Genomic DNA, 1153433 nt, shown 5'->3' on the forward strand with positions numbered 1-1153433 from the left:
TACATTTTTTCCCCCTCTTCCATTGAGATGGACCCTGTCAAGGTTCAGGCTATTTGTGATTGGACGCAACCCTCTTCTCTTAAGAGCCTTCAGAAGTTTTTGGGCTTTGCTAATTTTTATCGTCGATTTATAACTGGTTTTTCTGATGTTGCTAAGCCGTTGACTGATTTGACTAAGAAGGGTGCTGATGTTGCTGATTGGTCCCCTGCTGCTGTGGAGGCCTTTCGGGAGCTTAAGCACCGCTTTTCTTCCGCCCCTGTATTGCGTCAGCCTGATGTTACTCTTCCTTTTCAGGTTGAGGTCGACGCTTCAGAAATCGGAGCTGGGGCGGTTTTGTCGCAGAAAAGTTCCGACTGCTCCGTGATGAGACCTGGCGCGTTCTTTTCTCGTAAATTTTCGCCCGCTGAGCGAAATTATGATATTGGTAATCGGGAGCTCTTGGCTATGAAGTGGGCTTTTGAGGAGTGGCGTCATTGGCTTGAGGGGGCTAGACATCAGGTGGTGGTATTGACCGACCACAAGAATTTGATTTATCTTGAGTCTGCCAGGCGCCTGAATCCTAGACAGGCGCGCTGGTCGTTATTTTTCTCTCGGTTTAATTTTGTGGTTTCTTACCTACCGGGTTCTAAAAATGTGAAGGCGGATGCCCTTTCTAGGAGTTTTGAGCCTGATTCCCCTGGTAATTCTGAACCTACAGGTATCCTTAAGGATGGAGTGATATTATCTGCTGTTTCCCCAGACTTGCGACGGGTCTTGCAGGAGTTTCAGGCGGATAGACCTGATCGTTGCCCGCCTGGTAGACTGTTTGTTCCGGATGATTGGACCAGTAGAGTCATCTCGGAGGTCCATTCTTCTGCGTTAGCTGGTCATCCTGGAATCTTTGGTACCAGGGATTTGGTGGCTAGGTCCTTCTGGTGGCCTTCCCTGTCGCGAGATGTGCGAGGTTTTGTGCAGTCTTGTGATGTTTGTGCTCGGGCCAAGCCTTGTTGTTCTCGGGCTAGTGGATTGTTGTTATCTTTGCCTATTCCGAAGAGGCCTTGGACTCACATCTCCATGGATTTTATTTCTGATCTCCCTGTTTCTCAGAAGATGTCTGTCATCTGGGTGGTGTGTGACCGTTTCTCTAAGATGGTCCATTTGGTCCCCTTGCCTAAATTGCCTTCCTCATCCGAGCTGGTTCCTCTGTTTTTTCAAAATGTGGTTCGCTTGCATGGTATTCCGGAGAATATCGTTTCTGACAGGGGAACCCAATTCGTGTCTAGATTTTGGCGAGCGTTCTGTGCTAGGATGGGCATTGATTTGTCTTTTTCGTCTGCTTTCCATCCTCAGACTAATGGCCAGACCGAGCGAACTAATCAGACCTTGGAGACTTATTTGAGGTGTTTTGTGTCTGCGGATCAGGATGATTGGGTTGCCTTTTTGCCCTTGGCGGAGTTTGCCCTCAATAACCGGGCTAGTTCTGCCACCTTGGTTTCTCCTTTCTTCTGTAATTCGGGGTTTCATCCTCGTTTCTCTTCCGGTCAGGTGGAGTCTTCGGATTGTCCTGGAGTGGATGCTGTGGTGGAGAGGTTGCATCAGATTTGGGGGCATGTGGTGGACAATTTGAAGTTGTCCCAGGAGAAGACTCAGCAGTTTGCCAACCGCCGTCGTCGTGCTGGTCCTCGTCTTTGTGTTGGGGACTTGGTGTGGTTGTCTTCTCGTTTTGTCCCTATGAAGGTTTCTTCTCCTAAGTTTAAGCCTCGGTTCATCGGCCCGTACAAGATATTGGAGATTCTTAACCCTGTGTCCTTTCGTTTGGACCTCCCTGCATCTTTTTCTATTCATAATGTCTTCCATCGGTCATTGTTGCGCAGGTATGAGGTACCGGTTGTGCCTTCCGTTGAGCCTCCTGCTCCGGTGTTGGTTGAGGGTGAGTTGGAGTACGTTGTCGAGAAGATCTTGGACTCCCGTGTTTCCAGACGGAGACTTCAGTATTTGGTCAAGTGGAAGGGCTACGGTCAGGAGGATAATTCTTGGGTGACAGCCTCTGATGTTCATGCCTCCGATTTGGTCCGTGCCTTTCATAGGGCTCATCCTGATCACCCTGGTGGTTCTGGTGAAGGTTCGGTGCCCCCTCCTTGAGGGGGGGGGTACTGTTGTGAATTTGGTTTCTGGGCTCCCCCGGTGGTTACTGGTGGTACTGAACTTGTGTGCTTCATCTCCTCTGTTCACCTGTTTCCATCAGGATGTGGGAGTTTCTATTTAGCCTTGCTCCTCAGTCATTTCTATGCCGGCCAACAATGTTACCAGAAGCCTTTCTGTTGCATGTTCCTGCTCCTAGACTACTATCAGCTAAGTTGGACTTGTTGTCCTAAGATTGTTTTGCATTTTTGTTCCAGTTCTCTGTTTTTGAATATTTCTGAGGCTGGAAGCTCTTGTGAGCTGAAATTGCCACTCTGGTGTCATGAGTTGATATTAGAGTCTTAAAGTAATTTCAGGATGGTGTTTTGAAAGGGTTTTCAGCTGACTGTGAAGTTCCCTTTTCTGTCTTCCTACTATCTAGTAAGCGGACCTCAATTTGCTAAACCTATCTTCATACTTCGTATGTCATTTTCCTCTAAAATCACCGACAATATATGTGGGGGCTACTGTCTGCCTTTTGGGGAAAATTTCTCTAGAGGTAAGCCAGGTCTGTATTTTCCTCTGCTAGGGTCAGTCAGTCCTCCGGCTGGCGCTGGGCGTCTAGGGATAAAACGTAGGCACGCTACCCGGCCACTGTTAGTTGTGCGGTAGGTTTAGCTCACAGTCAGCTCGAGTTCCCATCTTCCAAGAGCTAGTCCTTTTGTATGCTTTACTACGGTCTCTTGCCATTGAGAACCATGACAGAGAACCATCTGTCTATTAAGCCGGAGAAATGCGAGTTCCATCGTTCTGAGATACAGTTCTTAGGTTATATCATCTCTCCCCAGGGGCTGAACATGAAATCTGGTAAGAATCAGGCTATCCTTGACTGGCCGGTACCCAAGAACGTTAAGGAGGTCCAACGTTTTATTGGTTTTGCAAATTTCTACAGACGCTTCATTCGAAATTTTTCTGATATTGTCCGTCCCATTACTTCCTTGACAAAGAAGGAAAAGCCCTTAAAGTGGTCATCACAGGCTCAAGAAGCTTTTGATTGGCTTAAGATCTGTTTTACTTCAGCACCACTGTTGATACACCCAGATCCAACACTTTCTTTCATTGTGGAGGTGGACGCTTCTGATAATGCTTTGGGGGCTATTCTCTCCCATAGAACTGGAGAGAAGGGTCTGCTACATCCTTGTGCTTTCTTTTCCTGTAGACTAACCTCAGCAGAGAAGAATTACAATGTGGGAGACAAGGAATTGCTGGCTATTATTGCGGCTTTCAAAGAATGGAGGCATCATCTGCAAGGAGCTGCACAACAGATCATAGTGCTAACTGACCATCGCAATTTAGAGTTCCTTAGATCCGCTAGATATCTTTCTCCTCATCAGGCTCATTGGAACTTATTTTTAAATCAATTTAACTTTGTTATCTCGCACCGTCCAGGTTCTCGTAATGGGAAGGCTGATGCTTTATTCCGAATCCATGCTGCGGATTCTGTACCTGGAGCCCCGTCCAAGACCATTCTATCTGATGCCAATTTCATCGGAGTTATCCATGATCAGGACTTGTGGAAGGAGTGCAGGGAGGCTTATGATGGTGATGTATTTCTGGCCAACCCACCTGTGGATATTAATCTTGTCTTTAAGGGTGGCATGTGGTTCAGAGATCGACGTATCTACGTCCCTGAGGTCGTCCATCTGCAGATCCTCAAGTTGGTTCATGATTCCAAGTTGGCTGGCCACAGGGGGGTACAGAAGACATAAGAGTTCCTGAGCCGATTCTTCTGGTGGCCAACTTGCCTGAAGGATACCAAGGATTATATTGTCTCTGGCGAGGTATGTGCTCGTTACAAGACTCCTCATGTGGCAGCTGCGGGTCTTCTACAACCATTACCTGTTCCATCCCGCCCTTGGGGGTCTATATCAATGGACTTTTGTTGTGGAGCTGCTTACATCGGGGGGCATGAATACAATCATGGTGGTAGTTGATCGCCTGACTAAAGCTGCTCATTTTGTTCCATGCACCGGCCTCCCCTCATCTAAAGATACAGCGAACTTGGTTACACAGAATGTCTTTTGGTTGCATGGGGTCCCGGATGAGATCATCTCTGACCGTGAAGTACAGTTCACTTCAAGATTCTGGAAGGGGTTTTGCTCTGCACTCAATATTAATGTCTGTCTCTCTTCCGTTTACCATCCCCAGACAAATGGTCAGACTGAGCGGACCAACCAGACGCTGGAACAATATCTAAGATGCTATGTCAGCCATCTCCAGGATGATTGGTTGGAGTTGCTGCCGTTAGCCAAATTTTCATATAACAATTCTCAGAGCGCCACCACTAAATTTACACCTTTCTTTGCCAATCTGGGTTATCATCCGTGTATCTTACCTAGGTCTCCAATTAATTCTCCGGTTCCGGCAGTGGAGGAAAGGCTGACTGCAATGAGGCAAAATCTGGAGGTTCTGAAGGAATCCCTGACCACAGCTCATGAATGTTATAAGAGATCGGCTGATAGATTCCGTAAACCTGCACCCATGTTCAAGGTAGGAGATTCCGTGTGGTTATCAACTAAGAATCTGAAGTTAAACGTTCCTTCACAAAAACTTGGATAGAAATTCATTGGCCCTTTCAAGATCAACGGTATTGTGAGCTCTGTGGCCTGCCGGCTGAAGCTGCCTAGGACTATGAAGGTACACCCAGTTTTTCATGTATCTTTACTAAAGCCTGTATCTCCTAATACCTTCCAGGGATGTGTTGTGCCACCTCCGCAGCCTGTGGTGATTGATGGGCAAGAACAATTTGTGGTGTAGGAAATTATTGATTCCAGGATTCGCAGGAATCGGCTCCAATATCTGATAAGATGGCAGGGATATCCCCCTGAGGAAGACTCTTGGGAACCTGTGGAAAACATCAATGCCCAACAGAAGATTTCTCGTTTTCATCAGAGATTCCCTGAGAAACCAGGTCCAGGATCGTCCTGAGGCCGCTTCTAAGGAGAGAGTAATGTCAGGACTCTGAACAATTTTTACCTTTTGTGCATTACTGCCCTTTTCCAAGATGGCGTCTTTGGACTCATGTGCACTTGTCTTCCTGCTATAGAACTCCATCCCAGCCTTCAGTCTGTGCTAAAGTATTCTGCCTTGCATCCAGCTCCTGACTCTGGTGACTCCCTGGCTATATACCTGCTCCTGTGAACCTGTGTGGTTATCCTGCTACTCTGCTCTGAGTTCCTGCTGCATGCACCAGTTTCCAGTAATCCTCCTTCATCTGCTGCTCGTGTTTACTTCCATCTGCATTTGCTGGACAGGTAAGCTGTTGCTGCTCTGCTTAAACCTGAGATTATCACCCAGGCCTTCTTGGTTGAGATAAGACATTGCTTGAATATGCTATAAGCATATCTATCTGTGTTTGGACTAAAACAAGGACTTATTCGTGTCAAGTATCCTCAAGAATAACTGCTTCATAGACTTTCTGCTTGCTTGCTTTTTCCTCTGAAGTTCCCTAAAGACTTCTAAGCTGCGTTTAATATTTAAACCAAGTGTTGTGGACTTGAGTTTCTCTCTGCACCTGTTTGAATCACCGTGTGATAATATAGACTTTACCACTTATAAAACTGTGTCCTTTAGTTGTCTTGTTCCACTCAAAGAGTCTCCTGAGTTATCCCCTATAATTATTACACTAAGTGCCAGAATTGGCACTTCTTAGAGGTGCGCCTTTTCTGGGGCTGCTGAGAGAGGATGTTTTCAGCCTGAGGGGCCAGTATCCATGGCCCCTTCTTAGGCTATTAATATTAGCCCTCAGTTGTCTGCATGGTCTTTGCTGATTATTAATTTTAGGGAGGCCCTATGTCATTTTTTTTAGGGTCCCCCATTTTAATAGCCAGTAATGGCTTTGTACACAGCTGTGAACTGATATTGACAGCCTGTGAAGCCCTATGGGTATCACCCCCTTCCCAGGCTATAAACATTGGCTCACCAGTCATATGCTTTCCCTCTGATAGTTACGAAAATTATGTGAGAGCCCACTCTATTTTTTTCAGAAAAATATTTTTTTATTAATTAAATACATGTACAGTAAGCTGCACACACACTGTACTAATTGTATTTGTTACTGACATCTATATATCTATGTATTCTTTGTGCATTTACTTTATGTAATCCATCTCTTCTATTCTGTTGTCTCCTGCTGTGATTTTATACTACGCGGCTGCTGAATTGCACGCTTTTCTTCAATTTATCTATCTATCTTTTTATGTAATATATATACATACTGTATATATGTGTGTCACTGACATCTACACTCACCGGCCACTTTATTAGGTACACCTGTCCAACTTCTTGTTAACACTTAATTTCTAATCAGCCAATCACATGGCGGCAACTCAGTGCATTTAGGCATGTAGACATGGTCAAGACAATCTCCTGCAGTTCAAACCGAGCATCAGTATGGGGAAGAAAGGTGATTTGAGTGCCTTTGAACGTGGCATGGTTGTTGGTGCCAGAAGGGCTGGTCTGAGTATTTCAGAAACTGCTGATCTACTGGGATTTTCACGCACAACCATCTCTAGGGTTTACAGAGAATGGTCCGAAAAAGAAAAAAAATCCAGTGAGCGGCAGTTCTGTGGGCGGAAATGCCTTGTTGATGCCAGAGGTCAGAGGAGAATGGGCAGACTGGTTCGAGCTGATAGAAAGGCAACAGTGACTCAAATCGCCACCCGTTACAACCAAGGTAGGCCTAAGAGCATCTCTGAACGCACAGTGCATCGAACTTTGAGGCAGATGGGCTACAGCAGCAGAAGACCACACCGGGTACCACTCCTTTCAGCTAAGAACAGGAAACTGAGGCTACAATTTGTACAAGCTCATCGAAATTGGACAGTAGAAGATTGGAAAAACGTTGCTTGGTCTGATGAGTCTCGATTTCTGCTGCGACATTCGGATGGTAGGGTCAGAATTTGGCGTAAACAACATGAAAGCATGGATCCATCCTGCCTTGTATGGAGCATCTTTGGGATGTGCAGCCGACAAATCTGCGGCAACTGTGTGATGCCATCATGTCAATATGGACCAAAATCTCTGAGGAATGCTTCCAGCACCTTGTTGAATCTATGCCACGAAGAATTGAGGCAGTTCTGAAGGCAAAAGGGGGTCCAACCCATTACTAGCATGGTGTACCTAATAAAGTGGCCGGTGAGTGTATATATCTATGTATTTTCTGTGTACTTACTGTATGTAATCCATCTCCTCTATCCTGTTGGCTCCTGCAGTGATTTTTCAGTACATGGCTTCTGAATTGCCGGCTTTTCTTCTATCTATGTAGTATATATACAATACAGCTCTGGCAAAAATTAAGAGACTACCACATCAAAACCGTGTCATGGGCAGCCCAATCTCCAGACCTAAACCCCAATGAAAACCTCTGTAATGTAATCAAGAGGAAGATGGATAGTCACAAGCCATCAAACAAAGAAGAACTGCTTAACTTTTTGCGCCAGAAGAAAGACTGGTGGAAAGCAGGCCAAGCCACATGAAAGCTGTGATTAAAAATCATGGTTATTCCACAAAATATTGATTTCTGAACGCTTCTTGAGTTAAAACATTAGTATTGTTGTTGAAGAAGAAATGTGGCACTCACCCTTTTGCATTGATTTCGTAGTCTTTATTACACCATTAAAGGTTTAAACGAATTCAGTCCATGGGAGCGGCAGGTATACCAAGGGGTGCGGGGAGAGGTAAGTGGACGGCGGCCGTTTCATGCACTCAGCGCTTCAACGGGTCCACTGAGTGCTCGAAACGGCCGTCATCCACTTTCCTCTTCCCGCACCCCTTGGTATACCTGCCGCTCCCATGGACTGAATTCGTTTAAATCTTTAATGGTGTAATAAAGACTACGAAATCAATGCAAAAGGGTGAGTGCCACATTTCTTCTTCAACTTCCATTTATTTCATTCATTGTTTTATGCTGAGCACCTATTACCCGACATTTTGCAAAACTGCACGTTGGTCTAACTTACGGATCCACCATATAAAATAGCGCATATGACCCTGGTGCCGTTCTTTCATTTCTCTATGTTGGATATTTATTAGTATTGTTGTTTCTAAATTATTATGAACTTGTTTTCTTTGCATTATTTGAGGTCTGAAATCACTGTTTTTTTATTTTGATCAAAATGTATTGCTTGGAAATTCAGAGGCATGTTGTCAGAAGTTTATAGAATAAATGAACAATTTACATTTTGCTCAAAAATATACCTATAAAGAGAAAAATCAGACAGAGCTGTATATGTGTGTGTCTCTGACATCTACTGTATATATTGTCGTAGCTGTTTTCATTCTGACCCAATTTCAGTATGCCAGATCACCAGTGAGGCCCAATCAGGTAGTTACGCCCGTCATTTTACAAGCACGCTTGGAGACAAAAAGACACCTCATACATATCCTGTGAGCAAGTCACTTTTATCTGAAGTAATGCAGCAAGAAGCAATATTTTATACCATTTACAACAAATGTAGCACACAATGTAATTCATGTAGCCCCCACCATCACCCAGGGTCATACTGACCTTTATTCCTCACCACGTACCAAAAACATGTTGTGACTGACTATTGAGAACATACATGATAAGAAGTGTAGTCTCCTTGAAGGGGAGACCATCAGACTACTGCGTCAACAGATTCTAGTAATTAAAGGCAAGAGGCACTTAAAGGCAACCTATTAACCCTTCTATATCAATTTCCCCCTTTTGTAAATGGTATAACCTCTGCTACGGGGTCAGCTGATGTCCACAAAGGAGCTACTGTCTCATGGGTCTAGTACCCACAAGGGGGCTTTCTACCTGCTTCGCCCATCCACCCTCAGTGTGGACACTCACCTCCCCCGTCAGCAGTGGCTATACAGGGCCTATGATACACTACAGAAGGTTCAGCCTTAGGTAATACATATATTAGTGCTTTTACGGCTACATAAAACAATAAGCAAAGCAACAAAATTTGCATACAAGTCTGTCAAGTCAAGTAAAAAATAATCCATCCCTCTAGGCCGCTAAGCCAATTGGCTGGATTTAAAAAGGAGTCTCTATATTGTATTAGTCTCATTAAGAGCCTTAAGGAACCTAGAAAATCTGAGTTCAAGTCTCATTGGGTATACTGTGTGGTGTTAATACCTTCCTTGGCTCCTGGGGTATAGCTAAGTATAGCATAGTCCTTGCAGATACTGGGCTGTGTGTACAGATCCAACAGTCCAGCAGTTTTTGTCCTTGTCGACATTTAAAAGTGTATTCAGTGTCTCTGTAAGGTGCAAACATCCTACCGCTGCCAGCAAGGTGATTAGAACAACAGTCTTTCTGCTGGTGAAAAGATCTTTTTACAGTGACTGGCATGGATCCAGGTGGGCTTTCCCTCAAGTTTCACTGAGGTGAATGTGGTCAGCTGGACATTAAACAGGGCCGTCAAACCGTGGGTCTTTGCTCCTTCTCACGTGTCTGTGTATGACCACCCAATCACCTGGATTCAGCTGATGTACGTCTGCACTGGCATTAGGATCTGGAATGGATGAAAACACATGTTTATGCACCACATTAAGTCTTTTCTGCAAGGCCTAGACATGGGCTGTCATAGCACCGCGTTGCATTTGTAGCACCTGTGGGAAGTACAAACCAGCCTTTGGCAACTGTCAAACAGGACTTCAAAAGGAGACAAGCCTGTCTTTCTATTTGGAATGTGTCTGACTGAAAAGAGTGCAAGAGACAAGCACTCTACCCCGCTCTTTCCTGTGTCTGCCATGGCCTTTGATTTTTCAGTTTAAGTGTCCCGTTTAGTCTCTCCACTTTCCCACTACTTTGTGGTTTATATGGTGCATGATATGCTTGCTGTACTCCCAGGGCCTGCATGACTTCCCTCATTATTTCTCCCGTGAAGTGTGTACCTCTATTGCTTTCTATGGTTTCTGGGACACCATACTTGCAGATCAGTTCTTTCATCAGTTTGTCTGCAGTTGTTTTAGCATTTGCACATTTTACCAGATAGGCTTCCAGCCAACCAGAGAAGAGATCTACACATACTAGGACATCTTTCACACACTCCTACCTTGGGTAGCTGTATGTAGCCAGTCTGCAGTCTCTGAAATGGGTAGAGAGGCCTGGGTGTCGCTTTCTTTGGGATTTTTACTGTTTTACCTGGGTTGTGCTGTGCACAGATGAGGCATGACTGTACGAGCTTTGCTGCTGTGTAACTGAAACCAGGAGCGATCCAGAAGGCATCTACCATGGACACATGTGACATTTTGAGGTGTGAGTGGGGCCAGGTGTTGCTTGCGCCATAATTAGGAGCAGGGACTTTGGTATATACAATTTATCCTTATTCTCCCAAAACTCCTTTTGAGTTCAGCTCAGCTCCCATTCTACCCCGTGTTCCTTCTCTGTTTGGGCAGCTGGAGGGATTTCAGGACATCTAGGCTCAGTGTGGCTGGAATATGCTGACTCCCCACCACCGTCCACTGCTCCCTAGGCCGCCTTGCTGCTACTTTAGCAGCCTCGTCTGCCCTTCTGTTGCCCTCTACCTCCACAGAGTCACTGTTCGTGTGTGCTTTTACCTTGACAATGCCAACCTGGACTGGTAACATCAATGCCTCCATTAATTGTTTCACCAGCTCTGCATTTTTAATGGGCTTACCGGCTGCTGTAAGAAACGTTCTGCTTCTCCAGATAGGGCAATAATCATGGGATATTCCCCATGAACAATTCGAATCTGTGTAAATATTAGCGACTTTACCTGCAGCAGCTCTACACGCCCCAGTGAGTGCCTTCAACTCTGCCTCCTGCACCGACATGTGAGGAGCGAGTGGTTCAACTCGGATTACCTCATGTGAGGATACTACTGCATGTCCAGTGTAGAACCGCCCATTCTGGTGGGATCTGGAGCCATCTACAAAAATAAAAACCTCAGAATATGCATTAGGAACAGGTTTTTTTTTTCCCATGAACATATGTAAAACCCACTGTCTCCTGAGTCATCAGTTCCTATGCAGTCATGTTCGTGCGTCATGCCAACATACCAGAGTACTCTGTTTTTTTTTTTTATTCTTCAACGCTGTCACCAATTCCCCCTTTTCTGAATCCACAGGCAGATGAGTGACTGGATTCAGAAGATTATATCTTTTGAGGGTGACATATTCAGGAATTAGAATTTGAGCACCTTCAAGTCTGATCTGTCTAGCCATAGACAGGTGTTTTGGTTGAACTTGTACGAGTATGGCATTAATGTCATGTGGGGAAAAAATTGTCAAAAGAAAAAGTCAGTGTGATCTCACATGCCTAGCAGTAATACAGCAGCTCTTACAACACGGACACATGTAGGAGACCCTCTAATCACTGGGTCTAATTGTGCTGAGTAGTAAGCTATTGGTCTCTGTTTCTCTCCATGTTGTTGTGTCAGTACTGTGGTAGCATGTCCTCCCTGCTCTGTGCAAAATAAGAAAAATGGCTGATCATAGTTTGGAATGCCTAAGGCCGGGGCTGACACAATGAGCAGCTTCAGAGAATAGAAGGAATCAATTGCTTCTTGAGTGAGATTGTAGGGGTCTGATGACAACCTGTCATAGAGTGGTTGCATCATTTGTGAAGCAGACCTTATCCAAGGCCTACAGTAGGTCACCAAACCTAGGAAAATGCGTAGATGCTGTTGTGACCTGGGTAAAGGGAGATTTTGTATTGCCTGTTTTCTGTCTCCAGTAAGGTGTCTTGTACCTTCAGCAATACAATGTCCTAAAAATGTCACCTTTTGTTTGCAATACTGTAATTTGTCACGTGAGACCTTGCAACCCTTCTCTGCCCAAAAACACAGCAAGGAAACTGTAGCTTCCTTGCAGGATGTCTGGTCCGGGCAGCAGAGCAAGAGGTCATCCACGTACTGCAATAGTACAGTCTGTGGATGAGGTGGTTGCCACTGCTCAAGAATCCCTGCCATCGCTGTTGAATAGATGGTTGGGGAGTTCTTTCCCCCTTGTGGGAGGACCGTCCAACAGTATTGTTTACCTTCGTGAGTAAAAGAGAAAAGATACTGACAGTCAGAGTGCAGGGGTACAGAGAAGAACGCATTTGCCAAATTAATGACTGTGAAACATTTCGACGTTGCTGGAATCTGTGTAAGGTGTGTGGGTTAAGGACAATTGAATTCATACTCTCTGTAACCTCATTAATAGCCCTTAAGTCATGAACCATTCTGTAAGTGTCAGAGGGACCCTTGGGTCCTTTTTTTTTCTTAATGGAATACAAAGGGGTGTTACAGGGGGAAGATCTCTGCACTAGAACCCCTGCCTTAATATACTCTTTAATATCCCTGCTCAGGGCCATTGATTTGACTAGGTTCAAAGGGGTATTGTCTTAACCAAAAGGGAGTGGTTCCTTCTTTTAGTTTAATCATGACAAGGGGAATGGGCAGCCGACCCACATCAGATTTTCCCCTTGCCCAAATGGTGTCTGGTACCTGACTCTTTTCCCTGTCCTCAGACATTCTGGTATCAGGTGTTACTTTCACTACTCTTGCCATATACACCATTTCTGCAATATTACACAAGTGTTTATATAAGTCACGCATTAATGTCCAAATATTATTTATACCCATATTTGATTGGGTAGAGTACCCCTTAAAGAACTAAATTTGGTTCACAAAATATGTTACCAACAGAAAATTACATATATGAAAATATATAATTACGAAAGATACTGAGTCATAAAATGGGGGAGAACAATGCCATAGGGCACAGCAAAGTACAAGCTTATTCTAAGAAAGTAGCAGCCCTATATAAATTCATAACTAACAGTTACAAATACAAAAAGAAGAGATTTGAAAAATACCAAATATCAATGCCAGTTTCTTGCGATAAGGTATAAGAAGTGGAAAAGACAAATAAACAGTGACTATGGTTTGAGCCAATATAATGAATGGCTAAAAAACTATATATCATATGAAGACAACCTAGAAATACACAGTAACTATACCATCTTGTGTAAGGAAACTACTAAACTGGCAAATGAATGGAATTAAGTGTAACTATAATTGGGCACGATTTACCTGTGGTATAATGTGCACGTGGAAGACCCTGGCGTCCCTCTGCCCCAAGTGTTTATATGAAAGGGGACTTGTGACTGTAATACCCTCAGGAGAGTATTGTATGGTGACCTAGCCAGCACTCAACCCTGCTCCCAGCAAATTCATAGGGGTATTGTCACTAACAATAAGTTTGTATGCACCTCTTGGCTGTCTTGTGATTCTAGTCTTATTTGATTTAGTCATAGGGGCTTCAGTCGCTTGTCCCTCTACACTCACGTATTCCACAGTCTCGTCAGTAATCATGTCTGGCATTATCAAGTCTTTGTGTACCACAGTCCTGGCTGCCCCAGTGTCAATCAAGAATTCTGTCTCTTTCCCTCCCGGCATTGGTATGGTGGTCATCAAGGCAGCACCAGGTCCGGAGGGGACAAGAACAGGGCACACATTCGTCACTGGGTTGTCAGTTTCCTACTCTGAAGGTGAAGGAGCTGGAAGATTGGTCTGAGTGTCCATTTTCTCCACAATTCCAGCACTTCACTGTTTCTAAGTCCTTAGGTCCCTTACTACGTCTCTACTGTTTTCCTTGTCACATCTGTATGTGTCCTAATTATGTGTCCTAGTATGTCACCTGCTTTTATGCTCACCAACTCTCTAGGTCTACCCAGGTGCACTTATACGTCCATCATATTGTCTTTATTTGTCTGTAAAATGGGAAAGGTTAGTTCTTAGGGTCAGCCAATTGTTTTAGCGTAGCTAGCTAGTCAGAGGGCCTCCAGGGATAATACTCCTGTATGTGTCTTACCCTACCTGATGTGGTTGGTTCTCTGGTGGTGGGGGTGACTAGATGACCGGTTGGGGGTGACATGACATGCTGGTCTACAGCTCCTTCCCAAAAGGATTACTGTCAGCTTACTCCCAAAAGTTAATGTCCCCACTATCCACCAACCACAATCCTGTGTCAGCTTCTTATGTCACTACATGTGATCTTGTCTGGACAGGATTCAGTGCAATTCTCTTAGGTCGGGTTGCAGCACAGGTCATACAAGTATTTCTCCAGTCTGGGTTTGTCTGACCGCAATGTTTAGAAATCCATCTCTCTTGTCTGGGTCTCTGGTTATACAAAGGTATAACCGTAGCAGTAATGTGTCATAGTCGGATATTTGAGCATCAAAACATTCATAATACACCTTACTTCCGTCCTGCTGCACTCTTTCAGACGCCATTTATTCACTTGCTATTTTCCTCCTTTGTCTGTGCCTTTTTGAACATCCAAACATCCACACACTGGCATTTTTGCCTTTTTCAAGCTTGGTTCTCACATCTTTCACTGCTTCCTTTTTCAATCTGTATAGCGGATCCCATTGGGGCACTGACTGCACACAGAATAAGTTGCCCATGGCTTCAACTTATCCTCTCAAACGACTCACCTTTATTCTGCAAATGCCCTTTTTAGTGTGCCTTACCATCTACGGGCGGCCACACGTAGCAAGTCAGAGTGAGTGTCAAGGTTTAGCGGGAATGGTTACATCCACCTATTACCCGGTAGACCTAAAGGATTTAGCGGGGATGGTTACATCCACCTATCACCCGGTAGATCAGCTGGCTAGCACAGCTCCATGTAATGGCAAGGATCCATCCACCTAGCCGTGCAGTTGGCTACCTCCTCTGATGATCCTCAATTTGCTATATATGAATCACTCAACTTGAAGCAGGTGAATCTTTTACCAATCTTTTCAATCACTTACAGGTTTCCTTCTAAGACTAGGCACAGTTCTTTTACTTTCAATTTCCAACTTTGACTTACAATTTTTTTCCTTTCTACTTCAATACATACAGTATTATTGCCTTAAACACAACTCTCTCAGCATGTACTAAACCAAGGACAGAATATTTGAGCGCAGCTCTATGCCGCCCCCCCCCCCTCGGGCACTAAGGACTGATAAGGACAGAGAGGAGAAATCACAAGCAAGTCGCGCAGGGGTTCGCTTCCCTCCTCCCATCTGGTATTCAGCACAGATAAGAGCTCAGTGTCTTCTACACAGAAACGGAATGCAGCAGTTTTCAGACTTAATCTCTACAAAACATTCATCCTCTCGGAATTAAAAACAGTTTCTCTATACAGGCAGATCACTGCACAACTTGAATAAGCTGATTTTGACCGCGTCCGGCCAAAACACATATAGACACATATAGAAACCTATCCAATGTCAAACCATATATAACACGGGTTTCACTGAATCTCAGATGTAAATTAAATGTACATTAAAAATATCCACAACTCATTCATCCTCGACCCTCAACAACAGTTAGATAAGTAATGATACTTATGTGATCACTCATACGTGCTCATTCAGGAATTGTTTTTTTTTTTCCTTTCACTTTTCAGTTGATTTTACAAGAGGAAAATCCCTTATCTCAATCACTCCACCTAATTCAGCTCAAATTGAGTTGAATAATGTCTTCTGTCACATACAGAGGACCACACCTAACGGAACCCCTCATCAATCAGGGATTTTTCTATTTATCCCTTATACTCATTTACTCACCTCTTATCTTATTCAGAGGTTCTCATAGACATACATACAAGGTTCACACAGCCTGCCTATTTTGCACTTTGGAATTAACACAACTCTATATAAATAAAACTGCAGCAGTGTCCACTGACACTCTGAAAGTGTTGAGGGAAGATCTAAATTGATCCTTCACGGTTAACTCAGTGATTTCCAAATTAATCTACAGGGCGTTGCCGGCAACTGAAAATGACCAGACGGAGACATGTGTCTCTGTATGGGGGATCGAGCTGATCTCTGGCCCCCGTTTTTACTGTGTATGAGTTTTGATAGTCATAGAAATTATGCTTCAACCAATCAGCATAAGAACACGCTCACAGTTCTTTAACCTATAAGAATGCAGGAAAAACTTAACCCATAAGAATACAGTAAAAATGGAAACTACAGATATGGTCATGTCTTTTTGGCATAGTATGTGTTTTTCTAACAGATGCCTCAGTCTTGTATAGTGATACACCCCCGAATCTATTATCTGGCTTGAGTCAGAAGACTCAAGGTCTTTATACCAATTATGAACCATAGCCTAGTTGCATACCAGGCTTGTGAACAACAAGATAAAATTACTTCATGGCAGCTGTAACCTTTTACCTAATTAAATAACAGAATTTATCTTTAAGCAACAAGAAAATGGAGTCAAAAACACAAAATGGAGAATCTAGCACAAAATGGAGAACCTTTCATAATTTGTTCCTTCACAAAAGCACTTTAAGGCCAAACAACAAAAACCACGGCCTTATACAAAATACAGCTTCATATAATGTACTGCCAATCCAAAATGACCAAAATAACAACACTGCACAGAGTCTATCCCAGCTCTGTATTACACACTTACACACTAAACAAATACACAACCAATTAGGATATTGACAAATAATACAGATAACAATTATCATCTTATTACTCTATTATTCAACTCTCATATGGACATAAACAGACAAAACACAAAACTCACTGGTGATGTGGATTCTTTGAACCGTGTTCGCAGCCTTTTACCCAGAGGTATGGAGAGATCCAGAAGAGAGATTGCAAGCGCAAAACTGAGTGTAAGAATAACATTTCTCACCTTGCAGCAGCTGGTGTTTTGCATGTCCAATCTCTCAGGAAGCTCCCACATACGGATTCCGAATAGGCTGGTTACCACGGCCCCCATTCGGGCGCCAAAACTGTTGTAGCTGTTTTCATTCTGACCCAATGTCAGTACGCCAGATCACCAGTGAGGCCCAATCAGGTAGTTACGCCCGTCATTTTACAAGCACGCTTGGAGATAAAAAGACACCTCACACATATCCTGTGAGCAAGTCACTTTTATCTGAAGTAATGCAGCAAGAAGCAATATTTTATACCATTTACAACAAATGTAACACACAATGTAATTTATGTAGTCCCCACCATCACCCAGGGTCATACTACCCTTTATTCCTCACCACGTACCAAAAACATGTTGTGACTGACTATTGAGAACATACATGATAAGAAGTGTAGTCTCCTTGAAGGGGAGACCTTCAGACTACTGCGTCAACAGATCCTAGTAATTAAAGGCAAGAGGCACTTAAAGGCAACCTATTAACCCTTCTATATCAATATCTATGTATTCTATGTGTATATATCTATTTTATTTATTTTATTCTAACCTATCATACTCTGATTATGCTGTATGCGGCACATGAATTGCCGGCTTTTATTCTATCTATCTATCTATCTTCTACTTTATCCCCTTCCCGACCTGTGACACAGCGTATGCGTCATGAAAGTCGGTGCCAATCCGACCTGTGACGCATATGCTGTGTCACAGAATGATCGCGTCCTTGCAGGCTGGGTGAAAGGGTTAACTCCAATTTCACCAGATCTGCAGGGACAGGGGGAGTGGTACTTCAGCCCAGGGGGGTGGCTTCACCCCCCCGTGGCTACGATCGCTCTGATTGGCTGTTGAAAGTGAAACAGCCAATCAGAGCGATTTGTAATATTTCACCTATAAAAATGGTGAAATATTACAATTAGGGTTGAGCGACTTTTATTTTTATAGGATCGGGTCGGGTTTCACGAAACCCAACTTTCTCAAAAGTTGGGTCGAGTGAAATCGGCCGATCCTATAAAAAAGTCGGGGTTGGGGTCGGCAGAAACACGAAACCCAATGCAGTGCAATGGGATACTATGGTTCCCAGGGTCTGAAGGAGAGGAAACTCTCCTTCAGGCCCTGGGATCCATATTAATGTGTAAAATAAAGAATCAAAATAAAAAATATTGATATACTCACCCTCGGACGCGCCCTGGTACTAACCGGCAGGCTTCCTTCCTAAGAATGAGCGCGTGAATGACCTGCGGTGACGTCGCGGCTTGTGATTGGTCACGAGCGGTCACATGGACAAGCCGCAACGTCATCTAAGGTCCTTCACGCGCTCATTCTTAGGAAGGAAGGCTGCCGGAAAGAAGCAGGGCGCGTCCGAGGGTGATTATATTTCTATTAGGTATATACTCACCCTCGGACACGCCCTGCTTCTTTCCGGCAGCCTTCCTTCCTAAGAATGAGCGCGTGAAGGACCTTAGATGACGTTGCGGCTTGTCCATGTGACCGCTCGCGACCAATCACAAGCCGCGACTTTACCGCAGGTCATTCACGCGCTCATTCTTAGGAAGGAAGCCTGCCGGTTAGTACCAGGGCACGTCCGAGGGTGAGTATATCAATATTTTTTACTTTGATTCTTTATTTAACACTTAAATATGGATTCTGATACCGATTCCCGATATCGCAAACATATCGGAACTCAGTATCAGAATTCCGATACCAGATTCAGAAGATCGCCGACCTTATGGCCGACCCCACACAGGGGTCGGGTGGAGTTTCATGAAACCCGACTTTGCCAAAAGTCGGCGACTTCTGAAAATGGCCGACCCGTTTCGCTCAACCCTAGTTACAATCCAGCCATGGCCGATGCTGCAATAGCATCTGCCATGGCTGGAGACCCCGATCTGCCCCCCCCCCCACTGCCACCGATCGCCTCCCCAGTCGTCCTTTCTGCCCCGTCCTCCTGTCCACTCCCCTCCGTCCTCCTGTCCGCTCCCCCGTCCTCCTGTCTGCTCCCCCCGTGCTCCGATCCCCCCCCGTGTTCCGATCCCACCCCCCCATACTTACCGAGCTCCGATGTCCCTCCCGGTGTCTCTCCGTCTTCTACATGGGCGCTGCCATCTTGGAAAATGGCGGGCGCATGCGTAGTGCGCCCGCCAAATCTGCTGGCCGGCAGATTCGTTCCCTGTACATTTTGGTCACTGTGATAGGTTCTATCACAGCGATCAAAATTAAAAAAATAGTAAATAAACCCCCCCTTTATCACCCCCATAGGTAGGGACAATAATAAAATACAGAAAATATAATTATTTTTGTTTTTCCATTAGGGTTAGGGGTAGGGTTAGGGGTAGGGTTAGGGTTAGGGGTAGGGTTAGGGTTAGGGTTGCACTTTGGGTTAGGGTTGCACTTTGGGTTAGGGTTGCACTTAGGGTTAGGGTTGCACTTGGGGTTGCACTTAGGGTTAGGGTTGCACTTAGGGATAGGGTTGCACTTAGGGTTGCACTTGGTGTTGCACTTAGGGTTAGGGTTGCACTTAGGGCTAGGGTTGCACTTAGGGTTGCACTTAGGGTTAGGGTTGCACTTAGGGTTAGGGTTGCACTTAGTGTTAGGGTTGCACTTAGGGTTGCACTTAGGGTTAAGGATGCAATTAGGGATAGGGTTGCACTTAGGGTTGCACTTGGTGTTGCACTTAGGGTTGCACTTAGGGTTAGGGTTGCACTTAGGGCTAGGGTTGCACTTAGGGTTGCACTTAGGGTTAGGGTTGCACTTAGGGTTACGATTGCACTTAGGGTTGCACTTAGGGATAGGGTTGCACTTAGGGTTAGGGTTCCACTTAGGGCTAGGGTTAGAATTAGGGTTAGGTTTAGAATTAAGGTTAGAATTAGGGTTAGGGTTGCAATTAGGTTTAGGGTTACAATTAGGGTTAGAATTAGGGCTAGGGTTGGAATTAGGGTTAGAATTAGGCTATGTGCACACGGTGCGGATTTGGCTGCGGATCCGCAGCGGATTGGTCACTGCGGATTTGTAGCAGTTTTCCATCACGTTTGCAGTACCACGTAAACCTATGCAAAAACCAAATCCACTGTGCCCAAGGTGCGGAAAATACAGCACGGAGACGCTGCGTTGTATTTTCCGCAGCATGTCAATTCTTTGTGCGGATTCCACAGTGTTTTCCACCAGCTCCATAATAGGAATCCGCAGGTGAAATCCACACAAAAAACACTGGAAATCCGCGGTAAATCCACAGGTAAAGCGCAGTGCGTTTTACCTGAAGATTTTTCAAAAACGGTGCCGAAAAATCCACACACAAATCCGCAACGTGAGCACATAGCCTTAGGGTTAGGGTTGGAATTAGAGTTAGGGTTGGAATTAGGGTTAAGACTAGGGTTAGGGGTGTGTTGGGGTTAGTGTTGGAGTTAGAATTGAGGGGTTTCCACTGTTTAGGCACATCAGGGGGTCTCCAAACGCAACATGGCACCACCATTGATTCCAGCCAATCTTGCGTTGAAAAAGTCAAATGGTGCTCTCTCCCTTCCGAGCCCCGGCATGTGCCCAAACAGTGGTTTACCCCCACATATGGGGTACCAGCGTACTCAGGAGAAACTGTACAACAAATTTTGGGGTCAAATTTCTCCTGTTACCCTTGGGAAAATACAAAATTCAGGGCTAAAAAATTATTTTTGAGGAAAGAAAACATATTTATTATTTTCACGGCTCTGCATTATAAACTTCTGTGAAGCACTTGGGGGCTCAAAGTGCTCACCACACATCTAGATAAGTTCCTTTGGGGGGTCTAGTTTCCAAAATGGGGTCACTTGTGGGGTTTTCTACTGTTTAGGCACATCAGGAGCTCTGCAAACGCAACGTGACGCCCGCAGAGTATTCCATCAAAGTCTGCTTTTTCAAACGTCACTACTTCCCTTCCGAACCCCGTCGTGTGCCCAAACAGTGGTTTACCCCCACATATGGGGTATCAGCGTACTCAGGAAAAACTGCACAACAAATTTTGGGGTCAAATTTCTCCTGTTACCCTTGGGAAAATAAAAAATTGCGGGCTAAAAAATCATTTTTGAGAAAAGAAAAAATATTTTTTTATTTTCATGGCTCTGCGTTATAAACTTCTGTGAAGCATTTGGGGGTTCAAAGTGCACATCTAGATTAGTTCCTTGGGAGGTCTAGTTTCCAAAATGGGGTCACTTATGGGGAAGCTCCAATGTTTAGGCACACAGGGGCTCTCCAAACGCGACATGGTGTCCGCTAATGATTGGAGCTAATTTTCCATTCGAAAAGCCAAATGGCATGACTTCCCTTCCGAGCACTGCTGTGCGCCCAAACAGTGGTTTACCGCCACATATAGGGTATCAGCGTACTCGGGACAAACTGGACAACAACACTTGGGGTCCAATTTATCCTGTTACCCTTGGGAAAATAAAAAATTCTGGGCTAAACATCATTTTTGAGGAAAGAAAAATTATTTTTTATTTTCACGGCTCTGCGTTATAAACTTCTGTGCAGCACTTGTTGGTTTAAAGTGCTCACTATGCATCTAGATAAGTTCCTTGGGGGGTCTCATTTCCAAAATGGGGTCACTTTTGGGGAAGCTCCAATGTTTAGGCACACGGGGGCTCTCCAAACGCGACATGGTGTCCGCTAAAGATGGAGATAATTTTTCATTCAAAAAGTCAAATGGCGCTCCTTCCCTTGTGAGCCTTACCATGTGCCAAAACAGTGGTTTACCCCCACATGTGAGGTATCAGTGTACTCAGGAGAAATTGCCCAACAAATTTTAGGATCCATTTTATCCTGATGCCCATGTGAAAATTAAAAAATTGAGGCTAAAAGAATTTTTTTGCGAAAAAAAGTACTTTTTCATTTTTACGGATCAATTTGTGAAGCACCTGGGGGTTTAAAGTGCTCACTATGCATCTAGATAAGTTCCTTGGGGCGTCTAGTTTCCAAAATGTGGTCACTTGTGGGGGTGCTCCAATGTTTAGGCACACGGGGGCTCTCCAAACGCGACAATCTAAAGATTGGAGCCAATTTTTCATTCAAAAAGTCAAATGGCGCTCCTTCCCTTCCGAGTTCTGCTGTGCGCCCAAACAATGGTTTACCCCTACATATGAGGTATCAGCGTACTCAGAACAAATTTGACAACAACTGTCATGGTCCAGTTTCTCCTTTTACCCTTGGGAAAATAAGAAAATTGTTGCTAAAAGATAATTTTTGTGACTAAAAAGTTAAATGTTCATTTTTTCCTTCCATGTTGCTTCTGCTGCTGTGAAACACCTGAAGGGTTAATAAACTTCTTGAATGTGGTTTTGAGCACCTTGAGGGGTCAGTTTTTAGAATGGTGTCACTTTTGGGTATTTTCAGCCATATAGAACCCTCAAATTGACTTCAAATGTGAGGTGGTCCCTAAAAAAATGGTTTTGTAAATTTTGTTGTAAAAATTAGAAATCACTGGTCAAATTTTAACCCTTATAACTTCCTAGCAAAAAAAAAATGTTGTTTCCAAAATTGTGCTGATGTAAAGTAGACATGTGGGAAATGTTATTTATTAACTATTTTGTGTCACATAGCTCTCTGGTTTAACAGAATAAAAATTCAAAATGTGAAAATTGCAAAATTTTCAAAATTTTCGCCAAATTTCCGTATTTTTCACAAATAAATGCAGAAATTATCTTCTTTAAATTTACCACTAACATGAAGCCCAATATGTCACAAAAAAACAATCTTAGAATCGCTAGGATCCGTTGAAGCATTCCTGAGTTATTACCTCATAAAGGGACACTGGTCAGAATTGCAAAAAATGGCGAGGTCATTAAGGTCAAAATAGGCTGGGTCATGAAGGGGTTAAAATACTTTTGTGGCAACACAATTATTTTCCTGCACTTTTACCCAATGTTACTGACTTTTTCCGATTTTAAGAAAAATGCTTGTGTTACCGATCAGGAATACGAATGTACCCTATTTGCACCGAATTTATGTTGGGCGACCATTTTCCGAACATACTTGCTCATCTCTAATAGTAAGTACACAGTGTAATATAATATGATAATTGCAATATCTTTAGAGGTTAAAAACTTTTTGAAAATTGCAAACTTATTTTTGTGGGTATATGAATTTATTAACTGTTTCACTGTTTGATATAATTTGAAGACACTATTGACAAACACAAACCAAATCTTAATGATCAACTGAGTGATGAAAGCTACTCTCATGAACATCTTTAACTTTTCACAAAACATACAGCCCACTTAAAAATTAAAAATTCTAAATGTGTAAAGTTTATACATACAACATATGCTTTTGTTTGTGTGCATGGCTTTTTATGTTTAATGAGGATTTTTTACTAAACTTTTGATGTTCAAATGGGCACAGGATGTAGTAGTGACTGTAGAGCAGAATACCACTTTTTCAAAGATTTTGCCTTTCCAATCCTAAGATATTAGCAATCAAACTATTTGACATCAAATAAGGTAGCTTTTTATAAGTCCAAAATTGTCTTATTATATAGTTTTCACTGGGAGTATTCACTTATTCTTCCTTTCTGAAGGTCTTCTGTGGCCAACAACAAGAAGTCATAGATTTCAGGCCACTGTGCAGGGTACAACTGGCACAACAAGGGCCTTCAGGTATCCAACTCTGATTTTGCTCCAGCTAAGGTGGGCGGCAGTTGCTCCTGTGCCAGCTCAGGGCATCTGTCAGCCCCAGGGCTTCCAATAGATTGAAGCAGGGTTTTAAAAATATTTTTTTATCTCCTTGGAGACCTTTGCCAAGGAAAATTCATGAACTATGTGTGGGGAAACTTCTCCAACCCATCCTGGGGAAAGAACACCATAAGTCCTTTTTCCATTTATTCACACAAGAAGTGCATTTGGGCTTTATTCCATTCTTCTAAATGTAAATGTTTTCTGATGCCATACTTTATATGTGTTCTAGGAGGTATTTGAATAACTCCTTCTAATATTTTGAAGCCCTTGCACATAGTGCATATGCTTTACCAGTCTAGGAGTTCCACTCCTTCCAAAAGGAAAAAAAAAATGTTTTCTGAGGCCATCCTGTACGTGCATTCCAGGGTGTACTGCAATATTGTTCAATTTTTAATATGCCTTGCTCTTAGTCTGGGGAAAATGCAAAAACTCAGCACAAATGCTACATGTGAACATAGCCTAAGGGATGGAGGAGGTGGCTTTTCTCTTTTTAATTTTGCTGTATATAAAAGTCATTATACAGGAAAGAATGTTTCCTAACATTTTTTCCTGTAAAATCCTAACATCCGTTTTATCTTCAGTTTGATATGTTTTATGGTCAGTTTGTAAAAGTGGAGTAATACTTTGACACCATTGTGCTCAACAGCAACCTGGGAGTCAGAGATGTGTCCAGGAATCTTCCCGATGTTCCCATTCCATTTGAGCATTTTTTCCATCCATCCCAGCAATTTTTTGGTGGCCCCAGACCTCAAGGGAGAGTGCCATGGAAAAATGATCGAGTTTCCCATTGATTCCATTATGTTTTTACTCGATTAGAGCACCTGAACAGTCTGATGTGTTTGATTCAAGTAACAAGCACCCAAGCATTTTTTTGCTTGCTCATCAATAGTCAGCACCATACAAAGAGAAATCCTCTTTAACATGACAGGATATACAGAATACATTAATTGGGGGATGAGTACTAGGATGTTTAATTTAAAGGATACAAACTGTATACTGTGTGTATGCTTTTATAAGTATTGTTAATGGAAAAATGAAATATACCCTTTTGAATTCTATGGTGTTATGTATCAAAGCATAAAAATATCTGGCCCTTAGAAGTTTTTAGAATTAGGCAAATGCAACCTCAAATAAACAATGTATTACAAGCCACACAATGTCATTATTTATTGAACAAAAACTGGGCAAAAATGCAGTAAAAATGTTTAAAAAATGAACTACACTTCACGAATCAATACCATGAAGATCCACCTTTTAGCAGCAACAATGTGAAGCAATCATTTTCTGAATGATGTTATCAGTCTCTCACATGATTCTGGAGGATTTTTAGCCTACTATTCTGTACAATGTTGTGTTGACTAAATTCATTGAGGTTCTGGGGCATTTCTTTATACACAGCTCTTTCATGTCCCACACCATTTCAGTTGGGTTGAAGTCTGGACTTTCACTGAGCCATTGTAATCCATTATTTTTTTTAAAGCCAGTTTGATGTAAGTGTTCTTTGGATCATTTTCCCGTTGGATGACTCAGTTTTGAACAAGCTTTGCTTTTGAAAAGATAGCTTCAGACTTGTTGCTAGAATACAGCATTTTGTTATACAGAGGAGTTAAAAATTTTTTATCAATGACTGCAAGGTATCCAGTTCATGTGACTGTAAAACAAGCCAAAATCATCAATACTCCATCACACTACTTGACAGTTGATGAGAGGTTTTTGTGCTAATATGCTGTGTTTGATTTTTGCCAAACGTGGCACAGGACTAATAATGTGAATGATCTCAACTTTGGTCTTTGTTACACTGAAAGGTGCCTGGGGCTATCACACAGATGTGCCTTGCATGACTTACATCCTCAGCCGGTTGGTACAGCAATTTCTCCGCCACTATCATGGTCTAGATGCACTGCTACAGAAAGCATGGTCGCTGTGTGCTCATTTCTGACGATTGCACCCCGCAGATAATCAATTACCATTGATATAGAGGTCTTTCAGCCTACAGGTTAACCGTTTGATTTGCGATGTTCCAACAGGATGGAATTCCACTCTTCACATGTTGCAGCGACTGTGGCAGTAGCGATGAGCCCTGTTGCTGTATTTCCTTTTGCATAGCCTGGACTAATGCAGTACAGACGTGAGGCAAATCATGCTTATGGAGTGGCCGCAGATGAAGGACCTTGCTCCCTTCTCCACAGTTTCCAAATGGCTTCTAAGATGTTTAGTGTGGAGACACAGCATTGTATCTTAATTCACCAGACTAGTGATATGCCAATTATGCATTGGGTAGCCCAGATAGTTTGTTGACTTTTAAAACAGAGGAGGGAAATCTATGCAAATAGATTACATAATTAAGCAAGGCAACTTGGTTGTCACTATTCTTCCCCTTATCTGTGATGCTGGACTGAAGGACACTTGTTAAATATAAAAAGGTGATATGTAACTGTATAGTCTGACAGAGACAGAGAGAGAAAGAGAGAGAAAGAGAGCAAGAGATTCTGCCAAGACTTCCAGAGGATCTTACAGGACTGCTGCCAATATATCATGGCCCCATCACGAGGGATCTATCATTCTACAGTAAACAACCTAGGAGATCTCTGCACCGGTTGGAAGAATACAGGCCTGCTCCATTGACCATCGCTGAACCATGGATACATTTGGAGAAAGCCATGATTGGGACACACCAGTCTCCTGGCTCCATTGAGATGTTTGGAGAAGCCTGGTTGTGACCCTTGGGTCAACTGGCCTTGTACCTCAGTGGACTGTCATCTACCTAAGTTTGTTGTAACATCCTTTCTGTGTGCATGCTGCAGGTGGGATAGCCGACTCTTGAAGATGAAGCCAGCTTGTGACCCTCCAGTCAACTGGCCTTGTACCTGAATGGACTTTCATCTCCCTATGCTTGTTGTTACCTCCTCTCTGTGTGTGTGCCTCAGGTAGGATAGCTGACCCTGGGAGCTCTGAATTAACAGCTGCCATTATCCCAGTAAGTCAGTGGAAATCACCCTGTAATGTGCTGACTTTGTAATGTGCACCATCTTGGAGTATTTTGCTGGGACTGTTCTACATATTATCTGCCTGTTTTGTGGTTCAATAAAGCATTGCCACGCTGTTTTAGCCTCACCCTGTGTTATCTGAATAGTGTTATGCTTACATTAAAAGGAAAGTGGGCATTCAGTGGGATGATCCCTGGTCCATGTGGTTCTGGCTAGCGGACCTGTATGCCAGAGGCCGCCAGTGTCTCCACAGTTAGCGCTGATGATGCCATCATCAGCATCACTATACCGCTCAACTACATGCGGGAACATATTTTGAATTGTTTGCGGGAGGATGTGGTTGTCCCAGAGGAAGAGGAGGAAGCAGAGGAGGATAATAATATCTCTAAACTCCAGACTAGTGTTGCAAAGGCGGGTGTCATGGGCAAGTGGATTACAGCGACTGAATGGGGCTCATGATACCAGACAAACTGTTAGGCTGGTTTCACATTTGCATTTAAAAACGCAGCATTTAAATAAAAACGCATGTGGTGAAAAAACGCATGTAAACGCGTGCAAACGCTGCGTTTTTTAGACGCATGTGTTTTTGCATGCAGAAAAAAAAGCGGCGTTTTGCCGCGCTTACATGCATTTTTTCCTGCGTTTGCTTTTTTGAAACGCATGCTGAGAAGTGTGTGACAGCTGCCAATCATCAAAATCAACAAGAAAACCCACTATAAATAGAAATAGATAGGGTTAGGGTTAGGGGTAGGGTTAGGATACCTGGGGTTAGGGTTAGGGGTAGGGTTAGGGTTAGGGGTAGGGTTAGGGTTAGGATCCCTAGAGTTAGGGGTAGGGTTAGGGTTAGGGTTAGGGGTAGGGTTAGGATACCTAGGGTTAGGGGTAGGGTTAGGGTTAGGGTTAGGGTTAGGATCCCTAGGGTTAGGGGTAGGGTTAGGGTTAGGGGTAGGGTTAGGGGTAGGGTTAGGGTTAGGGGTAGGGTTAGGATACCTAGGGTTAGGGGTAGGGTTAGGATTAGGGTTAGTGTTAGGGTTAGAGTTTGGATCCCTTTATCACCTTGATGGTGGGGGGTGGCTTATAAGTGTGTATTCTTGTTTTTTTCTATAAAAATGCATGCGTTTTTAAAGCAAACAAATGCATGTGCTTAAAAACGCATGCATTTACATAGACAGCAATACGTTTTTTTGCCGCGAAAAAACGCCGCTATAAATTACTACAGGTTGCATTTCTACAACAAAACGCAAGCATAAAAAAAGCATGCGTTGTCAAAATGCGGCAAAACGCATGCAAAAAAAAGCATGCGTTTTTAATGTTAAGTATAGAAAAAAAACGCATGCGTTTTTTAGCGCTAAAACGCAGCTGCAAAAAACGCGTGTGAAACCAGCCTTAGTGAAGGTGCAGTAACCAAGGAACAAATGGAGGAGGATGAGTAGGAAGAGGTGATGGATGCAAGACAGTCAGGAGATGAAGAGGACAATGATCCCCTCTTTGTTGTCCGTAGTTGGCGGGAGGGGATGGAGGAAGCAACCTTGAGTGTTACTCGCCACCAACACACCATGGACTTTGACCTAATTGCTACACTATCTGCAACATGATTGTTGACTGTATTGTTATGATTAGCAATAGTGCTGTGTACTGGGTTGCTACTCTGTTAGATCAACAATACAAGAGTACACTTTGCCAGATGCTTCAGCCCCTCGAAAGGGACGCTCTCATGCTGAAGGTATCGAAACATGCTTGTAGACTACAGATGAGCAAACTTGTATGGAAGACGTTCACCAATCTCAAATTTGGCATCAAAGTAACACATTTGGATTTGTGTTCACTTTCGCAAGCATTTTTACTCAAAGTTGGCAAAATTCGGTCACAGTTCAGTAAATCATTGCGTTTCCACTAATGCTTTTCTTATGACTTTGGATAGGATAGTGGTGCTGTATGATGAGCGGGGAAGAATGGAGTGACATCTTTGATGAGGGGAGAAGGTGTGGCATGGTTGGAGAAGCGGTGCGCTCTTTTTTTCCTCTTAACTTTATGTGTTGATTCTGGCAGCCAATCATGGTGCAGAAACCATCCACAATGTCATGACACAAGGTCTTCTGTGATTTGCTGCTGAAGTCACATGTCCCTGGCCATATAAAAAGCAGACATCGTGTTTTGCTGGTGCCATATTCCTCAGCATCACAGTGCAGAGAAGTTGCTCCTGATAGTGCTGCAAGTGAACTTGTCAGCTAGATAGGATCATGTCCTGTCTGAAATTGATCTTTCAGCATCAAACTAGATTGTGTGAAAACTGTGTGGCAGTCTTAGGAGGCCCCATTTGCTACTACAAATCATTTGTGATAAAACTGTGTTACGGGCAAATCAGAAGACCAAATCTCCACTTAAAAATCATTAGGCTTAATATTGAGATGCAACCTGGAGGGCCAATTAGCTAATCAAAATCTTTTGTGAAAAAACTGTGCTTCAGTGTGAAAACAGAAGGCTAGATTTCCACTATAACAATGTTGTTCAGGCACACTAACTAAGAAAATAAATAGTGATTATTCATTTTGTGACAGGTGACTCATAGCTGTGGGCTTAAGCTTGTGAAACAGCAGTGTACAAGAGGGGAAGGCTACTTACAACATGAGTGGGAAAAAAGTGAGGTTGTGGTGCAAGGGGTTAGGTGTTAATGTTAATGAAAGCTCAACTGAACAAACACTGTCACATTCTATCCAAAGACCACTGACAACATCTCTTACTGGACTGGTTATTTGACTCCCTTTCTTTGGCAGGTGCATAGCGGTACGCCTTGCTGATGAGGCTCAGAAAGAGCATGTGCTACATTGGATGGCAAGCACTGCATCAAGTGGCCTCTCCTCCTCTTCCTCCACCTCAATATCACACAGTACATTTCTGAGAGGAGGCACCCCAATCACTCTTGTTTACCTCATTGTTAAAAATTTCTAAACACCCAACTGACTGTGGGTAACCACAGATGGGCCATTCTGCAGAGCTGTTCACACATTTTATTCCATGGGGTTCAGAGGACTGCTCTGAAGAATCACAGAATCCAGAGGAGGAAAGTATCTACACCGATGCCCAATTTTTTTTCATATTCTATCCAGGGCAGGACGAAGTAGGATCTGAGCAGAATCCAGACCCTCATCACCAGAAACTAACCTCCAAGGGTAGAGGTGAACCTGATGAAACTCAGATAAAAGAGGCACATATGGACTGTACTGTGGTGTCAGGGCAGGAAGAGGAGGAGGGTGATAAATGTGATAACACAGAGGATGATGATGAGGTGATAGATCCCACTTGTTATGAACCCAGCGGTACACAGCTGAGGAAGAGGAAGATGAGAAGGTTATGTTGCGTCATCCCAAACAGACACAAAGTGATGCAACCATGACAAGCTCTGCATCCTCAGTCCCAAAAGTTGCTGAGCCTGTGTCTTTTTTGAAACTGCAAAGGATGACCCATCATGTTAGCTGTCAAATTTGTGAAAAAACTGAGGAGCAAAAATTGCAATAATTTGACAACTACAGGCATGAACCGGCACATGTGCTAAGTAGTGTTGAGCGATACCGTCCGATACTTGAAAGTATCGGTATCGGAAAGTATCGGCCGATACCGGCAAAGTATCGGATCCAATCCGATACTGATACCCGATACCAATACAAGTCAATGGGACTCATGTATCGGACGGTATTCCTGATGGTTCCCAGGGTCTGAAGGAGAGGAAACTCTCCTTCAGGCCCTGGGAACCATATTAATGTGTAAAAGAAAGAATTAAAATAAAAAATATTGCTATACTCACCTCTCCGACGCAGCCTGCACCTTACCGAGGGAAGCGGCAGCGTTCTTTGTTTAAAATTTGCGCTTTTCTTTCCTTTACTGAAGTCCCGGCTTGTGATTGGTCGCATGCCGCCCATGTGGCCGGGACGCAACCAATCACAGCAAGCCGTGACGTAATTTCAGGTCCTTCAGGATTTTAAAATTACGTTCCGAAGTTGTGATTGGTTGCGTCGCAGTCACATGGGCAACGCAACCAATCACAGCAAGCCGTGACGTAATTTCAGGTCCTTAAGGATTTTAAAATTACGTCCCGGCTTTGTGATTGGTTGCGTCGCAGTCACATGGGAGACGCAACCAATCACAAGCCGTGACGTCACGGGAGGCTGGACACGCGCGCATTTTAAAATGGGCGCGTGTCCAGCCTCCCGTGACGTCCCGGCTTGTGATTGGTTGCGTCGCGATCAACCAATCACAAGCCGGGAGGCTGGACACGCGCGCATTTTAAAATGAGCGCTTGTCCAACCTCCCGTGACGTCCCGGCTTGTGATTGGTTGCATCGCGGTCAACCAATCACAAGCCGGGAGGCTGGACACGCGCGCATTTTAAAATGAGCGCTTGTCCAACCTCCCGTGACGTCCCGGCTTGTGATTGGTTGCATCGCGGTCAACCAATCACAAGCCGGGAGGCTGGACACGCGCGCATTTTAAAATGAGCGCTTGTCCAACCTCCCGTGACGTCCCGGCTTGTGATTGGTTGCATCGCGGTCAACCAATCACAAGCCGGGAGGCTGGACACGCGTGCATTTTAAAATGGCTTCCCGGCTTGTGATTGGTTGACCGCGCCGCAACCAATCACAAGCCGGGACGTCACGGGAGGCTGGACACGCGCCCATTTTAAAATGCGCGCGTGTCCAGCCTCCCGGCTTGTGATTGGTTGACCGCGCCGCAACCAATCACAAGCCGGGACGTAATTTTAAAATCCTTAAGGACCTGAAATTACGTCACGGCTTGCTGTGATTGGTTGCGTTGCCCATGTGACTGCGACGCAACCAATCACAACGCCGGAACGTAATTTTAAAATCCTGAAGGACCTGAAATTACGTCACGGCTTGCTGTGATTGGTTGCGTCCCGGCCACATGGTCGGCACGCGACCAATCACAAGCCGGGACTTCAGTAAAGGAAAGAAAAGCGCGAATTTTAAACAAAGAACACTGCTGCTTCCCTCGGTAAGGTGCAGGCTGCGTCGGAGAGGTGAGTATAGCAATATTTTTTATTTTAATTCTTTCTTTTACACATTTTTACATTAATGTTGTTTCGATACCGATACCCGATACCACAAAAATATCGGATCTCGGTATCGGAATTCCGATACAGCAAGTATCGGCCGATACCCGATACTTGCAGTATCGGAATGCTCAACACTAGTGCTAAGATGTTTTAGTGTGGGAATCTCTCTGTGCTAAAATGCGAACTAGCTGGCCTCGCCAACCACCAGGCATCACATCAACCCCATCTGCTGCTTCTTCCTTTTCCGTCACCATGCCAAGTCTTCTCACACAAGTCTTCTGCCGCAGAAACTCCACTTGTTTAACCCCTACAGTGGGGGTGGGTGAGAGCTTGTCAGCTGTCATGGAAGTAGACATGACTACTGCTTTTGTGTCACCTAGCAAAACACATCTTTCTCATTCCACCATAACATTTCCACCTGCACCTCACTCACAGTCCAGCAATGTATCCTGTTCTCCTTACTCCACAGGCTCTCAGCACAGCAGCCAGCCATCGGTCTCGCAGTTGTGGTCACGTAAAAGAATGTTTCCCCCTTCACATGCCAAAACTAAGAGCTTGAATTCCACCATCTCCAATCTGTTGACCACAGAAATGTTGCCTTTCTGAATGGTGGATCCAGACGGTTTCAGAAAGTTTATGGCCTTTGCAGTCCCCAGTGTCAGTTGCTCAGTAGCTATTGCTTCTCAAAGAAAGCTGTGCTGGGCTACACTAGCATGTCGCCAACAACATCACCCATTCCCTGAAAAAATCTATGTCTGCCAGGGTGCATTTCACCATGGACACCTGGACGAGCAAATATGGGCAGGGGGTGATACATCTCGCTGACTGGGCACTGGGTGACTCTGTGTATGGGAGCAGGTGGTCAAGGGGCTGCTCCACAAATCTTTAAACCTCCAAGACTTGTGGGACAAATCTGACAAATATCTGTATCTATCACTTCCTCCACTGCTTCTGGCTCTTCCATCTCCTCTAGGGCCTCCACCTGTGCCATCAAGCTTCCCCTTAATCTGACACACATCCCAACATTGCAGATAGAATCTCCCCCACCTCCGTACTGTGCAGCCATAACTTTCCGTAATCTGACAGTGCTCAAGAGTTGTGGACAGCTATTCAGGCTGAGATAGAGCAATGACTCTCACCACTGAATCTGTGAGCCAGAGAAGGGCATGTGTGATAACAGTGTAAACCTAGTGGTGGTCTTATGCCAGGGCAACCTCACACACATGTCTTGCATGGCTCACATCCTCAACCTGGTGGTACACCAATTTCTTCTCCACTATCCCAGTCTGGATGTACTGCTACAGAACACAGTCACTGTGTGCTCACTTCCCCTGAACGCACCCCTCAGGTCATCGACTTGCATCCCTACAGAGGTCTTTTGACTTACTGGTAACTGTTTGATTTGAAATGTTCCGACATGGTGGAGTTCCACTCGTCACATTATGCAGTGACTGTGGCAGCTACAACGAGCTCTGGTGCAGAATTTTCTTTTGCATAGCCTGGGCCATGCAGTCGAGACATGGTGGAAATCATGCTTGCAGAATAGGCACAGATGAAGGACTTCTGCACTCTTCTGCACAGTTTTGAAATGGCTACTAAAATGGTTAGCACTGACGATGCCATCATCAGCATCACTAAGTGCTTGAGCACACTTTGAATAGTCTGCTTGAGGAAATGGTAGTCCCAGTGGAAGAGGTGGAAGAAGAAGAGGATATGGAAGTTATAACAATATCTCAAATTTCCAGACTGTTGTCACACAGACAGGTGCCATGGAAGGGTGGCTTACAGCGATTGAGGGGGGCTCATAGTACCTGCAAACTGTTATTGAAAGTGCAGGAGCTGAGGAACTAATGGAGGAGGATGAGGTGATGGACAAGCAACAGTTAGGAGATGAAGAGGATAATGATCCCCTCTCTGTTGTTTGCGGGTTTGTGGCTGGTGGGAGGGGATGGAGGCAGCAACCTTGAGAGTGTTACCCTGTCAAACACACCATGGACTTGGACCTCATGAAAGCACCTGACACATGAGCGCCTATTTACTGCACTATCTGCAACATGATTGTTGGACAGTATTGTTATGATTAGAATTCTTAGTGTTAGAAATAGTGCTGACTACTTGGTTGCCACTCTGTTAGATCCATGGTACAAGAGTAAGTTTAACCAGATGCTTTCCCCTGGAAAAGAAAGCGAGGATGCTGGAGTATAGAAACATGCTTGAAGCCAATCTTTACAGTTGTTTTTCCATAGACAGCAGTGAGACACACAGTCTGCATCCCAGTTCTAGACGTCCAACCCTGGTAACATCAAGGCATCATAGCAAAAACATTAGCAGCTTCAGTGTAAATGGTATAACCAATTTCTGTAAGTTGTTTTACACATTTTTTAGACCAGCCCATGCACCAGCAGAACAGAGTACAAGTCTGACACGCTGTGAACGGCTGGAGAGGATGGTGCAGAAGTATCTGGAGCTCAATATCAAAGCCATAAGGGGTTAGGGATTGGACCATTTTACTCTTCAAAAATTGAAGCATGGCCTGGGCTTGCCTGTCATACCTTGGAGGTTTTGCCATGCCTAGCAGCCAGGGTTCTCTCAGAACATGCCTTCAGCACTGCTGGTGGTGTCCTGACCGATATGCGCATACAGCTGTCCCTTGAAATTGTAGACCAACTAACTTTTATCAACATGAACAAGTCATGGATCTCTAGTGACTTTTTACCCCAGTTGCAGACTAGGCAGACTAGGCTATGGTATCTTTTTTAGTGTCATGTATTGATCTTGCGTTATTGTAGTCTGTGCCATCTTTGTGATGTCTTTTGTGCCTGCTGTTGCTACTGCTGCTGATGTTACAAACATTTTTTTGAAATTTTTGACTCCAAGTTGGGTCTCCATTAAGTGAGTTGCTGTGATTGAAGGTGTGCCAGAGGCCTATTATACGTTTTCTACTCTGTTGAAATTGATGCCACTTTAGTAGCGTCTGACAATTATTATTGAAATGTAGAAACTCCAGTTGGGTCTCCATCTGTTGGCTTGCCTGTAGTAGAAGGTGTATCAAAGGCCTATTATAACATTTCTACTCTGTAGAAATTGATGTCGCTTTAGTTGTGTCTGACAATTATTTTTTTAAATGTGGAGACTCCAATTTGTATGTTCATCTTGTGGCTTGCCTGTGTAAGTAGGGCTCCCTGACAGGCAGGCCTGCACTTACTTTCAGTCAACTACCTGTTAACTTGCTGGGCCAGACCATGATAACTCATGCATGGGCTATGGCTGACTGATCAATTCACCCACAGTAAAACCTTTTTTAAAGGCACAGAAGCAGTCAACTACCTGTGTTACTTTCTTGACATTTGTCTACCAATAGTACTGTATGATACTGATGTTTGTGCCATCTGAATGTGGCTGGAACAAAAACAAATTGAAGGTGTTGCATGATGTATCTGGTCTCCCAGATAAGAAAGCTTACACTGCTCCTTTAACCACCAGGACCTCATTGAAACTTCAATTCCAAGCTGTAAATGCTGAGCCATACCCTGATATCTCATGCATGGCCCATGACTGACTGCTGTTGTGAGATTTGCAAATTTGTGGGTTAATTGATGCCACTTTTCATGGCGTCTGCCCCTAATTTTAGCTGTTTAGCAGCCTTTATGTCATCCCTCATGGTGTTGTGTACACATTTGATTGGGCCTCCCATTGAATTTAATGGAGGTTGAGTACTTTGTCGAACCATTCGGCGAATATCTAAACATTTGTCCCATTCTCCAAACTCCAAAGAAATACTGATTTGAAATTAAGATTGAAGCGCGGTGTAATTATCTGTGCTATATAAGTGAAGAAAAATACTAAGGTTTAAAAAAAGCAATTTCTGTAAGTCGTGTCACAGACCAGCCCATGCTCCAGCAGATCAGAGTACAAGTCTAACACTTAATGAATGACTGGAGAAGGTAGTGCAGAAGTATCTCGAACTCAAGAGCAATGCCATCATGGGGGGTTTGGACAATTTGCATTTTGGTCTTCAAAAATGGAATAGTAGCCTGAAATTGCCTGTCACGCCTTGGAGATTTTGTCATGCCTGTCAGACAACATTCATTCAGAAATTGTGTCTTCAGCGCTGTATGTGGTTTCCTGACAGATAAGCGCATCCACCTGTCCTCTGAAAGTGTGGACCGCCTAACTTTCACCAAGATGAATAAGTCATGGATCTCTAATGACTTTTGCACCCAAATCGCAGACTAGGCGATGGTGTCGTTTTTAGTGTGCTGCATTGATCTCACATTATTGCAGTCTGTGACACCTTTGTCATCGCTTCTGCTCCTGTGGTTCCTATCGCTGCTGATGTTTCAAACAATTTTATGAAATGTGGAGACTCCAAGTTGGATCACTATCTGGTGGGCTGCCTGTTGTGGAAGGGATGTCAGAGCCCTGACATACTATTTCTACTCCGGGAAAATTGATAATGTTTGTAAAGAATGTGGACTCTTGCTTAGGCCAAAATATTACCAGCACAACATATAATTCTGCCAAAATGTGGCATTGTTTCAGGACAATATTAGCACAAATAATTTATATTTTCAAATGTGGACTTCAGCCTAGGCCATAATGTTAACAGCGCCAAATATTTTTCTCCAAATGTGTGGCCTCGTTTCAGGTACATGCTATTTATATTTTTAAATGTGGACTCATGCATTACCAGCACAAAATATTTTTCGTTAGAAATGTGGCTTGAAAAGCTGACGCGAAAAGCGCTTTGGGGTTGCCGCATCTCATTGCCAGGTAAATGCATTAGTCAGTTTGCCGTTATTAGTCTTTGGGCTTATTTAAATGGTACCTTTTCCAGCCTGAGAGACTGTTTGGATAATATATGATGGATCCTATCCTCACCGACATAGGGGTTTATTAATAATGTACTGTACAGAATGAACTGTTGGATTATTGGGCTACAGTGCAGTCACCTTATCTAGGATTTTCTCCCATGGTATTTGAGCATCTGGATTGTAGCACCTTATTATTAATTTTGTATTTATGTCTTACCAGTTCCTTTGCTTTATGGTATATTTTGAACTACTGGATATTCTTCCTTGTCCCCTATGCTTTGCACATATGCCATGTAGCCTATAGAACTTTTGTGTTCCTGGCCTAGAGATGAGCCACCTCCCTAGTGTTCGGGTTCGGTTCGAACACCTCCCTGTTCGACGAACACCGTCAAACCCCTTTGAAACCAATGGCAGGCAAACAGAAACACATACAAACACATGGAAAACACATAGAAAACACGTTAAAAGGTGACCAAAAGCTGACAAACTGCTCAGAAGACACAACAAACACATGGAAAAGTCACAACTACATATAGTCAAGCGAAAAGAAAAGAGGTGGAGGAGTAAAAGGAGGAGGAGACACATATATAGGCATATGCATGTAGAAAAGCCGCGGAGACACCATCACGTGTTTCTCAAAGCAAGCAATGAATAGCCAGGTCTTTCACCAGGAAGGAACAACCACGGGAAGGGGAGCATCCAATAAAGGAAAACCACCTATGCCAAAACATGGTATCCATCCACAGACAGCTGTTTCGGTGTATTTGCCCCTCATCAGTGTGGAGTAGGAAACTGGCTATTAGGAGCAGTGCCTAGTGAAAAGATTATAAACATAGGGATGAATGACCTCGGGAAGATCAAAACATTCAGCACTGCGGAGACACCATCACATGTTCTCAACGCAGAGATCCAGAACACTGCCCCCATCCCTAAAGGGAAATATGCAAATGAATGTAGAAAAGCCGTGGAGACACCATCACGTGTTTCTCAATGCAAGCAATGAATAGCCAGGTCTTTCACCAGGAAGGAACAACCACGGGAAGGGCAGCATCCAATAAAAGAAAACCACCTATGCCAAAACATGGTATCCATCCACAGACAGCTGTTTCGGGGTATTTATTGGATGGTGTCTCTGCGGCTTTTCTACATGCATTTGCATATTTCCCTTTAGGGATGGGGGCAGTGTTCTGGATCACTGTGTTGAGAAACACGTGATGTGTCTCCGCAGTGTTGGATGTTTTGATCTCCCCGAGGTCATTCATCCTTATGTTTATAGTCTTTTCACTAGGCACTGCTCCTAATAGCCAGTTTCCTACTCCACACTGATGAGGGGCAAATACCTCGAAACAGCTGTCTGTGGATGGATACCATGTTTTGGCATAGGTTGTTTTCCTTTATTGGAAGCTGCCCTTCCTGTGGTTGTTCCTTCCCGGTGAAAGACCTGGCTATTCATTGCTTGCGTTGAGAAACATGTGATGGTGTCTCCGCAGCTTTTCTACATGCATTTGCATATTTCCCTTTAGGGATGGGGGCAGTGTTCTGGATCACTGCGTTGAGAAACACGTGATGGTGTCTCCGCAGTGTTGGATGTTTTAATCTCCACGAGGTCATTCATCCTTATGTTTACAGATATAGGCATGTCATGCCCTTCTAAAATCAAGAAAGGCTGGAGTAAAAATCTAAACTCACTCTACCAACACCCAGACGTCTTGACAAAAAAAATAAAAAATAAATATCTTTAGGTAGAATGGCGGCGGGTCCATTCAGAACACTTTCTTTAGAAGACGTAGTGGTACCTCCGTTGGGAGTTGTGCCAAAAAATGAACCCAATACATTCAGACTAATCCACCATTTGTCATATCCAAGGGGCAGGTCACTAAACGACAACATCGACGCGGAACCAAGTACAGTACTATGTACTGTACCTCCTTTGACAAGGCAATCAGGCGGGTCAAGAAGTTGGGAAGGGGCACCCTAATGGCCAAAACAGACATTGAGGGGGCTTTCTGGTTACTACCTGTGCCTCCAAATAGTGTCCTCCCATTGGGCTGCTTCTGTGAAGGAGCATACTACATAGATCGCTGTTTGCCCATGGGGTGCTCCATATCCTGCTCACTATTTGAGGTGTTTAGTTGCTTCCTCAAATGTGTCGTCGTGGATGTTTGTAAGGCAGCACATTATCCATTACCTCGACGACTTCTTATGCCTGGGCCCAAAAGATTCGCCACAGTGTGAAAACACGCGGTAGTCCACCTGTGAGACGGAGAGAGCTGGAGGGAGAGTGGACACCCCAGGGCCGAGGGGTAAGATTTAGAAAGAAAGAAGGTGGTGTAGCTTGCTTCATGGGTGGGGTACGCCACTGAGTAGCACCAAATTCTACTAGGCCCAAAAGGATTTCCTGGGCCAGATGCCGTTAAAAAATAGTACTTAGGTAAACATTCGGTATAGCTAGCTTCATGGGTGGGGTACACTGCTGAGTAGCCCCAAATTCTACTAGGCCCAAAAGGATTTCCTGGGCTAGATGCCATTACAAAATAGTAGTTAGGTAAATAGGTGGTGTAGCTAGCTTCATGGGTGGGGTACGCTTCTGAGTAGCACCAAATTCTACTAGGCCCAAAAGGATTTCCTGGGCCAGATGCCGTTAAAAAAAGTACTTAGGTAAACAGGTGGTGTAGCTTGCTTCATGGGTGGGGTACGCTGCTGAGTAGCACTAAATTCTACAATGCCCAAAAGGATTTCCCGGGCTAGATGCCGTTACAAAATAGTAGTTAGGTAAACAGGCGGTGTAGCTTGCTTCATGGATGGGGTATGCTGCTGAGTAGCACTGAATTCTACTAGGCCCAAAAGGATTTCCTGGGCCAGATGCCATTAAAAATAGTACTTAGGTAAACAGACGGTGGTTGACCCGGCCCACTAGGCCACATTGTAGCACAGTGTGCTTCCCACTGCAACTTATGCCTCATATCCATGTGACGGTTCATGCATGAAGTAGTCAAGCTAGTGATTTTTTGGCCTCTACTGAGATTTTGTTGACAAATCTTACAGACAACAGGAGTTGGGTCATCCTTTGCGATATCAAAAAATGCCCAGGCTATGCAAGGCTTAGAGCCCATGCGACCTGAAGAGCCACCACGACTTCTGGTCTGAGGCACAGTTGGGGTTGAGGATGCAGTTTTTGACGTGCTTCCAGTACTCCGTCTCTGTCCAGGAAGGCGCACCATTACCTCGTCGTCAGACTCGTCACTAGCATCCTCCTCTACCTCCTTTTGCTGACCTCATGAACTGGCGGACTGGGGGTTGACAGTAAGTGGGGTCTACAACCTCGTCATCATCATCCTGTGTGTTCTCACACCCGTCGTCCTCAGAGCCAACCTCTTCCTGCCCCGACCGAAAAGTCAAGTTTTCATTCCAATCAGGTATCTCAGTCTCATAATCATCTTCCTCATTGTCTCCACCAACAGGAGTTACAGTTTGGGAATGAGGGTCTACATTATGCTCAGAACCTACTTCATCTGGACCTGGATCCGACTCACCGAAGATTCTGGGCATCAGTGCAGATAATTTCCTCATCTGGATTAACAGAAGCTCTAGAGCAGACCTCTGATTCCCAGGCTATAGTATGCATAAACAGCTCTACAGACTCAACCTTGTGTGTTACCCCATGCTCAGACGGGCAGCTGGAGACTTGGGAGCTGTGAGGAACAAGTGCGATTGGGATGACAATTCTGAGGACTGGAGTAGTTGTGATGTTGAAGTTGACATGGAGGAGAGCCAACTTGAACGAGCACTTGATATCCGTTCAAGCACCTGCTGTTTTTGTGCCTCATCTGGAATTTTTGGCGATGCTTGTAGTGATGGTCGTAAGAAAGGGATCATATCAGATTGTCCACGAAAAGAAGTAGACATCTTACTTTGGCTGGAAGATGTTCTTTCTTCTGCAGATGTTACTGTTGCTTTACCACCTACCCCACAGACACAACCTTTTTTTTCCCTTTCCGACACGCCTATTCCCCTTTCCACCAGCAGCAGGCCTTTGGCCACTCATTTTAGTGCTTATCTAATTGGCAACTCTGTATCTGTAGTTGTTGGCACAACAACCGATGGATGAAAACCAAGCAGAACTGAGTGGTCAAACTGTGGTACTAGACCCAAAACTATTAACTGGATTAGATGCAGTAAAAATTGAGATACACAGGCGGTATAGTTTGTTTCACAGGCGGGCTATTCTGCTGACGTGCAGACACTGCTCCTAGGCTCAAAACTATTGACTGGATTAGATGCAGTGAAAATAGAGATACACAGGCGGTGTAGTTAGCTTCACAGGCGGGCTACTCTGCTGACGTGCAGACACTGCTACTAAGCCCAAAACCCCAAAACGATTTACTAAGTTAGATGCAGTAAGAAAATTGAGATACAGAGGCGGTGTAGCTAGCTTCACAGGCGGGCTACTCAGATGACTATCAGACAATGCTACTAGCCCAAAAGGATTGGCTGAGCTAGATTACACCAAATGCTGTGACTAACACTTGCACAGCACTAGCTCAGACCTGCCTGGCAAACAGTGCTATGAACTGCTGTAACCTACCCTGAAAAGGGCTGATATTATAACTAGTCCCGACTCGTCCCGACTCCCTAAACCTATCTCTCTGACAATTCGCTCCAAAAAAACACTCTTAGTCTGTAAAGCGCCCACAGCAGCAGCGGTGCAGTCTAACACTAAGCTGTAGCAGTGAGAAAATGGTGGCGACAGGGCAAATGGCTGGTTCTCATAGGGCAAGGACATGTGACATACACAGCCAATGACACATGCCCTTGCTTGTGTGCATCACATGCACATTACTGTGTGTGTGTGCACTGCTGATAGGCTGAGAGAATGCACCGCCCCTCTGTAAATGCGGGAAAGAAAAAAAATGGAGATCGGCGTTATTTCAGCACAGATCTATCCCCCGCCCCCCTGCCCACTATACACTGAAACAGTCCGTTATCAATGATAAACAGTTTTAATGTGCAAATCAAGCTAGGCTTTTGATGAACGAACAGTTATCGAACAGAAACTCGAACAGACGAATTTTAAGCAAATTGTTCGGGTTCGTCGAACGACTCAAACACCGCCCAAAACAGCTCGAATTTGAAATTGGCGAACAGTTCGACTCGAACACCGCTCATCTCTATTCCTGGCCATGTGACCCTCTATGACTCTTCTCATTTTATTGTATATTAATTATCTAAAAATGTGATGTTTTTTACCGTGTATATTAGTTTGCTTTTGACTTCCTGTTTTCTTTTTGGGATTACAACAAACAAACTAGATTCTCTAATGTGGACACCTGGCTCACACACAATATTAGCAGCACTAAAGCTTTGTATGCTGAAAAGTACCCTGGTGTCTCACACAATGAGCAAAAACAATTGATCTGTTGCAAGGTCAGTTTCACAGCCACACAGGATCCTATGTATCTGAACTAGCTGACTATCAACCACACAGATAACTATCTGACTATACTGTAGCAGCAGCAGGAGCAGCTTCTCTGCTCTGTTACACAGACAAAATGGCACTAAAAGAACATGTCCACTCTTTATATGGAGAGAAACATGTGATTTCGGCAGCCAATGACACAATCCTTTGTGTCTGGACAGTGTGGATGGTTTCTGTACCCTGATTGGCTGCCGGAATCAACACACAACATTAAGTGGAAAAAAAGAAAAAAAACAAATTAGTGTGCCGCTCTTCTAACCTCTCCACACCCACTCCCCTCCTCAAACACATCCCTCTCAGCATTAGTGGAAACGTGATGATTTACCGAAGTAGGAAAGATATATATCTTTGTACTGTGTTAGCCAGTAGATAGAAAAATATTTAGAATTGAGAGTCCTCAGTGGTTGATATCTTTTAATGGCTAACTGAAAATATGTTAACATATTACAAGCTTTCGAGACTATTGATTAAGAGACCTGAGTAGTCTCAAAACCTTGCAATTTGTTACCATCCTTTCAGTTAGCCATTAAAAGGTATCAACCACTGAGGGCTCTCAATTCTAAATATTTTTCGATTTTCCAAAGAGTAACCAAATTTTACCAACTTTGAGTAACAATTCTCATGAAACTGAACACGAATCCCAATGTGCAACGTTTGTGCTGACCTTGACATTGGCAAACATTTTCCAAACAATTTCTCTCATGTCTAGTAATAATGAAAGGATTAGATATGAGCGAATAAGTTCAGAAAACAACTGCCAAACGTAACATTCGGCATGAATATGGTGCATTCGGATTCGTGATCAGTAACACAAGCATTTTTCTTAAAATCGGAAAAAGTCGGTAACATTCAGTAAAAAATTGAATAAAAGCCAGTAATTCATGCGCGTCATTCAGTGAAATCACAGCGTGACAGGTTAGAATAAAAAAGATAAAATAGGTATATACTAGTGATGAGCGAGCATGCTCGTTAGTACTCGGTGCTAGCCTGAGCATCTCACTGCTTGAGATACTCCGCGAGTGCCTAGCTTTTCCGGGGTTGCTCGTGGGAGTTCAGGTCTCTGCACTGCATGTTTGGCGCTCTTTACCGAGCCAATCAACATGCTGGGATTGTCTGCCACACATTGTAATGCCAAAGCCATGTTGGTTGTGGCATTACAGTGATTGGCTGGCCGCACAGCATCATCAGGTCTAAATAACATCTGGCACCGCCCTGCTCGTCACAGTCAGCTCTAGACTTAGGCAGTGCAGGGAAATTTGCTGCAGAGATAGGGACAGATTTGGTGTTGTTTTAGTTAGTATTTTTACTACACAAATCCATCTAAATCAACAGTCCTTCTGAGAACTAATCAAAGTGCATAGAGCCATAGATATCAGTGCTAGGAAAACAGGCAGTGTATGTGGCAGACTTCATTGTATATATCAAGAGGGTCCATTCCAGTACTGTCTGCTGCTGCTGCCTCTTACAGATATTTACTGTATATACAAAGTCCCAGATATAATGGGCCAGGAATATTTTTTTGCATCTTAATCCTGATTATTTTCTTCAAAAGCAATCCGGAGCACACAGTTTTTTTGCTCCATTTGCTTGTTGGCACTGCAGAATACAGCCAGCCCAGATCCTTTCCATATTATAGAGTGAAAATCCAGCTATTTTAAACAGGGGTTTGGCCATCACAAGGATCACATCTGAGTGCGCAGAAAATTCTGCCATTTCTGGGCTACTGTAAAATTTTGTTGGAGTGTCTTATACAAGTTTTTGACACCAGTTTGCTGAAAAATAAAATAGTTACCTACAGGCCAGCTATTTTAAACTCAGCCATTTGTAGTGACCATTCAAAATATTGTCCTCCATTTAAAATGGGCAAGGCACGTGGCAAGGGACGGGGAACTGGACGTGATGGTTATGGTGCATGCAGAGGCTGAGGCCGTGTGCAAGCTGAAATTGTGCCACCACAAACACCCACATCTTCTCGCCCGACCTTCCTGTCCCAATTACTAAGGGACCACAGCAGCACACCACTATTGAACCCAGAGCAGTGTCAAAAGGTTGTTGGTTGGATAGCAGATAGCGGATAATGCTTCCAGTCACTTTGCCGCTACCACCACCACCCTGTCTTCCTCACGGTCTAGTCTGAATAGCCGTGAGTCTGCACTGCATATTCCTCACCCTGATCCTCCTTCCTCCCACCATGCCGAGTGTATGAGACAACTGATCCCACACTTGGTCACTCTGAAGAGCTGTTCACTTTACCATTTATAGATTCGGTCCTCTCGCCCAGTCCACTTGAAGCAGGGCAAGAGGAGATGGCATGTAGCTATGCCCAAATATTTGAGCAGCCATTTTCACACAAAGATGACTTTGGGAATGTGTCACAATAAGTGGATGATGATGAGACATAATTGCCAGAAAGTCAGGAGGAGGACCAGGGTGTGAAAGTGTAGGACGAGTTAGAGGATGATATAGTAACTGACCCAACCTGGCAGGAGGACATGCAGAGTGAGGACAGCAGCACACAGGGGGAGGGAGGTGTAGCACCACGACAGGCAGGAATAAGCAGTGTGGTGGCTGCAGATAGAAGGCGGGCCACTGTTTCACGTAACACCAACACAACGGACGTTGCCAGTACAACTATTAGGTCTTCCTGAGTCTGGTTGTTTTTTAAAGACTCTGTCGATAACCCTAAAAAGGCTATTTGCACCACCTGCCATGCCAGCATTAGCAGGGGTAGCAAAACTACCAGCCTGACCACTACCAGCATGATTAGGTACATGGCAGCACAGCACCCGACTTCGTAGGGCGAACCCCAGGGTCTAGGAGCAATGTCTGTGGGTGACACCACTGCTTCTTTCGCTGTTGTGCATGCAAGCCTGTCCCCCGTCCATGGTGCATGTGAAGATGCCTCCTGTCCTGCACTTATTGATGCACACACTCAACTAGTACCATCATCAAGATCATCCATGTCCTTGTCGCAGTGCATCTTTCAGTTGTCCATACCCCAGTCCTTGGAACACAAGTGGAAATATGCAGCCAATGCCCCACAGGCCATGCTACTAAATTCACACATTTCTCGACTGCTTGAGCTTGAAATGTTGCCTTTTAGGCTCGTGGAGATGGAAGCTTTCTGCAACCTGATGGCAGCGGCTGTCCCTTGGTGCTCAGTCTCCAGCCACCACTATTTCTCCCGGTGTGCTGTCCCTGCATTACACAAGCACATGTCCCAGAACATTAGCCTTGCCCTCAACAATGCAGTTACAGGGAAAGTTCACCTAACCACGGACATGTGGAAAAGTGCTTGTGGGCAGCGACAGTACATCGCACTGATGGTACACTAGGTTAACATAGTGGAAGCCGGGACTCAGTCAGACCTTGGGATGGAACACATCCTGCCGACTCCAATGATTGCTGGACCTAGGTCAATCAGGTTTGCCCCCACAGTCTACAGCTCCTACACCTCATCCTCCTCCTTCTCCTCTTCAGCCTCCATCTCTGAAATGACAACATCAGTCACAAGCTGGAAGCACTGCAGCACTACCTCAGCCAGGCGGCAACAGGCTGTGCTGAAGCTAATATGCTTAGGTGACAAAGCGCACAATGCTGAAGAGTTGTGGACAGCTCTAAAAGAGCAGACAGCTCTGTGGCTGACACCGCTAAACCTAAAGCAAGCCATGGTCATGTGTGACAATGACCAGGAAAAAAAAAACACCATAAGAGGAAAAACCTCCACTATTCTAGAAAAAAAAAAACCACCAGTACACAGGCAGAGATGCTTACCTGTCCAAGGCCTCCAAACAATTGCACTAACCAAGGTGCAGTGGACCCAAGTTAAGATGGCAAACACACAGGTGCAATAATACCGATTAGGCAGCCACCCTACAATCAGGAATTGGCCGCTTGGTGCACCTGTGCAAACAAATAGTCTGTATGTGGCGTGTTCACACAGGAATGCAAAGTATATAACTCAAAGCCTATTAATGACGCCATGTAGCGGGCTCACCATAATGCATCCCGTGTGAACAGAGGCCACAGTGTACAGAGCCATCTAGGGCCCAGCCGCACCCTGGAAAAAATATACAGTGCACCAAAAACATAACAATGTATGCAAGGTATTGGTCGATATTATGGCCACAATATTTAAGCTGCCAACCCACGTCAAGGGTCCTTACATATTGGCAGTCCTAATCTAAAAAAAAACACCATAAGAGGAAAGACCTCCACTATTCTAGACAAAAAAAACACCAGTACACAGGCAGAGATGCTTACCTGTCCAAGGCCTCCAAACAATTGCACTAACCAAGGTGCAGTGGACCAAAGTTAAGATGGCAAATGCACAGGTGCAATAATACCAATAAGGCAGCCACCCTACAATCAGCAATTGGCCACTTGGTGCACCTGTGCAAACAAATAGTCTGTATGTGGCGTGTTCACACAGGAATGCAAAGTATATGGCTCAAAGCCTATTAATGATGCCATGTAGCGGGCTCACCATAATGCATCCCGTGTGAACAGAGGCCACAGTGTACAGAGCCATTTAGGGCCCAGCCACATCCTGGAAAAAATATACAGTGCACCAAAAACATAACAATGTATGCAAGGTATTGGTCGATATTATGGCTGGGCCCTAGATGGCTCTGTACACTGTGGCCTCTGTTCACACGGGATGCATTATGGTGATTATTGTTTGGAGGCCTTAGACAGGTAAGCATCTCTGCCTGTGTACTGGTGTTTTTTTTTGTCTAGAATAGTGGAGGTCTTTCCTCTTATGGTGTTTTTTTTTTTTTTAGATTAGGACTGCCAATATGTAAGGACCCTTGACGTGGGTTGGCAGCTTAAATATTGTGGCCATAATATCGACCAATACCTTGCATACATTGTTATGTTTTTGGTGCACTGTATATTTTTTCCAGGGTGTGGCTGGGCCCTAGATGGCTCTGTACACTGTGGCCTCTGTTCACATGGGATGCATTATGGAGAGCCCGCTACATGGTGTCGTTAATAGGCTTTGAGCCATATACTTTGCATTCCTGTGTGAACACGCCACATACAGACTATTTGTTTGCACAGGTGCACCAAGCGGCCAATTCCTGATTGTAGGGTGGCTGCCTTATCAGTATTATTGCACCTGTGCATTTGCCATCTTAACTTGGGTCCGCTGCACCTTGGTTAGTGCAATTGTTTGGAGGCCTTGGACAGGTAAGCATCTCTGCCTGTGTACTGGTGTTTTTTTTGACAATGACCAGAACCTGGTGGTGGCTCTGAAGCAAGGCGAGCTCACACACGTACCATGCCTGGCCAATGTACTTAACCTCGTGGTTCAGCAGTTTCTCAAATCCTACCCAAGCTGCCAGATCTGCTTGTGAAAGCACGCCGCCTGTGTACCCATTTTAGAAAGTCAGCTACAGCTTCAGCCGCCCTTGCCGTGCTTCAGCAATGTTGGCAGCTTCCAGCTCACCGACTGGTTTGTGATGTTCCCACGCATTGGAACTCTACACTGCAGATGTTGGGAAGTATTTGTGAGCAGAAGAGGGCAGTTGTTGACTACCAGCATCAACAAGGACATTGGTATTCAGTTCAGACTCCACACATATGACCTCAGGAGTGAACATAGATGTCAGACATAAGTACCATCCTCCAAAACCTTGAGGACTCCACCAAGATGGTGAGGAGGAGGATGCATTGCAAGCGAAGCACGATGAGATGGAGCAAGGAACCATACTGGGTAGTGATCAGTGAATATACTCGTTACTCGAGATTTCCCGAGCACTCTCAAGCATCCAGGCCACCCCCACATGTACTTATGCTGGCTAACAGATGTAAATCATTCAGCTGCGGTGCTAAAAACTAAAACTCCAACCACTAAAAATTACTCGGAGGACACCCGAGCGTGCTCAGGAAATCTCGAGTAACGAGTATATTCGCTCATCACTAACACAGGGTGATTACACACAGCCCAGCCTCATCTCATCCCCATGTGGATTGGATGACAATGAGGATGTGGAGGAGGAGGAGTAAGAACAGGAGCTAGTTTCATGTGCTATAGATGGTACTTCTGGCACATCTGTCATATCGTCTGTTCAGCGTGGATCGCCTGAGGACAGGGACGATGAGGGGGAGGAGAAGAGCATTGTCAATCGTCCTCATGGTGAGGACATGGAAGTGTTGCCTGTTAGCAGCCTGGCAAGTTTGACTGAGTTTATGTTATGCTGCCTTGACTGTGACCCTCGCGTTCTCAAAATTTTTGGTGACAGCCATTACTGGTTGGTGACACTTCTGAACCGACAGTACAAGGAGAACTTTCTATGACTTTTCTCAGACCCTCCCATCGCACAAGCTCTGAGGTGCGGGGTACTCTCACAAGGAGTGCAAAGTTTGGGAAGGTGCTGAGGGAGTACCTTGCTGACCATACCAATGTCCTCCATGATTCCTCTGTGCCTTTTAGTTATTGGGTCTCATAGTTGGATATGTGGCATGAACTGTCTCTCTACGCCTTGGAGATCCTGGCCTGCCCTGCTGCTAGATTTTTGTCAGAGCGCGTTTTTAGTGCCACTGGTGGAATTATAACTGATAAGCGCATCCACCTTTCAACTGAAAATGCTGACAGGCTGACTCTTACAAAAATGAACAAGAGCTGGATTGGGCCAGACTTTTCTACAACACCAAATGATAACAGCGTAACAAACTTAAATCCAGTGTATTTTTTTGGGAGGTCTATTCCCATACACCTCTTCATACTGAGTATACGCTTCCTAATTTTGGCTATTTGCTGTTGTACTCCTCCTTCTCCTCATCATCATCATCCACCACCACTAGATCAATAGGGTGATTGTGGTCCGTGAAGCAACACCCACATAATTTTTGAAAGGGGGTTTATGATGCCTATAACAAATTTTTTTATACAGTATGTTGATGTTTTTTCATGAAGCCTTCCTCTACACCTCTTCAAAGGGGCATTGGAGTGGCTCCACTTTTTTGGCAGCCCTTGCATTCACTGCATAGGCACCAATGCATGTAACATGGATGACATCCATGTGTGTTATGTGTATGCATGTATGCACATGTGTGGGACGTTTTATGGCCTGTGCTGACATAAAAAATGGACATGTCAGCATGTTTTGCCCAAGGACACACGGTCTGTGGAAACATGTGTACAGACCCATTCACTTGAATAGGCAAATAGCGTTCCGTTCCTCCAGAGTCTTTCCGCATGGCTATGTAGCACTGTACAGCCAGATATGGGTTATTGCCATGTTCAGTAGAAATTGTGGGGCAAATTTTGTTGCCATTTTTACCCACTTCTTGTGTGAAAATGTAAAATCTTTGGCTTAAAAAAATTTTGGTGGTAAAAAATGTAGTTATTTTGTACTCACTGACCAATGGTATAAAATTCTGTCCAACACCCATGGTGTCAATATGATCACTGCAACCCTAGATGAATTCATTGAGAGGTGTAGTCCATAAAATGGGGTCACTTATGGGGTGTTCTAGTGTTTTGGCACCTGATGGGCTCTCCCAGTGGGTCTTGGCACCTGCAAACCATAACAGTAAAATCTGGCGCTCCTTCCATTCTAAGCTCTGCCATGTGCCCAAACAGTGGTTTACCCCCACATATGGGGTATCAGCACACTCAGGAAAAATTACACAACAACTTTTAGGGTCCAATTTCTCCTGTTTCCAAAATGATGTCACTTGTGGGGGTTTCCACTCTTTAGGCATACCAGGGGCTCTCGAAACTCGACATGGAAAATAAAATATTGGGGGTAGAAATATCATTTTTGTGAAAAAAATATGATTTTTTATTTTTATGTCTCTACATTATAAACTTATATGAAGCACTTGGGGGTTCAATGTGCTCACCACACATCTAGATAAGTTCCTTAGGGGGTCTAGTTTTCAAAATAGTGTCACTTGTGGGGGATTTCTACTGTTTAGGCAAATCAGAGGCTCTCCAAATGTGACATGGCATCCCATCTTAATTCCAGCCAATTTTGCATTGAAAAAGTAAAACGGCGCTCCTTCACTTCCGAGCTCTGCCATGTGCCCAAACAGTGGTTTACTCCTACATATCGAATATCAGCGTACTCAGGACAAATTGCAAAATCACTTTTAGGGTCCAATTTCTCCTGTTACCCTTGGGAAAATAAATAATTGGGGCAAAATATCACTTTTGTGGAAAAACTATGATTTTTTTACTTTTACGGCTCTACGTTATAAAGTTCTGTGAAGCACTTAGGGGTTCAAAGTGCTAACCACACATCTATATAAGTTTCTTTGGGGGTCTAGTTCCCAAAATGGTGTCAATTGTGGGGATTTTCTACTGATTAGGCACATCAGGAGTTCTCCAAATGCGACATAGCGTCCGATATCAATTCCAGCCAATTTTGCATTGAAAAGTCAAACTGCACTCCTTCCCTTCCAAGCTCTGCCATGCGCCCAAACAGTGGTTTACCCCTACATATGGGGTATCAGTTTACTCAGGACAAATGGCACAATAACTCTTGTTGTCTAATTTCTCCTGTTACCCTTGGGAAAATAAAAAATTGGGGGCAAAAATTCACTTTTGTGGAAAAACTATGATTTTTTTATTTTTATGGCTCCACGTTATAAAGTTCTGTGAAGCACTTTAGGGTTCAAAGTGTTCACCACACATCTAGATAAGTTCATTGGGGGGGGGGTCTAGTTTCCAAAATGTCCTCACTTGTGTGGGATTCCCACTGGTTAGGCACATCCGGGGCTCTCCAGATGCGACATGGTGTCCTATCCCAATTCCAGCCAATTTTGCTTTGAAAAGTCAAACGGCGCTCCTTTCCTTTCGAGCTCTGCCATGCGCCCAAACAGTAGTTTACCTGAACATATTGAGTATTATTGTACTCAGGACAAATTGCACTTTTGGAGTCCAATTTCATCTATTACCATTGGTAAAATAAAAAAAAAATTGTCTGAATTAATTTTTTTTAAACATTCAAAAAATTCCTGTGAAGCACCTGAAGGGTTAATGAACATCTTGAATGTGGTTTTGAGCACCTTGAGGGGTGTAGTTTTTAGAATGCTGTCACTTTTGAGTATTTGCTATCATATAGACCCATCAAAGTGACTTCACATGTGAGGTGGTCCCTAAAAAAAAGGTGTTGTAAAAATGAGAAATCACTGTTAACGTTTAACCCTTATAACATCCTAACAAAAAAAATTGGTTCCAAAATTGTGCTGATGTTTAGTAGATATGTGGGAAATGTTATTTATTAACTATTTTGTGTGCCATATTTCTCTGTTTGAAGGGTATAAAAATTAAAAGTTTGAAAATTTTCACACAAATTGTTTACACAAATGAACGCAAGTTATAGTGAAGAAATTTTCCTACTAACGTGAAGTACAATATGTCACAAAAAAACAGCCTTAGAATCATCAAGATCCATTGAAGTATTCCAGAGTTATTACCTCATAAAGGGACAGTGGTCAGAATTGTAAAAATTGGCTTGGTCATTAACATGCAAAGCACCCTCGGGGGTAAAGGGGTTAAAAAAGGAAATCACACTTGTTTTGTTTAAGAAGGTAATCACTAAAATACCCTGTCTTTTACACTGATAGAAACTTGACCAAGAATATTAATGGAACAGGTGCCTGTGAGCATGTGTAATCAGATTTCCCGCTGTTGTGACCTGGAGATAACACACATTACACAATGTCCAACTGTCTCCAGGTCAAAAAAGCAAAGCCTTGTACTGAACATGCTCACAGGTACCTCTCCTTTTACCATTTTTGGATCGGTTTCTGTCATTGCTGAATAATTGGAGAAAAAAAGGATGTTTAGCTGATTAACGTTAATTAGGAATTTATGACATTTTCCTTATGCATTGCTTTTTATTTCCAGAGAAACAATTTAAGCTAAAACTGAAACAATAGGTAATATCAATGTTAAAATAGTTAGTACAGGGCAGGGAACAGTCATATATAACAAATGTATAGTACTCACTATATTGGATATTTTAAGTAGATGTCACTAATGGACATGTAGGTCAGAATATGTCATAAAGTAATATGTAGTTCTGAATTAGATACCATTAAATGTGGCATTAATTTATATGTAATTTCAAATATAGGTCACTAAGCTACAGTTATCATTGCATAAGTGTCATATAGTAATAAAATAGGACTGTAAATGATGGCTCTGTATTCTTTAACTGTTTCATTAGCAAATATAATTATGAAAAATTAGACTATGACTGAGTCTGTGGGTGCTTGTGTATGAATGTGTGCCTTCTATTGGATATCCTTATAATTTGTGGGCAGAATTTCTTGTAGTTTTGTTAAATATTATCTAACCATAGCACATAATGCAGGATGTGATCAGCAATTTAATATAAATGAAAGATAAAAGGGTTGTAGGGCCATTATGATTGTAGAGCATGTGAGAAACATAGAAAATTTAAAATTTTCTTGCTTTTAAGATTCTTGCTTGTTTTTTAGCTCATTCAAGACCTCTCAGAATAGTGAGCTTTTATTGATGATGTCACAAAAAATAGAAAAATAGCTGAAGAGACCAGAGCATGAAGAATCTCATCATCTCATACTGCCACTCTGCAATGGAAGACTACCTGTGCGCAGCTGCCATCATCCTCTACAAGTTCCCACTCTAACTGCCACTCTCCAAATCCATTTTCTTCAGTGCTGCTACCAGCTTCAAATCTCATGTTCACACCACAAATGCACAAACCACTGTGGAGCAAATGTAGAAAGTCTGGAGAAGGTGGGCAGCTGGGAGCATCACTGAGGGATTAAGTGATGGAGGGAGTTTGCAGAAAAAGAGGATTGAGACTCAGAGGTGAAGCAGGGAGGTGGTTAAAGGATGCTGTGAAGGAGAAAGAGGATGACTTGGAAAAGCACTTATAAAGGGAAAAGATGGAGAGAGAGTTTGGCTGAGAAAAGTACAGAATGGCTGCTGTAATGGAGGGTGGAAGAGAGCAGTGCTGAGGGGGAGGGCATAGAGGTAAGCTGCAAAAATATCAGCAGGGTGTATGAGAACACCACTAAGATGAGGCTGCAATGGATAAGGAGTAGGGCAACTGGGAGTAGGCATGTCAGAGTGGTCTACGCTCTCTTTTTTTTTCAATTTTGAAAATGTATGCTGATCTTAAAAGGAGTGTTTGGGAGAGTAGTGGGTGGGCCACAGATCAGTAGCTATTTAGATGCAGTGGGCATGCACTAAGGGTGGGAATTAGGGCTGTGTGCAATGAATCATGGTTAATGTAGCCTTGATGCGAGTGCTGGCAAGAAGCCCTGAACATGAACCATAGCTGCAGGGGTGTGAAGGATAGCTCAAAACATAAAACATAGATATAGGGGAAGAGGATTCTGGCATTATTACAGGGACATCAAAATCATATTCTTGTTCCCAGAACTACTTTTAAGTAGTACTGCATTTTATTAAACTTTAACAATAGCAAAAGCCAAAGTCATGTTAAATATGATTCATGAGGTTATTCTCTGGCAATAAGTTAACGAGGATCTATGGTACGTTATTTTTTTGTTTTATATTTAAAAAGTTTTATTATCTATATGAAAACCACTTTTTTATTTTTTTTACTGTTTTTACATGAACCCCAAAGCATTGGACAAAAGGCTGATATTTACTCTTTTTATAAAGATAGCTTTTCAGCTAATGCTGTAAATAATGGGTCATCACAATGAAATATAACTCTCCTATTACAAAATTAAATAATACAATAATACAGGGTAACACTATTAACAGTGGATCATGGAGACATATCAACTCCTCTTGACTACAGCAAAAAAAAACCTTTGCTTTTCAATGCATTTTTTTACTATTGACTCATTAGTAGTGTTGAGCATTCTGATACCGCAAGTATCGGGTATCGGCCGATACTTGCGGTATCGGAATTCCGATACCGAGATCCGATACTTTTGTGGTATCGGGAATCGGAATCGGAAGTTTCCAGTGTATGGTTCCCAGGGTCTGAAGGAGAGGAAACTCTCCTTCAGGCCCTGGGATCCATATGAATGTGTAAAATAAAGAATTAAAATAAAAAATATTGATATACTCACCTGTCCGGAGGCCCCTGGACATCACCGCTGGTAACTGGCAGCCTTCTTTGTTTAAAATGAGCGCGTTCAGCACCTTCCATGATGTCACGGCTTCTGATTGGTCGCGTGCTGCTCATATGACCGCCACGCGACCAATCACAAGCCGCGACTTCATCCCTCAGGTCCTAAATTCCCTTCTAGGAATTTAGGACCTGAGGGATGACGTCACGGCTTGTGATTGGTCGCGTGAGCGGTCACATGGGCGGCCGCGACCAATCACAAGCCGTGATGTCATCTAAGGCCCTGAACACATTCATTCTTAAGAAGGAAGGCTGCCGGAAAGAAGCAGGGCGCGTCCGAGGGTGAGTATATACCTAATAGGAATATACTCACCCTCGGCTTCTTTACGGCAGCCTTCCTTCCTAAGAATGAGCGCGTTCAGGGCCTTTGATGATGTCACGGCTTGTGATTGGTTGCGGCCACCCATGTGACCGCCACGCGACCAATCACAAGCCGTGACGTAATTCTCAGGTCCTAAATTCCTAGAATTAGGAATTTAGGACCTGAGAATTACGTCACGGCTTGTGATTGGTCGCGTGGCGGTCACATGGGCGGCCGCGACCAATCAGAAGCCGTGACGTCATGGAAGGTGCTGAACCCGCTCATTTTAAGCAAAGAAGGCTGCCGGTTACCAGCGGTAAAGTCCAGGCTGCGTCGGAGAGGTGAGTATATCAATATTTTTTATTTTAATTCTTTATTTTACACATTAATATGGATCCCAGGGCCTGAAGGAGAGTTTCCTCTCCTTCAGACCCTGGGAACCATCAGGGATACCTTCCGATACTTGAGTCCCATTGACTTGTATTGGTATCGGGTATCGGTATCGGATCAGATCCGATACTTTGCCGGTATCGGCCGATACTTTCCGATACCGATACTTTCAAGTATCGGACGGTATCGCTCAACACTACTCATTAGCTAGAATATGGTGATGTCTACAGCTTACTATCAGTTTTAGATGTAAATGTACCTTAAAGAAGGTGCAAAACAAATACAGTGCCTTGCGAAGGTATTCGGCTCCCTGGAACTTTTCAACCTTTTACCACATATTATGCTTCAAACATAAAGATACCAAATGTAAATTTTTGGTGAAGAATCAACAACAAGTGGAATACAATTGTGGAGTAGAATGAAATGTATTGCTTATTTTAAATTTTTGTGAAAATTCAAAAACTAAAAAGTGGGCAGTGCAATATTATTCGGCCCCTTTAACTTAATACTTTGTTGTGCCTCCTATTGCTGCGATTACAGCTGCAAGTCGCTTGAGGTATGTCTCTATCAGTTTTGTACATTGAAAGACTGAAATTCTTGCCCATTCTTCCTTGGCAAACAGCTCAAGCTCAGTGAGGTTTGATGGAGATTGTTTGTGATCAGCAGTTTTCAGCTCTTTCCACAGATTCTCGATTGGATTGAGGTCTGGACTTTGACTTGGCCATTCTAACACCTGGATATGTTTATTTGTGAACCATTCCATTGTAGATTTTGCTTTATGTTTGGGATCATTGTCTTGTTGGAAGACAAATCTCTGTCCCAGTCTCAGGTCTTTTGCAGACTCCAACAGGTTTTCTTCAAGAATGGTCCTGTATTTAGCTCCACCCATCTTCCCATCAATTTTAACCATCTTCCCTGTTCCTGCTGTAAAAAAGCAGGCCCAAACCATGATGCTGCCACCACCATGTTTGACAGTGGGGATGGTGTGTTCAGGGTGATGAGCTATGTTGCCTTTATGCCAAACATCGTTTGGCATTGTTGCCAAAAAGTTTGATTTTGGTTTCATCTGACCAGAGCACCTTCTTCCACATGTTTGGTGTGTCTCCCAGGTGGCTTGTTGCAAACTTTAAACAACACTTTTTATGGATATCTTTGAGAAATGGCTTTCTTCTTGCCACTCTTCCATAAAGGCCAGATTTGTGCAGTGTACGACTGATTGTTGTCCTATGGACAGACTGTCCCATCTCAGCTGTAGATCTCTGCAGTTCATCCAGAGTGATCATTGGCCTCTTGGCTGCATCTCTGATCAGTCCTCTCCTTGTTTGAGATGAAAGTTTAGAGGGACGGCCGTGTTGTGGTAGATTTTCAGTGGTATGATACTCCTTCCTTTTCAATATGATCACTTGCACAGTGCTCCTTGGGATGTTTAAAGTTTTGGAAATCATTTTGTATCTAAATCCGGCTTTAAACTTCTCCACAACAGTGTAACGGACCTAATTGTTGTGTTCCTTGGTTTTCATTATGCTCTCTGTACTTCAAACAGAACCCTGAGACGTTGATGATGACGTTGATGAAAGTTAGTAATTCTACACTTTCAGGGGATAGCCAGTTGTGCTTATCCATCAGGACCCCACGCTGGCTCACAGGCATGACAAAACCTTCAAGGATTAACAGGCCACTCTTCCATTTTTTAAGTCAAAGATGCAAATGAGTCTATACCATCACCAGATGGCATTGATATTGAGTGCCAGATACTCCTGCACAATCCTCTCCAGTCCTTCACAACGTATACGATTGGTACTCTGTTTTGCTGGTGCACAGGCTGGTCTAAAAATTGTGTGAAACAACTCACAGAAATTGCTTTTGCCACTGCCGCTGCTGTTAATCTTTTTGAGACACTTTGGCGTTCCTTGGGTTGATTTATAGATGCTACTACCTGCACAACTCATGCCGTCTGTTCAGTGTGGATGACCTGAGGACATGGAGGAGGAGAAGGAGGAGGAGAGCATGGTCAGTCATCCTTTTGGTGAGGACATGGAAGTCTTGCCTGTTAGAAGTCTGGCACGCATGGATGAGTTTATATTACGCTGCCTTTCCCGTGACCCTCGCATTTTCAAAATTTTGGGTGACAATCATTACTGGTTGGTGACACTTCTAGACCCACACTACAAGGAGAACTTTCTATCTAGTATTCCCGAGATGGAAAGATCTAATAAAATGGGGCAGTATCAGAAGGCCTTGTTGCGGAATTATTTAAAAAATTCCCTTCTGAAAATGCTGGCAGCAGAGGTCACAGTTCGTTGGACAACCAAGGAGTACAGGCGAGAGAGACACAACTCCAATCCAGCAGAGACAGGGGAACACTGTCAAAGTTCTCAGAGAGTCTTCTCAGATTCTTACATCGCACAGGCCCTGAGGTGCGGGGCACTCTCACAAGGATTGCAAAGTTTGAGAAGATGCAGAGGGAGTACCTTGCTGACCATACCAACATCCTCCGTGATTCCTCTGTGCCTTATAATTATTGGGTATCCAAGCTGGACATTTGGCATGAACCGGCTCTCTACGACTTAAAGGTCCTGGCCTGCCCTGCAATTTTTAGTGCTACTGGTGGAATTATAACTCATAAGCGCATCTGCCTGTCAACTGAAAATGCTGACAGACTGACTCTTATAAAAATGAACAAGGGCTAGATTGAGCCAGACTTCTCAACACCACCGAATCATAGCAGTGTAACATAAACTCAAATCCAGTGTCTTTTTTGGGAGTCCTATTCCCATGCACCTCTTCACACCCACACAGGTAGGAAATGCAAATGAAGTAACCATGAGTCATGTAAATATGTCACAGAACAAAGGTGGGAAAATGCAGGAAGTATATGGGATTACATGTTTACCAATAAAGTACTGAGGCGTCAGGGGTCCCTACGTACATTTCGGCTTATTAGCTTTCTTCCGGGGGAAAAAAAAGTTTTAGGGCTCGTGCAGATGACCATATAACTTGGACAAGTGCGAGCCATCGTTTTGATGGATAGCATTTGTCCTCATCTTATTCTATAGTGCTGAGCACTTCTGAAACAAACTGCAGGATGCATGATATGTCTCTGATAATTGGATGGCACTCGCCCATTCAACTCCTTGGGTATGTGAACAAAAAAATCAGACCGCATTTGGATGAAGGTGAAGAAACTTTTTTTTGCTATCCACTACAATCATACACTGATAAAGCTCTGATCAAACACTGTTGAAAGTGTAATTAGCATAATCGTACCGCTTCTCGGATGTTGAGAAAGTGGTTGTGTGACCCTAGTCTAAAGGTACCTTCACACTGAACAACTTAACAACTTAACAACTTAACAACGATAATGATAGTGATCTGTGACGTTGCAGCATCCTGGATAGCGATATCATTGTGTTTGACATGCAGCAGCGATCAGGATCCTGCTGTGACATTGTTGGTTGGAGCTAGAAGGCCAGCACCTTATTTCGTCTTTGGATCACCCGCTGACATCGCTGAGTTGGCGTGTGTGACGCTGATTCAGCGATATCTTCACTGGTAACCAGGGTAAACATCGGGTTACTAAGCGCAGGGCCGCGCTTAGTAACCCGATATTTACCCTGGTTACCATTGTAAATGTAAAAAAACCCAAACACTACATACTTACATTCCGGTGTCTGTCGCGTCCCCCAGCGTCCGCTTCCCTGCACTGTGTCAGCGCCGGCCGGCCGTAAAGCAGAGCACAGCGGTGACGTCACCACTCTGCTTTAGGGCCGGCGCTGACACAGTGCAGGGAAGCGGACGCCGGGGAACGCGACAGACACCGGGGAACGTGACAGACACCGGAATGTAAGTATGTAGTGTTTGGGTTTTTTTACATTTACACTGGTAACCAGGGTAAACATTGGGTTACTAAGCGCGGCCCTGCGCTTAGTAACCTGATGTTTACCCTGGTTACCCGGGGACTTCGGCATCGTTGGTCGCTGGAGAGCTGTCTGTGTGACAGCTCTCCAGCGACCACACAACGACGAAACAGCGACGCTGCAGCGATCGGCATCGTTGTCTATATCGCTGCAGCGTCGCTTAATGTGACGGTACCTTTACTAGTGTGACCCTACTGTAACTCACGGATTTCTACACTCATTATTAGGGTTGAGCGAAACGGATCAAACATTTTCAAAAGTCGCTGACTTTTGGCAAAGTCGGGTTTCGTGAAACCCGACCCGATCCCAGCGTGGGTTCGGCCACGCGGTCGGCGATCTTCTCGCCAAAGTCGCGTTTCGTATGACGCTTTCAGCGCCTTTTCTCAGCCAATGAAGGTGGACGCAGAGTGTGGGCAGCGTGATGACATAGCTCTCGGTCCCCACCATCTTAGAGAAGAGCATGGCAGTGATTGGCTTGCTCTCTGCGGCATCACAGGGGCTATAAAGGGGCTTTCACGCAGACCGCCATCTTACTGCTGCCGAGCTGAGCATAGGGAGAGGTTGCTGCCGCTTCGTCAGAAGCAGGGATAGCGTTAGGCAGGGTACATTAACCCCCAAACCGCTTGTGCTGTAGCAATTTCCATTGTCCAACACCACCTTTTCTTTGCAGGGACAGTGGAGGCTAGATTTCTCTTCATCAGCTCTGTAGCTTATTGGGCTGCCCTAGTAGGCTCCCTGATAGCTGCATTGCTGTTTGTACGCCGCTGTGCAAACCAACTGCTTTTTTAAAAGCACAAATCCTGTTGCTCCTTCCTTTCTGCACAGCTATCTTGTTTGTTTGTCCACACTTTTTGTGTGCAGCAGTCCTTTTTATTGCTGCCTGCCATACTTTTCAGAGATTATTGTAGGGAGATAGTAATTGTAGTACAGTCCCTTTTATTTTTTTTTATATATCTTCCAGCCACTTTCTGCCCCTGAATCTGTGTAGCGTAAAACAGTGGGCCTGTATTTTCCTGCAATGTCCCACACCTGAAAAGGGAGATTAATATTGCCAATCAGTGCATCTGCATCAGTCCTGTCTGTGGTATCTCTGTCAGTCATTTTGTGCCACAGAAACTATACTGTAATATAGTGGGCCTGATTTATTCACTAGTCTCCCATATAAAAAAAAAATAAAGGGAGAATAATATTGCCAAATCTGTGCATCTGTGCCAGTCGTGTCTGTGGTATCTCTGTCAGTCATTTTGTGCCACAGAAACTATTCTGTCATACATTGGGCCTGATTTATTCACTAGTCTCCCATATAAAAAAATAAAAATAAAGGGAGAATAATATTGCCAAATCTGTGCATCTGTGCCAGTCGTGTCTGTGGTATCTCTGTCAGTCATTTTGTGCCACAGAAACTATTCTGTCATACATTGGGCCTGATTTATTCACTAGTCTCCCATATAAAAAAATAAAAATAAAGGGAGAATAATATTGCCAAATCTGTGCATCTGTGCCAGTCGTGTCTGTGGTATCTCTGTCAGTCATTTTGTGCCACAGAAACTATACTGTAATATAGTGGGCCTGATTTATTCACTAGTCTCCCCCCAAAAAATAAAATAAAGGGAGAATAATATTGCCAAATCTGTGCATCTGTGCCAGTCATGTATGTGGTATCTCTGTCAGTCATTTTGTGCCACAGAAACTATACTGTAATATAGTGGGCCTGATTTATTCACTAGTCTCCCCCAAAAAATAAAAATAAAGGGAGAATAATATTGCCAAATCTGTGCATCTGTGCCAGTCCTGTCTGTGGTATCTCTGTCAGTCATTTTGTGCCACAGAAACTATACTGTAATATAGTGGGCCTGATTTATTCACTAGTCTCCCCCCAAAAAATAAAAATAAAGGGAGAATAATATTGCCAAATCTGTGCATCTGTGCCAGTCATGTATGTGGTATCTCTGTCAGTCATTTTGTGCCACAGAAACTATACTGTAATTGTCACGGAGAGACTAGGTGGGCGAGAGCTTATAACCCGGGCCCCTGCAATTTCCCTTAGACTAGGGAAATACTGACTGGCCCTCTACCTGAAGTTTACACTGATGGTGTGCATGTTCAGGCCTCGAACCTCATCCTGCCTCCTGATACAACCCTGAGCTGGAAACCTCCGCCCTCCACCCAGTGAATGCAATACACCAGTACCCACAGTTAGCACAGACAAGGATAAAGGAAAATATACATCACGCTGCAGTCACTCAGGAATACACTATAAATGTGCAGGGCAAAATAAACACAAATATAGGAAGGAGTAAATAAGACAAGGGAAAATACACCACCAGCAACGATACTCCAACGACCTGCTCTCCACTCCAGACCGAGATAACAAATGCGCAAGACAGAAGCTATAATCAGCGACACCCAATGATCAGGAGAACTATAAAACGGCAATGGGCATGGCCCAGCCTCCAATCCGAGGATCAGGTAAATTAACCCCGGAACAGCTAGACAAAATCTAGCCAACGCCAATGAGCAAATAGTGGTCAAAAGCAGAACTACTGCTGTCTGTCGGATGACCTGGTTTGAACAGCGTCCGACATGACAGTACCTCGCCTTCTACGAGGGACGCCAGGGCCCTCACGGCTTATAGGACCCTGCTTGTCCGGATGACGACGATGAAAAAACCTGATCAGCCGATCCGCATGAATGTCTGAGGCTGGTACCCAGGACCTCTCCTCAGACCCATAACCACACCAGTGTACCAAGTACTGTAAAGTGCGGTGCACTACACGAGAGTCAACCACCTTGGAGACTTCAAATTCCAGGTTACCATCCACCAAAACTGGAGATGGCATAGGCGCCGCGTCCACAGAACCCACCACCCTCTTCAGAAGAGACCTGTGGAACACGTTGTGTATCTTATACACTGTAGGGAGCTCCAGTCAGTACGCTACTGGGTTAATGACGGCGGTGACCCTAAATGGACCAATAAACCATGGACCCAATTTAAGGGACGGAATTTTGAGTCTTATATTTTTTGTGGATAACCACACCCAGTCATCCACACTCAGGTCCGGACCTGGCACACGCCTACTGTCAGCCACACGTTTGTACCTAGCACCCACACTCAACAGGTGCTGTTTAACTCTCCTCCAGACTGACGACAATTGTGCTCCTAAGCGGTCCTCCTCCGGAACGCCGGAAGAACCCCTTTGACTCAAAGTAGAAAATTGAGGATGTAGCCCGTAAACACAAAAAAACGGAGACTCCCCAGATGACTCCTGGCGGTGATTATTGATGGCAAACTCAGCCAAAGGAAGAAAGGTAGACCACTCCTCCTGATTATCAGAGACAAAGCAGCGTAAGTACTGTTCCAAATTTTGGTTCATACGCTCAGTCTGACCATTTGACTGAGGATGAAATGCCGAAGAATGAGACAACTTGATCCCCAGCCGTGAGCAAAATGCTTTCCAAAATTTTGCCACAAACTGAGACCCCCTATCAGACACGATGTCAGATGGAATCTCATGAAGTCTGACCACCTCCTGCACAAATACCTGCGCCAGAATCTTAGCATTAGGCAACGAAGGCAAAGACACAAAGTGCAACATTTTTGAGAACCGATCAACAATCACCAAGATGACCGTGTTCCCAGCTGATGAGGGCAAATCAGGGATGAAATCCATGGAGATTTCCATCCATGGCTTACTAGGTACCTAAAGAGGAAGTAGTGTGCCCACAGGATGGGAGCGAGGCGTCTTAGCCCTAGCGCACGTGGTACAAGCTGACACGTATGAGACCACGTCCTGTCGGATCTTGGGCCACCAAAACCGACGTGACACCAACTCCAAGGTACCTCTAACCCCTGGGTGGCCAGCCAGGACAGCATCATGATGCTCCGCCAAAACCTTTAAGCGGAGATGAAGCGGTACAAAAGATTTGTTGATAGGAAGCTCAGATGGTACCTCCTCCTGAGACTCGGCAATCTCAGCCTCCACCTCGGTAGTGAGAGCTGAAACCACAACACCCTTTTGGAGGATGGGTACTGGATCCTCCCGAGGTTCTCCCCCCGGAAAACACCTGGACAGAGCATCTGCCTTAGTGTTTTTAGACCCCGGTCTGTAGGTGACAACAAAATTGAACCGCGTGAAAAACAATGCCCAGCGAGCCTGCCTGGGAGACAAACGCTTGGCAGACTCCAAATAAAGCAAATTCTTATGGTCGGTAACAACAGTGACCTGATGAATCGACCCCTCCAAGAAGTGTCGCCATTCCTCAAAGGCCAATTTGATTGCCAACAACTCTCTGTTGCCGATATCGTAGTTACGTTCGGCGGGCGACAATTTCTTAGAAAAATAGGCGCACGGACGCAAACCGCTCAAGGATGAGCCTTGTGACAGCACAGCCCCCACACCAACCTCAGATGCATCGACTTCCACCACAAAAGATTTCGATACATCTGGCTGCACCAGAATGGGGGCCGAAACAAACCTGTTTTTAAGAGATTCGAATGCGCACACAGCAGCCTCAGGCCAAACGGAGAAATTGGTACCCTTTTTAGTCATGTCAGTTAGCGGTTTAGCAATGGTGGAAAAATCTTTGATAAATTTCCTATAGTAGTAAGAAAACCCAAGGAACCACTGAAGTGCTTTCAGGTTATCAGGCCGTTCCCAATGCAACACCGCTTGCACCTTAGCGGTGTCCATTTTAAAACCAGAGGCAGAAACGATATAGCCCAAGAAAGGCAACTCCTGTACCAAAAACACACATTTCTCCAGTTTTGCATACAGCTTATTCTCTCTGAGAAGCTGTAACACCTGCCTGACATGATCTAAATGAGTGTCACGGTCGCAAGAATATATGAGGATGTCATCAAGGTACACAATAACGAATTTTCCCAAAACATGCGAGAACACATCATTTATGAAATGCTGAAACACTGCAGGTGCGTTTGTCAACCCAAATGGCATCACCAAATTTTCAAAATGACCCTCAGGGGTATTAAAAGCCGTCTTCCACTCATCACCTTGATGGACTCTTATGAGGTTGTACGCCCCCCTGAGGTCAAGCTTGGTAAACCACTTAGCACCTGCCACCTGTTTGAACAAATCCGGTATCAATGGCATAGGGTATGGATCACGAACCGTAATCTGGTTTATCTCCCGGAAATCCAGACACGGCCGTAGTCCACCATCTTTCTTTTTAATGAAGAAGAACCCTGCTGCCACCAGAGAGGATGAAGGCCTGATGTGCCCTTTGCTCAAACTTTCAGCAATGTAATTCTTTAGCGCTTGTCTCTCCGGACCGGAGATGTTAAACATCCTTGCTTTGGGCAATTTAGCCCCTGGTTTAAACCTGATAGTACAGTCATAGGGACGATGTGGTGGCAACTCTGAACAACCATTCTCAGAGAACACATCCACAAAATCCAGAAGTGACTCAGGGACACTTGAAATCACAGCAGCAACACATGTGGCCAAGCAATTCTCCTGGCAGAAATCACTCCACTGAATTATGTCCTGAGTTTTCCAGTCTATCACCGGGTTGTGTGTAGACAACCATGGAAAACCCAGAACCAATGGTGCCGGAAGACTCTTGAGCACCTTACACGTAACCTGCTCAGAATGAAGAACCGCAATGTGGAGTTTAATCTCAGACACAAACTCAGTAATCTCCCCCTGTGGGAGAGGAGCAGAATTGATAGCGACCACGTGGATAGGATGAGGCAGTTTTTCGATCCTAAAACCAGCAGTGCGTGCAAACTCCTCATCAATGAGATTTGTGGCAGAACCACTATCCACAAAAACAGTGATTGGCAGCTCTCTGCCAGTAACAACAACCTTGGCAGGGAGGATACACTGAGATACCATCATGGAGGACATACACAAGCTCAGATTGGACTCCTCCACACCCTCTGAGTTTAGAAGTCTTTCCGCCATTGCATTTTTCTTTGACAGCAGAGGACAGATATTAATAAAATGACCAGTTTTACCGCAGAAAAAGCAGGCTCCCTGCCTCTCATGTACAGAAGCCTGATGCTTAACATGTGATACCCCTGCAATTTGCATAGGTTCCGTGGGCTCACCTGCAGCAACCTCACGTAAACCCAAACCTCCTCCCACAGATGACGTCACATGCTCTCCCAGACGCAAACGGCAATCAATACGGATAACAAGACTCATAGCGGAATCTAGTGAAGTAGGAGTCTCGTACATCAGGAGGGCTTTTTTAACCCTGTCAGAAACTCCATGAATAAAATGACTCCCCAGCGGGGAATCATTCCACTGAGTGTCGACCGCCCAGCGGCGGAATTCAGAACAGTAATCCTCTGCTACTCGCTCCCCCAGGCAAAAAGTGCGTATCTTAGATTCTGCTAGAGCCATTCAGTCAGGCTCGTCGTAGATGTTTCCAAGTGCAGAAAAAAAACTCTCCACAGTCAAATGCAACAGAATCAGATGGCAAAGAAAACGCCCATGCTTGGGGATCCCCGCTTAATAATGACAACACCAGGCCCACACACTGAGCCTCATTACCGGAGGAAGTCGGATGCATCCGAAAATATAGTTTGCAAGCCTCACGAAAAGTAACAAATTTACTGCGTTCCCCAGCAAATTTTTCAGGCAACGGATACTTAGGTTCAGCAACTTTATCTGTAACAACGGCTTGCACATTAGATACTGCTTTTCCCTGTTGCTGCACTGCCCCCCTCAACTCAGTGACCTGTAGGAACAGCACCCTCAACTGGCGGTTTATGGAAATCATGGGATCCATGGAAATAATGTTGGCCGATTATAATGTCACGGAGAGACTAGGTTGGCGAGAGCTTATAACACGGGCCCCTGCAATTTCCCTAAGACTAGGGAAATACTGACTGGCCCTCTACCTGAAGTTTACACTGATGGTGTGCATGTTCAGGCCTGGAAACTCACCCTGCTTCCTGATACAACCCTGAGCTGGAAACCTCCACCCTCCACCCAGTGAATTCAATACACCAGTACCCACAGTTAGCACAGACAAGGATAAAGGAAAATATACATCATGCTGCAATCACTCAGGAATACACTATAAATGTGCAGGGCAAAATAAACACAAATATAGGAAGGAGTAAATAAGACAAGGGAAAATACACCACCAGCAACGATACTCCAACGACCAGCTCTACACTCCAGACCGAGATAACAAATGCGCAAGACAGAAGCTATAATCGGTGACACCCAATGATCAGGAGAACTATAAAAAGGCAATGGGCATGGCCCAGCCTCCAATCCGAGGATCAGGTAAATTAACCCCGGAACAGCTAGACAAAATCTAGCCGACGCCAATGAGCAAATAGTGGTCAAAAGCGGAACTACTGCTGTCTGTCGGATGACCTGGTCTGAACAGCGTCCGACATGACAGTAATATAGTGGGCCTGATTTATTCACTAGTCTCGCCCGAAAAAATAAAAATAAAGGGAGAATAATATTGCCAAATCTGTGCCAGTCGTGTCTGTGGTATCTCTGTCAGTCATTTTGTGCCACAGAAACTATACTGTCATACATTGGGCCGGATTTATTCACTAGTCTCCCATATAAAAAAATAAATAAAGGGAGAATAATATTGCCAAATCTGTGCATCTGTGCCAGTCTTGTCTGTGGTATGTCTGTCAGTCATTTTGTGCCACAGAAACTATACTGTCATACATTGGGCCTGATTTATTCACTAGTCTCCCTGTTGTTAATTCTGTTGTGGGTTCTGCTCTTGGGCTCCTGTTGTGAATTAGACTTTTTTGGCTCCCTCTTGTGGTCACTAGTGATATGACTCTGGGATTGTCTTTCCTCAGTTTGGAACCCACCTGGGTCGTTAGTCCAGGGGTGTTGCTATATGAACTTCCTGAATTCTCAGTCTGGTGCCTGGCATCGTTGTAATCAGTCCTTTCTGTTTGCTCCTGTCTGCTGGTCCGGGTTCTTGCAAAATTAAGCTAAGTCTTGCTTCCTTGTCTTTTGGTTATTTGTATTGCTCTTATTTTTTGTCCAGCTTGTACTAAATGTGATTCCTGATTTTGCTGGAAGCTCTAGGGGGCTGGTATTCTCCCCCCGGGCCGTTAGACGGTTCGGGGGTTCTTGAATATCCAGCGTGGAAATTTTGATAGGGTTTTTGCTGACCGTATAAGTCATCTTACTATATTCTGCTATTAGTCAGTGGGCCTCTCTTTGCTAAATACCTAGTTCATTCTTACATTTGTCTTTTCTTCTTACCTCACCGTTATTATTTGTTGGGGGCTTGTATCCAACTTTTGGGGTCTTTTCTCTGGAGGCAAGAAAGGTCTATCTTTTCCCTTCTAGGGTTAGTTAGTTCTCCGGCTGGCGCGAGATATCTAGAACCAACATAGGCACGTTCCCCGGCTGCTGCTATTTGTGGTGCTAGGATTAGATATACGGTCAGCCCAGTTACCACTGCCATATGAGATGGTTTTTTGTGTTTGCAGACTTGGTATTTATTTCTGAGACCCTCTGCCATTGGGGTCATAACAGGCTCCCTCCGGTGGTTATAAGTGGTAGTGCTGCTGTTTGTCCTTCACAGCAGTCATCAGGTGCTTCCACTTTGGACGGGGCTATTTAGTCTGGCTTCACCCTTTAGTGAGTGCCAGTTGTCCATTGTTTTTCTGGAGGATTCACATCTCTGCTTGGTTTCTCCTGCTGGATTGTCCAAATCATCAAAGATAAGTCCTGGCTTTGTTTTTGCAGTCCACATGCGGTGGACCTTATAGTTCAGTGAATTGCTATGTTTTTTCTTGTCCAGCTTTGTCTGTGTAAGGATTTATTCAGCCAAGCTGGAAGCTCTTGAGTCGCAGGGTTACCCTCCATGCCTTTAGTTAGGTGTGGAGATTTTGGTATTCTCTGTGGTGGATTTTTGTAGTATTTTAATACTGACCGCACAGTACTCTGTCCTGTCTTTTCTTTCTAGGTAGCGTGGCCTCCTTTGCTAAATTCTGTTTTCAGTCTGTGTTTGTAATTTCCCTCTCCTCTCACAGTCAATATTTGTGGGGGGCTGTCTTTCCTTTGGGGATTTTCTCTGAGGCAAGATAGTTTTCCTGTTTCTTCCTTTAGGGGTAATTAGTCCTCCGGCTGTGACGAGGTGTCGAGGGAGTGACAGGAACATCCCACGGCTACTTATAGTTGCGGTGTTAAGTTCAGGGTCTGCGGTCAGTATAGAGGCCACCTACTCCAGAGCTCGTCCATGCTGCTCCTAGGCCACCAGACCATAACAGTACAACTGGCCAACAATGAGTTAACCGCATCTCAAAAGAAGGGAAAGAAAGTGCTGAGCCATTTTTTTTTCTGTACTCTGTTGTGTTTTTTTTTTCCCTCTTCACCGCTGGGTGGCTCAAGAGTTAGGCGCTGACATGGATGTTCAGGGACTTGCTTCTCGGGTGGATCAACTTGCTGCTAGAGTACAGGGTATTTCTGATTATATTGTGCAGACTCCTGTTTTAGAGCCTAGAATTCCTACCCCCGATCTGTTTTTGGGGACAGGTCCAAATTTTTGAGCTTTAAAAATAACTGTAAACTGTTCTTTGCTCTGAAGCCCTGTTCCTCTGGTGATCCCATCCAGCAGGTAAAAATTGTCATTTCTCTTTTGCGCAGCGACCCGGAGGATTGGGCGTTTTCCCTGGAATCTGGGAATCCGGCCTTGCTTAATGTAGACACCTTTTTTCAGGCGCTTGGGTTATTGTATGATGAACCTAATTCTGTGGATCATGCTGAGAAAACCTTGTTGGCCTGTGTCAGGGTCAAGAAGCGGCAGAATCATATTGCCAGAAATTTAGAAAATGGTCTGTGCTTACTAAGTGGAATGAGGATGCTTTGGCGGCAATTTTCAGAAAGGGTCTTTCTGAATCTGTTAAAGATGTTATGGTGGGCTTCCCCACGCCTGCAGGTTTGAGTGATTCTATGTCTCTGGCCATTCAAATTGATCGGCGCTTGCGTGAGCGCAGAGTTGTGCACACTATGGCATTGTCTTCCGAGTGGAGTCCTGAGTAGTGTTGAGCATTCCGATACCGCAAGTATCGGGTATCGGCCGATATTTGCTGTATCAGAATTCCGATACCGAGATCCGATACTTTTGTGGTATCGGGTATCGGTATCGAAACAACATTAATGTGTAAAATAAAGAATTAAAATAAAAAATATTGCTATACTCACCTCTCCGACGCAGCCTGCACCTTACCGAGGGAACCGGCAGCGTTGTTTGCTTAAAATTCGCGCTTTAACTTCCTTACTTGAAGTCCCGGCTTGTGATTGGTCGCGCGCCGCCCATGTGACCGCGACGCGACCAATCACAGCAAGCCGTGACGTAATTTTAGGTCCTTCAGGATTTTAAAATTACGTTCCGGCGTTGTGATTGGTCGCGTCGCGGTCACATGGGCGATGCGACCAATCACAAGCCGTGACGTCACGGGAGGCAGGAGACGCGCGCATTTTAAAATGCGCGCGTGTCCTGCCTCCCATGACGTCACGGCTTGTGATTGGTCGCGTCGCCCATGTGACCGCGACGCGACCAATCACAGCAAGCCGTGACGTAATTTTAGGTCCTTCAGGATTTTAAAATTACGTTCCGGCGTTGTGACTTCAAGCCGGGACTTCAAGTAAGGAAGTTAAAGCGCGAATTTTAAGCAAACAACGCTGCCGGTTCCCTCGCTGAAGTCCAGGCTGCGTCGGAGAGGTGAGTATAGCAATATTTTTTATTTTAATTCTTTATTTTACACATTAATATGGTTCCCAGGGCCTGAAGGAGAGTTTCCTCTCCTTCAGACCCTGGGAACCATCAGGAATACCATCCGATACATGAGTCCCATTGACTTGTATTGGTATCGGGTATCGGTATCGGATTAGATCCGATACTTTGCCGGTATCGGCCGATACATTCCGATACCGATACTTTCAAGTATCGGACAGTATCGCTCAACACTAGTCCTGAGCCTATGCAGTGTGATAGGATTGTGTCTAGAGATGAATGCCAAGGATTCAGACGTCAGAATAGGTTGTGTTTTTACTGCGGCGATTCTGCTCATGTTATTTCTGATTGCCCTAAGCGTGCCAAGAGAATCGCTAATTCCGTTACCATCAGTACTGTGCAACCTAAATTTCTGTTATCTGTGACCCTGATCTGCTCATTATCGTCATTCTCTGTCATGGCATTTGTGGATTCAGGCGCCGCTTTAAATTTGATGGACTTAGAATTTGCCAGACGTTGTGGTTTTCCCTTACAGCCTTTGCGGAGTCCTATCCCTTTGAGGGGTATTGATGCTACACCATTGGCTAAAAATAAACCTCAGTTGTGGACACAGTTAACCATGTGCATGGCGCCAGCCCATCAGGAAGATTGTCGTTTCCTGGTGTTGCATAATTTGCATGATGCTATTGTGCTGGGGTTTCCATGGTTACAGGTACATAATCCGGTGTTGGATTGGAAATCTAAGTCTGTGACTAGTTGGGGTTGTCATGGGGTTCATGATGACGTTCCTCTGATGTCAATTTCCTCCTCCCCCTCTTCTGAAATTCCTGAGTTTCTGTCAGATTTCCACGATGTTTTCGATGAGCCCAAGTCCAGTTCCCTTCCACCGCATAGGGACTGTGATTGTGCTATTGACTTGATTCCAGGCTCTAAGTTTCCTAAGGGCCTGTCTGTGCCTGAACATGCCGCTATGCGGAGCTATGTAAAAGAGTCTTTGGAGAAGGGGCATATTCGGCCATCTTCTTCTCCATTGGAAGCAGGGGGTTTTTTTGTTGCCAAGAAGGATGGCTCCTTGAGACCCTGTATTGATTATCGCCTCTTGAATAAGATCACAGTCAAATTCCAATACCCTTTGCCTTTGCTTTCTGATTTGTTTGCCAGGATTAATGGGGCTAGTTGGTTTACTAAGATTGACCTTCGAGGGGCATATAATCTTGTTCGTATTAAGCAGGGTGACGAATGGAAAACTGCGTTTAATACGCCCGAGGGCCATTTTGAATATCTTGTGATGCCATTCGGACTCTCTAATGCCCCATCTGTGTTTCAGTCCTTCATGCATGATATTTTTCGGAATTATCTTGATAAATTCATGATTGTATATTTGGATGATATTTTGATTTTTTCAGATGATTGGGAGTCTCATGTGAAACAAGTCAGGATGGTAATTCAGGTCCTTCGTGATAATGCCTTTTTTGTGAAGGGGTCTAAGTGCATCTTTCGAGTACAGAAGGTTTCTTTTTTGGGCTTAATTTTTTCTCCATCATCTATAGAAATGGATCCGGTTAAGGTTCAGGCCATTCATGATTGGATCCAGCCCACATCCGTGAAGAGCCTTCAGAAATTTTTGGGCTTTGCTAATTTTTATCGCCGTTTCATTGCCAACTTCTCCAGTGTGGTTAAACCCCTGACCGATTTGACGAGGAAGGGCGCTGATGTAGCTAATTGGTCCTCTGAGGCTGTTTCTGCCTTTCAGGAGCTTAAGCGCCAATTTACTTCTGCCCCTGTGTTGCGTCAGCCGGATGTTTCTCTTCCTTTTCAGGTTGAGGTTGACGCTTCTGAGATTGGGGCAGGGGCCGTTTTGTCTCAGAGGAATTCTGATGGTTCCTTGATGAAACCGTGTGCCTTCTTTTCTCGAAAGTTTTCGCCTGCGGAACGCAATTTGTTGTGGATTCTGTTTTTGGGCTCCCTCTGGTGGTTACAACTGGTACTGGGTGACTTTGGTGGGTTGCGGTCTCTGGTTTCCACCTGTCCATCTGAGGCTGGGTGTTTCCTATTTAACCTGGCTTTCCTGTCATTCCCTTGCCGGCTATCAATGTACTCAGATGTGCTCAGTTTGGTTCTGACTACCTGCTTCCAGATCTCTCAGGATAAGCTAAGTTATGCTTTTCAGTTGTTTTGTTTTTTGTCCAGCTTGCTAAATATTACTCTATGCTAGTTGGAAGCTCTAGTGGGCTGAGGTGCTCCCCATGTGCCATGAGTTGGCACATGGGTGCTTGTAATCTCAGGATGGTTTTTGATTAGGGTTTTTTGCTGACCGCTCAGACCCCTTTTGTATCCTTCTGCTTTCTAGTTACAGCGGGCCTCATTTTGCTAACTCTATTTTCATATCTATGTGCGTGCCTTCCTCTCATTTTCACCGTCAATACATGTGGGGGGCAACTATACCTTTGGGGTTTATTTCTCTGGAGGCAAGTTAGGTCTTTATTTTCTCTGCAGTGCTAGTTAGCTCTTAGGCTGGCGCGAGGCGTCTAGAATCAACGTAGGCACGCTCCCTGGCTATTTCTAGTTGTGTTTGTCAGGAGTAGGGCAGCGGTCAGCCCAGGTTCCATCACCCTAGAGCTCGTCCGTTATTTGAGTTATTTTTTGCTTGTCCAGTGCGATCCCCTAGCCATTGGGATCCATAACAGTATAGCCGGCCCACAAAGTGTTAATTGTTTGGGCTGAAGCAGGAGAAAAAGAAGTGTTGAAGGGAATTTTTTTTTTTTTCCCTCAGAGTTTTGCTGCCTAGCCTTTAATTGCTGTCTAGCTGCTTCTTACCTCCTCTTAACCCTTGAATGGCTCTGACCTTAGCTGTTTAATATGGATGTCCAGAGTTTGGCTTCCAGCCTGAATAATCTCGCTGCAAAAGTTCAAAACATACAGGATTTTGTTGTTCACACTCCTATGTCTAAACCTAGAATTCCTATTCCAGAGTTTTTTTTTGGAGATAGATCTACCTTCCTGAATTTCAGGAACAATTGCAAATTGTTTCTTTCTTTGAAATCTCGCTCCTCTGGAGACCCTGCTCAGCAGGTCAAGATTGTAATATCTTTCCTGCGGGGCGACCCTCAGAATGGGGCATTTGCATTGGCACCAGGGGATCCTGCATTGCTCAGTGTGGATGCGTTTTTACTGGCACTGGGATTGCTCTATGAGGAACCTAACCTGGAGATTCAGGCTGAAAAGGCTTTATTAGCCCTCTCTCAGGGGCATGATGAAGCGGAAGTATATTGTCAAAAATTTCGGAAATGGTCGGTACTTACTCAGTGGAGTGAGTGCGCCCTGGCTGCAAACTTCAGAGATGGTCTTTCTGAGGCCATTAAGGATATTATGGTGGGGTTCCCTGCGCCTACAGGTCTGAATGAGTCTATGACTATGGCCATTCAGATTGATCGGCGTTTGCGGGAGCGCAAACCTGTGCACCAGTTGGCGGTGTCTTCTGAACAGGCACCTGAGACTATGCAATGTGATAGAATTCAGTCCAGAAGTGAACGGCAAAATTATAGGCGGAAAAACGGATTGTGTTTTTATTGTGATGATTCAGCTCATGTTATATCAGCATGCTCTAAACGCACAAAAAAGGTTGATAAATCTTTTGCCATTAGTACTCTGCAGTCTAAGTTCATTTTGTCTGTAACTCTGATTTGTTCACTGTCATCCATTTCCGTCGATGCTTATGTGGATTCGGGCGCTGCCCTGAGTCTTATGGATTGGTCATTTGCCAAACGCTGCGGTTTTAGTCTGGAGCCTCTGGAAGTTCCTATTCCTTTGAAGGGAATTGACTCTACACCACTGGCTATGAATAAACCGCAGTACTGGACACAAGTGACCATGCGCATGACTCCCGTTCATCAGGAGGTGATTCGCTTCCTTGTACTGTATAATTTACATGATGTACTAGTGCTTGGTCTGCCATGGTTACAAACTCATAATCCAGTCCTGGATTGGAAAACAATGTCTGTGTTAAGCTGGGGATGTCAGGGGGTTCATGATTATGCACCTCTGATTTCAATCGCTTCATCTACTCCTTCTGAGGTCCCTGCGTTTTTGTCTGACTATCGGGATGTTTTTGAGGAGCCTAAGCTCAATTCGCTCCCTCCTCATAGGGATTGTGACTGTGCTATAGAATTAATTTCTGGCAGTAAGTTCCCTAAGGGTCGTTTATTTAATCTGTCAGTGCCAGAGCATACTGCTATGCGGAATTATATTAAGGAGTCCTTGGAAAAGGGACATATTCGTCCATCTTTGTCCCCTCTGGGAGCAGGTTTTTTTTTCGTGGCTAAAAAAGATGGTTCCCTGAGGCCTTGTATAGATTATCGCCTTCTGAATAAGATTACAGTCAAATATCAGTATCCATTGCCATTATTGACTGATTTGTTTGCTCGCATTAAGGGGGCTAGGTGGTTCACTAAGATAGATCTTCGCGGTGCGTATAATCTTGTGTGGATAAAGCAGGGTGATGAGTGGAAAACCGCATTTAATACGCCTGAGGGCCATTTTGAGTATTTGGTAATGCCTTTTGGACTTTCTAATGCTCCTTCAGTCTTTCAGTCCTTTATGCACAATATGTTCCGTGAATATCTGGATAAGTTTATGATTGTGTATTTGGATGATATTTTGGTGTTTTCTGATGACTGGGAGTCTCATGTTCTACAGGTCAGGAAGGTGTTTCAAGTCCTGTGGGCCAATTCTCTGTTTGTGAAGGGCTCAAAATGTCTCTTCGGAGTCTAGAAGATTTTTTTTTTGGGGTACATTTTTTCTCCTTCTACTATTGAGATGGATCCCGTCAAGGTTCAGGCGATTTGTGACTGGACACAACCTACATCTGTTAAGAGTCTTCAGAGGTTCTTGGGTTTTGCTAATTTTTATCGTCGGTTCATTGCTAATTTTTCCAGTGTTGTTAAACCTTTGACTGATTTGACTAAAAAGGGTGCTGATGTTGCTGATTGGTCTCCTATGGCTGTGGAGGCCTTTCAGGAACTTAAGCGCCGGTTTTCTTCTGCTCCTGTGTTATGTCAACCAGATGTTTCACTTCCTTTTCAGGTTGCGGTTGATGCTTCCGAGATTGGAGCGGGGGCGGTTTTGTCACAGAGAAGTTCCGATGGCTCGGTGATGAAGCCATGTGCGTTCTTTTCTAGAAAATTCTCACCCGCCGAGCGCAATTATGATGTGGGTAATCGGGAGCTTTTGGCCATGAAGTGGGCATTTGAGGAGTGGCGTCATTGGCTTGAGGGTGCTAGACATCGTGTGGTGGTCTTGACTGATCACAAAAATCTGATTTACCTTGAGTCTGCCAGGCGTCTGAATCCTAGACAGGCTCGTTGGTCGTTGTTTTTTTCTCGTTTCAATTTTGTGGTTTCATACCTGCCAGGTTCAAAGAATGTGAAGGCAGATGCTCTTTCCAGGAGTTTTGTGCCTGACTCTCCTGGAGACTCTGGGCCTACTGGTATCCTTAGGGATGGGGTAATATTGTCCGCCGTCTCCCCAGACTTGCGTCGTGCATTGCAGGAGTTTCAGGCGGATAAACCTGATCGTTGTCCACCAGAAAGACTGTTTGCTCCGGATGATTGGACCAGTAGAGTCATCTCCGAGGTCCATTCTTCTGTGTTGGCTGGTCATCCGGGAATATTTGGTACTAGAGACTTGGTGGCCAGGTCTTTTTGGTGGCCTTCCTTGTCAAGGGATGTGCGCACCTTTGTGCAGTCTTGTGGAGTGTGTGCTCGGGCTAAGCCTTGCTGTTCTCGGGCCAGTGGGTTGTTGTTATCCTTGCCTATCCCGAAGAGGCCTTGGACGCACATTTCCATGGATTTTATTTCAGATCTCCCTGTCTCACAGAAAATGTCCGTTATCTGGGTTGTGTGTGACCGCTTTTCTAAGATGGTTCATTTGGTACCCTTGCCTAAGTTGCCTTCCTCCTCTGAGTTGGTCCCTTTATTTTTTCAGAACGTGGTTCGTTTGCATGGGATTCCGGAGAATATCGTTTCTGACAGGGGATCCCAGTTTGTGTCTAGATTTTGGCGGACGTTTTGTGCTAAGATGGGCATTAATTTGTCTTTCTCGTCTGCATTCCATCCTCAGACGAATGGCCAGACGGAGCGAACTAATCAGACCTTGGAAACTTATTTAAGGTGTTTTGTTTCTGCTGATCAAGATGACTGGGTTGCCTTTTTGCCACTGGCCGAATTTGCCCTTAATAATCGGGCTAGTTCTGCTACTTTGGTTTCTCCTTTCTTTTGTAATTCGGGGTTTCATCCTCGTTTTTCCTCTGGTCAGGTGGAGCCTTCAGATTGTCCTGGAGTGGACGTGGTGGTGGACAGGCTACATCAGATTTGGAATCAGGTGGTGGACAATTTGAAGTTCTCTCAGAAGAAGGCTCAGCAGTTTGCTAATCGCCGTCGCCGCATGGGTCCCCGACTTCGTGTTGGGGACTTGGTGTGGTTGTCTTCTCTTTTTGTCCCTATGAAGGTCTCTTCTCCCAAGTTCAAGCCTCGGTTCATCGGTCCTTATAAGATCTTGGAGATTTTTAACCCTGTATCTTTTCGTTTGGATCTCCCAGCATCGTTTGCTATTCATAACGTGTTCCATCGGTCGTTATTGCGGAGGTATGAGGTGCCCGTTGTTCCTTCGGTTGAGCCTCCTGCTCCGGTGCTGGTGGAGGGAGAATTGGAGTATGTTGTTGAGAAGATCTTGGATTCTCGTGTTTCCAGACGTAAACTCCAGTATTTGGTTAAGTGGAAGGGTTATGGTCAGGAGGATAATTCCTGGGTGGTCGCCTCTGATGTTCATGCGACTGATTTGGTCCGCGCCTTCCATAGAGCTCATCCTGATCGCCCTGGGGGTTCTCGTGAGGGTTCGGTGACCCCTCCTCAAGGGGGGGGTACTGTTGTGGATTCTGTTTTTGGGCTCCCTCTGGTGGTTACAACTGGTACTGGGTGACTTTGGTGGGTTGCGGTCTCTGGTTTCCACCTGTCCATCTGAGGCTGGGTGTTTCCTATTTAACCTGGCTTTCCTGTCATTCCCTTGCCGGCTATCAATGTACTCAGATGTGCTCAGTTTGGTTCTGACTACCTGCTTCCAGATCTCTCAGGATAAGCTAAGTTATGCTTTTCAGTTGTTTTGTTTTTTGTCCAGCTTGCTAAATATTACTCTATGCTAGTTGGAAGCTCTAGTGGGCTGAGGTGCTCCCCATGTGCCATGAGTTGGCACATGGGTGCTTGTAATCTCAGGATGGTTTTTGATTAGGGTTTTTTGCTGACCGCTCAGACCCCTTTTGTATCCTTCTGCTTTCTAGTTATAGCGGGCCTCGTTTTGCTAACTCTATTTTCATATCTATGTGCGTGCCTTCCTCTCATTTTCACCGTCAATACATGTGGGGGGCAACTATACCTTTGGGGTTTATTTCTCTGGAGGCAAGTTAGGTCTTTATTTTCTCTGCAGTGCTAGTTAGCTCTTAGGCTGGCGCGAGGCATCTAGAATCAATGTAGGCACGCTCCCTGGCTATTTCTAGTTGTGTTTGTCAGGAGTAGGGCAGCGGTCAGCCCAGGTTCCATCACCCTAGAGCTCGTCCGTTATTTGAGTTATTTTTTGCTTGTCCAGTGCGATCCCCTAGCCATTGGGATCCATAACAGCAATTATGATGTCGGCAATCGTGAGTTGTTGGCTATGAAGTGGGCATTTGAGGAGTGGCGACATTGGCTTGAGGGGGCCAAATCTGAGGGGTTAAATCTGATTTACCTCGAGTCTGCCAAACGGCTGAATCCTAGACAGGCCCGATGGTCCCTGTTTTTCTCCCGTTTTGATTTTGTTGTCTCGTATCTTCCGGGTTCTAAGAATGCTAAGGCTGATGCCCTCTCTAGGAGTTTTTTGCCTGATTCCTCTGGGATTCTTGAGCCGGTTGGTATTCTGAAGGAGGGGGTGATTCTTTCTGCCATCTCCCCTGATTTGCGACGGGTTCTTCAGGAGTTTCAGGCTGATAAACCTGATCGCTGTCCAGCGGGGAAACTGTTTGTTCCTGACTAGTGTTGAGCGATACCGTCCGATACTTGAAAGTATCGGTATCAGAAAGTATCGGCCGATACCGGCAAAGTATCGGATCTAATCCGATACCGATACCCAATACCAATGCAAGTCAATGGGACACCAAGTATCGGACGGTATCCTGTATGGTTCCCAGGGTCTGAAGGAGAGGAAACTCTCCTTCAGGCCCTGGGATCCATATCAATGTGTAAAAGAAAGAATTAAAATAAAAAATAGGGATATACTCACCCTCCGACGCAGCCTGGACTTTACCGCCGTAACTGGGAGCCGTTGTACCTAAGAATGGGCGCTTGAAGGGCCTTAGATGAGGTCACGGCGCTCTGATTGGTCCGTAGCGGTCCCGTGACCACTACGCGACCAATCACAAAGCCGTGATGTCACCTAAGGTCTTTCAAGCGCTTGAAATACCTTAGAAGACGTCCGCAGCTTCTGATTGGTCGCGTAGCAGTCGCGTGACCGCTACGCGACCAATCACAAAGCAGTGACGTCACCTAAGGTCTTTCAAGCGCTTGAAAGACCTTAGGTGACGTCACTGCTTTGTGATTGGTCTGTAGCGGTCAGGCGGCCGCTACGGACCAATCAGAGCGCCGTGACCTCATCTAAGGCCCTTCAAGCGCTCATTTTTAGGTACAACGGCTCCCGCGGTAAAGTCCAGGCTGCGTCGGAGAGGTGAGTATATCCCTATTTTTTATTTTAATTCTTTCTTTTACACATTGATATTAATCCCGATACCGATTCCCGATACCACAAAAGTATCGGATCTCGGTATCGGAATTCCGATACCCGCAAGTATCGGCCGATACCCGATACTTGCGGTATCGGAATGCTCAACACTATTCCTGACAGATGGACTAGGAAAGTGATTTCTGAGGTTCACTGTTCTGTGTTGGCTGGCCATCCTGGGATTTTTGGTACCAGAGATTTGGTTAGTAGGTCCTTTTGGTGGCCTTCTTTGTCACGGGATGTGCGTTCTTTTGTGCAGTCCTGTGGGACTTGTGCGCGGGCCAAACCTTGCTGCTCCCGCGCCAGTGGGTTGCTTTTGCCTTTGCCGGTCCCTGAGAGGCCTTGGACGCATATTTCTATGGATTTTATTTCGGATCTTCCTGTTTCCCAGAGGATGTCTGTTATCTGGGTGGTCTGTGCCCGGTTTTCTAAGATGGTTCATTTGGTACCTTTGCCTAAATTGCCTTCCTCTTCTGAGTTGGTTCTGTTGTTTTTTCAGCATGTGGTTCGTTTGCATGGCATTCCGGAGAATATTGTGTCCGATAGAGGTTCCCAGTTTGTTTCTAGGTTTTGGCGGTCCTTTTGTGCTAAGCTGGGCATAGATTTGTCTTTTTCTTCCGCATTTCATCCTCAGACAAACGGCCAAACCGAGCGAACTAACCAGACTTTGGAAACTTATTTGAGATGCTTTGTGTCTGCCGATCAGGATGATTGGGTGGCTTTCTTGCCATTGGCTGAGTTTGCCCTTAATAATCGGGCTAGTTCGGCTACCTTGGTTTCACCATTCTTTTGTAATTCTGGGTTTCATCCTCGTTTTTCTTCAGGGCAGGTTGAGTCTTCTGATTGTCCTGGGGTGGACTCTGTGGTTGACAGGTTGCAGCAGATTTGGGCTCATGTTGTGTACAATTTGGTGTTGTCTCAGGAGGAGGCTCAGCGTTTTGCCAACCGTCGTCGGCGTGTGGGTTCCCGGCTTTGGGTTGGGGATTTGGTCTGGTTGTCTTCTCGTCATGTTCCTATGAAGGTTTCTTCCCCGAAGTTCAAGCCTCGGTTTATTGGTCCTTATAGGATTTCTGAGAATATCAATCCAGTGTCTTTTCGTTTGGACCTTCCAGACTCTTTTTCCATCCATAATGTTTTTCATAGATCTTTGTTGCGGAAATATGTGGTGCCCGTGGTTCCCTCTGTTGATCCTCCTGCCCCGGTGTTGATTGATGGGGAGTTGGAGTATGTTGTGGAGAAGATCTTGGATTCTCGTTTTTTAAGACGGAGGCTTCAGTATCTTGTCAAGTGGAAGGGTTATGGCAAGGAGGATAATTCTTGGGTTGTTGCCTCCGATGTTCATGCTGACGATTTGGTTCGTGCCTTCCATTTGGCTCGTCCGGATCGGCCTGGGGGCTCTGGTGAGGGTTCGGTGACCCCTCCTCTAGGGGGGGTACTGTTGTGAATTCTGTTGTGGGTTCTGCTCTTGGGCTCCCTCCGGTGGTTATAAGTGGTAGTGCTGCTGTTTGTCCTTCACAGCAGTCATCAGGTGCTTCCACTTTGGACGGGGCTATTTAGTCTGGCTTCACCCTTTAGTGAGTGCCAGTTGTCCATTGTTTTTCTGGAGGATTCACATCTCTGCTTGGTTTCTCCTGCTGGATTGTCCAAATCATCAAAGATAAGTCCTGGCTTTGTTTTTGCAGTCCACATGCGGTGGACTTTATAGTTCAGTGAATTGCTATGTTTTTTCTTGTCCAGCTTTGTCTGTGTAAGGATTTATTCAGCCAAGCTGGAAGCTCTTGAGTCGCAGGGTTACCCTCCATGCCTTTAGTTAGGTGTGGAGATTTTGGTATTCTCTGTGGTGGATTTTTGTAGTATTTTAATACTGACCGCACAGTACTCTGTCCTGTCTTTTCTTTCTAGGTAGCGTGGCCTCCTTTGCTAAATTCTGTTTTCAGTCTGCGTTTGTAATTTCCCTCTCCTCTCACAGTCAATATTTGTGGGGGGCTGTCTTTCCTTTGGGGATTTTCTCTGAGGCAAGATAGTTTTCCTGTTTCTTCCTTTAGGGGTAATTAGTCCTCCGGCTGTGACGAGGTGTTGAGGGAGTGACAGGAACATCCCACGGCTACTTATAGTTGCGGTGTTAAGTTCAGGGTCTGCGGTCAGTATAGAGGCCACCTACTCCAGAGCTCATCTATGCTGCTCCTAGGCCACCAGTGTTATGGATCCCAATGGCTAGGGGATCGCACTGGACAAGCAAAAATAACGAAAATAACGGACGAGCTCTAGGGTGATGGAACCTGGGCTGACCGCTGCCCTACTCCTGACAAACACAACTAGAAATAGCCAGGGAGCGTGCCTACGTTGATTCTAGATGCCTCACGCCAGCCTAAGAGCTAACTAGCACTGCAGAGAAAATAAAGACCTAACTTGCCTCCAGAGAAATAAACCCCAAAGGTATAGTTGCCCCCCACATGTATTGACGGTGAAAATGAGAGGAAGGCACGCACATAGATATGAAAATAGAGTTAGCAAAATGAGGCCCGCTGTAACTAGAAAGCAGAAGGATACAAAAGGGGTCTGAGCGGTCAGCAAAAAACCCTAATCAAAAACCATCCTGAGATTACAAGCACCCATGTGCCAACTCATGGCACATGGGGAGCACCTCAGCCCACTAGAGCTTCCAACTAGCATAGAGTTATATTTAGCAAGCTGGACAAAAAACAAAACAACTGAAAAGCATAACTTAGCTTATCCTGAGAGATCTGGAAGCAGGTAGTCAGAACCAAACTGAGAACATCTGAGAACATTGATAGCCGGCAAGGGAATGACAGGGAAGCCAGGTTAAATAGGAAACACCCAGCCTCTGATGGACAGGTGGAAACCAGAAACCGCAACCCACCAAAGTCACCCAGTACCAGTTGTAACCACCAGAGGGAGCCCAAAAACAGAATCCACAACAGTACCCCCCCCCTTGAGGAGGGGTCACCGAACCCTCACGAGAACCCCCAGGGCGATCAGGATGAGCTCTATGGAAGGCGCGGACCAAATCAGTCGCATGAACATCAGAGGCGACCACCCAGGAATTATCCTCCTGACCATAACCCTTCCACTTAACCAAATACTGGAGTTTACGTCTGGAAACACGAGAATCCAAGATCTTCTCAACAACATACTCCAATTCTCCCTCCACCAGCACCGGAGCAGGAGGCTCAACCGAAGGAACAACGGGCACCTCATACCTCCGCAATAACGACCGATGGAACACGTTATGAATAGTGTTGAGCGATACTTTCCGATATCGGAAAGTATCGGTATCGGAAAGTATCGGCCGATACCGTCAAAATATCGGATCCAATCCGATACCGATACCCGATCCCAATGCAAGTCAATGGGACGAAAATATCGGAATTAAAATAAACCCTTTATAAACTTGTAGGTTCATTCTACATGAAGGAAAACAACTAAGAATAATGTAGGATGTATTGGGGGACGTGGCGGAGATATTAAAGGGACAGAGGTTTAGCCCAATGTAATAGAATAGCATGATTTTTAATTTTTTTTTATGAAGTTCGGCGTTAGAAAGAATTTGACTATGTAATTTTTTTTTTTTTTTATGTCAGATATTGATGTTTCACTACTTCCACGCCCTTCACCTTCTTTTTTACTTCTCCCACGCTTTCTTCTTAATTATCCTCATCATCAGCTTCTTTGACATCAACTTCTTCACCTTATTCATCTTCTTCTTCATCTTCTACCTATTATTTTTTGGGTTACATTGTTCATATTCTTTTTATTTTACTATTATCTTCATCATATTCAACTTCTTCATCATATTCTTATTTGTGACAGGCATTCCCGTAGTTGTTATCTATAAAAGTTTGAAGATTACACCTTCCGTTCTGCCTGTCACAAACCAGTTACATTTGTCCGCGTTCAGTTTGGCCTGCAGCATCAGGCTTTATCCAGGGGCACCACGAGGAGGAACGGACTCACCCCCATACACTGCTTAGTCTTCTTCTGCTTATAATTTACATAATATTTTTTTGCTCTGATATTTTGTGTTATGCTTAATGTCCTTCTGCTCTTTGTTCTGCAGCCTCTTGTTCTTCTGCTTCTCGGTCTTCCAGGTCGTCGTCGTCTCCAGGGTCGTCGTCTCCGGGGTCGTCGTCATCGGGGTGGTCTCCGGGGTCGTCGTCATCGGGGTGGTCTTCAGGGTCATCGTCTCCAGGGTCGTCGTCATCACGGTGGTTGTCGTCTCTGGTGTCGTCGTCATCTTAGGGGTGTTCTTCCGGGTCATCGTGTTTAGTCTCTTGAACTTGGAAATGTAGCAGAAGGTACAAGAAGGCTGAGAAAATGCCGAGAACCAGCTGATGGAACTGGAACTCGGATGGCTACCCGAAGGTCCAAGAGCCAATGGAACTACCGAGGACCAGCTGACGTTACTGGAACCCGGTTACTAAGCAGGAGGTACCCGTGCCTGAAAGCACTACCAAGGACCACCTGACGTTGGTGGAACTCGGATACCCAGAGGGAGGCACCTAAGCCAAAGGCTCTGCCCGGAACCAGCTGACGGTACTGGAACCAGGATGGGGAGCAGAAGGTACAAGAGCAAAAGACACTGCCGAGAACCAGCTGACGGTGCTGGAACCCGGATGGGTAGCCGAAGGTCCAAGAGCCAATGGAACTACCGAGGACCAGCTGACGTTACTGGAACCCGGTTACTAAGCAGGAGGTACCCGTGCCTGAAAGCACTACCAAGGACCACCTGACGTTGGTGGAACTCGGATACCCAGAGGGAGGCACCTAAGCCAAAGGCTCTGCCCGGAACCAGCTGACGGTACTGGAACCAGGATGTGGAGCAGAAGGTACAAGAGCAAGTGTCTGCGTGGCTTTTGCAGGACACGTTGCCGGCTGCACAGCAGGGGAACAGCTGGCGGTGCTGGACCCCACTGACACATTGGCGAGGTGTTTGGCTCTGTGCAGCCAGCACTTCCGGACAGCAACGAGCGGTGTTGTAGCCCGGGCTCTGCAGGGGGAGCAGAGTGTAGGCCGAAGCCTACTTGAACCAATTTCAAAGGTAACCTTTAACCCCCCCTCAGGGGTTAGAAAGTAGAAGAGCCACAGCTTATGCAGCAGTAGTGCTGCACAAGTCAAAGGTTGCTCTTTTAATTTCGCTCCTTGCACACGCTGAATGAAACACGTATAACATTTAGCCCTTTATACAGTCAAACTGTGTTGGAGGCGCGAGTTCCCTTTGTAATGAGACGCAGCACAGATGTCAAGAATCCCACCTTGGTGCTGGGTGCAGCCTCCTGAGCGTTGTTATTTGCTGTACAGGAGTCTGCGCTGTCGTGTTATCCCCTGGCCTAGCGCTGTTAGCGCTGCCCATCTTCTGACCTCATTTAATGTTGGCCGGTGCGGTTCGCGATGCCCATGAATCCCAGCCCCGCAGTGTATTGACATAGTTTAAACACTGCGGGGCTGGGATTCATGGCCTGGCGCAGTACATATGTTCGCCTCTCGCTTGGGTTCTTACACCTGCTTCAGACTATGTGGCATCAGCTGATCCCTTATCGCATGCCACGGCCATGAAGCCGCACAGTCCGAAGAAGGCGGAAGGAGATGAGGGACAGGCGAAGTGATGCACTGCTCCTGCCCATCAAACACACCCTCGCAGTCCCAATAAATAAGACACCGAGGGGCGTTGTGTGGGTCAGGGCGGCCGCAGAGGCGCAGGCAGCCAAACAATGATGCCAGAAGACGGGCAGCGCTACCAAGGGGGTTGCAGCGTGTCATTACAAAGGAAAGTCACACCACCGGGACGGTTAAATGGTCACACAGAGGACACATTGCAGACGTGTTTTCAGTTCCACATGTGCGAGGAGAATACGTTTCTGAGCCACCTTGCACACATGCAGCATTACCGCTGTACAAGGTGGCTGGATAACGTAAAAACGCCTGGGGGAGGGGGGACAGGTTCCCTTCAATTTCAGTTCTTGTGTCTGCGTGGCTTTTGCAGGACACGTTGCCGGCTGCACAGCAGGGGAACAGCTGGCGGTGCTGGACCCCACTGACACATTGGCTGGTGTTTTTCTCTGTGCAGCTAGCTCATCTGGGCAAAAACTGGCGGTGTGTTAGAGCCCAGGGACAGCAGGAGGAGGAGCAGGAGGAGGAGGAGCAGGGGGAGGGGAGTGTAGGCCGAAGCCTGCACAGGCGGCAGCTTTGGGTGTGTTGTGTCTGCGTGGCTTTTGCAGGACACGTTGCCGGCTACACAGCAGGGGAACAGCTGGCGGTGCTGGACCCCACTGACACATTGGCGAGGTGTTTGGCTCTGTGCAGCCAGCACTTCCGGACAGCAACTAGCGTTGTTGGAGCCCGGGCTCTGCAGGTGGAGCAGAGTGTAGGCCGAAGCCTAATTGAACCGATTTCAAAAGTCACCTTTAACCCCCCCTCAGGGGTTACAAAGTAGAAGAGCCACAGCTTATGCAGCAGCAGTGCTGCGCAAGTCAAAGGTTGCTCTTGTAATTTTTCTCCTTGCACACGCTGAATGGAACACGTATAACATTTAGCCCTTTATACAGTCAAACTGTGTAATGGAGGCGAGAGTTCCCTTTGTAATGAGACGCAGCACAGGTGTCAAGAATCCCACCTTGGTGCTGGGTGCAGCCTCCCGAGCGTTGTTATTTGCTGTACAGGAGTCTGCGCTGTCGTGTTATCCCCTGGCCTAGCGCCGTTAGCGCTGCCCATCTTCTGGCATCATGTAATGTCGGCCGGTGCGGTTCGCGATGCCCATGAATCCCAGCCCCGCAGTGTCTTAACATTGTTAAAACACTGCGGGGCTGGGATTCAGGGCCTGGCGCAGCACATATGTTCGCCTCTCACACTCGGGTCCTTACACCCGCTTCAGACTGTGCGGCGTCATCTGATCCCTTATCGCATGCCACGGCCATGAAGCCGCACAGTCCGAAGAAGGCGGAAGGAGAGGAGGGACAGGCGAACTGATGCACTGATCCTGCCCATCAATCACACCCTCGCAGTCCCAATAAATAAGACACCGAGGGGCGTTGTGTGGGTCAGGGCGGCCGCAGAGGCGCAGGCAGCCAAACAATGATGCCAGAAGACGGGCAGCGCTACCAAGGGGGTTGCAGCGTGTCATTACAAAGGAAAGTCACACCACCGGGACGGTTAAATGGTCACACAGAGGACACATTGCAGACGTGTTTTCAGTTCCACATGTGCGAGGAGAATACGTTTCTGAGCCACCTTGCACACATGCAGCATTACCGCTGTACAAGGTGGCTGGATAACGTAAAAACGCCTGGGGGAGGGGGGACAGGTTCCCTTCAATTTCAGTTCTTGTGTCTGCGTGGCTTTTGCAGGACACGTTGCCGGCTGCACAGCAGGGGAACAGCTGGCGGTGCTGGACCCCACTGACACATTGGCTGGTGTTTTTCTCTGTGCAGCTAGCACATCTGGGCAAAAACTGGCGGTGTGTTAGAGCCCAGGGACAGCAGGAGGAGGAGCAGGAGGAGGAGGAGCAGGGGGAGGGGAGTGTAGGCCGAAGCCTGCACAGGCGGCAGCTTTGGGTGTGTTGTGTCTGCGTGGCTTTTGCAGGACACGTTGCCGGCTACACAGCAGGGGAACAGCTGGCGGTGCTGGACCCCACTGACACATTGGCGAGGTGTTTGGCTCTGTGCAGCCAGCACTTCCGGACAGCAACTAGCATTGTTGGAGCCCGGGCTCTGCAGGTGGAGCAGAGTGTAGGCCGAAGCCTAATTGAACCGATTTCAAAAGTCACCTTTAACCCCCCCTCAGGGGTTACAAAGTAGAAGAGCCACAGCTTATGCAGCAGCAGTGCTGCGCAAGTCAAAGGTTGCTCTTGTAATTTTTCTCCTTGCACACGCTGAATGGAACACGTATAACATTTAGCCCTTTATACAGTCAAACTGTGTAATGGAGGCGAGAGTTCCCTTTGTAATGAGACGCAGCACAGGTGTCAAGAATCCCACCTTGGTGCTGGGTGCAGCCTCCCGAGCGTTGTTATTTGCTGTACAGGAGTCTGCGCTGTCGTGTTATCCCCTGGCCTAGCGCCGTTAGCGCTGCCCATCTTCTGGCATCATGTAATGTCGGCCGGTGCGGTTCGCGATGCCCATGAATCCCAGCCCCGCAGTGTCTTAACATTGTTAAAACACTGCGGGGCTGGGATTCAGGGCCTGGCGCAGCACATATGTTCGCCTCTCACACTCGGGTCCTTACACCCGCTTCAGACTGTGCGGCGTCATCTGATCCCTTATCGCATGCCACGGCCATGAAGCCGCACAGTCCGAAGAAGGCGGAAGGAGAGGAGGGACAGGCGAACTGATGCACTGATCCTGCCCATCAATCACACCCTCGCAGTCCCAATAAATAAGACACCGAGGGGCGTTGTGTGGGTCAGGGCGGCCGCAGAGGCGCAGGCAGCCAAACAATGATGCCAGAAGACGGGCAGCGCTACCAAGGGGGTTGCAGCGTGTCATTACAAAGGAAAGTCACACCACCGGGACGGTTAAATGGTCACACAGAGGACACATTGCAGACGTGTTTTCAGTTCCACATGTGCGAGGAGAATACGTTTCTGAGCCACCTTGCACACATGCAGCATTACCGCTGTACAAGGTGGCTGGATAACGTAAAAACGCCTGGGGGAGGGGGGACAGGTTCCCTTCAATTTCAGTTCTTGTGTCTGCGTGGCTTTTGCAGGACACGTTGCCGGCTGCACAGCAGGGGAACAGCTGGCGGTGCTGGACCCCACTGACACATTGGCTGGTGTTTTTCTCTGTGCAGCTAGCACATCTGGGCAAAAACTGGCGGTGTGTTAGAGCCCAGGGACAGCAGGAGGAGGAGCAGGAGGAGGAGGAGCAGGGGGAGGGGAGTGTAGGCCGAAGCCTGCACAGGCGGCAGCTTTGAGTGTGTTGTGTCTGCGTGGCTTTTGCAGGACACGTTGCCGGCTACACAGCAGGGGAACAGCTGGCGGTGCTGGACCCCACTGACACATTGGCGAGGTGTTTGGCTCTGTGCAGCCAGCACTTCCGGACAGCAACTAGCGTTGTTGGAGCCCGGGCTCTGCAGGTGGAGCAGAGTGTAGGCCGAAGCCTAATTGAACCGATTTCAAAAGTCACCTTTAACCCCCCCTCAGGGGTTACAAAGTAGAAGAGCCACAGCTTATGCAGCAGCAGTGCTGCGCAAGTCAAAGGTTGCTCTTGTAATTTTTCTCCTTGCACACGCTGAATGGAACACGTATAACATTTAGCCCTTTATACAGTCAAACTGTGTAATGGAGGCGAGAGTTCCCTTTGTAATGAGACGCAGCACAGGTGTCAAGAATCCCACCTTGGTGCTGGGTGCAGCCTCCCGAGCGTTGTTATTTGCTGTACAGGAGTCTGCGCTGTCGTGTTATCCCCTGGCCTAGCGCCGTTAGCGCTGCCCATCTTCTGGCATCATGTAATGTCGGCCGGTGCGGTTCGCGATGCCCATGAATCCCAGCCCCGCAGTGTCTTAACATTGTTAAAACACTGCGGGGCTGGGATTCAGGGCCTGGCGCAGCACATATGTTCGCCTCTCACACTCGGGTCCTTACACCCGCTTCAGACTGTGCGGCGTCATCTGATCCCTTATCGCATGCCACGGCCATGAAGCCGCACAGTCCGAAGAAGGCGGAAGGAGAGGAGGGACAGGCGAACTGATGCACTGATCCTGCCCATCAATCACACCCTCGCAGTCCCAATAAATAAGACACCGAGGGGCGTTGTGTGGGTCAGGGCGGCCGCAGAGGCGCAGGCAGCCAAACAATGATGCCAGAAGACGGGCAGCGCTACCAAGGGGGTTGCAGCGTGTCATTACAAAGGAAAGTCACACCACCGGGACGGTTAAATGGTCACACAGAGGACACATTGCAGACGTGTTTTCAGTTCCACATGTGCGAGGAGAATACGTTTCTGAGCCACCTTGCACACATGCAGCATTACCGCTGTACAAGGTGGCTGGATAACGTAAAAACGCCTGGGGGAGGGGGGACAGGTTCCCTTCAATTTCAGTTCTTGTGTCTGCGTGGCTTTTGCAGGACACGTTGCCGGCTGCACAGCAGGGGAACAGCTGGCGGTGCTGGACCCCACTGACACATTGGCTGGTGTTTTTCTCTGTGCAGCTAGCACATCTGGGCAAAAACTGGCGGTGTGTTAGAGCCCAGGGACAGCAGGAGGAGGAGCAGGAGGAGGAGGAGCAGGGGGAGGGGAGTGTAGGCCGAAGCCTGCACAGGCGGCAGCTTTGGGTGTGTTGTGTCTGCGTGGCTTTTGCAGGACACGTTGCCGGCTACACAGCAGGGGAACAGCTGGCGGTGCTGGACCCCACTGACACATTGGCGAGGTGTTTGGCTCTGTGCAGCCAGCACTTCCGGACAGCAACTAGCGTTGTTGGAGCCCGGGCTCTGCAGGTGGAGCAGAGTGTAGGCCGAAGCCTAATTGAACCGATTTCAAAAGTCACCTTTAACCCCCCCTCAGGGGTTACAAAGTAGAAGAGCCACAGCTTATGCAGCAGCAGTGCTGCGCAAGTCAAAGGTTGCTCTTGTAATTTTTCTCCTTGCACACGCTGAATGGAACACGTATAACATTTAGCCCTTTATACAGTCAAACTGTGTAATGGAGGCGAGAGTTCCCTTTGTAATGAGACGCAGCACAGGTGTCAAGAATCCCACCTTGGTGCTGGGTGCAGCCTCCCGAGCGTTGTTATTTGCTGTACAGGAGTCTGCGCTGTCGTGTTATCCCCTGGCCTAGCGCCGTTAGCGCTGCCCATCTTCTGGCATCATGTAATGTCGGCCGGTGCGGTTCGCGATGCCCATGAATCCCAGCCCCGCAGTGTCTTAACATTGTTAAAACACTGCGGGGCTGGGATTCAGGGCCTGGCGCAGCACATATGTTCGCCTCTCACACTCGGGTCCTTACACCCGCTTCAGACTGTGCGGCGTCATCTGATCCCTTATCGCATGCCACGGCCATGAAGCCGCACAGTCCGAAGAAGGCGGAAGGAGAGGAGGGACAGGCGAACTGATGCACTGATCCTGCCCATCAATCACACCCTCGCAGTCCCAATAAATAAGACACCGAGGGGCGTTGTGTGGGTCAGGGCGGCCGCAGAGGCGCAGGCAGCCAAACAATGATGCCAGAAGACGGGCAGCGCTACCAAGGGGGTTGCAGCGTGTCATTACAAAGGAAAGTCACACCACCGGGACGGTTAAATGGTCACACAGAGGACACATTGCAGACGTGTTTTCAGTTCCACATGTGCGAGGAGAATACGTTTCTGAGCCACCTTGCACACATGCAGCATTACCGCTGTACAAGGTGGCTGGATAACGTAAAAACGCCTGGGGGAGGGGGGACAGGTTCCCTTCAATTTCAGTTCTTGTGTCTGCGTGGCTTTTGCAGGACACGTTGCCGGCTGCACAGCAGGGGAACAGCTGGCGGTGCTGGACCCCACTGACACATTGGCTGGTGTTTTTCTCTGTGCAGCTAGCACATCTGGGCAAAAACTGGCGGTGTGTTAGAGCCCAGGGACAGCAGGAGGAGGAGCAGGAGGAGGAGGAGCAGGGGGAGGGGAGTGTAGGCCGAAGCCTGCACAGGCGGCAGCTTTGGGTGTGTTGTGTCTGCGTGGCTTTTGCAGGACACGTTGCCGGCTACACAGCAGGGGAACAGCTGGCGGTGCTGGACCCCACTGACACATTGGCGAGGTGTTTGGCTCTGTGCAGCCAGCACTTCCGGACAGCAACTAGCGTTGTTGGAGCCCGGGCTCTGCAGGTGGAGCAGAGTGTAGGCCGAAGCCTAATTGAACCGATTTCAAAAGTCACCTTTAACCCCCCCTCAGGGGTTACAAAGTAGAAGAGCCACAGCTTATGCAGCAGCAGTGCTGCGCAAGTCAAAGGTTGCTCTTGTAATTTTTCTCCTTGCACACGCTGAATGGAACACGTATAACATTTAGCCCTTTATACAGTCAAACTGTGTAATGGAGGCGAGAGTTCCCTTTGTAATGAGACGCAGCACAGGTGTCAAGAATCCCACCTTGGTGCTGGGTGCAGCCTCCCGAGCGTTGTTATTTGCTGTACAGGAGTCTGCGCTGTCGTGTTATCCCCTGGCCTAGCGCCGTTAGCGCTGCCCATCTTCTGGCATCATGTAATGTCGGCCGGTGCGGTTCGCGATGCCCATGAATCCCAGCCCCGCAGTGTCTTAACATTGTTAAAACACTGCGGGGCTGGGATTCAGGGCCTGGCGCAGCACATATGTTCGCCTCTCACACTCGGGTCCTTACACCCGCTTCAGACTGTGCGGCGTCATCTGATCCCTTATCGCATGCCACGGCCATGAAGCCGCACAGTCCGAAGAAGGCGGAAGGAGAGGAGGGACAGGCGAACTGATGCACTGATCCTGCCCATCAATCACACCCTCGCAGTCCCATTAAATAAGACAACGAGGGCTGTTGTGTGGGTCAGGGCGGCCGCAGAAGCGCAGGCAGCCAAACAATGATGCCAGAAGACGGGCAGCGTTACCAAGGAGCTTGTTGCGTGTGTCAATACAAAGTCAAATCACACCTGAGGGACGTTTTAATGGTCACAGAGGACACATTTTAGACGTGTTCACTTCAACATGGGCAAGGAGAATAAGTTTCTGAGCCACCTTGAACACATGCAGCATTACTGCTGTTCAAGGTAGCTGTAAAACATAGAAACACCTGGGGGAGGGGGGACAGGTTCCCTTCAATTTCAGTTCTTGTGTCTGCGTGGCGGTCGCAGGACACGTTGCCGGCTACACAGCAGGGGAACAGCTGGCGGTGCTGGACCCCACTGACACATTGGCTGGTGTTTTTCTCTGTGCAGCTAGCACATCTGGGCAAAAACTGGCGGTGTTAGAGCCCAGGGTCAGCAGGAGGAGCAGGGGGAGCGGAGTGTAGGCCGAAGCCTGCACTCGAGCAAGTTGAAAGGAAACCTTTAACCCCCCCCCCCCCAGGCGTTTGTAGCTGAAAGAGCCATTGTGTACAGCACTAATGCTGGAAAAGGTAAACTTAGCTCTTTTAATTATGGTCCTTGTACATGCGGAACCTAACATTTATGAAATGTGTCCCCACACAGCGTTAAACCGTCCGGTAGGTGGAACTTTCCTTTGTCGTGTGACGCAGCACAGCCATCATTTTTACCCCCTTGTCGCCGTTCGCCCCCTCCTCAGCGTTGTTTGAATCTGTCCCGGAGCCTGCGCTGTTAGGTTAGCCCATGGCCATGCACACATGTTGCGCTGCCCGTCTTCTGACCTCATTTGGTGTCAGGCTGGCTGCGCCTGTGCGGGTGCGCTGGCCGAGATCCCGCCTCGCAGTGTCGTCTAATGTAATCCCACCGCGGGCCTGTGATCCGTGCCCGTGCGCAGTGCATATCCTCTCCTCTCACTCCCCTCCCTACGGCTTTTTCAGACTGTGCGGTGTCACGGCCGTGGCATGCTATTAGGGACCAGCTGACATCGCACAGTCTGAAGAAGCCGTAGGGAGGGGAGTGAGAGGAGAGGATATGCACTGCGCACGGGCACGGATCACAGGCCCGCGGTGGGATTACATTAGACGACACTGCGAGGCGGGATCTCGGCCAGCGCACCCGCACAGGCGCAGCCAGCCTGACACCAAATGAGGTCAGAAGACGGGCAGCGCAACATGTGTGCATGGCCAAGGGCTAACCTAACAGCGCAGGCACCGGGACAGATTCAAACAACGCTGAGGAGGGGGCGCACGGCGCCAAGGGGGTAAAAATGATGGCTGTGCTGCGTCACACGACAAAGGAAAGTTCCACCTACCGGACGGTTTAACGCTGTGTGGGGACACATTTCATAAGTGTTTGGTTCAGCATGTGCAAGGAGCATCACGAAAAGAGGCACTTTTTCCCTTTGCATCATTACTGCTGCACAAGGTGGCTCCTTCAGTAACAAACGCCTGGGGGGGGGGGGGGTCAGGTTCCCTTACATTTAACTTGTTGTGCCTGCGTGGCGGTCGCAGTACACGTTGCCGTATACACAGCAGGGGAACAGCTGACGTTACTGAACCCCAATAACAGAGGAGGGACTGTTGACTGTGCGTACAGCACTTCTGGACGGCAACTGGCGGTGTTGGAGCCCAGGGACAGGTGGAGGAGGAGGAGGTTGGAGGAGGTAGGAGGGATTGCCACACACACAGCAGGGGAACAGCTGACGTTACTGAACCCCAATAACAGAGGAGGGACTGTTGACTGTGCGTACAGCACTTCTGGACGGCAACTGGCGGTGTTGGAGCCCAGGGACGGGTGGAGGAGGAGGAGGTTGGAGGAGGTTGGAGGAGGTAGGAGGGATTGCCACACACACAGCAGGGGAACAGCTGACGTTACTGAACCCCAATAACAGAGGAGGGACTGTTGACTGTGCGTACAGCACTTCTGGACGGCAACTGGCGGTGTTGGAGCCCAGGGACGGGTGGAGGAGGAGGAGGTTGGAGGAGGTAGGAGGGATTGCCACACACACAGCAGGGGAACAGCTGACGGTACTGAACCCCAATAACAGAGGAGGGACTGTTGACTGTGCGTACAGCACTTCTGGACGGCAACTGGCGGTGTTGGAGCCCAGGGACGGGTGGAGGAGGAGGAGGTTGGAGGAGGTTGGAGGAGGTAGGAGGGATTGCCACACACACAGCAGGGGAACAGCTGACGTTACTGAACCCCAATAACAGAGGAGGGACTGTTGACTGTGCGTACAGCACTTCTGGACGGCAACTGGCGGTGTTGGAGCCCAGGGACGGGTGGAGGAGGAGGAGGTTGGAGGAGGTAGGAGGGATTGCCACACACACAGCAGGGGAACAGCTGACGTTACTGAACCCCAATAACAGAGGAGGGACTGTTGACTGTGCGTACAGCACTTCTGGACGGCAACTGGCGGTGTTGGAGCCCAGGGACGGGTGGAGGAGGAGGAGGTTGGAGGAGGTTGGAGGAGGTAGGAGGGATTGCCACACACACAGCAGGGGAACAGCTGACGTTACTGAACCCCAATAACAGAGGAGGGACTGTTGACTGTGCGTACAGCACTTCTGGACGGCAACTGGCGGTGTTGGAGCCCAGGGACGGGTGGAGGAGGAGGAGGTTGGAGGAGGTTGGAGGAGGTAGGAGGGATTGCCACACACACAGCAGGGGAACAGCTGACGTTACTGAACCCCAATAACAGAGGAGGGACTGTTGACTGTGCGTACAGCACTTCTGGACGGCAACTGGCGGTGTTGGAGCCCAGGGACGGGTGGAGGAGGAGGAGGTTGGAGGAGGTAGGAGGAGGTAGGAGGGATTGCCACACACACAGCAGGGGAACAGCTGACGTTACTGAACCCCAATAACAGAGGAGGGACTGTTGACTGTGCGTACAGCACTTCTGGACGGCAACTGGCGGTGTTGGAGCCCAGGGACAGGTGGAGGAGGAGGAGGTTGGAGGAGGTAGGAGGAGGTAGGAGGGATTGCCACACACACAGCTGGGGAACAGCTGACGTTACTGAACCCCAATAACAGAGGAGGGACTGTTGACTGTGCGTACAGCACTTCTGGACGGCAACTGGCGGTGTTGGAGCCCAGGGACGGGTGGAGGAGGAGGAGGTTGGAGGAGGTTGGAGGAGGTAGGAGGGATTGCCACACACACAGCAGGGGAACAGCTGACGTTACTGAACCCCAATAACAGAGGAGGGACTGTTGACTGTGCGTACAGCACTTCTGGACGGCAACTGGCGGTGTTGGAGCCCAGGGACGGGTGGAGGAGGAGGAGGTTGGAGGAGGTTGGAGGAGGTAGGAGGGATTGCCACACACACAGCAGGGGAACAGCTGACGTTACTGAACCCCAATAACAGAGGAGGGACTGTTGACTGTGCGTACAGCACTTCTGGACGGCAACTGGCGGTGTTGGAGCCCAGGGACGGGTGGAGGAGGAGGAGGTTGGAGGAGGTTGGAGGAGGTAGGAGGGATTGCCACACACACAGCAGGGGAACAGCTGACGTTACTGAACCCCAATAACAGAGGAGGGACTGTTGACTGTGCGTACAGCACTTCTGGACGGCAACTGGCGGTGTTGGAGCCCAGGGACGGGTGGAGGAGGAGGAGGTTGGAGGAGGTTGGAGGAGGTAGGAGGGATTGCCACACACACAGCAGGGGAACAGCTGACGTTACTGAACCCCAATAACAGAGGAGGGACTGTTGACTGTGCGTACAGCACTTCTGGACGGCAACTGGCGGTGTTGGAGCCCAGGGACGGGTGGAGGAGGAGGAGGTTGGAGGAGGTTGGAGGAGGTAGGAGGGATTGCCACACACACAGCAGGGGAACAGCTGACGTTACTGAACCCCAATAACAGAGGAGGGACTGTTGACTGTGCGTACAGCACTTCTGGACGGCAACTGGCGGTGTTGGAGCCCAGGGACGGGTGGAGGAGGAGGAGGTTGGAGGAGGTAGGAGGAGGTAGGAGGGATTGCCACACACACAGCAGGGGAACAGCTGACGTTACTGAACCCCAATAACAGAGGAGGGACTGTTGACTGTGCGTACAGCACTTCTGGACGGCAACTGGCGGTGTTGGAGCCCAGGGACAGGTGGAGGAGGAGGAGGTTGGAGGAGGTAGGAGGAGGTAGGAGGGATTGCCACACACACAGCTGGGGAACAGCTGACGTTACTGAACCCCAATAACAGAGGAGGGACTGTTGACTGTGCGTACAGCACTTCTGGACGGCAACTGGCGGTGTTGGAGCCCAGGGACAGGTGGAAAAGCAGAGGAACACAATGTAGGCCGAAGCCTGAGAAAGTCGAAAGGGAACCTTTAACCCCCCCCCCAAGGCGTTTGTAGCTGAAAGAGCCAGCTTGTGCAGCACAAAAGATGCAAAAGGAAAAGGTGGCTCTTTTCATCATGCTCCTTGCAAACACAGAACTAAACACTTATAAAATGTGTCCCCTGCAACCGTAAAACCGTCCCGGAGGTGGGACTTTCCTTCGTAATGTGACGCAGCCCAGCCGTCATTCCTACCCCCCCGGCGCCGCGCACCGGCTCCTCAGCATTGTTTTATTCCGTCAAGGAGCCTGCGCTGTTATGTTATCCCGTGGCCAGGCACACTTAGCGCTGCCCGTCTTCTGGCATCATTTGGTGTCTGGATGGCTGCGCCTGTGCGGCCGCGCTGGCAGAGAGCCCGCCTCGCAGTGTCTTCTGATTTAATCCCACTGGGGGCCTGGGATCCATGGACATGCGCAGTGCATATCTGAACCTCCACCTCTCACTCATCTCCCTATGGCTTCTTCAGACTGTGCGGTGTCACGGCCGTGGCATGCTGTTAGGGACCAGCTGACACCGAACAGTCTGAAGAAGCCATAGGGAAATGAGTGAGAGGTGGAGGTTCAGATATGCACTGCGCATGTCCATGGATCCCAGGCCCCCAGTGGGATTAAATCAGAAGACACTGCGAGGCGGGCTCTCTGCCAGCGCGGCCGCACAGGCGCAGCCATCCAGACACCAAATGATGCCAGAAGACGGGCAGCGCTAAGTGTGCCTGGCCACGGGATAACATAACAGCGCAGGCTCCTGGACGGAATAAAACAACGCTGAGGAGCCGGTGCGCGGCGCCGGGGGGGTAGGAATGACGGCTGGGCTGCGTCACATTACGAAGGAAAGTCCCACCTCCGGGACCGTTTTACGGTATCAGTGGACACATTTTATAAGTGTTAAGTTCTGCGTGTGCAAGGAGCTAAACAAAAATAGCTACCTTTTCCTTGGGCAGCATTACTGCTGCACAAGGTGGCTCTTTCAGTAACAAACGCCTTGGGGGGGGGGACAGATTCCCTTACATTTCAGTTGTTGTGTCAGCGTGGCGGTCGCATGACACATTGCCGGCTACACAGCTGGGGATCAGCTGACGTTACTGAAACCCAATAACACTGGGTCGTATGTTTTGACTGTGCAGACGGCACGTCTGAGCCTCAACTGGCGGTGTTGGAGCCCAGGAATTTAAGTTCAGGTGGTAGAAAGATGAACACAACAGGAGACCTGGATAACGTATACAGTGACCTAATTATTCAATCAGGAGGAGGAGTGGCAAATTCCGGCGAGATCCAGGCCTTGTTCATTTTCAGGAAAGTAAGCCGGTCAACGTTATCGGAGGATAGTCGCATGCGACGGTCAGTTAGTACACCACCTGCAGCACTAAAGACACGTTCCGATAATACACTGGCCGCAGGGCAAGACAGCACCTCCAATGCATACTGGCTTAGCTCTGGCCATGTATCCAGCTTTGAGACCCAAAACTTGAAAGGGGAAGAGCCGTCTGGGAGTACAGCAAGAGGGCAAGACATGTAGTCTGTCACCATCTGACGGAACCGTTGCCTCCTGCTGACTGGAGCCGTCTGTGATGGTGTAGACTTTTGTGGCGGGCACAGAAAACTGTGCCACAGTTCGGCCATACTGGTCTTGCCTTGGGCAGAGGCACTGCTTCTGCTCCCTCTTTGTGCAGAGCCTCCACCACGGCCTGGACGCACTGAGCTGCTTTGGAATGCACTAGCAGCACTTCTCTCAGTTGGAATGGAGAAGATGATGGAATTGACCAGTGTGTCTTGGTACTCCCGCATTTTTCGCTCCCGGTTCAACGGTGTGATGAGGCTTTCTACGTTGTCCCGGTAGCGAGGATCGAGGAGGGTGAACACCCAATAATCAGACATGTTGAGAATGTGGGCGATGCGGCGGTCGTTTCTCAGGCACTGCAGCATGTAATCCACCATGTGCTGCAGACTGCCAACTGCCCAAGAAACGCTGTCCCCTGCTGGAGGCGTGATCTCTGCCCGCTCGTCATCACCCCACCCTCGCTGTACACACTGAGTACTGGACAATTGTGTAACTCCCTCCTCTGGACGGATGTCTTCCTCCTCCATTGACTCCTCCTCATCCTCCTCACAAACGGTCCCCTGCCTACGCGTTTGTGAGGAACCACGTGGCGCTGACTGTCCAGAAGATGATGGAAATGGTGAATCCTCATCCTCCACCTCTTCCACAACATCATCCCTTAGCGCTTGCAGTGATTTTTCAAGCAGGCAGATAAGGGGGACAGTCATGCTGACTAGTGCATCATCTGCACTCGCCATCCGCGTGGAATAATCAAAGGGACGCAAAACCTGGCAGACGTCATTCATAGTGGCCCACTCTGTGGTTGTGAAGTCTGTACGGCGCTGACTGCGACTTTTTTGCGCCTGAAGCAGCTGGTACTCCATTACAGCTTGCTGCTGCTCACACAACCGCTCCAACATATGTAACGTGGAATTCCACCTGGTAGGTAGGTCACATATGATGCGATGTTCCGGCAGGCGGTGTCGGCGCTGCAGAGCCGCAATGCGCGCTTTTGCCGTGCTGGAACGCCGCAAGTGAGCACACTCTAGGCGGACCTTGTGCAGCAGTGCATCAAGATCCGGATAGTCCCTCAAAAAGCTCTGCACGACCAAATTGAGCACATGTGCCAGACATGGGATGTGAGTGAGGTTGCCGAGGCCCAGAGCTGCCACCAGATTTCGGCCATTATCACACACTACCATGCCTGGCTGGAGATTCGCTGGCACAAACCACACATCGCTCTCCTGCTTGATGGCATTCCAGAGCTCCTGCGCTGTGTGGCTACGATTCCCCAAGAAAATTAATTTCAAGACGGCCTGTTGACGTTTGGCCACGGCTGTGCTCATGTCGGTCGTAACAGGTACACGTTCATCACGGGTCCATGTGGAGGTGGACTGTGACGGCTCCTGCAGCGATGATTCTGAGGAACTGGTGTAAGAGGAGGAGTCAATGCGTACAGAATGGATTCCTGCAATCCTTGGAGTGGGCAGGACACGTCCTGCGCCACTCGCACGGTCTGTACCCGGCTCAACGACATTAACCCAATGGGCAGTGAGGGAAAGGTATCGCCCCTGTCCATGTTGACTGGTCCACGCATCGGTGGTGAGGTGGACCTTGCTACTGACGGCGTTCAGTAGCGCGTGTTTTATGTGTCCCTCCACATGCTTCTGCAGGGCAGGGACGGCTTGCCTGCTGAAGTAAAAGCGGCTGGGCACATTGTACTGTGGGACTGCCAATGACATCAAGTCACGGAAGCTGTCAGTCTCCACCAGCCTGAATGACAGCATTTCCAGTGACAGAAGTTTGGCAATGCCTGCAGTCAGAGCCTGTGCTCGTGGGTGGTTTGACGAGAAAGGCCGCCTTTTCTCCCATGCCTGTACTACCGATGGCTGTAGACTGGGCTGGGAGTGTGTGGATGACTGGGAAAGTGGCGCTGCGGGTGGAATTACAGCGGGTCTCTGGACAACAGGGGCAGAGGTTCTTCCACGGCGATCCTGGGAGGACGCCGAACCAGCTGCGTGTGAGGTAGAGGAAGAGGCAACACGAGCTGAAGAGGTGGTAGCTGCCGCTGTTGGTTGGCCTACCTCTTCAGTGTGTTTTTCTAACTCCGCCGGGTGCCTGTTGCGCACATGTTTCCACATGTTGGAGGTATTGAGGTTGCTGACATTTTTCCCTCTTTTGACTTTTTGATGACACACGTTGCATCTGACATAGCAAATGTCATCTGCAACTGTGTCAAAAAAGGACCAGGCACTGCAAGTCTTGGGAGCGCCCTTTTTGGCTTTTGGAAGAGACATGCTCCTAACGGGTGCCAAAGCGGAGGCTGCAGGATCCGCAGTCTTCCCCCTCCCTCTCCCTCTTTGGGCCGTACGGGGAATCTCTTCCTCAGAGCTGCTCCCACCACCTTCCTGTCCCTCACGCCAAGATGGGTCGAGGACCTCATCATCTACACTACCCTCTGCCCCCAACTGCTCCTCCTGGGTAGTCTCAGCAGCAGAGCACGCACCAGTAAGTGGCACCTGAGTGTCATCATCAGCTGATGCGGCCTGCGATGTGGTGACCGGAGCCACTGGCCCACCCGCCTCTTCAGAGGAAGACAGAAAAAGCTGTTGGGCATCACTGCACCCTGCCTCTTCTTCCATTTCTCCAATGCTGCTTGGCTGGCCCCCTGTTTCCAAGCCAAGAGATTCAGAGAACAGAAGTAGAGACGGCTCCTGTCCTGGGCTCTCTGTCTGCCTGGGCAATTTGGCAGGTGGTGAAGAGACAGATGGCTGCTCTCCAGTGCTCTGTGTCTGAGAGGATGTGGCACTAATGGAAGTTGATGCATTAGCTGCCATCCATCCGACAACAGCTTCAATTTGTTCTTCACGCAGCAGCGGTGTACGGCGCTCGGACACAAAGCTTCGCATGAACGACTGTTGCCTGGTGAAAGTGGGTGCTGATGAGTCACCGGTGCCCGCAGCAGGCACAGAATGCCCACGTCCCCTCCCTGCTCCGCGACGGCTCCCACGCCCCCGTGCCTTACTCACTGCCTTCTTCATCTTGGTTGACTGATAAAGATAAGCAGAAAAGTACTAACGGATTTGTGTGCTTATTCCTGAGCAACTCCTCCTAACAGGTATAAGAAGCACTAATTATCTAAAGTGTGGACTAGACTTTAATATGAGCTAATGTGGCCTACAGAAATGTAAAGTGGTGTAACTGGTGTGTTTGGTGAACTTTATTATTTATTTATTTTTTGGGGGCTGAGCTGACAACAGATAGAGCTGCAGTCACACGGAGACCGTGCAGACAGACGTAAACGGCGCTACAAGGCCCAAAAACCCTCCTCTACTTTATCCTATGTAGTGTTTTTCCACAAATTAGCTGGAGACGGGTGGAAAGACACTAATAGGATTTTTTTGAATAAATTAGCAGCAGACTACACTATTTGGAAAAAAAAGAAAATTGATTTGGCGGTATGACGCAGTGAAAAACCCTGAGCTGGAGACAACCAGGCTATAGCTGCTCACAGATTACAGGGCGAGCTGCAGTCACACGGAGACCGTGCAGACAGCCGTAAACGGCGCTGCAAGGCCCAAAAACCCTCCTCTACTTTATCCTATGTAGTGTTTTTCCACAAATTAGCTGGAAACGGGTGGAAAGACACTAATAGGATTTTTTTAAATTAATTAGCAGCAGACTACACTACTTTGAAAAAAAAGAAAATTGATTTGGCGGTATGACGCAGTGAAAAACCCTGAGCTGGAGACAACCAGGCTACAGCTGCTCACAGATTACAGGGCGAGCTGCAGTCACACGGAGACCGTGCAGACAGCCGTAAACGGCGCTGCAAGGCCCAAAAACCCTCCTCTACTTTATCCTATGTAGTGTTTTTCCACAAATTAGCTGGAGACGGGTGGAAAGACACTAATAGGATTTTTTAAAATAAATTAGCAGCAGACTACACTACTTTGAAAAAAAAGAAAATTGATTTGGCGGTATGACGCAGTGAAAAACCCTGAGCTGGAGACAACCAGGCTATAGCTGCTCACAGATTACAGGGCGAGCTGCAGTCACACGGAGACCGTGCAGACAGCCGTAAACGGCGCTGCAAGGCCCAAAAACCCTCCTCTACTTTATCCTATGTAGTGTTTTTCCACAAATTAGCTGGAGACGGGTGGAAAGACACTAATAGGATTTTTTTGAATAAATTAGCAGCAGACTACACTACTTGGGAAAAAAAAAAAAAAAAGGAACAGTATGAGGCAATGAACCACCCTCCCTGAACTGAATACAACCAACTATGGATGGCCTATGTGGCTGCACTCAGACTGGAGACTGGGCTGCACTCACACACACACACACACAGACCCTGCAGATCGCTGTGAAAACAGCGCTACAAGGCAAAAGCAAGGTGAATAGTAGGTGAACACAGCGGTTGCTAAATTAGCCTTTGGAAAGCACAAAGAAGCAAATCGCTATCTCTAAACTGTCCCTCAGTCAGCAAACAGCGTCCTGTCACTAACTGAATTCACAGCAGAGTGATCGCAAAATGGCGCCAGCGACTTTTAAACTGCATCATGACATCATTACACCAGCCAATCACAGCCTTGCCAGTAGTTTCATGCCCTCCATGCTAAACAGGATGTGCCCACACTTGGAATCAATCTCATTGGCTGAATTTCTGCTTTTTGAATCTTAGAACTTCCGATTCCGGTATCCGATACGCGGCAAGTATCGGAATCCCGGTATCGGAATTCCGATACCGCAAGTATCGGCCGATACCCGATACTTGCGGTATCGGAATGCTCAACACTAGTTATGAATAGCAAACGATGCTGGGAGATCCAAACGAAAAGATACAGGGTTAAGAATCTCCAAGATCTTATAAGGACCGATGAACCGAGGCTTGAACTTGGGAGAAGAGACCTTCATAGGGACAAAACGAGAAGACAACCATACCAAGTCCCCAACACGAAGTCGGGGACCCACGCGGCGACGGCGATTAGCAAACTGCTGAGCCTTCTCCTGAGACAACTTCAAATTGTCCACCACCTGATTCCAAATCTGATGTAGCCTGTCCACCACCACGTCCACTCCAGGACAATCCGAAGGCTCCACCTGACCAGAGGAAAAACGAGGATGAAACCCCGAATTACAAAAGAAAGGAGAAACCAAAGTAGCAGAACTAGCCCGATTATTAAGGGCAAATTCGGCCAGTGGCAAAAAGGCAACCCAGTCATCTTGATCAGCAGAAACAAAACACCTTAAATAAGTTTCCAAGGTCTGATTAGTTCGCTCCGTCTGGCCATTCGTCTGAGGATGGAATGCAGACGAGAAAGACAAATTAATGCCCATCTTAGCACAAAACGTCCGCCAAAATCTGGACACAAACTGGGATCCCCTGTCAGAAACGATATTCTCCGGAATCCCATGCAAACGAACCACGTTCTGAAAAAATAAAGGGACCAACTCAGAGGAGGAAGGCAACTTAGGCAAGGGTACCAAATGAACCATCTTAGAAAAGCGGTCACACACAACCCAGATAACGGACATTTTCTGTGAGACAGGGAGATCTGAAATAAAATCCATGGAAATGTGCGTCCAAGGCCTCTTCGGGATAGGCAAGGATAACAACAACCCACTGGCCCGAGAACAGCAAGGCTTAGCCCGAGCACACACTTCACAAGACTGCACAAAGGTACGCACATCCCTTGACAAGGAAGGCCACCAAAAAGACCTGGCCACCAAGTCTCTAGTACCAAATATTCCCGGATGACCAGCCAACACAGAAGAATGGACCTCGGAGATGACTCTACTGGTCCAATCATCCGGAACAAACAGTCTTTCTGGTGGACAACGATCAGGTTTATCCGCCTGAAACTCCTGCAATGCACGTCGCAAGTCTGGGGAGACGGCGGACAATATTACCCCATCCCTGAGGATACCAGTAGGCCCAGAGTCTCCAGGAGAGTCAGGCACAAAACTCCTGGAAAGAGCATCTGCCTTCACATTCTTTGAACCTGGCAGGTATGAAACCACAAAATTGAAACGAGAAAAAAACAACGACCAACGAGCCTGTCTAGGATTCAGACGCCTGGCAGACTCAAGGTAAATCAGATTTTTGTGATCAGTCAAGACCACCACACGATGTCCAGCACCCTCAAGCCAATGACGCCACTCCTCAAATGCCCACTTCATGGCCAAAAGCTCCCGATTACCCACATCATAATTGCGCTCGGCGGGCGAGAATTTTCTAGAAAAGAACGCACATGGCTTCATCACCGAGCCATCGGAACTTCTCTGTGACAAAACCGCCCCCGCTCCAATCTCGGAAGCATCAACCTCAACCTGAAAAGGAAGTGAAACATCTGGTTGACATAACACAGGAGCAGAAGAAAACCGGCGCTTAAGTTCCTGAAAGGCCTCCACAGCCGTAGGAGACCAATTAGCAACATCAGCTGTTGTGAATTTGGATTCTGGGCTCCCCCGGTGGCCGCTTGTGGAATTGGACTTGTCATCCTCTTTCCTGTTTCACCTGGTTCCATCAGTAGTGGGTGTCGCTATTTAAGCTCATTTCTCTGGTGGTTTCTTGCCGGTCAACAATGTTATCTGATGCCTCTCAGTGCTTGTTCCTGCTTCTGACAACTACTAGATAAGTTGGACTTTTGTCCATGTTTCGTTTTGCCTATTTGTTCCAGTTCACAGCTGAAGTTTTGTTACTGTGTCTGGAAAGCTCTCGTTGATCAGGGATTGCTACTCTGGCGTTATGAGTTAATGCCAGAGTTTAAGGTAATCTCTGGATGGTGTTTTGTTAGTGTTTTTCTGCTGACCATGAAAGTATACTATCTGTCTTCTGCTATCTAGTAAGCGGACCTCAAATTTGCTAAGACTATTTTCCTGCTGCGTTTGTTGTTTCATCTGAACTCACCGTCATTATATGTGGGGGGCTACTGTCTTCTTTGGAATATTTCTCTAGAGGTGAGCCAGGTCTTAAATTTCCCTCTGCTAGCTATTTAGGTCTTAGGCCAGAGCTGGGCATCTAGCAATAAATAGGAAATGCTACCTGGCTATTTCTAGTTGCGCGGCAGGCTTAGTTCATGGTCAGTATAGTTCCATCTTCCGAGAGCTTGTCCCTCTATAGGCTTGCTATGATCTCTGCCTGCAGAGATCATGACAGTTTGACCGGCCTATAAAGTGTTAAAGACCCAGGTTGAGAAAGGAGAGTTATAAGAAGTCTGCTGGAATTTTTTTTTTTTTTTTTCCTCCAGTTTGCCTTGCTGCAGTTTTTTTTTTTCTCTCTCTCCTCCTAATCTCTGTATGGCTCTGTGTGCACCTGACAATAATGGATCTTCAGAGTGTAACTGCGGGTTTGAATAATCTCATCACGAAAGTACAAAATTTACAAGATTTTGTGGTACATGCTCCAGTATCTGAGCCGAGAATTCCTTTGCCGGAGTTCTTCACAGGGAATAGAGCTAGCTTCCAGAATTTCCGAAATAATTGTAAGCTTTATTTGTCCCTGAAGTCTCGTTCAGCTGGAGACCCTGCTCAGCAGGTTAGGATTGTGATTTCCTTGCTCAGGGGTGACCCTCAAGATTGGGCCTTCTCATTGCCAGCAGGGGATCCTGCGTTGCGCGATGTGGATGCGTTTTTTCTGGCCTTGGGCTTGCTTTATGAGGAACCTCATTTGGAACTTCAGGCAGAAAAAACTTTGATGGCACTATCTCAGGGGCAAGACGAAGCTGAGGTTTACTGCCAAAAATTCCGTAAATGGTCTGTGCTTACTCAGTGGAATGAGTGCGCCTTGGCGGCAACTTTCAGAGAAGGTCTCTCTGATGCCGTTAAGGATGTTATGGTGGGGTTCCCTGTGCCTGCAGGTCTGAATGAGTCCATGACAATGGCTATTCAGATTGATAGGCGTCTGCGGGAGCGCAAACCTGTGCACCATCTGGCGGTGTCTATGGAAAGGACGCCAGAAAGTATGCAGTGTGATAGAATGCTGTCCAGGAGCGAGCGACAGAATTTTAGACGGAAGAATGGATTGTGCTTCTATTGTGGGGATTCTACTCATGTTATATCAGCATGCTCTAGGCGTACAAAGAAGCTTGATAAGTCTGTTTCCATTGGCACCATTCAGTCTAAGTTTATTTTGTCTGTAACCCTGATTTGCTCTTTGTCATCCATTGCTACGGACGCCTATGTTGACTCTGACGCCGCTCTGAGTCTTATGGATTGGTCCTTTGCCAATCGTTGTGGTTTTGATTTAGAGCCTTTGGAGACTCTTATTCCTCTGAAGGGGATTGACTCCACCCCATTGGCTAATAATAAACCACAATACTGGACACAAGTAACCATGCGTATCAATCCGGATCACCAGGAGATTATTCGTTTCCTGGTGCTGTATAATTTACATGACGATTTGGTACTGGGATTGCCATGGTTGCAGTCTCACAATCCAGTCTTGGACTGGAGAGCAATGTCTGTGTTGAGCTGGGGATGTAAGGGTATTCATGGGGACTTACCTTTGGTTTCTATTTCGTCGTCCATTCCCTCTGAAGTCCCTGAGTTCCTCTCTGATTATCAAGACGTCTTTGACGAACCCAAGCTTGGGTCGTTACCTCCGCACCGTGAGTGCGATTGTGCCATAGATTTGATACCGGGTTGCAAATATCCAAAGGGTCGTTTGTTTAATCTGTCTGTGCCGGAACATGCTGCTATGCGGGAATATATAAAGGAGTCTTTGGAAAAGGGACATATTCGTCCATCTTCTTCTCCCTTGGGAGCTGGGTTTTTCTTTGTCTCAAAAAAGGACGGCTCTTTGAGACCATGTATTGATTATCGGCTTCTGAATAAGATCACTGTTAAGTACCAATACCCATTGCCATTGCTTACTGATTTGTTTGCTCGTATAGAGGGTGCTAAGTGGTTCTCTAAAATTGATCTTCGTGGGGCGTATAATTTGGTGCGGATCAGGCAGGGGGATGAGTGGAAGACCGCATTTAATACGCCCGAGGGCCACTTTGAGTATTTGGTCATGCCTTTTGGTCTTTCTAATGCCCCTTCAGTTTTCCAGTCTTTTATGCATGATATTTTCCGCGATTTTCTGGATAAATTTATGATAATATATCTGGATGATATTCTGATTTTTTCTGATGACTGGGACTCTCATGTCCAGCAGGTCAGGAGAGTTTTTCAGGTTCTGCGGTCTAATTCTTTATGTGTGAAGGGGTCTAAGTGCGTTTTTGGGGTCCAGAAAATTTCCTTTTTGGGGTATATTTTTTCTCCCTCTTCCATTGAGATGGATCCCGTCAAGGTGCAAGCTATTTGTGACTGGACTCAGCCCTCCTCTCTTAAGGGTCTTCAGAGATTTTTGGGCTTTGCCAACTTTTACCGCCGATTTATTGCTGGTTTTTCGGATGTCGTTAAACCACTGACTGATTTGACCAGACATGGCGCTGATGTTGCTAATTGGTCCCCTCATGCTGTAGGGGCCTTTCAGGAGCTTAAGCACCGTTTTGCCTCTGCCCCTGTGTTACGTCAGCCTGATGTGAATCTGCCTTTTCAGGTTGAGGTTGACGCTTCGGAGATCGGAGCTGGGGCAGTGTTGTCGCAGAAAGGTTCCGACTGCTCCGTCATTAGGCCTTGTGCCTTCTTTTCTCGCAAATTTTCGCCCGCAGAGCGGAATTATGATGTTGGGAATAGGGAGCTTTTGGCCATGAAGTGGGCGTTTGAGGAGTGGCGCCATTGGCTAGAGGGGGCTAAGCATCAGGTGGTGGTATTGACTGACCACAAAAATTTGATTTATCTTGAGACTGCCAGGCGCCTGAATCCTAGACAGGCGCGCTGGTCTTTATTTTTTTCTCGCTTTAATTTTGTGGTGTCATACCTACCGGGTTCTAAGAATGTTAAGGCAGATGCCCTTTCTAGGAGTTTTGACCCGGACTCTCCTGGTAATGCTGAACCCACAGGTATCCTTAGGGAGGGAGTAATTTTGTCGGCCGTTTCTCCTGATCTGCGGCGGTCCTTGCAAGAGTTTCAGGCGGATAGACCGGATCGTTGTCCGCCTGATAGACTGTTTGTTCCGGATGATTGGACCAGTAGAGTCATCTCTGAGGTACATTCTTCTGCATTGGCAGGTCATCCCGGAATTTTTGGTACCAGGGATTTGGTGGCAAGATCCTTCTGGTGGCCTTCCCTGTCACGAGATGTGCGAGTCTTTGTGCAGTCATGTGACATTTGTGCTCGGGCCAAGTCTTGTAGTTCTCGGGCTAGCGGACTGCTGTTGCCCTTGCCTATTCCTAAGAGGCCTTGGACACACATCTCGATGGATTTTATTTCAGATCTGCCTGTTTCCCAGAAGATGTCTGTCATCTGGGTGGTCTGTGACCGTTTCTCTAAAATGGTCCATTTGGTTCCTCTGCCCAAGTTGCCTTCTTCTTCTGAGTTGGTTCCTCTGTTTTTTCAGAATGTTGTCCGATTGCACGGTATTCCTGAGAATATTGTTTCTGACAGAGGTACCCAATTTGTGTCTAGATTTTGGCGGGCATTCTGTGCTAGGATGGGCATAGATTTGTCTTTTTAATCTGCTTTTCACCCTCAGACTAATGGCCAGACCGAGCGGACTAATCAGACCCTGGAGACATATCTGAGGTGTTTTGTCTCTGCTGACCAGGATGATTGGGTTGCTTTTTTGCCATTGGCAGAGTTCGCCCTCAATAATCGGGCCAGCTCTTCCACCTTGGTGTCCCCGTTTTTCTGTAATTCGGGGTTTCACCCTCGATTTTCCTCCGGTCAGGTGGAATCCTCGGATTGTCCTGGAGTGGATGCGGTGGTGGAGAGATTGCATCACATCTGGGGGCAGGTTATGGACAATTTGAAGTTGTCCCAGGAGAAGACTCAGCGTTTTGCCAACCGTCATCGTCGTGTTGGTTCTCGGCTTTGTGTTGGAGATTTGGTGTGGTTGTCTTCTCGTTTTGTCCCTATGAGGGTCTCTTCTCCTAAGTTTAAACCTCGGTTCATCGGCCCTTATAGAATATTGGAGATTCTTAATCCTGTTTCTTTCCGTTTGGACCTCCCTGCGTCCTTTTCCATTCATAACGTTTTTCATCGGTCGTTATTGCGCAGGTATGAGGTACCTGTTGTACCTTCAGTTGAGCCTCCTGCTCCGGTGTTGGTTGAGGGTGAGTTGGAGTACGTTGTGGAGAAAATTTTGGACTCTCGTGTTTCCAGACGGAGACTCCAGTATCTGGTCAACTGGAAGGGTTACGGCCAGGAGGATAATTCTTGGGTCAATGCATCTGATGTTCATGCTTCTGATCTTGTTCGTGCCTTCCATAGGGCTCATCCTGGTCGCCCTGGTGGATCTGGTGAGGGTTCGGTGCCCCCTCCTTGAGGGGGGGGTACTGTTGTGAATTTGGATTCTGGGCTCCCCCGGTGGCCGCTTGTGGAATTGGACTTGTCATCCTCTTTCCTGTTTCACCTGGTTCCATCAGTAGTGGGTGTCGCTATTTAAGCTCATTTCTCTGGTGGTTTCTTGCCGGTCAACAATGTTATCTGATGCCTCTCAGTGCTTGTTCCTGCTTCTGACAACTACTAGATAAGTTGGACTTTTGTCCATGTTTCGTTTTGCCTATTTGTTCCAGTTCACAGCTGAAGTTTTGTTACTGTGTCTGGAAAGCTCTCGTTGATCAGGGATTGCTACTCTGGCGTTATGAGTTAATGCCAGAGTTTAAGGTAATCTCTGGATGGTGTTTTGTTAGTGTTTTTCTGCTGACCATGAAAGTATACTATCTGTCTTCTGCTATCTAGTAAGCGGACCTCAAATTTGCTAAGACTATTTTCCTGCTGCGTTTGTTGTTTCATCTGAACTCACCGTCATTATATGTGGGGGGCTACTGTCTTCTTTGGAATATTTCTCTAGAGGTGAGCCAGGTCTTAAATTTCCCTCTGCTAGCTATTTAGGTCTTAGGCCAGAGCTGGGCATCTAGCAATAAATAGGAAATGCTACCTGGCTATTTCTAGTTGCGCGGCAGGCTTAGTTCATGGTCAGTATAGTTCCATCTTCCGAGAGCTTGTCCCTCTATAGGCTTGCTATGATCTCTGCCTGCAGAGATCATGACAATCAGCACCCTTTTTAGTCAAATCAGTCAAAGGTTTAACAACACTGGAAAAATTAGCAATGAACCAACGATAAAAATTAGCAAAACCCAAGAACCTCTGAAGACTCTTAACAGATGTAGGTTGTGTCTAGTCACAAATCGCCTGAACCTTGACGGGATCCATCTCAATAGTAGAAGGAGAAAAAATGTACCCCAAAAAAGAAATCTTCTGGACTCCGAAGAGACTTTTCGAGCCCTTCACAAACAGAGAATTGGCCCGCAGGACTTGAAACACCTTCCTGACCTGTAGAACATGAGACTCCCAGTCATCAGAAAACACCAAAATATCATCCAAATACACAATCATAAACTTATCCAGATATTCACGGAAAATATTATGCATTAAGGACTGAAAGACTGAAGGAGCATTAGAAAGTCCAAAAGGCATTACCAAATACTCAAAATGGCCCTCAGGCGTATTAAATGCGGTTTTCCACTCATCACCCTGCTTTATCCGCACAAGATTATACGCACCGCGAAGATCTATCTTAGTGAACCACCTAGCCCCCTTAATGCGAGCAAACAAATCAGTCAATAATGGCAATGGATACTGATATTTGACTGTAATCTTGTTCAGAAGGCGATAATCTATACAAGGCCTCAGGGAACCATCTTTTTTAGCCACGAAAAAAAAACCTGCTCCCAGAGGGGACAAAGATGGACGAATATGTCCCTTTTCCAAGGACTCCTTAATATAATTCCGCATAGCAGTATGCTCTGGCACTGACAGATTAAATAAACAACCCTTAGGGAACTTACTGCCAGGAATTAATTCTATAGCACAGTCACAATCCCTATGAGGAGGGAGCGAATTGAGCTTAGGCTCCTCAAAAACATCCCGATAGTCAGACAAAAACGCAGGGACCTCAGAAGGAGTAGATGAAGCGATTGAAATCAGAGGTGCATCATCATGAACCCCCTGACATCCCCAGCTTAACACAGACATTGTTTTCCAATCCAGGACTGTATTATGAGTTTGTAACCATGGCAGACCAAGCACTAGTACATCATGTAAATTATACAGTACAAGGAAGCGAATCACCTCCTGATGAACGGGAGTCATGCGCATGGTCACTTGTGTCCAGAACTGCGGTTTATTCATAGCCAATGGTGTAGAGTCAATTCCCTTCAAAGGAATAGGAACTTCCAGAGGCTCCAGACTAAAACCGCAGCGTTTGGCAAATGACCAATCCATAAGACTCAGGGCAGCGCCCGAATCCACATAGGCATCGACGGAAATGGATGACAGTGAACAAAACAGAGTTACAGACAAAATGAACTTAGACTGCAGAGTACTAATGGCAAAAGATTTATCAACCTTTTTTGTGCGTTTAGAGCATGCTGATATAACATGAGCTGAATCACCACAATAAAAACACAATCCATTTTTCCGCCTATAATTTTGCCGTTCACTTCTGGACTGAATTCTATCACATTGCATAGTCTCAGGTGCCTGTTCAGAAGACACCGCCAACTGGTGCACAGGTTTGCGCTCCCGCAAACGCCGATCAATCTGAATGGCCATAGTCATAGACTCATTCAGACCTGTAGGCGCAGGGAACCCCACCATAATATCCTTAATGGCCTCAGAAAGACCATCTCTGAAGTTTGCAGCCAGTGCGCACTCATTCCACTGAGTAAGTACCGACTATTTCCGAAATTTTTGACAATATACTTCCGCTTCATCATGCCCCTGAGAGAGGGCTAATAAAGCCTTTTCAGCCTGAATCTCCAGGTTAGGTTCCTCATAGAGCAATCCCAGTGCCAGAAAAAACGCATCCACACTGAGCAATGCAGGATCCCCTGGTGCCAATGCAAATGCCCAATTCTGAGGGTCGCCCCGCAGGAAAGATATTACAATCTTGACCTGCTGAGCAGGGTCTCCAGAGGAGCGAAATTTCAAAGAAAGAAACAATTTGCAATTGTTCCTGAAATTCAGGAAGGTAGATGTATCTCCAGAAAAAAACTCTGGAATAGGAATTCTAGGTTCAGACATAGGAGTGTGAACAACAAAATCCTGTATGTTTTGAACTTTTGCAGCGAGATTATTCAGGCTGGAAGCCAAACTCTGGACATCCATGTTAAACAGCTAAGGTCAGAGCCATTCAAGGGTTAAGAGGAGGTAAGAAGCAACTAGACAGCAATTAAAGGCTAGGCAGCAAAACTCTGAGGGAAAAAAAAAAACATTTCCCTTCAACACTTCTTTTTCTCCTGCTTCAGCCCAAACAATTAACACTTTGTAGGCCGGCTATACTGTTATGGATCCCAATGGCTAGGGGATCGCACTGGACAAGCAAAAATAACTCAAATAACGGACGAGCTCTAGGGTGATGGAACCTGGGCTGACCGCTGCCCTACTCCTGACAAACACAACTAGAAATAGCCAGGGAGTGTGCCTACGTTGATTCTAGACGCCTCGCGCCAGCCTAAGAGCTAACTAGCACTGCAGAGAAAATAAAGACCTAACTTGCCTCCAGAGAAATAAACCCCAAAGGTATAGTTGCCCCCCACATGTATTGACGGTGAAAATGAGAGGAAGGCACGCACATAGATATGAAAATAGAGTTAGCAAAACGAGGCCCACTATAACTAGAAAGCAGAAGGATACAAAAGGGGTCTGAGCGGTCAGCAAAAAACCCTAATCAAAAACCATCCTGAGATTACAAGCACCCATGTGCCAACTCATGGCACATGGGGAGCACCTCAGCCCACTAGAGCTTCCAACTAGCATAGAGTTATATTTAGCAAGCTGGACAAAAAACAAAACAACTTAAAAGCATAACTTAGCTTATCCTGAGAGATCTGGAAGCAGGTAGTCAGAACCAAACTGAGAACATCTGAGAACATTGATAGCCGGCAAGGGAATGACAGGGAAGCCAGGTTAAATAGGAAACACCCAGCCTCTGATGGACAGGTGGAAACCAGAAACCGCAACCCACCAAAGTCACCCAGTACCAGTTGTAACCACCAGAGGGAGCCCAAAAACAGAATCCACAACACACCAGACCATTACATCTCCCATATAAAAAAAAATAAATAAAGGGAGATTAATATTGCCAAATCTGTGCAAGTCCTGTCTGTGGTATCTCTGTCAGTCATTTTCTGCCACAGAAACTATATTGTCATACAGTGGGCCTGATTTATTCAGCACTCACCAACACATAAAAAGGGAGATTTATATTCATAACAAGTTAACATACACCTTCTCCCTTGTTTTTCAGTATCATATAATGGTTGTTAGTTTGGTTACATTTTCCCAAGAATGAGGAAGGCTGGTGGAAGAGGTCGTGGCCGTGGGCTGATGGTGGTGGTGGTGGTGCTGGTGGAGCATTGGGTGGTAGAGGGAAAATCAAAATAGCACCTAAGTCTCGAGTTGTTGAGCCAGCGTCATCGTCCGGCTACACAAGGCCTCAAACGCTACCTTTTCTGGGAGTAGGAAAACCGCTGTTAAAGCCGGAGCAGAAGGAAAAAGTTTTGGCTTTCCTTGCTGACTCTGCCTCTAGCTCTTTCGCCTCCTCTTCGGATAGTTCAAAATTGAAAAGTAGCCAGTCGTCGGTGGATACTCCCGGTCAGGAACAAGTTGAATCCTTGTGTCCTTCCCCCAAAACAACAGTGAAGGATGCGTCAGGCGACACAAAAGTTTACTCCATGGAGCTCTTTACACATACCATGCCTGGGTTAGAAAGGGAAATAGATAACAGCCCACTAGAAGATGATTCGGACATGGAGTGCACTGATGCACAGTCACAGCTAGATTGTCATGCTGTTCCATTGACTCACATCACTACATTGCCCTCGCAGTGTACTGAGCCAGAAACTGACCCTGATGAGACGATGGTGCCCATTCCCGAACGTTATAGCACCTTACATGGTGACACAGAGATAGCTGAACATGAGATTGAAGAGGAGGTGATAGATGACCCAGTTGTTGACCCATATTGGCAGCCATTGGGGGAAGAGGGAGCCGCTGGCAGTAGCTCAGAAGCAGAGGAGGAGGATCGGCAGCAGCCATCTACATCACATTTGCATTCATCTGGCAGGCCCATCTCTGGCCAAAAAAGTTTGGCAAAACCAAAACGATTTTTTGGACAGCGTGGCCATCCGGTTAAAGTAGCACAGTGTGCAATGTCTGAAAAGGTATTCAATAGTAGGAATAGTGCAGTCTGGCAATTTTTTAACCAAGATCCGAATGATCAGTGCAAAGTGATCTGTAAGAAATGCTCAAGGACATTTAGCAGAGGTCAGAATGTCAAAAGTTTAAATACAACTTGCATGCGTCGACATTTAACCACCATGCACTTGCAAGCCTGGACTAGCTACCAAACGTCCCGTAAAGTTGTTGCACCCGCTCACAATGAACCTAGTCAGCAACGCTACATTCCTTCCCTCACTGTAAGCACACTGGTTAGAACAAGAACAGCAGCAAATGTGGAGGTGTCGACGCTAGGGCAAAGCAGTCAGGGAATCACAAGTTTATTGGTAGGAAACACAGCATGTAGGCCTACATCGAGAATACCATCACTAACCCTCTCTCAATCCGCCATGTCCGCCACCACCACCACCGCAAGTCCCACCATATGCACCTCGCCAGTCCAGCTCACCCTCCAAGAGACTCTCATTAGGAAAAGAAAGTACTCACCCTCTCATTCGCGTACACAGGGTTTGAACGCCCACATTGCTAGACTTATATCGTTAGAGATTATGCCCTACAGCTTGGTTGAAAGCGAAGCTTTCAAAGCCTTGATGGCCTACGCAGTACCACGCTATGAGCTACCCAGTCGACACTTCTTTTCGAGAAAAGCCATCCCAGCCCTCCACCAGCATGTCAAAGACCACATTCTCCATGCACTGAGGCAATCAGTCAATAGAAAGGTGCACCTCACAACTGATGCATGGACCAGTAGGCATGGTCAGGGACGTTACGTGTCCATCACAGCACACTGGGTTAATGTGGTGGATGCAGGGTCCACAGGGGACAGCCACAGTGGGACAGTTCTGCCTAGCACACAGTCTAGGAAACAGTTAGCTGTAGGCGTTTGCCACCCCTCCTCCTCCTGCTCCTCTTCCAGCCGAAGCAAAAGCTCATCCACAGAGCGCAGTTGCACAACCACTCCATCCGCAGCTGTCAGTGTTGCACACGAGGTGTCCCATTATGGAACAGCTAGTGGTGGTAAGCGTCAGCAGGCTGTGTTGGAAATGAAGTGCTTGGGCGACAACAGACACACCGCGGAAGTTCTGGCCGAGTTCTTGCAGCAAGAAACTCAGTCATGGCTGGGTAGTGTACATCTTGAGGCAGGCAAGGTAGTCAGTGATAACGGGAGGAATTTTATGGCTGCCATAGCCCTTTCAGAACTGAAACACATACCTTGCCTGGCTCACACCTTGAACCTGGTGGTGCAGTGCTTCCTGAAAAGTAATCCGGGGTTGCCAGCCCTGCTCCTCAAGGTGCGATAACTTTGCTCTCACATCTGCCGTTCGCCCGCACACTCCAGCCGTATGCAGAACCATCAGCGATCGTTGAAGCTTCCCCAGCACCGCCTAATAATCGACATTGCAACAAGGTGGAAATCTACACTGCACATGCTTCAGAGGCTGTGCGAACAGAGGCGTGCTGTCATGTATTTGTGGGAGGATACACATACACGGGCAGGCAGTTGGATGGCAGACATGGAGTTGTCTGCTGTGCAGTGGTTGAAGCTCCAAGACCTCTGTCAAGTCCTTCAGTGTTTTGAGGAATGCACACGGCTGGTCAGTGCAGACGACGCCATCATAAGCATGAGCATTCCACTAATGCGTCTGCTGATGCAAAGTTTGACGCACATTAAGGAGCAGGCGTCTGCAGCCGAGGAGGAGGGAAGCCTTAATGACAGTCAGCCATTGTGCGCTCAGGGAAGTCTTGGGGGCGAGGTTGCGGACGAAGAGCAGGAGGAGGAGGAAGATGGGGATGATTATTTATGGGAGGAGGAAGCATCTCAGGGGGAATAGAAAGTGTTGGTGGTGCAAGGTCAGGTACAGGTTTTTTGCGGGAGACAAGTGATGTGGATTTGCCAGAAAGTGCTCCTCAACCCAGCACAAGCATTGATTTGACACCTGGAACATTGGCCCACATGGCTGATTATGCCTTGCGTATCCTAAAAAGGGACCCCCGCATTCTCAAAATGATGACCGATGACGATTAGTGGTTGGCCTGCCTCCTGGATCCACGCTACAAAGGGAAATTGCAAAATATCATGCCACATGAGAACCTTGAGCAAATATTGGCTACCAGACAAGCAACTCTTGCATTCCCAGCACACAGCGCCGGTGACAGTTCTCACACGAGCTGCAGGGGGCAACATGCAAGAGGTGTTAGAGGGGCACAAATCAGAAGTGGCATTGGACAGAGGGGTTTTATGACCAGGTTGTGGAGTGATTTCGCAATGACCGCAGACACGACAGGTACTGCTGCATCGATTCAAAGTGACAGGAGACAACATTTGTCCAGTATGGTTACTAACTATTTTTCCTCCCTTATCGATGTTCTCCCTCACACGTCATTCCCCTTTGATTACTGGGCATCTAAAATAGACACCTGGCCTGAATTGGCAGAATATGCATTACAGGAGCTCGCTTGCCCAGCTGCTAGTGTGCTATCTGAAAGAGTATTCAGTGCTGCTGGTTCAATACTGACCGAAAAAAGGACTCGTCTGGCTACCCAAAATGTTGATGATCTAACGTTCATTAAAATGAACCAATCATGGATTTCTAATTATTGTGCCCCACCTTTCCCTGCTGACACCTAGCTTTCCTGTAAAAAGGTGTTGCTTTTGGACTCGTCTTACTGACTGCTCCAATCTCTCCATTTGCAGCTGCTGTATGTCCACCATAGGCCTTTTTTACACCTCCCTAAATGGGCTGACTCCCCCCACGGGGCCGTGGTCACCACTTGGCGCAAGCACCCGTGCGAGTGCCGTTTGGCTAAACAGGTGGGTGTGCCCACTTTTGGGCGACGGCACTGGCACAGGGTCCCTCATAGTACAATGAAGTGTCTCTGGCGGTGGTGGTGCACACCCAACGTCAGACACACCGTCGTAAAATGAGGGGCCCTGGGCCAGTACCGCCGCCCACAAGAGAGTGTTCACCCCAGCTCAAACAGTGCTCTACCACTTGCAAAATTACCTCTCACTGCTCCACCACTGTTTAGTCTGTGCTGTTAAATCCTTCAATGGCACTGCCAATACCAATTTGTTGACATGATTGTTGATAGTAAAAATATTCAGGGGCTCTGCCCTACATTTACACCAGTTAATACTTTGCGCCAACTACCACTGTCTGCAAGTCAGCAGAGGAGCCCACCCCTGTACCTAGGTATGCCACCTGTTTATTTGTGAATTTTTTTTGGGCCAGACTTTAACCTCACTTTATTATTTTGGCCTACTAACTGTGTCAGACACTCCTTACAGTTGTCCTCCACTGAACAAAGCTAGACCGCCTGCATACTCCTGTAACCTATTTTTAACTGCATTTTGCCTATTACTTTTTTGGCCCTACTAACTGTGTCTGCCCCTCGGTGCAATCGTCCCACGCTGACCACACCAATGCTGCCTGTGTACCCCTGTAGCCTAATTTAAACTGCATAGAGCCTGCTTTTTTTTTTTAGGCCTAGGAAGTCTATCTGTGGTCCGTCCTTGCAATCGTCCTCCACTGACCACACTAATGCTGCCTGTGTACCCCTGTAACCTTAATTTAAACTGCATAGAGCCTGCTTTTTTATTTTAGGCCTAGTAAGTCTGTCTGCAGTCCCCCCTTGCAATCGTCCTCAGCTCACCACACCAATGCTGCCTGTGTAACCCTGTAACCTATTTAAACCTGCATAGAGCCTACTTTTTTATTTTAGGCCTAGTAAGTCTGTCTGCGGTCCCTCCTTGCAATCATCCTCCGCTGACCACACCAATGCTGCCTGTGTAACCCTGTAACCTATTTAAACCTGCATAGAGCCTACTTTTTTATTTTAGGCCTAGTAAGTCTGCGCCACTCCTTCCAATTGTCCTCCGCTGACCACACCAATGATGCCTTTGTATGCCTGTAACCTTTTTTAAACTGCATTGAGCCAACTTTTTTGTTTAAGGCCTACTACGTGTGTCTGTCTGCGCCACTCAATACAGCTGTCCTCCTCTGAAAAAAGCTGAGCTTCAATTGTCAGGTTTTCAGCCTATAGGAATTTGAAAACTGCATTGGGCCTACTAGTTTGGTTGGGGCCTACTAACGGTGTCTGCTGCTCCTTGGTGTTCTCCTGTTTTTTTTTCCTGAGCTTCAACCTTCAGGCTTTCGGCCTATATTTGAAATATGAAACTGCATTTTGGATACTAGTTGGGTTGGGTCTACTAACGGTGTCTGCCGCTCCCTGGTGTTGTCCTCCACTGAACAAAGTTGAGCTTCAATCTTCAGGCTCTCATTAAGTAGGTGGTAATATAACACTGCAGTTGGCCTACTAGTTTGATTGGGGCCTACTAACGGTGTCTGCCGCTCCAAGGTGTTCTCTAGGTTTACTTGCCTGAGCTTCAATCTTCAGGCTCTCATTAAGTTGTTGTAAATATAACACGGCATTAGGCCTACTAGTTTGGTTGGGGCCTACTAACGGTGTCTGCCACTCCAAGGTGTTCTCCAGGTTTACTTGCCTGAGCTTCAATCTTCAGGCTCTCATTAAGTAGTTGTTAATATAACACTGCAGTTGGCCTACTAGTTTGGTTGGGGTCTACTAACGGTGTCTGCCGCTCCAAGGTGTTCTCTGGGTTTACTTGCCTGAGCTTCAATCTTCAGGCTCTCATTAAGTAGTTGTTAATATAATACTAAAAAGATGCCGCGCTATAAGATTGTAACATGCAGATAGTGTAGCATAAAGCCACAATAGGAATAATCTACACAAGGATTCCCAGGGGTTAATGTGTAACAGCAGAGGAATCCTTGTGTAGATTAACTCTAACAACACCAGAGGGGTGGTATCTGTGCCAACTAGGTAATACACTATATTCCTATTGTGGCTTTATGCTACACTATCTGCATGTTACAATCCTATAGCGCGGCATCTTTTTAGTATTATATGTTGAACCTTTATATGGACAGATTTTAGCACTGGCTCTGTCTTGATTCCAGCAGCTTAGGATTTGTTGTTTCTTTCTGTGTGAGCGCCAGTGTTATTGGTTTTAAGTTGTTAATATAACACTGCAGTTGGCCTACTAGTTTGGTTGGGGCCTACTAATGGTGTTTGCCGCTCCAAGGTGTTCTCCAGGTTTACTTGCCTGAGCTTCAATCTTCAGGCTCTCATTAAGTAGTTGTTAATATAACACGGCATTAGGCCTACTAGTTTGGTTGGGGCCTACTAACAGTGTCTGTCGCTCCAAGGTGTTCTCCAGGTTTACTTGCCTGAGCTTCAATCTTCAGGCTCTCATTAAGTAGTTGTTAATATAACACTGCAATTGGCCTACTAGTTTGGTTGGGGCCTACTAACGGTATCTGCCGCTCCAAGGTGTTCTCCTCCACTGAACAAAGCAGTGCCGCCTGTTTACTCCTGTTACCAATTTTGAACTTTATTTTGCCCACTTTATTATTTGGGCCTACTAACTGTGTCTGCCTCTCATCACAGTTGTCCTCCACTGAACTAACACCTGGACGAAGCAACTTGTGCGAAACGCGCGTCGGGTGTGGTGGACGCCTGGCTATTCATTTTATCTGGTAAATATGAACTGATGTTGTACTTTATATGTAGGGTCAGTATAAGTCTCTGTACATTTTTCTATTATGTAGCACATAAGGTGCACTAGCCTCTCCTCATATTGGGAGTATATATGGTCTTGGTATGCAACGTTGCAGTGTGACTAATTTCGCAGAGATAATAATATACACAATAATATACGTCATAATATACTACCTCTGTTTACATACAAAACATTCTAAGTTAGTACTTTACATCAGTAATCTATAGGTTATCCCTTTATGATTTTTGTCGCCAGGTGTCTACCCTTCTTGTTCTGTATCTGTTGTCTCTCATTTGCTGCCCACTGTGGGCTATTTTCACCATGTTTGGTGTTTTCTCATGTTTAATAAAGAGTTTTTTATATCATCAATGAGTGGTGCCTGTTTATAGGTATTCATATTATGTGCGGCTAACCACCGTGGGTTTCATAATTGGTGTTGTCTCCACTGAACTAAGCAATGCCGCCTGGTTAGTCCTGTTACCAATTTTGAACTGCATTTAGCCCACTTTATTATTTGGGCCTATATCTGTGTTTCCTCCTCATCCTGCCCATTGCCCAGCCAGTGCTAGATGACTCTTGTAGTACATTGACCCAGACCACTACATTCCCCTTGCACGCTACACAGCCACAATCTGACCCTGTTGAAAGTCAGGTTCCCCTTCCCGCATACTATACCACCTTACACAGGGACAAAGAGGAAGGTGCAGATGAAAGTGCAGGTTCCTTCATCAGGTGGGGGGGCATACTCGTTGGCGACGTCACTGGCACAGGGCCCCTCATAGTACGCCAAATTGTCGCTGCCGGTGGGAGGCGCCCCCACCGTGCAAACACAATGCCGTACTTTGAGGTGCCCTGTGCCAGTGCCAATGCGAACGAGTGCCCCCCCTGCTTGCTCAGGATCACAGCACTTGCAAAGTTGAAATACTTACCTCTCACTGCTCCACCGCCGTGACGTAGTCCACGTTTCCTGGGCCCACTAAAAACTTGAACCAGCCCTACCCCCCACAACTTTAGCCAAATGACGCCCAATTTCCAATGCCTAACTATTATTATAAAGTAAATTAAGATTGACAAGCTTCAGTAACAAGAATGGATGTTTTTGCCATTAAAATGGGCACTGTAGGTGTTTTCCTGGCCTCCACTCACTGCCGACTATGCTTCCCCATTGACTTGCATTGGGTTTCGTGTTTCGGTCGATCCCCGACTTTTGGCGATAATCGAACTGTTTCACTCGACTCGACTTTTGACAAAGTCGGGTTTCGCGAAACCCGACTCGATCCTAAAAAAGTGAAAGTCGCTCAACCCTACTCATTATCTTTGGTGCTGCAGTTATTTAGCACATTAGTGTCTATAGTATTTGTCCAAAGTTTTAGAGCTTTCTCGTCATATACTGAATCTATTGCTGAGCTGTGAACTCTAATTTCCTCTCACTATCCTAAATCACTCTAAAATAGTTGCTGCATTCCCTGTCTTGGCTTTTGAATAAGCTATGATTGTTCCAAGCATTATGGAGAAGTTTGCCTAGTCATGTGAACTTTCTGTGGCTGATGCAATAATCTCTAATATGTAAAATGAAAGCAAGCTTTTGGGGGGCAATTCGTGCAAATCGAAATGCTCATCCTTATACATTATTACTAAACACTCTTTTTCGATGATTACTTTTTATCTCAATTCATACTGCACCCACACACACAAATGATACACCATTTGAAAGGTAAACTTGCCCTCTTCAGCAAGAAAATAGCCAAACCACATGCATTTTTCCAAGACAAAACACAGCAAATTCAAAGAGTCTGGGCAGCTAAGTCTTTTTCACTGGGCAGTAAGGAAAAATGACCTGCAGGTGGCACCACACTACCCAAAAGCACACTACCACAAAGCTGCTTACAGACATCACAAACAAATCCTAGCATTTGCCTTTGGGGCTTTCCAACTTGCTGAACTCCTTGCCCAGCCGATTTCAGGCACATTGGAGGATTGCATACTTCACTGCAGGTGAGTCACATATGCAAACACATTTGTAAACATGCACTGCCTATTCAACTGCACACTTGCTCTGTTTATACTCCACTGACACACAAATGATACACCATTTCAACGGTCAAATTACCCACAGGTGGCATTTGCCTTGGGGTCTTTCCAGTTTGCCGAAGTGCTTGCCCAGCCTATTTCAGGCAAATGCAAGGATTGCACACTTCACTGCAGGTGAGTCACATATGCAAACACGTTTGTAAACATGCACTGCTTTTTCGGAGATTACTTCGCCCCACACACACAAATAATACACCATTTGAAAGGTAAACTTGCCTCCTTCAGCAAGAAAAGACACAAACAGACCACACATTCACGATTTGATCAATAAATACAGTTTAAACATTAATTTTCACAAACCTGCAGAAAAAACAATAACCTGCAGGTGGCACCGCAACCTCAAGACTTTTTTTGCCTCTACTTATCAAACCAATTTATTGCATTACTAATCTACATATATAAATACCTTTCTGTGTTCATCATCTCATTACATACATTAACATTTGACCAGCTTGATTTTCCTGAAATTGCCTACGCTCCTGACAACCACTGGCCAACTAGTTGTTTTAATTCTTACATTTTGACACAAATTTGATTTGTTGATCTCTAGCACTTACCTATTAGACAATTAGGACCAATGGCCTTATTTTCCCTTTAATAAAAACTTTTTGACCATCTACAGTATCTTCCACATACCATCTCTAGAGAAAACATGTAAATATACATAGTATCATAGTAGCATAGTTATTAAGCTTGAAGGAAGTCCATCTAGTTCAACCCATAGCCTAACCTAACATGCCCTAACATGTTGATCCAGATAAAGGCAAAAAAAAACATGTGGCAAAGAGTAAGCTCCACATTGGGGAAAAAAAATTCCTTCCCGACTGCACATACGGCAATCAGGCTAGTTCCCTTAATCAACGTCCTATCAAGGAATCTAGTATATACAGTATAACCTGTAACATTATACTTTTCAAGAAAGGTATCCAGTCCCCTCTTAAATGTTAGTAATGAATCACTCTTTACAACATCATACGGCAGAGAGTTCCATAGTCTCACTGCTCTTTTAGTAAAGAATCCGCGTCTGTTATTATGCTTACACTTTCTACCAGACGTAGAGGATGCCCCCTTGTCTCTGTCTCAGGTCTATGATTAAAATGATCATCAGAAAGGTCTTTGTACTGTCCCCTCATATATTTATACATTAAAATAAGATCACCCCTTAGCCTTCATTTTTCCAAACTAAATAACCCCAAGTGTAATAACCTATCTTGGTATTGCAGACCTCCCAGTCCTCTAATAACCTTGGTCGCTCTTCTCTGCACCTACTCTAGTTCAGCTATGTCTTTCTTATACACCGGAGACCAGAACTGTACACAGTATTCTAAGTGTGGTCGAACTAGTAACTTGTATAGAGGTAAAATTATGTTCTCCTCATGAGCATCTATGCCTCTTTTAATGCATCCCATTATTTTATTTGCCTTTGTAGCAGCTGCCTGACACTGGCCACTAAATGTGAGTTTGTCATCCACCCATACACCCAGGTCTTTTTCATTGATGGTTTTGCCCAGAGTTTTAGAATTAAGCACATAGTTATACATCTTATTACTTCTACCCAAGTGCATGACCTTACATTTATCCCCATTAAAGCTCATTTGCCATTTATTAGCCTGTTGTGAATTTGGATTCTGGGCTCCCCCGGTGGCCGCTTGTGGAATTGGACTTGTCATCCTCTTTCCTGTTTCACCTGGTTCCATCAGTAGTGGGTGTCGCTATTTAAGCTCATTTCTCTGGTGGTTTCTTGCCGGTCAACAATGTTATCTGATGCCTCTCAGTGCTTGTTCCTGCTTCTAGACAACTACTAGATAAGTTGGACTTTTGTCCATGTTTTGTTTTGCCTATTTGTTCCAGTTCACAGCTGAAGTTTTGTTACTGTGTCTGGAAAGCTCTCGTTGATCAGGGATTGCTACTCTGGCGTTATGAGTTAATGCCAGAGTTTAAGGTAATCTCTGGATGGTGTTTTGTTAGTGTTTTTCTGCTGACCATGAAAGTATACTATCTGTCTTCTGCTATCTAGTAAGCGGACCTCAAATTTGCTAAGACTATTTTCCTGCTGCGTTTGTTGTTTCATCTGAACTCACCGTCATTATATGTGGGGGGCTACTGTCTTCTTTGGAATATTTCTCTAGAGGTGAGCCAGGTCTTATATTTCCCTCTGCTAGCTATTTAGGTCTTAGGCCAGAGCTGGGCATCTAGCGATAAATAGGAAATGCTACCTGGCTATTTCTAGTTGCGCGGCAGGCTTAGTTCATGGTCAGTATAGTTCCATCTTCCGAGAGCTTGTCCCTCTATAGGCTTGCTATGATCTCTGCCTGCAGAGATCATGACAGTTTGACCGGCCAATAAAGTGTTAAAGACCCAGGTTGAGAAAGGAGAGTTATAAGAAGTCTGCTGGAATTTTTTTTTTTTTTCCTTCAGTCTGCCTTGCTGCAGTCTTTTTTCTCTCTCTCCTCCTAATCTCTGTATGCTCTGTGTGCACCTGACAATAATGGATCTCCAGAGTGTAACTGTGGGTTTGAATAATCTCATCACGAAAGTACAAAATTTACAAGATTTTGTGGTACATGCTCCGGTATCTGAGCCGAGAATTCCTTTGCCGGAGTTCTTTACAGGGAATAGAGCTAGCTTCCAGAATTTCCGAAATAATTGTAAGCTTTATTTGTCCCTGAAGTCTCGTTCAGCTGGAGACCCTGCTCAGCAGGTTAGGATTGTGATTTCCTTGCTCAGGGGTGACCCTCAAGATTGGGCCTTCTCATTGCCAGCAGGGGATCCTGCGTTACGCGATGTGGATGCGTTTTTTCTGGCCTTGGGCTTGCTTTATGAGGAACCTCATTTGGAACTTCAGGCAGAAAAAACTTTGATGGCACTATCTCAGGGGCAAGACGAAGCTGAAGTTTTCTGCCAAAAATTCCGTAAATGGTCTGTGCTTACTCAGTGGAATGAGTGCGCCCTGGCGGCAACTTTCAGAGAAGGTCTCTCTGATGCCGTTAAGGATGTTATGGTGGGGTTCCCTTTGCCTGCAGGTCTGAATGAGTCCATGACAATGGCTATTCAGATTGATAGGCGTCTGCGGGAGCGCAAACCGGTGCACCATCTGGCGGTGTCTATGGAAAAGACGCCAGAAAGTATGCAGTGTGATAGAATTCTGTCCAGGAGCGAGCGACAGAATTTTAGACGGAAGAATGGATTGTGTTTCTATTGTGGGGATTCTACTCATGTTATATCAGCATGCTCTAGGCGTACAAAGAAGCTTGATAAGTCTGTTTCCATTGGCACCATTCAGTCTAAGTTTATTTTGTCTGTAACCCTGATTTGCTCTTTGTCATCCATTGCCACGGACGCCTATGTTGACTCTGGCGCCGCTCTGAGTCTTATGGATTGGTCCTTTGCCAATCGTTGTGGTTTTGATTTAGAGCCTTTGGAGACTCTTATTCCTCTGAAGGGGATTGACTCCACCCCATTGGCTAATAATAAACCACAATACTGGACACAAGTAACCATGCGTATCAATCCGGATCACCAGGAGATTATTCGTTTCCTGGTGCTGTATAATTTACATGACGATTTGGTACTGGGATTGCCATGGTTGCAGTCTCACAACCCAGTCTTGGACTGGAGAGCAATGTCTGTGTTGAGCTGGGGATGTAAGGGTATTCATGGGGACGTACCTTTGGTTTCTATTTCGTCGTCCATTCCCTCTGAAGTCCCTGAGTTCCTCTCTGATTATCAAGACGTCTTTGACGAACCCAAGCTTGGGTCGTTACCTCCGCACCGTGAGTGCGATTGTGCCATAGATTTGATACCGGGTTGTAAATATCCAAAGGGTCGTTTGTTTAATTTGTCTGTGCCGGAACATGCTGCTATGCGGGAATATATAAAGGAGTCTTTGGAAAAGGGACATATTCGTCCATCTTCTTCTCCCTTGGGAGCTGGGTTTTTCTTTGTCTCAAAAAAAGACGGCTCTTTGAGACCATGTATTGATTATCGGCTTCTGAATAAGATCACTGTTAAGTATCAATACCCATTGCCATTGCTTACTGATTTGTTTGCTCGTATAGAGGGTGCTAAGTGGTTCTCTAAAATTGATCTTCGTGGGGCGTATAATTTGGTGCGGATCAGGCAGGGGGATGAGTGGAAGACCGCATTTAATACGCCCGAGGGCCACTTTGAGTATTTGGTCATGCCTTTTAGTCTTTCTAATGCCCCTTCAGTTTTCCAGTCTTTTATGCATGATATTTTCCGCGATTTTCTGGATAAATTTATGATAATATATCTGGATGATATTCTGATTTTTTCTGATGACTGGGACTCTCATGTCCAGCAGGTCAGGAGAGTTTTTCAGGTTCTTCGGTCTAATTCTTTATGTGTGAAGGGGTCTAAGTGCGTTTTTGGGGTCCAGAAAATTTCCTTTTTGGGGTATATTTTTTCTCCCTCTTCCATTGAGATGGATCCCGTCAAGGTGCAAGCTATTTGTGACTGGACTCAGCCCTCCTCTCTTAAGGGTCTTCAGAGATTTTTGGGCTTTGCCAACTTTTACCGCCGATTTATTGCTGGTTTTTCGGATGTCGTTAAGCCACTGACTGATTTGACCAGACAAGGCGCTGATGTTGCTAATTGGTCCCCTCATGCTGTAGAGGCCTTTCAGGAGCTTAAGCGCCGTTTTGCCTCTGCCCCTGTGTTGCGTCAGCCTGATGTGAATCTGCCTTTTCAGGTTGAGGTTGACGCTTCGGAGATCGGAGCTGGGGCAGTGTTGTCGCAGAAAGGTTCCGACTGCTCCGTCATTAGGCCTTGTGCCTTCTTTTCTCGCAAATTTTCGCCCGCAGAGCGGAATTATGATGTTGGGAATCGGGAGCTTTTGGCCATGAAGTGGGCGTTTGAGGAGTGGCGCCATTGGCTCGAGGGGGCTAGGCATCAGGTGGTGGTATTGACTGACCACAAAAATTTGATTTATCTTGAGACTGCCAGACGCCTGAATCCTAGACAGGCGCGCTGGTCTTTATTTTTTTCTCGCTTTAATTTTGTGGTGTCATACCTACCGGGTTCTAAGAATGTTAAGGCAGATGCCCTTTCTAGGAGTTTTGACCCGGACTCTCCTGGTAATTCTGAACCCACAGGTATCCTTAGGGAGGGAGTAATTTTGTCGGCCGTTTCTCCTGATCTGCGGCGGTCCTTGCAAGAGTTTCAGGCGGATAGACCGGATCGTTGTCCGCCTGATAGACTGTTTGTTCCGGATGATTGGACCAGCAGAGTCATCTCTGAGGTACATTCTTCTGCATTGGCAGGTCATCCCGGAATTTTTGGTACCAGGGATTTGGTGGCAAGATCCTTCTGGTGGCCTTCCCTGTCACGAGATGTGCGAGTCTTTGTGCAGTCATGTGACGTTTGTGCTCGGGCCAAGTCTTGTAGTTCTCGGGCTAGCGGACTGCTGTTGCCCTTGCCTATTCCTAAGAGGCCTTGGACACACATCTCGATGGATTTTATTTCAGATCTGCCTGTTTCCCAGAAGATGTCTGTCATCTGGGTGGTCTGTGACCGTTTCTCTAAAATGGTCCATTTGGTTCCTCTGCCCAAGTTGCCTTCTTCTTCTGAGTTGGTTCCTCTGTTTTTTCAGAATGTTGTCCGATTGCACGGTATTCCTGAGAATATTGTTTCTGACAGAGGTACCCAATTTGTGTCTAGATTTTGGCGGGCATTCTGTGCTAGGATGGGCATAGATTTGTCTTTTTCATCTGCTTTTCACCCTCAGACTAATGGCCAGACCGAGCGGACTAATCAGACCCTTGAGACATATCTGAGGTGTTTTGTCTCTGCTGACCAGGATGATTGGGTTGCTTTTTTGCCATTGGCAGAGTTCGCCCTCAATAATCGGGCCAGTTCTTCCACCTTGGTGTCCCCGTTTTTCTGTAATTCGGGGTTTCACCCTCGATTTTCCTCCGGTCAGGTGGAATCCTCGGATTGTCCTGGAGTGGATGCGGTGGTGGAGAGATTGCATCACATCTGGGGGCAGGTTATGGACAATTTGAAGTTGTCCCAGGAGAAGACTCAGCGTTTTGCCAACCGTCATCGTCGTGTTGGTTCTCGGCTTTGTGTTGGAGATTTAGTGTGGTTGTCTTCTCGTTTTGTCCCTATGAGGGTCTCTTCTCCTAAGTTTAAACCTCGGTTCATCGGCCCTTATAGAATATTGGAGATTCTTAATCCTGTTTCTTTCCGTTTGGACCTCCCTGCGTCCTTTTCCATTCATAACGTTTTTCATCGGTCGTTATTGCGCAGGTATGAGGTACCTGTTGTACCTTCAGTTGAGCCTCCTGCTCCGGTGTTGGTTGAGGGTGAGTTGGAGTACGTTGTGGAGAAAATTTTGGACTCTCGTGTTTCCAGACGGAAACTCCAGTATCTGGTCAACTGGAAGGGTTACGGCCAGGAGGATAATTCTTGGGTCAATGCATCTGATGTTCATGCTTCTGATCTTGTTCGTGCCTTCCATAGGGCTCATCCTGGTCGCCCTGGTGGATCTGGTGAGGGTTCGGTGCCCCCTCCTTGAGGGGGGGGTACTGTTGTGAATTTGGATTCTGGGCTCCCCCGGTGGCCGCTTGTGGAATTGGACTTGTCATCCTCTTTCCTGTTTCACCTGGTTCCATCAGTAGTGGGTGTCGCTATTTAAGCTCATTTCTCTGGTGGTTTCTTGCCGGTCAACAATGTTATCTGATGCCTCTCAGTGCTTGTTCCTGCTTCTAGACAACTACTAGATAAGTTGGACTTTTGTCCATGTTTTGTTTTGCCTATTTGTTCCAGTTCACAGCTGAAGTTTTGTTACTGTGTCTGGAAAGCTCTCGTTGATCAGGGATTGCTACTCTGGCGTTATGAGTTAATGCCAGAGTTTAAGGTAATCTCTGGATGGTGTTTTGTTAGTGTTTTTCTGCTGACCATGAAAGTATACTATCTGTCTTCTGCTATCTAGTAAGCGGACCTCAAATTTGCTAAGACTATTTTCCTGCTGCGTTTGTTGTTTCATCTGAACTCACCGTCATTATATGTGGGGGGCTACTGTCTTCTTTGGAATATTTCTCTAGAGGTGAGCCAGGTCTTATATTTCCCTCTGCTAGCTATTTAGGTCTTAGGCCAGAGCTGGGCATCTAGCGATAAATAGGAAATGCTACCTGGCTATTTCTAGTTGCGCGGCAGGCTTAGTTCATGGTCAGTATAGTTCCATCTTCCGAGAGCTTGTCCCTCTATAGGCTTGCTATGATCTCTGCCTGCAGAGATCATGACATTAGCCCAAGCTTCTACTTTACATAAATCATCCTGTAATATAAAATTGTCTTCCTCTGTAATGATTTGCCTGCAGAGTTTAGTGTCATCTGCAAATATTGAAATTCTGATCTGTATGCCCCCTACAAGGTCATTAATAAATATGTTAAAAAGAAGAGGGCCCAATACTGACCCCTGTGGTACCCCACTGCTAACCGCGACCCAGTCTGAGTGTGCTCAATTAATAACCACCCTTTGTTTTCTATCCCTGAGCCAGCTCTTAGCCCACTTACATATATATTCCCCTATCCCCATTATTCGCATTTTATGTATCAACCTTTTGTGTGGCACTGTATCAAAAGCTTTTGAAAAGTCCATATACACTACGTCCACTGTGTTCCCTTGGTCCAGTCCGGAACTTATCTCTTCATAGAAACTGATCAGATTAGTCTGACAGGAACGGTCCCTAGTAAACCCATGCTGATATTGGGTCATGAGGTTATTCCTCTTCAGATTCTCATCTATAGCATCCCTTAGAAAGCCCTCCAGGATTTTACCCACAGTAGAGGTTAAGCTTACTGGCCCATAATTTCCGAGTTCAGTTTTTGTCCCCTTTTTGAATATTGGCACTGCATTTGCTATACGCCAGTCCTGTGGTACAGACCCTGTTACTATGGAGTCTTTAAAAAATAAAATTAATGGTCTATTAATGACTGTACTTAATTCCTGCAGTACTCAGGGGTGTATCCTGTCCGGGCCTGGAGATTTGTCAATTTTAGTGATTTTTAGATGCTGCCGTACTTCCTGCTGGGTTAAGCAGGTGACATTTAATGGGGAATTTTTGTTATCACTGATCATATTGGCTGCCATGGGATCTTCTTGTGTAAATACTGATGAAAGAAAGTCATTTAGCATATTGGCTTTTTCCTCATCCTCATCCACCATTTCACCCAGACTATTTTTAAGGGGCCAACACTATCATTTTTTAGTTTCTTACTATTTATGCAGTTAAAGAATATTTTGGGATTATTTTTACTCTCTCTGGCAATGAGTCTCTCTGTCTCAATCTTTGCTGCCTTGATTTGCTCTTTACAGAATTTATTTAATTTTCTATATGTATTTAATGTCTCATCACTACCTACTTCCTTTAATTCTCTAAATGCTTTCTTTTTGTCACTTATAGCGCCCCTTACAGCTCTATTTAGCCATATTGGTTTCCTCCTAATTCTAGCCTGTTTATTCCCATACGGTATATACTGTGTACAGGTCCTATCCAGGATGCTAATAAACGTCTCCCATTTTCTTTATGTGTTTTTATGTCTCAGGATATCGTCCCAGTTAACTGCACCAAGATCATCTCATATCTCATCCATTGGAAATTTGCCTTCCTGAAGATTAGTGCCCTTGTAACTCCTCTACTGCACATCTTATTAAAGATACATGAAAACTTATTATTTTGTGATCACTTTTACCCAAGTGACCCCCAACCCTTATAATTGATATGCGATCTGGCCTGTTGGTTAATATTAGGTCTAGCAGTGCCCCCTTCTTGTTGGGTCCAGAGCCAGCTGTGAAAGGTATAGTTGTCAAAAACCGCTTACCTTTGCTGGAACTGCAGGTTTTTGTTCCCCAATGTATTTCAGGGTAGTTGAAGTCCCCCATAATAATGACTTCTCCTTGAGTCGCAGCTTCATCTATTTGCCTTACGAGGATATTCTCCGTTGCTTCCATTATTTTTGGAGACTTATAACTAACCCCTATAAGTAATTTATTATTTTTTCTACAATGTTCTACAGTTCAATAAATTCCCTTAGCTGACTGATGCTTAGAAATGTTTTTAAACTCTAATTCAAGCACACAAAACTTAGTCTAGGTATACCAGAAACAGCATTCTGCTCACTGCATAGTCCATTGAGAGTTTGCTATGTTTGTGTTTTACATTTCTTTTTGCATTGCTGTACAAGATGGCAGTGTCCTTGTATTATCCACCAAACCAAAACCTTTATATCACTTGTGTATGTAGTTCAAGCTGTTTATAAAGAAAGATTAGAACACATGGGGCACAGAGCAATGTGAGAGGTATGTTCTAAGCTATGGCCCCCTGTTGTCCTAATGATAATCAATAATGTTATTGTTTTACAAGAAAGAAAGGTACAATGCTTTAGTGCAATAAAATACATATCAGCTATTACACTTAGTCAAAGAAAATTAAAAGCGAAGAAATAAAATAGTACTCATTCTCCTGTACTTATTAGGCAATAGAATGAATATTCTACGGTTTACTACTGTATGCTGTACTGGAGGACAACAGAACAATGAAGAAAGTTGATAAATAACATTTTATTACATCTTGTATTACATCATATGCAGGTTGTTTGCCCAGATTCACACTCATGCAATGTATCTGGCATTACTTTAATATTACAATGAACATTATGAATCCATTTAAATCTGGATGCAATAGTACAAGGTGATGTTCTTAAGTTCTAATAGTAGAATAGCTATAAGGGGCCTAGTTGTCGCAGTTTTGGACCAAAACTCCATTTCTGTCAACATAGTAGAAACATAGAAACGGTAGTTATTATGTAGTGCTTGAAGGTTTCTTGAAGGCATCTTTCCCCAAGTTAATATAGGAACTTCCTCTCTGCTTCAAGTTTTGGCACCCTTTAGCGTGAATGACAATGTGGGTCAAGAGATTTTGTGCAAAACTGTGTCTACACATGGATATTTAATAACCTCACTTGGGACAATAGTGCAACAGTGGTATTGTTCTGGGGTCTGAATTGATTTTATGACCTGCTCGTTAAAGTAAATTCATTTTGGAGTCTGCTCTGAGGAATTTTTAAGGGTGCTGGGCTTTGGAATGTAGTCTGAGGTAATGATTAATTTAGTGGTCCAGAATGGAGTATGAAATAATTTTACAGCTTAGAATTTAATAAATGGAACAGAAAAAAGGCACAATAGAGTAACAGAGGGGCAGAATTTCTAGTACATACCATATTCTATTAAGGAGATATTTTCACCTAGAATATCTGTGTAACATAGACTGCACAAAGGCAGCTACACTGGCATGTAAAACTTTGGACATCAACTTTGGACATCAAAAATTACTGTTATTGTGAACAGTTCAGCAACTTAAAGATGAAAAGATTAGCGATGGGCAAACGTGAACATTCAAGTTTGGCATCCTTACCGAACACCTACTATTCGGGCACAGACACCGAACACAACCTTCATTAGGAAGTCTGTGTTACTGTTTGGATTTGGCCCCCCAAACACGGGGTGTTTGTCATGCTGTCACATGCATGACAGAGCAACAAACACTGCTTTTGATCGGCAGGTAAAAACGTCACCGTTAGTCACATAGCTGCTGTTCCCACACTATCAAATGACAGCCTAAGTCCGCAGCTGTGATCGGAGGTATAAAGTTTATCTTTGGTCATTGGTGTCAGCTGATAGAACTACTTCTCGTCACTGAGTAACCTCAACATCAGCTAGGTAATTGCGGCTCACTGAGGCTGCGTTCCCAGCCGGGTTGAACTGTGGTTAACTTGGTGAGATCCCCGCTAGCACCGTAAGAAAGTCACTGGGAGAATTTCACTGCGGTGAGCTTGGAAAATGGAAAAGTGTGTTTTGTTTTATTTCAAATAAAAGACTTTCTTTTGGCTGTGTCTTTATTTACAACTAGATTGTGGCCCGATTCTAACGCATCGGGTATTCTAGAATATGCATGTCCCCGTAGTATATGGACAATGATGATTCCAGAATTCGCGGCAGACTGTGCCCGTCGCTGATTGATCAAGGCCCAGGCGGCCTCGACCAATCAGAGACGCGGGATTTCCAGGACAGACAGAAAAACCCTTAGATAATTATATATATAGATTCTAATGCATCGGGTATTCTAGAATATGCATGTCCCTGTAGTATATGGACAATGATGATTCCAGAATTCGTGGCAGACTGTGCCCGTCGCTGATTGGTCGAGGCAACCTTTATGACATCATCGTCACCATGGCAACCATTATGACATCTACATTGATACTGTGCCCGTCGCTGATTGGTCGAGGCGAATTCGCGGCAGACTGTGCCCGTCGCTGATTGGTCGAGGCAACCTTTATGACATCATCGTCGCCATGCTGTGCCCGTCTCTGATTGGTCGAGACCTAGCGGCCTCGACCAATCAGAGACACGGGATTTCCAGGACAGACAGACAGACAGACAGACAGACAGAAAGACAGACAGACAGACAGACAGACAGACGGAAAAACCCTTAGACAATTATATATATAGATACGACTATAGGATTAGTAATGGATAGATGTCTTGTAGACGCCTCTCCATTATTAAGCCGTGGGCTTGTCATCATCAGATGGGTTGAACTGTGGTGAACTTGGTGAGATCCCCGCTAGCACCGTGAGAAAGTCACTGGGAGAATTTCACTGCGGTGAGCTTGGAAAATGGAAAAGTGTGTTTGGTTTTATTTTAAATAAAATACTTTCTTTTGGCTGTGTCTGTATTTACAATACAACTATAGGATTAGTAATGGATAGATATCTTATAGACGCCTCTCCATTATTAAGCCGTGGGCTTGTCGTCACCAGACAATACAAAGGTCACATCAACCCCACAAATGTGAACCCCACTTGCCATCGCTGCAGGACAAGTGGAAAGAGCCAGTCAAATCACCAAAATTAGGGCATCTAATAGATATGCCTTTTCTAGGTGGTTGCGGGCTGCTATTTTTAGGCTTGGGGGCAATATTCATGATCCTTTAAAGCCTGAGAATACCAGCTCCAGCTGTCTGCTTTAGCTTGGATGTTTGTAAAAAATGGGGGGACCTCATGCCGTGTTTTTTTCTTATTTATTTAAATAATTAAAAAATACAGCGTGGGAAGCACTCTATTCTCAATACTCAGCCTTGCTCAAGCTGACAGTTGAGGGTTGCAGGCCCCAACTGTGAGTTTTGCCTGGTTGGTTATCAAAAATACTGGGGAATCCATGCTGGTTTTTTTTTTACTATTATTTATTTACAGCGCAGGAACCTTCTGATGAATACCCCCCATCAGCCGCTCCTGCTCATGCTGTTATTAGCAGAAGCAGGTGTCGGCTGATGGAAGCAGTAGTCCCATCAGCCAACACCAATGACCAGAGGTAAACTTTATACCTTGATCATAGCTGAGGGCTCACGCTGTCATTTGACAGCATCGGAATCACATCCGTCTGATCGGCGATGATTATTTTACCACCGATCAGAAATGGTGTTTGTCGTGCTGTTATTCCCCCATTCAAGTGAATGGGGTCCCGGTTAGGGTCCAGGTACTTTTCTGGTACCCGAACCCAAACTTTTGTAACTGTGCAGCTGAACCCGTCAGACCAGAACGTCCAGGTGTCTGCCAATCTCTAGAAATGATCTCTAAAAGGCCTAAAGTTAAACATGACACATTTCCTTTGTATTTTAGTATTTTAGGATATATATATATATATATATATATATATATATGCATTCATGTAGGTGCTTCTCACAAAATTAGAATATCATCAAAAGTTAATAAGTTAGTTTATTTAAATTCTTCAATACAAAATGTGACACTTATACATTATGTACAGTCATTATAAACAGAGTGATCTATTTCAGGTGTTTATTTCTGTTTATGTTGACTATTATGGCTTGCAGCCAATGAAAACTCAAAAGTCACTATCTCAGTAAATTAGAATAAATTAGAATAAATTAGAATAGAATTAAATTAGAATAGAATTAAATTCTAAATAAATTAGAATAAATAACAAAAAACACCTGCAAAGGTTTCCTAAGCATTTAAAAAGGTCCCTTAGTCTGTTTCAGTAGGCTCCACAATCATGGGGAATACTACTTACTTGACAGATGTCCAGAAGGCAGTCATTGACACATTCCACAAAGGAGGGTAAGTCATAAAAGGTCATTGCTAAAGAAGCTGGCTGTTCACAGAATGCTGCTCCCAAGCATATTAATGGACAGTTGAGTGTAAGGAAAAAGTGTGGTAGAAAAAGGTACACAAGCAACCAGACACAGGACATGGTCTACAAGTGGCATATTCTTTGTGTCAAGCCAGAAGCATTTACCTGTGCCAAGGAGAAAAAGAACAGGGCTGTTGCTAAGTTGGCCAAGGTGCTGTATCAAGATGAAAGCAATTTTTGCATTTAATTTGGGAATCAAGGTCTCAAAGTCTGGAGAAAGAGTGCAGAGGCAATCCAAGCTGCTTGATGTCTAGTATGAAGTTTCCACAATCAGTGATGGTTTGTGGAGCCATGTCATCTGCTAGTGTAAATCCACTGTGTTTTATCAAGACCAAAGTCAGTGCAGCCATCTACTAGAAAATTTTAGAGCGCTTCATGTTTCCCTCTGCCAACAAGTTTTTTGGAGAAGGAAATTTCATTCTCCAACAGGACTTGGCACCTGTCCACACAGCTAAAAGTACCAATACCTTGTTTAAAAACAACAGCATCATTGTTTTTGCTTGGCCAGCAAACTCACCTGACCTTAACCCCATAGAGAATCTATGGGGTATTGTCAAGAGGAAGATGAGAGATACCAGATCCAACAATGCAGATGAGCTGAAGGCTGCTACCAAAGCAACCTGGGCTTTCAGAACACCTCAGCAGTGTGACAGGCTGATCGCCTCTATGCCACACCACATTGATGCAGTAATTGATGCAAAAGGAGCCCCAACCAAGTATTGAGTGCATTTACTCAACATACATTTCAGTAGGCCAACATTATGGATTTTAAAATCATTTTTCAAGCTGGTGTTATAAAGTATTCTAATTTACTGAGATAATGACTTTTGAGTTTTCATTGGCTGTAAGCCATAATAATCAACATTAACAGAAATAAACACTTGAATTAGATCACCGTGTTTGCAATTACTCTATATAATATACTAGACTGTGGCCCGATTCTAACGCATCGGGTATTCTAGAATATGCATGTCCCCGTAGTATGTGATTCGCGGCAGACTGTGCCCGTCGCTGATTGGTCGAGGCAACCTTTATGACATCATCGTCGCCATGGCAACCATTATGACATCATCGTCGCCATGCTGTGCCCATCTCTGATTGGTCGAGGCCGCCCGACAAACCGTCGACCACTCCATATAAGGTATGGTCTACAAACCGCCGACCACTCCATATAAGGTATGGTCTACAAACCGCCGACCACTCCATATAAGGTATGGTCTACAAACCGCCGACCACTCCATATAAGGTATGGTCTACAAACCGCCGACCACTCCATATAAGGTATCCTGTTTGTAGACCATACCTTATATGGAGTGATTTCCAGGACAGACAGACAGACAGACAGACAGACAGACAGACAGACAGACAGACAGACAGACGGAAAAACCCTTAGACAATTATATATATAGATGAGTTTCATTTTTTGGATTGAAGAACTGAAATAAAATAACTTTTTGATGATATTCTAATTTTGTGAGAAGCACCTGTATTTATTTATTTTTTCCTGTTTTACATTTTAAAAATTACATACAGGAAAATGGAATGGTGCAAAAGTTTGGGCACCCTGTGTTAGGGGTCGAGATCCCGCCTTTGCACAGGGGGAATCTCGGGCCATCTCTGCTGCGGTCTCCCCTTCTTCCCCTGCTGCAGTGGAGCCTGCTCAGCGGAGACGTCGGTCCCAGCGTCTCACTCAGTCTGACTCTGTACAGAGAGTTACTGCTGCTTTTCCTGCTTCTGCCATTGAAGTCAGTGCTGGGCAGCGGCGAGCAGACGCTTCTGGGACTAAGTCCTGCTTTTCTCGTTCTAAGCATGCCCAGAGTAAGATCTTTCAGTGGATATCGAGGGTCACATGATCAGACACTGCAGCTAAGGTCCTGTAGGTGCTCACGCTCTGTGGCAGCCTCTCATTGGTCCTTCTAGGAAGGTCCTGTACGTGCTGCAACTATTTAAGCGCACGGCCATGCGCTAGTATTGAATCAGTTTTGTGCATGCGCCTGTGTGGTCACATTTATGTGTGTGTTCAGGGACTCGGCTGCAATAAGCCCCTAGAATGCCAGCACCTCCGGCGAGGAGATTGTGTGTGTGGATCTAGGGCCCCAGCTGAAATAAGCCCTAGAATACCGGCTTCTCCGGTGAGGAGATTGTATGTGTGTGTGACCACAGACTGCCTTCAGCTCAGCAGTTAGCTGTGTACTCCTGTGGGGTTAACAGGGCACAGCGTCTTGTTTCCGTGCGACTCTGTGAAGTAACAGAGTTCGCTTAAACCGCCATATAGTGCCGTCATTTGCTAGCAGCATGTTCCTCCTGCACGGTGGACCCCGGGCTGCGAATGCACCAATAATAACATCTATATTTACTCGGTGCGTTCCGCTAGCCCTAACATAATACTAGCGCCAGGGTCTGGCTAGCAATGGCGGACAAACAGCAATCTTCGTTGTACATCCAGCAGCTGGAGGGTAGGTTGGCGGCTCTCGAGCGCACAACCTCAGCTGTGGATGTTACCGCAGTAGCTGTTCAGGCTGCTAGCATGGCTGCAGCAACTTTGTCCACTGCCACTCCTGTTCCGACCCTATCTCGCCTCCCGCTGCCCGAAAAATTCTCTGGTGATAGCAAATCTTGTAGGGGTTTCGTGAGTCAGTGCTCAATACACCTCGAGCTTCTGGCTGCACGTTTCTCTACAGAGCAGGCAAAGGTGGGATTCATTATGTCCCTTCTGTCGGACAGGGCGTTGGAGTGGGCTACACTGCTGTGGCAGCGTGGCGATCATGTGGTGCAGAGTGCTCCGCTGTTTCTGAGCACTCTGAAACAGGTCTTTTTAGGACCTTGAGTCACCCATGATACGGCACTCCAACTGTTGGCATTGACTCAGGGCTCGTCCTTGGTCAGCCATTCTGCCGTCCACTTCCGCACCTTGGCATCTGAGCTGGAATGGTCGGATAAAGCCCTCATCCCTATATTTTGGAGGGGGCTGGCTGACCATGTTAAGGACGCTCTGGCCACTAGGGAGATTCCCGCCACACTGGAGGAGTTAATAACTGTATCTACTCGTATTGACCTCCACTTTCACGAGCGGAGGTTAGAGCGAGCCCAGTGTAAGCAGAGGTTTTGGCTGGCTCCCACCTTGGCCAAACCTTTGGAATCTCCGGTTCAGGCAACCGAGTCATATGAGGCCATGGAGTTGCCATGAGCGGGACCTAAGTCCAGGACCGCTCGTGCACTTAGGGTCTGTCATGTTTGCCGGCAGTCAGGACATTTTGCCACCAGATGTCCTCAGCGGTCGGGGAAACATCAGCGTCTAGTGGTAGTGGATGGAGGTTCACTAGACACGGCGACGTTTGCCTCCAAAGTGTCCATTAAGGGGACAATTACCATTGGCCCATCCACTCATTCGGTAGAGTTTTGCGTGGACTCCGGGGCGGAGGGCAATTTTATGTCTTCTGCCTTCGCCCAACGACACGCAATACCTCTGGTGATGCTCGCCCAACCAGTGACCGTACGAGTGGTGAATGGGCCGACACTGCCCTCACAGATTACACACCAGACCATCCCATTTACTCTATCCATGTCGCCATCTCATCAGGAGATAATATCTCTGCTCTTCATTCCTGAGGGAATTGATGAGGTCCTCTTAGGGATACCTTGGCTACGGTACCACTCTCCTCATATTGAGTGGTCCACTGGCAGGATTTTGGGATGGAGTAAATCTTGTGGGGGCAGATGTCAGAGGGAATGCGTTCAGGTTGCTACAACTGAGGTACCCGCAGATCTCTCCTCTCTCCCCAAGCAATATTGGCCCTATGCGGACGTGTTCTCCAAAAGGGCTGTGGAGACTCTTCCGCCTCACCACCCCTATGACTGTCCTATTGACCTCTTGCCTGGTGCTGAGCCTCCCCAGGTTCGAGTCTACCCATTGTCTCTCCCAGAGACGGAGGCTATGTCTCAGTACATCCAGGAGAATTTGGCAAGGGGATTCATTAGGAAGTCTGTGTCACCTGCAGGGGCTGGGTTCTTTTTTGTGCAGAAGAAGAACAGAGAATTACGTCCATGCATTGATTACAGGGTTCTTAACGCCATCACCGTTAAGAACAAGAACCCTCTGCCCCTGATATCTGAGCTTTTTGACAGGCTTTGGGGAGCAAGAGTGTTTACTAAACTAGATCTGCGGGGTGCTTACAACCTGATTCGCATACGTGAGGGGGACGAATGGAAGATGGCTTTTAGGCTTTTAACACCAGGGATGGGCACTATGAGTATCTGGTGATGCCCTTTGGGCTCTGTAATGCCCCAGCTGTTTTCCAAGACTTTGTAAGTGATATCTTCCGGGATATGCTCTCCACCTCAGTGGTAGTCTACCTGGATGATATTCTCATCTACTCTCCAGACATAGACTCCCACCGGAGAGATGTGTGCAAAGTCTTCAATCTCCTACGGGCAAAATCCCTCTATGCCAAGTTGGAGAAGTGTGTGTTTGAGCAGGAGTCTTTGCCTTTCCTGGGCTATATCATCTCGGCCCAAGGATTGGCTATGGATCCTGCCAAGCTACAGGCTGTGATGGACTGGTAGAATTCCCATTCCCTCAAAGCGGTGCAGCGCTTTATGGGGTTCATTAATTACTATCGCCAGTTCATTCCCCACTTCTTAACTTTGGTAGCTCCTTTGGTTGCTCTCACCAAAAAGGGAGCAAATCCCAAATTGTGGTCAGAAGAGGTCTCCAAGGCCTTCCTCTCTATTAAGTCCCACTTTGCTAGCGCTCCCATTCTACATCGCCCCAATATAGATAAACCTTTCATAATGGAGGTGGATGCCTCATCTGTCGGTGCAGGTGCAGTCCTATTCCAAAAGGATGCTCAAGGTCAGAAGCATCCCTGCTTCTTTTTCTCTAAGACCTTCACACCGGCAGAGAGGAATTATTCCATCAGGGACAGGGAGTTGCTAGCTATGAAGTTGGCCTTCTCGGAGTGGAGACATCTCTTGGAGGGGGCTCGTTTTCCCTTCCAAGTTTTCACCGACCACAAGAATTTGGTCTACATTCAGACTGCCCAGCGGCTAAATTCTCGCCAGGCCAGATGGTCCCTGTTCTTCTCCCGCTTCCATTTCACTCTCCATTTTCTTTCTGGGGAGAAGAACATTCGTGCCGATGCTCTCTCCCACTCCGTAGTGTCATCAGCGGAGGAGGAGGAACCTCGGCTTATTGTCCCTTTTGAGAGTCTGAGGACTGTGGCTCCGGTTTTGCTTGAGTCTGTGCCCCCGGGTAGGACTTTTGTGTCAGCAAATTTGCGACTGGAGGTTCTCTCTTGGGCTCATTCGTCCAGAGTGGGTGGGCACTTTGGGACTAAAAGGACATCTGAGCTGCTGGTGAGAACGTACTGGTGGCCACATATGGTCCGTGACGTCGGAGACTATATATGAGCATGTGTCTCCTGCGCCAAAAATAAGTTTTCTCGACAACGGCCAGCTGGGTTGGTAGAGAGGGCCAACCAGACCTTGGTCACATATCTGCGACATTTTGTCTCAGCCAGGCAGGATGACTGGGCATCTTTGCTATCGTGGGCAGAGTTTGACTGAACAATGCTGTAGCTGACTCCACTGGACAGACTCCATTCCTCCTTAACTATGGTCAGCATCCGCGGGTACCTGTGCCCATGCCCGTGTCTTCTGCCGACTCCAGGGTGGCAGACTGGGCTGTGGAGGCACGGAACATTTGGGACCACACTCAGGATGCCATTCGGGCCTCCAAGGAGAGAATGAGGTCCTCCGCCGATACACATCGGCACCCCGCTCCAACCTTTGCTCCTGGCGATTTAGTGTGGCTCTCCGCCCGTAACATCAGGCTGCGAGTTGAGTCCACTAAGTTTGCACCTCACTACTTGGGTCCTTTCTAGGTCCTCGAACAGGTTAACCCTGTGGTCTACCGTTTAGCCCTTCCACCACGCCTGGGTATCACCGACACCTTTCATGTGTCCCTCTTGAAGCCTGTATTGAAGAGTTTTCCGAGTCATCTGGCGGGACATCAGGTTAATCTTCGGATGATTACGAAGTGAACGCTATCTTGGGGTGCAAGGTGGTATGTGGCAAAAAAAATTATTTGGTTGTTTGGAGGGGTTATGGCCCAGAGGACAGGTCCTGGGAGCCTGCTGAGCATATTCGAGCTCCGCAGCTCATTGCTGCCTTCGAACGTAGTGAGGTCCAAGGAGGGGGGCCCTAGGAGGGGGGGTAATGTTAGGGGTCAAGATCCCGCCTTTGCACAGGGGGAATCTCAGGCCATCTCCACTGCGGTCTCTCATTCTTCCCCTGCCGCAGTGGAGCCTGCTCAGCGGAGACGTCGGTCCCAGCATCTCGCTCAGTCTGACTCTGCACAGAGAGTTACTGCTGCTTTTCCTGCTTCTGCCATAGAAGTCAGTGCTGGGCAGCGGCGAGCAGACACTTCTGGGACTAAGTCCTGCTTTTCTCGTTCTGAGCATGCCGAGAGTAAGATCTCTCAGTGGAGATCGAGGGTCACATGATCAAACACTGCAGCTAAGGTTCTGTAGGTGCTCACGCTCTGTGGCAGCCTCTCATTGGTCCTTCTAGGAAGGTCCTGTACATGCTGCAACTATTTAAGGCTCGCATGGCCGCACAGCCATGCGTTAGTATTGAATCGGTTTTGTGCACGCGCCTGTGTGGTCACATTTATGTGTGTGTTCAGGGACTCGGCTGAAATAAGCCCCTAGAATACCGGCTTCTCCAGTGTGGAGATTTTATGTGTGTGTGATCACAGACTGCCTTCAGCTCGGCAGTTAGCTGTGTACTCCTGTGGGGTTAACAGGGCACAGCATCTTGTTTCCGTGCGACTCTGTGAAGTAACAGAGTTCGCTTAAACCGCCATATAGTGCCGTCATTTGCTAGCAGCAGGTTCCTCCTGCACGGTGCACCCCGGGCTGCGAACGTACCAATAATAACATCTATATTTACTCGGTGCATTCCGCTAGCCCTAACACCCTGCATCGTTAGTACCTAGTAGCACCCCCTTTTGAAAGTATCTCCGCTTGTAAGTTCTTTTGGCAGCCAACCAAGAGTCTTTCAATTTTTGTTTGCGGGATTTTCATCCATTTTTTTATGGAAAATTCTTCCAGTTCTGTGAGATTCCTGGGTCATCTTGCATGCATTGCTATTTTGATGTCTATCCATAGATTTTCAATGATAAGATAAGATGGACTGTGAGGGCCATTGTAAAACCTTCAGCTTGCACCTTCAGCTTGCAAAATAGTCAACTGTGGATTTTGACGTGTGTTTAGGATCATTATCTATTTGTAAATCCATCCTCTTTTCAACTTCAAGTTTTTACAGATGGTGTTAGTTTTGCATCAAACATTTGCTGAAATTTAATTAAATCTATTCTTCCCTCTACCCTTGAAATGTTCCCCATGCCATTGGCTGCAACACAACCCAAAACATAATTGATCCACCACCATGCTAAATATTTGGTGACATGTTATTTTCCTGAATATCTGTGCCATTTTCTTCACACATACCTTTGATTTTTGTGTCCAAATAGTTTAAATTTAACCTCATCAGTCCATAGGACTTGTTTCCAAAATGCTTCAGGCTTGTTTAGATGTTCTTTTGCACATTTCTGATGCTGAATTTTATGGTGAGGACACAAGAGAGGTTTTCTTCTGATGACTTTTCCAAAAATAATTTGTTCTGGTGTCTCTGAACAGCAGAAAAATGTACCACAGCTCCAGAGTCTGTTAAATCATTCTGAAGGTCTTTTGCAGTCAAGCGGGGGTTCCGATTTGCCTCTCTAGCAATCCTACAGGCAGTTCTTACTGAACTTTTTGTTGGTTGTCCAGAACTTATTTTGACCTCCAGTGTTCCTGTTAACTGCCATTTCTTAATTACATTTCGAACTGAGGAAAGGGTAACTTGAAAACGTTTTGCAATCTTCTTATAGGCTTCTCCTGCTTGGTGGGCCTCCACCATTTTCATTTTCAGAGTGCTAATCAGCTGCTTAAAAGAACCCATGGCTACTGTTTTATGGCACATGGTTGGAGGAGGCTGGGTTTTTATTAAGCTGGGAAATTTGTATCACCTGGCCTTTCCTAACAATGATAGTGAACAAGCCATAATCCTAACAGCCTTATTCAGGTCTGAAACCTTGGTCAAAGTAAAATGTGTCATATTTAACTTTAGGCCTTTTACAGATTATTTCATCTTTACTTTGCTTAATTGTTCACAATAAGAGTAATTTTGACCAGGAGTGCCCAAACTTTTACATGCTACTGTATATTTAACAGCAATAAAATTTCAAATTCCTGGACCACATACATTTGTAACAGTGGACAACTCGTACCTACAAATTAGATATCACATGTGGTTGAGTGGCTTTTGGTAATCCTGATACTTTAGAGTCTGGGTGTGACTGCTGAATAAATCCACTGAATAAACACTTCTCTCCTTATATAGTAATCAAAAAGGAAGACAGCCACATTTTACCTCTGCCTTCTATGTATGGTGGAAAGCTTGTTTTTCCCACCTTCTATCTTAAAACAGGCCAACTTGACATTTATAAATATTAGTTTTACATAGATAGTTGCAGACAATTCATATTGAATACTAATGTTTTCTGACTCATTTAAGCGAATTCAGGAAAGTAGCATTTAGCAGATTTGCAAGGAGCCAAAAAGAGGTGAAAAAAATTCTCAATTTGCCACTCACTCTTTCATACTGCAGACCCCTTTCTGGTGTTTCAAGTAGCTCTCTCTAAGTTCTTCTTTACTGGTTTTCTGAATGCCAGGTTCTCTTCCTCCATCTTTACTTTGCAGGCTTCTGGGGCTGAGCAGGCCTTAGGCAACACACGTCATAACATCAGAGACATACTCAGTGCCGGAAACCCTGACACAGTAAAGAAAGAGGAAATATAGGTTGTGTGCAGTGGAACATTAACCCCTACGCCACCTTGAGTTTTTCCAGTTTTGAGTTTCCGTACTTTGCTCCCTTTCTTCCCAGAGCTATAACTTTTTTCTCCGTCAATATGGCCATGTGAGGGATTGTCTTTTGCTGGATGAGTTGTACTTCTGAACGACACAATTGATTTTGTTGTCATGAGAGCCCCATATGGTGCTCCAGTATATTATGAAGAAAAAAACTTCCTGCTCTCTGCACTGCTCTGTGACATGGGCACTGATGGGTGGGATTAGTGACTCGATTCCGGCGCAAGCATGTTAAATGCCGCTGTCAGAGATTGACCGCAGCATTTAATATGTTAACAGCCATGGGTGGATTGCGATTCCACCCGCGGCTGTTAGGGGTACAAGTCAGCTGTTCAAATCAGCTGACATGCCAGAAAAATTGAGGGCTCACTGCCGGAGCCACTGTGGATGACTGGACAGGGGGTTGCAGCAATGGAAAAGGTGAACAGAGTGGTGTGTATTTTTTCCCTTAGATTTATTGTATTCTGGGGTCTGGACTAATTCTAGAGAAAAATAATGTCATGGTTCGCTGGGTTTGCTGCTTAGGTGGTTTAAGTATTAATGTGGATGGCGTCTCTTTGGGATCTTGAGAAGGTTTTTATAGCCTCTTTATGGGGTCATTCTCTGTCGTTTATACTCTAAGCTGAGTGTGTCTGACCCTGCTCTGCCTGTGCTTTGTGCCTATCCTTGTATGTCTCCTTGGTTTTTGATCTGGTCTCGTCCCTGTTTAAGTCTACTTCTGCTGATTCTGAACCTCGCCGCCCTCTTTGTGTATGACCTTCGGCTACGTCCTGACCTCCCTCCACTTATTCCTGCTGTATCACACCGCCCTCTCAGTGTATGATATTATTGCTTTACTGACCTGATTACTGTTTTCTCCTCTTCACTTTTTCTTTCCCGTTCTGCTGTCGGCTCCCAGTGGGGCTTTGCAGTAGCTCCGCCCCATCTCTGAAGTGCGGTCACGTGACCGCAGGTCTTGTTGGTGCAAAGTACTCCAGAGTACCTCCACTCCGCTCAGGTCCCGGCTCCTGGCTGCTGATACCTAGACACCAGACCCTCAACCCCTTGTACCTGCAGGTAAGAGTCCTCTGCATTTCCCTTTCTGCGTCCTCTGTAGCTGGGGTAGTGGTTACTAAAGGTCTTTACCTGACAAAGAAGACACTTTTGATTAGCATTAATACATTTGATGGAAATCACATTTTATGACCAAATTCAATCAAATTGTTAAATTAGAAATTTTGCGAGATTTGCATATCACTACAGATTACATATGAGACACAGTGCTATATAGCCATGTGTGAAGATGAAGGCATGTATACTTTGCAACGGTGAAGCATACTACATCTTCCATACTATGCTAACTTTCCCACAAAACCACAGTATATTTTAACTTATCCTTTCGGCACCTATTAGCTTTTCAAAACTGTCCCCTAGATGACCTTGTAGAGCCAGAAGGAAAAATATCTAGAAGGGTTGAATAACAGGTCAGTTTACAGACAATTCTGTGTGAAAGAAAGGCTAATGTTCTAGTAGAGTGACAGTTTCTGAAAACATTTTTGATGTTAAATGAGATATAAAACTGTAAATCATTAGAGTCAAACAATGAAGATATGGTCTTCACCTCCTAGCAAATTAAATGGACCAATTTTACCATTTCAGTCAATTTACGTAAGTATATATTTCACACAACACATATGTAACTCTGTGGCAAGGAGATGGGGAACTATAGGCTTCTACCCTAGATATTAATCATCTAGGGACAAATTAGTCACTGGAGTTCATTATTAGAAGATAAATGGTTTGGGCCAATATCCAGGAATATTTGTTTCACCTTATGTTTCTTTCCTTGGTATTGTTTTGTGCATAAGAGCAATCCAAATCCCATGAGAATTGCATACATTTTTATGGATTATACTTACAGTATGTTGCCCTAGTTGCTGACCCAATTGTCACTTGCTGTTGAAGCTGCAGTCATACATTTAAAACCAGACCTTTTGTGCTCTAAAAAGTCAATGCCTTAGGTTATGTGCACACTGACCCTTTTTACCTAGAATCTCACTTCATCACTGCGTCAGGATAGAATAGAGCGGCACGGTTGTGTATGATATCTGCTGCTCCATTTATGTCTGTAGGACTTGTAAGAAATGACAACTGCACACTTAGTGAAGTAGAAGTGGTGAAGATTTATTGATGAGGTGCATTAGGTGTATTCATATAGAAAAACTTGTTCCTTGGATATGACAATACGTAATGATGTTACATGGCGCTGTATTGCACTTAGTAAGGACAGTCTGAACATTTCTTTTTGGATATACTGGGATGCCACTCCTGCCTCACTAGCCCCTTCAAGAAAAATGTGTGTGTGTGTGTGTGCATTCTGGATATATCTATATCTATAAGACTGACAGACATAGCCAAGCCCTATCTCTGTCAGTCTCATAGACATCAAATAGAGCAACCGAACTCATGTGTGACTACACCATAATATTCAATCCTAATACAGTGAGAACAATGAAGCAGCACCCTTATTTTAGTGATTGCTGGAACCTGAGCAAATTTAACATCAATCCTGTGGATAAAATATCCATTAGTATAAACAAATGTCTTAAGTAACGCATAATATTCTGGTAATTTCCAACATATGCAGCATAAAACCACCTACTATGGTTATAGTCTTAATTCTTCTGCATAATGTGCACGTGTATTTCGCATACCAATCAGAAAAAAATGTTGAAAATTTACAACGACCCATAGATTCCTCATTGAGTATTTGATTGGAATTGATGCTTTCTGTGTCATTATTTGTCCCTAAGAAACACAGCACCTCACAAAGGCACCATAATGAGGAACAACCTAGAGTACGTATTGCTAAACGAAATGGCATTGATGTCCATTTGTGTGTAGTTTATAGATTTTCATATGAACTATAGAAAACTTTCTAAGACTATTATTTTAGATGAATGTGGTCAAAATGTTGCAAAAAATTCAAATATTTTATGGAGCAAATAACATTTGTTCTATATCTGAATATCTTCTTCAATATGGTCATAGGTAAAGTCACCCAGTATAACATTATGCCTAGTAGGTCTTCCTAGTGCATTTTTAGCTAAAGCTAAAAAAAAGTCACATTTTCACAGTTTTCAGCTTTGTTGAGCAAAATAAAAACACTTAAAGCTGAGGAAATGTAGTAAAATTTGCTTGCTGAGCAATACTCTGGTCAGGAAGACACAGCTAATAAAATGGAGTATAAGTTATATGAAGATGGAAACAGAGTGTGTTCTAAATAGGGAAAAAAAATAAACAGAAAAAAACAGAGTAGATTAAAGGGTATTCCCATATGTAGTAGGTGTAATAATAATATTAGCAAATACCTTCAATTAGAAACATAATATAGTTCTTCTGAATCACTATGTTGCTTACCCCATGTGCAGTGCATTGCAATAGCTTAGATATCTATGATTAAGACCACTAACAACTAACTGTCACCATGTGATTGGTAAACCACTGCAATTCCCTGCTCATGGGGTAAACGGCAAAGTGAATCAGAAGAACTTTACTACATTTCTATTTGGAGGTACTTGCTAATATTATTATTATACCTACTACTTATTGGAATAGGATCTTGGAAATGGGAATACCCCTTTAATGCAATAAGCACATATACTGTATATCTTTGTTGCAGTGTATCATATAAGGCTCTGTACACACTAGAATCATGAATTCTTCTGTTTTAGAATAAATCCTGTATACTTGAGTAGCAATGATATTCATATTCAATCTCTATCTCTATTTGTCAAAGTTTCCTGATTTGAGCTCTCCAAGCTACTATGATGTCCCACACTCAAACGCTGCACTCGACCTTACAGTTCTGTGGTGACTTCAAATGAATCAGTAGAGGTTTTTGATCAGTGAACTGGGTGAGCTCAATCATCTAGTTTTCTATGGGTCATGAGTAGGGTTGAGCGACTTTCATTTTTTTAAGATCGAGTCGGGTTTTGCGAAACCCAACTTTGTCCAGAGCCGAGTCGAGTGCAGTTGGCCGATTATCGCTAAAAGTCGGGGGTCGACCGAAACACGAAACCCAATGCAAGTCAATGGGGAAGCATAGTCGGCAGTGAGTGGAGGCCAGGAAAATACCTACAGTGCCCATTTTAATGCCAAAAACATCCATTCTTGTTTCTGAAGCTTGCCAATCTTAATTAACTTTATAATAATAGTTGGGCATTGGAAATTGGGGGTCATTTGGCAAAAGTTGTGGGGGGTAGGGCTGGTTCAAGGTTTTAGTGGGCCCAGGAAACGTGGACTACATCATGGCGGTGGAGCAGTGAGAGGTAAGTATGTCAAGTTTGCAAGTGCTGTGATCCTAAGCAAGCAGGGGGGGCCCACTCGTTGGCATTGGCACTGGCACAGGGCCCCTCAAACTACAGCGGTGTGTTTGCACGGCGGGGGCGCCTCCCACCGGCAGCGACACTTTTGCGTACTCTGAGGGGCCCTGTGCCAGGGACGTCGCCAACGAGTATGCCCCCCACCTGATGAAGGAACCTGCACTTTCATCTGCACCGTCCTCTTTGTCCCTGTGTAAGGTGGTATAACATGCGGGAAGGGGAACCTTACTTTCAGCAGGGTCAGATTCTGGCTGTGTAGAGTGCAAGGGGAATGTAGTGGTCTAGGTCAATGTACCAGCAGACTCATCTAGCAGTGGCTGGGCAATGGGCAGGATGAGGAGGAAACACAGATATAGGGCCAAAGAATAAAGTAGGCTAAATGCAGTTCAAAATTGGTAACAGGACTAAACAGGCGGCATTGCTTTGTTCAGTGGAGTAGCAAACCCAGGAGCAGCAGACACTGTTTTAAGGGCCCAACCACACTAGTAGGCCAAATGCAGTTTAATATCTGCTACTATAGGCCAAAAGCCTAAAGACTGAAGCTCAGCTTTATACAGTTGAGGAGAACACCAGGGAGCGACAGACAGAGTTATTAGGCCCCAACCACCAATTTTTTTTAAAAAAGCACTTAAGGAGAGCCAGAAGGTTGAAGCTCAGCTTTATACAGTTGAGGACAAACACCTGGGAGCGGCAGACACCATTAGTAGGCCGTAACCAAAGTTGAAGGCCAAATGCAGTTTAATATCTGATACTATAGGCCGAAAGCCAGAAGGTTGAAGCTCAGCTTTATACAGTTGAGGACAAACACCTGGGAGCGGCAGACACCGTTAGTAGGCCCTAACCACCATTTTTTTAAAAAACAGCACTTAATGAGAGCCAGAAGGTTGAAGCTCAGCTTTATACAGTTGAGGACAAACACCAGGGAGGGGCAGACACCGTTAGTAGGCCCTAACCACCAATTTTATAAAAAAAAAAATGAGAGCCAGAAGGTTGAAGCTCAGATTTATTCAGTTGAGGAGAACACCAGGGAGCGGCAGACAGAGGTATTAGGCCTCAACCACCAATTTTTTTTTAAAAAAGCACTTAAGGAGAGCCAGAAGGTTGAAGCTCAGCTTTATACAGTTGAGGACAAACACCAGGGAGCGGCAGACAGAGTTATTAGGCCCCAACCACCAATTTTTTTTAAAAAAGCACTTAAGGAGAGCCAGAAGGTTGAAGCTCAGATTTAGACAGTGGAGGACAATTTGAATTAGGGACTGCAGACAGACTTAGTAGGCTGTCCCCTGTGGACCATGCATCCACCACATTAACCCTTTGCGCCGTAATGGACACGTAAACTTCCGTGGCCATGCCTACAGGTCCATGCGTCTGTTGTCAGGTGCACCTTTGTACTCACAGATTGCCAGAGTGCATGGACAATGCGGTCTTTTACATGCTGGTGGAGGGTTTGGGATGGCTTTTCTCGCAAAAGAAGTGTCGACTGGTTAGCTTGTAGCGTGGTACAGCGTAGTCCATCATGGCTTTATTAATATTAAATAAAATATATAAATAGGCTCTATGAACTTTTACATAGGTTCCAGGGGTACACGGGCAGCATTGGTGTGGTCAGCGGAGGACGATTGCAAGGAGGGACCGCAGACAGGCTAATGAAGGCCCGCAGACAGGCTAACGAAGGCCTAAAATAACAAAAGATAGGCTCATGGCAGTTTTAAATCGGTTACATGGATACACAGGCAGCATTGTGGTCAGTGGAGGAGGATTGCAAGGAGTGTCTGACACAGTTAGTACTCACAAAAAATAAATAGATGTTAATGTCTCGCAAAACAACAAAAAAAAAAAGTGTGGCATACTTAGGTACAGGGGTGGGCTCATCTGCTGAGTTTCTGACAAAGTAATTTGGCAGTAAGTATTTACTGGTGTCAATATAGGACACTGACCCAGACTACTTTAACTAGCATCATAGATGTCAACAAATTGGTATTGTCAGTGCCAGGCATTGAATGATGTCAGCGCATAGACTAAACATTGGTGGAGCTGAGTGAGATAATTTTGCACGTGGTAGAGCACAGTTTGAGCTGGGGGGGGGACTCTTTTGTGGCCGGCGGTACCGTCCCAGGGCCCCTCATGTTACAACGGTGTGTCTGACGTTGGGTGCGCACCACCACCGCCAGAGACACTTCATTGTACTATGAGGGACCCAGTGGCAGTGCCGTCGACCAAAAGCGGGCACACCCACCTCTTCAGACAAACAGCACTGTAACGGGTGCTTGTGCCAAGTGGCGAGACCAAGGCCCCGTGGGGGGAATTTTCCCATTGAGGGAGGTGTAAACATGTCGTATGCTGGACAAACAGCTGCTGCAAATTAAGAGATTGGAACACTCAGTAAGACCAGTCCACAAGCAAGACCTTTTTATAGGAAAGCTAGGTGTCAGCCGGGAAAGGTGGGGCAAAATAATTTGAAATCCAGGAGTGGTTCATTTTAATGAAGGTGAGTTCATCCACATTTTCGGTAGCCAGACGAGTCCTTTTTTCGGTTAATATTGAACCAGCAGCACTGAATACTCTTTCTGATAGCAGACTAGCTGCTGGGCAAGCAAGCTCCTGCAATGCATATTCTGCCAATTCAGGCCAGGTGACGGTTGAGGGAGAACATCGATAAGGGATGAAAAATAGTTAGTAACCATACTGGACAAATGTTGTCTCCTGTCACTTTGAATAGATGCTGCAGTACCTGTCCTGTCTGTGGTCATTGCGAAATCACTCCACAACCTGGTCAGAAAACCCCTCTGTCCAACGCCACTTCTGATTTGTGCACCTCTAACACCTCTGCCCTGTAGCCCCCTGCAGCTCGTGTGAGAACCATCACCGGCGCTGTGTGCTGGGAATGCCTGAATCAAACGGTCTACAAGAGTTGCTTGTTTGGTTGCTAATATTTGTTCTAGGTTCTCATGTGGCATTATATTTTGCAATTTGCCTTTATAGCGAGGGTCAAGGATGCAGGCCAACCAGTAATCGTCATCGCTCATCATTTTAATAATGCGTGGGTCCCTTTTGAGGATACGTAAGGCATAATCCGCCATGTGGGCCAAAGTTCCAGTTGTCAAATCTGCGGTTGTGCTGGTTTGAGGGGCAGTTACAGGCAAATCTACGTCACTTGTCTCCCTTAAAAAAACAGAACCCGGCCTTGCAAAGCCAGTAATTTCTGTTGGCCCAGGAGAAGCTTCCTCATTAAAAAAGTACTCATCCCCATCATCCTCCTCGTCCTCCTCCTCCTCTTCGCCCGCTACCGCGTCCTCTACACGGCCCTGACCAGACAATGGCTGACTGTCATCAAGGCTTTCCTCTTCCTCGGCTGGAGACGCCTGCTCCTTTATGTGCGTCAAACTTTGCATCAGCAGACGCATTAGGGGGTTGCTCATGCTTATTATGGCGTTGTCTGCACTAACCAGCCATGTGCATTCCTCAAAACACTGAAGGACTTGACATAGGTCTTGTAGCTTCGAGCTTCGACCACTGCACACCTGACAACTCCATGTCTGCCATCCAACTGCCTGCCCGTGTATCCTCCCACAAATACATAACAGCACGCCTCTGTTCGCACACTCTCTGAAGCATGTGCAGTGTGGAGTTCCACCTTGTTGCAACGTCGATGATTAGGCGATGCTGAGGAAGGTTCAAAGAACGCTGATAGTTCTGCATACGGCTGGAGTGTACGGGCGAACGGCGGATATGCGAGCAAAGTCTGCGCACTTTGAGGAGCAGGTCGGGTAACCCCGGATAACTTTTCAGGAAGCACTGCACCACCAGGTTTAAGGTGTGAGCCAGGCAAGGAATGTGTTTCAGTTGGGAAAGGGCTATGGCAGCCATGAAATTCCTTTTGTTATCACTCACTACCTTGCCTGCCTCAAGATGTACAGTGCCCAGCCATGACTGAGTTTCTTTCTGCAAGAACTCGGACAGAACTTCCGCGGTGTGTCTGTTGTCGCCCAAACACTTCATTGCCAATACAGCCTGCTGACACTTGCCACTAGCTGTCCCATAATGGCACACCTGGTGTGCAACAGTGGCAGCTGCGGATGGAGTGGATGTGCGACTGTGGTCTGTGGACGAGCTCTCGCTTCTGCAGGAGGAGGAGGAAGAGGAGGGGGGGCGAATGCCTACAGCCAACTCTTTCCTTGACTGTGGGCTAGGCAGAACTGTCCCAATATTGCTGTCCCCTGTGGACCCTGCATCCACCACATTCACCCAGTGTGCCGTGATGGACACGTAACGTCCCTGGCCATGCCTACTGGTCCATGCATCTGTTGTCAGGTGCACCTTTGTAGTCACAGACTGCCTGAGTGCATGGACGATGCGGTCTTTAACATGCTGTTGGAGGGCTGGGATGGCTTTTCTAGAAAAGAAGTGTCGACTGGGTAGCTCGTAGCGTGGTACAGCGTAGTCCATCAGCACTTTAAAAGCTTCGCTTTCAACTAACCGGTAGGGCATCATCTCTAATGAGATAAGTCTAGCAATGTGGGCGTTCAAACCCTGTGTACGTGGATGCGAATATGAGTACTTCCTTTTCCTAACAAGAGTCTCATGTAGGGTGAGCTGGACTGGAGAGCTGGAGATCGTGGAACTAGCGGTGGTGCCGGTGGACATGGGTGACTGAGAGAGGGTTGGAGATGGTATTCTTGCCGGTGCCCTACATGCAGTGTTTCCTACTGCAAACCTGGTGATTCCCTGACTGCTTTGGCCTGGCGACGAAAGCTGCACAGATTCTGCAGGTGGTGCGGGAAATGGTGGGTTTACAGTGAGGGAAGGGATGTAGCGTTGCTGACTAGCTTCATTGGCCGAGGGTGCTGCAACCTTTAGGGACGTTTGGTAGTTAGTCCAGGCTAGCAAATGCATGGTGGATAAGTGTCTATGCATGCAACTTGTATTTAGACTTTTAAGATTCTGACCTCTGCTTAAGGTAGTTGAACATTTTTGACAGATGACTTTGCGCTGATCATTTGGATGTTGTTTAAAAAAATGCCAGACTGCACTCTTTCTACTATCGGATACCTTTTCAGGCATTGCAGACTGAGCTTCTTTAACCGGATGGCCACAGTGTCCTCCAACTGGTTTTGGTTTTGCCACGCGTTTTTGGCCAGATACGGGCCCGGCAGATGGAACCTGTTGTGATGTTGATGCCTGCTGCGGCTCCTCCTCCTCCGCTTCAGAACTACTGCCGCCTGCACCCTGTTCCCCCAATGGCTACCAATCGGGGTCAACAACTGGGTCATCTATGACCTCCTCTTCTATGTTGTGTGCAACTTCGTCTGTGTCACCGTGTAAGCCGGTGGTATTGCGTTCGTGACGGGGCACCATAGTCTCCGCTGGGTTTGATTCTGCCTCAGTACACTGCGAGGGCAATGTTCTGGTCTGAGTCAAAGGAACAGAATAGTAATCTGGCTGTGGCTGTGCATCTGTGCACTCCATGTCCGATTCAACATCGAGTGGGCATGGCCTGTTAACTGTTTCACTGTCTAACCCAGGAACGGTATGTGTAAAGAGCTCCATGGAGTAACATGTTCTGTCGACTGACGCATCCTTCACTGTTGTTCTGGGTGAAGGACACAAGGAAGCGACTTGTTCCTGTCCGGGAGCATCCACTGATGATGCACTGCTCTGACATTTTGCACTTTCCGAGGAGGAGGCGAAAGAGCTAGAGGCAGAGTCAGCAATGAAAGCCAATACTTGTTCCTCCTGCTCCGGCTTCAAAAGTGGTTTTCCTACTCCCAGAAAAGAGAGCGTTCGAGGCCTTGTGTAGCCAGACAACGAACCTGGCTCAACAACTCGAGACTTAGGTGCTGTACTGCTTTTACCATGACCACCTGATGCTCCACCACCACTACCATCATTACCAGCTGACAATGACCGCCCACGGCCACGACCTCTTCCACTAGACTTCCTTATTGTTTATATAAGGAGAATTTACCCCCCCCCCAAAAAAAATGGCCCGGTATTACACAGTGGTTTTCGGTGGCACACAATGAGAGACAGATGACACACACAGCAATGGCACAGAGGCAGACTTGCCAATCTTTATCTCCCACTAATTATTTTTTTTTACAGGGAGAATTTACCCCCCCCAAAAAAAAATGGCCCAGTATTACACAGTGGTTTTCGGTGGCACACAATGAGAGACAGATGCCACACACAGCAATGGCACAGAGGCAGACTTGCCAATCTTTATCTCCCACTAATTATTTTTTTTTTACAGGGAGAATTTACCCCCCCAAAAAAAATGGCCCAGTATTACACAGTGGTTTTCGGTGGCACACAATGAGAGACAGATGCCACACACAGCAATGGCACAGAGGCAGACTTGCCAATCTTTATCTCCCACTAATTATTTTTTTTTTACAGGGAGAATTTACCCCCCCCAAAAAAAAAATGGCCCAGTATTACACAGTGGTTTTCGGTGGCACACAATGAGAGACAGATGCCACACACAGCAATGGCACAGAGGCAGACTTGCCAATCTTTATCTCCCACTAATTATTTTTTTTTTACAGGGAGAATTTACCCAAAAAAATAAATGGCCAAGCATTACTCAGTGGTTTTCGTTGGCACACAATGAGAGACAGATGCCACACACAGCAATGGCACAGAGGCAGACTTGCCAATCTTTGTCTCCCACTATTTTTTTTTTTTTTACAGGGAGAATTTACCCCCAAAAAATAAATGGCCAAGTATTACACAGTGGTTTTCGGTGGCACACAATGAGAGACAGATGCCACACACAGGACTGGCACAGAGGCAGACTTGCCAATCTTTATCTCTCACTAATAATTTTTTTTTTACAGGGAGAATTTATCCAAAAAAATAAATGGCCAAGTATTACACAGTGGTTTTCGGTGGCACACAATGAGAGACAGATGCCACACACAGCAATGGCACAGAGGCAGACTTGCCAATCCTTTTCTCCAACTAATTATTTTTTTTTTTACAGGTAGAATTTACCCCCCCCCCAAAAAAATGGCCCAGTATTACACAATGGTTTTCGGTGGCACACAATGAGAGACAGATGCCACACACAGCAATGGCACAGAGGCAGACTTGCCAATCTTTATCTCCCACTAACTATTCTTTTTTTACAGGGAGAATTTACCCCAAAAAAATAAATGGCCAAGTATTACACAGTGGTTTTCGGTGGCACACAATGAGAGACAGATGCCACACACAGGACTGGCACAGAGGCAGACTTGCCAATCTTTATCTCCCACTAATTATTTTTTTTTTTACAGGGAGAATTTACCCCCCCTAAAAAATGGCCCAGTATTACACAGTGGTTTTCGGTGGCACACAATGAGAGACAGATGCCACACACAGGACTGGCACAGAGGCAGACTTGCCAATCTTTATCTCCCACTAATTATTTTTTTTTACAGGGAGAATTTACCCCCCCCCAAAAAAATGGCCCAGTATTACACTGTTATTTTCGGTGGCACACAATGAGAGACAGATGCCACACACAGCAATGGCACAGAGGCAGACTTGCCAATCTTTATCTCCCACTAATTATTTTTTTTTTTACAGGGAGAATTTACCCCCCCAAAAAAATGGCTCTGTATTACACAGTGGTTTTCGGTGGCACACAATGAGAGACAGATGCCACACACAGCAATGGCACAGAGGCAGACTTGCCAATCTTTATCTCCCACTAATTATTTTTTTTTTACAGGGAGAATTTACCCCCCCCAAAAAAATGGCCCAGTATTACACAGTGGTTTTCGGTGGCACACAATGAGAGACAGATGCCACACACAGCAATGGCACAGAGGCAGACTTGCCAATCTTTATCTCCCACTATTTATTTTTTGTTTTACAGGGAGAATTTACCCAAAAAAATAAATGACCAAGCATTACACAGTGGTTTTCGTTGGCACACAATGAGAGACAGATGCAACACACAGCAATGGCTCAGAGGCAGACTTGCCAATCTTTGTCTCCCACTATTTTTTTTTTTACAGGGAGAATTTACCACCAAAAAATAAATGGCCAAGTATTACACAGTGGTTTTCGGTGGCACACAATGAGAGACAGATGCCACAAACAGGACTGGCACAGAGGCAGACTTGCCAATCTTTATCTCTCACTAATAATTTTTTTTTTACAGGGAGAATTTACCCCCCCCAAAAAATGGCCCAGTATTACACAGTGGTTTTCGGTGGCACACAATGAGAGACAGATGCCACACACAGCAATGGCATAGAGGCAGACTTGCCAATCTTTATCTCCCACTAATTATTATTTTTTTTACAGGGAGAATTTACCCCCCCAAAAAAATGGCTCTGTATTACACAGTGGTTTTCGGTGGCACACAATGAGAGACAGATGCCACACACAGCAATGGCACAGAGGCAGACTTGCCAATCTTTATCTCCCACTAATTATTTTTTTTTTACAGGGAGAATTTACCCCCCCAAAAAAAATGGCCCAGTATTACACAGTGGTTTTCGGTGGCACACAATGAGAGACAGATGCCACACACAGCAATGGCACAGAGGCAGACTTGCCAATAATTATCTCCCACTCATTATTTTTTTTTACAGCGAGAATTTACCCAAAAAAATAAATGGCCAAGTATTACACAGTGGTTTTTGGTGGCACACAATGAGAGACAGATGCCACACACAGGACTGGCACAGAGGCAGACTTGCCAATCTTTATCTCCCACTAATAATTTTTTTTTTTACAGGGAGAATTTACCCCCCCAAAAAAATGGCCCAGTATTACACAGTGGTTTTCGGTGGCACACAATGAGAGACAGATGCCACACACAGGACTGGCACAGAGGCAGACTTGCCAATCTTTATCTCCCACTAATTATTTTTTTTTACAGGGAGAATTTACCCCCCCCAAAAAAAATGGCCCAGTATTACACAGCGGTTTTCGGTGGCACACAATGAGAGACAGATGCCACACACAGCAATGGCACAGAGGCAGACTTGCCAATCTTTATCTCCCACTAATTATTTTTTTTTTTACAGGGAGAATTTACCCCCCAAAAAAATGGCTCTGTATTACACAGTGGTTTTCGGTGGCACACAATGAGAGACAGATGCCACACACAGCAATGGCACAGAGGCAGACTTGCCAATCTTTATCTCCCACTAATTATTTTTTTTTTACAGGGAGAATTTACCCCCCCCCCAAAAAAATGGCCCAGTATTACACAGTGGTTTTCGGTGGCACACAATGAGAGACAGATGCCACACACAGCAATGGCACAGAGGCAGACTTGCCAATCTTTATCTCCCACTCATTTTTTTTTTTTTACAGCGAGAATTTACCCAAAAAAATAAATGGCCAAGTATTACACAGTGGTTTTCGGTGGCACACAATGAGAGACAGATGCCACACACAGGACTGGCACAGAGGCAGACTTGCCAACCTTTATCTCCCACTAATTTTTTTTTTTTACAGGGAGAATTTACCCCCAAAAAATAAATGGCCAAGTATTACACAGTGGTTTTCGGTGGCACACAATGAGAGACAGATGCCACACACAGGACTGGCACAGAGGCAGACTTGCCAAACTTTATCTCCCACTAATAATTTTTTTTTTTTTACAGGGAGAATTTACCCCCCCCAAAAAAATGGCCCAGTATTACACAGTGGTTTTCGGTGGCACACAATGAGAGACAGATGCCACATACAGCAATGGCACAGAGGCAGACTTGCCAATCTTTATCTCCCACTAATTATTTTTTTTTCCAGGGAGAATTTACCCAAAAAATTAAATGGCCAAGTATTACACAGTGGTTTTCGGTGGCACACAATGAGAGACAGATGCCACACACAGGACTGGCACAGAGGCAGACTTGCCAATCTTCATCTCCCACTAATAATTTTTTTTTACAGGGAGAATTTACCCCCCCAAAAAAATGGCCCAGTATTACACAGTGGTTTTCGGTGGCACACAATGAGAGACAGATGCCACACACAGCAATGGCACAGAGGCAGACTTGCCAATCTTTATCTCCCACTAATTATTTTTTTTTTACAGGGAGAATTTACCCCCCCCAAAAAAAATGGCCCAGTATTACACAGTGGTTTTCGGTGGCACACAATGAGAGACAGATGCCACACACAGCAATGGCACAGAGGCAGACTTGCCAATCTTTATCTCCCACTCATTTTTTTTTTTTTACAGCGAGAATTTACCCAAAAAAATAAATGGCCAAGTATTACACAGTGGTTTTCGGTGGCACACAATGAGAGACAGATGCCACACACAGGACTGGCACAGAGGCAGACTTGCCAATCTTTATCTCCCACTAATTTTTTTTTTTTACAGGGAGAATTTACCCCCAAAAAATAAATGGCCAAGTATTACACAGTGGTTTTCGGTGGCACACAATGAGAGACAGATGCCACACACAGGACTGGCACAGAGGCAGACTTGCCAAACTTTATCTCCCACTAATAATTTTTTTTTTTTTACAGGGAGAATTTACCCCCCCCAAAAAAATGGCCCAGTATTACACAGTGGTTTTCGGTGGCACACAATGAGAGACAGATGCCACACACAGCAATGGCACAGAGGCAGACTTGCCAATCTTTTTCTCCAACTAATTATTTTTTTTTTTACAGGTAGAATTTACCCCCTTCAAAAAAATGGCCCAGTATTACACAGTGGTTTTCGGTGGCACACAATGAGAGACAGATGCCACATACAGCAATGGCACAGAGGCAGACTTGCCAATCTTTATCTCCCACTAATTATTTTTTTTTCCAGGGAGAATTTACCCAAAAAATTAAATGGCCAAGTATTACACAGTGGTTTTCGGTGGCACACAATGAGAGACAGATGCCACACACAGGACTGGCACAGAGGCAGACTTGCCAATCTTCATCTCCCACTAATAATTTTTTTTTACAGGGAGAATTTACCCCCCCAAAAAAATGGCCCAGTATTACACAGTGGTTTTCGGTGGCACACAATGAGAGACAGATGCCACACACAGGACTGGCACAGAGGCAGACTTGCCAATCTTTATCTCCCACTAATTATTTTTTTTTACAGGGAGAATTTACCCCCCCAAAAAAAATGGCCCAGTATTGCACAGTGGTTTTCGGTGGCACACAATGAGAGACAGATGCCACACACAGCAATGGCACAGAGGCAGACTTGCCAATCTTTATCTCCCAATAATTATTTTTTTTTTACAGGGAGAATTTACCCCCCCAAAAAAATGGCTATGTATTACACAGTGGTTTTCGGTGGCACACAATGAGAGGCAGATGCCACACACAGCAATGGCACAGAGGCAGACTTGCCAATCTTTATCTCCCACTATTTTTTGTTTTTAACAGGGAGAATTTACTCCCAAAAAATAAATGGCCAAGTATTACACAGTGGTTTTCGGTGGCACACAATGAGAGACAGATGCCACACACAGGACTGGCACAGAGGCAGACTTGCCAATCTTCATCTCCCACTAATAATTTTTTTTTACAGGGAGAATTTACCCCCCCAAAAAAATGGCCCAGTATTACACAGTGGTTTTCGGTGGCACACAATGAGAGACAGATGCCACACACAGCAATGGCACAGAGGCAGACTTGCCAATCTTTATCTCCCACTAATTATTTTTTTTTTACAGGGAGAATTTACCCCCCCCCAAAAAAATGGCCCAGTATTACACAGTGGTTTTCGGTGGCACACAATGAGAGACAGATGCCACACACAGCAATGGCACAGAGGCAGACTTGCCAATCTTTATCTCCCACTCATTTTTTTTTTTTTACAGCGAGAATTTACCCAAAAAAATAAATGGCCAAGTATTACACAGTGGTTTTCGGTGGCACACAATGAGAGACAGATGCCACACACAGGACTGGCACAGAGGCAGACTTGCCAATCTTTATCTCCCACTAATTTTTTTTTTTTACAGGGAGAATTTACCCCCAAAAAATAAATGGCCAAGTATTACACAGTGGTTTTCGGTGGCACACAATGAGAGACAGATGCCACACACAGGACTGGCACAGAGGCAGACTTGCCAAACTTTATCTCCCACTAATAATTTTTTTTTTTTTACAGGGAGAATTTACCCCCCCCAAAAAAATGGCCCAGTATTACACAGTGGTTTTCGGTGGCACACAATGAGAGACAGATGCCACACACAGCAATGGCACAGAGGCAGACTTGCCAATCTTTTTCTCCAACTAATTATTTTTTTTTTTACAGGTAGAATTTACCCCCCCCAAAAAAATGGCCCAGTATTACACAGTGGTTTTCGGTGGCACACAATGAGAGACAGATGCCACATACAGCAATGGCACAGAGGCAGACTTGCCAATCTTTATCTCCCACTAATTATTTTTTTTTCCAGGGAGAATTTACCCAAAAAATTAAATGGCCAAGTATTACACAGTGGTTTTCGGTGGCACACAATGAGAGACAGATGCCACACACAGGACTGGCACAGAGGCAGACTTGCCAATCTTCATCTCCCACTAATAATTTTTTTTTACAGGGAGAATTTACCCCCCCAAAAAAATGGCCCAGTATTACACAGTGGTTTTCGGTGGCACACAATGAGAGACAGATGCCACACACAGGACTGGCACAGAGGCAGACTTGCCAATCTTTATCTCCCACTAATTATTTTTTTTTACAGGGAGAATTTACCCCCCCCAAAAAAATGGCCCAGTATTGCACAGTGGTTTTCGGTGGCACACAATGAGAGACAGATGCCACACACAGCAATGGCACAGAGGCAGACTTGCCAATCTTTATCTCCCAATAATTATTTTTTTTTTTACAGGGAGAATTTACCCCCCCAAAAAAATGGCTATGTATTACACAGTGGTTTTCGGTGGCACACAATGAGAGGCAGATGCCACACACAGCAATGGCACAGAGGCAGACTTGCCAATCTTTATCTCCCACTAATTATTTTTCTTTTACAGGGAGAATTTACCCCCCCAAAAAAATGGCCAAGCATTACACAGTGGTTTTCGTTGGCACACAATGAGAGACAGATGCCACACACAGCAATGGCACAGAGGCAGACTTGCCAATCTTTGTCTCCCACTATTTTTTGTTTTTAACAGGGAGAATTTACTCCCAAAAAATAAATGGCCAAGTATTACACAGTGGTTTTCGGTGGCACACAATGAGAGACAGATGCCACACACAAGACTGGCACAGAGGCAGACTTGCCAATCTTTATCTCTCACTAATAATTTTTTTTTTACAGGGAGAATTTACCCCCCCCAAAAAATGGCCCAGTATTACACAGTGGTTTTCGGTGGCACACAATGAGAGACAGATGCCACACACAGGACTGGCACAGAGGCAGACTTGCCAATCTTTATCTCCCACTAATTATTTTTTTTTTTTACAGTGAGAATTTACCCAAAAAAATAAATGGCCAAGTATTACAGAGTGGTTTTCGGTGGCACACAATGAGAGACAGATGCCACACACAGCAATGGCACAGAGGCAGACTTGCCAATCTTTATCTCCCACTAATTTTTTTTTTTTTTACAGGGAGAATTTACCCCCAAAAAATAAATGGCCAAGTATTACACAGTGGTTTTCGGTGGCACACAATGAGAGACAGATGCCACACACAGGACTGGCACAGAGGCAGACTTGCCAAACTTTGTCTCCCACTAATATTTTTTTTTTTTACAGGGAGAATTTACCCCCCCCAAAATAAATGGCCCAGTATTACACAGTGGTTTTCGGTGGCACACAATGAGAGACAGATGCCACACACAGCAATGGCACAGAGGCAGTCTTGCCAATCTTTTTCTCCAACTAATTATTTTTTTTTTACAGGTAGAATTTACCCCCCCAAAAAAATGGACCAGTATTACACAGTGGTTTTCGGTGGCACACAATGAGAGACAGATGCCACACACAGCAATGGCACAGAGGCAGACTTGCCAATCTTTATCTCCCACTAATTATTTTTTTTTTACAGGGAGAATTTACCCAAAAAAATAAATGGCCAAGTATTACACAGTGGTTTTCGGTGGCACACAATGAGAGACAGATGCCACACACAGCAATGGCACAGAGGCAGACTTGACAATCTTTATCTCCCACTAATTTTTTTTTTTTACAGGGAGAATTTACCCCCAAAAAATAAATGGCCAAGTATTACACAGTGGTTTTCGGTGGCACACAATGAGAGACAGATGCCACACACAAGACTGGCACAGAGGCAGACTTGCCAATCTTTATCTCCCACTAATTATTTTTTTTTTACAGGGAGAATTTACCCCCAAAAAATAAATGGCCAAGTATTACACAGTGGTTTTCGGTGGCACACAATGAGAGACAGATGCCACACACAGGACTGGCACAGAGGCAGACTTGCCAATCTTTATCTCCCACTAATAATTTTTTTTTACAGGGAGAATTTACCCCCCCAAAAAATGGCCCAGTATTACACAGTGGTTTTCGGTGGCACACAATGAGAGACAGATGCCACACACAGCAATGGCACAGAGGCAGACTTGCCAATCTTTATCTCCCACTAATTATTTTTTTTTTTTACAGGGAGAATTTACCCAAAAAAATAAAAGGCCAAGTATTACACAGTGGTTTTCGGTGGCACACAATGAGAGACAGATGCCACACACAGCAATGGCACCGAGGCAGACTTGCCAATCTTTATCTCCCACTAATTTTTTTTTTTTTTACAGGGAGAATTTACCCCCAAAAAATAAATGGCCAAGTATTACACAGTGGTTTTCGGTGGCACACAATGAGAGACAGATGCCACACACAGGACTGGCACAGAGGCAGACTTGCCAATCTTTATCTCCCACTAATTATTTTTTTTTTACAGGGAGAATTTACCCAAAAAAATAAATGGCCAAGTATTACACAGTGGTTTTCGGTGGCACACAATGAGAGACAGATGCCACACACAGTAATGGCACAGAGGCAGACTTGACAATCTTTATCTCCCACTAATTTTTTTTTTTACAGGGAGAATTTACCCCCAAAAAATAAATGGCCAAGTATTACACAGTGGTTTTCGGTGGCACACAATGAGAGACAGATGCCACACACAAGACTGGCACAGAGGCAGACTTGCCAATCTTTATCTCCCACTAATTATTTTTTTTTTACAGGGAGAATTTACCCCCAAAAAATAAATGGCCAAGTATTACACAGTGGTTTTTGGTGGCACACAATGAGAGACAGATGCCACACACAGGACTGGCACAGAGGCAGACTTGCCAATCTTTATCTCCCACTAATAATTTTTTTTTACAGGGAGAATTTACCCCCCAAAAAAATGGCCCAGTATTACACAGTGGTTTTCGGTGGCACACAATGAGAGACAGATGCCACACACAGCAATGGCACAGAGGCAGACTTGCCAATCTTTATCTCCCACTAATTATTTTTTTTTTTTACAGGGAGAATTTACCCAAAAAAATAAAAGGCCAAGTATTACACAGTGGTTTTCGGTGGCACACAATGAGAGAAAGATGCCACACACAGCAATGGCACAGAGGCAGACTTGCCAATCTTTATCTCCCACTAATTTTTTTTTTTTTTACAGGGAGAATTTACCCCCAAAAAATAAATGGCCAAGTATTACACAGTGGTTTTCGGTGGCACACAATGAGAGACAGATGCCACACACAGGACTGGCACAGAGGCAGACTTGCCAATCTTTATCTCCCACTAATATTTTTTTTTTTTACAGGGAGAATTTACCCCCCCCAAAAAATGGCCCAGTATTACACAGTGGTTTTCGGTGGCACACAATGAGAGACAGATGCCACACACAGGACTGGCACAGAGGCAGACTTGCCAATCTTTATCTCCCACTAATTATTTTTTTTTACAGGGAGAATTTACCCCCCCCCAAAAAAAAATGGCCCAGTATTACACAGTGGTTTTCGGTGGCACACAATGAGAGACAGATGCCACACACAGCAATGGCACAGAGGCAGACTTGCCAATCTTTATCTCCCACTAATTATTTTTTTTTTTACAGGGAGAATTTACCCCCCCCAAAAAATGGCTCTGTATTACACAGTGGTTTTCGGTGGCACACAATGAGAGACAGATGCCACACACAGCAATGGCACAGAGGCAGACTTGCCAATCTTTATCTCCCACTAATTATTTTTTTTTACAGGGAGAATTTACCCCCCCCAAAAAAATGGCCCAGTATTACACAGTGGTTTTCGGTGGCACACACTGAGAGACAGATGCCACACGCAGCAATGGCACAGAGGCAGACTTGCCAATCTTTATCTCCCACTCATTATTTTTTTTTTACAGCGAGAATTTACCCAAAAAAATAAATGGCCAAGTATTACACAGTGGTTTTCGGTGGCACACAATGAGAGACAGATGCCACACACAGGACTGGCACAGAGGCAGACTTGCCAATCTTTATCTCCCACTAATTTTTTTTTTTTTACAGGGAGAATTTACCCCCAAAAAATAAATGGCCAAGTATTACACAGTGGTTTTCGGTGGCACACAATGAGAGACAGATGCCACACACAGGACTGGCACAGAGGCAGACTTGCCAAACTTTATCTCCCACTAATAATTTTTTTTTTTTTTACAGGGAGAATTTACCCCCCCCAAAAAAATGGCCCAGTATTACACAGTGGTTTTCGGTGGCACACAATGAGAGACAGATGCCACACACAGCAATGGCACAGAGGCAGACTTGCCAATCTTTTTCTCCAACTAATTATTTTTTTTTTTACAGGTAGAATTTACCCCCCCAAAAAAAATGGCCCAGTATTACACAGTGGTTTTCGGTGGCACACAATGAGAGACAGATGCCACATACAGCAATGGCACAGAGGCAGACTTGCCAATCTTTATCTCCCACTAATTATTTTTTTTTCCAGGGAGAATTTACCCAAAAAATTAAATGGCCAAGTATTACACAGTGGTTTTCGGTGGCACACAATGAGAGACAGATGCCACACACAGGACTGGCACAGAGGCAGACTTGCCAATCTTTATCTCCCACTAATAATTTTTTTTTTCAGGGAGAATTTACCCCCCCAAAAAAATGGCCCAGTATTACACAGTGGTTTTCGGTGGCACACAATGAGAAACAGATGCCACACACAGGACTGGCACAGAGGCAGACTTGCCAATCTTTATCTCCCACTAATTATTTTTTTTACAAGGAGAATTTACCCCCCCCAAAAAAATGGCCCAGTATTGCACAGTGGTTTTCGGTGGCACACAATGAGAGACAGATGCCACACACAGCAATGGCACAGAGGCAGACTTGCCAATCTTTATCTCCCACTAATTATTTTTTTTTTACAGGGAGAATTTACCCCCCCCCCAAAAAAATGGCCCAGTATTACACAGTGGTTTTCGGTGGCACACAATGAGAGACAGATGCCACACACAGCAATGGCACAGAGGCAGACTTGCCAATCTTTATCTCCCACTAATTATTTTTTTTTTTACAGGGAGAATTTACCCCCAAAAAAAAATGGCTATGTATTACACAGTGGTTTTCGGTGGCACACAATGAGAGGCAGATGCCACACACAGCAATGGCACAGAGGCAGACTTGCCAATCTTTATCTCCCACTAATTATTTTTTTTTTACAGGGAGAATTTACCCCCCCCAAAAAAAAATGGCCCAGTATTACACAGTGGTTTTCGGTGGCACACAATGAGCGACAGATGCCACACACAGCAATGGCACAGAGGCAGACTTGCAATCTTTATCTCCCACTAATTATTTTTTTTTTACAGGGAGAATTTACCCAAAAAAAAAATGGCCAAGCATTACACAGTGGTTTTCGTTGGCACACAATGAGAGACAGATGCCACACACAGCAATGGCACAGAGGCAGACTTGCCAATCTTTGTCTCCCACTATTTTTTGTTTTTAACAGGGAGAATTTACTCCCAAAAAATAAATGGCCAAGTATTACACAGTGGTTTTCGGTGGCACACAATGAGAGACAGATGCCACACACAAGACTGGCACAGAGGCAGACTTGCCAATCTTTATCTCTCACTAATAATTTTTTTTTACAGGGAGAATTTACCCCCCCAAAAAAATGGCCCAGTATTACACAGTGGTTTTCGGTGGCACACAATGAGAGACAGATGCCACACACAGCAATGGCACAGAGGCAGACTTGCCAATCTTTATCTCCCACTAATTATTTTTTTTTTTACAGGGAGAATTTACCCAAAAAAATAAATGGCCAAGTATTACAGAGTGGTTTTCGGTGGCACACAATGAGAGACAGATGCCACACACAGCAATGGCACAGAGGCAGACTTGCCAATCTTTATCTCCCACTAATTTTTTTTTTTTTTACAGGGAGAATTTACCCCCAAAAAATAAATGGCCAAGTATTACACAGTGGTTTTCGGTGGCACACAATGAGAGACAGATGCCACACACAGGACTGGCACAGAGGCAGACTTGCCAAACTTTGTCTCCCACTAATAATTTTTTTTTTTACAGGGAGAATTTACCCCCCCCCAAAAAAATGGCCCAGTATTACACAGTGGTTTTCGGTGGCACACAATGAGAGACAGATGCCACACACAGCAATGGCACAGAGGCAGTCTTGCCAATCTTTTTCTCCAACTAATTATTTTTTTTTTACAGGTAGAATTTACCCCCCCAAAAAAATGGACCAGTATTACACAGTGGTTTTCGGTGGCACACAATGAGAGACAGATGCCACACACAGCAATGGCACAGTGGCAGACTTGCCAATCTTTATCTCCCACTAATTATTTTTTTTTTACAGGGAGAATTTACCCAAAAAAATAAATGGCCAAGTATTACACAGTGGTTTTCGGTGGCACACAATGAGAGACAGATGCCACACACAGCAATGGCACAGAGGCAGACTTGACAATCTTTATCTCCCACTAAATTTTTTTTTTACAGGGAGAATTTACCCCCAAAAAATAAATGGCCAAGTATTACACAGTGGTTTTCGGTGGCACACAATGAGAGACAGATGCCACACACAAGACTGGCACAGAGGCAGACTTGCCAATCTTTATCTCCCACTAATTATTTTTTTTTTACAGGGAGAATTTACCCCCAAAAAATAAATGGCCAAGTATTACACAGTGGTTTTCGGTGGCACACAATGAGAGACAGATGCCACACACAGGACTGGCACAGAGGCAGACTTGCCAATCTTTATCTCCCACTAATAATTTTTTTTTTACAGGGAGAATTTACCCCCCAAAAAAATGGCCCAGTATTACACAGTGGTTTTCGGTGGCACACAATGAGAGACAGATGCCACACACAGCAATGGCACAGAGGCAGACTTGCCAATCTTTATCTCCCACTAATTATTTTTTTTTTTACAGGGAGAATTTACCCAAAAAAATAAAAGGCCAAGTATTACACAGTGGTTTTCGGTGGCACACAATGAGAGACAGATGCCACACACAGCAATGGCACAGAGGCAGACTTGCCAATCTTTATCTCCCACTAATTTTTTTTTTTTTTACAGGGAGAATTTACCCCCAAAAAATAAATGGCCAAGTATTACACAGTGGTTTTCGGTGGCACACAATGAGAGACAGATGCCACACACAGGACTGGCACAGAGGCAGACTTGCCAATCTTTATCTCCCACTAATATTTTTTTTTTTTACAGGGAGAATTTACCCCCCCAAAAAAATGGCCCAGTATTACACAGTGGTTTTCGGTGGCACACAATGAGAGACAGATGCCACACACAGGACTGGCACAGAGGCAGACTTGCCAATCTTTATCTCCCACTAATTATTTTTTTTTACAGGGAGAATTTACCCCCCCCCAAAAAAATGGCCCAGTATTACACAGTGGTTTTCGGTGGCACACAATGAGAGACAGATGCCACACACAGCAATGGCACAGAGGCAGACTTGCCAATCTTTATCTCCCACTAATTATTTTTTTTTTTACAGGGAGAATTTACCCCCCCAAAAAAATGGCTCTGTATTACACAGTGGTTTTCGGTGGCACACAATGAGAGACAGATGCCACACACAGCAATGGCACAGAGGCAGACTTGCCAATCTTTATCTCCCACTCATTATTTTTTTTTTTACAGGGAGAATTTACCCCCCCAAAAAAATGGCTCTGTATTACACAGTGGTTTTCGGTGGCACACAATGAGAGACAGATGCCACACACAGCAATGGCACAGAGGCAGACTTGCCAATCTTTATCTCCCACTCATTATTTTTTTTTTACAGCGAGAATTTACCCCAAAAAATAAATGGCCAAGTATTACACAGTGGTTTTCGGTGGCACACAATGAGAGACAGATGCCACACACAGGACTGGCACAGAGGCAGACTTGCCAATCTTTATCTCCCACTAATTTTTTTTTTTTTACAGGGAGAATTTACCCCCAAAAAATAAATGGCCAAGTATTACACAGTGGTTTTCGGTGGCACACAATGAGAGACAGATGCCACACGCAGGACTGGCACAGAGGCAGACTTGCCAAACTTTATCTCCCACTAATAATTTTTTTTTTTTTACAGGGAGAATTTACCCCCCCCCAAAAAATGGCCCAGTATTACACAGTGGTTTTCGGTGGCACACAATGAGAGACAGATGCCACACACAGCAATGGCACAGAGGCAGACTTGCCAATCTTTTTCTCCAACTAATTATTTTTTTTTTTACAGGTAGAATTTCCCCCCCCCAAAAAAATGGCCCAGTATTACACAGTGGTTTTCGGTGGCACACAATGAGAGACAGATGCCACATACAGCAATGGCACAGAGGCAGACTTGCCAATCTTTATCTCCCACTAATTATTTTTTTTTCCAGGGAGAATTTACCCAAAAAATTAAATGGCCAAGTATTACACAGTGGTTTTCGGTGGCACACAATGAGAGACAGATGCCACACACAGGACTGGCACAGAGGCAGACTTGCCAATCTTTATCTCCCACTAATAATTTTTTTTTTACAGGGAGAATTTACCCCCCCCAAAAAATGGCCCAGTATTACACAGTGGTTTTCGGTGGCACACAATGAGAAACAGATGCCACACACAGGACTGGCACAGAGGCAGACTTGCCAATCTTTATCTCCCACTAATTATTTTTTTTTACAAGGAGAATTTACCCCCCCCAAAAAAATGGCCCAGTATTGCACAGTGGTTTTCGGTGGCACACAATGAGAGACAGATGCCACACACAGCAATGGCACAGAGGCACACTTGCCAATCTTTATCTCCCACTAATTATTTTTTTTTTACAGGGAGAATTTACCCCCCCCAAAAAAAATGGCCCAGTATTACACAGTGGTTTTCGGTGGCACACAATGAGAGACAGATGCCGCACACAGCAATGGCACAGAGGCAGACTTGCCAATCTTTATCTCCCACTAATTATTTTTTTTTTACAGGGAGAATTTACCCCCAAAAAATAAATGGCCAAGTATTACACAGTGGTTTTCGGTGGCACACAATGAGAGACAGATGCCACACACAGGACTGGCACAGAGGCAGACTTGCCAATCTTTATCTCCCACTAATAATTTTTTTTTTACAGGGAGAATTTACCCCCCCAAAAAATGGCCCAGTATTACACAGTGGTTTTCGGTGGCACACAATGAGAGACAGATGCCACACACAGCAATGGCACAGAGGCAGACTTGCCAATCTTTATCTCCCACTAATTTTTTTTTTTTTTACAGGGAGAATTTACCCCCAAAAAATAAATGGCCAAGTATTACACAGTGGTTTTCGGTGGCACACAATGAGAGACAGATGCCACACACAGGACTGGCACAGAGGCAGACTTGCCAATCTTTATCTCCCACTAATAATTTTTTTTTTTACAGGGAGAATTTACCCAAAAAAATAAAAGGCCAAGTATTACACAGTGGTTTTCGGTGGCACACAATGAGAGACAGATGCCACACACAGGACTGGCACAGAGGCAGACTTGCCAATCTTTATCTCCCACTAATAATTTTTTTTTTTACAGGGAGAATTTACCCCCCCCAAAAAATGGCCCAGTATTACACAGTGGTTTTCGGTGGCACACAATGAGAGACAGATGCCACACACAGGACTGGCACAGAGGCAGACTTGCCAATATTTATCTCCCACTAATTATTTTTTTTTACAGGGAGAATTTACCCCCCCCCAAAAAAATGGCCCAGTATTACACAGTGGTTTTCGGTGGCACACAATGAGAGACAGATGCCACACACAGCAATGGCACAGAGGCAGACTTGCCAATCTTTATCTCCCACTAATTATTTTTTTTTTTACAGGGAGAATTTACCCCCCCAAAAAAATGGCTCTGTATTACACAGTGGTTTTCGGTGGCACACAATGAGAGACAGATGCCACACACAGCAATGGCACAGAGGCAGACTTGCCAATCTTTATCTCCCACTAATTATTTTTTTTTTACAGGGAGAATTTACCCCCCCCAAAAAAATGGCCCAGTATTACACAGTGATTTTCGGTGGCACACAATGAGAGACAGATGCCACACACAGCAATGGCACAGAGGCAGACTTGCCAATCTTTATCTCCCACTCATTATTTTTTTTTACAGCGAGAATTTACCCCAAAAAATAAATGGCCAAGTATTACACAGTGGTTTTCGGTGGCACACAATGAGAGACAGATGCCACACACAGGAATGGCACAGAGGCAGACTTGCCAATCTTTATCTCCCACTAATTTTTTTTTTTTTTACAGGGAGAATTTACCCCCAAAAAATAAATGGCCAAGTATTACACAGTGGTTTTCGGTGGCAAACAATGAGAGACAGATGCCACACACAGGACTGGCACAGAGGCAGACTTGCCAAACTTTATCTCCCACTAATAATTTTTTTTTTTTTTACAGGGAGAATTTACCCCCCCCAAAAAAATGGCCCAGTATTACACAGTGGTTTTCGGTGGCACACAATGAGAGACAGATGCCACACACAGCAATGGCACAGAGGCAGACTTGCCAATCTTTTTCTCCAACTAATTATTTTTTTTTTACAGGTAGAATTTACCCCCCCCCAAAAAAAATGGCCCAGTATTACACAGTGGTTTTCGGTGCCACACAATGAGAGACAGATGCCACATACAGCAATGGCACAGAGGCAGACTTGCCAATCTTTATCTCCCACTAATTATTTTTTTTTCCAGGGAGAATTTACCCAAAAAATTAAATGGCCAAGTATTACACAGTGGTTTTCGGTGGCACACAATGAGAGACAGATGCCACACACAGGACTGGCACAGAGGCAGACTTGCCAATCTTTATCTCCCACTAATTTTTTTTTTTTTTACAGGGAGAATTTACCCCCCCCAAAAAAATGGCCCAGTATTGCACAGTGGTTTTCGGTGGCACACAATGAGAGACAGATGCCACACACAGCAATGGCACAGAGGCAGACTTGCCAATCTTTATCTCCCACTAATTATTTTTTTTTACAGGGAGAATTTACCCCCCCAAAAAAAATGGCCCAGTATTACACAGTGGTTTTCGGTGGCACACAATGAGAGACAGATGCCACACACAGCAATGGCACAGAGGCAGACTTGCCAATCTTTATCTCCCACTAATTATTATTTTTTTTACAGGGAGAATTTACCCCCCCAAAAAAATGGCTCTGTATTACACAGTGGTTTTCGGTGGCACACAATGAGAGACAGATGCCACACACAGCAATGGCACAGAGGCAGACTTGCCAATCTTTATCTCCCACTAATTATTTTTTTTTTACAGGGAGAATTTACCCCCCCCAAAAAAATGGCCCAGTATTACACAGTGATTTTCGGTGGCACACAATGAGAGACAGATGCCACACACAGCAATGGCACAGAGGCAGACTTGCCAATCTTTATCTCCCACTCATTATTTTTTTTTTACAGCGAGAATTTACCCCAAAAAATAAATGGCCAAGTATTACACAGTGGTTTTCGGTGGCACACAATGAGAGACAGATGCCACACACAGGACTGGCACAGAGGCAGACTTGCCAATCTTTATCTCCCACTAATTTTTTTTTTTTTACAGGGAGAATTTACCCCCAAAAAATAAATGGCCAAGTATTACACAGTGGTTTTCGGTGGCAAACAATGAGAGACAGATGCCACACACAGGACTGGCACAGAGGCAGACTTGCCAAACTTTATCTCCCACTAATTTTTTTTTTTTTACAGGGAGAATTTACCCCCAAAAAATAAATGGCCAAGTATTACACAGTGGTTTTCGGTGGCACACAATGAGAGACAGATGCCACACGCAGGACTGGCACAGAGGCAGACTTGCCAAACTTTATCTCCCACTAATAATTTTTTTTTTTTTTACAGGGAGAATTTACCCCCCCCAAAAAAATGGCCCAGTATTACACAGTGGTTTTCGGTGGCACACAATGAGAGACAGATGCCACACACAGCAATGGCACAGAGGCAGACTTGCCAATCTTTTTCTCCAACTAATTATTTTTTTTTTTACAGGTAGAATTTCCCCCCCCAAAAAAAATGGCCCAGTATTACACAGTGGTTTTCGGTGGCACACAATGAGAGACAGATGCCACATACAGCAATGGCACAGAGGCAGACTTGCCAATCTTTATCTCCCACTAATTTTTTTTTTTTCCAGGGAGAATTTACCCAAAAAATTAAATGGCCAAGTATTACACAGTGGTTTTCGGTGGCACACAATGAGAGACAGATGCCACACACAGGACTGGCACAGAGGCAGACTTGCCAATCTTTATCTCCCACTAATAATTTTTTTTTTACAGGGAGAATTTACCCCCCCCAAAAAATGGCCCAGTATTACACAGTGGTTTTCGGTGGCACACAATGAGAAACAGATGCCACACACAGGACTGGCACAGAGGCAGACTTGCCAATCTTTATCTCCCACTAATTATTTTTTTTTACAAGGAGAATTTACCCCCCCCAAAAAAATGGCCCAGTATTGCACAGTGGTTTTCGGTGGCACACAATGAGAGACAGATGCCACACACAGCAATGGCACAGAGGCACACTTGCCAATCTTTATCTCCCACTCATTATTTTTTTTTTACAGGGAGAATTTACCCCCCCCCAAAAAAATGGCCCAGTATTACACAGTGGTTTTCGGTGGCACACAATGAGAGACAGATGCCACACACAGCAATGGCACAGAGGCAGACTTGCCAATCTTTATCTCCCACTAATTATTTTTTTTTTACAGGGAGAATTTACCCCCAAAAAATAAATGGCCAAGTATTACACAGTGGTTTTCGGTGGCACACAATGAGAGACAGATGCCACACACAGGACTGGCACAGAGGCAGACTTGCCAATCTTTATCTCCCACTAATAATTTTTTTTTTACAGGGAGAATTTACCCCCCCAAAAAATGGCCCAGTATTACACAGTGGTTTTCGGTGGCACACAATGAGAGACAGATGCCACACACAGCAATGGCACAGAGGCAGACTTGCCAATCTTTATCTCCCACTAATTTTTTTTTTTTTTACAGGGAGAATTTACCCCCAAAAAATAAATGGCCAAGTATTACACAGTGGTTTTCGGTGGCACACAATGAGAGACAGATGCCACACACAGGACTGGCACAGAGGCAGACTTGCCAATCTTTATCTCCCACTAATAATTTTTTTTTTTTACAGTGAGAATTTACCCAAAAAACTAAAAGGCCAAGTATTACACAGTGGTTTTCGGTGGCACACAATGAGAGACAGATGCCACACACAGGACTGGCACAGAGGCAGACTTGCCAATCTTTATCTCCCACTAATAATTTTTTTTTTTACAGGGAGAATTTACCCCCCCAAAAAAATGGCCCAGTATTACACAGTGGTTTTCGGTGGCACACAATGAGAGACAGATGCCACACACAGGACTGGCACAGAGGCAGACTTGCCAATCTTTATCTCCCACTAATTATTTTTTTTTACAGGGAGAATTTACCCCCCCCCAAAAAAATGGCCCAGTATTACACAGTGGTTTTCGGTGGCACACAATGAGAGACAGATGCCACACACAGCAATGGCACAGAGGCAGACTTGCCAATCTTTATCTCCCACTAATTATTTTTTTTTTTACAGGGAGAATTTACCCCCCCAAAAAAATGGCTCTGTATTACACAGTGGTTTTCGGTGGCACACAATGAGAGACAGATGCCACACACAGCAATGGCACAGAGGCAGACTTGCCAATCTTTATCTCCCACTAATTATTTTTTTTTTACAGGGAGAATTTACCCCCCCCAAAAAAATGGCTCTGTATTACACAGTGGTTTTCGGTGGCACACAATGAGAGACAGATGCCACACACAGCAATGGCACAGAGGCAGACTTGCCAATCTTTATCTCCCACTCATTATTTTTTTTTTACAGCGAGAATTTACCCCAAAAAATAAATGGCCAAGTATTACACAGTGGTTTTCGGTGGCACACAATGAGAGACAGATGCCACACACAGGACTGGCACAGAGGCAGACTTGCCAATCTTTATCTCCCACTAATTTTTTTTTTTTTTACAGGGAGAATTTACCCCCAAAAAATAAATGGCCAAGTATTACACAGTGGTTTTCGGTGGCAAACAATGAGAGACAGATGCCACACACAGGACTGGCACAGAGGCAGACTTGCCAAACTTTATCTCCCACTAATAATTTATTTTTTTTTTACAGGGAGAATTTACCCCCCCCAAAAAAATGGCCCAGTATTACACAGTGGTTTTCGGTGGCACACAATGAGAGACAGATGCCACACACAGCAATGGCACAGAGGCAGACTTGCCAATCTTTTTCTCCAACTAATTATTTTTTTTTTACAGGTAGAATTTACCCCCCCCCAAAAAAATGGCCCAGTATTACACAGTGGTTTTCGGTGCCACACAATGAGAGACAGATGCCACATACAGCAATGGCACAGAGGCAGACTTGCCAATCTTTATCTCCCACTAATTATTTTTTTTTCCAGGGAGAATTTACCCAAAAAATTAAATGGCCAAGTATTACACAGTGGTTTTCGGTGGCACACAATGAGAGACAGATGCCACACACAGGACTGGCACAGAGGCAGACTTGCCAATCTTTATCTCCCACTAATTTTTTTTTTTTTTACAGGGAGAATTTACCCCCCCCCAAAAAAATGGCCCAGTATTGCACAGTGGTTTTCGGTGGCACACAATGAGAGACAGATGCCACACACAGCAATGGCACAGAGGCAGACTTGCCAATCTTTATCTCCCACTAATTATTTTTTTTTACAGGGAGAATTTACCCCCCCCAAAAAAATGGCCCAGTATTACACAGTGGTTTTCGGTGGCACACAATGAGAGACAGATGCCACACACAGCAATGGCACAGAGGCAGACTTGCCAATCTTTATCTCCCACTAATTATTATTTTTTTTACAGGGAGAATTTACCCCCCCAAAAAAATGGCTCTGTATTACACAGTGGTTTTCGGTGGCACACAATGAGAGACAGATGCCACACACAGCAATGGCACAGAGGCAGACTTGCCAATCTTTATCTCCCACTAATTATTTTTTTTTTACAGGGAGAATTTACCCCCCCCAAAAAAATGGCCCAGTATTACACAGTGATTTTCGGTGGCACACAATGAGAGACAGATGCCACACACAGCAATGGCACAGAGGCAGACTTGCCAATCTTTATCCTACACTCATTATTTTTTTTTTACAGCGAGAATTTACCCCAAAAAATAAATGGCCAAGTATTACACAGTGGTTTTCGGTGGCACACAATGAGAGACAGATGCCACACACAGGACTGGCACAGAGGCAGACTTGCCAATCTTTATCTCCCACTAATTTTTTTTTTTTACAGGGAGAATTTACCCCCCAAAAATAAATGGCCAAGTATTACACAGTGGTTTTCGGTGGCAAACAATGAGAGACAGATGCCACACACAGGACTGGCACAGAGGCAGACTTGCCAAACTTTATCTCCCACTAATAATTTTTTTTTTTTTTACAGGGAGAATTTACCCCCCCCAAAAAAATGGCCCAGTATTACACAGTGGTTTTCGGTGGCACACAATGAGAGACAGATGCCACACACAGCAATGGCACAGAGGCAGACTTGCCAATCTTTTTCTCCAACTAATTATTTTTTTTTTTACAGGTAGAATTTACCCCCCCCAAAAAAAATGGCCCAGTATTACACAGTGGTTTTCGGTGGCACACAATGAGAGACAGATGCCACATACAGCAATGGCACGGAGGCAGACTTGCCAATCTTTATCTCCCACTAATTATTTTTTTTTCCAGGGAGAATTTACCCAAAAAATTAAATGGCCAACTATTACACAGTGGTTTTCGGTGGCACACAATGAGAGACAGATGCCACACACAGGACTGGCACAGAGGCAGACTTTCCAATCTTTATCTCCCACTAATAATTTTTTTTTTACAGGGAGAATTTACCCCCCCAAAAAAATGGCCCAGTATTGCACAGTGGTTTTCGGTGGCACACAATGAGAGACAGATGCCACACACAGCAATGGCACAGAGGCAGACTTGCCAATCTTTATCTCCCACTAATTATTTTTTTTTTACAGGGAGAATTTACCCCCCCCCAAAAAAAAAGGCCCAGTATTACACAGTGGTTTTCGGTGGCACACAATGAGAGACAGATGCCACACACAGCAATGGCACAGAGGCAGACTTGCCAATCTTTTTCTCCCACTAATTATTTTTTTTTTTACAGGGAGAATTTACCCCCCCAAAAAAATGGCTATGTATTACACAGTGGTTTTCGGTGGCACACAATGAGAGGCAGATGCCACACACAGCAATGGCACAGAGGCAGACTTGCCAATCTTTATCTCCCACTAATTATTTTTTTTTTACAGGGAGAATTTACCCCCCCCAAAAAAAAATGGCCCAGTATTACACAGTGGTTTTCGGTGGCACACAATGAGAGACAGATGCCACACACAGCAATGGCACAGAGGCAGACTTGCCAATCTTTATCTCCCACTAATTATTTTGTTTTTACAGGGAGAATTTTCCCCCCCCAAAAAAATGGCCAAGCATTACACAGTGGTTTTCGTTGGCACACAATGAGAGACAGATGCCACACACAGCAATGGCACAGAGGCAGACTTGCCAATCTTTGTCTCCCACTATTTTTTGTTTTTAACAGGGAGAATTTACTCCCAAAAAATAAATGGCCAAGTATTACACAGTGGTTTTCGGTGGCACACAATGAGAGACAGATGCCACACACAAGACTGGCACAGAGGCAGACTTGCCAATCTTTATCTCTCACTAATAATTTTTTTTTTACAGGGAGAATTTACCCCCCCCAAAAAATGGCCCAGTATTACACAGTGGTTTTCGGTGGCACACAATGAGAGACAGATGCCACACACAGGACTGGCACAGAGGCAGACTTGCCAATCTTTATCTCCCACTAATTATTTTTTTTTTTACAGTGAGAATTTACCCAAAAAAATAAATGGCCAAGTATTACAGAGTGGTTTTCGGTGGCACACAATGAGAGACAGATGCCACACACAGCAATGGCACAGAGGCAGACTTGCCAATCTTTATCTCCCACTAATTTTTTTTTTTTTTACAGGGAGAATTTACCCCCAAAAAATAAATGGCCAAGTATTACACAGTGGTTTTCGGTGGCACACAATGAGAGACAGATGCCACACACAGGACTGGCACAGAGGCAGACTTGCCAAACTTTACCTCCCACTAATAATTTTTTTTTTACAGGGAGAATTTACCCCCCCCCAAAAAAATGGCCCAGTATTACACAGTGGTTTTCGGTGGCACACAATGAGAGACAGATGCCACACACAGCAATGGCACAGAGGCAGTCTTGCCAATCTTTTTCTCCAACCAATTATTTTTTTTTTTACAGGTAGAATTTACCCCCCCCAAAAAATGGCCCAGTATTACACAGTGGTTTTCGGTGGCACACAATGAGAGACAGATGCCACACACAGCAATGGCACAGAGGCAGACTTGCCAATCTTTATCTCCCACTAATTATTTTTTTTTTACAGGGAGAATTTTCCCCCCCCAAAAAAATGGCCAAGCATTACACAGTGGTTTTCGTTGGCACACAATGAGAGACAGATGCCACACACAGCAATGGCACAGAGGCAGACTTGCCAATCTTTGTCTCCCACTATTTTTTGTTTTTAACAGGGAGAATTTACTCCCAAAAAATAAATGGCCAAGTATTACACAGTGGTTTTCAGTGGCACACAATGAGAGACAGATGCCACACACAGGACTGGCACAGAGGCAGACTTGCCAATCTTTATCTCCCACTAATTATTTTTTTTTTTACAGTGAGAATTTACCCAAAAAAATAAATGGCCAAGTATTACAGAGTGGTTTTCGGTGGCACACAATGAGAGACAGATGCCACACACAGCAATGGCACAGAGGCAGACTTGCCAATCTTTATCTCCCACTAATTTTTTTTTTTTTTACAGGGAGAATTTACCCCCAAAAAATAAATGGCCAAGTATTACACAGTGGTTTTCGGTGGCACACAATGAGAGACAGATGCCACACACAGGACTGGCACAGAGGCAGACTTGCCAATCTTTATCTCCCACTAATTATTTTTTTTTACAGGGAGAATTTACCCCCAAAAAATAAATGGCCAAGTATTACACAGTGGTTTTCTGTGGCACACAATGAGAGACAGATGCCACACACAGGACTGGCACAGAGGCAGACTTGCCAATCTTTATCTCCCACTAATAATTTTTTTTTTACAGGGAGAATTTACCCCCCAAAAAAATGGCCCAGTATTACACAGTGGTTTTTGGTGGCACACAATGAGAGACAGATGCCACACACAGCAATGGCACAGAGGCAGACTTGCCAATCTTTATCTCCCACTAATTATTTTTTTTTTTTACAGGGAGAATTTACCCAAAAAAATAAAAGGCCAAGTATTACACAGTGGTTTTCGGTGGCACACAATGAGAGACAGATGCCACACACAGCAATGGCACAGAGGCAGACTTGCCAATCTTTATCTCCCACTAATTTTTTTTTTTTTACAGGGAGAATTTACCCCAAAAAAATAAATGGCCAAGTATTACACAGTGGTTTTTGGTGGCACACAATGAGAGACAGATACCACACACAGGACTGGCACAGAGGCAGACTTGCCAAACTTTATCTCCCACTAATAATTTTTTTTTTACAGGGAGAATTTACCCCCCCCCAAAAAAATGGCTCAGTATTACACAGTGGTTTTCGGTGGCACACAATGAGAGACAGATGCCACACACAGCAATGGCACAGAGGCAGACTTGCCAATCTTTATCTCCCACTAATTATTTTTTTTTTTACAGGGAGAATTTACCCCCCCAAAAAAATGGCTATGTATTACACAGTGGTTTTCGGTGGCACACAATGAGAGGCAGATGCCACACACAGCAATGGCACAGAGGCAGACTTGCCAATCTTTATCTCCCACTAATTATTTTTTTTTTACAGGGAGAATTTACCCCCCCCCAAAAAATGGCCAAGCATTACACAGTGGTTTTCGTTGGCACACAATGAGAGACAGATGCCACACACAGCAATGGCACAGAGGCAGACTTGACAATCTTTATCTCTCACTAATTTTTTTTTTTTACAGGGAGAATTTACCCCCAAAAAATAAATGGCCAAGTATTACACAGTGGTTTTCGGTGGCACACAATGAGAGACAGATGCCACACACAAGACTGGCACAGAGGCAGACTTGCCAATCTTTATCTCCCACTAATTATTTTTTTTTACAGGGAGAATTTACCCCCAAAAAATAAATGGCCAAGTATTACACAGTGGTTTTCGGTGGCACACAATGAGAGACAGATGCCACACACAGGACTGGCACAGAGGCAGACTTGCCAATCTTTATCTCCCACTAATAATTTTTTTTTTACAGGGAGAATTTACCCCCCAAAAAAATGGCCCAGTATTACACAGTGGTTTTCGGTGGCACACAATGAGAGACAGATGCCACACACAGCAATGGCACAGAGGCAGACTTGCCAATCTTTATCTCCCACTAATTTTTTTTTTTTTACAGGGAGAATTTACCCTCAAAAAATAAATGGCCAAGTATTACACAGTGGTTTTTGGTGGCACACAATGAGAGACAGATACCACACACAGGACTGGCACAGAGGCAGACTTGCCAAACTTTATCTCCCACTAATAATTTTTTTTTTACAGGGAGAATTTACCCCCCCCAAAAAAAAATGGCCCAGTATTACACAGTGGTTTTCGGTGGCACACAATGAGAGACAGATGCCACACACAGCAATGGCACAGAGGCAGACTTGCCAATCTTTATCTCCCACTAATTTTTTTTTTTTTACAGGGAGAATTTACCCTAAAAAAATAAATGGCCCAGTATTACACAGTGGTTTTTGGTGGCACACAATGAGAGACAGATGCCACACACAGGACTGGCACAGAGGCAGACTTGCCAAACTTTATCTCCCACTAATAATTTTTTTTTTACAGGGAGAATTTACCCCCCCAAAAAAAATGGCCCAGTATTACACAGTGGTTTTCGGTGGCACACAATGAGAGACAGATGCCACACACAGCAATGGCACAGAGGCAGATTTGCCAATCTTTATCTCACACTAATTTTTTTTTTTTTAAAGGGAGAATTTAGAAAAAAAAAAAAAAAGGCCCAGTATTACACAGTGGTTTTCGGTGGCACACAATGAGAGACAGATGCCACACACAGGACTGGCACAGAGGCAGACTTGCCAATCTTTATCTCCCTGCAGTAATCTCAGGAATGTGTGGCAGGCAGCTATAAAAAGGACTGCTGCACACAAAAGTGGGGACAAACACACAAGATAGCTGTGCAGAAAGGAAGGAACAACAGGATTTGTGCTTTGAAAAAAGCAGTTGGTTTGCAAAGCGGCGTACACACAAAGCAACGAAGCTATCAGGGAGCCTTCTAGGGCAGCCCAATGAGCTACAGCGCTGAGGGAAAAAAAATGTAGCTTCCACTGTCCCTGCAAACAAAAGGTGGTGTTGGACAGTGGAAATCGCTACAGCACAAGCGGTTTGTGGCTTTATGTACCCTGCCTATCACTATCCCTGCTTCTGAAGAAGCAGCAGCAACCTCTACCTATGCTCAGATCAGCAGCAGTAAGATGGCGGTCGGCGGGAACGCCCCTTTATAGCCCCTGTGACACGGCAGAAAGCAAGCCAATCACTGCAATGCCCTTCTCTAAGATGGTGGGGACTGAGATCTATGTCATCACGCTGCCCACACTCTGCGTCCACCTTCATTGGCTGAGAAATGGCGCTTTTAGCGTCATTGAAACGTGACTTTGGCGCGAAAGTCACGTACCGCATGGCAGACCCCACACAGGGATCGGGTCGGTTTCATGAGACGCCGACTTTGCCAAAAGTCGGTGACTTATGAAAATGAACGATCCGTTTCGCTCAACCCTAGTCATGAGAAATGTCAGAGAGTCTACCGGTCACAAACATGTAGACCATAGTTACTGCAGCAACAGTGTGTTTATCCCTTTATAACTAACATTGTACACAAAAGACTGAGATTTTTTTAATTTCATTCAAATGCAGATGTAAGATAATATAACAGTTACTAAACAATGATAAATTCAACATACGCTCTTCACAAAAGAGACTGGTACAAGTGTGTGATTCTTCTTTCTTCAAATAATATGGACTCTCTGTTGCTTTGGCTTATGCAGCGGGATCTAAATTGGAAAACGCTTGCCAACGTCATTGCCTCATTAAAGGGAATCTGTCACCTACTTTTTCATATATAAGCTTTGGCCACCACCATCAGGGGCTTATCTACAGCAGTTAGTAGAAATAAGAAGAATGGAAACGTGTGTTGGGGTCTGAGGTGGTGGCCAACATGGTGACACATTTTATTTTTTCTTTGGAGTATGTCTGACTTTAATGCATCTTTATCTTCTTACTATTGATTTAACTTCAGGTATTACATTGCACTATTTATGTGCATTAAATTGTATCAAATTTCTATACATCTTTCAAAATTTCAAGGTAATTATCCTTGTGAATATACAGTGGCATGTAAACTTTTGGGCACCTTTTTCAAAATTACTCTTATTATAAACAGTTAAGCAAGTTGAAGATCAAATTATCTCTAAACGGCCTAAAGTTAACACAATTACTTTGTATTTTAGTATAATTTTGTCATTTAAAAAATGTAAATGTGCAAATATCACAGCTTACAAAGAGTCTTTCATTTTTTATGTAAAGGATTTTCATCCATTCCTACTTGGAAAATTCCTCCAGTTCTGTGAGATTCATGGGTCATCTTGCATGTACTGCTATTTTGAGATCTAGCAACAGATTTTCAATGATGTTCAGCTCAGGGGACTGTGATGGCCATTGTAAAACCTTAAGGTTTTGCCTTTTGAGGTAGTCTGTTGTGGATTTTGATGTGTGTGTTAGAATCATTATTCATTTGTAGAAGCCATCCTCTTTTCAACTTCAACTTTTTTACAGATGGTGTTATATTTGCTCCAAGAATTTGTTGAAATTGCAATTGAAACCATTGTTCTCTCTACCTGTGATACAGCACGCTATATCCCCCATTGTAATTTTGTGGCAGTGAAATTAAGCTGTCTGCAGACCTCACACACATAAAATATATATATATATATATATATATATATATATATATATATATATATATATATATATATATATATATATTTTCTGTTGCTAAACATGATGCAGGCAGCCATATCCCCCATTGAAATTTTTTGAAGTTGAAATTTTGTTGTCTGTAGACCTCACACACATAAGAAAAAACATAATACAGCTCGCCATATTCCACGTTGTAAATTTGTGGTGGTGAAATTGTGTGTGCACTGTTATTGCACATAAAAAAAAGAAAAAAATGGTTTTATAAACATTATACAACAGGCTAAATCCAATTTTGAAATTGTTTGGAGCATATCTTCTAGGTAATACAGGTCTCTTCCACAAGTCAAAAAAATATTTATTCTGTTACTAACATCATACAGTAGGGTAGATCTCACTTTTAAATTGTTTGGAGCATCTAGTCTATGCTACACAGGCTTCATCCTCAGGCAAAAAATATCTCTTCTGTTGCTATTGTCATACAGTTGGGTAGATCTCTCTTTAAAATTGTTTGGAACATCTAGTCTATTTTATACAGTCCTTATCCAGCCTTACAAAAAATTCTTCTGTTACAAACATCATATACAGGGGCAGACATATCATTGGTGCAACCTGTGCGGCCGCTCAGGGGCCCAAGAGGTAAGGGGCCCATTTATACCTCCCAAGCAGGTAAAATTAACATTTTTAGCAGAAATTGGGCTGCAAAGGGCCAATATATTATTCTTGCACAGGGGCCCTTTTCTGTCTCTGTCTGTCAGTGGTCATACAGTAGGGGACATCTCAATTTAAAATAGTTTGTAGCATCTAGTCTATGCTATACAGGCCTCATCCACAGGCCCAAAAAATCTCTTCTGTTACTAATGTCATACAGTAGGGGAGATCACACTTTGAAATTGTAAAAAAACTGAAAATAATAATCAACACAAATAGTCACCTTATGCCTAATTCACCAATGCCAATGTTCCCTATAAAAAAGTGAAAATAATAAACAACCATATCCTTCAGCTTTCCAATGAGAAGATAATCCATACTGTCCCAAGATGATCAGGATAATTTAGATAGCGGTCACATCCTGCCAGTCAGCACACACTGACAGGAGCAGAATCGCTCCTGTGAATGCGTAGGTCTGAGCTCCCATGAGAACGTTCATTAGAGTTCATAGCTGAACCCCAGTGAACTCACTTGCGGTAGTGTTGCATGAGATCTTTGTCACACAGCAAGCGGTGCCATAAGTGAGGCAACCGGGGTTCATCAGGTTTGAACTTTCTCACAGGAGCTCAGTGCTATACACTGACAGGAACAATTCTGCTCTTGTCAATGCGTTCTGGCAGGTAGGAATATCTGTGGCATCACTGATATGACTCAAAAGATTAGGAATATCTGTGGCGTCACTCAAAAGATCAAAAGATTGTCATGGGACAGTATGGATTATCTTCACATGGGGCAGGTGAGGGATATGGATGTTTATTATTTTTCTTTTTTACAGGTGACAGGGACTTCAATGGAATAGGTATAAGGTGAGTATAACTGTGTATCTTTATTTCAAATAAATGAGCATGTGTCTTTCTTTCAAATAAAGGATTTTATTCCGGCTGTGTTATTTTTACAAACTAACTATTGGGTTAGTAATGGGGGCATCTAATAGAAGTCTGTCCATTACTAACCTATAGTCTTGATGTCAGCGACCATAAAACAGCTGACGTCAACTTCTCAACCATCACCCCACTTGCTACAACACAAGGACAACTAGAAAGAACAGGGCAAAGCGCCAGCCTTTTCTTTTCTGTTTTTAGGCTGGGGGGGATTTATCCTTGGCCCCTTACCAGCCTGAGAATACCAGCCCCTAGCTGTCTGCTTTAGTTTGACTGGTTGTCAAAAATGGGGAGGGACCCCATGCCATTTTTTAATTATCTATTTAAATAATTAAAAAAACAGTTTTGGGACCCATCTATTCTTGATAGCCAGCCATGATAAAGTTGACAGCTGAGGTCATTTTTGCCTGCGCGGCTTATCAAGAACAGAAGAGACCCTGTATCATTTTTTTATTTATTTATTGATTTATTGCACAGGCGCAGGCTGATGAATACTTCCATCAGTGGTGCCTACTCTTGCTGTTTTCAGCAACAGCATATGTAGGCTGATGGGAGAAGAACTTTATCATCAGCTGACGAATGTGAAAAGAGGTAAACCTTTTATGGCCAGTTACAGATGCTGGCTCACACTGTCATCTGACAGTGTGGGAACCACAGATCTCTCGCACACTGTCAGGCAGATGACAGCATGGGAAACTCCCAGTGTTTGAGGTACAGAACCTGAACAGTAACACAGACTTTCTGGAGGTGTTCGGTACAGACCCTGAACTGTACTGTTTGGGTACGTGCCTCACTACACTGTGTTCCAAATTATTATGCAAATAATATTTCCTCATATTTTCTCTAAATTACCTATGTGAATTGCAGTCATTGTTATTTTACAGTCATCTACTGTTCTAGTATAATTGTAATGTTTTGGAACAAACTGCCTATGAAAACAGTATCTTTTAAAAAAAAATAAACACTCAAAATGCATGTTCCAAATTATTATGCACAGCAGAGTTTTCAACCTTCTTTTTTTAATTTTGAACAAAAAAATGGTCAATTGTGAAGTTATAAGCATTATCAGCTTATTACAAAATGAAATAAAACAGTTTTCAAGTAAAAACTTTATTCTAGGTGATGCTACATTTGCACATAGGACCCCTGGTTCGAAAGAAGCTTCTGAACTCTCTCATCCATTGAATTTGTCAGTTTTTGGATGGTTTCTGCTTCAATTGTTTTGCATGTGGACAGAATACCCTCCCAGAGCTGTTGCTTAGATGTGAACTGCCTCCCGCCATCATAGACACTCCTTTTGATGATGCTCCAGAGGTTCTCAATGGGGTTGAGGTCAGGGGAAGATGGTGGCCACACCATAAGTTTGTTCTCTTTTATGCCCATAGCAGCCAGAGATGCAGATGTGTTTTTTGCAGCATGAGACGGTGCATTATCATGCATGAAAATGATCTTGCTGCGGAAAGCACGGTTCTTCCTCTTGAACCATGGCAGGAAGTGTTGTTTTAGAAACTCCACATAGATTATGGAGTTCATCTTTACCCCTTCAGGGATCATAAAGGGGTCAACAATCTTTCTCCCCATGATTCCAGCCCAAAACATTATTCCACCTCCTCCTTGTTGGCGCCTTAGCCATGTTTTCATTGGGTGTCCATCAACCAGCCATCCTCCACTCCATCCATCTGGACCATCGAGCGTTGCACGGCACTCATCGGTGAACAATACAGTTTGGAAGTCAGTCTTCATGTATCGTTTGGCCCACTGGAGCCGTTTCTGCTTGTGTGCAGTGGATAGAGGTGGTCGACAGGATGGCTTACGCACAGCTGCAAACCTCTGAAGGACCCTGCATCTTGTTGTTCTAGGGACGTTGGAGGCACCAGCAGCTTCAAAAACTTGTCTGCTGCTATGACAAGGCATTTTTGCAGCTGCTCTTTTAACCTTATGCAATTGCCTGTTGGAAAGAGTCCTCAATTTTTCCTTATCAGCATGCACACGTGTGTGCTGGCAATCAGCTACATACTTCTTGATTGTGCAATGAGATCACAATGAAGTGTCTTGGCAATAGTTATTGTAGTCATGCCTTGACCTAAATACTCCACAATTTGTTGCTTCTCAGCAGCCGACACATCCTTTTTCTTTCCCATTTTGGCAAAAAATGTAGGCTTCTTAAGTAGTCTTGCCTTTATTTGGACACACCTGCCAAACTAATTTGCACAGGTATCTGCAATTGCTTTCAGTGATATCAAGAGCCCTGACAAACATCACCATCAATGAGTTTAAATGACAAACAAAAAAATTCTAACCTTATCACTCCTAAACTCTTTGTGCATAATAATTTGGAACACAGTGTAGTGAACATTGCTAAATTGACTAAATGCCATCTTCCAATCTTGAAATGCATCTCTCCTGGTTATTATCCTTCTGTGTATATGGCATTTACATGTATACTACCGTTCAAAAGTTTAGGGTCACATAGAAATGTCTTGTTTTTGAAAGGAAAGCACAGTTTTTTCCAATGAGGCTAACATTAAATGATTCAGAAATATATTCTATACATTGTTAATGTGGTAAATGACTATTCTAGCTGCAATTGTCTGGTTTGTAATGCAATATCTTCATACGTGTATAGAGGCCTATTTCCAACAACCATCACTCCAGTGTTCTTATCCACTTTGTGTTTGCTAACTGTGTAAGAAGGTTAATGGATGGTTAGAATACCTTTGGATACCCTTGTGCAAGTATTTTAGCACAGCTGAAAACAGTTTGGCTGATTAGAGAACCTATTAACCTGACCTTCCTTTGAGCTAGTTGAGAATCTGGAGCATTACATTTGTTGGTTCCATTAAACTCTCAAAATGGCCAGAAAAAAAGAACTTTCATGTGAAACTCAACACTCTATTCTTGTTTTTAGAAATGAAGGCTATTCCATGTGAGAAATTGCCAAGAAACTGAAGTTTTCCTACAGCGGTGTGCACTGCTCCCTTCAGAGGAGAGCACAAACAGGCTCTAACCAGAGTAGAAAGAGAAGTGGGAGGCCCCACTGCACAACTGATCAACAAGACAAGTACATTAGAGTCTGTAGTTTGAGAAATCGATGTCTCACAGATCCTCAACTGGCAGCTTCATTAAATAGTAGACACAAAATACCAGTGTCAACATTTACAGTGAAGAGGTGACTCTGGGATGATGGCCTTCAGGGCAGAGTGGTAAAGAAAAACCCATATCTGAGACTGGCTAATAAAAGGAAAAGATTAATATGGGCAAAAGAACACAGACATTGGACAGAGGAAGATTGGAAAAAAGTGTTATGGACAGACAAATCCAAGTTTGAGGAGTTTGTATCACACAGAAGAACCTTTGTGAGATGCAGAACAGCTGAAAAGATGCTGGAAGAGTGCCTGACGCCATCTGTCAAGCATGGTGGAGGTAAGATGATGGTCTGTGTTGGCTTTGGTGCTGGTAAAGTGGGAGATTTGTACAAGGTAAAAGGAATTTTGAATAAGGATGGCTATCACTCCATTTTGCAACGCTATGCCATACCCTGTGGACAGCGCTTGGTTGAATCCAATTTCATCCTACAACAGGACAATGACCCAAAGCACACCTCCAAATTATACAGAACTATTTAGGGAAGAAGCAAGCAGCTGGTATTCAATCTGTAATGGAGTGGCCAGCGCAGTCACCAGATCTCAATCCCATTGAGCTGTTGTGGGAGCAGCTTGACCGTATGGTATGCAAAAAGTGCCAATCGAGCCAAACCAACTTGTGGGAGGGGCTTCTGGAAGCATGGGGTGAAATGTCTCCAGATTACCTCAGCAAATTAACTGCTAGAATGCCAAAGGTATGCCATGCTTTAATTGCTGCAAAGGGAGCATTCTTTGAAGAAAGCAAAGTTTGAAGGAGAAAATTATTATTTCAAATAAAAATCTGTTTTTCGAATCTTGTCAATGTCTGGACTAGATTTCCAATTCATTTGGCAACTCATTTGATTAAGAAAAGTATGAGTTTTCATGGAAAACACAAAATTGTCTGGGTGATCCCAAACTTTTGAACGATAGTGTACATTTTAGGCTAACATAATCTCTCTCTCTCTCTCTCTCTCTCTCTCTATCTCTAGCTCCCACTTTCTCCTTGTAGAGTTTTTATATACAGTCCTGGTCACCATTATTGGCACCCCATCACTTTTTTGTAGATCGTACAACATCTTCAGTAACAAAATGTAAAAGTACTCAAGTTATATCCTCAAAATGTTTTAATTAGTGGTCCAAAGTAATACCACAATAAGGCCACGTTCACACGTTGCGGCTTGCTCTGCGGGTTAATCCCGCAGCGGAATTGATAAATCTGCAGGGCAAAACCGCTGCGGTTATCCCTGCAGATTTATCGCGGTTTGTTCCGCGGTTTCCGCTGCGGGATTACTCCTGTACTATTGATGCTGCATATGCAGCAATATGCAGCATCAATAGTAATGTAAAAAATAATAAAAATTGGCTATACTCACCCTCTGACGTCGCGATCTCCCCGACGCTGCACGCGGCTGTGCTGACAAGGACCTTCGTGACGTCACGGTCATGTGACCGCGGCGTCATCACGGTCATGTGACCGCGACGTCACCACAGGTCCTGCAAGCACAGCAACTGAGACCGGACGCCGCGGGCAGCGCTGAGAGGTGAGTATAGCATCATTTTTTATTTTAATTCTTTTTTTTACACCAAAATATGGTTCCCAGGGCCTGGAGGAGAGTCTCCTCTCCTCCACCCCGGGTACCATCTGCACATTATCCGCTTAACTTCCCGCAACGTGGGCACAGCCCCATGCGGGAAGTGAGCGGATCAATGCATTTCTATGGGTGCAGAACCGCTGCGATTCTGCACCAAGAAATGACATGCTCCTTCTTTTTTTCCACAGAAAAGCCGCGCGGCTTTTCCCGCGGAAATCCACAGCGTGGGCACAGCGGGTTTTGTTTTCCATAGGGTAACATTGTACTGTACCCTGCATGGAAAACTGCTGCGGATCCGCAGTGTCAAATGCGCTGCGGATCCGCGGCAAAACCCGCAAAGTGTGAACATAGCCTAAAACATTGCTTTTCGACTTACATGTTGGAATTTCAAAGAAGAAACAGAATGAACAGCATTTGCAGCAATAAAGGAACCCCTAATTAATACTTGGTTGCACACCCTTTTGCATTGATGGCAGCCTACAAACATTTCTTATAACCATCTATAAGCTCCCACTCTTCCTTTGTTCAAGCTCTTGAATGTTTGCAGGGTTCATTTTCCCAATGGCAGATTTCAGCTCACCCAAAAGATTTTAAATGGGATTGAGGTCAGTACTCATTGATGGTCATTTTAAAACAGTACATTTTTTATTTTTCAACAATTCCTGTGTACTTTTAGATGTGTGCTTTTTGTCATTGTCTTGCTTCAGGATACACGACCTTCAACTCAAACCAAGTTTTCTTACACTGGGTAGGACATTTTGCTCTAAAATATTTTAATAATTATCTGATTTCATGTGATACGGTCAAGGCCTCCAGTACCAGACGTAGCAAAGCAACCCCACAGCATTATGTATCATCCACCATGTTTAATAGTTGGAAGGGTGTTCTTTTCCTTATAAGCTTCATTGTGCCTTCTGTAAAACTTTTACTTTGCATTACCAAAAAGCTCTATTTTTGTTTCATTCCTTTTCTTCAGCATTGCTTTCTTCCTTGGCGTTCACCCATAAAACTGTGCTTCATTTAGTGTGCAACATATAGCACTTGTTGAAACCATAACCTCAGACTGTTCGAGGTTGGCTTTCAGGTCTTTGGATGTTTGATGTGGTTTTTTTCACAATACGCACCAATCTTTGAAGACAATTTTTCTCTTTCCACCATGTCCAGGGAAAATCTTGATGGTTCTATGCTTGACAAACTTCTTAATAACATTGCACACTGTTGAAACTGGGATACTAAGGTCTTAGGGGATGCCCTTATACCCTTTGGAAGTCTTATGTTTGCTAGTAATAGCAGTTCTGATGTCCTCAGACATCTTATTTGTCTTCACCATTGTGACAAAGGAACATGGCCTACCATATGTCTTTTTAAAACACTGAAGTCATCATTCATTGGCTAATTCATGTCACATGGGCACCGATAATAAATCACAGGTGATTCTCACTTATAATTTACCACAGGCAAGTCAAAATATGTTTCCATACTAATTTAATGTAAAAGAGGCCAATACCAGTATCACAGCAAGCTTTAGGTTTTTCTATTTTGCTGCCCATTGTTTTTTGTTTTAAATTATTGTTTATCATTTAGTCTTTTTTATTTAACACGAGTGCGCTATAGAAAAAACTGTTTCACTTGATTCATTTTTTTTTCAGGACATATTCCACGTTATGTGCAGTACTTAAACTTCATGGGTGCCAATAATGATGAGCAGGACTGTAGGTACAACATAGTTCCTTTTCTGTGTTTGTGCTGTAGACTATACTTTTCTTGCCATTATAAGGCTTTAGAAATACAAAAACTGAATGGAGACTAGCAGTAAAGTGAACAGAGCCTTTCATTAGCAATCACATAATGGCTGAATAAAAGCAAAACAGCAATAACCATAGTGTCAAACATAATCTATATTTTCTTTTTACTGAACAATAACTAAAACAAACCTAACAGGAAAAAAGATCACTTTTTGTTTGCTACATTACTTTCTCTTATGAAGGAATAAAGCAATCTCCAGTAATGTTTTGTAACATTTACAATAGAAAGATATCCACAATGTAGACACTGTATACTATATGGAGCTAAATAACTGCATTCTAAAAGACATATATTTTTGAAAATGTGAAAGAGATAGTGACACAAGTCAGAGTTCTAGTTTAAACCTGAACACACCAAAATGAACAGCCTGCCATCCTGTGGTTTCTGCCAAAACAAAGTAAAATTGTGTCATGATTAAGGTGTGCGGGAAACTTCAATTTTAGCCTCCTTGTTATATTCTTTTAACAGCCAATATGATAGGAAAGGTCACAGAAGAGCAAGGTGGATATAGAGAAAAATGTACCAAATCTATAGCCTTAGTAATAGCTAAATGCTGACTACAGGTTGGAAAGATTCTGATATTCTGTTCCTAAAGTTGTAAAGGTGTTTATTTACTGCAATATTAACCCCAATTTTGACCTTAATGACCAAGCCAATTTTTACAATTCTGACCAGTATCACTTTATGAGGTTATAGCTCTGGAAAGCTTCAACATATCCCACTGATTCTGAGATTTTTTTATGACATATTGTACTTTATGTTAGTGGTAAAATTTATTCGTTAACATTTGCATTTATTTATGAAAAAAGGGAAATTTGAAACCAATATGGAAAATTTAGCAATTTTCACAATTTTAATTTGTGTGCCCTTAAATCATAGAGTTATGTCACACAAAATAGTTATTAAATTAAATTTCCCACATGTTTATTTTACATCAGCACAATTTTGGAAACATAATTTTTTAAGGGTTAAGTTATAAGTGTTAAAAGTTGACCTGCGATTTCTCATTTTTCAACAAAATTTGCAAAACCATTTTTTTAGGGACTACATCACATTTAAAGTCACTTTGAGGGGTCAATATGATGGTAAATACCCACAAGTAACAACATTCTAAAAACAGCATCCCTGAAGGTGCTTAATACCGCATTCAAGAAGTTTATAAACCCTTCAGGTGCTTCATGAGAACTAAAGCAATGTAGAAGGAAAAAATTGACATTTAACTTTCTTCACAAAAAATTTACTTTAAACCCAATCTTTTTTATTTTCACAAGGGTAAGAGAAGAAAATAGACCACACAATTTGTTGTGCAATTTCTCCTGAGTACACCGATAACGTATGTCAGGGAAATCCACTGTTTCGGCACATGGCAGAACTCAGAAGGGAGGGAGCACCGTTTGACTTTTTGAACTCAAAATTGACTGAGATCGATGGTGGGCACCATGTCGCCTTTGGAGACCCCCTGATGTGACTAAACAATGGAAATCCCCCAATTCTAACTCCAACCCTAAAACAGCCCTAATCCCAACCCTAGCTCTAACCACAACCCTAACGTCAACACAACCCTAACCCCAGCTCTAACACAATCCCCAACACTAACCCCAACCCTAACCCTAGCCCTAGAGCTAGCTGCAAAGAATGGGAAAAAACAATTTTTTAATTTTATTATTTTTACCTAACTAAAGAGGTGACAAAGGGGGGTTTGATTTACTTTTTTATTTTGATCACTGTGATAGGGTCTATCATAGTAATCAAAATGAACCAATAAAAAAATCTATTGTTGACAAGTACCGGCAGGCAGATACTGGTAGGCGCACTGCGCATGCGCCTGCCATTTTCTTCTGGGAAGATGACGTGGATGTCCAGGAGATGGAGCAGGAGGATCCAAGGAAGGCTGAGGTACCTGGGGGGCTTGGGTGACCCCATTTTTCTCTACTCTGGTATGCTAGATCATATCAAAGGAGAGAGAAATGAATGGAAAATCATACTTGTTGTGTAATTGCCGTTATTCAGTGAATAATGGCAATCACGTGACAGTGGATGGTAAAAATCGACCCCAATCATGTTCTCTGGTAGCCGAGTCCCTGTATATTTTATGACGCTGGAGGGCGCTTTACACTTATTTCTCAGCTCCCTTAGAAATCGGTGCTGAGGAATAAGTACCCTTAACTGCTGCCCTTAAAAGGCGAATTGATGATTGTTAATGGGTTAAACACAATTGCCAAGATTGCCAAGATTTATCATCAGTGCTCATCTTACATGGAACAAATTAGGTTTTTTCTTTTTATCAAATCTGTAAAAAATAAAATGTGATTCATTTACTGACACAAACATACTATGCAATGTTGGTTACTTTCATTTAATTTTAAAAAAGTTATCCTTCCTCTTTTCTCTCAAAAGACCAAACCACTTTTCTAGACCATATTCACCAACAAGTTTACAATATGAAAGGCAGAAAACCATAAAAGTATTTTTTGTCTAACCAATGTGTACATTATCCGTGCCAAATAATGTCATAGTACTGAAATAGTGTACACAGTAAATTCAAAATGCAGAGATAAAAGACATAGTGATAACACATTACAGGGATAGTATAAACATAATATCACATTAAACTACAAAAAAAGAACACAAATATGTCACAATATTGTAAAAGGGGTCTAAGGGATAAAGTTTCTACTTTATTCCACAAAATGAAAAGGGGCTGACAGCACTCTATTAAGGCGCCCGTTCCATGTCCAGGAACCTTCCTGGATACTCCAAGACCATCCAACATCAAAGCGCTGTTTATTTGATGTTGGAAAGTTTCTACTTTATTGTCGTTGGCAAGGATTAATTAAGAATAGCCAGGACCTTGGGCAGTTTAGAGGGTGTGAGACCCCCAGCACCTGATGTATCATGTAAAATGTCAACTTGATGTTCTTGACAGGTCATGTGATAGGTCACGTGATGAACACACAGGCATTCTCAGGGGCACATTTACTGATGCAAAAAGGCAGAGCGGCACATGAAGCACCATTTTTTCCCATATGTACAGCTATTAGGGCTGGCGGAATGCACAGAGTAAATATATATGTTAAATAGGTGTGTTCGCAACCCGGGGTCCACCGTGCAGGAAAGAAACCTGCTGCTAGCAAATGGCGGTGCTATATGGCGGTATAAGCGAACTCTGTTACTTCACAGAATCGCAAAGATATGAAAACGCTGTGCCCTGTTAAGCTCACAGAGGATCACAGCTACCTAACTGAGCAAAAGCAAAGAGTGGTCATGCAGTCAGCATAGCACACGAACAACTCCTCTCCGGTGGAGCCAGAATTCTAGTGCCTATATGCCAGCCCTGAATCCATACACACAAAACTCCTCACCAGAGGTGCTGGTATTCTAGGGGCTTATTTCAGCCAACCCTGACCACATGCATACATGACCACAAGATAGCAAAGCTCATAACAAAGGTTGATACTAGCGCATGGCCGTGCAGCCATGCGAACTTTTTATAGCTGCAGCAGACAAGGACCCTCCTAGTGGTCAAATAGGAGCTGCTACAGGACCTGAGCGTGTGACCCCCAACCTCCAATGAGAGGTCCTCCAGGTGGGCATGCTCAGTGTGTACAAAGCAGGACTTAGTCCCAGAAAAGCCTGCTCACCGCTGACCAGTGCTGGCTACAAAAGCAGAGCCTGGAAAGGCAGCAGTAACCCTTTGCACAGTATCAGGCTGAGAGAGATGCTGGGACCGACGTCTCTGCTGAGCAGGCTCCACTGTGGCTAATGTAGAATGGGAGATGGCAGCAGACATGGTTGGAGATTCCCCATGTGCAGCAGTGGGAACTTGACACCTAACATTACCCCCTCCTAGGGCCCCCTCCTTGGGCCTCGCTATGCTCAAAGGCTGCAGTGAGCAGCGGAGCCCGAATGTGCTCCACAGGTTCCCAGGTTCCGTCCTCTGAGTCGTGGCCCTTCCAGTCCACCAGATTATTTTTTGCCACGTACCACCTTGCACCTCAAGATAGAATTCACCTCGAACTCATCCGTGGATGAACCCGATGTCCCGGCAGATGACTCGGAAAACCGGGACATATAGACGGGCTTTAAGAGGGATACATGGAAAGTGTCGGTGATACCAAGGCATGGAGGAATAGCCGAATGATGGATGACAGGGTTGACCTGTTCCAGAACCTTGAAAGGACCTATGTAGTGAGGCGCAAAATTAGTGGACTCAACTTGCAGCCTGATGTTACGGGCGGAGAGCCACACTAAGTCGCCAGGAGCAAAGGTTGGAGAGGTGCGCCAGTGTGCATCAGCAGAAACCCTCATTCTATCCTTGGAGGCCCGGATGGCATCCTGTGTGTGGTCCCAAATGTCACGTGCCTCCACCGCCAAGTCTGCCACCCTAGAATCGGTGGATGACATGGCATGGGCTCAGGAACATGCAGATGCTGGCCGTAATTAAGGAGAAATGGAGTCTGCCCGGTAGAGTCAGCTATGGCGTTGTTCAAGGCAAATTCCACCCAAGGTAGCAAAGATGCCCAGTCATCCTTCCTGGCAGAAACAAAATGTTGCAAGTACGTGACCAGAGTCTGGTTGGCCCTCTCTACCAAACTATTTGTCTCGTGATGGTATGCAGAAGAGAGATTCAGTTCAATGCTGAGTAATGAACAGAGCTCCCTCCTGAACCGAGATGCAAACTGAGGACCCCGGTCACTGACAATTTTGTCAGGCATGCCATGCAGACAGAAAACATGTTTGACGAACAATGCCGCTAAAACCCGTGCAGAAGGTAACCGTGGAAGCGGAACCAAGTGCACCATCTTAGAAAAATGGTCAGTGACTACCCAGATAACTGTACAGCTACGAGTAGTGTTGAGCGATACCTTCCAATATTCAAAAGTATCGGTATCAGATTGGATCGGCCGATATCCAAAAAATATCGGATATCGCCAATACCGATACCCGATACCAATACAAGTCAATGGGACACAAATATCGGAAGCTATCCTGGATGGTTCCCATGGTCTGAAGGAGAGGAAACTCTCCTTCAGGCCCTGGGATCCATATTCATGTAAAAAAATGTCATCGCAGGTCCTACACTCACTGCATTCTTAGGAACGGAGGCTGCCGGTTGCACCGCTGAGGTCCAGGGTCCGTCGGAGGGGTGAGTATATCCATATTTTTTATTTTTATTCTTTATTTTTTACATGAATATGGATCTCAGGGTCCGAAGGAGAGTCTCCTCTCCTCCAGACCCTGGGAACCATACGCACCGCACAAGCCTGGGAACTTATAGGAACTTCCGATTCCGATTTCCGATATCACAAAAATATCGGAACTCGTTATCGGAATTCCGATACAGCGAATATCAGCCGATACCCGATATTTGCAGTATCGGAATGCTCAACACTAGCTACGAGACTTGGGTAAGCCTACCGCGAAGTCCATCCCGACCATCTCCCAGGGCCTGTCTGCCACCGGCAGGGGGTAAAGTAGCCCAGTAGGCCGCTGCAGAGGAGACCAATTCTTGGCGCAGGAGACACATGCCCGAATATAGTCCCCGACGTCACGGGCCATATGCGGCCACCAGTATGTCCTCGCCAAAAGCTCAAATGTCCTCTTGGTCTCAAAATGTCCACCCACCCTAGACAAATGAGCCCAAGAGAGAACCTCCATTCGCAAATTAGATGGAACGAAAGTCTTGCCTGGGGGCACAGACTCTACCGAAACCGGAGCCACAGTTCTCAGGCTCTCTGAAGGGACAATAAGCCGAGGCTCCTCCTCCTCTGATGAAACTACAGAGCAAAAGAGAGCGTTGGCACGAATGTTCTTCTTCCCGAAAAGAAAATGGAGAGTGAAATGGAAGTGGGAGAAGAACAGGGACCATCTAGCCTGGCGAGAATTTAGCCACTGGGCTGTCTGAAAATACACCAAGTTCTTGTGGTCTGTGAACACTTGTAAGGGAAAGTGAGCTCCCTCCAGAAGGTGTCTCCACTCTGAGAAAGCCAACTTCATGGCTAGCAACTCCCTGTCCCCGATGGAATAATTCCTCTCCGCTGGTGAAAAGGTCTTGGAGAAGAAGAAGCAAGGATGCATCCGACCTTGAGCATCCTTTTGGAAGAGGACTGCTCCAGCACCAACAGATGAAGCATCCACCTCCATAATAAATAACTTATCTACATCGGGGCGATGTAGGATGGGAGCGCTAGTGAAGTGTGACTTATTCAAGAGAAAGGCCTTGGAGAACTCCTCCGACCACGACTTTGGATTTGCTCCCTTCTTGGTGAGGACAACCAAGGGAGCTACCAAAGTTGAGAAGTGGAGAATGAACTGGCAATAGTAATTAATGAACCCTATAAAGCGCTGCACCGCTTTGAGAGAATGGAGTTCCTGCCAGTCCATCACAGCCTGTAGCTTGGCAGGATCCATAGCCAATCCCTGGGCAGAGATGATATAGCCAAGGAAAGGTAAGGACTCCTGCTCAAACACACGCTTCTCCAACTTAGCATAGAGGGAGTTAGCTCATAGGAGGTCGAAGACCTTGCAAACATCTCTCCGGTGGGAGTCAATATCTGGAGAGTAGATGAGAATATCATCCAGATAAACTTCGACCGAGGTGGAGAGCATATCCCGGAAGATGTAGTTTACAAAGTCTTGGAAAATGGCTGGGGCATTACAGAGCTCGAAGGGCATCACCAGTAATTCATAGTGCCCATCCCTGGTGTTAAAAGCCGTCTTCCATTTGTCCCCCTCACGGATGCGAATCAGGTTGTAAGCACCCCGCATATCTAATTTAGTAAATAACCTTGCTCTCCGTAGCCTATCAAAAAGCTCAGATATCAGGGGTAGTGGGTACTTATTCTTAACGGTGATGGCGTTAAGACCCCTGTAATCTATGCATGGACGCAGTTCTCCACTCTTCTTCTGTACAAAGAAGAACCCAGCCCCTGCGGGTGACACTGACTTGCTAATGAATCCTCTTGCCAGATTCGCTCGGATATACTGGGACATTGCCTCCATCTCTGGAAGAGATAACGGATAGACTCGACCCCGGGGAGGCTCTGCACCATGCAAGAGGTCAATAGGATAGTCATAGGGATGGTGAGGCGGAAGGGTCTCTGCAGCCCTTTTGGAGAACACGTCTGCATAAGACCAATAGTGCTTGGGAAGAGAGGAAAGATTTGCGGGTACCTGAGTTGTAGCAACCTGAATGCACTGCCTCTGACATCTACCCTCACAGGATTTACTCCATCCCAGAATTCTCCCTGAGGACCACTTTATTTGAGGAGAGTGATACTGTAGCCAAGGTATCCCTGACAGGACCTCATCAATTCCCTCAGGAATGACGAGCAAAGATATACGAAAGATATATATCTTGGTACTGTGTTAGCCAGTAGATAGAAAAATATTTAGAATTGAGAGTCCTCAGTGGTTGATACCTTTTAATGGCTAACTGAAAAGATGGTAACAAATTGCAAGCTTTTGAGGCTACACAGGTCTCTTCATCAGGCATAGACTAATATAAATTCTGAAGAATCACATATTTATGCACAACATAGCACAGAAAACAAAAAAAAAAAACAACAAACCATGGATAAGACAGGTGGCATGAAGCAGAATTACCATGAGTGATAAAGTTATGTCCATAAATATTGGGCCAGTTCTTACATAAGGAAAGCAAAGATATAATCTCCTGATGAGATGGTGACATGGACAGAGTAAAAGGGATGGTCTGGTGTGTAATCTGTGAAGGCAGTGTCTACCCATTCACCACTCGTACGGTCACTGGTTGGGCAAGCATCAAAAGAGGTATTGCATGTCATTGGGCGAAGGCAGATGACATAAAATTGCCCTCCACCCCAGAATCCACACAAAGCTCTACCGAAAGAGTGGATGAGCCTATTGTAATTGTCCCCTTAAAGGCAATTTGGAGGCAAACGTTGCCGTGTCTAGTGTACCTCCACCTACTATCACTAGATGCTGACATTTCCCCCACCGCTGGGGACATCTGGTGGCAAGATGTCCTGACTGCCGGCAGACATGAGAGACCTTGGGTGCACGAGTGGTCCGGGACTTAGATCCCACTCGTGACACCTCCATGGCCTCATGTGACTTGGGCACCTGGACAGGAGATTCCAAATGTTTGGCAAAGGTGGGAGCCAGCCAAAACCTCTGCCTTCACTGGGCTTGCTTTAACCTCCGCTCGTTAAAATGGAGGTCAATACGAGTGGATACAGCTATTAGCTCTTCCAGTGTGGTGGGAATCTCCGTAGTGGCCAAAGCGTCCTTCACATGGTCAGCCAGTCCCCTCAAAAATACCGGAATGAGAGCTTTATCTGGCCACTCCAGCTCAGAGGCTAGAGTCCGGAAACAGATGGCAAAATGGCTCATCATGGATGACCTCTGAGTCAATGCCAGCAGTTGGAGCGCCATATCATGGGTGACCCGAGGTCCTAAAAAGACCTGCTTCAGAGTGCTCAAGATCCGAGAAGCACTCTGCACCACATGATCGTCACGCTCCCACAGCGGCGTAGCCCACTCCAATGCCCTGTCTGACAGCAGAGAGATTATAAATCCCACCCTTGCCCGCTCTGTGGGGAAATGTACAGCCAGAAGCTTGAGGTGTATACCGCACTGGCTCACGAAACCCCTACAGATTTTACTGTCACCAGAAAATTTCTCTGGCAGCGGGAGATGGGATAAGGTCGGAACAGGGGTGGCAGTGGTTATAGCTGCTGCAGCCATGCTAGCAGCCTGAACAGCTATTGCGGTTACATCCATAGCTGAGGTTGTATGCTCGAGAGTCACCAACCTGCCCTCCAGCTGCAGGATGTATGCCTGCAATCGCTGTTTGTCCACCATTACTAGCCAGACCCTGGCGCTAGTATACTGTTAGGGCTGGCGGAATGCACGGAGTAAATATATATGTTAAATAGGTGCGTTCGCAACCCGGGGTCCACCGTGCAGGAAAGAAACCTGCTGCTAGCAAATGGCGGTGCTATATGGCGGTATAAGCGAACTCTGTTACTTCACAGAATCGCAAAGATATGAAAACGCTGTGCCCTGTTAAGCTCACAGATGATCACAGCTACTTAACTGAGCAAAAGCAAAGAGTGGTCATGCAGTCAGCCTAGCACACGAACAACTCCTCTCCGGTGGAGCCGGAATTCTAGTGGCTATACACCAGCCCTGAATCCATACACACAAAACTCCTCACCGGAGGTGCCGGTATTCTAGGGGCTTATTTCAGCCAACCCTGACCACATATAAACCTATAAGAACACACTAGGTTGCAAGATAAAGTGAGAGGTATAAATATGTCCGAAAATCCACAACCAAGCGGTAGAGGTATCAAAAACTATTTTATTAAAGTGTCAAATACACAGAATTGTAATAAGTACACTTGGACAAAAAAAGGTGATTGGAAAAAGACAGGCAACAACACCAGCATAGAAGATGTAGACTAAATGCTGGGAAAAGACACAAAAAAATCCAGGCATCCTAACTACACCAACACGCCGGAATATGCCCATAGGGCCTTTCCTGCTCCCACCACGCCGGCGTTCTGTCACCAGCATGTCCCAAGGTAATGTTATAATATCATTAGCAGCATGCATGTATCTTTCCTAGGACTTGGGTGTGCCGGTGACATGTACATCTTCATGCCCTGTATCTTTTTGAATATAGTTATACATCTCTTACAAGATATTTTATTCTGATGGGCTACCTCTATGGGTTTATTATATATTATTTCATGTTGTGATGTCCTCCTGGAGGGCTGCCCATCTGTGTATCTTTTTTCATCCTCTGACTCATGGGCATATTCCAGCGTGTTGGTGTAGTTAGGATGCCTGGATTTTTTTGTGTCTTTTCCCAGCATTTTAATAATAATATTAATTTTTTTTTTTCCTTTTTGTCTTTTATTTAAAGACATATTACAAAAAGCATATTACATTTAAATTCTAGTATTCCTAAAGGAATGCAATGCTGTTACAGCAATAATAATTCTGTTTTGCTGCAGTGGTCTTTTGAAAATCGTAAAACTGAAAGAATAGTTCTTAAAAAAGGTTCACCAAAATTAAGACAACCCAATTGTAACTTAAATTACAAAGTACATTATGTATCTAATCCAGAACAATAGACTGTCAGATTTCAATTCTTCTTCAGTATTTTCCTGTGGAATGTTGATTTTACATTAGTCACGTTTTGTGTGGTAATGTTAGTACTGATTGCCTGTGATTCACTTTCTGAAAGAATACAGATTTGTGACAGATCAGAATAAAGATGGGAACATTTCTAAAGTCTTTATTAAATATAAAGTATAAGCCCCAAGATTACCTTATTTATCAAAATAATTTTATAGCAAATTATTTGTAATTTTTACTCAAAGTATAATGTTAAGGTTTTTTTCATTAAGGAGGTTAGTTTTTGATTATTTTATTCCTGCAGATGCCTTGAGTAATCCAATTTTTTTCTTTTATAAATTCAGCCTTTTGGTAAATGGGCCTTTTGTATCTAGTGCTAATTTTTATAGTCTTTAAAAGGAATATAATAGCAAGGCAGAGATCATTTGCACCACCCTGACATTGAATTAACTCACCAATTATTCTCATGCTAAAAAGAGCCCCAATTCCTATGAAGTCTCAAACTGGACAAGAGAAAAGATAAATATAAATAGACACACAGAAAATTCTGTACTTGTCTTTATCCATCCTTTATGATGTGAGGGAATGGAAGAAATGAAGAAGGGTTAAAATTCCATTCTCCACTCAATAAATATGGTATATATAGCAGACATCTCACCGTAGTATAAATATCAGGTACATAAGATTATGAAGAGGTAAGGCTACGTTCACATTTGCGTTGTTGTGTGCTGCGTCGGCGACGCAACGCACAACGCATGCAAAACGCATGCAAAATGCATGCAAAACGCAGCAAAACGCAGCATTTTGTGACGCATGTGTTCATTTTTTTAGCGCAAAAAAATGCAACATGCTGCGTCCTCTGTGCCCTGATGCTTGCGCCAAAAAAACGCTTGCGTCACAAAACGCAACACAACGCATGTCCATGTGCCCCCCATGTTAAATATAGGGGCGCATGATGCATGCGTCGCCGCGGCTGCGCCCGACGCAATGCAAATGTGAACGTAGCCTAACTGGTGTCTAAGCCTTGTAATATTAGTTTCTTGAATTTTAGCCAAAAAGGGGAAATTGATGTCCCATTTTTTTACATTTTTTATAAAAAAAATTTCTCCCTACGTGACTTCAACTTACTTTCATTTGTTTAATTGTTTGTACCATACAATACTCAGCATTATATTAGTATTGATTTGAAACCCAGACTGTGGCCACAGTCATGAACAAACCCTTTAAATAGACTCCATGACACCAACGAAAAGTACTCTTGGCTGGATTTAGAATTGTACAGTGCCCATAGAGGTCTTTGAAGACAGATGGGGCTCACATTTGAAAGTCTTGCTCTCATCCCCATAATCTATCGAAGACTGACAGGGAAGACTGAAGCAAGTGCAAAACAGTAGTGCTCATATTGTTCTATTTTATTTGGCAAAACGAGAAACATTTAAAGCCTTAAACAATTAAGATGCTGTCTGTTATATTAGCAGAGTCCAAGAAATCTTTGACTACAGGCTCCTCAGATGTAAATATTTTACACTATGTAAACATAACTGCTTACAGAACAACTTTATTGTATATTTATATAAAGCGTCATAATGTAATCCTAGATTTGAATTATAGAAAATTCCATTGCAATCTGATGTTCCTTTCCTGTATTTTTCTGACACTCTGACACTCCTTAGGAAAAAATTACCATATATCTTGAAAGAAACTTTCCTTTGTTGTTCTTTTGCAATGGTGACTGATGATAGGTGCATATATAAGCAATTTAAGATAACTATGCTACCAACACTTAAAATATGCCAAAACATTCTGCAATCTTATTCAATAAACTGTCAAAAGAAGAATAAAAGAAAAGACACTGATATGCAACTTTAATGAAGGCAGTGCTGGAAATAACTGGCTGTGCTTAAAGATGTTAGATCTTTAAACTAAATGCAGAATTCGAAAATAAATGGGGGAGGGGGTAGAAATGTCATTCCTCCACTTTGTGTGCCACATTTTAATGATGCCATTATTTGATATGACATTTTTAATAATAATAAAGGAGGGTTTGACAATGAATCATGCGAGTCAAAAATACAATGTTTAAAAAGAAGTTATGGGAGAAGCAGAAAAATATTATAAGACTTTTAAGTAGTTTCTTTAACCCATGAATTCCCTACACCCATTACTGGCAGGCATTGTTTTGAATGCAGCTATGGAAGATACTTTTTAGAACCATTTGTAACTGACACGATTTTAAGCTCACCTTTGATTTATTGTGTTGCAGGCACATCTATCCATAGTGGCATTGTGACAATGTACATACTACTATACATGTACCCTGTAGTTTTCTATTGTATAATGCAAAGTGTAGTTAACAGAGTGTAAAAGTTTAATCTGTTGGTAGCAGATTATTCTCAACTTTTCTTTTAATCAGCAGAAAACGTTCCAGTCACTGTTTGTGGCTGGGGGTGACCATTCCTCCTTGGTTGAAATTTCTGGGTCAGTGCTACTGATACTTGTTCTACAGCTGCAATGTCAACACCTAGCACAGGGAAAGAGGCAATGGAGTCACCCGCAGGTGTTCGGCCCACCGAGTCAGGTGCTTAGATCCCATGTGCCTTATCATGCTGGTGCTGTTTAGGCTCTTAGTAGTCAGGCCCCTGCTAATTTTAGCATGGTACAGGTTGCAAATGACCATTTTTTGTCTCAAAACTGTCTTTAAAAAGACTGGGGAACATTTAACTCTTTGAAAGAGAAATTCATAAATGTCGGTGCCCTGTTGAACAGTTGCCCCCTTCTCCCATTGAACATCCCACTGTCTTTTCCTGCCTGCTACAGTGCTGACAATCCCAGCCCCTCAGTGCTGCTAGCCTTGCTCTGCATGCTAGCTACAAAGTTTGGGTCAGTGACTCCACCACATCATCTTCCACCTTTGCACCCTGGTCCTCCTGATTTGGTAACTTAACAACCTGACTTGTCGGCAACTGTGTTTCATCATTATTTACTCCCTTAGACAAAATTTGCCATTTCCCACCATCATCTTCTTTTGACCATGGCTGCTCTAAGTTTTATACATCACTAAACAACATGTCCTCCTGTTTCTCTTAGGACATGCAGGGTGAGAAGCCAAAATCAAGAAATGATGATGTAAAGAGCTCATCCGAGTGTCCTGGCATGGGATCACTGGTGTCCTGGGACTCAATATGGTGGGAGGAAGGAAGTTCAGGGTGAGAATTAAGTGATCAAAACTCTTGAGTGGGGGAATGGACCATAAGGAAGATTGGGTGGTGCTGGAAATCATGCTGGATGCATTATCTGTTATCCAACTGACCACCTGTTCGTACTGGTGTGACTTTAGCAGTGGTGTCATATGCCTTCCTGCAAATTGGGACAGGAAGCTTTGTGTCATGGATGGATGTGTTGCTTGTGCTCAAGCAACATGTGCAGTTGCACCTGCCCCACACCCTCACAATCTCAATGCACCATCATCAGCATATCCACTTCTCCATTCCTTATCGCATGCCTTATGCATTTTCAAATTGCCAGGTCTCTGGAAACCAAGTTTCCTTGATTAATTGAAACTAAATTTTTTTAATAAAAAAAATGTGGTCATCTTTAGCAGGCCAAGCAATTTTTAAATACTTGAAACCATCATAATTTCACACAAAGCACGTTAAATTTTATTGATGGAAATAGTCAATTTTTGGAGCAAAAAATTTTGGTCACCTGTAGCAAGCCAAGCAGTTTTAAAAAAAAATTAAACCACAGTAATTTTACACAAAGCACGCTAAACTGCATGGATGACAATACAGTCTATTTTTGCCCCCCAAAAATGTGGTCACCTGCAGCAGCTATATATTTAGCAATGGACTGCAAAGCCCATAGCCCTGACTAGAGGCTTTATTCAGCCACTCTCCCTGCTCCAGATGACTCTAGGCTAAAAGTAGAATGTATCACAAAGAAACAGCAAAGCTTCAACATTGATTTTTCAAATAACCATGTGCTTAGTAATTCAAATCTTCACAGCTGATTTTACTAATGTGTTTTTGAATGCATCCACATCTAAGGGTCTGTTAACCTCTTTTTATCATCTCACATAAGTGGCTCCATTGGGGCTTACGTCTGAATGCCTGGAAAACAGGATTCTTGTGTATGCATTAATAGGGCTATTGACTGTAATGATGCTGATGGAGACACTGTGTGATCTGTCAGACATCATTTTCACAAGTATCTGCCCATTTGAGGCAAACTCTAACATATGGTCAACTGCATCATGGAACCCGCCTCAAATAGGTAAATGTGACCAAAAATTATGTCCAGCAAAGCACATAGTGACCCTTTCTGTATCATTACAGTCAATGGCCATGTAAGTGTATACTCTTAAACGTAACCGAAGTAAGCAATTACAAGCCATAGCTTCTGGACTCTTGGTTCATATTGTCTAATTTCGCAATCTTAGTTTTAAATATTACCTTTCGCTCTATACTTGGACATTACACCTATATAACAGCTTAGTCCAAATACCTGATTCATCTTTTTAGTCCCAAAAGCAGTGAGCTGATGCTCCTTTTTCTAGTGCAATCCAAAAGTAGAGAATCCTCACATAAAAGGATGCCAGTAGAGTTGTTGTTTGTAATCAGAATTCTTTGATTCTACCCATGACATCCAAGCTGTCTTTTTTATTACATGACAAGCACTCTTAGTATCTTGACTGGGTTGCACACTTTATGTAAACTAGAAAATGCTTAAATTTTTGCATTTCATTGCAGCATATATTGTTTCTCTATATTATTGATAAGTCTACTGGTGTGGACTTTTTCAGAATTCCACTTAGAACCCTCATGAATCAAAACCGATTTGAGGTATTCTACTGCCTGAGGTTAAAATTTAAATGGTGCAGTGCAATATTAAAAATTAGTGATGCTCCATTACAAAATTAAATTTTTAAAATAGGTTTTGTTAGTTTTTTTAAAGCAGAAAAACAGAAAGTATACTCTGTAAGAATGAAATTGCCATAATGTTACTGACCCACTGAATAAAGCTAAAGCAATTTTTACTACACAATGAGCGCTGTTAAGAAGAAGCAAGTGCAACAAATGGGGAATTACATTTTTTTTCTCTATTCTACTCCACACATCATTTTTTCCTTTTTTCAATATGGTTTATTGAAAATTATTTGGCAGCAATCAAAACTACAACTCCATGCAAAAAGAAAATGAAATGAAATTAAAAAGTTGTGGTACTACTACTGAACACTGCAGGAAAGGGCTGTTAAATGCAAATGAATATATATATATATATATATATATATATATATATATATATATATATATATATATATATATATGTATATTTATAGAGTGTCCTACAAAGAATAACTAATATTTTGTTTGTGGCAGCCATTTTTAAATACAATTATGGACTTTCATTTAGACCCTAAAATAATTTAAAATTTCTCATGTGAGTTAAAGATCTTATTCATTTTGTTAAAAACCCAGAGTGGCACAAGAACTATAAAATCAACCATGAAAAACAGGAAAATCCAGCAACTGCGAATTTCATTAAAATATCACATTTAATTGTAGATTAAAACATGAAAAAGTAAATTTTAAAAAAACTTAGCGCAGCGGTCAATCTACATAAATGTGATGTTTTAATGAATTTTGCAGTTACTGGATATTCCACATTTTTTCTCTTTCATGGTTCACTTGCTCAGGAAGCTAGCTTGAAGCCTCCGTGGACCACACACTCAATTCCAGGCATTTCTTAACTCAGTGAGCTGATGATTGTTTCATTGTGTTTTTCTACCTTGTACTATAAAATTAATGTAAAGTGTAAAATGTAAAGTTTTGCTACAATATACAGAAATCCTTACATTTTTTTTTATTTGTCTGTTGATTGAGCCATTTGAGGAATTGTTTCTGTGATGCAAACAGTAGTTTTAATGTATATAACTTTGGATTACTTTTGACTTTCCAATAGAAGTTGCTATGACTGAAAAAATGGACATTACTTTTGCAGCACTCATTTTGGGGAATAAATCATATGATGTTTCAAAATGTTGTAACTTTCCAGATGCTGTAAAACCAAATATATTCTTTTGCATTAATTTAAGATTTTTTACATTTAGATTGTGAAAAAGAGGATCATTAGTATTATTTTTTTTGTTTCTACCATAGGACTTGAACCTGAAATCAGTTTATTGATTTTACAATGTAGTACAATGCATAGGATCACAAACATTTGTAGCATTTCACCCGCTACGGGTCTTAGGGACACTCGCTTGGCAGAAGAATCATCATAGACTGGCACGGTTCCTCCCACAAATCAGTCCATATGGTTTATTCAAACTCTGCATAAACCAGACAGGGTACAGTCCATTTCATTACAGCCATGAAACATTATAAGACATCAGACAGTTCATGTAGCAGATGGGCTTCTCTGCCATACATTATATTCCCCTTGTCCGGGGTTACCTCTCCAGGTCCTTAACACAGACCGCCCAGGTCTACGGTCTCCAGGTGCTTCCAGGACGACTCCACTCCCAGGAGTCTCCAACACTGACCGTCCAGGACCTTGCACAGGAACAAACAGCTCCATACACAGGAACCTCACAAGACCATGTGACCCACCCCCTGGTCACATTATCTACCCTTAACCACTCCCCTGGGTGGGAGTGTGGGTGTGTGTGGCTAGTTTGACCCTCCCATCTCTCATAACTAGCCCTGCCAATCTCCCATTAGAAATACACAATTACTTGTGGGACTACAGGTCCCAGAACACAACATAACTTTAGACTGACAGCGCAGAGTGTCCTCCTCTGCAACACACATACCGGCCATTCACAACACTGCCGGACTTTGTCTCATCACAATTATGCCTCCAAGAGCATCTTACAGTGCACACACAGCACCCCCTGGCTGTATCATTGGTCACTACACCACATAATCCCCCCCTCTGTTCAAACCCATGGGGTTGAACACTTGTCACACACCCAGGATCTCGAGACCGGGTACGCAAGTCACCTTGCCCTACCAGTCGAGAGGACCGTCTCAGTCTGATTTGGGCAACATGGTCAATCTGGCATCACAATCCCCTTGCACCCATATGACCTGTCTGGACTGACTCTTTGTCAACACTAGTGTTGAGCGATACCGTCCAATACTTGAAAGTATCGGTATCAGAAGGTATCGGCCGATACCGGCAAAGTATCGGATCTAATCCGATACCGATACCCGATACCAATACAAGTCAATGGGACTCAAGTATCGGACGGTATCCCTGATGGTTCCCAGGGTCTGAAGGAGAGGAAACTCTCCTTCAGGCCCTGGGATCCATATTAATGTGTAAAATAAAGAATTAAAATAAAAAATATTGATATACTCACCTCTCCGACGCAGCCTGCACCTTACCAAGGGAACCGGCAGCCTTCTTTGCTTAAAATGCGCGCGTTTACTGCCTTCCATGACGTCACGGCTTGTGATTGGTCGCGTGCCGCCCATGTGACCGCGACGCAACCAATCACAAGCCGTGACATAATTTTCAGGTCCTGAATGCCTAGAATTAGGCATTCAGGACCTGAAAATTACATCACGGCTTGTGATTGGTCACATCGCGGTCACATGGGCGGCACACGACCAATCAGAAGCCGTGACGTCACGGAAGGCAGTAAACGCGTGCATTTTAAGCAAAGAAGGCTGCCGGTTCCCTCGGTAAGGTGCAGGCTGCGTCGGAGAGGTGAGTATATCAATATTTTTTTATTTTAATTCTTTATTTTACACATTATATCGATCCCGATACCGATTCCCGATACAACAAAAGTATCGGATCTCGGTATCGGAATTCCGATACCGCAAATATCGGCCGATACCCGATACTTGCGGTATCGGAATGCTCAACACTAGTCAACACGTTTGCTACCGGGTCTCCCACGTAAGTCACTCAGCGCTGAGCTAACTGAGGAGTCACTGCCTCTAACTCTTCCTTCAGGCTGGGTACTTCCACCCGTTTGTTTGTCCACATTTTGGGTCGAAAGTGGCTGCCATCTTCCATCAAATGGGTGCAGCAGTCCTGTAAGGTGCCGTCCTTCAACCCTTAACTGCTCCATTTCCTTCAGATATACCATGCGGTACTCCAGCAGAGTCCGTATTTTGCTAAGACTCTCCACTGTTTCTACAACGAAGAAGGGAGCCATACCCTTTTCTCGGGGTATTTGGTCTTCATGGACACTAGGTATTCTCAACCTTACCACTCCAGACTGATCCACCATCTCTTGCATGGCTTGACCATTCCTTCCAATGACTTTCTTCACCCTAGAGATGGGTACCTGTATTACATCTTCTCGAAGACCCTGAGCTTTCCTCACATGCTCCAGTCACCTAGCAGCTTCTTCATTCCGCAATTGGGCCATCCATTTTGTATGCACATATCTCAGGTGCATGTCACTCAGGGTAGCTACCCTCTTAGCTGTGACATCAGTTGTGGACAGTGTCACTAACTGATTAATTTCTGGGGTCCAGTTCACCTTACACGCCCCCACAGCCTTCTTGAACTCTTCATGCATAGACTCCCTGGCACAGGCTTCTCTCAGGTCTTTAGGTACATCTATCATGCATTTGAACAAGGAACTCTCCTTCTCTTCAGCTGTCATTAGACATCCATCTTGTTCAGCTTTCAAAGCCAACTTCCTCTGAACATCACCAGCTTCCAGACGTTTGGCCAGGATAGACACCTGCCACTCCACCTTCTCCCAGGCTGCTTTATACATTGACTGGCTTTCTTTCAGGTGACCTCTGAGCTCCGCCACCTCTTTCTCTAAGGCACTCACACGACACTCAGCGGCCTGTCTCTGAAGCTCCTCTTGCTTCAAACGGGTATCCACAGCCTCTTGGACCATGCTTAGCTCGCTCCCTCCATCCTCTGGATTGGCTGAGCTTTCATTACGCGAGGTGGTATCTACTTCAGGCCCCACTCCTTTGGTGGCCTCCTCCAGCTCTTCACAAGGTGCAACTGGTACCAGTTCTTTGCATCCTTTACGTGTCTGGCGACGGGAGGACTTTTCCTTCTGGTGGGGCTCTGAGTGTGGACCTGAATGGTTTTGTGCTGGAAGGTCCTGGAGAGAGCCCCATGTGTTGGGAGTGGCGGCTCCCTGAAGAGCACATGGCAGGGGCTCTGGACCTCGCACAGACCAGACTGTGGAATGGATGGAGATCCGTGTTTGTACTGACCAGGGTCAGAGTGAGAATGTCGGAAGGATGCTTCTAGTGGAGAGAGGTATCCGAGAACCTGTGCAGCAATGGCAGGTAACGAATGGAGATTCGTGTTGTACTGACCGGGGTCAGAGAAAAGGAAAGATAGAGTGTGAACATCTGAAGGATGCCTCTGGTGGAGAGAGGTATCCGAGAACCTGTGCGGCACCAACAGGTAACGGATGGAGATCCGTGGGATATGCTAACCGGGGTTAGAAGAGAGAGAGAGACATTGTGTATGGGCACCTCAGAGGCCAAGAGGTGTCCAGGAACCCGTGAAGGTTGCCAACGGGTAACGGTCTGAAAACCGTGTGTAATACCGACCGGGGTCAGAGATGAACTGTGGTAAAGTTGAATATGTCCAGATACTGTTCAAGCTGTTACTAAGTTCCTGTGGATGTGGTTTATGTTGTGCGAAATAAACCTAAGAGACTGTGTTTTTGATAGAAAACCGTGCCCGAGTGCATAAATCCCGTGCCAAGCGAGTGTCCCCCAAGACACGTAGTAGGCGCTATGCTACACATTGCAGACATTATGATGGCACTTCTGCATCCCTTAATTACATTAAGGTACTTTGAAAAAAGGAAAAAAGCATGTTGTTATGTGTGCAGTGACTAACTCGTAGTAATCGGAGCTAGATTCAACCTTTGCAGTGGGGTGGAATGGGTGTTAGCTGTTTTACACCTATCCACTTTGTTTGGAGTTGGACCCAATATATACTATGCACATATGGAAATTGTCAGATAGGGGTAAAAAATGCCATTTATTCATCTCAGTAGATGTGCCATGGTGGACACACACGCTAAGTCGTACTTATCTTTTTGCGCCACTGGGTATGTAGATAATTCTGATGTTGTGACAGGGTTCCTTTTGATGTTGTAGCTTGAGAGAAAATATATTGAGAAAATGGCATAGGCTTACTGCTATTATATTACTTTGGAATCTCCTTTACAAGCATTCTGCCATTTCTTTAGAGGCCTTTTATGTCTATGGTTGCACCATTATTGGAAGAGTGACAGCATGGTTTACTTGTCCTTGGCTGATAAGAAGTGTCAATAACTGTCAGGTACAATTACATGGCAAAGTCAAAAATGGATGTGATTGTGGGAGATAACATGTCTTAATAGCAGATTTGCTTTGAGGAATTTCAGCGTAGCTTAAAATATGATGCATTAATTTTCATGTTTACAATGTTTACACTTTCTGAAAATATCACATGTAGATATGCTAGAACGTTAGATTTTCATTTTCAGTATGGTTACACTTTAATAATAGTAAAAACATTTGTTCTTTGATGTTTTGCAGTAAGGAATGAGGAAAGCTGTTTCCTATAATTACATTTAGTGCAATAAACAAAGTCTTAGAGTTTGCATAATAAAATTATTGTTGACAAGTAGTGATGTATAATATCCATAAAATTAGTCATATTTTAATGGGCAAGAGCATTTTTTGCCATAAGCAGACTCTTTAGTACATTTGATCAAGCATATTAAGAATGAAAATAAAAGAAAAAAACATTTAACATATTTGAAAAGTAATTAAAATTATATTTCACCATATGCTCTTTCCCTGTTATTTTTCAACAACAAGTGCCTAAAGCCTTTATTTTGTTTCATCATTTTTAAGGAGGACTAATGCTTTCATTTGGCAGAGTGACACAGAATGAATTGGCATGAAAGAAAATGCGAAAATAATTTCTTGGACTTAAACTATTTGTAACCCTAATTTTCAGAATTCTGAATAAACATAGTTACAGCTCATCATAGTAAAGTGTTATTAAAATATGTTATATGGGGTGTGGCAACATATATTTTGAATAAGTAAACAATTCAATTTTGGTACAGAATAAAAAGTGTCAAGAATCTGTAGTTTACCAGATATACTTGTTTTCGTATACACACATGTAAAGAGTGACATATATTATTTATACAGCATGTCATTCATATGGACATGTGCAACATAATTAACATAGATTTGATTTGGCACGATAAGTCATAAATTACCTATAATGTACCTAAAATGTACAATTTTATCATAGGCCACTAAGGGCTGTATGAAACAGGCTCAGGAGTTGAGCTTGCGAAAATTGCTATATTTTAACTGTTTAAATTCTGCTGTCAATCACTGCCAGGATCATTCAAATTACATAACGGGGAGATAATATTTATCAACACAGTAGTTAAAAAAAATTCATAAGAAATTCATAAGAAAGGATTGCATTTATCAATATCTGGAAAATTAGGTGTTATGCCACTTAAAGTCGACTATTATGTTATGTGCTGAACTGTTGAGGAACAATATTCATTAATGGTTGCTAATGCTATCGCTTTACGGTTGGGTGGAACATTTGAAATTGGAGTTCACCAGCTTCATCGAATTTTCCCCCCAAGTTCTATTTGTGGTTCGTAAATTTACAGTGAATCACAATACTGAAAAGCCATTGATTGCACAGAAAGGAGGGAGAGATATTCTATATGGAATTAAGTACAATGAACGTAATAAACATACTGAAATGACTTTGCCATCTTGATGAATTTGGAGATGGAAACCAACTTTGCCATAAAAACTGCCACTCCTGCACCCAACAGTGATCCTCTGAGACCAGAGAAGGAAAGGAAGTAAAGGAAGCTAAGACATTTGGAGTTCCTAACAATTCTGTGCAGAGATGGGATATGGAAAGTGAAACAAATGTGACAACACAGTGATGGTTATATCATTCTTCCAATAGCAAAACTCTCATAAAACAATCTGGAGACAGAGGGTTTGTGGGTGCCCATACAATTCATATGATCAAATCCCAATCCACAAATGCAATATCAAACCTTTCTATACTGACCTATAGATATCTAATCAGTATAGAATTGTTTGAAATTGCATTTGTGGATTGAGATTTGATCATATGAATTGTATTGGCACCCACAAACCCTCTGTCTCTAGATATTGTATATGATATATATTTTGCAATCCCTGGGGTATTGGTCTATTAGGGCTTCCTAGGAATAGCCGTCGTGGAGTGGGGGTGCCATATCTGCTGACCAGTAGGGTGCCAACCTCCGCTGTGTAGGCAGGGCACAGTGTAGGTATAGTACAGAGGGGTTTATGTAATTTGCATCAATTAATCTTTTTCATCACTGTGCATGACAAGCCACTATCTCTGACCTTGTATACACCTTACTGTTTTTTTCGCTGTCCCTTCAGCAATTAGTGTGACTGTGGGGTCCCCTTTGGACATCTCAGTTGTGTATTGGTCATTTATGTGGAGGGACACACAGGATACTAGAGTCAGCCATCGTTGAGCAGGGGCGCCATTCTCATATTTTCTTATAGGGTGCCAACCTCCATTGGTAGGTAGGTTATAGGTTCAGGGACCATTGTTAGAGTGGACCTACGGTAGCATGCACTTTTTTTATAGTGTGTGTTATTAAATGTTGTCTGTCCACTTTTTATGATTTAATAATAAAGGTTGAACTTTTTATCTGTCTTTAATGAGGTTTTTTATGATGATTATGATTTATGCCACGTCAAATATAGCCTCATGTATAATAATATTTTTACAGTAAAATAGAGAAACACACAAGTACTGTCCCCAGCTGTGCAAGGTGCTATAATCCATTTAATAGGCTGGGATAGACCATGTGATGTTATAGCTTTAAGACAATATGGAGAAGATATTGCAACCACATAAGACATCATTAGCTTGCTATCTGACGCTTGAGTGGTGTCTAAAATTGCTGGGCAAGCATTTGCATTTTTTGCCATCCTCAAGAATCGAATCACAAAATATTCAAATTTGCGTGAAACATCAAATTTCAAGAAATGTGACTCAAAGTCAATGTTCCTTCAAATCAATCTGCTTGTCACATTTAAACATTTAATACTTACAGGGCCCAATTCATTAAGACTAGCATTTCATATACCAGTCTTAATGATGGGCATGCATCTTGTTACTGATGTCACCCATGTGTGCCTCCACAGCAATGTTACTCCAATAGGAAGTGGAGCACATTTCTGGGGTAAATTATGTTACTATTGTGATGCAACATGTTTTAGAATCATGGAACTATTGGCACAACATAACAAAGGCACAAAAGACACCTTAGATAGAGAGATTGAAATAGTCCAAAATACGTTAAAACAGGAACTCTCTGAGGTTGACTTACAGGCATTAAATTCGGATATTGACAATGAATTCCAGAAATGGGAAAAAGACATTTGCACAATTAAGACTACAAAATTCCAGAGGGATATTGGTGATAAACAATCTAATACTATGTACAAGTGGAACCGTAAATCAAGAAGGTACATTAAGAGATCCAGGGGAAGGTCTGCATCTGTATCTATGTCTATGACATCACACGCATCAAGTGAAGAATCCTCAAAATCACTAACAAAAACTATGGATCCCCATAAAATGATCCCGAACAGAGATACTCAGGTGGTTAAACACAAAATTACACAATTCTATAAACAAGAAAAGTCATCTTGAGGTAATTAACCTATCTGCACATGTTCTTTCTCAGGCCCTTGAGGATCTTTTGAGCGAGCAGGACCCGTCATCTGCAGGTATGTTCCCACGGTCCATTTATCCATGGTCCACACGCTTTCCCCCTTTGTCAAGTCTGCCCGGCTGTGGAAATATTTACAAAATTAGTCATGGAAGATTTCAAACATATGCCCACAGCACGTAAAAATGACAACCTCACGAGCTCTGAGGGAGCTTCAAAGCTATAACGATGTTGTTATAAAGCTGGCTGATAGTGTTGAGCGATACCGTCCGATACTTGAAAGTATCGGTATCGGAAAGTATCGGCCGATACCGGCAAAGTATCGGATCCAATCCGATACCGATACCCGATACCAATACAAGTCAATGGGACTCAGGTATCGGACGGTATTCCTGATGGTTCCCAGGGTCTGAAGGAGAGGAAACTCTCCTTCAGGCCCTGGGAACCATATTAATGTGTAAAAGAAAGAATTAAAATAAAAAATATTGCTATACTCACCTGTCCGACGCAGCCGGGACCTCAGCGAGGGAACCGGCAGCGTTGTTTGTTTAAAATTCGCGCTTTTACTTGGTTACGTGAGGTCCCGGCTTGTGATTGGTCAGGGCGGCCATGTTGCCGGGACGCGGACCAATCACAGCAAGCCGTGACAAAATTACGTCACGGCTTGCTGTGATTGGTCCGCGTCCCGGCAACATGGCCGCCATTAACCAATCACAAGCCGTGACGTCACGGGAGGCTGGACATGCGCGTATTTTGAAAAGCGCGCGTGTCCAGCCTCCAGTGACGTCCCGGCTTATGATTGGTCACGGCGCCATGTTGCCGGGACGCGGACCAATCACAGCAAGCCGTGACGAAATTACGTCACGGCTTGCTGTGATTGGTCCGCGTCCCGGCAACATGGCCGCCATTAACCAATCACAAGCCGTGACGTCACGGGAGGCTGGACACGCGCGCTTTTCAAAATACGCGCATGTCCAGCCTCCCGTGACGTCCCGGCTTGTGATTGGTTAATGGCGGCCATGTTGCCGGGACGTCACTGGAGGCTGGACACGCGCGCTTTTCAAAATACGCGCATGTCCAGCCTCCCGTGACGTCACGGCTTGTGATTGGTTAATGGCGGCCATGTTGCCAGGACGCGGACCAATCACAGCAAGCCGTGACGTAATTTCGTCACGGCTTGCTGTGATTGGTCCGCGTCCCGGCAACATGGCCGCCCTGACCAATCACAAGCCGGGACTTCACGTAACCAAGTAAAAGCGCGAAATTTAAACAAACAACGCTGCCGGTTCCCTCGCTGAGGTCCCGGCTGCGTCGGACAGGTGAGTATAGCGATATTTTTTATTTTAATTCTCTTTTTTACACATTATTACATTAATGTTGTTGCGATACCCGATACCCGATATCACAAAAATATCGGATCTCGGTATCGGAAATTCCGATACAGCAAGTATCGGCCGATACCCGATACTTGCAGTATCGGAATGCTCAACACTACTGGCTGACAAAAGGGGAAATATAGTCATTTAGCCACATAATCTGTATGAGAGGGAAGCCCTTAGACAGTTAAGAGACCAAAAAACATACCTTTGTCTCTACCACAGTCCCCTAACAGACTTTTCGGCTGAGCTGGAATTGATTTTACATCAGGCTTTTGATAAGGGAATTATCCCTAAAAAAGTATTGGAAGGTTTGTTAAAGAACTGAAATAAATTAACTTTTTGATGATATTCTAATTTTGTGACATGCACCTGTATGTAGGAAAAATTATTTTTTTCATTTTTACGGCTCGAGGTAATCAAAATCTGTGAAACACCTGTTGATTCAAGATGCTCACCACGTCTCTAAATAATTTCCTTTAGGGGTTTAGTTTCCAAAATGGGGTCAATGTGCTTCTTTCCTTCCGAGCCCTGCTAAACAGAAGTTTATCCCTACTTATGGAGTATTGGTGTACTCAGGAGAAATTGCACAAACAATTGCATGCTGCTTCTGTTACCCCTGTGAAAAAAATGGAGCTAAATAAACATTTTTTGCGGGAAAAAATACAATTTTATTTTTTTCTTTCCATATTTCATTAATTCCTGTGAAACACCTAAAGGGTTAATACTTCTCATGATTGTTGTTTTTAGCACTTTTAGGGGTTCAGTTTTTAAAACAGTGTTAATTTTGGGTATTTTCTGTCACATAGGCTCTTGAAAGTCACTTGAAATATAAAGTGATCGTTGAAAAAAATTGATTTTGTAAATTTTGTTGGAAAAATGAAAATTTACTGGTTAACGTTCAACGCTTCTAGCATCCTTTCAAAGAAAATAATGGTTAAAAAATTATGCGAGTGTAAAGTAGACATGTGGGAAACATTATTTATTAACTTTTTTTCCTTGATTAACCCCTTTAAGACGAAGCCTGTTTTCACCTTAATGACCAGGGCAATTTTTACAACTCTGACCACTGTCATTTTATGAGGTCATAACATTGCAATGTTTCAACTGATCCCAGTAATTCTGAGACTATTTTCTCAAAACATATTGCACTTTATGATAGTCACAAAATTTATTCAATATCACTTGCGTTTATTTGTTAAAAAAATGGAAATTTGGCAAAAATTTTGAAAATGTTTTAATTTTCAAACTTTTAATTTTTATTCCCTTAAATCAGAGAGTCATATCACATAAAATAGTTAATAAATAACATTTCCCACATGTCTACTTTACATCAAAACTATTTTTGAAACATAATTTTCTTTTGTTAGGAAGTTATTAGGGTTAAAATTTGACCAGCAATTTCTCATTTTTACAACAAAATTTGCAAAACCTTTTTTTAGGACCACCTCAAACTTGAAGTGACTTTAAGGGGCCTATATGACAGAAAATAGCCAAAAATGACACCATCCTAAAATCTGCACCCCTCAAGGTACTCAAATCCACCTTCAAGAAGTTTATTAACCTTTCAGATGCTTCACAGGAATTTTTGGAATGTGGAAGGAAAAAATAAACATTTTCTTTTCTTTCACAAAACTTTTCCTTTAGACCTAATTTTTTTACTTTCGCAAGGGTACAAGGAGAAAATGGACTACATATTTTGTTGTGCAATTTCTACTGAGCATGCCAATACCCCACGTGTGTGGGAAATCTACTGTTTGGACACACGGCAGGGCTAGGCAGGGAAGGAACGCCATTTTACTTTTTGAATTTAAAATATGCTGGAATAATTAGCAAGAACACAATTGTGGAAAAATAAAGGGTCACCACCATAATAATTATTTACCCAAATAGGGTATATTCATATAAATTAAAACTGGGACCAAAGAAATAGGACCATAGTGGACCAACTGCCATATACTAGAACAAAACAGCAGAGAACAAAAGCAGCAAACAGTCCAATTTATATCAATATACAAAAATCTTTATTGAACATAAAACCAGGGAGAAACATGACAGAGGGAAACAATCCCGTGCAACCATCAGCAAGTACCTATAGGGACAAGGGGCAGTTGACTATAGCATGTAAATAGCCATTTACTAACCAGCATAAATATAACAAAACAAATAAAGAGATGCCTCAGACTACCTGGTGTATATATACAACTTGGACCTAATCCCATAAAGATCACAAAGGAGCCTGGCACATAGAAAGTATATAGTATACATACCGGTTAGTATGGAAATATAGCAAATTGGACTGGTACCTCACCCCCGTCCACCCCGACGCGCATTTCGGCGGGTGCCTTTCTCAAGGAGTATAGCGGTAAAGTGCTGGGTTTGATATATATATAAGGAGAGGGGCACACAATAATCAGTGAACTAACCAATACCATCGGACTGCCTCCTAAGTCCACTCACAGTGCACCTGACGCCGCACAACAGAGAACACATGGGGCCCTATGTGCTTCCGAAATGACGGCGCCATGGCGCCGAGGGCAGAGAAAGCAGTTCCGGAGTCTAATGCGGGTGAATGGTGTATGCGCTTGCGCACATCGCGACAGTCTGCCATCTTGGTGAAGGCCATAGAAAAGTACATACGCTGTGCAGCCATATTATTGTAGTCTGACATGCGCAGATCAAACCTGTGCCGTCATACAGAGGAAAGCTGCAGCTACAAGAAAAAATAGCGGCAGCCATTTTTATGTAGTCCGACATGCGCAGTAGATACTGCGCGGACATATTTATAAAGGCTACAGCGCAACTACTGGGGACAAACCGATGGTCAGCAGAATTTACAAACTTACAAGGTAAACAGGGAACACAGCAATAGCCCATTAATTAGCCATATATCAGCGCATCCTATTAATTAGTCAAGATATAACTGACTAATACTATACCAATAACGATCACCCTAACATACTCAGAATGGAATAGCCCACATAAACAATAAGCTAATAAATAGATAAAAAGAAGAAAGAAAAAAAGGACAGAAAATACATTAGAAAAAAAGAATGAAAACATAAAAGAATGAAAAATGTGAAAACAATATACCCATTAATATATGGCTAAGCTCATCCCAGCATTTAAGGAAATTGTCTCTAGATGAAAAAGATGGGAAAAAAACATAGTTTAACCATAGCGGATATAAGAGTGGCCAAAGTCCATAGTAATCTAATTTTGTAGATATACAGATGTAATAAGGAGTGAGTACAAATATAATCCAAGTGGATTTCTTCGACCACCCTGGTCATAGTCCGCCTATTGGTTCCACATTTCAAATGAGTATATAGGATCCATCTGAGTGATTGACATCTTTCCAGGGAGATAGCCAAATAGTCGTCCTTTATGTGCCACAGCATCAGTACTGAAAATAAAATTCCACCCATTAAAATCAAGTTAAAAACAAGTACATGCGGAAGTAAACACAGAAAAATGTAGCACAAGCAACCAGTGGACTACAAAAATGGGGCGAATGAAATATTTTCATTTAAACCCTCTGGGTGGATAGTCCGGAGACCCAGATCCATTGCGTCTCCAGTCTACCCAACCTTTTGGAGAGTTGACCCCCCCTGATGTTTATTCTTAGGGTATCAATACCTCTGACCCTTAATAATGATGCATTACAGCCGTGAAACTCCTTAAAATGTCTAGGTAGTGTATCAAGCTTAGATGCATCCGCGTGGCCACAGGCCGCCTGTATCCCCAGGACATGCTCCCTAATGCAGACTTTCATTTGGCGAGTAGTTAATCCTACGTAGATCAGTCCGCATGGACAGGTAGCATGATAGATCACATATCGTGTAGCAAACGTGACATGTGATCTAAGAGAGTATGTCCTGGTACCCCTTGAATCAGTAAATGTGTCACAAGTATCCACATTGGGACAGGCGACACAGCGGCCACACGGATAGCATCCAGCCCTAGGAGTGGATCTCTCCAGGAAAGTTGGAGGATGTTGACTCACATAGTGACTTCGTACCAGACAGTCCCGGAGATTCCTAGCATGTCTGAATGTCATCAGGGGTCGAGTGGGGAGGAATTTCCCGATAATCGGATCCACCTTTAAGATAGGCCATGCTTTCTCCAAGGACCGACGTATCTGATCGGATTGGCTGCTGAAGGTGGTAATAAATCTAGTCTTCCCATTCGCACCTGAGGAAGGTCGTACAGGGGGGATATACACCAAATTGTCTCTAGAGGTATGTTTAGCTCTCAAGTATGCTCTTTTTATAGACCTCCCACTAAACTTAGGGACAGCTCCTCCGCACGTTTTTCAAAATCAACCATACTGGAACAGATTCGTCTTAAACGGAGGAACTGCCCCACTGGAATAGATTTTACCATATGTTTTGGATGTCCCGAGGTAGCGTGTAGTAGGGTATTGGTTGATGTTTTTTACGAAATATGTCCGTATTCAAAACACCCCCACTATTCCTCTTTATTGTAACATCCAAAAAGTCTATAGAGTCGACGTTGGATATAAACGTAAGAAGGATATTCAGGTTGTTGCTGTTCAGGAGAGACATAAACTGAGTAAGGTCGACGGATGTGCCCTGCCAGATGAAGAAGACATCATCGATGTAGCGTGTCCACAAGGGGACATGCTCAATCGACCCCTGTTCATCTGACAGGGGAAGGTCCCTCTCCCACAGCCCCAGGAAAAGACCAGCATATGCGGGCGCAAAGGCTGCCCCCATAGCAGTCCCCTGGAGCTGCAGGTAGAAGGACCCTTTGAAAACAAAGAAATTATGGGTGAGGGTGAACTCTAGAAGCTCCAGCAGAAGTGATCGCATACCAAATGAGAGTGAAGAAGTTTCCAAAAAATATTTAACGGCACAGATATCATCTCTGTGCCTAATATTGGTATAAAGCGATTCAACATCCGCTGAAACCAATCGAGTATCACCCTCCAAACACAACCCGTCGACCCTACGCAGAAGATCCCCAGTGTCCCTAAGGAAAGAGGGAAGATTGGTAACTAGAGGTTGTGGGTGGAAATCGATCCATCTATTCACATGCTCCAGCAGATTCCCCCTGCCCGAGATAATAGGTCTACCGGGTGGGGATTGGAGGCCCTTATGTATTTTTGGTAACAAATAAAATGTTGGTATAGTCGGCTCCTTGACCATTAAGGCCTTTGCCAGGTCCTTGGTGATAACGTCGTCCTGTAAGGCCCGCTGGACAATAGATTCCAATTGAGCGGAGAAGGCAGAGAGGGGTTATATGTAAGTTTTTTATAACATATTTTATTATCCAATTGCTTGAATGCCTCCCTCTCATACATATCCACGGGCCACAGGACGACGTTACCACCTTTATCTGCCGGTTTTATAACCACATTGGGTAGATTTTGGAGGTATTGTAATCTATTCCTCTCGGCTCTGGATAGATTATCATCTGTAAAAGACCTCTGAATCTTACCCAGGTCATCCGTGACCACCCGGACAAATGTGTCGATAGAAGAACATGTAGATAATGGGGGGAACCTGCTGGAGCAAGGACGAATAGACGGAGGGATCCTATTGCCCTCATGTTCATGTTCCACCGCCAACTCCTCCAGGATTCTTAAGGTGTTTTGCTCCTCCTCTGTGGGGAATAAAAGATGTAACTCATTATTATAATGATATCTCCTAAACAGCAACGACTGAGCAAAAAGGTGAAGATCCTTGACAGTAGAAAATAGGTCAAAATTAGATGTTGGAGAGAAGGAAAGACCCCTCTCCAACAATTGCACATCAGTATCAGAAAGAATATGACTGCTGAGGTTAATCACCTTGTTATCCCGTTTTGAAGATTTCAAGGTCTTATTATTCCTCCTATAGGGGTGGTAAGTATGGTCTCGTAGTCTGTTTCCATCACCACCAGTGATATAGGAAGAAGTTGAGGACATATCCGAACGTCCACTCTGGGATGACAGGGAGGTATTGGACAAAACTCTCTCAGATTGTTGAATTGTTTTCGTCCTCCATAGGTAGACTCTCTTAGATAAATAGTCTCTATTGTCCCTATTAAATTTTGATGTCTGTGTATCCTGGATTTTCTTCACCAGGGCATCCATGGACTTATCTAAGTCACTTTCAAATTGTTGTAATTTAATGGGAGGACACCCAATCTTTACTTCAGCCTGCATTGAATCAATTGATTTATCCAATTCGGAGATATTACCAACATTAAGGTCAATAAGCAGCTGCATAAGAGTGGTGGAATAATTAGCAGTAGCCATGTTGTGTTTGACGAGCACCTGATGTGCCAAAACACTGGAAACCCCCAACAAGTGACACCATTTTGGAAACTATACCCCTTTGGGAACTTATGTAGCTGTGTATTGAGCACCTTAAAGTTGCTTCACAGAAGCTTATAATGTTAAGGCGTCAAAATAAAAATAAATCAAATTTTTCCCACAAAACCTTTTTTAGCCAGAAATTTTGCATTTTCACAAGGGCAAAAGGAGAAAATGGACCCCAATGTTTCTTGTCTAATTTCTCCTGAGTTCACCGATTCCCCATATGTGGTCGAAAACTACTTTTGAGGCACAGTGCAAATTCAGAAGGGAGATAGCACCATATTACAGTGCAGATTTTGCTGCACTTGTTTGAGGGTGCCATGTTACATTAGCAGAGCCCCTAAGGTGCCAGAACAGCAGAACCCCCCATAAGTGACCCCATTTTGCCAATTTAACCTCTCAATGAATTCATCTAGGAGTGCAGTGATTATTTTGACACCACAGGTGTGTCACAAACTTTTATACCATTGGGCAGTGAAGAAATTAATAATTTGCATTTTTGCCACCAAGATTGCGTGATAGTTCCTGGTTTTACATTTTCACACTGGGAAATGGGTAAAAATGGCACCAGATTTTGTCCCACAGTTTCTGCTGAATGTAGAAATACCCCTTATGTGGCTGTACAGTACTACTTTGCCATACGGAGAGACTCAGAAGAAACGGAGCGCTATTTGCCTCCTGGAAAGCAGATTTCCTAGACTAGTGTGTGGATTCCATACAAAGAGCCTCTAAGTGCTAGAAAAGCAGAATCCCCCCTCAAGTGACCCTATTTTGGAAATTATAACCCTTTGGTAATTTATCTACAGATGTAGTGACGATTTTGACTCCATGGGTGTTTTCCTAAAACAAGTAGCAGTTGATGTTGCTGACTGAACATTGCAAACTGTCATTGTAGTGACCATTACATTATGCCCAGCTCATGCTTCTGGAGACATGCACCTGTAAATTAGGCAGGCTCTCATCACTACAGAAATGCCAAACATGAGCGTGCTAAATGTTTAGGCACACTGGGGCTCAGAAGGGTGGGGGCATTTGGATTTGGGAGTGGATAATTTTCTGAATTTCTTTTGGCGGGTGAGGAGCCATTTAGCTTTTCCAGAGCCTTTGTGCTACCAGTAATGTGGAAGCCCCATATATTTTCATTAACAGTTGACAGATCTGAGTGAAGACTTCCTTTTTTGTGGATTGAGTGCAAGCTTTTATTAAGGAACATTTTACATAACGTTTGGGATCACAGTTATCAGGCGCTCTACGCTGATCACTTATTTTGGGGTTTCCATCTAAATCTCTGAGTGAGGTGATTCAGAAGAAACCCCCAATGGATGCATTCACTATAGTGAGGCAGCAGAGTTACTGTGGACTCTGTCTGGCCCCTGTTATGTGGTGTCCGTCTTTTCAGCAGTGCACAAAACGTTTACGCATTCGTAAAAAGACAAACACTGCCGGATAACAGGTCAGACGGTGTCCATAGTCCATCTTATAGGGAACTTTCCACTGGGGGTTCTGTCTGAATCATGTGTTTCAGAGATTTAAACTCCGGTGTAAGCTCTCAACACAGAGCGCAGGATAAATGTGCACCAAGCCTTACTGCGATCTTTGGGAGGCAGAATGAAAAAATCAACAGCATGTGAATAATTGGTTTTATTTATTTTTTATGATGTTCCTCGTGTGGTATAAGTGATTAGGCGACTTTATTATTCAGGTCTGTGCGATTACAGCGATACCAGATTTATATCAGGTTTTTATGTTTGGCTGCTGTCACACACTAAAAGACGCTTTTTATTGCGAAAACAAGTTTTTGCATCACCATATTTTGAGAGCTATAATTTTTTCGTATTTCGGCCGACAAATCATATTGATCAAAATTTACCACGAACATGAAGTACAATATATTAGTTTGGCAGAGCTTCCCACCAGGTCTAAAAACAATGAAAAAATGTAAGGAAGATGAGGCACCAAGGCAAAAGTTCTTGGTAAATACTTGATCTTTATTCCATGTTAGTTAAAACATTACAATAATTCAAAGCAGGCAACATTTTTTCCGTAATTAGCCTTTTTTGAAGCCTACAAAAAAAAAAACAGCTTTAGAAAGGTCAATTATGACCGAAACGTCAAAGGTCTTGCAGCGCTAAGCAAAAGTTTGGTCAATGATTTTAAAGTACAATTTTCCAATATACTTCATATTAAAAATACACTCTATTTTCAAGAATGGAGTGATTTTTTTAATTCTTTTGTTTTCTGATCATTGCATAGCATAGCATACCATCCACCTCAGAATGGCCAGTCTTTTTGGCAGGAACTGGTCTGAAGTTGTAGCAATGCTACTCCCTGATGTTAGCAGTATCGGATAGGGTATAGTCCAGACAAAAGGTGCCAACAGTCTAGACTGAAAATTAGCACAGTTTATTAACTGCACAGCAAAAATGTTCATTCGAGACTTAATTCAAAATAAAAAGGAGATAATGCTATGGTTTGAGCAATAGCAGTCTATTAAATTACTACGCTCTGTATTGACATTCATGCTAATTGTTTGTGAAGCCAAGTTCATCACCTGAGTTAGAAAAAAACATAAAGTAGAACAGATTTTTTTATATCCCTTATTAAGATCCTTTATACCTTGGAGAAGATAAAGTAAATATTTTGACATTTATTTTTCTTTTTGGAAAATACATTTGCTTCATGAGGAAAATGTTTTCATTGCCAATGTAGATACTGTTGGCACAGTGCAGGTGCCTTCTAATCAGAGCAAAGCACCTGCAGTTTATTTGGATACAGTAAAAGTCAGTTTTGCGTGAGTAATTTTAGTGTTTTATTTTATCATTTATATGTTTCTTTAAAGGGAATCAAATTTGTATTTTCCTGGAATATAAAAAGTCTATATTTATTGCAAAGTAGTATATAAGTTGCTTTCTGGATGTAAATGAGGTTGTCACATTGGTTCAATAAATCACATCTGGATGGCTCGCTAGCATTTATCTCAATTGTGTTTATACTGTTGGGACAGTTGCAAAACTGGATCTTGCCTTGTTGTTTCTAAATTTACATATTGGTATATTATTAATCAAGATTGATGGTCCATAATTTTTAGTTACTGTATATCATGGCTTGGAGATGTGAAGCAATCAATAACCAAAGTAAAGTGGTATCCTGCATCAAAGTAAGCCTTCATTTTAGATATAAAAATATTTTGTTGCATACTTTGAGTTAGAAACACTCCACAGAGTGAGATTGCTTCTCTGATGTTCTGTGATACAACTGCATATGTGGTAACACTAGTATACTATACATTTTTAGGTATGATAATGCTATCTAATAATGCATATGCTAAAATTGAATAGAGTCTAAAAATGATTTAATGTTTTGAAATTCAAATTAATCAGGTTCAACAAATATTAAAAAAATTGCTCATTTGCAGTGAAATGCAAAGCCTCCAGTTGCCCTGTGTGTAACACTCTAAGGTGTCCTAAAGCTGTATCCAACAACTTGAGCTCTTTAACGCAAATTCAAACTTAGCAATTTCAAAATTACCCCATCATAAAAACAAATTGTAACCGGTATTATCAATCAGTTCATTTCATAGTTACTTTTATTGATTTATGGAGCACCATTGATTTTGTGGTGCTGTACATGTGAGAATGGGTTTAACCCCTTCCCGACATGCACCTTACATATACTGTTCTGAGGGACGTGCGTTCCCGCAAAGAGCAGTATATCTACGGCTGCATGATCGTGCGTCCTCATGCTGAGCGCCATGGCAATCGCGTGCGGTTGTCAGCTGTATGTGACAGCTGACACCCCGCTGTAATGCTCGTGATTGGTACTAGCACCGATCACGGGCATTTAACCCCTATGATGCCGTTGTCAGTAGTGACAGTGGCATAGAGAAGCATCGCGCAGGGAGGGGGCTCCCTGTGAGCTTCCATCAGGCCAAAGAGATGTGTTCTATCCGCGGGGTCCTTCCGAGTCCTGGAGGGAAGGTGGCTTGCGAGCGCCTGCAGAGAACAGGTGCTGGCATGCCTCCTTCCCTGCCTGTCAGATCGCTGATCTGATACTCAACTGTGCAGTGTCAGATCAGCGATATGAATTTATATAGTGATGTCCCATACTGAGACAATGTAAAAAAGCTAAAAAAAAAATAAATTACAAGGTGTAAAAATATTTTTCCAATAAATACATTTATTTGGTATCCCCGCATCCGTAATGACCCGCTCTATAAAACTGTCCCACTAGTTAATCCCTTCAGTGCATTCTATAAAAAATAAATGAAAAACGAGGCAAAAAACAATGCTTTATCATCATACCACTGAACAAAAAGTGTAATAAAATGCGATCAAAAAGATGAATGTAAATAAAAATGGTACCGCTGAAAATGTCATCTTGTCCCACAAAAATCAAGCTGTCATAGAGTTATAGCTCTCAGAATAATGTGATACAAAAATATATTTTTTTCTATAAAATTGTTTTTATTGTGTAAAACATAAAAATATATAAATGAGGTATCACTGTAATTGCACTGACCTGAAGAATAAAGATGTCTTACCAATTTTACTACATGTGGAACGGAATAAAAAACAAAATACTAAAAGCAATTCTCAAGTTGCTGGTTTTTGTTCATTCTGTCTCCCAAAAATTTATTTGACCCTGTGTAACTTTGAATATACTGTATATTGCCCCCTTTATCTGGACCTCTCTATAGCTGCCCCCTTTTGGATTTCCTATTGAAACCTTCCTAATAATGCTGTTTATCTTTTTGCTGGACTATTCCACCAATGAGGGCTCTGGGTAATATCATTCCCTCTCTCTCCAATTTTTTACTGAGGCACTAAGCACTTTACCTCCTGTTTCCTCCTCTACCTACTTTACCTTCCATCATCTAGTGAGGGAAAGCTGATGATTAGTGGGGTCGCCATTCTCGCTATACCTAAGGGGCCAACACCCGCTGATAGTCAATTTTAGGCATAATTGGGGCAATATATGTGACATTTTCACATTTATTCTCCTCCTGGTGATATCTTAAACCAGGTTATATGTTATGATCCTTAGTGGTTGAGGATCACAAATTACTCCAGCTAAGTAACAAACATAGGACAAGCTCTAAAGAGGTGGCAAACTGGACTGACCGCAAATCTGAACCTATCCAAACACACTAGAAGTAGCCGGTGAACGTGCCTAAAAATCCTAGACGTCTCGAGCCAGCCTGAGGAACTAACTACCCCTAGAGAGAAAGAAAGACCTCTCTTGCCTCCAGAGAAATAATCCCCAAAGATATAGAAGCCCCCAACAAATAATAACGGTGAAGTAAGAGGAAGGCACATACACAGGGGTGAAAGCAGATTCAGCAAATGAGGCCCACTAATACTAGATAGCAGAAAATAGAAAAGGGAATCTATGCGGTCAGTAAAAAACCCTTACAAAATATCCACTCTGAGATTTCAAGAACCCCCACACCAACTAACGGTGAGGGGGGAGAAACTCAGTCCCCTAGAGCAACCAGCAAGCGAGGAAATCACATTTTAGCGAGCTGGACTAAAAACATAATGAACGCTGATAATCAAAAAATGATCAAACAAAAACTTAGCTTGTCTTGGAGAGACTGGGAGCAAGGTAGACACAAGGAATCTGAAGAGCACTGAATACATTGATAGCAGGCAAGGAACTGAGTATCCAGGTGAGCTAAATAGGAAACCAACCAGGATAACAAACCAGCTGATGCTGCAACCTGCAGAAAGACAACACTACACAGTACCGCTTGTGACCACTAGAGGGAGCCCAAAAATAGAGTTCACAACAGTACCCCCCCTTGAGGAGGGGTCACCGAACCCTCATCAAGACCCCCAGGGCCATCAGGATGAGTCGCGTGGAAGGCACGAACCAAATCGGCTGCATGAACATCAGAGGTGACAACCCAGGAATTATCCTCCTGACCATAGCCCTTCCACTTAACCAAATACTGAAGCCTCCGTCTAGAGATACGAGAATCCAAAATCTTCTCCACCACGTACTCCAATCCGCCCTCGACCAGCACCGGAGCAGGAGGCTCAACAGAAGGAACCACAGGTACCACATACCTCCGCAACAAAGACCTATGGAACACATTATGAATGGCAAACGATGCTGGGAGATCCAAACGAAAAGACACCGGGTTAAGGATTTCCAAGATCTTATAAGGACCGATGAAGCGAGGCTTGAATTTAGGAGAGGAGACCTTCATAGGAACATACCAAGAAGACAGCCACACCAAATCCCCAACACGAAGTCGGGGACCCACACCGCGGCGGCGGTTGGAAAAGCGCTGAGCCTTCTCCTGTGACAACCTCAAATTGTCCACCACATGGTTCCAAATCTGCTGCAACCTATCCACCACAGAATCCACCCCAGGACAGTCAGACGGCTCAACCTGACCCGAGGAAAAATGAGGATGGAAACCAGAATTGCAGAAAAAAGGCGAAACCAAAGTAACAGAACTAGCCCGATTATTAAGGGCAAACTCGGCCAAAGGCAAAAAAGTCACCCAATCATCCTGATCAGCAGAAACAAAACATCTCAAATAAGTTTCCAACGTCTGATTAGTTCGCTCGGTTTGGCCATTAGTCTGAGGATGGAAGGCCGACGAAAAAGACAAATCAATGCCCATCTTAGCACAAAAAGTCCGCCAAAACCTGGACACAAACTGGGATCCTCTATCAGACACAATATTTTCAGGAATGCCGTGCAAGCGAACCACATTCTGAAAAAATAGAGGAACCAAATCGGAGGAAGAAGGCAACTTAGGCAAGGGCACCAAATGGACCATCTTGGAAAAACGATCACACACCACCCAGATGACAGACATTTTCTGAGATACTGGAAGATCCGAAATAAAATCCATGGAAATGTGCGTCCAAGGCCTTTTCGGAACAGGCAAAGGCAAAAGCAAACCGCTGGCACGAGAACAGCAAGGCTTAGCCCGAGCACAAATCTCACAAGACTGCACAAAGGAACGCACATCCCGCAACAAGGAAGGCCACCTGAAGGACCTAGCCACCAAATCTCTGGTACCAAAAATCCCAGGATGACCCGCCAACACCGAAGAATGAACCTCGGAAATAACCCTGCTGGTCCATCTATCCGGGACAAACAGTCTCTCTGGTGGACAACGGTCAGGTCTATCCGCCTGAAATTTCTGCAGCACCCGTCGCAAATCTGGGAAAATGGCAGACAAAATCACTCCCTCTCCGAGAATACCAGCCGGCTCAGAAACTCCTGGAGAGTCAGGCACAAAACTCCTAGAAAGTGCATCAGCTTTCACGTTCTTCGAACCAGGAAGGTATGAGACCACGAAGTTGAAACGGGAGAAAAACAACGACCAACGAGCCTGTCTAGGATTCAGGCGCTTGGCAGATTCAAGGTAAATCAGATTTTTGTGATCAGTCAAGACCACCACACGATGTTTAGCTCCTTCGAGCCAATGTCGCCACTCCTCAAATGCCCACTTCATAGCCAACAACTCCCGATTACCAACATCATAATTCCGCTCGGCAGGCGAAAACTTTCTTGAAAAGAAAGCACATGGCTTCATCACAGAGCCCTCAGAGCTTCTCTGCGACAAAACAGCCCCTGCTCCAATGTCAGAAGCATCAACCTCGACCTGGAAGGGGAGAGAGACATCTGGCTGACATAAGACTGGAGCTGAAGAAAACCGGTGCTTCAGCTCCCGAAAGGCCTCCACGGCCGCAGGAGACCAATTAGTCACATCAGAATCCTTTTTGGTCAAATCCGTCAAAGGTTTAACCACGCTAGAAAAATTAGCGATGAAACGACGGTAAAAATTAGCATAACCCAAGAACTTTTGAAGACTCTTAACAGACGTGGGCTGAGTCCAGTCATGAATAGCCTGGACCTTGACTGGGTCCATCTCCACAGTAGAAGGAGAAAAAATAAAACCCAAAAAGGAGACCTTCTGTACTCCGAAGAGGCATTTTGAGCCCTTCACAAATAAAGCATTAGCACGCAGGACCTGAAACACCATCCTGACCTGCTTCACATGGGACTCCCAATCATCAGAAAAGACCAAAATGTCATCCAGATAAACAATCATAAATTTATCCAGATATTCTCGGAAGATGTCATGCATGAAGGACTGAAACACAGAAGGAGCATTAGAGAGTCCAAAAGGCATCACTAAGTACTCAAAATGGCCTTCGGGCGTATTAAATGCTGTTTTCCATTAATCTCCCTGCTTAATGCGCACAAGGTTATACACACCACGGAGATCTATCTTGGTGAACCAACTGGCACCCTTAATCCGAGCAAACAAATCAGACAATAGTGGCAAAGGATACTGAAGTTTGACTGTAATTTTATTCAGAAGACGATAATCTATACAAGGTCTCAAAGAACCATCCTTCTTGGCCACAAAAAAAAATCCTGCACCAAGAGGGGAAGAGGATGGGCGAATATGTCCCTTCTCCAAAGACTCCTTTATATAACTCCGCATCGCGGCATGCTCTGGTATAGACAAATTAAAAAGTCGTCCCTTAGGGAATTTACTACCAGGAATTAAATTTATAGCACAGTCACAATCCCTATGAGGGGGCAGGGCACTGGACCTGGGCTCATCAAATACATCCTGGTAGTCAGACAAAAACTCAGGGACCTCAGAAGGAGTGGAAGAAGCAATAGACACCAACGGAGTATCGCCATGAATTCCCTGACAACCCCAACTTGACACAGACATAGCTTTCCAATCTAAAACTGGATTATGAGCTTGCAGCCATGGCAGACCCAAAACGACAACATCATGCAAATTATGCAGAACAAGAAAGCGCATCACCTCCTGATGTACAGGAGTCATGCACATGGTTATTGGCGTCCAATACTGAGGCTTATTCTCAGCAAATGGCGTAGCTTCAATTCCCCTCAGAGGAATAGGAAATTCCAAAGGCTCCAGGACAAAACCACAGCGCCTGGCAAACGACAAATCCATCAGATTCAGGGCAGCACCCGAATCCACAAAAGCCATAACCGGGTAGGATGACAGAACAAATCAAAGTAACAGACAAAATAAATTTAGGCTGTAAAGTACCAATGGTGACAGGTTTAGCGATTTTTTTTAAGCATTTAGAGCATGCTGAGATAACATGAGTAGAATCACCACAGTAAAAACACAACCCATTTTGACGTCTATGACTTTGTCGCTCAATTCTGGTCAGAGTTCGGTCACATTGCATAGACTCAGGTCTCTGTCCAGAAAATACCGCCAAAGGATGAGCAGATTTGCGCTCCCGCAAACGCTGATCAACCTGAATGGCTAAAGCCATAGAATCACTCAGACTTGTAGGGGTGGGAAACCCCACCATAACATTCTTAACGGCCTCAGAAAGACCTTCTCTGAAATTTGCAGCCAGGGCACACTCATTCCATTGAGTAAGCACCGACCATTTCCGAAATTTTTGACAATACACCTCTGCTTCATCCTGACCTTGAGAGATAGCCAGCAACGCTTTTTCTGCCTGATTCCCAAGATTAGGCTCCTCATAAAGCAGTCCAAGAGCCAGAAAAAATGCATCTACATTAAGCAATGCAGGATCTCCTGGCGCCAGAGAGAAAGCCCAATCTTGAGGGTCGCCACGCAACAAGGAGATAATAATTTTAACTTGCTGAGCGGAATCACCAGAGGAACGAGGTCTCAGAGATAGAAATAACTTACAATTATTCTTAAAATTTAGAAACCTAGATCTATCTCCAGAAAACAACTCAGGAATGGGTATCTTTGGTTCTGACATAGGGCTATGAATAACAAAATCCTGAATACTTTGCACCCGTGCAGTAAGATGATCCACACTAGAAGTCAGAGTCTGAACATTCATGTCTGCAGCTGAGCTCAAAACCACCCAGAGTTCAAGGGGATGAAAGAAGCTAAACAGACTGCAGCAAAGGAAAAGCGGGAGGAAAAAAAAAAAATGTACTCAGGTCTTCTTTTTATCCCACTTCTGCGATGCATTAAACACTTTTTGGCCTGCTATACTGTTATGATCCTTAGTGGTTGAGGATCACAAATTACTCCAGCTAAGTAACAAACATAGGACAAGCTCTAGGGAGGTGGCAAACTGGACTGACCGCAAATCTGAACCTATCCAAACACACTAGAAGTAGCCGGTGAACGTGCCTAAAAATCCTAGACGTCTCGAGCCAGCCTAAGGAACTAACTACCCCTAGAGAGAAAGAAAGACCTCTCTTGCCTCCAGAGAAATAATCCCCAAAGATATAGAAGCCCCCAACAAATAATAACGGTGAAGTAAGAGGAAGGCACATACACAGGGGTGAAAGCAGATTCAGCAAATGAGGCCCACTAATACTAGATAGCAGAAAATAGAAAAGGGAATCTATGCGGTCAGTAAAAAACCCTTACAAAATATCCACTCTGAGATTTCAAGAACCCCCACACCAACTAACGGTGTGGGGGGAGAAACTCAGTCCCCTAGAGCAACCAGCAAGCGAGGAAATCACATTTTAGCGAGCTGGACTAAAAACATAATGAACGCTGATAATCAAAACATGATCAAACAAAAACTTAGCTTGTCTTGGAGAGACTGGGAGCAAGGTAGACACAAGGAATCTGAAGAGCACTGAATACATTGATAGCAGGCAAGGAACTGAGTATCCAGGTGAGCTAAATAGGAAACCAACCAGGATAACGAACCAGCTGATGCTGCAACCTGCAGAAAGACAACACTACACAGTACCGCTTGTGACCACTAGAGGGAGCCCAAAAATAGAGTTCACAACAGTTATACATGTCACAAATTAGCTTCTTTTAAACAAATTGACTTTGCATTTATAGTGCCACAAATGTGTCATCACAATATCACTCTCTGATTTATGTTCTCTTGTATCTTTTTATTCCTCTTTTCCAAATAGGGCCTGTAGGGCTAACAGGGTGAGCCATCGATGAGTGGGGGCTCTATTGCACAGGTAATAGGGCACCAACCTTCGCTGGTAGGTAGGGTGGTTCAGTTTTTCAGCAGAGATAGGCACTTCCCTATGGATTCTTTACAAATGTTTGTTTGATACTTTGGTGGTGTTTGGGTTTTATTATTTTGCACTTTATAATTAATTTTTAAAATAAGTAAATTGAAAGTTACATTTTCATCTATTTTTGTCAAGTATGGAATTCTACAGTGACTATATGCCAATACAGTAAAATACTCCTACATTGAACCCTTTCTATCTGTGAGTATATATGCTCGAATCCCAGCCTCTCCTATGTAATTTATATGCTCTAGTCTTAGTGTCTCCTGTGTAATCTATTTTCTGCAGTCCCAGCATCTCCTATGCGATGTATATACTGTAGTCTTTTATGTGATGTAGATAGAGCAGTCTCAGGGTCTTCTATGTGATTTATGTATTGCAGACTCTCCACTGTTTGAGTTCTAGAATTATTACATGAGCAGTGATAAATTTCCCTCTGTGAGGAGACCTGCAGTGTAAAATGCATTTGTGTTTAGAACTTACTGCTGCAAATTCTTTTCACACGTTGTTAGGATTGGCGGAATGCACCAAATAAAATATAATAGTAAGGTGTGTTCGCAACTCGGGGTCCACCGTGCAGAGATGGAACCCGCTGCTAGGCAATGGCGGACACAAGATGGCAGTAGAGCACCGAAGACACACGGGTTGAATGTCACCCGGTGTGAACAACAGCGAACTCTGGTGCACCACAGAGCAGCAGCAAACACTGCAATAGAACGCAGTTTCCTGTTAAGCATCACAGGGCACAGCAGAAATGGCACTAGTGAGGTCCCTAAGTTCAGCCCCTGGAACGCTGGGGTAAGAGTCTTACGGGATCCAAAAAGCACAATCTCCCCTGAACACATGCGCAAACAAAGGTAGGGGATATATTAGGAGCTTTCGCCAGAGAGAATCATTCATGCATACAAATCACATTTCATGGTCTATACTAGCACACAGCCGTGTGGCTATGAGATCCTTACATAGATCCCAGTCTGCCAGAACCTTCCTAGCGTTCCAATCCGGACTTGCTTGAGGACCTGAGCAGCTGACCACCGACCACCAATGAGAGGTTGCCACCTCACGAGCATGCTCAGTAGGATGAAACCCGGTCTTAGTCTCAGGAATATCTGCTCACTCCTGTTTACTGTTGACCGCTATAGCTGAACCTGGAGAGGCAGCAGCAATCGCACAGCAATACGCTGAGACCGACGTCTGTGCTGAGCAGGATCTGCTGTGGGCAAGACTGAATGGGAGACCGCAGGAGAAGACATGGCTTGGGATTCCTCCTGTGCAGAAGGAGAATCCCGTAGCCTAACACATGTATCCATACTGTCAGGTCTCTAGATATTTATCGACCTTGGACATATGGGTTTGTAATGGAGATTTTGGGTGCACAGAGGAGTGCAGGGGCCCGCACCACTTCCGGCACTCTAACTTCCTAAATACTGTGATAGCTAGTGATCTGCACTCCGATCGGCGTCCCAGTGATGTCATTGCGGGGGGCCCGATCATTGCCATGGTGACTCGATGTCGTCATGATGACATCCTGATCACCAGTCTAGCAAACTTGTTAGATCTTGCTTAGTGCACGATCTAACAAGTTTATGTGAGAGCAGACTGTAACTGCTAATGCATTGCAATGCATTATAACAGCGATCAGACTGCAGAAAGTGAAATTCCATTTGAGAGAGAGTAAAAAATATTTTTTTTTAAATCACAAAATAATAATAAAAAATACAAAATATATTGTACCCATAAATAAATATTTTTATGAAAAAAAAGCAAAACAAAAAAGGACACATATTTGGTAATGCTGCATATGAAACGGCAAACCGATAAAAATGTCACACCAGTTAACCCCTTTAGTGAACACATAAGAAAAAAAAAGATGCTTTTTCATCTTACCACCAAACAAAAAGTGGAGTAAAATAAGATCAAAGAGAGGAATGTAAAAAAAAACAGTATCGCTCAAAACGTCATCTTGTCCCGCAAAAAAAGCTGCCATATAGCTCAATCAGCAGAAAAATAAAAAAAGTTATAGCTCTCAGAATAAAGCTATGCAAAATTTTTTTTTCAATAAAATAGGTTTTATTGCATGAAAGCACCAAAACACAAAAGAGATATATGGGGTATTGCTGTAATCTTACTGACAAGAAGATTTAAACTGCCTTATCAATTGTACCACATGCAGAGCTGCATAAAAAAACAAACAAACAAGAATTCCTGAATTGCTGATGTTTTTTCATTCTGCCTCCCAAAAATTTAAATAGAAAGTGATCAAAAATTGTCATGTGCCCAAAAATAGTACCAATAAAAACAAGCCATCACATGACTCTGTCAGCAGAAATATGGAAAAATTATAGGTCTAATAATATGGCTATGCAAAAACACTTGTTTTTTGCAATAAAATGTGTCTTTTAGGCTGTGTGCACACGTAGCAGATTTTTTGCGGTTTTTTTGCGTTTTTTCGCTATAAAAACGCTATAAAACCGCGAAAAAAACGCTAACATTAAGCATCCTATGTAACAGAATGCATTCCGCATTTTTTGTGCACATGCTGCATTTTTTTCCTGAGCGGATTCCCAATCCAGAAAAAAACGCAGCATGTTCATTAAAATTGCGGAATCGCGGCGATTCTGCACACATAGGAATGCATTGATCTGCTTACTTCCCGCACGGGGCTGTGCACACCATGCGGGAAGTAAGCAGATCAAGTGCGGTTGGTACCCAGGGTGGAGGAGAGGAGACTCTCCTCCACGGACTGGGCACCATATAAGTGGTAAAAAAAAAAGAATTAAAATAAAAAATAGCGATATACTCACCTTCGGGCAGCCCGACCTCCTCAACGGCTTCTGTGGTGTGTGTGAAGGACCTGCGATGACGTCACGGTCACATGACCGCGGGTCACGTGACCGCTACGTCAATGGAAGGTCCTGAACACACACCATTAGGAACGGAAGCCGCTGAGGTGAGTATAACCTTTTTTTTATTTTTTTTATTATTTTTAACATTCTACCTTTTACTATAGATGCTGCATAGGCTGCATCTATAGTAAAAAGTTGGTCACACTTGTCAAACACTATGTTTGACAAGTGTGACCAACCTGTCAAACAGTTTTCCAAGCGATGCTACAGATGGAAAACGCTAGCATTCTGCAAGCTAATTATGCTTGCAAAATGCTAGTTTTCTGCGGGTATATGCATGCAAATTCTGCATGCGATATACCCGCGGCAGGAGGCTCAGAATTGCCGCGGAAATTTCCGCGGCAATTCTGCTACGTGTGCACATAGCCTTAGTGTGTGACAGCAGGCAAACATAAAAAACGGATATAAATCTGGTATCACTGTAAGCACACTGACCCAAAAAATAAAGTCAGCTTATCATCTTATCATTTAGTCATCTTACCACACAAGGAATGGTGTAAAAAATAAATAAAACCAATTGTTCACCTACTGTTGTTTTTTTCATTCTATCTACCAAAGTTCACAGTAAGGCTTGGCTTGGATGAGTTGTTATTTGCCATCTGATATTCTCCCCACAGTTCTGTATTGTTATCTCTCCACAGGGTCAGTGAATAATGTTGTTTGCTAATATGCTGTTGACATGTTGACCTAGCTTGTTGAAACAATGAGCCCCTGAGACCTTCCCCCTCCTGACCTGTGAATGAGGAGTGGGACTTGTAAATATCAGGGAGGTGAGACACAGATCAGTCTGGTGTGGAATGATGTGAAGAGGATATCAGAGAGAAAGAAGAATATATGGACTATGCTATCCTCTCTGCTGGATTGTTCGACTTTTATCCTGTTACTGAACTGCATTCGTGTTCTGGACTATTGTATCCTCAGTGTGGTGGATTATATGGACCTTTCGTGTTTTTGCCTAAATAAAGGTTCTGGAATTGTTCACTATTCTCTTGCTCTGTTGATTGTGTGTACCGAAGTAGGACCCTGTGACAGGATCCCTCTGGGTTTCACCTGAATAACATCACTCAGAGATTTTCAATGTAAAGCATGATGTAACTGTTGTGATCCAAAACATTATGTAAAATGTTCCTAACAACAGTTTCAAATCAATCCACAAAAAATGGCGCTCCTTCCCTTCTGAGTCCTGCCATGTGGAACAGTGGTTTTCTCCCACATATGGAGTATCAGCATGCTCAGGAGAAATTGCACAACTATTTTTTTCCTATTACCCTTGTGAAAATTAAAAAAATGTTAATTTTCTATGTTACACATTCCAAAAATACCAGTGAAGCCCCTGGAGGGTTAATAGATTTCTTGAATGTGGTTTTGAGCACCTTGAGAGATGCAGTTTTTAGAAAGGTGTCACTTTTGGGGTACTTTCTGTCATATAGACCCTTCAAAGCCACTTCAAATGTGATGTGGTCCCAAAAAAATTGTTTTTGTTAATTTTGTTGGAAAGCTGAGACATTGCTGGTCAACTTTTAACACTTATAACTTCCTAACAAAAAAAAATGATGCTTCAAAAATTGTGCTGATGTAAAGCTGACATGTTGGAAATGTTGTTTATTAACTATTTTGTGTGACATAACCCTCTGCTTTAAGGTCATAGGAATGAAAAGTTTGAAAATGTCAACATTCTCAAAATTTTTACCAAATTTCGTTTTTTTCACAAATAAACTCATGTTATATCGAAGAAATTTTACCATTATCATGAAGTACAATACGTCATAAAAAAACAGTCTCAGAAACAGTGGGATCCGTTGCACTGTTCCAGAGTTCTTACCTCATAAAGTGACACCGGACAGAATTATAAAATCTGGCCTGGTCATAATGGTTAAAACAGGAGTTGTTTCTTTTATGAAGTTTTTTCCAATTATTTTCCTGCAGATTCTATCTACAGACAACATTCTCTACATGGACACAATGGGAAGTATAGTAAGTAGCATCAGCAGAGAGGAGCTAGGGAGAAGAAAGCTCCCATCCACTGTGCGCATGTGCAGTTGGGCGCTGGCAGTGTCAGTGAGCACACGCATTTAAGATTGATGACTTTAGGCAGCACTTACTCTGGTAAGTGAGTGCTGTCAATTACAAGCAGAGAAAACAACCAGCATACAAAATGAGGGGGTATAAGGGTGCATGGAATTTTTGTTCATGCCAAGGGTGCATTAAAGCACCCACATTTATGTACGGATTAAAAGTTATTTTCTCAGGTGCTGTACCAAAAATAAAGTAGCATGCTAGTATGATTTTTATATGGTCTATGTCCTATATATCATGAAATAGTTATGTTTCAGTTCAATTTTAAATATATTGTAGTAAAGAAATGAAAACATTAGCAATTTTAATTGTCTGGAAGTATGTCATGAATCCCAATGGCTAGGGATAGCACAGGACAAGCAAGGTACAAATATATAACGGACGAGCTCTAGGGTGATGGAACCTGGGCTGACCGCTGCCCTACGCCTGACAAACGCAACTAGAGATAGCCAGGGAGCGTGCCTACGTTGGTTCTAGACGCCACGCACCAGCCTAAGAGCTAACTAGTACTGCAGAGAAAATAAAGACCTCACTTGCCTCCAGAGGAACGAACCCCAAAAGGTATAGTTGCCCCCCACATGTATTGACGGTGAAATGAGAGGAAGGCACACACATAGAGATTATATATATAGGTTTAGCAAATTGAGGCCCGCTGTAAACTAGAAAGCAGAACGATACAAAAGGGGTCTGAGCGGTCAGCAAAAAACCCTAATCAAAAAACCATCCTGAGATTACAAGAACCCATGTGCCAACTCATGGCACATGGGGAGAACCTCAGTCCACTAGAGCTACCAGCTAGCATAGAGACATAATAAGCAAGCTGGACAAAAAACCAAACAACTGAAAATCAGCACTTAGCTTATCCTGAAAGATCTGGGAGCAGGTAGGCAGGAACAAAACAGAGCACATCTGAATACATTGATAGCCGGCAAGGAAATGACAGAAAGGCCAGGTAAAATAGGAAACACCCAGCCTCTGATGGACAGGTGGAAACCAAAGGCCGCAACCCACCAAAGTCACCCAGTACCAGCAGTAACCACCAGAGGGAGCCCACAAACAGAATCCACAACAGTACCCCCCCCTTGAGGAGGGGTCACCGAACCCTCACGAGAACCCCCAGGGCGATCAGGGTGAGCTCTATGGAAGGCGCGGACCAAATCAGTCGCATGAACATCGGAGGCGACCACCCAGGAATTATCCTCCTGACCATAACCCTTCCACTTAACCACATACTGGAGTTTGCGTCTGGAAACATGAGAATCCAAGATCTTCTCAACAACATACTCCAATTCTCCCTCCACCAGCACCGGAGCAGGAGGCTCAACCGAAGGAACAACGGGCACCTCATACCTCCGCAACAACGACCGATGGAACACATTATGAATAGCAAACGATGCTGGGAGATCCAAACGAAAAGATACAGGGTTAAGAATCTCCGAGATCCTATAAGGACCGATGAACCGAGGCTTGAACTTAGGAGAAGAGACCTTCATATGGACAAAACGAGAAGACAACCACACCAAATCCCCAACAAGAAGTCGGGGACCCACGCGGCGACGGCGATTAGCAAACTGCTGAGTCTTCTCCTGAGATAACTTCAAATTGTCCACCACCTGATTCCAAATTTGATGTAGCCTGTCCACCACCACGTCCACTCCAGGACAATCCGAAGACTCCACCTGACCAGAGGAAAAACGAGGATGAAACCCCGAATTACAAAAAAAAGGAGAGACCAACGTGGCAGAACTAGCCCGATTATTAAGAGCAAATTCGGCCAGTGGCAAAAAAGCAACCCAGTCATCTTGGTCAGCAGAAACAAAACACCTCAAATAAGTTTCCAAGGTCTGATTAGTTCGCTCCGTCTGGCCATTCGTCTGAGGATGGAATGCAGACAAGAAAGACAAATCAATGCCCATCTTGGCACAAAATGTCCGCCAAAATCTAGACACAAACTGGGATCCCCTGTCAGAAACGATATTCTCCGGAATCCCATGCAAACGAACCACGTTCTGAAAAAATAAAGGGACCAACTCAGAGGAGGAAGGCAACTTAGGCAAGGGCACCAAATGAACCATCTTAGAAAAGCGGTCACACACAACCCAGATAACGGACATTTTCTGTGAAACCGGGAGATCAGAAATAAAATCCATGGAAATGTGCGTCCAAGGCCTCTTCGGGATGGGCAAGGATAACAACAACCCACTGGCCCGAGAACAGCAAGGCTTAGCTCAAGCACACACTTCACAAGACTGCACAAAGGTACGCACATCCCTAGACAAGGAAGGCCACCAAAAAGACCTGGCCACCAAGTCTCTAGTACCAAATATTCCAGGATGACCAGCCAACACAGAAGAATGGACCTCGGAGATGACTCTACTGGTCCAATCATCCAGAACAAACAGTCTTTCTGGTGGACAACGATCCGGTTTATCCACCTGAAACTCCTGCAATGCACGTCGCAAGTCTGGGGATACGGCGGACAATATTACCCCATCCCTAAGGATACCAGTAGGCCCAGAGTCTCCAGGAGAGTCAGGCACAAAACTCCTGGAAAGAGCATCTGCTTTCACATTCTTTGAACCTGGCAGGTATGAAACCACGAAATCGAAACGAGAAAAAAAACAACGACCAACGAGCCTGTCTAGGATTCAAACGCCTGGCAGACTCAAGGTTAATGAGATTCTTGTGATCAGTCAAGACCACCACACGATGTTTAGCACCCTCAAGCCAATGACGCCACTCCTCAAATGCCCACTTCATGGCCAAAAGCTCCCGATTACCCACATCATAATTGCGCTCGGCGGGCGAGAATTTTCTAGAGAAGAATGCACATGGCTTCATCACCGAGCCATCAGAACTTCTCTGTGACAAAACCGCCCCCGCTCCAATCTCGGAAGCATCAACCTCAACCTGAAAAGGAAGTGAAACATCTGGTTGACACAACACAGGAGCAGAAGAAAACCGGCGCTTAAGTTCCTGAAAGGCCCCCATGGCCGCAGGAGACCAATCAGCAACATCAGCACCCTTTTTAGTCAAATCAGTCAAAGGTTTAACAATACTGGAAAAATTTGCAATGAACCGACGATAAAAATTAGCAAACCCCAAGAACTTCTGTAGGCTCTTAACAGATGTAGGTTGTGTCCAGTCACAAATTGCCTGAACCTTGACGGGATCCATCTCAATAGTAGAAGGAGAAAAAATGTACCCCAAAAAAGAAATCTTCTGGACTCCGAAGAGACACTTTGAGCCCTTCACAAACAGAGAATTGGCCCGCAGAACCTGAAACACCTTCCTGACCTGTAGAACATGAGACTCCCAGTCATCAGAAAACACCAAAATATCATCCAAATACACAATCATAAACTTATCCAGATATTCACGGAAAATATTGTGCATAAAGGACTGAAAGACTGACGGAGCATTGGAGAGTCCAAAAGGCATTACCAAATACTCAAAATGGCCCTCAGGCGTATTAAATGCGGTTTTCCACTCATCACCTTGTTTTATCCGCACCAGATTATACGCACCGCGAAGATCTATCTTAGTGAACCACCTAGCCCCCTTAATGCGAGCAAACAAGTCAGTCAATAATGGCAATGGATACGGATATTTGACTGTAATCTTATTCAGAAGGCGATAATCTATACAAGGCCTCAGGGAACCATCTTTTTTTGCCACGAAAAAAAAAACCTGCTCCCAGAGGGGACGAAGATGGACGAATATGTCCCTTTTCCAAGGACTCCTTAATATAATTCCGCATAGCAGTATGCTCTGGCAGTGACAGATTAAATAAACGACCCTTAGGGAACTTACTGCCAGGAATCAATTCTATAGCACAGTCACAATCTCTATGAGGAGGGAGCGAATTGAGCTTAGGCTCCTCAAAAACATCCCTATAGTCAGACAAAAACTCAGGGATCTCAGAAGGAGTAGATGAAGCGATTGAAATCGGAGGTGCATGATCATGAACCCCCTGACATCCCCAGCTTAACACAGACATTGTTTTCCAGTCCAGGACAGGATTATGAGTTTGTAACCATGGCAGCCCCAGCACTAGTACATCATGTAAATTATACAGTACAAGGAAGCGAATCACCTCCTGATGAACGGGAGTCATGCGCATGGTCACTTGTGTCCAATACTGCGGTTTATTCATAGCCAATGGTGTAGAGTCAATTCCCTTCAGAGGAATAGGAACTTCCAGAGGCTCCAGACTAAAACCGCAGCGTTTAGCAAATGACCAATCCATAAGACTCAGGGCAGCGCCCGAATCCACATAGGCATCAACGGAAATGGAAGACAGTGAAAAAATCAGAGTCACAGACAAAATGAACTTAGGCTGCAGAGTACCAATGGCAAAAGATTTATCAAGCTTTTTTGTGCGTTTAGAGCATGCTGATATAACATGAGCTGAATCACCACAATAAAAACACAATCCATTTTTCCGCCTATAATTTTGCCGTTCACTTCTGGACTGAATTCTATCACATTGCATAGTCTCAGGTGCCTGTTCAGAAGACACCGCCAACTGGTGCACGGGTTTGCGCTCCCGCAAACGCCGATCAATCTGTATGGCCATAGCCATAGACTCATTCAGACCTGTAGGCGTAGGGAACCCCACCATAATATCCTTAATGGCCTCAGAAAGACCATTTCTGAAGTTTGCAGCCAGGGCGCACTCATTCCACTGAGTAAGCACCGACCATTTCCGAAATTTTTGACAATATATTTCCGCTTCATCATGCCCCTGAGAGAGGGCTAACAAAGCCTTTTCAGCCTGAATCTCCAGGTTGGGTTCCTCATAGAGCAATCCCAATGCCAGAAAAAACGCATCCACACTGAGCAATGCAGGATCCCCTGGTGCCAATGCAAATGCCCAATTCTGAGGGTCGCCCCGCAGGAAAGATATTACAATCCTGACCTGTTGAGCAGGGTCTCCAGAGGAGCGAGATTTTAAAGAAAGAAACAATTTACAATTGTTCCTGAAATTCAGGAAGGTAGATCTATCTCCAGAGAAGAACTCTGGAATAGGAATTCTAGGTTCAGACATGGGAGTGTGAACAACAAAATCCTGTATGTTTTGAACTTTTGCCGCGAGATTACTCAGGCTGGAAGCCAAACTCTGGACATCCATGTTAAACAGCTAAGATCAGAGCCATTCAAGGGTTAAGAGGAGGTAAGAAGCAGCTAGACAGCAATTAAGGGCTAGGCAGCAAAACTCTGAAGGGAAAAAAAAAAAAAAAAAAATTCCCTTAAACACTTCTTTTTCTCCTGCTTCAGCCCAAACAATTAACACTTTGTGGGCCGGCTATACTGTCATGAATCCCAATGGCTAGGGATAGCACAGGACAAGCAAGGTACAAATATATAACGGACGAGCTCTAGGGTGATGGAACCTGGGCTGACCGCTGCCCTACGCCTGACAAACGCAACTAGAGATAGCCAGGGAGCGTGCCTACGTTGGTTCTAGACGCCACGCACCAGCCTAAGAGCTAACTAGTACTGCAGAGAAAATAAAGACCTCACTTGCCTCCAGAGGAACGAACCCCAAAAGGTATAGTTGCCCCCCACATGTATTGACGGTGAAATTAGAGGAAGGCACACACATAGAGATGATATATATAGGTTTAGCAAATTGAGGCCCGCTGTAAACTAGAAAGCAGAACGATACAAAAGGGGTCTGAGCGGTCAGCAAAAAACCCTAATCAAAAAACCATCCTGAGATTACAAGAACCCATGTGCCAACTCATGGCACATGGGGAGAACCTCAGTCCACTAGAGCTACCAGCTAGCATAGAGACATAATAAGCAAGCTGGACAAAAAACCAAACAACTGAAAATCAGCACTTAGCTTATCCTGAAAGATCTGGGAGCAGGTAGGCAGGAACAAAACAGAGCACATCTGAATACATTGATAGCCGGCAAGGAAATGACAGAAAGGCCAGGTAAAATAGGAAACACCCAGCCTCTGATGGACAGGTGGAAACCAAAGGCCGCAACCCACCAAAGTCACCCAGTACCAGCAGTAACCACCAGAGGGAGCCCACAAACAGAATCCACAACAGAAGTACAAGGTAGCATAGCAGTAGAGAGTTGTCCTGCTATGCTATCATGAGTCTCTCCTGATGAACCCACCTGGAGGAAACATGTCGAGAGTCCACTTTCTTCATCCAAGGGGGTTTATTGTCCTCAGGCACCCACTTGCAGCACCACTATTCTACAGATGAGTATAAATTGATTATTTGTCGGACTTTTTGTGTCCGCATTATGTACCTAATAACTTGGTGTAATATCTGCATGTGGTGCTGTGGTGTGCAAATATATATGTTTAAATATCTATATATCATTGGTAACATTGCATATAATATATATGTTTGAGGGAGTATGTTATGCTAGCACCATTCAATCCCCTTGTTCATAGGGTTTGGGGATTGTTAGTGGTGTGCTGTGCCAAGCACGTTGTTACCCTTTTATACGTGCAATATTATGTTAAATGTACTGGCTATGAGTGATTAAGCCTTCTTTAGACTGTCCTCTTTACTGACATACTACCTAACCCCCCATTTTTTCTGTATAGACATTGTTCCAGTATTCAAATATTCAGTTCACACAGGCCGTCTGGCCCTCTGTTTCTGACTTTGTCTTATAGGGTGGGTTAGGAGATCAGGGACAGCCGTCGCATGAGTGGGGGCGCCATTCTCGTATTTCTTAGGGTGCCAACCTCCACATCTAGGTAGGAGCCTAGCAAGAGTGGCATTTAGGGACAGGTCACTCATTTCTACACATCGTCTGAGTGAGACTGTTGTGACATATGAGCATGGCTACTTTTTTATCACTTCTAGGTATTATCATGTATGGCACTATCTAAGTGTTTTTTGTTTGTGAGGTATAATTTTGGGCTTACCTCTGTAATTCTATATTTGTGACAACAGAGGTTGATATTAATCACTTTCTATCATGGATAGAGAATCAGGAAACTAAACATCATAGGAGATACAGCGATAATCTTTTTTCTCCCTAGGATTTTTTAGCCCTAGATATTAAGGAGTTTACAGTTAGGGGGTACCCAGACTTTGGGACAATTTTACTCATGTATGCATTAAAAGTTATATTTTATTAGGGTTAGTTTTTTGTAAGCTGGAAGTACAAGGTCCTAAGTCTTTGTAGTACACAAAATTGCCAAAACCAAATACACCTCTTAATATATAAAATACTGTATAATTATAGATTTGAAACAAGTACTGTATACGCACGGGATTATAAGACGCACCCCAAATTTTGAGGAGAAAAATAGGAAAAAAAACTTTTTTTTAATGAAATGATGGTGCTTCTTATAATCCATGCATCTTGTTTTTGGTTTGTGTTGGAGTTTTAAGGCTTAATGTAGTTTTGGTAATACTTTGTAGCATAGTGCAGTATGGAGGCCTGAGGAGTTTGTCCAAAAGCTATATTTGGAATTCAGTCCGGTATATTGGTTATAAATAATACAATAGAATTCATATTTTCTGCACATATGCGCTAATGCTTATTGCACTAGAGGAAATTAAAAAAGTCTATTTCTGTCATAATGTTTGTTCTTTTTTAATCTATTAGTATAATAAGCTTTGTTTGGCCTCATTATACATAGTGCAAAATTTATGCTGATAATTTACGTAAGTTAAATCCTTAAAGATAAAATAAATCACATTTCTAATTTAAACACATAGTTTCCACACTTCTTAAACACTTCCAGCTATAATAAAAATGCTTTCTCTAAATGTATGCTTACCAGAAAGTGTGCAGGTTACAAGATATATCTGACCTTAACCACAATAACATTTCAAATTCCTAACCTTTACCATCAATATTTCTAGAGAGTTCCACACTGTTTTCTATATCTCTCTAAAAAGTAATATCTTTTTCCATAATGTAGTAATAAAAATGGATGGTTCGAAAGGGAAAACATAAATTACTTATATGACTACCATGCTGCTAAAATCCATTTAAACATATCCGCTGTGGACTTTCAATGTTTTAGTCTTGGTGAATTATATATAAACAGTGTTCGGGTTTTTTATTTTTCTTTTGCTAAGTCTCTTATTGTTTTTCTTTTAAGACTGTTGAAGATTTCAGATAAACCATAAGAATTTTTAATCAGATCAATGAAAAAATGAAATTATGTATAGCCTCTAATAGGTTAATTAATCAGCTACAGGACTCAGTGCTTATCACTGCAGCCTTTCAGCACTGGGGTTCTGGCTTCACATCCCACCAAGGACAACATCTACAAGGAGTTTTTATGTTATCCCCATGTTTGCGTGGGTTTCCTGCCATACTCCAAAGAGAATCCTGATTGTGAGCCCCAACGAGAACAGTGCCGATAATGTTTGTAAAGCGCTGTGGAATTAAGGGCGCTATTTAAGTGAGTAAAATAAATACTTGTAGAAATAAATGATAATTTGGAATATCTTATTTTTTATTTGTATTTGCTATCCACAAAGAGCACAGCTACAATATTAACCCCTAGGATTGAATTGGTGTAAAGTTACATAATAGACTCCAGTGCTGAATGGCTCCATGACATACACCTATTTGGTAAGATTACATGTCACTGAAAGATGGACTGCTACTATAACGGCACTATAAACTGCAATTCTCAAGTAATGATTAAATTGACAATCAATGAAATATTAGCTAATAGATATGAGCAGATGAGGCAAATTTGATATTCGCCCATTTTCGTATAATTTCAGCATTTTCCCAGCAAATTTTATTTACAGAGACAATAATATATCCCTTATTAAACTCAAGGATATGCATAATAAATGTAAGATTTGAAAAATGAAAAAGTTCAAGCTCACGCTAAAATTCCAGTGCCTCTCGAGCTTGGCTGGGACTTCCATCTTTGATGAGGCCCAGGTGTGTTCTGCGCATATACAGGTAATGTCCATTATGATGTCATGACATATGCACTCACTTTATGAAAAAATTAGCAGAATTTAACATTTCAGCGGTCGTGATTAGAAGATACGACGAAGGCTAGACAAGTGATGGTGAGGAGCAGAGGGTCAAGAGAGAATGAGCGGTAAGGTGGGCATAAGTTTTTTTAATATGAAAAATGATGTTTATTGTGCTCTGAGGGTCTAAAGATTTGCAGAGAATAACTTCTCTGCAAATCGAATTTTCTGTGAAAATCCACATTAACAGGCAAATTTGAATTTTGCCTGATCTACTTACTTCTATTCTCAAGTTTAATGACATTAAGTGTATTATTGTTTTTGTTTACCTGTAGTAAATGAGATGGCTATTTTTGTTTATATACTATAGTCAGATTAGCATAGTAGCAAAAAAAAGCTCCACCTTTGGGAAATATACCTTTTTTAATTCTTTTTATATCAATTAATAGAATAATTGAACTAAGCAATGCTATAAGGTTTTTATAAATATCGTTCTGGACACTGTAAAACATACACCATAATAGTCCTGAAACCAGAATATTTAGTAAAGTATATGTGAGGTTTTGTCTTTCTTAGTAGAATATTTATGTGTACAGAATAACTGAGCAACTATTGGTGTGCAGAATTATTATACAGTACAGACCAAAAGTTTGGACACACCTCATTTAAAGATTTTTCTGTATTTTCATGACTATGAAAATTGTACATTCACACTGAAGGCATCAAAACTATGAATTAACACATGTGGAATTATATACTTAACAAAAAAGTGTGAAACAACTGAAATTATTTCTATTCTAGGTTCTTCAAAGTAGCCACCTTTTGCTTTGATGACTGCTTTGCACACTCTTGGCATTCTCTTGATGAGCTTAAAGAGGTAGTCACCGGGAATGGTTTTCAATTCACAGGTGTGCCCTGTCAGATATAATAAGTGGGATTTCTTGCCTTATAAATGGGGTTGGGACCATCAGTTGTGTTGTGCAGAAGTCTGGTGGATACACAGCTGATAGTCCTACTGAATAGACTGTTAGAATTTGTATTATGGCAAGAAAAAAGCAGCTACGTAAAGAAAAATGAGTTGCCATTATTACTTTAAGAAATGAAGGTCAGTCAGTCCGAAAAATTGGGAAAACTTTGAAAGTGTCACCAAGTGCAGTGGCAAAAACCATCAAGCGCTACAAAGAAACTGGCTCACATGAGGACCGCCTCAGGAAAGGAAGACCAAGAGTCACCTCTGCTTCTGAGGATAAGTTTATCCGAGTCACCAGCCTCAGAAATCGCAGGTTAACAGCAACTCAGATTAGAGACCAAGTCAATGCCACACAGAGTTCTAGAAGCAGGCACATCTCTACAACAACTGTTAAGAGGAGACTTTGCGAAGCATGCCTTCATGGTAAAATAGCTGCTAGGAAATCACTGCTAAGGACAGGCAACAAGCAGAAGAGACTTGTCTTGGTTAAAGAACACAAGGATTGGACATTAGACCAGTGGAAATCTGTGCTTTGGTCTGATGAGTCCAAATCTGAGATCTTTGGTTCCAACCAACGTGTCTTTATGCGACGCAGAAAAAGTGAATGGATGGACTCTCCATGCCTGGTTCCCACCGTCAAGCATGGAGGAGGAGGTGTGATGGTGTGGGGGTGCTTTGCTGGTGATACTGTTGGGGATTTATGCAAAAGTGAAGGCATAGTGAACCAGCATGGCTACCACAGCATCTTGCAGTGGCATGCTAATCCATCCGGTTTGCATTTAGTTGGACCATCATTTATTTTTCAACAGGATGATGACCCCAAACACACCTCCAGGCTGTGTAAGGGCTATTTGACCAAGAAGGAGAGTGATGGGTTGCTACGCCAGATGAACTGGCCTCCACAGTCACCAGACATGAACCCAATCGAGATGGTTTGGGGTGAGCTGGAACGCAGAGTGAAGGCAAAAGGGCAAACAAGTGCTAAACATCTCTGGGAACTTGGATTGTTGGAAGACTATTCCCAGTTACTACCTCTTGAAGCTCATCAAGAGAATGCCAAGAGTGTGCAAAGCAGTCATCAAAGCAAAAGGTGGCTACTTAGAAAAACCTAGAAGATAAGACATAATTTCAATTGTTTCACACTTTTTGTTAAGTATATAATTCCACATGTGTTAGTTCATAGTTTTGATGCCTTCAGTGTGAATGTACAATTTTCATAGTCATGAAAATACAGAAAAATCTTTAAATGAGAAGGTGTGTCCAAACTTTTGGTCTGTACTGTATATCGAAATGAACATATAAACTTTTCCATCTCAATTGTTTACTATTGGTGTGCAGAATTATTATATATCTAAATGAACAACTTAAACTTTCCCATCTAAATTGCTTTTTTCACTGCTAAAGTGAGACTAGCAACCAAACATCTAAACCTGTACAAAAATACATTTCAGACATTGCAAAAAAAATATTATCATTTACCAATATAGCCACCTTTTGGTTCGATGACAGTCATAAACCTTTCAACAATGTATTCTGTCAGTTACTTAATGTGTTAATCAATTTTTTGGGGCTCACCAATCACAGTCTCCCAGACACTGTTCAGAGAAGTGGACTGTTTTTCCTTCACTATAAATCTCCCATTTAAGAAGAGCCTACAAGTTCTTAATAGGGTTTAGGTCAGGTGAGGAAGGTGCCGTGTAATAATTTTTTCATATTTCAGCTCTTTTTTGGCAGCCAAACAGTGGAGTACTTTCATGCATGTGATGATGCATTCACTGCATAAAAGTCATGGTATGGTTTTCTTGAAAGACATGGACTTTTCCTGCCCCATCGTTTGAGCATAGTATCTTCAAAAAACCAATAGTGAGTATAGGAGTTGATTTTGAGTCTGTCTTCAATCAAAAATGGTACAACTATCTCATCTTTAATAATTCCAACCCATAGCAGTACCCCACCTTCACTTTTTTGGAGTCTGAGTAGAAGTGGATATCTGTGACCAAAACTGATTCAGCCACAGGTCAATCTATCTGGTCTGTCAAGTGCCACTCTCATCTTATCATTATATAAAACCTTTGAAACATTTCTTTTCAAATTTCAACTTTTGTATCTTTGTCTTGACATTTCACCTTATGCAGCTTGTTCAGTGGTGATCTAGTTACAGTCTTCCTTACTTTGGCAATGTCTCTGAGCACTTAATTTCTAGTACTTCTGGGCACAACAGAGGAGGTTGCAGCAATATTGAATGATAATAGGTTCTTGATCCTTCTCAAATCTTTGTCAGTTAATGTGCCCATTTTTCTATCTTGACAACAATTAACAACTTATTTTCAACAAAACTTTTAATGGTTCTGTAATCATGCCCTAATATCTTAGCAATGTCAATAGTGCTGCATCCCTCTGTAAAAGTTTTAATCATTTTTGATTTTTCGAAGTCAGTTACATCTTTTATGGTCCATTTTGTCTAATGAAAACAAGCTGCCTAATAATTATGCCCAGCTTGATACAGGGGGAAGATATGTTTAGGCCACAATCTCAGACATTACACAAGTACAGATCATAAAAAATGCTTCATATAATAAAAATTCAAGTTGATACAGCTTGAAGTTAGAAAATATGCATAAAAATGATATTGTCAAAATACTCAAGGTGTAGGTTGCATCTCTTGTAAATTGAAAGTTGTAATTATGAACAAAAAGGCTTTGCTACCTTATCCAACACTATTTCACAGAACATTGTTACGAGCTAAGTCTGGTTCCTACCTTTTCACTATTTCATTTGAAGTCTGGCTGAGAACATGTAGACATGAGTTATTAGCGTTAGGGACCATCCAAATTGAGGTCACCATGACATGGTTAAATGGCTTTTATGCTTTTTGATTAAACAAAATGATAAATAAATCCTTCATGCTTTTTATGTACATCACAAAGTGAGAGTTCATATTTTCATTAGTCACAATGTGCTGATGAACAGTGTCTGCATGTATGTCATCACATTAGAAGACAACTTGTTAAGACTAATGCGCTTATGACACCGAAATAACACATATATGAGAAGTCAAATAGAGGCTATTGTAACACCATCAATAAAAGATACTACCTAGTAATAAAGACCCAAATTATTGTGACATTATAACATTCGACAAGAGGTAATTAAACCATTCATGACTTTTTACGTGCATGTACAGTATGTCAAAGATCACGTTCCCCTTTTTTTGTGGGCTCACACACCATGCCTGCATCTTTTCCTGAACATGATGGCTGATTTAATCTGCTGTCATGTGCCTTTAACAGCCATGTGTGAAGCGGAGCTCCATCCATGGATGTTAACCAGTTAAATCGAACTGTCAATCGATGACAGCGGCATTTAACACATGCTGTGGGTTGCCATGACAGCCGAGGGTGTGTTAATGACCCACGTGACTGTCATTTTGATCCTCCTGTGGCTGACTTTCATAGGAGATCGTGATTTTATACTGATGCACTTCTAAGTATAGCACATGCGATTAGGTGATCACAACTTTAAGTCCCCTAAGGAGACTATTAAATACAATAAAATGTGAAAAAAACGTTTTTTTACATATGAAAAAAGCAAAGTTCAAATCATACCTATTTTGCCCCATTAAAAGTAAAACAATAAAAGAAAGTAAAAGTCCAATCTATCAAAATGTAAAGTAAATTAATCCGGTAAATGACGTAACAAAAAAAAGATAAAAATTCCAGAATTGTGGTATTTTGGCCTCCCCAACATTGTAATAAGAGGTGATCAAAAGATCTATTTGTCTACCTAACAATGATATCAGTAAAAACGTCAGCTAAGTGTGCAAAAAAAAAAGTATTCATGCATATCGTGAAAAATGAAAACATTATGAGTCTCAGAAAATGGTGGCAAAAGCAAAAAAAATTGTTATAAATTTGCAAACATTTTTTCACCATTTAAATAAAAAAAACTTTACATGTTTAGTATCTGCATTCTCCTGTTGACCTGGAGAATCATACTGCCATGTTATTTATATTATACAGTGAACATGGTGATTAAAAAAACGAAAAACAAATTGTGGAATTGAACTTTTTTTGCAAGATTAATGGACTTGGAATTTTTACCTGCTTTCCAGAGCATTATATGATAAAAGTAAAGATGTCATTGAAAAGTACAGCTCATCCCACGGAAAACAAGCCATCATATGGATATGTGGATGGAAAAATAAAACATTATGGCTTTTGGAAAAAGAGGAGGAAAAAACTAAGGATTCACTCACATTCGGAAGAGTGCAATGAGGGAAAATATTGCATTGCGCTCTGGCCAATGTTATTAAATGAGTCAGTGCTGATCTGTGAGTTTTTCTCCAGCTTTAATCTGACTGAGAAAGAAAAAAATTGCAGCATGACACACAGCATGCGTATGCCACCCAATCTTTACACTCAGATCTCAAAGTAAACCTGAAATTTCATCAGCTAAGTACAGTAAACTCGCAGCCAGAATCCTCAGAATATAGATAGATGATAGAAGTATATAAGATACTGTATATACTGTGTCTATTTCTATAATCTATCTATATCTTTATATATGATTGCTTTATTAGCTTTGAAAGCTAGCTTTAAATTACGTAGATAATTACAGTATGAAAATATGATGTTAAAATCCGCATTGCATTTGGATGTATTGCAGATGCTATTTGAGAAAAATCACATTGTACTCACATGACACTGACATGACACTCATCCTACTTTTCTGGATCAACATCGGTGGGATTTTTTTATACAATCGTGTGTATCTCCTACCTAATACGAAAATCGCAAAGTTGCCTGTGGATGAAGGGGTTAATAGAGATGTGCAAATTTCATAAAATTTGTTTTGGAAGATTTGATTCAGTCTGAAATGGGGATGGGAAGGTGTAGAAAAGCAACAAACAATTATTAAAAGATATTTCAAGGTCTATCAGTTCAATTTTGAAACGCATAGCTGTCGCAATTAATGTTCATTATTTTTCTACACCATCTCATCCTTGTCTTCTTCATGACATCTCCCACTACAACTTTTTTTTTCTAATTGTTTGCATCGCATTTGTTTTAATGAGTCGCTCTGCTGTCTCTAAAGGATGGAGTAGCAGAATGCAAAAAATTCTACTACACTTCTACTCTCATCAGCGTTGTGCCTGATTTTCACAACTCCACCAGGAAAGCAGATTCCATCTACTCTTCCCTGTTTCTAATCACTAGGACTCCACCATGGAGGGCTCCAATTTTGTCTAATAATTAAGTCAGCGTAATTATATCGAAGGCCATCAAGTTATCCAGTCTATATTGTGAATCCTATCATATAAGTGCACATATAAAGTCTGTAATGGTGTTTAGCAGCTAAAAAGACCGTTGAAGTTTATTTTCACTTTAATTTCTTAAATTAAACATTCAGAGCAATATATGATTCTTGTAGTAGTATTTTTGTTGGAATGTTGCTTTGTTACTAGATACCATTTATTAGTTTTCATATTAAATAAAAAGTGACATAATTAATGTCTGATTCTCTCAACTATTAGATGTCTGTTGCAATAATATAATGCTTGTGGTTGAAAAACCACATGTTCTATTGGCAAACACACTTCTACATTATGACTGTCACCTACAAGTCCCTTGGATCAATTTTATTTATTGGGATGTCTTTTCAGATGACGCTTAGTTTTACATCAATCATCTTAAGTGGTATTTCATCTTATTCTTATTAATTTTGTTATCTACGTTCTGTTGAAGTAATGCAGTGAGTTTGAAAAAGACATTCGATATTTCAATTACATAACGTCATTTTAATTCAGGACCACTACTTCCCTTGTATACCACTTCTCATGTATATCACTATCTGCTTGATTATGCAGTTCTGTTAAAAATATTATCAGTAGATAAATTGCTTTTACTATATAGAATTTTCATTGACATAAGTCCAGATAACTTGAATTGTTTTAATTAAAATCTAATTATTTTAAAACATCAAAAAGATTAACCACAGAAAAAAATTTAGCAGTATAATTAATTTATTTTTCATAAGTTTCAGAATAATAATTAGAAGTTTAATTTGCATAGTATGGGTTGCCAAAGCATCGTAAAGAAATGTTACCTACATTTCTAGGTTGATTTATATGTTTTGCGCATTTATCATCATGTATCATATGGTATGAATGCTAGAAGTTTTCTGCACTTTTTAACCCTGTAGTAGGTTGAATCACTCAGGTGCTCACAGAGGTAGACACAGGATCATTTCTTCAACTGATTTATTTAAATCATGGCATAAACCAGTGCAGGGTCCAACAAAATAAACATGGCCTTTCTGGCAAAACCATGAAACAAAAAGATAATGTATAGCACAGTTATTATGCCCAGGGAATCCGCCTGCTCAAGGTACAATCAACAGAGTCCAACACTGTTGCACGTAGGCATTTCTCTGGAGCTCTCCTTACTCCAGACTCACCCACAGACAGAGAAAGAAATCTCAGTAGCAGTACATTTAACTTGCCAAATTATACCCTTACGGTGGAGATTGTTGTGGATTCTGTTTTTGGGCTCCCTCTGGTGGTTACAACTGGTACTGGGTGACTTTGGTGGGTTGCGGTCTCTGGTTTCCACCTGTCCATCAGAGGCTGGGTGTTTCCTATTTAACCTGGCCTTCCTGTCATTCCCTTGCCGGCTATCAATGTATCAGTGTGTCTCTGTTACCTTTGCTACCTGCTCCTAGGCCTTCAAGACAAGCTAAGTCTGGATTTCCCTGTTTCATGTTTGCTTTCATGTTTTTTGTCCAGCTTGCAGATATGTAATTCTCTGCTGCTGGTTGCTCTAGTGGGCTGAAATTACCACTCATGTACCATGAGTTGGCACATGAGTTCAAGTAATTTCAGGATGGTATTTTGAAGGGTTTTAAGCTGACCGCGCAGTTCACCTTTTGTATCCTCTGCTATCTAGCTTAAGCGGGCCTCATTTTGCTGAATCTGTTTTCATAACTACGTTTGTGCCTTCCTCTCATTTCACCGTCATTATATGTGGGGGGCTGCTATTTCTGTGGGAATATTTCTCTGGAGGCAAGATAGGTCTGTGATCCTTCTGATAGGGGTAGCTAGATCTCCGGCTGGCGCGAGACGTCTAGAGTCCCCCCAGGAACGTTCCCCGGCTGCTGTTAGTTGAGTGTTGAGGTTCAGGATCGCGGTCAGCTCAGGTTCCATCACCCTAGAGCTCGTCCTGTTTTTGCCCGTGTTATGTGTTTAATTCCCTGCCATTGGAAAGATGACAGTATAGCCGGCCCACAAAGTGTTAATTGTTTGGGCTGAAGCAGGAGAAAAAGAAGTGTTGAAGGGAAATTTTTTTTTTTTTTCCCCTCAGTTTTGCTGCCTAGCCCTTAATTGCTGTCTAGCTGCTTCTTACCTCCTCTTAACCCTTGAATGGCTCTGACCTTAGCTGTTTAACATGGATGTCCAGAGTTTGGCTTCCAGCCTGAATAATCTTGCTGCAAAAGTTCAAAACATACAGGATTTTGTTGTTCACACTCCTATGTCTGAACCTAGAATTCCTATTCCAGAGTTTTTTTCTGGAGATAGATCTACCTTCCTGAATTTCAGGAACAATTGCAAATTGTTTCTTTCTTTGAAATCTCGCTCCTCTGGAGACCCTGCTCAGCAGGTCAAGATTGTAATATCTTTCCTGCGGGGCGACCCTCAGAATTGGGCATTTGCATTGGCACCAGGGGATCCTGCATTGCTCAGTGTGGACGCGTTTTTTCTGGCACTGGGATTGCTCTATGAGGAACCTAACCTGGAGATTCAGGCTGAAAAGGCTTTATTAGCCCTCTCTCAGGGGCATGATGAAGCGGAAGTATATTGTCAAAAATTTCGGAAATGGTCGGTGCTTACTCAGTGGAATGAGTGCGCCCTGGCTGCAAACTTCAGAGATGGTCTTTCTGAGGCCATTAAGGATATTATGGTGGGGTTCCCTGCGCCTACAGGTCTGAATGAGTCTATGGCTATGGCCATTCAGATTGATCGGCGTTTACGGGAGCGCAAACCTGTGCACCAGTTGGCGGTGTCTTCTGAACAGGCACCTGAGACTATGCAATGTGATAGAATTCAGTCCAGAAGTGAATGGCAAAATTATAGGCGGAAAAATGGATTGTGTTTTTATTGTGGTGATTCAGCTCATGTTATATCAGCATGCTCTAAACGCACAAAAAAGGTTGATAAATCTTTTGCCATTAGTACTCTGCAGTCTAAGTTCATTTTGTCTGTAACTCTGATTTGTTCACTGTCATCCATTTCCGTCGATGCCTATGTGGATTCGGGCGCTGCCCTGAGTCTTATGGATTGGTCATTTGCCAAACGCTGCGGTTTTAGTCTGGAGCCTCTGGAAGTTCCTATTCCTTTGAAGGGAATTGACTCTACACCATTGGCTATGAATAAACCGCAGTACTGGACACAGGTGACCATGCGCATGACTCCCGTTCATCAGGAGGTGATTCGCTTCCTTGTACTGTATAATTTACATGATGTACTAGTGCTTGGGCTGCCATGGTTACAAACTCATAATCCAGTCCTGGATTGGAAAACAATGTCTGTGTTAAGCTGGGGATGTCAGGGGGTTCATGATGATGCACCTCTGATTTCAATCGCTTCATCTACTCCTTCTGAGGTCCCTGCGTTTTTGTCTGACTATCGTGATGTTTTTGAGGAGCCTAAGCTCAATTCGCTCCCTCCTCATAGGGATTGTGACTGTGCTATAGAATTAATTCCTAGCAGTAAGTTCCCTAAGGGTCGTTTATTTAATCTGTCAGTGCCAGAGCATACTGCTATGCGGAATTATATTAAGGAGTCCTTGGAAAAGGGACATATTCGTCCATCTTCGTCCCCTCTGGGAGCAGGTTTTTTTTTCGTGGCAAAAAAAGATGGTTCCCTGAGGCCTTGTATAGATTATCGCCTTCTGAATAAGATTACAGTCAAATATCAGTATCCATTGCCATTATTGACTGATTTGTTTGCTCGCATTAAGGGGGCTAGGTGGTTCACTAAGATAGATCTTCGCGGTGCGTATAATCTTGTGCGGATAAAGCAGGGTGATGAGTGGAAAACCGCATTTAATGCGCCTGAGGGCCATTTTGAGTATTTGGTAATGCCTTTTGGACTTTCTAGTGCTCCTTCAGTCTTTCAGTCCTTTATGCACAATATTTTCCGTGAATATCTGGATAAGTTTATGATTGTGTATTTGGATGATATTTTGGTGTTTTCTGATGACTGGGAGTCTCATGTTCTACAGGTCAGGAAGGTGTTTCAAGTCCTGCGGGCCAATTCTCTGTTTGTGAAGGGGACAAAATGTCTCTTCGGAGTCCAGAAGATTTCTTTTTTGGGGTACATTTTTTCTCCTTCTACTATTGAGATGGATCCCGTCAAGGTTCAGGCGATTTGTGACTGGACACAACCTACGTCTGTTAGGAGTCTTCAGAAGTTCTTGGGTTTTGCTAATTTTTATCGTCGGTTCATTACTAATTTTTCCAGTGTTGTTAAACCTTTGACTGATTTGACTAAAAAGGGTGCTGATGTTGCTAATTGGTCTCCTACGGCTGTGGAGGCCTTTCAGGAACTTAAGCGCCGGTTTTCTTCTGCTCCTGTGTTATGTCAACCAGATGTTTCACTTCCTTTTCAGGTTGAGGTTGATGCTTCCGAGATTGGAGCGGGGGCGGTTTTGTCACAGAGAAGTTCCGATGGCTCGGTGATGAAGCCATGTGCGCTCTTTTCTAGAAAATTCTCGCCCGCCGAGCGCAATTATGATGTGGGTAATCTGGAGCTTTTGGCCATGAAGTGGGCATTTGAGGAGTGGCGTCATTGGCTTGAGGGTGCTAGACATTGTGTGGTGGTCTTGACTGATCACAAAAATCTGATTTACCTTGAGTCTGCCAGGCGTCTGAATCCTAGACAGGCTCGTTGGTCGTTGTTTTTTTCTCGTTTCAATTTTGTGGTTTCATACCTGCCAGGTTCAAAGAATGTGAAGGCAGATGCTCTTTCCAGGAGTTTAGTGCCTGACTGTCATGGTTCTCAATGGCAAGAGACCGTAGTAAAGCATACAAAGGACTAGCTCTTGGAAGATGGGAACTCGAGCTGACTGTGAGCTAAACCTACCGCACAACTAACAGTGGCCGGGTAGCGTGCCTACGTTTTATCCCTAGACGCCCAGCGCCAGCCGGAGAACTGACTGACCCTAGCAGAGGAAAATACAGACCTGGCTTACCTCTAGAGAAATTTTCCCCAAAAGGCAGACAGTAGCCCCCACATATAATGTCGGTGATTTTAGAGGAAATTGACATACGAAGTATGAAGATAGGTTTAGCAAATTGAGGTCCGCTTACTAGATAGTAGGAAGACAGAAAAGGGAACTACACAGTCAGCTGAAAACCCTTTCAAAACACCATCCTGAAATTACTTTAAGACTCTAATATCAACTCATGACACCAGAGTGGCAATTTCAGCTCACAAGAGCTTCCAGCCTCAGAAATATTCAAACACAGAGAACTGGAACAAAAATGCAAAACAAACTTAGGACTACAAGTCCAACTTAGCTGATAGTAGTCTAGGAGCAGGAACATGCAACAGAAAGGCTTCTGGTAACATTGTTGGCCGGCATAGAAATGACTGAGGAGCAAGGCTAAATAGACAACTCCCACATCCAGATGGAAACAGGTGAACAGAGGCGATGAAGCACACAAGTTCAGTACCACAAGTGACCACCGGGGGAGCCCAGAAACCAAATTCACAACAGTACCCCCCCCTCAAGGAGGGGGCACCGAACCCTCACCAGAACCACCAGGGCGATCAGGATGAGCCCTATGAAAGGCACGGACCAAATCGGAGGCATGAACATCAGAGGCTGTCACCCAAGAATTATCCTCCTGACCGTAGCCCTTCCACTTGACCAGATACTGAAGTCTCCGTCTGGAAACACGGGAGTCCAAGATCTTCTCGACAACGTACTCCAACTCACCCTCAACCAACACCGGAGCAGGAGGCTCAACGGAAGGCACAACCGGTACCTCATACCTGCGCAACAATGACCGATGGAAGACATTATGAATAGAAAAAGATGCAGGGAGGTCCAAACAAAAGGACACAGGGTTAAGAATCTCCAATATCTTGTACGGGCCGATGAACCGAGGCTTAAACTTAGGAGAAGAAACCTTCATAGGGACAAAACGAGAAGACAACCACACCAAGTCCCCAACACAAAGACGAGGACCAACACGATGACGGCGGTTGGCAAAATGCTGAGTCTTCTCCTGGGACAACTTCAAATTGTCCACCACATGCCCCCAAATCTGATGCAACCTCTCCACCACAGCATCCACTCCAGGACAATCCGAAGACTCCACCTGACCGGAAGAGAAACGAGGATGAAACCCCGAATTACAGAAGAAAGGAGAAACCAAGGTGGCAGAACTAGCCCGATTATTGAGGGCAAACTCCGCCAAGGGCAAAAAGGCAACCCAATCATCCTGATCCGCAGACACAAAACACCTCAAATAAGTTTCCAAGGTCTGATTAGTTCGCTCGGTCTGGCCATTAGTCTGAGGATGGAAAGCAGACGAAAAAGACAAATCAATGCCCATCCTAGCACAGAATGCTCGCCAAAATCTAGACACGAATTGGGTTCCCCTGTCAGACACGATATTCTCCGGAATACCATGCAAGCGAACCACATTTTGAAAAAACAGAGGAACCAGCTCGGATGAGGAAGGCAATTTAGGCAAGGGGACCAAATGGACCATCTTAGAGAAACGGTCACACACCACCCAGATGACAGACATCTTCTGAGAAACAGGGAGATCAGAAATAAAATCCATGGAGATGTGAGTCCAAGGCCTCTTCGGAATAGGCAAAGATAACAACAATCCACTAGCCCGAGAACAACAAGGCTTGGCCCGAGCACAAACATCACAAGACTGCACAAAACCTCGCACATCTCGCGACAGGGAAGGCCACCAGAAGGACCTAGCCACCAAATCCCTGGTACCAAAGATTCCAGGATGACCAGCAAACGCAGAAGAATGGACCTCCGAGATGACTCTACTGGTCCAATCATCAGGAACAAACATTCTACCAGGCGGGCAACGATCAGGTCTATCCGCCTGAAACTCCTGCAAGACCCGTCGCAAGTCTGGGGAAACAGCAGATAATATCACTCCATCCTTAAGGATACCTGTAGGTTCAGAATTACCAGGGGAATCAGGCTCAAAACTCCTAGAAAGGGCATCCGCCTTCACATTTTTAGAACCCGGTAGGTAAGAAACCACAAAATTAAACCGAGAGAAAAATAACGACCAGCGCGCCTGTCTAGGATTCAGGCGCCTGGCAGACTCAAGATAAATCAAATTCTTGTGGTCGGTCAATACCACCACCTGATGTCTAGCCCCCTCAAGCCAATGACGCCACTCCTCAAAAGCCCACTTCATAGCCAAGAGCTCCCGATTACCAATATCATAATTTCGCTCAGCGGGCGAAAATTTACGAGAAAAGAACGCGCAAGGTCTCATCACGGAGCAGTCGGAACTTTTCTGCGACAAAACCGCCCCAGCTCCGATTTCTGAAGCGTCGACCTCAACCTGAAAAGGAAGAGTAACATCAGGCTGACGCAATACAGGGGCGGAAGAAAAGCGGCGCTTAAGCTCCCGAAAGGCCTCCACAGCAGCAGGGGACCAATCAGCAACATCAGCACCCTTCTTAGTCAAATCAGTCAACGGTTTAGCAACATCAGAAAAACCAGTTATAAATCGACGATAAAAATTAGCAAAGCCCAAAAACTTCTGAAGGCTCTTAAGAGAAGAGGGTTGCGTCCAATCACAAATAGCCTGAACCTTGACAGGGTCCATCTCAATGGAAGAGGGGGAAAAAATGTACCCCAAAAATGAAATCTTTTGAACCCCAAAAACGCACTTAGAACCCTTTACACACAAGGAATTAGAGCGCAAAACCTGAAAAACCCTCCTGACCTGTTGGACATGAGAGTCCCAGTCGTCCGAAAAAATCAAAATATCATCCAGATACACAATCATAAATTTATCCAAATATTCACGGAAAATGTCATGCATAAAAGACTGAAAGACTGAAGGGGCATTTGAAAGACCAAAAGGCATTACTAAATACTCAAAATGGCCCTCAGGCGTATTAAATGCGGTTTTCCACTCATCCCCCTGCTTAATTCGCACTAAATTATACGCCCCACGAAGATCAATCTTAGAGAACCACTTGGCCCCCTTTATTCGAGCAAACAAATCAGTAAGCAGTGGCAAAGGATACTGATATTTAACCGTGATTTTATTCAAAAGCCGATAATCAATACACGGCCTCAAAGAGCCATCTTTTTTAGATACAAAGAAAAAACCGGCTCCTAAGGGAGATGACGAAGGACGAATATGTCCCTTTTCCAAGGACTCCTTAATATATTCCCGCATAGCAGCATGTTCAGGCACAGTTAGATTAAATAAACGACCCTTTGGAAACTTACTGCCCGGAATCAGATCTATTGTACAATCGCAATCTCTGTGCGGAGGTAGTGAACCAAGTTTAGGCTCCTCAAAAACGTCACGATAATCAGATAAAAATTCCGGAATCTCAGAGGGAATAGATGACGAAATGGAAACCAAAGGTACGTCCCCATGAGTCCCCTGACATCCCCAGCTTAACACAGACATTGCTTTCCAGTCGAGGACTGGGTTATGAGATTGCAGCCATGGCAATCCAAGCACCAACACATCATGTAGATTATACAACACAAGGAAGCGAATAATCTCCTGGTGATCCGGATTAATACGCATAGTTACTTGTGTCCAGTATTGTGGTTTATTACTAGCCAATGGCGTGGAGTCAATACCCTTCAGAGGTATAGGAGCTTCCAGAGGCTCTAAATTAAACCCACAGCGTTTGGCAAAGGACCAATCCATAAGACTCAAAGCGGCGCCAGAGTCGACATAGGCGTCCGCGGTAATAGACGATAAAGAGCAAATCAGGGTCACAGATAGAATAAACTTGGACTGTAAAGTACCAATTGAAACAGACTTATCAACCTTCTTAGTACGTTTAGAGCATGCTGATATAACATGAGTTGAATCGCCACAATAGAAGCATAACCCATTTTTTCGCCTAAAATTCTGTCGTTCGCTTCTGGACAGAATTCTATCACATTGCATAATCTCTGGCGCCTTCTCAGTAGACACCGCCAAATGGTGCACAGGTTTGCGCTCCCGCAAACGCCGATCAATCTGAATAGCCATTGTCATGGAGTCATTCAGACCTGCAGGCACAGGGAACCCCACCATAACATCTTTAATGGCATCAGAGAGACCCTCTCTGAAATTCGCCGCCAGGGCGCACTCATTCCACTGAGTAAGCACAGACCACTTACGAAATTTTTGGCAGTATATTTCAGCCTCATCTTGCCCTTGAGACAGGGCCATCAAGGCTTTTTCAGCCTGAATCTCTAAATGAGGTTCCTCATAAAGCAACCCCAAAGCCAGGAAAAACGCATCCACATTGAGCAACGCAGGATCCCCTGGTGCCAAAGCAAATGCCCAATCCTGAGGGTCGCCCCGGAGCAAGGAAATTACAATCCTGACCTGCTGTGCAGGATCTCCAGCGGAGCGAGATCTCAGAGACAAAAATAATTTACAATTATGTTTGAAATTCTGGAAGCGAGATCTATCCCCGGAGAAAAATTCAGGCAAAGGTACTCTAGGTTCAGATATAGGAGCATGAATTACAAAATCCTGTAAACTTTGAACCTTCATAGCGAGATTATTCAAACCTGTAGCTAAACTCTGAGGATCCATTTTCATCAGGTGAAATCAGAACCATTCAAGGATTAGAAGGAGAGAGAGACGAAGGCTGCAGTAAGCAGAGATGCTAGTGAATCAACTAATGAGCAAACTCAGGAAAAAAAAAAAAAATTCTCTGCAGACTTCTTTTCTCTCCTTTCTTCTGCCAATTATTTTAACCCTCTGCCGGCCAAACTGTCATGGTTCTCAATGGCAAGAGACCGTAGTAAAGCATACAAAGGACTAGCTCTTGGAAGATGGGAACTCGAGCTGACTGTGAGCTAAACCTACCGCACAACTAACAGTGGCCGGGTAGCGTGCCTACGTTTTATCCCTAGACGCCCAGCGCCAGCCGGAGAACTGACTGACCCTAGCAGAGGAAAATACAGACCTGGCTTACCTCTAGAGAAATTTTCCCCAAAAGGCAGACAGTAGCCCCCACATATAATGTCGGTGATTTTAGAGGAAATTGACATATGAAGTATGAAGATAGGTTTAGCAAATTGAGGTCCGCTTACTAGATAGTAGAAAGACAGAAAAGGGAACTACACAGTCAGCTGAAAACCCTTTCAAAACACCATCCTGAAATTACTTTAAGACTCTAATATCAACTCATGACACCAGAGTGGCAATTTCAGCTCACAAGAGCTTCCAGCCTCAGAAATATTCAAACACAGAGAACTGGAACAAAAATGCAAAACAAACTTAGGACTACAAGTCCAACTTAGCTGATAGTAGTCTAGGAGCAGGAACATGCAACAGAAAGGCTTCTGGTAACATTGTTGGCCAGCATAGTAATGACTGAGGAGCAAGGCTAAATAGACAACTCCCACATCCAGATGGAAACAGGTGAACAGAGGCGATGAAGCACACAAGTTCAGTACCACAAGTGACCACCGGGGGAGCCCAGAAACCAAATTCACAACACCTGACTCTCCTGGAGACTCTGGGCCTACTGGTATCCTTAGGGAGGGGGTAATATTGTCCGCCGTCTCCCCAGACTTGCGACGTGCATTGCAGGAGTTTCAGGCGGATAAACCTGATCGTTGTCCACCAGAAAGACTGTTTGTTCCGGATGATTGGACCAGTAGAGTCATCTCCGAGGTCCATTCTTCTGTGTTGGCTGGTCATCCTGGAATATTTGGTACTAGAGACTTGGTGGCCAGGTCTTTTTGGTGGCCTTCCTTGTCAAGGGATGTGCGCACCTTTGTGCAGTCTTGTGAAGTGTGTGCTCGGGCTAAGCCTTGCTGTTCTCGGGCCAGTGGGTTGTTGTTATCCTTGCCTATCCCGAAGAGGCCTTGGACGCACATTTCCATGGATTTTATTTCAGATCTCCCTGTCTCACAGAAAATGTCCGTTATCTGGGTTGTGTGTGACCGCTTTTCTAAGATGGTTCATTTGGTACCCTTGCCTAAGTTGCCTTCCTCCTCTGAGTTGGTCCCTTTATTTTTTCAGAACGTGGTTCGTTTGCATGGGATTCCGGAGAATATCGTTTCTGACAGGGGATCCCAGTTTGTGTCTAGATTTTGGCGGATGTTTTGTGCTAAGATGGGCATTAATTTGTCTTTCTCGTCTGCATTCCATCCTCAGACGAATGGCCAGACGGAGCGAACTAATCAGACCTTGGAAACTTATTTAAGGTGTTTTGTTTCTGCTGATCAAGATGACTGGGTTGCCTTTTTGCCACTGGCCGAATTTGCCCTTAATAATCGGGCTAGTTCTGCTACTTTGGTTTCTCCTTTCTTTTGTAATTCGGGGTTTCATCCTCGTTTTTCCTCTGGTCAGGTGGAGCCTTCGGATTGTCCTGGAGTGGACGTGGTGGTGGACAGGCTACATCAGATTTGGAATCAGGTGGTGGACAATTTGAAGTTGTCTCAGGAGAAGGCTCAGCAGTTTGCTAATCGCCGTCGCCGCGTGGGTCCCCGACTTCTTGTTGGGGACTTGGTGTGGTTGTCTTCTCGTTTTGTCCCTATGAAGGTCTCTTCTCCTAAGTTCAAGCCTCGGTTCATCGGTCCTTATAAGATCTTGGAGATTCTTAACCCTGTATCTTTTCGTTTGGATCTCCCAGCATCGTTTGCTATTCATAATGTGTTCCATCGGTCGTTATTGCGGAGGTATGAGGTGCCCATTGTTCCTTCGGTTGAGCCTCCTGCTCCGGTGCTGGTGGAGGGAGAATTGGAGTATGTTGTTGAGAAGATCTTGGATTCTCGTGTTTCCAGACGTAAACTCCAGTATTTGGTTAAGTGGAAGGGTTATGGTCAGGAGGATAATTCCTGGGTGGTCGCCTCTGATGTTCATGCGACTGATTTGGTCTGCGCCTTCCATAGAGCTCATCCTGATCGCCCTGGGGGTTCTCGTGAGGGTTCGGTGACCCCTCCTCAAGAAGGGGGTTATGTTGTGGATTCTGTTTTTGGGCTCCCTCTGGTGGTTACAACTGGTACTGGGTGACTTTGGTGGGTTGCGGTCTCTGGTTTCCACCTGTCCATCAGAGGCTGGGTGTTTCCTATTTAACCTGGCCTTCCTGTCATTCCCTTGCCGGCTATCAATGTATCAGTGTGTCTCTGTTACCTTTGCTACCTGCTCCTAGGCCTTCAAGACAAGCTAAGTCTGGATTTCCCTGTTTCATGTTTGCTTTCATGTTTTTTGTCCAGCTTGCAGATATGTAATTCTCTGCTGCTGGTTGCTCTAGTGGGCTGAAATTACCACTCATGTACCATGAGTTGGCACATGAGTTCAAGTAATTTCAGGATGGTATTTTGAAGGGTTTTAAGCTGACCGCGCAGTTCACCTTTTGTATCCTCTGCTATCTAGCTTAAGCGGGCCTCATTTTGCTGAATCTGTTTTCATAACTACGTTTGTGCCTTCCTCTCATTTCACCGTCATTATATGTGGGGGGCTGCTATTTCTGTGGGAATATTTCTCTGGAGGCAAGATAGGTCTGTGATTCTTCTGATAGGGGTAGCTAGATCTCCGGCTGGCGCGAGACGTCTAGAGTCCCCCCAGGAACGTTCCCCGGCTGCTGTTAGTTGAGTGTTGAGGTTCAGGATCGCGGTCAGCTCAGGTTCCATCACCCTAGAGCTCGTCCTGTTTTTGCCCGTGTTATGTGTTTAATTCCCTGCCATTGGGAACATGACAGGAGATATGGTGAGTTACCATCCCTTCCATCTCTTACTGCTACTCACAATTTGATACAGGAAAGAAATATATCTTGGTACCGTGTTAGCCAGTAGATAGAAAAATATTTAGAATTGAGAGTCCTCAGTGGTTGATACCTTTTAATGGCTAACTGAAAAGATGGTAACAAATTGCAAGCTTTCGAGACTACATACGTCTCTTCATCAGGCAAAGACTAAAACAAATTCTGAAGAATCACATATTTATGCACAACATAGTATAGAAAATAAAAAGGGGAAAAAAAACCATGGATATGCCAGGTGACATGAAGCAGAATTACCATGGGTGATAAACAGTTACGTCCATAAATATTGGGCCAATTCTTAGATAAGGATTGTTTTATTGTCCTGTGATTAGGGTCTCTGTTGTGATGACCCCACATGGTCTGATGGGCAAGTTCCTTAGTTAATGTAAAAAGACATAAATCCATGTGACACATTCATTCCTGCAGTTAGAGTGTCAAAGGTCATCATCAGTTTATATTCCCAGACTCTCCTGTCTTTCTGCGATTTGAAGTTACCTTTTAATACAAGTAATTTCATGTCCATAATGCTATGATCGGGGAGACAGAAATGTATTGCCACAGGTAGATCCATTCTTTTTTCTCTTATTGTATGGCGATGAGAGTTCATCCTTGTTCTCAGTTTCTGCCCTGTCTCCCCCACATACAGACCCCCAGTTGGACATTTAGTACAAATAATTAGGTACACCACATTAGATGTGATGCAGCTGAAAGTACCTGGTATCTTGTAGTCACAAAAAACCCATTCCTTTCATGAGCGATTAACTCTTCTCAGCACATAACAAGCTGGAGAGAAATTTCTGGGTTTTCACATCATGTAAGATAGATATCATTGTTATGCATATCTACCCTCACTTACATTGCCACTGACCCCATCATGACATATTGCATCAAATGTCATGTCCCTGACACACTGAGGCTGCATCTCTGTACACAAGGTGACAATCACTAACAGCAGGATTTAACATGCGTTGAAGAGAAGCGTGTTATTCATACCGCTCATCAGCATTCTTGTCATGTTATCACGGGGCGACAACGGGTTGACATGACAGCCAGAGGTCTGCTGATGACTCTTTTGCTTGTTATTATGATACCCCTCTGAATGCTTGCTCGTGGCCGGCATTCATAAGAGACCATGATTTATGCTATACATAGCAGTTTCGAAGCACTGCCATGTAAAGGTCGAGGGATAGGATGATCACAGCTTTAAATCTCCTTGAAGGGACTATTAAATAAATTAAACATTAAAAAAGAAAAGTTTTTACAAATATGAAAAAAGCACAAAAGTTCAAATGCCCCCTTTTGTCCCATTGAAAATAAAAGAATAAAAAATACACATATTTGGTATTGCTGTGTCCAGAAATATGCCATATATCAAAATATAAAATAAATTAATTCAATTGCTAAACAGAGGAGAAAATATTGAAATGCAGAATTAGATTTTTTTGGCCTCCACAACACTGAAATAAAATGCAATAAGAGGCAATCAAAACATTGTATCAACCCCAAAATGGTATAAGGTAAAACATTATCTCAGGGCACAAAAAATGAGCTCACACTCACACTCCTATCTTGACAAAATGAAAATGTTACTGGTTTCTTAAAACAACAAAAGCAAATGTAGAATGCTAGCAGGTGCGTAGGATGCAGTGAAACACAGGAGGAAGTGCAAGGGTTAACAGGTTCTTTATATAGAGAAACAGTAATGGTACAAGCAGGGGGATAAAGGATGTAGACTTGAGGATGGGGAATGTCAAATGCAAAAGAATATAATGGGTTAACTTATCAGTCTCTGTGCGCTGGATGAAGGTGGCTGGAAGATCCCTCGGTGGCGCGAGATGTTTCCGATCCAGTCCCGCAGATGGACGATGCACTGTCTCCTTGTGATGACGAATCCTCCGGGTTCTTCGGCATGTGATCTCCTGATCCGTGCACACGGTGGGGTAGAGGTGGGCCAGTCTTAAATCATGGCGACATTCTCTCTGGAGGGTTCTACCCCTTCGGTAGAAATGGCATGGCCCAGGTATTCAAATTGCATGTGGGACAAATGGCACTTCTGCGGCTTCACCTTTAGTCCTTGTTTCTGAAGACGGGCCAACATTTGTTCCAGGCGTTGCAGATGTTCCTCGAAGGAAGCCGCAAACACTATAATGTCATCCAGGCAGATGAGCGTCGATTCAAAGTTCAAATCCCCTAGGCACCTCTCCATGAGGCATTGAAAAGTTTCGGGAGCATTGACTAAGCCGAACGGCATGTGATTGAACTCGCACAGACCCATTGGAAGAAATAAGGCAGTCTTTGCTCGATCTTGTTCCGACATGGGGACTTGCCAGTAGCCGCTGGCAAGGTCCAGTGTACAGAAGAACCTGGCTTTCCCCAGAGCAGACAGGGACTCCTTGATCCGGGGTACGAGTCCCTCACCGTACAGGTGTTGAGTTTTCGGTAATCCACATAAAAATGCAGGGTGCCGTCCTTCTTCCATACCAACACAATTGGGGCAGCCCACAGGCTCTGGCTCTCCCCGATCATGCCGGCCTGCAACATCTAATTCAACATGCTCTTCTCTTCCTGGTACAACTGTGGTTGAATTTGCCGGTAATGCTCTCTTATGGGCGCGGTGCTCCCAGTTGGTATTTCATGCGTAATGGCGTGGTGCAGCCAAAATTATCTTCGTGAAGGGCGAAAACTTCCTTATACTTTCCCAGCAGGGCTTCTACCTGTTGCACCTGAGCGGGTTTGAGATTGGCCTTCTTGATGTAATGAGGCTCTGACACTGAAATGGAGTTCACTGACAGTCCAGGGGTCTCCAGGTTGTACCTCCAATTGCACTGTTTGAGGGGCATTATTTCTTCCCGTAGGTTCATTATTAGGGCCACCACACTTCTGGGAACGACAGTAATATCCTGATCTCCTAAGTTAATGCACCGCACCAGAACAGTCCCTTCCCGTGATTAGTTGTTCAGAAGAGGATGGCTCGATTTGGACCACAACCCCATCCAAGGGGACACAAGCGCGAATGGGCAGGGACAGTACTGTGTGTCTTGGTGGAAGAACAATTTTGGTGGAGGCCGGGACAATTACTTTTCCTAAAACTACTCCCTCACAGTTAGACTCTGGAACTTGTGGAACTTCTCTGTGCTGTATGTGGGCCCCACTGTTTCAGAGTCTTGTTAGAGGGGTCTCTGAGGAGAAGGCTTCCAAACTCCTTGAGTACATTCATTCCCAAGGTGACAGCGGGTCCATAATTCACCAATCCCTGTGTCAGTACCACACTTTTCCATCCCAGGTGTTTCCCACAGATAGACACATGCATCCATACCACCCCTGCAACTGGGATGGGTAGTTTGTTGGCTGCCATCAACTTTATCTCAGAGCCCATTCAGGTCGGTTTGTCCAGGGAAAATGTTGCTGTAGTAAGCCCCTGGCATCACTGTCACCTGTGTGCCAGTGTCCACCAGGCATCGCACTGCATGTCCGTTCAATTCTGCCCATATCATGGGGCATGTTGACACCAAACTTGCGGGACTACCACTACTCTTCCTCACTTGTTCTGGCTCCAGGTGGCGAGATGTCACTCTTCCTCAGTGAGTGCACTCCCGTGCAATGTGTCCGCGCTCTCAACAGTTGTGACAAGTTTTGAGCCTTGGCTGGCAAAGCATTCTGGAGTCACAGCGAGGCTCCAGACCTTCCCTGCCCTCTGGAGAATTTCTGGTAGCTTCCATTTTCTTCTTCATATCAGCCAGTTCTACTTTCACACTCAAAAGTTCTCTCCTCAGTTCCTCCACCCATTGGGGTTCAGCAATGGCATTTACAGACATCCACAAGCTCTGGACCTTCCCCGCTGGGACTGTCACCCTCTGCTCCTGTTCACGCATGCGTGCCTCACTCCCTACTTCAGGGAAAGTCATTTGAGGGTTCACCTGTACACGTTCTCGCAGGGCTTGTTTTGCCAGCACGTCTTGCAAACTAGGAGGTCTCGTAACATTATGTCTGTGGGTCCTACTCCCTTGCCGTCTTTTCTAATAATTGCAGTGAGTAGCTCTTGCAATGCATTCATATATTGGGTCACAGTCTCCCCCTCCCTCTGCACTCTACTAAAAAAAGTTTTCTTGGTTCCCCTACATCTGTGGGGTCCCCGTGAGTCTCCTCCAAGATCTGCAACACATTGTTAAAGGTATCCCAGTCTCATGGGGTCCGTAACATTGCTGAATCCCTGGCTTCTCCATCCAGTGCCATAATATCCACCTCGGCCTCCAGCGCAGGAGTCATGGGATGGATTCTCATCATGCCTCTAAAGGCCCCGTCTCACATAGCGAGATCGCTAGCGAGATCGCTGCTGAGTCACAAGTTTTGTGACGCAACAGCGACCTCCATAGCGATCTCGCTATGTGTGTCACGTACCAGCGATCAGGCCCCTGCTGCGAGATCGCTGGTCGTGTCGGAATGGCCTGGACCTTTTTTTGGTCGTTGAGGCCCCGCTGACATCGCTGAATCGGTGTGTGTGACACCGATCCAGCGATGTCTTCACTGGTAACCAGGGTAAACATCGGGTTACTAAGCGCAGGGCCGCGCTTAGTAACCCGATGTTTACCCTGGTTACCAGCATAAATGTAAAAAAAAACAAACAGTACATACTCACCATCTGATGTCCGTCAGGTCCCTTGCCGTCTGCTTCCTGCTCTCACTGACTGCCGGCCGTACAGTGAGAAGTGAGAGCACAGCAGTGACGTCACCGCTGCGCTCTGCTCTCGCTGTACGGCGGCTCAGTCAGAGCAGGAAGCAGACGGCAAGGGACCTGGACACCGAAAGGCGAGTATGTACTGTTTGTTTTTTTTGGTAACCAGGGTAAACATCGGGTTACTAAGCGCGGCCCTGCGCTTAGTAACCCGATGTTTACCCTGGTTACCCGGGTGCTGCAGGGGGACTTCGGCATCGTTGAAGACAGTTTCAACGATGCCGAAGTCGTTCCCCTGATCGTTGGTCGCTGGAGAGAGCTGTCTGTGTGACAGCTCCCCAGCGACCACACAGCGACTTACCAACGATCACGGCCAGGTCGTATCGCTGGTCGTGATCGTTGGTAAATCGCTTAGTGAGACGGGGCCTTAAGGCATTCAGTCCAGCTCCACAGCATAGTGTTGCTCCCCGTGAATTTGGGCAAATTGCTTAGCATGCCCCCCAGGGAAAAGCTAGTCCTGGGGCCACCCCCAACTGCTTGGTCTGCCTCCTGCATGCTATTGGACTGCATCCTGCCGACTGCACCACTTGCAGAATGCTAGCAGGTGCGTAGGATGTAGTGACACACAGAAGGCAGAGCAAGGATTAACAGGTTTTTATATATAGAAACAGTAATGGTACAAGCAGGGGGGTAAAAGATGTAGACTGGAGGATGGGTAAAGTTAAATGCAAAAGAATATAATAGGATAACTTATCAGTCTCTGTTCAGTGGAGGAAGGTGGCTGGAAAATCCCTTGGTGGCGGCACAGGCGGCGCGAGATGTCTCTGATCCAGTCTCCTTGCGATGACGAATCCTCTGAGTTCTTCAGCACGTGATCTCCTGATCTGTGCACACAGTGGGGTAGAAGTGATGGTCGGCGGAACAATGGAAGCGGACACAGCCACAGGCACCGCAAGGATGGGACTAAGCGGTGCCTCTGCGGTGGTGAGCAGAGCCAAGGTATGAACTCTGTCCTGGTCACTACCTGGTGTGGATGTCTCTCTGGGCTGAGGGTAGTATGTGTTGGCAGTCTTGCTAGCCAGGAATATAGGCACAGCTAGCTGGTGTGGGTCTGTCAAGAGGGAGTAAACCGTCTCACTGTTCACAAGCTCGTTCCCCGCCAAGAGTCCCATCTTCCTGCTCAGACTGCTATTTATGTCAGACCCACCCTCATCGGTCAGGTGTCCTGAACTGCTCCAATCAGAAATCTCTTCCCCCTGAAACAATGGCGACAGCCCCAATGGTTCCGGCCCAGACACGCAAGAGAGACCGTTAGCTTGGCTCTCCTCCCTACACAAACATTACCACCTAAATAAAAATAAGCTATGCATGTTTGAAATCTGCGTTCTCAAACTTTCCTATAGAATCATATTACCAGGTCAGTTTTACCATATAATGAACATTGTAAATGATAAACCCCAAAAAACAATTGTGGAAATGCACACTTTTTCAATTTTTAGTGCACTTGTAATTTATTTTGCCTTTTACCAGTACACTAAATGGTAAAATCAATGGGGTTACTCAAAAGTACAACTTGTCCCAACAAGCCCTCATAAGGCTATATTGACTGAAAAATAAAGCGTTATGGTTTTTGGAAGAAGGGGAGGAAAAAACGAAATTGGAAAGACAAAAAAAGGCCTGGGAGTGAAGGGATTAAAATAAATTTAGAAAATTAATTAAAAATTACTTGTCACCTTTTGTTCATTTTTTCCCAATCACTTAGAAAGTTCCAATAATGACTGCAATTTTATTGTTCTGAGTCATAGAATTAAATCTCTAGTGCATATTTCCAAGACTCTTCCACTGTGCATTACATACAGTACATCATCCATGATTACACAGGCTAGATTAAGTGTCTTTGAGCATATACTGTATAGTATAATCTTGGCCACTGCATTGTGGCCGCACCTTGTTGACACTCAGAATGTTCCTCCTGAGTAAGATTAGAATGTCAGCATTTGTATCTATAAGCTGAATTTCCTTAGGTGCCAAAAGTGGGAATGATGATGCTCAGCTTCTGGAGTGGTAATTTCTTCCCTGTTATCAGGTATCTGGTCACATTCAATTAAAATTGGCAAGGATATGTGTATATTCCCCTTAATTGAAGAGACAATGTATCCAGAAGCTCTCCAGTCAGAGATGTCGATACGACCAGAACAGATGTTGAGGGTGTATGAAGCCACATATCCTTTTATGTTGAAGTTCTCAAATAATTTAGGTTTTGATAGAGCCTAGTGATGAGCAAACGTTCTTGGATAACGTGTTCTCCGAGAATGCAAGGGTGTTATCCGAGTATCAATGGCATGCTCGGATAATATGTTTGAGTCCATGTGACAGCATGCTTTGCGGCGGTAGACAACCGCAACACATTCCGGCATTGTCTAACAAATAGGCAATTCCAGCGTTTCGTCTGTCTACTGCTGCAGAACATGCAGCTGCAAAGACTCAAACATATTATCTGAGCATGCCATTGATACTCGGATAACACCCGAGCATGCTCAGATATCATCCGAGCATGTTCGCTCATCACTACTAGATCTGTGCTTTTTTGCTAATCTGTTATGCTATACATTCTCGTGGACTTGTCAGGTCATCTTTTATTTACTGACATATTCCTATGATAATGAGGGCTCCAGGCTACAGCATAGACTGGGATGGGCAGTCTCCTGGTCTCCATTCTCTCTCTGTGCACACCCTCAGTCCCTGCCTCACTGCCTGTGCTGCACTGTGCACAGACATCCCTCCACCAGACCCGGTAATCACCACTCACAGTAGTATACCGGCAGAGGTGTATCTAGGGTTTCTGGCACCCAGGGCAAGAATTCATTTTGGCACCCCCCCTTCCCAAAGACATATGCGATTTGCACACTTAGTCATGTACCCACAACTTTCTCTCCCCAATGCTCTCAATGTTCAGTGAAAAACTGAGAGAAACAGGAAGAGAAGCTCATTGTCACAGGACCACAAGTATGAAAGTCGCATATGAGTGAAGTGTCCATGTGATGACTACTGGAACCTGCAGAGCTGAATCCTGACATCGCAGGCTTCTGAATTCTCACAACTAATACACTGCAAACTTTTAGGATACTCCATTGCCGGTGGACAGTCAGGTCAGCACAAGCATGTGATTTGTATACCTCTGACCAAATTCCGACTAGATGCGCCTGGCCTCACTCAGTTCATTTTCATTGACTGAGACCACACATGTCTAGTCAGCATGTGACCGCACGATGACAGAATGCAGTGTGCACTGTGAGAATTCAGAAGTCTGCAGTCACAAAGAATGACTGCAGACTCATTACAAACCTGGACATTCCCTTTAATGCTCCTAACATAAATATGAACATGAGAATTACCGTATATACTCGAGTATAAGCCAACCTGAGTATAACTGAGACCCCTAATTTTGCCTCAAAAACTGAGAAAAGGTATTGATTCCAGTATAAGCCTAGGGTGGGAAATGCAGCAGCTACTGGTAAATTTCAAAAATAAAAATAGATACCAATAAAAGTAAAATTAATAGAGACATCAGTAGGTTAAATGTTTTTGAATATCCATATTAAATCAGGAGCCCCATAAGATGCTCCATACAAAATATGCCCCATATAATGCTTCATAAAGTTCATGATGGGCCCCATAAGATGCTCCATACAAAAAATATGCCCCATATAATGCTGCACAAAGGTTAATAATGGCCCCATAAGATGCTCCATAGAATAATATGCCCCATATAATGCTCTATAAAAGGTTAATGATGGCCTCATAAGATGCTCCATAGAATAATATGCCCCATATAATGCTTCATAAAAGTTGATGGCCCAATAAGAAGCTCCATAGAATAATATGCCCCAATGCTGCTCCATAAAGCTTGATGGCCCCATAAGGTGCTCCATAGAATAATATGCCTCGTGTGCTGCTGCTGCTATTAAAAAAAATGACATACTCACCTGGCCAGCTGACAGTGTCCTGAGCAGGCGGGGACACCGGAGCGCTATTGGACCCAGGTGCTGGAGTCGCCGCTGGCTCAGGCCCCTGGCACTTGCGATATTCCCCTGTCCCCGTTCCACCGCCACGCGCCGCTGTGTCTCTGGGTCTCTGAAGTGACTGTTCAGGCAGAGGTCACGCACTAAAATGGGCATCGCACCCTCTGACCTGAACGTCACAGCCAGAGGACGCAAAAGACACAGCTCGGTGGTGTAAAGGGACAGGTGAATATGCATGGCTCACCCTCCCCCATTATACTCACCCTCCTGGTGCAATCTCTGCACTTCCCTGCTTCGTCCCGGTGCCTGCAGCTCCTTCCAGTGTTGAGCGGTCACAAGGTACTGCTCATTAAAGTAATGAATAAGCACTCCACGCCTATTCATCACCTTAATGAGCTGTACCATGTGACCGCTGAGCACAGGAAGAGCTGCCGGCGCTGAGTCCATCAGAGTTGTAGGCATTGCTGGAGGAGAGTGAGTATGATGTCCTCAAGAAGGTGGGGAAGGTAGGTGGTTGGCGGGTGTCCGACCCCAGACTTTAAAAAATAAAAAAAACCTTGCTCAGGTGCCCCCGCATCCTGGTGTCCTAGGCACATACCCTCAAGTGCCTAGTGGCAAATACAGCCATGAAGGAGACCCATCTTGGTGTCCAAACATTTCCAAAAATTAGGGGCAGACATCAGGAAAAGTAATAATAATAATTTTATTTCTATAGCGCCAAAATATTCCACAGCACTTTACATTTTAGAGGGGATTTGTACAGACAATAGACATTGCAGCATAACAATAAACACATAGCTCAACAGATTTCAAGAGGAATGAGGGCCCTGCTCGCAAGCTAAAATCTATGAGGAAATTGGGGATACACAAAATGGTAATGGAGGGTAACAAATGCTTTAATTGTTCAGACCAGCCGTAATGTAAGAAATTGAGCGTTCATGTAATGCTGCATGAACTGGTAATCAGTATAAGTATGTAACAGTATAGACACAGAGGGCTATTAAATGCGTAGTGTGTGAGAGCATGAGAGCATGATACGAGGAACCTGGTTATGGAAAAAATTTTGAATTGGCAACGCAGGGATAACTAGTTAGATTACTGTCTTGAGGCGATAGGCTAGTCTGAAGAAGGGAGTCTGTAGGGCACGCTTAAAACTGTGGGTATTGGGAATTAATCGAATTATCATCAATTGATCTACAGTAGAAATGTTATAATGGCTCAGCAGCCAGGCATGTGCCATGATTGAGACAGGGTCTGGGTCAGCATTAACCCCTTCACCCCCAAGGGTGGTTTGCACGTTAATGACCGGGCCAATTTTTACAATTCTGACCACTGTCCCTTTAGGAGGTTATAACTCTGGAACGCTTCAACGGATCTTGGCGATTCTGACATTGTTTTCTTGTGACATATTGTACTTCATGATAGTGGTAAAATTTCTTCGATATAACTTGCGTTTATTTGTGAAAAAAACGGAAATTTGGCGAAAATTTTGAAAATTTTGCAATTTTCCAACTTTGAATTTTTATGCCCTTAAATCACAGACATATGTCACGCAAAATACTTAATAAGTAACATTTCCCACATGTCTACTTTACATCAGCACAATTTTGGAACCAAAATTTTTTTTTGTTAGGGAGTTATAAGGGTTAAAAGTTGACCAGAAATTTCTCATTTTTACAACACCATTTTTTTTTAGGGACCACATCTCATTTGAAGTCATTTTGAGGGGTCTGTATGATAGAAAATACCCAAGTGTGACACCATTCTAAAAACTGCACCCCTCAAGGTGCTCAAAACCACACTCAAGAAGTTTATTAACCCTTCAGGTGTTTCACAGGAATTTTTGGAATGTTTAAATAAAAATGAACATTTAATTTTTTTTCACACAAAATTTATTTCAGCTCCAATTTGTTTTATTTTACCAAGGGTAACAGGAGAAAATAGACTGCAAAAGTTGTTGTACAATTTGTCCTGAGTACGCTGATACCCCATATGTGGGTGTAAACCATTGTTTGGGCGCATGGCAGAGCTTGGAAGGGAAGGAGCGCCATTTGACTTTTCAATGCAAAATTTACTGGAATTGAGATGGGACGCCATGTTGCGTTTGGAGAGCCCCTGATGTGCCTAAACATTGAAACCCCCTACAAGTGACACCATTTTGGAAAGTAGACCCCCTAAGGAACTTATCTAGATGTGTGGTGAGCACTTTGACCCACCAAGTGCTTCACAGAAGTTTATAATGCAGAGCCGTAAAAATAAAAAATCATATTTTTTCACAAAAATGATCTTTTCGCCCCCAATTTTTTATTTTCCCAAGGGTAAGAGAAGAAATTGGTCCCCAAAAAATGTTGGGCAATTTGTCCTGAGTACGCAGATACCCCATATGTTGGGGTAAACCACTGTTTGGGCGCATGGCAGAGCTCGGAAGTGAAGGAGCGCCATTTGACTTTTCAATGCAAAATTGACTGGAATTGAGATGGGACGCCATGTTGCGTTTGGAGAGCCCCTGATGTGCCTAAACATTGAAACCTCCTACAAGTGACACCATTTTGGAAAGTAGACCCCCTAAGGAACTTATCTAGATGTGTGGTGAGCACTTTGACCCACCAAGTGCTTCACAGAAGTTTATAATGCAGAGCCGTAAAAATAAAAAATCATATTTTTTCACAAAAATGATCTTTTCGCCCCCAATTTTTTATTTTCCCAAGGGTAAGAGAAGAAATTGGTCCCCAAAAAATGTTGTGCAATTTGTCCTGAGTACGCAGATACCCCATATGTTGGGGTAAACCACTGTTTGGGCGCATGGCAGAGCTTGGAAGGGAAGGAGCGCCATTTGACTTTTCAATGCAAAATTGACTGGAATTGAGATGGGACGCCATGTTGCGTTTGGAGAGCCCCTGATGTGCCTAAACATTGAAACCCCCCACAAATGACACCATTTTGGAAATTAGACCCCCTAAGGAACTTATCTAGATGTGTTTTGAGAGCTTTGCACCCCCAAGTGTTTCACTACAGATTATAACGCAGAGCCGTGAAAATAAAAATTATTTTTTTTTTCACAAAAATGATTTTTTAGCCCCCAGCTTTTGTATTTTTACAAGAGTAACAGAATAAACTGGACCCCAAACGTTGTTGTCCAATTTGTCCTGAGTACGCTGATACCCCATATATGGAGGGTAACCACTGTTTGGGCGCATGACAGAGCTCGGAAGGGAAGGAGCGCCATTTGGAATGCAGACTTAAATGGATTGGTCTGCAGGCGTCACGTTGCATTTGCAGAGCCCCTGATGTACCCAAACAGTACAAACCCCCCACAAGTGACCCCATATTGGAAACTAGACCTCCCAAGGAACTTATCTAGATGTGTTGTGAGAACTTTGAACCCCCAAGTGTTTCACTACAGTTTACAACGCAGAGCCGTGAAAATAAAACATATTTTTTTCCCACAAAAATGATTTTTAGCCCCCCAAATTTTTATTTTCCCAAGGATAACAAGAGAACTTGGACCGCAGAAGTTGTTGTTCAATTTGTCCCGAGTACGCTGATAACCCATATGTTGGGGTAAACCCCTTTTTGGACGCACGGGAGAGCTCGGAAGGGAAGGAGCACTGTTTTACTTTTTCAACGCAGAATTGGCTGGAATTGAGATCGGACGCCATGTCGCGTTTGGAGAGCCCCTGATGTGCCTGAACAGTGGAAACTCCCCAATTCTACCTGAAACCCTAACCCAAACACACCCCTAACCCTAATCCCAACGGTAACCCTAACCCTACCCCTAACCTCACCTCTAACCGTTTAATGAACATTTTCTGACAGTCATAAGTGCCACGTATTTAAGTGCCACGTATTTAAGTGCCACATATTTAAGTGCCACGTGTTTCAGTGCCACGTGTTTCAGTGCCACGTGTTTCAGTGCCACGTGTTTCAGTGCCACGATATTTCAGTGCCACGTATTTCAGTGCCACGTACTATAAATACTATAACTATGTGGTTATACGTGGCACTGAAATATCGTGGCACGTAAATACGTGGCACTTAAGTACGTGGCACTTAAGTACGTGGCACTTAAGTACGTGGCACTTAAATACGTGGCACGTAAATACGTGGCACGTAAATACGTGGCACGTAAATACGTGGCACTTAAGTACGTGGCACTTATATACGTGGCACTTATATACGTGGCACTTATATACGTGGCACTTATATACGTGGCCACTGAAATATCGTGGCACTTATATACGTATATAAACGTATATTTTAGTGCCACGTATTTCAGGTTAGGGGTAGGGTTAGGGGTAGGGTTTTTTTTTTTTGTTTGTTTTCTTGTGTTTTTCTATAAAAACGCATGCGTCTAAAAACGCATGCGTTTTACCACGTTTACATGCGTTTTTTCACACATGCGTTTTTTAAAAAAACGCATGCAGATAAAAACGCAAGTGTGAAACCAGCCTAAAAGACGCTTTTTATAGCAAAAAAGTTTTTGCGTCTCCACATTTTGAGACCTATAATTTTTCCACATTTTGGTCCACAGAGTCATGTGAGGTCTTGTTTTTTGTGGGACGAGTTGACGTTTTTATTGGTAACATTTTCGGACACGTGACCATTTTTGATCACTTTTTATTCCGATTTTTGTGAGGCAGAATGACCAAAAACCAGCTATTCATGAATTTCTTTTGGGAGAGGCGTTTATACCGTTCCGCGTTTGGTAAAATTGATAAAGCAGTTTTATTCGTCGGGTCAGTACGATTACAGCGATATCTCATTTATATAATTTTTTTATGTTTTGGCGCTTTTATACGATAAAAACTATTTTATAGAAAAAATAATTATTTTGGTATCGCTTTATTCTCAGGACTATAACTTTTTTATTTTTTTGCTGATGATGCTGTATGGCGGCTCGTTTTTTGCAGGACAAGATGACGTTTTCAGCGGTACCAGGGATATTTATATCAGTCTTTTTGATCGCGTGTTATTCCACTTTTTGTTCGGCGGTATGGTAATAAAGCGTTGTTTTTTGCCTCGTTTTTTTTTTTTTTTTCTTACGGTGTTTACTGAAGGGGTTAACTAGTGGGGCAGTTTTATAGGTTGGGTCGTTACGGACGCGGCGATACTAAATATGTGTACTTTTATTGTTTTTTTTATTTTATTTAGATAAAGAAATGTATTTATGGGAATAATATATTTTTTTTTTTTCATTATTTTGGAATATTTTTTTTTTTTTTTTTTTTACACATTTGAAAATTTTTTTTTTAACTTTTTTACTTTGCCCCAGGGGGGGACAATACAGATCGGTGATCTGCCAGTTTGCATAGCACTCTGACAGATCACCGATCTGAGGAAAGTGCAGGCTGCTTCACAGTGCCTGCTCTGAGCAGGCGTCTGTGAAGCCACCTCCCTCCCTGCAGGACCCGGATCCGCGGCCATCTTGGATCCGGGTCTGGGAGCTGCAGGGAGGGAGGTAAGACCCTCGCAGCAACGCGATCACATCGCGTTGCTGCGGGGGGCTCAGGGAAGCCCGCAGGGAGCCCCCTCCCTGCGCGATGCTTCCCTGCACCGCCGGCACATCGCGATCATGTTTGATCGCGGTGTGCCGGGGGTTAATGTGCCGGGGGCGGTCCGTGACCGCTCCTGGCACATAGTGCCGGATGTCAGCTGTGATAATCAGCTGACACCCGGCCGCGATCGGCGGCGCTCCCCCCGTGAGCGCGGCCGATCGCGTATGACGTACTATCCCGTCGGCGGTCATACGGGCCCACCCCACCTCGACGGGATAGTACGTCGGATGTCAGGAAGGGGTTAAGAGCTTTGAATTTAAATTAAAATTAAGAAGTGGGTGCAAGACCGGTGTAGGTCTGCTCTTCTAGGAGCACTGATAACTCATTCAACAGCTCAAACTGCTTTTCTGCTCAGCCACACTCAAGTGGCACAAATATTAGCTTTACAGACACTAGTGTTAGAAACATGTAAGAATAATAGCACAGATAGTTGACAGAAAGCAAGTGCGGTCCTGCTGGTCTGGAAGCCCTACCGCTACAGGCAACAAACATGAAGGAGTTAAAAATAAGAGTTGGATGGAGGAGCGGTGTAGGCCTGCTGTGCTGGGAGTCCTGCCAAATTTAAACAACATATATGAAGGAAACGCATATTGGAGTCAAACCATTTCCAAAAATTAGGGGCAGACACCAGGATGAGCGGCATCAATCGACCCACAGTAGAAATGTTATAATGACATAACATGGATGGATGGGACAGGGCCTGGCCCAACACTTTTAGATTACAAGTTAATCAGTAAGAGCTGGATGAGTGAAAGGTGTAGGCTTGGTGTTCTGAGACCCCTTCCACTGCAGGCAACACAACAAGGAGACCCGAAAAAGATTAATCATTTACCAAAAATGTTGTTTCTCGTGTCTCAAAAGGAAGCAAAAGGAGGATAAATAAGAGGAATATTAGGTGCTTATAGAAAAAAAAAAAGGAAAAATAATAGCGGTGGACACACCTTCTGATTATTGTACCACCAAGGCACTTGTTAGTTACATAAGCAGCAGCAGTCACAGAAGCCACAAGAAAAGGTGTCACAGACTGTAATAACGCAAGATCAATGCAGCACACTGAGAGCCAAACCATCGCCTTGTCTGCTCAGTATTTGATAGGGTTGCAAAAGTAATTGTCGATCCTTGACTTACATCTTGATGAAAGCTAGGTGGTCTACACTTTTACACTTTTGGGGAACAGCCAGATGCCCTTATCCATCAGGACACCACCAGTGGCGCTCAATACAAATTCTGAGAGAAAGCTGCCTGCCGGGCATGAAAAAAACTCCAAATTATGACTGCTGAGCTCAGACCACTCTCCCATTTTTGAAGACCAAAATGTAAAGGGTTCCAAACTCCCACTGATGGCATTGATATTGAGCTTGATATACCCTTGCACCACCCTCTCCAGTCATTCACTATGTGTCAGAATTGTACTTTGCTCTGCTGGTGCGTGGAATGATCAAAAAATGTGTGAAACGACTCACATAAATTGCTCCTCCCACAATACACTGCTGCTGCTGTAAATGTTTTTGCATTACCGACTCAAAATTCTCGGGGTTGGAAGTCTAGAACTGTAATGCACAATGTATGCTTCATTGCTGTCTTGGGGAAACCCACTCTTAAGATTGTCTACATGCTTGTTTCGATACTCCAGCATGCACGCATCCCTTTCCAGGGAGGAAGCATCTGGCAAAATTTACTCTTTTACCATGAATCTAACAGTGGCAACCCAGTAGTCAAAACTATTTCTAATCCTAACAATATGGCCATCATGTTGCAGATAGTGCAACAAAAAGGTTGTGCGCTTCCATAAGGTCAAAGTCCATGGTGTGCTGGTTGTGGAGTAGCACTCAAGTTTGCTTCCTCCATCCCCTCCTGTAAACCATGAACAACAGAGAGGGGATCATTATCTTCTTCATCTTTTGACTGTTGCGCACCCATCACCTCTTCCTCCTTGTTCTCTTCCATGTATTGCTGGTCTCTTTTGTACCTTCACTAACAGTTAGACAAAAAATAGGGAGAAGCCAGCACTGCTTAAGGTCAGGACACAATACATAAGGTGCACATGCACATATTAAATTCTATCTATTTCAAATATGAGACATTTAGCAAACAATTGATCAATTCTTTGAGCTACCCCGCCACTTCATGGCATTCTCATAATGGGGCAGTCCTACTCTACGTATTTTATTTACATTGTGCCATTACGGCCTCCTAAATGTATTAAGAGTGAGAAAAAAAAAAGGAAAGACCACATTAAATAACATTACCATAACATGCAAGCTGTACCTGGAGCATTTCAGAATCACTCCCTTGGTGCCGCGAAAGGCAAGCGCAGGTAAAAGCCGATCAGGTCCTGTGCAGACATTTCAGATCTGGCCTCCACACTGCCACACAGGAGACACAGGTGCACAATTAACTAGAGCCTGAGGCAGGGCAGGGCTGCTGGCTGTGTGAACAGCAGCCTATCAATCACAATGAACACAGAAAGAAAGGCGTACCTAACCCAGCGTGCACGGCAACAGTGGTGGTCAGCCACTTACCAATGTACAGACAAAAAATAGGGAGAAGCCAGCACTGCTTAAGGTCAGGACACAATACATAAGGTGCACATGCACATACTAAATTCTATCTATTTCAAATATGAGACATTTAGCAAACAATTGATCAATTCTTTGAGCTACCTCGCCCCGGCACAATGTAAATAAAAAACGTAGAGTTAGGACTGCCCCATTATGAGATTGCCGTGAAGTGGCGGGGTAGCTCAAAGAATTGATCAATTATTTGCTAAATATCTCATATTTGAAATACAGTCAGAATTTATTATGTGCATGTGCACTTTAGATATTGCGTTTTGACCTTCAGCAGTGCTGGCTTCTCCCCTCTTTTTGCTTTTATATTGGTATGTGGCTGACCACCACTGTTGCCGCGCACGCTGGGTCATATGCGCCATTCTTTCTGGGTTCACTATGATTGATAGGCTGCTGTGCACACACACACAGCAGCCCTGCCCTGCCTCAGGCTCTAGTTAATTAGGCAGCTGTGTCTCAGCCAGTTTCATCCTTTAACTTTGGTGTTGGTTTGGCAGTGTGGAGGCCAGATCTGATATGTCCGCACAGGACCTGATCGGCCTTTATCCGCGCTCGCCTTCCTGGCACTAAGGGAGTGATTCTGTCAATGCTCCAGGTACAGTTTGTCATATAATGTTATGTAATGTGGTCTGTCCTTTTTTTTTTTTTTTCTCACTCTCTATACATTTGGGAAGCCGTAATGGCACAATGTAAATAAAAAACGTAGAGTTAGGACTGCCCCATTATAAGATTGCCGTGAAGTGGCGGGGTAGCTCAAAGAATTGATCAATTATTTGCTAAATATCTCATATTTGAAATACAGTCAGAATTTATTATGTGCATGTGCACTTTAGATATTGCGTTTTGACCTTCAGCAGTGCTGGCTTCTTCCCTCTTTTTGCTTTTATATTGGTATGTGGCTGACCACCACTGTTGCCGTGCATGCTGGGTCATATGCGCCATTCTTTCTGGGTTCACTATGATTGATAGGCTGCTGTGCACACACACACAGCAGCCCTGCCCTGCCTCAGGCTCTAGTTAGTTAGGCAGCTATGTCTCAGCCAGTTTCATCCTTTAACTTTGGTGTTGGTTTGGCAGTGTGGAGGCCAGATCTGATATGTCCGCACAGGACCTGATCGGCCTTTATCCGCGCTCGCCTTCCTGGCACTAAGGGAGTGATTCTGTCAATGCTCCAGGTACAGTTTGTCATATAATGTTATGTAATGTGGTCTGTCCTTTTTTTTTTTTTTTTTCTCACTCTCTATACATTTGGGAGGCCGTAATGGCACAATGTAAATAAAAAACGTAGAGTTAGGACTGCCCCATTATGAGATTGCCGTGAAGTGGCGGGGTAGCTCAAAGAATTGATCAATTATTTGCTAAATATCTCATATTTGAAACACAGTCAGAATTTATTATGTGCATGTGCACTTTAGATATTGCGTTTTGACCTTCAGCAGTGCTGGCTTCTCCCCTCTTTTTGCTTTCACTAACAGTTAGTCTGGTACCATGAGCCCCCCTCGATTGCTGTAATCCACACTTCAATGACATCCGCCTGTGCGAAGACAGTCCGAGACTTAACAATATTGTTATCCCATCTGCATCCTCCTCTATTTCCTCCACCTCCTCCCTCAAACTATTCAAAGTGTGCACCAGCAGGTAGATGACTGGAATAGTGATGCTGATGATGGCATCATCAGCGCTAACCATCTTAGTAGCCATTTCGAAACTATGGAGAAGGGGGCAGAGGTCCTTCATCTGTGCCCACTCCGCAAGTGTGATTTGCACTACATTCATGCAATATGTGCAGAGTGAAATTCCACCTTGTCAGCACATCGCATATCAAACTGTTAACCGGTAGGCAGAAAGACCTCTGCAGCAAGGGTGCGAACAGCGGAAGTGAGCACACAGCAACCATGCTCTCTACAACCAGGACGGGATAGTGACAGAGAAATTTCTGTACCACCAGGTTGACGATGTGAGGCATGCAAGACATGTTTGTGATGTTGCCCTGGTGTATGACTGCCACCAGGTTCACACCTTTTCCTCACACATTCCCTGGCTCCAGGTTCAGTGGCGACAGCCATTGCTAAAACTCAGCCTGGATAGCTGTCCACAACTCTTGAGCTATGTAACTGCAATCTCCAAGGCATATTAATAGTGATCAGCGAATGTGCTAGCCACTACTTGTTACTCGCCTGAGTATCACGGTACTCATCATACTCGGCAAGCATTTCCAGGATTACTTGGCGGGAACTGGTGTCTCCACCCAGCATTTTTGGCTGACTTTAGAGACACAATCACACTGCAGGGATTGTCTGCCAGGCCATGAAATGCCACAGACACCTTTGTTGTGGTCATGCAGTGATTGGCTTGGCTGCACAGCATCATAACGAGTATAAGAGACCTGGCACCGCCCTGCTCTCCGCATTCAGCTACGGAATCAGCGAGTGTAGGGACAGCTGCTGCTGAGATAGGGTCAGAATTGTGCTTTTAAGGGTTAGTGTAGGTCTGCAACTGTTCATTCCACAACTCCTGAGAATCCAACAATCCTTTTTAGGGCTAATTCATGGGTCCCGAGATTGCAGTGCTGGGTAGGCATGGCACAGCATATCATGTGCGTACAAAGCTCCCACTGCATCCCTCCCAATGCTCCATAACTGTATGCTGCTGCTTATTTACTATATACCTAGCTGCAGTTTTCTTTTTTTTTTTTCAAAAATTCACCCCCAAAATTTTTTTATACAGTCTGTTATGTCAGACTGAGGCCTGGTGTATCTGTTTAAAAATCATAGTTTTGCAGGCATATGTAGCATAGTTCTGTGTGCTAGCCTTGTTCTACACTTTTTTTTAATTCACCCAAAAGCCAAAAAAAATGTAATACAGTCTGTTATGTCAGGCTGAGGGCTGATGTTTGTATGTTTGAAAAATCGTATTTCCGCCGGCATACATAGCATAGTTCTGTGTGCTGTCCTTGTTCATTTTTTTTTGTTTATTTCACTAAAAAGCAAAAAACACATTAATACAGTCTGTTAAGTCAGGCTGAGTCCTGGTGGATCTGTTTTTGAAAAATCTTATTTCCGCATACATACAGTAGCATAGTTTTGTGTGCTAGCCTTGGTCAATTTTTTTTTAGTTAAATTCACCAAAAAGCAAAAAACACATTAATACAGTCTGTTATGTCAAGCTGAGTCCTGGTGTATCTGTTTTTGAAAAATCATATTTCCGCAGGCATACGTAGCATAGTTCTGTCTGCTAGCCTTGTTCCAATCTTTTTTTTTATTTTAAAAATTCTACAACCCCCCCAAAATTTAATACAGCCTGTTATGTCAGGCTGAGGCCTGTTGTATCTGTGGTGGAAAAATTGTAGCTTCGCAGGCATAAGTTTCAGGCCGGCGTCACACTCAGCGTAGGGAAAAACGGTCCATATTTTACGGCCGTAATGCGCAGTAATTTTCCCAAAACACTATTCTGTATTCAATGCGAGGATGTGATTTTTACAGAGAAATTTATCCGTGTGTCATCCGTATGGCATCCGTAAGGCTTCTGTACAGCGATTTTTTTGCACAGGCTTGCAAAATGGACAAATCATGGATCCATCAGCTAAAATATTCCTAAAAACATATATACAGTCTATATATATATATATATATATATATATATATATATATATGTCAGTGAGACATATATATATATATATATATTTAATTCAGCGCAAGATAGCATAAAAGCCTGTAATTCAATTGCCGGCTTTTGCTCTCTCCTTCACAAACCCGACATGATATGAGACATGGTTTACATCAGAGGTGTCAAACTGCATTCCTCGAGGGCCGCCAACAGGTCATGTTTTCAGGATTTCCTTAGCATTCCACAAGGTGCTGGAATCATTCTGTGCAGGTGATTAAATTATCACCTTTGCAATACAAGGAAATCCTGAAAACATGACCTGTTGGTGGCCCTCGAGGAATGCAGTTTGACACCTCTGGTTTACATACAGTAAACCATCTCATATCCCTTTGTTATTACATATTCCTCTTTAGTAATGTAACATGTGTCTGTGTGTAAAATTTTGAAGCTCTAGCTATTAAATTAAAGGGTTAAATCCCGAAAAAAATTGGCATGGGCTCCCGCGCGATTTTCTCCGCCAGAGTGGGAAAGCCAGTGACTGAGGGCAGATATTAATAGCCTAGGGAGGTACCATGGTTATAGGACCCCCCCCCCCTGGCTAAAAACATCTGCCCCAGCCACCTCAGAAAAGGCACATCTGGAAGATGCACCTATTCTGGCACTTAGCCTCTTTCTTCCCACTCCCGTGTAGCGGTGGGATATGGGGTAATGAAGGGTTAATATCACCTTGCTATTGTAAGGTGACATTAAGCCAAGTTAATAATGGAGAGGCGTCAATTATGACACCTATCCATTATTAATCCAATAGTATGAAATGGTTAATAAAACACACACATAATTAAAAAATATTTTAATGAAATAAAGACACAGGGTGTTTTAATATTTTATTATACTCTCAATCCACCTGAAGACCCTTGTCACGTGAAATAAAGTTAAACTAAACAAACAACAATATTCCATACCTTCCGTCGATCAGTCTTGTCCCACGCTGTAAATCCATCTGAAGGGGTTAAATCATTTTACACCCAGGAGCTCTGCTAATGCAGCTGTGCTCCTGTCTGTAAAATTTGGTGAATGAATGGAATGCAGGGGAATGTCCTATAGTTACCTCGAATTGCGGTGATGCGCCCTCTGCTGGATGAACTCATATGAACTCGAGCCTGAGAACTTATGATCATATGATGTCGGGTTTGTGAAGGAGAGAGCAAAAGCCGGCAATTGAATTACCGGCTTTTATGCTATCTAGCACTGAATTAATATATATATATATATATATATATATATATATATATATATATATATATATATATATATATATGTCTCACTGATATATATATATATATATATATATATATATATATATATATATCTATTCTATGTGTACACATTTATTCTACCTATTTTATTCTATTCTGTCAGTGTGATTTTACTGTACACCGCACTGAATTGCCGGATTTTCGAGAGAACACCGCTGCGTATTTCTCGCAAGTCACACGCATGGTCCATGTGTAATCCGTAATTTTCTCGCCCCCATAGACTTTCATTGGTGGATTTATTGCGCAATACGCTGACAAACACAGCATGCTGCGATTTTCTACGGCCGTACAAGACCGTATAATACGGATCAGTAAAATACGGCAGATAGGAGTAGGGCCATAGAGAATCATGGTACCGTATGCAATCTGTATTTTCTGTGCCTCTCATACGTCCGTAAAACACGCCAGTGTGACGCCGGCCCAATAGTTCTGTCTGCTAGCCTTGTTCCACTCTTTTTTTTGTTAAATTCACCAAAAAGCAAACAACATATTAATACAGTCTAGTATGTCTGGCTGAGTCCTGGTGTTTCTGTTTTTGAAAAATCGCATTTCTGCAGGCATACATAGCATAGTTCTGTGTGGTAGCCTTGGTCAATTTTTTTTGTTAAATTCACCAAAAAAATGCATTAATACAGTCTGTTATGTCAGGCTGAGTCCTGGTGTATCTGTTTTTGAAAAATCGTATTTCCCCAGGCATATGTAGAATAGTTCTGTCTGCTAGCCTTGTTCCAGTCTTTTTTTTTTTTATTTAAAAAATTCTACAAAACCACCCCAAAATTTTATACAGTCTGTTATGTCAGGCTAAGGCCTGTTGTATCTGTCATGGAAAAATTGTAGCTTCGCAGGCATAAGTTTAATAGTTCTGTCTGCTAGCATTGTTCCACTCCTTTATTTTATTCTAATAATTCTCCAAAACCCCCCAAAAATGTAATACAGTCTGTTTTGTCAGGCTGAGTCTGAGTGTATCTGTTTTTGAACAATCGTATTTTCGCAGGCATAAGTAGCATAGTTCTGTGTGCTAGCCTTGTGCCACTCATTTTTTCTTTTTTAAATTCACCAAAAAGCCAAGAAAAATTTAATACAGTCTGTTATGTTAGGCTGAGGCCTGGTGTTTCTGTGTTTGACAAATCGTAGCTTTGCAGGCATATTGATCAGCTCCAAATAAATACATTTCTGTTGAGCTTCTGAAATACCGTAGTAGTCCATTTAAAATCGGCAAGGCAAGGGGCAAGGGAGGGGGAAGTGGACATGATGCTGATGGTGCATGCAGAGGACGAGGCCGTGGCCAAGCTGAAGTGGGCCACAACAAAGACCGACATCTTCTTGTTCGACCTTCCTGTCCCAGGTTCTAGGGGACCGCAGCACACCACTATTGAAGCCAGAGCAGTCTGAAATGGTTTTTGGATGGATAGCTGATAATGCTTCCAGTCACTTAGTCACCACCACCACCACCATGTCTTCCACATGGTCAAGTCAGAGTAGCCGTGAGTGTGGCCCAGATGGTTTTAGGAAGTTTTGCCCCCAGCAGTTTGCCTCCAGCAGTTCGCCCCCAGGTACATTTCGCCCCCGCACATTTCGCCCCCAGCAGTTCATTCCCGGATGTTTCGCCCCTGGATGTTTCGCCCCCAGCAGTTCACCCCCGGATATTTTGCACCCAGCAGTTCGCCCCCGGATTTTTCACCCCCAGCTGTTTGCCCCCGGATGTTTCGTGCCCAGGAGTATGCCCCCAGATGTTGCGCCCCCAGATGTTTCGCCCCCAGCAGTTTGCCAACAGATGTTTCGCCCCCAGCAGTTTGCCCCCAGATGTTTCGCCCCCAGGAGTATGCCCCAGATGTTTCACCCCCAGCAGTTTGCCCCCAGATGTTTCACCCCCAGCAGTTTGCCCCTGGATGTTTCGCACCCAGCAGTTCGCCCCTGGACATTTTGCCCCCAGCAGTTCGTCCCCGGATGTTTCGCCCCCGGATGTTTCGCCCCCAGCAGTTCGCCCCAGATGTTTCACCCCCGGATGTTCATCCCTGGATGTTTTGCCTCTAGCAATTTGCTACTGGATCTTTCGCATCCGGGAAAGACCTGCATGAACTGAACATTGGCAGGTTCGCTTATCACTAATAATACACCGTATGAGTCTAAGATATAGAATTCTGATCAAATTAGTTTTTTATTCTAAAACTTTGTTTTCTAGATGAGTAATTTTACAAACAGACAGGAAAATAGTAGGATTTCATTGCTTACTAAGGAGGTCGTGCCCCCTTGGTGGCCGAACAGATCCTGTCTCCCTATAATACATTCAGGGCTGCTTGTTCACAGCCCTCTGCAAAGCTCCCCTTTACCCTCCGCTCATGTGCTCTGTCCTGGACAAGAGGAGGGCTCCCCCCGCCTGTGTAAAACCGTTACAGAATGGAATACATAGGGGGGCTTTGCAGAGGGCTGTAAACCAGCAGCCCTTTATACATCATAGGGAATATATTGTTAGTTGCATGCTCCTGTGCAGCCATGCCCTCTAGAATCCATCCACAAGTACTGCTACTAAGGAGAAACAACCTCCTTAGCAACCACTGAAATCCTGCAGCACATGGAGCTTTAACTTGGATGAGACTTTTCACACAGAAGTGAAGCTGCTGTACTATAACATAACATGTTTTTTGTAGAGTTATGCTTTAACTTTTTATATCAAAACTGTTTTAACAAGAAACATAAAAAGGTATAGAGGGGAAGGATAAGAGAAAAAGAGAAAATACAAATTACAGGTTATAATGCTTGAATTATTTTACAGCTAAAAACACTGCTCTCAAAACATACAATATGTGACCATGAACTAAAATTCAAAGCTGTAGGCAATGCCTCTCAGATAATCCATCAAGCTTCTATTATTGAAATCTTGCACGATACGTTTAACCCTTGCTGAAATTGCAGCATACTTTTTGTTTCTTGCAGCGATGGGATATCCTGCTATTATCTGAATAATTTCAAAACTATGGAGCTCTTGCTGATGTTTCAGACAGTTAATGAACCTGTATATATTTTGGAAAAGAGTACCACATGTTTCTCGAAAGCTATGGTGCCATCCTTCGACATCATTATTTGTTCGCTGTTGATCATTCAATGTTCGTTCATACACATTCCAGAATTGAACTGGAAACAAATGTGCTTTGACGTCCTCTGCGATTCATTCGACCGATATAGCTGTCTTCAAAATAGAAGGCAATAGGTATTGCTTCTTGTGGAAAGTCAGGATCTTCCACCAATTCTTCAAATGATTGCACAACATTCTGTGGTGGTAGAAAGGCCAGGGCAGGTATCATGCGTATCCAATGGGCAAATTCATGGTCACCTTGGTATTGCATCTTGAGTCCTTCATTTTGAACTTTATGCCAAATCGACTGTGATAGGTGGAAAAAGCAACCAGTCTTCACAAGGTTGGGGAATTCACTTTCAAATGCTTGTATTGCAGCTAGTTCAAAATCCAATATCAGGTTGTCTGGCTGCAGTCCAGGCTGCAAGTTCTTCAGCTCTTGCAGCAACCTCTGGTATGTAGAACGGCTCTTGTCTGTCAGCAAGGTGTACACTAGCGGAACAACAAGACCGCTGTGGACTACAAGAATTGTGTAAAGTTGCTTAAACAAGGATTGTGTAGTGAAAAACATGCCATTAGCAAACAACTCTTTACTTTGTACCAGTAGATGGAGATTGTCTCTTTTTCCAAATATCAACACACGGCTGTGTCCATTTCCTAATTTAAAATGAAAGTATTAGTAGAGGAAATAACAGAAAAAGTGTAACAAGCAGCAGACAGAGAATTTTGGGATAAATTCACCAAAAAAAAAATATCCTAATCAGAAGCCTCTGTTCATATCTCACATTAAAAACTCACATTTTGCTCCAGATTTTCTGATTTCATAATTAAAAAACTGAAGCAAAATCTAGTGTGAAGGGGCCAACCAATAGTTTTTTACAACATGTATTTTCCCAGTGGAAAATGATATATTTTTGTTTAAAATTACTTCCAAACTTGAAATAGGTCACATTTTTAGGGTACCTTTAGACCCTTCAACTAAACGGCCGTTCAGCACGGCCGATCGCTGCCATGCTGAACGGCCGTCTAGTTGACAGCCGCATCCAGACGCGGCGTGCGGCTGGATGTCTGAATGAATGACTGGGCAGGCCGCCCGCCTGAATGGGGTGTTCCATTCAGGCGGATGGGCGCGCTAGTCGTCGGGTGGGCAGCGCTGCCTATGCTGTCTCATTGAGAGGATTGTGCAGGACGCAAAAAACGCCAGTAAAATCACCAGTGTGCTTTTGGCCTAAGGCATAACTGAATGGTCCATTAGGCTGGGGTCATATGCAGCATTAATGTGTAAATCCCATCCACATGCTGATGAAAAAATTTTGTTTACAAAAAAAAACATGCAGTGCAGCATGTCAATGTATGCTGCCATTATACAAAGAAAATTCCAGCCATTCAGACAAGGGGCTGAAATCCTGCACTAAAACCTGCACCTAAATCCATAGAGTTAAGTGAAGATTTTGATACAGAATTAGGGTACCACAATAGTGGCCACAATTGCAGGCACAAATAGATTCCTGTGGGATCTGCAATTGCTACCGTAATTACAGCCGCTGCAGAGATGCAGCTCCGCAATCCCCTTCCGTCAGTGGGCACGAGGCCTCAGGCTTTATCCAGACAAACTGGATTTACAGGCGTATTCCGTGCTGTGTTTCCTGCCTGAAACCCACCCTTTCATGTCTATGGTGCGGGTTATGGGCGGATTCCAGCAGGGGCCGGAAAGCACCCCACCGGAAAATAGCTTCAAAGCTATTTTCCAGCAGATCCCATGCTTAACTTGCCCATTCAAGGGAATGAGCAAGAGGGAAACCTCCCGAAAAATGCCTGCAGACCACGGGAAATACGCTCGGATCCAAGTTTGTGTCTAGATTTTGCATAGCAGGGCATGGCCACGCCCATAGCAGAGCTTGGCCACGTCCCCTATTTGCAGAAGCGTTTTGCCAAAGTGCTTGCAAAGTGCTTAAAAAGTGCTTGCAAGCAGCAGGCAAAACGCATCTGCAAATCCTGGCCTATCTCACCTGAGCTCCGGAGTTCAGCCCGACCTGTCCACGGACCTGCAGGACTGAACTACGAGAGCCGAGGAATCAGCAGGCGATGGCAGTTCAGCCCGTGCATGCCGCAGACAGGCGAGGTTGAACTCCGGGGCAGCATCCAGGACAGGTATGGCCAGTAGAATGCTGCATATTTGGAATTAGTGTTGGCCAATCCGATCACTGAACATCGTAATTTATTACGATTTTCAGGCTGATCGTTATTTTAAATTACAATCCGATTTGTAGGCAGATCATGAAGATGATCTGAATTAGAAATCGGAATCCTCCGTAATCTGAAAACACTGTCTGGGCATACACCCCCGAACAGTGTGTGTATATATATACACACACACACACACACACACACACACACACACACACTGTACAGATGTACAGCATGTGTGCATATTTAGCTTTAGTAAATGGCTCCAGGCTGCGCTGTTAAAAAATAAACAAACCCAGTTACTCACCTCTTTCTCCAATGTCCAGTACTGGCTCCGGCTCCTAGCCCAGCAGTGCAGGGAATCCCGAAATCCGGGCGGCACATCGCCGCCTCTGTGCCTGCCGTACTATAACTACAATGGAGAGTGATCCCAGGACCGCTCACTAGATGGTCCTGGGAAAGCACCACATCACATCACAAAACAGCCTGGCACATGTGCAGAGGTGGTGATGCACAACCCAGAATGCATAGCGTTGGGATTTCGGAATTCCCTGCCCCGCCGGAGACATCGCTGGACACCGGAGAGAGAGTTGAATAACTGGGTTTGTTTATTTTTTAACAGCGCAGCTTGGGGCCATTATATATATGCAAGAAAGCTGGAAGAAGAGTGGCTCAACTGAGATTGTTGCTGAGGACTCAGTGTGCTGCTAGAGCAGGGGTTGGCTTCCACCCGTACTTAACATGCATCCATGAAGAAAGACCTCCACGCTGCTGAAGTCCTATACAAATCCCTTATTGCATTGCAAAGTTCCAAAAGTGCCAGACCACCATCACCCATCTACATATATACATATATATACACACTGTTCGGGCGTACAGTGTGCATATATATATATATATATATATATATATATATATATATATATATATATATATTTAGCTCTGGAGATTGGATCGGAATTAATTCCAATCTTTCGGTATGATCAGCCCGAACTGATCCTATCTTTCCAGTGATCGGCCAACACTAGTTGGAATCAGTAGGCCTCACTACATTATATTACCCTCAAAGTTTCCCTTGAAGGCAAAAATCACATAGTATTTTATATCAGCACCTTATAGTCTAGCATTTTTCACATTTGTGCAAAATAAACTTTGCAATAATTATCCATAATGGAATTGTTTTAATACAATGTTAAATGGTTAAGTAGCTTACCAGAGTCATGCAGAAGGAACTGCTGCTGGACACCATCAATAGTGATCTCCTGGAACTCCAGGGGGATAACAAGTTGATCAAGGGTTTGAGGTAACCTTGGGATAAAGCCAAGTTGCCTTGCTAATCGTATTGTCCTCTTCAGTGATGCTTTCCTTGGGAGAAGTGCTGCAACATTAGAATGGGCTCCTGAAACGACGTCTGTGAGAATCTGTTGTGGTGTCTCCTGTGTTGTTCTTGCCCTGGTGACTGCCTCATTAACAAGTCGGATTGCTTCAGGTCTTCCAGCTTGTGCTGCGTGACTGTGAAGATTGACTACTTTCACAACTTCGCCAGATTCTTCATTGGTCCAAACACGTCCCTTGCAAGTCGACCGTTTTTCACATACCTAGATGGAATGGACATCATCAGCGGTTCGTTTGGAAAATAAGTAAATGTGATTCTCATGGACCAACTTCCTCCTTCCATGTTTGGACAGAACTGAATTCATAGTTGTAGAAAGTGAATTGCTGTGGAAGCTGACTGATTTTTTTGTGGCAGTACACTTCTCTCTTTGTGGAGATTTCAGACACTGCTATATTCTGATGTACAGATGGAATAAAAGCTAGTCTAATGTAACTTGCAGGACATGTGACCTGCTACTTGTTACATCTGCAACAAAACTTGCAACAAAGCAGGTCAGTGCTGGGTCAGGTAAAAGTTCAAAATTGTTTAGATTTTAGGCCTCTTGCACACTGTAATTTTAGAGTGGTTTCACACTTGTGTTTGTGGCCGCCAGAGGTCGATCCGCTCTGGATCTGACATCCAGCTGACCCCGGGGCAATGCTGGCGGAATGCACTCCGTTAACGCTGTTATTAACCCTGTGTGACCAACTTTTCACTATTGATGGTGCCTATGCAGCATCAATAGTGAAAAACTGCAATGTTAAAAATAATTAAAAAAAAAAAGTTATTCTCACCCCCTCCAACGTCACGCTGTCCTCCGCGCCTCTCTCCAATGCACGCCGTGCCTTCCGGTCTGAACGATGCTATGCGTCCAGGACCTGCGATGACGTCACGATCATGTGACCGCAACGTCATCGCAGGTCCTATGCTCTGACCGGAAGCCACCGCCAGCACTGCAGAGAGGCACGAGGACTTCAGGGCCCGTGGCTGAGGTGAGTATCTCTTTATTATTTTTTTTAACACGAATATAGTGCCCACATTCCTAGACTACGTGGGCAGTGCAATATACTACGTGACCAGTGCAATATACTACATCGGCTGGCCAATATACTACGTGCGCTGTGCAATTTACTGCGTGGACTGTGCAATTTACTACGCGCGCTGTGCAATTTACTACGTGGACTGTGCAATTTACTATGTGCGCTGTCCAAAATACTACGTCGGCTGTCCAATATACTACGTGGCCTGTGCAATGTACTACGTAGACTGTCCAGTATACTACATAACCTGTGCAACAAACCACGTGGCTGCGCCTTCTAGAATACCCGATACATTAGAATCGGGCCACCATCTAGTATATTCAAAATTGGCAATCTTCTTAGCGATTTTCCAGTGCTTAGCACTTGGGAAAGTGGCTACTATGAAAGAGGTCTTAGGGCTAAAACATAAGGCCAAAATTCTCTGCCTAATTTGGGGCTGAAACATCTGGGGGGGAAAAGCTGGGTGCGAAACATCCGGGGGTGAACTGCTGGGGCAAAACATCCAGGGGCGAAACATCCGGGGGCGAATTGCTGGGGGTGCAACATCTGGGGGTGAACTGCTGGGGGCGAAACATTCAGGGGTGAACTGCTGAGGGCGAAACATCGGGGGGCGAACTGCTGGGGGCGAAATGTGGGGGGCGAAACAACCTGGGGGCGAAATGCTGGGGGTGAAATGTTTGGGGGGCGAAGTGTACCTGGGGGCGAAATGCTGGGGCGAAATGCTGGGGGCGAACTGCTGGGGGTGAAACTTCCAACTCCCGGCCCAGATATTCCTCACCCTGATCTTCCCACCATGCCGAGTGCCCTGAGACAACTGATCCCACACTTGGACACTCCAAAGAGCTGTTCAGTTTTCCCTTTCAAGATTCCAGACTCTCGGCTGGTCAACTTGAAGTGGGGACAGATGAGATCGCATGTAGCGATGCCCAAAGTTTTGACCAGCCACGGTCACACGAAGGTGATGGTGGGAAAGTGTTACAAGAGATGGACGATAAAGAGACACAATTGTCAGAAAGTCAGGAGGAGGAGGAGCAGGGCGCTGATGTGGAAGATGAGGTGGTGGATGACATAGTGACTGACCCAACCTGGCAGGAAGACATGCAGAGCGAAGACAGCAACACATATGGGGAAGGAGGCATATCACCCCAACAGGCAGGAAGAAGCAGTGTGGTTATTCTACTTGTATACAGCACTATTTTGTACTAAAAAAAATAAAAAATATGGGCCATATATTTGGCAGTGTGGTATTTCCGTGACAGGCCTCATATATCTGCGTGCTCCAAGTTTGGGCATTTTAGGCCAGTTTTTCACTGTTTTTGCTCTCTGTTACTCTACTTATATACAGCACTATTTTTCATATAAAAAAATACAGGCCACATATTTGGCAGTGTGGTATCGCTGTCAGACGTCTGATGTATTTGTGGCCTACAAATTGTGGAAATTCAGACCTACATTCTGCTGTATTTGCTGTCTGTTACCCTAGTTTGGTACACTACTTTAGTTTAAAAAAATTTAAAAATACAGGCCACATATCAAACATTGTGGTATCCCGGTAAAAATACTTCTCTTTCAAGTAGCTATGGCTGCTTCATGACTGTTTTAAATGGTCCAACTACTACTACCACCATCATCATCTTCTGCCTAGAGGCAGTCACTGCGCACATAGAAAGTCTGAGGAGAAGAGTGTGAATGCTTAGGCAGTGTTGTACTCTGTCTCTGTATTATGAAGGCATTTGCTCCCGCCAATAAAAGTGGTACTGCCAGAAAGCGAGGAGCTATGTGCCCAGTGACCGCCAGAGAGCGAGGCACCCTTCGCTCCATGAACTCGAGTACAGCGCATGTGGGCAGTAGAGAAAGACAGTTCATGCTCCATGTTCAGCTTTGCTAAACAGTAATTAAAGGGCACAGAGGAATGACAGAGGATGTTGGTACGGTCAGCAAGGTACTCCCTCAGCATTTTCCCAAACTTTGCACTCCTTGTGAGAGTCCCCCACGCCTCAGGGCCAGGGCGATGGGAGGGTCTGAGAAAACTGTCCCCGAACTTTGCCAGTGTTCTACTGCCTCTGCTGGATTGGAGTTGTGTCTCTCTCACCTGTACTCCTTGCTCGGACAGCGAACTGTGACCTCTTCTGCCAGCGTTTTCAGAGATATAAAGTTCTCCTTGTAGCATGGGTCTAGAATTGTCAACAATCAGTTTTGCCTGTCACCTAAAATTTTGAGAATGCGAGGGTGATGGGAAAGGTAGCGTAACATAAACTCAGCCATGCATGCAAGACTGCTAACAGTCGATACTTCCGTGTCGTTACCAAGAGGACAACTGACCATGGTCTCCTCCTCCTCCTTGCCCTCAGGCCTACATGACTTTTGACAAACCTCAGTAATATCATTGTAAATACATCATTGTAAATACATTCCCCTGTAGCTTTTATCTCCCCCACCTCATTGTAGATTGTAAGCTGTCACAAGCAGGGTAATTTTATTTCTGTTTAATTATTGTATTATTGTTATCGTTGTTACTTAGGACTGTTGTGTTTTAAGCTGTAAATATGTTGACACTTTACAAATAGCTATAAATATTAATATTAGAACACAGAGAAGCAGGATGGAGATGTTAATTATGGCGTCATTGCCGCCCACCATCTTGGTGAATTCCTCAAAGTTTGGGAGGATGGTACATATATCTGACATCCATGTCCACTCCTGATATCTTATGTGTGAAGTCAGAACTGAATACCGACGGCCTTGTTGATACTGATAGTCAACAACTGCCCTCTTCTGCTCACAAATCCTTTCCAAAATATGCATTGTAGAGTTCCAATGCCTGGGGAGGACATCACACTCCAGTCAGTGAGCCAGAAGCTGCAAGTGCTGCAGAAGCACGGCAAGGGTGGATGAAGCTCTAGCTGATTTTCTAAAATGGGTACGCAGAGCCTCGTACTTTTCCTAGTAGATCTGGCACCTCCATGTCGCTTTTCTGAAAACGTTGAACAATCAAGTTAAGTACACAGAGCAGCCACCAGGTTCCAGCCATTGTCACACATGACCATGCCTGGCTGTAGGCTTAGCGGTGTCAGCCACAGATCTGCCCACTCTTTCAGAGCTGTCCACAACTCTTCATCATTGTGCAGCTTGTCACCTAAGCATATTAGCTTCAGCACACCCTGTTGCCACTTGACTGAGGCAGTGCTGCAGTGCTTCCAGCTTGTGACTGATGTGTTATTTTCGGAGATGGAGGCTGAAGAGGACGCAAAGGAGGAGGTGCAGAAGCTGTAGACTGTGGGGGCAACCCAGATTGATATAGGGCCAGCAATACTCTGGTCTGGGAGGACGTGCACCATCCCAATGTCGGACTGGGTCTCGGCTTCCACTATGTTAACCCAGTGTGCCATTAGTGACATGTACTGTCCCTGACCACAAGCACTTGCCAACGTGTCTATGGTTAGGTGGACTTTCCCAATAACAGCAATGTGGAGGGCATGGGTAATGTTGTGGGACACGTTCTTGCTTGTGTAATGTCGTGATGGCAGACCGGGAAAAATTGTGGTGGCTAGGTAGCAAGTACCTTGTGATGTCACCACCATCAGGTTGCGGAAAGCTTACGTCTCCCATGGGCCTAAAGTGCAACATTTCAAGAGCAAGCAGACGACAAATGTGTAAATTTAGTACTGTGCCATTGTCTGTGTATTTCCGCTTGTTTTCCAAGGACTGAGGTATGGACAACTGAATGCTGCACTGGGACAAGGATGAGGATGTGTTTGTTGATGGTGCTGGTTGAGTTTGTGTGCAACTGCAGATGCAGGGCATGAGGCATCTTTGCATGCACCATGGACAGGGGATTGGCTTGCATGCAGAACATCGGAAGAAGCAGTTGTATCACCCACAGACAGTGATCATGGAGCCTTGTGTTCCACCAACAAAGTAGGGTGCTTTGCCATGTACCTGATCATGCTTGTGGTGGTTAGGATGGGAGTTTTGTTACCCCCGCTGATGCGGGCATGGCCGGCGGTGCAAATAGCCTTTTGGGTTTATCGGCACAGTCTTTAAAACAAGGCTGTTAAGGGGACATTCAGTGTCTCCCTTTCCCACACCACCTCCTCACTTTGACCCCGGTCTTTCGGTGTTCCCCAAGGCTCAGTTCTAGGACCCCTACTCTTCTCCATCTACACCTTCGGCCTGGGATAGCTGATATAATGGCACGGTTTGCAATATCATCAGTACGCCGATGACACGCAGATCTACCTATCTGTACCTGACATCACCTCCTTACTGACCAAAATCACACGTCTTCCTGCTATCTCATCCTTCTTTTCTGCTTGCTTTCAAAAAGTGGACATGGACAAAACAGAATACATCATCTTTCAACTATCTCACGCTAAATAGACATGAGAGCTGTGTATGCATCATTTGGTACCACTTTAGTAAAAGGGAAAGTTTGCCAAAGAGAAAATGATTTTCCAGACATTCACGGCCTTTTTTGCACATTTTTTGCAGCTGTGATCTTCATCTTCTTGGTGTGGATGTGGTAAATTTCAAGTCGTCATTAGTGTTGAGCGATACCGTCCGATACTTGAAAGTATCGGTATCGGAAAGTATCGGCCGATACCGGCAAAGTATCGGATCTAATCCGATACCGATACCCGATACCAATACAAGTCAATGGGACTCAAGTATCGGACAGTATCCCTGATGGTTCTCAGGGTCTGAAGGAGAGGAAACTCTCCTTCAGGCCCTGGGAACCATATTAATGTGTAAAATAAAGAGTTAAAATAAAAAATATTGCTATACTCACCTCTCCGACGCAGCCTGGACCTCACCGAGGGAACCGGCAGCGTTCTTTGCTTAAAATGCGCGCTTTTCCTTCCTTCCGTGACGTCACGGCTTCTGATTGGTCGCGTGCCACCCATGTGGCCGCGACGCGACCAATCACAGCAAGCCGTGACGTAATTTTCAGGTCCTTCCAGGCATTCAGTATTTTAAAATAACGTTCCGGCTTTGTGATTGGTCGCGTCGCGGTCACATGGGCGACGCGACCAATCACAAGCCGTGACGTCACAGGAGGCAGGAAACGCACGCATTTTTAAAATTACGTCACGGCTTGTGATTGGTTGCGTGCCGCCCATGTGACCGCGACGCGACCAATCACAGCAAGCCGTGACGTAATTTCAGGTCCTGAATGCCTATTTCTGCATTCGGAATTCCGATACCCGCAAGTATCGGCCGATACCTGATACTTGCGGTATCGGAATGCTCAACACTAGTCGTCATCAATACCATCATCGTCCGTATCTTGTAAAGAGGAAAAATGGTGTTTCCCAGGGTCATGGTTATCTACATTTAGTGGCATTCCTTTAACATTGTTCGTTATCGTTACACTACAACAAATAATTTTCGACTGTGACATTTGGATATTATTGCTAATATGTATGGGTGAAGATGAAAAAGCTTGTGCTATGGTGTGTTTATAGTTACGGACGGTGTACTCCTCTTTAATCTAAGTTTTTTCACAAGCATCCATCAGTTTATTTGGTTTTCTTCCAACATTGATCTGCTTTCTCTTATTCAGCATCTCACAAACATGTTGCACTTTGCCCTTTAGACAGACACATGTGTCTTTGACAACATATTTTTGACAGGCATTTTTTAGGCCAAGTCTAACACGCGCATCTGTGACACCAATCTTCTGATGGGCATGAAACAGATTCTGGTAATTGGTGGTGGCTAAATGACTAATCATTGTAGGTTGTATCCTGGATCTCATACCTCCCATAGCCACTGCTGTTACTAATCATGTACGTTCCCATTCCTGTCATCACCATGCCCCTTTTCCTGATCAATTCATCCAACGATTCGTCCGCCATTTTTTTTTTTTTAAATGCACCTTCCCAGCAGCAACTGTGTAGGAAACCACTTTACAGTTTGGCAAGATGTTTATGATGCCCGTAAACAATTGTTTTTAAAAATTAACCCCCCCATGGGGAAATATTTGACAGCCCATGCACTTAGTGTATGGGCATTACAAGTCTAGGAGACCCGCTCCTTTACATTGGGCTCTACTTTTTAGAGGCCTCCCTCTACCTCTCATCATTTTCCACCACTAGATGACCAGGGTTCACGTGTTCCATGCTGCAACAGACAGTCAATATTTTGGCAAGGGTGTCTATGATCCCCATGAAATATTTTTAAAAAATGTACCCCCATTGGGGAATTTTTTGTCAGCTCATGCACTCCATTACAAGTCTCAGAGACTGACACCCCTACATTGGACCTACTTCTTAACTCTGTTTCCTGCAATGTCTCTTCCTTATCTGCGACTACATGACCTAGGGGAACATGTTCTGTATTTTTATAGGCCGGTGAATTTTGGGCAAGAGGGGCTGTGATGGCAATAGTATATTTTTTTAAAAAGTACCCCCCCATTGGGGAATTGTTTGTCAGCTCATGCACTCCATTACAAGTCTTAGAGAACCACACCCCTACATTGGGCCTACTTCTTAACTCGGTTTCCTGCAATGTCCCTTCCTCACCTGCCACTAGATGACCAGGTTAATGTGCTCTGTACTGTTATAGGCTGGTGAATTTTGGGAAAGGGAGGATGTGATGGCAATAGTATATTTTCAAAAAAGGTACCCCCCATTGGTGAAACCACAGACTTCATAACATTTGTGTACCTTAAAGAGCTCACTTGAAAAGGTACTTTGTGTGTTGCCTGGTTGCTCACATTGGACACAATACACTTCATATAAATTTGATAAAGCAATGCTGTTAGTTTGGCTCAGTAGTTCATTACAAATATTTCTTTGTCCACTATATTAGTTTCTCTCCTTGAGAGCCATAACTTTGGCTGCATCAAATGGTAAGAGTTCAATGCAAAAAGTGATGGGTGAATGCTTGTAGATGCAGAGGACTTAAAGGGCCACTGTCACCCGCTCCAGCCATTATAAACTAAAAGAGCCACCTTGTGCAGCAGTAATGCTGCATTCTAACAAGGTGGCTCTTTTAGTTTTTGGTGCATGTATTCCCAAAATAAAGCGTTTTATAACTTCTCCAAAATACCTGTCTTTCACCAGGGAGGCAGGTCCTCACCCCCCTGCTTGAAACGCCACACTGCCGTCACTCAAATCTTCAGGGGCACCGGGCGCCACCCCCTCTGCTCTGTTTTCGCATGAAATCCGGCACCTGCGCTGTGTAGTACTGTGCGGCCACCCACCTTGTGAATCCCAGCCCCGCAGTGTGTTATGCATTATGCAGAGTGCGGGGCTGGGATTCACAAGCAGGGCGGCCTGCACCAGACAGTACTACACAGCGCAGTCGCCGGATTTCATGTAAAAACAGCAAGGAGGGGGCGCCCAGCGCCCCTGAAGATTTGAGTGACGGCAGTGTGGCGTTTCAAGCAGGGGGTGAGGACCTGCCTCTCTGGCGAAAGACAGGTATTTTGGAGAAGTTATAAAACTCTTTATTTTGGGAATACATGCACCAAAAACTAAAAGAGCCGCCTTGTTAGAATGCAGCATTACTGCTGCTCAAGGTGGCTCTTTTAAGGTACCTTCACACGAAACGACTTTACAACGAGAACGACAACGATCCGTGATGTTGCAGCGTCCTGGATAGCGATATCGTTGTGTTTGACACGCAGCAGCGATCTGGATCCTGCTGTGATATCGCTGGTCATTAAATAAAGTTCAGAACTTTATTTGGTCGTCAGACCGGCGTGTATCGTCAGGTTTGACACCAAAAGCAACGATGTTTTACGCTGGTAACCAGGGTAAATATCGGATTACTAAGCGCAGGGCCGCGCTTAGTAACCCGATGTTTACCCTGGTTACCAGCGTAAAAGTAAAAATAACAAACAGTACATACTCACCTGCGCGTCCCCTGCCGTCCGCTTCCTGCTCTGACTGAGCGCCAGCCCTAAAGTGAAAGTAAAAGCACAGTGGTGACGTCACCGCTCTGCTGTTAGGGCCGGCACTCACACAGTACAGGAAGCGGACGCCGGGGGACGCGCAGGTGAGCATGTACTGTTTGTTTTTTTTACTTTTACGCTGGTAACCAGGGTAAACATCGGGTTACTAAGCGCGGCCCTGCGCTTAGCAACCCAATGTTTACCCTGGTTACCCGGGGACCTCGGCAACGTTGGTCACTGGAGAGCGGTCTGTGTGACAGCTCTCCAGCGACCAAACAGCGACGCTGCAGCGATCGGCATCGTTGTCGCTATCGCTGCAGCGTCGCTTCGTGTGAAGGTACCTTTAGTTTATAACGGCTGGAGGGGGTGACAGTGGCCCTTTAATCAATTTTGGCTTAGATAACTTGTATGAGGGAGACTGCATGTTCCTTCTTTCTTTCTAGGATAATAAACAGGAATAATAATAAATGCTCTTTTTATCTGTAAAATAATTATTTGAAAGGATGTGAGATCATCTATTGTGTCTCCAATATTTACTAAACAGCCGAACGGAACAGTTATGGAAAATTGAGCATGGTCACAGTTATTTTTTAGAACATCTTTACATTCTTGCAGTTCTCACTTTTATTTCCGGAATACATAGTAACAGCTATTTTTAACATTGCTTACCTATAGATACTGGTCAAGAAGATTGGGTAAAACAAACACATGAGCCATGCACACAGTGAACAGGCCTGTAGGGACACCGTTCACACCACCAAAAAACTGAAACACAAAAAAGGCACAGTGAAACCAAAAAATACTCTGTTGCAGAAAATATCAGTAAACAGCAAGTGCTTGTAAAAAGATGGAAAAACACAGGGTATTTGGTTAATACGTTTTGTGCAAAAAATGTATATTTAGCTGCCCTACCAAACATCAAGGTATACCCGTATTAGAGCAGTCCTAACTAATGTATATAATCCCTATCTTATGTATTTATAAGCCTGGTCATATGTATAGTACCTGTATGAGCAGGATTCAGAAAGGAAATGTCCAATGTGGACACATAGCATAGAACGGCTTTTATGTGCACGGCTCACAAGGAGGGGTGGGAACCTCCCTAGTCTTGTAGAATTTTTGGTAAATGGAGACTCTTTTTTGGTCTCCTTGTGTGTTGCCTGTAGTGGCAGGGGTCTCAGAGCACCACTATTCTATTTCTACTCTGGGGAAATTGATGCCACTTTAGTGTTTGCCAATATTTTTTTAAAATGTGGAGACTCCAAGGTGGGTCTCAATCTGCTGGGTTGCCTGTAGTGGAAGGGGTCTCAGAGCCCCATTATACTTTTTCTACTCTGGGGAAATTAATGCCAATTTACTGGTGTGTGCCAATATCTATTGAAATGTGGAGACTCCAAGTTGTATCTCCATCTATTGGGTTGCCTGTAATGAAAGGGGTGTCAGAGCACATTTCTGCTTTGGGGAAATTAATATCGCTTTAGTGGTGTCATGGTCCAGTCCAAAGTTTATTTTCTTCTTTCCTCTCTAGGGACTGGTCATGCAGGGGTTAATCTCCTCAGCCCCGTTCTGGAGCTAGCTGGGCTATTTCAATCTGTCACAGCCTGCTGACCAGTGTTAGTGATAGCTCAAGCTTTCAGTTTAGAGCCTCTGACCTTGTACCTTGGTGACCCTCCTGCTTTTGACTTGTATTTACGTGTATGACCCGGGCTTGTCTCTGACCCGTCTCTTGGTATCCGTCTCTGCTGCTATGTTCTCTGTCCGGCTTTTTCATTCTCTGGCTTGTACCCCGACCACGTCTTCCATCTCACATTTTTGGACCCCACGCTCATGTTTGGCTCTTTGACCCTTGGCTTAGTATTTTGACTATGTGTATGGCAGCTCCTTCTTGTAATTCTGCTCCTGATTGTTTCTGACTCGGTTCGTCTGACCACTCTCTGATTACCTGTGACACCTGTGCTGTTGCTCTGTGTTGCTACGGTTAGTGTATAACCTCTCTTCCCTCACCAGCTTCCTCTGATGGTGGTTTCACTACAAGTGGTGTGCCAATCATTTTTTTAAATGTGGAGACTCCAAGTTGGATCTCCATCTGGTGGGTTGCCTGTAGTGGAAGAGGTCTCAGAGCACCATTATACTATTTCTGCTCTGTGGAAATTGATGACAATTTAGTAATTTTTTTAAAAATGTGAAGCCTCTGAGTTGGGTCTCCATCTGGTCATTTGCCTCTAGTGGAAGGTGTCTCAGAGCACCAGGCCTACACCTGTCACTCATCCATCTCTTACTGATCAATTTGTGACCTGGTTCAGGCCCTTTACCATTATAAAATTTCTACTGTGTGTCAATTGATGCCACTTCTCCTGGTGTCTGCCCCTAATTTTTGGAAATATTTAGACTCCAAGTTAGGTCTCCTTTATGTGTACTGCCTGTAGCATTAGGGCTCTTAGACCAACAATCCTGCATTTACTTTTAGTAAGTTATCTGTGTTACTATCCTTAAATGTTTGTAACAATAGTAGTCTACAAAGCTGATATTTGTGCCAACTGAACAGAAAAGCAGTTTGAGCTGTTGCATGAGGTATCAGGTCTCCCAGATCAACATACCTACACCGCTACCTCACCCATCTCTTAATTTTAACTTAAATTCAAAGTTGTAAATGCTGGCACTGATCCTGATACCTCATGCATGGCCCATGCCTGCCTGCTGTGTCATCATAACATTTCTACTGTGGATCAATTGATTACACTTTTCCTGGTGTCTGCCCCTAATTTTTGGGAATGTCTGGACTACAAATTGGGTCTCTTTCATGTATATTACCTGAATTTGGCAGGGCTGGCAGAGCACCAGGCCTACATCTGTAAGTCATCCACCTATTACTGATCAATGTTTAAGCTAGAAATGCTGGTCCAAGCCCTGTCCCATGCATCTATGATGTGCAATCATACTGTTTATACTCTGGGTCAAATGATGCCACATTTCCTGGTGTCTGTCCAAAATTTGAGCATTTTTTGCAGCTTTTGTGCCTCCCTGAAGTAGTTGCCTATACGTTTGATTTTGACTCCCATTTATAAGTTCATCGAACTTCAGGAAGTTCGCTGATCTAAACCGAACTTAAAAGGTTCGCTCATCTCTCGTAATGATACCTTATTATTAGTCGAAGGTTATGATTCAAATATTTCAATATGAGTAAAAAAACTATTTCTAGATATCAATGCATTTATAGAAATTGAAAGTAACTTATTCTATAGAATTATTAAAAACAAGCTAAGAGATCAAAATTTTTTTTGTGGTAAAACATTAAATTCCCTATTGTAAGTCTGCATTCATAGAATGCATTTTAACAAAAAAAATCTATGTTTTTTGCAGTGACGTTCCCTTGTCCCTTTTGTTGTGTGTCTCATTTTTTGTTGCGAAAATCACAGTGGTCAGATATTTACTCTGAGTTAATAAGGGAATAATAAGCATAATACACACAGTTAAATTTTTACTGTGGAATCTTTCTTCATTTGTCTTTAGCTTTATTATAAAGCTTGTGGTATGTTTTACCTACATAAAGTACATCCATTTGTTCCCTATGTAAAAAATGCAAGTATTAATATGTTGATTGTTTTTTTTTTGGTACCAGATTGTTTATTTTTTACATTACAAATCATTAATTCTAAGACAAAATTATATGTAAAGGAAATCTAAATAACACAAACTGATTTCATCTCCAAAAATATACTCTCTCTGGAGTATGCAATGTTAACAATTTTTTAAGAGAACATACTATACTGGCAGAAAACTATGAAATGTCTTTCCTGCCTCCATAAGGGAAATGTTTACTCAAGGTAGAAAAGTGTTTCTGCCTAATTAGTTGTTTTCAACTCAGGAACTACACTTTATTGAGAAACACAGAACGTGAAAGTATCTGCGTAAATTTGTAACAAGAACTACAAACTACACACCCCTGACGAAGCCACCAGCAGGTGGCGACACGCGTTGGGTTGTTGTGTAGCCCACACTTAGAGCTTGTCTAACTGCATTACTCACCTGTGTACTGGGGGCTGCCAGATCATTGGTAACTATAGGTGATTTTACCACTAAATGGCTATGCTTATTGTTGGCCGCTTGGCTCTTTTTATTTCTAAAAGCATGGTAAACTGTTCATCACACCTGGGATCTGAGTAGCCTCTTGTGGCTTTTGCATTATTTTTTTCTTTTAGCCATGTTGCCATATATTTGCTCCCTTTTTGTTGATGAGGGTGTATTGAGGCATTTTGTGGGGTGTATGTATTGAACTCTTTATTAACCCCCAATTCCTAGCCTTATTTCTATATATATTCATCCACAAGGTTTTGTATTTATTGGTCATTTAATTTGGCTGTTTTTGCAAGGTTATGCTGTCCATGCAGTCTAGGTGATATTATGGTAACTATTACATTTATTTAGTGAGTTCAGTGTGGGCTACTAACCTTATTGTGGGTTTGTCTGTATGGCAACTATATGCCTTTTTAGTGTTTTTAAAACTGTATGTGGTTTGCTATTTATATTGTTGTTACTTGAATAAAGTTGTGTCTTCCAAATATAGTTATAGTCCAAGTGTGGAGATCCTTAAAATATAGACCTAGTCTGTCTCTTCTTTTTTGTTGTACAAGAACTACAAATATGTGACATTTAATATATTGAAAAATTGGCATAAATTATTAACCTGGGAATTGATGTGACATTTGATTAATTGAATAGAAAAAATGATGTAAGCATTTGGCATTGTCATAAGATCTAGCTTTTCAGACCTTTTTGGTAGTGATAATTGAATAGTGAAATATTCGGAATCGGGAAAATTGGCACAAATAATTTCTAATAACCAATGATGATAATTGAATGAGGGTGCCGCGCTGGAGAAAGAAACTATGACTGTGGAGTGACATCCAATTCCCTATTTTGCAGATAGAAGTTGGCGTGTCCCCTGGATAGGAAGGTCGGCTGCTGCAAAGACATCCTCCGTGTGGTTGGAAGGGTCGTGGTGTCGGTAGTAGTGTACAGATCTGAAAGGGAGCATCCTCCCGTGGTGCAAAAATCCCCAATACGCTCGCTGCTGAGGGAATCGGCAGGTAGCCTCGGCCGATGGCGCCGCCGAACAGTTACGCTACTGTTCGGCGGTGCCATCGGCCGAGGCTGCCTGCCAATTTCCTCAGCGGCGAGCGTATTGGGGATTTTTGCACCATGGGAGGACGCTCCCTTTCAGATCTGTACACTACCTACACCACGACCCTTCCAACTACACGGAGATATTGCAGCAGCCGACCTCCCTATCCAGGGGACACGCCAACTTCTATCTGCAAGGTAGGGAATTGGAGGTCACTCCACAGTCATAGTTTCTTTCTCCAGCGCAGCACCCTCATTCAATTATCATCATTGGTTTTGTTATTATACGGCAGAGTTTTTGCACACAACCTGCCTGGGTGCCTGCAGCTTCACTCCGGAGGTGTAGCCTAGCGCCAGTGTGTCTCTTGTATTGCTTGAATTTCTAATAACCGTGTATTCATACCGAATAACGAATCCAATGCCAGTCAATGGGAAAGCCGAATATTTTCAGTTGAACCCAACAAACAGGTCCGGAGGCATGGTCAAAAAAGCTGAATTGATGAGAGAGAGCTAAAACTAAATGGGAACAGCATGGAGAAGATGACTCCATGCCTTTTGACTCACATATGGTATCTGGGAATAATGTTGTCAGACTATTGTGCCGGTTTTAAGGATTTTTAAAAGACCTACCAAACCAAACCAAAAAAATTATTTTAAAGGAAAAATGCTAAGAAACATTTTTTCCTTCATAATTACATGTGTATAACTCTAAATAAAAAAAAAAAAGAAATAAAAAAATGATACCTCCCTTTTATCATATGTTCATACAGAGCATTTTGGCATTAGCTTTTCCTTTAACATTTGTGAGGGCTTTCACTCCTACATTTGGGAGATCCCTCCCTCATGCCAAATAGTTAGCAAGATAGTGGAATACAAATTCCCAACATTTTACAATTCCATTTTAAACATGCCTATTTGAATTTTAGGCTTTGCCCGCCACCACGACCATGTCCATCGCCATGCGGCCCTCACTTACAATCTGCAGAGTGCCAGCAGGCGCCGTGAAACCTGAGTTTGGTAAAGGCCCTCAGGTGGCCCTGTATCATTCATTTGGGAGAGCTCTCACATTTACATTTGGGATGTCCCTCCCTCATGCCAAATAGTTAGACATATAGTGAAATAGATATTCCCCATCACTTTACAATGCCAGCTACTAAAACATGCCCATTTGAATTTTGGGCTTTGTCTGCCACCACCACCATGTCCACCAGCATGTCATTATTCTGCCCTTGCTGACAATTAGTAGAGGGCCAGTAGGTGCTGTTAAACCTGCATTTTGTAAGCTCCTCGGTTCATTTTTGCCACCGGATCCCAATGGAACAACTGTCATAGCGAGTGAAGCCGCTGTAAGGTGAATATAACACAGGAGATGGGGGAGCTGTATGATCAATGTCAGTAAATTGGATTCTACTGGACACCAAAAGCATTCAAATTAAATTCTGAACACAGTGTATGCAAGAGTGGGCCTATATTGTGGTCAGTCTGTCAGGCCTGAAACCCATGTCATGAACATAAACAAGCCTCATTTTACTTGGAAGTAGCCTCATTAAAGACCTGACACAGAGGGCTATTAAATGCATAAAGTGTGTGAGAACAAGATACAAGTATCCTGGATATGAAGAAAACTTTGAATGGGCAACACAGGAATAGTTAGATAAATGTGTTGAGGTGGTAGGCAGTACATATGTTGGCAAGGATAAGTGAGCAGCAGAAAGCCGTGTCTGAATTCTAGCTTCTCAATGCCCGTCAGAGTAAGACTCAGCCTCCACACATAACAATTGCCGAGTGGGTGTAGATCAATGACATTTGTGAGGTTCTTCGAAACTTTGAGTACTGCACCAAGATGGTGAGCACTGATGATGCTACTGTCAACATAACCATCCTGCAGCTCTGTCTATTAAAAAACATTCGCTGAAGAATCTCAAAGAGGAAGCTTTGAATGCCAAGCAGGTGGTTATGGAGCAAGATTTTACAGTGGCTGATACCACACAGCCCAGCCTCACACAATATTCTCAGGCCACATTGGGTGATGCCGAGGCACAGGATTGAGAAGAAACAGGAGTTTTTGGTCTGCACTACAGAGGGGACTCCCAATCTCAGCTTCATGCCTGTCCAGCATGGATGGCTTAAGAAGAGTAGGAGGAGGCTATTCATTGTGAGAAGGACAGAATGGTTAGTTTTCTTCCTAGTGAGGACGCTGAATGTTTGACTTTTGTAGTCTGTCACACATGGCAGAATCCATGTCCAGATGCCTTTCCCAAAACTTTTGCGTTAAACACATTTTGTCCAAAATAAAATACTGGCTGTGCACTTTACTTAACCCACGGTACAAGGAGAAATTTGCTTCACTCATGTTGGAGGCAGACATGCCATTTTTAGTGCATGTATGCCAGAGGTCTGTTGTGGAACACTTGCTAAAAAGATTACTCTCAGACAATGCTGCTGGCAGAGGTTCCAGCTTTTTTCACCTACAAGGATGACAGGGGAGGGCCACGCACACCAAGTGCAACTCAAGGGGGTGGAAATGTCCACTAACTGACACATTTTCATGAGACTGTCACATCAGCAAGGGCTATCTGTGGGTGTAACTATGACGAGGATGGAGAAGTTGCCCAAGATGGTGAAGGACTACTTACAGTTATATGAAAAAGTTTGGGTACCCCTATTAATCTTAAGCTTAATGTTTTATAAAAATTGTTTTTTTTTGCAACAGCTATTTCAGTTTCATATATCTAATAACTGTTGGACACAGTAATGTTTCTGCCTTGAAATGAGGTTTATTGCACTAACAGAAAATGTGCAATCTGAATTCAAACAAAATTTGACAGGTGCATAAGTATGGGCACCCTTATCATTTTCTTGTTTTAGATACTCCTACCTACTTTTTACTGACTTACTAAAGCACTTTTTGGGGTTTTGTAACCTCATTGAGCTTTGAACTTCATAGCCAGGTGTATGCAATCATGAGAAAAGCTACTTAAAGTGGCCACTTGCAAGTTGTTCTCCTGTTTGAATCTCCTCTGAAGAGTGGCATCATGGGCTCCTCAAAACAACTGTCAAATGATCTGAAAACAAAGATTATTCAACATAGTTGTTCTGGGGAAGGATAAAAAAAGCTGTCTCAGAGATTTAACCTGTCAATTTCCACTGTGAGGAACATAGTAAGGAAATAGAAGAACACAGGTACAGTTCTTGTTAAGGCCAGAAGTGGCAGGCCAAGAAAAACGTCAGAAAGGCAGAGAAGAAGAATGGTGAGATCAGTCAAGGACAATCCTCAGACCACCTCCTGAGAGCTGCAGCATCAACTTGCTGCAGATGGTGTCACTGCGCATCGGTCAACTATACAACGCACTGTGTTTTTTTGCCACCATGCATAACGCCTTTTTGTATGACCAAACAACTCAATCTTGGTTTCATCAGTCCACAGGACCTTCGTCCAAAAAGAAATTGGCTTCTCCAAATGTGCTTTTGCATACCTCAGCCGACTCTGTTTGTGGCGTGCTTGCAGAAACGGCTTCTTTCGCATCACTCTCCCATACAGCTTATCCTTGTTCAAAGTGCGTTGTATAGTTGACCGATGAACAGTGACACCATCTGCAGCAAGTTGATGCTGCAGCTCTCTGGAGGTGGTCTGAGGATTGTCCTTGACTGATCTCACCATTCTTCTTCTCTGCCTTTCTGATGTTTTTCTTGGCCTGACACTTCTGGCCTTAACAAGAACTGTAACTGTGTTCTTCCATTTCCTTACTATGTTCCTCACAGTGGAAATTGAGAGGTTAAATCTCTGAGACAGCTTTTTGTATCCTTCCCCTGAACAACTATGTTGAATAATCTTTGTTTTCAGATCATTTGACAGTTGTTTTGAGGAGCCCATGATGCCTCTCTTCAGAGGAGATTCAAACAGGAGAACAACTTGCAAGTGGCCACTTTAAAGGGCCACTGTCACCCCCCTCCAGCCGTTATAAACTAAAAGAGCCACCTTGTGCAGCAGTAATGCTGCATTCTAACAAGGTGGCTCTTTTAGTTTTTGATTCATTTATTACCTCAAAAAAGCGTTTTAAAAATTGGCCACACATACCAGATATTGTACCTGGAGGCGGTCCGAAGCGTCCTGTATGAAGCTCCCAACTGCCGTCACTCTTCTCTTCAGGGGCGATGGTACCCGCCCCCTGAGCGCTGTTATCTTCTGAAATCCGGCGCCTGCACTGTGCGTGCCTGCCTGGGGCCTGCGCAGTGTTCATTGTCAGTGCGGCCACACTGTTGCTGAATCCCCCGCCCCGCACTGTTATTCATTATGCACAGTGCGGGGCTGAGGTTCCTGGGCATGCGCACTCCCCAGCTCCGACGCTCCCCAGCTCCCCCGCCTTCCCAGGAACCCCAGCCCCGCACTGTGCATAATGAATAACAGTGCGGGGCGGGGGATTCAGCAACAGTGTGGCTGCACTGACAATGAACACTGCGCAGGCCCCAGGCAGGCATGCACAGCGCAGGCGCCGGATTTCAGAAGATAACAGCGCTCAGGGGGCGGGTACCATCGCCCCTGAAGAGAAGAGTGACGGCAGTTGGGAGCTTCATACAGGACGATTCGGACCGCCTCCAGGTACAATATCTGGTATGTGTGGCCAATTTTTAAAACGCTTTTTTGAGGTAATAAATGAATCAAAAACTAAAAGAGCCACCTTGTTAAACTGCAGCATTACTGCTGCACAAGGTGGCTCTTTTAGTTTATAACGGCTGGAGGGGGGTGACAGTGGCCCTTTAAGTAGCTTTTCTTATGATTGAATACACCTGGCTGTGAAGTTCAAAGCTCAATGAGGATACAAAACCAAAAAAAGTGCTTTAGTAAGTCAGTAAAAAGTAGGTAGGAGTATTTAAAACAAGAAAATGATAAGGGTGCCCATACTTATGCACCTGTCAAATTTTGTTTGAATGCAGATTGCACATTTTCTGTTAGTAGAATAAACCTCATTTCACGGCAGAAACATTACTGTGTCCAACAGTTATTAGATATATGAAACTGAAATAGCTGTTGCAAAAAAACAATTTTTATAAAACATTAAGCTTAAGATTAATAGGGGTGCCCAAACTTTTTCATATAACTGTAAATGACAATACCAATGTTCCTCCTTATTCCTCAGTGCCCTTTAACTATTGGTTGTCCAAGATCCACATTTGGCCAGACCTTTCCTTCTACACCTTGGAGGTTCTGCCATGCTCAGCTGCAAGTGTGGTGTCTGAGCGGGTTTTTAGTTTGGCTGTTGCAATCATAACAGATAGGCGCAAACACCTGTCAACGGAAAATTCATACAGGCTGACTCTTCTAAAATTGAATAAGGGCTGGATTTAATCTGATTTTGTAAGCCCTACGGTTGACACCAACGTAATCTAAAAGCAGTCCAAGTGTTTTTTGTTGGGAAGTTATCTTAACATCCATCCCTTACCATCCAAATCCATTTTGTTAATGAAATCATCTCCTCATCCTCCTGCTTCTACAACAAATACTTAGTGGTTATGTATGTATACCCCACGTGGCTAATGTTTTGCACTTTGTGAAAACTTGGCACATTTTACAGTGGTAAAACTTGTACTCTATTGCTTCCCTTGCTGACACACTGCAAATGCAGAGTAATGAAGATTATTGCTTCTGATAAATTGTCATCTACGATTATCTGCAACTGTATTGCGCCAGTCTCACAACTGCTAGATAAAGATGCACTACTTTTTAGAACAATAGAAAATTAAGATTTGTTTAAAAAGTGGCTTGCTGACACACTGTAAACGTGGAATAATGAAGATTATTTCCCTGTCTAAATTGTCTCGTAAGATTATCTGCACCTGTATCGCACCAGTCACACAACTGTTAGATAAAGATGCACTACTTTTTGGAATAGAAACTAAGATTTTTTTTTAAATTGGCTTGCTGACACACTGCAAATGTGGAGTAATGCCCACAGAGAGAACGGAGTACAAAAAACCACCGAAGGTATAAAAGACAACATAATTTTATTATTTAAATATCATATAAAAATATCAAACAATATCATACAAAATGGCACAGAAAGGAGAAAAAGTGAGGAGGCATACTGGTACAGCAAGGAGATAGTGGGCACATAAGTAACCAAGGGTAAGTGGAAAAATATAACAAAGTACATGCAACCAGTGGCAGTAATGTACAAGTCTAAAAAGAGCTGATGACCAAGCAATAAACATATAGTACGTATACCACCAAGCTCATAGATCACAAAAGTATTAAACCATCTTACCCATTAAGGATGGCAGTGTCCATTCGTCTCCCTGCTGACCCTTTAACGCACGTTTCGCGTGGCAGCTTTTTCAAAGCGAAGGCAACAGATCAGGTTCTTGAATCGTTTGAGATTCATTACAATTCTAAAAATGTTTAATTCGGTTACTTTCTCTCCCACAAAGTTCCACTAAACTTTGATAATTCACTCTATATGCACCTGCTAGGTACAAAAAGCCACTGAAAGCCCTGAATTAAATATAATTGTGCGTCTGTTGTCTCTCTCTCTCTGAAGTATTTGTCTTTGCTGTTGCCAATAAATCAGTTTGTGCCTCTAACAATAGTTTCCAGAATGCCATCAGTAAATAAATTATTCCAACTTTCAAGTGCAGTTTTAGCATGCTTAGACTTTACAATAACTCCAGGAAAGTGAATGAGAATGTTTTGTGATTCCCTATTGTGTTTGTTCTTGGGCGACTTTTTGCTCCACTTGGTCTTGGTCTGGGAGACCGCAGCAGAGATGGCCCGAGATTCCCCCTGTGCAGAGGTGGGAACTCGGCCCCTAACACTGAGGATCTCATCTCGATACCTAATGGCAGTCAGGCTATCTCTGGCAAGCACATGGAGGGCTGTGTGGCCCTCCAAAGAAATGCCACCCCACACCATTACTGACCCACTGCCAAATCGGCCATGCTGATGGATGTTGCAGGTAGCAGATCAATTTGCATAACAGCATGTGAAATTGATTGTTAAACAGTGTTGCTACCTAAGTGGACAGTTTGATTTCACAGAAGTTTGATTTACTTGGAGTTATATTCTATTGTGTAAGTGTTCCCTTTATTTTTTTGAGTAGTGTCTATTTTACTGGCTATTTTAGAAGTGAATTTGAAGCAAGACAGAGCGAGTGTATGTGGTAAGGCACAATGTGCATTAGAGGCCACCCTCTTTTTTCTAAGAAAACCCTACTTATTTCTAAAAACTTTGCATTATTCATTCTAAAACAAACTAAATAAACAATTGTGATAAATAAAAAGAGAAAATTCTAACCTTCAAATGTGAGACGAGATCAGGTGCAGTGAGTCTGAGAAACCACAAAGGTCAGATCTGCTCTCCAGAAGGTCTGCTGTAACACTGCAAGATCAAGTTTCAAAGAGCAGGTAAAGACAGAAACCAATCTACCGTATTTTTTGGATTATAAGACCCACTTTTTTCTCCAAAAGTTTGGAGGAAAATGGGGGTGCGTCTTACAATGCGGATATACCTTATCGGTACTGCAGGCCACAGACTGGGATGAGGGAGTACGCAAAAAAGTCCCCCGCAGGATAAACACGGAGGACCGTGAAAACCAGGAAAACCTACAAAGAAGAAGTCCTCAAAAAATCATGTAAAAAGTATATAATTTATTGAACCATCTAAAACATGTTTAAAATGGGATGACATCATACAGAGCCGAATGGACAAAACAAGCAAAACATTGGGCAGCGAGATGAATCAGGACTGTCATGATTCTCAATGGCGAGAGAACATAGCCCAGCATATATGAGAACTAGCTCTTGGAAGATGGAAACTATACTGACCATGAACTAAACCTGCCGCACAACTAGAAGTGGCCGGGTAGCATGCCTACGTTTTTTAACCCTAGATGCCCAGCGCCAGCCGGAGAACTACCTAATCCTAGCAGAGGAAAAGACAGTCCTGGCTCACCTCTAGAGAAATTTTCCCAAAAGGCAGACAGAGGCCCCCACATATATTGGCGGTGATTTTAGATGAAATGACAAACGTAGTATGAAAATAGGTTTAGCAAAATCGAGGTCCGCTTTCTAGATAGCAGGAAGACAGAAAGGACACTTTCATGGTCAGCAGAAAACCCTATCAAAACACCATCCAGAAATTCCTTTAAGACTCTAGCATTAACTCATAACACCAGAGTGGCAATTTCCGATCACAAGAGCTTTCCAGACACAGTAACGAAACAGCAGCTGTGAACAGGAACAAAATGCAAAAACACACAAGGACAAAAGTCCAACTTAGCTGGGAGTTGTCTAGTAGCAGGAACAAGCACAGAAGGCTTCTGAATACATTGTTGACCGGCAAGAAACTGACAGAGGAGCAAGGTTATATAGCGACTCCCACATCCTGATAGGAGCAGGTGAACAGAGGGGATGATGCACACAAGTTCAATTCCACAAGTGGCCACCGGGGGAGCCCAGAATCCAATTTCACAACAGTACCCCCCCCTCAAGGAGGGGGCACCGAACCCTCACCAGAACCACCAGGGCGATCAGGATGAGCCCTATGAAAGGCACGGACAAGATCGGAGGCATGAACATCAGAGGCAGTGACCCAAGAATTATCCTCCTGACCGTATCCCTTCCATTTGACCAGATACTGGAGTCTCCGTCTGGAAACACGAGAGTCTAAGATCTTTTCCACAACGTACTCCAACTCACCCTCAACCAACACCGGAGCAGGAGGCTCAACGGAAGGCACAACCGGTACCTCATACCTGCGCAACAATGACCGATGAAAAACATTATGAATCGAAAAGGATGCAGGGAGGTCCAAACGGAAGGACACAGGGTTAAGAATCTCCAATATCTTGTACGGGCCGATGAACCGAGGCTCAAACTTAGGAGAAGAAACCCTCATAGGGACAAAACGAGAAGACAACCACACCAAGTCCCCAACACAAAGCCGAGGACCAACACGACGACGGCGGTTGGCAAAAAGCTGAGTCTTCTCCTGGGACAACTTCAAATTGTCCACCACCTGCCCCCAAATCTGATGCAACCTCTCCACCACAGCATCCACTCCAGGACAATCCGAAGATTCCACTTGACCGGAGGAAAATCGAGGATGAAACCCCAAATTACAGAAAAACGGGGACACCAAGGTGGCAGAGCTGGCCCGATTATTGAGGGCGAACTCCGCCAAAGGCAAAAAAGCAACCCAATCATCCTGATCCGCAGACACAAAACACCTCAAATATGTCTCCAAGGTCTGATTAGTCCGCTCGGTCTGGCCATTAGTCTGAGGATGGAAAGCAGACGAAAAAGACAAATCTATGCCCATCCTAGCACAGAATGCCCGCCAAAATCTAGACACGAATTGGGTCCCTCTGTCAGAAACGATATTCTCAGGAATACCATGCAAACGAACAACATTTTGAAAAAACAGAGGAACCAACTCGGAAGAAGAAGGCAACTTAGGCAAGGGAACCAGATGGACCATCTTAGAGAAACGGTCACACACCACCCAGATGACAGACATCTTCTGAGAAACAGGCAGATCCGAAATAAAATCCATCGAGATGTGCGTCCAAGGCCTCTTCGGGATAGGCAAGGGCAACAACAATCCACTAGCCCGAGAACAACAAGGCTTGGCCCGAGCACAAACGTCACAAGACTGCACAAAGCCTCGCACATCTCGTGACAGGGAAGGCCACCAGAAGGACCTTGCCACCAAATCCCTGGTACCAAAGATTCCAGGATGACCTGCCAACGCAGAAGAATGAACCTCAGAGATGACTCTACTGGTCCAATCATCAGGAACAAACAGTCTACCAGGTGGGCAACGATCAGGTCTATCCGCCTGAAACTCCCGCAAGGCCCGCCGCAGGTCTGGAGAAACGGCAGACAATATCACTCCATCTTTAAGGATACCTGTGGGCTCAGAATTACCAGGGGAGTCAGGCTCAAAACTCCTAGAAAGGGCATCCGCCTTAACATTCTTAGAACCCGGTAGGTACGACACCACAAAATTAAACCGAGAGAAAAACAACGACCAGCGCGCCTGTCTAGGATTCAGGCGCCTGGCAGACTCAAGGTAAATTAAATTTTTGTGGTCAGTCAATACCACCACCTGATGTCTGGCCCCCTCAAGCCAGTGACGCCACTCCTCAAAAGCCCACTTCATGGCCAAAAGCTCCCGATTCCCAATATCATAATTCCGCTCGGCGGGCGAAAATTTACGGGAAAAAAAAGCACAAGGTCTCATCACGGAGCAGTCGGAACTTCTCTGCGACAACACCGCCCCAGCTCCGATTTCAGAAGCGTCGACCTCAACCTGAAAAGGAAGAGCAACATCAGGCTGACGCAACACTGGGGCGGAAGAAAAGCGGCGCTTGAGCTCCCGAAAGGCCTCCACAGCATCAGGGGACCAATCAGCAACATCAGCACCCTTCTTAGTCAAATCAGTCAATGGTTTTACAACATCAGAAAAACCAGCAATAAATCGACGATAAAAGTTAGCAAAGCCCAAAAATTTCTGAAGACTCTTAAGAGAAGAGGGTTGCGTCCAATCACCAATAGCCTGAACCTTGACAGGATCCATCTCGATGGAAGAGGGGGAAAAAAGGTATCCCAAGAAAGAAATCTTTTGAACCCCAAAAACACACTTAGAACCCTTCACACACAAGGAATTAGACCGCAAAACCTGAAAAACCCTCCTGACCTGCTGGACATGAGAGTCCCAGTCATCCGAAAAAATCAGAATATCATCCAGATACACAATCATAAATTTATCCAAATAATCGCGGAAAATGTCATGCATAAAGGACTGGAAGACTGAAGGGGCATTTGAAAGACCAAAAGGCATCACCAAATACTCAAAATGGCCCTCGGGCGTATTAAATGCGGTTTTCCACTCATCCCCCTGCTTGATTCGCACCAAATTATACGCCCCACGGAGATCAATCTTAGAGAACCACTTGGCCCCCTTTATACGAGCAAACAAATCAGTAAGCAGTGGTAACGGATATTGATATTTAACCGTGATTTTATTCAAAAGTCGATAATCAATACACGGCCTCAAAGAGCCGTCTTTCTTAGACACAAAGAAAAAACCGGCTCCTAAGGGAGATGACGAAGGACGAATATGTCCCTTTTCCAAGGACTCCTTTATATATTCTCGCATAGCAGCGTGTTCAGGCACAGACAGATTAAATAAACGACCCTTAGGGTATTTACTACCCGGAATCAAGTCTATGGCACAATCGCACTCCCGGTGCGGAGGTAGTGAACCAACCTTGGGTTCTTCAAAAACGTCACGAAAGTCAGACAAGAATTCAGGAATCTCAGAGGGAATAGATGATGAAATGGAAACCAAAGGTACGTCCCCATGAGTTCCTTTACATCCCCAGCTTAACACAGACATAGCTCTCCAGTCGAGGACTGGGTTATGAGATTGCAGCCATGGCAATCCCAGCACCAAAACATCATGCAGATTATACAGCACCAGAAAGCGAATAACCTCCTGGTGATCCGGATTAATACGCATAGTCACTTGTGTCCAGTATTGTGGTTTATTACTAGCCAATGGGGTGGAGTCAATCCCTTTCAGAGGTATCGGAGCCTCCAGTGGCTCCAAATCATACCCACAGCGTTTGGCAAAGGACCAATCCATAAGACTCAAAGCAGCGCCAGAGTCGACATAGGCGTCCGCGGTAATAGATGACAAAGAACAAATCAGGGTCACAGATAGAATAAACTTAGACTGTAAAGTGCTAATTGAAACAGACTTGTCAGGCTTCTTAGTACGCTTAAAGCATGCTGATATAACATGAGTTGAATCACCACAATAGAAGCACAACCCATTTTTTCGTCTAAAATTCTGCCGCTCGCTTCTGGACAGAATTCTATCACATTGCATATTTTCTGGCGTTTTCTCAGTAGACACCGCCAAATGGTGCACAGGTTTGCGCTCCCGCAGACGCCTATCGATCTGAATAGCCATCGTCATGGACTCATTCAGACTCGCAGGCACAGGGAACCCCACCATAACATCCTTAATGGCATCAGAGAGACCTTCTCTGAAAATCGCCGCCAGGGCGCACTCATTCCACTGAGTAAGCACAGACCATTTGCGGAATTTTTGGCAGTATATTTCAGCTTCATCTTGCCCCTGAGACAAGGACATCAAGGCCTTTTCCGCCTGAAGCTCTAAGTGAGGTTCCTCATAAAGCAACCCCAAGGCCAGAAAAAACGCATCCACATTGAGCAACGCAGGATCCCCTGGTGCCAATGCAAAAGCCCAGTCTTGAGGGTCGCCCCGGAGCAAGGAAATAACAATCCTGACCTGCTGTGCAGGGTCTCCGGCAGAGCGAGACTTCAGGGACAAAAACAATTTGCAATTATTTTTAAAATTTTGAAAGTGAGATCTATTCCCCGAGAAGAATTCAGGCAAAGGAATTCTAGGCTCAGACATAGGTGCATGAACAACAAAATCTTGCAAATTTTGTACCTTTGTGGCGAGATTATTCAAACCTGTAGCTACACTCTGAAGATCCATTTGAAACAGGTGAACACAGAGCCATTCAAGGATTAGAAGGAGAGAAATAGAGGAAGGCTGCAGTATAGGCAGACTAGCAAGTGATTCAATTAAGAGCACACTCAGAACTAGAGAAAAAAAAAAAAATTGTAGCAGACTTCTTTTCTCTCTCCTTTCTCAGCCAGTAATTTAACCCTTTTTTGGGCCGGTCAAACTGTCATGATTCTCAATGGCGAGAGAACATAGCCCAGCATATATGAGAACTAGCTCTTGGAAGATGGAAACTATACTGACCATGAACTAAACCTGCTGCACAACTAGAAGTGGCCGGGTAGCATGCCTACGTTTTTTAACCCTAGATGCCCAGCGCCAGCCGGAGAACTACCTAATCCTAGCAGAGGAAAAGACAGTCCTGGCTCACCTCTAGAGAAATTTTCCCAAAAGGCAGACAGAGGCCCCCACATATATTGGCGGTGATTTTAGATGAAATGACAAACGTAGTATGAAAATAGGTTTAGCAAAATCGAGGTCCGCTTTCTAGATAGCAGGAAGACAGAAAGGACACTTTCATGGTCAGCAGAAAACCCTATCAAAACACCATCCAGAAATTCCTTTAAGACTCTAGCATTAACTCATAACACCAGAGTGGCAATTTCCGATCACAAGAGCTTTCCAGACACAGTAACGAAACAGCAGCTGTGAACAGGAACAAAATGCAAAAACACACAAGGACAAAAGTCCAACTTAGCTGGGAGTTGTCTAGTAGCAGGAACAAGCACAGAAGGCTTCTGAATACATTGTTGACCGGCAAGAAACTGACAGAGGAGCAAGGTTATATAGCGACTCCCACATCCTGATAGGAGCAGGTGAACAGAGGGGATGATGCACACAAGTTCAATTCCACAAGTGGCCACCGGGGGAGCCCAGAATCCAATTTCACAACACAGGACCAACAATGCTACAAAATACATAGAGAACAACAGTGAGGTCACTATATGGATAAATAAAAGCACAGTGCTTAATATAAATCAAGTATAATGGTACATGTAGATAAGGACCAAGCACATCTAGGACTAGTTGTTTAAGTGAAATAATACAATGCTTAGTGAGCAAAATTACTTGGGAGTTTTATAAAGGAGAAACATTTCTCTGCACATCATAGCCAAACATAAAGACATAAGAAGAAGAGTACATAGTAAGTGCTGGCTCTAAGGTGCATATAATTACCCAAGTCTGGGCTGCCACAACGTACCCCCTGACTCGCATTTCGAGAATTTCTTCCTCAGAAGGAGTGCATGCATGGTGTTAGGTCCTTATCTACATGTATCATTATACTTGATTTATATTAAGCACTGTGCTTTTATTTATCCATATAGGGACCTCACTGTTGGGTGGTGGTGGGTTGTGAACTGCCAATATCTGCTCATACCAGTCTATCCCTGATGTTGGGGGCTCTTCTAATGCAAATAAGTGCAGGGGTTGTGAAGCATTTGATGTTGGGGTAGGCTTTAGAGAGAAGTGTCCAGTGTTTCCTGATAACGGAGTGCACTTTGGGCATGTGGGGATGGAAAGTATGTAGGAAATGGACCCTTTCCTTTGCATTAAATAGGGGTAGATAGGGTTGTGGGTTAAGAGTAAGGGCCTTCTCCTGTTCTAGCAAGCACTTAGGGTATCTCCTAACCCTAAATTTCTCTTTCATGTCCTCAAGGCGAATGGGGAGAATACTGGGATCAGAGACTATTCTGGATACTCTTTTGAAATGGGATCTAGGGAGGCTGTTTTTGGATGCTCTGGGATGGCTACTTGAGTAATGAAGCAAGCTGTTACAGTCAGTAGGTTTTGTGAACAAGTTAGTAGAAAGTTTGCCCCTAGAGTCTTTCTATACCATGGTATCAAGAAACGAGATTTTGCTCATATTGTGATTGATAGTGAACTGTAGTTCAGGGTAGACAGATTTCAGGCTTAGATTAAATGATTGAAGTAGTTCCAATGATCCCGTCCAAATGAGAAAGATATCATCTATATAGCGATGGTAGCATATAGTATGGTCGGTAAATTGAGTCTCTGAGTAAATATAGTTCTCTTCGAAGAGGTTCATATATGCATTAGCGTAGGCTGGTGATATTAGAACCCATCGCGGTCCCGCATGTCTGAACATAGAATACGTCTTCGTAAAGAAAACATTTTTCGGAGAGAACCAATTTGAGAAGTTCTAGGTAGAATTGTATGGAACTTGGTGATATGTTGGAAGTTTCTAGAAGTGTCTTTGTTGCCAGGATATCTCTCTCATGAGGGATTGATGTATATAAGCTGTTCACATGGAGTGTTACAAGTATACTGTCAGGAGGTACCAAATCATATTGTTTAATTAAGTCCAGGAAGTGTCCGGTGTCCAAGAGAAAAGATTTAGTAGATGTAACCAAAGGTGTTAGTATTTTTTCTAGGAAAACTGAGAGGGGAGATAATAGTAGATGCCACTATTTGTCTGCCCGGTGGATTGATGAGTAATTTATGAATTTTTGGGAGGATATACAGTAAGAGACAGGAGTGATTGGATGTTGATTAATGAGAAACGTAGCTGTCTTTTTGTCAATGGTATTATTGTCAAGGTAAATACTGATCAGATTTTGAATCTTGTTGATAATGAGGGTAGTAGGGTCCCTATTGAGACTTTTGTAAGTTGTGAAATCATTAGAATAGGCAGTACAGTCCATTACGACATTAGCACCACTTTTGTTGGCTGGTTTGATAATAATGGATTTATTATTTTGGAGAAAAGCAAGTGCCTGTTTCTCTGTTTGTATAAAGTTGTTATGATTTGGGAAAAGACCCAAACTTTGTTGGTGTGATATCTATTTTACTTCATGGTCAACTAGAGAGATCAATGTTTCAATAGCGTGGTACGATTGCGGCGGGCAGAAGTTGCTAGGATTGCGTAGTCCTAGGGTAGAGATGGAGATCTCAGCAGCAGACAGGTCCCCTGTGGGAGACACTCTGCTGTCTGAGGTCCCAGTCTGGATCCTGAAATGAGTCTTAAGTCTTAGAGTACGATAGAAACGTTGTAGGTTCTGTTCCAGCTGGAATGAGTCCCAGATGGTAGTAGGACAGTAGGACAGTCCTTTCTGAAGAACTGAAAGCTCAGCAGAGTTGAGCGTATGACCTGAAATGTTAACCACCAGGTTAGGTGTCTTACCTGGGACCGGGTCATCATTTTTTCCTCCTGGATCGTCGTGTCGGTCTACGTATTGATATCCTCCCCTGCGGCCTTTGGATAAAAAACGGGATTTGTTGGAACCAGTGGATGAGTCACTGTCCATACTGTAGGATCCGGGTCTGCGTTGACGATGCCAAGTTCTTGAACCAGCAGAATCGCTCCATTTATAAACTCTGTTATTGGCGTAGTCGTCTGTATCACACTGAAACTTGAGGCGTTTCCTCTTTCTCTTGGTCAGCCAGGCACTGGTCGGTCTTCTCTTTAAGGCTGGATCATTCAGAGGAGGAAATAGTAGATGAGAGTTGAGTTTCAATGGCTGTGATATTCTCCTTGGTTTCAGAGATAGCCTTCTGTAAGAATTCAATAGTTAGAATGATAATATCAAGAGAACATTTGTTTAGTATCTTCTTATATTTGTCACAAAAATCCTGATTGTCAGAAAACAGAGTAGGGCGAAGATTGCACCTAATGCCCCTGGGGATTTTGCCTAGCTTATGGTATTCGGCCAAGGTTATGCTATGGAGATCATATGATACCAATTTACGTCTTTGTATTTCGTAGTCCCTTGTTCTCAGTTCCTGGAGGGGAGTTTTCAAAAATTCACTAGAATTTGAGACTTGTGCTAGAATGGTAGAGCTGGTTGCAGCATCATAAGGCAAAAATATCATGAGACATGAGTGGACCAGGTTACCATTTATTTACAGCTTACCATTATCCGGTACATCCCTTTTGACCTGACCATCGCCTCTATGTAGCAGAGCCGATAAGGCTATAGCAGCTTCTAGTCTCCTATGTAAAAAACTATTTTTAAAAATATAAAAAAAAATAAAAAAAATAAAAGTTCAAATCACCCCCCTTTTAGTCCATTCAAAATAAAACAGTAAAATTAAAATGAAACCTACACATATTTGGTATCAGTGTGTTCAGAATCGCTCAATCTAAAATTAAAAAAAGATTAACCTGATTGCTAGACGACGTGCTGAGAAAAAAAGTCAAAATGCCAAAATTACGTTTTTTTGGTTGCCGTGACATAGCATTAATATGCAATTATGGGTGATCAAAAGATCATATCTGCACCAAAATGGTATCCTTAAAAACATCAACTTGGCATGAAAAAAATAAGCCCTCACCCGACCCCAGATCACAAAAAATTAAGACACTATGGGTTTTTGAAAATGGCACAATTTTTTTTAAATAAAGTTTGGAATTTTTTTTATCACTTAGATAAAAAAGAACCTAGACATGTTTGATGTCTGTGAACTCATAATGACCTGGAGAATCATAATGGCAGGTCAGCTTTACCATTTAGTGAACCTAGCAAAAAAGCCAAACAAAAAACAATTGTGAGATTGCACTTTGTTTGCCATTTCACCGCACTTGGAATTTTTCTAGTACACGACATGGTAAAACCAATGATGTTGCTTAAAAGTACAACTCATCCCACAAAAAAGAATCCCTCACATGGCCATATTGACAGGAAAATAAAAAAGTTATGGCTCTTGGAAGAAGAGGAGCGAAAAACGAAAACGCTAAACTGAAAAAAGCTTTTGTGGTTAAGGGGTTAACTCACTTTACCACTTTATTTTTTTTCTATTAATTGCAAAACACATAAAAACCATTTGCCTAGTATTAGAAACATGGCTTAGTTGTAAACAGCATCATGCATATCCATAGGTTGTATTTTTATTGTGAGTAGTGCTGTAGTTAGGGCAGCACGGTGGTTCAGTGGTTACACTGACTCAGTGTTTAGCACTGCAGAACTTGAGTCCTGGGTTCAACTCCGACCAAGAACAATATCTGCAAGGAGCTTGTATGTTCTCCCCGTGTTTGCGTGGGTTTCTTCCGGGTTCTCCGGTTTCCTACCACATTCCAAAGACATACAGATAGGGAATCTAGATTGTGAGCCCAAATGGGGACAGCAATGATAATGTGTGCAAACTGTTAAGCGCTGCAGAATATGTTGGCACTATATAAATAAAGAGATTATTATTATTAACCCCTTCACCCCCAAGGGTGGTTTGCACGTTATGGACCGGGCCAATTTTTACAACTCTGACCACTGTCCCTTTATGAGGTTATAACTCTGGAATGCTTCAACGGATCCCGGTGATTCTGACACTGTTTTCTCATGACATATTGTACTTCATGATAGTTGTAAAATTTCTTTGATATTACCTGCGTTTATTTGTGAAAAAAAGGAAATTTGGCGAAAATTTTGAAAATTTTGCAATTTTCCAACTTTGAATTTTTATGCAATTAAATCACAGGGATATGTCACACAAAATACTTAATAAGTAACATTTCCCACATGTCTACTTTACATCAGCACAATTTTGGAACCAAATTTTTTTTTTGTTAGGGAGTTATAAGGGTTAAAATTTGACCAGCAATTTCTCATTTTCACAACACCATTTTTGTTTAGGGACCACATCTCATTTGAAGTTATTTTGAGGGGTCTATATGATAGAAAATACTCAAGTGTGACACCATTCTAAAAACTGCACCCCTCAAGGTGCTCAAAACCACATTCAAGAAGTTTATTAACCCTTAAGGTGTTTCACAGGAATTTTTGGAATGTTTAAATAAAAATGAGCATTTAACTTTTTTCACACAAAATTTACTTCAGCTCCAATATGTTTTATTTTACCAAGGGTAACAGGAGAAAATGGACCCCCAAAGATGTTGAACAATTTGTCCTGAGTACGCCAATACCCCATATGTGGGGGTAAACCACAGTTTGGGCGCATGACAGAGCTCGGAAGCGAAGGAGCGCCATTTGACTTTTCAATGCAAAATTGACTGAAATTGAGATGGGACGCCATGTTGCGTTTGGAGAGCCCCTGATATGCCTAAACATTGAAACCCCCCACAAATGACACCATTTTGGAAAGTAGACCCCCTAAAGAACTTATCTAGAGGTGTGGTGAGCACTTTGACCCACCAAGTGCTTCACAGAAGTTTATAATGCAGAACCGTAAAAATAAAAAATCATATTTTTTCACAAAAATTATCTTTTCACCCCCAATTTTTTATTTTCCCAAGGGTAAGAGAAGAAATTGGACCCCAAAAGTTGTTGTACAATTTGTCCTGAGTACGCTGATACCCCATATGTGGGGGTAAACCACTGTTTGGGCGGATGGGAAGGAGCGCCGTTTGACTTTTCACTGCAAAATTGACAGGAATTGAGATGGGACGCCATGTTGCGTTTGGAGAGCCACTGATGTGCCTAAACATTGAAACCCCCCACAAGTGACACCATTTTGGAAAGTAGACCCCCTAAGGAACTTATCTAGAGGTGTAGTGAGAACTTTGACCCACCAACTGCTTTACAGAAGTTTATAATGCAGAGCCGTAAAAATAAAACAAACATTTTTTTCCCACAAAAATTATTTTTTAGCCCCCAGTTTTGTATTTCCCGAGGGTAACAGGAGAAATTGGACCCCAAAAGTTGTTGTCCAATTTGTCCTGAGTACACTGATACCCCATATGTGGGGGGGAACCACTGTTTGGGCGCATGGGAGGGCTCGGAAGGGATGGAGCGCCATTTTGAATGCAGACTTAGATGGAATGGTCTGCAGGCGTCACATTGCGTTTGCAGAGCCCTAATGTACCTAAACAGTAAAAAAAAATGCAAGTGACACCATTTTGGAAAGTAGACCCCCTAAGCAACTCATCTAGATGTGTTGTGAGAGTTTTGAACCCTCAAGTGTTTCACTACAGTTTATAACGCATAGCCGTGAAAAAAAAAAAAAATTCCCCCCAAAATTATTTTTTAGCCCCCAGTTTTGTATTTTTCCAAGGGTAACAGGAGAAATTGGACCCCAAAAGTTGTTGTATAATTTGTCTTGAGTACGCTGATACCCCATATGTGGAGGGGAACCACCATTTGGGCGCATTGGGAGGGCTCGGAAGGGAAGGAGCGCCATTTTGAATGCAGACTTAGATGGAATGGTCTGCAGGCGTCACATTGCATTTGCAGAGCCCTAATGTACCTAAACAGTAAAAAAAAAAACACAAGTGACACCATTTTGGAAAGTAGACCCCCTAAGGAACTCATCTAGATGTGTTGTGAGAGCTTTGAACTTCCAATTGTTTCACTACAGTTTATATCGCAGAGCCATGCAAATAAAAAATATTTTTTTCCACAAAAATTATTTTTTAGCCCCCAGTTTTGTATTTTCCCAAGGGTAACAGGAGAAATTGGACCCCAAAAGTTGTTCTCCAATGTGTTTCGAGTACACTGATACCCCATATGTTGGGGTAAACCCCTGTTTGGGCGCACGGGAGAGCTCGGAAGGGAAGGAACACTGTTTTACTTTTTCAACGTAGAATTGGCTGAAATTGAGATCGGACGCCATGTCGTGTTTGGAGAGCCCCTGATGTACCTAAACAGTGGAAACCCCCCAATTATAACTGAAACCCTAATCCAAACACACCCCTAACCCTAATCCCAACGGTAACCCTAACCACACCTCTAACCCAGACACACCCCTAACCATAATCCCAACCCTATTCTCAACCATAGATGTAATCCAAACCCTAACCCTAACTTTAGCCCCATCCCTAACCCTAACTTTAGCCCCAACCCTAACTGTAGCCTTAACCCTAACCCTAGCCCTAACCCTAGCCCCAACCCTAGCCCCAACCTAACCTTAGCCCCAACCCTAGCCCCAACCCTAACCCTAGCCCCAACCCTAGCCCTAACCCTAGCCCTAACCCTAGCCCCAACCCTAACCCTAACCCTAGCCCTAACCCTAACCCTAGCCCTAACCCTAGCTCTAGCCCTAATCCTAGCCCTAACCCTAATGGTAAAATGGAAATAAATACATTTTTTAAATTTTTTTATTTTTCCCTAACTAAGGGGTGATGAAGGGGGGTTTGATTTACTTTTATAGTGGGTTTTTTAGCGGATTTTTATGATTGGCAGCTGTCACACACTGAAAGAAGCTTTTTAACGCAAAAAATATTTTTTGCGTTACCACATTTTGAGAGCTATAATTTTTCCATATTTGAGTCCACAGAGTCATGTGAGGTCCTGTTTTTTGCGGAACGAGTTGCCGTTTTTATTGGTAACATGCTCGGGTTGGGGAGATTTTTTGATCGCTTTTTATTCCGATTTTTGTGAGGCAGAATGACCAAAAACCAGCTATTCATGAATTTCTTTTGGGGGAGGCGTTTATACCGTTCCGCATTTGGTAAAATTGATAAAGCAGTTTTATTCTTCGGGTCAGTACGATTACAGTGATACCTCATTTCTATCATTTTTTTATGTTTTGGCGCTTTTATACGATAAAAACTATTTTATAGAAAAAATAATTATTTTGGCATCGCTTTATTCTGAGGACTATAACTTTTTTATTTTTTCGCTGATGATGCTTTATGGCAGCTCGTTTTTTGCGGGACAAGATGATGTTTGCAGCGGTACCATGGTTATTTATATTTGTCTTTTTGATCGCGTGTTATTCTACTTTTTGTTTGGCAGTATGAGAATAAAGCGTTGTTTTTAGCCTCGTTTTTTTTTTTTTTTTACGGTGTTTACTGAAGGGGTTAACTAGTGATATAGTTTTATAGGTGGGGTAGTTACGGACACGGCGATACTAAATATGTGTACTTTTATTGTTTGATTTTTATTATTTAGATAAAGGAATGTATTTATGGGAATAATATATATATTTTTTTTCTTTATTTAGGAATTTTTTTTTATTTTTTTTTTTTACACATGTGGGAATTTTTTTTTTTTACTTTTTTACTTTGTCCCAGGGGGGGACATCACAGATCGGTGATCTGACAGTGTGCACAGCACTCTGTCAGATCACCGATCTCACTTACAGCCGTGCAGGCTTACAAGCACCTGCACGGCACCCGGAAGTAATCCCTGCAGGACCCGGATGCAGCCCCGCGGCCATTTTGGATCCAGGCCTGCAGGGATAGGAGGTAGGAGACCCTCTCAGCAACGCGATCACATCGCGTTGCTCCGGGGGTCTCAGGGAAGCCCGCAGGGAGCCCCCTCCCTGCGCGATGCTTCTCTGTACCGCCGGCACACCGCGATTATGTTTGATCGCGGTGTGCCGGGGGTTAATGTGCCGGGGGCGGTCCGTGACCGCTCCTGGCACATAGTGCCGGATGTCAGCTGCGATAGGCAGCTGACACCCGGCCGCGATCGGCCGCGCTCCCCCCGTGAGCGCGGCCGATCGTGCTGGACGTACTATTCCGTCCTTGGTAATTAGGGGCCACCCCACATGGACGGAATAGTACATCTAATGGCAGAAAGGGGTTAATGCACTACCTTTGTACACATCTGGAATGATTTTTCTAATACAGTATAACCTCTATTAACAGTTAGGTAAAAGGGAAAGCAATCAATTACAGTTAATTTTTTTAAAATTATTTTTCATTATGCAACCTTTATATTATAAATACTTTTTAAACTAAAAATGAACAATAATATCTCTACTTTGAATAAAATCATTTACCTTTTCAAGTGTCTGTGTTCTCTGTCTTTCATAGCACAACTAGTTTTAAAATCTCTGCTCAATGCTCATCAAAAGAATAATTCACTATTAAAAGAGTATTGAAATCTCAGAAATTCTTTACTAATCATGTTACTTTTGCAGATGATACTCTTGATAGACTTCATAACATCTACAGCAGAACACCCATAATTGTAAATTAAGCAAATAAGTGGGCAAACCTCGAATAGTTAACACCACAAAGAAGGGCAAGAAAAACCCAGGGAGTGTATTAAATTCATAAAACAAAATGTATTTAGAGATTTTAAAATTACAAGAATGTAAAAATGTAGCAAATATAGAGGCTGCTAAGCACCAATCCTTTACCTTTTCAAGTGTCTGTGTTCTCGGTCTATCATAGCACAACAATTTTTTTAAATTTCTGCTCAATGATCATGAAAAAAATTATTCACTGTTTATAGAGTATTCAGTTTCTGAAATTCTTTACTGATCATGCGCTACTATTGCAGATGATACACTTGATAGAGCTCAGTACAGAAAAAAAGACATTTAGCTATGTGCACACGTCTGGATTTCTTGCAGAAATTTCCTGATAAAAAACGGACATTTCTGCCAGAAATCTGCATGCGTTTTTATGCATTTTTTGTGCGTTTTTTTCGCGTTTTTTCCCAATGCATTAAATAGCGGGAAAAACGCTAAAAATCCGCAAAATTAATGAACATGCTGCTTTTGTTACCCCGATGTGGTTTTTCGCGGAAAAAAACGCATCATGTGCACAAAAATTGCGGAATGCATTCTAAATGATAGGATGCATATGTATGCTTTTTTATGCGTTTTTATCTCGTTTTTATCGTGAAAAAACGTGAAAAATCCTGAACATGTGCACATGCCCTTAATTTGTTGAATTTTCAGATGTTTACAATAATTTAATCCCTTAGATCAAAGTAACAATCCTATACAGCAGTGCTTCGGTCTGCAAGTATACAGGGTGCTCAGGAGTTGTGATCCCTCCACACGCAGTAAATGATGGATATCTAACATGGCATAGCATTTATCTCTAGCAGCAATAGGTGGAGCTAAGCTCTGATCACTGGGTTTGAGCATTTAGATGCTGCTGACAATCTCAGACAATGGCATTTAAATGCTCACATTGGCCTCCTGTGATGCGATTATGGGGCACTGATAGGTTGCTGTGGCAACAGGGAGAACTGCTGAAGGCCACTGAAACTGCCATCTTTATACTCCTGTGATGCTCAGTATCAGGACGAGCATCATATGATATCGTAATTTGCACTACATACTGTAATACTATTGCATTGCAGCATAAAATATATACAATCAGATGACTACAGATCAAGTCCCCTAAAGATACGGAAAAATAGGGTAAGAAAAAAGTTCACGAAGCTGGGAAGAAAAATATTTAACCTGTATGGTAATTACTGTAAAGAGAAGAAAAAGTCAAAATGCTAAAATTGCAGTTTAGCAGTCACAACACCTCCCTAAAGAGTACAAAAAAAGCTATCAAAAAATGTATATGTACCCAAAAAGTATCCTAGTGACAAAAAATAAAAATGTTATGGGACTTGTACAAAATGGCAGCTAAAATTTTAGTTTTTTATGATTTAAAAACAAATTATGCAAACTTGGTATCACCTTATTTGTATTGACTTGGAGAATCTTGATGCCAGATCATTTTTACTATATAATGAAAATGGAGAAAAACTAAATAGTTGCATAATTTATTTTTTAACAATTTCATCCTACTTGGAATTGTTTTCCTGTCTTTCAGTACACTGCTTGGTAAAATGAATAATGTCATTCAATTCTAAAATTTGTCCTGCTAATTAACAAGCCCTTATTTAAAGGGAACCTGTCACTCCCAGGGCCTTTTAAGGTAAAGAACCACCTTCTGCAGCACTAAGGCTGCATTATGTGAAGGTGGCTCTTATGTTTTTGCTGTCTAATAATGCTGAAATATTCACTTTTATAAATTGTGCGCCATACCTGTATTAAGTCCGGGGGGTTCATTTTTTCACACGCCTCCCAGCCGTCAATCATCCCCTCAGTGCAGCGGGTGCCACCTCCTCTGTGTTTCCTCACGTCTCCGGTGCCTGCGCTGTGCTCTCATTTTTCAGGCATGCACCATGCGCGCCTGGAACTCACATCAGTGTTGTGAAATTGGATTTTGGGCTCCCCCGGTGGCCACTGGTGGAATTGAACTGGTGTGCATCATCCTCTCTGTTCAACTGTTTCCATCAGGATGTGGGAGTCGCTATTTAGCCTTGCTCCTCTGTCACTTCCATGCCGGTCAACATTGTAATCAGAAGCCTTTCTGTGCATGTTCCTGCTGCTAGACAACTCCCAGCTAAGTTGGACTTTTGTCCTTGTTTGTTTTTGCATTTTGTTCCAGTTCACAGCTGTAGTTTCGTTTCTGTGTCTGGAAAGCTCTTGTGATCTGAAATTGCCACTCTGATGTTATGAGTTAATACTAGAGTCTTAAAGTAATTTCAGGATGGTATTTTGATAGGGTTTTCAGCTGACCATGAAAGTGCCCTTTCTGTCTTCCTGCTATCTAGTAAGCGGACCTCAATTTTGCTAAACCTATTTTCATACTACGTTTGTCATTTCATCTAAAATCACCGCCAATATTTGTGGGGGCCTCTGTCTGCCTTTCGGGGAAATTTCTCTAGAGGTGAGCCAGGACTATATTTTCCTCTGCCAGGATTAGTTAGTCCTTCGGCCGGCGCTGGGCGTCTAGGGATAAAACGCAGGCTACGCTACCCGGCTACTGTTAGTTGTGCGGCAGGTTTAGTTCATGGTCAGTTTAGTTTCCATCCTTCCAAGAGCTAGTTCTTATGTTTGCTGGGCTATGTTCTCTTGCCATTGAGAACCATAACAGTTTGACCGGCCCCAAAGGGTTAAATTAATTGACAGAGAAAGGAGAGAAAAGAGAAGTCTGCTGAAGATTTTTTTTTTTTTTTTTTTTTTTCCAGTTCTGAGTGTGCTTGTAATTGAATCTCTTGCAAGTCTGCCTATATTGCAGCCTTTCTCTCTCTCTCTCCTTCTAATCCTGGAATGGCTCTGTGTTCACCTGTTTAAAATGGATATTCAGAGTTTAGCTGCAGGTTTGAATAATCTCACCACGAAAGTTCAAAATTTACAAGATTTTGTTGTTCATGTTCCTATATCTGAACCTAGAATTCCTTTGCCTGAATTTTTCTCGGGGAATAGATCTTGCTTTCAAAATTTCAAAAATAATTGCAAGTTGTTTTTGTCCCTGAAATCTCGCTCTGCTGGAGATCCTGCTCAGCAGGTCAGGATTGTGATTTCCTTGCTCCGGGGCGACCCTCAGGATTGGGCTTTTGCATTGGCTCCAGGGGATCCTGCGTTGCTCAATGTGGATGCGTTTTTTCTGGCCTTGGGGTTGCTTTATGAGGAACCTCAGTTAGAACTTCAGGCGGAAAAGGCCTTGATGTCCCTATCTCAGGGGCAAGACGAAGCTGAAATATACTGCCAGAAATTCCGTAAATGGGCTGTGCTTACTCAGTGGAATGAGTGCGCCCTGGCGGCGAATTTCAGAGAGGGTCTCTCTGATGCCATTAAGGATGTTATGGTGGGGTTCCCTGTGCCTGCGGGTCTGAATGAGTCCATGACAATGGCTATCCAGATCGATAGGCGTCTGCGGGAGCGCAAACCTGTGCACCATTTGGCGGTGTCTACTGAGAAGACGCCAGAGAATATGCAATGTGATAGAATTCTGTCCAGAAGTGAACGGCAGAATTTTAGACGAAAAAATGGGTTGTGCTTCTATTGCGGTGATTCAACTCATGTTATATCAGCATGCTCTAAGCGTACTAAGAAACTTGATAAGTCTGTTTCAATTGGCACTTTACAGTCTAAGTTTATTCTATCTGTGACCCTGATTTGTTCTTTATCATCTATTACCGCGGATGCCTATGTCGACTCTGGCGCCGCTTTGAGTCTTATGGATTGGTCCTTTGCCAAACGCTGTGGGTATGATTTGGAGCCTCTTGAAACTCCTATACCCCTGAAGGGGATTGACTCCACCCCATTGGCTAGCAATAAACCACAATACTGGACACAAGTAACTATGCGGATTAATCCGGATCACCAGGAGATTATTCGCTTTCTTGTGCTGTATAATCTACATGATGTGTTGGTGCTTGGATTGCCATGGCTGCAATCTCATAACCCAGTCCTTGACTGGAAAGCTATGTCTGTGTTAAGCTGGGGATGTAAGGGGACGCATGGGGACGTACCTGTGGTTTCCATTTCATCATCTATTCCCTCTGAGATTCCTGAATTCTTGACTGAATATCGTGACGTTTTTGAAGAACCTAAGCTTGGTTCATTACCTCCGCACCGGGAGTGCGACTGTGCCATAGATTTGATTCCGGGTAGTAAATACCCTAAGGGTCGTTTATTTAATCTGTCTGTGCCTGAACATGCTGCTATGCGAGAATATATAAAGGAGTCCTTGGAAAAGGGACATATTCGTCCTTCGTCATCTCCCTTAGGAGCCGGTTTTTTCTTTGTGGCTAAGAAAGATGGCTCTTTGAGGCCGTGCATTGATTATCGGCTTTTGAATAAAATCACGGTTAAATATCAATATCCGTTGCCACTGCTGACTGATTTGTTTGCTCGCATAAAGGGGGCCAAGTGGTTCTCTAAGATAGATCTCCGTGGGGCGTATAATTTGGTGCGAATTAAGCAGGGGGATGAGTGGAAAACCGCATTTAATACGCCCGAGGGCCACTTTGAGTATTTGGTGATGCCTTTTGGTCTTTCAAATGCCCCTTCAGTCTTTCAGTCCTTTATGCATGACATTTTCCGTGATTATTTGGATAAATTTATGATTGTGTATCTGGATGATATTTTGATTTTTTCGGATGACTGGGACTCTCATGTCCAGCAGGTCAGGAGGGTTTTTCAGGTTTTGCGGTCTAATTCCTTGTGTGTGAAGGGTTCTAAGTGCGTTTTTGGGGTTCAAAAGATTTCCTTTTTGGGATATATTTTTTCCCCCTCTTCCATCGAGATGGATCCTGTCAAGGTTCAGGCTATTTGTGATTGGACGCAACCCTCTTCTCTTAAGAGTCTTCAGAAATTTTTGGGCTTTGCTAACTTTTATCGTCGATTTATTGCTGGTTTTTCTGATGTTGTTAAACCATTGACTGATTTGACTAAGAAGGGTGCTGATGTTGCTGATTGGTCCCCTGATGCTGTGGAGGCCTTTCGGGAGCTTAAGCGCCGCTTTTCTTCCGCCCCTGTGTTGCGTCAGCCTGATGTTGCTCTTCCTTTTCAGGTTGAGGTCGACGCTTCTGAAATCGGAGCTGGGGCGGTTTTGTCGCAGAGAAGTTCCGATTGCTCCGTGATGAGACCTTGTGCTTTTTTCTCGCGTAAATTTTCGCCCGCCGAGCGGAATTATGATGTTGGGAATCGGGAGCTTTTGGCCATGAAGTGGGCTTTTGAGGAGTGGCGTCATTGGCTTGAGGGGGCTAGACATCAGGTGGTGGTATTGACTGACCACAAAAATCTAATTTATCTTGAGTCCGCCAGACGCCTGAATCCTAGACAGGCGCGCTGGTCGTTGTTTTTCTCTCGGTTTAATTTTGTGGTGTCCTACCTGCCGGGTTCTAAGAATGTTAAGGCGGATGCCCTTTCTAGGAGTTTTGAGCCTGACTCCCCTGGTAATTCTGAACCTACAGGTATCCTTAAGGATGGAGTGATATTGTCTGCCGTTTCTCCAGACCTGCGGCGGGCCTTGCAGGAGTTTCAGGTGGATAGACCTGATCGTTGCCCACCTGGTAGACTGTTTGTTCCTGATGATTGGACCAGTAAAGTCATTTCTGAGGTTCATTCTTCTGCGTTGGCAGGTCATCCTGGAATCTTTGGTACCAGGGATTTGGTGGCAAGGTCCTTCTGGTGGCCTTCCCTGTCTCGAGATGTGCGAGGCTTCGTGCAGTCTTGTGACGTTTGTGCTCGGGCCAAGCCTTGTTGTTCTCGGGCTAGTGGATTGTTGTTGCCCTTGCCTATCCCGAAGAGGCCCTGGACGCACATCTCGATGGATTTTATTTCGGATCTTCCTGTTTCTCAGAAGATGTCTGTCATCTGGGTGGTGTGTGATTGTTTCTCTAAGATGGTCCATTTGGTTCCCCTGCCTAAGTTGCCTTCTTCTTCCGAGTTGGTTCCTCTGTTTTTTCAAAATGTGGTCCGTTTGCATGGTATTCCGGAGAATATCGTTTCTGACAGAGGTACCCAATTCGTGTCTAGATTTTGGCGAGCATTCTGTGCTAGGATGGGCATAGATTTGTCTTTCTCGTCTGCTTTCCATCCTCAGACTAATGGCCAGACCGAGCGGACGAATCAGACCTTGGAGACATATTTGAGGTGTTTTGTGTCTGCAGATCAGGATGATTGGGTTGCTTTTTTGCCTTTGGCGGAGTTCGCCCTCAATAATCGGGCCAGCTCTGCCACCTTGGTGTCTCCCTTTTTCTGTAATTCGGGGTTTCATCCTCGATTTTCTTCTGGTCAGGTGGAATCTTCGGATTGTCCTGGAGTGGATGCTGTGGTGGAGAGGTTGCATCAGATTTGGGGGCAGGTAGTGGACAATTTGAAGTTGTCCCAGGAGAAGACTCAGCTTTTTGCCAACCGCCGGCGTCGGGTTGGTCCTCGGCTTTGTGTTGGGGACTTGGTGTGGTTGTCTTCTCGTTTTGTCCCTATGAGGGTTTCTTCTCCCAAGTTTAAGCCTCGGTTCATCGGCCCGTACAAGATATTGGAGATTCTTAACCCTGTGTCCTTCCGTTTGGACCTCCCTGCATCTTTTTCTATTCATAATGTTTTTCATCGGTCATTATTGCGCAGGTATGAGGTACCGGTTGTGCCTTCCGTTGAGCCTCCTGCTCCGGTGTTGGTTGAGGGCGAGTTGGAGTACGTTGTGGAAAAAATCTTGGACTCCCGTGTTTCCAGACGGAAACTCCAGTATCTGGTCAAATGGAAGGGTTACGGTCAGGAGGATAATTCTTGGGTGACTGCCTCTGATGTTCATGCCTCCGATTTGGTCCGTGCCTTTCATAGGGCTCATCCTGATCGCCCTGGTGGTTCTGGTGAGGGTTCGGTGCCCCCTCCTTGAGGGGGGGGTACTGTTGTGAAATTGGATTTTGGGCTCCCCCGGTGGCCACTGGTGGAATTGAACTGGTGTGCATCATCCTCTCTGTTCAACTGTTTCCATCAGGATGTGGGAGTCGCTATTTAGCCTTGCTCCTCTGTCACTTCCATGCCGGTCAACATTGTAATCAGAAGCCTTTCTGTGCATGTTCCTGCTGCTAGACAACTCCCAGCTAAGTTGGACTTTTGTCCTTGTTTGTTTTTGCATTTTGTTCCAGTTCACAGCTGTAGTTTCGTTTCTGTGTCTGGAAAGCTCTTGTGATCTGAAATTGCCACTCTGATGTTATGAGTTAATACTAGAGTCTTAAAGTAATTTCAGGATGGTATTTTGATAGGGTTTTCAGCTGACCATGAAAGTGCCCTTTCTGTCTTCCTGCTATCTAGTAAGCGGACCTCAATTTTGCTAAACCTATTTTCATACTACGTTTGTCATTTCATCTAAAATCACCGCCAATATTTGTGGGGGCCTCTGTCTGCCTTTCGGGGAAATTTCTCTAGAGGTGAGCCAGGACTATATTTTCCTCTGCCAGGATTAGTTAGTCCTCCGGCCGGCGCTGGGCGTCTAGGGATAAAACGCAGGCTACGCTACCCGGCTACTGTTAGTTGTGCGGCAGGTTTAGTTCATGGTCAGTTTAGTTTCCATCCTTCCAAGAGCTAGTTCTTATGTTTGCTGGGCTATGTTCTCTTGCCATTGAGAACCATAACACATCAGCTGATGTATTGATATCGCACCTGCGTGTAGTGGAGACCCGAGATCCCACCCCGCAGAGTGTTATTATTTATTCACACTGCGGGGCTGGGAATCTGGTGCATGCGCAGTTAGTCTCTGCAGCTGTCCCCATCTCCCTCCACCTCTTTCCTCCAGCATTATATGACTCATCTGCAGCTTGTGATCACTCTGAAGCTGCAGATGAGTCATGTAACATTGGAGGAAAGAGGTGGAGGGAGATGGGGACAGCCACAGAGACTATCTGCGCATGCTCTAGCTTCCCAGCCCCACAGTGTGAATAAATCATAAAAAACTGCGGGGCGGGATCTCGGGCCTCCACTACACGCAGGCGCAATATCAGTGCATCAGCTGATGTAAGTTCCAGGCACACACTGTTATGAACTGGTGGTTTAGGAGCAACATGGGACGAGCTCTGGAGGAGGTGGTACCTGTACTAACCGCAGTTCCTGAGCTTATCACAACACTAGAAGTAGCCGTGGGATGTTCCTGTCACTCCCTAGACAACTCGTCACAGCCGGAGGACTAACTACCCCTAAAGATGGAAACAGGAAAGCTATCTTGCCTCAGAAAAAATCCCCAAAGGAAAGGCAGCCCCCCACAAATATTGACTGTGAGTGGAGAGGGAAATGACATACGCAGAATGAAATCAGAATGTAGCAAAGGAGGCCAGTCTAGCTATATAGATATTTTTCAGGACAGAATACTGTGCGGTCAGTATAAAAAAACCAGAAAAATCCACAACAGAGTTTCCAAAAATCTCCACACCTGACTAAAGGTGTGGAGGGTAAATCTGCTTCCCAGAGCTTCCAGCTTAACTGAATAAATCCATATTGACAAGCTGGACAAGAAAAAACATAGAAAGAGCTGAACGATAAAGTCCACAATATGTGGACAGCAAAAGAACAAGCAAGGACTTATCTTTGCTGAACTGGTCAGAATATCAGGGAAATCCAAGCAGAGATGTGAATCCAACCAGGAACCATTGACAACTGGCCAAGGCTGAAGGATAGAGCCAGGATAAATAGCCGAGCCAAAAAGACGATCAGTGGAAGCAGCTGCGACTGCTAAATCCAAGGAGCAGCAGTTCCACTCAAAACCACCGGAGGGAGCCCAAGAGCAGAACTCACAAAAGTGCCACTTACAACCACCGGAGGGAGCCCAAGAGCGGAATTCACAACAGAAGCCCCCCCCTTGAGGAGGGGTCACCGAACCCTCACCAGAGCCCCCAGGCCGATCAGGGCGAGCCAAGTGAAAGGCACGAACCAAATCGGCGGCATGAACATTGGAGGCAACAACCCAAGAATTATCCTCCTGGCCATAACCCTTCCACTTGACAAGATACTGAAGCCTCCACCTCGAAAAACGAGAATCCAAAATTTTCTCCACCAAATATTCCAACTCCCCCTCAACCAACACCGGGGCAGGAGGATCAACCGAGGGAACAACGGGCACCACATATCTCCGCAACAAAGATCTATGGAAATCCCCCACCCGAAGACGGGGACCAACACACCGACGGCGGTTAGCAAAATGTTGAGCCTTTTCCTGAGACAACGTCAAATTGTCTACCACATGAGTCCAAATCTGCTGTAACCTGTCCACCACAGAATCCACACCAGGACAATCAGAAGGCTCAACCTGCCCTGAAGAAAAACTAGGATGAAAACCAAAATTACAAAAGAAAGGCAAAACCAAAGTAGCCGAACTAGCCCGATTATTAAGGGCAAACTCGGCCAATGGCAAGAAAGCCACCCAATCATCCTGATCAGCAGACACAAAGCATCTCAAATAGGTTTCCAAGGTCTGATTAGTTCGCTCAGTTTGGCCATTTGTCTGAGGATGGAACGCCGAAGAAAAAGACAAATCAATGCCCATCCTAGCACAAAAGGCCCGCCAAAACCTAGAAACAAACTGGGAACCTCTGTCAGACACAATATTCTCCGGAATGCCATGCAAACAAACCACATGCTGAAAAAACAATGGAACCAAATCAGAGGAGGAAGGCAATTTAGGCAAAGGTACCAAATGGACCATTTTAGAGAACCGGTCACAAACCACCCAGATAACAGACATCTTCTGGGAAACAGGAAGATCCGAAATAAAATCCATGGAAATATGCGTCCAGGGCCTCTCAAGGACCGGCAAAGGCAAAAGCAACCCACTAGCGCGGGAACAGCAAGGCTTGGCCCGGGCACAAGACCCACAGGACTGCACAAAAGAACGCACATCCCGCGACAAGGAAGGCCACCAAAAGGACCTAGAAACCAAATCTCTGGTACCAAAAATCCCAGGATGACCAGCCAACACTGAAGAATGAACCTCAGAAATTACCTTACTAGTCCATCTATCAGGAACAAACAGCTTCCCCACTGGACAGCGGTCAGGTTTATCAGCCTGAAATTCCTGAAGCACCCGCCGCAAATCAGGGGAGATGGCAGAAAGAATCACCCCTTCCTTAAGAATGCCAACCGGCTCAAGGACTCCAGGAGAATCAGGCAAAAAACTCCTAGAGAGGGCATCAGCCTTAACATTCTTAGATCCTGGAAGATACGAGACCACAAAATCAAAACGGGAGAAAAACAGGGACCATCCAGCCTGTCTAGGGTTCAGCCGCTTGGCCGACTCGAGGTAAATCAGATTCTTATTATCGGTCAAGACCACAACGCGGTGCTTGGCTCCCTCAAGCCAATGTCGCCACTCCTCAAATGCCCACTTCATAGCCAACAACTCCCGATTGCCAACGTCATAATTGCACTCCGCAGGCGAAAACTTTCTGGAAAAAAAAGCAGACGGTTTCATCAAAGAACCATCAGAATTCCTCTGAGACAAAACGGCCCCTGCCCCAATCTCAGAAGCGTCAACCTCAACCTGAAAAGGAAGAGAAACATCCGGCTGACGCAACACAGGGGCAGAAGTAAATCGGCATTTAAGATCCTGAAAGGCCTCAACCGCCGCAGAGGACCAATTCGTCACATCAGCGCCTTTCTTCGTCAAATCGGTCAGGGGCTTAACCACACTGGAAAAGTTGGCAATGAAACGGCGATAAAAATTAGCAAAGCCCAAAAATTTCTGAAGGCTCTTCACCGATGTGGGTAGAATCCAGTCATGAATGGCTTGGACCTTAACAGGTTCCATTTCTATAGACGAGGGAGAAAAAATAAAACCCAAAAAAGAGACCTTCTGAACTCCAAATAGGCACTTAGACCCCTTCACAAATAAAGCATTATCACGAAGGATCTGGAATACCATCCTGACCTGCTTCACATGAGACTCCCAATCATTGGAAAAAATCAAAATATCATCCAAATACACAATCATGAATTTATCAAGATAATTGCGGAAAATATCATGCATGAAGGACTGAAATACAGTAGGAGCATTAGAAAGCCCGAAAGGCATCACAAGGTATTCAAAATGGCCTTCGGGCGTATTAAATGCAGTTTTCCATTCGTCACCCTGTTTAATACGAACAAGATTATATGCCCCTCGAAGGTCAATCTTAGTAAACCAACTAGCCCCCTTAATCCGAGCAAACAAATCAGAAAGCAAAGGTAAAGGGTATTGGAATTTGACCGTGATCTTATTAAGAAGGTGATAATCAATACAGGGTCTCAAGGAGCCATCCTTCTTGGCAACAAAAAAGAATCCCGCTCCCAATGGTGATGAAGACGGCCGAATATGCCCCTTTTTCAAAGACTCCTTGACATAACTCCGCATGGCGGCATGCTCTGGCACAGACAGATTGAAAAGTCGGCCCTTAGGGAACTTACAGCCAGGAATCAAGTTAATAGCACAATCACAGTCCCTATGTGGAGGAAGGGAACTGGACTTGGGCTCGTCAAATACATCCTGGAAATACGACAAAAACTCATGGACTTCAGAAGAGGGGGAAGAGGAAATTGACATCAAAGGAACGTCACAATGTACCCCTTGACAACCCCAACTAGTCACAGACATAGATTTCCAATCCAGCACCGGATTATGTTCCTGTAACCATGGAAAACCCAGTACAACAACATCATGCAAGTTATGCAACACCAGAAAACGGCAATCTTCCTGATGTGCTGGAGCCATACACATGGTCAGCTGAGTCCAATACTGAGGTTTATTCTTGGCCAATGGTGTAGCATCAATGCCACTCAAAAGAATAGGGCTCTGCAAAGGCTGCAAGGAAAAACCACAGCGCCTGGCGAAATCCAAGTCCATTAAGTTCAGGGCAGCACCTGAATCCACAAATGCCATGACAGAAAAGGACGATAATGAGCAAATCAGGGTCACAGATAAGAGAAATTTAGGCTGTACAGTACTGATGGTAACAGACCTAGCGACCCTCTTAGTACGCTTAGGGCAATCAGAAATAACATGAGCAGAATCACCACAGTAAAAACACAGCTTATTCTGACATCTGAATCCCTGCTGTTCTGCTCTAGTCAAAATCCTATCACATTGCATAGGCTCAGGACTCCGCTCAGAGGACACTGCCATATGGTGCACAACTTTGCGCTCGCGCAGGCGCCGATCAATCTGAATGGCTAGAGACATAGATTCGCTCAAACCAGCGGGCGTGGGGAACCCCACCATAACATCTTTAAGGGCTTCAGAAAGACCCTTTCTGAAAATTGCTGCCAGAGCATCCTCATTCCATTTAGTGAGCACAGACCATTTTCTAAATTTCTGGCAGTATAATTCTGCCGCTTCCTGACCCTGACATAGGGCCAACAAGGTTTTTTCTGCATGATTCACAGAATTAGGTTCATCATACAATAATCCGAGCGCTTGAAAAAATGCGTCTACATTAAGCAATGCCGGATTCCCTGATTCAAGGGAGAATGCCCAGTCCTGAGGGTCACCACACAGCAGAGAGATGACAATCTTAACCTGCTGAATGGGATCACCAGAGGAACGGGGTTTCAAAGCAAAAAACAATTTGCAGTTATTTTTAAAGTTCAAAAACTTAGATCTGTCCCCAAAAAACAAATCAGGAGTAGGAATTTTAGGCTCTAAAGCCGGAGTCTGGACAACATAATCTTGGATACTCTGTACTCTTGCAGCAAGTTGATCCACACGAGAAAACAAACCCTGAACATCCATGCCAGTGCCAAAATCCTGAACCACCCAGAGATTAAGAGGAAAAAAACAAAACAAAACAGACTGCAAAAAAAAAAAATGGCTCAGAACTTTTTTTTCCTTCTTTTGAGATGCATTTAATTCATTTTTGGCCAGTTGTACTGTTATGAACTGGTGGTTTAGGAGCAACATGGGACGAGCTCTGGAGGAGGTGGTACCTGTACTAACCGCAGTTCCTGAGCTTATCACAACACTAGAAGTAGCCGTGGGATGTTCCTGTCACTCCCTAGACACCTCGTCACAGCCGGAGGACTAACTACCTCTAAAGATGGAAACAGGAAAGCTATCTTGCCTCAGAGAAAATCCCCAAAGGAAAGGCAGCCCCCCACAAATATTGACTGTGAGTGGAGAGAGAAATGACATACGCAGAATGAAATCAGAATGTAGCAAAGGAGGCCAGTCTAGCTATATAGATAGAACAGGACAGAATACTGTGCAGTCAGTATAAAAAAACTAGAAAAATCCACCACAGAGTTTTCAAAAATCTCCACACCTGACTAAAGGTGTGGAGGGTAAATCTGCTTCCCAGAGCTTCCAGCTTAACTGAATAAATCCATATTGACAAGCTGGACAAGAAAAAACATAGAAAGAGCTGAACGTTAAAGTCCACAATATGTGGACAGCAAAAGAACAAGCAATGACTTATCTTTGCTGAACTGGTCAGAATATCAGGGAAATCCAAGCAGAGATGTGAATCCAACCAGGAACCATTGACAACTGGCCCAGGCTGAAGGATAGAGCCAGGATAAATAGCTGAGCCAGAAAGACGATCAGTGGGAGCAGCTGCGACTGCTAAATCCAAGGAGCAGCAGTTCCACTCAAAACCACTGGAGGGAGCCCAAGAGCAGAACTCACAAAAGTGCCACTTACAACCACCGGAGGGAGCCCAAGAGCGGAATCCACAACACACACGGCGCATGCCCAAAAAATGAGAGAACAGCGCAAGCGCTGGTGACTTGAGGAAACACAGAGGAGGTGGCGCCCGGTGCACTGAGAGGATGATTGACAGCTGGGAGGCGGTTGAGTCAGGGGGAAAAAATGTAACCCTCCAGACTCAATACAGGTATGGCGTGCAATTTATAAAAGTGAATATTTCAGCGTTATTAGGGAGCAAAAACATAAGAGCCACCTTCACGGAATACAGCCTTAGTGCTGCAGAAGGTGGCTCTTTTACCTTAATAGGCCCTGGCGGGGTGACAGGTTCCCTTTAACTATGTCAACAGAAAACTTAAAAGTTATTGTTTTTGGAAGAAGTGGAGGAAAATACAGATTATCAAATGCAAAAAATCTTCCAGTCCTTAAAGATATTCTGTCAGCACAGAATGACTGTTCAAAGTAAATTCCAAGCCACCTCATTGGTTTCTATCTATCTCAGCCCTTCTCTAGCTCTAGGAAGCCAGAACTATCATTCAAAGAAGAGGGAGTGGTGAATGAGGCAAAACAAGAAGGTGGGAAGATGTATTTAAATTATTGCTCAGCCGTGAAACACCGAGCTGCGGGACTTAGTTTAAACAGTCATTCTGTACTGACAAAGTCCCTTTAAGGTATAAGGAATCACTGTTTATTTTTAATAATAGTTGTAGATTATTTTATACTTCTGCATTTGATAATTAATATCTAGATTATGACCAAAATATGAGTTGTTAAGATTTTTCAGATTACTTAAAAGTTCAAAACATTATGCTAAGCCTTTTTGCATCTGGTATATCAATGGTATTTTTAATCATCCTTGATGAATTGCTAGCCCGATGCTAATAATTATGTACAGATTTATAGTTAACTTATTTACCATCTGTAAGTGTTTTTGTACAGAGCTATCTAATGTACATTTCGAAATAAATTATTTTCCATTTAGGACTTTAATGTAACTGTCTTGACACAAGTTTGCTAAAGCAAAAAGCTTTGCTGTAAATTGTTTGCAGGCAATTTTCTACTCTTCAAAATTCACTATTTTTAATTGCGATTTTTGCTTTTCTCATTTATAGGACATCTGGCCTTATTAATTTATGCATGTGCCCTTGTGCTGTTGTAAATTGTCAGCTCAGTTTAAGCTTCAATAAAAGTGTGAATTTCATTGGCAGCAAAAATATGACTTCGAGCATAATGTTTTATTTTCCCAGAAACAAAGCTGCAATCACATTTTAAGAAAACAAGCATGATGGCAGATTTAACATATTCTTACTTAATGTCATATATTTATTAATTAAATTCCCCATATATTAAACTATTCAAATATGGGCTTGGGCTCAAGTTTGGACTTGGCTGCGGGCAATAAGATGGTATCATAGTGTTCCAAACTAGTTGTAATAGTTCTTTGAAGTATAATTCCATATTCCATGATGATCAAAATCACATATATTTTACATGTTCAAAGATAGTGTATTTCTGTTGTATATCAACAGTCAGAACATAATTGACATATTCCATCCAATGTATGAAATGTAAGTCTCTGTTAACAATGGCAGGGTTTTTTTCTTTCACATTGATATGGATGAAGCAAATAAAAACTAGACATTAGTGAATTAATCCGAAATAGATGTGCATTGAATTTTTAGGATGTTTCAACTTACCGTTTTTTTTTTACTATAAGACACACCAGACCTAGGAAACTAGTAAAAAAAAATTAAGCGCAAAATGTGTTCAATTCTGTACTAATATTCCCTATTCTCGTATATATATATATATATATATATATATATATATATATATATATATATATATATATAATCTCCCCAGTCCAGGAATACATGGTCCCCTCATCCTGGAATGCATGTCCCCCCTAACCCTATCCTGGTATGCATGGCCCCCCATCCCTATCCTGGTATGCATGGCACCCATCGCCATCCTGGTGCGCATGGCCCCCTCATCCCTATCCTGGTATGCATGGCCTCCTCAATCCTATCCTGGTATGCATGGTCCCCCTCATCCTTATCCTGGTATGCATGGCTCCATTATATTTACCTTTCCTGCGCCCCCTCGTAGCGCCCTGTTTCAATGCAAGCAGCTGATTTATTCTTGTAAGTAGTGCATGGCAGTTACGTCATGCACTGCCTACAAGCAGAGGACAGTTGCCAGAATACTCACTGCTCCCCACGCTAGGACTATGGGTATGTGGAGCAGTCAATATTTACTGATCTTTAATAGTGGGCACAGTGTTAGCCCCAGCCACCAGCTTGCTGCAGCTGCCAGGTGTTCACATGTGCCTGCTACTATGAATAGAGTAGTATGAATATGAATATGGGAGTTGAGAGCAGTGACTATTCATTCACTTTAATAGCGGGCACACGTGATCGCCCAGCAGCTGCAGGAGCTGGCGGCTGCAGCTCCTGTGCCCACTATTAAAGATCAATGAATATTCACTGCTCTTCATGCCTATGGGAGTGGAGAACAGTGAATACTCTTTCCCTTAAGCAGCGGGCACAAGTGAACACCTGGCAGCTGCAGGTGGCTGTGGCTAACAGCCTGTCTACTATTAAAGAGAAATGAATATTCAATGCTCTCCACTCCCATGTGCATGGAGAGCAGTGAATATTTATTTCTCTTTAACAGCGGACACAGGAGTTAGCGGCAGCAGCCAGCTCCTGCCTTCTGTCACCTGCAACTCAGCCGCTGCTGCTCCTCACCATCCCATTCATAGCCAGAGCAGGTACATCTGGACTATAAAACACACACCCCATATTCCTCCACATTTTTTGAGGAAAAAAGTGTGTTATAGTTAGAAAAAATGGTAATAAATACTGAAAAATCACTAAAAAAAGGGTAAAATGCCCTTCTAATTTCACATCTCTAGCCAACCAGGAGCTACTACTGTAGCCTGCATATATGCAGAAAAGGGAAATGTAGCAGTCATTTTATGGTGAATTTGAATAGTTCAAGGAAATTACATGTTGTGCTTGTATTGCTTTGTTTTACGTCATCTTTCACGGGGGCCCATTAGACTTTAGTTATACCACTGTAAGAGGAGAGAGACTTACTCGGTGACTCTGGAGATGAAAAATTACTCAGGTCCAAGCCCAGGTCCAGCAGAGTGGGATATTGCCAGGCAACTTTCTTTTGCCAACTGTGAATCGAATCAGAAAATGTTCAAATTAATGCAAATCTGCAAATTTCAGGATCTCAAACTCAGTCAATTTGCTCATCTCTGCTATTACTGCTTGACACTGATACATTTAATATGATTAATATGATTTTGTCCTAATTGTAACCCCTTCACGATCTTTGTCAAAAGTTGTGTCCCTGACTTTGATTGGGGCTCGCATGCCAAATCCACATCTTTCCTGGCAGATGATGCCTGATATAACCAGCCATCTTATGTCTTTAACAGCCTTGGGTGGAGCTCCGCTCCACCCTTGGCTATTAACAAATTGAATGCCACTGTCATTGTCTGAACAAGCAACAGTAGGGGCGTGTCATTCCACCCACCAATTGACACACCCTTGATGTGATCACAGGGCAGCAATGGGTTGCCACGACAGCCAGTGGTCTGCCGAAAACCCCATGCCTGTCATTATTAAATTTCTGTGAAAGACAGCGTTCATAGGAGATCAACATTTTCACTATACATACCAATGCCAATCCACTGTATTGAGAACAAACAAACTATCGTGTTTACCACTGATATAAATTATTTTAATTTCTTAGTGTAACAAGTTCAACCTATCACAGTCACAAAAATATTACAAAGTACTTAGGGAAATGTTATCATTAAGAAGCCATTTCACTCTGTTTTTTCATTTTTACAACAGTAATGGTCATAATACATTACTAAGTTTATATTGCTATGATATTAACACTGACCTTAATATTACACATTCTATTTTCACATAATATCCGTCATTTCGGCAAATACATGAAAATCCTTTCGTTAAAATAAGTTCATGCATTGAATACTAGCAGGGGATGATGTTACAATGAAAGCAAAGAATCTAAGCTGATATTTGCAAAAGCACTGCAGTACGATCAGTTTTAGTGCAACATCAAGCCCTTCATTTGCTGACCCTTGCTTTAATCAATAACACTGTATCTCATTAAAGTATTCTGGTTTGTTTGGACAATATAACAATAAATCTTTTGGTTTGACAGACCACAAAATGAATTTCAATAAATTTCAAAGAGTTACAATCAGCAACTGAAGTAAAATATTTGAAACCTCAGCAACCTGGTGAAATTGAAGTATAAATTCCAAGCAAAGCTCCAGATATCTTTGAGCTACAAGTTTGCAAGACAAACTGCAAGTTATAAGTTTTTTTTTACATCAGTAATATTACATTTTAGAATAAAGTATCACCATGTTTATGCATATCTAACAGAATAAATAAAGAAGGAAGTAAACTTGTTAACAGTCTAGCAAATAGAAATTCTTAATTCCTCCAATAATAGAAATAATAAAGTGTTTTTTTATTGGTTTCATGTTTCGCTTAAAGATTTTTTCATTTTCTTTTGTTCACTGAACTTACTTTTAGGGCAGTCAACTTGCCTGAGATTCTTTTCTAAACTGAAAAGAGCAGTTCAGAGATTTGCAGGAATAGGACATGGCAAATAGGAAATCCATGTCAGAAAAAAATTACTGTACTGTATGGCTTGCAACAGGTGCAGAGATAATTGCAAAAGCAAGGGAAAACGGTGAGCTTTCATGACATTATTGCCAGTGATCTTATCCTGTGTTATTTTCCACTGCTTTAAAATGTAGGCCTTATCCTTCAATGGAATCCTTACTATGATGATAATGAGATCACTGCTGAAAAATGGTCCCTGTTCTACTACGCTAAGTGCTAAACAGACAGTTTAAACATTTCTATTTTGATGATCTTATATATATATATATATATATATATATATATATATATATATATACGAAGCCACAAGCATTATGGTCAGCAGTTACTATATAAGTTGCCTGGCATTGCCAATTTTCAGTTGAGGTCTAATAATGTAATTTATAACTGCATGGAATAACCATAATTTGCATTCCCCCTGCCACCCGTGGTCCTTAAGGGGTTAAATGCTTCAATGTTTTAATAATACCGCTCACAAGGGATCTTGGAATTTAAGATGGATAAAATGTTATAAGCTGCTTATAGCAATATTAATATACAGGGCCAGCTCCAGGTTTTCGTGGGCCCGGGCGAAAGAGTCTTAGTGGGCCCCTTTATCACATTCCCTATGCAAAAAAATGAAATGCAACATCACCTCCTTACATATGAAAGGCCCAACATGCAACATCAACCCTATTCAATGTCCAAGCCCCCACAACATGCAGCAGATGCATGCATCACCTACTTCCTTATGCAAGAGCACAAAAAACACTGCACGTCCCAACATGCTATATTATCCTCTTCCCTGTGCAAACCCCCACAACATGCAGCACAATGCATGCATCACCTCCTTTCCTGTGCAAAACAAACAACATCAACCCCTTACTTATTCAAGACAAAACATGCAATATCTCCCCTTTACTTATGCAAGCCCCCACAACCTGCAGAACCATGCACGCCGCTTCTGCACATTCCCTATGTAAGACAAACGACATGCAACCCCATGTAATAATCTGATCCACTTTTTTGTGCCACCAAAACACCATTTTAGACCACTTAATCTTAGTCCTATGTATATAAAAAAAAAACAAAATACATAATTTTCCTCTCCACACAGACCAACTATGCAACTCCTCAGTCCTCAAAAGATCTCGTTTAGAGAAGTCTCACCTCAGCACATTGCTTCCTGGTATTGGGTATCGGACAGTCGGCACTAAACTAGAGGTGATCCCCCCTCTTCCTGTGAAATTGTCCCTTCACACAGGGCCAACTCCATTCTAGATGCTTCCCAGAACTAATACCAGAAAGCAATGTTGCTGGAAATGCTCCCAATAGCAGGACTGGACCTAGTGGAAAATGGATGGATGCGGCGACCAGCAAGCAGCGCCCTCCGGTGAATGGGACCCCATTTTTTCAGGGCCCCAGCAAAAGGGATGAATAAAAAATCCTGAGTTGAAATATATATATACACCTATGAACAAAAGGATAACAATGTTTTGAACTTTTGACTTTCAGGCTTTGTATCTACTACTGCTTGGAACGTGAGATTACCAGCATTTTATATCATTTTCTAGTTAATCTTTTTGGCTCTCTCATACATAAATTTGACTTGCAACTACTATGCAAATGATTAGTTATGCAGATTCTTTTCACGAGTGTTGAAGCTCATGAGTAACCAGCCAAATTGGGAACTGAAGTTGGGAGAGAGACAAATGAGGGTCTCTTTCTGAATGGAGTGACTGGGGAGTCAGCTGTTGAGCTTAGCAATCTTGGCAATCTTGGTCCTAGAGAGAAGTTCAATCTAATGGTGGACAGACTTACTGAGTGTGATTCCTGGAGAGACCTCATACTGATCTGTACATGTATTGCATGTATACCTGTGGGACCAATGGGCATATATCTGGAAGAGTATTGACCTGCTGTATAACCTGTACTTTCCTGCTGTGGTTGCCCTTGTGCCGAAGCACAGCTGTTTTGTGTCAAAGTTGATTCGGGGTTTTTGGAGTGGACCTTGCCCTATTGGAGTGAATCCCTATATATACTGTATATATATAGTTTAATTATCACATGATTTGCTTATTTGTAAAAACTAAATTATTTAACTATGAAATTCTGATTAATAGTTTCTTGTACGTGTAGGAGAATTGTAGTCAAAATCAAGCAAACAAACATTTGATGATCTACATAAAAATTATGTGCTATGCAAAAAAGACTAACAACAAGTTATATCTGTCTGGTGTATCTAATCAAACGAAGTTTAATGTTATTCATTCTGTTTATATTTTATTGCTGTTCATTTTGTCATCTTCCATAGTAAGCACCATATGTACCAGTGGTGTGATTAATGCTAGGATATGTAGTCACCTTATAAAATTGTAAATTAGTGAGATACAGTAAATCTCGACTTGGTGTTATACCGTTAATTCCACTGGGTAATTTAATAAAATAATAATGTAAATTATCTATTTTTTTTTAAATGCACACCTAAAAAGTTGGCTGTGTCCCATACATGTAGCCTTATTGGAAGAGCACATTAAAGTGAAACTCCTAGTAAACATTCATAGTAAAGTAATAATAATAATAATAATATTTATTTTTTATATAGCGCTAACATATTCCGCAGCGCTTTACAGTTTTTGAGCACATTATTATCGCTGTCCCCATTGGGGCTCACAATCTAAATTCCCTATCAGTATGTCTTTGGAATGTGGGAGGAAACCAGAGTACCCGGAGGAAACCCACACAAACACAGAGAGAACATACAAACTCTTTGCAGATGTTGTCCTAGGTCGGGTTTGAACCCAGGACTCCAGCGCTGCAAGGCTGCTGTGCTAACCACTGCGCCACCATGCTGCCCACAAGTACAATTATGACGGTCATTTAGATTACCACGGCCATTTATTCTTTCAGTTTTATGGCCTTGTTAGAAAAAACAACAACTGATAACTATTTCTCCCAACCTAACTGGTACATGTTGGGCCATGCTTGTATGTGTTCTCAGTGGAAATTGAGAATAAGTCACTGACAAATTCCTTTATCTCTCTGAATACAAAATAATTGTATACACAACCCTTCTATTTGTGTCAAAATAATTTGCTTCATAGGATTTAGACATTGTCTGCCCTACTACATGAGCTCTGCACATAATCTGGGACATTCTTAGATGACCTTTCTATCTTGTTTTGTGATCCCCCTTTTTTTTTTTAGACATGCAGCATTCTTATTTCTTGGGGTTATAAAAGAAATATGTCAGCAGGGTTTTGCTATGTAATCTGAGAACAGTATGAGGTGTGAGGTAGTGACCCATGTCACAGGTAAGGGTCATTGTTTGTTCTCCCCAGGATGTGCAAGGAGGTGTAGTGAGGCCATGAGGGGGTATTGCAGTCACAGGTGTAGCTGCTATTGCAATGGTGAAGCAGTGACCGATGTCACAGGTAGGAGTCACTGTGTGTTCTCCACAGGTTGTGCACAGAGGCATATAGAGGCCATAGGAGTGCATAGCAGTCACGAGTGTAGCAGTAGCTGCAATGCAGACTAGAAATAAAAAAAGTAAATGTCCAAGGCAGATGTAAGGAAACCTGCTCTGGGATGTTGTGTTGTGAAACAGTCTGCAGGATGGTAGTCATGCAGTCCATTTCATTCCAGACCCGGGTTTTCCATGTGGCTGAAGGCCACAGGTTGCTTTGTTAAAAGCCCTGCAGTAAAGGGTTTGGGTGTGTCAGGGCCAGTTTCAGTTTTGGTGTAGGTGAGAGTACAGAGCAGAGGCTCTGCAGAGCTTTTTCTGTGTGAAGAGACACAGGACAGAGTGGAGCCAATAGGCTTGGCCCCCACAGCATACACAGTGGTGCTGCCGTCTGCGGTAACTGGTCTTTGGGGTGGACTGTCTTGTGCACAGAGGTGAAACGGAGGTAGACCGTTCTGTGACAGAAGGAGGACTGGCGTGTGTACTGACTGCAAACAGGAGGATATCAAGGACTATGTATGGCTGTAAGTAAGATACATTGACTCAATGGTGCTGTTGCGCACGGCTACTGGTCAAAGTGAAGGCCAGCGTGTTTAGTGATTGTAAACAGAAGGATGCCATGTAGTATGTAGTGCGGTGAAAATGGACACTAATATTATGCACTTGTGTGAATTGGGACATTTAATGCTGTGAAGAAACACATGAAAGTAGTTTTGTGTTTGAACTTTGTGGGTCACTGACTCCTCACTGCATAAGTGTGCTACCGCTGTGCTATATATGGTGGAGAATGCGGGCAGTGTTAACTGAGGCATGCCGCAAAGCATGCTGCATGTCGTTGTGCAAGTCTGCTGGAAAGATGGAGGAAATTTTGGAGCAGTATGTGCTTAGTCAGCAAAGGTTTCAGCAAGAGGTGCTGCAGGTCCAGCAGCAGCAGCAAGAGGTGCTGCAGTGGAAGCTACCGGAGCTTTGGAAGTGTAAAGAGGAGACCCCTAAGGTGAGGGGTGATCAGCAGAGTCAAGAAGAAACCCCAATGATAAGGGGTGATCAGTGGGTGTACCAGTGGCTCTATGTAGAGTTGCGGCCCGCCAAGTCTCAGGCAAATGACTTGCTGCAGTTGGTGTAGGAGTGGCTCCAACCTGAGTTTTTGACCCCGACCGAGATGGCAGAGAGCCTGGTGGTCGATCAGATGATTCGGGCTCTGTCAGCTGCCATGCAGCATTGGGTCAGGCTAAGGTCTAGGCACCCTGTATCTGGTGATAGGATTGATTGAGCGGTATAAACCCACACAGGACGCTGTACCAGAGCAGGGGAAAAGTCCACAAATCACTTTTAGGGCTAAAAAGAACCAAGCCTGTGATGTGGGGGTAACCCAAAGTGATTGTGACAAAACTCCCATTTACTCTAAAGCAACATCAAGGTCTAGTCGGTCTGCAGGTTTTGAGTATTGGCAGGGTCAAGAGCCAGGGCCTGGGGCTTTCAACTTTTGCGTTACATCTGAGCCCATGGACTGTGGGAAAACTTGCCAGATATCTATGTATGCCCAGCCAGTCTGTACCACCACTATGAGCACTGCCGGCAGCAAACCGCAATTGTGCCAGGTACTTGCGAATGGTTGCTGAACAGAGGCCCTCCTGGACACGGGGAGCAAAATGACTATGGTCCATAGGTCCCTTGCTGCAAGAGACAACCCCAAAGGACATAAAGTGAAGGTGATGGGTATCGATGGGGAATTCCTTAAATATCCAACTGCAGAGGTAAAGTTTTCCACATCATGTGGGGACATTAAACATGTGGGGGTGGTGGAGACTAGTGATGTGACACATAAGCAGACCCATCTTGTTTCATTTACGAAGGAGGGACTCTTAAAGTCACAAAGCCTTTTTTTAGAGGGGCATCAGGGAGTATTAATATTCCTAAAGGGCCATTATTAAACAGTGGGTCTCCTATGCTGTTATTGCCTACGCAGTGAGTGGCTGGGCTGCCAAGAATTACGACGCATCCCAATACCTCTTTCACAAGAGGTACAGGAGGACTTCCTGAAAAATTGTTACATTGAATGCAATGCCTGCCCTGTTATCAAGTCCTATGCACCCCAAGAAGCCTTTGAAATAACATACTGGATGGCCACAGGAAAACCCATTTCACATTCTTCTGTTGGTCTTGCCATACTGTTTCCTTATGCATTGAATGCAAGGGCCACCTTGACCCAAAACATGGAGGAGGGTCTCACAAAAAACCTGTCCCATTACAAAGGAGCGGATCTCCTACACTTTTAATGCCCATACACTATGGGCTGACAAACATTTTCTCTTGGTGGGTACACATCAACATTCTGTGTAAATATTTTTATTACAGGCATCATAAACACCCTTGCAAAAAAACTATAGTGGCTGTAGCAGCACGGAACACGTTAACCCTGGTGATCTAGTGGCGGTGGATGATGAGATATGGAGGAAGGCATCATAAAAAAATAGGCACACGCCGTTTTTTTCCACTTTTTTTTTTTTTTAAATTCAACGCTCATTAAGGCCTCTTTCACACTTGCGTCGGTACGGGTCTGTCGCAATGCGTCGGGCCGACATACCGACGCACATTGTGAAATTTTTGCATGCTGTGGGCAGCGGATGCAGTGTTTCAACGCATCCGCTGCCCATTCCGAAGTCCGGGGAGGAGGGGGCGGAGTTTCTGCCGCGCATGTGCGGTAGAAAATGGCGGACGCGACGGACAAAAAAACGTTCACTTGAATGTTGTTTCGTGCCGACGGTCCACCAAAAAATCCGTTGCACGACGGACGCGACGTGTGGCCATCCGTCGCGATCTGTCGCTAATACAAGTCTATGGGGAAAAAATGCATCCTGCAAGCACATTTGCAGGATCCGTTTTTTCCACTGGATCTATTTTTTTCCGCCGGATCCGTTTTTTTCTCATAGAGATGTATTAGCACCGGATTGCGCCTGATAGCCACACGTTTCATCTGTTTTTTGCTGGATCCGTCGCTGTGCGTTTTTTTGCCGGACAGAAAAAACGTTCCTCTGTATGTGTTTTCCGTCCGGTAGAAACAGCTTTTTTGACGGATCCTGCAAAAAACGGATGAAACGTGTGACCATCAGGCACAATCCAGCGCTAATACAGATGAGAAAAAAACGGATCTGGCGGAAAAAAACGATCCGGTGGAAAAAAACAGATCCGGGAGGAAAAAAACGATCCGGTGGAAAAAAAATGGATCTGGCGGAAAAAAAACGATCCGGTGGAAAAAACGGATCCTGCAAATGTGCTCGCAGGATGCGTTTTTTACCCATAGACTTGTATTAGCGACGGATCCATGGCCATCCGTCGCGTCCGTCGTGCAATGGATCCGTCATTTTCTACCGCGCATGTGAGGCAGAAACTCCGCCCCTCCTCCCCGGACTTCAGGATGGGCAGCGGATGCGTTGAAACACTGCATCCGCTGCCCACGTCGTGCATAAATTTCATAACGTGCGTCATTACGTCGGCCTGACGCATAGCGACAGAGCCGTACCGACGCAAGAGTGAAAGAGGCCTTAATGAGCATTGAATTTTTTAAAAAAAGCAGAAAAAAATGGCGTGGACTCCCGCGCAATTTTCTGCACCAGAGGGGGAAAGCCGATGGCCAGGGGCCAATATTTGTAGCCTGCTATGAATATCAGCCCGCAGCTGTCTGCATAGACTTGAAAAATGACGTGGGGTCCCCCTATATTTTATAGCCAGAAAGGCTACGCAGACAGCTGCGGGCTGATATTCATAGCCTAGAGAGGGGCCATGGATATTGCCCCCCCCCCCCGGCTACAAATACCAGTCCACAGCCGCCCCGGAAATGGCGCATCTGTAAGATGCGCCAATTCCAGCACTTAGCCCCTCTCTTCCCACTCCCGTGTAGAGGTGGGATATGGGGTAATAAGGGGTTAATGTCACCTTGCTATTGTAAGGTGACATTAAGCCGGGTTAATAATGGAGAGGCGTCAATAAGACGCCTATCCATTATTAATCCAATACTAGTAAAAGTTTAATAAAACACACACATTAGGAAAAAAGTATTTTAATTTTCTTCATTTAACCATACTTACCATACTTCAGCGCCTGCAAAAAAAGTAAAATAATAAACTGTATACCACCTGTCCACCGTAGTCCAATTAATAACGAGTGTCCCTCGACGATCTCCCCTATAGAACAGTGACATCGGGTGATGTCACTGCTCTATAGGACCCTCAGTGACACACTGACAGGAGACAATGGCTCCTGCAGTGCATCACTGAGGTTACCTGAGTTCAAAGTCTTACTTTGTGGCAATTGCTGCATGGGAAAATTTCTTACCCAGCAATGCCATAAGTGAGGCTAGGGACTATCTTTTTACAGCGGCGGAGGAATACCTTTCTCCCATCATTGTGTTTCTGGGGCCCCTGGTAAGCGGTCACAACAGCTGTTGCTGCCGTTCTCCACGGGAAATCGTCGTGGGACACTCGTGGATTTCTGCGGACAGGGAGTATATTGGTTGTTTGTTTTTTTCATCTTTTTTAGAGATGGCACTGGCTTCGGGGATCAAAATTACAAGTAATGGTGAGTATGTACTCTATGTTTAATGAACTGTTTGTCTATATGTATGTCATTTATGTAATGTATGAATGTACTATATGTATGTACTGTATGGAGTATGTATGGAGTATGTATGGAGTATTTTTTTTTTTTCATTCAAAACATTAGCCGGATGATGGGACTACTATTGTCCCATCATTGGCTAATGGGTCAATCACTGTCAGTGTAGCAGGAATCGTCCGATGGGACTTGTAGTCACCATGCACGCCGTACAAAGACCCCACACCCTGCACAGAGACACGCCGCACAGAGACACTCCGCACGCCGCACAGAGACACCCCGCACGCCGCCCAGAGACACCCCGCATGCCGCACAGAGGCACCCCACACGCCGCACAGAGACACGCCACACAGAGACACGCCACACAGAGACACTCCGTACGCTGCACAGAGACATGCCACACAGAGACCCCGCACGCCGCATAGAGCCCCACGGTCATGTAAAGACACCGCGCGCACACGCACACACGCAGTCTCCGCCCACGCACTGCCCACACTTCATTATACTGCATAATTTCACTATAGGAACTTCCGATTCCGATTTCCGATATCGCAAAAATATCGGAACTCGGTATCGGAATTCCTATACAGCGAGTATCGGCCGATACTCGATATTTGCAGTATCGGAATGCTCAACACTAATCATAAACAACCTTGCAAAAAGTAGAGTGGCTGTAGCAGCACAAAACATGTTATCCCTGGTGATCTAGTGGCGGTGGATGATGAGACATGGAGGAAGGCCCCATTTAAAAAAAAAAAAGCCCAATTTAAAGGAGCAGGTCTCCTATACTTGAATGCTCATACACTAAGTGTATGGGCTGACAAACATTAACTCATGGGGGGTAATTTAAAAAAAATAAATTTCCCCATGGGGCTCAATATTTTAAAAAAAATTGCTTACGGGCATCATAAACACCCTGGCTGCATCAGCACAGAACACGTTAACCCTGGTGATCTAGTGGAGGTGGATGATGAGACGTGGAGGAAGGCCTCATTAAAAATTTGGCTCAATTTTAAGGAGCGGGTCTCCTATACTTTGAATGCCAATACACTAAGTGTATGAGCTGACAAACATTTTCCTATGGGTGGTAAATATTTTTTAAAAAAATTGTTTACGGGCATCATAAACACTCTTGCAAATAAGTAGAGTGGCTGTAGCAGCACGGAACACATTAACTCTGGTGATCTAGTGGCAGGGATGATGAGACGTAGAGGAAGGCCTCATTAAAAATTGAGGGCCCCTCAAAGTACGGCGGTGTGTTTGCATGGCGGGGGCGCCTCCCACCAGCAGCGACACTTTTGCGTACTCTGAGGGGCCCTGTGCCAGTGACGTCGCCAACGAGTATGCCCCCCCACCTGATGAAGGAACCTGCACTTTCATCTGCACCTTCCTCTCTGTCCCTGTGTAAGGTGGTATAACATGCGGGAAGGGGAACCTTACTTTCAGCAGGGTCAGATTCTGGCTGTGTAGAGTATAAGGGGAATGTAGTGGTCTAGGTCAATGTACCAGCAGACTCATCTAGCAGTGGCTGGGCAATGGGCAGGATGAGGAGGAAACAGATATAGGGCCAAAGAATAAAGTAGGCTAAATGCAGTTCAAAATTGGTAACAGGACTAAACAGGCGGCATTGCTTTGTTCAGTGGAGTAGCAAACCCAAGAGCAGCAGACACTGTTTCAAGGGCCTAACCACACTAGTAGGCCAAATGCAGTTTAATATCTGATAGTATAGGGCGAAAGCCAGAATGTGGAAGCTCAGCTTTGTTCAGTTGAGGACAACACCAGGCAGGGGCAGACAGACACCTTTAGTAGGCCGGAACAGCCAATTTTTTTAAAAAACAGCAGTTAATAAGAGGCAGAAGGTAGAAGCTCAGCTTTATTCAGTTGAGGACAACACCAGGCAGGGGCAGACCCCTTTAGTAGGCCGGAACAGCCAATTGCATTTTTAAAAATGGTAATTTGGAACAGAAGGTTGAAGCACAGCTTTATTCAGTTGCAGCTTCTTGGCAATAATATAAAGAAGACGAGACAGGACAACACTCGTTGGATGCCATATCTGTGTTTTCACTGGAAAAAAAACTGTCAGTTAACTACTTGTAGGAGAAAGTTTTTGTAGCTGGAGGCCACTTTTTGTATTGTACCAGTTTTTTGTTGTATGTTTGGAACTGAACGTTGAAGCTCAGCTTTATTCAGTTGAGGACAACACCAGGCAGGGGCAGACCCCTTTAGTAGGCCGGAACAGCCAATTGCACTTTTAAAAATGGTAATTTGGAACTGAAGGTTGAAGCTCAGCTTTATTCAGTTGAGGACAACACCAGGCAGGGGCAGACAGACACCTTTAGTAGGCCGAAACAGCCAATTGCACTTTTAAAAATGGTAATTTGGAACTGAAGGTTGAAGCTCAGCTTTATTCAGTTGAGGACAACACCAGGCAGGGGCAGACAGACACCTTTAGTAGGCCGGAACAGCCAATTGCATTTTTAAAAATGGTAATTTGGAACTGAAGGTTGAAGCTCAGCTTTATTCAGTTGAGGACAACACCAGGCAGGGGCAGACAGACACCTTTAGTAGGCCGGAACAGCCAATTGCATTTTTAAAAATGGTAATTTGGAACTGAAGGTTGAAGCTCAGCTTTATTCAGTTGAGGACAACACCAGGCAGGGGCAGACAGACACCTTTAGTAGGCCGGAACAGCCAATTGCATTTTTAAAAATGGTAATTTGGAACAGAAGGTTGAAGCACAGCTTTATTCAGTTGCAGCTTCTTGGCAATAATATAAAGAAGACGAGACAGGACAACACTCGTTGGATGCCATATCTGTGTTTTCACTGGAAAAAAAACTGTCAGTTAACTACTTGTAGGAGAAAGTTTTTGTAGCTGGAGGCCACTTTTTGTATTGTACCAGTTTTTTGTTGTATGTTTGGAACTGAAGGTTGAAGCACAGCTTTATTCAGTTGAGGACAACACCAGGCAGGGGCAGACAGACACCTTTAGTAGGCCGGAACAGCCAATTGCATTTTTAAAAATGGTAATTTGGAACTGAAGGTTGAAGCTCAGCTTTATTCAGTTGAGGACAACACCAGGCAGGGGCAGACAGACACCTTTAGTAGGCCGGAACAGCCAATTGCATTTTTAAAAATGGTAATTTGGAACAGAAGGTTGAAGCACAGCTTTATTCAGTTGCAGCTTCTTGGCAATAATATAAAGAAGACGAGACAGGACAACACTCGTTGGATGCCATATCTGTGTTTTCACTGGAAAAAAATCTGTCAGTTAACTACTTGTAGGAGAAAGTTTTTGTAGCTGGAGGCCACTTTTTGTATTGTACCAGTTTTTTGTTGTATGTTTGGAACTGAAGGTTGAAGCACAGCTTTATTCAGTTGAGGACAACACCAGGCAGGGGCAGACAGACACCTTTAGTAGGCCGGAACAGCCAATTGCATTTTTAAAAATGGTAATTTGGAACTGAAGGTTGAAGCTCAGCTTTATTCAGTTGAGGACAACACCAGGCAGGGGCAGACAGACACCTTTAGTAGGCCGGAACAGCCAATTGCATTTTTAAAAATGGTAATTTGGAACAGAAGGTTGAAGCACAGCTTTATTCAGTTGCAGCTTCTTGGCAATAATATAAAGAAGACGAGACAGGACAACACTCGTTGGATGCCATATCTGTGTTTTCACTGGAAAAAAAACTGTCAGTTAACTACTTGTAGGAGAAAGTTTTTGTAGCTGGAGGCCACTTTTTGTATTGTACCAGTTTTTTGTTGTATGTTTGGAACTGAAGGTTGAAGCACAGCTTTATTCAGTTGAGGACAACACCAGGCAGGGGCAGACAGACACCTTTAGTAGGCCGGAACAGCCAATTGCATTTTTAAAAATGGTAATTTGGAACTGAAGGTTGAAGCTCAGCTTTATTCAGTTGAGGACAACACCAGGCAGGGGCAGACAGACACCTTTAGTAGGCCGGAACAGCCAATTGCATTTTTAAAAATGGTAATTTGGAACAGAAGGTTGAAGCACAGCTTTATTCAGTTGCAGCTTCTTGGCAATAATATAAAGAAGACGAGACAGGACAACACTCGTTGGATGCCATATCTGTGTTTTCACTGGAAAAAAAACTGTCAGTTAACTACTTGTAGGAGAAAGTTTTTGTAGCTGGAGGCCACTTTTTGTATTGTACCAGTTTTTTGTTGTATGTTTGGAACTGAAGGTTGAAGCACAGCTTTATTCAGTTGAGGACAACACCAGGCAGGGGCAGACAGACACCTTTAGTAGGCCGGAACAGCCAATTGCATTTTTAAAAATGGTAATTTGGAACTGAAGGTTGAAGCTCAGCTTTATTCAGTTGAGGACAACACCAGGCAGGGGCAGACAGACCCCTTTAGTAGGCCGGAACAGCCAATTGCATTTTTAAAAATGGTAATTTGGAACAGAAGGTTGAAGCACAGCTTTATTCAGTTGAGGACAACACCAGGCAGGGGCAGACAGACACCTTTAGTAGGCCGGAACAGCCAATTGCATTTTTAAAAATGGTAATTTGGAACAGAAGGTTGAAGCACAGCTTTATTCAGTTGCAGCTTCTTGGCAATAATATAAAGAAGACGAGACAGGACAACACTCGTTGGATGCCATATCTGTGTTTTCACTGGAAAAAAAACTGTCAGTTAACTACTTGTAGGAGAAAGTTTTTGTAGCTGGAGGCCACTTTTTGTATTGTACCAGTTTTTTGTTGTATGTTTGGAACTGAAGGTTGAAGCTCAGCTTTATTCAGTTGAGGACAACACCAGGCAGGGGCAGACCACTTTAGTAGGCCGGAACAGCCAATTGCATTTTTAAAAATGGTAATTTGGAACAGAAGGTTGAAGCACAGCTTTATTCAGTTGAGGACAACACCAGGCAGGGGCAGACAGACACCTTTAGTAGGCCAGAACAGCCAATTGCATTTTTAAAAATGGTAATTTGGAACTGAAGGTTGAAGCTCAGCTTTATTCAGTTGAGGACAACACCAGGCAGGGGCAGACAGACACCTTTAGTAGGCTGGAACAGCCAATTGCATTTTTAAAAATGGTAATTTGGAACAGAAGGTTGAAGCACAGCTTTATTCAGTTGCAGCTTCTTGGCAATAATATAAAGAAGACGAGACAGGACAACACTCGTTGGATGCCATATCTGTGTTTTCACTGGAAAAAAAACTGTCAGTTAACTACTTGTAGGAGAAAGTTTTTGTAGCTGGAGGCCACTTTTTGTATTGTACCAGTTTTTTGTTGTATGTTTGGAACTGAAGGTTGAAGCACAGCTTTATTCAGTTGAGGACAACACCAGGCAGGGGCAGACAGACACCTTTAGTAGGCCGGAACAGCCAATTGCATTTTTAAAAATGGTAATTTGGAACTGAAGGTTGAAGCTCAGCTTTATTCAGTTGAGGACAACACCAGGCAGGGGCAGACAGACACCTTTAGTAGGCCGGAACAGCCAATTGCATTTTTAAAAATGGTAATTTGGAACAGAAGGTTGAAGCACAGCTTTATTCAGTTGCAGCTTCTTGGCAATAATATAAAGAAGACGAGACAGGACAACACTCTATGGATGCCATATCTGTGTTTTCACTGGAAAAAAAACTGTCAGTTAACTACTTGTAGGAGAAAGTTTTTGTAGCTGGAGGCCACTTTTTGTATTGTACCAGTTTTTTGTTGTATGTTTGGAACTGAAGGTTGAAGCACAGCTTTATTCAGTTGAGGACAACACCAGGCAGGGGCAGACAGACACCTTTAGTAGGCCGGAACAGCCAATTGCATTTTTAAAAATGGTAATTTGGAACTGAAGGTTGAAGCTCAGCTTTATTCAGTTGAGGACAACACCAGGCAGGGGCAGACAGACACCTTTAGTAGGCCGGAACAGCCAATTGCATTTTTAAAAATGGTAATTTGGAACAGAAGGTTGAAGCACGGCTTTATTCAGTTGCAGCTTCTTGGCAATAATATAAAGAAGACGAGACAGGACAACACTCGTTGGATGCCATATCTGTGTTTTCACTGGAAAAAAAACTGTCAGTTAACTACTTGTAGGAGAAAGTTTTTGTAGCTGGAGGCCACTTTTTGTATTGTACCAGTTTTTTGTTGTATGTTTGGAACTGAAGGTTGAAGCTCAGCTTTATTCAGTTGAGGACAACACCAGGCAGGGGCAGACCCCTTTAGTAGGCCGGAACAGCCAATTGCATTTTTAAAAATGGTAATTTGGAACAGAAGGTTGAAGCACAGCTTTATTCAGTTGAGGACAACACCAGGCAGGGGCAGACAGACACCTTTAGTAGGCCGGAACAGCCAATTGCATTTTTAAAAATGGTAATTTGGAACTGAAGGTTGAAGCTCAGCTTTATTCAGTTGAGGACAACACCAGGCAGGGGCAGACAGACACCTTTAGTAGGCTAGAACAGCCAATTGCATTTTTAAAAATGGTAATTTGGAACAGAAGGTTGAAGCACAGCTTTATTCAGTTGCAGCTTCTTGGCAATAATATAAAGAAGACGAGACAGGACAACACTCGTTGGATGCCATATCTGTGTTTTCACTGGAAAAAAAACTGTCAGTTAACTACTTGTAGGAGAAAGTTTTTGTAGCTGGAGGCCACTTTTTGTATTGTACCAGTTTTTTGTTGTATGTTTGGAACTGAAGGTTGAAGCTCAGCTTTATTCAGTTGAGGACAACACCAGGCAGGGGCAGACAGACATCTTTAGTAGGCCGGAACAGCCAATTGCATTTTTAAAAATGGTAATTTGGAACAGAAGGTTGAAGCACAGCTTTATTCAGTTGCAGCTTCTTGGCAATAATATAAAGAAGACGAGACAGGACAACACTCGTTGGATGCCATATCTGTGTTTTCACTGGAAAAAAAACTGTCAGTTAACTACTTGTAGGAGAAAGTTTTTGTAGCTGGAGGCCACTTTTTGTATTCTACCAGTTTTTTGTTGTATGTTTGGAACTGAAGGTTGAAGCTCAACTTTATTCAGTTGAGGACAACACCAGGCAGGGGCAGACAGACATCTTTAGTAGGCCGGAACAGCCAATTGCATTTTTAAAAATGGTAATTTGGAACAGAAGGTTGAAGCACAGCTTTATTCAGTTGCAGCTTCTTGGCAATAATATAAAGAAGACGAGACAGGACAACACTCGTTGGATGCCATATCTGTGTTTTCACTGGAAAAAAAACTGTCAGTTAACTACTTGTAGGAGAAAGTTTTTGTAGCTGGAGGCCACTTTTTGTATTGTACCAGTTTTTTGTTGTATGTTTGGAACTGAAGGTTGAAGCTCAGCTTTATTCAGTTGAGGACAACACCAGGCAGGGGCAGACACCTTTAGAAGGACGGAAAAGCCAATTTTTTTTAAAAACAGCAGTTAATCAGAGCCAGAAGGTAGAAGCTCAGCTTTATTCAGTTGAGGCCAACTTGAATTAGGGACTGCAGACAGACTTTGCAGGCTGTCCCCTGTGTGGACCATGCATCCAATACATTAACCCATTGAGCCACAAAGGACACGTAACCTTCCATGGCCAGGCCTACAGGTCCATGTGTCTGTTGTCAGGTATACCTTTGGACTGACAAATTGACAGAATGCAAGGACAATGCGGTCTTTAACATGCAGGTGGAGAGGTGGGATGGCTTTTCTCGCAAAAGAATTGTCAACTGGGTAGCTCATAGCGTGGTATATTGTAGTTCATCCTGGCTTTATTAATATTAAATTAAATTAAAAAATAGGCTCTATGCACTTTATAATTGGTTCCAGGGGTACACGGGCAGCAGTGGTCTGGTCAGTGGAGGCCTAGTGGAAGGAGGGAGCGCAGAAAGGCTTCGAAGGCCTAACATAATTAAATTGGGCTGGCTGTAGGCACTTTATTATTAGTTACAGGGGTACACGGGCAGCAGTGGTCTGGTCAGTGGAGGCCTAGTGGAAGGAGGGACCGCAGACAGGCTTCAAAGGCCTAACATAATTAAATTGGGCTGGCTGTAGGCACTTTATTATTAGTTACAGGGGTACACAGGCAGCAGTGGTCTGGTCAGTGGAGGCCTACTGGAAGGAGGGACCGCAGACAGGCTTCGAAGGCCTAATATAATTAAATTGGGCTGGCTGTAGGCACTTTATTATTAGTTACAGGGGTACACGGGCAGCAGTGGTCTGGTCAGTGGAGGCCTAGTGGAAGGAGGGACCGCAGACAGGCTTCGAAGGCCTAACATAATTAAATTGGGCTGGCTGTAGGCACTTTATTATTAGTTACAGGGGTACACGGGCAGCAGTGGTCTGGTCAGTGGAGGCCTAGTGGAAGGAGGGAGCGCAGAAAGGCTTCGAAGGCCTAACATAATTAAATTGGGCTGGCTGTAGGCACTTTATTATTAGTTACAGGGGTACACGGGCAGCAGTGGTCTGGTCAGTGGAGGCCTAGTGGAAGGAGGGACCGCAGACAGGCTTCGAAGTCCTAATATAATTAAATTGGGCTGGCTGTAGGCACTTTATTATTAGTTACAGGGGTACATGGGCAGCAGTGGTCTGGTCAGTGGAGGCCTAGTGGAAGGAGGGACCGCAGACAGGCTTCGAAGGCCTAACATAATTAAATTGGGCTGGCTGTAGGCACTTTATTATTAGTTACAGGGGTACACGGGCAGCAGTGGTCTGGTCAGTGGAGGCCTAGTGGAAGGAGGAACCGCAGACAGGCTTCGAAGGCCTAATATAATTAAATTGGGCTGGCTGTAGGCACTTTATTATTAGTTACAGGGGTACACGGGCAGCAGTGGTCTGGTCAGTGGAGGCCTAGTGGAAGGAGGGACCGCAGACAGGCTTCAAAGGCCTAACATAATTAAATTGGGCTGGCTGTAGGCACTTATTATTAGTTACAGGGGTACACGGGCAGCAGTGGTCTGGTCAGTGGAGGCCTAGTGGAAGGAGGGACCGCAGACAGGCTTCGAAGGCCTAATATAATTAAATTGGGCTGGCTGTAGGCACTTTATTATTAGTTACAGGGGTACACGGGCAGCAGTGGTCTGGTCAGTGGAGGCCTAGTGGAAGGAGGGACCGCAGACAGGCTTCAAAGGCCTAACATAATTAAATTGGGCTGGCTGTAGGCACTTTATTATTAGTTACAGGGGTACACGGGCAGCAGTGGTCTGGTCAGTGGAGGCCTAGTGGAAGGAGGGACCGCAGACAGGCTTCGAAGGCCTAATATAATTAAATTGGGCTGGCTGTAGGCACTTTATTATTAGTTACAGGGGTACACGGGCAGCAGTGGTCTGGTCAGTGGAGGCTTAGTGGAAGGAGGGACCGCAGACAGGCTTCAAAGGCCTAACATAATTAAATTGGGCTGGCTGTAGGCACTTTATTATTAGTTACAGGGGTACACGGGCAGCAGTGGTCTGGTCAGTGGAGGCCTAGTGGAAGGAGGGACCGCAGACAGGCTTCGAAGGCCTAATTTAATTAAATTGGGCTGGCTGTAGGCACTTTATTATTAGTTACAGGGGTACACGGGCAGCAGTGGTCTGGTCAGTGGAGGCCTAGTGGAAGGAGGGACCGCAGACAGGCTTCGAAGGCCTAACATAATTAAATTGGGCTGGCTGTAGGCACTTTATTATTAGTTACAGGGGTACACGGGCAGCAGTGGTCTGGTCAGTGGAGGCCTAGTGGAAGGAGGGAGCGCAGAAAGGCTTCGAAGGCCTAACATAATTAAATTGGGCTGGCTGTAGGCACTTTATTATTAGTTACAGGGGTACACGGGCAGCAGTGGTCTGGTCAGTGGAGGCCTAGTGGAAGGAGGGACCGCAGACAGGCTTCGAAGGCCTAATATAATTAAATTGGGCTGGCTGTAGGCACTTTATTATTAGTTACAGGGGTACACGGGCAGCAGTGGTCTGGTCAGTGGAGGCCTAGTGGAAGGAGGGACCGCAGACAGGCTTCGAAGGCCTAATATAATTAAATTGGGCTGGCTGTAGGCACTTTATTATTAGTTACAGGGGTACACGGGCAGCAGTGGTCTGGTCAGTGGAGGCCTAGTGGAAGGAGGGACCGCAGACAGGCTTCGAAGGCCTAACATAATTAAATTGGGCTGGCTGTAGGCACTTTATTATTAGTTACAGGGGTACACGGGCAGCAGTGGTCTGGTCAGTGGAGGCCTAGTGGAAGGAGGAACCGCAGACAGGCTTCGAAGGCCTAATATAATTAAATTGGGCTGGCTGTAGGCACTTTATTATTAGTTACAGGGGTACACGGGCAGCAGTGGTCTGGTCAGTGGAGGCCTAGTGGAAGGAGGGACCGCAGACAGGCTTCAAAGGCCTAACATAATTAAATTGGGCTGGCTGTAGGCACTTTATTATTAGTTACAGGGGTACACGGGCAGCAGTGTTCTGGTCAGTGGAGGCCTAGTGGAAGGAGGGACCGCAGACAGGCTTCGAAGGCCTAATATAATTAAATTGGGCTGGCTGTAGGCACTTTATTATTAGTTACAGGGGTACACGGGCAGCAGTGGTCTGGTCAGTGGAGGCCTAGTGGAAGGAGGGACCGCAGACAGGCTTCAAAGGCCTAACATAATTAAATTGGGCTGGCTGTAGGCACTTTATTATTAGTTACAGGGGTACACGGGCAGCAGTGGTCTGGTCAGTGGAGGCCTAGTGGAAGGAGGGACCGCAAACTGGCTTCGAAGGCCTAATATAATTAAATTGGGCTGGCTGTAGGCACTTTATTATTAGTTACAGGGGTACACGGGCAGCAGTGGTCTGGTCAGTGGAGGCCTAGTGGAAGGAGGGACCGCAGACAGGCTTCAAAGGCCTAACATAATTAAATTGGGCTGGCTGTAGGCACTTTATTATTAGTTACAGGGGTACACGGGCAGCAGTGGTCTGGTCAGTGGAGGCCTAGTGGAAGGAGGGACCGCAGACAGGCTTCGAAGGCCCAATATAATTAAATTGGGCTGGCTGTAGGCACTTTATTATTAGTTACAGGGGTACATGGGCAGCAGTGGTCTGGTCAGTGGAGGCCTAGTGGAAGGAGGGACCGCAGACAGGCTTCGAAGGCCTAACATAATTAAATTGGGCTGGCTGTAGGCACTTTATTATTAGTTACAGGGGTACACGGGCAGCAGTGGTCTGGTCAGTGGAGGCCTAGTGGAAGGAGGGAGCGCAGAAAGGCTTCGAAGGCCTAACATAATTAAATTGGGCTGGCTGTAGGCACTTTATTATTAGTTACAGGGGTACACGGGCAGCAGTGGTCTCGTCAGTGGAGGCCTAGTGGAAGGAGGGACCGCAGACAGGCTTCGAAGGCCTAATATAATTAAATTGGGCTGGCTGTAGGCACTTTATTATTAGTTACAGGGGTACACGGGCAGCAGTGGTCTGGTCAGTCGAGGCCTAGTGGAAGGAGGGAGCGCAGAAAGGCTTCGAAGGCCTAACATAATTAAATTGGGCTGGCTGTAGGCACTTTATTATTAGTTACAGGGGTACACGGGCAGCAGTGGTCTGGTCAGTGGAGGCCTAGTGGAAGGAGGGACCGCAGACAGGCTTCGAAGGCCTAATATAATTAAATTGGGCTGGCTGTAGGCACTTTATTATTAGTTACAGGGGTACACGGGCAGCAGTGGTCTGGTCAGTGGAGGCCTAGTGGAAGGAGGGACCGCAGACAGGCTTCGAAGGCCTAACATAATTAAATTGGGCTGGGTGTAGGCACTTTATTATTAGTTACAGGGGTACACGGGCAGCAGTGGTCTGGTCAGTGGAGGCCTAGTGGAAGGAGGGACCGCAGACAGACTTCGAAGGCCTAACAGAAATTAAATTGGGCTGGCTGTAGGCACTTTATTATTAGTTACAGGGGTACACGGGCAGCAGTGGTCTGGTCAGTGGAGGCCTAGTGGAAGGAGGGACCGCAGACAGGCTTCGAAGGCCTAATATAATTAAATTGGGCTGGCTGTAGGCACTTTATTATTAGTTACAGGGGTACACGGGCAGCAGTGGTCTGGTCAACGGAGGCCGATTGTAATGAGTGTCTGCCAGTTAGTAGTCCAAAACAACAACTAAATGTGAATGTCTCGCATTAAAACAAAACAAAAACACTAAAGGGTGCAATCATTAGGTTCAGGGGTGGGATCCTCTGCGTTGTTTCAGACCTACTAATTTTGCGCAAAGTATTTACTGTGGTAAATAGAGGACACTGCCCCTGACTATGTTAAGTACCATCATACATGTCAACACAATGGTATTGTCAGTGGCAGGTATGGAAGGATGTCAGCGCATAGACTTAACATTGGTGGAAGTGTGAGAGATAACTGTGGAAGTGGTAGAGCAATGTTTGACCTGGGGGTGGGTGAACTCTCTTGTGGCCGGCGTTACAGGCCCAAGGCCCCTCATGTTACAACAGTGTGTCTGACGTTGGGTGCGCACCACCACCGCCAGAGACACTTTATTGTACTATGAGGAACCCAGTAGCAATGCCGTCGACCAAAAGCGAGTACACCCACCTCTTCAGACAAACAGCAGTCTCACGGGTGCTTGCGCCAAGTCGTGATACCACGGCCCCGTGTGGGGAGTTTGGCCATTTAGGGAGGTGTAAACATGTCGTATGCTGAACAATCAGCTGCAGAAAATTAGACATTAGAAAAGTAATTCACAGTAGTCCACAGGCAAGAGCTTTTCATAGGAAAGCTAGGTGTCGGCCGGGCAAGGTGGGGCAAAAGATTTCGAAATCCAGTTGTGGTTCATTTTAATGAATGTTAGATCGTCAACATTTTGGGTAGCCAGACGAGTCCTTTTTTCGGTTAATATTGAACCTGCAGCACTGAATACTCTTTCTGATAGGACACTTGCTGCCGGGCAAGCAAGCTCCTGCAATGCATATTCTGCCAATTCTGGCCAGGTGTCTAATTTTGATGCCCAGTAATCAAATGGGAATGACGGTTGAGGGAGAACATCGATAAGGGATGAAAAATAGTTAGTAACCATACTGGACAAATGTTGTCTCCTGTCACTTTCAATTGATGCAGCAGTACCTGTCCTGTCTGCGGTCATAGCAAAATCACTCCACAACCTGGTCAGAAAACCCCTCTGTCCAACGCCACTTCTGATGTGTGCACCCCTAACACTCCTAGTCTGTTGCCCCCTTGAGCTCGTGTGAGAACGATCACGTGCGCTGTGTGCTGGGAATGCCTGAAGCAAACGGTCAACAAGAGTTGATTGTTTGGTTGCTAATATTAGTTCCAAGTTCTCATGTGGCATAATATTTTGCAATTTGCCTTTATAGCGTGGATCAAGGAGGCAGGCCAACCAGTAATCGTCATCGTTCATCATTTTCGTAATGCGTGTGTCCCTTTTTAGGATACGTAAGGCATAATCCGCCATGTGGGCCAAAGTTCCAGTTGTCAAATCTCCGGTTGTGATTGGGTGAGGGGCAGTTGCAGGCAAATCTACGTCACTTGTGTCCCTCAAAAAACCAGAACCCGGCCTTGACACGCAACCAATTTCCAGTGCCCCCGGGAAAGGTTCCGCATTAAAAATATACTCATCCCCATCATCCTCCTCGTCCTCCACCTCCTCTTCGCCCGCTACCTCGTCCTGTACACTGCCCTGACCAGACAATGGCTGACTGTCATCAAGGCTTTCCTCTTCCTCTGGTGCAGACGCCTGCTCCTTTATGTGCGTCAAACTTTGCATCAGCAGACGCATTAGGGGGATGCTCATGCTTATTACGGCGTTGTCTGCACTAACCAGCCGTGTGCATTCCTCAAAACACTGAAGGACTTGACACATGTCTTGTATCTTCGACCACTGCACACCTGACAACTCCATGTCTGCCATCCTACTGCCTGCCCGTGTATGTGTATCCTCCCACAAAAACATAACAGCCCGCCTCTGTTGGCACAGTCTCTGAAGCATGTGCAGTGTTGAGTTCCACCTTGTTGCAACGTCTATGATTAGGCGATGCTGGGGAAGGTTCAAAGACCGCTGATAGGTCTGCATACGGCTGGCGTGTACAGGCGAACGTCGGATATGTGAGCAAAGTCCACGCACTTTGAGGAGCAGGTCGGAGAACCCAGGATAAGTTTTCAATAAGCACTGCACCACCAGGTTTAAGGTGTGAGCCAGGCAAGGAATGTGTTTCAGTTGGGAAAGGGAGATGGCAGCCATGAAATTCCTTCCGTTATCACTAACTACCTTGCCTGCCTCAAGATCTACTGTGCCCAGCCACGACTGCGTTTCTTGTTGCAAGAACTCGGACAGAACTTCCGCGGTGTGTCTGTTGTCGCCCAAACACTTCATAGCCAATACAGCTTGCTGACGCTTGCCAGTAGCTGGCCCATAATGGGACAACTGGTGTGCAACAGTGTCATCTGCCGATGGAGTGGTTGGCCGACTGCGGTCTGTGGAAGAGCTGTAGCTTCTGCAGGAGGACGAGGAGGAGGAGGGGGTGCGAACGCCTACAGCCAACTGTTTCCTAGACCGTGGGCTAGGCACAACTGTCCCTAAATTGATGTCCCCTGTGGACCCTGCATCCACCACATTCACCCAGTGTGCCGTGATGGACACATAACGTCCCTGGCCATGCCTACTAGTCCATGCATCTGTAGTCAGGTGCACCTTTGTACTCACAGATTGCCTGAGTGCATGGACGATGCGCTGTTTAACATGCTGGTGCAGGGCTGGGATGGCTTTTCTGGAAAAAAAGTGTCGACTGGGTAGCTCGTATCGTGGTTCAGCGTACTCCATCAGGGCTTTGAAAGCTTCGCTTTCAACTAACCGGTAGGGCATCATCTCTAACGAGATTAGTCTAGCTATGTGGGCGTTAAAACCCTGTGTACGCGGATGCGAGGATAAGTACTTCCTTTTTCTAACCAGAGTCTCATGTAGTGTGAGCTGAACTGGAGAGATGGAGATCGTGGAACTTGCGGGTGTGCCGGTGGACATGGCAGACTGAGAGACAGTTGGAGACGGTATTGTTTCCGCCGGTGCCCTAGATGCAATATTTCTGCCTACAAAACTGGTGATTCCCTGACCCTGACTGCTTTTGGCTGGCAAAGAAACCTGCACAGATACTGCCGGTGGTGCGGAAAATGGTGGCCTTACAGTGACGGAAGGGATGTTGCGTTGATGACTAGCTTCATTGGCCGAGGGTGCTACAACCTTAAGGGACGTTTGGTAGTTAGTCCAGGCTTGAAAATGCATGGTGGTTAAGTGTCTATGCATGCAACTAGTATTGAGACTTTTCAGATTCTGACCTCTGCTTAAGCTAGTAGAACATTTTTGACAGATGACTTTGCGCTGATCAATTGGATGTTGTTTAAAAAAATGCCAGACTGCACTCTTCCTAGCATCGGATCCCTTTTCAGGGATTGCAGACTGAGCTTTAACCGGATGGCAACGCTGTGCTCCAACAGGTTTTGGCTTTGACACGCGTTTTGGGCCAGATAGGGGCCCGGCAGATGGAACCTGTTGCGATGTTGATGCCTGCTGCGGCCCCTCCTCCACCTCCGCTTCTGAACTACTGCTGCCTGCACCCTGTTCCCCCAATGGCTGCCAATCGGGGTCAACAACCGGGTCATCTATTACCTCCTCTTTGAGCTCGTGTGCAACTTCGTCTGTGTCACTGTGTCGGTCTGTGGTATAGCGTTCGTGGCGGGGCAACATAGTCTCATCAGGGTCTGATTGTGGATCTGTACCCTGAGAGGGCAATGTGGTGGTCTGAGTCAAAGGAGCAGCATAGTACTCTGGCTGTGGCTGTGCATCAGTGCACTCCATGTCAGAATCTACTTGTAATGGGCATGGCCTGTTAAGTGTTTCACTTTCTAAGCCAGGGACGGTATGTGTAAAGAGCTCCATGGAGTGACCCGTTGTGTCGCCTGCTGCATCCTTCTCTCTTGTTGTAGTTTTTGCTGAGGAGGACAAGGAAGCGACTTGTCCCTGACCGTGAACATCCACAAGCGACGCGCTGCTTTTACATTTACCAGTTTCAGAAGAGGAGGCAAAAGAGCTAGAGGCTGAGTCTGCAATGTAAGCCAAAACTTGCTGTTGCTGCTCCGGCTTTAAAAGCGTTTTTCCTACTCCCAGAAAAGAGAGCGTTCGAGGCCTTGTGTAGCCAGACGACGAAACTGGCTCCACAGCTCCAGACTTAGGTGGAATATTTTTATCCCCACGACCACCTGATGCTCCACTACCACTACCATCATTACCAGCTGACAATGAACGCCCACGGCCACGACCTCTTGCACCAGACTTCCTCATTGTTTTAAAAAATTAACCAAAGTAACTTTATTTGTTGCTGTCAAACAACTTACACGGTGAGCTATAACTTCAGTATGATTTCTATATCCCTTAACAGGTTGGTGAGACCACAAGGAAAATCAGGCACAATGTTACACACTCTGTTTTCTGTGGCACAAAATCACAGAGATGACACACACGCAGGACTGTCACTCAAGCACTAATGTCAATATTATTCTCCCACCTAATTTTTTTTTTTTTTCTCAGGGAGACTTTAGAAACCAAATAAGATAAAATGTTTTTTTCAGGGACAATTTAGAAACCAAATACTAATAAAAAAAAAAAAAAAAAAATAGCCTTTCTATGGCCCACAATTAGAGAGAGAGGTGGCACACCCAGGAGTCAAGACTGGCACACAAGCTGAAAGGGCAATATTACTCTCCCACTGTTTTTTTATGTTTTTTTTTTTTTTTCAGGGAGACTTTAGAAACCCAATAATATTAAAAAAAACAAAAAAATAAATAGGCTTTGTATGGGCCACTGAATGAGAGATGGCACACACAGGAGTGGCACACAAGCCCTGACTGAGGCCAATATTTTTCTCCCACTGATTGATGTAGTGTTTTTGTGTTGAGGTAGATTTTAGAACACAAATCTAGGAAAAAAATAAATAGGCTTTCTATGGCCCACAATTAGAGAGAGAGAGGTGGCACACCCACAAGTCAAGACTGGCACACAAGCTGAAAGGGCAATATTACTCTCCCACTGTTTTTTTATGTATTTTTTTTTTTTTTCACGGAGACTTTAGAAACCCAATAATATTAAAAAAAACAAAAAAATAAATAGGCTTTGTATGGCCCACTGAATGAGAGATGGCACACACAGGAGTGGCACACAAGCCCTGACTGAGGCCAATATTTTTCTCCCACTGATTGATGTAGTGTTTTTGTGTTGAGGTAGATTTTAGAACACAAATCAAGGAAAAAAATAAATAGGCTTTCTATGGCCCACAATTAGAGAGAGAGAGGTGGCACACCCAGGAGTCAAGACTGGCACACAAGCTGAAAGGGCAATATTACTCTCCCACTGTTTTTTTATGTATTTTTTTTTTCAGGGAGACTTTAGAAACCAAATAATATTAAAAAAAGCAAAAAAAGAAATAGGCTTTCTATGGCCCACAATTAGAGAGAGAGAGGTGGCACACCCAGGAGTCAAGACTGGCACACAAGCTGAAAGGGCAATATTACTCTCCCACTGTTTTTTTATGTATTTTTTTTTTTCACGGAGACTTTAGAAACCCAATAATATTAAAAAAAACAAAAAAATAAATAGGCTTTCTATGGCCCACAATTAGAGAGAGAGAGAGGTGGCACACCCAGGAGTCAAGACTGGCACACAAGCTGAAAGGGCAATATTACTCTCCCACTGTTTTTTTATGTATTTTTTTTTTTCAGGGAGACTTTAGAAACCCAATAATATTAAAAAAAGCAAAAAAATAAATAGGCTTTCTATGGCCCACAATTAGAGAGAGAGAGAGGTGGCACACCCAGGAGTCAAGACTGGCACACAAGCTGAAAGGGCAATATTACTCTCCCACTGTTTTTTTATGTATTTTTTTTTTTTCAGGGAGACTTTAGAAACCCAATAATATTAAAAAAAACAAAAAAATAAATAGGCTTTGTATGGGCCACTGAAAGAGAGATGGCACACACAGGAGTGGCACACAAGCCCTGACTGAGGCCAATATTTTTCTCCCACTGATTGATGTAGTGTTTTTGTGTTGAGGTAGATTTTAGAACACAAATCTAGGAAAAAAATAAATAGGCTTTCTATGGCCCACAATTAGAGAGAGAGAGGTGGCACACCCAGGAGTCAAGACTGGCACACAAGCTGAAAGGGCAATATTACTCTCCCACTGTTTTTTTATGTATTTTTTTTTTCAGGGAGACTTTAGAAACCAAATAATATTAAAAAAAGCAAAAAAATAAATAGGCTTTCTATGGCCCACAATTAGAGAGAGAGAGGTGGCACACCCAGGAGTCAAAACTGGCACACAAGCTGAAAGGGCAATATTACTCTCCCACTGTTTTTTTATGTTTTTTTTTTTTTTCACGGAGACTTTAGAAACCCAATAATATTAAAAAAAACAAAAAAATAAATAGGCTTTCTATGGCCCACAATTAGAGAGAGAGAGGTGGCACACCCAGGAGTCAAGACTGGCACACAAGCTGAAAGGGCAATATTACTCTCCCACTGTTTTTTTATGTTTTTTTTTTTTTTCAGGGAGACTTTAGAAACCAAATAATATTAAAAAAAGCAAAAAAATAAATAGGCTTTCTATGGCCCACAATTAGAGAGAGAGAGGTGGCACACCCAGGAGTCAAGACTGGCACACAAGCTGAAAGGGCAATATTACTCTCCCACTGTTTTTTTATGGTTTTTTTTTTTTTTTCAGGGAGACTTTAGAAACCCAATAATATTAAAAAAAACAAAAAAATAAATAGGCTTTGTATGGCCCACTGAATGAGAGATGGCACACACAGGAGTGGCACACAAGCCCTGACTGAGGCCAATATTTTTCTCCCACTGATTGATGTAGTGTTTTTGTGTTGAGGTAGATTTTAGAACACAAATCTAGGAAAAAAATAAATAGGCTTTCTATGGCCCACAATTAGAGAGAGAGAGGTGGCACACCCAGGAGTCAAGACTGGCACACAAGCTGAAAGGGCAATATTACTCTCCCACTGTTTTTTTATGTATTTTTTTTTTTTCAGGGAGACTTTAGAAACCAAATAATATTAAAAAAAGCAAAAAAATAAATAGGCTTTCTATGGCCCACAATTAGAGAGAGAGAGGTGGCACACCCAGGAGTCAAGACTGGCACACAAGCTGAAAGGGCAATATTACTCTACCACTTTTTTTTTATGTATTTTTTTTTTTTTCACGGAGAATTTAGAAACCCAATAATATTAAAAAAAACAAAAAAATAAATAGGCTTTGTATGGCCCACTGAATGAGAGATGGCACACACAGGAGTGGCACACAAGCCCTGACTGAGGCCAATATTTTTCTCCCACTGATTGATGTAGTGTTTTTGTGTTGAGGTAGATTTTAGAACACAAATCAAGGAAAAAAATAAATAGGCTTTCTATGGCCCACTCAGTGAGAGATGGCACACACAGGGATGGCACTGTAGCAGAAATGCCAATCTTAATCTTCCACAAAAAAAAAAAAAAAAAAAACAGGGACTGTCCTACAATTACTATCTCCCTGCAGTAATGTAAGCCAGGTATGGCAGGCAGCAATAGGAGTGGACTGATGCACAAATTAAATAAAAAGTGTGGACAAACAAAAAAGATAGCTGTGCAGAAAGGAAGGAACAAGAGGATATGTGCTTTGAAAAAAGCAGTTGGTTTCCACAGTGGCGTACACACAGCAATACAGCTATCACGGAGCCTTCTAGGGCAGCCCAATGAGCTACAGCGCTGAGGGAAAAAAAAAAAAAAAATAGCTTCCACTGTCCCTGCACACCGAAGGTGGTGTTGGACAGTGGACATCGCTACAGCACAAGCGGTTTGGTGGTTAGTGGACCCTGCCTAACGCTCTCCCTGCTTCTGACGAAGCGGCAGCAACCTCTCCCTAAGCTCAGATCAGCAGCAGTAAGATGGCGGTCGGCGGGAACGCCCCTTTATAGCCCCTGTGACGCCGCAGACAGCAAGCCAATCACTGCAATGCCCTTCTCTAAGATGGTGGGGACCAGGACCTATGTCATCACGCTGCCCACACTCTGCGTTCACCTTCATTGGCTGAGAAATGGCGCTTTTGGCGTCATTGAAACGCGACTTTGGCGCGAAAGTCGCGTACCGCATGGCCGACAAGCACAGGGGTCGGATCGGGTTTCATGAGACGCCGACTTAGCCAAAAGTCGGCGACTTTTGAAAATGAACGACCCGTTTCGCTCAACCCTAGTGGTGGATGATGAGACGTGGAGGAAGGCCTCATTAAAAATTGGCTGAATTTTAAGCAGCGGGTCTCCTATACTTTGAATGCCAATACACTAAGTATATGTCAGAAATCAAATACAAAAGAAAGTGGCACTCACCCAGATTCTGCTGAAAGATACATAACGTTCTTTTATTGAACTTACATGGAGAGGCGGCTTGGAAAAGAATGAGGGTGCGGGGAGTGAAGAGAGGACTACGGCCGTTTCACGCTTGTGCGCTTCTACGGGTCCATTGGACCCGTAGAAGCGCACAAGCGTGAAACGGCCGTAGTCCTCTCTTCACTCCCCGCACCCTCATTCTTTTCCAAGCCGCCTCTCCATGTAAGTTCAATAAAAGAACGTTATGTATCTTTCAGCAGAATCTGGGTGAGTGCCACTTTCTTTTGTATTTGATTTCTGACAAGTTGGACAGTTTTTTCAAGTTGTGCACCACCCACAGCTAGTGCTCAAGGCTCTCCGGAAAATCCGCCATACATCCCCCCACTAATCGGGCTAGATTGTAGGGGTGGATATACACCTGGTGCTGGTGTACTTTTATCTTTTCTATTGACCATAAACACTAAGTATATGGGCTGCCATACATTTCCCCATGGGGTGTAAATATTTGTTTTAAAAAATTGTTTTCGGGCATAATAAACACCCTTGCAAAAAAGTAGAGTGGCTGTAGCAACACGGAACACGTTAACCCTGGTGATCTAGTGGCGGTGGACGATGGGACGTGGAGGAAGGCCTCATGAAAAAATAGGCCCAATTTAAAGGAAAAGAGCGGGTCTCCTATACTTGGAATGCCCATGCAGTAAGCGTATGGGCTAACAAACATTTCCCCATGGGGTAAATTTAAAAAAATATTATTTTTTTCGGGCATCATAAACACCCTTGCAAAAAACTAGAATGGCTGTAGCAGCATGGAACATGTTAACCCTGGTGATCTAGTGGTGGTGGATGGTGAGACGTGGAGGAAGGCCTCATTAAAAATAGGCACAATTTAAGGTAGCAAGTCTCCTAGAATTGTAATGCCCATACACTAAGTGCATAGGCTGAAAAACATTTTCCCCTGGGGGGGACACATCAACCTACTGTGTAAATAATTGTTACGGAAATCCTAAACATCTTTGCAAAACAATGTGGTGGCTGTTTCATCATGGAACATGATCACTCTGGTGACCTAGGGGTGGTGAAGGAAGAGATGTGGAGTATCGCCTGTGAAAAAGGTCTTCCTAGTTTAAAGGAGCAGGTCTCCTATACTTGTAATGCCCATACATTAAGTGCATGGGGTGACAAACATTTCCCCATGGGGGGTACATTTTTTAAAAATGTTTTATGGGGATCATAGACATCCTTGCCAAATACTTGACTGGCTGTAGCAGCATAGAACACCTGCACCCTGGTGTTCTAGTGGTGGTGGATGATGAGGATGAGGACAAGGAGGAGGAGTACACCAAATAGCCAAAATCAGGAAGAGTATACCCATGTGTGGGTGTGAAGAGGTGCATGGAAATACACCTCCCAAACAGACACTGTATAGGAGGCTGTTTCGCTGTCATTTGATGGTGTAGAGAAGTCTGGCCCAATCCAGCCCTTGTTCATTTTTATAAGAGTCAGCCTGTCTGCATTTTACAATGACAGAAGAATGCGCTTATCTGTGATAATTCCACCAGCGCACTAAAAACCTTCTCTGACAAAACGCTAGCGGCAGGGCAGGCCAGGACCTCCAAGGCATAGAGAGACAGTTCATGCAACGTGTCCAGCTTGGATACCCAATAATTACAAGGCACAGAGGAATCACGGAGGACATTGGTACGGTCAGCATGGTACTCCCTAGGCATCTTAGAAAACATTCCATTACCCCGTGCCTCAGGGCCAGGGCAATGGGAGGGTCTGAGAAAACTGTCCCATAACTTTTCCAGTGTTCCCCTGCCTCTGCTGGAATGGAGTTGTGTCTCTCTAGCCTGTACTCATTGGTTGTCCAGCGAACAGTTAAGTCTGCTGCCAGCGTTTTGAGAGGGGAATTTTTTTTACTAATTCTGCAACAATGGCCCTCTGGTAATGCACCATTTTAGTACACCTGTCTGCCTCTGGAAGAAGAGATTCAAATTTCTCCTGGTAGCGTGGGTTTAAAAGTGTCACTGCCCAGTAATGACTGTCACACAAAATTTTTACAATACAAGGGTCACGGGAAAGGCAGCGCAGCATAAAGTCAGCTGGCCATTCCACGTGACTGCATCCAGCTGGTGGGCGGTCGGACGTCAGTGGTGTTGTTGGGAGAGAGTGCACATGCACTGACTCACAAGGTGATTAGCTACTGTGAATCATGTGTTCTGGGCAACTGGGTATATAGAGGCACATGTGATTGCATTGGCCATGCCCGAGGAAGCAATGTTCATTGTGAAAAGTACATGACTGCTGACCAATGCAAAAACTTTTTCTTTGATTACACTCATCTGTTTGAACCTGGATTTTCTGATGTTTGTAGTTGCATTAACTTTCCTCATAGTCATTCTGACGATACCCCTTATGATACTTATCTCTTGTGTTTGGTCTCTGGGGAAGGTTTTTGTTTCAATGTATTTGCTGTCAACCGCTGTTGTTACTTTAGGCTACTTTCACATTTCTGTCTTTTGTGTCAAGTCGCAATCCGTCGATCTTTGAAAATGCAGGATCCTGCCAAAAAAATTTGCAGGATCCTGCATTTTCCCATAGACTTGTATTGCTGACGGATCGCGACATATGGCCACACGTTGCATCCCTCATGCACTGAATTGCATCGGGTTTTGGCGGACCGTCGTCACAGAAAAACGTTCAAGAGAATGTTTTTCTGTACGTTGCATCCAGTTTTCCCCTCTGCACATGCCCGGCAGGAAATGTCTCTCTCTGACTCTTTCCTGCCCGGCAACGCAGACGGAAATGTGAAAGCAAACACTTCCTTCGGTACGTCGCACCGACGCTTCATGACGGGCGACTACCGACGGAAGTGTGAAAGAAGCCTTACTTGCACACTTTGTCCCTCTGAATGGAGCTATGCTTATCATATATTTTGAAGCAGTCTACTAACATGAGTTTTTAGATGAGTGTCTTTTTACCATGCATTTATTTTACATCTTAGTGCAACCCGGCCAGCATTTTTTTCTTCAGGTATTCTGATTACTGCAGATGCCATTTACTCATTCACTATACCATTTTAATGTGTTCTGTCGCACTTATGTTTCTTTTTTTATTCAAATAAAATTTTTTATATTTTTTGGTAGTTTTGACTCAGGTTCTCCTTTTATCCAATTACTCAGTCAGTGAGTCTGCTCTACATTATATTTGTTTTGGGTCTTATGTGCATACAATAGTGTTACGACTAATTATGCTTATCTGGAGGATTTTTTTCATGTAAAGTCAGCCATGCGTGCCAGACTGGTAACAGGCAAGCCTTCCATTTCCTCACCAACAGGATGACTGACCAAGGTGTCCTCCTCCTCTTCCTCCCTGTCCTCCCTGTCCTCAGGCCATCCACGCTGAACAGATGGCATGACAGTTGTGCTTGTAGTACCGCCTACAGCGCATGAAAGTAGCTCCTGTTCTTCTTCTTCCTCCTGTTCCTCATTGTCAAACAATCCACGTTGGGATGATATGAGGCTGGGCTGTTTGTAATCACCCTGTATGGTTCCTTGCTCCATGTCCTCCTGCTCTGCCTGCAATGCATCCTCTTTCATTGTGAGCAGAGAGCTTTTCAGAATGCAGAAAAGTGGGATGGTGATGCGAATTATGGCGTTATCACCACTCACCATCTTGGAATCCTCAAAGTTTTGGAGGATGTTACATATGTCGGACATCCATGTCCACTCCTGAGGTCTTATGTGTGGAGTCTGACCTGAATAATGATGGCCTTGTTGATTCTGGTATTCAACAACTGCCCTCTTCTGCTCACAAATCATTTCCAATATCTGCAGCGTAGAGTTCCAATGCGTGGACCCAGCTCGAGAGCATGCTCTAGAAATCTCGAGTAACGAGTATATTCGCTCATCACCAGAGTCAGCCACAGATCTGCCTGCTCTTTCAGAGCTGTTTACAACTCTTCAGCATTGTGCGCGTTGTCACCTAAGCATATTAGCTTCAGCACAACCTGTTGCCACTTGGATTTGGCAGTACTGCAGTGCTTCCAGCTTGTGACTGATGTCTTCATTTCAGAGATGGAGGCTGAAGAGGAGGAGGTGCAGGAGCTGTAGACTGTGGGGGCAATCCTGATTGATCCCCGGCATCGTAAGGACGTGTTCCATCCCAAGTTCTGACTGGGTCCCGGATTCCACTATGTTAACCCAGTGTGCCGTCAGCTAGATGTACTGTCCCTGGCCACAAGCACTTGTCCATATGTCTGTGGTTAGGTGTACTTTCCCAGTAACTGCATTGCTGAGGGTATGGGTAATGTTGTGGGACAAGTGCTTGTGTAATGCCGGGACAGCACAGCGGGAAAAATAATGGCGGCTGGAGACCGAGTACCTTGGGATGGCTGCAGCCATCAGGTTGTGGAAAGATTCTGTCTCCACAATCCAAAAAGTCAACATTTTCAGTGCAAGCAGATGAGAAATATGTTAATTTAGTACTGTGGCCTGTGGGGTGTTGGATGCGTATTTCCTCTTGTGTACCAATGACTGGGGTATGGACAACTGAAGGCTGCGCTGGGACAAGGATGTGGACGTGCTTGATGATGGTGCTATTTGAGTGTGTGCAACGGCAGGTGCAGGGCAGGAGGCATCTTTGCATGCACCGTGGACAAGGGATTGGCTTGCACGCACAACAGTGGAAGAAGCAGTGGTGTTACCCACAGACACTGTTCCTGGATCCTGGGGTTGGGCCCACAAAGTCGGGTGCTTTGCTGCCATGTACCTGATCATGCTGGTGGTGGTAAGGCTGGAAGTTTTGCTACCCATGCTGATGCTGGCATGACAGGTGTTGCAAATGGCCTGTTTGGGGTTATCGGCAGAGTCTTTAAAAAATAACCAGACTCTGGATGACCTATCAATTGGACTGGCAACTTCTGTCATGTTGGTGTTATGGGGAATGGTTGCCCGCCTTCTGTCTGCAGCCACCACACTGCTTCTTCCTGCCTGAAAGGGTGCTACACCTCCCTCTCCCTGTGTGCTGCTGTTCTTGCTCTGCATGTCCTCCTGCAAGGTTGGGTCAGTTTCTACATCATCCACCACATCATCTTCCTCTTCCGCACCCTGGTCCTCCTTCTTACTTTCTGGCAATTGTGTCTCATCATCGTCCACCTCTTGTGACCGTGGCTGCTCAAATATTTGTTCATCACTACATGAAATCTCATCTTGCCCCACATCAAGTGGACTGGGCAAGAGGCCCGAATCTATAAATGGAAAAGTGAGCAGCTCTTCGGAGTATCTGAGTGTGGGATCAGTTGTCTCAGGGCACTCAGCATGGTGGGTGGAAGGAGGATCTGGGTGAGTAATTTGTGGTCCAGATTCATGGCTACTCTGACTTGACCATGTGGACGACAGGGTGCTGGTGGTGATGGCCAAGTAACTGGAAGTATAATCCGCTATCCAACCAATAACCTTTGCACACTGCTCTGGCTTCAATAGTGCTGTCTTGCTGTCCCCTAGGACTTCGGACACTAAGGTCCAGCGAGATGTTGGTGTTTTTTGTGGCCCAATTTCAGCTTGCCCACAGCCTCGGCATGCACCATCACCATCACATCCACTTCCCTGTCCCTTGCCCATTGTAAATTGACTAGAATATTTTACACGTTCGCTACAAATTGCTGAATTGGGAGCGAAGTTGTATGTGATACATGTGCGGTCAAACCACACTTTAAACTATCTGGACTGTAGTTAAAAATATATTTTTTGGTTATCAAATCGGTGTCAATAAGTTGGGTAACAGACATCAAAAATGCTAGAATACCTATGTATGCCTAAAATGGCCAATTTTTAAGCATGATAGATGGGGCCTGTCACGGACATACCTCACAGCCAAATATGTGGCCTGTATTTTTTATTTTTTTTAATGCAAAATAGTGCTGTATATAACTAGAAAAACAGACAGGAAAAACACTGGAATACCAGCCTAAAATGCCCAAACTTGGATCATGCAGATATATGAGGCCTGTCACGGAGATACCACACTTCTAAATATGTGGCCTGTATTTCTCTTAATGCAAAATAGTGCTGTATATAACTAGAGTTACAGACAGGAAAAAGACTGGAATACCGGCCTGAAATGCCCACACTTGGATCATGCAGATATATGAAGCCTTTCACGGAGATACCACACTGCCAAATGTGTGGCTTGTATTTTTTATTTTTTTAATGCAAAATAGTGCTGTATATAACTAGAGAAACAGACAGGAAAAAGAATGGAATACCAGCCTAAAATGCCTAAAATTGGAGCATGCAGATATATGAGGCCTGTCACGGAGATACCACACTGCCAAATATGTGGCCTATATTTTTTTGGAGGTGTGCTAAATAGTGGTGTATATAACTAGAGTGACAGACTGGAAAAACACTGGAATGCCAGCCTAAAATGCCCAAACTTGGAGCACACAGATATATGAGGCCTGTCATGGAGATACCACACTGCCAAATATGTGGCCTGTATTTTTTATTTTTTTTAATGCAAAATAGTGCTGTACATAACTAGGGTAACAGACAGGAGAAAGAATGGAATAGAGGCCTAAAATGCCCAAACTTGGAGCACACAGATATATGAGGCCTGTCACGGAGATACCACACTGCCAAATATGTGGCCTGTATCTTTAATTTTTTTAATGCAAAATAGTGCTGTGTATAACTAGAGTAACAGACAGGAAAAATAATAAAATACCGACCTAAAATGCCCAAACTTGGAGCACACATATACTGTATATGAGGCCTGTCATGGAGATACCACACTGCCAAATATGTGGTCTGTATTTTTGGGGGGTCTGCTAAATATTGCTGTCTAAAACTAGAGTAGCAGACAGGAAAAACACTATAATGACCAGTCTAAAATGACCAAACTTGGAGCCCGCAGATACATGAGGCCTGTCACGGAGATACCACACTGCCAAATATGTGGCCTGTATTTTTTATTTTTTTAATGCAAAATAGTGCTGTATATAACTAGAGTAACAGACAGGAAAAAGACTGGAATACCGGCCTAAAATGCCTAAACCTGGAGCACGCACATATATGAGGCCTGTCACGGAGATACCAGACTGCCAAATATGTGGCCTGTATTTTTGGGGGATCTTCAAAATAGTGCTATATATAACTAGAGTAACAGACAGCAAAAAAATGCCCAAATTGTTAGCACATGGCTGTTTGAGGCGTGTCACAGATATACCACACTGTAAAATATGTGGCCTGTATATATTTTTTGGGGGGTTCAGCAAAATGGTGTCAAGAAATTGTGTAAGACACTCAAAAGAAATTGTACTCTACCATACCACAAAAAAAGAAACATTTTTCTGCGCACTCATAAGTGATTTTTGTGACCCCTTTAAAATTGCTGTATTTTCACGCTGTGCTAGGAAAAGGATCTGGCTGTATTATGCAGTGTCAAAAAGCAAATGGAGACAAAGAGGGCTCTGGATTGCTTTGCAATAAAATAATCTCTATTAACCTGGCAAAAAAAATTTTTCTAGCCAATTATACTTGGGGCTAGGTATATCCCATCAATGTATGCTATAGGTAGCAGCAGCAGCAGACAATAATGGAATGGACCCTCTTGATCATGCAATGATATCTATATATATACATACAGTACAGTGCCTACAGGCCTTACACTGATATGTATAGAGTGACATAGACTCCCCTGCCTACCTAACACTGCAACCTATATACGCCGCAATTAGACCCTAGAAGGACTGTTGGTTTAGCTGGATTTGAGTAGTTTAGGATGGTAGACCCCACACCAGGGCCGGACTGGGACTAAAATTCAGCCCTGGCATTTGAAGTTACACAGGCCCACTTGTCACATGGTGACTGTATAATATCTTTGTACACTTGTAGGTTACAAGAAGTGAGGGGAGTGTAACACGACTATATAACATATGATTACAGCTGTATCCAGCATTACAGCTCACGTACGCACAAGGAACCCTCTGGCACCGGCCAAGGATGTGGCCGGGGGTCAGGGTAAACAAGAGAGAGCGCTCGCTAGACAGCAGTGTCAGGGGGCTCAGATACGGGTACTACATAATACGGATGTATGCTCTTAGTTGCTGAGGAGGACCACCGTGTTTCAGCGTGACATAGGCACGGGTAAGGTTAAGGTGAAAATGGTACCAGGGACCCGAAGTCAGGTACTTAGGTGACAGGATGAGCTGCGTGGTTAGTGAACCCAAAATAAACAAGGTCAAGGCCACTCAAAACTGGCCCAAATCTACAGTTAATCAGAAAAGTAGGCGTGTCATCTGCAACAGATAAGGGGGAGATGGGTAGTCCCGTAATGAAGTATGAAGGGGAAATGCAAAGGGGAGGGATACATGTGCTGATCAGCAGTTTCGGTCCCTACTTTGGTTTCTTAGTGCAGTGTCGGGCAGGGATGTCACAGGTTTATACAGATACCCTGTCTCAAACCCATATAGGGTGACAAGTGTTCAACTCCACAGGTATGAACAGAGGAGCGGATATGTGAGGCAGTGACCGGTGTCACAGGTAGGAGTTGCTGTTTGTTCTTCCCAGGATGCACATGGAGGCATAGTGAAGCCATGAAGGGGCATTGCAATCACAGGTGTAGCTGTGATTGCAATCGTGAAGCAGAGACCGATGTCACACTGTGTGTTCTCCCGAGGTTGTGCATGGAGGCATAGGAAGGTCATAGGAGTGCATGACAGTCACAGGTGTAGCGGTGGCTGCAATGCGGCACGGGCGCAGCACACGCATCTCCTGACATATTATGTAAGTTGCACTTACTTTACAGTGTTTTGGCTCTGGTTGAGCACTTCAAATATGTCTTTACATATCATGACATGCATTTAGCACATTTCCTTGGCTGATCTTAGGTGTATTTATTATAGGTACGCACCTTTCCGCTCCAAAGAGTGATCATTTGATCTAATATGACAATTGATCTTTAGCACATTGCCCTTTTTTTGGCGGTTTTTGTACAAATTTTGTTTACACCTTGGATTGCAGTCTTGTCGGCTTTTTTCCTGATCCCTTAGTCAATTCCGTGTAATTTGGGTTGCTGTTAGTTCACATGTTTCCTTGGTCATTATAGGTTTACAGCAATAATTTTTAGGATATTGAAGGTCATGAGTGTATTGGAATAGCCGCATATTTCAGGTGCTATGAAATGTCTGCGTTTTCATTTTTGCCTATTGCTGCTTGTTTTTAATTGAGATTTCTCTGTATTGTTTGAATCCATTGCTAAATTTCATGTTCATATAGTTTTTCTAATAAATTTTGTAAATTTTATTATCTTGTGGATACCTCGTTTTTTCTCCCTATCTGATGGAGAATGTGTTTTAATATAGAAATAATAAAAGTAATTGTTAGTCTTGGACATCCTAGTGTCCTAGGCAGATGTAGGGGAAATCTGCTCTCGGATGTTGTGTTGTGAAACAGACTGCAGGATGGTAGTTCCGCAGTCCGTTTCATTCCGTCCCGTGTTTTCCAAGTGGCTGAAGGCCACAGGTTTCTTTGCTAAAAATCTGCAGAAAAGGGTTTGGGTGAAGGCCAGCTTCAGTTTTGGTGTAGGTGAGAGTGCAGAGAAGAGGCTCTGCAGAGCTTTGTCTGTGTGAAGAGACACAGGACAGAGCAGAGTCAATAGGCCTGGCACCCACAGAGTACACAGCGGTGCTGCCATCCATAGTAACTGGTCTTTGAGGTGGACTGTCTTGTGCCCAGAGGTGAACCAGAGGTAGACCATCCTGTGCCCAAAGGAGAACTGGCGTTTGTACTGACTGCAAACAGGAGGATATCAAGGACTGTGTACGGCTGTGAGTAAGAAACATTGACTCGGCGGTGCAGTCGCCCATGGCTACTGGTCAAAGGGAAGGCCAGCGTGTTTAGTGACTGTAAATGGAAGAATGCCATGTAGTATGCAGTGCGGTGAAAATGGATACTAATACTATACACTGAGATTATATGCACTTGTGTGCATTGGGATATTTAATGCTGTGAAGAAACACATTAAAGGAGTTTTGTGTTTGAACTTTGTGGGTCACCGCCTCCTCACTGCATAAGTGTGCTACTGCTGCACTACAGAAGTCACAGCTGAGATAATGAATTTAATGATATGTGCCATTTTTTTGACTGTGTGCTTTTACTTACTGCACTTACAATGAAGGTTTTATCACTAGGAGATAATCACTGCTGGAATACAGCAGTACATCTGCCCTGGTCTTACCACGTCCCCGTCTCTGATAAGCAGCTCACTGTCAATAGACTATGCACATATAGAGCCTGGTGTGGGTGGTGTTAGCTTTCTCAAATCTGTTGCATGCTGCATTTAAAAACTCTGATAGTGTTACTGTAACAAGGTGGCACGAGATGGTAGTAGCAGGCAAGTCCACTTAAAGTAACATTCCACAAGCACCCAGGCCCATTGCACATAAACAGACAGGACAGATGCAATCCCAGGCAATTTACCTCTTCTCCACAGTCTGCAGCAGGGACAATAAGGATCCAGGAGCACCATGTAATCCAACAGGGAAACAATTTATTGTAGAAGAAAAGAAGTAGAAAAAGTGGATGCAGCAAATGTAACGAAATTTCCTGCTCTTTCCCTAGTATTCTTCACTATATCAACGGCAGCAATGGTGGCAGCAATAGTGACAGCCCACAGAGGAAATCCTTAAGCCGATTTCTGGATGCTTATAGTCCTTGGCGGGGCACTACTCAATCTTGATGCCCGCTTCACTGCCCGTGGGTCCGGAGCCACAGTTTCTGGTCCCCTCCTGGGGTTTGTCAACCTCCCCATCACTGCTGAGCACCTGCCCGGGCAAGCCTGTCCAGGCACTGTACTAGGAGCAGTAATTTTCTAGTCATTTGGGGGCTGTTAGCCCATAGCCTTCACTTAACCCTATCCTTACCCTATGCTACAGACATAATACATTACAGTGGTACAACATGAAGGCATTACAGACACAGTATAGTGCAAAACACATAGGAACTTTAAATAGTAAAGCTTTAAGACGTGGGTACACCATCTGTATACTGCATAAAGAAAACAGGATCAGCACCTAGGAGACAGGGAGCATTGAGGGTATCAGCAACCTCCTTACACCCCTCCCTCCTAAAATATGGCCGTCTCCAGCCATGTCTATCTTGGTGACATCAGTAGCAGCACACATACGCACATATAGAAAGAGATCAGTGCAACAAATTTCAAGTAACATCAAAGGAAGAGTCCCTGTCTCTCTTAACACGGGCCCACGTGACTCAGGTCCCATTAGTCTTAGGACCGTTAAAACCAGTATTCCGGCCTGATGGCCAACTTATCAGAGAGTTGTTAACTCGGCTAGTTCTTCAGGTCCTCCTTACAGCACCTTCCCCTTCCCTCCTTTGAGTGGGCCACAGGTTTTTTTTTTCTCTGACGGTAGTGGGCTGCATAAAACATAGGGCTACTCCAAGGGTAGAAATGGGGCAAAGACCATGGGCAACACAGTCCAGTTCTACAGCCGCACACAGAGCCTGCCGCAGTTAACTCTCTCAGGGTTACAGCCCTGTGGTCCAGCAGGGAAGGTGCAACAAGTGCAACTGAAAATGAAAGGAGGGGAGATTTAACGTTGCGGTCACAATGGACCAACGTTGCCCATACCCTTCACTTAACCCTATCCTTACCCTATGCTACAGACATAATACATTACAGTGGTACAAAATGAAGGCATTACAGACACAGTATAATGCAAAACACACAGACAATTAAAAGGGAACTTTAAATATTAAAGCATTAAGACATGGGTACACCATCTGCGTACTGCATAAAGTGCACAGGATCAGCACATAGGAGAGAGGGAGCACTGAGGTTTCCCACCACCTCCTTACATTACAACTGCTGCACCCAATAAAAAGTGATACATCATTAGAATCAGACTCACTTGCCCTATATTATGGTGCTCTAATATTAAGGTTTTGCTCACACTATCATATAAAAAATGGTCCCATTCTCATCCAGAAAAGTGGGACAATTTCTTTCTCACTTGTCATCCATGTACATATGCAATCCATGTTTTTTACTCAGCAGCTATTAATCTTTTACAGGACCATTTACAGCTTCCTATGTTACATAAATGTAATGTATCAATAACATTCAGTTGCTATGCTGATGGTCCACATGGCACCCTTTTTATTTTCTCCCACTGTACCGATTTTAGAGTCAAATAATAGCATGCTGAAATTTTTTTCTCATGCCAAATAAAGCTGAGAAAAAAATGTTCCGATCTGCACTACTTCATTGAATAACATTGCTCCGAGTACAATTTGATTTTATACCGGATTTCACTCGTCTGATATATTGCTGATATGAGCGAGCCCTAAATAGTAAAAACTTTTTGACAGATTCCCTTTAAGCATCTACAGTGTACAGTAAACTATGTTACCTTGCACTTAAAGGACCAGAGTGAAATAAATAATTCCTGGTATTTTAACTATCCCTAGAAGCTTCATTTTTCCAAATAAGAAAATTAACATGATTATATTTTGAGAAGAAAATAAATATACCAGTATATGCAATGCCTTGCGAAAGTATTCGGCTCGCTGAAACTTTTCAACCTTTTGCCACATATCATGCTTCAAACACAAAGATACCAAATGTAAAATTTTGGTGAAGAATCAACAACAAGTGGATCACAATTGTGAAGTTGAACGAAATTTATTGGTTGTTTAAAATTTTTGTGGAAATTCAAAAACTGAAAAGTGGGGTGTGCAGTATTATTCTGCCCCTTTAACTTAATACTTTTTTGCGTCACCTTTTGCAGTGATTACAGCTGCAAGTTGCTTGGGGCATGTCTCTATCAGTTTTGTACATGGAGAGACTGAAATTCTTGCCCATTCTTCCTTGGCAAACAGCTCGAGCTCAGTGAGGTTTGATGGAGATTGTTTGTGAACTGCAGTTTTCAGCTCTTTCCACAGATTCTCGATTGGATTGAGGTCTGAACTTTGACTTGGCCATTCTAACACCTGGATATGTTTATTTGTGAACCATTCCATTGTAGATTTTGCTTTATGTTTGGGATCATTGTCTTGTTGGAAGACAAATCTCCATCCCAGTGAGTTGCACATCACATGGAGAGCACAGGACACAGATGAAAGGATTAAAAGTTTCTTTGTTTATTGAAATCCACCACGCGTTTCAATGGAACAGCTCCATCTTCATTAGGTGGCAGTCCCAGTCTCAGGTCTTTTGCAGACTCTAACAGGGTTTCTTCAAGAATGGTCCTGTATTTGGCTCCATCTATCTTCCCATCAATTTTAACCATCCTACCTGTCCCTGCTGAAGAAAAGCAGGCCCAAACCATGATGCTGCCACCACCATGTTTGACAGTGGGGATGGTGTGTTCAGGGTGATGAGCTGTGTTGCCTTTACACCAAACATATCATTTGGCATTGTTGCCAAAAAAGTTTGATTTTGGTTTCATCTGACCAAAGCACCTTCTTCCACATGTTTGGTGTGTCTCCCAGGTGGCTTGTTGCAAACTTTAAACAATACTCTTTATGGATATCTTTGAGAAATGGCTTTCTTCTTCCCACTCTTCCATAAAGGCCAGATTTGTTGTCCTATGGACAGACCATCTCACCTCCGCTGTAGATCTCTGCAGTTCATCCAGAGTGATCATGCGCCTCTTGGCTGCATCTCTGATCAGTCTTTTCCTTGTTTGAGATGAAAGTTTAGAGGGACGGCCGAGTCTTGGTAGATTTGCAGTGGTATGATACTCCTTCCATTTCAATATGATCACTTGCACATTGCTCCTTGGGATGTTTAAAGTTTTGGAAATCATTTTTTATCCAAATCTGGCTTTAAACTTCTCCAAAACAGTATCACAGACCTGCCTGTTGTGTTCCTTGGTCTTCATGATGCTCTCTGTGCTTCAAACAGAACCCTGAGACTATCACAGAGCAGGTGCAGTTATACAGAGACTTGATTACACACAGGTGGATTACATTTATCATCATTAGGCATTTAGGACAACATTGGATCATTCAGAGATCCACAATGAACTTCTGGAGTGAGTTTTCTGCACTGAAAGTAAAGAGGCCGAATGATATTGCACGCCCCACTTTTCAGTTTTTGAATTTCCACAAAAATTTAAAATAACCAATAAATTTCGTTCAACTTCACAATTGCGTTCCACTTGTTGTTGATTCTTTACTGAAAATTTACATTTGGTATCTTTATTTTTAAAGCATGATATGTGAGAAAGGATTGAAAAGTTCCAGGGAGCCGAATACTTTCGCAAGGCACTGTACCAGCAGTTCTAACCAAGAGACAAAGATGAACAAGTTTTAAAAATGTGTACTATGCATTGATTTTTTCACTAAAGGATCACTCAAACTTACATATTACTGTTCTGTACTAATTTTAATTTTTCTTTAACCCCTCATCGACCGTCGATACGCCTTTTAACGGCTGTAGTTAAGGGTACTTAAACAATAGCGCCGTTAACGGCGCTGTGGAAAAAGTGTATAGCTCCCCCCACAGCTGGATTTTCTCTGGGGTTTCAGCTCCTGGGGGTAGATGAGACCCCAGAGAACATGATAAGAGTCGTTTTTAACAGTCCCCGGGTTTGCGATCACCGTTATTAACCGTATAACGGCCACTGCAAAAAAGCGAGATTTGCCATTTAATTTCTCTTTTGTCTGATGTGATCACACATCAGAGGACAGAGAAATGGGGACTCTGATCCCCCTGATACCTCCATTGTCCCTCCATGGCTCCCTGAAGTCCCCTGTGCCTCCGGCTTCTTCTTCCAGGAGAAAATGGTGGACGCATGTGCAGTGCGCCCGCCGAGATCTGACGGCCAGCACCCGCCAACAATAGAGAGATTTTTCCTATTGATTCATTTTGGTCACTGTGATAGACCCTATCACAGTGATCAAAATAAAAAAAATAGTGAATACCCCCCCTTTATCACCCCCTTAGGGAAAAATAATTTTCCCATTAGGGTTATAGTTGGGCTAAAGTTAGGGTTATGGTTGGGGATAAAGTTAGTGTTAGGGTTAGTGCTAAAGTTAAGGTTAGGGTTGGGAATAGGATTAGGGTTGGAATTAGGGTTGGGATTAGGGTTATAATTAGGGTTAGGTTTAGGATTAGGGTAAGGGTTGGGATTAGGGTTGGAATTAGGGTTAGGATTAGAGCTAAGGTTGGGATTAGATTTAGGGTTTGGATTAGGGTTTAGATTAGGGTTAGGGTTGAGAGTAAGGTTATGGTTAGGGTCCTGATAAGGATTAGGGGTGTGTTGGGGTTAGGGTTGTGGATAGGGTAATGGTTACAGTTAGGATTAGGGTTAGGGGTGTGTTGAGGTTAGGGTTATGATTAGGGTTGGGACTGGGTTGGGATTAGGGTTAGAGGTGTGTTGAGGTTAGGGTTGGAACTAGAATTGGGGGGTTTCCACTATTTAGGTGCATCAGGTGGTATCCAAATGTGACATGGTGCCACCATTGATTCCGGCCAATTTTGCATTCAAAAAGTCAAGCGGCGCTCCCTCTCTTCTGGGCTCTGCCATGCACCCCAACAGTGGTTTACCCCACATATGGGGCATCAGCATACTCAGGACATATTGGACATCTTTTGGGGTCCAATTTCTCCAGTTATCCTTGGAAAAATAAAAAATTGGGGGCAAAAAATCATTCTTGTGGAAAAAAATAGATATTTTATTTTCACGTCTCTGCGTAATAAACTTCTGTGAAGCACTTGGGAGTACGAAATGCTCACCACACATCTACATAAGCTCCATGGGGGGGTCTAGTTTCCAAAATGGGGGTCACTTCTGGGGGGTTTCTACTGTTTAGGCAAATTATGGGCTCTGCAAATGCAACATGATGCCCGCAGACCATTCCATCAAAGTCTGCATTGCAAAACATCACTACTTCCCTTCCATGCCCCGACATGTGCCCAAACAGTAGTTTTCTCTCACATATGGGGTACCAGCAAACTCACGACAAATTGGACAACTTTTGGGGTCCAATTTCTCCTGTTACCATGAGAAAATAAATTGGAGGCTAAAAATCATTTTTGTGGAAAACATTTTTTTCTATTTTCACGGCTCTGCGTTATAAACTTTAGTGAAATACTTGGGAGTTCAAAGTTCACGCAACACCGCTAGATAAGTTACTTGGGGGGTCTTAAAATTTGGGGCAAAAAATCATTCTTGTGGAAAAAAATAGATATTTTATTTTCACGTCTCTGCGTTATAAACTTCTGTGAAGCACTTGGGGGTTCAAAGTGCTCACCACACATCTAGATAAGTTATATAAGGGGTCTAGTTTCCAAAATGGTGTCATTTGCGGGGGATTTCCACTGTTTAGACACATCAGCGGATCTCCAAATGCAACATGGTGTCCGATCTCAATTCCAGGCAATTCTGCATTGAAAAAGTCAAACGGCACTCCTTCCCTTCCAAGCTCTGCCGTGCATCCAAACAGTGGTTTATCCCCACACATGGGGTATCAGCGCACTCAGGACAAATTGGACAACAAGTTTTGCAGTCAAATTTCTCCTGTTACCCTTGAGAAAATAAAGATTGGGGGGCTAAAAAATCATTTTGTGGGAAAAAATGATTTTTTATTTTCACGGCTTTGCATTATAAATTTTAGTGAAACACTTGTGGGTTCAAAGTTCTCACAACACATCTACATAAGTTCCTTGGGGGGTCTAGTTTCCAAAATGGGGTCACTTGTGGGGGTTTCTATTGTTTAGGTACATCAGGGGCTATGCAAATGCAACGTGATGCCAGCAGACCATTCTATCAAAGTGTGCATTACAAAATGGCGCTCTTTCACTTCCGAGCTCTACCATTAGCCAAAACTGTGGTTTCCCCCCACATATGGGGTATCGGCGTTCTCAGGAAAACTTGTACAACAACTTTTTGGGTTCAATTTCTCCTGTTACCCTTGGGAAAATAAAAAATTGGGGGCAAAAATATCATTTTTGTGAAAAAAATTTTTTTATTTTTTATTTTTACGGCTCTACATTATAAACTTCTGTGAAGCACTTGGGGGTTCAAAGTGCTCACCACACATCTAGATAAGTTCCTTGGGGGGTCTACTTTCCAAAAAGGTGTCACTCGTGGGGGGTTTCTACTGTTCAAGCACATCAGGGGCTATCCAAATGCGACTTGGCGTCAGTTCTCAATTCCAGCCAATTTTACACTGAAAAAGTCAAATGGCGTTCCTTCCCTTCCGAGCTCTGCCATGCACCCAAACAGTGGTTTACCCCCCCAAAATGGATATCAGTGTACTAAGGACAAATTGTACAACAACTTTTGGGGTCCAATTTCTCCTGTTACCCTTGGTAAAATAAAACAAATTGTATCTGAAGTCATTTTTTTGTGAAAAAAAGTTAAATGTTCATTTTTTTTAAACATTCCAAAAATTCCTGTGAAACACCTGAAGAGTTAATAAACTTCTTGAATGTGGTTTTGTGCACTTTGAGGGGTGCAGTTTTTAGAATGGTGTCACTTTTGGGATTTTCTATCATATAGACCCCTCAAAGTTACTTCAAATGTGATGTGGTCCCTAAAAAAATGGTTTTGTAAAATTTGTTGAAAAAATGAGAAATTGCTGGTCAACTTTTAACCCTTATAACTTCCTAACAAAAAAAAAATGGTTCCAAAATTGTGCTAATGTAAAGTAGACATGTGGAAATGTTATTTATTAACTATTTTGTGCAATATAACTCTCTGATTTAAGGGCATAAAAATTAAAAGTTGGAAAATTGCAAAATTTTTAAAAATTGTTGCCAAATTTCCTTTTTTTTCACAAAAAAAAAGTAAGTCATATCGAGGAAATTTTATGCTATCATAAAGTTCAATATGTCACGAGAAAACATTCTCGGAATCAGTGGGATTCGTTGAAGCATTCCAGAGTTATTACCTCATAAAGGAACAATGGTCAGAATTGTAAAAATTGGCCGGGTCAGAAAGGTGAAAATATGCTCGGTCTTGAAGGGGTTAAAGCATGCCAAAACTTAAAGAAAAATCTTTTTAAAAATATAAAAAAATAAAAGTTTAAATTACCCCACTTTCGCCCCATTCAAAATAAAACAAATAGAAAATCAAACATACACATATTTGGCATCACCGAGTTGAGAATTGCCCGACAAATTGCACAATAACTATCAGTGTATAAATTCTCCTGTTACCTTTGTGGAAATAACAATTTGGGTGCAAAAAAATAATGTTTGTGGAAAAAATATGATTTTTTTTATTTTCACGTCTCTACGTTATAAACTTCTGTGAAGCACTTGGGGGATCAAAGTGCTCACCACACATGTAGACAAGTGCAATAAAGGGTCTAGTTTCCAAAATCATGTAACTTGTGGGGGATTTCCACTGTTTAGGCACATTAGGGGTTCTCCAAATGCGACATGGCATCCGATCTTAGTTCCAGCCAATTCTGCATTTAAAAAAGTCAAACAGCACTCCTTCCCTTCCAAGCTCTTCTGTGTGCCAAAACAGTGGCTTACCCCCACATTTGGGGTATTGGCGTATTCAGGAGCAATTGCGCAACAAATTTTATGGTTCATTTTTTCTTTTTACGCTTGTAAAAATAAAAAAAATTGGTTCAGAAGTAAAATGCTTGTAAAAAAAAGTGAAATGTTAATTTTTTCCTTCCACTTTACTTCAGTTCCTGTGAACCACGTTAAGTGTTAATAAACATCTTGAATGTGGTTTTCAGCGCCTTGATGGGTGCAGTTTTTAGAATAGCATCACTTTTGGATATTTTCTGTCATGTACACCCTTCAAAGTGACGTTAAATGTGAGATGGTCCCTAAAAAAATGGTTTTGTAAATTTTGTTGTAAAAATGGTAAATCGCCGGTCAATTTTTAACTCTTATAACTTACTAACAAAAAAATGTAGTTTACAAAATTGTGCTGATGTAAAGTAGACATGTGGAAAATGTTATTTATTAACTGTTTTGTGTGATACATCTCTCTGATTAAAAATGGTCATAAAAATTCAAATTTGAAAATTGCAAAATGTTAAAAATTTTCACTATATTTCCATTTTATTCATAAATAAACGCAAGTAATATCGAATAAATTTTACAGCTATCATAAAGTGCAATATGTCCCCAAAAAAACAGAATCAGAGGTATCCGTTAAAGCATTCCAGAGTTATAACCTCATAAATTAACAGTGGTCAGAATTGTAAAAATTGGCCTGGTCATTAAGATGCAAATTGGCTCTCTCACTAAGTGGTTAATAATAAAAAATACATAACCATTAAATGATTTAGACACTTTTGTATTGCTTTTTTATATGCTACATATTTCAAAAGCTCTTATGGGTATCATATTTAACCTTAAAAAGTCAATAGATTAAATAGAAAAAGGTCGCTTTTTGTTTGCATTGTTGTGCTCCTTCATAATCTCTATTTGCATTACAAAAAGATATATAAAATAAATAAATAAATGCAGTTGAAAAACTGACAATGCAGAATATAATGCAAAACAAAATGAATACAGAAGGAACGAAAATTGTAATAAAATGAAAAAAAAAAGGATTTAATCCATCTTTTGACTCACAAATGAGAATGACCCTTATAGCATATGCTCCAAAAGTTGTAGCGATAAAATTAATTATGACATATGCCATAACTAGTGTTGAGCGATACCGTCCGATACTTGAAAGTATCGGTATCGGATAGTATCGGCCGATACCCGAAAAGTATCGGATATCGCCGATACCGATACCCGATACCAATACAAGTCAATGGGACACCAAGTATCGGAAGGTATCCTGATGGTTCCCAAGGTCTGAAGGAGAGGAAACTCCCCTTCAGGCCCTTGGATCCATATTAATGTGTAAAATAAAGAATAACGTGACCGCAACGCGACCAATCACAAGCCGTGATGTCATCTAAGGACTTTCAAGCGCTCATTCTTATGAACGGAGGCTGGCGGTTACAACCAGGGCGCGTCAGACGGTGAGTATATATCATTATTTTTTATTTTTATTCTTTATTTTACACATTAATATCGATCTCGATACCGATTCCCGATACCACAAAAGTATCGGATCTCGGTATCGGAATTCCGATACAGCAAATATCGGCCGATACCCGATACTTGCGGTATCGGAATGCTCAACACTAGCCATAACTAGATATGCTTGTGCATTTTACATGTACAGACTAATTTGTGCAGTATAAATATGACATTTTGAAGTAGATAAACTGATCAAATATTAAAAGTAATGTTACTCTTAGTCATTTCTGTCTCTGAAAGGCTAGGTGCAGAGAACCGCATGTTTTTCATCTGAGAAAATTGGGCAGATTATGCAAATCACACTCTGACAAAACAGAGAATTTGATCAGAGTGTGTGCAAAGAGTGATCTAATTCTCCAAGATGAGAAGAAGATAGAGAGGTAGGTAGTGTCAGTTAAATTTCTGGTTATTGAGGAATATCTTTTACATTTTTTTAAAAACAATTTTTCCTCGTTTAATAAAAACAATTGAACAAGAAATGCAAAAGCTCAGTCACAGTCACTTGTGACAAGGAAGCACAACATCTCTAACTTGTATTAATTTCAATTTTTTTTACTGTAAAAATATTGTAGTACAGTCATGGACAAAAATTTTGAGAATGAGACAAATATAAATTTTTCCAAAGTCTACTGCTTCATTTTTTCTAATGGCAATTTGCATATACTCCTGAATGTCAGAGTGATCAGCTTATCATCAATTACTGTACTTGCAAAGTCAATATTTGCCCAGAAAATGAACTTTAACCCCCAAAACACATTTCAACATCATTGCAGTCCTGCCTTAAAAGGAGCAGCTAACATCGTTTTAGTGATTGATCCATTAACACAGGTGTGGGTGTTGATGAGGACAGGGCTGGCAATCAATCAGTCATGATTAAGTAAGAATGACATCACTGGACACTTTAAAAGGAGGCTGGTGCTTGGTATCATTGTTTCTCTTCAGTTAACCACGGTTATCTCTAAAGAAACACGTGCAGCCAGCCATCATTGCACTGCACAAAAATGGCCTAACAGGGAAGAGTATCGCAGCTACAAAGATTGCACCTCAGTCAACAATCTATCGCATCATCAAGAACTTCAAGGAGAGAGCTTCCATTGTTGTCAAAAAGGCTCTATGGTGCCCAAGAAAGACCAGCAAGCACCAGGACCGTATCTTAAAACTGTTTCAGCTGCGGGATCGGACTACCAGCAGTGCAGAGCTTGCTCAGGAATGGCAGCAGGCTTGTGTGAGTGCTTCTGCACGCACTGTGAGGCGGAGACTCTTTGAGCAAGGCCTGGTTTCAAGGAGGGCAGCAAAGAAGCCACCTCTCCAGAAAAAACATCAGGGACCGACTGATATTCTGCAAAAGGTACAGGGAGTGGACTGCTGAGGACTGGGGCAAAGTCATTTTCTCTGATGAATCCCCTTTTCGATTGTTTGGGACATCTGGAAAACAGCTTATTCGGAGAGGAAGAGGTGAGCGCTACCACCAGTCTTGTCTCATGCCAACTGTATAGCATCCTGAAACCATTCATGTGTGGGGTTGCTTCTCAGCCAAGTGAATCGGCTCACTCACAGTCTTGCCTAAAAACACAGCCATGAATAAAGAATGGTACCAGAATGTCCTCCAAGAGCAACTTCTCCCAACCGTCCAAGAGCAGTTTGGCACCCAACAATGCCTTTTCCAGCATGATGGAGCACCTTGCCATAAAGCAAAGGTGATAACTACCGTATTTTTCGGACTATAAGACGCACCGGACTATAAGGCGCACCCAGGTTTTAGAGGTGGAAAATAGGGAAAAAAATATTTGAAGCAAAAAAATGTGGTAAAATATTTAATAACATACTATTATATGTGATATTATTATATATAATAGTATGTTATTATGTTGGAAGCTGCGGGACCAGTGTGGTGTCTGTGAAGTACTATATGAAGATGCTGGAGGGTGAGTATAAGAATGGGGGCGCAGGGCTTATATTGAAAACACCACTCCAGCACTGCAAAATAACACTGGAGTGCTGCTTTAAAATCCCATGGGAGAACTATAACTCCCAGCATGTCCTGCAGATCCTATGACATGCTGGGAGTTATAGTTCACTAAAGGAGTAGCAGAGTGCTTTATTGTGTTTTGGAAAGACTAACCTCTTAATTGTGGCAGCCAGCCACACTGTGGTGAGGTAAAAGCATCCCATGACTGCACACACAGAGCTCTCCCTCTTATTGCCTTTCCACAGCACAGGTAATGGAAGCCAGCAGATTCTAGTGTTGGAGTCTGAAGGATCTGTGATGATGTCAAGAAGAGGGAGGGCTCTGTGCTGCCATGTGATGCTCCAGCCCGCCCACTTCTGACATCATCACAGGTCCTCCTTGTGCACACTGCACAGCACTCAGCTCCAGCCCAGGCAGGTATGCAGCGATCTCCTCTCCTTCGGTCCCTGCTGCTGCCTCCTCCTCCCCCGGACACATGGATCTCCCCAGCTGCTGCAGGAATCAGCACTGAGGAATCCATGAGTGTCGCTGCTTAAGTGCAGTATTCATTTGTTGCTCCCGGCTCACGGCTCAGCTGATAGGTGGGCGGGGAGTAGCTAATGAATATTCACTGCACTTAATCATCGGGACCACATGGTTTCCCCAGCAGCTGATTCCTGGCAGTGGGGACATTTTTCTGCCTCCCGAAGTGGGATATCATTGCGATCCCACTCGCTGCTGCCCCCCTCCCCACATGCTACATCCCTACCATAAGACGCACCCACACTTTCCTCCCAAATTTGGAGGAAAAAAAGTGCGTCTTTTGGTCAGAAAAATACGGTAAATGGCTCATGGAACAAAACATAGAGATTGTGGGTCCATGGCCTGGAAACTCCCCAGATCTTATTCCCATTGAGAACTTGTGGTCAATCATCAAGAGACGGGTGAACAAACAAAAAACAACAAATTCAGGCAAAATGCAAGCATTGATTATGCAAGAATGGACTGCTATCAGTCAGGATTTGGTCCAGAAGTTGATTGAGAGCATGCCAGGGAGAATTGCAGAGGTCTTGAAGAAGAAGGGTCAACACTGCAAATATTGACTTGCTGCATTAACTCATTCTGTCAATATAACCTATTGGTACTCATAATATGATTGCAATTATATTTCTGTATGTGATATAAACATCAGACAAACACTAATAAAAACCAGATTGCAGCAGATCATGTGAAAATATAATTTTGGTGTCATTCTCAAAAATTTTGGCCATGACTGTAGTTTGCTGCTCTCTACACTGTGTGCATAATTATTAGGCAAGTTGTATTTTAGAGGATTATTTTTTATTATTGATCAACAACTATGTTATCAATCAACCCAAAAGACTCATAAATATCAAAGCTTAATATTTTTGGAAGTTGGAGTGTTTTTTTTTTTAGATTTGGCTATCTTAGGAGGATATCTGTTTGTGCAGGTAACTATTACTGTGCAGAATTATTAGGCAACTTCATAAAAACCAAATATATTACCATCTCACTTGTTTATTTTCACCAGGTAAACCAATATAACTGCACAAAATTTAGAAATAAACATTTTTGACATGCAAATACAACCCCCCCAAAAAATTAGTGACCAATATAGCCACCTTTCTTTATGATGACACTCAGAAGTCTTCCATCCACAGATTCTGTCAGTTGCTTGATCTGTTTACGATCAATAATTGGGCGGAGCAGCCACCACAGCCTCCCAGACACTGTTCCGAGAGGTGTACTGTTTTCCCTCCCTGTAGATCTCACATTTTATGAGGACCACAGGTTCTCTATGGGGTTCAGATCAGGTGAAAAAGGGGACCATGTCATTATTTTTTCTTCTTTGAGACCTTTACTGGCCAGCCACGCTGTGGAGTAGTTGGAGGCATGTGATGGAGCATTGTCTTGCATGAAAATCATGTTTTTCTTGAATGATACCGACTTCTTCCTGTACCACTGCTTGAAGAAGTTGTCATCCAGAAACTGGCAGTAGGTCTGGGAGTTGAGCTTCACTCCATCCTCAACCCGAAAAGGTCCCACAAGTTCATCTTTGATGATACCAGCCCATACCAGCACCCCACCTCCACCTTGCTGGCGTCTGAGTCAGAGTGGAGCTCTCTGGCCTTTACTGATCCAGCCTCTGGCCCATCCATCTGGCCCATCAAGAGTCACTCTCAATTCATCAGTCCATAAAACCTTTGAAAAGTCAGTCTTAAGATATTTCTTGGCCCAGTCTTGACGTTTTATCTTATGTTTCTTGTTCAAAGGTGGTTGTTTTTCAGCCTTCCTTACCTTGGCCATGTCCCTGAGTATCGCACACCTTGTGCTTTTTGTTACTCCAGTAATGTGGCAGCTCTGAAATATGGCAAAACTGGTGGCAAATGGTATATTGGCAGCTTCACGCTTGATTTTCCTCAATTTATGGGCAATTATTTTGCGCCATTTTTGCCCAACACGCTTCTTGCGACCCTGTTGGCTATTTGCCATGAAATGCTTGATTGTTCAGTGATCACGCTTCAAAAGTTTGGCAATTTCAAGACTGCTGTATCCCTCTGTTAAAGACAAAATTTTCTCTCACTCGAACCAACTTCAGGTATAGCTTTTCTTAGGCACCTAGAATGGGGAGAAATAAATCAGAGAGACAGACGAGTCGTTGTCTTTCCAAGATACACTGGTATTTATTTCAGGGCCTGACCTTTTTAAAGCCCAAAGATCAAAAGGAAATGTAGACTTACATAATAAATTGGCAAAAATATACATTATACAATGGGTTGTCAAACACATCCTGGGATACAAGATAGATTACATGAGAAGAATGTGGGGGTTCTTTTCACATGTCTGTACTTCATAAGATTTTGGCTGAACATTCAGGATTTTTGGGTGGATAAAAACAAGAACAGATATATATCGTTAACCCCTTCATGACCTTGGGATTTTCCATTTTTCCGTGTTTGTTTTTCGCTCCCCTCCTTCCCAGAGCCATAACTTTTTTATTTTTCCATCAATTTGGCCACGTGAGGGCTTATTTTTTGCGGAACAAGTTGTACTTTTGAACGACATCATTGGTTTTACCATGTCGTGTACTAGAAATGGGAAAAAATTCCAAGTGTGGTGAAATTGCAAAAAAAGTGCAGTCCCACACTTGTTTTTTGTTTTGCTTTCTTGCTAGGTTCACTAAATGCTAAAACTGACCTGCCATTATGATTCTTCAGGTGAGTACGAGTTCATAGACATGTAACATGACTAGGTTATTTTTTATCTAAGTGGTGAAAAAAAATGTCAACCTTCGCTAAAAAAATAAATAAAAATTGCGCCATTTTCCGATACTCGTAGCGTCTCCATTTTTCATGATCTGGGGTCGGTTGAGGGCTTATTTTTTGTGTGCCAAGCTGGTGTTTTTAAAGATACCATTTCAGTGCAGATATGTTCTTTTGATCGCCCGTTATTGCATTTTAATGCAATGTTGTGGCGACCAAAAAAAACGTAATTCTGGCGTTTTGAATTTTTTTCTCATTACGCCGTTTAGCGATCAGGTTAATGCTTTTTTTATTGATAAATGGGGCGATTCTGAACGCAGCGGTACCAAATATGTGTAGGTTTGATTATTTTTGTATTGATTTATTTTGAATGGGGCGAATGGGGGGTGATTTAAACTTAATTTTAAATATTTTTTTTATTTTTTTCAATTTTTTTTTACTTTTTTTTTTTTTTACTTTTGCCATGCTTCAATAGCCTCCATGGGAGGCTAGAAGCAGGCACAACACGGTCAGCTCTGCTACATAGCAGCGATCTGATGTTCGCTGCTATGTAGCAGAAATGCAGGTGTGCTGTGAGCGCCGACCACAGGGTGGCGCTCACAGCTGCCGGGGATCAGTAACCATAGAGGTCTCAAGGACCTCTATGGTTACTATTCTGAAGCATCGCCAACCTCCGATCATGTGACGGGGTCGGCGATGCGCTCATTTCCGGCCGCCCGGCCGGAAGCGCCGGTTAAATGCCGCTGTCTGCGTTTGACAGCAGCATTTAACTAGTTAATAGCAGCGGGTGAATCGCGATTTCACCCGCCGCTATTGCGGGCACATGTCAGCTGTTCAAAACAGCTGACATGTCCCGGCTTTGATGCGGGCTCACCGCGGAGCCCTGCATCAAAGCAGGGGATCTGACCTCCGACGTACTATCCCGTCCGAGGTCAGAAAGGGGTTAATAGTGATGAGCGAATATACTCGTTATTCGAGATTTCCCAAGCACGCTCGCATGTCCTCCGAGTATTTTTTAGTGCTCGGAGTTTTAGTTTTTAGCGCCGCAGCTGAATGATTTTCATCTGTTAGCCAGCATAAGTACATGGTTGCCTGATTGCTAGGGAATCACCACATGTACTTATGCTGGCTAACAGATGTAAATCATTCAGCTGCGGTGCTAAAAACTAAAACTAAAGTACTAAAACTACTTGGAGGACACCCGAGCATGCTCGGGAAATCTCACGTAACGAGTATATTCGCTCAGCACTAGTGTTGAGCGATACCTTCCGATATCGGAAAGTATCGGTATCGGAAAGTATCGGCCGATACCGTCAAAGTATCGGATCTAATCCGATACCGATACCCGATCCCAATGCAAGTCAATGGGATGAAAATATCGGAATTAAAATAAACCCTTTATAAACTTGTAGGTTCATTCTACATGAAGGAAAACAACTAAGAATAATGTAGGATGTATTGGGGGAGGTGGCGGAGACATTAAAGGCACAGAGGTTTAGCCCAATCAAATAGAATAGCAGGATTTTTATTTTTTTTTATGACGTTCGGCGTTAGAAAGATTTTGACTGTTATTTTTTTTTATTTTATTTTGTCAGATATTGATGTTTCACTACTTCCACGCCCTTCACCTTCTTTTTTACTTCTCCCACACTTTCTTCTTCATTATCCTCATCATCAGCTTCTTTGACATCAACTTCTTCACCTTATTCATCTTCTTCTTCATCTTCTACCTATTATTTTTTTTGCTACATTGTTCATATTCTTTTTATTTTACTATTATCTTCTTCATATTCAACTTCTTCATCATATTCTTATTTGTGACAGGCATTCCCGTAGTTGTTATCTATAAAAGTTTGAAGATTAGACCTTCCGTTCTGCCTGTCACAAAACAGTTACATTTGTCCGCGTTCAGTTTGGCCTGCAGCATCAGGCTTTATCCAGGGGCACCACGAGGAGGAACGGACTCACCCCCATACACTGCTTAGTCTTCTTCTGCTTATAATTTAGATAATATCTTTTGCTCTGATATTTAGTCTTATGCTTAATGTTCTTCTGCTCTTTGTTCTGCAGCCTCTTGTTCTTCTGCTTCTCGGTCTTCCAGGTCGTCGTCGTCTCCAGGGTCGTCGTCTCCGGGGTCGTCGTCATCGGGGTGGTCTTCAGGGTCATCGTCTCCAGGGTCGTCGTCATCACGGTGGTTGTTGTCTCCGGGGTCGTCGTCATCGGGGTGGTCTTCAGGGTCATCGTCTCCAGGGTCGTCGTCATCACGGTGGTTGTCGTCTCTGGTGTCGTCGTCATCTTAGGGGTGGTCTTCCGGGTCATCGTGTTTAGTCTCTTGAACTTGGAAATGTAGCAGAAGGTACAAGAAGGCTGAGAAAATGCCGAGAAACAGCTGATGGACCTGGAACTCGGATGGCTACCCGAAGGTCCAAGAGCCAATGGAACTACCGAGGACCAGCTGACATTACTGGAACCCGGTTACTAAGCAGGAGGTACCCGTGCCTGAAAGCACTACCAAGGACCACCTGACGTTGGTAGAACTCGGATACCCAGAGGGAGGTACCTAAGCCAAAGGCTCTGCCCGGAACCAGCTGACGGTACTGGAACCAGGATGGGGAGCAGAAGGTACAAGAGCAAAAGACACTGCCGAGAACCAGCTGACGGTGCTGGAACCCGGATGGGTAGCCAAAGGTCCAAGAGCCAATGGAACTACCGAGGACCAGCTGACGTTACTGGAACCCGGTTACTAAGCAGGAGGTACCCGTGCCTGAAAGCACTACCAAGGACCACCTGACGTTGGTGGAACTCGGATACCCAGAGGGAGGCACCTAAGCCAAAGGCTCTGCCCGGAACCAGCTGACGGTACTGGAACCAGGATGGGGAGCAGAAGGTATAAGAGCAAAAGACACTGCCGAGAACCAGCTGATGGTGCTGGAACCCGGATGGGTAGCCGAAGGTCCAAGAGCCAATGGAACTACCGAGGACCAGCTGACGTTACTGGAACCCGGTTACTAAGCAGGAGGTACCCGTGCCTGAAAGCACTACCAAGGACCACCTGACGTTGGTGGAACTCGGATACCCAGAAGGAGGCACCTAAGCCAAAGGCTCTGCCCGGAACCAGCTGACGGTGCTGGAACCAGGATGGGGACCTATTCAAGCTTGTCTTCCTAGAGCCCCAACTGGCGGTGTTGGAGCCCAGGGTCAGCAGGAGGAGGAGATGGAGCAGAGTGTAGGCCGAAGCCTGCACTGGCGGCAGCTTTGGGTCTGTTGTGCCTGCGTGGCAGTTGCAGGACACGTTGCCGGCTGCACAGCAGGGGAACAGCTGGCGGTGCTGAACCCCACTGACACATTGGCTGGTGTTTTTCTCTGTGCAGCTAGCAGTACCGGGCCCCAACTGGCGGTGTTGGAGCCCAGGCTCTGCAGGGGGAGCAGAGTGTAGGCCGAAGCCTAATTGAACCAATTTCAAAGGTAACCTTTAACCCCCCCTCAGGGGTTGCAAAGTAGAAGAGCCACAGCTTATGCAGCAGTAGTGCTGCACAAGTCAAAGGTTGCTCTTTTAATTTTTCTCCTTGCACACGCTGAATGAAACACGTATAACATTTAGCCCTTTATACAGTCAAACTGTGTTGGAGGCGCGAGTTCCCTTCGTAATGAGACGCAGCACAGATGTCAAGAATCCCACCTTGGTGCTGGGTGCAGCCTCCTGAGCGTTGTTATTTGCTGTACAGGAGTCTGCGCTGTCGTGTTATCCCCTGGCCTAGCGCTGTTAGCGCTGCCCATCTTCTGACATCATTTAATGTCGGCCGGTGCGGTTCGCGATGACCATGAATCCCAGCCCCGCAGTGTCTTAACATTGTTAAAACACTGCGGGGCTGGGATTCATGGCCTGGCGCAGCACATATGTTCGCCTCTCACACTCGGGTCCTTACACCCGCTTCAGACTGTGCGGCGTCAGCTGATCCCTTATCGCATGCCACGGCCATGAAGCCGCACAGTCTGAAGAAGGCGGAAGGAGATGCGGGACAGGCGAACTGATGCACTGCTCATGCCCATCAATCACACCCTCGCAGTCCCAATAAATAAGACACCGAGGGGCGTTGTGTGGGTCAGGGCGGCCACAGAGGCGCAGGCAGCCAAACAATGATGCCAGAAGACGGGCAGCGCTACCAAGGGGGTTGCAGCGTGTCATTACAAAGGAAAGTCACACCTCCGGGACGGTTAAATGGTCACACAGAGGACACATTTCAGACGTGTTTTCAGTTCCACATGTGCGAGGAGAATACGTTTATGAGCCACCTTGCACACATGCAGCATTACCGCTGTACAAGGTGGCTGTAAAATGTACAAACGCCTGGGGGAGGGGGGACAGGTTCCCTTCAATTTCAGTTCTTGTGTCTGCGTGGCTTTTGCAGGACACGATGCCGGCTACACAGCAGGGGAACAGCTGGCGGTGCTGAACCCCACTGACACATTGGCTGGTGTTTTTCTCTGTGCAGCTAGCAGTACCGGGCCCCAACTGGCGGTGTTAGAGCCCGGGGTCAGCAGGAGGAGGAGATGGAGCAGAGTGTAGGCCGAAGCCTGCACTGGCGGCAGCTTTGGGTCTGTTGTGCCTGCGTGGCAGTTGCAGGACACGTTGCCGGCTGCACAGCAGGGGAACAGCTGGCGGTGCTGAACCCCACTGACACATTGGCTGGTGTTTTTCTCTGTGCAGCTAGCAGTACCGGGCCCCAACTGGCGGTGTTAGAGCCCGGGGTCAGCAGGAGGAGGAGATGGAGCAGAGTGTAGGCCGAAGCCTGCACTGGCGGCAGCTTTTGGTCTGTTGTGCCTGCGTGGCAGTTGCAGGACACGTTGCCAGCTGCACAGCAGGGGAACAGCTGGCGGTGCTGAACCCCACTGACACATTGGCTGGTGTTTTTCTCTGTGCAGCTAGCAGTACCGGGCCCCAACTGGCGGTGTTGGAGCCCGGGCTCTGCAGGCAGAGTGTAGGCCGAAGCCTAATTGAACCAATTTCAAAGGTAACCTTTAACCCCCCCTCAGGGGTTACAAAGTAGAAGAGCCACAGCTTATGCAGCAGTAGTGCTGCACAAGTCAAAGGTTGCTCTTTTAATTTTGCTCCTTGCACACGCTGAAAGGAACACGTATAACATTTAGGCACTTACACAGTCAAACTGATTTTGAGGCGTGAGTTCCCTTCGTAAAGAGACGCAGTACAGCTGGCAAAAATGCCACCTTGGTGCTTTGCGCGGCCTCCTGAGCATCGTTATTTGTTGCACAGGAGTCTGCGCTGTCGTGTTATCCCTTGGCCTTGCGCTGTTAGCGCTGACCATCCTCTGACATCATGTTATGTCGGCTGTTGCGGTTTGCGATGACCATGAATCCCAGCCCCCCAGTGTCTTAACATTGTTAAAACACTGCGGGGCTGGGATTCATAGCCTGGCGCAGTACATATGTTCGCCTCTCGCTTGGGTTCTTACACCCGCTTCAGACTATGCGGCGTCAGCTGATCCCTTATCGCATGCCACGGCCATGAAGATGCACAGTCCGAAGAAGGCGGAAGGAGATGAGGGACAGGCGAAGAAATGCACCGTTCATGCCCATCAATCACACCCTCGCAGTCCAAATAAATAACACACCGAGGGGCGTTGTGTGGGGCAAGGCGGCCGCAGAGGCGCAGGCAGCCAAACAATGATGCCAGAAGACGGGCAGCGCTACCAAGGAGCTTGTTGCGTGTCAATACAAAGGAAAATCACACCTGAGGGAAGTTTTAATGGTCGCAGAGGACTCATTTTTAGACGTGTTCACTTCAACATGGGCAAGGAGAATAAGTTTCTGAGCCACCTTGCACACATGCAGCATTACTGTCGTACAAGGTGGCTGTAAAACGTAAAAACGCCTGGGGGAGGGGGGACAGGTTTCCTTCAATTTCAGTTCTTGTGTCTGCGTGGCTGTTGCAGGACACGTTGCCGGCTACACAGCAGGGGAACAGCTGGCGGTGCTGAACCCCACTGACACATTGGCTGGTGTTTGGCTCTGTGCAGCTAGCACATCTGGGCCCCAACTGGCGGTGTTAGAGCCCAGGGTCAGCAGGAGGAGGAGAGAGAGCAGAGTGTAGGCCGAAGCCTGCACTGGAGCAAGTTGAAAGGGAAACTTTAACCCCCCCCCCCAGGCGTTGGTAGCTGAAAGAGCCATCGTGTACAGCACTAATGCTGGAAAAGGTAAACTTAGCTCTTTTAATTATGGTCCTTGCACATGCTGAACCTAACACTTATAAAAAGTGTCCCCTCCTACCGTGATACCGTCCGGTAGGTGGAACTTTCCTTTGTGATGTGACGCAGCACAGCCGTCATTCTTACCCCCTTGGCGCCGTGCACCGCCTCCTCAGCGTTGTTTGAATCAGTCCCGGAGCCTGCGCTGTTAGGTTAGCCCTTGGCCATGCACACATTTTGCGCTGCCCGTCTTCTGACATCATTTGGTGTCAGGCTGGCTGAGCCTGTGCGGCCGCGCTGGACGAGATCCCGCCTCGTAGTGTCTTCTGATTTAATCCCACTGGGGGCCTGAGATCCATGGACATGCGCAGTGCATATCTGAACCTCCACCTCTCACTCATCTCCCTACGGCTTCTTCAGACTGTGCGGTGTCACGGCCGTGGCATGCTATTAGGGACCAGCTGACACCGCACAGTTTGAAGAAGCCGTAGGGAGATGAGTGAGAGGTGGAGGTTCAGATATGCACTGCGCATGTCCATGGATCTCAGGCCCCCAGTGGGATTAAATCAGAAGACACTACGAGGCGGGCTCTCGTCCAGCGCGGCCGCACAGGCGCAGCCAGCCTGACACCAAATGATGTCAGAAGACGGGCAGCGCAAAATGTGTGCATGGCCAAGGGCTAACCTAACAGCGCAGGCTCCGGGACTGATTCAAACAACGCTGAGGAGGCGGCGCACGGCGCCAAGGGGGTAAAAATGACGGCTGTGCTGCGTCACATCACAAAGGAAAGTTCCACCTTCCGGACGGTATCATGGTAGGAGGGGACACATTTCATAAGTGTTAGGTTCAGCATGTGCAAGGACCACCACGAAAAGAGGCACTTTTTCCCTTTGCATCATTACTGCTGCACAAGGTGGCTCCTTCAGTAACAAATGCCTGGGGGGGGGGACAGGTTCCCTTAAATTTAACTTGTTGTGCCTGCGTGGCGGTCGCAGTACACGTTGCCGTATACACAGCAGGGGAACAGCTGGCGGTGCTGAACCCCACTAACACATTGGCGAGGTGTTTGGCTCTGTGCGGACAGCACTTCTGGACAGCAACTAGCGGTGTTGGAGCCCAGGGACAGGAGGAGGAGGAGGTGGTGGAGGAGGAGATAGGAGGGATTGCCACACACACAGCTGGGGAACAGCTGACGTTACTGAACCCCAATAACAGAGGAGGGACTGTTGACTGTGCGTACAGCACTACTGGATGGCAACTAGCGGTGTTGGAGCCCAGGGGCAGGAGGGGGAGGTGGAGGAGGTAGGAGGGATTGCCACACAAACAGCAGGGGAACAGCTGACGTTACTGAACCCCAATAACAGAGGAGGGACTGTTGACTGTGCGTACAGCACTACTGGACGGCAACTAGCGGTGTTGGAGCCCAGGGACAGGTGGAGGAGGAGGAGGTGGAGGAGGTAGGAGGAGGTAGGAGGGATTGCCACACACACAGCAGGGGAACAGCTGACGTTACTGAACCCCAATAACAGAGGAGGGACTGTTGACTGTGCGTACAGCACTACAGGACGGCAACTAGCGGTGTTGGAGCCCAGGGACAGGAGGGGGAGGTGGAGGAGGTAGTAAGGATTGCCACACACACAGCAGGGGAACAGCTGACGTTACTGAACCCCAATAACAGAGGAGGGACTGTTGACTGTGCGTACAGCACTACTGGACGGCAACTAGCGGTGTTGGAGCCCAGGGACAGGAGGAGGAGGAGGTGGTGGAGGAGGTAGGAGGAGGTAGGAGGGATTGCCACACACACAGCAGGGGAACAGCTGACGTTACTGAACCCCAATAACAGAGGAGGGACTGTTGACTGTGCGTACAGCACTACTGGACGGCAACTAGCGGTGTTGGAGCCCAGGGACAGGAGGGGGAGGTGGAGGGGGTAGGAGGGATTGCCACACACACAGCAGGGGAACAGCTGACGTTACTGAACCCCAATAACAGAGGAGGGACTGTTGACTGTGCGTACAGCACTACTGGACGGCAACTAGCGGTGTTGGAGCCCAGGGACAGGAGGGAGAGGTGGAGGAGGTAGGAGGGATTGCCACACACACAGCAGGGGAACAGCTGACGTTACTGAACCCCAATAACAGAGGAGGGACTGTTGACTGTGCGTACAGCACTACTGGACGGCAACTAGTGGTGTTGGAGCCCAGGGACAGGTGGAGGAGGAGGAGGTGGAGGAGGTAGGAGGAGGTAGGAGGGATTGCCACACACACAGCAGGGGAACAGCTGACGTTACTGAACCCCAATAACAGAGGAGGGACTGTTGACTGTGCGTACAGCACTACTGGACGGCAACTAGCGGTGTTGGAGCCCAGGGACAGGAGGGGGAGGTGGAGGAGGTAGGAGGGATTGCCACACACACAGCAGGGGAACAGCTGACGTTACTGAACCCCAATAACAGAGGAGGGACTGTTGACTGTGCATACAGCACTACTGGATGGCAACTAGCGGTGTTGGAGCCCAGGGACAGGAGGAGGAGGAGGTGGTGGAGGAGGTAGGAGGAGGTAGGAGGGATTGCCACACACACAGCAGGGGAACAGCTGACGTTACTGAACCCCAATAACAGAGGAGGGACTGTTGACTGTGCGTACAGCACTACTGGACGGCAACTAGCGGTGTTGGAGCCCAGGGACAGGAAGGGGAGGTGGAGGAGGTAGGAGGGATTGCCACACACACAGCAGGGGAACAGCTGACGTTACTGAACCCCAATAACAGAGGAGGGACTGTTGACTGTGCGTACAGCACTACTGGATGGCAACTAGCGGTGTTGGAGCCCAGGGACAGGAGGAGGAGGAGGTGGTGGAGGAGGTAGGAGGAGGTAGGAGGGATTGCCACACACACAGCAGGGGAACAGCTGACGTTACTGAACCCCAATAACAGAGGAGGGACTGTTGACTGTGCGTACAGCACTACTGGACGGCAACTAGCGGTGTTGGAGCCCAGGGACAGGAGGGGGAGGTGGAGGAGGTAGGAGGGATTGCCACACACACAGCAGGGGAACAGCTGACGTTACTGAACTCCAATAACAGAGGAGGGACTGTTGACTGTGCGTACAGCACTACTGGACGGCAACTAGCGGTGTTGGAGCCCAGGGACAGGAGGAGGAGGTGGAGGAGGTAGGAGGGATTGCCACACACACAGCAGGGGAACAGCTGACGTTACTGAACCCCAATAACAGAGGAGGGACTGTTGACTGTGCGTACAGCACTACTGGACGGCAACTAGCGGTGTTGGAGCCCAGGGACAGGAGGAGGAGGAGGTGGTGGAGGAGGTAGGAGGAGGTAGGAGGGATTGCCACACACACAGCAGGGGAACAGCTGACGTTACTGAACCCCAATAACAGAGGAGGGACTGTTGACTGTGCGTACAGCACTACTGGATGGCAACTAGCGGTGTTGGAGCCCAGGGACAGGAGGGGGAGGTGGAGGAGGTAGGAGGGATTGCCACACACACAGCAGGGGAACAGCTGACATTACTGAACCCCAATAACAGAGGAGGGACTGTTGACTGTGCGTACAGCACTACTGGACGGCAACTAGCAGTGTTGGAGCCCAGGGACAGGAGGAGGAGGAGGTGGTGGAGGAGGTAGGAGGAGGTAGGAGGGATTGCCACACACACAGCAGGGGAACAGCTGACGTTACTGAACCCCAATAACAGAGGAGGGACTGTTGACTGTGCGTACAGCACTACCAGGCAACAACTAGCGGTGTTGGAGCCCAGGGACAGGAGGAGAAGCAGAGGAACACAATGTAGGCCGAAGCCTGATTGGAGAAAGTCGAAAGGGAACCTTTAACCCCCCCCCCAAGGCGTTTGTAGCTGAAAGAGCCAGCTTGTGCAGCAAAAAAGATGCAAAAGGAAAAGGTGGCTCTTTTCATGATGCTCCTTGCAAACACAGAACTAAACACTTATAAAATGTGTCCCCTGACACCGTGTGACCGTCCCGGAGGTGGGACTTTCCTTCGTAATATGACGCAGCACAGCCGTCATTCCTACCCCCTTGGCGCCGTGCCCCGGCTCCTCAGCGTTGTTTGATTCCGTCCCGGATCCTGCGCTGTTATGTTATCCCTTGGCCAGGCACACTTAGCGCTGCCCGTCTTCTGACATCATTTGGTGTCAGGCTGGCTGCGCCTGTGCGGCCGCGCTGGCCGAGAGCCCGCCTCGCAGTGTCTTCTGATTTAATCCCACCGCGGGCCTGAGATCCGTGGCCATGCGCAGTGCATATCCTCGCCTCTCACTCCCCTCCCTACGGCTTCTTAAGACTGTGCGGTGTCACGGCCGTGGCATGCTATTAGGGACCAGCAGACACCGCACAGTCTGAAGAAGCCGTAGGGAGATGAGTGAGAGGTGGCGGTTCAGATATGCACTGCGCATGTCCATGGATCTCAGGCCCCCAGTGGGATTAAATCAGAAGACACTGCGAGGCGGGCTCTCGGCCAGCGCGGCCGCACAGGCGCAGCCATCCTGACACCAAATGATGTCAGAAGATGGGCAGCGCTAAGTGTGCCTGGCCAAGAGATAACTTAACAGCGCAGGCTCCGGGACGGAATCAAACAACGCTGAGGAGCCGGGGCACGGCGCCAAGGGGGTAGGAATGACGGCTGTGCTGCGTCATATTACGAAGGAAAGTCCCACCTCCGGGACGGTTTTACGGTATCAGTGGACACATTTTATAAGTGTTAAGTTCTGCGTGTGCAAGGAGCTAAACAAAAATAGCTACCTTTTCCTTGTGCAGCATTACTGCTGTACAAGGTGGCTCTTTCAGTAACAAACACCTTGGGGGGGGGGGACAGGTTCCCTTACATTTCAGTTGTTGTGTCAGCGTGGCGGTCGCAGGACACATTGCCGGCTACACAGCTGGGGATCAGCTGACGTTACTGAAACCCAATAACACTGGGTCGTATGTTTTGACTGTGCAGACGGCACTTCTGAGCCTCAACTGGCGGTGTTGGAGCCCAGGAATTTAAGTTCAGGTGGTAGAAAGATGAACACAACAGGAGACCTGGATACTGTAGACAGTCACCTAATTATTTAATCAGGAAGAGGAGTGGCAAATTCCTGCGAGATCCAGGCCTTGTTCATTTTCAGGAAAGTAAGCCGGTCAACGTTATCGGAGGATAGTCGCATGCGACGGTCAGTTAGTACACCACCTGCAGCACTAAAGACACGTTCCGATAATACACTGGCCGCAGGGCAAGACAGCACCTCCAATGCATACTGGCTTAGCTCTGGCCATGTATCCAGCTTTGAGACCCAAAACTTGAAAGGGGAAGAGCCGTCTGGGAGTACAGCAAGAGGGCAAGACATGTAGTCTGTCACCATCTGACGGAACCGTTGCCTCCTGCTGACTGGAGCCGTCTGTGATGGTGTAGACTTTTGTGGCGGGCACAGAAAACTGTGCCACAGTTGGGCCATACTGGTCTTGCCTTGGGCAGAGGCACTGCTTCTGCTCCCTCTTTGTGCAGAGCCTCCACCACTGCCTGGACGCACTGAGCTGCTTTGGAATGCACTAGCAGCACTTCTCTCAGTTGGAATGGAGAAGATGATGGAATTGACCAGTGTGTCTTGGTACTCCCGCATTTTTCGCTCCCGGTTCAACGGTGTGATGAGGTTTCTACGTTGTCCCGGTAGCGAGGATCGAGGAGGGTGAACACCCAATAATCAGACATGTTGAGAATGTGGGCGATGTGGCGGTCGTTTCTCAGGCACTGCAGCATGTAATCCACCATGTGCTGCAGACTGCCAACTGCCCAAGAAACGCTGTCCCCTGCTGGAGGCGTGATCTCTGCCCGCTCGTCATCACCCCACCCTCGCTGTACACACTGAGTACTGGACAATTCGGTAACTCCCTCCTCTGGACGGATGTCTTCCTCCTCCATTGACTCCTCCTCATCCTCCTCACAAACTGTCCCCTGCCTACGCGTTTGTGAGGAACCACGTGGCGCTGACTGTCCAGAAGATGATGGAAATGCTGAATCCTCATCCTCCACCTCTTCCACAACATCATCCCTTAGCGCTTGCAGTGATTTTTCAAGCAGGCAGATAAGGGGGACAGTCATGCTGACTAGTGCATCATCTGCACTCGCCATCCGCGTGGAATAATCAAAGGGACGCAAAACCTGGCAGACGTCATTCATAGTGGCCCACTCTGTGGTTGTGAAGTCTGTACGGCGCTGAGTGCGACTTCTTTGCGCCTGAAGCAGCTGGTACTCCATTACAGCTTGCTGCTGCTCACACAACCGCTCCAACATATGTAACGTGGAATTCCACCTGGTAGGTAGGTCACATATGATGCGATGTTCCGGCAGGCGGTGTCGGCGCTGCAGAGCCGCAATGCGCGCTTTTGCCGTGCTGGAACGCCGCAAGTGAGCACACTCTAGGCGGACCTTGTGCAGCAGTACATCAAGATCCGGATAGTCCCTCAGAAAACTCTGCACGACCAAATTGAGCACATGTGCCAGACATGGGATGTGAGTGAGGTTGCCGAGGCCCAGAGCTGCCACCAGATTTCGGCCATTATCACACACTACCATGCCTGGCTGGAGATTCGCTGGCACAAACCACACATCGCTCTCCTGCTTGATGGCATTCCAGAGCTCCTGTGCTGTGTGGCTTCGATTCCCCAAATAAATTAATTTCAAGACGGCCTGTTGACGTTTGGCCATGGCTGTGCTCATGTCGGTCGTAACAGGTACACGTTCATCACGGGTCCATGTGGAGGTGGACTGTGACGGCTCCTGCAGCGATGATTCTGAGGAACTGGTGTAGGAGGAGGAGTCAATGTGTACAGAATGGATTCCTGCAATCCTTGGAGTGGGCAGGACACATCCTGCGCCACTCGCACGGTCTGTACCCGGCTCAACGACATTAACCCAATGGGCAGTGAGGGAAAGGTATCGCCCCTGTCCATGTTGACTGGTCCACGCATCGGTGGTGAGGTGGACCTTGCTACTGACGGCGCTCAGTAGCGTGTGTTTTATGTGTCCCTCCACATGCTTGTGCAGGGCAGGGACGGCTTGCCTGCTGAAGTAAAAGCGGCTGGGCACATTGTACTGTGGGACTGCCAATGACATCAAGTCACGGAAGCTGTCAGTCTCCACCAGCCTGAATGACAGCATTTCCAGTGACAGAAGTTTGGCAATGCCTGCAGTCAGAGCCTGTGCTCGTGGGTGGTTTGACGAGAAAGGCCGCCTTTTCTCCCATGCCTGTACTACCGATGGCTGTAGACTGGGCTGGGAGTGTGTGGATGACTGGGAAAGTGGTGCTGCGGGTGGAATTACAGCGGGTCTCTGGACAACAGGGCCAGAGGTTCTTCCACGGCGATCCTGGGAGGAAGCCGAACCAGCTGCGTGTGAGCTGGAGGAAGAGGCAACATGAGCTGAAGAGGTGGTAGCTGCCGCTGTTGTTTGGCCTAGCTCTTCAGTGTGTTTTTGTAACTCCGCCGCGTGCCTGTTGCGCACATGTTTCCACATGTTGGAGGTATTGAGGTTGCTGACATTTCGACCTCTTTTTACTTTGTGATGACACACCTTGCATTTGACATAGCAAATGTCATCTGCAACTGTGTCAAAAAAGGACCAGGCACTGCAAGTCTTGGGAGCGCCCTTTTTGGCTTTTGGAAGAGACATGCTCCTAACGGGTGCCAAAGCGGAGGCTGCAGGATCCGCAGTCTTCCCCCTCCCTCTCCCTCTTTGGGCCGTACGGGGAATCTCTTCCTCAGAGCTGCTCCCACCACTTTCCTGTCCCTCACGCCAAGATGGGTCAAGGACCTCATCATCTACACTACCCTCTGCCCCCAACTGCTCCTCCTGGGTAGTCTCAGCAGCAGAGCACGCACCAGTAAGTGGCACCTGAGTGTCATCATCAGCTGATGCGGCCTGCGATGTGGTGACCGGAGCCACTGGCCCACCCGCCTCTTCAGAGGAAGAGAGAAAAAGCTGTTGGGCATCACTGCACCCTGCCTCTTCTTCCATTTCTCCAATGCTGCTTGGCTGGCCCCCTGTTTCCAAGCCAAGAGATTCAGAGAACAGAAGTAGAGACGGCTCCTGTCCTGGGCTCTCTGTCTGCCTGGGCAATTTGGCAGGTGGTGAAGAGACAGATGGCTGCTCTCCAGTGCTCTGTGTCTGAGAGGATGTGGCACTAATTGAAGTTGATGCATTAGCTGCCATCCATCCGACAACGGCTTCAATTTGTTCTTCACGCAGCAGCGGTGTACGGCGCTCTGCGACAAAGCTGCGCATGAATGACTGTTCCCTTGTGAAAGTGGGTGCTGATGAGTCACCGGTGCCCACAGCAGGCACAGAATCCCCACGTCCCCTCCCTGCTCCGCGCCCACGCCCACGCCCACGTGCCTTACTCACTGCCTTCTTCATCTTGGTTGACTGATAAAGATAAGCAGAAAAGTACTAACGGATTTGTGTGCTTATTCCTGAACAACTCCTCCTAACAGGTATAAGAAACACTAATTTTCTAAAGTGTGGAATAGACTTTAATATGAGCTAATGTGGCCTACACAAATGTAAAGTGGTGTCACTGGTGTGTTTGGTGAACTTTATTATTTATTTATTTTTTGGGGGCTGAACTGACAACAGATAGAGCTGCAGTCACACGGAGACCGTGCAGACAGACGTAAACGGCGCTGCAAGGCCCAAAAACCCTCCTCTACGTTATCCTATGTAGTGTTTTTCCACAAGTTAGCTGGAGACGGGTGGAAAGACACTAATAGGAATTTTTTGAAAAAATGTGCAGCAGCCTGCACTACTTAAAACAAAATGAATATTGATTTTGCGGTATGACGCAGTGAAGAACCCTGAGCTGGAGACAACCAGGCTATGGCTGCTCACAGACTACAGGGCGAGCTGCAGTCACACGGAGACCGTGCAGACAGCCGTAAACGGCGCTGCAAGGCCCAAAAACCCTCCTCTACGTTATCCTATGTAGTGTTTTTCCACAAATTAGCTGGAGACGGGTGGAAAGACACTAATAGGAATTTTTTGAAAAAATGTGCAGCAGCCTGCACTACTTAAAACAAAATGAAAATTGATTTGGCGGTATGACGCAGTGAACAACCCTGAGCTGGAGACAACCAGGCTATGGCTGCTCACAGACTACAGGGCAAGCTGCAGTCACACGGAGACCGTGCAGACAGCCGTAAACGGCGCTGCAAGGCCCAAAAACCCTCCTCTACGTTATCCTATGTAGTGTTTTTCCACAAATTAGCTGGAGACGGGTGGAAAGACACTAATAGGATTTTTTGTTAAAAATTAGCAGCAGACTACACTACTTGGAAAAAAAAAAAAAAAAAGAACAGTATGAGGCAATGAACCACCCTCCCTGAACTGAATACAACCAGCTATGGATGGCCTATGTGGCTGCACTCAGACTAGAGAGTGGGCTGCACTCACACACACACACACACACAGACCTTGCAGATCGCTGTGAAAACAGCGCTACAAGGCAAAAGCAAGGTGAATAGTAGGTGAACACAGCGGTTGCTAAATTAGCCTTTGGAAAGCACAAAGAAGCAAATCGCTATCTCTAAACTGGCCCTCAGTCAGCAAACAGCGTCCTGTCACTAACTGAATTCACAGCAGAGTGATCGCAAAATGGCGCCAGCGACTTTTAAACTGCATCATGACATCATTTCAGCAGCCAATCACAGCCTTGCCAGTAGTTTCATGCCCTCCATGCTGAACAGGATGTGCCCACACTTGGAATCATTCTCATTGGATGAATTTGTGCATTTTGAATCTGGGAACTTCCGATTCCGGTATCCGATACGCGGCAAGTATCGGAATACTGGTATCGGAATTCCGATACCGCAAGTATCGGCCGATACCCGATACTTGCGGTATCGGAATGCTCAACACTACTCAGCACTAATCGTTAATCTAGGGATAAACAATGTGTACTTGACATTTCTAAGAAATATTGACCACTGCTATGTGGAATGTCCGGGAAATTGTCCACCCATAGTCAGATGATAACTAAAAACATATGATCTCTTGCACAATAATTTGCACAATACTCGGTAATTTCTATTTTATTTAGAATAAAAATTTAACAATTTCTTTAACAACTCCCCTCTTTTTATCATCTGATCTACCTTGCCCTAGATGATCCCTTCCTACTCTTAGGCCTGCAAGATAACCCTACTTCACAAAATACATGGCTTTTCCTGTTTATATCATGGGATACCAGCCCTGCTGTGCATCCATTCAGATTATACTTGTTATTCAGACCTACTTTCCCTTCTCAACCCTATCCTTTATAATAACCACTAAATAAGGGGATGTCATGCTCATGCCCTGACTGATGGGCGTGAGCTCGGGGGGTTTGTGGCCCCACTGGGCCACAAACCAGACTACCCTGAAAGGGGCGTGACTATGACAGCTGCCTGGGTTTTCACTGGAGCCTCTGATGGTGAGGTCAGGCTTGTGCAGCAGGCAGCTGCCAGGTGCTACTCCAGGGTGGTGTCTGGCTGTGGCTGCTGATCCCACTTGGGAGACAGAAGAGCACGGCTGAAACTCAGACGTGTAGGCTGGCACGGCTGAGACACAGGGCTGGCAGAGACATGGCAGAGAACACAGGGCTGGCAGGCACGGTAGAGAACACAGGGCTGGCAGAGACATGGCAGAGAACACAGGGCTGGTTGATGTGGTGTATGAAGGAACAGGTAGGGACCTGTTCACACTGGAGGTGCAGGTACGGATTTGTAGTATGAAGGAGCAGGTAGAGACCTGTTCACACAGGAGGTGCAGGAACGGATAAATGTTTTGTCAGCAAGGTAGGACTGTAATTAGATACAATAAAAAGTAACTTTTAATAAATACCACTAAAAGAGCCCATTTGACTCATAAAACGACATGAGACACAACGTACATATACTGGCTGATATTATCAGTGAGCTCTATACAAGCTCCAAAACAGCACGGTGATTAATATAAACACCTGAAAAAATGCAAGAGGTGTCTTTTCTTATATGCCCTCTATGCAATAAACAGAACACATCCAATCCCGGGGAATAATCATTGATTGCTACTGATAATAAGAACAATCTCACCCAAGATGGAAGTAGCTTCACAGGATATCGTGGTCTGGAAACCCATGTAAATACGAGGTGGCACTCTATGTACCCATTTCAAACCTCACTCATGCGGATTTCGTCCCACCAGATATCTATTCCTCCTTCATTCAAAATTTCTCCCCAATCACAGCAAGCCGTGACATAATTTCAGGTCCTGATGCCTATTTCTGCATTGAGGACCTGAAATTACGTCACGGCTTGCTGTGATTGGTCGCGTCGCGGTCACATGGGCGGCACGCAACCAATCACAAGACGTGACATAATTTTAAAAATGCGCGCGTCTCCTGCCTCCCGTGACGTCACGGCTTGTGATTGGTCGCGTCGCCCATGTGACCGCGACGCGACCAATCACAAGCCGGAACGTAATTTTAAATTCCTGAATGCCTAGAATTAGGCATTGAGGACCTGAAAATTACATCACGGCTTGCTGTGATTGGTTGCGTCGCGGCCACATGGGCGGCACGCGACCAATCACAAGCCATGACGTCACGGAAGGAAGTAAAAGTGCGCATTTTAAGCAAAGAACGCTGCCGGTTCCCTCGGTGAGGTCCAGGCTGCGTCGGAGAGGTGAGTATAGCAATATTTTTTATTTTAATTCTTAATTTTACACATTAATGTTGTTTCGATAACGATACCCGATACCACAAAAGTATCGGATCTCGGTATCGGAATTCCGATACCCGCAAGTATCGGCCGATACCCGATACTTGCGGTATCGGAATGCTCAACACTAGTAGTCATCATTACTAGAGTAGGCTTGATCTCAGAGTCGGTATCGATTTTAGCTTTGCATTTACCTGTAAAACATTTGCAATTAGAGCCAAGAATTTTCTTAATCAACATCACAAATAATTTTAGCATTACTGCAATGATCAAAATCGCAAAAAACGTCTGAATGAGGAAGTGTACTACCCATGACTCCCATCCACCTATTCCTTTAAACCAATTTAAAGGGTTTAACCAAGAGAACTATTAAGAAAGGGTAAATCATTGAGTGAATTAGCCTTTCGCACTCACTCCTTGATCAACCTTGCTTGTTCTATATTATGAGTGACTCTCACTAGCCCAGTGGAATCTATGTAATGGCAGCTAGCAGGTCCTACCACTTGACAGAAACCCCCTTGATCATATGGCTTGGAATATTACCTTAGGGGAAATCTCTTTCTTCCCAAATCCAAGTTGCTGGCTCCAATATGGCCAGGGTACAAGCACCTTCTGCCCCTCAGGGGATCCATATATATGCATTGCTACCGCACACTATGTACCATATACAGTGCCTACAAGTAGTATTCAACCCCCTGCAGATTTAGCAGGTTTAATAAGATGCAAATAAGTTAGAGCCTTCAAACTTCAAACAAGAGCAGGATTTATTAACAGATGCATAAATCTTACAAACCAAAAAGTTTTGTTGCTCAGTTAAATTTTTATAAATTTTAAACATAAAAGTGTGGGTCAATTATTATTCAACCCCTAGGTTTAATATTTTGTGGAATAACCTTTGTTTGCAATTACAGCTAATAATCGTCTTTTATAAGACCTGATCAGGCCGGCACAGGTCTCTGGAGTTATCTTGGCCCACTCCTCCATGCAGATCTTCTCCAAGTTATCTAGGTTCTTTGGGTGTCTCATGTGGACTTTAATCTTGAGCTCCTTCCACAAGTTTTCAATTGGGTTAAGGTCAGGAGACTGACTAGGCCACTGCAACACCTTGATTTTTTGCCTCTTGAACCAGGCCTTGGTTTTCTTGGCTGTGTGCTTTGGGTCGTTGTCTTGTTGGAAGATGAAATGACGACCCATCTTAAGATCCTTGATGGAGGAGCGGAGGTTCTTGGCCAAAATCTCCAGGTAGGCCGTGCTATCCATCTTCCCATGGATGCGGACCAGATGGCCAGGCCCCTTGGCTGAGAAACAGCCCCACAGCATGATGCTGCCACCACCATGCTTGACTGTAGGGATGGTATTCTTGGGGTCGTATGCAGGGCCATCCAGTCTCCAAACGTCACGTGTGTGGTTGGCACCAAAGATCTCGATCTTGGTCTCATCAGACAAGAAAACCTTGAACCAGTCAGTCTCAGAGTCCTCCAAGTGATCATGAGCAAACTGTAGACGAGCCTTGACATGATGCTTTGAAAGTAAAGGTACCTTACGGGCTCGTCTGGAACGGAGACCATTGCGGTGGAGTACGTTACTTATGGTATTGACTGAAACCAATGTCCCCACTGCCATGATATCTTCCCGGAGCTCCTTCCTTGTTGTCCTTGGGTTAGCCTTGACTCTTCGGACAAGCCTGGCCTCGGCACGGGAGGAAACTTTCAAAGGCTGTCCAGGCCATGGAAGGCTAACAGTAGTTCCATAAGCCTTCCACTTCCGGATGATGCTCCCAACAGTGGAGACAGGTAGGCCCAACTCCTTGGAAAGGGTTTTGTACCCCTTGCCAGCCTTGTGACCCTCCACGATCTTGTCTCTGATGGCCTTGGAATGCTCCTTTGTCTTTCCCATGTTGACCATGTTTGAGTGCTGTTCCCAAGTTTGGGGAGGGTCTTAAATAGTCAGAAAAGGTTGGAAAAAGAGATAATTAATCCAAACATGTGAAGCTCATTGTTCTTTGTGCCTGAACTACTTCTTAATACTTTAGGGGAACCAAACAGAATTCTGGTGGGTTGAGGGGTTGAATAATAAATGACCCTCTGAAAAAACTTTTCCCAATTTTACAAAAAAATAAACAAAGAAATAACATTCTTTTTTGCTGCAGTGCATTTCACACTTCCAGGCTGATCTACAGTCCAAATGTCACAATGCCAAGTTAATTCCAAATTTGTAAACCTGCTAAATCTGCAGGGGGTTGAATACTACTTGTAGGCACTGTATACTCGAGTATAAGCCGACCTGAGTATAAGCCGACCCCCCTAATTTTGCAACAAAAAACTGGGAAAACTTATTGACTCTAGTATAAGCCTAGGGTGGAAAATGCAGCAGTTACCGGTAAATGTCAAAAATAAAAATAGATACCAATAAAAGTAAAATTAATTGAGATTTCAGTAGGTTAAGTGTTTTTGAATATCCATATTGAATCAGGAGCCCCATATAATGCTCCATACTGTTCACTATGGCCCCATAAGATGCTCCATACAAAATAGGCCGCATATAATGCTCCATACAGTTCATTATGGCCCCATAAGATGCTCCATATACAAATATGCCCCATATAATGCTCCATGCAGTTCTTTTTGGCCCCATAAGATGCCCCATATAATGCTCCATTCAGTTCTTTATGGCCCCATAGATGCCCCATATAATGCTCCATGCAGTTCTTTATGGCCCCATAAATGCCCCATATAATGCTCCATGCAGTTCTTTATGGCCCCATAGATGCTCCATATAATGCTCCATGCAGTTCTTTATGGCCCCATAGATGCTCCATATAATGCTCCATGTAGTTCTTTATGGCCCCATAGATGCCCTATATAATGCTCCATTCAGTTCTTTATGGCCCCATAGATGCCCCATGTAATTCTCCATGCAGTTCTTTATGGCCCCATAGATGCCCCATATAATGCTCCATGCAGTTCTTTATGGCCCCCATAGATGCTCCATATAATGCTCCATGTAGTTCTTTATGGCTCCATAGATGCCCTATATAATGCTCCATGCCGTTCTTTATGGCCCCATAGATGCTCCATATAATGCTCCATGCAGTTCTTTATGGCACCCATGTAATGCTCCATATAATGCTCCATGCAGTTAATTATGGCCCCATAGATGCCCCATATAATGCTCCATGCAGTTCTTTATGGCCCCATAGACGCTCCATATAGCATTGTGCCACATGTAATGCTGCTGCTGCACTAAAAAAAATGACATACTCACCTCTCATCGCTGCTCCTCAGCGTCCCGTCTCTCCACACTGACTGTTCAGGCAGAGGGCGGCGCACACACTAATACGTCATCACGCCCTCTGACCTGAACAGTCACTGCAGAGGACACAGAAGATGAGGCGTGGTGGAATGTGGAAAGGTGAATATGACATATTCACCTGCTCCCAGCGCTCCTGACACGGTCCCTCCATGTCCCACATCTCCGGGAGTGGCAGCTTCTTCCTGTAGTGAGCGGTCACATGTCACTGCTCATTACAGTAATGAATATGCGGCTCCACCCCTATGGGAGTGGAGTCCATATTCATAACTTTAATAAGCGGTGCCAGTGACCGATGAACAGGGGAAGAAGCTGCCATGCCCGAAGACCGTGGGACATGCGGGGACCGCGCTAGGAGCACTGGGAGCAGGTGAGTATTTGACAGGCGTCGCTTCCCCTCACCCGCCGACCCCCCCACCTTCCATGACTCGAATATAAGCCGAGAGGGGCACTTTCAGCCCATTTTTTTGGGCTGAAAATCTCGGCTTATACTTGAGTATATACGGTATATTCCCTTAGGCAACTCAAACTGGTAGTCACTAATGAGGGCAATTGCTATTGAAACTATGAGTGTGGTATCGGTATAGAGGCACCAGGATTTGTTTAGATCAGTAGTGACGGATTTATAGTATCACAATGGTTGACACTGGGGATCAGTGTTAATGCTTATGGACATCTCTGCAGCCCCATCTCCACACTGGCCTTCCCTAGTTTCTTCATCCACATCGACAGCTTCCCTTCCCCTACATAAATTAGTGTCACCTCCTATGAAGAAATAATTTTTGGACCAATTGGAGTCATGCAAAGTCCGTTTTAGACAGACCTGTCTGTAACACTGTAGCTTACCCTCCTCGGGAAAAGGAACTTTTGCTGAAAAACTAATTTTTAGCTCTTGATCTGGAACTTTTCCTATATAATTTTTGTCCATCTCTTTATTTCCCCAAGTGCGGTCATTATCCTTAAATTCAAACAAATTATCTTTACGCTTACTTTAGAGATCTTGGTTCCTTGTGAGATTAATTTGGAACCATGGTTGCTTAGTCCATCCTGTAATAGGTAAGGCGGCAGCAGTCTTACTCTGCTGTTCTGTTAGATCTAGAGACTGCATTTCCCAGCACCTCCCACCGAACAAGTCTCTTTCAGAGAGTGGAGTGACAATGCATGGTTTTGGCTGCTATAGGGGCATGGGAACAAATCCAGCAATTGGACAAATTTCAGACCTGAGCAATATAATTGTGGTACTGGACAAATCTATTGGTCCATTGTTTTGATACTTCACTATCCCACTGCTCGTGTACCTCATCATTTCATTTACCATGTACTAGGAAAACAAGCATGAGAAGTGTGAAGGGATAGTACTTTAAAAAATATCCATTGTCCTTTAGCTCTTGTGGAATCTTTTGCAGTGAGATGCGTGGATCCGGGCAGGCTTTCCTTCCAGCTTGACTGAAGTTGGTGTGGTCAGCTGGACTTGGTACGGCTACTCGAATCGGGGATCAAGGCTTTTTCTCAAATGTTTTCGTGTCACCACCCATTCTCCAGGCTTGAGGTCATGCGAGCCTGTCAAGGAGGAGGGATCTGAAATAGAACTGAAAACATGAGTATGAATTTGCTGCAATACTTGTTGCAATGCGCGAACATAAGCTGTCATATTTGAATGGGAGACCTGCATTTGCTAAGGGAAATACAACCCTCGTTTTGGAGGACCCCCAAACAAAATCTCATATGGGCTCAGGCTTATCTTCTTATTGCGTGTGACCCTAACAGTATACAGTGCAATGGGAAGACACTCAGTCCATGGTTTACCCATCTCCGCCATTGCCTTCTGAATTTTCATTTTCAAGGCACCATTTAACAACAACAATTTGCACAATACTCATTAATTTATATTTTATTCAGAATGGAAATTTAACCATTTCTTTAATACCGCTGCAAGACATCTCACAATTTTGGACTTTTCAGAGCCCGTCAAATCTCTCTTCTGACCCATTTTGCCAAAGCAAAGGAAGTTGCCTAATAATTAAGCACACCTTATATAGGGTTTTGATGTAATTAGACAACACCCCTCCTCATTACAGAGATGCACATCACCTGATTTACTTAATTGGTAGTTGGCTCTCAAGCCTGAACAGCTTGGAGTAGGACAACATGTATAAAAAGTATCATGTGATCAAAATACAACTTGCCTAATAATTCTGCACACAGTGTAGTACACTATGAATTTAAAAAAAAAGTGTAATTGTAATACAAATGCAGCAGAATATAAGCTAGCTAAACTTTTTGGCACGGCTGCTGCGGGCACCTTTCCTATCTCTCACTCCTATGAATTAAATCTCTGTATTATTCATTACTCATTCATTATTACATCCAGATTGATGTCACTAAACCATGTGATGTGATAGCTGCAAGTCATTCTGGGGAAGCCTTTGTGGAAGCACTTGAGATCATGTGGGCCTTCTGTGGTTCATGTAATCCGCAAAGCGTGAAATAGTCGAGAGAATTTTTGGGTGATTCAAGCAAATCGAATAGAAAATTGTTCTAAATATATTGGAGCAGCAAATTTCACAACATTCAACACAAATTTGACTGCAACGAATCAATTCACTTGGTTTTAGAGATAATGCTTGTAAAGAATTGCAATTACTTTTCATGTATTAGAAAAACGGTGTTCTATAATGACCTTTTTGAGAAAGAATGGAGCATACTAAATTCTTACACTCAGTTTACTCTGCAGTTATTGCACAAATAGCTTTAACTGTGTTTACTCCTTCCTAGACTTGAAATGGCTTATCAGTAGGGATGAATGGATCGATCCACAGATGATTGATTTTGGGATGAATTTCCCGAAATTTGTGGTTGCACTCACATATGAAAATTTTGAGATTAAGTTTGTGGATTGCAAAAAAAAAAACAATTGCCAGGTGTCATAGAGAAAGCTTAAAATCCATAAGACATCTCTAAAAGGAGGAGGAACTGGCACTCAAACTCTTTGAAGTAGAATTACATAGTGAACACATAGGGGAAGAGAGGAAATTATTTATAGCTAGGGAGAGAAAAACTCATTAAAAGATTCTTTTAAGCCGCAAAGTCTCTGTAGCATAAAGGTAGTCACAAGGGAAAAGTCTTCTTTGGGAACCAGATAACAAAAGGAGATGTGTTTACCAGGGGAGGAGAAGTATGTTCTCCCAGGCACTGTAGACAGGAATATTGGGATTTGTTGTCATCCAATGGAGCTCCTCTCTCGGCTACATTCTGAGTCATATCTGTGACATCAGAGTTAGTAAGTTTCTTTCGTTTTCCTTTTTGGTTTATGTAATTGTATTGTTTTGTTCCAATTTTGTATCATCTTATATAGTTTTTAAAAACATGCCTATTTTTCTGGATTAAGTATAAAATATAATAGCTCTGTTCCTTTTTCTCTGTAAACCACACCTCTGAAAGCCAATTGCTACCTCTATCAGGTGTCCAATTGGCCTGTAAATGATTGATGGTGGCAGCTAGTAGCGGTGTTTGTTTTTTTGTGGAGTCGGCAGTGACCGTACAATGGTGTATATATTTCTTGGAATCATTTGTATTTATACAACTTCTACAATACACTTTTTGGAGACATGAAGTTCAGTGGGAGCTCTCACCCAATGGCCTAGTTTGTCTTTGGAAAGACCATACGGGCCAGGGCTCATCCCACTAAATGCCCGTATTCCATCCCCATGGGCAGAATACTACTCAAACAGCACATGATGGTGGTAACATTCTGAGGTAATGCTTTATTGGATCACCAACAGTCAACATGATACATTCTCAGCCAATATGCAAGATGGTGAAAATGACAGAGTTTGGCTCACCAGGGAGTCTGGCTAACCTGGGATTAACATGTCTGTGGCTTTTGGGCAACCAGGACCAACTACCCCAACCAGTAGCACCGCTTTTTTGGCTGGCACCCTCAGTGAGGAAGTAGCGGCAAGCTTAGGAAGCTGACCAAGCACTGTGAGATGAACGATTGTCACAATCTGGGTTCTCCAAACATCTTCATGGGTTCAGTGATGGGCAGTGGAACAGATCTGTATTCCACCAGTTATTCCACACTGCTAATGTCCTGTATAGTCTGCCTTAAGACAGAGACAGCCCCCTTTTATATTACATAGCTCTCATTTAGGGCATTCTCTCACAGGATTGATGGAAGGTGTGGGGTAGTGTACCCTCATTCTTCATTTGTTCAATTAGACTGCATATTTGTCCTCCAACTTGTGCAGACTAGTACATCTCAGGGGGCTTATGTAATAAGTAATCAGCAGGCAATTCACAAATTAACCAAGGGTAAACAGATATACTCACATGAAACAATAGGCTCACATGAATCAATGTTCCTTTGCCTACTGTGCAAAAGAACAGTACATCTTGCATAATTGAGAATAATTCACCCCCATACCAGTGACCAGACTGATGCTGTGTTGTCACACAATTACTTTGAGTTCCCCAATAATCGGCTTTGTAGTGGAAACAGCTGAGGCCTAATCTATTAATTGTTGGTCAATTTCATAATTGTCCTGATGGTAGATGGGTAGGAGGTTCATTGCAAAAAATGTAACAGTGGTTGGATCTGTGTGACTCCCTCGGCTGTGATCTTTGGCACCGGGCACCATTTCTCATGCTGCTGACCATCAGAGAATGAACTAATGAAATTTTGTATTGCCGAGTGGGCTTCCCTATAATGCCTTGCAGCTATGACATTTTCTGGATTATCATATCTTGTACAATGGTGGTCAGCCTCTGGGTCATCACAGATCAGCTATTCCCAAGGTAGCACAATTTATGCAACAGACTTGTTTTCCACCTCCAAAGTCAATGCAAAATTCCTTCTTTTCTATTGAGTGTAAGCTCTTATGGACAGCAAGGTCTTTCTCCTGTATAGTGTCAACCTTTAGGGTATGTGCACACGTCCGGATTTCTTGCAAAAATTTCCTGAAGAAAACCGGAAATTTTCTGCAAGAAATCCGCATTTTTTTTTTTGCATTTTTTTCCCGTTTTTTTCACGTTTTTTAGCATTCTGCAAGCGTAATTAGCTTGCAGAATGCTAAAGTTTTCAAAGCGATCTGTAGCATCGCTTGGAAAACTGACTGACAAGTTGGTCACACTTGTCAAACATACTGTTTGACAAGTGTGACCAACTTGTTACTATAGATGCTGCTTATGCAGCATCTATAGTAAAAGATAGAATGTTTAAAAATAATAAAAAAAATAAAAAATGGTTATACTCACCCAGACAATCTCCTCAGCGGCGTCCGTTCCTATAGATGCCGGTGTGGTTCAGGATCTGTGATGACGTCGCGGCTTGTGATTGGTCACGTGAGTCACATGAGCGGTCACGTGACCAATCACAAGACAGTGACGTCATCACAGGTCCTGAACCACACCATCTATAGGAACCGAAGAGAGAGCATGCACCAGAGAGGCGGGAACACTTCGGCGGCCATCAGAGGGTGAGTATAGGACTATTTTTTATTTTAATTCTTTTTTTTTGACCAATTATATGGTGCCCAGTCCGTGGAGGAGAGTCTCCTCTCCTCCACCCTGGGTACCAACTGCACATAATCTGCTTACTTCCCGCATGGTGTGCACAGCCCCGTGCGGGAAGTAAGCAGATCAATGGACTCCTAGGTGTGCGGAATCCCCGCAATCCGCATTTTTTAATGAAGATGTTGCTTTTTTTCCGCGATGCGATTTTTTCGCGGAAAAATCGCAACATTTGCACAAAAAATGTGGAATACCCTGTAAATAATAGGAGGCATATGTAAGCGTTTTTTTCACATTTTTATCACATTTTTATAGCGAAAAAATGCAAAAAAACCGCGAAAAATCCTGAACGTGTGCACATGGCCTTACAATCAGCATGGTCATCTCTCTCTTTGTAATGGTCAGCAGGGACCTCTTCTCTCCCTCTCTTGTCTGTAGAGTGAAAGCTCTTAAGGTACCTTCACACTAAACAAATTTCCAACGAGAACGACAACGATCCATGACGTTGCAGCGTCCTGGATAGCGATCTCGTTGAGTTTGACACGCAGCAGCGATCTGGATCCTGCTGTTATATCGCTGGTCGGAGCTAGAAGTCTGGAACTTTATTTGGTCGCTAGATCGGCGTGTATCGTCATGTTTGACAGCAAAAGCAATGATGTCAGCAATGTTTTTACATGGAGCGTGAACGATAAGTGAGTCGCCGTTACGTCACTGGATCGCTCCTGCATCGTTCTGGAGTTGCTGTGTTTGACGTCTCTACAGTGACCTAAACAGCGACGCTCCAGCGGATCGTTGTTTATATCGCTGGAGCGTCGCTTAGTGTAACGGTACCTTTATGGTCAGCAAGGTCCTTTTGTTCTCAATCTCTGCTGTAGAGTGTCAGCACTTATGATCATCAGGGTACTCTCTTTTGTAGATTACAGCATAAGCTGTTATTGTCATCAGTGTCCTCTTTCTCTCTCTGTTGTTGAGTGTAAGCTCTTTCGGTCAGCAGGGTTCTTTTTCTCTCCTCTCCCACACGTGTATTTCATCATTTCATGTCTTGCCAGCAATAAAGTTATTAATTAAAACAGAAAACCATGTTTCATATGTTTAGCCAAACAATAACAATTTAATTATGATATAGATAGTGAATGTACTTTATATTATGCCTAGAAGTATACAACTCAATTTGCGAAAAATAGATCTTAAATGGATGGTCTGTAGAGTTGAGCGACTTTCATTTTTTTAAGATCGAGTCGGGTTTTGTGAAACCCGATTTTGTCCAGAGTCGAGTCGAGTGCAGTCGGCCGATTATCGCTAAAAGTCGGGGATCGACCGAAACACGAAACCCAATGCAAGTCAATGGGGAAGCATAGTCGGCAGTGAGTGGAGGCCAGGAAAACACCTACAGTGCCCATTTTAATGCCAAAAACATCCATTCTTGTTTCTGAAGCTTGTCAATCTTAATTAACTTTATAATAATAGTTGGGCATTGGAAATTGGGGGTCATTTGGCAAAAGTTGTGGGGGGTAGGGCTCGTTCAAGGTTTTAGTGGGCCCAGGAAACGTGAACTACGTCACGGCAGTGGAGCAGTGAGAGGTAAGTATGTAAAGTTTGCAAGTGCTGTGATCCTAAGCAAGCAGCCAGGGCCCACTCTTTGGCACTGGCACTGGCACAGGGCCCCTCAAACTACAGCGGTGTGTTTGCATGGCGGGGGCGCCTCCCACCAGCAGCGACACTTTTGCGTACTCTGAGGGGCCCTGTGCCAGTGACGTCGCCAACGAGTATGCCCCCCCCACCTGATGAAGGAACCTGCACTTTCATCTGCACCTTCCTCTCTGTCCCTGTGTAAGGTGGTATAACATGCGGGAAGGGGAACCTTACTTTCAGCAGGGTCAGATTCTGGCTGTGTAGAGTATAAGGGGAATGTAGTGGTCTAGGTCAATGTACCAGCAGACTCATCTAGCAGTGGCTGGGCAATGGGCAGGATGAGGAGGAAACAGATATAGGGCCAAAGAATAAAGTAGGCTAAATGCAGTTCAAAATTGGTAACAGGACTAAACAGGCGGCATTGCTTTGTTCAGTGGAGTAGCAAACCCAAGAGCAGCAGACACTGTTTCAAGGGCCTAACCACACTAGTAGGCCAAATGCAGTTTAATATCTGATAGTATAGGGCGAAAGCCAGAATGTGGAAGCTCAGCTTTGTTCAGTTGAGGACAACACCAGGGAGGGGCAGACACCTTTAGTAGGCCGCAACAGCCAATTTTTTAAAAAAACAGCAGTTAATAAGAGGCAGAAGGTAGAAGCTCAGCTTTATTCAGTTGAGGACAACACCAGGCAGGGACAGACCCCTTTAGTAGGCCGGAACAGCCAATTGCATTTTTAAAAATGGTAATTTGGAACAGAAGGTTGAAGCTCAGCTTTATTCAGTTGAGGACAACACCAGGCAGGGACAGACCCCTTTAGTAGGCCGGAACAGCCAATTGCATTTTTAAAAATGGTAATTTGGAACAGAAGGTAGAATCTCAGCTTTATTCAGTTGAGGACAACACCAGGCAGGGGCAGACAGACCCCTTTAGTAGGCCGGAACAGCCAATTGCATTTTTAAAAATGGTAATTTGGAACAGAAGGTTGAAGCTCAGCTTTATTCAGTTGAGGACAACACCAGGCAGGGGCAGACAGACACCTTTAGTAGGCCGGAACAGCCAATTGCATTTTTAAAAATGGTAATTTGGAACAGAAGGTTGAAGCTCAGCTTTATTCAGTTGAGGACAACACCAGGCAGGGACAGACCCCTTTAGTAGGCCGTAACAGCCAATTGCATTTTTAAAAATGGTAATTTGGAACAGAAGGTAGAAGCTCAGCTTTATTCAGTTGAGGACAACTTGAATTAGGGACTGCAGACAGACTTTGCAGGCTGTCCCCTGTGTGGACCATGCATCCAATACATTAACCCATTGAGCCACAAAGGACACGTAACCTTCCGTGGCCAGGCCTACAGGTCCATGTGTCTGTTGTCAGGTATACCTTTGGACTGACAAATTGACAGAATGCAAGGACAATGCGGTCTTTAACATGCAGGTGGAGGGGTGGGATGGCTTTTCTCGCAAAAGAATTGTCAACTGGGTAGCTCATAGCGTGGTATATCGTAGTTCATCCTGGCTTTATTAATATTAAATTAAATAAAAAAATAGGCTGTAGGCACTTTATAATTGGTTCCAGGGGAACACGGGCAGCAGTGGTCTGGTCAGTGGAGGCCTAGTGGAAGGAGGGACCGCAGACAGGCTTCGAAGGCCTAACATAATAAAATGGGCTGGCTGTAGGCACTTTATAATTGGTTCCAGGGGTACACGGGCAACAGTGGTCTGGTCAGTGGAGGCCTAGTGGAAGAGGGACCGCAGACAGGCTTCAAAGGCCTAACATAATAAAATGGGCTGGCTGTAGGCACTTTATTATTGGTTCCAGGGGTACACGGGCAGCAGTGGTCTGGTCAACGGAGGCCGATTGTAATGAGTGTCTGCCAGTTAGTAGTCCAAAACAACAACTAAATGTGAATGTCTCGCATTAAAACAAAACAAAAACACTAAAGGGTGCAATCATTAGGTTCAGGGGTGGGATCCTCTGCGTTGTTTCAGACCTACTAATTTTGCGCAAAGTATTTACTGTGGTAAATAGAGGACACTGCCCCTGACTATGTTAAGTACCATCATACATGTCAACACAATGGTATTGTCAGTGGCAGGTATGGAAGGATGTCAGCGCATAGACTTAACATTGGTGGAAGTGTGAGAGATAACTGTGGAAGTGGTAGAGCAATGTTTGACCTGGGGGTGGGTGAACTCTCTTGTGGCCGGCGTTACAGGCCCAAGGCCCCTCATGTTACAACAGTGTGTCTGACGTTGGGTGGCCACCACCACCGCCTGAGACACTTTATTGTACTATGAGGAACCCAGTAGCAATGCCGTCGACCAAAAGCGAGTACACCCACCTCTTCAGACAAACAGCAGTCTCACGAGTGCTTGCGCGAAGTCGCGATACCACGGCCCCGTGTGGGGAGTTTGGCCATTTAGGGAGGTGTAAACATGTCGTATGCTGGACAATCAGCTGCAGTAAATTAGACATTAGAAAAGTAATTCACAGTAGTCCACAGGCAAGAGCTTTTCATTGGAAAGCTAGGTGTCGGCCGGGCAAGGTGGGGCAAAAGATTTTGAAATCCAGTTGTGGTTCATTTTAATGAATGTTAGATCGTCAACATTTTGGGTAGCCAGACGAGTCCTTTTTTCGGTTAATATTGAACCTGTAGCACTGAATACTCTTTCTGATAGGACACTTGCTGCCGGGCAAGCAAGCTCCTGCAATGCATATTCTGCCAATTCTGGCCAGGTGTCTAATTTTGATGCCCAGTAATCAAATGGGAATGACGGTTGAGGGAGAACATCGATAAGGGATGAAAAATAGTTAGTAACCATACTGGACAAATGTTGTCTCCTGTCACTTTCAATTGATGCAGCAGTACCTGTCCTGTCTGCGGTCATAGCAAAATCACTCCACAACCTGGTCAGAAAACCCCTCTGTCCAACGCCACTTCTGATGTGTGCACCCCTAACACTCCTAGTCTGCTGCCCCCTTGAGCTCGTGTGAGAACGATCACGTGCGCTGTGTGCTGGGAATGCCTGAAGCAAACGGTCAACAAGAGTTGATTGTTTGGTTGCTAATATTAGTTCCAAGTTCTCATGTGGCATAATATTTTGCAATTTGCCGTTATAGCGTGGATCAAGGAGGCAGGCCAACCAGTAATCGTCATCGTTCATCATTTTTGTAATGCGTGTGTCCCTTTTTAGGATACGTAAGGCATAATCCGCCATGTGGGCCAAAGTTCCAGTTGTCAAATCTCCGGTTGTGATTGGGTGAGGGGCAGTTGCAGGCAAATCTACGTCACTTGTGTCCCTCAAAAAACCAGAACCCGGCCTTGACACGCAACCAATTTCCAGTGCCCCCGGGAAAGGTTCCGCATTAAAAATATACTCATCCCCATCATCCTCCTCGTCCTCCACCGCCTCTTCGCCTGCTACCTCGTCCTGTACACTGCCCTGACCAGACAATGGCTGACTGTCATCAAGGCTTTCCTCTTCCTCTGGTGCAGACGCCTGCTCCTTTATGTGCGTCAAACTTTGCATCAGCAGACGCATTAGGGTGCTCATGCTTATTACGGCGTTGTCTGCACTAACCAGCCGTGTGCATTCCTCAAAACACTGAAGGACTTGACACATGTCTTGTATCTTCGACCACTGCACACCTGACAACTCCATGTCTGCCATCCTACTGCCTGCCAGTGTATGTGTATCCTCCCACAAAAACATAACAGCCCGCCTCTGTTGGCACAGTCTCTGAAGCATGTGCAGTGTTGAGTTCCACCTTGTTGCAACGTCTATGATTAGGCGATGCTGGGGAAGGTTCAAAGACCGCTGATAGTTCTGCATATGGCTGGCGTGTACAGGCGAACGTCGGATATGTGAGCAAAGTCCACGCACTTTGAGGAGCAGGTCGGAGAACCCAGGATAAGTTTTCAATAAGCACTGCACCACCAGGTTTAAGGTGTGAGCCAGGCAAGGAATGTGTTTCAGTTGGGAAAGGGAGATGGCAGCCATGAAATTCCTTCCGTTATCACTAACTACCTTGCCTGCCTCAAGATCTACTGTGCCCAGCCACGACTGCGTTTCTTGTTGCAAGAACTCGGACAGAACTTCCGCGGTGTGTCTGTTGTCGCCCAAACACTTCATAGCCAATACAGCCTGCTGACGCTTGCCAGTAGCTGGCCCATAATGGGACAACTGGTGTGCAACAGTGTCATCTGCCGATGGAGTGGTTGGCCGACTGCGGTCTGTGGAAGAGCTGTAGCTTCTGCAGGAGGACGAGGAGGAGGAGGAGGAGGGGGTGCGAACGCCTACAGTCAACTGTTTCCTAGACCGTGGGCTAGGCACAACTGTCCCTAAATTGATGTCCCCTGTGGACCCTGCATCCACCACATTCACCCAGTGTGCCGTGATGGACACACAACCTCCCTGGCCATGCCTACTGGTCCATGCATCTGTAGTCAGGTGCACCTTTGTACTCACAGATTGCCTGAGTGCATGGACGATGCGCTGTTTAACATGCTGGTGCAGGGCTGGGATGGCTTTTCTGGAAAAAAAGTGTCGACTGGGTAGCTCGTATCGTGGTTCAGCGTACTCCATTAGGGCTTTGAAAGCTTCGCTTTCAACTAACCGGTAGGGCATCATCTCTAACGAGATTAGTCTAGCTATGTGGGCGTTAAAAGCCTGTGTACGCGGATGCGAGGATAAGTACTTCCTTTTTCTAACCAGAGTCTCATGTAGTGTGAGCTGAACTGGAGAGATGGAGATCGTGGAACTTGCGGGTGTGCCGGTGGACATGGCAGACTGAGAGACGGTTGGAGACGGTATTGTTTCCGCCGGTGCCCTAGATGCAATATTTCCTCCTACAAAACTGGTGATTCCCTGACCCTGACTGCTTTTGGCTGGCAAAGAAACCTGCACAGATACTGCCGGTGGTGCGGAAAATGGTGGCCTTACAGTGACGGAAGGGATGTTGCGTTGATGACTAGCTTCATTGGCCGAGGGTGCTACAACCTTAAGGGACGTTTGGTAGTTAGTCCAGGCTTGAAAATGCATGGTGGTTAAGTGTCTATGCATGCAACTAGTATTGAGACTTTTCAGATTCTGACCTCTGCTTAAGCTAGTTGAACATTTTTGACAGATGACTTTGCGCTGATCAATTGGATGTTGTTTAAAAAAATGCCAGACTGCACTCTTCCTAGCATCGGATCCCTTTTCAGGGATTGCAGACTGAGCTGTAACCGGATGGCAACGCTGTGCTCCAACAGGTTTTGGCTTTGACACGCGTTTTGGGCCAGATAGGGGCCCGGCAGATGGAACCTGTTGCGATGTTGATGCCTGCTGCGGCCCCTCCTCCACCTCCGCTTCTGAACTACTGCTGCCTGCACCCTGTTCCCCCAATGGCTGCCAATCGGGGTCAACAACCGGGTCATCTATTACCTCCTCTTCGAGCTCGTGTGCAACTTCGTCTGTGTCACTGTGTCGGTCTGTGGTATAGCGTTCGTGGCGGGGCAACATAGTCTCATCAGGGTCTGATTGTGGATCTGTACCCTGAGAGGGCAATGTGGTGGTCTGAGTCAAAGGAGCAGCATAGTACTCTGGCTGTGGCTGTGCATCAGTGCACTCCATGTCAGAATCTACTTGTAATGGGCATGGCCTGTTAAGTGTTTCACTTTCTAAGCCAGGGACGGTATGTGTAAAGAGCTCCATGGAGTGACCCGTTGTGTCGCCTGCTGCATCCTTCTCTCTTGTTGTAGTTTTTGCTGAGGAGGACAAGGAAGCGACTTGTCCCTGACCGTGAACATCCACAAGCGACGCGCTGCTTTTACATTTACCAGTTTCAGAAGAGGAGGCAAAAGAGCTAGAGGCTGAGTCTGCAATGTAAGCCAAAACTTGCTGTTGCTGCTCCGGCTTTAAAAGCGTTTTTCCTACTCCCAGAAAAGAGAGCGTTCGAGGCCTTGTGTAGCCAGACGACGAAACTGGCTCCACAGCTCCAGACTTAGGTGGAATATTTTTATCCCCACGACCACCTGATGCTCCACTACCACTACCATCATTACCAGCTGACAATGAACGCCCACGGCCACGACCTCTTGCACCAGACTTCCTCATTGTTTTAAAAAATTAACCAAAGTAACTTTATTTGTTGCTGTCAAACAACTTACACGGTGAGCTATAACTTCAGTATGATTTCTATATCCCTTAACAGGTTGGTGAGACCACAAGGAAAATCAGGCACAATGTTACACACTCTGTTTTCTGTGGCACAAAATCACAGAGATGACACACGCAGGACTGTCACTCAAGCACTAATGTCAATATTATTCTCCCACTTAATTTTTTTTTTTCTCAGGGAGACTTTAGAAACCAAATAAGATAAAATGTTTTTTTCAGGGACAATTTAGAAACCAAATACTAATAAAAAAAAAAATAAAATAAAAAAATAAACAGGCTTTCTATGGCCCACTGAATGAGAGAGAGAGAGGTGGCACACCCAGGAGTCAAGACTGGCACACAAGCTGAAAGGGCAATATTACTCTCCTACTGTTTTTTTATGTATTTTTTTTTTTCAGGGAGATTTTAGAAACCAAATAATATTAAAAAAAGGAAAAAAATAAATAGGCTTTCTATGGCCCACTGAAAGAGAGAGAGAGGTGGCACACCCAGGAGTCAAGACTGGCACACAAGCTGAAAGGGCAATATTACTCTCCCACTGTTTTTTTATGTTTTTTTTTTTTTTTCAGGGAGACTTTAGAAACCCAATAATATTAAAAAAAACAAAAAAATAAATAGGCTTTTTATGGCCCACTGAATGAGAGATGCCACACACGCAGGACTGTCACTCAAGCACAAATGTCAATATTAATCTCACACGGTTTTTTTTTTTTTTTTTCTCAGGGAGACTTTAGAAACCAAATAAGATCAAATGATTTCTTTCAGGGACAATTTAGAAACCAAATACTAAAAAAATAAAAAGACTTTCTAGGGCCCACTGAGTGAGAGATAGCACACACAGGAGTCAGGAGTGGCACACAAGCCCTGAGGCCAATATTAATCTCCCACTGATTGATGTTTTATTTTTTTTTCTGGTAGATTTTAGAACCCAAATCAAGCAAAAAAATAAATAGGCTTTCTATGGCCCACTGAGTGAGAGATAGCACACACAGGAGTCAGGAGTGGCACACAAGCCCTGAGGCCAATATTAATCTCCCACTGATTGATGTTTTATTTTTTTTTCTGGTAGATTTTAGAACCCAAATCAAGCAAAAAAATAAATAGGCTTTCTATGGCCCACTGAGTGAGAGATAGCACACACAGGAGTCAGGAGTGGCACACAAGCCCTGAGGCCAATATTAATCTCCCACTGATTGATGTTTTATTTTTTTTTCTGGTAGATTTTAGAACCCAAATCAAGCAAAAAAATAAATAGGCTTTCTATGGCCCACTGAGTGAGAGATAGCACACACAGGAGTCAGGAGTGGCACACAAGCCCTGAGGCCAATATTTTTCTACCACTGATTGATGTTTTATTTTTTTTTCTGGTAGATTTTAGAACCCAAATCAAGCAAAAAAATAAATAGGCTTTCTATGGCCCACTGAGTGAGAGATAGCACACACAGGAGTCAGGAGTGGCACACAAGCCCTGAGGCCAATATTTTTCTCCCACTGATTGATGTAGTGATTTTTTTAAAGGTAGATTTTAGAACCCAAATCAAGCAAAAAAATAAATAGGCTTTCTATGGCCCACAATTTGAGAGAGAGAGGTGGCACACCCAGGAGTCAAGACTGGCACACAAGCTGAAAGGGCAATATTAATCTCCCACTGTTTTTTTAATTTTTTTTTTTTTGTTTCAGGGAGACTTTAGAAACCAAATAATAAAAAAACAAAAAATAATAAGCTTTCTATGGCCCACTGAGTGAGAGATGGCACACACAGGAGTCAGGAGTGGCACACAAGCACTGACTGAGGCCAATATTTTTCTCCCACTGATTGATGTAGTGATTTTTTTAAACGTAGATTTTAGAACCCAAATCAAGCAAAAAAATAAATAGGCTTTCTATGGCCCACAATTTGAGAGAGAGAGGTGGCACACCCAGGAGTCAAGACTGGCACACAAGCTGAAAGGGCAATATTACTCTCCCACTGTTTTTTTATGTTTTTTTTTTTTTTTTCAGGGAGACTTTAGAAACCCAATAATATAAAAAAAAAATAAAAAATAAATAGGCTTTCTATGGCCCACTGAATGAGAGAGAGAGAGAGGTGGCACACCCAGGAGTCAAGACTGGCACACAAGCTGAAAGGGCAATATTACTCTCCCACTGTTTTTTTATGTATTTTTTTTTTTCAGGGAGACTTTAGAAACCCAATAATATTAAAAAAAACAAAAAAATAAATAGGCTTTCTATGGCCCACTGAATGAGAGATGGCACACACAGGGATGGCACTGTAGCAGAAATGCCAATCTTAATCTCCCACAAAAAAAAAAAAAAAAATGTCCTACAATTACTATCTCCCTGCAGTAATGTAAGCCAGGTATGGCAGGCAGCAATAGGAGTGGACTGATGCACAAATTAAATAAAAAGTGTGGACAAACAAAAAAGATAGCTGTGCAGAAAGGAAGGAACAAGAGGATATGTGCTTTGAAAAAAGCAGTTGGTTTCCACAGTGGCGTACACACAGCAATACAGCTATCACGGAGCCTTCTAGGGCAGCCCAATGAGCTACAGCGCTGAGATTAAAAAAAAAAAAAAATAGCTTCCACTGTCCCTGCACACCGAAGGTGGTGTTGGACAGTGGAAATCGCTACAGCACAAGCGGTTTGGTGGTTAGTGGACCCTGCCTAACGCTCTCCCTGCTTCTGACGAAGCGGCAGCAACCTCTCCCTAAGCTCAGATCAGCAGCAGTAAGATGGCGGTCGGCGGGAACGCCCCTTTATAGCCCCTGTGACGCCGCAGACAGCAAGCCAATCACTGCAATGCCCTTCTCTAAGATGGTGGGGACCAGGACCTATGTCATCACGCTGCCCACACTCTGCGTTCACCTTCATTGGCTGAGAAATGGCGCTTTTTGCGTCATTGAAACGCGACTTTGGCGCGAAAGTCGCGTACCGCATGGCCGACAAGCACAGGGGTCGGATCGGGTTTCATGAGACGCCGACTTAGCCAAAAGTCGGTGACTTTTGAAAATGAACGACCCGTTTCGCTCAACCCTAATGGTCTGTGATAAAACAGGCCAATAAAATGTAAGGATACAAAAATGAAAAATAAAAGGGTTGCAGTATAAGGAAACAGGTAAATTATATGATAAAAATCATTTTATTTGCACTTTCTTGTGCTCTTTCATTTTAAATCATTTTTATTATATTAAAATTGCTTTTCTCATACATGCCTGATGATAGGTAATGTTATTTTGGTATACTGTAATAGGTAGTAGAAAGGTTATTTCTTTGGAAAAAAAAGGTGTTTTGAGATATATAAATCACTGTGCTTTAAGTGCTTATGGGAATATGTCACATATATATTTCTATAAATGAAGTTCCAATGAAACCTACTGTATGGAAATTGTTTGCATTTGTCATGACTCCTGAAAACGGTCTCAGCAGACTAACAAATATCTACATTTTTCTACACACACTATGAGCCCAATAACTTTTATCTCTGAAAAATATTTTAAAAAGGGCTGACTCCCAAATAAAATATTTACAACAAAACATACACATTTTTGCAATTGAAATAATTGAAATAAAATGCTCTGGTATCTTGATTTTATTGTTATAAACTTGTAATGGTGTTATCAACATTCACAATGTTTATTTATCATAGTTATTTTCTGCAATATAGGACATTAAGGGCTGTTTCAGATGTCTGTGATGATCAGTCTGATGTCGAATTGCAATGCAGGGTCTGGCAGCATATCTCCTGATCCAAGCATGACAGTTTCATATATTTCTATTAAGCTATCACACTCAGGTCAGGCAATGTGCGGCCAGCCCATGCATTGCGATTTAACATCAGACTGATTATCATGAACACCTGAAACAGCTCTAACTGTTCATGACAACAAAGAGTAACAGCGGTGTGGATTGTGATAATGCACAATTGGCTTACGAATGGGACCTGCAGCATAAATTATATGCATTGGAAAAGATTATGTTGGAGGAAATCAGGATTTAATGGGATCAAATTTCATTGCAGAGATCTGGAATAAAAAAAATTCCCGCCAAATACCTACAAAGTTTTGTGCGTGATCAGATCGTCATGCTTTCCACCCACTTACTTAAGACTTTGCAACTTATTATAAAGCATCAAAATGAGTGAATTATACAAATCCAACAAGAAATCTCTGCTACAAACCCCACAGACTGTACACAGACATCAACAATTCATTAACGAATCTTGCCAAGCAATAAAGTATACAAAAAAAGAAAAAATCTATCTTTTTGATTATTCAAATAACCAAGTTTATTAGTGGGTCACCATGAATCTTATAAACTGCCAAGCTCAATGTTAAAAATAAATAATCGGTCATATGGTTATGGCCAAAAGTATTGGCACCCATGAAATTGTTCCAGAAAATGACGTATTTCTCCCAGAAAAAATTGCAATTATACTTGTTTATTTCCTTTCTTTGTATTGAAACAACACAAAAAAGAGGAAAAAAGTAAATTGGAGCTAATTTCACACAAAAACACCAAAATGGGCCTTACAAAATTGTTGCCACCTGTCCAATTTGGAGGTAAGCAACTTTGTTTCAAGCAAAAGATGCTCATTCAAACTCACATGTGGCAAATAACAAGTGTGGGCAATGTGAAAAAGAGATCTGAAACCATATAAAAAGAGAAGTAGACTCAATCTTTGTGTGTCTGTGTGTGCCACACTAAGCTAGGAGAACAGAAAGAGAAGAGAAATGTCTATCTAATGACTTGCGAACTAAAATTGTTGAAAAATGTAAAAAATCTCAAGGTTACAAGTCCATCTCCAGAGATCTTGATATTCCTTTGGTGCACAACATAATCAACCCATGAAACTGTAGCTAATCTCCCTGGACGTGGATGGTAGAGACAAATTGATGAAAGTTTGAGTGAACTATCCTTCAACATTTGAAGGAAATTAAATGCTATGGCGGGAGATCTAGGAGGACTCCATTGATGACACAGAGAAATAAAAAAACTAGACTGCAGTTTGCCAAAATGTACGTGAATAGGCCAAAATCCTTTTGGGAAAGAGTTTTGTGGACAGATGAGACCAAGATAGAGTTTTTAATTGAAGCGCATCATTCTACTGATTACGGAAAATTGAATAAGGCCTACAAAGAAAGGAACACAGCAACTACAGACAAAAATGGAGGAGATTCAAAAATTTTGGGGGGTTGTTTTTCTGCCTCTGGACCACTATGCCTTGGCTGTATGCAAGCCATCATGAAATCTGAATATTGCGACAACTCAGCGTCAATGAGGAAAAACTGTCCCCTTGTGTTGATCTGAAATATTCTTAATTATGCCAGATGTACTTTAACTTTGTTCAGTAAGTAAAGGGACATTAACCATTGTTTCATGCAAGACTGTCTGGTGCCCCTTGTAGTATGGCAATTTGTGGAATGTCTGCAGTTTACGGATTGCATCACTCCTCTGCAGTGAACTAGTCTGCTTGTTTGGAGGACAATTATGTAGTCTATTTGAACTAAAAAAAATGAGGAAATAGCTATGTTATCTCCCCCCTTAATTCTGTGGAGCACAATGTCCTGAAATGGAAGCTAAGGGATATAAAAAGGGGCTTGCTCCTGTCACCAGTGTGATTCCATGGGACTTCAGCCTAGAGACCATGGTTCCAGCTGGTGGATTACAGAACTGTTCCACTACACAGGTTGGGAAAATCCAGTCACATGGCCACATATATTGCTATGCTCGGTCAGCTTCCTAAGCTTGCCGCTACCTCCTCTCAGTGGGTACCACCAAAAGTGGGGTGCTGCTAGTTTGGTAGTTGGCTTTGGAAGTCATGGAGGTTCCAATCTCTGGCGAGCCAGTGGAAGGGTGAGACTCTGTAAATTGCACAATCTTGTGTCCTTGCTGGGAATGAATTATATGCTGATAACTGTTGGTGATCTAATAAGGTATTACCGTGGTCTGTAGCCCTCACCCTGTGTTATCTGAGCAGTGTTCTGCCCATGGAGAAGGAGCACAGGCATTCAGTGGGATGAGATCCAGCCCATACGGTTTTTCTAAAGACAGCTAGGCCATTAAACAAGAGCACCTACTGACCCTCATGTCTCCACAAAAGTTTACCAAAGGATTTTGGATTGCAATGTAGTTCCCAGTGTTAGAAAACTGGGTTTGTGTTTTAGGTAATGGGTCTTTCAGCAGGACAATGACCCCAAACATTTTTCAAGTAGAACTCTGAAAAGAATGGAATCAAAGCGCTGGAGAGTTCTGAAGTGTCGAGCAATGAGTCTGGATCAAAATCCCACTGAACAGCTGTGGAGAGATCTTACAGCAGAAGGCAACCTTCAAATATGAGAGACTTGGAGCACTGTGCAAAAGAAGAGTGGTCCATAATTCCAGTTGAGAGGTGTAAGAAACTTTTTGATGTTTATACAGGAAAGATATATATCTTGGTACCATGTTAGCCAGTAGATACAAAAATATTTAAGAGTCTTTGCCTAATGAAGAGACCTGTGTAGTCTCCAAAGCTTGCAATTTGTTACCATCTTTTCAGTTAGCCATTAAAAGGTATCAACCACTGAGGACTCTCAATTCTAAATATTTTTGATGTTTATAGGAAGCGATTGATTGCAATTATTTATTCCAAAGGGTTGCAACCAAATATTAAGTTGAGGGTGTCAACAATTTTGTCCAGAAGAGGGAGGAAGTGAGAGTCAGCTCATGGCAATCTGAAGCACTTTGTCAGCAGAATCCAGCGATGATGGAAAAACAGGCAAATATAAAACATCATATGTATAATATACAGTATATATACAGTTCTAATATTGATCTTTTAAGGGGACATATTTTGTATTCTATATACTGTGAGATAGCGTTTACTGCATGTGTTGGGGGACACTTGCTTAGCAATGGGATTCAGTCACACAGGCACGTATTTCTCACAAAAACAGTCCATGCGGTTTATTTAGGCATCATAAACTGCACCGTAGGCCATGTTGAAAATCACAGACCTAACGCATAGTATCATGCTGGACCTTACTCCGTCCAGTTACCATGGGTGACCACTAGTGTTGAGCATTCCGATACCGCAAGTATCGGGTATCGGCCGATACTTGCGGTATCGGAATTCCGATACCGGGATTCCGATACTTGCCGCGTATCGGATACCGGAATCGGAAGTTCACAGATTCAAACTGCACAAAATTCATCCAATGAGAATGATTCCAAGTGTGGGCACATCCTGTTCAGCATGGAGGGCATGAAACTACTGGCATGGCTGTGATTGGCTGCTGAAATGATGTCATGATGCAGTTTAAAAGTCGCTGGCGCCATTTTGCGCTCACTCTGCTGTGAATTCAGTTAGTGACAGGACGCTGTTTGCTGACTGAGGGCCAGTTTAGAGATAGCGATTTGCTTCTTTGTGCTTTCCAAAGGCTAATTTAGCAACCGCTGTGTTCACCTACTATTCACCTTGCTTTTGCCTTGTATCGCTGTTTTCACAGCGATCTGCAAGGTCTGTGTGTGTGTGTGTGTGTGTGAGTGCAGCCCACTCTCTAGTCTGAGTGCAGCCACATAGGCCATCCATAGCTGGTTGTATTCAGTTCAGGGAGGGTGGTTCATTGCCTCATACTGTTCTTTTTTTTTTTTTTTCCAAGTAGTGTAGTCTGCTGCTAATTTTTTCAAAAAAATCCTATTAGTGTCTTTCCACCCGTCTCCAGCTAATTTGTGGAAAAACACTACATAGGATAACAGAGAAGGAGGGTTTTTGGGCCTTGCAGCGCCGTTTACGGCTGTCTGCACGGTCTCCTTGTGACTGCAGCTCGCCCTGTAGTCTGTGAGCAGCCATAGCCTGGTTGTCTCCAGCTCAGGGTTCTTCACTGCGTCATACCGCAAAATCAATTTTCATTTTGTTTTAAGTAGTGCAGGCTGCTGCACATTTTTTCTAAAAATTCCTATTAGTGTCTTTCCACCGGTCTCCAGCTAATTTGTGGAAAAACACTACATAGGATAACGTAGAGGAGGGTTTTTGGGCCTTGCAGCGCCGTGTACGGCTGTCTGCACGGTCTCCGTGTGACTGCAGCTCACCCTGTAGTCTGTGAGCAGCCATAGCCTGGTTGTCTCCAGCTCAGGGTTCTTCACTGCGTCATACCGTAAAATCAATTTTCATTTTGTTTTAAGTAGTGCAGGCTGCTGCACATTTTTTCAAAAAATTCCTATTAGTGTCTTTCCACCCGTCTCCAGCTAACTTGTGGAAAAACACTACATAGGATAAAGTAGAGGAGGGTTTTTGGGCCTTGCAGCGCCGTTTACGGCTGTCTGCACGGTCTCCGTGTGACTGCAGCTCTATCTGTTGTCAGTTCAGCCCCCAAAAAATAAATAAATAATAAAGTTCACCAAACACACCAGTGACACCACTTTACATTTGTGTAGGCCACATTAGCTCATATTAAAGTCTAGTCCACACTTTAGAAAATTAGTGTTTCTTATACCTGTTAGGAGGAGTTGTTCAGGAATAAGCACACAAAGCCGTTAGTACTTTTCTGCTTATCTTTATCAGTCAACCAAGATGAAGAAGGCAGTGAGTAAGGCACGTGGGCGTGGGCGTGGGTGCGGAGCAGGGAGGGGACGTGGGGATTCTGTGCCTGCTGCGGGCACCGGTGACTCATCAGCACCCACTTTCACCAGGGAACAGTCAGTCATGCGCAGCTTTGTGGCAGAGCGCCGTACACCGCTGCTGCGTGAAGAACAAATTGAAGCCGTTGTCGGATGGATGGCAGCTAATGCATCAACTTCAATTAGTGCCACATCCTCTCAGACACAGAGCACTGGAGAGCAGCCATCTGTCTCTTCACCACCTGCCAAATTGCCCAGGCAGACAGAGAGCCCAGGACAGGAGCCGTCTCTACTTCTGTTCTCTGAATCTCTTGGCTTGGAAACAGGGGGCCAGCCAAGCAGCATTGGAGAAATGGAAGAAGAGGCAGGGTGCAGTGATGCCCAACAGCTTTTTCTCTCTTCCTCTGAAGAGGCGGGTGGGCCAGTGGCTCCGTTCACCACATCGCAGGCCGCATCAGCTGATGATGACACTCAGGTGCCACTTACTGGTGCGTGCTCTGCTGCTGAGACTACCCAGGAGGAGCAGTTGGGGGCAGAGGGTAGTGTAGATGATGAGGTCCTTGACCCATCTTGGCGTGTGGGACAGGAAGGTGGTGGGAGCAGCTCTGAGGAAGAGATTCCCCGTACGGCCCAAAGAGGGAGAGGGAGGGGGAAGACTGCGGATCCTGCAGCCTCCGTTTTGGCACCCGTTAGGAGCATGTCTCTTCCAAAAGCCAAAAAGGGCGCTCCCAAGACTTGCAGTGCCTGGTCCTTTTTTGACACAGTTGCAGATGACATTTGTTATGTCAAATGCAAGGTGTGTCATCACAAAGTCAAAAGAGGGAAAAATGTCAGCAACCTCAATACCTCCAACATGTGGAAACATGTGCGCACCAGGCACCCGGCGGAGTTAGAAAAACACACTGAAGAGCTAGGCCAACCAACAGCGGCAGCTACCACCTCTTCAGCTCGTGTTGCCTCTTCCTCCAGCTCACACGCAGCTGGTTCGGCTTCCTCCCAGGATCGCCGTGGAAGAACCTCTGGCCCTGTTGTCCAGAGACCCGCTGTAATTCCACCCGCAGCACCACTTTCCCAGTCATCCACACACTCCCAGCCCAGTCTACAGCCATCGGTAGTACAGGCATGGGAGAAAAGGCGGCCTTTCTCATCAAACCACCCACGAGCACAGGCTCTGACTGCAGGCATTGCCAAACTTCTGTCACTGGAAATGCTGTCATTCAGGCTGGTGGAGACTGACAGCTTCCGTGACTTGATGTCATTGGCAGTCCCACAGTACAATGTGCCCAGCCGCTTTTACTTCAGCAGGCAAGCCGTCCCTGCCCTGCACAAGCATGTGGAGGGACACATAAAACACGCGCTACTGAACGCCGTCAGTAGCAAGGTCCACCTCACCACCGATGCGTGGACCAGTCAACATGGACAGGGGCGATACCTTTCCCTCACTGCCCATTGGGTTAATGTCGTTGAGCCGGGTACAGATCGTGCGAGTGGCGCAGGACGTGTCCTGCTCACTCCAAGGATTGCAGGAATCCATTCTGTACGCATTGACTCCTCCTCTTACACCAGTTCCTCAGAATCATCGCTGCAGGAGCCGTCACAGTCCACCTCCACATGGACCCGTGATGAACGTTTACCTGTTACGACCGACATGAGCACAGCCGTGGCCAAACGTCAACAGGCCGTCTTGAAATTAATTTATTTGGGGAATCGAAGCCACACAGCGCAGGAGCTCTGGAATGCCATCAAGCAGGAGAGCGATGTGTGGTTTGTGCCAGCGAATCTCCAGCCAGGCATGGTAGTGTGTGATAATGGCCGAAATCTGGTGGCAGCTCCGGGCCTCGGCAACCTCACTCACATCCCATGTCTGGCACATGTGCTCAATTTGGTCGTGCAGAGTTTTTTGAGGGACTATCCGGATCTTGATGCACTGCTGCACAAGGTCCGCCTAGAGTGTGCTCACTTGCGGCGTTCCAGCACGGCAAAAGCGCGCATTGCGGCTCTGCAGCGCCGACACCGCCTGCCGGAACATCGCATCATATGTGACCTACCTACCAGGTGGAATTCCACGTTACATATGTTGGAGCGGTTGTGTGAGCAGCAGCAAGCTGTAATGGAGTACCAGCTGCTTCAGGCGCAAAGAAGTCGCAGTCAGCGCCGTACAGACTTCACAACCACAGAGTGGGCCACTATGAATGACGTCTGCCAGGTTTTGCGTCCCTTTGATTATTCCACGCGGATGGCGAGTGCAGATGATGCACTAGTCAGCATGACTGTCCCCCTTATCTGCCTGCTTGAAAAATCACTGCAAGCGCTAAGGGATGATGTTGTGGAAGAGGTGGAGGATGAGGATTCAGCATTTCCATCATCTTCTGGACAGTCAGCGCCACGTGGTTCCTCACAAACGCGTAGGCAGGGGACAGTTTGTGAGGAGGATGAGGAGGAGTCAATGGAGGAGGAAGACATCCGTCCAGAGGAGGGAGTTACACAATTGTCCAGTACTCAGTGTGTACAGCGAGGGTGGGGTGATGACGAGCGGGCAGAGATCACGCCTCCAGCAGGGGACAGCGTTTCTTGGGCAGTTGGCAGTCTGCAGCACATGGTGGATTACATGCTGCAGTGCCTGAGAAACGACCGCCGCATCGCCCACATTCTCAACATGTCTGATTATTGGGTGTTCACCCTCCTCGATCCTCGCTACCGGGACAACGTAGAAACCTCATCACACCGTTGAACCGGGAGCGAAAAATGCGGGAGTACCAAGACACACTGGTCAATTCCATCATCTTCTCCATTCCAACTGAGAGAAGTGCTGCTAGTGCATTCCAAAGCAGCTCAGTGCGTCCAGGCAGTGGTGGAGGCTCTGCACAAAGAGGGAGCAGAAGCAGTGCCTCTGCCCAAGGCAAGACCAGTATGGCCCAACTGTGGCACAGTTTTCTGTGCCCGCCACAAAAGTCTACACCATCACAGACGGCTCCAGTCAGCAGGAGGCAACGGTTCCGTCAGATGGTGACAGACTACATGTCTTGCCCTCTTGCTGTACACCCAGACGGCTCTTCCCCTTTCAAGTTTTGGGTCTCAAAGCTGGATACATGGCCAGAGCTAAGCCAGTATGCATTGGAGGTGCTGTCTTGCCCTGCGGCCAGTGTATTATCGGAACGTGTCTTTAGTGCTGCAGGTGGTGTACTAACTGACCGTCGCATGCGACTATCCTCCGATAACGTTGACCGGCTTACTTTCCTGAAAATGAACAAGGCCTGGATCTCGCAGGAATTTGCCACTCCTCTTCCTGATTAAATAATTAGGTGACTGTCTACAGTATCCAGGTCTCCTGTTGTGTTCATCTTTCTACCACCTGAACTTAAATTCCTGGGCTCCAACACCGCCAGTTGAGGCTCAGAAGTGCCGTCTGCACAGTCAAAACATACGACCCAGTGTTATTGGGTTTCAGTAACGTCAGCTGATCCCCAGCTGTGTAGCTGGCAATGTGTCCTGCGACCGCCACGCTGACACAACAACTGAAATGTAAGGGAACCTGTCCCCCCCCCAAGGTGTTTGTTACTGAAAGAGCCACCTTGTACAGCAGTAATGCTGCACAAGGAAAAGGTAGCTATTTTTGTTTAGCTCTTTGCACACGCAGAACTTAACACTTATAAAATGTGTCCACTGATACCGTAAAACCGTCCCGGAGGTGGGACTTTCCTTCGTAATATGACGCAGCACAGCCGTCATTCCTACCCCCTTGGCGCCGTGCCCCGGCTCCTCAGCGTTGTTTGATTCCGTCCCGGAGCCTGCGCTGTTATGTTATCCTGTGGCCAGGCACACTTAGCGCTGCCCATCTTCTGACATCATTTGGTGTCAGGATGGCTGCGCCTGTGCGGCCGCGCTGGCCGAGAGCCCGCCTCGCAGTGTCTTCTGATTTAATCCCACTGGGGGCCTGAGATCCATGGACAGTCCCTCCTCTGTTATTGGGGTTCAGTAACGTCTGCTGTTCCCCAGCTGTGTGTGTGGCAATCCCTCCTATCTCCTCCACCTCCTCCTCCTCCACCTGTCCCTGGGCTCCAACACCGCTAGTTGCCGTCCAGAAGTGCTGTCCGCACAGTCCCATCAGTCCCTCCTCTGTTATTGGGGTTCAGTAACGTCTGCTGTTCCCCAGCTGTGTGTGTGGCAATCCCTCCTATCTCCTCCACCTTCTCCTCCTCCACCTGTCCCTGGGCTCCAACACCGCTAGTTGCCATCCAGAAGTGCTGTCCGCACAGAGCCAAACACCTCGCCAATGTGTTACTGGGGTTCAGCACCGCCAGCTGTTCCCCTGCTGTGTATACGGCAACGTGTACTGCGACCGCCACGCAGGCACAACAAGTTAAATTTAAGGAACCTGTCCCCCCCCCCCAGGCGTTTGTTACTGAAAGAGCCACCTTGTGCAGCAGTAATGATGCAAAGGGAAAAAGTGCCTCTTTTCGTGGTGCTCCTTGCACATGCTGAACCTAACACTTATGAAAAGTGTCCCCTCCTACCGTGATACCGTCCGGTTGGTGGAACTTTCCTTTGTGATGTGACGCAGCACAGCCGTCATTCTTACCCCTTTGGCGCCGTGCGCCGCCTCCTCAGCGTTGTTTGAATCAGTCCCGGAGCCTGCGCTGTTAGGTTAGCCCTTGGCCATGCACACATTTTGCGCTGCCCGTCTTCTGACATCATTTGGTGTCAGGCTGGCTGCGCCTGTGCGGCCGCGCTGGCCGAGAGCCCGCCTCGCAGTGTCTTCTGATTTAATCCCACTGGGGGCCTGAGTGCCTGAGAGCTTCAGTTCTGAGTGTGCTTTCAATTGAATCACTTGCAAGTCTGCCTATATTGCAGCCTTCCTCTCTCTCTCTCCTTCTAATCCTGGAATGGCTCTGTGTTCACCTGTTTAAAATGGATATTCAGAGTTTAGCTGCAGGTTTGAATAATCTCACCACGAAAGTTCAAAATTTACAAGATTTTGTTGTTCATGTTCCTATATCTGAACCTAGAATTCCTTTGCCTGAATTTTTCTCGGGGAATAGATCTTGCTTTCAAAATTTCAAAAATAATTGCAAGTTGTTTTTGTCCCTGAAATCTCGCTCTGCTGGAGATCCTGCTCAGCAGGTCAGGATTGTGATTTCCTTGCTCCGGGGCGACCCTCAAGATTGGGCTTTTGCATTGGCTCCAGGGGATCCTGCGTTGCTCAATGTGGATGCGTTTTTTCTGGCCTTGGGGTTGCTTTATGAGGAACCTCATTTAGAGCTTCAGGCGGAAAAAGCCTTGATGTCCCTATCTCAGGGGCAAGATGAAGTTGAAATATACTGCCAAAAATTCCGTAAATGGTCTGTGCTTACTCAGTGGAATGAGTGCGCCCTGGCGGCGAATTTCAGAGAGGGTCTCTCTGATGCCGTTAAGGATGTTATGGTGGGGTTCCCTGTGCCTGCGGGTCTGAATGAGTCCATGACAATGGCTATCCAGATCGATAGACGTCTGCGGGAGCGCAAACCTGTGTACAATTTGGCGGTGTCTACTGAGAAGACGCCAGAGAATATGCAATGTGATAGAATTCTGTCCAGAAGCGAACGGCAGAATTTTAGACGAAAAAATGGGTTGTGCTTTTATTGTGGTGATTCAACTCATGTTATATCAGCATGCTCTAAGAGTACTAAGAAGCTTGATAAGTCAGTTTCAATTGGCACTTTTCAGTCTAAGTTTATTCTATCTGTGACCCTGATTTGTTCTTTATCATCTATTACCGCGGATGCCTATGTCGACTCTGGCGCCGCTTTGAGTCTTATGGATTGGTCCTTTGCCAAACGCTGTGGGTATGATTTAGAGCCTCTTGAAACTCCTATACCTCTGAAGGGGATTGACTCCACCCCATTGGCTAGTAATAAACCACAATACTGGACACAAGTAACTATGCAAATTAATCCGGATCATCAGGAGATTGTTCGCTTTCTTGTGCTGTATAATCTACATGATGTGTTGGTGCTTGGATTGCCATGGCTGCAATCTCATAACCCAGTCCTCGACTGGAACGCTATGTCTGTGTTAAGCTGGGGATGTAAGGGGATGTGTCATGATCTCAATGGCAAGAGAACATAGCATCAGCATATATAGGAACTAGCTCTTGGAAGATGGGAACTGAGCTGACCATGAACTAAACCTAACACACAACTAGCAGTGGCCGGGTAGCATGCCTACGTTGATTCTAGATGCCCAGCACCAGCCGGAGGACTAAATAATGCTAGCAGAGGAAAATATTAGTCCTAGCTCACCTCTAGAGAAATACCCCGAAAGGAGACAGAGGCCCCCCACATGTATTGGCGGTGAATAAAGATGAAATAACAAAACGTAGTATGAAAATAGGTTTAGCAAATTTGAGGTCCACTTACTACATAGCAGAAGACAGAAAGAACACTTTCATGGTCAGCTGAAAACCCTATCAAAACACCATCCAGAAATTACTTTAAAACTCTGGCATTAACTCATAACACCAGAGTGGCAATTCCTGTTCACAAGAGCTTTCCAGACACAGTAACGAAACTACAGCTGTGAACTGGAACAAAAATGCAAAAACAAACATGGACAAGAGTCCAACTTATCTAGTAGTTGTCTAGGAGCAGGAACAAGCACAGAGAGGCTTCTGATAACATTGTTGACCGGCAAGCAACTAACAAAGCAGCAAGGTTATATAGCGACTCCCACATCTTGATGGGAACAGGTGAACAGAGAAGATGAAGACACCAGTTCAATTCCACCAGTAGCCACCGGGGGAGCCCAAAATCCAAATTCACAACAGTACCCCCCCCCCTCAAGGAGGGGGCACCGAACCCTCACCAGAACCACCAGGGCGATCAGGATGGGCCCTATGAAAGGCACGAACCAGATCAGAGGCATGAACATCAGATGCATTCACCCAAGAATTATCCTCCTGGCCGTATCCCTTCCACTTGACCAGATACTGGAGTCTCCGTCTGGAAACACGAGAGTCTAAGATTTTCTCCACAACGTACTCCAACTCACCCTCAACCAACACCGGAGCAGGAGGCTCAACGGAAGGCACAACCGGTACCTCATACCTGCGCAACAATGACCGATGAAAAACGTTATGAATAGAAAAGGATGCTGGGAGGTCCAAACGGAAGGAAACAGGGTTAAGAATCTCCAATATCTTATACGGGCCGATGAACCGAGGCTTAAACTTAGGAGAAGAGACCCTCATAGGGACAAAACGAGAAGACAACCACACCAAATCCCCAACACAAAGCCGAGGACCAACACGACGGTGGCGGTTGGCAAAAAGCTGAGTCTTCTCCTGGGACAACCTCAAATTGTCCACCACCTGCCCCCAGATCTGATGCAATCTCTCCACCACAGCATCCACTCCAGGACAATCCGAAGATTCCACCTGACCAGAGGAAAATCGAGGATGAAACCCCGAATTACAGAAAAACGGGGACACCAAAGTGGCAGAGCTGGCCCGATTATTGAGAGCGAACTCCGCCAATGGCAAAAAAGCAACCCAATCATCCTGGTCAGCAGACACAAAACACCTCAGATATGTCTCCAGGGTCTGATTAATCCGCTCGGTCTGGCCATTCGTCTGAGGATGGAAAGCGGACGAAAAAGATAAATCTATGCCCATCCTAGCACAGAATGCCCGCCAAAATCTAGACACGAATTGAGTCCCTCTGTCAGAAACGATATTCTCAGGAATACCATGCAAACGAACAACATTTTGAAAAAACAGAGGAACCAACTCGGAAGAAGAAGGCAACTTGGGCAGAGGAACCAAATGGACCATCTTAGAGAAACGGTCACACACCACCCAGATGACAGACATCTTCTGAGAAACAGGCAGATCTGAAATAAAATCCATCGAGATGTGCGTCCAAGGCCTCTTAGGAATAGGCAAGGGCAACAATAATCCACTAGCCCGAGAACAACAAGGCTTAGCCCGAGCACAAACGTCACAAGACTGCACAAAGCCTCGCACATCTCGTGACAGGGAAGGCCACCAGAAGGACCTTGCCACCAAATCCCTGGTACCAAAAATGCCAGGATGACCTGCCAACGCAGAAGAATGAACCTCAGAGATTACTCTACTGGTCCAATCATCAGGAACAAACAGTCTACCAGGTGGGCAACGATCAGGTCTATCCGCCTGAAACTCCTGCAAGGCCCGCCGCAGGTCTGGAGAAACGGCTGACAATACCACTCCATCCTTAAGGATACCTGTGGGCTCAGAGTTACCAGGCGAGTCAGGCTCAAAACTCCTAGAAAGGGCATCCGCCTTAACATTCTTAGAACCCGGTAGGTATGACACCACAAAATTAAACCGAGAGAAAAATAATGACCAGCGCGCCTGTCTAGGATTCAGGCGCCTGGCGGTCTCAAGATAAATCAAATTTTTGTGGTCCGTCAATACCACCACCTGATGTCTGGTCCCCTCAAGCCAATGGCGCCACTCCTCAAAAGCCCACTTCATGGCCAAAAGCTCCCGATTCCCAACATCATAATTCCGCTCAGCGGGCGAAAATTTACGGGAAAAGAAGGCACAAGGCCTCATCACGGAGCAGTCAGAACTTTTCTGCGACAACACTGCCCCAGCTCCGATCTCAGAAGCGTCGACCTCAACCTGAAAAGGTAGAGCAACATCAGGCTGACGCAACACAGGGGCAGAGGAAAAACGGCGCTTAAGCTCCCGAAAGGCCTCCACAGCATCAGGGGACCAATCAGCAACATCAGCACCCTTCTTAGTCAAATCGGTCAATGGCTTAGCAATATCCGAAAAACCAGCAATAAATCGACGATAAAAGTTAGCAAAGCCCAAAAATTTCTGAAGACTCTTAAGAGAAGAGGGCTGCGTCCAATCACAAATAGCTTGAACCTTGACAGGATCCATTTCAATGGAAGAGGGGGAAAAAATATATCCCAAAAAGGAAATCCTCTGTACCCCAAAAACACACTTAGAACCCTTCACACACAAAGAATTAGACCGCAAAACCTGAAAAACCCTCCTGACTTGCTGGACATGAGAGTCCCAGTCATCCGAAAAAATCAGAATATCATCCAGATACACAATCATAAATTTATCCAAATAATCGCGAAAAATATCATGCATAAAGGACTGGAAAACTGACGGAGCATTTGAAAGACCAAAAGGCATCACTAAATACTCAAAGTGGCCCTCGGGCGTATTAAATGCGGTTTTCCACTCATCCCCCTGCCTGATTCGCACCAAATTATACGCCCCACGAAGGTCAATCTTAGAGAACCACTTGGCCCCCTTTATGCGAGCAAACAAATCAGTCAGCAACGGCAATGGGTATTGATATTTAACAGTGATTTTATTCAAAAGCCGATAATCAATACATGGTCTCAAAGAGCCGTCTTTTTTTGACACAAAGAAAAAACCGGCTCCTAAGGGAGATGACGATGGACGAATATGTCCCTTTTCCAAGGACTCCTTTATATATTCTCGCATAGCAGCATGTTCAGGCACAGACAGATTAAATAAACGACCCTTTGGGTATTTACTACCCGGGATTAAATCTATGGCACAATCGCACTCTCGGTGCGGAGGTAACGAACCAAGCTTGGATTCTTCAAAGACGTCACGATAGTCAGACAGGAACTCAGGAATTTCAGAGGGAATAGATGATGAAATGGAAACCACAGGTACATCCCCATGAGCCCCCTTACATCCCCAGCTCAACACAGACATAGCTCTCCAGTCGAGGACTGGGTTGTGAGATTGCAGCCAAGGCAATCCTAGCACCAAATCATCATGTAGATTATACAGCACCAGAAAGCGAATAATCTCCTGGTGATCCGGATTAGTACGCATAGTTACTTGTGTCCAGTATTGTGGTTTATTATTAGCCAATGGGGTGGAGTCAATCCCCTTCAGAGGAATAGGAGTCTCCAAAGGCTCTAAATCATACCCACAGCGTTTGGCAAAGGACCAATCCATAAGACTCAAAGCGGCGCCAGAGTCGACATAGGCGTCCGTGGTAATAGATGACAAAGAGCAAATCAGGGTCACAGATAGAATAAACTTAGACGGTGAGGTGCAAATGGAAACAGATTTACCAAGCTTTTTAGTGCGTTTAGAGCATGCTGATATAACATGAGTAGAATCACCACAATAGAAACACAACCCATTTTTCCGTCTAAAATTCTGCCGCTCGCTTCGGGACAGAATTCTATCACACTGCATACTCTCTGGCGACTTCTCAGTGGACACCGCCAGATGGTGCACTGGTTTGCGCTCCCGCAAACGCCTATCGATCTGAATAGCCATTGTCATGGACTCATTCAGACCCGCAGGCACAGGGAACCCCACCATAACATCCTTAATGGCATCAGAGAGACCCTCTCTGAAAGTCGCCGCCAGGGCGCACTCATTCCACTGAGTAAGCACGGACCATTTACGGAATCTTTGGCAGTAAATTTCCGCTTCATCTTGCCCCTGAGATAGGGACATCAAAGTTTTTTCTGCCTGAAGCTCCAAATGAGGTTCGTCATAAAGCAACCCCAAGGCCAGAAAAAACGCATCCACATTGAGCAACGCAGGATCCCCTGGTGTCAATGAAAAAGCCCAGTCTTGAGGGTCGCCCCGGAGCAAGGAAATCACAATCCTGACCTGCTGTGCAGGGTCTCCGGCAGAGCGAGATTTCAGGGACAAAAATAATTTGCAATTATTTCGAAAATTCTGAAACCCAGATCTATTCCCCGAGAAAAATTCCGGCAAAGGAATTCTCGGCTCAGATACAGGTGCATAACAAACAAAATCTTGCAAATTTTGTACCTTCGTGGCGAGATTATTCAAACCTGCAGTTACACTCTGAAGATCCATTACAAACAGGTGGACACAGAGCCATTCAAGGGTTAAGAGGAGGTAAGAAGCAGCTAGACAGCAATTAAGGGCTAGGCAGCAAAACTCTGAAGGGAAAAAAAAAAAAAAAAAATTTCCCTTAAACACTTCTCTATCTCCTGCTTCAGCCCAAACAATTAACACTTTGTGGGCCGGTCAAACTGTCATGATCTCAATGGCAAGAGAACATAGCATCAGCATATATAGGAACTAGCTCTTGGAAGATGGGAACTGAGCTGACCATGAACTAAACCTAACACACAACTAGCAGTGGCCGGGTAGCATGCCTACGTTGATTCTAGATGCCCAGCACCAGCCGGAGGACTAAATAATGCTAGCAGAGGAAAATATTAGTCCTAGCTCACCTCTAGAGAAATACCCCGAAAGGAGACAGAGGCCCCCCACATGTATTGGCGGTGAATAAAGATGAAATAACAAAACGTAGTATGAAAATAGGTTTAGCAAATTTGAGGTCCACTTACTACATAGCAGAAGACAGAAAGAACACTTTCATGGTCAGCTGAAAACCCTATCAAAACACCATCCAGAAATTACTTTAAAACTCTGGCATTAACTCATAACACCAGAGTGGCAATTCCTGTTCACAAGAGCTTTCCAGACACAGTAACGAAACTACAGCTGTGAACTGGAACAAAAATGCAAAAACAAACATGGACAAGAGTCCAACTTATCTAGTAGTTGTCTAGGAGCAGGAACAAGCACAGAGAGGCTTCTGATAACATTGTTGACCGGCAAGCAACTAACAAAGCAGCAAGGTTATATAGCGACTCCCACTTCTTGATGGGAACAGGTGAACAGAGAAGATGAAGACACCAGTTCAATTCCACCAGTAGCCACCGGGGGAGCCCAAAATCCAAATTCACAACAGGGATGCATGGGGACGTACCTTTGGTTTCCATTTCGTCATCTATTCCCTCTGAGATTCCTGAATTCTTGTCTGACTATCGTGACGTTTTTGAAGAACCTAAGCTTGGTTCATTACCTCCGCACCGGGAGTGCGATTGTGCCATAGATTTGATTCCGGGTAGTAAATACCCTAAGGGTCGTTTATTTAATCTGTCTGTGCCTGAACATGCTGCTATGCGAGAATATATAAAGGAGTCCTTGGAAAAGGGACATATTCGTCCTTCGTCATCTCCCTTAGGAGCCGGTTTTTTCTTTGTGTCTAAGAAAGATGGCTCTTTGAGGCCGTGTATTGATTATCGGCTTTTGAATAAAATCACGGTTAAATATCAATATCCGTTGCCACTGCTGACTGATTTGTTTGCTCGCATAAAGGGGGCCAAGTGGTTCTCTAAGATAGATCTCCGTGGGGCGTATAATTTGGTGCGAATTAAGCAGGGGGATGAGTGGAAAACCGCATTTAATACGCCCGAGGGCCACTTTGAGTATTTGGTGATGCCTTTTGGCCTTTCAAATGCCCCTTCAGTCTTTCAGTCCTTTATGCATGACATTTTCCGTGATTATTTGGATAAATTTATGATCGTGTATCTGGATGATATTCTGATTTTTTCGGATGACTGGGACTCTCATGTCCAGCAGGTCAGGAGGGTTTTTCAGGTTTTGCGGTCTAATTCCTTGTGTGTGAAGGGTTCTAAGTGCGTTTTTGGGGTTCAAAAGATTTCCTTCTTGGGATACATTTTTTCCCCCTCTTCCATCGAGATGGATCCTGTCAAGGTTCGGGCTATTGGTGATTGGACGCAACCCTCTTCTCTTAAGAGTCTTCAGAAATTTTTGGGCTTTGCTAACTTTTATCGTCGATTTATTGCTGGTTTTTCTGATGTTGTTAAACCATTGACTGATTTGACTAAGAAGGGTGCTGATGTTGCTGATTGGTCCCCTGCTGCTGTGGAGGCCTTTCGGGAGCTTAAGCGCCGCTTTTCTTCCACCCCTGTGTTGCGTCAGCCTGATGTTGCTCTTCCTTTTCAGGTTGAGGTCGACGCTTCTGAAATCGGAGCTGGGGCGGTTTTGTCGCAAAGAAGTTCCGACTGCTCCGTGATGAAACCTTGTGCTTTTTTTTCTCGTAAATTTTCGCCCGCCGAGCGGAATTATGATATTGGGAATCGGGAGCTTTTGGCCATGAAGTGGGCTTTTGAGGAGTGGCGTCATTGGCTTGAGGGGGCTAGACATCAGGTGGTGGTATTGACCGACCACAAAAATTTAATTTATCTTGAGTCCGCCAGACGCCTGAATCCTAGACAGGCGCGCTGGTCGTTGTTTTTCTCTCGGTTTAATTTTGTGGTGTCATACCTACCGGGTTCTAAGAATGTTAAGGCGGATGCCCTTTCTAGGAGTTTTGAGCCTGACTCCCCTGGTAATTCTGAACCTACAGGTATCCTTAAGGATGGAGTGATATTGTCTGCCGTTTCTCCAGACCTGCGGCGGGCCTTGCAGGATTTTCAGGCGGATAGACCTGATCGTTGCCCACCTGGTAGACTGTTTGTTCCTGATGATTGGACCAGTAAAGTCATTTCTGAGGTTCATTCTTCTGCGTTGGCAGGTCATCCTGGAATCTTTGGTACCAGGGATTTGGTGGCAAGGTCCTTCTGGTGGCCTTCCCTGTCACGAGATGTACGAGGCTTTGTGCAGTCTTGTGACGTTTGTGCTCGGGCCAAGCCTTGTTGTTCTCGGGCTAGTGGATTGTTGTTGCCCTTGCCTATCCCGAAGAGGCCTTGGACGCACATCTCGATGGATTTTATTTCGGATCTTCCTGTTTCTCAGAAGATGTCTGTCATCTGGGTGGTGTGTGACCGTTTCTCTAAGATGGTCCATTTGGTTCCCCTGCCTAAGTTGCCTTCTTCTTCCGAGTTGGTTCCTCTGTTTTTTCAAAATGTGGTTCGTTTGCATGGTATTCCGGAGAATATCGTTTCTGACAGAGGAACCCAATTCGTGTCTAGATTTTGGCGGGCATTCTGTGCTAGGATGGGCATAGATTTGTCTTTCTCGTCTGCTTTCCATCCTCAGACTAATGGCCAGACCGAGCGGACGAATCAGACTTTGGAGACATACTTGAGGTGTTTTGTGTCTGCAGATCAGGATGATTGGGTTGCTTTTTTGCCTTTAGCGGAGTTTGCCCTCAATAATCGGGCCAGCTCTGCCACCTTGGTGTCTCCTTTTTTCTGTAATTCGGGGTTTCATCCTCGATTTTCCTCCGGTCAGGTGGAATCTTCGGATTGTCCTGGAGTGGATGCTGTGGTGGAGAGGTTGCATCAGATTTGGGGGCAGGTGGTGGACAATTTGAAGTTGTCCCAGGAGAAGACTCAGCTTTTTGCCAACCGCCGGCGTCGGGTTGGTCCTCGGCTTTGTGTCGGGGACTTGGTGTGATTGTCTTCTCGTTTTGTCCCTATGAGGGTTTCTTCTCCTAAGTTTAAGCCTCGGTTCATCGGCCCGTACAAGATATTGGAGATTCTTAACCCTGTGTCCTTCCGTTTGGACCTCCCTGCATCTTTTTCTATTCATAATGTTTTTCATCGGTCATTGTTGCGCAGGTATGAGGTACCGGTTGTGCCTTCCGTTGAGCCTCCTGCTCCGGTGTTGGTTGAGGGCGAGTTGGAGTACGTTGTGGAAAAAATCTTGGACTCCCGTGTTTCCAGACGGAAACTCCAGTATCTGGTCAAATGGAAGGGATACGGTCAGGAGGATAATTCTTGGGTGACTGCCTCTGATGTTCATGCCTCCGATCTGGTCCGTGCCTTTCATAGGGCTCATCCTGATCGCCCTGGTGGTTCTGGTGAGGGTTCGGTGCCCCCTCCTTGAGGGGGGGGTACTGTTGTGTAATTGGATTTTGGGCTCCCCCGGTGGCCACTGGTGGAATTGAACTTGTGTGCATCATCCCCTCTGTTCACCTGTTCCCATCAGGATGTGGGAGTCGCTATTTAACCTTGCTCCTCGGTCACTTCCAGGCCGGTCAACATTGTAATCAGAAGCCTTTCTGTGCATGTCCCTGCTACCAGACAACTTCCAGCTAAGTCGGACTTTTGTCCTTGTTTGTTTTTTGCATTTTGTTCCAGTTCACAGCTGCAGTTTCGTTTCTGTGTCTGGAAAGCTCTTGTGATCTGAAATTGCCACTCTGATGTTATGAGTTAATACTAGAGTCTTAAAGTAATTTCAGGATGGTGTATTGATAGGGTTTTCAGCTGACCATGAAAGTACCCTTTCTGTCTTCCTGCTATCTAGTAAGCGGACCTCGATTTTGCTAAACCTATTTTCATACTACGTTTGTCATTTTCATCTTAAATCACCGCCAATATATGTGGGGGCCTCTGTCTGCCTTTCGGGGAAATTTCTCTAGAGGTGAGCCAGGACTATATTTTCCTCTGCCAGGATTAGTTAGTCCTCCGGCCGGCGCTGGGCGTCTAGGGATAAAACGCAGGCTACGCTACCCGGCTACTGTTAGTTGTGCGGCAGGTTTAGTTCATGGTCAGTTTAAGTTTCCATCCTTCCAAGAGCTAGTTCCTATGTATGCTGGGCTATGTTCTCTTGCCATTGAGAACCATAACAGTGGGGTACAGCACCGCCAGCTGTTCCCCTGCTGTGCAGCCGGCAACGTGTCCTGCAACTGCCACGCAGACATAACAGACCCAAAGCTGCCGCCAGTGCAGGCTTCGGCCTACACTCTGCTCCCTCTCCTCCTATTGCTGACCCTGGGCTCTAACACCGCCAGTTGGGGCCCAGTACTGCTAGCTGCACAGAGAAAAACACCAGCCAATGTGTCAGTGGGGTTCAGCACCGCCAGCTGTTCCCCTGCTGTGTAGCCGGCATCGTGTCCTGCAAAAGCCACGCAGACACAAGAACTGAAATTGAAGGGAACCTGTTCCCCCTCCCCCAGGCGTTTGTATGTTTTACAGCCACCTTGTACAGCGGTAATGCTGCATGTGTGCAAGGTGGCTCATAAACGTATTCTCCTCGCACATGTGGAACTGAAAACACGTCTAAAATGTGTCCTCTGTGTGACCATTTAACCGTCCCGGAGGTGTGACTTTCCTTTGTAATGACACGCTGCAACCCCCTTGGTAGCGCTGCCCGTCTTCTGGCATCATTGTTTGGCTGCCTGCGCCTCTGCGGCCGCCCTGACCCACACAACGCCCCTCGGTGTCTTATTTATTGGGACTGCGAGGGTGTGATTGATGGGCATGAGCAGTGCATCAGTTCGCCTGTCCCTCATCTCCTTCCGCCTTCTTCAGACTGTGCGGCTTCATGGCCGTGGCATGCGATAAGGGATCAGCTGACGCCGCACAGTCTGAAGCGGGTGTAAGGACCCGAGTGTGAGAGGCGAACATATGTGCTGCGCCAGGCCATGAATCCCAGCCCCGCAGTGTTTTAACAATGTTAAGACACTGCGGGGCTGGGATTCATGGTCATCGCGAACCGCACCGGCCGCCATTAAATGATGTCAGAAGATGGGCAGCGCTAACAGCGCTAGGCCAGGGGATAACACGACAGCGCAGACTCCTGTACAGCAAATAACAACGCTCAGGAGGCTGCACCCAGCACCAAGGTGGGATTCTTGACATCTGTGCTGCGTCTCATTACGAAGGGAACTCGCGCCTCCAACACAGTTTGACTGTATAAAGGGCTAAATGTTATACGTGTTTCATTCAGCGTGTGCAAGGAGAAAAATTAAAAGAGCAACCTTTGACTTGTGCAGCACTACTGCTGCATAAGCTGTGGCTCTTCTACTTTGTAACACCTGAGGGGGGGTTAAAGGTTACCTTTGAAATTGGTTCAATTAGGCTTCGGCCTACACTCTGCTCCCCCTGCAGAGCCCGGGCTCCAACACCACCAGTTGGGGCCCGGTACTGCTAGCTGCACAGAGAAAAACACCAGCCAATGTGTCAGTGGGGTTCAGCACCGCCAGCTGTTCCCCAGCTGTGCAGCCGGCAACGTGTCCTGCAACTGCCACGCAGACACAACAGACCCAAAGCTGCCGCCAGTGCAGGCTTCGGCCTACACTCTGCTCCCTCTCCTCCTCCTGCTGACCCTGGGCTCTAACACCGCCAGTTGGGGCCCAGTACTGCTAGCTGCACAGAGAAAAACACCAGCCAATGTGTCAGTGGGGTTCAGCACCGCCAGCTGTTCCCCTGCTGTGTAGCCGGCATCGTGTCCTGCAAAAGCCACGCAGACACAAGAACTGAAATTGAAGGGAACCTGTCCCCCCTCCCCCAGGCGTTTGTATGTTTTACAGCCACCTTGTACAGCGGTAATGCTGCATGTGTGCAAGGTGGCTCATAAACGTATTCTCCTCGCACATGTGGAACTGAAAACACGTCTAAAATGTGTCCTCTGTGTGACCATTTAACCGTCCCGGAGGTGTGACTTTCCTTTGTAATGACACGCTGCAACCCCCTTGGTAGCGCTGCCCGTCTTCTGGCATCATTGTTTGGCTGCCTGCGCCTCTGCGTCCGCCCTGACCCACACAACGCCCCTCGGTGTCTTATTTATTGGGACTGCGAGGGTGTGATTGATGGGCATGAGCAGTGCATCAGTTCGCCTGTCCCTCATCTCCTTCCGCCTTCTTCAGACTGTGCAGCTTCATGGCCGTGGCATGCGATAAGGGATCAGCTGACGCCGCACAGTCTGAAGCGGGTGTAAGGACCCGAGTGTGAGAGGCGAACATATGTGCTGCGCCAGGCCATGAATCCCAGCCCCGCAGTGTTTTAACAATGTTAAGACACTGCGGGGCTGGGATTCATGGTCATCGCGAACCGCACCGGCCGACATTAAATGATGTCAGAAGATGGGCAGCGCTAACAGCGCTAGGCCAGGGGATAACACGACAGCGCAGACTCCTGTACAGCAAATAACAACGCTCAGGAGGCTGCACCCAGCACCAAGGTGGGATTCTTGACATCTGTGCTGCGTCTCATTACGAAGGGAACTCGCGCCTCCAACACAGTTTGACTGTATAAAGGGCTAAATGTTATACGTGTTTCATTCAGCGTGTGCAAGGAGAAAAATTAAAAGAGCAACCTTTGACTTGTGCAGCACTACTGCTGCATAAGCTGTGGCTCTTCTACTTTGTAACACCTGAGGGGGGGTTAAAGGTTACCTTTGAAATTGGTTCAATTAGGCTTCGGCCTACACTCTGCTCCCACTGCAAAGCCCGGGCTCCAACACCGCCAGTTGGGGCCCGGTACTGCTAGCTGCACAGAGAAAAACACCAGCCAATGTGTCATGTTCCCCTGCTGTGCAGCCGGCAACGTGTCCTGCAACTTCCACGCAGACACAACAGACCCAAAGCTGCCGCCAGTGCAGGCTTCGGCCTACACTCTGCTCCCTCTCCTCCTCCTGCTGACCCTGGGCTCTAACACCGCCAGTTGGGGCTCGGTACTGCTAGCTGCACAGAGAAAAACACCAGCCAATGTGTCAGTGGGGTTCAGCACCGCCAGCTGTTTCCCTGCTGTGTAGCCGGCATCGTGTCCTGCAAAAGCCACGCAGACATAAGAACTGAAATTGAAGGGAACCTGTCCCCCCTCCCCCAGGCGTTTGTATGTTTTACAGCCACCTTGTACAGCGCTAATGCTGCATGTGTGCAAGGTGGCTCATAAACGTATTCTCCTCGCACATGTGGAACTGAAAACACGTCTAAAATGTGTCCTCTGTGTGACCATTTAACCATCCCGGAGGTGTGACTTTCCTTTGTAATGACATGCTGCAACCCCCTTGGTAGCGCTGCCCGTCTTCTGGCATCATTGTTTGGCTGCCTGCGCCTCTGCGGCCGCCCTGACCCACACAACGCCCCTCGGTGTCTTATTTATTGGGACTGCGAGGGTGTGATTGATGGGCATGAGCAGTGCATCAGTTCACCTGTCCCTCATCTCCTTCCGCCTTCTTCAGACTGTGTGGCTTCATGGCCGTGGCATGCGATAAGGGATCAGCTGACGCCGCACAGTCTGAAGCGGGTGTAAGGACCCGAGTGTGAGAGGCGAACATATGTGCTGCGCCAGGCCATGAATCCCAACCCCGCAGTGTTTTAACAATGTTAAGACACTGCGGGGCTGGGATTCATGGTCATCGCGAACCGCACCGGCCGACATTAAATGATGTCAGAAGATGGGCAGCGCTAACAGCGCTAGGCCAGGGGATAACACGACAGCGCAGACTCCTGTACAGCAAATAACAACGCTCAGGAGGCTGCACCCAGCACCAAGGTGGGATTCTTGACATCTGTGCTGCGTCTCATTACGAAGGGAACTCGCGCCTCCAACACAGTTTGACTGTATAAAGGGCTAAATGTTATACGTGTTTCATTCAGCGTGTGCAAGGAGAAAAATTAAAAGAGCAACCTTTGACTTGTGCAGCACTACTGCTGCATAAGCTGTGGCTCTTCTACTTTGTAACACCTGAGGGGGGGTTAAAGGTTACCTTTGAAATTGGTTCAATTAGGCTTCGGCCTACACTCTGCTCCCCCTGCAGAGCCCGGGCTCCAACACCACCAGTTGGGGCCCGGTACTGCTAGCTGCACAGAGAAAAACACCAGCCAATGTGTCAGTGGGGTTCAGCACCGCCAGCTGTTCCCCTGCTGTGCAGCCGGCAACGTGTCCTGCAACTGCCACGCAGACACAACAGACCCAAAGCTGCCGCCAGTGCAGGCTTCGGCCTACACTCTGCTCCCTCTCCTCCTCCTGCTGACCCTGGGCTCTAACACCGCCAGTTGGGGCCCAGTACTGCTAGCTGCACAGAGAAAAACACCAGCCAATGTGTCAGTGGGGTTCAGCACCGCCAGCTGTTCCCCTGCTGTGTAGCCGGCATCGTGTCCTGCAAAAGCCACGCAGACACAAGAACTGAAATTGAAGGGAACCTGTCCCCCCTCCCCCAGGCGTTTGTATGTTTTACAGCCACCTTGTACAGCGGTAATGCTGCATGTGTGCAAGGTGGCTCATAAACGTATTCTCCTCGCACATGTGGAACTGAAAACACGTCTAAAATGTGTCCTCTGTGTGACCATTTAACCGTCCCGGAGGTGTGACTTTCCTTTGTAATGACACGCTGCAACCCCCTTGGTAGCGCTGCCCGTCTTCTGGCATCATTGTTTGGCTGCCTGCGCCTCTGCGTCCGCCCTGACCCACACAACGCCCCTCGGTGTCTTATTTATTGGGACTGCGAGGGTGTGATTGATGGGCATGAGCAGTGCATCAGTTCGCCTGTCCCTCATCTCCTTCCGCCTTCTTCAGACTGTGCAGCTTCATGGCCGTGGCATGCGATAAGGGATCAGCTGACGCCGCACAGTCTGAAGCGGGTGTAAGGACCCGAGTGTGAGAGGCGAACATATGTGCTGCGCCAGGCCATGAATCCCAGCCCCGCAGTGTTTTAACAATGTTAAGACACTGCGGGGCTGGGATTCATGGTCATCGCGAACCGCACCGGCCGACATTAAATGATGTCAGAAGATGGGCAGCGCTAACAGCGCTAGGCCAGGAGATAACACGACAGCGCAGACTCCTGTACAGCAAATAACAACGCTCAGGAGGCTGCACCCAGCACCAAGGTGGGATTCTTGACATCTGTGCTGCGTCTCATTACGAAGGGAACTCGCGCCTCCAACACAGTTTGACTGTATAAAGGGCTAAATGTTATACGTGTTTCATTCAACGTGTGCAAGGAGAAAAATTAAAAGAGCAACCTTTGACTTGTGCAGCACTACTGCTGCATAAGCTGTGGCTCTTCTACTTTGTAACCCCTGAGGGGGGGTTAAAGGTTACCTTTGAAATTGGTTCAATTAGGCTTCGGCCTACACTCTGCTCCCCCTGCAGAGCCCGGGCTCCAACTCCGCCAGTTGGGGCCCGGTACTGCTAGCTGCACAGAGAAAAACACCAGCCAATGTGTCAGTGGGGTTCAGCACCGCCAGCTGTTCCCCTGCTGTGCAGCCGGCAACGTGTCCTGCAACTGCCACGCAGGCACAACAGACCCAAAGCTGCCGCCAGTGCAGGCTTCGGCCTACACTCTGCTCCCTCTCCTCCTCCTGCTGACTCTGGGCTCTAACACCGCCAGTTGGGGCCCGGTACTGCTAGCTGCACAGAGAAAAACACCAGCCAATGTGTCAGTGGGGTTCAGCGCCGCCAGCTGTTCCCCTGCTGTGTAGCCGGCATCGTGTCCTGCAAAAGCCACGCAGACACTTGCTCTTGTACCTTCTGCTCCCCATCCTGGTTCCAGTACCGTCAGCTGGTTCCGGGCACAGCCTTTGGCTTAGGTGCCTCCCTCTGGGTATCCGAGTTCCACCAACGTCAGGTGGTCCTTGGTAGTGCTTTCAGGCACGGGTACCTCCTGCTTAGTAACCGGGTTCCAGTAACGTCAGCTGGTCCTCGGTAGTTCCATTGGCTCTTGGACCTTCGGGTAGCCATCCGAGTTCCAGTTCCATCAGCTGTTTCTCGGCATTTTCTCAGCCTTCTTGTACCTTCTGCTACATTTCCAAGTTCAAGAGACTAAACACGATGACCCGGAAGACCACCCCTAAGATGACGACGACACTAGAGACGACAACCACTGTGTTGACGACGACCCTGGAGACGATGACCCTGAAGACCACCCCGATGACGACGACCCCGGAGACGACGACCCTGGAGACGACGATGACCTGGAAGACCGAGAAGCAGAAGAACAAGAGGCTGCAGAACAAAGAGCAGAAGAACATTAAGCATAACACTAAATATCAGAGCAAAAGATATTATCTAAATTATAAGCAGAAGAAGACTAAGCAGTGTATGGGGGTGAGTCCGTTCCTCCTCGTGGTGCCCCTGGATAAAGCCTGATGCTGCAGGCCAAACTGAACGCGGACAAATGTAACTCTTTTGTGACAGGCAGAACGGAAGGTGTAATCTTCAAACTTTTATAGATAACAACTACGGGAATGCCTGTCACAAATAAGAATATGATGAAGAAGTAGAATATGAAGAAGATAATAGTAAAATAAAAAGAATATGAACAATGTAAGAAAAAAAATAATAGGTAGAAGATGAAGAAGAAGATGAATAAGGTGAAGAAGTTGATGTCAAAGAAGCTGATGATGAGGATAATGAAGAAGAAAGTGTGGGAGAAGTAAAAAAGAAGGTGAAGGGCGTGGAAGTAGTGAAACATCAATATCTGACAAAATTAAAAAAAAAGAATAGCATAGTCAAAATCTTTCTAACGCCGAACGTCATAAAAAAAAATAAAAATCCTGCTATTCTATTTGATTGGGCTAAACCTCTGTGCCTTTAATGTCTCCGCCACCTCCCCCAATACATCCTACATTATTCTTAGTTGTTTTCCTTCATGTAGAATGAACCTACAAGTTTAGAAAGGGTTTATTTTAATTCCGATATTTTCGTCCCATTGACTTGCATTGGGATCGGGTATCGGTATCGGATTAGATCCGATACTTTGACGGTATCGGCCGATACTTTCCGATACCGATACTTTCCGATATAGGAAGGTATCGCTCAACACTAGTGACCACACAGTTCATTAACTGACCCCCTGTCATTGCACACAGTTCCCCATACTCTGGGTTACCTTCCAGTAGGTCTTGCTCCACATGCTGACTCCTGTCAGTACTCTCTCCCAGGGTAGCTTCCGAACTGGGATCAGCATCCCGGACAATGCCTTGCTCACTAGGCCACCTGACATTGCAGATCCTCAGACGGGCTGTAGCTCCCCCAATGCAGTGCCATCACAGACTCTGCATACATGCCTTTCTACGTGCTCTTCAGGAAGTCCTACTCCCAGGATATTCCAACACAGGCCTCTCAGTGTGCTAATCATAGTTACATAGTTACATAGTTACATAGTTATTAAGGTTGAAAGAAGACTGTAAGTCCATCTAGTTCAACCCATAGCCTAACCTAACATGCCCTAACATGTAATCAGGGATCCTATCCTACTCCCAGGATCTCCCAACACACAAGTCTTCAGGTCCACAGCCTCTCAGTGCACTATTCAGGGATCCAGTCCACACACAGGACCTTCCAACACACAAGCCATTCAGGACCTACACAATCTCCTTCACAGAGACCATGTGACCACCTCATGGTCACATTATGTACCTGTAACCACTCCCATAGGTAGGAGGTGTGTGTGGTTAGCCAGACCCGTCCAGCTTTCCGAATAACCCTGCAAGCCTCGCATTAAGTAAAACAAACACAAATACTTGTGGGACTACAGGTACCAGAACAACCTAACTTCAGGCTTACAGCGCAGACTATTTCGGCAACACATACCAGCTATTTACAATCCTGCCAGTCACTGTTTCACCGTCATAATCACAGACACGCCTCCATGCACTTCCCGAGGAGCACCAACAGCACACCCACTGCATCACAATACAATTAAATTATGTGCATTCAGTTGTATATATGATGCTAAGTGTATAGAGAATTCCAAACTTCCTTACTTTTTTGGTTTATTTGCACATTTTGCAGGTATTTTTTTGACATCGGAGAAAAAAGCCATTATTATATAAAATTATTTCAATTGACTGATATGGATTAAACAAATGTCGAGTTCCCACCACTGCTCAGGGAGAATCTTGAATCATGTCCTCTGTGGTCTCCCATTTTTCCCCAGCCACAGAGGAGCCTGCTCAGCAGACATGTTGGTCCCAGTGTTTTGCCCAGGCTGATGCTGTGTGTCTGTTTACCACTGTCATTCCTGGGTCTGCTATTATAACCAACATTGGTCAGCAGCGAGCAGACATTCCTGGGATGAAGTCCTGCTTTTTCTCAACTGAGCACGTCTGTGGGATGACCTCACACTGGAGGTCAGGGGTCACATGCCCAGGTCCTGAAGCGGCCATGATTGGACCACTGGGAAGGTCCCAGAAGGACGCTGCTATAAAAGGTTTGCATGGCCACTCAGCCATGAGCTAGTATTAAACTTATATTGTGTGTGTCTGGATGAGTGTTTGACATCTTGACATCTGGTGAAAGCTCCTAATCAATCCCCTCCCTAGCTTTGTATGTGGTTTGGGTGTTGGAGCTGACTAGCGCCAGTTTGTGCCATCCTGCACAAGGCACGATTGTACTGCGTCATCTCAGCAGCATCCGCCAGTGCGGTGCCGTGCGCATCTAGTGTGCTTTCCGGTCTCTAGCTGGGCGGTTAGTGGATTCTGTCAGAGCGGTGCTGAGCCATCTCATTGTGCTAAATCTTTATATTTAGGTTTCTCCCTGGCACAGCAGTTGTGGCGCTGAGCGCTAGTGGTCTAGATGGACTCTAAACCTGTGTCTTTGGGGCAGAGTCTTGTGACCTAATACTAGCGTTCATTCAGCGGTATTGCAGCCCTGTGAAGCAACAGGGTTCGCATCCTATCTTATCTTAATGAGTTCACATTATACTGCCATATACTGTAGTCTGCCATTACCGAGCAGCAAATGTCATTTCTGCACGGTGGACCCCGGGCTGCAAACGTACCATACATCTTCCTTTATATTATTTGGTGCATTCCACCAGCCCTAACATTATACTAGCGCCCGGGTCTGGCAAGTAATGGTGGATGAACAGCGACTTCAGCTGTACATCCAGCAGCAGGAGGGCAGGTTGGCAGCTGTCGAGCGCACAACCTCGACTGTGGATGTAACCACAATAGCTGTTCAGGCTGCTAGCATGGCTGCAACTAGTTTGTCCACTGCCACCCCTGCTTCAATGTTATCCTGCCTCTTGTTGGCAGATAAGTTTACTTGTGACAGGAAGTTGTGTAGGGATTCATGCTATATGTCTTGAGCCCCTGGCTGCACCTTTTCCCACAGAGCAGGCTAAGGTGGGATTTATAATATCCCTCCTGTCCAACAGGGCGTTGGAGTGGGCTACGCCGCTGTGGGAGCATGACAAACTTATTTACTTCTGTGTGTGTAGATAAATGCCTGTCGATGGATGAAATCTCCGAATCATTCCCGTCCCTAGTGTTGTTGCCTGCTCACCTTTCAGGTGAAGGCCTTTTTATTCTCACTCTTTATTTGGATAAGGACCTTATTGAGTTTGCATTTTTTCCTCTAGAAGATTATGTTACAGATAAAACAAGACTTATTGTTCTTTATAATTTCACATGGAAAATTCATCATCATCATCATTATCATCATCATGTATTTCTTGACAGTTCATTTTATTAGGAATCAAAAAGAAATGTTGTATTATAGTTAAAGGAAATCTGTCAGCAAATTTTTGCTATGTAATCTGAAAACAGCAGGATATAGAGGCTGAAACACAGAATTCACGGATGTGTCACTTGTCAAAGTGTGTGCTGCTGTTTGCTAATTGTAAAGAATTTTTCATTAAGAGAGTAAAATTGCTGGACTACACTAGTCTGGCAACGCCCACTCCACTTGTGATACGAAGCTCACTTTCTATGTACAGGGTTAGTTTTCTCAGCACTGCTGCATTCGAAATCTAAAAGTTCTGATTCTGTCAGAACTGTTACACGCAGTAAACTTAAGTGATACATTGTTGGATTCAGCTTCTCTTTATAATGCTGCTCTCAGATGAGGTAGCAAAGATCCCTGATTGAATCTGCTGATGTCTACAATTGTGGAAAATATTGAAATTATCAGTTGGAAAAAAGTTAAGTGTTAACACATACATTTATTCAGGGGTTAAAACTCTCAAAGATAGATTTAAAAGATCAATTCCTGTTGTTTCTAATTGTGGCTCCACAGTTGACGTTTTGAGATGCTTGATTTTTTATTATGTTTTTAACACCTATTTTTTCCATATTTTTGAGGATTTATTCTTTCTTGGTCCTTGATAATATGTTTTTCTTATTTAGAAATTTAATTCTGCCTATTCACTTCAGGCTTAAAAACTCTCTGCAGAAGAAAAATTAGCATGGTGCTATTTATTACTGCGTTAAACAGTAGGCAGTCATGACCGAAAGTGTTGGCATCCTTGAAGTTGTTCCAGAAAATGAAGAATTTCTCCCAGAAAATTATTGCAATTACTCATGTTTTGTTATACACATGTTTATTTCATTTTTGTGTATTGGGACAACATAAAGAACAGACAAAAAAATGGGCAAATTGGACATAATATCACAAAATTCCAAAATTGTGCCGGACAAAATTGATGAAAAAAAAGTAATTCTTCAGCGATGATGGAGAAATAGGCAAGAATAAAAGTTCACTAATATATATTTCAGCAGCGCTAGTCTACGAGGTATCCTATTGCGGCAAATCTGGACAGTAACCACAAAGTTGTCAAAAAAGAGATTAAATAAACAAGTATTAGATTTGCGCAAATGAAACCTGGTGGAGAATAGTGTATATTCCCGAGGATACGACTACACACTAGATGAGACTTATAGGGAAAAAGGTGAGTTTATTGAGGGTATTGCTCAGCACTATTTGCTGTAAATGGAAAGGCAGTAAAAAATATAGTTTAAAATACAATACAGAGACAACAAAGCTGTAAGTGTATACAGATAGATTGCACTATGCCCATTGAACCAGCAGCATTACGTATCTAGCACTGTGGGAGAAAAACACCAATATAACTTTTAAAACAGCGTTGACCACCTGTAGGAAAATGCAGTAGGAGAAATGCTGCACACTAGGATGATCAGCTGTGTGACATAATGGCTGGTAGATATTCTTAGCCACCTGAAAAGAATAATGTACAGAATCTATGCTGGAAGCCTGTAAAATGAAAAGTGGAACAACAAGAAAAAGAAAAAAAGGGGAACAGCAAAGTTGTAAAAATAATCTATAGTAAGTCCAAATAGAGTCTCATGAGGGGGGTTTACCCCTTGTACTATATGACCTTCCAGGTCCTGAGTACAAAATCGAGAGTCCTATGGGAGTCACAGATGAAACATGCATGTAATTGTTGAGGTTTATTAGAAGGTGCCCCGGCTGCTGGCAGTGCTTCTAAGACTTAGGCCCCTTACACACATCAGTTTTTTGCCATCAGTCACAATTAGTGTTGAGCATTCCGATACTGCAAGTATCGGGTATCGGCCGATACTTGCTGTATCGGAATTCCGATACCGAGATCCGATATTTTTGTGATATCGGGTATCGGTATCGAAACAACATTAATGTAAAAATGTGTAAAAGAGAGAATTAAAATAAAAAATATTGCTATACTCACCTCTCCGACGCAGCCTGCACCTTACCGAGGGAAGCGGCAGCGTTCTTTGTTTAAACTTCGCGCTTTTCTTTCATTTACGTGAGTCCCGGCTTGTGATTGGTTGCGTGCCGCCCATGTGACCGGGACGCAACCAATCACAGCAAGCCGTGACGTAATTTCAGGTCCTTCAGGATTTTAAAATTACGTTCCGGCGTTGTGATTGGTTGCGTCGCAGTCACATGGGCGACGCAACCAATCACAGCAAGCCGTGACGTAATTTCAGGTCCTTAAGGATTTTAAAATTACGTCCCGGCTTTGTGATTGGTTGCGTCGCAGTCACATGGGAGACGCAACCAATCACAAGCCGTGACGTCACGGGAGGCTGGACACGCGCGCATTTTAAAATTTTAAAATGCGCGTGTCCAGCCTCCCGGCTTGTGATTGGTTGACCGCGGCGCAACCAATCACAAGCCGGGATGTCACGGGAGGCTGGACACGCGCCCATTTTAAAAAGCGCGCGTGTCCAGCCTCCCGTGACGTCACGGCTTGTGATTGGTCAGGGCGGCCATGTTGCCGGGACGCGGACCAATCACAGCAAGCCGTGATGAAATTACGTCACGGCTTGCTGTGATTGGTCACGGCGCCCATGTTGCCGGGACGCGGACCAATCATAAGCCAGGACGTCACTGGAGGCTGGACACGCGCGCTTTTTAAAATGGGCGCGTGTCCAGCCTCCCGTGACGTCCCGGCTTGTGATTGGTGAATGGCGGCCATGTTGCCGGGACACGGACCAATCACAGCAAGCCGTGACGTAATTTCATCACGGCTTGCTGTGATTGGTCCGCGTCCCGGCAACATGGCCGCCCTGACCAATCAGAAGCCGGGACTTCACGTAACCAAGTAAAAGCGCGAATTTTAAACAAACAACGCTGCCGGTTCCCTCGCTGAGGTCCAGGCTGCGTCGGACAGGTGAGTATAGCGATATTTTTTATTTTAATTCTTTCTTTTACACATTTATATGGATCCCAGGGCCTGAAGGAGAGTTTCCTCTCCTTCAGACCCTGGGAACCATCAGGGATACCGTCCGATACTTGAGTCCCATTGACTTGTATTGGTATCGGGTATCGGTATCGGATTGGATCCGATACTTTGCCGGTATCGGCCGATACTTTCCGATACCGATACTTTCAAGTATCGGACGGTATCGCTCAACACTAGTCACAATCCGTTGACTCAATGGATCCTTCGCAGATTGTGAAAAACTGATGCGACGGATTTGTTTTTTTCAACAGATCCGACTAGCGGATCTGGCTAATTGGATCGGAGCATGCTCAGTTAAAAAAAACTGAATCTGTCGCCAGATTCCGTCATTTGACGGAGCCGGCACCATAGGTTTCCATTCGAGCAAGCGACTGATCTGTCGCTGGTCGTTTTTTCGACGGACACAAAAAACTTTACTTTGTCCGTTGTCTCTGGGTGCCGGACAAACAATTTTCGACAGATCCGGCGATCGACGGATGAAACGTGAGACCATCTGTCTCAATCCATCGCTAATACAAGTCTATGAGAAAAAAGCGGATCTGGCGGCATCAGTCGCCGGATCCGTTTTTTTTCCAAAATTCGACGGATTGCAACTGATGGAAAAAAACTGATGTGTGAAAGCTGCCTTAAGGTGATGCGGCATGTTTGGTGCAGATTAACTGGGTCAGAAATCTGTGCTCGCGCCGCTGTTACTTATAGTGGAGCTCCTGTGGAGGTGGTACCATCAATTGTTGCACCCTCTACCGTATGAGCGGCAAACAGAGCGATCTCACGTGGTGGATGACATCACGCCAGGTCATGTCCTGACTATCACACACAGCGCGGCGAGACAGCAACCGGCAGCGGGCTGATCAGAACCACTAGACACCGCCTGAACTTCTCACCGCCTGCACCGCTAGGAAAGAAGAAGCGGCACTACCTCCACAGGAGCTCCACTTTTTCACTTGTTAATTAGCACCTGTGCTCCAAAAATTGTTTAACTCTATCCTAACCTAGTTTTGCACTGTCATGCCGACATGTTGGACTTTCAATATATACAGTAAATGTACTGTACATGGTGGGGATTTGGGTAAGATTTTGGCCCAGTTGGAGAGCAGATGGATTTATTGGTCGGGCACCATGGCCCCACAAGGGCTTAATGAAAGTTTTGGTTTTGCCTAATTTCTATAATATTTATTCGTAATTTCCTTTGTTGTATCTATCTTTATGAGACATTCTTTTAGGGGTTGGGTTAGGGGCTTTCCTTATGGGAAGTTTTAATAACAATATATATTTTTTCTGGTTTTAGTATATGTATTAATTCTTTTTTTATCTGCTTTAGGATTGTTTGATATCTATGAGGTTGTCATTTCTTCTGCTATTTCGCTTGGGTTGGAGGAAAGGAATCCCTTCTTTGTGTGAAAGAACTTATTACCAAGTTATGGGGATCAAGGATCTTGACTTCTGCGTTTACATCAAGATCGGTTCAAGAATTATCTTGTTTATATTGATTGGACATTATTTTGGAGATATTTTATATTTTTACATCTTTCCCATTTTTTTATGGGATAAAGGAAGGAGACACTTATATGGGTTCTAAACGGAGGTCCGTTTTTGTGTATAGTAATACTTTTTTGACATGTTATGTGTTATAGTCAGTACATTTGAGTAATATTAAATTGTTTAATTGTGAACTACCGTATTTTCCGGCATATAAGACGACTGGGCGTATAAGACGACCCCCCAACTTTTCCAGTTAAAATATGAAATCTTCTTAAAAGTCGGGGTCTTCTTATATGCTGTATGTCGTCTTATAGGGCCGGTGACTAATGTGCCTTTTGGGGTGGGGAGTGGTCCCGATGATGAAGAGGGGAAGTCTCACGGGAAAGTGTGAGTGGAGTAGCCCCCTATTACCTCATTGTGGCAGCGTGAGGGTCTCTGTGCTGGGGAGCGGCGGCTCCTCATTGCAGTAGCATAGGGTTCTGTGCTGGGAGCGGCAGCTCCTCTTCGTGCCATGGGTGCTGTGGGGCGGTGCATCTTCTTGCAGCGTCGGGGCTCCTCCGGCATCTCCTCAAGGCCCGGAGGCACCGGCAGCTCCATTGCTGCGATGCGGTGGCCTCCGGGGAAATGGCCGCTGGGGGCGGCGCATGCTTAGATTCAGATCTCGTCTCCCGAGATCTCGGGACGAGATCTGAATCTGAGCATGCGCCGCCCCCAGCAGCCATTTTCCCGGAGGCCACCGCATCGCATTAATGGAGCTGCCGGTGCCTCCGGGCCTTGAGGAGATGCCGGAGGAGCCCCGACGCTGCAAGAAGATGCACCGCCCCACAGCACAGAGCCCCCACGGCACGAAGAGGAGCTGCTGCTCCCAGCACAGAAACCCTATGCTACCGCAATGAGGAGCCACCGCTCCCCAGCACAGAGACCCCCACGCTGCCACAATGAGGTAACAGGGGGCTACTCCACTCACACTTTCCTGTGAGATGACCCCTCTCTTCGTCGTAACGGAACTAGCGATTCTCTTTGCACGCTTAGGGCAATCAGAAATAACATGAGCAGAATCGCCGCAGTAAAAACACAACCTATTCTGACATCTGAATCCTTGTCGTTCAGCTCTAGACACAATCCTGTCACACTGCATAGGCTCAGGACTCTGCTCGGGAGACAACGCCACAGTGCGCACAACTCTGTGCTCGCGCAAGCGCTGATCAATCTGAATGGCCAGAGACATAGAATCACTCAAACCAGCAGGCGTGGGGAACCACCATAACATCTTTAACGGATTCAGAAAGACCCTTTCTGAAAATTGCCGCCAAGGCATCCTCATTCCATTTAGTAAGCACAGACCATTTTCTAAATTTCTGGCAATACGATTCTGCCGCTTCTTGACCCTGACTCAGGGCCAACAAGGTCTTCTCAGCATGATCCACTAAATTAGGTTCCTCATACAATAACCCTAGCACCTGAAAAAAGGTGTCTACATTAAGCAAAGCTGGATTCCCAGATTCCAGGGAGAATGCCCAATCCTGAGGGTCGCCACACAGCAGAGAAATGACAGTTTTAACTTGCTGGGTGGAATCACCAGAGGAACGGGGTTTCAGAGCAAAAAACAGTTTACAGTTATATTTAAAGCTCAAAAATTTGGACCTATCCCCAAAAAACAAATCAGGAGTTGGAATTCTAGGCTCCAAAACCGGAGTCTGAACGATATAATCGGAAATACCCTGTACTCTAGCAGCAAGTGTATCCACACGAGAAGCCAATCCCTGAATATCCATACCAGCACCAAACTCCTGAGCCACCCAGAGGTAAAGAGGAAAAAAAACACAACTGACTACAGAAAAAAAATGGCTCAGCACTTTTTTTTCCTTCTTCTGAGATGCGATTAACTCATTGTTGGCCAGTTGTACTGTTATGATCTGGTGGCCTAGGAGCAGCATGAGGAACACTCTGTAGAAGGTGGTACCTGTACTGACCGCAGACCCTGAACTTAACACTGCAACTAGAAGCAGCCGTGGGAGGTTCCTAACACTCCCTAGACACCTCGTCACAGCCGGAGGTCTAAATACCCCTAGAGATAAGAAAAGGAAAACTACCTTGCCTCAGAGAAAATCCCCAAAGGATAGACAGCCCCCCACAAATATTGACTGTGAGAGGAGAGGGAAATAACATACGCAGACTGAAATCAGGATTGAGCAAAGGAGGCCGTACTAGCTAAAAAGAAAGGATAGAACAGAGTGCTATGCGGTCAGTAATAAAAACACTAGAAAATATCCACCACAGAAAGTACAAAATCTCCCCATCCAACTAAAGACATGGAGGGTATATCTGCATCTCCAGAGATACCAGCATGGCTGAACAAATCCTTGCACAGACCAAGCTGGACAAAACAAAACGTAGAAATGAACTGAACTATTAAGCCCACAGCATGTGGACTGCAAAAAGCAAAGCCAGAACTTATCTTTGATGAAATGAACAGCAAGCAGGAGAGACCAGGAAAGGATGTGAATCCTCCAGGAACAATGGACAACTGGCACTGACTAAAGGGTGAAGCAAGACTAAATAGCCCAGTCCGAAGTGGACACACCTGATGACTGCTGTGAATGACAGACAGCAGCGCTACCACTTATAACCACCGGAGGGAGCCCAAGAGCAGAATTCACAACAGGGGGAGTACTGTAGTGCTGGTATCTCTGCTTCCTGCTCCCTCCTCCAGTAGAGATTCCAGCATATTCACTGCTGTGGCTCCCATCCTTCTCTGTCTCCTCTGTCTGAATCTGCAGCTGTCCAGAGTGTGTGCACCATGCACAGGTCTCCGGGCACTGTGATTAGGGCGCACGTGCGAACACTTCTCAACTTTTAAAGGGGCCACATGCATCCTCCTAATTGTGTCCCCAGCCAATTGCTAGAGGACACTTACTATTTGAGGCACTTCCTACAGCATGGAGGTGCTTGTGCAATGTTGCAAGTTTGTATTCTAAAACACTCTTATTATTTCTCAGGTCCCAGTGCTCATGTCCTTGTATACTTGCCTGTATATCAGCTGTGCCAGTGTTCTTCTGTTGAACAGCCAGTCCAAGCCTGCACCTGCCAGTCATCTTCTATTCATCAGCCGATACAAGTTTGCAGATGCCAGTGCTCTCCTGTTCTCCATCTGATCCAGTCTGCACCTGCCAGTGTTCATCTCTACATCCGATGATACAATCTGTAACCATAGTTCCTGTGTTCCTTCAGTGCCTGCCTGCATGTACAGTATCTTCTTTGGGCCACCCCAGCTATCCGTCTCTAGGGGGTCAGCTGCCATCTTCCCAAGGTTAGTCCTAGAGTAGCATCTGGTCCACCTCCTTAGTCCCTCCTCGGATCATGATATCATCAGCCGCCGTGTGTCGAATATAATTTTTGCTGAGACACCTAGTTAAGCCCCTCCAGGCTTTCCTTGATCCATGGCACCATGGTGCCATCACCCAGCCCGTTACACTTTACTAAATAGCGCTATCTTGGTTTCATCGGTCCAGTGAGGCTTACTCACATACATTTTGGCAAACTGCAGTACAGCTTTTTTATGTCTCTGTGTCCGCAGTAGTGTCCTCCTGGGTATGGGTTTTGGAGCTGTTGGACATACTGTAGCATAATAACTTGAAATGATGGAAATGAAGTATCTCACATAGAGTAATATTATGCACTGATGCTGTGCATGATGATATCAATTCAGTACTATATACAAACAAATACAGTTTATTTTCTTGCTTGATATAACTGATGTATCTATTACCTTGTCCTATGATTTTATTATATGAAGTTCAAAAATACTCACACAGCTATTTTTCTTCACATGTATTTTACGCTAGTCTGTACTGCTGTACACAAATTTTATATGTATTTTAATACTTTTGCCTTGTCATTTGATTTTAATTTTTTTTATTTTGATAATTGATAACTCTATATTGAATACATTACAGTACTAAATAACCGCTGTTACATAATATTTCTATTACAGAACTATGTCCTGTTTATTCTAATTAGCTTTGGTTGTTTGAAAGAAATATTAAGTTTTCATTCCATGGGAGTGCTGTTCTGTGTCTCTATTTTAGAAAGGTCCTGTTACAGTGAGGCTTGGGAAATACCACCTGACAGCAAAAAGAAATGCGGTGTGACAGTTTACTAAATTATATATTGAGTTAGATGGAACAGGACAATCTTTTCCCTGGCAATCCGTCCAACTGAAGACTACAGAACATTCCACAACTTGTGTTTTGATGTTCTGTCCATTACTGTTAATGTTCATACTTATTACAAGGACAAAGTATTCATATGAGAATACACATTATTATATAAAGTGAGCAGAATTGTTCACACGCACACAAGAACGGAGTATGGCACTTGTTAAATTTGTTATAGAAGATTGTAATGTAAAGTCACTGCTACATGAAGGAAAGGTCATCCAATAAATAGATCATTATTTTGATAAACTTTGACAAAATAGGCAAAATTTTACTTTTTCCAATATATGTTTTCAAATGTTTCCTCTTTTTATCTCAAGGGATAATAAAATAAATCTTATCACCTTTGTAGCTTCCATATGTATCATACGTAGCATTCACAGTTCTGTAAAGCAGAAATCAGAAATGCCAATATTATTCTATAAAGATTAATGAGGTTTCTCCACAAGAACATAAAGTTGAATTATTTCAAGACTTTGTGAGTCACAAAAATCAATATAATTGAAAATGCCCTTGTTAATTTTGCCGGGATGCTTGACACTCTCAGACTTGGTGCCAAATCAGAGCTAGTAGTTTTTTTCCCCCATGCATTTATTTAAGTATGCAATTTCCTTTTTTTTCTATTTATATAGTAATGTGCTATATTTTTTTTTCCAAAAGGAAATACTTGAATTGACACATGATTACAAATTGCTATCATAACTTTTAACATAAAAAGTTAACTCATAGCTCATGAGGACGTTTGTTTGCGACCATAATAAACTACGTAGACAAATGTATTTATGCACTAATTATAAAAAACCTAAGCAAACAATGAGGGCCATCTTCCTCCATTGTTAAACTTTTAATTTAAGTGGGCTTGTTATGCAAGGATCTTTTCTCAAAAGCAGATTTTCTGTCTGAAAAGTGCTGATTGGCAATATAGCAAGCACAAATTCTCACTCCTTTAGCTCATGTACAGAGTGCAATCATCTTCATTGTGTACAAATTGTGACTAGAGGTGAGGGAATACTTCAATGTTCGGTTCAATTAAGATCACCAAATTTGCAATATTTGCCACTTTAATTCATTGAATATTCGACAAACATAACCAAACGCCATTCAGGTCAATGGGAGGCAAAAACAAACACATGCACGCCTCCTTATAACAGCCCCCAATGCTGCCGAAACACAACAAATGAGGGACAAACACCAGGAACGTGGCCTCAATTCACCCACAGTACAAATTTTAGCATGGCACTGCAGCAATCAGCCAGGCATGAGGAATCAAGGTCTGGGACAGCAATCAAAGCTTTCAATTGAACGTCACAGTAAGAATAGGTGGGTGAGGGATTGGTGTAGGCCTCCTGTGCTGGGAGACATCACATCACATACAATATCTCAACCTGCTTTCATACTCAGCCACACTTAAATCTCTTATAAATTTCATAGACTTCTATTGCCAAAAAAATCTAAGGATAGTTACAAGGGTAGTTGACTCCAAGGAAGTGGAGGCCTGATGGTCTTGGAGGCCTACTGCTACAGGCAACACACATGAAGGAGAACCAACCAGGAGTCTACACATTTACAAAAATTAGCGGCAGACACCAACAAAGTGGCATCAAATGCAATAGAGTAAAATTAGTATAGCGGGGACCGACACCTCTTCCACTACAGCCAACTCAGCAGATGGAGACTGTAACAAGCAAGGTTGTGGAATCACTGTTCTGTATACCTCTGAAAGTCTGGAAGGGGCATAACTAAGTGGCCAACCAAATCCATACTTGGACAAGTGGCAGCAGGCAAAAACTGAGATCCAAGGAGGGACAAAGAGGTGGCACCAGGTGCTACTCCATGGCTGACCTACACAAGGTGGCAGCTGACCCTCTACAGCTGGTAAGCTGCTGCGACCCAAAGGATGGAAGAAAAATGTGGGCAGGCAGTGTAGGGACTATGTAACCATGGGTGCAGATGGGACCAACTAAGGAACAGAAAAGCACTGGCAGGTGCGGGCTGGATAGGGTGTTATGAAAAACAGATATTGGTGTGCACACTGGAGGCATTTCACTGATGGAGGTGCCAATTGATGGGAATTGGTGAGGTCCCTCATAGACTATAGATGATAAATATCAAATGCACACTCCTTTTGGATGCAAAAAAAAATTCTTTTATTACAGTTCCAAACAGAAATTATCCAGGGAGAGTGTGGATTATATCCCCGCTACCAGACAACTCAAAATACAAAATATGGTTAAAGGATGATGGTGGTTTATTCTAAGCGTTTGAAGTCATCTGGACTTCTTCTTCAGGAAATACCACAAAGACAGTGCTATTACATTGCTGTCCCATTGCTTATATATATTCAAAATTCAAAAAGCGGCGGGAATCACCTGATGTATTTTTTTTTTCTGTGACATGCACACACACACACACACACGTTTTTGCTCAATTTTTCTGCTCTTCTTTCCAAATGATTCTGTAATTTTTTTGTGTGGATAAGGCCTACATAATCTAGAAGATTGTCCATGGCATTGGAACGCCCTTGTACCTACAGTTTCTGCTGGTAAGGTGCAAGTCTACTGGAGAAATATGGCCTTCATCAAACATGTGCCAAATGCCCAAAAAACACCACCATTATCGTTGCTTATGTGCTGAAAATATTTTCCGTGCTTTTACCAAATGTTACCGACATTTACATATTTTATAATACTTTGCTCATTTTTCCAATCATGAATCCGAATGTGTCATATTCGTGCCGAATTTATGTTTGGTGATCGTTTTCTGATCAAATTCGCTCATCTCTACTCCTGAGTCCTGCTTGCATCACAGTATTAGCACAAACGATTTTGAGTAGGAAATGTGGACTCCTGCCTGCACAACACTATTAGCACAAACTAGTTAGAAGCTGGAAGGTCGACTTCACACAGGACAGAATCTTATTCAACTATGTGACAGCATGTAGCTGCAGAAGTGGCCTCCCTGCACTGTTACACTGAGAATATGGTGCAGCAAAACAACATGTCTTCTTTTTACATGTAGGAGACATATGACAGAAGCCCTTGTGTCATGATGTTGTTTTATGGTTTGGGGTTGGCTGCCAGAATGTAAACACATTAAACACATTAAAAAAATAATACAAATATTTTAAAAATTAATAAAAAAAAATTACATTCTGCTGCTCCTCTGACCTATACACACACGCACCCCTCGTAAAACACACCCCCGCTCATCATTCAGAACCACTATACTAGCCAAAGTCCTAACAAAAGCATTAGTAAAAATGCGATCATTACCGAACTGCAACTGAATTTTGCCGAATTTGAGGAAAAATGCTTGGGAAACCAAACACAAATCTGAAAGTGCTACATTCGTGCAAGTTTGAGATTGACGAACGTTTTCTGAACAAGTTCGCTCATCTCTTTTCAAGAATACGCACAGTTCCTTTTGACATAGTACTATGACACATATGGTTGCCTAAGAGTAGAAAAAAAGTTTGACATGTACACACACATTACTCCCACTGACTCAATTGAAGGTTCGAAAATGTTTTCGGTATCCATGGTGCTATCACATAAACAGGTGCAGAGTACACATAGAGAGTGTTTTTGTAAAACTGTGTATGCAAATTGCCTCTTTAGAGAAAAAGAGGACTTGAACTCTATAGCGCCACCTGTTGGACGTAGCGATCCTAGAAGTCACAATCAACCCTTTAACGGGTCTTGTAATATGACTTAGGATAAAAGCCAAATCAGTATCTCAATTCAGAGACACGGTGTTTCGGGCTGTTGGCCCTCGTCAGTGTGAAGCATGAGAACCGATTTGGCTAGGTGAGAGGCTCTGGACTGAGGTCTAAGAGGTAAGGTTACTCCTTGTGGAGAGAGACATACCAGCTCTGGCTTGTCAAGGTAATGAGGCTTATTCGCCATGCAATGCTCCTCTGGGAAACTTTATATGCAATTGCCTGTTTAGAGAAAAAGAGGACTTGAACTCTATAGTGCCACCTGTTGGAAGTAGCGATCCTACATGTTACAATCAACCCATTAATGAGTCTTACAATATGACTTAGGATAAAAGCCAAATCAGTATCTCAATTTGCAGACACGGTGTAAAACTATGAACACTTAAAACCTAATACTGTTCCTCACTACTGCTGCATTCTGTCTTACATTAAGCAGAGTAGAAATAAAAAATAAGAATCTTGAACCAGGAGGAACAGGTTCAAGTGGAGGAGGTGGACATGGCGGTGTAGGTGGAAGAGATGAAGGAGAAAGTAGCTAATACCGTTTCTTTGTGCTTTTTATTTGTGGAAGAGGGCCCCAAATGAAACGAACAGCAAATAGACGTCTAGGGCGATACCGGTGGGACAATTTCTGCGCATGAAAAGAATTTGTTCTGATGATAGCAAATTCCAAAAATCAAGCAAGGGTTCTTACTAAAAACCTCCAACAGCGAGGGTATAATCATAAGTACATACATAATGGCTATAGGAGAGCCAACTTTTGGTACAAAAAAGAAAATTGCAACAACAGGAACAGCCAGTAAGGCTCATTACTACATTTAATTGTAGGTGGACAGATATAATGGATATATTGAGTAAACATCTTGAGAGTAGATGAAGATCTATGCAGATATTTACTGCAAATCCATCTGTTACTTGGAGGCGCTCTAAAAATCTCAAAGATCTACTTACATGTAGCCACTATGTGGCACCACAGAAGTCCTCCTTCTCTGATCGAGCAGATCCAGCATAAGGCAGTTTCAAATGTGGAGATTGTTCTGCATGTCAGTATATTGAAAGATCATTTACATTTGACAATAGTGATGCTACTAGAACATACACAATTACACAGCATGTCTCTTGTACTACTGACATGGTTGTGTATTATGCCTATTGTCCTTGTAGATCTAATATATAAAACTGAATGTGTGTGTGTGTGTGTGTGTGTGTGTGTGTGTGTGTGTGTGTGTGTGTGTGTGTGTGTGTGTGTGTGTGTGTGTGTGTGTGTGTCCGGGATTGGCACTTGCACCGTCGCAGCTACAGCCACAAAATTTTGCACAGTCACACGTCTGACCCTGAGAGCATCATAGGCTATGTTATGAGGTGAAATTTTAACCCCTCGCGTTCCAATTCACGAAACAATTTTGCCCCTATCTACATAATGGGGAAAAAGTGAAAGGAAAAGTGTTGTAGGCAAATTGACAGCTGCCAGATGTGAACAAGGGGGACTTAAAGAATGAGTGCGATGGGAGAGTATATACCGAACAGTTGCTAAGGTGAGGCCCCGACATGGGATACTAACCACACATGGGGATATGAACACACACACATAATGCGCCACACACTACCATGTGCTTGAACACATATACCACCCTCAGCACACATTTCACCACATATACACCAACCTCGCCACATAAAAGTCGAAACACAAAAGTCACCACTCAAAACTCGCCACGCGCAAAATTCGCCACATGCAAAACTCGCCACATGCACAACTAGGCTCACGAAAAACTCGCCACATGTACAAAACTCACCTCATGGAAAACTCGCCACACGCAAAACTTGCACATGCGGAAAAATTGCCACATGCACAAAAGTTGCAACACATGCAAAAGTTGCCTCACACAAAACTTGCACGTACTCAAAACGCACCACACATAAAACTCGCCACATGCAAAACTTGTCATGCACAAAACCTGCTGCACACAACTTGCTACACTAACCTGTCACATGCAACTCGACACACAAAAGGTTGCTACACGCATGTCGCCACACAAAATTCATCTCACAAAAGTCGCTACATGCATGTCGCCACATGCAACTCAACACGCACAACTTGACACATGAAACTCGCCCTAAAACACACACAAGTCTGGTATTATCCTTCAAAAATAAAAATCTGATTAATAAGCAGATAAACTACAAGAGCAACAAATGTACGATATAGGAAATACGACAGCTGTCAGTCACATGACCTGTCTATTATGTGTATATGTGAGCTAATATATACTGCCAGGGGGGAGGGCTTCCTGTTGGCTGCGATTTATCAGGCTGCCAATAGCAACCAATCATAGCTCAGCTTCTATTTTGCTACAGTTAATTAATCTGAGCTCTGATTGGTTAATATAGGCAACAAAGGACATTCTCGGTATAACAACGCTTGTGTGAGGTAATAGCTTGTCAGTTAGGGTGTGTTGGTGGAAAGGCTGATGTCAGTCACATTACCTCTATGCGAGAGGATATAGAAACTGCCAGTTACAGACTACGTTTACCACAATAATGCCTCATAAGAAAAGGAATTCCATGGCACAAATGTCAGCTGATGCGAAAAGAAAAGCTGCATTATGAGCCAATGAAAAATGTGAAGACCGAGAAACAAGGCTGACATGAGAACAGCAGCTGCTTCCTCAAGAGCCAATGAACTTTCTGAGCAAAAGGAAGTGAGGCTTGCAGACAAGAGAACAAGAGCTGCTTCCTCAAGGGCCAATGAACTTTCTGAGGAGAGGGAAGCGAGGCTTGCAGACATGAAAACAAGAGCTGCTTCCTTAAGAGCTAATGAACTTTTTGAGGAGAGGGAAGCGAGGCTTGCAGACATGAAAACAAGAGCTACTTCCTCAAGGGCCAATGAGCTTTCCGAGGAGAGGGAAGCGAGGCTTGCAGAGAGGAGAAGAAGAGCTACGTCCTCAAGGGCCAATGAGTCATCTCAGCAGAGAGAAGGCCGACTTGCCACTAAGAGAATTGCTATTTCTTCCACTAGGGCACAGGAAATGGTTGGAGATTTCAAAACATGCTGCCTTTTGTTACCAGTCAGACACAAACTATCAGGATAATCCAAAAGTTCAGATAGGAATAATGGATGTGGTCTGCATGTACTGCAGTGCCCTAAAATGGAAAGATGAACCACCAGGTTTATGTTGTGCAAATGGCAAGATAAAACTTCCACCTCTCATGTCACCACCAGATCCCCTAAAGTATCTGATGACAGGTACCAGTACAATATCAAAGCATTTCTTGGACAACATCAGGAAGTACAACTCCTGCTTCCAAATGACATCATTTGGTGCAACAAAAGAAATGTTTACAACAGGATTTATGCAGACATTTAAAGTTCAAGGGCAGGTTTACCACTCAATTGGCTCACTGCTTCCATTACAAGGATAAGAACCTCAATTTCTTCAACTCTTCCTCATGGGAAATGCAGAAGCAGAGGCTCAGCGGAGATGCTCTTTAATTCCTAACACTCACCTTGATATTGTCACTATTTTGCAGCAGTTCCTTCACTCCAACAATCCATATGTTCAACTTTTCAAGACTGCACTTGAATGCATGCCAAATGACGATTACAAGGTTGTCATTCGAGCTGACAAAACACCACAAGGTGAGCATCAGCGACGTTTCAATGCTCCCACATTTGATGAGGTAGCCAACTTGATTGTAGGTAATGATTTTTAAAGACATGACATTGTGCTTCAGAAAAGGAACAATAGTTTGCAATGAGTAGCAGAAACTCACAGGTCCTATGATGCACTGCAATATCCAATCATCTTTTGGCAGGGACAGGATGGCTATCACTTTGGAATACCTCAGACAGATCCTACAACAGGCAACCCTTCAGGAAAAAAAGTGTCTGCCATGGACTTCTATGCATATAGGATCATGACAAGATTTGCAGAGGAAAATCACATCTTGAAATGCAAACACCTCTTCCACCAATTTATTGTTGACATGTATGCAAAGATTGAGAGTGAACGTCTTTTATATATCCGACTAAATCAAAAGAAGCTCAGGGCAGAGGAATATATTCACCTTAGAGATGCTGTTGCAAATGATGCTGATCCAAAAGAGTTGGGGAAAATGGTTATTCTTCCATCAGCTGTCACTGGAAGCCCACGACACATGCATGAATACACACAGGATGCAATGACTTATGTGAGAAAGTATGGCCGTCCAGATCTTTTCATCACCTTTACTTGCAATCCTGCCTGGGAGGAAATTGGAGGCACCTGTTGCTGGGCCATAAAACAGTGGATCAGGTTTTTAAACAGAAACTTTCAAAAATGACTAATCTCATCACAAAATCACATATTTATGGTGAGACGCAGTGCTGGATGTATTCAGTTGAATGGCAAAAAAGAGGCCTTCCTCACGCCCACATCTTGATCTGGCTGAAAGAAAAAAATACAGCCTACTTAAATTGACAATGTCATCAGTGCCGAATTGCCAGACCTTCAGCTTGACCCATTGCTGTTTGACACCATTACAAAAAACATGATCCATGGTCCGTGTGGGAGTCTCAACAAAAATTCTCCCTGTATGATTGATGACAGGTGTTCAAAGCATTACCCACAATCCCTGGTCCAAGAAACCCAAACAGGAAGAGATGGATATCCAGTCTACAGAAGAAGAAAGCCAGGGGATGGTGGTTTCACAGCAAAGCTCAAAATGCGTGTTGGATCATCACTCCAAGAAATAGAAATTGACAACAGGTGTGTAGTGCCTTACAACCCTTTGCTCTCAAAAATCTTCCAGGCCCACATAAATGTCGAATCATGCCACTCTGTGAAATCAATCAAGTATATCTGCAAATATGTCTACAAAGGAAGTGATCAAGCAGTTTTTGAACTCCAGAAAAATGGACCTATTATCACAGGTCAACAAAAAAAAAATTTTTTCTGGTGTCCAAAATATTTTAATGAATTTGGGGTATTTTTGGGGTGCTGATTCTGAATATGCTATCAGTTTTGCCAGATTGGCTCAAGTTTTTGACATTTTTGGTATCTTATTTATAGCACTTGTTGGTAAATGCGACGCATCATCTCATTAATTTCTTTGGATTAGTACTTGAACTGAGCAGTTCTCAATATAGTTTTGTGTTAATTAGTGTTCTAAAAGTTTGTTCATAGCTTGATTTTTGCACTAACTTTATGTTGTTGTCTGTTTTCCAGTGAAAAGCATGAACTCATCAAGAAGAAGTTGTCTTAACGATCCAGACTCATTCTGTTACATTTGTGGTGAATACACACTGCCAAAACATAGAAGAAACATAACAGACTTCGTAAAAAAAGTGTATTTTGCCTATTTTGTGGTTATGCTTGGGGACCAAGACAAGTTTTGGGCACCACACATAGTGTGCAAAGCATGTATCGAATTATTACGAAAATGGAGCAAAGGACAAAGAAAAAGCTTCAAATTTGGTGTTCCAATGGTGTGGAGAGAGCCAAAAAATCATCATGATGACTGTTATTTCTGTGCAGTGCAAGTGCAAGGATTCAATAAGCATAAGAAACGAAAATGGGAGTAACATGGAATCTGCAAGAAGGCCTGTCCCTCATTGTGAAGATGTGCCTGTACCTGTGTTTACCATAAATAACAGTCATCATGATGATTTTTTGGCTCTCTCCACACCATTGGAACACCAAATTTGAAGCTTTTTCTTTGTCCTTTGCTCCATTTTCGTAATAATTCGATACATGCTTTGCACACTATGTGTGGTGCCCAAAACTTGTCTTGGTCCCCAAGCATAACCCCAAAATAGGCAAAATACACTTTTTTTACGAAGTCTGTTATGTTTCTTCTATGTTTTGGCAGTGTGTATTCACCACAAATGTAACAGAATGAGTCTGGATCGTTAAGGCAACTTCTTCTTGATGAGTTCATGCTTTTCACTGGAAAACAGACAACAACATAAAGTTAGTGCAAAAATCAAGCTATGAACAAACTTTTAGAACACTAATTAACACAAAACTATATTGAGAACTGCTCAGTTCAAGTACTAATCCAAAGAAATTAATGAGATGATGTGTTGCATTTACCAACAAGTGCTATAAATAAGATACCAAAAATCTCAAAAACTTGAGCCAATCTGGCAAAACTGATGACATATTCAGAATCAGCACCCCAAAAATACCCTAAATTCGATGAAATATCTTTGGCAACAAAAATGCTGTTGACCAGTGTTATTGATGAAGTGGAGGCATTCCAGATGGGCAGGTACATAAGCAGCAATGAAGCTGTTTGGAGAATACTAGGATTCTGCATTCATGAGCGCTACCCACCAGTTGTGCATCTGAGTGTGGACTTGGAAAATGGACAGAATTTATTTTAACCCAGCAAACTTGCAACAGCAGCTCCTAACACCACCCTCTTGGCATTTTTTGAGCTGTGTTAACAAGACCCTTTTGCAAACACAATTCTCTACTGTGATTTACCAAAGTACTACACTTGGAATGCCTCCAGAAAAACACTGGAACGGAGGAAACGGGGGCTAGATATTGAAGGTTATCCAGGGGTGAAAGCAACTGATACTCTTGGTCGTGTCTACACTGTTCATCCATCAAATGCAGAGTGCTTCTACCTGCGCATGTCACTTCATGTTGTCAAAGGCCCTACATCATTTTCTGGATCTGAAGACCGACAGAGGCCATGTGTGTGAAACATTCAGGGAACCTTGCCAAAGAAAAGGACTTCTGGAAAATGATGGACACTGGAACATGACCCTCAGTGAAGCAGCAGCCACACAAACCCCAAAGCGACTAAGACACCTCTTTGCTATTATAAATATAAATAAGCGGTGCACTCCTGCGCAGATAATGAAAAAATGGGGTGCAAAACCTAGCCAGTAAAGTAGAATACATAAACAAGGAAGAAAAAGACTAGACCAATAACGGTATGCACACCCATAGAATATACAAAATATCAAAAACTTTTATTACACCTCAAAAGAACAAGTATACAATAAAACCATTTAAAAAGGCCTGAATACAAAACCATAGGCCGCCACCCCTGAATACATGTTACAAAAAATAATAATAACACACATAGATAAAGTGCTTAATATTAAATATATACAATGTCTCCTGTTTATGCAGATAGTATTTCAAATCACAAGATAATACATGCCACAACCAATGAACATACCAATGAAATACGCAGAGAAAGATCTATCGCAAATCTGGCACAATAGCCTGCATAGAATTGAATGAAAAAAGGGAGAAAAGGGAAATGGAATGTGCCAGAAGATACAGCACCAATGCTAAGTAATGGTATACCCTGACGAAGCTGTGCTTGCAGCGATACGCGTGGGGCTCTCGCCTCACCCCTCAGCCTGTCTCCTGCTTTTTCCAGGCATCCTGCTTCATGGTATACCATTACTTAGCATTGGTGCTGTATCTTCTGGCACATTCCTTCTCCCTTTTCTCCCTTTTTTCATTCAATTCTATGCAGGCTATTGTGCCAGATTTGCGATAGATCTTTCTCTGCGTATTTCAATTAATAGGGGGTGATTAGTATGTGCCTGATTAAGGTCTTGGGTGTATAGTCTATGCCCATGTTCAGATAGTCTAATTCACACTATCAATACACTGGGTAAAGAGCATGCTCATTTAACACTTCATGCCTTTATTCTATCTATATTGAACAGGACAGTGAGCATGCTCATTTAAAACTCTATACTGATATGTTCTGTCTATAGAATCTCAGCAAATTGATTACTGGTCAGTTTATGTTCATTGGTTGTGGCATGTATTATCTTGTGAATTGAAATACTATCTGCATAAACAGGAGACATTGTATATATTTAATATTAAGCACTTTATCTATGTGTGTTATTATTATTTTTTGTAACATGTATTCAGGGGTGGCAGCCTATGGTTCTGTATTCAGACCTTTTTAAATGGTTTTATTGTGTACTTGTCCTTTTGAGGTGTAATAAAAGTTTTTGATATTTTGTATATTCTATGGGTGTGCATACCGTTATTGGTCTTGTCTTTTTCTTCCTTGTTTATGTACCTCTTTGCTATTATTCTAACAACCTGTAGCATTTCAAATCCACTTGAGATTTGGACAAAGTACAAAACTGATCTCAGTGAGGACATCCTCATGCAGATTAGAAGGGAAAATCCTCAGCAACTCATCAACTTCACTGAGGAAATGTTCAATGAAACTTTAATGCTCCTTGAAGATTAGTGCATAGCAATGTCAGGAAAAGCCTTACAGTTGCTTGGTCTGCCTGCTCCAATAAGAAATCCTGAAGGCATCCAAATGTGTAGGGAGATTTTCAAAAACAGAAACAAACTACAATATTGATGAACTGACAGCATTTGTGTCTCAGAATGAGCCAATATTGGTACCAGATCAAAGGGACGCCTATAACTACATTATAAGTTTCAGTGAAACTAGCAAAGGTGAGATTGTCTTCCTTGATGCTCCAGGTGGAACAGGAAAGACATTTGTAATCAACTTGCTCCTGGCAAAATTTCGACAGCAAAAGAAGATTGCACTTGCAGTGGCATCTTCTGGAATTGCAGCTACGCTTTTAAAAGGTGTCAAGACAACACATTCGACATTCAAACTACCACTTAACCTGTCTCATAGTGACAGCCCCATGTGTAATATTGCCAAGGGATCAGGACTGGCCAAATTGCTTCAAAAATGCAGTGCCATCATTTGGGATGAATGCACCATGTCACACAAAAGGGCTCTGGAAGCAGTGGACAGCCTGCTGCAAGACCTGCATAGCAACAAATATATCATGGGAGAAGTAGTTGCTGTTTTGGCAGGTGACTTCCGCCAAACACTACCTGTTATTCCAAGATCAACCCCTGCAGACAAACTCAATGCCTGTCTCAAAGAATCGTACCTTTGGAAAAAGGTAAAGAAAATGTCACTGAACACAAACATTAGGGTCTACATGACAGGCGATGTTTCTGCCGGACTGTTTTTGAGCCAGCTGTTGACTATTGGAGATGGCAAGGCACCAGTAAACTCAACCACTGGACAGATCACCTTCCCAAGCAACTTTTGTTGCATTGTGACTTCCATTGAGGAGTTGAAAGCAAAGGTTTTTCCAAACATTCAACTCCACTTCAAAAATTCTGGCTGGTTGTGTGAAAGGCCTATTCTAGCTCCCAAAAATGACAGTGTCAACAAGACCAATCTTCAAATTCTAAATCTCCTTCCAGGTGTGTGCACAACCTACAAGTCAGTGGATACAGTAATAGACTCTGCTCAAGCATTATTTTATCCAACTGAGTTCCTCAATTCCTTGGAGCCACAAGAACTTCCTCCTCACAACCTCTTTCTAAAACATGGAGCACCTATTCTGCTATTAAGAAATTTGCGTCCACCAAAGCTGTGTAATAGAACAAGACTCTTGATTAAAAACCTGTTTCCACATGTAATTGAGGCAACCATTTTGAAGAGATGTGCCACAGGAGAAGATGGTTTCATTCCAACAATTCATCTCATTCCATCTGATTTGCCTTTTGATTTTAAACGCCTCCAGTTTCCTGTTCGACTGGCATTTGCTATGTCCATCAACAAGGCTCAGGGACAGTCCTTGAAAGTAGTTGGAATCGATTTACAATCTCCATGCTTTTCTCATGGTCAACTTTATGTTGCCTGTTCAAGAGTTGGAACAGCTAAAAATCTGTTCGTCTTTGCATCTGAAGGAAAAACTAAGAATGTCGTTTATCAAAAGGCTCTCGAATAAGTAGTAGAATAATACTTCACATTACTTGGTCAATTTAGTTAAATCTATGTGGAATATCTCTGGTTTTGAAATATATGTTGTGAAATGCTTCTATTAGCTTAGTTTTTGCCTTTTAACAATTACATTTCTCTGTATTTGTTTTGTGGTTTTTGTGTGCAGAATACATTTTTGTTAAGACATTCTATTTTGCTAACAGCAGTTATTAACCCGGGCGAAGCCAGGTAGTACAGCTAGTTAATATATATAAGGATGACAACAAGACAATTGAAGGTGAGATCCTTGAACATGCAAGGGACATAAAAAATGCAGCAACTAGGGTTGAGCGAAACGGGTCGATCATTTTCAAAAGTCGCCGACTTTTGGCTAAGTCGGCGTCTCATGAAACCCGATCCGACCCCTGTGCTTGTCGGCCATGCGGTACGCGACTTTCGCGCCAAAGTCGCGTTTCAATGACGCGAAAAGCGCCATTTCTCAGCCAATGAAGGTGAACGCAGAGTGTGGGCAGCATGATGACATAGATCCTGGTCCCCACCATCTTAGAGAAGGGCATTGCAGTGATTGGCTTGCTGTCTGCGGCGTCACAGGGGCTATAAAGGGGCGTTCCCGCCGACCGCCATCTTACTGCTGCTGATCTGAGCTTAGGGAGAGGTTGCTGCCGCTTCGTCAGAAGCAGGGAGAGCGTTAGGCAGGGTCCACTAACCACCAAACCGCTTGTGCTGTAGCGATTTCCACTGTCCAACACCACCTTCGGTGTGCAGGAACAGTGGAAGCTATTTTTTTTTTTTTTTTCCCTCAGCGTTGTAGCTCATTGGGCTGCCCTAGAAGGCTCCGTGATAGCTGTATTGCTGTGTGTACGCCACTGTGCAAACCAACTGCTTTTTTCAAAGCACATATCCTCTTGTTCCTTTCTGCACAGCTATCTTTTTTGTTTGTCCACACTTTTTATTTAATTTGTGCATCAGTCCACTCCTATTGCTGCCTGCCATACCTGGCTTAGATTACTGCAGGGAGATAGTAATTGTAGGACAGTCCCTGTTTTTTTTTTTTTTTGTGGGAGATTAAGATTGGCATTTCTGCTACAGTGCCATCCCTGTGTGTGCCATCTCTCACTGAGTGGGCCATAGAAAGCCTATTTATTTTTTCCGTGATTTGTGTTCTAAATTCTACCTCAACACAAAAACACTACATCAATCAGTGGTAGAAAAATATTGGCCTCAGTCAGGGCTTGTGTGCCACTGCTGTGTGTGCTATCTCTCATTCAGTGGGCTATAGAAAGCCTATTTATTTATTTATTTTTTTTCTTATTATTTGGTTTCTAAAGTCTCCCTGAAAAAAAAAAAAAAAAAAAAACAGTGGGAGAGTAATATTGCCCTTTCAGCTTGTGTGCCAGTCTTGACTCCTGGGTGTGCCACCTCTCTCTCATTCAGTGGGCCATAGAAAGCCTATTTATTTTTTTTTTTAAATATTATTGGGTTTCTAAAGTCTCCCTTAAAAAACAAAAAATACATAAAAAAAACAGTGGGAGAGTAATATTGCCCTTTCAGCTTGTGTGCCAGTCTTGACTCCTGGGTGTGCCACCTCTCTCATTCAGTGGGCCATAGAAAGCCTATTTATTTATTTTTTTAAATATTATTGGGTTTCTAAAGTCTCCCTTAAAAAACAAAAAATACATAAAAAAACAGTGGGAGAGTGATATTGCCCTTTCAGCTTGTGTGCCAGTCTTGACTCCTGGGTGTGCCACCTCTCTCATTCAGTGGGCCATAGAAAGCCTATTTATTTATTTTTTTAAATATTATTGGGATTCTAAAGTCTCCCTTAAAAAACAAAAAATACATAAAAAAACAGTGGGAGAGTAATATTGCCCTTTCAGCTTGTGTGCCAGTCTTGACTCCTGGGTGTGCCACCTCTCTCATTCAGTGGGCCATAGAAAGGCTATTTATTTTTTTGGTTTTTTTAATATTATTTGGTTTCTAAAGTCTCCCTGAAAAAAAAAAATAAATAAAATTAGGTGGGAGATTAATATTGACATTAGTGCTTGAGTGACAGTCCTGCGTGTGTGTCATCTCTGTGATTTTGTGCCACAGAAAACAGAGTGTGTAACATTGTGCCTGATTTTCCTTGTGGTCTCACCAACCTGTTAAGGGATATTGAAATCATACTGAAGTTATAGCTCACCGTGTAAGTTGTTTGACAGCAACAAATAAAGTTACTTTGGTTAAGATTTTAAAACAATGAGGAAGTCTGGTGCAAGAGGTCGTCGTGGGCGTTCATTGTCAGCTGGTAATGATGGTAGTGGTAGTGGAGCATCAGGTGGTCGTGGGGATAAAAATATTCCACCTAAGTCTGGAGCTGTGGAGCCAGTTTCGTCGTCAGGCTACACAAGGCCTCGAACGCTCTCTTTTCTGGGAGTAGGAAAACCGCTTTTAAAGGCGGAGCAGCAACAGCAAGTTTTGGCTTACATTGCAGACTCAGCCTCTAGCTCTTTTGCCTCCTCTTCCGAAACTGGTAAATGTAAAAGCAGCGCGTCGCTTGTGGATGTTCACGGTCAGGGACAAGTCGCTTCCTTGTCCTCCTCAGCAAAAACTACAACAAGAGAGAAGGATGCAGCAGGCGACACAACGGGTCACTCCATGGAGCTCTTTACACATACCGTCCCTGGCTTAGAAAGTGAAACATTTAACAGGCCATGCCCATTACAAGTATATTCTGACATGGAGTGCACTGATGCACAGCCACAGCCAGAGTACTATGCTGCTCCTTTGACTCAGACCACCACATTGCCCTCTCAGGGTACAGATCCACAATCAGACCCTGATGAGACTATGTTGCCCCGCCACGAACGCTATACCACCGACCGACACAGTGACACAGACGAAGTTGCACACGAGCTCGAAGAGGAGGTAATAGATGACCCAGTTATTGACCCCGATTGGCAGCCATTGGGGGAACAGGGTGCAGGCGGCAGTAGTTCAGAAGCGGAGGTGGAGGAGGGGCCGCAGCAGGCATCAACATCGCAACAGGTTCCATCTGCCGGGCCCGTATCTGGCCCAAAACGCGTGTCAAAGCCAAAACCTGTTGGAGGACAGCGTGGCCATCCGGTTAAAGCTCAGTCTGCAATCCCTGAAAAGGGATCCGAGTCTAGGAAGAGTGCAGTCTGGCATTTTTTTAAACAACATCCAACTGATCAGCGCAAAGTCATCTGTCAAAAATGTTCAACTAGCTTAAGCAGAGGTCAGAATCTGAAAAGTCTAAATACTAGTTGCATGCATAGACACTTAACCACCATGCATTTTCAAGCCTGGACTAACTACCAAACGTCCCTTAAGGTTGTAGCACCCTCGGCCAATGAAGCTAGTCAGCAACGCAACATCCCTTCCGTCACTGTAAGGCCACCATTTTCCGCACCACCGGCAGTATCTGTGCAGGTTTCTTTGCCAGCCAAAAGCAGTCAGGGTCAGGGAACCACCAGTTTTGTAGGAGGAAATATTGCATCTAGGGCACCGGCGGAAACAATACCGTCTCCAACCGTCTCTCAGTCTGCCATGTACACCGGCACACCCGAAAGTTCCACGATCTCCAGCTCTCCAGTCCAGCTCACCCTACATGAGACTCTGGTTAGAAAAAGGAAGTACTTATCCTCGCATCCGCGTACACAGGGTTTTAACGCCCACATAGCTAGACTAATCTCGTTAGAGATGATGCCCTACCGGTTAGTTGAAAGCGAAGCTTTCAAAGCCCTGATGGAGTACGCTGAACCACGATACGAGCTACCCAGTCGACACTTTTTTTCCAGAAAAGCCATCCCAGCCCTGCACCAGCATGTTAAGCAGCGCATCGTCCATGCACTCAGGCAATCTGTGAGTACAAAGGTGCACCTGACTACAGATGCATGGACCAGTAGGCATGGCCAGGGACGTTATGTGTCCATCACGGCACACTGGGTGAATGTGGTGGATGCAGGGTCCACAGGCGACATCAATTTAGGGACAGTTGTGCCTAGCCCACGGTCTAGGAAACAGTTGGCTGTAGGCGTTCGCACCCCCTCCTCCTCCTCCTCCTCCTCCTCGTCCTCCTGCAGAAGCTACAGCTCTTCCACAGAACGCAGTCTGCCAACCACTCCATCGGCAGATGACACTGTTGCACACCAGTTGTCCCATTATGGGCCAGCTACTGCCAAGCGTCAGCAGGCTGTATTGGCTATGAAGTGTTTGGGCGACAACAGACACCGCGGAAGTTCTGTCCGAGTTCTTGCAACAAGAAACGCAGTCGTGGCTGGGCACAGTAGATCTTGAGGCAGGCAAGGTAGTGAGTGATAACGGAAGGAATTTCATGGCTGCCATCTCCCTTTCCCAACTGAAACACATTCCTTGCCTGGCTCACACCTTAAACCTGGTGGTGCAGTGCTTATTGAAAACTTATCCTGGGTTCTCCGACCTGCTCCTCAAAGTGCGTGCACTTTGCTCACATATCCGACGTTCGCCTGTACACGCCAGCCGTATGCAGACCTATCAGCGGTCTTTGAACCTTCCCCAGCATCGCCTCATCATAGACGTTGCAACAAGGTGGAACTCAACACTGCACATGCTTCAGAGACTGTGCGAACAGAGGCGTGCTGTTATTTATTTGTGGGAGGATACACGGGCAGGCAGTAGGATGGCAGACATGGAGTTGTCAGGTGTGCAGTGGTCTAAGATACAAGACATGTGTCAAGTCCTTCAGTGTTTTGAGGAATGCACACGGCTGGTTAGTGCAGACAACGCCGTAATAAGCATGAGCATCCCCCTAATGCGTCTGCTGATGCAAAGTTTGACGCACATAAAGGAGCAGGCGTCTGCACCAGAGGAAGAGGAAAGCCTTGATGACAGTCAGCCATTGTCTGGTCAGGGCAGTGTACAGGACGAGGTAGCGGGCGAAGAGGAGGTGGAGGACGAGGAGGATGATGGGGATGAGTATATTTTTAATGCCGAACCTTTCCCGGGGGCACAGGAAATTGGTTGCGTGTCACGGCCGGGTTCTGGTTTTTTGAGGGACACAAGTGACGTAGATTTGCCTGCAACTGCCCCTCAACCAATCACAACCGGAGATTTGACAACTGGAACTTTGGCCCACATGGCGGATTATGCCTTACGTATCCTAAAAAGGGACACACGCATTACGAAAATGATGAATGATGACGATTACTGGTTGGCCTGCCTCCTTGATCCACGCTATAAAGGCAAATTGCAAAATATTATGCCACATGAGAACTTGGAACTAATATTAGCAACCAAACAATCAACTCTTGTTGACCGTTTGCTTCAGGCATTCCCAGCACACAGCGCACGTGATCGTTCTCACACAAGCTCCAGGGGGCAGCAGACTAGGAGTGTTAGGGGTGCACACATCAGAAGTGGCGTTGGACAGAGGGGTTTTCTGACCAGGTTGTGGAGTGATTTTGCTATGACCGCAGACAGGACAGGTACTGCTGCATCAATTGAAAGTGACAGGAGACAACATTTGTCCAGTATGGTTACTAACTATTTTTCATCCCTTATCGATGTTCTCCCTCAACCGTCATTCCCATTTGATTACTGGGCCTCCAAATTAGACACCTGGCCAGAATTGGCAGAATATGCATTGCAGGAGCTTGCTTGCCCGGCAGCAAGTGTCCTATCAGAAAGAGTATTGAGTGCTGCAGGTTCAATATTAACCGAAAAAAGGACTCGTCTGGCTACCCAAAATGTTGACGATCTAACATTCATTAAAATGAACCACAACTGGATTTCGAAATCTTTTGCCCCACCGACACCTAGCTTTCCTATGAAAAGCTCTTGCCTGTGAATTACTTTTCTAATGTCTAATTTGCTGCAGCTGATTGTACAGCATACGACATGTTTACACCTCCCTAAATGGCAAAACTCCCCACACGGGGCCGTGGTATCGCGACTTGGCGCAAGCACCCGTGAGACTGCTGTTTGTCTGAAGAGGTGGGTGTGCTCGCTTTTGGTTGACGGCATTGCTACTGGGTCCCTCATAGTACAATGTAGTGTCTCTGGCGGTGGCGGTGCGCACCCAACGTCAGACACACCGTTGTAACATGAGGGGCCCTGGGGCGGTCCCGCTGGCCTCAAGAGAGTTCCCCCCTACCCCAGCTCAAAATGTGCTCTACCACGTGCAAAATTATGTCGCACAGCTCCACCAATCTTTAGTCTATTCGCTGACATCATTCAATGTCTGGCACTGACAATACAAATTTGTAGACATCTATGATGCAACTTAAAGTAGTCTGTGTCTGTGTCCTATATTGGCACCATTAAATAGTTACTGCCAAATTACTATGTCAGAAACTCAGTAGATGAGCCCACCCCTGTACCTAAGTATGCCACCTTTTTTTTTGTTTTGGTTGTTTTGCGAGACATTAACATCTATTTATATTTTGGGAGTACTGGGACAGACACTCCTTGCACTACTCCTCCACTCACCACCAAGCTGCCTGTGTATCCATGTAACCGCTGTAAAGCTGCCATGAGCCTATTGTTTGTTATTTTAGGCCTTTGATAGCCTGTCTGCGGTCCCTACTTTAAATACTCCTCCACTCATCACCAGCTGCCTGCCCGTGTATCCATGTAACCGCTGTAAAGCTGCCATGAGCCTATTGTTTGTTATTTTAGGCCTTTGATAGCCTGTCTGCGGTCCCTACTTTAAATACTCCTCCACTCACCACCAAGCTGCCTGTGTATCCATGTAACCGCTGTAAAACTGCCATGAGCCTATTGTTTGTTATTTTAGGCCTTTGATAGCCTGTCTGCGGTCCCTACTTTAAATACTCCTCCACTCACCACCAAGCTGCCTGTGTATCCATGTAACCGCTGTAAAACTGCCATGAGCCTATTGTTTGTTATTTTAGGCCTTTGATAGCCTGTCTGCGGTCCCTACTTTAAATACTCCTCCACTCACCACCAAGCTGCCTGTGTATCCATGTAACCGCTGTAAAACTGCCATGAGCCTATTGTTTGTTATTTTAGGCCTTTGATAGCCTGTCTGCGGTCCCTACTTTAAATACTCCTCCACTCACCACCAAGCTGCCTGTGTATCCATGTAACCGCTGTAAAGCTGCCATGAGCCTATTGTTTGTTATTTTAGGCCTTTGATAGCCTGTCTGCGGTCCCTACTTTAAATACTCCTCCACTCACCACCAAGCTGCCCGTGTATCCATGTAACCGCTGTAAAACTGCCATGAGCCTATTGTTTGTTATTTTAGGCCTTCGAAGCCTGTCTGCGGTCCCTCCTTCCACTAGGCCTCCACTGACCAGACCACTGCTGCCCGTGTACCCCTGGAACCAATTTTAAAGTGCCTACAGCCAGCCCATTTTATTGTGTTAGGCCTTCGAAGCCTGTCTGCGGTCCCTCCTTCCACTAGGCCTCCACTGACCAGACCACTGCTGCCCGTGTACCCCTGGAACCAATTTTAAAGTGCCTACAGCCAGCCCATTTTATTGTGTTAGGCCTTCGAAGCCTGTCTGCGGTCCCTCCTTCCACTAGGCCTCCACTCACCTGACCACTGCTGCCCGTGTACCCCTGGAACCAATAATAAAGTGCCTACAGCCAGCCCATTTTATTATGTTAGGCCTTTGAAGCCTGTCTGCGGTCCCTCCTTCCACTAGGCCTCCACTCACCTGACCACTGCTGCCCGTGTACCCCTGGAACCAATAATAAAGTGCCTAGAGCCTATTTTTTTATTTAATTTAATATTAATAAAGCCAGGATGAACTACGATATACCACGCTATGAGCTACCCAGTTGACAATTCTTTTGCGAGAAAAGCCATCCCACCCCTCCACCTGCATGTTAAAGACCGCATTGTCCTTGCATTCTGTCAATTTGTCAGTCCAAAGGTATACCTGACAGACACATGGACCTGTAGGCCTGGCCACGGAAGGTTACGTGTCCTTTGTGGCTAAATGGGTTAATGTATTGGATGCATGGTCTACACAGGGGACAGCCTGCAAAGTCTGTCTGCAGTCCCTAGTTCAAGTTGTCCTCAACTGAATAAAGCTGAGCTTCTACCTTCTGGCTCTGATTAACTGCTGTTTTTAAAAAAATTGGCTGTTCCGTCCTTCTAAAGGTGTCTGCCCCTGCCTGGTGTTGTCCTCAACTGAATAAAGCTGAGCTTCAACCTTCAGTTCCAAACATACAACAGAAAACTGGTACAATACAAAAAGTGGCCTCCAGCTACAAAAACTTTCTCCTACAAGTAGTTAACTGACAGTTTTTTTTCCAGTGAAAACACAGATATGGCATCCAACGAGTGTTGTCCTGTCTCGTCTTCTTTATATTATTGCCAAGAAGCTGCAACTGAATAAAGCTGAGCTTCAACCTTCAGTTCCAAATTACCATTTTTAAAAAAGCAATTGGCTGTTCCGGCCTACTAAAGGTGTCTGTCTGCCCCTGCCTGGTGTTGTCCTCAACTGAATAAAGCTGAGCCTCAACCTTCTGTTCCAAATTACCATTTTTAAAAATGCAATTGGCTGTTCCGGCTGTCATGATTCTCAATGGCGAGAGAACATAGCCCAGCATATATGAGAACTAGCTCTTGGAAGATGGAAACTATACTGACCATGAACTAAACCTGCCGCACAACTAGAAGTGGCCGGGTAGCATGCCTACGTTTTTTTATCCCTAGATGCCCAGCGCCAGCCGGAGAACTACCTAATCCTAGCAGAGGAAAAGACAGTCCTGGCTCACCTCTAGAGAAATTTTCCCAAAAGGCAGACAGAGGCCCCCACATATATTGGCGGTGATTTTAGATGAAATGACAAACATAGTATGAAAATAGGTTTAGCAAAAATCGAGGTCCGCTTACTAGATAGCAAGAAGACAGAAAGGGCACTTTCATGGTCAGCAGAAAACCCTATCAAAACACCATCCAGAAATTACTTTAAGACTCTAGCATTAACTCATAACACCAGAGTGGCAATTTCCGCTCACAAGAGCTTTCCAGACACAGTAACGAAACAGCAGCTGTGAACAGGAACAAAATGCAAAAACACACAAGGACAAAAGTCCAACTTAGCTGGGAGTTGTCTAGTAGCAGGAACATGCACAGAAAGGCTTCTGATTACATTGTTGACCGGCATGAAACTGACAGAGGAGCAAGGTTATATAGCGACTCCCAACTCCTGATAGGAGCAGGTGAACAGTGGGGATGATGCACACAAGTACAATTCCACAAGTGGCCACCGGGGGAGCCCAGAATCCAATTTCACAACATCCGGCCTACTAAAGGTGAATGTCTGCCCCTGCCTGGTGTTGTCCTCAACTGAATAAAGCTGAGCTTCAACCTTCAGTTCCAAATTACCATTTTTAAAAATGCCATTGGCTGTTCCGGCCTACTAAAGGTGTCTGTCTGCCCCTGCCTGGTGTTGTCCTCAACTGAATAAAGCTGAGCTTCAACCTTCTGTTCCAAGTTACCATTTTTAAAAATGCAATTGGCTGTTCCGGCCTACTAAAGGTGTCTGTCTGCCCCTGCCTGGTGTTGTCCTCAACTGAATAAAGCTGAGCCTCAACCTTCTGTTCCAAATTACCATTTTTAAAAATGCAATTGGCTGTTCCGGCCTACTAAAGGTGAATGTCTGCCCCTGCCTGGTGTTGTCCTCAACTGAATAAAGCTGAGCTTCTACCTTCAGTTCCAAATTACCATTTTTAAAAATGCAATTGGCTGTTCCGGCCTACTAAAGGTGTCTGTCTGCCCCTGCCTGGTGTTGTCCTCAACTGAACAAAGCTGAGCTTCCACATTCTGGCTTTCGCCCTATACTATCAGATAGTAAACTGCATTTGGCCTACTAGTGTGGTTATGCCCTTGAAACAGTGTCTGCTGCTCTTGGGTTTGCTACTCCACTGAACAAAGCAATGCCGCCTGTTTAGTCCTGTTACCAATTTTGAACTGCATTTAGCCTACTTTATTCTTTGGCCCTATATCGGTTTCCTCCTCATCCTGCCCATTGCCCAGCCACTGCTAGATGAGTCTGCTGGTACATTGACCTAGACCACTACATTCCCCTTATACTCTACACAGCCAGAATCTGACCCTGCTGAAAGTAAGGTTCCCCTTCCCGCATGTTATACCACCTTACACAGGGACAGAGAGGAAGGTGCAGATGAAAGTGCAGGTTCCTTCATCAGGTGGGGGGGCATACTCGTTGGCGACGTCACTGGCACAGGGCCCCTCAGAGTACGCAAAAGTGTCGCTGCTGGTGGGAGGCGCCCCCGCCATGCAAACACACATCGCTGTACTTTGAGGGGCCCTGTGCCAGTGCCAATGCGAACGAGTGGGCCCCCCCTGCTTGCTCAGGATCACAGCACTTGCAACGTTGAAATACTTACCTTTCCCTGCAACACCGCCGTGACGTAGTCCGCATTTCCTGGGCCCACGAAAAACTTGAGCCGGCCCTACTCCCCCCACAACTTTTGCCAAATGACCCCCAATTCCCTATGCCCAACTATTATTATAAAGTTAATTAAGATTGACAAGCTTCAGAAACAAGAATGGATGTTTTTGGCATTAAAATGGGCACTGTAGGTGTTTTCCTGGCCTCCACTCACTGCCGACTATGCTTCCCCATTGACTTGCATTGGGTTTCGTGTTTCGGTCGATCCCCGACTTTTAGCGATAATCGGCCGACTGCACTCGACTCGACTCTGGACAAAATCGGGTTTCACAAAACCCGACTCGATCTTAAAAAAATGAAAGTCGCTCAACTCTAGCAGCAACGGTTCAGGATGAGACAATTTTAAAAACGATACCAAGACACTTCCGAACCCACCACAATAGCAATTCAAAATGGCTTAAAGTTAAAGGCATAGATAAGGTCCAACTGGGTGTTCAGGGAGGGGACTATAAAAGAGAATTACTAAAAAGAGAAACAAAGTGGATGGTCTGCCTTGATACTGTTACCCCAAAAGGCTTTAATGAGTCATTAAGCTTCAAGCCCTTTATTTGAAGAGGAAGCGTGAATTTTGATACTGTTATTTAAAAATAAAATTTCGGTATTTTTTTTCTGTGCTTTCTTTTTACTTTGTGTAATTATTCTATATACTATCATGTGTTTTTTTTCTTTATATTTTATAGTTTAGTATTTTCTGACTATGCCAATACACTTAATGGACTGCTTTACTACACAGCATATAGAAATGGGGGATTATATTAATTGCAGCTGGGTGATCATATAGCCCTTGGATCAGGACGGAGCTCAATATGGCAAACTTTATATGAGGCAGTTTATTGGACTTACATCATCAAGATCTATTTTATTGGATTCATTTTTGTGTTTTTTCCATAGCATATTACAGTATACTAATAGGCTTAATGGTTTATATATATGAAGACAAGTTTATTTTATATTGCCTGTAGTGTTAATATAGCTTGGAATTATATGGCTATGCATTATGTGAGTCTTTATGTTTTCAATGTTATTTCTCTGAAAATATGAGCTTGTACAGTTATTGGGGTGCTGGTGTTAGAAAAGGGTATTAAGATAAATACATAATATTGATCTTTATGGTCCCTAAGGACCTGACATTAGGACTAGTGTTGAGCATTCCGATACCGCAAGTATCAGGTATCGGCCGATACTTGCGGGTATCGGAATTCCGATACCGAGATCCGATACTTTTGTGGTATCGGGTATCGGTATCGAAACAACATTAATGTAATAATGTGTAAAAGAGAGAATTAAAATAAAAAATATTGCTATACTCACCTCTCCGACGCAGCCTGGAACTCAGCGAGGGAACTGGCAGCGTTGTTTGCTTAAAATTCGCGCGTTTACTTCCTTACGTGAAGTCCCGGCTTGTGATTGGTCGCGTGCCGCCCATGTGGCCGCGACGCGACCAATCACAGCAAGCCGTGACGTAATTTCAGGTCCTTCAGGATTTTAAAATTACGTTCTGGCTTGTGATTGGTCGCGTCGCGGTCACATGGGCGACGCGACCAATCACAAGCCGTGACGTCACGGGAGGCTGGACACGCGCGCATTTTAAAATGCGCGCGTGTCCTGCCTCCCGTGACGTCCCGGCTTGTGATTGGTTGCGTCGCTCATGTGGCCGCGACGCGACCAATCACAGCAAGCCGTGACGTAATTTTAGGTCCATAGTAAAAATAAGTAAACTGACTGAACAATATATATAATAATTATAAATGCTGGTGCATAGCCAAAAAAATACATACATAATAATAGATTATGGCTGCACACATCTGTGCTAAAATAAGGAAGTTTGAAATCTAAGGAATAGGAATAGCATAACGGCTTATGAACTTTATGAACAAACATGAGATTTTAGCACAAGATTTGGCCAAATATTGTGAGCCCATTCACCAACGACAAGGTAATCTCAGATTGAATGGGTAACTACACTGCCTGCCTAGTGTGAACACTTACCTATGGTCTCTGAGCTACTGCCCAATGTGAACACATGCTTGTGGCTAATGACATGATAAAGCCTTCTTATATAGGGAGGCTCAGAACCAATAGTGTTAAGATGTAATTAAAAATCACAGGTATGGTGAAGGGTGGGACGTTCAAGTCAGAAAATAGTACATAGTAAAAATAAGTAAACTGACTGAACAATATATATAATAATTATAAATGCTGGTGCATAGCCAAAAAAATACATACATAATAATAGATTATGGCTGCACACATCTGTGCTAAAATAAGGAAGTTTGAAATCTAAGGAATAGGAATAGCATAACGGCTTATGAACTTTATGAACAAACATGAGATTTTAGCACAAGATTTGGCCAAATATTGTGAGCCCATTCACCAACGACAAGGTAATCTCAGATTGAATGGGTAACTACACTGCCTGCCTAGTGTGAACACTTACCTATGGTCTCTGAGCTACTGCCCAATGTGAACACATGCTTGTGGCTAATGACATGATAAAGCCTTCTTATATAGGGAGGCTCAGAACCAATAGTGTTAAGATGTAATTAAAAATCACAGGTATGGTGAAGGGCGGGACGTTCAAGTCAGAAAATAGTACATAGTAAAAATAAGTAAACTGACTGAACAATATATATAATAATTATAAATGCTGGTGCATAGCCAAAAAAATACATACATAATAATAGATTATGGCTGCACACATCTGTGCTAAAATAAGGAAGTTTGAAATCTAAGGAATAGGAATAGCATAACGGCTTATGAACTTTATGAACAAACATGAGATTTTAGCACTTAGGCCCTAAGTGTTCACACTAGGCAGGCAGTGTAGTTACCCATTCAATCTGAGATTACCTTGTCGTTGGTGAATGGGCTCACAATATTTGGCCAAATCTTGTGCTAAAATCTCATGTTTGTTCATAAAGTTCATAAGCCGTTATGCTATTCCTATTCCTTAGATTTCAAACTTCCTTATTTTAGCACAGATGTGTGCAGCCATAATCTATTATTATGTATGTATTTTTTTGGCTATGCACCAGCATTTATAATTATTATATATATTGTTCAGTCAGTTTACTTATTTTTACTATGTACTATTTTCTGACTTGAACGTCCCGCCCTTCACCATACCTGTGATTTTTAATTACATCTTAAGGCTATGTGCACACGTAGGAAATGTGGTGCAGAATTTTCTGCACTAAATCTGCATCTGCAGATTTGATGCAGTTTCTATGCAGTTTCTGCGCAGATTCTATGCAGTTTCTGTGCAGTTTCTATGCAGTTTCTGTGCAGATTCTATGCAGTTTCTGTGCAGTTTCTGTGCAGTTTCTGTGCAGTTTCTGTGCAGTACAATGTAAATCAATGTGAAAAAAAAAAAGCTGTGCACATGGTGCAGAAAAATCTGCAGCAGAAACGCTGCAGAACTGCACAAAAGAAGTGACGTGCACTTCTTTGAAATCTGCAGCGTTTCTGCGCAGATTTTTCTGCACCATGTGCACAGCTTTTTTTTTTCCCATTGATTTACATTGTACTATAAATCACAGTGCAGTTCTGCAGCGTTTCTGCAGCAGAAAAATCTGCTGCAGTTCTGCACCAATTCTGCACTAAATCTGCATCGTGTGCACATACCCTAACACTATTGGTTCTGAGCCTCCCTATATAAGAAGGCTTTATCATGTCATTAGCCACAAGCATGTGTTCACATTGGGCAGTAGCTCAGAGACCATAGGTAAGTGTTCACACTAGGCAGGCAGTGTAGTTACCCATTCAATCTGAGATTACCTTGTCGTTGGTGAATGGGCTCACAATATTTGGCCAAATCTTGTGCTAAAATCTCATGTTTGTTCATAAAGTTCATAAGCCGTTATGCTATTCCTATTCCTTAGATTTCAAACTTCCTTATTTTAGCACAGATGTGTGCAGCCATAATCTATTATTATGTAATTTTAGGTCCTTCAGGATTTTAAAATTACGTTCTGGCTTGTGATTGGTCGCGTCGCGGTCACATGGGCGACGCGACCAATCACAAGCCGTGACGTCACGGGAGGCTGGACACGCGCGCATTTTAAAATGCGCACGTGTCCAGCCTCCCGTGACGTCATGGCTTGTGATTGGTCGCGTCGCCCATGTGACCGCGACCAATCACAAGCCAGAACGTAATTTTAAAATCCTGAAGGACCTGAAATTACGTCACGGCTTGCTGTGATTGGTCGCGTCGCGGCCACATGGGCGGCACGCGACCAATCACAAGCCGGGACTTCACGTAAAGAAGTAAACGCGCAAATTTTAAGCAAACAATGCTGCCGGTTCCCTCGGTGAGGTCCAGGCTGCGTCAGAGAGTTGAGTATAGCAATATTTTTTATTTTAATTCTTTCTTTTACACATTAATATGGATCCCAGGACCTGAAGGAGAGTTTCCTCTCCTTCAGACCCTGGGAACCATCAGGGATACCGTCCGATACTTGAGTCCCATTGACTTGTATTGGTATCGGGTATCGGTATCGGATTGGATCCGATACTTTGCCGGTATCAGCCGATACTTTCCGATACCGATACTTTCAAGTATCGGACAGTATCGCTCAACACTAATTAGGACTCAATTATCAAGCGTTTTGCCTCTATGTTTGTTATTATTGATGGATTGTAGGCAATTTTTAAATGAGATACATCTATTTAATCCATTCAGCTGAGCCTCTATATAGCCCCAATTTACCTGGGTTGTTTGGCTTGAGTGCGTACCATGCATGAGCTGCCTCTCGCTGCGGGGAACGGCGCTCAGTACGGGTGTCGGCTCATCATGGCTATGGGTCCGATCACATGATCGGGACATGTGACATGGTGACGTGCGCTTTGAGCGCCGCTCCCCTCTACGCGACGCAACATGGCGGGGATGTGCCGCACACAGCTGCTTACAATTTGGGAAGATACCTCCACTATATAAGATGGCCAGTCATACTGCTTACTTACCTCCTGATGAAACTGCAGAGGTGGTGAAACACGCGTCGAGGTGCAGCACTGAGTCACACATTTCATGTAATCATGACCACAGGTACATTATGATGATTTTATGATGCCCTTGTATTGGAATACAACAATGGGTTAGGTGCAATAGTTATTTACATTGGAGTCATTACACTTGTTATACAACTATGTTGTGATGCACATGCACTTTATCCCAATATATTGTGATTTATATAGCCAGAATTGGGTAAATTGATAATTGAGATATTATACTATATGTAGTTGTTATCTATTTCTGATGATTGTTAACAATTATGGGCCTTCCATAGAATATGAGTGGAATGGTCATGATATATTTTGATGTTTGACTTTATCTTTCTATTTCTGCAAATTATCTAGATTTTCTATGGGTGGGTAATACCATCTGTTGTGTACTCATGTTTTTGATAGGACTACTGGACTCGTGACCCCGACTAGAACTACTGAATGTAGTCATTCTGACTACTGACTTGTTTTCATTTATTTTTAGAGTTTCATTTGTGGTTATTTATTAACAATTATATATTTTTTTTATGTATTATTATTGCGAGATCCAACAGTAATGCTTTGGAATGTTTTTTTTCCGATTTTTCATATTTTTCTACAGGAAACAACAAAAGTAAACTAAGTAAAACAATAATAATAGAAGTTTTACAATCATCAATCAGTTGACAGACAGCTAAACTCTTTCCTAACAATTCATTGAGGTAGATGCAGGGGGTCCTTTACAACTTTTATTGCTAGGATCATTGTAAAACTACAACATAAAATAGCAGTACTGGACATATATACAGTTTATATTCATATAACACAGCATACAATGAGAATCACCAGTAACATATCCCTGCTGTTCTGTTCACTACCACTATACAAATATAATGTTCGTTCATTTTTGACTGGACCTATAAACGTCTTGATGTTTTAGCTAATTTATACATTTTTTTGCAGAATTATACTGTATGTGAACATGGTTGATCATAAACAAAAGAAAAATGAAAAAAAAACACGTAAATAAACACGTAATTTTTATTGTTTTTGCGTCATAAACCATTACATTGCATTATTGCTATATTCATGCATATTGCCCATTTGCAGACAAAAAAATGTTCTTTCTAGCTGTAAATTATAACTAATAACATCAGCCTGTATGCAAATATAGTTTTCCCCCCCAAAAAAATTGCTGCTTCACACTATACAGTACAAAATAATCGAATAATATGACAATAAAATGTTGTATCTGCTATATACTTGTATGAGTTTTTTGAGCTCTTATGTCTGCATGTGTTCTCTTTGTCTCTTCAGCTGAACTGAAAGTAAACTTACTATCCAGACTACTGTCTACTGCTAGGACCAGAGAAAAACAAACCCTTCTTTAGCATAAGATAAGAGCCTACAGTATTACAAACAAGCTCTTTTCAGTTCAGCATTACACAGTGAGGGTATGTGCACACGTCAGGATTTCTTGCAGAAATTTCCTGAAGAAAACCGGAAATTTTCTGCAAGAAATCCGCATTTTTTTTTTCGTTTTTTTTCTCGGTTTTTTTGCGTCTTTTTTTGCATTTTGCAAGCGTAATTAGCTTGCAGAATGCTAAAGTTTTCCAAGCGATCTGTAGAATCGCTTGGAAAACTGACTGACAGGTTGGTCACACTTGTCAAACATAGTGTTTGACAAGTGTGACCAACTTTTTACTATAGTAAAAGATAGAATGTTTAAAAATAATAAAAAAAATTAAAAAATGGTTATACTCACCCTCCGCAGACAGCCGATATCCTCAGCGGCGTCCGTTCCTAGATGGTGTGGTTCAGGACCTTCGATGACGTCGCGGTCACGTGAGCGGTCACATGACCGGTCTCGCGACCAATCACAAGACAGCGACGTCATCGCAGGTCCTGAACCACACCATCTATAGGAACCGAAGCAGCAGCATGCAGCGGTGAGAGGCGGGAACGCTCCGGGGGACATTGAAGGTGAGTATATGACTATTTTTTATTTTAATTCTTTTTTTTGACCAATTATATGGTGCCCAGTCCGTGGAGGAGAGTCTCCTCTCCTCCACCCTGGGTACCAACCGCATATAATCTGCTTATTTCCCGCATGGTGTGCACAGCCCAGTGCGGGAAGTAAGCAGATCAATGCACTCCTAGGTGTGCGGAATCCCCGCAATTCCGCATTTTTAATGAACATGTTGCTTTTTTTTCCCGCGATGCGATTTTTTTCGCGGAAAAAAATGCAACATTTGCACAAAAAATGCGGAATACACTGTAAATAATAGGAGGCATATGTTAGCGTTTTTTTCGCGTTTTTATCACGTTTTTATAGCGAAAAAAACGCGAAAAATACTGAACGTGTGAACATGGCCTAATAGAACCAGGTAACACAAGGAAAATGTGAAAAGTTGACATCTGAATTGAACTACATCTATATGAACATTAGGGTAAATAAGATACAGTGAAAAAATTATGCACAAAACTTTACAGCAACATTTAGTGACAAAAGGACAGCAAAATATAGTAGGTAGTCAAAATGACTACCTTTAATAGTTAAAGGTAAATTTTGAAAAAAACGCACAATTTTTTCATGAAAATTATTTATTGTCACAAAATCTTTTTTCACATCCTATTTGAGGAAAAGTCACCGAGTCTCAAGCCGGAATTCTGAAAAATGTAGTCACAGAAGAGAAATAAAAAGTGCAAGTAGTCAAAATGACTATACCAGTAGTCCTAGTGTTTAATAGTGTTATTGTAACATGTCATTTTATCCTATGATAATGTAAATAAAAGTTTGTTATATTGGAAAATTATTCCTTCGTTTTTTCTATTGGTATATGAACAGCAAATAGAGTTGAATACTGGCTGGGTGTGGTTGTTATAGTTGTCTAGTCTTCCAAATGTATGGACAAGTCGTGTGAGATCCACTCCTGGTTCATTTTAAGGAATGTTAGGTTACCCATATTGGATATGGACTGGCGGATGAGCCTGTCTATAATGACCTTCCCTGCCATGCTAAGCACACTTTCCGATAGTGCACTTGCTTCAGGGAAGGCTAGCACCTCTAAATCATAAAAGGCAAGCTCAGGCCACTTGTCCAATTTGGAGGCCAGAAGTTAAGTAGGGCAGACCCATCTGTTAGTACATGGAGACGTGTGGACAGGTAGTCTTCCACCATGTTGTTGTAACTCTGCCTCCTGCTAATGCAGACTATATAAGATGGTGGTGCCGAATGTTGTGGCGTGCTCATAACGTTTTCCCCCATTTCGGCCATGTGTGTACAGCTGCATTAGCAATTTCCTCCTCCATCTTGTTGTTTCACTGAGCCCCAGCTGTTAGGTGGAAAAGCCATTAGTAGTTTTTCTACTAGTGTATGATTTTATTCACGCATTTTGCGATTCCTCTCCAGTGACAGAAGTAATGACAGTATGTTGTCATTGTAGCGTGGATCCATCAGGGTGGCCACCCAGTAATCTGCACTGGTAACAATATGAGCAACTCGACTGTCATTCCACAGGCATTGCAACATGTATTGATTCATGTGTGTCAGGCTGTACAGAGACAACAACAATCTGTCCTCAGTGGGAGGTATCTTGTCTGGTTACTGTGTATACCCACAGCCACACTCCAGTGATGCCCATGAGCTGATCTGAGTGCCACCCTGCTGTGAAAATGGTTGTTCCTCCTTCCCCGCCTCCTCCTCATCATCCCAGACTGTTCCCTGCCTATACAGTTGGGTACTTTGCCAAGGGTAGAACAGTAACCCTACCTTCGGGCCATGTGTGGATGACAAGCTTCATAATGGTGGGAATTGGCTCTGTTCCTCCTCCTGCTTTTCTTCCTCTTGTGCCACCACCTCATCCATCATGGCCTGAAATGTTTTTTTTTTTTCAGCAGGCATACAAGTCTTATAGTATCACTCATCAGCACTGGCCATATTGGTAAAATATTCAAAGCAGCACAACACAGCACACACATCCCGCATGGAGGCCTACTCGTTGGTGTTGAAGTGGTGGTGTTCTGCAGTGTGACTGATCTCTGCGTTCTGCAGCTGGATCTCCACTATTGCCTGCTGCTACTCGCACAATACCTCCAGGATATGCAAGGTGGAGTTTCAGCATGTTGGTACGTCACATATCAGCTGGTAATTGGGAAGGCAGAAGTGACACTGCCGCACAGACAGGCAAGCCGCAGCAGGATAGTTTTAGGAAACTTTGCATCACCAAGATTAGCACATGTGCCAGGCAAGAGATGTGCATCAAATCGGCTAGGCACAGAGCTGATAGGAAATTTCCCTCATTATCACACACCAACAGGCCAGGCAAGAGGTTCACTGACAGTAACCACTCATCTGTCTGCTGTTTGATCCCAGTCCACAACATTGTTGAATTTGCTCCAAGCAGAGAATAAGAACAGCCTGCTGTCGTTTCCACTTTGCTGTGCTCAAGTTGGTGGTGCAGGTCTTTCTGTGACTGAATGAAGAGGTGGAGGAAGAAGAGTAGTAAAAAGAGAGAACCTGGACAGATAAACATCCAGCTAGGTAGTGGTAGGACATGAGTTAAAATGCTTTCCACCTCTGCCCCAGCCACCACTACATTTACCCAGTGAGCAGTTAGGGAGATGTAACGTCCCTGGACCTTCTTACTGGTCCACATATTGGTGGTTATGTGGACCTTACCACTGTTGGTGCTGCACGGTGCACACTTAATTTGGTCTGCAACGTTTGTGCAGGGCAGGGACCACCAGGAAAAGTAGTGGGAACAACTTACTGAGGGACAGCCTCATACATTTTTTTAATCTGTCCTACTCCACCAGCTGGAATGGCACCACTTCAAAGGCCAGTAATTTTTAAATGCTGATGAATTTACATTGTTATTGGAGAAGATTTACATACCACACCTTCTTTAGACTTACCATCTTCCTACTTGTTTCCTCCTGCATCTGTGGCTTCCAGTCTCCTGGATTGTTAGATTATCTGTTGCTCACATTGCCAGTTCTCTGAGTCCTCAAAACACATGCCTGACAGCCTGCTGTGAACTTGCCTGAGGTCCCTGTGTCCTTGTGACTTTTTTTTTGCTACATCCATAATTAGTCAAAGTTTCCCACATAAATAATGTCACTAGTAATCTGTCAATTTGTGTACGCGTACTCCTCCAGTTAGTAGAAAAAAATGCAAACATACATCCATTATAACACAGTTTTAAATAAAAACATATAAATTGAACAATGTACAGTACAGACCAAAAGTTTGGACACACCTTCTCATTTAAAGATTTTTCTGTATTTCCATGACTATGAAAATTGTAAATTCACACTGAAGGCATCAAAACTATGAATTAACACATGTGGAATTTAATACTTGACAAAAAAGTGAACTGAAAATATGTCTTATATTCTAGGTTCTTCAAAGTAGCCACCTTTTGCTTTGATGACTGCTTTGCACACTCTTGGCATTCTCTTGATGAGCTTCAAGAGAAGCTTCTCTTCAAGAGAAGCTTCTCCTTCTCTTGATGGAGTTCCCAGAGATGCTTAGCACTTGTTGGCCCTTTTGCCTTCACTCTGCGGTCCGGCTCACCCCAAACCATCTCGATTGGGTTCAGGTATGGTGACTGTGGAGGCCAGGTCATCTGGCGTAGCACCCCATCACTCTCTTTCTTGGTCAAATAGCTCTTACACAGTGTGGAGGTATGTTTGGGGTCATTGTCCTGTTGAAAAATAAATGATGGTCAAACCAAACGCATGGAATAGCATGCCGCTGCAAGATGCTGTGGTAGCCATGCTGGTTCAGTATGCCTTCAATTTTGAATAAATCCCCAACAGTGTCATCAGCAACGAAGACCCACACCATCACACCTCGTCCTCCATGCTTCATGGTGGGAACCAGGCATGTAAAGTCCATCCGTTCACCTTTTCTGCATCGCACAAAGACACGGTGGTAGGAACCAAAGATCTCAAATTTGGACTCATCAGACCAAAGCACAGATTTCCACTGGTCTAACGTCCATTCCTTGTGTTCTTTAGCCCAAACAAGTCCCTTCTGCTTGTTGCCTGTCCGTTGCAGTGGTTTCCTAACAGCTATTTTACCATGAACCCCTGCTGCACAAAGTCTCCTCTTAACAGTTGTTGTAGAGATGTGTCTGCTGCTAGAACTCTGTGTGGCATTGACCTGGTCTCTAATCTGAGCTGCTGTTAACCTGCGATATCTGAGGCTGGTGACTCGGATAAACTTATCCTCAGAAACAGAGGTGACTCTTGGTCTTCCTTTCCTGGGGCGGTCCTCATGTGAGCCAGTTTCTTTGTAGTGCTTGATGGTTTTTTCATCTGCACTTGGGGACACTTTCAAATTTTCCCAATTTTTCAGACTGACTGACCTTCATTTCTTAAAGTAATGATGGCCACTCATTTTTCTTTCCTTAGCTGCTTTTTTCTTGCCATAATACAAATTCTAACAGTCTATTCAGTAGGACTATCAGCTGTGTATCCACCAGACTTCTGCTCAACACAACTGATGGTCCTAACCCCATTTATAATTCAAGAAATCCCACTTATTAAACCTGACAGGGCACACCTGTGAAGTGAAAACCATTTCCCGTGACTACCTCTTGAAGCTCATCAAGAGAATGCCAAGAGTGTGCAAAGCAGTCACCAAAGAAAAAGGTGGCTACTTTGAAGAACCTAGACTATAAGACATATTTTCAGTCGTTTCACACTTTTTTGTTTAGTATATAATTCCACATGTGTTAGTTCATAGTTTTGATGCCTTCAGTGTGAATTTACAATTTTCATAGTCATGAAAATACAGGAAAATCTTTAAATGATAAAGTGTGTCCAAATTTTTGGTCTGTACTGTATGTTCAGTCAAACTCTTAACAACACAATAGTCTCTATGGTAGCAGTATCAACAAGGTGACAATTAATTGGACAATTCATTTTCAGAATTTTGGGCCAAGTGTTCATGTCAGCACACAATGGCAACTGGTCCAGGGCAATCTGAACTTTCTTGGCTGACTCTTGAATTCCGATATTTTAGGGGCCTCCTGTTACTACACAGCTCTCATTATGTCATGACTATCAGATGCTGATAAGTGCCAGTTGAGAAAGTTCATATTGTTTTTTTTGCAGATGTTTGCACCGAAATACACAATAGCAATCTGTTCAAATCCTTGCTTATTTGTTGAATTCTAATCTATTTTTGCTTGTGGGAACATTGCATTAAACTCCTAGAAAAAAAAGTATGAGTTTTGAAAGCCAATGTAAATTTGCAGAGAAGATTTTTTTTGTATTATTCGAATTAATAAATAAATAAATAAATAATAAAACAAACTTTGCAAATGTGTCTCTATGGTTACAATCTACAAACAAACCTTGTGTTATACTCCAATCCATCTGTCCATGCTTTTTGCTAACTTACTAAATATAGATATATGTCAGCAAGAAAAAGGGGACAGATGGAAGGTAGTATGAATGCAGGACCAAACTACATAAGATTTTTGTGTAGTTTGGTATTAAGGTTAGACAGCGATCTGCATAAAACCACAAACACAGAATGGTAAGATAGTTTTTAACAAGAATATATGCAAAGATGCTTCATTTTTCATACAGGAAAGATATATATCTTGGTACAGTGTTAGCCAGTGGATAGAAAAAAAATTAGAATTGAGAGTCCTCAGTAGTCGATACCTTTTATTGGCTAACTGAATTTTTTTTTTAACTTTTCAGTTAGCCATCAAAAGGTATCAACTACTGAGGACTCTCAATTCTAATTTTTTTTCATTTTTCAGATGCATTGAAATAATAAAAATAATTATTTTTCAAGTAGGGCATGGTAATAACTATATTTAGGGAGGAATCCAATCAGTTAACGATCAATGTAAGAGGTAAAGGCACATTCTAATACAAAAACAGACAACTTCATCACAGAGTACTCTATTCTGATTTTGTGATTATTAAGATATACAATACTACAAGACAAAAATAAACAAAACATTAAAAAGAAACAACATGTGACCTCTGGCAAATATAGCGCCTTGCGAAAGTATTTGGCCCCTGGAACTTTTCAACCTTTTCCCACATATCATGCTTTAACCCCTTAGTGACAGAGCCAATTTGGTACTTAATGACCGAGCCAATTTTTACAATTCTGACCAGTGTCACTTTATGAGGTTATAACTCTGGAACGCTTTATCGGATCCCGCTGATTCTGAGATTGTTTTTTCGTGACATGTTGTACTTCAAGTTAGTGGTAACATTTCTTCGATATTACTTGCGATTATTTATGAAAAAAATGGAAATATGGCGAAAATTTTTAAAATTTTGCAATTTTCAAACTTTGTATTTTTATGCCCTTAAATCAGAGAGATATGTCACAAAAAATAGTTAATAAATAACATTTCTCACATGTCTACTTTACATCAGCACAATTTTGGAAACAATTTTTTTTTTTGTTAGGGAGTTATAAGGGTTAAAAGTTGACCAGCAATTTCTCATTTTTACAACACCATGTTTTTTTTAGGGACCACATCACCTTTGAAGTGATTTTGAGGGGTCTATATGATAGAAAATAACCAAGTGTGACACCATTCTAAAAACTGCACCCCTCAAGCTGCTCAAAACCACATTCAAGAAGTTTATTAACCCTTTACGTACTTCACAGGAACTAAAACAATGTGGAAGAAAAAAATGAACATTTTACTTTTTTTTGCAAACATTTTACTTCAGAACCATTTTTTTTAATTTTCACAAGTGTAAAAACAGAAATTTAACCACAAATTTTGTTGTGCAATTTTTCCTGAGTACGCAGATACCCCATATGTGGAGGTAAACCACTGTTTGGGCGCACCGCAGAGCTTGGAAGTGAAGGAGCACCGTTTGACTGTTTCAATGCAGAATTGGCTGGAATTGAGATCGGACGCCATGTCGCGTTTGGAGAGCCCCTAATGTGCCTAAACAGTGGAAACCCCCCACAAGTGACACCATTTTGGAAACTAGACCCCCCAAGGAACTTATCTAGATGTGTGGTGAGCACTTTGAACCCCCAAGTGCTTCACAGAAGTTTATAACGTAGAGCCGTGAAAATAAAAAATTGCGTTTGTTTTCACAAAAATGATTTTTTCGCCCACAAATTCTTATTTTCACAAGGATAACAGGAGAAATTAGACCACAAAAGTTGTTGTGCAATTTCTCCTGAGTACGTCGATACCCCATATGTGGAGGTAAACCACTGTTTGGGCGCACCGCAGAGCTTGGAAGTGAAGGAGCACCGTTTGACTTTTTCAATGCAGAATTGGCTGGAATTGAGATCGGATGCCATGTCGCGTTTGGAGAGTCCCTGATGTGCCTAAACAGTGGAAACCCCCCACAAGTGACCCCATTTTGGAAACTAGACCCCTTAAGGAACTTATCTAGATGTGTGGTGAGCACTTTGAACCCCCAAGTGCTTCACAGAAGTTTATAACGTAGAGCCGTGAAAATAAAAAATCTCATTTTTTCTACAAAAATGATCTTTTTGCCCCCAAATTTTTATTTTCACAAGGGTAACAGGAGAAATTAGACCACAAAAGTTGTTGTGCAATTTCTCCTGAGTACGTCGATACCCCATATATGGGGGTAAACCACTGTTTGGGCGCACCGCAGAGCTTGGAAGAGAAGGAGTGTCGTTTTACTTTTTCAATGTAGAATTGGCTGGAATTGAGATCGGACGCCATGTCACGTTTGGAGAGCCGCTGATGTGCCTAAACAGTAGAGACCCCCCACATATGACACCATTTTGGAAACTAGACCCCTTAAGGAACTTATCTAGATGTGTGGTGAGCACTTTAAACCCCCAGGTGCTTCACAGAAGTTTATAACGTAGAGCCGTGAAAATAAAAAAATCACATTTTTTCTACAAAAATGATCTTTTTGCCTCCAAATTTTTATTTTACCAAGGGTAACAGGAGAAAATGGACCCCAGAAGCTGTTGTACAATTTGTCTTGAGTACGCCGACACCCCATATGTGGGGGTAAACCACTGTTTGGGCGCATGGCTGAGCTCGGAAGCAAAGGAGCGCCATTTGACTTTTCAATGCAAAATTGACTGGAATTGAGATCGGACGCCATGTCGCGTTTGGAGAGCCCCTGATGTGCCTAAACAGCAGAAACCCCCCAAAAGTGACCCCATTTTGGAAACTAGACCCCCCATGGAACTTATCTAGATGTGTAGTGAGAACTTTGAATGCCCAAGTGCTTCACAGAAGTTTATAATGCAGAGTAGTGAAAATAAAAAATATTTTTTTTCCCACAAAAAAGATTTTTTTAGCCCCAAAATTTTTATTTTCACAAGGGTAACAAGAGAAATTGGACCCCAAAAGTTGTTGTCCAATTTGTCCTGAGTATGCTGGTACCCCATATGTGGGGGTAAACCACTGTTTGGGCGCACAGCAGAGCTCGGAAGGGAAGGAGCGCCATTTTGGAATGCAGACTTTGATAGAATTGTCTGCGGGCGTTATGTTGCGTTTGCAGACCCCTAATGTACCTAAACAGTAGAAACCCCCACAAGTGACCAAATTTTGGAAACTAGACCCCCAAAGGAACTTATCTAGATATGTGGTGAGAACTTTGAAAGCTCAAGTGCTTCACAGAAATTTATAATGCAGAGTAGTGAAAATAAAAAAATATATTTTTTTCCAACAAAAAAGATTTTTTTAGCCCCAAAATTTTTATTTTCACAAGGGTAACAAGAGAAATTGGACCCCAAAAGTTGTTTTCCAATTTGTCCTGAGTATGCTGGTACCCCATATGTGGGGGTAAACCACTGTTTGGGCGCACAGCAGAGCTCGGAAGGGAAGGAGCGCCATTTTGGAATGCAGACTTTGATAGAATTGTCTGCGGGCGTTATGTTGCGTTTGCAGACCCCTAATGTACCTAAACAGTAGAAACCCCCACAAGTGACCAAATTTTGGAAACTAGACCCCCAAAGGAACTTATCTAGATATGTGGTGAGAACTTTGAAAGCTCAAGTGCTTCACAGAAATTTATAATGCAGAGTAGTGAAAATAAAAAAATATATTTTTTTCCAACAAAAAAGATTTTTAGCCCCCAAGTTTTTATTTTCACAAGGGTAACAGGAGAAATTGGACCCCAAAAGTTGTTGTCCAATTTATCCCGAGTACGCTGATGCCCCATATGTGGGGGTAAACCACTGTTTGGGCGCACGGCAGAGCTCAGAAGGGAGGGAGTACCATTTGACTTTTTTAGCGCAAAATTGGCTGTCGTGTTTGGAGACCCCCTGATGTACCTAAACAGTGGAAACCCCCCAATTCTAATACCAACCCTAACCCCAACACACCCCTAACCCTAATCTCAACCCGATCCATAATCCTAATCACAACCCTAACGATAATCACAACCCTAACCCCAAAACAGCCCTAATCTCAACCCTAACCATAACCCTAATCAAAACCCTAAATCCAACACACCCCTAACCCTAATCCCAACCCTAACCCTAATCCCAACCCTAATCCCAAACGTAACACTAATCCCAACCCTAATCCAAACCCTAACCCTAATCCCAACTCTAACCCTAACTTTAGCCCCAACCCTAACTTTAGCCCCAACCCTAACCATAACTTTAGCCCCCGACGTCACAAAAAAAGTTCAATGTAACCTTTTTTTTGTACGTCGCGTCCGCCATTTCCGCGGATGCGTGGCTGTAACTCTGCCCCCTCCTCCCCAGGACATAGACTGGGCAGCGGATGCGTTGAAAAACTGCATCCGCTGCCCACGTTGTGCACAATTATCACAACGTGCGTCGGTACATCGGGCCGACGCAAGTGTGAAAGAAGCCTAAGGCTACTTTCACACTAGCGTCGTACTCGGCCCATCGCAGTGTGTCGGGCCGACGTACCGACGCTAGCGTTGTAAGCGCCGCACAACGGGTGCAGCGGATGCTGTTTTTTCAACGCATCCGCTGCCCCATTGTGAGGTGCGGGGAGGCGGGGGTGGAGTTCCGGCCACGCATGCGCGGTCGGAAATGGCGGACACGTCGCACAAAAAAGTTACATGTAGTTTTTTTTGCGTCAACGGTCCGCCGAAGCACGACGCATCCGTCGCACGACGGATGCGACATGTGGCAATCCGTCGCAATGCGTCGCTAATGCAAGCCAATGGAGAAAAAACGCATCCTGCAAGCACTTTTGCAGGATGCGTTTTTTCTCCAACGACGCATTGCGACGGAAGCCAAAAAACGCTAGTGTGAAAGTAGCCTAACCCTAACCCTAGCCCTAATCCTAACCCTAAATTTAGCCCCAACCCTAACTCTAACCCTAACCCTAACCCTAACCCTAACCCTAACTCTAACCCTAACCCTAATTTTAGCCCCAACTTGTCTTCTCCTGCCGGCCGGCAGATGGCAGCAGATGGCGGGCGCACTGCGCATGCGCCCGCCATGATGAAAAAGCCGGCTGGCAGGAGAAGACAGAAGAGGACCCAGGGACCCCGGGTGAGTATGATAGGGTCCCCGAATCCCCCTATTTCTCTGTCCTCTGATGTGCGATCACATCAGAGGACAGAGAAATAACTGATCGCTTTTTTTTTTTTTTTGCGGTCGCCGGTAAACTGTTAATTACCGGCGATCGCAAAGCAGGGGTCGGTGCAAACCGACCCCGATCATGTTCTTTGGGGTCTCGGCTACCCCCGGCAGCCGAGACCCCAAAGAACATCCGGGTGCCGGGCGGCGGGCGCACTGCGCGTGCGCCCGCCATTTTTTCCCGGGAAAAAGATGGCGGCGCCCATGGGGAGACACGAGGAGCACCGGGGGAGGTAGGTAAGTATTGGGGGGCTATTGGGGGCCATCGGGGACCACATTTCTCTGTCCTCCGATGTGCGATCACATCGGAGGACAGAGAAATTAAACGGCAAATCGCGTTTTTTTTTTTTTTTGTTGCGACCGCCGGTAAATGGTTAATTACCGGCGATCGCAACTCGGGGGTCGGTAAAAACCCCCCGAATCATGTTCTCTGGGGTCTCGGCTACCCTCGGCAACCGAGACCCCAGAGAAAATCCGACTCTGGGGGGCGCTATTCACTTTTTCCACAGCGCCGTTAATTAACGGCGCTGTGGATTAAGTACCCTTAGCGGCCGCCGTTAAAAGGCGTATCGGCGGTCGTTAAGGGGTTAAACATAAAGATACCAAATGTAAATTTTTGGTGAAGAATCAACAACAAGTGGATCACAATTGTGAAGTTGAACGAAATTTATTGGTTATTTTACATTTTTGTGGATATTCAAAAACTGAAAAGTGGGGCGTGCAATATTATTCGGCCCTTTTAACTTAATACTTTGTTGCGCCATCTTTTGCTGTGATTACAGCAGCAAGTCGCTTGGGGTATGTCTCTACCAGTTTTGTACATTGAGAGACTGAAATTCTTGCCCATTCTTCCTTGGCAAACAGATCGAGCTCAGTGAGGTTTGATGGAGATCGTTTGTGAACAGCAGTTTTTAGCTCTTTCCACAGATTCTCGATTGGATTGAGGTCTGGACTTTGACTTGGCCATTCTAACACCTGGATACATTTATTTGTGAACCATTCCATTGCAGATTTTGCTTTATGTTTGGGATCATTGTCTTGTTGGATGACAAATCTCCATCCCAGTCTCAGGTCTTTTGCAGACTCCAACAGGTTTTCTTCAAGAATGGTCCAAATGCTCCATCCATCTTCCCATCAATTTTAACCATCTTCTCTGCCCCTGCTGAAGAAAAGCAGGCCCAAACCATGATGCTGCCACCACAATGTTTGACAGTGGAGACGGTGTGTTCAGGGTGATAAGCTATTTTCCCTTTACGCCAAACATATCGTTTGGCATTGTTGTCAAAAAGTTTGATTTTGGTTTCATCTGACCAGAGCACCTTCTTCCACATGTTTGGTGTGTCTCCCAGGTGACTTGTTGCAAACTTTAAACAACACTTTTTATGGATATCTGTGAGAAATGGCTACCTTCTTGCTACTCTTCCATAAAGGCCAGATTTGTGCAGTGTACGACTGATTGTTGTATTATGGACAGACTGCCCCAGACTGATGGGGTGCAGAGAGTACATAATGAGAAAAAAATGAACTTTTTGAATTTACCAAATGGGTGCAATGAAACAAAGAGTAAAAATATGAAAAGGGGTCTGAATACTTTCTGTACCCACTGTATATCTTAGAGAATTGCTTGTCTGTAAATATAAGAGATCATGGGCTTGGGGGATAAAATGCAGACCACACTGAGTTTGGTACAAAAGTGTGCTGCCTTTTTTAAACTGAAACAAGTTTTTATATAGTTTACAACTTTGTCTCGTTATTAGTGTTGAGCATTCCGATACTGCAAATATCGGGTATCGGCCGATATTCGCTGTATCGGAATTCCGATTCCGAGTTCCGATATTTTTGTGATATCGGAAATCGGAATCGGAAGTTCCTATAAGTTCCCAGGCGTAGGCATATGCGGTGCGTAGGGTTCCAGGGTCTGGAGGAGAGGAGACTCTCCTTCAGGCCCTGGGATCCATATTCATGTAAAAAATAAAGAATAAAAATAAAAAATATGGATATACTCACCCCTCCGACGGACCCTGGCTCTCACCGGTGCAAGCGTCTGCCTCCGTTCCTAAGAATGCAGTAAGTGAAAGACCTTCGATGACGTCGCGGTCACGCGACCGCTCACAAGACCGCTCATGTGACTGCGACGTCATGGAAGGTCCTTCACTCACTGCATTCTTAGGAACAGAGGCAGACGCTTGCACCAGTGAGAGCCAGGGTCCATCGGAGGGGTGAGTATATCCATATTTTTTATTTTTATTCTTTATTTTTTACATGAATATGGATCCCAGGGCCTGAAGGAGAGTTTCCTCTCCTTCAGACCCTGGGAACCATCCAGGATAGCTTCCGATATTTGTGTCCCATTGACTTGTATTGGTATCGGGTATCGGTATCGGCGATATCCGATATTTTTTGGATATCGGCCGATCCAATCCGATACCGATACTTTTGAATATCGGAAGGTATCGCTCAACACTACTCATTATGCTTTGACCTTCGAGGCATAGCTGCATGTAGCCAACCAGATTGCTCAGGATGCACTGTACTCATCCTTGAAAGAAAAGAAATGCATTCCTCTGCAGTCTCCATTAAAGGTGTAAATTGTCTTTGCTTTCAATTAAAGGCATTAACTATGGTTTACGTTCCTATTATTACTAAAGGCACAATGTGTAGAATATGGTTGACATAGGCATTTGTGTTCAGGGATACCTGCGTGAAGCATGTATCAGGACTAGTGTTGAGCGATACCTTCCGATATCGGAAAGTATCGGTATCGGAAAGTGTCGGCCGATACCGTCAAAATATCGGATCTAATCCGATACCGATACCCGATCCCAATGCAAGTCAATGGGATGAAAATATCGGAATTAAAATAAACCCTTTATAAACTTGTAGGTTCATTCTACATGAAGGAAAACAACTAAGAATAATGTAGGATGTATTGGGGGACGTGGCGGAGACATTAAAGGCACAGAGGTTTAGCCCAATCTAATAGAATAGCAGGATTTTTTTTTTTTTTTATGACGTTCGGCGTTAGAAAGATTTTGACTATGTTAATTTTTTTTTTATTTTGTCAGATATTGATGTTTCACTACTTCCACGCCCTTCACCTTCTTTTTTACTTCTCCCACACTTTCTTCTTCATTATCCTCATCATCAGCTTCTTTGACATCAACTTCTTCACCTTATTCATCTTCTTCTTCATCTTCTACCTATTATTTTTTGGGTTACATTGTTCATATTCTTTTTATTTTACTATTATCTTCATCATATTCTACTTCTTCATCATATTCTTATTTGTGTCAAGCATTCCCGTAGTTGTTATCTATAAAAGTTTGAAGATTACACCTTCCGTTCTGCCTGTCACAAAACAGTTACATTTGTCCGCTTTCAGTTTGGCCTGCAGCATCAGGCTTTATCCAGGGGCACCACGAGGAGGAACGGACTCACCCCCATACACTGCTTAGTCTTCTTCTGCTTATAATTTAGATAATATTTTTTGCTCTGATATTTAGTGTTATGCTTAATTTTCTTCTGCTCTTTGTTCTGCAGCCTCTTGTTCTTCTGCTTCTCGGTCTTCCAGGTCGTCGTCGTCTCCAGGGTCGTCGTCTCCGGGGTCGTCGTCATCGGGGTGGTCTTCAGGGTCGTCGTCTCCGGGGTCGTCGTCATCGGGGTGGTCTTCAGGGTCATCGTCTCCAGGGTCGTCATCATCACGGTGGTTGTCGTCTCTGGTGTCGTCGTCATCTTAGGGGTGGTCTTCCGGGTCATCGTGTTTAGTCTCTTGAACTTGGAAATGTAGCAGAAGGTACAAGAAGGCTGAGAAAATGCCGAGAACCAGCTGATGGAACTGGAACTCGGATGGCTACCCGAAGGTCCAAGAGCCAATGGAACTACCGAGGACCAGCTGACGTTACTGGAACCCGGTTACTAAGCAGGAGGTACCCGTGCCTGAAAGCACTACCAAGGACCACCTGACGTTGGTGGAACTCGGATACCCAGAGGGAGGCACCTAAGCCAAAGGCTCTGCCCGGAACCAGCTGACGGTACTGGAACCAGGATGGGGAGCAGAAGGTATAAGAGCAAAAGACACTGCCGAGAACCAGCTGACGGTGCTGGAACCCGGATGGGTAGCCGAAGGTCCAAGAGCCAATGGAACTACCGAGGACCAGCTGACGTTACTGGAACCCGGTTACTAAGCAGGAGGTACCCGTGCCTGAAAGCACTACCAAGGACCACATGACGTTGGTGGAACTTGGATACCCAGAGGGAGGCACCTAAGCCAAAGGCTCTGCCCGGAACCAGCTGACGGTACTGGAACCAGGATGGGGAGCAGAAGGTACAAGAGCAAGTGTCTGCGTGGCTTTTGCAGGACACGATGCCGGCTGCACAGCAGGGGAACAGCTGGCGGTGCTGAACCCCACTGACACATTGGCTGGTGTTTTTCTCTGTGCAGCTAGCAGTACCGGGCCCCAACTGGCGGTGTTAGAGCCCGGGGTCAGCAGGAGGAGGAGATGGAGCAGAGTGTAGGCCGAAGCCTGCACTGGCAGCAGCTTTGGGTCTGTTGTGCCTGCGTGGCAGTTGCAGGACACGTTGCCGGCTGCACAGCAGGGGAACGGCTGGCGGTGCTGAACCCCACTGACACATTGGCTGGTGTTTGGCTCTGTGCAGCTAGCAGTACCGGGCCCCAACTGGCGGTGTTGGAGCCCGGGCTCTGCAGGGGGAGCAGAGTGTAGGCCGAAGCCTAATTGAACCAATTTCAAAGGTAACCTTTAACCCCCCCTCAGGGGTTACAAAGTAGAAGAGCCACAGCTTATGCAGCAGTAGTGCTGCACAAGTCAAAGGTTGCTCTTTTAATTTTGCTCCTTGCACACGCTGAATGAAACACGTATAACATTTAGCCCTTTATACAGTCAAACTGTGTTGGAGGCGCGAGTTCCCTTTGTAATGAGACGCAGCACAGATGTCAAGAATCCCACCTTGGTGCTGGGTGCAGCCTCCTGAGCGTTGTTATTTGCTGTACAGGAGTCTGCGCTGTCGTGTTATCCCCTGGCCTAGCGCTGTTAGCGCTGCCCATCTTCTGACATCATTTAATGTCGGCCGTTGCGGTTCGCGATGACCATGAATCCCAGCCCCGCAGTGTCTTAACATTGTTAAAACACTGCGGGGCTGGGATTCATGGCCTGGCGCAGCACATATGTTCGCCTCTCACACTCGGGTCCTTACACCCGCTTCAGACTGTGCGGCGTCAGCTGATCCCTTATCGCATGCCACGGCCATGAAGCCGCACAGTCTGAAGAAGGCGGAAGGAGATGAGGGACAGGCGAACTGATGCACTGCTCATGCCCATCAATCACACCCTCGCAGTCCCAAGAAATAAGACACCGAGGGGCGTTGTGTGGGTCAGGGCGGCCGCAGAGGCGCAGGCAGCCAAACAATGATGCCAGAAGACGGGCAGCGCTACCAAGGGGGTTGCAGCGTGTCATTACAAAGGAAAGTCACACCACCGGGACGGTTAAATGGTCACACAGAGGACACATTTTAGACGTGTTTTCAGTTCCACATGTGCGAGGAGAATACGTTTATGAGCCACCTTGCACACATGCAGCATTACCGCTGTACAAGGTGGCCTTAAAAACGTACAAACGCCTGGGGGAGGGGGGACAGGTTCCCTTCAATTTCAATTCTTGTGTCTGCGTGGCTTTTGCAGGACACGATGCCGGCTGCACAGCAGGGGAACAGCTGGCGGTGCTGAACCCCACTGACACATTGGCTGGTGTTTTTCTCTGTGCAGCTAGCAGTACCGGGCCCCAACTGGCGGTGTTAGAGCCCGGGGTCAGCAGGCGGAGGAGATGGAGCAGAGTGTAGGCCGAAGCCTGCACTGGCGGCAGCTTTGGGTCTGTTGTGCCTGCGTGGCAGTTGCAGGACACGTTGCCGGCTGCACAGCAGGGGAACAGCTGGCGGTGCTGAACCCCACTGACACATTGGCTGGTGTTTGGCTCTGTGCAGCTAGCAGTACCGGGCCCCAACTGGCGGTGTTGGAGCCCGGGATCTGCAGGGGGAGCAGAGTGTAGGCCGAAGCCTAATTGAACCAATTTCAAAGGTAACCTTTAACCCCCCCTCAGGGGTTACAAAGTAGAAGAGCCATAGCTTATGCAGCAGTAGTGCTGCACAAGTCAAAGGTTGCTCTTTTAATTTTGCTCCTTGCACACGCTGAATGAAACACGTATAACATTTAGCCCTTTATACAGTCAAACTGTGTTGGAGGCGAGAGTTCCCTTCGTAATGAGACGCAGCCCAGATGTCAAAAATCACACCTTGGTGCTTGGCGCGGCCTCCTGAGCATCGCATTTTGCTGTACAGGAGTCTGTGTTGTTGCGTTATCCCTTGGCCATGCGCTGCCCATCTTCTGACATCATTTCATGTCAGCTGGTGCGGTTCGCGATGCCCATGAATCCCAGCCCCGCAGTGTCTTTACAGTGTTTCACACTGTGGGGCTGGGATTCATGGCCTGGCGCAGTACATATGTTCGCCTCTCGCTCGGGTCCTTACACCTGCTACAGACTGTGCGGCCTCAGCTGATCCCTTATCGCATGCCACGGCCATGAAGCCGCACAGTCTGAAGAAGACGGAAGGAGATGAGTGACAACAGGCGAAGATATGCACTGCTCATGCCCGTCAATCACACCCTCGCAGTCAAAATAAATAAGACACCGAGGGGCGTTGTGTGGGGAAACGCGGCCGCAGAGGCGCACCCAGCCAAACAATGATGCCAGAAGACGAGCAGCGTTACCAAGGAGCTTGTTGCGTGTCAATACAAAGGAAAATCACACCTGAGGGACGTTTTAATGGTCACAGAGGACACATTTTAGACGTGTTCAGTTCCACGAGTGCAAGGAGAATACGTTTCTGAGCCACCTTGCACACATGCAGCATTACTGCTGTACAAGGTGGCTGTAAAACATAGAAACACCTGGGGGAGGGGGGACAGGTTCCCTTCAATTTCAGTTCTTGTGTCTGCGTGGCGGTCGCAGGACACGTTGCCGGCTACACAGCAGGGGAACAGCTGGCGGTGCTGAACCCCACTGACACATTGGCTGGTGTTTTTCTCTGTGCAGCTAGCACATCTGGGCCAAAACTGGTGGTGTTAGAGCCCAGGGTCAGCAGGAGGAGCAGGGGGAGCGGAGTGTAGGCCGAAGCCTGCACTGGAGGAAGTTCAAAGGAAACCTTTAACCCCCCCAGGCGTTTGTAGCTGAAAGAGCCATTGTGTACAGCACTAATGCTGGAAAAGGTAAACTTAGCTCTTTTAATTATGGTCCTTGCACATGCTGAACCTAACACTTATGAAATGTGTCCCCTCACAGCGTTAAACCGTCCGGTAGGTGGAACTTTCCTTTGTCGTGTGACGCAGCACAACCATCATTTTTACCCCCTTGGTGCCGTGCGCCGCCTCCTCAGCGTTGTTTGAATCTGTCCCGGAGCCTGCGCTGTTAGGTTAGCCCTTGGCCATGCACACATTTTGCGCTGCCCGTCTTCTGACATAATTTGGTGTCAGGCTGGCTGCACCTGTGCGGGTGCGCTGGCCGAGATCCCGTCTCGCAGTGTCGTCTAATGTAATCCCACCGCGGGCCTGGGATCCGTGGCCATGCGCAGTGCATATCCTCGCCTCTCACTCCCCTCCCTACGGCTTCTTAAGACTGTGCGGTGTCACGGCCGTGGCATGCTATTAGGGATCAGCTGACATCGCACAGTCTGAAGAAGCTAACCTAACAGCGCAGGCTCCGGGACAGATTCAAACAACGCTGAGGAGGCGGCGCACGGCGCCAAGGGGGTAAAACTGATGGCTGTGCTGCGTCACACGACAAAGGAAAGTTCCACCTACCGGACGGTTTAACGCTGTGAGGGGACACATTTCATAAGTGTTAGGTTCAGCATGTGCAAGGAGCACCACGAAAAGAGGCACTTTTTCCCTTTGCATCATTACTGCTGCACAAGGTGGCTCCTTCAGTAACAAACGCCTGGGGGGGGGGGGTTCAGGTTCCCTTAAATTTAACTTGTTGTGCCTGCGTGGCGGTCGCAGTACACGTTGCCGTATACACAGCAGGGGAACAGCTGGCGGTGCTGAACCCCACTAACACATTGGCGAGGTGTTTGGCTCTGTGCGTACAGCACTTCTGGACGGCAACTGGCGGTGTTGGAGCCCAGGGACAGGAGGGGGAGGTGGTGGAGGAGGAGGAGGTAGGAGGGATTGCCACACACACAGCAGGGGAACAGCTGACGTTACTGAACCCCAATAACAGAGGAGGGACTGTTGACTGTGCATACAGCACTACTGGACGGCAACTAGCGGTGTTGGAGCCCAGGGACAGGAGGAGGAGGAGGTGGTAGGAGGGATTGCCACACACACAGCAGGGGAACAGCTGACGTTACTGAACCCCAATAACAGAGGAGGGACTGTTGACTGTGCGTACAGCACTACTGGACGGCAACTAGCGGTGTTGGAGCCCAGGGACAGGAGGAGGAGGAGGTGGAGGAGGAGGTAGGAGGGATTGCCACACACACAGCAGGGGAACAGCTGACGTTACTGAACCCCAATAACAGAGGAGGGACTGTTGACTGTGCGTACAGCACTTCTGGACGGCAACTGGCGGTGTTGGAGCCCAGGGACAGGTGGAGGAGGAGGAGGTAGGAGGAGGTAGGAGGGATTGCCACACACACAGCAGGGGAACAGCTGACGTTACTGAACCCCAATAACAGAGGAGCGACTGTTGGGACTGTGCGGACAGCACTTCTGGATGGCAACTGGCGGTGTTGGAGCCCAGGGACAGGAGGAGGAGGAGGTGGAGGAGGAGGTAGGAGGGATTGCCACACACACAGCAGGGGAACAGCTGACGTTACTGAACCCCAATAACAGAGGAGGGACTGTTGACTGTGCGTACAGCACTACTGGACGGCAACTAGCGGTGTTGGAGCCCAGGGACAGGAGGAGCAGGAGGTGGAGGAGGAGGTAGGAGGGATTGCCACACACACAGCAGGGGAACAGCTGACGTTACTGAACCCCAATAACAGAGGAGGGACTGTTGACTGTGCGTACAGCACTACTGGACGGCAACTAGCGGTGTTGGAGCCCAGGGACAGGAGGAGGAGGAGGTGGAGGAGGAGGTAGGAGGGATTGCCACACACACAGCAGGGGAACAGCTGATGTTACTGAACCCCAATAACAGAGGAGGGACTGTTGACTGTGCGTACAGCGCTACTGGACGGCAACTAGCGGTGTTGGAGCCCAGGGACAGGAGGAGGAGGAGGTGGAGGAGGAGGTAGGAGGGATTGCCACACACACAGCAGGGGAACAGCTGACGTTACTGAACCCCAATAACAGAGGAGGGACTGCTGACTGTTCGTACAGCACTACTGGACGGCAACTAGCGGTGTTAGAGCCCAGAGACAGGAGGGGGAGGTGGTGGAGGAGGTAGGAGGGATTGCCACACACACAGCAGGGGAACAGCTGACGTTACTGAACCCCAATAACAGAGGAGCGACTGTTGACTGTGCGTACAGCACTTCTGGACGGCAACGGGCGGTGTTGGAGCCCAGGGACAGGTGGAGGAGGAGGAGGTAGGAGGAGGTAGGAGGGATTGCCACACACACAGCAGGGGAACAGCTGACGTTACTGAACCCCAATAACAGAGGAGCGACTGTTGGGACTGTGCGGACAGCACTTCTGGACGGCAACTGGCGGTGTTGGAGCCCAGGGACAGGTGGAGGAGGAGGAGGTAGGAGGGATTGCCACACACACAGCAGGGGAACAGCTGACGTTACTGAACCCCAATAACAGAGGAGCGACTGTTGGGACTGTGCGGACAGCACTTCTGGACGGCAACTGGCGGTGTTGGAGCCCAGGGACAGATGGAGGAGGAGGAGGTAGGAGGAGGTAGGAGGGATTGCCACATACACAGCAGGGGAACAGCTGACGTTACTGAACCCCAATAACAGAGGAGCGACTGTTGGGACTGTGCGGACAGCACTTCTGGACGGCAACTAGCGGTGTTGGAGCCCAGGGACAGGTGGAAAAGCAGAGGAACACAATGTAGGCCGAAGCCTGAGAAAGTCGAAAGGGAACCTTTAACCCCCCCCCAAGGTGTTTGTAGCTGAAAGAGCCAGCTTGTGCAGCACAAAAGATGCAAAAGGAAAAGGTGGCTCTTTTCATCATGCTCCTTGCAAACACAGAACTATACACTTATAAAATGTGTCCCCTGAAACCGTGAAACCGTCCCGGAGGTGGGACTTTCCTTCGTAATATGACGCAGCACAGCCGTCATTCCTACCCCCCCCCGGCGCCGTGCCCCGGCTCCTCAGCGTTGTTTGATTCCGCCCCGGAGCCTGCGCTGTTATGTTATCCCGTGGCCAGGCACACTTAGCGCTGCCCGTCTTCTGGCATCATTTGGTGTCAGGATGGCTGCGCCTGTGCGGCCGCGCTGGCCGAGAGCCCGCCTCGCAGTGTCTTCTGATTTAATCCCACTGGGGGCCCGGGATCCATGGCCATGCGCAGTGCATATCCTCGCCTCTCACTCCCCTCCCTATGGCTTCTTAAGACTGTGCGGTGTCACGGCCGTGGCATGCTATTAGGGGCCAGCTGACACCGAACAGTCTGAAGAAGCCATAGGGAGATGAGTGAGAGATGGAGGTTCAGATATGCACTGCGCATGTCCATGGATCCCAGGCCCCCAGTGGGATTAAATCAGAAGACACTGCGAGGCGGGCTCTCGGCCAGCGCGGCCGCACAGGCGCAGCCATCCTGACACCAAATGATGCCAGAAGACGGGCAGCGCTAAGTGTGCCTGGCCACGGGATAACATAACAGCGCAGGCTCCGGGACGGAATCAAACAACGCTGAGGAGTCGGGGCACGGCGCCAAGGGGGTAGGAATGACGGCTGTGCTGCGTCATATTACGAAGGAAAGTCCCACCTCCGGGACGGTTTTACGGTATCAGTGGACACATTTTATAAGTGTTAAGTTCTGCGTGTGCAAGGAGCTAAACAAAAATAGCTACCTTTTCCTTGTGGCTCTTTCAGTAACAAACGCCTTGGGGGGGGGGGGGGGACAGATTCCCTTACATTTCAGTTGTTGTGTCAGCGTGGCGGTCGCAGGACACATTGCCGGCTACACAGCTGGGGATCAGCTGACGTTATGGAAACCCAATAACACTGGGTCGTATGTTTTGACTGTGCAGACGACACTTCTGAGCCTCAACTGGCGGTATTGGAGCCCAGGAATTTAAGTTCAGGTGGTAGAAAGATGAACACAACAGGAGACCTGGATACTCTAGACAGTCATCTAATTATTTAATCAGGAAGAGGAGTGGCAAATTCCTGTGAGATCCAGGCCTTGTTCATTTTCAGGAAAGTAAGCCGGTCAACGTTATCGGAGGATAGTCGCATGCGACGGTCAGTTAGTACACCACCTGCAGCACTAAAGACACGTTCCGATAATACACTGGCCGCAGGGCAAGACAGCACCTCCAATGCATACTGGCTTAGCTCTGGCCATGTATCCAGCTTTGAGACCCAAAACTTGAAAGGGGAAGAGCCGTCTGGGAGTACAGCAAGAGGGCAAGACATGTAGTCTGTCACCATCTGACGGAACCGTTGCCTCCTGCTGACTGGAGCCGTCTGTGATGGTGTAGACTTTTGTGGCGGGCACAGAAAACTGTGCCACAGTTGGGCCATACTGGTCTTGCCTTGGGCAGAGGCACTGCTTCTGCTCCCTCTTTGTGCAGAGCCTCCACCACTGCCTGGACGCACTGAGCTGCTTTGGAATGCACTAGCAGCACTTCTCTCAGTTGGAATGGAGAAGATGATGGAATTGACCAGTGTGTCTTGGTACTCCCGCATTTTTTGCTCCCGGTTCAACGGTGTGATGAGGCTTTCTACGTTGTCCCGGTAGCGAGGATCGAGGAGGGTAAACACCAAATAATCAGACATGTTGAGAATGTGGGCGATGCGGCGGTCGTTTCTCAGGCACTGCAGCATGTAATCCACCATGTGCTGCAGACTGCCAACTGCCCAAGAAACGCTGTCCCCTGCTGGAGGCGTGATCTCTGCCCGCTCGTCATCACCCCACCCTCGCTGTACACACTGACTACTGGACAATTGTGTAACTCCCTCCTCTGGACGGATGTCTTCCTCCTCCATTGACTCCTCCTCATCCTCCTCACAAACTGTCCCCTGCCTACGCGTTTGTGAGGAACCACGTGGCGCTGACTGTCCAGAAGATGATGGAAATGGTGAATCCTCATCCTCCACCTCTTCCACAACATCATCCCTTAGCGCTTGCAGTGATTTTTCAAGCAGGCAGATAAGGGGGACAGTCATGCTGACTAGTGCATCATCTGCACTCGCCATCCGCGTGGAATAATCAAAGGGACGCAAAACCTGGCAGACGTCATTCATAGTGGCCCACTCTGTGGTTGTGAAGTCTGTACGGCGCTGACTGCGACTTCTTTGCGCCTGAAGCAGCTGGTACTCCATTACAGCTTGCTGCTGCTCACACAACCGCTCCAACATATGTAACGTGGAATTCCACCTGGTAGGTAGGTCACATATGATGCGATGTTCCGGCAGGCGGTGTCGGCGCTGCAGAGCCGCAATGCGCGCTTTTGCCGTGCTGGAACGCCGCAAGTGAACACACTCTAGGCGGACCTTGTGCAGCAGTGCATCAAGATCCGGATAGTCCCTCAAAAAGCTCTGCACGACCAAATTGAGCACATGTGCCAGACATGGGATGTGAGTGAGGTTGCCGAGGCCCAGAGCTGCCACCAGATTTCGGCCATTATCACACACTACCATGCCTGGCTGGAGATTCGCTGGCACAAACCACACATCGCTCTCCTGCTTGATGGCATTCCAGAGCTCCTGCGCTGTGTGGCTACGATTCCCCCCAAAAATTAATTTCAAGACGGCCTGATGACGTTTGGCCACGGCTGTGCTCATGTCGGTCGTAACAGGTACACGTTCATCACGGGTCCATGTGGAGGTGGACTGTGACGGCTCCTGCAGCGATGATTCTGAGGAACTGGTGTAAGAGGAGGAGCCAATGCGTACAGAATGGATTCCTGCAATCCTTGGAGTGGGCAGGACACGTCCTGCGCCACTCGCACGGTCTGTACCCGGCTCAACGACATTAACCCAATGGGCAGTGAGGGAAAGGTATCGCCCCTGTCCATGTTGACTGGTCCACGCATCGGTGGTGAGGTGGACCTTGCTACTGATGGTGTTCAGTAGCGCGTGTTTTATGTGTCCCTCCACATGCTTGTGCAGGGCAGGGACGGCTTGCCTGCTGAAGTAAAAGCGGCTGGGCACATTGTACTGTGGGACTGCCAATGACATCAAGTCACGGAAGCTGTCAGTCTCCACCAGCCTGAATGACAGCATTTCCAGTGACAGAAGTTTGGCAATGCCTGCAGTCAGAGCCTGTGCTCGTGGGTGGTTTGACGAGAAAGGCCGCCTTTTCTCCCATGCCTGTACTACCGATGGCTGTAGACTGGGCTGGGAGTGTGTGGATGACTGGGAAAGTGGTGCTGCGGATGGAATTACAGCGGGTCTCTGGACAACAGGGCCAGAGGTTCTTCCACGGCGATCCTGGGAGGAAGCCGAACCAGCTGCGTGTGAGCTGGAGGAAGAGGCAACACGAGCTGAAGAGGTGGTAGCTGCCGCTGTTGGTTGGCCTAGCTCTTCAGTGTGTTTTTCTAACTCCGCTGGGTGCCTGGTGCGCACATGTTTCCACATGTTGGAGGTATTGAGGTTGCTGACATTTTTCCCTCATTTAACTTTTTGATGATTCACCTTGCATCTGACATAGCAAATGTCATCTGCAACTGTGTCAAAAAAGGACCAGGCACTGCAAGTCTTGGGAGCGCCCTTTTTGGCTTTTGGAAGAGACATGCTCCTAACGGGTGCCAAAGCGGAGGCTGCAGGATCCGCAGTCTTCCCCCTCCCTCTCCCTCTTTGGGCCATACGGGGAATCTCTTCCTCAGAGCTGCTCCCACCACCTTCCTGTCCCTCACGCCAAGATGGGTCAAGGACCTCATCATCTACACTACCCTCTGCCCCCAACTGCTCCTCCTGGGTAGTCTCAGCAGCAGAGCACGCACCAGTAAGTGGCACCTGAGTGTCATCATCAGCTGATGCGGCCTGCGATGTGGTGACCGGAGCCACTGGCCCACCCGCCTCTTCAGAGGAAGAGAGAAAAAGCTGTTGGGCATCACTGCACCCTGCCTCTTCTTCCATTTCTCCAATGCTGCTTGGCTGGCCCCCTGTTTCCAAGCCAAGAGATTCAGAGAACAGAAGTAGAGACGGCTCCTGCCCTGGGCTCTCTGTCTGCCTGGGCAATTTGGCAGGTGGTGAAGAGACAGATGGCTGCTCTCCAGTGCTCTGTGTCTGAGAGGATGTGGCACTAATTGAAGTTGATGCATTAGCTGCCATCCATCCGACAACGGCTTCAATTTGTTCTTCACGCAGCAGCGGTGTACGGCGCTCTGACACAAAGCTGCGCATGAATGACTGTTGCCTGGTGAAAGTGGGTGCTGATGAGTCACCGGTGCCCGCACCAGGCACAGAATCCCCACGTCCCCTCCCTGCTCCGCGCCCACGCCCACGTGCCTTACTCACTGCCTTCTTCATCTTGGTTGACTGATAAAGATAAGCAGAAAAGTACTAACGGCTTTGTGTGCTTATTCCTGAACAACTCCTCCTAACGGGTATAAGAAACACTAATTTTCTAAAGTGTGGACTAGACTTTAATATGAGCTAATGTGGCCTACACAAATGTAAAGTGGTGTAACTGGTGTGTTTGGTGAACTTTATTATTTATTTATTTTTTTGGGGCTGAACTGACAACAGATAGAGCTGCAGTCACACGGAGACCGTGCAGACAGCCGTAAACGGCGCTGCAAGGCCCAAAAACCCTCCTCTACGTTATCCTATGTAGTGTTTTTCCACAAATTAGCTGGAGACGGGTGGAAAGACACTAATAGGAATTTTTTGAAAAAATGTGCAGCAGCCTGCACTACTTAAAACAAAATGAAAATTGATTTGGCGGTATGACGCAGTGAACAACCCTGAGCTGGAGACAACCAGGCTATGGCTGCTCACAGACTACAGGGCGAGCTGCAATCACACGGAGACCGTGCAGACAGCCGTAAACGGCGCTGCAAGGCCCAAAAACCCTCCTCTACGTTAACCTATGTAGTGTTTTTCCACAAGTTAGCTGGAGAGACGGGTGGAAAGACACTAATAGGATTTTTTGGAATAAATTAGCAGCAGACTACACTACTTGGAAAAAAAAAAAAAAAGAACAGTATGAGGCAATGAACCACCCTCCCTGAACTGAATACAACCAGCTATGGATGGCCTATGTGGCTGCACTCAGACTAGAGAGTGGGCTGCACTCACACACACACACACACACAGACCTTGCAGATCGCTGTGAAAACAGCGCTACAAGGCAAAAGCAAGGTGAATAGTAGGTGAACACAGCGGTTGCTAAATTAGCCTTTGGAAAGCACAAAGAAGCAAATCGCTATCTCTAAACTGGCCCTCAGTCAGCAAACAGCGTCCTGTCACTAACTGAATTCACAGCAGAGTGATCGCAAAATGGCGCCAGCGACTTTTAAACTGCATCATGACATCATTTCAGCAGCCAATCACAGCCATGCCAGTAGTTTCATGCCCTCCATGCTGAACAGGATGTGCCCACACTTGAAATCATTCTCATTGGCTGAATTTCTGCATTTTGAATCTGGGAACTTCCGATTCCGGTATCCGATACGCGGCAAGTATCGGAATCCCGGTATCGGAATTCCGATACCGCAAGTATCGGCCGATACCCGATACTTGCGGTATCGGAATGCTCAACACTAATCAGGACATTTCCACCACTATATGTGATAAAAGTAAGAAAAATAAAGTGTGCAAATAATATATCAACTAATAATTCATGACTGCCAAGCAGAACTAATTTCACCTTATTCTCTGAGTGGTGTTACAGTAAAACATTGCCATTTTCGTTTGTTATTATTTTTAGCTTAGCATTTTGCAAAGTTGACTGCATTTACTTAAACCTGAAATCACAAATTGTGTCTGACAATTTGATATAATTACACCAGTATCTCACCTACCATTTTAAAAGAAAAACATGCTGCTCAGTGTATGATTTGGCATAATTTTCCGTTCTACATTCCATAGAGATTCAAATTAGGAAACTTATCATGTAGATTAAAATGCAAAATCATTATATTAAGTGTCATTCTCATTTAATATAGCTTGTTCCAATAATAAACTCAAGCAAAATTTATGTTCACATTTCTCTGTGTATCCTGTATGTTTTATTACATGTCTTGAAAGCAGAATTCAGCTAATAATATTAATATCAAACAGAAAAAAAGTGTCAGATATTGTAAGCATGTTTCTCTTTTGAGTTAAAAAATGTTGGTTCATTATTGTTTTATTTAACTTATTTATGTATTTTCTTTTCTTTGGCAGAAGTACCAGGAAGATGTAAGGAAGTGGAGGTGTACAGTGTTCATTTTAGGACATGATCACACATCAAAGTCAAACATCAGAAATACTCTGTCTGATACCTGAATCTGATACTTGATTCGGATACCTGACTTTCATATATCAAAGTCAAACATCATAAATACTTTGTCTGATACCTGAGTCTGATACCTGAGTCTGATACCTGAGTCTTAGGCCATGTGCACACGTTAAGTATTTTTCGTGTTTTTTTCGCGTTTTTTCGCTATAAAAACGTGATAAAAACGCGAAAAAAACACTTACATATGCCTCCTATTATTTTAAGTGTATTCCGCATTTTTTGTGCAAATGTAGCCTTTTTTTCCGTGAAAAAATCGCATCGCGGAAAAAAAAGCAACATGTTCATTAAAATGCGGAATTGCAGGGGATTCCGCACACCTGGGAGTCCATTGATCTGCTTACTTCCCGCACGGGGCTGTGCCCACCATGCGGGAAGTAAGCAGATTATGTGCGGTTGGTACCCAGGGTGGAGGAGAGGAGACTCTCCTCCACGCACTGGGCACCATATAAGTGGTCAAAAAATAAGAATTAAAATAAAAAACAGTCCTATACTCACCCTCGATGTCTTCCCGCCTCCACTGCATGCTGCCGCTTCGGTTCCTGTAGCTGGTGTGCGGCGAAAGACCTTCCGATGACGTCACTGTCCTGTGATTGGTCGTGAGCGGTCATGTGACCGCTCACGTGACCGTGACGTCACGGAAGGTCCTGTGCGCACAGACCAGCTATAGGAAGAGGAACGGACGCCGCTGAGGAGATGTCTGGGTGAGTATAAGCATTTTTTTATTTTTTTAATTATTTTTAAACATTCTATCTTTTACTATAGATGCTGCATAGGCAGCATCTATAGTAAAAGTTGGTCACACTCCTGTCCGACGCAGCCTGGACCTCAGCGAAGGAACCGGCAGCGTTGTTTGTTTAAAATTCGCGCTTTTACTTGGTTACGTGAATTCCCGGCTTGTGATTGGTCAGGGCGGCCATGTTGCCGGGACGCAGACCAATCACAGCAAGCCGTGACGAAATTACGTCACGGCTTGCTGTGATTGGTCCGCGTCCCGGCAACATGGCCGCCATTAACCAATCACAAGCCGTGACGTCACGGGAGGCTGGACTTGCGCACTTTTTAAAAAACGCGCGTGTCCAGCCTCCAGTGACGTCCCGGCTTATGATTGGTCACGGCGCCATGTTGCCGGGACGCGGACCAATCACAGTAAGCCGTGACGAAATTACGTCACGGCTTGCTGTGATTGGTCCGCGTCCCGGCAACATGGACGCCATTAACCAATCACAAGCCGTGATGTCACGGGAGGCTGGACACGCGCGTTTTTTAAAAAGTGCGCAAGTCCAGCCTCCCGTGACGTCACGGCTTGTGATTGGTTAATGGCGGCCATGTTGCCGGGACGCGGACCAATCACAGCAAGCCGTGACGTAATTTCGTCACGGCTTGCTGTGATTGGTCCGCGTCCCGGCAACATGGCCGCCCTGACCAATCACAAGCCGGGAATTCACGTAACCAAGTAAAAGCGCGAATTTTAAACAAACAACGCTGCCGGTTCCCTCGCTGAGGTCCCGGCTGCGTCGGACAGGTGAGTATAGCGATATTTTTTATTTTAATTCTTTCTTTTACACATTTATATGGTTCCCAGGGCCTGAAGGAGAGTTTCCTCTCCTTCAGACCCTGGGAACCATCAGGAATACCGTCCGATACTTGAGTCCCATTGACTTGTATTGGTATCGGGTATCGGTATCGGATTGGATCCGATACTTTGCCGGTATCGGCCGATACTTTCCGATACCGATACTTTCAAGTATCGGACGGTATCGCTCAACACTAGACATGAGTTCTCCTTTGGAGACCAGTGGACTTTCAAGATTCTATTGAAGAGTCATACTGACGTACCTGAAACAGCCCTCACAAGGGAAGACAGATCTTCCCATAAGAGTTTGCTGGACTGTTGTGAGATGCTGGATTGTGAAGTTCAAGGAAAGAGAAATGTCATTAAATTTAACAGAGAAATGCCCATGAAATGACCATGCCTGCTTAATGAAAATGAACAATCTGTGAAACATTGCATCTATTATCCGATGTACATAGTGCTCAACAAGTTGCTGTTCAGTAAAAGGAAGGTTATAGTTGGATTTTGGTTTCCCTCACTCATCTCTGTAGTATCTGCAGAGGCATATCGCTCAAGTAGCAAGAGCACGTAGGACTTCCATTTTCATATAGCATGGCGGGGCATGGATGATGAGTATCTCATTCACGGCTACCACCCTGCACCACATTACAGAGACATAGATTATTAAAAAGTTAGTGAAACCTATAAAAAACACATATTCAGTTTACACCCCATAATGGTAGCCTTCTGTTGCACAAAAGTATGTAGGTAAAGAAAGCCTTTCAAGTCCACTAATAGGGTAGTAACAGGCACAATGGTTTTAGTGATCTGTAAAATAGGAAGTCATTTTGAGGATTTACATAAAAAAAAACTCAGTAGCAGCAATAGACAGGCAGTATAAATGAATAGCACATAGCCTATGGCTCTTTCGCGTCATCCATGATTCTTTCATGAAACCCAGAGGAATTTAGGACCTGAGAATTACGTCACGGCTTGTGATTGGTCGCGTGGCGGTCACATGAGCGGCACGCGACCAATCAGAAACCGTGACGTCACGGAAGGCCATAAACGCACTCATTTTAAGCAAAGAAGGCTGCCGGTTACCAGCTGTGATGTCCAGGGGCCTCCGGACAGGTGAGTATATCAATATTTTTTATTTTAATTCTTTATTTTACACATTAATGTTGTTTCGATACCGATTCCCGATACCACAAAAGTATCGGATCTCGGTATCGGAATTCCGATACCGCAAGTATCGGCCGATACCCGATACTTGCGGTATTGGAATGCTCAACACTAGTAATGAACTGTTCCAAGTTTAATCACAATATTTATATTCATATTTATTTCTATTTTTTCTTTTCATCATTATTTATATAGTTAGTATATGTTAGTTTGTGGCAATATTAATTTAGATTTTTTCATTCATTTTTGATTTTACCTTTTCATCACTTCTTCGTAGGTGAGGCATTTTGTTATTTCACGTTTTCATTTCACTGATAGTATTTCAGTATTTTAATATGATTATTATTATTATATTTTTATTTGTATTATTATTATTATTATTATTATTATTATTATATTTTCACTTTTATCACTTTATTGATATTATAATAAAATGTATGTATTTCAAGATTAGGTATCTTGCCCTTATTCACTTTATTACCACTTATATTGTGGTGTTTAATGCATTTTATAGTATTGCTGGCACAGAATAATTAATATTATTATTATTTTTATTATTTCCTTTTATTCAGTGCATGTCCTAGTATAGGTCTAAATAGGTATCATCTAATAAATACAGAATTCTTATTATCTCCACACACTTTATTGAGCACTTTCTACCTTATTTCGGGTTTATGTGATTCTGCGCACCCGTAATCTAAGTCCAACGGGACCGTGCACATGCGTATACCATCACTGCCCCGAGCTCTTCCGACAGCGCCACTTGTGTAACCGCTATGTGTTCCACCATGCAGTCCACACGGCTCATGTCAGGAAGGGATTGCTTTAATTTCCGGGGCAGTATGATGGACGCATGCGCCATAGAGCTCTTTCTGGACGTCTGGAGCGATGAGAGGCATACTAGATATTTGGCTGACCCACTGGCCCTTTTGTAATATAAAAAGACCCCTCTAACGTTGTCAGGCATGCCCCCGGAAGAAACAAGAGGGCAAAATGCATGTTTGGGCGCAGAGGGTCACTGGCGGGCACAAGACACTACTATTTAAACAATCACGGAGGTAATGTTATCCAGGCACTTTTAACATGATTTCCCTCGAATAGATTTACTTTTTCTCCCTTGTTTGGGGCTTAGGTTCTTGAATTATTAATACCAAGATACATCCTATGCATAAATGTGAATATATGAGCTAGTTACTAACTAACAAAGAAGATGCTTTCTAGCACTTGGTAAATTGATTAATACTTTGTTTCTTATGTAGTCGTTTAATCGGTGTCTTACTAGGGATCATCTGATAACAGAGACCCTTACCTCAATATAATTGATTGTTATTCATTGATATAACCTCTGCCTTAATTAAATGGTGCAAATGGTGCAAACCTGGTGGCGGCCCTACGCTGTGCCAACCTTACACACGTGCCTTGCATGGCTCACATCCTCAAACTGATGGCACAGCAAGTCCTCCCCCACTGTCAAAGTCTGGATGTGTTGCTGAAGAAACCACTGTCGTGCTTACTTCCACCATTCCACTTCAGTTGGTATAAAGATCTTTCAGACTACTGATTAACTGGTTAATATGAGATATGACCACACTGTGGAATTAAACTCTGCACATGTTGCAGCATCTGTGGCAGCAGCGCCTGTTGCAGGATGACATTTTTCATCGCCTGGCACCACACAGTATGGATGGAGTGCAAAGTCACACTTGCGTACTGGATATAGATGAGGGACCTCTGCACCCTTTTGTACATTTTCTTAATGGCTACTAAGATGGTTAGCTGTGATGATGCCGTCATCAGCATCCCTAATACTGTTATCTACATGCTGAAGCACACTTTAAATAGTGTGGGTGAGCAGGTGGTGGTGGTGATCCTGGGGCAAGAGGAGGAAGCAGAGGAAGATACCTTTAGGGTTAGCAATATCTATAAGTTCAGATCTGTCATCTCACAGACATTTGCCATGGGCGGAACAAATGGAGAAGGACATGAAAAGGACAAGAAGGAAGAAGTGATTGACGCGCAACAGTTAGGAGATGAAAATGATAATGAAGAAAGCTTGAGTGTTATACCACCACCAACACACTGTGGAGTTGGACCTCATGAAAGAGTCCTACCCATGAGAGCCTTCTTGCAGCACTATCTGCAACATGATTGTTACCCGTATAGTTATGATTCCAAATAGTGCTGACTACTGGGTTGTCAGTGTGTTCTATCCACAATACAAAATTAAATGTTGCCAGTTGCTACCCCCCTCCTGGAAAATGATGCACCCATGCTGCAGTATCAAAACATGCTGCAATACAATCTTGACAGCGGTTTTCCCCAACACAGCAGTGAGGCACACAGTTTGAATCGCAGTGATTAGCCTTCCAACTAGAGAAACATTCAGTTTGTCAACGCAAAAACATTAGCAGTCTTGCAGTGCTGCAGCCCTGTGTTACAACTCCACCAAGGACAGCATCTGCAAAGAGTTTGTATGTTCTACCCATGTTTGCGAGGTTTTACTCCCAGTAATTGTTTTTCTATCCATACTACAAAGACATACATATAGTAAATTTAGATTATGAGTCCTGATGTTGACATTGCCAGTATTGTCTGTAAAGCGAATGTTGAATTATTGGCGCTATATAAGTGATAAACCCCCCAAAAAAACTTAATGTGATGCTCAGCCACACTCAGGTGGCACACATATCAGATTCGCAGATTACTATTGTCAGAAAAATGTAAGTATTCCCTATTATTACAGACCCTCTCATCCCTTGGCATCACAGACTTGGCCCTATCCTGGATCTCATCATACCTAACAGACCGGACATTCAGCGTCTCCCACTCACACACCACCTCCTCACCTCGCCCCCTCTCTGCCGGAGTCCCACAAGGTTCAGTCCTTGGGCCCCTGCTCTTCTCCATTTACACCTTTGGCCTGGGACAGCTCATAGAATCTCATGGCTTTCAGTATCACCTCTATGCTGATGACACACAGATCTACATCTCTGGACCAGATATCACCTCCCTACTAACCAGAATCCCTCAATGTCTGTCCACTATTTCATCCTTCTTCTCCGCTAAATTTCTGAAACTTAACATGGACAAAACAGAATTCATCATCTTTCCCCCATCTCACGTGACCCCCCCCAACGAACCTATCCATTACAGTAAATGGCTGCCCACTCTCCCCAGTCCCACAAGCTCGCTGCCTCGGGGTTATCCTTGACGCTGATCTCTCCTTCAAATCACATATCCAAGCCCTTTCCACTTCCTGCCGACTTCAACTCAAAAATATTGCACGAATCCGTTCATTCCTCAACCAAGAATCTGCAAAAACCCTAGTCCATGCCCTCATCATCTCTCGCCTTGACTACTGCAATCTCCTGCTCTGTGGCCTCCCCTCAAACACTCTCGCACCCCTCCAATCTATTCTAAACTCTGCTGCCCGACTAATCCACCTGTCCCCCCGCTATTCTCCGGCCTCTCCCCTCTGTCAATCCCTTCACTGGCTCCCCATTGCCCAGAGACTCCGGTACAAAACCCTAACCATGACGTACAAAGCCATCCACAACCTGTCTCCTCCTTACATCTGTGACCTCATCTCCCGGTACTTTCCTACACGCAACCTCCGATCCTCACAAGATCTCCTTCTCTACTCCCCTCTTATCTCCTCTTCCCACAATCGTATACAAGATTTCTCTCGCGTATCACCCCTACTCTGGAACCCTCTACCACAACACATCAGACTCATCGCCCACACCAACAAAGTGACATCAATTTCCCCACAGTAGAAATAGTATAATAGGGACTGACAGGTCTTCCACTGCACCCAACCCAGCAGATGGACACCCAACCAGGACTGTTCACATTTTCACAAATTAGTATTAACATCTCCAGCAGCAGCAACAGCAAGTACACAAACACCACTAAAGATATTAGAGACAGCAATTATGCAAGAACAATACAGCACACTAAAAACTACAGCATCCAGCAACAGAAGTTATCAGTTGTCTTTGGATAGGACACCACGTTAGTGGTTCACTAGTGCTTTCAGAAACACTAACACCTACCCCGCATACACCTCAAACACCAAGCTTTATCCCCATTAATCCATGACCTTGCTTTTTCACCAGACATGCTGCTCATATAGTGTGCTAGGAGCACACTATTAACAACTAAAAGTAGATTTTTTACTCTTCACAACCTCTGCACACAGCTGAATTGCAGTGGCAACAAAGTAGAAGGTGAAATATGGTGTGATTTATCATGTTACTCACAGCAGAAAGAATTGTTTCAGTGTTGATGAGGCCTGTATGACAAAGAAGATCTGCTCCAAAAATTTTGCTGAAACTAGAATGTCGCTTTTTGCATAACCATGAGTAAATAAGGTGTGAGGAAGTATAGATAACTCATCTGCTATAGTTTCCTCTTTTTATTCATAATTGAACTATCCCTGCTTTATAGGTTTTCACTCTGCAGTTTGAGATCTTTAACTAAAGCAATTTCTAATTCTTTTACTATTCTGTATTTTTTAAAATTTTCTCTACCAGAACAACCAGTGATATAATCTGCTCTTTTCTAAGTTGACAGCTGTCACTGAGCATGTGTAGTGTCATTTTTGTTTCTGTTCCATTATTTCTATAAAATAAAATGAACTTTTCTCCTATGTCAAGAAGAAAGCAGAAGAACATGTCACTAAATCAGAGAATCTGTGAATATTTCAGCTACTATCACGCTGCATTCCCAATATTTGCTTAATGTCAGCATCTGTGATAAATGTTTTAAAAATGACATTTCTGATGACAGCAGAAAAATCTCTTAAGTAGCACTTCCTAAGTTCGTTCAAGACATTTTACTGTCAATCATCTCAGTTTTTTTGCAAGCAAGACAAAAAAGAAAATATTTACAAATCAGTATTTTGCAAGGCAAATTAAAGAACTTCAAGAATGCGACTGATAGTGAATCTTTAGAGCTATTTGTATTGCTTTATAAATTTTTTCAATCTCCCATAAAATGTGGAGAACAGCATTCTACAGCTATGTGAATACACATTAAAATGAGTAAATACCATAAGGGAACCTCATTACTCTGTATGCTGCTAATGACCGCCATATGGATAGAATGAAGAATACAAATAATGCCACTAATTAAAGCATAACATAAAAAAAAGAATCAAATCAAATGTAAACAATGACATTATATGCAACCGAGCAGATCAGATAGCCACCTTTTCATAAATGCCTATCTGGTACCTGTTTTATGCGATATATATATACATACACATACACACTAATTAGTATGTAAAGTAAAGATTGAATCACATTTCGTATATTTTGCTTAGGCTAAAATAAGATAGCCGTGCTCTAAATGGTCCTACCTTTATTAACGCTTAGCAAAGAACATTCTAAAGTTTAAGTACTTTAACTATAAAGAACTTTTGTATCACTTTTCTTCCTAAATAGACTGGTGCATTTCTTGAAATTTACTGCTCCTCTTCCTCTTATTTGCATTAACCTTATACATAGAGAAGAAAACCTCTAGAAAATTTGTTTTCCAAGTAAGCAAGTAAAATTTCCAAACTTCACATTATAAGATTAATGCTTTTATAGTTTTAAGATTGAAAGAAGACACGAGACCATCAAGTTCAACTTATAATCCAAAAATGTTTATGTAATGGAAGGAAAGAACTTCATAAGGCAGATGCCATTTGCCCTGTATTATTGGAGGGATTCCTTACTGAATCTACATAAAACAATCAGACTACATTCCTGGAACAACATCCCATTGTTGTATCTTGTACACTTAATGTGTAGTATTATATTTTTTGCAAAGAATTCATCCAGGCCCCTCTTGAACTCCGTCCAGTGAATCATCCATTACAATTTTTTGTGGCCGAGAGTCCTTGTTCATACTATAAAGAATTAATGTCTGTGATAATGATTAAATATTCCTTCCTCTAGAACAGAGGTGCACAACCTTTTATAGTCTGGGGTCCACATTGTCATCTTTTTCTGCTTTAAGGGGCCACAGGAAAATCTAAGCCAATTTGTAGTACTAATATGGCATTGGCACTCAAGTCATGGCAAAAATATTAAATTCTCACATACACTCACTTTAATAATTGCTTATTATTCCATAGCTGATGCTGTTCAACTCCTGTTCTATTCAGTTACATTGTTCACATATTATAATTTGTGGAAAAATGATCACAGGAGCCCTGGAAGGAAACTCAGCACATGAGAAAAGCACATGACAAATAAAAAAAAGGCATAATTAAAAAATACCTGACATCGTGGCTGATCGTTTCAGTAGCCTAATAAATAAAAAAAGCTTCTGGATATTCAAGCTTGGCATGCTGGCCCCTGAAGGATTCAATCTAACAATTGAAAAAGTAACCAGATAATGGTAACAATGGCTAACATCTAATTTTTAATGTCATAATTTTTTAATAATTTTTTTAAATTACCCCTTTTTTTGTCATGTGCTTTTATTAATGTGTATCTTATTCTCATTGGTCTATTAAATTGTTATTTTTTTTACCCATTTTATCTTATTGCTTATATAGAGTGCAGACCAAAAGTTTGGACACACCTGCTCATTTAAAGATTTTTCTGTATTTCCATGACTATGAAAATTGTACATTCACACTGAAGGCATCAAAACTATGAATTAACACATGTGGAATTATATACTTAACAAAAAGTGTGAAACAACTGAAAATATGACTAATATTCTAGGTTCTTCAAAGTAGCCACCTTTTGCTTTGATAACTTCTTTGCACACTCTTGGCATTCTCTTGATGAGCTTCAAGAGGTAGTCACCGGAAAGGGTTTTAACTTCACAGGTGTGCTCTGTCAGGTTTAATAAGTGGGATTTCTTGCCTTATAAATGGTGTTGGGACCATCAGTTGTGTTGAGCAGAAGTCTGGTGGATACACAGCTGATAGTCCTACTGAATAAACTGTTAGCTTTATTTTTCTTGTCATAATACAAATTCTAAGTAAAGAAAAACGAGTGGCCATCATTACTTTAAGAAATGAAGGTCAGTCAGTCTGAAAAATTGGGAAAACTTTGAAAGTGTTCCCAAGTGAAGTTGCAAAAACCATCAAGCGCTACAAAGAAATTGGCTCACATGAGGACTGCCCCAGGAAAGGAAGACCAAGAGTCACCTCTGCTTCTGAGAATAAGTTTATCCACCAGCCTCAGAAATCACAGGTTAACAGCAGCTCAGATTAGAGATCAGGTCAATGCAACACAGAGTTCTAGCAGCAGACACATCTCTACAACAACTGTTAAGATTGTGTTGGATGAAGCTGCACCTCCTATACATAGAACAACTCGGCACAGATGGCGACAATCGTGGCACACGCTGCAAACACGTTTCCTGCAGCGGTACTCCAGGTGCGCTGAACATCTATTGAGAAAATCTAATCTACCCGAAGATTTCATCCATTATAAGTTCATGCTAAAAACATACAACTCTGCCCTTCACCTCTCCAAACAAACCTAATTCAACACCCTGATCACCTCACTGTCAAATAACCCTAAACGTCTCTTTGACACTTCCCAGTCCCTACTCAACCCAAGAGAGTAGGCCCCAACCACGGATCTCCGCGCTGACGATCTGGCCAATTACTTCAAAGAAAAAATTGACCACATTCGACAGGAAATCATCTCCCAATCTCGTCATACCATGCACTGTCCTCCCTCCCCCACTGCATCTAGTTCACTCTCTGACTTTGAGCCAGTTACAGAAGTAGAAGTAGTCGGGCTCCTTGCATCTTCTCACCCGACCAATTGCACCAGTGACCCCATTCCGTCACATCTCCTCTAGACCCTTTCCCCAGCTGTCACCTCTCACCTAACAAAAATATTCAACCTTTCTCTCACTTCCGGTATTTTTCCCTCCTCATTTAAGCATGCCATCATACATCCATTACTTAAAAAACCATCCCTTGACCAAAACTGTGCCGCTAATTATAGACCTGTCTCTAATCTTCCCTTCATCTCTAAACTCCTCGAATGCCTGATCCACTCCTGTCTTACCCGCTATCTCTCAGATAACTCTCTTCTCGACCCTCTTCAATCTGGCTTCTGCTCTTTACACTCTACTGAAACTGCCCTCACTAAAGTCTCTAATGACCTAATAACAGCTAAATCTAATGGTCGCTACTCCATGCTAATTCTCTTGGATCTCTCCGCAGCATTCGATACTGTGGATCATCAGCTCCTCCTCAATATGCTCCGCTCCATCGGCCTCAAGGACACCGTTCTCTCCTGGTTCTCCTCCTATCTCTCTGACCGATCCTTCACTGTATGTTTTGCTGGTTCCTCCTCCTCTCACCTTCCCCTTACTGTTGGGGTTCCTCAAGGATCAGTCCTAGGCCCCCTCCTCTTCTCTTTGTATACTGCCCCTATTGGACAAACAATCAGTAGATTAGGTTTCCAGTACCATCTCTATGCTGACAACACCCAATTATACACCTCTTCTCCTGTTATCATGCTGACCTTTTTAGAAAACACCAGTGATTGTCTTACCGCAGTCTCTAACATCATGTCCTCCCTCTATCTGAACCTGTCAAAAACTGAACTCCTCGTGTTCTCTCCCTCAACTAACCTACCTTTGCCTGACATTGCTATCTCCGTGTGCGGTTCCACCATTACTCCAAAGCAACATGCCCGCTACCTTGGGGTCATCCTTGATTCCAAGCTTTCATTCACCCCCCACATCCGATCACTGGCTCGCTCTTCTTATCTGCATCTCAAAAACATTTCTAGAATTCGCCCTTTTCTTACTTTCGACTCTGAAAAAACTCTTACTGTTTCACTTATTCATTCCTGTCTGGACTATTGTAACTCTCTACTAATAAGCCTCCCTCTTACCAAACTCTCCCCGCTCCAATCTGTCCTGAATGCTGCAGCCAGGATCATATTCCTCACCAACCGTTACACCGATGCCTCTACCTTGTGCCAGTCATTACACTGGCTACCCATCCACTCCAGAATCCAGTACAAAACTACTACCCTCATCCACAAAGCACTCCATGGCTCAGCAACACCCTACATCTCCTCTCTGGTCTCAGTCTACCACCCTACCCGTGCCCTCCGCTCCGCTAATGACCTCAGGCTAGCATCCTCAATAATCAGAACCTCCCACTCGCGTCTCCAAGACTTTACACGTGCTGCGCCGATTCTTTGGAATGCACTAACTAGGTTAATACGATTAATCCCCAATCCCCACAGTTTTAAGCGTGCCCTAAAAACTCATTTGTTCAGATTGGCCTACCGCCTCAATGCATTAACCTAACTATCCCTGTGTGGCCTATTTAAAAAAAAACAAAAACAAACAAACATAATCAGGTTCCTCGCATCATGTTCTCATACACTTTATGCAGTTAATAGCCCTCTGTGTCTGTACTGTTACATACTTAGGCAGTTAACTGGTTCATGCAGCTTTACATGAACACCCGAGCCTTACACTATGGCTGGTCCAAATAACTAAAGCAATTGTTACCATCCACCTCTCATGTCTCCCCTTTTCTTTATAGTTTGTAAGCTTGCGAGCAGGCCCTCATTCCTCCTGATATCTATTTTGAACTGTGATTTCTGTTATGCTGTAATGTCTATTGTCTGTACAAGTCCCCTCTATAATTTGTAAAGCACTGTGGAATATGTTGGCGCTATATAAATAAAATTATTATTATTATTATTATTATTATGAGGAGACTTTGAGCAGCAGGCCTTCATGGTAAAATAGCTGCTAAGAAACCACTGCTAAGGACAGGCAACAATGGGGCCCCTCTGGTTAGGGCCATTCTTGAGAAGTACTGGGGTATTCTAGCAATGGATGAGGACCTGAGGGAGGCGGTTGGTACGGTACCCCAGGTTACCTACAGAAAGTGCAAAACACTAGGGGACCGACTGGTACACAGTCATCTTACTACCCCGGTTCACTCCACATGGCTGCCCAATAGACCCAGGGGCTGCTACAAATGTGGCAGATGTATTGCATGTGAATCTATACAGGTGGCTAAAGAATTCCATAACATTCGTACTCAGAAAACATATTCCATCAAGGAATTCATTAATTGCAAGTCTAAAGGGGTAGTGTACCGGGCTGTCAGCACCTGCGGTATCTCCTATATTGGCAAAACTACGCGTGAACTTCGCAGACGGATAGGAGAACATCTGGGGGACATCCGCAACCAGAGGGATACCCCCATTGCCAGGCATGTGAATACCCAGCATGGTGGTGATGTAAAGGTCATTGGCTTCATGGGGATTGACAAGATGTCTCCTCCACCCAGGGGAGGTGATTTTGATAAAATCTTGTTACAAAGAGAGGCAAGATGGATTTTCTTGTTGGACACCTGTCACCCGCATGGACTCAATGAACAGCTCAATTTTGGCTGTTTCTTGTAGGTCCGACATTTACATTATGAGCCATCTTTTTTGTTGCATTTGTTCTCAATTCATTATATTGCCTCTCTCCTGTGGTCTGCCCATCATATATCCTGTATTCTAGTGTCTATCTACCACTACTCTTGCGGACACATGTTAGTGTCTGTACCAGCCCTTTGAAATGGTCATAGTAAACAAAACATATGCAAATTGATGGGGCAAGATCATTATCTTTGCTCCTTGGTTTCCCTCTTTTTAACAAGACTGGTACTGATGGGCTATAAATATTGTTATTCACATCAGGATACTTTCCAATTCATGAGGGATCCACATATTTACCTTTGGATATACGAATAGTTTTATTGCTGTCATCTATCTGGGTATGTGTTGAATTAACGTAACCCGGCCAACCCCCCCCCTCCCCCTCCCCTCCTTCTTGTTAATTTCCCCCCATTTTTACACTGATATTCCCTATTTCTATCCCTATTCTTGATGAGATGTGTACTCACTAGTTTCACATACATTTTACCTGGACACTTCCAGTAATGTAGGGCATCTGAACGGCATGGACGATTAATATAATTATAGGCATTTTATCGTATATGTTATATGGTAAATTCTGCCCAAGAAATGTCCTTTGCCCGTGGGGGAATCTATGTTTGGGGTATCATATGTACTCTTGTATCGTTGTGCCTGTATATTGCTTCCCCTTTTTTTGATTGTCAAGGTTAACATGATTGTGCATTATATCATCCCTACTACTGTATCATTGCGCCTCTACTACTGTATCAGAGGCACTGTATCGTTGCAATATTTTCGCAATGTTACATGGTAAATTCTGCCCAAGAAATGTCCTTTGCCCTTGGGGGAATCTATGTTTGGGGTAACGTTGATCATATGTACTCCTGTATCGTTGTGCCTGTATATTGCTTCCCCTTTCAAGGTTAACAGGTTTGTGCATTATATCATCCCTACTACTGTATCATTGTGCCTCTACTACTGTATCAGAGGCACTGTATCGCTGCAATATTTTTTGCAATACATACCACTGTCTGTTAATGTTTTTCATTATCAGCACCGCCTGATTAGATGGATAGCGGTATGTATACTCTTGGGGCTATCCGGCTATGGGGTCTCGGCTTGAGCACATAGTAACAGTGAAACACTGTCAGCCACAGGTTGAGTTGGGCGCACGCAGTGGGGCGTCATACCGGGCGTTCCTCTGTGGAACGCATATAGACACTGTCGCACCGGAAGGTGCATTTCCAAAATGGCGCGGACACCTCCGGCCACTCGGTACGCTGAGTGAAAGCGGTGGCCGGATACTATGTATGCGCTCCATGACTTTGGAGCGCATTCGGGCACTTCCGGTCCTCTGGGACGCCGAACATAAGTGATGGCCGGATGTTAGGTAGTGATACAGTGCCGGCGCGCGCTCCAGGGATATGGAGCGCGGCACGCTGGGAATAAGCAGCGGCCGGAAGTTATATATCAGTGTGGGACTGGTGTGCGTTCCATGATGTTGGAGCACAGCATGATACAGTGAGTCATAGGGGACTGACGTTGGGGGGTGGTTTATTTTCACTTCCTGGGGGGTTTCTGGCCCATTATCTTTATAAACCGACAGCGGGTGTCACTTCTGGTTCACTCACCGTGTGTGGCAGACGGTCACACATAATCTCTCCGACTACCAGAGGATATACAGCCATTGCTGATATCCTCAATGCTGTGCATTTGGGCAAAATGGAGCTCATTCTTTTGCTGAATTCCCCTGATGAATCTCCGTGATTGGAGAAGAAACGCGTTGGGAAGCATTTATCATCATACATTTGGTGGGGGGTGTCCAGTCTAAGGCTCACTAGGGCCTGTCCTTGTCAGGACAGGAGTAAATGCTGGGGCACGACAGGGGAGCAGTGAACAGGTCCCCACTCCCTTATACATTTCTCCATTTCCTCTGGACCCTCCCTGGGACCCGCTATTATCTACGTGGGTTTACCTGGTCTACAATTGGTGAGATCCAACCAGTTTTTTATCTGCACTGTTATCGGCGTGAGCACCTTATTGTTTATTGTATGTCTGCATTTTAATGAGGTTATTAAAGGTTATGTTTTAATATAATTGGGTTATACTCTTCAAGCTGATATATACTATATAGGACAGGCAACAAGCAGAAGAGACTTGTTTGGGCTTAAGAACACACGGAATGGACATTAGACCAGTGGAAATCTGTGCCTTGGTCTGATGAGTCCAAATTTGAGATCTTTGGTTCCAACCACCGTGTCTTTGTACGACGCAGAAAAGGTGAATGAATGGACTCTACGTGCCTGATTCCCACCATGAAGCATGGAGGAGGTTTTGTGATGGTGTGGGGGTGCTTTGCTGGTGACACTGTTGGGGATTTATTCAAACTTGAAGGCATACTGAACCAGCATGGCTACCACAGCATCTTGCAACGGCATGTTATTACAACCTGTTTGCATTTAGTTGGATCATCATTTATTTTTCAACAGGACAATGACCCCAAACACACCTCCAGGCTGTGTAAGGGCTATTTGACCAAGAAGGAGAGTGATGGGGTGCTATGCCAGATGACCTGGCCTCCAAAGTCGCCAGACCTGAACCCAATCGAGATGGTTTGGGGTGAGCTGGACCGCAGAGTGAAGGCAAAAGAGCCAACAAGTGCAAAGCATCTCTGGGAACTCCTTCAAGATTTTTGGAAAACCATTTCCGGTGACTACCTCTTGAAGCTCATCAAGAGAATGCCAAGAGTGTGCAAAGCAGTCATCAACGCAAAAGGTGGCTACTTTGAAGAACCTAGAATATAAGACATATTTTCAGTTGTTTCACACTTTTTTAATTGTATTCTTGTAATTTGTGACTGCTTAATGGGAAACAGCTTTGATTGGCTGCTTCCCATTTAAATACCCCATCCTTACCATCATCTCCACCTGATGAAGAAGGAGCTTCCTTCGAAACGCGTTGTGGTTGTACACTATTCCTTTTGTCTGAGTTTCCTTCCAGCACTCCTGTGACCATTTTTCCACAAATCATTGCTTCCATCTTCCTTTGGAGGTGTTCGGCTGGAGTTGTGGTGGAACCAGGCATCTTATTCACTCCCTGGGCTGCCTCCTGAGCGCTCCTCCATAACCGCTTTTTACAGACTTTGATTATTCACATATTAGACATATGCAGCACACCCAACGTTTAGCTATCAGACACATGCTGCACCCACCACTCATATATTAGACACATACAGCACACACCGCTCACATACAAGACACATGCAACACATCGATCGCTTACATATTAAACACATACAGCACACACACTGCTCACATATCAGACATATGCAGCACTCACACTGCTGACATATAAAACATTTTGAGCTAATCTGGGCCCTCAGGTATGTTACTGAATGTTGCAGTGCTGTTGGAGTACATATTAAAGTACTGAGACATTAACAGTTTTATTTTTCTTCCAGGTGAATCCTTGTGACTAGAACTAAATAAATCTGCTGAGATTTAAAATTGGGAAATTTGCTCGAATTTGACCAGATAATTCGATTTGCATCTAATTTAACTAATGTAAATCGAAACATACTTTATGGTTTCTGCAGAATAAGCACAATGCTTTATAAATGTTATATACAGTATGCTCACCTCAACTTGGCCTTCACCTGTCTTTCTCTATAACTCAACTGCTGATTCTCCATACAGGTGGCATCGGAGGCTGCTAGTGCTAGCTATGTGACTGTGTGGAGGACCGAGCAAGAATCTATACCGAGGGACAGGCAAGGGCCAGAAAGCCTTAAAAATGAAAAAAGCAAAATGTCAACTTCATGTAATTATGTTTGCTGGATTCAGGCAAATCAATTGTGAAACTGAAATGACTGAAATCCAATGGCTGTAGGAACATGAATGGGGCACAGCAGGAAGTAGTTGAAGACGTATGCAGCACACACACCGCTCACATATAAAACACATTCAGTTAGTCTGTGCCCTCGGGTAAGCTACTGAATGTTACAATCAAGTAATCAACTACTTTTTGGACGTAGTATTTGAAAGAGCAAGATCAATCCAGGGAGGTAAAAAGAGAGAAAAATATCAGCTCACCTTCTCAATGGATACCATGGAAGGAAACCTGCAGTGCTGCAGATAAGAAACCATTTGTAGAAATAGAAAAATATCCAGCGTGTTGAATAAAATTCAGAAGTCTTTATTGAAGACACACCAGTGTACATGGGCAGAAAAAAATGTGTAAATCTAGCATACGCGTTTCAGAAATTAATCCTTACTCAATGCAGGGAGGAGTGGGAACATTCTGCGTAAGAAAATTTTCTGAAGCTGGAAACTGGAACTATACGAAATGCTAGACACAATACTCAAGCAATGAGAGAGAGTGCATGTGGATTTAAATAGGCCCAAACCGGAAACAAGATGGATTCCACAGCATCAGCCTTTCTAAAAGGTGATATCAGAAACACAATAACAGTTGTGACGCTTTAGGGTGGAAAAAGTGGACCCTCTGGACCACGGCAACGAACCCCTCACGGACGAGCTAACCAGATGGACCACCCCCTATACAGGGAGAGCTAGGGGCAGGCCCGTGAGGGATTATCGCCACGAGAGCTGGGGGACCAAGACGGAAAAGAAGGAGCACTAGGCTGACGAGAAAGAGAGAGGCTAGGGAAGTGGCAAGAACCCAATGGGTAACACAGGAGATGCAAGGACACAGAGACTGGCAGGAGTACCGCAGAGACACAGGAACTGACAGGAACACCGCAGAGACACTGGAACTGGCAGGGTACTGCAGAGACGCAGAGGCTGGCAGGTAAAACGCAGGGACTCAGGAACTGGCAGGGTGCAAAGAGACACAGGAACTGACAGGAACACCGCAGAGACACAGGAACCGGCAGGGTACTGCGGAGAGGCTGAGACAGAAACACAGATTCAGAGAGCACGGGAATGCACAGAGACCGCGGGCAGCCTAGGGCACTAGAATGCACAAATGACCATAGGCACAGGAGAGAGGAAGAGGTGGGAATATGTAACAGTGCTGTGCATTCACTCCGGGTGAGAGTCCTCCAGTATGATAGAGAGGACAGGGCAGGAAGCGCAGGAGGAAGACTAGAAGTGCGCACGAGCAGAACTGAACCTGGCATGCGCGCGCACCCGACAAGCAGCACAGGCCGGGAGCGAGCGCTGGAGGAGAGATGCTGCAGCAGAGTAGCCACACCGGGACGCCGAGGACACGTAAGTATGACAGGGCGCAGCAGGCGAGAGCGGCAGCGGTGTGACAACAGTCTCCAGTGGAAAGGACTGGAAATGCAGAACAATGCAGCAAAGTGAATAATAGCAGTCACTAGTAGTCAATACACAGAAAGACATCAAAATCCTGACACTTATCTTCATTTTTTTTTAAATCATAGTGAATTTGATTTGTTTGGAAACTATCCACTTTTCTCGATTTTAATAGACCACTCTTCCCTTTGCCATTACAAGCCTCTGTGATTTCATAAAGTTGGTTTCAGTCAGATAAGCGTCTTTGATATCACATATGAGTATTTGTCAATAACTGTTCTGACATCATGACTGTGTTTTTGTCAAATGAATTGTTGTGACATCAAAAGCAGATTTACATACCTGAAGAGTATAGACTTCATAAGTCCTCACAGGTGGATTTCAGTGGCACTACAAGCCAGTGTCCGTTGTGTGATCTTCAATAAGACTTTACCAGTGGTTTTTGGTGAGATAAGTTAGTGCGACCACAGCTGTATTACTGTAAGCTAACTGCTTTACTGTGATCACAACTTTTTTAGCTATATTTGCTATAGTGACAAAGCAGGCGAGCTACTAAGATGACGTAACTGTGTTTCCCTATGTCAAATTATGTATTATGATGGATAAACATGCCAGCCTTAATTAAGGGCTCACTGTAGTTCAATGGAATGAACTAATTAAGAGGCACATGCAACTTAATCAATTCTGTGCCTCTTCTCTTTGGCATGCACCTCTGTTCACCTCACTAGTAGTGTAAGGGCCCCTTCACACTGGTCGATTCTGCTACGATTACGACGCATTTGCGTCATATTCGACATCGCAGTACGAGCTCGTAGCCAGCGGTCACACTCTACGATGTTAACGCTTTTTCTGACGTAGTTGCGATGTGAACGTCACGCGTCGCAATCGTACGCTACCCTTCACACCGCCATAGTCCTACGACTCCGAGCGTGACGTATTACCAGCATGGGCGTGCTAAAACGTCACGCCCAATCAGGAGACAGGTATGCGGAAGCCCAACCCACATAGTCGCATTACGAGCTCGTATGACCGCCGTCACATACTACGATTTCGACCACCACAGCGGGACATTTACGACGAAAGAAAGTTCTGCTCTTTCTTTCACATCGTACGATGCTGGGCTGCGTCGCAAATCGTAACGCCATGTCACACTTTGCAACCTCGGAACGAGGACGGATAAACGTCACAAATCGAACGCTCGTTCAGACTTTGATTGCACAGTGTGAAGGGGCCCTTAATCCAGTCCACAACTGGATTAACTTTTGTCACGTACAGCAACAGCACTTTTGATGAATTTGACAGATGGTTGAAGCCATGCCCTTATCCTCCCCAGCTCTGACCAATTTTCATAGAGCTGCTTTAACCCCTATAAAGCATATAGCTGAACGGCACAAGTCGGAAGTGGGTGCATGAAGTGGGCTCGCGGAGATCATGACTGTGTATTACAGCTAAGACCTGCCTCCAGTAATTGTGGAGCTCTGCACATAATTGTTAACCTCTTAAATACCATTCATCCAAAAAAGATAATAAACACTGAAGTAATTGATAAAAGATATATTTCTTATTAATGTGTATACTGTATATATATATATATATATATATATATATATATATATATATATATATATATATATATATATATATATATATAACTGCACATATCAGGAAGTGTAAAAATACATAGAGAGAGAAGGGAGTCCAACAAAGGGAAAAACTTAGCAGAAGTGTGTTTAATTATTAAATGGCATTAACCCCAAAACAAAAAGTATGGCAAAAGGTACGCTGGAGATTTTAAAGTGTTCATAGCGTTATAGAATCATAGAATGTTAGAGTTGGAAGGGACTTCAAGGGTCATTGTGCCCAAACCCCTGCTCAATGCAGGATTCACTAAATAATCTCAGACAGATGTCTGTCCAGCCTCTGTTTGAAGACTTCCATTGAAAGAGAACTCATCACCTCTCATTGCAATCTGTTCCACTCACTGATCACCCTCACTGTCAAAAAGTTTTTCTAATATCTAATCTGTATCTTCTCCCTTTCAGTTTAATTCCATTGCTTCTCATGTTTCCATGTGCAAATGAGAATAAGGATGATCCCCTACACTGTAACATCCCTTCAGATATTTGTAGACAGCTATTAAGTCTCCTCTTAGCCTTCTTTTTTGCAAGCTAAACATTCCCAGATCCTTTAACCGTTCCTCATAGGACATACTTTGCAGTCCGCTTACCATCCTGGTAGCTCTTCTCTGATAACCACTTTCCAACTTTAGACGTTCCTGTAACACCCTAGGGTCCTGGTTGTTACAATGGCATTGCTTTCTTCAAGGGGAGAGTGATGTCACGCTTGGAAGCAAGGGAAGATCTTCTTTATCGGGTACACAAGCATACAACATGTTCACACTCCAGGCCAGAAGGGGGAGCTCTGATCCAGCTTATGGGTGGCTCCCCTATATATATTCCCAGATCCCATAACCGATTCTTGTAGGACATACTTTGCAGTCCACTCACCATCCTCGCTGCTCTTCTCTGAATTTGCTCCAGTTCTTCATTTTTTTTTTCAAAAATGTGGTGTCCGGAACTGGACACAGTACTCTAGATGAGACCTGACAAAGGAGGAGAAGAGAGGGATAACTATTTCTAGACTCTATGCTTCAATTAATGCATCTTAGAACTGTGTTTGACCTTTTTGCTGCTGTATCACACTGTTGACACATTTGCAGTCTGTGATATATTACTATCCCCAAGTCTTTATCACATTTGCTGCTGTTTAGTTCTCTTACTCCCATTTTATAGATTTTTGTTTTTCTTACCCCAAAAAATGACATACAGGTATATACTATATACAGGGGAGATGACATACAGGTATATACTGAGGGGGAAATGATAGGTGTGTGGTCAATATGACAGGTGTTAGGGGGGAAAATGAGAGGAGTGAGGGGAAAAATGAGAGGAGTGAAGCAGAAAATGAGAGATGCGAGGGGGAAAATGAGAGGTGTGAGGGGGAAAATGAGAGGTGTGATGGGAAAATGAGAGAAGTTAGGTGCAATAACTAACCACAGTTAGTTACTATGCCCGGACAACGCCAGGCTCTTCAGCTAGTAGATACATAAATTGCATGTATACTAATGCCAGGAGCCTCACCTACAAAATGGAGGAATTAGAAAGAACTTTGTTGGAACATAATTATGACATGGTGGGGATATCTGAGACATGGCTGGATGAGAGCCATGAATGGGCTGTTAACTTGCAGGGCTATAGTCTGTTCAGAAATGACCGTATAAATAAGAGAGTGAGGGTGTCTTTACATGTAACATCATCCTTAAAACCCATCCTGCAGGATAATATATGTGAATCTAATGAAAATTTAGGGTGGAGATAAGGGGAGGGGGAAAAATTAAACTACTGATAAGGGTTTGTTATAAATCTCCCAAAATTATGGATGCAACAGAGAATATCCTCGTAAAGCAAATAGATGAAGCAGCAACTCAAGGAGAAGTCATTATTATGGGGGACTTCAACTACCTTGACCTAATATTAACCAACAGGCCAGACCGCATTTCAAATATAAGGGTTGGGGGTCACTTTGGTAATAGTGATCACAAAATAATAAGTTTTCATGTATCCTTTAATAGGATGTGTATTAGAGGGGTTACAAGGACACTAAGCTTCAGGAAGGCAAATTTCTAACAGTTTAGTCTGGGTGAAATGGTAGATGAGGAAAAAGCCAAAATATGCTGCTTGGTCAGTCGTACTACATTATGCATTGATCATATCAATCTGCTGCTTATTTGTTTTTACTTCTGCTTTCTCACAACTCGCCTGCCCTTTAACACATTTTGTGCGCTCTCTACATATCCACCCCTCCTTTCTCCCCTCTCCCATGTATAACTCTGAGGCTCTACTGACATTTCTTACCCACTTCAAACCATCCAATACCTCCATGCAGCACTCAAAGTGTTCATGCAAATCATCCCACCACATGCTCTTTCTGTTTTTTTCTCCTTTTACTAGTTGCAGGCGATATCTCCCCCAACCCTGGGCCTCCCTCCACCAGCATACATTACTCTCCTCTAGCTGCATATAGAAACCCTGATAATCTTATTAACATTCAGTGCATGCCTTCTCCTATCGCTTTCCAGTGTGCTCTCTGGAATGCACAGTCTGTGTGTAACAAACTAACTTACATTCACGATTTTTTCCTCTCTAATTCCCTTAACCTTCTGGCTATTACAGAAACCTGGATCCAGCATTCAGACACCACTGCCACTGCCACTCTCTCGTTTGGTGGGCTGAAATTTTCACATACCGCCAGACCTGAGAACAGACAGGGTGGCGGTGTTGGTTTGCTCCTTTCATCACAATGTGCTTTCCAGGCATCCCCCCGGTTCCCTCACTTACATTTCCTTCCTTCAAAATCCATGCCGTCAGACTCTTTAAGCTCTTCTCCTTGCAAGTGGTGGTTATTTATCGCCCTCCAGGCTCCTCCCGCCAGTTTCTAGACCACTTTGCCACCTGGCTTACTCACTTTCTATCCTGTGACATCCCCACCCTCATCATGGGAGACTTTAACATTACTATCAATGATCCCCTCTCTCAATCTGCCTCTCATCTTCTTTCTCTAACCTCTTCATTCGGCCTCTCACAGTTTACTAATTCTCCTACGCATGAGGACGGGAATACTCTGGACCTGGTTTTCTCCTGTCCCAGCTCGCTGCACGACTTTACTAACTTCCCTCTCCCGTTTTCGGCCCACAACCTTCTTTTCTTCTCTGTCAAGAATTGTCTCCTCACCCGGGACACCCCCACTTATCACACTTATCGGAATACATGTACCATTAATACCCAGCAGCTTATGGACAATCTCCACATATCTTTAGCCCCCCATCTCCTCCCACTCCTGTCCAGACTTAGCACTGTCACACTTCAATAATACATTTAAGAATGTCCTAAAGGAAGCAGAACCTTCTACACGCAGAAAGACCTGACACAGACAACTGCAGCCCTGGCACACAATGCAAACACACTTTCTTCAGCATTGCTCAAGGAGTGCAGAGCGGCAGGGGAGAAATTCTCTCTTAGCAGAACATTTCATCCACTATAAGTTCATGCTCAAAACCTATAACTCTGCCCTTCATCTGGCCAAACAATCGTACTTCACCACCCTCATCACCTTATTATCCAACGACCCAAAATGACTTTTTGAAACCTTAAACTCCCTCCTGAAACCTAAAGTACAGGCCCCCATCACCAACCTCAGCGGTGAGGATCTGGCCACTTATTTCCTAGAAAAAATCAACCACATCCATCAGGATATCTCAGCCTAATCTCCTCAGTGCCTGGATCCTCTTCCCTGCCACACCTCAAGCTCACTAGACATCTTTGAGCCTGCTTCAGAAGAAGAAGTTTTCAAGCTCCTCGCTTCTGCTCGGCCTGCAGCCTGCAACAGTGACCCCATTCCTTCACATCTCCTGCAGTCTCTCTCACCAGTGGTCACCGCTCACCTGACTAAAATATTTAATCTCTCTCTTTCTTCAGGTATCTTTCCCTCCTCATTTAAACATGCCATCATAACCCCTTTACTTAAAAAGCCATCCTTGGACCAGAACTGCACTGCTAACTACAGACCTGTCTTTAACCTTTCATTCATCTCTAAACTCCTGAAACGCTTGGTCCATTCCCATCTAATCCACTATCTCTTGGATAACTCTATTCTCGACCCCTTACAATCTAGTTTCCATTCTTTACACTCCACTGAAACTGCCCTCACTAAAGTCTCTAAAGATCTAATAACAGCTAAATCCAAAGGTCATTGCTCCCTGCTGATTCTCCTGGATCTCTCTGCCACATTTGACACTGTGGATTACCAGCTCCTCCTCACTATGCTCCTCTCTATATGCCTCAAGGACACAGCCCTCTCCTGGTTCTCCTCATACACCTCTGACCTCTCCTTCACTGTATCTTTTGCCTGCTCCTCTTCCTCTCCTTGTCCCCTTACTATCGGGGTCCGCAGTGGTAAGTCCCAGGCCCCCTCCTCTTCTCTCTATACGCTGCCCCTGTTGGAAAAACAATCAACAGATTTGAGTTCCAGTATCATCTCTATGCTGATGACAACCAATTATACACTTCTTCCCCTGATATCACCCCTACCCTAATTCAAAATACCAAGGATTGTCTGTCTGCTGTCTCTAACATCATGTCCTCCCTCTATCTGAAACTACAGTACATCTCTCCAAAACTGAACTTCTTCTGTTTCTGCCCTCTACTAACCTCACTCTACCTAACATCGAAATAACCCTGAAGGGTTCAACTATAACTCCCAAGCAGCATGCCCGCTGTCTTGGGGGCATATTCGACACCGAACTTTCCTTTACTCTCTATATCCGATCACTCACTCGCTCTTGTCACCTGCGTCTTAAAAACATCTCCAGAATCCGACCTTTTCTCACCTGAAACTGCTAAGATTCTTACTTTCACTCTTATTCATTCCCGTCTGGACTACTGCAACTCTCTTCTGATCGGTCTCCCTCTTACCAAACTTTCTCCTCTCCAATCCATCTTGAATGCTGCAGCCAGGGTAATATTTCTGTCCAACCGCTTCATCGATGCCTCCATCTTGTGCCAGTCATTACACTGGCTACCCATTTGCTACATGGTCCAGTATAAACTCATCTCTCTCACCCACCAAGCTCTCCACAGTTCTGCACCGCCTTATATCTCCTCTCTCATCTCTGTTTATTGCCCTACACGTGCCCTCCGTTCTACAATGACCTAAGCCTAACATCCCCCGTAATTCGAACCTCACACCTCCATCTCCAAGACTTCTCTCGTGCTGTGCGAGCTCTCTGGAATGCACTAACCCAGACGATCAGGCAGATACCTCGCCCCGACCTATTCAAGCGCGCCTTGAAAACTCATCTCTTCAAACAAGCCTACCATATCAACTACTCAGTAAACAAACTTTGCCCTGTTCCCTCCTTCCAATTATTATTCTGAATCTGCAACCTACCATTCATCTGTCTCCACTACCTCCATGCACACGATAACTGCACTTGATACTTGACTATTGCACTTAAACACACGGGCTGATGACCGGATCATACAGCTTTATATGAAAATCCCTATTTGCTATAATTGCCAGAACCGAAATAACAAGCACTTTTCACTAGGGTTGAGCGAAACGGGTCGATCATTTTCAAAAGTCGCCGACTTTTGGCTAAGTCGGCGTCTCATGAAACCCGATCCGACCCCTGTGCTTGTCGGCCATGCGGTACGCGACTTTCGCGCCAAAGTCGCGTTTCAATGACGCGAAAAGCGCCATTTCTCAGCCAATGAAGGTGAACGCAGAGTGTGGGCAGCGTGATGACATAGATCCTGGTCCCCACCATCTTAGAGAAGGGCATTGCAGTGATTGGCTTGCTGTCTGCGGCGTCACAGGGGCTATAAAGGGGCGTTCCCACCGACCGCCATCTTACTGCTGCTGATCTGAGCTTAGGGACAGGTTGCTGCCGCTTCGTCAGAAGCAGGGAGAGCGTTAGGCAGGGTCCACTAACCACCAAACCGCTTGTGCTGCAGCGATTTCCACTGTCCAACACCACCTTCGGTGTGCAGGAACAGTGGAAGCTATTTTTTTTTTTTTTTTTCCTCAGCGCTGTAGCTCATTGGGCTGCCCTAGAAGGCTCCGTGATAGCTGTATTGCTGTGTGTACGCCACTGTGGAAACCAACTGCTTTTTTCAAAGCACATATCCTCTTGTTCCTTTCTGCACAGCTATCTTTTTTGTTTGTCCACACTTTTTATTTAATTTGTGCATCAGTCCACTCCTATTGCTGCCTGCCATACCTGGCTTAGATTACTGCAGGGAGATAGTAATTGTAGGACAGTCCCTGTTTTTTCTTTTTTTTGTGGGAGATTAAGATTGGCATTTCTGCTACAGTGCCATCCCTGTGTGTGCCATCTCTCACTGAGTGGGCCATAGAAAGCCTATTTATTTTTTCCGTGATTTGTGTTCTAAATTCTACCTCAACACAAAAACACTACATCAATCAGTGGTAGAAAAATATTGGCCTCAGTCAGGGCTTGTGTGCCACTGCTGTGTGTGCTATCTCTCATTCAGTGGGCTATAGAAAGCCTATTTATTTATTTATTTTTTTTCTTATTATTTGGTTTCTAAAGTCTCCCTGAAAAAAAAAAAAAAAAAAAAAAACAGTGGGAGAGTAATATTGCCCTTTCAGCTTGTGTGCCAGTCTTGACTCCTGGGTGTGCCACCTCTCTCTCATTCAGTGGGCCATAGAAAGCCTATTTATTTTTTTGGTTTTTTTAATATTATTTGGTTTCTAAAGTCTCCCTGAAAATAAAAAAAAAAAAACTTAAAAAAACAGTGGGAGAGTAATATTGCCCTTTCAGCTTGTGTGCCAGTCTTGACTCCTGGGTGTGCCACCTCTCTCATTCAGTGGGCCATAGAAAGTCTATTTATTTTTTTTTTTAAATATTATTGGGATTCTAAAGTCTCCCTTAAAAAACAAAAAATACATAAAAAAACAGTGGGAGAGTAATATTGCCCTTTCAGCTTGTGTGCCAGTCTTGACTCCTGGGTGTGCCACCTCTCTCATTCAGTGGGCCATAGAAAGCATTTTTTTTTTTCCTTGATTTGTGTTGTAAAATCTACCTCAACACAAAAACACTACATCAATCAGTGGGAGAAAAATATTGGCCTCAGTCAGGGCTTGTGTGCCACTGCTGTGTGTGCTATCTCTCATTCAGTGGGCTATAGAAAGCCTATTTATTTATTTATTTTTTTTCTTATTATTTGGTTTCTAAAGTCTCCCTGAAAAAAAAAAAAAAAAACTTAAAAAAACAGTGGGAGAGTAATATTGCCCTTTCAGCTTGTGTGCCAGTCTTGACTCCTGGGTGTGCCACCTCTCTCATTCAGTGGGCCATAGAAAGCCTATTTATTTATTTTTTTTAAATATTATTGGGTTTCTAAAGTCTCCCTTAAAAAACAAAAAATACATAAAAAAACAGTGGGAGAGTAATATTGCCCTTTCAGCTTGTGTGCCAGTCTTGACTCCTGGGTGTGCCACCTCTCTCATTCAGTGGGCCATAGAAAGCATTTTTTTTTTCCTTGATTTGTGTTCTAAAATCTACCTCAACACAAAAACACTACATCAATCAGTGGGAGAAAAATATTGGCCTCAGTCAGGGCTTGTGTGCCACTGCTGTGTGTGCTGTCTCTCATTCAGTGGGCTATAGAAAGCCTATTTATTTATTTATTTTTTTTCTTATTATTTGGTTTCTAAAGTCTCCCTGAAAAAAAAAAAAAAAAAAAAAAACAGTGGGAGAGTAATATTGCCCTTTCAGCTTGTGTGCCAGTCTTGACTCCTGGGTGTGCCACCTCTCTCATTCAGTGGGCCATAGAAAGCCTATTTATTTTTTTTTTTTAAATATTATTGGGTTTCTAAAGTCTCCCTTAAAAAACAAAAAATACATAAAAAAACAGTGGGAGAGTAATATTGCCCTTTCAGCTTGTGTGCCAGTCTTGACTCCTGGGTGTGCCACCTCTCTCATTCAGTGGGCCATAGAAAGCATTTTTTTTTTTCCTTGATTTGTGTTCTAAAATCTACCTCAACACAAAAACACTACATCAATCAGTGGGAGAAAAATATTGGCCTCAGTCAGGGCTTGTGTGCCACTGCTGTGTGTGCTATCTCTCATTCAGTGGGCTATAGAAAGCCTATTTATTTATTTATTTTTTTTCTTATTATTTGGTTTCTAAAGTCTCCCTGAAAAAAAAAAAAAAAAACTTAAAAAAACAGTGGGAGAGTAATATTGCCCTTTCAGCTTGTGTGCCAGTCTTGACTCCTGGGTGTGCCACCTCTCTCATTCAGTGGGCCATAGAAAGCCTATTTATTTATTTTTTTAAAATATTATTGGGTTTCTAAAGTCTCCCTTAAAAAACAAAAAATACATAAAAAAACAGTGGGAGAGTAATATTGCCCTTTCAGCTTGTGTGCCAGTCTTGACTCCTGGGTGTGCCACCTCTCTCATTCAGTGGGCCATAGAAAGCATTTTTTTTTTCCTTGATTTGTGTTCTAAAATCTACCTCAACACAAAAACACTACATCAATCAGTGGGAGAAAAATATTGGCCTCAGTCAGGGCTTGTGTGCCACTGCTGTGTGTGCTATCTCTCATTCAGTGGGCTATAGAAAGCCTATTTATTTATTTATTTTTTTTCTTATTATTTGGTTTCTAAAGTCTCCCTGAAAAAAAAAAAAAAAAAAAACAGTGGGAGAGTAATATTGCCCTTTCAGCTTGTGTGCCAGTCTTGACTCCTGGGTGTGCCACCTCTCTCTCATTCAGTGGGCCATAGAAAGCCTATTTATTTTTTTGGTTTTTTTAATATTATTTGGTTTCTAAAGTCTCCCTGAAAAAAAAAAAAAATAAATTAGGTGGGAGATTAATATTGACATTAGTGCTTGAGTGACAGTCCTGCGTGTGTGTCATCTCTGTGATTTTGTGCCACAGAAAACAGAGTGTGTAACATTGTGCCTGATTTTCCTTGTGGTCTCACCAACCTGTTAAGGGATATTGAAATCATACTGAAGTTATAGCTCACCGTGTAAGTTGTTTGACAGCAACAAATAAAGTTACTTTGGTTAAGATTTTAAAACAATGAGGAAGTCTGGTGCAAGAGGTCGTCGTGGGCGTTCATTGTCAGCTGGTAATGATGGTAGTGGTAGTGGAGCATCAGGTGGTCGTGGGGATAAAAATATTCCACCTAAGTCTGGAGCTGTGGAGCCAGTTTCGTCGTCAGGCTACACAAGGCCTCGAACGCTCTCTTTTCTGGGAGTAGGAAAACCGCTTTTAAAGGCGGAGCAGCAACAGCAAGTTTTGGCTTACATTGCAGACTCAGCCTCTAGCTCTTTTGCCTCCTCTTCCGAAACTGGTAAATGTAAAAGCAGCGCGTCGCTTGTGGATGTTCACGGTCAGGGACAAGTCGCTTCCTTGTCCTCCTCAGCAAAAACTACAACAAGAGAGAAGGATGCAGCAGGCGACACAACGGGTCACTCCATGGAGCTCTTTACACATACCGTCCCTGGCTTAGAAAGTGAAACATTTAACAGGCCATGCCCATTACAAGTATATTCTGACATGGAGTGCACTGATGCACAGCCACAGCCAGAGTACTATGCTGCTCCTTTGACTCAGACCACCACATTGCCCTCTCAGGGTACAGATCCACAATCAGACCCTGATGAGACTATGTTGCCCCGCCACGAACGCTATACCACCGACCGACACAGTGACACAGACGAAGTTGCACACGAGCTCGAAGAGGAGGTAATAGATGACCCAGTTATTGACCCCGATTGGCAGCCATTGGGGGAACAGGGTGCAGGCGGCAGTAGTTCAGAAGCGGAGGTGGAGGAGGGGCCGCAGCAGGCATCAACATCGCAACAGGTTCCATCTGCCGGGCCCGTATCTGGCCCAAAACGCGTGTCAAAGCCAAAACCTGTTGGAGGACAGCGTGGCCATCCGGTTAAAGCTCAGTCTGCAATCCCTGAAAAGGGATCCGAGTCTAGGAAGAGTGCAGTCTGGCATTTTTTTAAACAACATCCAACTGATCAGCGCAAAGTCATCTGTCAAAAATGTTCAACTAGCTTAAGCAGAGGTCAGAATCTGAAAAGTCTAAATACTAGTTGCATGCATAGACACTTAACCACCATGCATTTTCAAGCCTGGACTAACTACCAAACGTCCCTTAAGGTTGTAGCACCCTCGGCCAATGAAGCTAGTCAGCAACGCAACATCCCTTCCGTCACTGTAAGGCCACCATTTTCCGCACCACCGGCAGTATCTGTGCAGGTTTCTTTGCCAGCCAAAAGCAGTCAGGGTCAGGGAACCACCAGTTTTGTAGGAGGAAATATTGCATCTAGGGCACCGGCGGAAACAATACCGTCTCCAACCGTCTCTCAGTCTGCCATGTACACCGGCACACCCGAAAGTTCCACGATCTCCAGCTCTCCAGTCCAGCTCACCCTACATGAGACTCTGGTTAGAAAAAGGAAGTACTTATCCTCGCATCCGCGTACACAGGGTTTCAACGCCCACATAGCTAGACTAATCTCGTTAGAGATGATGCCCTACCGGTTAGTTGAAAGCGAAGCTTTCAAAGCCCTGATGGAGTACGCTGAACCACGATACGAGCTACCCAGTCGACACTTTTTTTTCAGAAAAGCCATCCCAGCCCTGCACCAGCATGTTAAACAGCGCATCGTCCATGCACTCAGGCAATCTGTGAGTACAAAGGTGCACCTGACTACAGATGCATGGACCAGTAGGCATGGCCAGGGACGTTATGTGTCCATCACGGCACACTGGGTGAATGTGGTGGATGCAGGGTCCACAGGCGACATCAATTTAGGGACAGTTGTGCCTAGCCCACGGTCTAGGAAACAGTTGGCTGTAGGCGTTCGCACCCCCTCCTCCTCCTCCTCCTCGTCCTCCTGCAGAAGCTACAGCTCTTCCACAGAACGCAGTCTGCCAACCACTCCATCGGCAGATGACACTGTTGCACACCAGTTGTCCCATTATGGGCCAGCTACTGCCAAGCGTCAGCAGGCTGTATTGGCTATGAAGTGTTTGGGCGACAACAGACACACCGCGGAAGTTCTATCCGAGTTCTTGCAACAAGAAACGCAGTCGTGGCTGGGCACAGTAGATCTTGAGGCAGGCAAGGTAGTGAGTGATAACGGAAGGAATTTCATGGCTGCCATCTCCCTTTCCCAACTGAAACACATTCCTTGCCTGGCTCACACCTTAAACCTGGTGGTGCAGTGCTTATTGAAAACTTATCCTGGGTTCTCCGACCTGCTCCTCAAAGTGCGTGCACTTTGCTCACATATCCGACGTTCGCCTGTACACGCCAGCCGTATGCAGACCTATCAGCGGTCTTTGAACCTTCCCCAGCATCGCCTAATCATAGACGTTGCAACAAGGTGGAACTCAACACTGCACATGCTTCAGAGACTGTGCGAACAGAGGCGTGCTGTTATTTATTTGTGGGAGGATACACGGGCAGGCAGTAGGATGGCAGACATGGAGTTGTCAGGTGTGCAGTGGTCTAAGATACAAGACATGTGTCAAGTCCTTCAGTGTTTTGAGGAATGCACACGGCTGGTTAGTGCAGACAACGCCGTAATAAGCATGAGCATCCCCCTAATGCGTCTGCTGATGCAAAGTTTGACGCACATAAAGGAGCAGGCGTCTGCACCAGAGGAAGAGGAAAGCCTTGATGACAGTCAGCCATTGTCTGGTCAGGGCAGTGTACAGGACGAGGTAGCGGGCGAAGAGGAGGTGGAGGATGAGGAGGATGATGGGGATGAGTATATTTTTAATGCCGAACCTTTCCCGGGGGCACAGGAAATTGGTTGCGTGTCACGGCCGGGTTCTGGTTTTTTGAGGGACACAAGTGACGTAGATTTGCCTGCAACTGCCCCTCAACCAATCACAACCGGAGATTTGACAACTGGAACTTTGGCCCACATGGCGGATTATGCCTTACGTATCCTAAAAAGGGACACACGCATTACGAAAATGATGAACGATGACGATTACTGGTTGGCCTGCCTCCTTGATCCACGCTATAAAGGCAAATTGCAAAATATTATGCCACATGAGAACTTGGAACTAATATTAGCAACCAAACAATCAACTCTTGTTGACCGTTTGCTTCAGGCATTCCCAGCACACAGCGCACGTGATCGTTCTCACACGAGCTCCAGGGGGCAGCAGACTAGGAGTGTTAGGGGTGCACACATCAGAAGTGGCGTTGGACAGAGGGGTTTTCTGACCAGGTTGTGGAGTGATTTTGCTATGACCGCAGACAGGACAGGTACTGCTGCATCAATTGAAAGTGACAGGAGACAACATTTGTCCAGTATGGTTACTAACTATTTTTCATCCCTTATCGATGTTCTCCCTCAACCGTCATTCCCATTTGATTACTGGGCCTCCAAATTAGACACCTGGCCAGAATTGGCAGAATATGCATTGCAGGAGCTTGCTTGCCCGGCAGCAAGTGTCCTATCAGAAAGAGTATTCAGTGCTGCAGGTTCAATATTAACCGAAAAAAGGACTCGTCTGGCTACCCAAAATGTTGACGATCTAACATTCATTAAAATGAACCACAACTGGATTTCGAAATCTTTTGCCCCACCTTGCCCGGCCGACACCTAGCTTTCCTATGAAAAGCACTTGCCTGTGAATTACTTTTCTAATGTCTAATTTGCTGCAGCTGATTGTACAGCATACGACATGTTTACACCTCCCTAAATGGCAAAACTCCCCACACGGGGCCGTGGTATCGCGACTTGGCGCAAGCACCCGTGAGACTGCTGTTTGTCTGAAGAGGTGGGTGTGCTCGCTTTTGGTTGACGGCATTGCTACTGGGTCCCTCATAGTACAATGTAGTGTCTCTGGCGGTGGTGGTGCGCACCCAACGTCAGACACACCGTTGTAACATGAGGGGCCCTGGGGCGGTCCCGCCGGCCTCAAGAGAGTTCCCCCCTACCCCAGCTCAAAATGTGCTCTACCACGTGCAAAATTATGTCGCACAGCTCCACCAATCTTTAGTCTATTCGCTGACATCATTCAATGTCTGGCACTGACAATACAAATTTGTAGACATCTATGATGCAACTTAAAGTAGTCTGTGTCTGTGTCCTATATTGGCACCATTAAATAGTTACTGCCAAATTACTATGTCAGAAACTCAGTAGATGAGCCCACCCCTGTACCTAAGTATGCCACCTTTTTTTTTGTTTTGGTTGTTTTGCGAGACATTAACATCTATTTATATTTTGGGAGTACTGGGACAGACACTCCTTGCACTACTCCTCCACTCACCACCAAGCTGCCTGTGTATCCATGTAACCGCTGTAAAGCTGCCATGAGCCTATTGTTTGTTATTTTAGGCCTTTGATAGCCTGTCTGCGGTCCCTACTTTAAATACTCCTCCACTGACCACCAAGCTGCCTGCCCGTGTATCCATGTAACCGCTGTAAAACTGCCATAAGCCTATTGTTTGTTATTTTAGGCCTTTGATAGCCTGTCTGCGGTCCCTACTTTAAATACTCCTCCACTGACCACCAAGCTGCCTGCCCGTGTATCCATGTAACCGCTGTAAAGCTGCCATGAGCCTATTGTTTGTTATTTTAGGCCTTTGATAGCCTGTCTGCGGTCCCTACTTTAAATACTCCTCCACTGACCACCAAGCTGCCTGTGTATCCATGTAACCGCTGTAAAGCTGCCATGAGCCTATTGTTTGTTATTTTATGCCTTTGATAGCCTGTCTGCGGTCCCTACTTTAAATACTCCTCCACTGACCACCAAGCTGCCTGCCCGTGTATCCATGTAACCGCTGTAAAACTGCCATGAGCCTATTGTTTGTTATTTTAGGCCTTTGATAGCCTGTCTGCGGTCCCTACTTTAAATACTCCTCCACTGACCACCAAGCTGCCTGCCCGTGTATCCATGTAACCGCTGTAAAACTGCCATAAGTAGGGTTGAGCGAAACGGGTCGATCATTTTCAAAAGTCGCCGACTTTTGGCTAAGTCGGCGTCTCATGAAACCCGATCCGACCCCTGTGCTTGTCGGCCATGCGGTACGCGACTTTCGCGCCAAAGTCGCGTTTCAATGACGCGAAAAGCGCCATTTCTCAGCCAATGAAGGTGAACGCAGAGTGTGGGCAGCGTGATGACATAGATCCTGGTCCCCACCATCTTAGAGAAGGGCATTGCAGTGATTGGCTTGCTGTCTGCGGCGTCACAGGGGCTATAAAGGGGCGTTCCCGCCGACCGCCATCTTACTGCTGCTGATCTGAGCTTAGGGACAGGTTGCTGCCGCTTCATCAGAAGCAGGGAGAGCGTTAGGCAGGGTCCACTAACCACCAAACCGCTTGTGCTGCAGCGATTTCCACTGTCCAACACCACCTTCGGTGTGCAGGAACAGTGGAAGCTATTTTTTTTTTTTTTTCCCCTCAGCGCTGTAGCTCATTGGGCTGCCCTAGAAGGCTCCGTGATAGCTGTATTGCTGTGTGTACGCCACTGTGGAAACCAACTGCTTTTTTCAAAGCACATATCCTCTTGTTCCTTCCTTTCTGCACAGCTATCTTTTTTGTTTGTCCACACTTTTTATTTAATTTGTGCATCAGTCCACTCCTATTGCTGCCTGCCATACCTGGCTTACATTACTGCAGGGAGATAGTAATTGTAGGACAGTTTTTTTTTTTTTTTTGTTTTTTTTTTGTGGGAGATTAAGATTGGCATTTCTGCTACAGTGCCATCCCTGTGTGTGCCATCTCTCACTGAGTGGGCCATAGAAAGCCTATTTATTTTTTCCGTGATTTGTGTTCTAAAATCTACCTCAACACAGAAACACTACATCAATCAGTGGGAGAAAAATATTGGCCTCAGTCAGGGCTTGTGTGCCACTGCTGTGTGTGCGCTATCTCTCATTCAGTGGGCTATAGCAAGCCTATATTTTTTTTTTTTTTTTTTTTTTAATATTATTTGGTTTCAAAAGTCTCCCTGAAAAAAAAAAAAAACCTAAAAAAACAGTGGGAGAGTAATATTGCCCTTTCAGCTTGTGTGCCAGTCTTGACTCCTGGGTGTGCCACCTCTCTCCCTCTCATTCAGTGGGCCATAGAAAGCCTATTTATTTTTTTTTTTAAATATTATTGGGTTTCTAAAGTCTCCCTGAAAAAAACAAAAAATACATAAAAAAACAGTGGGAGAGTAATATTGCCCTTTCAGCTTGTGTGCCAGTCTTGACTCCTGGGTGTGCCACCTCTCTCCCTTTCATTCAGTGGGCCATAGAAAGCCTATTTTTTTTTTTTTAATATTATTTGGTTTCTAATTCTCCCTGAAAAAAAAAAAAAAACCTAAAAAAACAGTGGGAGAGTAATATTGCCCTTTCAGCTTGTGTGCCAGTCTTGACTCCTGGGTGTGCCACCTCTCTCCCTCTCATTCAGTGGGCCATAGAAAGCCTATTTATTTTTTTTTTTAAATATTATTGGGTTTCTAAAGTCTCCCTGAAAAAACAAAAAATACATAAAAAAACAGTGGGAGAGTAATATTGCCCTTTCAGCTTGTGTGCCAGTCTTGACTCCTGGGTGTGCCACCTCTCTCCCTTTCATTCAGTGGGCCATAGAAAGCCTATTTATTTTTTCCGTGATTTGTGTTCTAAATTCTACCTCAACACAAAAACACTACATCAATCAGTGGGAGAAAAATATTGGCCTCAGTAAGGGCTTGTGTGCCACTGCTGTGTGTGCTATCTCTCATTCAGTGGGCTATAGCAAGCCTATTTTTTTTTTTTTTTTTTTTTTTTTTAATATTATTTGGTTTCTAAAGTCTCCCTGAAAAAAAAAAAAAACCTAAAAAAACAGTGGGAGAGTAATATTGCCCTTTCAGCTTGTGTGCCAGTCTTGACTCCTGGGTGTGCCACCTCTCTCCCTCTCATTCAGTGGGCCATAGAAAGCCTATTTATTTTTTTTTTTAAATATTATTGGGTTTCTAAAGTCTCCCTGAAAAAACAAAAAATACATAAAAAAACAGTGGGAGAGTAATATTGCCCTTTCAGCTTGTGTGCCAGTCTTGACTCCTGGGTGTGCCACCTCTCTCCCTTTCATTCAGTGGGCCATAGAAAGCCTATTTTTTTTTTTTTTAATATTATTTGGTTTCTAATTCTCCCTGAAAAAAAAAAAAAAACCTAAAAAAACAGTGGGAGAGTAATATTGCCCTTTCAGCTTGTGTGCCAGTCTTGACTCCTGGGTGTGCCACCTCTCTCCCTCTCATTCAGTGGGCCATAGAAAGCCTATTTATTTTTTTTTTTAAATATTATTGGGTTTCTAAAGTCTCCCTGAAAAAACAAAAAATACATAAAAAAACAGTGGGAGAGTAATATTGCCCTTTCAGCTTGTGTGCCAGTCTTGACTCCTGGGTGTGCCACCTCTCTCCCTTTCATTCAGTGGGCCATAGAAAGCCTATTTTTTTTTTTTTTAATATTATTTGGTTTCTAATTCTCCCTGAAAAAAAAAAAAAAACCTAAAAAAACAGTGGGAGAGTAATATTGCCCTTTCAGCTTGTGTGCCAGTCTTGACTCCTGGGTGTGCCACCTCTCTCCCTCTCATTCAGTGGGCCATAGAAAGCCTATTTATTTTTTTTTTTAAATATTATTGGGTTTCTAAAGTCTCCCTGAAAAAACAAAAAATACATAAAAAAACAGTGGGAGAGTAATATTGCCCTTTCAGCTTGTGTGCCAGTCTTGACTCCTGGGTGTGCCACCTCTCTCCCTTTCATTCAGTGGGCCATAGAAAGCCTATTTTTTTTTTTTTTTTAATATTATTTGGTTTCTAATTCTCCCTGAAAAAAAAAAAAAAACCTAAAAAAACAGTGGGAGAGTAATATTGCCCTTTCAGCTTGTGTGCCAGTCTTGACTCCTGGGTGTGTCACCTCTCTCCCTCTCATTCAGTGGGCCATAGAAAGCCTATTTATTTTTTTTTTTAAATATTATTGGGTTTCTAAAGTCTCCCTGAAAAAACAAAAAATACATAAAAAAACAGTGGGAGAGTAATATTGCCCTTTCAGCTTGTGTGCCAGTCTTGACTCCTGGGTGTGCCACCTCTCTCCCTCTCATTCAGTGGGCCATAGAAAGCCTTTTTTTTTTTTGGTTTTTTTAATATTATTTGGTTTCTAAAGTCTCCCTGAAAAAAACAAAAAAAACATAAAAAACAGTGGGAGAGTAATATTGCCCTTTCAGCTTGTGCGCCAGTCTTGACTCCTGGTTGTGCCACCTCTCTCTCTCTAATTGTGGGCCATAGAAAGCCTTTTTTTTTTTTTTTTTAATATTATTTGGTTTCTAAAGTCTCCCTGAGAAAAAAAAATAAATAAATTAGGTGGGAGATTAATATTGACATTAGTGCTTGAGTGACAGTCCTGCGTGTGTGTCATCTCTGTGATTTTGTGCCACAGAAAACAGAGTGTGTAACATTGTGCCTGATTTTCCTTGTGGTCTCACCAACCTGTTAAGGGATATTGAAATCATACTGAAGTTATAGCTCACCGTGTAAGTTGTTTGATAGCAACAAATAAAGTTACTTTGGTTAAGATTTTAAAACAATGAGGAAGTCTGGTGCAAGAGGTCGTCGTGGGCGTTCATTGTCAGCTGGTAATGATGGTAGTGGTAGTGGAGCATCAGGTGGTCGTGGGGATAAAAATATTCCACCTAAGTCTGGAGCTGTGGAGCCAGTTTCGTCGTCAGGCTACACAAGGCCTCGAACGCTCTCTTTTCTGGGAGTAGGAAAACCGCTTTTAAAGGCGGAGCAGCAACAGCAAGTTTTGGCTTACATTGCAGACTCAGCCTCTAGCTCTTTTGCCTCCTCTTCCGAAACTGGTAAATGTAAAAGCAGCGCGTCGCTTGTGGATGTTCACGGTCAGGGACAAGTCGCTTCCTTGTCCTCCTCAGCAAAAACTACAACAAGAGAGAAGGATGCAGCAGGCGACACAACGGGTCACTCCATGGAGCTCTTTACACATACCGTCCCTGGCTTAGAAAGTGAAACATTTAACAGGCCATGCCCATTACAAGTATATTCTGACATGGAGTGCACTGATGCACAGCCACAGCCAGAGTACTATGCTGCTCCTTTGACTCAGACCACCACATTGCCCTCTCAGGGTACAGATCCACAATCAGACCCTGATGAGACTATGTTGCCCCGCCACGAACGCTATACCACCGACCGACACAGTGACACAGACGAAGTTGCACACGAGCTCGAAGAGGAGGTAATAGATGACCCAGTTATTGACCCCGATTGGCAGCCATTGGGGGAACAGGGTGCAGGCGGCAGTAGTTCAGAAGCGGAGGTGGAGGAGGGGCCGCAGCAGGCATCAACATCGCAACAGGTTCCATCTGCCGGGCCCGTATCTGGACCAAAACGCGTGTCAAAGCCAAAACCTGTTGGAGCACAGCGTTGCCATCCGGTTAAAGCTCAGTCTGCAATCCCTGAAAAGGGATCAGAGTCTAGGAAGAGTGCAGTCTGGCATTTTTTTAAACAACATCCAACTGATCAGCGCAAAGTCATCTGTCAAAAATGTTCAACTAGCTTAAGCAGAGGTCAGAATCTGAAAAGTCTAAATACTAGTTGCATGCATAGACACTTAACCACCATGCATTCTCAAGCCTGGACTAACTACCAAACGTCCCTCAAGGTTGTAGCACCCTCGGCCAATGAAGCTAGTCAGCAACGCAACATCCCTTCCGTCACTGTAAGGCCACCATTTTCCGCACCACCGGCAGTATCTGTGCAGGTTTCTTTGCCAGCCAAAAGCAGTCAGGGTCAGGGAATCACCAGTTTTGTAGGAGGAAATATTGCATGTAGGGCACCGGCGGAAACAATACCGTCTCCAACCGTCTCTCAGTCTGCCATGTCCACCGGCACACCCGAAAGTTCCACGATCTACAGCTCTCCAGTCCAGCTCACCCTACATGAGACTCTGGTTAGAAAAAGGAAGTACTTATCCTCGCATCCGCGTACACAGGGTTTTAACGCCCACATAGCTAGACTAATCTCGTTAGAGATGATGCCCTACCGGTTAGTTGAAAGCGAAGCTTTCAAAGCCCTGATGGAGTACGCTGAACCACGATACGAGCTACCCAGTCGACACTTTTTTTCCAGAAAAGCCATCCCAGCCCTGCACCAGCATGTTAAACAGCGCATCGTCCATGCACTCAGGCAATCTGTGAGTACAAAGGTGCACCTGACTACAGATGCATGGACCAGTAGGCATGGCCAGGGACGTTATGTGTCCATCACGGCACACTGGGTGAATGTGGTGGATGCAGGGTCCACAGGCGACATCAATTTAGGGACAGTTGTGCCTAGCCCACGGTCTAGGAAACAGTTGGCTGTAGGCGTTCGCACCCCCTCCTCCTCCTCCTCGTCCTCCTGCAGAAGCTACAGCTCTTCCACAGAACGCAGTCGGCCAACCACTCCATCGGCAGATGACACTGTTGCACACCAGTTGTCCCATTATGGGCCAGCTACTGCCAAGCGTCAGCAGGCTGTATTGGCTATGAAGTGTTTGGGCGACAACAGACACACCGCGGAAGTTCTGTCCGAGTTCTTGCAACAAGAAACGCAGTCGTGGCTGGGCACAGTAGATCTTGAGGCAGGCAAGGTAGTGAGTGATAACGGAAGGAATTTCATGGCTGCCATCTCCCTTTCCCAACTGAAACACATTCCTTGCCTGGCTCACACCTTAAACCTGGTGGTGCAGTGCTTATTGAAAACTTATCCTGGGTTCTCCGACCTGCTCCTCAAAGTGCGTGCACTTTGCTCACATATCCGACGTTCGCCTGTACACGCCAGCCGTATGCAGACCTATCAGCGGTCTTTGAACCTTCCCCAGCATCGCCTAATCATAGACGTTGCAACAAGGTGGAACTCAACACTGCACATGCTTCAGAGACTGTGCGAACAGAGGCGTGCTGTTATTTATTTGTGGGAGGATACACGGGCAGGCAGTAGGATGGCAGACATGGAGTTGTCAGGTGTGCAGTGGTCGAAGATACAAGACATGTGTCAAGTCCTTCAGTGTTTTGAGGAATGCACACGGCTGGTTAGTGCAGACAACGCCGTAATAAGCATGAGCATCCCCCTAATGCGTCTGCTGATGCAAAGTTTGACGCACATAAAGGAGCAGGCGTCTGCACCAGAGGAAGAGGGAAGCCTTGATGACAGTCAGCCATTGTCTGGTCAGGGCAGTGTACAGGACGAGGTAGCGGGCGAAGAGGAGGTGGAGGACGAGGAGGATGATGGGGATGAGTATATTTTTAATGCGGAAACTTTCACGGGGGCACAGGAAATTGGTTGCGTGTCACGGCCGGGTTCTGGTTTTTTGAGGGACACAAGTGACGTAGATTTGCCTGCAACTGCCCCTCAACCAATCACAACCGGAGATTTGACAAGTGGAACTTTGGCCCACATGGCGGATTATGCCTTACGTATCCTACAAAGGGACACACGCATTACGAAAATGATGAACGATGACGATTACTGGTTGGCCTGCCTCCTTGATCCACGCTATAAAGGCAAATTGCAAAATATTATGCCACATGAGAACTTGGAACTAATATTAGCAACCAAACAATCAACTCTTGTTGACCGTTTGCTTCAGGCATTCCCAGCACACAGCGCACGTGATCGTTCTCACACGAGCTCCAGGGGGCAGCAGACTAGGAGTGTTAGGGGTGCACACATCAGAAGTGGCGTTGGACAGAGGGGTTTTCTGACCAGGTTGTGGAGTGATTTTGCTATGACCGCAGACAGGACAGGTACTGCTGCATCAATTGAAAGTGACAGGAGACAACATTTGTCCAGTATGGTTACTAACTATTTTTCATCCCTTATCGATGTTCTCCCTCAACCGTCATTCCCATTTGATTACTGGGCCTCCAAATTAGACACCTGGCCAGAATTGGCAGAATATGCATTGCAGGAGCTTGCTTGCCCGGCAGCAAGTGTCCTATCAGAAAGAGTATTCAGTGCTGCAGGGTCAATATTAACCGAAAAAAGGACTCGTCTGGCTACCCAAAATGTTGACGATCTAACATTCATTAAAATGAACCACAACTGGATTTCAAAATCTTTTGCCCCACCTTGCCCGGCCGACACCTAGCTTTCCTATGAAAAGCTCTTGCCTGTGAATTACTTTTCTAATGTCTAATTTGCTGCTGCAGATTGTACAGCATACGACATGTTTACACCTCCCTAAATGGCCAAACTCCCCACACGGGGCCGTGGTATCGCGACTTGGCGCAAGCACCCGTGAGACTGCTGTTTGTCTGAAGAGGTGGGTGTGCTCGCTTTTGGTTGACGGCATTGCTACTGGGTCCCTCATAGTACAATGTAGTGTCTCTGGCGGTGGTGGTGCGCACCCAACGTCAGACACACCGTTGTAACATGAGTGGCCCTGGGGCGGTCCCGCCGGCCTCAAGAGAGTTCCCCCCTACCCCAGCTCAAACTGGGCTCTACTACGTGCAAAATTATGTCGCACAGCTCCACCAATCTTTAGTCTATTCGCTGACATCATTCAATGTCTGGCACTGACAATACAAATTTGTAGACATCTATGATGCAACTTAAAGTAGTCTGTGTCTGTGTCCTATATTGGCACCATTAAATAGTTACTGCCAAATTACTATGTCAGAAACACAGCAGATGAGCCCACCCCTGTACCTAAGTATGCCATCTTTTTTTTTGTTTTGGTTGTTTTGCGAGACATTAACATCTATTTATATTTTGGGAGTACTGGGACAGACACTCCTTGCACTACTCCTCCACTCAGCACCAAGCTGCCTGCCCGTGTATCCATGTAACCGCTGTAAAACTGCCATGAGCCTATTGTTTGTTATTTTAGGCCTTTGATAGCCTGTCTGCGGTCCCTACTCCTCCACTGACCACCAAGCTGCCTGCCCGTGTATCCATGTAACCGCTGTAAAACTGCCATGAGCCTATTGTTTGTTATTTTAGGCCTTTGAAGCCTTTCTGCGCTCCCTCCTTCCACTAGTCCTCCACTGACCAGACCACTGCTGCCCGTGTACCCCTGGAACCAATTTTAAAGTGCCTACAGCCAGCCCATTTTATTGTGTTAGGCCTTCGAAGCCTGTCTGCGGTCCCTCCTTCCACTAGGCCTCCACTGACCAGACCACTGCTGCCCGTGTACCCCTGGAACCAATTTTAAAGTGCCTACAGCCAGCCCATTTTATTGTGTTAGGCCTTCGAAGCCTGTCTGCGGTCCATACTTCCACTAGTCCTCCACTGACCAGACCACTGCTGCCCGTGTACCCCTGGAACCAATTTTAAAGTGCCTACAGCCAGCCCATTTTATTGTGTTAGGCCTTCGAAGCCTGTCTGCGGTCCCTCCTTCCACTAGGCCTCCACTGACCAGACCACTGCTGCCCGTGTACCCCTGGAACCAATTTTAAAGTGCCTACAGCCAGCCCATTTTATTGTGTTAGGCCTTCGAAGCCTGTCTGCGGTCCATACTTCCACTAGGCCTCCACTGACCAGACCACTGCTGCCCGTGTACCCCTGGAACCAATTTTAAAGTGCCTACAGCCAGCCCATTTTATTGTGTTAGGCCTTCGAAGCCTGTCTGCGGTCCATACTTCCACTAGTCCTCCACTGACCAGACCACTGCTGCCCGTGTACCCCTGGAACCAATTTTAAAGTGCCTACAGTCAGCCCATTTTATTGTGTTAGGCCTTCGAAGCCTGTCTGCGGTCCATACTTCCACTAGGCCTCCACTGACCAGACCACTGCTGCCCGTGTACCCCTGGAACCAATTTTAAAGTGCCTACAGCCAGCCCATTTTATTGTGTTAGGCCTTCGAAGCCTGTCTGCGGTCCATACTTCCACTAGGCCTCCACTGACCAGACCACTGCTGCCCGTGTACCCCTGGAACCAATTTTAAAGTGCCTACAGCCAGCCCATTTTATTGTGTTAGGCCTTCGAAGCCTGTCTGCGGTCCATACTTTAAATACTCCTCCACTCACCACCAAGCTGCCTGCCCGTGTATCCATGTAACCGCTGTAAAACTGCCATGAGCCTATTGTTTGTTATGTTAGGCCTTTGATAGCCTGTCTGCGGTCCTTACTTTAAATACTCCTCCACTCACCACCTAGCTGCCTGTGTATCCATGTAACCGATGTAAAACTGCCATGACTGCCTACTGTTTGTTATTTTAGGCCTTTGATAGCCTGTCTGCGGCCCCTACTTGCAATACTCCTCCACTGACCACAATGCTGCCTGGAGTGCCTGCCTGTGTATCCATGTAACCGATGTAAAACTGCCATGACTGCCTACTGTTTGTTATTTTAGGCCTTTGATAGCCTGTCTGCGGCCCCTACTTGCAATACTCCTCCACTGAGCACAATGCTGCCTGGAGTGCCTGCCTGTGTATCCATGTAACCGATGTAAAACTGCCATGACTGCCTACTGTTTGTTATTTTAGGCCTTTGATAGCCTGTCTGCAGCCCCTACTTGCAATACTCCTCCACTGACCACACCAATGCTGCCCGTGTACCCCTGGAACCTATTTAAAAGTTCATAGAGCCTAGTTATATATTTTATTTACTATTAATAAGGCCATGATGGACTACGCTGTACCACGCTACAAGCTAACCAGTCGACACTTCTTTTGCGAGAAAAGCCATCCCAACCCTCCACCAGCATGTAGAAGACCGCATTGTCCATGCACTCTGGCAATCTGTGAGTACAAAGGTGCACCTGACAACAGACGCATGGACCTGTAGGCATGGCCACGGAAGATTACGTGTCCATTACGGCGCAATGGGTTAATGTGGTGGATGCATGGTCCACAGGGGACAGCCTACTAAGTCTGTCTGCAGTCCCTAATTCAAATTGTCCTCCACTGTCTAAATCGGAACTTCCACCTTCTGGCTTTCGGCCTATAGTATCAGAAATTAAACTGCATTTGGCCTTCAACTTTGGTTAGGGCCTACTAACGGCTTCTGCCCCTCCCTGGTGTTGTCCTCAACTAAATAAAGCTGAGCTTCAACCTTCCGGCTCTCATTATGTGGTTTTAAAAAAAAAAATGGTGGTTAGGGCCTACTAACGGCTTCTGCCCCTCCCTGGTGTTGTCCTCAACTAAATAAAGCTGAGCTTCAACCTTCCGGCTCTCATTAAGTGGTTTTTAAAAAAAAATGGTGGTTAGGGCCTACTAACGGCTTCTGCCCCTCCCTGGTGTTGTCCTCAACTAAATAAAGCTGAGCTTCAACCTTCCGGCTCTCATTATGTGGTTTTAAAAAAAAAATGGTGGTTAGGGCCTACTAACGGCTTCTGCCCCTCCCTGGTGTTGTCCTCAACTAAATAAAGCTGAGCTTCAACCTTCCGGCTCTCATTAAGTGGTTTTAAAAAAAAAAAAAATGGTGGTTAGGGCCTACTAACGGCTTCTGCCCCTCCCTGGTGTTGCCCTCAACTAAATAAAGCTGAGCTTCAACCTTCTGCTCCAAATTACCATTTTGAAAAATGCAATAGGCTTTTCAGGCCTACAAAAGGTGTCTGTCTGTGTGCCCCTCCCTGGTGTTGTCCTCAACTAAATAAAGCTGAGCTTCAACCTTCCGGCTCTCATTATGTGGTTTTAAAAAAAAAAATGGTGGTTAGGGCCTACTAACGGCTTCTGCCCCTCCCTGGTGTTGTCCTCAACTAAATAAAGCTGAGCTTCAACCTTCCGGCTCTCATTATGTGGTTTTAAAAAAAAAAATGGTGGTTAGGGCCTACTAACGGCTTCTGCCCCTCCCTGGTGTTGTCCTCAACTAAATAAAGCTGAGCTTCAACCTTCCGGCTCTCATTAAGTGGTTTTAAAAAAAAAATGGTGGTTAGGGCCTACTAACGGCTTCTGCCCCTCCCTGGTGTTGTCCTCAACTAAATAAAGCTGAGCTTCAACCTTCCGGCTCTCATTAAGTGGTTTTAAAAAAAAAAAAATTGGTGGTTAGGGCCTACTAACGGCTTCTGCCCCTCCCTGGTGTTGTCCTCAACTAAATAAAGCTGAGCTTCAACCTTCCGGCTCTCATTATGTGGTTTAAAAAAAAAAAATGGTGGTTAGGGCCTACTAACGGCTTCTGCCCCTCCCTGGTGTTGTCCTCAACTAAATAAAGCTGAGCTTCAACCTTCCGGCTCTCATTAAGTGGTTTTTAAAAAAAAATGGTGGTTAGGGCCTACTAACGGCTTCTGCCCCTCCCTGGTGTTGTCCTCAACTAAATAAAGCTGAGCTTCAACCTTCCGGCTCTCATTAAGTGGTTTTAAAAAAAAAAAAAATGGTGGTTAGGGCCTACTAACGGCTTCTGCCCCTCCCTGGTGTTGTCCTCAACTAAATAAAGCTGAGCTTCAACCTTCCGGCTCTCATTATGTGGTTTTAAAAAAAAAAATGGTGGTTAGGGCCTACTAACGGCTTCTGCCCCTCCCTGGTGTTGTCCTCAACTAAATAAAGCTGAGCTTCAACCTTCCGGCTCTCATTAAGTGGTTTTTAAAAAAAAATGGTGGTTAGGGCCTACTAACGGCTTCTGCCCCTCCCTGGTGTTGTCCTCAACTAAATAAAGCTGAGCTTCAACCTTCCGGCTCTCATTATGTGGTTTTAAAAAAAAAATGGTGGTTAGGGCCTACTAACGGCTTCTGCCCCTCCCTGGTGTTGTCCTCAACTAAATAAAGCTGAGCTTCAACCTTCCGGCTCTCATTAAGTGGTTTTAAAAAAAAAAAAAATGGTGGTTAGGGCCTACTAACGGCTTCTGCCCCTCCCTGGTGTTGCCCTCAACTAAATAAAGCTGAGCTTCAACCTTCTGCTCCAAATTACCATTTTAAAAAATGCAATAGGCTTTTCCGGCCTACTAAAGGTGTCTGCCCCTCCCTGGTGTTGTCCTCAACTGAACAAAGCTGAGCTTCCACATTCTGGCTTTCGCCCTATACTATCAGATATTAAACTGCATTTGGCCTACTAGTGTGGTTAGGCCCTTGAAACAGTGTCTGCTGCTCTTGGGTTTGCTACTCCACTGAACAAAGCAATGCCGCCTGTTTAGTCCTGTTACCAATTTTGAACTGCATGTAGCCTACTTTATTCTTTGGCCCTATATCTGTTTCCTCCTCATCCTGCCCATTGCCCAGCCACTGCTAAATGAGTCTGCTGGTACATTGACCTAGACCACTACATTCCCCTTGTACTCTACACAGCCAGAATCTGTCCCTGCTGAAAGTAAGGTTCCCCTTCCCGCATGTTATACCACCTTACACAGGGACAAAGAGGAAGGTGCAGATGAAAGTGCAGGTTCCTTCATCAGGTGGGGGGGCATACTCGTTGGCGACGTCACTGGCACAGGGCCCCTCAGAGTACGCAAAAGTGTCGCTGCTGGTGGGAGGCGCCCCCGCCATGCAAACACACCGCCGTACTTTGAGGGGCCCTGTGCCAGTGGCAATGCGAACGAGTGGGCCCCCCCTGCTTGCTCAGGATCACAGCACTTGCAACTTTTAAATACTTACCTTTCCCTGCAACACCGCCGTGACGTAGTCCGCATTTCCTGGGCCCACGAAAAACTTGAGCCAGCCCTACTCCCCCCACAACTTTCCCCCAATTCCCTATGCCCAACTATTATTATACAGTTAATTAAGATTGGCAAGCTTCAGAAACAAGAATGGATGTTTTTGGCATTAAAATGGGCACTGTAGGTGTTTTCCTGGCCTCCACTCACTGCCGACTATGCTTCCCCATTGACTTGCATTGGGTTTCGTGTTTCGGTCGATCCCCGACTTTTAGCGATAATCGGCCGACTGCACTCGACTCGACTCTGGACAAAATCGGGTTTCCCAAAACCCTACTCGATCTTAAAAAAATGAAAGTCGCTCAACCCTAGCCATAAGCCTATTGTTTGTTATTTTAGGCCTTTGATAGCCTGTCTGCAGTCCCTACTTTAAATACTCCTCCACTGACCACCAAGCTGCCTGCCCGTGTATCCATGTAACCGCTGTAAAGCTGCCATGAGCCTATTGTTTGTTATTTTAGGCCTTTGATAGCCTGTCTGCGGTCCCTACTTTAAATACTCCTCCACTGACCACCAAGCTGCCTGCCCGTGTATCCATGTAACCGCTGTAAAACTGCCATAAGCCTATTGTTTGTTATTTTAGGCCTTTGATAGCCTGTCTGCGGTCCCTACTTTAAATACTCCTCCACTGACCGCCAAGCTGCCTGCCCGTGTATCCATGTAACCGCTGTAAAGCTGCCATGAGCCTATTGTTTGTTATTTTAGGCCTTTGATAGCCTGTCTGCGGTCCCTACTTTAAATACTCCTCCACTGACCACCAAGCTGCCTGCCCGTGTATCCATGTAACCGCTGTAAAACTGCCATGAGCCTATTGTTTGTTATTTTAGGCCTTTGATAGCCTGTCTGCGGTCCCTACTTTAAATACTCCTCCACTCACCACCAAGCTGCCTGTGTATCCATGTAACCGCTGTAAAGCTGCCATGAGCCTATTGTTTGTTATTTTAGGCCTTTGATAGCCTGTCTGCGGTCCCTACTTTAAATACTCCTCCACTCACCACCAAGCTGCCCGTGTATCCATGTAACCGCTGTAAAACTGCCATGAGCCTATTGTTTGTTATTTTAGGCCTTTGATAGCCTGTCTGCGGTCCCTACTTTAAATACTCCTCCACTCACCACCAAGCTGCCCGTGTATCCATGTAACCGCTGTAAAACTGCCATGAGCCTATTGTTTGTTATTTTAGGCCTTCGAAGCCTGTCTGCGGTCCCTCCTTCCACTAGGCCTCCACTGACCAGACCACTGCTGCCCGTGTACCCCTGGAACCAATTTTAAAGTGCCTACAGCCAGCCCATTTTATTGTGTTAGGCCTTCGAAGCCTGTCTGCGGTCCCTCCTTCCACTAGGCCTCCACTGACCAGACCACTGCTGCCCGTGTACCCCTGGAACCAATTTTAAAGTGCCTACAGCCAGCCCATTTTATTGTGTTAGGCCTTCGAAGCCTGTCTGCGGTCCCTCCTTCCACTAGGCCTCCACTCACCTGACCACTGCTGCCCGTGTACCCCTGGAACCAATAATAAAGTGCCTACAGCCAGCCCATTTTATTATGTTAGGCCTTTGAAGCCTGTCTGCGGTCCCTCCTTCCACTAGGCCTCCACTGACCAGACCACTGCTGCCCGTGTACCCCTGGAACCAATAATAAAGTGCCTACCGCCAGCCCATTTTATTATGTTAGGCCTTCGAAGCCTGTCTAAGGTCCCTCCTTCCACTAGGCCTCCACTCACCTGACCACTGCTGCCCGTGTACCCCTGGAACCAATAATAAAGTGCCTAGAGCCTATTTTTTTATTTAATTTAATATTAATAAAGCCAGGATGAACTACGATATACCACGCTATGAGCTACCCAGTTGACAATTCTTTTGCGAGAAAAGCCATCCCACCCCTCCACCTGCATGTTAAAGACCGCATTGTCCTTGCATTCTGTCAATTTGTCAGTCCAAAGGTATACCTGACAACAGACACATGGACCTGTAGGCCTGGCCACGGAAGGTTACGTGTCCTTTGTGGCTAAATGGGTTAATGTATTGGATGCATGGTCCACACAGGGGACAGCCTGCAAAGTCTGTCTGCAGTCCCTAATTCAAGTTGTCCCCAACTGAATAAAGCTGAGCTTCTACCTTCTGGCTCTGATTAACTGCTGTTTTTAAAAAAATTGGCTGTTCCGTCCTTCTAAAGGTGTCTGCCCCTGCCTGGTGTTGTCCTCAACTGAATAAAGCTGAGCTTCAACCTTCAGTTCCAAACATACAACAGAAAACTGGTACAATACAAAAAGTGGCCTCCAGCTACAAAAACTTTCTCCTACAAGTAGTTAACTGACAGTTTTTTTTCCAGTGAAAACACAGATATGGCATCCAACGAATGTTGTCCTGTCTCGTCTTCTTTATATTATTGCCAAGAAGCTGCAACTGAATAAAGCTGAGCTTCAACCTTCAGTTCCAAATTACCATTTTTAAAAAAGCAATTGGCTGTTCCGGCCTACTAAAGGTGTCTGTCTGCCCCTGCCTGGTGTTGTCCTCAACTGAATAAAGCTGAGCTTCAACCTTCTGTTCCAAATTACCATTTTTATAAAAGCAATTGGCTGTTCCGGCCTACTAAAGGTGTCTGTCTGCCCCTGCCTGGTGTTGTCCTCAACTGAATAAAGCTGAGCTTCTACCTTCTGTTCCAAATTACCATTTTTAAAAATGCAATTGGCTGTTCCGGCCTACTAAAGGTGAATGTCTGCCCCTGCCTGGTGTTGTCCTCAACTGAATAAAGCTGAGCTTCTACCTTCTGCCTCTTACTAACTGCTGTTTTTTTAAAAAAATTGGCTGTTCCGGCCTACTAAAGGTGTCTGTCTGCCCCTGCCTGGTGTTGTCCTCAACTGAATAAAGCTGAGCTTCTACCTTCTGTTCCAAATTACCATTTTTAAAAATGCAATTGGCTGTTCCGGCCTACTAAAGGTGTCTGTCTGCCCCTGCCTGGTGTTGTCCTCAACTGAATAAAGCTGAGCTTCTACCTTCTGCCTCTTACTAACTGCTGTTTTTTTAAAAAATTGGCTGTTCCGGCCTACTAAAGGTGTCTGTCTGCCCCTGCCTGGTGTTGTCCTCAACTGAATAAAGCTGAGCTTCTACCTTCTGTTCCAAATTACCATTTTTAAAAATGCAATTGGCTGTTCCGGCCTACTAAAGGTGAATGTCTGCCCCTGCCTGGTGTTGTCCTCAACTGAATAAAGCTGAGCTTCAACCTTCTGTTCCAAATTACCATTTTTAAAAATGCAATTGGCTGTTCCGGCCTACTAAAGGTGAATGTCTGCCCCTGCCTGGTGTTGTCCTCAACTGAATAAAGCTGAGCTTCAACCTTCAGTTCCAAATTACCATTTTTAAAAATGCAATTGGCTGTTCCGGCCTACTAAAGGTGTCTGTCTGCCCCTGCCTGGTGTTGTCCTCAACTGAATAAAGCTGAGCTTCAACCTTCAGTTCCAAATTACCATTTTTAAAAATGCAATTGGCTGTTCCGGCCTACTAAAGGTGTCTGTCTGCCCCTGCCTGGTGTTGTCCTCAACTGAACAAAGCTGAGCTTCCACATTCTGGCTTTCGCCCTATACTATCAGATATTAAACTGCATTTGGCCTACTAGTGTGGTTATGCCCTTGAAACAGTGTCTGCTGCTCTTGGGTTTGCTACTCCACTGAACAAAGCAATGCCGCCTGTTTAGTCCTGTTACCAATTTTGAACTGCATTTAGCCTACTTTATTCTTTGGCCCTATATCTGTTTCCTCCTCATCCTGCCCATTGCCCAGCCACTGCTAGATGAGTCTGCTGGTACATTGACCTAGACCACTACATTCCCCTTATACTCTACACAGCCAGAATCTGACCCTGCTGAAAGTAAGGTTCCCCTTCCCGCATGTTATACCACCTTACACAGGGACAGAGAGGAAGGTGCAGATGAAAGTGCAGGTTCCTTCATCAGGTGGGGGGGCATACTCGTTGGCGACGTCACTGGCACAGGGCCCCTCAGAGTACGCAAAAGTGTCGCTGCTGGTGGGAGGCGCCCCCGCCATGCAAACACACATCGCTGTACTTTGAGGGGCCCTGTGCCAGTGCCAATGCGAACGAGTGGGCCCCCCCTGCTTGCTCAGGATCACAGCACTTGCAACGTTGAAATACTTACCTTTCCCTGCAACACCGCCGTGACGTAGTCCGCATTTCCTGGGCCCACGAAAAACTTGAGCCGGCCCTACTCCCCCCACAACTTTTGCCAAATGACCCCCAATTCCCTATGCCCAACTATTATTATAAAGTTAATTAAGATTGACAAGCTTCAGAAACAAGAATGGATGTTTTTGGCATTAAAATGGGCACTGTAGGTGTTTTCCTGGCCTCCACTCACTGCCGACTATGCTTCCCCATTGACTTGCATTGGGTTTCGTGTTTCGGTCGATCCCCGACTTTTAGCGATAATCGGCCTACTGCACTCGACTCGACTCTGGACAAAATCGGGTTTCACAAAACCCGACTCGATCTTAAAAAAATGAAAGTCGCTCAACTCTACTTTTCACCTATTGTGTCCCCCCATTTCCTTGTAGATTGTAAGCTTGCGAGCAGGGACCTCACTCCTAATGTCACTGTTTAAATTGTCTTAACTTATATTGAATTTATACTGTTCATGTCCCTGCTTAATTGTAAAGTGCTGAAGAATATGTTGGCGCTATATAAATAAAAATTATTATTATTATTATTATTATTAATAATAATTATTATGCTAAGTGCCTTTTTTTTCAACAGTATTTACACAAGAAAATCCCATGACAGACATCAGTGATAACAAAAATTCCCCATTAAATGTCACCTGCTTAACCCAGCAGGAATTATGGCGGCGTCTAAAAATCACTAAACTTGACAAAAATCCCGGGTCCGGAAGGGATACACCCCCAAGTACTTCAGGAATTAAGTACTGTCATAGACCATTTTTTTAATCTTTAAAGATTCCATAATAACAGGGTCTGTGCCACAGGACTGGCTTATAGGGAATGTGGTGACAATATTCAAAAAGGAGACAAAAACTGAACTAGGAAAGTATAGGCCAATAAGCTTAACCTCTTCTGTGGGTAAAATCCTGGAGGGTTTTCTAAGAGATGCTATGCTGGAGTATCTGAAGAATCTGAAGAGGAATAACCTCATGACCCAATATCAACATGGGTTTACTAGGGACCATTCCTGTCAATCTAATCTGATAAGCTTCTATGAAGAGGTAAGTTCCGGACTGGACCAATGAAATGCAGTGGACGTGGTGTATATGGACTTTTCAAAATCTTTTGATACGGTACCACACAAAACGTAGATACAGAAAAAAAGAACAATGGGGATAGTGGAAAATATTTGTACATGGGTTAAGGGATAGGAAACAAAGGGTGGTTATTAATGGAACATACTCATACTGGGTCACAGTTAATATTGGGGTACCACAAGGGTCAGTATTAGGCCCGCTTTTTTTTTTTTTTCAAAACGTTTTATTGGGATTTTAAACTATAACTGGGTAGGATAGACCCGGAAGGGGAGAAGGGGAAGGGGAGGGATATGAGATCAGGAAAAGAAAACCCCTATGAAAATGGGGGAAAAGAGGCAGGTTTACATACATATAGGAACCATATGTTTACGATACAGCCTAAAATAGAGTTCTTACATGTATACATGAGCTTATGATGTAGATTAAAGTATTATTGAATTAAACAACAGCTTCTATCATCAAGATAGCTACTCAATTGAAATACAAGATTATGTTATGTAGAACTCAATAAAACCCCGTGTGACCCAGAAACCACCTGGGGGGCAATGTCCGGCTCAGTATCAGCAAGACAAGCAAGTGGAAAATATACTTTCTTCAGGTAGGGTATGCATCCGGTGTGGCCAGAGGGACGGCATCAGGTGGAGTTGTAGTAAACGATAATCCCACTCTTTTTAGGAGGTTCATTCCCTCCTCCGGACTTGAGAGGGTGTACTCCTTTGAAGCGAGTTTCACATGTAAGTTGGAAGACTTTGTCCACTGGTAGCGAATTCCAGCGTGTGTGAGTCCCCGGGTGGTTTGGAAAAAAGACTTGCGTCTTTGTAAGGTTATTTTTGACAGGTCCTTAAAAAAAGATAGGTTACTGTATGGAGCTGGGAGATCGTTTGAGTATCTTGTCAACCTAAGAAGGTCATTTTTAACCCCTGTGATGAAGAAGGACACAATGATGTCACAGGCAACATGTGAAGGGAGAGATGGAGGCCTTTGGATTCTGAAGACTTTCTCAATTAAATTTCCCCTTCTCTTTTGGGTAACAGGTGGGAAATCATTTTAGAAATATACTTTTTTTAGCTGTGTAGGTTTAATCGATTCAGGTATTCCTCTTATTTTAATGTTGTCTTTTCTTCTGAAGTCCTCATAGTTGGCCAGATACTCTCTGAAAAAGGCGATATTTTTTGGATCCCCTCCAGAGAGTCCAAGAATATGTGTGGATTGCCAGTCTGGGTAGGAAGCGAAGTACGGTGTTAGGGCTAGCGGAACGCACCAAATAATAAGAAAGATAGAGTAAGGTGCGTTCGCAGCCCAGGGTCCACCGTGCAGAGATCGAACCTGCTGCCAAGTAATGACGGACTATATGGCGGTACAATGTGGATACACACACGGGTTAACTTCACCCTGTGTGAAGGAAGCGAACCCTGTTGTGTCACAGGGCCGCGGTACCGCACCAAGAGCACAAGCAAGGAGTCTCAGAACTCAATCCCAAGACACAGGATTTGAGTTCATATAGACCTCTTGCGCTCGACACCGCAACTGGGGTGTCAGAGTGAAAGAAATAATAATAAAGATGCACGAGAGTGTGTGCGGTGCCGCACTGGCGGATGCCACTAACCACCCAGGCTTGGGTCAGGAAAGCGCTGTGAAAGCGCACGACACCGCACTGGCGGTCACAGCAATTAGACGCTGTTTTGTGTGTTACATGCTGATGGCTAAGTTGGGCGCTAGATAGCAATCATCCACCTTATGCGAGCAGTCATACACAAGGGAGGGGATAATTAATGACCGACTTACACACATCAACAGACACACGTTTACAAGTTTACACTAGCGCATAGCCGTGCGGTCATGCGAACATTTTATAGCTGCAGCATGTACAGGACCTTCCCAGAAGGACCAATGGGAGGCTGCCGCAGAAGTTGAGCACCTTCAGGACCTTCCTAAAGGACCAATGGGATCTGCTGCAGTATCTGAGCATGTGACCCTCGATCTCCAATGGGAGATCTTGCCCTGGGCATGCTCAGAAGGGGAAAAGCAGGACTTAGTCCCAAAAGCATCTGCTCGCCGCTGCCCAGCACTGGCTTCAATGGCAGAAGCTGGAAAAGTAGCAGTGACCCTATGCACAGAGTGAGACTGAGCAAGACGCTGGGACCGACATCTCCGCTGAGCAGACTCCACTGCGGCTGGAGAAGAATGGGAGACTGCAGCAGACATGGTTCGAGATTCCCCCTGTGCAGCGGCAGAAACTCGACTCCTAACATGGCCCCCCCTCCTTGGGTCTCGCTACGCTCAAAGGCTGCAATGAGCAGCGGAACTCGAATGTGCTCTACATGTTCCCATGTTCTGTCCTCAGGGCCGTGGCCCTTCCAGTCCACCAGATAGTATTTTTTGCCACGTACTACCTTGCACCCCACGATAGCATTCACCTCATACTCATCCGTGGATGAACCCGATGTCCCGGCAGATGACTCAGAAAACCAGGACATATAGACGGGCTTTAAGAGGGAAACGTGGAAGGTGTTGGTGATACCAAGGCGCGGAGGAATAGCCAAATGGTAGACTACAGGGTTAACCTGTTCCAGAACCTTGAAAGGACCAATGTAGCGAGGCGCAAACTTAGTGGACTCAACTCGCAGCCTGATGTTACGGGCGGAGAGCCACACTAAGTCGCCAGGAGCGAAGGTCGGAGCGGGGCGCCGGTGAGCATCAGCAGAAACCCTCATTCTCTCCTTGGAAGCACGAATGACATCCTGTGTGCGGTCCCAAATGTCACGTGCATCCACTGCCCAGTCTGCCACCCTGGAATCAGTGGATGACACGGGCATGGGCACAGGGACACGCGGATGCTGGCCGTAATTAAGAAGAAAAGGAGTCTGCCCAGTGGAATCGGCTACGGCGTTGTTCAGAGCAAATTCTGCCCAAGGTAGCAAAGATGCCCAATCATCCTGCCTAGCAGAGACAAAATGTCGCAAATATGTCACCAGAGTTTGGTTGGCCCTCTCTACCAACCCATTTGTCTCGGCATGATATGCAGAGGAGAGACTTTGTTCTATGTGAGTAAACGACAGAGCTCTCTCCAAAACCGAGACGCAAACTGGGAACCCTGGTCACTGACAATTTTATCAGGCATGCCATGTAAACGGAAAATATGTTTAATGAACAACGCCGCCAAGGCCCGTGCAGAAGGTAACCATGGAAGCGGCACCAAGTGCACCATCTTAGAGAAATGATCGGTGACAACCCAGATAACGGTGCAGTTACGAGACTTTGGTAAACCCACCACGAAGTCCATCCCGACCATCTCCCAGGGCCTGGCTGCCACCGGCAGGGGGTAAAGTTGCCCAGCAGGCCGTTGCCGAGGAGATCAATTCTTGGCGCAGGAGACACATGCCCGAATATAGTCCCTGACGTCATGGGCCATATGCGACCACCAGTACGTCCTTGCCAAAAGCTCAGATGTCCTCTTGGTCCCAAAATGTCCACCCACCCTGGACGAGTGAGTCCAAGAGAGAACCTCCGGTCACAAATTAGATGGAATGAAAGTCTTGCCTGGGGGCACAGACTCTAGCAAAACCGGAGCCACAGTTCTCAGGCTCTCAGAAGGGACAATAAGCCGAGGCTCCTCCTCCTCAGATGACACTACGGAGCGAGAGAGAGCGTCGGCACGAATGTTCTTCTCCCCGGAGAGAAAATGGAGAGTAAAATGGAACCGGGAGAAGAACAGGGACCATCTAGCCTGGCGAGAATTCAGCCACTGGGCCGTCTGTAAGTACACCAAGTTCTTGTGGTCTGTGAACACTTGGAAGGGAAAGTGAGCTCCCTCCAAGAGGTGTCTCGACTCTGAGAAAGCCAACTTCATGGCTAGCAACTCCCTGTCCCCGATGGAATAATTTCTCTCTGCTGGTGAAAAGGTCTTAGAGAAGAAGAAGCAAGGATGCTTCCGACCTTGAGCATCCATTTGGAAGAGGACTGCTCCAGCACCAACGGATGAGGCATCCACCTCCATAATAAATGGCCTATCTACTTCGGGGCGATGTAGGATGGGAGCGCTAGCGAAGTGTGACTTAATCAAGAGAAAGGCCTTGGAGACCTCCTCTGACCACAACTTGGGATTTGCTCCCTTCTTGGTGAGGGCAACCAAGGGAGCTACCAAAGTTGAGAAGTGGGAAATGAACTGGCGATAGTAATTAATGAACCCCATAAAGCGCTGCACCGCTTTGAGATAATGGGGTTCCTGCCAGTACATCACAGCCTGTAGCTTGGCAGGATCCATAGCCAATCCCTGGGCAGAGATGATATAGCCAAGGAAAGGCAAGGACTCCTGCTCAAATACACACTTCTCCAACTTGGCATAGAGGGAGTTAGCCCGTAGGAGGTCGAAGACCTTGCAAACATCTCTCCGGTGGGAGTCTATATCTGGAGAGTAGATGAGAATATCATCCAGATAAACTATGACCGAGGTGGAAAGCATATCCCGGAAGATGTCGTTTACAAAGTCTTGGAAAACGGCTGGGGCATTACAGAGCCTGAAGGGCATCACCAGATATTCATAGTGCCCATCCCTGGTGTTAAAAGCCGTCTTCCATTCGTCCCCCTCACGGATGCGAATCAGGTTGTAAGCACCCCGCAGATCTAATTTAGTAAATACCCTTGCTCCCTGTAGCCTATCAAAAAGCTCAGATATCAGGGGTAGTGGGTACTTATTTTTAACGGTGATGGCGTTAAGACCCCTGTAGTCTATGCATGGTTGCAGTTCTCCACTCTTCTTCTGTACGAAGAAGAACCCAGGCCCTGCAGGTGACACGGACTTCCTAATGAATCCTCTTGCCAGATTCTCACGGATATACTGTGACATTGCCTCCGTCTCCGGGAGAGACAAAGGATAGACTCGACCCCGGGGAGGCTCAGCACCAGGCAATGGGTCAATAGGTCAGTCATAGGGGCGGTGAGGCGGAAGTGTCTCCGCAGCCCTTTTAGAGAACACGTCCGCATAAGGCCAATATTGCTTGGGAAGAGAGGATAAATATGCGGGTACCTCAGTAGTAGCAACCTTAACGCTCTCCCTCTGACATCTACCCCCACAAGATTCACCCCATCCTAAAATTCTGCCTGTGGACCACTCGATATGAGGAGAGTGATACCGTGGCCAAGGCATCCCTAACAGGATCTCATCAATTCCCTCAGGAATAACGAGCAGAGATATAATCTCCTGATGAGATGGCGACAAGGACAGAGTGAAAGGGATGGTCTGGTGTGTTATCTGTGAGGGCAGTGTTGACCCATTCACCACTCGTACAGTTACTGGTTGAGCTAGCATTACCAGGGGTATTGCATGACGTTGGGCAAAGGCAGAAGACATAAAATTGCCCTCTGCCCCAGAATCCATGCAGAGCTCTACCGAGTGAGTGAATGAGCCTATTGTAATTGTCCCCTTAAAGGACAATTTGGAGGCCAACGTCACCGTGTCTAGTGTACCTCCACCTACTACCACTAGACGCTGACGTTTCCTTGACCTCTGGGGACATCTGGTGGCAAGATGTCCTGACTGCTGGCAAACATGACAAACCTGGAGTGCACGAGCGGACCGGGACTTAGATCCCGCTCGTGACACTTCCATGGCCTCATGTGACTCAGGAGCCTGAACTGGAGATTCCAAAGGTTTGGCGAAGGTGGGAGCCAGCCGAAACCTCTGCCTACACTGGGCTCGCTCTAACCTCCGCTCGTGAAAACGGAGGTCAATACGAGTGGACACTGCTATTAACTCCTCCAGTATGGCGGGAATCTCCCTACTGGCCAGGGCATCCTTCATGTGGTCAGCCAGCCCCCTCCAAAATATCGGAATAAGGGCTTTATCCGACCACTCCAGCTCAGATGCTAGGGTGCGGAAGTGGACGGCAAAATGGCTGACCAAGGACGAGCCCTGAGTCAATGCCAACAGTTAGAGTGCCGTATCATGGGTGACACGAGGTCCTAAAAAGACCTGTTTCAGAGTGCTCAGGAACAAAGAAGCACTCTGCACCACATGATCGCCACGCTCCCACAGCGGCGTAGCCCACTCCAACACCCTGTCCGACAGGAGAGACACAATAAACCCCACCCTAGCCCACTCTGTAGGGAAACGAGAGGCCAGAAGCTTGAGATGTATAGAGCACTGACTCACGAAACCCCTACAAGACTTACTATCACCAGAAAATTTTTCTGGCAGCGGGAGGCGAGATAGAGTTGGTGGCAGTGGACAAGGTGGCTGCAGCCACGCTAGCAGCCTGAACAGCAACTGCGGTTACATCCACAGCTGAGGATGTGCGCTCGAGAGCCGCCAACCTACCCTCCAGCTGCTGGATGTACCACAAGGATGGCTGTTTGTCCGTCATTACTAGCCAGACCCTGGCGCTAGTGTAATGTTAGGGCTACCGGAATGCACCAAATAATAAGAAAGATAGAGTAAGGTGCGTTTGCAGCCTGGGGTCCACTGTGCAGAGATGAAACCTGCTGCCAAGTAATGACGGACTATATGGTGGTACAATGTGGATACACACACTTCACCCTGTGTGAAGGAAGCGAACCCTGTTGCATCACAGGGCCGCGGTACCGCACCAAGAGCGCAAGCAAGGAGTCTCAGAACTCAATCCCAAGACACAGGATTTGAGTTCATATAGACCTCTTGCTCTCGACACCGCAACTGGGGTGTCAGAGTGAAAGAAATCATAATAAAGATGCACGAGAGTGCGTGCGGTGCCGCACTGGTGGACGCCACTGACCACCCAGGCTTGGGTCAGGAAAGCGCTGTGAAAGCACATGGCGCCGCACTGGCGGTCACAGCAATTAGATGCTGTTTTGTGTGTAACGTGCTGATGGCTAAGTCGGGCGCTAGATAGCAATCATCCACCTACGCGAGCAGTCATACACAAGGGAGGGGATAATTAATGAACGACTTACACACATCAACACACACAGGACCTTTCCAGAAGGACCAATGGGAGGCTGCCGCAGAAGTTGAGCACCTTCAGGACCTTTCTGGAGGACCAATGGGATCTGCTGCAGTATCTGAGCATGTGACCCTCAATCTCCAATGGGAGATCTTGCCCTGGGCATGCTCAGAAGGGGAAAAACAGGACTTAGTCCCAAAAGCGTCTGCTCGCCGCTGCCCAGCACTGGCTTCAATGGCAGAAGCTGGAAAAGCAGCAGTAACCCTATGCACAGAGTGAGACTGAGCAAGACACTGGGACCAACATCTCTGCTGAGCAGACTCCACTGTGGCTGGAGAAGAATGGGAGACCGCAGCAGACATGGTTTGTGATTCCCCCTGTGCAGCGGTGGGCCCTTGACTCCTAACATACGGTAATTTTGGACCAGAGGTTCTGCCTTCCCTTGGTCTTGAAGCAGAGAACCGATGTCCTTATTAGGGCAAAATTTAGAGTCACCAATAATAAAATGAGCAAAATCTTTAAAGAGCTGTTTAATAAATGATTCAGAGGCTCTTTCCGTGTTTGGTTGTTGGGAAATGGATATATTTGGTTCATAGCTAATATGATTGTTGCCCTTCTTCAAAATATTTGTTGATGTTAAAAGAGCTCTGCAAATATCTATCATGAAGCTTTCAGATGGGTAGTCGTCGGAAGCTGGAATGTTATCTATTAATGTAATCGGAAAATAGATCTCGGGTCTCTCATCCTGGTTCTTTTGACTTTGTTTTGTGGGCACATGGGTCTCAAACTCCATAGGGCTCCCAGGAAGGGAATTCTGGGTAGAGGTTACGTTAAAATCTGTGAAATTATGAGAGTCACTGCTCTCGCTATCAGAGTTGTCTGTCATTTTGATAAATTCTTCTGAATGGGTATTTTCTGACCCCTCTGATAAGTCAGAGGAGTTATCTGAGTCATAGTTTATAACCTCCTGTTCCTTTTGGGCTCCTGAGATGTTGTTGTCTTTATTGGATGATTCCATAGGAGAAATGAGATGGGGGGTTAATTTTGTCAACGATTCTCTGAGGCCTCTTTTACATAGCAGGTTGAATTCTTCCAACATCATATTTTGTTGTGACTTCAAATGTTTGAGAAAATCGCCCTCTGAAGTGTCAGAGGACTGGTCGCAATCACTCCAGGGTTCCGGCGATGTCCCTTTAGCAGACGAGTTTCTGCTTAGTTGTCTGTTGTCAGGGATTTCATGGGTCATCTCTGTGAATTTTGGGGTACTGTAAGATGAAATTAAAGAAGCATATTTCAAGTTTGGAGGAGAGTGTATGGTGCTATGTAGCAGTGATGCTGTTGTTGGCTCTACTCCAGCACTACTTGATGGCCAGATTCCCTCCTCTATGCTTGTCCTCTCCTCAGGCTCCCCTCCCTCCCCACTGCTGGTTTTGCACGATTGTTCCTCATTTTCCCTGTCCCCAATACAAACCCCCTTGTTGGTAGTGAAGTCGCATTGGTGAACAGGGGTGGCACAGTCATTTATATAATGTGGAGGCTTTGTGGCGCTATATAGAAGTGGCGTTGTTCCACTTACCGCTGTACAATTTCTCTGCTGAGCTTGCAGCGGTGGGACTCCCTCTTCCCTCGCCGCAGCTGTTCCCTTCTCCAGCGCTTCACAAGCAGCTGTCAGAGGAGGCTCCAGGTCGCTCGATACCTTCTCTCCCAGCCTCTTCAGGACCTGTCAGCATCTGATGTCTTCATTTGCAGGCCAGCCGCTGTCGCTGCGGTGAGCGTGGGCTCCTTTCCGGTGATGAGTCTGCAGGGCAGCTGTACTTTATGGAGGCCATATTTGGATGGGGGTGCTCCGTCGGGTGCTTGTTGCTGGTATGGCGCTGAGGCACTTCCGGCTCTGCTCCTTTGTTTCCCGCCATCTGAGCTCACCGCTTCTTTCAGGCTGCTTTCCTTCTTATTACCGGTGGGTACGGGGGCTCCGTTGCTTGGTGGTTTCTTCCCTGTAAGAGTCCCACGGGGTTGTTCTGCACTATGGAGTCGCTGTCTCGCCAGAGCATGGTGTGGATTTGGTACCGCAGCTGCAGGCCTGGTCTGTCTATGTCCGAGTGCCGATAGGCCTCCATTGAGACTCCTCTTGTTTTTCTGGTCCAATAAAGGATATCCTCCCACAAATTCCAGGTTCTTCTTATTGTAAGAGAGTTCTGGCATGTTGTAGCTACTTTAGGGGTCAAAATATCCACTTTTTGTAAGCTTTTAGCAGCTTTATTAAGTGGAATGGCAGGAGCTCCTGTGAAGCACAGCCGCTCAGTTCCCCTTGCAAACCACACACCCCCAGGCCCGCTTCTTTTTAACATATTTATTAATGACCTTGTAGGGAGCATGCAGAGTAGAATTTAAATTTTTGCCCAAGAGGTGATCTTATTTTAATGTATAAATATATGAGGGGACAGTACAAAGACCTTGCTAATGATCTTTTTACTCATAGACCTGAGACGGGAACAAAGGGGCATCTGCTACGTCTGAGGAAAGAAGGTTTAATCATAACAATAGACGCAGATTCTTCACTGTAAGAGCAGTGAGACTATGGAACTCTCTGCCGTATGAATTTGTAATGAGCAATTCATTACTAAAATTTAAGAAGGGACCTGATGCCTTTCTTGAAAAGTATAATGTTACATGTTATATACACTAGATTCCTTGATAGGGCGTTGATCCAGGGAACTAGTCTGATTGCCGTATGTGGAGTCGGGAAATAATTTTTTTCCCCAATGTGGAGCTTACTGTTTGCCACATGGGTTTTTGCTTCCGCTGCATCAACATATTAGTGCATGTTAGGTTAGGATATGGGATGAACTAGATGGACTTAAAGTCTTCCTTCAACCTTAAAAACTATATTACTATTAGTGATGAGCGAGTGTACACGTTACTCGAGATTTCCCGAGCACGCACGGGTGTCCTCCGAGTATTTTTTAGTGCTCAGAGATTTAGTTTTCATTGCCTCAGCTGAATGATTAACATCTGTTAGCCAGCTTGATTACATGTGTGGATTCCCTAGCAACCAGGCAACCCCCACATGTACTTATGCTGGCTAGCAGATGTAAGTCATGCAGCTTTGTCAACAAAAATTAAATCTCTGAGCACTTACAAATACTCAGAGACCCTCCGAGCATGCTCGGAAAATCTCAAGCAACAAGTATACTCGCTCATCACTAATTACTATGTTACTATCCTTTTTCCTGACAGACACACTGACGTTCCCACCACCAAAGCCCTGCATCTGCCTTTCCTCCTACTGCTGTTCCTGCCATGTCTCTGGCATCTCTGCTCTCCACCTCTCTCAGCAGAGACGCTGATATACTCACTGCCGCAGTCCCTCACCCTGTCCTCATCTACCTGCAGCTGCCTGGGGTCTGTGCACGGCTTGCACAGTGCTTAGGGTGTGCTGTCCCGGCTTCCTAAAGGGACAGCGTGCACGATCATAAAGTGTCCTCAACCAATGGCTACGGAGCTCTAATTATTTTAGGCACCCCCACCAGGAGGGAAGTGCCTGTGCAACATTGTAAGTGAGTTCCTAACATCCTTGTCAGTTCTCAAGGCCCAGTGCTTACCAGCCAATCAGCCATGCCTTCTTGCCTGTCTATCAGCCGTGCCCACCAGTCTGTCTATCACCCGTGCCTGCCTGTCTATTAGCCATGCCCATCAGCCTGTCAATTAGCCGTGCCTGTCTGCCTGTCTATCAGCCATGTGCGATTTCCTGTCAATCAGCCGTGCCTGCCTGTATATCAACCTATCCACCCTAGATCTTCCAGTGCCCATCTTCTCACCAGCCGGTCCTTTCTGAACCCAGGGGTACCAATCTTCCTGCCTGCAACTATTGAACATTCCCTCAGGCTGCCCCAACTACCCGTTCCTAGGGGGTCAGCTGTCATCTACCCAAGATAAGTCCTGTAGTGGCATTCCCTTTTCTCTCCTCAGACCTCAAAATCCCACACTGCTGCGTATCCATGGTCAGATTGGGTGAGGCTCCTAGTCACAGCCCTCCAAGCCTTCCTTGGGCTCCTGCACAGTGGTTTCACCACCCAGCCAGTTACAATATGTTAACTTATTTTTTCAATCACCAACCCTGCTGCTATATCTACACTATATTACTTTTTGTATTGGGGGTAATACTATTTTATCTTTAGACTCACTTCTGATATCTTTAAACATACTTTTTGTATTGGGGTTAATACCATTTCATCATTAGACCCACATCTGATCCATTTTTCCCTGTGTTGAACTCCCTCCCCTCCCTATTTATTTTTACTCTTTCTGCTATATGCAGTTTTTTTATATCTATGTATTAAAAAATATATATTTTGTGAATTACATCAGTGTTTATTCACTTTTTTGTAGGATTTGTATATTACATTGGTGACTGCTTGCCATTACATAGCTCCTTTGAAATCCTGTCTATTGCCATGCTTCAAAAGAGACTGTGATTTTTACTATATTTTTACTATATGAAATGATGCTATGGCATAGCTGTATATAGCGTAAGCGGTCAGAGGATCGCAGCTTAAAGTCCCCGAAGAGGACTAACAAACAGTGAAAAGTAACAAATAGTTTTAAAAATGTGATAAAAATTAAAAAAAATCAGATCACCCCTCATTTTCCCCGTTAAAAATAATAATTAAAAAAAATACACATATGTGGTATCACCGCATTCAGTAAATTTTGATCTATCAAAATATGAAAACAATTTGATGAATCCTTTGGAATATGCAGCAGGTAAGCATGTAAAGTATGGCTTTTTATTTCATAATTATGGTTCTCCTTTTTCTTTGCTGGTTTGCAATAGAGTTCTCATGTGTGTATACCTGTTTTAGAGTGCTAAAAATACCTGTTCATCTTCTTTTAAAAAGGTTTTTAGAGATATTTTATAATAGGAGTAATGTGGATGGACATATGAAAGTGATTTCTTTTTGCCCTTGCTTCTGTTATGCTTTTGTGTATTGAAATACCATTCTAACTAGATCTAATATGCAAGCAAATTACCTTATGTAAGTTAACTTTATTTTTATCTGTTGTAAATTATTTTTAAGGCCAACCTGTCAAAACATATTTTAGTAACTTATGCATTGAACCTTTAGATAGTACATGTGCACTTCTGAGATTGCTTATTCTTTTTATGACTTCTTTCTGTGGCAATTGTAGCTTTGCTGTTAAATATATATATTCTGTATATAGAAAGGTCATATGACAAAAAGTACAAATATCTTGGTTCAGAACACAAGTTCACTAGCTTACACCAATCAATAAAACAATATGGGGTTGTAAAAAGAAGCCATTACTATTTTCCAAGTTTACGGTTTCTTTGTAATTGAAGCATACATGAAGCATATAGATCGGGGATGCTCATTGCTACAAGAAATGTAATCCCAATTCATCAAAACTGACAATGTTCATGCCAGACTTGATGAGGGTTGTGTTGGAGGCAGAGGCACCTAATTTATTAAGAAGCGCACGCCTCTCAGTGAATTAAGCATGTCTTAATCTTGCTTTGCGCCTCGCTACCAATCTTACTCCAGTCATATCGTTGAGTAAGATTTCTGGCATAATTCATACCCCAGCTAAGCTATTTATTAAACCGTCTGGCAAAAACGTGCCTTGCCCCCGTTCTTTTCCAGCTTCATCAACTTTGTATGGTCAAAACTGGAGTGAAACCACAGAATTTTTGCACATCTTTGCATGATACAAAAGTTGGTGAATTTTCATCATTTTACTGGTGCAAACACTTTGATTAATCAAGGCTTTAGTCACAAAGGTGACATTAACCCCACAAACCTGAGAATTATCAGCCTGAGAATACCAGCCCCAGCTGTCTGCTTCAGATTGGTTGGTTGTCAAAAATGGAGTGGACCCCATGCCATTTTTTTTAATTATTTATTTAAAAAAACAGCATGGGAATCCCTCTATTTTTGAAAACCTGCCTTGTTATCTCTAACAGTTTTTTGGTTCATAATTTATTTATAGCGCAATTGATGGGTCAATTGATGTCAGTTTTCATGGTGTCTGCCCCAAATTTGAGCTGTTTGGGCAGCTTTTTACTCCCCCTGAAGGTGTTGTCTATGCGTATGGTTTTGCCTCCCATTGAATTCAATGGGATATGTTCATCAAACCATTCGCTGAACACGTTGAGCAGAAACAAACCGGACCTTGAAAGTTTCGCTCATCTCTAGACCTAATGATGCTGTGTGGCCAGCCAATCACAGTAATGCTACAACCAAGATGGCTATGGCAGTGACTGGAAGGCAATCCCCACATGCTCACTAGCTGACTAAAAAGCGACAAACATGCGGGGCTAAGACTCAAGCTCTCGCTCAAATATTCAAAAAATACTTGCCAAGTAACGAGCATCCCAAGCACACTGATGCTTGAGCGAGTAACGAGTCGAGCCCCAACTGCCATAAAAAGTGTCTTTGTTCAGTACAAACATTCTCTGCTATTTTGGAGGGTCTGACAGTGTACCTGAAAATCTTCAGAGAACATGATACGAGGAACCTGGTTATAGTAAAAATTTTGAATGGGCAAAACAGAGATAGTTAAATTAATGTGTTGAGGTGGTAGACCAGTCTGAACAAATGTGTTTTTAGGGCACGCTTAAAACTTAAAACAATTGTGTAGGGTCAGGTGGAGTCCAGGATTAACAATTTGTCTTCTGGAGGCAGCGGGCAGTCTCCGGTTTTAGCCGCTGAGCTCCTAGTAGAATCATAGAATGATAGAGTTGGAAGGGACCTCCTGGGTCATCTGGTCCAACCCCCTGCTCAAAGCAGGATTCACTAAATCATCCCAGACAGATGTCTGTCTAGCCTCTGTTTGAAAACTTCCATGGAAGAAGAACTCACCACCTCTCATGGCAGCCTGTTCCACTCATTAATCACCCTGTCAAAAAGTTTTTTCTAATATCTAATCTGTGTCTCCTCCCATTCAGTTTCATCCTATTACTTCTAGTCTGTCCTTATGCAAATGAGAATAAAGATGATCCTTCTACAATGTGAAAGCCCTTTAGATACTTGTAGACAGCTATTAAGTCTCCTCTCAGTCTTCTTTTTTGCAAGCTAAGCATTCCCAAATCCTGCAACCGTTCCTCATAGGGCATGGTTTGCAGACCGGTCACCATTCTGGTCATTTTTCTCTGAACTTGCTCCAGTTTGTTGATGTCTTTTTTAAAATGTGGTGCCCAAAACTGGACACAGTATTTCAGGTGAAGTCAGACCAAAGAGGAGTGGAGGGCAATAATGACTTTGCGTGATCTAGACTGTATGTTTCTGTTAATACATCCCAGAATTGCATTTGCCTTTTTTTGCTGCTGCATCACACTGTTGACTCATGTTCAGTTTATGATCTATTAGTATACCCAAGTCTTTTTCACATGTGCTGTTGCTTAGCCCTATGCCTCCCATTCTGTAAATGCTTTTTTCATTTTTATTGCCCAGATGTAGTACTTTGCATTTTTCCTTGTTAAAAACCATTCTTTTAGTTGCTGCCCACTGCTCCAGTTTATTTATATCTTTTTGAATCCTCTCTCTTCTCTAGTATTAGCTATCCCTCCTAGCTTTGTGTCATCAGCAAATTTAATAAGTGTACCCTCAATTTCTTTATCTAAATCATTGATAAAGATGTTGAACAATACAGGGCCCAGGACAGAACCCTGTGGTACCCCACTTGAGACATTCTTCCAACCAGATGTGCAGCCATTTATGACCACTCTTTGGGTCTGATCACTAAGCCAGTTATGAATCCACCTAACAGTTGCCTTGTCCATTCCATACTTAGTCAGTTTTTCAATAAGGATGGTGTGAGATACTTTGTCAAATTCTTTGCTGAAGTCAAGATATACTATATCTACAGCATTTCCCTAATCCACCCAGTCAGTAATTCTGTCATAAAAGGAAACTAAGTTAGTCTGACATGACTTATTAGTTACAAACTGATGCTGACTCTGGTTAATCACTCCATTCTTATCCAGGTACTTACATACATGTTGTTTAATAACTTGTTCAAAGATCTTTCCTGGTATTGAAGTCAGACTCACCGGCCTATAGTTCCCTGGGTCCACTTTCTTCCCCTTTTTGAAGATAGGAACGACATTTGCTCTTCTCCAGTCTTCTGGGACTTCTCCTGTTCTCCAAGAATTTTCAAAGATTATGGAGAGTGGTTCAAAAATTTATTCTGCTATTTCCTTCAGTACTCTGGGGTGTAATTCATCTGGACCTGGAGACTTGAATTCATTTATGTTAGCTAAGTGTTTCCTCATTATCTTTCTTTTTATAGATATCCTGGATTCTTCTACTCCTTTAATAGGACAGTGAAGATCAGTTGATGTTACATTTCCTTTCAGAGAGAAAACAGATGCAAAATAGGAATCTAAAAGTTCGGCCTTCTCAACATCTAGTATATGTATAGTACATAAGCCCGCTCAATCAAAGCGGGAATAGCTGCAGAAGTCTCTATACCGACCGTGGGGTGATGCGTACCACTGTAACTGTCTCACGCTTCTCTGCATGCACCCGCGCTTAGGTTTTGCCAGGTACACAGCATTTCCCACACTCCCTGTCCCGCTGGCGTTACCCAGAGGTCTCGGCTGCCGTACATCACAGCACCGGGGCTCAGGGTGCGAAGTGCACTTCTCACTCTGCTGTGTTGCCCCAGATGGCGGGAAATTGAACTCCTGCTTCACGCAATTTCTCTCCTATTTCTGACCTAAATATACCCCTCTTCCCTAGTCATGTGACCAGTCCAGTCCTCTATTCCTTCCCCCAGGCAACATGGGAAACTGTCTCGACAGTTCCGGACCCAGCTCAGCACAGGTACCCTCAGCCTGGTCTTCCTCCTTACAGTCATACAGAAGGGGACCTGACTTTAAAATAGTTTGTAGCGTCTAGTGTGTTATAGAGGCATGATCCAGAGGCCACAAAAAATCTTCTGTTCCTAGTATCATACAGTAGTAGACCTGACTTTCAAAATTGTTTGTCGCATAACTTCGTCATACTGGCCTCATCCACACTCAAATTCTTATTTCTGTGACTAACACAATACAACTTGCCATAGTTCAACTTAGAATTTACTGTCACTGAAAATCAGCTATTTGCAGAGGTGATGCAGAGTTTGAAATCTAATTTTTTGTTGATAATACTATGCCCCTACCACAATATCTGAGCAACATGACTGGGAAAAGTGAGTCTGTGGTAGAAGGGGAATTAGGCTTGGTGTTCAAGGTGTCACATCCTATGCAAAGACAACTGACAACTTCTGTTACTGGACAGGCTACACCACTACCTTTCTTTAGCAGATGCACAGCCGCATGCCTTGTCAATGTCCAGAAAGAGCATGTACTCGAGTGGATGGCAAGCACAGCTTCAAGTGGTCTCTCCTCTTCCTCCATCTCAACATCACACCCAGTACAGTCCACAGAGGTGGCACCCAAATTCCCCTTGCTTCCCCCCACATCCCAACTGTCCAACCGTACAACTGACTGTATGGAACCACAGATGGGTGAGTCTGAAGAGCTGTACACATACTTCTATGCCATGATTATGAGAAGTGTAATCAAAACATTTGCAGAGTCAAGAGGAGGAAATCTGCACCGATGCACAAAATTTTTTAACTTGGATCCGGGGCAGGGCGAAGTAGGGTCCAAAAAGCATCCTGACCCTCGTCATCAGATGTTAACTCCTGGGGGGAGGTGATCCTGATGAGACTCATATCTGAGTCTCACGTGTACTGTACTGTGCTCTCAGGGCAAGAAGATGAGTAGGGTGACTCCAAGGGTGAGGAATGTGATAACACAGAGGATGATGATAAGGTGTTAGATCCAGTTGGCATAAACATAGAGGCACACAGCTGAGTAGGTCATCTGAGGAGGAAGATGAGGAGCTTACGTTGCGTTGTACATTGCAGACACATAAAGATGCAGCTATAAGTGTTGTATCCTCAGCTTCCACGGGTCTGCAGTTTGAAGGGATGGCAAGAATTGCCTAGCCTGGGCCTTTTTGGCACTGCTAAGGATGAGCCAACTGGTGGAATCTGCCTACTTTCCAAAAAAACCTGTTTCTAGGTAAAAAGTGCAATAATTTGACTACTACATGTGTGAACCTTCACATGTGTAGTCGACATGCTTTATTGTGGATATCTCACGGCGCAAAAATGTGGACCAGCCGACCTCAACAACTGTCAGCCGCCTCATCAATCACATCTGCTGCTTTTTCCTCCTCCTCTGTTACCGTGCCAACTATTGAGATGCAGGTCTTCGACCACAGAACCTCGGGTTCTTTACCTGCTCCAGTCACGCTGACTAAGAGCCCGCCATCAGTCGCAACGGAAGCGGACATGCCTGCTGTTTTTGACCGGTAGAGAACGATCACACCACAAGTTTCTAGATCTACCATAACATCTCCCCCTGCACCTCTCTCACAGTCCTGCATTTTGTCTGGCTCACCGTACTCCTCCCTCTCTCAGCACTGCAGCCAGACCACAGTTCCGCAGTTGTGGTCACCTAAAAAATTGCTTCCTCCTATGCATAACAAAGCTGTGAGGTAAAACTCCACAATCTCCAATCTATTGGTCAAAGAAATGCTGCCTTTCCACCTGGTAGATACAGATGGCTTCTGCAAGCAGATGGCTGTCACAGTCCCCCAATACCAATTGCCCAGTCGCCATTACAGCTCTATGAAAGCACTGCCTGAATTACTCCAGCATATCGCAGACAACATCACCCATTCCTTGACTAAATCTCTGTCTGCCAGGGTGCATTTTACCACAGACACTTAGATGAGTAAGCATGGCCAAGGGCATTACATCTAACTGAGTGGGCTCTGGTTGACTCTGGTGGCTGTGGGAACTGGCGCTGCTCCACAAGTCTTGGAATCCCCAAGACTTGCAGGACAACCCTTTCATTTAACACTTCCTCCACTGTTTCTGCCTCCTCTTTCTCCTCTAGGGCCTCCTCCTGAGACCTCAACCTCTGCCTTAACAAGACTCACGTTTCAACAGTGCTTTGTGAATCCCCACCACTTCCGTACTGCACAGCCAGGGCTCACCGCAATCAGACAGTATGAAAATTGATATGCATTAGAGATTGTCGTCACACAGCTGAAGAGTTGTTGATAGCTCTCCAGGCTGAGTTTGATCAATGGCTGTCTCTGCTGAATCTGCATCTAAGGAAGGCCGTGTCTGATAATGGTGTGAACCTGGTGGCAGCCTTACGGTGAGGCAAGCTCACACATATGCCTTGCATGGCTCAGGTCCTCAACCTGGAGGTACAGCATTTTCTCTGCCACTATCCTGGCCTGGGTGAGCTGCTCCAGAAAGCTTGTGTGCTCATTTTCGCCATTCACTCCCCATCTGGCCATCGACTTAAATCGATACACAGATCTTTGTCCATGCCAGTTAACAGGTTGATAAGCGATGTGCCAATGCGGTTGAATTCCACTCTGCACATGGTTAAGTGATTGTGGCAGCGGCAACTAGCCCTGACACAGTATGTCATGTCGTATAGCCTGGGCCAAGGCAATACGGACGTGGCGCATATTACATTTATAGAGTGTGCAAATATTAAGTACTTCTGCTACCTTCTGCACAGTTTCAAAATGGCTACTAAGGTGTTTAGCACTGACGATGCCATCATCACCATCACTATTTCAGTCATCAATATGCTGGAGCAAACTTTGCATAGCCTGTGGGAGGAGATGATGGTCCCAGAAGAAGAGGAGGAAGCAGAGGAGGATAACATTGTCTCTAAGTTCAAGATTGTCATCACACAGGCAGGTTCCAAGGGAAGGTGTATTACTGTGATAGAGGGGTCTGTGATTACAGACAAACTGTTATCTAAGGTGGAACATCCGAGGAACAAATGGAGGAGGAAAAGGTGATGGGCAAGCATCTGTCAGATGAAGAGGATAATCCTCAACTCTCTGTTGTTCATGGTTGGCAGGAGGAGACAGGGGAAACAACCCTCATTGTTGCTAGCCACCAACACAGCATGGGCTTGGATGTCATGATAGATTTCGACATATGAGTAGTGTTGAGCGATACCGTCCGATACTTGAAAGTATCGGTATCGGAAAGTATCGGCCGATACCGGCAAAGTATCGGATCTAATCCGATACCGATACCCGATACCAATACAAGTCAATGGGACTCAAGTATCGGACGGTATCCCTGATGGTTCCCAGGGTCTGAAGGAGAGGAAACTCTCCTTCAGGCCCTGGGAACCATATTAATGTGTAAAATAAAGAATTAAAATAAAAAATATTGCTATACTCAACTCTCTGACGCAGCCTGGACCTCACCGAGGGAACCGGCAGCATTGTTTGCTTAAAATTTGCGCGTTTACTTCCTTACGTGAAGTCCCGGCTTGTGATTGGTCGCGTGCCGCCCATGTGGCCGCGACGCGACCAATCACAGCAAGCCGTGACGTAATTTTCAGGTCCTTCTAGGCATTCAGTATTTTAAAATTACGTTCCGGCTTTGTGATTGGTCGCGTCGCGGTCACATGGGCGACGCGACCAATCACAAGCTGTGACGTCACGGGAGGCAGGAGACGCGCGCATTTTTAAAATTACGTCACGGCTTGTGATTGGTTGCGTGCCGCCCATGTGACCGCGATGCGACCAATCACAGCAAGCCGTGACGTAATTTCAGGTCCTGATGCCTATTTCTGCATTCAGGACCTGAAATTACGTCACGGCTTGCTGTGATTGGTCGCGTCGCGGTCACATGGGCGGCACGCAACCAATCACAAGCCGCGACGTAATTTTAAAAATGCGCGCATTTCCTGCCTCCCGTGACGTCACGGCTTGTGATTGGTCGCGTCGCCCATGTGACCGCGACGCGACCAATCACAAAGCCGGAACGTAATTTTAAAATACTGAATGCCTAGAAGGACCTGAAAATTACGTCACGGCTTGCTGTGATTGGTCGCGTCGCGGCCACATGGGCGGCACGCGCCCAATCAGAAGCCGTGACATCACGGAAGGAAGGAAAAGCGCGCATTTTAAGCAAAGAACACTGCCGGTTCCCTCGGTGAGGTCCAGGCTGCGTCGGAGAGGTGAGTATAGCAATATTTTTTATTTTAATTCTTTATTTTACACATTAATGTTGTATTTTACACATTAATGTTGTTTCGATACCGATACCCGATACCACAAAAGTATCGGATCTCGGTATCGGAATTCTGATACCCGCAAGTATCGGCCGATACCCGATACTTGCGGTATCGGAATGCTCAACACTACATATGAGTGCTTTCTTGCCACACTGTATGCAAAATGATCCCCATATAATTATGATTACAAATACTGCTGACTACTGGGTTGCCACTCTGTTAGATCCACGTTATAAAACCAAATTTTAATATTATACTATTTCTACTTTTGTGAAATTCATGACTCTTCTGTGGTGTGGGGCCCTCATTTGTTTAAATGAGAACACTCCATCTGCTGGATTTGGTGTAGTGGAAGACCTGTTGGTCCCTATTACACTATCTATACTGTGGTGAAATTGATGCCACTTTTGTGGAGTCGGCCAGTAATTATTGGAAATGTGAACACTTTTGGTTGGGTGTCCATTTACTGGATTGGGTTTAGTGGAAGACCTATCAGTCCCTATTATGCTATTTCTACTGTGATGAAATTGATGCCACTTTGGTGGTGTCTGCCAATAATTTTTGAAAATGTGAACACTCCTGGTTGGTCTCCTTCGTGTGTGTTGCCTGTAGCAGTAGGCCTCGAAGACCGCCAGGCCTCCACTTCCTTGGACTCATCTACCCTTGTTACTATCCTTACATTTTTCTGACAATGGCAGTCTACATAACTGATATTTGTGCCACCTGGGTGTGGCTCAGCATAAAAGCAGGTAGAGGTGTTGCATGTTGTATCAGGGCTCCCAGCAAAGGATTTCACCGATCCCTCACCCACCTCATATTACTGTGACGTTCAATTGAAAGCTGTAAATGCTGTCACAGAACCCGATACCTCATGCCTGGCTGATTGAGACAGTGCCATGCTGCAATTTGTACTGTAGGTGACTTGAGGCCACTTTTCTGGGGTCTGTCCCTTATTTGATGTGTTATGGCAGCAATTGGGGCCGTTATAAGGTGTTGTGCATGCTTTTGCTTTTTGCCTTCCATTGAGATGAATGGCGTTCGGTTATGGTCGGTGAATATTCAACAAATTAATCGGCAAATATTGCAAATTCGGCGATCTTAATCCAAACGGAAAATTGAAATATTCACTCATCTCTAATTATAACCTATGGTGAAGCTCACATGTCGGTGTTTTTCACATACCATGTGTCTATGAAAAACACACAGAGATATATTCACTTTTATGGCAGCATGGACAAAAACGGCAAATACAAGTATTTGAAATTAGTTTTTTTTCATTATCCATCCTTGAAAATACAGCTATGCATGATGAGAGACTATAGCAAAAGGAGAAACAGAGAGTCTAAAAGGTAATAGGAGTAACATATTTAAACAATTGAATTTAAAGTTGGAATTCAAGGTTTTTTAAATTAAAAATAGAATTGGAAAGCCCACTGTAGGTCTCATTACAACTCACAGTAGTAAATATCACATGTATAGCGCCATGGAATAAATGGCGCTATAATAGTAATAATAATAATAATAATATTTTGGAATATGGTGAAGGAAAACTTCAGTACATCAGGTTTATAACGTATCATGATATTGTCACTACATGTTGTGAACCCTCATCTGTGTATAACATCATGAATAACAAGTTGTCCAAATGTATTTACTTTTTCTTTTTTATTTTTCGTCAGATTTTATTTCTGATGTGGAGAACCGCTCTGCTCTTCACATGTTGGCAAATTCTAACCACCAAATTTTTTACAACACACATAATTTCCAAATGCAATCAAAACCTTTCATGTCACTATTATCGCTTTTTCTCTATTTGATATTTGCATAATCTGATTGGCTCTCAAGCTGCTCTTTCATTAGGCAAAGCAGTGGGATCCACTGTAAAAAATTTACAACTCTACATTGTCACTGTATAATGGATTACAGACACTTGGCTCTTCAGTCTGCCTTGAATTATAAATGCTGCAATTTATTCAGAGCATAAATAACATAAAATCTGAAGAATAACAGCAGTTTTGCCATAAATAACGGCAGTTGAATGAAAACTGCATTGCTAAACTGTCTAGGAATGACTACTGCTTTGTTAGTAGCAAACACAAAATATTTATATTATCACTAACTTGACAGGAAACTGTAAAACATAGTTTGCTCTATTTTTCCTGCAACTGAATTATGTAGTATAACAATAATGAATAACATAAAAGCTGATGTGTGATCAGGTTTACAAACATGAGACAATACCACAGTGTGAAAGCACACAAGCTACTGTATATTAACATACAATGCCCAAATTGAAAGCGGTGCTAGACAATTCTGCTCTTCTCAAACAATGGGAATTATTTTTCTGCAGATTTTTTAACTCATTGCAAATTCCAACTTGTTATTTATAACTAGTGTTGAGCGATACCGTCCGATACTTGAAAGTATCGGTATCGGAAAGTATCGGCCGATACCGGCAAAGTATTGGATCCAATCCGATACCCGATACCAATACAAGTCAATGGGACTCAAGTATCGGACGGTATTCCTGATGGTTCCCAGGGTCTGAAGGAGAGGAAACTCTCCTTCAGGCCCTGGGAACCATATTAATGTGTAAAAGAAAGAATTAAAATAAAAAATATTGCTATACTCACCTCTCCGAGGGAATCGGCAGCGTTGTTTGCTTAAAATTCGCGCTTTTCTTTCCTTACGTGAAGTCCCGGCTTTGTGATTGGTTGCGTCGCAGTCACATGGGCGACGCAACCAATCACAGCAAGCCGTGACGTAATTTCAGGTCCTTAAGGATTTTAAAATTACGTCCCGGCTTTGTGATTGGTTGCGTCGCAGTCACATGGGCGACGCAACCAATCACAGCAAGCCGTGACGTAATTTCAGGCCCTTAAGGATTTTAAAATTACGTCCCGGCTTTGTGATTGGTTGCGTCGCAGTCACATGGGCGACGCAACCAATCACAAGCCGTGACGTCACGGGAGGCTGGACACGCTGGACATTGGTTGCGTCGCGGTCAACCAATCACAAGCCGGGAGGCTGGACACGCGCGCATTTTAAAATGCGCGCATGTCCAGCCTCCCGGCTTGTGATTGGTTGACCGCGACGCAACCAATCACAAGCCGGGACGTCACGGGAGGCTGGACAAGCGCGCATTTTAAAATGCGCGCGTGTCCAGCCTCCCGGCTTGTGATTGGTTGACCGCGACGCAACCAATCACAAGCCGGGACGTCACGGGAGGCTGGACAAGCGCGCATTTTAAAATGCGCGCGTGTCCAGCCTCCCGTGACGTCACGGCTTGTGATTGGTTGCGTCGCCCATGTGACTGCGACGCAACCAATCACAAAGCCGGGACGTAATTTTAAAATCATTAAGGGCCTGAAATTACGTCACGGCTTGCTGTGATTGGTTGCGTCGCCCATGTGACTGCGACGCAACCAATCACAAAGCCGGGACGTAATTTTAAAATCCTTAAGGACCTGAAATTACGTCACGGCTTGCTGTGATTGGTTGCGTCGCCCATGTGACTGCGACGCAACCAATCACAAGCCGGGACTTCACGTAAAGGAAAGAAAAGCGCGAATTTTAAACAAAGAACGCTGCCGCTTCCCTCGGTAAGGTGCAGGCTGCGTCGGAGAGGTGAGTATAGCAATATTTTTTATTTTAATTCTCTCTTTTACACATTTTTACATTAATGTTGTTTCGATACCGATACCCGATACCACAAAAGTATCAGATCTCGGTATCGGAATTCCGATACCCGCAAGTATCGGCCGATTCCCGATACTTGCGGTATCGGAATGCTCAACACTATTTATAACCTAAAAATACTATCTACAATGACAGTTTGCATTATAAAGGGTTTCGCCATGAACAAAACACAGTTGACTGTGATGCTCATTTAATTTGCTTACAGGATGATACTGTAATGGCTGATTTAGTCCTTAATTTGATGCTGAACATACAATGTTAGATATTACCTAAACTAATGTGTGTAGCAGATTGGTGGGAGTCCTGCAGAACACTGAAGACTGTCTTTTTGTGCGATTAGTGGGGATATCAGGACCTAGGAACCAGCTAATCTGCTTCATATTATGTAGCACTTATCGTTAAGGCTACTTTCACACTAGCGTCGTACGACGCACGACGAATTGCGTCGTTGCGACATACCGACGCAAGCAGTGAAAGCACCGCACAACGGGGGCTGCGGATGCTGTTTTTCAACGCATCCACTGCCCCATTGTGAGCTCCGGGGAGGAGGGGGCGGAGTTCCGGCCGCGCATGCACGGTCGGAAATGGCGACACGACGCACCAAAAAGCGTTACATGCAACGTTTTTTGGTGTTGACGGTCCGATGCAACACGATGCAACCGTCGCACGACAGTTGCGACGTGTGGCAATGCGTCGCTAATGTTAGTCTATGGACAAAAAACGCATCCTGCAAGCAATTTTGCAGGATGCGTTTTTTAGCCACAACGACGCATTGCGACGTGCAGTGCACGACACTAGTGTGAAAGTAGCCTAAGCTAGGATCACATCCCTTCTGAGAAAACTGGTCCGATTATATTAATGACATTCTGATCAGACTCTGACCAAAGTTTGATCAGAGTGTGATCAAAGTGTGATCCTATTTCCTCTGATGTGGACGGAAAAAAAGTTTCTCCATCTTCTGCATGCAGTGTGTTCTTGAAAGTCGAACTGCAATACAATGCAGCCCTATGTTTTCAACGGATTTATAGACATGAATGACCAAGTGCCATACAATTATCTGAAGCAGGTCATGCTTGCTGTGATATTTTCCACTGACCGATTCAGTCTGAGGCACAAAAATGTGACGTGCAGAGCCCCCTTTAAAAAAATGGACATGAGTGCTAACCATCAAAATGACAGATAGTACTCGTCCGATTTTTACGGTGGTGTACAGGAGCCCTTAGTCAAATAAATTAATAACAGGTAGATAACTACTATTAAATTAGATTGCTTTGCTTTATTTAGACTTGCTAGTGTTTTAAAAGACTTTAAATGGACTTGGGTAGATTTTTTTTCATTGGCCAATTGCACACTGGTTGTGATACAAAGTGATTCCATATTGCATTTATCAATAAAAAAGGACTTTAACAAAAAGTGTTTTTGTAGTAAGCTTGCATAATTATTATGCAATGTAGTATTCTAAAACAATATATGCGTGTGCATTGTATTTTTCTTCAGGAAAAAAATGAAGAAAAATGTGACACACAACATGACAGAAAATCAACCAATCAAATTATTTTATGTTCGTTATTATATATTTTCAGCTCCTTCTAATTTAAGTGTTTTGTTTATGATCAAAAAATAGCTGGGTGTTTCTTTCAAATTTTTTAAATATGTTGTATACTGTTTTCAATAAATTGTTTGGAGATTGGATTTTGACTTCTAACTTCTTAAGGATTTTTTAAAGCAAGAAGTACAGCACTGGTTTAAACTCTTGAAAATCTTATTTAAATTCCCTGGTGTTGTGTTAAAAAACTGATTTACTTTAGCACTGATTATATGTAAGATGTTTTGATCGTTTCCTGTGAAGCATAACATATGATTGGATAATTTTCACTGCATGAAAAATGTAGGAAATTGTATTGACATTAGTATGACATATTGTGAGGGAGCATCTCAGCTGGTTACCAGGTTGGCTATGACCTTGAATCATAGCGGTGAAGTCTGCTTCAACTCTTGTGTCAACTACCTGTTACTTGAAATAAAACACTTCACTTCCATTCATAGCTAAAAAAAATGTAAAATATCATAATGTAAAGGTTGATCACTTCGCCAAATGTGGGGAAAACAAGCTACACATAATATTGAAGAACATATAAAGAAAAAATGCACACATAGGAACACACATAATATTTAAGTAATACAGTTTCTACCTATATGATTAATATTATTATGCATTGTATTATTGGTACTAATTTTTATTCAAGGTTTAATCATCTAGTAATGTATTCACAACCACTGTTTGTTTTAAAAATTATTATTTGCTAACACTTATGTGTATTTTCAAGGATCTGAATGGCGAAAGTATGATGGTATATTTTAGAATGTAATGCTTTTTTTTCACCACCAGTTTAAAGGGAACCTGTCACCCCGTTTTTTGAAGATGAGCTAAAAATAGCGTTAAATAGGGGCAGAGCTGGGCGTTACATTAGTGTCTTTGTGTGCCTTTATTACCTACCTATGCTGCCGAAATACCTTTGTAAAGTCGCCGTTTTCTGCTGTCACTCACGCTGGTCTGGTCCTATGGGCGTGGTGACAGCGCTGTTTCTCCCCCAGAATCCTGCTCATCATTACGTTGGTGGCGTAGTGGTGTGCGCATGTCCAAAGAGAATATCCACTGCCCAGGAGATGAAAAACAGTGCGATCTGCGCTATTCAGCCATTTACCGGTGGGCGCGGCCATCTTTCCTGTGGCCACGCGTGCGCAGATGGAGCGCTCTGCTGCCCGGGGCTTCAGGAAAATGGCCGCCGCGATCTCCATCTGCGCACGCGTGGAATCCTGTTGCAGACTGAGAGAGGGTTGGAGATGGTATTCTTGCCGGTGCCCTACATGCAGTGTTTCCTACTGCAAACCTGGTGATTCCCTGACTGCTTTGGCCTGGCGACGAAAGCTGCACAGATACTGCAGGTGGTGCAGGAAATGGTGGGTTTACAGTGAGGGAAGGGATGTAGCGTTGCTGACTAGCTTCATTGGCCGAGGGTGCTGCAACCTTTAGGGACGTTTGGTAGTTAGTCCAGGCTTGCAAATGCATGGTGGTTAAATGTCTATGCATGCAACTTGTATTTAGACTTTTAAGATTCTGACCTCTGCTTAAGATAGTTGAACATTTTTGACAGATAACTTTGCGCTGATCATTTGGATGTTGTTTAAAAAAATGCCAGACTGCACTCTTTCTACTATCGGATACCTTTTCAGGCATTGCAGACTGAGCTTCTTTAACCGGATGGCCACGCTGTCCTCCAACTGGTTTTGGTTTTGCCACGCGTTTTTGGCCAGATACGGGCCAGGCAGACGGAACCTGTTGTGATGTTGATGCCTGCTGCGGCTCCTCCTCCTCCTCCACTTCAGAACTACTGCCACCTGCACCCTGTTCCCCCAATGGCTGCCAATCGGGGTCAACAACTGGGACTTCCTCATTGTTTGCAAAACGTAACCAAAGTAACGGTATTTGTTACTGTAAAACAACTTATAAGGTGAACTCTAACTTCTGTAGGATTTATATACACCTTTATAGGTGGCTGACACTGAAAGGAAAACCAGGCCCAATGTTACACACTAGGTTTTCTGTGCCCCAATAATTTGAGACAGATGGCACACACACGACCGGCACTCAAGCAGAAATGCCAAACTTAATCTCCCACTATTTTTTTTCCAGGGAGAATTAAACAAAAAGAAAAAAATGGACCAGTATTACACACTAGGTTTTCTGTGCCCCAATAATTTAAGACAGATGCCACACACAGCACTGGCACAGAGGCAGACTTGCCAATCTTTATCTCCCACTATTTTTTTTTTCAGGGAGAAAAAAAAAAAAAAAAGGCCCAGTATTACACACTAGGTTTTCTGTGGCACACAATGAGAGACAGATGCCACACACAGCACTGGCACAGAGGCAGACTTGCCAATCTTTATCTCCCACTATTTATTTTTTTTTTTTCAGGGAGAATTAAAAAAAAAATTAAAATGGCCCAGTATTACACACTAGGTTTTCTGTGGCACACAATGAGAGACAGATGCCACACACAGCACTGGCACAGAGGCAGACTTGCCAATCTTTATCTCCCTGCAGTAATCTCAGAAAAGTATGGCAGGCAGCTATAAAAAGGACTGCTGCACACAAAAGTGTGGACAAACAAACAAGATAGCTATGCAGAAAGGAAGGAACAACAGGATTTGTGCTTTGAAAAAAGCAGTTGGTTTGCACAGCGGCGTACACACACAGCAACGCAGCTATCAGGGAGCCTTCTAGGGCAGCCCAATGAGCTACAGCGCTGAGGAAAAATAAATGTAGCTTCCACTGTCCCTGCAAACAAAAGGTGGTGTTGGACAGTGGAAATCGCTACAGCACAAGCGGTTTGGGGGTGAATGTACCCTGCCTAACACTATCCCTGCTTCTGACGAAGCGGCAGCAACCTCTCCCTACGCTCAGATCAGCAGCAGTAAGGTGGCGGTCGCCGGGAACGCCCCTTTATAGCCCCTGTGACGCCGCAGAAAGCAAGCCAATCACTGCAATGCCCTTCTCTAAGATGGTGGGGACTGAGATCTATGTCATCAAGCTGCCCACACTCTGCGTCCACCTTCATTGTCTGAGAAATGGTGCTTTTAGCGTCATTGAAACGCGACTTTGGCGCGAAAGTCGCGTACCGCATGGCCGACCCCACACAGGGATCGGGTCGGGTTTCATGAGACGCCGACTTTGCCAAAAGTTGGCGACTTATGAAAATGACCGATCCGTTTCGCTCAACCCTAGTCTTAACACATGGATCTAAAGCTACATTCACATTAGTCATTCGGCTGAGCTGCGGAGGGCTGCGTATTTCCTCCATTAAGCTCCGCCTACTTCCGCACTTTCGTTTAGGCCCACCCAGTTATCAGGTGCATCAAGACGACGCATCCGCATACATCCGCATACATCCGGATGTCCTGCATACCCAATGTGAAAGCTAGGTATGCAGGATGCATGCAGAAGTAGGCGGACCTAAGCAGAAGTGCAGAAGTGGGTAGAGCTTCAGGGAGGAAGTCTGCAGCCATCCACAGCTCAGCCAAACGCTAATGTGAATGTAGCCTTAGATCCATGTTTTAAGACCATATTTCTGGGCACATGACAGCTGATATATATATATATATATATATATATATATATATATATATATATATATATATATATATATATATCTGACATGAGCCCGAAACAGCAGCAGGTGGAATCACGATCAACCCACGGCTGTACAGTGTTCATTTTAGGACATGGTCACAAATCAAAGTCAAACATCAGAAATACTCTGTCTGATACTTCATTCTGAGACTTGACTCTGATACTTGAGTCTGATACTTGAGTCTGATACTTGAGTCTGATACTTGAATCTGATACCTGAGTCTGATACCTGAGTCTGATACCTGAGTCTGATACCTGAGTCTGATACTTGAATCTGAGACCTGAGTCTGATACCTGAGTCTGATACCTGAGGCTGATACTTGAATCTGATACCTGAGTCTGATACCTGAGGCTGATACTTGAATCTGATACTTGAGTCTGATACCTGAGTCTGATACCGGAGTCTGATACCCGAGTCTGATACCTGAAATTGGTAAAATTAGTAAAATTAGCTAAAATTAGTACCTAGGATCACTTGAGCTTGTGGTGCAATGGTAAGGCCGACGGCTGTAACCTCTAAACACAGGATCCGTTTTTTTTCCGCCGATCCTTTTTTTTCTCCGCCGGATCGGTTTTATTTTTCTGCCGGATTGTTTTTTTTCTGCTGGATCCATTTTTTTTCCGCTGGATCCGTTTTTTTTCGGCCAGATCCGTTTTTTGGCGCAGGATCCATATTTTTTTTTTGCCGGATCCGCTTTTTTCTGCCGGATCCATTTTTTTTGCCCAGGATCCGTTTTTTGTCTACCGGATCCATTTTTTTCTGCCAGATCCTTTTTTTGGCGCAGGATCCGTTTTTTTGCGCAGGATCCGTTTTTGTCGCCGGATCCGTTTTTTTGCGCGGATCCGTTTTTTTGGCTCAGGATCCTTTTTTTACGCAGAATCAGTTTTTTGGCGCCGGATCCGGTTTTTTTGCGCAGGATCCGTTTTTTTCTGCCAGATCCGTTTTTTTGTCAGATCTTTTTTTTGGCGCAGGATCCATTTTTTTTTGCGCGGGATCCGTTTTTTTGCGCAGGATCCTTTTTTTGTCAGATCCGTTTTTTTTTCAGCGGATCCGTTTTTTTTTTCGCTGGATCCGTTTTTTTCCGCCGGATCCGTTTTTTTCTGCCTGATCTGTTTTTTTCTGCCTGATCCGTTTTTTTTGCGCCGGATCCGTTTTTTTGGCCGGAAGTGTTTTTTCCGGCTGATCCGTTTTTTTCTGCCGGATCTGTATTTTTTCCCGTAGGATCTGTGTCTTTTTGGCCGGATCCGTTTTTCCGCACCATCCGTTTTTTGAAAAACTCGCCGGATTGTGCCTGACGGCAAAAACCTGATGTGTGAAAGCAGCCATACTTTTCCATCACACATAGTTTTGGTTTAAAATAATAAGAAAAATAATAATAAAAAAATATAACTTCCATTGCTTGGATTTGAACCCACAGCTCTCTGTTCCCCAGTCTGATACCTGATACCTGATACCTGACTTTTCTCAAACATCAAAATCAAAATGTTTTCGTCTGATACCTGATACTTGACTACTTTCAAACATCAAAGTCAGCAGGTTTTTCAGATACTCACAGAAAGAAAGGGAAGAAAAGGGATTACTCCAACACCAGTTAAGCTGGTGGCTGAGTGGTTAAGCTCTTGGTTTATGGAATAGTAAAGTTTTGAGTTCTAGCCCCAAATAATTTTTATTTTTTTTAATTAAGTATCATATGATATGTCACTTTCTGCACTCATCAAAGAGATGTTTCACTATGTGACATATTATGTCAGGAAAAAAAAACAAAATGATTTTTCCAGTTGCTGAGAGTGTGCATAGATTTCATAGCCAAAGAAAATTCCTGTATGGTAACAATTGGGCTTATGGTGTGGTGGTAAGGTTGCTGGCTGCGGCGTCTCATGTTAAAGCTTCTCCTGGGTTCAAATCCCATGTTTGTTTGTTTGTTTTTTGTTGTTTTTTTTTAAATTATGCAGGTTACCACACAAACTCAATCATGTTACACTTTTAATATCTGACTTTCTTATCCCCCTGCCTTGTTAGCAAATAGTTTCAGATATGCGGTGTATTTACATCACATGGCCAAAGAAACTGGGTGGGAGCCACTGATTTACTATATATTTCCAAGTGACTGTACATTTACTTAACGTCATAGGAAAGGGTCTAATGATCAAATTACTTTATACAATTGTTTTCTTTGCATCCACCCAAGAACTGGTTGTAAATTCATGACCACTAGGGGTCTCACTAATCCACCGTCTACAGTCTGTGAGGGCAGGTCCTTCTGTAGCAGCAAAAACAGGAACTATGGGCGAGTCCTACACGATCTGATTCTGCAGGGGACGTGCATGTGTTCAGTGCCATCTCACAGATCTGCGGAGCATCGTTTCTCTCTGTAAGTTATACCTTCATTCAACTTGTCCAAGTGTTTTTGCAGTACCATTATATCTCCAACCATGAATTCTCAAGCACTTTTCCAAAATTGTGTAGTCAAGCTAAGTGAATTCACTATCTACCTTTCTGTTATTTCATAAGCAGTTGCGATGATAGGCATCTTCTCTGAAGTACTGATGAAAACAGAATCATTTTACTTCTGTTCAAGAACACTTTAGTGCTTCTATTGGTTTCTGCTCTAACTTAGCTTGTCCCATGACTTCTATCTCACTAATGATACCAATGACATAGCAGCATGTCTCCCAGTGTCAGACCGGGGTGTTTAGAGCCCAATAGACGAATGCGAAGGGTCACCCCACAGCTTAAAGAAAAGATTTTCTTTTTGGTCTTATGCTCAATGACCAAGTGTTTTACCATTCAGTATATGTGCAAAACAGGACCCTAATGTACACGCTCCAAATTAAAAACTAGGTGTCCATCAAGCAATTAAAACCCTTTTTTAACAACTTCCACTGCTAATGGCTGGGAGTGCTGCTGTGTGCTGGAAAAAATCAAGGTAAAGTTTATTGTTACTGTTGTACAAATATGTATAAACCTAGATTTGCTAGTTCTTTTAAAATCTTTGCATACCCTTTCCACCTTTTTCATAACTCATCACAGTTTTCTCCTGTTAATTGTAATGTAGGCCAGCCTCTTGTCTCCGTACGTATCATAATACACTGTTGGGGGAACATTTAGCAAGAGCGACATGTCATATGACGGTCTTGATATCTCCCTTGCAGGTGCAGGATGTCCCAAAGGTCATCATAGGGTCACATGACTGATATTTTTGGTGCATGTTTTGGCAGTGCAGGGCGCAAGCTTCCTTGCTCCTTATTTTCTTCCTGACTTCTCGATGTATGAATGCGCCCAGTGGCATGAGGTAGTGCACTATGTGTGTCTTACAACACAGTGAGTGTTATAAAGGGTAAAAATACGTGTGGAAAATAAAATTGAGTTGAACATATTGTTTGCATGCAGTTTCAGATCCATCTAAGGGCTGTCCCACACGTCCAGATAATTCCGGTACCGGAATAAATCGGTACCGGAGTTATCCGTGTCCGTGTGCCTGGGAACTCACGTAGGCCATACGTGCGGCACACGTGTGCCGCCCGTATGATGAGTGGGTACCACACGGAGCGTGTGGTACCCACTCTGCATCGTGCTGAAGCCGCGATTCATATGTTCCCTGCAGCAGCTTCTCTACTGTATGCGGTCGATTACACTCATGAATATGTGGCTCCTCCTCCAATAGGGGCGGAGCCGACTATTCATGATTGTAAATGAGCGGCCCCACGTGACCGCATACTGTAAGCCGCGGCCAGACCAGGAAGGAGCGACAGCCGACGCGGGACCCGGGTAAGTATTTTCTGACCAGCGGGTGGGCGCACAGGGGGTGGGGGGGGCGGCGGACACATAGATCTTTATTTTAAACACTATTATTCATATTTTCTCTGCAGCAAACGCTGCTGCAGGGAACATATGAATCGCGGCTTCAGCACGATGCAGAGTGGGTACCACACGCTCCTTGTGGTACCCACTCGCCATACGGGCGGCACTACGTGAGTTCTCAGGCACACGGACACGGGTAACTCCGGTACCGATTTATTCCGGTACCGGAATTATCTGGACGTGTGGGACAGCCCTTAGATGGATCTGAAACTGCATGCAAACAATATGTTCAACTCAATTTTATTTTCCACACGTATTTTTACCCTTTATAACACTCACTGTGTTGTAAGACACACATAGTGCACTACCTCATGCCACTGGGCGCATTCATACATCGAGAAGTCAGGAAGAAAATAAGGAGCGAGGAAGCTTGCGCCCTGCACTGCCAAAACATGCACCAAAAATATCAGTCATGTGACCCTATGATGACCTTTGGGACATCCTGCACCTGCAAGGGAGATATCAAGACCGTCATATGACATGTCGCTCTTGCTAAATGTTCCCCCAACAGTGTATTATGATACGTACAGAGACAAGAGGCTGGCCTACATTACAATTAACAGGAGAAAACTGTGATGAGTTATGAAAAAGGTGGAAAGGGTATGCAAAGATTTTAAAAGAACTAGCAAATCTAGGTTTATACATATTTGTACAACAGTAACAATAAACTTTACCTTGATTTTTTCCAGCACACAGCAGCACTCCCAGCCATTAGCAGTGGAAGTTGTTAAAAAAGGGTTTTAATTGCTTGATGGACACCTAGTTTTTAATTTGGAGCGTGTACATTAGGGTCCTGTTTTGCACATATACTGAATGGTAAAACACTTGGTCATTGAGCATAAGACCAAAAAGAAAATCTTTTCTTTAAGCTGTGGGGTGACCCTTCGCATTCGTCTATTGGGCTCTAAACACCCCGGTCTGACACTGGGAGACATGCTGCTATGTCATTGGTATCATTAGTGAGATAGAAGTCATGGGACAAGCTACGTTAGAGCAGAAACCAATAGAAGCACTAAAGTGTTCTTGAACAGAAGTAAAATGATTCTGTTTTCATCAGTACTTCAGAGAAGATGCCTATCATCGCAACTGCTTATGAAATAACAGAAAGGTAGATAGTGAATTCACTTAGCTTGACTACACAATTTTGGAAAAGTGCTTGAGAATTCATGGTTGGAGATATAATGGTACTGCAAAAACACTTGGACAAGTTGAATGAAGGTATAACTTACAGAGAGAAACGATGCTCCGCAGATCTGTGAGATGGCACTGAACACATGCACGTCCCCTGCAGAATCAGATCGTGTAGGACTCGCCCATAGTTCCTGTTTTTGCTGCTACAGAAGGACCTGCCCTCACAGACTGTAGACGGTGGATTAGTGAGACCCCTAGTGGTCATGAATTTACAACCAGTTCTTGGGTGGATGCAAAGAAAACAATTGTATAAAGTAATTTGATCATTAGACCCTTTCCTATGACGTTAAGTAAATGTACAGTCACTTGGAAATATATAGTAAATCAGTGGCTCCCACCCAGTTTCTTTGGCCATGTGATGTAAATACACCGCATATCTGAAACTATTTGCTAACAAGGCAGGGGGATAAGAAAGTCAGATATTAAAAGTGTAACATGATTGAGTTTGTGTGGTAACCTGCATAATTTAAAAAAAAACAACAAAAAACAAACAAACAAACATGGGATTTGAACCCAGGAGAAGCTTTAACATGAGACGCCGCAGCCAGCAACCTTACCACCACACCATAAGCCCAATTGTTACCATACAGGAATTTTCTTTGGCTATGAAATCTATGCACACTCTCAGCAACTGGAAAAATCATTTTGTTTTTTTTTCCTGACATAATATGTCACATAGTGAAACATCTCTTTGATGAGTGCAGAAAGTGACATATCATATGATACTTAATAAAAAAAAATAAAAATTATTTGGGGCTAGAACTCAAAACTTTACTATTCCATAAACCAAGAGCTTAACCACTCAGCCACCAGCTTAACTGGTGTTGGAGTACTCCCTTTTCTTCCCTTTCTTTCTGTGAGTATCTGAAAAACCTGCTGACTTTGATGTTTGAAAGTAGTCAAGTATCAGGTATCAGACGAAAACATTTTGATTTTGATGTTTGAGAAAAGTCAAGTATCAGGTATCAGAGTGGGGAACAGAGAGCTGTGGGTTCAAATCCAAGCAATGGAAGTTATATTTTTTTATTATTATTTTTCTTATTATTTTAAACCAAAACTATGTGTGATGGAAAAGTATGGCTGCTTTCACACATCAGGTTTTTGCCGTCAGGCACAATCCGGCGAGTTTTTCAAAAAACGGATGGTGCGGAAAAACGGATCCGGCCAAAAAGACACAGATCCTACGGGAAAAAATACAGATCCGGCAGAAAAAAACGGATCAGCCGGAAAAAACACTTCCGGCCAAAAAAACGGATCCGGCGCAAAAAAAAACGGATCAGGCAGAAAAAACCGGATCAGGCAGAAAAAAACGGATCCGGCGGAAAAAAACGGATCCGGTGAAAAAAAAAACGGATCGGCTGAAAAAAAACGGATCTGACAAAAAAAGGATCCTGTGCAAAAAAGCGGATCCCGCGCAAAAAAAATGGATCCTGCGCCAAAAAAAAGATCTGACAAAAAAACGGATCCGGCAGAAAAAAACGGATCCTGCACAAAAAAAACGGATCCGGCGCCAAAAAACTGATTCTGCGTAAAAAAAAGGATCCTGAGCCAAAAAAACCGGATCCGCGCAAAAAAACGGATCCGGCAGAAAAAAACGGATCCTGCGCAAAAAAAACGGATCCGGCGCCAAAAAACCGATTCTGCGTAAAAAAAAGGATCCTGAGCCAAAAAACAGATCCGCGCAAAAAACCAGATCCGGCGACAAAAACAGATCCTGCGCAAAAAAAACGGATCCGGCGGGAAAAAACGAATCCTGCGCAAAAAAACGGATCCTGCGCCAAAAAAAAGGATCTGGCAGAAAAAAACGGATCCGGTAGACAAAAAACGGATCCTGGGCAAAAAAAATGGATCCGGCAGAAAAAAGCGGATCCGGCAAAAAAAAAATACGGATCCTGCGCCAAAAAACGGATCTGGCCGAAAAAAAATGGATCCAGCAGAAAAAAAACAATCCGTCAGAAAAATAAAACCGATCCGGCGGAGAAAAAAAAGGATCGGCGGAGAAAAAACGGATCCTGCGTTTAGAGATTACAGCCGTCGGCCTTACCATTGCACCACAAGCTCAAGTGATCCTAGGTACTAATTTTAGCTAATTTTACTAATTTTACCAATTTCAGGTATCAGACTCAGGTATCAGACTCAGGTATCAGACTCAAGTATCAGACTCAAGTATCAGACTCAAGTATCAGACTCAAGTATCAGACTCAAGTATCAGACTCAGGTATCAGACTCAGGTATCAGACTCAGGTATCAGACTCAAGTATCAGCCTCAGGTATCAGACTCAGGTCTCAGATTCAAGTATCAGCCTCAGGTATCAGACTCAGGTATCAGCCTCAGGTATCAGCCTCAGGTATCAGCCTCAGGTATCAGACTCAGGTATCAGACTCAGGTCTCAGATTCAAGTATCAGCCTCAGGTATCAGACTCAGGTATCAGACTCAGGTATCAGACTCAAGTATCAGACTCAAGTATCAGACTCAGGTATCAGACTCAGGTCTCAGATTCAAGTATCAGCCTCAGGTATCAGACTCAGGTATCAGACTCAGGTCTCAGATTCAAGTATCAGACTCAGGTATCAGACTCAAGTATCAGACTCAAGTCTCAGAATGAAGTATCAGACAGAGTATTTCTGATGTTTGACCAGAGTCAAGTCTCAGAATGAAGTATCAGACAGAGTATTTCTGATGTTTGACTTTGATTTGTGACCATGTCCTAAAATGAACACTGTACGGCTGTTAACTGGTTAAATCTCTGACAGCGGCATTTAACTCACGCTCCCCGTAAGCGAGTCTCTAAACATGCCCATTGGTGACCCGTCATGTGATCGCGGGTCACCGATGGGTTGACATGACTACCAGAGGCCTCCATCCATCCACTTTTGTGGATGCTTTGGAGGTCAGAGGCCAAAACACTGTCTCACCGGTGTCCATGTGCTTTTTTTTCTAAAAAACTTTTGTCTGCAGAAAGAAATTATGATGTATAGAATCGTGAGTTATTGCTGTCACATTAGCTTTTGAGGAATGGAGGCGTTTTTTGGAGGGGGCGGTTCATCCGATTAATGGGATCACTGATCACAAGAATCTAGCTTACATTGAATCAGCTTAAAGGTTAACTACTAGACAGGCCAGATGGTCCTTGTTTTTCTCTAGGTTTATTACATTCAGACAGGAGTCTAAGAATGTGAAAGCCGACTCATTATATCGTATTCAGTTTCTCCTCATGAACCAAAATCCTCCATTATTCCTCAGGGTATTGTGGTTTCCATGATAACCTCGGAATTGGAAGAGGAGATCAGAAAAGTCCAGTCTTTGGCTCATTCCACTATCCCAGGGTCCAAAATATTTGTGCTTGTGTACCTACGATTGCAGGTATTACAGTAATTTCATGATTCCATCTTGAGTGGTCATCTTGGGGTAACTGCTACATGGAAAGCCATTGCAATACTTTTTTGGTGGCCGTCCATGCATAATGATATTAAAGATTTTGTAACTGTTTGTGAAGTCAGTGCACACGATAAAGTCAGCCATAGCAAGACAGCCTGGGAAATGACTCCATCGCCAGTTAAAGAAAGACTCTGGACTCATTTGTCCATGGAAGTTATCACAGATCTGCCTCTGTCTGTTGGGATGGTGGGAAAACTACTATCTGGGTGGTAGTTGACCGATTCAACACACATGCTCATTTTGCTCCTTTGTCAGGATTGCCTAATAAGTTACACTCTCCAGGATGTTTATATCTCTTTTTGTAAGGTTACATGGGATCACTTTTCACATTGTGTCTGATAGGGGAGTAGGATTTGTCTATAAATTCTGGAGAGCTTTTTGTAGTAAGCTAGGGAATTGCTTACAACCCTAAAACCATGGGTCAGACTGAGAGGACAAATCAATCTTTGGAACAAATTTTAAGATGTTTTGAGATGTCTCGGCAGGAGGACTGGTCTTTGTTTTTACCTCTTGCTGAGTTTTCTTTTAACAGTGAAGTAAATCAGTCTACTGGACCTCACCATTTTCCTGTAGTTATTGTTTTTATCCCCCTTTTGGTGAATTTTCTAGGATTAGTTCTGAATGTCCTTGGGTGTTGGTACAAGACTTGAGTATGTCTGGAGAAAAGTTCAAAACAATATTGGCACTGCTCAGATTCGCCAAAAATGGAAGGTCGATAGAAGAAATTCGGTGAGTCCTGGGTTTAAGATTGGGGATAAAGTTTGGTTGTCATCTAGGAACATTAAACTTAAAGTACCATTGGCGACATTGGGTCCAAAGTTTATTGGTCCATTTGAGATCTTAGAGGTGGCTAATACAGTGACATTTAGATTAAAGCTTTCTCCATCCCTTCCCATCCCTAACATGTTCCATAAATCACTATTAAAGGAGTTTATCCCTTTGGCATTGTTTTACTCATCCCTGCCTCCTCTGGTTTCAGTCGATAGTGGCTTGTAGTATTAGGTTCAGAGGGTTGTGGATTCTCAAAGGGTCCATAATTCCTTCCTATACCTCATCCACTGGAGAGGATATGGACCAGAAGAGAGGTCCTGGATACCAGATCGAGATTTGAAGACCAATTGGTTAGTCAGGTCCTTCCATCTAAAATTTCCTGGGAAGCCTGGGGGTTTGGTGGCTCCCCATAGAAGAGGGGGTACTGTCACAGTTCCACCCTTCATGGTGTCTGGGATGCAATTACTGACAGCTCAGCCAACCAATCTGGTACAGAGGAGTGCTGAAGCTGTCAGTACTTTGATTGACAGCTTAGTCATCCAGTCTGGTTCAGGGGCATGCTGAGATGTCAGTGTGTTGATTGACAGCTCGGCCATCCAACCTGAGACTGGGATTTGCTGGCTGTCTTCTGGTGTTCATTGTCCCAGGTGATTGCCAGGCTTCTTAACTGGACTGCCTCTGCCAGGCATACTTTCAGCTACTGTGTGGTTTGTTCTCTCTGTGCCTTCCGTTCTGTTTGCTGATCTTTCATTGCCTGTCCTTGGAACTCATTCTGACCATTAACTTCTTCTGCTCTGTTTCGCTATCTCCTGGTATTCTGACCTTGGAACGTTAATTGGCTGCGTCTTTGTCTCTTCCTTCTGTTTATGACATACCCTCCTGGTATCTGACCTCGGACTCCTTCACTATCCTATCTCATTGCTTGTCCATGAGAAGTAACTCAGCGTTACATCATCTCCCTACATTAAATAGTACATCTCACAGCGGTTTTGGATATAAAAGATAGAGCCTTGGTAAAGGCTTTTGGTTTTAGATTTCTTCAGAAACGTCTATAATGCTCACTTTACCTTCTGCAGTGACTCTCCCTACTCTGTTTCCGAATACACTGTGGTGAGCATTGCATCACTGGGTCTTATATAGACTCAATGATGTGATGCTGCCAGCCAATCACAGTAATGGCAGTAGCTAACATGACTACAGCATTATCATGATTGGAAGGCAATCCTCGCATATTTAGTGGCTGAAAATCACCAGCGAAACATGCTGGGCAGGGCATCGAACATGGCATCCGAGTACCTGGATCGAGTGCGGAGCGTCTATAGCACCAGAATGCTCAATCGAGTACCAAGGAATGCTGAGCACGCTCATCCATCACTAGTGACTAACAAAACGTGGTATTGCAATAATTTTCTGGAAGAAATACTTTATTTTCTGTAGAAATTTCAAGTGTGACAACACTTTTGACCATAACTGTAATACTCACCTCAGAACTCACCTGTCCAACCACCCCCGCAGCTTGCTGTCTGGTCCTCTGTGCTTTTTATTTTCACCTTTCACCATTGCGCACATCCACTTTGGATTGCTTCACTCTGGGCATCCGACATCGAGTAGGCCTCTGACATCCCTACATAGCATGGCACTGTGACGAGCGCTGTTATGTCAGAATCTTATGGCTGAAGAAAAGTGCAAATGGGTACGGCAAAAGGGAGAGGCATAGAAGACCTAACAGCAGGCTCAATATGTAACCTTTGCTCTTATATACAAAAAAACTTTCCCTCTTTGTTACACAGGTGTTTTTCCTGATGCAACATCCTTGCCACTAAGACAACAAGAAGCAAAAATTATGCTGCCTCAAGAAATGAAAACAATCAAGAAAATGTGTGGTTACTGGTACAGTTTTGGGGAAAAATGGAGCTAGACTCTAATTTCAAATAATAATAAATATAATAAATACATATTTAAAATATATATGGAAGTAAGAATTTGCTGGTTTGAGCCTATACTTTTAGCTTAGTATTATTTCCATTGTAATGCCATCGCTTACTGTAGCATGTTAAATGCCAAAAGATTCAATCTACAAAAATGCCCAGTCTTTAAAAATTATTACATTTTTATGTTTGGTGAGAGTTTGTGCCAAATACTTAACAGATATCTTTTTACTCGGGGCACCTGTTACCCTTGTCGATCTAACATATTTGTCTATTTCATGTAAAATATGTTGAACGGATGAGCAGTTCAGTAAATTAAAAGTTCATTTTTTGACATCTTTCTCAGCTTTAAAGTTTTAATCGTCCTATTTTCAAAGAGTACCATTTCCCAGAATGCTAAGGGATTCCAGATAAACCATATATTATTTCAATCATCAAATCTACTGAGCTTGTTGGCCAGATGGGTCTTTGCGTTAGAAGTAAAATGAAGGCCAGTCATTATTCACTTCAAAATCCCACAGCACTTTGGTGATTCCAGTCATCTCTAACTATTCCTTCCATTAGTCTTTCATCTTGAGTTTGGCTGGCATATCTTATAATGATGATAAAGGGCAGCCATCTGGCTACTTTACTCCCATGCCACCTTTCTACTGGATAAAGTTACAGATGTTTTTGGATCATTTCCTTGTAGATTGTTTTTGGCATATTTTACGCGCTGGATGCCAATACTGTGGTTCAATAATCACTGGCAATAAAGCCATATTAAGCACCATAGAATTATAAATGATTCTCCCTATCACACTTACTATTAAATATTGCTAATTGTTTTTCTCAGATTTTAGTCATATTAAATAGAAAATTAGACAGCTTGCAACATGAGAGTGCTGGCAGCAGTACAGCATAATTTAACCATGTCCACAGCATCAAATTGACCTACTGTTATCACATGCTGATATTTTGTTTAGTACTTTTTCCTATTATTTTATGTTTAAAATCTATTTATAAATTTAAATCTGATTAAGGTCACTATTTTTGCACTATTGTAAACATAGATAGCTTTATTTTTTATAAGAAATAATCCAGTAAATTCACAAATTAGTACCATTAAGAGATCAGGCACACATCAGAGTGTATCCAGCATCTATACTACATCTATGGTACAGAGCAAAGGAACTCATGGGAAACTGTATGCATACAGGAGACCTAAACTAGACAGCCCCTTGGAAACAAATTTGCACATAGTAGATATTCTTTGATTTCTTTTGTATGAATATATTTTTGACTATAATCTATGTTTTTACAGTGTAACTGAACTACACCTAGAAGAGTTGCAACAAAACAGGGAATGGCCTTTTAAGTGGTATAGCTTATTTAAATGCATGTGACTATCATACCTATAAGAAACATGACTTTAAGAAAAATCAAGAGAGGGTTATATGACCACGTATAATGTATACAGTGTATATAGAGTAACCTCTGATCAAAATCTTAAGATTAAAGCTAAAGTTTAGACCAAAAAATTTGAATTGCCAAGCACCATTAACCCCTTCCCGACCTTTGACGCCACGTAGGCGTCATGAAAGTCGGTGCCAATCCGACCTGTGACGCCTATGTGGCGTCATGGAAAGATCGCATCCCTGCAGATCGGGTGAAAGGGTTAACTCCATTTTCACCCGATCTGCAGAGACAGGGGGAGTGGTACTTCAGCCCAGGGGGGGTGGCTTCACCCCCCCCATGGCTACGATCGCTCTGATTGGCTGTTGAAAGTGAAACAGCCAATCAGAGCAATTTGTAATATTTCACCTATGAAAATGGTGAAATATTACAATCCAGCCATGGCCGATGCTGCAATAGCATCTGCCATGGCTGGAGACCCCGATCTGCCCCCCCCACCCCACTGATCACCCCCCCAGTCATCGTTTCTGCCCCGATCTCCTGTCCGCTCCCCTTCTCCCTCCTGTCCGCTCCCCCGGTCCTCTTGTCCGCTCCCCCGGTCCTTCGATCCCCCCCCGTGTTCCGATCCCACCCCCCCATACTTACCTAGCTTCGATGTCCCTCCCGGTGTCCGGCCGTCTTCTCCATGGGCGCCGCCATCTTGGAAAATGGCGGGCGCATGCGCAGTGCACCCGCCGAATCTGCCAGCCGGCAGATTCATTGCAAGTACATTTTGATCGCTGTGGTAGGTTCTATCGCAGCGATCAAAATAAAAAAATAATAAATAACCCCCCCCCCCTTTATCACCCCCATAGGTAGGGACAATAATAAAATAAAGAAAATATTTTTTTTTCTTTTTCCACTAGAGTTAGGGTTAGAACTAGGGTTAGAACTAGGGGTAGGGTTAGGGTTAGGGGTAGGGTTACGGGTAGGGTTAGGGGTAGGGTTATGGCATGTGCACACAGTGCGGATTTGGCTGCAGATCCGCAGCGGATTGGCTGCGGATCCGCAGCGGATTGGCCGCGGATCCGCAGCGGATTGGCAGCGGATCCGCAGCGGATTGGCCGCGGATCCGCAGCGGATAGGCAGCATATCCGCAGCAGATCGGCAGCGGATCCGCAGCAGATCCGCAGCGGATCGGCCGCGGATCCGCAGCGGATCGGCCGCGGATCCGCAGCGGATCCGCAGCGGATTGGCCGCGGATCCGCAGCGGATTGGCCGCTGCGAATTCGAAGCAGTTTTCCATCAGGTTTACAGTACCATGTACACCTATGGAAAACCAAATCCGCTGTGCCCATGGTGCGGAAAATTCCATGCAGAAACGCTGCGTTGTATTTTCCGCAGCATGCCAATTCTTTGTGCGGATTCCGCAGCGTTTTACACCTGTTCCTCAATAGGAATCCGCAGGTGAAATCCGCACAAAAAAACACTGGAAATCTCCTGTAAATCCGCAGGTAAAACGCAGTGCCTTTTACCTGCAGATTTTTCAAAAATCGTGCGGAAAAATCTCACACGAATCCGCAACGTGGGCACATAGCCTTAGGGTTAGAGTTGGAATTAGAGTTAGGGTTGGAATTAGGGCTAGGGTTTGAAATAGGGTTAAGATTAGGCTTGTGGTTAGGGTTACGGATAGGGTTAGGGGTGTGTTGGGGTTACAGTTGTGGTTAGGGTTGGGATTAGGGTTACGGTTGGGATTAGGGTTAGGATTAGGGTTAGGGTTGGAATTAGGGTTACGGGTGTGTTGCGGTTAGGGTTGTGGTTAGGGGTGTGTTGGGGTTAGGGTTGTGATTAGGGTTATGGCTACAGTTGGGATTAGGATTAGGGGTGTGTTGGGGTTAGTGTTGAAGTTAGAATTGAGGGGTTTCCACTGTTTAGGCACATCAGGGGTCTCCAAACGCAACATGGCGCCACCATTGATTCCAGCCAATCTTGCGTTCAAAAAGTCAAATGGTGCTCCCTCCCTTCCAAGCCCCGACGTGCGCCCAAACAGTGGTTTACCCCCACATTTGGGGTACCAGTGTACTCAGGACAAACTGGGCAACAACTGTTGGGGTCCAATTTCTCCTGTTACCCTTGCAAAAATAAAAAATTACTTGCTAAAACATAATTTTTGAGGAAAGAACAATTATTTTTTATTTTCACGGCTCTGCGTTATAAACTTCTGTGAAGCACTTGGGGGTTGACAGTGCTCAACACATCTAGATAAGTTCATTCGGGGGTCTAGTTTCCAAAATGGGGTCACTTGTGGGGTGTTTCTACTGTTTAGGCACATCAGGGGCTCTGCAAATGCAATGTGACGCCTGCAGACCATTCCATCAAAGTCTGCATTTCAAATGTCACTACTTCCCTTCCGAGCCCTGACGTGTGCCCAAACAGTGGTTTACCCCCACATATGGGGTATCAGCGTACTCACAACAAACTGGGCAACAAATATTGGGGTCCAAATTCTCCTGTTACCCTTGTGAAAATAAAAACTTGCTTGCTAAAACATCTTTTTTGAGGAAAGAAAAATGATTTTTTATTTTCACGGATCTGCGTTGTAAACTTCTGTGAAACACTTGGGGGTTGAACGTGCTCACCACACATGTAGATAAGTTCCTTGGGGGGTCTAGTTTCCAAAATGGGATCACTTGTGGGGGGTTTCTACTGTTTAGGCATATCAGGGGCTCTGCAAACGTAACATGATGCCCAAGACCATTCCATCAAAGTCTGCATTCCAAAACGTCACTACTTCCCTTCCGAGCCCCGGCATGTGCCCAAACAGTGGTTTACCCCCACATATGGGGTATCAGCGTACTCAGGAGAAACTGGACAACAACTTTTGGGGTCCAATTTCTCCTGTTACTCTTGCAAAAATAAAAAATTCTGGGCTAAAAAAATATTTTTGAGGAAAGGAAACATTTTTTATTTTCACGGCTCTGCGTTATAAACTTCTGTGAAGCACTTGGGGGTTCAAAGTGCTCACTACACATCTAGATAAGTTCCCTTGGGGGTATAGTTTCCAAAATGGAGTTACTTGTGGGGAGTTCCTACTGTTTAGCCACATCAGGGGCTCTGCAAACGCAACCTGACGCCCGCAGAGCATTCCATCAAAGTCTGCATTTCAAAACGTCACTACTTCCCTTCCGAACCCTGACGTGTGCCAAAACAGTGGTTTACCCCCACATATGGGGTATCAGCGTACTCATGAGAAACTGGACAACAACTTTTGGGGTCCAATTTCTCCTGTTACCCTTGGGAAAATAAAAAATTGTGGGCTAAAAAATCATTTTTGAGAAAAAAAAAGCATTAAGCTACTTACGGGTAGCGGCATTTTTCGGAGGCCCATGACAGCACCACGAGAGAGGGGATCCGCCCCCTTTAGGAACAGGAAACCCACAGATACAAAAGGGCGGCACCTCTCCCACGCATCAGTTGGATTACAGAGCCTGAGAGGACTACCGCAGTTAATGACAAGCAAACACAATATTGCAAATAATTAAATACAAATGACTTTAATAAAGTAACAAATGAGATAACACAGGATAAACCCAGGATGTGCAACCCCCATGTGAAAAAAGGGAGGGAACTAAGGGTGCTGTCATGGGCCTCCGAAAAATGCCGCTACCCGTAAGTAGCTTAATGCTTTATTCGGACTCCCATGACAGCACCACGAGAGATTTACAGAGATGTAAGCCATTTTTTAGGGAGGGACCACAGCCTGCAGCACCCTTAACCCGAAGGTGAGATCTGAGGAGAACCCCAAGTCCAATCTATAGTGTTTGAAAAAGGTGGAAGGGGATGACCATGTGGCCGCCTTACATATCTGGTCGACCGACACTCCGGACCTCTCTGCCCAGGATGACGCCATGGCTCGGGTGGAATGTGCCCTCAGATTCTGCGGAGCTGGACCCCCACCTGTCGTGTAAGCAAGAGAGATAGCCTCCCTAATCCATTTAGCAAGTATGTATTTTGATGCTCTAGCCCCTTTCCTTGGACCTTGGAAGGACAGGAATAGTGCATTATCCTTCTTCCAATCATTAGTGACCGAGATATATTGAAGAAGGCATCTCCTGACATCTAAGGTATGGAGCTCCCTTTCTTTAGGGTTAGAAGGATTAGGGATAAACGAAGGTAAAACTATCTCCTGCAATCTGTGAAACTGGGATACTACTTTTGGTAAGTAGGCTGGGTCCGGTCTAAGGATAACTCTATCCTGGAGAAATTCTATATACGGGGGAAGTCTAGAGAGTGCCTGGATGTCTCCTATCCTGCGAGCTGATGTTATAGCTACTAGGAAAGCTGTTTTGAGAGACAACATCCTGACTGAGGCTTCATTCAACGGCTCAAAAGGGGGTTTTGTCAAAGAAGAAAGGACAAGATTTAAATCCCATGGTACCATTTTGTTTCTATAAAGTGGTCTAATTCTACCGACCGCCTTAATGAATCTCGACACCCAGTAGTTTCCCGCAATATTACATGAGAACAGGGCCCCAAGTGCAGAAACTTGTACTTTTAATGTGCTTGTGGAGAGTTTTAACTCTAACCCTCTTTGCAAAAATTCCAATATTTGACGTATTGGTACACCATCATTAATATTAAATTCTGAGGAAGTTAAGAACTTTCTCCAGGTTCTGGAGTAGATTCTTGTTGTTATTGGCTTTCTACTTCTTAAAAGGGTATCGACTAATTTAGGAGAGAAGCCTTTATTTTCTAACAATGACCGCTCAAACTCCAAGCCGTCAAATGAAGTCCCTTCACTTGTGGATGGAGTATCGGCCCCTGGGAGAGTAAATTTGGGATGTCTGGAAGTACCCAGGGATCGCCCACTGACATCGTCCTGAGCCATGAAAACCAGGTTCTCCTGGGCCAAAAGGGAGCAATCAGAATGAGTCTCGCACAATCTTCTCTGACCTTCCTCACCACTAGAGGTAGTAGGTTCAGTGGCGGGAAGGCGTAGGCCAGAGAAAAATCCCATTTTATGAGGAATGCGTCCACTGCCAGTGGATTTTCCCTGGGATTTAGGGAACAAAAGTTTTTTACTTTTTTGTTTTCTCTTGTGGCAAATAGGTCCACCACCGGTTGACCCCACAAGCGTACAATCTGTTTGAAGATGTCTCCGTTTAGAGACCATTCTCCTTGCTTTAGAACATTGCGGCTGAGAAAGTCCGCTTTTATGTTGTCTTTTCCTGTGATGTGCAAAGCAGTCAAAGATTGTAAATTCTCTTCTGCCATCCGGAGGAGACGATCTGTGATCTGCATCAGAGCCTCGGAGTGTGTCCCTCCTTGATGATTTATATAGGAGACTGCCACCCGGTTGTCTGAGAGGATCCTGACGTGGTGGCCCTGCAGATACATGAGGAGGTTTTTAACTGACAATTCGATTGCTAATAATTCTCTCTGATTGGAAGAGGATGTTGAGTATGGTTCCCATTGGCCTTGCACTACAATGTCATTCATGTGAGCCCCCCAACCTGAGGAGCTGGCATCCGTAGTCACAACCCGGGACACGTCTATCATCCAGGGAACACCTGCTGACAAATTATCCCTGTCCAGCCACCAACTTAGGGATTTGAGAGTCGCTGGTTCTAGCGTTATTTTTTCCTCTAATACACCCCTCAAGATCCTATCCTTAACCAAAATCTCTTTCTGGAGGGATCTAGTGTGAAAGTGTGCCCACCTTACCGCTGGAATGCACGATGTGAGGGACCCCAACAGGGACATAGCTTGCCGCAGGGTCATAGAGGGTGTATTTACTGCTTTTAGTACCTGATGCTGAATCTGAGATAGTTTATTTTCCGGAAGATAACACTGTTGTGTAGTTGAATCTAGTAATAAGCCCAGAAACTTCTGAATTTTTTGAGGCTGTAATCGAGATTTTTCAAAATTAATTATCCAGCCCAGGCGTTCCAACTTAATCCTAGTTAGTTCTAGTTGGGACAAACAGTGTTCTACCGAGTTACCTATTATGAGGAAATCGTCAAGGTATGGGACAATAAGGACATTAGATTCTCGCAAGTGAGCCATCACCTCCGCCACTATTTTTGTGAATACTCTAGGGGCTGATGTTATACCGAAAGGAAGAGCTCTGTACTGAAAATGATAAACCACTCCTCCTATTAATACTGCTACCCTCAAGAACTGCTGGAAATCTACATGAATAGGTACGTGGTAATAGGCATCCTTTAAGTCGACTACCACCATAAAGCAGTTTTTGAACAGTATCTTTATTGTTGAGCTGATGGACTCCATCTTAAAGGTATGCTTAACCAAAAAACTATTAAGATGTCTGAGATTTATAATGGTTCTATACGAGTTATCAGGTTTCTGAATAAGAAACAAGGGAGAATAGAATCCTTTCCCTCTATCAGCCTCTGGAACCTGTATAAGAACATTTTTAGAACAGAGAGACCAAACCTCTTCTTCTAGAGCAGATTGTTCTAGGGGATTAGAACGTAAGGGCGTTAACATAAATTTATCCCGTGGGGTATGGCAACCCTGTGTTTCACCTTCCCGGCACATTTCTTCCCCTATAATGGAACATATGAGGGGAATCATGTCACTGAGTGAACTTTCACGAAGATCACTTACCAGCGCTGCCCAAAGAAAAAGTACCGGAATACGAGGGGGATTTCTACTGGCTGATGCTCCAGACCCCTGTCTGGAGGTGCTTTTGTGGCCAGATTCACTACTCCTTCTGTCGCGATCCTTCCCTTTAGGCTTCTGGGACACCGCTTCCAGAAGCTGCACGTGCTCGTCCTCCATCTTCACCAGATATGAGGCCAGAAGAAAGGGATCACGATCTGGAGTTCTTTTTATAACCCCTCCTCCGGTCAGCAGCTGTGCCTAGCGCTCCCCTGATTACATTTTCCGGCCTCCCCCTGGTGCAGGTGGTAAACCCCCGGGGCTCAGAACGCCGGCGACGCTATACCCGGTGGGCGCCGCCATCTTGGTATACACTGCGCATGCGCAGGACCCCGGAAACCCGGAAGTGACTGCCGACTCCTCCCCCGGCGTCACCCGGCCTCCCAGCGCTTCACCATCAGCGCACAGAGCGGCGAGGACGCCGGACAGAGCCGCAGCACACCCGGATGGCGCCAAGCATCGCCGCATACCTGAGACCCCAGCCACCCCAGAAGGAGGGGACCCAGGGGACATACTCACGCGGCGTTGGTCTGGAGACAGGACACCACCGGTGACCGCTCCCTGCTGGAATGTCGCTTATATGCAGCCCTGCCAGGACCATTGCGACATCTACCAGGGACTCCGCACCGGCCGAGGTAGGAGACCCCCTCGCTACCTGAGTCGGCCGGCCGGCCTGGGATCCTTTTGTAAAATCTGTAGGATCCCGTCCCGTTAGGAACAGGAAACCAACTGATGCGTGGGAGAGGTGCCGCCCTTTTGTATCTGTGGGTTTCCTGTTCCTAAAGGGGGCGGATCCCCTCTCTCGTGGTGCTGTCATGGGAGTCCGAATAAATTATTTTTTATTTTCATGGCTCTGCGTTATAAACTTCTGTGAAGCACTTGGGGGTTCAAAGTGCTCACCACACGTCTAGATTAGTTCCTTGGGAGGTCTAGTTTCCAAAATGGGGTCACTTGTGCGGGAGCTCCAATGTTTAGGCACACAGGGGCTCTCCAAACGCGACATGGTGTCCGCTAATGATTGGAGCTAATTTTCCATTCAAAAAGCCAAATGGCGTGCCTTCCATTCCGAGCCCTGCCGTGCGCCCAAACAGTGGTTTACCCCCACATATGGGGTATCAGCATACTCAGGAGAAACTGGACAACAACTTTTGGGGTCCAATTTCTCCTATTACCCTTGGGAAAATAAAAAATTCTGGGCTAAAAATCATTTTTGAGGAAAGAAAAATTATTTTTTTATTTTCACGGCTCTGCGTTATAAACTTCTGTGAAGCACCTGGGGGTTATAAGTGCTCACTATGCATCTAGATAAGTTCCTTGGGGGGTCTAGTTTCCAAAATGGGGTCACTTGTAGGGGAGCTCCAATGTTTAGGCACACAGGGGCTCTCCAAACGCGACATGGTGTCCGCTAACGATTGGAGCTAATTTTTTATTCAAAAAGTCAAATGGCGCTCCTTCCCTTCCGAGCCTTACCATGTGCCCAAACAGTGGTTTACCCCCACATGTGAGGTATTGGTGTACTCAGGAGAAATTGCCCAACAAAATTTAGGATCCATTTTATCCTGTTGCCCATGTGAAAATGAAAAAATTGAGGCTAAAATAATTTTTTTGTGAAAAAAAAGTACTTTTTCATTTTTACGGATCAATTTGTGAAGCACCTTGGGGTTTAAAGTGCTCACTATGCTTCTAGATAAGTTCCTTGGGGGGTCTAGTTTCCAAAATGGGGTCACTTGTGGGGGAGCTCCAATGTTTAGGCACACGGGGGCTCTCCAAACGTGACATGGTGTCCGCTAAAGATTGGAGCCAATTTTTCATTCAAAAAGTCAAATGGCGCTCCTTCCCTTCCGAGCCCTGCCGTGCGCCCAAACAGTGGTTTACCCCCACATATGAGGTATCAGCATACTCAGGACAAATTGGTCAACAACGTCCGTGGTCCAGTTTCTCCTTTTACCCTTGGGAAAATAAAAAAATTGTTGCTAAAAGATCATTTTTGTGACTAAAAAGTTAAATGTTCATTTTTTACTTCCATGTTGCTTCTGCTGCTGTGAAACACCTGAAGGGTTAATAAACTTCTTGAATGTGGTTTTGAGCACTTTGAGGGGTGCAGTTTTTAGAATGGTGTCACTTTTGGGTATTTTCAGCCATATAAAACCCTCAAAATGACTTCAAATGTGAGGTGGTCCCTAAAAAAAATGGTTTTGTAAATTTTGTTGTAAAAATGAGAAATCACTGGTCAAATTTTAACCCTTATAACTTCCTAGCAAAAAAAAAAATTGTTTCCAAAATTGTGCTGATGTAAAGTAGACATGTGGGAAACGCTATTTATTAACTATTTTGTGTCACATAACTCTCTGGTTTAACAGAATAAAAATTCAAAATGTGAAAATTGCGAAATTTTCAAAATTTTTGCCAAATTTCCGTTTTTTTCACAAATAAACTCAGAAATTATCGACCTAAATTTACCACTAACATGAAGCCCAATATGTCACAAAAAAACAATCTCAGAATCGCTAGGATCCGTTGAAGCGTTCCTGAGTTATTACCTCATAAATGGACACTGGTCAGAATTGCAAAAAACGGCAAGGTCATTAAGGCCAAAATAGGCTGGGTCATGAAGGGGTTAAGTAGCGGCGACTCTTTGTCAATCTATTGACATTTATTTCAGATTGCTGGAATTCGGACATTAATTTATTTTATTTGAATCAAGAGTGCCTTAATTGTCATTATAATAGGTGCATTATGCTTTGAGGTGTTTCCAGATTCTATAAGATAATATACAGAAGATTTATAAGGGTTTAAACAATAATAAAACAATATACTCACCTTGCCCCTCAAATGTCCCTTGTGTCTCTGCAGAGTCATTGTTCTGACGCCCCCTGGACAATGGTTTGCACTTCTCTGGTCATGCTTCTGAGGCTTGTATCTAAACTTGGCTATAGGACTTAATTATTTTTTCTTGTGGCATGGTTCACTTGCCTTCTCTTATTATGCTGTACTTGTCCCACATGATGGTGTTCCATCTGTTGGCTTGTTATGTAGCATGCTGGTATGTGAGATAGCATTCATTCATGGTCATGCTGCTGTACTACCAAGTGTGTTAAGTTCTGTGAACAGCCACTCACACCGGTTTTAGGTAGGTGCAATTACACACTTGTCAAGAATGGTTTGAGAGCCCTTTGTATTATATGCTAAGTTCTATTGTGTATATATCTTTGAGGCACGCACTACTTGTTTTTGCATGGTATACCCACAATTCTTGTGTTACAGGCTTTTCATTGGACCATTTATGCCATCTGGGTTGGTGCATCATTAGCACACTTCGATCGTGCACACCTATGTGTGCACATGCAATACATTTTTTAGTGCACTTGCCTTGTGTTGCCTCTCTCTATCTTTATCCCTCAGCAATTATAGTGTGACCAGAGTTATTGAGTTATTACGCCTACTGTGTTAGAATTATTGTTTACTGTCAGAATTCATGTGCATGTCCAGGGGGGCACAACCACTCAAGTGGTGTTTTTAAAGGATTTAACCCCTTCATGACCCTTGTTTTTTCTTGACACATTGGGCTTCATGTTAGTGGTAAATTTAGGTCGATAATTTCTGCGTTTATTTGTGAAAAAAATGGAAATTTGGCGAAAATTTTGAAAATTTCGCAATTTTCACATTTTTAATTTTTATTCTGTTAAACGAGAGAGTTATGTGACACAAAGTAGTTATTAAATAACATTTCCCACATGTCTACTTTACATCAGCACAATTTTGGAAACAAAATTTTTTTTTGCTAGGAAGTTATAAGGGTTAAAATTTGACCAGTGATTTCTCATTTTTACAACAAAATTTACAAAACCATTTTTTTTAGGGACCACCACCTCACATTTGAAGTCATTTTGAGGATTCTATATGGCTGAAAATACCCAAAAGTGACACCATTCTAAAATAAACACCCCTCAAGGTGCTCAAAACCACATTCAAGAAGTTTGTTAACCCTTCAGGTGTTTCACAGCAGCAGTAGCAACATGGAAGGAAAACATGAACATTTAACTTTTTGTCACAAAAATGATATTTTAGCAACAATTTTTTTTATTTTCCCAAGGGTAAAAGGAGAAACTGGACCACGAACGTTGTTGTCAATTTGTCCTGAGTATGATAATACCTCATATGTGGGGGCAGGGCCACCATCAGGGCATGACAGCCATGACTAGCGTATGGGGCCCGGTGAGCAGAGGGGGCCCGCATCGGTCCCCGTCTAATCTGCTCACCGGGCCCCACCCTGCCGGAGCTGCGGGCCCCCCACCTGCCGGCGCTGCGGGCCCCCCCCCGCCGGCGCTTTGGGCCACTATTGACGTGCGGGCCCGTGCCCGCACGTCAATGGTTAACAACCGCCGCCAGCCAGTCGGAGGCTGGCAGCTGACTTGAGCGGCCGCAGTGCGCAGTCGCACTTCGCCGGCGTCTGACGTCATTGTCAGCCGCCGGCGAGTGCGTCCTTCACCTGCGTGGAGGAAGTGAGGTGGTTCCCCGCCGCAGGAGCATGGCAAGGTAAGAACTCTTTTTTTTTTTTTTTGAGAGCGGCGATCCCAGGGGGGTGGGGCACGGTGCAGAACGCTGGACACGCTGGGGCCCGGGGCAGAACGCTGGACACACACGCTGGGGCTCGGGGCAGAACGCTGGACACGCTGGGGCAGAAAGCTGGACACGGGCAGTATGCTGGACACAGGGGGCAGAGATGCTGGACACAGGGGGCAGAGATGCTGGACACAGGGGGCAGAGATGCTGGACACAGGGGGCAGAGATGCTGGACACAGGGGGCAGAGATGCTGGACACAGGGGGCAGTATGCTGGACAAGGGGGCAGAATGCTGGACAAGGGGGCAGAATGCTGGACACAGGGGGCAGAGATGCTGGACACAGGGGGCAGAGATGCTGGACACAGGGGGCAGAGATGCTGGACACAGGGGGCAGAGATGCTGGAAACAGGGGGCAGAGATGCTGGACACAGGGGGCAGAGATGCTGGACACAGGGGGCAGAGATGCTGGACACAGGGGCAGAGATGCTGGACACAGGGGCAGAGATGCTGGACAAGGGGGCAGAATGCTGGACAAAGGGGCAGAATGCTGGACACGGGGCAGAGATGCTGGACATGGGGCAGAGATGCTGGACACAGGGGGCAGAGATGCTGGACACAGGGGGCAGAGATGCTGGACACAGGGTTCAGAGATGCTGGACACAGGGGGCAGAGATGCTGGACAAAGGGGCAGAGATGCTGGACACAGGGGGCAGTATGCTGGACACAGAGGGCAGAATGCTGGACACAGAGGGCAGAATGCTGGACAAAGGGGCAGAGATGCTGGACACAGGGGGCAGAGATGCTGGACACAGGGGGCAGAGATGCTGGACACAGGGGGCAGTATGCTGGACAAGGGGGAAGAATGCTGGACACAGGGGGAAGAATGCTGGACACAGGGGGCAGAATGCTGGACACAGGGGGCAGAGATGCTGGACACAGGGGGCAGAGATGCTGGACACAGGGGGCAGAGATGCTGGACACAGGGGGCAGTATGCTGGACAAGGGGGCAGTATGCTGGACACAGGGGGCAGAATGCTGGACAAAGGGGCAGAGATGCTGGACACGGGGCAGAATGCTGGAAACGGGGCAGAATGCTGGGCACAGGGGGCAGAATGCTGGACAAAGGGGCAGAGATGCTGGACAAAGGGGCAGAATGCTGGACAAAGGGGCAGTATGCTGGACAAAGGGGCAGAGATGCTGGACACGGGGCAGAATGCTGGACAAAGGGGCAGAGATGCTGGATACAGGGGGCAGTATGCTGGACACGGGGCAGAATGCTGGACACAGGGGGCAGGATGCTGGACAAAGGGGCAGGATGCTGGACACAGGGGGCAGAATGCTGGACACAGGGGGCAGAATGCTGGACACAGGGGGCAGAATGCTGGACACAGGGGGCAGAATGCTGGACACAGGGGGCAGAATGCTGGACACAGGGGGCAGAATGCTGGACACAGGGGCAGTATGCTGGACACAGGGGCAGTATGCTGGACACAGGGGCAGTATGCTGGACACAGGGGCAGTATGCTGGACACAGGGGCAGAGATGCTGGACACAGGGGCAGAGATGCTGGACACAGGGGCAGAGATGCTGAACACAGGGGCAGAGATGCTGGACACAGGGGCAGAATGCTGGACAAAGGGGCAGGATGCTGGACACAGGGGGCAGAATGCTGGACACAGGGGGCAGAATGCTGGACACAGGGGGCAGAATGCTGGACACAGGGGGCAGAATGCTGGACACAGGGGGCAGAGATGCTGGACACAGGGGCAGAGATGCTGGACACAGGGGCAGAGATGCTGGACACAGGGGCAGAGATGCTGGACACAGGGGCTATGAATGATGCTGGACACAGGGGCTATGATGCTGGACACAGGGGCAGAATGGAGATATGGGGTATGATAAAGACATGGGGGCATGACTGGAGACAGATGGGGAAGGATTGGAGACACAAGAGGCATGATTGGAGACACTGGGGGCAGAATTGGAGACAGATTGTGCAGGATCATGGGGCAGGATGGATACGATGGAGACAGATGGGGCAGGATGGGGAGATCATATGGGGCAGGATGGATACTCATGAGGGCAGGATGGGAGAACATATGGCTGACACCAGGAATGAGACACACGGGGGCCAGGATGGGGAATATTATTACCATAGGGACTAATTAAGGGATATTATTACTGCAGTGATGTATTTATTTTTTGAGGACACTGTTTTAAATGAGGGGGCGGTCCTGTTACTGTGTAGAGTGACACTATGTCGCCTCCTTTTCTTTATGCGGTGTAATGTAGAAGTTGGGAAAAATTAAGTAATGTGTTCTACAAGCGGAGCTCGAGATAACTGTGTTATTTCCTGCAGAAACGAGTCCTGGCTGGAAGACATGATGGCGGTCTGTGCTGGATGAAAGATGAAGGACTTCACCTAGAGACGTCACTGGTAAGTCAGTGTTACCTATACACTGACACTATACACTGTATACTATATACAGAGGTCCTTTGTATAATTTCACTAGTGATCACTGTATTATCTGTACACAGACACTGCATACTAAGTACAGATCTCCTGTGTATAATGGCACTTATGGTGATAGTGTGGTGCTTTTTTTTAATTACTGATCAGAATTGTAGTATTCAGTAACTATGTGGTGGTAATATGTGGTCTGGACATGGTGTTGCGGTATTTGTTCCTTGTATGTGATATTATTCGATCACTGTGGTGGTAATATGCGGTCTGGTCATGGTGTAGCGGTATTTGTCCCTTGTATGTGATATTATTCGATCACTGTGGTGGTAATATGTGGTCTGGTCATGGTGTTGTGGTATTTGTCCCTTGTATGTGATATTATTCGATCACTGTGGTGGTAATATGTCATCTGGTCATGGTGTAGCGGTATTTGTTCTTTTTATGTGATATTATTGGTCATTTTAAAAATTGAAAAATAAATAAAAATATACCTAAATTGTATTGCATATTTTAACAAATATTTAATAGGTTACAGCAGAGTAGGGCCTCACCAAAACAGTCTACCGTGTTATGGTGGCGGCTTACAAAATCTTTTGGCCAAAACAAAAGCTGCCGGCTATATGTGTGATCTGGTGATGGGAACTGTTAGGGTATGTGTCCACGTTAAGTAAACGCTGCGTGTTTGACGCTGCGTGGGGCCACAGCGTCAAACACGCAGTGCCCAGATGTTCCAGCATAGTGAAGGGGATTTTATGAAATCCTGTCTCCACTATGCGTGGTAACTGCGCCGCCGCAAGCTATAACACAGGGCCCTATGTGTGGGGTGCGATGATCCCAGATGTGTGGAATGAACACATCCGGCATCATCGCGTCACAGTAGGGGGCGGGGCTTAGCACTGAGCGGGTTTGCCGCTCCGACGCAACCGCCGGCCATCCTGAAGGTGGATACGTACCCTCAATGTGTGATTGGTGAGAAGTGGAGTTTTTCCAAGAGAGAGCAGTGGGACTGTGGACAGTTTGAGGGGTGGAGCGTGGAGGCGGGGCTGGGGTGGAGCCTGGGCGGAGTCTCAAGGGGGCCCCGAAAATTTTGCCAGTATGGGGCCCTGAAATTTCTAGTGGCAGCCCTGTGTGGGGGTAAACCACGGTTTGGGTGCACGGCATGGCTCGGAAGGGAAGGACTTTTTGAATGAAAAAAAAATTTGACTTTTTGAATGAAAATTTGGCTCCAATCTTTAGCAGACACCATGTTGCGTTTGGAGAGCCCCAGTGTGCCTAAACATTGGAGCTCCCCCACAAGTGACCCCATTTTGGAAACTAGATCTCCCAAGGAACTAATCTAGATGTGTGATGAGCACTTTGAACCCCCAAGTGCTTCACAGAAGTTTATAACGCAGAGCCATGAAAATAAAAAATAATTTTTCTTTTCTCAAAAATGATTTTTTAGCCCACAATTTTTTATTTTCCCAAGGGTAACAAGAGAAATTTGACCCGAAGCGTTGTTGTCCAGTTTCTCCTGAGTACGCTGATACCCCATATGTGGGGGTAAACCACTGTTTGGGCACACGTCGGGGTTTGGAAAGGAAGTAGTGATGTTTTGAAATGCAGACTTTGATGGAATGCTCTGCGGGTGTCACGCTGGGTTTGCAGAGCCCCTGTGTGCCTAAACATTGGAGCTCCCCCACAAGTGACCCCATTTTGGAAACTAGACTCCCTGTTATGATCTGGTGACCTTGGAGCCGCATGGACTTTCTCTGGAGTAGGTGGAACCTGTACTGACCACAATCCCTAAACTGACACCGCAACTAGAAGTAGCCGTGGGGTGTACCTAACACATCCTAGACACCTCGACACAGCCGGAGGACTAAATACCCCTATAGATGGAAATGGGAATTCTATCTTGCCTCAGAGCAGAACCCCAAAGGATAGGCAGCCCCCACAAATATTGACTATGAGTATAAGAGGAAAGACACACACAGGCTGAAAACAGGATTTAGCAAAAGAGGCCACTCTAGCTAAATAGAAAAGGATAGGACAGAATACTAAGCGGTCAGTATTAAAACCCTAAAAATATCCACAGCAGATAATACAAAAATTCCACCATCTAACTAAAGACATGGAATGTATATCTGCATCTCCTGAGAATCCAACTTGACTGAATAAATCCAAACACAGTCAAAGCTGGACTAAGAAAAACAATGAATAGCACTGGATTGTAAAGCACACAGCATGTGTGCTGAAGAAACAAAAACCAGACACTTATCTTTGCTGATTTTGGCAGCAGGGCAGGAGGAACCAGACAGAGATGCAAAACCTCCAAGAACAATGGACAACTGGCAATGACTAATGAATCCTGCACACCTAAATAGCCCAGTCAGAGCTGAAATCAGCAGGAACACCTGCCCAGGATTCCAACCCAGGGATAACTGCATTACCACCAACAACCACCGGAGGGAACCCAAGAGCAGAATTCACAACAGTACCCCCGCTTGAGGAGGGGGCACCGAACCCTCACCAGAGCCCCCAGGTCGATCAAGCCGAGCCAGAAGAAAGGCACCGACCAAATCAGCAGCATGGACATCAGAGGCAAAAACCCAAGAATTATCCTCCTGGCCATAACCCTTCCATTTGACAAGGTACTGAAGCCTCCTCCTCGAAAAGTGAGAATCCAAAATCTTCTCAACCACATACTCCAACTCCCCATCAACCAACACAGGGGCCGGAGAATCAACAGAGGGAACAACGGGCACCACATATTTCCGCAATAAACATTTATGGAAGACATTATGGATAGCAAACGAGGCCGGAAGGGCCAATCAAAAAGACACCGGATTAATAATCTCAGAAATCCTATAAGGACCAATAAACCGAGGCTTAAACTTAGGGGAAGAAACCTTCATAGGAACATGACGGGAAGACAGCCAGACCAGATCCCCAACCCGAAGCCGGGAACCAACACACCGACGATGGTTAGCAAAACGTTGAGCATCCTCCTGAGACAACACCAAATTATCCACCACATGAGCCCAAATCTGCTGCAACCTGTCCACCACAGAGTCCACACCGGGACAGTCAGAAGGCTCAACCTGCCACGAAGAAAAACGAGGATGAAAACCAAAATTACAAAAGAAGGGCAAAACCAAAGTAGCCAAACTAGCCCGATTATTAAGGGCAAACTCGGCCAATGGCAAGAAAGCCACCCAATCATCCTGATCAGCAGACACAAAGCATCTCAAATAAGTTTCCAAAGTCTGATTAGTTCGCTCGGTCTGGCCATTTGTCTGAGGATGGAATGCGGAAGAAAAAGACAAATCAATGCCCAGCCTAGCACAAAAGGTCCGCCAAAACCTAGAAACAAACTGGGAATCTCTGTCGAACACAATATTCTCCGGACTACCATGCAAACGAACCACATGCTGAAAAAACAACGGAACCAAATCAGAAGAGGAAGGCAATTTAGGCAAAGGCACCAAATGAACCATCTTAGAGAACCGGTCACAAACAACCCAGATAACCGACATTCTCTGGGAAACCGGAAGATCAGAAATAAAATCCATAGAAATATGCATCCAGGGCCTCTCAGGGACCGGCAAAGGCAAAAGCAACCCACTAACACGGGAACAACAAGGCTTGGCCCGCGCACAAGTCCCACAGGACTGCACAAAAGAACGCACATCACGTGACAAGGAAGGCCACCAAAAGGACCTACCAACCAAATCTCTGGTACCAAAAATACCAGGATGGCCAGCCAACACAGAACAATGAACCTCAGAAATCACTCTACTAGTCCATCTATCAGGAACAAACAGTTTCCCCACTGGACAGTGGTCAGGTTTGTCAGCCTGAAATTCCTGAAGAACCCGTCATAAATCAGGAGAAATGGCAGAAAGGACACCCCTTCTTTCAGAATGCCGACCGGTTCAAGGACCTCAGGAGAATCGGGCAAAAAACTCCTAGAGAGGGCATCAGCCTTGATATTCTTAGAACCCGGAAGATATGAGATCACAAAATCAAAACGGGAAAAAAACAAGGACCATCGAGCCTGTCTAGGATTCAGCTGTCTGGCAGACTCGAGGTACATCAGATTTTTATGATCGGTCAAGACCACAATACAGTGCTTAGCTTCCTCAAGCCAATGTCCTCAAACACCCACTTCATAGCCAACAACTCCCAATTGCCGACATCATAATTGCATTCAGCAGGCGAAAACTTACGGGAAAAGAAGGCACACGGTTTCATCAAGGAACCAACAGGATCCCTCTGAGACAAAACGGCCCCTGCCCCAATCTCAGAAGCGTCAACCTCAACCTGAAACGGAAGAGAAACATCCGGTTGACGCAACACCGGGGCAGAAGTAAATCGGCGTTTAAGCTCCTGAAAGGCAGAGACAGCCGCCGAGGACCAATTCGTTACATCAGCGCCATTCTTCATCAAATCGGTCAAGGGTTTAACCACACTGGAGAAGTTAGCAATGAAACGGCGATAAAAATTAGCAAAGCCCAAAAATTTCTGAAGGCTCTTCACGGATGTGGGTTGAATCCAATCATGAATGGCCTGAACCTTAACCGGATCCATCTCTATAGACGAGGGAGAAAAAATGAAGCCCAAAAAAGAAACCTTCTGCACTCCAAAGAGACACTTAGACCCCTTCACGAACAAAGCATTATCATGAAGGATCTGAAATACCATCCTGACCTGTTCCACATGAGACTCCCAATCATCGGAAAAAATTAAAATGTCATCCAAATATACAATCATGAATTTATCAAGATAAGTCCGGAAGATATCGTGCATGAAGGACTGAAAAACAGATGGAGCATTAGAGATCCCGAATGGCATCACAAGGTATTCAAAATGGCCCTCGGGCATATTAAATGCAGTTTTCCATTCATCACCCTGCTTAATATGAACAAGATTATATGCCCCCCGAAGGTCAATCTTCGTAAACCAACTAGTCCCCTTAATCCTAGCAAACAAATCGGAAAGCAGAGGTAAAGGGTATTGAAACTTGACCGTGATCTTATTCGAGAGGCGATAATCAATACAGGGTCTCAAGGAGCCATCCTTCTTAGCAACAAAAAAAAATCCCGCTCCCAACGGTGAAGAAGATGGCCGAATATGCCCTTTCTCCAAAGACTCCTTAACATAACTCCGCATGGCGGTATGTTCAGGCACAGACAGGTTGAAAAGTCGGCCCTTAGGAAACTTACAGCCTGGAATCAAGTCAATCGCACAATCACAGTCCCTATGCGGTGGAAGGGAACTGGACTTGGGCTCATCGAATACATCCTAAAAATCAGACAAAAATTCTAGAATTTCAGAAGAGGAAGAAGAGGAGATTGATATCAAAGGAACATCATTATGAACCCCCTGGCAACCCCAACTAGTCACAGACATAGACTTCCAATCCAACACAGCATTATGTACCTGCAACCATGGAAAACCCAGCACAATAGCATCATGCAAATTATGCAACACCAGAAAACGATAATCTTCCTGATGGGCTGGCGCCATGCACATGGTCACCTGTGTCCAAAACTGGGGCTTTATTTTTAGCCAAAGGTGTAGCATCAATGCCCCTTAAAGGAATAGGGTTCTGCAAAGACTGCAAGGGGAAACCACAACGCCTGGCAAACTCAGTCCATTTAGTTCAAGGCGGCGCCTGAATCCACAAACGCCATGACAGAAAATGATGACAATGAGCAGATCAAGGACACAGATAACAGAAATTTAGGTTGTACAGTACTGATGGTAAATGACCTAGCGATCCTCTTTGTACGCTTAGGGCAGACTGAAATGACATGAGAAGCATCGCCACAATAAAAACACAACCTATACTGACGTCTGAATCCTTGTAGTTCCGTTCTAGACAGAATCCTATCACACTGCATTGGCTCAGGCATCTGCTCTGAGGACAATGCCACAGCGTGCACAGTTCTGCACTCCCGCAAGCACCGATCAATCTGAATGGCCAGAGACATAGAATCACTCAGACCGTCAGGCATGGGAAACCCCAGCATAACATCTTTAATGGATTCAGAAAGACCCTTTCTGAAAATTGCCGCCAAAGCATCATCATTCCATTTAGTCAACACAGACCATTTTCTAAATTTCTGACAATACAATTCTGCCGCTTCTTGACCCTGAGAAAGGGCCAACAAGGTCTTCTCAGCTTGATCCACAGAATTTGGTTCAACATATAAAAATCCTAAAGCTTGAAAAAAGGCGTCTACATTAAGCAAGGCCGGATTCCCTGATTCCAGGGAAAATGCCCAATCCTGAGGATCGCCACGCAGCAGGGAGATGACAATTTTAACCTGCCGAATTGAATCACCAGAGGATCGAGGTCTCAGAGCAAAACACAGTTTACAGTTGTTTTTAAAACTCAAAAATTTGGACCTGTCCCCAAAAAACAAATCAGGAGTAGGAATCTTAGGCTCTAAAACCAGAGTCTGAACAATATAATCAGAAATACCCTGTACCCTAGCAGCAAGCTGGTCTACACGAGAAGCCAATCCCTGAACATCCATGCTAGCACAAGACTCCTTAGCCACCCAGAGAAAAAGAGGGAAGAAAAGACAAAGCAGGCTGCAGGAAAAAAAAATGGCTCAACACCTTTCTTCCCTTCTTCTGAGATGCATTTAACTCATTGTTGGCCAGTTGTACTGTTATGATCTGGTGACCTTGGGGCCACATGGACTTTCTCTGGAGTAGGTGGAACCTGTACTGACCACAATCCCTAAACTGACACCGCAACTGGAAGTAGCCGTGGGGTGGACCTAACACATCCTAGACACCTCGACACAGCCGGAGGACTAAATACCCTTATAGATGGAAATGGGAATTCTATCTTGCCTCAGAGCAGAACCCCAAAGGATAGGCAGCCCCCCACAAATATTGACTGTGAGTATAAGAGGAAATACACACACAGGCTGAAAACAGGATTTAGCAAAAGAGGCCACTCTAGCTAAATAGAAAAGGATAGGACAGAATACTAAGCGGTCAGTATTAAAACCCTAAAAATGTCCACAGCAGATAATACAAAAATTCCACCATCTAACTAAAGACATGGAATGTATATCTGCATCTCCTGAGAATCCAACTTGACTGAATAAATCCAAACACAGTCAAAGCTGGACTAAGAAAAACAATGAATAGCACTGGATTGTAAAGCACACAGCATGTGTGCTGAAGAAACAAAAACCAGACACTTATCTTTGCTGATTTTGGCAGCAGGGCAGGAGGAACCAGACAGAGATGCAAAACCTCCAAGAACAATGGACAACTCGCAATGACTAATGAATCCTGCACACCTAAATAGCCCAGTCAGAGCTGCAATCAGCAGGAACACCTGCCCAGGATTCCAACCCAGGGATAACTGCATTACCACCAACAACCACCGGAGGGAACCCAATAGCAGAATTCACAACAACCCCCCAAGGAATTTATCTGGATGCATAGTGAGCACTTTAAACCCCTAGGTGCTTCACAGAAGTTTATAACGCAGAGCCGTGAAAATAAAAAATAATTCTTCTTTCCTCAAAAATGATTTTTTAGCCTGGAATTTTTTATTTTCCCAAGGGTAACAGGAGAAATTAGTCCCCAAATGTTGTTGTCCAGCTTGTCCTGAGTATGCTAATACCCCATGTGTGGGGGTAAACTACTGTTTGGGCGCACGGCAGGGCTCGGAAAGGAAGGCACGCCACTTGGCTTTTTGAATGGAAAATTAGCTCCAATTATTAGCGGACACCATGTCGCGTTTGGAGAGCCCCTGTGTGCCTAAACATTGGAGCTCCCCCACAAGTGACCCCATTTTGGAAACTAGATCTCCCAAGGAACTAATCTAGATGTGTGATGAGCACTTTGAACCCCCAAGTGCTTCACAGAAGTTTATAACGCAGAGCCATGAAAATAAAAAATAATTTTTCTTTTCTCAAAAATGATTTTTTAGCCCACAATTTTTTATTTTCCTAAGGATAACAAGAGAAATTTGACCCGAAGCGTTGTTGTCCAGTTTCTCCTGAGTACGGTGATACCCCATATGTGGGGGTAAACCACTGTTTGGGCACACGTCGGGGTTTGGAAAGGAAGTAGTGACGTTTTGAAATGCAGACTTTGATGGAATGCTCTGCGGGTGTCACGCTGGGTTTGCAGAGCCCCTGATGTGCCTAAACAGTAGAAACCCCCCACAAGTGACCCCACTTTGGAAAGTAGACCCCAGATGGAACTTATCTAGATGTGTGGTGAGCACTTTGAACCCCCAAGTGCTTCACAGAAGTTTATAACGCAGAGCCGTGAAAATAATAAATACGTTTTCTTTCCTCAAAAATAATTTTTTAGCCCACAATTTTTTATTTTCCCAAGAGTAACAGAAGAAATTTGACCACAAAAGTTGTTGTCCAGTTTCTCCTGAGTACGTTGATACCCCATATGTGGGGGTAAACCACTGTTTGGGCACACGTCGGGGTTTGGAAGGGAAGTAGTGACGTTTTGAAATGCAGACTTTGATGAAATGCTCTGCGGGCGTCATGTTGCGTTTGCAGAGCCCCTGATGTGCCTAGACAGTAGAAACCCCCCAAAGTGACCCCATTTTGGAAACTATGCCCCCTAAGGAATTGTCTAGATTTGTGTTGAGCACTTTGAACCCCCAAGTGCTTCACAGAAGTTTATAACGCAGAGCCGTGAAAATAAAAAATCATTTTTCTTTCCTCAAAAGTAATTTTTTAGCCCGCAATTTTTTATTTTCCCAAGAGCTACAGGAGAAATTGGACCCCAAAAGTTGTTGTCCAGTTTCTCCTGAGTACGCTGGTACCCCATATGTGGGGGTAAACCACTGTTTGGGCACACGTCCGGGCTCGGAAGGGAGAGAGGACCATTTGACTTTTTCAACGCAAGATTGGCTGGAATCAATGGTGGCGCCATGTCGCGTTTGGAGACCCCCTGATGTGCCTAAACAGTGGAAACCCCTCAATTCTAGCTCAAATACTAACCCCAACACACCCCTAACCCTAATCCCAACTATAACCACAACCCTAACCCCAACACACCCCTAACCCTAGTCTTAACCCTAATTCCAACCCTAACTCTAATTCCAACCCTAACCCTAAGGCTATGTGCCCACGTTGTGGATTTGTGTGCAGATTTCTCGGCACCCTTTTTGAAAAATCTGCCGGTAAAACGCACTGCGCTTTACCTACGGATTTACCGCGGATTTCCATTGTTTTTTGTGTGGATTTCACCTGCGGATTCCTATTATGGAGCAGTTGTAAAACGCTGCAGAATCCACACAAAGAATTGACCTGCTGCGGAAAATACAAAGCAGCATTTTCGCACTGTATTCTCCGCACCATGGGCACAGCGGATTTGGTTTTCCATAGGTTTACATGGTACTGTATACGTGATGGAAAACTGCTACGAATCCGCAGTGACCAACCTGCTGCGGATCCACAGCCAAATCCGCACCGTGTGCACATTGCCTAATTCTAACCCTAATTCCAACCCTAGCCCTAATTCTAACCCTAATTCTAACCCTAATTCTAACCCTAACCCTAATTCTAACCCTAGCCCTAAGGGCAACCCTAGCCCTAAGTGCAACCCTAGCCCTAAGTGCAACCCTAACCCTAAGTGCAACCCTAAGTGCAACCCTAACCCTAAGTGCAACCCTAGCCCTAAGTGCAACCCTAGCCCTAAGTGCAACCCTAGCCCTAAGTGCAACCCTATCAAGTGCAACCCTAACCCTAAGTGCAACCCTAACCCTACCCCTAACCCTAACCCTACCCCTAACCCTACCCCTAACCCTAATGGAAAAACAAAATTAAATATATTTTCTGTACTTTATTATTGTCTCTACCTATGGGGGTGATAAAGGGGGGTGTTGTGAATTAGACTTTTTGGCTCCCTCTTGTGGTTACTAGTGATATGACTCTGGGATTGTCTTTCCTCAGTTTGGCACCCACCTGGGTCGTTAGTCCAGGGGTGTTGCTATATAAACTTCCTGGATCCTTAGTCCAGTGCCTGGCATCGTTGTAATCAGATCCTTTCTGTTTGCTCCTGTCTGCTGGTCCGGGTTCGTGCATAATTAAGCTAAGTCCTGCTTCTTTGTTTTTTGGTTATTTGCTTTGCTCTTACTTTTGTCCAGCTTGTACTAAATGTGATTCCTGACTTTGCTGGAAGCTCTAGGGGGCTGGTGTTCTCCCCCCGGGCCGTTAGACGGTTCGGGGGTTCTTGAATATCCAGCGTGGATATTTTGATAGGGTTTTTGCTGACCATATAAGTCATCTTACTATATTCTGCTATTAGCTAGTGGGCCTCTCTTTGCTAAATACCCTAGCTCATTCTTACGTTTGTCTTTTCCTCTTACCTCACCGTTATTATTTGTTGGGGGCTTGTATCCAACTTTTGGGGTCTTTTCTCTGGAGGCAAGAAAGGTCTTTCTTTTCCCTTTTAGGGTTAGTTAGTTCTCCGGCTGGCGCGAGACGTCTAGAACCAACGTAGGCACGTTCCCCGGCTGCTGCTATTTGTGGTGCTAGGATTAGATATATGGTCAGCTAAGTTACCACTGTCCTATGAGCTGGTTTTTTGTGTTTGCAGACTTAGTAATTATTTCTGAGACCCTCTGCCATTGGGGTCATAACAGTGTGCCAGGCCAACATTGAATGTTTTATGCATTGCAGAAGTGGGATAATAAGAAAGGAAATTCTGAGTTTTTTTTTTTCCTCTCTTCCTCCCCTTTACCTCTGAGTGGCTTGTGCTTGCTGCATACATTAATGTCCAGACCTTGATTACAAGTGTAGACCAGCTTGCTGCTCGTGTGCAGGGCATACAAGATTTTGTTACCAGTAGTCCTATGTCTGAACCTAAAATACCTATTCCTGAACTGTTTTCTGGAGACCGATTTAAGTTTAGGAATTCCAGGAATAATTGTAAATTGTTTCTATCTCTGAGACCCCGTTCATCTGGAGATTCAGCTCAGCAAGTTAAAATTGTTATCTCTTTTTTACGGGGCGACCCTCAGGATTGGGCTTTCTCGCTAGCGCCAGGAGATCCGGCATTGGCAAATATTGATGTGTTTTTTCTGGCGCTCGGATTGCTTTACGAGGAACCCAATCTTGAAGTTCAGGCAGAAAAAGCCTTGCTGGCTATTTCTCAGGGCCAGGATGAAGCTGAAGTGTATTGCCAAAAATTTCGGAAATGGTCCGTGCTTACTCAGTGGAATGAGTGTGCTCTGGCCGCAAATTTCAGAAATGGCCTTTCTGAAGCCATTAAGAATGTGATGGTGGGTTTCCCCATTCCTACAAGTATGAATGATTCCATGGCGCTGGCTATTCAAATTGACCGGCGTTTTTGCGGGAGCGCAAAACCGCTAATCCTCTGGTGGTGTTGTCTGAACAAACACCTGATTTAATGCAATGTGATAGAATTCAGACTAGAAATGAGCGGAAAAATCATAGACGTCAGAATGGGTTGTGATTTTACTGTGGTTATTCTACACATGTTATATCAGCATGCTCTAAACGCCTAACAAGGGTTGTTAGTCCTGTCGCCATTGGTAATTTGCAACCTAAATTTATTTTGTCTGTGACTTTAATTTGCTCATTGTCTTCTTACCCTGTTATGGCGTTTGTGGATTCAGGTGCTGCCCTGAGTCTTATGGATCTGTCATTTGCCAAGCGCTGTGGTTTTGTTCTTGAACCGTTGGTAAATCCTATTCCTCTTAGAGGTATTGATGCTACGCCATTGGCGGAAAATAAACCGCAGTTTTGGACGCAGGTAACCATGTGCATGACTCCTGAACATCGGGAGGTGATTCGTTTTCTTGTTCTGCATAAAATGCATGATTTGGTCGTTTTGGGTCTGCCATGGTTACAGACCCACAATCCAGTCTTGGATTGGAAGGCAATGTCTGTGTCAAGTTGGGGCTGTCGGGGAATTCATGCTGATTCCCTGCCGGTGTCTATTGCTTCCTCTACTCCTTCGGAAGTTCCTGAGTATTTGTCTGATTATCAGGATGTATTCAGCGAGTCCAGGTCCAGTGCTCTGCCTCCTCATAGGGACTGTGACTGCGCCATAGATTTGATTCCAGGTAGTAAATTTCCTAAGGGAAGACTATTTAATCTGTCTGTACCTGAGCATGCCGCAATGCGTTCGTATATCAAGGAGTCTCTGGAGAAGGGGCATATCCGTCCATCCTCTTCCCCTCTTGGTGCAGGATTCTTTTTTGTGGCCAAGAAGGACGGATCTTTGAGACCTTGTATTGACTATCGGCTTCTGAATAAAATCACTGTTAAATTTCAGTATCCTTTGCCTCTGTTGTCAGACTTGTTTGCCCGGATTAAAGGTGCCAAGTGGTTCACCAAGATAGATCTTCGTGGTGCGTACAACCTTGTGGGCATTAAGCAAAGAGATGAATGGAAGACAGCATTTAATACGCCCGAAGGTCATTTTGAGTACTTGGTGATGCCTTTTGGGCTCTCTAATGCTCCCTCAGTGTTTCAGTCCTTTATGCATGATATTTTCCGGAAGTATCTGGATAAATTTATGATTGTTTATCTGGATGATATTCTGGTTTTCTCTGAAGATTGGGACTCACATGTGGAGCAGGTCAGGATGGTGTTTCAGGTTTTGCGTGAGAATGCTTTGTTTGTTAAGGGCTCAAAGTGTCTCTTTGGAGTACAGAAGGTTCCCTTTTTGGAATTTATTTTTTCCCCTTCTGCTGTGGAGATGGACCCAGTCAAGGTCCGAGCTATTCATGATTGGACTCAACCCACGTCAGTTAAGAGTCTTCAGAAGTTCTTGGGTTTTGCTAACTTCTACCGTCGTTTTATCGCTAATTTTTCTAGTGTCGTTAAACCTTTGACGGATATGACCAAGAAAGGTTCTGATGTTGCTAACTGGGCTCCTGCAGCCGTGGAGGCGTTCCAAGAGTTGAAGCGCCGGTTTACTTCGGCGCCTGTTTTGTGCCAGCCTGATGTCTCACTTCCCTTTCAGGTCGAAGTGGATGCTTCTGAGATTGGGGCAGGTGTTATGGTTTCCAATGGCAAGGAAACATCAGAAGCATAGAATAAACAGACAAGCTCTCGGGTGATGGAAACTAGAGCTGACCGCGATGCTAAACCTACACACCACACTAGAAGTAGCCAGGGGGCATTCCTGCGTTGTCTCTAGATGCCGCGCACCAGCCGGAGAACTAACTACCCCTGGTAGAAGAAAACACAGTCCTGGCTTGCCTCCAGAGAATGTCCCCACAGGAGATAGCAGCCCCCCACATATAATAACGGTGAGAGCAGATGAAAAGACACAGGTAGTATGAAAGCAGATTTAGCACAGAGAGGCCCGCTAACTAAATAGCAGAAAGATACAACAGAGGACTTCGCGGTCAGCTGCAAAACCCTTCAAAACACCATCCTGAAATTACCTTAACTCATGTGACAACTCATGACACCGGAGTGGTAATTTCAGCCCAACAAGAGCTTCCAGCTGCAGAGATTCACATAAGTGCAAACTGGACAAAACATACAAAAATAGACTTAAGGACTAAAGTGTCCAACTTAGCTGAGCAGAAAACTGGGAGCAGGAACATGCAACAGAATCACTCTGGATACATTGATGGCCAGCATTAGAATGACTGAGGAGCAAGGTTAAATAGGATACTCCCACATCCTGATAGGAACAGGTGAACTGAGAAGGCAAAGCTTGCAGGACACCAGTACCACAAGAGACCACCGGGGGAGCCCACGAACCGAATCACAACAGGCAGGGGCCGTTTTGTCGCAGAGAGGCCCTGGTTGCTCGGTAATGAGACCATGTGCTTTCTTCACTAGGAAGTTTTTGCCTGCTGAGCGGAATTATGATGTTGGCAATCGGGAGTTGCTGGCCATGAAGTGGGCATTTGAGGAGTGGCGTCATTGGCTTGAGGGTGCTAAGCATCGTGTGGTGGTCTTGACTGATCACAAAAATTTGATGTATCTCGAGTCTGCTAAATGCCTGAATCCTAGACAGGCCCGCTGGTCATTGTTTTTCTCCCGTTTTGACTTTGTGGTCTTGTATTTACCAGGTTCAAAGAATGTGAAGGCTGATGCTCTTTCAAGGAGCTTTGTGCCTGACTCTCCTGGAGTCGCAGAACCAGTTGGTATTCTTAAAGAGGGAGTTATCTTGTCGGCCATTTCTCCTGATTTGCGACGTGTGTTGCAGAGATTTCAGGCTGGTAGACCTGACTCTTGGCCACCTGACAGACTGTTTGTTCCTGATAAGTGGACCAGCAGAGTCATTTCCGAGGTTCATTCCTCGGTGTTGGCAGGGCATCCGGGAATTTTTGGCACCAGAGATCTGGTGGCTAGGTCCTTTTGGTGGCCTTCCTTGTCACGGGATGTGCGGTCATTTGTGCAGTCCTGTGGGACTTGTGCTCGAGCTAAGCCTTGCTGTTCTCGTGCCAGCGGGTTGCTCTTGCCCTTGCCTGTCCCGAAGAGGCCTTGGACACACATTTCCATGGATTTCATTTCAGATCTCCCGGTGTCTCAGGGCATGTCTGTCATCTGGGTGGTGTGTGATCGCTTTTCTAAAATGGTCCATTTGGTGCCTTTGCCTAAGCTGCCTTCCTCTTCCGATCTGGTTCCTGTGTTCTTTCAGAATGTGGTTCATTTACACGGCATTCCTGAGAATATTGTGTCTGACAGAGGATCCCAGTTTGTTTCCAGGTTCTGGCGATCCTTTTGTGCTAGGATTGGCATTGATTTGTCGTTTTCGTCTGCCTTTCATCCTCAGACTAATGGACAAATGGAGCGAACTAATCAGACTCTGGAGACTTATTTGAGGTGCTTTGTTTCGGCAGATCAGGATGATTGGGTGACCTTCTTGCCGTTGGCTGAGTTTGCCCTTAATAATCGGGCTAGTTCCGCTACTTTGGTTTCGCCATTTTTCTGCAACTCTGGTTTCCATCCTCGTTTTTCCTCGGGACATGTGGAGCCTTCTGACTGTCCTGGGGTAGATTCTGTGGTGGATAGGTTGCAGCAGATCTGGAATCATGTGGTCGACAACTTAAAGTTGTCACAGGAGAAGGCTCAGCGTTTTGCCAACCGCCGCCGCGGTGTGGGTCCCCGACTTCGTGTTGGGGATTTGGTATGGCTGTCTTCTCGATTTGTTCCTATGAAGGTCTCCTCTCCTAAATTTAAGCCTCGCTTCATCGGTCCTTACAAGATATTGGAAATCCTTAATCCTGTGTCCTTTCGCTTGGATCTTCCGGTGTCGTTTGCCATTCACAACGTGTTCCATAGGTCTTTGTTGCGGCGGTACGTTGTACCTGTGGTTCCTTCTGCTGAGCCTCCTGCTCCGGTGTTGGTTGAGGGCGAGTTGGAGTACGTGGTGGAGAAGATCTTGGATTCTCGTCTCTCCAGATGGAGGCTTCAGTATCTGGTCAAGTGGAAGGGCTATGGTCAGGAGGATAATTCCTGGGTGGTTGCTTCTGATGTGCATGCGGCCGATTTAGTTCGTGCCTTTCACGCTGCTCATCCTGATCGCCCTGGTGGTCTTGGTGAGGGTTCGGTGACCCCTCCTTAAGGGGGGGTACTGTTGTGAATTAGACTTTTTGGCTCCCTCTTGTGGTTACTAGTGATATGACTCTGGGATTGTCTTTCCTCAGTTTGGCACCCACCTGGGTCGTTAGTCCAGGGGTGTTGCTATATAAACTTCCTGGATCCTTAGTCCAGTGCCTGGCATCGTTGTAATCAGATCCTTTCTGTTTGCTCCTGTCTGCTGGTTCGGGTTCGTGCATAATTAAGCTAAGTCCTGCTTCTTTGTTTTTTGGTTATTTGCTTTGCTCTTACTTTTGTCCAGCTTGTACTAAATGTGATTCCTGACTTTGCTGGAAGCTCTAGGGGGCTGGTGTTCTCCCCCCGGGCCGTTAGACGGTTCGGGGGTTCTTGAATATCCAGCGTGGATATTTTGATAGGGTTTTTGCTGACCATATACGTCATCTTACTATATTCTGCTATTAGCTAGTGGGCCTCTCTTTGCTAAATACCTAGCTCATTCTTACGTTTGTCTTTTCCTCTTACCTCACCGTTATTATTTGTTGGGGGCTTGTATCCAACTTTTGGGGTCTTTTCTCTGGAGGCAAGAAAGGTCTTTCTTTTCCCTTTTAGGGTTAGTTAGTTCTCCGGCTGGCGCGAGACGTCTAGAACCAACGTAGGCACGTTCCCCGGCTGCTGCTATTTGTGGTGCTAGGATTAGATATATGGTCAGCTCAGTTACCACTACCCTATGAGCTGTTTTTTTGTGTTTGCAGACTTAGTAATTATTTCTGAGACCCTCTGCCATTGGGGTCATAACAGGGGGGGTTATTTACAATTTTTTTAATTTTGATCACTGTGATAGAACTTATCACAGCGATCAAAATGTACAGGGAACAAATCTGCTGGCCGGCAGATTCGGCGGGCCCACGGTGCATGCGCCCGCCATTTTCCAAGATGGCGGCGCCCATGCAAGAAGAACGAGGACACCGGGAGGGAAACCGGGACTAGGTAAGTATTGGGGGGTGCAATCGGACAGCGGGGGGGGGCGGAGGGAAGGATGGGGGAGGGTCAGAGGGGAGAGGAAGGCACTCAGCACAGGACGGAGGGGTAGGGAACACTGACGGCAGCTGCAGATCGCCGCCATCAGTTGTGGGGGAGCCAGATCGGGGTCTCCAGCCATGGCCGATGCTGTTGCAGCATCGGCCATGGCTGGATTGTAATATTTCACCAATTTTCATAGGTGAAATATTACAGATTGTTCTGATTGGCTGTTTCAATTTCAACAGCCAATCAGAGCGATCGTAGCCACGGGGGGCGAAGCCACCCCCCTGGGCTGTAGCACCACTCCCCCTGTCCCTGCATGTAGGGTGAAATTGGAGTTAACCCTTTCACCCGGCCTGCAGGGACGCGATCCGACCATGACGCATATGCTGCATCACAGGTCGGATTGGCACTAGTTTTCATGACACATACACTGCATCAAAGGTCAGGAAGAGGTTAAAAACAATAAAGCTTAATGTGAAATTTTTGAGGCACAAGTTAGTAAGGATATGGAGGCATTAGTATATCGCACGTTACCCTCTAATCTGAATTCTGTTGAATTGTAAGCTCTGAGAGAAATCTAGGGTTGGTCGGACACGGTGGTACGCCCTGCCGATAAAGGTGGCAACATTGTTTTGTTAACCAAAGAACATTATATGACAGAGGCAATGAGGCAGTTATCCGACATAACCACATACAGCAAATTAAAGGGGGATCCCACTGTTAAATTTAATAGTGAATTGCGTACTCTCCTTAGGCGGTATGTTGAAAGAGCAGTTTTATCAAAAAAGCAAGCGGAAAAGTTGATTATTGAGTTTCCCAATAAACCATGCTGGTACTATGTCCCAAAGGTTCATAAGAGTTTGATCAGTCCACCGGGTCGTCCCATAGTCTTGGGGGTAGGATCATTAACTGAACCCTTGTCTAGGTACTTGGACTGGCTACTGAGACCCTTGTTGCGCGACATACCTTCATATGTAAAGGACACAAAGGATTTCTTACGTATTATCAGAGATTTTGAATGGCAAGAAGGTTTTAATTTAACCTCTGTAGATGTCGAAAGTCTCTATACTCATATTCCCCAAGATATGGGGGTGGCAGCAGTCAGGGAAGTTTTATCACATACACCTACAGATGAGGGCACCATCGATTTTGTGTGTGAGGCTTTGACTTTTGTGCTTGGCCACAATGCCTTTCAATTTGATGACCAATGGTATATACAGAAGGAGGGTACTGCCATGGGTACGTTGGTTTCTTGTACCCTGGCTAACCTCTTCTTAGCTGTCTTTGAGGAAAAATTTATTTATTCCATGCAAAACTCGTTCCTTAAATATATTAAGCTTTACATAAGGTATGTCGATGACATATTGATTGTCTGGGATGGTGACAAGGAAGTTTTTTCACAATTTGTTGATTACCTGGGAGTAGGGTTGAGCGACTTTCATTTTTTTAAGATCGAGTAGGGTTTTGGGAAACCCGATTTTGTCCAGAGTCGAGTCGAGTGCAGTCGGCCGATTATCGCTAAAAGTCGGGGATCGACCGAAACACGAAACCCAATGCAAGTCAATGGGGAAGCATAGTCGGCAGTGAGTGGAGGCCAGGAAAACACCTACAGTGCCCATTTTAATGCCAAAAACATCCATTCTTGTTTCTGAAGCTTGCCAATCTTAATTAACTGTATAATAATAGTTGGGCATAGGGAATTGGGGGAAAGTTGTGGGGGGAGTAGGGCTGGCTCAAGTTTTTCGTGGGCCCAGGAAATGCGGACTACGTCACGGCGGTGTTGCAGGGAAAGGTAAGTATTTAAACGTTGCAAGTGCTGTGATCCTGAGCAAGCAGGGGGGGGCCCACTCGTTCGCATTGCCACTGGCACAGGGCCCCTCAAAGTACGGCGGTGTGTTTGCATGGCGGGGGCGCCTCCCACCAGCAGCGACACTTTTGCGTACTCTGAGGGGCCCTGTGCCAGTGACGTCGCCAACGAGTATGCCCCCCCACCTGATGAAGGAACCTGCACTTTCATCTGCACCTTCCTCTTTGTCCCTGTGTAAGGTGGTATAACATGCGGGAAGGGGAACCTTACTTTCAGCAGGGTCAGATTCTGGCTGTGTAGAGTACAAGGGGAATGTAGTGGTCTAGGTCAATGTACCAGCAGACTCATTTAGCAGTGGCTGGGCAATGGGCAGGATGAGGAGGAAACAGATATAGGGCCAAAGAATAAAGTAGGCTACATGCAGTTCAAAATTGGTAACAGGACTAAACAGGCGGCATTGCTTTGTTCAGTGGAGTAGCAAACCCAAGAGCAGCAGACACTGTTTCAAGGGCCTAACCACACTAGTAGGCCAAATGCAGTTTAATATCTGATAGTATAGGGCGAAAGCCAGAATGTGGAAGCTCAGCTTTGTTCAGTTGAGGACAACAACAGGGAGGGGCAGACACCTTTAGTAGGCCGGAAAAGCCTATTTCATTTTTTAAAATGGTAATTTGGAGCAGAAGGTTGAAGCTCAGCTTTATTTAGTTGAGGGCAACACCAGGGAGGGGCAGAAGCCGTTAGTAGGCCCTAACCACCATTTTTTTTTTTTAAAACCACTTAATGAGAGCCGGAAGGTTGAAGCTCAGCTTTATTTAGTTGAGGACAACACCAGGCAGGGGCACACAGACAGACACCTTTAGTAGGCCGGAAAAGCCTATTGCATTTTTTAAAATGGTAATTTGGAGCAGAAGGTTGAAGCTCCGCTTTATTTAGTTGAGGGCAACACCAGGCAGGGGCACACAGACAGACACCTTTAGTAGGCCGGAAAAGCCTATTGCATTTTTTAAAATGGTAATTTGGAGCAGAAGGTTGAAGCTCAGCTTTATTTAGTTGAGGGCAACACCAGGCAGGGGCAGAAGCCGTTAGTAGGCCCTAACCACCATTTTTTTTTTTTAAAACCACTTAATGAGAGCCGGAAGGTTGAAGCTCAGCTTTATTTAGTTGAGGACAACACCAGGCAGGGGCACACAGACAGACACCTTTAGTAGGCCGGAAAAGCCTATTGCATTTTTTAAAATGGTAATTTGGAGCAGAAGTTTGAAGCTCAGCTTTATTTAGTTGAGGACAACACCAGGCAGGGGCACACAGACAGACACCTTTAGTAGGCCGGAAAAGCCTATTGCATTTTTTAAAATGGTAATTTGGAGCAGAAGGTTGAAGCTCAGCTTTATTTAGTTGAGGGCAACACCAGGGAGGGGCAGAAGCCGTTAGTAGGCCCTAACCACCATTTTTTTTTTTAAAAACCACTTAATGAGAGCCGGAAGGTTGAAGCTCAGCTTTATTTAGTTGAGGACAACACCAGGCAGGGGCACACAGACAGACACCTTTAGTAGGCCGGAAAAGCCTATTGCATTTTTTAAAATGGTAATTTGGAGCAGAAGGTTGAAGCTCAGCTTTATTTAGTTGAGGGCAACACCAGGCAGGGGCACACAGACAGACACCTTTAGTAGGCCGGAAAAGCCTATTGCATTTTTTAAAATGGTAATTTGGAGCAGAAGGTTGAAGCTCAGCTTTATTTAGTTGAGGGCAACACCAGGCAGGGGCAGAAGCCGTTAGTAGGCCCTAACCACCATTTTTTTTTTTAAAACCACTTAATGAGAGCCGGAAGGTTGAAGCTCAGCTTTATTTAGTTGAGGACAACACCAGGCAGGGGCACACAGACAGACACCTTTAGTAGGCCGGAAAAGCCTATTGCATTTTTTAAAATGGTAATTTGGAGCAGAAGGTTGAAGCTCAGCTTTATTTAGTTGAGGGCAACACCAGGCAGGGGCACACAGACAGACACCTTTAGTAGGCCGGAAAAGCCTATTGCATTTTTTAAAATGGTAATTTGGAGCAGAAGGTTGAAGCTCAGCTTTATTTAGTTGAGGGCAACACCAGGGAGGGGCAGAAGCCGTTAGTAGGCCCTAACCACCATTTTTTTTTTTAAAACCACTTAATGAGAGCCGGAAGGTTGAAGCTCAGCTTTATTTAGTTGAGGACAACACCAGGCAGGGGCACACAGACAGACACCTTTAGTAGGCCGGAAAAGCCTATTGCATTTTTTAACATGGTAATTTGGAGCAGAAGGTTGAAGCTCAGCTTTATTTAGTTGAGGGCAACACCAGGGAGGGGCAGAAGCCGTTAGTAGGCCCTAACCACCATTTTTTTTTTTTAAAACCACTTAATGAGAGCCGGAAGGTTGAAGCTCAGCTTTATTTAGTTGAGGACAACACCAGGCAGGGGCACACAGACAGACACCTTTAGTAGGCCGGAAAAGCCTATTGCATTTTTTAAAATGGTAATTTGGAGCAGAAGGTTGAAGCTCAGCTTTATTTAGTTGAGGACAACACCAGGCAGGGGCACACAGACAGACACCTTTAGTAGGCCGGAAAAGCCTATTGCATTTTTTAAAATGGTAATTTGGAGCAGAAGGTTGAAGCTCAGCTTTATTTAGTTGAGGGCAACACCAGGCAGGGGCACACAGACAGACACCTTTAGTAGGCCGGAAAAGCCTATTGCATTTTTTAAAATGGTAATTTGGAGCAGAAGGTTGAAGCTCAGCTTTATTTAGTTGAGGGCAACACCAGGGAGGGGCAGAAGCCGTTAGTAGGCCCTAACCACCATTTTTTTTTTTTAAAACCACTTAATGAGAGCCGGAAGGTTGAAGCTCAGCTTTATTTAGTTGAGGACAACACCAGGCAGGGGCACACAGACAGACACCTTTAGTAGGCCGGAAAAGCCTATTGCATTTTTTAAAATGGTAATTTGGAGCAGAAGGTTGAAGCTCAGCTTTATTTAGTTGAGGGCAACACCAGGCAGGGGCACACAGACAGACACCTTTAGTAGGCCGGAAAAGCCTATTGCATTTTTTAAAATGGTAATTTGGAGCAGAAGTTTGAAGCTCAGCTTTATTTAGTTGAGGACAACACCAGGCAGGGGCACACAGACAGACACCTTTAGTAGGCCGGAAAAGCCTATTGCATTTTTTAAAATGGTAATTTGGAGCAGAAGGTTGAAGCTCAGCTTTATTTAGTTGAGGGCAACACCAGGGAGGGGCAGAAGCCGTTAGTAGGCCCTAACCAAAGTTGAAGGCCAAATGCAGTTTAATTTCTGATACTATAGGCCGAAAGCCAGAAGGTGGAAGCTCCGATTTAGACAGTGGAGGACAATTTGAATTAGGGACTGCAGACAGACTTAGTAGGCTGTCCCCTGTGGACCATGCATCCACCACATCAACCCATTGCGCCGTAATGGACACGTAATCTTCCGTGGCCATGCCTACAGGTCCATGCGTCTGTTGTCAGGTGCACCTTTGTACTCACAGATTGCCAGAGTGCATGGACAATGCGGTCTTCTACATGCTGGTGGAGGGTTGGGATGGCTTTTCTCGCAAAAGAAGTGTCGACTGGTTAGCTTGTAGCGTGGTACAGCGTAGTCCATCATGGCCTTATTAATAGTAAATAAAATATATAACTAGGCTCTATGAACTTTTAAATAGGTTCCAGGGGTACACGGGCAGCATTGGTGTGGTCAGTGGAGGAGTATTGCAAGTAGGGGCTGCAGACAGGCTATCAAAGGCCTAAAATAACAAACAGTAGGCAGTCATGGCAGTTTTACATCGGTTACATGGATACACAGGCAGGCACTCCAGGCAGCATTGTGGTCAGTGGAGGAGTATTGCAAGTAGGGGCCGCAGACAGGCTATCAAAGGCCTAACATAACAAACAATAGGCTCATGGCAGTTTTACAGCGGTTACATGGATACACGGGCAGGCAGCTTGGTGGTCAGTGGAGGAGTATTTAAAGTAGGGACCGCAGACAGGCTTCAAAGGCCTAACATAAGAAAATGGGCTGGCTGTAGGCACTTTATAATTGGTTCCAGGGGTACACGGGCAGCAGTGGTCTGGCCAGTGGAGGACTAGTGGAAGGAGGGACCGCAGACAGGCTTCAAAGGCCTAACATAAAAAAACGGGCTGGCTGTAGGCACTTTATAATTGGTTCCAGGGGTACACGGGCAGCAGTGGTCTGGTCAGTGGAGGACTAGTGGAAGGAGGGACCGCAGACAGGCTTCAAAGGCCTAACATAAAAAAATGGGCTGGCTGTAGGCACTTTATAATTGGTTCCAGGGGTACACGGGCAGCAGTGGTCTGGTCAGTGGAGGACTAGTGGAAGGAGGGACCGCAGACAGGCTTCAAAGGCCTAACATAAAAAAATGGGCTGGCTGTAGGCACTTTATAATTGGTTCCAGGGGTACACGGGCAGCAGTGGTCTGGTCAGTGGAGGACTAGTGGAAGGAGGGACCGCAGACAGGCTATCAAAGGCCTAAAATAACAAACAATAGGCTTATGGCAGTTTTACAGCGGTTACATGGATACACGGGCAGGCAGCTGGTGATGAGTGGAGGAGTATTTAAAGTAGGGACCGCAGACAGGCTATCAAAGGCCTAAAATAACAAACAATAGGCTCATGGCAGTTTTACAGCGGTTACATGGATACACGGGCAGGCAGCTTGGTGGTCAGTGGAGGAGTATTTAAAGTAGGGACCGCAGACAGGCTATCAAAGGCCTAAAATAACAAACAATAGGCTTATGGCAGTTTTACAGCGGTTACATGGATACACGGGCAGGCAGCTTGGTGGTGAGTGGAGGAGTATTTAAAGTAGGGACCGCAGACAGGCTATCAAAGGCCTAAAATAACAAACAATAGGCTCATGGCAGTTTTACAGCGGTTACATGGATACACGGGCAGGCAGCTTGGTGGTGAGTGGAGGAGTATTTAAAGTAGGGACCGCAGACAGGCTATCAAAGGCCTAAAATAACAAACAATAGGCTCATGGCAGTTTTACAGCGGTTACATGGATACACGGGCAGGCAGCTTGGTGGTCAGTGGAGGAGTATTTAAAGTAGGGACCGCAGACAGGCTATCAAAGGCCTAAAATAACAAACAATAGGCTCATGGCAGCTTTACAGCGGTTACATGGATACACAGGCAGCTTGGTGGTGAGTGGAGGAGTATTTAAAGTAGGGACCGCAGACAGGCTATCAAAGGCCTAAAATAACAAACAATAGGCTCATGGCAGCTTTACAGCGGTTACATGGATACACAGGCAGCTTGGTGGTGAGTGGAGGAGTAGTGCAAGGAGTGTCTGTCCCAGTACTCCCAAAATATAAATAGATGTTAATGTCTCGCAAAACAACCAAAACAAAAAAAAAGGTGGCATACTTAGGTACAGGGGTGGGCTCATCTACTGAGTTTCTGACATAGTAATTTGGCAGTAACTATTTAATGGTGCCAATATAGGACACAGACACAGACTACTTTAAGTTGCATCATAGATGTCTACAAATTTGTATTGTCAGTGCCAGACATTGAATGATGTCAGCGAATAGACTAAAGATTGGTGGAGCTGTGCGACATAATTTTGCACGTGGTAGAGCACATTTTGAGCTGGGGTAGGGGGGAACTCTCTTGAGGCCGGCGGGACCGCCCCAGGGCCCCTCATGTTACAACGGTGTGTCTGACGTTGGGTGCGCACCACCACCGCCAGAGACACTACATTGTACTATGAGGGACCCAGTAGCAATGCCGTCAACCAAAAGCGAGCACACCCACCTCTTCAGACAAACAGCAGTCTCACGGGTACTTGCGCCAAGTCGCGATACCACGGCCCCGTGTGGGGAGTTTTGCCATTTAGGGAGGTGTAAACATGTCGTATGCTGTACAATCAGCTGCAGCAAATTAGACATTAGAAAAGTAATTCACAGGCAAGAGCTTTTCATAGGAAAGCTAGGTGTCGGCCGGGCAAGGTGGGGCAAAAGATTTCGAAATCCAGTTGTGGTTCATTTTAATGAATGTTAGATCGTCAACATTTTGGGTAGCCAGACGAGTCCTTTTTTCGGTTAATATTGAACCTGCAGCACTGAATACTCTTTCTGATAGGACACTTGCTGCCGGGCAAGCAAGCTCCTGCAATGCATATTCTGCCAATTCTGGCCAGGTGTCTAATTTGGAGGCCCAGTAATCAAATGGGAATGACGGTTGAGGGAGAACATCGATAAGGGATGAAAAATAGTTAGTAACCATACTGGACAAATGTTGTCTCCTGTCACTTTCAATTGATGCAGCAGTACCTGTCCTGTCTGCGGTCATAGCAAAATCACTCCACAACCTGGTCAGAAAACCCCTCTGTCCAACGCCACTTCTGATGTGTGCACCCCTAACACTCCTAGTCTGCTGCCCCCTGGAGCTCGTGTGAGAACGATCACGTGCGCTGTGTGCTGGGAATGCCTGAAGCAAACGGTCAACAAGAGTTGATTGTTTGGTTGCTAATATTAGTTCCAAGTTCTCATGTGGCATAATATTTTGCAATTTGCCTTTATAGCGTGGATCAAGGAGGCAGGCCAACCAGTAATCGTCATCGTTCATCATTTTCGTAATGCGTGTGTCCCTTTTTAGGATACGTAAGGCATAATCCGCCATGTGGGCCAAAGTTCCAGTTGTCAAATCTCCGGTTGTGATTGGTTGAGGGGCAGTTGCAGGCAAATCTACGTCACTTGTGTCCCTCAAAAAACCAGAACCCGGCCGTGACACGCAACCAATTTCCTGTGCCCCCGGGAAAGGTTCGGCATTAAAAATATACTCATCCCCATCATCCTCCTCGTCCTCCACCTCCTCTTCGCCCGCTACCTCGTCCTGTACACTGCCCTGACCAGACAATGGCTGACTGTCATCAAGGCTTTCCTCTTCCTCTGGTGCAGACGCCTGCTCCTTTATGTGCGTCAAACTTTGCATCAGCAGACGCATTAGGGGGATGCTCATGCTTATTACGGCGTTGTCTGCACTAACCAGCCGTGTGCATTCCTCAAAACACTGAAGGACTTGACACATGTCTTGTATCTTAGACCACTGCACACCTGACAACTCCATGTCTGCCATCCTACTGCCTGCCCGTGTATCCTCCCACAAATAAATAACAGCACGCCTCTGTTCGCACAGTCTCTGAAGCATGTGCAGTGTTGAGTTCCACCTTGTTGCAACGTCTATGATTAGGCGATGCTGGGGAAGGTTCAAAGACCGCTGATAGGTCTGCATACGGCTGGCGTGTACAGGCGAACGTCGGATATGTGAGCAAAGTGCACGCACTTTGAGGAGCAGGTCGGAGAACCCAGGATAAGTTTTCAATAAGCACTGCACCACCAGGTTTAAGGTGTGAGCCAGGCAAGGAATGTGTTTCAGTTGGGAAAGGGAGATGGCAGCCATGAAATTCCTTCCGTTATCACTCACTACCTTGCCTGCCTCAAGATCTACTGTGCCCAGCCACGACTGCGTTTCTTGTTGCAAGAACTCGGACAGAACTTCCGCGGTGTGTCTGTTGTCGCCCAAGCACTTCATAGCCAATACAGCCTGCTGACGCTTGGCAGTAGCTGGCCCATAATGGGACAACTGGTGTGCAACAGTGTCATCTGCCGATGGAGTGGTTGGCAGACTGCGTTCTGTGGAAGAGCTGTAGCTTCTGCAGGAGGACGAGGAGGAGGAGGAGGAGGGGGTGCGAACGCCTACAGCCAACTGTTTCCTAGACCGTGGGCTAGGCACAACTGTCCCTAAATTGATGTCGCCTGTGGACCCTGCATCCACCACATTCACCCAGTGTGCCGTGATGGACACATAACGTCCCTGGCCATGCCTACTGGTCCATGCATCTGTAGTCAGGTGCACCTTTGTACTCACAGATTGCCTGAGTGCATGGACGATGCGCTGTTTAACATGCTGGTGCAGGGCTGGGATGGCTTTTCTGGAAAAAAAGTGTCGACTGGGTAGCTCGTATCGTGGTTCAGCGTACTCCATCAGGGCTTTGAAAGCTTCGCTTTCAACTAACCGGTAGGGCATCATCTCTAACGAGATTAGTCTAGCTATGTGGGCGTTAAAACACTGTGTACGCGGATGCGAGGATAAGTACTTCCTTTTTCTAACCAGAGTCTCATGTAGGGTGAGCTGGACTGGAGAGCTGGAGATCGTGGAACTTTCGGGTGTGCCGGTGTACATGGCAGACTGAGAGACGGTTGGAGACGGTATTGTTTCCGCCGGTGCCCTAGATGCAATATTTCCTCCTACAAAACTGGTGATTCCCTGACCCTGACTGCTTTTGGCTGGCAAAGAAACCTGCACAGATACTGCCGGTGGTGCGGAAAATGGTGGCCTTACAGTGACGGAAGGGATGTTGCGTTGCTGACTAGCTTCATTGGCCGAGGGTGCTACAACCTTGAGGGACGTTTGGTAGTTAGTCCAGGCTTGAAAATGCATGGTGGTTAAGTGTCTATGCATGCAACTAGTATTTAGACTTTTCAGATTCTGACCTCTGCTTAAGCTAGTTGAACATTTTTGACAGATGACTTTGCGCTGATCAGTTGGATGTTGTTTAAAAAAATGCCAGACTGCACTCTTCCTAGACTCGGATCCCTTTTCAGGGATTGCAGACTGAGCTTTAACCGGATGGCAACGCTGTGCTCCAACAGGTTTTGGCTTTGACACGCGTTTTGGGCCAGATACGGGCCCGGCAGATGGAACCTGTTGCGATGTTGATGCCTGCTGCGGCCCCTCCTCCACCTCCGCTTCTGAACTACTGCCGCCTGCACCCTGTTCCCCCAATGGCTGCCAATCGGGGTCAATAACTGGGTCATCTATTACCTCCTCTTCGAGCTCGTGTGCAACTTCGTCTGTGTCACTGTGTCGGTCGGTGGTATAGCGTTCGTGGCGGGGCAACATAGTCTCATCAGGGTCTGATTGTGGATCTGTACCCTGAGAGGGCAATGTGGTGGTCTGAGTCAAAGGAGCAGCATAGTACTCTGGCTGTGGCTGTGCATCAGTGCACTCCATGTCAGAATATACTTGTAATGGGCATGGCCTGTTAAATGTTTCACTTTCTAAGCCAGGGACGGTATGTGTAAAGAGCTCCATGGAGTGACCCGTTGTGTCGCCTGCTGCATCCTTCTCTCTTGTTGTAGTTTTTGCTGAGGAGGACAAGGAAGCGACTTGTCCCTGACCGTGAACATCCACAAGCGACGCGCTGCTTTTACATTTACCAGTTTCGGAAGAGGAGGCAAAAGAGCTAGAGGCTGAGTCTGCAATGTAAGCCAAAACTTGCTGTTGCTGCTCCGCCTTTAAAAGCGGTTTTCCTACTCCCAGAAAAGAGAGCGTTCGAGGCCTTGTGTAGCCTGACGACGAAACTGGCTCCACAGCTCCAGACTTAGGTGGAATATTTTTATCCCCACGACCACCTGATGCTCCACTACCACTACCATCATTACCAGCTGACAATGAACGCCCACGACGACCTCTTGCACCAGACTTCCTCATTGTTTTAAAATCTTAACCAAAGTAACTTTATTTGTTGCTGTCAAACAACTTACACGGTGAGCTATAACTTCAGTATGATTTCAATATCCCTTAACAGGTTGGTGAGACCACAAGGAAAATCAGGCACAATGTTACACACTCTGTTTTCTGTGGCACAAAATCACAGAGATGACACACACGCAGGACTGTCACTCAAGCACTAATGTCAATATTAATCTCCCACCTAATTTATTTATTTTTTTTTCTCAGGGAGACTTTAGAAACCAAATAATATTAAAAAAAAAAAAAAAAAAAAAAAAGGCTTTCTATGGCCCACAATTAGAGAGAGAGAGGTGGCACACCCAGGAGTCAAGACTGGCGCACAAGCTGAAAGGGCAATATTACTCTCCCACTGTTTTTTTAAGTTTTTTTTTTTATTTCAGGGAGACTTTAGAAACCAAATAATATTAAAAAAACCAAAAAAAAAAATAGCCTTTCTATGGCCCACTGAATGAGAGAGAGAGGTGGCACACCCAAGAGTCAAGACTGGCACACAAGCTGAAAGGGCAATATTACTCTCCCACTGTTTTTTTATGTATTTTTTGTTTTTTAACCCCTTCCTGACATCCGACGTACTATCCCGTCGAGGTGGGGTGGGCCCCCATGACCGCCGACGGGATAGTACGTCATAGCCGATCGGCCGCGCTCACAGGGGGAGCGCGGCCGATCGCGGCCGGGTGTCGGCTGCATATCGCAGCTGACATCCGGCACTATGTGCCAGGAGCGGTCACGGACCGCTCCCGGCACATTAACCCCCGGCACACCGCGATCAAACATGATCGCGATGTGCCGGCGGTGCAGGTTAGCATCGCGCAGGGAGGGGGCTCCCTGCGGGCTTCCCTGAGCCCCCCGCAGCAACGCGATGTGATCGCGTTGCTGCGAGGGTCTTACCTCCCTCCCTGCCTGCTCCAGACCCGGATCCAAGATGGCCGCGGATCCGGGTCCTGCAGGGAGGGAGGTGGCTTCACAGACGCCTGCTCAGAGCAGGCACTGTGAAGCAGCCTGCACTTCTCTCAGATCGGTGATCTGTCAGAGTGCTATGCAAACTGACAGATCACCGATCTGTATTGTCCCCCCCTGGGGCAAAGTAAAAAAGTAAAAAAAAAAAATTCCAAATGTGTAAAAAAAAATAAAAAAAAATATTCCAAAATAATGAAAAAAAAAAAATATATATTATTCCCATAAATACATTTCTTTATCTAAATAAAAAAAACAAACAATAAAAGTACACGTTTAGTATCGCCGCGTCCGTAACAACCCCACCTATAAAACTGCCCCACTAGTTAACCCCTTCAGTAAACACCGTAAGAAAAAAAAAAAAAAAAACGAGGCAAAAAACAACGCTTTATTACCATACCGCCGAACAAAAAGTGGAATAACACGCGATCAAAAAGACATATATAAATAACCATGGTACCACTGAAAACGTCATCTTGTCCTGCAAAAAACGAGCCGCCACACAGCATCATCAGCAAAAAAATAAAAAAGTTATAGTCCTGAGAATAAAGCGATACCAAAATAATTATTTTTTCTATAAAATAGTTTTTATCGTATAAAAGCGCCAAAACATAAAAAAATGATATAAATGAGATATCGCTGTAATCGTACTGACCCGAAGAATAAAACTGCTTTATCAATTTTACCAAACGCGGAACGGTATAAACGCCTCTCCCAAAAGAAATTCAGGAATTGCTGGTTTTTGGTCATTCTGCCTCACAAAAATCGGAATAAAAAGCGATCAAAAACGGTCACATGTCCGAAAATGTTACCAATAAAAACGTCAACTCGTCCCGCAAAAAACAAGACCTCACATGACTCTGTGGAGCAAAATGTGGAAAAATTATAGCTCTCAAAATGTGGAGACGCAAAAACTTTTTTGCTATAAAAAGCGTCGCTGGTTTCACACTTGCGTTTTTGTCTGCAGCGTTTTTTGCACAAAAAAACGCATGCGTTTTTTCCCTATATTTAACATTGAAAACGCATGCGTTTTTTTTGTACACGTTTGGTCGCGTTTTCAAACGCATGCGGTTTTTTTCTGCATGCGTTAATTTTCAGAAATACAACCTGCAGTATTTTCTTGCGTTTTTAAGCACATGCGTTTGTTTGCGTTAAAAACGCATGCATTTTTATCGAAAAAAAAACAGAAAACACACTGAAAAGCCACCCACCACCATCAAGGTGATAAAGGGATCCAAACCCTAACCCTAACTCTACCCCTAACCTCACCCCTAACCGTTTAATGAACATTTTCTGACAGTCATAGTGCCACGTATTTCAGTGCCACGTATTTCAGTGCCACGTATTTCAGTGCCACGTATTTCAGTGCCACGTATTTCAGTGCCACGTATTTCAGTGCCATGTATTTCAGTGCCATGTATTTCAGGGCAACGTATCACATATTTCAGTGCCACGTGTTTCAGTGCCACGTATTTCAGTGCCACGTATCACGTATTTCAGTGCCACATATTTTAGTACCACGTATTTCAGTTGCACGTGTTTCAGTGCCATGTATTTCAGTGCCACGTATTTCAGTGCCACGTATTTCAGTGCCATGTATCACGTATTTCAGTGCCACGTGTTTCAGTGCCACGTATATCTGTGCCACGTATTTTAGTGCCACGTATTTCAGTGCCACGTATTTAAGTGCCACGTATCACATATTTCAGTGCCACGTATTTCAGTGCCACGTATTTCAGTGCCACGTATTTCAGTGCCACGTATTTCAGTGCCACGTATCACGTATTTCAGTGCCACGTGTTTCAGTGCCACGTATTTAAGTGCCACGTATCACATATTTCAGTGCCACGTATTTAAGTGCCACGTATTTAAGTGCCACATATTTCAGTGCCACGTATTTCAGTGCCACGTATTTCAGTGCCACGAATTTAAGTGCCACGTATTTCAGTGCCACGTATTTCAGTGCCACGTATTTCAGTGCCACGTATTTCAGTGCCACGTATTTCAGTGCCACGTATTTCAGTCACGTTTAGGGTTAGGGGTAGGGGTAGGGTTTAGGGTTAGGGCTAGGGTTGGAGGTAAAGTTAGGGTTGGGGCTAAAGTTAGGGTTGGGGCTAAAGTTAAGGTTGGGGCTAAAGTTAGGGTTAGGGTTTGGATTACATTTACGTTTGGATTAGGGTTGGGATTAGAATTATGGGTGTGTCAGGGCTAGGGGTGTGGTTAGGGTTACCGTTGGGATTAGGGTTAGGGGTGTGTTTGGGTTAGGGTTTCAGGTAGAATTGGGGAGTTTCCACTGTCCAGGCACATCAGGGGCTCTCCAAGCGCGACATGGCGTCCAATCTCAATTCCAGCCAATTCTGCGTTGAAAAAGTAAAACAGTGCTCCTTCCCTTCCGAGCTCTCCCGTGCGCCCAAAAAGGGGTTTACCCCAACATATGTGTTATCAGCGTACTCGGGACAAATTGTACAACAACTTCTGGGGTCCAAGCTCTCTTGTTATCCTTAGGAAAATACAAATTTGGGGGGCTAAAAATCATTTTTGTGGGAAAAAAAGATGTTTTATTTTCACGGCTCTGCGTTATAAACTGTAGTGAAACACTTGGGGGTTCAAAGTTCTCACAACACATCTAGATAAGTTCCTTGGGACGTCTAGTTTCCAATATGGGGTCACTTGTGGGGGGTTTGTACTGTTTGGGTACATCAGGGGCTCTGCAAATGCAACGTGACGCCTGCAGACCAATCCATTTAAGGCTGCATTCCAAATGGTGCTCCTTCCCTTCCGAGCTCTGTCATGCACCCAAACAGTGGTTCCCCCCCACATATGGGGTATCAGCGTACTCAGGACAAATTGGACAACAACTTTTGGGGTCCAATTTATCCTGTTACCCTTGTGAAAATACAAAACTGGGGGCTAAAAAATCATTTTTGTGAAAAAAAAAAAGAATTTTTATTTTCACGGATTTGCGCTATAAACTTTAGTGAAACACTTGGGGGTTCAAAGTTCTCAAAACACATCTAGATAAGTTCCTTGGGAGGTCTAGTTTCCAATATGGGGTCACTTGTGGGGGGTTTGTACTGTTTGGGTACATCAGGGGCTCTGCAAATGCAACGTGACGGCTGCTGACCAATCCATTTAAGTCTGCATTCCAAATGGCGCTCCTTCCCTTCCGAGCTCTGTCATGCGCCCAAACAGTGGTTCCCCCCCACATATGGGGTATCAGCGTACTCAGGACAAATTGGAAAACAAATTTTGGGGTCCAATTTATTCTGTTACCCTTGTAAAAATACAAAGCTGGGGGCTAAAAAATCATTTTTGAGAAAAAAAAATATATATATTTTCACGGCTCTGCGTTATAATCTGTAGTGAAACACTTGGGGGTTCAAAGCTCTCAAAACACATCTAGATAAGTTCCTTAGGGGGTCTACTTTCCAAAATGGTGTCACTTGTAGGGAGTTTCAATGTTTAGGCACATCAGGGGCTCTCCAAACGCAACATGGCGTCCCATCTCAATTCCAGTCAATTTTGCATTGAAAAGTCAAATGGCGCTCCTTCCCTTCCAAGCTCTGCCATGCGCCCAAACAATGGTTTACACCCACATATGGGGTATCAGCATACTCAGGACAAATTACACAACATTTTTTGCGGTCCAATTTCTTCTATTACCCTTGGGAAAATAAAAAATTGGGGGCGAAAAGATCATTTTTGTGAAAAAATATGATTTTTTATTTTTACGGCTCTGCATTATAAACTTCTGTGAAGCACTTGGTGGGTCAAAGTGCTCACCACACATCTAGATAAGTTCCTTAGGGGGTCTACTTTCCAAAATGGTGTCACTTGTAGGGAGTTTCAATGTTTAGGCACATCAGGGGCTCTCCAAACGCAACATGGCGTCCCATCTCAATTCCAGTCAATTTTGCATTGAAAAGTCAAATGGCGCTCCTTCCCTTCCAAGCTCTGCCATGCGCCCAAACAATGGTTTACCCCCACATATGGGGTATCAGCGTACTCAGGACAAATTATACAACAACTTTGGGGGTCCATTTTCTCCTGTTACCCTTGGTAAAATAAAACAAATTGGAGCTGAAATAAATTTTGTGTGAAAAAAAGTTAAATGTTCATTTTTATTTAAACATTCCAAAAATTCCTGTGAAACACCTGAAGGGTTAATAAACTTCTTGAATGTGGTTTTGAGCACCTTGAGGGGTGCAGTTTTTAGAATGGTGTCACACTTGAGTATTTTCTATCATATAGACCCCTCAAAATGACTTCAAATGAGATGTGGTCCCTAAAAAAAAATGGTGTTGTAAAAATGAGAAATTGCTGGTCAACTTTTAACCCTTATAACTCCGTCACAAAAAAAAATTTTGGTTCCAAAATTGTACTGATGTAAAGTAGACATGTGGGAAATGTTACTTATTAAGTATTTTGCGTGACATATGTCTGTGATTTAAGGGCATAAAAATTCAAAGTTGGAAAATTGCAAAATTTTCATAATTTTCGCCAAATTTCCATTTTTTTCACAAATAAACGCAAGTTATATCGAATAAATTTTACCACTAACATGAAGTACAATATGTCACGAGAAAACAATGTCAGAATCGCCAAGATCCGTCAAAGCGTTCCAGAGTTATAGCCTCATAAAGGGACAGTGGTCAGAATTGTAAAAATTGGCCCGGTCATTAACGTGCAAACCACCCTTGGGGGTGAAGGGGTTAAGGGAGACTTTAGAAACCCAATAATATTTAAAAAAAAAAATAAATAGGCTTTCTATGGCCCACTGAATGAAAGGGAGAGAGGTGGCACACCCAGGAGTCAAGACTGGCACACAAGCTGAAAGGGCAATATTACTCTCCCACTGTTTTTTTATGTTTTTTTTTTTTTTTTCAGGGAGACTTTAGAAACCAAATAATATTAAAAAAACCAAAAAAAAAATAGCCTTTCTATGGCCCACTGAATGAGAGAGAGAGGTGGCACACCCAGGAGTCAAGCCTGGCACACAAGCTGAAAGGGCAATATTACTCTCCCACTGTTTTTTTATGTATTTTTTGTTTTTTAAGGGAGACTTTAGAAACCCAATAATATTTAAAAAAAAAAAAAATAGGCTTTCTATGGCCCACTGAATGAGAGGGAGAGAGGTGGCACACCCAGGAGTCAAGCCTGGCACACAAGCTGAAAGGGCAATATTACTCTCCCACTGTTTTTTTATGTATTTTTTGTTTTTTAAGGGAGACTTTAGAAACCCAATAATATTTTAAAAAATAAATAAATAGGCTTTCTATGGCCCACTGAATGAAAGGGAGAGAGGTGGCACACCCAGGAGTCAAGACTGGCACACAAGCTGAAAGGGCAATATTACTCTCCCACTGTTTTTTTATGTTTTTTTTTTTTTTTTCAGGGAGACTTTAGAAACCAAATAATATTAAAAAAAACAAAAAAAAAATAGCCTTTCTATGGCCCACTGAATGAGAGAGAGAGGTGGCACACCCAGGAGTCAAGACTGGCACACAAGCTGAAAGGGCAATATTACTCTCCCACTGTTTTTTTATGTTTTTTTTTTTTTTTTCAGGGAGACTTTAGAAACCAAATAATAAGAAAAAAAATAAATAAATAAATAGGCTTTCTATAGCCCACTGAATGAGAGATAGCACACACAGCAGTGGCACACAAGCCCTGACTGAGGCCAATATTTTTCTCCCACTGATTGATGTAGTGTTTTTGTGTTGAGGTAGATTTTAGAACACAAATCAAGGAAAAAAAAAATGCTTTCTATGGCCCACTGAATGAGAGAGAGGTGGCACACCCAGGAGTCAAGACTGGCACACAAGCTGAAAGGGCAATATTACTCTCCCACTGTTTTTTTATGTATTTTTTGTTTTTTAAGGGAGACTTTAGAAACCCAATAATATTTAAAAAAAAAATAAATAGGCTTTCTATGGCCCACTAAATGAGAGAGAGAGGTGGCACACCCAGGAGTCAAGACTGGCACACAAGCTGAAAGGGCAATATTACTCTCCCACTGTTTTTTTAGGTTTTTTTTTTTTTTTTCAGGGAGACTTTAGAAACCAAATAATATTAAAAAAAAAAAAAAAAAAATAGGCTTTCTATAGCCCACTGAATGAGAGATAGCACACACAGCAGTGGCACACAAGCCCTGACTGAGGCCAATATTTTTCTCCCACTGATTGATGTAGTGTTTTTGTGTTGAGGTAGAATTTAGAACACAAATCACGGAAAAAATAAATAGGCTTTCTATGGCCCACTCAGTGAGAGATGGCACACACAGGGATGGCACTGTAGCAGAAATGCCAATCTTAATCTCCCACAAAAAAAAAAAAAAAAAACAGGGACTGTCCTACAATTACTATCTCCCTGCAGTAATCTAAGCCAGGTATGGCAGGCAGCAATAGGAGTGGACTGATGCACAAATTAAATAAAAAGTGTGGACAAACAAAAAAGATAGCTGTGCAGAAAGGAAGGAACAAGAGGATATGTGCTTTGAAAAAAGCAGTTGGTTTCCACAGTGGCGTACACACAGCAATACAGCTATCACGGAGCCTTCTAGGGCAGCCCAATGAGCTACAGCGCTGAGGGGAAAAAAAAAAAAAAATAGCTTCCACAGTCCCTGCACACCGAAGGTGGTGTTGGACAGTGGAAATCGCTGCAGCACAAGCGGTTTGGTGGTTAGTGGACCCTGCCTAACGCTCTCCCTGCTTCTGACAAAGCGGCAGCAACCTGTCCCTAAGCTCAGATCAGCAGCAGTAAGATGGCGGTCGGCGGGAACGCCCCTTTATAGCCCCTGTGACGCCGCAGACAGCAAGCCAATCACTGCAATGCCCTTCTCTAAGATGGTGGGGACCAGGATCTATGTCATCACGCTGCCCACACTCTGCGTTCACCTTCATTGGCTGAGAAATGGTGCTTTTCGCGTCATTGAAACGCGACTTTGGCGCGAAAGTCGCGTACCGCATGGCCGACAAGCACAGGGGTCGGATCGGGTTTCATGAGACGCCGACTTAGCCAAAAGTCGGCGACTTTTGAAAATGATCGACCCGTTTCGCTCAACCCTACCTGGGAGGTGTGAATACCATGAACATGAGGTTTACACCCCATTTTGGGGGTATGACTTTAGAGTTCTTGGATGTTAAAGTGGAAATAATAGGTGGTACTGTGCAAACTAGGGTTTTTCGAAAATCGACCTCCACAAATTCACTACTTCATTACAACAGCGCACATCCACATTATGTCAAACATTCCCTACCCTACAGCCAATTTCTCAGGGTTAGAAGGGTGAATAGTACACTGGCAGGTTTTAGGGAACAATCAACAGAGCTATATAAACGGTTCCAGAATCGAGGCTATCCATCTGCTGTGCTTGATGCAGCTCTTGAAAAAATTGAAAAAATCCCCCTTCAAATATAGTGACGCAGGACAAAAAACGCTTTATTTTTTCCTTCACATTTGTTCCCATGGACAACTATATTAGGTCCGTGATCAGGAAAAATTGGGATATTCTAAGCAGAGACAATGATTTAGTGGAGAGAAGTAAGAATGGCCCTTTGTTTGCTAGAAGTCGGGAAAAAACATAAAGGATTTATTGGTACATAATCGGGTGCAATCCAAACGTACAAATCGGCTAACAGAAGGTACCCCCAAAAGCAAATTTAAATGCGGACAGTGCAATTTTTGCTCTCATCATATTACGGCAAAAATCTTTAAAATTGGTCCCACAGATCATGTGGTGCGCAAATTCATCTCCTGTAAAACCACACATGTAGTGTACGCCATACTATGCCCTTGTGGCTTTTATTATATAGGCAAGACTTATCGCCCCCTATTTATGTGGTTGAGAGAGCATTTTAACTCGGTCAGCACAGGGAAGGGGATTCCCCGCCTCAATAACCATGTTAGGCAGGTACACCATGGTGATGTTAAATCGCTCTCATTTGTGGGGTTGGAAAGGGTGCCTCTACCACAGTGGGGAGGGAATTTGAATAGGTTGCTTTTAAGACATGAGGCAACATGCATATTGCGTACGAATGCTGTAGGCCCTTTGGGCCTGAATGAAAAAATTGACATGTCCGTTTTTTTATGACTTGATTTATCTAGTAACCTTCCTCTGATGTGTTTTTCTTTTTGCTCGTTTTCCTTTTTCAGATTAAGCTTTATTGTTTTTAAGTTATGTTTTAATGTTTTGTATTCACATTTTGTATAAGGGGAGTGATTATGTATGATGTCATGAGGTGGGAGGGGTATGCATTTGCTTAAATGGTTACTTCATTTCCCCCATGCAATTGGGATCAGTGGAAGTACAGTGAGCGGGAAACAGCTGTCATCCTACATTCAGCACGTTCTCCCTGATTTACTGCACATGTCCTAAATAAAGACAAGTATTGTTCGTTGGGCCTGGTGAGTGCAAGCCGTTTTTTTCTTCTTTTTTCTGGTATGGAAAAATTATAGCTCTCAAAATGTGGAGACGCAAAAACTATTTTTTGCAATAAACAACGTATTTTAGTGGGTGACAGCTGCCAATCATAAAAATCCGCTAAAATACCCACTATAAATAGTAAATCAAATTCCCCTTCATCACCCCCTTAGTTAGGGAAAAATAATAAAATTAAAAAAAATGTATTTATTCCCATGGCTAAGGTTAGGGTTAAGGCTAGGGCTAGGGTTAGGGCTAGGGTTAGTGCTAGGGTTAGGGCTAGGGTTAGGGCTAGGGTTAGGGTTAGGGTTGGGGCTGGGGATAGGGCTACAGTTAGGGTTGGGGCTAAAGTTAGGGTTAGGGTTGGGGCTAAAGTTAGGGTTAGGGTTATGGCTAAAGTTGAGGTTAGGGTTGAGGCTAAAGTTAGGGTTAGAGCTACAGTTAGGGTTGGGGCTAAAGTTAGGGTTTAGATTACATTTACAGTTGGGATTAGGGTTAGGGGTGTGTCAGGGTTAGGGGTGTGGTTAGGGTTATGGTTGGGATTAGGGTTAGGGGTGTGTTGGAGTTAGGGGTGTGGTTAGGTTTGAGATTAGGGGTAGGGTTGTGTTGGAGTTAGGGGTGTGGTTGGGGTTAAGGGTGTGGTTGGGGTTAGGGGTGTATTTGGGTTAGGGTTTCAGTTAGAATTGGGGTTTTTCACTGTTTAGGCACATCAGGGGCTCTCCAAACATGACATGGCGTCTGATCTCAATTCCAGCCAATTCTGCATTGAAAAAGTAAAACAGTGCTCCATCCCTTCCAAGCTCTTCCCGTGTGCCCAAACAGGGGTTTACCCCAACATATGGAGTATCACCATACTCAGGACAAATTGGACAACAACTTTTGGGGTCCAATTTCTCTTGTTACCCTTGGGAAAATAAAAATTTGGGGGTCTAAAAAACATTTTTGTGGGAAAAAATGATTTTTTATTTTCACGGCTCTGCGTTATAAACGGTAGTGAAACACTTGGGGGTACAAAACATCTAGATTAGTTTCTTTGGGGAACTAATATGGGAACTAGTTTCCAATATGGGGTCACTTGTGGGGGGTTTCTACTGTTTAGGTACATTAGGGGCTCTGCAAACACAATGTGACGGCTGCAGACCATTCCATCTAAGTCTGCATTCCAAATGGCGCTCCTTCCGAGCTCTGACATGCACTCAAACGGTGGTTTCATCCCACATATGGTGTATCAGTGTACTCAGGACAAATTGGACAGCAACTTTTGGGGTCCATTTTCTCCTGTTAGTGGCTCTCCAAGACGCAACATTGCGTCCCATCTCAATTCCAGTCAATTTTGCATTGAAAAGTCAAATGGCGCTCCTTCCCTTCTGAGCTCTGCCATGAGCCCAAACAGTGGTTTACCCCCACATATGGGGTATCAGCGTACTCAAAACAAATTGCGCAACAACTTTTGTGGTCCAATTTCTTCTGTTACCCTTGGGAAAATAAAACATTGGGGCGCAAAGATCATTTTTGTGAAAAAAAATATGATTTTATATAATTTTACAGCTCTGCATTATAAACTTCTGTGAAGCACTTGGTGGGTCAAAGTGCTCACCACACATCTAGATAAGTTCCTTAGGGGATCCTCTTTCCAAAATAGTGTCACGTGCGGGGGGTTTCAATGTTTAGGCACATCAGTGGCTCTCCAAACGCAACATGGCGTCCCATCTCAATTCCAGTCAATTTTGCATTGAAAAGTCAAATGATGCTCCTTCCCTTCTGAGCTCTTCCATGCTCCCAAACACTGGTTTACCCCCACATATGGGGTATTGGCGTACTCAGGAAAAATTGTATAACAAATATTGTGGTCCATTTTCTCCTGTTACCCTTAGTAAAATAAAACAAATTGGAGCTGAATTAAATTTTTTGTCAAAAAAAGTTAAATGTTCATTTTTTTTTCATTCCAAAAATTCCTGTGAAACACCAGAAGGGTTAATCAACTTCTTGAATGTGGTTTTGAGCAGTTTGAGGGGTGTAATTTTTAGAATGGTGTCACACTTGGTTATTTTCTATCATATAGACCCCTCAAAATGACTTCAAATGTGATGTGTTCCCTAAAAAAATGGTGTTGTAAAAATGAGAATTTGCTGGTGAACTTTTAACCCTTATAACTCCCTAACAAAAAAAATTTGGGTTCCAAAATTGTGCTGATGTACACATGTGGGAAATGTTACTTATTAAGTATTTTGTGTGACATATCTCTGTGATTTAAGAGCATAAAAATTCAAAGTTGGAAAATTGCAACATTTTCAGCATTTTCACCAAATTTCCATTTTTTACACAAATAAATGCAGGTAATATCAAATAAATTTTACCACTATCATGAAGTACAATATGTTTTGAGAAAACATTGTCAGAATCATCAGGATACATTGAAGCATTCCAGAGTTATAACCTCATAAAGGGATAGTGGTCAGAATTGTAAAAATTGGCCTGGTCATTAACATGCAAACCACCGTTGGGGCTTAAGGATTCATCATTAAGGTGTTAACAGTGAATAGTTCAGCAACGAAGCAGCTCACTGCCTATGGACTTTGTACATGGAGAGGCTGGTTTGGGGAGAGTTAGCTTTCTTAGCTCTGCTTCATTCTAAATCTAAAAGTTCTGATTGTGTCAGAATGACTGCACCCAGTAATCCATGTAATACATCATTGGATTCAGATTCTTTTTGCATTCATTAGGGTTGAGCGACCTTTACTTTTATAGGATCGGGTCGGGTTTCACGAAACCCGACTTTTTCAAAAGTCGGGTCGAGTGAAATCGGCCGATCCTATAAAAAAGTCGGGGTCGGCCGAAACTCGAAACCCAATGCAGTGCATTGGGTTTCCAATGGTTCCCAGGGTCTGAAGGAGCGGAAACTCTCCTTCAGGCCCTGGGATCCATATTTAAGTGTAAAATAAAGAATTAAAATAAAAAATATCGCTATACTTACCATCTGACGGGCCTTGGTACTAACCGGGAACCTTCCTTCCTTAGAATCAGCCTTCCAGGACCTCGCGGTGACGTCACGGTGACGTCGCGGCTTGTGATTGGTCGCGCAGCCACCCATGTGACCGCTGCGTGACCAATCACAAGCCGCGATGTCACCGTGACGTCACCGTAGGTCCTGGAAGGGCTGATTCTTAGGAAGGAAGGCTGCCGGAACGAAGCCGAGGGTGAGTATATTCCTATTAGGTATATACTCACCCTTGGACACGCCCTGCTTCGTTCCGGCAGCCTTCCTTCCTAAGAATCAGCCCTTCCAGGACCTACGGTGACGTCACGGTGACGTCGCGGCTTGTGATTGGTCGCGCAGCGGTCACATGGGCGGCCGCGCGACCAATCACAAGCCGCGACGTCACCGTGACGTCACCGCGAGGTCCTGGAAGGCTGATTCTAAGGAAGGAAGGTTCCCGGTTAGTACCAGGGCCCGTCAGATGGTAAGTATGGCGATATTTTTTATTTTAATTCTTTATTTTACAATTAAATCTGAATTCCGATACCAATTCCCGATATCTTAAACATATCGGGAATCGGTATCGGAATTCCGATTCCAGATTCAGAAGATCGCCGACTTCATGGCCGACCCCACACAGGGGTCGGGTCGGACCCCACACAGGGGTCGGGTCGGGTTTCATGAAACCCGACTTTGCCAAAAGTCGGCGACTTCTGAAAATTGCCGACCCGTTTCGCTCAACCCTAGCCTTCATCATGCTGCTCTCAAATGAAGTAGCAAAGCCTGTTGACAGATTCCCGTTAACACCAGCTTTCTTATATATCTTTTATAAGGATGTATAACGGTATTTGGGAATGTTTCTCCTAGCAATCCATCTAATTTCCTTAAAACTCTCACCTTTTTTCAGCAACTTACATCTCAATTATGCAATACACATCTGTCTTTTGTATCCTGAATGGCAAAAAAAAGTGACTTAACAACCTATGACTTACCAGACCCACAATATATCACACAATACTAGTGTTGAGCATTCCGATACTGCAAATATCGTGTGTCGGCCGATATTTGCTGTATCGGAATTCCGATACCGAGTTCCGATATTTTTGCGATATCGGAAATCGGAATCGGAAGTGTGCGGTGCACATGGTTCCCAGGGTCTGGTGGAGAGGAGACTCTCCTTCAGGCCCTGGGATCCATATTCATGTAAAAAATAAATAATAAAAATAAAAAATATTGATATACTCACCCCTCCGGCGGACCCTGGCTCTTAGCGGTGCCTCCATTCCTAAGAATGCAGGGAGTGAAGGACCTTCGATGACGTCGCGGTCACATGAGCAGTCACGCAACCAATCACAAGTGGCGACGTCATCGAAGGTCCTTCACTCTGCATTCTTAGGAACGGAGGCAGACGCTTGCAGCGGTGACAGCCAGGGGCCGTCGGAGGGGTGAGTATATCAATATGTTTTATTTTTATTCTTTATTTTATACATGAATATGGATCCCAGGGCCTGAAGGAGAGTTTCCTCTCCTTCAGACCCTGGGAACCATTCTGATATTTTGTGTCCCATTGATATGCATTGGTATCGGGTATCGGTATCGGCGATATCCGATATTTTTTGGATATCGGCCGATCCAATCAGATACCGATACCTTTGCATATCGGAAGGTATCACTCAACACTACACAATACTTGTTCTCAAAATCGGCAAGGTTTTCTAAGTACGTGTACCTATTACAAGGCACTTGCCAGGCAGTGAGAGCTGTGGCTGACAGCTTATTTCCTCTTGAATAATAATATGTGGGAAGGCAGGGAAAGTAATGTCAGCGCTAATTTGGCTCAGGGCTGAAGAGTAATAACAACCACACATGAGCACCAGGAACATGAGTGTGACACCGCTGGAATGGCACCAGCACAGGAGATGAGTATAAGTGTTTTTATTTTCACAGTGACAAACTTTCAGATCGAGATGGGGCTGCCCTAGTAGTGGACAACGTCTTTAAATTAAACAAATATACATTTAGGATGAAAGTTAAATTTGCATTTGGGTATGTTTCTACCAGCTTTGCACATTCAGAGGTTGATACTTTTGCTCATTCTTCTCTGCAGAACACCTCTAGCTCAGTGAGAATGAAATCAGAGTTTCTGTGAACAGCAAAGTCTTGCCACAGATTGTAAATGGGATTTAGATCTGGACTTTAAATTCAAATTCATTAATATTTTTTGCATTGTAGCTCTGGTAGTATGGTTAGTTTTGTTGTCCTGCTTTGGTTTTGTTGAGCCTATGCCCCAGCCTCAATACCTTTGCAACCTAAAACAGTTTTTCCTCCAAAATTGTCCTGTATTTAGCTACAACCATTTTCCCGTCAACTATGACCGCTTCCCCGTCCCTGCAGAAGAAAAGCATGCTCACAGTATGATGCTGCCACCATGTTAAACAGTGGGGATTGTGTTGTTTTCCACCACACATAGCATTTTGTATTAAGCCCCAAAAGTTCTACTTTGATCTCATGTTCTTTCACATGCTAGCAGTTTTGCCTATGTGCCTTTTTGGAAACTGCAAACAAGATTTCTTATGGCTTGCTTTCAAAAATGGTTTTCTTCTTGCCACTCTTCCATAAAGGTCAGATTTGTGGACCATACATGAATAATAGTTGAGCTGTGGACAGATTCTCTGACTCAAGCTGTGGATCTCTGCAATTCCTCCCTAGTGACCATGAGCCTCTTGGCTGCTTCTCTTATTAGTGAACTTGTAGCTTGGGATGTAAGTTTAAGCAGATGGCAATGTTTTAGTAGGTTTGTAGTTGTGCCATATTTATTCTATTTTTTGATAATGGGATTAAACAATGCTCTGTATGATATTCAGAGCTTGTGCTATTTTTTTATAACCTAACTTTGCTTTATTCTTCTCGACAACTTTATACTTGACATCTCTGGTGTGTTCCTTAGTTTTCATTATGCTGCTTGATCCCTAATGTTCTCAAGCAAACCTCTCAGGCGTTCACAAAACAATTTTACAGAGAATAAATTACACGCAGGTGGACTCAATTTACTAATTATATTACTTCTAGAGGCAATTGGTCCCTCAGGATATTATTTAGGAGTCTCAGACTGTAGGTGTTAGGTGTCAAGTTCCCGCCACTGCACAGGGGGAATCTCAAACCATCTCTGCTGCGGTCTCCCATTCTCCTCCATCCGCAGTGGTGTCTGCTCAGCAGTGACGTCTGTCTCAGTGTCTGGCTCAAGCTGATATTGTGCGGCTGGTTACTGCTGTCCTTCCAGGCTCAGCCATTGTAACCAGTACTGATCAGCGGCGAGCAGGCATCCTGATTTTCTTCTGAGCATGCCCAAGGGACGACATCTCATTGAAGGTCAGGGGTCACATGCTCAGGTCCTATAGCAGGTCCTATTGGACCACTAGGAAGGTCCTGGAGAGCTTCCACTATAAAAGGTTTGCATGGCCGCATGGCCATGCACTAGTATAAACTTATTATTGTGTGTGGATGTATGCCTGTCGATGGATGAAAGCTCCAAATCATTCCCATCCCTAGTGTTGCTGACTGTTCGCGAATGGTGGAAGCTACCTAGTGCCTTACAGTGCTATCTCGCACAGCTAGCACACGATACAGCATCTGATAGCAGTGACCGCCAGTGCGGCGCCGTGCGCTAACAGAGCACTTTCCTGACCCAAGTCTGGGTATTTAGTGGCGTCCGCCAGAGCAGCACTGCACACACTCTTGTGCAGTAAAAAATTAGTTCTGTTAATCTCTGACACCCCAGTAGCTGAGTCGAGCGCAAGAGGTCTAGAGGAACTCTTTCCCTGAGTCTTGGGATAGAGTTCTGTGACTCTTTTCTTACGCTCTTTGTACCGTGGCCCTGTGACGCAACAGGGTTCACTTCCTTTATACCGGGTGATGCTAACCGGTGTGTGTATCCACATTACTCCGCCATATAGTCCGTCATTACTCAGCAGCAGGTTCCATCTATGCACGGTGAACCCCGGGCTGCGAACACACCTTATATCATCTTTAAAATTATTTGGTTTGTTCCACTAGCCCTAACATTAGGTTACTGAATACAAATGTATGTCACAATTTTAAGATTTATATTTTTAAAATATTTAGAAAACGAGGAATCATTTCCTTTACACTTCACAAGAGTAATTGTTACTTTGTGTTGTTACAGCACGTCAAATTCCAATAAAATGCATTTAAATTGGTGGTGTAACATGAAAAAATGTGGAAACATTCACAGAGTATGAGTACTTTTTTAAGCCATTGTATATTCCACAGTGCCCCAATTGGAAGATTATGTAGAAGATGTCTACTATAATTCATACATTTGAAAAGAGATGTTGCAGAGCTGAGCTTGTTATTTGACAGAATAGATATAAAAATGTGTTTTCTGTTTTCTCCATAGAACAGTTATAGTTATTTCTTTTAGAAAAGGCAATAATTCCAGAAGCAGTTCATCTCTTCTTTGTCTAATTACATATTACAATAACATAACATAATGCTACCTAGAATAGATGCTTCATACATTTTCCTTATTCCATTCCATATAAAAATTTGCAGATCTGACAAGATTAAAATTCATCAAATTATGTATATTTTCCAGGGAAATTCAATTTGTTATGCATCTCTTCTCCCAAAATTGAGTGTTCCTCCATTTAGACCCCAGAGTATAATAAACATACATTCACCTTGCTGTTGCTGCGCTGAGTCACTATTCATGGGCAAGCTGTGAGACAGGAGTTCTGAGGTCAGATACCAGGAGGGCTCTTAAGGTACCGTCACATTTAGCGACGCTGCAGCGATCTAGTCAATGATCCCGATCGCTGCAGTATCGCTGTGTGGTCGCTGGACAGCTGTCACACAGACAGCTCTCCAGCGACCAACTATGCGAAGTCCCCTGGTAACCAGGGTAAACATCGGGTTACTAAGCGCAGGGCTGCTACAACGTCACGGATCGCTAGCGATATCGTTCAGTGTGAAGGTACCTTTAGTACAGAGGGATAAATCAAAGATATGGGCAAGTCAGTTACCTGAAGTCAGAGAGCATCAAAATCTGAAGGGAGAATCCACAAGAATAGTCGCAGTAAATCTTAAGTCAGGCAAACACATCTAGCGTAAGCAGAGCTACAGCTGATGCTGACTACTAACAGCTAGCCAGCTAAATAACGTGAAAATGATTAAGGATTGGGGGCACCAGGGGAAACACCACAGACTAATCCAGATTGAGAGCACTACTGCTCTATCAAAATGCTGACAACCCAGCACATTCCAAGATCAGACTGGATGACTGAACTGTCACTCACACAGTCAACAGGACAGTACACTGCAGATTCAATAGGAAGCCTGAGCTGTTACTTGCAATGTCACTAGGCCACAGTCAGCTATGATACCATGACAGCTGCTTAACTATCCAGCCCCTCAGCTACTTGCTGCCCGCTGCCTTTTTCTCAGAGCTCACTCTCCTTTTCCCCATTCAAGCCACGTCTCCAGTCTGTTCAATCTAGGCTGGGACTTCCAGCTGTGACAAGGCCTTGGTGGTCATTGCAATCTTCCTTAGTGACTTCAGACCACAAGTGAATTGACCATAGCTTTGATGGCAAAAGGAAAATGATCTGAAAACTGCCAGGACTTCTAACTGCAACTAGGCCTCCACAGTCACTGCATTGGCCACTGCTATTTTTCTGATTCATAAAGAAAATTGGCGCGCACTCAGGATGATGGGGGAGCGAGGTGCTGGTGTAGTGGGCTGTGGTAGCCCCACGTATATAGAGAATATAGTACACCGCACACTCTGTATGTATATTGCAAAAGGTGAAGGATTTATTACCAAATTGATTATGTGACATGAAAAGCGACCAGAGGTAATTATTATGACGTTTCGGCCCTACCAGAGCCTTAATCATACAATCGCTATGGATGGAAAAAATAGAAAAAACAAAATACATAAACATACAGTATATACAATAAACAATATTCAAAATCAATGGATAGGGTAAAGGCACAAATAATAAAGTTCCCAACCTGGATAAAAGAAACAAAGGACCGGGTAAAAAGAGGGGAAGAAAACATCGTAATATAGTACATAGTAACTGTATCGCAACAAGATATGTTTGCTTCGTGATACACCACGTATATCCGCAAAGGAAAATATTAACAAAAAGCATGATCGCAGGGATGGACTGAAGCTCAGAAAGCCAGAACATATGACATTGTACATGGAACATTTAGTTGAAGTAATTTACCTTCAATGTGCACAGAGGAGAGGATAATTATCCTTGGAAATGGAGGTTTACACTGTAGATAAGATAGTAAAAGTACGTATTTACAAGGTAACTTTTCCTCCACTACTGTATACGGGCCTTACCGCTACCATCCCATCATATTTATGGCCCCATATGTCACATGTCCCTTACCTCCCCATACCTTACTTCTCCACAGACCCCACAAGAGGCCATCTTTAGCGTGTCTACACGCATTACTACCTAGCAATTAAGGTACACTATATACCACTCCATCTTCAATGCTATATTCTCTATGTACCTTCTCCACCTTACGTACTTTTACTATCTTATCTACAGTGTAAACCTCCATTTCCAAGGATAATTATCCTCTCCTCTGTGCACATTGAAGGTAAATTACTTCAACTAAATGTTCCATGTACAATGTCATATGTTCTGGCTTTCTGAGCTTCAGTCCATCCCTGCGATCATGCTTTTTGTTAATATTTTCCTTTGCGGATATACATGGTGTATCACGAAGCAAACATATCTTGTTGCGATACAGTTACTATGTACTATATTACGATGTTTTCTTCCCCTCTTTTTACCTGGTCCTTTGTTTCTTTTATCCAGGTTGGGAACTTTATTATTTGTGCCTTTACCCTATCCATTGATTTTGAATATTGTTTATTGTATATGCTGTATGTTTATGTATTTAGTTTTTTCTATTTTTTCCATAGCGATTGTATGATTAAGGCTCTGGTAGGGCCGAAACGTCATAATAATTACCTCTGGTCGCTTTTCATGTCACATAATCAATTTGGTAATAAATCCTTCACCTTTTGCAATATACATACAGAGTGTGCGGTGTACTATATTCTCTATTTTTCTGATTCAGACCAAAGCAAATTTATAAAAATACAAAAATACATTTTCTCAAAAATGCAGATTTTATTGTATATTGGAGTAGAGTTCAATTCCATTCAAACAAATATGCTCATCTATAGTTGAAAAAATGTTCTGTATGATTTTCAGATGGAGCCAAATTTTTGAAATCTGACCAGTGTCACTTTATGTGGTAATAACTCTGCAACGCTTTAGCAAATCCCAGTGATTTTGAGATTGTTTTTTTGTGACACATTATACTTTATGATAATGGTAAACTTAATTCGATATGTTTTGTGTTTATTTATAAAAAAATTTAAAAAATTTGAGAAAAATGTTAAAAAATTAGCAATTTTATAAATTTGAATGATTATCCCTTTAATCCAGATGGTCATACCACAGCCAACCATTAATAAATAACATTTCCCACATGTCGGCTTAACATCAGCACCATTTGTAAAATGTTATTTTATTTTCTTAGCATTTTAGGAGGTTTAAAAATGTAGCAGCAATTTTTCATTTTTTTCAAGGAAATTTACAAAATTTATTTTTTTAGGGACTTATCCATGCTGGAAGTGACTTTAGGGGTCCCCCAAACGTGATACCATTTTAAAAACTGCACCCCCTGACATATTGAAAACTGCAGTCAGGTAGTTTATTAGCTCTTCAGGTGCTTTACAGGAATTAATGCAAAGTGGTATGACAGAAATGAAAATGTGTACTTTTATCAACTAAATGTCTCTAACTTCTGAACAGATTACTACAGCCGTTAGATTCTTAGGCCACTATTTGGTTGTGAATTGCCATGGCAAACATCAGGACCACAAAATCATGATCTGAGGACACCAATTTGGATAAGGAGGAAGCCCCCACACTCGGTTAACCATTTATAATGATGTAGTCGCTATTGACAGCAGCATCTAAGGGGTTAAACAGATTTGGACGGTGCAAACACTGATCGTGGCTGATACAGCAAGTTGTCAGCTATAGTGTACAGCAACCAGCTGCTGGATTGTCACCTGTTATTCTCTTATATCTCAGGTCAGTTAAAAGACGTATTGGCTGTCATTAAGGGGTTAAGTCTTTTCCAGCCTTTTGTCAACGGTATGTTAGTTTATGCTCATCTTTTTTATGAATGAAAAATGGTCAGTTTCCTCAGCTTTTTCTCCTCCTATCAAGAAGATTGCATTATCCCTATTCTTTGCTAGGTTCTACTATTTATCTGTAGTGTACCACTTCACATGTAAAATATATTCAGCTCATTAGGAAATGACAGAGTACTGCTTGTAGCATTTTTGTTTACATCTTAGATTCAATAAAACAAAGATATGAATGCTAATCTATGCATTTACTGATTTGAAAAGACATGTAGAAATAAAATATGCACATATTGGTTCTCTGCTGTGAACGGTTTGCCGTTAACCTCAAATTTTGCATTAGATTTGCAAAGTTCAAATCAATTTAATCGTGATTCTTATCTTGATTTATAGCCTCAGTTACGCTTTATCCTCTTCCTTTATTACTATCTTATATTTTCTGCATACAGATTGCACTGCCCGCAATTACAATTCACATAAAGAAGCATAAGCACTTAAGTATTCCTGGAAAATTGGATACCCGTGAGACTTTAACATTTGGAATATACTTTTTTTGTTTATGAAGAAAAAACAAGCAACTAATGTTCAAACATATGAATAAAGCACTATATAGATTACAACTTATTCACTTTCAGAGGTGATTCTAAATTTAAATCATTTTTATTTCCAATTATTTACAAAGCATCTGTACATGCAAGGAGAAGCAGTTTATCATATTATTGTTATCAATATCTAAATCATTAGATTGCTAGTAGTGATGAGCGAGCATGCTTGCCACTACTTGGTACTCGCCCGAGTATCACGGTACTCGGTGTACTCGGCGAGCACTGAGCATTTCAAGGATTATTCGGCGGGAGCTCGGGTTCCCGCCCTGCAATTTTGGCACATTTTAGAGCGCCAATGAACATGCAGGGATTGTCTGCCAAGCACTGTAATATCCACAGCCATCTTTGCTGTTGTATTACAGGGATTGGCTGGCCGCGCAGCATCATCAGGTCTATAAGAGACCTGACGCCGCCGTGCTCGGCGCATTCTGCTCCAGACTCAGTGTAGGGAGAGCTGCTGCTGAGAAAGGGTCAGATTTGTTATTTTATTAGTTAGTGTGGGTCTCCCATCACAGAATCCACAAATCCTGATAAACCAACTGTACTTTTTAGGGCTAATTAGGGAGTGTATTAATTGCAGTGCTAGGTAGGCAGGGGAGCCTATGTGCGCATATCCACATCAGTGCAAGGCATGCAGGCGCTCTATGTGATTATATAGATCTTACTGCATACATCAAGAAGGTCCTTTACTGTCGGCTGCTGATATATATATATATCTCTAGTTCAAAATCGGAACAGCATCTTATATTACCAAACTGTAGTGCAGCGTCTTCCCAACCACTGTTGAAATGATCTTTGGTAATAGATGAAAAAAAGAAAGACAGCACAAAAAAAATAGAAAAAAAAAGGGCTTTAATGCCTGAACGGCATGGCGACGTTTCGGATATCTTTATCCTTTTTCAAGCAGTGTTAATACAGACAAGGTGGGTATATATAGAAAACATTCATTGTATACAATTAAACATATTAAGTTATTTTGGACATCAGATCAGCAATAGTCATCTGACCAAAAAAGTGCAACAGTGCCACTGTGATAAATCTGTATCATATACATTATATATAAAAAAGTGCCATATAGTGCACAGTGGTAAACTTTAAAAATATATTAATAAGCAATTTAATATCCTCAGGTGTCCCATGTTTGTGAAAATAGAAAAAACGCGCACTTACAAAGATAATACAGCAGGTGCTGGAGATTCAGGCGTCCTCCTCTTGTAACTGCACATGTCTATGGCAGCTGCAGTCCGGACCTAGAGCATTATGGTCTGCACCTGTGCAATAGTGCTTTGAAGTCATAAGCGCCATCTTGGAAAAGGTATATGCCCATACAAACTTCAGACAGGCAGAAAAAAAAAAAATTGACTACTTGCATCTGCGCAGCATTATAATATAAGCAATAGCAATATGTAGGAGAGAATGCATAATATAATAAACTAAGAGAATGATTGAGTTTTTTTGTCACTTATTAAAGGACAAATATCGCTATAAAGCCATGAATGGAGGGTTATACTCATTTATTTCATAGTATTTATAGTGGACATAATTAGTTCAGGCATAAGCTCTATGTATGGTGTGTTAAAGTCCCCAAAACTCCCCATAGGTAAATGAGGGGTCAGAAACCAAAACAGGGAAAGAGAGACACATGGGAGGCGGAAATCCCCCCATATGTCAATCACATCCTGCATACACACCAAATAACCAATTGTATATAGCCACATTTTTTTTTTATTTTTTTTAAATAACAAACAACGAACAATGAGTGTAACCTCAAATATTATTTAATGCATCTCTTCACACAGTGTATCAAGCTCTATTAATCAACATCATAAATTGCAAAGAAATATTAATTTCACAAACTGGGACATCTGAAAAGAGAAGAAAAAGAGAAATAGAAGTTAAAATCCATGTAAAATTTTTTACAGGAAGATTGTCATAGCAATGAGGATATAGCTGAATTTATCACTATTCTTTTATAGAATCTGATTAATCTTAAAGTCTACATTAAGACCATATGGTTTTAACGTATTTAATTTCATGATCCACTCGAATTCTCTTTTTTTGAGTAATCGAATACGATCACCCCCTCTCCTCTGTACAGGAATTATATCTATGATGCGAAAACGCAGTTGTTTTTCCGTATGCGATTTTTCAACAAAATGTTTGGATACTGGTAGATCCATACGTTTTTTCCTTATGGTATGTCGGTGTTGATTGATCAGTGTTTTTAAAATCACATGTTGTCTCACCGACATACCATAAGGAACAAGGACATTGCAACAGGAAACCTACAAACTCTGAATCACATGTCAAAAAATCGTAGTTACTTACCGATAACGGTATTTCTCTGATCCCATGATGGCACCACGGAGAGAGGGGTCCGCCCCCAGGGACAGGAAACCTACAGGTGAAAAAGGGCGTACCTCTCTCCCACATCAGTTGGTTAACAGAGCCTTATACAGAACTTCAGCTGCAACTTAATGTTTACACAAATTAAATTTAACAATTTTTACTTAACAGAGGCACCGTGACTAAGGGTAACTAACTATACATTATAATGTGCACACCTGTGTGTGAAAAGGGAGGGAATATACGGGTGCCATCATGGGATCAGAGAAATACCGTTATCGGTAAGTAACTACGATTTTCTCTATCCCCATGATGGCACCACGGAGAGATTTACATAGATTGTAACTTTTTAGGGAGGGACCACTGCCTCTAGAACCCTTCGACCAAAGGTGAGATCAGAGGAGGTCAAGTCTAAGCGGTAGTGTTTGAAAAATGTAGACTGGGAAGACCAAGTGGCCGCTCTACATATCTGTTGTATTGAAGCGCCCGCTCTTTCCGCCCAGGATGATGCCACTGCTCTGGTCGAGTGCGCTTTTATATTCTCCGGGATGGCCGCCCCGCTGGAAGAGTAGGATAGGGCGATGGCATCTCTTATCCACCTCGCTAGCGTAGCTTTTGACGCTTTCTGTCCCTTCCGTGGACCCTGGAAGCAGACAAACAGAGCCCTATCCTTCCTGCACTCCCTAGTGGCTGACAAGTATTGGAGTAGGCACCTCCTAACATCAAGGGTATGTAGTGTCTTTTCTCCCTCATTTTTGGGGTTGGGACAAAATGAGGGCAGGGAGACCTCTTGTGTCCTGTGAAATTGTGACGCGACTTTTGGGAGGTAAGCCGGGTCTGTTTTTAGAACGATCCTGTCCTCAAAGATTTGAGTGAAGGGAGGACCTGCGGATAGTGCTTGTATGTCACTAACGCGACGGGCTGAGGTTAGGGCCACTAAGAGTGTTGTTTTTAAAGATAGTATCTTTAGGGGTGCGTCTGCCAAGGGCTCAAAAGGAGATTTGGTTAGTGCATTTAGAACAAGGTTTAGATCCCATGGAGGGGCATTATGCAAAGGAACAGGTCTTAATCTACCCGAGGCTTTGATGAATCTCACGATCCATCGGTTTCTGGCTAGATCACAATTATACAGCGCTCCCAAGGCTGCTACCTGAACCTTTAGGGTACTTGTAGCTAGCCCTTTCTCCAACCCCTTTTGCAGGAATTCAAGGATTTTATCTATTGGGATCTCCCCCCTTGGGTCAGCCCCCGATACGGACATGAATTTTTTCCACACTTTGCCATATATTTTGGTGGTTACGGGTTTCCTACTCTGTAGTAATGTGGACACCAGATTGGACGAAAACCCTTTGCTGCTTAATAGCTTCCTTTCAAAAGCCAAGCTGTCATGTGTAGGCTTTTTACATTGGGGTGACACACTGGGCCCTGGGATAACAGATTTTGCGTGTCTGGTAGAACCCACGGGCTGACTAAGGACATCTTCCTCAGCCAAGAAAACCATATTCTGCGAGGCCAGAATGGAGCTATGATTATTACTGTTGCCCCCTCCTCCCGAATTTTCCTCAAAACTAGGGGAATAAGGGATATTGGAGGGAACGCGTAGGAGAGGCGATAGTTCCAGGGGACTGTGAGAGCGTCCAGAGCTACTGGCCCTCCCCGGGGGTCGATTGAGCAGAACTTCCTCACTTTCCGGTTCTGATAGTCCGCGAATAGGTCTATTTCTGGCTCTCCCCAACGCTTCACTATTTGGTTGAATACCGACTGTTTCAGCTCCCACTCCCCCTGTTTCAAGCGTGTTCTGCTGAGGAAGTCTGCGGTCTGGTTTTCTGAACCCTTTATGTAAAGGGCCGTTAGGGACTTCAGATTGTGTTCTGCAATGTAGAAGATGGATCGGGTTTCTTCCATCAGTGTTTGTGACCTGATGCCCCCTTGGTGGTTTAGGTATGCTACCACTACCTGATTGTCCGAGAAGACTTTTACGTGGTGGGAGCGGATGATTTTTAGGAAGTGCATTAAGGCGAGTTTTACCGCTAGCAGTTCTTTCATATTTGACGAGGTCAGCTGTTGATTTTTGTCCCAGTTCCCTTGTGTCACCTGACCGTCTATATGAGCACCCCACCCCCAGGGGCTTGCATCCGTCGTTAGGATTTTTTCTGTTGGTAGTGACCAGGGGACCCCCTTGGTAAGATTTATCGGGTCCGCCCACCACTGTAGGGAGTGTATCGTAGTTGGAGAAATGCTTAACTGCCCGTCTAAATTTTCTCCCAGACACAGGCTTGAACTTAAAGTCTCCCATTGTAAGTCCCGGGAATGGCACTGTGCCCACTGCACTGCCGGGATACAGGATGTCATGGAGCCCAGCAGGGACATGGCTTTCCTGAGTGTGGTGACCGGGGATGTTGACAGCTGTACCGCTGTCTGTGTCATTTTCTGAATCTTCCCTTGAGGAAGATAACACGTTTGTGTGGTTGAGTCGAGGACTATCCCCAAGTACTCCTGTACCTGTGATGGGTGTTGTGAATTTGGATTCTGGGCTCCCCCGGTGGCTACTGGTGGAATTGAACTTGTGACATCATCTTCCCTGTTCACCTGTTCTAATTAGATCTGGGTGTCGCTATATAACCTGGCTTCTCTGTTAGATGCTTGCCGGTCAACAATGTTATCAGAAGCCTCTCTGTGCTTGTTCCTGCTCCCAGACATCTACTAGATAAGTTGGAAATTCGTCCATGTTTTGTTTTTGTATTTTGGTTCCAGTTCACAGCTGCAGTTTCGTTACTGTGTCTGGAAAGCTCTTGTTGATCAGGAATTGCCACTCTGGTATTATGAGTTAATGCCAGAGTCCTAAAGTAATTTCTGGATGTGTTTTGTTAGGGTTTTCTACTGACCATGAAAGTATGCTTTCTGTCTTCTGCTATCTAGAAAGCGGACCTCAAATTTGCTAAAACTATTTTCCTGCTGCGTTTGTTGTTTCATCTCATATCACCGCCAATATATGTGGGGGGCTTCTGTCTCCTTTTTGGGCATTTCTCTAGAGGTGAGTCAGGTCTTATATTTCCCTCTGCTAGCATTATTTAGTTCTCCGGCCGGCGCTGGGCATATAGGGATAAAAAGTAGGACATGCTACCTGGCTACTTCTAGATGATGCGGTAGGTTTAGTTCATGGTCAGTACAGTTACATCTTCCAAGAGCTTGTTCCTATTGAGGCTTATGCTAGTTCTCTGGCCATGGAGATCATGACAGTTTGACCGGACACTAAAGGGTTAAAATCCTTGGCTGAGAAAGGAGAGAAATAAGAAGTCTGCTGAAAATTTTTTTTTTTTTTTTTTTTTTTTTTTTCTCTAGTAGTTAGTGTGCTCTTAATTGGATCACTTGCCAGTCTGTCTATGCTGCAGTCTTTCTTTTTTTTCTCTCTCCTTCTAATCTTTGAATGGCTCTATGTTCACCTGTCTATAATGGATCTACAGAGTGTAACTGCAGGTTTGAATAATCTCGCCACGAAAGTACAAAGTTTGCAAGATTTTATTATTCATGCTCCGGTATCAGAGCCGAGAATTCCTTTGCCGGAATTCTTCTCAGGGAATAGATCTAGCTTTCAGAATTTTAGAAATAATTGTAAGTTATTTTTGTCCCTGAAATCTCGTTCTGCTGGAGACCCTGCACAGCAGGTTGGGATTGTGATTTCCTTGCTCCGCGGCGACCCTCAAGACTGGGCTTTTTCATTGGCACCAGGGGATCCTGCGTTGCGCAATGTGGATGCGTTTTTTCTGGCCTTGGGCTTGCTTTATGAGGAACCTCATTTGGAACTTCAGGCAGAAAAAACTTTGATGTCCCTATCGCAGGGGCAAGATGAAGCTGAAATTTACTGCCAAAAATTCCGTAAATGGTCTGTGCTTACTCAGTGGAATGAGTGTGCCTTGGCGGCTACTTTCAGAGAGGGTCTTTCTGATGCCATTAAGGATGTTATGGTGGGGTTCCCTGTGCCTGCAAGTCTGAATGAGTCCATGACAATGGCCATTCAGATCGATAGGCGTCTGCGGGAGCGCAAACCAGTGCACCATCTGGCGGTGTCCACTGAGAAGACGCCAGAAAACATGCAGTGTGATAGAATTCTGTCCAGAAGCGAGCGGCAGAATTTTAGACGGAAAAATGGGTTGTGTTTCTATTGTGGGGATTCTACTCATGTTATATCAGCATGCTCTAAGCGTACTAAAAAGCTTGATAAATCCGTTCCCATTGGCACTTTACAGTCTAAATTTATTTTGTCTGTGACCCTGATTTGCTCTTTGTCATCTATTACTACGGACGCCTATATCGACTCTGGCGCCGCTTTGAGTCTTATGGATTGGTCCTTTGCCAATCGTTGTGGGTATGATTTAGAGCCTTTGGAGACTCTTATTCCTCTGAAGGGGATTGACTCCACCCCATTGGCTAATAATAAACCACAATACTGGACACAAGTGACTATGTGTATTAATCCGGATCACCAGGAGACTATTCGTTTTCTGGTGCTGTATAATCTACATGATGATTTGGTGCTGGGATTGCCATGGCTGCAGTCTCACAACCCAGTCCTTGACTGGAGAGCTATGTCTGTGTTGAGCTGGGGATGTAAGGGGACTCATGGGGACGTACCTTTGGTGTCCATTTCATCATCTATTCCCTCTGAAATCCCTGAGTTCCTGTCTGATTATCGTGACGTCTTTGAAGAACCCAAGCTGGGTTCATTACCTCCGCACCGGGAGTGCGATTGTGCTATAGATTTAATTCCGGGTAGTAAATACCCAAAGGGTCGTTTATTTAATCTGTCTGTGCCTGAACATACTGCTATGCGAGAATATATAAAGGAGTCCTTGGAAAAGGGACATATTCGTCCATCGTCATCTCCCTTAGGAGCCGGTTTTTTCTTTGTGTCAAAAAAAGACGGCTCTTTGAGACCATGTATTGATTATCGGCTTTTGAATAAAATCACGGTTAAATATCAATACCCATTGCCGTTGCTGACTGATTTGTTTGCTCGCATAAAGGGGGCCAAGTGGTTCTCTAAGATTGATCTCCGTGGGGCGTATAATTTGGTGCGGATCAGGCAGGGGGATGAGTGGAAAACCGCATTTAATACGCCCGAGGGCCACTTTGAGTATTTGGTGATGCCTTTCATAGGGCCCATCCTGATCGCCCTGGTGGTTCTGGTGAGGGTTCGGTGCCCCCTCCTTGAGGGGGGGGTACTGTTGTGAATTTGGATTCTGGGCTCCCCCGGTGGCTACTGGTGGAATTGAACTTGTGACTAGTGTTGAGCATTCCGATACCGCAAGTATCGGGTATCGGCCGATACTTGCGGTATCGGAATTCCGATACCGGGATTCCGATACTTGCCGCGTATCGGATACCGGAATCGGAAGTTCTAAGATTCAAAAAGCAGAAATTCAGCCAATGAGATTGATTCCAAGTGTGGGCACATCCTGTTTAGCATGGAGGGCATGAAACTACTGGCAAGGCTGTGATTGGCTGGTGTAATGATGTCATGATGCAGTTTAAAAGTCGCTGGCGCCATTTTGCGATCACTCTGCTGTGAATTCAGTTAGTGACAGGACGCTGTTTGCTGACTGAGGGACAGTTTAGAGATAGCGATTTGCTTCTTTGTGCTTTCCAAAGGCTAATTTAGCAACCGCTGTGTTCACCTACTATTCACCTTGCTTTTGCCTTGTAGCGCTGTTTTCACAGCGATCTGCAGGGTCTGTGTGTGTGTGTGTGTGAGTGCAGCCCAGTCTCCAGTCTGAGTGCAGCCACATAGGCCATCCATAGTTGGTTGTATTCAGTTCAGGGAGGGTGGTTCATTGCCTCATACTGTTCCTTTTTTTTTTTTTTTTTCCCCAAGTAGTGTAGTCTGCTGCTAATTTATTCAAAAAAATCCTATTAGTGTCTTTCCACCCGTCTCCAGCTAATTTGTGGAAAAACACTACATAGGATAAAGTAGAGGAGGGTTTTTGGGCCTTGCAGCGCCGTTTACGGCTGTCTGCACGGTCTCCGTGTGACTGCAGCTCGCCCTGTAATCTGTGAGCAGCTATAGCCTGGTTGTCTCCAGCTCAGGGTTTTTCACTGCGTCATACCGCCAAATCAATTTTCTTTTTTTTCAAAGTAGTGTAGTCTGCTGCTAATTTATTTTAAAAAATCCTATTAGTGTCTTTCCACCCGTCTCCAGCTAATTTGTGGAAAAACACTACATAGGATAAAGTAGAGGAGGGTTTTTGGGCCTTGCAGCGCCGTTTACGGCTGTCTGCACGGTCTCCGTGTGACTGCAGCTCGCCCTGTAATCTGTGAGCAGCTGTAGCCTGGTTGTCTCCAGCTCAGGGTTTTTCACTGCGTCATACCGCCAAATCAATTTTCTTTTTTTTCAAAGTAGTGTAGTCTGCTGCTAATTTATTTTAAAAAATCCTATTAGTGTCTTTCCACCCGTCTCCAGCTAATTTGTGGAAAAACACTACATAGGATAAAGTAGAGGAGGGTTTTTGGGCCTTGCAGCGCCGTTTACGGCTGTCTGCACGGTCTCCGTGTGACTGCAGCTCGCCCTGTAATCTGTGAGCAGCTGTAGCCTGGTTGTCTCCAGCTCAGGGTTTTTCACTGCGTCATACCGCCAAATCAATTTTCTTTTTTTTCAAAGTAGTGTAGTCTGCTGCTAATTTATTTTAAAAAATCCTATTAGTGTCTTTCCACCCGTCTCCAGCTAATTTGTGGAAAAACACTACATAGGATAAAGTAGAGGAGGGTTTTTGGGCCTTGCAGCGCCGTTTACGGCTGTCTGCACGGTCTCCGTGTGACTGCAGCTCGCCCTGTAGTCTGTGAGCAGCCGTAGCCTGGTTGTCTCCAGCTCAGGGTTTTTCACTGCGTCATACCGCCAAATCAATTTTCTTTTTTTTCAAAGTAGTGTAGTCTGCTGCTAATTTATTTTAAAAAATCCTATTAGTGTCTTTCCACCCGTCTCCAGCTAATTTGTGGAAAAACACTACATAGGATAAAGTAGAGGAGGGTTTTTGGGCCTTGCAGCGCCGTTTACGGCTGTCTGCACGGTCTCCGTGTGACTGCAGCTCGCCCTGTAATCTGTGAGCAGCTGTAGCCTGGTTGTCTCCAGCTCAGGGTTTTTCACTGCGTCATACCGCCAAATCAATTTTCTTTTTTTTCAAAGTAGTGTAGTCTGCTGCTAATTAATTTAAAAAAATCCTATTAGTGTCTTTCCACCCGTCTCCAGCTAATTTGTGGAAAAACACTACATAGGATAAAGTAGAGGAGGGTTTTTGGGCCTTGCAGCGCCGTTTACGGCTGTCTGCACGGTCTCCGTGTGACTGCAGCTCGCCCTGTAGTCTGTGAGCAGCCGTAGCCTGGTTGTCTCCAGCTCAGGGTTTTTCACTGCGTCATACCGCCAAATCAATTTTCTTTTTTTTCAAAGTAGTGTAGTCTGCTGCTAATTTATTTTAAAAAATCCTATTAGTGTCTTTCCACCCGTCTCCAGCTAATTTGTGGAAAAACACTACATAGGATAAAGTAGAGGAGGGTTTTTGGGCCTTGCAGCGCCGTTTACGTCTGTCTGCACGGTCTCCGTGTGACTGCAGCTCTATCTGTTGTCAGTTCAGCCCCCAAAAAATAAATAAATAATACAGTTCACCAAACACACCAGTTACACCACTTTACATTTCTGTAGGCCACATTAGCTCATATTAAAGTCTAGTCCACACTTTAGATAATTAGTGCTTCTTATACCTGTTAGGAGGAGTTGCTCAGGAATAAGCACACAAATCCGTTAGTACTTTTCTGCTTATCTTTATCAGTCAACCAAGATGAAGAAGGCAGTGAGTAAGGCACGGGGGCGTGGGAGCCGTCGCGGAGCAGGGAGGGGACGTGGGCATTCTGTGCCTGCTGCGGGCACCGGTGACTCATCAGCACCCACATTCACCAGGCAACAGTCGTTCATGCGAAGCTTTGTGTCAGAGCGCCGTACACCGCTGCTGCGTGAAGAACAAATTGAAGCTGTTGTCGGATGGATGGCAGCTAATGCATCAACTTCCATTAGTGCCACATCCTCTCAGACACAGAGCACTGGAGAGCAGCCATCTGTCTCTTCACCACCTGCCAAATTGCCCAGGCAGACAGAGAGCCCAGGACAGGAGCCGTCTCTACTTCTGTTCTCTGAATCTCTTGGCTTGGAAACAGGGGGCCAGCCAAGCAGCATTGGAGAAATGGAAGAAGAGGCAGGGTGCAGTGATGCCCAACAGCTTTTTCTGTCTTCCTCTGAAGAGGCGGGTGGGCCAGTGGCTCCGGTCACCACATCGCAGGCCGCATCAGCTGATGATGACACTCAGGTGCCACTTACTGGTGCGTGCTCTGCTGCTGAGACTACCCAGGAGGAGCAGTTGGGGGCAGAGGGTAGTGTAGATGATGAGGTCCTCGACCCATCTTGGCGTGAGGGACAGGAAGGTGGTGGGAGCAGCTCTGAGGAAGAGATTCCCCGTACGGCCCAAAGAGGGAGAGGGAGGGGGAAGACTGCGGATCCTGCAGCCTCCGCTTTGGCACCCGTTAGGAGCATGTCTCTTCCAAAAGCCAAAAAGGGCGCTCCCAAGACTTGCAGTGCCTGGTCCTTTTTTGACACAGTTGCAGATGACATTTGCTATGTCAGATGCAACGTGTGTCATCAAAAAGTCAAAAGAGGGAAAAATGTCAGCAACCTCAATACCTCCAACATGTGGAAACATGTGCGCAACAGGCACCCGGCGGAGTTAGAAAAACACACTGAAGAGGTAGGCCAACCAACAGCGGCAGCTACCACCTCTTCAGCTCGTGTTGCCTCTTCCTCTACCTCACACGCAGCTGGTTCGGCGTCCTCCCAGGATCGCCGTGGAAGAACCTCTGCCCCTGTTGTCCAGAGACCCGCTGTAATTCCACCCGCAGCGCCACTTTCCCAGTCATCCACACACTCCCAGCCCAGTCTACAGCCATCGGTAGTACAGGCATGGGAGAAAAGGCGGCCTTTCTCGTCAAACCACCCACGAGCACAGGCTCTGACTGCAGGCATTGCCAAACTTCTGTCACTGGAAATGCTGTCATTCAGGCTGGTGGAGACTCACAGCTTCCGTGACTTCATGTCATTGGCAGTCCCACAGTACAATGTGCCCAGCCGCTTTTACTTCAGCAGGCAAGCCGTCCCTGCCCTGCAGAAGCATGTGGAGGGACACATAAAACACGCGCTACTGAACGCCGTCAGTAGCAAGGTCCACCTCACCACCGATGCGTGGACCAGTCAACATGGACAGGGGCGATACCTTTCCCTCACTGCCCATTGGGTTAATGTCGTTGAGCCGGGTACAGACCGTGCGAGTGGCGCAGGACGTGTCCTGCCCACTCCAAGGATTGCAGGAATCCATTCTGTACGCATTGACTCCTCCTCCTACACCAGTTCCTCAGAATCATCGCTGCAGGAGCCGTCACAGTCCACCTCCACATGGACCCGTGATGAACGTGTACCTGTTACGACCGACATGAGCACAGCCGTGGCCAAACGTCAACAGGCCGTCTTGAAATTAATTTTCTTGGGGAATCGTAGCCACACAGCGCAGGAGCTCTGGAATGCCATCAAGCAGGAGAGCGATGTGTGGTTTGTGCCAGCGAATCTCCAGCCAGGCATGGTAGTGTGTGATAATGGCCGAAATCTGGTGGCAGCTCTGGGCCTCGGCAACCTCACTCACATCCCATGTCTGGCACATGTGCTCAATTTGGTCGTGCAGAGCTTTTTGAGGGACTATCCGGATCTTGATGCACTGCTGCACAAGGTCCGCCTAGAGTGTGCTCACTTGCGGCGTTCCAGCACGGCAAAAGCGCGCATTGCGGCTCTGCAGCGCCGACACCGCCTGCCGGAACATCGCATCATATGTGACCTACCTACCAGGTGGAATTCCACGTTACATATGTTGGAGCGGTTGTGTGAGCAGCAGCAAGCTGTAATGGAGTACCAGCTGCTTCAGGCGCAAAAAAGTCGCAGTCAGCGCCGTACAGACTTCACAACCACAGAGTGGGCCACTATGAATGACGTCTGCCAGGTTTTGCGTCCCTTTGATTATTCCACGCGGATGGCGAGTGCAGATGATGCACTAGTCAGCATGACTGTCCCCCTTATCTGCCTGCTTGAAAAATCACTGCAAGCGCTAAGGGATGATGTTGTGGAAGAGGTGGAGGATGAGGATTCACCATTTCCATCATCTTCTGGACAGTCAGCGCCACGTGGTTCCTCACAAACGCGTAGGCAGGGGACCGTTTGTGAGGAGGATGAGGAGGAGTCAATGGAGGAGGAAGACATCCGTCCAGAGGAGGGAGTTACACAATTGTCCAGTAGTCAGTGTGTACAGCGAGGGTGGGGTGATGACGAGCGGGCAGAGATCACGCCTCCAGCAGGGGACAGCGTTTCTTGGGCAGTTGGCAGTCTGCAGCACATGGTGGATTACATGCTGCAGTGCCTGAGAAACGACCGCCGCATCGCCCACATTCTCAACATGTCTGATTATTGGGTGTTCACCCTCCTCGATCCTCGCTACCGGGACAACGTAGAAAGCCTCATCACACCGTTGAACCGGGAGCGAAAAATGCGGGAGTACCAAGACACACTGGTCAATTCCATCATCTTCTCCATTCCAACTGAGAGAAGTGCTGCTAGTGCATTCCAAAGCAGCTCAGTGCGTCCAGGCCGTGGTGGAGGCTCTGCACAAAGAGGGAGCAGAAGCAGTGCCTCTGCCCAAGGCAAGACCAGTATGGCCGAACTGTGGCACAGTTTTCTGTGCCCGCCACAAAAGTCTACACCATCACAGACGGCTCCAGTCAGCAGGAGGCAACGGTTCCGTCAGATGGTGACAGACTACATGTCTTGCCCTCTTGCTGTACTCCCAGACGGCTCTTCCCCTTTCAAGTTTTGGGTCTCAAAGCTGGATACATGGCCAGAGCTAAGCCAGTATGCATTGGAGGTGCTGTCTTGCCCTGCGGCCAGTGTATTATCGGAACGTGTCTTTAGTGCTGCAGGTGGTGTACTAACTGACCGTCGCATGCGACTATCCTCCGATAACGTTGACCGGCTTACTTTCCTGAAAATGAACAAGGCCTGGATCTCGCCGGAATTTGCCACTCCTCCTCCTGATTGAATAATTAGGTCACTGTATACGTTATCCAGGTCTCCTGTTGTGTTCATCTTTCTACCACCTGAACTTAAATTCCTGGGCTCCAACACCGCCAGTTGAGGCTCAGACGTGCCGTCTGCACAGTCAAAACATACGACCCAGTGTTATTGGGTTTCAGTAACGTCAGCTGATCCCCAGCTGTGTAGCCGGCAATGTGTCATGCGACCGCCACGCTGACACAACAACTGAAATGTAAGGGAATCTGTCCCCCCCCCCCCAAGGCGTTTGTTACTGAAAGAGCCACCTTGTGCAGCAGTAATGCTGCCCAAGGAAAAGGTAGCTATTTTTGTTTAGCTCCTTGCACACGCAGAACTTAACACTTATAAAATGTGTCCACTGATACCGTAAAACCGTCCCGGAGGTGGGACTTTCCTTCGTAATGTGACGCAGCCCAGCCGTCATTCCTACCCCCCCGGCGCCGCGCACCGGCTCCTCAGCGTTGTTTTATTCCGTCCTGGAGCCTGCGCTGTTATGTTATCCCGTGGCCAGGCACACTTAGCGCTGCCCGTCTTCTGGCATCATTTGGTGTCTGGATGGCTGCGCCTGTGCGGCCGCGCTGGCATAGAGCCCGCCTCGCAGTGTCTTCTGATTTAATCCCACTGGGGGCCTGGGATCCATGGACATGCGCAGTGCATATCTGAACCTCCACCTCTCACTCATTTCCCTATGGCTTCTTCAGACTGTTCGGTGTCAGCTGGTCCCTAACAGCATGCCACGGCCGTGACACCGCACAGTCTGAAGAAGCCATAGGGAGATGAGTGAGAGGTGGAGGTTCAGATATGCACTGCGCATGTCCATGGATCCCAGGCCCCCAGTGGGATTAAATCAGAAGACACTGTGAGGCGGGCTCTCTGCCAGCGCGGCCGCACAGGCGCAGCCATCCAGACACCAAATGATGCCAGAAGACGGGCAGCGCTAAGTGTGCCTGGCCACGGGATAACATAACAGCGCAGGCTCCTTGACGGAATAAAACAACGCTGAGGAGCCGGTGCGCGGCGCCGGGGGGGTAGGAATGACGGGTGGGCTGTGTCACATTACGAAGGAAAGTCCCACCTCCGGGACGGTTTTACGGTATCAGTGGACACATTTTATAAGTGTTTAGTTCTGTGTTTGCAAGGAGCATGATGAAAAGAGCCACCTTTTCCTTTTGCATCTTTTGTGCTGCACAAGCTGGCTCTTTCAGCTACAAACGCCTTGGGGGGGGGTTAAAGGTTCCCTTTCGACTTTCTCAGGCTTCGGCCTACATTGTGTTCCTCTGCTTTTCCACCTGTCCCTGGGCTCCAACACCGCCAGTTGCCGTCCAGAAGTGCTGTACGCACAGTCAACAGTCCCTCCTCTGTTATTGGGGTTCAGTAACGTCAGCTGTTCCCCTGCTGTGTGTGTGGCAATCCCTCCTACCTCCTCCAACCTCCTCCTCCTCCACCCGTCCCTGGGCTCCAACACCGCCAGTTGCCGTCCAGAAGTGCTGTACGCACAGTCAACAGTCCCTCCTCTGTTATTGGGGTTCAGTAACGTCAGCTGTTCCCCTGCTGTGTGTGTGGCAATCCCTCCTACCTCCTCCAACCTCCTCCTCCTCCACCTCCTCCACCTGTCCCTGGGCTCCAACACCGCCAGTTGCCGTCCAGAAGTGCTGTACGCACAGTCAACAGTCCCTCCTCTGTTATTGGGGTTCAGTAACGTCAGCTGTTCCCCTGCTGTGTGTGTGGCAATCCCTCCTACCTCCTCCAACCTCCTCCTCCTCCACCCGTCCCTGGGCTCCAACACCGCCAGTTGCCGTCCAGAAGTGCTGTACGCACAGTCAACAGTCCCTCCTCTGTTATTGGGGTTCAGTAACGTCAGCTGTTCCCCTGCTGTGTGTGTGGCAATCCCTCCTACCTCCTCCTACCTCCTCCAACCTCCTCCTCCTCCACCTGCCCCTGGGCTCCAACACCGCCAGTTGCCGTCCAGAAGTGCTGTACGCACAGTCAACAGTCCCTCCTCTGTTATTGGGGTTCAGTAACGTCAGCTGTTCCCCTGCTGTGTGTGTGGCAATCCCTCCTACCTCCTCCTACCTCCTCCAACCTCCTCCTCCTCCACCTGCCCCTGGGCTCCAACACCGCCAGTTGCCGTCCAGAAGTGCTGTACGCACAGTCAACAGTCCCTCCTCTGTTATTGGGGTTCAGTAACGTCAGCTGTTCCCCTGCTGTGTGTGTGGCAATCCCTCCTACCTCCTCCTACCTCCTCCAACCTCCTCCTCCTCCACCTGCCCCTGGGCTCCAACACCGCCAGTTGCCGTCCAGAAGTGCTGTACGCACAGTCAACAGTCCCTCCTCTGTTATTGGGGTTCAGTAACGTCAGCTGTTCCCCTGCTGTGTGTGTGGCAATCCCTCCTACCTCCTCCAACCTCCTCCAACCTCCTCCTCCTCCACCTGCCCCTGGGCTCCAACACCGCCAGTTGCCGTCCAGAAGTGCTGTACGCACAGTCAACAGTCCCTCCTCTGTTATTGGGGTTCAGTAACGTCAGCTGTTCCCCTGCTGTGTGTGTGGCAATCCCTCCTACCTCCTCCAACCTCCTCCTCCTCCACCCGTCCCTGGGCTCCAACACCGCCAGTTGCCGTCCAGAAGTGCTGTACGCACAGTCAACAGTCCCTCCTCTGTTATTGGGGTTCAGTAACGTCAGCTGTTCCCCTGCTGTGTGTGTGGCAATCCCTCCTACCTCCTCCTACCTCCTCCAACCTCCTCCTCCTCCACCTGCCCCTGGGCTCCAACACCGCCAGTTGCCGTCCAGAAGTGCTGTACGCACAGTCAACAGTCCCTCCTCTGTTATTGGGGTTCAGTAACGTCAGCTGTTCCCCTGCTGTGTGTGTGGCAATCCCTCCTACCTCCTCCTACCTCCTCCAACCTCCTCCTCCTCCACCTGCCCCTGGGCTCCAACACCGCAAGTTGCCGTCCAGAAGTGCTGTACGCACAGGCAACAGTCCCTCCTCTGTTATTGGGGTTCAGTAACGTCAGCTGTTCCCCTGCTGTGTGTGTGGCAATCCCTCCTACCTCCTCCTACCTCCTCCAACCTCCTCCTCCTCCACCTGCCCCTGGGCTCCAACACCGCCAGTTGCCGTCCAGAAGTGCTGTACGCACAGTCAACAGTCCCTCCTCTGTTATTGGGGTTCAGTAACGTCAGCTGTTCCCCTGCTGTGTGTGTGGCAATCCCTCCTACCTCCTCCAACCTCCTCCAACCTCCTCCTCCTCCACCTGCCCCTGGGCTCCAACACCGCCAGTTGCCGTCCAGAAGTGCTGTACGCACAGTCAACAGTCCCTCCTCTGTTATTGGGGTTCAGTAACGTCAGCTGTTCCCCTGCTGTGTGTGTGGCAATCCCTCCTACCTCCTCCAACCTCCTCCTCCTCCACCCGTCCCTGGGCTCCAACACCGCCAGTTGCCGTCCAGAAGTGCTGTACGCACAGTCAACAGTCCCTCCTCTGTTATTGGGGTTCAGTAACGTCAGCTGTTCCCCTGCTGTGTGTGTGGCAATCCCTCCTACCTCCTCCAACCTCCTCCTCCTCCACCTCCTCCACCTGTCCCTGGGCTCCAACACCGCCAGTTGCCGTCCAGAAGTGCTGTACGCACAGTCAACAGTCCCTCCTCTGTTATTGGGGTTCAGTAACGTCAGCTGTTCCCCTGCTGTGTGTGTGGCAATCCCTCCTATCTCCTCCACCTCCTCCTCCTCCTCCTGTCCCTGGGCTCCAACACCGCTAGTTGCTGTCCAGAAGTGCTGTACGCACAGAGCCAAACACCTCGCCAATGTGTTAGTGGGGTTCAGCACCGCCAGCTGTTCCCCTGCTGTGTATACGGCAACGTGTACTGCGACCGCCACGCAGGCACAACAAGTTAAATGTAAGGGAACCTGACCCCCCCCCCCCCCAGGCGTTTGTTACTGAAGGAGCCACCTTGTGCAGCAGTAATGATGCAAAGGGAAAAAGTGCCTCTTTTCGTGATGCTCCTTGCACATGCTGAACCAAACACTTATGAAATGTGTCCCCACACAGCGTTAAACCGTCCGGTAGGTGGAACTTTCCTTTGTCGTGTGACGCAGCACAGCCATCATTTTTACCCCCTTGTCGCCGTTTGCCCCCTCCTCAGCGTTGTTTGAATCTGTCCCGGAGCCTGCGCTGTTAGGTTAGCCCATGGCCATGCACACATGTTGCGCTGCCCGTCTTCTGACCTCATTTGGTGTCAGGCTGGCTGCGCCTGTGCGGGTGCGCTGGCCGAGATCCCGCCTCGCAGTGTCGTCTAATGTAATCCCACCGCGGGCCTGTGATCCGTGCCCGTGCGCAGTGCATATCCTCTCCTCTCACTCCCCTCCCTACGGCTTCTTCAGACTGTGCGATGTCAGCTGGTCCCTAATAGCATGCCACGGCCGTGACACCGCACAGTCTGAAGAAGCCGTAGGGAGGGGAGTGAGAGGAGAGGATATGCACTGCGCACGGGCACGGATCACAGGCCCGCGGTGGGATTACATTAGACGACACTGCGAGGCGGGATCTCGGCCAGCGCACCCGCACAGGCGCAGCCAGCCTGACACCAAATGAGGTCAGAAGACGGGCAGCGCAACATGTGTGCATGGCCATGGGCTAACCTAACAGCGCAGGCTCCGGGACAGATTCAAACAACGCTGAGGAGGGGGCGAACGGCGACAAGGGGGTAAAAATGATGGCTGTGCTGCGTCACACGACAAAGGAAAGTTCCACCTACCGGACGGTTTAACGCTGTGTGGGGACACATTTCATAAATGTTACGTTCCGCATGTACAAGGACCATAATTAAAAGAGCTAAGTTTACCTTTTCCAGCATTAGTGCTGTACACAATGGCTCTTTCAGCTACAAACGCCTGGGGGGGGGGGGGTTAAAGGTTTCCTTTCAACTTGCTCGAGTGCAGGCTTCGGCCTACACTCCGCTCCCCCTGCTCCTCCTGCTGACCCTGGGCTCTAACACCGCCAGTTTTTGCCCAGATGTGCTAGCTGCACAGAGAAAAACACCAGCCAATGTGTCAGTGGGGTCCAGCACCGCCAGCTGTTCCCCTGCTGTGTAGCCGGCAACGTGTCCTGCGACCGCCACGCAGACACAAGAACTGAAATTGAAGGGAACCTGTCCCCCCTCCCCCAGGCGTTTTTACGTTATCCAGCCACCTTGTACAGCGGTAATGCTGCATGTGTGCAAGGTGGCTCAGAAACGTATTCTCCTCGCACATGTGGAACTGAAAACACGTCTGCAATGTGTCCTCTGTGTGACCATTTAACCGTCCCGGTGGTGTGACTTTCCTTTGTAATGACACGCTGCAACCCCCTTGGTAGCGCTGCCCGTCTTCTGGCATCATTGTTTGGCTGCCTGCGCCTCTGCGGCCGCCCTGACCCACACAACGCCCCTCGGTGTCTTATTTATTGGGACTGCGAGGGTGTGATTGATGGGCAGGATCAGTGCATCAGTTCGCCTGTCCCTCCTCTCCTTCCGCCTTCTTCGGACTGTGCGGCTTCATGGCCGTGGCATGCGATAAGGGATCAGATGACGCCGCACAGTCTGAAGCGGGTGTAAGGACCCGAGTGTGAGAGGCGAACATATGTGCTGCGCCAGGCCCTGAATCCCAGCCCCGCAGTGTTTTAACAATGTTAAGACACTGCGGGGCTGGGATTCATGGGCATCGCGAACCGCACCGGCCGACATTACATGATGCCAGAAGATGGGCAGCGCTAACGGCGCTAGGCCAGGGGATAACATGACAGCGCAGACTCCTGTACAGCAAATAACAACGCTCGGGAGGCTGCACCCAGCACCAAGGTGGGATTCTTGACACCTGTGCTGCGTCTCATTACAAAGGGAACTCTCGCCTCCATTACACAGTTTGACTGTCTAAAGGGCTAAATGTTATACGTGTTCCATTCAGCGTGTGCAAGGAGAAAAATTACAAGAGCAACCTTTGACTTGCGCAGCACTGCTGCTGCATAAGCTGTGGCTCTTCTACTTTGTAACCCCTGAGGGGGGGTTAAAGGTGACTTTTGAAATCGGTTCAATTAGGCTTCGGCCTACACTCTGCTCCACCTGCAGAGCCCGGGCTCCAACAACGCTAGTTGCTGTCTGGAAGTGCTGGCTGCACAGAGCCAAACACCTCGCCAATGTGTCAGTGGGGTCCAGCACCGCCAGCTGTTCCCCTGCTGTGTAGCCGGCAACGTGTCCTGCAAAAGCCACGCAGACACAACACACCCAAAGCTGCCGCCTGTGCAGGCTTCGGCCTACACTCCCCTCCCCCTGCTCCTCCTCCTCCTGCTCCTCCTCCTGCTGTCCCTGGGCTCTAACACACCGCCAGTTTTTGCCCAGATGTGCTAGCTGCACAGAGAAAAACACCAGCCAATGTGTCAGTGGGGTCCAGCACCGCCAGCTGTTCCCCTGCTGTGCAGCCGGCAACGTGTCCTGCAAAAGCCACGCAGACACAAGAACTGAAATTGAAGGGAACCTGTCCCCCCTCCCCCAGGCGTTTTTACGTTATCCAGCCACCTTGTACAGCGGTAATGCTGCATGTGTGCAAGGTGGCTCAGAAACGTATTCTCCTCGCACATGTGGAACTGAAAACACGTCTGCAATGTGTCCTCTGTGTGACCATTTAACCGTCCCGGTGGTGTGACTTTCCTTTGTAATGACACGCTGCAACCCCCTTGGTAGCGCTGCCCGTCTTCTGGCATCATTGTTTGGCTGCCTGCGCCTCTGCGGCCGCCCTGACCCACACAACGCCCCTCGGTGTCTTATTTATTGGGACTGCGAGGGTGTGATTGATGGGCAGGATCAGTGCATCAGTTCGCCTGTCCCTCCTCTCCTTCCGCCTTCTTCGGACTGTGCGGCTTCATGGCCGTGGCATGCGATAAGGGATCAGATGACGCCGCACAGTCTGAAGCGGGTGTAAGGACCCGAGTGTGAGAGGCGAACATATGTGCTGCGCCAGGCCCTGAATCCCAGCCCCGCAGTGTTTTAACAATGTTAAGACACTGCGGGGCTGGGATTCATGGGCATCGCGAACCGCACCGGCCGACATTACATGATGCCAGAAGATGGGCAGCGCTAACGGCGCTAGGCCAGGGGATAACACGACAGCGCAGACTCCTGTACAGCAAATAACAACGCTCGGGAGGCTGCACCCAGCACCAAGGTGGGATTCTTGACACCTGTGCTGCGTCTCATTACAAAGGGAACTCTCGCCTCCATTACACAGTTTGACTGTCTAAAGGGCTAAATGTTATACGTGTTCCATTCAGCGTGTGCAAGGAGAAAAATTACAAGAGCAACCTTTGACTTGCGCAGCACTGCTGCTGCATAAGCTGTGGCTCTTCTACTTTGTAACCCCTGAGGGGGGGTTAAAGGTGACTTTTGAAATCGGTTCAATTAGGCTTCGGCCTACACTCTGCTCCACCTGCAGAGCCCGGGCTCCAACAACGCTAGTTGCTGTCCGGAAGTGCTGGCTGCACAGAGCCAAACACCTCGCCAATGTGTCAGTGGGGTCCAGCACCGCCAGCTGTTCCCCTGCTGTGTAGCCGGCAACGTGTCCTGCAAAAGCCACGCAGACACAACACACCCAAAGCTGCCGCCTGTGCAGGCTTCGGCCTACACTCCCCTCCCCCTGCTCCTCCTCCTCCTGCTCCTCCTCCTGCTGTCCCTGGGCTCTAACACACCGCCAGTTTTTGCCCAGATGTGCTAGCTGCACAGAGAAAAACACCAGCCAATGTGTCAGTGGGGTCCAGCACCGCCAGCTGTTCCCCTGCTGTGCAGCCGGCAACGTGTCCTGCAAAAGCCACGCAGACACAAGAACTGAAATTGAAGGGAACCTGTCCCCCCTCCCCCAGGCGTTTTTACGTTATCCAGCCACCTTGTACAGCGGTAATGCTGCATGTGTGCAAGGTGGCTCAGAAACGTATTCTCCTCGCACATGTGGAACTGAAAACACGTCTGCAATGTGTCCTCTGTGTGACCATTTAACCGTCCCGGTGGTGTGACTTTCCTTTGTAATGACACGCTGCAACCCCCTTGGTAGCGCTGCCCGTCTTCTGGCATCATTGTTTGGCTGCCTGCGCCTCTGCGGCCGCCCTGACCCACACAACGCCCCTCGGTGTCTTATTTATTGGGACTGCGAGGGTGTGATTGATGGGCAGGATCAGTGCATCAGTTCGCCTGTCCCTCCTCTCCTTCCGCCTTCTTCGGACTGTGCGGCTTCATGGCCGTGGCATGCGATAAGGGATCAGATGACGCCGCACAGTCTGAAGCGGGTGTAAGGACCCGAGTGTGAGAGGCGAACATATGTGCTGCGCCAGGCCCTGAATCCCAGCCCCGCAGTGTTTTAACAATGTTAAGACACTGCGGGGCTGGGATTCATGGGCATCGCGAACCGCACCGGCCGACATTACATGATGCCAGAAGATGGGCAGCGCTAACGGCGCTAGGCCAGGGGATAACACGACAGCGCAGACTCCTGTACAGCAAATAACAACGCTCGGGAGGCTGCACCCAGCACCAAGGTGGGATTCTTGACACCTGTGCTGCGTCTCATTACAAAGGGAACTCTCGCCTCCATTACACAGTTTGACTGTCTAAAGGGCTAAATGTTATACGTGTTCCATTCAGCGTGTGCAAGGAGAAAAATTACAAGAGCAACCTTTGACTTGCGCAGCACTGCTGCTGCATAAGCTGTGGCTCTTCTACTTTGTAACCCCTGAGGGGGGGTTAAAGGTGACTTTTGAAATCGGTTCAATTAGGCTTCGGCCTACACTCTGCTCCACCTGCAGAGCCCGGGCTCCAACAACGCTAGTTGCTGTCCGGAAGTGCTGGCTGCACAGAGCCAAACACCTCGCCAATGTGTCAGTGGGGTCCAGCACCGCCAGCTGTTCCCCTGCTGTGTAGCCGGCAACGTGTCCTGCAAAAGCCACGCAGACACAACACACCCAAAGCTGCCGCCTGTGCAGGCTTCGGCCTACACTCCCCTCCCCCTGCTCCTCCTCCTCCTGCTCCTCCTCCTGCTGTCCCTGGGCTCTAACACACCGCCAGTTTTTGCCCAGATGTGCTAGCTGCACAGAGAAAAACACCAGCCAATGTGTCAGTGGGGTCCAGCACCGCCAGCTGTTCCCCTGCTGTGCAGCCGGCAACGTGTCCTGCAAAAGCCACGCAGACACAAGAACTGAAATTGAAGGGAACCTGTCCCCCCTCCCCCAGGCGTTTTTACGTTATCCAGCCACCTTGTACAGCGGTAATGCTGCATGTGTGCAAGGTGGCTCAGAAACGTATTCTCCTCGCACATGTGGAACTGAAAACACGTCTGCAATGTGTCCTCTGTGTGACCATTTAACCGTCCCGGTGGTGTGACTTTCCTTTGTAATGACACGCTGCAACCCCCTTGGTAGCGCTGCCCGTCTTCTGGCATCATTGTTTGGCTGCCTGCGCCTCTGCGGCCGCCCTGACCCACACAACGCCCCTCGGTGTCTTATTTATTGGGACTGCGAGGGTGTGATTGATGGGCAGGATCAGTGCATCAGTTCGCCTGTCCCTCCTCTCCTTCCGCCTTCTTCGGACTGTGCGGCTTCATGGCCGTGGCATGCGATAAGGGATCAGATGACGCCGCACAGTCTGAAGCGGGTGTAAGGACCCGAGTGTGAGAGGCGAACATATGTGCTGCGCCAGGCCCTGAATCCCAGCCCCGCAGTGTTTTAACAATGTTAAGACACTGCGGGGCTGGGATTCATGGGCATCGCGAACCGCACCGGCCGACATTACATGATGCCAGAAGATGGGCAGCGCTAACGGCGCTAGGCCAGGGGATAACACGACAGCGCAGACTCCTGTACAGCAAATAACAACGCTCGGGAGGCTGCACCCAGCACCAAGGTGGGATTCTTGACACCTGTGCTGCGTCTCATTACAAAGGGAACTCTCGCCTCCATTACACAGTTTGACTGTCTAAAGGGCTAAATGTTATACGTGTTCCATTCAGCGTGTGCAAGGAGAAAAATTACAAGAGCAACCTTTGACTTGCGCAGCACTGCTGCTGCATAAGCTGTGGCTCTTCTACTTTGTAACCCCTGAGGGGGGGTTAAAGGTGACTTTTGAAATCGGTTCAATTAGGCTTCGGCCTACACTCTGCTCCACCTGCAGAGCCCGGGCTCCAACAACGCTAGTTGCTGTCCGGAAGTGCTGGCTGCACAGAGCCAAACACCTCGCCAATGTGTCAGTGGGGTCCAGCACCGCCAGCTGTTCCCCTGCTGTGTAGCCGGCAACGTGTCCTGCAAAAGCCACGCAGACACAACACACCCAAAGCTGCCGCCTGTGCAGGCTTCGGCCTACACTCCCCTCCCCCTGCTCCTCCTCCTCCTGCTCCTCCTCCTGCTGTCCCTGGGCTCTAACACACCGCCAGTTTTTGCCCAGATGTGCTAGCTGCACAGAGAAAAACACCAGCCAATGTGTCAGTGGGGTCCAGCACCGCCAGCTGTTCCCCTGCTGTGCAGCCGGCAACGTGTCCTGCAAAAGCCACGCAGACACAAGAACTGAAATTGAAGGGAACCTGTCCCCCCTCCCCCAGGCGTTTTTACGTTATCCAGCCACCTTGTACAGCGGTAATGCTGCATGTGTGCAAGGTGGCTCAGAAACGTATTCTCCTCGCACATGTGGAACTGAAAACACGTCTGCAATGTGTCCTCTGTGTGACCATTTAACCGTCCCGGTGGTGTGACTTTCCTTTGTAATGACACGCTGCAACCCCCTTGGTAGCGCTGCCCGTCTTCTGGCATCATTGTTTGGCTGCCTGCGCCTCTGCGGCCGCCCTGACCCACACAACGCCCCTCGGTGTCTTATTTATTGGGACTGCGAGGGTGTGATTGATGGGCAGGATCAGTGCATCAGTTCGCCTGTCCCTCCTCTCCTTCCGCCTTCTTCGGACTGTGCGGCTTCATGGCCGTGGCATGCGATAAGGGATCAGATGACGCCGCACAGTCTGAAGCGGGTGTAAGGACCCGAGTGTGAGAGGCGAACATATGTGCTGCGCCAGGCCCTGAATCCCAGCCCCGCAGTGTTTTAACAATGTTAAGACACTGCGGGGCTGGGATTCATGGGCATCGCGAACCGCACCGGCCGACATTACATGATGCCAGAAGATGGGCAGCGCTAACGGCGCTAGGCCAGGGGATAACACGACAGCGCAGACTCCTGTACAGCAAATAACAACGCTCGGGAGGCTGCACCCAGCACCAAGGTGGGATTCTTGACACCTGTGCTGCGTCTCATTACAAAGGGAACTCGCGCCTCCAACACAGTTTGACTGTATAAAGGGCTAAATGTTATACGTGTTTCATTCAGCGTGTGCAAGGAGCGAAATTAAAAGAGCAACCTTTGACTTGTGCAGCACTACTGCTGCATAAGCTGTGGCTCTTCTACTTTCTAACCCCTGAGGGGGGGTTAAAGGTTACCTTTGAAATTGGTTCAAGTAGGCTTCGGCCTACACTCTGCTCCCCCTGCAGAGCCCGGGCTACAACACCGCTCGTTGCTGTCCGGAAGTGCTGGCTGCACAGAGCCAAACACCTCGCCAATGTGTCAGTGGGGTCCAGCACCGCCAGCTGTTCCCCTGCTGTGCAGCCGGCAACGTGTCCTGCAAAAGCCACGCAGACACTTGCTCTTGTACCTTCTGCTCCACATCCTGGTTCCAGTACCGTCAGCTGGTTCCGGGCAGAGCCTTTGGCTTAGGTGCCTCCCTCTGGGTATCCGAGTTCCACCAACGTCAGGTGGTCCTTGGTAGTGCTTTCAGGCACGGGTACCTCCTGCTTAGTAACCGGGTTCCAGTAACGTCAGCTGGTCCTCGGTAGTTCCATTGGCTCTTGGACCTTCGGCTACCCATCCGGGTTCCAGCACCGTCAGCTGGTTCTCGGCAGTGTCTTTTGCTCTTGTACCTTCTGCTCCCCATCCTGGTTCCAGTACCGTCAGCTGGTTCCGGGCAGAGCCTTTGGCTTAGGTGCCTCCCTCTGGGTATCCGAGTTCCACCAACGTCAGGTGGTCCTTGGTAGTGCTTTCAGGCACGGGTACCTCCTGCTTAGTAACCGGGTTCCAGTAACGTCAGCTGGTCCTCGGTAGTTCCATTGGCTCTTGGACCTTCGGGTAGCCATCCGAGTTCCAGTTCCATCAGCTGGTTCTCGGCATTTTCTCAGCCTTCTTGTACCTTCTGCTACATTTCCAAGTTCAAGAGACTAAACACGATGACCCGGAAGAACACCCCTAAGATGACGACGACACCAGAGACGACAACCACCGTGATGACGACGACCCTGGAGACGATGACCCTGAAGACCACCCCGATGACGACGACCCCGGAGACCACCCCGATGACGACGACCCCGGAGACGACGACCCTGGAGACGACGACGACCTGGAAGACCGAGAAGCAGAAGAACAAGAGGCTGCAGAACAAAGAGCAGAAGGACATTAAGCATAACACAAAATATCAGAGCAAAAAAATATTATGTAAATTATAAGCAGAAGAAGACTAAGCAGTGTATGGGGGTGAGTCCGTTCCTCCTCGTGGTGCCCCTGGATAAAGCCTGATGCTGCAGGCCAAACTGAACGCGGACAAATGTAACTGGTTTGTGACAGGCAGAACGGAAGGTGTAATCTTCAAACTTTTATAGATAACAACTACGGGAATGCCTGTCACAAATAAGAATATGATGAAGAAGTTGAATATGATGAAGATAATAGTAAAATAAAAAGAATATGAACAATGTAACCCAAAAAATAATAGGTAGAAGATGAAGAAGAAGATGAATAAGGTGAAGAAGTTGATGTCAAAGAAGCTGATGATGAGGATAATTAAGAAGAAAGCGTGGGAGAAGTAAAAAAGAAGGTGAAGGGCGTGGAAGTAGTGAAACATCAATATCTGACATAAAAAAAAAAAAAAATAACATAGTCAAATTCTTTCTAACGCCGAACTTCATAAAAAAAAATTAAAAATCCTGCTATTCTATTACATTGGGCTAAACCTCTGTCCCTTTAATATCTCCGCCACGTCCCCCAATACATCCTACATTATTCTTAGTTGTTTTCCTTCATGTAGAATGAACCTACAAGTTTATAAAGGGTTTATTTTAATTCCGATATTTTCGTCCCATTGACTTGCATTGGGATCGGGTATCGGTATCGGATTGGATCCGATATTTTGACGGTATCGGCCGATACTTTCCGATACCGATACTTTCCGATATCGGAAAGTATCGCTCAACACTACTTGTGACATCATCTTCCCTGTTCACCTGTTCTAATTAGATCTGGGTGTCGCTATATAACCTGGCTTCTCTGTTAGATGCTTGCCGGTCAACAATGTTATCAGAAGCCTCTCTGTGCTTGTTCCTGCTCCCAGACATCTACTAGATAAGTTGGAAATTCGTCCATGTTTTGTTTTTGTATTTTGGTTCCAGTTCACAGCTGCAGTTTCGTTACTGTGTCTGGAAAGCTCTTGTTGATCAGGAATTGCCACTCTGGTATTATGAGTTAATGCCAGAGTCCTAAAGTAATTTCTGGATGTGTTTTGTTAGGGTTTTCTACTGACCATGAAAGTATGCTTTCTGTCTTCTGCTATCTAGAAAGCGGACCTCAAATTTGCTAAAACTATTTTCCTGCTGCGTTTGTTGTTTCATCTCATATCACCGCCAATATATGTGGGGGGCTTCTGTCTCCTTTTTGGGCATTTCTCTAGAGGTGAGTCAGGTCTTATATTTCCCTCTGCTAGCATTATTTAGTTCTCCGGCCGGCGCTGGGCATATAGGGATAAAAAGTAGGACATGCTACCTGGCTACTTCTAGATGATGCGGTAGGTTTAGTTCATGGTCAGTACAGTTACATCTTCCAAGAGCTTGTTCCTATTGAGGCTTATGCTAGTTCTCTGGCCATGGAGATCATGACAGATGGGACTACTTTGGATTTGGTAAGGTTCAATAGCCAACCCAGGCTTGACAGAGAAGTCATAACCAAATCCAACTGCTGTTTGCAGTGATGGAATGATGTCCCTGCTACAAGGAGGTCGTCCAGGTAGGGGACTATCAGGATATTCTGTTCTCGTATATGCGCCATCACTTCCGACATTAGTTTCGTGAAAACCCGGGGTGCGATAGCTAACCCAAAAGGGAGGGCCCGAAACTGATAATGTTTCACCTCCCCCTGGATATTCACTGCTAGCCGGAGGTACTTTTGATGATCCTTGTGGATCGGTACATGATAGTATGCATCCCGTAGGTCTAGAACAGTCATGAAACATCTGGGAAAGAGTATTTTTACGCAAGATTTTATTGTTTCCATTTTGAAGTGTGGGATCTCGAGAAAACTGTTTAACTTTTTGAGATTTATTATTGTCCTGTATGAGCCATCTGGCTTCTTTCGGAGGAAGAGGGGAGAATAGAAGCCCATGCCTCTTTCCTGGTGAGGGACTTCCTGTAGGACCTCCTTCTGGACTAGGCCTAGAATTTCTTCCTGAAGAGCCGACTGTTCTTGAGACTGTCTCTGTGGTGTCACCATGAAGAGGTTGTTGGGGGGAATGCGGAACTTTAGCTTGAGTCCTTCTCGTACTATGCCTAGTATCCAGGGACTGCTTGAAATTTTTTCCCAGGCTGGGAGAAACTTTGTCAGTCTCCCGCCAACCTGGGGGACACCTTCATTGAGTTTTTTTGTTGTCGGGAGTGGGTTTGTTGAATAGGAACCCTCTGGTTTTATTTCTTTTTTCCTCCCATGTTTCTTTGTTCCCTTTCGGAGGTTTTCTCCGCATAAATTTTTTATTCCGAAAGGAACGTCTGTATGATTGGTTGGGGAAACCAGGGAAAGACTTTTTCTTGTCCTCGGCTTTCTCGAGGATGTCATCTAGCGTTGCGCCGAACAAGAATTCACCCTCACAGGGTATTGAGCAGAGTTTTGTCTTTGTCTGAAGGTCCCCTGGCCAACATTTTAGCCACAGGGCACGTCTTGCGGCGTTTGAGAAGGCGGCAGCCCTGGCTGCTAGTCTGGCCGAGTCTACTGATGCATCCGCCAAAAAGGCTGCTGCACCTTTCATTATAGACACTGATTTTTGAATTGTGTCTCTTGAGACTCTTCCCTTTAATTGGGAATCCAAGTGCTCAAGCCACACCATTAGCGCGCGAGCTGTGCAGGTGGCCGCGACAGCTGGTTTAAGCCCGCCTCCTGCCGCTTCCCAAGAGTTTTTTAGGAAAACCTCGGCTTTTTTGTCCATCGGATCTTTTAAGGTACCCATGTCCTCAAAAGGTAGGGCAAACTTTTTTGAGGCCTTTGCTATGGCCACGTCTAATTTTGGTGCTTTACTCCAGGACGAGCATGCTGGGTCATCAAATGGGTATTTTCTTTTGGGGGTGAGGAGAGCTTTTTTGTCTGGCTTTTTCCACTCTCTTTTAATTAGAGAGTGAATTTTCTCATTTACTGGGAATGCTCTTTTCCTTTTTTGTTCCAGACCGCTGAACATTATGTCCTGCGCTGTTCTTTTAGGTCTCTCCTCCACTATCCCCATTGTTGCTCTGACTGCTTTCACTAAAGCGTCTGTTTCCTCGATAGGGAAGCAACTGCGCCCCCCCTCAGAGGATACTGAAGAAGTGTCAGAGGCTGACGAATTATTTGAGTCAGATAATTCACTCTCTGACTCGTCCGCACTAGATACGGGGGGACTCGGGTGTTTTCTTATGTTTTTTCTTTGTGGCTTTAATGCCTTTAATGGCACTTTCCACCTGGATTTTTATTAACGACTTTAATTCGGATGCAAATGATGGAGTTTCCTCCTGAATTGTCTTTTTTATACAGACGCTGCATAGTCTCTTTTCCCAGGAGGAAGGCAGCTCGTCTGAACATATGGCACATTCTTTGTGCTTGGTTTTGGCTGTACTTTTTCTCCCCTAGAACAAAAAGAGCCCTATATTAAACTCAGCACTTTCACGTAGATCACTCACCCCCTGTGGATCAGAGATACCGTCTCGGGCCTGGGGACTGTATCCGCTGGAATCGTCGCCGGCCGTGTGGTTTTTGCAGACCCCCGACTGCGTTGAGACTCTGATCGTCCGCTGCTGCTGCGCTGTACAGAGGACGAGTTTCCTTTGCGCTGCTGCTGTGGGTGCAGACGCCGCTGCACTTGTGCCTGCTCAGGAGATCGCTGGACAGCTTCCTGCATAACCTGCTGCTCGCTTTCGCTCATGGTGGCCTCCGCACTGTCTGGTGCACTTTGGAGTTTGAATTTGCCACCCTTTTCCCTATGCTGGCGTTCTTTTATGCATTTGCCGGCGAAACCGGAAGTGACGGTTTGCGCATGCGCCCGCACAACTTCCGGTCTCTGTCAGCTTCACATGAGGGAATGAATGTGGTGGGACGCCGGCGCGCGCGCACTAGCGCTGCGTTTTTGCGGTGATGGCGCCGGTGAGCGCACCAGCGCTCCATTACCGACGCCCACACCAATTTACCGGTAATGACGCCGGTCCGGCCCGTTTTTTACTTGGGCTTTTATGGTAGGATAGCCGCCGCTACCCCCATATTACCATCCAGAGTCCTCCGGTGACCGCCGTCACCCGCTCCTTATCCCCCTCTTTTTTTTTTTTTTTTTTTCTGTGGAAGGCAGACTGGATCCTTTTCACTGCCTTCCTCCACTCACCCATGAGGCCCGCCGACCCCTGTGGTGGTGCTTCAGGAAAGGGAGAAAAAAGAGGGAAAAAACCGCTTGATCCAGCCGTAACAGGGCGCCCCCTGTTAGAAAGTCGACTGCATCAGCCCCTGGAACTCCACGAAGAATCCTTCAGGTACGTGCTGTAGGTTCCCCGTCAGGGACAGGAAACCAACTGATGTGGGAGAGAGGTACGCCCTTTTTCACCTGTAGGTTTCCTGTCCCTGGGGGCGGACCCCTCTCTCCGTGGTGCCATCATGGGGATAGAGAAAATGTTGTATCTCATATTTTTTCTGAGTCACAGGATGAACAAAACTGGATCCTTTTAACATTAATGTACAATTAACACATGAAAGACATGGGAAACAGCCTCTTCTATTTTGTCCAGAAAGTGTGGTTTGATTGGATTTTTTGAAAGAACCAATGTCTGATTTTATTAAATTAGAGGCAATCGTACGGTTTCGCCTGTACGAAAACAAGGGTGGTTTTGAAAATTCTGGTACATGTGGTAAACATTTATGTAACATACTCCAATGTTTCAATATGATATTTGAAATCCCACTACTTTCCTCACAAAAGGCTGTCACCAATGGTATACGATCAGAAACCTTTTTAAATTTTTTCTGAAAAAGGTCTTCCCTTTTAATAGAGTCAGCTTTATTTTTTTGTGCTTCCAATAAATTTTTGGGGTACCCCCTATCCACAAATTTTCTAAGAGTCCCCTCCATAGATTTTTCCAATGAGTCTTTTTCACTCTCAATTCTCTTGGTTCTGATTAGTTGGCTAAAAGGGATGGATTCTTTAGTTTTTCTTGGGTGTTGGCTACTGAAGAGCAATAGGTCATTTTTATCAGTCACCTTTGTATATAACTGGGTGATAAGTCGATTGTTTTTAATTTTGACATTGACATCCAAAAATTGGATTTCATTGTTCGAATGCACCAGGGTAAATTTAATAGTGTCGTCTATTGTGTTTAAATAGTCATGGAATTCCACCAATGAATCCTCTGAACCAGTCCAGAGTAGGAAGATGTCATCTATGTATCTCCACCACGCCGCTACATAGCAGAAATGGTGGGACACATAGATGACATCCTCCTCTAAAACACTCATGACAATATTTGCGTACGCGGGTGCCATGTTGGCACCCATGGCCACGCCTCTCAACTGTAAGTAAAAAGTGTCACGAAACAAAAAATAATTTCTGGTTAATACCAGTTCTAACAGTTGTACTATAAAATTTCTCGCTTCCTCAGAGTATTCTGTGGCCCGCAATTTTTTATTGACAGCATTCAATCCTTTGTTATGTTGAATAGATGTATATAGTGATGTTACATCAAATGATGCTAAAATAACATTTCCAACTATTTCTATTCCACCTATTTTTTCAAGAAAATCGGTGGTGTCTTTAACGAAGGACTCCGCATGACTGGCAATGGGGTTCAGGATCCTATCAAGAAAAACTCCAATATGTCATAAAATGGAGTCACATCCAGAGACAATGGGCCGACCCAGAGGATGCACGAGAGACTTATGTATCTTTGGCAAAGTATATATAACTGGGGTGATTGGACACCCAACGGTCAAATATTCATGTAAATCCAGGTCAATAATACATAGTTCAAGGGCATTATCTAGAATAATCTTAATGTCCCTTGCAATATCAAATTTTGGATCATGAGAAAGTCTCTCGTACACCTCCTGGTCAGCCAACTGCCCCCGGATTTCCTGAAGATAGTCCCCCTTATTCATTACAACTACTGCACCACCTTTATCAGCACTCTTGATGATTATATTTTCATCATGTGCCAGTTCATGTAGAGCCTCCATTTCATTTTTAGACATGTTGGGGTGCATAAAATTTTTTGTACTTTAAATATTACTATTATATATAAATTATTATTATTATATTAAATAGTACTTTAAATATTTTTATATCATCATTAACAGCGGATATGAATGCGTCTATCACAGGGGGGTTTTCAGATGGTGTGAAATTACTTTTTTTGGACAATGCTAGCTGTTTACAATTAAATTCACTATTAGGAACTTTATCCATTTGGACTTTATCGGAAAACCATTCCTTTAACTTAATAGATCTAAAAAAACGCTGCATATCCATGTTCAATTGGAACCAATTCACATGAGTGCTCAAACCAAACGATAATCCCTTATTCAATACTGACATCTGATTTTCAGTCAGAGTTTTATCTGAGATATTTATTACCAGACTTGTTCCTTGCTCCTTGTTGACATGCATTTCTCTCCTGGTGATTTGTTTTTCCCTCTTTTCTCTTTTTTGCCGTCTCCAGTGTTTTTTTCCTCCCCTTTTCCTGTTGGTTTCATTTTTTCTTTTGATAAGTCCGTTTCTGAAAAAATTGTGGTTAGCATATTATCAACATTGGAATTTATAAAATTAACCCCATTGTTCCAGTGACCTTTTCTCCAGGTTCCTAAATTATCTCTTTGCCAGTTATAGATGTTTCCATCTCTATAGTCATCCATATCTCGATTCCACTTTCTACGTTTTACATCTTCTAATTCAATACGCAGTTTGTCCATTTTAGTTTTTAGTGACTCTTTGAAAGTATTGAATTCTTCCTCCTTCATGAGGCACTTAATTTCCAGTTCCACCTGTGTTATTTCAGAGTTAAGTCTTTTAGTTTCCTGTTGTAGATATTCTATATTCAAGAGAATAATGTCCAAACCATATTTGTTTGAAATCATACAAAACTTAGCACAAAACGATGCATCATTAGTAGTGTTGAGCGATACCGTCCGGTACTTGAAAGTATCGGTATCGGAAAGTATCGGCCGATACCGGCAAAGTATCGGATCCAATCCGATACCGATACCCGATACCAATACAAGTCAATGGGACTCAAGTATCGGACGGTATCCCTGATGGTTCCCAGGGTCTGAAGGAGAGGAAACTCTCCTTCAGGCCCTGGGATCCATATAAATGTGTAAAAGAAAGAATTAAAATAAAAAATATCGCTATACTCACCCTCCGACGCAGCCTGGACCTCAGCGAGGGAACCGGCAGCGTTGTTTGTTTAAAATTCGCGCTTTTACTTGGTTACGTGAAGTCCCGGCTTGTGATTGGTCAGGGCGGCCATGTTGCCGGGACGCGGACCAATCACAGCAAGCCGTGACGAAATTACGTCACGGCTTGCTGTGATTGGTCCGCGTCCCGGCAACATGGCCGCCATTAACCAATCACAAGCCGTGACGTCACGGGAGGCTGGACATGCGCGCTTTTTAAAATGGGCGCGTGTCCAGCCTCCCGTGACGTCCCGGCTTGTGATTGGTTGCGCCGCGGTCAACCAATCACAAGCCGGGAAGCTGGACACGCGCGGATTTTAAAATTTTAAAATGCGCGCGTGTCCAGCCTCCCGGCTTGTGATTGGTTGATCGCGGCGCAACCAATCACAAGCCGGGACGTCACGGGAGGCTGGACACGCGCCCATTTTAAAATGCGCGCGTGTCCAGCCTCCCGTGACGTCACGGCTTGTGATTGGTTGCGTCTCCCATGTGACTGCGACGCAACCAATCACAAAGCCGGGACGTAATTTTAAAATCCTTAAGGACCTGAAATTACGTCACGGCTTGCTGTGATTGGTTGCGTCGCCCATGTGACTGCGACGCAACCAATCACAACGCCGGAACGTAATTTTAAAATCCTGAAGGACCTGAAATTACGTCACGGCTTGCTGTGATTGGTTGCGTCCCGGTCACATGGGCGGCACGCAACCAATCACAAGCCGGGACTCACGTAAAGGAAAGAAAAGCGCGAATTTTAAACAAAGAACGCTGCCGCTTCCCTCGGTAAGGTGCAGGCTGCGTCGGAGAGGTGAGTATAGCAATATTTTTTATTTTAATTCTCTCTTTTACACATTTTTACATTAATGTTGTTTCGATACCGATACCCGATATCACAAAAATATCGGATCTCGGTATCGGAATTCCGATACAGCAAGTATCGGCCGATACCCGATACTTGCAGTATCGGAATGCTCAACACTAATCATTAGACATTAAATTTGGGCGAATATTGGAGCGGAGTCCTCTTGGTATTTTTTTGGCCTTAAAGTATTCACTTAGAGTTATCAAATGTAATTGTACAGTCATAAATTTTCCAGTAACATTCTCATACTTGATTTTCAAATCATATAGCGATGGTGTACTAAGGAAAGCAGCATCCATTTCCATTCCACCCAAAATTCTATCTCCATCCTCACTGGTATAAGCAAAGACACCAGATTCAGGCAATTTATCCATAGCCCAAACTGAATTGTGAAAAAACACAATAGAATGGTAAACGAAAAAGAAAAAACAAAAATAAAAAATAAAAAATTCTGATGCAAATTTCCACAAAACATAGTATATGGTTCAAAATCGGAACAGCATCTTATATTACCAAACTGTAGTGCAGCGTCTTCCCAACCACTGTTGAAATGATCTTTGGTAATAGATGAAAAAAAGAAAGACAGCACAAAAAAAATAGAAAAAAAAGGGCTTTAATGCCTGAACGGCATGGCGACGTTTCGGATATCTTTATCCTTTTTCAAGCAGTGTTAATACAGACAAGGTGGGTATATATAGAAAACATTCATTGTATACAATTAAACATATTAAGTTATTTTGGAAATCAGATCAGCAATAGTCATCTGACCAAAAAAGTTCAACAGTGCCCCTGTGATAAATCTGTATCATATACATTATATATAAAAAAGTGCCATATAGTGCACAGTGGTAAACTTTAAAAATATATTAATAAGCAATTTAATATCCTCAGGTGTCCCATGTTTGTGAAAATAGAAAAACCGCGCACTTACAAAGATAATACAGCAGGTGCTGGAGATTCAGGCATCCTCCTGTTGTAACTGCACATGTCTATGGCAGCTGCAGTCCGGACCTAGAGCATTATGGTCCGCACCTGTGCAATAGTGCTTTGAAGTCGTAAGCGCCATCTTGGAAAAGGTATATGCCCATACAAACTTCAGACTTCTCTTTCCCTGTTTTGGTTTCTGACCCCTCATTTACCTATGGGGAGTTTTTGGGACTTTAACACACCATACATAGAGCTTATGCCTGAACCAATTATGTCCACTATAAATACTATGAAATAAATGAGTATAACCCTCCATTCATGGCTTTATAGCGATATTTGTCCTTTAATAAGTGACAAAAAAACTCAATCATTCTCTTAGTTTATTATATTATGCATTCTCTCCTACATATTGCTATTGCTTATATTATAATGCTGCGCAGATACAAGTAGTCAATTTTTTTTCTGCCTGTCTGAAGTTTGTATGGGCATATACCTTTTCCAAGATGGCGCTTATGACTTCAAAGCACTATTGCACAGGTGCGGACCATAATGCTCTAGGTCCGGACTGCAGCTGCCATAGACATGTGCAGTTACAACAGGACGACGCCTGAATCTCCAGCACCTGCTGTATTATCTTTGTAAGTGCGCGTTTTTTCTATTTTCACAAACATGGGACACCTGAGGATATTAAATTGCTTATTAATATATTTTTAAAGTTTACCACTGTGCACTATATGGCACTTTTTTATATATAATGTATATGATACAGATTTATCACAGTGGCACTGTTGCACTTTTTTGGTCAGATGACTATTGCTGATCTGATGTCCAAAATAACTTAATATGCTTAATTGTATACAATGAATGTTTTCTATATATACCCACCTTGTCTGTATTAACACTGCTTGAAAAAGGATAAAGATATCCGAAACGTCGCCACGCTGTTCAGGCATTAAAGCCCTTTTTTTCTATTTTTTTGTGCTGTCTTTCTTTTTTACATATATATATATATATATATATATATATATATATATATATATATATATATATATATATATACCTAGCTGCAGGTATCTGTGGCTAAGAATAATTTTGTTTGCCACCTGAATCCTGCTAATTTTGTTACAAAGCAATCCAGAGCCCCCTTTTTTCTACATTTATTTGCTTGGTCACACTGCAGACTACAGCCATGTCATTTTAATACAACAGCGTGAAAATTTAGTGTGCAGAAAATTCTGCCCTTTTTTTTGTACTGTAGTATTTTTGGACTTATAACATTTTTTGACACCATTTTGCTGACCAAAAAAACTTTATCTGGCCCAAAAATATTTAACTACAGTTCTTATTTTTATCACTGTGCTTTGTCCGCCACACACATCACATATCATTGTGCTAAATATTTTACAATTTTAGTACTCCAATTTTTTTTTCTTTAGTGTCATAGCCTACTTATTGACACAATTTTGGTCAGCCCAAAAAAATCCAAGCCACATATTTAACAGTGTTCTATCTCTATCAGACTCCTGGTCTATCTGTGCTCTGCAAATAGTTGCTTTTCAGACCTACACTGCACTTTTTTGGCTGTCTGCTACCCTAGATCTATACACTATTTTGTGGTAAAAAAAATAAAAAAATATAAGCCCCATATATTAAAGTGTGGTATCTCTGTGACACACCTCATCTATCTGTGTGCTACAAAGTTTGCTTTTGAGGCTTCCATTCACCTTTTTTTTGCTCTGTGTTACCCTAGCTCTAAACACTCTTTTGGGGTAAAAAATTTAAAAATACAGGCCACAATTATTACAGTGTGGTATCTCCATGACACGCCTCATCTATATTTGGGCTACAAAGTGTGCTTTTGAGGCTTCCATTCACCTTTTTTGCTGTGTGTTACCCTAGCTCTAAACACTATTTTGGGTTAAAAAATGTAAAAATACAGGCCACAAATATTACAGTGTGTTATCTCCGTGACACGCCTCATCTATCTGCGGCTTACAAAGTATACTTTTGAAGCTTCCATTCACCTTTTTTTGCTGTGTATTATCTTAGCTTTAAACAATATTTTGGGGTAAAAAGTAAAATACAATAAAATACAATAAACACAATAAATAAAATAAAATACAGGGCACGTACTGAGCAGTCTGTTATCTCCGTCAGACTCCTGGTCTATCAGTGCTCTCCAAATATTTGGTCTTCAGGCCTACATTCCACTTTTTTGGCTGTCAGCTTCCCTAGGTGTATAAACTATTTTGGGGTAAAAAATAAAAAAAATACTGGCCACGTATTGAACAGTCTGTTATCTCCGTCAAACTCCTTGTTTATCTGTGCTCTCCAAATAGTTGCTTTTCAGGCATACATTGGGGTAAAAAAAAATACAGGCCGCGGATTGAGTAGTCTGGTATCTCTGTGACATGCCTCATCTATATGTGGCCTACAAATTGTGTCATTAGATTAGAGTAAAGGCTTGCATTCACACTTTTATTAAAATGGGCAAGGTGAGTGGCAAGGGACGGGGAAGTGGATGTGATGGAAATGGTGCATGCAGAGGTCGAGGCTGTGGGCAAGCTGAAGGTGGGACACAACAAACACCCACACCTTCTCACAACAGATTCCTGTCAGAATTCATAGGGCACGGCAGAACAGCACTCTTTACATCAGAGCAGCGTGAATAGGTAGTTGGTTGGATGGCGAATAATGCTTCCACTCACTTTGCCACCACCACCAGCACCCTGTCTTCCACATGGCCAAATCTGAGTAGCCGTGACTCTGAACCGCATATTCCTCACCCTGACCCTCCTTCCTCCCACCATGCTGAGTGCCCTGAGACAACTGATCCAACACTTGGACACTCCGAAGAGTTGTTCACTTTTCCATTAATCAATTCTGGCCTCTCTCCCAGTCCACTTGAAGCAAGGCAAGATGAGATTCCATGCAGCGATGCCCAAATATTGAAGCAGCCATGGTCACACGAAGGTGACGGTGTTAACATTTCACAAGAGGTGGACGATGATGAGACATAATTGCCAGAAAATCAGGAGGAGGACCAGGGAGTGGAAGTGGAAGAAGAGGTGGTGGATGATATAGTAACTGACCCATCCTGGCAGGAGGACATGCATAGCGAGAACAGCAGCACACAGGGGGATGAAGGCGTAGCACCCCAACAGGCAGGAAGAAGCAGTGTGGTGTCCACAGACAGATGGCGGGCATCCATTCCACGCAACACCAACATGACAGAAGTTGCCAGTCCAACTGTAAGGTCTTCACGAGTCTGGTTGTTTTTTAAAGACTTTGCTGATAACCCTAAGCAGGCCATTTGCAACACCTGCCATGCCCACATCAGCATGAGTAGCAAAACTAACAGCCTGACCACCACCAGCATGGTCAGGCACATGGCAGCAAAGCACCCAACTTTGTGGGCCAAACTACAGGCACCAGGAACAGAGACTGCAGGTAACACCAATCCTTCTTCCACTGTTCTGCGTGAAAGCCAATCCCCTGTCCACGGTGCATGTGAAGATGCCTCCTGCCCTGCACCTTCTGTTACCCAGACTCAACTAGCACCATCATCGAGCATGTCCACATCCTTGTCTCAGAACGGAGTTCAGTTGTCCATACCACCTTCATTGGAACACAAGTGGAAGTATGCCTCCAACGCCTCACAGTCCACAGTACTAAATCCACAAATTTCTCATCTGCTTGAATGCTCGAAACATTGCCTTTTAGGCTCATGGAGATGGAAGCTTTCCGCAACCTGATGGCGGTGGCTGTCCCAAGGTATTCGGTCCCCAGCAGCCACTATTTCACCCTGTTTGCCATCTCAGCATTACTTTAGCATGTGTCCCACAACATTAGCCATGCCCTCAACAATGCTGTTACTGGGAAAGTCCACCTAACCATGGACCACGTGGGCAAGTGCTAGTGGGCAGGGACGTTACATCTTGCTGATGGCACATGGGGTTAACATAGAGGAAGCCGGGACCCAGTCGGACCTTGGGATGGTGCACATCCTCCCAACCCAAGGATTGCAGGCCCTACATCAATCAGGGTTGCCCCCACAGTCTACAGCTCCTGCACCTCCTTTTCTGCCTCTTATTCAGCCTCCATCTCAGAAAATAGCACATTAGTCACAAGCTGGAAGCACTGCAGCACTCTCTGAGGCAAGTGGCAAAAGGCGAAAGCTAATCTGCTTTGGTGACAAACTGCAAAATGCTGAAGAGTTGTGGATAGCTCTGAAAAAGCAGTCAGATCTGTGGCTGACACCGCTGAACCTACAGCCAAGCATGGTCGTGTCTGACAATGGATGGAACCTGGTGGCAGCTCTGAGACGAGGTGAGCTCACACACGTGCCATGCCAGGCCCATGTGCTTAACCTCGTGGTTCAGCATTTCCTCAAAACCTACCAGGAGCTGCCGGATCTGCTTATGAAAGTACACCGACTGTGTGCCCATTTTAGAAAGTCAGCTACAGCTTGAGCCGCCCTTGGTGTGCTTCGGCAGCATTTGCAGCTTCCGGCTCACCGACTGATGTGTGATGTCCCCACGCATTGGAACTCTACACTGCATATGTTGGAAAGGATTTGTGAGCAGAAGAAAGCAGTTGTTGACTACCAGCATCAACAAGCCCATCGTTATTCAGTTCAGACTCCACACATAAGACCTCAGGAGTGGACATGGATGTCAGACATCTGTATAATCCTGCAAAATTTTGAGGAGTCCACCAAGATTGTGAGCGGCGATGACGCCATAATGAGGACCACCATCTCGCTTCTCTGCATTCTGAAAAGCTCTCTGCTCACAATAAAAGAGGATGCATTGCAGGCGGAGCATGAAGACATGGAGCAAGGAACCATGCAGGGTGATTACACACAGCCCAGCCTCATGTCATCCCAACATGGATTGACTGACAATGAAGAAGAGGAGGAAGAACAGGAGCTACTTTCATGCAGTATAGACGGTACTAGTAGTACAACTGTCATACGTCTGTTCAGTGTGGATGGCCTGAGGACAGGGAGGAGGAGGAGGACAACTTGGTCACTCATCCTGTTGTTGGGGAAACGGAAGGCTTTCCTGTCATCGGTCTGGCACGCATGGCTGACTTTATGTTGCACTGCCTTTCCCGTGACCCTCATATTGTAAAAATTTAGGGTGACATTCATTACTTTGCACTGACACTTTTAGACCTACGCTACAAGGAGAACTTTCAATCTTTTGTTCCAGAGGCAGACAGGTGTACTAAAATGGTGCAGTACCAAATCAACATTGTTGCGGAATTATTAAAAAAATTAAAATCTGAAAATGCTGGTAGCAGACATCACAGTACATTGGACAACCAAGGAGTACAAGCGAGAGAGAAACAACTCCTATTCAGCAGTGGCAGGGCAGCACTGGCAAAGTTCTGGGACAGTTTTCTCAGACTCTCCCATCGCCCTGGCCAAAAGGCATGGGGTAATGTCACAAGGAATGGAATGTTTTTGAACATGGTGAGGGAGTACCTGGCTGACCGTACCAACATCCTCCGTGATCCCTCTGTGCCTTTTAATGATTGGGTATCCAAGCTGGGCACATGGCATGAACAGGCTCTCTTTGCTTTGGAGGTCCTGACCTGCCCTGCCGCTAGCTTTTTGTCAGAGCGGGTTTTTAGTGCCACTGGTGGAATTATAACAGATAAGTGCATTCGCGTGTCAGCTGAAAATGCAGACAGGCTGACTCTTATAAAAATGAACAAGGGCTGGATTGGGCCAGACTTCTCTACACCACCAAATGATAACAGCGAAAAATAACCTCCAATACAGTGTGTTTTTGGGAGGTGTATTCTAATACACCTCTTCACACCCACACATGGATATACACTTCCTGATTTTTGCTATTTGGTGTCGTCCTCCTCATCTTCATTATCCACCACCACTCGAACGCCAGAGTGAACATGTGCTGTGATGCTACAGCCAGTCTTTTTTTTGCCAGGGTAGTTTTGAGGCCCATAAATTTTTTTAAAAAAATGTAACCCACATGGGGAAATGTTTGTCAGCCCATGCACATAGGAGGACATGCTCCATGTCTATTCAGACACCATCATTAGAAAACGAGGTTGAACGTATTCCATGATGCAACAGTCACTTTAATTTTTGGCAACAGTGTTCATGATGCCCGTAAAGAATTTTTTTTTTGTAAAAAAAAGGAGACCCCCAGGGGAAAATGTTTTTCAGCCCTTACACTTAGTATAGGAAACCCGCTCCTTTAATTTGGGAAAACATTCATAGGAGGACATCATCCACGTCTATTCAAACACCACCACTAGAACACGAGGATGAACATATTCCGTGATGCTACAGTTTCTCTAATTTTTGGCAAGGGTGTTTATGATGCCGTAAAGAATTTTTTATTTTTTTTAAAAGGAGACCACCCAGGGGGTAATGTTCACCAGCCCTTAAGGTACCGTCACATTAAGCGACGCTGCAGCGATATAGACAACGATGCCAATCACTGCAGCGTCGCTGTTTCGTCCTTGTGTGGTCACTGGAGAGCTGTCACACAGACAGCTCTCCAGCGACCAACGATGCCGAAGTCCCCGGGTAACCAGGGTAAACATCGGGTTACTAAGTGCAGGGCCGCGCTTAGTAACCCGATGTTTACCCTGGTTACCAGTGTAAATGTAAAAAAAAACCAAACACTACATACTTACATTCCGGTGTCTACTGTCGTGTCCTCCGGCGTCCGCTTCCCTGCACTGTGTAAGCACCAGCCCTAAAACAGAGCGGTGACGTCACTGCTGTGCTTTGCTTTACGGCCGGCCGGCGCTGACACAGTGCAGGGAAGCGGACGCCGGGGGACGCGACAGACATCAGAAGGTGAGTATGTAGTGTTTGTTTTTTTTTACATTTACAATGGTAACCAGGGTAAATATCAGGTTACTAAGCATGGCCCTGCGCTTAGTAACCCGATGTTTACCCTGGTTACCAGTGAAGACATTGCTGGATCGGTGTCACACACACCGATCCAGCAATGTCAGCGGTTGATCCAGCGACGAAATAAGGTGCTGGCCTTCTAGCTCCGACCAACGATATCACAGCAGGATCCTGATCGCTGCTGCGTGTCAAACACAACGATATCGCTATCCAGGACACTGCAATGTCACTATCGCTATCGTTATCGTTGTTAAGTTGTTCAGTGTGAAGGTACCTTTACACTTAGTGTATGGGCATTACAAGTATAGGAGACCTGCTCCTTTTAATTGGAAAAACATTCATAGGAGGATATCCTCCACGTCTATTCAGACACCACCACTAGCACATGAGGGTGAATGTATTCCGTGATGCAATAGTCACTTTAATTTTTGGCAAGGGTGTTTATGATACCCGTAAAGAATTTTTTTTTCAAAAAAAGGAGACCCCCCCAGGGGGAAATGATTGTCAGCCCTTACATTTAGTGTATGGCCATTACAAGTATAGGAGTCCTGCTCCTTTAAATTGGGAAAACATTCATAGGAGGACATCTTCCACATCTATGCTAAAGTTGAAAAACGCATCAAAAACGCTGTGTGTGAACATAGCTGAAGTGGTGGAGGAACATTTTTTGCTTGGAGTAAAGGTACCTTCACACTAAGCGACGCTGCAGCGATACAGACAACGATGCCGATCGCTGCAGCGTCGCTGTTTAGTTGCTGTGTGGTCGCTGGAGAGCTGTCATACAGATGGCTCTCCAGCGACCAACGATGCCGAAGTCCCCTGGTTGCAGGGCCGCGCTTAGTAACCCGATGTTTACCCTGGTTACCATTGAAAAGTAAAAAAAAAACCACATACTCAAATTCCGGTGCACCACGTACGCTTCCCTGCACTCCTCCTGCATCCTGTGTCAGCGCCGAACATCTCCGGCATCTCCCACAGAGCAGAGCGGTGACGTCACCGCTCTGCTTTACGGCCGGAACTTACACAGGATGCAGGAGAAGTGCAGGGAAGCGGACGCCAGGCACCGGAATGTGAGTATGTGTTTTTTTTTTTTACATTTACAATGGTAACCAGGGTAAACATCGGGTTACTAAGCGTGGCCCTGCGCTTAGTAACCCGATGTTTACCCTGGTTACCAGTGAAGACATCGCTGGATCGGTGTCACACACACCGATTCAGAGATGTCAGCGGGAGATCCAGCGATGAAATAAAGTTCTGGACTTTCAGCAACGACCAGCGATCTCACAGCGGGATCCTGATCGCTGCTGCGTGTCAAACACAAAGATATCGCTAGCCAGGACGCTGCAACGTCACGGATCGCTAGCGATATCGTTGTAAAGTCGCTTAGTGTGAAGGTACCTTTAATCATTTTGCCTTATTTACAAGTCATTACCCTGGAAAGGATGTTCCTTAACATATTTCCCAGCAAAATCCATTTTGGTTTCGGTTTTGTATGTTTTTTGGTCCACCTGTAAAATTGGCGTGAAACTCTAACAACATTGTTTACAGCTGTGACCTAGGAGTCAGAAATGCTTTCAGGGACTTTTGCCACGATGTTTCTGTGTCATTTGAGCAGTGTTTCCATCATTTTCAGATGCTTTTAGACCTTAAATAGACCCCCGGGGGTGATTGCGGTAAAAATGCTGAGGTCTCCCATAGACTTACATTGGGCTCGTTGTTCTGTACGAGTACCCGAGTATTATATATTGCTCAACCCAAGCATTTTAGTGCTCGCCCATCACTAATTGCTAGCAAATATTAGAATGCTGTGTATATACAGCTCTGGCAAAAATTAAAAGAACACAGCAAAATGTTCAGTTGGCCTGATTTTTCTCTTTATAGGGATATTTTTGAGTATGTAAATTGTTCTTTTATTCTATAAACTTCTGACAACATGTCTCCGAATTTCCAAGCACTAAATTTTGAATTTTTTTTTCTGAAAAGGACAAATGGTCAAAATAAAAAAAAAACAATGCTTTCAGACCTCAAATAATGCAAAGAAAACAAGTTCATAATCATTTAGAAATAACAGTACTAATGTTTTAACTCAGGAAGAGTTCATAATTCAATATTTTGTGGAATAACCATGATTTTTAATCACAACTTTCATGCGTCTTGGCATGCTTTCCACCAGTCTTTCACACTGCTTCTTACGCAAAAATGTAAGCAGTTCTTCTTTGTTTGATGGCTTTTGACTATCCATCATCCTCTTGATTACATTCCAGAGGTTTTCAATGGGGTTCAGGTCTGGAGATTGGGCTGCCCATGACAGATTGATGTGGTAGTCTCTTAATTTTTGCCAGAGTTGTATATGTATATACAGTGCCTTGCAAAAGTATTCGGCCCCCTTGGAACTTTACAACCTTTTCCCACATATCATGCTTCAAACATAAAGATACCAAATGTAAATTTTTGATGAAGTATTAACAACAAGTGGAACACAGTTGTGAAGTTGAATGAAATTTATTGGTTATTTTAAATTTTTGTGGAAAGTCAAAAACTGAAAAGTGGGGCGTGCAATATTATTCGGCTCCTTTAACTTAATACTTTGCTGCGATTACAGCTGCAAGTCACTTCGGGTATGTCTCTACCAGTTTTGTACATAGAGAGACTAAAATTCTTGCCCATTCTTTTTTGGCAAACAGCTTGAGCTCAGTGAGATTTGATGGAGATCGTTTGTGAACAGCAGTTTTCAGCTCTTTCCACAGATTCTCGATTGGATTGAGGTCTGGACTTTGACTTGGCCATTCTAACACCTGGATATGTTTATTTGTGATTAGTGTTGAGCATTCCGATACCGCAAGTATCGGGTATCGGCCGATACTTGCGGTATCGGAATTCCGATACCGAGTTCCGATATTTTTGTGATATCGGAAATCAGAATCGGAAGTTCCCAGTGTATGGTTCCCAGGGTCTGGAGGAGAGGAGGCTCTCCTTCAGGCCCTGGGATCCATATTCATGTAAAAAATAAAGAATTAAAATAAAAAATATGGATATACTCACCCGTCCTGCGGCCCCTGGACCTTACCGATGTAACCGGCAGCCTCCGTTCCTAAGAATGAGGAGTTTAGGACCTGCGATGACGTCGCGGCTTGTGATTGGTCGCGTGGCGGTCACAGGAGCGGTCACGCGACCAATCACAAGCCGCGACGTCATCGAAGGCTTGTGAGTATATCCATATTTTTTATTTTAATTCTTTATTTTTTACATGAATATGGATCCCAGGGCCTGAAGGAGAGTATCCTCTCCTTCAGACCCTGGGAACCATCCAGGATACCTTCCGATACTTGTGTTCCATTGACTTTCATTGGTATCGGGTATCGGTATCGGCGATATCCAATATTTTTCGGATATCGGCCGATACCATCCGATACCGATACCTTTGAGTATTGGAAGGTATCGCTCAACACTGGGGTTGAGCGACTTTGACTTTTTTAGAGTCGAGTCGGGTTTCGTGGAACTCGACTATCTCAAAAGTCGGGTCGAGTGAAATCGGCCGATTATCTCGTAAAGTCGGGATCGGCCGAAACACGAAACCCAATGCAAGTCAATGGGGCAGCATAGTCGGCAGTGAGTGGGTGCCAGGAAAACACCTAGAGTGCCCATTTTAATGGCAAAAACATCTATTCCTGTTAATGAAGCTTGTCAATCTTAATTTCCCTTATAATAATAGTTAGGCATTGGAAATTGGGGGTTATTTGGCTAAAGTTGTTGGGGGTAGGGCTGGTTCAAGTATTTGTGGGCCCAGGAAATCTGGACCACGTCACGGCAGTGGCGCAGGGAGAGGTAAGTATTTTAACTTTGCAATTGCTGTGATACTGAGCAAGCAGGGGGGGCCCACTCTTTGGCATTGGCACTGGCACAGGGCCCCTCAAAGTACGGCGGTGTGATTGCACGGCGGGGCGCCTCCCACCGGCAGCGACACTTTTGCGTACTATGAGGGGCCCTGTGCCAGTGACGTCGCCAGCGAGTATGCCCCCCCACCTGATGAAGGAACCTGCACTTTCATCTGCACCTTCCTCTTTGTCCCCGTGTAAGGTCCATGCGGGAAGGGGAACCTTACTTTCAACAGTTTCAGATTCTGGCTGTGTAGAGTGCAAGGGGAATGTAGTGGTCTGGGTCAATGTACCAGCAGACTCATCTAGCAGTGGCTGGGCAATGGGCAGGATGAGGAGGAACCACAGATATAGGGCCAAAGAATAAAGTAGGCTAAATGCAGTTCAAAATTGGTAACAGGACTAACCAGGCGGCATTGGTTTGTTCAGTGGAGGACAACTGTAATGAGAGGCTGACACAGTTAGTAGGCCCAAGTAATTAAGTGGGCCAAATGAAGTTCAAAATTGGTAACAGGAGTAAACAGGTGGCACTGCTTTGTTCAGTTGAGGAGAACACCAAGGAGAGGCAGACACCATTACTAGGCCCCAACCAAAGTAGTAGGGCAACTGCAGTGTGACATTAAAAAATACTCAATGAGAGCCTGAAGGTTGAAGCTCAGACAAGGAAACCTGGAGGAGAACACCAAGGAGCGGCAGACACCATTACTAGGCCCCAACCAAAGTAGTAGGGCAACTGCAGTGTGACATTAAAAAATAATCAATGAGAGCCTGAAGGTTGAAGCTCAGCTTTTTCAGTGGAGGACAACACCAGGGAGCGGCAGACACCGTTACTAGGCCCCAACCAAAGTAGTAGGGCAACTGCAGTGTGACATTAAAAAATACTCAATGAGAGCCTGAAGGTTGAAGCTCAGCTTTTTCAGTGGAGGACAACACCAGAGAGCGGCAGACACCGTTACTAGGCCCCAACCAAAGTAGTAGGCCAACTGCAGCGTGACATTAAAAAATACTCAATGAGAGCCTGAAGGTTGAAGCTCAGACAAGGAAACCTGGAGAACACCAAGGAGCGGCAGACACCGTTACTAGGCCCCAACCAAAGTAGTAGGGCAACTGCAGTGTGACATTAAAAAATACTCAATGAGAGCCTGAAGGTTGAAGCTCAGACAAGGAAACCTGGAGGAGAACACCAAGAAGCGGCAGACACCATTACTAGGCCCCAACCAAAGTAGTAGGGCAACTGCAGTGTGACATTAAAAAATAATCAATGAGAGCCTGAAGGTAGAAGCTCAGCTTTTTCAGTGGAGGACAACACCAGGGAGCGGCAGACACCGTTACTAGGCCCCAACCAAAGTAGTAGGGCAACTGCAGTGTGACATTAAAAAATACTCAATGAGAGCCTGAAGGTTGAAGCTCAGCTTTTTCAGTGGAGGACAACACCAGGGAGCGGCAGACACCATTACTAGGCCCCAACCAAAGTAGTAGGCCAACTGCATTGTGACATTAAAAAATACTCAATGAGAGCCTGAAGGTTGAAGCTCAGCTTTTTCAGAGGAGGACAACACCAGAGAGCGGCAGACACCGTTACTAGGCCCCAACCAAAGTAGTAGGGCAACTGCAGTGTGACATTAAAAAATACTCAATGAGAGCCTGAAGGTTGAAGCTCAGCTTTTTCAGTGGAGGACAACACCAGGGAGCGGCAGACCCCGTTACTAGGCCCCAACCAAAGTAGTAGGCCAACTGCAGTGTGACATTAAAAAATACTCAATGAGAGCCTGAAGGTTGAAGCTCAGCTTTTTCAGTGGAGGACAACACCAGGGAGCGGCAGACACTGTTACTAGGCCCCAACCAAAGTAGTAGGCCAACTGCAGTGTGACATTAAAAAATACTCAATGAGAGCCTGAAGGTTGAAGCTCAGACAAGGAAACCTGGAGAACACCAAGGAGCGGCAGACACTGTTACTAGGCCCCAACCAAAGTAGTAGGGCAACTGCAGTGTGACATTAAAAAATACTCAATGAGAGCCTGAAGGTTGAAGCTCAGACAAGGAAACCTGGAGGAGAACACCAAGGAGCGGCAGACACCGTTACTAGGCCCCAACCAAAGTAGTAGGGCAACTGCAGTGTGACATTAAAAAATACTCAATGAGAGCCTGAAGGTTGAAGCTCAGCTTTTTCAGTGGAGGACAACACCAGGGAGCGGCAGACACCATTACTAGGCCCCAACCAAAGTAGTAGGCCAAATGCAGTGTGACATTAAAAAATACTCAATGAGAGCCTGAAGGTTGAAGCTCAGACAAGGAAACCTGGAGGAGAACACCAAGGAGTGGCAGACACCGTTACTAGGCCCCAACCAAAGTAGTAGGCCAACTGCAGTGTGACATTAAAAAATACTCAATGAGAGCCTGAAGGTTGAAGCTCAGCTTTTTCAGTGGAGGACAACACCACGGAGCGGCAGACACCATTACTAGGCCCCAACCAAAGTAGTAGGGCAACTGCAGTGTGACATTAAAAAATACTCAATGAGAGCCTGAAGGTTGAAGCTCAGACAAGGAAACCTGGAGGAGAACACCAAGGAGCGGCAGACACCGTTACTAGGCCCCAACCAAAGTAGTAGGGCAACTGCAGTGTGACATTAAAAAATACTCAATGAGAGCCTGAAGGTTGAAGCTCAGACAAGGAAACCTGGAGGAGAACACCAAGGAGCGGCAGACACCGTTACTAGGCCCCAACCAAAGTAGTAGGGCAACTGCAGTGTGACATTAAAAAATACTCAATGAGAGCCTGAAGGTTGAAGCTCAGCTTTTTCAGTGGAGGACAACACCAGGGAGCGGCAGACACCGTTACTAGGCCCCAACCAAAGTAGTAGGCCAACTGCAGTGTGACATTAAAAAATACTCAATGAGAGCCTGAAGGTTGAAGCTCAGCTTTTTCAGTGGAGGACAACACCAGGGAGCGGCAGACACCGTTACTAGGCCCCAACCAAAGTAGTAGGCCAACTGCAGTGTGACATTAAAAAATACTCAATGAGAGCCTGAAGGTTGAAGCTCAGCTTTTTCAGTGGAGGACAACACCACGGAGCGGCAGACACCATTACTAGGCCCCAACCAAAGTAGTAGGGCAACTGCAGTGTGACATTAAAAAATACTCAATGAGAGCCTGAAGGTTGAAGCTCAGACAAGGAAACCTGGAGGAGAACACCAAGGAGCGGCAGACACCGTTACTAGGCCCCAACCAAAGTAGTAGGGCAACTGCAGTGTGACATTAAAAAATACTCAATGAGAGCCTGAAGGTTGAAGCTCAGCTTTTTCAGTGGAGGACAACACCAGGGAGCGGCAGACACCATTACTAGGCCCCAACCAAAGTAGTAGGCCAAATGCAGTGTGACATTAAAAAATACTCAATGAGAGCCTGAAGGTTGAAGCTCAGACAAGGAAACCTGGAGGAGAACACCAAGGAGTGGCAGACACCGTTACTAGGCCCCAACCAAAGTAGTAGGGCAACTGCAGTGTGACATTAAAAAATACTCAATGAGAGCCTGAAGGTTGAAGCTCAGCTTTTTCAGTGGAGGACAATACCAGGGAGCGGCAGACACCGTTACTAGGCCACAATCAAAGCAGTAGGCCAACTGCAGTGTGACATTAAAAAATACTCAATGAGAGCCTGAAAATTGAAGCTCAGCTTTTTCAGTGGAGGACAGCGTGATTTAGGGGCGCAGACAGACAAAGGTAGTATGTGTTAACTAAAAAAGGTGGCTCTATGCAGTTTTAAATTGGTTACAGGGGTACACAGGCAGCATTGGTGTGGTCAGCGGAGGACGATTGAAAGGAGGGACCGCAGACAGACATACTAGGCCTAAAATAATAAAATAGGCTCTATGCAGTTTTAAATAGGTTACATGGGTACACAGGCAGCATTGGTGTGGTCAGCGGAGGATGATTGCAAGGAGGGACCGCAGACAGACTTACTAGGCCTAAAATAATAAAATAGGCTCTATGCAGTTTTAAATAAGTTACATGGGTACACAGGCAGCATTGGTGTGGTCAGCGGAGGACGATTGCAAGGAGGGACCGCAGACAGACTTACTAGGCCTAAAATAATAAAATAGGCTCTATGCAGTTTTAAATAGGTTACATGGGTACACAGGCAGCATTGGTGTGGTCAGCGGAGGACGATTGCAAGGAGGGACCGCAGACAGACTTACTAGGCCTAAAATAATAAAATAGGCTCTATGCAGTTTTAAATAGGTTTAATGGGTACACAGGCAGCATTGGTGTGGTCAGCGGAGGACGATTGCAAGGAGGGACCGCAGACAGACTTACTAGGCCTAAAATAATAAAATAGGCTCTATGCAGTTTTAAATAGGTTTAATGGGTACACAGGCAGCATTGGTGTGGTCAGCGGAGGACGATTGCAAGGAGGGACCGCAGACAGACTTACTAGGCCTAAAATAATAAAATAGGCTCTATGCAGTTTTAAATAGGTTACATATGTACAGTCATGGCCAAAAGTTTTGAGAATGACACCAAAATTATAATTGCACATGATCTGCTGCCCTCTGGTTTTTCTTAGTGTTTGTCTGATGTTTATATCACATACAGAAATATAATTGCAATCATATTATGAGTACCAATAGGTTATATTGACAGTTAGAATGAGTTAATGCAGCAAGTCAATATTTGCAGTATTGACCCTTCTTCTTCAAGACCTCTGCAATTCTCCCTGGCATGCTCTCAATCAACTTCTGGACCAAATCCTGACTGATAGCAGTCCATTCTTGCATAATCAGTGATTGCATTTTGCCAGAATTTGTTGGTTTTTGTTTGTCCACCCGTCTCTTGATGATTGACCACAAGTTCTCAATGGGATTAAGATCTGGGGAGTTTCCAGGCCATGGACCCAAAATCTCTATGTTTTGTTCCATGAGCCATTTAGTTATCACCTTTGCTTTATGGCAAGGTGCTCCATCATGCTGGAAAAGGCATTGTTGGGCGCCAAACTGCTCTTGGACGGTTGGGAGAAGTTGCTCTTGGAGGACATTCTGGTACCATTCTTTATTCATGGCTGTGTTTTTAGGCAAGACTGTGAGTGAGCCGATTCCATTGGCTGAGAAGCAACCCCACACATGAATGGTTTCAGGATGCTTTACAGTTGGCATAAGACAAGACTGATGGTAGCGCTCACCTCTTCTTCTCCGAATAAGCTCTTTTCCAGATGTCCCAAACAATCGAAAAGGGGATTCATCAGAGAAAATGACTTTGCCCCAGTCCTCAGCAGTCCACTCCCTGTACCTTTTGCAGAATGTCAGTCGGTCCCTGATGTTTTTTCTAGAGAGAAGTGGCTTCTTTGCTGCCCTCCTTGAAACCAGGCCTTGCTCAAAGTGTCTCCGCCTCACAGTGCGTGCAGAAGCACTCACACCAGCCTGCTGCCATTCCTGAGCAAGCTCGGCACTGCTGGTAGTCCGATCCCGCAGCTGAAACAGTTTTAAGATGCGGTCCTGGTGCTTGCTGGTCTTTCTTGGGTGCCCTGGAGCCTTTTTGACAACATTGGAAGCTCTCTCCTTGAAGTTCTTGATGATGCGATAGATTGTTGACTGAGGTGCAATCTTTGTAGCTGCGACACTCTTCCCTGTTAGGCCATTTTTGTGCAGTGCAATGATGGCTGCACGTGTTTCTTTAGAGATAACCATGGTTAACTGAAGAGAAACAATGATACCAAGCACCAGCCTCCTTTTAAAGTGTCCAGTGATGTCATTCTTACTTAATCATGACTGATTGATCCATTAACACAGGTGTGGGTGTTGACGAGGACAGGGCTGGCGATCAATCACTAAAACGATGTTAGCTGCTCCTTTTAAGGCAGGACTGCAATGATGTTGAAATGTGTTTTGGGGGTTAAAGTTCATTTTCTGGGCAAATATTGACTTTGCAAGTACAGTAATTGCTGTTAAACTGATCACTCTGACATTCAGGAGTATATGCAAATTTGCGATTAGAAAAAATGAAGCAGTAGACTTTGGAAAAATTAATATTTGTCTCATTCTCAAAATTTTTGTCCATGACTGTACACAGGCATTAGGGGGATGCCCATGCTTATTATGGCGTTGTTTGCACTAACCAGCCGTGTGCATTCCTCAAAACACTGAAGGACTTGACACAGGTCTTGTACCTTCGACCACTGCACACCTGACAACTCCATGTGTGCCATCCAACTGCCTGCCCGTGTAAGTGTATCCTCCCACAAATACATAACAGCATGCCTCTGTTCGCACAGTCTCTGAAGCATGTGCAGTGTTGAGTTCCACCTTGTTGCAACATCGATGATTAAGCGATGCTGGGTAAGGTTCAAAGACCGCTGATAGTTCTGCATATACGGCTGGAGTGTACGGGCGAACGGTGGATATGCGAGCAAAGTCTGCGCACTTTGAGGAGCAGGTCGGGTAACCCCGGATAACTTTTCAGGAAGCAATGCACCACCAGGTTTAAGGTGTGAGCCAGGCAAGGAATGTGTTTCAGTTGGGAAAGGGCTATGGCAGCCATGAAATTCCTTCCGTTATCACTCACTACCTTGCCTGCCTCAAGATGTACAGTGCCCAGCCATGACTGAGTTTCTTTCTGCAAGAACTCGGACAGAACTTCGGCGGTGTGTCTGTTGTTGCCCAAACACTTCATTGCCAATACAGCCTGCTGACACTTGCCACTAGCTGTCCCATAATGGGACACCTGGTGTGCAACAGTGGCAGCTGCGGATGGAGTGGTTGTGCGACTGCAGTCTGTGGACGAGCTCTCGCTTCTGCAGGAGGATGAGGAGGAGGAGGGGGGGCGAACACCTACAGCCAACTGTTTCCTAGACCGTGGGCTAGGCAGAACTGTCCCAATATTGCTGTCCCCTGTGGACCCTGCATCCACCACATTCACCCAGTGTGCCATGATGGACATGTAACATCCCTGGCCATGCCTACTGGTCCATGTATCTGTTGTCAGGTGCACCTTTGTAGTCACAGATTGCCTGAGTGCATGGACGATGCGCTCTTTAACACGGTGGTGGAGGGCTGGGATGGCTTTTCTTGAAAAGAAGTGTCGACTGGGTAGCTCATAGCATGGTACAGAGTAGTCCATCAGCACTTTGAAAGCTTTGCTTTAAACTAACCGGTAGGGCATCATCTCTAATGAGATTAGTCTAGCAATGTGGGCGTTCAAACCCTGTGTACGCGGATGCGAGGATGAGTACTTCCTTTTCCTAACAAGAGTCTCATGTAGGGTGAGCTGGACTGGAGAGATGGAGATCGTGGAACTAGCGGTGGTGCCGGTGGACATGGCAGACTGAGAGAGGGTTGGAGATGGTATTCTTGCCGGTGCCCTACATGCAGTGTTTCCTACTACGAACCTGGTGATTCCCTGACTGCTTTGGCCTGGAGACAAAAGCTGCACAGATACTGCAGGTGGTGTGGGAAATGGTGGGCTTACAGTGAGGGAAGAGATGTAGCGTTGCTGACTAGCTTCATTGGCCGAGGGTGCTGCAACCATTAGGGACGTTTGGTAGTTAGTCCAGGCTTGCAAATGCATGGTGGTTAAATGTCTATGCATGCAACTTGTATTTAGATAGTTAAGATTCTGACCTCTGCTTAAGGTAGTTGAACATTTTTGACAGATGACTTTGCGCTGATCATTTGGATGTTGTTTAAAAAAATGCCAGACTGCACTCTTTCTACTATCGGATACCTTTTCAGGCATTGCAGACTGAGCTTCTTTAACCGGATGGCCACGCTGTCCTTCAACTGGTTTTGGTTTTGCCACGCTTTTTTGGCCAGATACGGGCCCGGCAGATGGAACCTGTTGTGATGTCGATGCCTGCTGTGGCTCCTCCTCCTCTGCTTCAGAACTACTGCCGCCTGCACCCTGTTCCCCCAATGGCTGCCAATTGGGGTCAACAACTGGGTCATCTATGACCTCCTCTTCTATTTCGTGTGCAACTTTGTCTCTGTCACCGTGTAAGCCGGTGGTATAGCGTTCGTGACAGGGCACCATAGTCTCAGCTGGGTTTGATTCTGGCTCAGTACACTGCGAGGGCAATGTTCTGGTCTGAGTCAAAGGAACAGCATAGTAATCTGGCTGTGGCTGTGCATCTGTGCACTCCATGTCCGATTCAACTTCTAATGGGCATGGCCTGTTAACTGTTTCACTGTCTAACCCAGGAACGGTATGTGTAAAGAGCTCCATGGAGTAACCCGTTGTGTCGCCTGACGCATCCTTCTCTTTTGTTCTGGGTGAAGAAGACAAGGAAGCGAATTGTCCTTAACTGTGAACATCCACTAACGACGTGCTGCTTTTACATTTAGCACTTTCAGAAGAGGAGGCAAAAAAGCTAGAGGCTGAGTCAGCAAGGAAAGCCAAAACTTGTTCTTGCTGCTCCGGCTTTAAAAGTGGTTTTCCTACTCCCAGAAAAGGGAGCGTTCGAGGCCTTGTGTAGCCAGACGATGAACCTGGCTCAACAACTCTAGACTTAGGTGCTGTATTGCTTTTACCACGACCACCTGATGCTCCACCACTACTACCATCATTACCAGCTGACAATGACCGCCCACGGCCACGACCTCTTCCACCAGACTTCCTCATTGTTTGCAAAACGTAACCAAAGTAATGGTATTTGTTACTGTAAAACAACTTATAAGGTGAACTCAAACTTCTGTAGGATTTATATATACCTTTATAGGTGCCTGAAACTGAAAGGAAAATCAGGCCCAATGTTACACACTAGGTTTTCTGTGCCCCAATAATTTGAGACAGATGGCACACACAGGACCGGCACTCAAGCAGAAATGCCAATCTTATTCTCCCACTATTTTTTGTTTTCAGGGAGAATTTAAAAAAAAAAAAAATCCCCAGTATGACACACTAGGTATTCTGTGCCCCAATAATTTGAGACAGATGGCACACACAGGATCGGCACTCAAGCTGAAATGCCAATCTTAATCTCCCACTATTTTTTTTTCAGGGAGAATTAAAAAAAAAAAAAATCCCAGTATGACACAATAGGTTTTTTGTGCCCCAATAATTTGAGACAGATGGCACACACAGGACCGGCACTCAAGCAGAAATGCCAATCTTAATCTCCCACTATTTTTTTTGCTTTCAGGGAGAATTTAAAAAAAAAAAAAATTCCCAGTATGACACACTAGGTTTTCTGTGCCCCAATAATTTGAGACAGATGGCACACACAGGACTGGCACTAAAGCAGAAATGCCAATCTTAATCTCCCACTATTTTTTTTTTCAGGGAGAATTTAAAAAAAAAAAAAAATCCCAGTATGACACACTAGGTTTTCTGTGCCCCAATAATTTGAGACAGATGGCACACACAGGACCGGCACTAAAGCAGAAATGCCAATCTTAATCTCCCACTATTTTTTTTGTTTTCTGGGAGAATTTGAAAAAAAAAATCCCAGAATGACACACTAGGTTTTCTGTGCCCCAATAATTTGAGACAGATGGCACACACAGGACCGGCACTCAAGCAGAAATGCCAATCTTAATCTCCCACTATATTTTTTGTTTCCAGGGAGAATTAAAAAAAAAAAAAAAAAAAAAAGGGACTGTCCTACAATTACTATCTCCCTGCAGTAATCTCAGCAAGGTATGGCAGGCAGCAATAACAAGGAGTGGACAGCTGCGCAAAAAAAAACAAAAGTGTGGACAAACAAACAAGATAGCTGTGCAGAAAGGAAGGAACAACAGGATTTGTGCTTTGAAAAAAGCAGTTGGTTTGCACAGCGGCGTACACACAGCAACACAGCTATCAGGGAGCCTTCTAGGGCAGCCCAATGAGCTACTGCGCTGAGGAAAAAAAATGTAGCTTCCACTGTCCCTGCAAACAAAAGGTGGTGTTGGACAGTGGAAATCGCTACAGCACAAGCGGTTTGGGGGTGAATGTACCCTGCCTAACACTATCCCTGCTTCTGACGAAGCGGCACCTCTCCCTACGCTCAGATCAGCAGCAGTAAGATGGCGGTCGGCGGGAACGCCCCTTTATAACCCCTGTGACGCCGCAAAAAGCAAGCCAATCACTACAATGCCCTTCTCTAAGATGGTGGGGACTGAGATCTATGTTGTCACGCTGCCCACACTCTGCGTCCACTTTCATTGGCTGAGAAATGGCGCTTTTAGCGTCATTGAAACGCGATGCAAAAGTCGCGTACCGTGTGGCCGACCCCACACAGGGATCGGGTCGGGTTTCATGAAACCCGACTTTTCAAAAAGTCGGCGACTTATGAAAATTACCGATCCGTTTCGCTAAAACCTACTCAACACTATTTGTGATTCATTCCATTGTAGATTTTGCTTTATGTTTGGGATCATTGTCTTGTTGGAAGACAAATCTCTGTCCTAGTCTCAGGTCTTTTGCAGACTCCAGCAGGTTTTTTACAAGAATGGTCCTATATTTGGTTCCATCCATCTTCCCATTAATTTTAACCATCTTCCCTGTCCCTGCTGAATAAAAGCAGGCCCAAACCATGATGCTGCCACTACCATGTTTGACAGTGGGGATGGTGTGTTCAGGGTGATGAGCTGTGTTGCTTTTACACCAAACATATCGTTTGGCATTGTTGCCAAAAAGTTTGATTTTGGTTTCATCTGACCAGAGCATCTTCTTCCACATGTTTGATGTGTCTCCCAGGTGGCTTGTTGCAAATGTTAAACAACACTTTTTATGGATATCTTTGAGAAATGGCTTTCTTCTTGCCACTCTTCCATAAACGCCATATTTGTGCAGTGTACGACTAACTGTTGCCCTATGGACAGACTGTCCCACCTCAGCTGTAGATCTCTGCTGTTCATCCAGAATTATCATGGGCCTCTTGGCTGCATCACTGATCAGTCTTCTCCTTGTTTGAGATGAAAGTTTAGATGGACGGCCGGGTCTTGATTGATTTGCAGTGGTATGATATGTTGTGAATTCCGCTCTTGGGCTCCCTCCGGTGGTTGTAAGTGGCACTTTTGTGAGTTCTGCTCTTGGGCTCCCTCCGGTGGTTTTAAGTGGTACTGCTGCTCCTTGGAATTAGCAGTCAGCAGCTGCTTCCTCTGATTGTCTTTCTGGCTCGGCTATTTAACCTGGTTCTATCTTTCAGCCTGGGCCAGTTGTCAATGGTTCCTGGTTGGATTCACATCTTTGCTTGGATTTCCCTGATATTCTGACCAGTTCAGCAAAGATAAGTCCTAGCCTTGTTCTTTTGCAGTCCACTTTTTGTGGACTTAATCGTTCTGTACTTTCTATGTTTTTTCTAGTCCAGCTTGTCAGTATGGATTATTTCAGTTAAGCTGGAAGCTCTGGGAAGCAGATTTACCCTCCACACCTTTAGTCAGGTGTGGAGATTTTTGTAAACTCTCTGGTGGATTTTTCTAGTTTTTAATACTGACCGCACAGTATTCTGTCCTGTTCTATCTATCCAGATTGGCCTCCTTTGCTACATCCTGGTTTCATTCTGCGTATGTCATTTCCCTCTCCACTCACAGTCAATATTTGTGGGGGCTCTCTAACCTTTGGGGATTTTCTCTGAGGCAAGATAGCTTTCCTGTTTCTATCTTTAGGGGTAGTTAATCCTCCGGCTGTGACGAGGTGTCTAGGGAGTGACAGGAACATCCCACGGCTACTTCTAGTGTGTGTGTTAAGCTCAGGAATTGTGGTCAGTACAGGTACCACCTCCTCCAGAGCACGTCCCATGTTGCTCCTAAACCACCAGGTCATAACAATGATACTCCTTCCATTTCAATATGATCACTTGCACTGTGCTCCTTGGGATGTTTAAAGTTTTGGAAATTATTTTGTATCCAAATCCGGCTTTAAACTTCTCCACAACAGTATCACGGACCTGCCTGTTGTGTTCCTTGGTCTTCATGATGCTCTCTGTGCTTCAAGCTGAACCCTGAGACCATCACAGAGCAGGTGCATTTATACGGAGACTTGATTACTCACAGATGGATTATATTTATAATCATTTAGGCATTTACGACAATATTGGATCATTCAGAGATCCACAATGAACTTCTGGAGTGAGTTTGCTGCACTGAAAGTAAAGAGGTCGAATAATATTGCACGCCCCACTTTTCAGTTTTTGAATTTCCACAAAAATTTAAAATAAACCATACATTTCGTTTAACTTCACAATTGTGCTCCACTTGTTGGTGATTCTTGACCAAAAATTTACATTTGGCATCTTTATGTTTGAAGCATGATATGTGGGAAAAGGCTGAAAAGTTCCAGATGGCCGAATGCTTTCGCAAGGCACTGTATCTTGGAACTAATCTCCCACTATCTTCCCTCATGTAATCTTCGATCCTCCCAAGACCTCCTACCCTCCTCCACACTTATTCGTTCCTCACACAACCGCCTCCAAGATTTCTCCTGAATATCCCCCATCCTCTGGAATTCCACACCTCAACACGTCCGATTATCCACCACCCTTGGATCCTTTAAACGGAACCTGAAAACCCATCTCTTCAGGAAAGCCTACAGCCTGAAATAACCATTTTGCCGCCTCACCAACCACCCGAGCTGCCGCCTCATCAACCACCCAAACTGCTGCCACGTTACCAACCACCTGAGCTGCCCCCTCACCACCGCCAGAGCTGCTGCCTCCCCATCCACCCAAACTGCCGCCTCACCACCACCAGAGCTGCCACCTCACCACCACCAGTGCTGCAGCACCTCGACCTCCAGGCCTGTCCTTCACAACCCCTCGCCTTTCAGGGCTATCATGCCCGGCTTTTCTGTTCAGTAACTTTATTCTCTTGAGACTTCCATTGGACCATTTTGGTGCATGCTTATGGACTGTCTGGCTTACTCAGTGGCCATAGGAATACGGGATTCTGGACCATGATTTTGCTATCCGCAAACATTCAGGCTGTATTCTGCTGGACCATATTGTGGAACTTCTGTTACCCACCTTACATGATATTTATCCAGACTGCCCCCCCTCTTTCTAGCAAGTAGGGTTATTTAATATCTATGGGACGCTGATATATAGGCCTCTGCCTGGGCAGAACATTGACATTATTTGGATCGATATGTTGGTGCACATGGGGTCTAGCATGTAATTGCATACATAATATTGTTCATGTCATTTATGTTGTTACTAGTGTTGAGCGATACCGTCCGATACTTGAAAGTATCGGTATCGGAAAGTATCGGCCGATACCGGCAAAGTATCGGATCTAATCCGATACCGATACCAATACAAGTCAATGGGACTCAAGTATCGGACGGTATCCCTGATGGTTCCCAGGGTCTGAAGGAGAGGAAACTCTCCTTCAGGCCCTGGGATCCATATTAATGTGTAAAAGAAAGAATTAAAATAAAAAATATTGCTATACTCACTGTTGTGATTCGGTTCGTGGGCTCCCCCGGTGGTCTCTTGTGGTACTGGTGTCCTGCAAGCTTTGCCTTCTCAGTTCACCTGTTCCTATCAGGATGTGGGAGTATCCTATTTAACCTTGCTCCTCAGTCATTCTAATGCTGGCCATCAATGTATCCAGAGTGATTCTGTTGCATGTTCCTGCTCCCAGATTTCTGCTCAGCTAAGTTGGACACTTTAGTCCTTAAGTCTATTTTTGTATGTTTTGTCCAGTTTGCACTTATGTGAATCTCTGCAGCTGGAAGCTCTTGTTGGGCTGAAATTACCACTCCAGTGGCATGAGTTGTCACATGAGTTAAGGTAATTTCAGGATGGTGTTTTGAAGGGTTTTGCAGCTGACCGCAAAGTCCTCTGTTGTATCTTTCTGCTATTTAGTTAGCGGGCCTCTCTGTGCTAAATCTGCTTTCATACTACATGTGTCTTTTCATCTGCTCTCACCGTTATTATATGTGGGGGGCTGCTATCTCCTGTGGGGACATTCTCTGGAGGCAAGCCAGGACTGTGTTTTCTTCTACCAAGGGTAGTTAGTTCTCCGGCTGGCGCGCGGCATCTAGAGTCAACGCAGGAATGCCCCCTGGCTACTTCTAGTGTGGTGTGTAGGTTTAGCATCGCGGTCAGCTCTAGTTTCCATCACCCGAGAGCTTGTCCGTTTATTCTATGCTTCTGATGTTTCCTTGCCATTGGAAACCATAACAGTATGGCCAGCCACAAAATGTTTAATCTATAGGCTGAAGCAGGAGAGAAAAGGAACTGTGTGAAACCTTTTTTTTTTTTTTTTTCCTCTGAAGTTGCACTCCAGCTCTAATTGCAGTCTCCTGTTTTCCTCTCCTCTTAACCCCTGAATGGCTCAGACTTTATCTGTTGAAATATGGATCTCCAGAGTTTGGCTACCAATTTGAATAATCTTGCCTCTAAAGTTCAGAATATACAAGATTTTTTGTTACATGCTCCTCGGTCTGAACCTAAAATTCCTATACCGGAGTTTTTTTCTGGAGATCGATCTTGTTTTCTAAATTTTAAATACAATTGTAAATTGTTTCTTTCGCTGAGATCTCATTCTGCTGGAGATCCTGCCCAGCAAGTAAAAATTGTTATTTCTTTACTGCGGGGTGACCCCCAAAATTGGGCATTTTCATTGGCACCAGGGGATCCTGCGTTGCTCAATGTGGATGCGTTTTTTCTGGCTTTGGGGTTGCTTTATGAGGAACCAAATTTGGAGATTCAGGCTGAGAAAGCCCTAATAGCCCTCTCTCAGGGGCAAGATGAAGCCGAAATATATTGCCAAAAATTTCGAAAATGGTCTGTGCTTACTCAGTGGAATGAGTGCGCTCTGGCGGCAATTTTCAGAGAAGGTCTCTCTGATGCTGTAAAAGACGTCATGGTGGGATTTCCTGCGCCTACTGGTCTGAATGAGTCCATGACAATGGCAATTCAGATTGATCGGCGTTTACGGGAACGCAAACCTGTGCACCAGTTGGCGGTGTCTTCTGAAGAAGCACCACAGAGTATGCAATGTGATAGCTTTCTGTCCAGAAGCGAACGACAGATTTATAGGCGCAAAAATCATTTGTACTTCTATTGTGGAAATTCTACTCATGTTATATCAGCATGCTCTAAACGAACAAAGAAAGTTGATAAATCCTCTGCTATTGGCACTTTGCAGTCCAAGTTTATTCTGTCTGTAACTCTAATTTGTTCGTTATCTTCTATTGTTGCGGATGCGTATGTGGATTCTGGCGCCGCTTTGAGTCTTATGGATTGGTCCTTTGCCAGGCGCTGTGGGTTTGATCTAGAGCCTCTGGAAGTTCCTATACCTTTAAAGGGTATTGATTCTACACCATTGGCTAGTAATAAACCACAATACTGGACACAAGTGACTATGCGTATGACTCCAGACCATCAAGAGGTGATTCGCTTCCTTGTACTGTATAATCTACATGATGTGTTGGTGCTGGGATTGCCATGGTTGCAAACTCATAACCCAGTCCTTGACTGGAAAACAATGTCTGTACTAAGCTGGGGATGTCAGGGAAATCATGGGGACACATCTTTGGTCTCCATTGCTTCATCTATTCCCTCTGAAATTCCTGAGTTTTTGTCTGATTATCGTGAGGTTTTTGAGGAATCTACTCTTAATTCTCTTCCTCCTCACAGAGATTGCGATTGCGCCATAGATTTGATCCCTGGCAGTAAATTTCCTAAGGGTCATCTATTCAATCTGTCTGTACCTGAACATGCTGCCATGCGAGAGTATATTAGGGAGTCCTTGGAAAAGGGACATATTCGTCCTTCTTCGTCTCCTCTTGGAGCGGGGTTCTTTTTCGTAGCTAATAGCGATGGTTCTTTGAGACCTTGTATTGATTATAGACTCTTGAATAAGATCACAGTCAAGTATCAGTATCCTTTGCCATTGCTGACAGATTTATTTGCTCGCATTGAGGGGGCGAAGTGGTTCTCTAAGATTGATCTTCGCGCTGCGTATAATTTGGTGCGAATTAAGCAGGGGGATGAGTGGAAAACCGCATTTAATACGCCCGAGGGCCATTTTGAGTATTTGGTGATGCCTTTTGGTCTGTCAAATGCCCCTTCGGTCTTTCAGTCTTTTATGCACAATATTTTCCGTGAATATCTGGATAAATTTATGATTGTGTATTTGGACGATATCTTGATTTTTTCGGATGACTGGGAATCTCATGTTCAACAAGTTAGGAGGGTTTTTCAGGTTTTGCGGACCAATTCTCTGTTTGTTAAAGGTTCAAAGTGTGTTTTTGGGGTTCAGAAGATTTCTTTTTTGGGGTACATTTTTTCCCCCTCTTCTATTGAGATGGATCCTGTGAAGGTTCGGGCTATTTGTGACTGGACGCAACCGACTTCTCTTAAGGGCCTTCAGAAATATTTGGGCTTTGCTAACTTTTATCGTCGATTCATAACTGGTTTTTCTAGCGTTGTCAGGCCTTTGACTGATTTGACTAAAAAGGGTGCTGATGTTGCAGATTGGTCTCCTGCTGCTGTGGAGGCCTTTCGGGAGCTTAAGCGCCGTTTTTCTTCTGCTCCGGTGTTGTGCCAGCCTGATGTTTCTCTTCCTTTTCAGGTGGAAGTTGATGCTTCCGAGATCGGAGCGGGGGCGGTTTTGTCGCAGAAAAGTTCAGATTGTTCAGTGATGAGACCTTGTGCGTTCTTTTCTCGAAAATTTTCGCCCGCCGAGCGAAATTATGACGTCGGTAATCGGGAGCTTTTGGCGATGAAGTGGGCATTTGAGGAGTGGCGTCATTGGCTTGAGGGTGCTAAACATCAGGTGGTGGTCTTGACTGATCACAAAAATTTGATTTATCTTGAGTCGGCCAGACGTCTGAATCCTAGACAGGCGCGCTGGTCGTTGTTTTTCTCCCGGCTTAATTTTGTGGTTTCGTATCTGCCAGGTACTAAGAATGTGAAGGCGGATGCCCTTTCTAGGAGTTTTGAACCTGATTCCCCTGGTGATTCTAAACCTACGGGTATACTTAAGGATGGGGTGATATTGTCTGCTGTCTTCCCAGACCTGCGACGGGCTTTACAAGAGTTTCAGGTGGATCGGCCTGATCGTTGTCCGCCTGGTAGATTGTTTGTGCCGGATGAGTGGACCAATAGAGTCATCTCGGAGGTTCATTCTTCTGCGTTGGCAGGTCATCCGGGAATTTTTGGTACCAGAGATTTGGTGGTTAGGTCCTTCTGGTGGCCTTCCCTGTCTCGGGACGTGCGTACTTTTGTGCAGTCTTGCGATGTTTGTGCTCGGGCCAAGCCTTGTTGTTCTCGGGCTAGTGGGTTGTTGTTGCCCTTGCCTGTTCCTAAGAGGCCTTGGACACACATCTCTATGGATTTTATTTCTGATCTCCCTGTTTCTCAGAAGATGTCCGTCATTTGGGTGGTGTGTGACCGCTTTTCTAAGATGGTTCATTTGGTGCCCTTGCCCAAGCTGCCTTCCTCATCTGAGTTGGTGCCCCTGTTTTTTCAGAATGTGGTTCGGTTGCATGGTATTCCGGAGAATATCGTTTCCGACAGGGGATCCCAGTTTGTGTCCAGATTTTGGCGGGCGTTTTGTGCCAGGATGGGCATTGATTTGTCTTTTTCGTCTGCATTTCATCCCCAGACAAATGGCCAGACGGAACGTACTAATCAGACCTTGGAGACTTATTTGAGGTGTTTCGTGTCTGCTGATCAGGATGACTGGGTCTCCTTTTTGCCGTTGGCTGAGTTTGCCCTTAATAATCGGGCCAGTTCTGCCACTTTGGTCTCCCCTTTCTTTTGCAATTCAGGGTTCCATCCTCGTTTTTCATCTGGTCAGGTGGAGTCTTCGGATTGTCCTGGAGTGGATACCATGGTGGATAGGTTGCATCGTATTTGGGGGCAGGTGGTGGACAATTTGGAGTTGTCCCAGGAGAGGACTCAACGTTTTGCTAATCGCCATCGTCGTGTTGGTCCTCGTCTTCGTGTTGGGGACTTGGTGTGGTTGTCCTCCCGTTTTGTCCCTATGAGGGTCTCTTCTCCTAAGTTTAAGCCTCGGTTCATCGGTCCTTATAAGATTTTGGAAATTCTTAACCCTGTGTCTTTTCGTTTGGACCTCCCAGCATCCTTTGCTATCCATAATGTCTTCCATCGGTCATTATTGCGGAGGTATGAGGTACCACTTGTGCCTTCTGTTGAGCCTCCTGCTCCTGTGCTGGTTGAGGGTGAATTGGAGTACGTGGTGGAGAAAATCTTGGACTCCCGTGTTTCCAGACGGAGACTTCAATATCTGGTGAAATGGAAGGGCTTCGGTCAAGAGGATAATTCTTGGGTTACAGCTTCTGATGTTCATGCTTCTGATTTGGTCCGTGCCTTTCATAGGGCTCATCCAGATCGCCCTGGTGGTTCTTGTGAGGGTTCGGTGCCCCCTCCTTAAGGGGGGGGTACTGTTGTGATTCGGTTTGTGGGCTCCCCCGGTGGTCTCTTGTGGTACTGGTGTCCTGCAAGCTTTGCCTTCTCAGTTCACCTGTTCCTATCAGGATGTGGGAGTATCCTATTTAACCTTGCTCCTCAGTCATTCTAATGCTGGCCATCAATGTATCCAGAGTGATTCTGTTGCATGTTCCTGCTCCCAGATTTCTGCTCAGCTAAGTTGGACACTTTAGTCCTTAAGTCTATTTTTGTATGTTTTGTCCAGTTTGCACTTATGTGAATCTCTGCAGCTGGAAGCTCTTGTTGGGCTGAAATTACCACTCCAGTGGCATGAGTTGTCACATGAGTTAAGGTAATTTCAGGATGGTGTTTTGAAGGGTTTTGCAGCTGACCGCGAAGTCCTCTGTTGTATCTTTCTGCTATTTAGTTAGCGGGCCTCTCTGTGCTAAATCTGCTTTCATACTACGTGTGTCTTTTCATCTGCTCTCACCATTATTATATGTGGGGGGCTGCTATCTCCTGTGGGGACATTCTCTGGAGGCAAGCCAGGACTGTGTTTTCTTCTACCAGGGGTAGTTAGTTCTCCGGCTGGCGCGCGGCATCTAGAGACAACGCAGGAATGCCCCCTGGCTACTTCTAGTGTGGTGTGTAGGTTTAGCATCGCGGTCAGCTCTAGTTTCCATCACCCGAGAGCTTGTCCATTTATTCTATGCTTCTGATGTTTCCTTGCCATTGGAAACCATAACAACTCACCTCTCCGACGCAGCCTGGACCTCACCGAGGGAACCAACAGCGTTCTTTGCTTAAAATGTGCGCGTTTACTTCCTTCCGTGACGTCACGGCTTGTGATTGGTCGTGTGCCGCCCATGTGGCCGCGACGCGACCAATCACAGCAAGCCGTCACGTAATTTTCAGGTCCTGAATGCCTAATTCTAGGCATTCAGGATTTTAAAATTACGTTCCGGCTTGTGATTGGTCGCGTCGCGGTCACATGGGCGGCACGCAACCAATCACAAGCCGTGACGTAATTTTAAAATGCGCGCGTTTCCTGCCTCCCATGACGTCACGGCTTGTGATTGGTCGCGTCGCCCATGTGACCGCGACGCAACCAATCACAAGCCGGAACGTAATTTTAAAATCCTGAATGCCTAGAATTAGGCATTCAGGACCTGAAAATTACATCACGGCTTGCTGTGATTGGTCGCGTCGCGGCCACATGGGTGGCACGCGACCAATCACAAGCCGTGACGTCACGGAAGGAAGTAAACGCGCGCATTTTAAGCAAAGAACGCTGCCGGTTCCCTCGGTGAGGTCCAGGCTGCGTCGGAGAGGTGAGTATAGCAATATTTTTTATTTTAATTCTTTCTTTTACACATTAATGTTGTTTCGATACCGATACCCGATACCACAAAAGTATCGGATCTCGGTATCGGAATTCCGATACCCGCAAGTATCGGCCGATACCCGATACTTGCGGTATCGGAATGCTCAACACTAGTTGTTACTTCAATTGTTTTTGGCTCAGAGCTTGACTTAAACCTATGAGTGGGGTGTGATTTTTTGTTTTGCTATGTATTTTAAATGTTTTTATGAATTTTGTGAGGTGATAATAAAGGATTTTCTTGATATTTATATATTTGTGGTTGTGCCTACCCCAATTGGTCTATATTTCTTCTTGCTGATGGATTTGTCATGTATAGACTAGGTAGAGCACCCCTCTTTTTTCATTTATTGTTTCTTTTCAAATTAGTGCACCCCTTTTTGTATATATATTGAAGAACTTCCTCATCATCATCTTTATGATTGCACCATTAATTTAATTGCTAAGGCTTAATCAGGGGCTGACTGGCCCAGGTGGCAAAGAGGCAAATGCCCCCCGGGCCGCTCCCCCAGCTGCTGTCCAGGGCCGGCTGCCTGGTGGTGGCTACAGCCACACAGCAAATTGTGCACAGCCATGTCTGCTGTACTGTGACGCGGCCGGCAGCAGACACAGCCGCATCACAGTCAGCGCACACGTCTGCGCTGGGGCCAGGAGCTATGCTTGGCTGTCACCTTGATGGCTGCACAGCTACTGCTCCCTTCATGTTCTCTATACTTCCAGGTTAGGTGTTGGGCATGCGCCATGGCATCCTCACGCATGCGCCGACATGACCCGGATGCTTGAAGCAGAGAGGCACTGCAGGGGAGTGACTGGTGAGGTAAGTATGAAGAACTTTTTTGTTTTCTTTATAAAATAAATTTAATGGTGGGTAACTGCAAGTGATGAAGTGGGAGGTGTAAGGAGACTGCACATGATGGAATTTGGGGAATTTGGAGGTTAAAGGAGACTGCACATGATGGAGTGAGGGGATAAGTGGGGCTGCACATGATGAAGGTTGAGTGGGGCTGTACATGATGGAGTGGGGCTGCACATGATAGTTTAGTGGATAAAGGAGACTGCACATGATGAAGTGGGGAGAGTGGGGCTGTATGATGGAATGGGGCTGCACATGATGATGTGGGGGTAAGGGGGATTGTGCATGATGAAGGGGGAGTGGGGCTGCACATGAAGTGGGGGGTAAGGGGGACTGCACATGATGAAGTGGGGGTTAAAGGGGACTGCACATGATGAAGTGGGGGGTAAGGTGATCTGCACATGAAGTGGGGGGTAATGGGGACTGCACATGATGAAGTGGGGGGTAAGGTGATCTGCACATGAAGTGGGGGGTAATGGGGACTGCACATGATAAAGTGGAGTGTAAGATGGACTGCACATGAAGTGGGGGGTAAGGGTGACTGCACATGATGAAGTGGGGGGTAAGGGGACTGCACATGATGAAGTGGGAGAACGGGACTGCAGGACTGCACATGATGAAGTGTGTCTGATGTGGGACTGCTCATGATGAAATGGAAGGGGGATAGGGGGCTGCAAATGATGAAGGGGCACTGCAGATGAAGCGAGGGGGTGATAGGGGACTGCAATGAATGAAGTAAGGGGACTTCAAATTAAAGTGGGGGGACTGCAAAATGATAAATTCAGTGTGAGGGACAGGGGACAGCAATTTAATTGAAGGTGGGGGTGGGGAGAGCAAATGATCAATTGAAGAGGGGGTGGGGAGAGCAAATGATGATCTAGGGGAAGAACAAATAATTAATTTTAAGGGTGGGGGAGTAAATGATGTATTGAATGTGGGGTAGAGCAGTTGATAATGAATGGGTGAGAGAGAAAGACATGACAATGAATTGGGGTGGGAGGGGCATGTAACTATAATGAATCGGAGTTAGGGTTAGAATGGTAGGTACATAGTGGGGGGCGTTGAGGATGAAGTGACTGGTAATGAATTGGGGGAAAGAGTACAGGTGCTAATTAATTTATATATTAAATGGGGAAAGTGGCTATTTATAGTTAGTGGGTGCACAGTAGTGGATTATAATTTATATTTGGAATGGTCGGTTAATAATAATAATTCTAATCATTTTATTTCTATAGTGCCAACACTTTACATTTTAGAGGGGACTTGTACAGACAATGGACATTAAGCATAACAATAAACACATAGATCAACAGATACCAAAAGGAATGAGGGCCCTGCTCGCAAGCTTACAATCTATGAGGTTGCATAATAACCAATTATATATTGTTTGTGGGTGCACCTCTGTATTCAGATGTCTAGTGTACACCATGTTCCAAATTATTATGCAAATTGGATTTAAGTGTCAAAGATTTAATTGTTTTGTTTTTCAAATAAACTCGTGGATGGTATTGTGTCTCAGGGCTCAATGGATCACTAAAATCAATCTTAAACACATGTGATCATTAGTTTTCCAGGTGATTCTAATTAAAGGAAAACTACTTAAAAATGATGTTCCACATTATTAAGCAGACCACAGGTTTCAAGCAATATGGGAAATAAAAAGGATCTCTCTGCTGCTGAAAAGCATTAAATAGTGCAATGCCTTGGTCAAGGTATGAAAAATTAGATATTTCACGAAAACTTAAGAGTGATCATCATACTGTGAAGAGATTTGTGACTGAAACAGAGCACAGACAGAGTTCATGCAGATAAAGGCATAATGAGGAAGGTTTCTGCCAGACAAATTCATTGGATAAAGAGAGCAGCTGCCAAAATACCATTACAAAGCAGCAAACAGTTATTTGAAGCTGCTGGTGCCTCTGGAGTCCCTCGAACCTCAAGGTGTAGGATCCTTCAAAGGCTTGCTGTGGTGCATAAGCCTACTATTCGGCCACCCCTAAACAGTGTTCACAAGCAGAAACGGTTGCAGTGGGCCCAGACACACATGAAGACTGATTTCCAAACAGTCTTGTTTACTGATGAGTGTCAAGCAACCCTGGGTGGTCCAGATGGAGGGAGTAGTGGATGGTTGGTGGATGGCCACCATGTCCCAACAAGGCTGCGACATCAGCAAGGAGATGGAGGAGTCATGTTTTGGGCCAGAATCATGGGGAAACAGCTTGTAGGGCCCTTTAAGGTTCCTGAAGGTGTGAAAATGACCTCGGCAAAGTATATAGAGTTTCTGACTGACAACTTTCTTCCATGGTATAAAAATCAGAATTGTGCCTTCAGGAGCAAAATCATCTTCATGCATGTCAATGCACCATCTCATGCTGCAAAGAATATCTCTGAGTCATTGGCTGCTATGGGCATAAAAGGAGATAAACTCATGGTATTGCCACCATCTTCCCCTGACCTCAACCCTATACAGAACCTTTGGAGTATCATCAAGCAAAAGATCTATGAGGGTGGGAGGCAGTTCACATCAAAACAGCAGCTCTGGGAGGCTATTCTGACTTCATGCAAAGAAATACAAGCAGAAACTCTCCAAATACTCACAAGTTCAATGGAGGCGAGAACTGTGAAGGTGATAACAAAGAAGGGTTCCTATGGTAACATGTGACTTGGCCTGTTAGGATGTTTTGGCGTTAAATAGCTTTTTTTTTGTTCAGTGAATGTGACCTCCTAATGCTGCAAATTCCACAAATGAGCATTTTAAGTTCTTTAAAACAGATCAAATGTTTAGAAATTCTACTGTGCCTAATAATTTGGAACAGTGCATTTTGAGATTTTATTCATTTTGGAGATTATACTGTTATCATTGGGAGGTTTGTTCAATAAAATTTGATGTATAATCTAACGGGTGATGACTTTTATTAGACTGACTGTCATTTGCACCGACCATTTAGGAAAATACGAGAAAAATATAATTTGCATAATAATTTGGAACATGGAGTAGAAGAAAGGGAAAAAGTGGGGAATGTGGTCTGGAGGCCTAGGTAACTGTTATTTTATGCAGAGATGAGTCCTGGCTGGAAGAAGTGACGGCAGTCTGTGCTGGATGAAAATGAAAAGCAAAGATGAAGGACTTCAGCTAGAGACGTCACTAGTGAGTAAGTGTATGACCTGTACACTGACACTATACACTGTATACTATATACAAAGCTCCTGTGTATAATGTCACTGGCAGTGATGATCACTGTATTACCTGTACACTGACACCTTATACAGATCTCCTGTGTATAATGTCACCAGTGATCACTGTAGTATCTTTACACTGACCGTAAATACAGAGTTCCTGTATACAATGGCACTTAGTATTGTGCTTTTTTAAAATTAATGATCAGTATTGTAGTATACAAGTAGTGAAAGGTGTACACTCCCTGACAGAAGTAATGTCGCTTATCCATGTTATGTAAATAAAAGCTTATAACCTGATGTTAAATTAATCCATTGGTTGTATAAATTATTCTTTTGAAAGCTGAAACCTTCCAAAATGTGGTTTAGGTTAAGAAAATAAATTGACATCAATGCAGAAATATTGATTAGTTAATGGACACAGAATGGTCAGATTTTAGCAAGACAAAAGTTTTGTCGCCTGGTCATATAATGCACCCAATCCTAGTTTACATCCTCCTCACCTATGCTCAGTAAATGATCGGTTATTTAGTGTGTGTGTGTAAAAAGAAACCCTGCTCCCAGACCTTCACTTGACCTGCAACTTAAGCTCTGACAACATGCCAAAAATCCACCCTGCGACCAAAGCCTGGATTATCAAGAGGCTGAAGACCAGATCCACTGCAGAGGTGGCGGGCACCTTTAATGTGTCTCAGCGTCAAGTACAAAGAATTAAAAAAAAGATTTGAAGAGGCTGGAGATGTGTTTGACTAGCCCAGGTCCGGCAGACCCCGCAAGACAACTGCTCAGGAGGAATGTTTGTTGGTTAGAAAATCCAAAGCAAGCCCCTCTTCCATAGCAGCAGAGCTCCAACAGGTCTGGTCACCTCAAGTCCCTGTGTCAACTAGAACAGTTTCTAGGATTCTGTCTCAAAATGGCCTCCATGGTCGAATCAGTGCCCAGAAGCCAGCACTAAACAAAAGGCAAATAAAAAACCGTGTGGCATCTGCAAACTCCCACAGCCTGCTAAATAGATGGACACTGGAAAAGTGGCAGAAGGTGGATTTCTCTTCAGTAGAATTACACCACAGCTACCACAAACACTGCAGACCTACTGGAGCCCGTATGGATCCAAAATACACCCAGAAGACAGTTAAATTTGGTGGTAGAAAGATCATGGTCTGGGGTTACATTCAGTATAGGGGTGTGCGAAACATTTGCAAGGTGGAAGGCAATATCAATAGCCTAAAATATCAAGAAGTATTAGCTACCTCTTATATTCCAAATCATAAAAGAGGTCATTCTGCAGCAGGATGGTGCTCCATCTCATACATCCATCTCTACAACAAAGTTCCTCCAGGCAAAAAAAGATCAAGGTGCTCAAGGACTGGCCTGCCCAGTCACCAGACATGAACATCATTGAGCATGTTTGGGGTAGGATGAAAGAGGAAGCTTGGAAGACAAAACCAAAGAATCTAGAGGAGCACCACAACTTCATTCACCAATGTTATGCAACATATATTTGTATTTTAAGGTAATTATTTGTCTGTGGGCAACAAAACTTTTGTCTTGCCAAAATCTGACCATTCTGTGTCCATTAACTGATCAATATTTCTGCTTTAATAACAATTTATTTTCTTAACCTAAACCACATTTTGGAGGTTTCAGCTTTCAAAAGAATAACTTATACAACCAATGGATGAATTTAACGTCAGGTTATAAGCTTTTAGTTACATAACATGAATAAGCGACATAACTTGTGTCAGGGAGTGTATGGTGGCATCATTGGTCTTTGTATAGAGTGTAGTTTCATGTAGAGGTAATGGTGATATTATAATATTATGTATTCTCTGTGTAGTGGTGATAGTACTAGGCACTGTGTAGCTGTATTGTGTGTATGTTTGTAAGTAAGCTCCGTTATGGCACCATATCTAAGCAGTAAGCTTGGTTCTGGTACTCTATCAATGTAGTAATCTAGATTATGGTACTGTATGTATGTCGTAATCTCAGTTCTGCTCCAGTTTCTATGTAGCAGACTTGGTTCCATGTAGTAGACATATTAAGCTCGGTTCTGCTCCCTTATCTTAGTAGTAAGCTCGGTTCTGCTCCCATATCTCTGCAGTAAGCTCGGTTCTGCTCCCATATCTCTGTAGTAAGCTCGGTTCTGATCCCTTATCTCTCTAGTAAGCTCGGTTCTGCTCCCTTATCTCTGTAGTATGCTAGGTTCTGCTCCCATATCTCTGTAGTAAGTTTGGTTCTGCTCCCATATCTCTGTAGTAAGCTCGGTTCTGCTCCCATATCTCTGTAGTAAGTTTGGTTCTGCTCCCATATCTCTGTAGTAAGCTCGATTCTGTTCCCTTATCCCTGTAGTAAGCTCGGTTCTGCTCCCATTTCTCTGCACTAAGCTCGGTTCTGCTCCCATATCTCTGTAGTAAGCTTGGTTCTGCTCCCATATCTTTGCAGTAAGCTCGGTTCTGCTCCCATATCTCTGTAGTAAGCTCGGTTCTGTTCCCCTATCCCTGTAGTAAGCTTGGTTCTGCTCCCTTATCTCTGTAGTAAGCTCGTTTCTGCTGCCATATCTCTGTAGTAAGCCCTGTTCTGCTCCCATATCTCTGCAGTAAGCTCGGTTACAATGCAACATTGCGGAAAAAAAAGCAACATGTTCATTAAAAATGCGGAATTGCAGGGGATTCCACACACCTAGGAGTGCATTGATCTGCTTACTTCCCGCACGGGGCTGTGCACACCATGCGGGAAGTAAGCAGATTATATGCGGTTGGTACCCAGGGTGGAGGAGAGGAGACTCTCCTCCACGGACTGGGCACCATATAATTGGTCAAAAAAAAGAATTAAAATAAAAAATAGTCATATACTCACCTTCGATGGCCCCCGGAGTGTTCCCGCCTCTCACCGCTGCATGCTGCCGCTTTGGTTCCTATAGATGGTGTGGTTCAGGATCTCTGATGACGTCGCTGTCTTGTGATTGGTCGCGAGACCGGTCATGTGACCGCTCACGTGACCGCGACGTCATCGAAGGTCCTGAAACACACCATCTAGGAACGGACGCCGCTGAGGATATCGGCTGTCTGCAGAGGGTGAGTATAACCATTTTTTAATTTTTTTTATTATTTTTAAACATTCTATCTTTTACTATAGATGCTGCATAGGCTGCATCTATAGTAAAAAGTTGGTCACACTTGTCAAACACTATGTTTGACAAGTGTGACCAACCTGTCAGTCAGTTTTCCAAGCGATGCTACAGATCGCTTGGAAAACTTTAGCATTCTGCAAGCTAATTACGCTTGCAAAATGCTAAAAAAGACGCGAAAAAAAACGGGAAAAAAAACGCAAAAAAAAAAAAATGCGGATTTCTTGCAGAAAATTTCCGGTTTTCTTCAGGAAATTTCTGCAAGAAATCCTGACGTGTGCACATACCCTAATGCAGTGGCCAGATATAAGCAGGGAAAAGGAGGGCCACCGCAACTCGAGGGCCACTGCCTTGTGATTGCCCCCCAGGCTGAAAATTGCCAGCCAGCCCCTGGTGGTAACCAAGGGATGCGCCGCTGATCCCATTAAAGACCCCCTTCAGGTATATATGCGGCGCCACCTCTCCCTCATCTGCCGGTCAATTCCGGATGTTTTTACCTGGTAACCCTTGGTTACCACCCACTGACCCATGTATCTCTACCTAATCGACATGCAGGGAGATAGTAATTGTAGGACAGTCCCTTTTTTTTTTTTTTTTTAATTCTCCCTGAAAAAAAAACATAGTAGGAGATTAAGATTGGCATTTGTGCTTGAGTGACGGTCTTGTGTGTGCCATCTGTCTAAAATTATTGGGGCACATAAAACCTAGTGTGTCATACTGGGAAATTTGTTTTTTTTTAATTCTCCCTGAAAAAAAAAACATAGTGGGAGATTAAGATTGGCATTTGTGCTTGAGTGCCGGTCTTGTGTGTGCCATCTGTCTCTAATTATTGGGGCACATAAAACCTAGTGTGTCATACTGGGAATTTTTTTTTTTTTAATTCTCCCTGAAAAAAAAACATAGTGGGAGATTAAGATTGGCATTTGTGCTTGAGTGCCGGTCTTGTGTGTGCCATCTGTCTCTAATTATTGGGGCACATAAAACTGTTGTGAATTTGGTTTCTGGGCTCCCCCGGTGGTTTCTGGTGGTACTGCACTTGTGTGCTTCATCTCCTCTGTTCACCTGTTTCCATCAGGATGTGGGAGTTTTCTATTTAACCTTGCTCCTCAGTCATTTCTATGCCAGCCAACAATGTTACCAGAAGCCTTTCTGTTGCATGTTCCTGCTCCTAGACTACTATCAGCTAAGTTGGACTTGTAGTCCTAAGTTTGTTTTGCATTTTTGTTCCAGTTCTCTGCGATTGATTATTTCTGAGGCTGGAAGCTCTTGTGAGCTGAAATTGCCACTCTGGTGTCATGAGTTGATATTAGAGTCTTAAAGTAATTTCAGGATGGTGTTTTGAAAGGGTTTTCAGCTGACTGTGAAGTTCCCTTTTCTGTCTTCCTACTATCTAGTAAGCGGACCTCAATTTGCTAAACCTATCTTCATACTTCGTATGTCAATTTCCTCTGAAATCACCGACAATGTATGTGGGGGCTACTGTCTGCCTTTTGGGGAAAATTTCTCTAGAGGTAAGCCAGGTCTGTATTTTCCTCTGCTAGGGTCAGTCAGTTCTCCGGCTGGCGCTGGGCGTCTAGGGATAAAACGTAGGCACGCTACCCGGCCACTGTTAGTTGTGCGGTAGGTTTAGCTCACAGTCAGCTCGAGTTCCCATCTTCCAAGAGCTAGTCCTTTTTGTATGCTTTACTATGTTCTCTTGCCATTGAGAACCATGACAGTTTGGCCGGCCACGGGTTAAAATAATTGGCAGAAGAAAGGAGAGAAAAGAACTCTGCAGAGAATTTTTTTTTTTTTTTCCTGAGTTTGCTCATTAGTTGATTCACTTGCATCTCTGCTTACTGCAGCCTTCGTCTCTCTCTCCTTCTAATCCTTGAATGGTTCTGATTTCACCTGATTAATATGGATCCTCAGAGTTTAGCTACAGGTTTGGATAATCTCGCTGTGAAGGTTCAAAGTTTACAGGATTTTGTTATTCATGCTCCTATATCTGAACCTAGAATTCCTTTACCTGAATTTTTCTCCGGGGATAGATCTCGCTTCCAGAATTTCAAACATAATTGTAAATTATTTTTGTCTCTGAGATCTCGCTCCGCTGGAGATCCTGCACAGCAGGTCAGGATTGTAATTTCCTTGCTCCGGGGCGACCTTCAGGACTGGGCATTTGCTTTGGCACCAGGGGATCCTGCGTTGCTCAATGTGGATGCGTTTTTCCTGGCTTTGGGGTTGCTTTATGAGGAACCTCATTTAGAGATTCAGGCTGAAAAAGCCTTAATGGCCCTGTCTCAAGGGCAAGATGAGGCTGAAATATACTGCCAAAAATTTCGTAAGTGGTCTGTGCTTACTCAGTGGAATGAGTGCGCCCTGGCGGCGAATTTCAGAGAGGGTCTCTCTGATGCCATTAAGGATGTTATGGTGGGGTTCCCTGTGCCTACAGGTCTGAATGAGTCCATGACAATGGCTATTCAGATTGATCGGCGTTTGCGGGAGCGCAAACCTGTGCACCATTTGGCGGTGTCTACTGAGAAGGCACCAGAGATTATACAATGTGATAGAATTCTGTCCAGAAGCGAACGACAGAATTTTAGGCGAAAAAATGGGTTATGCTTCTATTGTGGTGATTCAACTCATGTATATCAGCATGCTCTAAACGTACTAAGAAGGTTGATAAGTCTGTTTCAATTGGCACTTTACAGTCTAAGTTTATTCTATCTGTGACCCTGATTTGCTCTTTATCGTCTATTACCGCGGACGCCTATGTCGACTCTGGCGCCGCTTTGAGTCTTATGGATTGGTCCTTTGCCAAACGCTGTGGGTTTGATTTAGAGCCTCTGGAAGTTCCTATACCTCTGAAGGGTATTGACTCCACGCCATTGGCTAGTAATAAACCACAATACTGGACACAAGTAAATATGCATATTAATCCGGATCACCAGGAGATTATTCGCTTCCTTGTGTTGTATAATCTACATGATGTGTTGGTCCTTGGATTGCCATGGCTGCAATCTCATAACCCAGTCCTCGACTGGAAAGCAATGTCTGTGTTAAGCTGGGGATGTCAGGGGACTCATGGGGACGTACCTTTGGTTTCCATTTCGTCATCTATTCCCTCTGAGATTCCGGAATTTTTATCTGATTATCGTGACGTTTTTGAGGAGCCTAAAATTGGTTCACTACCTCCGCACAGAGAGTGCGATTGTACTATAGATCTGATTCCGGGCAGTAAGTTTCCAAAGGGTCGTTTATTTAATCTATCTGTGCCTGAACATGCTGCTATGCGGGAATATATTAAGGAGTCCTTGGAAAAGGGACATATTCGTCCTTCGTCATCTCCCTTAGGAGCCGGTTTTTTCTTTGTATCTAAAAAAGATGGCTCTTTGAGGCTGTGTATTGATTATCGGCTTTTGAATAAAATCACGGTTAAATATCAGTATCCTTTGCCACTGCTTACTGATTTGTTTGCTCGAATGAAGGGGGCCAAGTGGTTCTCTAAGATTGATCTTCGTGGGGCGTATAATTTAGTGCGAATTAAGCAGGGGGTGAGTGGAAAACCGCATTTAATACGCCTGAGGGCCATTTTGAGTATTTAGTAATGCCTTTTGGTCTTTCAAATGCCCCTTCAGTCTTTCAGTCCTTTATGCATGACATTTTCCGTGAATATTTGGATAAATTTTTGATTGTGTATCTGGATGATATTTTGATTTTTTTCGGAGGACTGGGACTCTCATGTCCAACAGGTCAGGAGGGTTTTTCAGGTTTTGCGCTCTAATTCCTTGTGTGTAAAGGGTTCTAAGTGCGTTTTTGGGGTTCAAAAGATTTCGTTTTTGGGGTACATTTTTTCCCCCTCTTCCATTGAGATGGACCCTGTCAAGGTTCAGGCTATTTGTGATTGGACGCAACCCTCTTCTCTTAAGAGCCTTCAGAAGTTTTTGGGCTTTGCTAATTTTTATCGTCGATTTATAACTGGTTTTTCTGATGTCGCTAAACCGTTGACTGATTTGACTAAGAAGGGTGCTGATGTTGCTGAGTGGTCCCCTGCTGCTGTGGAGGCCTTTCGGGAGCTTAAGCGCCGCTTTTCTTCCGCCCCTGTATTGCGTCAGCCTGATGTTACTCTTCCTTTTCAGGTTGAGGTCGACGCTTCAGAAATCGGAGCTGGGGCGGTTTTGTCGCAGAAAAGTTCCGACTGCTCCGTGATGAGACCTTGTGCGTTCTTTTCTCGTAAGTTTTCGCCCGCTGAGCGAAATTATGATATTGGTAATCGGGAGCTCTTGGCTATGAAGTGGGCTTTTGAGGAGTGGCGTCATTGGCTTGAGGGGGCTAGACATCAGGTGGTGGTATTGACCGACCACAAGAATTTGATTTATCTTGAGTCCGCCAGGCGCCTGAATCCTAGACAGGCGCGCTGGTCGTTATTTTTCTCTCGGTTTAATTTTGTGGTTTCTTACCTACCGGGTTCTAAAAATGTGAAGGCGGATGCCCTTTCTAGGAGTTTTGAGCCTGATTCCCCTGGTAATTCTGAACCTACAGGTATCCTTAAGGATGGAGTGATATTATCTGCTGTTTCCCCAGATTTGCGACGGGTCTTGCAGGAGTTTCAGGCGGATAGACCTGATCGTTGCCCGCCTGGTAGATTGTTTGTTCCTGATGATTGGACCAGTAGAGTCATCTCGGAGGTCCATTCTTCTGCGTTAGCAGGTCATCCTGGAATCTTTGGTACCAGGGATTTGGTGGCTAGGTCCTTCTGGTGGCCTTCCCTGTCGCGAGATGTGCGAGGTTTTGTGCAGTCTTGTGATGTTTGTGCTCGGGCCAAGCCTTGTTGTTCTCGGGCTAGTGGATTGTTGTTATCCTTGCCTATTCCGAAGAGGCCTTGGACTCACATCTCCATGGATTTTATTTCTGATCTCCCTGTTTCTCAGAAGATGTCTGTCATCTGGGTGGTGTGTGACCGTTTCTCTAAGATGGTCCATTTGGTTCCCTTGCCTAAATTGCCTTCTTCATCCGAGCTGGTTCCTCTGTTTTTTCAAAATGTGGTGCGCTTGCATGGTATTCCGGAGAATATCGTTTCTGACAGGGGAACCCAATTCGTGTCTAGATTTTGGCGAGCGTTCTGTGCTAGGATGGGCATTGATTTGTCTTTTTCGTCTGCTTTCCACCCTCAGACTAATGGCCAGACCGAGAGAACTAATCAGAACTTGGAGACTTATTTGAGGTGTTTTGTGTCTGCGGATCAGGATGATTGGGTTGCCTTTTTGCCCTTGGCGGAGTTTGCCCTCAATAATCGGGCTAGTTCTGCCACCTTGGTTTCTCCTTTCTTCTGTAATTCGGGGTTTCATCCTCGTTTCTCTTCCGGTCAGGTGGAGTCTTCGGATTGTCCTGGAGTGGATGCTGTGGTGGAGAGGTTGCATCAGATTTGGGGGCATGTGGTGGACAATTTGAAGTTGTCCCAGGAGAAGACTCAGCATTTTGCCAACCGCCGTCGTCGGGTTGGTCCTCGTCTTTGTGTTGGGGACTTGGTGTGGTTATCTTCTCGTTTTGTCCCTATGAAGGTTTCTTCTCCTAAGTTTAAGCCTCGGTTCATCGGCCCGTACAAGATATTGGAGATTCTTAACCCTGTGTCCTTTCGTTTGGACCTCCCTGCATCTTTTTCTATTCATAATGTCTTCCATCGGTCATTGTTGCGCAGGTATGAGGTACCGGTTGTGCCTTCCGTTGAGCCTCCTGCTCCGGTGTTGGTTGAGGGTGAGTTGGAGTACGTTGTGGAGAAGATCTTGGACTCTCGTGTTTCCAGACGGAGACTTCAGTATCTGGTCAAGTGGAAGGGCTACGGTCAGGAGGATAACTCTTGGGTGACAGCCTCTGATGTTCATGCCTCCGATTTCGTCCGTGCCTTTCATAGGGCTCATCCTGATCGCCCTGGTGGTTCTGGTGAGGGTTCGGTGCCCCCTCCTTGAGGGGGGGGTACTGTTGTGAATTTGGTTTCTGGGCTCCCCCGGTGGTTTCTGGTGGTACTGCACTTGTGTGCTTCATCTCCTCTGTTCACCTGTTTCCATCAGGATGTGGGAGTTTTCTATTTAACCTTGCTCCTCAGTCATTTCTATGCCGGCCAACAATGTTATCAGAAGCCTTTCTGTTGCATGTTCCTGCTCCTAGACTACTATCAGCTAAGTTGGACTTGTAGTCCTAAGTTTGTTTTGCATTTTTGTTCCAGTTCTCTGCGATTGATTATTTCTGAGGCTGGAAGCTCTTGTGAGCTGAAATTGCCACTCTGGTGTCATGAGTTGATATTAGAGTCTTAAAGTAATTTCAGGATGGTGTTTTGAAAGGGTTTTCAGCTGACTGTGAAGTTCCCTTTTCTGTCTTCCTACTATCTAGTAAGCGGACCTCAATTTCCTAAACCTATCTTCATACTTCGTATGTCAATTTCCTCTGAAATCACCGACAATATATGTGGGGGCTACTGTCTGCCTTTTGGGGAAAATTTCTCTAGAGGTAAGCCAGGTCTGTATTTTCCTCTGCTAGGGTCAGTCAGTTCTCCGGCTGGCGCTGGGCGTCTAGGGATAAAACGTAGGCACGCTACCCGGCCACTGTTAGTTGTGCGGTAGGTTTAGCTCACAGTCAGCTCGAGTTCCCATCTTCCAAGAGCTAGTCCTTTTTGTATGCTTTACTATGTTCTCTTGCCATTGAGAACCATGACATAAAACCTAGTGTGTCATACTGGGAATTTTTTTTAATTCTCCCTGCCAAAAAAAACATAGTGGGAGATTAAGATTGGCATTTGTGCTTGAGTGCCGGTCTTGTGTGTGCCATCTGTCTCTAATTATTGGGGCACATAAAACCTAGTGTGTCATACTGGGAATTTTTTTTAATTCTCCTTGCCAAAAAAACATAGTGGGAGATTAAGATTGGCATTTGTGCTTGAGTGCCGGTCTTGTGTGTGCCATCTGTCTCAAATTATTGGGGCACATAAAAGCTAGTGTGTCATACTGGGAATTTTTTTTTTTAATTCTCCCTGAAAAAAAAAACATAGTGGGAGATTAAGATTGGCATTTGTGCTTGAGTGCCGGTCTTGTGTGTGCCATCAGTCTCAAATTATTGGGGCACAGAAAACCTAGTGTGTCATACTGGGAATTTTTTTAAATCTCCCTGAAAAAAAAAACATAGTGGGAGATTAAGATTGGCATTTGTGCTTGAGTGCCGGTCTTGTGTGTGCCATCTGTCTCTAATTATTGGGGCACATAAAACCTAGTGTGTCATACTGGGAATTTTTTTTATTTCTCCCTGCCAAAAAAACATAGTGGGAGATTAAGATTGGCATTTGTGCTTGAGTGCCGGTCTTGTGTGTGCCATCTGTCTCAAATTATCGGGGCACATAAAAGCTAGTGTGTCATACTGGGAATTTTTTTTTTTTTTTTAATTCTCCCTGAAAAAAAAACAGTGGGAGATTAAGATTGGCATTTGTGTTTGAGTGCCGGTCTTGTGTGTGCCAGCTGTCTCAAATTATTGGGGCACAGAAAACCTAGTGTGTCATACTGGGAATTTTTTTTAAATCTCCCTGAAAAAAAAACATAGTGGGAGATTAAGATTGGCATTTGTGTTTGAGTGCCGGTCTTGTGTGTGCCATCTGTCTCTAATTATTGGGGCACATAAAAGCTAGTGTGTCATACTGAGAAATTTTTTTTTTTTTTTAATTCTCCCTGAAAAAAAAAACATAGTGGGAGATTAAGATTGGCATTTGTGCTTGAGTGCCGGTCTTGTGTGTGCCATCTGTCTCAAATTATTGGGGCACAGAAAACATAGTGTGTCATACTGGGAATTTTTTTAAATCTCCCTGAAAAAAAAAACATAGTGGGAGATTAAGATTGGCATTTGTGCTTGAGTGCCGGTCTTGTGTGTGCCATCTGTCTCTAATTATTGGGGCACATAAAACCTAGTGTGTCATACTGGGAATTTTTTATAATTCTCCCTGCCAAAAAAAACATAGTGGGAGATTAAGATTGGCATTTGTGCTTGAGTGCCGGTCTTGTGTGTGCCATCTGTCTCTAATTATTGGGGCACATAAAACCTAGTGTGTCATACTGGGAATTTTTTTTATTTCTCCCTGCCAAAAAAACATAGTGGGAGATTAACATTGGCATTTGTGCCTGAGTGCCGGTCTTGTGTGTGCCATCTGTCTCAAATTATTGGGGCACATAAAAGCTAGTGTGTCATACTGGGAATTTTTTTTTTTTTTTAATTCTCCCTGAAAAAAAAAACATAGTGGGAGATTAAGATTGGCATTTGTGTTTGAGTGCCGGTCTTGTGTGTGCCAGCTGTCTCAAATTATTGGGGCACAGAAAACCTAGTGTGTCATACTGGGAATTTTTTTAAATCTCCTTGAAAAAAAAACATAGTGGGAGATTAAGATTGGCATTTGTGCTTGAGTGCCGGTCTTGTGTGTGCCATCTGTCTCAAATTATTGGGGCACAGAAAACATAGTGTGTCATACTGGGAATTTTTTTAAATCTCCCTGAAAAAAAAAACATAGTGGGAGATTAAGATTGGCATTTGTGCTTGAGTGCCGGTCTTGTGTGTGCCATCTGTCTCTAATTATTGGGGCACATAAAACCTAGTGTGTCATACTGGGAATTTTTTTTATTTCTCCCTGCCAAAAAAACATAGTGGGAGATTAAGATTGGCATTTGTGCCTGAGTGCCGGTCTTGTGTGTGCCATCTGTCTCAAATTATTGGGGCACATAAAAGCTAGTGTGTCATACTGGGAATTTTTTTTTTTTTTAATTCTCCCTGAAAAAAAAAACATAGTGGGAGATTAAGATTGGCATTTGTGTTTGAGTGCCGGTCTTGTGTGTGCCAGCTGTCTCAAATTATTGGGGCACAGAAAACCTAGTGTGTCATACTGGGAATTTTTTTAAATCTCCTTGAAAAAAAAACATAGTGGGAGATTAAGATTGGCATTTGTGCTTGAGTGCCGGTCTTGTGTGTGCCATCTGTCTCAAATTATTGGGGCACAGAAAACATAGTGTGTCATACTGGGAATTTTTTTAAATCTCCCTGAAAAAAAAAACATAGTGGGAGATTAAGATTGGCATTTGTGCTTGAGTGCCGGTCTTGTGTGTGCCATCTGTCTCTAATTATTGGGGCACATAAAACCTAGTGTGTCATACTGGGAATTTAATTTTTTTTTTTAATTCTCCCTGAAAAAAAAAAAAACAGTGGGAGATTAAGATTGGCATTTGTGCTTGAGTGTCGGTCTTGTGTGTGCCATCTGTCTCTAATTATTGGGGCACATAAAACCTAGTGTGTCATACTGGGAATTTTTTTTAATTCTCCCTGCCAAAAAAAACATAGTGGGAGATTAAGATTGGCATTTGTGCTTGAGTGCCGGTCTTGTGTGTGCCATCTGTCTCTAATTATTGGGGCACATAAAACCTAGTGTGTCATACTGGGAATTTTTTTTATTTCTCCCTGCCAAAAAAACATAGTGGGAGATTAAGATTGGCATTTGTGCTTGAGTGCCAGTCTTGTGTGTGCCATCTGTCTCAAATTATTGGGGCACATAAAAGCTAGTGTGTCATACTGGGAATTTTTTTTTTTTTTAATTCTCCCTGAAAAAAAAACATAGTGGGAGATTAAGATTGGCATTTGTGTTTGATTGCCGGTCTTGTGTGTGCCATCTGTCTCTAATTATTGGGGCACATAAAAGCTAGTGTGTCATACTGGGAATTTTTTTTTTTTTTTAATTCTCCCTGACAAAAAACAGTGGGAGATTAAGATTGGCATTTGTGCTTGAGTGCCGGTCTTGTGTGTGCCATCTGTCTCAAATTATTGGGGCACAGAAAACCTAGTGTGTCATACTGGGAATTTTTTTAAATCTCCCTGAAAAAAAAAACATAGTGGGAGATTAAGATTGGCATTTGTGCTTGAGTGCCGGTCTTGTGTGTGCCATCTGTCTCAAATTATTGGGGCACAGAAAACATAGTGTGTCATACTGGGAATTTTTTTAAATCTCCCTGAAAAAAAAAACATAGTGGGAGATTAAGATTGGCATTTGTGCTTGAGTGCCGGTCTTGTGTGTGCCATCTGTCTCAAATTGTTGGGGCACATAAAATCTAGTGTATCATACTGGGAATTTTTTTTTTTTTTTTTAATTCTCCCTGAAAAAAAAACATAGTGGGAGATTAAGATTGGCATTTGTGCTTCAGTGCCGGTCGTGTGTGTGCCATCTGTCTCAAATTATTGGGGCACATAAAATCTAGTGTGTCATACTGGGAATTTTTTTTTTTTAATTCTCCCTGAAAATAAAACATAGTGGGAGATTAAGATTGGCATTTGTGGTTGAGTGCCAGTCTTGTGTGTGCAATCTGTCTCAAATTATTGGGTCACAGAAAACCTAGTGTGTCATACTGGGAATTTGTTTTTTTTAATTCTCCCTGAAAAAAAAACATAGTGGGAGATTAAGATTGGCATTTGTGGTTGAGTGCCGGTCTTGTGTGTGCCATCTGTCTCAAATTATTGGGGCACAGAAAACCTAGTGTGTCATACTGGGAATTTTTTTAAATCTCCCTGAAAAAAAAAAACATAGTGGGAGATTAAGATTGGCATTTGTGCTTGAGTGCTGGTCTTGTGTGAGCCATCTGTCTCAAATTGTTGGGGCACAGAAAACCTAGTGTGTCATACTGGGAATTTTTTTAAATCTCCCTGAAAAAAAAAACATAGTGGGAGATTAAGATTGGCATTTGTGCTTGAGTGCCGGTCTTGTGTGTGCCATCTGTCTCAAATTATTGGGGCACATAAAACCCAGTGTGTCATACTGGGAATTTTTTTAAATCTCCCTGAAAAAAAAAAACATAGTGGGAGATTAAGATTGGCATTTGTGCTTGAGTGCCGGTCTTGTGTGTGCCATCTGTCTCAAATTGTTGGGGCATATAAAATCTAGTGTGTCATACTGGGAATTTTTTTTCTTTTTATTCTCCCTGAAAAAAAAAACATAGTGGGAGATTAAGATTGGCATTTGTGCTTGAGTGCCGGTCTTGTGTGTGCCATCTGTCTCAAATTATTGGGGCACATAAAACCCAGTGTGTCATACTGGGAATTTTTTTAAATCTCCCTGAAAAAAAAAACATAGTGGGAGATTAAGATTGGCATTTGTGCTTGAGTGCCGGTCTTGTGTGTGCCATCTGTCTCAAATTGTTGGGGCATATAAAACCTAGTGTGTCATACTGGGAATTTTTTTTCTTTTTATTCTCCCTGAAAAAAAAAACATAGTGGGAGATTAAGATTGGCATTTGTGCTTGAGTGCCGGTCTTGTGTGTGCCATCTGTCTCTAATTATTGGGGCACAGAAAACCTAGTGTGTAACATTGGGCCTGATTTTCCTTTCAGTTTCAGGCACCTATAAAGGTATATATAAATCATACAGAAGTTTGAGTTCACCTTATAAGTAGTTTAACAGTAACAAATAGCGTTACTTTGGTTACGTTTTGCAAACAATGAGGAAGTCTGGTGGAAGAGGTCGTGGCCGTGGGCGGTCATTGTCAGCTGGTAATGATGGTAGTGGTGGTGGAGCATCAGGTGGTCGTGGAAAAAGCAGTACAGCACCTAAGTCTCGAGTTGTTGAGCCAGGTTCGTCGTCTGGCTATACAAGGCCTCGAACGCTCCCTTTTCTGGGAGTAGGAAAACCACTTTTAAAGCCGGAGCAGCAAGAACAAGTTTTGGCTTTCCTTGCTGACTCAGCCTCTAGCTCTTTTGCCTCCTATTCTGAAAGTGCTAAATGTAAAAGCAGCGCGTCATTAGTGGATGTTCACGGTCAGGGACAAGTCGCTTCCTTGTCTTCTTCACCCAGAACAAGAGAGAAGGATGCATCAGGTGACACAACGGGTTACTCCATGGAGCTCTTTACACATACCGTTCCTGGGTTAGACAGTGAAACAGTTAACAGGCCATGCCCATTAGAAGTTGAATCGGACATGGAGTGCACAGATGCACAGCCACAGCCTGATTACAATGCTGTTCTTTTGACTCAGACCAGAACATTGCCCTCGCAGTGTACTGAGCCAGAATCAAACCCAGCGGAGACTATGGTGCCCCATCACAAATGCTATACCACCGGCTTACACGGTGACACAGACGAAGTTTCCCACGACATAGAAGAGGAGGTCATAGATGACCCAGTTGTTGACCCCGATTGGCAGCCATGGGGGAACAGGGTGCAGGCGGCAGTAGTTCTGAAGCGGAGGAGGAGGAGCCGCAGCAGGCATCAACATCACAACAGGTTCCATCTGCCGGGCCCGTATCTGGCCAAAAACGCTTGGCGAAACCAAAAGCAGTTGGAGGACAGCGTGGCCATCCGGTTAAAGAAGCTCAGTCTGCAATGCCTGAAAAGGTATCCGATAGTAGAAAGAGTGCAGTCTGGCATTTTTTTAAACAACATCCAAATGATCAGCGCAAAGTCATCTGTCAAAAATGTTCAACTACCTTAAGCAGAGGTCAGAATCTTAACTATCTAAATACAAGTTGCATGCATAGACATTTAACCACCATGCATTTGCAAGCCTGGACTAACTACCAAACATCCCTAAAGGTTGCAGCACCCTCGGCCAATGAAGCTAGTCAGCAACGCTACATCCCTTCCCTCCCTGTAAGCCCACCATTTCCCGCACCACCTGCAGTATCTGTGCAGCTTTCGTCGCCAGGCCAAAGCAGTCAGGGAATCACCAGGTTAGTAGTAGGAAACAATGCATGTAGGGCACCGGCAAGAATACCATCTCCAACCCTCTCTCAGTCACCCATGTCCACCGGCACCCCCGCTAGTTCCACCGTATGCAGCTCTCCAGTCCAGCTCACCCTTCATGAGACTCTCGTTAGGAAAAGGAAGTACTCATCCTCGCATCCGCGTACACAGGGTTTGAACACCCACATTGCTAGACTAATCTCATTAGAGATGATGCCCTACCGGTTAGTTGAAAGTGAAGCTTTCAAAGCACTGATGGACTACGCTGTCCCACGCTACGAGCTACCCAGTCGACACTTCTTTTCAAGAAAAGCCATCCCAGCCCTCTACCACTATGTTAAAGAGCGCATCGTTCCATGCACTCAGGCAATCTGTGACTACAAAGGTGCACCTGACAACAGATGCATGGACCAGTAGGCATGGCCAGGGACATTACGTGTCCATCACGGCACACTGGGTGAATGTGGCGGATGCAGGGTCCACAGGGGACAGCAATATTGGGACAGTTCTGCCTAGCCCATGGTCTAGGAAACAGTTGGCTGTAGGTGTTGGCCCCCCTCCTCCTCCTCCTCGTCCTCCTGCAGAAGCAAGAGCTCGTCCACAGACCGCTGTCGCACATCCACTTCTTCCGCAACTGCTAATGTTGCACACCAGGTGTGCCATTATGGGACAGCTAGTGGCAAGCGTCAGCAGGCTGTATTGGCAATGAAGTGTTTGGGCGACAACAGACACACCGCGGAAGTTCTGTCTGAGTTCTTGCAGAACGAAACCCAGTCATGGCTGGGCACTGTACATCTTGAGGCAGGCAAGGTAGTGAGTGATAATGGAAGGAATTTCATGGCTGCCATAGCCCTTTCCCAGCTGAAACACATTCCTTGCCTGGCTCACACATTAAACCTGGTGGTGCAGTGCTTCCTGAAAAGTTATCCGGGGTTACCTGACCTGCTCCTCAAAGTGCGCAGACTTTGCTATCATATCCGCCGTTCGCCCATACACTCCAGCCGTATGCAGAACTATCAGCGGTCTTTGAACCTTCCCCAGCATCGCTTAATCATTGATGTTGCAACAAGGTGGAACTCAACACTGCACATGCTTCAGAGACTGTGCGAACAGAGGCGTGCTGTTATGTATTTGTGGGAGGATACACATACACGGGCAGGCAGTTGGATGGCAGACATGGAGTTGTCTGCTGTGCAGTGGTCGAAGCTCCAAGACCTCTGTCAAGTCCTTCAGTGTTTTGAGGAATGCACACGGCTGGTTAGTGCAGACAACGCCATAATAAGCATGAGCATCCCCCTAATGCGTCTGCTGATGCAAAGTTTGACGCACATAAAGGAGCAGGCGTCTGCAGCCGAGGAAGAGGAAAGCCTTGATGACAGTCAGCCATTGTCTGGTCAGGGCAGTCTACAGGATGAGGTAGCGGGCGAAGAGGGGGAGGACGAGGAGGATGATGGGGATGAGTATATTTTAAATGAGGAAGCTTCTCCGGGTCCAATTGAAATTGCAGGTGTGGCAAGGCCGGGTTCAGGTTTTTTGAGAGAGACAAGTGACGTAGATTTGCCTGTAACTGCCCCGCAAACCAGCACAACCGCAGATTTGACTACTGGAACTTTGGCCCACATGGCGGATTATGCCTTACGTATCCGCAAAAGGGACCCACTCATTCTTAAAATGATGAGCGATGATGATTACTGGTTGGCCTGCCTCCTTGATCCTCGCTATAAAGGCAAATTGCAAAATATTATGCCACATGAGAACCTAGAACAAATATTAGCAACCAAACAAGCAACTCTTGTAGACCATTTAATTCAGGCATTCCCAGCACACAGCGCCGGTGATGGTTCTCACACGAGCTGCAGGGGGCTACAGGGCAGAGGTGTTAGAGGTGCACAAATCAGAAGTGGCGCTGGACAGAGGAGTTTTCTGACCAGGTTGTGGAGTGATTTTGCAATGACCGCAGACAGGACAGGTACTGCAGCATCTATTCAAAGTGACAGGAGACAACATTTGTCCAGTATGGTTACTAACTATTTTTCAGGCCTTATCGATGTTCTCCCTCAACCGTCATTCCCATTTGATTACTGGGCATCCAAATTAGACACCTGGCCTGAATTGGCAGAATATGCGTTGCAGGAGCTTGCTTGCCCAGCACCTAGTGTGCTATCAGAAAGAGTATTCAGTGTTGCTGGTTCAATATTAACCGAAAAAAGGACTCGTTTGGCTACCCAAAATGTTGATGATTTAACTTTCATTAAAATGAACCACTCCTGGATTTCAAATTATTTTGCCCCACCTTTCCCGGCTGACACATAGCTTTCCTATAAAAAGGTCTTGCTTGTGGACTGGTCTGACTGAGTGTTCCAATCTCTTAATTTGCAGCAGCTGTTTGTCCAGCATACGACATGTTTACACCTCCCTAAATGGGAAAACTCCCCCCACGGGGCCGTGGTCTCGCCACTTGGCGCAAGCACCCGTTAGAGTGCCGTTTGTCTGAAGAGGTGGGTGTGCCCGCTTTTGGTCGATGGCACTGCCACTGGGTCCCTCATAGCACAATAAAGTGTCTCTGGCGGTGGTGACGTGCAACCAACGTCATACACACCGTTGTAACATGAGGGGCCCTGGGCCTGTACCGCCGGCCACAAGAGAGTTCCCCTCCCCCAGCTCAAACTGTGCTCTACCACGTGCAAAATTATCTCTCACAGCTCCAACAATGTTTAGTCTATGCGCTGACATCCTTCAGTGCCTGGCACTGGCAATACCAATTTGTTGACATGTATGATGCTAGTTAAAATAGTCAGGGTCAGTGTCCTATATTGACACCAGTAAATACGTAGTGGCAAATTACTATGTCTGAAACTCAGCAGAGGAGCCCACCCCTGTACCTAAGTATGCCACACTTTTTTTTTTATTTTGTTGTTTTGCGAGACATTAACATCTATTTATTTTTTGGGAGTACTATCTGTGTCAGACACTCCTTGCAATCATTTTCCTCTGACCACACCAATGCTGCCTGTGTACCCCTGCGAGATAACTCTAAGTGCCTTGAGCCTATTTTTATTTATTTTAGGCCTAGTAAGCCTGTCTGCGGTCACTCCTTGCAATCCTCCTCCGCTGACCACACCAATGCTGCCTGTGTACCCCTGCGAGATAACTCTAAGTGCCTTGAGCCTATTTTTATTTATTTTAGGCCTAGTAAGCCTGTCTGCGGTCCCTCCTTGCAATCCTCCTCCGCTGACCACACCAATGCTGCCTGTGTACCCCTGCGAGATAACTCTAAGTGCCTTGAGCCTATTTTTATTTATTTTAGGCCTAGTAAGCCTGTCTGCGGTCACTCCTTGCAATCCTCCTCCGCTGACCACACCAATGCTGCCTGTGTACCTCTGCGAGATAACTCTAAGTGCCTTGAGCCTATTTTTATTTATTTTAGGCCTAGTAAGCCTGTCTGTGGTCCCTCCTTGCAATCCTCCTCCGCTGACCACACCAATGCTGCCTGTGTACCCCTGCAAGATAACTCTAAGTGCCTTGAGCCTATTTTTATTTATTTTAGGCCTAGTAAGCCTGTCTGCGGTCCCTCCTTGCAATCCTCCTCCGCTGACCACACCAATGCTGCCCATGTACCCCTGGAACCTATTTTAAAGTTCATAGAGCCTATTTCTTTATTTTATGTGATATTAATAAAGCCATGATGGACTACACTGTCCCATGCTACGAGCTACCCAGTCGACACTTCTTTTGCGAGAAAAGCCATCCCAGCCCTCCACCAGCATGTAAAAGATTGCATTGTCCATGCACTCTGGCAATCTGTGAGTACAAAGGTGCACCTGACAACAGACGCATGGACCTGTAGGCATGGCCACGGAAGGTTACATGTCCATTACGGCGCAATGGGTTAATGTGGTGGGTGCATGGTCCACAGGGGACAGCCTACTAAGTCTGTCTGCAGTCCCTAATTCAAATTGTGCTCCACTGTATAAATCTGAGCTTCAACCTTCTGGCTCTCATTAAGTGATTTTTTTTAAAATTTGGTGGTTGGGGCCTACTAACGGTGTCTGCCGCTCCCTGGTGTTGTCCTCCACTGTATAAATCTGAGCTTCAAACTTCTGGCTCTCATTAAGTGCTTTTTTAAAAAAATTGGTGGTTGGGGCCTACTAACGGTGCCTGCCGCTCCCTGGTGTTGTCCTCCACTGTATAAATCTGAGCTTCAACCTTCTGGCTCTCATTAAGTGCTTTTTTAAAAAATTTGGTGGTTGGGGCCTACTAACGGTGTCTGCCGCTCCCTGGTGTTGTCCTCCACTGTATAAATCTGAGCTTCAACCTTCTGGCTCTCATTAAGTGCTTTTTTTTAAAATTTGGTGGTTGGGGCCTACTTACGGTGTCTGCCGCTCCCTGGTGTTGTCCTCCACTGTATAAAGCTGAGCTTCAACCTTCTGGCTTTCATTAAGTGCTTTTTTTAAATTTGGTGGTTGGGGCCTACTAATGGTGTCTGCCGCTCCCTGGTGTTGTCCTCCACTGTATAAATCTGAGCTTCAACCTTCTGGCTCTCATTAAGTGCTTTTTTTTTTATTTGGTGGTTGGGGCCTACTAACGGTGTCTGCCGCTCCCTGGTCTTGTCCTCCACTGTATAAATCTGAGCTTCAACCTTCTGGCTCTCATAAAGTGCTTTTTTTTTTAAATTGGTGGTTGGGGCCTACTAACGGTGTCTGCCGCTCCCTGGTGTTGTCCTCAACTGTATAAATATGAGCTTCAACCTTCTGGCTCTCATTAAGTGCTTTTTTAAAAAATTTGGTGGCTGGGACCTACTAACGGTGTCTGCCGCTCCCTGGTGTTGTCCTCCACTGTATGAATCTGAGCTTCAACCTTCTGGCTCTCATTATAGGCAAGAAATTTGTTAGCACTTTAGGGAGTGAAAAATTCTATATATCCTTGCAAATATAAATATATGTGTAAAAAGAACAATTTCTCTAAAAGAGAACCCAAGTGCAAACAAATGAATGTGAGTGGGGACCACTCACATAACTCACAAGTACCAACCACCAGAGTTTAAGACCAAATACCAAGGAATTAATGGCACGGTTATATATTTTAAAATTACTTTATTTAAGCTGGTAATAGCATATTTCATGTGCACATGTTGGAAAATATAAAAACAATATAATAGGTGACATGTATATAAATAAATTGATCACCAGTATATACAAAAAATAGGCATAGGGTGTACCACATAAGGAAGGGTTAATCTCAGGGCTCTCATTCAGGACTATGAATTGTTGTGTATCACAGGTGATAGAAAAAATAAAATAGACAGTGTAAGAATAAAATTATTAAAATATTAAACTTAAGATAAATTCCCCACAGTAAAACACATGGGTTATAAACCTGTGCAACAGTGCTATGTGCAATGTGCAAAAAAGCTGAACAAAGTAAAGTGCTGAGTGCAAAAATCCGATAGTCCAGAAATATATGGGAGTACCTGTACCTTATATGGCATCACCAGGATCCAAACAATGCGCACCCCAACGCACGTTTCGGATTTAGAATCCTTCGTCCCCTGACGTCGTCCCTGACGAAGGATTCTAAATCCGAAACGTGCGTTGGGGTGCGCATTGTTTGGATCCTGGTGACGCCATATAAGGTACAGGTACTCCCATATATTTCTGGACTATCGGATTTTTGCACTCAGCACTTTACTCTGTTCAGCTTTTTTGCACATTGCACATAGCACTGTTGCACAGGTTTATAACCCACGTGTTTTACTGTGGGGAATTTATCTTAAGTTTAATATTTTAATAATTTTATTCTTACACTGTCTATTTTATTTTTTCTATCACCTGTGATACACAACAATTCATAGTCCTGAATGAGAGCCCTGAGATTAACCCTTCCTTATGTGGTACACCCTATGCCTATTTTTTGTATATACTGGTGATCAATTTATTTATATACATGTCACCTATTATATTGTTTTTATATTTTCCAACATGTGCACATGAAATATGCTATTACCAGCTTAAATAAAGTAATTTTAAAATATATAACCGTGCCATTTATTTCTTGGTATTTGGTCTTAAACTCTGGTGGTTGGTACTTGTGGCTCTCTTTATGTAGTTGTTTTTACAAATTGGTTGTTGGGGCCTACTAACGGTGTCTGACGCTCCCGGGTGTTCTCCTCCTCCTGGGTGTTCTCCTCCTCCTGGGTGTTCTCCTCCAGGTTTCCTTGTCTGAGCTTCAACCTTCAGGCTCTCATTAAGTAGTTATTTTTAAAAATTGGTGGTTGGGGCTCTACTAACGGTGTGTGCCGCACCTTGGTGTTGTCCTGTGTTATTTTCCTGACCTTTAATCTTCAGGCTTTCGGCCTTCATTTGTAATATTAAACTGCATAGGGCCTACTAGTTGGGTTGGGCCTACTAACGGTGTCTGCCGCTCAAAGTTGTTCTCCTCCACTGAACAAAGCAGTGCCGCCTGTTTACTCCTGTTACCAATTTTGAACTTTATTTTGCCCACTTTATTATTTGGGCCTACTAACTGTGTCTGCCTCTCATTACAGTTGTCCTCCACTGAACTAAGCAATGCTGCCTGGTTAGTCCTGTTACCAATTTTGAATTGCATTTAGCCCACTTTATTATTTGGGCCTATATCAGTGTTTCCTCCTCATCCTGCCCATTGCCCAGCCGGTGCTACATGAGTCTTGTGGTACTTTGACCCAGACCACTACATTCCCCTTGCACGCTACACAGCCACAATCTGACCCTGCTGAAAGTCAGGTTCCCCTTCCCGCATACTATACCACCTTACACAGGGACAAAGAGGAAGGTGCAGATGAAAGTGCAGGTTTCTTCAATAGGTAGGGGGCATACTCGTTGGCGATGTCACAGGCACAGGGCCCCTCAGAGTACGCAAAAGTGTCGCTGCCGGTGGGAGGCGCCCCCGCCGTGCAAAGACACCGCCGTACTTTGAGGGGCCCTGTGCCAGTGCCAATGCGAACGAGTGGGCCTCCCTGCTTGCTCAGGATCACAGCACTTGAAAAGTTGAAATACTTACCTCTCACTGCTCCACCGCCGTGACGTAGTCCACGTTTCCTGGGCCCACTAAAACCTTGAACCAGCCCTACCCCCCACAACTTTTGCCAAATGACCCCCAATTTCCAATGCCCAACTATTATTATAAAGTTAATTAAGATTGACAAGCTTCAGAAACAAGAATGGATGTTTTTGGCATTAAAATGGGCACTGTAGATGTTTTCCTGGCCTCTACTCACTGCCGACTATGCTTCCCCATTGACTTGCATTGGGTTTCATGTTTCGGTCGATCCCCGACTTTTCGCGATAATCGGCCGACTTCACTCGACTCGACTTTGGACAAAGTCGGGTTTCACAAAACCCGACTCGATCTTAAAAAATCGCTCAACCCTAGTAGCCAGTATTGGTCAGCGGCTTGCAGACGTCTTTGGGACTAAGTCCTAGTTTTCCCCTTCTGAGCATGCCCAGGGTAAGATTTCTCATTGGAGATCAAGAGTCACATGCTCAGGTACTGCAGCAATTCCCATTGGTCCTCTAGGAAGGTCCTGAAGTTGCTCAAATTCTGTGGCAGCCTCCCATTGGTCCTTCTGGGAAGATCCTGTAGTTGCTGCAGCTATAAAAGGTTCGCATGACCGCACGGCCATGCACTAGTATCAGTTTAAGTTATGTACTTTGCGCCAGTGTGGTTATGTGTGTATGGTTTCAGGGACCCGGCTGAAATAAACCCCTAGAATACCGGCACCTCCAGTGAGGAGATTGTGTGTTTGCATGACCACTGACTTCTATCAGCTCGGCAGTTAGCTTGTGCTCCTGTGAGTCTAACAGGGCGCAGTGCTTTCCTTTCATGGCAGCTCTGTGAAGTAACAGAGCTAGCTTATACTACCAAATAGTGCCACCATTCACTAGCAGCAGGTTCCTCCTGCACGGTGGATCCCGGGCTGCGAACGCACCAATAATAAACATCTATATTTACTCGGTGCGTTCCGCTAGCCCTAACACATATTCCCAGAGTAGTCATTTTGTGTGCCTCTCTTTTGGACCATTTGCTGTTTTTATGCTGGTTTTGTTTGTTTTGTTTGTATTTTCTTTTTAACTCTTGTTGTATATGTTTCTTACAGAGGGTGTCCCTTAATGCCTTTATGTTCTTGCCTGAAATACCTCTATTGGCGTTGCCTAAGGATTTGCCTTTCTTCAAGACTACTACCATTGAAAACACCTATAGATATACTTCCCATTCTTAAATTTCCCAACAATGTGATACCAATAGGCATTTATAGTATTATGTACATATATAGTATTAGTACATATATAGTATTTATGCTATTTAGCTATGTGTAATCTTTTCACAGGGTTTTTTATGATGAGGCTCACTTTAAACACACAAAACCAAATCCCCAAGTAAATCCATTCACCTGCACTTTCTTTTCCACATATATACACATAAAAGTGGTTTTTAATTTTGCGTAACTCTATTCTGTTTTGCTAATATAATATTATGTCACTTTACTTACCAATCATTCATCATGATGGTTTTTACTGTTTTACAAATTTCTTCTCACACTTAACCTGCACTATGACACTCTATTCTACTTATTGTGGCTAGTATATGCATATCTTTCTGACTTATTATGATTGAAATATGTATGTTTTCAATATATATGCAGTACTGTTTCCTTTTCAATACTTGAAATACTTACACCATTCATCAAATGTACTAATAGACCTGACAGAATAACAAATCTGCAGGTGGTCAGGCATCTAGGAAATAGCGACCACAATATTGTACAGTTTCACCTGTCTTTCACTAGGGGGACTTGTCAGGGAGTCACAAAAACACTGAACTTTAGGAAGGCAAAGTTTGACCAGCTTAGGGATGATCTTAATCTGGTAGACTGGGACAATATCCTCATAAATAAGAATAATAAATGTTTAAGAACATCCTAAATAGGCACTGTAAGCGGTTTATACCTTGTGGGAATAAAAGGACTAGAAATAGGAAAAACCCAATGTGGCTAAACAAAGAAGTAAGACAGGCAATTAACAGTAAAAAGAAAGCACTACTAAAGCAGGATGGCACCATTGAAGCTCTAAAAAACTATAGGGAGAAAAATACTTTATCTAAAAAACTAATTAAAGCTGCCAAAAAGGAAACAGAGAAGCACATTGCTAAGGAGAGTAAAACTAATCCCAAACTGTTCTTCAACTATATCAATAGTAAAAGAATAAAAACTGAAAATGTAGGCCCCTTAAAAAAAAGTGAGGAAAGAATGGTTGTAGATGACGAGGAAAAGGCTAACATATTAAACACATTCTTCTCCACGGTATTCACGGTGGAAATTGAAATGCTAGGTGAAATCCCAAGAAACAATGAAAACCCTATATTAAGGGTCACCAATCTAACCCAAGAAGAGGTGCGAAACCGGCTAAATAAGATTAAAATAGATAAATCTCCGGGTCCGGATGGCATACACCCACGAGTACTAAGAGAACTAAGTAATGTAATAGATAAACCATTATTTCTTATTTTTTGGGACTCTATAGCGATGGGGTCTGTTCCGCAGGACTGGCGCATAGCAAATGTGGTGCCAATATTCAAAAAGGGCTCTAAAAGTGAACCTGGAAATTATAGGCCAGTAAGTCTAACCTCTACTGTTGGTAAAATATTTGAAGGGTTTCTGAAGGATGTTATTCTGGATTATCTCAATGAGAATAACTGTTTAACTCCATATCAGCATGGGTTTATGAGAAATCGCTCCTGTCAAACCAATCTAATCAGTTTTTATGAAGAGGTAAGCTATAGGCTGGACCATGGTGAGTCATTGTACGTGGTATATCTCGATTTTTCCAAAGCGTTTGATACCGTGCCACACAAGAGGTTGGTACACAAAATGAGAATGCTTGGTCTGGGGGAAAAAGTGTGTAAATGGGTTAGTAACTGGCTTAGTGATAGAAAGCAGAGGGTGGTTATAAATGGTATAGTCTCTAACTGGGTCGCTGTGACCAGTGGGGTACCGCAGGGGTCGGTATTGGGACCTGTTCTCTTCAACATATTCATTAATGATCTGGTAGAAGGTTTACACAGTAAAATATTGATATTTGCAGATGATACAAAACTATGTAAAGCAGTTAATACAAGAGAAGATAGTATTCTGCTACAGATGGATCTGGATAAGTTGGAAACTTGGGCTGAAAGGTGGCAGATGAGGTTTAACAATGATAAATGTAAGGTTATACACATGGGAAGAAGGAATCAACATCACCATTACACACTGAACGGGAAACCACTGGGTAAATCTGACTGGGAGAAGGACTTGGGGATCCTAGTTAATGATAAACTTACCTGGAGCAGCCAGTGCCAGGCATACTGCCTCTGTACAAATCCCTAGTTAGACTGCACATGGAGTACTGTGTCCAGTTTTGGGCACCGGTGCTCAGGAAGGATATAATGGAACTAGAGAGAGTACAAAGGAGGGCAACAAAATTAATAAAGGGGATGGGAGAACTACAATACCCAGATAGATTAGCGAAATTAGGATTATTTAGTCTAGAAAAAAGACGACTGAGGGGTGATCTAATAACCATGTATAAGTATATAAGGGGACAATACAAATATCTCGCTGAGGATCTGTTTATACCAAGGAAGGTGACGGGCACAAGGGGGCATTCTTTGCGTCTGGAGGAGAGAAGGTTTTTCCACCAACATAGAAGAGGATTCTTTACTGTTAGGGCAGTGAGAATCTGGAATTGCTTGCCTGAGGAGGTGGTGATGGCGAACTCAGTTGAGGGGTTCAAGAGAGGCCTGGATGTCTTCCTGAAGCAGTACAATATTGTATCATACAATTATTAGGTTCTGTAGAAGGACGTAGATCTGGGGATTTATTATGATGGAATATAGGCTGAACTGGATGGACAAATGTCTTTTTTCGGCCTTACTAACTATGTTACTATGTTACTATGTTACTAATCACACGAAATCTATTAGCTTACTGTGATCTTCAAAATACATATAGGATCACAGGCCGCGATGTCATCGCAGGCCCTAAACTCCTCAATGAGGAGTTTAGGACCTGCGATGACGTCGCGGCTTGTGATTGGTCGCATGAGCAGTCAAATGAGCGGCACGCGACCAATCATTCTTAGGATCGGAGGCTGCCGGTTACAATCGGTAAGGTCCAGGGGCCACCGGACGGGTGAGTATATCCATATTTTTTATTTTAATTCTTTATTTTTTACATGGATATGGATCCCAGGGCCTGAAGGAGAGTTTCCTCTCCTTCAGACCCTGGGAACCATACACTGGGAACTTCCGATTCCAATTTCCGATACCACAAAAGTATCGGAACTCGGTATCGGAATTCCGATACCGCAAGTATCGGCCGATACCCGATACTTGCGGTATCAGAATGCTCAACACTACTCACCGCATGAGAAATAAGGAGTAAGTTGTATCAGGCTAACTTAACTTTTAAGACTCACAAGGTACATCCATCAGGCAAATCCTGCCCTAAACAATAAAATGAGCACTACATTCATCTACAGTTAGATGGGAAGGAAGGGACTAAAGCTATTATGGTCATTAAGGCAATGAGGGGCTAAGGTATTCAGTTTGAAGATCCATTTGAATTCCCTCTGTGCCAAAAGGCTTTTGCAATTCCCAATACATGGGCCACTAAAGAATCTGTCTATACCCCTCACCAAAAATTTTGTTTAGTCACTATTCTGTATAGCTTTAAAGTGACAGGGATGGGTTTGAGTTTAGAGGGATTGTCTTCATCTTTTGTGGACTCAACATCAAGGACATGTTCGCAGATACGTCTGTGTGACTCTGTAATGTCATCCCCACATAAATTTAATAGCAGGGGCAGGTAGTGTAATAAACCACTCCTTTAGTGGTACAGTTAATTCTGTGTGTAATAGTGTAACTTCTACTATGTGAGGTGTCCATGAAACCTTTGGCAGCAATGATGTTCTTACATGCAATACACTTGCTACACATTAAACAACCCTATGCTGGGTCTTTGGATCCAGATACTTTTCTTTGTCTTTTTTGTGGTAGCTCCATATAAGTTTGTCCAATAAATTTTTAGACCTTTGGTAAGTGATCGATGGGTTCTTATTGATACTTTTTGGGAATGCATATATAGCTACACTTTGATACAGTGAGGGAATAAAGTATTTGATCCCTTGCTGATTTTGCATGTTTGCTCACTGACAAAGACAAGAACAGTCTATAATTTTAAGGGTAGGTTAATTTTAACAGTGAGAGATAGAATACCAAAAATAAAATCCAGAAAATGGCGTTATATCACTTTATTTGCATATTGCTGTGAGAAATAAGTCTTTGATCCCTCCCGCAAACAAGACATAATACTTGGTAGCAAAATCCTTGTTGGCTAGCACAGCAGTCAGACTTATTTTGTAGTTGATGATGAGGTTTGCACATATGTCAGGAGGAATTTTGGTTCACTCCTCTTTGCAGATCATCTCTAAATCATTAAAATTTTGAGGTTGTTGCTTGGCAAGTCAGAGCTTCAACTCCCGCCATCATTTTTTTATGGGATTAAGGTCTGGAGACTGGCTAGGCAACTCCATGACCCTAATGTGCTTCTTTTTGAGCCACTCCTTTGTTGCCGTGGCTGTATGTTTTGGTTCATTGTCTTGCTGGAAGACCCAGCCACGATCCATTTTTAATGTCCTAGTGGAGGACAGTTGAAGGAGTTTGTCACTCAGAATTTTATGGTACATATTGTTAGGGTTGGCGGAACGCACCGAATATATTTATTAGGTGAGATAGGTGCGTTCGCAACCCAGGATCCACCATGCAGGAAAAAACCTGCTGCTAAGCAAGGCGGTGAAGTAAATTGGAATAAACAAACTCTGTTACTTCAGAGAGCCCGTAGAAAATAGAACGCTGTGCCCTGTTTAGCTCACAGGAGACACAGCTACAGAGTTGAGCTGACAGTGGTCATGCAGTCCGAACCAAACACGCAGCTCCTCTCCGGTGGAGCCGGAATTCTAATGGCTATTAGCTAGCACTGAATTCACACATAAGAAACTCCTCGCCAGAGGTGCCAGCTTTCTAGGGGCTTATTTCAGCCGGGTCCCTGACTGCATACACACAAAAACTCCTCGCCGGAGGTGCCAGCATTCTATGGGCTTATTTCAGCCGGGTCCCTGACCACACACACGACCACACTGGTGCTGTGTTCATATATATTTGATACTAGCGCATGGCCGTGCGGTCATGAGAACCTTTTTATAGCTGTAGCACCTTCAGGACCTTCCGAGAAGGACCAATGGAAGACTTCCACAGAACTTGATCAGGTACAGGACCTTCCTGGAGGACCAATGGAAGTTGCTGCAGTACCTGAGCATGTGACCCTTGATCTCCATTGAGAGATCTTACCCTGGGCATGCTCAGTGTGTGTAAAGCAGGACATAGTCCCAGAAAAGCCTGCTCGCCGCAGACCAGTGCAGGGTACAATAGCAGAGCCTGGAGAGGCAGCAGTAACCCTTTGCACAGTACCAGATTCAGTGAGACACTGGGACTGATGTCTCCGCTGAGCAGGCTCCACTGCGACTGATGCAGAATGGGAGACCACAGCAGACATGGTTCAAGATTCCCCCTGTGCAGCGGCGGGAAAAAAACATAATGTTTCCACCTCCATGCTTGACAGTGGGGATGGTGTTCTTTGGGTTAAAAGCAGCATTTCCCTTTTTCCAAACACGGCTGTTACAGACGTCGCCCTCCTGCGGCGCCGTTCTCACCGCTCTGTTCCCGGCGCTGCGCTCCTGCGTTCTCACTCCACCGCTGCACCACCCGGGTCCCGCCGCTCTCACCGCTCTATTCCTGGCGCTGCGCTCCTGTGTCCTCGCTCGGTCCCGGCACCTGCTTCCGTCTGCTCTGCTCCTGGTCCTGTGATCGCCGGGTCTTCCTTCCCTGCTGCTGCATGTCCCCGGCTATCCATGTCCGGGTCCGCGCGCTCCTCTGCTTCCCTGGCACTTCCGGTGTCCAGGTCCTCAGCAGGTATTCTCTCTTTGCGCAGGCAGTCTAGCTTCCCTCAGGGACGCAGGCTCAGCTTCTCTGTTACCTCTTCCTGAGGTCATGAGGTCATCTGTCTCTCACCCAATCCCATTCCTGCCTCTACTATAAGAGGTAGGTCTTCCTGCTCCCTGGTGCCTGATTGTTTTAGCATTTCTGCTATTGCGTTTGGCCCTTCACTGTTTCTCTGCTCAGCGTTCGTACTCCGTGCTTGTCCGTGCCAACCTTGTCTTCTATTCCGTTCCCTCCTTTGTTTTTACCCCTCAGTTCCTGGTTACCCGTTCCTCTTGTTTACCTATTGTTTTGTTTTGCTTTTTCCCTCAGCGGTCTCTCCGTTCCGGCTTCCCAGCCCTCCTGGTTCTCCCGCTGTTTTCCGTATTCCTCTCCAGTATCCAGCCTTCTTCCTGGAGCAGTCCCTCCTGGTATCTCACCGTGGGTAAGTGACCTCTGGGCTTGCTCCTTGCGGTCCCTGTATAGGGGTCGTTTCTCACCTAGGCCGCTCACCCAGGGGTAGGTCTCCCCACGGTCCAGAGGGTCCACTCTAGTTTCCTCTAGTCCGCTATAGTACAATCAGGCCATGGACCCCGCAGGTACCCCTTTTTCGGCCCAGAAAGAGTTAGCCCATTTGCGCGATAATCAACAGCGCATAATGGCTTTTATGAAGTCTATGGAATCTCGCCTTACGTCTATACAGACTTCTGACCCCGTTAACGCCGCCCAATTAGCTAGCCTCCAACAAGAGCTGGCCCAGCAACATGATACTCAGACCCGCATGCTGAGTTACATGGCCTCTATAGATGATCGTCTGTTTAATCTCCAGTCCGCCCCTGCTGCGGCCGCACAAGTACCTTCCCTTGACTCCAGTTCTCCGTCTACCGCTCATCCTTCCCCTCGTTTAGGTAAACCTCCCAGGTACTCCGGCGAACCTAAGCTTTGTAGGGGTTTTTTAAATCAATGCCGCCTCCACTTTGAGCTTTTGCCTCTTCAATACCCCTCGGACCGGGCAAGGGTGGCGTTCATAGTGTCTCATCTAGAGGGAGAGGCATTAGCATGGGTTAATCCCTTGTGGGAGCGTGACGATCCCGTAGTCTGTCACCTGGAGGATTTCCTTGAGACCTTTCGTAAAGTTTTTGACGAGCCCGGACGTTTAGCCTCTACGACCGAGTCTCTCTTTAATTTGCGTCAGGGTTCTTCTTCCGTAGGACAATATGCCATCCGCTTCCGTACCCTGGCCTCGGAGTTAGGGTGGAACAATGAAGCACTTGTGGGTGCTTTCTGGCGGGGCCTGTCTAGCCGGATTAAAGACGAGCTCGCCGGTCGTGACACTCCAACTACTCTTGAGGACCTTATCTCCCTTGCCACCCGGATTGACCTCCGCTTTCAGGAGCGATCTCGGGAGTCTGCTCGAGAGAGGAGACCTATTCCTGTCTCTTCTACCTTCCGTCAGTCTAGCTCTCCTCGTGCTCCCGTTTCCGTTCCCTCTTCTGTTCCAACCTCTGAACCCATGCAAGTGGATCGAGTTAAAATGGCGGAACAACGCCGCAAGGAGAGGCGTACCCAGGGTCTCTGCTTCTATTGTGGTAGTGCAGCCCATTTACTCCGCAGTTGTCCTGACAGACCGGAAAACTCTTCCGCCTAGGACAGGTAAGAGAGGCCTCCCTAGGTGCCCGCGTTTCCTCTCAACCTTTGACTCTTTCCATTCTTTTTATCTCTAACCAGCATCGGTCGTCCGAGGTGGCGTATGTGGATTCAGGTGCAGCAGGCAATTTTATCAGTCTTGGGGCGGCTCGGAGGCTTCGCGTACCAGTAATCTCTTTGGACTCTCCTCGCCTAATCGCCTCTGTGGATGGAAGACCTTTACAGGAGGCTATTTCTTTCGTCACTGAAGAGGTGGAGATACAAATTGGGGCTCTCCATCACGAGAAGATCGCTTTTTATGTTCTGCCTAACCTCTCTTACGCCTTCTTGCTGGGCCTTCCCTGGCTTCGAGTTCATGAACCTACACTGAATTGGCGCACTGGAGACGTGCTTCGGTGGGGACCTTCGTGCCATGATCGTTGTCTTCGGTCTGTATGTCCGGTTTCCCGTACCCAGCCTGCTGAAATTCCTGGTGGTTTACATTCTCCTTACTGGCCATACGCTGACGTCTTCAACAAGAGGGAGGCTGAAAATCTTCCTCCCCATCATTCTTACGATTGTCCTGTGGAACTCCTTCCCGGTTGCTCTCCTCCTAGGGGAAGAATTTACCCGCTTTCTGCAGCCGAGAACAAGTCTATGTCTGAGTACATTCAAGAGAACCTGGCTAAAGGATTCATCCAGAAGTCCTCTTCTCCTGCTGGAGCTGGGTTCTTCTTTGTGAAGAAGAAGGACGGTTCCTTAAGGCCATGTATAGACTATCGGGGATTGAACAGCATCACTATCAAGAATCGGTATCCTCTGCCCCTTATACCGGAGCTCTTCGATCACCTCCGAGGCGCTCGTATTTTTACTAAGCTTGATTTACGAGGCGCCTACAATTTGGTCCGGATCCGCTCCGGCGACGAGTGGAAGACCGCCTTTAACACCCGGGATGGACATTACGAGTATTTAGTTATGCCTTTCGGTCTCTTCAATGCTCCCGCGGTATTCCAAGAGTTCGTCAACGATGTGTTCCGGGATCTTCTCTACTCTTGTGTTTTGGTTTATTTGGATGATATCTTTGTTTTTTCTCCAGATCTCCCATCGCATCGCAGGAGTGTTCGTGAGGTCTTGCAACGTTTAAGAGACAACCACTTGTATGCCAAGATTGAGAAATGCCTGTTCGAGCAAACCTCTTTGCCCTTCCTTGGATACATTGTCTCGGACTCTGGCCTTAAGATGGACCCTGAAAAGGTAAATGCCATTATTAACTGGCCGCAGCCCTGCGGAGTGAAAGCCATCCAACGTTTCATCGGGTTCGCCAACTACTACAGGCAATTCATCCCGCATTTTTCTTCCGTGATCCGTCCTCTTTCTGTTCTCACTCGCAAAGGTTCCTGCTCCAAGGGATGGACTCCTGAGGCTGAGGAGTCCTTTGTTCGACTCAATAAATCTTTTTCTTCTGCCCCAGTCTTGCATCACCCGGAGGTGAACAAGCCTTTTATTCTGGAAGTTGACGCCTCCTCTTCCGGGGCTGGAGCTGTGCTCTCACAAAGGACTCCTGAGGGTCAAACAGCTCCATGCGGCTTCTTCTCAAAAGCCTTTTCGGCCTCTGAATGAAACTACACAATTGGAGATCGAGAATTATTGGCCATCAAGTTGGCTCTAGAGGAGTGGAGATATCTACTGGAGGGGTCTGTGCATCCTTTTGTAATCTTCTCCGATCACAAGAATCTTACTTACCTGCAGACTGCACAAAGATTGAATCCACGTCAAGCTAGATGGTCTTTGTTTTTTGCTCGCTTCGAATTTGAGCTTCGTTTTTGGCCCGGCAACAGGAACATAAGAGCTGACGCTCTGTCCAGGTCATTCCAATCATCTGATGCCGTGGAGGAATCAGCATACATCATTGACCCTACTAAGATGGTAACCGTTGCTCCTTTACAGATGTTCCCTCCTCCACCAGGTAAGACTCTTGTCTTGGACGAAGACACTAGGAGGGTCTTATCCTGGGGCCATTCTTCCAAATTGGCTGGGCATGCCGGTACGAAAAAGACTTTCCTTCTCATTTCACTGTACTATTGGTGGCCTACCTTACGTCAAGACGTAAAGGAGTTCGTAGCCTCTTGTCCTTCTTGTGCCAGAAACAAGGTACCTAGACGACTACCGCTTGGAAATCTGCTTCCTCTCCCAGTTCCGTCCGCACCGTGGCAACATATCGCCATGGACTTCATCACTGATCTGCCCTGCTCTTCCGCATGTACGGTCATCTTCGTCGTTGTGGACAGATTCTCTAAGATGGCTCACTTCATTCCGTTGTCCGGGTTACCTTCAGCTCCTGAGTTGGCAAACATTTTTATTCTTAACATCTTCAAATTCCATGGTCTACCTCAGCACATCGTGTCGGACAGAGGGGTTCAATTTACTTCCCGTTTTTGGAGAGCCTTGTGCAGACTTTTAAAGGTGAATCTGGACTTCTCTTCCTCATATCACCCTCAAACTAACGGTCAAGCAGAACGAACCAACCAGACTTTGGCTGCTTATCTACGGCATTTTTCTAATGCTCACCATAATGACTGGGTCTCTCTGCTTCCTTGGGCTGAGTTTGCCTATAACAACCATTCCAGCGAGTCCTCTGCAAAGTCTCCGTTCTTCATTGTTTTTGGGCGGCATCCTGGTGTGCCCTTACCAGTTTCTCCTGCCTCTGGTGTTCCAGCAGCTGATTCTATGGCTCTCGAGTTTTCTTCTATCTGGGACGAGGTCAAAGAGACGTTAAACCGAGCTTCATCAAGAATGAAGGAACAAGCAGACAAGAGGCGTTTAGATTCTCCTCCTTTCTCTCCTGGCGATAAGGTTTGGCTTTCTTCAAAATTCATCAGACTCAAGATTCCTTCCTACAAGCTTGGCCCACGTTTCATCGGTCCTTTTGAGATTCTGCGTCGAGTCAATGATGTCACCTACAAGCTGAAATTGCCTGCTTCACTTCGTATACCCAATACGTTTCATGTCTCTCTTCTCAAACCAGCCGTCTTTAACCGTTTTCATCCCTCCTCTTGTTCCCCTTCTCAACCAGTCAGCACGGACAACGTCTTTGAGGTAAAGGACACATTGGCTGTTAAAAAGGTTCGGGGTAAGGAATTTTTTATGGTGTATTGGAAGGGTTTTGGTCCGGAGGAGAGGTCCTGGGAGCCCTTGGAGAACATCAATGCTCCTCGTATTCTTAACAAATGTTTTGCTATTCTTCGTAAAGGGGTTGTAAGAAGGGGGGTACTGTTACAGACACCGCCCTCCTGCGGCGCCATTCTCACCGCTCTGTTCCCGGCGCTGCGCTCCTGCGTTCTCACTCCACCGCTGCACCACCCGGGTCCCGCCGCTCTCACCGCTCCATTCCTGGCGCTGCGCTCCTGCGTCCTCGCTTGGTCCCGGCACCTGCTTCCGTCTGCTCTGCTCCTGGTCCTGTGATCGCCGGGTCTTCCTTCCCTGCTGCTGCATGTCCCCGGCTATCCATGTCCGGGTCCGCGCGCTCCTCTGCTTCCCTGGCACTTCCGGTGTCCAGGTCCTCAGCAGGTATTCTCTCTTTGCGCAGGCGCTCTAGCTTCCCTCAGGGACGCAGGCTCAGCTTCTCTGTTACCTCTTCCTGAGGTCATGAGGTCATCTGTCTCTCACCCAATCCCATTCCTGCCTCTACTATAAGAGGTAGGTCTTCCTGCTCCCTGGTGCCTGATTGTTTTAGCATTTCTGCTATTGCGTTTGGCCCTTCACTGTTTCTCTGCTCAGCGTTCGTACTCCGTGCTTGTCCGTGCCAACCTTGTCTTCTATTCCGTTCCCTCCTTTGTTTTTACCCCTCAGTTCCTGGTTACCCATTCCTCTTGTTTACCTATTGTTTTGTTTTGCTTTTTCCCTCAGCGGTCTCTCCGTTCCGGCTTCCCAGCCCTCCTGGTTCTCCCGCTGTTTTCCGTATTCCTCTCCAGTATCCAGCCTTCTTCCTGGAGCCGTCCCTCATGGTATCTCACCATGGGTAAGTGACCTCTTGGCTTGCTCCTTGCGGTCCCTGTATAGGGGTCGTTTCTCACCTAGGCCGCTCGCCCAGGGGTAGGTCTCCCCACGGTCCAGCGGGTCCACTCTAGTTTCCTCTAGTCCGCTATAACGGCGAGTTGAGTTAATGCCAAGGACCTCAATTTTTGTCTCATCTGACAACAGCACCTTCTTCCAATCACTTACAGAATCATCCAAATGTTCATTGGCAAGCTTCAGATGGGCCTGCGCATGTGCCTTCTTGAGCAGGGGGACCTTGCGGGAACTGCAGGATTTTAAACCTTTACAGCGTAATGTGTTACCTATGGATTTCATGGTGAATGTGGTCCCAGCTGCCTTGAGATCATTAACAAGTTCCCCCTCTGTAGTTTTAGGCTGATCTCTCGCTTTCCTCATGTTAAAGGATACCCCACAAGGTTAGGTTTAGCAAGGTACCCCAGATCGCTGTCGATTGACAGTTATTTTATATTTCTTCCATTTTCTTACTATTGCACCAACAGTTGTCTCCTTCTCACCCAGCATCTTACTTATGGTTTTGTAACCCATTCCAGCTGTGTGCAGGTCTATGATCTTGTCCATGACATCCTTATAAAGCTCTTTGGTCTTGCCCATGTTGTGGAGGTTAGAGTCTGACTCATTAATTGAGTCTGTGGACAGGGGTCTTATATAAAGGTGACTATGTAAGACAGCTGTCTTTAATGCAGGTAAACAGTTGATTAGAAGCATCTAACTGGTCTGTAGGAGCCAGAACTCTTAATGGTTAGCAGGGGATCAAATAATTATTTATCACTGCAAAATGCAAGTAAATTTATATAATTTATACAAGGTGATTTTCTGGATTTTATTTTTGATATTCTATCTCTCAATGTTAAAATTCATCTACCCTTAAAATTATAGACTGTTCATGTCTTCGTCAGTGGGCAAACTTACAAAATCAGCAAGGGATCAAATGCTAATTTTCCCCACTGTAACTACAGCTGAAATATTGCTACCTATTACCCACATTACACACATTACAATCGAAATCCTTAAAAAAGAACACATAAAATGCATATTTAGTATATGTAGGAATAGGGTCGCTTGCCCGAATTCTGGCCAATCAACTTGGCCAGAACTTAGTATGGGATTGAAATCAGCATAGGTTACTCAATCTAAAATTCCTCAAATGAAGAGTTGTATAAAGAGAAGAAAAAAGAAAAATTATTAGAAGCTGTTAAAACTGGAAGTGTTGCATAGGAGAACATGATAATCGTTCAAGTAGGAAGCATGTTAGGTGCCTCTAAAGTGGAGCTAATCTCCAATTGCTACAGAAATCTTGAATCCTCCTTGGTGTTAGCAATCATAAAGGTCATATTGTCATGCCTCACTAAAAGCTTCACTGGATATTTCTATCTATAGGTGATACCAGCATTTTTCAGAGAGGTTGTATTTTTTTTAAATAGCTTACTGGCTTGTAGTCTCATTAGTGAGAGATCCTTAAATTTGTGTTTATTATCATACATATAGAGCAGGAAGACCCTTGGGATCACAGGATAGGGAAAATACATTTTTCCTGACCTGGAATCACTGGAAAGAAGCAATGACATGCCTTGGCCAGCTATCTGATAAATAGCTGTTCCTTACAAGTCTGTATTCTTTGGTTATAATCAGCAATCTATTTTTTAAGATTTAGATCTTTTGGTGTAACCATATCAGAAATATATGCACATAGCTAAAATCAGATAGAGTCTCCATGACACCTCTGCATCAGGGGTGGAAATACCACTGGTGCAACTTGAGTGGCCGCACAGGGGCGCAGGAGATAAGGGGGCCGACATCTAAGCAAGCAGTTTCTACCACATATATATTACTGAACTTCAAAAGGGCCCATGTACTGTTCATGCGCATGGGCCTTTTTTGTTTCTGGCCACCACTGCTCTGTATTTTGACTTGTTTTTCCTGAGTTTATCATCAATACAAACAGTTGCAGTTTGTTGCAGGCCAAATTTTACAATTCTGACTAGTGTCAATTTATGTGGTAATAAGTAGAAATGTCAAGGTTCGGTTTAGTTTGATTCGCCGAATGTTTAAACATTCGCCGAACTAGTCGCCGAACGTACACCAAACACTGTAAGGGATAACAAAAAGCTTCCCAAACAGCTAAAATTAGGGGCAGACACCATGAAAAGTGGCATCATGTGACCCACTGTAGAAATTTTCAAATGTCACAGCAGCAGTCAGCATTGAGCCATGTATGAGATATCAGGGTCTGGGACAGCATTTTCAGCTTTGAACTGAAGTTTCAGTTAAGACCAGGTAGTTAAGGGAGCGGTGTAAGCCTTCTTAGCTGGAAGCTCTAACACCTCTTGCAGCACCTCCAATTTTTTTTTCCAGGCACACTAAGATGGCACAAACATCAGTTTCATATACAGTAGTGGTATTGGTAAAAAAAAGTTAGGATAGTAACACAGGTTGTTTACTGATCAATTGTCCCACAGAAGAACCTTTTATAATGGCACTGAAGCAGTCAGAAATGGGGCATGCATGAGTTATCAGGGTCTGGCCCAGAATTTCCAGCTTTGAATTGAAGTTCCAATGAGGACCCGGTGTTAAGGGAACAGTGCAAGCCATCTTATCTGGGAGTCCTGATACCTCATGCAATATCTCAAGTGTTTTGGGTTTTTTTTTCCAGCTACACTCAGATGGCATAAACATTAGTTTCATACAGTACTATTGGCAGAAAAATGATAGGAAAGTTACACAGGTAGTTGACTGAAACTAAGTGCAGGCCTGCCTGTCTGTGAGCCCTAATTACACAGGCAACCCACCAGATAAAGACCCAAGTTGGAGTCTCCACATTTCAAAAAATTACTGTCACGCACCACTGAAGTGGTATCAAGTTCCACAGAGTAGAAACAATATATTAGGCCTCTAATCCACCTTCCACTACAGGAAACACACCAAATGGAAACCCAAAGTGAAGTCTCCACTAGGGTTGAGCGACTTTTCATTTTTTGAGATCGAGTCGGGTTTCACGAAACCCGACTTTCTCAAAAGTCGGGTCGAGTGAAATCGGCTGATCTTATTGAAAAGTCGGGGTCGGGGATCGGCCAAAACACGAAACCCAATGCATTTCAATGGGGAAGCATACTTTGTTAATATTTGCTTCAGCGCGATAATGTTGAAAAGCCGGTAATTCAATTGCCGGCTTTTCATTTCTCCTGCCTAAACCCGACATGATATGAGACATGGTTTACATACAGTAAACCATTTCATATCCCCCTTTTTTTGCATATTCCACACTACTAATGTTAGTAGTGTGTATGTGCAAAATTTCAGCGCTGTAGCTATTAAATTTAAGGGTTAAATCGCGGAAAAAATTGTCGTGGGCTCCCGCGCAATTTTCGCCGCCAGAGCGGTAAAGCCAGTGACTGACGGCAGATATTAATAGCCTAGAGAGGGTCCATGGTTATTGGCCCCCCCGTGGCTAAAAACATCTGCCCCCAGCCACCCCAGAAAAGGCACATCTGGAAGATGCGCCTATTCTGGCACTTGGCCACTCTCTTCCCACTCCCATGTAGCGGTGGGATATGGGGTAATGAAGGGTTAATGCCACCTTGCTATTGTAAGGTGTGACATTAAGCCAGATTAATAATGGAGAGGCGTCAATTATGACACCTATCCATTATTAATCCAATTGTTTGAAAGGGTTAAAAAACACACACACACATGATTAAAAAGTATTTTAATGAAATAAACACACCGGTTGTTTTAATATTTTATTGCTCTCTCAATCCATTTGAAGACCCTCGCTTGGAAAAATAATAAACCCACAATATACATACCCTCTGATGAACTGTCACGTCCCACGAGGTAATCCATCTGAAGGGGTTAAAATATTTTACAGGCAGGAGCCCTGCTAATGCAGCTGTGCTCGTGCCTGTAAGCCCCGGCGAATGAAGGAAATGTAGGTCAATGACCTATAGTTACCTTCAGTCGCGGTGATGCGCCCCCTGGTGGATGTCCTCATGAACTGCAGCCTGGGAACTTTTTCCCACACTCCAGGTCATATGAGGACAACCACCAGGGGGCGCATCACAGCAGCAGTAGCAAAAGTAGGCACAGAAGCCTGGTGCAGACTGCGAAATTGCAGACTACACCGTCTACACCGACTACACTAGTCTGCGACTGGAGTACAAAAGTCATTGGAGATCCATGACTTGTTCATTTTGATGAAAGTTAAGTGGTCTACACTTTCAGGGGACAGCCAGATGCACTTATCCATCAGTGCACCACCAGCATTGCTGAAGACATGTTCTGGGAGAATTCTGGATGCCGGGCATGACAAAACCTACAAGGCGTGAAAGGTGAGCTCAGTCAGCCACTCTTCCATTTCTTAAGACCAAAATGCAAAAGGGTCCAAACCACCCCCCGATGACATTGATATTGAGCTCCAGATACTCCTGCACCACAATCATTTACAACGTGTCAGACTTGTACTTTGTTCTGCTATTGCAAAGGCTGATAGAAAAAATGAGTGAAGTGAATCACGGAAATTGCTTATGCTACTTACACTGCTGCTGCTACTGATGTTTTTGCAATGGCGCCTTGATATTCACAGGGTTGGATGTGTAGAATTGGGATGCACACTGTGTGCCTCAATGCTGTCTTGGGGAAAAAACTCTTAATATAGTCTACAAATGTGTTTTGATACTGCAGCATGCGCGTGTCCTTTTCTGGGGGGAAGCATCTGGCTAAATTTACTCTTGTACCATGGATCTAATAGAGTGTCAAGCCAGTGGTCAGCACTATTTCTAAAACGAATAATATGGCATGCACCAAGAAGGCGATCATGTGTCGGGCGCTTCTGTGAGCTCCAAGTTCATAATATGTTGGTGGCAGTGTAACACTCAAGGCTACTTCCTCCATCCCCTCCCACAAACCATGGACAACAGAGAGGGGATCATTATCCTCTTCATCTCCTGACTTTTGAGCGTCCATTACCTCTTCCTCCTCCATTTGTTCCTCGGTTCCTGCACCTTCACTAACAGCTTGTCTGGTACCATGTGCCCCACTCAATTGATGTTAGCAACCCTCTCATGGCACCGGCCTGTGTGAAGACAGTCCAGAAATGTGAGATATTGTTATTCCTTCCGCATCCTCCTCTGCTTTCTTCTCCTCCTCTGGGACCACCACCTCCTCATGCAGACTATTCAAAGTGTACTTCAGCATGTAGATGACCGGAATAGTAATGCAGTTAATGGCATCGCCAGCGATAACCATCTTAGTAGCAATTTCAAAACTGTGCAGAAGGGTGCAGAGGTCCTTCATCTGTGCCCCCTCCACAATACTGAGCAAAGGGTATGAATACTTTTGACCATGTGATATTTCAGTTTTTCTTTTTTATTATTTGTAAAATTTCTACATTTCAGTTTTTTTAGTCAATATTGGGTGCAGAGTGTACATTAATGTGAAAAAATAACTCTTGAATTTACAAATGGCTGCAATGAAACAAAGAGTGAAAAATTTAAAGGGGTCTGAATACTTTCCGTACCCACTGTACATATACTGTATATGTACATATATTACATACATAGAAGAAAAGCTGACAATTCATGTGATGTGTAGTATAAAATCACTGAAGGATCCGACAGGATAGAAGAGACGGATTACATACAGTAAATATACAAAGAACAGGTAGATATCTAGATGTCAGTGACAAATACAGTTAGTACAGTGTGTGCAGCTTACTGTACATGCATTTAATTACTAAAAGATTATTTTTCTGAAAAAAATGGTGTTGTCTCCCTCATAATTTTCATAACTAGCAGAGGGAAAGTGTTATGAACTGGTGGTTTAGGAGCAACATGGGACGTGCTCTGGAGGAGGTGGTACCTGTAGTGACCGCAGTTCCTGAGCTTAACACAACACTAGAAGTAGCCGTGGGATGTTCCTGTCACTCCCTAGACACCTCGTCACAGCCGGAGGACTAATTACCCCTAAAGATAAAATCAGTAAAGCTATCTTGCCTCAGAGAAAATCCCCAAAGGATAGGCAGCCCCCCACAAATATTGACTGTGAGTGGAGAGGGAAATGACATATGCAGAAAGAAACCAGAATGTAGCAAAGGAGGCCGGTCTAGCTAGATAGATAGAACAGGACAGAATACTGTGCGGTCAGTACTAAAAACTAGAAAAATCCATCACAGAGTTTACAAAAATCTCCACACCTGACTAAAGGTGCGGAGGGTAAATCTGCTTCCCAGAGCTTCCAGCTTAACTGAATAAATCCATACTGAAAAGCTGGACAAGAAAAAAAACATAGAAAGTGCAGAATGATTAAGTCCACAACAAGTGAACTGCAAAAGAACAAAGCAAGGACTTATCTTTGCTGAACAGGTCAGAATATCAGGGAAATCCAAGCAGAGATGTGAATCCAAGCAGGAACCATTGACAACTGGCACAGGCTGAAGGATAGAACCAGGTTAAATAGCCGAGCCAGAAAGACAATCAGTGGAAGCAGCTGCTGACTGCTAAATCCAAGGAGCAGCAGTACCAATTAAAACCACCGGAGGGAGTCCAAGAGCAGAATTCACAAAAGTGCCACTTACAACCACCGGAGGGAGCCCAAGAGCAGAATTCACAACAGTACCCCCCCTTGAGGAGGGGACACCGAACCCACACCAGAGCCCCCGGGCCGATCAGGACGAGCCAAGTGAAACGCACGAACCAAATCGGTGGCATGGATTTCGGAGGCAACAACCCAAGAATTATTCTCCTGGCCATAACCCTTCCACTTGACAAGATACTGAAGCCTCCGCCTCGAAAAACGAGAATCCAAAATTTTCTCAACCACATATTCCAACTCCCCCTCAACCAACACCGGGGCAGGAGGATCAACCGAGGGAACAATGGGCACCACATATCTCCGCAACAAAGATCTATGGAAAACATTATGGATGGCAAAAGAGGCTGGAAGGGCTAAATGAAAAGACACCGGATTGATAGTCTCAGAAATCTTATAAGGATCAATAAACCGAGGCTTGAACTTAGGGGAAGAAATCTTCATAGGAACATGACGAGAAGATAACCAGACTAAATCCCCCACCCGAAGCCGGGGACCAACACACCGACGGCGGTTAGCAAAACGCTGAGCCTTTTCCTGAGACAACGTCAAATTGTCTACCACATGAGTCCAAATCTGCTGTAACCTGTCCACCACAGAATCCACACCAGGACAATCAGAAGGCTCAACCTGCCCCGAAGAAAAACGAGGATGAAAACCAAAATTACAAAAGAAAGGCAAAACCAAAGTAGCCGAACTAGCCCGATTATTAAGGGCAAACTCGGCCAATGGCAAGAAAGCCACCCAATCATCCTGATCAGCAGACACAAAGCATCTCAAATAGGTTTCCAAAGTCTGATTAGTTCGCTCAGTTTGGCCATTTGTCTGAGGATGAAATGCCAAAGAAAAAGACAAATCAATGCCCATCCTAGCACAAAACGCCCGCCAAAACCTAGAAACAAACTGGGAACCTCTGTCAGACACAATATTCTCTGGAATGCCATGCAAACAAACCACATGCTGAAAAAACAATGGAACCAAATCAGAGGAGGAAGGCAATTTAGGCAAAGGTACCAAATGGACCATTTTAGAGAACCGGTCACAAACCACCCAGATAACAGACATCTTCTGGGAAACAGGAAGATCCGAAATAAAATCCATGGAAATGTGCGTCCAGGGCCTCTCAGGGACCGACAAAGGCAAAAGCAACCCACTAGCGCGGGAACAGCAAGGCTTGGCCCGGGCACAAGTCCCACAGGACTGCACAAAAGAACGCACATCCCGCGACAAGGAAGGCCACCAAAAGGACCTAGCAACCAAATCTCTGGTACCAAAAATCCCAGGATGACCAGCCAACACTGAACAATGAACGTCAGAAATTACCTTACTAGTCCATCTATCAGGAACAAACAGCTTCCCCACTGGACAGCGGTCAGGTTTATCGGCCTGAAATTCCTGAAGCACCCGCCGTAAATCAGGGGAGATAGCAGAAAGAATCACCCCTTCTTTAAGAATGCCAACCGGCTCAAGGACTCCAGGAGAATCAGGCAAAAAGCTCCTGGAGAGGGCATCAGCCTTAACATTCTTAGATCCCGGAAGATACGAGACCACAAAATCAAAACGGGAGAAAAACAGGGGCCATCGAGCCTGTCTAGGGTTCAGCCGCTTGGCCGACTCGAGGTAAATCAGATTCTTATGATCGGTCAAGACCACAACGCGGTGCTTGGCTCCCTCAAGCCAATGTCGCCACTCCTCAAATGCCCACTTCATAGCCAACAACTCCCGATTGCCAACGTCATAATTGCGCTCCGCAGGCGAAAACTTTCTGGAAAAAAAAGCACACGGCTTCATCAAAGAACCATCAGAATACCTCTGAGACAAAACGGCCCCTGCCCCAATCTCAGAAGCATCAACCTCAACCTGAAAAGGAAGAGAAACATCCAGCTGACGCAACACAGGGGCAGAAGTAAATCGGCGTTTAAGCTCCTGAAAGGCCTCAACAGCTGCAGAGGACCAATTCGTCACATCAGCGCCTTTCTTCGTCAAATCGGTCAGGGGTGTAACCACACTGGAAAAGTTGGCAATGAAACGGCGATAAAAATTAGAAAAGCCCAAAAATTTCTGAAGGCTCTTCAGGATCCATTTCTATAGACGAGGGAGAAAAAATAAAACCCAAAAAAGAGACCTTCTGAACTCCAAACAGGCACTTAGACCCCTTCACAAATAAAGCATTATCACGAAGGATCTGGAATACCATCCTGACCTGCTTCACATGAGACTCCCAATCATCGGAAAAAATCAAAATATCATCCAAATACACAATCATGAATTTATCATGAAAATATCATGCATGAAGGACTGAAATACAGAAGGAGCATTAGAAAGCCCGAAAGGCATCACAAGGTATTCAAAATGGCCTTCGGGCGTATTAAATGCCGTTTTCCATTCGTCACCCTGTTTAATACGAACAAGATTATATGCCCCTCGAAGGTCAATCTTAGTAAACCAACTAGCCCCCTTAATCCGAGCAAACAAATCAGAAAGCAAAGGTAAAGGGTATTGGAATTTGACCGTGATCTTATTAAGAAGGCGATAATCAATACAGGGTCTCAAGGAGCCATCCTTCTTGGCAACAAAAAAGAATCCCGCTCCCAATGGTGACGAAGACGGCCGAATATGCCCCTTCTCCAAAGACTCCTTGACATAACTCCGCATGGCAGCATGCTCTGGCACAGACAGATTAAAAAGTCGGCCCTTAGGGAACTTACAGCCAGGAATCAAGTTAATAGCACAATCACAGACCCTATGTGGAGGAAGGGAACTGGACTTGGGCTCATCAAATACATCCTGGAAATCCGACAAAAACTCAGGGACTTCAGAAGAGGGGGAAGAGGAAATTGACATCAAAGGAACGTCACTATGAACCCCTTGACAACCCCAACTAGTCACAGACATAGATTTCCAATCCAGCACCGGATTATGTTCCTGTAACCATGGAAAACCCAGTACAACAACATCATGCAAGTTATGCAACACCAGAAAACGGCAATCTTCCTGATGTGCTGGAGCCATGCACATGGTCAGGTGAGTCCAATACTGAGGTTTATTCTTGGCCAACGGTGTAGCATCAATGCCCCTCAAAGGAATAGGGCTCTGCAAAGGCTGCAAGGAAAAACCACAGCGCCTGGCGAATTCCAAGTCCATTAAGTTCAGGGCAGCGCCTGAATCCACAAATGCCATGACAGAAAAGGACGATAATGAGCAAATCAGGGTCACAGTTAAGAGAAATTTAGGCTGTACAGTACTGATGGTAACAGACCTAGCGACCCTCTTAGTACGCTTAGGGCAGTCAGAAATAACATGAGCAGAATCACCACAGTAAAAACACAGCCTATTCTGACGTCTGAATCCCTGCCGCTCTGCTCTAGTCAAAATCCTATCACATTGCATAGGCTCAGGACTCCGCTCAGAGGTCACTGCCATATGGTGCACAACTTTGCGCTCGCGCAGGCGCCGATCAATCTGAATGGCTAGAGACATAGATTCGCTCAAACCAGCAGGCGTGGGTAAGCCCACCATAACATCTTTAAGGGCTTCAGAAAGACCCTTTCTGAAAATTGCTGCCAGAGCATCCTCATTCCATTTAGTGAGCACAGACCACTTTCTAAATTTCTGGCAGTATAATTCTGCCGCTTCCTGACCCTGACATAGGGCCAACAAGGTTTTTTCTGCATGATCCACAGAATTAGGTTCGTCATACAATAATCCAAGCGCTTAAAAAAATGCGTCTATATTAAGCAATGCCGGATTCCCCGATTCAAGGGAGAATGCCCAGTCCTGAGGGTCACCACGCAGCAGAGAGATGACAATTTTAACCTGCTGAATGGGATCACCAGAGGAACGGGATTTCAAAGCAAAACACAATTGGAGGTTGGAGGAGTGTTTAAACTAGGGATTGGGGGGGAGGGTATTCATTTTATAGGAGGGGAAGATAGTGCAGATAGAGACCTGGGCACAAATAAGGAAGTTGGGGGTGGCGGTGGCATGGGGGGTGGGGTTAGAACAGTTAATAATTTAAGAAAGAATAGAGGTACAGAGAGTAACATCAAGTGCATGTATACTAATGCCAGAAGCCTCGCCAACAAAATGGATGAATTAGAACTAATGTTGTTGGAACATAATTATGACATGGTGGGGATATCTGAGACGTGGCTGGATGAGAGCCATGACTGGGCTGTTAACTTGCAGGGCTATAGCCTGTTCAGAAATGACCGTACAGATAAGCGAGGGGGAGGGGTGTGTCTATATGTAAAATCTTCCTTAAAACCCATCCGGCGTGATAATATAGGTGAATTTAATGAAAATGTAGAGTCCCTGTGGGTGGAGATAAGGGGAGGGGGAAAAAATAATAAATTACTGATAGGGATTTGTTATAAATCTCCAAAAATAATGGAAGCAATGGAGAATATCCTCGTAAAGAAAATAGATGAAGCTGCGACTCAAGAAGAAGTCATTATTATGGGGGACTTCAACTACCCTGAAATAGATTGGGGAACAGAAACCTGCAGTTCCAGCAAAGGTAATCGGTTTTTGGCAACTATGAGAGACAATTACCTTTCACAACTGGTTCAGGACCCAACAAGGAGGGGGGCACTGCTAGACCTAATATTAACCAACAGGCCAGACCGCATATCAAATATAAGGGTTGGGGGTCACTTGGGGAATAGTGATCACAAAATAATAAGTTTTCATTTAACCTTTAATAAGATGGGTAGTAGGGGGGTGACAAGGACACTAAACTTCAGGAGGGCAAATTTCCAACGGATGAGAGAGGATCTTGGTGCAATTAACTGGGACGATATCCTGAGACACAAAAATACACAAAGAAAATGGGAGACATTTATTAGCATCCTGGATAGGACCTGTGCACAGTATATACCGTATGGGAATAAACATACTAGAAATAGGAGGAAACCAATATGGCTAAATAGAGCTGTAAGGGGCACAATAAGGGACAAAAAGAAAGCATTTAGAGAATTAAAGGAAGTAGGTAGTGAGGAGGCATTAAATAAATACAGAAAATTAAATACATTCTGTAAAAAGCAAATCAAGGCAGCAAAGATTGAGACAGAGAGACTCATTGCCAGAGAGAGTAAAAATAATCCCAAAATATTCTTTAACTATATAAATAGTAAGAAACTAAAAAATGACAGTGTTGGCCCCCTTAAAAATAGTCTGGGTGAAATGGTGGATGAGGATGAGGAAAAAGCCAATATGCTAAATGACTTTTTTTCATCAGTATTTACAAAAGAAAATCCCATGGCAGACAAAATGACTAGTGATAAAAATTCCCCATTAAATGTCACCTGCTTAACCCAGCAGGAAGTACAGCGGCGTCTAAAAATAACTAAAATTGACAAATCTCCGGGCCCGGATGGGATACACCCCCGAGTACTGCAGGAACTAAGTACAGTCATTGATAGACCATTATTTTTAATCTTTAAAGACTCCATAATAACAGGGTCTATACCACAGGACTGGCGTATAGCAAATGTGGTGCCAATATTCAAAAAAGGGGCATAAACTGAACTCGGTAATTATAGGCCAGTAAGTTTAACCTCTACTGTGGGTAAAATCCTGGAGGGCATTCTAAGGGATGCTATGCTGGAGTATCTGAAGAGGAATAACCTCATGACCCAGTATCAGCACGGGTTTACTAGGGACCGTTCATGTCAGACTAATTTGATCAGCTTCTATGAAGAGGTAAGTTCAGGACTGGACCAAGGGAACCCAGTGGACGTAGTATATATGGACTTTTCCAAAGCTTTTGATACGGTGCCACACAAAAGGTTGTTACATAAAATGAGAGTAATGGGGATAGGGGAAAATATGTGTAAGTGGGTTGAGAGCTGGCTCAGGGATAGGAAACAAAGGGTGGTTATTAATGGAGCACACTCGGACTGGGTCACGGTTAGCAGTGGGGTACCACAGGGGTCAGTATTGGGCCCTCTTCTTTTTAACATATTTATTAATGACCTTGTAGGGGGCATTCAGAGTAGAATTTCAATATTTGCAGATGACACTAAACTCTGCAGGGTAATCAATACAGGGGAGGACAATTTTATATTACAGGATGATTTATGTAAACTAGAAGCTTGGGCTGATAAATGGCAAATGAGCTTTAATGGGGATAAATGTAAGGTCATGCACTTGGGTAGAAGTAATAAGATGTATAACTATGTGCTTAATTCTAAAACTCTGGGCAAAACCGTCAATGAAAAAGACCTGGGTGTATGGGTGGATGACAAACTCATATTCAGTGGCCAGTGTCAGGCAGCTGCTACAAAGGCAAATAAAATAATGGGATGTATTAAAAGAGGCATAGATGCTCATGAGGAGAACATAATTTTACCTCTATACAAGTCACTAGTTCGACCACACTTAGAATACTGTGCACAGTTCTGGTCTCCGGTGTATAAGAAAGACATAGCTGAACTGGAGCGGGTGCAGAGAAGAGCGACCAAAGTTATTAGAGGACTGGGGGGTCTGCAATACCAAGATAGGTTATTACACTTGGGGCTATTTAGTTTGGAAAAACGAAGACTAAGGGGTGATCTTATTTTAATGTATAAATATATGAGGGGACAGTACAAAGACCTTTCTGATGATCTTTTTAATCATAGACCGGTGACAGGGACAAGGGGGCATCCGCTACGTCTGGAGGAAAGAAGGTTTAAGCATAATAACAGACGCGGATTCTTTACTGTAAGAGCAGTGAGACTATGGAACTCTCTGCCGTATGATGTTGTAATGAGTGATTCATTAATTAAATTTAAGAGGGGACTGGATACCTTTCTGGAAAAGTATAATGTTACAGGGTATATACACTAGATTCCTTGATAAGGCGTTGATCCAGGGAACTAGTCTGATTGCCGTATGTGGAGTCGGGAAGGAATTTTTTTCCCCATGGTGGAGTTACTCTTTGCCACATGGGGTTTTTTTGCCTTCCCCTGGATCAACATGTTAGGGCATGTTAGGTTAGGCTATGGGTTGAACTAGATGGACTTACAGTCTTCCTTCAACCTTAATAACTATGTAACTATGTAACTATGTAACTAATTTGCAGTTATTCTTAAAGTTCAAAAACTTGGATCTATCCCCAAAAAACAAATCAGGAGTAGGAATTTTAGGCTCTAAAGCCGGAGTCTGGACAACATAATCTTGGATACTCTGTACCCTTGCAGCAAGTTGATCCACATGAGAAAACAAACCCTGAACATCCATGCAAGCGCCAAAATCCTGAACCACCCAGAGATTAAGAGGAAAAAAAGACAAAACAGACTGCAGAAAAAAAAATGGCTCAGAACTTTTTTTCCTTCTTTTGAGATGCATTTACTTCATCTTTGGCCAGTTGTACTGTTATGAACTGGTGGTTTAGGAGCAACATGGGACGTGCTCTGGAGGAGGTGGTACCTGTACTGACCACAGTTCCTGAGCTTAACAACACTAGAAGTAGCCGTGGAATGTTCCTGTCACTCCCTAGACACCTCGTCACAGCCAGAGGACTAAATACCCCAAAAGATAGAATCAGGAAAGCTATCTTGCCTCAGAGAAAATCCCCAAATGATAGGCAGCCCCCCACAAAATGACAATACGCAGAATGAAACCAGAATGTAGCAAAGGAGGCCGGTCTAGCTAGATAGATAGAACAGGACAGAATACTGTGCGGTCAGTATTTAAAACTAGAAAAATCCACCACAGAGTTTACAAAAATCTCCACACCTGACTAAAGGTGCGGAGGGTAAATCTGCTTCCCAGAGCTTCCAGCTTAACTGAATAAATCCATACTGAAAAGCTGGACAAGAAAAAAAACATAGAAAGTGCAGAACGATTAAATCCACAACAAGTGAACTGCAAAAGAACAAAGCAAGGACTTATCTTTGCTGAACAGGTCAGAATATCAGGGAAATCCAAGCAGAGATGTGAATCCAAGCAGGAACCATTGACAACTGGCACAGGCTGAAGGATAGAACCAGGTTAAATAGCCGAGCCAGAAAGACAATCAGTGGAAGCAGCTGCTGACTGCTAAATCCAAGGAGCAGCAGTACCACTTAAAAACCAACGGAGGGAGCCCAAGAGCAGAAGTCACAAAAGTGCCACTTACAACCACCAGAGGGAGCCCAAGAGCAGAATTCACAACAGGAAAGCCAATGGCTGGGGGCAGATGTTTATAGCCTGGGAAGGGGATAATAACCATGGAGCTTCCCAGGCTATTAATATCAGCTCACAACTGTATACTTAGCCTTTGCTGGCTCTCAAAATGGGAGACCCTAAAAAAATGATGTAGGGTCCCCTATAATTAACAATCAGCAAATGCTATGCAGACAGCTGCAGGTAGATATTAATAGCCTAAGAAGGGGACATGGATACTGCCCCCCAAGCTAAAAACATCAGCTCTCAGCCACCCAGGAAAAGTCACATCTCTAAGATGCGCCAATTCTGGCACTTAGCCTCACTCTTCCCATTTGCCCTGTAGCGGTGGCAAGTGGGGAGGTAGTTGGGGGGTTGATGTCACCTTTGTATTGTCAGGTTATATCAAGCCTCGAGGTTAGTAATGGAGAGGTGTCAATAAGATGCCCCCATTGCTAACCCAATAGTCACATTGTAATAAAACACAGAGACCCAGAAAAAAGTCCTTTGATTGAAAAAAGACACATACTCCTTTAATAATCTTAATTAAACCATACATACAACCTCACCCATTCGACAATGCCCTTGTCATCTGTAAAAGAGGTAAAAAAAATCAGACAACAGTATTCCTCAACTTTCAGCAGAGATGATTTTAATCCATTTGTCCCATGACGGGTCTAGCTCTGCTACATCTAGATGGCAGGCTGCATGGATGCATGATGCATCCATACAGCCTGTTAACCAGTCGACACTGAGCACCGTGTGCTCAGTGTCTCCGTATGAACTGCTAATCCCTGTCTGAGGGCACTGCAAGTGTGAGAAGGTTCTCCTGCTAGTGGTACCATCATACAGGTCCTGCGAGTTCACGGCCAGATAACTCACTTCACCTATGTGATGTCGGCGCTAATGCCACGGGAAATTCCCATAGCACTAGCACCAACGTCACATAGGTGAAATGAGTTCATCTCCTTTAGTAATCCATGGGCTTGATGTCTCCTGACAATGCAAAGGTGACATCATACCCACAAATATGAACCCCACTTCCCACTGCTACAGGGCATGTGGGAAGAGCAGGGCAAAATTCCAGAATTGGCACATCTAATAGATGTACCTTTTCTGTTCTGCTGTGGGCTTCTATTTATAGGCTGGGGGTGCCAATATCCATGGCCCTTTACCTGTCTGAGAATACCAACCCCCAGCTGTCAGTTTTAGCAAGGTTGGTTGTCATAAATGAGGGGACCCTACAATGTTTTTTAAATGATTTATTTAAATAATTAAAAATACTGCGTGGGGACCAGTCTATTCTTGTTACCCAACCTTGATGAATGCTGACAGTTGAGGGTTGCAGCCCCCAGCTGTGAGTTTGGCCTGGCTTGTTATGTAAAATACAGATGAACCCATGTGTTTTTTTTTATTATTTTTTACAGCACAGGAGCTGCTGATGAATACTCCCACCTGCCGCTCCTGCTCTCACTGTTATTAGCGGCAGCAGGTGTCAGCTGATGGGAGGTGTAGTCGCATCAGCTGACACCAATGACCAGAGGTAAACTTTATACCTTCAAATACAGCTGAGTACTCTTGCTGTCTTTTGACAGGGTGGGAACTGTGGCTCTCTGACCAGCAGGGGTGATTTCACCATCGATCAGAAGCGCTACTCTGGTGTTTCCCACGCTGTCACACAGAGTGGGAAACAGCAGTTTTTGTGCTGAGTATGTTCGGCTATATTTGGTGATTTATTCAACAATTAAATCAGCGAATATTGGAAATTTGGCAATCGTGAGCTGAACCAAAGATCAAATTATTTGCTCATCTCTAGTCATGTCCACTTCCATGATAGCTGAAGGGCTCTCACGCGCCCTGACTGTAAGGGATTTCTGCGACCAGAGACCTGTGTGAGATTTGACACAGTGATGGAAAAGGAAGACGCAGCAGATGGGGTTGATGAATTTTAGCCCAGTGAGATTCCCACACTAGGGCACGTTGATCGCGCATGTGCTGGTTCATGCATGTAGTTGTCAAATTATTGCAATTTTTGCCTCTACTGAGTTTTTTTTTGCAAATTTGGCAGATGTAGTGGGTTAGGTGATCCTTTATGGTCTCAAAAAAGACCCAGGCTAGTCAACCCTTGCCTCCTCTGCGAACTGCACACTCATGGCTGGTGCTGGCCACAGCCTGAGTTAGGACTGATGATGCAGTGATCATCATTGTTCAATCACTTCATGTCTGTGTGGGAACCACAATGTAACCTCCCCATATTCCTCCCACACCTCCTCTGCTGAGCTTCTCAGCTGCATACCTCTGGGTTCAAACCAAGTGGTATTTACATCCTCATCCTCTCTGTTCTCACACTCCTCATCCTGAGAGTCACCCTTCTCCTTTTTCTGCCCAGAGTCCACAGTACTGTCCGCATGCACTTTTGGTATCTGAGCCTTAGCAGGATAACGTTCACCCATGTTAGCTAATGTCTGGTGATGAGGGTTTGGATTCTGCTAGGACTCTACTTCATGCGGCCCCGGATCCAACATGGAAACATGTTGGGCAGCAGTGCAGATTTTTTTCTTCTCTGGATTCTGTGAATCTTCAGAACAGACATCTGTAGCCCATGGAATAGAATGTATGAACAGCACTGCAGAATGGCAGATCTGTAGTTCCCCACAGTCAGTTGGGCATTTGGAAATTTGTGACGAGGGTGAAACAAGGGTGATTGGGGTGCCACCTCTGAAGACTGTACTTTGTGTGATTTTAATGTGGAGCTAGAGAAGAGGCCACTTGATGCAGCACTTGTCATCCACTGGAGCACATGACCTTTCCAGCCCTCATCTAAAAGACGTACCACTGTGCAGCTGCCAAAAAAAGGGAGTGGAGGAGCCTGTCCAGTAACAGATGTTCTAAATGGTCTTTGGATAGGAAGAGTTGAGCTTTCATTAACATCAACACCTAACCCACTGTTTTGCAGTGGTAGCACCCTGTGCAGTGATGAAGCAGTGACCCAGCAAAGTTCAAAGTAAAACATCTGTTAGGTGTCGAGTTCCCACCTCTGCACAGGGGGAATCTCGAACCATCTCCACTGCGGTCTCCCATTCTTCTCCAGCTGCAGTGGAGTCTGCACAGCGGAGACGTCGTTCCCAGCGTCTAGCTCAGTGTCAGGACTCTGAACATTTTTATTACCTTTTGTGCATTACTGCCCTTTTCCAAGATGGCGTCTTTGGTCTCATGTGCACTGTGTCTTCCTGCTATAAAACTCCACCCCAGCCTTCAGTCTGTGCTAGAGTATTCTGCCTTGCATCCAGCTCCTGACTCTGGTTACTCCCTGGCTATATACCTGCTCCTGTGAACCTGTGTGCTGATCCTGCTACTCTGCTCTGAGTTCCTGCTGCATACACCAGTTTCCAGTAATCCTCCTTCATCTGCTGCTTGTGTTTACTTCCATCTGCATTTGCTGGACATGTAAGCTGTTGCTGCTCTGCTTAAACCTGAAATTATCTCCCAGGCCTTCCTGGTTGAGATAAGACATTGCTTGAACTGCCTTATAAGCATATCTATCTGTGTTTGGACTAAAACAAGAACTTATTCGTGTCAAGTATCCTCAAGAATAACTGTGCTTCATAGACTTTCTGCGTGATTTCATTTTCCTCGGAAGTTCCCTATAGACTGCTAAGCTGCGTTTAATATTTACACCAAGTGTTGTGGACTTGAGTTTCTCTCTGCACCTGTTTGAATCACCGTGTGATAATATAGACTTTACCACTTACAAAACTGTGTCCTGTAGTTGTCTTGTTCCACACAAAGAGTCTCCTGAGTTATCCCCTATAATTATTACACTCAGGCTGATACTGGATTACTGGTTACTACTGCCCTTCCAGGCTCTGTCCTTGTATCCAGCAATGTTCAGCAGTGAGCAGGTCTTTCTGGGACTAAGTCCTGCTTTTCACATAATGAGCATGCCCACGGGACGACCTCCCATTGGAGGTCGGGGGTCACATGCTCAGGTCCTGTTGCGGCTCCTGTTGGTCCATCTGGAAGGTCTTGTAGCACTTCCACTATAAAAGGTTTGCATGGCCGCTCGGCCATGCGCTAGAGCGCCCTTGTGAATGTGTGTGTTGATTAGAGAAAGTCACTCTTTAATTATCCCCTCCCTTGTGTTTGACTGCTCGCGAAAGATGGATGATTGCTATCGAGCGCCCGACTTGTTATCAGCACTAGAACACACGAAACAGCATCTATTTGCTGTGACCGCCAGTGCGGTGCAGTGCTTTCCTAACCCAAGTCTGGGTGGTTAGTGGCGTCCGCCAGTGCGGCACCGCACGCACTCTCGTGCTTCTTAATTATTATTTCTGTTACTCTGACACCCCAGTTGCGGTGTCAAGCTCAAGAGGTCTTGTTGTACTCTATTCCGAGTCTTGGGGTAGAGTTCTGTGACTCCTTGCTTGCGCTCTTTGTGTGGTACCGTGGCCCTGTGAAGCAACAGGGTTTGCTTTCTTCATACTGGGTGAAGTTAACCTGTTTGTGAATCCATATTATACCACCATATAGTCCGTCATTACTTAGCAGCAGGTTCCATCTCTGCACGGTGGACCCCGGGCTGCGAACGCACCTTACACTATCTTTCTAATTATTTGGTGCGTTCCGCTAACCCTAACAACGTCTCTTTAATGTTCAACTCAATAAAATACAGCATACGATATCCTCCGAACCTAAACTTTTTGTAACTGCTCAGCCGATCTCGCCGACCCGAACATCCAGGTGTCCGGCCATCTCTACTTGTTAATGTTCTCAAGGCACCTGGGACCCAAACACCAAGAAAACCATTGGTAACACATTATGCTGTAAAGGTTTAAAATCCTGCAGTGACCACAAGGTCTCCCTGCTCAAGAAGGCACATGTGTAGGCCCATCTGAAGTTTGCCAGTGAACACCTGGCTAATTCTGTGAGTGATTGGGAGAAGGTACTGTAGTCAGATGAGACAAAAATTGAGGTCTTTGGCATTAACTCAACTCGCCGTGTTTGGAGGAAGAGAAATGCTTCCTATGAACCAAAAGACACCATCCCCACTGTCAAACATAGAGGTAGAAACATTATGTTTTGGGGGTGTTTCTCTGCTAAGGACACATGACTACTTAATCTCACCAATGCAAAAATGTATGGAGCCATGTACTGTAAAATCCTGAGTGACAACCTCCTTCCCTCCATCAGCACATTAAAAATGGATTGTGGCTGGGTCTTCCAGCAAGACAATGACCCAAAACACACAGCCAAGGCAACAAAGGAGTGGCTCAAAAAGAAGCATATTAAGGTCATAATCCCATAAAAAACTTATGGAGGGAGTTGAAGCTCCGAGTTGCCAAGCAAGAGCCTCAAAATCATAATGATTTAGAGATGATCTGCAAAGAGGAGTGGAACAAAATTCCTCTTAACATGTGCGCAAACCTCATCATCAACTGCAAAAACCGTCTGACCGCTGTGCTTGCCAACAAGGGTTTTGCCACTAAGTATTAATTCTTGTTTGCCAGAGGGATCAAATATTTATTTCTCACTGCAAAATGCAAATAAATTTATATAATTTATACAATGTGATTTTCTGGATTTTATTTTTGCTATTCTATCTCTCAATGTTAAAATTATCCTACCCTTAAATTTATAGACTGTTCATGTCTTTGTCAGCGGGAAAACTTACAAAATCAGCAAGGGATCAAATACTTTTTTCCCCCACTGTATCTGTACAATATCATTATCATACTGACCCACAGAATAAAGTTAATATTTATACTATATGGACTAATGTAAAATAAAACAAAAAGCAATGGGGGAATTGCTGTTTTTTTCCACTACTATTTACATTGCTATTACAAAATACCATGATGTTAAAAAAGTTATGACATTTAATTTGCAGATATAAAAAGTATGCAAACATTATTTGCACTGAATCTTCTGTGACTTAATTCTTGTCACATGGTAAATATTATGAAACTGGCTTTCCTTTACCAGAAATTATCTACCTGATATTTTTTACTTTAACAAGCAGTGCCTACAGTCAATTCTTATCTTGATCTTATTATGGCATTGCAAATAAAGGGATCTGGAGATAATTAACTGTGTTCTTGCTGTTATGAAGCAGCATGCATTGTATGAAAGAAAGATGCTTGCTGCACCTGAACAAAACAAAAGGTTTCATCAAAAATTGTTCTTTAAAGTTCTTGGGTTGGATTTGTTTGAAGGAACAGACTTGTAAATTACAATTTTTTTACATCTTCATTTGCACACAATATTGTAACCCTTTGATTTTTGGTTGTTAAAACGTGATGTGTACCAGTATAGTGTTTATATTTTCTGATTGCATTTTTTGTTTTATTTTATTTTACAAACATAATTAAGGGGCAGCTATAGTTTACTATTAAAAACATTACAAGTTGATGTGTGTGTCAAGGAACAAGATTTGAGAGGATATGAGCTCATGAGCTCCTGGCATGCAAAGCTGTAACACGACATTTGAAAGCACAATACCGGCCAATTCACTCTTCCTAATGGGCCCTCATAGACTCAAAACCCCAGCAACAACTCCTGGACCACCAGTGGAAATGGCATTGGATGCATTTTTGTACAAAGACTCTGCTCCTAACAGCGTTCTGGCAACATCTAGGATGCTGTTTGTGGCGCCTTCATAGCTTCCTCTGGCATGCAGCGGGGAAGAGCAGATGGGAGTTCCTCTGGCTCTGAGCAGTAGAGACCAGAAGGCTTGGGACTTACAGGTGGGTCCCTCAACTGGTAAGGTCCAACTAAGGGCTGCACACAACAGCACATCTCAGGCACGGGGGCCTACATCACAGTTCAGGAACCTGTCTGAACCCCCTGCACCATGACTGAAAACCTTGAGACATACTTTCAGCTCCCAACAGGGATAAAAAAAATCTAAGCACCGTCAGTGGGGATGGGGTACTCATGGAGATAAGGGGACTAATGCAGACATTATCCCCCCTCCCATTAGCCACTCAGAGGTGGACAGCAGGTCCCCATTCTGCACAATCAGAAGATGAAAGGGGTGGACAGGGCTCTTCATCTTATGCCTCCTCCTGGAAGAAATATTTGGAGCACTTGCCCTCTAAGAAAGACTTTAATAACATAATGGCAGAAGTAAAAGAAACTTATAGATCTGAAAATTGCCTGTGCAATACAGGACCAACACCGGTTAGCAGGTCGTATTGACATCTTGGAGGGGGAACATGATGCCATTAGATCCCATGTGGCCATTCCCCAGCAAATAGTCACTCATCAAAAAACACACTACAGGACCTGTAGCCCAATACTGAAAACATGGAAATAGGGTCAGGAGATGCAATATTAGGGTGAGAGGCCTTCCTGAATCAGATAACCTAGTGTACCTAAAGGTAAAACTTCAAAAGATTTCAATTCTACTACTGGTGTTACTCAGTCTACACTCATTAAACATGAAAGGAACATTCCCAAGGAACATTATCTGTTGCCTACAAGATTATGAGACCAAAGAGAAAATAATATCAAAGGCAAGGGCACTGAAAACCATAAAGAATATGGGGACTGATTTGAAACTCTATCCAGACTTATCTCGTTTTACCTTAGGGTACCGTCACACAGTGCCACTTTCATCGCTACGACGGCACGATTCATGACGTCGCAGCGTCGTATGATTATCGCTCCAGCGTCGTAGACTGCGGTCACACTTTGCAATCACGGCGCTGGAGCGATGCCGAAGTCCCCGGGTAACCAGGGTAAACATTGGGTTACTAAGCGCAGGGCCGCGCTTAGTAACCCGATGTTTACCCTGGTTACCAGCGTAAACGTAAAAAAAACAAACACTACATACTTACATTCCGGTGTCTGTCCCCCGGCGTTCTGCTTCTCTGCACTGTGTAAAGCACCATAGCCGGAAAGCAGAGCGGTGACGTCACCGCTGTGCTCGCTTTCCGGCCGGCAGGCGCTCACAGTGCAGAGAAGCTGAGACGCCGGGGGACAGACACCGGAATGTAAGTATGTACTGTTTGTTTTTTTTTTACGTTTACGCTGGTAACCAGGGTAAACATTGGGTTACTAAGCGCGGCCCTGCGCTTAGTTACCCGATGTTTACCCTGGTTACAAGCGAACACATCGCTGGATCGGTGTCACACACAACGATCCAGCGATGTCAGTGGGTGATCAAGCGACGAAAGAAAGTTCCAAACGATCTGCTACGACGTACGATTCTCAGCAGGGTCCCTGATCGCTGCTGCGTGTCAGACACTGCGATATCGTATGGATATCGCTGCAACGTCACGGATCGTACCGTCGTAGCGATCAAAGTGCCACTGTGTGACAGTACCCTTACAGAAAATAAAGCATCTTAAGCCACTGCTGAATATCCTTCTTGATCAGAAGATTCCCTATGGATTGGGGCTTCTGTTTGCTTTTTTTAGAGTTCACAAAGATGGAGTTCCTTCGATGCTATGTTTCCTAAAGGACTTGGACTCATTCTGCGATGACCTAAACCTGCCTCCACTGAAAATTCCAGGTTGCGCCTATTTTCTTCCCCCTTAGACTCCCCCTCCCCTATGGTGACAAGTTGATAGTTGGGGCAGAGGGGGAGAAACACTATGCGAAGCCTCAGCTCATAGCACCTCCCCTGGCTTACTGTGGGAATTCTGAGATAATTTTTCTTCTATTTTCTTGGTCTCCTTTTCTCCTTGAATAATGCCAGCTTGTATTTCATGTTATCTTAAACATTACTAAATTGTTCCATATTATTAGTTTACTGAAAATACAATATAGTTCATAATTTCACTAAGCTCGATGGCGGTCTCTGACCATGGGGATATTGTTTTTTCTGAGTTGGTTGCTCTTGGATTCTCTTCAACATATTATTTTTCTGGGTTGCTAAGAAGCAGGACTACTGTGTTTTCCTTTAATTAGTTGATTATACATTTTCATAGCTAGTGGGCTCGCTTTGTGCCATTTTTGCAACCCCACTCCAAGAGTTATTCTTGGGAATGCAGTTATATTGGTTTATGCATGTGTGTTTCCTTATTTGTTTAAATGAGTCTTTGTCTATCCTAACCCCTACTGTTTCCATCCCCTCCCTTCCTTCTCACCTTCTTCTTCTCTTAGGTAGATACAGACAACAGAATGAACCATTAATATAAAAATGCCATAGGGATCCAAAGCCCAATGGAAAGACCCCAGACAGAGCATTTGAGTCGCGTGTCAAGGCAGTGGGATACTCGGTACAGGGTCCAGTCGCAATTAAAGGGGTGGTCACGGTGGCATTGACCCAGTCCATGGCCCTGGGTGCCCAAGTAAAAGGGACAGTCTTTAAAGGGGTTGTGGAAATAAGGAAAGTTTGTGACGCCACCTGTGGTTCTCGGTCAGAGGTGACCAACACTGCTTAAAGGGGTCCTCTGGGGGCGATGGTGCTACAGCAAAGATGTTGTTTCTTTCCACAGGTGAAGCGGTGTCCCCAGGGCTCCCGGTGTATTTAGCAGGGATGGTGAATGCCACAAATAATTGGAAAACACAGGGTTGCAGATTTTCCTGGTTTACTGAGATGGTATTCAGCCTCAGTCCAGGGTACCGGTAACATGTGTAGCTGGAGTCCAGGCAGCCTGAAAACAAGTAAGGATCCCTTTGGCAGGTCAGGTTAGGGGCCTTCCACTTCTTTGCTGCTTTCTGGTCCCTTGCTGCCTGTAGTCCTAGCAAGGTACCCTTTTCTCTCTCCTGTCCCGGGACAGGTAACTGCACGGCAGGCAGCCTGAGTTGTTCACTTTGGGTCTCTGGCACGGTGACTCCAGGCTCTAAATTGCTGCTGTACCTCAGGTATTATGTGGACAAGTCCCTCTTAAGTTTCCTGCCCTCCGGGTCTGCCATGAGACCTGTAGTTCCCCACGACCTCGGGCTCCCGGTGCCCGGTCTCTGTGCTCAGCTTAGAGAGGCCTAGTCACAGGCCTTCTCTAGCTCCTAAGTCCTTCTGTGCTCCTTCCCTGCTACCAACTGTCACCTCTAACTGCCTAGCAACTGACTCCTCCTCCCGACCAGAGAGAGCAGCTCCCCTCAAGTCGGGTGTAGAGCTCCCCCTTCTGGCCTGTAGTCAGAGTGTGTTGCATATAAGGTTACTTGCCAAAGGGATTCCTCCTGTCCCCAGGCATGGCATTACCCTCCCCGAGAGGAAGGCAATACCACTGTGGTACCTGAACTCCTGGGGTGCCACACATTGAAAAGGACATTCTAGAATTTAGCAGGATTTAAAGAAGAGAAGATTAGGAGCAACAAAGTCCAGATAATAATTAAATGTGTAAGTTTATTGCAAAACCATCATCAATACAATTATATTGGTACATGTAACAAAAATTCCATAGAAAGAGTACAAGAGAGAACTTTAGACAAGAGTTAAGGTAGAGAATGGCATGTGCAACCTACTTACATCGAATTATTAAATAGTAAATTGCATAGTGCAATTCAATAGCATGCTGGACATGAGTAAGATATTGGGTCAGTCACTAATAAATAACATATTGGTAATAGTGTCTGTAAAAGGAATGCCCATGACAAGTATCCCTCCCCATGTCCTATAAGTTCTTACCCATTCTACGATGTATAAGGACACACACCACATAGCCCCAAGAGGGGTTTCACGTTTGCTTCCTCAGGGTGCTTCTACATCTCTTAGAAGAGTTGTTGCCCTACACAATGGAGCATGAAGAGTCTTTCCAGACATAGATTTGGACAAAGTGATATGAAAATTGTTGTGTATTAGTGAGCATAATCAATAGCTGTAGCTCACCCTCTTTGATTTACAATGATCCAACTAAAGAGATGAAAGGGTGATTCCAGCACATCTCAGGTAAAATAAAATCTTCTTTTATTAGAACAGTTTAAAAATGTTCAAAATAAGAGGGAAAAACCCTCCAAGCTTTATGCGTTTCTGGTGTACTTCAGTCCCCTTAGTCATAGGATGTCATGCCAAAGAAATAGGGGAATATAAATACAACCTGGTACCAATCACCATCACGCTGAGAAATAACATCAGAGAAACATCTATACAGTACATGACCTGGTCAGAATCACAATTAATGATTTCTGTTGGTCTGTATCATCTCGGCCCATGTTGTGGGAAACTCATAAGGGTGATAAGGGGCTGTTGTATTGTGGAAGGAGACAAATTCAAGCCAACTTTACTCAGTCCTTTCCTCACAACTCCAGCTTTGGAAGTGTAGCTTGGCCTCTTTCCGATCAACTGAGACACTGAGAAAGCACAAGGAGATTAACTGAAATGATTAATACTTGCAATCATAGAGCAAGAAAAAAGCCTACACTGTTTGATAGGATGGTGAAGCAGTTATAATCAGTGCAGAATTTTGTGTGACCAGACACTGGAATCTTCTGACCCCTCTCTGTCGTGGTATCCCCTTGACAGCACCCCACTCCTAAGAGGAACCTCTGGAACCTCCGGTCCAGGTTTATATAGATGTAAAAAGACTGGGACAACCTGATCGCATTGAACATCAGATGCTGGTACCCACATTCTCTCCTCAGGGCCATAGCGCTTCCAATGTACCACATATTGAAGAGACTGGCGTACAAAGTCAGAATCAATAATCTTCACTATCTGGAATTTCACATTCCCATCAAAAAATGATTTGGGAAGGTAATTGTGGAGATGGTTCAGAGGAAGCAATGTACTTTTTGAGAAGTGATCTATGAAACACATTATTAATCTTAAAAGTGAGTGAAAAGAAAGGAGAAATGCTACTTAATTTTTTCATAATCAGTATGTCTTTGAAATGTGGGAGGAAACCGGAGTACCCGGAAGAAATCTGTAGCGCCCCCACTGCCGCAGGGCCGAGGGGTACCCGGTACCGGGCCTCTGAGTCTCTGCTCTGGGGTTGTCACAGCGGCTAGGCCCCGGTCCGTGACCCTGCCGTGGGGCGCATAGGGGATTACTAGGAGTGGATGATGTAGATGGGGGTGAGGCTGTAGTGGTGCGGTGCAGTAAATAACGAGGACACCAGGTTGCAGTCTCTTTACCTCTTTACTGAAGATCTCTGAGTCCACAGTCCAGAATACGGTTCACCAGGCTGCGCAAGTCCGGCCGGTCTGATGGCACCTCCAGAGTTCTCTTCACAGGTGGAAATCGGTGCCTTCCTTCTAGCGCTATGTGTTGCCGTCCCTCCCTGCTGTGCTTACGGAAAGTCCCCACAACCGTTGTGTCTGTTTCTTAAGTTCCCTCACAACTCAATTAAATGATGTTCTTCTAATCCTCCGTCCCTCCCTGTTGTTCTGGTTGGGACGGCACCCATAGGACGGGTAGGCTCGGAGCTCTTCCGGGACCCTAGAGTCGCCCCTCTCCACAAGTTGCCCCCCAAGACTGCATAGGTGATTTAAGTTAGACAGCCCGCCTTAGACTGACTGTCCTGCCGCTGTTTAGAGTATTGCTTGAAGCTGAATGTTATGATACTCCCTCGGCGTTCCGGCCACCGGTAGTGCGCCTCAGTAGGGTGTTGCTCCGGTCTTACAGCACGACCCCTACTGGTATTTCTCCTTTTGCTTGATCTCGTTTCTCATTCAGCACAATCTATCTCGCTTCTAGTCCTTCCTTGGGCACCGCCGCTACCCGGAGCAGGCGCGGTCCCGTTACGTTCGCTCAAGTTGCCAAGCCTCTGTCAGGATCCCACCCCTGACAGAGACCCTACTGTATCTTCCCCCACAACACCCTCTGCCACAAGGTGTTGCCTGGTTCCAACCCAGTCAGCTTTCTGATCTAACTTCCTGCCTGACCCCCAGTTTACCCACTATGGTGGGGAGTGGCCTAGTGAATAGAACCCTTAGCTCCCCCCGGAGGCCCGGCTGTGAAATGTATTGGTGTCTGTGATACCTGATCAGATGAACCCCTTCAGTGCCATCAGACGCACCATAGCTCCCCTTAGTGGCGGAGCCATAGTACTGCAACGACCAGGACTCTGGGGCGCTGCAAATCCACACAAACACAGAGACAACATACAAACTCCTTGCAGATGTTGTCCTTGGTGGAATTTGAACCCAGGACTCCAGCACTGCAAGGCTGCAGTGCTAACCACTGAACCACCGTACTGCCCCATATAAAAAATGAAGAATTGAAGGAGCAGAATTGAGGATGGAAAACGTATGTCCCAAAAGAATGGGGACATGTCAGTAGATTTATGACAATGGTTATTCACAGCAAACTCAGCTAGATGTAAATAAGAAACCCAATCCTCCTGATTCTCAGATGCAAAACACCCAAAATGTCTCAAGATTGTTGTTCACTTCTGTTTTCCCCTAAGGCTAGGTTCCCATTGCGTTAATGGGTGAGCGCTAACGGACAGCGTTGCACGGCAAAATTAACGCCGTGCACCGCGTCCGTTAGCGCTCCCATTGCCGGCAATGTTTAAGCACATTGCTAGCGCGTGTCATTTTCGGCACGCGCTAGCGATGTGCCGGCCTTTTGTAGCGTGCCTAGCGCTAAACGGATTGCCCTAACGCAATCTGAACCTAGCCTTAGACTGAGGATAAAAAGCACATGAGGAAGAAAAATTATTCCCCATAGAAGCACAAAATGCTTTTTCAACATTTGTAAATAAATTGAACCCCCTGGTAGGAAACAATATCAATGTCACAGGGTTAACGTGACACAGTGTGGAGCCAGAAGACCACAGCGTCTGATTGCTCCTACTCTGGTGCTGAGAAAAAGCACCACTTCTTCCTTTTAAGGCTATGTGCACACGTTGCAGATTTGGCTGCAGGTTTTTCTGCACTAAATCAGCAGCTCTTGACAGAAAACGCAGGTGCGGTTTTGGTGCGGTTTTGGTGCGGTTTTGGTGCGGTTTTCAGTGCGGTTTTCATTGTGGTTTTCTCTGCAGATTGTCTGCGTTTTTGACATCAATAAAGCTTTGGAAACTTGACAAACTTCAGTAAGAAAATAAAAAAAAATGATGTCATTTCCTTGTCCAACCCCTTCTTCTTTCATCCTCTATTTTGTGAAAACATCACAATGAGTGGAAGTAACCTTGGCAGCGCTCAGCAGAGCGCAGAGCGTAGCCACATCATACTGAGCAGCGGCTCAGTATTGGGGTATCAGGGGCAGTAATAGGGACACATACGGCAGCAGAGGCTCCATATTGGGGTATCAGGTGCAGTAATAGGGACACATACTGCAGCAGCGGCTCAGTAATGGGGTATCAGGTGCAGTAATAGGGACACATACTGCAGCAGCGGCTCAGTAATGGGGTATCATGTGAAGCAATAGGGAGTGGGACACATACGGCAGCAGCGGCTGAGTATTGGGGTATCAGGTGCAGCAATAGGGACACATACGGCAGCAGCGGCCCCATATTGGGGTATCAGGTGCAGTACTAGGGACACAAACGGCAGCAGCGGCTCAGTATTGGGGTATCAGGTGCAGTACTAGGGACACATATGGCAGCAGCGGCTCAGTATTGGGGTATCAGGTGCAGTACTAGGGACACATACGGCAGCAGCGGCGGCTCAGTATTGGGGTATCAGGTGCAGTACAAGGGACACATACGGCAGCAGCGGCTCCGTATTGGGGTATCAGGTGCAGTAATAGGGACTAGGGTTGAGCGAAACAGATCGACCAATTTCAAAAGTCGCCGACTTTTGGGAAAGTCGGGTTTCATGAAACCCGACCCGATCTCACTGTGGGATCGGGTCGGCCGTCGGCGATCTTCGCTCCAAAGTCGGGTATCGTATATATATATATATATATATACACAGTATATATATATATATATATGTATATATATATGTCATTGAGACACATATATATATATATATATATATATATATACATACAGTAAACCATGTCGTATCCCCCTTTTTTTGCATATTCCACACTACTAATGTTAGTAGTGTGTATGTGCAAAATTTCGGCGCTGTAGCTATTAAATTTAAGGGTTAAATCGCAGAAAAAAATGGCGTGGGCTCCTGCACAATTTTCTCTGCCAGAGTGGTAAAGCCAGTGACTGAGGGCAGATATTAATAGCCTAGAGAGGGTCCATGGTTATTGACCCCCCCTGGCTACAAACATCTGCCCCCAGCCACCCCAGAAAAGGCACATCTGGAAGATGCGCCTATTCTGGCACTTGGCCACTCTCTTCCCACTCCCGTGTAGCGGGCAAATAGACTTTGTTTGCCCACCTATGCTCCAGGGCACAAAAAAAAAAAAAAAAAAGCTGGGCCTGGATGTTCCCAGGCTATATTAAACCACAGCTGTCTGTCTTTCTAGCTCTAAAATATAGGGGGGCCCAAAAAAAATGACGTAGGGTCCCCCTATATTTTTTGGCCAGAAAGGCTACTCAGACAGCTGCGGACAAATATTTGTTGCCTGGGAAGGGGTTAAAATACCCATGGATATTCCCAGGCTATTAATATCAGCCCGCAGCTGTCTGCGTAGTCTTTCTGGCTATAAAATATAGGGGGCCCCCCAAAAAATGACCAAGGGGCCCCTATATTTTTTGGCCAGAAAGACTAGGCAGACAGCTGCGGACCAATATTTGTTGCCTGGGAAGGGGTTAAAATACCCATGGATCTTCCCAGGCTATTAATATCAGCCCACAGCTGTCTGCGTAGCATTTCTGGCTATAAAATATAGGAGGCCCCCTCAAAAAAATGACGTAGGGTCCCCCTATATTTTTTGGCCAGAAAGGCTACGCAGACAGCTGCGGATAAATATTTGTTGCCTGGGAAGGGGTTAAAATACCCATGGATATTCCCAGGCTAGCTATTAATATCAGCCCGCAGCTGTCTGCGTAGTCTTTCTGGCTATAAAATATAGGGGGCCCTGCAAAAAATGACCAAGGGTCCCCTATATTTTTTGGCCAGAAAGGCTAGGCAGACAGCTGCGGACCAATATTTGTTGCCTTGGAAGGGGTTAAAATATCCATGGATCTTCCCAGGCTATTAATATCAGCCCACAGCTGTCTGCGTAGCCTTTCTGGCTATAAAATATAGGAGGCCCCCTCAAAAAAATGATGTAGGGTCCCCCTATATTTTTTGGCCAGAAAGGCTACGCAGACAGCTGCGGGCTGATATTCATAGCCAAGGAAGGGGCCATGGATATTTGCCCCCCCTGGCTACAAATAACAGCCGCCCCAGAAATGGTGCATCTGTAAGATGCGCCAATTCCGGCACTTAGCCCCTCTCTTCCCACTCCCATGTAGCGGTGGGATATGGGGTAATGAAGGGTTAATGCCACCTTGCTATTGTAAGGTGGCATTAAGCCGGGTTAATAATGGAGAGGCGTCAATAAGATGCCTATCCATTATTAATCCTATTAAAGTGTTAAAAAAACACAGACACTAGAAAAACATATTTTAATGAAATAATCACAAACACTTTTTGACAAGGCCTTTATTGCACGCTCAATCCACCTGAAGACCCTCGTCCTGCAAAAAAAGGAAAAAAACAGACCAAATTCATACTCCCTGTCCACAGAAATCCCATAACGAGTGTCCCACGATGATCTGCCATGGAGAACAGACACATCAGGAGATGTGTCTGCTCTCCACAGCTGCAGCAACACACTGACAGGAGCTATGGCTCCTGTCGGTGTGTAACTGTGCATGCGCGAGAGAGTTTACCGGCATTCATTGACCCCGGTACTCTCGCTTTATGGCACTACTGCGTGGGAAAGTTCACACACAGCTCTGGTGCCGTAAATAGAGATGTCGGAGCCGCAGAACTCCGGTAAAGTACGCGATACACTGCCAGGAGCTTCGCTCCTGGTACTGTATTGCCAGAGAGCAAGCGATCGGCGTGGGACACTCGTTGGGATATCTGCGGACAGGGAGTATGGATTTGTTTTATTTTTTTGGACTTTTTCCCTAGGGGACCAAGGGCTTCGTGTACCAGTGTACCATATGTTATATGGTGTATGTAATGTCTGTCATGTACAGTGGGGCAAAAAAGTATTTAGTCAGTCAGCAATAGTGCAAGTTCCACCACTTAAAAAGATGAGAGGCGTCTGTAATTTACATCATAGGTAGACCTCAACTATGGGAGACAAACTGAGAAAAAAAAATCCAGAAAATCACATTGTCTGTTTTTTTAGCATTTTATTTGCATATTATGGTGGAAAATAAGTATTTGGTCAGAAACAAACAATCAAGATTTCTGGCTCTCACAGACCTGTAACTTCTTCTTTAAGAGTCTCCTCTTTCCTCCACTCATTACCTGTAGTAATGGCACCTGTTTAAACTTGTTATCAGTATAAAAAGACACCTGTGCACACCCTCAAACAGTCTGACTCCAAACTCCACTATGGTGAAGACCAAAGAGCTGTCAAAGGACACCAGAAACAAAATTGTAGCCCTGCACCAGGCTGGGAAGACTGAATCTGCAATAGCCAACCAGCTTGGAGTGAAGAAATCAACAGTGGGAGCAATAGTTAGAAAATGGAAGACATTCAAGACCACTGATAATCTCCCTCGATCAGGGGCTCCACGCAAAATCCCACCCCGTGGGGTCAGAATGATCACAAGAACGGTGAGCAAAAATCCCAGAACCATGCGGGGGGACCTAGTGAATGAACTGCAGAGAGCTGGGACCAATGTAACAAGGCCTACCATAAGTAACACACTACGCCACCATGGACTCAGATCCTGCAGTGCCAGACGTGTCCCACTGCTTAAGCCAGTACATGTCCGGGCCCGTCTGAAGTTTGCTAGAGAGCATTTGGATGATCCAGAGGAGTTTTGGGAGAATGTCCTATGGTCTGATGAAACCAAACTGGAACTGTTTGGTAGAAACACAACTTGTCGTGTTTGGAGGAAAAAGAATACTGAGTTGCATCCATCAAACACCATACCTACTGTAAAGCATGGTGGTGGAAACATCATGCTTTGGGGCTGTTTCTCTGCAAAGGGGCCAGGACGACTGATCCGGGTACATGAAAGAATGAATGGGGCCATGTATCGTGAGATTTTGAGTGCAAACCTCCTTCCATCAGCAAGGGCATTGAAGATGAAACGTGGCTGGGTCTTTCAACATGACAATGATCCAAAGCACACCACCAGGGCAACGAAGGAGTGGCTTCGTAAGAAGCATTTCAAGGTCCTGGAGTGGCCTAGCCAGTCTCCAGAACCCAACCCTATAGAAAACCTTTGGAGGGAGTTGAAAGTCCGTGTTGCCAAGCGAAAAGCCAAAAACACTGCTCTAGAGGAGATCTGCATGGAGGAATGGGCCAACATACCAACAACAGTGTGTGGCAACCTTGTGAAGACTTACAGAAAACGTTTGACCTCTGTCATTGCCAACAAAGGATATATTACAAAGTATTGAGATGAAATTTTGTTTCTGACCAAATACTTATTTTCCACCATAATATGCAAATAAAATGCTAAAAAAACAGACAATGTGATTTTCTGGATTTTTTTTTCTCAGTTTGTCTCCCATAGTTGAGGTCTACCTATGATGTAAATTACAGACGCCTCTCATCTTTTTAAGTGGTGGAACTTGCACTATTGCTGACTGACTAAATACTTTTTTGCCCCACTGTATGTTACTTGTATTGTATATGTGTATTGTATGTGTATGTGTTTTGTGTTTTACTGACAATTGTACTGAGTCGCCGGACACAGGAACTACTCTCCCATCCTAACACCAGATGGGAGTAGTAGTCCCATACGGTGACTCAGTACAATTAGGTGCCACTATCGTCGCATGGGGACACACACACAGACAGATGCACACACACAGACTTCACACACAGACAAACACAGACAGACAGACACACACACACATACATACCAGGTCAATCAGACGTCCGACATCGATCCCCATGCGACGATATGCCTCCATGACAGTGACTTCCGAAGTCCTCTCCACCCACACACTTCCTCCCGCATGACATCACTTCCAATCTGCAGCGTTTTTTACACCCAAACCCGCAGCAAAACTGCTGATCTTTTTATATCTGCGGGTTTGCTGCGGGTTTTGCTGACACAATGGAAGTCAATGGGTGCAAAATCGCTGCAGATCCGCACAAAGAAGTGACATGCTGCGGAATGTAAACCGCTGAGTTTCTGCACGGTATTTCCCACAGCATGTGCACAGCGGATTGCGGTTTCCATAGGTTTACATGTAACTGTAAACGCAATGGAAACTGCTGCGGACCTGCAGCGTCAAAATCACTGCAGTTCCGCGGTAAAAACCACAACGTGTGCACATACCCTAAATGTGTTTATTTCTTCTGGCAGAACAGGGGTTAATCGGCCATGTTGGAAATCCCTGTGCTCACCGCTGTGCTCAGTTAGCCACTCCTTTTCCCTTTATAATCTGGGCGCTGTTACTAATCATTGTCAGAGCTATCTTTATTGCTACATGGCTATCGGAGGGTAAAGGAGATGGTATGAGAAGGAGAGTTAAAGGAGTTATCAGTGACTGTTGCTTGGTTTGGGCGCGTGCAGGGGCTGGCTGGCAATTTTCAGCCTGGGGGGCAATCACAAGGCAGTGGCCCTCGAGTTGCGGTGGCCCTCCTTTTCCCTGCTTATATCTGGCCACTGCATTAGGGTATGTGCACACGTCAGGATTTCTTGCAGAAATTTCCTGAAGAAAACCGGAAATTTTCTGCAAGAAATCCGCATTTTTTTTTTTTGCGTTTTTTTTCCCGTTTTTTTTCGCGTCTTTTTTAGCATTTTGCAAGCGTAATTAGCTTGCAGAATGCTAAAGTTTTCCAAGCGATCTGTAGCATCGCTTGGAAAACTGACTGACAGGTTGGTCACACTTGTCAAACATAGTGTTTGACAAGTGTGACCAACTTTTTACTATAGATGCAGCCTATGCAGCATCTATAGTAAAAGATAGAATGTTTAAAAATAATAAAAAAAATAAAAAAATGGTTATACTCACCCTCTGCAGACAGCCGATATCCTCAGCGGCGTCCGTTCCTAGATGGTGTGTTTCAGGACCTTCGATGACGTCGCGGTCACGTGAGCGGTCACATGACCGGTCTCGCGACCAATCACAAGACAGCGACGTCATCAGAGATCCTGAACCACACCATCTATAGGAACCAAAGCGGCAGCATGCAGCGGTGAGAGGCGGGAACACTCCGGGGGCCATCGAAGGTGAGTATATGACTATTTTTTATTTTAATTCTTTTTTTTGACCAATTATATGGTGCCCAGTCCGTGGAGGAGAGTCTCCTCTCCTCCACCCTGGGTACCAACCGCATATAATCTGCTTACTTCCCGCATGGTGTGCACAGCCCCGTGCGGGAAGTAAGCAGATCAATGCACTCTTAGGTGTTTGGAATCCCCTGCAATTCCGCATTTTTAATGAACATGTTGCTTTTTTTTCCGCAATGTTGCATTGTAACCGAGCTTACTGCAGAGATATGGGAGCAGAACAGGGCTTACTACAGAGATATGGCAGCAGAAACGAGCTTACTACAGAGATAAGGGAGCAGAACCAAGCTTACTACAGGGATAGGGGAACAGAACCGAGCTTACTACAGAGATATGGGAGCAGAACCGAGCTTACTGCAAAGATATGGGAGCAGAACCAAGCTTACTACAGAGATATGGGAGCAGAACCGAGCTTAGTGCAGAGAAATGGGAGCAGAACCGAGCTTACTACAGGGATAAGGGAACAGAATCGAGCTTACTACAGAGATATGGGAGCAGAACCAAACTTACTACAGAGATATGGGAGCAGAACCGAGCTTACTACAGAGATATGGGAGCAGAACCAAACTTACTACAGAGATATGGGAGCAGAACCTAGCATACTACAGAGATAAGGGAGCAGAACCGAGCTTACTAGAGAGATAAGGGATCAGAACCGAGCTTACTACAGAGATATGGGAGCAGAACCGAGCTTACTGCAGAGATATGGGAGCAGAACCGAGCTTACTACTAAGATAAGGGAGCAGAACCGAGCTTAATATGTCTACTAAATGGAACCAAGTCTGCTACATAGAAACTGGAGCAGAACTGAGATTACGACATACATACAGTACCATAATCTAGATTACTACATTGATAGAGTACCAGAACCAAGCTTACTGCTTAGATATGGTGCCATAACGGAGCTTACTTACAAACATACACACAATACAGCTACACAGTGCCTAGTACTATCACCACTACACAGAGAATACATAATATTATAATATCACCATTACCTCTACATGAAACTACACTCTATACAAAGACCAATGATGCCACCATACACTCCCTGACACAAGTTATGTCGCTTATTCATGTTATGTAACTAAAAGCTTATAACCTGACGTTAAATTCATCCATTGGTTGTATAAGTTATTCTTTTGAAAGCTGAAACCTCCAAAATGTGGTTTAGGTTAAGAAAATAAATTGTTATTAAAGCAGAAATATTGATCAGTTAATGGACACAGAATGGTCAGATTTTGGCAAGACAAAAGTTTTGTTGCCCACAGACAAATAATTACCTTAAAATACAAATATATGTTGCATAACATTGGTGAATGAAGTTGTGGTGCTCCTCTAGATTCTTTGGTTTTGTCTTCCAAGCTTCCTCTTTCATCCTACCCCAAACATGCTCAATGATGTTCATGTCTGGTGACTGGGCAGGCCAGTCCTTGAGCACCTTGATCTTTTTTTGCCTGGAGGAACTTTGTTGTAGAGATGGATGTATGAGATGGAGCACCATCCTGCTGCAGAATGACCTCTTTTATGATTTGGAATATAAGAGGTAGCTAATACTTCTTGATATTTTAGGCTATTGATATTGCCTTCCACCTTGCAAATGTTTCGCACACCCCTATACTGAATGTAACCCCAGACCATGATCTTTCTACCACCAAATTTAACTGTCTTCTGGGTGTATTTTGGATCCATACGGGCTCCAGTAGGTCTGCAGTGTTTGTGGTAGCTGTGGTGTAATTCTACTGAAGAGAAATCCACCTTCTGCCACTTTTCCAGTGTCCATCTATTTAGCAGGCTGTGGGAGTTTGCAGATGCCACACGGTTTTTTATTTGCCTTTTGTTTAGTGCTGGCTTCTGGGCACTGATTCGACCATGGAGGCCATTTTGAGACAGAATCCTAGAAACTGTTCTAGTTGACACAGGGACTTGAGGTGACCAGACCTGTTGGAGCTCTGCTGCTATGGAAGAGGGGCTTGCTTTGGATTTTCTAACCAACAAACATTCCTCCTGAGCAGTTGTCTTGCGGGGTCTGCCGGACCTGGGCTAGTCAAACACATCTCCAGCCTCTTCAAATCTTTTTTTTAATTCTTTGTACTTGACGCTGAGACACATTAAAGGTGCCCGCCACCTCTGCAGTGGATCTGGTCTTCAGCCTCTTGATAATCCAGGCTTTGGTCGCAGGGTGGATTTTTGGCATGTTGTCAGAGCTTAAGTTGCAGGTCAAGTGAAGGTCTGGGAGCAGGGTTTCTTTTTATACACACACACTAAATAACCGATCATTTACTGAGCATAGGTGAGGAGGATGTAAACTAGGATTGGGTGCATTATATGACCAGGCGACAAAACTTTTGTCTTGCTAAAATCTGACCATTCTGTGTCCATTAACTAATCAATATTTCTGCATTGATGTCAATTTATTTTCTTAACCTAAACCACATTTTGGAAGGTTTCAGCTTTCAAAAGAATAATTTATACAACCAATGGATTAATTTAACATCAGGTTATAAGCTTTTATTTACATAACATGGATAAGCGACATTACTTCTGTCAGGGAGTGTACACCTTTCACTACTTGTATACTACAATACTGATCATTAATTTTAAAAAAGCACAATACTAAGTGCCATTGTATACAGGAACTCTGTATTTACGGTCAGTGTAAAGATACTACAGTGATCACTGGTGACATTATACACAGGAGATCTGTATAAGGTGTCAGTGTACAGGTAATACAGTGATCATCACTGCCAGTGACATTATACACAGGAGCTTTGTATATAGTATACAGTGTATAGTGTCAGTGTACAGGTCATACACTTACTCACTAGTGACGTCTCTAGCTGAAGTCCTTCATCTTTGCTTTTCATTTTCATCCAGCACAGACTGCCGTCACTTCTTCCAGCCAGGACTCATCTCTGCATAAAATAACAGTTACCTAGGCCTCCAGACCACATTCCCCACTTTTTCCCTTTCTTCTACACCATGTTCCAAATTATTATGCAAATTATATTTTTCTCGTATTTTCCTAAATGGTCGGTGCAAATGACAGTCAGTCTAATAAAAGTCATCACCCGTTAGATTATACATCAAATTTTATTGAAGAAACCTCCCAATGATAACAGTATAATCTCCAAAATGAATAAAATCTCAAAATGCACTGTTCCAAATTATTAGGCACAGTAGAATTTCTAAACATTTGATCTGTTTTAAAGAACTTAAAATGCTCATTTGTGGAATTTGCAGCATTAGGAGGTCACATTCACTGAACAAAAAAAAAGCTATTTAACGCCAAAACATCCTAACAGGCCAAGTCACATGTTACCATAGGAACCCTTCTTTGTTATCACCTTCACAGTTCTCGCCTCCATTGAACTTGTGAGTATTTGGAGAGTTTCTGCTTGTATTTCTTTGCATGAAGTCAGAATAGCCTCCCAGAGCTGCTGTTTTGATGTGAACTGCCTCCCACCCTCATAGATCTTTTGCTTGATGATACTCCAAAGGTTCTGTATAGGGTTGAGGTCAGGGGAAGATGGTGGCAATACCATGAGTTTATCTCCTTTTATGCCCATAGCAGCCAATGACTCAGAGATATTCTTTGCAGCATGAGATGGTGCATTGACATGCATGAAGATGATTTTGCTCCTGAAGGCACAATTCTGATTTTTATACCATGGAAGAAAGTTGTCAGTCAGAAACTCTATATACTTTGCCGAGGTCATTTTCACACCTTCAGGAACCTTAAAGGGCCCTACAAGCTGTTTCCCCATGATTCTGGCCCAAAACATGACTCCTCCATCTCCTTGCTGATGTCGCAGCCTTGTTGGGACATGGTGGCCATCCACCAACCATCCACTACTCCCTCCATCTGGACCACCCAGGGTTGCTTGACACTCATCAGTAAACAAGACTGTTTGGAAATCAGTCTTCATGTGTGTCTGGGCCCACTGCAACCGTTTCTGCTTGTGAACACTGTTTAGGGGTGGCCGAATAGTAGGCTTATGCACCACAGCAAGCCTTTGAAGGATCCTACACCTTGAGGTTCGAGGGACTCCAGAGGCACCAGCAGCTTCAAATAACTGTTTGCTGCTTTGTAATGGTATTTTGGCAGCTGCTCTCTTTATCCAATGAATTTGTCTGGCAGAAACCTTCCTCATTATGCCTTTATCTGCATGAACTCTGTCTGTGCTCTGTTTCAGTCACAAATCTCTTCACAGTATGATGATCACTCTTAAGTTTTCGTGAAATATCTAATGTTTTCATACCTTGACCAAGGCATTGCACTATTTAATGCTTTTCAGCAGCAGAGAGATCCTTTTTATTTCCCATATTGCTTGAAACCTGTGGTCTGCTTAATAATGTGGAACATCATTTTTAAGTAGTTTTCCTTTAATTAGAATCACCTGGAAAACTAATGATCACATGTGTTTAAGATTGATTTTAGTGATCCATTGAGCCCTGAGACACAATACCATCCACGAGTTTATTTGAAAAACAAAACAATTAAATCTTTGACACTTAAATCCAATTTGCATAATAATTTGGAACATGGTGTACACTAGACATCTGAATACAGAGGTGCACCCACAAACAATATATAATTGGTTATTATGCAACCTCATAGATTGTAAGCTTGCGAGCAGGGCCCTCATTCCTTTTGGTATCTGTTGATCTATGTGTTTATTGTTATGCTTAATGTCCATTGTCTGTACAAGTCCCCTCTAAAATGTAAAGTGTTGGCACTATAGAAATAAAATGATTAGAATTATTATTATTAACCGACCATTCCAAATATAAATTATAATCCACTACTGTGCACCCACTAACTATAAATAGCCACTTTCCCCATTTAATATATAAATTAATTAGCACCTGTACTCTTTCCCCCAATTCATTACCAGTCACTTCATCCTCAACGCCCCCCACTATGTACCTACCATTCTAACCCTAACTCCGATTCATTATAGTTACATGCCCCTCCCACCCCAATTCATTGTCATGTCTTTCTCTCTCACCCATTCATTATCAACTGCTCTACCCCACATTCAATACATCATTTACTCCCCCACCCTTAAAATTAATTATTTGTTCTTCCCCTAGATCATCATTTGCTCTCCCCACCCCCTCTTCAATTGATCATTTGCTCTCCCCACCCCCACCTTCAATTAAATTGCTGTCCCCTGTCCCTCACACTGAATTTATCATTTTGCAGTCCCCCCACTTTAATTTGAAGTCCTCTTACTTCATTCATTGCAGTCCCCTATCACCCCCTCGCTTCATCTGCAGTGCCCCTTCATCATTTGCAGCCCCCTATCCCCCTTCCATTTCATCATGAGCAGTCCCACATCAGACACACTTCATCATGTGCAGTCCTGCAGTCCCGTTCTCCCACTTCATCATGTGCAGTCCCCTTACCCCCCACTTCATCATGTGCAGTCACCCTTACCCCCCACTTCATGTGCAGTCCATCTTACACTCCACTTTATCATGTGCAGTCCCCATTACCCCCCACTTCATGTGCAGATCACCTTACCCCCCACTTCATCATGTGCAGTCCCCATTACCCCCCACTTCATGTGCAGATCACCTTACCCCCCACTTCATCATGTGCAGTCCCCTTTAACCCCCACTTCATCATGTGCAGTCCCCCTTACCCCCCACTTCATGTGCAGCCCCACTCCCCCTTCATCATGCACAATCCCCCTTACCCCCACATCATCATGTGCAGCCCCATTCCATCATACAGCCCCACTCTCCCCACTTCATCATGTGCAGTCTCCTTTATCCACTAAACTATCATGTGCAGCCCCACTCCATCATGTACAGCCCCACTCAACCTTCATCATGTGCAGCCCCACTTATCCCCTCACTCCATCATGTGCAGTCTCCTTTAACCTCCAAATTCCCCAAATTCCATCATGTGCAGTCTCCTTACACCTCCCACTTCATCACTTGCAGTTACCCACCATTAAATTTATTTTATAAAGAAAACAAAAAAGTTCTTCATACTTACCTCACCAGTCACTCCCCTGCAGTGCCTCTCTGCTTCAAGCATCCGGGTCATGTCGGCGCATGCGTGAGGATGCCATGGCGCATGCCCAACACCTAACCTGGAAGTATAGAGAACATGAAGGGAGCAGTAGCTGTGCAGCCGTCAAGGTGACAGCCAAGCATAGCTCCTGGCCCCAGCGCAGACGTGTGCGCTGACTGTGATGCGGCTGTGTCTGCTGCCGGCCGCGTCACAGTACAGCAGACATGGCTGTGCACAATTTGCTGTGTGGCTGTAGCCACCACCAGGCAGCCGGCCCTGGACAGCAGCTGGGGGAGCGGCCCGGGGGGCATTTGCCTCTTTGCCACCTGGGCCAGTCAGCCCCTGGTTACCACCCACTGACCCATGTATCTCTACCTAATCAAAAGGCTTACCATGAACAATAAGGCCCTCCTTAAATAGGTCACATTTACCTGGGACAGCAGCCCTTACTGGCCTCACTATAAGGTATTATACTCTGCTTGCAATTACCTATTAAGGTGTAGGGTTGGTTTGTTTGTTCTACATTAAGTGTGGGCTCCCCTAATGGGACACCTTCTAGAACACCCAGGACCACTCATTGTGTCCGGGCCTAATATAACCGGCATATGGCCTTTACACAGAGGCATTACATTGTCCATATTATCGTATCACTATGCCCGGAATATCACCTCACTACCAATTCAGTCGTATATAATATTCCAATAATAACACACGTGTCTGGTACCCATTCTCTACTGTTAGGATCTCTATTATGTACTCCCTGGAGTTATGTTTAATAACACTGTAATCTTGTCACTGTGACAGGTTATGCTCTAAAAAACAGGGATCGCTTGGTCCTCCTCCACTACTGCCACCTTATGCATGTATATCAAAGGACTAGAGGTAAACTTTGTATAGTCCATTATAATGATTTTTGCACCATATGGCAGTATTGTTTCGCCGCTCCTGATTGTATTACCATTGTCTAATTTTTGAGTTGTTTTGTATGCAATAATTTTGCTTGTTTTCCTTTTTTCCTTTTTTTCTTTTCTTCTGTTGGTGGTTTATTTGATTTTATTTTATTTTTAATTTTTATTTATGTATGTAATTTTGCCATATGTATAACAAACAATTGTTTATAAAGTTTCTTTGCTTTTTCAGTAACTCCATGAATAAGGCCGGGAGGGTCGAAACGTCGGGTTTTGCTCTACCTTAAAATCAATGTGGCAACTATCACTCTGTTTTTTTCTTGAATAAAATTGGCATATACCTTTTTTGCATCATACCAGTATTGAGTGTGCGGTAATTTTTCATACCTATATTTAGACAGGGGGTTGAATGCTAACTACAGTAGAGATGAGCGGTGTTCGAGTCGAACTGTTCGTCAATTTCAAATTCGAGCTGTTTTGGGCGGTGTTCGAGTCGTTCGACGAACTAGAACAATTTGCTTAAAATTTGGCTGTTCGAGTTTCTGTTCGATAACTGTTCCTTCACCAAAAGCCTAACTTGATTTTCACATTAAAACTGTTTATCAATTTTAATAGACTGTTTCAGTGTATATAGTGTGTGTGTGTGTGGGGAGGGGCGGGAGATAGATCTGTGCTGAAATAATGCCGATCTCCATTTTTTTTTCTTTCCCGCATTTACAGTGGGGCGGTGCAGTCTCTCAGCCTATCAGCAGTGCACACACACACAGCAAAGTGCATGTGATGCACACAAGCAAGGGCATGTGTCATTGGCTGTGTATGTCACATGTCTTTGACCTATAAGAACCAGCCATTTTCCCCGTCACTACCATTTCCTCACTGCTGCAGCTTAGTGTTAGACGGCACCGCTGCTGCTGTGGGCGCTATACAGTATTAGAGTGTGAATTGCGAGCAAATTTGTAGTTAGATAGACAGAGATAGGTTTAGGGATTTGGGACTAGTTGTAATATCAGCCCTTTTCAGGGCAGGTTACAGCAGTTCATAGCATGTTTTGCCAGGCAGGTCTGTGCCATTGCTGTGCAAGTGTTTGTCACAGTTTTTGGTGTAATCTAGCTCAGCCAATCCTTTTGGGCTAGTAGCATTGTCTGGTAGTGATCTGAGTAGCCCACCTGTGAAGCTAGCTACACCGCCTGTGTATCTAATAATTTTTTACTGCATCTAACCCAGTAAATCATTTTGGGCTTAGTAGCAGTGTCTGCACGTCAGCGGAGTAGCCTGCCTGTGAAGCAAGCTACACCGCCTGTGTATCTAATATTTTTTTACTGCATCTAACCCAGTAAATCATTTTGGGCTTAGTAGCAGTGTCTTCACGTCAGCGGAGTAGCCTGCCTGTGAAGCTAGCAACACCGCCTGTGTATCTAATAATTTTTTACAGCATCTAACCCAGTAAATCGTTTTGGGCTTAATAGCAGTGTCTGCACATCAGCGGAGTAGCCCACCTGTGAAGCTAGCTACACCGCCTGTGTATCTAATTATTTTTTACTGCATCTAACCCAGTAAATTGTTTTGGGTCTAGTAGCAGTGTCTGCACGTCAGTGGAGTAGCCCGCCTGTGAAGCTAGCTACACCGCCTGTGTATCTAATAATTTTTTACTACATCTAACCCAGTAAATCGATTTGGGCTAGTACCACAGTTTGGCCACTCAGCTCTGCTCGGTTTCCATCCAACGTTTTTTGTGCCAACAACTACAGAGTTGTCAATTAGTTAAGCACCAAAATGAGTGACAAAAGGCCTGCTGCTGGTGGAAAGGGGAATATAATGTTGGCTACAGAAATGCTGCCTTTCCGCCTAGTGGACACAGAGGATTTTCGAGACCTTACGTCCATCACAGTGCCCCAGTACCAGATGCCCAGTTGCCACCACTTCTCAAAGAAAGCTGTGCCTGCGCTACACCAGCATGTCGCACACAACATCACCGCTTCCTTGAGAAACTGTGTGTGTGACAGGGTGCATTTCACAACAGACACTTGGACGAGTAGACATGGACAGGGGCGTTGCATGTCTTTGACTGGGCACTGGGTAACTATGGTGACAGCAGGAAAAGGGGCTGCTGTCCAAGTCTTGCTGTCCCCACGAGTTGCCCGTCGATCTTCTGTATCTAGAAGTCCCTCCACTGCTTCTGCCTCCTCAACCTCTTCTCGGTCCTCCACCTGCACCCAAAGCCTGTCTCATAATGCCACCCGTGTTCTAACTGCGTAGAAGGAATCCTGCAAACCTCCTTACTATGCTGTCACCAGGGCTCAATGGCATCAGGCGGTGTTTACCTTGAAATGTCTGGGAAATGTGAGTCACACAGCTGACCGAGACCGAGTTCTATCAATCATTGTCTCCACTGAAACTGCAGCCATGGAAGGCCGTGTGCGACAATGCTGCAAACCTGGGTGCGGCCCTTCGCCGGGGAAATGTCACACACGTACCTTGTATGGCTCATGTTTTGAACTTGGTTGTCCAGCAATTTTTATCCCACTATCCCAGACTAGAGGGGCTTCTGCAGAGGGCATGGTCACTGTGTGCTCACTTCCGCCGTTCACATCTGCAGCTCAACGACTTCCATCTCTACAGAAGTCATTGGGCCTGCCAGTTCACTGGCTGAAATGCGATGTGCACACACGGTGGAATTCAACCCTGCACATGTTGTAGCGACTGTGGCAGCACCGATGAGCCCTGGTGCAATACATTATGACATATAGCCTGGGCCAACGAGATCCAGAGGTGGGGCAAATCAAGCTGCAGCAGTGGTCTCAGATCAGGGACCTATGCACCCTTCTGCACAGTTTTGAAATAGCGATGAAGATGTTTAGTGCTGACGATGCCATTATCAGCATGACTATTCTGGTCATTTACATGCTGGAGCACACCTTAAACAGTATTCGGAGTCAGGTGGTGGGACAAGAGGAGGAGGAGCAGGAGGAGTCGTATGCGGAAGGGATAATATCTCCAAGGTCCAGACGGTCGGCAGCACCAAGGCGGCTGGCATTGGAGGGTGGGGGAGAGGGAATACCAAGGGCGTATGGTAGCAGCCAAACTGCTGAGGAAGGTCCAGGAGCCGAGGAAGAAGTGGAGGATGAACTGGCGCTGGGCAATGAATACTCATCAGATGAGGGAGACCTTGATCAAATTTCTGTTGTGCGAGGTTGGGGGGAGAGGGCAGAGGAAGGAAGCATGATTCTCACCTCGCCGCCACTAAGACAACAAGTACTTAGTCCTCCTGGATGCGCAAGACACATGAGTGCCTTCTTGCTGTACTACCTGCAACATGACCCTTGGATTGTCAGAATCCAAAGTAATGCCGACTACTGGGTTGCCACACTCTTACATCCCTGGTAAAAAAGTAAATTTGGCAAAATAATTCCTGCAATAGAAAGGGATTGATGCATGCAGGAGTATCAGCAGAGACTGTTACAGAATCTTACATCTGCTTTCCCACAAAAAAATACCAGTGGTGCATATAGTGAATCGCTGAGTTCTAACTTCCCAACCGTGGGACTGTCGAGTCATCACTCAAACCGTAACAGTAACATCGTATCTGGTGGTAACAGCAGATTTTTCCAATCATTTGAACAATTTTTTAGACCATCCTTTGCAAGGCCACAGGAGACAAGAAGTCTGACACATAGCCAACGCCTAGAGAGGATGGTACAGGAGTATCTGCAAGTTAACATCAATGGCATGACTGTGGAACTGGACCCTTGTTCCTTTTGGGCTTCCAATATGGAAAAATGGCCTGAGCTCACCACTCACACCTTGGAGATCTTGTTGTGCCCTGAAACCAGCGTTCTCTCTAAAAGTGTGTTCAGCGCTGCTGTTGGTGTGCTGACAGATAAGCGCACGCGGCTGTCCAGTGAGAATGTAGACAGACTAACGTTCATCAAGATGAACAAATCCTGGATCCGCAAGTACTTTTCTACCCCTGTGTCATCCTGGGGAGACTTAAAGCTTGATGATTTTTGAAAATCACCTCACCAATAGTGTTGAGCGATACCGTCCGATACTTGAAAGTATCGGTATCGGACAGTATCGGCCGATACCCAAAAAGTATCGGATATTGCCGATACCGATACCCGATACCAATACAAGTCAATGGGACACCAAGTATCAGAAGGTATCCTGATGGTTCCCAGGGTCTGAAGGAGAGGAAACTCTCCTTCAGGCCCTGGGATCCATATTAATGTGTAAAATAAAGAATTAAAATAAAAAATATTGATATACTCACCCGTCCGGAGGCCCCTGCACCTTACCGCTGTTAACCGGCAGCCTGCTTTGTTTAAAATGAGCGCGTTCAGGTTCTTCCATGACGTCACGGCTTCTGATTGGTCGCGTGCCGGTCATGTGACCGCCACGCGACCAATCACAAGCCGCGACGTCATTCTCAGGTCCTAAATTCCTAGAATGAGGAGTTCAGGGCCTGAGAATGACGTCGTGGCTTGTGATTGGTCGCGTGGCGGTCACATGAGCGGCACGCGACCAATTAGAAGCTGTGACGTCATGGAAAGTCCTAAACGCGCTCATTTTAAGCAAAGCAGGCTGCCGGTTAACAGCGGTAAGGTGCAGGGGCCCCCTGAGAGTTGAGTATATCCATATTTTTTATTTTAATTCTTTATTTTACACATTATTATCGATCCCGATACCGATTCCCGATATCACAAAAGTATCGGAACTCGGTATCGGAATTCCGTTACCGCAAATATCCGCCGATACCCGATACTTGCAGTATCGGAATGCTCAACACTACTCACCAACCATTTTAAGAAACTCTGGGGAAATTGATGCCACTTAAGTGGTGTCTGTGGCCCAATTTTTGGAAGAATTGGAGACTCTTTTTGGAGTCCCCTTGCTGTGTTTTGCGTGACGTTGGCATCGTCAATTGCAGGTGGGTGGGGTCACTCCCCCCCTTTTAACCTTTAGAAACTACATACAAAATGGCTTGGGGTAACACAGAGGGTTGAGTCTGCAGAGCTGTTTACTCATACTATGGCCTGGGATTCAGAGGTCTGCGCCAAAGCTTCAGTGTCTGCTAGTCAGCAGAGTAGCCCACCCATGAAGCAAGCTATACTGCCTGTTTATCTATTTTCTAATTTTTAACTGCATTTAGCCCAGGCAATACTTTGGGCCTAGTAACAGTGTCTGCTACTCAACAGCGTACCCCACCCATGAGGCAAGCTACACCGTCTGTAGATCTAATTACTAATTTTTAACTGCATCTAGCCCAAGAAATCCTTGTGGGCCTAGTAGCAGTATCTGTTACTCAGCAGAGTACCCCACCCATGAAGCAAGCTACATCGCCTGTAGATCTAATTACTAATTTTTAACTGCATCTAGCCCAGGAAATCCTTTTCGACCTAGTAGCAGTTTCTGCTACTCAGCAGAGTACCCCACCAATGGAGCAAGCTAAACCACCTGTTTATCTAATTACTAATTTTTAACTGCATCTAGCCCCGGCAATACTTTGGGCCTAGCAGCAGTGCCTGCTACTCAGCAGAGTACCCCACCCATGAAGCAAGCTACACTGCCTTCTTCCTTTCTCAATCTAACCCCTCGGCTCTGGTGTGTCTGCTCTCCCTCCAGCTCTCTCCTTTTCACAGGTGGACTACCATGTGCATTCACACTGTGGCAAATCTTTTGGGCCCAGGCGTAAGAAGTCATCAAGGTAATGGATAATATGTGCCCCCTTAGAAACGTCCATGACGACCCATTGGAGGAAGCAACTAAACGCCTCAAATAGTGAGCAGGATATGGAGCACCCCATGGGCAAACAGCGATCTATGTAGTATGCTCCTTCACAGAAGCAGCTCAATAGGTGGACACTATTCAGAGGCACAGGTAGTAACCGGAACGCCCCCTCAATGTGTGTTTTGGCCATTAGGGTGCCCCTTCCCAACTTGTTGACCCGCCTGATTGCCTCGTCAAAGGAGGTACAGTATATAGTACTGTACTTGGCTCCTCGTTGATGTTGTCGTTTACTGACCTGCCCCTTGGATATGACAAATGGTGGATTAGTCTGAATGTATTGGGTTCCTTTTTTGGCACGACTCCCAACAGGGATACCACTGTGTCTTGTAAGGAAAGCGTTCAGAATGGATCCGCCATTCTACCTAAAGATATTTCTTTTTTAAATTTTTTTGTCACGACATCTGGGTGTTGGTAGGCTGATTTTATATTTTTACTCCAGCCTTTCTTGATTTTAGAAGGGCATGACATGCCTATATCTGTGTCTCCTCCTCCTTTTACTCCTCCACCTCTTTTCTTTTCGCATGACTATATGTACTTGTGACTTTTCCATGTATTTGTTGTGTCTTCTGAGCAGTTTGTGTTTGCCTGCCATTGGTTTCAATGGGGTTCGACGGTGTTCGTCGAACGTTTGACGAACGTTCGATGAACTCGCCCCAATCCAACGAACCGAACTCGAACACTAAGGGGGTGGCTCAACACTAATGTTAACCTGCGATAGCATTTTGGGTTCCTCAGTTGTCTCATCATTTCCCTCTTATAAGCATCTGTTGTCCAAAAGGCAATATTGCTACCTTTATCTCATGGCTTGATAGTTATCCCCTTGATGTTTTGAAGGTCCTTCAGGGCTTGCCTTTCTTCCTTGATTTGATTGTCCCTCTTGATGGTTTTTGGGATCGTCTGGGTGTCTTGTATGACCAAACGTAGAAAGACATCAACTTCTGGAAATGTCGAGACTTGAGGGAACTTATTAGATCTAGGAAGAAGTTGTTGTGGTTACTTACTGCTGCTGTTGTTTGTTTCATCCGCCATTTCTTCTAAGGTCTGAAGAGTTTCCCTTTCTGCCACTTTTGGAAACATGGAGTCAGTAAATTGATGATAGCACAATTTCTTATAAATTTGTTTCCAGGCGAATAGATGTAAATGCTTGACAGCAGTAAAATTATCCATTCTCGAGGAATGAAAGACTTTTACTGAGTACTGAGATTTGAGTGAGAAACAGAGTTAATTTAGACAGATTTATTATTTATTGAGTTCTTGAACTGTATCCCCTCTGTGTTTGGCTGGGGGTCAAGATGTCTTCTCACATTGTATCATTGGGATAGATCCTCTTTCTCCTCTGATTATATCAGAGGTGATACCTCCCACCATTTGTGGATGTTGCTGTTGATGTAACTGCGGTTGAGGCATCAGTCGTCTGTGTGGTGGGGATGTTCTTCTTGGACTGATTTTTGTGACTCCATCTAAACATGCTGTTTTGTTTTTAGTCTTGTAGGTCCCGTTGGAATTTTTTTGTTCTTTGTTGTTTATATTTTATTTTCCCATTTTTCACAGTTCTTGTCGATTTCTTTTCTGAAGATTTCCAGTTCCTCTGGTGAACGCTCATTCTGTAATTTTTTGTGTACTTCATCAATTTTGAGACGCAGTTCCACAGGGTTTTACTATATATCTCAATTAAGATTTCCATAAATGTTGTGGAGCATAAATTACAGGCCATTTCCCAACAAAGTCTTAAGGAGTCATCTTCTACAAGAAAGGATGAGAATACCTGTACCCTCGGATCTCTCTGAGTTAATTTCTAAGAGACATATGTTTCCAGAGAAATTTTGTTCCACCAGACCCGTGTACGTCTGTTGGGATTAAATCTATGTAGTAGGGTTTATGCAAATATGTGATATTAATACATTCTGAGTATGTGTTTATGTTTACCTATTGTCTGGGAGTACGCCCCCTTTTTTCCTGTAACCTGCAATGCTCTCTTTTCTACATATTGTATCCAATAAACTTCATACTTTTGAAATTGTGATAAGTTAAGTAAAAGTCTGGGCTAGTGAATTTGCGGCTAAAAGTTGAATGTGAACACAGGTCTGGATATTATGTTCTGGTCCCATTTTCAGTTACTGGCTTCAACTTTTTATTGCGTTTTTAAAACAGTACATTTTTAACAACTGCTCAGATTTGAATTATAGTCATTTCGTTAATATTATATACAGTATGTAGTATTCAAAATATTCTTCCTTTAAATATAACTAGAGCAGCAAGATGAAAGACACACCCAATAATCAGTAGTGGGCCATTTATATAAAATAAAACATATATTTTACATATCTATGCCTTCACATCATTGTATTAGGATATAAAACCAAGCAAGTCTGGAAAAGGCAGTAAAAAGACCTTAAATCCTTTAAACAAATGGATACAATCTAATTGTCTCATCTGCTCAATGGTATTATGGCTTTCCATCAACACAGTGTTGTTGAACTTGTAGACTTCCAGAGTCACAGATAAGCTTTAGAGAGGGAAGATAACTTTTATTTGTTATGGGCAATAAAACTGGAGTTTCTACAGCCTTACTGTCAAGAAGAAGCCTTATACCATGTATCCAGTCAGGCAGAACACAAATCGAAATAGTGTCTGAAGGGCAAGGTAATGAAGGAATGAAAAGTACAAAGCCTCCACAATAAAATTATATAGCATTGGAAGGAAATTAAAAAATGAAGAATAACAGCTAAAATAAGATTAGATCCATATAAAAACCTAATATGAATGTGTCACTGTGACACACGCAAAGAAAGCAGCAACATAAAGTTTGTTTTTATATTGCATGCCAATAGTAGATAGACGGTGTCCTTTTGAACTGTAATATAATAATTTACACAGAAATCAGTTTAGAATACATTTTAAGTGTCATAAACATGATATGAATATGTGTTTACTGTTTCAACGTTAATAAAAAAATTATAAGATTATACCCTGATGGTTATAATTAGAGCATATTTTATTATGCATATTTAATAAACATTGTGCAAAATGTAATGTTAATAAAATATAACTATACTTTAAATAAGGAGGAGAAAAAACTTCAGCATCTTTAATATTGTTATCTCATGTGTTTGCAGTTTCTTTTACTTGTCGTCTATTTTAAGATTAAGTTGTCATATTTTCTCTCATTGACTTTGGTATTACACATCCCTGAATTTAAAGCTTAATGATGAGTGAATAAAAGAGAGGCCAAATCAAGACTCAGGGAAACAGTGTTTTCTGGGTCTACATAATTTTTTTTGCCCATGCCATGTAAATTGACAGGCTAAGAAACCTATTAATTTATGTGCTTAGATGGTACAACATACTTGGCCTCTCACACTGAACTCCTAACTATCCCCTTAAAACAATAGATGTTAGGATTAGGATTCTTTATGTGAATTTGAATAGTCCTGAAACAGTAAAAAACCCCAATAGCATAAAGATCCTTAACAAAATAGTACAGAATTAAAAAAATGGCTAAAAGACACTATTTATTGATATATCTTTAAAAATATATGTATGTAAATAAAAATATACAAGACACAAAACGATATAACATACAGATGAGCAGAAAATCTCCCACTTAAGGAAAAGTAAAGTGCATGTTTAAGGCTATGTGCACACGTCAGGATTTCTAGCAGAAATTTTCCTGACAAAAACCGGACATTTCTGCCAGAAATTTGCATGCGTTTTTTTCGGGTTTTTTCATGCGTTTTTGATGCGTTTTTGACGCGCTTTGTGTGTTTTTTTCCAAATGCATAGAATTGCGGGAAAAACGTGGAAAATCTGCAAAATTAATGAACATGCTGCTTTTTTTACCGCAATGCTTTTTTTTGCAGAAAAAACGCACCATGTGCACAAAACATGCAGAATGCATTCTAAATGATAGGATGCATAATGTATGCGTTTTTAATGAGTTTTTATAGCGTTTTATCGCAAAAAAACGCAAAATAAATGCGAAAAAACCTGAACATGTGCACATACCCTAAGGGGCCGAATAATCAGTCGCAATGCAATACTCAGACTGGCCGTTGACTCTCCCGACAGCTGCACAGAATTACATGATGTCACTCTCTTTTTGGGAGGGCCACATTGCGTTGCAATCCTGGGCCCAGTTTTACTGCTGTGTGACTCTCCTTATTGATAATACTCTGCAATTAGTGACACTCTGCATTGAAGATGGATAATTATAATTAAAGAGGGCTCAGATTTACAATGCGTGAAGTAATATATTAAAGATAATAATGGTAGGAAAGTCTCATGAATAATATAAAGTACAGTAAAAGTGTTAGATATAGGCTCTCCAAGAAGAAACAAATCCGGTGTGCATTTCACATCAAGCTTAATCAGGCTTAAGTCCTCCAATTAATCTTGTTGCGAAACGCGCAAAAGTTGTATTTCTTCTAGGCGTGTATCTCCCACTGTGTCTGTACTTTATGCTATTCAAGAAACTTTCCTACCACAATTGACTATAATATACTGTATATCTTCATGCATCGTAAATCTGGACATACCTTTCAGAGAATTCATCTTCAATCCAGTATGTAATCATTATATATAACTTTTGCTACACAAATTCTATATATGGGAGGTTTTCTGCTCATCTAGTTGAGACATTTCTTTGTGTTTTGCATTTTTTAAATATATATTTTAGCCACTTCCCAACCTTGTAATTAACCAGTACTTCATGGTTGGGAAGTGATTCCCAACCTTGGACGTACTGGGTACATCAAGTCAATTCTGCACGGAAAGCCGCATTGCTGGGTCACCAGGCTATAGTAAGTTAGTTAGATCATGCAAAGTGCATGATCTAACTAACTTGTGTCATTGCAGCACTGACAGTTATAAGGCATTGCAATGATTGCGCATTGCAATGGTTTATAACAGCAACCAGAGCTGCCCATAGTGGGACAAAGTAAAAAGAAAAAAAAAAGAAAAAAAGTTGGAAAAATATTTAAATAAATCAGGAAACAATAATTATATATATATTAGTATAGGAAAAAAAAGTTCCCATGTTTGATGTTGCCACATACAGAATCACCTGCCCCATAATACTGTCACACTGTTTGACCCCTTCAGTGAACACCGTAAAACAAAAAAAGGGCCAAAAAAACAATGCTTTTTCATCATTGTTTACAAACAAAAAGTGAAAGAAAATGCTGTAAAAAACTAATGTAAAAAAAATGCTACCACTGAAAACATCATCTTGTCTTGCAAAAAGACAAGCTGCCATACAGCTTCATCAGTGGAAAAATAAGAAGTTATAGCTCTCACAAAAAAGCAATGCAAAAATATTTATTTTTTCTACAAAAGTTTTTGTTGTGTAAAAGCACCAAAACATACAAAAATATAATTGTGTTATTGCTGTAATTGTACTGACCCAGAGAATAAAGTTGCCTTATCAATTTTACCTCATGATGAGTAGCGTAAAAAAAACCTTTACGAAACAATTCTGGAATTGCTGGTTTGTGTTCACTTTGCCTCCCCAAAATTGAAATATAAAGCAATCAAAAAATTTCATGTAACAGAAAATGGTACCAATAAAATGTCAATTTGTCTTGCAAAAAAACAAACCCTCAAATAACTCTGCCAGCCAAAATATGAAAAATTATAGCTCTCCAAATAAGGCAATGCAAATTCTATTTTTTGCTATGAAAAGCATTTTTTAGCAGCCACACATAAAAATCTAATATAACTATGATATAGCTGTAATTGTACTAACTAGAAGAGTAAAGTTGTCTAATTATTTATACCACACAATGAATGTCGTAAACAACATTTTGTCGGAAAATTTTTCTTTAATGAGGCAGATGGAGTAACTTTAGACGTTGTGTAGCTGTTATCACCATGCCGGATCCCTGCTTGGGAGTCACTTCACTCACCCATGCTGCGGTCAATTCTTCCCTTCCTCATGCTTTGCATGCTTCCAGCCGGGCCTCCAGCCATGTCCTTAGGACATGCACATGTGCGCTCCTGCCCTCTTAAAGGGCCAGCATGTGCACTTGCTATTTCCTCCCCAGCCAATGGCTTTGGGACATTATGTACTGTATATATTGCTTCCTCCCAACTGTGAAGGTGCCTGAGCAACCTTCTTGTTCCACAGTTTATATTGTGTAATGTTGCGTACCAGTCCTGCTTGCAGAACTCTGGTGCAGATCCTGCCTGCTGCACTCTGATACCAACTCTGCCTGCTGCACCATCCAGTCTGTCCTACTGGGTCCAGCTGCTGCACATCCATTGTTCTTTCCTGGAGTGGCATCTGGCATTCATTGGTAGCCAAGCCTATCCTCACCATCAAAGGCTCCAGCGAACAGTTCGGTGATTGCTTAGTTACGCACCTGCCAGCTACATTTTGAACTTCTTTCTCACCACTTCCCATTGAATTGAGCAAAAGTGGCATTCCTTATCTCGATCCTTGAAGGCAAGGCCCTGGCATGGTTGAACCCATTATGGGAAAGAGAGGACCTGATCATCTCCAATTTGCCTGCATTATTGGAAGCTTTTCACAAAGTATTCAATGAAGCCAGGCAAACCACCTCTGCAGCTTCTGCTCTTCTCCGTTTATGTCAGTCCATTTCATCTGTGGGTCAATAATGGAATAACGAAGCTTTGGTGGCGACATTCTGGGAAGGGCTTTCAGGAACATTAAGGATGAGCTAGCCAGTGGAGACCTTCCAACTCCCTTCGATGACCTGATCTCCCTCACCATCCGTATAGACCTTCATTTCCCTCAGAGTGCCTTGAGGTGGCATGTGAAAGAGGACCGCAGCGCCTGGCTCTGTCTTTTCAAAGGCCACTTGTTCCTTCTCCTTCCCTTGTTGAGGACTCACCTGAACCCATGCAGATCGACCTCCTTGCCCTTGCTAGACAGCGACACAGGGATTGATGCGCTAAAGGCCAGTGCCTGTATTTTGGAGACATGGGCCACTCTATTCAAGTCTGTCAGGTAAAGCTGGAGAAGCTCTGGCATCTAGGGTCAGTAAGAGAGGTCTCCCTAGATGGAAAAGACATCTCCCTACCCCTGACCCTTACTGCGGCCATTAAAACCGGTGAATCCCAGTCTATTGAGTCAGCATATTTGGATTTCGGGGTAGCTGGAAATTTTATCCTCCAGGCTGTAGTGTATCAGTTCCAAATCCCAGTTCATCTGCTCCAGAACCCCCTGGCAATAACATCTGTCGATGGGAGAACTCTTCAGGAGACAGTTTGTCTGGCTACTGAGCCACTTGATGTCCATATTGGGATGCTTCATACTGAGAGGATAGTCTTCTATGTTCTTTCCCACATGTCTCACAACATTCTCTTAGGCCTACCATGGCTACGACAGCACAAACCTGTGTTGGACTGGAGAAATGGAGAGGTGCTCCGCTGGAGACATTCCTGTCATGAGAAGTATCTGGCTCCAGTACGTCCGGCTAAGGCCCCGTCTTGATCAGCATCACTGCCTGGTTTGCCATCTGCCTATTGGTCCTTTACTGATGTATTTGGCAAGAAGGAAGCAGAGACCGTATGACTGCCCTATCGACTTGTTTCCCGGATCTACACCCCCTAGAGGCCGAATTTACCAATTTGGCCAGGGGTTCATTCAGAAGTCCTCCTCTCCTGCTGTGGCAGTGTTTTTCTTAATTAAACCCCCTAGAGGCCGAATTTACCAATTTGGCCAGGGGTTCATTCAGAAGTCCTCCTCTCCTGCTGTGGCAGTGTTTTTCTTAATTGAAAAGAAAGACGGATCACTCCGACCCTGTATAGACTATTGAGGCCTCAATCAGATCATGGTGAAAAATAAATATCCTATCCCACTGATCCCTGAGTTGTTTGACCAGTTAAGAGGTGCCAAGATCTTCAGCAAATTAGATTTAAGAGGTGCCTACAATCTAATTCGCATTCGCCAGGGAGACAAATGGAAGATGGCTTTCAACACCAGGGATGGACATTATGAATATCGAGTGATCCCCTTCGGTCTCAGTAATGCACTGGCAGTTTTTCAAGAGTTTGTCAAGTATATCTTCTGGGACCTGATTTATTCCTGCGTTGTGTATCTGGACAATATTTTGGAATTTTACCCGGGTCTAGCCTCCCACATACGAGCAGTTCGGCAAGTTCTTCAGCATGTTAGGGAGAATCAACTCTACGCCAAGTACGAGAAAGGCATTTTTGAACAGTCTTCCCTTCCATTTTGGGGTTATGTTATGTCAGACACCGGACTCAGTATAGACCCTGAGAAAGTCTCTTCCATCTTTAAATGGCCGATGCCCATGGGAGTCAAAGCAATACAGCGATTCCTTGGCTTTGCTAACTATTATCGACAATTCATTCCTCACTTCTCCACTCTGACCGCTCCTATCTCTACTATGACCTGAAAGGGAGCTGATCCAAAAAACTGGTCCTCCAAGGCTGAAGAGGCCTTCCGCTCTCTTAAACAGTCCTTCTCATTCACTCCCATTCTGCATCTTCCGGATTTGAACATACAGTGTTTCCTAAAGGTGGATGCATCCTTTTTCAAGGTTGGAGCTGTGCTCACTCAGAAATCCTCCTCGGGTCGCTGCATATCCTTTAAGATGACTTTGGAGGAGTGGAAATACCTTCTGGAGGGTGTAGTACATCCAGTGGTTATCTACACGGACCATAAGAACCTGGCATATCTCCTGTCGGCCCAGAGACTTAATCCATGCCAGGCTAGGTGGTCTTTGCCCGCTTTAACTTTCTTTTACATTTCAGGTTCGGTGACAAGAATGTCATAGCTGATCCCTCTCTCTTCATTTCTGTCCGGGGACCAAGAGGAGGACCCTCAATTTATCATTGAATAGGCCAATCAGCCTGTCGTGAATTCCCCCAGGAAAGACCTTTGTGGCTGAATCCGAGAAGGAGCGAGTTTTGTCATAGGGCCACTCGTCCAAGGTGGCTGGTCACGCAAGACAAAAGAAGACACTATAACTGATTTCTCACCACTACTGTTGAGAGATCTATGCTTACGTGGCTGCCTGTCCAATTTTTGCCCACAATAAACTCCCCAGATGACTTCCTACCGGTTCCCTCCTGCAGTTACCCTACCATCTGGTCCATGGCAGCATATAGCAATGAACTTTATTATAGATTTGCCAGTATCCGAGGGCTGCACCATCATCTGGTTAGTTGTCGATTGCTTCTCCAAAATGGTGCATTTTACCCCATTTTCTGCTCTTCTGTTTGTTCCTGAACTGGCTGACAGCTTCATCAAACATATTTTATGCTTGCACGGATTTCCTCATCACATTGTGACCGATCGAGGTTCACATTTCACTTCCAGCTTATGGCAAGCTCTCTGTAAACATCTGAATATCATCTTGGATTTCTCCTCATCCTATCACCCTCAGTCCAATGGGCCAGTGGAGCATATCAACCATGTCCTGGGCAACTACCCGTGACACTTCGTAAGTGCCCACCATAGTGATTGGGTGAAATTACTTCCCTGGGCTGAGTTTTCGTACAACAATCATGTTGGTGAAGCCTCGGGAGAGTCTCCATTCTACATTGTGTTCGGTCAGCAACTAGAGGTTCCCCTCCCATTTTTTTCTGATGTCCCTGCAACTAATGACCTCTCCAAGGATTTTGTAAAGTTGTGGGAGGATACCAAAGTCACTTTAGAAGCATCCTTTGCCCGTATGAAGAGGCTTGCAGACAAAAGGCTCTTGGATCCTCCGTGCTTGTGCCCTGGTGACAAGGTATGGCTCTCGTCCAAGTATCCTCTTACAAGTTGGATCCTCGTTTTTTGGGGCCTTTTGAGATGCTGAAGTGGATCAACAAGGTCTCCTATAAACTGAAGTTGCCTCCTTCATTACGGATTCCAAATTCTTTTCACGTATCTCTGCTGAAGTCAGTCATCCTGAGCCCCTTCTTTAAGGATCCCAGTACCACGCCTGTGCCAACTGCAAAGGATGATGTATTTGAAGTGGAGAACATCTTGGCCATGAAGAGGGTAAGAGGCAAGACCTTCTTCTTTGGTCCCGAAGAGAGATCCTGGGAACCTAAAGAGAATATTCACACTCCAATTCTTCTCCTAAACTTCTTAGATGGCCTGAAGAGGAGGGGATGTAAAGGAGGGTACTGTTAGCACCACACCGGATCCCTGCTCTGACAGGCAGGGATCTCCGGAGTGTCACTTCATTCACCCATGCTGTGATCAGTTCTTCCCTTCCCCATGCTCTGCATGCATCCAGTAGGGCCTCTAGTCATGTCCTTAGGACTCACGTGTGCACGCTCCCGCCTTCTTAAAGAGCCAGCGTGTGCACTTGCTATTTTCTCCCCAGCCAATTACTGTGGGACATTATGTATATATTGCTTCCTCCACACTGGGGAGGTGCCTGAACAACCTTCCTGTTCTACAGTTTATGTTGTGTAAGGTTGCGTAACAATCCTGCTTGCTGCACTCTGGTGCAGATCCTGCCTGCGGCACTTGGATACATGCTCTGCCTGCTGTACTCTGATACCAACTCTGCCTGCTGCACCATCCAGTCTGTCCTACTGGGTCCAGCTGCTGCATGTCCATTGGTCTGTCCTGAATTGGCACCTGGCATTCATCGGTAGCCAAGCCTAACCTCACCATCAAAGGCTCTAGTGAACAGTTCAGTGATCGCTTAGTCACACCCCTCCAGCCTCTCTGCGGTCCGTGGCACAGTGATTCCACAAACCATGTCCGTGACAGTGGCTTATGATCTGGTGGTGTTCATCTTTTTAAGCATGTATAAAAGTGTGGTCGGCCACAGTTTTGTGCACTTCTGAAAAGAAGGGTACCACTGGACAGAAGCCATATGGAGTCCAGAGTAACTCTGCGGTCTCATTATAGTGAGCAGAACCCTCGGTAGTTTCTTTTGAATCATGTCACTTTGAGATTTAGATGGAAACCCAAAAGTATAGAGCACCATATAAATGTGATCCAAAATGTTATGTTCCAAACAAAAGCTTCAAATCAATCCACAAAAAAACCTAATCCCCACTCAGGTCTTCCATTTGTTAGCGTAAATATGGGGGCTTCCATGTTACTGATAGTACAAAGGCTCTGGAAAAGTTAAATGGTTCCTCGAACACCAACAAAAATACAGCAAATTTTGCACTCCCAAATCCAAATGCCCACCTCCCTTCTGAACCCCAGTGTGCCAAGCCACATTTAGCATCCGCCTGTTTGCCAATTCTTTAGTGCTGTAGCCAGCTTATTTCATGTGCATATCTCCAGAAGTGTAAGCTTGGAATAACGCACTGGTAACTACATTGTACTATGCCAACAATGAAGTTTGTAATTTTCCCTTAGCAATATCCTCCTTGCTTTCTCGAAAAAAAATCATGGAGTCAAAATTTTCACTACATCTGTAGATAATTTCCCAAAGTACTATTATTTTTTAAAAAAGGGTCACTTAAGGGGGATTCTGCTCTTTTAGCACTTAGGGGCTTTGTATATACAGTCTACAAACTATTGTAGGAAAATCTGCGCTCCAGGAGGCAAATAAAGCTCCTTCCCTCCCGAGTCTCACCATATGCCTAAGCAGTACTGTACAGACACACATGGGGTATTTCTACATTTAACAGAAATTGTGGGACACATTTTTGTGCAATTTTTACACATTTCCCTTTGTGAGAATGTAAAATCTTACTGTTATCACTGCAGCCCTAGATGAATTAATTGAGAAGTGTAGTTTCGAAAATGGGATCATTTATTGGGAGGTTCTGCTGTTCTGGCACCTCAGGTTCTCTCCAGTGGTCATGGCAACCACAAACCATAACAGTAAAATCTCTACTATAATATGGCGCACCTTCTCTTCTGAGCTTTGCAGTGTGACTAAAAAGTGTTTTCCAATTGCATGTAGGGTACTAGCACAATCTGGAGAAATTTGTGCAACAAACTGACTTTTATTTTTTTTTGTTAGCCCTTAAAAAAATGAAATACTTGGGACTGAAACAACATTTTAGTGGCAAAAAATTAATTTTTCTTTCTTCACCACCCAATGGTATAAAATTCTGTGAGTCACATGTGGTGTCACTATGATCACAGCATCTCTTGATAAATTCAATGGGGGTGTAATTTAAAAAATAAGGTCACTTATGGGGGATTCCACTATTCTGGCACTTTAAGGTTTTTGCCAATGTGACATGGCACCCTTAAACCTTTCCGCAAAATCTGAACTTCAATATGGTGCTTCTTTCCTTCTGAGCTTTACACTGTGCCTCAAAAGTAGTTTTTGACCACATATGGGGTATTGATGTATTCAGGAGAAACAAATGCTTGATAAAAGAGAAAAAAATGCGGCACTCACCACATTTGCAGTATTTCTCAAAAATTCTTTATTTCACCAATGGTGCAGGCATTTGTGTGCGGGATTTGGGCTTACGGAGTAATTCGGGGAGTGCTGGAAAGGACGATGGCCATTTCGCTTGTGGCCGTTTAGTGTGTTACCGCTTCAACGGGTTATTTTTCATGTTAACAGATTAATGTTGTCAATTTCTGTAATGCACCTGTGGGTTCAAGTTTCTCACCACGCAACTACATTAATTGCTTGATGGGTCTAGTCTCCTAAATGTGGTCACATTTGGGGGGTTTCCACTATTTTGGCACATGAGCGTCTTTGATTCCAGCCAATTTTAAGTACCAAAAGTCCAATGGCGCTGCTTCGCTTCTGAGCCCTGCCATGAGCCCAAACAGTTGTTTTCCCATATTGGGTATCTGACACTCAGGAGAAATTATACAACATATTTTACATCTATTTTCTCCTGTTACCCTTGTGAAAATGAAAATTTAGGGCTAAAAACATTTTGGATGAAAAATGTGATCTTTTATTTTTACGGCTCTACGTTATAAACCTCCGTAAAGCATCTGGGGGTTCAAGGTGCTCACTACCTATCTAGGTGCATTCCTTGAGGAGTCTAGTTTCCAATATGGGGTCCCTCATGGGGGTGTTTACTGTTTAGGCACATTGGAAGCTCTTCAAATGCAACATGGTGTCTGCTAATAATTCCAGCCAAATTTGCGCTCCTAAAGTCCAATGGCCATTCTCTCCTTGGAAGCCGTGCCTGCCTATACTTCTTCCACATTCCATTAATGTGGACCCAAAGAACCTGAAGGGTTAATAAACTTATTGAATGTGATTTTGAATACATTGAGGGGTGCAGTTTTTAGAATAGTGTCACTTTTGTTTTTTTCTGTCATAAAGGTTCCTCAAAGTCACTTTAAATGTGATGTAGTCCTGAAAAAATGGTTTTGTAAATTTTGTTAGAAAAATGTGAAATTGCTGGTCAGCATTTAACCCTTGTAAATTCCTAAAAAAAAAGAGAAAATTATATTTAGAAAATTGTGCTGATGTAAATGAGACATTTGAGAAATGTCATTTATTAACTATTTTGTGTTACATAACTGTGGTGTAAAGGCATAAAAATTAAAAATTACAAAATGCAAAGTTTTCAACTTTTTTGCCAAATTTCTGATTTTTTTCATAAATAAACACAAGTCATATAGAACAAATTTTACCATTATTATGAAGTACAATATGTCATGGAAAAAACGTTTCAAAATCTACTAGATCCATTGAATTGTTTCAGAGTTGTTACTGTATAAAATGACAGTGGTCAGAATTAAAAAATTTGGCTTGGTCATGAAGGACAAAACAGGCTTAGGGGTGAAAGGGTTACTCAACTGTGGGATACTTATATAGGTTTGGAGTAAATTAATAATCAGTGTAAATAACTTTTAAACACATTGTTTTGTAAATCATATATTTGAGCAGCATGGAGAAAATAAAGCTAGATCACTGACCAAGCCTTCATGCCAGTCATCTTGGCAGCTCTGCTTTTATCAGTCATTGCTGTGCTCAGTACCGATCCTGTATAAGAATCCACATCAAAAAATATCAGTTGGCGTGATTATAGCAGAGATCATAAATAGAGATGAGCGAACTTGTTCGGAAAACGTTAACCAATCTCAAATTCGGCATGAGCATAGCACATTTGGATTTGTGTTCGGTTTAACGAGCATTTTTCTTCAAAGTCGGAAAAATTCAGTCAAAGATTGGTAAATGATCTTGTTTCCACTGTAGATGAGTGAAACTTTCAAGTTTTGGTTTGGATTTGCTGAACAGACGGCCACTCATAGAACCATTCACCAAACGGTTCGACAAATGTTCCTGATCCCCATTAGATTCAACAGCTGCTTAGTGTTGTGAGACTGGGATAATATGAGAGATGATCTGTAGGTTTGTTTTGCTGCAGTGAGAAATTGCACAGCAATTTGACAACTTTTGTTACTGGATGGGCTACTAGACTCCATTTCTTTGGCAGCCACACAGGGGTATGCCTTGTAAATGAGGGTCAGAATGTGCTACATTGGATGGCAAGCTCTGCATCAAGTGACCTCTCCTCCTCTTCCTCCACCTTAAAATCACACACAGTGCAGTCCTCATAAGTGGCACCCCAATTACCCTTGTTTCACCTGTATCACAACTCTCCAACCGCCCCACTGACTGTGCGGAACCAGTCTTCAGAGCTGTTTGCACATTCAGTTCCATGGGCATCACAGTTCTGCTACAAAGATTCACAGACTCAAGAGGAGGAAAGCATCTACACTGATTGGTCAAATTTTCTGCAGCTCGATTCGCGGCTGGACGAAGTAGGATCTGAGCAGAATCCCGAACCTTGTTACTAGACGTAAACCCTGTTGTGAATTCCGTTCTCGAACTCCCTCCTGTGGTCATGAATGGTACTTCGGCGAATTCTGTCCGTGGACTCCCTCTGGTGGCTGTGAGTGGAGCTGCTGGTTCTGAGATTCCTTCCTCAGCTGCCCTTGTTTACTGCTAGGCTGGCTTCTCTATTTAACTCCACTCAGATCGTTACTCCATGCCAGCTGTCAATGTCTTAGTACTGGTTCAGATCTCTCCTGGATCTTTATGATGACCTATCTACTCCAGCAGAAGCTAAGTCCCTGCTAGTTAATTTGTTGTTCATTGTTTTCTTGTCCAGCTTGCTATCATGATATTGCCTTGCTAGCTGGAAGCTCTGGGATGCAGAGTGGCACCTCCGCACCGTGAGTCGGTGCGGGGGTCTTTTTGCACACTCTGCGTGGTATTTTGTAGTTTTTGTGCTGACTGCAAAGATACCTTTTCTATCCTCTGTCTGTTTAGTGAAGTCTGGCCTCCTTTGCTGAAACCTGTTTCATTCCTGTGTTTGTGACTTCCATCTTAACTCACAGTCAATATTTGTGGGGGGCTGCCTTTTCCTTTGGGGAATTTCTCTGAGGCAAGGTAAGGCTTTATTTCCTATCTTTAGGGGTAGTTAGCTCTTAGGCTGTGAAGAGGCGTCTAGGCAGAGTTAGGTACGCTCCACGGCTATTTCTAGTGTGTGTGATAGGATTAGGGTTTGCGGTCAGCAGAGCTCCCACTTCCCAGAGCTTGTCCTGTCTCATTATTTAACTATCAGGTCTTTCTGGGTGCTCCTAACCACCAGGTCCATAACAGTACAGCTGGCCAATAAAGTGTTAATGCATCTCAATAGAGGGATAGGAGAAGTTCTGAGACCATTTTTTTTTCTCTGCAGTGTGTTTTGTCTTTCCTTTCCCCTTAACCTCTGGGTGGTTCAGGACTCAGGCGCAGATATGGACATTCAGGGTCTGTCCTCTTGTGTGGATCAACACACTGCAAGGGTACAAAGCATTCAAGATTATGTAGTTCAGAATCCGATGTTAGAGCCTAGAATTCCAATTCCTGATTTGTTTTCTGGGGATAGATCAAAGTTCCTGAATTTCAAAAATAATTGTAGACTGTTTCTTGCTTTGAAACCACGCTCCTCTGGTGACCCCATTCAGCAAGTAAAAATCATTATATCTTTGTTACGTGGCGACCCTCAAGATTGGGCATTCTCCCTTGCGCCAGGAGATCCTGCATTGTGTAATGTAGATGCGTTTTTTCTGGCGCTTGGATTGCTTTATGATGAACCGAATTCAGTGGATCAGGCAGAGAAAATCTTGCTGGCTTTGTGTCAGGGTCAGGATGAAGCGGAGGTTTATTGTCAGAAGTTTAGAAAGTGGTCTGTGCTTACTCAGTGGAATGAGTGTGCCCTGGCGGCAATTTTCAGAAAGGGTCTTTCTGAAGCCCTTAAGGATGTTATGGTGGGGTTCCCCACGCCTGCTGGTCTGAATGAGTCTATGTCCTTGGCCATTCAGATCGATCGGCGCTTGCGTGAGCGCAAAGCTGTGCACCATTTGGCGGTATCTTCTGAGCAGAGGCCTGAGCCTATGCAATGTGATAGGACTTTGACCAGAGCTGAACGGCAAGAACACAGACGTCAGAATGGGCTGTGTTTTTACTGTGGTGACTCCACTCATGCTATCTCTGATTGTCCTAAGCACACTAAGCGGTTCGCTAGGTCTGTCACCATTGGTACTGTACAGCCTAAATTTCTTTTGTCCGTTACTCTGATTTGCTCTTTGTCGTCCTATTCTGTTATGGCATTTGTGGATTCAGGTGCTGCCCTGAATTTGATGGACTTGGAGTTTGCCAGGCGCTGTGGTTTTTTCTTGGAGCCCTTGCAGTATCCTATTCCATTGAGAGGAATTGATGCTACGCCTTTGGCCAAGAATAAGCCTCAGTACTGGACTCAGTTGACCATGTGCATGGCTCCTGCACATCAGGAGGATATTCGCTTTTTGGTGTTGCATAATCTGCATGATGTGGTCGTATTGGGTTTGCCATGGCAACAGGTCCATAATCCAGTATTGGATTGGAAATCAATGTCTGTGTCCAGTTGGTGATGTTCTATTGTTGTCAATTTCTTCTTCCACTCCTTCTGAAGTCCCTGAGTTTTTGTCGGATTACCGGGATGTATTTGATGAGCCCAAATCCAGTGCCCTACCTCCTCATAGGGATTGCGATTGTGCTATTAATTTGATTCCTGGTACTAAGTTTCCTAAGGGCCGACTGTTCAATTTATCTGTGCCAGAACACACCGCTATGCGGAGTTATATAAAGGAGTCCTTGGAGAAAGGGCATATTTGCCCGTCGTCGTCACCGTTGGGAGCAGGGGTTTTTTTGTGGCCAAGAAGGATGGTTCTCTGAGACCTTGCATAGATTACCGCCTTCTCAATAACATCACGGTCAAATTTCAGTACCCTTTGCCTCTACTGTCTGATTTGTTTGCTCGGATTAAGGGGGCTAGTTGGTTCACCAAGATAGATCTTCGAGGGGCGTATAATCTTGTGCGTATTAAACAGGGCGATGAATGGAAAACAGCATTTAATACGCCCGAGGGCCATTTTGAGTACCTGGTGATGCCATTCGGGCTTTCTAATGCCCCATCTGTGTTTCAGTCCTTTATGCATGACATCTTCCAAAAGTACCTGGATAGATTGATGATTGTATATTTGGATGATATTTTGGTCTTCTCGGATGACTGGGAGTCTCATGTGAAGCAGGTCAGAATGGTGTTCCAGGTCCTTCGTGCTAATTCCTTGTTTGTGAAGGGGTCTAAATGTCTCTTCGGAATTCAGAAGGTTTCATTTTTGGGCTTCATTTTTTCCCCTTCTACTATCGAGATGGATCCTGTTAACGTTCAGGCCATTTATGATTGGACTCAGCCTACATCTGTGAAGAGCCTTCAGAAATTAATGGGCTTTGCTAATTTTTACCGTCGCTTCATCGCTAATTTCTATTGTGGTTAAACCGTTGACTGATTTGACCAAGAAAGGTGCGGATGTGGTGAATTGGTCCTCTCCGGCCGTTGAGGCTTTTCAGGAGTTGAAACGTCGTTTCTCTTCAGCCCCTGTGTTGTGTCAGCCAGATGTTTCGCTCCCTTTTCAGGTCGAGGTGGATGCTTCTGAGATTGGAGCATGGGCTGTTCTGTCTCAAAGAGGTTCTGATGGCTCAGTGATGAAGCCATGTGCTTTCTTTTCTAGGAAGTTTTCGCCTGCTGAGCGTAATTATGATGTTGGCAATCGGGAGTTGTTGGCTATGAAGTGGGCAATTGAGGAGTGGCGACATTGGCTTGAAGGAGCCAAGCATCACGTGGTGGTCTTGACGGAGCACAAGAATCTGACTTATCTTGAGTCTGCCAAGCGGTTGAGTCCTAGACAGGCTCGATGGTCGTTGTTTTTCTCCCATTTCGATTTTGTGGTTTCATACCTTCCGGGTTCTAAGAATGTGAAGGCTGATGCCCTTTCAAGGAGTTTTGTGCCTGATTCTCCGGGAGTTCCTGAGCCGGCTGGTATTCTCAAAGAGGGTGTAATTTTGTCTGCCATCTCCCCTGATTTACGGTGGCTGCTACAGGAGTTTCAGGCTGATAGACCTGACCGCTGTCCAGCGGAGAAACTGTTTGTCCCTGATAGATGGACTAGTAGAGTTATCTCTGAGGTTCATTGTTCGGTGTTGGCTGGTCATCTTGGAATCTTTGGTACCAGGGATTTGGTGGCTAGGTCCTTTTGGTGGCCGTCCTTGTCACGGGATGTGCGTTCCTTTGTGCAGTCCTGTGGGACTTGTGCTCGGGCTAAGCCCTGCTGTTCTCGTGCCAGTGGGTTGCTTTTGCCCTTGCCAGTCCCGAAAAGGCCTTGGACGCATGTTTCCATGGATTTTATTTCAGATCTCCCTGTCTCTCAAAGGATGTCTGTCATCTGGGTGGTTTGTGATCGCTTCTCTAAGATGGTCCATTTGGTACCCTTGCCTAAATTGCCTTCCTCCTCTGATTTGGTTCCATTGTTTTTCCAGCATGTGGTTCGTTTGCACGGCATTCCGGAGAACATCGTGTTGGACAGAGGTTCCCAGTTTGTTTCAAGGTTTTGGCGGTCCTTTTGTGCCAAGATGGGCATTGATTTGTCTTTTTCTTCGGCTTTCCATCCTCAGACAAATGGCCAAACCGAACGAACCAATCAGACTTTGGAAACATATCTGAGATGCTTTGTTTCTGCTGATCAGGATGATTGGGTGACCTTCTTGCCTTCGGCTGAGTTCGCCCTTAATAATCGGGCCAGTTCGGCTACTTTGGTTTCGCCTTTTTTCTGTAATTCTGGTTTCCATCCTCGTTTTTCTTCAGGGCAGGTTGAGCCTTCGGACTGTCCTGGTGTGGATTCTGTGGTGGACAGATTGCAGGAAATCTGGAATCAAGTAGTGGACAATTTGACATTGTCCCAGGAGAAGGCTCAACGTTTTGCTAACCGCCATCGCTGTGTTGGTCCCCGACTTCGTGTTGGGGATTTGGTTTGGTTGTCGTCTCGTTATGTTCCTATGAAGGTTTCTTCTCCTAAGTTTAAGCCTCGTTTCATTGGTCCCCATAAGATTTCTGAAATTCTTAATCCTGTGTCATTTTGTTTGGCCCTTCCAGCTTCTTTTGCCATCCATAATGTGTTCCATAGGTCGTTGTTGCGGAGGTATGTGGCTCCTATGGTTCCCTCCGTTGACCCTCCTGCTCCGGTGTTGGTCGAGGGGGAGTTGGAGTATGTGGTGGAGAAGATTTTAGATTCTCGTATTTCGAGACGGAAACTTCAGTACCTGGTCAAGTGGAAGGGCTATGGTCAGGAAGATAATTCCTGGGTTGTTGCCTCTGATGTCCATGCTGCCGATTTAGTTCGTGACTTTCATTTGGCTCATCCTGATCGGCCTGGGGGCTCTGGTGAGGGTTCGGTGACCCCTCCTCAAGGGGGGGTACTGTTGTGAATTCCGTTCTCGAACTCCCTCCTGTGGTCATGAATGGTACTTCGGCGAATTCTGTCCGTGGACTCCCTCTGGTGGCTGTGAGTGGAGCTGCTGGTTCTGAGATTCCTTCCTCAGCTGCCCTCGTTTACTGCTAGGCTGGCTTCTCTATTTAACTCCACTCAGATCGTTACTCCATGCCAGCTGTCAATGTCTTAATACTGGTTCAGATCTCTCCTGGATCTTTCTGATGACCTGTCTACTTCAGCAGAAGCTAAGTCCCTGCTAGTTAATTTGTTGTTCATTGTTTTCTTGTCCAGCTTGCTATCATGATATTGCCTTGCTAGCTGGAAGCTCTGGGATGCAGAGTGGCACCTCCGCACCGTGAGTCAGTGCGGGGGTCTTTTTGCACACTCTGCGTGGTATTTTGTAGTTTTTGTGCTGACCGCAAAGATACCTTTTCTATCCTCTGTCTGTTTAGTGAAGTCTGGCCTCCTTTGCTGAAACCTGTTTCATTCCTGTGTTGGGTTGGTGACTTCCATCTTAACTCACAGTCAATATTTGTGGGGGGCTGCATTTTCCTTTGGGGAATTTCTCTGAGGCAAGGTAAGGCTTTATTTCCTATCTTTAAGGGTAGTTACCTCTTAGGCTGTGAAGAGGCATCTAGGCAGAGTTAGGTATGCTCCACGGCTATAATGGAAAGGTTTTTGTTTCCTATGCACTGCGAGAAAAGAAAAATGTAATTCTTGTCTCAACATTTCATGATGATGCCACTGATCCTGAGTCTGAAGCACAAAAAAATGGAAATTATTGCATTTTATAATGCAACCAAAGCGGTGTTGATACACCTTATCAGACCTCCAGGTGCTTGCCAATGGTCATATTTTTCACTATGTTGAATTTGGGTGGTATAAATTCACAAGTGGTTTTACCTTGAAAACCAGCTTGAACCACTCCGTAGAAAAGCCTATCTGAAAAAATTGGCCCATGAACTAGTGCTTGGAGAGCTATGCAGGAGAACTATAAAAATTATCGGTATGCACTCTAGCCTTCAAGTTCGGCTCAAAAGATTCCGCCCAGAAGATGATAGTAAAAATCTACCACCTCCCAAAAGGAGATGCACCACCTGCACCATGGAAAGCAAACAAATTTCATAATGCAATCTGCCTGACAGATGCAAAAATGATATGCATTTCTTGCTCTTTGTTCTGCAAAAGTGTTTTTTCAGGTGAACCTTTAACATCTAATTCTGAATAAATATGTGTCTAATACCATTTTAGGTACCTTAAAGTTAATCTTTTTCCTTTATAATTACTTTTTAGTAATAGTTATGAGTTGAAAACTGGGGGCTATTTGGCAGGAGTTGTGAAATGTGTGTATTTTTAGAGTTATTACTTTTATGGTAAGTAAATGGTTTTCATGCACCTGATTATCTGTACTCTCTTTTATTACATCCCTATGAAGGTCACTGATCACTTTTACATCACTGAAATTGAGAACATTAGATATTATAGGCATCTCTCTATCCTGCGCCTGACAGGTGCATTGTACCCAAACTCGTTAGTGAAGGCTTTGTTCCTGACATCAGGTTAACCACAGTAGAAATAGTATAATAGGACCAACAGGTCTTTCACTACACCCAACCCAGCAGACGGACACCCAAACAGGAGTGTTCACATTACCACAAGTTAATGGCATACACTAACAAAGTTGCATCAATTTTACCACAGTAGAAATAGTACAATTGGGACCGACAGATCCTCCACTAAACCCAACCCTGCAGATGGACACCCAAACCGGAGTGTTCACATTAAAAAAATAGTGGCAGACACCAAAAAAGTGGCATCATTTTAACCACAGTAGAAATAGTGTAATAGCGATCGACAGGTCTTCCACTGCACCCAACCCAGCAGATGGACACCCAAGCAGGACTGTTCACATGTCCATAAATTTGTGCTAACATCTCCAGCAGCAGCAACAGAAGGCACAGAACTCCCACTAAAGAAAGAGACTGCAATTAGGCAAGAACAATTCAGCACACTAAAAATTACAACCTCCAGTAACAGAAGTTGTCAATTGTCTTCGGATGGGATGTCACGCTGTTGGTTCACTATTGCTTTCACAAACATTAACACCTACTCCACATACACCTCGAACACCGAGCCTAATCCCCCATGCACCACGACCTCGCTTTTTCCCAGTCATGTAGCACAGATTGTGTGCTATGAGCACACTATTAGCAACTAAAAATTAGATTTTTTACTCTGCACCACCTATGGACACAGCTGAATTTCAGTGGCACAAAATGAGAAGGTGAAATATGGCGTGATGAATCACTTTACTGACAGAAAAATTGTTTCACTTTGGATGAGGCCTGTATAAGAAAGAAGATCTGATCCAAAAAATTGAGATTTCCTTTACTGTATGACATTACCAACAGAAGATTTATTTTGGCCTCTCGATGAGACCTGTATAACATCGACAACATTTTCTAAACAATTTCTAAGTGAGATGTCCCCTACTGTATTACATTAGTATGAGAAGAATTTTTTTTTTTGGTCTGTCAATGAGGCCTGTATAATATTGACTACATGCTTCAAACTATTTTTAAGTGATATGTCCTCTACTGTATTATGTTAGCAGCAAAATACTATTTTGGGGGGGCCTGTTGATAAGGTCTGTATAACATTGACTACATGCTCCAAACAATTTCAAAGTGAGATGTCACCTACGGTTTGATGTTAGTAACAGAAGAAATAATTGTTTAAGTGTGGATGAAGGCTCGATGACAAAGAAGATATGTTCCAAACAATTTTTTTATTAGATGTCCCCTACTCTATGACATTAGTAACCAACAAAATTTAGGGGGGGGGCCTGTGGATGAGACCTGTATAACATTGACTAGATGCTCAAAACAATTTCAAATGGAGATCTCCTCTTCTGTATCACATTGGTAACATAAAAAAGCATTTTTAGTGTGGATGATGTCTGTATAATCTAAAAAAATAAGATTTAGAACGGTATATTTGTGCATGGAGCACAATATAAGCAGTGCACAACACACTTGTATCACATGTTCCCTGCTGTCTTTGTTTGTGGACCTCAGTAATGGCAAAAAATAAAATATTGCTGAAAGGTCAATTGTACAGCCACACAGGACACTACCTAGCTAAACTATCTGAGTAAGGAACAATCGCCTAGCTAACCTAAAATCTAGCTGCTAACAGTGCCAGCATCAGGAGCAGCCTCTCTGCGCTATCACAGTGTCAAAATGACGCTAAAACAAGATGTTCACTCTCTATATGGAGAAGGACATGTGATTTCAGCAGCCAATGACACAAGCCACTGTGTCAGGACATTGGGGATGTTTCCTGCGCCCTGATTGGCAATCCGCAATGCACACATAAGGTTAGAAAACAAAATTTGTTTACAATCACGCCGTGCGTCTGAACTCTACAAAACCCCTCCCCTCATCAAACATGTGCCCTGCGCTCATGATACACCACCATTATCGTAGCCAAAGTGCTGAAAATATTTTAGTGGCAACTCAAATATTTTCCTGCAATTGTCACCCAATGTTACCGATTTTATGAAATTTTACTTGTGTTTCCGATCACAAATCTGAATGTACCATATTCGTGCCAAATTTATGTTTGGTGATCGTTTTACGAACAAATTCGCTCATCACTAGTGATTAACACTGCAGCCTTGCAGCACTGGATCCTAAGTTAGAACCTCACCTAGGACAACATCTGCATGGAGTTTGTATGTTCTCCAGGTGTTTGCGTGGGTTTACTCTGATTATTCTGGATTTCTCCCACACTCCAATGATATCCTGATAGGAAATTTAGATTGTGAGCCCCAATGGGGACAGCATTGAAAATGTCTGTGAATCACTGTGTAATTATTGAAGCTACCTATTTTTAGTAAAATAACTAAAAATTAAAATAAACAAGTTCTGTGAGTCATTTAGCACATTTTTTAGACTAGCCAGTGTAACAGCAGTATAGAATACAAGTCTGATACGTAATGAACGACTGGAGAAAATGGTGCAGGAGTATTATGAGCTCAATATCAATGCCATCAGGAGGGGTTTGGACCCTTTGCACTTTGGTCTTCAAAAATAAAATAGTGGCCTGATATTGCCTGTCACGCCGTGGAGGTTTTGTCCTGCTGGCAGACAGCGTTCCCTCAGAACCTGTCTTCAGAGATGCTGGGGGTGTTCTGATGGATAAGCGCATCCACCTGTCACCTGAAAGTGTAGACTGCCTAAGTTTCATCAAGATGAATGAGAAACGGACCTCCAATGACGTATGCACCCCAGTCGCAGACTGGGCAGACTAGATGATGGTGTTGTTTTTATTGTGCTGCATTGATTTCACGTTATTGCAGTCTGTGACACCTATGTCATGGCTTCTGTGCCTGCTGTTGCTACTGCTGCTGATGTTACAAACAATTTCATGAAATGTGGATACTCCATTCTGGGTCTCAATCTGGCGAGCTGCCTGCAATAGAAGGGGTATCAGGGTCCCATTATACTATTTCTACTCTGGATAAATTGATAATGTCTGTACAGCGCTGTGGAATTGATGCCACTTTAGTGGTGTCTACCCCAAATTTTTTTAAATAATTGGACTCCAAGTTGGGTCTTCTTCATGTGTTTGTCTGAATTTGGCATGGCTCTCTGACCATTAGGCCTACAGCTGTCACTCATCAACCTATTATTGATCAATGTTTAAGCTACAAATGCTGATTCAAGCTCTGTCCCATGTCTTGTCCCATGCTGAAATGTGAAATGCAGCCTGCTGTCTGGAGCATACAATTAGCATTTCTCTACTGATCTTCTATAAAGATTTCTATACTGAAGTGTAGCCTACTTTCTGTAGCACGCTATTTGTCAAAACAATTTAGATTCAGAAATGTGGACTTCTGGCTAGAGAAAAACTAATAGCACTAAATATTTATATACTTAAATGTTGCCTTGTTTCAGGAACATGTTAATAGCACTAACAATTTTTTTTTTCAAATGTGGACTCATGCATGGTAAAAAATATTACCAGCCCAAAATATCTTTCTGGAAATCTGGCCTTCTGATATGCCACTGAAACACAGTTTTAGTATAAATGATTTGGAGTAGCTAACTGGGCCTCATGGCTGCAACACTATATTTTCCTAGGGTCTAAGGGGTAACGTTTCTCCTTATGGAGACTGACATACCAGCTGGCTTGTCAAGGTAAGGAGGCTTATTCGCTGTGCAATGCTCCTCTGGGAATTTAAATATGCAAATTGCCTCTTCTGAGAAAAAGAGGACTTAACTCTATAGCGCACTGCTTTGCACTGACGAGGGCCAACAGCCCGAAACACCGTGTCTGCGGATTGAGATACTGATTTGGCTTTTATCCTAAGTCATATTGCACGACTCATTAAAGGGTTGATTGTGACTTGTAGGATCGCTACTTCCAACAGGTGGTGCTATAGAGTTAAGTCCTCTTTTTCTCAGAAGAGGCAATTTGCACATATTTTCCTAATGATTTTTGTGTGGAAATCTAGCCTTCTGATTTGCCACTGAAACACAGTTTTAACACAAACATTTAAGAGTAGAAAATTGACCCTCCAGACTGCAACACTATATTAGGCCTAACAATTTTTCAGCTGGAGAGGGGGTGAGCCAGGTTTCGGTGATAGCGAGGAAAGAAAATGTGTTAGTAATAAAAAGATCATGGATGTAGGAAAGTTTGTTGCAGACAGAGCGAGAGTTCCATAGAGCTCCTGTTAGTGGGATTGGGGAAACGGGAGCTGGGCGAATGGGGTTAAGGTTAGAGAGGTTACAGAAATTTGTGATAGAGCCTGGATGGGAGGTAGAAATGACTGTGGTGATGTGGTGAGAAGGACCAGGATTTGGAAAGATATCACCGGCAGTCAGAAGGAGCAGAGAAAATTATAGCAGGTGGGAGCAGGAGAGGGCATGAGGGGGCTGTCTGTGTTTGGAGACAGAGCTTTGTATGTTGAGGAACAGATCTGAGGAGGAGGTGAGATGGATGGGGAGGATGGAGGTAGAGATGAACAGTTTATTTCTAGTTGAAAAACATATCGAGTGGATGCAAGGAGCAGAAGTTGGGAAAATTCAGTGTGGAAAGTTGGGTGATGTACCGAGTGGACGCAAGGAGCAGAAGTAGGGAAAATTTGAGTGATGTACCTGTAGGGAGAATAGATAACTGGACATGCTGATTAGAGTTCGATGGCGGCAGATGGCAGGGTACAGTTTGTATACTTCATTCTGAAATAATTCGTAGCTCACACTTCTATTATGCACTTATGTGATACACTTGGCAGACTGACTATTAAATAGCCACAGTGTGAACATGCGCCTACAAACTTTACTTATACCAACAGATGTCTAGGCTCATTTTTTTTGGTGTTGCTCGTGTACTGACAATGAAAAAGTGCTGTGCATTCAATTGTTTAAAAGTTATTCAGCGCACAAATTATTCTGAGACTCATACCACTGAAAACAGTAACCTCAATGGCACGCACCTAATATACACCAATATACCTACAGGTTGCTCACAAGCTCACATTTGAAATTCAGTTGTCTGTTACTACAGCCAAGAATTCCCAAGATTTCTATTTTTGGATGGAGGCTTGCAACAATATATTTTCTTTGTAAGCTTGCTTTTTTACATAAAATTATCTGTAGGTTTAAGGCACTTATATGGAAACTCTTTTTAAGCTACTGGGTACTTTGTGAATACATCAAACTTTTATTGTTGAAACTAGTTATTGAATGTTTCATCATTTCAAGTATTTTTTCTTTTTATGTCTCAATATTAAGTGGAAATTCTATGACAGTATATCAAACTTAGAAAGACCCTCTTTTGACACAATCAATAAAACATTATGAGAGAAAGATTGGCAACAAAGCAGCTAAAGGATTTATCTGAAAGGAAGTATTTAATAGATAAACAACTTTGTGGCTCACTTAGAGTGAAATGAATAATAATAAGAAAAAAAAAGGAATTTGTAAGGAAAACCAGAATTTCATGGAAAAGAACAATCCAGATCAGTTTTCAAGAAAGATAAACAGATGTTGGAAGGACTTTCATCCCAATAGCTTGTGACAATTATTTCAATAACATCAAACAAAATAGAGGCATGTTAAACAACCAAAATATAAGATTATAAGATTTTGTAATATATTTTAGATGTCAAATTTTCTTCTTTTCTAATTTTAAAAACTGTGTGCTTTTTATATCTGAAACAGTTGCAAAACTTTACCTGTAAATGCAGTTGTGGAAATACAGGGAATCAGTGAATGCTCTAATCTGCTGGCCTGAGACAACCTGGACCAGGGCTCATCTCCCTGATAGCCCGCTCTGTTTTTCCCATGGGCATAATACTACTTAGACAACATAGGGTGAGGGTAGTGAGGGTATAACAGAGTGGCAATACTTTATTGAACCACCAACAGACAATAAGATAAAGAGCAGTCTCAGCAAAGATACCCAACATCAGAGCAGTTGTGACCTCAGAGCTTCCAGAGCCGACTACCCAAAAAGTGGCACCTGACTTTCTCTGACAGTCCATTGAGGTAACTGGCTTCTCAGAACATCTCCATGGAGCAATGAAACCAATGACTCAATGCTGACTTTCCCAAACTTATCCTTGGGGCTCAGGAGACCGGTGGGTCCAAATCCTAGCTTCCCCAAACATATCCTTGGGTTTAGTGATGGTTAATGGAGCATGTATATATTCTTTCAGCTGGGGCCATAGTCCCCTAAGCTTACATCCTGTAGAATGTCAAATCTGTGGTCCTCTTGATGGAGCCATGTTGCACTGGTAGAGTGTTTGTTCATGGAGTCATTGTGTCCTGGCTGTTTTTCTGTCAAGTCACTTAATTCTTCTTCCAGAACAAAAGAAATCCATTTTATACCAACATCTGTGGCTCAGGTCATCACCCACAGGTCAGGGGGGAGGTGGGATGAGTTTAACTCTCATTGAATATTTAATCAATCTATTTATTTTTATTATTTCATAAATCGGTATAGTTCGTCCTTCTCTATTTTACAGGTAAACAAACTAGCTAGCCTCGTACAATGTGTAACCAGCATATTAACAAACATCTATTATTCAATTTTCCTGTGTCCCTATCATTCAAAGATAGCAGCAAGTTACAATAAACCAACTCAAAAGTCAATATAAAACCTACAGGAAACAAAATGAGCAAAAACCCTGATGTAACTAAACAAGTAAAAAGCAAAAGTGCATTTAAATAACACAGCAGGGTTTTTGCTCATTTTGATTCTTGCAGGTTTTGTATGTTTTATGGCCAATGTGAATATGCGTTTATGTGCTTCATGTCTACCAACTCAAACCAACCTCAATTTTTGTGTTTTTTCTTGCTAGTTTTGCATTCTGTGCAAGCCGGGCTGTGGCCTACCTCTTCTGAGATGGAAATTACATTTAAAGGCTTCCCTAGACTGGTGTACACTGGTTGGGACCTGGTCCTTTTGTCTGCCCTCATTCACACACTGTGGTCAAGGGTGCAAGAGACAAGGTGTGCTGGAAAGAAATCCACCAGGTTCGATTCTAGCAAAGAGCAAAGAAGGATAGAGAATCCAGGTACTGGGTGCTCCCAAGAGAGTGGAAAAAAATATTTAGCAGTGTTCACCAAAAATGAAAAAAGAAAAATGAAAAGAAAACTAAAATGGATAAGAATTTATTAAAACTTCAAAATGTAGAAAAAATGCACATGCTGGAATCAGAATAAGGGGTAATTACCCCTTGACGAAGCTAGGAGCGAAACACGCTTCAGGTGTGGCTCTCATGGACTCGTAAGATTGTAATATGTCACTGGGCTTGTTTACCTTTTCCTACTTATGGACCTTACCATTATCTCTTTGATCATTTTATGATCATCTACTTTACCTTACCCTGAATCTAGTATGTGCACTTTTTCATGATGTACTTTCTTATGATGCTCTTTGCACAATAGTATTCGTCCACAATACCAGGACTGTAAATTATACATTGTTATTCTTGTATTTACTTACATGTACTTTATTTATTGAAGTTTTTTGAAAATTTGTATTGTGCTTGATACTATTAATAGTTACTCACCAGCTATGTATGTCATGTGTCTTAGGCTTCTTATTTTTTAATTAAATTTTCAATAAGAAAAATTGTATTCACATACTCTATGTACCTTGCACTTATTATATACAGGTTTTCTATGTTAAGAACACTGTTTAAACAGTATTCTGATGTAGAGACCATATGTCACAAAGTGACTGTCCTAGCGTGACACGACCCAATGAGGGGACGGTCACAAAACGGTGAAACACACAAGGGTGCACCGGGGACAGAATAACAATGGTGGTCTCTGACAATAGGGAACAGGAAAATGAACACCTCCTGCGCTCACCTGAGGATGTGCCCTGCAAAAGGACCTGTAGAACCAACAGTCAGCTGATGCATCAGGTGACCATTTGAAGGCTGGTGGGAGTGGTCACCAACCACATGAGCAGACTAGGCAGCAATGTAATTACACCAGCAGCCACTGGGGGGAAACTGCATTAACCCCCATTGACCTGAAAGGAAAAAAAATTTAGTCTGAGGGAAACCAAATCTGACACAAATCCAAAAATGGATCATGACACCATATGCACAACATAGCTTCCCAAGCCTGCAATGACTACGTCATCATGCTCACTGCCTGCATAGTGTCTAGCATAGTCTTTCTCCTGATACTCTTCATTCCATCCAAACTCTGAAAACATACTGATTCAGTATTTTAAGTGGCTCTAAGAAAATGGTCATTTCGAGCAAATATAGGGGTAACTACATATTGCTTTTTAGTAAATGTAGAAAACTTTTTAATTTACCTACAGTACCTGAGAAAAGCTTATTCAAAGCTTTGAAAAAACATGAGTTTGAATGTATTTCATATTTCAGAATTTGTGTCAATTTTCTTTCAGCTTTTTTATTGTGTTCAATGAAAGTGAACATTCAAAATTAAACCTAATTTTTACTTTCATATTACATCCATGTTTGAAGATCGAATAAGAAAATATACTCATTCTTTTATTAGTAATATGGCTTTAGAAGTTTTAATTTAAAATATGTATTGTTCTATGATAGTAATCTACTTCAAGTTAAATTAAGAATACTTTTAAATTACCTTCAAATGCAGTAATAAAGAAAAACATATCGTATCTATGTTAAGTGGAATCAATTAAAATTTTACTAAATGTCTTTTGTTCACATGTCAAGGGTATTGACTATTTTGGATTACAGCTGAATTACTAGGTGCAAGATATATGAATTTACATGCAGTGGTTCAAGGAAATAATACAGTTTGCTGAAGTAAGTAGCTGGTTTCATACTTGCGTTAAGGAGGGCTACAGATGGCTGCCTACTTCCTCCTTTCCTCCTCCCTGAAGCTCTGCCTATGCTCCGCCTACTTTTGCATGTATCCTGCATTTCCCTGCATACCCAATGCAAAAGATATGTATGCAGGGAAATGCAGTGTGTTGTATGCGTGTGCACCTGCATGTGGCGATTTGATATGTGTGGCGACCACACGGAAACACAAAATTATGCATTTCCGTGCGGTCGCTGCACATGTCATATAGCCAAATTCAGATGCATCCGCATACAGCGCACGTCCCTGCGTACCCAATGTAAAAGATAGATACACAGGGAAATGCAGGATGCATGCAGAAGTAGGCAGAGCATAGGCGAAGCTTCAGGGAGGAAGAAAGGTGGAAGTAGGCAGTCATTCCCAGCCCTCCTGAACACAAGTATCAAACCAGCCTATTACATTCAAGAGAATACAAGAACTTAGAAGATAGCTAAAAACATACTGTATATTAAAATATATTATCAACGGCTAATCAGACAATAAATATTAAAATTTTATACCTGCCTCCAAGTCCTCTGATATCTCCAGATAAGATGGTGAGGTAAAACACAGTTTTCTTTATTTAAAATTTACAATTATCTGTGTACTACGCATGTTCTAAGGTAACTAGTTAGGAATGTGGTCTAGTACCTGGCAGTGCCTTATGTCTCCAGAGCTTAACCAAAAATGAAATTAAGAATACTAAAGAGATTGAAAAAAATTGAAGCATTCAATTAAATAGGTGGTCCACTAAACTGTATAATGCCCCAATTGATTTACACCTTTTAACTAAGTATTTTTGTTAATACCTTCTGTGCCTGTAAGGGGGGCTATCACTGTTTGCTCAGTCTGCATTACATGCTCCTGTCTGTAGCCACCACTGACATCTGCTAATATCACGTCAACTTCTGGATTTCCTGGATTCACGCAGGCATGATCCCGATTAAAGCGCCCCCTCTGGGCGGTTGGCGATGTTTCACCACATGTCACAGCCTAGTATCCCATATGTGCTTGCTGCCAATGAAAGCAGAGGGAAAGCATGCACATGAGTTCTCTGTTAGTAGTAGTGTTAGGCATCGAGTTCCCGCTGCTGCACAGGGGAAATCTTGATCCAGGTCCTCTGCGGTCTCCCATTTTTCCTCGGCCACAGAGGAGCCTGCTCAGCAAGGACTTCGGTCCCAGCCTCCTACTCAGGATAATGCTTTGCATCTGGTTGCTGCTTTCATTACACACGCCGAAGACAGAACTATAGCTGACATGGCCAGCAGGATGCATCGAAGCTAAATAGCAAACCTGAACCCAGAATAAGGCAGAGCAAAGTTAACCCTTGACATGATCCACCCAGAAAAAAGGCAGACAGGATTAAATCCTGGAACGGATCATGACAATCGTTATATTATATTTGATGCTTTCCGCTAATCCTAACATTATACTAGCGCCAGGGTCTGGCTAGTAATGGTGGATGAGCAGCGACTACAGCAGTACATCCAGCAGCATGAGGGCAGGTTGACGGCTCTCAAGCGTACAGCCTCAGCTACTGCAGTAGCTGTTCAGGCAGCAAGTCAGGCTGCAACCTGTATGTCCGCAGCCACACGTGTTCTGACCTTATCCCACCTCCCGCTGCCTCATAAGAACTCAGGCGATAGTAAGTCGTGTAGGAGATTTGCAAACCAGTGTGCAATACACCTTGAGCTGCTGGCTGCATGTTTCCCCTCAGAGTGGGCTAAAGTTGGATTTATTATTTCCCTCTTGTCGAAGAGAGGGTTGGAGTGTGCTACGCCACTGTGGAAGCCGATGATCATGCAGTATAGAGTGCTCCGCCATTTCTGAGCACTCTGAAGCAGGTCTTCTTGGGACCATGAATCACCCATGATACAGTGCTCCAACTGCTGGCATTAACACAGGGCTCATCCACGGTCAGCCACTTTGCCGTCCAATTCCGGACTTTAGTATCTGATCTGGAGTGGCCAGATAAAGTCCTCATCCCTGTTTTTGGAAGGGGCTGGCTGGCCATGTGAAGGCTGCTCTGGCCACTAGCAAGATTCTGGCCACACTGGAGGAGCTAATATCAATCTCTACTCGCATCGACCTTCATTTTTCCGAGCGAAGGTTGGAGTGAGCCCAGTATCGGCAGAGGTTTCGGTTGGCTCCTAACTTCGCCAAGCCTCTAGAATCTCTGGTCCAGGCATCAGAGCTGAGGCCATGGAGGTGTCACGAGCGGGATCTAAGTATTGGACTGATTGTACACTCACAGTTTGCCATGTCTGCCTGCAGTCAGGACATTTTGCCTCCAGATGTCTTCAGCGGTCAGGAAAACATCCACCTCTAGTGGCTATAGGAGGAGGCTCTCTAGACACAGCAGCGCTTTACTCCAAATTGTCCTTCAAGAGGCACTTACAATAGACCAACCCATTCATGCTGTAGAGGTTTGTGTGGATTCGGGGGCAGAGGGCAATTTTATGTCTTCAATAGTGTTGAGCGATACCGTCCGATACTTGAAAGTATCGGTATCGGAAAGTATCGGCCGATACCGGCAAAGTATCGGATCTGATCCGATACCGATACCCGATACCAATACAAGTCAATGGGACTCAAGTATCGGAAGGTATCCCTGATGGTTCCCAGGGTCTGAAGGAGAGGAAACTCTCCTTCAGGCCCTGGGATCCATATTAATGTGTAAAATAAAGAATTAAAATAAAAAATATTGATATACTCACCTCTCCGACGCAGCCTGGACCTTACCGCTGGTAACCGGCAGCCTTCTTTGCTTAAAATGAGCGCGTTTATGGCCTTCCATGACGTCACGGCTTCTGATTGGTCACGTGCCGCTCATGTGATCGCCACGCGACCAATCACAAGCCATGACATAATTCTCAGGTCCTAAATTCCTAGAATTGGTCGCGTGGCGGTCACATGAGCGGCACGCGACCAATCAGAAGCCGTGACGTCATGGAAGGCCATAAACGCGCTCATTTTAAGCAAAGAAGGCTGCCGGTTACCAGCGGTGATGTCCAGGGGCCTCCAGACAGGTGAGTATATCAATATTTTTTATTTTAATTCTTTATTTTACACATTAATGTTGTTTTGATACCGATTCCCGATACCACAAAAGTATCGGATCTCGGTATCGGAATTCCAATACCGCAAGTATCGGCTGATACCCGATACTTGCGGTATCGGAATGCTCAACACTAGTCTTCAACCTTTGCCCAACTGCATGCAATACCTCTGGTGATGCTCACCAAACCAGTGACCATCCTAGTGGTAAATGGGTCGACACTACCTTCACAAATCACACACCAGACCATTCCTCTCACTCTCACCATGTATTCGGCCCATCAGGAGATAATCTCCCTATTGGTCAAACCCAAGGGTATTGATGAGGTCCTGTTAGGGGTACCCTGGTTATGCTACCACTCTCCTCATATTGAGTGGTCCTCCGGGAGAATTTTAGGATGGAGTGAGTCATGTGAGGGTATATGTCAGAGGGCCTTCATTCAGGTGGCTTCTACAGCAGTGCCTGCAGATCTATCCTCTCTCTCCAAACACTATTGGTCATATGAGGACATTTTCTCCAACAGAGTTGCAGAGACCCTTCCGCCTCACTGCCCCTATGACTGTCCAATTGAACTCTTGCCTGGTGTTAAGCCTCCCCGAGGTCGAGGCTACCCGTTATCTCTCCCGGAGATGGAGGCAATGTCTCAGTACATCAAGGACAATCTGGCAATGTTAATTCATTAGGAAGTCAGTGTCAGCTGCAGGGGCTGGTTTCTTCTTCATGCAGAAGAAGAATGGGAAATTATGTCCTTGCATTGACTACAGGTTTCTTAACACTATTACCATCAAAAATAAATACCCTCTGCCTCTAATCTCTGAACTCTTTGATAGGTTGCAGGAAGCAAGGGTATTTACTAAATTAGATCTGCAGGGTGCCAATAACCTGATACGCATCTGTGAGGGGGATGAATGGAAGATGGCATTTAACACCAGAGAGGGCCATTATGAATACCCGGTGATGCCCTTTGGGCTCCGTAATGCCCCTGCCGTTTTCCAAGACTTTGTGAATTATATCTTTCTGGATATGCTATCCACCTCGGTCGTAGTATGTCTGAATGATATTCTCATCTACTCTCCAGATATAGATTCCCACCGGAGAGATGTTTACAGAGTCTTTGACCTCCTATGGGCAAACTCCCTCTATGCCAAGTTGGAGAAGTGTGTGTTTGAACAGGAGTCCTTGCCTTTCTTGGGCTATATCATCTCGGCCCAGGGATTGGCCATGGATCCTGTCAAACTAGAGTCTGTAATGAACTGGCAGGAACCCCATTCTCTTATAGCGGTGCAGCACTTTATGAGGTTCATCAATTATTATCATCAGTTCATTCACCACATCTCAACTTTGGTAGCTCTCCTGGTTGCCCTCTCCAAGAAGGGAGCCAACCCCAAATTGAGGTCGGAAGAGGTCTCCAAGGCCTTTCTGTCTATAAAGACTTACCTTGCTAGCGCTGCCATTTTACATCACCCTGATGTCGATAAGCCATTTATCTTGGAGGTGGATGCCTCTTCCGTCAGTGCTGGAGCTGTCCTCTTTCAGAACGATGCTCAAGGTTGGAAGCATTTTTCCTTCTTCTTCAATACTTTCTCACTGGCAGAGAGTTGCTGGCAGTGAGTTGCTAGCAATGAAGTTGGCCTTTTCTGAGTAAAGACATCTCCTGGAGGGCGCCCATTACCCCTTCTAGGTTTTCACTGACCACAAGAATTTGGTGTACTTGCAAGCTGCCCAGTGGATGAACTCTCGCCAGGCCAGATGGTCCCTGTTCTCCCATTTCAACTTTACCCTTCACATTCTCTCTGGGGAGATGAACACTTGTGTCGATGCTCTCTCCCGCTCTGTAGTGTCATCTGAGGAGGGAGAAGAGCCTCGGCTTATTGTCCCTTCTGAGAGCCTGAGAACTGTGGCTCTGGTTTTGTTAGAGTTTGTGCCTTCGGGCACGACTTTTGTTCCATCTAATTTGAGGCCAGAGGTTCTCTCTTAGGCTCATTCATCCATTGTGGGTGGACATTTTGGGACCAAGAGGACATCTGAGCTCCTGGCGAAGACATACTGTTGGCCGCATATGGCCTGTGATGTCAGAGACTATATTCGGCATGTGTCTCTTGCGCCAAGAATCGGTCTTCTCGTCAAAGGCCTGCTGGTTTATTGTACCCCTGCCAATGGTGGATAAGCACTTGGAAATGGTCAGGGTGGACTTTGTGGTGGGTTTTCCTAAGTCCCGTATCTGCACCATAATCTGGGTAGTCACCAACCATTTCTCTAAAATGGTGCACTTGGTGCTTCTTCCGCGGGTTCCTTCTGCACGGGCTTTGGCGATGTTGTTCATCAAACATGTCTTTCGCCTACATGGCATGCCTGACAAAATAGTCAGTGACCGAGGTCCCCAGTTCGCATCTCAGTTCTGGAGAGGGCTTTGTCATCTGCTCAGCATTGAACTAAATCTCTTTTCAGCTTACCATCCCGAGATGAATGGGCTGGTAGAGACGGCCAACCAGACCCTTGTCACATATCTGCAACATTTTGTTTCTGCCAGGGAGGATGACTGGACATCCTTGCTACTGTGGGTGGGGTTTTTGCTGATCAATGCTGTAGCCGACTCCCCTGGGCAGACCCCATTCTTCTTTAATTACGGCCAGCATTCGCGTGTTCCTGTGCCCATGCCCGTGTCATCCACTGACTCTAGGGTGGCAGACTGGGCGGTGGAGGCACGTAACATTTCGAATTGCACACAGGATGCCATCTGGGCCTCCAAGGAGAGAATGAGGGTCTCTGCCGATGGCCATTGGCATCCCGCTCCATCTTTTGCCCCTGGCAACTTAGTGTGGCACTCCGCTCATAACATCAGGCTGTGAATTGAGTCCACTAAGTTTGCTCCTCGCTACATAGGTCCCTTCAAGGTCTTAGAACAGATCAACCCTGTGGTCTACTGTCTGGCACTTCCTCCACACCTAGGTATCACCGAAACCTTTCATGTGTCCCTCTTAAAACCCGTTCACATGTCCCGGTTTTCTGAGTCATCTACCAGGACATCGGGCTTGTCTGCAGACAATTATGAGGTGAACACTATTGTCGGGGCCAAGGTGGTACATGGCAAAAAGTTATTTCTGGTGGACTGGAAGGGTCATGGGCCATAAGACAGGACCTGGGAGCCTATTGAGCTTATATGGGCTCCTCAGCTTATTGCATGCTTAGAGCATAGCAGGGCCAAAGGGGGCCCTAGGAGGGGGGTAATGTTAGGCATCAAGTTTCCGCTGCTGCGCAGGGAGAATCTCGAGCCATGTCCTCTGTGGTCTCCCATTTTTCCTCAGCCACAAAGGAGCCTGCTCAGCAGAGACGTTGGTCCCAGCATCTTCTCAAGCTAATGCTGTGCATTTGGTTGCTGCTGCCGCTTCAGGTCCAGCTATAGCAACCAGCATTAGTCAGTGGCGAACAGACGCTACTGGGACTAAGTCCTGCTTTTCTCCATCTGAGCATGCCTGTGTGATGACCGCTCATTTGTGGTCGGAGGTCACATATTCAGGTCCTCAAGCAACTCGGATTGGGCCATCAGCAAGGTCCCAGAAGGCTGTAGCTATTAAAGGATTGCACGGCTGCACGGCTGTGCGCTAGTATATTCAAAAATCGTGGTGTATGTGTGTAAGTGTGAATGTCTCTGTTGAAAGCTACTAATAATTCCCTACCCTCGTGTTGTGTTTGTGTCTGGGTAATTGGAGTCAGAGAAAGCGCCTATGGAATCCAGGGTATGGATTCCATATCTTTCTTTACAGTTGTTCAGTGAAGCAACAGACTCCGCTGCTGTTCACCTGGGTGTCTGTTAACCTGCGTTTACCCAGGGGTTATACTGCTATATAGTGCCCGCCATTACTGAGCAGCAGTATTCCATCTCTAGAAACAAAAAAATTGGATTGTGTACACAATTTATAAAAAATACAAAATGTTTTATTGAATGACATACATCTACAATAAAATACAAATGTTTGAAAAAAAGGAACATATGACCCTAGTTGTAGCACTTAGGATCCGAGGCATATAAACAATAAGTAATTGCCACCATGGAAATGTAAAGAGACATTATATAGCAAAATCTAATCACATAAAAAACCCACATTTGAGCTTAAAATAGTGTAATAATCATGCTTGTATATTAGTGCATAATCAAATAAGTCAATTTATCTGGGAGAAAATCTCCCTAGAGTGTCATAGTGACAAGATATAGGCACAAAGAGAGCTTTTTTATTTGCCCTTAAAGATTTAATGCTAATTCCTTTTTGTGACAAAGCAAAGGCGAAACGCGCGGCAAGGGGGTGGCAATTACTTATTCCTTATATGCCTGGGATCCTAAGTGCTACAACTAGGGTCATATGTTCCTTTTTTCAAACAATCGTATTTTATTGTAGATTTATGTCATTCAATAAAACATTTTGTATTTTTTATAAATTGTGTACAAACTCCAATTTTTTTGTTTCTGGATAATATTTAGGAGTACACATTTACTGTGTCCAATTACATTGTCTCATGGGGGAACATAAGAACTTACTGTACTTAAAAAAATTTCAGGTTTTGATTCCACATGGCACCCATGTTTTTTCTGTGAGTCCAATGGTATTAGTATTCCATCTCTGCACAGTGGACCCCGGGTTGCGAACGAACCTTATCATTATATTATATTTGGTGCGTTCTGCCAACCCTAACAAGTAGCACTCATGTGACCGTTGTTTCCATAGACAGTGAATGAGCTGTGGTCATACGTGAAATCTACATTTCAATTCACACTTGGAACAAAGTGTACCCATTTTCTTGTTAGATAGGGTCTCAGCTGTCTGACCCCTACTGGTTATACATTGGCCATGTTTAGTGTTGTTGGTGGGATACTCTCATTATGCTATGTAGTGTAATGCAGAAGGTGACTAAATTGAAGTACATCAGCTTATAACAAATCTAGAAATTTCAGGAGTAAGATTTCACATTTTATTTCATTTATATTTATTTCCAAAAATTCTGTCTACTATTGTAATAAAATATATTTCTACATTGTCCTAATGCCTTCTTCTGCTAACCTTTACTTACTAAATAATTCAAAGAAAACCACTCACAAAAACAGTAAATTATTTAACATAGCACAAAATTTCTATTTTCCTGTTTATCAATTTCAATCACTGTAATATTTTTATGCATTACATATTACAAACAATAACTAAGCTATATGGTATTACATTATATTTATAAAAGCTAATAAAGTATTTTTATCTAATTATATAATTTATATCCCATCAATATATCATTAAAAATAACAGATTATTATATTTTAGTTATAGAGTCTTTTTTTCTGAGCAAATACCTGAATTAATTGTAAACCATTTTTTATGTAATGATTAATTTGAGACAAACTAATATTTCAGTGGCCTCCCTGAACACATTGCATCTGGCAATGTTATTATAAGGGTTTAGGCATTACATCTCAATTAAACATACATATTTACATAATGGATGTTTATGATTTTCACTGCATACCATTAATTAACCACTGAGTTATTTATTTCTGTTAATAATAAATTTTAAGGATGAAAATGAAATGTTTCAGTAATCCTGAACTGTTTTGTTACCTAATGAATATTTTAAAAAATAGGGGGAAATAAAATTGCACTGCAGGCAGTACAAACATCTACTACAATACCCAGAATAGTGGCTATTCCCAAAGAGTGGACCAATGGAGAATATATGCATATTAGCTATCAAAACTGTATTAGTGTCAGCTGAGTATTACATTTATAGAGGCATGTTCATGACATACTTGTTTAATATCTGTGTTCAGGTAACATGCCCGCTACACTGTTAATGTCTATAATTGAGCTTGTCTGCTCTTGCTGTACATAGTCAAGCTTTACATAGTTCAGTTTGATGCATTTATGTGCTTTCATCAAACCAAAGTCATGAGTGGATCCACAAAGGAGGAAACAAATACCGTACAACAAATACCAGGTATATAAATTCTTGTTTGCTGACAGATCAATATTACAGTTTTATTTCTATTCTTCCCTTATAGCTACCTAAGCTAACACTTGCTTTAAAATAAAAATCTATCTGGAATTGCAATGGTTTCATTGCATTATTAACTAAAATTCAATCATGGAACAAGAATCAACAAAAACAGAAAACAACAGCAAAAAATACACAATCTAATTACAAACCTCACAACATATTACAAAACCAGCATCCCATTTAATCACTCACAGCATTTTCAGGTTTTGTGGGCTACTTATATTGTGTAAACGTGGCACAGGACGGCAGCCCTGGGTGAGGTACTCATCTTCCACATCCCACCATGCTACATGAAAATAGGGTTACTGGCTGGGTGTGCAGGTCGCAAGATGACAGTGACTACAACTGGCCAGGACGAGATGTTGTAAATAGGGTATGTACAGTGGATAGCGAGTAAAAACTTTCTGAATGTGTCAGGGATCAGCTGCAGCCGCAGATGCGGCCGAGCCCATAAACGCCCCCAAGCCGACCAACCTCAGAAGGCGTGGGGCGCACGTCCCCCAGGGACGCAATGCGGACCCTTTAAACTGCAGAGGGGGACCCAGGCCTACCTGAACTAGGGGAGGACAGAGAGCGGAGTTCAGTGGTTGCTGAGCATGTGGACAAGGAACGAGACATGTAGGACTTGATTACACCGCACAACTTCAGGTATAGAGAAAGTAAAGTTTACTAAAGTAAAGTCACACAGTACATAAACAAAACATTTCGATGTCAGGCTCCCGATTCCACACCTCCAGAAGGGTACCACCCAGTGGACCCCAAGGCACCAACGGATCACTGAGGCACACATAGCAGGACATCAGGACCCAGGCAGGACATCAGGGTACACGAGGACATCAGGGCGCAGGCAAGACATCAGAATACAGACAGGACATCAGGACATCTGGATTCAGGAAAGACCTAAGGACATCAGGACACAGGCAGGGCATCGGGACACAGGAATACTGGATAGACATCTGGGACACTGGCGTGGCAGCCCAGGTCATCAGCTGGAACACTGGCGTGGCAGCCCAGTTCATCAGTTACATCAGGACATTGAACACAGGAAGGACATCAGGGTCCATGAGGTCATCAGGACACAGGCAGGACATCAGAGTACAGACAGGAAATCAGGACATCTGGACCCAGGGTCACCGGCAGACATCAGACAGGAGTCGTTCGGTTCCGGACATCCGACATGACCTACAGGCACCACCAGTCATCAGGCTCCAAGCTCCAGGCAGCGGTCATCAGGTTCCAGACTGCGGTCGTCAGGCTCCAGGCATTGGACCTAGGAAGGAACTCAAGCGTGATGGTGCAAGCACCGCCGTACTGGATGTGAGCCAGACGGGATTAACACCGCATGGTAGTCAAAGCACAGAGTAGTAGATGCTCAGCAGAAACACCGGTTTCAAGATACTCAAAGTCACTGGGAGTGAGGCTCCAGATGCAGAGGTATTCCAGGAACATAATCACAGCGGACAGTTCAGACAGGTTTAGGTACAGGATCAAGGATTTGGGCCAGGATATACCGCCTCCAGGACAGGCACCAGTACAGGACAAAACAGGAATCAAGGCAAGGACATTGGTACCAAAACATAGACAGGAGAGGTGCAGGAACACAAACACACATAGCAAAGTTCAGGAGCTTTGTGAGTAGCTCAGGCCCCGCCCATAGGGCAGGGGAACTTTATATAGGAACTTCCCCTCAGCAATTGGCTGAGGACAGCATTTCAAGTACACACCCTAACCCTGATAAAAGCAGGGGAGGTGTGGCCGTGCACGCCCTAAGCACAAATAGAAACCATTACAGCACAATCAGTGCAGGATCTGAGGCTCAGGGCACCTGACTGAAACTGCATGCACTGACCCATGTGGAAGTCATGCACCAGCTGCAAATGACCTCACAACCCGTGGACAGCTTCCACAGCAGCAACAAAAGACCTCACATGCGGATGGTCCTACAGCAGAAAAGACCTAACTACCATGTACGGCTGCACAGCAGAGCAGGGAACTGAGAAGGCTTCATCCAGGTAACGGCCAACAGTATCCCAGCTCAAATTAGGGGGAAAAGAGTAAAGGGTTAAAGCAAACATATGCATTGTCATGCCGAAAACCAGAAACAGACAGAACGGCATGATAGAATGTTTTTCGTAATATCATCATACACATTCTCGCTTTACTTTCCTCAACTCACTCGATTCTGCTTCAGATTTTTCCTCTGCCTTCACCACCACCCAGCACAGTGCTTCGGGAACTTCCTTTGTTCCCAATAGTGGCACTACAGTCCAGTCAGGGAGAGTCCTGTACGTCAATCTATGGTTCCTGGTCTATTTCCACTAAAACGAGCAACTTATGCAACTAGAGTCATTTCTTAGATTCTGTGCTTGCTAACGCCTAAGGACTGCCATACGAAGCACTCTTGTCTTGCGTTTTCTGCTCTGATGCATCTCTCTGAAGAATCACTAACTCCTTCTATCACTTTTCCTCTTTTCTCTACATTGCATCACGCTGATCTGTTGCCTCGGTCTCCTCTCACTTTAGGGACACCCCTGTCATGTTGATCTGCTTGCTGGTAATCCCATAGGTCTGATTTTGCGGAACCCTGGGCCCTATCTGACTCCTGACAAAAAACTGTCTCTGTCCTTTCACTTTAGTAGCTCCCACTCTGGGCTTAGACCACTTAGTGCTGGGCAGAACAAAACTATCATTATCAACACACATTATTAAACATACTACACATCACAACATATTACATTAATACACATATCTTCAAGGGGGAACGTGGGCAAATCTTCAATCTTCTTACAAATGTTCAAAAAATTATTCTTATTTGAGGGCAGATGCATGTCTGACAGGTACAGTGGCTCCCTATATATCACTTGAGTCTCTGAATTAATATTTATAGACATACAGTACAGACCAAAAGTTTGGACACACCTTCTCATTTAAAGATTTTTCTGTATTTTCATGACTATGAAAATTGCACATTCATACTGAAGGCATCAAAACTATAAATTAACATGTGGAATTATATACTTAGCAAAAATGTGAAACAACTGAAATTATGTCTTATATTCTAGGTTATTCAAAGTAGCCAAGAGTGTGCAAAGCCGTCATCAAAGCAAAAGGTGGCTACTTTGAAGAACCTAGAATATAAGACATAATTTCTGTTGTTTCACACTTTTTTGTTAAGTAAATTGTAAAATGTAAAAGTATAATTCCACACATGTTCATACATAGTTTTGATGCCTTCAGTGTGAATGTACAATTTTCATAGTCATGAAAGTACAGAAAAATCTTTAAATGGGAAGGTGTATCCAAACTTTAGGTGTGTACTGTATATTCTAACTTTCATTTTCAATCTGGTACATCAACCCTATATTAGTACACTGCAATCACATTAGGCTTTTTTTTGTCACCGTTCTATGTGTTCTGAGCTCCTATACCTAGGCAGTACAAGCATAAAATGAACATCTTTACTTTCTTTTACTCTGGCTATGATATCCTGTTGATTGATTGGCTTAGACCATGTGAAATAATTGCTGCAAAGCATTATGGGGAAGTCCACATAGCCACTCCTGGCTCCATTATCATGCTAAGCCACTTTTTTTTGTTTTACTCATACATCTTCAGCTTGCACAATGGACATTCTCAATTCATGATGCTGCCTTTACTAATTCTTAATAACATATACACATTTTAGAAAGGGAAACAAAGGGACAATGTTAAATGACTGACTGTTGATCAATCCCCTGCAATGATCATCATGAAAGAAAGGGTCACAATTAACTCTCTTTTAATGATAGTTAAATCATTAAAATGCTGTGACCATTAAAGACAATCAAACTTATTTTAGTGGAATTGAAATATATTCAAATTTTACAAAAATCTGCAATATGGACAATACAGAATTTTTATATTTCAATAATTTAGCATAATGGTGGCCAGCTGTGACCTGTTAACCCCTTCACCCCCAAGGGTGGTTTGCACGTTATGGACCGGGACAATATTTACAATTCTGACCACTGTCCCTTTATGAGGTTATAACTCTGGAACGCTTCAACGAATCCCGGTGATTCTGACACTGTTTCCTCGTGACATATTGTACTTCATGATAGTGGTAAAATTTCTTTGATATTACATGCGTTTATTTGTGAAAAAAACGGAAATTTGGTGAAAATTTTAAAAATTTAGCAATTTTCCAACTTTGAATTTTTATGCAATTAAATCACAGTGATATGTCACACAAAATACTTAATAAGTAACATTTCCCAAATGTCTACCTTACATCAGCACAATTTTGGAACCAACATTTTTTTTTGTTAGGGAGTTATAAGGGTTAAAATTTGACCAGCAATTTCTCATTTTCACAACACCATTTTTTTTAGGGACCACATCTCATTTGAAGTCATTTTGAGGGGTCTATATGATAGAAAATACCCAAGTGTGACACCATTCTAAAAACTGCACCCCTCAAGGTGCTCAAAATCACATTCAAGAAGTTTATTAACCCTTAAGGTGTTTCACAGGAATTTTTGGAATATTTAAATAAAAATGAGCATTTAACTTTTTTTTCACACAAAATTTACTTCAGCTCCAATTTGTTTTATTTTACCAAGGGTAACAGGAGAAAATGAACCCCAAAAGATGTTGTACAATTTGTCCTGAGTACGCTCGCTAATACCCCATATGTGGGGGTAAACCACTGTTTGGGCGCATGACAGAGCTCGGAAGCGAAGGAGCGCCATTTGACTTTTCAATGCAAAATTGACTGGAATTGAGATGGGACGCCATGTTGCGTTTGGAGAGCCCCTGATATGCCTAAACATTGAAACCCCCCACAAGTGACACCATTTTGGAAAGTAGACCCCCTAAGGAGCTTATCTAGAGGTGTGGTGAGCACTTTGACTCACCAAGTGCTTCACAGAAGTTTATAATGCAGAACCGTAAAAATAAAAAATCATATTTTTTCACAAAAATGATCTTTTCGCCCCCAATTTTTTATTTTCCCAAGGGTAAGAGAAGAAATTGGACCCCAAAAGTTGTTGTACAATTTGTTCTGAGTACGCTGATACCCCATATGTGGGTGCAAACCACTGTTTGGGCGCATGGGAGAGCTCGGAAGGGAAGGAGCGCCGTTTGACTTTTCACTGAAAAATTGACAGGAATTGAGATGGGACCCCATGTTGCGCTTGGAGAGCCACTGATGTGCCTAAACATCGAAACCCCCCCACAAGTGACACCATTTTGGAAAGTAGACCCCCTAAGGAACTTATCTAGAGGTGTAGTGAGCACTTTAACCCACCAACTGCTTCACAGAAGTTTATAATGCAAAGCCGTAAAAATAAAACAAACATTTTTTTCCCACAAAAATTATTTTTTAGCCCCCCAGTTTTGTATTTTCCCGAGGGTAACAGGAGAAATTGGACCCCAAAAGTTGTTGTACAATTTGTCCTGAGTACGCTGATACCCCATATGTGGGTGGAACCACTGTTTGGGCGCATGGGAGGGCTCGGAAGGGATGGAGCGCCATTTTGAATGCAGACTTAGATGGAATGGTCTGCAGGCGTCACATTGCGTTTGCAGAGGCCCTAATGTACCTAAACAGTAGAAACCCCCCACAAGTGACACCATTTTGGAAAGTAGACCCCCTAAGCAACTCATCTAGATGTGTTGTGAGAGTTTTGAACCCTCAAGTGTTTCACTACAGTTTATAAGGCATAGCCGTGAAAATAATTAAAAAAAAAATTCCCCCCAAAATTATTTTTTAGCCCCCAGTTTTGTATTTTCCCAAGGGTAACAGGAGAAATTGGATCCCAAAAATTGTTGTCCAATTTGTCTTGAGTACGCTGATACCCCACATGTGGAGGGGAACCACCGTTTGGGCGCATGGGAGGGCTCAGAAGGGAAGGAGCGCCATTTGGAATGCAGACTTAGATGGAATGGTCTGCAGGCATCACATTGCGTTTGCAGAGGCCCTAATGTACCTAAACAGTAGAAACCCCCCACAAGTGACACCATTTTGGAAAGTAGACCCCCTAAGGAACTCATCTAGATGTGTTGTGAGAGCTTTGAACTCCCAATTGTTTCACTACAGTTTATAACGCAGAGCCATGCAAATAATAAAAAAAAAAATTTCCACAAAAATTATTTTTTAGCCCCCAGTTTTGTATTTTCCCAAGGGTAACAGGAGAAATTGGACCTCAAAAGTTGTTCTCCAATGAGTTCCAAGTATGCTGATACCCCATATGTTGGGGTAAACCCCTGTTTGGGCGCACGGGAGACCTCGGAAGGGAAGGAGCACTGTTTTACTTTTTCAACGCAGAATTGGCTGAAATTGAGATTGGACGCCATGTCGCGTTTGGAGAGCCCCTAATGTGCCTAAACAGTGGAAACCCCCCAATTATAACTGAAACCCTAATCCAAACACACCCCTAACCCTAATCCCAACGGTAACCCTAACCACACCTCTAACCCAGACACACCCCTAACCCTAATCCCAACCCTATTCCCAACCGTAGATGTAATCCAAACCCTAACCCTAACTTTAGCCCCAACCCTAACCCTAACTTTATCCCCAACCCTAACTGTAGCCTTAACCCTAACCCTAGCCCTAACCCTAGCCCCAACCCTAACCCTAGCCCCAACCTAACCCTAGCCCCAACCCCAACCCTAACCCTAGCCCCAATTCTAGCCCTAAACCTAGCCCCAACCCTAACCCTAACCCTAGCCCCAACCCTAACCCTAACCCTAGCCCTAACCCTAGCCCTAACCCTAGCCCTAACCCTAGCCCTAACCCTAATGGTAAAATGGAAATAAATACATTTTTTACATTTTTTTATTTTTCCCTAACTAAGGGGGTGATGAAGGGGGGTTTGATTTACTTTTATAGTGGGTTTTTTAGCGGATTTTTATGATTGGCAGCTGTCACACACTGAAAGAAGCTTTTTATAGCAAAAAATATTTTTTGCGTTACCACATTTTGAGAGCTATAATTTTTCCATATTTAAGTCCACAGAGTCATGTGAGGTCTTGTTTTTTGCGGAACGAGTTGACGTTTTTACTGGTAACATGTTCGGGCACGGGAGATTTTTTGATCGCTTTCTTATTCCGATTTTTGTGAGGCAGAATTACCAAAAAACAGCTATTCATGAATTTCTTTTGGGGGAGGCGTTTATACCGTTCTGCGTTTGGTAAAATTGATAAAGCAGTTTTATTCTTCGGGTCAGTACGATTACAGCGATACCTCATTTCTATCATTTTTTTATGTTTTGGCTCTTCTATACGATAAAAACTATTTTATAGAAAAAATAATTATTTTGGCATCGCTTTATTCTGAGGACTATAACTTTTTTATTTTTTCGCTGATGATGCTGTATGGTGGCTCGTTTTTTGCGGGACAAAATGACGTTTGCAGCGGTACCATGGTTATTTATATCTGTCTTTTTGATCGCGTGTTATTCTACTTTTTGTTTGGCGGTATGATAATAAAGCGTTGTTCTTAGCCTCGTTTTTTTTTTTTTTTACGGTGTTCAATGAAGGGGTTAACTAGTGATATAGTTTTATAGGTGGGGTCGTTACGGATGCGGCGATACTAAATATGTGTACTTTTATTGTTTGATTTTTTTTATTTAGATAAAGGAATGTATTTATGGGAATAATATTATTTTTTTTTCTTTATTTAGGAATTTTTTTTTCTTTTTTTTTTTACACATGTGGGAATTTTTTTTTTACTTTTTTACTTTGTCCCAGGGGGGGACATTACAGATCGGTGATCTGACAGTGTGCATAGCACTCTGTCAGATCACTGATCTCACTTACAGCCGTGCAGGCTGCAGCTTTCATCTGCAGCCTGCACGGCACCCGGAAGTAATCCCTGCAGGACCCGGATGCAGCCCCGCGGCCATTTTGGATCCGGGGCCTGCAGAGATAGGAGGTAGGAGACCCTCGCAGCAACGCAATCACATCGCGTTGCTCCGGGGGTCTCAGGGAAGCCCGCAGGGAGCCCCCTCCCTGCGCGATGCTTCCCTGTACCGCCGGCACACCGCGATCATGTTTGATCACGGTGTGCCGTGGGTTAATGTGCCGGGGGCAGTCCGTGACCACTCCTGGCACATAGTGCCGGATGTCAGCTGTGAAAGGCAGCTGACACCTGGCCGCGATCGGCCGCGCTGCCCCCGTGAGCGCGGCCGATCGTGCTGGACGTACTATTCCGTCCTTGGAAATTAGGGCCCACCCCACATGGATGGAATAGTACATCCAATGGCAGAAAGGGGTTAAGAAGAAAAATTATATATATACTGTGACAAAGTCATTGGTAAAGTGCTGGAGGGAAGATATGGTTTGCTGCGCTTGATGGCATCAGTAACGTAAAACCCAGAGATTTTACTCCATCACATTAAGTGCTGCAAGTGGTTGGCAGTTAATTTGTTTAATGGGCTGTGTTTTTTGCGGTCAACCATAGAGCAGGGTGGGAGGATGTCCACCTTATCTCCACCCCATGGTGTGGTCTGGGGATTAAATAGCTGGACTTCAGAGGCAGTGGGAGTTCATTGTCTGGAGTGGAACACTCCAGAGAAGTGATTGTGCTGGAACGAATCTGAACCATGTGTGTTCCGCTAATTGGAAGCAGAAGGAACCCCACCATCCAAGGACTGTGCTTTGTGCAAAAATTTTGTTTTGTTATCTTGTTTTACCCAGAGGTCACTATTTGTTTTATTTCACCTTGGTTTATGCCACATATAACAAACCAAAGGAAGTTCTTAAAGAGACCTTGTTCCCATGTACCTCCCTGTACAGCTAAATGAGCCACTCTACCACAGGTGATGTTAGAAGTGTGGGCAGCATCCCCAGCAAAGAAATGTGAAGGTTACAAGAGATACTGCATGTCCTGGGTGAAAGAGTCCACAAACTAGTATATGGTATCAGGCAAAATGGAGGACCTGCTCAAATATCTGGTATAATTGCAACAGCAACAGCACCACCAGCAGCAGTTGCAGCAGCCAGAGTTGGCACAACAGAAGTAAAGTATGCTGTTTATACAACAGATGCAACAACAGTACCATCAGCAACAGCAGCAGATTGACTTGCTCACATAGGCAGTGCGAGGAAGGCCGGCAGCCCCTCCCTCAAGTGTAGGTGACAACACATACATCTGGAAGGTGGTAAAAAGAACGATGCAAAAAATGACTCTGGGTGATGATGTAGAAGCATTTTTAACTGTTTTTGTGCGGGTAGAAGAGCATGAGAAACTACCACCAGAGCAGTGGGCAGAGGTGATGGCCCCCTATCTAACTGGAGAGCCCCAAAAGGCTTATGATTTGCCATTGCAGGATTCACATGAGTATGCTAAATTAAAAACTATAATTCTGTCATGCGTGGGAGTGACTGTTGGTTAGAGTACAAAGGGTCACCATTGGGTGTATTATGGGACAATCTGCCTCTTCCCAATTAAAATTATAGACTGTTCATGTCTTTGTCAGTGGGAAAATTTACAAAGTCAATAAGGGATCAAATGATTATTTCCGCACTGTACATTCAGCCTAATAAGCAAATTAATAATGTACCATCTTCCATTGTAAATATTTAAGGGAAGTGTTGTCCACTGCATTTCTTTCTGTTGTCTTCAGTTTACTTAAGTTTTGTACTACCAATGACTTTAGATTTGATGAAGTCAAGATTGATTTATGCAAATCTTTTCGCAAAATTAATTATATGTAGGGGAAAAATCAGTTCACCCACTGGGCTTCAGCAGGCATTCTAAGTTCACTGAAGAAGACAGAGACATTCTTTGCAGTCTAAGAGGTGTTGAGTTAAATCAAATGTATACCTCAGAAAATGAAATTTTTACAGGAGACTATAGGGAGTGCATTATACTGCATAGCGGACTATGAAGAATGCATCATACCATATGGAAGAGTATCGGGAGTGCATTATACTAAAAAAGACCATCTTGGAAAATCATAACAATGTTATCTCTGGGTTCGGACTTCCAGCAGGACTTGATATGCTCCAGGGCCTATTTCTGGCCAGAAGTCCCAGCATAAAGTAAACACTGGGCCAGAGATGCAATGGAGGCTTCTGGGATAAGAAAGTGGGCAGCGAGCAGTGGGCAGCGAGCAGTGGAAGCTTACGGAGAGGTGAGCACTAAGGTGAGTTGAAGTATTTTTTTTTCATTGTCTAAATCTTGCATTTATTATCTCCAGAACCCAAAGCATAGTAAAGGACATTCAGTTTGCAGAAAACCCAGTGAGCAGCCAAATTAGAATTTTGTTTGATCCACCCATCACTAAGGATCATGGTTATTTTTTTTTTTCAGTTCATATGCTGTAATATATGATACTGCAATCAATTGCTTAAGTATCTGATTTTACAGTTCAGTGTATTGTCAACATGATAGCAGGAGTCCTTTTCCAAATTTTCAATGTAATTCTAGACAATCCATTGATTAAGCAAAATATTATGACTAGGTGAATATTCTTTGAAATTTATAGCGCATGTCAAAAGAACTGAACTCAAATTTAGGGGCAACCTATTCATTCTTTATGATCCATATATCCTACCAAAAATTTAGCCATTATTTTCTATCGCCCACAGAAAGTAATGTGATATTCAAACAAATAAGTAACTTAAAATACAAATATATGTTGCATAACATTGGTGAATGAAGTTGTGGTGCTATTAGAGTCATATTTAACATTTTGTGTGACTTCCACGAACTTGAAGGACTGTATCCATGCGGTTCAACAATGATTCATACCATTTATTAATTAAGTCATCAGGAATAGCAAAGAATGCAGTCTTACATGCCTCCCAGAGTTCATCTAGATTCTTTGGTTTTGTCTTCCAAGCTTCCTCTTTCATCCTTCCCCAAACATGCTCAATGATGTTCATGTCTGGTGACTGGGCTGGCCAGTTCTTGAGCACCTTGATCTTTTTTGCCTGGAGGAACTTTGTTGTAGAGATGGATGTATGAGATGGAGCACCATCCTGCTGCAGAATTTGACCCCTTTATGATTTGGAATATAAGAGGTAGCTAATACTTCTTGATACATAAGGCTATTAATTATGCCTTTCACGTTGAAAATGTTTCGCACACCCCCATACTGAATGTAACCCCAGACCATGATCTTTCCACCACCAAATTTTACTGTTTTCTGGGTGTATTTTGGATCCATATGGGCTCCAGTAGGTCTTCTGCAGTATTTGCGGCGGCTGTGGTGTAATTCTACTGAAGATTCATCAGAGAAATCCACCTCTGCCATTTTTCCAGCATCCATCTGTTTAGCAGGCTGTGGAACTTTGCATATGCCACACGGTTTTTTATTTGCCTTTTGTTTAGTGCTTGGCTTCTGGGCACTGATTCGACCATGGAGGCCATTTTGAGACAGAATCCTACAGACTGTTCTAGTTGACACAGGGACTTGAGGTGACCAGACCTGTTGGAGCTCTGCTGCAGTGGAAGAGGGGCTTGCTTTGCATTTTCTAACCAGCAAACTTTCCTCCTGAGCAGTTGTCTTGCAGGGTCTGCCGGACCTGGGCTTATCAACCACATCTCCAGTCTCTTCAAATCTTTTTTTACTTCTTTGTATTTGATGCTGAGACACATTAAAGGTGCCAGCCACCTCTGCAGTGGATCTGGTCTTCAGCCTCTTGATAATCCAGGCTTTGGTCGCAGGGTGGATTTTTGGCATGTTGTCAGAGCTCAAGTTGCAGTTCAAATGAAGGTCTGGTGTGCTGGGTTTCTTTATATACACACACACTAATTAACCGATCATTTACTGAGCACAGGTGAGGATGTAAACTAGGATTGGGTGCATTATATGACCAGGCAACAAAACTTTTGTCTTGCCAAAATCTGACCATTCTGTGTCCATTAACTGATCAATATTTCTGCATTGATGCCAATTTATTTTCTTTATCTAAACCACATTTCGTAGGGTTTCAGCTTTTAAAAGAATAATTTATACAACCAATGGATGAATTTAACATCAGGTATAAGCTTTTATTTACATAACATGGATAAGAAACATATCTTCGGTCATGGAGTGTAACAGCCACAAATCATGCAGCTGCAGGGTCACAAACATAATCAAGTAAACTCGCTCATCACTATCCCCAATAAGTCCCTATAATGAATTCAGCCAGGGAGCAGGGTGGGGCAAGAGGGAAAAATGTTGTAAAAACATTTTTTTATATGTTTTAACTGAAGGTGTGTAAAATTGCACACAATTTTTAAAGGTAATCAATAGGAATATTTCTATTAATCAACTCGAAAATTCCAGAACTTCTGTGGATGTAGACTTGCACAAATTCTTCTGTTTCTTCGTGGAATCTCATACAGACTGGATGATGTTGAGAACAGGGTTCTGTTGGCTCCCAATCATCACATCTAGGACTCCTTGCTATATGTAAAGCTAAAGTTAGTTCTTAGTGGCATTGGATGTAGGTCTGAATTTGGAGTCAATCAGATGTCTTCATTATGGTACCATATGATGGATAAATACAGTGGGTATGGAAAGTATTCAGACCCCCTTTAAATTTTTCACTCTTTGTTTCATTGCAGCCATTTGGTAAATTCAAAAAAGTTCATTTTTTTCTCTTTACTGTACATTCTGCACCCCATCTTGACTGAAAAAAACAAAAATGTAGTAATTTTTGTAAATTTATTTAAAAAGAAAAACTGAAATATCACATGGTCATAAGAATTCAAACCCTTTGTTCAGTATTGAGTAGAAGCACCCTTTTGAGCTAGTACACACACGAGTCTTCTTGGGAATGATGCAACAAGTTTTTCACACCTGGATTTGGGGATCTTCTGCCATTCTTCCTTGCAGATCCTCTCCAGTTCCATCAGGTTGGATGGAGAATGTTGGTAGGCAGCCATTTTCTGGTCTCTCCAGAGATGCTCAATTGAGTTTAGGTCAGGGCTCTGGCTGGGCAAGTCAAGAATGTAACAGAGTTGTTCTGAAGACACTCCTTTGTTATTTTAGCTGTGTGCTTAGAGTCATTGTCTTGTTGGAAGGTGAATCTTCGGCCAAGTCTGAGGTCCAGAGCACTCTGGAAGATGTTTTCATCCAGGATATCTCTGTACTTGGCCGCATTCATTTTTCCTTCAATGCCCTGTCCCTGCAGTTGAAAAACATCCCCATAGCATGATGCTGCCACCACCTTGTTTCACTGTTGGGATTACATTGGGCAGGTGATGAGCAGTGCCTGGTTTTCTCCACACATACCACTTAGAATTATCACCAAAAAAGTCTGTTTTCATCTCATCAAGCTAGACAATCTTATTTTTTACATGCTGGGAGTCCTTCATGTGTTTTTTTTTAGAAAACTCTATGCAGGCTTTCATATGTCTTGCACTGAGGAGAAGCTTCTGTCAGGCTACTCTGCCACAAAGGCCTAACTGGTGCAGCGCTGCAGTGATCATTGACTTTGTGGAACTTTCTCCCATCTCCCTAATGCATCTCTGGAGCTCAGTTACAGTGATCCTGGGGTTCTTATTTACCTCTCTCACCAAGGCTCTTCTCCCATGATTGCTCAGTTTGGCTGGACAGGCAGGTTTAGGAAAACGTCTGGTGGTCCCAAACCTCTTCAATTTAAGGACTATGGAGGCCACTGTGCTCTTTGGAACCTTGAGTACTGCAGAAATTCTGATGTGACCTTGACCAGATCTGTGCCTTGCCACAATTCTGTCTCTGAGCTCCTTGGCCAGTTGCTTTGACCTCACAATTCTCATTTGGTCTGCTATGTACTGTGAGCTCTAATGTAGACAGGTGTGTGCCTTTCCAACTCAAGTCCTATCAGTTTAGTTAAACACAGCTTACCTCCAATGAAGGAGTAGAACTATCTCACGGAGGATCACAAGGAAATGAACAGCATGTGACTTAAATATGAGTGTCTGAGCAAAGGGTCTGAATACTTATGAACATGTGATATTTCAGTTTTTCTTTTTTACAAAATTTGCAAAAATTTCTACATTTCTGTTTTTTTCAGTCAAGATGGGGGACAGAGTGTACATTAATGTGAAAAAAATGAACTTTTTTCAATTTACCAAATGGCTGCAATGAAACAAAGAGTAAGAAATTTAAAGGGGTCTGAATACTTTCCGTACCCACTGTATCTGTCTGTATTTCTCAGCATTGCAATAACTATGTTGAGGAGCACAGATGCAGTGGTCAGCCAAAGACATTTGCTGCAATAGATGAAAAACACACCATGCTAATGACCCATAAAAATGTCCATTGGTTTCATCGGCTCAAAACTAGCAGTAACCAGTTGTACCAAAAGTCTGGCTAGAAGTAGTCTTTATGAATGTATTGCTGCTAAAAAGTCATGACATGGAAACAAGGCCAAGAGACTCAGCTATGCCCAAAAACATTCTGTGGGAACTGGGGTGCAAAAAAATGACAGTAGGAACTGGGGTGCAAAAAAAATGATAGCAGGTGTTCTGAACTGATGAATTAAAATGTAAAAAATTTGACTGTAACAGAGAGAGGTATAAAATGGATGTCTGAAGGCAACAGAAAATCATCCTTGCAAATGTTTGGCTCAATTTCAGCAAATGGATTAGTGGAGTTTGTGAAGAATAGAGGTGTTTTCAATGCTAAGAAATTTAAGCAGGTACTTATGTATCATCTAATATCATAAGGAAGAAATCTTAACCCCTTCATGACCTTGGGATTTTCCATTTTTCAGTGTTCGTTTTTTGCTCCCCTTCTTCCCAGAGCCATAACTTTTTTATTTTTCCGTAAATATGGCCATGTGAGGGCTTATTTTTTGCAAAACAAGTTGTCCTTTTGAACAACATCATTGGTTTTAGCATGTCGTGTACTAGAAAATGGTAAAAAAAATTCCAAGCGCGGTGAAATTGCAAAAAAAGTGCAATCCCACACTGTTTTTTTGATTGGCTTTTTTATTAGGTTCACTAAATGCTAAAAATGACCAGCCATTATGATTCTCCAGGTCATTATGAGTTCATAGACACCAAACATGTCTAGGTTCGCTTTTATCTAAGTGGTGAAAAAAAATTCCAAACTTTGCAAAAAAAAAAAGTGCCATTTTCCGATACCCGTAGCATCTCCATTTTTCATGATCTGGGGTCGGATGAGGGCTTATTTTTTGCATGCTGAGCTGGCATTTTTAATGATAGCATTGTGGCGCAGATACGTTCTTTTGATCGCCCGTTATTGCATTTTAATTCAATGTCGAGGCGTTATTGCATTTTAATTCAATGTCGAGGCGACTAAAAAAACATAATTCTGGCGTTTCAAATTTTTTTCTCGCTACGCCGTTTAGCAATCAGGTTAATCCTTTTTATTCATTGATAGATCAGGCGATTCTGAATGCAGCGATACCAAATATGTGTAGGTTTGATTTTTTTTATTGATTTATTTTGAATGGGGCGAAAGGGGGGTGATTTAAACTTTTATATTTTTTTATTTTTTTCACATTTTTTAAACTTTTTTTACTTTTGCCATGCTTCAATAGCCTCCATGGGAGGCTAGAAGCTGGCACCACTCGATCGGCTCTGCTACATAGCAGCGATCATCAGATCGCTGCTATGCAGCAGAAATGCAGGTGTGCTATGAGCGCCGACCACAGGGGGGCGCTCACAGCAGGCCTGCATCAGTAACCATAGAGGTCTCAAGGACCTCTATGGTTACCATTCTGATGCATCGCTGACCCCCGATCATGTGACGGGGGTCGGCGATGCGTTCATTTCAGGCTGCCTGGCCGGAAGTGCCGGTTAAATGCCGCTGTCAGCGTTTGACAGTGGCATTTAACTAGTTAATAGCGCCGGGTGAATCGCAATTTCAACCGCTGCTATTGCAGGCAAATGTCAGCTGTTCAAAACAGCTGACATGTCCCGGCTTTGATGCGGCCTTACTGCCGGAGCCCTGCATCAAAGCGCGGTATCTGACCTCGGAAGTACCATCCTGTCCAAGGCCAGAAAGAGGTTAATGGCTCTAAATTAATTAAACAACAGTACAAAGACCTCAAACTTACAGCCAAACGAAGAACTATCCTCAGCACAAATAAAAGCAAGAAGTCTCCTGGAAGTGATTGTATGGCCCCCAAAGAGCCCTTTTCTCAACATTATTGAATCTGTCTTGGTTTAAATAATGAGACAAAAGGATTTCTAGAAGCCTCCATCTACAGAAAATCTGTGGTTAGTTCTCTAAAGGTACCTTCACACTAAGCGACGCTGCAGCGATATCGACAACGATGCCGATCGCTGCAGCGCCGCTGTGTGGTCACTGGAGAGCTGTCACACCGACAGCTCTCCAGCGACCAACGATGCCGAAGTCCCCGGGTAACCAGGGTAAACATCGGGTTACTAAGCGCAGGGCCGCGCTTAGTAACCCGATGTTTACCCTGGTTACCAATGTAAATGTAAAAAAACAAACACTACATACTTACATTTCGGTGTCTGTCGCGTCCCCCGGCGTCCGCTTCCCTGCACTGAATGTGTCAGGGCCGGCAGAGCACAGCGGTGACGTCACCGCTGTGCTTTGCTTTACGGCCGGCACTGACACATTCCATGCAGGAAGCTCTGAGCAGCAGCGCGGACGCCGGGGGACGTGACAGACATCAGAGGGTGAGTATGTAGTGTTTTTTTTACTTTTACAATGGTAACCATGGTAAATATCGGGTTACTAAGCGCAGGGCCACGCTTAGTAACCCGATATTTACCCTGGTTACCATTGAAAACATTGCTGGCATCGTTGCTTTTGCTGTCAAACACGACGATACACGCCGATCTGATGACCAAATAAAGTTCTGAACTTTCAGCAATGACCAGCGATGTCACAGCAGGATCCAGATCGCTGCTGCGTGTCAAACACAACGATATCGCTATCCAGGACACTGCAAAGTCACGGATCGTTATTGTTGCAAAGTCGTTTAGTGTGAAGGTACCTTAAGAGGTTTGGACCAACTTCTCTAATAAGCTTCTTCAAAAACTGTGTGTAAGTGTTCCTAGAATAATTTATGCTTTCATATTGTTTTGAAGGTAATGATTTGAATTAATTTTTTTTGTTTATCGACTATTTACTTTTTGTTAATTGCAAAAAAATCAACAGTTCTATTTTTAAAAGCATTCTTCATTCTCAGCATTTTTTCCATCCCTTCAGAACTTTTTTGGACAATACTGTATATTACCACTAACTAAAAAGGAAAGATTAAAAGTAAAAAAATAAAGCTATGAAAGCCCATTTTAAAAGCAGAGAATTACAATATATTTCAGTAATAAAATATTTTACCTTAATTATTTCTGAATTTTACATTGCAAGCTTTTATTATTTAGCAAATTAGTGTAACATTAAAATAAGCTAAGTACAATGTAATATAATCACACATTCAGATATACATTTATTATGTTATTTTGCAATTGAAAATTGTTATAGAGGACTCCAATTAGAATTTATAATTGAGCAATTCCCTAAGGATTAATAATATTACAATTCATTATTCTATGTAATCTCATTATGCTAAAAGAAATCATCAAGTTATATAGAAAGTATAATTTAACACTGAATTTATATAAAACTGAATATTAAGGAACTTTCAATAAAGGTCAAACTTTCTATACCAATTTATGACATAGTTTTTATTTTCCTTTGGGTTATATTTGAAATAATAAAAAATGTAATTATACTTCAAGGTTTGTCACTGGGGGAACGGGTCTTTTCTCTTGAAATAGACACTAATAAAGACTTCAAAATTAAAGAGAATCTGTCACTTTTATACTGGGGGATCTAATAACAGTGAATTGCTTTTAGGTGCAATATCAACTAATAAACCTCTCTTTGAACTCCAGATTATGACACCAACAGGAAGTGCATACTGCACCCAAAACATTTATCTTACCATTACCAATTGTCTTGAAACATATAAATAAAATTCACCTGAACTGTGTTGGAGGTCTCTTTTGCTTTCTAATGAATGTAGCCCAGAATTTCTTTTTACTATACTTAAAAAATGAGGTTTAATTTTTTAACAATCAGATCCCTATTTGGCTAAGAGGAATCTGTGGCATGTCATGTCACAGAAACTTATTCCTATTCTAATAATTAAATAGAAAAATAATAGCATCCCATCTACATTGTATAATAAATTTGATTTTAGTAAAAGTTTTGTGTTTCTAAAGGTATAGGAGGTAGAGGCAGGGAATTAGTACTCTCAGGTGGTTGTAGGATAACTAAGTCATTAATAAGAGACAGACGTGACACAGCAGATTCTTAATATCTACGAAAATTGTATTCACAGTTTCTTCTCATACTGAGGTGCAATACTTGCAATGTTTCAACGGAACAAGCAACTTTTGGAACACTATTTCACTTCCAAATAAACCCCACTCTTTGATTTTGATTTGCAGGGGACTTCAGCCTTCACATGTAGTTCTCTTGTTACTGTCATCACAAAAAAATATAAAACACTGAATGACTCTGAGATGCTGTAGAAGGTAACATTTTGGCAGGATTTGATAAAGTCAAGAAAGCAGTGATCAGCGAACAATGGAGAGAAACACAGTGCAAATTTATGCATAGCGCTATACACTCCCTGACCCAAGTTATGTCGCTTATCCACGTTATCTAAACAAAAGCTTATAACCTGATGTTAAATTCATCCATTGGTTGTATAAATTATTCTTTTGAAAGCTAAAACCCTCCGAAATGTGGTTTAGGTTAAGAAGATAAATTGGCATCAATGCAGAAATATTGATCAGTTAATGGACACAGAATGGTCAGATTTTGGCAACACAAAAGTTTTGTTGCCTGGTCATATAATGCACCAAATCCTAGTTTACATCCTCACCTGTGCACAGTAAATGATCGGTTAATTAGTGTGTGTGTATAAAAAGAAACCCAGCACACCAGACCTTCACTGGAACTGCAACTTGAGCTCTGACAACATGCCAAAAATCCACCCTGTGACCAAAGCCTGGATTATCAAAAGGCTGAAGACCAGATCCACTGCAGAGGTGGCTGGCACCGTTAATGTGTCTCAGCATCAAATACAAAGAATTGAAAAAAGATTTGAAAAGACTGGAAATGTGTTTGACAAGCCCAGGTCCGGCAGACCCCACAAGACAGCTGCTCAGGAGGAATGTTTGTTGGTTAGAAAATCCTAAGCAAGCCCCTCTTCCACTGCATCAGAGCTTCAGGTCACCTCAAGTCCCTGTGTCAACTATAACAGTTTGTAGGATTCTGAAGGAGACCTACTGGAGCCCATATGGATTCCAAAATACACACAGAAAACAGGTAAATTTGGTGGTGGAAAGATCATGGCCTGAAGTTACATTCAGTATGGGGTGTGCAAAACATTTGCAAGGTGGAAGGCAATATCGATAGCCTAAAATATCAAGAAGTATTAGCTAACTCTTATATTCCAAATAATAAAAGGGTTAAATTCTGCAGCAGGATGGTGCTCCACCTCATACATCCATCTCTACAACAACATTCCTCCAGGCAAAAAAGATCAAGGTAGGATGTTTGGGGTAGGATGAAAGAGGAAGCTTGGAAGACAAAACCAAATAATATACATGAACTCTGGGAGGCATGTAAGACTGCATTCTTTGCTATTCCTGAAGACTTCATTAATAAATTGTATGAATCATTGTTGAACTGCATGGATGCAGTCCTTCAAGCTCATGGAAGTCACACAAAATATTAAATATGACTCCAATAGCACCACAACTTCATTCACCAATGTTATGCAACATATATTTTAAGTTAATTATTTGTTTGAATATCACAGTACTTTCTGTGGGCGACAAAACTTTTGTCTTCCCAAAATCTGACCTTTCTATGTCCATTAACTGATCAATATTTCTGCATTGATGCCAATTTATTTTCGTAACCTAAACCACATTTCGGAGGGTTTCAGCTTTCAAAAGAATAATTTATGCAAGCAATGGATTAATTTAACATCAGGTTATAAGCTTTTATTTACATAACACGGATAAGCGACATAACTTCTGTCAGAGAGTGTATATGCTATATGCCTTTAATTTCTCATACAAAGATGCCCCAGCACACTATTTAAGGAAATGTCTACTCCATTAGATTGTAACAGAGCAGCGAGAGGGCATAGTGTGTATAGTATATACCTGTGTGTCATCTCCTCCTGTATATAGTATATACCTGTATGTCATCTGCTCCTGTATATAGTATATACCTGTGTGTCCTCTGCTCCTGTATATAGTATATATCTGTGTGTCATCTCCCCTGTATATAGTATATATGTGTGTGTCATCTCCCCTATATATAGTATATACCTGTATGTCATCTCCTCCTGTATATAGTATATACCTGTGTGTCATCTCCCCTGTATATAGTATATATGTGTGTGTCATCTCCCCTGTATATAGTATATACCTGTGTGTCATCTCCTCCTGTATATAGTATATACCTGTGTGTCATCTCCTCCTGTATATAGTATATACCTGTGTGTCATCTGCTCCTGTATATAGTATATACCTGTGTGTCATCTCCCCTGTATATAGTATGTACCTGTATGTCCTCTCCTCCTGTATATACAGTAGTAGAATACCTGTGTGTCATCTCCTCCTGTTTATAGTATATACCTGTGTGTCATCTCCCCTATATATAGTATATACCTGTGTGTTCTCTCCCCTGTATATAGTATGTACCTGTATGTCATCTCCCCTGTATATAGTATATACCAGTGTGTCATCTCCTGCTGTATATAGTACATACCTGTGTGTCATCTCCCCTGTATATAGTATATATGTGTGTCATCTCCTCCTGTATATAGTATATACCTGTATGTCATCTCCTCCTGCATATAGTATATACCTGTGTGTCATCTCCCCTGTATATAGTATATATGTGTGTGTCATCTCCCCTCTATATAGTATATACCCATGTGTCATCTCCTCCTGTATATAGTATATACCTGTGTGTCATCGCCTCATGTATTAGACCTCGTTCACTCGTTATTTGCTCAGTATTTTTACCTCAGTATTTGTAAGCTAAATTGGCAGCCTGATAAATCCCCAGCCAACAGGAAGCCCTCTCCCTGGCAGTATATACTGTATTAGCTCACACATACACATAATAAACAGGTCATGTAACTGACAGCTGCCGTATTTCCTATATGGTACATTTGTTGCTCTTGTAGTTTGTCTGCTTATTGATCAGATTTTTATTTTTGAAGGATAATACCAGACTTGTGTGTGTTTTAGGGCGAGTTTCATGTGTCACATTGTGTGTGTTGAGTTGCATGTGGCTACATGCATGTAGCGACTTTTGTGAGATGAGTTTTCTGTGGCGACATGCATGTAGCAACTTTTTGTGTGTTGAGTTGCATGTGACAGGTTAGTGTAGCAAGTTGTGTGCAGCAAGTTTTGTGCATGGTGAGTTTTGCACGTGGCGAGTTTTATGTGTGGTGCGTTTTGAGTATGTGCAAGTTTTGTGTGAGGCAACTTTTGCAAGTGTTGCAACTTTTGTGCATGTGGCAATTTTTCTGCATGTGCAAGTTAGCGTGTGGCGAGTTTTCCATGAGGTGTGTTTTGCACATGTGGCGAGTTTTGATTGAGTCTAGTTTTGCATGTGGCGAGTTTTGCGCGTGGCGAGTTTTGAGCGGCGACTTTTGTGTTTCGACTTTTATGTGGTGAGGTTGGTGTATGTGTGGTGAAATGTGTGCTGAGGGTGGTCTATGTGTTCAAGCACGTGGTAGTGTGTGGCGCATTTTGTGTTTGTGTTCATATCCCCGTGTGTGGTGAGTATCCCCTATCGGGGCCCCACCTTAGCAACTGTACGGTATATACTCTTTGGCTCCATCACTCTCACTCTTTAAGTTCCCCTTGTTCACATCTGGCAGCTGTCAATTTGCCTCCAACACTTTTCCTTTCACTTTTTACCCGTTATGTAGATAGTTGCAAAATTGTTTGGTGAATTGGAATGCGCGGGGTTAAAATTTCGCCTCCCAACGTAGCCTATGACTAGGGTTGAGCGACTTTCATTTTTTTACGGTCGAGTCGGGTTTTGTGAAACCAGACTTTGTCCAGAGTCGAGTCGAGTGCAGTCGGCCGATTATTGGTAAATGTCGGGGATCGACCGAAACACGAAACCCAATGCAAGTCAATGGGGAAGCATAGTCGGCAGTGAGTGGAGGCCAGGAAAACACCTACAGTGCCCATTTTAATGGCAAAAACATCCATTCTTGTTTCTGAAGCTTGTCAATCTTAATTAACTTTATAATAATAGTTGGGCATTGGAAATTGGGGTCATTTGGCAAAAGTTGTGGGGGGTAGGGCTGGTTCAAGGTTTTAGTGGGCACAGGAAACGTGGACTACGTCACGGCGGTGGAGCAGTGAGAGGTAAGTATGTCAAGTTTGCAAGTGCTGTGATCCTAAGCAAGCAGGGGGGGCCCACTCGTTGGCATTGGCACTGGCACAGGGCCCCTCAAAGTACAGCGGTGTGTTTGCACGGCGGGGGCGCCTCCCACCGGCAGCGACACTTTTGCGTACTCTGAGGGGCCCTGTGCCAGTGACGTCGCCAACGAGTATGCCCCCCACCTGATGAAGGAACCTGCACTTTCATCTGCACCTTCCTCTTTGTCCCTGTGTAAGGTGGTATAACATGCGGGAAGGGGAACCTTACTTTCAGCAGGGTCAGATTCTGGCTGTGTAGAGTGCAAGGGGAATGTAGTGGTCTAGGTAAATGTACCAGCAGACTCATCTAGCAGTGGCTGGGGAATGGGCAGGATGAGGAGGAAACAGATATAGGGCCAAAGAATAAAGTAGGCTAAAGGCAGTTCAAAATTGGTAACAGGACTAAACAGGCGGCATTGCTTTGTTGAGTGGAGTAGCAAACCCAGGAGCAGCAGACACTGTTTTAAGGGCCCAAACACACTAATAGGCCAAATGCAGTTTAATATTTGCTACTGTAGGCCAAAAGCCAGAAGGTAGAAGCTCAGCTTTATTCAGTTGAGGACAACACCAGGCAGGGGCAGACACCGTTAGTAGGCCGGAAACCACCAATTTTTTTAAAAACAGCAGTTAATCAGAGCCAGAAGGTAGAAGCTCAGCTTTATTCAGTTGAGGACAACACCAGGCAGGGGCAGACACCGTTAGTAGGCCGGAAACCACCAATTTTTTTAAAAACAGCAGTTAATCAGAGCCAGAAGGTAGAAGCTCAGCTTTATTCAGTTGAGGACAACACCAGGCAGGGGCAGACACCTTTAGTAGGCCGGAAACCACCAATTTTTTTAAAAACAGCAGTTAATCAGAGCCAGAAGGTAGAAGCTCAGCTTTATTCAGTTGAGGACAACACTATGCAGGGGCAGACACCTTTAGTAGGCCGGAAACCACCAATTTTTTTAAAAACAGCAGTTAATCAGAGCCAGAAGGTAGAAGCTCAGCTTTATTCAGTTGAAGACAAACACCAGGGAGCAGCAAACAGAGGTATTAGGCCCCATCCAGCAATTAAAAAAAAAAAAAAAAAAAAAAAAAAAAAAAGCTTAATCAGAGCTAGAAGGTAGAAGCTCAGCTTTATTCAGTTGAGGACAACACCAGGCAGGGGCAGACACCGTTAGTAGGCCGGAAACCACCAATTTTTTTAAAAACAGCAGTTAATCAGAGCCAGAAGGTAGAAGCTCAGCTTTATTCAGTTGAGGACAACACCAAGCAGGGGCAGACACCGTTAGTAGGCCGGAACCACCAATTTTTTTAAAAACAGCAGTTAATCAGAGCCAGAAGGTAGAAGCTCAGCTTTATTCAGTTGAGGACAATTTGAATTAGGGACTGCAGACAGACTTACCAGGCTGTCCCCTGTGTGGACCATGCATGCAATACATTAACCCATTGCGCCACAAAGGACACGTAACCTTCCGTGGCCATGCCTTCCGCTCCATGTGTCTGTTGTCAGGTGTACCTTTGGACTCACAGATTGACAGAATGAAAGGACAATGTGGTCTTTAATATGCTGGTGGAGGGGTGGGATGGCTTTTCTCGCAAAAGAATTGTCAACTGGGTAGCTCATAGCGTGGTACAGCGTAGTCCATCATGGCTTTATTAATATTAAATAAAATAAAACAATAGGCTCTATGCACTGTCAAATAGGTTCCAGGGGTACACGGGCAGCAGTGGTCTGGTCAGTGGAGGCCTAGTGGAAGGAGGGACCGCAGACAGGCTTCGAAGGCCTAACACAATAAAATGGGCTGGCTGTAGGCACTTTATAATTGGTTCCAGGGGTACACGGGCAGCAGTAGTCTGGTGAGTGGAGGCCTAGTGGAAGGAGGGACCGCAGACAGGCTTCAAAGGCCTAACACAATAAAATGGGCTGGCTGTAGGCACTTTATAATTGGTTCCAGGGGTACACGGGCAGCAGTGGTCAGGTCAGTGGAGGCCTAGTGGAAGGAGGGACTGCAGACAGGCTTCGAAGGCCTAACACAATAAAATGGGCTGGCTGTAGGCACTGTAAAAAAGGTTCCAGGGGTACACGGGCAGCAGTGGTCAGGTCAGTGGAGGCCTAGTGGAAGGAGGGACCGCAGACAGGCTTCGAAGGCCTAACACAATAAAATGGGCTGGCCGTAGGCACTTTATAATTGGTTCCAGGGGTACACGGGCAGCAGTGGTCAGGTCAGTGGAGGCCTAGTGGAAGGAGGGACCGCAGACAGGCTTCGAAGGCCTAACACAATAAAATGGGCTGGCTGTAGGCACTGTAAAATAGGTTCCAGGGGTACACGGGCAGCAGTGGTCAGGTCAGTGGAGGCCGATTGTAATGAGTGTCTGCCAGTTAGTAGTCAAAAACAAAAAATAAATGTGAATGCCTCGCTTTAAAACAAAACAAAAACACTAAAGGGTGCAATCGTTAGGTTCAGGGGTGGGATCCTCTGCGTTGTTTCAGACCTACTAATTTAGCGCAAAGTATTTACTGTGGTAAATAGAGGACACTGCCCCTGACTATGTTAAGTACCATCATACATGTCAACACAATGGTATTGTCAGTGGCAGGTATGGAAGGATGTCAGCGCATAGACTAAACATTGGTGGAAGTGTGAGAGATAACTTTGGAAGTGGTAGAGCAATGTTTGACCTGGGGGTGGGTGAACTTTCTTGTGGCCGGCGGTACAGGCCCAGGGCCCCTCATGTTACAACAGTGTGTCTGACGTTGGGTGCGCACCACCACCGCCAGAGACACTTTATTGTACTATGAGGGACCCAGTAGCAATGCCGTCGACCAAAAGCGAGCACACCCACCTCTTCAGACAAACAGCAGTCTCACGGGTGCTTGCGCCAAGTCGCGATACCACGGCCCCGTGTGGGGAGTTTGGCCATTTAGGGAGGTGTAAACATGTCGTATGCTGGACAATCAGCTGCAGCAAATTAGACATTAGAAAAGTAATTCACAGTAGTCCACAGGCAAGAGCTTTTCATAGGAAAACTAGGTGTCGGCCGGGCAAGGTGGGGCAAAAGATTTCGAAATCCAGTTGTGGTTCATTTTAATGAATGTTAGATCATCAACATTTTGGGTAGCCAGACGAGTCCTTTTTTCGGTTAATATTGAACCTGCAGCACTGAATACTCTTTCTGATAGGACACTTGCTGCCGGGCAAGCAAGCTCCTGCAATGCATATTCTGCCAATTCTGGCCAGGTGTCTAATTTTGATGCCCAGTAATCAAATGGGAATGACGGTTGAGGGAGAACATCGATAAGGGATGAAAAATAGTTAGTAACCATACTGGACAAATGTTGTCTCCTGTCACTTTCAATTGATGCAGCAGTACCTGTCCTGTCTGCGGTCATAGCAAAATCACTCCACAACCTGGTCAGAAAACCCCTCTGTCCAACGCCACTTCTGATGTGAGCACCCCTAACACTCCTAGTCTGCTGCCCCCTGGAGCTCGTGTGAGAACGATCACGTGCGCTGTGTGCTGGGAATGCCTGAAGCAAACGGTCAACAAGAGTTGATTGTTTGGTTGCTAATATTAGTTCCAAGTTCTCATGTGGCATAATATTTTGCAATTTGCCTTTATAGCGTGGATCAAGGAGGCAGGCCAACCAGTAATCGTCATCGTTCATCATTTTCGTAATGCGTGTGTCCCTTTTTAGGATACGTAAGGCATAATCCGCCATGTGGGCCAAAGTTCCAGTTGTCAAATCTCCGGTTGTGATTGGTTGAGGGGCAGTTTCAGGCAAATCTACGTCACTTGTGTCCCTCAAAAAACCAGAACCCGGCCTTGCCACGCAACCAATTTCCAGTGCCCCCGGGACAGCTTCCGCATTAAAAATATACTCATCCCCATCATCCTCCTCGTCCTCCACCTCCTCTTCGCCCGCTACCTCATCCTGTACACTGCCCTGACCAGACAATGGCTGACTGTCATCAAGGCTTTCCTCTTCCTCTGGTGCAGACGCCTGATCCTTTATGTGCGTCAAACTTTGCATCAGCAGACGCATTAGGGGGATGCTCATGCTTATTATGGCGTTGTCTGCACTAACCAGCCGTGTGCATTCCTCAAAACACTGAAGGACTTGACACATGTCTTGTATCTTCGACCACTGCACACCTGACAACTCCATATCTGCCATCCTACTGCCTGCCCGTGTATGTGTATCCTCCCACAAAAACATAACAGCCCGCCTCTGTTGGCACAGTCTCTGAAGCATGTGCAGTGTTGAGTTCCACCTTGTTGCAACGTCTATGATTAGGCGATGCTGGGGAAGGTTCAAAGACCGCTGATAGGTCTGCATACGGCTGGAGTGTACAGGCGAACGTCGGATATGTGAGCAAAGTCCACGCACTTTGAGGAGCAGGTCGGAGAAACCAGGATAAGTTTCAATAAGCACTGCACCACCAGGTTTAAGGTGTGAGCCAGGCAAGGAATGTGTTTCAGTTGGGAAAGGGAGATGGCAGCCATGAAATTCCTTCCGTTATCACTCACTACCTTGCCTGCCTCAAGATCTACTGTGCCCAGCCACGACTGCGTTTCTTGTTGCAAGAACTCGGACAGAACTTCCGCGGTGTGTCTGTTGTCGCCCAAACACTTCATAGCCAATACAGCTTGCTGACGCTTGCCAGTAGCTGGCCCATAATGGGACAACTGGTGTGCAACAGTGTCATCTGCCGATGGAGTGGTTGGCCGACTGCGGTCTGTGGAAGAGCTGTAGCTTCTGCAGGAGGACGAGGAGGAGGAGGAGGGGGTGCGAACGCCTACAGCCAACTGTTTCCTAGACCGTGGGCTAGGCACAACTGTCCCGAAATTTATGTCCCCTGTGGACCCTGCATCCACCACATTCACCCAGTGTGCCGTGATGGACACATAACGTCCCTGGCCATGCCTACTGGTCCATGCATCTGTAGTCAGGTGCACCTTTGTACTCACAGATTGCCTGAGTGCATGGACGATGCGCTGTTTAACGTGCTGGTGCAGGGCTGGGATGGCTTTTCTGGAAAAAAAGTGTCGACTGGGTAGCTGGTATCGTGGTTCAGCGTACTCCATCAGGGCTTTGAAAGCTTCGCTTTCAACTAACCGGTAGGGCATCATCTCTAACGAGATTAGTCTAGCTATGTGGGCGTTAAAACCCTGTGTACGCGGATGCGAGGATAAGTACTTCCTTTTTCTAACCAGAGTCTCATGTAGGGTGAGCTGGACTGGAGAGCTGGAGATCAAGGAACTTTCGGGTGTGCCGGTGTACATGGCAGACTGAAAGACGGTTGGAGACGGTATTGTTTCCGCCGGTGACCTAGATGCAATATTTCCTCCTACAAAACTGGTGATTCCCTGACCCTAACTGCTTTTGGCTGGCAAAGAAACCTGCACAGATACTGCCGGTGGTGCGGAAAATGGTGGCCTTACAGTGATGGAAGGGATGTTGCGTTGCTGACTAGCTTCATTGGCCGAGGGTGCTACAACCTTAAGGGACGTTTGGTAGTTAGTCCAGGCTTGAAAATGCATGGTGGTTAAGTGTCTATGCATGCAACTAGTATTGAGACTTTTCAGATTCTGACCTCTGCTTAAGCTAGTTGAACATTTTTGACAGATGACTTTGCGCTGATCAATTGGATGTTGTTTAAAAAAATGCCAGACTGCACTCTTCCTAGCATCGGATCCCTTTTCAGGGATTGCAGACTGAGCTTTAACCGGATGGCCACGCTGTCCTCCAACAGCTTTTGGCTTTGACACGCGTTTTGGGCCAGATACGGGCCCGGCAGATGGAACCTGTTGCGATGTTGATGCCTGCTGCGGCCACTCCTCCACCTCCGCTTCTGAACTACTGCCGCCTGCACCCTGTTCCCCCAATGGCTGCCAATCGGGGTCAACAACTGGGTCATCTATTACCTCCTCTTCGAGCTCGTGTGCAACTTTGTCTGTGTCACTGTGTCGGTCGGTGGTATAGCGTTCGTGGCGGGGCAACATAGTCTCATCAGGGTCTGATTGTGGATCAGTACCCTGAGAGGGCAATGTGGTGGTCTGAGTCAAAGGAGCAGCATAGTACTCTGGCTGTGGCTGTGCATCAGTGCACTCCATGTCAGAATCTACTTGTAATGGGCATGGCCTGTTAAGTGTTTCACTTTCTAAGCCAGGGATGGTATGTGTAAAGAGCTCCATGGAGTAACCCTTTCTGTCGCCTGCTGCATCCTTCTCTCTTGTTGTAGTTTTTGCTGAAGAGGACAAGGAAGCGACTTGTCCCTGACCGTGAACATCCACAAGCGACGCGCTGCTTTTACATTTACCAGTTTCAGAAGAGGAGGCAAAAGAGCTAGAGGCTGAGTCTGCAATGTAAGCCAAAACTTGCTGTTGCTGCTCCGCCTTTAAAAGCGGTTTTCCTACTCCCAGAAAAGAGAGCGTTCGAGGCCTTGTGTAGCCAGACGACGAAACTGGCTCCACAGCTCCAGACTTAGGTGGAATATTTTTATCGCCACGACCACCTGATGCTCCACTACCACTACCATCATTACCAGCTGACAATGAACGCCCACGGCCACGACGACCTCTTGCACCAGACTTCCTCATTGTTTTAAAAACTTAACCAAAGTAACTTTATTTGTTGCTGTCAAACAACTTACACGGTGAGCTATAACTTCAGTATGATTTCAATATCCCTTAACAGGTTGGTGAGACCACAAGGAAAATCAGGCACAATGTTACACACTCTGTTTTCTGTGGCACCAAATCACAGAGATGCCACACACGCAGGACTGTCACTCAAGCACAAATGTCAATATTAATCTCCCACTGTTTTTTTTTTTCTTTTTCAGGGAGACTTTAGAAACCAAATAATAAAAATAAATAGGCTTTCTATGGCCCACTGAGTGAGAGACGGCACACACAGGAGTCAGGAGTGGCACACAAGCCCTGAGGCCAATATTTTTCTCCCACTGATTGATGTAGTGATTTTTTGTCAGGTAGATTTTAGAACCCAAATCAAGCAAAAAAATAAATAGGCTTTCTATGGCCCACTGAGTGAGAGATGGCACACACAGGAGTCAGGAGTGGCACACAAGCCCTGAGGCCAATATTTTTCTCCCACTGATTGATGTAGTGATTTTTTTTCAGGTAGATGTTAGAACCCAAATCAAGCAAAAAAATAAATAGGCTTTCTATGGCCCACTGAGTGAGAGATGGCACACACAGGAGTCAGGAGTGGCACACAAGCAGAAAGGGCAATATTAATCTCCCACTGTTTGAATTTTTTTTTTTTTTTCAGGGAGACTTTAGAAACCAAATAATAAAAATAAATAGGCTTTCTATGGCCCACTGAGTGAGAGACGGCACACACAGGAGTCAGGAGTGGCACACAAGCCCTGAGGCCAATATTTTTCCCCCACTGATTGATGTAGTGATTTTTTTGTCAGGTAGATTTTAGAACCCAAATCAAGCAAAAAAATAAATAGGCTTTCTATGGCCCACTGAGTGAGAGACGGCACACACAGGAGTCAGGAGTGGCACACAAGCAGAAAGGGCAATATTAATCTCCCACTGTTTTAATTTTTTTTTTTCAGGGAGACTTTAGAAACCAAATAATAAAAATAAATAGGCTTTCTATGGCCCACTGAGTGAGAGATGGCACACACAGGAGTCAGGAGTGGCACACAAGCAGAAAGGGCAATATTAATCTCCCACTGTTTGAATTTTTTTTTTTTTTTCAGGGAGACTTTAGAAACCAAATAATAAAAATAAATAGGCTTTCTATGGCCCACTGAGTGAGAGATGGCACACACAGGAGTCAGGAGTGGCACACAAGCCCTGAGGCCAATATTTTTCTCCCACTGATTGATGTAGTGATTTTTTTTCAGGTAGATTTTAGAACCCAAATCAAGCAAAAAAATAAATAGGCTTTCTATGGCCCACTGAGTGAGAGATGGCACACACAAGGATGGCACTCTAGCAGAAATGCCAATCTTAATCTCCCACAAAAAAAACAAAAAAAAAAACAGGGACTGTCCTACAATTACTATCTCCCTGCAGTAATCTCAGCCAGGTATGGCAGGCAGCAATAAGGAGTGGACTGATGCACAAATTAAATAAAAAGTGTGGACAAACAAAAAAGATAGCTGTGCAGAAAGGAAGGAACAAGAGGATTTGTGCTTTGAAAAAAGCAGCTGGTTTGCACAGCGTCGTACACACAAAGCAACGCAGCTATCAGGGTCAGGGAGCCTTCTAGGGCAGCCCAATGAGCGACAGCGCTGAGGAAAAAAAATGTAGCTTCCACTGTCCCTGCAAACAAAAGGTGGTGTTGGACAGTGGAAATCGCTACAGCACAAGCGGTTTGCAGCTTTATGTACCCTGCCTATCACTGTCCCTGCTTCTGAAGAAGCGGCAGCAACCTCTCCCTACGTTCAGATCAGCAGCAGTAAGATGGCGGTCGGCGGGAACGCCCCTTTATAGCCCCTGTGACGCCGCAGAAAGCAAGCCAATCACTGCAATGCCCTTCTCTAAGATGGTGGGGACTGAGATCTATGTCATCACGCTGCCCACACTCTGCGTTCACCTTCATTGGCTGAGAAATGGCGCTTTTCGCGTCATTGAAACGCGACTTTGGCGCGAAAGTCGCGTACCGCATGGCCGATGCAACGCTGGGATCGGCTCGGTTTCATGAGACGCCGACTTTGCCAAAATGAACGCTCTCAGGGTCCAGACGTGCAGATGCCAATCCTGGACATACACACATACACACACACATTCAGCTTCATATATTAGATGATGTGGATTGATGTACTGGTTGCATTGGAGTATGTTCTGAAAAACTTGTGAGCATAACTTGTTTGATTTGTTGAATTTCTCTCATCAAATAAAGATTGTTATAAAAAAAATATATATATATATATATATACATATACATATATATACCCAGTGAAGACTTCTACCCTCACTTCATGGATTCTCTAATAGACACACAACACAGGCACACTTCTACATTGGCTCCCAACAGACCCATTGGGTTAATGTCCATCTTGTCTAGTCGCTGAAGTCCTATTCCAGCTTCAGAAATCATGTAAGGTTCTTTTTATTCTGTCACAATTGCAATTTATAGCTGACCCATTACCTATAGACCTGTTTTTGCGCATTTAGACACATAGATAATAAGATTGACTATGCACTATAAAATAGTTTGGGTTTAAATTTTAAAGACATGTTTTCACGTTTTGTTCTGATTTGCACAGGGGCTAAACACATAGATATTTTTGAAAAAATTGATAATTTTGAAAAAGATTCACTTATGAATTTTTAAGAAGTTTGGTTCTATACATGTAAACAATTTTGTCCTTTTTGACAAATTTTATCTTTCTGACCTACCTTGCCCAGGAGTCGCACACACTTGGAAGTGTTGACTTTGGAGGGAGTGGAAATAGTTCTCCTGGTCTGAAATATGTTTGCTGTGCTAAAGCTACACCTATTACGGAACTTAGATTTTCCTGCTAATATGCAAATTCCACTGCCCAAAAAAATCTGAACAATTTTGGAAAAAAATGCTAATAGTTTAAAAAAATTACTTTTGTAGTTTAAAGAAATTTGGTTATTTTAAACTATTTTGCACTTTCTCACAATTCTGAGCACGATGCTGCATGAAAAATTTATCTCAGATGCAGTTACAATGATATTTGATTTTATCCAAAATTAGGAAGAATGTAAGATTGCTGAATCAAAAACACATAATACAATCCTTTTTGGTTAAACAAAGTTGTATTTTGTGCCCAAATCAGACAGGGATGGCTTTTTGGTACAATAAATAATGGTGGCTAGGTATCTTCAACTTAGCCTGAACTGTACACAATTTTATTTGCTAATACAACACAATAAAGGTGATCTGACATCAATTGTGGTGAACATATGGGAGAATAATTTACATGTAGTTAGATGACTGAAGGCATGTTTCTTTGGTATTTAAAAATGCGAACCAGCGATGCATTAAAGGTAGAGGTGGAAGTGTGTAATGAGCTGGTCGGCTGTGACTGTTCTGTTATCATTGACATAGAATCTGTGACAGACACTGCCCCCGTGTGGCCAGAAGTTATACCTATGCCGAATGTGATTACAGAGAAACAAACTGTATTGGCTAAACTCCCCCCTGTTATGTCATGTGACCAGGAAGGGAAGGGAGAAGAAGAAGAGCCCGGGAAACCAGTCGGTGCAGAGAGAAGTTTGTGTGTGCTGACCTCCTCCTGTTGATGCGATATAGAGGATTGCCTGGAGGATCTCTCTCTCTTGGAAACTGACATCCAGTGACAGACAGGCCTGCGACGTGGGAAGATAACCTCTTGGAGCAAAGGAACTGGTAACGTGTGGATAGGGACAGTGAGGGATAGTTTGTTATTACACATTATTTCTGTGAATAGGCATATTTCGTACTGTCTATTATTGTGTTCTGCTGTGTTAATGAAAATGTATAACAGTAAAGATACGTTTGTTAAGATGGAATCTGAGTGTGGAAGTTTTGCTGGGCCAGATCATGGATATGAATGGGCGGCCTTGCCCTCGCTCACTTCATCTGGCGTAGTCGGCAGGATCTGTGCCCAGCAGGATTCCCACCCAGGCCCAGTATACAGTCAGAAACCGCCGCCGGTGTCCATTGTAAACCAGGTCAGGAAATTTGGCGGGCGAAACTACCCCGTACCAGAGTGGGCGGAACAAGTGCGGATACTGGGAGAAATGTATAATATTGACCCTAGGACCTTGGCAGAAATGGCGGTACTGATGCTAGAGGGGGAGGCATGGACGACAGTCAGACTGGAGAAGGTCAGGGGGCAGCGTGTGTTGGAGGATTTGGTGCGGGTGCTGGAAAAGACCTATGGACCTACTATGTACCAGGGAACACTGCGATACCTGTTCTTCAGACGGACACAGCTTGAATGGGAAGACATTCCCCAATATGCAAATGCCCTTTGGGTGCTCCTTGAACAAGTCTGTGTAAAAGGGGAACAACTGGCTACTATAGCTCCTCGTGACATGGTACTGAGAGACCAATTCGTTATAGGGCTGAGAGACCAGTATCTTAACCGTACGCTACAGGACTTTATTCAGATGACGCCGACTCTCACCTTCGCTGAAGTCAAGCAGGAAGCCATAGAACGTTCTAGGGGACCCGTCATGGATGTGGGGACTCAGAGCGCTGCGTGCAGATCCATATTAAACAGTAAACAGCCCAACAGTGACACCGAGGAGCTGAAACAGATGGTAGCAGATTTACAGCAACAGGTGTCACAGTTAACACTAGAATGACAGAGAGACCAGCGGATACGACCTAGCCGTCCCGCGGGACCGTGTTGGTCATGTGGTGACCCTCGCCACAGGGTGAATCGTTGTCCTCAACGAACAAACCATCAGTTACCACGACGAACAGAATATCGGCTACATCCACAAGCAGAGCCACCACGCCAGGTCTCACCACAATGGCCGCCGTTAAACTAGACACCCCTGCAGCTGAGGTTCGAGCAGCAGGGGGGGACAGAGAACGGGGTGTAGAAAAACAGAACCAGCAACGGAGTACTCTTGCCTCGAGTAGTCCTATACTTGAAGTTATTCTGGAGGGAGTTGCGGTGCAAGGATTGATGGACACTGGGTCGCAAGTGACCACGATCTCTGAACAGTTTTATGAAAAGTACCTCAAACCAAGAACTGCTTGTGATCCAGATACCACCATTAAGATAATTGCGGCTAATAACCTACCCATTCCAGTAACCGGAGTTGCCTGGATGGATATGAAGGCCTGTGGACAAGACCTAGGGAAACGAGGAATCGTCATTGTCAAGGAAGGCTTCGGCTCCGAGACCCCAGTAATAATCGGAATGAATATCTTGAAAGACCTGGATCTTATGCTGTTGACAAGAAAAGGGCCCAAGTACTGGCAGAAAGTTACCAAACATAAACCGACTCGTCTGGCGTTCCAGCGCGTAATGCGGACCGTTGGACTTCAACAGATGGCAAAGGAACAACTACCCCTAGCAGCCATTAAAGTGCCCCGCTGTACTCGGATTACTTTGCCCGCTGAAAAAGATACAGTCATTTCCCTGCCTCTTAACACCAACGGACAACTTGAAGGAGTTGAAGTGTTAATCGAGCCGAGGGCTCCAAGTGGGGGTAAGCTAAACCCACTAGTCGCCCGCACCCTAGCCGTCGTGAGGAACGGAAGAGTCCCTGTCAGGCTAAACAACACCGCAGACGTAGGTGTAGCTCTCGAGGCTGGCACGCAACTTGCCAGAGTATATGCTCTACCCACAGAAGTGAACCCCATGGGACCCTTACAATTCACCCCGTCTACAGAAGATGGCCGGACGGTAACTGTCTCAGCCATAAATGCTCAAGCAGATGATGAAGACATTGGGCGAAAACTACTGGAAAAAGTGCAACTGGACCTGTCCCAGTACACCAAGCAGGAAGTGTCTCAAGAGGAGAAACTACTGCAAGAACACCAAGACTCCTTTGCAAAGCATGACACCGACTTCGGGTACACCACTAGTATCCAACACGAGATTCCCACGGGCGATGCTGCTCCTATTCGCGAGAGGTACCGACAAATACCACCTCAACAATACCAGGAGGTGAAAAGCCTCTTAGAATCTATGCTACACGCCGGAGTGGTGCGGGAGAGCCAGAGCCCATGGGCTGCACCCCTGGTGATAGTCAAAAAGAAAGATGGATCCCTGAGATTTTGCGTAGACTACCGTCGGCTGAACGCTTGCACGATCCGGGACTCCTATCCACTCCTCCGGATCGAAGAGTCACTGACCGCCCTGAAAAAGGCCAAATATTTTTCGTCTCTAGACTTGGCCAGTGGATATTGGCAGGTCCCCATGAGTGAGAAGGACAGAGAAAAGACCGCCTTCATCCTTCCTATGGGCCTGTACGAGTTTGACTGGATGCCATTCGGCTTGAGTAACGCACCAGGGACCTTTCACAGACTGAGGGAACGCTGTCTGGGAGATTTCAACTTCGAATTCACGCTGATATACCTTGATGACATCGTGGTATACTCCGCCACCTTTGAGGATCATCTTCACAAGCTTGGCAAAGTGTTCCAGTGCTTGAAGAAACATGGCTTGAAGTTGAAGCCCAGCAAGTGCCATCTATTCCAGCAGGAGATCGATTACCTGGGACACCGGATCTCGGCCGAAGGTGTCCAACCCTCTCCAGAGAAGATAGCAGCTGTCCGAGAGTGGCCACAACCAACTACCATCAAAGAGGTCCAGGCTTTCCTGGGGCTAGCGGGCTATTACCGCCGATTTGTCAAGGACTTTGCCCTGCTTGCGGAACCACTGCATGAGACCCTCCGAGGGACCGCGAACAGTCCCAGAGGACGACGCATCAGCTGGGGGCCCGACCAAGAAAGATTCTTCCGGGCGCTTCAAGCTGCTCTGACATCACCCCCTATTCTGGCATTTGCAGACTACACCTTGCCGTTCCAGTTATACACCGACGCCAGCCTTCAAGGTCTCGGGGCGGTCCTCTCCCAAGTCCAAGATAACAAGGAACGCGTAATAGCCTATGACAGTAGATCCCTCCGTGACATCGAAAAGAACCCCGTCAACTACAGCTCTTTCCGCCTGGAACTCCTGGCCCTGACCTGGGCTATGACAGAGAAATTTGCTGGCTACCTGACAGGGGCGGAGGTGCTGGTCGTGACAGACAACAATCCTCTTGCCAACCTAGAAAATGCCAAACTAGGGGCAATGGAACAGCGCTGGATGGCAAGGCTCTCTAGATTCCAATACAAAATTAAATACAGAGCGGGGACGGAGAATCAGAATGCTGACAGCCTTTCCAGAGTGACCTCATCCCCGCCAGTGGGGAACCGGGATGAAGAGTTGGAGGAAGATGAACTGCCCGACTTTGCCCGGCTAGCTAAACAAATAGAAGATAGCCGCCAAAATGCTGTAGGCGGGATCGAAGCCATAGTGGGGTCCCCCCTGTCCCAACAAGAATGGGCCAAGCTTCAAGATCGAGACCCTGAACACGTCTTACTGAAACAGTACGTGAAGACACAAGAGAAACCACCCTCCGAAGTAAGAGCCCGACTATCAACCAGGGCTTCTGCCCTACTTGCCCAATGGGATCAGCTGATCGTGAAGGATGGAGTCTTGTATCGCAGGGCCCTTTTATCCCATATGCTGGAAGAATGTTTGCAGATTGTTGTCCCGGTGCAGCTAGCCCATGAGATGGTGGCTGAAGCCCACAGAAGGAACGGCCACTTCGGCATAGACAAGACCCTCCGGTGGACCCAGCAATTCATTTTTTGCCCAGGACTCCATAAGCTGGTTGAAAACGTCTGCCTAAGATGTCGTACATGCGAACTCCACAAGTCTACTGAGCAGCGTGCACCCGTCCAGACTATTAGCACATCCAGGCCCCTCGAGTTGTTGATGGTGGACTATCTGTTGATCGGAACGGCGAATATTTGCTACCAGCACTGTCTGGTGATGGTGGACCACTTAACGAAATTCGCCGTCGCTGTTGCTACCAAAGATCAGACTGCCGAATCAGCTGCACAGGCCATCTGTCAACACTTCGTTCGGGTCTACGGGTGTCCGGAGCGGCTGCACTCTGATCAGGGGGCGTGTTTCGAAGGGTGAGTCATTGAAGAACTTCAGCAGATGTATGGAATCAAGAAGTCCAGGACCACCCCGTATCATCCACAAGGGAATGGCGCCTGTGAACGTTTCAACCGGACCCTCTTACAACTGATCCGAACCTTAGCAGAAGACAAAAAGCCCGACTGGCCTCGATACCTCCCAGAACTGCTGTGGGCCTATAACAATCAAGTCCATTCTGTCACTGGATACATGCCTTACACCCTCCTTTTTGGCCGCCCAGGCAAAAGCATCCATGAGCTACACCTGTCTAACCCTGATGAAGACACCTGTGGTACCTATCCTTCCTGGCTACAAGCACACCGTCAAAGGATGGAAACTGTCTACCGGCTGGTGGAACAGCAGATCCAGGACCAGGTCCACGCTGATCCACTTCCAATACAAGAAGACCTACTGAGTGTGGATCAACTAGTCCTAGTTCGTATAAAGAAACCGCAAGGAAAACTCTGGCCCAAGTGGGAGACCGAAGTCTATCGAATAGTTGGACACCCGTACCCTGGTGGTCCCGTCTACCAAGTACAAGGCGAAGACAGCGGTAGCCTCCGCACCCTGCACCGTAACATGTTGCGCCCCTGTCGTTCTCAGCCTGACTCCCCTCCTATAATGCCTAGAGAGACGGATATCACTAATACTGTGGGAGACACCGATACCGGGGATGTAGAGGTGGAAGACATCCCTACCCCTGCTCGCCTGACTGATGCGTCTGAACCCCTTACCTCCTCGACTGACTTACCGACTGGGGCGGAGAGTGGAGTGACTGATCGGGGAGAGAGACTAGCACCCGTTAGGCGGACAGCGAGGACCACCGCAGGAGTGCCCCCGGGACAGTCCTACAGAGACCAATATGTGTGGCCCTTTTCACAGCCGGGTCCTACAACCTCCACAGCCATCACCGCCCTGGAGTCAGTCATTGACAGGGACTGCCAACCTTCAAGTGGGGGGGCATGTAATGAGCTGGCCGGCTGTGACTGTTCTGTTATCATTGACATAGAATCTGTGACAGACACTGCCCCCGTGTGGCCAGAAGTTATACCTATGCCGAATGTGATTACAGAGAAACAAACTGTATTGGCTAAACTCCCCCCTGTTATGTCATGTGACCAGGAAGGGAAGGGAGAAGAAGAAGAGCCCGGGAAACCAGTCGGTGCAGAGAGAAGTTTGTGTGTGCTGACCTCCTCCTGTTGATGCGACATAGTGGATTGCCTGGAGGATCTCTCTCTCTTGGAAACTGACATCCAGATTGTTCCCAGCTCCCACACTGCAGAGCACTCAGCGGTGACATCTTCACAGATCCTGGAGCCCATGAACTGTAAGCGGGTCCTCTGTTGAGAGGCCGAACATTCCACCCTTATCTGCTGAACCCCAAGGATTACAGTCTGGACCTGAGAGACAGAGTTTTGTTCACTCCCTGTTGTTTTCTCCTCGGCTGGAACGTCTCCCTGCAGTGACAGACAGGCCTGCGACGTGGGAAGATAACCTCTTGGAGCAAAGGAACTGGTAACGTGTGGATAGGGACAGTGAGGGATAGTTTGTTATTACACGTTATTTCTGTGAATAGGCATATTTCGTACTGTCTATTATTGTGTTCCGCTGTGTTAATGAAAATGTATAACAGTAAAGATACGTTTGTTAAGATGGAATCTGAGTGTGGAAGTTTTGCTGGGCCAGATCATGGATATGCATGGGCGGCCTTGCCCTCGCTCACTTCAAGTGTATGGAAAGTAGTAGAAGAGGATAATGATGCTGCTCATGACAAAAAACAAGACACTGTTTGCAGCTGCAGATTGGCTACAAGAAACAATCACAGGAAGAAAAAGCACAGCTTTAGTATTGCTCAACTTGCTAGTCAGTTTGTTTTATCCACATGGATAGAACAAGATGTGTAAGGATGTAATTGGCTAATATTCAAACAGCACATCCTGCACAATGCAATGGACTGGTCTTCGAGAAAAGTTAAAAAGAATTTCCACATGATAAACCTGCATTGATCACATGCCACCACCATGAAAAGACTATACAGGTACTGTAGACCCTAATCCTCCGACAGGACCTGTGGCACTAACTGCAAGAGAGCTGACCACAGGAAAAGCTGATTTGGCCCCATATGATGTTTTGATGCCTTTTACCTGCACTGTGTATTGCCATTGTAAGCAAACTCCTACTCTGATGACCTCAACTCCTCATCACCCTTATGTGTTTCCCAGGTTTTGTTCAAAACTGAAACATCATCATCTTCATCATAATCCACGAATTAAGCTGACAGGTGCTTCTGTATGTGAAATAGATAGTGATCTTTGCCCCTCCCCATCCTGATTCACACCCAAAGGGTTAACCTGACTGCTGCAACTGCTGTACTCAGACCAAACAGATGGAGGACATGACGGGTGAAGGAAAGAAATATGTGATTATTGGGCACTGCCACTGACGAAGATGGTATTAGAATCATCTTCGTCAGTGGCAAGACCCGATATTCATTGCATCTTCCTTTGAAAAAAACAATTGGGACATTGCATTTTTTTTTGTGCTAAATTTCACTGCACTGATTTTTTTTTGCCTCCTCCAATGTCAATTAAGTTGTTAATTTGATAAAATTTAGTGTAGGTGGAATCGGAATTTCTCCTTTCCCCAGTCCCATTAACTGTCTGGTATTTTAAGAATTCTAAGCCTGTGTTCTCACAATGAGTTTTGGGTGAGTTTTTGATGTTGTATATTTCTGCTTTGTCAAAATGTAGCGTCAAATAGTTCCATCAAAGTGGATGGGATTTATAGACATAACGTACCCTCTGTGCTTTTTTCTAAATCAGTATAAACTGACCTGTGGGACGTGTATCAAATATGCAGCAAGTACGCTAAGTTTTATGTGCAGATTTTCCCCATAAACGCATTAGATGTAAAAAATGCTCAGGTAAAAAAGCATAAGTATAAGTATGAGTATAAGCATAAGTATTTTAGTGCATTTACTCGGCGGAAACACACCAAAAGTGCAAGTAATCCGCAAATGACTGTATCAATAAAGTTTTGTCAAACCCAAATGCAAAGAAGTATTAACAACTAAGCAGCTTTATTTAAAACTTGACGTACATAAAAAGAGACAAAAACCTCTGCTTCAAAAATGAGGAAAAACAGGACAGTAAAAATAATCAAGCAATGAAATGTAATGCAGTAGAAATGCTGCATAAATTCTTCAACATCAAAAACTCACCAAATGCTTGTGTTTCTATATCTTCATTCGTTCACACAGATGTTCCTGTAGCTAATAGTGCTAACAAGTTGATTCTTTTCTTGGTTAACACTTTGATTATACTATAAGAATACTAATTTTTATAGCTTTAAAATAAGGCAACAATAAATCTGTCTTCAGTATGCTCCCCCTGCTGATGACTGTGGACAGGCAAGAATTTAGTATTTAACACTATGGCTTTGTAATGGTATGTAGTAGATTCTGTGCTCTGCATGAGAAAACTAATCATTAATATTTTTCTAGATGTATTATTAAAATAATCAGCACAGAATTTTGAATCTTAAAATGAAAAGTGTTTCTAGTTGGATGTACAGTTTAATGCATTGTGGTTTTGAGCCCTTGCATTAGTAAAGGTCACCTCTGCATACAATGCATAATTGCAATCAACATGTTTGAATGAACAGTAATGAAAATATGTTTCACCTTATTGACATTTTTCTTGCGTTTATTGGCTTTTAAGTAAATATTTATATTTTCCATTTAATTAAAAATGAGGTTTACTAATGGTCATTTCAAATTTGCGTAACATTCTGTAATCTCTATGGATTAAAAATCTATACATATGGTTTTAACCAAACTTTTTTACATTTTGTTTGAACGCTAAACGGGAATATCCAGTGTTTGCAAAAAGCAAAATATATCTGGGTCAGAAATTTTTCTATTAAGAAGACCCTTTTATGAGTAGTAAATGGTCTATATCTCAGCAGGATGTCTAACATATCTCCTCTAAAAGCCTTTCTGTCATAAGATTTAATGTTAAATGAACTAGTGTACAAATAGAAATACTTTAGTGCTGACATTTCAAAAGCAAGTCTGTAACCTGAATTTGTTCAGTAAATATTCTTTTTGAAGAAGACATAACTTTACATTTGCAAGTACTTTAAAAACTATTCTGAAAATACTTTAATATTATTTTAATTTGTACATTCCTGAGATTGAATGACATATTTTCTGTGTTTCATTTCTTTGCTGTCATGGGTGTAGATGTAATAGATGCATTGGTTGCAATTGCACATGGGCCCTGGAACCCTTGGGACCCAAAAGGTAATTTTACAAATAGGAACAAAACACCCCTGTTTAACTTGGTGCTCAAGTAAGGTCCCATCTAGTGATGGGCGAGCACTAAAATGCTTGGGTGCTCGTTGCTCGGGTCGATCAAATTGGAATACTCAGCCAGAACAACGAGCCTAATGTAAGTCTATGGGAGACCCGAGTATTTTTACCGCGATTTCCCCCGGGGGTCCTTTTAAGGTATGAAAATGTCTGAAAATGAAGGAAACACTACTCAAATGACATAGGGACATCATAGGGATGGCTCCTGGAAGCATTTCTGACTCCAAGTTCACAGCTTTAATCATTTTTTCCGAGATTCATGCCATTTTTCCCAGTGCCACAAAAAGCACATTAAAACGAAACCAAAACAGGTTTTGCTTGGAAATATGTCAAGGTACATCCTTTGCAGGTTAATGACTTGCCTGTAAGGCCAAATATTTAACCCCAGACCAAAAATCTCCTCTCCCACTTAGGCTTAGTACAGAAGCTGCGTTTTTGAAGCGTTTTTCAACTTTAACATTGCTTTCAACCACTACAAATGCAATCACTGGGAAATTTCATTGTAACATTTAACAATCCTAGCTGGCCATATGGTGTGACACATAAGCAGACCCATCTTGTTTCATGTACGAAGGAGGGAATCTTAAAGTCGCAGAACCTATTTTTACTGGTGCATCAGGCGGCATTAATCTTCTTAAAGGGCCATTATGAAACAGTGGGTCTCCTAAGCTGTTGTAGCCTATGCTGTGAGTGGATGAGCTGCCAAGAATTACGACGCACCACAATACCCCTTTCTTAAGATGTCCAGGATGGTCTTATGAAAAAATGTTGCATTGAATGCAAGCCCTGCCCTGCTACCAATTCATGTGTCCCCCCCTTACGCCTTGGAACCCACATACTGTATGGGCCCATGAAAATCCACTTGACAATATGCATTTTGTGCTCCATACTCCTTCATTTTATACATTAGCAGGAAGGCGAGCCCTGCTGTATAGTCAGTCATATGCACCCCATTAGGCCTTGGAACCCACATACTCGATGGGCCCATGAAAATCCACTTCACAATATGCATTTTGTGCTCCACACTCCTTTGTTTTATACATTGGCAGGAAGGTGAGCCCTGCTGCATAGTCATATGCACCACATAAGGCCTTGGAACCCACATGCTGGATGGGCCCATGGAAATCCACTTCACAATATGCATTTTGTGCTCCATACTCCTATGTTTTATACATTTGCAGGAAGGCGAGCCCAGCTGCATAGTCATATGCAGCCTATTAGGCCTTGGAACCCACCTACTGTATGGGCCCATGAAAATCCACTTCACAGTATGCATTTTGTGCTCCATACTCCTTTGTTTTATACATTGGCAGGAAGGCGAGCCCTACTGCATAGTCATATGCACCTCATTAGGCCTTGGAACCCACATACTGGATGGGCCCAGGAAAATTCACTCGTATTTTTAAATGGTATGATGGTTCCCTCTTTGCACAATTATTTACAGAAGAATTTGGCTATTTTTTTTTACATGTTTTTAACACTAAAAAAGGCTCATACTTGCAATACAAGGCAATTTTATTGCAAACTACAAAATTCAAGGAATAGTATGATTGAATAGTGTGAGTGCGTACACTTTGTATGTGTTAACATACACAGGATAATAAGTACATATAAGGATTAAAAAAATATAGTGATTACGTATATATGAAGATTAACTACATGCAGTATAATTAGATCATCACCAAGTGGCTTTTAAACATCATCCATCTGGAATATCAGAGAAGCAACACCAGGACGGAGAACCCCTGGGAGATTACCTGCACTGGATGGGCATCCCCAATTATATGCAGGTGTTAGCACACTGTACATGTACAGGTACCCCAGTTTTGGTGTCTGTCTTAGTAATGTTTCTCTGGTCTTATATGGTGAATAACACTATGTAGTAACTCTAGTTTCACCCAGACCTTCAAGTGGCCACTTTTCCAGGTTGGATGAAACTGAGATATCATGGTGTCATCATACGAGGGGCCATAAACCCCTAGAAAATAAAAGCCACTAGGATTTAGATCAAACCACCACCGGCATAGTTTCAGTAAACCTTAATGTTTTACAATGATAAACAGCAAACATATAGAGGCTTAGAACTGTGAAGTGAATAAACAAACATTTATCAAGGTTGTGTCACTATAAGCATTGTCTGTCACATCTGTAAATGTTTTACAAGAAATGCAGCTGTGTGATTGTCTGAATGCATTCGGTATACAGTATTTCAATCTTGTTTACAAATTGCCATTTGTATATTCTCCATTTGTACATTTGAGGCAGACAAAGTTAAGGCTCGCAAGGAGAGAAACTAATATAGTGGACAAAGCTACATTTTTAATGAACTACTGAGGCAAAGTAACAGAATTGTTTTAGCAAATTTATATGAAGTATATTGTGTCCAATGTTAGCAACCAGGCAACATGAAAAGGAGCTTTTCAAATGAGCTCTTTAAGGTACACAATTGTTATGAAGTGTTTGCCAACAAGGATGTGGTTTCACCAATGTGGGGTACCTTTTTGTAAAAATAAATTAGTGCCATCACAGCCCCCTTGACCAAACTTCACCGGCCTACAACAGTACAAAGCACATTCATAGTGGTGGTCTACTGGCAGGAACAGGACAGATTGCAGGAGACCGAGTTAAGAAGTAGGCCCAAAGTAATGTCATGCCCATTTCCCCAATGTGTTGTCCTTTTTGGACTTAAAAATATAGTGCCATCACAGCTCACTTGCCCAAAATTTACTGGCCTATAAAAGTACAGACCATGTTCACCCTGGTGATCGAGTGGCAGGTACAGGGCACATTGCAGGAGACCAAATTAACAAGTATGTCCAAAGTAATGTCATGCCCAACTCCCCAATGTGTTGTCTGTTTTGGACTTAGAAATATAGTGCCATCACAGCCCACTTGCTCAAAATTCACTGGCCTATAACAGTACAGACCATGTTCACCCTGGTGATTTAGTGGCAGTTAAACAAGAGACATTGCGGGAGACAGAGTTAAGGAGTAGGCCCAATGGAATGCCATGCCCAATTCCCCAATGTGGGGTCCTTTTTGGATTGATTAAAATAGTGCCGTCACAGCCCCCTAGCCCTAAATGCACCGTACAGAGCACGTTGGCCCTGGTGATCTAGTGGCAGGTACAGGACAGATTGCAGAAGACCAAGTTAACAAGTAGGCCCAAAGAAATGTCATGCCCAATTCCCCAATGTGTTGTCCTTTTTGGACTTAAAAATATAGTGCCATCACAGCCCACTTGCCCAAAATTCACCGGCCTATAATAGTACTGAGCACGTGAACCCTGGTCATCTAGTGGCAGTTAAAGGACACATTGCAGGAGACAGACTTAAGAAGTAGGCCCAATGTAATGTAATGCCCAATTCCCCAATGTGGGGTCCTGTTTTTACAAAATAAAATAGTGCCTTCACAGCCCTCATGCCCAAAAATTACCAGTCTTTAACAGTACTGAGCACGTGCACCATGGTCATCTAGTGGCAGTTAAAGGACACATTGCAGGAGACAGACTTAAGAAGTAAAGGCACAGATGATTGGCCTCGGGGAGACCAAAACATCCAACACTGCGGAGACACCATCACGTGTTTCTCAACGCAGTGATCCAGAACACTGCCCCATCCCTTATGGGAAACATGCAAATGCATGTAGAGAAGCTGCGGAGACACCATCACGTGTTTCTCAACGCAAGCAGTGAATAGCCAGGCCTTTCCCCGGGAAGGAACAACCACCGGAAGGGCAGCATCCAATAAAGGAAAACATCCAATACTGGAAAACCACCTATGCCAAGCATGGTATCCATCCACAGACAGCTGTTTCGGAGTTTTTGCCCCTCATCAGTGTGGAGTAGGAATCTGGCTATTAGGAGCAGTGCCTAGTAAAAAGGCTGTAAAGGCACAGATGATTGACCTCGGGGAGACCAAAACATCCAACACCGCGGAGACACCATCACGTGTTTCTCAACGCAGTGATCCAGAACACTGCCCCCATCCCTTATGGGAAATATGCAAATGCATGTACAGAAGCTGCGGAGACACCATCACGTGTTTCTCAATGCAAGCAGTGAATAGCCAGGCTTTTCCCCAGGAAGGAACAACCACGGGAAGGGCAGCATCCAATAAAGGAAAACATCCAATACTGGAAAACCACCTATGCCAAGCATGGTATCCATCTACAGACAGCTGTTTTGGGGTTTTTGCCCCTCATCAGTGTGGAGAAGGAATCTGGCTATTCACTGCTTGTGTTGAGAAACACGTGATGGTGTCTCCGCAGCTTCTCTACATGCAAAGACTTAAGAAGTAGGCCCAATGTAATGTAATGCCCAATTCCCCAATGAGGGGTCCTGTTTTTGCAAAATAAAATAGTGCCTTCACAGCCCCCGTGCCCAAAAATCACTGGCCTATAACAGTACAGAGCACGGTCACCCTGGTCATCTAGTAGTTCTGGATGATGAGGATAAGGAGGAGGAGAACAACAAACAGACTAAATGTGGAAGCGTATACCCATGTGTGGTTGTGAAGAGGTACATGAGAATACACCTCCCCAAAAAAGAGAATATATTTGAGGTTATGTTTCGCTTAGTCTTTCCCAATCCAATCCTTGTTAATTTTTGTAAGAGTCAGCCTGTCAGCATTTTCAGTTGACAGGTGGATGCGCTTATCTGTGATAATTCCAACAGCGGCACTAAAAACCCGCTCTGACAGAATGCTAGCAGCAGGGCAGGCCAGGATCTCCAAGGAGTTGAGAGCCAGTTCATGCCACGTGTCCGGCTTGGATGCCCAATAATTAAAAGGCACAGAGGAATCACGGAGGATGTTTGTACGATCTGCAAGGTTCTCACTCACCATCTTCCCAAACATTGCACTTCCTGTGACAGCACCCCTTGCCTTTGTGCTGCCACGATGGGAGGGTCTGAGAAAACTGTCCCAGAACTTGGCCATTGTTCCCCTGCCTGAGCTGGATTGTACTTCTGTCTCTCTCGCTTGGACTCCTTGGTTGTGCTTCCAGGAAGACTCCACTCACAGGAGCTTCCAACACCGACCGTCCAGGTCCATGGTCTCTCAGGTGCTTCCAGGAAGACTCAATTAACAGGAGCTTCCAACACCGACCGTCCAGGACCTTGCACATGGACCAAACAGGTCCATACACTCTGACCATGTGACCAGATCTCAGTCACATTATATGGTTGTAACCACTTCCTTAGATTGGAGTGTGTGTAGTTAGCCAGTCCCGCCCAGCTCACCAGCTAACCCTATAAACCCACCCTTATAAGTATACACAACAAACTCTCATTCCCAGCATAACCATATCATTTTAGGCTAACGGCGCAGGGCACCGCTGCGACACTTACCGGCCATAAACAATCCTGCCGGACTTTGTCTCGTCATCACCATAATTATGCCTCCTGAAACATACACACAGCACCCCCTGGCTGTAACATGGGTCCCTGCACTACAGCATACATCTTAGCACTTACAGAGTGCTGCAGTATTCTTTTGTTTGTATTTTAGCAGAACTGCTGTCAAAATTGTGTGGCTAGAGAGCCAAAGTCCTTTGTTTACTACTTTCTGTTCACTGTTTCACTGAGTTATAGGAGAGGATCCTTCGGCCTCTGCACTGATACTAAATGATATAGGCAGTGCAGTGCTGCCCTGCCAACGTGCATCTACAGTTTGAGTATCGAGTCTAATTACAGAATACAGTGCCTACCTAACATTAGAGACTAGAGATAAGCGAATATTTCAATATTTGGTTCTGATAACGTTCACCGAATTTGTCTATGGGAGGCAAAAGCAAACGCATGCACAGCACAAATGCTGATGTTTCCCATGCTGTGTCACAGCATGGCAAACACTGGAGTGGTTTTCCTGATCACTGGCAACATTACCTCCGGTAGATTGCTTCTACCATCAGCGTGCTGCAGGGTCATGCTGTCGGATGTCAGCATGACTCTGCAGTAATACTGTGACCCATGGTTAAAAGCTTACCGCAGGTTAACAGGCACTCACTGATGAGAGACTACTCCTCCTATCAGGCTATGTCTGCTGTTACTGATAACAGTGATGGCAGGAGCCGCTGATGAGAGAAACAGTCTATCAGCAGCTGGAACCTGTGCTCAAACTTAAAAAAAAAATGTAAAATAATTAAAAACATATTCAAATTAAAATAAGAAACACATTATACTCACCTAACACCAAATCCATGATGCCCTTGTCTACTATAAAAACTCAAAAATAATAAGTCACCATATACTTTCCTGTCTGCAGTCGTCCATGTAATCTCGAGTGTGATCGCATGTGTAGAACAGTCACATCTGGAGATGTGACTGCTGTAACTGGCCACCGGTGATACACTGACAGGAGTGTCATCGGTCCCACAGTGCATAGCACTGAGCTGCTGTGAGAGATGTCAAACGAGTTCATCAGCTGATGAACTCCAGTAAACTTTCTCACGCAGCGGTGGTGCCATAAGTAAGATCACTGGAGCTGATCAGCACTGTATAGCATTTAACTTTCTCACCTTAGTTCAATGCTATACACTGCAGGAGTGATGACCTCCTGTGTCATTGTGTAGCCAGCTGTCCTTATGAGCAGTCACATCAGTGACTTGCAGGGTACAATGACGTCACTGGAATGGACAATGCACTAAGTATGGTTTAATTAACCCCTTACCGACCTCTGCCGTACTATTACTGCCGAGATTGGTATCCCCGCTTTGATGTGGGCTGCAGTGGTGAGCCCGCATCAAAGCCGGGACATGTCAGCTGTTTTGAACAGCTGACATGTGCCCGCAATAGCGATGGGTGAAATCGTGATTCACCCGCCGCTATTAACTAGTTAAATGCCGCTGTCAAACGCTGACAGTGGCATTTAACCGGCACTTCCGGCCATCGGGCCGTAAATGAGCGCGTCGCCGACCCCATCACATGATTTGGGGTCAGCGATGCATCGGCATGGCAACCAGAGGTCTCCTTGAGACCTCTATGGTTGCTGATGCCGGCTTGCTGTGAGCGCCACCCTGTGGCCGGCGCTCATAGCAAGCCTGTAATTCTACTACATAGAGGCGATCTATGCTTCGCCTCTATGTAGCAGAGCTGATCCAGTTGTGCCAGCTTCTAGCCTCCCATGGAGGCTATTGAAGCATGGCAAAAGTAAAAAAAAGTTTAAAAAAATATGAAAAAATAAAAAAAATATAAAATCACCCCCCTTTCGCCCCATTCAAAATAAAACAATAAAAAAAGCAAAACTACACATATTTGGTATCACCGAGTTCAGAATCACCCGATCTAGCAATAAAAAAAGCATTAACCTGATCGCTATGCAGCGTAGCGAGAAAAAAAATTGAAGTGCCAGAATTGCGTTTTTTTGGTCGCCGGGATATTAAAATGCAATAACGGGCGATCAAAAGAACATATCTGCACCAAAATGGTATCATTAGAAACGTCAGCTCGGCACGCAAAAAATAAGCCCTCACCTGACCCTCAGATCACGAAAAAATGGAGACGCTACAAGTATTGGAAAATTGCGCAATTTTTTTTATTTTTAGCACTTAGATAAAATGTAACCTAGACATGTTTGGTGTCTATGAACTCATAATGACCTGGAGAATCATAACGGCAGGTCGGTTTTAGCATTTAGTGAACCTAGCTTTTTAATTAGGCTTGTTATTCCGACCCTTGCTTAAATACTAGCAAAAAAAGCCAAGCAAAAAACAAGTGTGGGATAGCACTTTTTTTGCAATTTCACTGCACTTGGATTTTTTTCCTGTTTTCTAGTACACAACATGCTAAAACCAATGACGTCGTTCAAAAGTGCAACTTGTCCTGCAAAAAACAAGCCCTCACATAGCCATATTGACGGAAAACTAAAAAAGTTATGGCTCTGGGAAGGAGGGGAGCGAAAAACGAGAACGCAAAAACGGAAAAAGGGGAAGGTCTAGAAGGGGTTAAGATTGATTAAAGAAGTCTGTGTATTTCTTTCAATTAAAGGACTTTATTCTGGGTGTGTGTATTTTTATACAATGTGATTATGGGTTGGTAATGGGGGCATATTATCCCCTTTCTGCCAGCTGACGGAATAGTACGTCAGCTGGCAGATCTCCTGCTTTAAGGTGGGCTCCGGCGGCGAGCCCACCTTAAAGCAGCGACATGTCAGCTGTTTTGTACAGCTGACATGTGCGCGCAATGAGCGCGAGCGGAATCGCGATCCGCCCGTGCCCATTAACTAGTTGAATGCCGCCGTCAAGCGCTGACAGCGGCATTTAACTAGCGCTCCCAGCCGCGCGGCCGGAAGTGCTCGCACTGCTGACCCCCGTCACATGATCGGGGGTCAGCAGTGCATCGCCATAACAACCAGAGGTCTCCTTGAGACCTCTATGGTTGTTGATGGCCGATTGCTTTGAGCGCCACCCAGTGGTCGGCACTCAAAGTACACCTGCCTTTCTGCTACATAGAGGTGATCTGTATGTCACCTCTATGTAGCAGAGCCGATCGAGTTGTGCATGCTTCTAGCCTCCTATGCTATTGAAGCATGCCAAAATTAAAAAAAAAAAAGTGGTTAAAAATATAAAAAAATATATAAAAGTTCAAATCACCCCCCTTTCGCCCCAATCAAAATAAAACTATTAAAAAAAATCAAACCTACACCTATTTTGTATCGCCGCCGCGTATCGCCGCGTTCAGAATCGATTGATCTATCAATAAACACAAAGGATTAACCTGACCGCTAAATGGCGTAGTGAGAAAAAAAATCAAAACGCCAAAATTACGTTTTTTTGGTCTCCGTGACATTGCATTAAAATGCAATAACGGGCGATCAAAAGAACTTATCTACACCAAAATCATAGCATTAAAAACGCCAGCTTGGCACGCAAAAAATAAGCCCTTACTCGACCCGAGATCATGAAAATTGGAGACGCTACGGGTATCAGCAAATCGCGCAATTTTATTTAATTTTTTTAGCAAACTTTGGAATTTTTTTTCACCACTTAGATAAAAAATAACCTAGACATGTTAGGTGTCTAAGAACTCGTAATGACCTGGAGAATCATAATGGTCAGTTTTAGCATTTGGTGAACCTAGCAAAAAAGCCAAACAAAAAACAAGTGTGAGATTGCACTTTTTTTGCAATTTCATCACACTTGGAATTTTTTTCCCGTTTTCTGTTACAGGGCATGGTAAAACCAATGGTATCGTTCAAAAGTACATCTCATCCCGCAAAAAATAAGCCCTCACATGGCCATATGGACAGAAAAATAAAAAAGTTATGGCTCTGGGAAGGAGGGGAGCGAAAAATGAAAATGAAAAAATGGAAAAAGCTCCGGGGGTGAAGGGGTTATAGATGCCTCTCCATTACTAACCTCTGGGCTTAATGTTACCTGACAAATCAAAGGTGACATCAACCCCCCAACTATTACCCCACTTGCCACCACTAGAGAGCAAGTTGGAAGAGCAAGGCTAAGTGGCAGAATTGGCACATCTTATAAATGTGCCTTTTCTGGGTTGGCTGAGAGCTGAAGTTTTTAGCCTGGGGGGAAATATCCATGGCCCTTTCCTAGGCTATGAATATCAGCCCAAAGCTATCTGCCTAGCCTTTGCTGGTTATTAATTATAGGAGGACTCTACATCTTTTTTGGGGGGTCCTCCATTTTAATAGCCAATAAAGGCTAAGTATACAGCTGTGAGCTGATATTAATAGCTTGGGAAGCTCCATGGGTATTACTCTATTCCAGGCTATAAACATCTGCCCCCAACCATCTGCTTTCTCTCTGTTGGTTAGCAAAATTCCTGGGGGGCCCAAGCAAATTTTTTTCAGAAAAATTATCTTTTAATAATTAAAGACGTGTACAGTAATCTGCACATGCACTGTAGTAATTAGTATGTCACTGACATCTATATATCTATCTATTCTATGTGTATACACTGTGTGTAATCCATCTATTCTATCCTGTCGGGTCCTGCTGTGATTTTACTGCATATGGCTGCTGAACTGCCAGCGTTTTATCTATGTAGCTATTTATCTATGTATTATCTATCATTTACTTTAAAATTCTTTAGTGACAACGCAATTATTTACCCACAGTTTTACCAAATTTTATCTACTGTTACCGATATTAAGAAAAAATGCTTGTGTTTCCAATCACGAATCAGAATGTGCCATATTCGTGCCAAATTTATGTTTGGCAATTGTTTTTCAAACATATTCGCTCATCTCTATTAGAGACTTATGAAAGTGCTACTTAGCTGGAGAACTTAAAAACATGTGGGAGTTGTATATTCTTTCGGAGAGTCTCTCTATGTTCCGGGAGAGTTGGCATATTTGGAGAAAATGTGATTTTTATTTAACAGCAACTTCTGTTCCTCCTGGTTGCTCTCCAGTTCCTGCAGCTTTCATTCACTTTGCAAACCTTGTGAAAACTGTAGAGACAATAAGTGTTTGTGTACTCTATATTGCAAATGTCATACCAGTAAGTATTTACTTATTCGCACAGAGAAAGCTACAAAGCAGAAATAAAGCCTGCAAAGTCAAAAACGGCTATCTATAAATACAAATATTATTATATGTGTATCTTTAACTTTACGCAACAAGATCAAATTTGTTGCATGCAGCATTATACATTATATTACACAGGAAATCTCTGCTAGAAGTATTGGTCGCAGAAGCATCACACGGTTGACATCAGGGACTCCATTGACAGAAAGTGAAAAGTTGGCACAAACACTATTTTTTTCAAAGCTGATAAATTTTTTAAGCCACTAAAATAGTACAACATCTGTACCTGACGAAGAAGGAGTCCCTCCTTCGAAACGCATTGGTTGGTTGCCCTGACATGCGCCCGCCCAATTTGTGACGTCACTGCTTCAACCACGCCCCCTACACATACCGCTACTGCTCCGGCATTGCTTCCGGCCGGGGCACGCTAGGAGTGAGCGGTTCCTGTCCTTTTAGATGCCCAGCGTCCAGCCACTTGTCTGGGCACAGCCAGTTCTGGATTTCCCTGCAGGCTACGGTCCAGCCTGGCACAGCAGCAGACAAGATCCTCGGACATCGACCGACTTCCTTGACCATCTTCACTCCCATAACTAGTAAGTGTATGTTTATTTACGCAATCATTGCAGGGAGTCATTATATTGCCAACATTTAGCGGTTAGACCGCCATCCCGCTGAAATCACATTTCTTGGGCACAATCTGCTCATTGGACCTAAGATACTATAAAGAGCGCAGTCGGCTCTGTTTATCCCCACAGCAGGCGGGGCTGTAGTGCATGTAGCAATATCATTTCCTCATAAGCGCAGGTGGGTCATCTGCATATTCTAGTATATTTATTTCAGACAGGGTCCAGCACAGTCCCTGTTACCTCACCAGCAGCTCCATTTCCCCTTTCGCATTTCTCCCCTCTCCCCTATTATCCAGTGAAGTGCCAGTGTTTACCTTTTTTCATCTGTACAACTTTGCTACCACCATAATCAAATTGATTTGGTGCATCTTGATATAAGGACATTTTTGGTGTAAAAATAAATCCCCCAAAACAATGTCAGAATTGCATTTTTCACTTGTAATTTGTTGTCCATTTTCCTTTACATTACATGGTAAAATGAATGGTGTCATTCAAAATTACAACTTATCTGTCAAAAAAACAACTAATATAGAGGACAAAATGAAAAAAAATAAAAATTAAAAAAAAAAGTCTGTGTCCCTTGAGGGGCCTAAGAGTAACAATCATTTTATTTATTTGCTGTTATTTATAATTTTTTTATAAATGCAAATGAAAATAGGCGACAGTAATATATCAGACATTTGCTTTGCTCTCTTCCTGGATTGACCATTAATTCTCACAACTCATAGACAAATTCTGTGTTCAGTGACTAAAGATTTTCTCATTACTGATTTATTAGATTGCAGTTTGTGCTAATAAAATTGTATGGAGGTGAGATGAGGAGGGGTAGGCAGGATCTAGAGATATAAACAAAAATTCTGCTACAAGTTCTGTTACATTTTAAAAGAATAGCAGTTGTTTTAATGATCAATATATGAAGGTAAAAATGATCTGGTCCCAAAGAAGGTAAAAATTTGAATTAGGTTTCAATAAATAAGTATTTTTTTATATCTTTAATGTGTGTCCTTTTTTATGATTGTGTCATTTGCTTTCTCTGGTCTTACAAATAACAAAGTGAAGAAAGTTTTTTTATGACATTGAAATCGTTGCAGTCAAGTCATGTATTTTTCGAACGATGCTCGGAGGAATAGCAAAGTTAAGGCTTTAAGAGAAGAAAAAGGCTAAAGGAAAGTAAAGGCAAGTGGGATTACCAGGCAAAACAAGAGACAGAGGAACAGCAGATAGCGTGAGCTTCAAAGAGTGAGACGTGGAATCTCGTGGTACATATAACGATCAAAAGAAAAACAAAAGGTAACATTTTTGTGTTCACCTTACCTTCAAAAGCTGGACTGCAGCAACACAGAGGAAAAAGTGCTTTAAGCTATGCTTGTCTATGAAATGTTATTCTGTTTGAAATGTGCATATTGTATTGAATAATAAGCATGTCCTTCTTACACTGAGCCTTTCTATTAAGACAAAGTAGACAATGTAAAACTCATCATTTATTTACCAAAGTATCTCTGAATATTTTGTGTTGCCATTAAGCCACTTGATGGATCATAAATATCAACAGAGATCACTAGAAATAAATTGAATTACTAAAATAGAATTTTCTTTTTACAATCTTGTTAACAGACTGCTTCAGTGCAGAAACATAAAAATGTACATTGTTCAGAATGTTCTGTGTGAAGAACAATTAAAAATTAATATTTATCATTGATAGGCTTTGTAAAAAGTAATTTCAGATTGAGTATAATTGCTCTGGCTTATTACGAACATGATTATTGTAATGTTATTATTATTATTATTACTATTTTTATTATTACTATTCTGCAAAGCACAGACCCAGCCATAGAGCTTATTAGAAATATTTACCTCAAATGATTTGTCTATATATTTGATTTATTCTAGAGCTAATATAGTTTAATGGAATTGAATTCTTTTCAAATTTTACAAAAATCTACAGTTTCGAAAAAGTAAAAATAAAAAAGTTTTTATACTAATCTTACAACTTGCCTCGCTAGCCCCTCAAAATCACCCATTGGGTCCATACTGCATCTTCAGGTAACTGCTGCTCCTGATATAATGTTATCAGAAGGTCACAGTGTCTCTGTACTGCTTCTGTAAAAATCCCTGGTTAGACCGCACATGGAGTACTGTGTACAGTTTTGGGCACCGGTGCTCTGGAAGGATATAATAGAACTAGATCGAGTACAAAGAACAGCAACAAAATTAGTAACAGGGATGGGGGAACTACAATACCCAGAGAAATTAGAAAAATTAGGATTATTTAGTCTAGAAAAAAAGACGACTGTGGGGCGATCTAATAACCATGTATAAGTATATAAGGGGACAATACAAATATTTCTCTGAGGATCTGTTTATACCAAGGAAGGTGACGGTCACAAGGGGGCATTCTCAGCATTAGGAGGGGAGAAGGTATTTCCACCAACATAGAAGAGGATTCTTTACTGTTAGGGCAGTGAGAATCTGGAATTCCTTGCCTGAGGAGTTGGTGATGGCTAACTCAGTCGAGGGATTCAAGAGAGGCCTGGATGTCTTCCTGGAGCGTAACAATATTGTATCTTACAGTTGTCAGGTTCTTTAGAAGGACGTAGATATGGGGATTTATTCTGATGGGATAAAAGCTGAACTGGACGGACAAATGTCTTTTTTCGGCCTTGTTAACCATGTTACTATGTTACATGATGTTACAGCGTGAGCAGCAACATTGCAGACACTTACGTAAAATGGTCCCAGGCTACATCAAAGCTGGAAATCCCAACCTAGCATGAAAGGCCAATTTATTTCAGATCCCGTGGCTATGATTTGAAGATGTGATGAGGATAGGATGGATGACAGTGAGGAGTGGAGGGGCTGGAGAGGTTAGCAGTGAATAAGTATAAATGTTTTTCTCTAATTTTTGGATCTCATATATATTATGCACCTGGGGAGACTACAGAGCATAATGCTGTGCATTAAATTTGTGGAAAGTAACTTCTTCCCAAATTGATTTTCCTGTGAAAATACATGGGAACAGGTGAATTTAAATGTTGCCCTATTTTATTATCTTTGCTAGTGATTAATTATTTATATAGCAGCCTTTTTTCTAAATTATTTTCATTATCCTTAGAAAGTATAATGAAAATATGGTTTACTTGTCAGCATACTGAATCTAGGAACAAATGAAACATACAAAAGATAAATTTGACAACACTGTTTGTAGCATGTTAGGTAGTGATGAGCAAACATGTTCGCCACTACTCTGTACTCGCCTGAGTATCACTGTGCTCGGTGTACTCGGCGAGCACCGAGCATTTCCGGGATAATTCAGCAGGAGCATGAGTCTCCTCCTTTTAATTTTCGCGCTTTTTAGAGCACCAATCAACATGCAGGGATTGTCTGCCATGCACTGTAATACCGCAGTCGTCTTTGTTGTGGTATTTCAGTGATTGGCTGGTGCACAGTGTCATCAGGTCTATAAGAAACCTGGCGCCGCCCTGCTCACCGCATTCTGCTCTGGACTCAGCTACAGTAGTGTAGGGAGAGCTGCTGCTGAGATAGGGTCAGATTCGTTCTTTGATTAGTTAGTGTGGGTCTACTAGTGTTCAATCCACAAATCCTGATAAACCAACAGTCATTTTTAGGGCTAATTTTGGAGTACATAGATTGCAGTGCTAGGTAGGCAGGGGAGTCTACGTAGACATAGCCACATCAGTGAAAGGTATGCAGGCACTGTATGTGTATAGATCTTACTGCACACATCAAAAGGCTCCATTACTGTCTGCTGTTGCGTATTTTATATATACGTAGCTGCAGGTACCCGTGGCTAGGATTTTTTTTGCATATTATACCTGCTAATTTTATTATAAAGCAATCCATAGCCCCTTTTTTTCTACATTTATTTGCTTGGCCACACTGCAGACTACAGCCAGTTCATTTCAATACAAGAGCGTGAAAATATAACAATTAAAAAGGTTTTTTTGTCCCAGGCATCAGATGTGAGTGCGCAGAAAATTCTGACCTTTTTTTGGGGTACTATAGTATTTTTTGGAGTCTCTTACAACATTTTTGGACACCATTTTGCTGACCCAAAAATCTGTATCTGGCCTAAAAATATTTAGCTACAGTTCTTAAATTTCTCACTGTGATTTGTAAGCCACACTCATCGCATATAATTCCGCTAAATATTTTACAACTTTAGTAATCCAATATTTTTTTTAGTGTCATAGCCTACTTATTGACACAATTTTAGTAGGCCAAAAAAAATCAAGGCCACATTTTGATCAGTCTGTTATCTCCAGCCAACGCCTGATCTATCTGTGGTCTCCAAATACTTGCCTTTCAGGCATACATTCCACTTTTTAGTCTGTCTGCTACCCTTGTTCTATACAGTATTTTGTAGTTACATTTTTTAAAAATAAATCCAGGCCACATATTGCAACAGTCTGTTATCTCAGTCAGACGCCTGGTCTATCTGTGGTCTCCAAATACTTGCTTTTGAGGCATACATTCCACTTTTTTGTTTGCTACCCTTGGTCTACACAGTATTTTGCGGTTAAACAAATGTAAAAAAAATCCAGGCCACATATTGAAACAGTCTGTTATCTCAGTCAGATGCCTGGTCTATCTGTGGTCTCCAAATACTTGCTCTTCAGGCATACATTCCATTTTCTTGTCTGCTACCCTTGGTCTATGCAGTATTTTGTGGTCAAAATTGTTTTAAAACTCCAGGCCACATGTTGAAACAGACTTATCTCAGTCTGACACCATGTCTATCTGTGGTCTCAAAATACTTGCTTTTCAAGCATACATTCCACTTTTTTGTCTGCTACCCTTGGTCTATGCAGTATTTTGTGGTTAAATTTTTTTAAAAAATCCAGGCCACATATTGAAACAGTCTGTTATCTCAGTCAGATGCCTTGTTTTTCTGTGGTCTCCAAATACTTGCTTTTCAGGCATACATTCCACTTTCTTGTTCTGCTACCCTTGGTCTATACCGTATTTTGTGGTTAATTTTTTTTTTTAAATCCAGACAACATATTGAACAGTTTGTTATCTTATTCAGACTCCTGGTCTTTCTGTGGTCTCCACATACTTTCTTTTCAGGCATACATTCCACTTTTTTGTCTGCTACCCTTGGTCTATACAGTATTTTGTGCTTAAATTTTTTTTAAAAAACTCCAGGCCATATATTACAACAGTCTGTTATCTCCGTCCGACACCTGGTCTATTTGTGGGCTACAAAAACCTGCTTTTCAGGCATACATTCCACTTTTTTGGCATTGTGGTAGCCTACTTCGCAACAATAATTTTCTTTTCAAAAAATAAATAAATGCCACATATTGAACATTGTGGCTTCTCTGTTAGACGCCTCCTCTATATGTGGTTTAAAAATTATTGCATTTGAGTGCTCCTTTGAACTGGATTTGGTGTGTCTTTCCCTAGTTATTACTAAAATTTGTTAAAAGCAAAATAAAAAAATTACCAACATTCCATTGAATTAAAGGTGTGTTTTTTGGCACACTGATCACATATAAGTTTTCTCAAAGTTAATCCATTTGAATTGAACTTTTAAAATATTTCAGTAGCCCACTTAAAATGGGCAAGGCAAAGGATGGGGAAGTGGACGTGATGCTGATGGTGCATGCAGAGGACGAGGCCATGGCCAAGCTGAAAGTGGGCCACAACAAAGACCAATATCTTCTCGCTCGACATTCCTGTCCCAGTTTCTAAGGGACCGCAGCACACCACTATTGAAGCCAGAGCAGTGTGAAAAGGTTGTTGGTTGGATAGCAGATAATGCTTCCAGACACCTTCCCACCACCACCACGTCTTCCACACGGTCAAGTCTGAGTAGCAATGAGCCTGGACAGCATATTACTCACCCTGATCCTCCTTCCTCCCACCATGCCGAGTGCCCTGAGACAACTGATACCACACTTGGACACTCCGAGGAGCTGTTCACATTTCCCTTTAAAGATTCTGGTCTCTCAGCCAATCAACCAGAAGTGGGGCAAGATGAGATCGCATGTAGCGATGCCCAAAGATTTGAGCAGCCACAGTCACATGAAGGCGATGGTGGAAAAGTGTCACAAGAGGTGGATGATGATGAGACACAATTGCCAGAAAGTCAGGAGGAGGAGCAGGGTGCGGATGTGGAAGACAAGGTGGTGGATGACATAGTAACTGACCCAACCTGACAGGAGGACATGTAGAGCGAGGACAGCAGCACACATGGGGAAGAAGACATAGCACCCAACAGGCAGGAAGAAGCAGTGTGGTGGCCGCAGACAGTAGGTGTGCATCTGTTCCCCATAACACCAACATGAAGAAAGTTGCCATTCCAACTGTTAGATATTCTCGAGTCTGGTTATTTTTTAAAGACTCTGCCGATAACCTCAAACAGGCCATTTGCAGCACCTGCCATGCCCGCATCAGCAGGGGTAGCAAAACTATCAGCTTGACCATCACCAGCATGATCAGGCACATGGCAGCAAAACACCTGACTTTGTGGGCCGATCCCCAGGCTCCAGGAACACTTTCTGCATGTGCCACCACTGCTTCTTCCATTGTTTTGCGTAGAAGCCAATTCCCACTCCACGGTGCATGCGAAGACACCTCGTGCCTTGCATCTGTTCTTGCCCACAGTCAACCAGCACCATCATCAAGCTCCTCCATGTCCTTGTCCCAGAGCAGCCTTCAGTTATCTATACCCCAGTCATTGGAATGCAAGCGGAAATACACAGACAATGCACCACAGGCCACAGTACTAAATTCTCACATTTCTCATCTGCTTGTACTCGAAATGCTGCCTTTTAGGCTTGTTGAGGCGGAAGCCGTCCCAAGGTACTCGGTCCCCAGTTATCACTATTTCTCCCAGTGTGCCATATCGGCATTACACCAGCATGTGTCCCACAATATTACCGTGCCCTCGACAATGCTCTTACTGGGAAAGTCCACCTAACCACGGACACTTGTACAAGTGCTTGTGGGCATGGACAGTACATCTCACTGATGGCACACTGCATTAGCATAGTGGAAGCCGGGACCCAGTCAGACCTTGGGATGGAACACATCCTCCCGACATCGAGGATTGTAGGCCCTGCTTCAATCAGGGTTTCCCCCACAGTCTACAGCTCCTGCACCTCCTCCTTCTCCTCTTCAGCCTCCATATCTGAAATGAGCACATCAGTCAGAAGCTGGAAGCACTGCAGCACTGCCTCAGCCAAGTGGCAACAGGTTATGCTGAAGCTAATCTGCTTAGGTGACAAACCGCACTGTGCTGAAAAGTTGTGGACAGCGCTTAAAGAGCAGTCAAATTTTTGTATGACACTGCTGAACCTGCAGCCAGGCATTGTCGTGTGTGACAATGGCCGGAACCTGATGGCTGCTCTGAGGCAAGGTGAGCCCACACATCTACCTCGCCTGGCCCATGTGCTTAACCTCATCATTCAACATTTTCTCAAAAGCTAACAGGAGCTGCTGGATCTGCTAGTGAAAGTACACCGCCTGTCTGCCCATTTTAGAAAGTCAACTACAGCTTCAGCCGCCCTTGCTGTGCTTCAGCAGCATTTTCAGCTTTCAGCACACTGACAGGTGTGTGATGTCCCCACGCGTTGGACCTCTACACTGCATATGCTGGAAAGGATTTGTGAGCAGAAGAGAGCAGTTGTTGACTACCAGCATCAACAAGGCAGTCGATATTCAGTTCAGACTCCACACATAAGACCTCAGGAGTGGACATGGATATCAGACATACAGTTAGGTCCATATATATTTGGACAGAGACAACATTTTTCTAATTTTAGTTATAGACATTACCACAATGAATTTTAAACAAAACAATTCAGATGCAGTTGAAGTTTAGACTTTCAGCTTTCATTTGAGGGTATCCACATTAAAATTGGTTGAAGGGTTTAGGAGTTTCAGCTCCTTAACATGTGCCACCCTGTTTTTAAAGGGACCAAAAGTAATTGGACAATTTACTCCAAGGCTATTTCATGGATAGGTGTGGGCAATCCCTTCGTTATGTCATTCTCAATTAAGCAGATAAAAGGCCTGGAGTTGATTTGAGGTGTGGTGCTTGCATTTGGAAGGTTTTGCTGTGAAGTTAACATGCGGTCAAAGGAGCTCTCCATGTAGGTGAAACAAGCCATCCTTAAGCTGCGAAAACAGAAAAAACCCATCCGAGAAATTGCTACAATATTAGGAGTGGCAAAATCTACAGTTTGGTAAATCCTGAGAAAGAAAGAAAGCACTGGTGAACTCATCAATGCAAAAAGACCTGGGCGCCCACGGAAGACAACAGTGGTGGATGATCGCAGAATAATCTCCATGGTGAAGAAAAACTCCTTCATAACAGCCAACCAAGTGAACAACACTCTCCAGGAGGTAGGCATATCAATATCCAAATCTACCAGAAAGAGAAGACTGCATGAAAGTAAATACAGAGGGTTCACTGCACGGTGCAAGCCAATCATAAGCATCAAGAATAAAAAGGCTAGACTGGACTTTGCTAAAAAACATCTAAAAAACCCAGCACAGTTCTGGAAGAACATTCTTTGGACAGATGAAACCAAGATCAACCTCTACCAGAATGATGGAAAGAGAAAAGTATGGCGAAGGCGTGGTACAGCTCATGAACCAAAGCATACCACATCATCTGTAAAACATGGCGGAGGCAGTGTGATGGCTTGGGCATGCATGGCTGCCAGTGGCACTGGGTCACTAGTGTTTATTGATGATATGACACTGGACAGAAGCAGCCGAATGAATTCTGAGGTATTCAGAGCCATACTGTGTGCTCAGATCCAGCCAAATGCCGCCAAACTGATTGGTCGTCATTTCATACTACAGATGGACAATGACCCAAAACATAAAGCCAAAGCAACCCAGGAGTTTATTAAAGCAAAGAAGTGGAATATTCTTGAATGGCCAAGTCAGTCACCTGATCTCAGCCCAATTGAGCATGCATTTCACTTGTTAAAGGCTAAACTTCAGACAGAATGGCACACAAACAAACAGCAACTGTAAACCACCGCAGTGAAGGCCTGGCAGAGCATCAAAAAGGATGAAGCACAGCGTCTGGTGATGTCCATGAGTTCAAGACTTCAGGAAGTCATTGCCAACAAAGGGTTTTCAACCAAGTACTAAAAATGAACATTTTATTTAAAATTATTGAATCTGTCCAATTACTTTTGGTCCCTTTAAAAACAGGGTGGCACATGTTAAGGAGCTGAAACTCCTAAACCCTTCATCCAATTTTAATGTGGATACCCTCAAATGAAAGCTGAAAGTCTGAACTTCAACTGCATCTGAATTGTTTTGTTTAAAATTCATTGTGGCAATGTCTGTAACCAAAATTAGAAAAATGTTGTCTCTGTCCAAATACATATGGACCTAACTGTATGTACCATCCTCAAAAACTTTGATGACTGCACCAAGATGATGAGCAGCGATGAAGCCATAATTAGCACCACCATCCTGCTTCTCTGCATTCTGAAAACTTCTCTGCTCACAATTAAAGAGGATGCATTGCAGGTGGAGCACGAGGACATGGAGAAAGGAACCAAACAGGGTGATTACACACAGCCCAGCCTCATGTCATCCCAACGTGGATTGGTAGACATTGAGGAAGAGGAGGAGGAGGAAGAATAGGAGCTACTTTCATGCATTATAGATGGTACTACAAGCACAGCCGTCATACTGTCTGTTCAGTGTGGATGGCCTGAGGACAGGGAGGAGAAGGAGGAGGACAGCATGGTCAGTCGTCCTGTTGGTTTGGACACGTAAGTCTTGCCTGTTAGCAGTCTGGCACATATGGCTGACTTTATGTTGCACTGCGTTTCCCATGACCCTTGCATTATTAAAATTTTCAGTGACTGTCATTACTGGTTAGTGACACTTCTAGACCCACACTACAAGGAGAACTTTCAATCTCTTCTTCCAGAGGCAGACAGGTGTACTAAAATGTTGCAGTACTAGAGGTGTTATGATCCTTAGTGGTTGAGGATCACAAATTACTCCAGCAAGGTAACTAAAATAGGACAAGCTCTAGGGAGGTGGAATACTGGACTGACCGCAAATCTGAACCTATCCAAACACACTAGAGGTAGCCGGTGAACGTGCCTAAAATTCCTAGACGTCTCGAGCCAGCCTGAGGAACTAACTACCCCTAGAGAGAAAGAAAGACCTCTCTTGCCTCCAGAGAAATAATCCCCAAAGATATAGAAGCCCCCAACAGATAATAACGGTTAGATAAGAGGAAGGCACATACACAGGGGTGAAAGCAGATTCAGCAAATGAAGCCCACTAATACTAGATAGCAGAAAATAGTAAAGGGATCTATGCGGTCAGTAAAAAACCCTTACAAAATATCCACACTGAGATTACAAGAACCTCCGCATCAACTAACGGTGTGGGGGGAGAAACCGGTGCTTCAGCTCCTGAAAGGCCTCCACGGCCACAGAGACCAATTAGTCACATCAGAACCCTTCTTGGTCAAATCCGTCAAAGGTTTAACCACGCTAGAAAAATTAGTAATGAAACGACGGTAAAAATTAGCAAAACCCAAGAACTTCTGAAGACTCTTAACAGACATGGGCTGAGTCCAGTCATGAATAGCCTGGACCTTGACTGGGTCCATCTCCACAGTAGAAGGAGAAAAATAAAACCCAAAAAGGAGACCTTCTGTACTCCGAAGAGGCATTTTGAGCCCTTCACAAATAAAGCATTAGCACGCAGGACCTGAAACACCATCCTGACCTGCTTCACATGGGACTCCCAATCATCAGAAAAGACCAAAATGTCATCCAGATAAACAATCATAAATTTATCCAGATATTCTCGGAAAATGTCATGCATGAAGGACTGAAACACAGAAGGAGCATTAGAGAGTCCAAAAGGCATCACCAAGTACTCAAAATGGCCTTCGGGCGTATTAAATGCTGTTTTCCATTCATCTCCCTGCTTAATGCGCACAAGGTTATACGCACCACGAAGATCTATCTTGGTGAACCAACTGGCACCCTTAATGCGAGCAAACAAATCAGACAATAGTGGCAAAGGATACTGAAATTTGACTGTGATTTTATTCAGAAGACGATAATCTATACAAGGTCTCAAAGAACCGTCCTTCTTGGCCACAAAAAAGAATCCTGCACCAAGAGGGGAAGAGGATGGGCGAATATGTCCCTTCTCCAAAGACTCCTTTATATAACTCCGCATTGCGGCATGCTCTGGTATAGACAAATTAAAAAGTCATCCCTTAGGGAATTTACTACCAGGAATTAAATTTATAGCACAGTCACAATCCCTATGAGGGGGCAGGGCACTGGACCTGGGCTCATCAAATACATCCTGGTAGTCAGACAAAAACTCAAGGACCTCAGAAGGAATGGAAGAAGCAATAGACACCAACGGAGTATCGCCATGAATTCCCTGACAACCCCAACTTGACACAGACATAGCTTTCCAATCTAAAACTGGATTATGAGCCTGCAGCCATGGCAGACCCAAAATGACAACATCATGTAAATTATGCAGAACAAGAAAGCGAATCACCTCCTGATGTACGGGAGTCATGCACATGGTCATTTGCGTCCAATACTGAGGCTTATTCTCAGCCAATGGCATAGCATCAATTCCCCTCAGAGGAATAGGAAATTCCAAAGGCTCCAGGACAAAACCACAGCACCTGGCAAATGACAAATCCATCAGATTCAGGGCAGCACCTGAATCTACAAAAGCCATAACCGAGTAGGACGACAAAAAACAAATCAAAGTAACAGACAAAATAAATTTAGGCTGTATAGTGCCAATGGTGACAGGTTTAGCGATCTTTTTTAAGCGTTTAGAGCATGCTGAGATAACATGAGTAGAATCACCACAGTAAAAGCACAACCCATTTTGACGTCTATGACTTTGTCGCTCAATTCTGGTCAGAGTTCGGTCACATTGCATAGACTCAGGTCTCTGTTCAGAAAATACAGCCAAAGGATGAGCAGATTTGCGCTCCCGCAAACGCCGATCAACCTGAATGGCTAAAGCCATAGAATCACTTAGACTAGTAGGGGTGGGAAACCCCACCATAACATTCTTAATGGCTTCAGAAAGACCTTCTCTGAAATTTGCAGCCAGGGCACACTCATTCCATTGAGTAAGCACTGACCATTTTCGAAATTTTTGACAATACACCTCTGCTTCATCCTGACCTTGAGAAAGAGCCAGCAACGCTTTTTCTGCCTGATTCTCAAGATTAGGCTCCTCATAAAGCAGACCAAGAGCCCGACAAAATGCATCTACATTAAGCAATGCAGGATCTCCTGGCGCCAGAGAGAAAGCCCAATCCTGAGGGTCACCACGCAACAAGGAGATAACAATTTTAACTTGCTGAGCGGAATCACCAGAGGAACGAGGTCTCAGAGATAGAAATAACATACAATTATTCTTAAAATTTAGAAACCTAGATCTATCTCCAGAAAACAACTCAGGAATGCGTATCTTTTGTTCTGACATAGGGCTATGAATAACAAAATCCTGAATACTTTGCACCCGTGCAGTAAGATGATCCACACTAGAAGTCAGAGTCTGAATATTCATGTCTGCAGCTGAGCTCAAAACCACCCAGAGTTCAAGGGGATGAAAGAAGCTAAACAGACTGCAGCAAAGGAAAAGCGGGAGAAAAAAAAATGTACTCAGGTCTTCTTTTAATCCCACTTCTGCGATGCATTAAACACTTTTTGGCCTGCTATACTGTTATGATCCTTAGTGGTTGAGGATCACAAATTACTCCAGCAAGGTAACTAAAATAGGACAAGCTCTAGGGAGGTGGAAAACTGGACTGACCGCAAATCTGAACCTATCCAAACACACTAGAGGTAGCCGGTGAACGTGCCTAAAATTCCTAGACGTCTCGAGCCAGCCTGAGGAACTAACTACCCCTAGAGAGAAAGAAAGACCTCTCTTGCCTCCAGAGAAATAATCCCCAAAGATATAGAAGCCCCCAACAGATAATAACGGTTAGGTAAGAGGAAGGTACATACACAGGGGTGAAAGCAGATTCAGCAAATGAGGCCCACTAATACTAGATAGCAGAAAATAGTAAAGGGATCTATGCGGTCAGTAAAAAACCCTTACAAAATATCCACACTGAGATTACAAGAACCCCCGCACCAACTAACGGTGTGGGGGGAGAAACTAAGTCCCCTTAGAGCAACCAGCAAGCACAGAAATCACATTTTAGCAAGCTGGGCAAAAAACAAGATGAACGCTGATAAACAGAAAAATGAACAAACAAGAACTTAGCTTGACTTGGAGAGACTGGGAGCAAGGTAGTCACAAGGAATCTGAAGAGCACTGAATACATTGATAGCAGGCAAGGAACTGAGTATCCAGGTGAGTTAAATAGGAAACCAACCAAGGATAACGAACCAGCTGATGCAGCCAACCTGCAGAAAGACAACACTACACAGTACCGCTTGTGACCACCAGAGGGAGCCCAAAAATAGAGTTCACAATATAGAGGGCCCTTGTAGAGGAATTACTAAAAAAATTCCCATCTGACAATGCTGGCAGCAGACGTCAGAGTTTGTTGTTCAACCAAGGAGTACAAGCAAGAGAGACAGAAGTACAATCCAGTACAGGCAGGGGAACAATGTCAAAGTTCTGGGACAGCATTCTCAGGCCATCCCATCGCGCCACCACAGAGGCAAGGGGTGCTGTCTCAAGAAGTGCAATGTTTGGGAAGATGCTGAGGGAGTACCTTGCTGATCATGCAAACGTCTTCCGGGATTCCTCTGTGCCTTTTAATTATTGGGTATCCAAGCTGGACACATGGCATGAACTGGCTTTCTATGCCTTAGAGGTCCCAGCTTGCCCTGCTGCTAGCATTCTCTCAATGTGGGTTTTTAGTGCCGCTGGTGGAATTATAACTGATAAGTGCATCCGCCTGTCATCTGAAAATGCTGACAGGCTGACTCTTATAAAAATGAGCAAGGGCTGGATTGGGTAAGACTTCTGTACACCACTGAATGAAAACAGCAAAACATAACTTCAAATACATTGTCTTTTTTGTGGAGGTGTATTCTCATGCACCACTTCACAACCACACATGGGTATACGCTTCCTGATTTGGTCTATTTGGTGTTATCCTCCTTCATATCCTCATCCTCATCAACAACAACTAGAACACCAGGGTGAACATATTCCGTGATGCAAAAGTCACTCAATTTTTGTGCATGGGTGTTTTTATGATGCCCGTTGCTAGTTTGAAAGCAAAAAATTTTTACTTCCCCAGGGAGAAATGTTTGTCAGCCCATGCGCTTAGTGTATGGGCATTACGAGTCTAGGTGACCCGCTCCTTTAAATTGGGCCAAGTTTTTAATGAGGCCTTCCTCCACAACTAGTGTTGAGCGATACCGTCCGATACTTGAAAGTATCGGTATCGGAAAGTATCGGCCGATACCGGCAAAGTATCGGATCTAATCCGATACCGATACCCGATACCAATACAAGTCAATGGGACTCATGTATCGGATGGTATCCCTGATGTTCCCAGGGTCTGAAGGAGAGGAAACTCTCCTTCAGGCCCTGGGAACCATATTAATGTGTAAAATAAAGAATTAAAATAAAAAATATTGCTATACTCACCTCTCCGACGCAGCCTGCACCTTACCGAGGGAACCGGCAGCGTTGTTTGCTTAAAATTTGCGCTTTAATTTCCTTACGCGAAGTCCCGGCTTGTGATTGGTCGCGCGCCGCCCATGTGGCCGGGACGCAACCAATCACAGCAAGCCGTGATGTAATTTCAGGTCCTTCAGGATTTTAAAATTACGTTCCGGCTTTGTGATTGGTTGCGTCGCGGTCACATGGGCGACGCAACCAATCACAAGCCGTGACGTCACGGGAGGCAGGAGACACGCGCATTTTAAAATGCGCGCGTGTCCAGCCTCCCATGACGTCACGGCTTGTGATTGGTTGCGTCGCCCATGTGACCGCGACGCAACCAATCACAGCAAGCCGTGACGTAATTTCAGGTCCTTCAGGATTTTAAAATTACGTTCCGGCGTTGTGATTGGTTGCGTCGCGGTCACATGGGCGATGCAACCAATCACAAGCCGTGACATCACGGGAGGCTGGACACGCGCGCATTTTAAAATGCGCGCATCTCCTGCCTCCCGTGACGTCACGGCTTGTGATTGGTTGCGTCGCCCATGTGACCGCGACGCAACCAATCACAACGCCGGAACGTAATTTTAAAATCCTGAAGGACCTGAAATTACGTCACGGCTTGCTGTGATTGGTTGCGTCCCGGCCACATGGGCGGCGCGCGACCAATCACAAGCCGGGACTTCGCGTAAGGAAGTTAAAGCGCGAATTTTAAGCAAACAACGCTGCCGGTTCCCTCGGTAAGGTGCAGGCTGCGTCGGAGAGGTGAGTATAGCAATATTTTTTATTTTAATTCTTTATTTTACACATTAATGTTGTTTCGATACCGATACCCGATACCACAAAAGTATCGGATCTCGGTATCGGAATTCCGATACAGCAAATATCGGCTGATACCCGATACTTGCGGTATCGGAATGCTCAACACTATCCACGACGCATCATTCTCCACCACTAGAACACCATGGTGAATGTGTTTTATGCTGCTACAGCCAGTCAATTTTTTTGCAAGGCTTCCTATTATCCCCATATAAAATGTAAAAAAATGTACTCCCATGGGGAAATGTTTGTCAGCCCATGCACTTAGTGTGTGAGCATTACAAGTCTAGGAGACCTGCTCTTTTAAATTGGGTCTAGTTTTTAATGAGGCCTTCCTCCACGTCTCATCATGCACTGCCACTAGATCACCAGGGTTAAAATGTTCCCTGCTGCTACAGCCGGTCAATTTTTTGGCAAGGGTGTCCATTATCCCCACAAAAAAAATTTAAAAATGTACCCCCATGGGGAAATGTTTTTCAGCCCATGCACTTAGTGTATGGGCCTTACAAGTCTAGGAGACCTGCTCCTTTAAATTGGGCCTAGTTTATAATGAGGCCTTCCTCCACGTCTCATCATTCTCCGCCATTAGAATACCAGGGTGAACGTGTTCTATGCTGCTACAGCTAGTCAATTTTTTTTCAAGGGTGTCTATGATCCCCATAATTTTTTTTTAAAAAATATACCTCTTATGGGGAAATGTTTGTCAGCCCATGAACTTAGTGTATGGGCATTACAAGTGTAGGAGACCTTCTCCTTTAAATTGGGCCTATTTTTTAATGAGGCCTTCCTCCACATCTAATCGTTCTCCGCCACTAGAACACCAGGGTGAATGTGTTCTCTGGTGCTACAGCCAGTCAATTTTTTGGCAAGGGTGTCTATGATCCTCATAAAAAATTTTTTAAAAATGTACCTCCATGGGGAAATGTTTGTCAGCCCGTGAACTTAGCACATGGGCAATATGAGTCCAGGGGACCCGCTCCTTTAAATTGGGCCTAGTTTTTAATGAGGCCTTCCTACATGTCTCATAATTTTCTGCTACTAGAGCACCAGGGTGAATGTGTTCTATGCTGCTACAGCCAGTCAATTTTTTGGCAGTGGTGTCTATGAGCCCCATTAAAAATTTTAAAAAATGTACCCCCCAAGGGGAAATGTTTGTCAGCCCATGCACTTAGTGTATGGGCATTACAAGTCTAGGAGACCCGCTCCTTTAAATTGGGCCTAGATTTTAAAGAAGCCTTCCTCCACGTCTCATCATCCACCGCCACTAGATCACCAGGGTTAACGTGTTCTATGCTGCTACAGCCAGTAGAAATGAAGAATGTGAAGTGGGTTTTCCTGTGGCCATCCAGTATCTGGGTTCAAAGGCTTCTTGTGGTGCATATGACTTGGTAGCAGGGCAGGCCTTGTAGTCAATACATAACAAAACAGTATGAGAGTACAAAATGAATAATGTGAAGTGGGTTTTCCTGTGGCCATCCAGTACCTGCATTCAATGAAACATTTTTTCAGGAAGTCCTCCTGTACCTCTCGTGAAAGGATTATTGGGATCCAGAATGAGGCAACATAACCCTAGAGGTAATTAATTGACAAGTTTACACTAGGGTACTGTCCTTTGTTAGGGTGGCAGCAATGCAGGGGCGCAACACAGAGTGGTAATTATTAGGGTTGAGCAAAACGGATCGGACATTTTCAAAAATCGCCGACTTTCAGCAAAGTCGGGTTTCATGAAACCCGACCCGATCCCAGTATGGGATCGCCCATGCTGTCGGCAATCTTTGCGCCAAAGTCGCGTTTTGTATGACGCTTTCAGCGCCATTTCTAAGCCAATGAAGGTGGACGCAGAGTGTGGGCAGCGTAATGACATAGGTCTCGGTCCCCACCATCTTAGAGAAGGGCATGACAGTGATTGGCTTGCTTTCTGCGGCGTCACAGGGGCTATAAAGGGGCGTGCACGCCAACCGCCATCTTACTTCTGCTGATCTGAGCATAGGGACAGGTTGCTGCAGCTTCGTCAGAAGCAGGGATATTGTTAGGGAGGAAATATTAACCCCCAAACCGCTTGTGCTGTAGCGATTTCCACTGTCCAACACCACCTTTTCTTTGCAGAGACAGTGGAAACTAGATTTCTGTGCATCAGCTCTGTAGCTTATAAGGCTGCCTGATAGCTGCATTGCTGTTTGTACGCCGCTGTGCAAACCAACTGCTTTTTTAACCCCTTAACGACCGCCAATACGCCTTTTAACGGCGGCCGCTAAGGGTACTTAAACCACAGCGCCGTTAATTAACGGCGCTGTGGAAAAAGTGAATAGCGCCCCCCAGAGTCAGATTTTCTCTGGGGTCTCGGTTGCCGAGGGTAGCCGAGACCCCAGAGAACATGATTCGGGGGGGTTTTACCGACCCCCGAGTTGCGATCGCCGGTAATTAACCGTTTACCGGCGGTCGCAACAAAAAAAAAAAACGCGATTTGCCATTTAATTTCTCTGTCCTCCGATGTGATCGCACATCGGAGGACAGAGAAATAGGGTCCCCGATGGCCCCCGATAGCCCCCCAATACTCACCTACCTCCCCCGGTGCTCCTCGTGGCTCCCGATGGGCGCCGCCATCTTTTTTCCGGGGAAAAAATGGCGGGCGCACGCGCAGTGCGCCCGCCGCCCGGCACCCGGAAGATCTTTGGGGTCTCGGCTGCCGGGGGTAGCCGAGACCCCAAAGAACATGATCGGGGTCGGTTTGCACCGACCCCTGTTTTGCGATCGGCGGTAATTAACAGTTTACCGGCGACCGCAAAAAAAAAAAAAAAAGCGATCTGTAATTCTCTGTCCTCTGATGTGATCGCTAGTGTTGAGCATTCCGATACCGCAAGTATCGGGTATCGGCCGATACTTGCGGTATCGGAATTCCGATACCGGGATTCCGATACTTGCCGCGTATCGGATACCGGAATCGGAAGTTCAAAGATTCAAAATGCAGAAATTCAGCCAATGAGAATGATTCCAAGTGTGGGCACATCCTGTTTAGCCTGGAGGGCATGAAACTACTGGCAAGGCTGTGATTGGCTGCTGAAATGATGTCATGCTGCAGTTTAAAAGTCGCTGGCGCCATTTTGCGATCACTCTGCTGTGAATTCAGTTAGTGACAGGACGCTGTTTGCTGACTGAGGGACAGTTTAGAGATAGCGATTTGCTTCTTTGTGCTTTCCAAAGGCTAATTTAGCAACCGCTGTAGTACACGCCTGTACCACGTGCCACGCCAGAGAGGCAACGGGAGATTAGGGAGGTTAATAAGTGGCTCAAGAATTGGTGTAGGAAGGAGGGGTTTGGGTTCCTGCAGAACTGGGCCGACTTCTCAGTGGGCTACAGGCTCTACGCTAGGGACGGGCTGCACCTCAATGGGGAAGGGGCAGCTGTGCTGGGGGAGAAAATGGTTAGAAGGTTGGAGGAGTGTTTAAACTAGGGATTGGGGGGGAGGGTATTCATTTTATAGGAGGGGAAGATAGTGCAGATAGAGAGCTGGGCACAAATAAGGAAGTTGGGGGTGGCGGTGGCATGGGGGGTGGGGTTAGAACAGTTATTAATTTAAGAAAGAATAGAGGTACAGAGAGTAACATCAAGTGCATGTATACTAATGCCAGAAGCCTCGCCAACAAAATGGACGAATTAGAACTAATGTTGTTGGAGCATAATTATGACATGGTGGGGATATCTGAGACGTGGCTGGATGAGAGCCATGACTGGGCTGTTAACTTGCAGGGCTATAGCCTGTTCAGAAATGACCGTACAGATAAGCGAGGGGGAGGGGTGTGTCTATATGTAAAATCTTCCTTAAAACCCATCCTGCGTGATAATATAGGTGAATTTAATGAAAATGTGGAGTCCCTGTGGGTGGAGATAAGGGGAGGGGGAAAAAATAATAAATTACTGATAGGGGTTTGTTATAAATCTCCAAAAATAATGGAAGCAATGGAGAATATCCTCGTAAAGCAAATAGATGAAGCTGCGACTCAAGGAGAAGTCATTATTATGGGGGACTTCAACTACCCTGAAATAGATTGGGGAACAGAAACCTGCAGTTCCAGCAAAGGTAATCGGTTTTTGACAACTATGAGAGACAATTACCTTTCACAGCTGGTTCAGGACCCAACAAGGAGGGGGGCACTGCTAGATCTAATATTAACCAACAGGCCAGACCGCATATCAAATATAAGGGTTGGGGGTCACTTGGGGAATAGTGATCATAAAATAATAAGTTTTCATGTAACCTTTAATAAGATGGGTAGTAGGGGGGTGACAAGGACACTAAACTTCAGGAGGGCAAATTTCCAACGGATGAGAGAGGATCTTGGTGCAATTAACTGGGACGATATCCTGAGACACAAAAATACACAAAGAAAATGGGAGACGTTTATTAGCATCCTGGATAGGACCTGTGCACAGTATATACCGTATGGGAATAAACATACTAGAAATAGGAGGAAACCAATATGGCTAAATAGAGCTGTTACGGGCGCAATAAGGAACAAAAAGAAAGCATTTAGAGAATTAAAGGAAGTAGGTAGTGATGAGGCATTAAATAAATACAGAAAATTAAATAAATTCTGTAAAAAGCAAATCAAGGCAGCAAAGATTGAGACAGAGAGACTCATTGCTAGAGAGAGCAAAAATAACCCCAAAATATTCTTTAACTACATAAATAGTAAGAAACTAAAAAATGACAGTGTTGGCCCCCTTAAAAATAGTCTGGGTGAAATGGTGGATGAGGATGAGGAAAAAGCCAATCTGCTAAATGACTTTTTTTCATCAGTATTTACAAAAGAAAATCCCATGGCAGCCAATATGACTAGTGATAAAAATTCCCCATTAAATGTCACCTGCTTAACCCAGCAGGAAGTACAGCGGCGTCTAAAAATCACTAAAATTGACAAATCTCCGGGCCCGGATGGGATACACCCCCGAGTACTGCAGGAACTAAGTACAGTCATTGATAGACCATTATTTTTAATCTTTAAAGAGTCCATAATAACAGGGTCTGTACCACAGGACTGGCGTATAGCAAATGTGGTGCCAATATTCAAAAAAGGGGCAAAAACTGAACTCGGTAATTATAGGCCAGTAAGTTTAACCTCTACTGTGGGTAAAATCCTGGAGGGCATTCTAAGGGATGCTATACTGGAGTATCTGAAGAGGAATAACCTCATGACCCAGTATCAGCACGGGTTTACTAGGGACCGCTCATGTCAGACTAATTTGATCAGCTTCTATGAAGAGGTAAGTTCCGGACTGGACCAAGGGAACCCAGTGGACGTAGTGTATATGGACTTTTCCAAAGCTTTTGATACGGTGCCACACAAAAGGTTGATACATAAAATGAGAGTAATGGGGATAGGGGAAAATATGTGTAAGTGGGTTGAGAGCTGGCTCAGGGATAGGAAACAAAGGGTGGTTATTAATGGAGCACACTCGGACTGGGTCGCGGTTAGCAGTGGGGTACCACAGGGGTCAGTATTGGGCCCTCTTCTTTTTAACATATTTATTAATGACCTTGTAGGGGGCATTCAGAGTAGAATTTCAATATTTGCAGATGACACTAAACTCTGTAGGGTAATCAATACAGGGGAGGACAATTTTATATTACAGGATGATTTATGTAAACTAGAAGCTTGGGCTGATAAATGGCAAATGAGCTTTAATGGGGATAAATGTAAGGTCATGCACTTGGGTAGAAGTAATAAGATGTATAACTATGTGCTTAATTCTAAAACTCTGGGCAAAACCATCAATGAAAAAGACCTGGGTGTATGGGTGGATGACAGACTCATATTCAGTGGCCAGTGTCAGGCAGCTGCTACAAAGGCAAATAAAATAATGGGATGTATTAAAAGAGGCATTGATGCTCATGAGGAGAACATAATTTTACCTCTATACAAGTCACTAGTTCGACCACACTTAGAATACTGTGCACAGTTCTGGTCTCCAGTGTATAAGAAAGACATAGCTGAACTAGAGCGGGTGCAGAGAAGAGCGACCAAGGTTATTAGAGGACTTGGGGGTCTGCAATACCAAGATAGGTTATTACACTTGGGGCTATTTAGTTTGGAAAAACGAAGACTAAGGGGTGATCTTATTTTAATGTATAAATATATGAGGGGACAGTACAAAGACCTTTCTGATGATCTTTTTAATCATAGACCTGAGACAGGGACAAGGGGGCATCCTCTACGTCTGGAGGAAAGAAGGTTTAAGCATAATAACAGACGCGGATTCTTTACTGTAAGAGCAGTGAGACTATGGAACTCTCTGCCGTATGATGTTGTAATGAGTGATTCATTAATTAAATTTAAGAGGGGACTGGATACCTTTCTGGAAAAGTATAATATTACAGGGTATATACACTAGATTCCTTGATAAGGCGTTGATCCAGGGAACTAGTCTGATTGCTGTATGTGGAGTCGGGAAGGAATTTTTTTCCCCATGGTGGAGTTACTCTTTGCCACATGGGTTTTTTTTGCCTTCCTCTGGATCAACATGTTAGGGCATGTTAGGTTAGGCTATGGGTTGAACTAGATGGACTTAAAGTCTTCCTTCAACCTCAATAACTATGTAACTATGTAACTATGTAAGCTGTGTTCACCTACTATTCACCTTGCTTTTGCCTTGTAGCGCTGTTTTCACAGCGATCTGCAAGGTCTGTGTGTGTGTGTGAGTGCAGCCCACTCTCTAGTCTGAGTGCAGCCACATAGGCCATCCATAGCTGGTTGTATTCAGTTCAGGGAGGGTGGTTCATTGCCTCATACTGTTCTTTTTTTTTTTTTTTCAAGTAGTGTAGTCTGCTGCTAATTTATTCAAAAAAATCCTATTAGTGTCTTTCCACCCGTCTCCAGCTAATTTGTGGAAAAACACTACATAGGATAAAGTAGAGGAGGGTTTTTGGGCCTTGCAGCGCCGTTTACGGCTGTCTGCACGGTCTCCGTGTGACTGCAGCTCGCCCTGTAGTCTGTGAGCAGCCATAGCCTGGTTGTCTCCAGCTCAGGGTTGTTCACTGCGTCATACCGCCAAATCAATTTTAATTTTTTTTCAAGTAGTGTAGTCTGCTGCTAATTTATTTTAAAAATCCTATTAGTGTCTTTCCACCCGTCTCCAGCTAATTTGTGGAAAAACACTACATAGGATAAAGTAGAGGAGGGTTTTTGGGCCTTGCAGCGCCGTTTACGGCTGTCTGCACGGTCTCCGTGTGATTGCAGCTCGCCCTGTAGTCTGTGAGCAGCCATAGCCTGGTTGTCTCCAGCTCAGGGTTGTTCACTGCGTCATACCGCCAAATCAATTTTAATTTTTTTTCAAGTAGTGTAGTCTGCTGCTAATTTATTTAAAAAAATCCTATTAGTGTCTTTCCACCCGTCTCCAGCTAATTTGTGGAAAAACACTACATAGGATAAAGTAGAGGAGGGTTTTTGGGCCTTGCAGCGCCATTTACGGCTGTCTGCACGGTCTCCGTGTGATTGCAGCTCGCCCTGTAGTCTGTGAGCAGCCATAGCCTGGTTGTCTCCAGCTCAGGGTTGTTCACTGCGTCATACCGCCAAATCAATTTTCTTTTTTTTTCAAGTAGTGTAGGTTGCTGCTAATTTATTTAAAAAAATCCTATTAGTGTCTTTCCACCCGTCTCCAGCTAACTTGTGGAAAAACACTACATAGGATAAAGTAGAGGAGGGTTTTTGGGCCTTGCAGCGCCGTTTACGTCTGTCTGCACGGTCTCCGTGTGACTGCAGCTCTATCTGTTGTCAGTTCAGCCCCCAAAAAAGAAATAAATAATAAAGTTCACCAAACACACCAGTTACACCACTTTACATTTGTGTAGGCCACATTAGCTCATATTAAAGTCTAGTCCACACTTTAGAAAATTAGTGTTTCTTATACCTGTTAGGAGGAGTTGCTCAGGAATAAGCACACAAATCCGTTAGTACTTTTCTGCTTATCTTTATCAGTCAACCAAGATGAAGAAGGCAGTGAGTAAGGCACGTGGGCGTGGGCGTGGGCGCGGAGCAGGGAGGGGACGTGGGGATTCTGTGCCTGCTGCGGGCACCGGTGACTCATCAGCACCCACTTTCACCAGGCAACAGTCGTTCATGCGCAGCTTTGTGTCAGAGCGCCGTACACCGCTGCTGCGTCAAGAACAAATTGAAGCTGTTGTCGGATGGATGGCAGCTAATGCATCAACTTCCATTAGTGCCACATCCTCTCAGACACAGAGCACTGGAGAGCAGCCATCTGTCTCTTCACCACCTGCCAAATTGCCGAGGCAGACAGAGAGCCCAGGACAGGAGCCGTCTCTACTTCTGTTCTCTGAATCTCTTGGCTTGGAAACAGGGGGCCAGCCAAGCAGCATTGGAGAAATGGAAGAAGAGGCAGGGTGCAGTGATGCCCAACAGCTTTTTCTGTCTTCCTCTGAAGAGGCGGGTGGGCCAGTGGCTCCGGTCACCACATCGCAGGCCGCATCAGCTGATGATGACACTCAGGTGCCACTTACTGGTGCGTGCTCTGCTGCTGAGACTACCCAGGAGGAGCAGTTGGGGGCAGAGGGTAGTGTAGATGATGAGGTCCTCGACCCATCTTGGCGTGAGGGACAGGAAGGTGGTGGGAGCAGCTCTGAGGAAGAGATTCCCCGTACGGCCCAAAGAGGGAGAGGGAGGGGGAAGACTGCGGATCCTGCAGCCTCCGCTTTGGCACCCGTTAGGAGCATGTCTCTTCCAAAAGCCAAAAAGGGCGCTCCCAAGACTTGCAGTGCCTGGTCCTTTTTTGACACAGTTGCAGATGACATTTGCTATGTCAGATGCAACGTGTGTCATCAAAAAGTCAAAAGAGGGAAAAATGTCAGCAACCTCAATACCTCCAACATGTGGAAACATGTGCACAACAGGCACCCGGCGGAGTTAGAAAAACACACTGAAGAGGTAGGCCAACCAACAGCGGCAGCTACCACCTCTTCAGCTCGTGTTGCCTCTTCCTCTAGCTCACACGCAGCTGGTTCGGCTTCCTCCCAGGATCGCCGTGGAAGAACCTCTGGCCCTGTTGTCCAGAGACCCGCTGTAATTCCACCCGCAGCACCACTTTCCCAGTCATCCACACACTCCCAGCCCAGTCTACAGCCATCGGTAGTACAGGCATGGGAGAAAAGGCGGCCTTTCTCGTCAAACCACCCACGAGCACAGGCTCTGACTGCAGGCATTGCCAAACTTCTGTCACTGGAAATGCTGTCATTCAGGCTGGTGGAGACTGACAGCTTCCGTGACTTGATGTCATTGGCAGTCCCACAGTACAATGTGCCCAGCCGCTTTTACTTCAGCAGGCAAGCCGTCCCTGCCCTGCACAAGCATGTGGAGGGACACATAAAACACGCGCTACTGAACGCCGTCAGTAGCAAGGTCCACCTCACCACCGATGCGTGGACCAGTCAACATGGACAGGGGCGATACCTTTCCCTCACTGCCCATTGGGTTAATGTCGTTGAGCCGGGTACAGACCGTGCGAGTGGCGCAGGACGTGTCCTGCCCACTCCAAGGATTGCAGGAATCCGTTCTGTACGCATTGACTCCTCCTCTTACACCAGTTCCTCAGAATCATCGCTGCAGGAGCCGTCACAGTCCACCTCCACATGGACCCGTGATGAACGTGTACCTGTTATGACCGACATGAGCACAGCCGTGGCCAAACGTCAACAGGCCGTGTTGAAATTAATTTTTTGGGGGAATCGTAGCCACACCGCGCAGGAGCTCTGGAATGCCATCAAGCAGGAGAGCGATGTGTGGTTTGTGCCAGCGAATCTCCAGCCAGGCATGGTAGTGTGTGATAATGGCCGAAATCTGGTGGCAGCTCTGGGCCTCGGCAACCTCACTCACATCCCATGTCTGGCACATGTGCTCAATTTGGTCGTGCAGAGCTTTTTGAGGGACTATCCGGATCTTGATGCACTGCTGCACAAGGTCCGCCTAGAGTGTGCTCACTTGCGGCGTTCCAGCACGGCAAAAGCGCGCATTGCGGCTCTGCAGCGCCGACACCGCCTGCCGGAACATCGCATCATATGTGACCTACCTACCAGGTGGAATTCCACGTTACATATGTTGGAGCGGTTGTGTGAGCAGCAGCAAGCTGTAATGGAGTACCAGCTGCTTCAGGCGCAAAAAAGTCGCAGTCAGCGCCGTACAGACTTCACAACCACAGAGTGGGCCACTATGAATGACGTCTGCCAGGTTTTGCGTCCCTTTGATTATTCCACGCGGATGGCGAGTGCAGATGATGCACTAGTCAGCATGACTGTCCCCCTTATCTGCCTGCTTGAAAAATCACTGCAAGCGCTAAGGGATGATGTTGTGGAAGAGGTGGAGGATGAGGATTCACCATTTCCATCATCTTCTGGACAGTCAGCGCCACGTGGTTCCTCACAAACGCGTAGGCAGGGGACAGTTTGTGAGGAGGATGAGGAGGAGTCAATGGAGGAGGAAGATGTCCGTCCAGAGGAGGGAGTTACCGAATTGTCCAGTACTCAGTGTGTACAGCGAGGGTGGGGTGATGACGAGCGGGCAGAGATCACGCCTCCAGCAGGGGACAGCGTTTCTTGGGCAGTTGGCAGTCTGCAGCACATGGTGGATTACATGCTGCAGTGCCTGAGAAACGACCGCCGCATCGCCCACATTCTCAACATGTCTGATTATTGGGTGTTCACCCTCCTCGATCCTCGCTACCGGGACAACGTAGAAAGCCTCATCACACCGTTGAACCGGGAGCGAAAAATGCGGGAGTACCAAGACACACTGGTCAATTCCATCATCTTCTCCATTCCAACTGAGAGAAGTGCTGCTAGTGCATTCCAAAGCAGCTCAGTGCGTCCAGGCAGTGGTGGAGGCTCTGCACAAAGAGGGAGCAGAAGCAGTGCCTCTGCCCAAGGCAAGACCAGTATGGCCCAACTGTGGCACAGTTTTCTGTGCCCCCCACAAAAGTCTACACCATCACAGACGGCTCCAGTCAGCAGGAGGCAACGGTTCCGTCAGATGGTGACAGACTACATGTCTTGCCCTCTTGCTGTACTCCCAGACGGCTCTTCCCCTTTCAAGTTTTGGGTCTCAAAGCTGGATACATGGCCAGAGCTAAGCCAGTATGCATTGGAGGTGCTGTCTTGCCCTGCGGCCAGTGTATTATCGGAACGTGTCTTTAGTGCTGCAGGTGGTGTACTAACTGACCGTCGCATGCGACTATCCTCCGATAACGTTGACCGGCTTACTTTCCTGAAAATGAACAAGGCCTGGATCTCGCAGGAATTTGCCACTACTCCTCCTGATTAAATAATTAGGTCACTGTATACGTTATCCAGGTCTCCTGTTGTGTTCATCTTTCTACCACCTGAACTTAAATTCCTGGGCTCCAACACCGCCAGTTGAGGCTCAGAAGTGCCGTCTGCACAGTCAAAACATACGACCCAGTGTTATTGGGTTTCAGTAACGTCAGCTGATCCCCAGCTGTGTAGCCGGCAATGTGTCATGCGACCGCCACGCTGACACAACAACTGAAATGTAAGGGAATCTGTCCCCCCCCCCCCCAAGGCGTTTGTTACTGAAAGAGCCTCCTTGTGCAGCAGTAATGCTGCACAAGGAAAAGGTAGCTATTTTTGTTTAGCACCTTGCACACGCAGAACTTAACACTTATAAAATGTGTCCACTGATACCGTAACACCGTCCCGGAGGTGGGACTTTCCTTCGTAATGTGACGCAGCACAGCCGTCATTCCTACCCCCCCGGCGCCGCGCACCCGCTCCTCAGCGTTGTTTGATTCCGTCCCGGAGCCTGCGCTGTTATGTTATCCCGTGGCCAGGCACACTTAGCGCTGCCCGTCTTCTGGCATCATTTGGTGTCAGGATGGCTGCGCCTGTGCGGCCGCGCTGGCAGAGAGCCCGCCTCGCAGTGTCTTCTGATTTAATCCCACTGGGGGCCTGGGATCCATGGACATGCGCAGTGCATATCTGAACCTCCACCTCTCACTTATCTCCCTATGGCTTCTTCAGACTGTTCGGTGTCAGCTGGTCCCTAATAGCATGCCACGGCCGTGACACCGCACAGTCTTAAGAAGCCGTAGGGAGGGGAGTGAGAGGCGAGGATATGCACTGCGCATGTCCATGGATCCCAGGCCCGCGGTGGGATTAAATCAGAAGACACTGCGAGGCGGGCTCTCTGCCAGCGCGGCCGCACAGGCACAGCCATCCTGACACCAAATGATGCCAGAAGACGGGAAGCGCTAAGTGTGCCTGGCCACGGGATAACATAACAGCGCAGGCTCCGGGACAGAATCAAACATCGCTGAGGAGCCAGTGTGCGTCGCCGGGGGGGGGGGTAGGAATGACGGCTGTGCTGCGTCACATTACGAAGGAAAGTCCCACCTCCAGGACGGTTTTACGGTTGCAGGGGACACATTTTATAAGTGTTTAGTTCTGTGTTTGCAAGGAGCATGATGAAAAGAGCCACCTTTTCCTTTTGCATCTTTTGTGCTGCACAAGCTGGCTCTTTCAGCTACAAACGCCTTGGGGGGGGTTAAAGGTTCCCTTTCGACTTTCTCAGGCTTCGGCCTACATTGTGTTCCTCTGCTTTTCCACCTGTCCCTGGGCTCCAACACCGCCAGTTGCCGTCCAGAAGTGCTGTACGCACAGTCAACAGTCCCTCCTCTGTTATTGGGGTTCAGTAACGTCAGCTGTTCCCCTGCTGTGTGTGTGGCAATCCCTCCTACCTCCTCCAACCTCCTCCAACCTCCTCCTCCTCCACCTGTCCCTGGGCTCCAACACCGCCAGTTGCCGTCCAGAAGTGCTGTACGCACAGAGCCAAACACCTCGCAAATGTGTTAGTGGGGTTCAGCACCACCAGCTGTTCCCCTGCTATGTATACGGCAACGTGTACTGCGACCGCCACGCAGGCACAACAAGTTAAATTTAAGGGAACCTGTGTCCCCCCCCCCAGGCGTTTGTTACTGAAGGAGCCACCTTGTGCAGCAGTAATGATGCAAAGGGAAAAAGTGCCTCTTTTCGTGGTGCTCCTTGCAGATGCTGAACCTAACACTTATGAAATGTGTCCCCTCACAGCGTTCAACCGTCCGGTAGGTGGAACTTTCCTTTGTCATGTGACGCAGCACAGCCGTCATTTTTACCCCCTTGGCGCCGTGCGCCGTCTCCTCAGCGTTGTTTGAATCTGTCCCGGAGCCTGCGCTGTTAGGTTACCCCTTGGCCATGCACACATTTTGCGCTGCCTGTCTTCTGACATCATTTGCTGTCAGGCTGGCTGCGCCTGTGTGTGTGCGCTGTCCGAGATTCAGCCTCGCAGTGTCGTGTAATGTAATCCCACCGCGGGCCTGGGATCCGTGGCCATGCGCAGTGCATATCCTCGCCTCTCACTCCCCTCCCTACGGCTTCTAAAGACTGTTCGGTGTCAGCTGATCCCTAATAGCATGCCACGGCCGTGACACCGCACAGTCTTAAGAAGCCGTAGGGAGGGGAGTGAGAGGCGAGGATATGCACTGCGCATGTCCATGGATCCCAGGCCCGTGGTGGGATTAAATCAGAAGACACTGCGAGGCGGCCTCTCTGCCAGCGCGGCCGCACAGGCGCAGCCATCCTGACACCAAATGATGCCAGAAGACGGGAAGCGCTAAGTGTGCCTGGCCACGGGATAACATAACAGCGCAGGCTCCGGGACAGAATCAAACATCGCTGAGGAGCCAGTGTGCGTCGCCGGGGGGGGTAGGAATGACGGCTGTGCTGCGTCACATTACGAAGGAAAGTCCCACCTCCAGGACGGTTTTACGGTTGCAGGGGACACATTTTATAAGTGTTTAGTTCTGTGTTTGCAAGGCGCATGATGAAAAGAGCCACCTTTTCCTTTTGCATCTTTTGTGCTGCACAAGCTGGCTCTTTCAGCTACAAACGCCTTGGGGGGGGGTTAAAGGTTCCCTTTCGACTTTCTCAGGCTTCGGCCTACATTGTGTTCCTCTGCTTTTCCACCTGTCCCTGGGCTCCAACACCGCCAGTTGCCGTCCAGAAGTGCTGTACGCACAGTCAACAGTCCCTCCTCTGTTATTGGGGTTCAGTAACGTCAGCTGTTCCCCTGCTGTGTGTGTGGCAATCCCTCCTACCTCCTCCAACCTCCTCCAACCTCCTCCTCCTCCACCTGTCCCTGGGCTCCAACACCGCCAGTTGCCGTCCAGAAGTGCTGTACGCACAGAGCCAAACACCTCGCAAATGTGTTAGTGGGGTTCAGCACCGCCAGCTGTTCCCCTGCTGTGTATACGGCAACGTGTACTGCGACCGCCACGCAGGCACAACAAGTTAAATTTAAGGGAACCTGTCCCCCCCCCCCCAGGCGTTTGTTACTGAAGGAGCCACCTTGTGCAGCAGTAATGATGCAAAGGGAAAAAGTGCCTCTTTTCGTGGTGCTCCTTGCAGATGCTGAACCTAACACTTATGAAATGTGTCCCCTCACAGCGTTCAACCGTCCGGTAGGTGGAACTTTCCTTTGTCATGTGACGCAGCACAGCCGTCATTTTTACCCCCTTGGCGCCGTGCGCCGTCTCCTCAGCGTTGTTTGAATCTGTCCCGGAGCCTGCGCTGTTAGGTTACCCCTTGGCCATGCACACATTTTGCGCTGCCTGTCTTCTGACATCATTTGCTGTCAGGCTGGCTGCGCCTGTGTGTGTGCGCTGTCCGAGATTCAGCCTCGCAGTGTCGTGTAATGTAATCCCACCGCGGGCCTGGGATCCGTGGCCATGCGCAGTGCATATCCTCGCCTCTCACTCCCCTCCCTACGGCTTCTAAAGACTGTTCGGTGTCAGCTGATCCCTAATAGCATGCCACGGCCGTGACACCGCACAGTCTGAAGAAGCCGTAGGGAGGGGAGTGAGAGGTGAGGATATGCACTGCGCATGGCCACAGATCCCAGGCCCGCGGTGGGATTACATTACACGACACCGCGAGGCTGAATCTCGGACAGCGCACCCACACAGGCGCAGCCAGCCTGACAGCAAATGATGTCAGAAGACGGGCAGCGCGAAATGTGTGCATGGCCAAGGGGTAACCTAACAGCGCAGGCTCCGGGACAGATTCAAACAACGCTGAGGAGGCGGCGCACGGCGCCAAGGGGGTAAAAATGACGGCTGTGCTGCGTCACATGACAAAGGAAAGTTCCACCTACCGGACGGTTGAACGCTGTGAGGGGACACATTTCATAAGTGTTAGGTTCAGCATCTGCAAGGACCATAATTAAAAGAGCTAAGTTTACCTTTTCCAGCATTAGTGGTGTACACGATGGCTCTTCCAGCTACAAACGCCTGGGGGGGGGGGGGTTAAAGGTTTCCTTTCAACTTGCTCCAGTGCAGGCTTCGGCCTACACTCCGCTCCCCCTGCTCCTCCTGCTGACCCTGGGCTCTAACACCGCCAGTTGGGGCCCGGTACTGCTAGCTGCACAGAGAAAAACACCAGCCAATGTGTCAGTGGGGTTCAGCACCGCCAGCTGTTCCCCTGCTGTGCAGCCGGCAACGTGTCCTGCAACTGCCACGCAGGCACAACAGACCCAAAAGCTGCCGCCAGTGCAGGCTTTGGCCTACACTCTGCTCCATCTCCTCCTCCTGCTGACCCCGGGCTCCAACACCGCCAGTTGGGGCCCGGTACTGCTAGCTGCACAGAGAAAAACACCAGCCAATGTGTCAGTGGGGTTCAGCACCGCCAGCTGTTCCCCTGCTGTGCAGCCGGCATCGTGTCCTGCAAAAGCCACGCAGACACAAGAACTGAAATTGAAGGGAACCTGTCCCCCCTCCCCCAGGCGTTTGTACGTTTTAAAGGCCACCTTGTACAGCGGTAATGCTGCATGTGTGCAAGGTGGCTCATAAACGTATTCTCCTCGCACAGGTGGAACTGAAAACACGTCTAAAATGTGTCCTCTGTGTGACCATTTAACCGTCCCGGTGGTGTGACTTTCCTTTGTAATGACATGCTGCAACCCCCTTGGTAGCGCTGCCCGTCTTCTGGCATCATTGTTTGGCTGCCTGCGCCTCCGCGGCCGCCCTGACCCACACAACGCCCCTCGTTGTCTTATTTATTGGGACTGCGAGGGTGTGATTGACGGGCATGATCAGTGCATCAGTTCGCCTGTCCTTCATCTCCTTCCGCCTTCTGCGGACTGTGCGGCTTCATGGCCGTGGCATGCGATAAGGGATCAGATGACGCCGCACAGTCTGAAGCGGGTGTAAGGACCCGAGTGTCAGAGGCGAACATATGTGCTGCGCCAGGCCCTGAATCCCAGCCCCGCAGTGTTTTAACAATGTTAAGACACTGCGGGGCTGGGATTCATGGTCATCGCGAACCGCACCGGCCGACATTAAATGATGCCAGAACATGGGCAGCGCTAACAGCGCTAGGCCAGGGGATCACACGACAGCGCAGACTCCTGTACAGCAAATAACAACGCTCAGGAGGCTGCACCCAGCACCAAGGTGGGATTCTTGACATCTGTGCTGCGTCTCATTACAAAGGGAACTCGCGCCTCCAACACAGTTTGACTGTTTAAAGGGCTAAATGTTATACGTGTTTCATTCAGCGTGTGCAAGGAGCGAAATTAAAAGAGCAACCTTTGACTTGTGCAGCACTACTGCTGCATAAGCTGTGGCTCTTCTACTTTGTAACCCCTGAGGGGGGGTTAAAGGTTACCTTTGAAATTGGTTCAATTAGGCTTCGGCCTACACTCTGCTCCCCCTGCAGAGCCCTGGGCTCCAACACCGCCAGTTGGGGCCCGGTACTGCTAGCTGCACAGAGAAAAACACCAGCCAATGTGTCAGTGGGGTTCAGCACCGCCAGCTGTTCCCCTGCTGTGCAGCCGGCAACGTGTCCTGCAACTGCCACGCAGGCACAACAGACCCAAAAGCTGCCGCCAGTGCAGGCTTCGGCCTACACTCTGCTCCATCTCCTCCTGCTGACCCCGGGCTCCAACACCGCCAGTTGGGGCCCGGTACTGCTAGCTGCACAGAGAAAAACACCAGCCAATGTGTCAGTGGGGTTCAGCACCGCCAGCTGTTCCCCTGCTGTGCAGCCGGCATTGTGTCCTGCAAAAGCCACGCAGACACAAGAACTGAAATTGAAGGGAACCTCTCCCCCCTCCCCCAGGCGTTTGTACGTTTTAAAGGCCACCTTGTACAGCGGTAATGCTGCATGTGTGCAAGGTGGCTCATAAACGTATTCTCCTCGCACAGGTGGAACTGAAAACACGTCTAAAATGTGTCCTCTGTGTGACCATTTAACCGTCCCGGTGGTGTGACTTTCCTTTGTAATGACACGCTGCAACCCCCTTGGTAGCGCTGCCCGTGTTCTGGCATCATTGTTTGGCTGCCTGCGCCTCCGCGGCCGCCCTGACCCACACAACGCCCCTCGTTGTCTTATTTATTGGGACTGCGAGGGTGTGATTGACGGGCATGATCAGTGCATCAGTTCGCCTGTCCCTCATCTCCTTCCGCCTTCTGCGGACTGTGCGGCTTCATGGCCGTGGCATGCGATAAGGGATCAGATGACGCCGCACAGTCTGAAGCGGGTGTAAGGACCCGAGTGTCAGAGGCGAACATATGTGCTGCGCCAGGCCCTGAATCCCAGCCCCGCAGTGTTTTAACAATGTTAAGACACTGCGGGGCTGGGATTCATGGTCATCGCGAACCGTACCGGCCGACATTAAATGATGCCAGAACATGGGCAGCGCTAACAGCGCTAGGCCAGGGGATCACACGACAGCGCAGACTCCTGTACAGCAAATAACAACGCTCAGGAGGCTGCACCCAGCACCAAGGTGGGATTCTTGACATCTGTGCTGCGTCTCATTACAAAGGGAACTCGCGCCTCCAACACAGTTTGACTGTTTAAAGGGCTAAATGTTATACGTGTTTCATTCAGCGTGTGCAAGGAGCGAAATTAAAAGAGCAACCTTTGACTTGTGCAGCACTACTGCTGCATAAGCTGTGGCTCTTCTACTTTGTAACCCCTGAGGGGGGGTTAAAGGTTACCTTTGAAATTGGTTCAATTAGGCTTCGGCCTACACTCTGCTCCCCCTGCAGAGCCCTGGGCTCCAACACTGCCAGTTGGGGCCCGGTACTGCTAGCTGCACAGAGAAAAACACCAGCCAATGTGTCAGTGGGGTTCAGCACCGCCAGCTGTTCCCCTGCTGTGCAGCCGGCAACGTGTCCTGCAACTGCCACGCAGGCACAACAGACCCAAAAGCTGCCGCCAGTGCAGGCTTCGGCCTACACTCTGCTCCATCTCCTCCTCCTGCTGACCCCGGGCTCCAACACCGCCAGTTGGGGCCCGGTACTGCTAGCTGCACAGAGAAAAACACCAGCCAATGTGTCAGTGGGGTTCAGCACCGCCAGCTGTTCCCCTGCTGTGCAGCCGGCATCGTGTCCTGCAAAAGCCACGCAGACACAAGAACTGAAATTGAAGGGAACCTGTCCCCCCTCCCCCAGGCGTTTGTACGTTTTAAAGGCCACCTTGTACAGCGGTAATGCTGCATGTGTGCAAGGTGGCTCATAAACGTATTCTCCTCGCACAGGTGGAACTGAAAACACGTCTAAAATGTGTCCTCTGTGTGACCATTTAACCGTCCCGGTGGTGTGACTTTCCTTTGTAATGACACGCTGCAACCCCCTTGGTAGCGCTGCCCGTGTTCTGGCATCATTGTTTGGCTGCCTGCGCCTCCGCGGCCGCCCTGACCCACACAACGCCCCTCGTTGTCTTATTTATTGGGACTGCGAGGGTGTGATTGACGGGCATGATCAGTGCATCAGTTCGCCTGTCCCTCATCTCCTTCCGCCTTCTGCGGACTGTGCAGCTTCATGGCCGTGGCATGCGATAAGGGATCAGATGACGCCGCACAGTCTGAAGCGGGTGTAAGGACCCGAGTGTCAGAGGCGAACATATGTGCTGCGCCAGGCCCTGAATCCCAGCCCTGCAGTGTTTTAACAATGTTAAGACACTGCGGGGCTGGGATTCATGGTCATCGCGAACCGCACCGGCCGACATTAAATGATGCCAGAACATGGGCAGCGCTAACAGCGCTAGGCCAGGGGATCACACGACAGCGCAGACTCCTGTACAGCAAATAACAACGCTCAGGAGGCTGCACCCAGCACCAAGGTGGGATTCTTGACATCTGTGCTGTGTCTCATTACAAAGGGAACTCGCGCCTCCAACACAGTTTGACTGTTTAAAGGGCTAAATGTTATACGTGTTTCATTCAGCGTGTGCAAGGAGCGAAATTAAAAGAGCAACCTTTGACTTGTGCAGCACTACTGCTGCATAAGCTGTGGCTCTTCTACTTTGTAACCCCTGAGGGGGGGTTAAAGGTTACCTTTGAAATTGGTTCAATTAGGCTTCGGCCTACACTCTGCTCCCCCTGCAGAGCCCTGGGCTCCAACACCGCCAGTTGGGGCCCGGTACTGCTAGCTGCACAGAGAAAAACACCAGCCAATGTGTCAGTGGGGTTCAGCACCGCCAGCTGTTCCCCTGCTGTGCAGCCGGCAACGTGTCCTGCAACTGCCACGCAGGCACAACAGACCCAAAAGCTGCCGCCAGTGCAGGCTTCGGCCTACACTCTGCTCCATCTCCTCCTCCTGCTGACCCCGGGCTCTAACACCGCCAGTTGGGGCCCGGTACTGCTAGCTGCACAGAGAAAAACACCAGCCAATGTGTCAGTGGGGTTCAGCACCGCCAGCTGTTCCCCTGCTGTGCAGCCGGCATCGTGTCCTGCAAAAGCCACGCAGACACTTGCTCTTGTACTTTCTGCTCCCCATCCTGGTTCCAGTACCGTCAGCTGGTTCCGGGCAGAGCCTTTGGCTTAGGTGCCTCCCTCTGGGTATCCGAGTTCCACCAACGTCAGGTGGTCCTTGGTAGTGCTTTCAGGCACGGGTACCTCCTGCTTAGTAACCGGGTTCCAGTAACGTCAGCTGGTCCTCGGTAGTTCCATTGGCTCTTGGACCTTCGGGTAGCCATCCGAGTTCCAGTTCCATCAGCTGGTTCTCGGCATTTTCTCAGCCTTCTTGTACCTTCTGCTACATTTCCAAGTTCAAGAGACTAAACACGATGACCCGGAAGACCACCCCTAAGATGACGACGACACCAGAGACGACAACCACTGTGATGACGACGACCCTGGAGACGATGACCCCGAAGACCACCCCGATGACGACGACCCCGGAGACGACGACCCTGAAGACCACCCCGATGACGACGACCCCGGAGACGACGACCCTGGAGACGACGACGACCTGGAAGACCGAGAAGCAGAAGAACAAGAGGCTGCAGAACAAAGAGCAGAAGAACATTAAGCATAACACTAAATATCAGAGCAAAAAATATTATCTAAATTATAAGCAGAAGAAGACTAAGCAGTGTATGGGGGTGAGTCCGTTCCTCCTCGTGGTGCCCCTGGATAAAGCCTGATGCTGCAGGCCAAACTGAACGCGGACAAATGTAACTGTTTTGTGACAGGCAGAACGGAAGGTGTAATCTTCAAACTTTTATAGATAACAACTACGGGAATGCCTGTCACAAATAAGAATATGATGAAGAAGTAGAATATGATGAAGATAATAGTAAAATAAAAAGAATATGAACAATGTAACCAAAAAAATAATAGGTAGAAGATGAAGAAGAAGATGAATAAGGTGAAGAAGTTGATGTCAAAGAAGCTGATGATGAAGATAATGAAGAAGAAAGTGTGGGAGAAGTAAAAAAGAAGGTGAAGGGCGTGGAAGTAGTGAAACATCAATATCTGACAAAATAAAAAAAAAATTAACATAGTCAAAATCTTTCTACCGCCGAACGTCATAAAAAACAAAACAAAATCCTGCTATTCTATTACATTGGGCTAAACCTCTGTGCCTTTAATGTCTCCGCCACGTCCCCCAATACATCCTACATTATTCTTAGTTGTTTTCCTTCATGTAGAATGAACCTACAAGTTTATAAAGGGTTTATTTTAATTCCGATATTTTCGTCCCATTGACTTGCATTGGGATCGGGTATCGGTATCGGATTTGATCCGATATTTTGACGGTATCGGCCGATACTTTCCGATACCGATACTTTCCGATATCGGAAAGTATCGCTCAACACTAGTGATCGCACATCAGAGGACAGATAAATAGGGGGATTCGGGGACCCTATCATACTCACCCGGTGTCCCTGGGTCCTCTTCTGTCTCCTCCTGCCGGCCGGCTTTTTCCTCATGGCGGGCGCATGCGCAGTGCGCCCGCCATCTGCTGCCATCTGCCGGCCGGCAGGAGAGACGAGTTGGGGCTAAAATTAGGGTTAGGGTTAGGGCTAGGGTTAGAGTTAGGGTTAGGGCTAGGGTTAGGGTTAGGGTTAGGGCTAGGGTTAGGGTTAGGGTTAGGGTTGGGGCTAAATTTAGGGTTAGGGCTAGGGTTAGGGTTAGGGTTAGGGCTAGGGTTAGAGTTAGGGTTAGGGCTAGGGTTAGGGTTAGGGCTAGGGTTAGAGTTAGGGTTAGGGCTAGGGTTAGGGTTAGGGTTAGGGCTAGGGTTAGAGTTAAGGTTAGGGCTAGGGTTAGGGTTAGGGTTAGGCTACTTTCACACTAGCGTTTTTTGGCTTCCGTCGTTGCGTCGTTGCGTCGTTGGAGAAAAAACGCATCCTGCAAAAGTGCTTGCAGGATGCGTTTTTTCTCCATTGGCTTGCATTAGCGACGCATTGCGACGGATTGCCACACGTCGCATCCGTCGTGCGACGGATGCGTCGTGCTTTGGCGGACCGTCGGCACAAAAAAAGCTACATGTAACTTTTTTGTGCGACGTGTCCGCCAATTCCGACCGCGCATGCGCGGCCGGAACTCCGCCCCCGCCTCCCCGCACCTCACAATGGGGCAGCGGATGCGTTGAAAAACAGCATCCGCTGCACCCGTTGTGCGGCGCTTACAACGCTAGCGTCGGTACGTCGGCCCGACACACTGCGATGGGCCGAGAACGACGCTAGTGTGAAAGTAGCCTTAGGCGGTCGCAATGCGTCGGCCCGACGTACCGACGCACGTTGTGAAAATTGTGCACAACGTGGGCAGCGGATGCAGTTTTTCAACGCATCCGCTGCCCAGTCTATGTCCTGGGGAGGAGGGGGCAGAGTTACGGCCACGCATGCGCGGAAATGGCGGACGCGACGTACAAAAAAAAGGTTACATTGAACTTTTTTTGTGACGACGGGGCTAAAGTTATGGTTAGGGTTGGGGCTAAAGTTAGGGTTAGGGTTGGGGCTAAAGTTAGGGTTAGAGTTGGGATTAGGGTTAGGGTTTGGATTGGGTTGGGATTAGGTTACGTTTGGGATTAGGGTTGGGATTAGGGTTACGTTTGGGATTAGGGTTGGGATTAGGGTTAGGGTTGGGATTAGGGTTGGGATTAGGGTTAGGGGTGTGTTGGATTTAGGGTTTTGATTAGGGTTATGGTTAGGGTTGAGATTAGGGCTGTTTTGGGGTTAGGGTTGTGATTATCATTAGGGTTGTGATTAGGATTATGGATCGGGTTGAGATTAGGGTAAGGGGTGTGGTGGAGTTAGGGTTGGAGTTATAATTTGGGGGTTTCCACTGTTTAGGTACATCAGGGGGTCTCCAAACACGACAGCCAATTTTGCGCTAAAAAAGTCAAATGGTGCTCCCTCCCTTCTGAGCTCTGCCGTGCGCCCAAACAGTGGTTTACCCCCACATATGGGGCATCAGCGTACTCAGGATAAATTGGACAAAAACTTTTGGGGTCCAATTTCTCCTGTTACCCTTGTGAAACTTGGGGGCTAAAAATCTTTTTTGTGGGAAAAAAAAATATTTTTTTTATTTTCGCTACTCTGCATTATAAACTTCTGTGAAACAATTGAGCATTCAAAGTTCTCACCACATATCTAGATAAGTTCCTTAGGGGGTCTAGTTTCCAAAATGTGGTCACTTGTGGGGGGTTTCTACTGTTTAGGTACATCAGGGGCTCTGCAAACACAACATAACACCCACAGACAATTCTATCAAAGTCTGAATTCCAAAATGGCGCTCCTTCTCTTCCGAGCTCTGCCGTGTGCCAAAACAGTGGTTTACCCCCACATATGGGGTACCAGCATACTCAGGACAAATTGGAGAATAAATATTGGCATCCAATTTCTCTTGTTACCCTTGTGAAAATAAAAACTTGGGGGCTAAAAAATCTTTTTTGTGGAAAAAAAAATATTTTCTATTTTCACTACTCTGCATTATAAACTTCTGTAAAGCACTTGGGCATTCAAAGTTCTCACCACATATCTAGATAAGTTCCTTGGGGGGTCTAGTTTTCAAAATGGGGTCACTTGTTGGGGGTTTCTACTGTTTAGGTACATCAGTGGCTCTGCAAACGCAACATAACGCCCGCAGACCATTCTATCAAAGCCTGCATTTCAAAATGGCGCTCCTTCCCTTCCGAGCTCTGCCGTGCGCCCAAACAGTGGTTTACCCCCACATATTGGGTACCAGCATACTGAGGACAAATTGGACAACAACTTTTGGGGTCCAATTTCTCTTGTTACCCTTGTGAAAATAAAAACTTGGGGCTAATAAATCTTTATTGTTAAAAAAAAAATATTTTTTATTTTCACGACTCTGCATTATTAACTTCTGTGATGCACTTGGGCATTCAAAGTTCTCACTACACATCTAGATAAATTCCATGGGGGGTCTAGTTTCCAAAATGGGGTCACATTTGTTTTTTTTTTTACTGTTTAGGCACATCAGTGGCTCTCCAAACGCGACATGGCGTCCGATCTCAATTCCAGTCAATTTTGCATTGAAAAGTCAAATGGCGCTCCTTTGCTTCTGAGCTCAGCCATGCGCCCAAACAGTGGTTTACCCCCACATATGGGGTGTCGGCGTACTCAAGACAAATTGTACAACAACTTCCTGGGTCCATTTTCTCCTGTTACCCTTGGTAAAATAAAAATTTGGAGGCAAAAATATCATTTTTGTAGAAAAAATTCGATTTTTTATTTTCACGGCTCTACATTATAAACTTCTGTGAAGCACCTGGGGGTTTAAAGTGCTCACCACACATCTAGATAAGTTCCTTAAGGGGTCTAGTTTCCAAAATGGTGTCATTTGTGGGGGGTCTCCACTGTTTAGGCATATCAGCGGCTCTCCAAACGTGACATGGCGTCCGATCTCAATTCCAGCCAATTCTACATTGAAAAAGTAAAACGACACTCCCTCTCTTCCAAGCTCTGCGGTGCGCCCAAACAGTGGTTTACCCCCACATATGGGGTATCGACGTACTCAGAAGAAATTGCACAACAACTTTTGTGGTCTAATTTCTCCTTTTACCCTTGTGAAAATAAAAATTTGGGGGCAAAAAGATCATTTTTGTAGAAAAAATGCGATTTTTTATTTTCACGGGTCTACGTTATAAACTTCTGTGAAGCACTTGGGGGTTCAAAGTGCTCACCACACATCTAGATAAGTTCCTTAAGGGGTCTAGTTTCCAAAATGGTATCAATTATGGGGGGTTTCCACTGTTTAGGCACATAATGGGCTCTCCAAACGCGACATGGCGTCCGATCTCAATTCCAGCCAATTCTGCATTGAAAAAGTCAAACGGTGCTCCTTCACTTCCAAGCTCTGCGGTGCGCCCAAACAGTGGTTTACTTCCACATATGGGGTATCGACGTACTCAGGAGAAATTGCACAACAACTTTTGTGGTCTAATTTCTCCTGTTACCCTTGTGAAAATAAGAATTTGTGGGCGAAAAAATCATTTTTGTGAAAACAAATGCGATTTTTTATTTTCACGGCTCTACGTTATAAACTTCTGTGAAGCACTGGGGGGTTCAAAGTGCTCACCACACATCTAGATAAGTTCCATAAGGGGTCTAGTTTCCAAAATGGTGTCACTTGTGGGGGTTTTTCACTGTTTAGGCACATTAGGGGCTCTCCAAACGCGACATGGCATCCGATCTCAATTCCAGCCAATTCTGCATTGAAATAGTCAAACGGTGCTCCTTCACTTCCAAGCTCTGCGGTGCACCCAAACAGTGGTTTACCTCCACATATGGGGTATCGGCGTACTCAGGAAAAATTGCACAACAAAATTTGTGGTTAAATTTCTGTTTTTACACTTGTGAAAATTAAAAAAAATGGTTCTGAAGTAAAATGTTTGCAAAAAAAAGTTAAATGTTCATTTTTTTCTTCCACATTGTTTCAGTTCCTGTGAAGTACGTAAAGGGTTAATAAACTTCTTGAATGTGGTTTTGAGCAGCTTGAGGGGTGCAGTTTTTAGAATGGTGTCACACTTGGTTATTTTCTATCATATAGACCCCTCAAAATGACTTCAAAGGTGATGTGGTCCCTATAAAAAACATGGTGTTGTAAAAATGAGAAATTGCTGGTCAAATTTTAACCCTTATAACTCCCTAACAAAAAAAAAATTGTTTCCAAAATTGTGCTGATGTAAAGTAGACATGTGGGAAATGTTATTTATGAACTATTTTTTGTGACATATGTCTCTGATTTAAGGGCATAAAAATACAAAGTTTGAAAATTGCTAAATTTTAAAAATTTTCGCCATATTTCCATTTTTTCATAAATAATCGCAAGTACTATCGAAGAAATGTTACCACTAACTTGAAGTACAATATGTCAGGAAAAAACAGTCTCAGAATCAGCAGGATCCGATAAAGCGTTCCAGAGTTATAACCTCTTAAAGTGACACTGGTCATAATTGTAAAAATTGGCTCGGTCATTAAGTACCAAATTGGCTGTCACTAAGGGGTTAAAAGCAAAAGTCCTGTTGCTCCTTTCTGCACCGTTCTATTGTTTATTTGTCCACACTTTTGTGTGCAGCAGTCCTTTTTATTGCTGGCTGCCATACTTTTCCTGAGATAATTGTAGGGAGATTGTTATTGTAGTACAGTCCCTTTTTTTTTATACATATCTTCCAGCCATTTTCTGCCACTAAAACTGTGTAGTGTAATACAGTGGGCCTGTTTTTTTGCAGCAGTCTCCCACACATAAAAAGGGAGATATATATTGCCACTAAGTGCATCTGCGTCAGTCCTGTTTGTGGTATATCTGCCAGCCACTTTCTGCCACTGAAACTGTGTAGTGTAATACAGTGGGCCTGATTTTTCCAGCCGTCTCCCACACATAAAAAGGGAGATTCATATTGTCACTAAGTGCATCTGCGTCAGTCCTGTTTGTGGTATATCTGCCAGCCATTTTCTGCCACTGAAACTGTGTAGTGTAATACAGTGGGCCTGATTTTTCCAGCAGTCTCCCACACATAAAAAGGGAGATTTATATTGCCACTAAGTGCATCTGCGTCAGTCCTGTTTGTGGTATATCTGCCAGCCACTTTCTGTCACTTATACTGTGTAGTGTAATACAGTGGGCCTGTTTTTTGCAGCAGTCTCCCACACATAAAAAGGGAGATTTATATTGCCACTAAGTGCATCTGCGTCAGTCCTGTTTCTGGTATATCTGCCAGCCACTTTCTGCCACTGAAACTGTGTGGTGTAATACAGTGGGCCTGTTTTTTTGCAGCAGTCTCCCACACATAAAAAGGGAGATTTATATTGCCACTAAGTGTATCTGCCTCAGTCCTGTTTGTGGTATATCTGCCAGACACTTTCTGCCACTGAAACTGTGTAGTGTAATACAGTGGGCCTGATTTTTGCAGCAGTCTCCCACACATAAAAAGGGAGATTTATTTTGCCACTAAGTGCATCTGCGTCAGTCCTGTTTGTGGTATATCTGCCAGCCACTTTCTGCCACTGAAACTGTGTAGTGTAATACAGTGGGCCTGATTTTTCCAGCAGTCTCCCACACATAAAAAAGGAGATTTATATTGCCACTAAGGGCATCTGCGTCAGTCCTGTTTGTGGTATATCTGCCATCCACTTTCTGTCACTTATACTGTGTAGTGTAATACAGTGGGCCTGTTTTTTGCAGCAGTCTCCCACACATAAAAAGGGAGATTTATATTGCCACTAAGTGCATCTGCGTCAGTCCTGTTTGTGGTATATCTGCCAGCCACTTTCGGCCAGCAAATCAAGGCAGCAAAAATTGAGACAGAGAGACTCATTGCCAGAGAGAGTAAAAATAATCCCAAAATATTCTTTAGCTACATAAATAGTAAGAAACTAAAAAATGAAAGTGTTGGCCCCCTTAAAAATAGTCTGGGGGAAATGTTGGATGAGGATGAGGAAAAAGCCAATATGCTAAATGACTTTTTTTCATCAGTATTTACACAAGAAAATCACATGGCCGACAATATGATCAGTGATAACAAAAATTCCCCATTAAGTGTCACCTGCTTAACCCAGCAGCAAGTACAGTGGCGTATAAAAATCACTAAAATTGACAAATCTCCGGGCCCGGATGGGATACATCCCCGAGTACTGCAGGAATTAAGTACAGTCATTGATAGACCATTATTTTTAATCTTTAAATACTCCATAATAACAGGGTCTGTACCACAGGACTGGCGTGTAGCAAATGTGGTGCCAATATTCAAAAAGGGGACAAAAACTGAACTCGGAAATTATAGGCCAGTAAGCTTAACCTCTACTGTGGGTAAAATCCTGGAGGGCATTCTAAGGGATGCTATACTGGAGTATCTGATGAGGAATAACCTCATGACCCAGTATCAACATGTGTTTACTAGGGACCGTTCATGTCAGACTAATTTGATCAGCTTCTATGAAGAGGTAAGTTCCGGTCTGGACCAAGGGAACCCAGTAGATGTAGTGTATATGGACTTTTCAAAAGCTTTTGATATGGTGCCACACAAAAGGTTGATACATAAAATGAGAATAATGGGGATAGGGGAAAATATGTGTAAGTGGGTTAAGAGCTGGCTCAGGGATAGGAAACAAAGGGTGGTTATTAATGGAGCACACTTGGACTGGGTCGCGGTTAGCAGTGGGGTACCACAGGGGTCAATATTGGGCCCTCTTCTTTTTAACATATTTATTAATGACCTTGTAGGGGGCATTCAGAGTAGAATTTCAATATTTGCAGATGACACTAAACTCTGCAGGGTAATCAATACAGGGGAGGACAATTTTATATTACAGGATGATTTATGTAAACTAGAAGCTTGGGCTGATAAATGGCAAATGAGCTTTAATGGGGATAAATGTAAGGTCATGCACTTGGGTAGAAGTAATAAGATGTATAACTATGTGCTTAATTCTAAAACTCTGAGCAAAACCGTCAATGAAAAAGACCTGGGTGTATGGGTGGATGACAAACTCATAGTCAGTGACCAGTGTCAGGCAGCTGCTACAAAGGCAAATAAATAATGGGATGTATTAAAAGAGGCATAGATGCTCATGAGGAGAACATAATTTTACCTCTATACAAGTCACTAGTTCGACCACACTTAGAATACTGTGCACAGTTCTGGTCTCCGGTGTATAAGAAAGACATAGCTGAACTAGAGCGGGTGCAGAGAAGAGCGACCAAGGTTATTAGAGGACTGGAGGGTCTGCAATACCAAGATAGGTTATTACACTTGGGGCTGTATAGTTTTGAAAAACGAAGACTAAGGGGTGATCTTATTTTAATGTATAAATATATGAGGGGACAGTACAAAGACCTTTCTGATGATCTTTTTAATCATATACCTGAGACAGGGACAAGGGGGCATCCTCTATGTCTGGAGGAAAGAAGGTTTAAGCATAATAACAGACGCGGATTCTTTACTGTAAGAGCAGTGAGACTATGGAACTCTCTGCCATATGATGTTGTAATGAGTGATTCACTGCTAAAATTTAAGAGGGGACTGGATGCCTTTCTTGAAAAGTATAAGGTTACAGGGTATATACACTAGATTCCTTGATAGGGCGTTGATCCAGGGAACTAGTCTGATTGCCGTATGTGGAGTCGGGAAGGAATTTTTTTCCCCAATGTGGAGCTTACTCTTTGCCTCATGGGGTTTTTTCGCCTTCCTCTGGATCAACATGTTAGGGCATGTTAGGTTAGGCTATGGGTTGAACTAGATGGACTTAAAGTCTTCCTTCAACCTTAATAACTATGTAACTATGTAACTTATACTGTGTAGTGTAATACAGGGTTTTTTTGCAGCAGTCTCCCACACAAAAAAGGGAGATTTAAATTCTCAACAAGTTTATATACACCTTCTACCTTGTTTTACAGTAGCATATAACTGTTTTTACTTTGGTTACATTTTCCCAAAAATGAGGAAGTCTGGTGGAAGAGGCCGTGGGCGGTCATTGCCAGCTGGTAATGATGGTGGTGGTGGTGGTGGATCATCTGGTGGTAGTGGGAAAAGCAAAATAGCACCTAAGGCTCGAGTTGTTGAGCCAGCATCATCGTCTGGCTACACAAGGCCTCAAAGGCTCCCTTATCTTGGAGTAGAAAAACCGCTTTTAAAGGCGGAGCAGCAGGAAAAAGTTTTGGCTTTCCTTGCTGACTCAGCCTCTAGCTCTTTCGCCTCCTCTTCTGAAAGTTCCAAATTTAAAAGCAGCGAGTCATCAGTGGGTGCTCCCAGGCAAGAACACGTCGCTTCCTTGTGTCCTTCACCCAAACCAAAAGTGAAGGATGCGGCAGGCGACACTACAGTTTACTCCATGGAGCTCTTTACACATACCGTGCCTGGGTTAGAAAGGGAAATTGTTAACAGCCCATTACAAGATGAATTGGACATGGAGTGCACAGATGCACAGCCACAGCTAGATTATTATGCTGTTCCATTGACTCAGATCACTACATTGCCCTCGCAGTGTACTGAGCCACAATCTGACCCTGATGAGACTATGGTGCCCCGTCCCGAACGCTATGGCACCTTACACGGTGACACAGAGGAAGGTGCACAGGACATTGAAGAGGAGGTGATAGATGACCCAGTTGTTGACCCAGATTGGCAGCCATTGGGGGAACAGGGTGCCGCTGGCAGTAGCTCAGAAGCGGAGGAGGATGAGCCGCAGCAGGCATCAACATCGCAACAGCTTTCATCTGGCAGGCCCGTATGAGGCCAAAAATGTGTGTCAAAAACAAAACCAGTTTTAGGACAGGGTGGCCATCCAGTGAAAGTAGCACAGCGTGCAATGCCTGAAAAGGTATTCGATAGTAGGAAGAGTGTAGTGTGGCAATTTTTTAACCAAGATCCGAATGATCAGTGCAAAGTTATCTGTAAGAAATGTTCAAAGACCTTTAGCAGAGGGAAGAATCCCCTAAATTTAAATACAACGTGCATGCATAGACATTTAACCAGCATGCACTTGCAAGCCTAGACTAACTACCAAACGTCCCGTAACGATGGTGCACCCGCTCAGAATGAAGGTAGTCAGCAACGCTATATTGCTTCCCTCATTGTAAACCCACCGTTTAGGACACCACCTGCAGCAAATGCGGAAGTATCGTCGCAAGGCCAAAGCAGTCAGGGAATCACAAGGTTTTTGGTAGGAAACACAGTATGTAGGTCAACATCAAGAATACCATCACCAACCCTCTCTCAATCCGCCACGTCCACCACCACCACCACCGCTGCTTGTTCCACCATATGCAGCTCTCCAGTCCAGCTCACCCTACAAGAGACTCTCGTTAGGAAAAGGAAGTACTCATCCTCTCATCCGCATACACAGGGTTTGAATGCCCACATTGCTAGACTAATTTCGTTAGAGATGATGCCCTACTGGTTGGTTGAAAGCGAAACTTTCAAAGCCCTGATGGCCTACACAGTACCACGTTATGACCTACCCAGTCAACACTTCTTTGCGAGAAAAGCCATCCCAGCCCTCCACCAGCATGTGAAAGACCACATTGTCCATGCACTCAGGCAATCAGTCAGTAGAAAGGTGCACCTCACAACAGATGCATGGACCAGTAGGCATGGCCAGGGATGTTACGTGTCCATGCACTAAGAGAAAGAATACGCTGATAGGGAGATCACCATGTATGTATACAATATAATTGTTATTAGAGATGTGCATACAGACAAACAGTATAGCTAAAAACAATTAAAACCACATAAATGAGAACAACACCCTGTTAGTTGTTGCCACCCCCCATTACTCTGTCCCTGATATGACACAAAATATAGCCAATATTGGTACTAGAAGATCCACACAATCCCTATCCAATGCATGTATACACAGTAAGCAAAACTCCTGTCCACAGTAAAAGTCAATAAATGTCTGTAAATGACAGCAATGTAATATATAGATATAACCCAGCCTGCAATACACGTATAAGTAGTGTTGAGCATTCCGATACCGCAAGTATCGGGTATCGGCCGATATTTGCTGTATCGGAATTCCGATACCGAGTTCCGATATTTTTGTGATATCGGAAATCGGAATCGGAAGTTCCCAGTGTATGGTTCCCAGGGTCTGGAGAAGAGGAGACTCTCCTTCAGGCCCTGGGATCCATATTCATGTAAAAAATAAAGAATTAAAATAAAAAATATGGATATACTCATCCCTCCGGCGGCCCCTGGACCTTACCGATGTAACCGGCAGCCTCCGTTCCTAAGAATGAGGAGTTTAGGACCTGCGATGACGTCGCGGCTTGTGATTGGTTGCGTGACCGCTCATGTGACCGCTCACGTAACCAATCACAAGCCGTGACGTCATCGAAGGTCCTAAACTCCTCATTCTTAGGAACGGAGGCTGCCGGTTACATCGGTAAGGTCCAGGGGCCGCCGGAGGGGTGAGTATATCCAAATTTTTTATTTTAATTCTTTATTTTTTACATGAATATGGATCCCAGGGCCTGAAGGAGAGTTTCCTCTCCTTCAGACCCTGGGAACCATCCAGGATACCTTCCGATACTTGTGTCCCATTGACTTGCATTGGTATTGGGTATCAGTATCGGCGATATCCGATATTTTTTGGATATCGGCCGATACCATCCGATACCTTTGAGTATCGGAAGGTATCGCTCAACACTATGTATAAGGTATAGCTTAATCTGATAGAAAAATGTAAGCTGCATACACAGGTAAATAGTAGTTACTAAACACGACCAATACCGAACTCAAACCAGAAAAGAAAAAAATGGAATGAGAAAATACATTACACAAGGTGATAGTCGATTGCAGGCCGCCAAATGAATCTGTGAAACAGGAGCCGGAGTCCGGATCAGGAAAGAGAAGGGGGGGCCGAAGCCCAACGCGTATCGCTACACACAGGTAGCTTCGTCAGGGGCAAAGAACGTATGTCTGAGGCACAACTCAGATATCTATATATACCCATAATTACATACCGGGGTCAGAAGGATTCGTAACAGCTGCGAGAGCACTGAAGGGGGCAGATGTACATTCTCAAGGAGCTGTATAAGGTGTGACGAATCTCTAGTATAGGAGTCCAGGGACAGGACCAATGGCTGTAAGTAGTGGTCCACATAGATGCAGGGATGTTCGAAAAGACTGCCGATTCCGGAGACTATAGGCCTACCTGGTGGTGCGGTAAGAGACTTGTGCACTTTGGGAAGTGCATAAAACGTTGGAATAATGGGCGAGGGAGTAATCAAGAAGTCTGCTTCTTTTTTCGTCAAGATGTTCTCCTGGCGAGCCCTGTTGATAAGATGATCAATTTTATCCTTAAAGAAAGCAGTAGGATCAGAAGGCAATAAGACGTAACAATCAGACCTCTGAAGTTGGCGCAGTTTTTCGCCCGTATATAAGTCATGGCGCCACAGAACTACATTGCCTCCTTTATCGGCCTCACGCACTACGAAGTCTTTGTTGTTTTTTAAGTTCTCAAGAGCCCTTCTTTCCTCCGTACTAAAGTTGTTGTGCCTATATGGGTCCAATTTCAGGTTGTTAATGTCGAAACATACCTTATCAAAAAAAATCTGCACAGCCGGGAAAAAGGGAAAACGATGGAGTGGCCTGTGAAGGCAATCGCCTGGAGAAATGATGTCCCATAACTGCACCCTCATTTTATTGTATTATATTGTATTTTATTGTAATGCAATATCTTCATAGGTGTCTAGAGGCCCATTTCCAACAACCGTCACTCCAGTGTTCTTATGGTACTTTGTGTTTGTTAACTGTGTAAGAAGGCTAATGGATGGTTAGAATATCCTTGAAAACCATTGTGCAAGTATGTTAGCACAGCTGAAAACAGTTTGGCTGATTAGAGAACCTATATACCTGACCTTCCTTTGAGCTAGTTGAGAATCTGGAGCATTACATTAGCTTGTTCCATTAAACTCTCAAAATGGCCAGAAAAAAAGAACTTTCATGTGAAACTCAACAGTCTATTCTTGTTCTTAGAAATGAAGGCTATTCCATACAAGAAATTGCCAAGAAACTGAAGATTTCCTACAATGGTGTGTACTACTTCCTTCAGAGAAGAGCACAAACAGGCTCTAGCCAGAGTAGAAAGAGAAGTGGGAGACCCCGCTGCACAACTGAGCAACAAAGTACAGACAAGTACATTAGAGATTTTAGTTTAAGAAATCAATGCCTCAGAGTTCCTCAACTGGCAGCTTCATTAAATAGTACACGCAAAACGCTAGTGTCAACATCTACAGTGAAAAGTCGACTCCAGGATGCTGGCCTTCAGGGCAGAGTGGCAAAGAAAAAGCCATATCTGAGACTGGCTAATAAAAGAAAAAGATTAATATGGGCAAAATAATACAGACATTGGACAGAGGAAGATTGGAAAAAAGTGTTATGGACAGACGAATCCAAGTTTGAGGTGTTTGGATCACACAGAAGGACCTTTGTGAGATGCAGAACAACTGAAAAGATGCTGGAAGAGTGTCTGACGCCATCTGTCAAGCATGGTGGAGGTAATGTGATGGTCTGGGGTTGCTTTGGTGCTGGTAAAGTGGGAGAGTTGCACAAGGTAAAAGGGATATTGAATAAGGAAGGCTAGCACTCCATTTTGCAATGCCATGCCATACCCTGTGGATAGCGCTTGATTGGAGCCAATTTCATCCTACAACAGGACATTGACCCAAAGCACACCTCCAAGTTATGCAAGAACTATTTAGGGAAGAAGCAGGCAGCTGGTATTCTAGCTGTAATGGAGTGGCCAATGCAGTCACCAGATCTCAATCCCATTGAGCTGTTGTGGGAGCAGCTTGACCATATGGTACGCAAAAAGTGCCCATCAAGCCAAACCAACTTGTGGGAGGGGCTTCTGGAAGCATGGGGTGAAATTTCTCCAGATTACCTCAGCAAATTAACTGCTATAATGCCAAAGGTCTGCAATGCTGTAATTGCTGCAAAGGGAGCATTCTTTGACGAAAGCAAAGTTTGATGGAGAAAATTATTATTTCAAATAAAAATCTTTTTTTCGAACCTTGTCAATGTCTGGATTAGATTTTAAATTCATTTGGCCACTCATTTGTTTAATAAAAGTATGAGTTTTCATGGAAAATACAAAATTGGGTGACCTTAAATTTTTGAACGGTAGTGTATATTCATGCATTGGTCATTTTCTACTGTTATGACTGTATAACCATGTACTTTATGCTGTAGGAAAATAAAATGATAAGTGTTTGCCAACTATAGGCTTCAGCATTAATATAATATTTTTGTGTTTTTTCTTGCTTAACAGAAAAAAAAATGAACTGGAGCATAAGTTGGTATGTATGCAAAATAGGAGCATGTTCACACTAGAAAGTAAGCAGACAAAACACAAGACAAAAACAAAATGAACAAATACCCTGCTGTAAGTAAATAAGTAAAAGCAATAGAGAATATAAATGACATAGGGAAAGAGTAAAGAATCTGCACCACTGCAACAAAGGTTCACTGCGCCTCACACGCAACACAGCCAATGAAAACCCAAAAGTCATTATCTCAGTAAATTAGAGCAATTAACAAAAACACCTGCAAAGGCTTCCTAAGTGTTCAAAAAGTTCCCTTAGTCTGTTTCAGTAGGCTCAAGCATGCGGAAGACTGCTGACTTGACAGATTTCCAGACGGCAGTCATTGACACATTCCACAAGGAGGGTAAGTGACAAAAGGTCATTGGTAAAGAAGCTGGCTGTTCACATAGTGCTGTATCCAAGCATATTAATGGAAAGTTGAGTGGTAGGAAAAAGTGTTGTAGAAAAAGTGCACAAGCCACTGGGATAACCACAGCCTTGAAAGGATTAAGAAAAGGCCATTCAAAAATTTGGGGGAGAATAACAAGGAGTGGACTTCTGCTGGTGTCATTGCTTCAAGAGCCACCACACACAGACGTATCCAGGACATGGACTACAAGTGTCACATTCCTAGTTTCAAGACACCCCTGACCAATAGACAACGTCAGAAGCGTCTTACCTGGGCCAAGGAGAAAAATAATTGGACTGTTGCTAAGTGGTCCAAGGTTTTGTTTTCAGCTTAAATAAATTTTGCATTTCATTTGGAAATCAAGGTCCCAAAGTCTTGATGAAGAGTGGAGAGGCACACTATCCAAGCTGCTTGAGATCTAGTGTGAAGTTTCCAGTGATGGTTTGAGGAGCCACGTCATCTGCTGTGTAGGTCTACTGTGTTTTATAAAGACCAAAGTCAGGCAGCCTTCTACCAAGAAATTTTGGAGAACTTCATGCTTCCCTCTGCCGGCAAGCTTTTTGGAGAAGGAAATTTCATTCTCACAGTATCACTGTGCTTGATTGGCCAGCAAACTCGCCTGACCTTAGTCACATAGAGAATCTATGGGGTATTATCAAGAGGTTGATGAGAAACATCAGACCCAACAATGCAGATGAACTGAAGGCTGCTATCAAAGCAACCTGGGTTTCCATATCACCTCAGCAGTGCCACAAGCTGATTGCCTCCATACCATGGCATATTGATGCTGTAATTGATGCAGAAGGAGCCCCGACCAAGTATTGAGTGAATTTCCTGAACATACATATCAGTAGGCCAACATTTTGGATTTAAAATCATCTTTCTTGCTGGTGTTATAAAGTACTCTAATTTACTGAGATAATGACTTTTGGGTTTTCATTGGCTGTAAGCCATAATCATCAACATTAACAGAAATAAAACACTTGAAATAGATCACTCCCTTTGTAACAACTCTGTATAATATGTGAGTTTCACTTTTTGTATTGAATAACTGAAATAAATTAACTTTTTGATGATGATTTAATTTTGTGAGAAGCACCTGTATGTCCACTCTTTAGTAGTTGGGTTTTTTCTATGTTAATCAGAATATTAAACATATTTACACATTTCACCTATAGTATTCTCTTTGACTAACAATCTAGGTAAAACAAGCAAAAAATAAATAATGAGGGGCAAGTGGTTGGTGATAATAGAACATATTTTGAAGTTTTCTAGCAGGGTACGATTAAATCAATCAAGAGCACCACAAAATTCTGCAATAGTAGCAGAATATGCAAAAAATAATGTTGCATAAATGGACAAAAACTAATATCCTTAGTATTTGAGCTAAAATGTAATAATATGTTGATAATTACAAAATAAAATTGGATCGTCATATAGATTAACATATTTGCTCAATTTTTGTGCCTTTTAACCCTTTTCTGCCATCAGATGGAATAGTACGTCCGATGACAGAACCCCAGCTTTGATGCGGGCTCCGGCAGTGAGCCCGTATCAAAGTCGAGACATGTCAGCTGTTTTGAAAAGCTGACATGTGACCGTAATAGGCGCGGGCAGAATTGCGATCCACCCACACCTATTAACTAATTAAATGCCACTGTCAAACTCTGACAGCAGCATTTAACAAGTGCTTCCGGCCATACAGCCGGAAATGCACGCACTGGTGACCCCTGTCACATGATCAGGGGTCATTGGTGCATTGGCATAACAACCAGAGGGCTCCAGCATACTTCTATGGTTGTTGATGCCAGATTGCTAAGAGTGCCGCCCTGTGGTCGGCGCTCATAGCAATGCTCTAATCCTGCTACATAGAGGTGATCTGAGTATCGCCTCTATGTAGCAGAGGCGAACGAGTTATGGCAGCTTCTAGCCTCCCATGGAGGCTATTAAAGCATACCAAAATTTAAAAAAGTTTTAAAAAATATGAAAAAAATAAAAAAATATATAAAAGTTTAAATCACCCACCTTTCACCCCATTCAAAATAAAACAATAAAAAAATGAAACTTACACATATGATCGCATCTGAACCAAAATGGTATCATTAAGAACGTCAGCTCAGCACGCAAAAAATAAGCCCTCACCCAACCCCAGATCACGTAAAATGAAGACGCTATGGGCAACAGAAAATTGCGCTTTTTTTTTTTTTAGCCAAGTTTGGAATTTTTTTTCACTACTTAGATAAAAAAGAACCTAGACATGTTTGGTGTATTTGAACTTGTAATGACCTGGAGAATCATAATGGCAGGTCAGTTTTAGCATTTAGTAAACCTAGCAAAAAAGCCAATCAAAAACAAGTGTGGGATTGCACTTGTTTTGCAATTTCACCGCACCTGGAATTTTTTTCCCGTTTTCTAGTACCCGACATGGTTAAGCCAATAATATAATTCAAAAGTACAACTCATCCTGCAAAAAATAAGCCCTCACATGGCCATATTGACTGAAAAATAAAAAAGTTATGGCTCTGGGAAGGAGAGAAGTGAAAAACAAAAATGCAAAACCGAAAAAAGCTCTGACGGTTAAGGGGTTAATACAGTATAAAGAGTCTATTTATAACTCTCCCTTGCTATATAAAACACACGACCATTCTTACAAAAGCTAAGACAATCAATATTCATCAATACATCCTCAACAAGTGCATTTACATGTTATTAACTTAACTATTTGGAAAAGAATGATTTTTACAGGAGAATCCCTATACAATTTTGTATAGATAACTGCTGCTTTGTGTTTTGTATCTGGAAGTCTATAGTTACAATCCTTGCAATTGCAGATTAACATTACAGTATATCCATAACTTTTTGTTATGATTCTAACTATGTTATGATTTTAACTATGATTGTTTTGTTTGATTGTATCTATGTGCATGTACTTATGAGTAGTATATCAATTTGCATAATGTAAAATAAGTGCATGCGTAACAGAAAACTAATTTAGTAGTTCTAACACAACGTACTAAAGCGATATTGAATTTATCCAAGGTCAGTGCAGATAAATAAAAATCAAAGAACCTTTATTATCTTTGTGTGGTAGGATTTGTAATTGAATGATAAAACACAATGGTATAAGGTCACAAGGCTGTTGAAGATCCATAACAACACTGTGAAGCATGCATTTATCATTTTATTGACTTTCTTTCTCAATACTTTTCCTATTTTTCAACTTAGTAGCAGAATTTAAAAGGGTTATTCTTACTCTTTGGATTCATCACATTGGCTTTATAAAATTAGATTTAATCAGCAGCTATTAGGTGCATGCTAAATTAATCATGTGGAGTATGTAACCAGCAGACTGTATCTTTGACTACCTTTTGAATAAGCTGCAATTAATTTCTTCTTCCTGATACTACAGTTTGCACTGCTTTATTGCAACTAGAAGTGGATGACTTAAGTGTTGTATTTTCGAACAATAATAATTTAATATTTTTAGTAGCTTTGCAATTATTTTTTATTTTGTTCATTTGCGTTAAGATTAATAATTAATAAGAGATGAGCAGATATGGCACAATTTGAATTAATTAGATTGCATAGATTTTCCAAGGAGATTTAATAAGCAGCATAGTTATTTTTTGCAAATTGAATGTCCATTATAATGCACTCTCCAAACCCCAAAGCATGATAAACATAATATGTAACAAATAAAAGAAATAGTTATGCTAACCTTAAGGCTCAACTCTCTGTAACCTCTTCTCACCATCCATAATCATGTCCTTGTTAGAATTTCTTATCATTGCTGCAAGTGCTGAAATCCACATGGAAGGTCATGATCTGATGTGTAGCAGTGGTGGAGATACTGTAGTCACTGCTACTTTTACTACATTGAATACTTTCTGTAGATTTAGCATTACCTCTATAGAATGGAGAGGGGTCTCCTGGTCATACAACAGGCTTTTCCATATTAGACCTGCATTTCTGCCTCTGATAAGGCCTGGAACAATTCTTTTATATGGTAAAAGGTCACTGGGCACATTGTGATCACGACTTAAAGTGCTAATGCGCAAAATTGTTTCAGTCCTCATGGAATTGGAAATTGTGGCTTAGCATGATGAGGCACAGCATTACAACGCTTAAAGGGAACATGTCACCCCCAAAATCGAAGGTGAGCTAAGCCCACCAGCATCAGGGGCTTATTTACAGCATTCTGGAATGTTGAAGATAAGCCCCCAATGTATCCTGAAAGATGAGAAAAAGAGGTTAGATTATACTCACCCAGGGGCGGTCTCGGTTCTGTTCTGGTCCGATGGGTGTCGCGGTCCAGTCCAGGGCCTCCCATCTTCTTACGATGACGTCCTCTTCTTGTCTTCATGCTGCGGCTCTGGCACAGGGTGTACTTTGTCTGCCCTGTTGAGGGCAGAGCAAAGTACTGTAGTGTGCAGGTGCTGGGAAAGGACAGGGAGGCCTGGCACCTGGCCAATGCAGTACTTTGCTCTGCCTTGCATGAGGTATTAGGGTCTGAGCCATCATTTATGCTTTGATTTGAAGTTTCAATGAGGACCTGGTGGTTAAGGGAGCGGTGTAAGATTTTTCACCTGGGAGCCCTGATACCTCATGCAACACCTCCAAATTTTTTTTTTCCACCACACTCAGATGGAACAAACATCAGTTTCATAGAGTAGTATTGGAAGAAAAAATTAAGGAAATTAACACAGGTAGTTGACTGATCAATTGACCTACAGTAGAACCTTTTACAATGGCAATGAAGCAGTCAGCCATGGGCCATGCATGATATATCAGGGTCTGCGCCAGCATTTACAGCCTTGAAATGAAATTTCAATGAGGACTTGGTGGTTAAAAGAGTGGTGAGTGTTGTGAACTCTGTTTCCGGGCTCCCTCCTGTGGTCGTGAGTGGTACTGTGTGAGTTCTCTCTTTGGGCTCCCCCTGATGGCTCTTTTTGTTATTTTGCAGTTTTCTGGCAGGATCAGCTGTCTCGTCATCTGCTAGTTAGGGTTCCTATTTGATCCACCTGGTCCTTCATTCCTTGCCTGTTGTCGTTGTATTCAGTGCTATTCTGATTGCTCCTGTCTACATCCGTTATCAGTCTCTCCAAGAGAAGCTAAGTTTGGTTTGCTTATTTTTGCTCATCTGTGTTCAAGATGTTTCCTAGTATATGATTAGTTTTGTCCAGCTTGCTAATATGTGATTTCCCTGCTTGCTGGTGCTCTGGAGGGCTGAGTTGCTCCCCCCACATCGTTAGTTGGTGTGGGGGTTCTCGCATTCTCTGCATGGATATTTTTGCATAGGGTTTTTTACTGACCGCACAGATCCCTTGCTATTTTCTGCTATCTAGCGTTAGCGGGCCTCATTTGCTTAACCTGTTTCATCTCTGCATTTGTATTTTCCTCTTAACTCACCGTTATTATTTGTGGGGGGCTTCTATATCTCTGGGGTTATTTCTCTGAGGCAAGTGAGGTCTTTACTTTCTCTTTAGGGGTAGTCAGTTTCTCAGGCCGTGAAGAGACGTCTAGGATTTCAGGAAACGTTCCACGGCTGCCTATAGTGTGTGCAGTTAGGATCAGGTTTGCGGTTAGTCCAGTTACCACATCCCCAGAGCTCGTCCTATTTTCTTCTACTTAGCTGGTTAGATTTGTGATCCTAAGCCACTAGGATCATAACAGTACAACAGGCCAAAAGTGTTAAATGCATCGCAAAAGTGGGATAAGAGAAATCCTGAGTTCAATTTTTTTTCTGCTCTGCAGTGTGTCCTGCTTCTCTCCTCCCCTTAATCTCTGGGTGGCTTTGAGTTCAGCTGCAGACATGGATATTCAGAGTCTGACTTCTAGTGTGGATCATCTTGCTGCAAGGGTGCAAAGCATTCAGGATTTTGTTGTTCACAGTCCTATGTCTGAGCCAAAAGTACCTATTCCTGAGTTTTTTTCTGGAGATAGATCTAGGTTTCTGAATTTTAAGAATAATTGTAAATTATTTCTTTCTTTGAGACCTTGTTCCTCTGGTGATTCCGCTCAGCAAGTTAGAATTGTTATCTCTATGTTACGTGGCGACCCTCAAGATTGGGCCTTCTCCCTGGCGCCAGGAGATCCTGCATTGCTGAATGTGGATGCGTTTTTTCTGGCGCTTGGATTGCTTTATGAGGAACCTAATCTGGAGAACCAGGCAGAAAAGGCCTTGCTGGCTCTCTCTCAGGGTCAGGATGAAGCTGAGGTGTATTGTCAAAAATTTCGGAAATGGTCGGTGCTTACTCAATGGAATGAGTGTGCCCTGGCTGCAAATTTCAGAGAAGGTCTTTCTGAAGCCATTAAGAATGTTATGGTGGGGTTCCCCATGCCTGCGAGTCTGAATGAGTCAATGGTTTTGGCCATTCAGATTGATCGGCGTTTGCGGGAGTGCAAACCTGCGCACCATCTGGTGGTGTTTTCTGAACAGAAACCTGAGTCTATGCAATGTGATAGGATTCTGACCAGAATTGAACGGCAAAATCATAGACGTCAGAATGGGTTGTGCTTTTACTGTGGTGATTCAGCTCATTTTATCTCAGCATGCTCTAAGCGCACAAAAAACTTTGCTAGATCTGTCACCATTGGTACTGTACAGCCTAAATTCATTTTGTCTGTTACTTTGATTTGCTCTCTGTCATCCTACTCAGTTATGGCTTTTGTAGATTCAGGTGCCGCCCTGAATCTGATGGATTTGTCATTTGCCAAGCGCTGTGGTTTTATCCTTGAGCCATTACAGTTCCCTATTCCATTGAAGGGAATTGATGCTACACCATTGGCCAAGAATAAACCTCAATACTGGACTCAAGTGACCATGTGTATGACTCCTGCACACCAGGAGGTGATTCGCTTTCTTGTGTTATATAATTTGCATGACATTGTCGTGTTGTGTCTGCCATGGTTGCAGGCTCATAAACCAGTTCTGGATTGGAAAGCTATGTCTGTGTTGAGTTGGGGTTGCCAGGGAATTCATGGCGATGCTCCCTTGGTATCAATTGCTTCCTCTACTCCTTCTGAAGTCCCTGAGTTTTTGTCAGACTACCAGGATGTATTTGATGAGCCCAAATCCAGTGCCCTACCTCCTCATAGGGATTGTGATTGTGCTATAAATTTGATTCCTGGTAGTAAGTTCCCTAAGGGATGACTGTTTAATTTGTCTGTACCAGAGCATGCCGCTATGCGAAGCTATGTAAAGGAGTCTTTGGAGAAGGGACATATTCGCCTCTCCTCGTCCCCTCTTGGTGCGGGATTCTTTTTTGTGGCCAAGAAGGATGGTTCGTTGAGACCCTGTATAGATTATCGCCTTCTAAATAAAATCACGGTCAAATTCCAGTATCCCTTGCCATTGTTGTCTGATCTGTTTGCTCGGATTAGGGGGTCTAGTTGGTTCACCAAGATAGATCTTCGCGGTGCGTATAATATTGTGCGTATAAAACAGGGCGATGAATGGAAAACAGCATTTAATACGCCCGAAGGCCATTTTGAGTACTTGGTGATGCCTTTTGGACTTTCTAATCCCCTTCTGTGTTTCAGTCCTTCATGCACGATATCTTCCGAGAATATCTGGATAAATTTATGATTGTGTATCTGGATGATATTTTGGTCTTTTCAGATGATTGGGAATCCCATGTGAAGCAGGTCAGGATGGAATTTCAGGTCCTGCGTGCCAATGCCTTGTTTGTGAAGGGTTCCAAATGTCTCTTCGGAGTCCAGAAAGTTTCCTTTTTGGGCTTTATTTTTTCTCCTTCTTCTATTGAGATGGACCCAGTCAAGGTCCAGGCTATTCATGATTGGACTCAACCTACATCGGTTAAGAGTCTTCAGAAGTTCTTGGGTTTTGCTAATTTTTACCGTCGCTTCATTGCTAATTTTTGTGGTGTGGTTAAACCTTTGACGGATTTGACCAAGAAGGGTTCTGATGTGACTAACCGGTCTCCTGCGGCCGTTGAGACCTTTCAGGAGCTGAAGCGCCGGTTTTCTTCGGCTCCAGTTTTATGTAAGCCAGATGTCTCTCTTCCCTTCCAGGTCGAGGTTGATGCTTCTGAAATTGGAGCAGGGGCTGTTTTGTCACAGAGAAGCTCTGGTTGCTCTGTGATGAAGCCATGTGCCTTCTTTTCAAGAAAATCTTCGCCGGCTGAACGAAATTATGATGTTGGTAATCGGGAGTTGTTGGCAATGAAGTGGGCATTTGAGGAGTGGCGACACTGGCTAGAGGGAGCTAAGCATCGTGTGGTGGTCTTGACTGATCATAAAAATTTGATTTATCTTGAGTCGGCCAAGCGGTTGAATCCTACACAGGCTCGTTGGTCGTTGTTTTTCTCACGTTTCGATTTCGTGGTCTCGTACCTTCCTGGTTCGAAAAACGTGAAGGCTGATGCTCTTTCTAGGAGTTTTGTGCCTGACTCCCCTGGAGTTTCTGAGCCAGTTGGTATCCTCAAGGAGGGGGTAATTTTGTCTGCCATTTCCCCAGATTTGCGACGGGTGTTACAGGAATTTCAGGTGGATAGACCTGATCGTTGTCCATCAGAGAGAATGTTTGTCCCAGATAGATGGACCAGCAGAGTTATTTCCGAGGTCCATTCTTCAGTGTTGGCGGGTCATCCTGGGATTTTTGGTACCAGAGATTTGGTGGCTAGATCCTTCTGGTGGCCTTCCTTGTCGCGGGATGTGCGTTCCTTTGTGCAGTCCTGTGGGATTTGTGCTCGGGCTAAGCCTTGCTGTTCTCGTGCCAGTGGGTTGCTTTTGCCTTTGCCGGTTCCTAAGAGGCCTTGGACGCATATTTCCATGGATTTTATTTCGGATCTTCCGGTCTCTTAGAGAATGTCTGTCATCTGGGTGGTTTGTGATCGTTTTTCTAAAATGGTCCATTTGGTGCCCTTGCCTAAGTTGCCTTCTTCCTCCGATTTGGTTCTGTTATTTTTTCAGAATGTGGTTCGTCTGCACGGCATCCCTGAAAACATTGTGTCTGACAGAGGATCCCAGTTTGTGTCCAGATTTTGGCGGTCCTTTTCTGCTAAGATGGGCATTGATTTGTCTTTTTCGTCGGCCTTCCATCCTCAGAGGAATGGCCAAACCGAGCGAACTAACCAGACCTTGGAAACTTATTTGAGATGTTTTGTTTCTGCTGACCAGGATGATTGGGTGACTTTTTTGCCATTGGCCGAGTTTGCCCTTAATAATCGGGCTAGTTCGGCTACTTTGGTTTCGCCTTTTTTTTGTAATTCTGGTTTTCATCCTCGTTTTTCCTCGGGTCAGGTTGAGTCTTCTGACTGTCCTGGGGTAGATTCTGTGGTGGATAGGTTGCAGCAGATTTGGAACCATGTGGTGGACAATTTGATGTTGTCACAAGAGAAGGCTCAGCGCTTTGCTAACCGTCGTCGCTGTGTGGGTCCCCGACTTCGTGTGGGGGATTTGGTGTGGTTGTCTTCTCGTTATGTTCCTATGAAGGTTTCTTCGCCTAAGTTTAAACCTCGTTTTATCGGTCCTTATAAAATTTTGGAAATCCTCAACCCTGTGTCATTTCGTTTGGACCTCCCGGCATCGTTTACCATCCATAATGTGTTCCATAGGTCTTTGTTGCGGAGGTATGTGGTGCCTGTGGTTCCTTCTGTTGAGCCTCCTGCTCCGGTGCTGGTTGAGGGAGAATTGGAATACGTGGTGGAGAAGATCTTGGATTCTCGTATTTCAAGACAGAGGCTTCAGTATTTGGTTAAGTGGAAGGGCTATGGTCAGGAGGATAATTCCTGGGTTGTCGCCTCTGATCTTCATGCGGCCGATTTGGTTCGTGCCTTCCATGTGGCTCACCCTGATTGCCCTGGGGGTTCTGGTGAGGGTTCGGTGACCCCTCCTCAAGGGGGGGGGTACTGTTGTGAACTCTGTTTCCGGGCTCCCTCCTGTGGTCGTGAGTGGTACTGTGTGAGTTCTCTCTTTGGGCTCCCCCTGGTGGCTCTTTTTGTTATTTTGCAGTTTTCTGGCAGGATCAGCTGTCTCGTCATCTGCTAGTTAGGGTTCCTATTTGATCCACCTGGTCCTTCATTCCTTGCCTGTTGTCGTTGTATTCAGTGCTATTCTGATTGCTCCTGTCTACATCCGTTATCAGTCTCTCCAAGAGAAGCTAAGTTTGGTTTGCTTATTTTTGCTCATCTGTGTTCAAGATGTTTCCTAGTATATGATTAGTTTTGTCCAGCTTGCTAATATGTGATTTCCCTGCTTGCTGGTGCTCTGGGGTGCTGAGTTGCTCCCCCCACATCGTTAGTTGGTGTGGGGGTTCTTGCATTCTCTGCGTGGATATTTTTGCATAGGGTTTTTTACTGACCGCACAGATCCCTTGCTATTTTCTGCTATCTAGCATTAGCGGGCCTCATTTGCTTAACCTGTTTCATCTCTGCGTTTGTCTTTTCCTCTTAACTCACCGTTATTATTTGTGGGGGGCTTCTATATCTCTGGGGTTATTTCTCTGAGGCAAGTGAGGTCTTTACTTTCTCTTTAGGGGTAGTCAGTTTCTCAGGCCGTGAAGAGACGTCTAGGATTTCAGGAAACGTTCCACGGCTGCCTATAGTGTGTGCGGTTAGGATCAGGTTTGCGGTTAGTCCAGTTACCACATCCCCAGAGCTCGTCCTATTTTCTTCTACTTAGCTGGTTAGATTTGTGATCCTAAGCCACTAGGATCATAACAGGTGAGAGCCTTCTTAGCTGGGAGCCCTGATACCTCATGCAACATCTTAATATTTTTTTTACAGCCACACGCAGATACCACAAACATCAGTTTCATATAATATTGTTTGTAGTAAAATATAAGGAAAGTCACACAGGTAGTTGAGTGAAAATAGGTGCAGGCCTGCCTGTCTGGAAGACCTAATTACACAGGCTACCCACCAGATGTAGACCCAACTTGGAGTCTCCATATTTCAAAAAAATATTGACACACACTACTAAAGTGACCTCAATTTCCAAAGAGCAGAAATAGTATAATAGGCCTCTGACACACCTTCCAATACAGGCAACTCACCAGATGGAGACACAACTTGGATTCTCCACATTTTAAAAAATTGTCACACACCACAAAAGTGACATCAATTTCCACAAAGTATAAACAGTATAACAGGCCTCTGACATACTTTCCACTACAGGCAACCCACCAAATGGAGATGCAACTTGGAGTCTCAACATTTCAAAAAATTGTTTGCAACACCAGCACCAGTAGCCATAGCAGGCACAGAAGCCATGACAAAGCTGTCACAGACTGCAATAATGCAAGATCAATGTATGAAACTAAAAATGACACCATCACCTAGTCTGCCCTGTCTGCGACTGTGGTGCAAAAGTCATTGGAGATCCATTACTTCAATTCAATTCAATTCAATTTGATGAAAGTTAGTTGTTCTATTCTTTAAGGTGACGGCTGAATGCAAATATCTGTCAGAACACCAACATCAGTGCTAAAGACTCGTTCTGAGACAATGCTGGCTGCCGGGCATGACAAAACCTCCAAAGTAAAAAAGAAATGGGATAAAAAGGTGGATTAACTCTTCGCTGCTTGAAAGATAGAAGTCCAAATGGATATTCAGATGAAAAAGTGGCTTTATTCAATGCGTTTCGGAGTACTATGACTCCTTCATCAGGAACCCACAAAAGTATATACTTTTGTGGTTTCCTGATGAAGGAATCATAGTACTCCGAAACATGTTGAATAAAGCCACTTTTTCATCAAAATATCCATTTGGACTTATGTCTTTCAAGCAGCATGGAGTTAATCCACCCTTGTATCCCTTTTTTTTTTACTCTGGCTGGTCACGAGGACACTGGTGGATCTGCAGCAGCTAATACTTCTATGAGCCTGTGTTTTGGCTCTATCTGGTGAGTAATATTTGATTAGTGGTATCTCTTAATACCCAGATAAGACCCTATTGTGCTTTTACTTTCCTTCCAGCTTTTTATTGAAAACCTCCAAGGTGTGACAGGCAAGCTCAGGCCACTCTTCCATCTTTGAAGACCAAAATGCAAAAGGCTCCAAACCTCCCCTGATGAAATTTATATTGAGGTCCAGATACTCCTGCACCATCTCTCCAGTTGTTCACAACATGTCAGACTTGCACTCTGTTCTGCTGGTGCATGGGCTGGTCTAAAAAAAATGTGTGAACCGACTCACAGAAATTACATATGCCATTTACACTGCTGCTGCTAATGATTATGCAATGATGCCTTGACGTTCAAGGGGTTGGACATCTAGAACTGTGATGCATGCTCTGTGCCTCACTGCTGTCTTGGAGAAAACCACTCTTAAGATTATCAAAAAGTGTTTTTTTATACTCCAGGATATGTGCATCCCTTTCCAAGGGGGGAAGAAACTGGCTAAATTTACTCTTGTACCATGGATCTAACAGAATAGCAACCCAGTAGTCAACACTATTTCTAAGACTAAGAAAATGGGCATCATGTTAAAGATGATGCAGTAAGAAGGCATCTATATGTCGGGCGCTTCCATAAGGTCAAAGGCCATGGTGTGTTGTTGGTGGGGTAACACTCAAGGTTGCTTCCTCATCCCCTCCTGCCAACCATGGACAACAGAGAAGGGATCATTATCCTCTTCATCTCCTGAATGTTGCATGCCTATCACCTCTTTTTCCTCATCCTCCTCCTTTTGTTCCTCGGCTCCTGCACCTTCATTAACTGTAATTGCTGTTAGCCATCCTCTCATGACACCCGCCTGTGCAACGACAGTCAAAAACTTTGAGATATTGTTATCCCTTCTGCATCCTCCTCTGCTTATACCTCTTCCTCTTGGACTATCACCGCCTCACGCAGACTACTCAAAGTGTGCTCCAGCATGTAGATGACCGGAATAGTGATGATGATGACAGCATCGTCAGCACTAACAATCTATCTGCCCCTAATGTGATGCGTTTTGGCAGCTATTGGGCCCTTTGAAGGTGTTGTGTATGTGTTTGTTTTTCATTCCCTTTGACTCCAATGGTGTTCAGATATATTCAGCGAATATTTGACAAATAAATTGGTGAATATTGCAAAATGGGCGATTGTAAACCAAGCCAAACATTAGATACTCGCACATCTCTACTCCTGAGAGTGCAAAACAGTTTTATCACAGTCTAGTTAGATGCTGGAAAATCGATTTCACATAGGACAGAACCCTATCTAGCTAACTGACAAGTTCACTTTCAGCAGCAGCAGCACTTGCAGGAACTGGCTTCTCTGCACATTGACACTGAGGAAATGGTGCCAGCAAAAAACGATGTTTACTTTTCATAAGGTTGGAGACATGTGACTTTGGCAGTCAACTACAGAATACCTTGTGTCATGACGTTGTGGATGGTTTCTGTGCCCTGATTGGCTGCATCAATGTACACACATTAAGTTAGTAAAGAAAAAAAAATTAAAATCCACAGCTCCTCTGACCTAGAAACACCTTCACCCCTCATGAAATATGTCCCCCTGTCCCCCCTGCCAATCATACAGCACCACTATTTTAGCCAAAGTCATAACAAAAGCATTAGTTGAAACGCAATGATTTACTGAACTGTGAACGAATTTTGCCGACTTTGAGTAAAAATGTGCAGGAAACCAAACACAAATCCGAATGTGCTACATTCATGCCAAATTTGCCGAACAAGTTTGCTCATTCTAGTGATGAACATCATTGTTATGCAGCATTCTCCATGTGACCGCATGAGGCATCGCAAAAGAAATAAAAATATCCTCTCATTTACTGAAGTACAAACCTTATACATTGTGAAAATGTATATTTATGGATGTATAGAAGAAACTTTTCATCTAAACATTCCTTTTTGTTAAAATTTGCATGCCAATTCATGTTTGTGGTTAACAATCTGATGTAAACATTTCAAAGCATTTACAAAACCTACTAAAAATTAAAATAGAAGATGCACAGTTTTTACCCATCACATACTGCCTTCATGCAAATATGATCACATTTTTGCTATAATTAAATGAAACAAAAATATCAGCAATTCAAAAAATCATCTGATAAGGTGTAAGTAAGTGATTCATTGAGCAATTAGTAAAAAATTATCATGAACAAAAGAAAAATATATTACACTAGCTGAAGAGCCCGGCGTTGCACGGGCATAGTAACTAACTGTGGTTAGTTATAACAAATTATAATGATTATCCTCCATCCTATAGTCCCGTGCCCATATACCCATCATACATATCCTCCATCTCATAGTCCTGTGCCCATATACCCATCATACATAACCTCCATCCCATAGTCCCGTTCCTATATACCCATCATACATATCCCCCATCCCATAGTCCCGTGCCTATATTTCCATCATACAGTACATATCCTCCATCTCATAGTCCCGTGCTCATATACCCATCACACATCCTCCATCCCATAGTTCCGTGCCCATATACCCATTATGACATTATCTTCACCATGGCAATGTTTATGACATCATTGTTGCCATGGCAACCATTATGACATAATTGTCGATACACATATACATACACACACATACACTCGTTTTTATATACTGTATATAGATAAAGCATTTAATGATACATGCCATATGTTTTGATGAGTGTGTTAGGTGTCGAGTTCCCGCTGCTGCACAGGGGGAATCTCGAACCATGTCCTCTGCGGTCTCCCATTCTTCCCCACTGGAGTCTGCTCAGCAGAGACGTCGGTCCCTGCGCCTGGCTAAAGCTGATACTGTGCATACTGTTGCAGCTGACATCCCAGCTTCAGCCTTTGTAACCAGCATTGATCAGCAACGAGCAAACGTTCCAGGGACTAAGTCCTGCTTTTTGCCTACTGAGCATGCCCATGGGACGACCTCTCATTGGAGGTCAGAGGCCACATGCTCATGTCCTGTAGAGGCTCCGATTGGACCACTGGGAAGGTCCCGAAAGGCTAAATTTATAAAAGGCTTGAATGGCCGTTCGGCCATACGCTAGTATAAACCTGACTAGGTGTGTGAGTGCTGTGTGTTTGTGACTGGTGAAAGCTGCTAAATGATTGATCCTTGGTTGTTGTTTGGGCATTAGGGTGAGTGGAGCAAACTGTCAGCACAATATCTAGGCAGCACAGCCACGTTTTTACCACCGGTCAGCATATGGTGGGGGTGAATCATAGGGATCCCACTAGCGTCTACCTGCTGTACCCTGTGTCTGCTAATAGAGCACAGCGCACCTTCAGCGACTCTGTGAAGCAACAGAGTTTGCTTCATTTTACACTGGGTGAAGTTTAACCCATGTGTGCACAAGTGTTCATTTGCCATCTTGTTCCACCATTGCTTAGCAGCAGGCTCCATCTCTGCAAGTTGGACCCCAGGCTGCGAATGCACTTTATTACTACCTTTCTATTATTCGGTGCATTCCGCCAGCCCTAACAGGGTGAATCACTGATTGAACCATCGTGCATTTATGAAATACTGTGTTCAGGATTCCAGGACTTTTATTTGGCCTGTGTGCCATGAACATATATAAAATACTAGCTTAAGAGCCTGGCGTTGCCTGGGCATAGTAAATATCTGTGGTTAGTTATCGCACCTCAATTCCCTTATTTTCCCATTACGCCTCTCAGTTTCCCCCTCACATCTCTCATTTTCTCCCTTACACCTCTCATTTTCCCCTCACTCCTCTTGTTTTCCCCCTCACTCCTCTCATTCCCCCCTCACTCCTCTCATTCCCCCCTAACACTTGTCATTTCGACCTCACATCTGTCATTTTCCGATCAATCCACTATTTTCCCTCACTCCTCGCATTTTGCACTCACACCTTTTCATTTTCACCTCACACCCCTCATTTTCACCTCACACCTCTCATTTTCCCCTCAGTATATACATGTTTGTCATCTCCCTTATATATAGTATACACCTGTATGTCATCTCCTGTATATAGTATACAAGATTGTGGCCCGATTCTAACGCATCGGGTATTCTAGAATATGCATGTCACCGTAGTATATGGACAATGATGATTCCAGAATTCGTGGCAGACTGTGCCCGTCGCTGATTGGTCGAGGCAACCTTTATGACATCATCGTCGCCATGGCAACCATTATGACATCTACGTCGATACTGTGCCCTTCGCTGATTGGTCGAGGCCTGGCGGCCTCGACCAATCAGAGATGCGGGATTTCAAGGACAGACAGACAGAAAGACAGACAGACAGACGGAAAAACCCTTAGACAATTATATATATAGATACCTGTATGTCATCTCCCCTATAAATAGTACTGTTTATACCTCTTGTATGTCATCTCCTCCTGTATATTGTATATACCTATGTGTCATCTCCTCCTGTATATAGTATATACCTGTATGTCATCTCTTCTGTATATACTATATACCTGTATGTCATCTCCTCCTATATATAGTATATACCTGTATGTCATCTTCTGTATATAATATATACCTGTATGTCATCTCCCCTGTATATAGTATATACCTGCTGTATGTCATCTCCTCCTCTATATACCTATGTGTCATTTCCCCTTTTATATAGTATCTACATGTATGTCATCTCCTCCTGTATATAGTATATACGTGTGTCATCTCCTCCTGTATATAGTATTTCCCCGTGTGTCATCTCCTACTGTATATAGTATGCACCTGTATGTCATCTCCTCCTGTATATAGTATATACCTGTGTGTCATCTTCTCCTGTATATAGTATATACATGTGTGTCATCTCCTCCTGTATATAGTATATACGTGTGTCATCTCCCCTGTATATAGTATATACCTGTGTGTCATCTCCTCCTGTATATAGTATATACCTGTGTGTCATCTCCTCCTGTATATAGTATATATCTGTGTGTCATCTCCTCCTGTATATAGTATATACCTGTGTGTCATCTCCTCCTGTATATAGTATATATCTGTGTGTCATCTCCCCTGTTTATAGTATGTACCTGTATGTCATTTCCTCCTGTATATAGTATGTACCTGTATGTCATCTCCTCCTGTATATAGTATATACCTGTGTGTCATCTCCCCTGTATATAGTATATACCTGTGTGTCATCTTCCCTGTATATAGTATATACCTGTGTGTCATCTCCCCTGTATATAGTATGTACCTGTATGTCATCTCCCCTGTATATAGTATATACCAGTGTGTCATCTCCTCCTGTATATAGTGTATACCTGTGAGTCATCTCCACTGTATATAGTATACTAGATTGTGGCCCGATTCTAACGCATTGGGTATTCTAGAATATGCATGTCCCCGTAGTATATGGACAATGATGATTCCGACTGTGCCCGTCGCTGATTGGTCGAGGCAACCTTTTTGACATCATCATCGCTATGGCAACCATTATGACATCTACGTCGATACTGTGCCCGTCGCTGATTGGTCGAGGCAACCTTTTTGACATCATCATCGCCATGGCAACCATTATGACATCTACGTCGATACTGTGCCCGTCGCTGATTGGTCGAGGCCCAGGCGGCCTCGACCAATCAGCGAATGAATAAACGGGACAGACAGACAGACAGACAGAAAAACCCTTAGACAATTATATATATAGATATGTGTGTGTCATCTCCTCCTGTATATAGTATATACCTGTATGTGATCTCCTCCTGTATATAGTATATACCTGTGTGTCATCTCCCCTGTATATAGTATATATGTGTCTGTCATCTCCCCTGTATATAGTATATACCTGTGTGTCATCTCCTCCTGTATATAGTATATATCTCTGTGTGATCTCCTCCTGTATTAGACCTCATTCACATGTTATTTGCTCAGTATTTTTACCTCAGTATTTGTAAGCTAAATTGGCAGCCTGATAAATCCCCAGCCAACAGGAAGCCCTCCCCCCTGGCAGTATATATTAGCTCACACATACACATAATAGACAGGTCATGTGACTGACAGCTGCCGTATTTCCTATATGTGTTGTGAATTTGCTTTTTGCTCCCTCTAGTGGTTACTAGTTTTTTTGACTCTGGTTTTTCTGTCTTTCCTTTTATCCGCACCTGGGTCGTTAGTTAGGGGTGTTGCTATATAAGCTCCCTGGACCTTCAGTTCTATGCCTGGCAACGTAGTTATCAGAGCTAGTCTGCTGTGCTCTTGTCTACTGATCCTGGTTCCAGTTATATCAGCTAAGTCTGCCTTTTGCTTTTTGCTATTTGTTTTGGTTTTGTATTTTTGTCCAGCTTGTTCCAAATCTATATCCTGACCTTTGCTGGAAGCTCTAGGGGGCTGGTGTTCTCCCCCCGGACCGTTAGACGGTTCGGGGGTTCTTGAATTTCCAGTGTGGATTTTGATAGGGTTTTTGTTGACCATATAAGTTACCTTTCTTTATTCTGCTATCAGTAAGCGGGCCTCTCTGTGCTAAACCTGGTTCATTTCTGTGTTTGTCATTTCCTCTTACCTAACCGTCATTATTTGTGGGGGGCTTCTATCCAGCTTTGGGGTCCCCTTCTCTGGAGGCAAGAAAGGTCTTTGTTTTCCTCTACTAGGGGTAGTTAGATTCTCCGGCTGGCGCGTGTCATCTAGAATCAACGTAGGAATGATCCCCGGCTACTTCTAGTGTTGGCGTTAGGAGTAGATATATGGTCAACCCAGTTACCACTGCCCTATGAGCTGGATTTTTGTACTCTGCAGATTTCCACGTTCCTCTGAGACCCTCGCCATTGGGGTCATAACAGTTTGCCAGGCCAGTATTAAATGTTTAATGCATTGCAGAAGAGGGATTATAAGAAAGAAGATTCTGAGTTTTTTTTTTTTTTTTTCTTCTTCCCCTTTACCTCAGAGTGGCTATGCTTGCTGCAGACATGAATGTCCAGACCTTGATTACAAGTGTGGACCAGCTGGCTACTCGTGTGCAGGGCATACAAGACTATGTTATCAGAAATCCTAGGTCAGAACCTAAAATACCGATTCCTGAACTGTTTTCCGGAGACAGGTTTAAGTTTAGGAATTTCGTGAATAATTGTAAATTGTTTTTGTCCCTGAGACCCTGTTCATCTGGAGATTCTGCTCAGCAAGTAAAAATTGTTATTTCGTTCTTACGGGGCGACCCTCAGGATTGGGCTTTTTCGCTGGCGCCAGGAGATCCGGCATTGGCTGATCTTGATGCGTTTTTTCTGGCGCTCGGTTTACTTTATGAGGAACCCAATCTTGAGATTCAGGCAGAAAAGGCCTTGCTGGCTATGTCTCAGGGGCAGGACGAGGCTGAAGTGTATTGCCAAAAATTTCGGAAATGGTCCGTGCTGACACATTGGAACGAGTGTGCACTGGCCGCTAATTTTAGAAATGGCCTTTCTGAAGCCATTAAGAATGTTATGGTGGGTTTTCCCATTCCCACAGGTCTGAATGATACTATGGCACTGGCTATTCAAATTGACTGGCGGTTGCGGGAGCGCAAAACCGCAAATTCCCTCATGGTGTTGTCTGAACAGACACCTAATTCGGTGCAATGTGATAGAAAAACCGCAAATTCCCTCATGGTGTTGTCTGAACAGACACCTGATTTAATGCAATGTGATAGAATCCTGACTAGAAATGAGCGGAAAATTCATAGACGCCGGAATGGCTTGTGCTACTACTGTGGTGATTCTACACATGTTATCTCAGCATGCTCTTTCTAGGAGCTTTGTGCCTGATGCTCCTGGAGTCGCTGATCCTGTTGGTATTCTTAAAGATGGAGTTATCTTGTCAGCTATTTCTCCGGATCTGCGACGTGTGTTGCAGAGATTTCAGGCTGATAGGCCTGAGTCTTGTCCACCTGACAGACTGTTTGTCCCGGATAAGTGGACCAGCAGAGTCATTTCCGAGGTTCATTCCTCAGTGTTGGCAGGTCACCCGGGAATTTTTGGCACCAGAGATCTGGTGGCCAGGTCCTTTTGGTGGCCTTCCTTGTCAAGGGATGTGCGGTCATTTGTGCAGTCCTGTGGGACTTGTGCTCGAGCTAAGCCTTGCTGTTCTCGTGCCAGCGGGTTGCTCTTGCCCTTGCCTGTCCTGAAGAGACCTTGGACACATATCTCCATGGATTTCATTTCTGATCTTCCGCTATCTCAGGGCATGTCCGTTATCTGGGTGATATGTGATCGCTTTTCCAAGATGGTCCATTTGGTTCCTTTGCCTAAGCTGCCTTCCTCTTCCGATCTGGTTCCTGTGTTTTTCCAGAACGTGGTTCGTTTGCACGGCATCCCTGAGAATATTGTGTCAGACAGAGGATCCCAGTTCGTTTCCAGGTTCTGGCGATCCTTTTGTAGTAGGATGGGCATTGATTTGTCGTTTTCGTCTGCTTTCCATCCTCAGACTAATGGACAGACGGAGCGAACCAATCAGACTTTGGAGGCTTATTTGAGGTGTTTTGTCTCTGCTGATCAGGACGATTGGGTGACATTCTTGCCGTTGGCTGAGTTTGCCCTTAATAATCGGGCTAGTTCCGCCACCTTGGTTTCGCCTTTTTTCTGCAACTCTGGTTTCCATCCTCGCTTTTCTTCGGGTCATGTGGAGCCTTCTGACTGTCCTGGGGTGGATTCTGTGGTGGATAGGTTGCAGCAGATCTGGAATCATGTGGTGGACAACTTGAAGTTGTCACAGGAGAAGGCTCAGCGCTTTGCCAACCGCCGCCGCGGTGTGGGTCCCCGACTACGCGTTGGGGATTTGGTATGGCTTTCTTCCCGCTTTGTTCCTATGAAGGTCTCCTCTCCCAAATTTAAACCTCGTTTTATTGGGCCTTACAAGATATTGGAAATCCTTAATCCTGTATCTTTTCGTCTGGATCTTCCTGTGTCATTTGCTATTCACAATGTATTTCATAGGTCCTTGTTGCGGCGGTATATTGTGCCTGTAGTTCCTTCTGCTGAGCCTCCTGCTCCGCTGTTGGTTGAGGGCGAGTTGGAGTACGTGGTGGAGAAGATCTTGGATTCTCGCCTCTCCAGGCGGAGGCTTCAGTACCTGGTCAAGTGGAAGGGCTATGGTCAGGAGGATAATTCCTGGGTGGTCGCCTCTGATGTTCATGCGGCCGATTTAGTTCGTGCCTTTCATGCCGCTCATCCTGATCGCCCTGGTGGTCGTGGTGAGGGTTCGGTGACCCCTCACTAAGGGGGGGGTACTGTTGTGAATTTGCTTTTTGCTCCCTCTAGTGGTTACTAGTTTTTTTGACTCTGGTTTTTCTGTCTTTCCTTTTATCCGCACCTGGGTCGTTAGTTAGGGGTGTTGCTATATAAGCTCCCTGGACCTTCAGTTCTATGCCTGGCAACGTAGTTATCAGAGCTAGTCTGCTGTGCTCTTGTCTACTGATCCTGGTTCCAGTTATATCAGCTAAGTCTGCCTTTTGCTTTTTGCTATTTGTTTTGGTTTTGTATTTTTGTCCAGCTTGTTCCAAATCTATATCCTGACCTTTGCTGGAAGCTCTAGGGGGCTGGTGTTCTCCCCCCGGACCGTTAGACGGTTCGGGGGTTCTTGAATTTCCAGTGTGGATTTTGATAGGGTTTTTGTTGACCATATAATTTACCTTTCTTTATTCTGCTATCAGTAAGCGGGCCTCTCTGTGCTAAACCTGGTTCATTTCTGTGTTTGTCATTTCCTCTTACCTAACCGTCATTATTTGTGGGGGGCTTCTATCCAGCTTTGGGGTCCCCTTCTCTGGAGGCAAGAAAGGTCTTTGTTTTCCTCTACTAGGGGTAGTTAGATTCTCCGGCTGGCGCGTGTCATCTAGAATCAACGTAGGAATGATCCCCGGCTACTTCTAGTGTTGGCGTTAGGAGTAGATATATGGTCAACCCAGTTACCACTGCCCTATGAGCTGGATTTTTGTACTCTGCAGATTTCCACGTTCCTCTGAGACCCTCGCCATTGGGGTCATAACAATATGGTACAGTTGTTGCTCTTGTAGTTTGTCTGCTTATTAAGCAGATTTTTATTTTTGAAGGATAATACCAGACTTGTGTTTGTTTTAGGGCGAGTTTCATGTGTCAAGTTGTGTGTGTTGAGTTGCGTGTGGTGACATGCATGTAGCGACTTTTGTGAGATGCGTTTTGTGTGGCGACATGCGTGTAGCAACTTTTTGTGTGTCGAGTTGCATGTGACAGGTTAGTGTAGCAAGTTGTGTGCAGCAAGTTTTGTGCATGGCGAGTTTTGCGCATGGCGAGTTTTATGTGTGGTGCGTTTTGAGTATGTGCAAGTTTTGCGTGAGGCAACTTTTGCATGTGTTGCAACTTTTGTGCATGTGGCAATTTCTCCGCGTGTGCAAGTTTTGCGTGTGGTGAGTTTTCCATGAGGTGAGTTTTGCACGTGTGGCGAGTTTTGTGTGAGCCTAGTTTTGCATGTGGCAAGTTTTGCATGTGGCGAGTTTTGAGCAGTGACTTTTGTGTTTCGACTTTTATGTGGCGAGGTTGGTGTATGGGTGGTGAAATGTGTGCTGAGGGTGATATGTGTTCAAGCACGTGGTAGTGTGTGGCGCATTTTGTGTGTGTGTTCATATCCCCGTGTGTGGTGAGTATCCCATGTCGGGGCCCCACCTTAGCAACTGTACGGTATATACTCTTTGGCACCATTGCTCTCACTCTTTAAGTCCCCATTGTTCACATCTGGCAGCTGTCAATTTGCCTCCAACACTTTTCCTTTCACTTTTTCCCCATTATGTAGATAGGGGCAAAATTGTTTGGTGAGTTGCAACATGTGGGGTTAAAATTTTGCCTCACAACATAGCCTATGACGCTCTCAGGGTCCAGACGTGTGACTGTGCAAAATTTTGTGGCTGTAGCTGTGACGGTGCAGATGCCAATCCCGGACATACACACATACACACACATTCAGCTTTATATATTAGATATACCTGTAAGTCATCTCCCCTGTATATAGTATATACCTGTATGTCATCTCCCCTGTATATAGTATATACCTGTATGTCATCTCCTCCTGTATATAATATATAGCTGCATGTCATATCCTCTGGTATATAGTATATATGTGTATGTCCAAAGGTAAAAAAAAATAAAAAATACTGGAAATAAAAATCTAAATTATAATAAAGGGATCACAATGTACTGAAAGGAGTACCAATTGTATAATGGCACTTACTGGGATAAACCGCTGTTTGTGAGTGGGACCTAGGTCCTGCAAGTCATCTAGAGATGGCCTTTAACTGTAGTCTGCCCAGTACTGCTTGTAAAAGTGGTGATACAGCGTGTTGCTGATAGGAAGAGCAACTGGAAGCAGTTAAAAAATGTAAAATGTTACCGTCAGGGGACTTGCATTGGCATCTGTAGAAGTCGTGTGCCTGAGGTATACTTACTGGAGTTTAAATGTTGGTGGCAAAGCGGTTGTCTGGTGAGAGCAGATGCCTGACGCTGCTAGCAGGTGTTGATCTCTGCTGTAGATAGGTTCCTCTTCTAACTTCCTAAAAAACATTTGCTTCAAAAGTGATGCTGTGTTGTGCGGTATGACTATTTTTTTGAGGGCATAAAAATTCAATGTTCAAAAATTGCTAATTTTTCTAACTTGTTGTAAAATTTTCATATTTTTCGGAAAAAAATCACATCAACCAAAATATACTAGTATAAAGAAGCACAATGTGTCATGAAAAAAGCAAACTATGAATCACAGGGATATGTTTTCGCCTTCCAGAGTTATTACCACTAGTGTTGAGCGATATCGTCCGATACTTGAAAGTATCAGTATCGGATAGTATCGGCCGATACCCGAAAAGTATCGGATATCGCCGATACCGATACCCGATACCAATACAAGTCAATGGGACACCAAGTATCGGAAGGTATCCTGATGGTTCCCAGGGTCTGAAGGAGAGGAAACTCTCCTTCAGGCCCTGGGATCCATATTAATGTGTAAAATAAAGAATTAAAATAAAAAATATTGATATACTCACCTCTCCGGAGGCCCCTGCACCTCACCGCTGTTAAGCGGCAGCCTTCTTTGCTTAAAATGAGCGCGTTTAGGGCCTTCCATGATGTCACGGCTTCTGATTGGTCGTGTGCCGCTCATGTGACTGCCAGGCGACCAATCACAAGCCGTGACGTCATTCTCAGGTCCTAAATTCCTAGAATTAGGAATTTAGGACCTGAGAATGACGTCACGGCTTGTGATTGGTCGCGTGGCGGTCACATGAGCGGCACGCGACCAATCAGAAGCCGTGACGTCATGGAAGGTGCTGAACGCGCTCATTTTAAGCAAAGCAGGCTGCCGGTTACTACCAGGGCGTGTCAGAGGGTGAGTATATCCCTATTTTTTATTTTAATTCTTTATTTTTTACATGGATATGGATCCCAGGGCCTGAAGGAGAGTTTCCTCTCCTTCAGACCCTGGGAACCATACACTGGGAACTTCCGATTCCGATTCCCGATACCACAAAAGTATCGGATCTCGGTATCAGAATTCCGATACCGCAAGTATCGGCCGATACCCGATAGTTGCGGTATCGGAATGCTCAACACTAATTACCACATAAAGTGACACTGGTCAAAATTTAAAAATTTGGCCATGTCAGAAACATGAAAACAATCTGTGACATAAAGAGATTAAGGCAAAGATGACGGTGATTTTTCAATGCATTTTCTATGTTTATTGTACAGCTACATCAACTAGGTTATCCAAACTCCTTTTTGGAGGATCTGATTTATAGTACATGTACACTTTAGGACTAACCTTTTTGATAGGAGACCTTATGACATAATCCTGTAGAATGTAAGCCCGCAAGGGCAGGGTCCTCTTCCCTCTGTACCAGTCTGTCATTGTTAGTTTTGTTTACTGTAAGTGATATTTGTATTTTGATGTAACCCCTTCTCATGTACAGCACCATGGAATTAATGGTTCTATATAAATAAATAAATAAAAAACAATAATAATAATGACATAGATTCCAGATGCGCCTCTCTGGCACATAATGTAATACTGGACAATGATGTACAAGGGCAATAGAGGTGTGAAGTTCCGTTATCTCCTTTTCGGAGGATTTGACTTTTAGCTTATCTTCTGTATACTCTAGGATTAACTTTCCTGACAGGAGACTTCATGTCATAGATTCCAGATGCTTCTTTTTTGTACAAAATGTAATGAATCCCAAATTAATGGGTTCTTTAAACTTGAATATATTTCTTCTAGTATATGTAGTTTATGTTTTTATGAGACATGTGTAGGGTATTTCCTATCTCCTCTAAAATTGACTGAATGGCTAGGTTGCTACATCAGACCTGTTATTCATTACATTGAATTTTCCGTACTTATAATACACAATAACTATGCTGAATGACATCTCATTCATCTTAGATAACTTCTTTGCCACAATTATTTTACAAGATTTCAGATCTAAAAATTGAACGCTAGACCTGTTTTTATATTAGATATGTTGTCAATTACAGTGAATCTTCTATGTTCATAAAATCATTTATCTAATAGGATCCTAGATCCAAAAACTGTTTAACACTGTGAATAAAACATTGTTCACATTGTATCTCTATCCAGCCAAAGTACCTTTTTTAATTTGTATTCACTTCATATGACTTCCCCTGACGAAGCCTCACTCCAGAGGCGGTATGCGTGGGGCCTTTTCCTGGGACCTCTGAACCCTGTTTTCTTACAGGCGATCTGATCTTATCGCATAATACTTTCTTCTCCTTTTACTTTGAGTCTACAACATGGACTGATTGTCCATGTAAACGCTTTTGGGGATTGGCTCATTGGGTATTTTATAGGCTATTCTTTGTGTTTGCCTTATTTGGCGCTTACTGGGTAAACCTTACTATGTTTTTTGTCCTTTTTTCATCTGAACAGGATATTATATGTGCCCCATGAGCCACTTAGGGAGGGATACAGCCTATATACCTTTGCATATGTATTTATATATGATTAGTAGTATTCTATATTGGGTTATATATTGAGGTCTATGTTATGCACTCGGGATGGTGACAGCTGTGTGTTTATGTCACTTTTAATTATGTTTTAATGTTGTGTATCAATAAAGTGGATTTTTCATATATTATTATAATTGCTGTGGTGTGCAGTAATTGAGTGGAATCCTTTTCTCTTGATATTCTCTTCACTTCATATGTTTTCACTTTGCTCAGCAATGTTAATACCTGTGTGTTCACCGGATCTCAGTATAAAAGTGTAACGCAAGCAACATGTTGGATATCATGACTAAGGGTGCTTGGTCACCAGAAACATGTTGATATCGCATTTTACCCTCTGTTATTGCTGATGTTTTCATCCTCCACCGAGCACATTTTCCAAGTGACTAAATAAAAGGTTTTTTCACTATCTCGTTGAGCTGGATTCTTCATTTTTCTGATTCCTCCACTCTCTGACGCAGCGGTTCCATGCTCCGAGCTTCCAAGGATGTCGACTATGGTGAGCTGGACTTTGTTTCATTAAAACATGTTACATATCAGTGGAAGAGCAAAAAAGACTGTATGTGTTAGGCGTCGGGATTCTCCTGCTGCGTGGGATAGATCCAAAGCATTACTTGGTGTTGTGGTCTCCCATTTAGGTCGAGCCCAGGTGGGTGCTGCTCAGCACAGATGTCAGTCCCAGTGTCTTGCTCAGGCTCATGATATACACTTGGTTACTGCAGGCTCTCCAGTCAAGTCTATGGGAACAAGTAATATTCTGGTGCAGCCTGCGCTCCGGAGTCTAAGTCCAAAGATCACCTTACTGAGCATGTCCATGATGTGGCATCTTCTCATTGGTGGTCGGACATTAGCTGCTCTGGTGATGTGGCAGCTCCGGATTGGCTCATGGGCGATGTCACGGCTGGCTTGGCCTGAGTGCTTGGGGGAAAGCCTAGGGTTTAAAAGGCTCTCTGTTATGCATGTGGGCTAGTATCACTTATGTGTGGTGTATGTCGTTGGATAGGGTTGAGCGAAACGGATCGGACAAATTCAAAAATCGCCGACTTTTGGCAAAGTCGGGTTTCATGAAACCCGACTGGATCCTAGTGTGGGATCGGCCATGAGGTCGCCGATCTGCGCGCAAAAGTCGCGTTTCATATGACGCTTTCAGCGCCATTTTTCAGCGAATGAAGGAGGACACAGAGTGTGGGCAGCGTGATGACATAGGTCTCGGTCCCCACCATCTTAAAGAAGGGCATGACAGTGATTGGCTAGCTTTCTGTGGTGTCACAGGGGCTATAAAGGGGCGTGCACACCGACCGCCATCTTACTGCTGCCGATCTGAGCATAGGGAGAGGTAGCTGCAGCTTCATCAAAAGCAGGGATATAGTTACAGAGGGAAGATTAACCCCCAAACTGCTTGTGCTGTAGCAATTTCCATTGTCCAACACCACCTTTTTTTTGCAGGGACAGTGGAGGCTATATTTTTGTGCATCAGCTCTGTATCTTATTAGGCTGCCTTATAAGGCTCCCTAATAGCTGCATTGCTGTTTGCACGCTGCTGTGCAAACCAACTGCTTTTAAAAGCAAAAATCCTGTTGCTCCTTTCTGCACAGTTATCTTGTTTATTTGTCCACACTTTTGTGTGCAGCAGTCCTTTTTATTGCTGCCATACATGTCCTGAGATCATTGTAGGGAGATTGAAATTGTACTACAGTCCTTGTATTTTTTCATATATCTTCCAGCCACTTTCTGCCACTTACATTGTATTGTTTTATACACTGGGCCTGAGTTTTCGTTCAGTCTCCAAAAAAAAGTGAGATTCAAATTCTCACAAAGTGGATATACTTCAGTCCTGTTAGTTTTTCGTATATCAGCCAGCCACTTTCTGCCACTTACATTGTGTTGTTTTATGCACAGGGCCTGAGTTTTGGTTCAGTCTCCCCCCAAAAAAAGGAGATTTAAATTCTCTACAAGTTTATATACACCTTCTACCTTGTTTTACAGTAGCATATAACTGTTTTTACTTTGGTTAGATTTTCCCAAAAATGAGGAAGTCTGGTGGAAGAGCCCGTGGGCGGTGGTTGCCAGCTTGTACTTATGGTGGTGGTGGTGCACAACCAATGTCAGACACACCGTCGTAATATGAGGGGCCCTGTGCCAGTACCACCACCCACGAGAGAGTGTTCCCCCACAGCTCGAACAGTGCTCTACCACTTGCAATACTTACCTCTTCCTGCTCCACCACTGTGTAGTCTGTGCTGTTAAATCCTTCAATGGCACTGCCAATACAAATTTGTTGAAATGATAGATGATAGTTAAAATATACAAGGGCCCTGGTCTCCATTTAGACCAGTTAATACTTTGCGCCTACTACCACTGTCTGCTACTCAGCAGAGGAGCCAACCCTGTACCTAGCTATGCCACCTATTTATTTATGAACAATTTTTGGCAGACATTTAGCCCACTTTATTATTTGGGCCTACTAACCGTGTCTGCCACTCATTACAGTTTTCCTCCACTGAACAAAACAATGCCGCCTGTTTAGTCCTGTTACCACATTTGAACTGCATTTAGCCTACTTTATTATTTGGGCCTACTAACAGTGTCTGCCACTCATTACAGTTTCCCTCCACTGAACAAAGCAATGCCGCCTGTTTAGTCCTGTTACCAATTTTGAACTGCATTTAGCCTACTTTATTATTTGGGCCTATATCTGTGTTTCCTCCTCATCCTGCCCATTGCCCAGCCACTGCTAGATGAGTCTGCTGGTACATTGACCCAGACCACTACATTCCCCTTGCACTCTACACAGCCAGAATCTGACCCTGCTGAAAGTCAGGTTCCCCTTCCCGCATACTATACCACCTTACATGGGGACAAAGAGGAAGGTGCAGATGAAAGTGCAGGTTCCTTCATTAGGTGGGGGGCATATTCGTTGGCGACGTCACTGGCACAGGGCCCCTCATAGTACGCAAAAGTGTCTCTGCCAGTGGGAGGTGCCACCCGCCATCAAGCACACCTCCGTACTATGAGGGGCCCTGTGCCAGTGCCAATGAGTGGTCCCCCCTGCTTGCTCAGGATCACAGCACTTGCAAATTTGAAATACACACCTCTCCCTGCTCCACCGCCGTGACATATTCCGCGTTTCCAGGGCCCACGAAAATCTTGAGCCAGCACTACCCCCCCCCACAACTTTAGCCAAATGACCCCCAGGTTTCAATGCCTAACTATTATTATAAAGTAAATTAAGATTGACAAGCTTAAGTAATAAGAATTGATGCTTTTGGCATTAAAATGGGCACTGTAGATGTTTTCCTGTCCTCCATTCACTGCCTACTTTGATTCCCCATTGACTTGCATTGGTTTTCGTGTTTCAGTCGGCCCCCAACTTTTCGCAATAATTGGCCGATTTCACCGGACCCGACTTTTGACAAAGTCGGGTTTCGCGAAACCCGACTCGATCTGAAAAATGTAAAAGTCACTCAACTCTATCGGTGGATACTCTACCACTCTGTTTGCATGTGTCGCTCAGTGTTCTGAGAGTCCTTGCGTAGGCAGGTAGTGTTAGGACTGGGTACCATCCCTTGGCTTAGAATCTGTCTTCTTCATGTGTGCGGTTAGCACAGTCGAGTTACAGGGCAAGTCCAACCCTCAGGCTACCCCTTTCAGAGAAAGCGACAGAGCCTTGCACCTAGCATTACACCCCCTTGGCTTAGCACCTGTCTCCTTCGTGTGTGCGGTTAGCATGGTGGAGTTACAGAGCAAATCCAACCCACGTGCTATTTCCCTTATGATGTTTAACAGGGTTGAGCTTCTTGCTTACTTCCAGCTGTACCAGTCTGTGCAGAAAGTGTGCTGGGTACCCTGAGTTCTGTTCACACTGTGTGGCGTTTAACACAGTATGCTTAAAGTAATCGCTTGCTGTTTAGTTCTGCCGTTGCTCACTAGCAGCAGTTATCCATCTCTGCATGGTGGACCCCAGGTTGCGATTGCACTTTATTATTTATTTTTATTTAGTGCAATCTGGCAACCCCAGCAGTATATTTGCATAAATAATATTTATCACTTAATAATTATTGTATGCCTGTTGAATTATTCAATGTCTTAACAATATATTCTTGCCACTGTTTCCTTCTAACAAAAAAAATCTTTAACCGAGCAATGTGTCACATTAAAAGGTAAAAGTTTGGAATAATGTTGGTCTCCCTCACTAGAATATCACTGTCAAACGACTAATTGAAAATTTAGTAAACATTACATACCACTTCTAATAGTATTAATAAATATGCTTCATTGTGTCCTCCAATAATATAATGATTATTAAAAACTAAAGGTTAACAGCATTAAGTTTTATATAGTATACGTATCTTTCAGATAAACAGCCATAATAAGTATAACAACCTAGATCATTCTGATTCGCTTTCACAGTGACACCAAGATTTATTAGAGTCTTTACGTGATTGTATTTACCAGCATAGGTTGTACTTCGTGAAAGTTCAAGGGGTTCTTCAGGATCTGGACAAACATTGTTAACAGTGCCACTTTACTATAAATAATATAACAAAAAGAATGCATAATATCATAGATCAGTTAATCTTTTGAAATTCAAAATCACAAGCTTTGTGAATAACAATTATTCAATTCATAATTACAAGTACTGCACTCTTTAAATTGCCTATAAAAGTTGTGCTTGAGTCTCGCATCTCCTAAGACTATACTGCAGTCTCTTTAAAGTTCTTTAACGCAAACACAGCCTTAGACATGTCAAAAAGACTTATCTACAGATTTGATTATGGTTAAATTGATGGTATCTGGTGGTAACCAAAAGTCTTTTTAACTACTTCTGGAATGCCCAGGCACTAAAAAATGTCTTTATTAATAACCAACATTAACAAAGTTAAAAACGCCTAATAAGGCTCAGGACAAAAGATAGAACAAGGTGCAATGTTAATGGCAATTATCCCAACCAATCGCTACTATGCCTAAAAAACCATGCAGACCAATGTCACAAGGCTACCCTCTCCAAATATATATAGAGCCTATGGCACATGTATTACTCCCCCATGGTCACTAAGGACCGTACAGCTCACCATGTAACTGCCCGAACCAAGCAGGACTGAAAGCCGCAACTGCGGCTGTGAGTTTACCTGAGTACAGGGAGGATGTTTGGAAGGTAGGCCGGACCGATCACACACGGGCACCCGACGTGCGTTTCGGAGCGGAAGCTCCTTCGTCAGGGGGCGTGTCGGTTGGCTCCGAAAACAGGGTTTAAATGTGCGCGTGTCCTTGATTGTCGGGACGGAGCCCGGAAGTGACGCAGGCGTCGCCGTGACCATGGCGACCCCGGGCGGCAGCGGCGTCATGCCGTGTGGACGCCAAAGCCATAGCAACCACCACTGCATGAAGACGCCACAGGCCGCCCAGGGTAGCCAGGACCAGACGCGCATGCGTACAAGCCGCGCCAGGGCAATCAAGGAACATCGCCAAGCAAGTGAAAGAGAAATAGTGACACCTACAGAGTACCCACTGCTGGATGTAAGAATATAACGAAAAAAAACAACAACAAAAGAAAAAGATATTAAAAAATAAAGAAATAAATAAATAAACTAAACAGAAAAAAGGGGACAAAAAAGTACCTCACACCAAGATAATGTCCCACACTAAAAAAAGGTGACACCAATATGAATAATACGTAAAAGAAACAAAAACAAAAACGTGATGCAGCTATAACAAAAATTTACTTCGATCTTCCATCTACCGGGATATGAGACCAGGATATTCAACAGCATAACATAATGATGTAACTAACACAAGTTCAAATATGAAGAAAATAATGTAGTAATATTTTGCGAGGTCACAATTTTCATCAGACGGCAGACTTTATCCACTTGACCCAAATATCCAACGGAAGCCGAAGAAACAGAAAACCCATTGCAGAGTCAACCCGTATGACCAGGTATAAATATATCTAAATGGTAAAAAGATTAAAAAATTAAAAACAAACATAGCAAACTTAGGGCGGGACTAGCCACTACTATATTTAGAAAACTGCCAAGGCAAGAGGTCACAAAAAAGGTGCAAAGCTAATGGTTTCATTTAACCCATAGGGGTGGATCGTGTTTAGGGTCCACATCCATCGTGTTTCTAGTTGTGCCAAACGTTGAGAAATGTTACCCCCCCTAGTGCCTGGTTCAATCATGTCTATCCCTGTAACCCGTAGGCCCTTACTGTTGCAGCCATGATGAGACCTAAAGTGTCTGGGTAGTGTTTTTAGTAAGCTTGGATCAAGTGCACTAGCAGCTGCTTCTATTCCCAGAACGTGCTCACGCACCCTTATTTTGAGCTGTCGCGTCGTCAACCCCACATATATTAATGGGCAAGGGCAGACCGCGCAATAGATCACATTTTTAGATATACATGTGATAGACTTAGTGATTTTGAAATTCTTTTGTCCTGATGAGTCAGTAAACGTGTCCTCTCTAGAAATGTTACAGCATGCAACACAGTGTCCACATGTGCGACAGCCACCTTTAGGTAGATGACGTGGATCATTCAAAAATGTCCTCGGGGAATTTTCAACAAAATGGCTGCGCACTAAGTGATCCCGCAGATTTTTTGACCTCCTAAATGTGATGGACGGTCGGCTAGGTAATAATTTTGCCAGTGTTGCATCTGTTCTAAGAATCGGCCAGGCGCGTTCCAATGTATATCTTATGGCGCCCGCCCTTGAGTTGTAGTTAGTCACAAACCTAGCTACATCAGATGCGTTACCATTACTCGGACTGCCATAAAGTAATGTATTTCTTTTGCTGTGCTTGGCCCTTAAATACGCTCTCTTAATGGCCCGATTGCTGTATCCATTTTCTCTAAATCGTGACCAAAGATCCCTTGCCCGTATTTCGAAATCAGAATCAATAGAACATAAACGGCGTAGGCGTAAAAACTGCCCAATAGGGACCGCCTGTACCATGTGAGTGGGGTGTGAAGAAGTCGCGTGGAGCAACATATTTGTGGCCGTGGGCTTTCGATAGATAGTTGTTTGTACTGTGTCCAGGCAATCTCTTTGTAGTGACACATCGAGAAACTCTATATTTGATCTGTCACATGTTGCTGTCAACCTTATATTGAAGGAGTTCTTATTCATATGGTGACAAATTTAAAAAAAGACTCACTATCACCCTGCCAGATAATGAGAATGTCGTCTATGTAGCGCGCCCACAAGAGGACGCGCTCCATAGACGACAGACCCTCTGACTGAAGAAGGTCCCTCTCCCACAGCCCCAGGAACAGATTCGCATAGGAGGGCGCAAAGGCCGCTCCCATGGCTGTTCCCTGGAGCTGCAGGAAAAAGGACCCCCTAAAGGTGAAAAAATTGTGAGTCAACGCAAAATACAAAACCTCCAAAAGGAAGGTGGCAAAGCCAGGGGACAGACTAGATGTGGAGAGAAAAAACCGGGTGGCCGCCAAGCCATCAGTGTGGCGGATGCTAGTATATAAGGATTCCACATCTATCGCCCCCATGACTGTGTCAGCCCCCAGATGTAAATCATCCACCCTTCTTAACAATTGGTTTGTGTCCTTCAAGAACGAGGGGAGCTCCTCCACCAGTGGTTGCAAAATTGAATCGATCCATTTGTTGATTCGTTCGAGATAACTACCATTCCCCGATACAATGGGGCGTCCCGGCGGTGTGGCCATATCCTTATGTGTTTTAGGAAGTAAGTAAAATGTTGGCACTGTGTGTTCGGACACCACAAGTGCTGTACATAATTCCCTGGAAATAACTCGATCCTCTACTCCTTTTTCCAGGATCTCCCTGAGTTGCGAGCAGAAGGCTGACGAGGGGTTATACGTCAATTTTTTGTAGCAGGTGGGGTTCAATAGCTGGTGCATGGCCTCTTTAACATACATGGTCTGTGGCCATAATACAATATTACCCCCCTTGTCCGCCGGCTTGATCACAACACCAGGGAGATCCCGGAGCTGTTTAAGCCGTGATCTCTCCTGTCTCGTCAGATTGTCATTTTTGATGGTTTGGGGAATCTTAGCTAATTCCTCACTCACAACTTTCACAAAGGTTTCAATGGCACTACAACTTGCCAATGGTGGAAACTTTTTAGATCGTACATGAATCACAGGTGGGACCCTACCTCCTTCATCAGTCGCCTCTTCTCTAGACAGCTCTTCCAAAATCCTCAGGGCCGATTGTTCGCTTTCTGTGGGAAACAATTCATAAAGATTGTTATCAAAAAAATGTCGTTTGAATAATAGAGACCGAGCGAATAGATGTAGATCCTTAATCGCCGTAAAACGGTCAAAGCCCGCAGTGGGTGAAAAGGATAATCCCTTATATAAAAGCGAACAATCGGCCCGAGATAGAGGGTATTTGCTAAGATTTATTACCTTAATATCCTCTTTGGGGACTTCAAAACCACGTGTTTTGTACCTCCTATAGGGATGGAAGTTTTGTCTCCTCGTGCGGTTATAACTCGCACCTGAGCGTGTGACCGCAGATGATGCTGAACTGTCCGACTGAGAGCCATGTGATGAGAGTGATGTATTTGATCCACTCCGTGGCATCTGGTGATTTGATGTTTTCCTCCACATATATACATTCTGAGACTGATAGTCCTTTAGGTCACGATTAAATTTGGATTAAATTTCGGAGCCAACCGACACGCCCCCTGACGAAGGAGCTTCCGCTCCGAAACGCGCGTCGGGTGCCCGTGTGTGATCGGTCCGGCCTACCTTCCAAACATCCTCCCTGTACTCAGGTAAACTCACAGCCGCAGTTGCGGCTTTCAGTCCTGCTTGGTTCGGGCAGTTACATGGTGAGCTGTACGGTCCTTAGTGACCATGGGGGAGTAATACATGTGCCATAGGCTCTATATATATTTGGAGAGGGTAGCCTTGTGACATTGGTCCGCATGGTTTTTTAGGCATAGTAGCGATTGGTTGGGATAATTGCCATTAACATTGCACCTTGTTCTATCTTTTGTCCTGAGCCTTATTAGGCGTTTTTAACTTTGTTAATGTTGGTTATTAATAAAGATGTTTTTGTACTAACACCCATGTATGGTCGTTTCTTATGTGGTTTTCCACATTCCCGTCTTATGTTATGTATTACGACTGGGTCTTCATATATCCATTATATGGCAATACTTATATTTATGTAGACTTTGGTAATGTTGCCAGTTAATACCTTTATCTCTTTACTAAAAAATGTCTGTATAGTCCACATTTTACTGTGTACTAACATTTTAAAATATCAATGCAATGTAAGAGATTATGCAGCTATGAGGGTGGGGAGCTGGCTAACAGACACAGCCAGACTCTCCATAGAGAAGACCACTGTATACAATAGCTGAACCAGTGCTTGTGTGTACAGATTAGGCTACTTTCACACTTGCATCATGTGACGTACGTCGTAATGCGTCGTTTTGGAGAAAAAACGCATCCTGCAAAGTTGCCCGCAGGATGCGTTTTTTCTCCATAGACTTGCATTAGTGACGCATTGCGACATATGGCCACACGTCGCATTCGTCATGCGACGGATGCGTCGTGTTTTGGTGGACCGTCGGCACAAAAAAATGTTCCATGTAACTTTTTTTGTGCTTCGCGTCCGCCATTTATGACCGCGCATGCGAGGCCGAAACTCCGCCCCCTCCTCCCCGGACTGCAGAATGGGCAGCGGAAGCGTTGTAAAACTGCATCCACTGCCCACGTTTTGCAGTGTCCATCGGTACGTCGGCCCAATGCATTGCGACGAGCCCGTACCGACGGATCAGTGTGAAAGTAGCCTTAGGAAACACTGATAGTGATTATTTCTTCCTTTACATCCAGCAGATATGTGATCTCTGGGTGAAGAGGGATGAGGGGGCCATGCATACCAAGGAAGGGATAAGGAGGCCATGCATACAAGGATACTGATGAGGGAGCCATGCATACAAGGGTAGGGATAAGGGAGCCATGTATACCAGGATAGGGGGATGAGGGTGCCATGCATTCCAGGATGGAGATGAGTCGACCATATATACCAGGATAGGGGATACTAGTACAGAGTTGACCACATTTTTTGCTTCAATTTTTTTTCTTCATTCTGCTTCTAAAGCCTAGGTGTGTCTTATAGTCCTTTGTGTTTTATAGTCGAAAAAATATGGTAACTGCAATCAATTGTTTCCTATAACCCCCTTTCCTCATCGAGCCCTCCAAAAAATCACATTCAGTAGATTAATTTTTGCGAAAAATTTGAGGTGATTTTAATTTGCCTAGAAAAAATGTGCTCTTCTCCACTAAACAACTATACACTGGGTATTCTAGTAGGTCACAAAACAAGGAAAAAGTTAAAGACAAAGTAATTGTTAGCAATAGGGAATGTGCTAATGAAAAACGTTATGTAGATTAGGGTGTGGAAAACCAAAGATGAAATAAAGGTTTAAAATATTAAATTTGGAATAACATCTACTGACTGAATGAGAATGGGAAATTATGCACTGGGGTAAACAAGACAGGATAGTCTTTAGACAGGTAAAACAAGAGAAATTGCAGAAGCTCCCTTCTTCAGGATAACAGACAAAATGAGAAACTCATAATAATGTATTTGAAAAATATGAAGCAAGGTCATGGGCACTGTAATCAGTAGCAAGTGTTTGTGCTGTGGGGCCACAAGCGAATTTTAGGAAAATGAAGTAGTTAGTTTTATTTTCTTTTACTAATGAAGACAGAATTTAAGAAGTAAAAAAATGTGTAGTGGGAACAACTGACATGGGAATTACATTTTTTTTCCATTTTTTCCATTTCTACATTGTTGCTCAGTAGACCTAGAACTTCATTAGAAGTGATTAGTTTCTGCTCTGTGATGAAATTGTTGCTTAAAGCAGGCCATAAGTTCTTAACTTAATGTATTTATACATCTGAGATGTACACAGCATGTTTCTAAATGGAATTCACACATCCTTATTCTGTGTAGTTACTCATGTTTCATACTCCGTGCCACTCCTTTGCTCCAATATCCACAGTGATATATTTTTTTATCATTGAATTCCCAGACAAGCTGCTAGACTCTCCAATCCATCATAGACTTTGCTCCAAGTCTTCTAGCTTCAAATCTGATTGTAAGTATGCTCTGTTTTCATGCTGACTTTTAGACTTTTTACTGATTTCTGTTCAACTCTTGGCTTTCAATAACTTGTCAAATGACCTTTATTTGCGTATGAGACTTTTCCTTTTTGCTTTGATACTACTGCTGACCTCATGCCGATAACTCATGTTGCTTGAACACACTATTTCTATTGCTACCAAAATCTACCCGCCAGTTAGTTAAAGGACCTATCACGTTTGATAACAATATAAACCTGCAAATGAATGAAAAATCTCTAGGTTAATAGCTTCAACAAAGTGTCAACCTATTGAAAGTCCAGCACAGGATAAAAAGAACTTTTATTTAGTCATGCAGGCATGTTGCAACTTCAATAATTGCTCGCTATCCTGTAAGTGACAGCTCTAAGCACACCCTGACACTTTGAATGTCACCCTGGTCTACTCTGATACACTTGTAAACCAGCTGTCACTCAAAGTTTTGGCATGTGCTCACAACCACCGCTCAGCTGCTAATTTTCATTTGTCTACATGTAAAGCCAACCTGAAGGACCAAGAGACTGGATAAAGCCAATTCCACTTGCTACAACTACACTTGAACCAAACTTTACCCAACCAAGTTCTAGGATTACTCGAGGGTACTCCTAGACTCGACAAATACTCATACATTTTCAGCAATAATCAATATATTATTTTTCTTCCACTGTGTGTACTGTTAGTAATATTTAATTAAGCTGCATTTACTACTGATGTTTCTTGCTATGAACATATTTGTCTTGTACTATTGTTTATAGAATTATTGTGTCTTACTGACCTTTTCTCAGAAACTATTATTTTATGCAACATATAACTTAGGCTTATAACTGTTACCAGTATGTTTACTTGTCTTTTCCCTATCTTTATAGGGATTGTTCTTTTTTAACAGTCGCTTCCTTCCCTTTTACCTTTTCTTGCCTATTTTTTTATTTTCTTTGTCTTTCCCCTTTCTCCCTTTTACCTATTTCCCTTCGGCTTTCCCTTTACTTCCATTTCAAAAATATAAAATTTAATAAATACGGTTGAAATGCAACCACCACTCACAGCATAGGGAATCATGTCTGATGCAGTGCCGTCACACGTCCGTGACTGAAAGCCGGAGGCTACTGAGAGAAATAAAGTTCCACTGTCAGTTTTCTACAGTACGCTGCACATTCACTACAGTGACCAGGCAACTTTATAATACTATTAACTTGCATATTAACCCATTTTCTGCATGTTAATACCATTATTCGGCATGACAGTTTTCCTTTGGGTTCATACCTCCATAAGGGGGATAAAGTGAAGCACTTAATACTTAAAGCATAATGCTTTTTGTACTTAGTAAAAAACTTGTTTTATATACTGTGGATTTGAACTCAATGTTTTTCTATAGGATATATGCTGTTGGGAGTGTCCATTTCAATTTACTGGTCTTTTACTATGGCATAGGACCAGTGGTGTTAATGAGTTAATATGCTTCAGTGGATTTTTGAATTTATGCGTTTCAAAGTACAAAAGAGTTCTTCATCAGGAAAGACCACAAGTGATGTGATCCGAAAGTGACTTGTGGTTTTCCCTGATGAAGAAGTCTTTTGAACTTTGAAACACGTAGAATATACCACTATCCATTTGACAATCTTGGATATACGTCTCATCATTGATCAGCAAGCGAGGAAATCATCCACAAACCTCTCCTTTCTTTCCTGAATGCTCATCTATAGTGTACTGTAGCTATAATAGGAAACAAAAGAATGAATAAAAATGAGTTATCAATTCAATTGATTTTTCCTTTTCTTGAAAAAGCAATATAAAAAACTTTAGAGCGTGGCTAAATGCAAAATGTGGAAAAAGGAAAATAAAGGAAAAAGGCAGGTTACTCTCTTAAAGTTCTAAATTTAATGGTATTGGGATTTAACTCTCACTTCATTTTATTTTACAAAGCAAAGACTAGTAGAAAGAATAACCACACTAGTTAAAGCAATTATAATGTTCTTTGTAATCTTGACATAAAATAAATCACTATTTATACTGTAATTAATATTTTAGAAACTTCTAACACCTCCACTAAGTACTTTAAAACAATGTAGATAATTAAAACGCAGCAGGTCACAGACTTTGTTGCACCACCATACTAATGAACATTTCAAACGATACATTTAAAATTATTTTCTGTGCATTATAATGCTTGTCAATACCACCCACAGCTGTTACACTTCATTTGATTCTTGATTACTCTAAGTATTATTTATTGTCTGCTTTAAACATTACACTGGTCAACACACAAAAAAATGAAAGGAGCATTAGGATTTGGGAGCCCAGCATTCTCAGAATTTGTTTTGGGGGACAGTGAGCCATAGCACTTTTCTAGAGCCGGTATGGTACCAGGAACATGGCAACCCCCTATATTTCTACTGACAGATGAATGACCTGAGTGGGGGCTTGCATTTTTTGTGGATTAAGCTGAAGCTTTTATTAGGAACATTTACATACCATTTTAGATTAATATTCATCCTGTGCTGTACGCTGAGCACTTAGATTGGGGTTGCCATCTAAATCTCTGAATGATGTGATTCAAATGAAACCCCTGATTGGTTCATTCACTATAATGAGGCTGCAGAGTAACTCTGAACTCCATCTGGCCTCTGTGTAGTGGTGTCCTTTTTCAGAGGTGTACAAAACTGTGGCATGTTTAAAAATGACAGCATAGGATCAGAGGTCAGAAAGAGTCCACAGTGTTTCCCTCAACTTCATTATAGGAAATCGTCTGCCAGGGAGTTTGATCTAAACACATATTTCAGAGATTTACATAAAAAAATTGTGTAGGCGCTCAGCATAGAGCACAGGATAAATGTGAAATGAGCCTTACTGTGATCTTTGAAAGGCAGATTCTTGGAAGAAAGCTCACTGATAGTGTTGAGCAAATATATTCGAGTGAAATTGAATTCTACTCAAATTTTACAAAAAATTTCTTCTGAATACAATTTTTTTGTAATTCTCTTTGCTTGATCTCATTTTAAAGATTATAGGGCCAGCAAAAAAAAAGTTACAAAAGTAATAAAACCTAACACTAGTACTAGTTTTGTTCTCCAACCCAAGCTATTTAATAGTTTTGTTCTCCAACTCCTGTTGTCTATTCATTTAGTTCTCCATGTTTTGGTGTGTATTTCTTTCTTTCTGCAATCATAGCTGTTTAGTAGTTTAGTTATCCAACCCCTGTTGTCTATTAGTTTAGTTCTCCATGTTCTGGTTTTAATTTGTTTAGTTCTACAACCCTAGCTGTTTAGTAGTTTAGTTCGCCAACCCCTGTTGTCTAGTAGTTTAGGTATCCATCTTATGGTGTGTAGTGGTTAATTTCTCCATCCCCAAGTGCCCTGCAAGCCTCGGGGATAGCAAAACTTATGTAGCAGCCCCTTCCATAGCTGCCCCAACAGCCACCAGAGTTACCCCGTGCCCAATCATAGAGATGTAACTTCCCTATCTATGCTTGTTTGTCCAGGTGTCAGTGTTAAAATGCACCCTGGCAAACAAATAATTTTTCAGGGAATGGGTGATTTTGTCTGTGACTTGCTGCTGTAGCACAGACACATCTTTTTTGGAGAAGCAATGGGGACTGGGCAACTGGTACTAGGGGACTGTGGTGGCCATCAACCTTCGGAAACTGTATGTATCCACATGGCAGAAAGGCTGCACTTCATTGGCCAACAGATTGAAGTGGCCATGCTATAATCACAGACATCACAGGCCATGAGTCATGCATAAACAAGCGCTGTGATATTTGTAGCGAATACCTCTCAGCTGGCCCCTATCGACCAGACAATGACATGATTGGGTGATGGTCATCTGAGGAGGTTGCAGGCTGTTCACAATAATTGGTTCTCTTTAAGTAATAGTGAGCGTATGGCTTATCCACCTGCAGATGAGAATGCATGGAATATGTGTATATCCCGCCATACGATCACTGCTAACTCCACGATCACCCTACTCTCCTCCCTGCCACCACCAATTCTGTTTTTGGATTGGATGGCATTCTTCTTTTGAGGTTCACACCATCAGCGTGTTCCATTCCCTCTCCCTCAGAGAAGCAGTTATATACCATCCCCCAGGCTCACCCACTCACTTCCTTAACCACTTTTATGTGTTGCTGCCAGACTTCATGTCCTCAGGATTGCCAACCATTATCCTGGGATACTTCAACAGCTCTGCCTCCCCAACTGCATCCCAGCTTCCATCTCTAACCAATTCTCCATGGCCTCTCACAACTTTCAACCTCTGAGCCACCACTCAAAGACGGTAACATCCCTGATTTGGTCTTTGTCTGGCTCAGTTCAATCTCCTACCTAGATAACTCCCCTTTTACTCTTTGTCCCCCATGAAATTAGGAGTATAACCACAACTTAGATATTTTAATGTGTTCCCTAAAAACACATCTGTTTGGGGCAGCCTATCACCTTCCCCAATCAAAGTCTTTTTTATAAATATAGCCAATTCTCTACTTCTCCCAACATAATTCACCATCAAACTCAACCGTATTCAAGAGCCTCATGTAGCCTTTATCTATCCCCCATTTCCTCAAGATGGTTGTACCATCATTGTAAATAAGCACCTTTTAGTTGTGTCACTCCCACCTCATTGTAGTTTGTAAGCTCTGGTGATCAGGGTTATCATTATTTTTGCTTAAATTGTTTGATTATCTTAAACTTTGTAACTTTTGACTGCTCTATTTGTACTGCTGACATGTAAAGCTATGCAGAATAGATTTGGCATATATATTTGGCATATATATATATATATATATATATATATATATATATAATTGTCTAAGGGTTTTTCCGTCTGTCTGTCTGTCTTTCTGTCTGTCTGTCTTTCTGTCTGTCTGTCTGTCCTGTAAATCCCGCGTCTCTGATTGGTCGAGGCCGCCAGGCACAGCATGGCAACAATGATGTCATAATGGAAATCCCGCGTCTCTGATTGGTCGAGACCTCCAGGCCTCGACCAATCAGCGACGGGCACAGTATCGACGTAGATGTCATAATGGTTGCCATGGCGACGATGATGTCATAAAGGTTGCCTCGACCAATCAGCGATGGGCACAGTCTGCCGCGAATTCTGGAATCATCATTGTCCATATACTACGGGGACATGCATATTCTGGAATACCCGATGCGTTAGAATCGGGCCACAGTCTAGTATATATATATATATATATATATATATATATATATATATGTTATTATTATTAGTAGATTGAAGATGGTGAAGTTCAAGCTGTTAGCTTTGCCATGTGTAGGAGGAAATAATTTTTTGCGTTAGCACAACTGCTCAAACGAGGGCTTCCTGCTGTACTGACACAGGGTAGATTAGGGTGAACACGACAAGACTGAACTGTGAGAGAGGTGCAGGCTGAGATGTTACGGTGGATTGAAAAAGATGGAGTGTGCTTGGTTTGTAAGATCATTCAAAAACAGTGGGCATGTCCATTTCCGTATCAGCTGACAAGCTCTCGGTCACCCAAATGTAGGAGGTAAACAAGTGGAGGTTCTTCGACCCCAGAACTGTGTGACAACACTTGCCACGGTGAGAAAGAAGGAAGAATCAGAAGATGCAGTTGATGGGGTGGACGGTGTTGGGGAGGCCCGTTAGTCTGTATTTTAGCACAGTGACATTCCCAGATTAACGTATGTTGATCGCGCATGTGCCAGTACATACATGTAGTACTTGTACCTAACAGACAGGACATTCATTGTCTCCCACTCACATACCACCTCCTCATCTCACCCCCATGTGTCGATATCCCACAAGGTTCTGTTGTAGGCCCATGCTTAGGGTGTGCTCATGCTCCCTCTCTCTTAAAGGGACCACACACATGAACCTAAGGTATTCTCAGCCTATAGCTGGGCAACACCTTCTAAGGCTTCTCCAATATCGAGGTGCCTGAGCTACGTTGTTAGTTTGCTGAAAAGCATTAGTGCACATGCGCCACCACACTATGTCTCGGAACACAGCGAAATACTTCCGGGACATAGTGCGCCGACGCATGCGCACAAATGCTTTTCTCCTTTGTCCGCAGTTGGGCAAAGCATACTGCGCATGCACAAGGAAAGATTGCATTGCGCACGCGTGAACTACGGAGGAAACATACTCAAATTCAAGAAAATATTGCGGCCAGCGGGAAAGGAAGGGGTGAATGAAAGAAGAGGAAACACCGCCCATCGGAACGGACACAGGGCATTTACATAGCCCACCAAATTCAGGTGACAGAGTCCCTTTAAGTTATGATATTATTAGCACTATGTGCTAAGGACAAATGAATGAAGAAGGTCATACTTTTTAAGTATCATATTTGCTTCATAACAGAAGCATCCTATTATCTAAACTTTAAAAATGATAGTAAAACAGCTAAAAATATATTCTATATTATAATTTATAATATAAAATAGCAGAAATTAACAAATGTGACAAGAATATGAAACGATTTTTAAACACTCATGATTAACATCACATGAAGACAACATAAAAAATTCTTACGTTTTAATGATAATTTTTGACATCTACTGCTCAAGTCATTCAGAAATCAACTTTGTTTTTTAATGATGTTTATTTCTTTGATACTGTGTTTTAATGCTGTTGCTATGGCAACAAGTTCCTCATCTTTACATTATTTCCTATTTCTAATCAGACAGCGTATGTTTTCTGCTGCAACTTTATATATTATTTTCCCTTCAGCAGTTTTATTTTCATGTGAAAAGTTGAAATGTCACATTGCAAAATCTAATTCTAGCCATTTTACCTAATTTTATTTTATTTTAGCAATTTAACTAGTTTAATCATTCCAATGAAATTTAAAAAGCTTATTGCCATGTGTTATTTGATCATAACTAAATAATTTTCCTGGAATGAAAAATAAAGACTAACTTTAATCAAAATGTTAAAAATGAAAACTTGTCTACAGACTGACCTGAATGACTTATTTCTACTTGAGGCTGAAATTGGATCCCCCCACTCATCTGATGTGTCATACCTATGGAAAATGTATTATACTTTTATCATACAGGAGTGCAGACTCCCATGTTGTGGTTGACATACATAGCAATAACCAGAGGAACGGTATTAAATCCCAATGTTCCTAGAATTTAAAAAAAAATAGAATATCATAACATTGTGTACCGAGAAGATTTTATGCAACAAGGGCCTCAAAGAATGTGATGAAAAGGGTATGGAAAAGACATAAAAACATCTCAACAGGAGCACTACGTCTAGATTCAAGACTAAGTGCTCTGCACTATAGCGAAACTAAATGGGCTCAATAATGGTTACTATTGAAGAAGAATGCACTATGGAAAAGGACAGCCTAAAGGTTTTTATTAGATTTGGACTTTTATAATGTACTAGATGGTGGCCGGAGTCTAAAGCATCCGGTATTCTAGAATATGTATGTATGTATGTATATAGCAGCCACATAGTATATAGCACAGGCCACATACCAAACAGTATATAACACAGCCCATGCAGTATATAACATTGCCCACGTAGTATTGCCCACGTAGTATATAGCAGCCACGTAGTATATAGCACAGGCCACATACCAAACAGTATATAACACAGCCCACGCAGTATATAACATTGCCCACGTAGTATTGCCCACGTAGTATATAACATTGTCCACGTGGTATATAGCACAGCCCACATAGTATATAGCACAGCCCACGCAGTATATAACACTATCCATGCAGTATATAACACTGCTCACGTAGTATATAACACTGCCCACGTAGTATATAGCACAGCCTACGCAGTATATAACACTGTCCACGCAGTATATAACACTGCCCACGTAATATATAGCACAGCCCATGCAGTATATAACACTGTCCACGTAGTATATAACACTGCCCATGTAATATATAGCACAGCCCACATAGTATATAACACAGCCCACGCAGTATCTAACACAGCCCACTTAGTATATAGCAGCCATGCAGTATATAACACGGCCCACATAGTATATAGCAGTTTGGGGACCATATCCCTGTTAAAAAAATGAAAATAAAAAAAAATTATATACTCACCCTCCATCGTCCAGTGAAGCTGTGTCGATGAGCACGTGGCTGCCGCCAGCTTCCGCTTCCAGGATGCATTGTGAAATTACCCAGATGACGTAGCAGTCTCTCGAGACTGCTAAGTCTTCTGGGTAATTTCGCAATGCATCTCTGGGAATGGAAGCTGGCGGCAGTCGCGCGTGCCTCGGCGGACAACAGAAGGTGAGAATAGCAGGTTTTTTGTTTTATTATTATTTTTAACATTAGATCTTTTTACTATTGATGCTGCATAGGCAGCATCAATAGTAAAAAGTTGGTCACACAGGGTTAATAGCAGCGTTAACGGAGTGCGTTATCCACGGCATAACGCGGTCTGTTAACGCTGTCATTAACCCTGTGTGAGCGCTGAGTGGAGGGGAGTATGGAGCGGGCACTGGGCACTGACTGGACGGGAGTAGAGAGGGACTAATTATCGGCCGGACTGTGCCCGTCGCTGATTGGTCGCGGCAGCCAGGACAGGCAGCTGGCAAGACCAATCAGCGACGCGGGATTTCCAGGACAGACAGACAGACGGAAGTATCCCATAGACAATTATATATATAGATGCAATCTTACATATAATGGAATAATGTGCGTCATATTTTGTATCAATCATAAATCATTCCATTCAATGTAAGGAAGGGGCTGCTGAACCATTCTTCAAAGGCAAACATATTTTTACTTTTCCAGTGTCAGATGAATATATTTACCTCCTTGGAGGAGATAACATGCAAAAGTATACCTGAAGAGAATATGTCCCTAGTTTTTTTTATCTCTTCTAAGAGCTGCATGATGTATTGGCAGAGTTCCTGATCTGAGTGATATATCACGTTCTAGTCAAATATTGTTATTTTGATAAAATCACTGTATTCTCTCATGCAGATCTGCCAGTTTTCAGAATATTGAGATCTGTATGAGCCCAACCCCACCACTGATTGGCAGCTTTCTGCCTATGCACGGTCAGTGATTGTGGTAGGATTATACAGAGCTCATTAATATGAAGGACTACATGGGAGCAGGTTTACCCCTTTAGTGATCGAGCCACATTTTTTAAATCTGACCAGTGTCACTTTACTTAGTAATAGCTCTGGAATGCTTCAACATAGCACATTGAATTTGAGATTGTTTTTTCATGACACATTGTGCTTTATGATAATAACTAGATGGTGGCCCGATTCTAACACATCGGGTATTCTAGAATATGTATGTCCACGTAGTAGTAGTATGCCCAGCCACGTAGTATATTGCCCAGTCACGTAGTATATTGCCCAGCCATGTAGTATATTGCCCAGCCACGTAGTATATTGCCCAGCCACGTAGTATATTGCCCAGCCATGTAGTATATTGCCCAGCCACGTAGTATATTGCCCAGCCACGTAGTATATTTCCCAGCCATGTAGTATATTTCCCAGCTACGTAGTATATTGCCCAGCCATGTAGTATATTGCCCAGCCATGTAGTATATTGCCCAGTCACGTAGTATATTGCCCAGTCACGTAGTATATTGCCCAGTGACGTAGTATACAGCACAGAGCCACGTAGTATATTGCACAGCCCATGTAGAATATTGCCCAGCTATGTAGCAATATTGCCCAGCCACGTATGACACAGGTAAAAAAAATAAAAAATAAAAATATACTCACCTTCCGTTGTAGCTGTGTCGCTTGTGTGCGGTGCAGGCTGCAGCTTCCGGTTCCAGGGTGTGATGACGTCGCGGTCACGTGACCGTGTAGCGGTCACATGACCGTGATGTCACGGCAGGTTCTTCCCGCGCAGGCGTGCAGGACTTGTGATGATGTAGCGGTCACATGACCGTGACGTCATGGCAGGTCCTTCTGCCAGACCATCCGTGCCAACGGAACGTGCTGGTTGCATCGCGAGGAGCGGGAAAGGCGGCGTAGGTGATTATATCATTTTTTATTTTTTTTATTATTTTTAACATTAGTTGTTCTTACTATTGGCGCTGCATAGGCTGCGTCAATAGTAAAAAACTTGGTCACACAGGGTTAATAGCAGCGGTAACGGAGTGTGTTACCCGCGGCCCATTACCACCGGCATTAACCCTGTGTGAAAAATGATTTCCCTTGTGTCTGCTTTACATCAGCATCAGTTGTGAAATGTTGTTTTCTTTTGTTGGCATTTTAGCAATAACTGTAGCAGTAATTTTTCATTTTTTCAAGAAAATGTACAAAGTCTATCTTTTTAGATACCTGTTCAGTTTTGAAGTGACTTTGGGGGTCCTATATATTGGAAACCCCCAAAGTGATACCATTTTAGAAACAGCACCACTCAACATATTCAAAGTTGTTTCTAGGTAGTTTATTAACCATTCAGGTGCTTTTCAGGAATTAATGCAAAGTGGCATGAAAGCAATGAAGAAATATTTTTGCAATCTAAATGCTGATATCTTCTGAATTGGTCACTATAAATGGCGGACTCTAAGGCCAATATTTGGCCATGAATTGTCATCGCAAACATCAGGACCACACGATCAAGATCTCAGAGTGCATATGGGGTTAAAGAGGCAGCCCCCACACTCTGTTAACCAACTAGATACTGTATTATTATTCTGTATCATTATTGACAGCAGCATTAAAGGGGATAAACTGCTATAGTTTATGCCAACATGAATTGTGGCTGATGCAGCAAGTTGTCAGGTACAGTGTACAGCTGATAGCTGCTGGATTGTCACCTGTCAGGGAATGCTAGTCTCTTATATTGCAGGTCAGTAAAAAGACGCATTGTTGGTCACTTAGGGGTTATTAGTCATTTAGTGATAATGTCCTGCTGATAAAAAGTTATATTGTAAATGCTACAGCAAGCAGTGAATTAAGGGACGAATCATAATCAAATCTTGAGTTCACATTAGGTGGCAAAAACTTGGTGACAGACTCTCTTTAAGGTGCTCATATACATTAGACTAGAGTCAGATAATCATATTAGCAGTTATGATTTGCCGTACAAAAGCATGAGTCCATTTTTTAAAGTCTATTAATACCCTTACCATTGTAAAAAATGCCTTTTACATGTTTGTAGCTATGTTAACGAAAAAACCCCTAAAACAATGCCGTTTGACTGGCTCTCATCTTTTATAGCCCTAGTGATAGTCTCCCAAATTGGCTGTGCTAGACCTTGTGATGTCATAGCACAATAGCATTATGGAGGAATTACATCCAACCAAACCTGACATGATTAGCTTACTCTCTAAAGGTACCGTTACACTAAACGACATACCAACGATCACGACCAGCGATACGACCTGGCCATGATCGTTGGTAAGTCGTTGTGTGGTCGCTGGGGACACTGAATGTGTCAGCGCCGGCAGTAAAGCAGAGCACAGCGGTGACGTCACCGCTGTGCTCTGCTTTACGGCCGGCACTGACACAGTCAGTGCAGGAAGCTCTGAGCAGCAGCGCGTAACCCTGTGGACGCCGGGGGACGTGACAGACATCAGAATGTGAGTATGTACTGTTTTTTTTTTTACTTTTACAATGGTAACCAGGGTAAATATCGGGTTACTAAGCGCGGCCCTGCGCTTAGTAACCCGATATTTACCCTGGTTACAAGTGAACACATCACTGGATCGGCGTCACACACGCCGATCCAGCGATGGACAGCGGGTGATCAGCGACAAAATAAAGTTCTGGACTTCTAGCTCCGACCAGCGATATCACAGCGGGATCCAGATTGCTGCTGCGTGTCAAACACAACGAGATTGCTATCCAGGACGCTGCAACGTCACGGATTGTCGTCGTTCTCCCTGCAAAGTCGCTTAGTGTGAAGGTTGTTGTGAATTCTGCTCTTGGGCTCCCTCCGGTGGTTATAAGTGGTAGTGCTGCTGTCTCTGGATCGCAGCATTCATCAGGTGTGTCAAGTTTTTGCAATCCTGACTGGGCTATTTAGCCTTGCTTGACCCTTTAGTCAGTGCCAGTTGTCCATTGTTCCTGGAGGATTCACATCCCTGCCTGCTTTCTCCTGCTTTGCTGTTCATTTCAACAAAGATAAGTTCTGGCCTTGATTTTTGCTGTCCACATGCTGTGGCCTTATTGTTCAGTTCTTTTCCATGTTTTTGTCTTGTCCAGCTTGGTCTGTATAAGGATTTGTTTAGCCAAGCTGGTATCTCTGGAGATGCAGACATACCCTCCATATCTTTAGTTAGCTGTGGAGATTTTGCATTTTCTGTGGTGGATATTTTCTAGTGTTTTAATACTGACAGCATAGTACTCTGTCCTATCCTTTCTATTTAGCTAGAAGTGGCCTCCTTTGCTAAATTCTGATTTCAGTCTGTGTATGTTTTTTCCCTCTCCTCTCACAGTCAATATTTGTGGGGGGCTGTCTATCCTTTGGGAATTTTCTCTGAGGCAAGATAGTTTTCCCTTTTCTATCTCTAGGGGTAATTAGTCCTCCGGCTGTGTCGAGATGTCTAGGGAGTGATAGGTACATTCCACGGCTACTTCTAGTTGCGGTGTTAAGTTCAGGGTTTGCGGTCAGTACAGGTTCCACCTTCTCCAGAGTACGTCTCATGCTGCTCTTAGGCCACCAGATCATAACAGTACAACTGGCCAACAATTAGTTAACCGCATCTCAGAAGAAGGGAAGGAAAGTGCTGAGCCATTTTTGAGTCTTTACCTCTGGGTGGCTCAGGAGTTCGGCGCTGGTATGGATGTTCAGGGATTGCCTTCTTGTGTGGATCAACTTGCTGCTAGAGTACAGGGTATTTCCAATTATATCGTTCAGACTCAGGTTTTAGAGCATAGAATTCCAACTCCTGATTTGCTTCTTGGGGACAGGTCCAAATTTTTGAGCTTTAAAAATAACTGTAAACTGTTTTTTGCTCTGAAACCCCGTTCCTCTGGTGATCCCATCCAGCAGGTTAAAATTGTTATATCTCTGCTGCATGGTGACCCCCAGGATTGGGCATTTGCCCTGGAATCTGGGAATCCGGCGTTGCTTAATGTAGACACCTTTTTTCAGGCGCTTGGGTTATTGTATGATGAACCTAATTCAGTGGATCATGCTGAGAAGACCTTGTTGGCCCTGTGTCAGGGTTAAGAAGCGGCAGAATCATATTGCCAGAAATTTAGAAAATGGTCTGTACTGACTAAATGGAATGAGGATGCCTTGGCGGCAATTTTCAGAAAGGGTCTTTCTGAATCCGTTAAAGATGTTATGGTGGGGTTCCCCACGCCTGCTGGTCTGAGTGATTCTATGTCTCTGGCCATTCAGATTGATCGGCGCTTGCGCGAGCGCAGAGTTGTGCACACTATGGCATTGTCTTCTGAGCGGAGTCCTGAGCCAATGCAGTGTGATAGGATTGTGTCTAGAGCTGAACGACAAGGATTCAGACGTCAGAATAGGTTGTGTTTTTACTGCGGCGATTCTGCTCATGTTATTTCTGATTGCCCTAAGCGTACCAAGAGAATCGCTAGTTCTGTTACCATCAGTACTGTACAACCTAAATTTCTGTTATCTGTGACCCTGATCTGCTCATTATCATCATTTTCTGTCATGGCATTTGTGGATTCAGGCGCCGCTCTAAACTTAATGGACTTAGAATTTGCCAGACGTTGTGGTTTCCCCTTGCAGCCTTTGCAGAGTCCTATTCCTTTGAGGGGCATTGATGCTACACCGTTGTCTAAAAATAAACCTCAGTTTTGGACACAGCTGACCATGTGCATGGCGCCAGCCCATCTGGAAGATTGTCGTTTCCTGGTGTTGCATAATTTGCATGATGCTATTGTGCTGGGTTTCCCATGGTTACAGGTGCATAATCCGGTATTAGATTGGAAATCTATGTCTGTGACTAGTTGGGGTTGTCAGGGGGTTCATGGTGACGTTCCTTTGATGTCAATTGCCTCCTCCCCCTCTTCTGAAATTCCTGAGTTTTTGTCAGATTTCCAGGATGTATTCAATGAGCCCAAGTCCAGTTCCCTTCCACCGCATAGGGACTGTGATTGTGCTATTGACTTGATTCCAGGCTGTAAGTTCCCTAAGGGCCGACTTTTCAACCTGTCTGTGCCAGAACATACCGCCATGCGGAGCTATGTTAAGGAGTCCTTGGAGAAGGGGCATATTCGGCCATCTTCTTCACCATTGGGAGCAGTTTTTTTTTGTTGCCAAAAAAGATGGCTCCTTGAGACCCTGTATTGATTATTGCTTCTTGAATAAGATCACGGTCGAATTCCAATACCCTTTGCCTTTGCTTTCTGATCTGTTTGCTAGGATTAAGGGGGCTAGTTGGTTTACTAAGATTGACCTTCGAGGGGCATATAATCTTGTTCGTATTAAGCAGGGTGACGAATGGAAAACTGCGTTTAATACGCCCGAAGGTCATTTTGAATACCTTGTGATGCCATTCGGACTCTCTAATGCTCCATCTGTGTTTCAGTCCTTCATGCATGATATATTTCGGATTTATCTTGATAAATTCATGATTGTATATTTGGATGATATTTAGATTTTTTCAGATGATTGGGAGTCTCATGTGAAACAAGTCAGGATGGTATTTCAGATCCTTCGTGATAATGCATTGTTTGTGAAGGGGTCTAAGTGCCTCTTTGGAGTACAGAAGATTTCTTTTTTGGGCTTCATTTTTTCTCCCTTATCTATAGAAATGGATCCGGTTAAGGTTCAGGCCATTCATGATTGGATCCAGCCCACATCCAAGAAGAGCCTTCAGAAATTTTTGGGCTTTGCTAATTTTTATCGCCGTTTCATTGCCAACTTCTCCAGTGTGGTTAAACCCCTGACGAAGAAAGGCGCTGATGTGACGAATTGGCCCTCTGCGGCTGTTTCTGCCTTTCAGGAGCTTAAACGCCGATTTACTTCTGCTCCTGTGTTGCATCAGCTGGATGTTTCTCTTCCTTTTCAGGTTGAGGTTGATGCTTCTGAGATTGGGGCAGGGGCCGTTTTGTCTCAGAGGAATTCTGATGGTTCCTTGATGAAACCGTGTGCCTTCTTTTCTCGAAAGTTTTCACCTGCGGAACGCAAATATGATGTCGGCAATCGTGAGTTGTTGGCTATGAAGTGGACAATTGAGGAGTGGCGACATTGGCTTGAGGGGGCCAAGCACCGTATTGTGGTCTTGACCGATTATAAGAATCTGATTTACCTCGAGTCTGCCAAACGGCTGAATCCTAGACAGGCCCGATGGTCCCTGTTTTTCTCCCGTTTTGATTTTGTGGTCTCGTATCTTCCGGGTTCTAAGAATGTTAGGCCTGATGCCCTCTCTAGGAGCTTTTTGCCTGATTCTCCTGGGGTCCTTGAGCCGGTCGGCATTCTGAAGGAAGGGGTGATTCTTTCTGCCATCTCCCCTGATTTACGACGGGTTCTTCAGGAATTTCAGGCTGATAAACCTGACCAATGTCCAGTGGGGAAACTGTTTGTTCCTGACAGATGGACTAGTAAAGTGATTTCGGAGGTTCATTGTTCTGTGTTGGCTGGTCATCCTGGGATTTTTGGTACCAGAGATTTGGTTGGTAGGTCCTTTTGGTGGCCTTCTTTGTCACGGGATGTGCGTTCTTTTGTGCAGTCCTGTGGGACTTGTGCGCGGGCCAAGCCTTGCTGTTCCCGCGCTAGTGGGTTGCTTTTGCCTTTGCCGGTCCCTGAGAGGCCTTGGACGCATATTTCTATGGATTTTATTTCGGATCTTCCGGTTTCCCAGAGGATGTCGGTTATCTGGGTGGTTTGTGACCGGTTTTCTAAGATGGTTCATTTGGTACCTTTGCCTAAGTTGCCTTCCTCTTCTGATTTGGTTCCGTTGTTTTTTCAGCATGTGGTTCGTTTGCATGGCATTCTGGAGAATATTGTGTCCGACAGAGGTTCCCAGTTTGTTTCTAGGTTTTGGCGGGCCTTTTGTGCTAGGCTGGGCATTGATTTGTCTTTTTTTTCCGCGTTTCATCCTCAGACAAATGGCCAAACCGAGCGAACTAATCAGACTTTGGAAACTTATTTGAGATGCTTTGTGTCTGCTGATCAGGATGATTGGGTGGCTTTCTTTCCATTGGCCAAGTTTGCCCTTAATAATCGGGCTAGTTCTGCTACCTTGGTTTCACCCTTCTTTTGTAACTCTGGTTTTCATCCTCGTTTTTCTTCGGGGCAGGTTGAGCCTTCTGATTGTCCTGGGGTGGACTCTGTGGTTGACAGGTTGCAGCAAATTTGGGCTCATGTTGTTGACAATTTGGTGTTGTCTCAGGAGGGGGCTCAGCGTTTTGCTAACCGTCGTCGGTGTGTTGGTTCCCGGCTTCGGGTTGTGTTGTGAATTTGCTTTTTGCTCCCTCTAGTGGTTACTAGTTTTTTGACTCTGGTTTTTCTGTCATTCCTTTTATCCGCACCTGGGTCGTTAGTTATGGGTGTTGCTATATAAGCTCCCTGGACCTTCAGTTCTATGCCTGGCAACGTAGTTATCAGAGCTAGTCTGCTGTGCTCTTGTCTACTGATCCTGGTCCCAGTTATATCAGCTAAGTCTGCCTTTTGCTTTTTGCTATTTGTTTTGGTTTTGTATTTTTGTCCAGCTTGTTCCAAATCTATATCCTGACCTTTGCTGGAAACTCTAGGGGGGCTGGTGTTCTCCCCCCGGACCGTTAGACGGTTCGGGGGTTCTTGAATTTCCAGTGTGGATTTTGATAGGGTTTTTGTTGACCATATAAGTTACCTTTCTTTATTCTGCTATTAGTAAGCGGGCCTCTCTGTGCTAAACCTGGTTCATTTCTGTGTTTGTCATTTCCTCTTACCTCACCGTCATTATTTGTGGAGGGCTTCTATCCAGCTTTGGGGTCCCCTTCTCTGGAGGCAAGAAAGGTCTTTGTTTTCCTCTACTAGGGGTAGCTAGATTCTCCGGCTGGCGCGTGTCATCTAGAATCAACGTAGGAATGATCCCCGGCTACTTCTAGTGTTGGCGTTAGGAGTAGATATATGGTCAACCCAGTTACCACTGCCCTATGAGCTGGATTTTTGTATTCTGCAGACTTCCACGTTCCTCTGAGACCCTCGCCATTGGGGTCATAACAGTTTGCCAGGCCAGTATTAAATGTTTAATGCATTGCAGAAGAGGGATTATAAGAAAGAAGATTCTGAGTTTTTTTTTTTTTTTTTTTTTTTTTTCTTTTTCCCCTTTACCTCAGAGTGGCTATGCTTGCTGCAGACATGAATGTCCAGACCTTGATTACAAGTGTGGACCAGCTGGCTACTCGTGTGCAGGGCATACAAGATTATGTTATCAGAAATCCTAGGTCAGAACCTAAAATACCGATTCCTGAACTGTTTTCCGGAGACAGGTTTAAGTTTAGGAATTTCGTGAATAATTGTAAATTGTTTTTGTCCCTGAGACCCTGTTCATCTGGAGATTCTGCTCAGCAAGTAAAAATTGTTATTTCGTTCTTACGGGGCGACCCTCAGGATTGGGCTTTTTCGCTGGCGCCAGGAGATCCGGCATTGGCTGATCTTGATGCGTTTTTTCTGGCGCTCGGTTTACTTTATGAGGAACCCAATCTTGAGATTCAGGCAGAAAAGGCCTTGCTGGCTATGTCTCAGGGGCAGGACGAGGCTGAAGTGTATTGCCAAAAATTTCGGAAATGGTCCGTGCTGACACATTGGAACGAGTGTGCACTGGCCGCTAATTTTAGAAATGGCCTTTCTGAAGCCATTAAGAATGTTATGGTGGGTTTTCCCATTCCCACAGGTCTGAATGATACTATGGCACTGGCTATTCAAATTGACCGGCGGTTGCGGGAGCGCAAAACCGCAAATTCCCTCATGGTGTTGTCTGAACAGACACCTGATTTAATGCAATGTGATAGAATCCTGACTAGAAATGAGCGGAAAATTCATAGACGCCAGAATGGCTTGTGCTACTACTGTGGTGATTCTACACATGTTATCTCAGCATGCTCTAAACGTATAGCTAAGGTTGTTAGTCCTGTCACCGTTGGTAATTTGCAACCTAAATTTATTCTGTCTGTAACTTTGATTTGCTCACTGTCATCTTATCCTGTCATGGCGTTTGTAGATTCAGGTGCTGCCCTGAGTCTCATGGATCTCTCATTTGCTAAGCGCTGTGGTTTTACTCTTGAACCATTAGAAAATCCTATTCCTCTTAGGGGTATTGATGCTACACCATTGGCAGCAAATAAACCGCAGTATTGGACACAGGTTACCATGTGCATGACTCCTGAACACCGCGAGGTGATACGTTTCCTGGTTTTACATAAAATGCATGATTTGGTTGTTTTAGGGCTGCCATGGTTACAGACCCATAATCCAGTCCTGGACTGGAAGGCTATGTCAGTCTCAAGTTGGGGCTGTCGTGGTATTCATGGGGATTCCCTGCCTGTGTCTATTGCTTCCTCTACGCCTTCGGAAGTTCCGGAGTATTTGTCTGATTATCAGGATGTCTTCAGTGAGTCTGAGTCCAGTGCACTGCCTCCTCATAGGGACTGTGACTGTGCTATAGATTTGATCCCAGGCAGTAAATTTCCTAAGGGAAGACTGTTTAATCTGTCGGTACCTGAACATACCGCTATGCGTTCATATATCAAGGAATCTCTGGAGAAAGGACATATTCGTCCGTCTTCTTCCCCTCTTGGTGCGGGATTCTTTTTTGTGGCAAAAAAGGACGGATCTTTGAGACCTTGTATTGATTATCGGCTTTTAAATAAGATCACTGTCAAGTTTCAGTATCCTTTACCGCTGTTGTCTGACTTGTTTGCCCGGATTAAGGGTGCCAAGTGGTTCACCAAGATAGACCTTCGTGGTGCGTACAACCTTGTGCGCATTAAGCAAGGTGATGAATGGAAAACCGCATTCAATACGCCCGAAGGTCATTTTGAGTACTTGGTGATGCCTTTTGGGCTCTCCAATGTGCCTTCAGTTTTTCAGTCCTTTATGCATGACATTTTCCGGAAGTATCTGGATAAATTTTTGATTGTTTATCTGGATGATATTTTGGTTTTTTCTGATAATTGGGATTCGCATGTGGAGCAGGTCAGGTTGGTCTTTAAAATTTTGCGTGAAAATTCTTTGTTTGTCAAGGGCTCAAAGTGTCTCTTTGGTGTACAGAAGGTTCCCTTTTTGGGGTTCATTTTTTCCCCTTCTGCTGTGGAGATGGACCCAGTCAAGGTCCGAGCTATTCTTGATTGGACTCAGCCCTCGTCAGTTAAGAGTCTTCAGAAGTTCTTGGGCTTCGCTAACTTCTACCGTCGTTTTATCGCTAATTTTTCTAGCATTGTGAAACCTTTGACGGATATGACCAAGAAGGGCTCCGATGTAGCTAACTGGGCTCCTGCTGCCGTGGAGGCTTTCCAGGAGTTGAAACGCCGGTTTACTTCGGCGCCTGTTTTGTGCCAGCCTGACGTCTCACTTCCCTTTCAGGTTGAGGTGGATGCTTCGGAGATTGGGGCAGGGGCCGTTTTGTCGCAGAGAGGCCCTGGTTGCTCTGTTATGAAACCTTGTGCCTTTTTCTCTAGGAAGTTTTCGCCTGCCGAGCGAAATTATGATGTGGGCAATCGGGAGTTGTTGGCCATGAAATGGGCATTTGAGGAGTGGCGTCATTGGCTCGAGGGTGCTAAGCATCGTGTGGTGGTCTTGACTGATCACAAAAATCTGATGTATCTCGAGTCTGCTAAACGCCTTAATCCGAGACAGGCCCGCTGGTCATTGTTTTTCTCCCGCTTTGATTTTGTTGTCTCGTATTTACCAGGTTCAAAGAATGTGAAGGCCGATGCTCATTCTAGGAGCTTTGTGCCTGATGCTCCTGGAGTCGCTGATCCTGTTGGTATTCTTAAAGATGGAGTTATCTTGTCAGCTATTTCTCCGGATCTGCGACGTGTGTTGCAGAGATTTCAGGCTGATAGGCCTGAGTCTTGTCCACCTGACAGACTGTTTGTCCCGGATAAGTGGACCAGCAGAGTCATTTCCGAGGTTCATTCCTCGGTGTTGGCAGGTCACCCGGGAATTTTTGGCACCAGAGATCTGGTGGCCAGGTCCTTTTGGTGGCCTTCCTTGTCAAGGGATGTGCGGTCATTTGTGCAGTCCTGTGGGACTTGTGCTCGAGCTAAGCCTTGCTGTTCTCGTGCCAGCGGTTTGCTCTTGCCCTTGCCTGTCCCGAAGAGACCTTGGACACATATCTCCATGGATTTCATTTCTGATCTTCCGCTATCTCAGGGCATGTCCGTTATCTGGGTGATATGTGATCGCTTTTCCAAGATGGTCCATTTGGTTCCTTTGCCTAAGCTGCCTTCCTCTTCCGATCTGGTTCCTGTGTTTTTTCAGAACGTGGTTCGTTTGCACGGCATCCCTGAGAATATTGTGTCAGACAGAGGATCCCAGTTCGTTTCCAGGTTCTGGCGATCCTTTTGTAGTAGGATGGGCATTGATTTGTCGTTTTCGTCTGCTTTCCATCCTCAGACTAATGGACAGACGGAGCGAACCAATCAGACTTTGGAGGCTTATTTGAGGTGTTTTGTCTCTGCTGATCAGGACGATTGGGTGACATTCTTGCCGTTGGCTGAGTTTGCCCTTAATAATCGGGCTAGTTCCGCCACCTTGGTTTCGCCTTTTTTCTGCAACTCTGGTTTCCATCCTCGTTTTTCTTCGGGTCATGTGGAGCCTTCTGACTGTCCTGGGGTGGATTCTGTGGTGGATAGGTTGCAGCAGATCTGGAATCATGTGGTGGACAACTTGAAGTTGTCACAGGAGAAGGCTCAGCGCTTTGCCAACCGCCGCCGCGGTGTGGGTCCCCGACTACGCGTTGGGGATTTGGTATGGCTTTCTTCCCGCTTTGTTCCTATGAAGGTCTCCTCTCCCAAATTTAAACCTCGTTTTATTGGGCCTTACAAGATATTGGAAATCCTTAATCCTGTATCTTTTCGTCTGGATCTTCCTGTGTCGTTTGCTATTCACAATGTATTTCATAGGTCCTTGTTGCGGCGGTACATTGTGCCTGTAGTTCCTTCTGCTGAGCCTCCTGCTCCGGTGTTGGTTGAGGGCGAGTTGGAGTACGTGGTGGAGAAGATCTTGGATTCTCGCCTCTCCAGGCGGAGGCTTCAGTACCTGGTCAAGTGGAAGGGCTATGGTCAGGAGGATAATTCCTGGGTGGTCGCCTCTGATGTTCATGCGGCCGATTTAGTTCGTGCCTTTCATGCCGCTCATCCTGATCGCCCTGGTGGTCGTGGTGAGGGTTCGGTGACCCCTCACTAAGGGGGGGGTACTGTTGTGAATTTGCTTTTTGCTCCCTCTAGTGGTTACTAGTTTTTTGACTCTGGTTTTTCTGTCATTCCTTTTATCCGCACCTGGGTCGTAAGTTAGGGGTGTTGCTATATAAGCTCCCTGGAACTTCAGTTCTATGCCTGGCAACGTAGTTATCAGAGCTAGTCTGCTGTGCTCTTGTCTACTGATCCTGGTTCCAGTTATATCAGCTAAGTCTGCCTTTTGCTTTTTGCTATTTGTTTTGGTTTTGTATTTTTGTCCAGCTTGTTCCAAATCTATATCCTGACCTTTGCTGGAAGCTCTAGGGGGGCTGGTGTTCTCCCCCCGGACCGTTAGACGGTTCGGGGGTTCTTGAATTTCCAGTGTGGATTTTGATAGGGTTTTTGTTGACCATATAAGTTATTTTTCTTTATTCTGCTATTAGTAAGCGGGCCTCTCTGTGCTAAACCTGGTTCATTTCTGTGTTTGTCATTTCCTCTTACCTCACCGTCATTATTTGTGGGGGGCTTCTATCCAGCTTTGGGGTCCCCTTCTCTGGAGGCAAGAAAGGTCTTTGTTTTCCTCTACTAGGGGTAGCTAGATTCTCCGGCTGGCGCGTGTCATCTAGAATCAACGTAGGAATGATCCCCGGCTACTTCTAGTGTTGGCGTTAGGAGTAGATATATGGTCAACCCAGTTACCACTGCCCTATGAGCTGGATTTTTGTATTCTGCAGACTTCCACGTTCCTCTGAGACCCTCGCCATTGGGGTCATAACAGGTTGGGGATTTGGTCTGGTTGTCTTCCCGTCATGATCCTATGAAGGTTTCTTCCCCTAAGTTTAAGCCTCGGTTTATTGGCCCTTATAGGATTTCTGAGATTATCAATCCAGTGTCTTTTCGTTTGGCCCTTCCAGCCTCTTTTTCCATCCATAATGTTTTTCATAGATCTTTGTTGCGGAAATATGTGGTGCCCGTTCCCTCTGTTGATCCTCCTGCCCCGGTTTTGATTGATGGGGAGTTGGAGTATGTGGTTGAGAAGATTTTGGATTCTCGTTTTTCGAGGCGGAAGCTTCAGTATCTTGTCAAATGGAAGGGTTATGGACAGGAGGATAATTCTTGGGTTGTTGCCTCTGATGTTCATGCTGAGGATTTGGTTCGTGCCTTTCATTTGGCTCGCCCGGATCGGCCTGGGGGCTCTGGTGAGGGTTCGGTGACCCCTCCTCAAGGGGGGGTACTGTTGTGAATTCTGCTCTTGGGCTCCCTCCGGTGGTTATAAGTGTTAGTGCTGCTGTCTCTGGATCGCAGCATTCATCAGGTGTGTCAAGTTTTTGCAATCCTGACTGGGCTATTTAGCCTTGCTTGACCCTTTAGTCAGTGCCAGTTGTCCATTGTTCCTGGAGGATTCACATCCCTGCCTGCTCTCTCCTGCTTTGCTGTTCATTTCAACAAAGATAAGTTCTGGCCTTGATTTTTGCTGTCCACATGCTGTGGCCTTATTGTTCAGTTCTTTTCCATGTTTTTGTCTTGTCCAGTTTGGTCTGTATAAGGATTTGTTTAGCCAAGCTGGTATCTCTGGAGATGCAGATATACCCTCCATATCTTTAGTTAGCTGTGGAGATTTTGTATTTTCTGTGGTGGATATTTTCTAGTGTTTTAATACTGACCGCATAGTACTCTGTCCTATCCTTTCTATTTAGCTAGAAGTGGCCTCCTTTGCTAAATTCTGATTTCAGTCTGTGTATGTTTTTTCCCTCTCCTCTCACAGTCAATATTTGTGGGGGGCTGTCTATCCTTTGGGAATTTTCTCTGAGGCAAGATAGTTTTCCCTTTTCTATCTCTAGGGGTAATTAGTCCTCCGGCTGTGTCGAGATGTCTAGGGAGTGATAGGTACATTCCACGGCTACTTCTAGTTGCGGTGTTAAGTTCAGGGTCTGCGGTCAGTACAGGTTCCACCTTCTCCAGAGTACGTCTCATGCTGCTCTTAGGCCACCAGATCATAACAGAAGGTACCTTAAGTCTTCAGAAGTGTGTGAAATTATGTAGCTTTTTTTGCCAACCATTGTAAATTCGTACACTTTGCAATTCAATTCAAAAGGATTAGCAAAATAAAAAATAACACAGACCTTAAAGCCTATAGAGATGACAATGCACAGTGTCACAGTGTCAATGAGGTATAGACACCTGTGTCAACATAAGGGGATTGATTCAAAGAGGTTCAGTGCATTAAAACATAGTGAAACATATGAAGAAAAAATGCACAAAGATGAACCAATAGATAGAATAAAAGATGTAGCTTTATTAAATTATTTTATTTCTTTTAATAAAATGGAGAAAGTTGTACAAAGCATGAAAGGGTAATGAAACAGTGAAAGCAACCATAGAATGTGGACCTGCAGGTCAGAGGTGCAAATGTAAGTTCAACAAGCCTATATGACAAGTAATAGTTCACGTACATGAAAGGTAAGTACCTGATCTGGTATTGAAGGATGTAAACCAGTGAACGCAATTACATGTGAAAATAAATCACATGGCAAGGAGAACACATAGATGGTATGTAATTACCTAAGACCCCTACGCACGTTTCAGCTGAAGTGCCTTCTTCAGGCGTAGTGGCATCTCTGGGTCAGAGTAAGGTTATATGCTAAGTAACAGCTAATTGGAAGCTGTTTCTCAGATTCGAGTATACACGTACGGCCATGGATTGGTGCATGCTCAGCTGACGCATGAAGGAGCTGACATCACCGAGGGTGTCATCGGATGGAATGGCCGGGCGACGTGAGACACTGCCCACATGTGATCACATGAGCGGGCCTGCAGCCAAGAGGCCAGTCCAGAGCCGAGTGTGGACGCCGTCAGCGGCACCTAGCAACCAAACGCATGTGCACTGGCAGGTAGCACAGAGATATAGTGGGGGACCAGTAGCCATAACAGTTGCCTGCATACATAACAAAAGGTAGGTGGGGAGGATAAAAACCTTTGGGAAACCCATGATGAATGTTAAGACAATTGATGCTTCAAAAAAAAAGGGAAAAGAGGGAAAAAAATAGGTATTATTATATCCTTACTTGGAGGATAGATTTGCCTATCTTACCTAAAGTGCTGAGTGGCTAGCGTATGAAAAAGGAGGGTTAAACCCTAAATGACAAGTGAATGAGCAAATCATGACATACAATATACTGTATAAATAAACAGATAATGCCAGGGAAAAAGTAAACATAAAGTGCAGTGCTGGCAATATACGGCAGAATTATTTGAATAAATATAAATTGAGATATAATCTCATGATAGTGCATATTTCAGTAGATAAAAGATGAACAATATTAAATACATATAAAAGGATAATTGAAAATCCAATAAGGTGACACATGTACAGAGGAGATTCCTTTCTGTGCTGTAAACAAGACATCCAAAAGTCAAAAACTACATCAATGGGGCAGGACTAAAGAATAGCAGCTGAAAAAAAGAATAAGAAATTATTGACAAAAATAAAATAAAGAACAGAATAAAAACAATTAAAAACTCAAACGAAGCCAATCAGATATTGTATTTTTCGGATTATAAGACGCTCCAAATTATAAGACGCACCCCAAATGTTGAGGTGAAAAATAGGAAAAAAATGTTTTTTAATAAAATGGGGGTGCTTCTTATAATCCATGCTTCTTCTTGCTTACCGGGGGGGTGGCTGCGGTGAAGCAGGGTCCCAGGGTTGCTGCTGGAGGAGGCAGGATTGGGGTGATGCTGCAGGCCACAGGCTGCGGGTGTTCCATGCTGCTGCTGGTGCCCGGTGCTGCAGGGGTGTCTGGAACTGCTGCGAGTGCCCGGCGGTGCTGTGGGAGTCTCCGATGCTGCTGCGGGGGTCTCCGGTGCTCGGGGGGCTCTTTCGACATTTTGTGAAAGGCCAGAGCCCCCACAGTTCCATGCTTTTCTGTGCGGTGGACTTCGGGAAAATGGCTGCCGAGGGTGGCACATGCGCAGATGGAGATCTTGGCACCAAGATCTCAGGAGATAAGATTTCGGCTGAGGCCAATGTGGGAGAGGAATCTGTTCTTGTCGGATCGGGATTCGTCGATGGAGTGGGTGGTATTTTGGGCCCGCTTCATCAATGATATATTCCTGATCTGGCAAGAACCTGAACTTGAATTGTTTTTCAGGATCTTAACAATAATGATTTAAATGTACATCTAGCTCATAATTTAAATTATCACCAAATTGAGTTTTTAGATGTCCTGGTTAGGAGAGATCAAGATGGTCTTCTTCTTTCTGATGCCTTCTGTAAGGACACAGCGGTAAAATCAGCTCTTCATTCAACCTCTTCACATCCTCCCCTTGTGATAAAGTCTGTTCCTACTGGTCAGTTCTTTTGCATCAAAAGGATATGTTCTACAGAGGTATATTTTGAATCTCATGCAGAAGAAATGAAAAATTGTTTTTTTTGGAGAGAGGATACAATAAAAGGTCAATTAAGAAAGCTTACAACAGAACCAGAAACACCAATCACTAGCAGTGGAGCATGATGCAAAAAATTGTTAGAAAACATTGGCCTATTTTGTCAGCTGACCCGATCTTAAGACCATACCTTTCTTCCAAACCCTCTATTACAGCAAGACAATCGATCACAGAATCTTGGTGATCTTTTGGTCAGGACCTACTATGCACCTAAAGCTCTTCTTTCAGTGTTCTCCACTTGATCTCATATCCAACAAATTGGGGTTGTAAACCTTGTGGAAGATGCGTGGCATGTCCCAATATTGATAACAACAGAGATTTTCTTTCATCAGATGGACGGAGCTTTAAAATTACCTATTCCATCACTTGCTCCACAGCTGCAGTTGTCTACCATGCATCTTGTCCTTGTATCAAAATTTACATTGGTCTTGCTTCACAGGCCATAAAGGTTAGAGCACGTGAGCATGTAAGGGACATACTGGCCGCTAAAAATGAAGATTACCTTGATTCCCTAGGCATTTTAATTCATGTGATCCTACCGGACTTCGTATTAAAGGAATTTATTGTGCATGTACGGATCTCCAGGGTGGAAATTTAATGTGTTTCTTAGCACAAAAAGAATCCTGCTAGATTTGGAAATTGCGTAACTTAAAACCACATGGATTAAATGAAACTCTGAGTTTTGCCCCCTTTCTCTGATTTACTTGCCCCATGTATTTATTTGTTAGGCTTCATTTGAGTTTTTAAGTGTTTTTATTCTATTTTTTATTTTTTTGTCTATAATATCTTCTTTTTTTTCAGCTGCTAATTTTTTGTCGTGCCCCATTGATGTAATTTTTGACTTTTGGATGTCTTATTTACAGCACAGAAAGAAATCTCCTCTCTACATGTGTCACCTTATTTGATTTTCAATGATCCTTTTATATGTATTTAATATTGTTCATTTTTTATCTATTGAAATATTTGAGATTATGTCTCACTTTATCTTTAATTATTTAATTCTGCCGTATATTGCCAGCACTGAACTTTATGTTTATTTTTTTCCCCTGGAAATATCTGTCTATTTATATATTGTATGTCATGAACCACTCATTCACTTGTCATTTAGGGTTCAACCACCTTTTTTGTACACGTTAGGCACTCAGCACTTAAGGTTAGATAGGCAAATCTATCCTCCTTGCAAGGATATATTAATACCTAATTTTTCCCTATTTCCCTTTTTTCAAAGTATCAATTGTTTTAACGTTCATCATGGGTTTCCCAAAGGTTTTTTATCCTCCCCACCTACCTTTTGTTATGTATGCAGGCAACTGTTATGGCTACCGGTCTCCTACTATATCTCCACGATACCTGCCATTGCGCATGCGTGCTGTCGTTTGGTTGCTAAGAGCCGCAAATGGCATCCACATTCGGCTCTGGACTGGCCTATTGACTGCATGCCCACTCATGTGATCACATGTGGGAGGTCCCTTGTGTTGCCCGGACATCCCATCCTATGAAGCCTTCTGAGGCACCGTCTACAACACGAGTAAGCTGGACATGCACCAATCCATGGCCATATGTATACTCGAATCTGAGACACCGCTTCCAATTGGCTGTCACTTAGCATATAACCTTACTCTGACCCAGCGATGCCACTCTGCTTGAAGAAGGCACTTCAACTGAAACATGCGTAGGGGTCGTGGCACCGCAGGACTTAGGTAATGACATATCATCCACATGTTCTCCTTGCCATCTGATTTCTTTTTACATGTAATTGCATTCACTGCTGGGTTTGCATCTTTCTTTACCAGATTAGGTACTTAATTTTCATGTATGTGAACTATTACTTGTCATATAGGCATTTTGAACTTACCATTGCACCTCTGACCTGTGGGTCCACATTCTATTGTTGTTTTCACTGTCTGATTACCCTTTTTTGCTTTGTACAACTTCCCCTTATTTAAAAGAAACAAAATAATTTAATAAAGCTGCATCTTTGATTCTATCTATTGGTTCATCTTTGTGCGGTTTTCCTGATGCAGACCTTGTAAAGCTTGTCTCTATATCAAAGTTGGCAAGGAATATCATAACAACAATACAGGGAAAGCGTACAGAGCAACAGACTTTGCTAACTGTTGAGCTGTTGGATTGGTCTATCTCTGTCTATGTCCCTGTCCACTTGCCAAGAAATGCAAAATCAAAAGAGAATTCTGGCATCCAATTCTATAACATATTGGGAATGCTGATGACTGTAGAGATAGACCTAGCTCTAAACAGTAGTATATTGCAGTATCTTTCAATATGTTTGAGATAATTAGATCTACAGAATGACGAGATGAGTGATATGCATTAATTCTTCAAAAAGAGGCCAAATAAACTTTTTGTTTGAAAATTGTTCACCCCACTGGTTTGAGTTAGACACTTTCATTTACAGCCTTTACTTGATTTACTTATGGCAGTCAGTTATTTAATTATTGCTAATTTATGTTTCCTATATCTGCAGTTTGGTATTTTTTTAATTAATAATACAAAAATATTGTCCTCTCTTTTAGGGTTTAGGATTCATATTTACTTACCTCATTTTAGCAAACAGCTCACTCTATGTGCATCTCTATCTTATTTATTGATCATTTAGTAGAGGTGAAAGGATAGTGTTTGAGTTGAATTTCCTGAAATTTGTGGTTACACTTGAATTTGAACATTTGAGATTCAGTTCTCCAAAAACTAAAAATACCTTAACCTACACCATTTCCCACACTGCTGAAACCCTGCAGCTATATCACCTTATGGATTATCAAACCAAGTATAGTGTGGTCAGTATCTTGGTCAGCTAAGATCACCAGTTCCCAGGGGAGCACAATTTGTGCTGCAGAGGCGATATCACCTCCAGAGGCACAAGGTAAGTGCCTCTCTCCTCTACAGTGTAATTTCTTATGGTTAATGGGGTACTCTATACTGTAGAATATATATCTCTTATGGTCAGCTAGGTCCTCTTTTGCTCTCTATTTTGTCTGTAAAGTATAAACTCCTATGGTCAGCGGCAGGTACGGACTGGGGCGGAAATTCAGTCCTGGCATTTGAAATCACCCAGGCCCATGTTGTCCCCATGAACCAGATGGGAATATATTACTAATATTACCCTGGATGGAGGAAAGGAAGATTTTCTACAAGACCAATATTTCTAATGATACCCGTGGCCTGCTGAGGTAAGTGCCAGAGTCAGCGATTTTGTGCTCCGTCACAACTCTTAACAGTATGAGTGTCTTGAGAACACTGATTCTGTTAACAAAGTAACCGACAAAGCAGCCCATGACCATACAGGCCCTTCTGGCATTTGCCAGAATTGCCAGATGGCCAGTCCGGCCCTGGTCAGCTGGGCCTTCTCTCTCACCTTTTCCCAAACTGTATTTTCTGAGTAATTATAAGCTTTCCAGTATTGAGCTTAGCACAAGTTTATTAATGGCAAATCACATTTTTTGGGAAAATTTGGGAAAAGTAAGTGAATTTGAATTTCAAAATATCCACTCATCTCTACCTTTTTGCAATGTAATCAATGTTTTTTCTTAAAGGGGCTCTCTGAACAATGTAATAAAATAAATAAAATGAAATAAATAACACACATTTTAAATTTTTTCTAAATACAGTTATTTTGCAAAAAGGTATGCTTTATCTATTGCACTCTGTCAAAATTTTACAACTAATCATAGATTTCAGAGTTCACTGTGTAGGAGGGGCTGTGTGAAGAAAATCTCCTTGAAACTGAGGTCACATTATAGCATCATCAGGTAAGGCATTGTAAACCAACATCATTATGTTAATTCAACCTGACAGGACACTGAATGGAGCTGGACTAAAGGAGAAGATTAATATCTTTCTTTAGTTGACTGGGAATAAATATCCATCTCAGTCTGTCTAAGGGTACTGTCACACAGTGGCACTTTGGTTGCTACAACGGCATGATCCGTGATGTTCCAGCGATATAGTTACGATATCGCTGTGTCTGACACGCTACTGTGATCAGGGACCCCGCTGAGAATCGTACGTCGTAGCAGATCGTTTGAAACTTTATTTCGTCATCAAGTGTCCCGCTGTGGCGGCATGATCGCAGCGTGTAACAAAGGTGTGCACGATATTCCCAATGTCCCGTATGACTTCTACATCGCAACTACGTCATGAAATTATCGCTCCAGCGCTGTGCATTGCAAAGTGTGACCGCAGTCTACGACACTGGAGCGATAATCAAGCGACGCTGCAACGTCACGGATCGTGCCGTCGGAGTGATCAAAGTGCCACTGTGTGACAGTACCCTAACAGTTTTAGTGCGTTTGTCTTGTTCTTACAAATGGTCTCTTCAAAGAGGAAGAGGACTAGAACTCTAGTGAGACATATAGGAAGTAGCAATCCTAAAAGTCAATATCAACTCTCTAGCGAACCTTGTCACATGACTTGGGATAAAAGCATAAACCCAAATCTCAACTTGCAGATGCTGTGTTTCGGCCTCGTCAGTGCAAAGTGTTAGATCTGGAGGAGCATTGCGGCTTAAAAGTCTTTTCACCTTAGAAAATCAGTCCTGTCATTCTCACAGCCCATCTGCATGTCTTCTAAAATCTAGGATAGGCTGCACAATTATATAGCTGCCAGCTGCCATCTTTGAAATCCTGACAGAGTGCACTAGCTAAAGCATACCTTTTTGTTAGCTTGTTCAAACCTTGTGGTGAGGTGGTGTTAAGTAAAATCCATTTTGTTTCCTTTTGCAGCATCATCTGATTCCAATCACCTCCCCTAATGTGCTTTGTTTGTCAATGCCCAATAATTTAATCACTGTTTTTTGGCCCCTATTAATGTGTTTTGCCAAAGGAGTGTCACTTTTGTGCTCCTAGTTTTACTAACATTCAAGTCCACAGGTGCAGGTTTATTTGTATATCACCCTGTGAGAGATAATTAATAAATCCTGTGATCACATATTTTTTTATGGTACATTGGCCCTAAAAGTATTACTAGGTGATATGAACTGGCAAACAACTCAGCTTCAGCATCTGAAACAACCCAGCATCAGGCCTTAACCAGTTTGTATGTCTAGGTGAGGAAAAATGACTGCTTACCAATCTGTCTCTGAGGGATTTTCTTCCCCTGTAAGTTATATGTGGATAGTGGCCCATTTTCTCATTTAAAGAGCTGTCCATCATAAGAATGGGCCTGTGTTTCTCAAATATGGACCGCACTTCCTGTGCTCCTTTAGAATATGTAGTGATGAACCTCGTGATATCATTCTACTTGGCTTCTGGAGTTGCAACAATTAGTCTTATTCTGTTGTTTGACCTTCTCTCTAAATGCATGTTTCAGTATTTTTGCAAGATAACATATCTGCTGAAACCTGTCCATTGATTCATCTGCATGTCTTTTGCAAATCACGTCATCAGAATAATTCCATCGTATCCATAAAAACTGGCTCCTTGATATGTCTTTTTTAAGAGGTCTAGGGTGATTACTCTCCCACCTCAGGAGGGAGTTGGTGGATGTTGGTCTCCTATGAGTGCTTGTTTCTAAACAACCCTTTTCTTTTTTGGGGGCAGTCCACATCTAACTCTATGAAGGCCATACCCTACAATCACACTGTGTGCCTCCCAATGCATTTCTTCCTTTCAGGGTCATCAAAGGGTGGCAATGCACATATCCAATTAAATAAGGGCTATAGTACCACCATCTGAGTGATGACCTGGCATTCAGCAGCCTGGTACAAGTCACTAGAAAAGGCTTTAAATAATTTTTGTGGAAAAGGAGTAACCAATCAGAAGATAAACATGTATTATGATAGAGATCAGCTGTATAGGATACACGTGTGGTGCTATTTCATCCACATGGTACAGTCAGCTGGTTTGAATTGGTACGCACAGAAAATATCAGAAAGTGGCCAATTGGAATGCATTGTTCCTGCAAGTGCATATCTTCCTGTGTAGCATGTATAACTATGTCTCCTATAATGGACGTAATGTGACATGGACTGAAGCAATCCCTCAGTGACTCGTAGGGCTTTACCTTTGATTTGACCATAGTGTGTGCAACCATGCCTCCTGCAACCAGTGAGGGCATGTCCTATGTGTCAGGGGTGTCTAGCATATAAGGGTGTCAGATGGTGCACTTGAGTTCTGTCTCACCAAGAACTATTTTGAATTTGATCATGAGTATTACTTATAACTCAAGGACAACACATGTAATAATTATAGGGGATAACTCAGGAGACTCTTTGCGTGGAACAAGAGAACTGCAGGACACAGTTTTATAAGTGGTAAAGTCTATATTATCACACGGTGATTCAAACAGGTGCAGAGAGAAACTCAAGTCCACAACACTTGGTGACAATATCAAATGCAGCTCAGCAGTCTATAGGAAACTTCAGAGGAAAATGTAATCACGCAGAAAGTCTATGAAGCACAATTATTCTTGAGGATACTTGACATGAATAAGTCCTTGCTTATTCCACAACACAGATAGATAATCTTATAACGCAGTTCAAATAATATCTTAGCTCAACCAGGGAGGTCTGGGTTCTAGTCTCAGGTTCTTGCAGAGCAGAAACAGCTTACATGTCCAGCAAATGCAGATGGAAGCAAACACGAGCAGCAGATGAAGGAGGATTACTGGAACTGGTGTATGCAGCAGGAACTCAGAGCAGAGTAGCAGGATCTCCACACAGGTTCAAAGGAGCAGGTATATAGCCAGGGAGTCACCAGAGGTCAGGAGCGGGATGCAAGGCAGAATACTCTAGCACAGACTGAAGGCTGGGGTGGAGTTTTATAGCAGGAAGACACAGTGCACAGGAGACCAAAGACGCCATCTTCGAAAAGGGCAGTAATGCACAAAAAGGTAATAAAAAACATTCAGAGTCCTGACATTACTCCCTCCTTAGAAGCGACCTCAGGATGATCCTGGACCTGGTTTCTCAGGGAATCTCTGATGAAAACGAGAAATCTTCTGCTGGGCATTGATGTTTTCCACAGGTTCCCAAGAGTCTCCCTCAGGGGGATATCTGTTATGACCCCAATGGCGAGGGTCTCAGAGATATCAGCAAGTCTGCGAAGTACAAAAATCCAGCTCATAGGGCAGTGGTAACTGGGTTGACCATATATCTACTCCTAACGCCAACACTAGAAGTAGCCGGGGAACATGCCTACGTTGGTCGCTAGATGTCTCGCGCCAGCCGGAGGACTAACTACCCCTAGAAGAGGAAAACAAAGACCTCTCTTGCCTCCAGAGAATAGACCCCAAAAGTTGGATACAAGCCCCCCACAAATAATAACGGTGAGGTAAGAGGAAATGACAAACACAGAGATGAACTAGATTTAGCAAAGAGAGGCCCACTCACTAATAGCAGAATGTAGTAAGATAACTTATATGGTCAACAAAAACCCTACAAAAATCCACACTGGAGATTCAAGAACCCCCGAAACGTCTAACGGCCCGGGGGGAGAACTCCAGCCTCCCTAGAGCTTCCAGCAAGGATAGGATACAGATTATGTACAAGCTGGACAAAAATGCAAACAAAAAACAATAGCAAAAAGCAAGAAAGCAGACTTAGCTTAATCAAGCAGGAACCAGGATCAGTAGACAAGAGCACTACAGATTAGCTCTGATATCAACGTTGCCAGGCATTGAACTGAAGGTCCAGGGAGCTAATATAGCAACACCCCTGACCTAACGACCCAGGTGAGCATACAAGGGATGATAGACATACCCAGAGTAAAAACACTAGTAGCCACTAGAGGGAGCCAAAAGGTAAATTCACAACAGTACCCCCCCTTAGTGAGGGGTCACCGAACCCTCACCAAGACCACCAGGACGATCAGGATGAGCGGTGTGAAAGGCGCGAACTAAATCGGCCGCATGCACATCAGAGGCGACCACCCAGGAATTATCCTCCTGACCATAGCCCTTCCACTTGACCAGGTACTGAAGCCTCCGCCTGGAGAGACGAGAATCAAAGATCTTCTCCACCACGTATTCCAACTCGCCCTCAACCAACACCGGAGCAGGAGGCTCAGCAGAAGGAACCACAGGCACAACGTACCGCCGCAACAAGGACCTATGAAATACGTTGTGAATGGCAAACGACACCGGAAGATCCAGGCGAAAGGATACAGGATTAAGGATCTCCAATATCTTGTAAGGACCAATGAATCGAGGCTTAAATTTGGGAGAGGAGACCTTCATAGGAACAAATCGAGAAGACAACCATACCAAATCCCCAACACGAAGTCGGGGACCCACACCGCGGCGGCGATTGGCAAAACGCTGAGCCTTCTCCTGTGACAACTTCAAGTTGTCCACCACATGATTCCAGATCCGCTGCAACCTATCCACCACAGAATCCACTCCAGGACAGTCAGAAGGCTCCACATGTCCCGAGGAAAAACGAGGATGGAAACCGGAGTTGCAGAAAAATGGCGAAACCAAGGTGGCAGAACTAGCCCGATTATTAAGGGCAAATTCAGCCAACGGCAAGAAGGTCACCCAATCATCCTGATCAGAAGAGACAAAACACCTCAAATACGCCTCCAGAGTCTGATTAGTTCGTTCCGTTTGTCCGTTAGTCTGTGGATGAAAAGCGGACAAAAACGACAAATCAATGCCCATCCTACCACAAAAGGATCGCCAGAACCTGGAAACAAACTGGGATCCTCTGTCCGACACAATATTCTCAGGAATGCCGTGCAAACGAACCACGTTCTGGAAGAACACAGGAACCAGATCAGCAGAGGAAGGCAGCTTAGGCAAAGGAACCAGATGGACCATCTTGGAGAAACGATCACATATCACCCAGATGACAGACATGCCTTTAGACACCGGGAGATCCGAAATGAAATCCATAGAGATGTGTGTCCAAGGTCTCTTCGGGACAGGCAAGGGCAAGAGCAACCCGCTGGCACGAGAACAGCAAGGCTTAGCTCGAGCACAAGTACCGCAGGACTGCACAAATGACCGCACATCCCTTGACAAGGAAGGCCACCAAAAGGACCTGGCCACCAGATCTCTGGTGCCAAAAATTCCCGGGTGCCCTGCCAACACTGAGGAATGAACCTCGGAAATGACTCTGCTGGTCCATTTAGCAGGCACAAACAATCTGTCAGGTGGACAAGAGTCAGGCCTATCAGCCTGAAATCTCTGCAACACACGTCGCAGATCTGGAGAAATCGCTGACAAGATAACTCCTTCCTTAAGAATATCCTCAGGTTCAGCGACTCCAGGAGCATCAGGCACAAAGCTCCTAGACAGAGCATCGGCCTTCACATTCTTAGAACCTGGTAAATACGAGACCACAAAGTCAAAACGGGAGAAAAACAATGACCAGCGGGCCTGTCTAGGATTCAGGCGTTTAGCAGACTCGAGATACATCAAATTTTTGTGATCAGTCAAGACCACCACCCGATGCCTAGCACCCTCGAGCCAATGACGCCACTCCTCAAATGCCCACTTCATGGCCAATAACTCCCGATTGCCCACATCATAATTTCGCTCTGCCGGCGAAAACTTCCTAGAGAAAAAGGCACAAGTTCTCATAGTAGAGCAACCAGGGCCTCTCTGCGACAAAACGGCCCCTGCCCCAATCTCTGAAGCATCCACCTCAACCTGAAAGGGAAGTGAGACATCAGGCTGGCACAAAACAGGCGCCGAAGTAAACCGGCGTTTCAACTCCTGGAAAGCCTCCATGGCAGCAGGAGCCCAGTTAGCTACATCAGAGCCTTTCTTGGTCATATCCGTCAGCGGTTTAACAACGCTAGAGAAATTTGCGATAAAACGACGGTAGAAGTTAGCAAAACCCAAGAACTTCTGAAGACTCTTAACTGACGAGGGTTGAGTCCAATCATGAATAGCTCGGACCTTGACTGGATCCATCTCCACAGCAGAAGGGGAAAAAATGAACCCCAAAAAGGGAACCTTCTGTACACCAAAGAGACACTTTGAGCTTTTTACAAACAAAGAATTTTCACGCAAAATCTCAAAAACCATCCTGACCTGCTCCACATGCGAGTCCCAATCATCAGAAAAAAACAGAATATCATCCAGATAAACAATCAAAAATTTATCCAGATACTTCCGGAAAATGTCATGCATGAAGGACTGAAAAACTGAAGGTGCATTAGAGAGCCCAAATGGCATCACCAAGTACTCAAAATGACCTTCGGGCGTATTGAATGCGGTTTTCCATTCATCGCCCTGCCTAATGCGCACAAGGTTGTACGCACCACGAAGGTCTATCTTGGTGAACTACTTGGCACCTTTAATCCGGGCAAACAAATCTGACAACAACGGCAAAGGATACTGAAATTTGACAGTGATCTTATTTAAAAGCCGATAGTCAATACAAGGCCTCAAAGATCCGTCCTTTTTGGCCACAAAAAAGAATCCCGCACCAAGAGGGGAAGAAGAAGGACGGATATGCCCCTTCTCAAGAGACTCCTTGATATATGAACGCATCGCGGTATGTTCAGGTACCGACAGATTAAACAGTCTCCCCTTAGGAAACTTACTGCCAGGGATCAAATCTATTGCACAGTCACATTCCCTATGAGGAGGCAGTGCACTGGACTTAGACTCGCTGAAGACATCCTGATAATCAGACAAATACGCCGGAACTTCCAAAGGCGTAGAAGAAGCAATAGACAAGGGCAGGGAATCTCCATGAATTCCATGGCAGCCCCAACTTGACACTGACATAGCCTTCCAGTCCAAGACTGGATTATGGGTCTGTAACCATGGCAAACCCAAAACAACCAAATCATGCATTTTATGCAGAACAAGAAAACGTATTACCTCCCGATGTTCGGGAGTCATGCACATGGTAACCTGTGTCCAAAACTGCGGTTTATTTTTTGCCAATGGCGTAGAATCAATACCCCTAAGAGGGATAGGATTTTCCAATGGCTCAAGAACAAATCCGCAGCGCTTGGCAAATGACAGATCCATAAGGCTCAGGGCCGCACCTGAGTCCACAAACGCCATGACAGGATACGATGACAGTGAGCAAATCAAAGTTACAGATAGAATAAATTTAGGTTGCAAATTACCAATGACGACCGGACTAACAACCTTAGTAAGACGTTTAGAGCATGCTGAGATAACATGTGTAGAATCACCACAGTAGTAACACAAGCCATTCTGGCGTCTATGAATTTTCCGCTCATTTCTAGTCAGGATTCTATCACATTGCATTAATTCAGGTGCCTGTTCAGACAATACCATGAGGGAATTTGCGGTTTTGCGCTCCCGCAACCGCCGGTCGATTTGAATAGCCAGGGCCATAGAATCATTCAGACCTGTGAGAATGGGAAAACCCACCATCACATTCTTAATGGCTTCAGAAAGACCATTTCTAAAATTTGCAGCCAATGCACACTCGTTCCACTGGGTCAGCACGGACCATTTCCGAAATTTTTGGCAATACACTTCAGCCTCGTCCTGGCCCTGAGACATAGCCAGCAAGGCTTTTTCTGCCTGAATCTCAAGATTGGGTTCCTCATAAAGCAAACCGAGCGCCAGAAAAAACGCATCAATATCAGCCAATGCCGGATCTCCTGGCGCCAGCGAGAAAGCCCAATCCTGAGGGTCGCCCCGTAAAAAAGAAATAACAATCTTCACTTGCTGAGCGGAGTCTCCAGAGGAACAGGGTCTCAGGGACAAAAACAATTTACAATTATTCCTGAAATTTCTAAACTTAAATCGGTCTCCGGAAAACAGTTCAGGAATCGGTATCTTAGGTTCTGACATAGGATTTCTGGTAACATAATCTTGTATGCCCTGCACACGAGCAGCAAGCTGGTCCACACTTGTAATCAAGGTCTGGACACTCATGTCTGCAGCAATCACAAGCCACTCAGAGGTAAAGGGGAAAAGAAAAAAAAATGAGAGAGAGAAAAAAAAAACTCAGAACTTTCTTTCTTATAATCCCGCTTCTGCAATGCATTTAACATTTAATACGGGCCTGGCAAACTGTTATGACCCCAATGGCGAGGGTCTCAGAGATATCAGCAAGTCTGCGAAGTACAAAAATCCAGCTCATAGGGCAGTGGTAACTGGGTTGACCATATATCTACTCCTAACGCCAACACTAGAAGTAGCCGGGGAACATGCCTACGTTGGTCGCTAGATGTCTCGCGCCAGCCGGAGGACTAACTACCCCTAGAAGAGGAAAACAAAGACCTCTCTTGCCTCCAGAGAATAGACCCCAAAAGTTGGATACAAGCCCCCCACAAATAATAACGGTGAGGTAAGAGGAAATGACAAACACAGAGATGAACTAGATTTAGCAAAGAGAGGCCCACTCACTAATAGCAGAATGTAGTAAGATAACTTATATGGTCAACAAAAACCCTACAAAAATCCACACTGGAGATTCAAGAACCCCCGAACCGTCTAACGGCCCGGGGGGAGAACTCCAGGCTCACAAGAGCTTCCAGCAAGGATAGGATACAGATTATGTACAAGCTGGACAAAAATGCAAACAAAAAACAATAGCAAAAAGCAAGAAAGCAGACTTAGCTTAATCAAGCAGGAACCAGGATCAGTAGACAAGAGCACTACAGATTAGCTCTGATATCAACGTTGCCAGGCATTGAACTGAAGGTCCAGGGAGCTAATATAGCAACACCCCTGACTGTTATGGCTCTCAATGGCAAGAGAACATAGCCCAGCATACATAGGAACTAGCTCTTGGAAGGATGGAAACTTAAACTGACCATGAACTAAACCTGCCGCACAACTAACAGTAGCCGGGTAGCGTAGCCTGCGTTTTATCCCTAGACGCCCAGCGCCGGCCGGAGGACTAACTAATCCTGGCAGAGGAAAATATAGTCCTGGCTCACCTCTAGAGAAATTTCCCCGAAAGGCAGACAGAGGCCCCCACATATATTGGCGGTGATTTAAGATGAAAATGACAAACGTAGTATGAAAATAGGTTTAGCAAAATCGAGGTCCGCTTACTAGATAGCAGGAAGACAGAAAGGGTACTTTCATGGTCAGCTGAAAACCCTATCAATACACCATCCTGAAATTACTTTAAGACTCTAGTATTAACTCATAACATCAGAGTGGCAATTTCAGATCACAAGAGCTTTCCAGACACAGAAACGAAACTGCAGCTGTGAACTGGAACAAAATGCAAAAAACAAACAAGGACAAAAGTCCGACTTAGCTGGAAGTTGTCTGGTAGCAGGAACATGCACAGAAAGGCTTCTGATTACAATGTTGACCGGCATGGAAGTGACAGAGGAGCAAGGTTAAATAGCGACTCCCACATCCTGATGGGAACAGGTGAACAGAGGGGATGATGCACACAAGTTCAATTCCACCAGTGGCCACCGGGGGAGCCCAAAATCCAATTTCACAACAGTACCCCCCCCTCAAGGAGGGGGCACCGAACCCTCACCAGAACCACCAGGGCGATCAGGATGAGCCCTATGAAAAGCACGGACCAGATCGGAGGCATGAACATCAGAGGCAGTCACCCAAGAATTATCCTCCTGACCGTATCCCTTCCATTTGACCAGATACTGGAGTTTCCGTCTGGAAACACGGGAGTCCAAGATTTTTTCCACAACGTACTCCAACTCGCCCTCAACCAACACCGGAGCAGGAGGCTCAACGGAAGGCACAACCGGTACCTCATACCTGCGCAACAATGACCGATGAAAAACATTATGAATAGAAAAAGATGCAGGGAGGTCCAAACGGAAGGACACAGGGTTAAGAATCTCCAATATCTTGTACGGGCCGATGAACCGAGGCTTAAACTTGGGAGAAGAAACCCTCATAGGGACAAAACGAGAAGACAACCACACCAAGTCCCCGACACAAAGCCGAGGACCAACCCGACGCCGGCGGTTGGCAAAAAGCTGAGTCTTCTCCTGGGACAACTTCAAATTGTCCACCACCTGCCCCCAAATCTGATGCAACCTCTCCACCACAGCATCCACTCCAGGACAATCCGAAGATTCCACCTGACCGGAGGAAAATCGAGGATGAAACCCCGAATTACAGAAAAAAGGAGACACCAAGGTGGCAGAGCTGGCCCGATTATTGAGGGCAAACTCCGCTAAAGGCAAAAAAGCAACCCAATCATCCTGATCTGCAGACACAAAACACCTCAAATATGTCTCCAAAGTCTGATTCGTCCGCTCGGTCTGGCCATTAGTCTGAGGATGGAAAGCAGACGAGAAAGAACTCGAAGAAATCTATGCCCATCCTAGCACAGAATGCCCGCCAAAATCTAGACACGAATTGGGTTCCTCTGTCAGAAACGATATTCTCCGGAATACCATGCAAACGAACCACATTTTGAAAAAACAGAGGAACCAACTCGGAAGAAGAAGGCAACTTAGGCAGGGGAACCAAATGGACCATCTTAGAGAAACGGTCACACACCACCCAGATGACAGACATCTTCTGAGAAACAGGAAGATCCGAAATAAAATCCATCGAGATGTGCGTCCAAGGCCTCTTCGGGATAGGCAAGGGCAACAACAATCCACTAGCCCGAGAACAACAAGGCTTGGCCCGAGCACAAACGTCACAAGACTGCACAAAGCCTCGTACATCTCGTGACAGGGAAGGCCACCAGAAGGACCTTGCCACCAAATCCCTGGTACCAAAGATTCCAGGATGACCTGCCAACGCAGAAGAATGAACCTCAGAAATGACTTTACTGGTCCAATCATCAGGAACAAACAGTCTACCAGGTGGGCAACGATCAGGTCTATCCGCCTGAAAATCCTGCAAGGCCCGCCGCAGGTCTGGAGAAACGGCAGACAATATCACTCCATCCTTAAGGATACCTGTAGGTTTAGAATTACCAGGGGAGTCAGGCTCAAAACTCCTAGAAAGGGCATCAGCCTTAACATTCTTAGAACCCGGTAAGTATGACACCACAAAATTAAACCGAGAGAAAAACAACGACCAGCGCGCCTGTCTAGGATTCAGGCGTCTGGCGGACTCAAGATAAATTAAATTTTTGTGGTCGGTCAATACCACCACCTGATGTCTAGCCCCCTCAAGCCAATGACGCCACTCCTCAAAAGCCCACTTCATGGCCAAAAGCTCCCGATTCCCAATATCATAATTCCGCTCGGCGGGCGAAAATTTACGAGAAAAAAAAGCACAAGGTTTCATCACGGAGCAGTCGGAACTTCTTTGCGACAAAACCGCCCCAGCTCCGATTTCAGAAGCGTCGACCTCAACCTGAAAAGGAAGAGCAACATCAGGCTGACGCAACACAGGGGCGGAAGAAAAGCAGCGCTTAAGCTCCCGAAAGGCCTCCACAGCAGCAGGGGACCAATCAGCAACATCAGCACCCTTCTTAGTCAAATCAGTCAATGGTTTAACAACATCAGAAAAACCAGCAATAAATCGACGATAAAAGTTAGCAAAGCCCAAAAATTTCTGAAGACTCTTAAGAGAAGAGGGTTGCGTCCAATCACAAATAGCCCGAACCTTGACAGGATCCATCTCGATGGAAGAGGGGGAAAAAATGTATCCCAAGAAGGAAATCTTTTGAACCCCAAAAACGCACTTAGAACCCTTCACACACAAGGAATTAGACCGCAAAACCTGAAAAACCCTCCTGACCTGCTGGACATGAGAGTCCCAGTCATCCGAAAAAATCAGAATATCATCCAGATACACGATCATAAATTTATCCAAATAATCACGGAAAATGTCATGCATAAAGGACTGAAAGACTGAAGGGGCATTTGAAAGGCCAAAAGGCATCACCAAATACTCAAAGTGGCCCTCGGGCGTATTAAATGCGGTTTTCCACTCATCCCCCTGCTTAATTCGCACCAAATTATACGCCCCACGGAGATCTATCTTAGAGAACCACTTGGCCCCCTTTATGCGAGCAAACAAATCAGTCAGCAGTGGCAACGGATATTGATATTTAACCGTGATTTTATTCAAAAGCCGATAATCAATACACGGCCTCAAAGAGCCATCTTTCTTAGACACAAAGAAAAAACCGGCTCCTAAGGGAGATGACGAAGGACGAATATGTCCCTTTTCCAAGGACTCCTTTATATATTCTCGCATAGCAGCATGTTCAGGCACAGACATAGCGTTCCAGTCGACGACTGGGTTATGAGATTGCAGCCATGGCAATCCAAGCACCAACACATCATGTAGATTATACAGCACAAGAAAGCGAATAATCTCCTGATGATCCGGATTAATTCGCATAGTTACTTGTGTCCAGTATTGTGGTTTATTACTAGCCAATGGGGTGGAGTCAATCCCCTTCAGAGGTATAGGAGTTTCAAGAGGCTCTAAATCATACCCACAGCGTTTGGCAAAGGACCAATCCATAAGACTCAAAGCGGCGCCAGAGTCGACATAGGCATCCGCGGTAATAGATGATAAAGAACAAATCAGGGTCACAGATAGAATAAACTTAGACTGAAAAGTGCCAATTGAAACTGACTTATCAAGCTTCTTAGTACGCTTAGAACATGCTGATATAACATGAGTTGAATCACCACAATAAAAGCACAACCCATTTTTTCGTCTAAAATTCTGCCGTTCGCTTCTGGACAGAATTCTATCACATTGCATATTCTCTGGCGTCTTCTCAGTGCACAGGTTTGCGCTCCCGCAGACGTCTATCGATCTGGATAGCCATTGTCATGGACTCATTCAGACCCGCAGGTACAGGGAACCCCACCATAACATCCTTAACTGCATCAGAGAGACCCTCTCTGAAATTCGCCGCCAGGGCGCACTCATTCCACTGAGTAAGCACAGACCATTTACGGAATTTTTGGCAGTATATTTCAACTTCATCTTGCCCCTGAGATAGGGACATCAAGGCTTTTTCCGCCTGAAGCTCTAAATGAGGTTCCTCATAAAGCAACCCCAAGGCCAGAAAAAACGCATCCACATTGAGCAACGCAGGATCCCCTGGAGCCAATGCAAAAGCCCAATCTTGAGGGTCGCCCCGGAGCAAGGAAATCACAATCCTGACCTGCTGAGCAGGATCTCCAGCAGAGCGAGATTTCAGGGACAAAAACAACTTGCAATTATTTTTGAAATTTTGAAAGCAAGATCTATTCCCCGAGAAAAATTCAGGCAAAGGAATTCTAGGTTCAGATATAGGAACATGAACAACAAAATCTTGTAAATTTTGAACTTTCGTGGTGAGATTATTCAAACCTGCAGCTAAACTCTGAATATCCATTTTAAACAGGTGAACACAGAGCCATTCCAGGATTAGAAGGAGAGAGAGAGAGGAAGGCTGCAATATAGGCAAACTTGCAAGTGATTCAATTGAAAGCACACTCAGAACTGAAGGAAAAAAAAAAAAAAATTTTCAGCAGACTTCTTTTTTCTCTCCTTTCTCTGCCAATTAATTTAACCCTTTGTGGGCCGGTCAAACTGTTATGGTTCTCAATGGCAAGAGAACATAGCCCAGCATACATAGGAACTAGCTCTTGGAAGGATGGAAACTTAAACTGACCATGAACTAAACCTGCCGCACAACTAACAGTAGCCGGGTAGCGTAGCCTGCGTTTTATCCCTAGACGCCCAGCGCCGGCCGGAGGACTAACTAATCCTGGCAGAGGAAAATATAGTCCTGGCTCACCTCTAGAGAAATTTCCCCGAAAGGCAGACAGAGGCCCCCACATATATTGGCGGTGATTTAAGATGAAAATGACAAACGTAGTATGAAAATAGGTTTAGCAAAATCGAGGTCCGCTTACTAGATAGCAGGAAGACAGAAAGGGTACTTTCATGGTCAGCTGAAAACCCTATCAATACACCATCCTGAAATTACTTTAAGACTCTAGTATTAACTCATAACATCAGAGTGGCAATTTCAGATCACAAGAGCTTTCCAGACACAGAAACGAAACTGCAGCTGTGAACTGGAACAAAATGCAAAAAACAAACAAGGACAAAAGTCCGACTTAGCTGGAAGTTGTCTGGTAGCAGGAACATGCACAGAAAGGCTTCTGATTACAATGTTGACCGGCATGGAAGTGACAGAGGAGCAAGGTTAAATAGCGACTCCCACATCCTGATGGGAACAGGTGAACAGAGGGGATGATGCACACAAGTTCAATTCCACCAGTGGCCACCGGGGGAGCCCAAAATCCAATTTCACAACACCTGACCTAACGACCCAGGTGAGCATACAAGGGATGATAGACATACCCAGAGTAAAAACACTAGTAGCCACTAGAGGGAGCCAAAAGGTAAATTCACAACAGATATCCCTGCCATCTTATCAGATATTGGAGCCGATTCCTGCGAATCCTGGAATCAACAATATCCTCCACCACAAATTGTTCTTGCCCATCAATCACCACAGGCTGCGGAGGTGGCACAACACGTCCCTGGAAGGAATCAGGAGATACAGGCTTTAGTAAAGATACATGAAAAACTGGGTGTACCTTCATAGTCCTAGGCAGCTTCAGCCGGCAGGCCACAGAGCTCACAATTCCGTTGATCTTGAAAGGGCCAATGAATTTCTGTCCAAGTTTTTGTGAAGGAACATTTAACTTCAGATTCTTAGTTGCTAACCACACGGAATCTCCTACCTTGAACATGGGTGCAGGTTTACGGAATCTATCAGCCGATCTCTTATAACGTTCTTGAGCTGTGGTCAGGGATTCCTTCAGAACCTCCAGATTTTGCCTCATCGCAGTCAGGCCTTTCCTCCACTGCTGGAACTGGAGAATTATTTGGAGACCTAGGTAAGATACACGGATGATAACCCAGATTGGCAAAGAAAGGTGTAAATTTAGTGGAGGCGCTCTGAGAATTGTTATATGAAAATTCGGCTAACGGCAGCAACTCCAACCAATCATCCTGGAGATGGCTGACATAGCATCTTAGATATTATTCCAGCGTCTGGTTGGTACGCTCAGTCTGACCATTTGTCTGGGGATAGTAAGTGGAAGAGAGACAGACATTAATATTGAGTGCAGAGCAAAACCCCTTCCAGAATCTTGAAGTGAACTGCACTCCACGGTCAGAGATGATCTCATCCAGAACCCCATGCAACCGAAAGACATTCTGTATAACCAAGTTCACTGTATCTTTAGCTGAGGGGAGGCCGGTGCACGGAACAAAATGAGCAGCTTTAGTCAGGTGATCAACTACCACCATGATTGTATTCATGCCCCCCGATGTAGGCAGCTCCACAATAAATGAAATATCCACGAGCAGAAATGAAAAGTAGAACGGCACTAGAGCGATGTGAGTTTCCAATGGACAGGACTAAAAGTGGACAGCTGGTAATCAGGCGTCACGAACGCTAAGGGTTTTTTGGTGCTCTGCATGAAAATATCAGGAATATTCCATAAACCATCCAAAAAGAGAAAAGAATATGCGGCACTCACCCCAAGATAGCAGTGATGTTCGTGAGCTTTATTGGAGAAAATATATACAAAACATCCGTCAGGACATCAAGAGTACAGGTATGCAGGAGGGTGTGGTATTGGAGTGTGGACGACGGCCGTTTCGCACAAAAGTGTGCTTCGACAGGTCCAGAAGGTAGATTACACCACGTCATTTCCTTTTAAAGGATCTCAGACGTGTAACCATAATTAAAAGCATAGGATTTCAACGATTGTGACCAGTTTGTGATTGTGACATTTAAAATAATCTACATACAGACATACAATCTAGATTGGAAACTTCATGTTTATATTTTATCAAACCGTCATACGATATACGATCTCGACTTATTTATAAAAATTAATAAATAACCTTTCAAATATCATCAGTGCCATACCATAGAAAAAAATCTTATAAAAATACAGACATATCCAATTTGTCATTTAAGCCAATTGGCCCCTGAGCGTTTGCGTTTAGAATCCATTTGGCTTCTTTTTGTAAGAGAAATCTCTTTTGATCACCTCCCTGCGAGGAATACGTCACAGTTTCTATACCAGCAAAACTGAGTAAATCAGGGTTGGCTCCGTGTTTTTCTTTCATATGTTGAATTAGTCTTAGGCAACCTTTTCCAGTTAGAATTGAATTATAATGCTCTCCAAATCTCTTAATCAAAGGTCTTATTATTTTTCCGATATAAAAATATCGGCAAGGGCAAAACAAAACATAAACAACAAATTTACTTTTACAAGAAATAAAATCTTTTACGACATGAGTAATAGAGCCTATTTGTAAAGGATTTTTTGTTATGCAGAGATGACAAAACCTACAGTTGCCGCATTTATAATTCCCGGTTAGTGTATTACCGGTGAGCCAATTATTTCTAGGTACAGATATTCTATTATGTACCAATAAGTCCGATAGATTATGAGCACGCTTATATGCAAATTTTGGAGTATTTCTATAGATCGATGATAAATCTTTGTCATTCTGTAACCCATGCCAATTTTTTCGGATAGAGGCATGGATAACATTGTCTAAATTACTGTGCTTAAAACAGAAAGCAACATTTTCAGTTTTTTCCAACCCAGATTCATTAATTCTTTTTCTCTTTCTTTTCAAAAAATCTTGTTGTGTAAATTTATCTATTCGGATTTCAGCTTCTTTTAATATTTGTAGGGGGTAACCTCTCTTTGTAAATCGAGATTTTAACTCATTAATTTGATCATTAAATATTTTATTACTATTATTGATTTTTCGTAATCTTACCATTTGGCTATACGGCAATCCTCTTTTTGTGTGGGACGGATGAGCGCTTTCAAAATGCAGTATGTTATTCATTGCAGTTTGTTTCCAAAATACTTTTGTCAATATGTCACCTTCGATAACTTCTATTTTCACATCCAGGTATTCAAGTTCATTATAACCATAACAGGAAGTAAATTTCATATTATCATTGTTAGAAATATTCAAATATTTTACAAACTCATTAAACTCTACCTCATTACCATCCCATATTGTCATAATATCGTCCACAAATCTAGTGTAAAAACGAATATGTTTTAAAAAGGGGTTACTGGTATTATTAACATAAATATCCTCAAAGACTGCTAGAAAGAGATTAGCATATGTGCAAGAAATGGGCGTACCCATTGCAGTCCAAATTAATTGTGTATACCATTTATTCATAAATTTGAATGAGTTATTAGACAATATGAAATCTAAACTTTCTAAAATGAAAGAGATTATTTCCGGATCTACATCAATTTTTTGTAAAATAATCTGAATTGCTCGTATTCCTTTTTCTTTGGGGATGCGGGTGTATAAGTTTACTACATCAATAGATGTTAGTGCAAAAGTAGGTTGCCAATCTATTTCCTTCAGCTTCCTTGTTAAAGTAAATTTGTTGTTTATGTTTTGTTTTGCCCTTGCCGATATTTTTATATCGGAAAAACAATAAGACCTTTGATTCAGAGATTTGGAGAGCATTATAATTCAATTCTAACTGGTAAAGGTTGCCCAAGACTAATTCAACATATGAAAGAAAAACACGGAGCCAACCCTGATTTGCTCAGTTTTGCTGGTATAGAAACTGTGACGTATTCCTCGCAGGGAGGTAATCATAAGAGATTTCTCTTACAAAAAGAAGCCAAATGGATTCTAAACGCAAACGCTCAGGGGCCAATTGGCTTAAATGACAAATTGGATATGTCTGTATTTTTATAAGATTTTTTTCTATGGTATGGCACTGATGATATTTGAGAGGTTATTTATTAATTTTTATAAATAAGTCGAGATCGTATATCGTATGAAGGTTTGATAAAATATAAAAATGAAGTTTCCAATCTAGATTGTATGTCTGTATGTAGATTATTTTATATGTCACAATCACAAACTGGTCACAATCGTTGAAATACTATGCTTTTAATTATGGTTACACGTCTGAGATCCTTTAAAAGGAAATGACGTGGTGTAATCTACCTTCTGGACCCGTCGAAGCACACTTTTGTGCGAAACGGCCGTCGTCCACACTCCAATACCGCACCCTCCTGCATACCTGTGCTCCTGATGTCCTGACGAATGTTTTGTATATATTTTCTCCAATAAAGCTCACGAACATCACTGCTATCTTGGGGTGAGTGCCGCATATTCTTTTCTCTTTTTGGAAAGCTCCACAATAAAGTCCATTGATATAGACCCCCAAGGGCGAGACGGAACAGGTAATGGTTGTAGGAGACCCGTAGGTGCCACATGAGGAGTCTTGTAATGAGCACATACCTCGCAAGAGAGAACATAGTCATTGGTATCCTTCAGGCAAGTTGGCCACCAGAAGAATTGGCTCAGGAACTCTTGTGTCTTCTGTATCCCCCTGTGACCAGCCAACTTGGAGTCATGTACCAACTTGAGGATCTGCAGATGGACGACCTCAAGGACAGAGATACGTCGATCTCTGAACCACATACCACCCTTAAAGACAAGATTAATATCCACAGGTGGGTTGGCCAGAAATACATCACCGTCATAGGCCTCCCTGCACTCCTTCCACAAGTCCTGATTATGGATAGCTCCAATGAAATTGGCATCAGATAGAATGGTCTTGGACGGGCCTCCAGGTACGGAATCCGCAGCATCGATTCGGGATAAAGCATCAGCCTTCCCATTACGAGAACCTGGACAGCACGAGATAACAAAGTTAAATTGATTTAAAAATAAGTTCCAACGAGCCTGACAAGGAGAAAGACATCTAGCAGATCTAAGGAACTCTAAATTGCAATATTCAGTTAGCACTATAATCTGTTGTGCAGCTCCTTGCAGATGATGCCTCCATTCTTTGAAAGCCGCAATAATAGCCAGCAATTCCTTGTCTCCCACATTGTAATTCTTCTCTGCTGAGGTTAGTCAATGGGAAAAGAAAGCACAAGGATATAGCAGACCCTTCTCTCCAGTTCTTTGGGAGAGAATAGCCCCCAAAGCATTATCAGAAGCGTCCACCTCCACAATGAAAGAAAGTGTTGGATCTGGGTGTATCAACAGCGGTGCTGATGTAAAACAGATCTTAAGCTGATCAAAAGCTTCTTGAGCCTGGGATGACCACTTAAAGGGCTTTTCCTTCTTTGTCAAGGAAGTAATGGGATGGACAATATCAGAAAAATTTTGAATGAAGCGTCTGTAGAAATTTGCAAAACCAATAAAACGTTGGACCTCCTTAACGTTCTTGGGTACCGGCCAGTCAAGGATAGCCTGAATCTTACCAGATTCCATGTTCAGCCCCTGGGGAGAGATGATATAACCTAAGAACTGTATCTCAGAACAATGGAACTTGCATTTCTCCGGCTTAATATACAGATGGTTCTCTTTCAGATGTCTTAAAACAGTTTTGACATGTTCTTCATGTTCCTGTAGAGAGTCAGAAATGATTAGTATATCGTCCAAATAGATCACTACAAACTGGTCCAACAAATCTCTGAAAATGTCATTAGCAAGGTGTTGAAATGTTGCAGGGGCGTTACAAAGCCCGAAGGGCATCACAAGAGATTCAAAGTGTCCATACCGGCATCTGAATGCTGTCTTCCACTCATCCCCTGGACGAATACGCACCAAATTATAAGCCCCACAAAGATCCAGTTTAGAGAACACAATAGCATGGCGGTGACAGGACTCTGAACATTTTTTAACTTTTGTGCATTACTGCCCTTTTCCAGGATGGCATCATTGGTCTCATTTTCACTGTGTCTTCCTGCTATAAAACTCAACCCCAGCCTTCAGTCTGAGCTAGAGTATTCTGCCTTGCATCCAGCTCCTGACCTCTGATTACTCCCTGGCTATACACCTGCTCCTGTGAATCTGTGTGGTGATCCTGCTTCTCAGCTCTGAGTTCCTGCTGCATACACAAGTTTCCAGTAATCCTCCTTCATCTGCTGTTCATGTTTACTTCCATCTGCATTTGCTGGACATGTAAGCTGTTTCTGCTTTGCAATAACCTGAGACTATTAACCAGGCCTCCCTTGTTGAGCTAAGATATGATTTGAACTGCCTAATAAGCATATCTATCTGTGCCTGGACTAAGACAAGGATTTATTCATGTCAAGTATCCTCAAGAATAACTGTGCTTCATAGACTTTCTGCTTGATTGCATTTTCCTCTGAAGTTTCCTATAGACTGCTAAGCTGCGTTTATTATTTGCACCAAGTGTTGTGTACTTGAGTTTCTCTCTGCACCTGTTTGAATCACCGAGTGATAATACAGACTTTACCACTTATAAAACTGTGTTCTGTAGTTGTCTTGTTCCACGCAAAGAGTCTCCTGAGTTATCCCCTATAATTATTACAAGCGGAATCTTTCCAGTAATTCGGGAATCAGAGGCAAAGGGTAACTGTTTCGTACGGTTACCTTATTGAGTTCCTGATAGTCAACACAGGGTCTCAGGGTCCCATCCTTCTTCTTTACAAAAAAGATAGGTGCCCCTGCTGGTGAGGAAGAAGGATGTATGAAGGCTTTGGCCAGATTTTCATCAATATACTCCTTTAAGGCTTGAAGCTCAGGTGCCGCCAAAGGGTATACGTTACCAAAAGGAATAGCTGCCCTAGGAAGCAACTCAATGGGACAGTCATAATACCTGTGCGGAGGAAGCTGATCTGCATTCTTCTTGTCACAGATGTCAGAGAACTCTTTATATGCTGGAGGTAAAGAAAATACTTGTTCATGTGGTTCCATAGCCGTGGACTCAGGGACAGCTTCTGTTAACGCTGAGTTGCTCCTTGTTGGAAAGATAATTTCCTTGGTCTCCCAGTTGATAGTTGGGTTCTGAGAACGCAACCAAGGAATGCCTAAAATCACAGGAAAATGAGGAGAGGAAATTAGCAAGAAAGAAAGTTGCTCCTGATGATTAGGCTCCAACAAAATTTCAAGGAGTACGGTCTCCTGATCCACAGGCCCAGAGATTAAAGGTGACCCATCCACTGTTTCCCAGGTAATTGAAGAGGCTCTTTGCTAAATTTCAATACCATGTTCCTTGGCAAATGCGATATCCATGAAATTGCCACCCGCACCAGAGTTAATCATAGCTGCACTGGAAATCCACTGTCCTGAACACAGGATCTTAATAGGGAGAGAACAGTGAGAGTTCTTTTCCTTAAGCTCCTTGGGGGGTGAAGTAATAGAAAGTGAATGGAATACAGCGTTTAAAGGCAGGCTACATTCAGAGATGGCAGATTCATCATCACAGTTGTCATACTCCCCTACTGCTACTAGCACCTTGTTATGCCGTCTAGGACACTTAGGACAATTGATCAAGAAGTGGTCAGACTGGCCGCAGTAGAAACATAGACTTTCACGAAGGCAATGCTCCCGGCGCTCATTGATCTCGCGCCTCTGAATGGAATCAATTTGTATGGGCACCTCCTCCACCTCCCGAGATGTTTTACCTGCAGGCTCTTTGGAAGGAAGGGAAAAGTTAGAAATACGGTTATTTGCAGCAAACTTCTCCTGCCTACGCTCAGTAAGGCGAATGTCAATGCGCACACAATGCTGTATAAATGTCTCTAGCTCTTGTGGTGACTCAGAGCGAGCTAGTTCATCTTTTACAATTCTAGACAGACCCCTTTTAAAAATAGGCAATTGTGCATAACTGTCCCAATTGGTATCTACCGCTAATCTCCTGAATTCAGTAGCATACTCAATAACAGAACGTTTTGCCTGGCGTAAAGACAATAAAGCAGATTCAGCAGTTGCACGGCGATTAGGATCATCAAACATTAATGCCATAGCGGCCAAGAAATCATCCAAGTTATTTAATTGTGGGTCACGAGACTCAATCATCGGATTCGCCCAGGCGAGCGCTCGTGCGGTCAGCAGCATTATTACACACAATACTTTGGATTAGGGTTGAGTGACTTTCATTTTTTTAAGATCGAGTCGGGTTTTGCGAAACCCGACTTTGTCCAAAGTCGAGTCGAGTGTAGTGTTGAGCGATACCGTCCGATACTTGAAAGTATCGGTATCGGAAAGTATCGGCCGATACTGGCAAAGTATCGGATCTAATCCGATACCGATACCCGATACCAATACAAGTCAATGGGACTCATGTATCGGACGGTATTCCTGATGGTTCCCAGGGTCTGAAGGAGAGGAAACTCTCCTTCAGGCCCTGGGAACCATATTAATGTGTAAAATAAAGAATTAAAATAAAAAATATTGCTATACTCACCTCACCGAGGGAACCGGCAGCGTTGTTTGCTTAAAATTTGCGCGTTTATTTCCTTACTTGAAGTCCCGGCCATTTTAAAATGCGCGCTTGTCCTGCCTCCCGTGACGTCCCGGCTTGTGATTGGTCTCGTCGCCCATGTGACCGCGACGCGACCAATCACAAGCCAGAACGTAATTTTAAAATCCTGAAGGACCTAAAATTATGTCACGGCTTGCTGTGATTGGTCGCGTCGCGGCCACATGGGTGGCACGCGACCAATCACAAGCCGGGACTTCAAGTAAGGAAATAAACGCGCGAATTTTAAGCAAACAACGCTGCCGGTTCCCTCGCTGAGGTCCAGGCTGCGTCGGAGAGGTGAGTATAGCAATATTTTTTATTTTAATTCTCTCTTTTACACATTATTATATTAATATTGTTTCGATACCGATACCCGATACCACAAAAGTATCGGATCTCGGTATCAGAATTCCGATACCCGCAAGTATCGGCCGATACCCGATACTTGCGGTATCGGAATGCTCAACACTAGTCGAGTGCAGTCGGCCGATTATCGCTAACAGACGGGGATCGACCGAAACACGAAACCCAATGCAAGTCAATGGGGAAGCATAGTCGGCAGTGAGTGGAGGCCAGGAAAACACCTACAGTGCCCATTTTAATGCCAAAAACATCCATTCTTGTTTCTGAAGCTTGTCAATCTTAATTAACTTTATAATAGTTGGGCATTGGAAATTGGGGGTCATTTGGCAAAAGTTGTGGGGGGTAGGGCTGGTTCAATGTTTTAGTGGGCCCAGGAAGCGTGGACTACGTCATGGCGGTGGAGCAGTGAGAGGTAAGTATTTCAACTTTGCAAGTGCTGTGATCCTGAGAAAGCAGGGAGGCCCACTCGTTCGCATTGGCACTGGCACAGGGCCCCTCAAAGTACGGTGGTGTGTTTGCACGGCAGGGGCGCCTCCCACCGGCAGCGACACTTTTGCGTACTCTGAGGGGCCCTGTGCCAGTGACATTGCCAACGAGTATGCCCCCTGTTATGATCCCAATGGCAGAGGATCTCTGATATTCCGGCAAGATAGCAAAAATATAAATACTGCTCTAGGGAGGTGGAAACTGGGCTAACCGCATACCTGATCCTGACACAAACAACTAAAAGTAGCCGGTGAACGTGCCTACATTGGTTCTAGACGTCTCGAGCCAGCCAGAGAACTGACTACCCCTAGAGGGAAAAAATAAGACCTCGCTTGCCTCCAGAGAAATTGAACCCCAAAGATATAGAAAGCCCCCAACAAATAATAATGGTGAGGCAAGAGGAAAACACAAACGTAGAGATGAACTAGATTCAGCAAAGTGAGGCCCAATAGTCTAGATAGCAGAAAATAGATAGTGGACTATGCGGTTAGCAGAAAACCCTACAAAAAACATCCACGCTGAACATTCAAGAACCCCCACACTGACTGACGGTGTGGAGGGAGAATATCAGCCCCCTAGAGCTTCCAGCGAGTCAAAAAATCAAATGTGAAGCAAGCTGGACAAAAACACTGAATAATGCAAACGATCCAAATTGTACAAAACAGACTTAGCTTTTCTTGCATGAGGCAGACTGAAAGGAATCCGGAGGAGACCAAATAGGTCTGGATACAACGGTGCCAGGCAAGAGACTGAGTCCAAAGGAGACTCAAATAGGAAACACCCGCTGCTTAACGACACAGCTGGAGCTCAGGCCTGCAACAAGACATACCTAACACAATACCGTTAGTGACCACCAGAGGGAGCCCAGAAACACAGTTCACAACAGTACCCCCCCTTGAGGAGGGGTCACCGAACCCTCACCCAGACCCCCAGGGCGATCAGGATGAGCAGCGTGAAAGGCATGAACCAAATCAGCCGCATGAACATCAGAGGCGACAACCCAGGAATTATCCTCCTGACCATAGCCTTTCCACTTAACTAAATACTGGAGTTTCCGTCTAGAGATACGAGAATCCAGAATCTTCTCCACCACGTACTCCAACTCGCCCTCAACCAAAACCGGGGCAGGAGGCTCAACAGCAGGAACCATAGGCACCACGTACCGCCGCAACAAGGACCTATGGAACACATTATGAATAGCAAAAGACGCTGGAAGGTCCAAGCGAAAAGACACCGGGTTAAGGATTTCCAAAATCTTATAAGGACTGATAAAGCGAGGCTTGAACTTAGGAGAGGAGACTTTCAAAGGAACATGCCGAGAAGACAACCAAACCAAATCCCCAACACGAAGTCGGGGACCCACACCGCGGCGGCGGTTGGCAAACCGCTGGGCCTTGTCTTGTGACAATTTCAAATTGTCCACCACATGGTTCCAAATCCGCTGCAACCTATCCACCACAGAATCAACCCCAGGACAGTCAGAAGGTTCAACCTGACCCGAGGAGAAACGAGGATGAAAACCAGAGTTGCAGAAAAAGGGTGAAACCAAGGTGGCAGAACTAGCCCGATTATTAAGGGCAAACTCAGCCAGTGGCAAAAAGGTAACCCAGTCGTCCTGATCAGCAGAAACAAAACATCTCAAATAAGTCTCTAACGTCTGATTAGTTCACTCGGTCTGGCCATTAGTCTGAGGATGAAAAGCCGACGAAAAAGACAAATCAATACCCATCTTAGCACAAAAGGATCGCCAGAATCTGGACACAAACTGGGATTCTCTGTCAGATACAATATTCTCAGGGATGCCATGCAAACGAACCACATTCTGAAAGAACAAAGGAACCAAATCAGAGGAGGAAGGCAACTTAGGCAAGGGCACCAAATGGACCATTTTAGAAAAACGATCGCACACCACCCAGATGACAGACATCTTCCGAGACACTGGAAGATCCAAAATGAAATCCATGGAAATGTGCGTCCAAGGCCTCTTTGGGATAGGCAAGGGCAAAAGCAACCCGCTGGCACGAGAACAGCAAGGCTTAGCCCGAGCACAAATCCCACAGGACTGCACAAAAGAACGCACATCCCGCGACAAGGAAGGCCACCAAAAGGACCTGGCCACCAAATCTCTGGTACCGAAAATCCCAGGATGTGCCGCCAACACCGAAGAATGAACCTCAGAAATAACTCTGTTGGTCCATCCATCAGGGACAAACAATCTCTCTGGTGGACAACGATCAGGCCTATCAGCCTGAAATTTTTGCAGCCCTCGTCGCAAATCTGGGGAAATGGCAGACAAAATTACTCCCTCTCTGAGAATACCAGCCGGCTCAGAGACTCCCGGAGAATCAGGCACAAAACTCCTAGAAAGTGCATCAGCCTTCACGTTCTTCGAACCAGGCAGGTACGAGACCACAAAGTCAAAACGGGAGAAAAACAATGACCAACGGGCCTGTCTAGGATTCAGGCGCTTGGCAGACTCGAGGTAAATCAGATTTTTATGAACAGTCAAGACCACCACACGATGTCTAGCTCCCTCGAGCCAATGTCGCCACTCCTCAAATGCCCACTTCATGGCCAACAACTCCCGATTACCAACATCGTAGTTCCGCTCAGCAGGCGAAAATTTCCTTGAAAAGAAGGCGCATGGCTTCATCACGGAGCCATCAGAACTTTTTTGCGACAAAACAGCCCCTGCACCAATTTCAGAAGCATCAACTTCAACCTGGAAGGGAAGAGAGACATCCGGCTGGCATAAGACTGGCGCTGAAGTAAACCGACGCTTCAGCTCCCGAAAGGCCTCCACGGCCGCAGGAGACCAATTCGCAACATCAGAACCCTTCTTGGTCATATCCGTCAAAGGTTTAACCACGCTGGAGAAATTAGCGATAAAACGACGGTAAAAATTAGCAAAGTCCAAGAACTTCTGCAGGCTCTTAACAGACGTGGGCTGAGTCCAGTAATGAATGGCACGGACCTTAACTGGGTCCATCTCCACAGTAGAAGGGGAAAAAATAAAACCCAAAAAAGAAACCTTCTGTACCCTAAAGATACATTTTGAGCCCTTCACAAATAGAGCATTCTCCCGCAAAACCTGAAACACCATCCTGACCTGGTTCACATGGGACTCCCAATCATCAGAAAAAACCAAAATATCATCCAGATAAATAATCATAAATTTATCCAGATATTTCCGGAAGATGTCATGCATGAAGGACTGAAACACAGAAGGAGCATTAGATAATCCGAAAGGCATCACCAGGTACTCAAAATGACCCTCAGGCATATTAAATGCCGTTTTCCATTCATCTCCCTGCTTTATGCGCACAAGGTTATACGCACCACGAAGATCTATCTTGGTGAACCAACTGGATCCCTTAATCCGAGCAAACAAATCAGACAACAATGGCAAAGGATACTGAAATTTAACAGTGATCTTATTCAGAAGACGATAATCAATACAAGGTCTCAGAGACCCGTCTTTCTTGCCCACAAAAAAGAATCCTGCACCAAGAGGGGACGAGGATGGGCAAATATGTCCCTTCTCCAAAGACTCCTTTATATAACTCCGCATCGTGGCATGCTCTGGCACAGATAAATTAAAGAGTCGTCCCTTAGGAAACTTACTACCAGGAATCAAATCTATAGCACAATCACAGTCCCTATGAGGAGGAAGGGCACTGGACCTGGCCTCATTAAATACATCCTGAAAGTCTGACAAAAACTCAGGGATCTCAGAAGGAGTAGAAGAAGCAATAGACACCAATGGAGAATCGCCATGAATCCCCTGAAACCCCCAACTAGACACAGTCATAGCTTTCCAATCTAAAACTGGATTATGGGCCTGTAACCATGGCAGACCCAAAACGACAACATCATGCATTTTATGCAGTACCAAAAAACGAATCACCTCCTGATGTACAGGAGTCATGCACATGGTCACCTGCGTCCAATACTGAGGTTTATTCTCTGCCAATGGCGTAGAATCAATTCCTCTAAGAGGAATAGGATTTTCCAAAGGCTCCAGGACAAAACCGCAGCGCTTGGCAAACGACAAATCCATCAGACTTAAAGCAGCACCAGAATCCACAAAAGCCATAACTGAGTAAGAAGATAATGAACAAATTAAAGTCACAGACAAAATAAACTTAGGCTGAAAAGTACCAATGGCGACAAGATTAACTTTTTTCTTTAAACGTTTAGAGCATGCTGAGATAACATGTGTTGAATCACCACAGTAGAAACACAACCCATTTTGACGTCTATGATTTTGTCGCTCGGCTCTGGTCAGAATTCTGTCACATTGCATAGAATCAGGTGACCGTTCAGACAGCACCGCGAAAGGATTATCAGATTTTGCGCTCCCGCAAACATCGATCAATTTGAATGGCTAGAGCCATTGAATCATTTAGACCTGTAGGGATAGGAAACCCCACCATCACATCTTTAATGGCTTCAGAAAGACCATTTCTGAAATTTGCGGCCAGTGCACACTCATTCCATTGAATAAGCACGGACCATTTCCGAAATTTTTGGCAATATACCTCAGCTTCGTCCTGACCCTGAGAGATAACCAGCAACATTTTTTCAGCCTGATTTTCAAGATTAGGCTCCTCATAAAGCAAACCAAGTGCCAGAAAAAACGCATCAACATTCACCAATGCAGGATCTCCTGGCGCCAGAGAGAAGGCCCAATCCTGAGGGTCGCCGCGCAAGAAGGAAATAACAATCTTAACTTGCTGAGCGGAATCACCAGAGGAACGAGGTTTCAGAGACAGAAACAATTTACAATTATTCCTAAAATTCAAGAATTTAGATCTATCTCCAAAAAACGGCTCAGGAATAGGTATTTTTGGTTCAGACATAGGGCTATGGATAACAAAATCCTGAATGCTTTGCACCCTAGCAGCAAGCTGATCCACACTAGAAGTCAAAGTCTGGACATTCATATCTGCAGCAGAGTTTCAGCCACTCAGAGAAAAAGGGGATGGAAGAAGCTAGGCAAACTGCAGAAAAAAAAAAAAAACTCAGAACTTCTTTTTAATCCTGCTTCTGCGATGCATTAAACATTTTCTTTTGGCCTGGCATTCTGTTATGATCCCAATGGCAGAGGATCTCTGATATTCCGGCAAGATAGCAAAAATATAAATACTGCTCTAGGGAGGTGGAAACTGGGCTAACCGCATACCTGATCCTGACACAAACAACTAAAAGTAGCCGGTGAACGTGCCTACGTTGGTTCTAGACGTCTCGAGCCAGCCGGAGAACTGACTACCCCTAGAGGGAAAAAATAAGACCTCGCTTGCCTCCAGAGAAATTGAACCCCAAAGATATAGAAAGCCCCCAACAAATCATAACGGTGAGGCAAGAGGAAAACACAAACGTAGAGATGAACTAGATTCAGCAAAGTGAGGCCCAATAGTCTAGATAGCAGAAAATAGATAGTGGACTATGCGGTTAGCAGAAAACCCTACAAAACATCCACGCTGAACATTCAAGAACCCCCACACCGACTGACGGTGTGGAGGGAGAATATCAGCCCCCTAGAGCTTCCAGCGAGTCAAAAAATCAAATGTAAAGCAAGCTGGACAAAAACACTGAATAATGCAAACGATCCAAATTGTACAAAACAGACTTAGCTTTTCTTGCATGAGGCAGACTGAAAGGAATCCGGAGGAGACCAAATAGGTCTGGATACAATGATGCCAGGCAAGAGACTGAGTCCAGAGGAAACTCAAATAGGAAACACCCGCTGCTTAACGACACAGCTGGAGCTCAGGCCTGCAACAAGACATACCTAACACAATACCATTAGTGACCACCAGAGGGAGCCCAGAAACACAGTTCACGACAGCCCCCCCACCTGATGAAGGAACCTGCACTTTCATCTGCACCTTCCTCTTTGTCCCTGTGTAAGGTGGTATAACATGCGGGAAGGGGAACCTTACTTTCAGCAGGGTCAGATTCTGGCTGTGTAGAGTGCAAGGGGAATGTAGTGGTCTAGGTCAATGTACCAGCAGACTCATTTAGCAGTGGCTGGGCAATGGGCAGGATGAGGAGGAAACACAGATATAGGGCCAAAGAATAAAGTAGGCTAAATGCAGTTCAAGATTGGTAACAGGACTAAACAGGCGGCATTGCTTTGTTCAGTGGAGTACCAAACCCAGGAGCAGCAGACACTGTTTTAAGGGCCCAACCACACTAGTAGGCCAAATGCAGTTTAATATCTGCTACTATAGGCCAAAAGCCTAAAGACTGAAGCTCAGCTTTATACAGTGGAGGACAACACCAGGGAGCGGCAGACACCGTTAGTAGGCCCTAACCCCCAATGTTTTTTAAAAAAGCACTTAATGAGAGCCAGAAGGTTGAAGCTCAGATTTATACAGTGGAGGACAACACCAGGGGAGCGGCAGACACCGTTAGTAGGCCGTAACCAAAGTTGAAGGCCAAATGCAGTTTAATATCTGATACTATAGGCCGAAAGCCTAAAGACTGAAGCTCAGCTTTATACAGTGGAGGACAACACCAGGGAGCGGCAGACACCATTAGTAGGCCGTAACCACCAATTTTTTTTTAAAAAGCACTTACTGAGAGCCAGGAGGTTGAAGCTCAGATTTATACAGTGGAGGACAACACCAGGGAGCGGCAGACACCGTTAGTAGGCCCTAACCACCAATTTTTTAAAAAACAGCACTTAATGAGAGCCAGAAGGTTGACGCTCAGATTTATACAGTGGAGGACAACACCAGGGAGCGGCAGACACCGTTAGTAGGCCCTAACCACCAATTTTTTTAAAAAAACAGCACTTAATGAGAGCCAGAAGGTTGAAGCTCAGATTTAGACAGTGGAGGACAACACCAGGGAGTGGTAGACACTGTTAGTAGGCCGTAACCACCAATTTTTTTAAAAACAGCACTTAATGAGAGCCAGAAGGTTGAAGCTCAGACAAGGCAACCTGGAGGAGAACACCAAGGAGGATTAGAACACTCAGTCAGGAGGACAACACCCAGGAGCGGCAGACACCGTTAGTAGGCCCTAACCACCAATTTTTTAAAAAACAGCACTTAATGAGAGCCAGAAGGTTGAAGCACAGATTTATACAGTTGAGGACACCAGGGAGCGGCAGACACCGTTAGTAGGCCCTAACCACCATTTCTTTTTTAAAAAGCACTTAATGAGAACCAGAAGGTTGAAGCTCAGATTTATACAGTCGAGGACAACACCAGGGATCGGCAGACACCGTTAGTAGGCCGTAACCACCAATTTTTTTTTAAAAAGCACTTAATGAGAGCCAGAAGGTTGAAGCTCAGATTTATACAGTCGAGGACAACACCAGGGAGCGGCAGACACCGTTAGTAGGCCCTAACCACCAATTTTTTAAAAAACAGCACTTAATGAGAGCCAGAAGGTTGAAGCTCAGATTTATACAGTCGAGGACAATACCAGGGAGCGGCAGACAACGTTAGTAGGCCCTAAACACCAATTTTTTTTAAACAAGCACTTAATGAGAGCCAGAAGGTTGAAGCTCAGATTATGACAGTGGAGGACAATTTGAATTTGGGACTGCAGACAGACTTAGTAGGCTGTCCCCTGTGGACCATGCATCCACCACATTAACCCATTGTGCCGTAATGGACACGTAACCTTCCGTGGCAATGCCTACAGGTCCATGAGTCTGTTGTCAGGTGCACCTTTGTACTCACAGACTGCCATAGTGCATTGACAATGGAGGTGGTGCTGGTGGAGGGCTGGGATGGCTTTTCTTGCAAAAGAAGTGTCGACTGGGTAGCTCGTAGCGTGGGACAGCGTAGTCCATCATGGCTTTTTTAATATTACATAAAATAAAATCTATACACTTTAAAATAGGTTCCAGGGGTACACGGGCAGCATTGGTGTGGTCAGCGGAGGAGGAGGATTGCAAGGAGGGACCGCAGACAGGCGTAGTACGCCTACAATTTCAAAAAGTGGCTCTATGCACTTTAAAATAGGTTCCAGGGGTACACGGGCAGCATTGGTGTGGTCAGCAGAGGAGGAGGATTGCAAGGAGGGACCGCAGACAGGCGTAGTACGCCTACAATTTCAAAAAGTGGCTCTATGCACTTTAAAATAGGTTCCAGGGGTACACGGGCAGCATTGGTGTGGTCAGCGGAGGAGGAGGATTGCAAGGAGGGACCGCAGACAGGCTTACTAGGCCTAAAATAACTAAAAATAGGCTCAAGGCAGTTTTAAATCGGTTACATGGATACACAGGCAGCATTGTGGTCAGCGGAGGAGGATTGCAAGGAGGGACCGCAGACAGGCTTACTAGGCCTAAAATAACTAAAAATAGGCTCAAGGCAGTTTTAAATCGGTTACATGGATACACAGGCAGCATTGTGGTCAGCGGAGGAGGATTGCAAGGAGGGACCGCAGACAGGCTTACTAGGCCTAGAATAACTAAAAATAGGCTCAAGGCACTTAGAGTTATCTCGCAGGGGTACACAGGCAGCATTGTTGTGGTCAGCAGAGGACGATTGCAAGGAGTGTCTGACACAGTTAGTACTCACAAAAAATAAATAGATGTTAATGTCTCGCAAAACAACAACAACAAAAAAAAAAGTGTGGCATACTTAGGTACAAGGGTGGGCTCATCTGCTGAGTTTCTGACATAGTAATTTGGCAGTAAGTATTTACTGGTGCCAATATAGGACACTGACCCAGACTACTTTAACTAGCATCATAGATGTCAACAAATTGGTATTGTCAGTGCCAGGCATTGAATGATGTCAGCGCATAGACTAAACATTGGTGGAGCTGTGAGAGATAATTTTGCACGTGGTAGAGCACAGTTTGAGCTGGGGGGGGGAACTGTCTTGTGGCCGGCGGTACCGTCCCAGGGCCCCTCATGTTACAATGGTGTGTCTGACGTTGGGTGCGCGCCACCACCGCCAGAGACACTTTATTGTACTATGAGGGACCCAGTGGCTGTGCCGTCGACCAAAAGCGGGCACACCCACCTCTTCAGACAAACGGCACTCTAACGGGTGCTTGCGCCAAGTGGCGAGACCACGGCCCCGTGGGGGGAGTTTTCCCATTGAGGGAGGTGTATACATGTCGTATGCTGGACAAACAGCTGCTGCAAATTAAGAGATTGGAACACTCAGTAAGACCAGTCCACAAGCAAGACCTTTTTATAGGAAAGCTAGGTGTCAGCCGGGAAAGGTGGGGCAAAATAATTTGAAATCCAGGAGTGGTTCATTTTAATGAAGGTTAGATCATCCACATTTTGGGTAGCCAGACGAGTCCTTTTTTCGGTTAATATTGAACCAGCAGCACTGAATAATCTTTCTGATAGCACACTAGCTGCTGGGCAAGGAAGCTCCTGCAATGCATATTCTGCCAATTCAGGCCAGGTGTCTAATTTGGATGCCCAGTAATCAAATGGGAATGACGGTTGAGGGAGAACATCGATAAGGGATGAAAAATAGTTAGTAACCATACTGGACAAATGTTGTCTCCTGTCACTTTGAATAGATGCTGCAGTACCTGTCCTGTCTGCGGTCATTGTGAAATCACTCCACAACCTGGTCAGAAAACCCCTCTGTCCAACGCCACTTCTGATTTGTGCACCTCTAACACCTGCCCTGTAGCCCCCTGCAGCTCGTGTGAGAACCATCACCAGCGCTGTGTGCTGGGAATGCCTGAATCAAACGGTCTACAAGAGTAGCTTGTTTGGTTGCTAATATTTGTTCGAGGTTCTCATGTGGCATAATATTTTGCAATTTGCCTTTATAGCGAGGGTCAAGGATGCAGGCCAACCAGTAATCGTCATCGCTCATCATTTTAATAATGCGTGGGTCCCTTTTGAATAATCCGCCATGTGGGCCAAAGTTCCAGTTGTCAAATCTGCGGTTGTGCTGGTTTGAGGGGCAGTTACAGGTAAATCTACGTCACTTGTCTCCCTTAAAAAAACAGAACCCGGCCTTGCAACGCCACTAATTTCGGTTGGCCCAAGAGAAGCTTCCTCATTAAAAAAGTACTCATCCCCATCATCCTCCTCGTCCTCCTCCTCCTCTTCGCCCGCTACCGCGTCCTCTACACGGCCCTGACCAGACAATGGCTGACTGTCATCAAGGCTTTCCTCTTCCTCGGCTGCAGACGCCTGCTCCTTTATGTGCGTCAAACTTTGCATCAGCAGACGCATTAGGGGGATGCTCATGCTTATTATGGCATTGTCTGCACTAACCAGCCATGTGCATTCCTCAAAACACTGAAGGACTTGACACAGGTCTTGTAGCTTCGACCACTGCACACCTGACAACTCCATGTCTGTCATTCAACTGCCTGCCCGTGTATGTGTATCCTCCCACAAAAACATAACAGCACGCCTCTGTTCGCACAGTCTCTGAAGCATGTGCAGTGTGGAGTTCCACCTTGTTGCAACGCCGATGATTAGGCGATGCTGGGGAAGGTTCAAAGACCGCTGATAGTTCTGCATACGGCTGGAGTGTACGGGTGAACGGCGGATATGCGCACTTTGAGGAGCAGGTCGGGTAACCCCGGATAACTTTTCAGGAAGCACTGCACCACCAGGTTTAAGGTGTGAGCCAGGCAAGGAATGTGTTTCAGTTGGGAAAGGGCTATGGCAGCCATGAAATTCCTTCCGTTATCACTCACTACCTTGCCTGCCTCAAGATGTACAGTGCCCAGCCATGACTGAGTTTCTTTCTGCAAGAACTCGGACAGAACTTCCGCGGTGTGTCTGTTGTCACCCAAACACTTCATTGCCAATACAGCCTGCTGACGCTTGCCACTAGCTGTCCCATAATGGCACACCTGGTGTGCAACAGTGGCAGCTGCGGATGGAGTGGATGTGCGACTGCGGTCTGTGGACGAGCTCTCGCTTCTGCAGGAGGACGAGGAAGAGGAGGAGGGGGGGCGAACGCCTACAGCCAACTCTTTCCTTGACCGTGGGCTAGACAGAACTGTCCCAATATTGCTGTCCCCTGTGGACCCTGCATCCACCACATTCACCCAGTGTGCCATGATGGACACGTAACGTCCCTGGCCATGCCTACTGGTCCATGCATCTGTTGTCAGGTGCACCTTTGTAGTCACAGACTGCCTGAGTGCATGGACGATGCGGTCTTTAACATGCTGTTGGAGGGCTGGGATGGCTTTTCTAGAAAAGAAGTGTCGACTGGGTAGCTCGTAGCGTGGTACAGTGTAGTCCATCAGCGCTTTGAAAGCTTCGCTTTCAACTAACCGGTAGGGCATCATCTCTAATGAGATTAGTCTAGCAATGTGTGCGTTCAAACCCTGTGTACGCGGATGCGAGGATGAGTACTTCCTTTTCCTAATAAGAGTCTCATGTAGGGTGAGCTGGACTGGAGAGCTGGGGATCGTGGAACTAGCGGTGGTGCCGGTGGACATGGCAGACTTAGAGAGGGTTGGAGATGGTATTCTTGCCGGTGCCCTACATGCAGTGTTTCCTACTATGAACCTGGTGATTCCCTGACTGCTTTGGCCTGGAGACAAAAGCTGCACAGATACTGCAGGTGTTGCGGGAAATGGTGGGGTTACAGTGAGGGAAGGGATGTAGCGTTGCTGACTAGCTTCATTGGCCGAGGGTGCTGCAACCTTTAGGCATATTTGGTAGTTAGTCCAGGCTTGCAAATGCATGGTGGATAAATGTCTATGCATGCAACTTGTATTTAGACTTTTAAGATTCTGACCTCTGCTTAAGGTAGTTGAACATTTTTGACAGATGACTTTGCGCTGATCATTTGGATGTTGTTTAAAAAAATGCCAGACTGCACTCTTTCTACTATCGGATACCTTTTCAGGCATTGCAGACTGAGCTTCTTTAACTGGATGGCCACGCTGTCCTCCAACTGGTTTTGCCAAGCGTTTTTGGCCAGATACGGGCCCGGCAGATGGAACCTGTTGTGATGTTGATGCCTGCTGTGGCTCCTCCTCCTCCGCTTCAGAATTACTGCCGCCTGCACCCTGTTCCCCCAATGGCTGCCAATCAGGGTCAACAACTGGGTCATCTATGACCTCCTCTTCTATGTCGTGTGCAACTTCGTCTGTGTCACCGTGTAAGCTGGTGGTATAGCGTTCGTGACGGGGCACCATAGTCTCCGCTGGGTTTGATTCTGCCTCAGTACACTGCGAGGGCAATGTTCTGGTCTGAGTCAAAGGAACAGCATAGTAATCTGGTTGTGCCTGTGCATCTGTGCACTCCATGTCCGATTCAACTTCTAATGGGCATGGCCTGTTAACTGTTTCACTGTCTAACCCAGGAACGGTATGTGTAAAGAGCTCCATGGAGTAACCTGTTGTGTCGACTGACGCATCCTTCACTGTTGTTCTGGGTGAAGGACACAAGGAAGCGACTTGTTCCTGACCGGGAGCATCCACTGACGATGCACTGCTCTGACATTTGGCACTTTACGAGGAGGAGGCGAAAGAGCTAGAGGCAGAGTCAGCAATGAAAGCCAATACTTGTTCCTCCTGCTCCGGCTTCAAAAGTGGTTTTCCTACTCCCAGAAAAGGGAGCGTTCGAGGCCTTGTGTAGCCAGACGACAAACCTGGCTCAACAACTCGAGACTTAGGTGCTGTACTGCTTTTACCACGACCACCTGATGCTCCACCACCACTACCATCATTACCAGCTGACAATGACCGCCCACGGCCACGACCTCTTCCACTAGACTTCCTCATTGTTTGCAAAACGTAACCAAAGTAATGGTATTTGTTACTGTAAAACAACTTATAAGGTGAACTCAAACTTCTGTAGGATTTATATATACCTTTATAGGTGCCTGACACTGAAAGGAAAATCAGGCCCAATGTTACACACTAGGTTTTCTGTGCCCCAATAATTTGAGACAGATGGCACACACAGGACCGGCACTCAAGCAGAAATGCCAATCTTAATCTCCCACTATTTTTTTTTTCAGGGAGAATAAAAAAAAATAAAAAATTAACAGTATGACACACTAGGTTTTCTGTGACCAAATAATTTGAGACAGATGCCACACACAGCAATGGCACAGAGGCAGACTTGCCAATCTTTATCTCCCACTATTAATTTTTTTTTTTACAGGGAGAATTTACCAAAAAAAAAATGGCCCAGTATTACACACTGGTTTTCTGTGGCACACAATGAGAAACAGATGCCACACACAGCAATGGCACAGAGGCAGACTTGCCAATCTTTATCTCCCACTATTTATTTATTTTTTTACAGGGAGAATTTACCAAAAAAAAAAATGGCCCAGTATTACACACTGGTTTTCGGTGGCACACAATGAGAAACAGATGCCACACACAGCAATGACACAGAGGCAGACTTGCCAATCTTTATCTCCCACTATTTATTTATTTTTTTACAGGGAGAATTTAAAAACAAAAAAAAAATGGCCCAGTATTACACACTGGTTTTCGGTGGCACACAATGAGAGACAGATGCCACACGCAGCACTGGCACAGAGGCAGACTTGCCAATCTTTATCTCCCACTATTTATTTATTTTTTTACAGGGAAAATTTACCAAAAAAAAAAATGGCCCAGTATTACACACTGGTTTTCGGTGGCACACAATGAGAGACAGATGCCACACACAGCACTGGCACAGAGGCAGACTTGCCAATCTTTATCTCCCACTATTTATTTATTTTTTTACAGGGAGAATTTAAAAAAAAAAAAATGGCCCAGTATTACACACTGGTTTTCGGTGGCACACAATGAGAGACAGATGCCACACACAGCAATGGCACAGAGGCAGACTTGCCAATCTTTATCTCCCACTATTAATTTTTTTTTTACAGGGAGAATTTACCAAAAAAAAAATGGCCCAGTATTACACACTGGTTTTCTGTGGCACACAATGAGAGACAGATGCCACACACAGCAATGGCACAGAGGCAGACTTGCCAATCTTTATCTCCCACTATTTATTTATTTTTTTAAAGGGAGAATTAAAAAAAAAAAAAATGGCCCAGTATTACACACTGGTTTTCGGAGGCACACAATGAGAGACAGATGCCACACACAGCACTGGCACAGAGGCAGACTTGCCAATCTTTATCTCCCACTATTTATTTTTTTTTTACAGGGAGAACTTACCAAGAAAAAAAAATGGCCCAGTATTACACACTGGTTTTCGGTGGCACACAATGAGAGACAGATGCCACACACAGCACTGGCACAGAGGCAGACTTGCCAATCTTTATCTCCCACTATTTATTTATTTTTTCACAGGGAGAATTTAAAAAAAATAAATAAAATGGCCCAGTATTACACACTGGTTTTCGGTGGCACACAGTGAGAGACAGATGCCACACACAGCAATGGCACAGAGGCAGACTTGCCAATCTTTATCTCCCACTATTAATTTTTTTTTTTACAGGGAGAATTTACCAAAAAAAATATGGCCCAGTATTACACACTGGTTTTTGGTGGCACACAATGAGAGACAGATGCTACACACAGCACTGGCACAGAGGCAGACTTGCCAATCTTTATCTCCCACTATTTATTTATTTTTTTCAGGGAGAATTAAAAAAAAAATTATGGCCCAGTATTACACACTGGTTTTCGGTGGCACACAATGAGAGACAGATGCCACACACAGCAATGGCACAGAGGCAGACTTGCCAATCTTTATCTCCCACTATTAATTTTTTTTTTACAGGGAGAATTTACCAAAAAAAAAAAATGGCCCAGTATTACACACTGGTTTTCGGTGGCACACAATGAGAGACAGATGCTACACACAGCACTGGCACAGAGGCAGACTTGCCAATCTTTATCTCCCACTATTTTTTTTTTTCAGGGAGAATTAAAAAAAAAAAAAGTATGGCCCAGTATTACACACTGGTTTTCGGTGGCACACAATGAGAGACAGATGCCACACACAGCAATGGCACAGAGGCAGACTTGCCAATCTTTATCTCCTACTATTTAATTTTTTTTTTTCAGGGACAATAAAAAAAAATTAATAAATAAAGGACCAGTATTACACACTGGTTTTCGGTGGCACACAATGAGAGACAGATGCCACACACAGCAATGGCACAGAGGCAGACTTGCCAATCTTTATCTCCACTATTTATTTTTTTTTTTTCAGGGAGAATTAAAAAAAAAAAATTATGGCCCAGTATTACACACTGGTTTTCGGTGGCACACAATGAGAGACAGATGCCACAGACAGCAATGGCACAGAGGCAGACTTGCCAATCTTTATCTCCCACTATTAATTTTTTTTTTTTTTTAAGGAACAATAAAAAAAAAAATAAAATAAAATAAAGGACCAGTATTACACACTGGTTTTCGGTGGCACACAATGAGAGACAGATGCCACGCACAGCACTGGCACAGAGGCAGACTTGCCAATCTTTATCTCCCTGCAGTAATCTCAGAAAAGTATGGCAGGCAGCTATAAAAAGGACTGCTGCTCACAAAAGTGTGGACAAACAAACAAGATAGCTGTGCAGAAAGGAAGGAACAACAGGATTTGTGCTTTGAAAAAAGCAGTTGGTTTGCACAGCGGCGTACACACACAGCAACGCAGCTATCAGGGAGCCTTCTAGGGCAGCCCAATGAGCTACAGCGCTGAGGAAAAAAAATGTAGCTTCCACTGTCCCTGCAAACAAAAGGTGGTGTTGGACAGTGGAAATCGCTACAGCACAAGCGGTTTGGGGGTGAATGTACCCTGCAAAACACTATCCCTGCTTCTGACGAAGCGGCACCTCTCCCTACGCTCAGATCAGCAGCAGTAAGATGGCGGTCGGCGGGAACGCCCCTTTATAGCCCCTGTGACGTGGCAGAAAGCAAGCCAATCACTGCAATGCCCTTCTCTAAGATGGTGGGGACTGAGATCTATGTCATCATGCTGCCCACACTCTGCGTCCACCTTCATTGGCTGAGAAATGGCACTTTTAGCGTCATTGAAATGCGACTTTGGCGCGAAAGTCGTGTACCGCATGGCCGACCCCACACAGGGATCGGGTCGGGTTTCATGAGACGCCGACTTTGCCAAAAGTCGGTGACTTATGAAAATGAACGATCCGTTTCGCTCAACCCTACTTTGGATCTATCATTAGGAAAACGGTCAGCATGCACATCAAAATATAGCATACATTGATTCACAAAGCCACAAAATTTGTCATGATCACCATTAAATCTGAAGGGGGGCAACTTAGATGGGCTAGCTGGTGGCGGTTGCCCAGAGGGAAAAGTCGCTTGTGCAGCTATTTGCGTGCTTATGTCCTGAAAAGCCTGTCCATACTGGGACTCTATGCCAGCAAGTTTGTTTTCCTGGGCTGCCATGCGGGTGCTTAAGTCCTGCAAAGTCTGTCCAAACACTTGTTGATTGAGCTCAAAGCTTCCAAACTTCTTTTGCAGACCTTCCACATCTTTCTGCAGTGATCTAATTATGGAAAACACCTGCTCTAGTCTGCTTTCTGCACTCATTGTTCCAGCAGTCTCCTTTTTTAGGCTAGAGTATCCTGTAATAATTATAGGGGATAACTCAGGAGACTCTTTGCATGGAACAAGACAACTACAGGACACAGTTTTATAAGTGGTAAAGTCTATATTATCACACGGTGATTCAAACAGGTGCAGAGAGAAAATCAAGTCCACAACACTTGGTGACAATATCAAATGCAGCTCAGCAGTCTATAGGAAACTTCAGAGGAAAATGTTATCACGCAGAAAGTCTATGAAGCACAATTATTCTTGAGGATACTTGACATGAATAAGTCCTTGCTTAGTCCACAACACAGATAGATATGCTTATAAGGCAGTTCAAATAATATCTTAGCTCAACCAGGGAGGTCTGGGTAATAATCTCAGGTTCTTGCAGAGCAGAAACAGCTTACATGTCCAACAAATGCAGATGGAAGCAAACACCAGCAGCAGATGAAGGAGGATTACTGGAACTGGTGTATGCAGCAGGAACTCAGAGCAGAGTAGCAGGATCTCCGCACTGGTTAACAGGAGCAGGTATATAGCCAGGGAGTCACCAGAGGTCAGGAGCTGGATGCAAGACAGAATACTCTAGCACAGACTGAAGGCTGGGGTGGAGTTTTATAGCAAGAAGACACAGTGCACATGAGACCAAAGACGCCATCTTGGAAAAGGGCAGTAATGCACAAAAAGGTAATGAAAAACATTCAGAGTCCTGACATTACTCCCTCCTTAGAAGCGACCTGACAACACAATTGGGGAGCCACTGTGCTCCAACATACGCTAACCTGCTACTGGACTGGTGGAAAACCATGGTCTTTGTGAATGATAGCGGTCCAAGTGTTGACAAGATCGGCATGAGGACTTGCTTTATTGACAACATATTCATGACATGGTAGAGTATAGAAGATGAGCTAATTTTGTTTGTTGAGAGACTCAATCTGAGCCCACTTGGTTGATAATTCATCTACGAATACAGCTTCACATGTCTTCCCTTTCTAGATATGTTAATAAAAAATAAAGGAGGGTTGTTTAGAAACATGATCCCATAGGAAACCAATATACAACAATTCCCTCTTGAGGTGAGAGTAATAACCCTGGACCTCTTAAGAGAGGCATACCAAGGGTCCAGTTTTTACGGATATAACGTACCTGTTCTGTTGATGTGACCTTCAAAAGACAGACAGATAAACTAAAGGACATGTTTCAGCAGAAAAGTTATCCTATGAAAATTCTAAAACAGGCTAATAAAGAGAGAAGGTCATAAAACAGGATAGAACTTGTTTACACTTCTGAACCAGAGAGTAATGATATCACTACTTATTCTAAAGGAGCACAGGAAGTGAGGTCCATACTTGAGAGACACTAGCCCATTCTTATGATGAACAGTGATTTAAGTGAGAAACTTGGCCATGACTCACTTAACACTTACAGGAGAGGAAAATCTTTCAGATTGGTACACAGTCATTTTTCCACACCTAGACAGCCAGATTTACATCTGATGTTAAGGGTTGTGCCAGATGCTGCAGCTGAGCTATTTTCCAGTTCATATCACCTAGTATGGCCTTTATTGCCAATGTATCACAAATAGAATATGTGATCATCGGATTTATCAATTGTTGCTCGCAGGGTGTTGTCTACAAAGTGACCTGCACCTGTGGACTTCAATATGTTGATAAAACTAGGAGAGAATTCAGATATAGGGTCAGTGATTTTCTAGGCAATAATGAGCACAAAAGGGACGCTTTTTTGGAAAGATACATTAATGGGGTCATGGGGCAAAAGAACAGCAATTGTATTTTTGAACATCAAGGTGATTAGGATTGATTGCTCCTACAAAAGGAAATAAAGTGTAGTTTCTGTCTTAACATAAACTCACCACAAGGTGTTAACAAGCAGCTTAATTTTAGCTTCTTCTTTACGATTAGGGTTAGGTTGGTTTAAAGGTGGTTTATCAAGTGAAAGAAATCTGGTTACTAATTTTAGTTTCAATCTGGTTCAATTCTGTATGGCTGAGATATGCCTAGTTCTTGTTTGAAAACAATCAATATAGCTTAATATTTAGTTTCAGTAGTTTTTCTGCTTTTTAAAAAAAACCTGACTATTTTCCCCTTGGGGGTGTGCTGAAAAATATTGATGAGCGAAGGTGTTCAGTGATTCTGGGATATCACTTGTGTATCTGGGTGCTTTGATGTACTCATTACTGAGTGAGCATTAGGTGATGCTCAATTTAAAACTTGAATCACCAGCCCTCATGTTTGGTGCCTGTTACACAGCCAATAAGCATGTGGGGATTGTCTGCGCATCACTGTAATGCTGAAGTAATTTTCATTGTGGCATTACAGTGATTGGCTGACCATGTGACATCATCAGTGGTTATAAAAGAACAGGCGCCACACAGCTTGGCACACTGGCGCCATTGCACAGCTCTGTGACAGCTCTGATTAGAGGGAGAGAGTGCTTTTCCAGGAGTGTGTGCACTATATAACGAATCAGAGTCCAGCAGTGTTGATAGTGGTGCTGAAGCTGAATCATAATACTTAATGCTAATAGCGTTTCTAAGGGCTAATTGTTTGCTTTTCTGTTTGTGTCACATACATTCTGCATTTAGTGTAGAGATGGATAGAGTTGCAAGAGCAGGTATAGTGGTAGAATGCAGTCTGTAGACAGGGATTAGGGCTGTGCAGTCGCTTGCACAATATATAGCTGCAACATGTTTTGGTGAAAAAATGTAATATATTGTGTGACCATTGAGTATTACTTGCTTTATGGTACATTTTGGTGATTTTCAAAAAAGTGTTGAATTTTTTTTGCTGGGTTAAATTTCTTAGTTATACAGTATTCCGTGGACTGGCATACATTACTGTGGCATCTATTTCTCTAAAAAATCATTTACAAAGTTTTCTGGGTTAAATTACTCACCCATACAGTATTCCATGGTCTGAGGAACATTACTGTAATATCTATCACTCCAAAAGAGCGGTCAAAAATTTTGCTGGGTTAAATTTCTCAGACATACAGTATTCTGTGGTCTGGGGTACATTTTTGTTGCAATATAGCGCTCAAAAAAAAATTGTTTCAAAATTTTGTTGGGTTAAATTTCTCAGCCATACAGTGTTCCCTTGGTCTGGAGTACATTTTTTATATATATATATATATATATATATATATATATATATATATATATATAACAATACAAAAAAAGCATATACATTTTTGGGGGGGTTTAATTACTTACCCAAACAGTATTCCATGGTGTGAGGTACATAACTGTGAAATAAGCGTTCAAAAATTTTGCTGTGTTAAACTTCTCAGCCATACAGTATTTTGTAGAGTGGAGTACATTTATGTGATATCTAATGCTACAAAAAAGAGTTTAATTTTTTTCTGAGTTAAACTACTCACTCAAGCAGTATTCCATGGTCTGCAGTACATTTCTGTGATATATAATACTCCAAAAATAGCGTAAAAATAATTTGATGGGTAAAAATTCTCACCCATACACTATTCCATACAGTTTTGAGATATATAACACGCAAAAAGATTGTTTAAAAATTTTGTTGAGTTAAATTTCTCACCCATACAGTATTCCATGTTCTGGAGTACATTACAGTGATATCGATCACTTCAAAAAACTGTTTAAAAATTGTTATGGGTAAAAATTTTCAACCATACAGTATTCTGTTCTATGGGGTTAATTTCTGTGATATATAGCCCTTCCAAAAAGGTTTGTAACATTTTCTAAATTCAATTCCTCATCCACACAGTATTACGTGGTCTGTGATGCATTTCTTTGGTATATAAGACTCACAAAAAGCATTGAAAAATTGTTCTTGATGCAAATACTCATCCCTAGAGTATTACATGCTCTGTGGTACATAACAGTGGTATCAAACTCAAGAAAATCATTTTGACTGCAGCAAGGTGCCTACTTTTTTATATAAAAAAATTGGTTACAAGAGACATAGCAATTATATAATGCCCAAAGGTGTGCAGCAAGGGTTGGGGAAGTGGAAGTGCTAATGATGGTGCACGCAAATGCAGAGGACATGGAGCAGATGTAGCTATGCCCATTGCTGGAGCACAGAAAACACACCCATCCATGACACATAGTTTCTAGTGATGAGCAAGTGTACTCATTGCTCGGGTTTTCCCAAGCATACTCAGGTGACCTCCGAGTATTTATGACTGCTCGGAGATTTAGTTTTCATCTCCACAGCTGAATGATTTACAGCTACTAGCCTGCATGATTACATGTGGGGATTCCCTAGCAACCAGGCAACCCCCACATGTACTCAGCCTGGCAAGCAGTTGTAAATCATTCAGCTTCCATGATGAAAACTAAATTTCCGAGCAGTCATAAATACTCAGAGGACACCCGAGCATGCTCGGGAAAACCCAAGCAACGAGTACACTCGCTCGTCAATAATAGTTTCCTGTCCCACTTTACAGGGAGGTACGGTACACCACTTCTGAATCCAGAGCAGTGTCAACAGGTGGTCGGTTGGTTAGCAGATAATGCTTCCATCATACTTGGCAGCACCACCCAGTCTTCCTCATGATCCAGTCTTACCAGCAAACAATATGGAACACTTCATCCTCACCCTGATTCTCCTTCCACCCACCATGTTGAGTTCGAGGAGACTAGTAATCCCACACTAGGTCACTCCGAGGAGTCTTTACAACATAATTTCTTGATTGTGTCCCCTCACCCTGAATTTGTCAAGAGGGACAGGAGGTCATGATGTTCAATGATGCACAAAACTTGGCGCAGCTGAAGTGGACGAGGGCAAGTTCGCCCATGTATATCCATGATCTGGCTCAGCAAAACTTCCACACCCAGATTCCATCTTAACAAACGTATCTTTACTGTTAAACATTTTCTTAACACAGCGGAACACAATAATAGACAGTACAAAATATACCTATTCACAGAAATAACGTGTAATAACAAACTTTCCCTCACTGTCCCTATCCACACGTTACCAGTCTCTTTGCTCCAGAAGATTATCTTCCCACGTCGCAGGCCTGTCTGTCTCTGCAGGGATTAAACAAAGCTCCGTCTCTCAGGTCCAGACTGTAGTCCTTGGGGTACGGCAGGTAGGGGTGGAATATTCGGCCTCTCAACAGAGGACCCGCTTACAGTTCGGTTCAGGATCTGTGGAGATGTCACCGCTGAGTGAATATTCGGCCTCTCAACAGAGGACCCGCTTACAGTTCCTGGGAGCTGGATCTGAAAGTCAGCTTTCAAGAGAGGGGAATCGTCCAGGCAATCTGTTATATCGCATTCACAGGAGGGCACCAGCATACACAGACTTCTCTCTGCACAGACAGATTTCCTGGGCTCTTTTTCCTCTCTTCCTCCTTCCTGGTCACATGACATAACAGGGGGGAGCTTAGCCAATACAGTTTGTTTCTCTGTAATTACATTTGGTATAGGTATAACTTCTGGCCACACGGGGGCAGTGTCTGTCACAGATTCTATGTCAGCAGATCCTATGTCAATGATAACAGAACAGTCAGAGCCGGCCAGCTCATTACACGCCCCCCCACTTGAAGGTTGGCAGTCCCTGTCAACGACTGTCTCCAGGGCGGCGATGGCTGTGGAGGTTGTAGGACCCGGCTGTGAATAGGGCCACACATATTGGTCTCTGTAGGACTGTCCCGGGGGCACTCCTGCGGTGGTCCTCGCTGTCCGCCTAACGGGTGCTAGTCTCTCTCCCTGATCAGTCACTCCACTCTCCACCCCAGTCGGTAAGTCAGTCGAGGAGGTAAGGGGTTCAGACGTGTCAGTCAGGCGAGCCGGGGTAGGTATGTCTTCTACCTCTACATCCCCGGTGTCGGTGTCTCCCACAGTATTAGTGATATCCATCTCTCTAGGTATCACAGGAGGGGAGTCAGGCTGAGAACGACAGGGGCGCAACATGTTGTGGTGCTGTCTTGTCCTAGGTGGAACTCTTCTCTTCCAGCCGTACCATTCCCTCCAGGGGCGTCGTTCCTTCCAGTTAGCAGGACCCTCAGAGGGGTGAGCGGATCTCTGCCACCGCTCTTCTCGGGTAGGGCAATTTCTGGACATGTGTCCCACCTTTCTGCACGTCCAGCACTCACGTCTGCGTCTGTCTGGAGGGCGCTTCAGCCTGTATCGTCGACCTCGGTAGGGGACATCTGTCATCTGCGGTTGCTCTTCACCCCAGGATACGGAGTTACACTCTGGGGCCACCACCGAAACCGCCTTCATGCTGCGTACCTCTCCTTTAACTCTTTCTGGCGGCTTCCGCATGTTATCTTGGGATAGGCCGCTGGTCCCCAGAACGGCAGTAAGGGCTTTCCCCAGACTCTCAATCTCCTCCCAGATTCTTCTTATCAGCCGCTGGTTCTGTTTTTCTACACCCCGTTCTCTGTCCCCCCCTGCTGCTCGAACCTCAGCTGCAGGGGTGTCTAGTTTAACGGCGGCCATTGTGGTGAGACCTGGCGTGGTGACTCTGCTCGTGGGTGTAGCTGATATTCGGTTCGTCGTGGTAATTGATGGTTTGTTCGTTGAGGACAACGATTCGCCCTATGACGGGGGTCACCACATGACCAACACGGTCCCGCGGGACGGCTAGGTCATATCCGCTGGTCTCTCTGTCATTCTAGTATTAACTGTGACACCTGTTGCTGTAAATCTGCTACCATCTGTTTCAGCTTCTCGGTGTCACTGTTGGGCTGTTTAATGTCTAATATGGATCTGCACGCAGTGCTCTGAGTCCCCACATCCATGACGGGTCCCCTAGAACGTTCTATGGCTTCCTGCTGGACTTCAGCGAAGGTGAGAGTCGGCGTCATCCGAATCAAGTCCTGTAACGTACGGTTAAGATACTGGTCTCTCAGCCCTATAACGAATTGGTCTCTCAGTACCAGGTCACGAGGAGCTATAGTAGCCAGCTGTTCCCCTTTTGCACAGACTTGTTCAAGGAGTACCTGAAGGGCATTTGCATATTGGGGAATGTCCTCCCATTCAAGCTGTGTCCGTCTGAAGAACAGGTACCGCAGTGTTCCCTGGTACGTAGTAGGTCCATAGGTCTTTTCCAGCACCCGCACCAAATCCTCTAACACACGTTGCCCCCTGACCGTCTCCAGTCTGACTGTCGTCCATGCCTCCCCCTCTAGCGTCAGTACCGCCATTTCCGCCAAGGTCTTAGGGTCAATATTATACATTTCTCCCAGTATCCGCACTTGTTCCGCCCACTCTGGTACGGGGTAGTTTCGCCCGCCAAATTTCCTGACCTGGTTTACAATAGACACCGGCGGCGGTTTCTGACTGTATACTGGGCCTGGGTGGGAATCTTGCTGGGCACAGATCCTGCCGACTACGCCAGATGAAGTGGACGAGGGCAAGTTCGCCCATGTATATCCATGATCTGGCTCAGCAAAACTTCCACACCCAGATTCCATCTTAACAAACGTATCTTTACTGTTAAACATTTTCTTAACACAGCGGAACACAATAATAGACAGTACAAAATATACCTATTCACAGAAATAACGTGTAATAACAAACTTTCCCTCACTGTCCCTATCCACACGTTACCAGTCTCTTTGCTCCAGAAGATTATCTTCCCACGTCGCAGGCCTGTCTGTCTCTGCAGGGATTAAACAAAGCTCCGTCTCTCAGGTCCAGACTGTAGTCCTTGGGGTACGGCAGGTAGGGGTGGAATATTCGGCCTCTCAACAGAGGACCCGCTTACAGTTCGGTTCAGGATCTGTGGAGATGTCACCGCTGAGTGAATATTCGGCCTCTCAACAGAGGACCCGCTTACAGTTCCTGGGAGCTGGATCTGAAAGTCAGCTTTCAAGAGAGGGGAATCGTCCAGGCAATCTGTTATATCGCATTCACAGGAGGGCACCAGCATACACAGACTTCTCTCTGCACAGACAGATTTCCTGGGCTCTTTTTCCTCTCTTCCTCCTTCCTGGTCACATGACATAACAGGGGGGAGCTTAGCCAATACAGTTTGTTTCTCTGTAATTACATTTGGTATAGGTATAACTTCTGGCCACACGGGGGCAGTGTCTGTCACAGATTCTATGTCAGCAGATCCTATGTCAATGATAACAGAACAGTCAGAGCCGGCCAGCTCATTACACAGCCACAACCACAAAAAGATGCAGGTGGGAAACAGCTTTGTATAAAGAAGAAGATGATGATGAGACAAAGATGCTGATAAATTAGCTTGTTGCTGTCAAGTCACCAAGTCAGGAGATCCAGGGTGCGGCAGTGGAAGACAACGTGGTGGATGATGAAGTATCCAACTTGAACTGGAAATCTGGCATGCAGAGCAAGGTTAGCAGTGCTGAAGGGGAGAGATCGGCAGCATGAAAAAAGACAGGAAGAGCCACTGGAGTGAACAGAGGAGAAAAAGGTGGGCAACTGTTCCGCAAAGCACCGACATTCTTGATTTTCTACATCAAAAAGTTCAGTGTTAAAGTTTAAATAATTTAGAGACAAAAAATGAAGTAGGGGCCTGACTATTAAGAACCTAACCACCACCAGTGTGGTCAGGCACATGTAATCCAAACACTTGACATTCAAATGCCTGGGTCCATGATTGGTGCCATCAAGTGACACCAAGGCCTCTTCCTTTGTGCTAGATGCTTCCCCATCCCCTGTCCGTAACACTGGCACAGATGCCTCATGCAGTATTACGCTCATTCAGTTACATTTTGGTGTAAAATTATTATTAAAAAAACTTGAAAAAATGTTTATGAATTCAATGATTCATCCATACACTGTTACATAGTTCTTGTTGCATTTTGCTGATATATAAAACTTGCAGAAACCTTTCCAAAACTTTTTAGGGATTCAATTATTCATCCATAACTGTAACGAGATTCTTGTCACATTTTGCTAGTATATTAAACTCTAAAAAACCTTCCAAAATTTTTTTTTTTTATTCAATGATTCATCTATGCCCTCTAATGTGGTTCTTGTTATATTTTGCTGGTATAGTAAACCCACAAAAACCTTTCCAAAACTTTTTAGGGATTCAATTAGAAATTCATATACTATAACATGGTTTTTCTTAAATTTCTTTAGTATATTGAACTCTAAAAAAGGCTTCCAAAACTTTTTATAGATTCAAACATTCATCTATACACTTTATCACAGTTCTTCTTACATTTAGCTGGTATGATTAACTCTAAAAAAACTTAAAAAATGTTTATGGATTCAATGGTTCATGCACACAGTTTAACATGTTTGTGTTAAACTACACTAGGTTAAAAACCGCTTGGCCTGGTACAGGTCACAAAATATTATTGGTAAAAATATTAACTATTGTCAGATAAACTGTAGAATATGCTTTATGTGAAATTTTGTTAGTTTAAAATAAAAATTAACCCCTTAAGCCCCGAGGGTGGTTTGCACGTTAATGACCGGGCCAATTTTTACAATTCTGACCACTGTCCCTTTATGAGGCTATAACTCTGGAACGCTTTGACGGATCTTGGCGATTCTGACATTGTTTTTTCGTGACATATTGTACTTCATGTCAGTGGTAAAATTTATTCAATATACCTTGCATTTATTTGTGAAAAAAATGGAAATTTGGCGAAAATTTTGAAAATTTTGCAATTTTCCAACTTTGAATTTTTATGCCCTTAAATCACAGACATATGTCACGCAAAATACTTAATAAGTAACATTTCCCACATGTCTACTTTACATCAGTACAATTTTGGAACCAAAATTTTTTTTTGTGACGGAGTTATAAGGGTTAAAATTTGACCAGCAATTTCTCATTTTTACAACACCATTTTTTTTTAGGGACCACATCTCATTTGAAGTCATTTTGAGGGGTCTATATGATAGAAAATACTCAAGTGTGACACCATTCTAAAAACTGCACCCCTCAAGGTGCTCAAAACCACATTCAAGAAGTTTATTAACCCTTCAGGTGTTTCACAGGAATTTTTGGAATGTTTAAATAAAAATGAACATTTAACTTTTTTTCACACAAAATTTATTTCAGCTCCAATTTGTTTTATTTTACCAAGGGTAACAGGAGAAAATGGACCCACAGAGTTGTTGTACAATTTGTCCTGAGTACGCTGATACCCCATATGTGGGGGTAAACCACTGTTTGGGCGTATGGCAGAGCTCGGAAGGAAAGGAGCGCCATTTGACTTTTCAATGCAAAATTGACTGGAATTGAGATGGGACGCCATGTTGCGTTTGGAGAGCCCCTGATGTGCCTAAACACTGAAACCCCCTACAAGTGACACCATTTTGGAAAGTAGACCCCCTAAGGAACTTATCTTGATGTGTGGTGAGCACTTTGACCCACCAAGTGCTTCACAGAAGTTTATAATGCAGAGCCGTAAAAATAAAAAATCATATTTTTTCACAAAAATGATATTTTTGCCCCCAATTTTTTATTTTCCCAAGGGTAAGAGAAGAAATTGGACCCCAAAAAATGTTGTGCAATTTGTCCTGAGTACGATGATACCCCATATGTGGGTGTAAACCATTGTTTGGGCGCATGGCAGAGCTTGGAAGGGAAGGAGCGCCATTTGACTTTTCAATGCAAAATTGACTGGAATTGAGATGGGACGCCATGTTGCGTTTGGAGAGCCCCTGATGTGCCTAAACATTGAAACCCCCCACAAGTGACACCATTTTGGAAAGTAGACCCCCTAAGGAACTTATCTAGATGTGTTTTGAGAGCTTTGAACCCCCAAGTGTTTCACTACAGATTATAACGCAGAGCCGTGAAAATAATTTTTTTTTTCTCAAAAATGATTTTTTTAGCCCCCAGCTTTGTATTTTTACAAGGGTAACAGAATAAATTGGACCCCAAAATTTGTTTTCCAATTTGTCCTGAGTACGCTGATACCCCATATGTGGGGGGGAACCACTGTTTGGGCGCATGACAGAGCTCGGAAGGGAAGGAGCGCCATTTGGAATGCAGACTTAAATGGATTGGTCAGCTGCCGTCACGTTGCATTTGCAGAGCCCCTGATGTACCCAAACAGTACAAACCCCCCACAAGTGACCCCATATTAGAAACTAGACCTCCCAAGGAACTTATCTAGATGTGTTTTGAGAACTTTGAACCCCCAAGTGTTTCACTAAAGTTTATAGCGCAAAGCCGTGAAAATAAAAATTCTTTTTTTTTTTTCACAAAAATGATTTTTTAGCCCCCAGTTTTGTATTTTCACAAGGGTAACAGGATAAATTAGACCCCAAAAGTTGTTGTCCAATTTGTCCTGAGTACGCTGATACCCCATATGTGGGGGGGAACCACTGTTTGGGTGCATGACAGAGCTCGGAAGGGAAGGAGCGCCATTTGGAATGCAGCCTTAAATGGATTGGTCTGCAGGCGTCACGTTGCATTTGCAGAGCCCCTGATGTACCCAAACAGTAAAAACCCCCCACGAGTGACCCCATATTGGAAACTAGACCTCCCAAGGAACTTATCTAGATGTGTTGTGAGAACTTTGAACCCCCAAGTGTTTCACTACAGTTTATAACGCAGAGCCGTGAAAATAAAACATCTTTTTTTTCCAACAAAAATGATTTTTAGCCCCCCAAATTTTTATTTTCCTAAGGATAACAAGAGAACTTGGACCCCAGAAGTTGTTGGTCAATTTGTCCCGAGTACGCTGATAACACATATGTTGGGGTAAACCCCTTTTTGGGCGCACGGGAGAGCTCGGAAGGGAAGGAGCACTGTTTTACTTTTTCAACGCAGAATTGGCTGGAATTGAGATTGGATGCCATGTCGCGCTTGGAGAGCCCCTGATGTGCCTGGACAGTGGAAACTCCCCAATTCTACCTGAAACCCTAACCCAAACACACCCCTAACCCTAATCCCAACGGTAACCCTAACCACACCCCTAGCCCTGACACCTAACCCATAATTCTAATCCCAACCCTAATCCAAACCGTAAATGTAATCCAAACCCTAACCCTAACTTTAGCCCCAACCCTAACTTTAGCCCCAACCCTAACTTTACCTCCAACCCTAGCCCTAACCCTACCCCTAACCCTAAACGTGACTGAAATACGTGGCACTGAAATACGTGGCACTGAAATACGTGGCACTGAAATACGTGGCACTGAAATACGTGACACTGAAATACGTGATACGTGGCACTTAAATACGTGGCACTGAAATACGTGGCACTGAAATACGTGGCACTGAAATACGTGGCACTGAAATACATGGCACTGAAATACGTGGCACTGAAATATGTGGCACTTAAATACGTGGCACTGAAATACGTGATACGTGGCACTTAAATACGTGGCACTGAAATACGTGATACGTGGCACTGAAATACGTGGCACTGAAATACGTGGCACTGAAATACGTGGCACTGAAATACGTGGCACTGAAATACGTGATACGTGGCACTGAAATACGTGGCACTGAAATACGTGATACGTGGCACTGAAATACGTGGCACTGAAATATGTGGCACTGAAATACGTGGCACTGAAATACGTGGCACTTAAATACATGGCACTGAAATACGTGATACGTGGCACTGAAATACGTGATACGTGGCACTGAAATACGTGGCACTGAAATACGTGGCACTGAAATACGTGCAACTGAAATACGTGCAACTGAAATACGTGGTACTAAAATATGTGGCACTGAAATACATGATACGTGGCACTGAAATACGAGATATGTGGCACTTAAATACGTGGCACTGAAACACGTGGCACTGAAATACGTGATACGTGGCACTGAAATACGTGGCACTGAAATACGTGGCACTGAAATACGTGGCACTATGACTGTCAGAAAATGTTCATTAAACGGTTAGGGGTGAGGTTAGGGGTAGAGTTAGAGTTAGGGTTTGGATCCCTTTATCACCTTGATGGTGGTGTGTGGCTTTTCAGTGTGTTTTCTGTTTTTTTTTGATAAAAACGCGTGCGTTTTTAACGCAAACAAACGCATGTGCTTAAAAACGCAAGAAAATACTGCAGGTTGTATTTCTGAAAATGAACGCATGCAGAAAAAAAATGCATGCGTTTGAAAACGCGACCAAACGCGTACAAAAAAACGCATGCGTTTTCAATGTTAAATATAGGGAAAAAACGCATGCGTTTTTTTGTGCAAAAAAACGCTTCAGACAAAAACGCAAGTGTGAAACCAGCGACGCTTTTTATAGCAAAAAAGTTTTTGCATCTCCACATTTTGAGACCTATAATTTTTCCACATTTTGCTTCACAGAGTCATGTGAGGTCTTGTTTTTTGCGGGACGAGTTGACGTTTTTATTGGTAACATTTTCGGACACGTGACCATTTTTGATCGCTTTTTATTCCGATTTTTGTGAGGCAGAATGACCAAAAACCTGCTATTCATGAATTTCTTTTGGGAAAGGCGTTTATACCGTTCCGCGTTTGGTAAAATTGATAAAGCAGTTTTATTCGACGGGTCAGTACGATTACAGCGATATCTCATTTATATCATTTTTTTATGTTTTGGCGCTTTTATACGATAAAAACTATTTTATAGAAAAAATAATTATTTTAGTATCGCTTTATTCTCAGGACTATAACTTTTTTATTTTTTTGCTGATGATGCCATATGGTGGCTTGTTTTTTGCAGGACAAGATGGCATTTTCAGCGGTATTATGGATATTTATATCAGTCTTTTTGATCGCGTGTTATTCCACTTTTTGTTCGGCAGTATGATAATAAAGCGTTGTTTTTTTGCCTCGTTTTTTTTTTTTTCTTTACGGTGTTTACTGAAGGGGTTAACTAGTGGGGCAGTTTTATAGGTTGGGTCGTTTCAGACGCGGCGATACTAAATATGTGTACTTTTATTGTTTTGGTTTTTTTTTATTTAGATAAAGAAATTTATTTATGGGAATAATATATATATATTTTTTATTATTTATTTAGGATTTTTTTTCTTTTTTTTTTACACATGTGGAAATTTTTTTTTTTAACTTTTTTACTTTGTCCCAGGGGGGGACATGACAGATCGATGATCTGATAGTGTGCACAGCACTCTGTCAGATCACCGATCTCACTGACAGGGCTGCAGGCTTACCAGCGTCTGCTCTGAGCAGACACTCGGTAAGCCACCTCCTTCCCTGCAGGACCCGGATGCCGCGGCCATCTTGGATCCGGGACCTGCAGCCAGGAAGGAGGTAGGAGACCCTCGCAGCAACGCGATCACATCGCGTTGCTCCGGGGGTCTCAGGGAAGCCCGCAGGGAGCCCCCTCCCTGCGCGATGCTTCCCTATACCGCCGGTACACTGCGATCATGTTTGATCGCGGTGTGCCGGGGGTTAATGTGCCGGGGGCGGTCCGTGACCGCTCCTGGCACATAGTGCCGGATGTCAGCTGCGATAGGCAGCTGACACCCGGCCGCGATCGGCCACTGTTGTGAAATTGGATTCTGGGCTCCCCCGGTGGCCACTTGTGGAATTTAACTTGTGTGCATCATCCCCTCTGTTCACCTGCTCCTATCAGGATGTGGGAGTCGCTATATAACCTTGCTCCTCTGTCAGTTTCATGCCGGTCAACAATGTAATCAGTAGCCTTTCTGTGCATGTTCCTGCTACTAGACAACTCCCAGCTAAGTTGGACTTTTGTCCTTGTGTGTTTTTGCATTTTGTTCCTGTTCACAGCTGCTGTTTCGTTACTGTGTCTGGAAAGCTCTTGTGAGTGGAAATTGCCACTCTGGTGTTATGAGTTAATGCTAGAGTCTTAAAGTAATTTCTGGATGGTGTTTTGATAGGGTTTTCTGCTGACCATGAAAGTGCCCTTTCTGTCTTCATGCTATCTAGTAAGCGGAACTCGATTTTGCTAAACCTATTTTCATACTACGTTTGTCATTTCATCTAAAATCACCGCCAATATATGTGGGGGCCTCTGTCTGCCTTTTGGGAATATTTCTCTAGAGGTGAGCCAGGACTGTCTTTTCCTCTGCTAGGATTAGGTAGTTCTCCGGCTGGCGCTGGGCATCTAGGGATAAAAAAACGTAGGCATGCTACCCGGCCACTTCTAGTTGTGCGGCAGGTTTAGTTCATGGTCAGTATAGTTTCCATCTTCCAAGAGCTAGTTCTCATATATGCTGGGCTATGTTCTCTCGCCATTGAGAATCACGACAGTTTGACCGGCCCAAAAAAGGGTTAAATTACTGGCTGAGAAAGGAGAGAAAAAAGAAGTCTGCTACAATTTTTTTTTTTTTTTTTCTCCCTCTAGTTCTGAGTGTGCTCTTAATTGAATCACTTGCTAGTCTGCCTATACTGCAGCCTTCCTCTCTTCCTCTCCTTCTAATCCTTGAATGGCTCTGTGTTCACCTGTTTCAAATGGATCTTCAGAGTGTAGCTACAGGTTTGAATAATCTCGCCACAAAGGTACAAAATTTGCAAGATTTTGTTGTTCATGCGCCTATGTCTGAGCCTAGAATTCCTTTGCCTGAATTCTTCTCGGGGAATAGATCTCACTTTCAAAATTTTAAAAATAATTGCAAATTGTTTTTGTCCCTGAAGTCTCGCTCTGCCGGAGACCCTGCACAGCAGGTCAGGATTGTAATTTCCTTGCTCCGGGGCGACCCTCAAGACTGGGCTTTTGCATTGGCACCAGGGGATCCTGCGTTGCTCAATGTGGATGCGTTTTTTCTGGCCTTGGGGTTGCTTTATGAGGAACCTCATTTAGAGCTTCAGGCGGAAAAGGCCTTGATGTCCTTGTCTCAGGGGCAAGATGAAGCTGAAATATACTGCCAAAAATTCCGCAAATGGTCTGTGCTTACTCAGTGGAATGAGTGCGCCCTGGCGGCGATTTTCAGAGAAGGTCTCTCTGATGCCATTAAGGATGTTATGGTGGGGTTCCCTGTGCCTGCGAGTCTGAATGAGTCCATGACGATGGCTATTCAGATCGATAGGCGTCTGCGGGAGCGCAAACCTGTGCACCATTTGGCGGTGTCTACTGAGAAAACGCCAGAAAATATGCAATGTGATAGAATTCTGTCCAGAAGCGAGCGGCAGAATTTTAGACGAAAAAATGGGTTGTGCTTCTATTGTGGTGATTCAACTCATGTTATATCAGCATGCTTTAAGCATACTAAGAAGCCTGACAAGTCTGTTTCAATTAGCACTTTACAGTCTAAGTTTATTCTATCTGTGACCCTGATTTGTTCTTTGTCATCTATTACCGCGGACGCCTATGTCGACTCTGGCGCTGCTTTGAGTCTTATGGATTGGTCCTTTGCCAAACGCTGTGGGTATGATTTGGAGCCATTGGAGGCTCCGATACCTCTGAAAGGGATTGACTCCACCCCATTGGCTAGTAATAAACCACAATACTGGACACAAGTGACTATGCGTGTTAATCCGGATCACCAGGAGGTTATTCGCTTTCTGGTGCTGTATAATCTACATGATGTTTTGGTGCTGGGATTGCCATGGCTGCAATCTCATAACCCAGTCCTCGACTGGAGAGCTATGTCTGTGTTAAGCTGGGGATGTAAAGGAACTCATGGGGACGTACCTTTGGTTTCCATTTCATCATCTATTCCCTCTGAGATTCCTGAATTCTTGTCTGACTTTCGTGACGTTTTTGAAGAACCCAAGGTTGGTTCACTACCTCCGCACCGGGAGTGCGATTGTGCCATAGACTTGATCCCGGGTAGTAAATACCCTAAGGGTCGTTTATTTAATCTGTCTGTGCCTGAACACGCTGCTATGCGAGAATATATAAAGGAGTCCTTGGAAAAGGGACATATTCGTCCTTCGTCATCTCCCTTAGGAGCCGTTTTTTTCTTTGTGTCTAAGAAAGACGGCTCTTTGAGGCCGTGTATTGATTATCGACTTTTGAATAAAATCACGGTTAAATATCAATATCCGTTACCACTGCTTACTGATTTGTTTGCAGTACAGAAAAAAATTGCGCACTCCTCAGTCCTGACGATAAAAACTTCTTCTTTATTGATGCATAATCACAGGTACAAGCGGGTGGGTTCGGGCAGGGTGGGTACACGGGACAACAGCTGTTTCGCGCAAAAAGTGCGCTTCTACAGGTCCAGAACGTCAACGGAACAAGGAAAGGGGACTTATAGTCCTGCTCAGACCAAAGGGCCGCCTCTCCTGCTGACGTGTACCACCGGTGGCACTAATTACTACGTGACGACTACATATTTTAAACACACAAATACAAAACATCAAATTGTTACTCAACATTAATATATAATTTAAAATCTAAAAACCACGATTAGATGCATTGTCCTGACCTATCAAAAGGAATTATAAATGCGGCATGAGTTGGAAGGTACAAATACAAATATAAATGGTGTATCCTGCATGTAACTTTAAACATTGAAACAACTCAAGGTCATACGGACAAGGAAGGGTGACCCAGTCTCATAAAAAGACCGACATATCTAGGCGCTCATTCAGACCCATAGGGCCCGTGGCGTTGGTGCGCATAATCCACCGAGCCTCGCATTTTAGCAACAGCTGATTCTGATTCCCTCCTTGTTGCGGTGGATAGATCCGTGATATGCCTGCGAAAGATAATGTTTGGGTATTGCCCGTATGGCATTGTCTGATATGATTAATGAGTCGGGGGACACCTTTCCCTGTCCGAATTGATGCAAAATGCTCTTTTACACGAATATACAAAGGGCGGATGGTTTTACCCAAATAATAAAAGCCACATTTGCAGAAAATCACATAAACAACATAGGTGGTCTTACATGAAATAAAATCCTTGACTTCATGTTTTATCACGGATCTATCCACCGCAACAAGGAGGGAATCAGAATCAGCTGTTGCTAAAATGCGAGGCTCGGTGGATTATGCGCACCAACGCCACGGGCCCTATGGGTCTGAATGAGCGCCTAGATATGTCGGTCTTTTTATGAGACTGGGTCACCCTTCCTTGTCCGTATGACCTTGAGTTGTTTCAATGTTTAAAGTTACATGCAGGATACACCATTTATATTTGTATTTGTACCTTCCAACTCATGCCGCATTTATAATTCCTTTTGATAGGTCAGGACAATGCATCTAATCGTGGTTTTTAGATTTTAAATTATATATTAATGTTGAGTAACAATTTGATGTTTTGTATTTGTGTGTTTAAAATATGTAGTCGTCACGTAGTAATTAGTGCCACCGGTGGTACACGTCAGCAGGAGAGGCGGCCCTTTGGTCTGAGCAGGACTATAAGTCCCCTTTCCTTGTTCCGTTGACGTTCTGGACCTGTAGAAGCGCACTTTTTGCGCGAAACAGCTGTTGTCCCGTGTACCCACCCTGCCCGAACCCACCCGCTTGTACCTGTGATTATGCATCAATAAAGAAGAAGTTTTTATCGTCAGGACTGAGGAGTGCGCAATTTTTTTCTGTACTGCAATCATTATATGTGAAATCTTTGGATGCAGCACCCTCAACAAGACGGTCTCCTTTGGAGATAACGAGTTCCCTGCCATTTGGAATACATTTCCAGCACGAGGGGTAAGTGCAACCCAGCGGTGCCAATTTTCTGCTTTTGGACTTGCTTCTATTTTGGTATTTATATTGACTTTACATATATTGAGCACGCTGGAAGCCTTCCCTGTGGACTGTGTGTTTTCTGCTTAATTAAGCATTGGATTAGCAGGTGTGTCTCCCTACCATGGAGTCAGAAACTCAGCCTCTGTCTCAAGGGTTACTAGCGGGTCGAGAGGGTGTGGAGGGGTATTTTACCGATTGTGACACACGCGAAGATGTACTCTCTTTAAGCACAAAGACCTTGGAATTTAAGTTTTTTAATATAGCGGAGAGGGAAGTGAACTTATTTTGGACCAACAACTCGCTTAAATCATATAAAGACTGCGGGAGAGTCCCCCGGGGTTTGAGGGTGACGAAACATATGTCGCAGTTTCAAGACAACCCACAGTTTATAAAAGATTGGGAGACCATTCTTTTGAAATGCTCACAAGATTTGTTGGAATTGGTGTTACAGCAAAATATCGTTAATTATGAAACAACTAAAATGGACTTGAGCAAAACAAAAGAGGAATTGAAAACGAGACTATCGGAATCTCAATGGGCAGCGCTGACTAAAAAGTTGGATATTAAATTAATTAATTTACAAACAGAAATTAAACAAAGAAAAAGGGACAAGTTTGTTCGGGATAAAGCAGACTTCGAGTCGGGTAATATATTCAATTGGAACAAAAGAGGTCCGGGTCAGGGCAATAAAATATTTGCAAGAAAATCCTATAGGTTCACACCTTATAACAATAAAAACAATAAGAGACCCACTAGGAAGGATTATCTGACCACAGATTCCGACTCGAGCGCAAACGAAGACCCTATATCCACAATAGACTCTGAGGAGGCTTCAATCGTACACCCACTCCCTTTAGGAAAAGAACACGACGAGGAGGGAGGAAGCGCCGCAATAAGATCTGTAAGGAAAGGAAAAAGGAAACAAGTCTCGTGGAAACCACCGGCATAGAACATGATTCATCGAATGTGGTTATTAATTTGACTGATCATACTTTGAGTAAATCCCATTTGTCTGCATTAGCAAAAGGTCTGAATTTTTGTCTCCCCGAGCCGTTTAATATGGTGGATTTCAGGATTGATATGTACAAGGCGGTAAGAAAGATACACTTGTTTAAAATGTATAAAACGAAAAGTAATAAATCTGCTGCCATAGCGTTACCTGCTGAAATTCCATGTACAGTAGGTCCCCTAGGTTTCTTACCACCCAATAATCAAACAGAAAATATAGGCGAGGATGTCCAGTTATTGCTGAGTCTCACGGATTCCCAGGAAATAAGCACACATAATGCCACAATAAAGCCTTTTTTGGGAGGGGTTAAATCGTCTTTTGTACCTCTGGTGTCACCCGGTAACCCGGTGGACATTTTTGAGGCACAGGTAATCAAGGACGTAGAGGCGCTACTTTATCAAACATCACCACCCAATTTATCTTTATCAGAAAACAAAGCTCTGAAAGAAATAAGAAGTTGGCAGGACACGGTGGTTCGCCCCTCTGACAAAGGAGGTAATATCGTCCTTTTGTCAAAAGATCAATACATGTCAGAGGCTTTAAGACAACTAACGGATGTTACGACTTATGAAAGAATTAAAGGGGATCCCACAATAAAACAGCAATGTGCATTAAGATCTTTATTAAGACAATATGTAGAGAGGGGTGCTATCTCAAAGAAGCAGGCAGAGAAACTAATACCAGGGTCACCAAATAAACCCCATTGGTACTATGTACCTAAGATTCATAAATCAGCTAATAACCCCCCAGGACGCCCCATCGTCTCTGGGGTGGGTTCCCTCACGGAACCGTTATCTAGGTACCTGGACTGGTTGTTGCGTCCCTTGTTACAGGATGTCCCTTCTTACATTAAGGACACCAATCACCTGCTTCGAGTATTGAAAGCTTTCTCCTGGCAGGAAACCTTTAGTTTAGCCTCTATAGACGTAGAGAGCCTGTATACAAGGATCCCACAAAATCTAGGGGTGGAAACTGTAAGAGAGATCCTTGGCCAAACACCGACAGATGTCCAGACGATCAACTTTATATGTGATGGGTTGACTTTTGTGCTCAATAATAATGCATTCATGTTTGATAACATATGGTATACACAACGGGAAGGTACAGCCATGGGTACGTCGGTATCATGTACCCTGGCGAACCTTTTTCTAGCATACTTCGAAGAAAAATATGTGTATTCGACTAATAATCCTTTTCTTAGGCACATAAAGTCATTCATCAGATATGTGGATGACATCTTGGTAATATGGGACGGTGCAGTGGAGGACTTTACTAAATTTGTTGATTACTTGTCAGATAATAATAATATGAATATGAAATTTACCTCCACTTATGGGGACCAGACATTGGAGTTCCTGGATGTCAAGATTGCCATAAAAGAGGGGGTAATAGTCACAGAAGTCTTCCGTAAACCCACTTCATCCAATGCACTCCTCCATTTTAAAAGCGCACATCCGCATTACACAAAACGGGCATTACCCTTTAGCCAGTTCTTAAGAGTGAAAAGAATAAATAGTTCCGTCGAGGGCTATGAACAACAATCTAAACAATTGTATAAACGCTTTGAGCAGCGAGGGTATCCACGTCCTCTTTTGGACGCAGCATTGAAGCGAGTTGAGAAAGAAGCTCCCGGCACTTTAAAATCAATTGATAGAGCCAATACAGATGATAATAAACAATTTGTTTTTAGTTTTAAATACGGCCCCATGGATTCATATATTAGATCCACAATCAGAAAGAACTGGCACATTCTGAGTAAGGACGGGGATCTGACAGAAAGGTTGCTAGAAGGTCCCCTCTTTGCAAGCCGACGCAGCAGGAACATTGGGGATATGTTGGTACGTAATCGGGTCACCACAGACCGTTCAAACTGGTTAAATAAGGACACCCCAAAGGGAAATTACAAATGCGGACAATGCAGTATATGTCCACAACATATCATAGGTGGTACTGTTCAGATAGGACCAATAAAACATGAAGTCAAGGATTTTATTTCATGTAAGACCACCTATGTTGTTTATGTGATTTTCTGCAAATGTGGCTTTTATTATTTGGGTAAAACCATCCGCCCTTTGTATATTCGTGTAAAAGAGCATTTTGCATCAATTCGGACAGGGAAAGGTGTCCCCCGACTCATTAATCATATCAGACAATGCCATACGGGCAATACCCAAACATTATCTTTCGCAGGCATATCACGGATCTATCCACCGCAACAAGGAGGGAATCAGAATCAGCTGTTGCTAAAATGCGAGGCTCGGTGGATTATGCGCACCAACGCCACGGGCCCTATGGGTCTGAATGAGCGCCTAGATATGTCGGTCTTTTTATGAGACTGGGTCACCCTTCCTTGTCCGTATGACCTTGAGTTGTTTCAATGTTTAAAGTTACATGCAGGATACACCATTTATATTTGTATTTGTACCTTCCAACTCATGCCGCATTTATAATTCCTTTTGATAGGTCAGGACAATGCATCTAATCGTGGTTTTTAGATTTTAAATTATATATTAATGTTGAGTAACAATTTGATGTTTTGTATTTGTGTGTTTAAAATATGTAGTCGTCACGTAGTAATTAGTGCCACCGGTGGTACACGTCAGCAGGAGAGGCGGCCCTTTGGTCTGAGCAGGACTATAAGTCCCCTTTCCTTGTTCCGTTGACGTTCTGGACCTGTAGAAGCGCACTTTTTGCGCGAAACAGCTGTTGTCCCGTGTACCCACCCTGCCCGAACCCACCCGCTTGTACCTGTGATTATGCATCAATAAAGAAGAAGTTTTTATCGTCAGGACTGAGGAGTGCGCAATTTTTTTCTGTACTGCAATCATTATATGTGAAATCTTTGGATGCAGCACCCTCAACAAGACGGTCTCCTTTGGAGATAACGAGTTCCCTGCCATTTGGAATACATTTCCAGCACGAGGGGTAAGTGCAACCCAGCGGTGCCAATTTTCTGCTTTTGGACTTGCTTCTATTTTGGTTTTTTTACTGATTTGTTTGCTCGTATAAAGGGGGCCAAGTGGTTCTCTAAGATTGATCTCCGTGGGGCGTATAATTTGGTGCGAATCAAGCAGGGGGATGAGTGGAAAACCGCATTTAATACGCCCGAGGGCCATTTTGAGTATTTGGTGATGCCTTTTGGTCTTTCAAATGCCCCTTCAGTCTTCCAGTCCTTTATGCATGACATTTTCCGCGATTATTTGGATAAATTTATGATTGTGTATCTGGATGATATTCTGATTTTTTCGGATGACTGGGACTCTCATGTCCAGCAGGTCAGGAGGGTTTTTCAGGTTTTGCGGTCTAATTCCTTGTGTGTGAAGGGTTCTAAGTGTGTTTTTGGGGTTCAGAAGATTTCCTTCTTGGGATACATTTTTTCCCCCTCTTCCATCGAGATGGATCCTGTCAAGGTTCAGGCTATTGGTGATTGGACGCAACCCTCTTCTCTTAAGAGTCTTCAGAAATTTTTGGGCTTTGCTAACTTTTATCGTCGATTTATTGCTGGTTTTTCTGATGTTGTAAAACCATTGACTGATTTGACTAAGAAGGGTGCTGATGTTGCTGATTGGTCCCCTGATGCTGTGGAGGCCTTTCGGGAGCTCAAGCGCCGCTTTTCTTCCGCCCCAGTGTTGCGTCAGCCTGATGTTGCTCTTCCTTTTCAGGTTGAGGTCGACGCTTCTGAAATCGGAGCTGGGGCGGTGTTGTCGCAGAGAAGTTCCGACTGCTCCGTGATGAGACCTTGTGCTTTTTTTTCCCGTAAATTTTCGCCCGCCGAGCGGAATTATGATATTGGGAATCGGGAGCTTTTGGCCATGAAGTGGGCTTTTGAGGAGTGGCGTCACTGGCTTGAGGGGGCCAGACATCAGGTGGTGGTATTGACTGACCACAAAAATTTAATTTACCTTGAGTCTGCCAGGCGCCTGAATCCTAGACAAGCGCGCTGGTCGTTGTTTTTCTCTCGGTTTAATTTTGTGGTGTCTTACCTACCGGGTTCTAAGAATGTTAAGGCGGATGCCCTTTCTAGGAGTTTTGAGCCTGACTCCCCTGGTAATTCTGAGCCCACAGGTATCCTTAAAGATGGAGTGATATTGTCTGCCGTTTCTCCAGACCTGCGGCGGGCCTTGCAGGAGTTTCAGGCGGATAGACCTGATCGTTGCCCACCTGGTAGACTGTTTGTTCCTGATGATTGGACCAGTAGAGTCATCTCTGAGGTTCATTCTTCTGCGTTGGCAGGTCATCCTGGAATCTTTGGTACCAGGGATTTGGTGGCAAGGTCCTTCTGGTGGCCTTCCCTGTCACGAGATGTGCGAGGCTTTGTGCAGTCTTGTGACGTTTGTGCTCGGGCCAAGCCTTGTTGTTCTCGGGCTAGTGGATTGTTGTTACCCTTGCCTATCCCGAAGAGGCCTTGGACGCACATCTCGATGGATTTTATTTCGGATCTGCCTGTTTCTCAGAAGATGTCTGTCATCTGGGTGGTGTGTGACCGTTTCTCTAAGATGGTCCATCTGGTTCCCTTGCCTAAGTTGCCTTCTTCTTCCGAGTTGGTTCCTCTGTTTTTTCAAAATGTTGTTCGTTTGCATGGTATTCCGGAGAATATCGTTTCTGACAGAGGGACCCAATTCGTGTCTAGATTTTGGCGGGCATTCTGTGCTAGGATGGGCATAGATTTGTCTTTTTCGTCTGCTTTCCATCCTCAGACTAATGGCCAGACCGAGCGGACTAATCAGACCTTGGAGACATATTTGAGGTGTTTTGTGTCTGCGGATCAGGATGATTGGGTTGCTTTTTTGCCTTTGGCGGAGTTCGCCCTCAATAATCGGGCCAGCTCTGCCACCTTGGTGTCCCCGTTTTTCTGTAATTCGGGGTTTCATCCTCGATTTTCCTCCGGTCAAGTGGAATCTTCGGATTGTCCTGGAGTGGATGCTGTGGTGGAGAGGTTGCATCAGATTTGGGGGCAGGTGGTGGACAATTTGAAGTTGTCCCAGGAGAAGACTCAGCTTTTTGCCAACCGCCGTCGTCGTGTTGGTCCTCGGCTTTGTGTTGGGGACTTGGTGTGGTTGTCTTCTCGTTTTGTCCCTATGAGGGTTTCTTCTCCTAAGTTTAAGCCTCGGTTCATCGGCCCGTACAAGATATTGGAGATTCTTAACCCTGTGTCCTTCCGTTTGGACCTCCCTGCATCCTTTTCAATTCATAATGTTTTTCATCGGTCATTGTTGCGCAGGTATGAGGTACCAGCTGTGCCTTCCGTTGAGCCTCCTGCTCCGGTGTTGGTTGAGGGTGAGTTGGAGTACGTTGTGGAAAAGATCTTGGACTCTCGTGTTTCCAGACGGAAACTCCAGTATCTGGTCAAATGGAAGGGATACGGTCAGGAGGATAATTCTTGGGTCACTGCCTCTGATGTTCATGCCTCCGATCTTGTCCGTGCCTTTCATAGGGCTCATCCTGATCGCCCTGGTGGTTCTGGTGAGGGTTCGGTGCCCCCTCCTTGAGGGGGGGGGGTACTGTTGTGAAATTGGATTCTGGGCTCCCCCGGTGGCCACTTGTGGAATTTAACTTGTATGCATCATCCCCTCTGTTCACCTGCTCCTATCAGGATGTGGGAGTCGCTATATAACCTTGCTCCTCTGTCAGTTTCATGCCGGTCAACAATGTATCAGTAGCCTTTCTGTGCATGTTCCTGCTACTAGACAACTCCCAGCTAAGTTGGACTTTTGTCCTTGTGTGTTTTTGCATTTTGTTCCTGTTCACAGCTGCTGTTTCGTTACTGTGTCTGGAAAGCTCTTGTGAGCGGAAATTGCCACTCTGGTGTTATGAGTTAATGCTAGAGTCTTAAAGTAATTTCTGGATGGTGTTTTGATAGGTTTTCTGCTGACCATGAAAGTGCCCTTTCTGTCTTCATGCTATCTAGTAAGCGGACCTCGATTTTGCTAAACCTATTTTCATACTACGTTTGTCATTTCATCTAAAATCACCGCCAATATATGTGGGGGCCTCTGTCTGCCTTTTGGGAATATTTCTCTAGAGGTGAGCCAGGACTGTCTTTTCCTCTGCTAGGATTAGGTAGTTCTCCGGCTGGCGCTGGGCATCTAGGGATAAAAAAACGTAGGCATGCTACCCGGCCACTTCTAGTTGTGCGGCAGGTTTAGTTCATGGTCAGTATAGTTTCCATCTTCCAAGAGCTAGTTCTCATATATGCTGGGCTATGTTCTCTCGCCATTGAGAATCACGACAGGCCACGCTCCCCCCATGAGCGCGGCCGATCGCGTATGACGTACTATCCCGTCACCGGGAATTAAGTCCCAGGTCACCTTGACGGGATAGTACGTCATATGGGATTAAGGGGTTAAAATTGGACTGCTGCAAGTGTAGACTTTCTTAATATCACAATGAGGCCATCCAGTTGTTGCCTTCAAAGATGAATAGATGACCCTGCTTGTATTTTTTGGAATTCTTTGCACTCTGCATAACATTTATGAGTGTAGAAATACAATAACTTTACTTTGCTCACAAGATTTGAATGAGTTACTGCAATTGGTGCCTTCACAATTGTATGAATGACCCTGCCCCTAATTTTGGCAGGCTTTGCACTGTGCAGATCTTTTATGAGTGGAAGAGTACCACAACCATACTTTGCTCACAATATTTGAATGAGGTTCTACAGTTGATGCCTCCTAGGTTGTATGGATGGACATGCTTTACATTTTTGGCAGGCTTTGCACTGTGCAGAACTTTTATGAGTGGAGGATTACCACAACTATACTTTGCTCACAATATTCAAATGAGGTACTACAGTTGTGTCCTTCAAGTGTGCATGAATGACGCTGCTTGTAATTTTTTGCAAGCTTTGTGCTAAGTGCATAGGATTTATGAGTCTAGTAGTATCAATACATGACAATTGGCACAGAATGGGGCCCTCCTTTATGTCTAATACAGGGTGTATCTCAGTCCCGCATACATCACGTTTTTGACAGCTCTTGCTTCCTTCATAAATTACATTTATGACATTTCCAATTATTTTTTATTTAACCCCTTCATGACCCAGCCTATTTTGACCATAATGACCTGGCCATTTTTTGCTATTCTGACCAGTGTCCATTTATGAGGTAATAACTTAGGAACGCTTCAACGGATCCTAGCGATTCTGAGACTGTTTTTTCATGATATATAGGGCTTCATGATGGTAGTAAATTTAGGTCGATAATTTTTTCATTTATTTGTGAAGAAAACAGAAATTTGGCGAAAACTTTGAAAATTTCACAATTTTCAAATTTTGAATTTTTATTCTGTTAAACCAGAGAGTTATGTGACACAAAATAGTTAATAAATAACATTTCCCACATGTCTACTTTATATCAGCACAATTTTGGAGACAAAAGTTTTTTTGCTAGGAAGTTATAAGAGTTAAAATTTGACCAGTGATTTCTCATTTTTACAACAACATTTACAAAACCATTTTTTTTTAGGGACCACCTCACATTTGAAGTCAGTTTGAGGGGTCTATATGGCTGAAAATACCCAAAAGTGACACCATTCTAAAAACTGCACCCCCAAAGGTGCTCAAAACGACATTCAAGAAGCTTATTAACCCTTCAGGTGTTTCACAGCAGCAGAAGCAACATGGAAGGAAAAAATGAACATTTAAATTTTTAGTCACAAAAATGATCTTTTAGCAACAATTTTTTTATTTTCCCAAGGGTAAAAGGAGAAACTGGACCCCGAAAGTTGTTGTCCAATTTGTCCTGAGTATGCCGATACCCCATATGTGGGGGGAACTACTGTTTGGGCGCACGACAGGGCTCAGAAGGAAAGGAGCGCCATTTGACTTTTTGAATAAAAAATTGGTTCCAATCTTTAGTGGACACCGTGTCACGTTTGGAGAGCCCCTGTGTGCCTAAACATTGGAGCTCCCCCACAAGTGACCCCATTTTGGAAACTAGACCCCCAAGGAACTTATCTAGATGCATAGTGAGCACTTTTAACCCCTCAGGTGCTTCACAAATTGATTCGTAAAAATGAAAAAGTACTTTTTTTTTCACCAAAAATTTTTTCAGCCTCAATTCTTTCATATTTACATGGGCAACAGGATAAAACGGATCCTAGAATTTGTTGGGCAATTTCTCCTGAGTACGCCGATACCTCATATGTGGGGGTAAACCACTGTTTGGGTGCACGGCAAGGCTCAGAAGGAAAGGCGCGCCATTTGACTTTTTGAATGGAAAATTAGCTCCAATCGCTGGCGGACACCATGATGCGTTTGGAGAGCCCCTGTGTGCCTAAACATTGGAGCTCCCATACAAGTGACCCCATTTTGGAAACTAGACCCCCCAAGGAACTTATCTAGATGCATAGTGAGCACTTAAAACCCCCAGGTGCTTCACAGAAGTTTATAAAGCAGAGCCGTGAAAATAAAAAATAATTTTTCTTTCCTCAAAAATGATATTTTAGCCCGGAATTTTTTATTTTCCCAAGGGTAACAGGAGAAATTGGACCCCAAATGTTGTTGTTCAGTTTTTCCCGAGTACGCTGATACCACATATGTTGGGGGTAAACCACTGTTTGGGCGCACGGCAAGGCTCGGAAGGAAAGGCGTGCCATTTGGCTTTTTGAATGGAAAATTAGCTCCAATCGTTAGCAGACACCATGTCGCTTTTGGACAGCCCCTGTGTGCCTAAAGATTGGAGCTCCCCCACAAGTGACCCCATTTTGGAAAGTAGACTTCCCACGGAACTAATCTAGATGTGTGATAAGCACTTTGAACCCCCAAGTGCTTCACAGAAGTTTATAACGCAGAGCCGTGAAAATAAAAAATATTTTTTATTTTCTCAAAAATGATTTTTAGCCCGCAATTTTTTATTTTCACAAGGGTTACAAGAGAAATTGGACCCCAAAAGTTGTTGTCCAGTTTGTCCTGAGTACGCTGATACCCCACATGTGGAGGTAAACCACTGTTTGGGCACACGTCAGGGCTCGGAAGGGAAGTAGTGATGTTTTGAAATGCAGACTTTGATGGAATGATCTGCAGGCATCACATTGCGTTTGCAGAGCCCATGATGTGCCTAAACAGTAGAAACCCCCCACAAGTGACCCAATTTTGGAAACTAGACCTCAAAAGGAACTTATCTAGATGTGTGTTGAGCACTTTGAACCCCCAAACGCTTCACAGAAGTTTATAACGCAGAGCCGTGAAAATAAAAAAACATTTTTCTTTCCTCAAAAATAATTTTTCAAATGACTTTTTCAACGCAAGATTGGCTGGAATCAATGGTGGTGCCATGTCGTGTTTGGAGACCCCCTGCCTAAACAGTGGAAACCCCTCAATTGTAACTCAAACACTAACCCCAACACACCCTTAACCCTAATCCAAACTCTAACCATGACCCTCATCACAACCCTAACCCCAACACACCCCTAACCCTAATCCCAAACATAACCCTAACCACAAACCTAACCCTAATCTTAACCCTAATTCCAACCCTAACCCCAACACACCCCTAACTCTAATCCCAACCCTAACCATAACCCTAACCACATGCCTAACCCTAACCCCAACACACCCCTAACCCTAATCTTAACCCTAATTCCAACCCTAACTCTAATTCCAACCCTAACCCTAAGGCTATGTGCCCACATTGCGGATTTGTGTGTGGATTTTTCCGCACCGGTTTTGAAAAATCTGCAGGTAAAACGCACTGCACTTAACCTGCGGATTTACCGTGGATTTCCAGTGTTTTTTGTGCAGATTTGACCTGCGGATTCCTATTATGGAGCAGGTGTAAAACGCTGCAGAATCCGCACAAAGAATTGACATGCTGCAGAAAATACAAATGCAGCGTTTCCGCGTGGTATTTTCTGCACCATGGGCACTGCGGATTTAGTTTTCCATAGGTTTACGTGGTACTGTAAACATAATGGAAAACTGCTATGAATCTGCAGCGACCAATCTGCTGCGGATTCCCAGCCAAATCCGCACCATGTGCACATAGCCTAATTCTAACCCTAACCCTAATTGTAACCCTAACCCTAATTCTAACCCTAACCCTAATTGCAACCCTAACCCTAAGTGCAACCCTAACCCTAATTCTAACCCTAATTACAACCCCAACCCTAATTGCAACCCTAACCCTAATTGCAACCCTAACCCTAATTCTAACCCTAACCCTAAGTGCAACCCTAACCCTAAGTGCAACCCTAACCCTAAGTGCAACCCTAAGTGCAACCCTAACCCTAAGTGCAACCCTAATGCTAAGTGCAACCCTAACCCTAAGTGCAAACCTAAGTGCAACCCTAACCCTAAGTGCAACCCTAACCCTAAGTGCAACCCTAAGTGCAACCCTAACCCTAAGTGCAACCCTAACCCTAAGTGCAACCCTAACCCTAAGTGCAACCCTAATTGCAACTCTAAGTGCAACCCTAACCCTAAATGCAACCCTAAATGCAACCCTAACCCTAAGTGCAACCCTAACCCTAAGTGCAACCCTAAGTGCAACCCTAACCCTAAGTGCAACCCTACCCTAAGTGCAACCCTAACCCTAAGTGCAACCCTAAGTGCAACCCTAACCCTAAGTGCAACCCTAAGTGTAACCCTAACCCTAAGTGCAACCCTACCCTAAGTGCAACCCTAACCCTAAGTGCAACCCTAAGTGCAACCCTAACCCTAAGTGCAACCCTAACCCTAAGTGCAACCCTAAGTGCAACCCTAACCGTAAGTGCAACCCTAAGTGCAACCCTAACCCTAAGTGCAACCCTACCCTAAGTGCAACCCTAACCCTAAGTGCAACCCTAACCCTAAGTGCAACCCTATCCCTAAGTGCAACCCTAAGTGCAACCCTAACCCGAAGTGCAACCCTAAGTGCAACCCTAACCTTAAGTGCAACCCTAACCCTAAGTGTAACCCTACCCTAAGTGCAACCCTAAGTGCAACCCTAACCCTAAGTGCAACCCTACGTGCAACCCTAACCTTAAGTGCAACCCTGTTGTGAATTTGGATTCTGGGCTCCCCCGGTGGCCGCTTGTGGAATTGGACTTGTCATCCTCTTTCCTGTTTCACCTGGTTCCATCAGTAGTGGGTGTCGCTATTTAAGCTCATTTCTCTGGTGGTTTCTTGCCGGTCAACAATGTTATCTGATGCCTCTCAGTGCTTGTTCCTGCTTCTAGACAACTACTAGATAAGTTGGACTTTTGTCCATGTTTTGTTTTGCCTATTTGTTCCAGTTCACAGCTGAAGTTTTGTTACTGTGTCTGGAAAGCTCTCGTTGATCAGGGATTGCTACTCTGGCGTTATGAGTTAATGCCAGAGTTTAAGGTAATCTCTGGATGGTGTTTTGTTAGTGTTTTTCTGCTGACCATGAAAGTATACTATCTGTCTTCTGCTATCTAGTAAGCGGACCTCAAATTTGCTAAGACTATTTTCCTGCTGCGTTTGTTGTTTCATCTGAACTCACCGTCATTATATGTGGGGGGCTACTGTCTTCTTTGGAATATTTCTCTAGAGGTGAGCCAGGTCTTATATTTCCCTCTGCTAGCTATTTAGGTCTTAGGCCAGAGCTGGGCATCTAGCGATAAATAGGAAATGCTACCTGGCTATTTCTAGTTGCGCGGCAGGCTTAGTTCATGGTCAGTATAGTTCCATCTTCCGAGAGCTTGTCCCTCTATAGGCTTGCTATGATCTCTGCCTGCAGAGATCATGACAGTTTGACCGGCCCGTAAAGTGTTAAAGACCCAGGTTGAGAAAGGAGAGTTATAAGAAGTCTGCTGGAATTTTTTTTTTTTTTTCCTCCAGTCTGCCTTGCTGCAGTCTTTTTTCTCTCTCTCCTCCTAATCTCTGTATGCTCTGTGTGCACCTGACAATAATGGATCTCCAGAGTGTAACTGCGGGTTTGAATAATCTCATCACGAAAGTACAAAATTTACAAGATTTTGTGGTACATGCTCCGGTATCTGAGCCGAGAATTCCTTTGCCGGAGTTCTTCACAGGGAATAGAGCTAGCTTCCAGAATTTCCGAAATAATTGTAAGCTTTATTTGTCCCTGAAGTCTCGTTCAGCTGGAGACCCTGCTCAGCAGGTTAGGATTGTGATTTCCTTGCTCAGGGGTGACCCTCAAGATTGGGCCTTCTCATTGCCAGCAGGGGATCCTGCGTTACGCGATGTGGATGCGTTTTTTCTGGCCTTGGGCTTGCTTTATGAGGAACCTCATTTGGAACTTCAGGCAGAAAAAACTTTGATGGCACTATCTCAGGGGCAAGACGAAGCTGAAGTTTTCTGCCAAAAATTCCGTAAATGGTCTGTGCTTACTCAGTGGAATGAGTGCGCCTTGGCGGCAACTTTCAGAGAAGGTCTCTCTGATGCCGTTAAGGATGTTATGGTGGGGTTCCCTTTGCCTGCAGGTCTGAATGAGTCCATGACAATGGCTATTCAGATTGATAGGCGTCTGCGGGAGCGCAAACCGGTGCACCATCTGGCGGTGTCTATGGAAAAGACGCCAGAAAGTATGCAGTGTGATAGAATTCTGTCCAGGAGCGAGCGACAGAATTTTAGACGGAAGAATGGATTGTGTTTCTATTGTGGGGATTCTACTCATGTTATATCAGCATGCTCTAGGCGTACAAAGAAGCTTGATAAGTCTGTTTCCATTGGCACCATTCAGTCTAAGTTTATTTTGTCTGTAACCCTGATTTGCTCTTTGTCATCCATTGCCACGGACGCCTATGTTGACTCTGGCGCCGCTCTGAGTCTTATGGATTGGTCCTTTGCCAATCGTTGTGGTTTTGATTTAGAGCCTTTGGAGACTCTTATTCCTCTGAAGGGGATTGACTCCACCCCATTGGCTAATAATAAACCACAATACTGGACACAAGTAACCATGCGTATCAATCCGGATCACCAGGAGATTATTCGTTTCCTGGTGCTGTATAATTTACATGACGATTTGGTACTGGGATTGCCATGGTTGCAGTCTCACAACCCAGTCTTGGACTGGAGAGCAATGTCTGTGTTGAGCTGGGGATGTAAGGGTATTCATGGGGACGTACCTTTGGTTTCTATTTCGTCGTCCATTCCCTCTGAAGTCCCTGAGTTCCTCTCTGATTATCAAGACGTCTTTGACGAACCCAAGCTTGGGTCGTTACCTCCGCACCGTGAGTGCGATTGTGCCATAGATTTGATACCGGGTTGTAAATATCCAAAGGGTCGTTTGTTTAATTTGTCTGTGCCGGAACATGCTGCTATGCGGGAATATATAAAGGAGTCTTTGGAAAAGGGACATATTCGTCCATCTTCTTCTCCCTTGGGAGCTGGGTTTTTCTTTGTCTCAAAAAAAGACGGCTCTTTGAGACCATGTATTGATTATCGGCTTCTGAATAAGATCACTGTTAAGTATCAATACCCATTGCCATTGCTTACTGATTTGTTTGCTCGTATAGAGGGTGCTAAGTGGTTCTCTAAAATTGATCTTCGTGGGGCGTATAATTTGGTGCGGATCAGGCAGGGGGATGAGTGGAAGACCGCATTTAATACGCCCGAGGGCCACTTTGAGTATTTGGTCATGCCTTTTGGTCTTTCTAATGCCCCTTCAGTTTTCCAGTCTTTTATGCATGATATTTTCCGCGATTTTCTGGATAAATTTATGATAATATATCTGGATGATATTCTGATTTTTTCTGATGACTGGGACTCTCATGTCCAGCAGGTCAGGAGAGTTTTTCAGGTTCTGCGGTCTAATTCTTTATGTGTGAAGGGGTCTAAGTGCGTTTTTGGGGTCCAGAAAATTTCCTTTTTGGGGTATATTTTTTCTCCCTCTTCCATTGAGATGGATCCCGTCAAGGTGCAAGCTATTTGTGACTGGACTCAGCCCTCCTCTCTTAAGGGTCTTCAGAGATTTTTGGGCTTTGCCAACTTTTACCGCCGATTTATTGCTGGTTTTTCGGATGTCGTTAAACCACTGACTGATTTGACCAGACAAGGCGCTGATGTTGCTAATTGGTCCCCTCATGCTGTAGAGGCCTTTCAGGAGCTTAAGCGCCGTTTTGCCTCTGCCCCTGTGTTGCGTCAGCCTGATGTGAATCTGCCTTTTCAGGTTGAGGTTGACGCTTCGGAGATCGGAGCTGGGGCAGTGTTGTCGCAGAGAGGTTCCGACTGCTCCGTCATTAGGCCTTGTGCCTTCTTTTCTCGCAAATTTTCGCCCGCAGAGCGGAATTATGATGTTGGGAATCGGGAGCTTTTGGCCATGAAGTGGGCGTTTGAGGAGTGGCGCCATTGGCTCGAGGGGGCTAGGCATCAGGTGGTGGTATTGACTGACCACAAAAATTTGATTTATCTTGAGACTGCCAGACGCCTGAATCCTAGACAGGCGCGCTGGTCTTTATTTTTTTCTCGCTTTAATTTTGTGGTGTCATACCTACCGGGTTCTAAGAATGTTAAGGCAGATGCCCTTTCTAGGAGTTTTGACCCGGACTCTCCTGGTAATTCTGAACCCACAGGTATCCTTAGGGAGGGAGTAATTTTGTCGGCCGTTTCTCCTGATCTGCGGCGGTCCTTGCAAGAGTTTCAGGCGGATAGACCGGATCGTTGTCCGCCTGATAGACTGTTTGTTCCGGATGATTGGACCAGCAGAGTCATCTCTGAGGTACATTCTTCTGCATTGGCAGGTCATCCCGGAATTTTTGGTACCAGGGATTTGGTGGCAAGATCCTTCTGGTGGCCTTCCCTGTCACGAGATGTGCGAGTCTTTGTGCAGTCATGTGACGTTTGTGCTCGGGCCAAGTCTTGTAGTTCTCGGGCTAGCGGACTGCTGTTGCCCTTGCCTATTCCTAAGAGGCCTTGGACACACATCTCGATGGATTTTATTTCAGATCTGCCTGTTTCCCAGAAGATGTCTGTCATCTGGGTGGTCTGTGACCGTTTCTCTAAAATGGTCCATTTGGTTCCTCTGCCCAGGTTGCCTTCTTCTTCTGAGTTGGTTCCTCTGTTTTTTCAGAATGTTGTCCGATTGCACGGTATTCCTGAGAATATTGTTTCTGACAGAGGTACCCAATTTGTGTCTAGATTTTGGCGGGCATTCTGTGCTAGGATGGGCATAGATTTGTCTTTTTCATCTGCTTTTCACCCTCAGACTAATGGCCAGACCGAGCGGACTAATCAGACCCTTGAGACATATCTGAGGTGTTTTGTCTCTGCTGACCAGGATGATTGGGTTGCTTTTTTGCCATTGGCAGAGTTCGCCCTCAATAATCGGGCCAGTTCTTCCACCTTGGTGTCCCCGTTTTTCTGTAATTCGGGGTTTCACCCTCGATTTTCCTCCGGTCAGGTGGAATCCTCGGATTGTCCTGGAGTGGATGCGGTGGTGGAGAGATTGCATCACATCTGGGGGCAGGTTATGGACAATTTGAAGTTGTCCCAGGAGAAGACTCAGCGTTTTGCCAACCGTCATCGTCGTGTTGGTTCTCGGCTTTGTGTTGGAGATTTAGTGTGGTTGTCTTCTCGTTTTGTCCCTATGAGGGTCTCTTCTCCTAAGTTTAAACCTCGGTTCATCGGCCCTTATAGAATATTGGAGATTCTTAATCCTGTTTCTTTCCGTTTGGACCTCCCTGCGTCCTTTTCCATTCATAACGTTTTTCATCGGTCGTTATTGCGCAGGTATGAGGTACCTGTTGTACCTTCAGTTGAGCCTCCTGCTCCGGTGTTGGTTGAGGGTGAGTTGGAGTACGTTGTGGAGAAAATTTTGGACTCTCGTGTTTCCAGACGGAAACTCCAGTATCTGGTCAACTGGAAGGGTTACGGCCAAGAGGATAATTCTTGGGTCAATGCATCTGATGTTCATGCTTCTGATCTTGTTCGTGCCTTCCATAGGGCTCATCCTGGTCGCCCTGGTGGATCTGGTGAGGGTTCGGTGCCCCCTCCTTGAGGGGGGGGTACTGTTGTGAATTTGGATTCTGGGCTCCCCCGGTGGCCGCTTGTGGAATTGGACTTGTCATCCTCTTTCCTGTTTCACCTGGTTCCATCAGTAGTGGGTGTCGCTATTTAAGCTCATTTCTCTGGTGGTTTCTTGCCGGTCAACAATGTTATCTGATGCCTCTCAGTGCTTGTTCCTGCTTCTAGACAACTACTAGATAAGTTGGACTTTTGTCCATGTTTTGTTTTGCCTATTTGTTCCAGTTCACAGCTGAAGTTTTGTTACTGTGTCTGGAAAGCTCTCGTTGATCAGGGATTGCTACTCTGGCGTTATGAGTTAATGCCAGAGTTTAAGGTAATCTCTGGATGGTGTTTTGTTAGTGTTTTTCTGCTGACCATGAAAGTATACTATCTGTCTTCTGCTATCTAGTAAGCGGACCTCAAATTTGCTAAGACTATTTTCCTGCTGCGTTTGTTGTTTCATCTGAACTCACCGTCATTATATGTGGGGGGCTACTGTCTTCTTTGGAATATTTCTCTAGAGGTGAGCCAGGTCTTATATTTCCCTCTGCTAGCTATTTAGGTCTTAGGCCAGAGCTGGGCATCTAGCGATAAATAGGAAATGCTACCTGGCTATTTCTAGTTGCGCGGCAGGCTTAGTTCATGGTCAGTATAGTTCCATCTTCCGAGAGCTTGTCCCTCTATAGGCTTGCTATGATCTCTGCCTGCAGAGATCATGACACAACCCTAAGTGCAACCCTAACCCTAAGTGCAACCCTAAGTGCAACCTCAACCCTAAGTGCAACCCTAACCCTAAGTGCAACCCTAACCCTAAGTGCAACTTTAATCCTAAATGCAACCCTGACCCTAAGTGCAACCCTTACCCTAAGTGCAACCCTAGCCCTAACCCTAACCCTAGTGGAAAAATAAAAATAAAAATATTTCTTTATTTTTTATGTTCTACCTATGGGGGTGATAAAGGGGGGCGTTTATTTACAATTTTTTTATTTTGATCGCTGTGATAGAACCTATCACAGCGATCAAAATGTACCTGGAAAGAATCTGCCCGCCGGCAGATTCGGCGGGCGCACTGCGCATGCCCCCACCATTTTGGAAGATGGTGGCGCCCATGGAGAAGACGGACGGACACCGGGAGGGACATCGGAGCTCGGTAAGTATGGGGAGGGTGGGATCGGAGCACAGGGGGGGATCGGAGCACAGGGGGATCGGACAGGAGGATGGAGGGGAGCAGGGGACATGACAGGACGGAGAGGAGGAGATCGGTGGCGGTGGGGGGGGGGCAGATCGGGGTCTCCAGCCATGGCAGATGCTATTGCAGCATCGGCTATGGCTGGATTGTAATATTTCACCAATTTTCATAGGTGAAATATTACAGATTGCTCTGATTTGCTGTTTCACTTTCAACAGCCAATCAGAGCGATCGTAGCCACAGGGGGGTGAAGCCACCCCCCCTGGGCTGAAGCACCACTCCCCCTGTCCCTGCAGATCGTGTGAAATTGGAGTTAACCCTTTCATCTGATCTGCAGGGACGCGATCTCCATGATGCACTGACTTTCATGACGCCTACATGGCGTCAAAGATCGGGAAGGGGTTAAATTTTGGTTTACTTAAATTATCATTTTTTATCACTTTTAACCCCAGTCATTAAAGTGGAGTAAAAGTGTAACATAATTGTTCTCAGCAGTGATCTAGGAGTCACAGATGCTTCCAGGGGTTTTCCCCATACTGTTTTGCTTGCATTCAACACTTTTTCCATCCATTTCAACATTTTCACTGCCCCTCAGAGCTCTTTGTAGGGTCTGCCTGTAAAATGCTCTGATTTTCCTTTGACTCCCACTATGCTCGTTACTTGAAATGAGCACTTGAGCATTAGGAATTGCTCGGTTCGAGTAAAGAGCATCTGAGCAGTTTAGTACTCGCTCACCTCTAATAATAAACAAACGTGATTACAGCACTGACAAGCTGTACACATTTTATAGTTTAACCAGCTAAAAAGCTAGCTGACCCCCTATTGAGGGGCAATGTCATGAATTTCCATGATGTGAACAGATAAAGTCCATTTTGATACTTCAGCTTGGATCAGTTGAGCATATTTCTTCTTTAGCAAATGTTGTTCATATAAAAGTCATGAAAGAATTTTCTTCCTAAGCATATACTATATTCTATTTCTGATATATGTACCAAAATGATATTCAAATTAGGGGAGAAAAAATTGTTAGGTGTCGAGTTCCCACCGCTGCACAGGGGGAATCTCGAACCACGTCTGCTGCGATCTCCCACCATGTCTGCTGCGATCTCCCATTCTCCTCCAGCCGTAGTGGAACCTGCTCAGCGGAGATGTCGGTCCCAGCATCTGGCTTAGTCTGATACTGTGCGAATGGTTACTGTTGCCTTTCCCGGCTCTGCCCTTGTAGCCAGCACTGATCAGCAGCTAGCAGGCTTTTCTTGGACTAAGTTCTGCTTTTCACGCACTGAGCAGGTTGGGGGTCACATGCTCAGGCCCTGTTCCAGCTCCTATTGGTCCACCAGGAAGGTCCTGTAGAGCTGCAACTATAAAAGTTTTGCATGGCCGCACGGCCATGTGCTAGTATCAAATGTGTTTGGCTTATGCCAGTGGATACTATACCACTCTATACTTATGTGGTGTGAGGCTGTAGCTTTGGGACTGTACACTCAGGCAGGCAGCTAGCGTCAGTGGGGGCAATTAGCCTTGGCTTAGCATCTGGTTCCTTCATGTGTGCGGTTAGCACAGAAGAGTTCCAGAGCAAGCACAACCCTTAGTTAGGGTAATAGTTTGTGTACAGCGCGACTCTTTGAGGCAACAGAGATCGCTTCCAGTTCACACGGTGTGAAGCTTTACCCACGTGTGAACTCAGAGGTTATCCGCCATTACTTTGCAGCAGATATCTCTGCACGGTGGACCCCGGGCTGCGAACGCACCTTGTAGCTACCTATCTATACTCGGTGCGTTCCGCTATTCCTAACAACAATGGAATTATAATTTCTTCCATACCTGGATTGTGAGTAGTATCACTACTATTAGTCCACACATATCAATACTATTCAATAGATTGCATGTATCATACAATTTTTTATGTTGGGATTCTCTGATTACTCTTTATGGATTTGAAGGGGAAACATATACATATACTCTGGCTGTGCTTTCTATATGCTGATGCCATTAGTTAATTCGGATTTAAGGGTATTTTCATTGAGTACCTAGCTTACCCCTTTCTGCATTACACCCAGGAGATAAACATATATTGTATTAGAATGATTGATAAGGGAAAAAAACTACAATCTCAAGATATTATGTGAAGCTGTGGAAGGTTAGTTATCTAATCTGTTTTATTACATATTATATATACCTTTTAGACTGTTTTAAATACTATGTTTCTATTTTTTTGTCAGAATATATTTGTGGCCCCCATATTTATTTTTGTTAGGTTTTTCTGGATCATTCCTACTCTGGACATGTATCAGGGTTTTGACAGCGATTAATTGAGCTATATTTATATATAAATGTCCAAAGTGTAAAAATTGTCTATGCTAGCAGACTTGCTTTTTTGCTACCCAAAGTCTAAAAATCTTGGTGCCTGATTCAACATTTATGTTTTCTTGAAATTTTATGTATTATGGTATTTGCTTGCATTTTTTGTGACAAATTCGTCAAAATCGCAATTGGTTCATGAACTTTGAATAAGCAAAAAATGTTCATTTTGATCTTTAAGCTGTTTTGCAATTTTTTTGTTTAAATTATCACTTTCTACCAAAATATCATGCATATATAAAATTACTCTAGTGGGGAACTGAAGTACATTTCTGACAAAATTTGTGACTTTTCAAAAAGTAGCAAATGAAAAATCAGGCTTGAATATCTAGAAATTCTAAACTCCTCCCATACAGACCAACTAGAAAAACAAAATAGACACTACAAAAAAATAGTAAGCTTACAAAGGTGCAAATGGAAAAATTAAAATGCTGCAGTCCAAAAAGAGGAGCAAAGCACCAAAAACTGCACAAAAAACAGGCGCAAATACAAAACTTCCTTTTCCCATCTGAACAATGGATTCTCTAACTGATGATCCCCTTGCCATCAGATGTTATTTTAAGCGGAGCTTGAGTGTTGTTGCATATTGTTCCTGCAGTGACTTCTAGCAGAGGAATGGGGTATTACATGGTGCCCATGTCAATGAAGAAAATAATAACATTAAATCATTTGGAGAAGGTGTTGCTGTTTGCATTAGGCCCATTCATATGTCACAGTCACATACACAAAAATGATGGTACGCTTGTCATCAGTGTGTTGGATCCGTATGTGATCACTGCTTGTTCAGTGTGACAGATTTTCACATGTGGATACATAGGTTACCAAGCTTTTCCTATCCTTTGCCATGTTAAATATGGACAGCAAATGGATGGTACTTAAATGGACCCATAATCTTGTATTAATCATTTTTATCCATGCTGTTGGGGAAAAAACTGAACATGTCACTATTATTTTAACACAGACACACAGTTTTCAAAAAAATAAAGACATGTGAATAGCAGTGTAGATTATAATGGGTAGATGTTCTATCCATCAAAAACATGGATAGATGGAGTTGACTAATAATATAAAACTAAAATTTTCTTTTATTAACCCCTTTCTGACATTAGACGTTCTATCCCGTAGTACGTCATAGCAATCGGCCACGCTCACGGGGGGAGCACGGCCGATCGCGGCTGGGTGTCAGCTGACTATCGCAGCTGACATCTGGCAATATGTGCCACGAGTGGTCACAGACCGCCCCTGGCACACTAACCCCCAGCAGACTGCGATCAAACATGATCGCAGTGTTCCGACGGAATAGGGAAGCATCGCGCAGGGAGGGGGTTCCCTGCGGGCTTCCCTGAGACCCCTGGAGCAACGCAATGTGATTGTGTCACTCTGAGGGTCTCTTACCTCCTCCTCCCTGCAGCAGGCCCAGATCCAAAATGGCTGCGGGGGGCTTTCCGGGTCCTGCAGGGACGTGGCTTACCAGCGCCTGCTCAGAGCAAGCGCTGGTAAGCCTGCAGGAGTGCACGTCAGATCGCTGATCTGACACAGTGCACAGCAGTGTCAGATCAGCGATTTTACACTATAACATGATGCTACCCCCCCCCACGGGGCAATGTTACAGTGTAAAAAAAAATATTCACACGTGTAAAAAAAATAAAAAAAATTCCTAAAAAAAAAAAAAATAATATATATATTGTTCCTATAAATACATTTCTTTTTCTAAATAAAATAAAAAAATAAAAGTACACATACTTAGTATCGCCGCATCCATAACGACCCGGCCTATAAAACTGTCCCACTAGTTAACCCCTTCAGTGAACACCGTAAAAATAAACGAGGCAAAAAACAACGCTATATTAACATACCGCCAAACAAAAAGTGGAATAACACACGATCAAAAAGACGGCTGTAAATATCCTTGGTACTGCTGAAAACATCATCTTGTCCTGCAAAAAACGAGCCGCAATACAGCATTATCAGCAAAAAATTTAAAAAGTTATAGTCCTCAGAATAAAGCGATGCAAAAAGTTATTTTTTCTATAAAATAGTTTATATCGAATAAAAGTGCCAAAACATAAAAAATAATCTAAATGAGGTATCATTTTAATCACACTGACCTGAAGAATAAAACTTTTTTTATCCATTTTACCAAACGCGGAATGGTATAAACGCCTCCCCCAAAATAAATTCATGAATAGCTGGTTTTTGGTCATTCTGCCTCACAAAAATCGGAATAAAAAGCGATGAAAAAATGTCACATGCCCAAATATGTTACCAATAAAAATGTCAACTCGTCCCGCAAAAAACAAGACCTCACATGACTCTGTGGACCAAAATAAGGAAAAATTATAGCTCTCAAAATGTGGTACCACAAAAAATATTTTTCGTAATAAAAAGCGTCTTTCAGTGTGTGACGGCTACCAATCATAAAAATCTGCTAAAAAATCCACTATAAAAGTAAATCAAACCCCCCTTCATCACCCCCTTAGTTAAGGAAAAATTAAAAAATTTAAAAATGTATTTATTTCCATTTTCCCATTAGGGTTAGGGTTAGGGTTAGGGCTAGGGTTAGGGTTAGGGTTAGGGCTAGGGTTAGGTTAGGGTTAGGGCTAGGGTTAGGGCTAGGGTTAGTGCTAGGGTTAGGGTTAGGGCTAGTGTTAGGGTTAGGGCTAGGGTTAGGGTTGGAGCTAGGGTTAAGGCTAAAGTTAGGGTTAGGGTTTGGATTACATTTACGGTTTGGAATAGGGTTGGGATTAGGGTTAGGGGTGTGTCAGGGTTAGGGGTGTGGTTAGGGTTACCATTGGGATTAGGGTTAGGGATGTGTTTGGATTAGGGTTTCAGGTATAATTGGGGGTTTCCACTGTTTAGGCACATCAGCGCCTCTCCAAACGCGACATGGCGTCCGATCTCAATTTCAGCCAATTCTGTGTTGAAAAAGTAAAACAGTTCTCCTTCCCTTCCGAGCTATCCCGTGAGCCCAAGCAGGAGTTTGCCCCAACATATGGGGTATCAGCGTACTCAGGACACATTGGACAACAACATTTCAGGTCCAATTTCTCCTGTTACCCTTGGGAAAATGCAAAACTGGGGGCTAAAAATAATTTTTGTGGAAAAAAAGGATTTTTTATTTTCACGGCTCTGCGTTATAAACTGTAGTGAAACACTAGGGGGTTCAAAGTTCTCACAACACATCTAGATAAGTTCCCTTGGGGGGTCTAGTTTCCAATATGGGGTCACTTGTGTGGGGTTTCTACTGTTTAGGTACATTAGGGGCTCTGCAAACGCAATGTGACACCTGCAAACCAATCCATCTAAGTCTGCATTGCAAATGATGCTCCTTCCCTTCCGAGCTCTGCCATGCGCTCAAACGGTGGTCCCCCCCATGTGGGGTATCAGCGTAATCAGGACAAATTGGACAACACCTTTTGGAGTCCAATTTCAACTGTTACCCTTGAAAAAATACAAAACTGGGGGCTAAAAAATAATTTTTGTGGAATTTTTTTTAAAATTTTCACAGCTCTGCGTTATAAACTGTAGTGAAACACTTGGGGGTTCAAAGTTCTCACAACACATCTAGATAAGTGCCTTTGGGGTCTAGTTTCCTATAAGGGGACATTTGTGGGGGGTTTCTACTGTTTAGGTACATTAGGGGCTCTGCAAACACAATGTGACGCCTGCAGACCATTCCATCTAAGTCTGCATTCCAAATGGCGCTCCTTCCCTTCCGAGCTCTCCCATGCACCCAAATGGCGGTTCCCCTCCACATATGGGGTATTAGCGTACTCAGGACAAATTGGACAACAACTTTTGAGTCCAATTTCTCCTGTTACACTTGGTAAAATACAAAATTGGGGCTAAAAATTAATTTTTGTGGGAAAAAAAAGAATTTTTATTTTCACGGCTCTGCATTATAAACTGTAGTGAAACACTTGGGGGTTCAAAGCTCTCACAAAACCTCTAGATGAGTTCCTTAGGGGATCTACTTTCCAAAATGGTGTCACTTGTGGGGGTTTCAATGTTTAGGCACATCAGTGGCTCTATAAATGCAACATGGCGTCCCATCTCAATTCCAGTCAATTTTGCATTAAGTCAAATGGCGCTCCTTCCCTTCCGAGCTCTGCCATGCACCCAAACAGTGGTTTACCCCCACATATGAGGTATCAGAATACTCAGGACAAATTGCACAACAACTTTTTGGGTCCAATTTCTTTTCTTACCCTTGAGAAAATAAAAAATTGGGGCAAAATATCATTTTTGTGAAAAAATATGATTTTTTATTTTTACGGCTCTGCATTATAAACTTCTGTGAAGCACTTGTTGGGTCAAAGTGCTCACCACACATCTAGATAAGTTCAATAGGGGGTCTACTTTCCAAAATTGTGTCACATGTGGGGGGTTTCAATGTTTAGGCACATTAGTGGCTCTCCAAATGCAACATGGCGCCCATCTCAATTCCTGTCTTTTTTGCATTGGAAAGTCAAACAGCACTCCTTCCCTTCCGAGCTCTCCCATGCGCCCAAACAGTGGTTTACCCCCACATATGGGGTATCAGCGTACTCAGGACAAATTGTACAACAACTTTTGGGGTCTCATTTCTTCTCTTACCCTTGGGAAAATAAAAATTTGGGGGTGAAAATATCATTTTTGTGAAAAAATATGATTTTTTATTTTTACAGCTCTGCATTATAAACTTCTGTGAATCACTTAACGGGTCAAAGTGCTCACCACACATCTAGATAAGTTCCATAGGGGGTCTACTTTCCAAAATGGTGTCTGTTGTGAACTCTGTGTTCAGGCTCCCTCTTGTGGTCACTGGTGGTATGGTGTGACTTTTGCTTTGGGCTCCCCCTGGTGGCTTTGTCTGTTATCCTGCTGGTCTCTGGCTATCAGCTGGTTCATTATCCTCTGGGAGGTTCCTATATAGCTCTGTTTTACTTTCACTTATTGCCGGCTGTCGATGTAATCAGTGCTACTCAGATTCTTTCTGACTACCTTGCTCCCAGTCCATTCAGGACAAGCTAAGTTTTGTTTGCTCATTTTTTGATCAGCAGTGTTTATCATGTTTTCTGTTCCAGCTTGCTAAAATGTAATTCCCTCGCTTGCTGGTTGCTCTAGTGGGCTGAGTTTCTCCCCACACACCGTTAGTTGGTGTGTGGGTTCTTGAAATCTCAGGATGGATATTTTGTAAGGGTTTTTTATTGATCGCATAGACCCCTGCTCTATTTTTCTGCTTTCTAGTACTAGTGGGCCTCTTTTGCTGAATCTGATTTCATCCCTATGTATGTGCCTTCTTCTTACCTCACCGTTAATATTTGTTGGGGGCTTCTATATCTTTGGGGATTATTTCTCTGGAGGCAAGCGAGGTCTTTCTTTCTCTTTAGGGGTAGCTAGTTCCTCAGGCTGGCTCGAGACGTCTAGTAATTTTTTAGGCACGTTCACCGGCTACCTCTAGTTGTGTTGGATAGGTTCAGATTTGCGATCAGTCCAGTTACCATCTCCCTAGAGCTCGTCCTTAGTTTAATCTCTTGCTGGTCTATTTGTGATCCTCAGCCACTAGGGATCATAACAGTACAGCCGGCCAACAAAGTGTTAATTGCATGGCAGAAGCAGGAGAAAAGAAGCCTTGAGAATTTTTTTTTTTTTGCAGTGTGTCTAGCTGCTGTGGCTGGCTTCTCTCCTCCTCTTAATCTTGGTGTGGCTCTGAGTTCAGCTGCTGACATGGATGTCCAGAGCTTGGCTTCCAGTCTGGATCATCTTGCTGCTAGGGTTCAAAGTATTCAGGATTTTGTTGTTCACAGTCCTATGTCAGAGCCTAGAATACCTATTCCGGAGTTGTTTTCTGGAGATAGATCTAGGTTCCTGAATTTCAAGAACAATTGTAAGTTGTATCTTTCTTTGAAATCTCGTTCCTCTGGTGATTCCGTTCAGCAGGTTAGAATTGTCATTTCTTTTTTTGCGGGGTGACCCTCAGGATTGGGCTTTCGCATTGGCGCCAGGGGATCCTGCATTGCTCAGTGTGGATGCGTTTTTTCTGGCCCTTGGATTGCTCTATGAGGAACCTAATCTTGAGAACCAGGCTGAAAAAGCGTTATTGGCCCTCTCACAGGGGCAAGATGAAGCAGAGGTGTACTGCCAGAAATTTCGGAAATGGTCGGTGCTTACTCAGTGGAATGAGTGTGCCCTGGCTGCAAATTTCAGAGAAGGTCTTTCTGAAGCCATTAAGAATGTCATGGTGGGGTTCCCTACGCCTGCAGGTCTGAATGAGTCAATGACTTTGGCCATTCAGATTGATCGGCGTTTGCGGGAGCGCAAACCTGTGCACCATTTGGCGGTGTCTTCTGAACAGACACCTGAATTTATGCAATGTGACAGAATTCTGACCAGAAGTGAACGGCAAAATTATAGACGGCAAAATGGCTTGTGCTTTTACTGTGGTGACTCAGCTCATGTTATCTCAGCATGCTCTAAGCGCAAAAAGAAGGTTGATAAATCAGTCACCATTGGTACTTTACAGCCTAAGTTCATTTTGTCTGTTACCCTGATTTGTTCCCTGTCATCTTACCCGGTTAATGCTTTTGTAGATTCAGGTGCTGCCCTGAGTCTGATGGATTGGTCGTTTGCCAGGCGCTGTGGTTTTGATTTGGAGCCTTTGAAATTCCCTATTCCACTAAGGGGAATTGATTCTACACCATTGGCTACGAATAGACCTCAGTACTGGACACAAGTGACCATGTGCATGACTCCTGTTCATCAGGAGGTGATTCGTTTTCTTGTGCTGCATAGTTTGCATGATGTAGTCGTGTTGGGTCTGTCATGGCTGCAGACTCATAATCCAGTCCTGGATTGGAAAGCTATGTCTGTGTCAAGTTGGGGTTGTCAGGGAATTCATGGTGATGCTCCTGTGGTGTCAATTGCTTCATCCACTCCTTCTGAAGTCCCTACGTTTTTGTCAGACTACCAGGATGTATTTGAGGAACCCAAACTCAATTCTCTACCTCCTCATAGGGATTGTGATTGTGCTATAGATTTGATTCCTGGTAGTAAGTTTCCTAAGGGACGACTTTTCAATTTATCTGTGCCGGAGCATGCTGCCATGCGGAGTTATATAAAGGAGTCTTTGGAGAAGGGACATATTCGCCCGTCCTCATCTCCTCTTGGTGCAGGATTCTTTTTTGTGGCTAAGAAGGATGGTTCCCTGAGACCTTGTATTGATTATCGCCTTTTGAATAAAATCATGGTCAAATTTCAGTATCCTTTGCCATTGTTAACTGATTTGTTTGCTCGCATTAGGGGGTCTAGTTGGTTCACCAAGATAGATCTTCGTGGTGCGTATAACCTTGTGCGTATAAAACAGGGTGATGAATGGAAAACTGCATTTAATACGCCTGAAGGCCATTTTGAGTACTTGGTGATGCCTTTTGGACTTTCTAATGCTCCTTCAGTCTTTCAGTCCTTTATGCACGACATCTTCCGTGAATATCTGGATAAGTTTATGATTGTGTATCTGGATGATATTCTGTTTTTTTCGGATGATTGGGAGTCTCATGTTAAGCAGGTCAGGATGGTCTTTCAGGTCCTGCGTGACAATGCTTTATTTGTGAAGGGCTCAAAATGTCTTTTTGGAGTCCAGAAGATTTCTTTTTTGGGTTTCATTTTTTCTCCTTCTACTATTGAGATGGACCCAGTCAAGGTTCAGGCTATTCATGACTGGACGCAGCCTACATCTGTTAAGAGTCTTCAGAAGTTCTTGGGTTTTGCTAATTTTTACCGTCACTTCATAGCTAATTTTTCTGGTGTTGTTAAGCCTTTGACGGATTTGACCAAGAAAGGTTCTGATGTGACTAATTGGTCTTCTGCGGCTGTGGAGGCCTTTCGGGAGCTGAAGCGTCGGTTTTCTTCGGCTCCGGTCTTATGTCAGCCAGATGTCTCACTTCCCTTCCAGGTGGAGGTTGATGCTTCCGAGATTGGAGCGGGGGCTGTTTTGTCACAGAGAAGCTCCGATGGCTCTGTGATGAAGCCATGTGCTTTCTTTTCAAGAAAGTTTTCGCCTGCCGAGCGGAATTATGATGTCGGTAATCGGGAGCTGTTGGCTATGAAGTGGGCATCTGAGGAGTGGCGACATTGGCTCGAGGGAGCTAAGCATCGTGTGGTGGTCTTGACTGATCACAAGAATTTGATTTATCTCGAGTCGGCCAAACGGCTGAATCCCAGACAGGCTCGTTGGTCGTTGTTTTTCTCTCGTTTTGATTTCGTGGTTTCGTACCTGCCTGGTTCAAAGAATGTGAAGGCTGATGCTCTTTCTAGGAGTTTTGTGCCTGACTCTCCTGGAGATTCAGAGCCGGCTGGTATTCTTAGAGAAGGGGTGATTTTGTCTGCCATCTCCCCAGATTTGCGACGTGTGCTGCAAGAGTTTCAGGTGGATAGACCTGATCGCTGTCCACCGGAGAGACTGTTTGTCCCGGATAGATGGACCAACAGAGTCATCTCCGAGGTTCATTCTTCGGTGTTGGCGGGCCATCCTGGAATATTTGGTACCAGAGACTTGGTGGCCAGGTCTTTTTGGTGGCCTTCCTTGTCGTGGGATGTGCGTTCCTTTGTGCAGTCTTGTGGAATTTGTGCTCGGGCTAAGCCTTGCTGTTCTCGAGCCAGTGGTTTGCTGTTACCTTTGCCTGTCCCGAAGAGGCCTTGGACGCACATTTCCATGGATTTTATTTCAGATCTCCCTGTCTCTCAGAGAATGTCTGTCATCTGGGTGGTGTGTGATCGTTTTTCTAAGATGGTCCATTTGGTACCCTTGCCTAAGTTGCCTTCCTCCTCCGAGTTGGTTCCACTGTTTTTTCAAAATGTGGTTCGTTTCCTGAAAACATTGTTTCTGACAGAGGATCCCAGTTTGTGTCTAGATTTTGGCGGACCTTTTGTGCTAAATTGGGCATTGATTTGTCTTTTTCATCGGCCTTCCATCCTCAGACGAATGGCCAAACCGAGCGAACTAATCAGACCTTGGAGACTTATTTAAGATGTTTTGTTTCTGCTGATCAGGACGACTGGGTTACTTTTTTGCCGTTGGCCGAGTTTGCCCTTAATAATCGGGCTAGTTCTGCTACTTTGGTTTCTCCTTTCTTTTGTAATTCGGGGTTTCATCCTCGTTTTTCCTTGGGTCAGGTGGAGCCTTCTGACTGTCCTGGAGTGGATGTTGTGGTTGATAGGTTGTATCAGATTTGGAATCATGTGGTGGACAATTTAAAGCTGTCTCAAGAGAAGGCTCAGCTCTTTGCCAACCGCCGTCGCTGTGTGGGTCCCCGACTTCGCGTTGGGGACTTGGTGTGGTTGTCTTCTCGCTTCGTTCCTATGAAGGTCTCCTCTCCTAAGTTCAAGCCTCGGTTTATCGGTCCTTATAAGATTCTGGAAGTCCTTGGCCCTGTGTCATTTCGTCTGGACCTCCCAGCATCATTTGCTATTCATAATGTGTTCCATCGCTCGTTGTTGCGGAGGTATGTGGTGCCTGTGGTTCCTCCGGTTGAGCCTTCTGCCCTGGTGCTGGTTGAGGGAGAATTGGAATACGTGGTGGAGAAGATCTTGGATTCTCGTATTTCTAGACGGAGGCTCCAGTATTTGGTTAAATGGAAGGGCTATGGTCAGGAGGATAATTCTTGGGTTGTCGCCTCTGATGTTCATGCAGCCGATTTGGTTCGTGCCTTCCATGTGGCTCATCCTGATCGCCCTGGTGGTTTTCATGAGGGTTCGGTGACCCCTCCTCAAGGGGGGGGTACTGTTGTGAACTCTGTGTTCAGGCTCCCTCTTGTGGTCACTGGTGGTATGGTGTGACTTTTGCTTTGGGCTCCCCCTGGTGGCTTTGTCTGTTATCCTGCTGGTCTCTGGCTATCAGCTGGTTCATTATCCTCTGGGAGGTTCCTATATAGCTCTGTTTTACTTTCACTTATTGCCGGCTGTCGATGTAATCAGTGCTACTCAGATTCTTTCTGACTACCTTGCTCCCAGTCCATCCAGGACAAGCTAAGTTTTGTTTGCTCATTTTTTGATCAGCAGTGTTTATCATGTTTTCTGTTCCAGCTTGCTAAAATGTAATTCCCTCGCTTGCTGGTTGCTCTAGTGGGCTGAGTTTCTCCCCACACACCGTTAGTTGGTGTGTGGGTTCTTGAAATCTCAGGATGGATATTTTGTAAGGGTTTTTTATTGATCGCATAGACCCCTGCTCTATTTTTCTGCTTTCTAGTACTAGTGGGCCTCTTTTGCTGAATCTGATTTCATCCCTATGTATGTGCCTTCTTCTTACCTCACCGTTAATATTTGTTGGGGGCTTCTATATCTTTGGGGATTATTCCTCTGGAGGCAAGCGAGGTCTTTCTTTCTCTTTAGGGGTAGCTAGTTCCTCAGGCTGGCTCGAGACGTCTAGTAATTTTTTAGGCACGTTCACCGGCTACCTCTAGTTGTGTTGGATAGGTTCAGATTTGTGATCAGTCCAGTTACCATCTCCCTAGAGCTTGTCCTTAGTTTAATCTCTTGCTGGTCTATTTGTGATCCTCAGCCACTAGGGATCATAACAGGTGTCACTTGTGGGAGGTTTCAATGGTTAGGCACATCAGGGGCTCTCCAAATGCAGCATGGCGTCTCATCTCAATTCCAGTCAATTTTGCATTGAAAAGTCAAATGGCGCTCCTTCGTTTCCGAGCTCTGCCATGCGCCCAAACAGTGGTTTACTCCCACATATGGGGTATCGGCATACTCAGGACAAATTTTACAACAACTTTTGTGGTCCATTTTCTCCTGTTACCCTTGGTAAAATAAAACAAATTGGAGCTGAAGTAAATTTTTTGTGATGAAAAGTTAAATGTTAATTTTTATTTAAACATTAAAAGGGTTAATAAACTTCTTGAATGTGGTTTTGAGCACCTTGAGGGGTGCAGTTTTTAGAATGGTGTCACACTTGGTTATTTTCTATCATATAGACCCCTCAAAATGACTTTAAATGAGATGTGGTCCCTAAAAAAAATGGTGTTGTAAAAATGAGAAATTGCTGGTCAACTTTAACCCTTATAACTCCCTAACAAAAAAAAATTTGGGTTCCAAAATTGTGCTGATGTAAAGTAGACATGTGGGAAATGTTACTCATTAAGTATTTTGTGTGACATATCTCAGTGATTTAATTGCATAAAAATTCAAAGTTGGAAAATTGCGAAATTTTCAAAATTTTCGCCAAATTTCCATTTTTTTCACAAATAAACTCAGGTAATATCAAAGAAATTTTACCACTATCAAGAAGTACAATATGTCACAAGAAAACAGTGTCAGAATCACCAGGATCCATTTAAGCGTTCCAGAGTTATAACCTCATAAAGGGACAGTGGTCAGAATTGTAAAAATTGGCCTGGTCATTAACGTGCAAACTACCCTTGGGGGTAAAGGGGTTAAATAACAACATTCAAACATGTTTACCGTAATTGCCCATATTTTCATCCAGAACATTTCCTCCAAAATTACATATCTATTCATATTTAATTTACAAATGCAAACTTCAAGAAATTTTTACTACTGATCTTTAGAATACATAATACAGACATACTTTTTTTGCTTAAAATAATTTATATTTTTTATTCTCTTAGAGCAATTTTTGAATATTTAGAGACATATAGCTCTAATATGTGTCTCTAAATATTCATAGCTCCTATCTGTATTTTGAGAGATCATAACATTAGATACATAGTTAGCTTTATAAATTTTCCAGAAATAACATACATATACTGCAAAATAAGCTACAGATAAACACTGTTATTACTAGGCAAACATGCAAATACAACATTACTTTAAAACATACTGTGATTACATTAAATTACAGTCATAAAAATCAATCATGATAGTTTTCTTTAAAGTGAGTTTAATTAGAGATAAAGTGATCATTTATAAATTGTGATTACAATGCTATATTTGTTAAAATTAGTTTTCTTAATTTGTTGTAAAGCTTATCTAATAAATTGAAGCATCAGCCAAAGTATATTGCTTCAAACAGACAGTAAAATACAGATAACGATTAAACATAATGTCAAATAAGCAATACAATTAAAATAATTTCTATTGTGATGACATACTTAACACCCATTGTGTTGGAATAGTCACACATATGGCCTTCTATCATGGGATTTTAGAACAGTAGGTGATCTTCTATGCCATCTGTGCTGAAGCGTTCTCACAGCAGGGTTAGCTAAATTAAACTGCAACACTGAAAACTCCATAAAACAAATGAAACTAAACTTGACAGTGCCCACATTTGATAAAGAAAAACAACTGTAAATTATAAAACTAATGTTTAATGTTATTTTATTTTAGTCAAGATTTAATATTAACATTGCTTTTACTTTTGCATGGAAATGTTGAATGACACTATGACTAGGGATGAAGCCTGTAAGGGAACCTATCATGAAAAAATGACTGAGGGCAGAAACAGACTGTTGTATTTCTCATGTGAGAATTGCATAGTAAGGGTATGTGCACAAGTCCGGATTTCTTGCAGAAATTTCCTGACGAAAACCCGGAAATTTTCTGCAAGAAATCCGCATTTTTTTTTTTGCGGTTTTTTTCCGTTTTTTCGTGTTTTTTTTAGCATTCTGCAAGCGTAATTAGCTTGCAGAATGCTAAAGTTTTCCAAGCGATCTGTAGCATCGCTTGGAAAACTGACTGACAAGTTGGTCACACTTGTCAAACATACTGTTTGACAAGTGTGACCAACTTTTTACTATAGATGCTGCTTATGCAGCATCTATAGTAAAAGATAGAATGTTTAAAAATAATTAAAAAAATTAAAAAATGCTTATACTCACCTGCAGACAGCTGATCTCCTCAGCGGCGTCCGTTCCTATAGCTGGTGTGTGTGCGCAGGACCTTCCATGATGTCGCGGTCACGTGAGCGGTCACATGACCGGTCTCGCGACCAATCACAGGACCGCGACGTCATCGCAGGTCCTTCACCGCACACCAGCTATAGGAACCGAAGCGGCAGCATGCACCTGAGAGGCGGGAAGACATCGAAGGTGAGTATATCACTATCTTTTATTTTAATTCTTTTTTTTTTGACCAATTATATGGTGCCCAGTCCGTGGAGGAGAGTCTCCTCTCCTCCACCCTGGGTACCAACCGCACATAATCTGCTTACTTCCCGCATGGTGTGCACAGCCCCGTGCAGAAAGTAAGCAGATCAATGCACTCCTAGGTGTGCGGAATCCCCGCAATTCCGCATTTTTAATGAACATGTTGCTTTTTTTTCCGCAATGCGATTTTTTCGCGGAAAAAAATGCAACATTTGCACAAGAAATGCGGAATACACTGTAAATAATAGGAGGCATATGTTAGCGTTTTTTTCGTGTTTTTATCACGTTTTTATAGCGAAAAAACGCGAAAAAAACGCGAAAAATACTGAACGTGTGCACATGGCCTAAAACTTGTCCTGGCTGTCCGCTCTCCTGACCTGAGCTTAACAGCTGCATATTAATCCATCATGCTGTCATGCTCAGGTCAGGAGAGGTGCCGGCCAGTCCCTGTAGTGTGATGCAATTATCGCAGAAATAAGGCAGTCTGTCTCTGCCCTTATAGTTTGAGTCAAATTTTTATATGAACTGTTTATTTAAAAAAAAATAAAAAATTTAGAATTGAGAGTCCTCAGTGGTTGATACCTTTTAATGGCTAACTGAAAAGATGGTAACAAATTGCAAGCTTTCCAGACTACACAGGTCTACAAAGTCTTGGCCTGATGAAGAGACTTGTGTAGGACTCTCAAGTCTAAATATTTTTCTATCTACTGGCTAACATGGTACCAAGATATATATCTTTCCTGTATTTTTTTTTTAAATTCAGTTAGTAGGTGAAAAAAGCTATGCCATATTTCTATGCGGAAAGACTCTCATTGGGCATTCTAATATAAAACTATAAAAATAACATTTTGCATTATTATTTTGCAATCACATTTCAGCATCTCATGTAATAATGACCAGGCCAATTTTTACAATTCTGACCACTGTCATGTTATGAGGTTATAACTCTGGAATGCATCAACAGATCCCGGTGATTCTGACAATGTTTTCTTGTGAAATATTGTACTTTATGATAGTGGTAAAAATGTTTATATGACTTTCGTTTAAATGTGAAAAAAATGGAAATTTGTCAAAAATTGTGATAATTTTGCAATTTTCCAAATTTGAATTGTTATGCCTTTAAATCACACAGATATGTCACACAAAATACTTAATAAGTAACATTTCCCACATGTCTACTTTACATCAGCACAATTTTGGAACCACATTTTTTTTGTTAGGGAGTTATAAGGGTGAAAAGTTGACCAGTAGTGTTGAGCATTCCGATACCGCAAGTATCGGGTATCGGCCGATACTTGCGGTATCGGAATTCCGATACCGAGATCCGATACTTTTGTGGTATTGGGAATCGGTATCGGGATTAATATCAATGTGTAAAAGAAAGAATTAAAATTAAAAATAGGGATATACTCACCTCTCCGGCGGCCCCTGGACTTTACCGCCGTAACCGGGAGCCGTTGTACCTAAGAATGCGCGCTTGAAGGGCCTTAGATGACGTCACGGCGCTCTGATTGGTCCGTAGCAGTCGCGTGACCGCTACGCGACCAATCACAAAGCCGTGACGTCACCTAAGGTCTTTCAAGTGCGCATTCTTAGGTACAACGGCTCCCGGTTATGGCGGTAAAGTCCAGGGTGCGTCAGAGGGTGAGTATATCCCTATTTTTTATTTTAATTCTTTCTTTTACACATTGATATGGATCCCAGGGCCTGAAGGAGAGTTTCCTCTCCTTCAGACCCTGGGAACCATACAGGATACCGTCCGATACTTGGTGTCCCATTGACTTGTATTGGTATCGGGTATCGGATTAGATCCGATACTTTGCCGGTATCGGCCGATACTTTCCGATACCGATACTTTCAAGTATCGGATGGTATTGCTCAACACTATTGACCAGCGATTTCTCATTTTTACAACACCATTTTTTTAAGGGACCACTAAGTCACTTTGAGTGGTCTATATGATAGAAAATGCCCAAAAGTGACACCATTCAAAAACTTCATCCCAAACGTGCTCAAAACCACATTCAAGAAGTTTATTAATCCTTCTGGTGCTTTCCAGAAATTTTTGGAATGTTTAAAAAAAATAAACATCAGATCCAAATTTTTTTGTTTTCCCAAGGGTAACAGAAGAAATTGGACCCCAAACGTTATTGTGCAATTTGTCCTGAGTATGCTGATACCCCATAAATGGGGGGAACCACTGTTTGGGTGCATGGCAGAGCTCAGACAGGAAGGAGCGCCGTTTTACTATTTCAATGCAAAATTGGCTGGAATTGAGATCGGATGCCATGTCGTGTTTGGAGAGCCCCTGATGTGTCTAAAAAGTGGAAATCCCCAATAAGTTACCCCATTTTGGAAACTAGACCCCCCAAGGAACTTATCTAGATGTGTAGTGAGAACTTTGAACTACCAAGAGCTTCACAGAAGTTTATAACATTGAGCCATAAAATTTAAAAATCATATTTTTTCCACAAAAATGATCTTTTCACCCCCAATTTTAATTTTCCCAAGGGTAGCAGGACCCCAAAAGTTATTGTGCAATTTGTTCTGAGTATGCTGAAACCCCATATGTTGGGGTAAACCACTGTGTGGGCACATGGCAGAGCTCAGAAGGGAAGGATCACCGTTTGACTTTTTCAATGCAGAATTGGCTGGAATTGAGATCAGACACCATGTCGCATTTGCAGAGCAACTGATGTGCTTAAACAGTGGAAACCCTCAATTCTATCTCCAACCTTATCCCCAACACACCCCTAACCATAAATCCAACCTTAACTATAATCCTAACCACAAACCTAACCCTATTACACCCGTAACCCTAATCCCAACCGTAACCATAATCCTAACTTTAGCCCCAACCCTAACTTTAGCCCCAACCTTAACCCTAACTTTAACCCTAACCCTAACCCTAATGGGAAAATGGAAATAAATACATGTTTTAATTTATTATTTTTCCTTAACTAAGGGTGTGATAAAGGGAGGTTTTATTTACTATTTTTAGCTGTTTTTATAGCGGGTTTTTATGCTATGCAGCTATCACATACTAAGAGACGCTTTTTATTACAAATAATAGTTTTTGCATCACCACTTTTTTTGAGCTATAATTTTTCCATATTTTGGCCCACAGAGTCATGTGAGGTCTTGGATTTTGTGGGATGCGTTGAAGTTTTTATTGGTGTGATTGTTAGGTGTTGAGTTCCCGCCACTGCCTGGACCACTCGTGCACACAAGGTCTGTCCTGTCTGCCAGCAGTCTGGACATTATGCCAGAAAATGTCCCCAGCAGTCGGGAAAACGTCAGCATCTAGTGATTGTAGGAGGAGTTACACTAGACACGGCGACGTTGTCCTCCAAATTATCCTTCAAGGGGACAATTACCATAGGCTCATCCACTCATACGGTAGAGCTTTGCATGGATTCTGGGGCAGAGGGCAACTTCATGTCTTCTGCCTTAGCCAAACAGCATGCAATACCCCTGATGTTGCTCGCCAAACCAGTGACCGTGCGAGTGGTGAATGGGTCGACACTGCCCTCACAGATAACACACCAGACCATCCTATTTACTCTTTCTATGTCGCCATCCCATCAGGAGATTATCTCCTTACTTGTCACTCCCGAGGGAATTGATGAGGTCATGTAAGGGATACCTTGGCTATGGTACCACTCCCCTCATATTCAGTGTTCCACAGGGAGAATTTTGGGATGGAGTGAATCTTGTGAGGGTAGATGTCAAAGGGAGTGCGTTCAGGTTGCTACTACTGAGGTACCCACAGATCTTTCCTCTCTCCCCATTCCACTCTCCCCTATGTGGACATGTTCTTCAAGAGGGCTGTGGAGACTCCTCTGCCTCACCGCCCCCTATGACTGTCCTATTGCCCTCTTGCCTGATGCTGAGCCTCCCCGGGGTCGAGTCTACCCGTTATCTCTCCCTGAGACGGAGGCAATGTCTCAGTGCATCCAGGAGAATCTGGCAAGAGGATTCATTAGGAAGTCAGTGTCACCCGCAGGGTGCAGAAGAACAGAGAATTACATCCCTGCATAGACTATAGAGATCGTAATGCCATAACCGTTAAGAATAAGTACCCTCTGCCACTTATATCTGAGCTCTTCAATAGGTTGTGGGGGGCTAGGGTATTTACTAAGCTTGATGTGCGGGGTGAATGCAACCTGATTCGCATCCGTGAGGGGGATGAATGGTAGACGGAATTTAACACCAGGGGCGGGCACTATGAATACCTGGTGATGCCCTTCAGGCTCTGTAATGCTCCTGCTGTTTTCCAAGACTTTGTGAACGATATCTTCCGGGATATGCTCACCACCTCGGTCGTAGTCTATCTGGATGATATTCTCATCTACTCTCCAGATATAGACTTCCACCGGAGAGATGTTTGCAAAGTATTTGACCTCTTATGGGCAAACTTCCTCTATGCCAAGTTGAAGAAGTGTGTGTTTGAGCAGGAGTCCTTGCCTTTCCTGGGCTATATCATCTCCGCCCAGGGGTTGGCCATGGATCCTGCCAAGTTACATGCTGTGATGGACTGGCAGAAACTCCATTCTGTCAAAGCGGTGCAGCGCTTTATGGGGTTTATCAACTATTATCGCCAGTTCATTCCCCACTTCTCAACCTTGGTAGCTCACCTGGTTGCCCTCACCAAGAAGGGAGCTACTCCCAAATTGTGGTCGGAGGAGGTCTCCAAGGCCTTCCTCTCTATCAAGTCACACTTCGCTAGTGCTCCCATTTTACATTGCCCTTATGTTGATAAACCATTTATCATGGAGGTGGATGCCTCTTGTGTCGCTGCTGGAGCAGTCCTCTTCCAGAAGGATGCTCAAGGTCGGAAGCATCATTGCTTCTTCTTTTCCAAGACCTTCTCACCAGCAGAAAGGAATTATTCCATTGGGGACAGGGAGTCGGCCCGGCCAAAAGAGTCTACCTTGTCGTCATGGCAGATTAAAAAAACCTTTTGGCCAAAACAAAATCTTCTGGCTATGTGTGTGATCTGGTGATGGGAACTGTTGTTTTGTGATTGGTGACAAGTAGTGTTTTTCCAAGAGACAGTGGTGGGGCTGTGTAAAGTTCGAGGGGTGGAGGCGGGGCTGGGGTGGAGCCTGGGCAGAGTCTTAAGGGGGCCCCGAAATTCCTAGTGGCAGCCCTAACTATAGGGTGTACACGAGTCTCTCTTCCTTCTATTTTTTGACCATTCTTGCTTTGTTTGCATACGCTTTGCAAGTTGCAAAGCCCCTCCTTGATAAATTAAACAGGATGTATTTTACCATGTCACATGCACCAGATGCCCCAATAAGGTAGGAAAATGTAAATCCCTTCATGACCTATTACATATTGATATATAGGTACATTATGGGTTCTGTCCCTGCTCAGCGCAGGAGCCCTCATCTTTCCCGATACATGACTGGATTTGATCAGCTGTCTTGTGCCTCTAACAGCCATGGGTGGAATCATGATCTGTCAGTGGCTGTTAACATTTTAAATGCCGTTGTTATTCCCTGACAGCAACATTTAACTAGCGCAAACCAGATGCGCGTCATAAGACCCACCTGTCGGCATACCTGTTAGGTGATCGCGGGGCACCGATGGGTTGTCATGACATTCAGGTGTCTCCAGAAGACCCGTGTGCTTATCATTGCAGATTTCCTGTGAACGCGACCCATTACTGGCATTCATAGGAAAAAGATGACTTCAGCCTGCTATGATTGCAGCTTCAAGTTTTCTAAAGGGACTTTTAAAGCAAATAAAAAGTAAGAAAATAAAAAAATATATAAAAATTTCAGATCATCTCCCTTTTGCCTCATTCAAAATAACAGGATAAAAAAACACATGCTTGGTATCACTGAGTTCAGAAATGTCTGATCTATAAAAATGAAAACTAAATAAATCCTATTCGTAAACGATGTAATGAGAAAATAAAATCAAAACACCATAATTATATTTTGGGGGTTTGGGTTTAGCATTGCAATAAAATGCCATAATGGGAGATTAAAATATTGTTTCTATCCCTGAATGGCATCAATAAAAACATCAGCTCGGCAAAAAAAGCCTTCACTCTGCCACAGATCCAGAAAAATTGAGATGTTACAAGTCTCAGAAAATGGAGCCATTTTTTTTCTCGTTACAAATGGTACATTTTTTTTCACCACTTACTGCATATACTCTAGCATTAGCTGAGTTTTTCAGCACATATTTTGTGTGCTGAAAATGCCCCCCTTGGCTTATACTCGAGTGAGAGTCCCAGAAAATGGAGGGGGAAAGAAAGCTGCAGAGCAGTGGGTCACAGGAGACAGGAGCCGACTGTTACAGCTAATGCCTGTGCCTGCTGCTAAAGAGAAATTAATATTTACTGTGCTGGTAGTGAATATTCATTTCTCTGTAATAGCACGCACAGTGTCAGCTGCAGCCAGCGGCTTCTTTGAGCTGCGGGGCGGTCACGTGTGCCCGCTACTTAAGAGAAATTAATATTCTCTTCTCTCCATTCCCATGAGAGTGGAGAGAAGTGAATATTAATTTCTCTATAGTAGCGGGCATATGTGTCCGCCTGGCATCTGTTCACGCTACTAAATAGAAATGAATATTCACTGCCCTCCACACACAAAGTGCTGACGTGGAGAGCAGTGAGTATTCTGACAGCTGTGTTCTGCTTGCAAGCAGTGTATGATGTCACTACCATGCACTGCTTGCAAGAATAAAGCAGCTGCTGGCACTGGAACAAGTTGCTGCGAGGGAGTGCAGGAAGGTAAGTAGGATGGGGATGAGGGGGCCATGCAGACTAGGATGGGGATGAGAGCCATGTATACCAGTATGGGGATGAGGATGAGGAGCCATGCAGACCACGGTGGTGATGAGGGGGCCATGCAGACCAGGATGGGGTGAAGAACCATACCTACCAGGATAGGGATGAAGAGTTATGCATAACAGGATAGGGATTAGGGGACAATGTATGCTCGGCTTATACTAGAGTCAATAAGTTTTCCCAGTTTTTGTGGTAAAATTAGTTGCCTCGGCCTATACCCTGGTCGGCTTATACTCGAGTATATACGAACCAAAATAGTGACACCTTACGTGATTACAAAGAATAAAAAAATAATATAGATATATAATATTAAATTAAAACCACCCGGTGTACTAAAGAACAAATGAGTAAATCATTACTCATAAAGTGAAAAGAGTCAGC

This window comes from Ranitomeya variabilis, chromosome 6 (genome assembly GCF_051348905.1).
Source record: "Ranitomeya variabilis isolate aRanVar5 chromosome 6, aRanVar5.hap1, whole genome shotgun sequence".
In the NCBI taxonomy this organism is placed as follows: domain Eukaryota; kingdom Metazoa; phylum Chordata; class Amphibia; order Anura; family Dendrobatidae; genus Ranitomeya; species Ranitomeya variabilis.